General features: G+C 48.4%; 21 protein-coding genes, 5 long non-coding RNA genes, 1 other non-coding gene and 7 pseudogenes across 67 annotated transcripts; 23 read left to right on the top strand and 11 right to left on the bottom strand.

Moving 5' to 3' along the window:
* Positions 1 to 26,865: 26,865 nt before the first annotated feature.
* On the bottom strand, positions 26,866 to 33,161 carry LOC118611335. The gene is made up of 3 exons (XR_004954210.1): positions 31,817 to 33,161; positions 29,766 to 29,894; positions 26,866 to 28,300 (listed from the first exon to the last, which is right to left on the bottom strand). It is a non-coding gene; the product is annotated as an uncharacterized LOC118611335 (long non-coding RNA).
* A 2,550-nt stretch (positions 33,162 to 35,711) lies between these two features.
* LOC107504123 lies at positions 35,712 to 41,867 on the bottom strand. Its single transcript, XR_001595380.2, has 3 exons — positions 41,406 to 41,867; positions 37,208 to 37,265; positions 35,712 to 35,936 (listed from the first exon to the last, which is right to left on the bottom strand). It is a non-coding gene; the product is annotated as an uncharacterized LOC107504123 (long non-coding RNA).
* A 27,802-nt stretch (positions 41,868 to 69,669) lies between these two features.
* On the top strand, positions 69,670 to 69,788 carry LOC118611678 (annotated as a pseudogene).
* A 19,242-nt stretch (positions 69,789 to 89,030) lies between these two features.
* MMP2 (matrix metallopeptidase 2) lies at positions 89,031 to 112,669 on the top strand. Its single transcript, XM_016124106.2, has 13 exons — positions 89,031 to 89,638; positions 92,211 to 92,437; positions 93,358 to 93,506; positions 94,395 to 94,523; positions 94,769 to 94,942; positions 97,675 to 97,848; positions 98,637 to 98,810; positions 100,665 to 100,820; positions 101,760 to 101,901; positions 104,968 to 105,104; positions 106,135 to 106,294; positions 110,135 to 110,244; positions 111,766 to 112,669. Exons 1-13 carry the CDS (start codon positions 89,231 to 89,233, stop codon positions 111,867 to 111,869), a joined length of 2,244 nt encoding a protein of 747 aa, XP_015979592.2. The 5' UTR covers positions 89,031 to 89,230; the 3' UTR covers positions 111,870 to 112,669.
* A 2,280-nt stretch (positions 112,670 to 114,949) lies between these two features.
* On the top strand, positions 114,950 to 169,840 carry LPCAT2 (lysophosphatidylcholine acyltransferase 2). Its single transcript, XM_016124085.2, has 14 exons — positions 114,950 to 115,120; positions 122,252 to 122,391; positions 124,802 to 125,019; positions 126,359 to 126,471; positions 128,391 to 128,451; positions 129,354 to 129,412; positions 130,650 to 130,684; positions 133,622 to 133,676; positions 140,945 to 141,027; positions 143,644 to 143,769; positions 145,223 to 145,376; positions 162,141 to 162,239; positions 165,060 to 165,195; positions 167,845 to 169,840. Exons 1-14 carry the CDS (start codon positions 114,950 to 114,952, stop codon positions 168,027 to 168,029), a joined length of 1,635 nt encoding a protein of 544 aa, XP_015979571.2. The 3' UTR covers positions 168,030 to 169,840.
* LOC118611752 lies at positions 115,888 to 116,005 on the top strand (annotated as a pseudogene).
* On the top strand, positions 153,737 to 159,315 carry CAPNS2 (calpain small subunit 2). Its single transcript, XM_036231284.1, has one exon. It carries the CDS (start codon positions 154,989 to 154,991, stop codon positions 155,736 to 155,738), a length of 750 nt encoding a protein of 249 aa, XP_036087177.1. The 5' UTR covers positions 153,737 to 154,988; the 3' UTR covers positions 155,739 to 159,315.
* A 23,515-nt stretch (positions 169,841 to 193,355) lies between the features above and the next one.
* SLC6A2 (solute carrier family 6 member 2) lies at positions 193,356 to 235,480 on the top strand. Of its 6 annotated transcripts, none has more exons than XM_016124096.2 (16): positions 193,364 to 193,457; positions 193,630 to 193,721; positions 195,019 to 195,343; positions 205,422 to 205,553; positions 207,390 to 207,627; positions 216,655 to 216,793; positions 223,309 to 223,443; positions 223,810 to 223,913; positions 225,083 to 225,207; positions 225,985 to 226,097; positions 227,703 to 227,831; positions 228,133 to 228,232; positions 229,004 to 229,104; positions 229,528 to 229,695; positions 231,126 to 231,197; positions 231,772 to 235,480. In XM_016124096.2, exons 3-16 carry the CDS (start codon positions 195,070 to 195,072, stop codon positions 231,793 to 231,795), a joined length of 1,854 nt encoding a protein of 617 aa, XP_015979582.1. In that variant the 5' UTR covers positions 193,364 to 193,457; positions 193,630 to 193,721; positions 195,019 to 195,069; the 3' UTR covers positions 231,796 to 235,480. The 6 variants fall into 6 exon arrangements, with proteins under 6 accessions (XP_036087179.1, XP_015979582.1, XP_015979580.1 ...); XM_016124094.2 differs by lacking the exon at positions 193,364 to 193,457 and adding an exon at positions 194,044 to 194,149 and having other exon boundaries at positions 193,707 to 193,721; XM_036231286.1 differs by having other exon boundaries at positions 193,356 to 193,721.
* A 5,127-nt stretch (positions 235,481 to 240,607) lies between these two features.
* On the bottom strand, positions 240,608 to 268,530 carry CES1 (carboxylesterase 1). Its single transcript, XM_016124100.2, has 14 exons — positions 268,393 to 268,530; positions 264,644 to 264,848; positions 262,432 to 262,576; positions 260,835 to 260,968; positions 258,448 to 258,601; positions 253,593 to 253,697; positions 251,747 to 251,851; positions 249,226 to 249,264; positions 246,552 to 246,692; positions 246,158 to 246,238; positions 245,767 to 245,914; positions 242,611 to 242,742; positions 241,248 to 241,317; positions 240,608 to 240,970 (listed from the first exon to the last, which is right to left on the bottom strand). Exons 1-14 carry the CDS (start codon positions 268,442 to 268,444, stop codon positions 240,787 to 240,789), a joined length of 1,695 nt encoding a protein of 564 aa, XP_015979586.2. The 5' UTR covers positions 268,445 to 268,530; the 3' UTR covers positions 240,608 to 240,786.
* A 6,593-nt stretch (positions 268,531 to 275,123) lies between these two features.
* Positions 275,124 to 500,647, bottom strand: CES5A (carboxylesterase 5A). Of its 9 annotated transcripts, XR_004954212.1 has the most exons (17): positions 499,125 to 500,647; positions 323,594 to 323,758; positions 301,721 to 301,841; positions 299,385 to 299,589; positions 297,145 to 297,283; positions 295,555 to 295,688; positions 293,910 to 294,063; positions 292,380 to 292,484; positions 290,447 to 290,551; positions 288,976 to 289,116; positions 286,899 to 286,967; positions 283,722 to 283,869; positions 281,455 to 281,604; positions 279,272 to 279,344; positions 279,078 to 279,186; positions 276,338 to 276,687; positions 275,124 to 276,232 (listed from the first exon to the last, which is right to left on the bottom strand). XR_004954212.1 is itself a non-coding variant. In XM_036231288.1 (16 exons), exons 1-16 carry the CDS (start codon positions 499,221 to 499,223, stop codon positions 276,209 to 276,211), a joined length of 1,941 nt encoding a protein of 646 aa, XP_036087181.1. In that variant the 5' UTR covers positions 499,224 to 500,647; the 3' UTR covers positions 275,124 to 276,208. The 9 variants fall into 9 exon arrangements, 8 of the variants coding, with proteins under 8 accessions (XP_036087181.1, XP_036087182.1, XP_036087180.1 ...); XM_036231288.1 differs by lacking the exon at positions 276,338 to 276,687; XM_036231289.1 differs by lacking the exon at positions 275,124 to 276,232 and having other exon boundaries at positions 276,294 to 276,687.
* Positions 361,948 to 362,067, bottom strand: LOC118611591 (annotated as a pseudogene).
* LOC118611336 lies at positions 429,669 to 431,442 on the top strand (annotated as a pseudogene).
* Positions 500,648 to 501,638: 991 nt separating the features above from the next.
* Positions 501,639 to 634,448, top strand: GNAO1 (G protein subunit alpha o1). 2 transcript variants are annotated; one of them, XM_016124066.2, is made up of 9 exons: positions 501,744 to 501,861; positions 502,075 to 502,117; positions 575,920 to 576,061; positions 612,032 to 612,192; positions 615,212 to 615,340; positions 617,134 to 617,263; positions 629,529 to 629,682; positions 631,945 to 632,160; positions 633,189 to 634,448. In XM_016124066.2, the coding sequence occupies exons 1-8, from the start codon at positions 501,744 to 501,746 to the stop codon at positions 632,130 to 632,132; spliced, it is 1,065 nt and encodes a 354-aa protein (XP_015979552.1). In that variant the 3' UTR covers positions 632,133 to 632,160; positions 633,189 to 634,448. The 2 variants fall into 2 exon arrangements, with proteins under 2 accessions (XP_015979553.1, XP_015979552.1); XM_016124067.2 differs by lacking the exons at positions 629,529 to 629,682; positions 631,945 to 632,160; positions 633,189 to 634,448 and adding exons at positions 620,996 to 621,149; positions 622,589 to 623,220 and having other exon boundaries at positions 501,639 to 501,861.
* Positions 580,095 to 580,213, top strand: LOC118611595. Its single transcript, XR_004954529.1, has one exon. It is a non-coding gene; the product is annotated as a 5S ribosomal RNA (ribosomal RNA).
* On the top strand, positions 623,237 to 626,750 carry LOC118611337. The gene is made up of 2 exons (XR_004954213.1): positions 623,237 to 623,683; positions 623,734 to 626,750. It is a non-coding gene; the product is annotated as an uncharacterized LOC118611337 (long non-coding RNA).
* Positions 634,449 to 636,960: 2,512 nt separating the features above from the next.
* Positions 636,961 to 664,905, bottom strand: AMFR (autocrine motility factor receptor). Of its 2 annotated transcripts, none has more exons than XM_016124081.2 (14): positions 664,460 to 664,905; positions 660,261 to 660,353; positions 656,275 to 656,439; positions 654,827 to 654,979; positions 651,844 to 651,884; positions 651,547 to 651,679; positions 649,938 to 650,071; positions 648,949 to 649,059; positions 648,173 to 648,363; positions 646,275 to 646,378; positions 642,019 to 642,153; positions 640,348 to 640,431; positions 639,162 to 639,346; positions 636,961 to 638,402 (listed from the first exon to the last, which is right to left on the bottom strand). In XM_016124081.2, the coding sequence occupies exons 1-14, from the start codon at positions 664,724 to 664,726 to the stop codon at positions 638,255 to 638,257; spliced, it is 1,944 nt and encodes a 647-aa protein (XP_015979567.2). In that variant the 5' UTR covers positions 664,727 to 664,905; the 3' UTR covers positions 636,961 to 638,254. The 2 variants fall into 2 exon arrangements, with proteins under 2 accessions (XP_015979567.2, XP_036087186.1); XM_036231293.1 differs by lacking the exon at positions 664,460 to 664,905 and adding an exon at positions 663,922 to 664,012.
* Positions 664,906 to 668,338: 3,433 nt separating this feature from the next.
* Positions 668,339 to 685,228, bottom strand: NUDT21 (nudix hydrolase 21). Its single transcript, XM_016124084.2, has 7 exons — positions 684,970 to 685,228; positions 681,865 to 682,065; positions 681,038 to 681,101; positions 678,027 to 678,116; positions 674,015 to 674,090; positions 673,225 to 673,339; positions 668,339 to 671,969 (listed from the first exon to the last, which is right to left on the bottom strand). Exons 1-7 carry the CDS (start codon positions 685,083 to 685,085, stop codon positions 671,948 to 671,950), a joined length of 684 nt encoding a protein of 227 aa, XP_015979570.1. The 5' UTR covers positions 685,086 to 685,228; the 3' UTR covers positions 668,339 to 671,947.
* Positions 685,229 to 685,411: 183 nt separating this feature from the next.
* OGFOD1 (2-oxoglutarate and iron dependent oxygenase domain containing 1) lies at positions 685,412 to 701,038 on the top strand. Its single transcript, XM_016124092.2, has 13 exons — positions 685,412 to 685,639; positions 687,144 to 687,289; positions 690,375 to 690,421; positions 691,045 to 691,145; positions 694,016 to 694,132; positions 694,715 to 694,806; positions 694,981 to 695,109; positions 695,410 to 695,523; positions 696,910 to 696,989; positions 697,272 to 697,588; positions 699,204 to 699,326; positions 699,766 to 699,824; positions 700,308 to 701,038. The coding sequence occupies exons 1-13, from the start codon at positions 685,486 to 685,488 to the stop codon at positions 700,467 to 700,469; spliced, it is 1,641 nt and encodes a 546-aa protein (XP_015979578.2). The 5' UTR covers positions 685,412 to 685,485; the 3' UTR covers positions 700,470 to 701,038.
* A 576-nt stretch (positions 701,039 to 701,614) lies between these two features.
* On the bottom strand, positions 701,615 to 728,934 carry BBS2 (Bardet-Biedl syndrome 2). Of its 2 annotated transcripts, XM_016124090.2 has the most exons (18): positions 728,674 to 728,934; positions 724,273 to 724,500; positions 722,043 to 722,168; positions 721,700 to 721,762; positions 720,820 to 720,897; positions 718,039 to 718,143; positions 717,870 to 717,956; positions 715,952 to 716,087; positions 715,577 to 715,716; positions 714,541 to 714,685; positions 714,280 to 714,451; positions 713,520 to 713,649; positions 712,259 to 712,390; positions 711,676 to 711,813; positions 710,888 to 711,000; positions 707,111 to 707,259; positions 706,276 to 706,399; positions 701,615 to 702,502 (listed from the first exon to the last, which is right to left on the bottom strand). In XM_016124090.2, exons 1-17 carry the CDS (start codon positions 728,788 to 728,790, stop codon positions 706,293 to 706,295), a joined length of 2,166 nt encoding a protein of 721 aa, XP_015979576.2. In that variant the 5' UTR covers positions 728,791 to 728,934; the 3' UTR covers positions 701,615 to 702,502; positions 706,276 to 706,292. The 2 variants fall into 2 exon arrangements, with proteins under 2 accessions (XP_015979576.2, XP_015979575.2); XM_016124089.2 differs by lacking the exon at positions 701,615 to 702,502 and having other exon boundaries at positions 705,923 to 706,399.
* On the top strand, positions 725,909 to 726,027 carry LOC118611721 (annotated as a pseudogene).
* A 1,116-nt stretch (positions 728,935 to 730,050) lies between the features above and the next one.
* Positions 730,051 to 730,169, top strand: LOC118611743 (annotated as a pseudogene).
* Positions 730,170 to 738,768: 8,599 nt separating this feature from the next.
* LOC118611309 lies at positions 738,769 to 747,876 on the bottom strand. The gene is made up of 4 exons (XR_004954161.1): positions 747,593 to 747,876; positions 746,124 to 746,266; positions 740,246 to 740,336; positions 738,769 to 740,168 (listed from the first exon to the last, which is right to left on the bottom strand). It is a non-coding gene; the product is annotated as an uncharacterized LOC118611309 (long non-coding RNA).
* Positions 747,877 to 751,748: 3,872 nt separating this feature from the next.
* On the top strand, positions 751,749 to 756,048 carry MT4 (metallothionein 4). Its single transcript, XM_036231165.1, has 4 exons — positions 751,749 to 753,109; positions 753,909 to 753,975; positions 755,197 to 755,262; positions 755,814 to 756,048. Exons 2-4 carry the CDS (start codon positions 753,945 to 753,947, stop codon positions 755,903 to 755,905), a joined length of 189 nt encoding a protein of 62 aa, XP_036087058.1. The 5' UTR covers positions 751,749 to 753,109; positions 753,909 to 753,944; the 3' UTR covers positions 755,906 to 756,048.
* Positions 756,049 to 763,986: 7,938 nt separating this feature from the next.
* Positions 763,987 to 766,150, top strand: MT3 (metallothionein 3). 2 transcript variants are annotated; one of them, XM_036231294.1, is made up of 4 exons: positions 763,987 to 764,050; positions 764,675 to 764,769; positions 765,012 to 765,077; positions 765,893 to 766,150. In XM_036231294.1, exons 2-4 carry the CDS (start codon positions 764,739 to 764,741, stop codon positions 766,000 to 766,002), a joined length of 207 nt encoding a protein of 68 aa, XP_036087187.1. In that variant the 5' UTR covers positions 763,987 to 764,050; positions 764,675 to 764,738; the 3' UTR covers positions 766,003 to 766,150. The 2 variants fall into 2 exon arrangements, with proteins under 2 accessions (XP_036087187.1, XP_015979593.1); XM_016124107.2 differs by lacking the exon at positions 763,987 to 764,050 and having other exon boundaries at positions 764,610 to 764,769.
* A 6,096-nt stretch (positions 766,151 to 772,246) lies between these two features.
* Positions 772,247 to 773,254, top strand: LOC107499671 (metallothionein-2A). Its single transcript, XM_016124108.2, has 3 exons — positions 772,247 to 772,403; positions 772,710 to 772,775; positions 773,014 to 773,254. The coding sequence occupies exons 1-3, from the start codon at positions 772,376 to 772,378 to the stop codon at positions 773,103 to 773,105; spliced, it is 186 nt and encodes a 61-aa protein (XP_015979594.1). The 5' UTR covers positions 772,247 to 772,375; the 3' UTR covers positions 773,106 to 773,254.
* Positions 773,255 to 777,479: 4,225 nt separating this feature from the next.
* LOC107499653 (keratin-associated protein 5-9-like) lies at positions 777,480 to 778,959 on the top strand. Its single transcript, XM_016124065.2, is given in 4 exon segments — positions 777,480 to 777,696; positions 777,698 to 777,758; positions 778,344 to 778,409; positions 778,714 to 778,959. Coding segments are annotated over 4 exon segments (402 nt in total). The 5' UTR covers positions 777,480 to 777,513; the 3' UTR covers positions 778,806 to 778,959.
* Positions 778,960 to 780,499: 1,540 nt separating this feature from the next.
* Positions 780,500 to 783,666, top strand: LOC107499652 (keratin-associated protein 5-7). The gene is made up of 4 exons (XM_036232099.1): positions 780,500 to 780,667; positions 782,111 to 782,342; positions 782,926 to 782,991; positions 783,429 to 783,666. Exons 1-4 carry the CDS (start codon positions 780,500 to 780,502, stop codon positions 783,518 to 783,520), a joined length of 558 nt encoding a protein of 185 aa, XP_036087992.1. The 3' UTR covers positions 783,521 to 783,666.
* A 3,848-nt stretch (positions 783,667 to 787,514) lies between these two features.
* Positions 787,515 to 787,633, bottom strand: LOC118611862 (annotated as a pseudogene).
* Positions 787,634 to 802,485: 14,852 nt separating this feature from the next.
* On the top strand, positions 802,486 to 888,447 carry NUP93 (nucleoporin 93). Of its 2 annotated transcripts, XM_016124078.2 has the most exons (22): positions 802,486 to 802,609; positions 811,645 to 811,837; positions 819,025 to 819,142; positions 854,019 to 854,081; positions 859,449 to 859,577; positions 868,891 to 868,965; positions 870,894 to 870,983; positions 872,437 to 872,576; positions 875,125 to 875,257; positions 876,673 to 876,830; positions 877,779 to 877,944; positions 878,203 to 878,296; positions 878,985 to 879,176; positions 879,665 to 879,791; positions 879,907 to 879,979; positions 880,269 to 880,313; positions 881,775 to 881,891; positions 882,597 to 882,715; positions 883,562 to 883,679; positions 884,102 to 884,185; positions 885,553 to 885,681; positions 888,191 to 888,447. In XM_016124078.2, exons 2-22 carry the CDS (start codon positions 811,659 to 811,661, stop codon positions 888,299 to 888,301), a joined length of 2,460 nt encoding a protein of 819 aa, XP_015979564.1. In that variant the 5' UTR covers positions 802,486 to 802,609; positions 811,645 to 811,658; the 3' UTR covers positions 888,302 to 888,447. The 2 variants fall into 2 exon arrangements, with proteins under 2 accessions (XP_015979564.1, XP_015979565.1); XM_016124079.2 differs by lacking the exons at positions 802,486 to 802,609; positions 811,645 to 811,837; positions 819,025 to 819,142 and adding an exon at positions 840,217 to 840,586.
* A 15,902-nt stretch (positions 888,448 to 904,349) lies between these two features.
* SLC12A3 (solute carrier family 12 member 3) lies at positions 904,350 to 937,941 on the top strand. 6 transcript variants are annotated; one of them, XM_016124104.2, is made up of 27 exons: positions 904,350 to 904,684; positions 905,132 to 905,275; positions 906,617 to 906,692; positions 907,374 to 907,469; positions 907,768 to 907,907; positions 908,279 to 908,389; positions 909,284 to 909,395; positions 909,588 to 909,718; positions 911,550 to 911,634; positions 912,245 to 912,399; positions 912,688 to 912,795; positions 913,257 to 913,380; positions 915,175 to 915,276; positions 915,873 to 916,028; positions 916,700 to 916,799; positions 917,850 to 917,961; positions 918,196 to 918,336; positions 919,373 to 919,479; positions 920,874 to 920,956; positions 921,882 to 921,959; positions 922,477 to 922,578; positions 923,522 to 923,633; positions 925,911 to 925,997; positions 928,960 to 929,095; positions 930,646 to 930,713; positions 932,351 to 932,441; positions 932,717 to 934,637. In XM_016124104.2, exons 1-27 carry the CDS (start codon positions 904,403 to 904,405, stop codon positions 932,738 to 932,740), a joined length of 3,063 nt encoding a protein of 1,020 aa, XP_015979590.2. In that variant the 5' UTR covers positions 904,350 to 904,402; the 3' UTR covers positions 932,741 to 934,637. The 6 variants fall into 6 exon arrangements, with proteins under 6 accessions (XP_015979590.2, XP_015979589.2, XP_015979591.2 ...); XM_016124103.2 differs by having other exon boundaries at positions 932,351 to 932,431; XM_016124105.2 differs by lacking the exon at positions 932,351 to 932,441.
* Positions 937,942 to 944,811: 6,870 nt separating this feature from the next.
* On the top strand, positions 944,812 to 956,948 carry HERPUD1 (homocysteine inducible ER protein with ubiquitin like domain 1). Of its 2 annotated transcripts, none has more exons than XM_016128497.2 (8): positions 944,812 to 945,060; positions 947,737 to 947,814; positions 947,903 to 947,977; positions 948,947 to 949,077; positions 951,176 to 951,298; positions 951,936 to 952,286; positions 952,621 to 952,726; positions 953,545 to 956,948. In XM_016128497.2, the coding sequence occupies exons 1-8, from the start codon at positions 944,926 to 944,928 to the stop codon at positions 953,707 to 953,709; spliced, it is 1,164 nt and encodes a 387-aa protein (XP_015983983.2). In that variant the 5' UTR covers positions 944,812 to 944,925; the 3' UTR covers positions 953,710 to 956,948. The 2 variants fall into 2 exon arrangements, with proteins under 2 accessions (XP_015983983.2, XP_015983984.2); XM_016128498.2 differs by having other exon boundaries at positions 944,827 to 945,060; positions 947,906 to 947,977.
* A 17,815-nt stretch (positions 956,949 to 974,763) lies between these two features.
* NLRC5 (NLR family CARD domain containing 5) lies at positions 974,764 to 1,051,105 on the top strand. Of its 10 annotated transcripts, XM_036231296.1 has the most exons (50): positions 974,795 to 974,889; positions 976,225 to 976,382; positions 996,595 to 996,712; positions 999,478 to 999,784; positions 1,000,597 to 1,000,656; positions 1,003,588 to 1,003,656; positions 1,004,865 to 1,006,539; positions 1,007,610 to 1,007,693; positions 1,007,840 to 1,007,923; positions 1,009,250 to 1,009,333; positions 1,009,448 to 1,009,537; positions 1,010,075 to 1,010,134; positions 1,011,668 to 1,011,733; positions 1,012,229 to 1,012,312; positions 1,014,045 to 1,014,128; positions 1,014,613 to 1,014,702; positions 1,016,485 to 1,016,553; positions 1,017,142 to 1,017,210; positions 1,017,980 to 1,018,063; positions 1,018,473 to 1,018,556; positions 1,019,984 to 1,020,073; positions 1,020,842 to 1,020,886; positions 1,021,862 to 1,021,951; positions 1,022,873 to 1,022,956; positions 1,025,702 to 1,025,785; positions 1,027,333 to 1,027,422; positions 1,027,608 to 1,027,670; positions 1,029,827 to 1,029,913; positions 1,031,518 to 1,031,601; positions 1,032,377 to 1,032,466; positions 1,032,822 to 1,032,887; positions 1,034,608 to 1,034,691; positions 1,034,764 to 1,034,847; positions 1,036,975 to 1,037,061; positions 1,037,578 to 1,037,655; positions 1,038,328 to 1,038,411; positions 1,038,684 to 1,038,767; positions 1,040,398 to 1,040,481; positions 1,041,105 to 1,041,188; positions 1,043,708 to 1,043,791; positions 1,044,956 to 1,045,039; positions 1,045,556 to 1,045,639; positions 1,045,925 to 1,046,008; positions 1,046,159 to 1,046,236; positions 1,046,943 to 1,047,026; positions 1,047,112 to 1,047,183; positions 1,047,443 to 1,047,526; positions 1,048,769 to 1,048,852; positions 1,049,148 to 1,049,231; positions 1,050,013 to 1,051,105. In XM_036231296.1, the coding sequence occupies exons 4-50, from the start codon at positions 999,490 to 999,492 to the stop codon at positions 1,050,122 to 1,050,124; spliced, it is 5,607 nt and encodes a 1,868-aa protein (XP_036087189.1). In that variant the 5' UTR covers positions 974,795 to 974,889; positions 976,225 to 976,382; positions 996,595 to 996,712; positions 999,478 to 999,489; the 3' UTR covers positions 1,050,125 to 1,051,105. The 10 variants fall into 10 exon arrangements, with proteins under 10 accessions (XP_015983965.2, XP_036087193.1, XP_036087194.1 ...); XM_016128479.2 differs by lacking the exon at positions 976,225 to 976,382 and having other exon boundaries at positions 974,764 to 974,889; XM_036231300.1 differs by lacking the exon at positions 976,225 to 976,382 and having other exon boundaries at positions 974,764 to 974,889; positions 1,029,830 to 1,029,913.
* LOC107501909 lies at positions 1,020,067 to 1,025,844 on the bottom strand. Of its 6 annotated transcripts, none has more exons than XR_001594891.2 (5): positions 1,025,511 to 1,025,844; positions 1,022,198 to 1,024,569; positions 1,021,098 to 1,022,043; positions 1,020,291 to 1,020,841; positions 1,020,067 to 1,020,178 (listed from the first exon to the last, which is right to left on the bottom strand). It is a non-coding gene; the product is annotated as an uncharacterized LOC107501909 (long non-coding RNA). The 6 variants fall into 6 exon arrangements; XR_001594894.2 differs by having other exon boundaries at positions 1,020,680 to 1,020,841; positions 1,025,511 to 1,025,843; XR_001594892.2 differs by having other exon boundaries at positions 1,020,067 to 1,020,841; positions 1,021,098 to 1,021,349; positions 1,021,757 to 1,022,043; positions 1,025,511 to 1,025,838.
* Positions 1,051,106 to 1,058,445: 7,340 nt separating the features above from the next.
* CPNE2 (copine 2) lies at positions 1,058,446 to 1,097,137 on the top strand. 3 transcript variants are annotated; one of them, XM_016128481.2, is made up of 16 exons: positions 1,058,446 to 1,058,651; positions 1,070,939 to 1,071,156; positions 1,073,193 to 1,073,372; positions 1,075,076 to 1,075,150; positions 1,076,942 to 1,077,013; positions 1,078,143 to 1,078,226; positions 1,078,505 to 1,078,594; positions 1,079,175 to 1,079,273; positions 1,079,858 to 1,079,944; positions 1,081,281 to 1,081,340; positions 1,082,490 to 1,082,623; positions 1,084,564 to 1,084,618; positions 1,086,818 to 1,086,869; positions 1,088,211 to 1,088,344; positions 1,095,259 to 1,095,495; positions 1,096,696 to 1,097,137. In XM_016128481.2, exons 2-16 carry the CDS (start codon positions 1,070,977 to 1,070,979, stop codon positions 1,096,801 to 1,096,803), a joined length of 1,647 nt encoding a protein of 548 aa, XP_015983967.1. In that variant the 5' UTR covers positions 1,058,446 to 1,058,651; positions 1,070,939 to 1,070,976; the 3' UTR covers positions 1,096,804 to 1,097,137. The 3 variants fall into 3 exon arrangements, with proteins under 3 accessions (XP_015983967.1, XP_015983966.1, XP_036087198.1); XM_016128480.2 differs by lacking the exon at positions 1,058,446 to 1,058,651 and having other exon boundaries at positions 1,067,046 to 1,071,156; XM_036231305.1 differs by lacking the exons at positions 1,058,446 to 1,058,651; positions 1,095,259 to 1,095,495; positions 1,096,696 to 1,097,137 and adding an exon at positions 1,091,161 to 1,092,772 and having other exon boundaries at positions 1,067,046 to 1,071,156.
* The last annotated feature ends 590 nt before the right edge of the window (positions 1,097,138 to 1,097,727 follow it).

Here is a 1,097,727-nt window from a genome sequence, read left to right on the forward strand (position 1 = left end):
TGTCGTGGACATCTTTGTGATATACTATTTAAAAATTTTCTTTTACTAATTTTTTCTTTCGAAGTCACTCATAGGGAATGTGGAATTACTGAGTCAACGGCACACGATTCCGATTTGCAAAATGCTTTTTAAAACCTTAAAATGTGATGCAAATAGAAAGTCTGGTTCCAGTTCACTTTTTACCAAGTTCTTCCTGTAGCAGGCTCGGGACTGTACTAAGTGCCCTGGGAATAACTGAGTGCCCTCACAGAGCAGACAGGAGTCCCTGTGTCATTCTTCCTAAGGGTACCAGTAAGTTAATAGGGATGGCAGAGGGGAAAGCAGAAGAAACCTAGGAGCTCTCCCTGCAGAAAGAACAACGCGGCCATCAGTCAAATCACCAGATCCAGCCTCTGCTCGACCATACACGAGCCAGGCTGCCTTGGGAAGATGCTTCATCCTCTGGGCCTCTGGTCCTACCTCAAACCAGATAATCTCTTCCATCCTTCCAACTCTAAAGTTCTCTGATTCTACCCTGAATGGTGGCCCATGTCTTCCAGAATGGGTTCCAAACAGCTTCATGCTGTAAGATGGTCCTTCTCTGTGCTCTGTGCATAGGGCAGAGCAGACAAATGACCCGGCTGCCTGCTCTAGACTTGGGACAAGCTGCCAGCCATGTAGTGCGGAAGGTTTGTTCGAGGAGAACATGTTTGGTCTTCAGACTTCCAGTCCAAGGTCTTTGTCTGCTAGAGGAAGACTCGGTACTTAGGAGAGAAAGTTGCTCTGTGTATCTAAAAAGATAAGTAACCAGTGGAGTTATAAAGATAAACAGGAAAGGGATCTCCTGCACTTACAAAGCAGGAGCGGGGTCTGTGATAGCAGCCTGATTTGTCACCCCTCCCCACGTCCATGCCCTTCGTCCCAGTCACCCCTGCCCTTTGACTCCGGCCTCAGCCCTGTGACTCGCTTTGGCCAATGGGATGGTCGCAGCCGTGATGTGACCAGAGGCTTGAAATGTGCGTGGCTGGCCGTGCTGGCCGAGGCAGGCTTGCACGTTTGCTTCCCCGCCATCCTTCGACCATCGTATCTGGGCCGGAAGGGAGACATCTGGAACCAAGTCGGTCGTCTCAGCAGGATGGCTCCAGCAGAACCACGGATGCGGGTTCTAGCCATTGAGCTTTGGCGCGATTTGTTACACAGCATCGCTGTGGATATAGCTAACCAATACAGAAGGCACGTGTTTTTCTAGAAAGGAGAATGCATTTGCCCACAAACAAAATGCCCAATGTAAACAAGCTTTGTTTGTTGTTAAATGTAGACATCGAGGCTCCCTATACTGTAAGCAGCCCAAATTAGGTTGTCGCCTGTGCGACTTCGGGCCAGTTAACTCCCCTTGACCTCAGTTCCACATCTATAAAGCAGGGTATCTGTGTCCTTAGATTTACTGTGAGGATTAAACACGAGAAACACTTAGTATGGTGCTCGCCCGTAATACACACTCAGAAAGCGGTAGCTGTTAATTAGCATATCGTTTTCTAAATTTCTAGGGAACGTAAGAGGGCATACTACCAAGTAGAGCCCGCATGCATAAAAATAATATCGATCCGTGTAATCGATTTTGTTGAACGAGTATTTTCTCGCCCAACAGACATGAGTATCTTGACGGCAAGACTGGCGTCTGAGTCCAGCTCAAAGGAATGGGGCCACTGTGAGCTCTTTGAGTGAAGACAAGTCATTTAGTTCTTTCTTCCCTGAGCTGTCTGTCCTTCTGTTCATCAAGGGGACATTCTCCACAGACACTGGTATGTCTTTCCTACCTGTTCGTCACAGGACAATCTCCCATATTAATGAAAAAAAAAAAAAATGAAGGCCTAAGGCTCGGAGAGCTGTAGCACACAACAATTATTTTGATAATTACTTTGTATTGGCGGTAACTGGTGGTGGGGTTTTTTAATGTTTTGTTTTTTGTTTTGTTTTTATTGTAGAAATGATACACGTTTTCTTTTGAAAATAACTTTAATTTAAAATGCAAGATTTTTTTTTAACAGAAAAACAGGTAAATGATAGTCCAAGTGGTACTTGGATATGACAAGAAATGAGAGAGGTGGTTCTCAAAAGAATGACATTTGGAAATCGCTGAGTAAATGAATCAATACTTAGCTGATTCAAGCAGAAGTTCTGACTACAAGGAGAAGTCAGAAGCTGGATCTGCTCTGCCGAAGCCTTTGCTAATTCAGGTTGATGCCGGTTAGGATTGGCTCTATTTCACCAACCTCGAATTGAGCCCAAGTAACTGAGTCTGATGGTGTTGCTGGTCTATAAGCATAAGAACGCATATTAAAAAATCAGCAAAACGTTTCTCATTTCAACACCCAGGACACTGACAACCAGCCCCTTTCAGTAGTCTGAAGGGGAAAAAAAACCCCACCGATTTTGTATTTTCCAATTTTATCGAAGGCGGCAGGAACCATCTGCATGCACGCAGATGTGAGTGGTGACACCCACCAGTCCAATAGGCTGGCAAATTAGGCCAAGTGTCTCTGTGTGTCTACAATTATCAATTTCAAATCGTGGAAAGATGTCCGTAAGGCAGAATCAGAGGGAAACAGTGCTCTCTCTCCCGTCTCCATGCAAGCAGCCATTGTTCGAAACCAATTAGCATTACTGGTGGTCCCCTCTTCCCGAGGCTTCCTCTTCTAAGCTGGAAGCATCTGCTGTACATTTTTCATTCCTCTCCCATTTCGAACAATTTGGTTCCTCAGCCCCGTTTCCTTGTGGCTTCCCAGAGTTCTGATGACAAACCACCATACTTTGTTTCTGCCTTTTAAGCCTAAAGGGCTCTCACTGGAGAACACACAAAATTTGTTTCTAATTTCGCGTCTGCCAAAACATTCCTGGGGTAACAATACAAGCCTGTAAAAATAGGATGCACTATCCCTCTAATTCCGCAAAATAAACATATCCAAAAGGAAATCAAACACAGTCCTCGAAAATGCAGCATAAATATTTTTACACCCGCTCCCCCTTTCCTTAGCTGGTGGGACTTGTTTCTAAATTATGATTTGAGATTGCATAGTTATCCTTTTTTTTTAACATTTACAGCAAATAACCAGGGTTCCCTTCTCCTCCTTGGTTTCATGTTTTGCAAAATGCATATCTCTAAAGACAGCTTGAGAATATGGAATCTCACTGGCGTTTTATTTAGAAGTTTTATTTTTAACTTAACTACTCAAAATGATAGACATTCGTCCTCCACGTCCTCTCGTCCACAGTCGGGATACACACAGACACAAAGCGGAATCATCTTTCCATTCTCGTGTTTAGATAATTCAGGGTAACCAAGAGTTCTGAATTCCTGAATCTTGGCCAAGGTGATGTCATTAAATCTATAATGAAAACAGTGTCACTGAGAGAATTAATTCATTATGGTGGAATTAAGTTAAATCCTTTATGATATGCCATTAAGCAGCCATACTAACTTGCTTGCATCAACCCAAAGGAAGCACATTTTCAAATACTAAGAAGAAAAACAAGTTCCAACCTCAAACCTCATAGAATATCAGGTAACTTTCAAAGTTAAATTCATTTAACTATTAAAAATATTTTTAAATCTCATGGTATTTAAGCATCTTAAGATGTTTTAAATGTTGCAGTGGCCAAATATTTTGTGGTTTATAGAATGTCTTTGCCTGGGGGAGTATAACTTACAGTATAAATCATCATTATGTATTTTATAAATGTTTTTGCCATGTTACTCAGTTCCTGCAATAGCCAAGTGGCACAAGAATTGCCCAATATTTCAATAATCCTCGAAATATTATCTCAGCCCAGATATGATAAAATAGCGTTGCTGGAGTTGGAAGTAGCTTGGTGAAGATTTTAAGGAGTTTCTCATCCCCAAATTCACCATGTAATCAACAAACATGTATTTTGTTAGGGTCTGCAGAGAGAAATAAACAAATAGAATCTATTTTTCTGTCCTCTAGGATTTTACAGTTCGATCTGGAGCCATAACATATTCATGTAAAAATTTATCCCCTCAAATCTGGGCAGAAAAAGAAGAAGTACATAACTATTAGCCAGGCACTTACAAGGGACTATTTCTGCTTCTGACACCAAATTTCTGCTGAGTCCAGGGAAACTTACCACTTCCTCTCTATATCCTGGCTCACTACCTACTTATCTAGAATAATGACTGCTTTCGAAGGGGGCTGGGTTTCTTAGAGAAAAAAAAAAAATAATGATGGTATTCAATATGAAAACTTGGATGTTAATTTTTTAAATAAAGGTTAGTTAGCTGCTTCAAAAATTAGGTCATTTCATCCTGGTGAAAGAACATGCATTTTAAGAAGATAACCGAGAAAAAAAAAAAAATCACCATTCATGTTCAAAGCATCTTGCTTTTGACACATGGCTGTTAAGTGACAAATGGAAATTTCCTGAGCTCAGTAAAATGACCTGACAATAGGCTGAGAATAGTTCCTACCAGAAGCTGGCTGTCAAGAAAGTTGTAGCAATCATGCTCCATCATTAATGATAACCACCAGGCTCTTTGTCTACAAAGATCATGGACCAGATATTATTATTGCCCATCGCTGGCTGTGCAGGTCTTTTTTGTTGTTGTTACTATCTTGCAAAAAGAAATTTGATTTTTACCCATTGGTGTTCATTACAAAAAATATCACCCAAAACCCTTGAAATAACAAAAAGAATTCCGAGGCCTAGCCAATGACTTGCTTGCTTTATACAATATTGATAGGACAACCCCTGGGCAACAAAGGAATTCTGATGGTGCCTCAGTTCTCTTTGTAACAGGATTTGGCCAGGATCAGGAAAAGCATGTATTTATTTTTTATTTATTCAAAATGTGTAGCTGCCTGCTTCTCAAAAGGTTTAGGATGGCTTGCAAAAGCAAAACACAAAACCAAAACAAATATATAAGTAAATAAAAATTTTAAGCAAAAGCAAGAGATAGAGGGAGAGAGAAGAAGAAAGAAAGAAGGAAAGAAAGAAAGAAGAAGGAAGGAAGGAAGGAAGGAAGGAAGAAGTGAGTAAGGTAACGAGGAGTGAAGACTTCCCTGCTATCTTTCTTCTTTCTTTGTCTTCTCTCTCTCACCCGCCGCCTCCATCCCTCCCTCCCTCCCCCCTCCTCCCTCCCTCCTCCATACAGAAAGAAAGAAAGAAAGAATAATCTAACACATAAGTCTAGGCAAATACAGCCTCTATAATTAAGCATTAAATGAACTTAGATGTAGCATTTCCTGTTCAAGAAACGAGCCAGACAGAAACTCAGCTGGCACACCAGTAAGAATTGCCAGCTGTTTTATTTTCGGCTGGCATCCACTCCAATTGGTTGCCGCTCACGCAGTACTAGTTGTTAAATATTTTTATCATCATCCCAGGAGCCAGGCAGAGGATAGGCACTCAATAAATGGTGGCAGTTTTCAATATTTTTGTTCTCCTTTCTTAGCAGCCATATCACCTGCAGCATTCGGTTAATATATATTTGAAAAATGCTGGGAACGTATTCCTGTTTCTCCTTCCAGCCACTGCATGCTAAGTGCCCTCTGCCAGCAAAATAAAGGAAAGAAATAAATAATAAAAATAAAAATAAAAAAGCTAAGAGTCGGTCTTTCTTTGGGCTCTATTTTCCTCTTTAGGAGAAATTAGTGCAAAAGGCCACAGCTCGATTGTTGTTTACCAAATATCTGATTCTTATTCTTAGCAGAGACTCTGCAGCTACGTTATAAATAACTTGAATGCCACAGTGGGGTGCCCCCCCAGTTCTGGTCTCAGGCTGGAGAGCGGGCGAACACTAGATGGACTTTCAGGTTTGCAAAAAATGGGGGGTTGGGGGGGCCACGTTTCTCTCCTTTTTAAAATTTTCCTTACGTTTAAGCTTCCCACCTTGGGAAGAGTCCGTGGAGCTCATTGTGCGTTGTCCCTGGTGTGGATCAAGGACAGGTGTCTGCTTTCGCTTCACATTGCTGGGCTCTCGATCAACGTCACCATAAACGTGACATGTGAATATTAAATCCAAATATTTTATCGGTGCAGATAAATATGATTTGTAAAAAGAGTCAAATTAACAATCCATTACATACTAATGGGTTCTAATCAATAAGTTTAATTTGACTAAAAGGAGAGGGGCGGAGGAGGAAAGAGACTCATTTTCACCGAAATGGTGCAATTTAAAATTATAAAGGTGATTGACTTCTATGACTTTTGAGCTATAGTCTGACTTGAGGGCTCCTGGAGCCAGGACCTGAGCTCGGTTGAAAGTGACTTCCATCCACGGTTTCTACATTCATATTTCCAATTATTTTTATTTTTTTTAAAAAAACAGCACTTTAAGTACAAAAAGAAAAAAAAAGAAAAAGGTACAGAGTATAATAAAAACAATCTCCCACAACCTGATAAGAAAAAATATTTTTTAGACAAATGTCATACCTGGGTCAGATTATTTTAATAAAAGTAAAACAATGCACATAAAAACTCCCTCTCTCCTCCCTCTCCTTCCCTTCCTCCTTCTCAGGAGACTGGACTAGATGTCATAAGTTCCTTTTTGTCCTCATTTCTATACTTTTACTACATACACAAGGACTGATAAGCCGCGCATAGTATAACTTTGTGTGTTTATAAAATTCTATGACTTGCTTTATCCACTTGACAATCTGATTCGGTCTTCTTAATAGTCTACTATCTGATTTATAAAAAATTTAAAAAAAGATTTTTTTTTGTTCATTCATTTCCCTACTGATAGACAATGAGAATGAGGCGGTTTGCTATGGTTATTCTGACATCGATCAGGAAAAGGACATTCAGGCACCTTGATCGCAGAAGTAGATTTTCTGTCCTTGGAAAGGCCACAGCCTCACCTATGGGAGGATCTCTACCCTCTCCTCTAGGGCTCAGACGCCGAGAGAGAACCAAGGTAGAAACATATCTCCTCCTTCTCCTGAGCTGTGGCTCTTGCATTGTATTTGGGTGTCCCGTTCACGGTGGTTTGGCTCAAGCCGACAGGGACATTTGAGCACAAAAACTGTCCTCCGGCCCCCGGCTCACTCCAGCCCTCCTTTCTCTCCCCGCTCAGAGCAGTAGATAGGAAACAGACGACGCTTCTGCTTGCAGGGGCTTCTGCCTCTTCAGACAGGGTGTCTGCAACACATCCATAATCCTGGTGTCAGTCTGCTCCCTAGCGTCGTCGGCCCAGTCCAGCATCTGACAGCCAGCCGCCAGCGTGGAGCTTGCCGGCAGCTCAACTCATTCTAAGCAGCAGCTCCCAGCTCCAGCCGCCCGCCCCGCAGGAGAACAAAGCCCAGCGGACTATCTTGCTATCTTCTGGGTGGCAAGGAAATCTCAATTATACACCCAAGGGATGTGGTTTATGGAAAACTAGAAAGAATGTTTGAATTGTATACGTAAATTGTTTTGTTTTACAAGCTGGGGTAAATCAGCACATTTGCAGTCCATATTTATCTGATCCGCTCCCTAAGACCCTTTCTGAATGTATGCCATTGATGTGGGGTGGATGCCTATGCAAAACATAACCGACCCCTAAATTCAATTAGGGCATTACGGTGGGGAAAATGGAAATTTTGCTTTGGGGTTAGTCAAGACGGCTGAGAACTTCTCGGAAGAGTTCTCTGGCTGTAACTGAAGATTGAAATCGAAGGGTACAATTTCCAACGGGATGCTGAGTAGTCGAAACATTGGCCAGGGCTCACTTGCCCTTTAAAGGAAATGACGGCACAAGAAATGACCTTCTTTCACCTGATTTCTAGCTCGTTTTTAAGAAACATCATCTCTGGATCACTCTCAACACAGCATATTCGACATTCATGGAGCTGGCTGTAGGTTTCAATGAATGTTCTCTGTCCTGTTAACGATAAAATAACGGAAGATGGGAATATGTAATTCCACAGGACGAACCAAACATTGGCAAAAATACCCCGAAGGAAAAAAAAAAATTTTTGAAAGCAGTGTTTTATTTTGACATAACTCTCAGCAGCAGAGCATACCCCAGAGATGAGGTTGATGAAAAAGTAGGAATGTTTGCATTCTATATGTAAACTGGTTTGTTTTGCAAGCTGGGATAAATCACAGATAGAGGTCACGGCGACGAGAAAAGTTTGAGACGGCCGTGTGTGGGAACCCGAGCGGGAATAATCCCCTGGCTTTGACTGTGGGCTGCTGAACCCCGATCACTGATAACAGCCATCACGCGCCCAAGGAGCAACACTTCATATCGACGTGGCATTTATTTCTCCAGAAAGTGCCCCCTCTCCAGTCGGCACTTATGGCAAGATAATTAATAGTCCCCTGAGTTATAGATTCTGAGCGAAAGGTAACAGTACATAATAGAAGTCAAGGTCATCCATAATACAGTAGCTTCTATAACAAAGGGGATTATTACTGCAATTACCTTCCCGTTGGAAAGATTTTATAAGTTTTTGTCGTTTTAATTTTTAAATCCTCCTCTTGCTCGTGAAGTTTAAACGCTTCTATTTATAGTGGATGAATAAAAGCCTCTTCTGCACCACCGCAGAAGCCTTCTCGTGGGAGCGTTCAAGTGGCTTCTAGTGAGGTCAAGAGACGAGACGATTGTCACCCTGTGTAGCAACGAGGACATCAAAGACTCCTCACAGGCCGAGCCTGTTGTCTTCTTTGTATCGTCCCTTCTTACGGGATCTCGGACATATTAAAACACACTCACAGCTCACGTTAGAGCTGCGTGTTAGTGCTTTGCTGTGCAAAATGGGAAAGTACGTTCTAGTTTCGTTTATAACCTGATTCGTTTCCAGTTGAGAGTGTCCTTTTCTCCTCTGGGCACCAGTGACTTTCCCCGCCAGGTCTCGAACACTTTCAAAGGGCCTTGAAAAGTCTGAGCCTCTGGCCCTTGGCCTGCCGTGTCCAGTGAAGACAACAGCTCTGTTTGCCGGGACCTAACGTGGACTTGAATGTGAGAGTACACGTCCCCCTCCCCCCCAAACTATTTAGCGTCTAAATTTGGCTCCTGGCTGGAAAATACATAAATAAAAAACAAGAAAAACAAAAGCAAAAACAAAACCCTCCAGTTCCTGTCACTTAAACCAACGAAACAAAACAAAACAAACGTGCTTTAAAAGCTTCTAAAAAAAAAAGGGTTCGGGTCTGTCTAAAACACTCGTAATTAATAATAAGACATGCTGCCCACGGCACACCAGAAGCTGTGAGTCCCGCGAGCGTGGTGACAGACGGTGTCACTCCAGCACCTCCGGGGACGGGTTCTAACTGACCAACACAGCACTCGTGTTTACGACCTGGACAGTCTCGCCTTCTTTCTGCTCCGGACAAAAGAGCGAGCAGACACAATCATCTTTTGAGAACGATGGCATCGTCATTGTCTGCATAGCAGGACCGTAATTAAGCACCAAAAATAGGACAACCGAGAAGGGACAAAGGAGGGGCCGGGAGGGACCGTGACACAGCGTCGTGGTGAGCGGCCCGAGCAGAGAGGGCAGGTGGAACCCAGGGCGCGCACGGATGAGGTCATCTCGGCAAGGGGCGGGGGAGGAAAAGCGAAGCGGGACACAGAAAGGGAGGCCCAGCGAGCTGCTCCGCGTTCTGGGCCCAGGTCATATGCCTCCCCCTCCAGGTAGACCTCGGGGATGTCAACTGAAAGAATAATGCCCGTATCAGATATTTACCGAGAGTCTCTGATGTACTGAGTATTGTTTCAGGTGCCAGGGTTTCTCTGTGGTGAGTGAGACAAACCAGGTCCCTGCCTTTGTGTGGATCCTGAATGTTGACCCCAGAAAGACCCGACCCACATGAAAATCCAGGAGACGAGCAGTCCAGGCACAAGAGGCAGCAATGGCAAAGGTCCCAGGGTCGGCATAGGATTGGTACAGAACCTGGAGGACTGGTAAGAACACATACGCAGGATTGGTACACAGGAATGAGTTGCACGCATGAGCAAAGGAATGGCCGGATGGCATCATTTGCGCGTCAGAGGGCTCCAAGGGTCCGGAGCCTAGATATTCCACTTTGGGGCCTGAAGGAAGAGGACCGGCTTCTTCCAGCTCCCAGTAATTCTCCTGAATTATTCGGAGATCTTCTCTAGTGAGTAAAATCATGCAGCATCAGAGCAACCTCAGCGAGAAACTGTGAAGCCCAAGGGAGGGGAAATGTTCAAGGTCACACAGCCAAATCGGGGCTGGAATTCCACACGGCGCATGGAATTTCTCCCAGTGTGCTCTGCTTCTTCCTTTCAGGGTCAAGAAGGGCAGGGGGGAGGCTCAGCACACACACGCCGTGTGAGCATTAACTGACGAATGCCTACCTGGATGGCAGGTATAAACCTCTCCCGCCTTCCGCACTGGCCCTGCTCTGTAGGCCCATCCCTACCATCCCTAACGGGGCCTATTCGGCAGGGGCCTCCAGGACGTGGACTAGAAGAGGGTAGTGGGCCTTGGGCGAGAGCAAGTCCCTCCCTCAGTTTCCTCATCTGCAGGGTGAGCATAATCACAACACCTGTTTTACAAGGTAGTTGTGCAAAACATTAGAATATGCAAATAGCCTGTCACCATGCCTGACATATAATTAAGTCCTAAATAAATAGCCATCATCATTATTTTTTTATGATAGAAAATATAGAAAAATATAGACCCCCCAAATCACCCATTATCTCAAACCTAGAGATAATCAGTTAATATTCTGGAGATTACTCTCCCACTCTAAGACGTATAATATAATATAATAATATAATATAATATAATATAATATAATATAATATAATATAATATAATATGATATAATATAACATGATATATAATATAATATGATATAATTTATAACACAATATAATATACACATGTGCATAGACATATGTTTATGTATGGATCACACATGTCTACACATTATTTCATAATTTGCTTATTAATTTCAACTACCTTGCACATATTCCCCATGTCATCGAATTCTTCCAAAATATGAGTTTCATGACTCTTTTAACCTAGCTCCTATTATTGGAAATTTAAGCTTGTCGACTCTTCGCTATTGCAAACAGGCTTCCATAATTATTCCTATGCATAAATCTTTATGCATCTTTATGATAATGTCTTCAGAATTCCTAACGTTGACTTCCTGGGTCACAGGGCACGCATATTTTTGAAGCTTTGGGTAGATATCGCCAAAGTGCCCTCCAGAAAGCTGAACTACTTCATATTCTGCCGAGCAGGGAGAATGTGCCCACGCTCGCTGGGTAGATCACTTTAAATCTCTTTTCCTTTAGGCCCAGAATACTGCATCTCGTTTCAAATCTCTCGATCGCTATGAAGCTATAAAAGTTGAATCTTCATCTGTATTGATTCATTTATAAACCGCCCGGTTAAGTCCTTCACCTATTTTTTCCACAGGGTATTTTATGTGTCTTAGGCGAACACGTATGTGAGAGGATGTCGGCAAACTGGGACACTACGTTTTGTCCTTGAGGCAACGGAAGTACCGTCCCCTTATTTTGCCCGTGGCCTTTTACTGTCTTAATCAAAACGTTGGAAGAATACGAGTTTGGCGTGAAGTCTGCCTGGCTCTGGCTCTGACGTGAGGTGATTGGTGACTAGTCGATCTCAGCGCTGGCCATCTCTGTCCCCAGAACTGCCATCCTTGCTGGGCAGGAGCCACGGGGGTAGGTGCCACACCTCTGAGCAGCTGAGCTCTTTTTCCTTCATCTTGGCGCACCCGCCACCTTCATGCGATGGCACTTTCTAGGCGTTATCAGTGTCGCCACTTGGGCTCCTCATTTCCTATCCCCACGATAGATATACATACATTTAGCAGCCAGAGGCTCAGGCGGGTCCCAGAGAAGACATGCCATCTCTGAAAAAGGTGCGGAGAAAGAAGAGAGAAAAGAAGCCGTAACTAATAGTTGGTTTTTTTTTTTTTTTTAAGCAACCTAATTTAAGTGTAAAAATCAACTTTCCTCTGAACAATGTGACAACAACCTCAAGGCTGTGAATGATGGTGCTAAAGCTTGGAGCTTGTGAGGAAAAGCTTTTATCAAAAGCCCAGGGGGACAGCCGACTGTTTCTGTGCTTAAAAGGACCTTTCTGACCTGCACAGATAACCCGCTCCGGCTGTTCCTTAACTCTTCAAGCATCTTTTCATCGTCCTCATCGGTGACCCCTGAGTGAGGGCCACGGTGTGTCTTCAATTGGCGTAATGGATATTTCTGTTCCCTTCTAGTAATTTCCTTCTTTCTAGTAACAGAACTCTCATTTTCTTCAGGCAAATCCCATTCTCGGTGGTTGTATTTTGGGAGAGGTTGGTTCCAACGCCAGCTCCCGGGGTGGGGGTTCGACTCACGCCTGTCCAGTCGGAGTGCCACAGACTGTGTAGCCTCAGCTATTTGGGCAAGGCTGGGCACACGATCCAATTCAGGCCACCGAGAGTGAGGGCCCAGAACTTTGGCCCAAGTCTCCAGGAGGAGATCCCTCTCCTTCACCAGGCTCCCACCTGTGAAAGCTGAAGTCTGGGGCTGCAGGCAGCCATCTTGCCACCTGGGGGCCCACAGGGAGAAGCAGAGTGGAGGGGTGGCATTAAGAGACCGAGTCTTGAGGACATCGTTGAGCCCAGCAATGAAGCCGTGCCTGAGACCCACTGCTGAATTTTCAGAAATGTGAGCCATCAGCTCCCTATTTGGGCATAAGTGCTTTTGGGGTTGGGTTGCTGTCGCTGTGGAAGGGTTCCTGATTAATACGGTCTACTCCTTAAAGTGGATCTCTGCCCTGAACAATGCGAATCATACACACCCATTAACCCAAATCCGGACGAGGTTCCGGCCTTCCCAGCAAAGTGTGTGTGTGTGTGTGGCAGGGGGGTGGGGGGTGCAGGTTGGGGGGATGAGGGGGCACTGGAGGCCCAATGAGCTCATAGGAAAGGCTCCTGGCAACACGCGTGTGTGGAATAGTTGAAGAAACACACAGGAGGACTCCAGGGAGATGTGACAATCTGTTGTCATGGAGACCCCACCGCACAGACCATTGGATGAAGGATTTTTAGAGCTGGATTTTAACTCAATATGAGGAAAAGTTACTGACTCTTAGATGTGAGGAGGTAGTGAGCTCCCTTCCCCTGGGGGCATATAAGAAGAAAGTACCTAACAGGATGTCGTTCAGGAGATTCGCGCATCAGATGCAGGTTGAACTAGAGACCCTTGACATTCCTGCTAACCCTGAGCCATGATGAATCTGTTTTCAGGATGAAGAGGTGAGTGTTTGAACCAGGTCTTTCTCATTTGTGACCTAGCTTTTCCAGCAGGAGAGTTATGTTTATGAGGGTAGAGTTGCTATGGAGATGATTAAAATGACAGATTGAATGCATAAAGCAAAGACAGAGAAGCAAAGACGCCTCTAAGAGTCTGGCCACTATTCCATTACCCCAAACTCCTGACCACATCTCCTGTTACCCAACACTCACACATACACTGGGGACTCCTCCAAAATGGATGTGGCTCCCAGGGACCCCAAGTGGCAGGCTGGGTGGAGCAGGGAGCAGGGCTGATGTCTGCCCCCAAGTTTGCCTTATGGGGGTGTCAGGAAGCCTCGGCTGGTGGTCCCTACTAAGGGCTCTTCCCTTGGTTAGTCCCTACTAAGGAGCAAATCCTTGATTCTGCTGCTAATTTCTCTCCTCTCAACTCAAAAGCCCCTGTTCATTTCAAAAAAAAAAAAAATGGAAGCTGAGTCACTCGGTCTCCCACGCTCTTAACAAAAATGGCATTGGTGTGTCTTTCGGGCTTGTGATTTTTTTTGGATGCTTTTGAAGTGTGTGTGTGCATGTGAGTGTGTGTGTGCACACGCGTGGACACACGCTTTGTTGCTGTTGGACGAGTCCAGTTAAAGTTCATGGAAAAACAATAACCAAAATACAGATTAGCTGTTTATAGACTCCTTTTTTTTTTTTTAAGGAATCTATTTCGCCATATCAGCCATACCTGAGCTACAGGTGTTTTGTGGTGTTTTTGTAGGTCTAATAGTACCGTAAGGAGAAAGCTGTCTTTTTATGTTCTTTAAAACAGAAACGCGAAGCTTTCCCCATATCTCAGCATCTTCCACCTCTCCTCTCTCTGCTAATCATGTTGCCCCCGCCTCCCTCATTTGGGTAAATACTTATCATGCCTGGGACTCTTACGAGCCATAACCCACAAAAAAACAAAATGCACAGATGTTTTTTAAACGGGCCAAAACGGACACTTTTCACATCTCACTCCTCAGGATATTTTATTGTTGATTTTTATTTTGGGGAAAGGATGTATCATCCTTTTTTTTGGAACTGAAACCACAGCTATTACCTATCTTTAAAAGCTACATCCTCATAACCCTGACATGCACATCTTGTGTGAGTGAACCTGGTAATTAGGAGACTTTTCCTAAAATAAAAAATGGCAAAACACCAAGCATGTCGTCTCTGGGGTGGGAGAAATATGTTTAAAATTCATTTTTATGTTTACATTTTCCTATAGCTTCTGGATTATCTATACTGATCATGTGGTGGTTTATAGTTAATTAATACGTGACTATATAGTCTAGAAAAATTAAACATTACATATAAGGTAAAAGTCTCCTGTGACCCCACCCCTTCCCATCCTGGCTTCCTCTCCAGACGTAACCACTGTTATCAATTTGGTCTGTATTTTTCCAGACCTTTCTTACATTTTATTAATGTATACACACACACACACACACACACACACACACACACACGATCCTGTATTTCTTTAAAAATCAAGGGAAAAATATCGAACAACAAATTTGGTGAGGGTGTAGCCAAGAGTCCTTACAAACGTTAGAACAGAAAAGGGTTGTAAAGTCCACTCCCTCACTTAACACACGTGGCACTCGGTTCTCGAGGCCCTCTCCCCGTGACGCCCCACACTGATGCGAGCCCCATTTTGATGTGTGGGTCTTCGGATGAGCAGGCAGATGTGTAAATACTCGTCTCCCAGGCCTGAGTATGATTTTTAATAATCGAATATGGAGCTCGAGCCAACGTTTTATTCAGGCACTAAATTTAAAAGTGGAGCCAAGAGACTTTAAAAAATTTATGATTCCACAAACGCAGAGGATTTCCACCCCCACGATTGCTATCTCTGAACTAAAAGCGTAAAACGGGCCCTGTGTGGCTTGGCTCTCTTTCCTGAGCCCCAGCTCAGGGTATTCGTGAGTCGAAAGTGAGATGCTCAGGCTAGGGGTTCCCCAGAGGGAGGCCTTGTGCCAACTCCCACCAGCCCCTCTGCCCCAGGCCCAAGAAGGCCTCCCATTTGGCTGGGTTGTCGCCCAAATCCTCTGCAAACAACCTAGGACACCAAACTTGGCAGTTTATGATGGGAGCGTGCTTGGCTTTGGGCCTCCCTTGGGAAGTAGCTCTGTCTCCTCGTCAAGGTTTGTGTCCAAACACCTGCCATGCTAACAGCACCCTCGGTCCCTCTCATCCTGCCAGGCCCATCGGCAGGATGTGGACCTCAAGGGCTTGGGCAAAGCTCTGTATCCCCTCTACGCCCCTCGGAGACTTGGAGAAAGCAACAAACCCCTCCTCTACGAGGCACCAAGGACTGGGGGCCGGCGGTTGTCCCTCAACCCAGAAAGAGGAAATTCATTGAATAGCCATTACTTTCATAGGAATTTGTGCTTGCCAGGCCTCATTCATTCATTCACTCATTCATTCAACGAGAATCTATAAGAATCTACCATGTGCCCTCACAAACAAATATATATTAGGCCGTGATAAGCTCAAGAAAGAAAACTAAATGAGACAAAAAGGGTAGCAAAGGAAAGGGAGAGGAGTCGCTATTTCACAACCGAGGCAGTGGGAGGAACAAGCCCAACATTTCCAGGACAAGAGCAACGACAAAGACAAGTCTGGCCGGAGCGGGCTCTGTCGGGGAGGACGTGGGAAACTAGATCGGGAACAGTGAAGATCACGTATGGCCTTGTAGGCCATTGTAAGGATCTGACTTTCCCTCCAAGGAGGAGGAGAGGCCATCGGGGGGCTTTGCGCAGAGGAATGATATGAGCAGCTTCAGATGCTGACACAATTATTCGGACGCTCAGTGCTATTAAAGATCGCGCCAAGAACGGGAGGAAAGAGACGAGGGAGGAGGCCATCGCTGTCATCCCGGCCAGAGATGTCGGAGGCGTGGAGGTGGCGAGAGGTCCAGACACACATCGAAGGCAGAGCCAGCGGCAATACGGCTTAAACGACTGGGAGAAGGGAGTTATATTGGGAGATGGGGTACTTGCTAGAGGACCGGATTGTCAGGGGTGTGGTAGTCAGGACTTTGGTTTCGGACATGCTGCCTCTGAGATGCCTTTCAGGTGCCGAAGTGGATAGATCGGCCTGAAGTTGGAGGGAGGTCTCATCTGGAGACGTGTTTTAAGATGGTGTTTAAAGCCATGAGATCGAATGAATAAGCAGAGAAGAAAAATCGCCAAAGGCACGAGTTCGCGCCAAGAAGAGAAGAGGGGAGAGGGAGGGAAAGGAGAAGGTGGAAATGGAGTGGGGGAGAAGGGCGGGAAGGAACCTGAGAACCGAGCCTAGGGTTGCCCCAGCATCTCACGGCTGGGGAGGTATGGAGGGCCTGTCATTGAGGAAGGGTCTTCATACAAATAGGGTGAGATCCAGGGGAATGTGGTATCCTAGAGGCAAAAAAAAAAAGGTGCTTCCTGGAGAGCACGGTCCACGATGTCGAGCAGCGTTGAGAAGCTGAGCGGGATGACGTCTGAGACTTGACCAAGAAGAGAGTTAGCCACATGACCCGAACGGGGGCTTTCTCCGCGGAGAGGGGCTGACCGGATGGGGTCTCGAGGAGGATGGAAGAAGCGGAAGTGGCGACGATGAGACGCAAAACAAAATTATTTTGTGAAATTTCATCGCCTAGAATCTGGTGTGGCAAAAAGCACCCAAAACCCGCGTGCGCTTCCGTGGAAGTTCAGGAAACCGGCGGCTCGTTCGGCCCTGCGCTCTGCGGGCCTGCGCTTGAGGAGTTACCGGGCGCCCACGATAGAAAATACGTCGCAAGGACATTCTGTAGGGTCAGCATCGCTTGCGCCCTCCTCTCAGTAGGAAAAAAAAAAAAAATCCCGAATGCAAATTAAAGTGAGTATATTACTGTGTAGTGAATGGCTTCTGCCAGACACATTCTCCGTTTTACAGAACAAGAAATGGAGGTTCAGAGGTTAGAGACTCGTCCCAAGTCTCTGACTCAGAAAGGAAGCGACGACCCTTCTTGCACAACTACTTCTTCTGGCTCCAAACTCCAAGAAGATTTCAGGGCTCGCCAGTACGCACCTGCTACGGGATGGGCACACGCAGCCCCGAGTGCAAGACAGACAGCCGGAAAGTCACTTGCTGGATGGGCCTCAGCACCAAGCGAATTTTCCCACAGCCGGAAGTGGCTTCCTCTGCCCCGATCTGTATCATGGGCCGACACTGCCTGGGCGAGCATGGAAAACCATCGCTGCACGCCTCTGCTGGTTCCAGGAAACGAGGAAATCTCAGCAGATGCTTAGCAACGTCTCCTGACCAGCTTGTTTGTCCTTGTCTTTTACAAATGTTCAGTGATGGCTGCCAAGACTTCCCACCAACCATTGGGACAATCGGTCAAATAACTAGTTGGCAAACGCAATGTTTTCAATCAGAGCCTTTTCGTAGACCCCTGCACGACTGTGATGGAAGGCTGCCCAGACACGCAGAGTCCTGATGGTAATGGGGCCGTGCGGCGTTTGACCTCGCAGCCAAAGTTTTTGGTTTTGAATATTATTAATGTGTAGACATTAGCTATAGATTGATTTTAATCAACCAGCAACAGCCATTATAGTATTGAAATGTGAGTAGACAGACATCCACAGATTAAGAGAAAGTTCAAAACCAAACTCCAAGGTACGTGGCCATTTGTTTAAGAGAAAAGAAAAAGTATTTCCGGTAAGTTGGGAAATGAATAATGATTTGATGAAATTGTGCCAGAGAAATTCGTTGTTTAGAGAACACAAGGTGAGAGCTTCACCTCATTCTTTATGCTCAAATAAATTGTAAGGTAACTGAAAGGTGTAAATGTAAAATTAAGATAAGAGGAGAAATAGATCATACGATAGGGCACTTTTTATTTGACCTTGAACTGGGGAGGATCTTTGTAAATGTCCACACAAGGAGGAGAGCTGTATATGAAAATATTAACGGTTCGACAAGTTAAAAGATGTTTCCATTTTTATTAAAACAGAGCCCTGCTCCCCTTGGCCTTCCCCATCCTTGTGGCTAAAATCCCTTCATTTCCTCCTCACCATTCAGGCCTTCCAGGATCCAAGGAGCATCAGGGAGAAACTATCGGCTTATCTCGCAAAAGGGAAACCAGAGACCCAGAGAAGAGAAGCAATTTACCTGAGAACAAACAGCTTGAGAGGAGCAGAGAGCTAGCAGGCCTGGGTTCGAATCTTAGCTCTGCCGCTCACTAGCTGTGTGACCTTGGGGGAATCAACTGCCCTCTCTGGGCCTCAGAGCCCTCCTCTGTAAACGAGGAGGGAAAGAATACTGTCCTCGTGCTTTGTTACGAGGATTAAACGGGTTAACCTGAAAAGTGCTGGGAGTCGTGCCAGTTCGACAGCAAGTGCTCAGCAAATGTTAAGTTTATTTTAGGCCAGGATTAGCCTTACCTTATCCTGGAGGGCACGTCGCAGCTCCGGGACATGTTTTTAAAACGGCTTAATTGCATGTAAGTTGCATACTTGACTTCACCACCGTGGTAGATGCTGGGCCGGCATCGAGCCCTCAACAAATACTCATTTTAAATAGGAGCTGAGTGTTGCATATAGGGCCTTTCATTTTTTGATCTATTCTTTTATTTTAGCCTCACAACAACATTGGGATGCAAACAGGCAAATATGATCATACTCGTTTCAAAGATGCTAAAACTGAGATGTGAAAGGCCTTGCCTACAGCCACAGAGAGCTGGGATTAGACTCAAATATCCTGGCTTCTCCACTACACTTTTATATTGAAACTTTAAGCCTGCCCCGCCCACCCCCGCCAAACAAACGATTACCATGGGGCGTTTGTTTCTGTCATCCAAAGCCTCCCTTTATAGAGTTTATTATGTACCCAACCCAGTGCCAACGCTGTCCACATGTCATCTTATTTAATCCTTAGAACAGTCCTGTGGAGCACACACGGCTGTGCACATACTGTCCGTGAGGAAACCGAGGGTCAGGTAACAAGCTCAAGGTCACACGGGGGCAGAACGAAGCCCCCGCGTGATGGCAGAGCCCACGCTCTAAGCCAGGAGAGGAACTAGAATGCGTAAGACCCTGTCCTGGCCTTAAAGAAGTCAGCAACCCGCCCTGGGAAGGGCACAGAGCTGGGAGCAGGCAGCGTGAGGAGGCGCAGCCAGGCTATCTGATTTGGCGACCTATGCTTCAGTTCCCATGGAGTCCTGCCAATCAGTCCCAAAATACTCATCCTAAAATACGAACCGATAGGAGAACATTAGCATCATAAGGCTGAAAGAAATCACTGTGCACATGCTAAAGTCAGAAGCACTGAGCCACGGGATACGGGAACCAGAGATGGAATCGTCGCTTATTAATACACGGGTGGTCAGCCCACGCATGATGAGCCCCCAGCCACGTGTCAGGCACTGTGTTAGACACCCCGGTGATGTAAGCCACATGCCACCAAAGACCGTGCTTAATTAAAGGTTGGGGAGAAGGGGCATGATTAGATGACTAGATAAGTAGTAGTAATTAATGATGAAAGTACCAGTTCAGGAAGAGCTGGTTGGCTTCACGGTTCCAAGAGACGGGTCCTTGGCCTCAGCCCTCAAAACACTCAAGACGTTTTTAAGGAGAAGAGACACACGACGCACCCAGGGATAACAGTTCAAAGTCAGCTCTAGGTAGTGTAGGCCATCGTTGGGAGGCAGTAAGTGAATTGCCAAGTGAGGAATTTGAACAACACATGGTCGCGGAAGGGTTAGTGAACTTGGGGAGTTGGAGAGTTTTTGTGCAGGCTTTCGGATCTAAGCCGGTCAATCTGTGGCTTAGATCCATATTTAGCTATTATTTTGCTGAGTTTAAATTGGAAAAACAAAAAACAAAAAAAAAACCCTAATGGAAAATAAAAGCGGAAAAATGTTGTTCTCCTTCCTCCACTGTCCTTGCTCCATCTTGAATCGTCCCTCATCCGCCCCCTGGATTGCCCGTTCCACAGATCCCCACGTACGATGGAAACTGTGGCAGGGAGAAATTATGGGGACATGTTCCCTTTCCCTGGCTTGCCCCTTCCCCAAATCACTTTTGACCCCACTGTAAGGAAACAATATTGAAAATAGTCAAAAATAACCCCACTAAAAACATGAATCAAAAAGTCGCAGCTCCTGGACATGTTTTTAAAATTGCTTAGTTGCATGCAAGTCCCTTTAGTGCTCGAAGGACTTTAATAAAATTGATTTTCTGAGTATAGCCTTTTAGCAGCTACTGTATAAGCTTGAAATATGAACCCTTCATTGTTGAAAGTGTTTCATTTTTGCCCTGTTACTAATGATGAAGGGAAAATGTGGGTTTGGAATTCTCCATGGCTGACATTCTCGTAATTAAATAGCGTTAATAATAAAGCTTTGCAGATTTTAAACAAACTGGCACCGAGGTGGAACGGTTTGCCGTATTTCATTTAGAGACCGTGGCAATTAGCCCTTCGCGAACGGCGACATAGAGGGGACTTATTCCTGCACGTCGTTCGTGTGCCAAATCGCAAAAGGTGACATTTTCATTCTGCCGATTGACAATGATGCTCAGGATTTCTTCCGAAGGCCTCTTAAGTGATTGCACTGTGGAACTTAAAAAATAAATAGATGAAACGAAAGAGGAGAACACTAATTGCTTTTAATATCTACGGTCTCATTTCGGCAAAGCTTAGCACACTAATACCTCTGGATCTGAGGCCGTACGACAACAATGGATCAAATATAGAAGGCTCCTCATGCCTGATATATTTAGAGGCTGATGTTTTTCTTCTATAATTTTAGGAGAGATTTGTCCCCAGGCGCATGGTTACCTCTCTCTGTGAGCTGGCGCGGGAGGGTTTTTATAGAGGACTCTTGGGCGGGGTGACTGCGACGTGTTTGTCAAAAGGAAAATGACAACACTTATCCTGAAGGTGAGACAAGAAAAAGAGCTGCTGAGCTGTCGCGGCTGCGATGACAGACGAATGGTTGCCCTTTCGTGGTTTTCCTCCAAGCTTTCGAAAGGCAGGACGCGTTGTTTTTAAAAAGGCGGGCGGGTTCGAGATCTCTTCGCGCACACTTGCAAATATGATTTCTTATCTTCGAGGCTTGCTTTTCTTATCTGCGAGTTACAGGGAGGAAGGAAAGGAAGGAAATATTGACTTAGCTGGACAAATCCTAAAATCACCCGGCTGCCGTTGAACATGGATTTCCAGTTTCCACTGGGGTCCGCTGAATGGGCACTTCCAAGAAAGAAAAGCATCCTGGCTGATGCTGAGTGTCTGGTGAGGGTGGTAAACACGTTCTCGGGGCTCTTCGGGCCTTCCGATTCCACAGCTGTTTGTTAGCAGACCAGGGCCAGCCACGCTGCAAAGCAGCGTGTGGTAGCAGAAGGCAGGCTGCCTGTGTGGGGCCACCTGAGGCGACCACAGGTCCCCAGCCTGAGAAGTCTCTTCCAACCAGCCTACCACAGTGCTGCAAATGTCCCCATCGAGGCCACAATTTACCCTTCGAATGTGAGCCTGAATGAACAAGGGTTACATTGAAATTAATTTCTAGGCCCGAGATGGAGCCACCCCTGCCCAGGGTGCCACGTCAGCAAACAGATAACTTTAGTGGCCTTGAAAATGCCTCATGTGACCAGAAACGCAGTATATCTATCCGGTTAGCCCATCCCCCAAATGCCAAGCCAGCTCTGGGCTCTGTACTTACTTCCTTGTCCCTTACTCATGGTCCGTTTTTCCTTTCCTTGTTCCTTACTCTTTATTGTGTAAAAGCTTCCTGCCTTCCATCCTACTTTGCATTTCTGGACCTTAAGACAGCCTGCTTGCTTCATGAAGTGTTAACTACCTCGCTTGTCTCATCTAAATTGTCTTCTTTCATCATTTTTAACAGTTATAAGGAGCAGGACTAAGGAAAAGTAAGTTTTAACAAGGACCGGATGGAAGGCCAGCTGAGGCCCGCCCAGAGGCCAAGGTCCCTGTTGGGGGCTAGGTGCTCAGTAGGGCATTAAGGTCCAAGGGCAGATGTACAGGCGAATGAGAACAGCACAGTTGTACCCCCTTCTGTGCCTTAAGTTCCTGAGTGACGTTGGGGCCCTTCCACTTTCAAGGCCACAGCTTCCCTGGCTGGAGGATGAGATGCTCGAACCAGACACCGAAGACGCCTTCGGGTCCTGACGCCATGGCGGGAATGCCTGGCGGCTCTGCTGACGGCTGGCCTGACTTCCGCTTGCGGATTCTAACCTAGTTTTACTCTGCACTGAGGCCGGGAAAGGGGCCTGGCTTTGGCCCTCCAGTGAATTCCAGATGGGCATGACAGGAACAGACCTAATGGAGGGTGCCCAGTGCTAAATGCACTTCTGGGTGTCTTCGGAATTAGACACCGCCTTCAAAACTGAGAAATAAGGTAGGTTTCCCACCTCTACCCCCACCGCTGCCAATACCCTGGTCTTTCTAAATGAAAAAAATTTAGAAACAAACACCCTGATAGAAATACTCATCCTCAGAAACCAACCTTCTTTTAAACACTTAAATTTTTTAGTATCATTTAACCTTTTCTCCAAGCCTCTTTCAAGGTCAATGCTAAGATATCGTCCATATGACCCAATGAACTAATGATATATTAATAATTTACTAAGAATTCCGCTGTGCTAAATACTCTCCATGTATTTTTGTCATTGAATCTCCCTAATTGTCTTCTGAGGTAGGTAGGTAGGTAGGTAGGCAGGCAGGCGGGTGTGAAGCCATATTTCACGTGGTTTCGATTTGCATTTCCCCAGTGGCTAGGGATGGTAAGCTTCTTCCTATGTGCTTACTTGGCCACTGACACATCTTCTTTGGAGAAATATCTATGCAAGTCCTTTGCCCGGTTTTGAGTCTGTTGTTTGTTGTTGTTGTGCTGAGTTGTGGGAAGCCTTGATACATTCTGGATGTTAATTCTTTATCGGAAATGTGATCTGTAGTCCCATTCTGTTTGCTGGTTGCTTCATCCTTCGGTTGGTGGTGGTTTTTGATGCATAGAAGTTTTGAAGCTTGATAGTTCAATGTACCTGTATTTTTCTTTGGTTTCCTCTGCTTTTGTTATATCTAAGAAATCTTTGCCTTCATGATTTTGATGTAGCCAAATTTAAGAACTACGAATCTGGTCCTTCGTCTAAATTTTTGTATTATTATTATTTAAGTAGTGTAATCCTTGCTTCCCAGGAAACCTATCTGTGAAAAGGAGTACTGCCTCAATGAACTGTTGTCTTCCAGATCAGTAACTGATCCCCAATCTACCAACATCCTCCAGCAAGAACTCCTAAAGAACCTCCTCAGTTTAAAAAACATTGCTCTAGTGATCTAACCCCTCACCTTTTTAAATGCGGACACTGAGTCCTAGAGAAGTAAATGTGTTTCTAGAAGGTTTCTAGCCAGTCAGTACCTCTGCTGCCTGACCCTTAGTGCTCTGTCCGGAGGCGGCTGAGGGGGTCTGTGGAGAAGGCCAGAGGCTGTGAGATCTCCTTGATTCTCAGCTGGTCAAGATGACCAGTTGGTGTAAAGATCAGCGAAGAAGGTATTTCTGTGTGTACAGAGAGCTTTGGGGGAAAAAGCATACCGCGAAGGGAAAATAAGACTAGTTTTCTATCTTTTAAAGAAAAAAAAAAAATCACTCAAGTTTCACTAGGTAATTAATTAATTCACAAGTAGGTCCAAAGTGGGAGCGATTACTAAACAATGACTAATGATAAAGAATAAACCCTAAGGTAAGTGACGATCAAGAAGATGAAACAGTTTTAGTTTAGAATCCTATTACGATTCTATTTTAATATAAATAAGCTGACACTAGAAGCAACCAATTAACCCCAAAGCCGCTGGCTGTTCATTAGCTAAGGAATAATTTTACATTTCATTATTATTCATGTTGGCTAAATTTCCATTAAAACCAATTTAGTAAACTGGCCTTCTGATGGGCTTGAAATTAAAAGGAGAAAGCGGAGGCGGGGAGGGGACAAAGCCGAGGCCATCCTTTGAGTATCTAGGGACCTGGAAGCTCAAGGCGGCAGATTGCCACTTTAATTAAAGATAATGTCTCAATTCACTTTCAAAATGAGCCTCGGGAAAGTGCCTGGGAAACTTTCCCTGGCCGCAGCGTCTGGCTCATTCACGGAGTGGGCGATTTGTTGCTGGGATTTCTGATTGAAAGGAGCAATGGCTCGCTCATTCCCAGGTCAGCTTCCCACATCCCCAGCTCTCTGCTGAGCGGTCTCCAGTGGGGAGAGAGAGGCTGGGCAAGGAGATGTCGCTGGTTCCTGCTTCGGGCCGTTGGGCAGGCTTAAGGACTTCTGCTTAACATATTAATGTAACCAAAACGCCCATGATGAGTTTAAGGAGCACTCACTTTAACCGAGCCCTGTGCTAAGTACTTCCAAGAATTAATTTAATTATCCTAACCTCTCCAATGAGGGGAGAGTCTATGATTATCCACATGTCCCACATTGAGAAAGCTGAAACACAGGAAGGGTAACTGATACCACTCGGCCACAGTGGCACAGAGCTGGGCTGCCAAGCCATTCTCCCTTGACCCTCAGCCTGCCTACTTAACCCACTAAGCTGTACTGCCCCTGGATAGAATAACAACTTTGTGTTTTCTAAGTCTATAAATCGACAGAGCACATGATGCACGGTGAGCTTTTACTGGGGGGACAAGGCTGCAAAGGTGAGCGGGGACAATTAATGAGGGCCTTTGAATGCCAGGCCAAGCAGTTGGAACTTGATACTTTGGGGGTTTTCAGAGTGAAGTGCCCAGAATCTAAAACACTACTTAATAGTTATATATTTTCAAGTTTATTAGAAATAAACTCAGCTTGCATATACAATTGGGTAAAAAAGGTAATCTTTATTTTTCAAAAAAAGGAAATTTTATTGAACGCTTTACATTTATTCTTACTATGTATCAGTCATTGTTCTGAGTGCTTTGCATTTTAACTCTTTTAATTCTTTTTAATTTTTACTTTTCAATTACAGTTGACACTCCATACGATATAATTTTCAGGTGCACAGAATAGTAGTTAGACATGTATATAATTCATGAAGTGGCACCCCCTCCCCGCACCCGCCCCGCCAGGAAGTCTAGTCCCCACCTGGCCGCATGCATAGTTATTACAATATTAGCACCTATATCCTCTATGCTGTCTGTCCTTTACATCCCTGTGAATAGTTTCTAACTACCAGTTGATACTTTTTAATCCCTTCTTATCTTGCAACCCACCTCCCATTTGGCAACCATCCGATTGTTCTCTAGATCTGTGTAACTCTTTTAGTTCTTATAACAGCTCTGGAAGATGAGTGCTGTTACTTACTTCCCTTACAGGTGGGGCCGCTGAGGCAAACAGAGGTTAACTTATCCTAGGTCTTATAGCCAGCAGACAGCGGAGCTGGGATTTGGACAGAGGTGTTTATCTCCAGACTGTGCTCTTAACAGTTATGCTAAGTGATTAAAAGTATAGGAAGATGAGATATAAAACTCATGAAGGTGACAGGCGTGGGGCACCTGCCACAGATGATGCAGCCCGAAGAGCAGTTTTCGTGAGGACTGCTGGGGGGTGCCTCTCGGAGGCTTGCTTGTGCCCATGCGAGCAAGCTTGGCTGCAAACCTGTACTTCTTAGCCAGCAGGGCAGGGTTCCCAGCCCATTTCAAGGATCAGGTGTTCACATCAGAAACCAACAAAGATCCTGGTGCCCCAAATCCCTTTGGAGGGAATGCGGCTCTTCCTTTCATGGACTCCTCCAGGACCGCACGCACTCTGGAAGCCAGGAGGCCCCCGGGATGGACCAGCCCAGCTGTGTTGGAACGCGGTCGAAGAAAGAGCAAGAGTCTGGCTTAGAATGGCTAAGATGCAGGAAGCCTTACGCACCCACGAGAGAAGGACTCCTGCCTCTCCCACGGCCTCCACGAGCTCATGAAGGCTCACTCACCCCCAGCCCGGAGCAGCCCTGGAGTCGGCCCTCCACTTCACACGCGTGGGTAGTGCATCTCCACAGGGAACCTTCTGGCTGGTGAGTTCCCTTCTGGGACCGTCCTCATCAAGGATGCCCATTCCCATCCCAACCCTCTTGCTTTCCTATAATCCCCACTGAGGCAGAGGCTGCGTCCTGTGTGCCTCCCCAGTCCCGCATAGTCACCATAAGCAACCGATGCCTGATCTGGCCCAGGCTTGCCGCCCACCGATTTTCTGCCCCTAAATGGTCCCGGGCAAGCCCTAACAATGCCGTATCCATCTCTTTATCCGAAAAGGAGACCGATAGCAGATTAACAGCAAACCAATGTCATGTGGCTGTGCCGTAAAGGTTACCTGGATAATGTGTCTCAAACATTAAACCTGGGGCTGGCACATATGAAGTACTAGATAAGTAATACCCATGATTCCTAATAATATTAGTGCACGTTTCAAGTTTGCTGGCCCAGATCCGGACTTTGGAAATGTGCACACCTGATCTGCAAGTTACCTCTCAGGCCTGTGTTGGGTTCGGCACCAGCGGCCGCTGTCACCGCCCAGAGCAGATGCCAGCTCTCTTTAATAGATCCGCTCTCCCCTCTGGCCCCGGACAGCCCTCGCTGTTCTACTCAATGGGAAGAGCGATTCTCTGCCAGAAAGCGGGAGACATCCTTAGAAAGGCGTCTCAAACGCTGCCATTTACGGTCCGGAGAGAAGGCCGTAGTTATTCTTTCAATGACACATGCACAAAGGCTCTTGTGGACACAAATAAGAAAAGTCGAACCCTTCGCCGGTGTAATTCACTTCGTTTATTGACCTGGGTCCTCTTCCCCCCCCAGCCCCCCATTTCTTTGCGTTTGTCATCGGTTCAGAGACCCCTGGCATTCAGCATGATTTGTAATGTAAATTATATAATTGTACTTTCACATATTTTAACATCAAATGAAATGATTGACTACAGAATCGGAGCTGTCTACAGGTGGGGGTCAATTACCATCTGAATAATCACAGCGCCACACAAGAATAGCATAGCCGCTGAGCGTGACATATTTTTATCTCTATGCATTTCAATGAAGTCAGGCTGGTACATAAAAGGTTATCACCTAGGAAACATATTTTCCTAAGCACAAGTTAAACATGCAAGTGAGATCAGCAAAGATATTCAATTTAGCCAGTCAACCCTAACCTATTAATATTTTAACAAAATCCAGTGAGGATAATTTTTTTCTTTGATCCCATTTCATGTGAGCAGCCGGGAAAGGGAAGAAAAATTAAAAACAAAATAGTCAAGCATACAGAATGAGGTTATGTATTAAGTGGGCTATTTAATGTTTCTGGCATTTCATAGCCCAGGGGAAAGTGTGGATGGATTTAACAATCAAGAACTGTGTTCCCTTGGCCACAAAGTTCGAGAAACATAAAATAATCTATACTTCCAAGCTGACAAATTGTACCTGACACACAGCTTCATCTCACCGGGACTCCAGAGATCAGCATTAATCATATGTTTCAGGGAGTAAAAGGAGAAGTAAATCACGCCAGGCTGAAAAGTGAGATGGAAGGTCTTCGGGCAAGGATTTTAATCAATAATGTGTGGGCTGATAACCGGAAGCTATTGTTTTAATCTTCCAATATGAAAAGAAACGAATGCAAAACACAAAGCTACCAAGAGCTGAAGTGGCTTCCAGGAAGACTCGGAAGAACCAAACACAGTCTGGCAGCTCGGCTTCCCGTTTTGATTTATGACAACACACAAATGATTTCTTTTTAATGGGCTAGTGTCAAGCCCATCCTTTAAGCTGCCTGTTTGCTGAGCCTCGGCTCTTGCCCGGGTCCTAGGTCGCGGGCTCTCTCTTGATCTCTTTCTCCTGTGCGGTAGACGTCCATCGGTTCTGGGTATCTGGCATACGTTCATGCTTTTTCTAAAGGCACCCCCATTTCCTGGAAACCCTGCCCTCTCCCACTATCGGTCCTTGTGCTTTGAGTTGTGTTGGCTTCACCAACGTGTCTCGGGCCTGGAATCACGGTGCTTAATTCAGGGACCTTTGTGAAACGCTAGAGTCCCCGAAATGCAGCCTTGGGAGTTCTCAGCAGTGCTGTTGTGAAAGAGGCTATTACTATGGGTTGAACTGTGCCCTCACTCCCCGCCCCCCCAAATTCATACGTTGAAGACTTAACTCCCAGTATCTCAGAATGTGACCTTTTTCGGTCATCCGGTCAATATAGATGTGCTTAGTTAAGATGAGACCATATGGGAGGAAGGTGGACCCCAATTCAATCTGACTGGACACAGACCGACATGTACATTGGGAGAACGCCACATAAGGACAAGAGATGGGAGTGATGCTTATACACGCCAAGAAATACTAAAGAGTTCCAGGAAACCACCAGGGCCTAGGGAAGAGGCACGGAACCAACCCTGGGGACATTTTGATCCCAGACTTCCAGTGTCAGGAATCAGGAGACAATCAATTCTTGTTGTTTCCGCCACTCGGTTTGTGGCTCTTTGTTACAGCAGCCTCAGCAAACGGATACTGACACTGAGAACTCTGCAACCTTTAAGCCTGGCGTGTATTCTCCCAAAATTCAAACGTTTTAATTCGAGCTGCCACAGAGAGTGCTGTTAGGAGGCGTGGCCTTTGGGAAGTGCCGAAGGCCTGAGGGCGGAGCCGTCATGAGTAGGATTAGTGTCCTAAGAGGCTCGGGAGAGATTGCTAGCCCCTTTGACACACCCACAAGTCCGTGACCTGGAAGAGGGCCCTCGCCCTACCACTCTGACCTTGGAATTCCTGCTTTCAGAATTGTCGGAAATAAGTCAGGTTGTTTATAACCTACCTAGTCTGTGTTATTTTGTTACGGCAGCTGGAAAGGACTAAGATCGAATGGCTGGCATCTGTGTTGCCTAGGAACCGAGCCAACAGTCGGAAAGCAGAGCGAATACCTGCAGAGATACAGACCTCAGGCAAACAGGGCCTGAGCCCCTGGATCCGCCCGTACCTGAAGTCCTACCCCGGACCTTGTGGTTATGTGAGCCATGAAATCCCACTTTTACTTAAGCTGGTTATAATCATATCCCCCTCACTTCCAACCAAAGGAACCTTAATGATTTATTCTGAATGTCCTCAGCGTGACCTTAGGATGAATTATTAGACATGAGGTCTTTATACCAAAGGACAAAATCGTGTTAATTAGACCACGAGAAGGTTGCGTTCGGTTTGAGACATCACACTTTCGAGGAGGATATGGAGGAACGTGAGCAGAGTGATTGGGCGGTGAGAGAACTGGACAGTGTGAATCGTAGACGGCGAAAGGGACGCTCATCCCAGACAAGAAAAAAGATTAATAGAAAACGTGATAAATGACCTCGAATAGCCACAGGAATGGCAATTAAAGGAGAGACTGGGATTTAGCCATGTGTCTCCAAGGGTAGGCCTAGGGAGCCACGGGAAGACAAATAAAACAGTGATTTCCGAGGCTCTCGGCTACTGGAATGAGATGTCGCCAAGCACAGTGAGTAACCGTGTCACAGGAGGAGAATCCTATCGCCTACGGCGTGCTCACCGAATGGGTCGGCGGGCCGGACGATCTCGTAGTTCTTCCAGTTTAGACCTTCAGTTCTGTAATTCTTTCACTAAAATCCCAATGAACTTGAACATGTCCCCTCCCATTTCGGGACCTCGGTCTCCCCATCTGTAAAATGAAGAAGGGGCATCCGATGATCTGTAAACATTCCTCTGGCTGGGACATGCCGTGGCCACGTGACCACAACTCAGTTCTCTCAGCCTCAACTTGCATCCAGACCCTTGGGCTGTCTGGGGCTCTTCTGAACACAGGAGGTTGCGCCGCTAATCTTGAATTAAAGGAGTGGCTGACACTGTAGATGTGAGACTGTTGGTGTCAAGGGGACGCAAGTCAGGGCCATTTCTAATCTTTTTCCCTTTGCTTTAATTAAATTACCCACTCCGCAGCTGAGGGTTAAGGGATGATCTTAAACTTCTGATCAATCTGGCTATAGATTTTTTTTTATCGGTGGCCTATATTAGGCACACTCTATATTTAAAATCCACTGGCCAGTTAAGGCGCAAACTGGATGAAACTTAACAGAGCAGCGTAAGCCCTCTCTGATCTCTCTTTGGAAGATCCCGAGACTTTCGGCTTAGGAGCCGAAGGTGGGCGCATTCGGCTTATCTCATAGCTCCAGGCTACCATTCATAGCCCCTTGTCAGATGGCCAGACACCCAACTGCCACCTCGGCCCAGCCTTTGGGTTTGATATTGCAAAAAAAAAAAAAAAAAAATCTGGACACTGTAAGAGGAAACATTCTAATTTTGCCCATTGTAGGGGAAAAAAATCTGTCTACAACTGGGAAAGAAGTCAAGAGCTGATTACAGGAGTGTTTCCATCCACTATGCTGGGGAAGAAGTTCTGCGGTTATGTTCCGTGAGCAAACTCCAGGCCATTCTGAATAGACCCCACGCTGGTCTCTACCATTTTAAGCCTAACTAAGCTCTTCCTTAATATGAAATTATTTTTCAAAACAACAATCTTTTCAAAAAACGATATTTGAAACTCATCCACAGGAGGAACGGGAAAGCAAGCCGTAAATAACACCCCCAACGTGGCCATTATTTTGAGAGTTTCTCCTACTGCAGTAAGTGAACCACTGGCTGGGACAAGTTCTCGGAGACTGAGGAAGTGACAGTGTTTTCTCTCAGAAAAGATGACCTTTTCATGAAGACGAACCTCTCGATCTCAAATTCTGAGGGTCTTTCAACTAGCCTCGCACCAGAGGACTCAGCAGAGCTAAGAAAAAAAAATGAAAAGAAAAGAAAAGAAAGGAAAGGAAAGGAAAGGAAAGGAAAGGAAAGGAAAGGAAAGGAAAGGAAAGGAAAAGAAAAGAAAAGAAAAGAAAAGAAAAGAAAAGAAAAGAAAAGAAAAGAAAAGAAAAGAAAAGAAAAGAAAAGAAAAGAAAAGAAACAAGAACACACTGGAAAACAAACTCGTAAGGTCCCACCGTTTCAATAGAGCCCCTGGTGCCTGCGCTGAGGGTCTCTCGAGCATGCGCACCCCTGTGCAGGAAGCAGGGCTGGAATTATTACATCAGCTTCCAGGTGGGAAACCTGAGGTTCGGAGGAGGTAAGTGTCTTGCTCAAGGCCACAGAGCTGGTAAGGCAGGGTCAGGGCTGGAGCCCAGGTTTCCCGATTCGATTTCCACTAGCATGGCCAGCCTCTATGGATCAGTGGTCCTTACAGTGTGGCCCCTGGACCAACAGCATCAGCATCCCCTGGGAACTTCCCAGAAATACAAGTTTCTTGGGCCCTAACCTAACCCGTGTTTTCATGCCCTCCAGGTGAGTGCGATGGCCTCTCAACCTTCAGAACTTCTACCTTAGAAGATGACGGAGATTTGTGAGTTTCCTCGAAGGACTGCTCTAAAATACGGACGCCAAACACTCAAACTCATCACCTCTGAATTCCATTTTGTGAAGGCCCAAACCATGAAAAGCTTGTTATGATTCAAAGCTGCCTTAGCTGGCTCCGAGAACACAGGAATAAAGACTCACTCACACGCACATACAGGCCTGGCCACAAATTCTCCACCAGTCACTCACCATCGGTACAGAATTGAGCCCAGCTCGGCGTGAGGCTGATCATGTTCTGGGGCCAGGTGACCAGTTTCTCTAATCCTGTGATCTTTGGAAAACAAAGAGCCAAAGTCTCCTGGATGTCTGGAGTAAGCAGGAGGCCCGAGGGGTTCCGGTTTCATCCGAATCGCGCCAGACGAACGATGAATGTGTCTGTATGTTCCTTCTACTCCCCATACTTGCTGCCTTTTAGACTCGGGCATTCTACCGAAGACATATTAATATACAAAGAAAACAAACATCGCCAGAAAGATGGAAAGTACAAAGAATGAGTGATTATTAAAGCCCGCAGAGCAGGCATGGGTGAGTTCCCCCACGCTCAGATGCTCTCCAGACAGGCCCCAAAAGCAGGCTGCCAGGGAGAGGATTCAACTAACCGAGCTCATCAGGCCTTCCAGTAACGCCATGGTTCGGCACAGAAAATCTTTTTACAAGGACTGAAGCCACACGTGACAGACAAAAGGAAGGGAATTGCTGTGCCTTCAAAAGACAGGACAGTGTAGGACAAAGTTGAAAATTACATGCAGTGGATTTAAACCAAGGATCTTTTCAAACTGTGATTCTTAGGCCGCACTTGGCCTGCAGAAGAGTTTAATCCACACTTGGCCTAGTGCAACAGTCTTATCTTAAAGGGGAATTTGTTGCCACTCAACCAAAATCAGGAAATTTCATGCAAAAATTCTGGGTCACCCCCATCTTGACAAATAGCAGAAAATCTGGCTGCACTGGGTCCACCTCTCTGTGTGAATCTCCCAGCCCCAATTCTAGCCAGCTGCCTTGCTTTGTGTGACTCACTGGCCTCAGCAAACTTGTGCGTTTGCAAGCCTTAATTTAAGCAAAGCCTGAGTCCATACTGTTTAGTGTCTAAGACCTAGACTGGTTTTAGTCTTCGGCTGGAGCTGAATGGTCCCCTGGACAGTTCCTTTCCGGTGAGCAATTGGCATTGAGACATTGATACAAAATTGGGATCTTTAGAAGCCAAGTTATGTAGAAATCTAAACTCAATGGCCCAATAGGTTTTCACATTTTCTGCCGATAAAATCAAATGAAAAATGTAATAATCTACACGATGACGGTTATTAAGAAAAGCTAACCACATCACTTAGAAATGTTCCCATTCATTTACGTGTTTCTTATCTGCCCCCCTTTACGACTACATGCCCCACGAAGGCCGGGACTCAGTTTTGGTCACTGCTGTGTGTCCAGGGCCTCTAACAACGCCTAACATACCGTCCAGCGGTCCCCAACCTTTCTGTCTCCAGGAACCAGTGCTCCTATGAGAAGCTTATGCCTGATGATCTGAGGCGGAGCTGAGGCGGTGATGCTGGCGCTGGGGAGCGGCTGCAAATACAGATGAAGCTTCGCTCGCTCACCCACCACTCAGCTCCTGCTGTGCGGCCTGGTTCCTAACAAGCCACAGACCGGTACCAGTCCACAGCCCTGGGTTTAGAGACCTCTGCAATAGGCACTTGACAAACACTTGTTGGGCAAATGAACAGTAGTTTTTTCGAGACTTACTTAAGCCAGGTATTGTTCTGAGCGTCTAATGAGTATTGACACTTCAGAGATTCTCTCTAACAGATGAAAAACTGAGACGAAGGGCAGTTAAGCAACATGCCCAATGTTGCCCGGCTGGTCAGATGCAGGAGGATGAAGAGGCAGGCCACCCACGTGACTGACCGCTGGTCTATTCTCCCTCGTCCCCAAAGCTCATACTGTGGCTCCATCTCTCGGGCTGGAGCCAATAAACCGAGGCTTCCTGAATCTCTTTCCGTTGCAAAGGAGGTGATCACTGAAAGCTTGCTGAATTTGAGTTATTAAAATTATTATTTCTCTGAGAGTAGGAACAGAAGGGCTGTTAAAGGGACCCTAAAACCTAATGAAAACGGGAGAAGTTAGACAGTTAAAGACCCTCTCAGGGTTCTATTTCTCTTTGCTTCCTCTTTAAGTCTGTCACTCAGCCTTTATAGGTCCCTGTTCCTCCATGTAGAAAAACTGGGAAAATACTTTCTCCTACGTCCTGTTCACAAGAACATCTGAAGGAGAAATGTAACGGAGGAAAATTCAAAACATGTAAATATCTATAACAACACGACTGATTTTACAAGTTTAAAACACCGTTTTCAATTCATTATCTCGTTGTCATCCTCCCCCTCCTGCAAAGAACTCAGTTAACAAAACACGGATTGTCAGCTCCGTCAGAAAACCAGGAAAGTGAGGCCGGAAGTGTTGCCAGCAGTAGAACTGGGGCGAGAACCAACCCATTTCTTCTAGGCCAAGTGTAATAGTTGGACAAAAATGATGGGGGGAAATGGGCTGTCGTAACGGATATGTTCTGCGAAGGATGGGGGTGTGAGGGGTGGTTCCAGGACCAGGCAGGACACCCCACAATGAGGAGGAGAGACGGGCTGCCCAGAGCTTGCAGCAAGCCATGAGCAGAGGCTCGAGGAGAGAGGAGGGCCCAGGGTCCAGGTGAAGGTGCATTTGCAAGGTGGCTCAAGGAACGTTCCAGAAATGGTAAGTGGGAAGGCTGTTTCTGCTGGAGTAAAGATACTGGCAGATATAAGAAAGGACTGGCTCTGGGTTTGGCAGCTCGACCCAGGCCAGCTCTGGAGGAAGAGCTGCTCTGCTAACCAACACTCCCATCGTGACCAGCACACCCCGTCACCTTGGTGGGCTAACTCGGCAGCCAAAGCCAACGGATAAATGGACCGTGGAAGCTGAATTACCAGCCCAGCCCTTGGTGGTTTTTAAATTATAGATTTCGCAACAAAGCTAAATATAGGGCAATTAAGAAACAGCTCCATGTTCTACCCCGAAGAACAAAGAGCTGAACTGGAGCTAATGCGGCACATGCCTGTGAGATGGGAGACGAGCCGCCGAGAGCGGAATCCAGACTCTCCCCCTCAGGTCCCCCGGCGCGGCCCGCACGCTCCTGCCTCAGGGCCCTTGCACACACCGCTCCCACCGCCTGATTCACCCTCTCCGTCTCGTTTTCCTCTTAGCTAGCTCTTTGCCTTCCTTTAGAAAACGGCCCTCCCGAGATCGTACCCCTCTCCCAATTCCTATCGCAGACCCGTTTTATCCTTTCTCGTGGCATGCGCGACGAGTGGCCATTTTTAATATAGTTTTCGGCCTAATCCCCCAACGAGAGCCCAAAGTCTCCGTCTGTTCATCTGCACCGCTGCAGTAACAGTTCCACGCCGCCTGTTAGCCCGAGGACAAGTGAGACGCCGAAGGCCCACCGCGTTCGGGGGACTCTTCTCGGACGGCAATAGGATCTCTAGTCTGCGGCATGAGATTTAAGTCTTCACTTTGCAGTACAGCGATTCCCTAAGTACACGCATGTACCACAGAGAGCACCCTAGATGATTATATTTTTTTTACTGTATCTACCCCCTACTGCCACCCTGGTCAAAGCGCCATCATGTCTGCAATTGCTGCATTATTTCTGGCTCCTCGCTGGAAACCCCGCCCACTTACCCTCGTCTTTGATTGTCTATTCTACATTCAGGAGCCACTTCAGACTCGTTTTTAAAGGAGTCGGGTCATGCCATCCCTCTGCTCAGAACCCTCCCACGGCGTCCGCCTCCCTCGGAGAAGCGTCCCGAGTCCTTACGACAATCCACGTGACCTGGCGCAGTCGCCCCCACCCTCACCCCTCTCCTTCCCTCCCAGACCTCTTCTGCTGCCCGCCCCCAGGCCCACTCATCTCTAGGCGCATCGGTGCCCTCAAACATCCCGGACGCACCCGGCCTCGGCACCGCCGCCTCTTCCGTTCCCCGTGCCTAGAACCTCTTTCCTCTCGGTTATTTTGCGTGACTTGCAGCCTCAGCTCCTACAAGTCGTTACTCAACTGTCAACTTCTCGCGTGGCCTTCCCTGATCACTTTCTTTAACATCGCTACCCGCCTACTCCCATGACCTGTCTCTCTCCTCTGCTTCGTTTTCCTCCAGAGCACTTACCACCTCTCGACGCTCCACCTGGCTGCCTTATTTCTCTCCTGCGTTGTCTGTCTCGCCGACTCGAAGGTAAGCTCCAGGAAAACGAGGATTTTCTCCCTTGTTCACAGCTGCATTTCTCATGCCTGAAAGAATACATCATAGGCGCTTGATAATTACTGTCAAATGAGAGAACGAATCTGGATTCTTGAGAGCGAGCGATAGAAACTGACTCTGGAGAGTGTAAACGGGGGCTGTTAAGTTCCCTGGGAGGTTGTTGGGGCTCAGAGCCTCAACCGGAGCCGGGAATTGTGGGCTCAGCACCAGCAGGAACCCAGCAATCTCAGGAGAGCTGGGCTGCGAAATCATAGCCGAGCTCCCTGCAGAGCTGGTGGAGGAGCTCGCTGCCATGGCTACTGGTGACGAGTGACCTACCACCCCGAGTTGTAAAGTCACCTACTCAAGTTTCAGAGTCCAGGGAGCTGGGCCTGACTGCCTAGGTCTGTTTGCGTTAGCCGCTATCACGGCCTGGGTGCGGGGTAGGCGGACGTGGCCCCTTCCGCACAAGGGAACATTCCCTAAAAGAGCCGTTGTGATGCTTTTAGGAAGGAGGAAGTTGGGTGCTAGACAGAAAAAATAGATAACAACGATAAATATTTACTTTCTCTACATTATTATTTATAACAAGTACAGTCGTCAAGAGTGTAGTCTCTGCTCTAAAATTTGAGAGAGAAAAAAGGTGAAAACTCTAAAACGGGTAAATCTATCTTGTTTGTTCACAGCAAAAGGTACACAAATGGTCTCTAAACACATGAGAAGATGTTCTGTCGGACTCATAGTATTAGAAATGCTCACTAGAACGAGACCTAGATGCTGTTTCTCGCCTATCACATCGGCGAAAATTCAAAACCTCATCAACACACTTTGTTGGAGATGCTGCAGGGAAACAGACACTCTCGGGGATTGCTGGAGGGAATGAAGGCAAGAAGGCGTGACCCATAGGAAGGGAATTTGGCAAAAGTTAACAAAGCTACTTATGCCTCTACCCTTTGCCACAGCCATCCCACTTACATGAATTTACTCCCAAAACACACCCTTAAAAACATAAATGAGTGGGTGTCACTGGGACACTTCTTATTTTCGTAAAATATTGAAAATATGGGAAACCTAAATGCCCCTCCACTGAAGAATGGTCGAATAAATTATTGTATATCCATACGATGGAGTACTATGCAATCACAAAAAAAAAAAAAAAAGAATGAAAGAGACCTCTTTTAACCAATATGGAGCAACTTCTAGCAAATACTGTTAAGTCACATAACAAAGGCCAAACAAATGTGTGTATAACCTTGAGGACATTATTGCTAGGTGAAATAGGCCAGTCAGAAAAGGAGAAATACCGTAAGACTCCACTTACTTGAACAATCGAAAGCAGTCAAATTCATGGCGACAGTAAGTGTGGCGGTCGCCCAGGGCTGTGGGGAGAGGAAAGTGGAGAATTGTTTTAGTTTGGCAAGATGAGAACGTTCTAGAGCTTTGTTGCACAACAATGAGAATATGCTTAATAGTGCCGAACTGTACACTTAAAACGGTTAAGATGATTTTTTAAGTTACGCGTTTTTTACAATTAAAAAAAAATTTTTAATGTATATGACATGCTATATTATGTGTGTGTGCTATATGAGGAAATAAGAACGCCTACAGTATTTGCTTATTTTTATAAAAAGAAACTCAGGAGAGATAAACCAGAAATGAATGAAAAATGGTTTCTTAGAGGGATGGGCCGGAAAAAGGGGAAATGGAGGGGGAATAAGAGGAAGACTTTGCTGAACAGATCCTCTTAAATATGGCCTCTGACATTTAGAGCCAGCGAATATTTTAAAAGAACAAAATTCAATTTAAAAAGATCTAGGAAGTGAACCTTAACATTGAACTCGAAGACGGTTCGAATGAATGGACTTAACTGTATATCACAAGGAAAATATAGGCCCATGCCCACACAAAAACACAACATTCTGACTGTCCACGTGTAGCAGAATATAGTCTAAGAACAAAAAAAAGTATAAAGAAAGCTTGAACTTCACTTAGAAGATTTTTTTTAGTAGAGACATTGGTGTAGAAATTCTGAAACTATTTGGGGTATATTGTAGGATAGGGAAAATGAGTAAGTATGTCAATATTGTGGGGATCCAGTGTCCTCCTCATGAGAGAGGGGAGATATAGATATAGATATAGATATAGATATAGATATAGATATAGATATAGATGTAGATGTAGATGTAGATATAGATGTAGATATAGATATAGATGATATAGATATAGATATAGATACGCACATACACACACACATATACATATATATGAACGAGAGTGAAAAACTGTGATTTTTGGAATCAAATGGAAGGCATCCTATAAACTCTGGAAATATAACCTTCGGCAGAAATGACACGAGGTGAAAATCAGTCAGAACTCTTCTCCCTAAGTATGGCTGGAGCAGAAGCATTCCATGCGTTCCTGATACTGGGACCTCCAGAATAGTCCTTGGTCCTTTCAGTGTGGTTTTTCCTGTATTCCTGGAGCTTCCTCCTGCCTTTTTGTGATAGTCACTTACATGTGCCAACTTGGCTAGGCTCTCTATAGTCCCCAGTCCAGTCGTCTAATCAAACACTAATCCGGATGTTTCTGTGAAGGGATTCTATAAACGTGATTAACATCCCTAATCAGTTGACTTTAAGGGAGAGAGCTTATCCTAGAGTGCCTGGGTGGGCCTGACTCAATCAGGTGAGGGTCTTGAGAGCAAAATCAAGGCTTTGCAGGAGAGAAGGAGTTCCGCCCATGGCTGAGAGTCCCAGCCTGCCCCTCCTGTCTGCCTATCCTACAGCCTAGGTTGTCCGGCCAGCCCCACCAACACGAAAGCCAAGTCCTTGCAATAAACCTCTTAATATATATCTTCTGCTGGTTTTGTTTCTTTATTTCAACCCTGCCTGATACACCTTTAAATAGACTTCTTTTTTTCCTCCCTTGACTTAGCTCATTTCTGTTACTTATCACCAAGTAATAACCCAACTTCAACTGCAGTGTTGAGGCTCTCCCTGTCTCTTCCTGCAGAGACTTCTCAGTAGGAGGAAGGTCAGTCATAACCTCTGTCCCCACCAGACATGGGCTCCTCATTTGCCAAGGCGTCCTCCTCCCAAATTCGGGGGCCCCACTAGGACTCGATGAATAAATAACTGGTTCTATTAGCGACAGGCTGTAAGGTTGGCTAGTCCTGGGTTTCTGCCTCTGAGCCTTGCTGATCAGCCTCGGGATTTGTCGGAGGCCCTGAAATATTCATGAACAACTGCTTCGATGATTTTCACAGCTGCACGAGTAGAGAGGGGGCCCACAAGGGAAGCGGGAAGGCAGGCGACCTGGGGTTTTCATGTCATCCTCTCACCTGTTCTCAATCCCATTAGACGAGAAAAGAATTTGGGAACTGCCGACGGACTCTGATAGCCAGACAGTGCCAGGCCTCAGGCAGGAAGCCCAAAGCGCCAGGGGCATCGATACCCTTCGAGGGCTTGTTAAAATACAGGTTGCTGGGCCCTACCGTAGGTAATCCAATTCAGTTGGTCTGGGGTGGAGCTGGGGGGTTGGCATTTTGACGAAGGATGCTGAGTTTGCAGGTCTGGGGACCTTGCCGCTCTCCAGCATTAAAGCAACAGCTCAAAACAGCAAAGTGTAGAGAGTTGATGCTTCATCTGTCTGCAGAAGACCCGCCCGAGCCACGCACCCCTCCGCGTCTGTGAGCGCTGGGTGAGCGCCGAGCCGCTGCTGCTGCCTGGCTGTTCGGGATGAGGTCGGAGGCCCCTGTGTCATCATTCTGAGGGCCTCGTTGAGGAAGACCCGATTCCAGTCGCTCGTATGAGACCTGGTTCTGGAGTCTACCACTTTCTACCTGCGCGTCTTGGCAAATGACTTAACCTCTCTGTCCTCAGCTTCCTCATCTATGAAATGGAGCGCAGGGCAGGGGGAGAAGGGCAGAGAGCGAACGGGTTACAGCGGCGGCAAACAGAGCAGCAAGAACACAGCGCTCCATAAATGCGTGCTGTCGCTACGGGCGTATCGTTGTCAATGAAAATACATCCTAGCTTCCTGGGACAATTCCAGTCCATGCCTGTTGCATATTTTCACCCCCAAAAGGATGTCAGTTTTGCAAACAAATTCCATGGTCACCCTACTTACCACCCATTATCAATGTAAGAGAGAATCTGATCTGCAACGGGAAGAGAGTTCCAAAGAAATAATTCGGTCCTTCGAATGCAATGTGTCTAAAACTAATATTCTGTTCATCGATGCCAGCGGTAGTTACACGGGTGTATTCAACTGGTGAACACAAACGTGTATAACACCTGTATCAAAAGGTGCACGCTCACGACTCACAGAAAATACATTTCTGTATTTATAGTATACATCGATAACTAAGTTTATTGTTTCTGAGTATCCAAGGCACACCACTTTTGGAAGCTATCGGCTCAGCTGAGTTGAGAGAAGAGCTATTTCACGAGAACACTCTGAAATGTTCTGCAAAATCCCTCACCCAGGAAGCAGGGCAGCAGGTGCATCAGGCCCATAGGTACCAGAAACCCCCCAGGGAGGCTGTAAGGAGCCCAGACAGAGTCTCTGTCTCCAAAGAATCTCCTACACAGATCCTACCAACTTGCTTTGTCTGTTTAGCAAACTCACCCCACATCTCGCTTCCTTTTTGTGCCTGACATCTACCAGGATCTTTGAAATTTATTTTCTCCTTTTAGCCTGCTGTATTTTTAATGTCTGAGTGAAAGAACAAAGGAAGGCGAACACCAGACAAGATCGTTTCATTTCTCCGACGAGCTGTTGTGTAGCCCAACTCAAGCTCAGCCAACATAAATGTTTTAAAATTCCGCCCTTGCACGGAAGAGGCACTGGTGTAGTCATCAACTCCAAAGCCAGGCCCCTGTTTCTGTCTTTCATTTGGTGACATGAAAGACCCCTGCATCAATCATTAACAACCTATTAACACAAGCAGCCCAGAGAAGTTTGCCTGGTCCGGTCAACCGCAGTGGAAGAAATTCCTGTCGTCCAGCTGGCTGGCCATCCATGTGATCAGCCCAGGCAGGCTGTTTTCAGCTTTGAAAGGGCTTGCTGATTCCCCTTTCATCTCTCTCCGAGTAACAGATACCTGGTAGGCCTGCTTTCCTCCTCCCCCACTGCAAAATTATCCACCTGCCTCCTCAGCTTCTGGCGTTAAGAGATGCTTGCACAAACACCGACAATATTGATTGCGTGCAACTGGCATGCAGAGCTGGACAATGTCCACGCGGCATGCGGCCCAGGGCCCAGGTCTGTTTCATCCACGCGCGTCAGAGCAAGGAGGGCCTTGGGAGGTCTTGAGAAGGCAGCTGTCTGCCTGGGGTTTCTGATTCTTATATTTAATTGGCTTTGATTGGAAGCAAAACCAATCAACATGAAGAAGTTTTGCTAGTTAGCCAGAACTTGGTTTCTTTAAAAAGCCCATGTTGCTTGGACAAGACACATCCAGGAACACTGCGGACCTGGAGAACTGGATTCTCGTCTCGATTTTGACACTGACTCACCAGATCACCTTGAGGAAGTCACTGGCCTGCACCGAACTGATTTCTTTGCTGGTTGGCATCCTCTGACCATAGTCCCCGTGACAGCTCTGACGCTGACCCTGGCTGGGTGTCTTACTCCTTCGGTGCTTCTATGTCCTCATCTTGCAAAAGGGGACAGTAGGCTGTTCAAGGATGGGGAGACAATTTAAAGGACGTCGGAGGAGCCAGAAATGAAAACAGCAACACGCGTCATTAGGTACCCCACGCAGGTACGGGGCGAGTCCCTCCCAGTGTTTCGGGCCTGGGTTTGGACCCGAACTTGGGTCTTTCTCCCTATGCATTTGTGAGTTTTTTAAGAGACTCGATCACTTTATATCCACCTGGTACTTAACCCAGGAGCCGGCTCTCAGTAACTACTCACCATATTTGTGCACTAAATGCCCAGAGGAATGTGTGACTAGATAATAGCCATGAGCGGCCGATAAATTAGCACATTTAAATCAAGCCATGAGAAAGAAGAAATGAGTGTGGGGGAGGAGAAAAGCCGTTTCCAGCACCTGCTGATTCTTCCGCCTCATTTTATCTCAGCAGTCCAGAATTCATTCTTTTTTCCTCCACTGCTAACATCGCGATCCTAAGAATAGTATTTGAACCTCTAAACCTGCAAATGAGGTAGGATTAACTGTAACCAGCACTGCAGTTGGGAAATGAGACCTCCCACTTCCACACCCAAGCTCCCCTTAGCACTCCCCCATTCCCACGTGCACCCCCTTCCTACTCAATTGGCACACACACGATAACTGCTCCTTCTGAAGGTCAGGATTTTCTGTCTTCGTTCATTTATTCCTTCGGCAAATAATTATCGAGAGACCACCATATGCCAGGTACTATACTGGATCCGGGAGCTAGAAAAATGGCTAAGACATGAGTATCAGTCAGGAGGGGCTGGACCCTGCTGCAAAAAGCGAGCGAGCTCACCATCTCGGAAAAAGAAAGCCAAGCTAATGTCTCATTCATGCTGCACGTCTCTCGCTGGTCGGCAAGGGGCTCCGCTCTTTGGAGTCACTCAGAGACCCGGGCCGGGCAGGTGCACCTGCATTTCTAGGGCGGTAGGGAATCATACATTTGCTCTTTACGCTTCCTCTCGGAAGTGACGCATGTCACCTCTGCCCTCACATGTCATTGCCCCCACCTAACTTTAAAGGGGCCCTGGAAATGCACAGCTACCGTGTGCCGGAAAGAGGAAAGAACTGGAATGTTTGTGATCAGCACTAGAGGCCACCCCAACATAGTTCTGCCCTCGGGGAGGTCAGAGCCTGTGAGAGATTCAGGTATGAAACCTACGAAATACTGGAGCCCGATCAACGCTGGGTCTGGGAGGAGGGAGAAGAGAGGCCTGGTTTCTGTCTCTGTAGCTACAGAGGAAGAAAAAAAGCGTTATCTTTCCCTGTTTAACAGAGGTCTCTAAAGTCAAATAAGATCGAATCTATAATAGTCGGTAAAGTGAAAGGACATATCCTCATGGTGATGCAAGCAGAATTTTTAAACACTTTCTCCGTCTTTCAATTTTGTTTTCCAATGTATTTTCCCTTTTAATCCAAAGTAAGTGAAGCTAAGTTGTCTTTTTTAAGTTCAAAGCAATTAGAAATTTTGAAGCCCTAACCCAGGCTATCCATTGTTCCCTTAACAAAGATTTTATTGAGCACCTACTAAGTGCTAGGCGCTGTGCTGAGACAACGCGGCGAGCTCAACAAACTGCTCCTTGCTGCTTGAAGACGAAGAGAAGCCACGGACATCAATCAAAAAACAGGCACATAGCTCTATGAGTACACACTGTAACCGGTGCTATGCAAGTAAAGAATGGATTCCTGTGAGTTGAGTCAAGGGAATAGATCTCAATCTCTATCTACCATTTTACAAGCTCCTGAAAAGCTTGTTTTATTTATCATTCATCCATCCAACCAACAGACATTTTAATTGAACCTCCTGTGTGAAAGGCCCAGGTCAGGACGGGGTGGGAGAGGGAGGCTCTGAGAGAGAAGGAGGTACTGAAATTCGGGGCGACACGGGTCCTGCTCTCTGTAAGTTCACCTTCGCATTGGGAGGCAGAGAGATAAACAGTAATCCAGTAGGGCTGGACCTGCAACCAAGGCATTTCAGTCAACTAGCCTGCGCATTGCCTACAGAAGGAGCTGAATACAGGGACTTGGTTCGCGACGATGGGGGAAATACAAAGCCAGACACGAGACAGGGAGGAAGTCGGGAGATTGACAAATAGCGGGATGAAACTGCCGCCCCCAAGCCGGGGAGACAAAGGGAGGAGGCAGGGACTGAGGCGACCCTGAGAACGATGGAATTACCCGGCGGGAACCGGAGCGACGGAGGAGACAGGAGACGCGGCTGCTGCAGGAGGCGCCCCGGAAGGGGAAGCGGAAGGGGGGAGACGCCCTGGCTTCGCCCTGACCCCCGCCCTCCAGGCCCCAGCAGGGCTCCTCATTGGTTGAATCCAGCGGACTCAGGACCTGGGACTCACAGCTGACCGGGCTCAGGCCGCATCTCTCTCTCTCTCTCTCTCCCCGGCTTTTGGAGCAGGGAAGGATGTGGAGAAATGTGTCTTCGGCACCACAGGTACGAATAAAATTCCAGAAGGCCGTGAAGGCTGAGGCCTGCAGAGAGAGGAAGAGGTAGATTCCAGGCTAACACACAGCATGGGTAAAATCGTAGGTGTGGGAAAGCACATTTTTGGGGGCCCCGTAGCGAGGGCACCCAGTTTGACCAAGGGGAAGCTACGGTCAGCACCCCCTCCCCCCCACACACACAGACGGTCACGTGTGCACATGTGCACACCACAGCACTGGGACCCAGTCTCCCTAGAGCATCCTCGCCAATTGCCATTCTTCCCCCACCTAAGTCCGAAGCCTCTTTGGTGCTCGCTGCCCATCCCTGCTCTTCCCTGCACTGTCTGTACTGGTTACTGGTCAGGATGCTGGAGCAGACGGGGCCCGTCACACCCGCTAGTCCTGCCCAGAGGCAGAGCAGGGTCCCGAGGGGCTCTGCGCTGCCATGAATCGACGCTTTGGTTGCTGGGTCCAGGAGGGGCTCAGGAAGTCCAAGGGAGAGACAAGAAAGCCAGGGCAGCACGGGCATTAGGGGAGCATCGTGTGTTGGATCGTGTCTCCCCCCACCCCCACACCCCAAAATTCAAGTCCACTCACAGACTCAGAAAGGTGACCCGGAACCAGGGTCTTCGCAGATGTCATTAGTTAAGGATCTCAAGAGGAAATCATCCTGGGTTTGGGGCGTATCCTAAATCCAGTGACTGGCGTCCTTATAAGAAAAGGAGAGGACACAGAGACACAGAGAAGAAGCCCATGTGAAGACGAGGCAGAGATGGGAGGGACATGGCCGCCAGCCAAGGAGCACCTGGGGCCGCCAGAAGTTCAAAGAGACAAGGAAATACACTCCCCTACTGCCTTCAGAGGGCGCGCGCCCCGGATGACACCTCGATCTGAGACTCCTAGCCTCCAGAAGTGCGAGAGAACACATTTCTGCTGCGTCAACCCGCGCAGTCTGTGGTTGGGTTGTCATAGCACCTCTAGGAGGGTAACAGAGGGAGGCTTTTTACCCATCAGGACCCCAACACATAACAAACAACTCGTACAGCAGAATCACAGCACATCAGCCCTGATCGGGAGCCACCTCCTTGTATCCCAGATGGAAAACTGGAAGCCAGGGTTAACAGTGAGTATTTGGGGAAAGAGCTGAGGATGCAATGGGGGGACATCCCTTCTCTGTCCCCTGCTCCTTTCCCGGTCCTCCTCCCCATGCCGGCCCCTCTGGTCTGTTTCTCTGTGACTCCTCAGCCACCTCAGGCCACCCTGTCTTATTTGGCTGCTGGAACCTTTGCCAAAACCCATATTTAGTTGTTGAAATTTCCTTGCCCGGGCGCCTCTGAAGTTAATGATGGAATCTTTGAAAATGACATTAGAAGCAAAACGTAAGCAGCAGAAGACATGAAACCAACTCCAGTCCATCTGTTCGAGCGTGATCCACCTCAGAGCTCCCATTTCCCATGTAAAACAGAAGATGTGATTTATAATTCATATCTCACCGGTACAACCCTGATTGAAGCAAACCACTTTGATGAAATGTTGGTTTCATGCTAGTGGAACACCGTTCCAAATCAGAGAATATTTAGAACTCTAACTCCTCTGCTGCCACTTTGAAGTAGAAAGATTTGTATTTTATGTGTTTTTTTTTCCTAAAGAAAAAGAAAAATACGTACATGCCAATATGCATGTGGTGGAAATATAAAAACATTTATGTGCGAATCGACACCAAACTGTAATTACTGCTTTCAGCACTGAAAATATTTACGGATGTGTATCTCAGGCTGAAGACCTGGTTCCAACAATTCTCAGAAAACGGCAAAATTCATACTTTGTTTTCTTTGGACTAACTTAATTCATTCGACATCTACAGCACAGGAAGAACCAAATCGAAGCGTGTCAACTTTGCATCACTTCCGCTGACGATGGAAAGTTGTCTGAGTAGATGTAAGTATATATATGTATGTAACGTTAGTTGGTTGAGAAAGTGAGAGACAGAGTAAGAGAGAGAGAGAGAAATAGAAAGAGAAAAACAATCGGAAGACAATTCCAATGCCTATAACGATACAATTAAAATATCAGACAATCGGGATAAATTCTCTTAATTATCTCCCCCCAGTGACAAAACCAGCCAGTGTTTGGGCATCATAATCAATAACCATGCATTCGCAGGTGTTTACTGAGCCCCTTTGCGCCAGGCCCTGTTGCAGAGGCTGCAGAGGCTGAGGATTTTATGATAAGCAGGACGCATGGCTCCCTACCATCATAGAACATGCATTCCAGAGAAGAGTCAGAAAAACAGTTACGTATGTAGCATGGCTCTATAACTCTTCAAATCTACACATATGTATAGATTTACAAAGGCATGCTATCTATGAACAGTTTAAAATGCAGACGACAATTTTAAAATAGAGAGGGAAAAGGGTATGCTATTTTCGACTGGGGAGACCATTCTAGAGAGGTGATATTTAAGCAGTTATCTGAATTAAGTGAGGAAATCATGCAAAGGATCTCGGGGAAGAGCATCCCAGGTTGAAGAAACAGCAGGCGCAAAGGGCCTGAGGTTGGAAGAAGCTTGCATCGTTTGAGGAAGAGCAAGAAGGCTGTGGGGCTACGTCTACACCCAGTGTCCCTCGTGCAGAGGACATAGGGAGCGGAGCCCCAGCTGGACCACGGGGTTTGAAGCACGAGCCTCTAAGGTCAGGGAATTGCTTGTTACTGCAGCGTAACCTGGCCTATCCTGCCCGCACCCCCAGGAAAAGAAAGAAATGAGAAGAAGGGGATGACTGGGCACACGACTGGGAGAAATTGGGATGGAAATGAGATCTCCCCTGTGTGTATTTCCAGACTATCTCCAAGCGCAGCTCAGCCCTCCCAGGGAGTCCCCGCTCCTGTCCCCTCCAAAAGCCATCCAATGCGACTCAGTGTGACACAAAGGGAAGGGAATCTGTCTTCGGCAAATGTGGCCTTTAATGGCAGCAAAGTGCTTTGAAGATGAAAAGTTGCCCGTGAGTGCTAAGCATTATTATTCGGTATCAGATGTCAGTAGGCACTTAAAAAAAAAAAAAAAAGATTCAATTAAACTGCCTTGCCATTGTTTTATGATACAACCATCAGACATTTTCAAAAGGGTCAAGGCATGACAGGAATATTTAACTCCTAGAAGGAGCAAAGAGTAATTGGAGTGAATTGGAGGATGAGCCAGGAACGGAAAGACCAGGTGTTAGTTTAGCAGCGGGATTCGTGGGCAAGTGTGGCCTCACGAAAGTATAATGGAGTTAGTGGACTCACTTAAGGAGCCCAAGTGTACAGAGCTAGGGGGACGGGCGGGAGAGAGCCTAGGCCCCCGCATCTGAGCGTGGTCAGGTAAAGCTGAGACAACCACCCTTGGACATAAAGAAGCGTGGTGGGTGCACACACGTGTGATCACCGGCATTATCAGTGTCTCCGATATAAGAGACCCGCAAGCTGCGCTGGAAGAGGCCAGGAAACCCTCACCTCGGCCCCGTGCCCCACACTTCGCGTTTGCTCCTGGACTGCTGTGGTCATTCAGTGCTGGGCATTTCATTACAAACGAGATGGACGAGGATGAGGAGGAAACTTACACCATAAAGAAGGAGAAGGGACGCTTGGAATTGTTGGGTGGCTGGGTGCAGCCAGGAGGCAAACGCCTTAAGGTGTAACGTTTCGTGGTCTGGGCCTAAGGTTCTACCATTACGGGGCGTGAGGCTGGGGGTGGGGGGTGGTCGCAGTTTCGATCCCACTTAAATGTACCCGCTTTATTCTGTATAACTGATCTCATCGTCTGTCCGAGTCTCTCGCTACTGGGGATGTGCGTTGGGTGGTAGAATGGGTATTTTAAGCTTGCTAACTAAAGAGGGCTCTTCAATTTGCATCACCTCCTCTCAGTTAAAATAGTCCCTTTCAGTCCTCGTGTTGATGACCCTGGGGTGGAGGGGCCTCTTATTCGGGGACTCTCTGGTGCCTGCTGCAGAGTGCCTACCGGGGTCTGCTTTGCTCCCGGGGGTCTACGCCATCTGGCCATTTGAGCTGTCGGCCCCGGCGTCCCCAGCGCCAGGAGGGTGGTCAGAGCCTCTGTGGCACACTGTTTGCTTCCCTACCTGCCCAAGCCCTTCAGTTTCCCCTCACTTGTCACCTGCCAGGAAGGGGCTCTCCATTTCCTCTTCCTGTCCCGCATGGACTCCTCCTTCCCAAGGTGTCAGACTGACCCTTTATTTGGCGCGCTCATGGCGGAACATGCAGGCAGCATTCTTCATAGAGGAGCTGGACGAAAACCACAGGCATTTAATACTTTTTAAATACTTTCTCCATTATAAGAGGTGCATTTCTTCAGCCTATGCTCAGGGACCTCGTGGCAAGAAAAATGAAGCTCTATCCCCGACCAACCAAGCTTTCATCCAGGCCGCAAATTAATAATGTGTAATAATCATCACTATGAAGCGCTAACTACTTCCCAGATAGTCTGCTAAGTGTCATATCTGTCTGTGTGATTCTCACGGCATCGCCATGAAAAAGGTAGAGAGAGGAAATGGTGATCAGAGAGGTGAAATGAATTGCCCCGTGTCACACAGCTAGTGAGCGACTGAGCCAGGATTTGAACCTAGACAGTCTATTTCTAAGGCGGGAGTTGGCAAACCATGGTCCACGGACCAATTTCAACCCGCTACACATTTTCGTACGATCTACAAGCTAAGGATTTTGAATACTTAGGGGGAATAAACGTGCGATGGAGACCATAGATGGCCTCCGAATGCTTACCGGAACACATATACCAAAATGGTTACTGGAACAACTATATCCAATTAAGACTTCCCAGAATCCTCCCCCTGTGCACACGGCAGGCGTGGAGAAGAAGGACGTATTAAGTAGCATCTACTGGGCTCCGCTTACGTTCCAGGCACCAGCCGAGCCCCTTCGTGGTTATCAGCTTGTCGAGTCATCTCACAGCCTCTAGATGATAAGGAAAAAGAGGCCTCGCGACAAGTGGCAGAGCCAAGGCCACATTTGAAGGGCACAGGCCTGGGTCTCTTACGGCTCATCCGCGCCAAGCTCCTAGTTTTATGGATTCCAAACGGCAAGCCCCTCACATCTCGGGGAGGCCGGGAGCAGCTGGACGAATGCTGCAGACTCTCTCCTTGCCTTTGACAGAAAGTTTCCCTCGACTCTGCTGGCCCTCCCCTCCCCCCTCACGTCCAAATCTTTCGGAGTCCGCCAGCCCCACCCGGCCAGTTTCCTCTCCCCTCCCGGCCTTCCTCCTCACCCACCACCACTGCTGAGTCTGCCAGGACGACTCCAACTACAAATCAAGCGAAGGGAAAGACTGCACTGATATGATCTGAGCGAAGGAAGCACAAGACCCGGTTTTCTCTCCACATCATACGGGAAGCTCTGGGCCACGTGGGGAGCCGGCGTGGGGCCTTTTGATATTTGCCTCTCTGCAAGTAACAAGCGGAAGGACACCACCTCCTCCATGCAAACTCACAACAGCAGGTTTCCAATCAACTTGAAACAGACCCAGAGATGAAAAACAAAGAAGGCAAGCGAAGGAGGAAGAGAGGGACGATTGTTGTTTAGAGAGCTTTAAGGACGAGGAGACTGTTTAAAAGTCACTACAGGACACATTAAAGAGCTTTACCAAGTCCCCAACGCAGCCCTGGCCAGAGTCGGCCTGGCCAGGGCCCTCCTGGGACTCTGGCTAGTCCCATTCAGGACGTGGCCACGTGGCCGTTGTCTACGCACCTGAGATGGGAATCCTGAGAGCCAGGGCCAGGGAGCTGTCCCCGGACATGTCTAGACTGCAGCTCGCACAGTCGCTTTCACCAGCTGGGGCAGCAGGTCGTGACTGTCCTCTGAGACCCTTATGCTCCTTCTGCAGCACCAGAATCTCTGTGACTTCTCAAGGTGCCACCTGGAGATCAGAGCCCTTGCATCATTGCGACACGCTCTCCCTGCCACAGGGACGCCAAAAGTCATCAGGAGCCGCGGGCAAAATACATACAGACAAAAAATAACGGGAGTGTTCTCCTCGAGAGAGGAAGGAGCTACGTAAGAAAACGTCCCTACTCTTAGTCGAATCCTTTCTGGCATGATCGTTTTGTTTTGTTTGTTTTTTGTTTTGTTTTGTTTTATAAATCTTATTATTCCAACAACTCCGTCATCATTATTTTACAAGTGGTGGCATTAAGGCTCCGAGAAGTCAATTGACTTGCCCAAGGATGACACGTTATTAAGTCATGGAGCCAGCACAGGGCTGTCTGGTTTGAAAGCTTGAGCTCCTTCAGGTAATATCTACTTCTACGCATCTTAAAATGGCCATGTGACCCCCCCCACACACACGCACGCACACTTGTGTGCATTGTGAAAGCAGGGTCCTGTTGAGCCTGAATGTTTCTTGAAAATGGCGCCAGACTTGCTTGGACTTGGCACCTGCCTGAGCCGGTGCTTGTCAGCGCAGTCCACTCTGCGGGCGAAGCTAGAAGGTAGTCTCCTGCTGTTGACGTATGCTCTGTGCTCAGGCGGACGTCTCCATCCTTGACCCCCCCCCCTCAGCTCCCCCTACAATCTGTGGACCCCCTTCAAACGTTCTCCCTGGCCGCCCCTCGGATCCTCCCCATCTTAATAACGGCACCACCACTCGTTTAACTGATCCGGCCGAATGCTTTGGTGGTAACTGTTTGACGAGGCCAGAAATTTAGCCCCAGACCCTTCCCCAAAGGCCCAAGGGATCTAAACCTGTGGGTGCGGAGTGAGCGACTAGAAAGAATGGCTAGGTGGGTGGGGCGGGGCTCCCGAGACCTGTCATACAGAGAGGTGACGTCACAGGAGAACGTGCGAGTCTTTACGAAGAGACAAGGCCTCGGCAGGGGCATTCGAACTTGTAGGAGAGAAGAAAGCCCCTGAGGAAAGGTTTGGGCCTGTGGGTCAAAGCCAGGCCTCGATCTATCACTTGCATAGCACTTCCTGTGCGCCTGGCACTGCTCAAGCGTCCTAACCGTCGTGCGTCTATTAACTCACTTAATCCTCACAATAGCACGGGGAGGGAGAAGGTTTCTTTCTCTCCCACATAAAATGCCCAGAGCCGGCGCACGGCGTTTGGTTCGGCATTCCTCGGCGGCGGGGGCCTTTATGCCTTCCATCTTGTTGCTCTGCTCTGCATCGCTCGGGGGGCCCGCTGGAGCTGCGGGCTTCACGAAGGGTTCCCGCCTACCGGAAGCAGGGGAAGATGTACAGGAAGGAAAACGTGAGGACGTGCCTCCGGGGAAGGCCCTCTCCAGAAGGGACGCCTATCAATCGCTTCCACATAACGCCCGCCAACCAGAACGTAGTCACGCGATCGCGCCTAGCTGCAAGGAAAGCTGGACGACGTATTATTCTAAGCAGCCACGTGTCCTTTTAAAAGCTAGGAGTCTCTCTTATGGAGGGAGCACTGAAAATACAGAGTAAGGGACGATAAGGGAATTCTGCCACCCAGATTGGGTAAGCTGACCAAGAACACCCCAGAGAGCTTCGGGATGAGTTTACATGGCGTATTAATTATCTATCACTGCATAAGAAATTCCTCCCAAACTTAGCAGCTTAAAACACCAAACGTGTCATCTCGCATGGCTTCTGAGGGGTCAGGAATCTGGAAGCAGCTCAGCCGGGTGGTTCTGAGGCTGCGGCCATCCTGTTGGCTGGGGCGGCTGTCATCCGAAGGCTCAGCTGAGGCTGGAGAGCCCGCTCCCAGACTTACTCACGCGGTTATGGGCAGCCCCTGTTCCCCAAGCACTGTTGGTGGGAAGCTTCGGGTTTTTGAAGTGCGGGTCTCTCCAAGGAGCCTGATTTCTCCAGAGCACAAGATACGAGGGAGAAAGGTGAGAAAGAAAGGTAGAGATGGGTGGGAGGAGAGAGAGAGAGAGAGAGAGAGAAAGAGAGAGACCAAGATGAAAGGCACAGACCAACCCTGGTGCAAGGTGGGGGAGGATGACTCAAGCATGTGAATACCCGTGTGTCATTTCAAAGGCTGGCCACTAACCATGGGTCGGTAAATGAGAGCCAGGGGTGGGATACAGCTCATCAGCAGAGAGAGTTCCTTGAAGACCAGAAGACTGTACAGGTCCAGGAAGGTTAGCTGGCCCTAGACAGCAGTGGGGCAAAGGTTAAGGAATGTATCAGAATGTCCCTTGGGGTTGCCTCCTGATACTCACCCAACCGCCAATAAGGGGTAAATCTTTTTACCAGTTCAGGGAGAGAGACAATTTTACTAGCATGTAATAAATAGTTTGCACTACAACCCACAGTACACAGGACTCAGATGCCAAGCTGATAAAACCCTTGGTGGAGTGTGGACCCAGGGCGCAGCCAGGGACACGAACCTACACAGGGCTTTGCCAGCTTCTCAAGGACCACTGCTCACCTCTTGAAAGCACTGATAGGGACAAGCTAGCCACTCCAAAGATGGACCGTCTCCACTGGGCCATTACCTGAAACTGGAAACCCAATGCCATATGGATGGCATAAGTTATTATAAAGGCGATTAAGAGCTCACCTCCATAGCCAGATGCCAAGGTGCAGGCCTCAGCTAACTTAGCTCTTTCTGGGGGTGGTGGTGGGGGGGAGTCTTTAGTGTTGTTTTCTCCCAGGCCTACGGGTTACTCAGGAAGCCAGCTTCAGTGACTCGTGCACAGAGGCTAATTTGTATGGCCATGGCCCAAAACTAGGGGGAGCGGGGGCCAGACAATGACACGCAAAGCGCCCTGCTGGGGACAGCCCGCCACTGAGTTCGATCTTAAGATTCTAGTCCACGAGCCAGCAGTTGCACTAGAGCTCAGTTTAAAAAAAAAAGGGAGTTGGGGGTGGGGGGGGGACAGGAAAAACCCACACACATTCTTTCAATTTCTAAAGGGAAATTTGACTCGAGCTGCAGAACAAAGGACGAAGAAATAGAAGTAAAAGAAAATCAAAGAAAAAGTGATTTGGATTCAAGGGGATCAGATGTTTCATTTATTGCAGGTTGGAGACCTTCAATCAGTCAAATGAAAGGAACATTTGTATGAAAATACCTACGCGGTGGAGAGAAAGCCTTGATCGGGTGTGGGAGAGTTAAGTTACAGCAATGCTGCTGAGCGATATGAACCCACCTTCCAGGCTCTCTGTCCCCAATATTGAAGGCTTTCTGTGCTACGAACCTGAGATGAAAGGTAGTTGTTTTGACGTCTGGGTCTGGAAACCAGACGCTGAAATTAGCAGCGTTCTGGAAGTGTGTGTTGCAGAGCCGGGGGGAGGGCCCAAGACGGGGTGAAAACGAGGCTGCTTTATTAAAATGGAAAGACATTAACGCAACACTGAGGGTCCAAGTCACCCATGCGGGCAGGGCATGGGTGGGAATTCTGAAAACACCTTCCACCAGATGAGGAGCAGGGGGAGTACTAGACTGAGGCAGGGGACCCAGGGGATTGGCTCCTCTTCTGCCCCCGGGATGGTCACTGCACGATGATGGGGACTTGGCCATTTGGTGCCAGGCATATAGGAAGTGTTCCACTGATAGATGTCAAAGGAATGCATGCTCGTGACCTTGGGTGAACCTTCCTCCTTGTTGGGCCTAAGTCCTGTGAAACCAGGGGGTTAGATAGGTGCGATGTCTCCCAGTAGGTTGATGGGTTTGGGTGATAAACATGAATATTGCATTAAATCGTACTGGTGCGTACGGGGAGAATGGTATCACTTTTGAACTCTCTTCCGATCTCTCTGATTCCCTCCAAGAGAAAATCCAAAGGGAGTATGTCTTTAACAACCCCTCCCACAAATCTCACTTCATCATGATGAGAAGGGAGGGCTCAGGCAACCGCGTCCAGCTAAATTTAACAACATGATTCCTTTCCTTTGGACCTATTTTCACGAGTACCTATTTACAGCAGGTGATAGTTTTTCCTTTACAGAAATTACCTTTTAAGATTTCCTTGTCAGGACAATGTATAGAAGTAAACATGAATTAATGTAAAATAATAATAATAATAACAACAGTTCAAGAGGGATGTAGAAAAGGCAAATATCTTGATGGTGAGACCTGAATGCCTTTGGTTGGGGAAAATCTGTCCCAGCTGAGCTCCAAGGCCCTTCTAGAGACGCTGACCATCTGAAGTTTAGGAATATACACTGGTTTGTGTGGAGCAGACCCAGCTCTACAGCCCAACTGGAGAAGGCTTCTTCCATCCACTCACGCCCATCCATCTACTCACACTCATTCGTCCACTCACGTCCCTCCGTCCATCCTCTCAGTAAATATTTATCGAGGACACACTATGTGCTCACCGCTGTTCCAAGTACTAGGGAAATAGTGTGTGTGTCGGGGGAGGGGAGGCAGGAATAGACAAAAAATAAATCCTTGCCCTCCTGCAGCTTCAGTCCTAGGGGTCTGAGGCAGGACAATGACTAGGCGAGGCTCCAGGGTCGTGTGTGCCTTGGCTCTGGCTTGAGGACGGTGCCTACCTCTGACCTCGACCCGACGTAGCTGTCCGCAGTAGCGGGGCCGGGGATGCTGCCTCCAGAGCTTCCGGGGTGACGTGTTGCGCAGGCCCCCGGAATGAGCGTTTTGCCAGAGTTCTGCAGGGGATTCTAACGCGTATCACGGCCGCGAACCACTGCGCAAAGACCGAGTGGTCGTAGACCTTTAAAATGTCTAGTTTGGCATTTCCTTAGTAAGTCGAAAATTACTTACGAAACGAACGAATTAAGGAGCGAGTAAGTCAATGTGTTGTCGCTCCCCGCAATGACGAAAACAGTTTCTTCCCTCTGTGCGCTGGCAAAGCGTCAGGCGCTGTCCTGAGCCCCGTACATGCCTCGCCTCATCCGCTCCCCACAGCCACATCCAGGGCAGGCATTTTTACTATCATCCCGTTTTGCAAACGAGGAAACGGAGGCAGAGAGAGGTTAAGAAACTTGCCCAAGGTCGTGTAGAAAGCCACGCTCCTAACCACTGTGCCCGCCGTTCCTGAGGGATGAGCCTCGATGCCCGGGTCCTCGGGCACAGGGGTCGGGGTGAAAAGGACCGAAGTAGGGGGTCGCGTGCACCTTAAAGACAGCAAGTCGGAATGGCCGTTATTTCCCCTAAAAATTACGTCTTCCCTCATTCTCCAAACGCGAGGCTCGCTCACGCTTCCCTTTGCTTCCACGCCTGTTTAAGCCATTGCTACGTAATCATGTTCCTCTCTGTAGGAAAAGAACAGCATGAAACTCCATAGCAACTGTCCTCTCTGCCAGAGTTAGGGGGACCTCGGGGAATGGTGAGTAGTGTGGAAAACTGCTCAACCTCTCAGGATCTGACTTATCAAAAGAAACAAGAGATTCAGACTTAGTGGTGATATCACCCAAGCTTCACGTGGGCTCTAACTTGTAATAACTGTATGGGACCAATATGTGTTTTATAAAACATGAAGAATGTCTTCTGGGAAAGGTAAAGCTGGAGAAAAGTCCCTTGGGACCTGGGTAAGGTCAATCGTGTGATCCGGGACAATCCCTTGAGTTTCCCTGTGCCTTGAACGTAAAGCTGTAAGAAGGATATCAAAATATTATTTATTCGTTCTTCAGCTTTTAGTGACAATTTCTATATATTAAACACCGTGCCAGATGGCGGGCCTACAGATTAAATCAATATGCTTATCACGGAGAGAGGAACAGGAAGAGTGAACTCGAGGACCACTGGACAAGGGCTGCTGAGAGGTCAGAGCCCGGGAGCCCAGGGGAAAGTCAGCAGTTCCGTCTGGAAGAGATGACGTGTCAGCCGGTCCTGGAAGGCTGAGCGTGGTTCTCTCCAGCAGCAAAGGCAGAAGGAAAATGACTTTTCCTGGATGCCGAAGTGCTCTGCCCACCAACAACACAGCATGACTCCCTGTGAGTTAACATGTGTGCCTGCACACGCATACATAGTTTGCAGAGGGTGCGAATCCATGCTGCAAACCCAAAACAGCATCTTTGTTTTGCATATCCATCTGTAAAACCAGACCCACTGGTTTTTCCCCTGAGCTGTCCTCCCCTCTCCAGTTGGAGTCGCCAATGTCCAGGAGCCCAAGTTAGGCATGTTGGCGACATCTCCAATCCTTCCTCTTCCTCATCCTCCACTCCTGGAGAAGCGCCCCTCGAGTCACGTGGGTGTCCTCTCCCACGGTCACGCCACCGCCATGCAGTTCAGCCGTTTTTCTCCCGTGCGGACTCTTGTCTTCTCTCCGCCCTCCTCGTCTCTGATCCAGTCCATCCACTGCCGTCTCCAGACCCCAGATCTGACGCGCCTCCTTGTTCTCTGCCATTAGCCCTCCGCGGGCTCCCCCACTGATCTCAAGACAAAGCATAGCTTCGCATTCATGGCCCCAGGCGCTCTGGGCCCCGCCTACGCATCCTTCCTCAGTATCTTTTAGTCGCAGCTCCTAAAACAGACACTCACAGGCACCTTACACTCCTGCCCACCAGACGCTCCCCAGAACATGGCTGGCACTTCCCTTCCTCGGTGGCCTGATGCAGGCTTTTCTCTCTTCTTTCTGTGACTTCCCTGACGTGTTTAGCTGTAGCAGTCCCTCTCCTAGAAGGCTTCTCTGGCTACCACTGCCCCCGCCATCCCACTGTCCCCCTCCTGCCCCCCGCTGGGTCCCCTGGCAAGCCGGGGATACGGGTGAAGAGTTAGGCGAGTGAGGTACATGGGGGGGTCTTAAAAGTCTGGGAGGGAAAAGCCTTTCTGAAAAGTCATTTTTGCAAAAACTTCAACCCAGAAAGTCATTTTCGCAAAAGCCTCCCTCCGCCGAACGCTTTCACCAAGCGTGGAGACCCGCCCACAGAAAGAAAGAGAAAGCAATTTCACACGTTGGAAAAAGGCCCAGGGCAGAAGAAATGAAAAGCCATCAGTTGGCAGTAGGTGCTGGGGAGGTTGAGCAGGAAACTCAGATCAAATGGGAGGTCCGGGCGCTTCTGGGAAGCATATGGACCCCAGCCCCCTCCTCGGGCAGGCCGACACCGGCTTCGCAGGGGCGGGGCGGCCGGCGCTCCAGAGAGTTCAGCCAGCTCTGTGTCCACGGGCCTGGTTCAAGGCCAGCAAGGAGGAGGACCTTGGGCAAGGCTAGCGCTGGGCCCAGGCGGGTGGGGGGTGGGGCTGACCATTGGAAGGTTCGTGGCTGTGTCTGTATCGGCCACCAGGGACAATAAAGTCTCCAACAGGACATCTCCCTTTCGGCCTTGAACTTCCTTGAACTCTTAAGTCTCAAACTCCGACACCTGGGCCGGGCAGGTGACAAGAGAGAATAACGTCTTCTGGTCGGGACTCGGATGATCAGACCCTCTGCTCGGCTCCAGCCGATCGTCGCCAGCTCTGCCGGTTTTTCTAGAGAGGCATCAGATGTTGGAATTTTCGTGGGAAATCTGTGCTTTAAAAGGTTCGCTCAGTTTTTTTAAAAAAATGCCATACAGTGCGAAAGAAGGAAGGCAGCAGTATCCGGACTCTGAAATGCAGCTTCAGATCAAATCCATTAATTTGGAGCAAATAAATATGGCCTTGACGTCTGCATGCCCCCGTCGCCTTGGCTGGTAGCTGAGATTCTGCCACTGAGTTGATTTTGCTTAACATCCACGTGTCTGGCCCTTCGATGCGCAATAATATCCACAAGCATTTCTCTGTGCGTTGCCTGCGTGCCTATATTTTCATGTGAGAGCATTATCCATATTGTTATTGTTGTTATTTAAAACAAACAGAAACAAACAAGAAGAGTTCCTGGACATCAGGTAGCCTTGTCTCCCCTCCACGATTTGACGCCTCAAGAAACTTAGGCCCGGGGAGGAGACGAGCTCGTTTGGGCCCGAAGAGCAGGTGAGAACGTCCACTTCCAGACCCTCGCCCTGTCTTTGTGCACACGCGCGCACACACACACACACACACACGCACACCGTGAATTTATGCAGAGTGCACACCCACACACCACTGAGTTCATGTTTTCCCTGGTCTCAGAGAGAAAGCCCACACGGTGGCCAGATGTGCTGAGCTCAAGGGAGCCCGAGGAAGCGGTGTGCCAGGGACGAGAAGCAGGCCAGCTGGGGCGTAAGCCGGCCGGCCCGTCAGCCTCGCCTCTCCGCCCGCGGGAGGGAAGAAGCCAGAGTGGAGGAAGCTGATGCACGGTCACGAGTCACACGTCTTCGTGCATCCGGGGGTTGGCACGCTTCCCCCTGCCCCCCCCCGCCCCCACCTCCAGGCACATGCAAAGTCCCAGGACCCCTCAGCCACGCGTAAGGGAGAGGTGTTGACCTCCGGTGAGTTCTGTACCTTCCCCCTACCTTCAGGGTACCCCCTTTCCTGGGGTCCCTGTTGAAAGAAAGCCCCCGAAACACACATTTCTGCATGATGCTCAGCCCTCGCATTTCCCAGAGAACTCGCGGAAGAGGGGGCCGTCCTAACTCGGAGCGTGAGGTCCTAACAGTGGAGCCACAGCCATTTGGCTGTGAGGGACATCCTGGTCCGTGTCCCATGATACCTCCTGAGGGACCCTGTACTCCAGCTTCTGCCGAGGCTGTCCTGGGCTCCAGGGGCCCTGTCTTCTCTGCCTTTCTTGGCCCACCTGCCCCATTTATTTCCATATGAGTGTGGATCCTGCCCGTTTGCACTTTGAATAATACACACATATGGGTATGCGTAAGAGAGAGAGGAGAGGGAGGAAGACAGGGAGAGCAATGCACCTACTGTGTGTTCAAAGCCTCCCGATTCGCCCCGTGGCGTAGGTTTTATAATCCCCCTGCGTTCCTTCCCTTCCCTCCCCGTCCACGCCTCCTTTCCAGCATCGACGTCGTCTTCACTGGTTAAATCCCGGCTGGTCCAGTGTCGCTGGCAGCGTGCGCCTTGCCGTCACATGACACGGGGCTTCTGCGGCATCCCGACACGGGGTTCTACGCAGGGGCTTTGGTACCTAAGTGTACGACTGGCCCTGGGAGCTCGTGAGAATTCCCCGGATTCTGCAACGCGCGCTTTTTCCAGACAGACGTGGCCACGGACCAGGGCGTCGCTGTGGTCAAGCCACCGTGGAGGATGGGAGCCCCGTCTCTGAGAGGAGGGTGCTCCTGCCGGCCGGGCCGGCTCAGGGTGATGGAGCGCCCATCGACGGGGGCGGAACGGACTAGTGCAAGTACTAACCAGAACTAGTAGTAACAGCACAGGGAGGTCGCCAGGATGGAGAGAGATGACAGAGATCACAGGCGACACTTGAAAACGATGGCGGATGACGCTCAGACAGGATGTTAAATGACATTGACTCACACAGTAAGCACGTTATGTTCTTTCTAACTCCCTTCGGACCCTCCCAATTACATCAAGTGAGCCTCTGACGCTGCCGTTGTCTTGACGGGGTTCAGAGCAGGCCTCCCCCCGATGAGCTGCTTTGGCACGTGGATTGTTTTGAGCTGAAGGAAATCGAGACCCTGCAGGCTCAAGGGGAACTTTTATCTCTTCCTTAAAGAATTTGGGGCCTTGCCCATAATAAGAGTTATCACCAGAAATAACTTTTTATGACCTATCTACGAGGCAGGGAAAACGTCTAATTATTGAACATCTGCTCTTATCATCGTCCTGTGAGTTACCCTCCTCCCCTCTGAGCCCCAAGGCCCCTTACCTCATCCTGAGCTCAGAATGTCACGTGCGCCTTATTTTCCCTTCCGCCTGTGACGCTCTCGCGTAGGCGGGGCTCTCACATGTACGTACGTGATTCGGTTTGGTTCTTTTTCTCTTATTACTCTGTCTCGTGTAGATTTAATTTTTAGATCCCCCCTCCTGGAATTGGAATCATACAGTGTTTGTCCTTTAGTGGAGGGCTTTTTTTTTTTCCCCCACTTAGCACACTTTCTTCAAGGTGTGTTATAGAATAATGTTTTTACAGACATAAAATAAAGAGAACGGGATTCCAAAGGGAATCATTTGTATTATATCATAGTCATCAAAATAATTTAAAAATATACGGTGATTTGTGTACTTTTAGTAACGTTTAAGTAACAAGATACAGAGGTGGCTCTAATAGTTATAATGTCAAGATAGTCATGGGTCCGTTTTAAGATACCTGATAGCAACTATAACGTGCTGTTAAATATCTGTGATTTCTATTGATGACAAAGGTACAAAATCACACACATGTATATAGTGCCGACACAGCTGTGGTTTGTTCCCTACAGTCAAAATTGAAGGAAAAGCTAAATTTCAGTTAGAAGTTAGTACAAAAAGTACGCGTGTATACATACATGTATATAGCATTTTCCCACCCAAACTCACGGACTCGCCGAATCCCCGCCACGGAACTTTGGGGAACGTCTGCTCCACAGACCCCAGGCCGAGGAGCTCTACCCCAGAGAGGGGCGTTCTTATTCTCCAGCAGCTTAATTCATCTTGGCTCACAGGTGGGGCCAAGGCCAGATTCTCCCAGCGTCCACCTGGCCGCAGACACTGGCCATTGGCCCAGACAGCGGGAGGGTTTCTGGAGGCCAAACGACCTTTGACACCCCCCCCCCGCCCCCCAACCTGAGCATCGTGTTTGTGCCGCGGCGCGCGAAAGGGAGTGACTAACACACAAGACGAGCCCAGGGTTGCTCTGGAAGCTCTTTCCTTGCGAGCCATTTCTGTATGTCACACGACGAAGCGCTCGAGTGAGATGAGGGACCAGCCGAAGGCGCGGGAGACCCTCGTCGCGCGTAGATGGCGGAACTCTAAACAACAGAGGAGCGCCGGCGGTTAACTTTTCTCATCTGCAGACCGGCTTTGGATAACCAACCTTTAATTAAGACGCAGTTTTGTTTTGTATTTTTTTTTATACAGCAATGTGTTCTAATAAATACCATCTGAGCTGGGGTGGGGTGGGGGTACTACAGAAATTATACTTGCAGCTAAAAAAAAAAAAAAAAAAAAACATGAGACTAGCGGCAAGCTAACCATGGAGGCCTTCTGGAAAGAAATAGTTTCCATGTGCTTCAGGAGTAAGGACACGCCTCGTGGGCTGTGTCACTGTCTTCAGAGCCAAGCCACCGTGCGGCGGGTTCTGGCCTTGTGACTGGAGCCAGGGCGGGAGGGGGCAGGGCAGTGGCCCACACGGCCTCTTCCCTGGCATTCTCCGACTTCGGAATCCAGAGAGCGCAGGAGGCGAAGTTGGAAGTGTTCGTACTGTGGCTGAAACCACCCGCTTTAGAAAAGAGGATTCCTCAGAAATGAAGTGTTTCTGCAGGTCGAAGTGTCTTGGTGTCCCGGTGACCTCTTCATACCCCTTATTTAGAGTTGCCAGATAAAACACAAGATGTTCAGTTAAATTCGAAATTCAGATAAATGATACATAATTTTTCAGTATGAGTAAGTCCCGTGCGATAAACTAAACATATACAAACATATTATCGTTGTTTACCTTGGACTCGAATTGATCTGGGCGTCCTGTATCTTTTCTTGCTAAATCAGGCAATTCTTCCCCCACTCAGGGCGGATTCTGGAACCTCTTTGGGGGATCTTCGTAAAGAAACGCTAGAGCAGCCAGAGACACGGCGAAGTCGGCTTACAGACATCTCTACAGTCAACACAGTGCTTAAGAGCACGCGCTTTGGAGGCTTAAAGAATTAAAGAGGCTTCCGACTCGGGCCTGCCGCTGCCTAGTGGGTTGACTTTGAGAAGGTTGCTCGGCCTCTCAGAGCCTCATCTTTGTCCTCTGCAGAATGGGGAGACCGAATCAGGGCAGATTTTCAGCCATATTCAAAGGTATGACCCACGACGGTTGTTTAAAAAGTAAGGCTCTCCCCAGGCCAGTCTGCAAGCTGCCTCCCCAGATCTCCCCCACATTGCTTGCCACCCTGGCTCTCCCTCTCAGTCCCCCCAACCCACACTTGGTCTTCCTCTTGCCATAAATACCTGGCAAAGGCAACGGCCTTCAGGGCTCTGCCTGGTGTCCTTTCCGATGGGCAGGCGTCGTGATTTATTGATAGTTAAATAAATAGACTATCGCCCAGTTAGGAATATCCACTTTGAAAGGACTGTTGTAAGGGTTCAATGAAATGATTAGAAGAACTGTGTGATGCAGGTCCTGGCCCATAGATGATGCATATACATACAAACACATACACACGAAATGAACGAATGAATGAATGAATGAATGAATGAATCCGTATGCTACTTATAAGGAAAACTCCTGGTTTTCTTTGCACATAGTGAAGTTCTCTCTATATGAATATAGATAGAGCTAGGGATAGAAAGAGAGAGAGAGAGATAGACATAGATAGATACAGATACAGATATATACGTACACATGCATATATATGTGCATGTGTGTGTAAGAATCATTAATTATATCGGCTTTAAGAAGTCTCAAAAATAATTCTAGGTCTAGTTCAATTCTTTCTACTTTACACAGAGGAAAACTGAGATCTTGCTTAATTTACTGACATCTAAACAAAGCCATCTCTATGCATTGGAGGAGAATTAGTTTGAAGGCTCGCTGTTAAGATTTTTTGCTTAAAAACATCCCTGTCATCCAACTGTCACAAAGCCTGAAATTCCACTTAGTGTTTTAGCCACCTTTTAAAATTGAGCTAAGGCTGGTCAAGGTATTTCTCAAAGCCCACTCTCTTTAAGCTAGAAACGACCCAGCACCATCCTGAGAGACTTAAGTGCTGGCCTTGAGGGAACGAGATTCTAAAAGAAGCCGAAAGGACACCTAGTACTTGCCAGAGACGCACGTGGCCAACATTAAAACTTTGTGACAGGCTGGCTATGCATTAAATCGTCCCACGGTGACAGTCGTACATTTGTGCTGTTGCATAATACAAAAGAACAAAGTGCGGAAATACTAACTGATCATTTCATTCAAAGGAACTCTCGGCAAGAAAGCAAGGCACCTCGGTGCAGCCAAGGGTCCTCCTTGTGCGGCTGGTCAAGGGTTTGTTCAACAGGATGGATGGAAATGTCCTGGGTGGTAAGACGAAGCCTCAAAATATCCAGGGGCCGCCACCTGTGTTAATACTAACTGTGGGAGTTCAACCAACCTTGCGTTTGGTTGCGTCTTACCTGCTGTCAGGTAATTCGGTCCACCTAAGTGTTATCCTGGGGACAAATGGGGAGAGCTATAGACTTGACCTATTTCTCCGAAACATAATAGATACAACCCCTAAAAATTTGATGGGTTTAGTCTGGAAGATCAGAGTCCAAGGAAATGAAGAAGGAAATTTATAGAAAGACAAAGGGCAAAATTCTGTCGCTTTCTTCCCATATCAATACTTGTGATTTATTAATTTCCAATGTGTACGATCACTAAACAAGGTAGGCTTTTTCCCATCGGTGCCTAATTAGTTTCATTGTTCTTTTTTTTTTTTCTCTCTGAATCCTATTGTATTCCACTCTATCCGTCGGATGCCTGTTTTAATTAATTTTGCGCTGCATTCAAAGGTTTTGCTTTTGTGCCTCTCTGTTTGATTTAAATTCCTTTCTGCAAATAAATAAATAAATATCAAAGCTAATGAGACTCTGAAGATTTGAGATGTAAATATCGTATGCAGATTTTTTGGGGGGTCCCAGCTCAGCGGAAAGACCAAAAATAACGCTTGGAAGTTTGATCAAGAACTCTCAGGCATGTCTCCCTCCAGACAGTCCTTCTGCTGGCAATTTCAGCTGTTTGACAAAAAAATCATGCCCCACGCTCAAAACCCCAGAAGCGAGTTCCTTTCAAGAGCATCTCAGACAGGCTCGAAATTGTGCAGAGCTCACGTCTATCTTGAGAGGTTTCTTTCTATGCGTGCGTCCATACGTACACACGCACACGCTCATAGAACTCACCTTCCACATACACACTCTCATGTGTATTTATCCCAGACACGTGTACACACACACACACACACACACACACGCATTCTCTCACACACCCAGCACATGTAGCACACTCTGGCCAGTCAAGGTTCTCATCTCAACCCTATGCCATGTAGGTTTAAGCAAGGTCCCCCAAAAGACATCCCTGGGAGATGCCCCAGGGCCCTCCCTTTTGGGGTACCATAGGGCTGCTGGGGACCCAGTTATTAAACCGTATCTGAAGAGCTCGTACGTCGTGCGATCTGCTTTTCCCCCGGATCGTCGTATCCTTTACTGAGAAAATCTGATTCATTTCCCAGAAATTTTCATCTGCTATTAATCTTACAGGATATGGTTAGTGTTGTGATATTTCGGATATTGTTTTCGGGCGGCGGGGGGTCGGGGGGAGGCGGATTTCGCATGGCTGTCCCCTGGCAGCCTCCGAGATTACTCGGTGCTTCTAAGCAGCTCAGAGCTGTGTGGCAGCATCTCCATGCGAGGGGCTCACAATCATGTTTCATTAATTCGACGTGAATGAAGCCTCATTTCTGGCCTTGAGGAGCTTAAGATTTATGTGAAATTAATAACAGAACAGATGTCTTCACAATTTGGTTCCTCTGGAAAAAAAAAGAAAAAAGAAAAAAAAGAAAAAGAGGCCTGATTACTTTGAAAACTTCAATGCTTTAAAATGCAAACCCAGAGAGTTTTTACTCCAGGGTACAGAGTTATGCGTTGATATCATCCACATCTCAGAACTAAGTGGAATTTAAATGTCAGATTTATATTAAATAGTCATATTCCCCATTATGACATATATAAACAACAGCTTATTACTTTCATTAATAAGACGTGTTGGACATTTAAACCGAAGCTTCCGAGATAAAGCCTGCACCTCATAAGCCGCGGACGCTGGGGAGGTGCGGGGGAGCCGCGAGCAGCCTGCTTTTTAGCTTGGTTTCTGATAATTTAATCATCGATTCCTCATAGGAAAACAAAATGCATCTGTGCTCACATGAAACTCACCACTTTATAAAGGAGTTGAGTCATCTCCTGCGGACGTTTGTGGCGGGGCGGGGTGGGGGGGATGGGGGTGGGGTGGGGTGGGGACAGAACTCTCCATTTCATTTCACAGGGTCTTTTAGGTGTTGAGTCTTTATTTACTTTTCCTCTTGCCTGAGACCCCTTTCCTTTATCTAGGCTTCTGTCCCTCGGCCCCTCCGGCTAACTTTTAACACTCCCATGGGCTCCAGGGGGCTGCATCCCAGCCCGAGCTGGGATTTTACTTTTCTAAGTCCAAAGAGGAAAAGCATCATGGGAAGATCACCCATGGCATGTCCTGGAGGACGAGGTAACAGAACAAAGACCCTCTGGGTGGGTGGGGGGGCCAAGGGTTCCCCACCCTCTGGCCACGCAGGTTCACAAGGTTTGCCGTGGGAGAGGGTAGTAAGTGGCAAAGCCCAGAGTGAAGGCGTTAGGTTCCAGAATCAGGTCCCAGCAGCCAGTGCGATGACCCTTTCTCTATTGATGACCCTTGAACCTGTCCCCTTCCCCATGCCGGCCCCCCCCCCCGCCCCCTCGTGGAGAACCCAGGAGCAGTCAGCGAACCCGGTAATCTGGAAACGGCTTTCCTGGAACTTCCCCTCCCCACTTCTCTCCTCTCAAAACTGGGCCGGTCCGTGCTCAGGTCGCCTCTGCTGATCGACCCACAGGCCATGGTCAAGAGAAGCTTCCAGGTCCAGCCCCAACACGTCCTGAGGGTGCGGCCTCGGGCGAGACACAGAAGACGCTGACCCCTCATCTGAAGCAGACAGAAAAACTGTCCCCCAGGGCTGCTGCGACAGAGCGTGCTGAAGGGGGAGGAGATGAGGAGAGCCAGGGCCCTAACAGCACGCACACACGTGCACACGTGTGCACACACCCATAGACACACACGCGCACACACACACACATACACACACGCGCACATACACACACACACACACACCATGGAGGGGGGATCACAGGCCTCCATCCGCAGGTTTATTCTGAAATACCCATAATTTACCTTCTTTTTTCCTCTTCTATCTCACACCTCAGGACGGCGCAGAGCCATTCGCCCTGCGGTGCAAACGGCCCAGAGCGGGGGGACGGCGGATGGACCGGCAGAAGCCTCAGAGGTGGCACTTCTCACAGGAGCCAACGCCTGAGTTTGGCAAAAGGTGTGAAAACCCTGGTAACGATGGACACACACAGCGCTTCCCAAAGTGCAGGCCGTGTTCTCACCCATCACCTCATGTGGCCTTTAAAACACAAAAAGACGGAACCAAAAAACAACTCTCAGAGTGAAATCGGCAGGGAAGACTATCTCCATTTACATACTTTCTAAACACATTTATTAACTATCCATACAGTTCCATTTATGGGCTTTGCATCTAGTTAATTCAACTTTGTGATATGAAGTACAAATGTTTTTTTCATGTCTGTGTTGCTTTTAATGGTTGATTTTTTGTTGTGCGGGCTTAAAAATGTTTCTTCATAGACAGATTGATCAATATTTTCTTTTATGGCTTCTGGTGTTTCAGTCATGTTTTGAAAAACCCTACCCATTCTGAGATTATTTTAAAGTCTCCCTGTACTTTCTTCTCATTCTTTTATGTTTTATTGAATGTGTAAAAACATTGATTCATGTGAAATTTATTCTGCTACAAGTCGTGAGGTAGGGACCCAACTTCCTATTTTTTCCAGATGAGCACTCGGTTATTTTAAAGACGTGAATTAAATGAAACCATCTTTCCCCCACCCCCCAATTTCTTTGGAATTCTCAAACCTTAGCAACAGCTCCTACTTCCACATTATTCATTACTTTCATGGTTTGGGAACTATATAATTATTTCAGACTGATAACATCACTCCCGATGCTTGTGGGAGCCCATTTTGCACAAAATTGTGCTGATACAGATGAAACAATTTGGTACAGTACAAAGGGCTGTGAGCTTACACCAATCAGAGAGCTACGTCTAACTGATGCTGTGGATAAAAGCATGGTGGGAATACTTCACATCACGAACCTCCGATTGTGTTCAGGTTTCAGCCGCCGAGAGAAAAAAATTTGAATACCAAAACGAGATGCGAAAGTGCACAGCTCTGCGAACAAATGCCTCAGCGAGCGCGAGGGAAGTTCTCGCGTGGGGTGCGATCCATCCCTAGCACGCGCGGACTCGCCCCCAGCTCGGACACGCTGTTGAGTTAATTTTGTGACCCTAGAGCTGTGAGCACACTACCGCCCCCTCCATGGGAGCCCACCTCGCCCTCTATAGCAACGATTTTAATTCCTGGGTCCTGCCTTGAGCTTGAGGTGATCCTGGGACCTCTTTCTCATAGGGGAAGGCCTGTGTGCCCTTTAATCTTCTTAAGGCAAAATCCACTGAGCAAAATTATAATTTGATATGGCCGCACTCAGCCAATGGAAACTCATAAACCGTCTTAACATCATAATGCATTGTGAAAAAGATTCACTAAGTACCATGAAACCTATGAGAACCCCAGGCTTCCATTCATCTCTAGCTTGATGCTAGGGCGGCATATTAAAGTGATTTCGACTGGAGCGTCGAGGTCCCCAAAGAGTGCTCTCGTCTTAATTAAAATGTCAGTGAAATACAAAAGTGCATAAGGGACACTTTCAGAAATCATTCCCTCTTAACACCCGGATGTCTGGCTGCTGCTCCCCACCGAGCCTGCCCGCTCGTCCACCCAGCACAGGCACTCGACACCCCGACTCCTTCTCCTCTAAATAGGGAGAGACCTGTCCAGGCATTTCACCATCCCCATGAGAGCGTGGAGAGAGCTGGGCCACAGAAGCCTGCTTGATCGAGGCTCCTCTGTGTCTTGAGCTGCCTGAACTTAAAAGGCGTGGGCTAGCAAACCCAGGGTGCACAGCCCAGGCTGTGGGAAGAGTGGGAAGAGGTTAGAGGTGCAGACGCCAGCCTCGGACTGGCTGGAGCCAGCATCAGGAATCGAGGGAAACGAGAGTGACCCAGGAGTGTTTTTACTCGGGGTTTGAAAGCACAGATAGCCACGAAGCTAGACGAGCGACGTGACTGAGGGTGTCGGGGAGGCGTGAGGGAGTGGAGACGGGTGGGGACTGCAGTAAACCAGAAATCAGTCTCCACTCGAAAGGGGCAGCTCCTGCTCAGCTTCGAAAGATGTTACACGTGGGGATGCAAGCCTGGGCTCACTATGTCTTCTGATTTTTTTTTTTTCCCCCAAAGAAAATCCAGAAATCTGACTTTTTTACATGTGAAATCTCCTGGTTTTGTATTGGCTACTTATTAAATGTTTAAAATAAGTTAGGGTCAAGTCTATGACCAAAACGAAACACTTAAGTGGATGAACTCTGGCCTTCAGTTCTGGGAGGGGACTTTTAGGCCTCAGACTTGTCCCTTCCTTAATTTCGACATCCATCAATCCATCTATCCATTCATCTCTCCATCTATCCAGCTAGCCAGTAAGCCGGCCACCCATCTATCCTTCGATTCGTTTGTCTGTCTGTCTCACTATCCACTTATTCATCCACCCATTGTGTACCTGTCCATCCAATGACTATTCATTAATGCCATCAGGTGCAAGGTAATAAGACAGGAACAAGAATGAGTCTAACCCCGGTCCAATTGTATCTCTAGCTCTATTCTGGTCCTATCTTGACTTTAGGGAGGGAGGCAGCCAGACATGGTTTTTAAATAATATTATGTGTATGTGTTCTAAGCACAAACCAGGAACCAAAAGCCAACGTCTTTAGCCCTATCGTGGCTTCTAAGTTGCATGTGACCTTGGGCTGATGCCTTCCCTTCTTCCGGCCTCTCTTTTCCCACAGCACAAGCTGGAGAACCTTTCACGAGACCCTAAGTTGCCACGGTGACATTTCTGGTCTGGTTCTCAACCTCATTTTAGGCCCCAGGCTCATGCTAACCTTGGTGCTGACGTCGCCTCGGCTTGGTGACCTGGTCTTTACAGGCTCACCTGCCTGAATCTGCCACGACTTCCTCCCTGTGCCCTGCCTGGACCATAAGCACATGAAATGCCACCAAAATTGCCGAATGTTGACATTGGCCAGAGAAGAACCTAGGGAACTGGCACCTGTCATCTCCTCAGAGAAGAGCCCTTGCTCAGAGGGGCACGGCGGCCCGTGTCCCCCGTCCGCATCTGTCCTCGTGCGGGTGGTGGGGCACCGGAGTCTTTTAATGAAATGTGCAAGGCGGGCCCCGCTCTCCGGACCCTGGCAAGATGCCAGCCCTAAACTGTCCCCTACCGGATGCCACCAGTACCTTATGAGAACAGAACGTGGAATCCTCCCTGCTGCAACCCTGGCGCCCAGGCAGAAACTGCACATAGTAGGCGAAACACTTGCAGATTAACTGATCACTATCATCACACACACACAACACACACACACACACACACGAGCCCTCATTACCTTCCTCCCACTTCTGCCACAAATCACTCCCGCTAGCTACCCCTAGTGCAGGGCCTGCCCTTTCTCTCACGTCGCTGTCGATAGGGGCTCAGGCTCATGCCACACATGTGTCATTCAAGCCGCCCTCCCAGGAACAGTTGTCGTGTTAGCTGGGAACTCCTGGACCTCAGGCGGAGGAGTAAACGTGGGAGGACCTTTCTGTGGACGGGCAGAAAATTTCCCGTCATCCCCGAAATCCCATTTTTGAGAAGCGTTTGCTTCTCTTAAAGCCCATGAAGGGACATGGCCGTGAGAGGTGCGTCAGGCCTTGATCTTAATTTGAGTAATAAAGCATGAGCTCATCTACGCCTAGGGCTGTAAAACCGCAATGTCGCTTCTAGGCCGTTCTTTACTGGGAGATCAAAATGGGTCTATGGCCATGCCACCCTGAACAAGGCCGATCTCGTGTGATCTCGGAAGCTAAGCGGGGTCATGCCTGGCTAGTACTTGGATGGGAGACCACCTAGGAAGACCAGGTGCTGTAGACATAAAAAATAATGTAAAATAATAATAATAATAAGGGATTATAAGCTGACAAGGTCCTTACAATCTGCGAGGTCAACCAATGGTTGCCTTGCCTAAAAAAAATAAAAAATAAAAGCTCAAAACAGTACTGTTAGACCAGGAATGGCTGTTCTCTATGCCTGTTTCTCTGAGTTCAAGGTTCTCGTTTTGTGCTTTATTTATTTATTTATTTTTTATATCTGCTTATCTTTTTCCCTTTGTGTCTCAGGTCATTGGTCTATATATGTCTCCTGTACATATTCACTGATTTGGGGGCTTTCGAGGTCTGTTTCCCATTCATCCAGCCTGGGGCCTTTATTTCAAAATTGCGGGGTCTGTGTATTTCCAGCTGATAATTGAGCCATAATTTAACATTTCTGCATTTTTCAACTGTTTCAAACATCCCTTCTTCCGTGGGGCTTACGTCCCTTTCTGAGAAGCAGGGCGGAGAGACGTGTTCAGAGTCGTCCTTTGTTCAAGCCTGTTGCTGAGAAATCATATGTGTTTCGTTCATCTTATCTGTCTTTTCGGCTTTTGATCAATAGTAGGATGTGTGTTTTTTGAATAAGAACTAACCAAATTTATTCAACAGATTATACATTCATTTTACCATTATGACTTTGTGCGAACAGATAATCCACAAAAAATACGCTTTGGATTTCTTAAAAGTGAATTTAATTATAAGTAGCAATGTGTGCTGGAGAATTATAATTATGAAAAATCATGTTCTGTAAGTCTAAAATGACAGATTATATTTCGAAGGCTTATGGCAGAGGAATTAAAGGGCCCAATTTATTAGTTGTAAGTGTATGATTATTGCAGCTTTGCTTAAAACACACACACACACACACACACACACACTCGAGATCACAGTATATTCTAGCTGGATTTAGTACATCTAATCCTTTCAACAAGAATCGTTTTTTTTTTTGCACCAAAAGCTGCCATTCCATTAATTTGTTTGTGAGACAGAGACAGGCAACTAATCTTTGTCTTCTGATCCCGGAATGGTAATAATTTCGAGTGCTTTGCAGGCATGTTTCGTGTCCCTCACTCCCATTCTTGTAAAGTGATTAAGAAGTCGACATAGATCAAAGCACAAAAATATTATTTATCGTCGAGAAAGACACAGAAACATTTCCTGAGCATCTACTATGTTCCGGCCCATCGTACTAAGGACGTTCTGTGTGTGTTACCTCAATTAAGCCTCCCAGAACAACACCCGAGGTAGAGATATAGCAAATTTGTTTCATAGATGGGGGAACCGAGGCTCAGCGAGATCGTCGGGCGACTTGCCCCGGGTCACTGGCTCGTGGCGGTGGAGCCAGCACCTGAAGCCCGGCCTGGCCGGCCCCGAAGCCTGCTTTTCCACTCCTTGCCCACGTGGGACTCGCAGGCTCCCTGGAGGGATAAAGAGGGCCGGGCAGCAGGCACATTCACAGTGACAATGAGAGGGCTGGGAGGGCTGTATTTACCGCACTCTCCACGGCAGAGAAAGGAAGGAAGAATTCTCTGTGCTGAGTCGGGATGGGGGAGGTGGGAATGGGGGAGGCCAGACTGTAGACATTTCGTCAACCTGGGCCCCGGGGATGAGGAATGTCTCCAGGCAGGGGAAGAGCATGCCCAGCAGAGGGACCAGCCTGTGAAGAAGACAGATAGATAGATGCTGAGGTGCACGAAGAACGTGTCTCGTGTTTGCAGACGTACGATAAGAGATTAGGGCGGCAGGAGAAGCCGGGGCCAGCGATGTACAGCAGAGCTAGGCGGCGGGCCTGGAAGGGTCACAGGGAAACGCCTGTAAGGTCGCACTGAGGAGCTTCGACTGTCTCCTTTAGATGCTGGTGACTCAGAGGTGGTTAGTGAGCGTGGGTCGGTAGTGTCAGGAGAAGAGGCTGCCAATCCGCTTACCTTCGGGGGGCCAGGCGGGTAATGGACGCAAGTGATGTGGGCCTGGCGAGGTCATACAAGCCAGAGCGAGGACACCCTGTCCTAAAGGTGGCTGCTGCTTGGCTCCAGTCCACTGCGGCCAGTGAGAATCAGGATCTCCCGACTCGGGAAGAGAAGCTAGAAGAATCGGCAAGTGGGTAGAGCGATTGCAAAAAAAAAAAAAGCCCATCTCTCTCTTTAACCGCGACTGTGCAATGCGACGCATAGCTCCTCCCATCGTGCCTTGCAGGCTATTTCCCCATCCACTGAAGCTGCTGTGGCCCATCGAGTATGGCAGTTCAAAGTGTGCCTGTCCCGAGCCTGGGTTTCACCACCATGAAACCCAGGGGCCTTGCACGCCTCCGCCGGCTCCTCTGGAAGGCCGTTTTCACCACAAGGACAAGCCTTGATCAGCCGGCTGCGGGATCAGAGCCCACGTGGAGCAGAGCCAAGGTGTCCCAGCCTGGCCCACCTACACCGGCCCGCCCCCCGCTGAGCCACCCAGAGCAGCAGAGTGGCTCAGGCAAACTGCAAACTAACGAGAGGTAATAAAGGTTTGTTGATTTAAGCCACTGAGTTTTGGAGCCATTTGCTGGGCACCGAGAGCTGTTACTGTAACTCATTCGCGTTTTAAAAACAACTCCATGCTGAAGTCCCCTCCCCTCCCCCCAAAACTGGAGGGGTCAGAGACTCGGTAAATAGCATTTCTGGTTCCACAAGCATGAGAGAGTGTTGCGCTCGCTCTGAGTCGCTGGGTGGGCAGAGGAGGGCTGAGTGGGTGTCGAACACTGCGCCTGGGCCGTCTTCCTGCAGGAGGCGGCACCGACTGTGGGCTCCCGGCAGCCTCAGCGCCCTCTGCTCGCAAGACCCTCAAGCCTGCCTGCTGCCTGCTCCCACCTCAGCCTGCTCCCGCCCGGAGTAAGCGCACTCAGCAGGCCCCAATCCTCCGCCTCTCCCTCAGCCCCGACCCCCAGCTGCACCCATCTGGGGCCGCAAAAACCCCAGATCTCAGGGCCCCGAGCGCTGTGATCTGGCATCTCTCCGTTTTTAGATGCGACATGTTTCCGACCCTTTGCAGGCAGAGTTCTCTCTCCAGGATCTGCGTTTGTGATCGGCGGGCACTGAGGCCCAGGGGTCGGGGTGGCTTCTTGAGCCGAATCCTACAGCTGGATCTTACTCGGGCTGCTGTGCGAGTGAGAGATGGCCCGTCAGCAGACACGGGCAGGCACAGCAGGTCAAAGCCTTGTCTCAGTTGGACGTAAGCCCCACCCAACCCCCAGCCAGGGCCCTTGGCTCAAGGCTAAACATGACACACATAGGCACTTGAAGCAGCCCAGACGCTCCCCATCCCTGTCCCCCAGCTTGGGATGTTTTTCATCCTTGGCCTTCAAGGCTCCACTCCAGTGATGCCTCCTCTGGGAAGTCCTCCCTGATCCCCTCTCCTGACTGAGGCGATGGTCCCTCCCGAGCTCCTTGAAGCCATGAGAGTCCGTCCCCCCCACCCCACCATCAGCTTCTGCCTTGGCCTGGGGGTCTCTTGGCACCTGCTAGTCACTCCCAGCAGACTCCAGTCTCTGTGGGCGGGGAGGGGTGCCCAGATGTGCCCCGTGGCGGGGCCCAGGAGCTGTGAGACAGGAAGTGCTGGGAATAACCCTCCCCTTCCCCATGGTACCCGCCCCACCCCCGCCCCACCGCAGAGGGCTGGGTCCTCCGAGAATCTGAATCATGGGGGACGTAGAGGCTTTGATCAGAGGCCAGCCTCCCTCGTCCCCCTTTGCACAGCTGGGGGTGGTGAGCCTGATGGGTATTCCCTCCGGAGGCTGGAGCGCTGCCCACACCGTGGACTTTGACCCCCTCCCCCTGCCCCCAGCCCTTTTCCAGGCCTTCCCACAATGCCCCCTGGCCGCAGGACTGCAATTCCAGCGGAAGGCCCTCCTGAATTCTGCGCTGAGCCACTTATTTCAATGCGCCTCCACGGGGCGGTGCCTCCCATGCTGACCATCCTTGGTGCTGGTCACCGAGGGCAGGCGGCCAAGGGTCAGTGGCACAAGACACGGAGAAAGTTCCAGAGTCGGAGACGGGCTGGGGCGCACGGTCAGGCCCCCAGGAGTCGCCCGCCTTTCCCGGGAGCTCGTGGTCTCTGTGCTGTGGCCGGGCAGCCGGTGGATGACTTCGAGTGGGGCTGATTTTCCTGTGGGAGGGAAAAAGGGAGAGGAGGGAGGCCGGGGTCCTGGGCAGCACCGCCAGGCCGCGGGCGCAGTGACCCCGCTGGGGGCGGCGCAGCCGCTACTTATGGGAAAGGAGATTGTGAGGATTCTTAGAAAAACAAGAGCCAGGGCTGGTTGCTGTGGCAGAAGGATTGGGGTCACCAGCTGGCCGCTTGAGAGCGGGAGCAGTTCCCGAAGCTGCGGAATTCGGGGGCAGGAGGCATTCTGGGGACTCTCAGAGCTCGGGCTCTTGGGTCCCCTCCGGGTCCCGCGACGTGAGCTGATTGTCCACCTCTGCTCCTTGCGCACTCTTCTGGTCTTTCACTGGAGTGTGCCGGGGGGCAACGTCTTAGAGCCACCCGCCTCTCTGAGCCACGCAGAGACCCCGCGGGGGCGCACAGAAAACAGACGGACCACCTCCAGCTTAAAGCCTGGTCTTTGCCTGCGCACCCGCAGAGTACAGTCAGTCACTTGTCAGTTGTAGAGTTGGGGTGAGGCCTGGCTAGTGCAAGGAAGGTACCCACTCTGGAGAGGGGTACCCACTCCCTACGGGCAAGAAGCAGCCTACACGCAGTCGGGATCTCAGAGGGGCTGTGCCGGGACACTCCGCAGGGGGTCCCGCTGCCCTCAGATACAACCCAGCAGCCCCTTGGCTCAGACGACCAGCATGGTCTGGACCCGCCACCGGCCCCAACTTCATCCTTTATCCCTCTCGTCCTCATCGCCCGTCTCCCCCACTCTGCCCCGACAGGCGAGCACCGTGAGATCAATCGCTGTAGTCAATCTCTGCTGTATATCCAGTGCCCAGCACAGGGAAATCAACAAATAGGAACAAAGACACCCAGACCGAGATGTCATCGAGGGTGCAGAAGCCCAACCCTGACTGCTCTGGGGCACTGAGTGGCAGTCAGCTAAGAGCGTGGACTCGGAGCAGACGGTCTGGGCCGACGCTCACTGCCTGCGCCTCAGTTTCCTCATGTGTAAAGGGATGAGCATCACACCAATACACTCGCAGGGGCTTGTGTCACAGGAACTAATACATGCAAAGCGCTTGGGATAGGGCCTGATGATACCCTAATGCATGCCAACAAATGTCAGCTACCATTTATTCTAGACCTTCCATGTCCTTAGCTCTGATCGACAGGGCAGCACCCTAGCCCACCCTCACCCCAACCTGGTTGAAGAACAGACAAGCAAGATCGTTATAGTAATACTCAGACAGACGCATAGATAAACCGCAGCATCATGGGACCGGAAGCCAGGAGGGCCCGCCCAAGCGTCTCACCTTGGCAGAGCTCCTGATTTGCCAAGCACAGGTAGGGGAACCCCGGTTCCCGGCTGGCAAACGTGCTTCCTTTCGGCTCTGCCACATGCCTCAGAGCTAGGAAGGGAGGTGCCCTTTGGCTCACGGTGTGGCCGTGCGTGAGTGACTGCTGCTCTCTGGGCCTTGGTTTCCTCGCCTTTAAATCGGGAATGAGAATCGTACGTGGGAAGTGAGTGATGATTTTATTACTGAACGGCAGAACTTCCTTTAAGGCCATGCTTCTCAAACTTAAATTTTCGCAGAGTTAAGAATCACCTTGGAATACTGTGTAAAATGCGGGTTCTAAAGACGCAAAATTCTGATTCAGTAGCTCTACAGTGGAGTCTTGGAAAAACCTCAAGTGAGTCTGAGTTTGAAACTGAGAGGCTGTCATTGCGCACTGATGCCACTAGATGGAGCCACGAGCCCAGAGAACGACGTGACTCGAGCCTTCCTGAGCCCTGACGCTGCTTCGCCAAGGGTGGCCACCAGATGGCGCAGCCTCGCCGCACAAGGGCGAGCGCGCGCACGGACCATTATAAAGATAAGGATCAATCATTTAGCGCTTACTACATGCATGCCAGGGCTGTGCGAAGTGTTGAGTCAACACGAACGGATTCTCTCCCCGCCCCGAGGGAAGGTTATTACGATAGCGGGGCAGATGTAGTCCGTTCCAGGAGGCTAAGTGCCCGGAGGTCACAGTCACTGAGCCGCTGCGGGTAGGACTGGAACGTGGCTACGGAAGACGGGGTCTGAATCGGAGAGGGCGCCCTGGGGGGCGAGCTCGCGGCCGGCTTGCAAGTAGGGTAGAGTGATGGGTTGGCCCAAGGGAGAGCGCTGCTGAGCGAAGGGGACCCCGGCGGGCTGAGGATGGGATGCGGATGCGGAAATGTTTGGTGCTGGGAGGGGGCGGAAGACGGTGGTACTGGGGAGCTGGCTGACAGACGCCCCGCAAGCGGCTATGGGGGGAGAGTCAGCTCGGGTTCCAGCGTGGCCCTTGGCGCTGCGTGCTCTTGGTCAAGCTACTTGACCTCTCTGTGCTCAGTTTCCGTCCATTCATCGCTTGGTCACAGGTTCCCCGGGAGGACGGAGCGCAGCGCCTGCCACACGCCTCCTGGTTCAAAGCGAGCCCCTGGGGGGGAGGGGGTGCTGGTTTTATTTTCTGGGGAAATCCTTCTCTGCGCCTCAGTTTCCTCCTCTCTCTGGGGTGACAGTGTGGCGTGGTGGCTGGGGACAAGGGCTCTGGGGTCAGAGAACCTACGACCTTGAGCACATCCTCTCTGTGCCTCCGTTTCCTCCAGGGTGGATTGCGTGGGAAGCCCCGAGTCTGAGGTGGAGCAAGGGACTGGGACATTTGTTAGGGATGCCCTGGGGCCCCCCACTCGTGCAAGGGGAGAAGAGGAAGCCGGGCAGGGCAGGGGAGGAAGTGGGCGCTGGGTGGCCTCAGGGAGGCCTCATGCAGCCTCCAGGGGAAACTCTAAACCTGGACGCCCTTGAAGGTGCCCCCTTCATACCCCTGCACCAAGAAGGCCAGGTGCCGCCTCCTCCAGGAAGCTGAGCAGCGCTTTTCTGCCGGAGCAACTCCCAGAGGGCCGGCCGCTGGCCCACAGCTGAGGGAACGGGTCCTCCAGTCCCCGGGGCCCCGGGGGGCCCATCACCACGCCCACTGCAGAGGTCACTTCACTGGGGTCCCTCCTGCAGCCTCCCTGGTAGAGGGAGCCGCGGCCCGTTTGGAGAGCAGGGAGCTCACGGCCTGCTTTCCATGTATTTTGGGGTACCCTGTGTCTCTCGAGGCCGCTCAGGCTGGGCGGGGATGTGGCCCCTTCCTCGCTGGTGCCCCGGAGCCCGCGAGGGCTGGGTGGGAACTTCTTTCTGCCTTCCGATGCTTGGACAGGAAGACCCAGCCTCAGGAGCGGAGGAAGGGCTGGTCCTCCGCCTGCAGATGGACAGACTGACATGGTCACAGACCGATTGCCACGGCCTCATCCGCTGGGGACTCCTGCCCCTCGAGCAGCATCGAAATGTCCCCCAAATCAGACTAAGTCCAAAAAGTCTCATGAAAGTGACAAAATCCAAGGCATTCGGGTTTCGAGTGAAGTCGGATCCAAGGTCTCAAACGGTGTCCCCAAGTCTGTCCTTTGCTTCCCTGTCCACTCCGAGACCAGCTGTACCCTCCAGACAGAAGCTGCCAAGTGGCTCAGGGCCCCCAGGCCTGGGCCACGTGGCAGGGATGAGCAGCGTCCCCAAGAAGAAATGAGCGTGCCGTGACCGCCGTGACCGGGAGAAGGGGGAAGGGGGCGGAGCGGGCTCAGCCGGCAGCTGCCCCAACACAGCGCTCTGTCCTGAGCATCCGGGCCACAGGCCACACACCTGGACAAACACACAGAGGCAGAGGCTGCAGGTAAAAGCGCAGCGGGGGGAGAGAGGCGAGGCAGGCAGGCGGAGGTAAAGCCCTGCGGGAGGCGGCCACCCAGAAATTCGCGAGCCCGCGTGGGCGTGTTGGGGAGAGACTGCGGGGGCCCGGGGCCAAGGCGGAGGCGGCGAGGGCAGGGGTCCGCAGCCGTCTCCTCCTTCCCAGCCCACCTAGGGTCTCTTCGCTGTGTGAAGGCCCCTGTGCCCACCCGGGCGAGGCCAACCCTGGGTTTGCCCGTCCTTTGTCTCCAAAAGGAGGCAGGTGTCTCAGGCTACCTCACCGACCCTTTGAGGCCTCACTCCTTCTTCTTTCGACTGCTGAAAAGTCCCACCTGAGATCCGCCCGACTTTGTTCTCGCTGTTGGTCACAAATGAACAACGCTGCGCTGAGACTCCCCAAAGTCTAAAGTGTTTGGTCCTCACCGGACGCCCACGTGGCAGACAGGGGAGACCTAGGATGAAGTCTGTGCCTTATAAGACAAGAGAAGCCTCCTCGATGGCCCAAGTCATGATGCTCTGAGCTGGATGTAGTTCCGCTTGCTCCAGCAGGTGGCGCCCCACCTCCCACCCACCCCGGGATTTCACCGCCCGGCTCCCGGGCGCCTGCTTTGGTCTGGGGGAGCCCAGCAAAGGACCAGCGGGCGGGAGGCGCACAACGCAAGGGCGTTTTCATTCCCGGATTCCTCCCTGAGGGGCCTCTCGGGTCAGCTGCTTTGTTCGAGGCGCCGGCTCTGTGCAGCTCTCTCGCCTGTTGGGGTGGCGTTACTGCCTCCCCTGTCAAGCCCCTGGGCCTGCCGTGGTCACAGCTGGAGCTTCTGCACCACGTTGGCTCGCCCTACGCCCCACCCACAGGCTTGGGCGCTAATCCCTTTGTCGGTAAGCTCTCCTGGAATTATCCTCACTGGGCTGGGCCATCTGCTCCCTCCTGGGCTCCTGACGTGCGCGCACAGGCCACAGGCCGTGGAGGGTGAGGCAGGCTCTGCACCCCACAGGGAGGAAATGAGGTCTATGCTAATAAGCGTGGGCTGAAGTCAGGGGAGGCCTTTTGAGCAGAGAGTAGCCAGAGCTGCTGAGCCTCTGAGCCTGGCACCCACGGCCTGGGCCTGGGGGTGGCATGCAGGCAGGACCCCTAAAAATTTCAGGGGCCCCCAGGTCCTGCCTCTGCTCCCCGAAGGCTGTGGGTGCCGGCACACGGGAGGGGGGCCCGGGAGTGCTCCTCCGATGGCCCTGGAGCCGAGAGGCAGCCACAGAATGAGGGGCGGCTGTGCCCCCAGGCAGCTGGCCCCGCGTTCTCACCTAAGTCTATTGCCAAATCATTTGGGACCCTCTGGTTGCAAGCAACAGAAACTCGGCTCAAACACCTGGAACTAATATCAAATAATATCAAATGTCAACTACTTGAAAAAAGAATTTTTTAAAAAACCATATCCCCCAAGTCCAGTGGGTTATCATATAAGAGTTCGTTTTTCACTTAGAAAGTCCCCAGTGGGTCCAGTCACTTTCGTTTTGTGGTTCTGGCACATCAGCATGGGGCTCCCGGGGGTGTCCCAGCACAGCAGTGCCTGAGGACCCCGGACTGCACCTCACGTGCCCACCGACGAGTCCACTACCGACAGACACTCACTGCTCACGTGCGCCGAGTCCTTCAGGCTGTTGTCACTGCTGGGAGCTGCCACCGCCCAGCGGGGTGTTGACAGTTCTCTCTCATGGATGACATCGCCATCCGACACTGGACACCGGGAACCCTGGAGTGCCAAAGCTGCACGAGTTGTCGGGCGGCGCCCTCCGCCCAGGGAGCCCCGAGCGATGTCGTTCAGGCCCCATGTCTTCCAAAGACTTTTGGGAGAAGGTTAAACCTCAAATTGGGCATTAACCAAAGAACACCCAGCTCAAGAGAAAGTTTTATAAACAGTTTATTTGAGCCAAACTGACGACAATCGCTGGGGAGCAAAATCTCAACGGATGAAGAGAATGCTCCAGAGAATGGCAGTTTTGCGGCTTATTTTATACATTAGAGTCAAAGGAGACAAAAGAGGGTTACATGAGATCCACGGGTGGTAGATTAAGGGGGCGGGAGAACGCAAAGTGGGGGACCTCTGGGACTGGATCGAAAGTGAAACAGAGAGACACAGACTTCTCTCGCATGTATAGTAACGTAGAGATGGCATTTTGGGAACAAGACTGCAATGAAGGGCTCCGTGCTCTCTGCTCTGGTGCCCGGGCTGTGGCCTGAAGGGTCTGGAAACGGAGATTACTCTGACATTTCAGAGGCGTGTTACCTGAGATGCAAAAAGGCAGCAGACAGGTTCGCTTAAGATGAAGAACGACCTTGGTCAAGGAAGCAACAGGCCTAGGATGTGACCTACGGTGACCCACCCTTCGTTAGGAGTTTTTACGTTCAGGCCATCCTACGTGGCTGCTTTCGGTCACTCAGTTTGCAAGGCCCACCATGCATGCTTCCCCTGAGCTTGTCAGGTTTACTACATGGCCCCCCTTTTCCTCCACGATCTCCCCTTGTGGTCATAAATCAGTCCGAAGGAAGCATTGATGACGAACCTTTTAGTAGGATAATGTGGTCCCACGGTGCTAGGAAGGTTCATCTCTAGGAAGCCTTAATATTGTCACCTGCCCTGCTGAAGCGGTGAACCACCGACCAGGGATGGGCGAGACCATAACCTTGGAAGAAGCCAAGGTCGAATTTTTCTCAAAAGGGAAGAGCAGGTAAATGGGAGGCAGTTGGGCCTTACGAGCCTAATTTAGGGGAAAACAAACAAACAAACAAACAAACCCTGGATCATTTCTAACCTGCAAGTTCTCATGATCCAGGTTTGGTCTCTGTCTCACTTTTCTGTATTTCGCATCTAGTATAACGATTTACTTAGAGTTCGAAGGTACCCCACGCTCCTCTTCGGTTTTCACAATCTGACTGTGGGACGGGCTCGCACTAACTGGTATTATTGTTATTATTATTATTTTAATATGGCCCATCCAGCTCCCACTGGAAGCACTCAAGTGCCATTCATTATTAATCTGACTCCTGATGGTCGTGCTATTGGAACCTGGGGTCAAGGCTAGAGGAACACAATGGTGTGACTTCCAATTACTATCTGAAAATTTCCAGAGGCCGGGAGAACAGTCAGAGTTTCGCAAGTCACTTTCCTGTGCCTCGGCAGTTTATAGAGGGCCTTTTTTTTTTTAAGTCACTTCAGCTCCATCTGAATTAATATAGTTATGAGTCCTCGTTGGGAAAGCACATTCCCGTAATTGGGTTCTCATGTTTATTCCTTCCTCAATATTCTGTTTCCATGAACCTTCTCCAATGTCCCTTGACCTTCTTAGTTTCTCTCTTTTTACTCATTCAGAAATAACCAACTTATTAGAACAAACTATTTCCTTTTAACATCTCTCAAAAACACACAGAGCCCTTTCCTTCCCTCTGTCTTGATATTCCTTCTCAACTTCAAAAGAGAAACCATAAGGAGTATTATTGGTAATACAAAACTTATTTTATATACCTTCGGCAATTATTAATAGTTGAGCTATACAAGAACAAGTTTTAAGGATAGCCCAAAGAACAGGTTTAACTATTATTATGACTAATGTTATTAGCAGACGGGTAAAGACAATCAAACAAATATATATATAAATATATATTTTAAGTTCAACATCCATTTGTACATACACAGGCCTTCTCAATGTCTTGGGGTAGCTGTCCACCTCTGATGTTGGCGGCCGCTCATCCTCGAGGAGTCTGAGGTAGAGGTGAGAGACGGGCAGGTCTCCATTCCTGGTTAGGTACCTTTTTTTCATTTTTTATGAGAAATGTGAATCCTTGAATTAACACATTTAAGTTCCGCCGCACATAAATTAGTTACTTATTTATATACCTGATAAGGTCCCTTCCAACAAGCTTGGAGAGAGTCTTTAACTGATGTCTCTTTCCGATGGACAAAATCATCTCATTCTAAGTCATGGTCTTTGAAATCTTCATCTCCTTGGAGCACACCGTGAAGCGAATCAATTACTAATGTATCACTTTCTTTACGTTGGCTAACGCGTCCTTGATAATACTGCGGGCTGTCCCCTTTCGGTGAGGTCAGGTCACATGTCCTCCCATCTAGATGTACAGGGGGACCAGTGATTATTTAATGAGCAGAAAGGCTGTGTTGACCAAAAGGAGCAAATCTCAGGTTGAGAGGCTCTCATTCTAGGGAGAGATTTTGGCCAGGGGAGGTTGCAAACTTCTGAAAATCTGCCTCGTTGAGTTTTCATTGTTCCATTTGTATGTTCCACCCATTCAGAGGACTGGAGAGACAGGCACAATGAAAATGCCATAGACCGGGCCGAACGTCACTGACGGATTGTGTTATTTGCCCAATGAAATGAGTCCCTCAGCCACTATGTAACTCAGAGGGAAGTCCCCTGTTGGGTGTTATTTTTTTCCAATAATAATTTACCTACAGTTAAGGCTGTCACTCTCCTGCAAGGAATGCTTCAACCCAGAGAGAAAACATACAAACTGTAACTAACGCAGATGTGCGTCCTTGAGATGGTGCCATTTGGAAAAATCCAATTACCGTACCTCGGATGGACTAAAGGAAGTGGGATATGTCCTGGGAACCCGTGGAGGGACTCTCCAGGGTTACATTTGGGACAGACAACATCCGCCACGTACTTTATGAGCCACAGTGGAAGGAGGTTTGCAGTGATACTGTTTACGCCATGCAATCATCGTTTCAGGTTCCCAGTGTGTTTGCTCATGAATGGTCTGACGTACGGGGAACTGAGCTCGTACAGGTGAGATTGGTTTCTGATCGGCTCCAAATCACATCTGTTTGTCTGGGTCAAAGGCTCCCCCTTTTTGTTGCGAAATCCCCTCTTCTTCTTCTTCTGCAGCTGTCCGTTGAACCTATAAAAGTGAGTCTTTTATTGATATAACAGGAAGCAAAGAATATTCTCGAGTCTGGATAATTTGGCTGCTTATCGCTGTTCGTCTAGCTGCAGCATCAGCCAAATGATTTCCTTTAGCTTCCATGTGTCAGCATTAGAATGTTCGAGAATTCTGATGATTGCCAATTGACCCTAATAATTTTGCCACCTATTTTCCATTTGTTATGCCCTGAGGACATTAAGAAGTCTCGTTGCTTCCACAACATCCCAAAGCGGTGAGCTATACCAAAGATACAGCTGACTATCAGTGTAAGTATTGGCTCTTTGATCTTTGGCCGATTGACAAGCTCAAGGCAGAGCAATTAATTCAGCTTGTCAGGCAGATCTTACTCGGTTACAAACGTCCACCATGGACGTGATTGCACACCCACCTCGGCAGTGGCTCTGGTTCATCTCTCAGATAAGATCTGAAGTCAGCGTTATCAACAGGAGTTTCCTATAAACCATTCCTGGGAGCAAGTAGGTGGACAGGAAGCAAAATACGATCGTTGGTGTCTTCATCCTGCAAAGTTGCTACCTGAAGACTGTTACGTGGAGTTAAAGTAATATTAGGCTCTGAAAGCAAGAGTATTTCATCAGAAATGTTGCGTGCGATGAGAGTTCAGTGGTGTTTCAATAGAATGCGAAGCACAAGTAAAAGAGAGCCTGAACTACTGTTTGTTTGCATCCTGTGGCTGTAGCAGAGACAGTTGTCACACAGGGCGGGAGCCCTTTGGCTGACCGTAATATCTTATAAGTCTATAACGACCTCTGTTTTTGAGTTAAAACTCCTAAAGCATTTCCTTTATTTTCATGTATAAAAAGGAAGAAAGTTTACAAGTAAGATGTCCTAGAGCAGGAGCTTTTGATAATTCTTTCTTTAGAGCTTTTACAGCTTGTTTCCCTCGGGAGTTCCATCGAATTAGATAAGTTTGATCTGATTTTAATACGACACATAGAGCTAGACCATAATGAAAAACTCTGAATCCAATTGTGGCAGTACCCAGTCAGACCCAGAAACCCTCTACACTGTTCTTTTTTTTTTTTTTCCTCTTTTTTCTTTTTTAGAAGAGAAAAGGATATTATTCCTCTGAGTCTTTCAAGGTTAATTAGTAGCCCATCTTTAGATATTCAATGACCAAGGTACTTTACTTGGGGTAAAGGAAATTGAAGCTTATCCTTTGAGACCCTATTTCTCTTCGTAGCCAGCTATTGTTATAGGTAAATTGTGTCCTCTTGGGAGTCTGATATGTCCTAGAGCATAAAATAAATCATCTACATATTGGATTAGAATGAAATTTCTGGGAAATTCAACATCAGTCAAATCAGCATTTAGTCTCTAAGAGAAATAGGTGGGGATTCTTGGAATGTCCCTGGGGTATTACTGGCCTCGTAAATCCCGATCTCCCCAAGTGAAAGCAAGGAGGTATTTCCTGTTTTTTTGTTTTTTTTTTTTTACAGGAATGCTGAAAAATGTACTTCATAAATCTATCACTGAAAAATATTGGCAGTCCACAGGAATAGCTGATAACAGAGTATGTGGATTTAGAACCATAGGATATCTGGGAATAACTATTTTATTTATGGCTATGAGATCCTGTACAAATCTCCAACCTTTCTCATTGTTTTGTTTGCTTGTTTGTTTTGTTTCTTTACTAGCAGATGAGAAGAATCACAGGTGCTCGAACATGGAATTATAAGCCCCCTTTTTAAGTAATCTTGTAGAATGGGCTTAATTCCAGCTAGTGCATCAGGTCTTGAATATCGGTGATTAGGTAAAGGCAAAGTATTGCCAATAGCTGTTGTAACAGGAGTGGCTGACTTAGTCTCGCCAACACCTGTCCTGGAAACTGGCCCAAAGTTGCATCGGAACGTCCTGTAACAAACGTTCAGTCAGTCTCAAAATTACTTTCTTCCTGCGGAGTTTCCTTTAAAATCATGATTTTCCCAACTGGTTTACCCTCTGATCCATTTAGTTCTAAATGAATCCATGTCACCCTTCCGGATGTGTGAGTGTCACTGATTTCAAGAAACTCTCCCTCTATCAGAGGAATTGGGGCAGATTTGACTAGTAAAAAACATGCGTGGCCCTGTTCCGTTTCCCAGCTGCCAAGGAACAGGTTCTGATTTAAAACCAGACGTTGGTTGATTGTATGTCCCCACCATCTGTATAAAAGCTTTACGGGGAGCGAGAGGGCAACTTAGCTGGGTTCATAACGGACAAACAGACCAGTCTCTAAACGACCAGGGTCTAAATGACGTCCGGGGAGGTCTGACTTCACTGCTTAATTCCTGAAGCTGGAAGTTCAAGATTTTGGCAACTTTGTCTTTTTCTCCCTTTTGAATAGTTTTAGAGAGTTGATCAGCCAGGATTGCCCATTCCTGAGTATGCATGATTGGCCAATTTAATTTATGTCGTTTAATCCGAGTTTGAAGTTCTTCATTCGGTCCTTCCAAAAATGCCGAATTTAGTAGGAGATCATTTTGATGATCCTTAAAACTGTCTGGAGACAGACCTGAGTATTGTTTCAAAGTTTTTTTTTGTTTTTTTTTTTTTTGAAATGTTCAAGGAAATCAAACACCGCTACTGGTCTCTCTTTTTTGTTGTTGGATCTTGGTCTGGTCCATTTTCTGAGGGGAAAAATATCTCAAGTATGGCTTAGTAAAGCCGGTGGAATAATTGCCTGCATTTTTTCTCGTCTGTCTCTCTATTTTTAAAAAGCCCTGTACAGGAGTTTCCCAGCAAACCTTATTTATCCATTCTGTTGCGTTCCTCTCGGAAACCAGTAGATGTATTAACTGGAACAGACCAGAATGGCCAGGATCTTATGTCCTAACGGTTAAATCAACTCCTCTGTGAACCCATCAGGGTTCCCAAGAGGGTTGGGGGTATCTTTAGGTAGATTCCTTCATTCTGTTCTAGTTCAAGGAACGCAGACAATCACTGGTTCCCCTCTCCCTGAGGCTGGCTTTTCTCCAAAGGGAGCCAGAATGTTTTGTTTTGTTTTGTTTTGTTTTTCCCCTGGTCTATCCTTTTCTGGTTTTCTATTCTGAGTCTCCCCTAGGTCAATGGGGAGGGATGGTGGAGGAGGTGCAGAAGAGAAAGTGAAGGGGGAGGAGGAAAGGAGAGTAAGTCTGGACAACAAAGTAGAGGTACAGTGGGCACTTGGAGAACCGGGAAAAACGGAGCGTTGACATTGAGCAGCCTCTGAAGCCTTCTTGAGTTCAGGGGCAGTCTCTGGGGAAAGGATGGTCCCTCTGTGCTCCATGCCAGAGACTTCTGTTTGCCAGTGGAGGTAAGCCTCCCATTCATTCAGTTTGATTTTAAAGCTAGCTTTTTTTTTTTTTTGTCTCCCTATGGCGTGTGCAAAATAATAACAATAACAATAATAATAATTTAGGTGTTAAAAGAGCTTCATTTTGGCCATCTTGATATCGCTTCTAGTTAAATCTTCCTAGTTCTGTAAGTATTTGCAAGTAGAGGTCCCCTACGAATATAGAATATACAGTAACCTCTGCAGAAGTATTCGTGGGGGCTGGGAGTTGGGGGCTTGTCAGCCTTGGAGATGCAATTTCCCTGGTTAATTTTAGTGTTCTTTTGAGATCTGCAGAATCTGAGCAAATTTCTAGGGACATAGTGTAGAGGGTTGAAGGTGCAGCTTATGGGTTGTGACCTCTGGGGTTGCGTCCACCCTCTTGTGTGTCTCGGTTTCTTGCCCCAACTGTTTAATACAAACCGAGAGGACCCCAAAGTGCGAGGTAACTGGCCTTTCTGTGCGCGTCCCCGGACAACTCAATGATTTCATGGCAGTTGTCTGGAATTCCCTATGGGGCCCTGCTCGTTTTGAGGGGGTACCCTCAAACGCTTCCACATGGATTCTTAGTCACCTAAGATTATCCGAAACTCGAGCTGGAGGGAGTAAATTGCTCCTTATCTCCAGAGCTGATAGTCCAGGCTCTCATTTATCCAATAAAAGGTTTTGTTCAGACTCTAAGTAAGTAGTTCCAACCGCAAAGCTGGAACACATACACACAAAAACAGCTGACCATTGTTTTTCTCCTGTCTCTGAGTAATCTCAACCCTTAACCTTTAGTGCCACCTCCAGAATTTTTTTTTTTTTTTAAAGGACAGCTCAAATCAAGGCAGAGACTCCAAACAGGAAGGACCAGAATTCCAAGAAAAACTCACCCAAGCTCACCCAATGCAAGCAGGGAGCTGGTGGACCAATGGGTCCCTGCTAATTAGTACCTAGCACCAGGTCCAGGTCACGAGGGGTCCTGGAGGGGCTTCTCTGGAGTCTTGCTGACTGCTCCAAGTAGATGTCAACGAAAGAACATCCAGCTCAAGAAAAAGTCCTATAAGAGTTTATGCGAGCCAAACTGCTGACAATTGCTGGGGAGCAAAATCTCAGCGGACGGGGAAAATGCTCCAGAGAATGGCGTTTTTCAGTTGACTTTATACATTAGAATCAAAAGAGGAGACGTAAGGAGGGTTACAGGAAATCTCCTGGCGGTAGGTGAAGGGGTCAGGAGAAAGAGTGAGAGAATCTCTGGGATTGGAGGAAAAGTACAACAGAGAGACACGTAATTCTTTTACATTGGTGGGTACAGGATACTTAATAATTAACATATATAGTAACTAAGAGATGGTATTTTGGGAAGAAGATAACAAGGAGGGATTCTGGTGGCCTGAGGGGTCCGAAAAAGGAAATGCTCTGACATTTCAAAGGTATGTTATCTGAGATGCCAAGAGATAACAGACAGCCTCACTAACCATGAAGACTGACCTGTGTCAAAGACGGTACAGGCCTGGGATGAGACTACTCACCCTGACTCACCGTGACCTGCCGTGACTGGCTTTTACTCAAGAATTTTTATGTTCAGCCCATCCTAAGTGGTTACTTTTGATCTCCGAGTTTGTAAGACCTGCCTGCAGGCCTCCCCTGAGCTTGTCGGGTTTCCCATGTGGCCCCTTTCTCCTCTGCAGGGGCGAGTGATATAAATGAGCAAAACTAAGCAAGTGTGTCCCGTGCAAGGCGACAGAGAACAGTGGGGACTGTGGCAAACCAAAGTACACGGCCTCGCGGACAGGCAGCAGCCACTTCGGCTACCTGCTGTCATGTGGAAGTTGGCACCCAGGATTGCCAGAGCTTTGGGAATTTTATTTAAAAGAAAGCAGGAAGTCAGATTTTTACGCGAAGTTTCCCAAGTTTCAAAATGCTGTTCAGGCGGGATTCAGCCCACAGGCCACGAGTTTGCAAACCCCGCTTTAGTGAGACAACTTTTTCCACTTTCACTCCCAGCTCCGGCCTCTCCAACTTGGCTCTCCGGCTCTCCGTAGGCCATGGACATGAGCCAAGTGGGGCCCAGCCAGGAGGCAACCCCCCTCCCCACTGACCTCAGACTCACCCTCCCCCAATCAGCCGAGGCCTCTCTCCCTGGGTCAGGCTGATAGGCCTGGCTCCCTCCTGCAGGGCAAAGTGCTTCCCAAGGGGCTCCTTTCTTAGTGACCCCTGGCAGGCCAGCAGCACATGCCTGCCAGGCAAGCCTGTACTTGTCTTAACCCTACTGAAATCCAAGCCGCAGAGGCTTCTTTCATTCTCAGATGAAGACCAGACTCATCGCCATGACCCCCAAGGCCCATCTGGTCCCCTACCTTTCTCAGGTAGAGAGAACTTCCTTCTCCAGGGCATTTTGCTGTCTTTCACCTCTGGACCTTTGTGTATGTTGCCCTAGACTGTGCCTGAAACATTCCTCCTACCCCCGGCCAACACTCTTTCCTCTTGTACCTCTTCAGGGCTCAGCTCAGAAGCCGCTTCCTCCAGGAAGCCTTCCTTGACCATCTATACTAGTTAAGAGGCTGAGGCGAGGTGTTCCTACAGCCTGCTGGAGTTCCCCACCACAACTTACTGAGCGCTTAATTAATTATTTTTCCTGACTGGAGGCGGGGACATTCCTCAGGGACACAGACCAGGACCTCTGTGTTTCCAAGCCTATAGCTAGCACCTAGCATGATGCCTGAGGCCCAGGAAACATTTGCAGGGGGAAGAAAGAAAGGAGGAAAAGAAGGAGGGAAGGAAGGAAGGAAAGAAGGAAGGGAGGGAGGGAAGCGGGAGACTCCACTTTATCTGTTTCGGTCTCTCGCCGTCTCTCATCTCTGCCTCCCCTGTAAACATCTCGTCTCCATCACGCAGCTCGTCGGCGGCTCCTGACCCTCTCTCCCCATCTCTGCCCCGCGCCCCTGGAAGCGGAGTGCAGACGGCCCCGTGCCCTCCCCTCCCACCCCGCTGCTCCCCCACCCTCCCACTCGTCCCGGGCGTCCTTCCAGGAACCGCTGCTCGGCGACCACAGGGTATCAGGAGTCTGCCGCGGCCGCGTCAGATGTTCCCCCGCAGGGGGTCCCCAGGCTTTGTGCCCGGACCGGGGGTAGGGGTAGAGAGGTCGCGCACTGATGCTGCACACGGAGGCCTGGAGCGGCGGGCCGCGGAGAAGAGGCGGAGAAAGGAAGAGAGGATAAAAGAGGAGGGCGAGCGGGGGAGTGGTGCCGAGCAGGGCGGGCCCGAGTGCGCCCCGCCACCTCCCCGCGCTGCCAGCGCCCTCCCAGCCCAGCCGGCCACATCTGGCGGCTGCCCTCCCTTGTTTCCGCTGCATGCAGACTTCCTCCGGCGGTGGCTGGAGGCTGCGCATCTGGGGCTTTAAACATACAAAGGGACTCCCGGACCCGCGAGCGCAGGCGGCGGCGGCGGCGCAGGCCGGGGTGCGGAGGGCCGGACCATGCGCCTCTGAGCCGGGCCACGCCGAGGCCACCGACTCGCGCGGTCCCTCGGGCCAGCCAGGCGGCGACGCGGCCACACGCACCGAGCCAGCGACCTCCCCGCGGCGCGCGGGGCCCGGGGGCGCAATGACCGAGGCGCGAGCGGCCCGGGGCGCGCTCGCCGGCCCTCTGCGGGCGCTGTGCGTCCTGGGCTGCCTGCTGGGCCGCGCCGCCGCTCGGCCATCGCCCATCATCAAGTTCCCTGGAGATGTCGCCCCCAAAACGGACAAAGAGTTGGCTGTGGTGAGTTGCTCCGCGAGCCTCAAAGAGTCACGCTAAGACCGACTTCGGAGGCGGAGGATGGGGGGGGTCTCCCCACCATACCTCCCTTCGCCCATCCCCGGGGGGAGCGCATCCCGTGGGGGGAGGGGCCTCAGTAAACAGCTGGGCGGGGGGAGAGGGCGGGGAGTGGTGGCGGGGGTCTTCGGCCAGCTGGAGGAGGGACCTGTTTTGGGGACGTCGGGGAGCTTCGGTAAGTGGAGCAGGCCTCTGATAAACAACTTGGCAAGTTGTAGGACTCAGCGGCGAGGGTGGGAGGCGCGTTGGCGAACAGCTGGAAAGGCGATTTTGTAGATAACGGGGACATTGTCTAGTATCTGGGGGACATGGCAGGGGTGGGGGCGGCTTTGTAAACAACTTTTGGACACGTGAGGGCTGGCTAACAAGGCCAGGCTTTTTGGTAGGCCTTTGGCAGAAGGCCCGCAGGGGTCGCTTTTGCAAACAGTGGAGGGTCTTTGTAACCCTCTGCAGCGCCCTCCGAAGTGGATCCTTTGCCACGCATTTGGGTAAACTCTTGCACACATGAGGTCGGGAGCTGTGGGCCAAGAGGGACTTGGCAAAGATTGGAGAACCTTTGGCACACATCTGGAGAGGGGCCTTGGATGAAGCGCTCGAGGGGACGTTTGGGGAAGGAGAAAAGCACAGAGCGGGTCCTTTTTATTTTTTATTTTTTTTTACCTGACTCAGCGGACAAGTCGGCCAGGAGAGTCAAGGGACTTAGGAAAGTTTCCTCGAGCTTCTGCAAAGGGGTAGGAAGAATGGAGAGAGGTGGCCGGCGGGGAGGAGGGAGCCCGGCGCGTGGGGCGGGGGTGGAGCAGCCCCGCGGATGGGACAGTGGCCAGCGAGCCCTCCCTCCTGGCGGGGTTCCGAGCTGCGGCTCTGTGGGCGCGCGCGCCTGGCTCGAGGGGCGCCCAGGCCGCAGGGTTGCACAAGCCGGGCTGGGGCCAGCGGAAGGGCGCTTCCCCTCACCCTGGCAGCGCCTCGAGCTGGGGACCCCTCAAAATGTCCCTTCTAGCTAACGAGACGTCTGCTTCATTATTACTTTAGCTCCCTAGAAATCCTCTATTCTTCCGCCTGGCCCCCAATCCGCCCAAGACAGGACTCCCTTCTCAGGATATGACACCTCTCCCCCATCGTCTCCTGAATCGAAGTTTCTGTCTCCTCCGGATCAATGTTTTTAAGGGGCTACTTTTCTCATGAGTCGGAAGCCGTCTGGCACCCTGGCGTATGTGGCTTCTGGTTGCGGGCCAGCTGGCAGCTTTAGAAAATTGACAGAGCTACCTGGGTCTGCACATCTGCCCCAGCACCTGGAAGTCGGCCTGGCCCAGAGGCAGTGCAGTGGGGAGGCTTGAGAAGTGGGCTCTGGGCTTAGACTACTGGCGTGAAAAATCCCTGAGTGCACCAACCAGCTGGCCTGGTGAGCTGAGGCAAGGGACTTTACCGCTCAGTTTTGGCTTCTTCTGCAAACTGAGGATGATAATGGTACCTGTTAAAAGAGAGGTAACCTTAGACACTCTGCAGTGGCACATGGTAAGCGCTCAACAGGCGTCGGTCATTATTATTGGTGTTCTCTGTATCTTCCTTTTACTAACCTGCCCCCCCCCCCCACACACACACAAGGTTAGGGCCCTTTAATCAGGTCTCCTGGCTCCTCTCACTCTTTAAATGCAGCACTCATCACATATTTAATTTTGCATTTATTTCTGGTTCGTCAGCCTTCTCACACTGAGATTTGAACCCTAGAGACTAGAAACATCTGTCACGTTCACCGGTTTATCCTGGCACCCGTACGGGAACATGAGAGGTGTCAAAAAGTATTTGTCGAACAAATAAAAGAGCGGGTCGGTCGCTGACGCTCGCTGCAGGGGCCTGTTTGGTTCTGGCCTCGGTCTGGGCCAAGCCGCTGCGCTGCCCTGAAGGATGGGGCCGCCTTCTTTGTGGGAAGTGACCCATTCAGGATTCGAACCCAGGTCTTTCGGCTACTGGAGCCCGCGCACATAGCCCCTGAATCTCCACATAAGAAAAGCGAGAACGATAGTCCTTATGTCACCAGCGGTTAGGTGGATTAGAAGAGACGACGGTGGCCCAGAAGGGTGGCAGAGACTTACAGTTCCGAGCGTGGTTCTGGAGCCACGTTGCCTGGGTCCAGATCTGGCTCTGCCACCAGTGAGCTGTGTGATTTTAGGCAACGTTCTTGATCTCTCTGTGCGTTGGTTTGTTCCTCTGAACGACGTGGACCGTGACAGTGACTCCATCATATCGTTGCTGTGAGCGTTAGAGTTACATGCTGACTTTCAGCGCCTGGGTGTGTATTGTAGGCACCCCGCGCACAGTAGCCAAGCTCCCTACAGCTGTCCTGTCACTCAGCTAGTGGGTGTCAGGGCTGGGCTGGGAACCCAAGACTCCGCCCAGCGCCCTCGGGCGCCTGGGTTATGTCCTGTCTGGGCTGCAGGGCTAGGCTGGGGACCAGTTACCGCCGCCCGCTCTGGTCAGTACTATGCCATCCTCACGTGCCTCTGGTGCTCATTCCTTCCAGCAATACCTGAACACTTACTACGGCTGCCCCAAGGAGAGGTGCAACCTGTTCGTGCTGAAGGACACGCTGAAGAAGATGCAGAAGTTCTTTGGGCTGCCCCAGACGGGCGCCCTGGACCAGCGCACCATCGAGACGATGCGGAAGCCACGCTGCGGTAACCCGGACGTGGCCAACTACAACTTCTTCCCCCGCAAGCCCAAGTGGGACAAGAACCAGATCACGTACAGGTGCCGAGGCAGGGCTGGAGGCAGCGGGGCCTCTGGGCTATGGCATGCAGGGTCTCCGCGTGCTTCTTCCCACCCTGGGGACCCAGGAGGTGTGTCATGAGGACCTGGCATCTTAAGGAGTTGGCGTACAAAGTTCTTCGGAACGGGAGTCGGATGCACCTGGACTTGAATCTCATGCTTGCTGGGTGTGGGGCATTGGGCTACTTATTTTACAGAGCCCTGAGCCTTGGCTTTCTGATCTCCAGAATGGGGCTAAAATAAAACCTGCCTCATGGGTGGGTTGGCAACCAAGTTGGATCACATATATAAAGGGTGTTCACAGTGCGCAGCATACAGTAACAGAGTCATAGATGCTAGTCAGTATTATTACTAGAGGGGGTCCTTGGGGCAGATGGAGGGGATGTGGTGCCTGGTCGCCGATTGGGTTTATATTACAGACTCGTCGATTGGGTTTATATTCTAGACTTGTTACAGTTGGTTGCTGATTGGTCTGAGAGCTCTGTTCCGTATGGCTCATGCTGGGTTCCAAGGATGAGGGCTCTGGCCTGTGTCCCGTGTGCACTGTTTCCGCCCCTGTGTGTCCTTCCCCCCGCCCGCAGCCAGAAGGGAGGGACGAGCGTCCTGAGACAGGATCGGAAGATGTTCGTTGGTCTGGGATTGCACGGGACGGCGAGGCTTTCTGGGCAGGCTGTCCTCCCAGTGAGCTGTGCTCAGCACGCACACGCGCAGACCTGCACCCGCATACCCACGCACGTGCACACACTCCCGCACCTCTCACATGCTTAGGCACAGGCACACACTCTCACATCCGTACACACGTACCCCCCGCGCACACATTCGTGCACTCACACAGTTGCACACACACACACACACATTTGCACACATGCATACACACTCACGTGCATTTCTCCCGCCTCCAGGATCATCGGCTACACGCCCGACCTCGATCCCGAGACCGTGGACGATGCCTTCTCTCGTGCCTTCCAAGTCTGGAGTGACGTGACCCCTCTACGCTTCTCTCGTATCCATGACGGAGAGGCTGACATCATGATCAACTTCGGCCGCTGGGGTAGGCGGAACGGGGGTCGGCAGGGGTTCAGGGGAGGGGTTCGGCGGAGAGGCGGCGATCTGGCTCATTTAGAGGCATGGGGTCCTGTGGGCAGCTGCGTTAGAGCGAAAGGGGCAGGCGCGGGAGTGGAGCAGGCACTGGAGAGCCACGTGGCTGTGAGGACAGACAGCGTGACACCGGGTGGCCCCCGGAGGCGGTATAGAACACAGCAAGCGGTCTTCCCGCACTGTCCGGTGTGGGGGCCCCTAGCAACGTACGGCTACGTATGTTTAAATTAATCACAATTAAGTAAAGTTTCTCCGTCACACCAGCCATGTTTCACGTGCTCGGTGGCCGCGCGGGGCTGGCTGTTTCTGAATCAAACAGCGTGGACAAAGAGCAGCCTGTGGTCACAGAAAGTTGCTGGGTGACCGAGGATCTCCGGGTGTGAGAGTAGGTCGGAGGCAGTGGAGCGGTGTAGACACGACCGTTAATGGAATCGAACCCGGGGTCTGCGGCGCCGAGTGGGTTGGTGTGGATGCCAGCTGGCAGTAGTGTAGACCTGGAGGTAGGTAGTGTAGACATTGAGGGTAGGATAGTGTCGTAGGTAAATAGCACAGCACGGGGAAGAATGCGGGCACGTGGGTGGGCGGTAGGGACCTGGGGAGCCGTGTAGGCGTGGGGTTAGAGCTGCAGATATCCGCGACAGACTTGAGGGACCATTGTAGACCCTTGGATGGTAACAATCAAACTCTCTACTGACTTGCTGTATCCCCAGTCCTGGGTAACTCTATCAACAGGACCGGGGACAGATGCCAGGTGGGCCGAAGGCCCCAGCTTTGGATGGGGTGTGGCTGGGTTTCAGGGCCCAGCTGGGGCAGCTGGAAGCTGAGACCCGGTGTGTTTCAGAGCATGGCGATGGGTACCCCTTCGATGGCAAGGACGGACTCTTGGCACACGCCTTTGCCCCGGGTCCTGGTGTTGGGGGAGACTCTCACTTTGACGACGATGAGATGTGGACCCTGGGAGAAGGGCAAGGTAAGAAAGGGACCATCCGCATGCCGAGTCCTCCTCTCTGGTCCTCTGCATGTCTGTCTTCCTGTAACCTAGCAACAAAGACTGTGCCCTGTAACCTAGCAACAAGGACTATGCCTTTCCCGGAAGCCTTGGACACCTCTCCTTGCTCCAATGGGACCAGAGAGATAGGGTGGGAGGGGAGTCACATGGTCCCGGTCTCCCAAGAAGGGCCTGGAGGGGTTCACCCGCCCTGTGTCGCCCCTCAGTGGTCCGCGTGAAGTACGGGAACGCTGATGGGGAGTTCTGCAAGTTCCCTTTCCTGTTCAACGGCAAGGAGTACACCAGCTGCACCGACTCAGGCCGCAGCGACGGCTTCCTCTGGTGCTCTACCACCTACGACTTCGACAAGGACGGCAAATATGGCTTCTGCCCCCACGAAGGTGAGTCCGTCAGGCCCCGGGCTCCCCACCGCAGCCTCCGGCCTTCCGGGGCTGCCCGCCATCCCCCAGCACCTGCGCTCCCCAGGGCTGGCGCTGCCAGGCAACCAGCGTCCCCCCCAACTCCCTTCGCACCCCACTGCCCCTATTACCTGCACAGTTATTTACTCAATGCTTTCGTTAAGTCGATTCCACATTAAGGCTCACCGTTAGCAATGTTTGTGAAATCACAGGTTTGGTGTGCTAGATATTTGTGTCTAACACACATTCGAATGAATTTAGGACTGTTAGAATTCCCAGTGGTTCTCTCTGGAGCCACCTCCTCCCCTCCAGTCAGGATCGGTGGCTGCAAGGGCATGAAGAGAGGCTCAGGCCTAGCAGTGTGATTGCGGGGCAGGACTCAGATACCAAGGCTGGCACCTACCAAGGCTGGTACCCCATCTGGCTTGGGGATACTGACTCCTGGAATTTCAGCCATTACCCCTGGTTCTGATGCCAACTCTGCTACTGTGTGTGTGTGTGTGTGTGTGTGTATCTGTGTGTGTGTGTGTGTGTCTATGTGTGTGTGTCTGTGTGTATTTACACATGGGGACTGTCCCATCTGCTTCCCTTGGTCTCTCTTTGCTTGGTCTCTCTTTGCACCTCTGTGTCTTGGCAAAGGCCTTAGGCATGACTTAGTATTCGTGTGCATGTGTTTGTCAATGCTTGAGACATAAGATTTTCAGATATTTTGAAGCCAGATACAGGGAAACTTTTTAAGGGGGATGGGCACAGACATACACACTCAATCCTTTCAAAAATTATCCTTGACATCCTTCTTAATCAGAAATCATGAAACGGTGGTGTGTGTAACTTCATATTTGGTCAGGTCGTCTTATCTGGTGATGCTGGAGACTGAGAGCCCAGAACATTTGGGGGGAAAAGGGAGAAATTGCAGACATTTTTCTAAATACTTCTTTCTCCCCATCCCATAAAGACTCCTTGAGCTATGCATGCCTCTGTCCTTCGGGCTCTGATTTTACATGTCCGTGACTCTCTCTGGCTTCAGTGCGACTGAACACTGACCACCGGCCATCTTGACAGAAGGAAAGGGACAAAGAGCGAGTTACTTGTGTTTCTGTTTATGCTTCTCGTACCAAAGCTCATGTGATGCTTTGCATTAAGTGCACGTTCAAGCCACAGACCATTAAGTCGGAAATTTTAAGTAGAAATATTTTACGTACGTCGCATTTCCCGGGAGGGACTCGGGGGGGGCGTGAACCCTCCCGAGCGTCAGCCCTTGTGATTAGAACAGAAGGCCTCGGTGATAGGGGTGGACACAGCTGTAATTCATAAGTTTAGGAAGGGTTTTTCCCTGCCTTGGACCTCAGCCATGTCCTTGGTCTGTCGCCAGAGGCGAGGACGCACGCACGCACGAGTTCGGGTCTTGGGGTAGAGGTTCTGGTTACTCAGCCCCTCCTGACTGCTGAGTCAACGTCTGCTCCTCTTCACCCTTGTTGGGGGCAGGCGCAGCAAGGACGTGGGGGCTTCCTGTGAGGTAGCAGCGCGGCTGGTGGGGGGCCAGACGGGGAGGCTGGCCTCCGGAGGACGTTAACACTTTGTCTCGACCGGGCTGGCGGTCACCAAGGCCTCCGGCCTCAGTTTTGCCTCTTCCCTCAGTCCTGTTGTTTCTGGCGTTGCAGAAGATCTCTAGATCGGGGAGAGGGGAGCAGTGAGGATAAGGGGCCCGGGTCCTGTAACGGGGGGCCAGGGCCTGGGCCCCGCTCTGGTCATGGGGGAGTTAACGGGCTGGTGAGGTCACCTCTGGCGCTGCTGCGCACAGATGGTCTTCGTTACGCACTTGTGGTTTTGCTCGTTGGCAATTCCAGAAACATACCATTTTGTAGCTTCGGGGTAGATGAGGGCATGGGGCGCAGGCAGAGGACCCACGACAGACAAGCCCGGGCTCCGCATCCCACTCTCTCCCCAAATCCTCCCGTCATGGCTCCGGTCTTGGGGAGATCAGAATGGGAGCCTGGGGTGTGTAATCAAAGGTTCCCAAAGGCACCTCCTCCCCCCACCCTCTTCCTCCTCCTGCTGAGACCACAGCAGAGCCATCCAGGAAAGCGCCTGGGGTTGAACAGAGGTGAAGCTGGGTGCATGTGCGTGTGTGTGTGTGTGTGTGTGTGCGCGCGCGCGCGCGCACGCGGGCGGGTGCACGTGACAGCGAGCAATAGAGAGACCGAGATTAGTAGCCTGTTTTGTAGTTTTCCGTTGCACCCCTCATTTAGTTCTCCTATTCACGTGACCACGAGCAGTTCTGGAACCAGCTCTCTCAGTGCCTCAGTTTCCCCGTCCATCAAACGGAGAGACTCTTGCCATCCTGGATGATATATCTTTAGCGATCCATACAATGTGGGCGTAGGCCTGGCAGAGTGGACAGTGACCTCGGGGCCGCGGCAGGGTTCTGGGGGCCCCCTGCTCTGTGTACCACGTCATTGTGGGTGGGAGGGAGTCCATAAAGTTCCAGAGGAAGGATGGTGTTGGCCAGGAGGCCAGGGCTCGTCCCCAGGAGCTCAGAGAATCAGCAATTTACCAACCAGTATAGATGATTTTTACTGTCTTAACAATGCCACCGCCTCCCTGGTGTGAACCGGCAGGTCGGCGGCCAGCCGGCCGTGCGCCCAGCTGACTTTCCGGCGGGCAGGTGGGTGGCCCCTCTCACATTCGCACCCCCCATCTCTCCGCACCCCCAGCCCTGCTCACCCTAGGTGGCAACGCCGACGGACAGCCCTGCAAGTTCCCGTTCCGTTTCCAGGGCACCAGCTACAACAGCTGCACCACCGAGGGCCGCACGGACGGCTACCGCTGGTGCAGCACCACGGAGGACTACGACCGCGACAAGAAGTATGGCTTCTGCCCAGAGACCGGTGGGTGTCGCCGCTGCCCCGCCCCTCGGAGCCAGGCCCCGCCTTCCGGTGGGAAACACGCGGGAGCCCCCAAGCTCCCTTCCTCGGGCCGGGGGGGGGGGGGGGGGGGGGGGCGGGGGGCCCGGTCAGAACACCTAGAAGCGGGTGCAGCAGGCGCACCGAAGTCGGAACAGACATTGGCCACCGACAGCCAGATAGCAAAATCGGTGACGCTTGGTGTCAGGCCTACCCGGGACCACCTCCGAACGACCCACGCGCTCTCAGCCTCCCTGACCACCATCCCTCTCTCCCTCCGTTTGATCTCGAAGTCTCTTCCCTGCCGTTCGCTCTCTGCCTGCCTTCCTCCTCTTTCCATCTTTCCTCGGATTTACTGAGCACCCGCTTTTCGCCGGAGACACAGATGGGTCTCCGTAGGACCCTGTGTGATGGAGCTCGGGTCTAGGGAGGTGCATTGGCACCGTCAGCTCTGCCCAGGCCCCTTTGCCTGTGGCGCCTCCGCCCCCACCCGTGGGAGCCCAGCGAGAGCTCTGGGTTAGGCCCCGGCCCCGAGCCCTTCGCAGCAGGGTCTGCCGGGCGGGGTTCTTCATCTCTCTGAGCTGCCGCTTCCCCATCCTTGAAGTGGTCCCCACTGGGCAGGGTCGTCGCGAGGGGGTGGGAGTTCATAAAGCACGTGACCCCGTGCCTGGGACTGAGCGGGTGCTAAGGGTGGCTTGTTAACTGTCGTCGTGCCTGGTGGCGGGGGGGCCTGGGCTCCCCGCTGCCCCTGACGCGTGTCCCCGACTCTGCAGTCATGTCCACTGTTGGCGGGAACTCGGAAGGCGCGCCCTGCATCTTCCCCTTCACCTTCCTGGGCAAAAAGCACGAGCGCTGCACCAGCGAAGGCCGCGGCGACGGCAAGCTGTGGTGCTCCACCACGGACAGCTACGACGACGACCGCAAGTGGGGCTTCTGCCCCGACCAAGGTACCGGGCGCCGGCCGCCCCTGCGGGGCCGCGGGCCCTCCCCGGGCTGCGACAGCGCCCCCACGCGCCCCGGGCCGCGGACCCTCCCCGGGCTGGGACAGCGCCCCCACGCGCCCGCGCCTGTGTAGCCTGGCGGAGACACCGCCCTGGCTGCGAGAGGCCCCGCCCATCCCCCGGGGGGGGGGGCACCGCCCACCCCGGACCCGGAGGAGACTCTGCTCTTCTTGCTGGGCGCGCATGCCCATCGGGCCAGAGGCGTGGCCTCTAAAGGAAGAGCCCATCCACCCCGGTACTGCCTTCCTCTGAGACCACCCAAAATGTCAGGATGCTGGGCTCGGGTACTCTCCTCCCACGAGGCCTTCCCACTCCAACAGACAGCTGCCTCCAAGGAGCTGGGCGGGCGGGAGGAGAGCGGGCACGGGAGGCCCTCGTCCTTGCTCTAGCCAGCTCCCCACCCTCCACGCAGCTCCGCAGCCCCAGAGCCCTCCCGGCCCCCACAGCTCCACCCTTTGCCAAGTCGAGGATGGGGGGGGTCCTTGTCAGCGCTGCATGCCGAGGACACAGCCATCTGGGGCAGCTCTCTGTCCTCCCAGACTCACAGGCCGGGCTGGGAGAGTGACCGAGATCAAGGCCTGTGTGGCCAGGGCAGTGAGCACGGTGACGTGCCCACTGGAGCATGCCGGGCTCAGGGTCGTTGGGCTCACTGGTGGCCCAAGGTGGCCCGGCAAGAGGGCTGGTCCAGGGCTGGCCAGAAACAGGTCAGCCTCTCTCCTTGTTACTTTTCTTCCTTTAATTCACAAGGAGATGGACCTTGGAGAAGGCCGACAGGCAGAGGCTGGCGGGAGGAGTCTTTCTGAGTCTTTCTTGTCCCTCATCCCATGCCATGCTCGGACAAACCTTGATTTTACCTGCTGCGCCCCAGCTTTTGCCTAAACGGGGGATTCTCCCTCTGCTTGAATAGTTTGGGGCTCCATACCGGCACAGTGCACCCGGCCTGTGTACTAGTCTCCTGAGGCTTTCCCAACAGAGTTCCCCGAACCGCGTGGCTTACAACAACAGCAGTTTACTCTCTCGTGCTCCTGGAGGCTCCAAGTCTGAAATCGGGGTTTGCAGTAGGACCACATTGCCTCCGAAGGTTGCGACCCTATCTCCTGCCTCTGTCATAACGAGGCCTTTTCTCCTCCGTGTTCAGCTCTGTGCTGCTTCTGATAAGGGAATGAGGGGAACTGGATAAAGGGCTTGCCCTACACCAGTGTGACCTCATTTTAACTTACATCTTAATTCCCTCTGCAAAGGACCTGTTTCCGGGTGAAGTCACCCTCACAGGTACTGGGGGTTAGGACTTACCTTTTGTGGGGAGACAATTTGACCCACAATAGGGTCACATGTAGGGTTTTCCTGCTGTCTGGGTCTGAGCCCCATCCCAGGAATGGTTTTCTTGCTCTCCCTGGGGCAGGTGTGGCAGACCCTTGGGGCCAGCCTGTCCTCACTCTCTTACCTCTTTGGAGACCCTATTTGGAGCAGGTTTTGCCCTGTTCTGTAGAGAGAAACACAAAAAGCCACAAAGCGTGATTTTTAACAAACGGGACTTTAGGCAGAGGATTTGCAGACGCTGTTCCTTCTCCTTTATACCGCACACGCAGCCTGCCCTGGAGAGGGACAAGGGGACTTTGGCTGACCCAAAGGAGTCTGTTCATCCTAGAATTCTCAGGAGAAGGAAACAGCAGTATGTGCCTTTTCCAGGGCTCGCAGTCCCACAGTGGGATGTCTTCAGAGGCCTCCATCACCAGGGACAGGGCCTGACTCCTCTCTCTCCCTTTCTTTCTGCCCTCCTCCTGTCCCTGTGACCCTCAGGGTACAGCCTGTTCCTGGTGGCAGCCCATGAGTTTGGCCATGCCATGGGCTTGGAGCACTCAGAGGACCCAGGAGCCCTAATGGCACCCATTTACACCTACACCAAGAACTTCCGCCTGTCCCAGGATGACATCAAGGGCATTCAAGACCTCTACGGTAAGCCTCAGCTTAGGGCTTCGGGCGGGGGCTGGGAGTCCACGCAGCCTGGGATGGAGGCCCAGGGGTGACACCAGCAAGGTGTCCCCTCTCCAGGACTGCAAGAAGCAAGGGCAGGAGGCTGCAGGGTCGACCTGCTCTGCGGGGGTCAGAGCGCCACGCCACGGGGACCCTGGGACGGTCCCTTTTCTTTCCAAGTAACGTCAGTGGTCACAGCCCTCTTGGCTCCCCAGCTCCACACTGCCAGGCAGGCTGGGCAGAAAGGGGGTCTCCATCCTCTAGGGGAGTGAACTGAGGCCCGAGGAAGGTAGCCCTTCTGGCCCAGGGTCACCAATTTTCAGCAGCCAAGTTAGGTTTAGAATCCAGGAGGATTAGCTAAACACAGGGTAGGATTTCCCACCGTGTGGAGCGGCCTTAATGGTTCTTTTATTTTAATGGGTAACAGGAGCAGTATAATGAGTCCCTAAGACCGGCGACTGGTTTATTATTAGTGCTTGCCATGAGGCTAGAGTTTAAAAAGCAAGTCCATTAAAAGAGAAAAAGGTATATAATCCTTCCTGGACCACAGCAAAACAGTGGAAGTGGCGCTTGAGCCAGGAAGCTGGGGCAACACTGGACTTGGGGAGGCCCCGAGACGGAGCGAGAGGCGCCAGGCTCTAGGGCCACCTCTGCCACTCACCAGCCGCAAGAGCCAGAGCAGGTCTTTACCTCTGTGGACTCGGTTTCCTCATCCGTGAAACGGGAGTGATTAACACGACACGTGAAGGGCCCCGGGATCCCGGTTTCTCTTCACGGCCCCCTCTCCACATCCGGGCCTCATCTCCCTCTCTCGCCCGGGATCACACTGAGGCCAGGCCGGGCGGGCGGCCCTGGGCGCTCGGCCTGGTGGGGAGAAGCCCTGGAGCTGGACCGAGTCTGAGGTCGGGTGTCGTCCCCCAGGGGTGTCCCCTGACACTGATGCTGGCACTGGCACCGGCCCCACCCCCACGCTGGGACCAGTCACTCCAGAGCTGTGCACACAGGACATCATCTTTGATGGCATCGCTCAGATCCGTGGGGAGATCTTCTTCTTCAAGGACCGGTGAGTGAGTAGCTTGCTGCTGGTCCTTCTCGTCCCCTGCCCCCTGCCCGTTCTCCATTATTCGTGTGCCCCCGCCCCGTGCTCGGACCCCACTGGAAAAAGGGAAGGATTCAAAACAACAATCCAGGCTACCACAGGCCAAACCGTTCTAAGGACGGGGAGCAAGTAGCCCCAGGGTTGAGAAAGGAGGTATGCTTCATGCTGTAAAGACCTCCCACTCAACTACCCAAGGGCTGACACTCACCCAGCTGCCCTAGCAGGCCCGGACAACGGCGGACAGTATTAAGACTGTATCAAAAGGTCCATCCATCATCCATCTGTACATACAGACATGTGCACATCTATCCACTCCTCTATCTTTCGATCATCTACCCATCTATCATTATCTATCCATCTATTATCCATGATCAATCCATCATCGTCCATCTATCCATTTGTCTGTTCATCCATTCATAGAGCGTGGTAGTTGACAGGGTGGGCTGATTGCCTGGCATGGAGTCCTGGACCTGCTACCTGCTGGTTGCATGATCATAGGCGTGTTAATTATGTATCTTCGTAATTCTTGCACCTCAGTTTCCTCATCTATAAAACGGGACTAATTTTCTAGCCTATCTCATAGGGTTGTTTTAAGGATGAGATGAGCTCAGTGCTTAGAGCAGTGTCTGACACAGAGTGTGTTCATTCATACTCGGCATCGACTGTGCCAAATACTTCACTAGGCTTTAGGAGCTGGGGGTGGAGGATGGTGTGCTGGGGGCAAAGGGGCTGTTTAATGCCTCGGTCAGTGTTCTCAGAGAGATCCATGGGGCCGCTACCCCAGAACCCCCTAGGATGTGCTTGCCGAAAGTGGGTTTTCACTCCCACCCCCAAAGCCCTCCCGCTGGAATCTCCGGGAGTGGGCCCCAGGAATTTGCATTTCGGCCACTCCCCCTGATGACTCAGAGGCACATGACAGTTTGAGCCTCACCGGTTTGGTTTGGGAAACAGAGGCAGAGAGAACTGCCAGTAACATGTGGCAGAACGAAGCCATTGTGGTTGCAGCGGCTTTACCAGAATGCATCCGAGGCGGGGAGGCTCCCAGGTGAGGCAGCATCCGAGGCAGGGAGGCTCACAGGTGAGGCAGCACTTGAGACGGCCTTGACGGAGGAGCCGGTTTGGATGAACAGTGATGGGGCCGACCGGTTGGGAAGGTGTTTGAGACAAGGGGAACTGCAAGGGCAGAGCCAAAGAGATGGGCAAGTTCCCGGCTTATACAGGGAGGAACAGAGAGCCTGGCGAGGCTGGAGGACGTTCCGTCATCTTTGGTAGAGGGGCCCCCTCTCTGCTGCCAGCCCCGGGCCAGGTGCTGGGGCACAGGGCGGTGCCAGGAATGGGGACTCCAGACACAACGAGGAGTCAGGTACTGCCAGTCCTTGGACGACCGCCCCAGGATGTAACAACGGATGTTCGTGCTCTCCTGCAGCCTCTGTTACAGGGGGCGGGGGAAGGGGAGAGTCCTGGGCCCCGCTTCCCAGCGCCGTCTTGGCCTGGGGCAGTTCCCACGAAGGAAGGCCCGACCGCACCTGCTCATCTGAGATTTGTGGACTAGGACAGGGTGCAGAGCCCAGGCCCTGCGGGGAGGCATCCCTGGCCTGACCCGTCACACTTCCAAAAGGAAGTCAGTGAGTGTTCAATGGGTCCTTGAATTGAGTGGCAAATGTTTAAGCCCCGATCATGTGCGAGGATTGGTGCCAGGCCCTGGAGCGGGCGCGGGAAAGGCAGTGCTGCAGGACGATTCAGCTCGGACTGTGGGTGCAGATCCTGGGAACCTCTCTGAGCATCATTTGCCAAATGAGGATTGCGATGCGATGCCTTCCGATACTAGGGTGTTTTAGCTGCAAGTATCAGAAAACCCTGACTCAAACCAACTTCGGATGGTGAGAAATTGCTCTCACGTGGTAGGAAGTCCAGGATTACGGCTGCCTCCAGGGACGGAAAGAGGGCCAGTGACTCAGTGATAACTTTACCCAGTGCTGTCCTCTGCATTGACTTCATCCCGAGGCTGGATGGGTTCCTCATGGTCACGAGCTGGGGCTGTTGGCTTCCTTGTCCACATCCAACAGGAGAAAGAGAGAAAGAGAGAAAGAGAGATCTCCACATACGAAATACAAGTCTGTCTCTTCAATGTCGGTGCGCCAACCTAAATCACATGACAACTGCTGAGTCAGTAACAGTTGCCAGGGAATGCTAAAGCTCTGATAGGCTTAGACCAGTGGTTCTAAAGCTGCGGCATGTATTAAAATAATGGGGAAGGCCTGTTTTAAATGCAGATTGCTGGACCCCAAGCTCAGAGAATCTGATCCACAGGTCTTCGGGTGGGGGGTGGGGGGGCAGTAATTTACATTTCTAAGGAGTTCTCAGGTGATGGTCTGGGGATCACACTTGAAGAACTAGTGACTTAAACTAACCAGAATGGGGATAGGGGCCACCCTCCATAAATGTGGGGGTTCCGTAAGGAAGGAGGATAGAGAAATGAATAGATAATAGATGCTGGGAAGACCACCGAGAGTACAGGTTGTTCAATATTGCGAGGATACGTTTTGCAAGATGCATAAAGTGTTGGTACTTAGCAGGCTCTCAATAAACGATAGCTCTTAGTCTTGCCACGGTATACAAATCCATTCCTTTTCAATTCAGGGAATGCTTTTGAGTGCCATCAGCCCCTGCCTCAGTTGGCTTCTAGTAGAGGTAAGACATTTAAAAATGCAGTCAAACAACTTTTCTAGGCACTCGGTGTTGATGATTTCGAGAGGCTCAGACAATGGGGAATCCAGTAGGGACAGAGATAGTTAGGAAGGCTTCCTGGACAAGGGGGCAAGAGGGGGAGCACAGAGGTTGCTCCCCAGCTTGGCAGCTGGCAGAGGGGCCTGTGTCCATTCTACAGTCCTTCTCCGACCCCCCTTCGATCTTGCTCCCCCCCCTCCCGGGCATGATGGCCGGACGTCTCTGAATGGGCTTGGAGAGGCACATGTGGTTACGGCAGAGTGACTGAAGGTGTGGTTTCCTGTGTCCCCTTCCTCCCTTCAGGTTCATCTGGCGGACGGTGACACCACAGAACAAGCCCATGGGGCCCCTACTGGTGGCCACATTCTGGCCTGAGCTCCCGGAAAAGATCGATGCTGTGTACGAGGCCCCGCAGGAGGAGAAGGCTGTGTTCTTTGCAGGTCTGTGGGAAGGGTCCTGCCTGGCCCTCGGCTCAACAGGGCTCATCACCACGGTCCCTGTGCGCCGACGGGTGCTCCCTCTGCTTTACGGACCCATATTTTCCAACCGTCTTTTCTCATCTGAGAGCAGCATCAAATGGCATTGGCCCAAAAGCGAACATTTCATTACCTTTTTAATTCTTTTTCGATTCTTTTGGTTCCTTTTTCAGGAGGAAAATTGCAGTTTAGTGCTGGGGTCTCGCCACACCTTTCTAATACTAGAGCCTATGGCGGGCGACGATTTTATTTAGAATTTTTCAAACCCCCAATTCATTTTCATTTCTAAATTTTAACATACTCTATTTCTAAAGACTTTTATGTGAATTCCTTGAAAGCGAAATATTAAGTAAATAATTGTACAAGGAATCTCTTTAAGGGATAAAAACCTTCAAGGTAGGGTTACGTGACTAACATTTGGGAAACCCTGTTCATTCAGCCTTTATTCCAGCCCGTGCCATGTGCCAGGGACCCAGCCTCTGCCCTCATGGAGCTCACAAACTAGTGGGGGAGACAGAAGACCGGGCTGTTTAGGGGGGCGGCAGGCACAGCGAGGGCTTTGATTCGGGGGCCCTGCTGGTCTGAGCTGGGGGCCCAGGGGGCGAAGGCTCGGTCAACACTGGGAGTACACGTTCCAGCAGCCAGCTCCCCATTTCCTGCGACTCAGAACAATCATGGGTCCTGGCTGGGCCCACAGGTCACCTTTGTGCAAATTAGAAAAAGGTGCCTCCTTGTGGCAGGTGTGGCACTTTGTGGTCATGGCTTGGTGAGTCGAGCTAGAGCCAGACTCATCCCCGACTCCCCTCCTGGGCCAGGCTCCAGCTGTAACCAGTTGTAAAGCCATGTACATGAGCCCTGCTCTGGGGGTTCTGAATGTGGACGTGAGCAGGGACTCACGTCCTCATTACGAATGGCTGTAGACGGTGGGAAGAACAGGCTGATGATCTGGGGCGTTTCGGCATCCATCATCAAACACCCTCTGCTTCCACCCCAGGGAATGAATACTGGGTCTATTCAGCCAGCACGCTGGAGCGAGGGTACCCCAAGCCGCTGACCAGCCTGGGGCTGCCCCCTGATGTCGAACGCGTGGATGCCGCCTTCAACTGGAGCAAGAACAAGAAGACGTACATCTTCGCTGGAGACAAGTTCTGGAGGTGAGGGAGGGCGGGGAGAAGGGTGGTAGCACGTCGGTTTTCGTGCCTCCGGGGTCAAGTTCAGAGGGTGGTGGGCCATGGACACCCCGTCTCTGGTCTCTAACCTGCCGGGTCTGCGGCCCCTTCGAGAAGTCACCAAAGCATGGCATTACTGGTGCAGTTCTGGTTAAAACCTCCTTTCCCTTTCTCAGAAGTCTTTTGATTGGGCCCATGTCTGCCTGTTCGTGAGCTTCACAAATTGGGGTGACTCACCGAAGACGGAGGTCATAAAAATAGAGACAATAGCTGCTACTACTGACGTTACATGTCAGACACTATTCCAAGGGCTTATTTGGTGGGTATCATGATGATGATTCCCATTTTATAGGTGTGGACACTTGGGTTCAGAGACATCATGTGTCTAGCTTAAAGTCACACGGCCAGGTAATGGTGGGATTTAGTAATGGATTCGAACCCTGGAATTCTGGCTCCCAGAGAATATGCTGTTCTTCACTGTTCCACATTGTACCTGAGATAGTGGGGTCCCAAGAAAGGGGGGTGATAGAGGCATCTAAAGGGAAGGATTCAATTTGAGAGGCCGTGGTCAGGACTAAGGGTCAGGGAGCCCAGTACCCGGGAATGGTCAGTGAGAAGCAGCTCAGACCTCAGGGGTTTGATTAAAATTCTTTGTTTTTCCCAGATAAGGAAACTGGTCCAAAGAAATTAAACGACGTGTCTAAGTTATTTACATGCAAGTGTGTTGACCACTGAGCCAGGATCGTAACTGTTTCCTGTCCTCGAACCCTGTCCCCCTCTACGGTACCCTTTGGTCAGCGGAGAAGGGGTGGCCACCCTTCCTCTGAGTGTCCCCGCTGCCACTGCATCTGGGCCCTCTGTCTGTTGTCCCTGAATCGATCCCGCTTCCTTCCCAAGGCCCCTTCCTTCTCCCCCCTTTCTTCTCCCGCCGCGCCTGCCCCCCACTGCCCTACATTCAGAAGCTGCTTGTCTCCCCGGCTGCCCGTGTCAAGGCGGGGCTGTAGACATATTACTAAGATACTTAGCCACTTAAGCTGATTGACATCTCAAGCCTCAAGAAGGAACTGAGTCAGCTAGGAATCCAGGGGCGGGCTCGCCACCCTCAGGCTCTGGAACTGTCCCAGGCATCTGCTTGCACTGCAAATGGCACCTGGGCGTGGCAGGTGCTCCGAGTCTCCAAATCTTAGGATGCAGACAGCGAGAGGCGCAGACCCACAGAGACGTGAGACTGAAAATTGTAAGATCCTGGTGTCTGAAGCAGGTGCCGGAAGGACTTTTAGAATCGCGCTCGGACACATTCTGTGAATGTAAACCTGCAGGAACGGACGTGGCCGTGTGTAAACATGAGCTGCGTCCACACACGGCGGTGCTTTGCTGGGTTTCCGGCAGTTATTCTGCCTCCCAGTCCTTTTCTGAAACAAGTTCACCTCCCAGCGCCAGGGTCCAGGATGGACAGCCTGCTCTGTAGAGGAAGCCCCGTGAAACTTCCTCAAAAGCAGCAGAGCTGCAGGGCCTGTCGGAAGTTCTGGGCTGGGTTTCCAGAAGGTACATACAGATCTCCCTCCCAGGAGAGATGGTTAATGAACTTGAGACATTGGTCCTGGTGCAGAGTCTGCAGGGGCCCCAGAGACGACCTTGCTGGAGACAGAGAGAGCCCCACATTGACAGCAAGAGCAGCTGCCCTCAGCCTGGGATTCCCTTAGTTCATGCCAGAGAGTGCTCAGCCCCTGCTTCTGGAAACTTCCACTAAGCCTGGAAATACCTGTTCAATATCTCCTATGTGTCAGGCACTTAGGTGCTGGAAGACAGTGGTCAAGAAATAGTCACTTCCGTCTCGTGGAGTTTACCGTAGGTTATGGGGAAGAGATATAAACACATTAGAATAAAATAAAGATAGCTCTCGTGACGAGCCCTGTACTGTATTCCAGGCCTGCGGCTTGAGGCTGTACATGTCACTTGCATTTCTGAGTTAAGGTGGATACTGTTATTAGCCCCATTTTCCAGGTGTGGAACCTGAGGCTGTTGCGCCTCAGGAATGTACCTGTGGAAAAGCTGGGACGTAAATTGTGTTCTTAACACCTGCTTTACGCTGCAGTTTCTGCAGTCAGAGGAGAAATACAGAGTGTCCTGGAGAAAACTTTAAAAACGGTGTGCCCGTGAGCGAAAAACACTGTAGGAGGAGACTCTGGGGACAGAGAGGAACGTGAAACGAGATGGTCCCCTGCAGAGCCAGCATCTTCTGACACCACAATGCCACGTTCTTCCTGGAGGAAAACAACTTGGAAGCAAATTGATTCACTTCTCTGAGCCTCGGTTTCCTCATCTGTAATATGAAGTCGATTCCTGCCCTCCCTACCTTCTGTAGGTAGAGAGAGAAATGAGAGCAAGTTCGAGGACACCTAGCTCTGAGCCATCATCACTTTAGGGAGCATAGTTTGTGAGGTCTGTGGAAGCGATGCACATGGAATGCTGGGAATTTGAGCTGGGATACTTGATTTGGGGACCTCGGGTCATGAAGAAGCATGTTAGGTTTCGCAAGAAGTCTTATGAAGCAGTTGGGATTAAGGAAAGCTTTTCCGGTGACTCTCAGGGTACTTGGCAGAGAGGAACAACCCCTGTAGAAAGCCAGATGTTGTTGGCATCTGGGGTGGAGGTATTAGGGCTGGTTGTGGGGAAGAAGTCACCTGTGTGGCACTGTATAGGAATGCTTGGCTGTCACCAAGATGTCATTCAAATAGAGATTTGCCTAGCCAATTAGCACCACAAAAACAAGATGTTATCTTGTTTACTGCAATATCCACAGGCACATGCTGGGATCTCATTAAAAATTTATAGAATAATGAATAGGTTGAGTGTAAGTAGAGAAGCAAAGGAATCAAAGTGACTGCGGCATTTAAAAAGTTCTCCCCAAAATGTATAAGACGAAGGCGTTGCTAGCCAGGAAGAAGAATATGCCAACTAATATTCGAATTAAAGGCAGGGCCCAGGATAGCTACACAGCCAGGGCTGAGAGTGGCGAAAGGTCCATCCGGTGACCAACAGGAGGGCTTGGACTCAATGCCCCACTTTGCACTATAACCTCACTGTCCCGCTGAAATCCTTATCCAGGATGTGGACTGTCACCTCCAGTTGACAGATGAAAAAGCAGCAGTTTGTTTGTCTAAGCCCCCCAGAGAAAGGACGATGGCATGGGCCCCGTCCTTAGACGTCTAGCTCAGTGCTCCACACTCTGCAGTAGGGAGCAAAGTTTCTGAAGGAGCCGATCGATATTTCCCAAATACCCACCAAGTACAAGATACGGGGAGAGGCGCATTTGCGTATGTTATTTTATGTCGCATATACATTAATTAATACATTAAATTAAATAGAACCCCATCTTCCAGCCGGTGAAACAGACTCAGAGAACACCTGCAGCCCTGGAGCCCGAGAAGCCTGGGGGGTGGGATCACCACTCAGGCTGGGTGCCATTTTTAAGTGTCTGGTCTGTGGCGTGAGTAATATGGAAATTATCCTATGGTGTCATCGGATGGTCATAATACTTGAGAAAGTAAATGAAAAGTGGTTAACATGCTGCTTAAATGTTAGCAGTAATCACAAGATTGTTTTTATGGGACTGTAAAGATTACATAATTAGCGGGTGGCGGAGTTGGGATTCAGACCCAGTTCCGATAGCATGTCTTCCCACTCCAGCTGGCTGCCACCCTGAAGGGCTAGGTCTGCTCTCCCAGGCCACCCACGAGCCATCAGCTGGGCCCTCCCATCCAGGTCCAGAGAGGGGTGGCCTTAGGGAGGCCCCGCTGGTTCACCATGTCCGGTTCCTTGCAGATACAATGAGGTGAAGAAGAAAATGGATCCCGGCTTCCCCAAGCTCATCGCGGACTCCTGGACTGCTGTCCCCGATAACCTGGACGCTGTGGTGGACCTGCAAGGTGGCGGTAAGCTGCCCACGCCTCTGTTCGCTTCCTAAGACTCCCCACCCCCAGCCAGGGCCCAGTTCCTATGAGCACACACTCCCTCATTGTGTAAAGAGGTATGTGCCGGCTGGGAAAACAAACCAGCCCCTTCAGCCCAGTGCTGGGAAGGCATCCAGACCCCTGACCTCTGCTCACTCAGCAGGCTCCAGGCAGTAAGACCCAAAGAGGCCCCTCACAGCTCCAGGGCCTGGAGCCAGGGAGGTGGGGCGCAGGAGGCCTGCAGGGGGCGAGGAACGAGAGCTCTGTGCCCTGGATTCATTCTGGGGTTTGATCCAGACCCTTTTGGGTTCCACAGGAAGCCTCGTGTCTGCCTCCCATTAGCAGACGGATGGCTCTATTTGAGACAGGACACACTTTGCCATGCCTTCTTGCTGATGTGGCAGAGATTCTTAGTCTTTCCCTGGTCCCTTACTGAGTAAAACGACCAGCATCGTCGAGGGATAGAATTTGGAGTTCGAAAACCATATTCCTAAAATCTTCTGCGAGCTTTCTAGGGCCCTGGAAACGGTCCAGTTTGGCCTTTTAGAGGAGAATTTAATTCAGTTCCACAAAGTTTTTTTTTTTTTTTTTCTTTGAGCCCTTATTAGATACTGGCTAAGCACATGGCCCTGACCTCCAGTGGCTAAAGGTCTTACACGTCTGACAAAAATCAGTGTGCGATGAGGTGCTACAGTAAGGATTATCTTCAGGAATAAACACTGTTGAGCACCTACTATGTGCCAGGATTTCAAAGGAAGTAAACAAGATCAACTGTGTCAGGAGTCACAAATTCCGTAGCCCATAGAGGCCAAGCCGTAGCATAAAAGAGTGAAGTGGGCAAGGCAGACAGTAGGGAGTGGTGGGGTCTGTGGTGACCCAGCGAGCACGTGGCTCATTGACAGGGGACAGTTGCTTCTCTGCTCGATGACTGCTGCCCTCCAAGAACAGGGTCCAGTGTTGCTGATGTTCTGACCCTTTTAAAAAGGAAGCAAAACATCTGTATTTTCATGTGATATTTCCACATGTGTACATATTGGCAACTTCTTCAGAATTCAGAACAAAACAAAAAACGTGTGTGAGCCAAATAAAACCCATGTGTGGGCCAAATAAAACCTGCGTGTGAGCCAAATAAAACCTGTCTGTGAGCCAATAGGATGAGCGGCCTCCTGGTTTGCCGCCTCCGTATATGGAAAGCATTTAGTTCAGTGATTGCGCTCACTGGAGTACTGTTATTTATATTAATAATAGCATATATTATCTAACTTCATCCTTACCACAAGCCCTAAGAGGTTGGTATCTTTATCCTCATCTTAAAGATGAAGAAACAGGGACTCAGAGAGCTTACTTCCACAACCGTTTTCTTCTTCCAGACTTGAAGGGTCCCTCTCTGGTTTTAAAGCCTCTTGCCTACGGCAGACAGTCTTCCAAAGTTCCCAAGAATATTCCACGTGCCAGAATGTCTGTGGGTGGGGTGGTCACAGCCTCTTCTCTTTCTCGTCCCAGGTCATAGCTATTTCTTCAAGGGCGCATTTTATCTGAAGCTGGATAACCAAAGTCTGAAGAGTGTCAAGTTCGGAGGCATCAAATCTGATTGGCTGGGTTGCTGAGCTGGTCCCGGTTCCCACAGGCCCTGCCTCTCCATCACCTTCTGCACATCGGGCCCTGAGTACCAGGAAAGGACCCGGAAGGGCCTGGCAGCCTTTAGCTCTGTGGTTAATCAGAATTCTCACTCCCACCTGGTAATTTAAGATTCTGGAGAGTGGCTCTGCCCTGTGCCCAAGGAAAGGTGCTGACTGTACCCCTCCCAGCTGCTCCTTCCCCGCTCCGTATCCCGCCAGCCCTCCAGAGCCACCTCCCAAAAGATGCTTTGATATCCTCAACGCAGCCCTGCCGTGGGCTGCTCTGGTGCTGCCACACTTCCGGCCCTTCTCCCTCCACAGCCTTCTGTGGCTTAGAGCACCCTCGGAGCCAACAGAGACTGTCTCAAGAGGGCACTGGTGGCCCAACATCCTGGCCTGGCCTGGGGCAGTGGGTGAGAGGCACGGTCAGGAGGCCACCTGGACCCCTGGCTTCTCACTGTTGGCTGCCTTAGAGCCTTACCTACATTAGTGGTTTGCTTTGTATGCACTTTGTTCTTTCCTTTCGATCATTTTTTATTTTTCCACTCTGAAATCGCCTTTCCTGACAGAAGGACTCAGGCTGTCTGCAGCCACCGCACGATGCATCTCGGCCCACCTCGCGATGGTTCCCTGTTCACTCTATTTAGTATGTCTGTATCTTGTCACTTCCTCCACTGGATGGAGGACAACCAAGCCATAACTTCCTGCTCAGCCCTCCCCTCCTAGCCCTTCAACAATTCCCCATGGGAAATGTCAACAGGTATGAATAAAGACACCAGCTGAGTGGCGATGTTTGCTCCTGTTTCTGCAGAGCCAGGGAGGGGCCACAGCCCTAGGCAGAAGAGGAAACTTATGAAGCCTGAATCTCTGCTCACTGCAAGGCACAGATGACATTTGCTAAAAAAAAAAAAAGGTCAGAAGCAGCTAAAATAAACAGCAAGAGACCCTCAGAGTGGGCGAGCTGGAGTCCCTCCGTCCCATGGGGCCCCGAAACAGCAGTGATTCTGTTCCTATAACTGCAGAGTCTTATTTAAGGTTCCTCTTTGAGTCTCAGTTTCTTCATTAACAATAACCCCAACTCCAACACTACTGATACCAATATCCCCCTCCGTTAATAGAAGGCTTAGTATGTGCCAGTATATGCATCACTTCCGTTAACCTTTACAACAATCTAAAGAGGGGGTGGCTATAATTAGCCCATTTTTGATTGATGAGGAAATAGGCCCAGAGTAAAGGGATTTGCCCAGGGCATCATATCTATTAGATCACAAACCCAAGTCAAGGCCAAAAGATGACTTGGAGGAGGAGCTTCGTCCTTTGGCCCAGAACCTGCATCAGCTGCATTACTGTCCCCAACACCCCCCCCCCCCGCCCCGCCCAAGAGAAGCCACTCCAATAAACACAGCTAGGGGAGAAATGCAGGTTTGCCTTCTAAGCACAGCTTCTATTAATGGGTAAGCTCCTTACTCTTTCCCTCCCACCAGATGAACTGTTCACCTCCTCCTCCCATCCCCACCCCTTATAGAAATTCTGGAGCTGTTACAAAACAAATTAAGGCCTAGGAGTGTTTCAGAGGTCCCCTCTGGCTCTCTTAGCCTAGTGCTTCAGGCCACTCATGGTGGGACTTTTGGGGAAGGGGATGAGGGAGACAGGACTCTGGAGGTGACCTTGGTAAGCCTGGGGTCATCTTTTCTCCTGTGGCCTGCCCAGTGGCTCACGCCCTTGAGGGCCCTTGAGAGACAGCCTTCTGTGCAGGTATCTGGCTAAACAGCTGCAAGGGTCCCCTGAGGCTGCAGAAGCTAACATCATGGCTGTACTGTCAGCGAGGTTACTCAGGTTCTCTGTTTTACTGAGAAAGTTCAGCTGCTCCACAACATAGTACCTAAAAGGTTCCATTTCTTGAGTGCCTTTCTTTGAAAAATACATATGCATTATTTTATTTGTTATTACAACCCCATGGGGGTAGAAATGTATCTTTTTCCATTCCTGGACAAGGATGTAAGCTCAGGTGAAATGAGTAGCCAAATGCCATATGTCTGTCTGTCTGGTGGTGGTGGAAGTTTCTGGGGTCTACAGTGAATAAGTGTGAAAGAACAGCTGTCCCAGGGTCCAGACCGATTCTCCTCACGCCCACAGCCTGCTGTGAGATGCTGATCGGCAAGGAGAAGTCATTCGTCATCTTCGTCCGATTCTCAGCCACTCAGGGCTTGACCGACTGGTCTCAGGTTCTGGAAAACCCCCTCCCTTCCCCCTTCCCCCAACCGCCCATATAGGTCCAGGCAGGCAACTTCCTCAGGGTGAAATGGAGCCACAGGCCAAGTCATTTCCCCTTTGCGGGCCAGGTTCCTCATCTGGTGTGGAGGGCAATAGTTGTTTTTGCCTTTTTCTAGTAATAACCCACTATCGGTCCATGTTTTTAGTGGAACAGATTCCACTCCTAGTATCAATTCCTATATTAGTTAGGACTCTTTCAGCTATAACTGATAAACATCCAACTCAGACACGTACACCAGAAATCAAACACATAAAACCCACCCTGGATGTATTATAAACTCACTGAATAGAAAAGCCCAGGGGTGGTTCTTCTAATTGCTGCATTCGGGTTCTCTTTGTCTAAGTTCTGTTCATCCCCGCTTTACAGAAGGGCAACTGAGGCTCATAGAGAAGGTGATTTGGCCAATGTCACAGAGGCATCAAAAGCGACTGGAACTCCAGATTGCCTGACCCTAAAGCGGAGAACGCTACCTAAACTGTCTCACCGGCCTACGTGGCTCAGAAGGAGAAACATTCACTCCCAAGGAGACAGAGCTGTATTACCTGAGAGGAAGAGCCAGATACCTAAAGGGGTGGGGCCAGCGCTCAGGGGGTGGGGCCAGCCCTGGGCGTGTCCAGAGCCGGCGGGGCGGGGCGAGGCCAGACGGTGTCAAGTCACTTCGGCGCCTGCGCAGAGGCGCCGCCGCGGAGCCTCGGGTTGGGACTCCGCCGCGGCTGCACTTGGACTTGGCGCCGACGCTGGCTGACGCTCTCCTCGTGGGTTGTTTCTGTCTGGTGCGACGCCTGGCTCTGCCATGAGCCGGTGCGTCGAGGCGGCGGCCGTGGCGGCCACAGTGCCGGGCGCGGGCATGGGGAGCGCGGGGCTGCGGCCGCCCATGGTACCCCGCCAAGCGTCCTTCTTCCCGCCGCCCGTGCCCAACCCCTTCGTGCAGCAGACACGGATGGGCGCGGCGAAGCGCATCCAGGTGAGGGGCGTGGATGTGAGGGGGGCATCCAGGTGAGGGGCGTGTGTGGGAGAGGGGAGGAGCATCCAGGTGAGGGGCATGGGTGGGAGAGGGGAGGAGCATCCAGGTGAGGGGCGTGGGTGGGAGAGGGGAGATGGGTCCAGGGGAGATGGAGCCATGGGTGTGACAGGGGAGGTTGTCTGTCGGGAGCGGGAGTCTGGGAAGCAGAAGTCCGTGAGGAGGAAAGAGATGTGGATCTGAGAGAGGAGGGCTCACGCAGGGGCCAGGAGTCTGCACAGGGCCTAGATGTGGGTCTGAGGGTTGAGGGCACAGGGAGGATGGTGTGAGGAAGGTCCTCGACAGGAGGCGGCCGAGCAGGCCAGTGGCCGAGGAACCATTCTGAGTTGAGAAAGGGGATTGAATCTGAGAACTTCAATTTGAGTTTGTGAGAATGTGGAGAGAAGCCAGTCTGCCACAGGGAGTTCTTTTTTTTTTTTTTTTTTTTTTTTTTTTTGCCTTAGGAAAGTTGAGGAGTCAGTCTAGGATGGGAAAAGTGAGGGAGAAGGCCTAGATCTGGAGCTAGAACAACAGGTAAGCCTGGGATGATCTAGCTGAGCAAGAGCATCAAAGGCAGGAAATCAGAATCTAGGAAAAGGGATCATGGAGGGTCAGCTTAGGGTGTTCAAGAGTTTCGGGTTCAGAATCAGCCTTCACCCAAACACTTCTCCCAGGTTCAAGGACGAGAAGTAGCTCAGACTTTCTTCCCCTGTTAAAAATGACTACATACGGTCTAGGCCATTACACCCTGAACATGCCCAGTCCCATCTGATCTCAGAAGCTAAGCAGGGTCGTGCCTGGTTAGTACTTGGATGGGAGACCACCTAGGAAGACTAGGTGCTGTAGGCATAAAAAAATAATTAATTAAGACGACTACATACAAAAAGGAAGTTTCCTTTCCTTTTTCTTGTAAAGGGCTGCTTTTACCATTAACAGTTGCACTCACTCTCTGGACTTCCTGTTTGGTGAAGTTTGTGATCTAGGAACAAGATAGACTATGCAAGCCACATTGGTCCTGTGTGTCACCAATTTCTTTACTTTGGATTCGAAGTAGTGTAATTTTTCACAGCCCACTTGCACGCACTGAGACCTTTGTCTTCTACAGTGGAGGCAGGTTGCATGCCAGGCTAAGCAGTGTGGGGTGGTGGTTTGAGTTCTGATAGGTGGGTGTCTGGTTGAAGAAGGGTGTGAGAGAAGAAGAGGAAGATAATGTAGTAATACCTCTTTGTAAAGAAGCTAAACGTTTAGAACTTAGATCTTCTCATCGTTAAATGGATCAATGTCCGCTTTGTATCTTAAAACTTGAAACGGTTTCTAAGTACATTGACTGTCATTCAAGATTAATTTTAGGATGATTTGGTCAAATCAGTCATACTTGAAAGAATGTCTATCCGTTTCGCTTCATATTTTGGAAAGACGATGAAAGTGGAATGTTACAAATATACTACACCTAGAGTAAATTATTAAGTTTTTTCGTTTGCCCGTTACTGTTTAGGGAGCACTTCCAAATAGCTCTACAAGAGCTATAGTATTACTAGTTTTCGAATACATCTCAGACCCTGCCGTTTATTAGTTGTATGACTTTGACCAAGTGACTTAACTGCTCTGAACTTCACTTTTCTTACCTATTAAACTAAAATAACGCATCAAAGGAAGGTTAAAATTAAGTGAGAGTCTGACATTGTTTGCTGATCTTACTATTGAAAGTTCTGATATTTGTTGTCAACAAATTACATATTATACTTAAAGCTGAATAGAATTGAATATATTCTGGGTATTTTTTTAAATTAAAAATTCATATTGACCAGAGATACAAAATAGGTTTCAATGGCTTGAATGGTCTGGAAAAGGGAAGATTTACATAGACATGATTGAAAAATGATGTTGGCAATATTATCCAGTTTAAAATATGGATATACTTTTATTTACGTATGACCTACTATGATAAGACTAATTTAATTTAAAGTTAAATTTAATCTTGAATGATATCAATATCTCACTTAGGGACCGTTATCTTGCTTAACGATTGCATCTCATTATAGGGCTTAGCTTTTCCCTTCCCCTTCCCTTTTTGACTATTTAAGGGTCTACTACTTAGTGGCATAGAAAAAAAGTAGCCTTCATTTCCCCAATAGAATATGGAATTGAAAAGAGTGTTTGGTAGTAATTGTGGGGTCATTTACTATATCAGAAATATTAGTTGAATGCCTACTGTGTGCCAGGCACAATGCTAATCCCTGGAGATAAAGCAGTGAACAAGAGAAATAAGGACCCTGTCTATCTAAAGCTTATATTTCAATGAAAAAATATTAAACAAGTAAAAATATATATAATTTTGTGTTATAGTAAGCGCTATGAAGATAATCCAGACTTTTGAAGAGGATAACTCTGTCAGAGGGTTAAGAGAATGCTTTTCTTTGAAATGACATATCACCAAATGGAAAAATGATGGAGTATCCTCCTAATTTGTCAAAGAGTTACTCAGCATTGGTTTACTGTTGAGTACTATTATTTATTGCAAACCTGGAAGTGGTGCCCAATATTTGACAACTCCACTCAATTAAAATGCACATTAGTCACTCACTGTGAATGTTAGTAAATCTTGTATGAATATGATGTAACATTGTTCCAACTCTAGCTTCAGGGTGTATGCTGTGGTCTTTTCCATAGTCACGATTATTTCTCTGTCATTTGCAAGATGACAGATTATTTCTCTGTCAATTTCTCTGTCTCTAGTTGACCTTCCTTGGAGCTTACCCACTCACCGTAGTCTTTTATCTGGGGATGTTCGTGAAAAAATAATCAGAGGCAATTGCTTAACAGCACAGCTGCCTGAGGCAGTAAATAATGATCGGAGAAAATAATAAGCTAACCAAAAAGCTTAAAAGAACCAGCTTGTATCTATATGCTGTCTAAAAAAGACATGCTTTGCATTTAAAGACCCAAATGGATTGAAAGTAAGAGGATGGAAAAGATACACCATGAAAACAGTGACTAAGAGGAACTAGATGAGCTCTTTTAATATTAGATAAAATAGAATTTAACATAGAAAACTAGAGATAAAGGAGGACATTTTATGGTAAAAGGATTGATTCATCGAGAAGTTATAATAGTTATAATCTTATATGCACCTAACAACAGAGCCCCAAATACAAAACTGAAAGCAAAACTGAAAGATTGAAGGGAAAAAAAGAGAAAACTCTACAGTAGTAGTTAGAGACTGCAGTTCCTCACTTTCAGTTGTGGTAGAACAGTGAAAGAGAATATCAACAGGGAAATAGAAGATGAACACACTATAACCGCGTATACCCAGCAGGTATGTATAAAACACTCTACCCAACAACAACAGAAAGCACATTCTTCTCAAGTGCCTCTGGAACATTCTTCAAGATAGATGATTATATTAGGCTATAAAATAAGTCTCAATTAATGTAAAAGGATTACAATAATACATCGTTCTCCAGGCAAAATGGATTGAAATTAGAAATTAGAAATCAGGGAAATACAAAGAAGTCTGGGAAATTCACAAATGTGTGGAAATTACACATTCCTAAAGAATCATTTGTTCAAAGAAGAAATCAGGAAAAGGTAGCAAATGCTTTGAGATGAATGAAAATAAAGACACAATATATAAAAACGTGTGGTTAGCATTCTTTCAAAGTCTGAAAAAGGTGTCATAAAAAAATTATAGGCCAATTTCCCTCATGGTCACAGATACAAGAACCTTTAACAAATGCAGTAATATGTGGAAAGGATAATATATCCTTTCAAATTTGGTTTATTCCAGGAATGCAAGGTTGGTTAACATACAGAAAATTATATTTTAATGTAATTCATTCGCAAAACATATAAGAAGCATATTGTCATTTCCGTAGATGCAGAAATTTTGTTAACTCATTTGACAACATTCAACATCTATAGATGCTTAAAAAAATTCTCAGTAATATAGGAATAAAAGGGTATTCCTTTAGTCTAAGAAAGGGGACCTATCTATTGCAGTAAAAATCCCAGTGGGCTTTTTTGTTGGTGTGGAAACTGACAAATTAATTCTGATATTTATGTGGAAACGCAGAGGATCTAGATTAGCGCCCCCCCCCCAAGAAAAAAACGTTTGGTGAAGAAAATGTTGGAGGACACATACTACCTGATTTCAAGGCTTACTACAAAGATTTAGCAATTAAGATGAGTGAGGTATTGATAGAAGGATAGATGACTAGATCGATGGACCAGAACAGAGAGTTCACAGATATATGTTCAATTGATTTTTGACAGAGTTGCCAAGAAAATTTATTGGAGAGTGTCAGGTCTTTTCAACAAATAGTGTTGGGATAACTAAATAAATCTATAGATAAAAATGAACCCCGATCCCTACTGCACACCACACAGAAAGTAATTTAAGATGGAGCATAGACTGGAACATAAAAGCCAAAGCCATACAGCTTCTGGAAGAAGAAAATATAAAATATCTTCATGACTTTAAGGTAGATAAAGATTTACTAGAAAGAACACAGAAAAGAACTAAAAATAAAAATGGATAAATTAGTCGTCATCAGAATTAAAATTCTTCTCATCAAAAGGTACCATTAAAAAATTGAAAAAGCAAGCCATGGGATGAGATATGTTATTTTCAATACATATATTGACAAAGGGCTTTTATACAGAACATATAAAGAACTACAAATTGATATGGAAAAGACTAACAACCTAATAAAAGTGGGCCAAAAACTTGAACAGACACTTAAGAGGTTAAAAGAATGACCAACAAACACCCGAAAAATGTGCTAAGCACCATTGTTCATCAAGGAAGTGTGATGTCAAACCACAATGAGATCCCCACTTGAATGGCCGCAAAGACAGACGGCACCAGATGTTGGTGAGGATGTGGAGCCACGGGAACTTCTGCACGTTATTAGCGGGGATGTAACATGGTACAGCCACTTTGGAGAAGAGTTTGGCACTTTCTTCATAAAGCGAAGCACACCTGACCCAACGATTTCACTCCCAATGAAATGAAAATATATGTTCACACAGAGACTCGAACATTAATGTTCATAGGAGCTATAGTCATAACAGCTAAAAACTTAAAATAGGCCAAGTGTCCATGAACAGTCGGATGGGTAAACGAATTGTAATATATTTTTACAATGCAATAATACTCTGCAATAAAACAGACTATACCACTGATACATATGGTTGAATCTCAAAAAATACGAAGTGAAAGAAGCCAGACATATAAGAGTACGTATTGTGGGATTTCATTTATATAATAATCTAGAACAGGCAAAACTATAGTGAAAGAAAGTCTGTCAGTGGTTGACAAGGCCTGGGGAGGATGTATGGACTTAATAGGGGCACAAGGGAACTTTTTTGGGTGATGGAAATGTTCTGTATCTTAATTGTGGTGACGTTTGCATGGTGGTATACATCTGAAAACGTCATAATCTATACACTTAAAATAAGTGTATTTTATTTTATGTGAATTAATAAAGTTGATATTTGAAAAAGACCACCAATGCCAAATGTTGGCAAGAATGTCCGGTGACTGAAATTCTCATACTTTGCCAGTGACACTTTAATACAACCATTTTGGAAAACTGTTTGTCAGTTTCTTATAAACTACACCTGTGACCCAGCAACTCCACTCCTAGATATTTACCTAAGAGAAATAAAAACCTATTCACAAAAGGCTGCATAGGAATGTTTGCACTGGCTTTATTCATAATACCTCACCATAGAAACAACCCAAATGTTCATCAGCAGGAGAATAGATCAACATATTGTCATAGGGTCATACAATGGAGTGATACTCTTCAATCAAAAAGAATGAATTACTGATATACAAAACAGCAGAGTTGAATTTCAGAATTTTTGAGAGAAGCTAGACACACACACACACACATAATGTATGATTCCATTTATGTGATGTTCAGAAACAGACAAAACTAATCTATGGTGATATATATCCAACACTAGTTACCTAACAGGGTAGATAGAGGCACAAGGTGACTTTCTAGGAGGCAGATATGCTCTGTATCTTGATTGGAGTAGTGGTTTTTTAAAACTCCTTGAGTTATACACCTAAGATCTGCATATTTCCTTACATGTAACTTTTATTTCAGGCACACACACATGCACATACAAATAATTTGAGAGATAGATAACTAGAAGATTTTTGGCATTTCTTGTAAATTATTTGATGATGCTCAAATTCTCATAAAGGGAAGTAGGCAGAAGATGGACAGCACTGTTTGAGTAATGTAACTGGCCGATAGAAAAAAGACAATTTGTTGTATGTAAGGCTAACAAATTTTCACTTAAAAGGCCTTATGGCCTAGGATTCAGAGCAAGAGCTTTGTAACCAACTGGTGTTCAAATCCTGATACTGCCATTTAGTGACTGTGTGCCCATAAACAATTTAACTTAAATCACTCTGTGCCTCTCCTTTCTGTATGTAAAATCACTTAAGGTCGTAAGAATTAAGTAATGCCAGGTGCTTAGAGTGCTTGGTACACAGTAAGCGTTCATATATTATTGGCTATTCTTGTTTAGTTTTCATTCTTATTTATTTTTATTTTTTCCTCCCCTCTCTCTTCGTTATTAGTTATCAAGGATGGGCAGGTACATAAAAGAATATTTACTTCTTCACATTCTAATACTGTCATTAACGCTTCTCCTCCATCTTAAAGCTCTCATCAGAAAGCAATTTCCCCTCTCCTAGCTTCTGCTTGTCTTTCAAGACTGTCCAGCAGCCTTCAGTCCCTCCAGGAAGCTTTCCCTGACCGTTAAGTCAGAGGCACCTTTTCTTTATTCTCCCAGCATCACCTTGGCCTATAGATCAACTTGTCTTACAGGACTCGGATTTCTTCACCTTTTCTTTCGCTATTTAACAGGCTTCGTGAGGTCAGATACAATGTCTTGTTTTTCTTTGGCTTAGGTGCTTGTCAGGTGCAGGGTAATAATGCCCAATTCATCCTTGAGCGACGGCATGAATAGCATAAAACGCTCCTCTTACGTATTTCAGTTTGAGCGCTGCGGCATTAAAATAATGTCCATTCATCTTTTTTTTTTTTTTTTTTCATCAACTTTGACTTTCAGATTTTCCTTCTTGGAATGATCCTGCTTCCAGTTCGTGCTATATTGGTCGCGATAATTTTATTACTGGCATGGCCATTCGCTGCAGTTTCAACAGCATGCTGCCCTGAAAAGATGACCCATCCAGTAACTGGTTGGAGGAGGTAAGAAACAATTATGTCTAAATGTCAGATAAATCAAGATAAAGGAGAGTTTATCGTAGTTTAGTCAGTGATTAATAGTTTTACTTAACGGCTTCCTACTCAATTTTAGCATTCATTTTTGCTTCTCAGATAAAACTGTTCTTCATTTGTCATATGTAGAAATCTCTGCCCACAACCATCATGGCTGAAAAATACCTGGCTTCCTTTGGCTCTTCCTCAGTTTCCACATCTGCTTTTGTCCCTTTATAATAACGACATACTTTATGCGGTGGTATAATTAAGTGGCTCAATGATAGTATATTTATTCATTACTTTAGTGATTATATTATTCACAACAATTTAGTTACTAATCAATATAGCCTAGCTTTTTAAAACATTGCACCGAGGCCGGCTGGAACTGCTTCTCAAGCATTATGGAGTCGGCACGGTATTAGAGAATAGACTGACCGTGAATGAACAAAGTCACTGTTAGAAGTTACTTTCTGCTGGGTGGAACCGGCTTGTTGCGGTAAACATGCTCTGAAGTGAAGGCCTTCCGCATGGATTCCTCGGGTGTCATAGAAATCCATTGCTGGGTTCCAGGGCACTGTCAATCTCTCTGAAACTGTGCACATTTTTTTTTCTTTTCTTTTCTTTTCTTTTTTTTTTTTGTATGCAAGAATCTATTCCTCTCATCAAAATCTCAAAGGAGAATATATCCTTCAAAAATTTTGAGAAACACTGTTCTAGAAACTTTTAAAAAAATATTCTATATGCGGTTTAATTCACGTGAACAAATGTCAACAGTAAACACAAGGCTGGTTTGAAGTAGAACTAAACCCAAAGCTGGCAATGGCCCTAGAAAAGTAATATCACCTCAACCCTTGCAAATTGTACTCCTTTGTTTTATAACTCAAAGTTGCATGTCATTAAAATGATAGTGTAAGAGGTATTTTTCATCACTGATTCCTTTAAATTATTTCCTTAGTTTCTAATTTAATCACCTATGTAAACCTATGGGGACGGAAGCAATAGTCTAAAAATCCAGGAAACAGATATAATAAATGTGGGAAAAGAAAGTTCTACTTTCGTCAACTACACCAGTATTACTGCCTCCTCTTAAACAGGTAACATTGGAGTTAATTATGCAGCACTAGACTTCGAGCCATTTTTAAAACATTTAAACAGAGGTGTGTAATGACTTTGAGTATGGGGGACTTTGGAATGTAGTTGTCAGAAGCTACATCACCATAAATCAGAAATAGGAAGTGTGGAAGCTCCATGAAACAGATCGCTTTTTATCCTTACCTCAGTAGAGATCTCAGCTCTTAACTAAGGGCCAGGAAGGGAGATACAGTCACTCATTTCTCTGTGCCCTCTGGAAAAGTACTTTGGCTTTGTGTGTCTCACCTCTTACTATGTAATAAAAGAGCAGCTTTCTCAATAGCTAGTTGCTTAATAGCAGCTGCTCACTGTGTTATTAGAAAGTTGTTGAGAGAATTAGATGGGAAGCCCAGTTTTTTAAAGCTCGCATTAGCTGTCATCTGAGAGATACGCATAGGATTTTATTTTCGTGAGAAGCTATGTGCTTGTTCCCATACTGAGATGTCCATCGTGTGTTTGCATTTCTGGGAGTACGTTTCTATTTCCCTACTCAATCGAGCTTCTCAACATACTGAGCTTAATCTTTAATGAGACTGAATCTTACTTGTCGTGTATTTCTGGCACAGTTCCTGGCACAGTTTGATGAATTAATTAATCTTTAATGGCAGATTCTTTTTTAAAAGCAAGCAATTAGAGTTCTGGAATTGTTTAAGTGCATCTCTTTCCTAAGGGAGCGAGATGGTGAATTTTCTTAAGGTTTTTGACGGTCTAAGAGTTGTAATCATATAGGTAACAAGGCTTACTTTAAAAAAAATTATCCCTAAAGTAACTCTGAAGACAGTTTCAGGATGAGAGTTCTAAAAGTGTTTGGGGAGATAGAAGTGTGTCTATTACACAAATGTAGATTCCCAAGGTATTACTTCGAGAGAGAGTACTGATTTGAATTTCTCAGGGAGGATGTATGTTGAAAATTCATTTTTATCACTTTTTAGTCACAGAAGAATGGAGCCATTTATTAGCTCTGTGCTCTTGGGAAAATTCCTTCTCTGTGCCTCAGTTTTCTCATCTGTAAAATAGGAATAATAATAGATAATAACTATTTCATAAAATCGGGCTGAGGATTAAAGAAACTAATATATGTAAAGTCTTTCAAACAGTGCCTGGCAGAAGGAGCTCCAGGGGAGTGTGCGCTGTTCTTCCTCTTTTAAAATGAAGTGTTCTGACATGTTTTGGTTTCTGTGTGGTCTTTTAATGTAAAGTCCTGCCGTTAGCTGCATCGAGCAGAGCTAATTCTGTCTTTTTTACCTATACGTGTGTATTTTCAAAGGACAATTGCTCAGCGAATTTTGACGTTTCTGGGTCACGCCATGTTCCTTTCGATGGGGTTCACAGTTACTGTGAAAGGAAGGATTGCAAGTCCCGTGGAAGCACCGATTTTTGTGGTTGCGCCCCATTCGACATTCTTTGATGGAATCGCCTGTGTCGTAACTGGATTGCCCTCTATAGTGTCTCGGCTTGAGAATGTGCAGGTGCCTCTGATTGGCAGTAAGTACTTGTAAGATAACACAGAGGAAATGTTTTTATGCCCATGACTTAAATTAAAAAAAATCACGTGTCGTTTACTGGTAGATCTTTAAGCAACTTGAAAATGATAAAGTGTTTTAAACATATTTCTTTTAATGAGGTAGAATATTGAAAGAATGAGTTTATGAAAAAAGATTAGATACTTCCCTATAGGTACTCTTGTAATTCTTTTAAAATTCTACCATCATCCCTTACTCTTCTTATATTTAAAAGACCAGTTTTTCCAATACTAAACATGCTTAATTTTTTTTTTTTTTTTTTTTTTGAGAGAGAGAATTTAACTGAAGAATTTGTGAAAACAGTGGTTACATCCAATTTCATGAATTTCTCTTCAGGCTGATAAACACGCTGAGCTTTTTCTCCTAATTCTGTTTTCTTTATTATCGCCTCCAAACCTCCATGAGAGACCGATGTGTAACTCTGAAAATTATGAAGTGGGACAATAAGTGCTTCCTGCCATAAAAAAAAAATAATGAAGCAAATGAAATGTTTTTCCCACCAGATGCTTGGCCCTCTCTCTCTGGGGTATGCGTCTCCAAGTAACTGCTCCCAGTTGTCCCAAGGTCACTGCAAGCGTGAAGGGATGAGAGAGTGGGTGTGAAAGTTGCTCGATGTTGCCTTGGTACTCTGGGGAAAGGATCGTAGTTCTTGCAGCTTTGTCGTTAGGCTAAGAAATACATTCTCTCTTTTTTAAATGTAACTCCCTGCTCTGTATAATCTGGTGTTTTTCCTGAAAACTTGCGTAGCTATAGATTTTTTGGTAAATCGAGGTTTATTTTGCATGTGCCAGGATGTCACGTATTTAGAAAACTACTGTGCTGAAAATTTTAGTAAAATGAATAATAATTGTCTTCTGCTCCTGTGATCTATGAATTTACATAATCAACTTTCAGGCTATCCCTAAAATCAAACAAGATAACCCACTGAGGAAGAAGATCTTTAGGGAGAAAATTGCATTTGCTTCTTTTCATATTCCAACTGCTAACTTCTGTTAAATCAATAAAATATTTTTAGCTATAAATATCCAAGAGGTTTTTTTTATTATTATTTTTCTTCTTCTTCTTCTTCTTCTTCTTCTTCTCTTTCTTCTTCTTCTCTCCTTTCCTCCTCCTCCTCCTCCTCCTCCTCCTCCTCCTCCTTCTTCTTCTTCTTCTTCTTCTTCTTCTTCTTCTTCTTCTGTTCTTTTTATTTGCTATCATTTAAATTTTCTATAAAAGGTGTTTTGTGATTTATCCGGTATTACTTTGGTAGCTTTAGCCACACAAGACGATTTGGTCATGAGGTTTCCTTTGTTTTAAAGGACTGTTAAGGGCTGTGCAGCCAGTGCTGGTGTCGCGTGTAGATCCAGATTCTCGGAAGAACACAATAAATGAAATAATAAGACGGGCAACGTCGGGAGGAGAATGGCCCCAGGTAAAACGCAGTCGATGTCGACTTGAATATATTGAGAATTCGTTTATTGTACATTTGGAAACACGTTCATTTGGCTCCGTGGAGACCAGTATCTTGGGGACATCTCTGCTGGATGTGTCCCGCAGAGTAGGAGCAGAAGGCACAAGTGAGCATGAGAAGTCCTCTTCCCCGTGAGATGGTCCGTGGAACTACATGTAGTATGCTTTTTTATCCACCAAACTCTGAAACAGTTTTCAACTTTGTGTTTTGAAAAGTAATTCTCTACTTCCGAATTTATTTCCCTTTGAAAAGATGAGATACTCTTGATCGTACTCAACAATATAGTGGGCTTAATGAAAACATACCTAAGATCTTTAATCTGATCTGAAATACATTTAAATTAGTGCTTTTCAGTTCGGGGGGGCATATCAGAATCTCCTGTAGAAGCTTTTCCAACTTCATCATCATCTCACCAGCCCCTTGCCCGGGAAGGAATGCCTTTGAAGGTAAGGGAGGGCCAACCTCTATGGGATGAGGAAGGCCCCATGGGTGATATGCAGAGGTAGTCCTCTACCTTTGCCCAGGTGAGAACAAGTGGTCGCTCACAGAACCGATGGTCCTGCAGTGACCGGTCCACCCAAGATGATGAGTCGATGTTAGAGCACCCAGAGAGTATGACCAACCAGAGGATTTAGAAGCCAAAGCACGTGAGGAATAGTTAAGCTCGTGCCTGGGAAGAATTGGCATTTGGAATAAGGGTTTGATTTTTCTCTCGGGTTCTGAGAAATGTACCTGAGACCGGTAGGTGAGAGGTAATACGTAGGTAGGTTTTAGCTCATATTCCTCATCTCAAGGAACTTTCGGTCCAGAGGTTGAATGGGGTTGACTTGGAATCCTTTGCTGGCATTTTGAGGCATCGGCTAAGCAACCACTTGGGGGGGATATTGTAGAAATAATTCACTCATTGGCAACGCTAGATGACTTTTAATGCCCTTTCTGGCTATGATGCTTTATGATTCATTGTTAATAGTGTAGTTATAGAATTTCCACTGAGTGAATCCTATTTGATATTGTATCCCATTGTCTTAGGAAACTGATTTTTTTTTAAATTAGAGGATGATGGAATCGCACCTATTCATAAGTTTCTTTACAAATAACTCGTTATGGTGGTGGCGGTTTGGCCTAATGACGTTTTCTCTCACTAATGTAAATTACACATTACTAACTACTGGAAGGGCAGAAATTTTGTTTGTTTGTTTGTTTTCTATACATAGCAATTTATTCATTGCTAAATTCTAAACACTTCAGAAAATCAAGCTGCTGTTTTATTCTGCTAATGAGAAACTAACTGTACTGGATATGTTGCACGTGGAAAAGAAAAGCTAAAAACACTTCCTCAAAAAAGATGTTAGATTGTTTCACATGTCAACTAAATTCCAGTGAGCATAAAGCATGCCGTGAGCAGTTCTTCCTTTTTTCCTCAGTACATTACCTAAACTGTATGCCGTGGGAGTGAACATCATCAAATGTGAGAACCGAAATGAAGACGTGGGAAATGACTTGGTTTTGGTTAAGGAAGTAGAGCAGGGGAAGGAAGAATTTAGTTTTTAAGTGCACACTTTGAATGCGACTTAGGTCTGCATCTTCTTTCAAGACTATTTGGATCATAAGTGTATCATTAAGAAACATTTGCTAAGTGTATACTATATTCGAAGCTTTAATCCTTTTTCTAATTATCTTAATGGTCAGGTTATACTTCTTTTAGAGGAAAACCAAATACCTATAATCTGATTCTAGCTTTCATTAGAATCAAGGATTAGTCTTTTATTTCATCTTCATTTTATAAGAATTGGCAGCTATTTGTGAAGTCATAAGAAAGCGAATCATGAGGTAATCTATTAATTAGATTGAAATATTAAATCTATTCCTTTTCTCCCAAGATACTAGTTTTCCCAGAAGGTACTTGTACTAATCGGTCCTGTTTGATTACTTTTAAACCAGGTGAGATAAATTAAATTATATTGTAACAAAGTAGTATGAACATTTCTCAATGATTCGATAATAATACGTAAAATAACTCAGTTCGCTCTGAGCATTTCTTCTTTTTCTGATAAAATCTTAATGTTATGAATCCACAGAACTTCTTTACTTCCTATTTTGGTGTCATAAACTCTTCTTGGAGAGAGAGAGAGAGAGAGAGAAGGAGGGAGGGAGGGAGCTGTATGTGTGTGAGTGAGTGTTTTAGCAGAATCACTGGCAGCATTTTATTTTCCTGCAACGATACTGTCACAGACTTCTGGGGTCCAGTGTCATCATGTAGAAAACCCATTTCAGTTATCATTGTAATACCTTCAAATGCCTTCTAAGGTTCACTTTTTTTCATTTTTTTTTAAATATATATATCAAGTCATGAATTTCATAGTAACATGTAACTTCCTAGTAATTGGTAGTACTTTTAAATGATTTTTTGCATTGGCTGCCGGAATGCTCAGAGTCGAAGTTGAAACTCACTTCCGGCAAATGTGGAAGTTCTTGCTTCAAGTATTTGGTTTTATCTAGATTTTCCTCTCCCTTATTTTCAGTTTGTCTTGGTTTTTGTTATTAATTTTTTTTAAAAAAATCGTGTTAAATTATAGGAATTTGGAAAAAGGAAATAAGGGGAGATGTAAATAAATAAATATTTGAATCAACTTAGCTATGACATTTAATATTTTGCTTACGTACTTCTGAATTTTAAAACTCTCTCATTTTTGTCAATGTTAGGGATTTACCATCAGTTAGCAGATAGTTTATTTGTGCTCTTAAAACATGCAGGATATGCGTAGCATTTATTGCCATTTTTTTTTCTTGTCAAACTTGTCTTCATACAAAAAACATGTTATAAAATCTCGCTATGGTTACAGGAGCCTTCATCCCAGGAGTTCCTGTGCAACCAGTTCTCCTCAGATACCCCAACAAGCTGGTAAGCATGGGATTCCTCTGAGGAGACTTTGAAACATTCCAGACGGCACTCACCCTCTAAGAGTCCTCTTCGTGTTCGAGAAAAGTGATGACTAGCCGCCAAACGGTGAAAGCAGATGGGGGGAGACTCGTTCTCCCTACCACATTCAGGTTTTAAAAGTTGGCGAGATAGGCACATATCTGTTAGCGCCCAGATTTTACATACTGTTTTTGCTACTACTGAGCTATATAAGAGGACATTTCTTTAGCGTTTACTCTATTGTCACTACGGTAGTATGACTAAGTCTCAGATTCAGGGTCTCCTGAGAAAACTTTAATCCGTTTGCGATTTTGATTAAGCCTAGAAGAAAACTTTCCCTGATTCAGAGGTCATCACTGGTGTAGAAGGGATTGAAGTGGCAGGAAACATTTGCGAGAGGCTCGATGTTTCATTACTGGCTCAGTGCCCGCTAACTGTGGGACTCTGGGCCAACAGCTTATGTAAGAAAGTAACTGCAGAGGACCTGACATCCTCTGGAAGGCCCCAGCTGGCTCAGGAGGCCGTCTCCTGTGCTCCGGCGAGGTACACCCTTGTCTTCTGGGTGTTGAGAATGTCGCCATTTCCCTAGGGCCACGTTTTCGGAGGACGTTTTGGTTCTGAGAGGACATTTACATAAAATTGACATAAAAAGACAAGGTGTAGTTATTATTATGTTATTTCATATTAAGAGTTATTGATCAGCTTTTGAGTCAGTGGCTCGTTTCTCAGCCGTGGACATCCATAATTAAAAATTTACGATCTGTCAAACTTCTTCTCATTGGACTTTTCTGCCTGTGGGTTTGCATTTGTCACCTGTTCAAATTCTTTCACTATGTATTATTTTAATCTTTTCTCCCACATAACCCTATTTTTTTGGGAGGGGGGGATGGTAGACTAACATATTCTGGTTTTACAAGCAAATTATCCATAATATTGTTCATATTATGAGAAAAATATGTAAGCATGCACAATTCAGAGCACCTTAATTCCATAAAAAGATAGATGCTTACATATGGGAGACAGATCTTTGCCATGTAGATCATGATCCAAGAATGCATAGGTCACTAATGTTTAGCAATGATACGCTTGTTTTACTTTTCAATGTATCGCTTTTCGTTCAGAAAGGAAATACATGAACACCAACATTAAAGTAAGGTTTTTGTGTTGTGTGGTATTTTTTTTCTCCAAACTAACAGTTTGAATACTTTTGTTATTGTAGGATACTGTGACTTGGACCTGGCAAGGATATACGTTGTAAGTCACATATCTATTATTTATATAAATTTTACTCCAGCGAAGAAAAAAAAACCTAATTTTTAAAAAGCCTTGCTTTTGTAAAAGTAAAGATTTCTAATCAGATCCTTAAATCTTGTAACCGATAAGTCTCCGTAGAGATCATAACTGTCCTGCCTATTAAGCCTGTGTCTCCCACATGCAAAACTGTAGTTTTCTGTCATGTTCTAATGGATCATAAGTGTTTACCTACCGATTCTTAAGAAACGTCTGAGTGACCTCGTTGGCATAGCACTAACCTTTAATTTTGTCGTTTCATTTCCATTGCAGATTTAGCATTGTCTAGCATCTTCATCATTGTTACATTATAGTGGTTTAAGCAGTCCAGAGCAGTTTAGTCAGACGGCCCAAAATAGTCATGATGCATTTGACCTGAGTTGAGAAAAACAGCTAACCAAGATTTCAGTTCCGTTCTGGAATGTTAAAAACAGAGGGCTCAGCAGTTTCTGAAAATCCTTAAGAGAGGAAAAGATTACAGTTTCACTATTAGACAATCGGAACTGAAATAAGCCTTTAAATAAAGCGGAACATGTAGACTCTTACTTTCTCTGCAGAAGCCTGTGACATTCTGGTGAGAACCCCGTGAAACACCTGGATTGAGGACTTTGCCAGGGGTTTTCCCAGTAATGCCTTTTGATACTGTTACACACAGAATTCAGATGACATTGTTGATAGATAGGTGACAACTACTTGGAAATATTTAAAAGAAAATCATCGTTTGCCTCAGGTACACTGAACTTCCTTAGATACCATTTAGACGGTCCAAGCAACTTCTAAAGTCAGATTTTTTCCCCCCACATACTTATTTCCTCCATTTCGTGTGTATGAATTGCTTTGAAATAATAAATTTAAATCATAATAGGTAACTCATGGGCCAGTTACAGTTTATTAGCTCGTGAGACATTTATGTTCCTCTTATGCTTCAGTCCTTGGGAGTTGAAGTTAAGGAAATGAATGACACCAAAAATAAATTGTAAAGGCTGTCTAGACGTTCTGTTATCTTTAATGCTTCAGGAAATTAATTTATTCATGGCTCGACTGGTTTGGAATGACTGGTTTGCAGCTTTTACACAAGGGAAAATTAGGAGAAACAAGTAGAATAAGAGCATTTTAGAAAAAGAGATGCCTAAAAATTGGGTGAAACATGTATTTATATTTCCTAATATTCGTCATCCTTGGGGCCTTTACAAGTTAATTTCCTTAAAGAGATTGTGGAGATTGTGACTTTTGGGTTCATTGTTCAGTAAATAAGACCTTTTTTTTTTTTTTTTTTTTTTTTTGGTTTTGCAGGAACCCACATAGATGTGAAGGTCAAATAAGAGGAAGCTTTACTAGAAGGGTGAGATCAGGGTCAGAAAACGGAGGGCTTTAGTCAATCTAGCCTTCTAACTTGGGAGTATGTGTGTGATAAAGGGAAAAAGGAAATCGAGTTCAGAAAAGAAAGGGAGGAAAAAAATATTTTCAGAGTTAAAGATTTCTTAGGATGTATAAACACAGAGTCTTCAGAAGGTATCACTTCACTGTTCCCAGATGCCACATCACGCTTACCTATGGGAACTCAGTTAGTTCCACCCCTATCTTCCGATCTACATTGTGATCTGTTTAGCACTGTGTCTGTTCTATAAATCAGTTGTCTCGACTGCTCTTGTTCCAAAGGCTACTCTAGATGGATTCTAAGGAAGAAATCCTTCACCAAAGCAGATATCCTCAGAGAGAGGAGCGATACACCTAGGGAATGAACTTGGAGATGGGGAAGTTTCGGGAAAGCTGTTTTGTGTCGGTCACAGAAGTGTTATTTGGTTTGTGTGTAGTCTGGACAACGCCGGCTTAACGAGGTCTCAGGAGTGGTTTTATTTATTTATTTTTTTATGCCATTCAGAATGTTCAGAACAGAATTAGCTATTCAAGTCACTGAATTCCAAAGCTCAATTTAAATTATTAAAGCATAATTTCTTTTATGGTTTGCCTTTGTTTGCTTGGGGTTAATAGGAAAAGATCTTTTCCCCTTCAGATGGAAGGGCTAAGGACTGATACTTATATTAACAATTTATAATTAATTATGGAATTAGTGAAGCTATTTCCTAACTTCCTTCTTTAACTAAATTCTTTGTTTAAATTCCTAAGTTTTTTTTTTGTCTTAAGTAAGCCTCTCCAAGTAATTTTTACAGATAAATCATATTTTAACTTCTTAATAGCAAAAAGAGGTTTGTTGTTTTCATAAACATGTGGTTGAATCCACTCTGCCAGATTTCTGGGTCATCTGTCTAAATGAGGCTAAATAAATCCCACAGAAATCTTATCCAGAGAGTCTAAATATATACCAGAAAGCTGCAAGTTGGAGCAACTATTTCAAAAATTGTCTTCGAGAAGGTAGGTTATAACCACTTTAAAGGAAAGCCTTTGTCTAGCTTTACAATGAAATTTGAGAATCTTCAGAAAATTTCCTCGTAACAAAAACATTTATTAGTAACTCAGACAATTATGGTTAAGTTTCTACTTTTAAGAAAGGCCCACTGATTTTGTTTTTTAAATATCCGAAAAGCGTTTCGTATGATATGTTCTACTTAGGAGCTTCCCTATAAACACATCTACGCGCTTTCAAACGTGGCCTCGGATTATCTCACGAGAGGTTTAGGCCTATGAGTCTGACTCGTCGAAGAGACTTCAAATCTGAGGTTTCGTCTGCTGAGCTGTGGCTCTGACTCACAAATATATATATGGTGACTGAACTTCTGAATGTTAAGAACAGTTGTCTAAGCCCGAGAAGTGTTGTAGCTGCCATGTGGCATTTTTAAACAGAAAACACAGGGTGCTGTGTGTCAGGAAAGGATTGTTGAGTAATGTTAGACGATGCTTATAATTACTGTATGAAGGGGACCTTCTCTTTTTTCTCTTCAGCCTTCAGCTTTTTGTTCTTACTTGCTGCCAGCCCTTCACAAAGGTGGAAGTTGAGGTAAGTCACTCAAAATAGAGCCACGAGACTTGCAATTTGGCCTTTCCTTTTGTTTTCAAATTCTTGTCTAGAGAGACCAGACGTGCACAGGTGGGATATTTAACCCACGGTCTTTGAAATAAGCCCTGTGTGAAAATCGTGTATCTAAACCCAGGCTATCAGATCTAGCCCTTCGAATTGTATCAGGCAACCCCTCTTAACTTCTGGGAACTTCAAACCTATAACCAGCCAGGCCGGCCAGATTCGAATCACCTGTTCTGACCTTTCTGGTCCCAAGTTGAATGATGCACCTTCACATTGTGACACAAGGGGCCGCAGAGGCCGATGGAGCCCTGCACTCCTTGAAGGGTGGGGTCCGTGCAAGCCGAAGTGCTGCTTAGGGTCACAGGAGAGGCGCAGAGGTCAGGCCCTCACGTTGGGAATCCCGCTGCACATGGAGGGGCTGAGGCCACATCCAGGAAGCAGTTCCTGGCACGCCCCAGGTCAATCTCTTGGTTTGAGCTGTAGGGGCAGGTGGGGAGTGGGCGAGTAAGTAGATCATTCTGAACATTCTGACCAGATGGTGAACACACCAAGGGTTGGTTCTGGAACTTTTCTTAGTTTCTAGGACTCATGTGGAATGGCCCCTCGAATTCAGAATTTAGTTAGTTCCAGTGACACCTGCAGGTAGCCTCTGAAGAGAGAGGGTCAGATAGTATCTAGATGTGCTGCTCCTTCCTCTAAATTTACCCCTTTCCAGCTAAAATAAGATCTAGCGATGGATGTGGACATGCACCTGGAACCATACTTTTTCTGTAGCACATGTGTCAGTGGTCAAAGTGCGTGACAACAGGTGTGCAAATTCCTCAGTATTTTTTTTTTTTTTTTTTTGCCCTGATCACCGTTACCATGTTTCCTTTACATGTCGTGGCTGGCTGGCTTTCTTTTTTTTTCTCCCTTTCTTTCTTTCTCTCTCTCTCCCCGTCCTCCCTCCCTCCCTCCCTCCCTTCCTTCCTACCTTCCTTCTTTTCAATTACAATTCTTATACTTGTTTGAATAATATTTTCTGGCAAAGAAAACAATGTAATTTTTTGTCCAATAACCTCATTAAACAAAATAGCTTTCAAACAGTTTAAAATACCCGAATCAGTGGGGATTTGACGCTTTAGAATTGTGTGGTATGGGGCAAGAGGGTAGGGACTCGTGAACTTCAAATTTGGTATTCTTTTTTCATTTTCTGTATTTTAGTTTTGTGATCCCATCTTTCACCCAGGGGACTCCTAACAACTATCTTATTTTTGAATATTTAATCCCCCACCGTTTAGATCTAACTGAAAACTGGATCGCAGCATCCCTTCGGACACTAAGTCTGTCCACATCCTGGCTCAAGACTGTCGGGAGCTGGCACCGCCTCTGAGGCACCAGCTTCCGTACCGTGTCAGAGGGGGCCACCTCTGCTGCCCCACGTGCGGCTCAGTTAGAAGTCACAGCCCATTTAGCTGCACCAATTTCAGTTGTCTGGATTGTTCAGAAGCACCTTTCTCTCTTTCCTTCATCTCTAAAATTGATGGAAATCCTAGATATTGTTTCCGACACGTATTTTTAGAACTTCTTGAATATTAATTAGGTAGACCTAATTCAGTATGTGTTATTCGAGAATATGGCATTAGCTTTATGGTCTAAAATGAACTTGGAGTGGATTACTAGACACTTGTTATGAGTCACTGCTTATCTGAGTGTGTTGACTGCTGTACCCTTTGGTTTCCCAAGTCTCCCATCATTAATGAGGATCATCACACTCTTTAATTTCCAAAATCATTGGCTATCTAAAAATCTAGAGAATGTAATATGGAGAAATATTTCTTTTTCTCCTCTCCGCACTCCCTCTCTGCATCCCAGACATAGAGACTTAGATTTGAAAAGCTTAATATTTTTTTTTTTTGACTGTTTGATCTTACGATTCAGTAAGTTCCCAACTGCATGCCCTGTGTAATTGGTCTTCTGGCACCTTTGAGCAGTGAGGCCATGTGCGTCTACAGAATGGTTCTGAAATTATCCTTCGAATCAGAATGTGGCACAGTGGACATGCTTGGTCTTTTAGCGATACCCTTTATTGGCCAGGTACTTCACAAGGATGCCTTAATAAGCGTATGGTCCAAGGGTACAGGCAATGGGATGGCTAGGAGGAAACGTCCCAAAGTATGACATAAATTGAGAGCCTGCTGGTTTATCTCAGGGGAGAGGATACAACGAAGTCAGACCGTGTAGCACCTTGCGGGCAGCAGCTAGATTATGATGGAACGTGTGTTCACATTGACTCACAGTTTCCTTCTTCACAGGCCATACCTCGGTTTGCATTCAAAGCCCGTTGACTTTAAAACCACCCATTACGTTATAAATACATCAATATGTTTTGTCTGTAGCCATCCAGACGTATTTTGCTTTAGGAAAATCCCTTCGACAAGCTCATGGTGAGCTTCTAGTAGTGGCTAGCATCAGACCTACAATACTTTATGGTAGACAATTCATTGCCTTAAGTGATAGAAAGGGATTTTTTTTTTCCCACTAAAATTTTGTTCTGAAATAGGAAAGGATTGTAATTGATAACACCTGTAGATTTATGTCCCTTTCAAAATCTCCAAAGAGCTAATTAATTAGGGAAGGTTCAGATACATTTATGTAGTTTATATAAATATCCAAATGCTCTGAAATGATTTGTAGTTTTGAATCGAAAATGAGCCTTGTAGAAAACCTCCAGGAAACACATACACACACATCATGAATGTACTCGTTCTGACAAAGCTTATTTTTTCTGGAACCTGGTAGAATTCTGGAGTTGCTAAGTAGTGGGAGCGGAGAACTGGAGCGTTATAAAGAGTGTTCACAGTGGTTTCTGTTTCAGTTTTGCTCTGACCTACCTGTCTGTGCTTAAGCAAATTAGTTAAACCACCCCAAGCCCGTGTCCTTCCTGGTCAGAGGGAGAGAGCATGTATTTTATAGGGTCGTGAGGATTTTAAAAGGTTACTTATGTGCCGGCACGTGGGAAGTGTCCAGGAAGCATTAACTTCGATCTCCCTTATCGTCTAGATTTTTCTGTTCTTTTGGAAAAGAAGTAGCACATGTCGTTCACGAGCACCTTCCTTGTTCTGCATTTTCTCTTTTTGAAGACTTAAAAGAACTACAACTGCGCATTTGTTAAGAAAGCCCTGTTCAAATTCTTCTCTGTTACTTGGGAAAAAAAATAAGATTGTATATTCATCAATCTTTCACCTTCTCCTAATCATATATTTAGGAGGAAGGAATATGCTCCATGGGGTCAGGAGACAGTGAATAAACCAGTTATGCTGGGACTAAGAATTCAAATAAAGGGAGGGCTGCGGATTACAGATGGCCTTTAATACTAGGCCGGGGAATCTGGGCTTTGTCTTGTGTGCAGTCTAAGGCCCAAGGGGAGGAAGGAGGCTCTGGGGCCAAATGCGCACACAGGTGTTGGTGTGGGAAACACGTCCGTTAGTCTGTTCCTCATCTGGGACAGGAGGACGTAGCCTCAGCACGGTGAGGGAACAGAGGACATGGAAGAGAGGAGGGCAGTGAACCGGCCCCAGGCGAGCGGACAAGGGCATTACAGAAGTTCACACGGGCTGTTCCAGGGGAGGAAGGGCCCCTCCCCGCACCTAGGCTCCATAGCTGGGTCTGTGAAATAAAGTGACAGTACATGGATTCACAAGGGAGACGTATACAGATTTATTAATTTTTCATATTTTTTGCGCACAAGGACATCACAGAGAACAAAAAGTCAATCCTTTTGTCTGAGAGTTCACAAACCATCTTAAAAGAGGAAAGAGAGGGAGCATATAGGCCACTTAGGGGGGAGGAAATGATTTTTAGAAAAGACAAACGGGCCCTTGGGAGACTAGAGGAGCGATATGGGAGCGTGGGGTAGAGTTGGGGTGTGATGTCAACTGCTAGTCTCCTATCCTCTGATAGGAGTCAGTCCCCCTGTCGGACGACTCTCCCCGGGAAGGGATTTATGACAATCCAGTTCCTTTTGGAGGGTCTGTCTTTTGGCGGATGAGGGGGTTCAGAGAAAGCCTCCCCCTGGATTTGCCATTGTCCAAGTGCCTTCAGCTCAGAAGGATCAATATGCCCAAGCGGCGTATTTTGGAGTCGTGTGTCCTGAATTCCTTCACCGTCCTCTTCCTAAAAGTCGGAAGTGGAGTGCAGTTGAGACAAGAGTGAACTTGCAACCTGAGAAGCGTAGATCGTGTCAAAACAGTATAATATGGCAGCAGCGGATCAGAAAGGGCCGTAAAAGGGCTGCCAGGCATCCGTGAGCCGCCGTTTAAGTTAAGTAACTCGATCTTCACCCATCAATAGACATTGAGGAAACAAGACTCTGTATTAAAACACGTTTCGTTTTCTTAATAAACGAGGATCTTCAGCAAACGGGAAGCAAACGAAAAACTGGTTTTATATTTTGAGGTGGTCCGGTCACCTTTGGGTGGGGAGATAACACAGTTTTCAAGCAGCTCTGAGGAGTTCACGTGGATTTGTGGTGGCCCCGGGCAATGAGGTTTCGTACCTTTCCTTTTAGCACCTCTAATAGGAGTGGGACGGCAGGATCAGGATTGGCGATCGAGGGTTTGCACTTGGCACCGTGTCGTGGCAGACAGGAGAGGATCTAGGTGACAAAGGCCATGTGGAAATAGGCAGATGTCGCAGGAGGGGCTAGGGAAAGAGGGGTGAGCGGGTCCTGGGCGTGACCATCAGGTTCTCGTAGACTGCATCGGGGTAGGTTAGTGGGGGAGTAAACACTTGTGGACGATGAGGAGAAACTGCTGGAGAACTCGTCACGGGAGGAGATCAGAGTCATTTATTCATTTCCACGGCTGAAATGTTGTCGAGAAGCAGATCCGTGGCCCGAGGAAGGGGCTGTGAAATCAGGATACCAGACGGACTTCAGCGTGGCTACCGGGTATGATGAGAGAAGAGGAAGGTGGAAAGGAAAACTGGGGGTCCCGAAGCCACTGGGATAGAGAGATGTGTCTCAGGGGACAGTCATAGATAAGGGCCGTCCTGTTCTTTCTCACATAAAGGGTACGTTCGTGCCAAGAGCCTTGAATGGCTTTGTAAAAAAATGGAAATGTGATAAGGAGGGCAAGGTCTTATCCAAGGAGAGGTGACTTTTTATTAGAATTTCTATTGAATTGCGACTCAGGAGACATGAGTGTCGAATCCAGACTTTTAATTATTTTGTGTTCTCAGTGGGATGTTTTTCCTCAGGAATAAAATGCCACGCCAGTATGAGAGTTATTAAAAATCATTTTATGGAAAATATTACCCACACAAAAAAGAACTGAACCCATCATAATTCATTGTATTATGTTTGGTTAATTTATTTTTTAGAGGTCTCAGTATGTTTTCTTATGACCTACAAATTAAGTGTATTATAAATGATCATTTGGCTTTTTTAAGAAATGAAGAATTATATGGCAATTTAAAACTTTAATTTCTTTACGATTTTATGAACATTGATTTTAACATGCTTTTCTTCCTTGGATTTCATGCTAAGCAAATATAAGAGATTTTACTAGAACGGGATGGAGGGAATTTTTAGAAATATTTCTTCACCAAGATAGTTTGTTGCTCTGGATATATAAGTAATGCGGGGACCCCTGGTGGCGTAATTTATTAAGAATAAACTAAGAATAACTAGATACTAAGTAGAAAGCTAGATAGAGAATTCCAGCTGGGCAGGACCTTAGAGGTTATCTAGTCAAACTTTTCCATTTGACAAGAGAGGGCGCCGAGGCCCATAAGGCTAAGTGACTTTTTTGGGATCATGCAGCAGAGCCAAGGCAACAAGTGCTATTTCTGCAGTATGCAACCGTCCCCTTGGAGAGGATGTCAGTCAAATAAATGTGAAACATAAAATCACAATGCACGTGATTCTATGCTTCCTATCCATTGTATTCTAAAAATGCCACTTGCATCCATACTCTTCTCTACATCTTCTCTTCCTCGATTCTTGGTCTTCTCATCTCTCGAAGGGCAATTGCAGATGCCCCCGGGGTTCCCCCTGCTCTTAATGGCTCCCTCTTTGGTTTATCCACTCCCTACTAACTCGCCGCTCAAAAACTTGGACTCGGTCTTGTCACCTCCTTGCTCAGACTTCCTCTCTGAGTCACCACTGCCCACAGGCTTCTTAGCATGACTAACGAGACTTGAAAACAGATCCGCATGAGATCAGAAAGAGTGTTATTTATACACATCTTTCTTCTTCTTCCAAACTGTTACCTTGCCACTTGTGTGTGGTTTTAGCTATATTGTTTAACCCCTTCTAGCCACCTGCTTCTATTATAGAAATGGTAGAACTTGCTTCAAGGAATTAAGAGAGTCAATCATATAGAGCCCCTAATGTGAAGTGCTCCGCACACAGTAGGTGCTTAATGGATGGTAGCTGTTATTGGTGGGCTTGGCTCATTGTCATAAATTTCTACCCCACTGCATGGAGGGCAGGGACTTCGTCGTCATGCCTTCAAGGCTTAGTGCCGTGCCTGGCACGTGGTAGGTGCCTGAGCAGTATTCGTGGAATGGAAATGAACCATAGGATCTTGAGCAAGTCATAGTAGGTGCTCAAAAAATATGCTATGACTTAAATATGGCGCCAAAACCTTGTTAATATTAGAAAAGTATACATAAAAATAGGGGCAGTAGGAATGAGGCATCACAAAATATCAATCGAAGGAAAAAGTAACATGTTACATGATAAGGCAAAATATGGAGGAAAAGCTAGACGAGCAGACGAAATGACGTAACACAAATTTCGATCAAATGATAAAAATACAGTTGGTGTAAGAATGGATAGAGAAGATTATAAAAGGCAAAATACTATTAATAATAACGTTTTCACACAAGGGGGAGGACTGGTAGAGAATGCAACTCTGAGAATAAGATCTTAGTCGCTACGGCTTCGTAACTTCCAGAATTCCAGACATTGGCTCGTTTTGTCCTGAGCCCAACCAAGGAGGTAGGTGACCAAAGTCCTCCTTTCAGAGTCAGGGAGACAGTTCTGGAAAGTTAAAGGACAAACTAGGTAACACGCAGGAAGACCCAGGGCTGGAGACAGCTCTCCCGAACCAAGAACCAAGCTCTTTTCATTAGATTGTATAACCTGTGTGTTAGAAAGACATTTTTAATATAATGAGCGATCACTTATAAATCGATGTTTTTAACGTTTAATGTCAGAGACCAACCAATTGTTACAGAAAGGTGTCTTCGTCTTTCAGTTTATGCCCGTTCAAGCACCGAATGATGAAGAAAAACGTGATCCTGTCCTTTTTGCCAGTAGAGTCCGGAACCTGATGGCAGAGTAAGTTTCTGTGTGTCTGATCATAATCGCTAGATAGTTTGAACATTATTAATAAATGACATTTAACATAGTTCTAAGGTTGGCTTTTTCTTTCTGAGGGCCTCATTCTTCAACTTATTTCAGGAAGTCAAATAATGTGCCCGGGAATGCGGTCAGTGTGACCATCTATAAGTGCTTTCCTAGCCGCAGCCCAAAACTAAGAGAAATGTGTCTTGGCTGGAACGGAGGTGGAGAGGGTACAATAACCAGAAGAGACCAGCCCGCGCCTTCCACAGGGTGGACTCCCCCCAGCCGGCCGTCGCCAGCAGACAGAGCCTCATGACGGTCCCAGCGGGTCCTGCTGAAGCCCGCCTTCTGTCCCCTCAGTCTCTGTGTCGCTGCCGGGGCCGTGGGGTTCAAAGGCCGTCATGATTAAAGCACCAAAGAGGAGGACGTGTGCCAGGGAACATAGTCGATGCAAAGAAAAGCGAAAGTCACCCCGTTAGGGGGCGACTCTGGATTGAGGGCTTAGAAATTGCCAAACATAAGGTAGTAGATATTTTCTTACACTTAAGAGAGTTTCCACTGGCCACTATCGTGACGAAATAGATCACCTCTCATCAATGCAAGAATGTGTGTGATGCTGCCCCACCCAGCCGCGGGGGGTGTGTGCTAACTCCCCAGGGACCGCCGCCCACAGTTCATTGGTAGGTTTAGAGCTAAGAGGCCAGAGGTATTTATTCTCTTAGTGAAAACTCAGCAAGAACTGTGAACTTAGCTTCACAGCAGAATCTGGCTTTATAGCAAGCACGAACATATATATTTATGTGTATACACACATATGTTAGAATAGGTATTCATATATATAAACACGTATCTATTTATATTAATGTTCCACAGCAGGATCACTCTATTTTCAAAAAAGAATAAATGTTTAACAAAAAAAAAATTGTTATGTGTACCTAGGTGTGCTTATTTTATCTTGTTTCTAGTTCAGCTACAGTTGGCTTGTATATATATTTTTTCTTTTTTTCATTATGTTTTCTTACCAGCTTATGTCCAAAAGTTAGGGACAAAGGTAAGTATTAGGAATTGTGAGAATTTTTATCAGATATTTCGACTTCCCAAAATGTGCCGAAAAGCAGAGGAGGGATTTATTTATTTAAAGCAGACATTTTCCAAATTTGGAGGCACGGAGGTCTGAGGGCCTCCGATAAAAATAAGAAGACCTCCATCAGCTGCCCAACCTTGGACGACTTGCCCCCAAGATGTCCCCAAGGTGGCCTTTCCTCACACGTAAAGTGGGAATTGGAATCCTCGTCGTTCTCATGGTTTTGAGACACTAGTGGGAGAGTAAATGATAAAGGCCTTTGAAAATGGTGAGGACGAGGCCGACGTACATACCCAGCATTTACCAAGTGCCGTGCTGGGCCCTCTGTGTGCCGTGGGTCATATCATCTTCACGGCGACTCCGTGAGGCAAGTGAGGGGACTGAGATTCAGAGGGGCCGGTCGTTCGCCCAGGATCAAGCTGGAAGTGGGGGTCTGGGCAGGGACTCAAGCCCACCTGTTCTGTCCCCGAGCTCTTAATTGTTACGCTCAACTGATTGTTAAAAATCCTGGAAATAGTTTTAATTTTTATTTTCCTTCTTATGGATTCTTTTCCCTAAATATTTATTAATCAAAAACACCTAGTTGTTGATAGAAAAAAATGCTTTGCTCTTATTGCATTCTTTGAAAATTTAATGTTCTTAATAATTCAACAAAATCAAATATAGCTGAAGAGATAATTTTATGATTTTCACTGAATATTTGTGAATAAAAATTTAGTGAAGAGGGATCTTTAGCGGATGATTTTATGTATTGCCCAGACTTTCTTCTTGGTACTCAGTATTTTTTAAAGTTCGTGTGTGTGTGTGTGTGTGTGTGTGTGTACATATATATGTATTTTTTCCCCCAAAATCTATTTCACTATTATTAAATCTCTGAGATGGAGGGAGGTAGTATGGGTTATGCTCTCCTTCGAGGATGGAAAGATGTTTAGGTTTAGAAGAAATATGAGCTTATTATCAGTTTTCTTCTGTATTTTTAGGTGATTGCTATGTAGCAAGAAGGCGATGTTCAACTTTAAAAGACAAAAAACGCAGATGGCTAGCAATTAAGATTGTTCCCTTATAATATGTACAGATGCCGTTTACCTGTCTGACGGGCTCTTCCGCAGGCATTCCTGGTTTGTCTTTAGCATGACCCTGCGGAGTAGCGGAGTAACTATTCTATGTACAGACGAGAACAGTGAAGCCTAGGTTAAGTGCCTAAAGGTCCACCACTAGGACTGTCTTCTCATTACTGTCCATGAGACTGAAGCTGACTGTTGTTGTCGTTAACGGCAGTGAAAACAGAAAGCATGAATGGTCAGCTGACAGAAGCCTGCAGACATAAAGATATTGTGTCTGCGTAGCAAGCCCGTGAAGAAGTAAAGAAACACGTCTCTTTGGCAATAAAAAGCCAAAGCTACTGGCTTAATAAAAAGTAGGAAATCCTTTTCCATGTACTATTATTGTTTGTTGACAGGCTTGGGTCTAATGAAAAGTCATTACTTTTAAAAAAAAATTTTAGTTTGCTTTTTTAATGCTTTCAGAGCTCTGGGAATTCCAGTGACAGATCACACCTACGAAGATTGTAGATTGATGATTTCGGCAGGACAGCTAACACTGCCTATGGAAGCTGGGCTGGTGGAATTTACCAAAATTAGCCGGAAACTGAAGTGAGTATATTTTTAAATTACTAACTTTCACAAAAGTTTCTAAAAGCAATCTGAATTCTCGTATGTTGATTTTCTCTGATTCCATTAATTCTCAAGCTCTGGTGTTTATTAGGGAAGCCAGGGTTGTGACCTTATCTCCCATTTAGTTCATCTAGTTTTATTTTTTCAAGAACAGTTAACTCGAAAATATGTGTATTGGTCACAGGAGACCAAGAAATGGTAAATGTGGGTGAACACAGATGCCTCCCTACTGAGAAATGGCTCGGAGTGGTTTGTCTGTCCTGCTACATTTTTGCAAGAAAGATAGCATAATTAGACAATACCGGCCTGTGGTGGTCAGAACCTCTCTTGTGAAATACGAATTGACTTGGAAAGTAGCAATCCTGACCATCATTAATTTTAAATACTTATCCTAGATCTACCTTTTCTTTCTGGGCACGTAATTTTTTTTTCTTTAAAGGGGGAAAAAAAAAACATTCCTTTGTGCTTTTCTGATCAAGTTTAAACCATTTAGAACATTCCTTTGAACGATCTGGTATGAAAGGCGTAACCCCCAGATCCCCCGTTGTTATAGTTCATTCTGTTTTCACCCCTATTAGCGATTTGCAGGATTTCTTGATTTAATAGATCCTGGCATCCTCCTGGGGAGGGAGCTCCAGAACCAGTCACTGTATTAAAATTCAGTATTAAAAAATTACATTTCGATAACTGATACAGCAAATATTCTCTATATCTTCTACATAAAATGTTTGGATGTTATGTTCATAATATTCTTAGAGATCTGAAAGGTTTAGATAGTCTCTGAAATGGGATACAGAAACAGTATCCGTTAAGTAACATGTTTAATCTCTAAGGCAAAGAAAGGATGTGATGTAAGCAACAGCATATTCCACTGTTTATCATCCTGAGTTTTCATTGCTACTATTAGGGGAAGTGTGTATAGTCTAATGAATCTCCCTGTCACAGCATTTTCTGAAATATGAATTCATGATCAACCCGAAAGCTCCTTAAAAGCAGAAGTCGTTTTTTTTTTTTTTTGTTTTTTTTTTTTTTTTTTTTTTAACAACTCAGTGGATACTGTGGACTTACTAAGGAATGTTTAGATTTAAATGTGATTTCTCATTTTCTTGTCATGAGTCATTTATTATTCTACCACATTGCTCTTTTTCTCAGTTACTTTTCTTTTCCTCACATAGTTGGGAAAACTATAGTTAAACTAATATCCTTTAAAAAATTAGAAGCCTGTGTACATGTTCACTGTGTGCTTTAAAATACTCATTCACCATTATACCGTGTATCTGAAACCAATAAAAAAAATAACCCATTTTATTCTCCTTTTCAATTTTAACACTTAAAATGCCTCCCTCAGACAAATGAATAAAACAGGGTTTATAAAAAATGCCCACGTGGATTGCGAAGGGCTCATGACGTGCATTTCCAATTCTTTGTTTAGATTAGACTGGGATGGCGTGCGTAAGCATTTGAGCGAATATGCAGCGATCGCAAGTTCCTCCAAAGGCGGAAGGATCGGAATTGAAGAATTTGCAGAGTATTTAAAGTTGCCTGTTTCGGACGTCCTGAGACAACTCTTTGCTCTCTTCGACAGGGTATGTTAAAGTTAAGTCTTTAACACACAAATGTTTTTTATGCCGCCTGCAGACCACACGTCGATATGGCAGGCAAGAAAAACTCGTTCGGTCAGTGTTAGAGAAAGCATGGCTGAGCCCAGGGTATCACTGTATGATTTTCGTATTTTCCCTGTAATGGTAAAAATGTGTGTGTCTGTGTGTTTGTGTGCTTTGTAACAGTTCCGATAGTGTCTCTTTCAAACACCAGGTCAGATATCAATTTTGCGACGATCTCATCACGCTTCTAACGTGGAATTGGAGAGGTTCATATAACTGGCAAGAATTTTTCAATTTATGTCAAAACTCACATATTGGGTAGTACTATTCTCTCCTGAAGGTTTCTGGACTTTCTCAAAAATGCGTGAAGACCAAATAGATTTTATTTTCAAAAAAACATTTTATAACAAAGATTTCGACGTAAGGTTGGCCATTTACCATTACATTGGGGTTACCGTTTTCTGCTCATGAATATGTACGTACACAAAGTTAGATCATTGAATTGTCAAGAAGTTTCCTTAGGAAGGTACAGCAAGATTTTAAGTTCCATATTTTTAATTTGTCTTTAACATATAAAATTCATACTTTTGGTTACAGTTATATGAGTTCTAGCAAATGCGTAGAGGCCTGTAACTACCACCACATTGGAGATACACAATGGTTGCCAAAAAAAACCCCACGACATTCCCTGATAGCCGTCCTTTCTTAATGAAGCCCTTCCCCTCCCCTTAAACCCTGGATACCGCTAACTTGTTCTCCCCCCTTGTAGCTCCGCTGTTTCCAGATGCCGTATAAATGGAATTACACGGTATCTCTCCTTTTGAGTCTCGTTTCTTTCACTGAGCATAATGCACTTGAGATTCAGCCAGGTGGTTGCACGTATCCATAATTTATTTCCTTCGATCGCTGAGTAGTATTTCCTTGTATGGATGTACCGTGCTTGGTTCCTCGGCCGAGAAACCTCTGGTCTGTTTCCAGTTGAAGACAATTAGGACTATAACTGTTCTAAGCTTTCATGCATAGATTTTTCTGCCAGTGTAGATTTTTATTTCATGTGGTTAAATACTTAGGAGTATGATCTCTTTATCTTTCCCTTATCTGAGAATGGCTTTATTTTGCATTCGTTCCTGACGGATGTTTTTGTTGTGCGGAGAGTTGACAATTCTTTTCTTTAAACAATTTATTAATGACGCCATTCCGTCTTCAGGCTCCACGATTTCACTGCCTTCTTGGTTGTTCTTCAGGTTTTAACTTTCCTCACCAACCCTTCTGCTATGGTATTTCGCCCAGAGGTAGTTGTGTCTGTATTTCGATCAGTTTTTAGTTATAACCAGAAGAAGAGAGACTGAAATGGGCTTATTTCATCTTGGCTGCCACCAGAAGTCCCAGTTCTCTTTTAACCGCTGGAAAAAGATATTTAGCCAAGAAATTATAGCTTGATGACAGAAACCCAAACAGGCCTTTATTCCTTCTTCTTTCCCAGAGCACCATAGTGTTCTTAATAACATCCTCTGTGATCTCCAGAGATGCGCGATTCCTTAATGCGATGCAGTTAAACAACCTTTTTCTGTACGGAGTGCCCACGCCTCTCTTCTGGGCTTGCTTGCAGCATACAGTTAGCCTTTCCTCGTCCATGAGGTGTACACTCTTTGCTACACTTTACAGTAGTTCCGCTGCGGTACAACTACAGCGAGTAATGAAGATTTGGGGGGAAGGAGAAGAAAACGATTGGACATAGCTGTGCGAGTTGCAAAAAACAAAGGAACTTTTCACTCGCGCCGTTGCTCCTCCTTCCGCGAGATTTAACTAGCATCTTCCCGTTCGGCCCGAGAGTCCATGCAAGTAATTTCAAATGACGTTTCTGTAAATATGAACTTGGTGACAGGGAGGAATATAGCAGGGAAATACAAGCAAGGACAGAAGATGAGGAAGCGGGAAACGACATGAAGCAAGCAGCGAGGAGGGCGTTCAGAGCACGTCGCACGTGTCGGGCTCACTGGGAATTCTAATCAAAATCGAAAATGATATCTGTAGAGGTCGCCGTCTCTTTCGGGCGTAGACCCTACAGGATTGCTATGCTATGACGCCCCTTCTGCCCATCGATGGCTGATGATACCGGCCACCAGCCCCTCTGTTCCTCTAGCACTGTTCAGTATGAGAAGACTAGGACGTGGGGAAGGGAGTAGACGCCAAGGATGAAAATAACCTCTGGCCGGCCGGGTTGACTCAGTCGGAGCTGGAGCGCGCAGCCGGCTGCAGGCATCTGGGGGAGACTGGCGAGTCCTTGTGGCCGACGGGGCCAGGCACCTGTCTGCATGGACCGCGTCGGTCGGTCGGCGCACGCGTCCGTTGTAACTGTGTGTTTTCTTCACGTCTTTGGACAGTGTGGCTTGGCTTGGAACATAGCCCGCGAGCTGGTCGTAGGCGCTTTCCTTTGCATCGCTAACGAAGTGGAAGGTAGGGAAAGTAGTCTGGAGGATTAGTAACGAATGGATCTGCCCCCGCTTTCTTCCTTTTTCTTTCCTCCTTCCCTTTTCTATTTTCTTTTCTCCTCCCTCTTTCCCTCTCCTCCTCCCTGCTCTCCTCTCTCTCCGTCCCTGCCCCCTCTTCCCCACCTTTCTTTTTGGTGTTTGTTTTTAACCTACCTGCATGCCTGTGCCCGTGAAGATTCGCTCGATGTTGAGAAGCCGACTTATGCAATTGCCGCCGCGCCCTGGATGCGCTATGTACCCACTTCTGTGCCAGGCTTGTTTGCTCAGTCTCTCTAATCAAGTTAGGTGGGGAGCATTCGCTGGGAAAGACCAGGAAGTTCAGTAACTTCACAGTTTGTTTCTCTTAGGGCGGCTTATCTTGCCAAACTCAATGCTTCGCGAGGGGCGGGGGGCAGGCGGAGGAAGGGCGGGCTGTTCCTGTTGCTCTTTCGGTAGCTATAAATTTTTGCAGAGCCAACAGCGCCCGTAAGCCCTTCCCGCGTTCCTTTCCCACTTTATCTTCCTTTCCCCTTCCTTCTTTTCTCCTCTTAATCGTCCCCAGGTCTCATGTAGTCGTGGTTGCTGTTTTGGGGATAGAGGAGAGACCTGAGCATCTCTTCGCATTCTCTTTCTCTTTCTTCCCACATACATGCTTGGCTAGTCTACAAAGACATCATAATGGCTTTCGTCTCAATTTATCGTCCCCCCCCAAAAAAAAAACAAAAACAAAAAACAAAAAACAATACACTGTCCATTTAGCTCTTTCTGAGATTCTGACATGTTCTTTTACACACTCAGATATTTGATGGCAGGTAAAGTCCAACAGAAATATTATGTTCGTGATCCAAAGCATGCGTAGTTCACTTCTTTGGGATAATTCCCTTTTGGAGAGGTGTCATCTCTTTGAAAAAAAAAAAAAAGAAAAGGAAAGAAAGAAAAAGACCCTTTACATCTTTACTTTTGATTTAGCTTCTTTACTTTCATGACTGTATACTGAAGTCTCGAGATCAGGGGATAATCTGGGATCAGTCGAATGTCCAGATGAGTTAGAGTTGAGAGCGGAGACCGTAGGTGAAAACAGTGTCTTCTCAACATGCTTCGTGTTCACAGTTCAGTGTCAAATGCTAGATTTCGCGCTGGCACACCTGAAGACATTTACACACATGTAATGAATCCAGAAACAGCACTGGCGAAGTCAGAAATGCTTATAAGACAGTCGCTCTGACGATTATAACAGCGTCTCGCGGTGTCCGTAACGGCACCGCTCACTTCGTCCTCCTTCATCACCGTGAGCGAGAAAGCCGTGCGCTGCCCCGCCGGCGGTGTCATACACCTGCGCCGCAAAGCCCTCAGGTATTCATTTCAGTATGCTTGTCATCTTCGTTGCAAGGCCGACACTGTACCGTGTCATCTGCCTCTTCCCGTTTCTTAGTAGCCAAGCCATTTCTCGTCTATACTGTATTCAGCTTAATGTCCCTCCTGACACACACCACCACAACAGTATTCAAAGCTATATTTTAGGGGCCAGCAGACTTTTTCTGTAGAAGAGCCAGATAGTAAACACTTTGGACTTTGCAAGACGTATGGTCCCCCAAACTCTTAGAACAGCGTGTACAATTGGAATGGAAAAATTCATCTGTGCCACTCGCAAAGATTTCTCTGTTTATCTGCAGCCACTGAAGCCATGTAAGTGCCCTGTCGTAACTTTCGGCATGAGCAGAAATTCTGCATGCTACAGCTCTCTGCCTTCTCTGACAGGAAGGGACACGCAAGGGTGCTTGTTATTGGCACTCGTGAGTTAACACTTGAACTAAGACCAAGAACAGGGCAGACAGGAAGAACGCAGGATAAAGAAACACATTCATTCCACGTAATGTGAAACAGTAATAAGAGACCCACAGAAGTTTACGATAGCCTCGTCATGCTAAAGTATGCTCACACTTTTCCTGTCTAGTATTTAAACAGAGTGCCTAGTACTGCCAGAAGAACTCAGTGCTAGTCCAAAGGCAGATATGGGGGGAAATCATGATAGTTTTCAAAATTTTTACAAATGGAAACAATAACCATCTAAATGTAATTAAGCTGTGTTCTGTATTGGTAGAAAGAGAGCGAGCTCATGGCAGACTTCAGCTTAGGAATTAGGATTCAGTCTCTCATCTGTAAAGATAAACGATATTCCACTAGTTAGGGCAGTGGGAGAATATCAACAAGAGGTAAGCAGATTAATCAAGAATAAAGGTTCAGAGCAACCCCCTTTCAATCAGATGTGGACAGTCCTACAAATTAATAATGGTCATTAGGAGCACTGACTGCAAGCGTCCAGTCTAGTCCTTAAACCTTAATCTCTTGCCTTTTTTTCATCAGCTTAACAAGAGTCAGCAAACAGTAGCTGATGGACCAAATCCAATCTGACACCTGTTTTGTTAATAAAGTTTTATTGGGACATGGCCACGCCCATTGATCCAGAATTGTCTGTGGCTGCTTTATTGTTACAGTGACAGAGATGACTAATTGTAACAAACAATGAAGTCTTCTCCCCTTTCCATTTCCAGTTCAGGTTTAAGATGTAATATAGTCTTTCATAGCTCATGTGAAAAGAACTCACCTTGATTCCAGGTCAGTTCATCAGGATTTGTTCTATGAAATCGACGCTGTAACTTATATGATATAATAAACAGAAAAAGGCTATAACTCTCTGAGTGGGGTAGATGACATTTTCTATCCGGTCGTGTGAGTCGTCCTAAAGGTTTGGGGGTCTCGTACGTCTGAGCATTTCCCTCTTCGAGTCTCAGGTTCACTTCGCACCCCCACGGAGTCCATCGTGGCATTTTCTCTCATGGAGTGCTGTGACACTGGAAAGATCCACTTAAACGTGAGAATTATACGCTTTCGTTTTGGTTCTTCAGTGCAAGTGTACCCAGGAGACGCTTAAAGGAAACGGGAAGGAGATGGCAGCAATTAAAGCTTCGCTCTTTAACCAGAGCGAGTGAGCGATTACTGGCCTCTTCCAAGAGCAGAAGGAAGGAAAGAGTAGGGCGTCGTAAAGAGCAAATTGTGTCAGACCAATTCAGTTTCCTCCTCATGACAGGGTGACAGCCCAAGATGGTAGAGAAAAAGAAATAGGTCTTATCTGTACGGACTCTAGAAAGGCTTTGGATTTCATCCAACATGACGTTCTCGTCAATAAATTAGGAAGGTCTGGTCCCGATCACAGTTAGGTAAGAGCCACACTTGGAAAAAAAAAAAAAAAGGCTTCACTCAAAGTGGGAGTCGTGTGTCCTTCTGTGTTATTCTAGACCTGGTTCTGTCCCCCCACCTTGGAACTTTGCTTGGAGGCACCACAAACTTCTTCGTTAGCCTTAAGGAATACTTTTGAAAACGAGACAATATGTCAAAGTGGGGATAAGGGTAAGTAAGCATGTCTTTAAAAGTTGTGGAACTAGACTGAAGATAAGGGAAGGTTGAATAAAATTAATAGGTAGCATAAAAAGGCTTGGGCACCAGAAGGAAACGAAATGCCAGGTAAGAATGCTGCTGCTGTCACATGGCACGTGAAAATCTAAAGTCACAGAATTTTAGAGCTAAAAGGACCTTTGGTGCCAAATAGCCTATCATCCTCATTGTGTGGAAGGCTGCCAGCCCTGGAGAAGCAGTTACGTGCCCACGGCTGCACAGTTAATTGTACGACTAGGACTAGAAGTCCTAGTTCAGTATTCTTTTTTACTAAAAACTGTCACTCGACTTTTTAAAAATAATTTCTCGACGTATATTTTACATATATAATTCACCCACTTCAAGCACACACTTCAATGATTACTTTTAATAAATTTACCAAGTCGTGCAACCATCAGCATAAATCAGCTTTAGGATATTGCCATCACTCCAATATGATTCTCTGTATCTTTAACTCTTAATTACTGTCACCTACCTACCCCATAGTCCTAGGCGACCACTATGGAGCTGTAAGTCCTTCCATGTTATTCTAGACCTGGTCTAGAATAGAGACCTTCTTTCTCTATAGATTTGCCTTTTCTAGACATGTTATATAAATGAAACGATACAATATATGGTCTCTCGTGTCTGGCTTCTTTCACTTCTTTCACTGTTTCTGAGGTTCCTCCATGTCGTAGGAAGTAATTCCATGTAAAAGAAGTAATTCATTCATTTTTATGGTCAAATAGTGCTTCATTATATGGATACATCACCTTTTGTTTGTCCATTCACCAGTTAGTGGTCATTTAGGTTGTTCCACTTTGGGACGATTCCAAATAATGTTGCCAGTGACATTCATGTGTCACGGTTTACTTTTTAAGTTCAATAACTCTTCCCCCTCAACTTGAGGTTAGATTTTCCATAAGAAGCGGCCTCTTCGCCTCCTCCCTTTTCTCCAGATGAGACAGTAGAGCTCCCCAGGCACCAACCAAAGTTCCTATTAGTGTTCCAATAAATGGCCTTAGGGCATTAAAGGGTCCAGGGAAGAAAAGCCATGTTAATCTAATAACTGTCTTTTATTCGGTGATGGCTGTGAGAAACTGTTTGCTAAATGCCTTCCATCTTCACAGAAAATAAATGAGGTGAATTGGATTTAAACCTCCTTGAAGGACACTTCAGATGGGCATAAGGAGACACCTTTCATATGGCAGGGGATGCTATCAAGTTAATTTCCGATATTATGAAAACAAAGTCCATGCCGTTTCCTCTGAGAGAAGCTTTTATGAATGGGTTTAGATCTGTCTGAGGCCAGATGGCCCCCTTGTAATCCCTGAAAGGAAGACAGTCCTTTTGTGGTGCTGCTTCTTTGTGGTTAAGGAAGACATTTGGCCTTTGGACTTCCCAGAGGCCATTTCATCATACCCATGAGACCAGTTACTGGAGTCATTATGCCATAAAACCAGTGGTGGGAAATTTTACACAAACCGCTGGGTGTGGCAGAAGGAGAATCGCTCCCATGTCCGAAACGGAGCCGTGTTCCTTAGGCACCAGTCTCTCCATAGTAATAGTTAGAATAATCATCATTCAGTTCTAGAATTGTATGAGTTACAAAGCGATTTCACATCCAGTCTCCTTTTGACTTCACATTTGAGCTATCAGTGGTTCTCCTAGTGACCTATGAGATAGATTGTCACATAACAGGTCAGGCTCTTTCCAGTCCAGTTCTGTTCTATGCTGTCTCATCACATGCCATGTCTACCTGAGAACTCTGACTCAGCCGGTAGTAAGGCCTACGCATGATCTCTTCTGATGGTCAACTCTCTCCTTTGCCTCAGCAAATGCTCCCCTTTGGGGTACCCATCAATACAGTACAATGTAGTCATGGTATGACCTTTAAAAAGTAGTTTCTCTTGAGTTTTTCTTTCCTCATCTCAAATACTTTTGTTATCTTTTAGAGGAATTGCATAAAGCCCTAATTGACAAAGATTATATACAAATGTGATAACTTGGTATTAATAGTAGAAATATAAATGCAGACTTCGGATTGCGTTGCAATTAGTTTTCTGCGAGCGGACTTAATCCTTGAGCACAGTTGTCCTGATGCATTCATCTTTGTATCCTAAACACCGAGCCTACGTCCTGATATGTCATGTATAAGATTGAATCATTATGAAACAGGCAGGTGAGCTACTCTCATCGCCATTTTGCGGTTTTGAAATTGAGTCCCAAAATGCTAAGTGATATAATGATTTAGTTATTACAGCCTATCTGCCTTTCCCCAAGTTCACCAATAGAGCTTCTGGAGACCTCTAAGGACTTGTACTCGGACTCTACCTAGTATCAAAGGTAGGGTTTCTCACAGTCTTATCTGGGACTACCTGGCTTAGACTCACTTCTGAAAAGAACTGTTAAATAGGTAAAATCAAAACTCACAAATGTAAAAATTTAAAAAAAGCTATAACATAGATGAACATTATAGCAAGTGAAATCAGCCAGTCACCCAAGGACAAATATCGTTTGATTCCACTCCCATGAGGTACCTAGAGCAATTTAATTCATGCAGACGTGATGTAGAGCGGTGATCATCAGGGCCTAGTGGGAGGCAGGAATGGGAGTTATTATTTAATGGGGCAGAGGCTCAGTTTAGCAAGATGAACAAACTTCCAGAAATGGATGGTGGTCATGGTTGCACATTGCGAACGTACTTAATGCTACCAAACTGTACACTTGAAAATGGTTAAGATGGTAAATTTTATGTTACATATATTTGACCACAATTTAAAAAAAAAAATTTTTTTTTTAATTAAAAAGTGAGACAATAATGTATATACCGTATGATTCTATTTATTTAAGGTCCAGAAATGAATCTCTGGTGACATGTGTCAGGATAGTGCTTACCCTTGGGACAGCAGAGTAACTGCAGAGAGGCATGGAGAGACTTCGGGGGTGCTGGTGATGTTCTGTTTCTTGATGTGGGTGTGTACAGTCTGTGGAAGTCTTTGAGCCGCTCCTTTGTGATTTGTACAGTTTTCTATATGAATGTTACACTTCAGAAAACATCCCCAAAATGTCCCTCCGGAGTTCCACAGCAGACTGCAGAACCAGAGTGGCCACAGGTGGGGCCCAGGGCCCCTGCATTTAAAAAATTCCCCTTCCAAGTTTTTCTTAAAACCATCGGACTTTGAAAGTCTTCGCTAAAGGAAGGGAATTCGGTAAATGTGCTTCTATTGCCCAAGAGTTCTCCAGTTCTACCCTAGACATAAATCGTTTTTAGAAATAAAATTCTTGCTTTCCTTGAGTTATTGACCTGCCGTTAGGAAAATGAGCATCATTCTTCAGGTGCTGAGAGAGAGCTCAGATCAATAACGTAGGAATATATCATTTAACATATCCATTTACACATCTTGTCCTCATTTGTCCTACATACCGTAATGCGTGATAATTGGTTAGATATAGCAGAAATGTTTATTAGAAGAGCTGAATATTTTATGGATGCCGCCTTAAAAGTGGCAGGCGCTAGGACCCAGTGGAATTCAGGCCTCTTCAGTAGAGGCAGGATATCACGCCATGGGGCGTAGTGCAGCATAAGCAGGTACAGAAAAGCCAGTTCTTCCACATGTCAGCTCCTCAGACTCCATTTCAGCTCTCTTCATCTGTCTCCAAGACTTTGGCCGCTCGTTAAACTGAAAGCATGTTTCTCGCAAAGGCTCTTTTGGAAGGAGCCGATCGAGGTCTAGGGGAAGCTCTTGGAGGCCTTCTTGGAGGAGGTGGTCAGAGAAGAGGAGGAGGTGGAGGGGGAAATATTGGAGGGATAGTTGGAGGTCTCGTGAACCTCATCAGCGAGGCGGCAGCAGCTCAATATACCCCAGAACCACCTCCCACTCAGCAGCATTTCACCAACGTGGAGGCCAGTGAAAGTGAGGAAGTTAGGCGTTTTCGGCAACAATTTGCGCAGCTGGCTGGACCGGACATGGAGGTGGGTGCCACTATGCTAATGAACATTCTCAACAAAGTCCTTTCTAAGCACAAGGATCTGAAGACCGACGGCTTCAGCCTTGACACCTGCCGGAGCATCGTCTCTGTCATGGACAATGACACGAACGGGAAACTGGGCTTTGAAGAATTTAAGTATCTGTGGAACAACCTCAAGAAATGGCAGTGTGTCTACAAACAATACGACCGGGAGTATTCCGGGTCTCTAAAGAGTTCTCAGCTGCGGGAGGCCCTGCAGGCAGCAGGATTCCAGCTCAATGAACAGCTTTACCAAATGATCGTCCGCCGATACACCGATGAGGATGGAAGTATGGATTTCAACAACTTCATCAGCTGCCTGGTCCGCCTGGACGCCATGTTTCGTGCCTTCAAGTCTCTGGATAGAGATGCAGACGGCCTCATTCAGGTGTCCATCCAAGAGTGGCTGCAGCTGACCATGTATTCCTGAAGGGGGACACCGAGAAGGCGGGACCCTCTCTGGGGGACCCTCTCCGGGGGACAGCACCGTTCTCTGCACGGCAGCTGCAGCCCCGTTCAGCAGCCGACGTTTCCCGGCGAGCCCTCCCTACCCTGCGTGTGTCTGGACTTGCACTGCTTCTCACTGCCTAATTAAAACGTATTTTTTTTCCATGAAAAAATGTTCTGAGTGTTTTGTGTCTCTGTTTTTTGAGATACCGGATTTATATGGACTTCTATACATGATGGGGGCACAGAGTGAGCGCTAAGAGGGTGGATTTGAAAGATTGTCGCTTATTCGGCTAATGAGCAGGAAGTTTGTTGTCGTTATGAGTGAAATTTTGAAAAAAAATAAATAAATCAAGCAAGCAAGCACTCAGGAGGTACATTTTCCCCATTACAAAGGTAAGGAGGAGAGACATTCAAAATCTGGTTTTCTCTAAACTTTACATCTGGTCTTTCTATTATAGGAAAAAAAAAAAAACGAAAAGTGTTTTCCTAGAAACATTTAACTTATAGAAATGGTTCAGAAATGTGGAATTAAGCAATTTTATATAAGGGTAGTAGGGTTTTTTTTATTTGTTTGTTTTTTTATGGTGGAACAGCTGTCTTAAATTCTAGAATTCTTTGTTGTAAAATAAGCATGTAGCCATTTACTTTTGTTTTGATATGTTTGTGAGGGTCAAGGGCGTTGGGGAATTAAAAGGTAGACCCATAGTCCGGAATGCCTCTCGCTGCCTTAATGATCAAAATGGTCAATCTTACATGTACTTCATACAAAATCAGACATGCCCAGCTGTGTCAGCCAGGGCTTGTCAGATCTTGCCCTGCCTTCGAGCAGGGAATATTTTTTTTTTTTTGTCCTCCTTCTCTCAAACTGCAGGCAGGAAAAATGTAAACAAAGAAAAACTTACACAAATCCTAAGCAGTTATGTTGTGTATAAAGCAATATAGGGATACATCAATATGTATAACTATTACTGGCTCTTTATTGCAATGGTTCTCAGCCCTGGCTGCAGATGTGGGTGGGCATGCCTTTCTGTGTTTGACCTTTGGTTTGGTTTTATCATTTTGATTCAGGTGGTTACAGTGGGGCCAGCCGGATCCAGAATCCGGTGTGCGTAGACTCAACTAGAGAGGCCGCGTTTACAAGGGCTCGGCACACCTGCTTCTCTGGTTTTTAACGTGTTCCCTCTCTCTCTCCCCCAATGCTTTGGAGAATCCTCCTGAGTTGGAAGATAAATTCTTCCTTCCTCCTCTGACTTATGTAGAGGAAAGTTCGAACTGTAGAAATGATGTGACTGGACTGTTAACAGCCCTCCGCTGCCCGGATGACAGACGAGATCCCCAGGGACATTAGGGGAGGGTGGCCTCGCCACCGTCCTATAATATTTATGAAACCACATGTATATAATTCTGCACTGAGTCAGGCACTGAGAGCACATCCCCTTTCCTCAAGGGCCTTGTAATTTCAGCTTGGTCTGTGTGGCTGCTCAGACCAGGTGTGGTTCTAGAAGAACGAGGCCGCTGCCAGCAACCGCACGTTAACATCAAGGGCCCTATTTTAGAATAAGCTTACTAATACGTTAGGCATGGGTGTAGGAACGCAGCCCAGGAAGGGGGAGCTGCCAAGACGCCTTTTAAGGTCTCGGAATATTAAGTTATAATTTCACCTTAGCATGTGATGGTTGTGGAAAGGGCAATGTAGCCACACTTCTTTTTCCTCTTACTTCGTTTGAAATGTTTTCTAAAAGGGAAGATAATTGTTTTATGCCACAGGTGGTATGAAGTAATTTTCTTGCTCTTTGAGTTAAGAAATTACCTGCTTTTATGATTCTCTTTCTGCATGTACAGGTAAAACATCCTGAAGTTACCTACTGTCTTTCTTCTGTTCTCTTTAGAAAACAGAAAAATTTGTGTATTTATACGAATTTGTATATTTATACAAATTTTATGTGGAAACATGTTGTATAAAATCTGCACAAAGAAAATCTCAGACACTAGAGTGAATGATAGAAAATTTAGTCCAAACTCTGGATTTTTCTAAGTAACCAAATCTTTGGCATCATGTAGAAGAAGTAATTTAATTTTTTAGTTTTCATCCAATAGTTTATATTTTAAAGGCACATTTTCAAAGGAAGGGGGAGTATTTGCCTGATACATTTTTTTTTTTTAATTTTACCGTTTCTACATGGAGGATTACCTCTAGCCTAAGATGATGGTCTTTGATTCATATAACTCCATATCATGATTTTTATGTTTTTATTTTCATTTTTTTCCATGCCATTATTTTTAAACTTATAACATTAAGCAATGCAGTGAATGTAGTCGGCTGAAAATAATATGCATCAGTAAACATTTAAATTGTACCCTCTACATTTTTAAAGTTCAAAACACTGCATATCATTTTGTAAAACACCTTTATCTTGATGTAATTCACTGGATTCTATAACCTGTAATGGCAGGAAACAGTACTGTGTTCTGTACCGCAAAACAACAAACCTCCAAAAATATTCAACATGTGTATATTATTTTAAAGGCCACTTTTAAAACATTTTTTTAAGTAGTAGTGCATGTGTTTTTAAAAGTTGATTTATATGGCCCCCTCATTCTGAAATCTCATCAATAGAATTCTACAACTCACAGTGAGGCCTTAAAAATATTGTCAGATGTGCCTGTTGACCTTGAAATGCTTTTAGAATTACTTTTTTACAAACATTTACTTCTAATGCTAAATAGATCAAAACTACTTAATTCCTAAAAACTTAGTAATACAATTACGTGTAGAAATATGCTCTTGATAGGACTGTTTGGCTAAGCAACATACCTCTTCCCCAGCTCTCCTGGATAACTGAGATTTCAATGCACTTGCAGAATAATACTCCTTTGGATTTGTGGAGTTCTTCAGAGACTCAAAACCTTTTTCTATTGGCTGCCGCATAGGAGGTTCTGTTTTATGTCAGCGTTTTTAAATTATTTTGATGGCATTGACTACCTCTCATTTGTAGGGATGACATTGTATCAATTAAAACATAACAAAGAGAAAATGGTCCCTACCTTGGGAGTTTACCATCTCAAAATATACTCAAAACCATTTCCTTAAGTGTCGCCAGACTTAAAAAGTTGTAAAAAGCATCTGATTCTATAGGAATAAAAATCTCGAATAAATCCCGTCAAGAAAAAACCTTGTGGATCCGACACCTCAGAATCAGACATGTGAAAATCACCATGGATTCCTTCTGGAATGTAAAACGGGCCGGGTGTGAACAAGTGGCCTGGAACTTCCCGCTGGTCCTAGAAGCCAGCGTAGTGTGACCGTGGGGACGGAAGGGCACTGGGGTGCCACGAGCTTGCAGTGACCTCGGCCCTCTTCTCTGGCTTCTCGTGTGTTTATTTTCTCTGATTTCATTCATTCTCGGCTCTGGCGTTTATTAGGGAAGCCAGGGTTGTGAATTTATCTCCCGTTCAGTTCATTTAGCTTTGCTTTTCTGGTCCTGCTGCCTGCCAAGGAAGGGATGGGACCCACCGTCTAGAGTTTCAGCGAGGCTTAGTCATCCCTTTTTTTTTTTTTTTTTTTTGGCAGTGACTCAAGGCAGCTTCTTGGTTCCAGCTCAGGGCTGCCCTGGTCCAGATTAGGGCAGATTATGGAGGGATTAGGCCTCCTTCCAGAAAGATGGTCTCCTCCTTAATAATGTGGCCCTGAAATATCTTCAAGTCTAGATTTTTTAAGATTCACAATTCTTTCTGAGGAGTTTGATAGGTCTGCAAAAGAAAGAACCACAGGTTAGAGGAATAATTTTTGTCAAGGAACCGATTTGAAATTGAAAAATTAAAGGAGTGTATTTTGCTGTATACTTTTTGCTTATCTGTTTTTGAATATTTTTTTATTAAGCTACTTGCTTTAATTGGAATGATCGAGAGTCAGATTACCTAAATTATAATATCAAGTTTTATAACCACAGGTAAAAACTTCTGTTTTTCAATTAGTAAAAATGAAGAAGTTGATGATTTCTAATATTCTTTCCACTTCTAAGTTTAATTTTTCTGAATTTGGAAACTTAACGGTGCATTATTGTATTAATTCAATAATCAGCCATCACAGAATGATTCCATGCTGGTTTATTCCCCCTCACATTACTGTGATGAAGACTCATACGCTTTTTCGTGCGCTTGATCGTTGAGGGTCTGCTGCAAGGCTGTGAGTCAAAACCATTCATATGTAAGACCGTTAATGAAAATCAGGGGTCCAGAATATTACGTTGTTTTCTAAATAGTGATGATACTAACAGTCCCTTCCATTTCTATTATTCCATCTGAAAAACGAGTTATCCTGCTTGACCTGTGTTATACACAGGGTTCGGTGGTATAGATAAAAAATCGGATGCCTCACAAGAAAGATACGACAGAAATTCAAAGGAGTGGTTCCAATCATACAGCCTATGATTGTATGTCAGTGCCCAGACATCATTCTTGTATCTGTTTTTTTTCAGAATTTCTGTCCAAAGTTCCATGTTGCTTCATGGAGAAAGCCAGTTGCCTGAGAAATTTCCCTAAATTGAGTACCATAGCCATGGTTCAGTAAGCTGCTCAGCCCCTAAGACTAAGGAATAACAGCCCTCCAGAGTGCTTACCAAAATTAAGTGGCGGTGTCACAAGGAGATTATGTGTTTTACAACGCAACCTCCTCCGAAACCTCTGGGGTGACGGAAGTGTTGTCGATATTGATTGTGGTGGTTGTCACCCTGGCATATACATTTGTCAAAACACATCGAACTGTACGCTTAAAACGGATGTTTTTTGTTGAATGTAAATGACTCAAGAAAAGGCAGAAAACAGCTCCCTTATAGGTCACCAGACAAAAATGGAAGTCAGATGACCTGAGTTTTCGTCTCAGCAATAAACACCCTCCTACCCGCCCCGTTAATTCAGGGAAATCTTGGAACCTCTTTGTTTCTACTGTGTCTGGTGGGAAAATGAAGTTAATTGATTGCTGTTTTAAGTTCCCGCCCTGCCGTGAGATAAATAGGATGGCCAAAGTGGTGCCTGACCTTTGAACTTGGTCACTCCGAGACACTGATAAAAGCTATAAAAATTCCCCTAGAAAAACCTACATATAAAAAAACGGACCCCATTTCCGGAACCCCAGTGGAGAATGCTTGCCTTAGTGTCTTAAGTGAACACAAAGAAGTGGGTAAGGATTAATGAGAAAAGAGTCTGTTTTAGCATTTACCTGTGTGCGTGTGCAAGGCAGTGAAAATGCACTCCCACACGGAGAAAGCAGTCCTTGCCCTAAAGGAACCCTTGATGGCGGAAATGTGGACACGTCGTCGAAGATTACGTGCTTGTTGATGCCAAACATTTATTAATCCAGCAAGTACCGCACTGGCTCTGTTGCTGCTGGTTCGTGGTTCGTCTGGAAATCCATCACCTGAAGGTTTTGCTGCCAACGTGATTTTCGCACCTGGGATTATCGTCATCCCTTCTCCATCTCTCTCTTCCACGCTCCATCTCATTTTTTTCTTTCTCCTCTTCTCTTCCTTTCCTTCTCTTTAATTCTCTCTCTCCTGTCTTTTCTCTCCTTCCTCCCTCTCTGCCTTGCCTCTCCTTTTCTTCCTCTGTTCCTCAAACTCTCTCTTCTTTCTCCCCATTTCGTCCTCTCGGAATTCCTATCTAGCTAAGTAGTCGATGTATAGAGAACACTGCATCCAGTCAGTCGGGGTTAGAATGATTAACCCTTTCTCTTACTGCCGTCATGGAATACCGCCCAAGATACCATTGTACAGGTTAGGTTTCGTTTACAGAGGCTTCAAAGGGCAGGGTCTTCTGGGGCCTGATATCCCCAAGGGGCCACTGAGGCTCTCGAGTGTGCTCACTTGCTGCTGGTTTATTGCATGCACATTAAGCCTAAAAGGAAGAAAGAATGTAGCTGTGATTATTGCCTTGATTTGCTCTTTGCTTTTCCCTTCCATTCTCTACGTGTAGAGACTTGCTTAGCGACCCGTTGGTGCTGGTCATCATGGCAGGGCCACCATCAGTGGTGGAGTGAATACTTCAGTGCCACCAAGGATGAAAGTCCTAGGTCCTGCCTCCCAGAGGGGCTCTCATCAAGGCTGAGCTCAACAACCCACGCTGGGTACCGTAGCCACTCGAATTGAGCCTCAGTGATAAAATGTTTATGTTTGTTGCTAAACGGAAATATAGTTTTCTTCCTTCTGAACTGGGAATGGGTGGGCCATCTGCTTGCTGTTTTATGTCAGTGCAAACTTTTTTCCAAATAGGCTCAGCTCCCAATGATGTTGAGCTGCGTGGCACCCACGAATGTCACCTGGTGCGCTATGATTAACGGCAGTTCAAGTAGCGACCCTGCGAATTGATTTCTCCCATCTCTTCACAGAATCACGATGGCAGCATCGACTTCCGAGAGTATGTGATTGGCCTGGCTGTCCTGTGCAACCCTGCCAACACAGAGGAGATCATCCAGGTGGCATTTAAGGTACTGTCAGCCCCACTGAAAGCATCTCGGTGTGCCTCCAAAACAAGTGTTGACTCTAAGTGTATTATTCGGACATCCGCGAATCCATTACCTGAGTTTATAGATCTGCCGTGGCAGGTACACGAGGGTAATGTAATTATGACGATGGCCACTGAGAAGAAACAAAACACAAACATCAGTTTGAGCAAAAACTGATGTTTGTTAACAGCATCAAGGCCAAAGAACAGACGATTTAACAAATTAGCTTTAAAAATTATCTCTCTTCAGCCTCCCTCTTTTGGAGCCCCAAAGTGAGGTTTATAAATAAACGCCACCTGTCACTAGTCATCTTCATCCAAGTTCTGGTCGGTTCTTATTTTCTCGCTAGGTGTCCGAGATGTTTTAGTGGAGTTTTCTTGATGGAGTTTATTTCGTTGCAGTGGGATCAGGTGAACTAAGTCAAAAAAAAAAAAAAGTCCCAAGTTTCTACCCTTTGTGTTTTTTCTGTAGTATCACATATATTTTCACAGTTTTGTTGGGAGACAGATGAATAAAATCCATGGCCCCAGTGCCCGGCAGAACTCAATGGAGATTTGAATTGTGAACTCTGACCCCACGTGTCACTCCCTGTGAGCCAACAGAGAGGCAAGGATGCACCCCCCAAGCGGCTCGGTCCTTCTCGGAGGAAATGCATTTCAGTGGGATGCTCCCTTCGGAACGTTTAGCTTGTGTGATCTGCTCTGCAGTAGTAAAACTAAAGCTCCATCTCCCTACGTGTCTTTCCGAGCTGTGGATATTGATCTTATCATTTGGTCGTGTCGGGTGGGGGGGGGGGTCCCCTGGCTTCTGTTCACCGTGACATCTGGGGACTTTCTCTATTTCTGTTACCGACTCTCATTTCTTCTTGGCTTCCTCTGAGAAGAATATGCCACTGTGACCCCCCAACAAGTTCCTTCCCCCCCCCCTCTATTATCTGGAAAGATCGTCTTTCTCCCAGAGTCCTTTCTCACGTCTCGGAGTCCCCCGGGCATCGTCTCGGGAATGTTCACGTGCTCTGTCACGGACAGAGCGGTCCCCGCGTTTACTTTTGATTTCGGATTCGTTGAGACCAAGTTAACGGCGAGGCCCGGAAAGAACCGGACGTGATGATGCCCAGCAGATGACCAGAAGGCGGGGGCCAGAACAGCGTCCCAACGCGCTTGAAACTTTTGCCTTTTACAGACTTACTCACCACGAAACCTGAAATTATACCCGTAGCTAACTTATTCCGATCCAGATATTTCTGTTTCTGTTTTGGGATTGTATGCGTAATTACAAGTTTAGTTGGGCAAATGTTCGCTTTTGGTTTACCAATGAAAGACCTGATAGAAAAGTTTGGCCCTTCATCACAGTAATTACTGTTTTTAAAGAAGTCTTGAGATTTTCTCTAGCCTAGACCTTGGTTTGGGGAATGGGGGGGAAGGAAAGGAGGACCTCGAACTATAATTAGCTCTTTTTGTTTTTGCAGTAAGACATGGGTCGTGCTTTATACAGGTTATTTTTCGACCTCGGCTATGGTTGGAAACATGACGGCATACTTTACACGCAGGGTCCGTTCATACCCTGTTGTTCGGGGAGCACGTCACAGTTAACTTTCCACGTTTCATCTCGTTCCGTCATCGCCGTGACCTTCAGAGGCAGAATGTCGCTCCGAGTTCTCCAGTTGTAGCAACAGGCCTGGTCCCTGGCCGAGGAACCAGTCATAAGGATGGGGACTGGGGGGCTTGGGCTCAAGGTTAAGACAGACTAGGTGGCTCCAGAGGTCCCAGCTACAGGAACGCCTCCGCTTTCTTCCTTGGTCACTTTCGTGGGGATGAGAAAAGTCCAGCTTTCCATCATTCCCGTGCCAGGGAAGGTCCAAATGGTTTGGGGCCATGTGCTTGCTCAGAAGGCAGGGTGTTTTGATTACGTGTCCCACGGCGTTCTATGCAATGGCGGGGCATTCACTCCCTCAGTGGGAACGGGGGCGCTAAATTTTCTACCAGAGCCTAGAGCCTGAGATTTACCTTAGATCTGGGAATTTTGTAGCAGGCAGACTACTGGGAGTGATGGGTAATCGAGAGAGGGTGAGGGTTTTTGTAAAGGGAGCGATCTGGTATACTTGTGAGGAAGGACAGACAGACAGGAAGTAGAAGTCCCCAGTATGCACGATCGAAGGGAATTTATACAGAAGCGAGAGCCACCAGGGCACCAAGGCAAGCATTCAGACTGTGAGATGAGCGGGTGAGAATCCCCTGGGAGTAAAAAGCCTTTGGGAAAAGCTGAGAGCTTGTGAGGAGGGCGCGGGACCCAGTCCTGGCGTTCGGCGTTTGGGCTCCATCCTCCACACTCGGCCTCAGACAGCGCAGTCGGTTCCCGTCCAGTCACACCGCATCCCTCCCACCGGGACCCTCCAGAGGGTTACGTGAGGCATCGTGTGTCCGTCATGGTCTTATTCCTGCTTGTCCTGAGCCCCAGGCAGCCACCTGGGGGAATCTCTCTTCAGGCTCTAAGACCCAGCTCGAACGGCAGCTCCTCCGTCCAGCCTTCCCTGACTTATCGGGTGGGGTTCACCTTGTGCTCCTCACAGGACTCCCGTGTCCACACAGCTGTCGTAGCCCCTATTTTAATTCTGTCTCTTTAGACAGCTGAGCTCTAAGCGTCGTGAGGGCAGCAGAAACCATGCTTTCTTCACGTACATGTCCCTAGCCTCGGTGCAGTGGATGTTTGAATTAGTAAAGCGTCAATTTTCCGAGACTCTTCCATACCGCCGTCGCTCTGACGGGGGGCTGGTCCTTACGTTTGGTTTTCTTCTCCCTGCAGCTCTTCGACGTGGATGAGGATGGCTACATCTCAGAGGACGAGTTTTCCACCATTCTGCAGGCATCCCTGGGAGTGCCTGACCTCGATGTTTCTGGCCTCTTCAAGGAAATAGCCCAGGGGGATTCTGTGTCCTATGGTGAGTAGGCACTGTGGCTCCCGATTCCATTTCCAAGGAGAGGGGCAGACTGCAGATGGACCGTCATACAGAGGTGTCCTTGCCCTCCACTCATTAACAATAGAACCGATGGGGAGAATGGTGATGATGGCAATCCTAGGAGTAGAGGTGCGATGGGAGCGGCTAATTATCCGGGACTTACCATGTGCTAAGTACTCTTCGAAACATTTCGTACATAGTAATTCATTTATTCTTTACAGCAAGCCTGTTTAATCGGTACTCAGCATTATCCTCATTTTACTGTGATACAAAGACTTTAAGTAACTTACCCGAGATCATCCAGCCAGAGGAGGTCAAAGCCTGAGATCTCGCAGGTCTTCTGCCCCTCCTTCCGTCACCGTGGCCATGCAAAACCGAGCAAGTGAACCCACCCGGGTCGTAAGCGCCGTAGAGAGATACAGGTAGAGGCGCCAGCAAGGACACATGTAGCTAACTCATCTGTTGACGTTCACCGTTGGCACCATAAGTGAGCTTTCACGGCCAGTATCTCCTGTCATGTGGATGGCACCCCTGTCAGGGAGGGACTCCCTAGAGGATGACCTTGTGGCCAAGTGGCAGGTTCGTCCATCGGTGGCGGGCCTTTTCCCCCAGCAGCGTGAGTCCACGTCTCAGAGCACGTCGCGTAGAGCCGAAGGCCGATGCCTCGGGGTGCACGTGTTTCACGGTGCAGCTGTTGAGACGCACCCCGCAACAGAGAGACCTGGGCGATGTTGCCCCACCCTAGCTTTGACTGGTCCCAGATGGCAGGTCACCCTGCCTTCTGCAGCCTTTCCCTGGGGCTGGAAGAGGGTCCCTCTGCATGTCTTTCCTTCTGGTGTTCAGAGTTTCAGCTTGTTAACTTTCATGGGATGGGGGAATTACATCCCTGACTTCTCTTACCCTCTATTTTTAATTACTGTCATTTAGACGGCCCTTTTTTCTATTTTAAGTAATTAAGTGCCTAGGGCACTTACTGTATTGAGTTTGTTTAAGAGAGAGAGAGACAGAGACAGAGACAGAGAGAGAGACAGAGAGAGAAAGAGAAACAGGAAGAGAGGAAGGGAGGAAGAGAAAGAGGAAGGAAAAGAAGAAAGTATATATTGAGATAAAACTCATGACTCGTAAATCCCATGTGTTCTAATTTGCTGACCCTTTTTCTTTTATAAGTAAGGCTCTCTATTACTCTAAACTACCAAATTAAAAAAAAAAAACTATTTGGAATAACTATATAGATGGAAGCTAATACTCAAAATTATTTGTAGGTAGTAATATTTTTGCCTGTTGATTTTAATAACCTTTTAGGGAAATCTGCTTTGTGTTTTAGAATTCAACCTTTTTCTTTTTGGAATACACAGAATATCTCCATTTTCCCACTATTATACAAGTCCACTTTTTTTTTTTTTTTTTTTGCAGAAATGTTTGAGGTATTTAATTATGATTTTATAAAAGAATAGGTACTGAAATGTATCATGAATGTTGATCGACTTAATTGTTTAAATGTAATCATTTAAATTGTTTTAAATGCTCTCAGCACTTCGTCTATAAATGAGTTTCTCTTTAATGCCACCAACATCCCCAAAGAGGACAGAGAGACCTTAGTCTTCTGAACAGACCACAGATCTTAAAGTTTTTGGTGTCAGTAGATGAATTCTCATGCCACTTAGAAGTCACTTAAGTCCTCTGTGTCTCCCCATCACTGAAACAGACTCATGCAGACGGGGCTTTATTTTGGGTGTCAAGGAAGAACAATTCATAGCTTGCCTGATTTGGAAATACAGAGTGGTCTATTAATGCAAAATAATGCCGCAGTTGCAAAGAATGATTCCAGCTCAGTCTGGTGGCTTTCTCATCACCAAAACCTGTTTCTGTCTTCAAGAGCTGTTAGGTAGTCTGCTGTGCCATGATTCTTGGTGATCAGAGGATTTGAAAAAAATAAATGGAAAGAAATAGGACATTGGGTTCGAATCATTTTATGATAGATCCAAATAACAAGCTGTTTCAAAGCCCGGGCTCTCTATTCAGGCCCTGCAAGCTCAAGAATGCTTTCTCTACCCAAACAAAAGAGGATAAAGAAATTTTCAAAATCAAGGGTAGCATCATCTTTCAGAAACTCCAGGGGTTAGGAGGCTTGAGGTTCAAACTCTGATGGTTACCTTAGTAAGCCTTGTATATCTCTCCCTCAGTCCCTAAATCTAAAACGTCTGAGATAAAATGAGGCTTTAAGATTCATCCACATTGTGACAACACAGCCATTCGTTCATTTTCAATGCCGTATAGCATTGTGTTCCACAAATATGTCACGATTCATTTCTCCGTTTCTACTGTTGACAAACGTGAGCTGTTTGCATTTTTTACCTATTACAAACAGTGTTGCCATGAACATTCTCACCCATGTCTTCCAGAACACGAGATGTACAAATTTCTCTGGAATAGAATTAATGAGTCACAGGATACACATGTCTTCAACTGGACTAGATCTTGGGAAAACTATCTTCCAAAGTAGTGCAAACGTATGAGGGTTGAGTAATAGAATTTTGCAATCATTATATGATTAAAGTCACATGTCAATCTTTATCATGCCAAAAGAAGATCATCTCAATTTATTGGATTTTGTTCCCTCTCTTCTTCCAGAGGAATTTAAAAATTTCGCCCTAAAGCATCCAGAATATGCTAAGATATTTACAACGTACTTGGACCTCCAAACCAGCCATGTGTTTTCATTGCCGGAGGAAGGCCAGGCAGTCCCCGTGGTCGCAAGTAACAAAGTCAGCCCTGAAAGTCACGAAGAAAGTGCCTCAGACAAAAAAGACGACTGAAGGCCTGTCCTCCCAGTAAGGAAACGCACTGGCCTTTACTTGAAATTGTAAAGGCATTTATCGATAGTGTACATATGATTATTGAGTAACGATGATGTTCGAAATGGAAAGCTTTTTTTATAAAACAATGGGAAATTTTATTAAGATGCTTTTATTCGCATGTGGATATCAAGTAATCTTTTCTGTTACGTTGTGCTCTACTGATTGGGTTACTGGTAAATAGACGTTTTTACGGATTTTCCAGTTTAATTTGATACTCAAGTGAATAACACGGTCTCGCTTATTTACTAATGAGCATTAATCAACGCCGTAGGGTTTAAAAGGTTTAAATACTTTAATCTACTTTCCGCTAAGGAAATAAACTAATATTCTGTAATCTCTAGTCCCTTTCCATTCTGGAAATAAGAATGAAGCATCTGAGGAACGTGGCAGAATTTTATACCTTTACCTTCACAGATTCGTTTTTTTCCATTTCAGTCTCTCGGCTCAGTAACTGTGGGTGGATTGAAAGGGAGAGTTCCACTAATTAGATAAGGCTTCTTAAACACTCATATTCTCTTTAGCATGCATCCCTATTGTAGACTTTCTCAACCACCTGCTAAGGAAATCAAATCCTTTTGCATGATCCACCGATGTAGAACTTTGTTTTACAGACAAAGGTTAAGTGGGAATTGCCTTATTGAAGGTACCATCGATTGCCTAATGAGAAAATGAATTGTTCGCCCCACGCTTAGTTTAATTTGAGCTGGAGAGTTCAGAATGTAGCTCTCCGCCAGTAAAGGAATCAGATTTGCTCTATTGGTGTAATATGAGAATTAATATATTTTACCATCCAAGTGGGAGTTTTATTTTGTTAACTGTTTTCTCAAATTTTAGAGCTTGTCTGAAATATCTACAGGGAAATCACAAAAGGTCCCAGAGTATCACCAAAAGCTAGGGAATCCCAAAACCTACTTAGTTAATGCAATCCCACAATTTAACCCCAGGCAGGAACTTAACAGTGACGTTTATTCTCTAGGCTAAGCAATGACTTCTCTTTCCTGCCTTTTTTATTGAGTGTCATGCAGGTACGCATATTGTCAATATAGTTTATGTTTGAAATATTGAACAAAGAACCAATTTTTTCTAATGTAACATGCAAAAATAGTTGGTTCAAATTCTGAACTCAGTCTTTGCATTGAAATTCTTCGTTTCCGTTCTGTTTCTGAATATAACGGTATTCCACCCCCAAGCTAGTGTTTGAAGGTCAGTTTTGAAATCGAAAGTCTCATGAGAGGTGTTAGAGTTTATATTTAATCAAGAGTCATGATTTCTAACTAGTTCTACATAATTAAGCACTTAGCGTTCTAATTTAATGAGTAAATATGTATTTGGGTAATTGCTTACTAAAACCTTTAGGTAAGTATTTATAATTATTTGCTTTCTATATGTCTTATAGCTATTTAGACAAAGCATTGAAGGAGTTAAAACATTTGCTTCAGTGGTTAGGAAAGTACATGTTTACAGTAGTGTCTGTCACGTGCGATTGAATGTGTGTAATACTCAGGAACCATGACCATTTTATTTTTTTTCACAGAAGAGCCACCTATTAATCCTGTTAGGCATGAAAAAGTAGCATCGATAACTAAAAACTTTCTGTGAGCCTCTCGAAGTGATCCCATTGTTTCCCTCTTTTAAAGTAATATTCTATGCTCCTTAATTCCACTTCTGCCAATGTAATATTCTTATTTTTTCATGTTACCGAATAAACAGCATTGCTACATAACATTGTTAGCAATTAAAAAATTCCGGTTTTGCCATTTTGTATCGAATGTAATACCACGGTTTGAATTTGTTTGCATATTCAGGAATACGATTCATCATTTTTGTTTGCATTTAAGCTTGACAAAATGCTTCAGACATGATTTTACTCTAATGAAAATCTCAGATTTTAGCCAAAGGTGCTATACGTAGTATCGATTAAGAAGTGGACTCTGACTGGTGGGGTGCACATAGTGACACAGGTCACGATCCTCCGTGCTGCGGACGACGCCTCTGCTTTCATGCCATTTAATAAAGATATCCTTCCGAGAGGCCTTTCCCCTCTCACGATTTCAAGTAGGGAGTTGAATTTCATTAAATCAGTTAAATGCCCTGTGGTTTTATATCATAGTTGGGGGAGGGGGGCGGGGGAGGAAGAGCTTACTCTTTGAGACGAGAAATACTAGATCCTAAGACCTGTTAACCATGAAAAATTTCGATCCGAACAGTTCTGTTGAGAGATAGCAACATGACTTATAGACCGAGTTGCTTACATTATGTAAGATATTTCATTCTCCTCTGCCGCTGCTTTTCAAGTTCTGGAAGGCTGAGTGGGAGAGCTGGTGGTATACCTATAATGGGCATTTAAGAGAGACCGCCTTCCTTTCAGAAGACACGTGGTCTGCTCTCTCTGCATGAGGCACAGCAGTGCAGGCACCTGAGTCCCAGGCCCGGGAGCGCTCCCCTGCAGGCTGTTCCAAATGCAAGGTGGTTAGCCGCTTCCAGTTGATTGACACTCCAGGAGAGGGGCGTCGACTATACTGGAACACGGGGGCCTTGTGTATTCGTTTTTATACGGCAATCACTAAAGAGGATAAAAAGATATAGAAAGAAACTCTTGCTAGGAAAGCAGACATACTTGCAGACGTTTTTTTCTGTTCACTTGGATAAACTTTTCGATTTTTTTGTGAAATTGTTATACCAGAGTATTGAATCGGTGCAGTGCTGTAGCTTCATAGAGGGGAGGCCCTCACAGAGCTCTCGATGTGTACCCAATAAACACGTCACAAACCGGTAAATAGGGTAATGACACGAAGAGCGTTTGCTCTTTTCGCCCCATTTAACGAAACTGTTCCCTATAATTACCTTCCCGGCAAAATTCTCAGGTGTCTCTGTAAGGACCAGCATGTTCTTACAGATTGTCTTCATTACATTTTGACGCCCGGCTTGTTATATTTTTTTCTAACATGTTAACCATATCGTTTTCTTATCATTCTTATGAAATAATCTGTGTACATTACAAAAGATAAAAGTACAGAATAGAATAAACAGAACAAGTCATGTTTACTTCCACTATCCCAAATCAACGATTACTAATTTTTTGACTTAGTTTGACTTTTTTTCTGGATATTCGTATATTCCGAACTTAACAATGTCCATGGTATTTCATATCCTATTCTTTTCACTTGCAATATAACATTTTAAATCAAATGTCATGCCACCAGAGAGGAAGCCCTCATCACCTAATCACCTAATCAGAAAAGTCCACTCTGTTTCTACAGACAATCCCATTACCCTTTGTTATTGCATTTAAACGTCTGTGAAACTATTCGTTTATATATTTATTGTCTGTTCTTCCTGGCGCTGAGAAGGTGTGCCTGACATATAGTAAACACTTGATATTTGATGAATGAATGAATGACGATAATGTTATCTTTCACTTTCTATGCCTAGCATTGTATTAGAATAGAGATCATCTTTACAACAAACTTGAAAACCTGGGGTTAGGATCCCTAAAACATACATAGAAATTAAGACTCAGACGACAGCTTTCCTCACTTGCTCAGAGTTACATAACCAGTGAGTACCAGGACTGGAATTCAAACCCAAGGCTGTCTGGCTCTAAATGTGGGGAACTTTTGATTAAGCCAAAGCAATTTGAACCCATAAAATAACTAAAGAATTACATGACAGGCTTCAAATTCCAGAAACATGGAAACTAGATAATCTGAGAACCCTCTGGCCACAAAACCCCTAGAATGCTGAACAAAACATCACAAACATATTTGAAATGCATAGCCGAGCGTGTAAGACACTAAAGGAAATCCTCAAAGGCCAAAAATGAAAAGGAAGCTGAAAACCAGAACCGTTGGCATAAAAGTCACAGTTGACCTGTGGGTATTCATCAATCTCGGTAACAAAGAGACTTAGTATTTTGTGGCTATGGGAGACAAAAGACGAGGTTTTTATATGAGGTGAGGATTTGGAACTGAGATCTCGAGGGAGAAAAAACACATTTGAAGGGGGTATGTTCTCAGTGAAAAAAATAATAGACTAGAAAAATCCATCTTTTGGACAAGGAAGACAAGGAGGAAATTTTTCTGTCTTGGCCTGAGTTCTAGGTTGAGGGGAATAAAAATCTTCCTTTGGTCATTTTTAAAATTCCATTTCTTTTAAATGTTTTAAGACTATTTCATGGACCAGCCTATGGCATTTCTTGGCGAATATCGCATGTGTACTTGGAAAGGACATGTACCCTGCAGTTGTTGGGTGTGATGCTCTATGTGTAATTAGTCCAGTTATTAGATTGTGCCTTATTAAGTCCTCTGTGTCCTTACTGATATTTTGTCTACTCGTTCTATTAATTATCGAAAGAGGAATGTTGAAACTGTGGTTTTATCAGCTGTCAGTTTCTCTGAAGCTCTATCATTAGGTTCATAATCGGTTTTGATTCTTCTGTCATCGTGATGAATTGACCCTTTTATCATTATGAAGATTCCTCTTTAATTCCAGCAATACTCTTTGTCCTGTTATTTGCCACTATCGCCATGTCAACTTTCTTAACAATCAGTGTTTGCATGGCGTATCTTTTTTCACCCATTTTCTTTTAACCATCCGTGTCTTTATTCTTTTAATATCTGCCTCTTAAATGAGTATTTCATGGGCCATTTGGGTCTTGCTTTTTTTTTTTTTATCATGTCCGACAATTTCTGTCTTTTCATTGGAGCATGCAATCCGCTCCCATTTAATATAATTATTATGATCTATCTTGAGTCTGCCATCTTGCTTTTTATTTTCTGAGTGTTCCATCGGCTATTGATCTTTTCTCCTCTCTTCCTGACTTATTTTGGATCATTCAAACTTTTTTACTATTTTATCATTCTATATTTTCTTGTTAGCTATACTTATTTACTTTGGGTGGTTGCTCTGGAGCTTATAAACTATATCTTTCAATTAATGTAGTCTACTTTCAAATAACAGTATACGTTTTCACCTGGAACATAGGAACCTTACAATAATTTACTTCCATTTCACCTCATCCCTTCATACATACTGCTTTTATATATCTTCTGTGGGTTGTAAACTCCACAGACATTTTTATCATTTTTGTTAAATTTGAGGTGGGGGGAAGGTCTATTTATTTACATTTTTACTGTTTCTGTCTCTTTTTATGTCTTCATGTAATTCCACCTTTCCAACATTTTTTCTTCAGCATGAAGAATGTCTTTGAACAATTCTTGTAATGCAAGTCTCCTTACAATAAATTCTCTCGGCTTTCTATTATCGAAATATGTCTTACCTTGCCTTAATTTTTGAGGAATATTTTTGCTGGGTACATAAGTCTAGGTTGACTTTTTTCTTTCCATACTTTTATTGTCTATGATGAGAAGTTAAGAGTAATGAGTTAATAGTTCTCTCGTGTATAATGTATTTTTATCATCCAGCTACTTTGAACATTGTTTTCTTGATTACTAGTGCTGATAAATTTTATTAAGATGTGCCTTGTTGTGATTTTTCTTTGTGTTTATCCTTTTGGGGTTCATAAACGTCTTCGATCTGTAGATTTAGAGTTTTCATCAAATTTGGAAGCTTTCAGTCATTATCTCTTTAAATAATTGTTCTGCCCCTAACTTTTCTTTTTTCTCTCCTGCATTTACACAGAAGTTAGACCACTTGGATTATTCCACAGGCCGCTGAGTCTCTGTTGATTTTTTTCTCAACCTTCTTTTCTCTGTGGGCTTCAGTTTGAGCATTTCTGTTGCTCTTTCTTTAAGTTCACTGATTGTTTCTTCCGCAATGTCTAATCCAAACTAATTGTTTCATTTCAGATACTGCATATTCTGCTTCTAGAATTTTCATTTAGTTCTTTTAATAATTTATGTTCGACTAATGAGAACTCCCTATTTGTCCTCTCAATATGTTTGCAGATTTTTCTTTAACATCCTGGAATATATTTATAATAGTTTTAAAGTCCTTGTTTCATATCTCATCATCTCCATCATTCTCGGTCTATTTGTTTTGACTGATTCTAATCAATTTGTATTGACTATTCATATGGACTGACCTAGTAATGGGTTGTATTTTCCTTCTTCTTCACATGTCTTTATACAAATTATTTTGTATACAAATCTGTACAAATTATTTATGTAAATATTTTGTATTATATTCTGGAGATCATAGATGCCATTTTATTGAGCATCTAGATTTGTCTATGATTCGTAATAAAGTGTTGGGTTTTGTTCTGCCAGGTAGTTAATTTGCTTGCAGACCATCACATGAACTTTAACTTAAACCTCATGCCCTATACAAAAATCAACTCCAAATGATCACAGATTTAAATGTAAAATGTAAAACTATAAAGATTTCAGGAAAAAAAAAGGGAAAATCTTTGAGTCCCATGAGTAGACAATGAAGTTTTAGACTTGACACCAAAAGCATAATTTCATTAAGCAAAAAGCGATCAGTTAAATGTCATCAAAATTACTCTTGTCCTCTGTGAAATGCCTTGTTAAGAAGATGGAAAGACAAGCTATAGATTGGGAGAAAATACTTGCAAATTACATATCCAACAAAGAAGAACCTAGAATATATAAAGAATTCCCAAAACCCAACAGGAAAAGCGAAATAAAACAGTCCAATTGGAATATGGGCAAAAGGCACGAATAAACATTTCACCACAGAGGATATACAGATGGTAAACAAGCACATGAAAAGATGTTTACTATTATCAGCTATTAGAGAAACGCAAATCGTGACCACAATGAGTTACCACTACGCGCCTATCAGAATGGCTAGAATAAAAAATAGCGACAACACTAAATCCTGGCCAGGACGTGCAAAAGCTGGACCACTCGCCCACTGTGAATGTAGAATGATACAGCTGCTGTGGGGAAAAGTTTGGCAGTTCCTTTTAAAAAGAAACATGCGCTACTCCGTTACCCAGCAATTGCACATCGGGGCATGCATCCCAGAGAAATTAGAGCCTGTGTTCACACAAAGGCCAGCCCATAAACGCGTATAGCAGCTTTACTCGTAACATTAAAAATCCGGAGATACTCCAGGTGTCCATCAATGAGTGTTATGGTGAAACCCACTGTGGTATGTCCACATCATGGGAAGAAAAGGGACAAACTCGATAACAATCCACAACCTGGGTGAATCTCCACGGAAGGATGCTGAGTGAAAAGAATCAATCTCTAAAAAGGCACCTAGTGTCTAATTTCATTGATGTGAAATTCTGGAGGTGACAAATTATAGACATGGAGAAAAGATTAGTTGATGGTCAGAGATGAAGGGGGCATGAGAGTGGAGGAAAAGTGGGAGCGGCTAAGAGAGCAAAAGAAGCCGTCTTCGTGGGGATGGAAATGTTCTGCATCTTAACCGCGGCATCGTTGGCATCCCGGTTGGGGCGCCGTGCGATGGTTTTGCAACCTCTAAGAAACCTCTAGGAAAAGGAGAGCAACCTTGGAAATCTGACAGTGGGCACGACTACACGTAGACAGAGAACTTAAAAAATCACAAGAAAATACTGCGAAACGCGTGTAATATATATGAAAATTGAAATCAAACGAGTAAAGAAAAACCTACTTTAAAAAGAGAAATCCTGAAAAACTCTATACTTAGTATAAAAATATAATTAGTAGTTTAAAATCGCTCCCCTCCCCCGGCAAATAACCTCCAGATGGTGTTACAGACAAGTTTTAAACATGTAAGAAACAGATAATCCCAAATTATACATACTTGACAGAGAAAAATAACCTCGATACCAAAATCCAACAAGGGCAATATGAGAATGATCAGTAATTATTCTGCTTCATCTATAAATATAGATTTAATTACCAAATCCAATCTAAGAATGAATTAAACAATTAGTTCACGATCAAGTGTATCTATTCCAGGAAAGCAAGGATGGTTTAATATTAGAAAATATTTTTTTCTGTAATTAAATTCACACTATATTTGTTTCCCATTGCATCTATTACAAATTACCACAGACTTTGTGGCTTAAACAATTCAAATGTATCATCTTATTCCGGAGGTCAGTAGGTCTCACTGGACTAAAAATCAAGGTGTCAGCAAGGCTGTATTTGTTCCTTCTAGAAACTTTAGGGGAGAATCCGTTTTCCTGCTTTTTGGCAGCTACCAACAATCTTTGGTTCATGGCCCTTTACATCCATCATCAAAGCTAGCAAAGCCAGACTTTTCTCATATCACACTGTTCCGACCTTCTCTTCTGCCTCCCCTCTCTACTTATAAGGCTGCTGTGGATAATCTGGGACAACCTATTTGTTTTAAGATCAGTTGACTCGCAACTTTAACTTCATCTGCCATCTTTTCACTCTCCTTCGCCCTGCAAGGCAGCATGTGTCGTGTGTTTTTACGTCTCTTGAGCAAACACCTAGGAGGAGAATTACTAGGTCATTGAGTGGCTATAGGTTTCATTTTTATAAGACACTGAAAAACGTTTTCCCCAACTCCCCGTACCAAGTTACATTTCCATCAGCCATGGATGAGAATGCTTTGGAGGGAGCTGACAGGAGCTGGGAGAGGGCTCAGGACACACAGAAGGGCGGCCGTGGCGACATGACCTCGGATGGAGATCCCATTTGCTCTGCTCCCTCACATTGCAGCCCACGAGCCACATCAGAGGCCCACACTTCCTCAGCCATTGTCTCCGCATTTATGGATTTGTTCCTGCGGAGGTCACCCAGCCCCAGTGCAAAGACAGCAATGACGCATGGATCCCCGGGGTGGGGTCAGCACAGAGAGGGGAGATGGAATGTTCTGGGGATGAGAGGAAAAGCCTTGTTTATTTCCGGAGAGGTTGATCGCCAGGCTTGGGGCCAGGCTGGGGCCAGGGCTTCTGTGCACATTTGAGGGGGGTGGGGGGTGGGTGCGGGGAGGACCTCGGCATGTTGCAGAAGAGGCTGCAGAGGGCGGCAACGCCGGGAAGAATCCAGGAGGCGCCATCAAGACTTCCCCGTCCTGCCCTCCATGTTTGCCTCAGCTCACCTTCTTCTACGGGGCCCCGTCATGCAGGGAAAAAAAATGCCAGGGTCAGGCACTGTAGTTCTAGTCCCTGGGTCCATCCACTGACAGATTGTCACATCTCTTACCCTCTTTGGGACTCGGTTTCCTCGTCTGCAAAAAGGGAGTGTTACTTCGTCTACATACTGTCACTGAGATTTTCTGAGTTCAGAACAGACGTGTGTGAGAGACAGAGAGACAGAGAGAGACAGAGACAATGACAGAATGAGACTGGACCCTCGCAGGCCATCTGCCCGTATACTGTGCCCAATTATACAGACACCTTCGGAGCTTAGCATCACGGCCACGTGATTTCAGCCTCTGCCACAGGGGGACGGTCTCTGGGTGGGCTCAGACTCACGTTTTGCAGGCGGCGCATGACCTCGAGAGGGCGCAGTGCACCTGTCTGCTCTCTGACCCGGCCTCCCGGCCTGGGAGCAGCCCGGGGAAAGCTGGGAAGTGGATGATGCCCTTAGAGGTAGCCCCCGACTGAGCGAGGTAAGGACTTCTTGACGAACGTCCTGCCTTCCATCCATCAGGGGACGGTGTTGGGAGGCACTGCGCAAGAAGTTTCTCAGGAGAACTAGCAAAATCGAGCACAACCCTGAAAACGCCCCCTGATGATGGCCTTTCCTCCCCCCTTGGGTCATTCGTCCTGTCTCTCCACTCCTGCTTGCTGGGGTCACCTCCCCAGTAAAACCACCTGCGTCCGCACACTCATTACAGGCTAGCAAACAAACTATGATATCAGTCGAAGACTTTACCTTCCGGAACTATTAGAAACCCATGTCTGGCATCAGGCTTGGAGCCACAGTCTTTCTGATAAATCCCGACATGCTCCCACAACCAACAGATCTATCCTGCCGGCCCCCCTTGTCCTGGAACGGAGACCCCCATTCCAGTGAACCATGGCCCATGCCCAGACGCAGTGCCTAACTTAACAAAAGGCTTCGGAGGCCCCCGGAGCCTCAGGGGGCGGGGACCAGACGGCAGGAAACGAACAGCCAGAACCGGCCCCCAGACCCGATGCTCGTGAGGTCCTTCCGCCCTTGCTGCTCGCCTTTCTCGGTGCAGGCGTTGGCAGCCACCTCACTGCAGCAGGCCGGCCTCTCCCCAGAGGGGCGGCTCTGCGACTCCCCCGACGCCCGTTAGGAGCCTGGGGATGCGAGGGGGGCACCCCAACGCAGCTGAGGCTGCCAAAATGTGCGATCACTAAGCAGGCGGTAAAGCCCGCCGAGGGCAGGGGCTGTGCTTCTCTGTGATTTTTCCCGTGTGGGAAAAATGCAAAAGCAAACCCAGCTCGGGACAGTGGCTGCGGGAGCCGGGTGAGGGGGTTGGGGAGGCGGGGGGGGGGAAGGTTTGCAGGGCACCCAGCACTCAGAGAAAGGGTCAGCAGTCAGAGCGGGGCGGGGTGGGGAGGGTGCCTTCAGCAGAAGGCATGGCACGTGCAGAGACGAGGAGAGACAAAGGCTCGCGACTGGTCAGGAAACACCTGGCCACACTCACGCAGGGAGCCGTGCAGACAGAGGGCTGGTGATGGCCAGCGAGCGGGCTGTGCGTGGAACGCAATGGCGCTCCTCCCCCCCCCCCCGGGGTAGTGCTGGTCCTGAGGGCGGCAGGGGTCGCCAGCTCCCACATCACAGAGGGCTGCAGAAAGGTCAGTAACGCGAGGAGAAGTAAGGTGTTCGGGGTCGCCTGGAAAGTTCCTGCCACCTCCGAACCTCGGTGGCCAGAGAGAGTGCTCGGTGCTTCGTGAGAAGCCTGAGACTGAGATTTTTAGGTGAAACATCCTGATTTATAAAGCAGGTGCATCAAATAAAACGCTGAGACCTCGAGTTGGCCCACAAGGCGCTGGTTGGTGACTCTTGCAACTGAGGCGACTCCCCCCACCAGCCCCCCCACCCCCGACATCTGGCTGTGCAATGTCACCACTGCTCTGGGGACCCTCCAGCCCTTCCTGGGTGATCACGAATGGTTATGGCCTGTCCCTGCCACAAGAGAAGAGTCCAGTCTCTGGGGAGTGCAGAGGATGCGCAAATGTTTGCATTTCCCTGGGATGCTGTGGACACAGACCAGATCCACAAAACCTGAGAAAGTCAGTGGCCGAGGAGGAGAAAGAAATGTGTCCTCAGTGGCCTCCCAAGTAGTTAGCTTTGATTCTCTGGCAGATGCTGAGTTCCAAAGGCAATTCCCAGGGCTCTGGCTCAGAACCAGTCTCCTATGGTGCAGTGAAAGGCTCTGGGGCCCGATGCGTGGCCCTGGCCCAGAGAAGAGAAAAGCCAACGTGAGTCGGGGGGTGACCAAGTGGGAAAGGGACTTCTTATTCCCAAGTCGCCCAGCAAGTCAACTACGTGCAGGGCTGTTTTGTAGAAGGAGGGGGCCGACTTCACAGTGTGGATCCCAGAGCTAAAGTCAGGGCCAGGAGGTAGAAGCTACAGGAAGACAGCTTGACCGAAAGCCTCCCTCCCCGTGAGAGAGGCAGGTCTGAAGAGGAGGCATTCAAGCACACGTTAAATGGCTACCATTTGGGGATCATGGGGCGAACTCTGGAGTCTCCTCTGTCCTAGAAATGTTCTGTTTTATCTCATTAGCCACAGCTCGTGATGTTCAGTGGACTGGCTTTAGGGTGGGAGGTCTCGTTTTTGTGTTTGTTTGTTTGTTTGGTTGAAGAAAATATGTACAATTCTCCTCCCACTCAGAATTCTCTTTCCATTCCAGAAATGAGACTTGGAGTTCTCAGCAGAGAAAATTTGACAAGTGGAAGGTAATCCAAAATCCTGGTACTTTAGAGGCCAAGGTAGCAGGGAGTCCTTGACCTTGGCTTAATTTGCGGCTGCCTGGAAGAATTAAAGTACAAGCCTGGCTTCTGAGAAACAGGAAGAAGAATGGTCAGATAGGACTTGGGCGCCTGGAATTAATACGAAGTCAAATGGCTGAGTCACTGGGCTAATGTCAAAGTCTGAAGGTAAGAGGAAAAGAGGGGGAAAAGAAAGAAAGGAAAGAAAGAAAGAAAGAAAGAAAGAAAGAAAGAAAGAAAGAAAGAAAGAAAGAAAGAAATCAGACCATTTGATAGTAATGAAGGCTTTGCAAAGACCCCAGCTGACCAAAACAAGAGACGCTGGGAAAATGTCATCACACACTGATACGTGAGTCCTCTGCAGCGTCCGAAGCCTCCTGCCCCGGCCCCTCTGCCTCTTATGAGTCTTGCCCGGTCAATGGCAGTCCCCAGCCCCAGGACACAGGCAGGCAGCGGGCTCCCCATTTGCTCAAAGCGGCCTCCTTCACGCCCACAGCGCCGCTCAGTCCACCCTCTATTGCACCTCTCAGCAAGGACGCCGAAGGTCAGAAGGGAAGCGGGGCATCGGCTTGCCCCTCGCGCCGGGCCGGGCTGGGCCGAGGCCCGGAGCGGGTCGCCGTGCTGAGTGCGAAGGCGCAGGCCCACTGTGCGGGGGCCGCGTTGCCTTCTCCCCGGAGCTAATGGAACCGACCGCTGCGGGCAGAGCTGCTGCCTCGGGTGCGAGGCGCCTTCTCCGGGAGCGCACAGGGGTCAACTCAGGAACGAACTGGCTTTTCAGGGATGGCGATTTCTCCTGTCCCACGTACTGAAAGTCAGCCTTTTTCGTTGACAGGGTGAGGTGTGGGGATGTACATAAAAGCCATTAAAATCTGCATTCGGCCCTGTCACAGACCCACCCGGAGGGCGGCCCGGGCCCGGGCCCAGGGGCCGGCGGCCTTCGAAGCTGATCCAGCATTTCTGACTCTGAGAGACAGAGCGAGGCCCTGTGATGGTGCCTGGGGCACAACCGGGCGGGTCCCGCGGCGTCTGAGCCAGAGCGGTCACCTGTGAGGAACTCGAGGGAGCCCGTCCAACTCCTCTGCAAGTGTCTGCAGTTTTTCAGAATCAGAACGTGTCCCCAGACTGTTCTTTTGGTGGGGGGGGGGGGGGTGGTTGCGTTGGAGTCATCGTGATGACCCGCCTTGGCTTCCTCGCCCATGCTCCTCTTCCTTCCTGAGAGAGAAGCCTCGATCGACCCTTTTTCCTCGCTGCCTCCTCATCGCTCCCGGTGACTCCAGAGCCTCCTGACCGCCCCTCTGCTGTGCCCTTGCCCCCCACTCTGCACACGGACGCACGCAAGGAAGACCCTTCAGTACAACTGTGATCGTCTGCTCACCATATAAAGCCCTGCGTTGAGAGTAAGCTCAGAAGGCGCCTAAAATCGGTCCCCTGCCCACCCGTCCCTTCTTCTCCCACCGGTCCCTCCCTCCGCCTGAGCCGCCCTTCCCGGCTCTCTGCAGGGCTGAGTCCTGCTCGCCTTCTGGTCTCTCATCTTGAGGGCTTCCCTGAGCACGGCCAAGGGCCCCTCGAGGCTTTCTGAGTCAACCCAACTCTCCGGTACTGTATTCGAGCACCTGCCAATGTCTATTGGCATCTTGTTTATTTGCTTCTTGTGTCTAGACTTTCCCTCTGTGAGGGTTTAAGCAGGGACCTCATCTGTCTCCTTTAACGCCATAGTCCTAGCTCGCAGAACTGTTCCCGACACAAAGCAGTTGCTCAGAGAATTCTGTGGGAAGGAAAGAAAGGAGGGAGGGGAAGGAAGGAAAGAAAGAAGGAAGGAAGGAAGGAAAAGAGAGAGGAAGGAAAGAAGGAGAAACAGAAAGGAGGGAGGGAGGAAATCTCTCTTGTTTCTACATATCCTAGTGGGTTTTTAGCTGAAATAGTGTAATAGTTAAAACAATAGGGTTAACTTTAAGGTATCAAAAGCAGCGATATTCGGGGGCGGGTTGGAGAGTTGGGGAGCCCCCAGGCAGCCAGCTGCATCAGACAGGAGCTGGGGGAGGGGAAGGAAGCTGTCAGTGGGGCATGATGGATGGGATGGAGAAGTCCCCGCCCTCGAAGGTTTGCAGGACCTGCCCTGCCCGGGGGACCCTTACTGGCAGACTTCCCCGTTGTATAAATGGCACCAGGACTGGCATTGTCCCCAAATAACTCAGACTCAGTGAAAGAGTTGGTGGAACGCAAACCTTTACGCTGGAGAGTGGGGTATAATTTCTCTCCCTCAGCCCACGAGCTCCCTGGAGACAGGGCCCGGGTCTTCGGTGGTTTTGCAAACGCAGCGCACCTGCCCAAGAACCAGCCTAGGCTGGCGCATGACGCACCGTCGAGCGGTGACAGAGGGTGGCGAGGTGGGGTCGGGGGTGGGGGGCCGGCTCCGGGGAGGTGGGACGGTGCCGGCCTTCGGTGCTCCCAAGGGCAGGACTCATGCGAGTGGACACGGCTCTGCCACAGCTGCTGGCCGGCCACCCGCAGACACTGGACAGCCTGCCTGGAGGGGCCACACTCAGGGGGCTGAGCACAGTAACAAGGGCTTGCGTCCTGGGCAGGGGATGGCGAGGACGGGGGTCGGAGGTCCCTGCCAAACCTCTGGCTCCTCGTGCTTAGACGGTGTCCATTTGCTGCTAACGCTCAAGTGGCCTCAGCGCCACTGGGCGGGGGAGGGGGAAGGGCGGGGTGCTCATGTCGTCAGGGGAAAGTCAGTTCCCCGGGGCTTTTACTTATAACTTTGTTTGCAGATAGCGAGCCTTTTCCGTCCGGCTCCTCATCCTGGTCCTTTCTGCCTGTAACAATCACATTATTTAATTTAGACGAGTGAAGTTACCTTAGATCAATTATACTTATTTTTCCTGGGTAATTTCCAAAGCTTAATATCTCCATTCGGGCCCAGCCTGGGGGACAGGTTGTCTAGCAGAGTCCTAAACGATTTCAGCCCTTAATTCAATTGTACTTTTACCACAGCCCGGGCAGCGAACATAATTCTTTTATCCCTAAGATGTCTCATTAGCAATAATCTAATAGCACATATTAAAATATAGGTCACCGAGGTGGGCTGCCAAGTGGAAGACTTGTCATAACTTTGAAGGCTGGATGGCTGTCTTGTGCCCCTGGAAGCACATCACCCCAATCCCAGGCTCAATTCTAAAACAATCATTTCAACACGGACAGTTGACTTTTTGTAGTTCAAGGTTAAGTTGATATCTGTGGCTATGGGGGAGGCGCAGAGGGGTCGGTTTCTCGCCAACATCACATAATGGGAAAGGTCTCTGGTTTCAGGCATTTGAGGCTGGGGCCCTGGTCCCAAGAATTTGCAGAGTGCCCTGGAGGTAGTAGGGTTCTTCCCCTCTCTGGCCTTAGTTTTCACACCCGTAAAAGGGGAGGGTAGCGGAGACAGATCTGCTGTTGGCTCGGTTCTGGCCGTCCGTGTTCAATTGTCTCACTATGCACTGGACCTTTCTTTTAAATCAACTCGCTCCTTTTAGTTAAATACATTTGTTTTAAAACGGAAGCTCAAACGTGGACATGAAAAAAATCTCAAGAACATTCATGGAAGGATTCACGCAGAATGATAACATTCATATAGACTTTAAACCTGTGCAAAACGATACTTTCTACTGTTTACAGGCAAAATGGCTCAATGCCACAGAGGTCAGGACAGTGGTTAGCTTTGGGGAGGAAGCAGGAGATGTTGATTGGGAGGGGGTACGAGGGGCATTTCTGGGGGACTGGTCATTTAGTTGTTTGTTATATGATTGTTTATATTTTTAGGTAAGTCTGAAATATTTCATAATCGTGAAATCATGAAGTTAAAAGAAATCAATAATGAAAACCACCTTCATATCAGCGTCATAAATTGAAAACCGGTATCACATGCCGTAGACAGACGGTGAGTAGAAAAATAAACGCAATGAGAAGAAAACACTGTGATTCGATTGTCCTTTGACACTGTTTGGGCTGAAGACTCTGCCCCAAGACCAGCTCCCCTCTGCCGAAATGGGGATCAGTAAGTGAGGGGGGCATTCCAGACATGGTCCACCAGGCTGAGACCTGCTCTTCCCATATTGGGGGTTACAAGGACATGGAAACAGGGTCAAACTTTCTCCCTCTATGGGTCAGAGTCATTTAAAGCAGGGCCTGAGTGACCCTGACCTGCTGGCCACCTTGTCAACCTGCTGTGCTGCTCTATCTCAGGAAAAGGTGGCGAGGTCCCTCTACGCCCTGGCCATCCTGGCTGCTAGGTGGTTTGGGGGTGGGGACAGGCCTTATTAGGAGTAGGGCGGGTGGCAAGGAGAAAGGAAGAAGTAGAATCATTAGCAAAATCAATAGCAATGATTAGCATAATTTAGAAAGCCTCGAGGAAGAGACCCCTTCTCTCCTGTGACCCCAGACTCACGGCTGCCTGGGAAACCGTCAGGCACACAGTCCCCAGTGTGTACTCTGTCCTCACGCTGAGGCTCAACCTGGAAGCTTCTGCGAAAGGGGCACTCATGCCGGGGAGGGTGGCCGGTCCCATCCCTGACACCGCCCTGCCGCGCCCCGGTCCGCTGGGGCCTGGTCCCTGCAGCGTGTGCTCACGGGCTCTGCGGCCACGCTCGGCCACACAGAAGATGGGTGCAGCCTCCCCTCTCTGCACGTCTGGCCCTCAGTCTGCCCCCGAAGCCACGAGCCCCTTCGCCGCTGCCTCTGCGCACACACCCCCCAGCGCGTGTGCACACAGACGTGCGCACGGAAACGTGAGTTATGCCGTGGGGCATGAGACCGAGTGTGTTGACCGACTTCGGCTCAGCGGTCCCCATCCACCCTCGGGCAGCGTGAACCGGCGCCCGCCTCCCCACAGAGAAGGCGGCACACCGGAGGGTCAGCGCGTGCATGTCTGTGTCCCTCGGGGCCAGCAGGGATGATGCTCCCTCTTCAACCGTCATCACCCAGAATCCCGCCGGCCTGCCCTTTTCCGCCGGGACCGCGACGCCCTCCCAGCCTCCTCATCTCAGCTTCCCTGTCCCCCGCGTCCCCTTCCTCCTGGGAGCGCTCAGAGCGCCGGTCTCGAAAACACTCCACGGACAGGGGTGTGGGAGGAGCCCTGGACTGTGTCAGCGGCCAGGGTCCGAGTTCTCGGTCTGCCGCTAAGCTGTGTGACCTCGGGAGTTGGAGTGAGGCCCGGAGGCGGTCAGGGGAGCTCCCCGGGGGTGAAGGGAAGGACCGTGAGGCAGCAGAAAGGAAGAAAGGAGCGGGGGGTGGGGGGGCATCGGACGGAGAAGACCTGGATGGGGGCTGCGGGGGAGTAGGGGTGCAGGAAAATAGAAGAGAAACAGGACGGCGTCGGGACGGCCGTGCGAGGAGAACGGGCCAGGGAAGGTGCTGGGGGTTGAAAACGCCTCGGCCACAGCCTCCCAGGCCCAGAGGGTGAGGGGCCCTGACGAAAGCGGGGAGCTAGAGTGCGGAGGCAGCAGTGAGAGGGTAAGGAGGATGCAGAGGGCGGGGACCCAACAGGAAACCACCGAACCACCAGGACAGAGACGTGGTTTAGAGCGCGTGCCCCGCGACCAGCCTTGATGTGGCTTCAGAGCTCCCTCTCTGACCCGTCTTAGCCACGCGGCCCTGGATGAAGCATTTAACAATGTCCAGCATTAATTCTTTAATCCGTAAAAGGAGGATAATGATGGTACCGCATGACATGTAACACTCAGCATGGTGCCTGGACCCGGTAAATAAACGCCCGATGAGTGGAAGGACCGCCAAACGGAGAGCAGCCAGCTGCGGTCCGCGGAGCACGTGCCAGGCACAGCTGAAGCCCTTCCCAGCCACGGCGCGTTCGAGCTTCACAGCTACCCCAGGGGACCGATACTATGATGAGCCCCACGGTGCAGAAGAGAAACGGAGGCACGCGTCCGCCCAAGACGACGCAGCTGGGAAGCGACAGAGCCAGGTTTCGAAAGCCCAAGTGTTTAGCTCGAACGTTCAGCGCCATCGTGCCTGCCCACGGCATCGAGGAGGCCAGGGGTTCAGGGGCCTCCTAAGAAATTGGAAGGAGGGTGACGGTGTTTACCATAAGGAGGCGCAGCAACTCGCCGCCCTGGGCCCTGCTCCCCAGCTCCCTGCCTCGGCCCGGAGACCCCTCAGCGTAGAGCACAGGACGGGGAGGAGGCAGGCTGCGCAAGGACATGCCTCAGGCGTGCGTGTGGTCCACAGAGTGCGGACTGCTGCCTGCACCGCCATCACGAAGCGGCTTGCTGGATTCGGGTTCCTGGGCGTGAGGGCGGAGCAGGACCAGCCCAGGCTGCAGGCTGCAGGCAGCATCTGCCAGCCCCCGGCCTCCCTGCAGACGAGCCTGTCCTGAGGCCCGATGGCGCCCGCCCCGATCAGCGTACAGCTCCCAGCCCCATGCGCCCTCGCCCACCGCACACAGCTGTTCTGGGGAGGTGACGGCTGCTCCTGGTACCGCCAGGACTGTCCCTTTGGCAGTGAGCAGGAAGCAGCTTTTCCCCCTTCCATGCCCTAGAGGGCAGCCGTTCACACGTCCTAGGGAAAAAGACAGCTCCACCGGCGCCGCTGTGTGCTTTCTGCCAAGTGCGGTCCGCGAGCGAGCAAGGGCAAGAGGCTCCGGTGCTGGGAAAGGAGGCCCTCGGGTCGGGTTGGGCAGAGCCAGCGCGGACGGCTGCGGCCACTCTCCACCTGACCCGTGGTTACGGAACACGAGTCACGGACACTGGGATTCTTTTACTTGGGCAGGAATTAAATACGCCACAAACATGCAGATTCCTGGTTCTCACTGCAGATCCGCAGAATCCAAACTTCCGGGCGGGGGCTCAGGAATCTATCTGCTGGACGGGCGTGAGCTGCACGGAAGGGCAGCGAGGAGACCAAAGGCCCCGAGGAAGAAGCAGTGACCTTTGGGGACGGGACTGCAACGGGCGGCAGGGAGTTTCGATAAATAGGTCCCTTCCTCTTGCATCATCAAATTCTTTCCCACTAATTACCTTAACTGGTATGGGATCCCCCTTTTATAGTTGAGGAAACTGAGGCTCAGAAGCCGAAGGCCGCCTGGCAGGCAAATGGTGAAGCCAGGCTTCAAACCCAGTTTCCTCCTCCTCCTCCTCCTCCTCCCCTCCTCCTCCTCCTCCTCCTCCTCCTCCCCTCCTCCTCCTCCTCCTCCTTTTCCTCCTCTTTTTTTTTTTTAACTCCAAAAGCCACACTCATAATTATTATGCCAACCCGTATTCATTATTCCGACCAAGTCTTAGAATTTGAAAGTCAGGTAACCCTAACTTAAAATCTCGAGAAGATCGCACCTCCCACGAGAGAAGCTGAACTTTTTGAAACAACAGCGAGAAGCAGCACCTACGGTATCCTAGGCGCTGTCCTGGGCGTTTGACGCATCTTCATTTGTTCGATCCTCTCGACAAGTCTATGAAGTAGGTACTGCTATCGTCACCATCTCACCCGTTTTACGGATGAGGAACCTGAGATGCGGAGAAGGAGGAGGACTTGGCCAAGATCTCACAGCTCGTAAATCGTGGAGCCGGGATAAAAATTCAAGCAGGGTGGCTCCTGAGTCTATGCTTTTATCCCTGACCCCGTTCTGCCTCTCTGGGCTACAGAAACAGCTGAACTTGGTATGTTTCCTGGGAAGAAACGTCAAAGGCCCAATGAGGCAAGCAGGAAGGGGATGGGAAAGTAGCTGTAAGAATCACGTGGGTCCATGTTGCTGGCAAGACCACCAGGAACGGTTTCTTGAGCGGGGGGTGGGGGGGAGAGCACGGAGATTAGGAGGTGATCATTTTAAGAAATTCTGAAATGGATTTCATACAGGAATCTGCAAATCCCCTACAACTACATTTAGAATCCAGTGTATGTTTAAGAAGACAAATATATGGAGATCTGTACTGCGTTCTTGGATGGAAGACCAAATACTATAAAAATGTCGATTCTCCCTAAATTGATCTAGAGATGCAATGCGCCCATAGTTGGAATTCCAAAGGGATTTTTCATGAAACTCAGCAAGCTGATTCTGAAATTTGTAGGGAATGACATTGCTAAGATATTCCCAGAGAAAAAGAGCTGTAGTGTCTTGCCCTATACGACTGGAAAACTTAACAGAAAACAATGTTTGTTTGTTGCTTTCTTTGTTTTCCCAGCTTTATTGAGGTATAATTAACAAATAAAACAGTATATACTTTAAGTGTACCATGCAATATGATACACATATACATTGTGATATGATTACCATAGCTGAGTTAATTACCACATCTATCATCTCACATAGTTACGTGTGTGTGTGTGTGTGTGTGTGTGTGTGTGTGGCGAGACCATTTAGCATCTACTCCCTTAGCAAATTTCAAATAGACAATAAAGTATTTTTAACTATAGTCACCATGCTATACCTTTGATCCCAGAATGTATTCATCTCATAACTGAAAGTTTTTACCTAAAAGGTGATATTAATTAAGACAACGTGATCTTGCTTAGGTACAGACAAATAGACCAATGGAGCAAAACAAAAAGCCCAGAAATAAACCCACTGTACAAGGAAACTTGGCGTGTGACAGAACATTCTTCGCCAATCAAAGCGGAAAAGATGTAACTATTTAATGAATGGGCCAGGACAACCTGTTATCAGTTATTCTTATGAAAAATAACAAAGTAGAATCCCGATCTCACACCCCACAATCAACTTTACATGGATTAAAGATATACATACAGAGGGAAAGACTGTCAAATTTTAAAATGTAACTTAAGAAAGTATCAGGTAAGGAAGGATTTATTAAACACAAATACATAAACCAAAAGAAAAGACTGCTACATTAAATCACGTTAAAATTAATAAGCTCTGGTTATCAAAATCACCAGAGAGAAGACTTATATAATACAATCCAAAAAAAGGTGTTTGCAATATAACTGACAGATTTGTATGCAGAATATATTAAGAACCACTGTGAATCAATAAGAAAAGGATAAACAAACCCATAGAAAATTACACAAATTACATGTTATCATTTCATAGAAGGAAAAAAAGTACAAATGGCTTATATGCCTGTGAAAAGGTGCTCAGCATCTTCAGAAGTTGGGAAAATGCACGTTAAAACTACACTCAAAAGACTGGCGAAAGTTAAAAGCCAAGATAATGCTAAGGGTTGGTGAAGATGTGAAGAAATTGGGAGCGAAGACATAAAGCTGCTATAGAGATTGTCAGTTGGCACAACCACTTAGAAAATAATTTGGCCTTACTCGATAAACCTTAACAAACACATACCCTACAAACCAGGAATTCACTCTTAAGAATAAAGCCTAGAGAAATGAGTGTGTCTAGGAGACATCTATTTAAAAAAAAGTTTGTAGGCGGCGCTGCTTGAAATATTTTTGAAAAAAAGAAAGAAAGAAAGAAAGAAAGAAAGAAAGCAAGCAAACAATCCACATAGCCTTAAACAGTCGAATGAATAAAGCTGTAACTATTCGTACAATAGAATGAATATATATGTAACAATGAGAAGTGAGTGAACTACAGGTAAATCCATCATCATGGATGAACCTCAAAAATATTACATTCAGCAAAAGTCACAGAACAGTATCAATAGTGTGCTGCTTTTTTATATGAAGTTTGAAGGACAAAACTAAACAATGTGTTGTTAGAAATATATTCATAGATGATAATACTGTTCAAAAAAATGAAAATTTGCTTAATTCAAGATGGTGGTTACCTGGGGAGAAAGGGGGAAGGAATGTGTCTGGGAGGGGCACTCAAAGTCTCGTAACGGATGGAAATGCGCTTTTTCTTGCTCTGGGCTGGGGGAGTATTCTTGTATGTTCATGTCATTAGCATTATTTAAACTGTAAACCATTCATACATGTCTTATTTGCTTTTCCTTATGTATGGTATTTCTTACACTGAACTTTAAAATGCTGTGCATATGTGCATGTTTCTGGGAGAGTCCACATTCCGTCAAATTATTTAAGGAACGTTTGGCCTTCCGGCGGAGCACACGAGGTTTCCACCCTGTTCTGATAGTCCCCGAATGGACAGAGCCCTTGGACCAGCCTGATTATGGCCCATCCTGATGGTCAGCTCTGCCCTGGAGAAGGATGTGAACCATGTACTCATCCCCTGTCATTGCAGTGACCACCTTGGTGCCTCTGCCCCCGCCCGATCTGCCGTCCCATGGGGTCCCAGGCTTGACTAGGATTGCATTGGCTAGTCCACGAAAGAACACATTGATTTCTTTTGTGAGAAAGAGTCAAGGCCAACTCCAAGGTGTTTGTCTTGAGAAAGCAGAAGGAAGATGCCATCATCTGGGCTGAGGGAGTCAAGGAGGAGCAGGTGCGTGTATGTGTGTGTGGGGGGGAGGTGGTCACTTAGGGTGGTCAACAATTTGACTCGGGACATCGTGAGTCCCAGGTGACTTTTATGACCCAGGCCGAGATGTCCAGTCTGTAGCTGGATCTAGGCAGAGAATGCAAACGTGAGTGTCACGTGGACAGATGCTTTTTAAAGCCAGTCAGTGCCAGACCTTTTGGAAAGGAGTTCGGATTCTATTCCTTTCTGCAGTGGCTCCCATCTCATTCAGAATAAAATCCAAAGTCCTTCCATGGCAGATATAGGTGAATGACTAAATGCATCCTTTTGAGGTCTTGACGGCAGAAGCCCAGCCAACCCTTGCAGGCCACTGGCATGGCGTTCAGTTGGGGTAGGATCTCAGCAGAGGAGAAGCTAAGGACTGAGCCACATCCGAGTGGATTGGGAGCCTTGAGGACCCCCTGGGTGCTTTAGTGGGAGGTGTCCTGGAGGAGAGTGACTTCAGCTCACAGGGTCTCTTACTGAGGAGACTCTATTTGTAAATGCAGCATAATTTATCATTAATTAACCCTGAGCAGGTCAGCTGCACAGAAATACAGGTCTACGGGCCCCTGATCCCAAAACAAACAAACAAATAAAAAATAATAAAAATCAGAATAAAGAAAGGAAGGAATAAGAGGGAAGAAACAAACATATGAGCAAACCTCTCCCCCCCTCTGGCCTAGTCCCCCACAGTGCAATGGAGGTCAGGTTCCGAGCGTGCCCACAGGACCCTTCCAGAACCCAGCCCTTTGGCTCCCAAACATCCTCTAGTCCAGCCTTTGTGTGTCAGGGTCTCGGCGTCCGTGGGGAGATGGCCAGAGCTGGACTGAGAGCACCAGCCATCGCCTTGTGCCCATGGCCTGTGTCACCAAGTGCCATGGTAAGTGGAAGTGACGCCTCCCAGAGATCACGTTAGCTCTGATAATGCTCCAGCCGCCTGCCCACCCACTTGCCCTCAGGCCACTTGGAGGGGCAGGACGCGGGGCACAGAGAGAAGCCACATGGCCCCATGGCTCGGGGAGCTGTGGGCAGGGAATCGGGACCAGAGGTGGAGAGAGACGCCCTCCCCTCAGCCCAGCCCCAGCCTGGCGTCCTGGCTCCTGCTCCCCCGGAAGTCTCTGAAAGCACAAAGTGAAACTCTCGGGACTTGCCGATTTGCCCGTTGATGGGTGTGTGTGTGTGTGTGTGTGTGTGTGATGGGGGGGGGGGTGGAGGTTGCTTCCCTCTGTCCCTACAGCAAACACTTCCAGTGCCCTGCCCACACCCCTCATCATTCAGTGTTCCCCCCAGCATGGATCTGACCCATCGGCTTCCCACTACCAGGACCCGGGGCTGTGCTGCAAGCCCTTCCCCCCGGGACAGGAGTGTGCTCAGCCCACACACCGGGCAGGCCGGAAAGGCTGGCAGCTTAGCACCCCGGGAGCAGCCTTAACACATTGATACTGCAGCTTCCTTGCCCGGAACGACTGAGGCATGGTCTGTGGAATCTCCCGGAAGTCCCCGGCAGGACGGAACATCAGCCGCCCACCGCTGGAACGGTTCATTACTGTGTCCGGTACCGGTGTCCTCCCCTTTCCTGCTTCGCCCCCGCCCCCCACACTCCTGCGCCAGTACTTCCGGGGGCGCCTGCGAAATAAACTACTTGAATTCGATTTTTTTCTGCTTCTGAAGGAATCCAACATCAAACACCCGACCAAAGGCACCGAACCCAACCAACGATTTCGGTCTCTTCTGGTGCCCTCCGTGTACAAGGTGACAGGAAACACATTGCCCCGGTAGGGAAGCCACACAGATAACTGTACTGGATGAACATACAACGCAGTATAGAGGCGTTTACTCTCTTTGTGAGAAGTGGTTATCAGGGAAGGCTTCACGGCGGAGGTGACGTCTGAGGTTTTGAAGGGTAAATAGGCGTTCTATAGACAAGAGAAAGATGAAAATAGCATATTCAAGAATCCAAAGGTATAAAAAGGCATAAAGTGTCCAGGGGACTACTAGTAGTTGAGTATCTCCCATGTTGCTAGAGAATAAAGCATATTTTAGAGGTGGTAAATGGTTTGTAGGAAGAATGGGGAGCGAATTGAATTAGGATAGCAAGAAGTACGGTTAAATAGACAGGTAGAATCTTGTCTACTGCTGAAGGTGTTTAGATATTATCCTGGAAAGACTGGAAGATTTTAAGAAATCACGGGTTATCTTTTTCTGATCGCATAAGTATCATGCTCATTGTAAAAAAAAAAGTTGGCAGATCGAGAATTATATAGAAGAAAATAAAAAATATCTCAAATCCAGGGTTCATCAAATCACGTTGACATGTTGCTGTCTCTTAGAGGAGTTTTAGGCAGAAGAGTGAGGTGATCAAACTTGAATTTTAAAAGAGCTCTGGCGGCTGCCGAATCTCGCGTTTGGACAGACACTGGCTGTGGGGTGCCTGGCGAGGAGGCTGCTGTGGCGAAAGGTCCCGGGGGCCACCCGTGGGGCTGCTGGGGCTTTGCAGGGTGCTTAGGGTGGCGGGTTCAGGACCGGCCGGATGGAGCATGGCCTAGAGGGGAGGAGGGGGACATGATCACTAGAGAGACTCTGAGTGTTTCCCTCCGCTAACTGGTGGAGGGGACAGGGGCTGGGAGCCGGGAAACCTGGGTTCTGCTCTCAGCTTTGTCTGGGGGTGGGGAGGGCGCCGTGGGTCAAAGGAAACTGGCATCTTCGGTGAGTGAGCGGGAACCGGTGGGGTTCCAGGCTCTCCTTCTGAAACCTCTGCTGGAAGTTTTTCCTGGCCTCCTGCTTCCGGTTGCCAGTGCCCCGACGGCCAGGCCAGACCCGACCGCCTCGCTAGCTACCCCTTCCTCTCCTCTCTGCCTCCTTCGCAGAGGACATTTTGCCATCCTGGTCCCTCTAGTGAAAAGTGCTCTAAACACCCCCTGGCGCCCCCATTAATTCATTCACCTCACATGCTGGTTGATGCCCTCGTATGTTTCAGGGGCTGGGACCACAGTGGCGCTCAGGGCAGCGAAGGCCCCACCCTCGTGGAGCTCATATGCCACTGGAGAGGAGACGTGTACTAAACGAATAAGTAAATTCGGACGGTGATGTAATGATGTAATAAAACAGGGTGGTGCGATAGAGAGCGGGGTGTGCCTGAGATGTAAGAGGTCAGGAAGGGTCCGCTGGGCTGAGATCTGAACAACGCAGGCAGAGGAAGGAGCGCACAGGTCCCGGGGTGGGTTTGAGCGTGGAATGGTTAAAGGACAGAAGGATCAGCGCACCTGAGCTTGTCAGAACTCCCCCCATCCCACTTAAGCGTTGTCACCTCTGGGAAACAGGCGGCCTTCTCAGTACGAGAAAACGCACCTACTTATCATCTTTCTTGTTTTTCCGTCTTTCCCGGACAGAACTAAACTCCACCACCTAAGGGATTTTTGAGTGAGTGGTCCACTTGCGCATGCCCGGAGGCTAGAACAGTGCTCTCTGCTCTAGAGAAGGGGTGAGTGAGTGAGTGAGTAGATGAATGAATAAGAGTTCTCCGCCTCACAGAACAGGGGGCCTGGACCTTGCTAGCCCGCCCATAACAGAGATGTGGGAGTCAGTGCTGCGCTGTGGCCTCTCAACCCAAACCAGCTAAACAAAGTGCACCCAAAGGCCTGCCAGCATCAGGGTGCCGTCCCAGGCCCTGAGCAGAATGTTCCCATTTAGCTGAAGGGGAAACTCTAGAAGGGGAGTTTAAGAGGCCTGCGGCGGGTGACAGAGCGAGTGCTGAGCCGGGTGGTTCGCTCTCCCCAGCCTTTTCCCGCCCTCCGCCCCCTCAGACGCAACTCAGCGCCTAGTGCTGGGAGTCCCGCTCTCTCCTCCTGGTCGGATGGCAGAGGCTGGTGCCTCCGCGCGCCCTGGAAGGGGAATACGCGCCCGGGTCCCGTGAGTTGCCACGAGCGTGTTGCTCCCGCCACCCCGGGAGCCCGCGCCGCGCCCCCGCCCCTGCCCATCCCCGGCCGGGCTGTCACTCTCCATTAGCGCTAACAGGCTCCAGACGGAGCGGGCCCAGCGCTGGGTTAATGCGATCGGCGCGTTACCTGGGGCTCAGGCTACATTACCAGCCTGGCCCCCACCCAGCGCGGCCAGAACCGACGAGCCCGGAGCCTCCAGCCCCGCGGAGGAGCCGGCCCCAGCTCGCGCCGCACCGCCCGGCGAGGCGAGGCGGGTCCCGGCGGGCAGGGCGCACGGCGCCCGGGATCCCAGCGCTGCCGGACACGTGAGTGCGCCCTCCGCGCGGGACCGGCCAGGCGGGCCGGGGCTGCCCGGGCCGGGGCGCGCACGGCGGGAGTGCCAGCGAGTTTGAAGTGCGGACGCGTACGTGTCCGGGGAGGCTCCTGGGGCTGTGGGAGGTGGCGCGGACCCGAGCTGGGGCGACAGGCAGCCAGCTGCAGCGGCCCGGGTCACCGCCCTGGGTCACCGCCCTGGGAAGCCTCTGCCACGGCGTGTCCAAACCCCGCCGTCTGGACCGGAGAGGCAGCGGCCACACGAGGGAAGCGCTGCCAGGTCCCAGGCTGGACCTATAGGGAGGGCCGGGGCGGTCTCCGCCTCCAAGTTCCGTCTCCGTCCGGCGCGCACTACCTCTGTTTCCAAATTGTGCCAACGGACACGCGCCTTTTTTTTTTTTTCTGGGAATTCTGCGTGGGCTCAGCGCGCGCTGACCGAGGTACCCCCGGCGCTCGCGGGAGGTCTCGGGGGACACGAGCCTGGCGGGACGGCTCAGGGACTTACATCTTTCCCTTTTATCCAAGCAGAGCCTCCGTGCGCTCCCAGGACCGCGGACGTCGCCCCCGCCAGCCGCACCCATGATTCTGGCGCGGATGAACCCGCAGGTGCAGCCACAGCACAGCGGGACGGACCTGGAGCCCGAGCAGCCGCTGAGGGCGCGCAAAGCCGCCGAGCTGCTGGTCGTGAAAGAGCGCAACGGCGTCCAGTGCCTCCTGGCGTCCCGCGGCAGCGACGAGCAGCCCCGGGAGACCTGGGGCAAGAAGATCGACTTCCTGCTGTCCGTGGTCGGCTTCGCGGTGGACCTGGCCAACGTGTGGCGGTTCCCCTACCTCTGCTACAAGAACGGCGGCGGTGAGCCCCCCTGATGGGCTGGGGGTGTGGCACTCGGGAGGCTACCTGTCCGAGGCCGTCTCAGGGAGGGGAGCTGGGACGCACACGGGTCACACACGGGAGGAGAAGAGGAAGCGCGTGGGCAAGTCTGGGGCGCAGGAAGGGACTGGGCAGGGCTCACGCAGAAAGCATTGGCGTCCCCTGAAGAAGAGGGAAATCGAGGCGCGAACACGGACAGTGACAGGCGCGCGGGGGGCTCCAGGAGGAACTGGGGCACCGGGGTGGGCGAGGAACCCTGACTTTGACGGTCCACGAGAAGGGAGGCGATTTCGAGAGCTCTGGAAGGGGCGCAGGAGGTGACAGCCAGGCGCGCGGTGTCCCTAAATCCAGCACTCTGAGCTTGATGGAGGACTTGGGCTCTCTGAAGCCACTTGGGAAGCCCTGTGCTCTTGGGGAAGAGAAGCTAGAGTCAGAGGGACTCCACTGGCAGTTGGTGCTGGTTGCCTGGGTGGGATCGGTTCAGTAGGTCTCAAGAGCTGGCCTGCGCCTGGTGGCAGGCGGCCTGGATGACGGATCCAGCCTCCACCTCCTGGGTCCTGGCCTCACACAGGGCGGATTGCATCAGGGGCCTAGAACAGGGGCGGAGCAGCCAGGCTCTTTTCCTCTCCTCCTCCTGGGTGACTGTTTACCCACCTGTCCCCGGATAAGAACCTAGAGATCAACTACAGCCCAGCCAGGTGGGAGAGCCCTGCGGGGAGCAGCCTCGGGGACAGGATGTTGGGTCCTATGCCTCTAGCTACCTCCTTCCTGAGGGCCTTTGCTCCCGGGCGCCTGAACCCCCCAGTCCTGCCCACTGGCTGTGATGAACTCAGAGGTGCCCTGCAGAGAGCTGACCTACAGGAAGAAGGTGGTGAAAGGGACTCAGCTCTGGAATTCTCTCTATCCGCTAGACCATCCTGCCTCTGGCTCGGGACCCCGGAGGGCCTCGGATGGAGGCAGGATGAGAGTTTGGAGCTGGGTGAAGGGCAAGCTCATGCCCTTGTCCTGTAGGGCCTGGGACCCAGCGGCTTGCTTCCGCGTGTACACATGCTTCTCACTGTGGGCGAGAAATGGGAACCGGAGGTGAAACTTTCCTATTTGGCTCCTGCAGCTTCTCAAGGGGTTCTGGTCAGGCTTAAGCATTCTGGCCATTCGCACCCAAGAAGGGAGGGAACGAAGATTCTATGTCATTTTAGCAGGCAGGGAGTGATGAATGAAAGACAGACGGAGACACCCTGGGACGCACCATCCAGCCTGTCCTTGGTGACCATCTTACACTGCTCGTCCCTAGACAGTGGAAGACACCGTCATTAATCAACAATATTTACTGGGCTCCTCTCGAAGTGAGGCCCAATGCTGGCTCTGCAGGGGTCACCTAGATGTCTGAAGTATCCTGTCCGCCTGCCAGGAGCTTCAGTCACCCCGGGGCTTCATTGTCACGCTGCTACATGCCATTTCCATTGTTACAAGTGTTTGCTGAAACTAAAAGCGCCCCAGATGGCCAGTTGGACAGACCAGCGAGATGGAGAGCCCGGGCCTTTCTTTCATTGACACTGTGTGCTGGCTCGGCCATTGCCGCTAACACACAGAGTGCCTGCTGTATGCAAGGTGACATACCAGGTGCCCAGGGTGCAAAACAGAGCCACTTGGCCACAGTTTCCAATTTTTAAGTGACGCTGGCCGGAAGCCGTGTCTCCTGAGCTTGTGAGCCCTGCACGCAGCCCATTCTGAATCGTGGGGTCATTTGTCTTTTTGCGCGTCTCTCTCCGCAACAGGCTGGGGCGCCTAGACAGCAGAGAAGTAGCTTTTTCACCCCTGTATTTCTAGTGCCCGAGATAAGGCCTAGGTCCTGGGAATGTGGTAGACGGTTCCTAGCAGACTTCTTGAGCGAGTCCGTTCATGAAATGGCCCAAGCCCTCAAGGATCTAGCCGTTCCCAACACGTTGGAACCCCTGGCGGTAACTAACAGTGAGGCGCATGCGCCGTGGGGTGGGGCCAGCAGCCTGGAGATGGGGCGCCTTAGCAGTGGAGTCCTGGGTTCCAACTTCTAGCTTTGTGGCTTTGGGAGACTCTCCAAGCCTCAGTTTCCTCATCTACCAAATGGAAACAGTGGCGTTCAACTCAGAGGCTTGTCGTGAGGGCCGAATGCCCGCAGACAGCCCGGCAGGGATGACGGCCTTGGTGAAGGAAGCTGCCGCCGCGCAGCGCCATGATGGTGGTGTGTGAAGCGGCTGGGGGAGGTGGCCAGCACTCTAAAGACCTACAGAGGGGCCGCTTGGGTAAGACTCAGAGGAGGCGGGCTGCGGTCGGAGCTCAGCTCCTGGGGGTGGAAGGAGTATGGACGAGCCTCAGGAAGAAAGGCAGTATTCCACTGTGCACGCAGGACCAGCTCAGAGCCTGCGAGTGCAGGCCGCAGGGCAAGCTGGGGGAGCTTAGGGTGGAGAGGCAAGTTGGGGCGGGGCGGCGGAGACCTTGAATGCCAGGCTAAGGGGTGGGGAAGTGCAACCAGCGAGTTTCCGTTTCTGGCTAGAAGTCCATGGTTGGCACAGCGGAGCAGAGCGGTCTCCATCTCAGAGTCTGAGCCAGCTCCTTTCCTGACTTAGTCCTCACCCCTCTGGGGGATGCTCAGCGGGCCCCTTCTGGGCTTTATCTCTGCTGAGACCTCCAGGCTGCTCTTTGTAGATAAGTTCTCATCTGGTAATTCTGTAGTCAGCCCTAGAGATGGGCAAGCAGACTGGTGAGCGGGGATCGTGTAATTGTGGAAGAGGCCAAAAGACCGGAGTTCAAATCCCAGCTCTGTTATGCTGGGCACAGCACAGCCCCTCTCTGAGCCCAAGTTCCCCGCCATAGCTGGAGGTGAGCTTAGATGAGCCCCAAGACCCAGCCCTCTCCTGGCCCCACACTGTACTCAAGCCGGAGGACACGGGCCTGTTATTTGATAGCCTGTATACTCTTCTGGTGCCAGTCTTAACACAGTAGCTTCAAAATCCAGTTCACACTGGTCTAGACTCGAGGATGTTTTGAATTTATAAAGGTGTTAATGGTTTAGGCCCCCGGCTAATTTTCCAAATGAATTCCTGGAAAACATCATCCTGTCTGGTTATCTTCCTGTAGGCCAGCTGCTGGGGTGTGTGGGTGCAGGAGGCTTCCAATGGGGAAAGCCACCCTTAGAAATTCCAGGGCTTCATTCAAACCCCTCTCAAACAGGGAGGCAGTGCCAGGCAGTGGGGCTGATTCCAGGGTTCTAGATTCTCCCTCTGCACCTGTGGCCTTGGATCTGGTTTGTCTTGGTCTCTGGGGGGTGCGGGTTGGAGGCGGGTGGGTCCCCATGTCTTCCTACCTGCCAGGGAAGAGGCCACTGTGAATTAGCCTTTGCAGATGGCCTCTGCTGTTTGAGACGTGTCTTGCCGGCCCGCTCTGAGATTTAAGTTCAGACAGACCTGGGTGGGTTTGAATCCGGGCTTGACATTTTGGGGAAATGTAGCCTTGGACAATCCACTCATCCTCTCTGTTTCCTTTCTGTGCAGAAAAGGGGAATAACCGCGTCTCACAGGGTGTTCTGGCATCACCGAGGATGCAGGCAAAGGACCCAGAACAGTGCCTGGCACGTAGTAACGTAGTAGGGGCGCAGTGAGTGGAGTTGTTACTATTATTTTTTGTTCAGTGAAATTTGGCCATGCGTGAGACCTAAGAGTAGGGTCAGGTCCTGACTTTGGAGGGAGCAGAACTGATTCTAGGAGGAACCTGATGAAGGGAAGTAGAGCTGGAAGTAGTCATGCTCGAGTCTGGGGACTCAAGAGCCAAGACAGGGCATCTCTCCATATTCCGAGAGCCTAACCAAGTTGCCTCATCTGGAGAATGGGGATTAACATTTTCCCTGATTTCATGGGGCCCTATGTGGTTCTCGGTCCCCAGTGGGGCTCCCCTCCTTCCCCAAGTCAGCTCAGGTTCCCGTAGCCCTTTAGAACCATCTTGGCCAAAAGAGTTGGGCTCGTTGAGGTGGTGCTTGGTACAGAGGACAGGAGTTTGCCAACTCGATGCCTTCACATCTGGCCTGGCTGCAGGAGGGCCGTCTACACCCCAAGCTTGCCAAACCGAGTTCGGCTTGCCAAACCGAGTTCAGCACATGAGGCGGCCAGCTGTTGAGGCCCTTTGGATGATGAGTTTGCAGGAATGAGAACTCGTCGGGGGCTGGAGCTGAGACCTTGATCTGAGGTCACCAGCATGATCTGGCCCATTGTTCTTGAGCTGGCCAGAAAGATCTAGAAAGGCTGTTTCCAGCAAGATGGGATTTTACGGGGATAAATATTACATCTTGCCCTGAGGTCCCAAACCTAACTGCCTAAATGAGGATTAGGTCACAGCATGAGTGGAGAAAGGCCCCAGTGAGTTCATTAGCTACATCCTCTGTGTGACTCATTGCTGGGATCCATTTATTTAACCAAAAAAAACAATTTTATTTATTTATATATTTATTTATTTTTTACTAAATGCCCATCGTATGCCAGGAATGTCAAGATGAGCAAAAGGCAATCCCTGCCTTTAGGGAACTCATAGTCTACTGCAGATATCCTAAAAGTTCATGTCGATTTTGATTCTGTTATTGGAGGTATTATATCCCAAATGAGGAAGGTGAGGTCCTGCTCTGTTCTTTGTAGGTTATATTTCCCTCTAATTTGTTCCTTTCAAAGAAACCAGGACGGAGGAAATGGGAAGCCAGCACATTTGCAAAGCGACAGCGAAGGGAGAATTGTCCCATGACGATGGGTGGTCTCAACACTCATCTCCCTGAGGTCCACGCCCACTGCCCTCCTTGGAGGAGAGGGGTCAGTCCATCAGGGCAGTGGCTCTGTTTCCTCGCTGGGGCTGTTCTCGGGTCTCAGCGCTAAGTCCCAGAAGTCAGGTGGAAGGATCCAGTGTGAGTGACCCCTTTGTGGGGCCAAAAAAAAAAAAAAAACCAGCTGCCATCATTGTGTGTGGCAGTCCCTCCTGGAGCAGCAGGGACCTGCGTAGCGGCTTGTACAGATAGATGCTCCTGGCTGGTCCCAGTAAAATGTAGGGGAAGGAGCGGAGGGGTGTAAGGCCCTACTTGCACTGAGGTGACGGAGACCCTGAGACCAGCGGGCAGGGCCCACAGTGGCTGTTGAAGACCCCAAAGGGAAGATCAGTCTTGGGGAGGAGGAATTGCTTTGCTTTGTTCTCCATGGCTCTGAAGGACAGAGTGGGGGCTTCGGTGGGGGTTGCGGCAGGAGGGATGGAGGGAAGGGGAGGAGGCGGGGCTGGCCAGAGGGGCCGGGCTCCCAGCGAAGCCTCAGCTGGTCACAGGAACTCTGAGGCCCAGAGGGCCCTCCAGACTTGTCCTGAGTTGTGGTGCGGGGATGGGGACTCTATGCCCTGGTATGGATCAGTTTTGGATGATGCCACATGCTCTGGGAAAGGGATGTGGCCTTGAGCAAGGTGGCTCCCTTCAGCTGAGGCAGTTCCCGAAAACCGACAGCTGAGGCCTGAGCAGTGCCCCCTGCAGGGCACAGGTCCTCATTCCTGAAGGGGTCCTGGGCAGCACTGTGGGGGCCCTTTTGGGCATGGGGCTGGAGGTGGCGGGGGAAATCCCCGGTGTTACACTTGCCAGTGGTCAGCAGTAAGTTTGGATGCAAGCCCCACTTGGGGCAGTGACATGAGGCGTCCAAGGAGCTGCCTCAAGTCTGCCCTGATAGACTGGCCCCTCCAGCAGCCGTGCCCGGCTGCACTGCGCCAAGGCCCTGGCCGCGCTCAGCCACTGACGCCCCTCGGCTTGTGGTTTCCGGTTTAGACGTGCGTCCCATCTGTTTCCAAGAGCGACGGCGGCACGTGACTCCCATTTACAGAGCACCTACTCGGTGCCAGGTGCGCCTCCGTGATCTCTGAGAACCACGGCAAACCAGCGACGCAGGTGCTCCCCGCCCCGCTTACGCTTACGAAGAGGGAGCTAAGGCTCTGAGCAGTTGCATTCGCTCAGGGTCACTGAGCCAGAAATAGCAGGGTGCGGGGGAGGGGCCGAATTGTCCGTAGATCCAGGCAAGGGCGTAGGAGCAGAGTCATTTTTGTTTGCATGCTGCATTCTTCTGACGGCAAATGTGTGGGGCTTTTCCCCACACTGACCCATTCTCCAGCACTGAGGACACCGGCCTTGTGTCCTACGATTCAATTCTGACGCTGTCTACCCGGAGCAAGCACAGACTCCACAGGTTAAGGGCTCAGTCCCTCAAAGACTGTCCCTACTTCAGACACCGGTCACGAGTCCCAAGTTGTCACTGTGCTCCTGACCAACCAGCTATAAACCAGGCGTTTGTAGGCCCCCCTCTTTACATTTGATAATTTGCTGCAATAGCTCGGAGACACTTACCTGCATTGACCAGTTCGTTACGAAGAACACGATAAAGGATACAGTTGAACACCCGGATGAAGAGGTGCTTAGGGCCCGGTCTGGAAAGGTCCAAAGTGCGGGAAACTCTGTCCCCATGGAGTCAGGGTGCCCCTCCCTCCTGGTGGGCGCCTTCGCCACCCGGAAACTTCTCCAGCGCCGTCGTTCCCGGATCTCGGGCGCGTCACCACGTAGGCGTGGCCGCCGTTCGGGTAGTCCCGGAGGGTAGGGGGTGCGGCTGAAAGTTTCAAACCCGTCATCATGGCTGAGTCTTTCTGGGGGCCAGTCCCCGTCCAGGAGCCCACCAAGAGTCTCTTTACGAGAACAAAAGACACTCCGATCACCCAGAAAATTCCAAAGGGCGGAGGAGCTCAGTGTCAGGCACTTCTCTGTCAGCCCCGTTCCTCGGGAGGTTACAAGAGTTTTAAGGGCTCTGTCAGGAACCCAGAGTGGAGACTCTCTCTCTCTCTCTCTATATATATATATATATATATATATTATTTTCTTATGATGCCACGAGGGGTCTGTGCCGGGCCCTGTGCTTTAGAGAGGCCCCCGCTCTGCCCCCTAACTCATCTCACCTGGTCAGGGCCAAGAGGGCCTCCCAGCCCCTACCACGCTCCATATAGCCGGAGTTCCCCGCCCAAGCGTCCCAACCCCCTCTGGGTCCGTGTGGGCCTTCCGCCTGGCGCCTTCTTCTGGAACGTGAACTATGCTATGAGTTGGCCCAGCCCCAGGCCCGAGTGGAAGGCCAGAGGCCCATTATCCGCAGAGAATGTGGATGGAGCTTGGACAGATGGGCGTGAGAGCCACACGCATGCGCAAAAGCCCGTACGCAGGTCTGGACGGACCCCGGGTGGGGTGGGAGGGGCGAGGGGTGAGGGGCAAACGGGGCTCCCCGGGCCGCCATATGCCAGTGCCCAGCACCAAAAGCGGAGGGTTCCGAACTCGAACTTTGACGGGACCATTACAGAGGTCTAGTTACCAAGTAGGAGGGGAGAGCGTGGTTTTGTGAGCAGCCGTGGCCTGATGTGTCATCTCTATATCTGCAGACATGTGCAGCGTAGATCTCCATGTGCGCCTGGGTCCCCAGCCCAGCACATGTCCGGGGCAGCCCGCTGGGAGCAGCGCTATCTCCTGTTGAAATCTCATCCTCTCTTGCACCTGGTGTTTACTCTGCCCTTGGGATGTTTGGAGAGGAGGGCCAAACCTGGCTGCCCTAGGCATCGGCCAAGGTTTTCTTGGGACTCTGGCGAAAGCTGGCCACAGTGCTAACCCGTAAGCTGAGCTGCGGGGACCAAAGGGACATTTCAGTGGTTTTTTGCTTCTTAACATGTCAGGGTGTGGCCAGGATTCAGTTTGTGGATTCGAGCCCTCAACGGTCTAGGACATGGGTCCAGGGGACCCTCCTCTCTGTCCTACAGCGTCTCCCTGGTCACACTCCCTCTTCCTCCCCTCAATTCTCCACCAGGCCAGGTCCCTACTGCCTCCTGCTGAGCCCCCTCCTGCAGGCACTGCCTGCCCCTTTTATGGGGTCTTCCTTACCCGAACAGGCTCTGCTCCAGCCTAGAACTTGGCAACCACTGGGCTTCCCTTGCTGAGAACTCGGCATTGGCCCAGAGGGTTCCAGAACCACTCTGAAACCTGTAGAGTTCCTCCCTCGTGGTAGAGTGTGAGGCAGTGTGTGTGGGGCTAGAGGTGATGGACAGATGCTTTTTCTTACTAAATCTATCCAAAGGCCACCAGTCGGAACCGCATTCACAGTTGGCAGTGGTTTTCCTCGTGTGTGTGTGAGTGTGTCCGCGTACGGAAATACACGTGTACACAGGAGCATTGGACCAGCCTGTGACCAACAAACTAGGTGGCTTAGGTGGCCCTAGACCCCCAGTTTCAGAACACCTCCCCCACCGAGACTGTCCTTCATCTAGGCTGGAATGTTCTGGAATCTGTAGAATATATTGAGACTGGGTCTGAAGCTCTGGAGCCAGGCAGACCTAGGTCCAAATCCCAGATCTGTCACTTACCAGCTGGGTGAGCTTGGTCAAGCCACTTAATTTTTCCAAGCCTCGGTTTTCTCCTCTGAAAAATGGGTGTAGCCGTTGCTACCTCAGATGGTTTCTGGAAAGAGTAAATGGAGTCACAGATGCTGAGTGCCCGGTGCCTTGCTTGATGCTCACGTCCCAGTAGCTTCTTCCCTGCTGGTCCATCTCCTGCTACAGAAGGCTCCGGGTCTAAGGGCACTGCGGCCAACCCTTCATGCTTTGTCCCTAAGAGCCCTGGGCTTCCTGGGAAGAAAGTGGAGGACTGATCGTCTGAGTGGCTGGGTGGGTTTGACCCTGGGTGTCATGTGACAGTCACAGTTCTCTGCTGGGTTGGTGCCTGAGTGTTCCCATCTGGAAAATGGAGGTAGTAATAACCTTTGCATTTTAGGGTTGTTGAGAAGACTGAATGAGACATTGTGTGTAAAGTGCCAGGAACACAGCAGGGGATATCATATTTCCGATGTTATTATCATTAAGTATTTTCCAGTTTCTGCACTTTCCTGGTGTGGGTGGGACAGAGAGTCCTTGGTTTCCAAGGTTACGGCATCTCAGCCAAAGGCCAAGGGCCAGAGGAGTGTGCATCTGGCCTGGCCACCACCGGCCATGTCAGGAAAAGGGGCTGGCGTCTTGCTTTGGTCAAGCTCGCCACCTGGGCTGACGGGCATGTGTCCCAGTGAGTCACCTCACGGCGTCAGAGCCCACTTAGCTCACCCTAGGCTTCCAGGCACATGGAGAATTGTTTCTAGAACTCAGATGGGTCTAATTCCTCCAGGAATTCTCCCGGGGATCAGGAGCTGCTCATTGCCAGGGCGCCCCTCTGCTTCCTGAGATGCTGCAGGCGGGCACCCTCCCCGGTCAGAGACGTGTGCCTCCGACCTCTTTGCTCCAGTGCCTGTTTACCTTCAACGGCCTGATTTCGAATCCTGCTTCTGTCACTTACCAGCAGTGCAAACAGGACCTAGTCAACTTCCTTCTCTGCTCTCAGTTTCCCAAGGCGGGGAGATGGAATGACCCTGTCTGGTTATGTCCGTGAGCTATCGTGAGGCTAAGAAAAAGAGTCCAGTGAGATCAAGTTTGGGAAAGACCTGCGTGACCTTGAAATGATACAGATATGAGCAAAATGAGAAACTCGATCCCATTTCACCTTGGGCACTGTCTCTCCCTCTCTGGTCTCAATTTTCTTACCTATTAAAGGAAAGGTTTGGGGCAATTGGCATTCTCCAAAGTGATGATTCATGAAAGAAATAAATTTGGTACAGACCGCACCTGCGAACCTCGCCGTGGCGCTTCAGTGTGTGCCGGCGTGTCGAAGGCTAGGCGAATCGTGCAAGAACACGCCTGTGTAGCTTGGACTAACCTAGATTTTACTAAGTCGATTACAGAACCTCAAATTTATAATCATTACTACTACAACAACTATTATTACTGTTACGATTATCTTTACTGATTGTCCTATGTGCCTTGAGGTACCTACTGCACAGTAGCCCTTGGGAAGTGGCGGATGAGCAGATAAATGAGGACCCTTGAGGCTCGGGCCGACATTGACCCAGGCGCCCTGTGGGGCGGGCCCGGACTGCGCGGGGTCTAGGGGCTCACGCCCTGCCTCTGTGTCCTCCAGGAGCCTTTCTGATCCCGTACACGCTCTTCCTCATCATCGCTGGGATGCCTCTGTTCTACATGGAGCTGGCTCTGGGCCAGTACAACCGAGAAGGGGCGGCCACGGTGTGGAAGATCTGCCCGTTCTTCAAAGGTAAAGAAATGGGTCTGGGAGGGTCCCACGTCGTCCAGAGAGACGTCCGTGGTGCCCCTGGAGAATCTGCTCCAAAGGCGGGATCTGAGGTCGACCAGCTCTCTCGGAGTCACAGCTATTGGCAAGGACAAGGATGTCCACCCTTTCAAGTTACATGGAGAGCATTCAGTGTTTCAGGAATAGCTTTAGCCTAGAAAGTATGGAAACCTGGGTTCCAGTCCAGGCTCTGCAGCTGAGTGATCAGTGGGTGTCTGCTTCCTATATGGAAAATACAGACGTGTTAGAAGCACCCAGCTCACAGGCCGCTGCTCTCCCCGCTCGCTCCCACGGCAGATGTGTTAAAGTCATTATAGACCTTTGTGGGCTCAGCCAGAAAGCTACCTCACAGTCCTTAATACAATAGCCAAAACTAATTGATCACAGCTGAGACATAAGATAAAGGTTGCATTCGGGAGAAAGTGGCCATAGTAACTGCCATTTATTGGCCCCTGTACAGCCGTCAGAAGGGTGTGGAGTAAGAATTAGTGTCTCCCAGGCACTATGAGGGAACTGGGTCCAGATGGCACTGAGCACCAGGGTGACTCCTGTGAGCCTCTTCTCAGCCGGCATGAGTCTCTGAGTCCCTTCTCTGTGCCTAGTCCCGTAGTAGATACAGGCTGGCATAGGAGGCTTCTAAGACACGTGTATTAGTTAGGAGCTTTCTGTTTAATTTCCAGAAATCCCATTCAAAGTGGCTCGAATATAAAAGAGAATTTATTGGTTTATGAGACAGTAAAGTCCAGGGGCTTCTCGTTGGCTTCAGGTATAGCTTGATCCAGGCCCTCGAATAATGTTTTCTGGAATCGCTCTTGATTTCTCTCAAGTCTGTTTTCATCGGTGTTAGCATCGGTCTCAGGCATTCTTCTCAGGTGCTAGCAGAGCTGGCCATCAGCAAAGGGATTAAATCTTACCAAGGTTAACAATGACAAAATTTAAAAAAAACACCCTACAGCTTCATAGCTTCATTAAACGTCCCAGAAAGGACTCTCATTGGTTTGACTTGAGTCACATGCTCATCGAGCAAACCAATCACTGTGGCGACAGAGAAGCAGAACTCTGATTGGCCAGGCTTGAGTCACGTGCCTGCAGCCAGCTCAACAGGGCGAGGGATTAGCCTCATCCAAACCTTACACGTTAAGAATGATTAAGGCTACTACTCCCTTAGAGCAAGGCTACGCAGGCCAAAAAAAATCTGTCTCTTGTAGACAAAAGTCATCTAACTGTCCCTGAAGGAGTATTTTTGTGACACGTTCAGGAAGATGAGATTGGCGCATAAAAGCAGGTCATGGAAAACAGGACCCAGAGAACTTCACACAGGGCCGAATTCCCGATGGGTACTGCTTGTTTGGGGTTCCCCAGAAGCAGGTCCTGAGACAAGGATTCAGTGTAAGGAGTTATTTTGGGAGGTGATCCCAGGGAGCACCAGTGGAGGAGAGGAAAGGAGACGCAGCCAACAAGCCAGGTCCACCGTGGTCCAGGAGCTCAATCCCACGGAGGGGGTGTTAATATGCCTCAATGTTATCCTGCCCCCAGGGGGCAAGGGATTGGGATGCTTTTGCTTTAGTGCCCAACGCAGCTGCTCCCTGGGGGCACTGAAGTCCTGGCACACCTGGCCGGCCCGGTGTGTTCCAGTGGCAAGAGACCGCGTGGGGGTACCTGGGGAGTGCAGCTGTGGCTCTGACAACCTGCTCCTGGGGCCGGGGGGCTGGAGCCAGCTCCCTGGGAGAGCTGGCTCCGGCGTGGGCCTGGAAGCCCCTGCCTGACCCGCCCCTCCCCCACCCCCCACTCCCCACCCAGGAGTAGGCTACGCCGTGATCCTCATCGCCATCTACGTCGGCTTCTACTACAACGTCATCATCGCCTGGTCGCTCTACTACCTCTTCTCCTCGTTCACCTTCAACCTGCCTTGGACCGACTGCGGCCACGCCTGGAACAGCCCCAACTGCACCGACCCCAAGCTCCTCAACGCCTCCGTGCTGGGCAACCACACCAAGTACTCCAAGTACAAGTTCACGCCGGCGGCAGAGTTTTACGAGTAAGTCGTCCCGCCCTCATCCTGTTCTCTTGGGCACACCGAGACCTGTGCTGGGTCAGCCCTGAGCCCAAAGCTCAGGAAACCTCAGGAGAAGGGGGGACGAGCCACTCATTGTTCGTAATGTATCCCGAGCCGCCACCAGGGGTCCGACCCAGGACAAGAGAGTGGAAATAAAACACATTTTAGGGGATATAATTGCTCTTAAACCAAGAATGTGGTAGAAAGTGATTGTGGGGGTGAGGGAGGTGATCAGGGAGGGCCCCTGTGAGGAGGTGTCTTAAGAACTGATAAAGTCAGCCAGGGGGATATTTGGGGCTCAGCCGCCAGTCGGTCTGATCCTGAAGCTGTCGTCTGGCCCACCCCAGAAGCTGCTCTCTCTCTTTCTGGGGCTTTCATGGGGTTAAGTCGCTGCAGTTTGTGAGCGAGCTCAGGGAAATTTCTTGGACCCTGTATGCATGAGAGGCACTGGCTGGTGATGGAAGACAGAACGTCATTACAAAAAATAGTCATTCTTTATGCTGAAGTAATTTTGGACACAGAGAAGTTGCACAAGTAGTACACGAAGCTCCCGGACACCTTCCGCCCGGCCTCCCCTACTGTGACCCCGAAGATAACAATAGCACCATGACTGGTTCAGAAAGCTAATTGTTATTGATATACTATTAACTAGCCCACCAAAGATCTTTTTTGAATTCACCTGTTTTCCCAGTAACATGCTTTTCTGGTTCAGGGTCCAGCGTAGAGTCCCCATGTGGCATCCAGTTATCCCAGATTTGGCCGAGGGGCTGTGGGTTGCTGACCCCTGGGCCAGAGCAAGGCTGCCCAGTAAAGCTTCCTGCATTGATGGATGTGCTCTGTATGTGCCCAGCCCAGTACAGTAGCCACTCGACACGTGTGGTCATCAGACAGTTGAAATGTGGCCAGTGTGACCGAGGAGCTGAACTTCTATTTTCATTTAATTTCATTAACTTACCTTTTAAATAGCCACTCATGGCCAGTGGCTACCATATTGGACAGTGCATGCAAATCTAGAGTATGAGAAGAGAAATTCACAAAGAACAGACCTTCGGGGCCAGTATCCTTCAGTCCTGTGTATTCCCTAAGCTGAGGACCTGGGCGTCCTGGCCACCCAGAGATGGGTGACTTAGGGCCGTTTCCATCCCCGCTAGCTCAGAGCAGTGGGGCCAAGGAGATTCGGTTGGGTTAAAAGTGACCTCTGGATAGTTGGCCGCCTCCTGGAGCTCAAGGAAATTGGGGTTCTCAGGACCCTGGAGCTGTGCATCCTTCCGCGTCCATCTATGTTTCCTGTAGATTTTAGCAGGCATGTGGGTTTCAGAATTTTGGGGGAGAGGGTCCATGGTTATCAGTGAATTCTAAGTGCGTCTACAGCCCCCGAAGGATCTGAGACAATGCTGTCACTTAAAGCGGGCGTCTTTTTAAGTCACGGCATCATTCCTGTCTTCTTCGCTGTCGCACGAACAGCTAATCACTTACCATGCGCATCAGGCTCTCCGCTAACTTCCTCGTATGTATTACCGCCATTTAAGCCTCACACCAAGCCGATGAGGTTTCTGTAGCCCTTACCCTCGTTGCACACCATACCAGGAGGCTGTGAATATTAGTTTCCTTTTGCAGATGAGACAATGAATCACCGGCTCTTGGCCACACAGCTAGTATAGCACAGAGCCGAGACTTGGACCAGGGCAGCTTGCTCTTTTAGGGACCCGAAAGTGAGCACCTCTTTACACTGTGTCCCCAAGAAGCTATCTCTTTACCCTGTACCCAGCCTTACCTCACAGAGAGACCCCAAAGCCTGTAGTCTTAACCTTTGTGTTCCGGTGGATTTGAACCTTAATGATTGTTATTATTCAGAAATATTGTCAGTGACAATTAACATTTATCCAGTTTAGATGAGGTCCCAGCCATTGTGCAAAGTGCCTTTTCTATACTGTCCTTTAATCCTGACCACCGTGGTCTAAAATTATTCTTATTTTATGAATGAGGAAGCAGGCACAGGCGGTCAGTGACTCGTCTAAGGTCACGCAGTGCAAAAGTGCCATTCGAGATTGCTTTGAACTCAGGCAGCCTGGCTCCAAAGCCCATGCTCTTAGCCCAATAATGCTAAACCTTGACTGCACCTTGGTACCACCTGGAGAGCTGTCAGACAGGACACATTGATGCCCAGCCCCTGTGCCCAGAGATTCTGATTTCGTGGGTCAGCGTGCAGCCAGGGCCCAGGGACTATTATTCATAGCTCCTCCAAGATTCTCATAGCCAGCCGGGGTTGAGGGCTCCTGCCTGTCTCAGTCAGAATGAGCCTCTTGCTGGGGTCGGGCTGCCACCCCTACAGTGTCATGGAAAATAAAATCTAGAGCCTTCTTCACCCTCCTGTAGCCACATTGCCTCGGAAAAGCGCAGAACCACTGGAGATCTCGTGGGTGGAGGTTTTAGAATGTCCTGGTTTGCGAGCGCGGTTTGGACCCGGAGACGTGAAGGGCAGTCAGGCAGAGGGTGCTACTCAAACACGAAGCAGGCTCCACGCTTCCTTCCGCCTTTCTCATCTCATGGGAAAAGAAAAAGCCCGATTTTTCATCTTGCTCAAACCCCTGTCCTTACCAATTAAAATGGAAGATGAGAGCCTCGCCTCTGATCTGGTTGTCATCCGGATCCCTCCTCTGATGTCTTAACAGCCAGCAAGTCTGCCCCAGAAGATACCCAGCGGGCGGGGAAGCGAGTTGGGTTTTTGAGACCCAGGTTAGTCCCACACTTCCTCCAGGCGTAGCTCCCTTCTCCCCTGGGGGCGTCGTAGCTGCCATGAGCCGGGCACCGAGCACGCCTTCACATCCAAGTCCCGTTTAGTCTTCATAGTTCCTGTTGGTGAAACTTATTCCCATTTTACGAAGAAGAATGTGGAGGCTCAGGCTTTATGTAAGTAGCAGAGCCGGGATGGGGTCAAGGCCCTCACCCCACACACAGGCCTCTCTCCCGTCTCTCTCCTCGTCTGCAATGGGGCATCTCTGTTAGCAGACAGGAACCCATCCGTGGCATCTCTTTCTCGCCTGGAGCCGACTTCTGTGAGCTTCTCAGTCACTAAGTCATGAGCTGCCTCTGGATTTCTCTTTAAATGGCACGTGGCCCTTTCATCCAAATGTTTCTGCTTTAAAATGGTTATCCCCTCTCAGTCTGGAGACCCATCAAGTGGGACTCCCAGTGCCTGAGGAGGTTAGCTGTTTCTCTTTCTCAGAGCCTCTTGGCCAATTCCTTTGCCATCTTGTACTCATTTAAGCTGAAGGACTGAACATATCATTCAAGGGAACAAAACTGCTATTCTCTCCTGGCTCCGGGCCTGAGGCTAAACCACCGGTGGCTAAGAAAGACTCCGATGCCCTGTAACTCTATCTGTACCAGGGTACCCTTGATGGACATGTGCCCACAACAGAGAGCCTCCCCCCCACCCCCACCCCCGCGGCCTGTTCCTGGTGGGGAAGAGACTCTGCCTCATCACAAACACCCTGCGCTTAAATGTCAAGTGAGAGACTAAGCCCGTTTGGCCCGTAGACCTCGGAAAATCTGGAGCGTATTTCACGATGATTCATTTTCATGGAGCTGCTGGAAAACTCCAGCAGACCCAAGCTCCGTGCGCTCACCCACGAGGCTTGGCCCGCTGGGCTGAGGAGGCTGGCTGTGCGTTTCTCTGCCTGGAAGTCATCTCGGGAGCCTGGCCTTTCCCGCGATGTGCTGTCTTGATGACCGCCGCAGCCCTGAGAGTGGCCTTCGCTTGCATGTGGGGTGCCCCAGGCCCATTAGGGGGCATTTTCGTCATCTGCTTGGATGCTAGAGGCATTTTAGCAAGGTTCGAGGCAAGCACGGTTGGCTCAGTGCCTTTCGTTCATGATTTTAATAGTCAAATCGAACAAACGATTATCGATCCTCTGCAACACTTAGCCCACAAAGCATTGAGAAGAAGCACAGTTAACAGTCAGGTGGCTTCGGTGCCTGATTCTGGTTCTCTGTCTTTTTAGATATGCGTGGCCCCTGCCACCCTTCCCTCCCCTCCACTCTCCTCCCCTCTCCTCCCCCTCTTGCCCCTCCCCTTCCAATTTCTCTTTCTTACTCTCTTAGGGCACAGGAAAGGGGCTGAAGGTGGGACATCATTTTTGAGTTGAGACCAGCGGGATAAGAAGAAGTTTGCAAGGCAGACAAATGGCGTCAGAAAGTGTGTTCCAAGCAAAAAGGAACAGAGAGTTCCAAGGCCGAGAGCGACGGGAGCCTCAGATGGTTGGGGAATTACAGGCGGCCCGGCGGGCCATTGCCAGGAGCCCGGAGCAGGGCGTGGCGAGGCAGGGGGTGCGCTTGGCCTGGGACGGCTGTGAAAGGCCTGAGATTCTGAAAGGCTCACGTTTTATCCTTCAGACCAGGGTTTCACAGTCTCGAGACTTGATATTTTTGGCTAGATAACTTTATGTCGGGGGCAGGGGCCTGTCCTGTACATTTTAGCAGCATCTCTGGCCTCTGCCTGGTAGAGACCAACAGCACCCCCTCCCCTCCAGATGTGACAACTAGACATGTCTCCAGACATTGAATGTCCCTGGGAGGCAGGGCCAGAATTGCCCCCAACGAGAATCGCTGCTTTAGGTGATTTGGGGGCAGGAATTGACAAGGTCACAATGAATCTTCAGAAGGATCTGATGTTTCTCCAGCAGCACAGTCAGTGGATTCAAGGGGACCAGCTGGAGCAGAGAGACCGGGGTAGTGGGCAGACGGGGGGCTCTTACAGCAGTCACGGAGGAGGAGGGACAACAGGCCGTGAGAGAGGTGGGTGCACAAGGAAGCTGAGGCAGGGCGAGTGGTTTAAAGTCACAGCGTCCAGCCTGGGCTGTGGGGTGAGGAGACAGGACGAGGGTCTCGATCACCCACGTGGTTCTGCTCACTCGTTCACGCATGCTCACCTGCAGACGGCAAGCCTGCCCGTCCACGTGCCCCTCTTCCCACCTCTCCCCCTACCACACCTGTGCACCCTCATCTTACCAGGCCCCCCACAAGCAGGCGGAGAAGCCAGCAGAACCCGCCCACTGACGCCCGCGGTTTTCTGGGTGCTCCCAGCAGGTGCCAGCTGCTCCCAGAGGCTGCAGCCCGGGCCGATCACGATAGTTACAGTTACTGTTTGCTGAGCATTTCGTCGGGATCGCGATAGTTACAGTTACCGCTTGCTGAGTGTTTCCTGGTTCTAGGCGTTGTCTCACCTGCTGTGATTTCATTCTCGTGAAAGAGCCATTGTATGGAAGAGGAAAAAGGCTCAAGAAGGGATGTTTGCGTGGTGATTGTCTTCTCGCCTGGGGCTAGCGCCATCACCCTCTGTCACCGGCCCTGTCACCGGCCCTGCAGCACACCGCCTGGCTCACAGCAGATGTGTAGAAAGAGTTTTGGAAGCGGCGAAAGGAGCCAGGCCGCACCGTAGCTGGGGGCGGGGCCGGGAGGGGTCTGCCTGACCCCGGAGCCTGGAGAACGTCCGAGCCACATTCTTCCCTATTCCCGCAAATAGCAGGCGCCGATTCTGAATGGATGCATGAGGCAAACGTACGCAGCACCCCCGGCGGCCTCCAGCCCCTCATCTGCCTGGGAACGAACGTGGACTCCTGGCCAAGGAGCCGCTGCCCAAGTTCCCAGACCATCTTTCCTCACAGGCCTAGTGTCTTCCGGTGTCGGATGCCCTGCTCCGGGCCAGGGCGGCCATCTGCCTCCGATCCCGTGGACTCATTTGACACCCAGGCTTCCAAAATATTTCGAGCCCACTTTTCATGAGCCTCGCTGAGACTTTTTTTCTCATTAGAGAGAAAGTCAGTTTTATTTTGCCAGGAAAGTAAAGACAGTTTCTGGAAGGCTTAAGTTTGCCCTAAAGGAAACCCTCTTTTTTGGTGGGTCTACGCTTTAGAGGACCAGAAAAAAAATCACTTGAGGAATTTAAGAGGCACCAGTGCCCAGGCCCCATTCCCCGAGGATTCCAATTTAATGGGTTGACAGCAGGGCCTGGATATCAGTAATTTAAAAAAGATCTCCTGTTGATTCTAATTTGCAGGTCGAGAATTCTTTTTGTTGATAGGCCTCAAAATTACATTCTTTGGACCTCATATTTCTCTTTGAGGTGGTGGATAAAGAAGAAAGGAAGGAGAGGAGAGGAGGGAAAGGAGAGAGAGAGAGAGAGAGAGAGAGAGAGAGAGAGAGAGAGAGAGAGAGAGAGAGAGAAATGACTTTGTGTAAAATTTTGGATTCAGGCAGCGCTCCAAAGAAAGACAACCTATTAAGCTAGTTTGTGCCTTTCACGTTAGTGTGAGTTGATTAACCAGCCACTCTCTGAACACACCCCCAGCTGAGAGCAAACCCTGTAGGATGAGACCCAGGGACGTGAAGCTTCTACATGGGGATGTGAGTGGTCGCCCCAGGCAGTGCGAGAAAACTGGACAGAGGGGTGAGGCGTTTACAGGTCTGGGGAGCTGTTGCTATGAGCCTGAGCGTGGGGAGACGGGGCCTCTTTTTTCCTTCAGGTGGTCCCGGGTCTCATATTTTTCTAGAAGGCAGATTGTTGGGTTTAGCAAGGAAGGTTGTGAGCATTTGTTCCTGATCCAGCCATCCGCTCTGAGCTAACAGGCCCACTGCCAGGCCTGGCTTAGCACTGGGAACCCAGACGTGGTTAATCCACCTCTCCATCCCCAGCAGAGCCCTGCACACAGTCAGCCCTAAAGCTGGAGGACCAGGCTCTGCTTGGGAAATGGGCCAAGAGCCACAGAGCAGAAAGGATTGAAAGATCCCTATCAGGGATGATCGCGGAGGCCTCCCAGAGGAGGTGACGTTGGAGATGAGCCAGGAAGGGTGTGTGGAAGTTTGCGCTGACTTCGGCTCTGAGTGTGAGGTGCAGAGACAGACGGGGCTCCCTTAGCTCCTCTGCCCTCCCAACTCGTGTGGGTCTTCGTGGTGTTTAATGCTGCCTCTAGTGCCAGAATAGAAGCCCCCACCCCACCCTGAGGCAGGCACTGTGGCGGAGTAGCCGGAGCCCCACGGAGCAGCGAAGCCCAGGAGGGATCCGCTCGCAGCAGGCACCACGAGGGGCGAGTGATCGGGATGCGTGGGAAGAACCTAGCGAGCTGTTCCCACTTGCGTCTGAAGCGTTCTGCTTTCGTCATCTCGCAAGGGTGTGGCACTGTGGTGGGGGGAACCTCCCTCCCGTGGGACCCGGCTTCCTGCGTTATCAGCTGGTCTCACTTGACCTTGGTTAGATCCTAACAGTCTTTGTCTAGAGTCTAAGTAGCAACTGGTCACTTTGTTTGGAATTCTATTTATCATCCTTCATTGTAGATTGTTTGAGGAAGCTGATATTCTTAAATCTCGCAAATATTTATTCTATTCGTTTTTTTTCTGAAGGGTGACGTATCACAGGGAAATGAGTGTCATGAGGCGACAGCTCAACGAATGTCACACACTGAACACAGCCAAGTAACCAGCACATAGAGACCGAAAGTAACCACATAGGAGGGTCCGAACATAAAAATCTCTAATCAAAGGCGGGTCACGGTGGGTCACGTTCTAGGCCTGTAGCTTCCTTGACAAAGGTCGGTCTTCGCCTTAAGTGAACCTGTCTGTTGTCTTTCCGCATCTAAGATAACGTGCCTTTGGAGCATCGGAGCAGGGGCCCTTTTCGGATGCCACGGGCACCGGAGCAGAGACCGCGGAGCCCCCCGTGGTTATTTTGTTTCCCACACTGCATCTCCGCGCGCCGGAAATGCTCCTTATTAACTCTCCTGTCTCCACAACGTAAAAGAAGTATGTGTCCCTCTGTTTCCCTCTTATCCAGCCCCGGAGATCCGTCCAGCTTCTTGCTTCGCTTTCTTCCACCTCCTTCATCTGCCGTCCACGGAACCCCCCCCCCCCCGCCTTTCATCTCCTTCGATTGTAATGTGTGAAATAAGCTGCAAAGCTGCCATTCTCCGGAGCGTTTTCTCAGTCCGTCGAGGTTTCGCTTCCTGGCAATTGTTGTCAGCTTGGCTCAGAGAAACTCATGAAAACGTTCTGCGGGTTCGGACAGCTGGCTGGTGCCGCAGAAGTTCCCACTGCGTCCCCTGCCAGTCAGACCCCCACCCCCGGGCAGGGGCGCACCTGTCCCGACCTCTACCTGTTCAGGGAGGTTTTGCCCGTTGCGCTTTCTGTGAATGGGAGTCAGACGGAAAGAGCTCTTGGTCCCGGCTTCCTCACAGAATTACGGCGAGAGAAGTTTCGCGGGAGAGATTCACCCACGCAGAGCGCGTTCTCGTGCAACATTCCACTTTACGAACACATCATAATTTCTCTGTCCAGCCTCCTGTTGACAGATATTTGAGTATTTTGCACTTTGGGGTCATTACGAATCACGCTGTTATGCACATTCTAGCATATGTCTTTCGGTGAACTTAGGCGCATGCTTCTGCTGGGCGAATGCCCAGGATTGGCGTGCCCGGGCGTGTTGGCATGTACCTGCAGCTCTGGACCAGACATGTATGCCCTCAGCGACAGGGATGTGTCGGACTAGATAATCTTCTGTCACCAGAAGCTGGTCCGTGCTCTGCAGTGTGTCCCTAGACTCTCTTCTCTAGATGTCGGTAGCCCCGCCCCTGCCCAAATCGTGACGATCGAAGACACCGCCAGACACGGCCAAATGTTCCAGTGTCCCCGGGGAGGCAAAACTGCCCCATCTGCCCCGTCGAGAACCTCTGCCGTAGGCCGTGAGGGCAGAGACCTTTCCTGTCACTTACCACCATCTCCCTGGGACCGGACCTGCAGGTGACACTCTAGAGATTTTTCTTACTGTTTAGAAAGCAGCCTCGAGCGGGAGCGACCTCGGATGACGAGCCGTCGCAGGCCGGGCGGCCCAGGGCCCAGAGCGGGCCCACACGGTGCCGCGCCGGGCGGCCCGGGGCCCGTCTCCATCACTTGCCGACGGCCTCACGGTCCTCCGGACTGACGGGTCCCCCCGGGCCCCCGCCCCTCTCCTCCCGGCAGGCGCGGCGTCCTGCACCTCCACGAGAGTGGCGGGATCCACGACATCGGCCTGCCTCAGTGGCAGCTGCTGCTCTGCCTGGTGGTGGTCGTCGTCGTCCTGTTTTTCAGCCTCTGGAAAGGCGTGAAGACGTCAGGAAAGGTAATCTCTCAGTCTCTCTTTCCGTCGGGAGGTTGGCCGCAGAAAGTTAATTTTTTTTTACTATCCGTGATTGTTAATTAATGCAAGGAAAAGGTGGAACCGGACACACGAAGCCCGGATTCGCGCCTGGCTCTGCCCCTGGCTCCCTGGGCGACCTTGGACCAATCCCTTCCCTTCCCAAAGCCCAGGCTCCCCAACATGGTGGGGGTGCAAATGGATCAGGGTTCCCCACACTTCTCTACCAAAGCTTCCCCGAGGGACCTGGGAATGGGACACCCAAGGGCCTCAGGAAAAAAAAAAAAAAAAAAAGCAGCCGATTGACGTGTGATGGGTAAATCGCGAATTCTGGCCTCCCGCTTTGGAATATAACGATTGCTTCACTAATCCCCACTCTCTGAATTTTTGAGTAAAAGAGACGGCTCTAGAAAATATTTAGACGCATCCAGGGGCTTCGTGCTTCCTTGACACAGTGCTGAGTGTCCCCAAGGGTCCGAGTGTCCCAGAGAGAGGTTGGATGACCTAGGAGGGCCTCAGTGGCCCTGCCCGCCGCGGCCAGCCCCTCTGGCTGGAGTAAACTCAGGCTGCAGCCCCTGCTGCTTCTGGGGCGGAGGAAACAGCCGCCCCACGGGGACCCCGTGAGGTCCTCGTGGGGGCCGACCGCCCCGACGGGGACGTAGCCGGGACGTGTTCGTTCCAGTGTTCGCTCAGCTATTGCAGGGTGAGAAGCCACCTGCTGACGCCCTGACGTGAAACGCCCACCGTTCTGTCCCTCTTGCGTTCCGCGGGTTGGCCGCGGGCAGCGGCGTGGCCGACCCGCTCCGTGTGATGTGGCCGAGGCTCGATTCCTGGGGTCTCCGCTGGGCCGGAAGGCACACGGGGGGCGGGGGGCGGTTGGCGCCACCGTCGCCTGGACAGGTTGGGTTGCTTCCGCGTCGCCTCTCCGCGTGGCTCAGGCTTGTCCGGCGTGGCGCTGAGTTCCAAGAGCGTGTTCTGAGCAGACAAGCCCCGATGCACCCACCTCCCTTCCAGCGGCCGAGATAAGTCCTGTGGTAAAGACCAGCGTCAGTGCAGAGGGGGACCCCACGCAGGCACGGTGCCGTAGGGGGTCGCGGGTCTGCAATCTACCGTAATCGGGAATGTGTGAATTCGTGAGACTTTTTATAAGGCGATGATTTTGGGAAGTGGTCCTGCCACCGAGAGCGAAGGTAGCAGCAGGAGACCAGCAGCCAGTGGGGACGAAATGCAGGAATCAGACAGGTTTCTTCTTCAGTTGCTTGACAGTCTGTGTATGTTACAGACAAGTGTGGGTCCACCAAGGTCACTAGTTTCTTGAGTCTCTAACCAGAGATATGTGTGTGTCCCCCTTTAAGTAAACATTAACGGTTAGTTTTTCTATAGACTCTGTCATATATCTTGCTTTTTAACTCAACCTTACCTTGGAGATAATGTCCCATGAGGTAGTCAGGTTGTACTTTAATAGAAATACAAACTGTGGGGATTTTAAATGGTCATTGCACCAATTTAGTGGGTCTCCGCACTTTTCAAAAATGAAAAAGGCTAGATGGGAACCGTGCACCGCACGTAGTCAAAGTAAGAGCTGTCTCGCTTGCAGACTTTGTGTTTCGGCCGCAGCATCTACAGGTTTATGTGGATTTTGGTCTCAGTATATAACGTATTTCCTCCCATGAGTCCTCATGGTCAAGGACATGTGAGATGCAGCATCAGCGGAGGAAGGAGGTCTTTCAACTGAGAGGGTCTACGAAGACCCAGGAGGAGGCGGCCTTGGGCCAGGTCTCCGAGGACAGAGGCAGGGAAAGGCGGGGTAGATGGAAGAGGTTTTCAGGGGAAGGAACTGTCTCGGCAAAGCCACAACGGCGTGGGAGTCCCGGGCCACCCTGTCTAGCCTTTCTGTGCCTCCCCTGTGTATCGGGAGCAGGGTGGCCTCTGCAGGCGTCAGAACTGAAGAAGATGGATCGCTACTGGCCCGGGGGTGGGGCCAGCACAGGCTTCTAATATAGCACCCGAGACTAAGTTCCCTGCAGCCATCACCAGAGGGGCAGCGTCTCCGCAAGCACTTGGCTGGGGCGGAGCCTGACTCGTTCGCTGGGAGAGGGATGCTAGAGAGAGAAGGAGCAGACAGTGGCGGGTTCCTCTGTGCACAGGCACCTTCGGGAGCGTCACCCCCTCCCCTGACGCGTGCAATGAGGTAATGAGAGGCATGACGGGGCGTGTCCCGCTAGAGAAGCCCCCGCCCCAGGTGGGAATATGTTAAGCCGCAGCCCGCATTTGCGTAAGTCTCCCAGTGTGCGGGGAGGAGTTCGCCCAGAACATTCTTGTTCCCTGTCTCTAATTGTGTTTATAAACTGGCTCCTGAGAAAAACAAGAGCGTTGTATGTCTTCCAGATTGCATCTGGACGGGGACGGCAGCTTTTCCTAGCGGCCTTCCACAGCCGGAAATGAATTGCAAATGTTCACACTTCCCGTCTTGGCAAGTGGAAGCCTTGTGCTCAGGAAGACTTGTGACTCCACAGCCAGCCGCGGGGATGCTGGGGGGGGTGGGGTGCGGTGTGAAGCAGGGAGAAAGGGGTTACCCCAGACCACACACTTGGCGACCTTGGCGCATCGACTGCATCAGGGTAGGAGGTGGGGGTCTGAGTCAGGAGTTAGTCGGCCCCCGGGGAGCCGGGCAAGTGGGAGCACACAGCCCTCCACTCGCTGTCCTGAAGTCCTTCCTGCCTGCGCCCCGCCCCCACCCCAAAGTCCTGGCCGAACTGGCGCTTGGCCGCTGCCCACTCCGTAAGCCAGCACCTAAACGAGGTGCCGGAGGGACTTGGGGTCCCTCTACTCCAACCTGCTTGTGCAAATGGGGACTCTGGGGCCCAGTGAGGGGCAGGGTTCTGCAGTAATCGTTAGTTTGCAAGGGCTTGAACCTGGGTCTCGGATATGCAGAAGAGCGAGTGACTAAGCACACGGCCTTGTGGTCAGACCACCTGGGTCGGAATCCAGGCACCTGTCCAGTCACCCGGGCATCACATCCTCCTCGGTGACCTCAGGATTCATGATGCTCCCGAAACTTCAGCGCCCTGACCTGCAGAGCGAGGGCAGGCAGCGGTCGCGCCAGCTTCCAGGGCTGCCGGGAGGGCGGCGTGCGAGGGCCTCAGAGCAGGGCTGGCAGGTAGAGCTCGCTCAGTCAGTGATCCGCGTCTGTCACGGTCCCTTCCGTCAGCACCCCCGCCAGTGTGCCGGCCCCCGCCTCAGTGCTGTTCAAACCCTGCCCGCTCCCCGTGGGGCCGGAAGGAAGGTGCGGGCCCAGGCTCCCCCGCGATCCGTCTCCACGTCAGACTGGACTTGCGGAGGTTTGGTCCAACCTCCTTTATGCCTGGAGATAAATCGAGACAACAGAACTGGCCAGCGTCAGACACCAAGCTCTGTGCACTTCGCCGCCAGGCGCTGGGCTACGGGGCAGACGAGGAAAGACGGAGCGCGCACCTCTTGCCTTCTGGCAAAGGCGGTGGGGTCGAGAAGAGAGGAAGATGGGCCAATTCACAGTAAACCCGAGTCCAAGAATATTTAAATAGAAAGGTCGTTTTGCTGCTTTTGGGTTCGAATTATGATTCTAGCCAAGTCTTCTCACTAAGGTATCCACACAGGTTGGCCCTGGCTTGCTCTAGCGACTCGACCGGACCTGGTATAAGGAATAGCACGTTTGCATACAAGCAGTAAATGGGCTAAAATATTTACAGCGTTTTCTTGAGTAGCATCGGCGCCTACTCCTCGCTCCATAAATATTAGTATGTGTTTATTATTAGCGCGAATGTCCCTAACACCCAGTTCAGAGGATCATAGACTCTAAATTATGAGAGGTTAAATTAATGCAGTTTGTAGGGATGGATGCCAAGGCTTGCACACCTGCAATGACAGGGACCTCACCCCTCCCCCCCCCAGACTGTCTATTTCGTCTTTAGAGAGCTCTATTCACTAGAAAGTTCTTCCTTTTAAGGAGCCAAGATTTTGCCCAGAATGGTTACCAGCGACTGAGTTTGGCATCCTGGAACCATGCAAATTCAAACCTGTGTCCACAGAAACACCAGGTAGAAAAGAATTTGAATTTGAGGTGATGGAAAACAGCGACCTCTCTTGGGCACGGATGAGACTTGCCCAAACCAGTGGGTTTCTCCTCATTCTTTTCATCTCAGTCTCGAAGATAGACCAAGGTTGGTTTCTCATGGCTGGAGATACAAGTTGGTATTTTGAGAGCAGAGAAGTCTGGGATAGAGATGACACAGCCCAAGTGTCCCTTTGCCTAGTGTGCGCCCAGGGCACATGGCGCATGAGCCAGCTACTGGCCAAGGACCCAGGAGCCTCCCTTTTGACACAGGACCTTGGGCAGCAGAACTCACTTCTGCCATCAATTCTGAGAACTTTCAAGGAGATTCGGATGGTTTACTCTGAACACATGAGCATGGGCAAAGCAAACTCCCCTTTCTTGATGCTCGTCTGAGGTCAGAGTGAGCTTGGCTGCGCCCTGATGTGTTCCTTGAAGAAACTGAATCCACATGGGAGCCTCAGCCACGGCCAAGGCAGGGCCGCCTCCAGACCCCACAGAGACTCCTTAGAGTCAGACCATGGGATGTTGTTTTTCTCTGGGTGGAGTGCTGTTTCCGGATGCCCTGCTGGGCTGGGCAGAGGGCCTGCAGCTGTCGGCATGAGCTGCGGGGGAACGCAGCAGTCGAGACCCAACAAGGACGTGTGAGGGCTCCTCCCGGCGTCTGTGCCCAAGGAGTTGGGCCCATGCGTCCCACTGTGGGAGACTGAATCCAGGATTAATCGAGGCCATGCAGCTGCAGCGACTTCACTGTCTAAGGCATGTCGTCCTCCTCCTCTGCCTTTGGCGATTTGCCCTCCTTTTCCTGGGCCCCTGATCGGAAATAGGAATCCAAAGCCAATGCCTGCCACGCCCAACCCTGCCCCCCACCTTGTAGCCAGGGAGGGGTGGGACAGAGGGGCCTGTCCCTCTGTCGATGCCCTCAGGAGGGACGGCCCGCCATTAGTGTGTTTAATTGCTCCTGGGCTGATTTGCTCAGCCTTACATTCATTCAATCGTTCTTTGGCTAGCTTAGCCGCCTACTAACCCTCTGATTTATCACCGACCCACTCATCCATCTATAATCTGTGCGCTCACCCAGGCACTCACCTCACCAATTGTCTATCTGTTTAACCGTCTACCCAACTATATACTCAACGATCCAGTCATCCAACCATTCGCCCATCCACCCGTCCGTTTGTCCGTCTGTCCGTCCATCCATTCATGCACCTGTCCATCGACCCATCTATTTATCAATCCATCAATTCAGTCACAACTGTCTATTCATTCATCCATCGAACTGACATTTTTTTAAGCGCCCGTGTGTACCACGTGCCGGGGGGACAAGTCTGGAAACCGTGGGCATTTTGCGTCTAAGGAGCTCACGGTCTGGCAGGAAAGACGGACGGAGAGGTTAAATCCCCGCCCTTAACTGTAATTACGGGAAAAGTACGACTTTCCTTTCTACACCTCAGTTTTTGTGTTTAGCCCGGGTCTTCCTAGGCCGGCAGAGAACTTACCCGCAGGCTTGTTCCAGGGCTGCTGTTTTCCCCCTAGGGACACATGGGGGTTCTCGGGGCTGCCCAGTGCCACGGCTCCGGGGTGGGGGGCACGTGGTTCTTAGGTCTCGTGTCCTCTTGCCGAGTCTTCCTCGGGTCTGGCTACCCCAGGCCTACGCGAATTTTCTGCTGGGAGCACAGTTTTCTCTCTGCCGGGCTGCCCGTGGCCGCGTCTGCCTTTAGCGGCAATGTTTAGCCCTGACCGTGTGTTTACATGGCCAGGGCAGCTTCTAAAACGTGCCGAAGTGCGGGCCCCACCCTGGCCCAGTTAAATCAGAAACTCTACAAATGGGATGTGAACGTGCACATTTTAATCTGCAGCTTCCCCCAGAGTGTGTGGTCGGGGGTGAGAAGGATCGGCCGGGAAGTGCGCGCCCACTTTCCTTCTCTGTTCCTCCACCTCGGGCAGGATGGGGTGAGGGGGGCCTCTTTGTAGTCTGGGGGCCCTCTCTTGCCTCTGGGGCTCTGTGTCGTCTCCAGTTGCCCCAAATACATCTCCACTGGGACGAAGAAAGGTCAGAGATCTCTGCCCAGCCATATCCCTCCTTGGGCACCGAGCTTGGGAGGAGGATGCGCTGGAGTGAGGGGAGAGGTCAGAAGAGGGCGAAGGAGAGCCGGGGCCTAAAGGCGGGTGTGTGCGGTCCTCCCGGGACGACCTGGCCAGGTCCTCAGAGGCGACGTGTGGAGGTGACGTGTCCCTGCGCCCGTAGCTCTCAGGGCGGTGCCGCGCCCGGTGCGGCTGGCTCCGTCCGGTTCTGCGCTGCTCTAGAGTGTGGCTCAAGTCGGTCCGCTCCACCCTGGCACGGCCCAGCGATGGCGCGCGCGAGGCAAGGCGCGCGGCGAGGCCCTCACGCGACCTTGCCCTCTGCCAGGTGGTGTGGATCACGGCCACGCTGCCCTACTTCGTGCTGTTCGTGCTCCTGGTCCACGGCATCACGCTGCCCGGCGCCTCCAACGGCATCAACGCCTACCTGCACATCGACTTCTACCGCCTGAAGGAGGCCACGGTCAGTGCCCCGTGGCCACCCGCCGCGGGGCAGAGCTGGGGAGGGCCCCTGGGCCACGCGGGGGTAGGAAATCTGGTGCTAGCTCCACCCCCCACTTCTGGGGGAGCCTGGGACCATCCTTCCTTCCTTCCCACGCTGGCCGCAGCGCTCTCCCTGACCGGCGCGGTCTGATCTGCCCCTGTGGGTCTCAGCGAGCCCGTCCAGCTCTGACGGTGCAGGAGCCTGGTGCTGTTTAGTGGCCTTCATACACCCCTCTTTTTAAGGGGAGCAGTGTGCATCCCTGGGGTGTCCCAACCCCTCTGGAGCGGCGAGGTGGTCCCGTCCTCGAGCAAACGGAGGGTGATGGCCTTTGTCTGCCCATCTCAGGTTTGGATTGATGCTGCAACTCAGATATTTTTTTCCTTGGGGGCCGGATTTGGAGTTTTGATTGCATTTGCCAGTTACAACAAATTTGACAACAACTGCTACAGGTAAGATCCTTTTCAAGGTTCTAGGAAGCTCTAAATCCTGGGGATCGAACTTTGCAGGGGTGGGAGAGAGGGGCTCTGGTTTGGGACGAGTGAACTTTTCGTTATGGGTTTCTTCCTTCGTGAAACAAGGCACATGGACCATCGTGGGCGTTCAGTGAACTCTGACCTGGCCTAAGAGTGTCCTGATGAACTCATTTCAATTCAGGACGCCTATTAAGTGCTGGGTGAGGGGCTGGGAAATTTGAGGCCACCAGGACCGGGAGGTCACAGGGGTGGGTAGCTGGGAGAGGGGCGCACTGTGTGGCTTTCAGAGCAGACAGTACTGCCCGTCTGTTCATCTGGGCCCGGGCAGGCGAGGAAGGGACATCCAGGCTGGTCACCTAAGGGGTGAGGGCCTGGCGGGATCGGAGGTCAGATCGCAGGGCAGTGGGGTCGGAAGGCCACGCTCTGCTCGGTTCAGGAAGCATTTGACGCTGCCTCCTGCAGGCCGAGTGCTGTGAGGGTGTCAGACACGGGCGTACCTTGCACCTGCCTCCAGCACCCCCTGTCAAAGGCTCGAGACAGAATCGCAGTCCCTCTGGTACGAGGCAGAGTAGGGTGAACGCAAACCAGTGGGCAGGCTCTAGGAAGGCTAAGGACATGGGGTGCTCGTCCTTCCATTGGGGGATCAGCCGGGGCGTGGAGGTGCGCTCGAGGCGAGCCACGGAGGGTAGCTAGGACAGACAGCATGAGGGCGTGGACAGCTTGCATGGGGACCAGCACGAGCAAAGCGAGGCAGGTGGGCCAGCAGGCTGACGGCCTTGGTCAAAGACCTCACGTTGGGGGCCGAGCCGGGAAGGAAGGCTGAGCCGTCCCGGCAAAGCTGACCGCCCGGGCGAGAAGCCGAGAGGCGCCGGGGAGGCACGGACAGCTCGTCGAAGAGACGAGACGGGGCCGGCGCCGAATTCCCCAGGAGGAATTCGATCCCAGACGCTGGTCTCGAAGCATTTCACCCGGAAGCTGTTGACCCATGGCCTGCAGGTTCTGACCTCATTATGGGAAGGGACGGGGAGCCGGGGCCAGCAAGGAAACCCCAGGCGTTGGACGCTGCGAGCCCGGGGACGGTCGCGCGGCGAAAGGCGGGGTTGGGAAGAGCCGGGCGACTGGGACTCACGGTGCGCCTCCCCCAGGGACGCCCTGCTCACCAGCACCATCAACTGCGTCACCAGCTTCGTGTCTGGGTTCGCCATCTTCTCCATCCTCGGCTACATGGCCCACGAGCACAAGGTCAACATCGAGGACGTGGCCACGGAAGGTGAGTGGGCCGCCTGGGCCCACGGAGGACGGGGGTGGGCCGAGGGGGCCCCCTCGTTCATGTCCGTGCAGCTCTCCGGGGGCCTTGGGACTGAGCGGGCTGGGCGCGGAGGTTGCTAAGCCGCCCACGCGGCGGACTCTCCCGAGTCTGTCGCTGGGAATTCCGGGCAGCGCGGGGCCCCGTGCGCGTCACCGAAGCTTCCCGTCTGAGTCCAGCGAGGCAGGACAGGTTGCGGAGCGCCCGCTCTGTGCCAGCCCTGCGCCGAGCGCGTGACGTGCCCGCGTGAGTTCTCGCGGCGAGGGCGTGAACAGGCCCACTTTAAAGACGAGAACACTGAGACTCAGGCTGCGTGAGTCGCCCGAGGCCGCCCCGCCACCGGGCCAGCACTCCAGCGCTGGCACGCCCGACTCTGGAGCCTGTGCCCCCTTTGCTTCCCGGTTTCTCGTGGCTGCAAAGGAGCCGAGACCTGGGGAGGGGCGGCCTCTAATGGACTCTGAGGAGCCCTCACGGCGTGCAGGAGGTGGGGTTGGCAGCCTGTCACCCGCAGCTGCCCAGGGCCCGGCCCTGCTCCCCGGCCTCCTCGGCGGGCGCATGGATGAGCCGCAGGCCGCCGCTGGCTTCGCCGGTCGCCCGCAGAGCCTTGGTTTCCTCCGTCCGCACGTGACCGAGCGAGGCCGGGGGCTGATCGGGGGCTGCTTGGGCCTCACGGTGCCCCCCAGCACTGCAGCCCAGACCAGCGGTCACGGCTGTTGACGAGGTCCTTGCTGTCTCTTCCAGGTGCCGGCCTCGTCTTCATCCTGTACCCAGAGGCCATCTCCACCCTGTCAGGATCTACGTTCTGGGCTGTCGTGTTCTTCATCATGCTCCTGGCTCTGGGGATCGACAGCTCAGTGAGTGACCCCGCTCAGGCTACCCCGTCCGACACACACACACACACACACACGCACACACACATGCACACACACATGCATGTACGCACGCACACATGCCACCGGGCCTGACCTTCCTCCCACCTGATGATATGCACGCACACACACTCACACATATATACAGATGCACACGTACATGCACACGCATGCATGCACACACGCCACCGGGCCTGACCTTCCTCCCACCTGATGATATGCACGCACACACACTCACACATATATACAGATGCACACGTACATGCACACGCATGCATGCACACACGCCACCGGGCCTGACCTTCCTCCCACCTGATACGCACGCACACACATGTGCACACACATACATGCACACATGCACACACAAATGCACACATACACTGCTGGGCCTGACCCCCCTTCCTGACAATACATGGATGCATGCATGCACATGCGTGCACACACACGCACACACACTGCTGGGCCTGACCCTCTCACCTGACACACATACATGCACATGTGCACACATGTGTACACACATGCATACATGCACACGCACATGCATGCACACACATGCCTCTGAGTCTGGCCTCTGTCCACCACATACGCACACACTACTCAATCTAAAGCTTCCATCACGCGAACCCTGATTAGTAGCCGTTCCAGAAGGCCCCAGTTAGATGCAGACATGGCAGTGAGTCCTCGCTCGGAAAGGCGAGACTTGGGTCACAGCCAAGAACCAATAGGCACCCAGTGGCCTCGCGGAAATCCACACGAGAGGGACCCGAGATGAGCTGGCCCAACGCTCTCCCCACGCACCTCGTCGCCGAGCACCCTCGGAAACACGCCGAGCCTCATTCGTGTCTCGGAACGTGTCATTTTACACACGCGTGAGTCAGCCCTGCTGGCCTCTGTTCACGCCCTCGTCCGCTGTTAGTGCCCCGTGCCGGGCAGCGGGCAAGAAGCCTCGGCGTGGGGCGGGAGTCGCTTCCCTCTCACGGGGCCGGGAGCAGGGTGCCGAGAGGGATTCTGACCCTGCTTCTCGGCCCCCAGGGAAGGACATTGATTCTCACGAGCAGCGCCTGCTGAGGGCGGCAGGGGTGTCCACGGGCTTCGAGCGGTGGCGTGCAGGCCGCCGGTCGGGCGCCCCAGCCCACGGGCGTCGCTCACGTTAAAACGTGGTCGGTCCTCATAGGAGGCCATGAAGGATAAGCGTGCCCGTAGCTGTGGGCTGTGAGGCCCTTTCACACTCTGAGAGTGGAGTCTGAGGTGACCGCTTTGCTCGATCGTGGGAGGGGCAGCCACAGTCCTTGTCAGAAGCCGCTGCCCGGGTTCTCACCCTGGGAGCTGTTTGAAGGAGACCCTTGTCTACTTGCCAACATGTCACCCCTGCCGGGCGAGTGGGCCCAGAGACGAGCGCCTGCGGATGAGGAGAGGACAGAGTGCCACCTTCGCCCCGCCCGCACCCCCTGGTTTCTGAGTTTGCTTGAGAACAGGGCAGAAGCAGGGTGCGGTTTCTCGAGAGAGTAGGGGCAGCCGCCCGGGTGCGTGAGCCGCGCGGGCCCGAGACCGAGGCGTGGACGCCCCTCATTCCTGCCTGGTCCCCTCCAGATGGGCGGCATGGAGGCGGTCATCACCGGCCTGGCCGATGACTTCCAGGTCCTGAAACGACACCGGAAACTCTTCACGTTCGGCGTCACCTTCGGGACCTTCCTGCTGGCCCTGTTTTGCATAACCAAGGTGAGGAGGGGCTGGGATCCGGGTCCCGGGGCGAGCTCGGGAACCGTGGCGGGACCTGCGTCCTTGGCCCTGCGGCCGATTCCCCAGGGCTCCGCCTCGCTGTCACCCCCCGCGTGCAGGCCTGGGGCTCTCCGGGCAGCCCCGTTAACTGCTGGCATCAGCACGGCGGCCGCTCCACCCCGCCACCGGGTCCCCACCCTGGGCCCTGAGCGAGCGGGGCGGGCGTGGACAGGCGCATGGTGCCCGCTGGCCAGCCGGCTCTGGCCGACGTGGCCTCAGGCCTCCTCCCTCCCTGCTGCAGGGCGGGATATACGTGCTGACCCTACTGGACACGTTTGCGGCCGGGACCTCGATCCTGTTTGCCGTGCTCATGGAAGCCATCGGCGTCTCCTGGTTTTACGGTACACGCTGAACAGGGCCCCGAGCACGCTCAGAAGCCTGGGCCCCCTGCGCCCCCGGAGCCTTTGCACCTGCAGAGCAAGCGGGCTTCCTTTTCCGGGGCAGCCGCTGGCCTGTCCCAGGCTGGACCAGGTCCTTGACAGGCGGCTCTCCCCTCCCCGCCCTCAGCTCGTCGCTGCCAGGTTTAGCAAACAGAACGCAAGACTCCCAGCTACGCTTGAATTTCAGGTGAACGATGCGTAGCCGTTCAGTGCAAGCTTGGGACGGACTTAGCCGACACTCTCTTCGTTGTCTGTCTGAAGTTCAAGCGTAACCCGGTGCCCTGGCACCTCATTCCGGAGCTGACCGGGAGAGCGTGCCCCCAAGTGTCAAACGTGCGGTTGCTGTCCCCTGTGTCAGTCTGCGTCACACCCAGGTGTTAGCCCTGTTTCCACTGTTTCTGCCAGCCAGAAAGAGACCGTAGTGAGCGTCCGGGCTGTTCCCTGAGGCTGGAGTCAGGGGAGAAGCGCTGTGGACACAGTCGCCGTCGTTCGAGAGAGTGAATGCGAGGGAAACCCCAGGGGCCAGGCTGACCTTGTAACCGGTGTCCCTCCGAAAACCGGATTGGCTGGCACATGGCGGGTGACGCCCTCCCCGAGGGTGTCATCTGCCTTGTTCTGGGCCGGCCGAGGGCCTGTGCCCTTCTCCGTGCCTGGGCTCTCGTGGGAGGGCAGCAGGGGACAGCCCGGGGCTCCGCGGTGGCCGCGGGGACAGGCCTGCCCGTGTGTTCGCAGGTGTGGACAGGTTCAGCAACGACATCCAGCAGATGATGGGGTTCAAGCCGGGCCTGTACTGGAGACTGTGCTGGAAGTTCGTCAGCCCCGCCTTCCTCCTGGTGGGTGGCGCGGGGCCGGGGTCTCCCGGGGACGAGGCGGCTGGGTCTGGGCCGGGCGTGGGGCGGACAGATTCGTGTCTTGGGGAGGAGGCGTGGGAGGCAGGGTCCTGCTCGTGTGGTCAGGACACTCCGGGAGCTCAGGCCTTTTGACTCCGCGGCGGGGTGGAAGGTCCCGGGGGGCTGCGGCCGCCGCGTGGCCCAGCTCCAAGGTCACCTTTCTGTGCTTCCTTTCTGGCTGCCCTTGTCTTTGTCTCTTTTTCGTTGTCATTTGCTGCTTGAATTTCCTCCCGTTCTCTCTCTCCTTTCTCTCTTCCCTGCTGCAACCCCTCTGCCGCCCGGCTCCTCACGTCTCTCTGATCTGCCTCTGTGTCTCCCCCTCCCTCCCTCGCACGCGCTCCACCCCTCCCCCCCCCCCGCCCTTAGTTCGTGGTGGTGGTGAGCATCATCAACTTCAAGCCGCTCACCTACGACGACTACATCTTCCCGCTCTGGGCCAACTGGGTCGGGTGGGGCGTGGCACTCTCCTCCATGACCCTGGTACCCGCCTACGTGGTCTACAAGCTCCTCAGCACTCCAGGCTCCCTGCGGGAGGTGAGCTCCGAGCGGGCCTTGTGTGTGTGGGGGGGGGCGGCATGGGAGGGGGCATCTGAGTCACTCCCGCTGGACGTGGACGCCAGGGTCAGACAGACCCACCACCGGGTCGGCCAGCTTGTCTATCCCCCTGGACCTGAGTTTCCACGTTTGGAACCTGGGGATAATCATGCAGACCTTGAAGAGAGTTCGGCAGGGTGTCAAACGCACGAGCGCGTGGGAGGCGTTCGTGACGCGGTCCCTGCCGTCACGGTCCACGTCACGTGGGCCACGGGCTGCTGGTGCTGTTCCTGCTGCTACTTACGTGAGAAGGTGACGTTCAGCCGCCCAGTCCTCTGAGGACGAGTAAGACAGACAGATGACCTCAGAGGGGCCCATCCCCGAGGCCCCCCCAAAGGTCTGTCATGTCCCCAGGTGTCCCCGCCCTCCCTACCCGAGCTCGCCGTGCCCCGGCATCTCGCCTCTGCCTGCCCCGTTCCTGAACCGGATCGGCCTCAGCCCGTTATCTCCGAAACAGGTTTTCTTCTCTCACCTGCGCACATCACCTGCGCACCTGTACTCGGATGAGTCTCTGGGAGGTGGTGCCCTTTGCTCTGAAATCTTGTCTCTCCTGCTCTTGGATTGTCAGACTGACCATCATTTATAAATAGCGGGGCGGCCCTCCCCCCACTCTCTCACGCTGCGAGATGCAGGCTTCAGCCCTCCGTCACCCCGTCCGCGCGTCACTGAGGGTCTGCGGGGTCCGGGCGGTGTGCAGACAACTTCCTGGGGCCCGCGTTCCAACGAGGGGCAGGTGAACAGACGAGGACGTGAGAGAGTGAGCAGCACCAGAGCTGAGGGCCAAGGGTCCCGGGCAGGGCTGCACCCGCCCCCCCCCCCCCGCCCGCCCCATCCGTGAAATCTCAAAGTCTGGGGTCTTCCAGGTCGCCTGTAGGCTTCGCGTTCTGTGAGCACATTCTGGACTTGGCAGCTGGGGCCTGCTTCCAGCTCCTTACTCCTCACACGCTGGGAGCAGGGAGGGCTTCCCAGCGCCCGGCCTCGGTGGCGGATTCCAGACGTGGCCCCCGGGGCCTGCCTGGGCCCCTCCACGGGGCTCTCGCTGTGCCCTGAGCTTGTCCCCGCAGCACTGACCGCCATTGTGGTGTCGGAACTGCCCGTGTGTGTGTGTGCTCAATGCTCGTCCCTTCCGTAGACTAAGTTCTCCTGAAGCAGAGGGCGTGTGAGTCTCCAGGGTCTGGATCCCCAGGGTCTGACCGTGTAGCTGTTGGCTTGAGCCGACGTTTGCTGGATGACCGTACGCGCCTCATGCACTGTCCACGCGGAACTTCAGGGCCAGACGGCAGGTGGCCCTCCTCGGGGGTGCCTGCCGGGCCACAGGCAGGGTGTCCCTGGGCCCAGCTGAGGCCACCGCCATTTCCGTCTTCTCACAGAGACTGGCCTATGGCATCACGCCGGAGAACGAGCATCACCTGGTGGCCCAGAGGGATGTCAGGCAGTTCCAGGTGGGTGCAGCCCAGAGCGTGTGAGGCGGGGCTCGCGGAGGTCCCGGCTGCTGCCTGCCGCGCCCGGTCCCCAAGGCAGGAGAGAACCCAGGGCCGCAGGGGGCCGTGGCGTGTGTGGTGGGGGGTGGGGCGCGGGGGGCCGGTGCTAGGACTGGGGGAGGGGCCTGTCCTTCGCCCCCTGGTCCTGGAGCGCCAAACGCCCGCACTTTGCTGTGCTCTATCCTCCCACTTGGAGTTGTCACCACGGAGTGTCAGCCAACCAGACCGAGGAGTTCTCTCCTCGAGGGAAGTGCATCAGTAGCATGGCGACCTGAGTTCTAGCTCTTCCCCGCGTAGTAGAAGTCCAGGGTGGGCGTCGGGGGAGGGTCCCGGTGAGCCCCCCGCGTCAGGCTTCTTTGCCCTTTCTGGGCCCCAGCGACAATTAGGGAATCAGCACTCACGTGTTCTCTGAGGTCTTCGGAGGCAGGGTGGGGGGCGGGCGGGGGGCTGGTTTCTGCCTCCGCCGCGCTCCCTGCTGCCCTCCCGCCCGGCCCCAGCTCGGCCCGGCGCTGAGGCCTGGCCTCTCGTCCCGCAGCTGAAGCACTGGCTGGCCATCTGAACTGGCCCCGAGGAGGAGCCCGTCACGTCGGCGTCCAGGCTGAAGGCGTCAGACCTGCCCCCCGGACGTGGCCCTGGGGTTCCTCGCCTGGCACATGCTCTTTTTAACCCTCCCGTCCCCCGTCCCCATCCCGAGTGATTTCAGGACCTGGTCCTCCTTTACCCTCTGTTCGTTAGGCCTGGGGGCCGGGAGCGTGGGTCAGGAAGCCCCGAGGGAGAGGAGGAGAGGCAGGACCAGGAAACGCGATTTCTGTCGAACCTCTTTTGTTTTGGGGATGTTTCACCCGGTCGGGGAGCCGGCCCAAACTGAGCGCCTGACGCGGGCAGAACCCCCCACGTCTGCCACAGAAGAAACCCTCGGTCCGCCCAGTTGGACATGGTCTGACACCATAAAACCAAACACCAACAGAAAGACGGGCTGAGATTTCGAGGGGTGCCTAGCTCTGCCACGCCCCTCGCCCCGACCCCCTGACCCTCGTCGGCCCTCTGGGACCCGAGCCAGCGTCCGGGTTCTTGGGTCGTCCGTCCCTGTCACGGAGCTTGTGGAGAGACGCTCGGGGAACCTCGAGGAGAAGCCCTCGTAGTTTGCTTTCACACTCTGGCTAACCTCAGTCTGACTTGTGCATTCTGGAACGGTCTTCCGGCTCCTGGTGGTCGGTTGGTCCAGAGCCGTGGGCGTCATGGGAAGAATGTCCAGGAGCCCCCAGGTTCTGCGGAAGAGCCAGACAAGGTCATAGAGGCTGCGTGGGGGGGGGGGGGTTTGCTCTGTCAGGCGCACGAAGCCCAGGAACCCGTCCGTGGCCCCCGTCACCTTCCCAGGAGCCCAGCAAGGCCAGGTGCATTTCTCCTCCATGGAGTCCCTGCTGTCCCCAAGGGCAGGCCGACAGGCGGTCTGTTTATGTATCGTTCACGGACACCTGCAAAGCCGCCTCCTGAAAATCCCACCCAGCACCCAGCACAGGCCAGGGCTCCCGCAGGGTGGGGAGTCCTGAAAACTCCCTTTGTCTCCTCATGGACTAGACTTGGCACTTTGGAGGACAGGGTGAAACCAGGCGCATAACAACCTGGTTGCTCAGGTTGAGGGGACGATAGTCTGAGCTGATGGAGCAGGTTGGTGGCTGGAGAGAAGTTCTAAGCTGACTTCTGATACAGACTTGCAGGTGGCGCCCTCTGGTGGTGATGGTGGTTAGTTTCAGCTCATTCCAAGAGATGGCTCCCTGTTAAGTTGGTGGCATCTATTTGGGGTTTCTAGTTACGGTTTGAGCCTCTTATGCCCTGGTTGGAAATCTAGAGTTGTGGGTTCTTACTGTGAATGTGGGAGCCCCTGGTGCATAATCTTGGGGGAAAAAGAGAGGCCACTTCACTTACATTGGGAGCGTAGGGAGACAGACATCCAGAAGGTGCTTTGCATAAAACTAGGTGTTCCTGAGCCCCATGCTATGTGTGGAAGAAGGTTATGTGTGGGCAAGCCGGGAGCAGGGAGGTGGTTATTTGCTGAGTCAGCGTCCTTGGGCATCATTCCTTAGAGAAAAGAGGGCGATCAGAAGACGTTTGGGTCTTGCCATAGAAAAAGGCCAGCTCTGGGTCTGAGGCAGCCCACGTGGCAGGTGGGGTCCGGGAGCATCCCAGAGAGTGGAGCAGGAAGGTGGGGATCCGGGAGATGAGAGCAGGGTGACCCCCTCCGATGAGATCCGGCCCGAAAGGATGATCCCTCCCCAGCTGTCACAATTCTCTTACAAAGCACTTTCTCCCACATCACCTCCTGTCCACCCAGCCAGGGCCGCAGGGCTGGTCTCTGTCTCCCCATTTCCCAGAGGAGAAAACCAGGGCCCAGCACTTCAGTTTCTCGGCCGCTAAGGGGTCCAGTCGGACCCTCAGGTCCGATCCCCTGACTCTCCGCCCGGCGTATCCTGAAATTCCTTGCCCAGTGTGGGTCATCTCCCCCATACTTGCCCAGGGCTGTCCTGAAAAAATAAACGCAAATGCAGTCCAGGGGCCAAGGATCGTTTCTTAACAACAACGTGCTGGGAGAAGGGACGAGGGGAGAGGACGTCACTTACCCGCCTCTAGCTGGCCGCCGGAGAGGAGGTGGCTTAGCGGCTCTCTCTGGACGAAAACAATCGCCCCGGAACAGGGGATGTGAAAAGCTGAGGTGACCTGGCTGAGAGCGAAGGGTCGGAAAAGCCGGCGTGTACGAGAACGGGGGCGCCTTCCGCGCGAGCCGGCCGCTTTCTCCCCGCCACCTGCACGTGGCCCTTCCGCCCCCACACGTTTGTCCCGAAGGCGATCAGGAGATGCGGTGCTGGCGGAACCAGCTCCAAACCAAAGCAACGGCGCTTCCTGGCGGCGGGAGTTGGCTCCTGAGCCTGGGGTCCCTGGGGAGGTGGGGGACCCCGGGAGCCCTCGGAAGTTGTCGTGGAGGTGCTGGGAGACTTCGGGGTTCGTCGTCCACCCGCACCGATCGGAGAGGGAGTATGCGCTTTATCATACGTAATGTTCGACTTCTTTTCTCTGCCTTTTTTGGTAGCAGGAGTTACCCGGGATAAGGGTGTTCCTGTGTACTGTGTAATGCACTTTTGATATTTTACCAGATTTAAAAAAAAATTATTGTTTTCCATAAACCGTAAATTATCTGTTTAAGGCCATCGCGTTAACACCTACTCAACGTCTGGTTGGTTAGCATGTCTGTTACTTGGTCTTCATTCTAGATAACAAAGGAGACGGGAGTGGCCAACTCTGGCCAAATTTCCTGCTGAATGAAAGTCCCCAAAGCTGCCTTAATTCTCAGAGGGGGCCCCCGCCAGGCGGGGGCCGGTGTCTTGCGGTATGACCCATTTTGCAGCCATGGTAACGTGAGACTGGAGCATTCTTTCCAAAGAAGTCATTTCTTAGTAAAGAAGCCCACCGAGCTCGTTTCGTTTGGTCATTTGTTTCCTTGGAAAGCCGTGGACCGGAGAGGAACAGAGAGGGAGTGTGGGGCGGTGGGAACAGCATTTAGAGGTGCACAGACCCGAGTCTGCGGCTGGCTAGCGGGGCTCCTGGGGGGAGTGGCTTCATCTCTTCGAACTTCCCCGTTCTTCGTCTCCTAAGAGCAGGGGTTGGATCAGATAACCAAAGGTCCCATCTAATTAACAAAATTTCACGTCTCCGTGACAATGTCCTCGTGCTACATTTACAGCGAAGGAAGCACATCGTTTATGATCGGACTGTCTCAAACCACCTGGTGGCTAAAAACTCGTGGAGCAGAGACACGTCAGGTTTCTGGCCTCCCGAACTTCCATATTTTTTTTTTTTTTTTTTTTGGACATTCAGGACTTCCTCTTTCTCCAGTATTTCTCATAAAACATTTGGGTTTGATGAAGCCCAACCCTTTTGTTTTAGATTTTGAAGGAAACACATTGTCACGCCCTCGTAAGTCCCAGGATGCACAGGTCTGCGGATGTGCAGCGGTCGAGAAGTCCCTGAAGTCCTGGCGCCTGCGAACTCCTTCGTGGGGTGCCCACCCTCGTCCCTCTGCTTCTCCACATCTTTGTAAATAAGGACTGTGTCAGAGGTGCCCTCTCTGCGACAGACGGTTCCAATGTCACGCAGGTGTCTGTGTCCGGCATGGGTTTATTTCACAAGCTGTTCTCTTCGTGGAAAAAATAACTGTACAGAATAATAAAGGGTATTTCCTGTGCCATGCATCTGGTAGTGGAGTTCTTTCTGTCCTGCAGGTGAAATGCTAGGAATCATGTAGGACAAATAAGTTTGCCTATGATCGGCCTACGGCTGGTAGAGGAGCTTCTGGTCGTAGTGGCCCACCTTCCACCCAGGTAACTCTTTTTACAATCCATGGAGCAGGAGACTGAAGGGGGTTAAATCTGTAATTCTAGCTCTGAGGCCGATACACATTTTTATTTAAATGAGAAGTGGGTTCCAAGCGACGCCAGGTAAGTTATCTAGTTTTGCTTTTTCGTTTCTAGGGCTGAATTTCTCCACCGCCCGGCATCATAATGACCTTGCATTTTAACCCTCCCCTCTTCAAATGCGTCGTTTGTTGTCCTGACAATTATCCTGCAAGCTGGGAACCACCGAGAAGGATGTGTCTACTGGACGGATGAGGGAATTGAGAGTTGGGGCTGAGAAGTGACCCACCCAGAGACACAGAGCACACTGTAGGTACTTAAATATACATTTAAGTATGTGTACACGTACAGAGATTCCGCGAGATTCCGCCGGAGACCTGGGAGAGGCGAGCAGCGCCCCGGAGCCGCCTGCTGCCCGCCCGCCACTGTCAGCCCCCTTCAGGGCCATGTGTCAAGCGGGCCCTGTTCTCAGCTGCGACCCAGAGGAGGAGCAGACAGAAGTGTGGTGACCAGAGATTCCTGAAGGAGCCGACAACTAACTGGCTCCTGGGGTCCCGTTTATCAGCTGCTGGTTCTGTCAGCTTCGGGCCTGGGAGGGGCTGAGCTGGGCCAGACTAGGAGGGCACAAGGTAAGGGGTCAGGTTACAGGAAAGCAAGAGAGGCCATCTTTGTCCCCAGAGAAGGCCCCAGCAAGAGCCATAGCCTGGACATATCCAGGATCACAGATCCATTGTTTCTGTAGCGGAGAATGGCTTTGTTTTTGGGGGGGGGGGGGTGGTTGGGGAGGGTTGCAGCCACCACACTCCCTATAGCCTCAAATTCTAGTCCAGAGTCCCAACCTAGGACACACAGACTCAGGGTCAGAAGAGGAGAGCCTGAAGCTCCTGGCCCCAGTAGGCCTGGTGCAGACTTGGTGGCTGCAGTCAGCCCAACAACAGGGCACCTGCCTGCTGCCCGCCCCGAGCCCATGCCCAGCTTTCTGCTAATTTCCATTCTTGCACCACAGCCTCCCATCGAACCCTGACCTCCACCTCCAGTCGCCTGATAGTAATGATGCCTTATCAGTGGGAGGAGGGAGAGGGAAGGGCTGGTCTAGTTCAGAGGAGAGGAAAGGTATTGCAACAGTAACGCCTCGAATGAGCTGCATGTCAGAGCCACGATTGTAAACATTAGCTGAGCACCTAAATTTATAGAGGCCCCCGCTGGAGTTTTGGAATTGGAAGGGAAACTGGGTGCAAGGAGTCCCTGGCTTTGTTCAAAGAGCGAATGGGTTCATCCCCGTCTCACAAGCCGGGGACTCCCCAGGATGGAGGCCTCAGGAGCATCGGCACCTTGGACAAGGGCGAGGCGCAGAGCTGCCGCCAGAACAGGAGCCTATCCTGTGCCAGTGACCGCGCCAAGGGCTTTACAGCCCGCAGCTCGCCGAGTCCTCCTGTGAGTCCGCACGGCAGTACTAGTATCCCCATTTACAAATGGGGAAACTGAGGCGCGAAGCGATGCAATAACTTACTCGTTATGGAGACTGGACCTTGAACCCAGGAAGGCTGGTTCTGGTCTGTGCTCTTACTCTGACACACCATCTCCCCGGGGTCCCCAGCCATGCAGGCATAAAGATATAGCCCCGCTGGTAGGGCCGTGGGTCCTCTACTAGGACCAACACCCTCTTCATTATATTTATATACAAGTAAACGTATTTATATGTACATATATGTAGTCTGTACATGTACACATCCTTAAATGTACATTTAAGTGCCTACAGTGTGCCAGGATACAAACGACTTGCCCCAGGTCACACAGGAAGAGAGTTTATTTTGAACAGATGTCTCCTGTCCCCTGGAGAAAATATCTTTGCTGGCTTTTCACAAACACACCCCAATCCCATGCTCTCTGGTTCACTATCTCTGGGCTCACCATCAAGAAGCAAAACAAACAAACAAACAAAAAACTCCACACATATGTTAGGATGACCAGGTGTCCTTGGTTCCAGAGAAGGACTTTAGTGAGGGCCTCCACCTGGACGTGCCCAGAAGCCAGGAACGGCCCTGGAGATGCTTAAGAAAGTCGTTAAGGATTTGGTCTCCTTTGAGTTTCCTGTTCCCCCGCCCACGGCCTGTGGTTTTCATGCTCGTAGAGAAGAAAATGATTAATCCACCTGCAGACACCTTGGCCACCTTTCAGGCAGGGAGAAAGGAAATGAAGAGAAAAGAAGAACGGCAGAAGCCAGTTGAGTCTGTCCCTCTATATTCTGGAGAAGAGCAGCTTCCTTTGAATCCCACGGATGTCTGCCTGCATCTCGTTGCCCGAATCCCCGTAACCTGGCAACCTCCAGAATGTGTAACTGGGAATGCCGCTGCCCTGGACAGAATCAGGGTTCTCTCAGAAAGAGGATGTTGGGAGGATGCTGACCATTGCCTCCCTTCCCAAGGCTTCCTCCGCCCGATTCCACCATCTGCTGACACCAGGGTCCCTTACAGAAAGCAACAAGGTCTGAGTGGCCATAGATAAGGGCTCCTCTGTCTACGGGCTGAGGTGTCAGTCCCTCGGACTCAGGTCTTGCCGGGGGAGGACAGATAGACCTGGGGTTAGCATTCACGGGGGCACCTCTAAGGCCAGCTGAGCAGGCAGGTATTCTGCCGAGCGAGACTTTCAGCCCACTCCAGGTTGCCAGCCCCCTTCTATGGCCTCACAGGGCACCTTGGCGGTGGAAGCAGCTGATCGAAAGGGAAGGTGGGCACTGTGGCCACCAGGTGGCAGCAGTGCACACTTCTGCTGCTATGGGGGGCGAGGGGGGTCTTTGTTCTCTGGACCCCTCTCGGAGCCCATGTGAGAACCAGGGAGCTGCTGCCATGTTTTATTGTCAAAGCACGTGAAGAGGCCAGCCCAGACTCAGTGAGAGGTGCTGCAGAATCGCCTGGCAAAGGGCATGTGTACACACAGGTGAGGACAACTGCGGTCCTTCCCGTAGCTCGCCCCAGTCTGTAGGGTGTAGAATAGGAGCAGGGAGACTCGTCAGGAGTCTTAGGCCAGCTCAGGAGACAGGCGAAGGACAGACCCTTTGCAGAGAAAGGTCATGCGAGTGGACTTTCCCGAGCATCTCCCAGCTTCCAGGGGCTGGATTAGTTCTCTCTCGGAGCCTGGGAAGGCTACGTGGGCCAGAGGCACTTAATTTCAGTTTGAAGAAGAAATAAGATTTGGGACGCTCCTTCCGCCGCCCCCCTCCCCCACCGCCGCCAACAAGCAGCCCCTGCTTGGTTAGGACTCTAGAAGCTGCAAGAGGCCAGTCTGAATGCTGCCCCTGGATGGGTCAGCACAGGCATAGTCAATGCTATTGGGGGACTTTGCTGGGCGTCCTGGCCTGGGGTGGCTGGCAGTCCCATCCCTGAAACAGGTGTGGCTAGCTATGTACACACTGCCCACAAGAGGGCAGCAGAGAGTCACCAGCCCAATGGATGCCTCCGGCTACAACCAGGAGGTGAAGTTAGAGATCGCAACAAGCCCAGACGTGGCTTTTAAAACTACGCCCCCTGCAGGAAGGAGTGGTTGCTCTGCACTTAAGGACTCAGGATCCGTGATTGCTTTAATGGTCAGCGGTCACCACCCGAAATCCTTAATAACCTTTAAAATAAGACGTGTTGGGGGTTTTGTTTGTTTGTTTGTTTGTTTGTTCGTTTGTTGCACGGCAAATTATGCAGCTCCTCTTATCTGCTCCCAACTGGCTGAGTTTTCTCGGGCCGTGTGTTACTTTTCATAGGGTTGCTAGCAAGTATTTACCTCATAGCGGTGTTGTGAAGGTTACCGGAATTAATGTAAAATGTAACTTTTTATGAAGACACATCATTTAAAGCAACTTTCAGTTACTATTATTAGTTTAGGATTCGAAGGTATAATCAACGAATTGCCAAAGGCTGCTAACCAGCTCCACCTGTAAAGACTCATCTGGCCGGCTATCAGTCCATCTATCTGGTTCCATTGCCATGGCTAGGGGACCACGAAAATGAATCTGACCTTGGTCCTGACCCCAAGGAGCCACACAGTCTAGCAGGAAAGCTTCCGGTCACTAGCTGACTTTCCTTTCTTTTTTATTCCTGGTGCCAGTGGCAGGTGAACACACACGAGCCGATGGCTACAAGGACTGAATTGCTGTGGCCCCCACAATCTGAAAACTGACACCTGTTCCTATGTGGGACCTGGGACAGGGCTCTCCTCCAGCAGAGCCCCAGACCGAAGAAAATCACCACCTCCCTGCTCCAGGCTTGTCAGGTTAGCGGTGACGCTGGCCGCGAACGAGCTGTATCTGTCACCCAGGGGCTGCGTGCATCGTGTCTACGACCAGATGAAGAGCCCGGCAAGGTGACAGCCTCTCCCCCGCCCCGCCCCCGCTCCAAGCCTCAGGCCAGGAATGGCGGGAAAAGGCGTGTCTGTTAGGGTTGGTTCTACCCTGGAGCTGGGGGGTGGGGGAAGCTGCAGGCAAAGGCTGAGGGACAGGTAGTGCACAGTGTGCTCGAGAGGGACATGCCACTCCTGAGTGGGGAGAAGGTTCGTCTGGGGACGGCCAGACAACATGGTTGAGAGAACCCCATCTTAGGGTGAGGAGGCTTCCGTTTGGCTCCAGTAGTCGGGACAATGACGTCTAGGCAGCTCGGTTCCTTGCCTTCTCTGGGCCTCCCTTTGTCCCTATGCAGAGGTGGCCAAGTCCCCTTCCTGGTGCCCTTCTAGCTTAAATCCACTGTCACTGCCTGGCTGACGTCCCCTGTCCACTCGCTGCTCACACGCACGCTGGCGGCTTCTCTCTGCAGGCGCCCGTCACTCTCTGCCTGAGGGCTTTCTCTGGGGGGCAGGTCACGACGCTGAAGAGAGACCCCCACCACCCATGACAGTGCAGCCATCCCGCGGCCGCACCCTCCTGCCCACGGTGCCCCCCGCCCCCTGTTCTGCCTCCTTCCCGCTCTGAGGAGGACGGATAAGTCTCTAGCTCAAGACACAGACACTGACTTTATTTTAAAAATTGAGGCCACTCCCACCTGACAATCTGCCAGCCTCCACAGTAAGACACTTTTTTGGTCTGTGAATACCTGTCAGATCATCCCTACGCTCCGCCCCCACGACCCCCACCGCCGGTCTTTGAGGCTGCCTGGGCCCCCCATTCACAGCTCGATGTGCTCTGTGTGTGGTGGCTTCTTGGCTGCCTCCTTCCTGAAGAGCTCAGTCCAGAAAGCTATGTTATCGTCTTTCAGCTTATGGGCCACCTGGGTGGGTACGCCGATCTGCAGGTACCCTTCCTGCTGGTCGTAGGCTGGCCAGTGGGGCAGCCCCTCCCCGTTGGGGTTCCTGGGAATAGGAAAATCAAATGGAAATGCTCCAAAGTGATGATGTGGCCCCAACGATTCTCTGAGGTGTGCGGTGGTGCCCTGGCTTCATCTCTGCCAAAAGGTTCGCACACCTGCAGAGGCAGGGGGCTCCCCATCTCCTGGACAGCCTGCCCATCTGTAGGGAACCGTCACGCCAGAGGCCTCGGGGCCGGGAGTCTGACCACCAAGTGTTAGGGGCTGCCCCTTCCCAACAGATACGCCCTGCCCCTGCCCAAGCCCGCTCCATCTTTGCTCACCCATTCCGAGCAAAGTTGGCCCACAATTTCATCATCATCTTGCTGAGTTGGGTCTCTTCTGAGCTGGCCGCTAGAGGGGAGAAGAGAAAAAGCCTTTGCTACTCAATCAAAGCACATTCCTGGGCCAGAAGCTGCCACGTCTCTTGAGAGCTTGTTGGGAATTCAGAACCTGAGCCTTTATTCCAGACCCACTGAGTCAAATCTGCATTTGAAGAAGATCCGAGGTAACACACGTGCACTCTGAGCTGGAATGCTGCTGACGCAGAACTTGGCGACGGGCCGCGGTCAGCACAGAAGACAGAGGCCTTTGTCTCCGGTGCCCGCCCCAGCCTTACCCTTCAGGGCCGTAATGCCGCACGCCTCAGGGTCTCCGCTACAGCCACCCCACTTCCCAAGAGGCCTCCCCCTTTGTGTCTGTTCTCTATCTCTTTCACCCACCCCCATTTTCATAGCCTCTGAAAAACAGCTGCACTGAGTCTACGGCATCTCCTACCCAGGATATGGCCAGAGACGCTGGGGTGCCCCAAAGAGAGCCGAGGCGGGTCCCAGACGCGTCACCCGTAACTGCTGATCATTAAGGTAGTGAAGACATTTGTGAAAGGTTTTCTTTAAAAGATCATATTCCTGAATATATTTTAAAAGATGGAGTTTAGATAGATGGATGGATAATTGATAGATAGATGATAGATTACAGATAGATGATAGATGAATGATAAATGATAGATGATAGATAGATAGATGATAGATAGATGATAGATAGATAGATAGATAGATGATAGATAGATGATAGATAGATGATAGATAGATGATAGATAGATAGATAGATAGATAGATAGATAGATGATAGATAGATGATAGATAGATGATAGATAGATGATAGATAGATAGATAGATGATAGATAGATGATAGATAGATGATAGATAGATAGATAGATAGATAGACAGACAGATAGATAGATATAGATGATAGATAATGATTGATAGATGACAGGTAGATGGATGGTTGCACAGACAGACGGCCACACCTTAGCCCTGATTCAAGGTTGGTACCAACCTTGACCTTACTCTCACACTCGAGTATGCTCTTGTGAGTAGGAAGTGGCTGGGCCCTGCAGGTGACCCACCACCTGTCTTATCGGTGCCCAGGTCCGGATCCTCAGACCAGGAATGAGGGTGCATGCATACACATTCTCCATCATGCAAGTCAGGGCAAGAGAAAGGTGGGCACCTTTGTCGTTCAACCTGTTATAGTGAGTTCAGGAAACTAAGAGTGGAGAGAAGGAGGACTTTCTCAAAGCCACCAAACCCAGCCTCGACCCCAGATCTCCCAACTCCAAGCTCATAGTCGCCAAAGGCCAATCACCTCTAAAAAACGGGACCCCGAAGACAGAGAAGAGCTCGTCCCCGTGGTCTCCGATCACCGTCTTGGGTCTCACGTCTGATACGAAGCTTGGACTGTACTGAAACTCATAAAGGTAGGTGGGGGCTCCGGCATCTGAAAAGACATGATTCACGCACAGCTCCTGTTACCAGACGCACCCCTGGGTGATGTCGAGGCCTCCGGGGCCGTGAGCACTCAGAGAACTAGTGCCTGGGCCCAGAGGACACAACGACACTATCGATGGCCGCTGCCCACTGTGCCAAGGCCCGTGCAGCCCCGCGGGGAAGCCCTGGTAATCAGCATAATAGAGAAAGGGAGTTTCCGACGAGTTCTGTGCTGTGCTGAAGGGAGAAGAGCTGGCGGAACTGGGTTCGAGCCAGGTATCTGTTAAACGAAGGCGTGCAGGAAGATGGAATGGACGAGCGAACGGATGGGTGTTGAACCCTTAGGTAAATCCATTAAGAATAACTCTCATTATAGGGCCACTGGGTCGACTCACACAAACCCCTTTGCCTACAGATGCATTCGTACAAGACTATCTGTGTACATGCAGGTTACTGCATTCGCTGATAACAGACTGCTTTTCACCCCTTTGAACCATACCTGCAGAAAAAAGGAAAATGAGCGAAAAGTCTTATCATCTTACCAGAGAAGCCACGGTTAACATTTCAACGCGTACCCTTTTATGTAAATAAAAGGGAGATGATATCGTATGTTGTCTTGTAATGACTATAATCATTTCTTAACATCATTAAATATTTATCCGCGAAATAGTTTAATGACACACGTCATCCCGACTGGAAGACGTAAAATAATTCATTTAATTGCCTCTCTCACCCCGCAGCACTGCACCCCTGGTCCAACAGGAGGTGTGCAGGAGGAAAAAGCAGCCCTCTGGGGTCCATAAGCCCCTCGTTAAACAACTCCTTCAAGGTCAGGTAGAACTCACTGAAAAGTGGGGGTTTAACCTTGCCTCAGCCACTTGGAAGTTTTACAAAGGAACTCAGAGCCCAGCCATAAAGGAAAGATCTTTTGTGAATGAGAGAACTTATTTCGGGCAGGATGCTGCCCAAAAGATAATGTCGTTGTTGTTGTCATTATCACGTCTGTCTTAAACCACTAAGATGTGTAAAATTTCTACAATCACATCACAAGTCTTCAGAGGAAAGAGGGGCACAGATCTGGACAAAAATTAGGAACAAGAAGAGAAGCAGAGGGAAGGAGAGAGAGAGAGTACCAAAAATATGCAAATCGTAACAGTGCAATGTTCTCTTCTTTTGGTGAAGAAAGGCTTATGAAACTGGCAACATTATTTTTACTTTTTATCTTAGTATACCAAGTGCGAGAGTTAAAACATCCACACTTTTATACACTGGAAACCAATCTCGCAATCTGTATCAAGAACTTTAAAATGCTCCTGTGGCCCAGATTGCTTTTTTTGTTTCTAATAAGCGATCCTAAGAAAATTATTAGGGCCTTCGTTAAAGATTTATACGCATAAGGCTGAGCGAAATGCTTTTCGTAGTATCAAAATATAAGCAGCCAGGCTAAAAATACTAAATTAAACACTAAATTAAATACTAAATTAGAGAGATGCCAAATTAAATTTAATCCATGAAATAATGAGTGTTTTGGGTGACTTTTTATTGACATTGAGGAAATGCCCATAACGTAGTTTCTATGAACAAAATCAATATAAAATTAATTTTTAAATTATATGTAAGACATGGAAAGTGTATTAGAAGAAAATATATCAAAATTTATAGCAGATTCTTCTACGTGAAGGCATTATGAGTGATACCTAGTTTCTTTTTGTGTTCCTATATTTTTAAAACTTTCTGCAACTGTAAGATATTAACCTTATATTCAGAAAGTTTTTTTCTAGCAAAAAAAGAGTGAGACAAACACAAAAAATGAAAGAATAACATTGATAAAATCTGTGTAATCCTGGCAAAAAAAAAAAAAAGAAGACCTCGACCTCAGAGTTATGAGATATCATTTAAAACGCACAAGACCAGGATGGCTGGGAGCGGCAGACGGTACAGAAGGAGCACCGCAAACCAGACACACGGCGAGAGGCAAGACCGGGCTCGTGGCAGAGCAGGCGGGACCCCCGTCGTCGGGCCCCTCAGCAGGAGGAAGCGGTAACCGGAATGCCCAGCGCTGTACCAGGCGCTGGGGGACCCTGGGCTCTGCGGACCAGGCGAGCGGGACTCCTGGAAGAGGGAGGACCGGAAGGGACACCTGCCTTTCAGGTGAGCTCATCCAGCCCTGACCTCACACCCCACCCACACGGCCTTGGGCTCAATGTCGGAAGGTCCCGTGGTAGACCCAGCACACTCAGGGATGGACGAACGCCAGCCACAGACACGGACATTTGCGAGACTGCCTGTCCCCACACCTCCCACTGCTCATGCCTTTCTTAGACCTGGACAACCCTGCAGATCTTACGCTTGGCTTCTCTCTTTCCCCAGCTCCATTCGGTACCAAACTCGTCTACAGCCAGCTCTAACCTGGGAAACCTTCCCAGAACCTGCCTTCCACGATTAGCCCTCTAGCCCCACGAACCACGTAACTTCAGGTGAGAAGCCCTTGTGGCGGCCGCAGTCTGCGCCTCACCACGCCCCCCACGGGGGCCCGTCTGACTTCCACCTCCAGCGTCTGCAGCTCTTTTGCCTGAGGTCTTGGGCCTCCAGGGACCCCTCTGTCCATCTGGGAGGAGGTCAGGGCTCTAGGGAACTAACAGCCCCTTGGGAACAGCCTCCAACCAATGACTTGTAGAGCCGGAGGGTAAATACCCTGGCTCCCTGGCTGCTCAGGATAGCCCTGAGACGTGTCCCTGGTGTCCTCCTCAGAGCTCCTCCGTTCTCGCTGTCCACGAGAGGCACCTGCCGCTTCCCTCTCCCTCCCATGCCACTTCTCCGCCCCGCTGCTGGTGTTTTCCGGGACCATCTCCAAATATGATAGTTGCCTTCGGATCTTTTTCTCAGAGTCCGCTTTTGGCTGAAACCAAACTGGGACAGCGCCCCACCTCGAGCCGTGCGGCAGCGGCCTAGGAAGCCCGACCTCCGCGGAGGGCTGGGCAGGACAGACAGCAGCGGGGTCGGTGTTGCTTCCTGTGCCACCTCGGAGGCTCACCTCTGTGGTAACGGGCCGTGTTCACACATGGGAAGACAAATGTCACGTCTCCCATCAAATCTATGAACAGGTCTTTCTTTACAACAGGGTCGTCTGTCCTTCCTAAATACCTCTCAACGGCCACTGAAGCCATTTCCTCAGTAACGTTCTGAAACAGATCAAGAGTGAAAGTGACCGGTGAGTAAGGCGCACGTTAATGGTGAACATCTCAAGTCCTGTGCAAAACCCCTTTCCTTCCCCAGTGGCCAAGTGGAAAAGGGGAGAAGTGGGGAGAAGACCCTCCGGCCGCAGTCTTTATTCTGCTATTTAACTGCTCTGTGATTGGGGGTAACCACCCCCCCCCGCCCCTCCCTGGGTCTCAGCCAGTTCTGGAGATTCCCTAGACTCTTACTGTTAAGTCGTAGGACTTCCACAAGAGCGATACGGCCGTCTTGTCGTCCATCTTGTCTTCAGAGAATGGTAATCTCATTAGCTGTTAAAACAACGGTTTAGCATTTGTGAACCACTGACATTGAACAGAAAGAACCAGACCGACCAACAACCAACCAACCCAACCAATGCAGGCTGGAAGTCGACTTGGCAAGGTTGTTGATGGGCTAGGAAAAATTAGCAAATCAAATGGACTTATATCCATTTCACTCAAGGAGTGAAAATTGAAACTTGTGCAAAGGGGACAGCTGTCCTGGCCCCAGACGGGATCTGGAGAAGACGCAGATCCTGAGATCAGAGGCGGGAGGTGGGGTGACAGGCGGGGAGGCACGTCCAAGAGGCTCGCACATTCTCACCATCGGAAGGAGCCAGCCAAACTCTTGCTTGTTGACTCCAAGGAGATACGGGACGGTGTTGAATTTCTTCTCAGCCAGTATCTCTTCAGGCATCTTCGGCAGGAGCACGCCATCAACCACAGTGGGGGTGAAGACTTGGCTCTGCGGAGAGGTGCAGAATGACGTCTGTGCTCCCTCTCTCGAGGCCACTCCCACGTCCTCCTTTCGGACGTGAGCATGAGGCCAGCACCGCAGACCCGTGTGGCAGTGGCCACAGGACTCAGGGTCCTAACAGAGGGGCTGAGTGTGTGACCAGAGGGCAGAACTAGTCCCCAAGGGCCTAGCAGTGGGAAAGTGATGGAAAGAAAAATCTCACTCGAATTGAAATATATAAAAATATATAATGTACAATTTATTTTATATTAATATTTCTGTTTCATATATATATTTATATATATATTTATACATATTTCAATGTGAAGTGTATGTATCTTTACATGTATCTCTCTACAGTTGGTTCTCATCACCCATAAAGTCACTATACACTCTGAATTAGCGAATACCGAGTCGCTGCTCCCAAGGGAAATACAGGGTGAGGTTCCTGCCAGCCTTCGGTCACAGATCTGGACATGAAACTTGCCTTTGCCACTCCCTAGCTGGTATTTGGGAAAGTAATATCGCCTGTTCATGCCTCAGTTTCCTCGTCTACAAGATGGGTCGGTGTGGGGATTAAACGGCCCAGCGCGGGCAGAGCGCTCGGCGCGGTCGCTCGGCGCGGTCCTCGGTGCGCAGAAAGGACTCGAGAGACACGTGCCGTCGCGGGCACAGATGCCGGGCCCCTGTGCCGTCGACTCTCCCTGGAGGGCAGCTAGGCCTACACCATCCAGGCTTTGAGACCCTGAGGCTCCCAGGACCTGCATCTGCTCTGCGAGGGCCGATGGATGAGGAGCCCATCCCGGCTGGCTGCCAGAAGTTCCGTCAAGTGAACCTGACCCAACAGAACGAGGGCCCGGATCCTAATCCCACGCGGCCGCGGCGGTGGGCATGACCACCACCCTCTCTGAAGGGCGCGGGGCGAGCCAGGCGAGCTGGGCGACTCGTTCTGGAGGGAAGACACAGGGCACCCCGCGGGAGCCCTGCAGCGGGCTCTGGGGGATGAGCTGTGCCAGCGGGGGAAGAAAGGGGCGGGAGCTGCAGGAGCGAAGCTATAGAGGGAACCCTGTGTGCCCTTAATCCCAAGGGCCTCACATCCCACGCATCCCGGCTGGGAGGGACGGCGTGGGGCACCAGCGAGGTGGTCTTAAGCCTCACGGCCTGCCCATTAGTCAATCCTGTTGGCTGCTCCTTAAAAAATATCCAGACGCCAAGCCCTGCCGGCCACCCTCTCTGCTGCCTGCCGCCTGTCCAAGCTGCCATGATCCACTGCCTGGGCACACGGGGGCCTCCTGGCTCATGTCCCCGAGTCTGTGTGGCCCTTTCCCTGCAGTCCATTTCAACATAGCAGTCAAAGAGCTCCTTTGTAAAAACTAAGGTCTCATGCCTCCCCTGTTCGAAAACCTCCCAACACATCCCATGCCACTCGGAACCAAAGTGCAAGGCCTCTAAGTGACCCCCGCTCCCATTCCCTTCGGCTCCGAGCCTGTCCTCTCCCCTCATGCCCTCTACTCCAGCCACTCTGGCCTCTGGCCTCGGGGACTTTCCGGCTGCTGTTCCCTCTGCCTGGAACACTCTTCCTCCCATTTCCCCGGTGGCCGGCCTCCTCCTCTCTCCTCCAGAACTTGGCTCTCATGTCGGCCTCTCGTCGAGCCATTCCCTGAACCCCCACTCTGTAAATCCAAACCACTGGCAAACTCTATCCCTGTTTCCCACGCTCTTTTTCTCCATGATGCCGACAGTCGTCGATCATGCTCCATTTTTTCATGTGTTTGTTTCTGGTAATCTCCCCTCACTCCGAGAGGGCAGGAGGGGGTTGTATCTGCCTTGCCTGCTTCACTGGTATGCCCCCCAGCTCGAAAATCGAGTCCTGACACATAGGGAGTGCTAATTAAATGTTTGCTAGATGACGACTGAGCGAATCTCATTTAATCCACGCAACACCTTCTCAGGCCAGCCCTACTGCCCCCCGGGGGAGAGCAGACGGGGACGGACCGTGAGATGCTGCCCGGGTCATGTTGCCAGAACCCGCCGATGCTTCGGAAGGCGGGAAGGAGACGGAGAGGCCGCCGTCAGGGTTTCCTGCATGGCTGGGAGCGGGCGGTGTCCTCAAGCCTGAAGCTCTTTCCCTTCCTTCCTGACAGTCCTGCCAACAGTGCAGCTGATCCACCCTCAGGGAAAGCTCCTGAAGAACCCCACCTGGGCCCCTCCGCCTCCCCGTGCAGTGAGGCGCCAGTCCAGCCTTCTCCCGCTGGAGCGCTCTTAGGAGCAGGAAATATAACCAAAGAGGGGAATAGGCCGGACCCAGGGCACACAGAGTCGATGACTGAGAGCACTGGACTGGGAGTCATGGGAGCAGGTTCCAGTCCTACGGCTGGTCCTCCTGGCTGCATTACCCCGGCAAGTTACTGCCCCTCTCTGGGCCTCAGCCATCACAGGGAGTTAGCAGGAGTCTACAAGGGAGAACTCTTTTATTCATACTTAACTGGAGTTTAATATTGTCAAGATTTAAAACTTGTAATCAGGAAATAAAGGTCCTTACCTCTCTGGGATCACCAACAAAATCAAGAGAAAGAAAATTCTGTGAAAACAAAAAACGTACGTGAGAAGGCTTCCTGAAAGAAAAGCTGATCTTTGTGATGTGTATGCCAAAGGAATCAGGTTGTACCTCCTGGTGCCACCTTGGCCAGGCCAAGAGGAAGTAGGCTGGAGACTGGCTCCCCGGGGCACAGGCATGGGGTGTAGCTGTGGGGTGGGGGAGGGGAGCTCTGTCTGCCCTGCCCTCCGTCCATTTCCTCTTCTTGTTCCCCGAGGCAGCAGCACCTCAATTTTCCTTTGAGAGACCTCCCTCATCCCCACTCTCAATCCATGAGCCCAGGCATACATACATATGTATATATATACACATATATATACATATACACACACGTGTGCGTGTGTGTGTGTGTGTGTGTGTGTGTGTATCTTTATGACTGTGGTGTTCCATCTTCCTGATCACAGAAATTAGTTCCCAGATGGGCACATACCCATGTCAGGCCAATTGCATTTACCACAAAACTTTTGCTGAAATTACTGGGAAAGAGGAGTCCTAAGCAGATAGGATATATGTCTAAGTGCTGTTGTTGTCTTTGACCTCCCCAGGGGACAAACCTGCCTGAAGCTGAAGCCGGCCTGGTAGGTAAAAAGTTAAGGGCTAAGCACAGAGTCTTAATGATATATGTGTATCCGGGTCCTGCCATGCCCGAAGACATGTACTCTTGAACTTTTCATTTATCTGAAGATTCTGTTACAACACATTTCTTTTTCTGATTAAGTCCGTTTGAAAAGAGTTTTCTCATCTTGCATTAGAAAGTCAAGTCTCATACAAGCTCACTAAAATTCACCCCACACCCACACTTTTCTTTGCTGTATATATACTCACCAAGACTGCACTGATTGTAATGTTGACACTATGGCTGACTAGTCTGATCAGTAGCAGAAAATGACCAATAGGTAGAGTTCCCTATTATGGGTTGTAGCTCTATGGCGGTGTGCGTGTGTGTGCGCGTGTGTGCGTGTGTAGGGGAGAGCAGATAATCATGCAAAGACTTCCACATGATCTCAGAAAATCTCAGAAGGGAAACACGGCTCTGAGGTTCTCTGGGTTTCCCCCTTATAAGCTGGGTCCACTTATGCCACATGAAATAAATTTGCCTCTTTTTAGGCATCAGAAAACAGTTGCGTTTTGATTCTTTGACTACCTTAGTCACCTTATTTGAGCCTTAGAAACCAGGACCCAAGCCCAAGGCAACCCTGCAGGCAGCCCATGGGAACAGAGCCGAGTCCAGCGCTAGAGGCCTGTACCTGAGGGCCCAGTAATATCTTCAGGAGCCCTGGGTCCAGACAGAGAATCCAGGAACTCAGATTACTTCTGGGCTCACAGTCGCACCCTCCCAGCAAAGAAGGGAGGCGTTCCCACGGCCCTACATGCTGCATTCTCCGTGTTCTCTGACGGGCTGTCCTGACCCTACGTTTCCATGATGACCTATGCCATGCATCAGTCCTCAGACGTTACCGTCTCTGTGAAGCATCCCTGCTGACTACGATGAATGCGCCCCTTCTCTGTACTCTCCCACCACACCCAATCCACCAAGTATAAAGGTGTGTTTCTCTTTAGATGGTTCCTTGTGAGTAGAGACTCTATCCGATTTATGTCTGTATCACTCTCTCTGCACCTGCCCCCCTACACTTGGATGGATGGATGATGGATGGATGATGGATGGTGATGGATAAATGGATGGATGGCTAGATTTGGTCAACATATGGGGTATGGGTGAATGAGGTGGATAAGTGGGTAGACGGGTGACAACTAGCATGTAGAGGATGGATCATTGATTTTAGAAGGGTGGATGATGGAGTAAAGATAGATAATGGCTAGATGATGCATGGATGACTGATAATAGATAAATAAAAGTTATGGATGGCTTGATGTTAGATCGGTGAAAGTATATTCATGACTTGGATGCTTTTCGTGGATGGATAGATGGGTATAAGATGATGAATGGATGGCCAGATGGATGAATGAGTGGACGTATGGTTCTCTCAGAATCACAAACGGGGCAGAGCCTCAGAAAGTCTAGAAAAGCGCGCCACCGCTGGGTTATACCGATCGCTTCCAAATTAACCAAGATAAACTTTGACAACCTTTCTGAAAACTTTTTTTTTTTTTTCCAATCCCTGCATTCCCCAGATTCAGCATGGTAGTTACCTCCGGGAATAATGTTTAATTTCCTTAAAAATATGTCTGAAAACAAAATGACAAAATAGCGTTTAAGACAGAGCTGAGGGATTATTGCGCTAACGTTCATTATGTTAGTTTTCGATTTTGCTAACATTTGAGATGTTTCATAATAAAAGGAAAGAAAGAAATTCCCCCACTTAGATCCAGGGGCGATACTGCTTCCGGGAGGCGAGACACTGCCCCCCAAGTAGGCTTTCGAAGGTAAGGGGTCAGCTTAAATGATGCCTGGGGCCAAGTTTACGGGGCGAGGGACTCGTGTAGCCACGAGAAGGGGCGCACCTACCAGCTTCAGCGTTAGCTCCAAGAGCTCTTCCTCTGACTTCTGGCGTAGGCACTGCACTATGACAGCCGAAGTGGTGGTTTTACACCCAGCGATGACAGCAATTCGCTGCAGAGATCATAGACAACAGCAGAATTAAAAAGCCACGTCCCTTTCCTCAACCAATAGTGGGCGTTCTGTCTCAATCTCAATGACCAAAGGCGGTAGAGGGCAGAAGAAAATTCTCTAGGTCATCAAGGATGGCCCTTGGGTCTCAGTCACGCTAATTAATAACCTCTGTCTCTCCTCTCTGTCTCTCACCTTTATTAAAATGGGCGAAGTGATCTCCAAGCTGAATGTCTAAAGAGAGGCAGTATGAAGTAGGCTTAAGAGCATGCTTTCAAAAGCTCCACTCTGAACTTCCCAGCATTTGGCCTTGGGCAAGTATTGCAAAGTGCAGGCAGAGGAGAAGTTGAAATGGAGAATGGGCAGGCACTGTACCCCCCATACCCCCTGGAGAGTGTGCAAGGGCTCCCGAAAGCCTAGTCAAGTGTCTGACACAGAATCTAGCTTGGCATGGACCGAGAGAGAAAATGATGGGGGCGACGGGTGTGGGGGACAGCGCAGAAGCGCAGGAATGAAAGTGTTACATTCCCTTCATTTTGCCAATTTCTAGTTGCTGTTCGGTAGTGAAATCCGACCCCATCTCCGCCACCAGTTTCCTTTAAATGAATTCCTCTTTCCCGACAGAAGCCCCCGTCAAGAGGGCTTCTGTTGTTTTCAACGGAAGAGTTCTGAAAAACATTCTCGAAATTCTCCATGTCTTCATTTCCTCCCCTCCTACTTAGCGGGCCCTTGAAGTCTGGCTGCTCCCTGCACCTCTCCGTGAGAGCACGCCCACAGGACCCCGTCGCACACTCCAGCGGGCACGCCTCAGCAGAGCCTCCCCGCCGCTCTCCCTCCCTGGCTTCCTAACGGCCTCCACATAAAGACGAAGCCCTCACCAGGGTCCCGTGCGGCACGGCCCCTGCCAGTGGCCCCTCCTCCGGCTCACTCCAGGTCCCCCTGCACCTGCTGCTCTCGCCCCATCAGCGGCGCCCTTCACTCCCGCTTGAGACAGGACACGTGTACGTGCCGTTCCCTCCCCCTGGGATGTTCTTTCCTCACAGAACAAATGATGGCTCATCGTTCTTTTCTCAACTTATGGACCACTTTCTTCGGGAAGGCTTTCCTGATAACCTCCCCCCTCCGCACTGGACCAAGTGCTCCTTTTGGGCTCTGTTGTGACAAAAGTTGACATTTTGTAATTATGTGCTTATATAATCATTACTCTGTCTCCTCCATAGAATGGAAGCTTCACAAAGTTGTTAGATGGCTGGCTATATCAAGATTATTTGTTGGGAGAACGAATGAATCAATGAATAAATTCTCCAGGACTCCATTGCAGTCACAAGTCCCCCAGGGAGGAACTACTTCAAGCCCATGTGCTGCAAGTTCACCAGAACTCAGACCCTCAGAGAGATGAGACACAATGCCAGTCTACTCCCCACCGTCCCACAACGCCTCGCCTTGGCACAATTTGCAAAGTATAGTCAGTGGACAGTGCACTGTTCTGGCAGTCCAGGGTTGTGAGCTTGAGTCCCAGCTCTGCTCTTTCACTCATTGACCTTGGCAAGTTGCTTCTGCGTTCTAGCCCAGTTTGCTCAGCAGTAAAACTGGGAGAGTGGGTGAGGCGTTTCCTTGCTCTTTCACTCAGCTATTCTCCTGCGACTTTTTGAGCATGTCAGTAGGATACCACAGCAAGGAAGACCCCTGAAGATTCCAGGAGAGTAGAGCAAAAGGTGTGGGGGTTGTCCACTGTGAGACCTACTTGAGCTAAGGTCTTCACGTCCTTCTTGAACAGACCAGAGAGGAGGGCCACACCACTCTGAGAGATGGCTCGGTGGAAGAGATTCTTGGTTAGTGGCGATAACACCTGAGACAGGAGTAGAGAGGAAGAGAGTTTATGCTCATGGAAAGGGAGTCTTCAAGAGCAACCCCCATCCACAGCTCTGCCCTACCCCATTCCCCTAGAGACTCTGGGCTCAGTGGACATACCAGGTCCTTGCCTGGCCCGTTCCCCAGGCTGAGGCTGGGGCCCAGTTTTTCTGAGATCTCAGCTGGAGGAAGCCAGAGGCACAGAGTGAGTGACGGAACAGAAACTATGCAGAAAGCACTGATGATAACAATCAAAACTATCAGAAAAGCAGCTGAGCAATTCCTAGCAACCCTTTAAAGATACAGTTCTGATTATGCATTTCTTTTACTCAGAATTTATCCTAAGAAAAATAATCATGGAGGTACACAACGCTTTCTAAGAGTGCTCATGCTGTTTATAATAAAAAAGAGTGGTCATTACCCAAGGTTCCGATATAATGAGATGGAATAAATAAGCTATTTTTCATTCTTACCATGGAATATTGTGCAACTCTAAAAAATAAAATTATGGAAGAGTACTTAAGAGTTAGGAAAATATTTATGTTGTATTGTGATGTTAATACAGTTTTTGTTTTAAAAAATCCTAAATAGAGAGAGAGAGGTGGTAGGTGATGATTGATGATTGTAGATAGATAGATAGATAGATAGATAGATAGATAGATAGATAGATAGAGTGAATGAGTGAGTAAGTCATGGAAAAAGACTAGAAAAATACATATCAAAATGTCCATGGTGAATATGGAGAGTAATGGAATTATGAATGACCTTTCATTTTTGAATTTATTGGTACTTTACTTTTCTCTCCACTTTTGCAAACTATAAAAAGCTTCCTCTGAGTATTAAACTATGAAAGCAAACATGTAGCATGTTTTAAAAATACAATAATTGTTCCAGTCAAGATGGTGGAGTAGGTAAGTGCTGTGCTTGCCTTCTCTCACAACCACATCAAAATTACAACTAAACTACAGAACAACCATCATTGAGAATTGCCTGAAGACTAGCTGAACAGAAATCCTATAACTAAGGACATACAGAGGAAGCCACCTTGAAACTGGTAGGAGGGGCAGAAATGTGAACAGGGCTAGTCCCACACCTGCCTGTGGCAGTTCAAAATCGGGAGAAATATCTCGGCTGTGTAGATTCCTACTGAGGAGCAAGGGGTCCCAGCCACTCATCAGGCTTCCCAGCCCAGGGAAGAGACATCCCCACAACTTCTGGCTTGAAAACCAGCAAAGATTGTGGCTGAGTAAGACAGAGGGCTGCAGGGGTCTTAGGTATTCCTCTTAAAGGGCCATTGCATGGACTTAGTGACAGATTCACTTGCTCTGAGTCAGAAAGGCTCCAGGGACGTGCACAGAGGAACTGAATTGTCCGGCTTCAGGGCGAGGGCTGGAGGGGCAGCTTCTTCCCAGATATTAGTGCTGGCAGAAGCCATTGTTTCTTGCTGAGCTCTCTCCCCACCCGGCCTGCAGGTGTCACATCTGAGTCTCTCTCAACCTAGCTAACATAATCACTCTGCCCTGATGATTCCCTGAGACCCCATCCCATGCAACTTGAGGCCCCACCCAAGACAATTCCAGTTGCTTTTCCATACAAATGCCTATCTTGACTCATGCTGTGAATTTCCTAAAATCCATCAAAGGTTCACAAACCCCAAACAAGCAGCATCTGGCCTTGATGTGCCCCATACCTCTTGCTAGGTAGCCCAAACCTAGCACTACTAGCAGCTGGCCTCACGTTACAATTTAGCCTCTCCCAGGCTCTTCCGAGCACAGCACAAGTGACAACCATCTGTAGATCACCTTGTAGCTCATACAAAGTGGCCCCGGACAGATTACAGAGGCTGACCTTGGCCTGACATAGAGCCCCTCCCAAGAGGCCCCAGGACCAACACACCTGGTGGCCAGCTCCAGACTACACCAGAGAACATCATCTAACCAACTCCACAAACAACACATCCAAAGGTCAAACTGAGAAGGCACCAGAACCCACTATATTGAATCCTGCTCCAGCAGGATTTACACAACAGCTCCTCTACTGTAGTCAAGGCCAATCCTCATAGCTAATCAGCCTGAGGATCAATCCTTCCAATTAATAAGCAAACAGAAACCAAGGCTCAACTACAACAGAAGGGCACACACAATTCACACAAGGGACAAACCTGGAGCACCCACCTCAGGTGACCAGGGAGACTGCACAACTAAACCCCACAGGGCACTTGCTTCATAAGGCCACTCTACTAAGACCGGAGTACATAGCAACCCTACCTAATACATAGAAACAAGCACAGAGAGGCAACCAAAATGGAGAGACAAAGAAATATCCCTCAAATGAAAGAACAAAGAAAAACTCCAGAAAAAGACCTAAACAAAATGGAGACAAGCAATCTCCCAGACGCAGAGTTCAAAACATTGGTTATAAGGATGCTCAGCGATCTCAGTGAGAATTTCCATAAAGAGGTAGGAAACATAAAAATGGAGATAAAAAACATAAAAAAAGAACCAGTCAGAAATGAAGAACACATTAGAGGGAATCGACAGTAAATTACATGATGCAGGGGATCAAGTCAGCAATTTGGAAAATACAGTAACAGAAAATACCCAATCAGAACAGAAAAGGATCCAAAAAAAAATGCAGATAGTTTAAGGGGCCTCTGGGACAACATCGAGCATACCAACATTTGCATCACAGGGGTACCAGAAGAAGACAGAAAATAAGGAACTGAAAATCTGTTTAAAGAAATAATGATAGAAAGCTTTCTTAACCTGGAGAAGGAAATAGACATACAAGCCCAGGAAGTGCAAAGACTCCCAAACAAGTTGAATCCAAAGAGGCCCACACCAAGACACATCATAATTAAAATGCCAAAGATTAAAGACAGAGAGAATCTTGAAAACAGCAAGAGAAAAACAGTTAGTTACCTACAAGGGCACTCACATAAGACTGTCAGATGATTTCTCAACTGAAGCTTTGCAGTCCAGAAGGGACTGGTGTGAAATATTCAAAGTGATGAAAAGGAAAGACTTACAACCAAGATTACTCTACACAGCAAGGCTATCATTTAGAATCAAAAGACAGACAGTTTCCCAGATGAGGAAAAGCTAAGGGAGTTCATCACCACCAAAACAGTATTACAGGAAATGTTAAAGAGACTTCTTCAAGAAGAAGAAAAAAAGATCAAAAAAAATGTGAATAATAAAATGGCAATATCTATCAACAACTATTTTAAATGTAAATGGATTAAATACTCTAATCGAAAGACATAGGGTGGCTAAATGGATAAGAAAACAAAACATTTACATATGCTGCCTACGAAGACTCACTTTAGATTGAAAGACACATGGACTGAAAGTAATGAGATGGAAAAAGGTATTTCATGAAAATGGAAACAAACAAACAAACAAAAAAATGGAGTAGCAACACTTATACCAGCCAAAATAGACTTTAAAGCAAAGGCTGTAACAGGAGACCAGGTAGGACCCAGTAATCCCACCTCTGGGTATTTAGCTGAAGAAACCCAAAACACTACCCTGAAGGAACATGTACATCCATATACATTTGTTGCAGCATTATTTACAATAGCCAAGATATGAAGGCAACCTAGATGTCCATCAGTGGATGAATGGAAAGAAGAGCTGATGTGTGTGTGTATGTGTGTGTGTGTGCGCGCGCGTGTGCGTGTAAAATGGCATAGAACTCAGCCATAGGAAAAAAATGAAATCTTGCCTTTTGCAACAATATGGTTAGACCTAGAGGGTGTTGTGCTGAGTGGAGTTGGTCAGACAGAGAAAGACAAGTGTCCTACGGTTTCACTTACGTGTGGAATCTGGAGAACGGAGTAAATGAACAGATTCAGAGAGCCTTTGGATGGTTGCTGGATAGGGGAGTTAGGGGCATGGGTGAAGTGTGGGAGGAGATTAAGAAACACAGATTGGTAGATACAAAATCCTTATGGGGATGTAGAGCATAGCACGGGGCATATAGTCGGTAGTACTGTAACAACTATGTATGGTGTCAGATGGGTACTGGACTTACCAAGGTGATCGCTTCATAAATTATGTAAATGTCAAATCGCTGTGTTGTACTTGAAACTAATATTGTATGTCAGCTATAATTGAAAAACATACATATTTTTAAAAAGTACAGTAACAGTGCTGACCTTCTGCTCAACTGTGATGCACCTTCTAACTTGGTTTTCGGGTTGTATCTGCGTCCGCATCCCCTGCCCCATCCCTACCCCATCCCACCTTCCAAAGTCTCTCCTCCCTCTCGCCTGCTTTCTCCAGCCCAGCTCCACCCTTTATTCCCGGAGACTACTGTCCTCCCTCTGGGGAGTGGACAAACCACCAGCCCACCTCTCATAACTGCCTCCTCTTAGTCGTAATTTGTACCCGCTCCTACTTCCCAAGAGAAGTGAGGTGAGTCCTAATATAAAAATGTATTGGGAAGGAGAGACAGAGAGAGAGAGAGAGAGAGAGAGAGAGAGAGAGAGAGAGAGAGAGAGCGAGAGCTTGACTAATTTAGAAGAGGCAGAGCGTTGCAGGCTGTGGCTGGAGATTACTGTGGCCCTAGGATGCTGAGCTTCCTGGGGGCCAAGGAGAATTTGGCCATGAACCCCCCACTATCTGATTCCGTGCAGAGTAAGATCAGCCTTGAATCCAGGTCTTGTTAATAAAGATGCCCATGGTTAGATCACCTGGTCTCCAATGGGTCCCAACAACGGCCACATTAGGCCTGGGAACACTTACAAGAACGGATACACTTTGACCTCCTGCTGACTCTCCAAAGATGGTCACAGAGCCAGGGTTCCCTCCAAAGTTGGCAATGTTCTCCTGGACCCAGCGCAGGGCAGCCACCTGGTCCAGATGACCCCAGTTCCCTGGGCTGTGTTCGTCCCCCGTGCTGTAAGAGAACAGGGTGGGGGTGGGAGCAGAGACATCATGGCGGGGTTCTCGGGACCACAGACTGGGCTGCGGGCTCTAGGTGAGCCTTCTGGAATAAGCCGTAGCTTCCACAGCCCTGACCCAGCATTTGTCACCCGTCTTCCGTTCCTGAGACATTGTTTGGTTTAGGGCTTTACATTCCTTAATCGGACATCTACTTATCGGCCCAAACACTATGTGCCAAACATTGTTCTAAGAGGCAGGAACACATCTGAACACAAAAAAAGGCAAAATCTCTAACTACATAGAGCTTACACTACAGATCATGCATAAATGAACAGATAAATATAGCATTTAATGCCAAAATAGTGAAAATGCTTTCGGGAAAAATAAAACGGTAAGGGAAAAGGTAGCGATGGGGCCGTGGGGTCCTGTTTCATATCGGCTGTCCTGGGAAGGCCTCTTTGAGGCAGCAGGACTTGAACAGAGACTCGAAGGAGTGAACGCATGAGCCCTGTAAATGTACAAACAAGGGAATTCTGGGCAGCAGCAACAGCAAGTGCAAAGGCCCTGGGGCCCGCTGATCAAAAAAGCGTGAGTACAGGACAAGCCACTACAGAGGGCCCTGTGGGCTTCGGCGAGGCCTTCGATGTCAGATGTCATTGTAAGTAATACGGGAAGCCACTGCAGGGGACGCGACCGTTCCGTTTGTCTCAAATGATCGCTCTAGCTATTGCGTGGGACACGGTACACAAGGGTGATTAAATTAAGTGGTCCTTGCGATGATCCAGGTGAGTGACACAGAGAGCTTTGATGGGGGGGGTGGGTAGAAGAGAGGAGGCAAGACGTGGTTGGCGTCTGAATGTATCTCGAAGGTAGAGGGAAGAGGATCTGCTGAGGCATGTGGGTGGGGTGTGAGATCAACGGGAGGTCCAGACTGACAGCAGCTGAGCAGGAGGCACTGGGAGAAAGGTGAACTTCCAGGGGAGGGGCACGGGGAGTCCGGGGTTAAGTTCGTCCCTGTGAAGTGCCAGATGCCCTTTAGACACCCCGTAGGGACAGCAGCAATCATCGGTGACGTGCCTCTAGGTTTGGAAGGAGAGGTCAAGGCTAAAAATAGGGCGCTATGAAAGTGGCCCCCTGAGGTTGCTCGGGGAGCCGGTGGAGATACACCCAGAGGCCTGAGGGCAGGGAGGAGGAGGGCCCTTTGAAAGGGCCAAGAAGGAGCAGTCCTTGAGGCAGGAGGCGGCCAGGAGACAAGAGAAGATAGAATTTCAAAGAAATGTGAGCGATTATGTGTGTGGGCTACCAAGGTTGCACCGAGGTTGGACCAGTGACCTCAACCAGAGCCATCGGTGGTGTGGTCAGAGTGGAGGCCTGGCCGGCCTGGGGAAAGGAGAAGCTGGGAGTCAAGGAAGGTGGCGTCAGCGGAGTAGCTTCACCGCAATAAGGAGCAGAGAAATGGGCCGGGGGCAAAAGAGGCCAGGACCCTCCGTGAAGCTGATATTTCCTGGGACAGGACTCACCTGGGATCGCCCTCCTCCATCCCTACAGGTCTTCCCGGTGAGAAGCCCACCCCTCCCCAAGCCTGCCCCTCCGCCTTTTCTGGGTCAGAGGTCCTTGGGGGCCAGTGCAATTAGGAGACCTGCCAGAAACTCTGTCCTAAGAATATCTGGTTCCTGTCGCCATGGAGACTTGACGGAGGAGACTCTAGCCTTGACTCACGCATGTGCCGAATGCAGAAGGAAATGGGGTGAGTGGGTCTCATCTTCCTCCTGGGACGGTTGTCTATGGGGTTGGATGCTCTGACACCTCCCAGCTCCCGTCACCCAGAAGCAACCGTCGAGCCTCCGCCCCGGGTCTGCCCCTGCTTTACTTTCCCACAGCGGGTAAGATGTAGAAACGTATAAACCGCTGCCGTAAGTATTGTGCTTCTATGTGTCATTTCAGGATGTGGAAGGTGCTACAGCGTTCCAGATAAACAGGAAACGAGTATTTCAGAAGAACTAACATTCGTGTCAGGCTTTACAGGGTGCAGAGGAGTTCGTCAGGTAGAAGAGGCATCGCAGGAAGAGGAAGCAGCGCCGCGATGAGCAGCAGAGGAAATGAGATGGTTTGTGGAGCTCAGTGATGAAAGGATGCGGGTGCCTCCCTGAGGAACTTCCAGAGACCCCCTGAGGGCTGACATGACCCAAGCTGGGTCCCAGCGCCCTCGCTCTGGGAGCCAATGCACAGCGAGTCCAGCATCTCACCTGAAGAATCCCCAGATGCCCAGGCGGTACTGAATGGTCACCACTACCACGTTTTCATGGGCGGCGAGGACCTGCCCATCATAGATCGATGCCCCGCCCATCACCAGGCCACCTCCGTGGATCCACACCATCACCTGGCCAGGGAAGAAGTGACCATCCTGGTTATAGGAAGCAGAGCTTGGAAAGACGTCGAGAGGTGGTTCGTCCTAGGCACCTACCTCTTGGCCATGACTCAAGAAGGCCATTCTTCAGAGTCCATCAGTCCCCAGCAAAGCTGGAGCAGGCGGTCACTCTCCTTCCTCATTCCTCCAGCTAGGGCCAGGTCGCCATCCGACTCAACGTCCCTGGCTGCCCCTCCCTGTCTCCCCAGCCCCGGCGCCACCTCCTCCCAAAGCTCGTCGTGCTGAGGATACCATCGCGGGAACGGCCACAGCTAAGGGCATCGTCTTCTCCCCAGGGCTCCCATTATCTCACGTCTGGACCCCTCGCCCAGCTCGGCTCACTCTGCCTGTGGCGGCCCTCGAATTTCAGCTTCGCCTGAGTTACCTCTCGTGCAGCGAATTAAACTTTTCTCATGCGCGTGAATGATTATCTCAACGAGCGTACGCGTGTCCCCCGTGGTACCTTTTCCTAATATCTCTTCCCTCTCCCACCTCTGCATCCTTAAACCGCATCTACCCTTCGAAGCCCAGCCGAAAAGCCACCTCTTCCAAGAAGTGTTCGATCGTTTGACTAACAGGATCTTATAACCTCTAGAATTCCATCGATAAGACTTGAGGATGAGAGTGGACGTGATTCATAATAAGCGGCTCTAGCCCTCTAGCCCAAGTCTGGAAGCCGGCCCCCATCGCGGGGCTTCCATCTATTGTGGAAATGCTAACTTACTGGGCCACCGACCTGGCCAAAGACAATTACGGAGGGCAGTTAGCAACGAGAAAATCCCAGGTATTTGGTCAAAGGCAGAGGAAAGTGATTCCTGGATTACTCCGGGCTCTGCTCTCACATCTCGGCCACCATGGGACATGGAAAGTTGTCAGAGCCCCATCTGTGTGTGCTGAGAAAGGCCACACGCATGCTCCCCGTCCCTGTCTGTGCCACAGAGTGCTGGTTTGAAGATCAGGAGACTCTTGCTCCGGTCTCGCCAGCCCTCCTCGATGACCTCTCCTCCCGCTCTCTGTGCCTCAGTTTCTCTATCTGTAAAAAAAGTGCTGGGTTGTTGGCTTCTCTCTAAGATTCCTTCCATGTTCAACTTTGGAGGTCATTATGTCTTAGCAATCGGGAGTAATTTAGCAACCAGGAGTAATCATTTTTGCCCTTCTACTAGCATGAGAGCATGAGAGGACTTGGAAAACTTGATTATGGGTTACAGGTGTACAGCAAAGTCCCCGGAGGCCCTCTGTCTGTCACTAGGGGAAACTGAGGTACAGAAACTGTGTTTCCTGTGGTCGTGTGGCCTGGTCATGTGGTGGGTAAGGGAAGCCTGGGGCCCCGAAACAGACCTCGGTGGCCGTGATGGCCCCGCCCCACGTCGTCTCCCTCTCCTTCCGGTCTGTACCAGAAGGTTCTGCAGCGCTGCTGCTCCTCATGCTCCACTTACTGGCAGCCGGCTTTTCTTGCTCAGGTCAGCGGGAGTATAAATATTTAGGTAAAGGCAGTCTTCAGAAGCTGTGAAAGGTATGTGCTCCTTTCTGATGGAGAAGAAGTTGGAGAGCACTTCATTGTTCTTCAAGTCTTGGGAGCATCTGGGAGGGGTGAAGAGAAGGCAGTCCTGAGCTTCATGAGCCAAGCCTAGAGCCACCCGCCAAGGTCGGTCCAGGCCTTGGTCGAGGGGTGCTCAAGGCCTGCGCCGAACCGCTCTTACCAGACTGACTGAAGACCCTGGAGAGGGTGGGAGGCTACCTAGGGGCTGGGGCCTGGGGCTTGCTAAGACCCCCCAGCACTGCGTAGGGAGAAGGCTCGGCACACCTCTCCATCCTGATGCACCTGGTCAGTGAGACGAGGCCACCTATCCACTGCGCCACCTGGGAGATGGCAGTTCCTGCGTGCCCTGGAGGCAGCCCAGCTCTCTGCTGGGCTCCCGTGCTGGGCACAGGGCCACGATGTTCCTCCAGCAGGTAAATTGGGTGGCTTAGTCCACGGGAGCCTTCCATAAACCATGAGAAGTCACTCAGATGGCAGACGTTTGGGGCCTGCAACAGGTCGGGGGTGAAGCAACATCAGAACTGCCTTGGCCACTGACTGGTTGGGTGACCTGAGGTGAAATCCTTCCCTGCTCTGGGCCTGGATCTGCCAAGTCTAAACAAGGGGAGTGGTTTCCGTACGGGTCTTCCGGCCCTGATACGCTAAGATTCTATCATCAGCCCACCCAAGCCTAGTAACAGATCTTAGGGATCCAGCAGGGATTATAATTGGCAGGCTCTCCTGAGTCCTCCCAGCATGCGGACCATTGCTTTAGGGACTCCTTACGAGCCGGCTCATTTATCACGCAAATCAGCCCCATGCCACGGATTCTATCGTCAACCCCGCTTTAGAGATGAGGGAACAGAGGCACAGAGGGATTAGAGAACCTGCCCAGGGCCACACCGCCACTGGGCCCCATGCTACGTAGCCTCTATATTTCAACGGACACTGTAAGCAACATCCCTGTTTCCCCTCGTTCCCAGGAGCGGGGCGTCGGCGCCCCGGCGTGTGGGCGAGGTAACTGAGGCGCTAAGTGCACGACACAGCTGCCGCGTGGTGGCTGGAGCCAGAGCCCACAGCCCTGCCCCGATTTCCATCCTGGGCAACTCCCCCTGGACCGCCACAAGCAAGAGGCATAATGTTCATAAAAAGAAGAAATTCAAATGTCAAAAAAAAGAAAAACAAAGTTTGACATCACTACCATTCAAGTGCAGAATAGCAAAGTTACATAATGCTAATTATTACTATCAATCACATTGATAATATTAATTAAAATATATTGATGATTAATCATTTGAGATATTGATAATGTCAATAATTACTCTGCCTAGCCGACAGCCAAAAGATATTTTTTAGTAACCCTAAGTTTTGCCGTAGATTCAATGAATGGAGGTTTTCATGGGTTAATGGAAAGTGTGTAGTTGCAACACTTCTAGAGGGGCATTTACCTAAAAGTTCATGCTCTTTGGCTTACGAATGTCGTTACTGGCACTTATCCGAAAGAATCCGTAGCTGTGTGTAAATATTTAGCCACAGGATCCTCACTGCAGTGCTGTTTTTTTATCGAAAACAGCACGACACCAAATAAAAGACGGTAAATAAACTAAGGTTCAATATTCCACATCGGGCAGCTACCGCACGCCAGGCTGTGCTCGTTAATGACACAGGACGTCGTCGGTGATATGACTCTGATGAGTGGGCAAAGCCGGCACCCGAACTCTCCGCACGATGCGGTTCCATGTTTAAGGGAGAAAATTACGCCCCGGATAACAGACGGGGAAACAGGATTCGAAATACGAACGGCACTTCTCTCTGGGTTGTGGATTCATGTGATTTCTATCTTCTTACCTTTACTTACCTGTACTTTCTAACTTTTCTGTAATAAATATGTATTACCTTTGCGATCGGGAAATAAAAACGGCGGCTGTTATTTTCAAAAGGAAGGAAGGAAAGGAGAAGGAGAAAGAGAGGGAGGGAGGGAGGAAGGAAGGGGAGAGTGAAGACGAGGGAGGAGAGCAGGAGGATGCCTGGGACACCCCGGCCGTCACTCTGCTGGGCCCAGGTGGCTAGACACACCCGGGAACTAAGAACGCGCCCCGCGAAGCCCGCAGAGCCACGGCCCGGCTTACATGGGAGGGTAAGAGGTGGTGTTCTTCACGTAGTGCCAGGGCTCCGCAGGCTGTGGAGGCTTAAACCGCAGGGACCCGAGGGGAGGCTTGGCAAAAGGGACTCCCAGGAAGAGAGCCAAGGGCTGTGCGAATCCTTCTAAGCTGACGTACTTCCCCAGGACTTTCCCCTGCACGGTGTCCACGACAGGTGGTGAGCGCAGGTGCCCTGTGGACGTCGAGAGGAAATGAGAACATGTCAGCTGTGAGAGGTTTGAACTGGATTCCACGTGAGTCTTGGCACTCTCGGCACGGGACCTTGAATGAGTCGCCTCGACTCGTAGGCCTCGGTTTCTTCTTCTGTAAAAGAGAGATTAGGTGAATTGGCCTTCCTAACTCGTGGAGTTCTCCTAAGGAGCATGTTGGAGCTGGAGGTATAACAGCATCTAGTACAAACTAAATGTAAGCAGGAGAGCTGCTCAGAGTGAACAAGACATTTGTTTTCCACTCTTAGAAGCCTCTAGAAACAATGATCCATTAGGCTCCTGACACCGAGCTGCACACTGGATGAAAGAATGAACAAGAGGCAGCCCCTCTTCTCAGGGGTCTGAGCCATGCAGGAACAATGAGCCACATTCATACCTGACCCTACTGCCAGGGCAAAAGCGGCCAGTGTCCTGGGACAGGGACCAGGAAGGAGGGAGGGCAGGGAGCGAGGCCTTCCGCCTGGTAGCATCACAGAGGCAGCGACCTTGGTGCTGTGACTTGCAACAGGGGAGGGAGGACTGGGCAGCTCTGAGACGCCAAAACGCAGGGCCTGCCGTAGGGAGAGTGAGTGGCCTGTTGGGGCCAGAGGCGTCTATGGGGAGTGGAAAAGGACCCTGGAACGAGAGGGGCCCATGGCCGCCAGGGCCTCGCGTGGCCACGCTAGGGGTTTGGACTTTATTTACTGGGTAAACGAGCAGCAGTGAGCAGTTTGGGAGCATGGGAGAGTAACACGGCGGCTCTGAGCAGCGCCCTTGAGAGGGGAGAGGGACCGGAGTCGGGTTCCTGTCTGCCCTGTTCTTGCGGAGCAGACAGTTGTCCCTCGGCGAGCTGAGATTCACCTCCTTGCAGCTTCCGCACCAGGCCTGGGTCCCCCTGCCACGGGCCGGCCTGGCTGCAAGCACCTGGTCCTGCCCGTCCTTCCCAGGTCCTCTGGTCCATCCCCGGTAGCCTCCGTGTTTTAAGCACTCCCCATCAGAAACGACTTCTAGCCTCTCATCCTCCCAATTGTTCCCCTTTGGATACAGATAAAAGGTCAACGTCTCCCGCAAAGCGTGTGGCCAGAATGAAAAAGAATCATCTAGACTGAGTCTTATAAAAGACTCCCCCCAGCGACACTGGTGATACCACATGCATGAGCAGGTTACAAAACAGTATCTGTGTCTCCCGTGATTAGTGGCCAATCCCACGCCGTGGCCGTTTGGGCTGGTTTCCTTCCTTTGTCGTCGTTGCTATCATTACAACTAACACTGAGATGGGTTTTGGAAGCAGGTCTTTCAAGAGGTCAAGGAGTGGTTTTATTCCAGGTGGCTTTTTGTCTTTGTGCTTTCCGAATTTCCTGCACTGAACAGAGATTCCTTTTGATAATTTGAAGGGTGCGTGCGTGTGTGTGTGTGTGTGTGTGTGTGTGTGTGTGTGTGTGTGAGAGAGAGAATACAGTGAAGTCTATAAAGCATTTCGAAGGGCTTGGTCCCTGATCAGATGTGGGGGACAAGGGAGGAAAAGGCAAAGACATGGAGCTGGCCTGGGATGCCGCTGTGTTTCTGACAGGCGTCGTGGAGATATCTGGGTAAGACGTCAAGGGAGTGGGCCCCTCAAGACTGGAGGCGGCCAGGTGAGGGGGCAGGGCAGACTCACCTGCCCGAGGGTGAAAGTACAAACCATGGATACGTGCGATGCCATCGAGGGGGCCAGCGTGAGAGAGAAGGTCAGCCGGAAAAGTGTGCTCTGCGGAGAAAACTCAGGGAAACCCGCAGGCGAGACTCAGAACCGACCAGAACCGACCGTCAGGGAAGGGCAGGGGAGCACCCTGGAGGCCTGGGCAGTAAGTGTGCCAAGACTGCTGAGTGCTTCAAAGAGAGCGAGGAGGGCAAAGCCAGGCTTGCTAAAGGCCTGGCTTTTATAAACTCGGTAACAGAGGTAAAGTGCACAGCACCAATGGGTCACGGTGACAGAGCGGGCGGTTGGGTCGGGAGGCCCAGGTAGCCGTGGTAAGAGCAGCGGCTGCACTGACGTTATGTGTTACGTTTACGTACTGAGCAGTCCCGTTCGGCTCGCCCTCACGAAAGCCTCGCTAGGTAGGCGCTGATAGGCCTACTTCGCGGAGGAAGGAGCTGAGGAAACGGAGCCAGCCAGGACAGACCTGCTGAAGATGGACATGGGATGGCCTCGCCGGGGGGGACCGGCGGGCAGGGAATGCTCGGATTGGATTCCTTTCTCACGCTGCCCTCCGACCTGGTTCCAGGCCTCTGGGACCTAGGCCATCGGGGCACCGCCGGCCCTGGCACTCGCTGGTTGTGGATTCTGGAGGCGGAGAGCGACTCCAGAGCCCACTTTTCCAGCTGACCTCGGGCAAGAACATTTCCCCTCGGAGCCTCAATTTCTCCACCTATAAAGCGGCGCAGGCGTGTTCCAAGGTCCCTTGCCGCACCCTCGCGTCTTTATGTTGGGGTTTCAAGGTCCCTTGCCGCACCCTCGCGTCTTTATGTGTGTGTGTGGGGGGGGGCGGGGTTCTGCCCCTCCCAGACCTGGCCAGCTCCTAGACTGGCATGGACTTGCCCTTACCCTCTGCCACCTTCCTTCCCCGGCTCTCACATGCCAGGCCCCTGCCATCTTTCCCCAGTCACCCCACTACCGGTTCCCTGGGAACTGCCCTCGGAATTGGCTAGTTCGCACATCTTAGACCTGTTTACTTAGTCTCGCCTCTCCAGGCCCAGGCGCGCTCCCAGGAAGGGCGTTCGCCTCCCTCCTCTCTCTGCCTCCTGCCCCACCCAGTGCTTCACTATGCGATGCGGCCCCTTCCTTGTGGGAACTGGGAGTAACAGACTATTTTTTTTTTCAGTTGCAGTTGCCTAAAGATTTCTGTTAATACACGACAACTTTCAAACAACCCCTTTATTTGTGGAGCCTTGAGTTGCACTATCTCCACCTCAGGCACTATGCTCTTTAGAAAAAACAAACAAACAGCCCATTTTATCCTTAAAACAGCCTCCCGAGGAAGGTCCTATCGTCACCCTCCACTTCAGTACCACTACCACGAATCGTCCGTCTATTTGAGGTTTATAAACAGCCGTCTTAATCGATGTTGAGTTGGAATGGGCTGCTCAATTTGCCTGGCTCCTGGCACGGACGCGCGCAGTACCTGGCCTAACGACGCACGGCTAGTAAGCGCTGAGCTGGGTGGAATTGGAGCACGTGATCTCTGGCTTCGGCGTCTGATACTAACGTTCTGCTAAACCACTCGCAACGATCGGGCCGCATCTGGACTAATAATCAAGGAGAAGGAAATCTGAGCTCTTCCAAGTCCTCATCTGCGAGGCATGAAGTTAGCAGGTGGTCCCGCCACCTCCACCCCCACCCCTAGCAGGTAGCACGTGCAGCCAAGGAGGTAGCAGTTTCTGTGGAGCCGCACCTGTCATACCTTTGCCCTGTACGTATCTTCCCTACCTGGTCCCCAGGCAACGGTTTGCGAATATGCCCCCTGCTCTTTGTCCTTCAGAAGAACTCACCCCGAGCCGTGGAAACATCCAGGTAGACCAGGACTAGAGCCAAGAGCCACATGATGGAAGCCGGCAGCACCGATGCCCATGGGTCTCTGTGCTGCCAAGAGGGACTGTGTGCGTCCTGCCTTTTAGCTCTCTTTCCACCCCCAGCTCTCACCTCCACTGCCTTACAGACGAATCAGGAGGCAGCAGGAAAGCTCTCTCCCACCCAACGGCCTCTTGGCGAGGACCTCTAGGCCACGCCCATCCAGAGTTAAACCTCTTTCACCTCAACAGCTTGGACAGGGCGCTCCGATTTCAGAATGGCAAACAACTAGTTACATAAGGGTTTCTCCCTTTGGGAATTTACCCTTAGTGCACAATGAGTGTCCCATGGCAGGCACAGTCAGCGCCTTTAGGCAGGGGAGACTTTGGTCTGGAGTCCTCATGACAAGCTTGAAACCTTTCAGAATTGGCTAGTTTGCATATCTTGAACCCGTTTACTTAGTCTTGCCTCTCCAGGCACGGCACGCTCCCAGGAAGGGCTTTCACCCATGGTCGCTGTGATAGTCCCCAGAGGTGACTGCTTCTACAAAGACTGACCCGGGCTGAGATTCCTCCCTTACTTTTATCCAGGAGAGAAACATGGGTCACCCTAATAAAGAACACCCCGATCTCAATCCACATGCAACAATTCCGTTTGCCTTTCAAGCGGACAAAGAAGCTGATTCTAATCATTTAGCACAACACACACACACACACACACACTCTCTCTCTCTCTCTCTCTCTCTCTCTCTCTCTCTCTCTCTCTCACACTGGCCTTTGCAACCTGGGAACATAGCCTTGGCTGCTGGCCCATGAAGATTACAAGGTGCTGGGGATCAGCAAAACATAGAAACACATAGGGATGAATTACTCTGCCAATCCCACTGTTGAATCTTGTGATACCAGACAATTCTGTGAACAGAGGTGGCTACCTCCAGATCTTGCTGCGCCTGGCTGCAGCGTGGTAGCTCATTTCTGGCTCAGGACAGCTTGACAGAGGTAATGAGTGAAGCTGGAGCTATGCCTGAAGCCAGACCTCATTTGTAACTTATATATAATTGCCCCTATTTCACAACAGCTGTAAGGGACACAGCATTTCTTGTTTCAGTGGCAGTCGTTTGGGAATCTGGTTCTGCCTTTGAGAAACTCCCTAAGGTGCCTCATGCGGAAATACATGATCTGGAGAGTAAGATTCTGGGAATTGGCCTTAACTTCTAAGTGGCTGGGCAGGTCTTAGGAGAGACGACACCTCTGAGGGCTCCAAACTACCTCGCCCCGCCACTCTGTCTCCATTAATTTACTCTGCAGGCGTACGGAGAGCACGCGCTAGAGCAAGCACTGGACAGGTGTGAGCCCATGACCCTCTGTGCACTTCGCATGCCTCTGATAGTGGGATTAATCAGGCGGACCTTTCGTGGCGGAGAATAATGCGTGCCAAGACAAGACATTGGGAAGCCCACTGGGCGGCACTGGGGCGTCCTTTCCGGAAAGGGGGCGGCGAGGGGAGGCAGGTGGCTCTGGACAAGGTGATCTCTCATGCAAGGTCCTCGCAGGACCAAAATTCTGTGAACCTAGAATTCTATGACGTTTTCCAACGCAGCCTGGACACATGCAGTGTTTCTGGAACCTCAGTGATTCTCATGCTGACATCGCGCGTTTTTTGTTTTTTTTGTTTTTTGTTTTGCCATATCAGCATACTATCTGTACTACCGGTAGCAGTTTTCCTTAAATGGGTTAATTCTTTTTACTTTCAAGAGTAAAAAGGAAATTTTATGTCATTTCCATAAATGCGAGAGCTGTATAACTTGCCAAGAATGAAGGTAAGTGGAAAATGAGTTGTCATATTTTTAACAGTTAAAACGATGGTAAAAATAAAAAGTGAATGTGGAAATGGAATAACACCTTTACTTGATTTACGAAAGTGTATACCTGAAAATAAGTTACTCGATGGTAGAGTGAACTGCGGGTGGTCAGTTGGTCACAGGAGGGCGGGGACAACCTGGTCCACCATCATGACCACCAGTTAGGCGACAAGGCATTGGCTTGATCGAAGGCCATTATCACCGCAGCTGTTTCAACAAGCTTCAAGGAACATTTTTCTTCTGACATTCAGATCATTAGTCAGAAATTGTATATTCATTAAACCTCTCGAGGCCTGTGTTATGAGTCATCGGACTCATGGCAGGAGTCTGGGGTCAATATGATCATAAGTGACCAAAGCAGAATACTTGTGTAAAATTTTGGCCTGGGGGCGAGTCCTGGAGGGGAGAGCTCACTACCCACGGGTGTTAAGTGGCTGCCCTGCATGACACAAATTACTGGTATTCGGGCCATCACCACCGGTGCCATGGGACAGCCTAAGTTAGCGCTTACTAAGCACTATTGTAAAATGAGGGTAAACGACAGTAACGAGAGCTCCAGAATTTCTGAAGTTCATGTCTTGCTCACGAAAAGAACTGGGGTGCTGTTCAGGTTAACAAGGTGGCTGGCCCCCAGACGGTCACCCCAGGATCTACCAGGAGGTGGGGAAACTTTTTCTGTAAAGAGCCAGCTGGTATATATTTTAGGCTTTTCGGGTCATAGAGTCTCTGTGGCAACGACTTGACAGCAGAAGCAGCATAGATAATTGTCGGGAGCCACTTTGAGACATGATGGAAGCCATTAGGAGGCACTGAAGAAGTCTCGTAGCTAGAAGCCATAACATGGCTACTGAGTTTGCTTAAACAGTGGTTCTAGGAAACAAGAAGTTGAATTACCTTGGTGAGCCTCGTAAACTCACCTTTCAAGGTAACAGAATGTTATACTATCATGGAAACAAGAAAACATATGATCTTATGTAACTGACAAGCATTGTTTTAGATACTATGGTGTGCTTTGCTATGGTAATGTAGTGATTGATTAGGGTATTCAAAAATCACATAAAAAGGCTATGCTAAATAAACTCGGGGCTGCAGCAGTGACTGTATGCCCTCCCGAAAGTTCTTTCCTGTCTTCTTCTTTTTCCTTAGGCTTCACCCACCTCTTTCAGGTGCTGTTTGATCTCGGCCAGTGGGCTCCGGCAGATAGTCCCCAGGCAAAGAGGCATGGCTGCGTTTCAGTAAAACTACTTTAAAAGCAGGCAGCGGCCCAGGCCTGGAGCTGGTGCTCCTCACTTCCACTCACCTTCGCCTGGGAAGAACTGAACCACGTGGCCAATCTAGGTGCAAGGAAGACTGGGAAATGTGGTCTGGTCTTGCGCCAGAGATGATGGGATGGATTTTAGTGGACAGCTAGCAATTCCTGCCACAAAGAAAGTCTATTCAATCATGGACTGGGTGTTAAGGATTTTTTTTTTTTCTTAGTACGTAGCAAAATAAATGTGCAAGCATTATATAAATGCTTAAAAGCTTGCTTTCATACCACCTAAAACAATCTTGCGTAACTCCAAGTACAAGTATGTGACTCTTCGGTAACAAAAGAGCTTTAGTATTTATTTGATTTGAATTACAAGTGTTTAATTGTAAACCCAGTCCCTGCTTGCTAGGCTTGCTCTCTAAACGCTTCCTTCAGCCATTTAAGAATAAAAAAAGAAAAATGAGTGAATCAGAAAGACACAAAAATTTAGTCCAGAAAAGTTAAGATTGAATTCTATTCTGCAAAGGGCTCAGCAAACTCAAACCATTATTATAGGTTTTATTACGGACATCTGGGTGAACGCAGTGACCACAGACTAAAGAAGCGTTTTGTGAGTTTTCTTACCCTGAGAATTGTCAGAGTTTGTTAATGTCCCAAACTGTCCGTGACTCCTCCTGATTCTCCTAGGCATTAAGAAATGAGCAGGATTTGGAGGAGTAGAGAAGAGAAGACATTGGCAGTGGTGCAGAGTGGGTTTAGGGGCTTCTTCGGGAGGTCAGCAAGGGCTGGACGGGTAAATAGAGGACAGAGGGCTTGGATGCCAAGCTAAGGAGAGCCAAGTAAGCTTTCACCCTAGACAAAAGGGAGCATTGAAAGACTTTAATTCTGAGAATGAGGAGATTACAGAGGGCGTTTCCAAACTAGAATCTGGCAGAAGCAGGTAAGCAAAGAAAGCACTTCTAAAAAGGAACCACCTAAACTCTCATTAGGAGAGTAGAAGCCGAGCTCACCTTTCCAGAACGGCAAAGCCCTCTGGGTATGAAAGCTGGCCCTTTTGAGGTCCCACCACAGGTTTCAGCATGAATGATGACACACGTGTCTCCAACATGCTGAACCGTACAAAGGGGTGCACATCCCTGAAGTACTGATGCTGGCCCTCGGTTCTCACTTTGGTAGGTCACAGTGGTCACGGGGAAGTTGCGACTCTCTGAGATTCCCCCAAACACCGCTGGTTCTGTGCCTCCGTGTCTTTCTCTGTCAGTAAGCCAGGCACGTGTCGGGGGCAGGAACAAGTGTTTGAGGGAGAAAGACGAGTCAGTCCACGGTCTCCCCTCATCTCATCACCCAGGTTCCGACGGCCTTTCAAGCTAGACGCATATGCTATGTCACTTTGATAAACTAACAAGCATGCAAATTAAAACCATATATTTGATTCGCCCCTATCAGATTGGCGAGGATTTTTACCACTATGGTTTTAGCGGCTGTGCCCAGTATCAGCAAAAAGTCTGGAAAAATAGGAATTTCACCGCTGATGTGGGAGATAAACTACTACAGACTTTCTTGGGGGCACTTTGGCAAAATCTCACCCAATACAGAAAAGGGGCATCTCTGTGGCCCTAGCTGGTCCCTTTCTAGGAATAATTCTGAATGAGCCCAAAGGTGTACGCATCTGATAGTTCTCAGTGATACTGGCAGTAGTAAAAAGTATGAAATAGCCTCGTGACCAATGATAGTAAATGGTTAGATAATTTATTAAGTATTCCTACTACCGAAAACATAGAAACATATATATTATTTTTAAGTGTTCACTAAAGAAGCAACTCTCCACTTACTATTAAAGAAGAAGGTTCAGACATTTGCATTCATTTCTACTCCCCTTAAACTCCACTAAAAGGACAAAAAAAAAAAATGAAGTCTTTAAAGCCACATGTACAAACAGAATGCAAGACAAGATGATGGTAACAGCGTTTTGGAAGCTGGAAAATGAACATAGCCATGACAATTGCTCTTGGAGCAGAGAAAGTGAAGGTCGGTGTCTGGGGGGCGCCCAGACAAAGGGGTTCAAATGGAAACAGTAGGAAACTCTCTAGATTCAGAGTTGCCAGGTACCTCTGAGGGGGCGGGGAGGCGGGTGGGGGGAAGCTGCCCCTCACTTACGCACATGGGAATGCAGATGCCCCCTCCGAGGCCCACCCCCAGGACAGAGTGTACTCTGCCTCTGCCGGTCCTAGAACTGCACCGAATCCAGGGAATCTAACCACCAGGTTCCAATAGGGAGGGGTCAGAAGCCTTGAGAGTGTCAATATAATATGATTTCTATCCAGAAATCTAAGCGTCAAAAGGAGGACGTTATTTGAAGCTCAAGAAATGGCTGCAGTAACAGTGACCCTTGGTAAAGTCGACGCCTGGTCATCTACTTAGTAGCCATGATGGTGAATGAAGCTGTCCCCACCCTTATGTTATCAACCGACCATCAATGATCCATTTTTCCTATCAAGTAACTTATTTTCAGGAATGCAATTTTGTAAATCAATTGTTACATCTGATAAAACTAAGCAAGGAAATAGACAGTAATTAATAATAAAGTATAGCAGTCTTTCAGAAAATGCCAAGTATTGACATTAATGTGGAGCAGCTGTAAATCTTGCATTCTGCTAGTAAGAGAGCAAATCTGTACAACCACTTTGGAAAACTTTTGGAGTGCCGAATAAAGTTGATATTTGTGAGCCCCATGCCCCAGCAAAGCCAATGGTAGATAAATATCCAAAAGAAATGCATGCAGGTAGCCACTAAATGACATGTTCTAGAATATTTATAATATTCAACTTAGAATCACCTGAAACTGGAAACTATTCAAATGCCCAACAAGAGTAGAATAAATAATTTATGGCTTATCCACGCAAATAATGACTCCACAGCAACGATGAAGAACAAACTACAACTAGATGCTATGTAGAGTGTCATCACATGACTTTGAGAGGAAGAAGCCAGATGCGAGAGTTCGCGATTCAGTGTACATGAAGCGCAGCACCCAGAAAAATGACAGCACGCCACTAGAAGTCAGTTACCGTTGTGGGCAGACGGGCACGGGGCAGGGCCAGGAACCGAGCTCGAGACGGTTTCCGGATGCTTATCGCCTTGGTCTGGGTGCCGGTTCCACAAGCACGATCGATCGGTGAAAATTCATCAAAACACACTATATGTTCTATATCAACATATTGCATATTATATTACACTATATATACAGATACTTTCTTATATGTAAGAACTTAAAAATGTATACCAGGTCTTAAGAACTTATTATCCTAGAGAGGAGACAAGATTGTTATAGACAAAATGACTGAAGACTATGTAAGTTATAGAAATATAATAGAATGGAAATAGTCAATGTGCAATTATTTTAATTAGTACCCTATAGTATGTACTAACGGAAATTCTACCTAAAGCATATATTTACTATGTTGGCTCTTGTATATAAAAAGTCCAGGAAGCAAATAGAGTTTCAAATTTAATTATATAAAGGGGCCCAGATAGATAGTTTATACATGGATGGATAGTTAGATAGATGATGGATGGATGATGCATGGATGGATGATGGATGGATGGATGGATGGATGGATGGATGGATGGATGGATGGATGGACAGACAGACGGACAGATAGCTAGATGGATAGATAAACTCACCTTTTGTCGATCATCCCTCCGTAAAGAAAGAAATCTATTTCCTGCAGGTCAAGGTTCAAAGCTATTCCTCTAGGCCTCCACAGTGTGCTCCAGCAACCTTGCCAACAGGAGCCATGCCACCCTCTCGGCTGGCCCCATGGGGGAGCTTCCCCCACAGCTTTGCTGGCCTGTGTCCTCCTGTCCACCTTTTAAGTCCCAGCCTGAGCTCCGTCCTGTCTATGGAACACAGCGAGGAATCGTTTGGATCTTGACACAACCAAGTGACAAGGTAGGTTTTCCTCTCTCGCTCCTCCCTCCCCAGGAATAAAATGAGGCGCACTCTTAACACGAGCTTTCAGCAGAACACAAGGTTCTGACCCAATAGGTCTGTCTCCGCTGTGAGAAGAGAGGTTCATCTTGTTATCTGGGCAATGCCAGACAGGGCAGCTTCCCAGGTGCAGGGGTGAGTCCACCTCCCACTCTCTTCTTACCTCTGCCCAGGGAAAACCCTTGACTTGCAGCCAAGGGGGCTGAGGCTGAGGGGGAGAAGAATTGGCCTTTGGAGTTAGGCAGAAAGCATCATTGAGGGAAGAGGAAGGAACAGGAGGCCAGAGGAGAAGGGGCTCCACCGTGGCCACCTGAGGTGGGCTTCTAGGGACTTGATGAGGAAGAACAAACATTAGGAGAGAAAAAAGCTGTTGGCCCCAGCCTCTGCTCTGCCTGTCAATTAAGTCATTGCAGTCAGACTTTTTAGGTAAAGAATTGTACTTTTCCATTTTTCCAAATGTCACAGGGAAAAGGGACAAAGATGAATAGTATTGGTTGTAACTTCATTGTTTTGACTGGTTTTCTTTCCCTTCCAGCTCTACAGTATTCATTCCATCACGAGCATCCCAGGAGCCTCAGAGGGGAGAGCAGCATTTTTCTCCTTTATGATGCTGCCCTCTGCTGGACATTGGGAACATCTTTGGTTTGTCTCTGGAGTTTTGTCTGGGTTTGATTTAGTGATTCAGGCCCAAGATCATTTGATGGGGGGAAAGGTATTCTGTAAAAAAATAATAATAATAAAAAAATAATAATAATTAATAATAATAATAAGTGTTTAATTTCCAATGATGAAAAAGCAGAGATGACTGTGAAATACATGTACCTGTGTTGCTGATGAGCATGAAGTCATGTGACACTTCAGGGAAGTGAATTTATAGAAAAGAAGCGGAGGAATTTAAAAAGGGCACTGCCTTGGACCCTGTCCGCCTTCTCCTGCAGGTCCAGACGTCGGAAATAATTTTAAAAACTAAAAATACTTATTCTCAAAGTTGCTCTACAAATTATGGCCACAGATGTGTAGGAGCAGGCTAAAGGCTGGAAAGATTGTCATGTATCCAAATCGGGCAGAGATGGAAGCTGATTTTTTTTAAAAGATCCTCTAGCAACTTGGAAAACACAAATACCATGCTATCCGTACGCAGCAGTTCTTAATCAGGGCCATGCATCGAATGCCTAAAAACGGCAGAGATTGATTTTTCAGGTCCCGGACAAGAAGATTCTGCTTCGGGGGCCCTGGAGTGTGACCTGGGTACTGGAATTTTGGGAAAGCCCTCCCAGCGAGCCCCCTAATTAAACCCCTAATAGAAAACTCTGAGTTAAATGCAGACAGCAGGATGCCAAAGGATATTCATATGTTGTTACCTTTAACTCAATAATACATCAACTGCACATGGACAGGAGCAAAGAGGGAGAGGACTCTGTACCTGGATGACTTGACATATTCTCTCTCTTACAAGACACCTACCAAAATTAGAACCACACATTTGAGGATTCTGGGGCTGCACGAAGTACATAAATAATATGTGTCATGTTATTTCACGATAGTATTTTAAAAAAACGAGTCGAGTGGTGTTTTCGAGCTGTTAGTTTAGTCAAATATCAATGTAGAAATTAGCCCTCTGCAGCTGCGGAGGCAATTGAAGCTCCAGCTTGCCTGCGTGGGGCTCAGTCCCTCTTCCTAGAGCCATAAAGTGGCCTGAGCATCACTGATCTACCCTTTCCACAAACACCTAAACCAGAGATAGCCTAGGACCATCTGCTGAGGGAGGCAGGCAGCCTGGCAGGAAAGGCTAGAGACTCAAGGCCCGGTTTCGATCTGCTGCTAACTCACTGGGAGATCTTAGGGGACTCCCTTGCCTCCCCACCAATTGCTGTAAAACGAGAGGTCGGGGGTCTAAATTGAAGCACCCGCAGGGGTCAGATGATGTCAGTGAGAGAAAGAGGCCAGGCACAAGCCGAAGGGGAACAGTGAGGACTGCCTCGCCTTCGCGAAGGGGGCGACCAGTGCTCAGTTCCTGCAGATCGCTCTTGCGCGAGTCGTGCACTACGCAAGGGCACGGCGTCAGAGGTGGCGTCCTTCGCCTCGCAGACACAGGTGTTTATCAACGACAGTTTCCCGGGAGATGTCTGTGCAGGGTTTCGAGGAAAGAATACCTTCTAGGCTGCACAAAAGTGTTGGGACGGACTGTCAGAAGCCCTGGTTACCACGTGAGAACATAGGTCTAGCATAGATCTTGCCTGTGGCAAGATCTTCTTCCTTCTGTGTTTTTCTTTTTTTCCCTCTAAACTGAAAACGTGCCTTTTAGTGTGAAATTCCCCTACATTAAAATTAGTTGGAAACTAATTCCAAAACATCATTTGACATTGTGGTGGCTAAATAAATCACCTCTGGGGCCACATTCTGGCTATGGTTGGAGGTCCCTGACCCAGATTAACCCTAAATTACTGCCATCTCACAAACCCTCCTATTCTATGCACCTCATGTGTAATCTTGGGGCCATCACAGAAGAAAATGAATTACCTTGGTCAATTATATCAGGATATAATAGAGATTATACGGCTCTAAAAAGTAAAAGTGTGGCCTTTGAATGATGGTATATACCATCTCCCTACTCATCACCTAGTTAACTTTAATTCATCCTTTCTTACTATCAATGTTATTTCTAAATAAGGTTCCCCTGTTATGCTTTCTTAAAACACCTTGCTTTGCCGAGTGAACTTTGACATCATAAGATAGTCATTTGTGTGAATCCTGGCTTACTGTCTGTCTGCTTATGGGATGATGGATTAGTCTGGACCCCATCAGGGACACATCTTTTCTCCTTGGTGTCCCCAACCTGAACTTGCTGCCTGGGGTTTGACTCCTGGGTTCCTCACCTTGGAGGATGTCTGGTTTCCATGGCTGGGAAGGAGGCTCTCTGGCTTGCCTCCCTCCCCCACATATCTCTGAGCCAGAGAAGGAAGCCAGTCCAAGCTAGTGATGTTCAGGACCATCAGGCTTGGCTGGTGGTTGAAACCTGCCTGGATTGTGGTTGGGGGATCAGATTTCAGAAAAACGCACACAGATACCTTCTCTGACAGACAGTCCACTTCCTCTTAGATGATGGGGTTGGGACTAGAGTTTTCAGCCCAGAATTAAATTCTGTTCCTGTACTTATTTTACATTCTGATTTTATTTCATAGGTATAACAAAATCATTATTATACCAACTAATAGGCCAGCCCTCTTGAAGATTTATTGAAGAAATCTGGTAGTCTTTAAGGCCAACTGCACTTCTTGATATTGAAAAGAATTTCCTAAGGATCATCCATCTCCAAGTCAGTAAAAGATCAGCTAAAACAGGTCATTCCATAAAGTAGCTAAAAACAGAATGGAGCCAATGAATGTGGGAGAAATTGCAGAAGGAGAAGGAAAACCCAAAATCACACAAAGATAACTTCTCAAAGAGCAAAAGAGAGAAGGAAAGGTAAGAGCAGAGAAAGAAAGATTAAGGAGGAAAGAGGACCAAGGAGCACTCCGGAAGTAGACATTATCAGGGGGAGAGTCTTTGTCCAAAACGCCACCTCCATCTCTTTGAGTCTCTGTCCCACACTCAGGTTCAAACCCAGCTGCAGGTAATGCTCCGTGCGATTGTAGGCTGGCCACAGAGGTAGGCCTTCCCCGTTAGGGTCCCTGGGAGAAAGAGCAGAGGTAGTGGTGAGATTTTCATCCTCGAGCACCCGGTTTTGTGCTGGGGGTGTCCCGGAGGTTTGCTTACCCAGTCCGAGCAAAGTTGGCCCAGTATCTCATCATCTTCCTGCTCAGCAATTTCTCCTCTTCTGTGGCTCCTTCTGAGGAGGATAATCACAAAACTCGGCTCGCACACTGAATGCCAGACGCTCGAGGTGCCTCACCATTTGATGAATCTCTCACATCTCTCCTCTGGCTGGATCCTCACCAGCTTCCCAAGTCATTTTATTTATTTTGCATTTGCAGATACTGAGGCTCATGCCTCAGGTCATGGCTTCCAATGGTGGAGTCTGAACGCGCACCTTGCCCGTCTACCTGATGTTCTCTCAGGTGTTCCTACGAGGCAGCAAGCTTCTTAGAGCGAGGGGGGTCACCTCTCTCTCTGTCTCTCTCTCTGTCTCTCTCTGTCTCTCTCTCTCTCTCTCTCAACTGATTATCTCTTTATTCGAAAAAATAATACTTGCTCAAAGTACAAAATCCAAAATGCAGAAAGGGTATCTAATGAAAATAAGTTTCCCTCTCATCTCTTCTCTCCACTGCTGTCAGCCTCAGAGGCATCATTGCTACCAGCTTCTCGAGTGCCCTCTGAAGGCTGCTGGACGTGTCCAAGAGTTTAAGCGAGCATGTTTTAACACACGTGGTAGTATAACGGACATATATTCTGCAGCTTCCTTTTCAGCTAAAATCTATGTAGGACATAGTTCCACAGTGTTGCCTATAGAGCTGCCTTTGGGAGGGGGGCATTTAATGTTCTCTATATAGAGAGAGTTATATGCAATTATATGTAAATACACCATTAGTGTATCCAGTACTCTATTCATAGATCTTTACGTTATGTCCAGACTTGCTGGCAAAAGCAATCCTTTAGTGAGCACGTGTGTTTTTGCATATGTGGAAGTATAACAGCACAGAAAATCCCAGAAGTTGAATTGCTAAGTGCTACGTGAACTTCGAATTTTCACAGTTTGCCATTAATTTGTAAAGTTGTCTGTTTCTCCGTAGCTGCTCGAATAATAATTTACAACATATTGTTCTTCCCAAACTTGACCGATGAAAAACGGTTCCTCGGTCAAGGTTAGTTTGCGTTCTTCTTGTTGTGAGTGAAGTTGAGTGGATTTTCCTGCTTCAAAGATTTTTGTGTTTCCTTTTCTGTAAACTTTCTATATCTGTTACCCCACTTTTGACTGGGTTGTTCCTTTTCTCTGATTTCAGGAGCTCTTTAGATATCAGGAAATTTACCCCTCGACACGTGTCATTCATTTTTTCCAATTTGGAGAGTCCACGTGACCACCAAATACTGCAGTAATACTACACTGTAGATCAAACAGTACATCAAATACTCAGTAATGGTTGCTGAGTAACAATAATAAAAACATTTATTAAGCAATAACTGTGTGCTTGTGAGAATTATTTCATTGAACCCTCATGACGATCTAGGAGGTAGTTCTGTTATCTGTGTTATAAGACTAAATGAAACAACGAATAAACCAGTGCCCAGATACACTCCGTATGAGAGATTCTGTCCTCACTTTCGAGAGGCCAGCGTGAACTGGTTAAGACCCTATACTGTGCTATGTTTTAAACTAAGTATTTCAGTGATGTCTCCTGTGTGTAGTTCCTACAACTTTTTGTTATTACTAACGTCATCTGATAGGCTTATTCTTTCAGGCACTGAACAGGCCATCTATTCAGGAATAAACGAGCTAACTTCACTGGTAACAGTTCACATGCATTTACACGAGATCACCTGGATCTGGAATTATGAAAAACGAGGTCCTTGCCTTTTAAAGCCCTGGGTGGCAGCCCCATGGGAGAGTTCTGTAAAGGGCAGGAGGGGAGAGTCCAGCAGGCAGAGGCATGCGAGAAAGTGGTTCTCATTTTTTAAAAGATTAGATTGCACAAGAGTCCTCCAGGGCCCACTACCATAAGCAAAGAGAAACATTCGTCAAGCAAACTTGGCAGCTCATTTTCATCTTAGTTTCTAAAAATACAAGTGGAAAGGGGGGGGCGTATTTTCCAGGGGACGGTCGTGTTTGTAAACCATAGATTACATAAGCAGATGGAAACCAGTCCTGCAGGTTCTCCTACAGCTTTGGGGCAGGTGAGGGGCTTCGTGCTAACAGTGGGGAGTCGTGTATTCTCCCCAGCTCACGCCACACTCACTCACGTTCCCGCAAGCACAGGAGCCCGAGGCAGCTTCCGCTCCCTTACCAAACATGACAACGTCGCCCTTGAGGAAGGCGCCTCCGAAGACAAAGCGAATTTCATCAGAATGATCGGCTTTGACGAAGGCTGGCTTCGTGTCCTTAAAGCACTGGGGCCGGTGCTGGAACTCGTAGAAGTAAACGGGCGCACCAGCATCTGTGGAGACGTAGGAAAGGGTCCAGGCCAGGCCAGGTGTGCAGGCAGGGGAGGCGGGGCTGTTCCTGCATCCCCACCCCTCTAGTCCTGCATTCAAGGACCCACGGGTGGGGCAGCCCAGAGACCAGAGGTGACTCCAATGGCACTAACTTCCCTCTCCCTTATTTGAGGCTAGCGTTTTTCTGCTCCAGAAGCCCTAATGATGGAGAACTCCCACCCCTCAGGGCAGCCTGAAAAGTCAAGAGTTCTACCAAAAAAAAATAGCCTTTCATGCCAATCCAAGATCTGCCTCCTGTGACTTCTTCTCATTAGCCCCAGTTTAACTGCCTGGAGACAAGCAGAGCAAACTTGTTCCCAGCCTCCAAGAGGTTCTGTGCACGCTCCATTCCCCTTCATCTCTCCTCTCCTAAAGGTCTTTGCTCTCTAATTTCCCACCTCTTTCTCCGAATCACCATTTTTTTCTCTACGGGATCATTGCAAACAGGCTTACAAAGTCTCCCCTTAAAGCACACATACAAACATACATGTGCACGCACAAACATGTGCATGCACACACACACAAATGCATGGGCACACTTATGGGCACACACGAACATTCACGGTCTTGGTCTCACCTTCCCCTTCGGTCACCGGCTTATTCCTCTAACTCCCTTCTAGAAAAACCTTGCAATACGGTTGCTTTATATTCATTACCTCTGCTTCCTCTTCTCTCATGTTGTCTTTTAAGTGCAGTATCATTTATGAACAATAAAAAGCACGGACTTTAAGCCTACAGTTCGATAAGTTTTTTCAAATGCATACACATTCACGTAACCACTGCCCTAGTCGGGACGTGGTTCCATCACCCCAGAACGTTCCCTTGTGTCTCCTCCTAGTCATCTACCAAGACACTGTGTTTTCATTTCGCCTGTGTTTGCCCTCTGCATAAATGGAACAACACAATATCTACTCTTTTGGATGCCTGGCTTCTTTCATCTAGCATAACGTTTTTAAGGTTCGTCCATGTTGGAGTACGCATTGGTACCCCATTTCTTTTTATGGTCAGAGAATAATCCACTGTGTGGATAGACCAAATTTTGTGTTGTTTATTCATCCATCGGTTGATGGACATTTGAGCTGTTACCACTTTTCAGCTACTCTGAACAAGGCTGCTATGAATATTTACGTACAAGTTTTGTTTTCAATCATCTTGGGTATATCCATCCCTAGTTGTGGAAATGCTGGGTTATGTGGTAATTCTACGTGTAACATTTTGAGGAACTGCCAAACTGCTTTCCACAGTGAGCTAAGGTATTTATTAGCTTTTATAGTTGTTTTTTTGTGAAGTCTTTAGAATTTTCTGTATATAAGATTATGTCACCTGTGAGTAGGGAGAGTTTTGCCTCTTTCTTTCCAATTTGGTTTCCCTTTAATTTCTTTATCTTGCCTAATCGTTTTGACTAGCATTCTAGTACAACATTAGTGGCGAAGATGACATCTGACCCTGATCTTAGGGGTAAAGTTTTCAGTCTTTCACCATTAAGATAAAAGCTGCGGGTTATTCATAGAAGCCCATTATCAGGTTGAACAAGTTCCCAGTTTGTTGAGTTTTTCATCATGAACGTGTGTTGGCTTTTGTCAAATGTTTTTTCTGCATGTATTAAGATACTCATGTGTTTTTTCCTTTATTTTCTTACTATGGTATATTACTGATCAATTTTCACATGATGAACCATCCTTACATTCCTAAGATAAACTCCTAGATCACGGTGTATGTATTCCTTTCAATATGCAGCTAGATTCAGTTTTCTAGTATTTTGATGAGATTTTTTGCATCTATATTCTGGAACACTGGCCCCAGAAAATCATGGGGACATAGGAATTTTCTACATAGTCCTGAAGCAGGGAAAAGACCAGAGACAAGAACTGATCAACATTCCTGAATCCTGAAAGGCAGGGAACTTGCAAAGCTCAGTGCGCAGGGTTATATCTCGGACACCCTTGGGAGGTCCCTCTCAGTGAGGTAACAGAAGGGCACAGCAGGTGGTCAGTCAGCAGGCCACAAGGATCCCTGCAGCCACCAGCCTTGCCAGGCTGTGGGCCCTGCAGGGAGTAGGTGAGGATGCTCAGAGACTCACCTCTGTGATATTGAGCTGTGACCAGCCCAGGGACCACAAAGAACATATCTCCAAGCAAGTCCAGAAACCTGTTTCGTATTTCAACCAGGGAGTGCTTGTTGTAGAAGTATGCATCAACCAGAAGGCGTAAATACTTGGGAGGTGTGTGCTGTAAAAAACCACAGGCACAGGAGATCCGGGTCAGTGACAGCAGCCGACAAGTGGAGCATCTGCCTGTGCAGGCTGGATTCCGAGTTGTCTCGTTTAATCCACGTGGCAACTCTGTGATGTCAGAATTAGCCCTGAGTCACAGAAGAAGCAACTGAGACTCAGAGAGGTTAAGTGCTTCGTCTAAACTGGTGGAACCACGATTCTTTCATAAGTCTATTTGCATCTAAATCCCATGCTCTTCATTATAGTACACATGTTGCTCTAACGTGTTTCAGATACAGCCACTCCTGGGAAGAACTGGCTGTATCATTTGCAGGGCCCAGTGCCAAGTGAAAATGTGGGGCCTCTTGTTCAAAAACGAAAAGTATTCAAGAAAGCGACAACAGGACATTCGACCAACTGTAGGACCCTCCTGAGCACGAAGACGCACGCCCGCGAGGCTGGCCCGGCTCCTGGCATCAGCGATGCCTCTGGGCCTTTGCTATTCGATCTAAACTAGTCCCCTGGAGTTCCCTCATCTGTGAAAAGTGGGTCGCTCGGAGGGCTACGCGAGAAGCGAAGAGAAGAGCCGCCTGCCATGGGGCAGGTCTTCAGTTCCGTCGGTCCCCGGAGACTGTCGCCAAGTCCTTCAGCAGGGGGTCCCCTGCTCGCTTTGACCTGACACCAGGCCATCTCTTAGTCTGCGATCCCTCAACTAGACCCCAGCACAAATACCGGAGGGTGGAAGCGAAATTCGTGAAGGTTCGGGTCTGTCACATAGGCGCTGTTCCTGGGGGGGCTCCGATGGTCCAGGGAATGCTGGGACACGTCGTTGCGCCTCAAACCCCTGATCTAAGACAGAGGCACAGCCCTTCACAGGTCCCTGTGCAATTTGGAGGTGCCACGTATCATACCAGCCCGTGCTGCTAAGACTCGCCTCGGGGCCTCGGAAGCCCGCCTGCCTTCGACTGGGCCCAGAGCAAGTGAGTGTTCCGCAGCAAGCCCGGGCCGTGGTGCAAGTGCCCTGCCCCTCTTGAACCATACGCCCAGCAGACCCCTCAGTGCTTGAGGGATCTGAGGTGGGTACAGATGCTGTGTGGAGCCTGTGGAGAACCCCACCACGGCAGTCACAGGGCAGACTCCTGGGTTCTGGAGCAAGGCTGTGCCATTTGCTCCAGGGAACAGCTAACCGTTTGAAAAGCACCTCTTGCCCCTCTACTGGGCCCTAGGAGAGACTCACGCCCGCCCTCACAGTCCTCCTGCACCTTCCTGCACACTCTACTTCCAAAACCCGGGATCCGGCTCAGATGCCTTCTCCTCTTAAAATGTCCAATACCCGGATCAATGGTCTCCTCCTGCGTGAGGCCGTCTCCAATCAGCCTGAGAGGTTCCACTGCCCGACTTACATTAAATATCTCTCGAACCTTGGTCCTAACTCATCACCGGACAGCCAACACTCAGCCAACATCCCCTCCGAGCCTTAGGGCCTGAGGGGTCCCCTTCCTCTAACGGATGTGGAATCACGTCGCCCTTCGTTCCCAGCCCCTGGGATGAACTTGATATTCTATCCATCTCACTGACAAGCCACACACACCCTCCCCTGCTGCAGCCAACCACTTTGAGTTCTTCACGCTTTTCTGCTCCTAACTGGTCCTCTTGGTCTTCTGGCTTCTCTCACTCCTGCTCCTCCATCAGCCAGACAAACCTAACTCATCCTCCAAAACATCTCCCGGAGGGAGCCACCTGCTTCCCCCTGTGGATGCCTCGGGGTCTCGGACACCCTTCTGCCCTGATTTGGGTAGCCGTGCACTGAAGTGGCTCATCATGTCCGTCTACCCTAAAAGTCTACAGGTTCCTCAAGTGCGGGGCGGTGGTGGGGCTGCTGCTGGTGGTGCTGGCTTCTCCTCGTGCCCCAGTGTCTAGGGGCATGTGGACTCTCTATAGACATTTGTTCAATGAATAAATGAAGGGAACAAACCTGGTACAGAATACACACTGAATAAATGTTTAGGGGGGAAAGGAAGGAAGGAAGGAAGGAAGGAAGGAAGGAAGGAAGGAAGGAAGGAAAAGGAAGGAAGGAAGGAAGGAAGGAAGGAAGGACGGTGTCAGAAATGAATGAGAAGGATTAATCCTGCCTGACTTCCTTCCTTTCCTTGCCTTCCTTCTTCCTTCCTGTCCTCCTTCCTTCCCTTCCTTCCTTCTTCCCTCCTTCTACCTTCCTTCCTCCTTCCCTCCTCCTCTGCCTTCCCTTCCTTCCGTTCCTTCTCCTTCCTTCCTCTTCCCGAGAAGGAAAGAAGGAAGGAGAAGGAAGGAAGGAAGGAAGGGAAGGAAGGAAGGAAGGAAGGAAGGAAGGAAGGAAGGAAGGAAGGAAGGAAGGAAGGAAGGAAGGAAGGAAGGAAGGAAGGAAGGAAGGAAGGAAGGAAGGAAGGAAGGAGAAGGAAGGAAGGAAGGAGAAGGAAGGAAGGAAGGAGAAGGAAGGAAGGAAGGAAGGAAGGAAGGAAGGAAGGAAGGAAGGAAGGAAGGGAGGGAAAGAAATTCATCTCTGTATCCCCATGTCTAGGATGTATATGTGCGGGGAGTAAATGAATAAATGGCTAATAATAATGGTCCTCGGTATTGCTGGAACCCAGTATAGTACGTACTGGCAGGTAGTAAACACGAGTCCCTAGTTTTGGGCGAGTTTCAGAACTCAGAACTTTCCAGGTTGTAGATGGGTACTTCAGTCCATATGCTGCATGCCAGGGAAGGAGCACGGCAGCCCCCTCATTAATATGAAAACATATGAATAATGAGATAAAGAGAATGAAAGCGTGGGTATATCAGTCTAGGTCATGTTTGGCTGCCACGTAGGTTACAAAAAGCCTCTGGGTTTTCAGAGTACTTTGGATTTTGAGTTTGTGGATAAGGGACTGTGGAACTCTACCTAAAAGATCTTTTGAATAAGTGAACGAATGAGGAACATCTATATCGCCAGCTCCGACCCCTGAGTGTGACCCGGGGAGGTTTGTTAAATGACTCTCCGAGAGTCGGTTGCCCAAGCTCACTCACCAGGATCGTGCGTATCAAGTGCAGGGCGAGAGACTTGTTGGAGTCCCCGAAAATCTCAGAAATCTCCTTCTGTGGAGAGAAGCAGGGCACTGGGTCAGCACATCAGGTCATCAGAAGGGAGACCGGGGTACCTGAGGGTCCGAGCACCCTCCCGTCAGACGGGTGGCTGGGAGGAACAGGAACCCTTTCGGCCCCCAGGGGACCCTGTGCAGGAGCAGCTTCGGCGAGTGAGTTAAGCAACGAAATTTCTTCTGTCCACATTTGATAAAACGTAGCCATTCCCTGTCACCCCTGTAGTCCTGTGGGACCTGAGTGGCTGCGCTGTGAAAAGGCCATGTTGTGGGCTGAGTTGTAGCCCCCCACCAAATTCCCATAATGAAGCCCTAACCCCAAGACCTCAGAACGTGACCGTGCGTGGAGAGACAGGGTTTCTAAAGAGATGATTAAGTTAACAATGAGCCCATTAGGTTGGGCCCTAATCCAATTGACTGATGTCCTTAAAAGAAGAGGAAATTTGGACCCTCGGAAGGACACTGGGGAAGGTGGCCACCTGCAAGCCGAGGAGGGAGGCCTCGGAAGACCCCGAACTGGCCAGCGCCTTGATCTTGAACTTCTCAGCCTCCAGAACTGTGAGGAAATGAATTCCTGTTGCTTAAGTCCCCAGGTCTGTGATTCGTTACGGCGGCCCTAGCAAACTAATACAGACCATGACGTGGCTGTGACGCCAAGCTCGAAGAGAGACCAGAGAACCTTGACACCGGTGGATTACTCTTCTCTTTCTAAAAGGCTTTGCAATCAGGGCCTCTGAGAAGCCAGTGCTTGGCTGGTGGCCAGCGAGGTAGTGAGCCTGGTGGGTAAGGACACAGGCTCTGCTTGGTACATCGTAAGAGCCATGAGTAATTATTTATGAAATGACCTTTCCCTGGGCAATGTTACAGTTTAAGAAAGAAGAGGTATAACTATTCACGTCTCAAATGAATTTCCCTGGTACGTTTTCTGCTGAAAATATCAAGGTTAAAGAATCACTAAGGTAGATATTTAAACGCCTCTGTCTCTTGGAATCTGAGGGGAATCCCCAGAGTCATTCAAGTTATCTGCAAGTATATTCTAACTACCAAGAACCCTCTCTGTATGTTCAGGAGCTGGGATTTGTGGCCATCAAGGAGCCTTGTAATTTGACAGACCTATGTATTTCATAACCTTGTTTCCCCCAGCTTGAAAGGAGGAGGTTGGCCTACATAAATGAGCTTTGATGGCACTATGAATTTGAGTACTCCACTCTTCCGAGGACACATAAAGGTTTATTTCAAACGTGGAGGGTTTTCTCCAAACACGAGGTCAAGAAATCCTGGCCTCCTTTTCAGCATTCGGGCCTCGGCTCAGATGATCCTTCCTTGGAGAAGCTTTGCGCAGCCACACCTCCTCCTGCCTAAAGAAGCCTTCTCTGCCCCGTTTACATCCCTCACAGCACTTCTCACTCACTGGAACCATCCTTCCAAACGTGCATTCCATCTGTCGCTCCCCTGGAGGATGTAAGCTGGCAGAACGCTGGACCCATGCGACTCGTTCGCTGTTAAATGCTCGGTTTTTATAAGTGCTTAGGGCACAGAGTAAACGCTCTGTTCATTCTTGTTGAATGAATGAAGTGACTCGATGATTCTGCAACTTGCACAAACTTAGAGAGCACTCTTGGAGACCAAAATGCCAGAACTGAGACTGGATATAAAAGTGTAAAAGCCTCCAGTTTTCAAACCTACACGAATTTCATCTTTGAAGAAGTAACTGTGCTCATTTGAAACAACCATTTATAATGCTCTGAACAAATGTCAAATGGGTCTCCCCCTAGCTTAGTGTTTTATAGAGTTGTTTCTTATGACAAAACTATATGAGGAGCAGGACAGACACTGGCTACAGCTGACCCCAACCCTCAGTTACGCTCCTTCAGAGAGACGAAAGAGGACCACTGTGTACCTGACCGATGGGCTTCATCGCTCATGATGCTTGGTGGGGTCTACAGGAATGCCTCACTGTGCCTCACTGTTCAAGGAGCCACAGGGGGCACAGCCAGGATTCTTACCATGGGCAGCAGGAAGCCACATTCGTGGTTATTGACTCCGATGATAGAAGGAATTGAATTAAATGTTTTTTGAGTCAAGAGTTTTAGAGGCTCATCAGGAAAGAAAAAACCATCAACCACTCGAGTGAAAGACTTGGTTTTCTGAAATAAGAATAGAAAAATCAGAAGCTGTCTCCATTCACCAAATCTGCTAACCCCCGAACCCTAGCCGACCTGAGCCAACACACTCCAGCAAAATTCGTGAAGAAAGGAAAAATAAGCCACACATGGCCCATTCCAAAACATCTGTGTTGGCTGGCCTTTGGCAATGGGGCTCAAATTCTCTGTGTCTGAGTTTCCTCATCTGCTAATCGGGGATAATAACAGTATCCACCTAAGAAAAATTGTAGCCTAGGATGGTGGTTCTCAAAGTGTGGCTCCTAGACCAGCAGCATCAGCCTCACCAGGGAACTTGTCAGAAATGCAGATTCGCAGGCCCCACCCAGACCTACTGAACATGGAACTTTGGGGGTACAGTTCAGCCAACTAAACCTGCCAGGTGATTCTGATGCATGTTCAAGTGTGGGAACCACTGGCCAAATGCATTGAGCAGAGATGGCCAGGGTGGCGGGGTTGGTGTGAGCATCTTCCTGAGATGTCTTCCTCACCGCTGTGTCTTGGATCTGGCTGGATAGCTCTTGGGTCTCGAGAAGCAACATCTGGCTCTACTGATGGCTTTTGTTTTGTGTTGTGTTGTGTTTTGGGGTTCCTGTTAAGGTGGTGGTAGGAGGGAGCACACAAAAGAGCTTTCACCCTATATCGGGTCAAGGACTTGTTATCCACATCCTGGAGTCCAGGAGAGCTCACAGCAGATCCTTAATCCATGCCAAATAACTACTCAACAACTGTCGGAATTTGACAGATAATGACCTTGCTCTTCCAAGGACTATCAGAAGAGTGAAAGAGACACATGAGATCATCCGGTTCAATGAATCATCCAGTGATGGAAATCTGTCGGCGCTCATCTAGACTCCCTGCTTGCATACCAACAGAGGTGGGTATCTCCCTGCCTTCTAAAGGACCAGATCCCTTTTCTGACCACTGAGTTTTTAGAAGGTTCTTGGTCATACCAAGCCACAATGGCTTCCTAAGAGGACTTCCAGCTCTTGACCTTAATTTTAGCTTCTGGGGGCATGTAGAACAAGTTTGGTCTCTCTGCCCAGCCAGATACCTTTACTGACTTAGAGACAACTTTTGTAATTTGTATTTTGCTGGATCTTCTCTAAGCTAAGCAGGCACCCCTGACCCATAAAGTTCCTTAAATTGCCTATAAGGGTTCTATGTTCCACAATTTTACAGCCATTACTATGATTCCCCAGCCCCCATCTTTCTAAGTCCCACGCTAAAACAAGTAAGAGAGTGGCAGGATTTGTCTACCGCTCCATTCCCAGGGGCTGCCCCCCTGCCCCCCAAACCTCTCCTCCTGCTTCACCTGGTTTATGCCTAGCAGCTCCTTGGAGGATTTTGTCCTCAGGCACTGCAGCAGAGCCTCGGAGTCCGCCACACTGCAACCGCAGATATCCGCAACCATCTGCAACTATTTCCAGAGAAGGACCAAATCAGAACACAGTACTAGAGCCTCCAGGAAAACAAAAGTTGGGAAGAGTCCTCGATCCGGCCACAGGCTGGTCCTTCATGCATGAAGCCCAGCCTTCTGCCTCTCCCCAGCCCCACGTAACTGTGGTGGAATGAACGCTAAGGTCGGCTTGGCACTGCCTCATCCTTAAGACAGTAACGTCTTTTTTTTTTTTTTTTTTTTGTCTCTACACCAGTTTCACTTATTCTTGACCTTCTTCGTCATCTTTAGCAATCACTGGAGGTGGGGGATGGGGACTCGTCAGTCTGTGGCCATGGGATAGAGTCAGAATAACTGATCACAGGCTTCGTTGTGATGTCCCAGTCCTGTAATGTTGTCTCCATTAGCACTAGGCCCCACAGAGCCCAGGAGCCCAACTCTGGGGTGCCAAATAGAGCCAAAAGTCCCCAAAAGTGAGGAGCAGCTTTAAATGTCAGTTGAGGTATGACCCTACCTCAGAGTCCCGGCTTGTTAGATGCATCCTTGGCCTGGAATGCCCTGGATGTCTTTTTCTGTCTCTACATCAGTTTCGCTTATGCTTTAAGGCCCAAGTCCCACCTTCTCCAGAAGGCCTTTTCAGACTATTGCATCCTCTACGAATCTCTTCCTCCTCTGCTCTCCCTCCACCCCAAAGGTCCCCACCTTCTCTACCTAGCCCTTTGCTAAACACCTTCTTGCTCTGTCACTAAACTTTCCACATGTGTAAGAACTTGTCCCTTGAATGGGATGCTCCTTAATCTTCTGAGCTTCATGGATGCTCTGAGATACCAGCAAAAGCTCTAGTCTCTCTCCTTGGGAAATTGTAGGCATACACTGAATCTGCATACAATTGCAGGAGGTTAAGGACCACTTCCCAAGCACGCCCATGGTTAGAAATCCTTCTCACAAAACAATGATAGCCTTCTTAAGTTAGTACATGGCTTCTCCACTTACAAACCCACAGGTCCTAATATACAGCGGGTAAACAAGGGGTACTCGATACGTGTGTGGCAAATGAATAAATACGTGCACACATTGAAAGTAGCTTGATATATCACGTTACCCAAATCGATTTTCCCTCTGCAGTGAGGGTGTTTTTGCAATATTAAAGTTGCAAAAGGTGGCTCCGTAGCTTTCGGGTTTAATTAATATTCATTGACTGAATCAGCTCATTTGTGAACTCGTTCATTCAGCAGACACGTATAGCTGCCTAATATAGCACCAGACATGATGCTGGGACGTGACAGATATAGAGACCTTGGTCTCCAGGTCCTAACTGTCTGGTAGAGCGCAAGGCGAGATGACAGATGACAAACACCTAGAGCATGTGTCTCACCTCCCCCTCACAGTCTCATGCCAGACAATGTTAACAAGTCACAGTGTTATCTCCTACGGAGCCAGGAACAGCCTCAGAACGTTTCTTGTCCGAGTACCCCTGGTGGAATAGAGTAGGTCCAGGAGATGAGCTGTATATAATACAGGCAACTGAGTTATACATCACTATCAAAGAATAGTGGATAGGATGTAAGAACCGTCACAAATACATTTACACACAGATTCTCTCACACACACACACACACACACACACACACACACACACTCATGGGCACCAGCAGCATTGCACTGTGTACCTGGACCCATTTCCTATTGAATGCAACATTCCACGTTGCAACAAGATTCACCCTGGGCCAGCATCAGAGTCTCCGGCCATGATCAGTAAGGATAACAAAGTGTATGGTCTGTTGACACCTGTCAGCCTTCTCTCCTGACTGAGGCAAGGAAGCTGGAGAGGTGTTAACAATATACCTACATCCTCATTCCTCTCGTCATCAGGGGCCTTCAGGTAAGGGATGATGGCCACCCCACTCTCCATGATGGCTTTGTGGAATAAGCCATTAGCCAGGGGGGACAGAATCTGGAAAGAGAACACAGGAGACCCAGCGCAAGTTATCCGGGGGCTCCCCAGCTCTCACACACACCACCCGTCCCTTCTTTAAAGAAAGCTTCCCAGGAAGCCTCCTCAAGAGCGCTCACCTGAGAGAAAACAGTCCCGGTTTGGGGGTTCGACAACCAGCTGTGAGGTTTTGGTCAAGTTATTTAACCTCTCTGAACCCCGGTTTCTCATGCACTCTGAAGTCAAACGTTCTGGTGTGCAAACGCCAGCCCCTTCGCCTCTTAGCTGGGTCACCCCAAGCTAGTGGCTTAATATTTCTAAGTATCGGTTTACTCTCCCATGAAGCTAGAATAAAAATTGAGCCTATATCACAGAACTGAGGAGTAGGAGAAGTAATGAATAGAGAAAGCTTGGTTAAATAATACGCACTCATGAAATGATGGCCGTTAGAGCGTATGGAAAGTTGAGTTGATATAATCCACCTTCTAGGGTTATTCTGAAGATAAAAATACCTTCCATATAGTCAAGTATTATACAGCAGAAGCTCCTAACCCACTTCCATGTAACTGGCTTCTGTGATTGGCATGTTAACCGATGTCCACCCCGAGCCAGTGGGCCATTTTCGAGCACCTCTGTGCATTTCTATTCCCACCAATTTCTTGCCAAATGTCAGCTATTTGCTTTCAAATCTGTTTGGTCAGTTATATCTGCTACCGTCATGACATAATCAATGAACTATCATGGGAACCAATGAAGTATGTTTTGGGGGAAAACAACCTTGATAAAACAACCTAGCTCAAAAATATTACTATCCAGTTAAAGGGGCAAACGAAGTAAGAGTAAATTTGCGTGGGGGAAACGGAAAACTCTGTAAGCATGCTGCGTTCACAGACTCTTCTGCGGACATCTTTAAGTGCATGCTCGCTGGAAAGGAAGTGAAACCGGGATTTGAGGGCAGTGAATTCTGTGGGCGGTTGATGCGGGAGGGCCACGTCGGCCCTCCAGACAGCAGAGTAACTCTGCAAAGATAAGACCCCGTATCAAACTATTGCTGCAGGAATGTACCTTTTATGCTTTTAGTTAAAATAAAATGTTTACGATGCATCCTTTGTTATTTTAGGCTTTGGTTGAGTTTTTCTATTAAAGAAGTAATTGCCAGTCCTGATAACTGGATAGCGGGGCTTCGACTCTACAAATATAAATGATTTTTCCTTAAATTACTACTCGCTACATGATCTTGGGAGATGCGTTTAAACTCTCTGACGACAGCTCTCGTCCTTACGATGAGAATGAGCCCCTCACTCAGAGCGGGAGGCCTGAGGGAGAGGATGTGTATTAAAGTGTTTGTTCGACACGAAGCCCCAAACAGGTGTGAGTAGTTCATCATCCTCACTTTTGTAACTTCCCTCGCTGAGTTATATTCAAGTTCCAAAGGGGAGAACTCACAAGGCCGGATACACTTATGGCTCCCGCTGACTCGCCAAAGATGGTCACGGAGCGTGGGTCCCCACCGAAGGATGCGATGTTCTCCTGGACCCAGGTCAGGGTGGCCAGCTGGTCCATGAAGGCCCAGTTCCCCAAAGCATGCTTGTCCCCTGTGCTGGGGACAAGAGGCAGGGTGAGAATGCTCAGTGGGCCACTGCCCGCTTCCCACAGCCCAGGGAGTTGGTGGCAGAGGCTGTAAATGGATGTCAGGGCATCATCACTCCTGCTGGGCAAAGGCTGAGAGTCGGAGGCCTGGGGCAGTGGGCTTGGCTCTCTCCCTCTGCTGGGATTTGGGTTTGAGAATCTAAGGAAAGCTACACACTCCAGAAAAATATACAGACAATCTTCCATACACAGTTTCAAGGTAGTCCTAGGCTCCCCTGAATCCACAGACTCCAGAAGTGTCCAGCTCATGAGAATTGGTCTGCACCAAGGAGTGAGAACCCCCCTGGGCACAGGGGTGACTCAAATAATAATGATGACAATAACAACAGTGGTGGCACCGTGAGAAATACTGTCCTAAGCTCTTCAGAGCTGACGCCCTCCTAATCCTCCCAATCCGCGAGGCAGGTGGTGCTGGTTCTTCTCCCTTTGCCTCTCTGGGTTTCATCTCCGGCTTCTCTACCCTTCCTCCAGAAATCTGGCCTCTGTGAACTGGAGCACCCACACTTCCTGTTGTGTGTGATCAGTGGGAGACGCCGGCCGGGGGCGTGGGGGTGGGATATCGAGAGACCAGGATGTTTATCCCGCCACCCCCTTCTCCTCTCTGCTGGGAAGTGCTTTGGGCAGCGGCTGCACTTGTCCCAGGCCACAGCTCACACCACTGCCCTTCAGTGAAATCTGCAAGCAAACCCTAAGGGTACTTCTCACAGACAGGAAATCAGGACACAGAAAGGATAAATTCTTTGCCCAGGGCCAAAAAAAGATGCAGATTTGGGATTCAAATCCCAGTGAGTCTGGCCCCAGGGTCCACACTCCTGGCCATGGCTCTAAGCTGCGGCCCATGCAGGGGGCATATTTCCCAGGATAGGTAGACAATTAACGGGGAGGGGAGCCAAGACCATGAAGCGATTATGCTCAGGAACATTTGAGGAGCCTTGAGGTGGGGCCCTATGGCAGAGACTGGCCTGCTCACACACCCAGTGTCCTCGTCTTCCAGGCGCACATCCCTGTGTTGGGTGTGGCCATGAGTCTGACATCCACCAGTGGTGTGTGAACAGGAGTGACGAGCCCCACCTCCAGGCGGACACAGAAGCACCTCCCCGCCAGGGTCTTCTCAACTCTCTCTCTCCACCTGCCGGCCAAATGCAGAGGGTTCGGGGCAGAAACACGAGGTGGAAGGAACCAGGGTGCCTGACTGGGCTAAAGACTGTCTGTCAGTCAGGAACATACGTGAAAAAGAGATTTTTATTGTTCTAGGCCTTGAAGACTTGGGAGGTTTATCTGTTATAGTTGCTCAAATTATCTTAAAAAAAACGTGGGGCCAAATTCGTTCGACGTCACTAAAGGCTCATTCCTCTTTAGGATGCTGGGCACTGAATCCCCTATGGCTGCTGCACAACTGCCCCTTGGGGCCCGGGGGTGTCAATCACTTGGGGACACTCACTTGAAGAAGCCAAACATTCCTAGCCGATACTGGGTAGTCACAACCAGAACGTCCTCGTAGGCAGCGAGGGCGGACCCATCGAAGATGGAGGCTGAGCCAGTCTGGAAGGCGCCCCCAGGGAGCCACACCATGACCTAAGGGAGGAGAGGAACTTCCCAGTCAGCACCCACCAAGCACCCACATCCTGGCCCTATGTGTGCTGGGACCTTCTTTCTTTATGGAAATATAAAAGTCCCACTTTCCCTTCTAAAAAGCATCAGGGGCTTTGCCCTTCGAAGAAGGCCCGGGGTTAAGCATCTGGACTCTAGCAGCTGGGTGCCTGCTTGGGTGTGATTCTGAGCTCTGCCACTGCCTCGCTGTGTGACCTTGGGCAAATTACTTAATCTCTCTGAACCTCAGTGGTCTCATCTGTGAGATGTGAAGAATGGACGTATTTCACTTATGAGGTTATCATGAGGTTTAAACTAGATTCTGCATCTAAGGTTCACAGAAAAATGTTGGGACATCTCAAGGGCTCAGCAAGTCTTAACTAAACATCACTGAACTTGTGACCCACAGCAAGATGGAAACCAGAAGCCATGTATGAGAGCAAAAGCAGCTTAAGCTATTTCGGTGAAAGGCCCTTTCTCTCACCTACAAATAGCAGAGAGGAGAGAAAAAAGGAAAGAGAGGTGTGGAAACTTTATTAATTAGAAAAATCGGGACCAGGAAACAGAAAACGTAATTTTAATGGTATTATCTCTATTTATGTACTTAATAATAAATCCCTTTCATTCTCTTTTTTTAAGCTCGTATTAGGGACTGTAACACTTGGGGCAGGAAAAGACAAGAAAGCCACTGAAGAAAAAGGAAAACTGGACAAAGCTTTAACATCAGGATCTACCACTTACTGTGTGCAGAGCATGGAGCAAGTCGTTTAAGCCCTCCCCGTTTATGCCTCATCTTCCTCATCTGTAGGATGGGTCCAATAATCCTGACCCACTGGGCTGTCGTTGCGGTTAGATGAGATAATGTACTGTGCCTGGCACATAGTCAGCACTCTGTGAGGATGCAATAGAGCATGTCTCCCATTGCAGGGGTGTTCGGGATAGAGGGTGATGCGGGGTGTGGTTAAAAATTGAATGGCGCCTCCTTTTCCATTCACTTATACAGGGATCTTTTACACTCGTAAATGAAATACTTCACATTATTACCTGACTGTCTTCATTGCGGACAGAAAAACTGGAGAATACAATTATCCTCTTTAAGAAAGGATTTCCCAAACAGCAACAACAAAAAAAAAAATCAAGAGTCCTTTTAAGCAGTGCCTTTTCTAACTGTTTACAGACCATTAAATACTCCACAGAGGGGAAAAACAAAACGAAATAAAAGTCAAAGGTCAAGTCACTGCCCATAAAGAAGCAATTAGAAAAGATAAAGTGAATTTATCATTAGAAAGAATGTTTAAGAAAGTTATTGCTGCGCCAAGTGATGATATTTCCCTTTGACCCAATAGGGAGCTGGGTCTGATTCCAGACACCCAGCCACTCTGCCTGGGTCTCAGCCCAAGGACCTGCTAGTTGGAGCCCCAAGCATGGCAGGCAGCCTTACGGGGAGCTTGGAGCCGGTGTCCGCATGGGCTGGTGCATAGATGTTAAGATACAGGCAGTCTTCTGACATTCCGAATTTGGGGTAATGCATCTTGAGAATGTGTTGATCTGAGCGCAGCCACTCCATGTTCTGGACGCACCTTGTAAAAGGGGAGGAGAGCCCCCCAGAGTTGCTGTCAGCAAATCCGCCTGGGAGGGGACAGTTCTCATGACAGCAGGGAGGCCCGGCAGTCTCCTCTGCTTGAGCGGAAGACGAGTACAGAAGCTCTTGGCACAAAGTCGATCATGCCTGCCCTCCACCCCCAACTCCTCCCATGCCCGCCCTCTCCCCTCCGCCCCCAGCAGTTACACACAAAAAAAAACTAACAACGATCCTCTTTGATCTGGTTCCTGGGTAAGAAAGTACACTGTGCACAATAGTGTACCATGAACCCCCGGGACCTGCCCACACCTACACCCACCACCATAATCCAACACACACATAAAGATTCAAACTGGCTCGACAATTTGCTAAACTGGGGGACAGGACACTGGGTAATGTGTCAAGGGCTTTGCCCTGGCAGCTCTCTCTTCTGCCCCCAGGGAAACAAAAGGACATTCCAGGCCTCTCCACCAGGAATCGGCTGCGGTAGGTGTGCAGGGGGACCCCCCATATCCGTGCCTTTGTTCAAGCTGATCCCTCTGCCTGGGCTGCTCTCTTTCTATGTATCTGCTTGCTATGTATTTGCCCTTTCTTTCAGATGTTGTTCAAATGCCAGCTCCTCCAGAAAGCCCTCTGAGGTTTCTCCAGCTAGACCATAGCTGTCTTTGGAAAACTCTGCACACTTTGTGTTCTGTCCTAGAACTTCTCCTGGACCTGTAGGTGAGTACTTTCGTAGTCCCCAACTCAGCTGTGAGCAGCTAGAAGCTTAGGAACCGGTATTAGTCACTTAAGTACCTCATAGCCTCTAGCACCAAGCCCGACACACAGTAAGACTAAGTGAGATTATATATATGAATATTTCTACAAAGCGCTCAATTAATGTTATTTATTTTTTGATAGAATAGTGTATAGATTTGCTGCAAATCTCCCCCTGACAAGTTTTTTTTTTTTTTTTATGCCTTTTAGCCCCTTTGAACATCGTTTATCAGAAATTGACAAAGCCATCCCTTACCTCCCCTCAAAGCTAGGCTAGGTAGTCTGCTACGCTTCCTCAGCGCCCTTCTGCAGTCCCTAATGGTAGCCCTTGTCACTCCGTATTTTAATTGTCGTTATTGTTTACGTCCCTACCACCACGACCAGTCCACAGGTTCCTGAGGGCAGCTGTGTGTAACCCACTGTCCCGCAGAGTCTAATGGAGAGCTAGTCATGAAGTTGGTTCTCAATAGATATGAGTTGAATGAATGAATAAACGAATGAATGAACTGATGAGTTCCAGCTTAGTGTCCCGAGTCTCTGAGCCTCACTGGGTCTTCTTCCGCAGCTTAGGGAGCTTCCTGGCACCAGGGTACTCTTTCTGCCTGGGACCCCAATGCCAGGAATGTGACTGGCATGAGGGCTCGAGAGAATCTGAGATTCAGAAGATTCTTGAGGATTTCCAAGTCTCGGCTCCCACCTAGCGCATGAGGCCCCTCCTCAATCTACCGGGGAACCGGTTGCCTATCTAAGCCCGAAAATGTGCAGAGCGGGATCTCCTTACCTCCTCGTCACCCTATGGGACGCAGACTCATGTTGTCATTCCACAGGGGTTTATGGACTTCCCACCACTGTGCGCAGTGTTGACTGCTAGCGCTCAAGTCCGTCTAGTGTGATTCTTCCCTCTAGAGTCCTAACCCAGTCTGACCTTGGAGACTGAGCCTGGGCGAGTCGTCGCACAGGAATGCTTGATAGCCCCTTCTAACCAAAGACTCAGTAAGCACTTCGCAGTGGTTCCCAAACCTGATTGGGTCTTGGACTCCCTACAGAGCTTTCAGGTGATCCAGTTTCCCTGGTCCAGCTCTGGAGATTCCAATCCAGGAAGTTCCTAAGGAAGCCCGGGGGACCTATGTGTTCTGAACGCTGCCTCCGGCGACTCCACTGATCGGCCAGTCAGAGAGCCACGCAGTCACTGAAACCACGGTAGCCCTGCCCCCCTCCTCCCCGACCCCGCCCCCCGCCCGTCTCATTGAGCTGCATGACCTCTAATTCTCCCTCCATGCTCTGCCCCCCCCACACACACACACCACGTCGTAGGCCACCCATGGGACCAAGCCTCATCTTACAAGTTAGGGTAGGATGTGGCATCTCGGAAGTCATTCCAGGGCAACGCAGGCTTCGGGTTCGCAAATCGCAGGGGTCCTAGAGGGGGCGCAGCATAGGGGACCCCAAGGAACACGTTCACAGGCACGACGCTTCCCAGCACCGTGGCTTGCTTGCCCCGGACCCATCCCAGCCTGGTGTTCCTCACTGGTGCGTCAGCGGCTGGCCCTGAGGGAACACATGGGGAGGAATCAGTTGCTGCTGGGAAGAGGTGGGACTCAGAGCTCCCGGGAGGCGGCGGGGGTGGGAGGGAGAGGCGCTCTTTCTCGGCCCACAGTCTGTGCAACAGGAAGCCTCCGTATTCTTTCTCGGGGGGTCTATGTCCACCGCTGCCTTCGACATTGCCTCAGAAGCTGCTGGCACCGGAGCGCCAGCTTAGTTCCTCCTAGGGGCACAGCACCAAGCCATGAAATCTCTCCTGGTTACTCTGGGGCCCCATACCCGTTCTGGGCACAGCAGCTTTCCCTTCCTAGGGCGCTGATACACGCCAGGCTCTGTAGATCCTAGGACTGCACAAAATCCTCTGGCCCAAAGTTTCCTAGACTTCAGTCATTTTCATACCCACCAGCATCACCTCTGTTACTACCGATTTATTTTTCTTAAAATTATATACAAATAATTCTCAAATTTATCTAGAGGAATCTTAAGCAATAACATCTATGGAACTGTGGTTTGGATGAGTTAGGTGCTTTGATGCTTTTGAACACACACGAAAATAAATATATAGCAATGAAAATAAAAATTCCCACCTGAAATCTGCTCATCTACCTCCAGGGGTCTGAGGAGGACACTTCTGAGACTGAGAATGCAGGCTTCTCCGTGTCCAAAGAACATGAAGCCTCGAAAAGTTAAATGCCCAAGTATTTACTCAGCAGGACCCAGGTGTCTCAGCACCACCTCTGCTAATGTCATTTCGACAGGGAAGGTCCTGCCTGGGCAGCCAGCATACAGAAGCCCGGGCTCTGTCTCATGCCTCTCCCCAGTGCCCAGGACAGAGGGCTCCCCAAGCCCCCGCAGGCTGTGAGCAACCTAAGGAAGGGCAAGACCAGGGTCTTCTGTGCTCCATGCTTGAGGAGACTCTGGTGCTTGGGCCTCTGGCAACACCAGGACATTATTGATCAGGTGTCCTGAGGTTACCGCACAGCCCTCCATGGGCCCCCAGAGACCTCTGAGCGGTGACTTCACTTTCGCCAAGGTCAATCCTCCAAGGTAAGGACATCCCCTCACCCTACCTTCCGAGAGCCCTCCTCTCCCACTGGGTGTCTCACCCTCGGTGGCAGCCGCAAGGACCCACAGAGCCCAGATCAGGGCCTGGTTTGGGTACACCCACTCCCCGCTCATCTGGCTGGCCCGCCTGAACTCCCCGGACATCCACGCCGCTTCGGTCAGGGACGAGAAAGGACTTCCTGCTAGCAGACAAGTGTCGAGCGGGCAGGACGCAGGACACAGGGTTGGTGGAGGATAGCATCAGACCGAGGTTCAGGAGAGAACTTTGCGGAGCGAGACTTTCCTGTTCTGATTTACATAAGAAGAAGCTGATGATTAACTCTTGAGCTGAGGAAAGATAATTTGTGAGTCTTTGGGTTCGCAGGATGGTAGAAGTAAGCAGAAAGGCCATCTGAGATTAGGTGAGCCAGAGACATCACTCAGACGCCCGCAGGGGCTGGGGAGGCAGCGAAGGAGCAGTGAATGACAGCTGCAGGAGAGGCCATCGGGAGTGGTAGGGACGTGGAAAAACCGGGCAGCATAAGTTGTCTAAAAGAGCAACGACTCCTCAACCCCAGTAAATGTTTGGATGAGATAGGTGGGCCGAACCAAAACTCTCTCTTGAATTTTAAATGTAGCCTCAATTTTTAAAAATCACGTGAGCCTACTGCAGCATTTCTACCAGCTCGAGTTGTGTCAATGGGTAAGGCCTGGAATTCTAACCTAGACCCAGGCCCTCCAGTGTAAATCGGAGGAGACAAGCCCAGGGAGGCTCTGCTGGGGCTTCTCCTCAGCATCCTGGGGTAAATGATTTGCAGCTGTTAACCAGATTTAATGCAATGATTCCCATTGTAGAGATGAGGAGACTGAGGCTCTGCCGGGTAGGATGACTTGTCTGATATCACAAGGCCGAGAAGCGGCAGGGCTGAGACTTGAGCCCAGATTTCCTGCCTCCGAGCTGCAGGCTTTGCCATGTGGGGAGGAGGGAGCAGGAAATGAGGGGCGACAGGAAGATAGGGAGGATGGGCTGACTTACTCCATTCTTGGGTCATGACAATCACTTAATTTTCTAGGAAGCTCAGTAACCACTTACCATCACCTCCTAGGACCTCGATGTCCCCATCAGTAGCACAGACCAGTGGCCTAGATGGCCTCCGAGAGACACAGGCCTTTGATGGGCTCTCTCTGTTCTCCCAGGTCGCTCTGCTGAAACCCTGAGGGAAAAACCAGAATGACAGAGGACCTCGGTCGCAGGCTTGTCCTAACTCATACACTCATCTACTCCTGCTGGTAGCAGTGGAGATCGAAGCCCACTTTCCAGTTCTCATAAGGGGAGGCCGAAGGAACCCTAAAGGCGTCAGAGCAATGACAGTGACCTCGGAGTGCAGACCAGTCTGCAGGTGGACCAAGCACAGGGAGGATGCTCTGGAGACAGGATCGAGTCACTGGGCAATGCCCCTCGCACCACACACAGGCGCAGAGCTGGCCCCTCTGAGCGTCCTCATACCCCTTTCTTCAAACCCAACTCGCACTCATGCTAAACCAGACACGTGAACGGGCCATTTGGATCTCCTCCCGTCTGGCTCCATCCTGCCGTTCCAGATGGCCGCGTCACTACGAGCTGTCGCTAGGATCCCGTCTCCGCACCCCGTAACTACACCTATCACTGCAACCCATCGCTGCGTCGAATCTCCGTTAACTACGTTTTCCTCTCCTAAAACATTACGCCTTGACTTCTTCGCCTGGTGAACTCCGATTTGTCTTTCGAGATCCCATGGAAATACTGTCTCCTCCATGCACACCTCCTTATTCTCGAATGCTAGAATTAATGTCTCCACTATACTATTTATAATACCCTGTCCTAATTCTGTAGCTCGTATAGCCACGAATGATGACAGCGATGACAACGAAGACCCCGTTCGTCCTCTGGTCACAGAACCTCAGCTCACTCCTGATTTAAGTCACAACTACGGTGGACAGTTCTGTGCAGGCTCAGCCTCACCTTGCGCTGACAGCATACCACGTGAAGCATGGGCGGACCACGTGACTTTCCATTTTCTGCCCCAGCTCCTTCTCCCCCATCACAAAAGTCCTTTTTTTTTTTTTGCTCAAGCGAGACTGGAATTACAGGACAGTTAGATCCCCTGGGGAGTAACCCTCAACAAAAGGAGCGCGAGAGAGCCAGGAGACGCCTCTGGAGGCAGTCCGTTTGTCTGTTTGCCACTGAGAGGCAAGACGTCCTAGAGAAACTGGGCTCCCGTTGTTCACAGCAGCAGCCTCCGTGACACATCCCTACCTTGTTCTCTTCTTCTCCCCGCCCTGCCCCAGGCTCTGCTCTCAGGGAACCCAACGCAGTCCACTGGTACTAGGAGACCTGGAAAGCAGAGCCTCAGTGGGACCCTGTGACTGCATCGCTTACCAGTCAGACGGCATCATGTCGGGAAGGCTCTCGGTGGGGGTGGGGGCGGGGCTGGGATGCGCGGGCTGGAGGGGCAGCACTGAGGTGTGCAGTACCCCAGCACCTCTACGGTACAGAAGCAAGGGTAATGATAAGCGTTGTGGGTGGGCTGTTTTTTTTTTTTTTTAAGCTGTGCTGGAAACCTTAAAGATCTTCCTTCCTGATTGGAATAACAAGGACCACATTTGCCAGATCAGTGGCTGCATACCATGTAGCTGAGGCCTTATTCACCTGCTCAGGCAATGTTGCCACACTTAGCATAGCCACTGCAATTAGGGTTACTACCTGGCTAAGCCTGTGATAGCTGACAGTTATTCTCTAGGATCCAATCGGTTTCTCCAGTGGCAATATGAGAGGTACCATCATCCCTGTATCTTCCAGGCGTTGAACAGTGTACTGATATCTGCCGTACTGTGCCCTCAGAATACAATATAACCTTTTCGTTTATTATTTTGGCCATGGGGTGGGGGCCTCCTGGATCCTGGCAGGTTCAGAGGTTTCCGGTTGTGATAGCTCTTACTCCAGAGATCAGGAAACCAATATAGAGAATTTCTAGAGTTGCCAAGAATGTCAATCCCAATTTACACACTTGGGCACTGGGGAAATGACCACTCGTTGGGGTCCATGGACACAGTGAGCAAGACTTTAACAAATGTTACACCTAAAATTACAAATGTTCTCTCTCTAATTTGATAGGTAAATGAGAGCTTTGCTCAAACATGGCCTGAGAACTACAAGGCATTATTGAAAGAAATTGAAAAAGACACAGAGAATGGAAAGGTATTCAATCTTCAGGGATTGGAAGAATTCACATTGTTAAAATGTTCATGTTACTGAAAGCAGTGTACAGATTCGATGCGATCCCTATCAAGATTCCAATGGCATTTTCCACAGAAATTGAACAAAAAATGCTAATATTTGTATCGCACCACAAAAGACCTTGCATAGCCAAAGCAACCCTGAGACAAAGAACAAAGCTTGAAGTATTACAATCCCCAATTTAAAACTATATTACAAAGCTATAGTGATCAAAATAGCATGGTATTGACAGGAAAAGACACACAAACCAATGGAACAGAATTGAGAGCCCAGCAATAAGCCTACACATATATGGACAACACATTTACTATCGAGCCAAGAACACACCTTGGGGAGTGTGGGGACCTCCAAAGAACTTTACTGAGTACCTAATATGTTTACGACTCTATGGGCAGGAAAGTAGGAGAAAAATGAGGCATAAACTTCACCTTAGAGAGCTTAGATTCAGGTGAGACGGTTGCCATGGAAATGCGGGTAACTAATGGAAGACAGAACATGGCAAGTGCCCCCGCTGAGATTTGGACAGGTATGGGACGCAGAAAAAAAAAGACAATTAAGCTAACCCAGAAGACACCCACTTATTCTCCAAGCTTGTACTCTCGGCTTTTGGATCAGTGGCTTCAGGCCTCCTTAGCAGGGAGCTCTCAATCCCCAGCCAGGCCCTCCTCACGGCCTTCAGCACTCTTACCATGCTGACCTCCCACTTTGAACTTCAAGCCGTGACATGTAACCCGGGTCAGCAGCAGCGCTGTGTCCAGGGAGAAAGGGTAAGGAGAAAGAAGGAGCTCTGCCAGATTATTGTATTAAAGGCAGAAACCGGCCCACACCTATGTAGAACCACATCCTTGGCACTGACCCTGAGCATGACTCTGAGCTTGGCCGTGTGACTTACTTCGAGCCGAGAAAGGACAGCAACACAAGTGGAGACACGAATCGTGTTTGTGCCTTGGGCTCTGGCAGATTATTGCGGTAAAGGCGCATCTTCTCTCACTGCCCTTGGGGACCCGGCAGTCTCCACGTGTGAACCAGTCTGGCTTGCCAGCTGGATGCGGAGGCTGGCTGGGACCCGAGGCCGCGTTCCTGACTCCTGATTGTGGTTCCCCGCCCAGGTGGTGGAAGACTCCCACTTCCCTCCCCCGTGGTGCTGACCTTATAATGCACACAAATGCTGTGGACTAAAAGGGCGACGTGCGTTGCCTCATGTCATCCTAACTCTGGGAGAGAGGGTTTATCCTCATTTTAAACGTGACGAAACTGTGGTTCCCAAAAACTATCATCTTGCTCAAGGTCCTAGACATTGAATGTGAGAGTCAGCATTTGCAAGTAAAACTCTATTAGGAAGCTTGTGTTTTCAACTTCGATTCCCCCTGCCTGCAAAGAGCAGTACTCACCCTGAGAATAAATTCACAAAGGTAGATCTTGTTAGGTGGAGGCCTCAGGATTATGCCCCAACCCCTAGGCCAGCCCCCTCCCCCCATGCTGCACCCGGGGGCCTGGGTTAAGCCTGGCCCCCTCACTTGTGTGCGAAGAGCTCTCATTCTTTCTTCTCCAGCCTGTGTCTCCAGGGGACTGCTAAGTGTTCTGCTTGCCTGAGACCCATGCCAAGAGCATCGAACTGCCAGGGACCACTCTCCCTGCTGTCCTCTGTGGGAAACAAAGCACTCAGCCCGGGGGGCAGAGGAGGGGAGAGCCAGCAGGAAGCCAGGGGCCTGGGGAGAGACCAGTTAATGAGTCTAACCAAAAGGCCAAGACACCTTCCTGGGAGGGGCAGGGCAGGGGTTTTCAGGGACGGGGAGAAAATGGTCCTGGAACCCTCTTAGCAACCCAGAATCCAGGAAGGAGGCCAAGAAAAAGGTTTGCTTTGCCTTTCTTGTCACTGAACACCCAAACCAAAGGGACCAGCTCTACAGAAGCCTGTTATGATGGTTAATGTTATGTGTCAGCTTGCCTGGGCCACTCGCTGGTAAGACATTTCTGGGTGTGTCTGTGAGGAAGAGATCAGCACTGCATGGGCAGTCTGCGTAAAGAGGATGCCCTCACCGACATGGGCGGGCATCGTCCAATCTGTTGAGGGCCTGAGCAGAAAAAAACAAGTGAAGGAAAGGCGAATTTGCTTTTTGTTTGAGCTAGACATCTACCTTCTCCTGCCTTCCGTCGTCAGCCTCCTACTCTTTGGACTCAGACTGGAAGTTACAACATCGTCTCTCTTGATTCCCAGGCTTTTGGACCCAGATTGAATTACACCACCAGCTTTCCTGGTTCTCCAGCTTGGAGATGGAAGATCCTGGGACGTCGTGGCCTCCATTGTAATGAGCACCAATTCCTACAATAAATCTCCTCTTGTATATCTCGCTATATATCCCATTGGTTCTGTTTCTCTGAATCCTGACTATTAGATCTGCCTTGAACTGGAGAAGGACCAGGCAGGTGTCTGGACGTAGAGATGCACACCTGGAACACCCTCACATCCCTGACAGAAGGACCTGAGAGAGCATCTCCTCCCAGCCTCTCGATGTGCAATGGGGAAACTGCACGAAGCAGATGTTTCCACATGTCCTTAGAGAAGTGAAGATTTTCATGGTTACATGGGTCCAGACACACCTCAAAGATATCGTGTGTCTGGTTCCACTGCAATAAAGTGAATATCAAAATAACGTGAGTCATAATCTTTTTTGCTGGTGGACAGTCTTGCCTTCAGTCTGTAAAAAGCACACTGGCAGTTTGCTTAAAAGGCACTGGCAGCTGACAATGTGTCTTTACCATCAGGCTTTAGAAAGTTAATTTGCCATGCATAGCAGCATTATTTGTGATCGTCGAAAACCAGAATCAACTCAAATGCCCAGCGTTAGTAGAATAAGTAAATGTATTAATAGTATAAATGAGTCGTGGTATACAGGCCTATCTCGTTTTATCACACTCTGCATAGATGCCACACCTTTTATGAACTGAAGGTAAGACCCTCCAGCAGCAAAAAAAAATAACTCACTTCATTTTGATACTCACTTTATTGCAGTGGAACCAACCAAACACACAATGCCATTGAGGTATGCCTGTACCCACGTAACCATGCAAATCTTCCCTTTTTCTTTTTCTTTTTAATTTATTTATCATTATTTTTGCCTACGGCACCTGGTCTTCCTAGATGGTCTCTCGTCCAAGTACTAAGCAGGCCCGACCCTGCTTGGCTTCCAAGGTCAGACATTGGGCTTGTTCGGGGGGCGGGGGGGGGGCGTGTCTGCGCAAGGGCACTAGCGCGTGGTGGTGCCAACACCAAAATCTTCACAGGCACTGTGACTTGCAAGAAACCACCGTGTGTCTGGCACTGTGCTGACATTTAAGTAGGTAATCTAATTTATTCTTCAGTCCCACACAGGAAGTGTTAATGGCAGCATTTTGTAGATGAGGAAGCAGAGGTTTGCCCCAAGGTCCCACAGCTGATGTGGCAGAACCAGGGAGAGGCTGAGAAAAAGGCTTTTGTGGTGAGAGCTGTGGAGGAACTGCATATGACTCAGCATGGATCCAAATACACTTGAATCTGTTTCCTGCCGAGCCCTAAACCCGGCCAGGCACAGCGCGTGCCTGCCCTGCCTTTCTGAGGAGCCTCATGCTCAAGTACCAGCCCTTGGTCCCAATGCCAGCGTCTCGGAGAGCCGGGGTGCCTGAGCCCGTAGAAGAGAGGGCAGGTGGGCTTGTGGAACAGAACGAACGGGTTCTTTTCAGAACAGATTCGGGAGTTGAGAATACGTTCTCTCACTGCCCTTATGATGGATGGCTTCCCGGAGAAGGATGCCTAGAAAAAGGACCGGCACACTTCCCACCACACTAAGAGCTGGGAGCAGGAAGGAAGCTGCTGACTGGCCCTCCCAGGACCCCCTCCTCTGCCTTCCCAAGTAAACATCTGACCTGGAAAGAGGCCCCTGGGTTCACATGGAAGTTCTGAGCTGAGAGACACTTGGGGTTCTGTGTCTATCAGGGTTTAAACTTTGTCTCCTGAAACACTGGTATGTCAGAAGAGTGTCAGGGGCCACAGAGAACAGAGGTAGGTAACACTCCGTCCCACCCGCTTTCAAAGGAAAAGCTCGCCTTTTAATTGACTTTATTCAATTAAAACAGTAGGTCTCAACCAATGACAATTTCGCTTCCCAGGAAACATTTGGCAATGTCTGAAGATGTATTCGGTTGCCACAACTTGGGGCGTGCTACTGGCATGAGCAGAGGCCAGGGGTGCTGCCAAACACCCAACATGACAACCTCCCACAATTATCCACTGCCAAGATTAATAGTGCTGAGGTGGAGAAACCCTGGGCTAGTAAACCCTGTGGGTATAGCCTCTATTTGACATTGCTGACTTAACAAAAACGGCGATTTCATATGATTCGCACTGGGTTGCTATAGATTTCAATTTGAGAACGGGTTCCAAAGTGTTCTCACACATCAGAAACTATTTATCAAATCCAAACCCCTCACTGCCCAGGCAGAAAGAATGTGGTCCAGAAAGGAGAAGCAGATTTTCCGAGGTCACACAGCAAATGAGCATGCATCCAGACCAGAACACGGGCCCCTGCTCCCGTCAACCCTTCCTGCCCACACAGAAGCCCGACCTCCACCGCAGGCTCAGTTCTGCAGCCGTGGGAAATGGCTTCCTCCAGATTTGCTGCTCTGATGCCCGACCCCAGAAGCTGTTTCAGAGAGGGCCGCTTCCTACCAAAAACTTGGTCTGACATTCGTCCAGAACTCAAAAAGAAAATCTGTTTACTTAAAAGTTTTTAAAATAGGGGAACAAAAGGACCTTATCCAGAAACGGCCGTGCGAAGTGAAGCCAGCTGGAGGAAACACAATGAAATTAATACCCACGCACGTTGATCAAGAGACAAAAGGCCCGAGAGGCTCACAGAGAATGACAAGGCTTTCCTCTGGAGGAATAACAGCTCGGATGGTCAAGGAGCCTTTCGCTCTGAAAGAATGAGCCTGGCGCCATCCACAGCAAAGCCTGGGCGGGGGTCTGCAGGAGGTCCAGGGGAACCTGTCCTCCAGGAAAAAATGAAAATGACGGCACGGCCACTCCGAGGGGTTGAGGACACACAGCCTACAGCAGAGCTCTGCTTGTCCCAGCCTGGAAGAAACCTGAAGGTCGCCCCGGGGGGACAGACACAAGGCCAGCGAGGCTAAGAGTCGAGCTCGCCCTCACTCTGCGGCCAGAGGCCAGGGTGCTGCACGGCCATTTCTGTGCCAACTCGAACTTAACCCGCACACATTCGTTTTAGTGCCAGCACACTCAAACCCGCCCCGTGCTCCGCCCAAGCTTTACTTAAACGCTTTTCTAAAAAGTGCCTCCAGAAAACGCTTGTCTAGTCTCATGTCCTCATTGAAGGATGGGGAAATTGAGACCCAAAGAAAGGGAGGCATTTACCTGAATCCGAGGAAGAGTTGCTTATCTCTCTCAATTCCCACACAGGGAGAGAAATAACACCAGCAAGCAAATACCTTGTAAGCGCCCTGTTTAAAGTTGTGTTTTTTTTTTTTTTAAGTTTACTATAAAGTGAAAATAAACCCCTACAGACACAAAATACACAGAACTGCCAACTGTACGGTTTGGGAAGCAGATTCCCCATCCTGGGCGAGGAGCCTTCCCCTTACAAAATGCATCTGAGCCTCAGCTCTGGCCTTTCTAGAGTTCCTGTTTATCGAGGCCTCGATTATTTCCCCTGGTGCGCTGAGCGCCAGCTCGCAACACCGAAGGCCCAGCATCACCTGCCGAGACCTGAACCCCCTCGGCTTCCTCCATCGGTTTCTATGGAGAACACTTCGACTTCCCATTTTACATGCAGGATTTAGGCCAACTCAAGGGCTCTAGTGTTGACCCTCTTTTCCTCTTATAAATCAATGGATTTTGTTTTAATTTCAAGGCTCACAGTTACATTGCAGCTGCCCTGGGATTGTCTGTCAGCACACGGCTTCGGCAGCCGGCCGCAGCCCAAATTCCTCATCCTTGTTCCTTTCAACAGAGAATGACAGAGCCTCAGTGGGACTGTGATGAGAAGCAGGGGAGTTCACTCCCAAATGAAGCTCTTTCTCTTTGATCTCAGCCTTTTTGATTGTGCCTTTGACTGCTGAGCTCTGCTTTGATCTTTCACCTGCCAGAAGCCACCAAAGATTTTCCACATCCACTGCTCCGTTTAGAATGAAATGGAAACTTCGCCACGGGGCAGGCTAGGGCAGCCAGCGGCAGGGAGCGAGGAACGTAAACATCTGCTCTCTAATGGTGACTGGACACTCTGGGAGGCTGTGATCAACGGGGCATGGAGTAGGCAGAAGAAATTTTTCTTACATGTTGCCTCTGTCCAGATTGGCCAAGCCCCCAGGAGGGCTGTCTTCCACCCCCGGGTGGAGAGCGATGATACATTTTCTTGTTGCATAAGAACTTCATGCAACATTCCCAAGCTCCCAGACCTGCATCTGGGCTAGAAAAAGCTATTCTTTCTTCGTAGGGCTGTGGCCTATCCTAAGCTGCTTGTCTGAGATGGGCCTGGACAGGCAAGGAAAACCCTGGAAACTAGGACTTGTCCAGGTGACTTGAGGGCTCAGTCACTTAGTTTGTAATATATGAACTGAGACCCCACACATACCCCATCATGGGGCCCACATCTGAAGCAAGGGCCAGGGGAGCTGAATGAGAAACACCACCACACACACACACACACACACACACACACACACACACACACATTGAGAGTGGTGAACACAGAAAGAAAGAAGAAAACAAAACCTCTCACTGAAAAATGTGCACTCACAATGTCATGGAATGGTAGCCAACAAACTCAACAAATCCGAAACATTATACTAGCAGAGGAAAAAAAAGGGAAAGAACAAAGAAAATATTAACTATCAAACATAAGGCAGTAAAAGAAAAAAAAAAAGCATGTAAAGTAGGAAATGCAAGATAAGATTGCAGATATAAAATCAAATATAGTGGTAATCATAATCAATGTAAATGACTTAAACTCACTAGTTAAAAGCTGGAAGTCATTAGAAGATGTGATATATGTGTATGTATGTATGGATGTACGTATGTATGTACGTATGCATACATAACAGAATATTATTCAGCCATGAAAAAGGATATCTTGCCGTTTGTAACAATATGAATCGACCTTAAGCACATGGTGCTAAGAGAAATAAGTCTGACAGAGAAAGACAAGTACTATAAGATACCAATTATATGTGGAATCCAAAAAAAATCAAACTCGTAAAAATCAGAGTAAAATGGTGGTTACCTAGGGATGGCGGGTGGGGGGATAAGCTCACTGTTGTTTGGGGTACAGACTTGCAAAGAGTAGTAAATTAGCCACAGAGATCCAATGCACGATATAATAAATATAGACAGCAACACTGTACTACAATCAGCAAACTTGTTAAGAGACTGAAACTTAATTATGCCAACCACTAAAAAGAAAGGATAATTCTGTGATGTGATAGAGGAGCTAAATATCACTCTAATGGCAATCATATGACAATATATAAATGTATTAAATTAATATAAATTTACATGTTGAATATATTCAATTAAAAGAAAGTTGGAGGTTATCAGATTGGACTTAAATCCAGTTATATACGGCTTACAAAAGACATACCTGAACCAAGATAAATATTGAAAATAAAAGGGTAGAAAACATATTTCACAATTTTGAAATCAGATAAAATAGAATCCAAGTTGAAAAACATGGATAGAGATAAGGTTGGGCTCTCTATGATGAAAGACATCCAAGAGGTTATTGCAATCACGTATGCACCTAATAACATAGCTTCAAAATACATAAAGCATAACCTATTCTAAAAATAAGGGGGGAAATTATAAGTTAGTTGACAAAAAAAAAATACAAGAAAGTCGAAAAAGTCTATACGTAGAGTGAACATATTCCATTATAGAGAAAAAGAAACGAGGCTTGGAAAAATTCAGTAGTTTCCCTACCATAACACAGCGAATGAGTGACAGACTTGGGATTGAACCCACGTTTGTCTGATTGCTCTTAACCATGACATGACACTGCTTTCTTGACTGTGGAAGTGAAAACACTCACCGGGAACAGCATAACAGCAGCAGCTCCCTCCTCCTTTAAGTCTCAGGTCAGGCCTCCCCTGGCCCCCAGGCAGAAGTCAGCCCCCAGGTGTACAGTTCCTACCTCCCCATGCAGCACTCCAGAAGACAGCGAGCACCACGAAGGTGGCAACTCGTCCTTCTCTGGACCCCCCAACCCCCAACACTATATCTAACTCGGCGTGTCGGGATATTTTATTCAACTGAATTGAACAGATTGACAAAAAATAAGCTAACTTTTCTCACACCCAAACTCTATCCATGCAAACAGAGGCACCTGCCCACTTGAGTCTCAAGCTTTATAGACTTTCTTTCCAAACAGGCTGCTGAAGAAGCCAGTGGCCCAGGATGAGTTCTTCGTCCTACAGCAGCGAAGTCCCGCCCTGACCATCCATCCATGGTGCTCCCAGGCCCAGCACCCAGGCCTCCATCGCAGAGGCCACTTCCTCTGCAGACAGATCACGGATGGTTCGTTCCCAAGATGGTGCCAGGGAGGGGAGTTTTGTTGTTGGGGTCTTCTAATTCCCAGTTTTCCTTTTCTCCAGAATACACTAGTGTCCCCACAAAGGATCTGTCAATCTGATGTCATATGTGATCTTTCTTCCCATGCCCAGATCAAGCCCCAATTTCTCCAGGAAAGCTTCTTCACATGGGTTCCTCTGTGCTCTGTAAGGAGGTCTGGAATGCAGAGAGATTTGGGACTTATGTTGCTACTGACGAAAAAACTATCATAAATACAAAACCATACCCCCAACACAGAACAAAGAACTCAATAATTAATTCAGAAGTGGAAGGAAAGGGAAGTTTTTATTTATTAATTGCCTGGGAAAACTTTTGATGCTTTAAACATGCTATCTAATGGAATCATTACACACACACTGCCAGGAAGTATCATTGACTCCGTGTTACTTATGGGAACATTAAAACTCAGAGACGTGAAACCCCTGGTGAAAGTTCACAGGGGGAGACAGTGACGGATGGGAGCTGAGTTCGGGTCTGTCTGCCTCCAGGCGCCTGCAGTCTCAAACTATAACGGCGGTATGTTCTACAGTCTCTCTTACAGATGGTCATTGCGGGGAACCCTCTGAGTCTCACACACTCCCTGGGCACCAGAAAGACGCTTGGACTTAAACAAGACAGTGCCTTCCTGAGACAGTTCCTGTTTCCTGGTGAGCGTAGTTGAGGAGAGGGACGCTGATTGATGTGGGTTGTAATAATACTGATTTGTCTGTAATTACTCCTTGAGTTCCAGCCAAGATGGGCCCCACTAAGCCGCAGCTGTACGGAATGTCTGGATCCTCCCACACGGCAAAGAGTGGGGGCTTTTCTCAGAAAGGAGCTCAGTGGGGGCAGAATGACGTTTCCATTCAATAAATATTTACTGAATCCCTGCTCCATATCAGACCTTGCTGCGGGAGGGAGAGGAAAGGCATAAAGTCGAACAAAAGTGTAGTTTCTTTACGTGTCAATTAAATATTTACTTAAAAAAATACAAAAATTAAAAAATAGTAATGCTTCCTTGCTTTGAGGGCAATAAGGGCACGTGAATAAAAACCAGCAGTATGATGTGACCGGCGCCATAATCGGAGTGTGTTGGGGGAACCAGGGAAGACTTCCCAGAAGAAGCGATTTTTAAGAGAGGTCTCGTAGGCTGTGTCCCTCAGGTGGACAAGAAGCCGAGAATGGCGGAGGCAGCCCAGGCAGGGAGTCAGCCCGGGGAAAGGCTGCGAGGCGCAAGCCAGCATGGCGCGCAGAAAGCTCCGTGTCTGATCCGCGGTGTCACCTCCATTGTACTGCCACGTCCTGGCTGAGAGACCTGTTTATTTCTCTGCGTCTTGGTTGCCTCTTTTATGAGATAGAATAATAGTTCCTGTCCAGAAGGACGTCGTAAAGATGAAATGTTATTACATTGTTACTGCTTAGAAGCGTTCCTGGCACATATAGGTGCTCAACACAAGCTCGCTAATTTTAACTTTGTTGATGTGGATCTGAGACACATCGCACCCCACGAGAAGTGTGATCTTCCCTCTCCCTGACCCACTCACTGGGTCCCTCCATTCCCACCCACCTCGTGTCCCAAACAGCTCTTGGGAAATAGACATGGCTGTTGCACTGTCCCCTGAAGTCGTCCCAGGCCAACTAACCTCCCAACTAGACTTGGCATTGGGTAACCGCCCCCTCCTCCCCCTGCCCTGCCCGGTTCTTTGCCAATCTGCCCCCTCCCCATGCCCCCAACCAGCCACCCCCGAAACTGGCCTAACTCCCAGCTTTGTTCCTACTCTCTCACAGCATGGGGCCCCTGCTTTGTGCCCCTGAACCCTGAAGCTTCCTGGTCCTCCTCCTTGTCTCATCCTGCCCGAATAAAACAGGTCAGCATCAGCGTGGAGATTTCTTGTTCCATAGCACGCTCTGTAACTACCAGAGTCCACCCTGATCTTTCTCTTCTTGCTACCTGTGTATTTAGGGTGGACCTCTGAACCCCGCAGTTTAGTCCATCTTGTGTCCTGCGTTGTCCGTAAGCGCTGACCTGCAGGTCTGACTCTCCACATCAATAAGGCGCCCCACAGAGGCCCCTCTACTTCCCCTCCCACGCTGGGCACAGACACTCGGCGCTGGCCACAGAGGGTCTCCCCTTTTCCCTCGGAGGCGGAAGACTGCACCTCTTCCTCTTTCTTTCTCTCCGTTCCAGACACGAACTTCCCAAAGAGAACAAGGAAAGCTGCTCGTTATTTTCCCAAAGAGAATAAAACACAAAGCTAATCTAGACCAGGGGGAAATGGTCTCCATTGATAGACTTGAGGAGTGAAGAGAGGCGGTGGGGTTTGCGATAAGCCAGCAGGAGACGACGGCCATTTGCCATGTTTGGGTCAAGTCTGAACAGCCCGCCGGTGTCTGAGAGACGCTGCCCTCCACTCATCCCTCCAGAGCTTTGGTGACGACTGGGCTGCAAGGACCCCGGGTGGACCGCCTCATTCTTTTCTATGCGTCCTTAGTCCGCGGGAGCTGGGCGTAGAGGACTAGGGTCTTCCCTCCACCCCGCTTCCCATGGAAACAGGACAGAGAATGAGGGTGAAGTAGATTTACTGATTTCAACCTACTGCTCACATTCGTCAGCAAAACCAACCTGTATCTAGACTGGAGGTTAAGATAAATTAAAAGTAAAGCAGGAATGACTGCAGTTAGACGCCAGGGAGAACTGGCAGACCACTGTGATAGAGCACACAAAGGTGGCAGAGGGGGCTGCGAGTGCTGAAGGGCACGCACAGGTAGCCTCAGGCCAGCTGCTACGGCGGAGGGCGCACACGCGCCTAGAGGCGGAGGGGCCCATCTGATCGTCCCTAGGGTTCTGTTCTAGTTCTGAGGTTCCGCAAATAAGTGAAAAGGGCCTATGGGTGGAGCGAATGACCCAAAGGTGGCCGGCAGCTGATGCGAGGCCTGCGGCCTCACCTCTCTCTCCGTCAGCTGCATCGGGTGTGTGGGGAGAGGCACCTGACACTAGCTTCCCCGCCTCGGGAAGCGATGGTGGCGTGCCCTGCAGCTGGACCCCCTCCACCACGTCACCAAGAGGCATCCTGCATCCCGGGCTTCTACATGCATAAGGCGGCTAATCCCAGCATCCGCTGGCCTGAGACCACACTGCAGCGATATGAGCCAGGTGCCTGCTTGCCCCGTGTCCGCAGAGGAGCTACCCATGGCTCAGCGAGGACGCCCGCCCCCCGTCTCATCGCTCCAAGTCCTCTCCGGCGGATATGGCTCAGCTTCAGTCCACCGCCTCCTGCCTATGCCGGTCCACACTCATCCGTCCCCTCTCTGAGGACCTGCACCATTTACTGCCTGAGCCCCAGAAACGGCATGTGATGCCTGCTCTGTCGAGACGCTTCTGCTCCCTAGAATTAACCTCGTTTCCCCAGCCACGACATAACCTCCATGAACACCACAAGGAGTCCAGGCGTTTGGAGAGATTACATAAAAGCAAAACTTCCCACGTGCACAGCATTTGGAAATCAACTTAGGATAAAAGTTAAGCTCCAAAGACTCCTCAATGTATACATATATATATAGTGGCTTGAAGAACATAGTTTATTTTTCTTCCTGAAGAACCGTAACTGCTGCCGCTGGTGCCGGACACACGTCCCCTCGCTCCTCTCGCCACGCCCGTGCCCACCGGCCTGGCCCCTGACGGCCAGCATCCGCGTCTGTGGCAGAAGGCTGCCCTTGGGCTCCTGGTGTTCACGGGGCCCACGGCACAAGGAATGCCGGAAGTGCCTGGGAGTCGCCGTGCCCCAGCGACTGATGGGGACGGTTAAACGTGGCCCAGCTCCCTCACCTTGGGCTGGATCCGAGGCTGAGTTTTACTCAGTTCCCCAGAGCTTTCCCGTGGAATTAGACCCCAGCCATCCGCTGCGGTGGCCGGGCCTTACCGGCTGCCTCTATCCCCTTTGTCACCTCCCCGCACGCCTGCCCGTGCCCTGTGCCCTTCCAAGCACAGCGCACACACTCGGCCCCCTTCCTCGCACGTGGGCCCAGACTCTCTCCATCTCGTCGCTCTGCCAGCCCGTCCCGCCTCCGGCAGGGCATCTTGCTCTGCAACGCGGCACATCCGCAGGCATATCCACGCCCTGGCTTACAGAAAAAAGGAGCAAGAGGGGAGGGACACCCAGGGGAGCGATTTCCTATGCGTGAGTAAAAGCTGCTCCCATCCCTTCTTTCCACATGTCCCTGGTGAGCCTGCAGCTACGTGGGAAGCTGGACACGTGCCCGGCTAAAAGTCCGTCAATCGGGTGAGATGCGATGACCGTGGCGGACGCCTTAGTCCCTGCTACGGAAACGGAAGAGCACGTACTGGGCTCCAAAACGTGCCGGAATCCAGGCGCTCTGCCGCGGACGTTCACGTGCCGCCTCGCTGAATCCTCGCGGCACAGCGAGAGGGTCACTGCCGTCCTGTCCAGATAGAAGAACCGAGGCCCCGAGGAGCCCGGTGCCTTCCCTGACATCACACCTGAGCGGCGAGGGGCCGGGTCGGGGTCGGAACCCAGGGCTAGCTCCCGGATTATTTCACTCCGTAGATATTCTGCTTTTTGGACCTATAAATGCATTTTTCTGGTTCAATATCCTTACTTTGCGGGTGACAAAATTGGGGGCCAGAGAAGGACAGGGACTCACCTTAAGTCACCTAGGGAGCGAAAGGCAGAGCTGGGCCAGGAGCCAGGGGACCTGGCCACCCGACAGCCGCTTCCTCCACGGAGCCTGCCCTGGGCCGACTGCCTCCAAGCGGCGTCTGCTCTGACTCAGGCCAGCGCCCATGCGGCTGCCGGGGGGAGGGAGGAGCACCCTGCGGACGCGCTGAGTCCAGCGCCTTAAACCACAGTAGCAGCTAAAGTTTCTAAATACGAGGTCTACTGAGCAAGGTGGTGGTGACGGTCCATCGTCCCTTGTCACCTGTACGGCATCGTCCGTGCTCAGCTCCCAGGCCTCTCCCAGAAGGGAGGGAGTGCGTATTCCCTTGGGCCTGCCGGTCGGCATGCAAGAATTAGACGGTGGAGCGGGATGGGGCCGCCAGGGTCCCTAGCTCCTCCGCGAAGTCATCCCCTTGCTGTCGTCAGTGTCAGTTGCCTAGCAACTGCCTTTGGCAGATGGTGGCGCTGAGAGCATGCCAATCTCTCCCACAGCTAAAAATACATTCCGACGACAACGGGTCTATTTTAAAAGATACAATGCGCGCTCCATGTCTTTCCTCGTCGGCGAGGAACTGCGCTGTGCCGGGTCTCTCTGGGCTTCTGACTTCGTCTGGCAGGGTGGAAGGGAGCATTTGAGGAAAGGAAGCCAAGGCCGGGCACCACCGCAGTGGTCTTTAGAAAACTGTCATGGAGGAGGAGGGGAGGGGGGAGGAAGAAGAGGAGAGAGAAGAAATATCGAGCTGGAAAGTAAACGCCTCGTAGTTGGCAGCACACGCTTTAACTTGGCCATATTTTTTTAAACCCACTCAGGAAGGTGGGGTTAGGAAGAAACATCGTAGAATCACAGAAGCTTAGAGCTGGAAGGGCCCTAATCCCGTTTCCCAGCTGGGAAAGCAGAAGCCCTGAGAGGCTGAGGTGAGAAGGGTCGGTTCTTTGGCCCTGTTCAGGGTGCCGGGGCTGGAGTTCCCAGGCCTGGGCACGAGGCCTCAGACTCTGAAACTCCTTTTGCATTTCTATCAAGGCTGCCACACGACAGACACCCCACCGGCTTAGCCCTTCCATTTAATCATCATCATTGGCAGGTTTCTTTAGTGCAAAGGGAAGAGTGAGTCCATTTGAGCATGCGTTTAGCCATTCATGTATTCAGCAAATATTTATTAAACACCTACTGCCATAGTGTGCCAAGCCCTGGAGATACAGCAGGAAACACACACGGTCCCCACCGCCTGTGGCTTGTGGCCCAGCAGTCGAAGCGGACTGAGCCAGGAAGCACAGGGTGTCCCATGCTAGAGACACCAGAGCCAGGGCTGAGGTGAGGCCCACTTACCAGCTCTGCAACCAACGGATGTGACTTAATCAGGGTTGCATGATGAAATACAGGAAGCCCAGTTAAATTTGAATTTCAGATGAACGCAATTTTTTTAAAGATAGAAGTACGTCCCCAGTAGTGCATGATCCAAGGTTCACATTTAGCTGAGACGCCTGTATTTTTATTTGCTAAATCTGGCATCTCTACATTTAATATCTCTATTGTTCAGTATCCTCATCTCTAAAATGGGAAAAATAGCATTTACTCACAGGGATTATTCTGTGGATTAGAAAATGTGTAGGACTGTGAATGGCAGGTAAATGTTTTTCCTCCCCTCTCCAAGCAGAGCATCTCCAGGGTTTTGCCCTGACTATCAGGTTAACTTTGCCCTGCTCCCCACAGGGTCTGGCAACGGGTGATGGGTGGGAGTGGCCCTGTTCTGTCCCAAGGCCAAGGCACGGGATGTGGAAACTCTGCAAGCTGACAACTGACTTGTCAAAAGAATTAGGAACCAACTCGACCTTACTTGGCGTGTTGGTCAGGGAAGCAATTCTCTGTTGCCTGGGGTGCTTGTTAGACATGTGGAAATCGGGATTCTATCTGAAACCTACTGAATCTGAATGTCTAGAGAAGGATGTGCCTTTTAAACAAAATCGCTGGTAATTCTCTAGCTTTGAAAGTTTGAGAACCACTGGCCTAGGGTACAGAAAGGAATGGCTGTCTCTGTAGAGGCATAATATCAAAAGCCTGCTTTGGAATGTGGGATCCTACACTGGATCCTGGAACAGAAAGAGGACAGTAATGGGAAACTGAATGAAATCTGGAAAACAGCAGCAGTTTAGTTTGGTATAGTATTGTATCCGTGCTAACTGCTGAGTTCTGATCATTGTACCATGGTTGCATAAGATGTTAACCTTAGGGAAAGCTCAGTAAAGCGTATATGGGAACTCTCTGTACTATCGCAGGAACTCTTGTGTAAACTTCAAATTATTCTCGAGTTAAAAAAAAAAAAAAGAAAAAGCTGCTTTGGCTCAAAGCCTGCCTTGGGCCTTTCTCCAGCCCTGCAGTACACCAGAAGGAACAGCCCGCAGGCCCGCACTAGCTAAGGAAGTCCAGGTAGTGGAGAGAGCCCTTCACGCACGAGGTCTGGGAGAGCATGGCGTCTCCTCCCTGCCATTCACTCTGGGGCTTGAATGTCAGCCTCAATGAATTACATTTTAATCTATGGTATCAACCTGGCTACAGCCTTAATTGGATGCCAGGCACACTCGCTGAAGGGCATGCATAATTCATCAGTTGGGAGGGAAGCCACAGAGGCGGTTCTTCATGGGCCGGAGAAGGAGGAGGGAGAGAAGAGAGGGAGAGGGAGAGAAAGAAGGTAAGCCAGAGGAGTTGGTAAATAAGGGGGCGTCAGTGGGGAGCAGGGAGAAGGGACCTGGAATAATCTTCCCAGTGCAGTGCTGGCCACTCAGTCTCTAGCCTCTGCTCCAAAAGAACCTCCTCCAGGAAGCCCTCATCTGCGCCCCCAGGCAAGCTCGGGCCCTCCTTCTCTCGCTTTCTCACAGCACAGGACGTGCCTCTGTCATACTTTACTAATCTCGAGGTCCTATAATATTTACTTAAACATCTGCCTCCCACTAAGACCTGAATCCTCTCCCTGTGACGTGATGTCTGACCTGATGACAGATCCCCGCTGCCTGGCAGAGTCCCTACATACAGTGTTTGTTGAGTGACTTAAGGACAGATTTCTAGCTCTGCCACCAAACTTTCTCCAGCTGCACCCTATTCCCCAAAGCCGTGCCCCATTCTTCCCAGCTTCTGTCGGCTCCTCCCTGCTACCTCTCAAGGCCGAAAACCTCACAGGAAAGCAAGTGCTGTAACTTAAATGTCAGGACAGAAGTCCAGATTTCTTTGCGCACGCCTCATGCTACAGAGTCAGGCGGACAAATCCCTCTGCCCCTCAACCCGCCCACTTTCCTCACTCCTTTCCAGATGGGCTTCCGCTCCGCTGGAACTGCTCTCGTCCAGGTCACCAACCGACTCCAGGTGGTCACAGCCGATGGCCGCTTCTCTGTCTTTTCCTTGACCGACCTCTCAGCAGCACCAGGCCCGCTCTCCTTGTTGACACGTGACCTCTTAACTCCTGACACTACGCCCTTCTGCTTTTTCTCCTTCTACCTTAAGCCACTTCACATCCATTTGCTCTGCTGAATCTCTCCTATGCCCAGCTGTTGAATGCTGGGAAGCCTCAAAGCTCACTTCTTAGACATCTGCTCTTCTCTGGCTACTGTTTCTACTTAAATGATATGGTCCAGTTGCATGGCTTTACACGTCATCATACGCTAATGTTTCCTAAACATATGTGCCTACCTTTGACCTCTCCCTTAAGCTCCAAGCACGAATATCCCCTGGAGAGTCTGTATTAGTTATCCATGGCTGTGTAACAGACTATCCCAAAATTTAGCTTCCAAGCACACCCATGTGGTTGTTGGCAGGATTCGATTCCCTGTAGGTCATTGGACTGAGAGTCCCCAGGGTCCCCCTCTGTTCCTGTCATGAGAGCCTGTCTATAGATTGTTCACAACATGACAGCAGCCCTGCCTCAGAGAAAGTGAACAAGAGAACAAGAAAGAGCGCCCAGCACAGGACCTCATCCAGAGGACCATTCCATCACCTCTGCCAAACCCTATTTGCTAGAAGTGAGTCTTTAAGTCCAGCTCTCACTCAAGGGGTGAGGATTACAGGGTCCGAACAGCAGGACACAGGGATCATCGGGAGCCACCTCAAATTAAACAAGTCCATGATTAAACTCCTGATTTTCCCACCCCAAACTTGTTCCTCTCCACCTGGGTAATTAGTGCACCAGCACTGGGAGAGATTGTCTTATCAACCTGCATAGCTGGAACCTTATCTCCCAGAATCCCTGTATTGCATGGTTCTGGGATACAGGCGGTCAAAATGAGAACTTGCACAATATTTGGAAGGAAAGAAGGGAGTGAAGTATCAGCCATCACTCTCGAAAATCATCACAGCAGTCGGAACATCATGATGAGGGGCCTGGAGGATCCCAGTCCTGATTCTCCTCTGCCCTGTGTCCAGCTCATCTTCCCAGCTGCAGGTCTTGCTAACCAATGGCTACCCAAGGCCCGCCTCCAGGTACATGCCTGCAGGCCCAGGGAGGTGGGAGGTACGCAAAGGCAACAGCACCCCACATCCCTCTCCATGATGGATGCCCCTCGCTACAGATGCGACTTACCCACTGACACCAGGGCTTCAGGACTATTAGTGGCTCTTACCATGATCTTCCAATTCTTCCTCTCCTTCCAGACTTTACTTCCCTAGTAACTCCCACTGTGAGACTATAATGAATCCCTTGCCCCGTAATGCTCGCTTTTATTTTAATTGAAGTGTCACCTCCTCAGAGAGGCTTTTCCTGAATCCATTGCTTTGTCCGGGTTTTAGTCCCTCTAGACCACTAGATTGTGAAGGAGATAAGAGCCAGCAATCTTTACCTCCCTGCTACGTCCCATCTCTTGCACCGCGTACTTTAATTGTGCCACCATGGATAATTTTAACATCGGTCCCGCGCAAAGGGTGTATTTATCCCTAATGTTTCAATGAATGCGCATTTTTGAATGAAGTGATTTGTCCATGATCTCACAGAGTAAGCCACAGAAGGGACATAAGAAGGGGATCGGAAGCTGGAGCCGCCTGACTTCCGGCCCATTCTCTTCGTCACACCGTAACGCCTCCTCACGCTTGAGGCCGGGGTTGGGAGAGTTTCTCGACCTCCCAACCTCGGTGTCGTCTGTGAACCACAGGTACCTCAGAGATTGATCATGAGCACTAATAGTACTTACTAAGATTTTATCCATTCCCACTTCTCCACCACTACAGATCTCAAAGCCAAGGTCGGTATCTCCCCCAGGGTGGATCCCCAGAGTGCAGTCAAGGACGCCCAGATCCCTCTGAGCAGAGGATCCATGTGCCCTCTCCAGGGCTGTGTGGCAGATTTCATTCTGGAGCCTTGGCAGTGGCCTGCTGGAGCCCCTTCCTACCCCACTCCCATCTCGGCCGATGGTCTCAGTGGAGTTGCTGGCTCAGCTCTCAGCCCCACACAGAATTAATAACAGAAGGTCCGAGGCCACGAACCAAGCCCCCAAGTGACTCCCAGGAGCAGCGCTGCCCCCTTCATGGCCTTCGCCAGCTTCCGGGCAATTACACCCTGTGTTTCCCTGCAGGGGGGCTGGGCGTGTCCGGCCATCAAGGCCCGCCTAGAGCTCTCCTGAGGTTCGTGCAACATGGAAGCCACGCAGTTGGAGAAACAGTTTCCTAGTCTAGCAATTCCAAGGGCCACAAAGAAGCCAGTGTCCCTGTGATTAGTTTTACCTCCAGTGCCTCCTGGGTAATGCCAATGGGCATTAGAAGATGTGAAATGAGGAGAGACTGGACACCTACTTGCCCAGTTTGACTTACTGTCTTGTGCCATTGTGACTATAGAGCAGAGTACATGTCCTATACCTGTGGCATGAACCTGTACCCAACCTGCAGCCTAGAGCCTGGGGGTCAGCCTAGTCCACTAAGTGGCAGCTGACCTGCAGAACTGTGAGCCCAAGGATAAATCACGCTGTCTCAGGCACTAAGAGTAGGGGTTAATCTGTCATACAGCATCATTGTAACAATAGCTGATATACCAGCTTAATGATTCACTCTCAAGAACAGAACCATAAATTCTCCTCTGGAGCTCCTTCCAGAATACAAAGTATATACTCAGGTATCAGAAACACCGCGGCCCCCTCGACCTAATTTCCTAATGTTACACGCAGGGAAACTGGGGCTTAGAGAGGCAAAGAGATTTGTGTAAGATCACACTAAGTAGGTAGCCCGGCAGCTGGGACTAAACCCTGGGTCTGCTGATGCCTGAGTCAGCACCTTTCTCCCATACCCTCTACCCCTCTCATTTCTTTATTCTGAGCCTCAGACAACATGCTGCTAATCTGACAGCCTTAAACAGTCCCACCAATGTCCTCGATACTCAGAAGTCTCACTTAACCCTGACCTTCTAGCATGTACTCAAGACCCTAAATCGATGTCTGGGGTCTGCTTACCAGCTGTGGCCTGCGGAACCACAGAGGTAAGTCACGTTCAAGGTCTGGGCAGTCTGAGACATCAATGACACAGACGGGTCCACACGCCCATGGGGTCTTGGGGCTGGTGAGTTCTGCACAGACCACACGAGAGAAGTCACAGCAGGACCAGGGTTCACATGTGAGCTGTAATCAAGGAGAAGAATGGATCAGGGTGAGCACTGGAAGGAGGCAGATAAGGGTCCTTCGGCTCCTGGGGACCGCCTCATATCAGCCCCAAGGCAAAGACCAGTCCAACCGTAGAATACTTCCCACCTCCGGGAGAACGGTTCCCCAGCAGCCTCGCTGAGGAAAGTGGGCGCTTGGCTCAGAAGCCGGGTTGGCAGACACGCAGTACAGATGGGCTGCTGACAGAAGCCCCCTCTTGCCCCCTCCTCAGAACACACCGAAGGGGGAGCCAGCAGCAGGGCTGCCTGCACATCTCCTCCCACCCGCGTCCTCACAAGTGGGTTGAATCTCTCATGCACAACTCCCCCCGCCGCTCACACCAGGGTAGGGACCAGGGTGAGGCAGGTGAGGCACAAAATTCATGGAGGAACTGACAATATTCAGCAGTCATGATAAATACCGTTTTCTTGCAATATTTTTAAAAATTCGAATTAATACCCAAAAAGTTCATGATGAACAAAATATCAAAAATGTACATAAAGACAGCCTCTGAGAGGGCGAGGATTGAGTGGAGGTGAACAAGTCCATGTCTCTGTTAAAAGTTTTGGTGTTTTGTTCACAGTGGATGTTTTGCATTACTTTCGAATTTTTAAACTATTGCATTAAAATATTATTTACTGTAATTACTGATTTTGGGACCCCGCTTGAAGACTACACCTGAGGCAAGTGCCTTACTTTCCTCTCCTGGGTCCAGGTCCTATACGACACAACTGTGGTCCTGGAGCCCACCCTCGTCAGCCCCAGTAGTGGCTCCATCGGCCCGAATCAGTCATATGATTCTCATCTTAATGCAAAGGACAATGGGAAACACAGGGGAGGACCTGGGGTATCTGGTGAGTACTTTGCCTGCCACAGAAATGGACTTCTTCAAAATGTGTTTTGGAAATAGATGGGGTCTGACTTGTCCATGGGTCAGATGTAAGGTTTAGGGTGGATGGTAAGGGAATGGGGAGAGTCAGGAATAATTCCCAGGTTTCTGGCTTTGGCACATGGGTGTAGATTGAACATGTTCGAAACTGAACTACTGCTCTTCCCGCCTCATGAACCCACTCTCTCCTTCCATAATAACAGGTGGCAATTCCATGGTTCTGGATGCCCAGTTCAAAAACTTTGGCGTATTTCTTAAATTGTACACTTTAAATGCATAAATGACATGGTATATGAATTACATCTCAATAAAGCTATTTATATATAGATACAACATGTAATATGTATACTGATATATTTATAATTTATATATAATGCACCTATATAGTATATAGACATCTATCCATAATCTCATCACTTCCTTTACCTCCACTGCTACTACCCTAGTCCAAGCCACCACCATCTCTGACCTGGACCACCGCAGCACAGCAGCCAGAGTGATTCTATTGCAACGTAAAGCAAATTAGGTCATGCTTCCACTCAAAGCTCCACGAGAGCGCCTATCTCACTCAGCGCTAAAGCCACATTCTTCACAATGGCCTACAAAGCCCTACACACTCTGACTTCCCTTCATTACCTTTGGCCTCACCACCTCCACTCACCCTTAGCCAGCCACACCAGTGTCCTTTCCATTCCTCAGGTGCACCTGACAGGTTCCTATCTCAGGGCCTTTGCACCTGCTCTTCTCCTGCATAGTCTGTCCTCCCCCCAATATCTGCGCGGCTCACTCTCTTTCATCTCTCAATGCTTTGCTCAAATTTTACCCTCCTAGTGAGGTCTCCCTAACTACCCTATTTAAAATTGCGACCTAGCCCCAACCCTAATATATTTAATCTCCTTTACTGTACTCAACATTTTCTATATTACCGTGTTATAAATTATGCAACTTCTAACATGTTGTATAATTATAATGATTATATCTATTGTTCATTCTTCTGCCTCTCCCCACTAAAATGTAAACTTCAAGAGGGGTATGGATCATAATTTTGTTGATCGATTCATTCCAAGCATTTAGTAGCCATTCAGTAAATATTTGTTGATTAAATAAATGAATATAAGAAATATGTCACCACATGGGATAGAGAAAACTCTCGTACGTAGTGGGTGTTCAATAAATATTTGTTAATAAATATAGGTACAATATTGATCCACAGGCCAGACTCAGAAATGTATTCCACTTTTCATGAGGAAAGTGACAAGTACAGTACCCATAGTAGATTCTCAGTAAGTATTCGTTTACTACAATTTTGCTTCAAAAAGCATATTCCTTCAAGGACCGGTCAAGAACCATGTCTTCCTAAAAGTCTTCTAGCCCACTCTCTCCCAACTCTGAATTCTACATTTTATTCCTCAAAATCAGGCACCTCAGGTTCTCCCTGGGTAAATGTCTGTGTGTAAATGCATTGTCAGTGCATTTTTCATTGAACTCTCCTGGTAATCAGATGCATTGGTTAATGCCTTTTTTGGCATATCCTTCCTTCCACACACACACTCCACCTAGTCCTCCAGAGACCATATGAAATGTGAGACAAGTGTGCCTGCCAACGCTCTCATCACGAAGTTATCAGGAATAGAATTTAATAAACAGGAAGCAACATATAAAAACACTGAGTCAGAGAAATGACACACAAAAGCTGAAACTGCCTTTGCTGCCAAAATTCCAGTTTGTAGATGGGTCCTTCGCAGTCGTCAAAGAGGAGCGTCTATGTTCTCAGGCCTTTCCTTCTGACTCAGTTCGGCCTTCTTCAATGCGGCACTTACACTTTCAAGCCTCCTTGGGGCCCCGTCATCTCCAGTTTTCCTCGGACCCCCAGGAGCTGGACCATTCTCAGAGGTATTCTTAGATTCTTGTGATATTTAGAAATCTACTTCCTATGCCTCAAAGTATTAACAAAGAAAAAGAGACAGGAGAGCCTTGGTGTTAGCTTTGCACAATGCCATCTTTGCAGACCTACAGGACAATGGCTTCCCTTTCTTAGTGTGTTTGCTTGGAATACTTGCTGGAAAGTCCACTTGGGAATCCACTGGGATCTCTCTGCCAAATCAGATAACTACCTCATGTCCATCCCTCTGGCCATGATATTTTCTATGTGAAAGCACCTACAGACTGGAAATAGGGTTGTCCTATGGTGTCTCGTTATGGTTGTATCCAAGCATACCTTGTGTTTCTCCAGCTGATTCCTAAGTGTTAGAGCCAGGACTAAGATTTTGTCTTTTGTGTCTCTTAGATTTTTAGTAGTAGGTGCTCCTTCAGGCTTGACCAATCACTGAGTGACACAAATACAAATTAGAAAATTTGCTAATACAAGGGAGGAATGCCCTTTTTAGAGCAAACATGGGGCTACCAGAGTCTCCCAACAGCCAGAATAAAATTTTTACTTTAGGTGAGGGGTTACTTGAAGTTAAGGAGCACGTTAATGAAGGGAATATTTTTGAGCATGTATTGTATACAAATTGTTGTACTTTTTAAACACCTACTGGAAGCTTACTCTGAACTGGAGTCTCTCTCATATTCATCATGCATATTCATACATGTTAAATATTTTAATCCTCAAACAACTCTAATGAGGGAGCATTGTTATAATCGCCACTTTACAGATGAGGAAACTGAGGCATGAAGAGGTAAAGTACGGCAGCAAATGGACCGCAGGGGACCTGGCAGATATGTGTGTGATATTGATAAATGCTATAAGAAAGAAGGTGGAGACGGCAGTCTGTTGCTGGAATTCTCTTATGTACCTTGCCTATCTGGAGAACCTGACACGTTCTTTAAGATCCAGCTCAGAATCTGTGTTTTTTGGGTAAAGCTTTGCCTAACTTGTACCCCGCAGCAGAGATGACCATTCCCTTCCGCGATCTGTCCTGCCCGTGACATAGCTTTGGCCCATCCGAATCACCCTGTGTGACAACTGCTTCCATATCCACCCCCTTGCTGAGCTGTCAACTCCTGTGGGGCAGGGGCGATTTGGCCCTTCCCAGCACAAAGCATGGCACAGAATAGGTGCTCAAAAAAAAAAAAAAAAAAAAAAACCACTGTTTGGTGACCCAGCAATAAGCCAGGCTGACTCGAAGGCCTCCATCCTGAAGTGGCACGTGTCACTTCCGCTCACATTCCATCGGCCACAGCAGGTTACATGTTTTCCATTGCACTTTTCACACCTTGCCTGGTCCAACCCTGCTGTGCTAAACAGGCCCCCATGGCGACTGCCAGATGAATCAGTGACAGACAGACGGAGGGTGGCCAAGCCAAGTCAGAATATCCACACCTTGGGAATCCCCTCCCTCAAAGGGGAACGTCTGGAGAAGTGGGAAAGTTGTAAACGAAATCTGGATTGTGCGAACCGTGACAGAAAGGCTTTGGGACACAGATGGAGCTGGCTACCCTGGAGTAAAATTCTTATTCTGTGGCTAATTTTCCATGTGACCCGGGGCACAGCCCTTTCCTTCAAGGGTCCTCCTTCTCTCCATCAGTAAAATCTTGGGCTACAAAACCAAGGTGTCCATGCTTTCAAGGCCATTATCCTGACAACCAAACTGGACATATGCCTCACTGACCTACCCAAAATGTTATATACCCGATTTAGAACCGGATGAATCTTAGCAAATACAACAAAATACTACAGAGAAACAGATAATATTCCTTTCCCATCCTTAAAAAGTCTGTCTTTTTTCCACCCATACATATTTTTTCTTTCCTGAATATTGAGTCCTGGGGTGAATAAGTTATGTCATCTCCAAGTTCCCAGAAATTTAGATTCCATGGGGTAAGGGAAAGGAGGGAAAGGAGGAAGCTGCAGCACATTTCAAAAATAAGATAGACTTCTGATTATTAAAAATAAACCCTGGCCCAAAGCCTGCCCTGCACACTAATCTTGCCAACAGATGCAGACGTGCTTCTTTCTGGCTCCATGCTTCTCTGGCCAGTTTTCATGCTGAGATTCTCTAAGGACAACTGTTTCTGTTTAGACAACTATAACATCACCAATTGGCTATCTTAAGGAAGTGGATTCTATCCTATGTCTTAAAGGACAATGGGTCCCCAGAATCGTGACTAAGGAACTTAAGTGGTTTGAAAGGAAACTTAAGATATGTATTAAGATTCTTTCAGTAATAAGTGACAGAAACACCAGCTGATACTAGCTAATTCAGGAAGGTAATTTTTTTTTTTTGCTCATGTACCTTAAAACTCCAGAATGTGGGGGGTGTCTACGGGCTTCAGAAATGGCTGGGTCTAGGTGATTGGACAAGCTCATTGAGAGTTTACCTCTCTCCCTCCCCAGCCCACTTTCCTTAATGCACCTTTTCACTCTCAGATGAATTCTTCTCAAGCTTGACAAGATTCTATCCTAGTAGTTAACTCTAATAGAAAGAAATTCTGGATTCCATTGGTTCCCACAAATCTCAGAAATGACCCTTGTTGCATAATTTGAGTCACTTGCAAAGGATCGAATTAGCGATTTGGAAGATACAATAGCAGAAAACACTCAAAAGCAAAAAAAAAAAAAAAAAGAATCCAAAAAAATGAAGATTGTTTACAGGGGACTCTGGGACAACATTAAGCATACCAACATTCACATCACAGGGGTACTGGAAGGAGAAGAGAGAGAGCGTGCAAGGAAATAAAAACCTATTTTAAAAAATAATAGAAAACTTCCCTAGCCTGGTGAAGGAAATAAACATACAATCCCAGGAAGCTGAGAGTTCCAAACAAGATGAACCCAAAGAGGCCCACACCAAGACACATCATAAGTAAAATTCCAAAGTTTGAAGACAAAGAGAGAATCTTAAAAGTAGCAAGAGAAAATCAGTTAGTCACCTGCAAGGGAGGTCTTATGAGACTGTCAGCTGATTTCTCAACACAAACTTTACAGTCTATAAGGGATTGGTGTGAAATATTCAAAGTAATGAAAAGCAAGGACCTGCAACCAAGATCACTCTATACAGCAAAGCTATCATTTAGAAAAGGAAGAGAGTTTTCCAGACAAGAAAAAGCTAAAGGACATCATTACCATCAAACCAGTACTATAAGAAATGTTAAAGGGACTTCTTTAAAAAGAAGAAGAAAAGTCAGAAAATATGAATAATAAAATGGCAATCACTACAGATCTACCAACAGTTACTTTAAATGTAAATGAATCAGATGCTTCAAACAAAAGACAGGGTGGCTGAATCGATAAGAAAACTAGAAATTAAACTAGAAATTAAACTGGAATTAAACTAGAAATCAATGAGATATAGAAAAGAAAAATCTCCAACACTAGCAAATTAAATAACATACTTCTAAATAATACATGGGTCAAAAAAAGTCTCAAGAGAAATTTTTAAATGTTTGAACTGAATGAAACAAAAATACAACATATCAAAATTTGTGAGATGCATTTAAAGCAGTGCTTAGAGGGAAATTTATAGTTTAAATGCTTATACTAATAAAGAAGAAAGGTGTCATATCAGTAGTCTAAACTTCCACCACAAGAAACTAGAAAAAGAAGATCAAAAGAAAACCAAATCAATCAGAATAAAGAAAGCAATAGAGATTTGCAGAATCAAGGAAATTGGGAACAGGATGATAGAGAAAATTAATTAAGCCTAAAGTTGTCGTTGTTGTTGTTGTTTTTTTTTAAATGATTGATAAAATTGAAATGTGTCTGGTAAGACTGACAAAGGAGAAAGAAAAATGATGCAAATTATTAATATTAGAAATGACAGAGAGACTATCACTACAGATCCTGCTGCTATTATAAGAATAAGGAAATGCTACAAACACATCAATACGCATAAATTCAACAACTAAGATAAAATCAATGATTCCTGGAAAACCACAAACAACCAAAATTCACTCAAGAGCAAAGAGATAACCTAAATAGTCCTATAAATATTAAAGAAATTGATCTGTAGTTAATAACCTCCCCCCCAAAAAAAAGTTTCCAGGCCCAGTACTTTCACTGGCAAATTCTACAAAATAGCTCAAGAAATGATACTAATTCTACATAATTTCTTCCAGAAAATTAAAATGAAGGGAACATATCCTCATTCATTTTATGAAGCCAGCATTACTCTGATATCGAAAACATACAAAATAGTAACAAAAAGGAAACTACAGACTAATATCCTTCATGAAAATTTCTCAACAGAATAATAGCAACCAAATCCAGTAATATATAAAAAAGAATAAAACATATAACCATGTGAGATTTATAGCAGATACACAAGGCAGGTTCAATATTAGGAAATCAATCAATATAATTACCACATTACAATTCTAAAGGGGAAAAACACATGATCATATTAATTGAGCCAGAAAAGTAATTTGACAAAATTCAACACCAAGTTACGATAAAATCTCTCAGTAAGACTGAAATAGAAGGGAGCTTCCTCAAACTGATAAAGGACGTGTGTGTGTGTGTGTGTGTGTGTGTGTGTGTGTGTGTGTGTGTAAAACCCAACGGTTAATATTATATGTACTTAATAGTGAAGGACTGAATGCTTTCTCCTCAGATGGGAACGAGATGTGGATGGCTGCCAGAATGGCTATCATAAAAAAGACCCACACTACCAAATATTAATTCTACTGACCAACTGAAACTCTCACGCATTGCTGTTATAATATAAAATGGTATATTTTGGATATCCATTTGGCAGTTTCTAATAAAGTTAAACATGCACCTATACATGCTCCAACATTCTGCTCCCATTTCAACAGAAACGTATACATATGTGTACTTAAAATATGTACAACAATGCTCATTGCAGCCTTAACCATAATAGCCAAAACCCAGAAATAATTCAAATGTTTTCAACAGGAAAATAAACAAATCATGGTATGTCCATACAATGGAATACTGTTCGGCAGTAAAGGAAAAAAACAACTTGGGTGAATTTCAAAAATATTATTGTGAGCAAAAAAAAAAAGCCAGGCACAAAAGAGTACATACTGAGTAACTTCATTCATGCAAAGTTCTAGAACAGGCGCCACTAAGATAAGATGATAGAAATTGGAACAGTAATTGCCTGGGGGAAAGGTTGACTAGCAATGGGCCCAAGGGAACCTTCTGGAGTGATGGAAATGCTTTCTATCTTGTTTTAAGGAGCGATTTCACAGCTGATTACAATTTTCTGAACTCAAAGAGCTGAACATTTAAGATCTGTACATTTCTATTACATATAAAATGTACTTTATTGAGTAAGAAGAAAAGAAACCCTCTATAAATAGAATCCTTGACTTTCTACAGAACATTTTCACCTCTATTCCCTCCATCTGATCTTCTCAGCCCCAGGAAGTAGGAAGATTGGACCCTGGGAGAGGATCAGGGTGAAGGAATTGCCACCACCGACATTCAGCGGGAGCCGGAGCCCGGACCTGGGCTCAGGTGTCAGGACCCCTCGCCCAGTGCTCCTTACGCAGTGCCTTGGTTTCCGATCTGCGGTCTCTCTCTCCCAGGCATTGCAGAGATGTCCAGGGGCAGCATGGCGGTCTGCCTCCACGTCTCTCACCGCTCTTACCCCTTCTACGCACTTGAGTTCTGCCTAAGATGTCATTTGAGGAGTGTGAGAATTGCTGATATTATAGATGCGGAAATAAACATCCTTGTCCAGGGTCTTCTCTCTTCCTTTGTACCTGGTTTGACTTGCAAGACACTAGAGCCTGATTTTCATCCTGAGCTAGAACAGTTATAGCTGCCTGAAATAGTGCGGCCTCCGCACACAGTTATTACGGCAGCATGTGTAAAACAGAAAGACCAGCTGGGAAGGAAAGCGTTTCGCCACGGTTCTGTCACTGGGTGTCGACAGCCTAGTCGTCCCCTCTCTTTTCTTGATTTCCCCACCTTTACCGCAAGGCGCCTGAACTCGATAAGTCCTAAGCGACTGCCCTGTACTAGCTTCTAGAGATGGAGGAGTGGTATTCATCTCCCGAAACCTCCCACATGAACACTATTGGCCTGGATAGCCCACCTGAGGAGTCTCATTTCAAGGAAAAGGCTCGCCAGTCTTTGAGCTAAAAAGGACCCTCCCCACCACCACCACCACCAATGCAGAGAAGTGCCTAAGACCTCCAAGATAAAAATCATCTTTCATTTCCTTGTCCAAGGAGATTTCAAATGACCTGACAGTGCCTCTAGATGTCAATTCTGGGCCAGAAATTGGTATTGTGAAGATTTGGGTCCTAGTCTTAGTTCCATTAATAGTTGACAAGGCAGCTTTTAGGCAAGATCCCTTCCCTGTAGGGACATGCTGTCTCACCTCTAAAATGGAGTTAATGGTCCCTGCCCACCTCACTGGATTGGTGAGAAGACCTAATGAAGTAAAAAGTACGGACATACTTTGAACAGAATAAAAGTCTCTACCAAGATAAGAGGCTCTTATCCTTGCAAGGAGGGAAGCCAGAGCCATCTTCTAAGTCCCTGTGGTCCAAGTTTCCCCACGCACTGCCCCACCCAGGCTCGAGCAGTGCAGTTCAGACCACTAGATGGCGGTAGCTGTCACTTACAAATTCAGAGAGAAGGGTGTGGGAGAGCCTGGGGGCCGCCTGCTTTCAGAAAACTAGGCCAAAGCCAGCTCGTTATATCACTTCTAATGGAAGCAGCCAGTTCAGTCTAGATTTTTCTTTACTGCAGGTGACAGTGCAGGGGAACTTCCTGGCTCCCATGCGTTTCGATGCTAATTATTTGGCCCGAAATCAGCGTTTATTTCCTAGGGATTGGTCCTAGAAGCCCTGCCTCACCTTCCTTGGTACAACAGGCCTTTCTCCCTCAAGGCCTCTTACTGCCTCTCTCTAACTGGCCCCGGGCCCTACCTTCAGCCACGTTGGAAGTACATTTCTTGTTCTGCCTTTAAATCTCAAATGAGCTCACCAAGCACTTATGTCTACTTATGCCAGGGGCCAAACTGAGTAACTGTGACCCAGGCCGAGCCTTCAAAGAAAAGACGGGAACTACAGACAGCTTGAGCTCGACTTCACCCCCACCTCTCGCTTGCTACGTGCATGATTTTGAGGAAGTCCGTCTAATTCTGTATTTTTCACGTCCCTTAATTTTAAAATGGGGTTAATAATAGACTTTTAAAAATATTAAATGAGTTAATACAAATTATTATGGTTTTTGGAATAGAGTCTGGCATTTTGTAGGAAACGAGACTTATTTATTGAGCACCTACTAGGTACATGGACATTATTTGACTGAATGTCCATATCGATGGTCCGGAGAAGTGAAATAATTTTCTGAGGTTGCAAGTCAGAAGTAAAGACAGGATGTGAGTCTCGTTCTGACTCCAGGACCCCTGCCTTTGGCTGCTTTTAAAGAGAGAGAGAGAAAAAAAAAAAAACCAAGCAGCCAAAAGTAGAGGATTAAGAGACCAGTGAATCTGCAGACTACACTGTCCGTCCCAGGTGGCTGCAAACCGGCCATCTGAAACCGTGCCATTCGGCTCTCAGAGATCTTTTTCTAGATTAACTCTAGCACTAACTGGGGCTTTGAGATCTAGGGCAAAACCCCTCCTTGAGGCTCAATTTATTCACCTATAAAACAAGGCAGCTTGATAGGCACTATTTTCTACCTGTGCCTAGTTATCAAAATCACCTGGCATCCTTATTAAAAGTATGGATTTTGGGACCCCATTTCATGCTACTGAAATAGGATCTCCAGGGGTGCGGCCGGGTATCTGTATTTTAAACAAGTGACTTATGATTTTCAGGACCGGGGAAGTTAGAAAAATATCCTAGGCCCAGATGATCTTAGAGGTGGTCCCAGCTCTGTCCATACTGATCCCACTACCCTCAACCAGGCTCCTGAGCCACCTTCCTATAGATATCACCGTGAGCTCCTCGGACCCTCCCCTGTGCCCCACGATCTAAACCCCTGAGCTCCTCCCATGTGCCATGGATTTGATGCTCCCTTCTTCCTGTAAGGCACTCAGGTTCTTGTGGGAGCTGAAGCTGTATGAATAATAAATGGAATTCACAGTAGCGTTTGGAATCCACTTAAGCACTAGAAACATCATCTTTTCATTGGGTAAGAAGCAGGGGAGGGGTTGTGGGGGGGGAGGGGGGAGGGAAGTACCTCCCTCCTTGACTTTCCTAACATGCAAAGCAGGATATTTTGACAGGACTTGATTCTAAATGTCCACGATGTCCATTCGGAAGGTGTCATCTTCCCTGCCAGAACAGCGGTGCCCTGCAGCCCCAGTCTGATATACCCAGGAGCCCCAGGTCAGACCGCATTTCAGGCCAACGGCAAGGTCACTGGGCCCCTGTTCTGTAGGGAGGTCTTGTGAAAAGAATGGGAACGGAGCCGCAAGGCAGGACGCCACCCCCAGCCTCACCGAACCAGCTCCTCCAGGAAATCTTTTTCACCTTGGCTCTTCTCGTTTGCAGTCATCACACGGCATAATCGAGCAGTCGTGGCTGCCCGTCTTCCCTTTTTTCTGCTGCTGTCCCTCCTTCTTCGGTCTCCATCAATCGCTGGCCCCACGGACTTGAAACAGACCTGAAACTCTTACTGGTAGGTGAAGTCTTTGAGTTCAGAGAACGTCTCCTGGGAGAGTGAGTACTCGGGGCTGGGTTTTAGAAGACTGCTGTATCAATCCGCTTCGGCCACAATAATTCTGTGTAACAAACCATCCCGATAATCATGGTTTAAAACAATCATTTTTTTCTCATTCATCCATGTGTGGGTTGGCTGGGGCAGCTCTGCTGATCTCACTAAGTTGATCTCTCAGCTGAGTTCGGCTCTGGCCTTGGGTTTGGTCCAGGCCAACTCAAGTATCCCTCAATTCTTCTTGGACCAGTAGGCTAGCCAAAGCAGATTTATCTTACAGTGATGAAAGAAGCCCAGGAAGGCACGTCCACAGCCTAAGCCTCTTTTAAGCCATTGCTGGTGTCACAACTGATCACATCCCACTGACCAGAGCAAAAGGCAAGGGCATATACTCTGCTCAACATGAGGCTAACGCAAGTCACAGAACACCAGCTGGGGGAGGGCGCAGAGGGGGCTGGAAGCTTAGAATGGGAAAAGAGAGCCGAGCACCCTGGGGCTACTCCCTACAGGTAAGACGACACTGGGTAGTAATCCTGGAAAAGCTGGAGCCAGGCTTCACGGGAAAGTCACTTGTGCAGTAGAAACATGGCGGCAGTAACGTCTCCATGGGGAGGGGGATGCTATTGAAGGAGAAACTATAACTCAAAAAAATAAAAAATAAAAACCATTTTAACTGTATTGCATTGTACTGCCTGGACTCCAGCTTTTTCAATGCCCTCGTGAGAAAACCCCCATGAGAGGTGCCTGAACTCTTCTTTGTCACAGCTGGTTACTTCCCAGCTTTATGAAAGGTCAGACTGGGAAGGGACTTTGGATGACCATCTTATCCCACCCTGTCAGCTTCCAGAGAGGGAAAGAGGCATGTGGAAGGTCCTCAGGCAAGTAAGAAGCAGAATGAGGAGTACCGTCTTGCTTAAGTGACCTTCCCACCTGAGACATCCCCAAACGGCCAGGTAATTAAGGTTTCATTTATTCAACAAACACTCATCTGGCACCTACCCTGTGGTGAGCACCATTCTAGATGTTGCAGATATAGAAGTGAACGAAATACCTCTCACGAAGTTTCCATTCTATTGGAGAGAGGAACAGACCAGTGTCATACACTGGTTGTATGTTAAGGTCTCACACACACAAAAGATGACATCTGAATGTTGCATCCCTACCAAAATGCACATGTTGCAATCCTAATCCCCAAAGTGATAACAAGGGTACAATCTGTGGGAAGTGATTAGTCCGTGGGGGTGAAGCCCTCAAGACTGGGAGGACCCACAGTGTTCCCTAGCCCCTTCTTCCACATAAGGATTACAATAAGAAATCTGCCACCAAGAAGTGGGCCCTCGCCTGGCCATGCTAGCACCCTGGTCTCAGACCTCCAGCTTTCAGAACCATGAGAAATAAATTTTTGTTGTTTGAAAGCCACCCAGATTATGGTATGTTGTTACAGCAGTCTGAACAAACTAAGACAATCAGGATATTGAAAGAAACAAGGAGAAAGCCAACAAAATACATGGACCTTTTCAGCAGGGGGAACCACAGGGGCAAAGTCCTTGAGTCAGGAGCAAGGGTGGCATGGGGCAGAGACAGCAAGGGGTAAGTAGAGGCAGAAGAGCTCAGCGAGACAGCATGGAGATGGAAGCAGGTCATAGATGGCCTTGGGGCTGCTGTGGTTGTTAGGTGTCCACTTGGCTGGGCTACAGGATATCTAGACAGGTGACATACATTGTCTCTGTGAGGCTGTTTCTTGATGAAATTAGCATTTGGTTCAGTAGACTAAGAGGATCCACTGTCACTAGTGTGGGTCAGCATCATGCAACCCACTGAGGACCCAAATAAAAAGGAGGAAGGAAGCATTCCCCCTCCATCTTCTTGAGCTGGGCCGTCCATCTCCTTGTGCCCTTGAACATCGGAGCTCCTGGTTCTCTGGCCTTCATAACTTATACCAGCAGCCTTCCAGTCCTTTGAAATAAGTTTCGAATTTCCAAGTGGAGTCTCTGATGGATGGGATGGACCTGTGGTACTAAAGATCGGGGTCAGAAAGACTCCGAGATTTTCACCTTGAGCAATTGTATAGTTGTAATCACTTTTTTCTGGGAAAGTTGTGGAAGGAACAGACTTGGGTGGGCACATTGGAATCACACATATAAATGGCAGTTGCCTCCTTTCTGCTTGCCTGTGTCCGGCCTCGCGCAACTCATTCACCAAGCCCAGGGCAGGTTAAAGGGTTCTGTTTCTGTAGCCAGATACAGCCACAGCGGCACTTTCCTCTATGAGATGTAGTAATTTCCAGGAAATGCTTCGTCCTAGGTTGAGACGCCCAGGAAGCTGACTGAGATGAAGTGTAGCATGCAGGAGATTTAGTAAAGAATGCTCTTGGAATCAATATCCATGGAATGAAGGGAAGAAAGCAGAGCGGAGAGAAGAAAATGTAGAGCCAGGACACGGTGTCAATGGAAGTGTGGGGAGTTCTGAAACTGAGATGACCTTTTAGAACCTCCTGAGTTGGGGCAAGAAGACTGGGCAGAGGGCTGCTCCCTGAGGAAATATGTCCTTTATTGCAGAAAGGGTACTTGAGTGGTGTTATCACAATATCCACCGCATTCCCTTATGTCAGACACAAGGAGGCAGGCTAGTGTCTTTAAATCCAGTTCTTCTCCTGCACTAATAACCGATGGCTGGTCAACAGATGGTAAACCCATCTCAGTTCACACACGTTCCAACCAGAGGTGAGGCAGGAGAACATCTTAATAATGGAAATACACGCTGGGGAATTCCTGGCGGGATGGTGTCACCATGGGGCCGTGGGCCGTCAGTGTAGCTGTTGGCCAGACCTAGAGGGCAGACCCAACCCTGGTGAGATCTAGTCTCGTATCTCACTCTCAGCTTTGGAGTCAGTCTTCAATACATAACAGCTTAGGAGTCTGGGTAAAAATTGTAAACTAAGGACAATCTCTGCATTCTCCTTACCATAAACTCCTAAAAAATCATTAAAGGAAATAATAGTAATAATCGCTGATGATGAGAATATAATAAATAAAATATAAGTAAAATATATATATATAAATCATTAAAGGAAATAATAGTAATAATCACCGATGATGAGAATATAATAAATAAAATATAAGTAAAATATATATATATATAAATCATTAAAGGAAATAATAGTAATAATCACTGATGATGAGAATATAATAAATAAAATATAAGTAAAATATATATATATATAAATCATTAAAGGAAATAATAGTAATAATCACCGATGATGAGAATATAATAAATAAAATATAAGTAAATTATATATATATAAATCATTAAAGGAAATAATAGTAATAATCACCGATGATGAGAATATAATAAATAAAAGTAAATTATATATATATAAATCATTAAAGGAAATAATAGTAATAATCACCGATGATGAGAATATAATAAATAAAATATAAGTAAATTATATATATATAAATCATTAAAGGAAATAATAGTAATAATCACCGATGATGAGAATATAATAAATAAAATATAAGTAAATTATATATATATAAATCATTAAAGGAAATAATAGTAATAATCACCGATGATGAGAATATAATAAATAAAATATAAGTAAATTATATATATATATAAATCATTAAAGGAAATAATAGTAATAATCACCGATGATGAGAATATAATAAATAAAATATAAGTAAATTATATATATATATATAAAAGTATTAGGAATCCCTGCAAGGAGAAGAGCTGATAGAGCAGACTGGAGAAGGAAGCCACGTCCCAGTTGCACGAAGTAGAGAGCACTGGCAAAAAGGGCAGGAAGCGGCTCTAGGGGCGCTAAAGTCAGAGGTGGCAGGAGGGCCCAAGGATGATTGACAGACTGTTACTGAAGAAAAACAATACCGTGGAAGAAAAGTACTAAATTTAACAATCTAAAGACCTAAATTTTATGTGAAAAACTAAATTTGACAAACTGAAGGGCTAAAACCCCATAGAAAGAATCAATAGAACAAATGGAAAAAGATTTTAGAAAAGTCGAATTAGTGTTCTCATGTGAGAGAATATTGCGTATGTACAGAATAATCAATTAGAGGCCTTGTAAATGACAAATTTGAGTATCGAAATGAAAAACTCAACATATGGGCTGAATATTAGAACAGATCAAACTAGAGCGCAAATTACTAAACTAAGATTATGAACCGAGGACTTCTCTCAGAACGAAGCACACAAAGCAACATAGATGGAAGGTTTTAAAAAAAGTTAGAGAAGTGGAAAATGAATCAGTGACAAAATCCATACAATAGGAGTTCTAGAAACAGAGAATAATGATAATGGAAGAGAAGAAACATTTAAGTAAGAGGTGGGAAAAAAAACCCCTGAAATAACACATGAATGTCTCCAGATTGAAAGGGCCCATCAAGTGCTGAGCGAGTTAAATAAAAATAAGATCTATATTTAGGTATCATGTGGAAACATTTACAAGGAAGAAGAGAACATTCCTCCACACAAACAAAACTGATTCCTTGCAAGCGAATGAGAATCAGGTGCCGTCAAAATTCTTATCGACACCGTGGAATGCGACGGGCAACAGGACAATAACAGTCTCAGGAATCTGAGGGAATTTATTTTTAACCTGTATTTCGATGTCCAGTAAAAATATCTTAGAAATGGGAAGGAAAAATAAAGATATCGTCAAACGTGCCAGAAAGAATTCTTAGACAGGACAGAACCAAAAAGAAAAAAAAAAAAGAAAAACAAAGTTATCGAAGAGGGATTCCCATATATTGTATTCCCAAATATGGGATATAAAAAGTCATATAAAGCAAAGGAACCCAAAGAAATTAAGAAACTGTACTAATTGAAATACAAAATCATCGATATTTTGCAACTAAAATCCTAAGTCCTAAATCATATCAACATGGTAAGTGTTGGAAAGGAGAAAAGAAAGAGTAGTAGAAGAAAAGAAGTAGTATTTAAAAAGTAGTAAAAGAAGTGAACGGTTTTAATATGTTTCACTAGAAGGATTCAGGTAGCGATTGATTCCAGATATCGTTGTACCTCTTAAAAATGCATCTGACCTATTACGATCAATTAGAAGTATACAAATAGGAAGAATAACTTTAAAATCATTAGAGAAGAAAAAAATAAAATGAAAATTTATTTGATAACTCACCCCTCCCCCCAAAAAGACAGGAGAGATAAAGAAAAATACAAAGAATTCATGATAAATAAAAAAAATACCAGAAAATGGCAGGAATAAGTCTAAATATATCAGCAGTATCGATAAGTATGAGTGGTTTAAATGCCTACTGGATGACCGAGACTCTTAAATTAGATTTAAAAAATAAAAACCCGGTATATGCTGTTTGTAAAATGCATCGACAGCAAAATGACAAAGGGATGTCAAAAATAAGAGGATAGAAATAGCTATGCCATGCAAAGAACAACGAAATCAAAGTAGGCGCAGTTGTAATAATATCAAAGAAAACAAAACTCGAAGAGCAATGAATGGCACCGGGGCCAAGAGATGTTTCACATTGATAAAATACAACATCTACAGAAAAGACATAACAGCCATGAACTCTTATGCGCCTGATAACATAGCTCCAATACATAAAGTAAAAACTAAAAGATATACAAGGAAAAAGTGATCCTCCAAAATCATGGAAAAAGACTTTTTTCTCAACTCTCAGAAATCACCTAATCAAGTAGTTGTAGACCAAGTGCAGATAAAGGCTATCTGAATAACACGTCTACTATAATTTTAAAGTGTGATTTAATTGATAAGATGTTAATAAAAAGAGACTGCTCATTATGTTTAGTCGCACATGAAACATTCCAAAAAGTAACTCATGTATTAGGTCATAAAGAAAATCTCAACAAATCCCATAAAAAAGAAAATTAGACAGGTTACTTTCTAGGCCAAAATGCAATAAATTAGAAATTAATAACAAAGAAAAAGCCCCCCAAATTCTATGCATCTGAAAATGTTAAATTCCTTTTAAATGATTCTTAGGTTAACAAGGAAAAATCAATATTACTATTTAGAAATAAATAACCAAAGAGGCCATATATCAAAAACCAGAGGTATATACCTGGCTCAGAAAAATTTATAGTCTTAAATAAAGTGCTCAGAAAAGAGAAAAAAGCTGAAAGCAAAGGAACTAAGTTTTTTGACTTGAGACATTAGAAAAAGAGAATAAACAGTGAAATTTGAGAAAGATATTAATAAAAATAAAATGTAAAAATTAATGAACTAGAAATTATATCAATCGTGTAGATTAATAAAACGAAAAGTTGGTTCTTTGAAAATACCGATAAGCTAGAATAGCCTATGGCAAAGCTGAGAGATGAGAAGTACGGTGGGAAAGAGTGACAGAAAATCTATAACATTAAGAATGAGATACGTAATAGACAAAGCATATTTTAAATTAGAGAGAAAATACATGCTAATTTATATTAAAGTATTTGAAAATCTAGATGAATTGGATAATTTTTGAGGAAGCAATAAATCACAATAATTGGCTTAAAAGAAGAAAATTATGAAAGACCAATAATTATAGACAAAATTGATATAGTAATTAAAGCTCTATTCTTCCCAAAAGTGCACCGAGGTGAGAAAGTTTACAATCTTGAATGTTCTACCACACATGCAGGAAATCCAGAATTCCATACAATACACTATTCCGGGACATAGAAGAAGATAGAAACTACCCAGTTCATTTTATGTGGCTAGCATAACCCATTTCCAAAAACTGGAAAGAGAAAACACAGACAAAAGGAAAACATCATAAGCCAAAATCACTTATGAGCAAAGAAAAAAAAAATCCTAGAGTATTAGAAAATCCTAGAGTAATACATTATGAGCAGAAATATAAGAATGGTTTAACATTAAAATGCTATCCATGTTTCTGACTAGATTGAAATCATCTCAACAGATAATCTCAATTGATGCTGAAATTTAATAAAATTTAGCACCCATTCTGCCCTAAAAAAACCCCCCCAAATCTGATGTTTTTAACTAGGGGCCTACAGAACATGTCATAGTTCATGGTAAATTAACAGAAATAATCCCATTCAGTGAGGATCAAGGCAAGTCTGGCCACAATCACCACCACTTTTCAATATAGTGCAGAGGGCTCTCTCACAGAGAAAGACAAGAGAAGAAAATAAAATAACAAAACTCTGGACAATGACAAAACTGTTAGTACTTGAGTCAATATAACCACCTACCTAGAAAATCTACAGAAACCAAAAGGCTATTATAATCAAATAGGAATTCATCAAGGTGACAGATACAAAGTCAACATAAAAATTAATAACATTAATATAATATAGCATTTTATAACCTGATTCACAAAAGGAAAAAATAAGAAGCTAAAAAATACTTAAGACGAACTTAATAAGAAATATCAACAGAAGAAAAGTATAAAGCTTCAGGACATGACAGAAAATCTAAATAAATATAAAGACCGTGATATTGCTAGGTGGAGTAGAGCTTAAATAGCTGTTTTTAAAGTCCCATTTCATTAACACTAAGACCAGACTCAGCAAAGGCCAAAACCAAAAACTTGCCTTTTTGAGCCAAGTGCGCAGGGCTTTGCAGATTGAGGAATTCATTAGGAATGGGGAAAATTACAAAAACGTCTTTTCAGAAAGTTAAAATGAGGGTACGCATCAGGAAGAGAAGGGAACAGAAAGGTCGGGGGACGTGGAAAAGAAAACTCGCAGGCTTGATAAAGTTTCTCATTGTGGGCCCTGACCAAGGGCAGACCCGGGAGTGGGAGGGGGGGGGTCTCACTCTCCCCACACACCCCAGAAGCCTCGGTGGCCAAACAGATGGCGCAAGACATTTTTAAACCACTTTTTAACACAGTTACATTTTTCGCTTGCTTGCTCTTTCTCCCTTTAGTCAAAAGTCCCACCAGCTGTCACTGTCTCAAAGAAAATGTCAGGGGCTTGTGGCTGTCTGTGCATCTCCTCAGCTCAGGTGGGAGGGAGGAGGAGGGGGACACCTAGGGACCTCAGCCAGCTGTGGTCCTGGCTGCAGGACTGGTGAAAAGCCGCAGGGTGGGCCACTCAGCAAAATGAGCCCGCAGCAGAAGTTCACAGCCAATCCTTCCCTTACGGTAGCCCCTTCTAAGGACTAAATGCACATGGTTCCCAAGGCGCTTTCCTTCCTAGTTCCTGTCTCCTACCCACACAGCGTTGTTAACCCCATTTCATAGAGAGAGCAATGAGGAAGCCTGGCTCCCAGCTTTGTGATCTACAAGCTGTGTGGCCTTCGAAAGGTCCCTTTCCCTCTCTGGGCCCTAATTTCTCCATCTGCACCATGAAATTTACCAAAGGTCCCCCAAAGGCCTCTCAGCTCTAAGGCTGCGGACCACTATCTAGTATCAGGAAGACAGCCCTGACCCTTCTCTCTGCTGGCAGTTCCTGCTGCCTCCCCGACTCCTTCTTCCTGGCCCAGGGACAGCCCACTTACACACCAAGGAAATCAGAACCTGGAAACTGCTGGAAACTATCAAACTTGGTCCCGTTCCCTTAGCTTCTTTTTTCCTCTCCAAACACCAACCAGTAACCTCTTTAAATGGCAGCCAAATAGGGCAGTTGGTTTCTTGTGGAATTTTTAAAAAAAAAGAAAGAAAGAAAAAAAAACCTTGATGAGTAATTTGCTGAAACTAACCCTTTCCCAATCTTTTAAAATCACACATTTAAACTGACTTGAGAGAACTTTAAAGATGCATTTAACTGTTCTTTCTTCCTTGTTTAACTATATAATTGTTTTCACTCACAGTAATCTTCTCTCAGAGGCATATGCTTGACTTAATAAATCCTTCTCCACATTTGAACTCATCCATTAGCAAATAAGGAGTTTGACACTCCATTACCCACGATAAATTTTACTGCCACTAAATCGCCACATGCCACATAGAAGAAAGGAAACACTAGGATGGCCTCCCCGAGCCAAACGGGGTTGGAGCTCAGCCCCAAGCCTGCCCCTGGGTTCCTTATTCCTGGGCCCTCCTGAGAGTCGAGTTACTAATCTAGCCTACCGAGGGGGCTGACCCAGAGAGAGAAGTAGGGTGGGTAAATTCAGACCTGCTCTAAGGCTGTGTCTTTCTCATTTCAGTGAGTTTCGGGCTAGGTCCAGGCAGTAGCTGCTTGTAGCTAGTACTCACTTTGGGGCCAAGGCAAGGAGCAGGCAAATAGGGCAGGGGTCAGACCTGCCTCTGGTCTTAAGCACAAGGTCTCAACGGCCTTGACTCAGGAACCCAGTCCTCTTGCACATCACGGACGTGGCACAGCTGATAAAGAAAGGTCTAATGTGTTTACCGCTTTCCTCCGCCGTTGCCAGCTGGCTGCATTCTCAGGGGGCACTGAAGCTTAGCTTACAAGTTGATGACGCCGCTGCTCATTGCCAACGGGGCGGCTCCAGCATGAAGAAAAAGGACAGAATCATTGACAGGGGGACAAGGGGGCACCTCAGAGTCAGAGCTGAAAGAGACTTCAAAAGCCATTGATTCTAGGAGTTCTCAAGCTTTGCTGTGTGTTAGCATCTGCTCTAAGGCAGATAAGACAGACAGACAGACAGAGAGGGAGGAAGGGAGCGTGCGCGAGAGAGTGTGCGTGCACGCTGTACAGAACCCAGGCATCCGCCGGTCTGATGTGAGCTCTCTGTGAAGCTGAGACATGTATAGGTAAAAAACAAATACTGCTTTGCATGACCAGTGGCATCCGGGAAGTGCTCAATGCCCTGGAATGACAGTCACCTTGCAGGGGATGACCCTTCGGAAAATCGTGCACCTAAATGGCATCAGTGCTGCTGGTCTGGAAACCACACTTTAAGTAGCAAGAGGCCAGACCCTTCTCCAATGCCTCCTCCTGGGCACTCGTCAAACCGTTACTGAGCACCCACTACAGGCCAGGGAGCAAGTCTGCATCAAGTGCTTGGGGATATGAATCTGAAAGAAGAGTGGTCTGTACCCCAGGGAGGCAGAGGCAGAGCTGATTGAAGGGCCGCCCTCTTTCACAAATCCCCAGTAGGCCTCAGGGTCAGAGAGGTCTCCTTCCATCTAGATCTTTCTTGAATCCACTGATTTTGTCCCTGCCTCACACTCGGTACGCAGTAGAACAGAAGCCCAGTTTACTACGTTTCTTTTGATTACCAACCAGTCCTTAACTTTCATAAGTCTATGTGACCTTCTGTTCTTCTAGAGGAAGTCATTGATTCTCTCCTGCCCAGTCCAGGGAGGCTTCAGGGAAGAGGTGGGTATTGAAAACGATTGGAAGGAAGCTGGCAGAATGGAGCAGCGGAAATGCGTTTATACTTTCACGCAAAACGATGTCCCTCACAACCCTTACAAACCACCTCTACTCATCCAGCCACTAGCCCACAAGACACATTCCAGAAGCCTCCGAGGCTGATGCTTCGTTTCCCAACTTGCCCCCAGAGGTCTTTTCTCCATGCAAAAGCCAGAGAATCTACTCAAAATTCTCCCACAGGTTCTCGTCTTACTCACAATACGGGCCTCTGGCCTGGCCATGGACTTCCTCTCCATCCCTCTCTCCCGGCTCACTCTCCTCCAGCCATACTCACCTCTGTGATTTTCCTTGGGCACAGCGAGTATCTCCTCTCTGAGGATCTTTGCACCTTTAGCTCCCACTTCCTAGACGGCCATTCCTCCAAATATACCTATGGTTTGCTTTCTCACTTAACTCGGTTCTCTGGCTAATTGTGCCCTCTTTAGAAGTGTCTGAACACCTCACCTAAAATTGCACAACTCATTACTCTCTACGCTTTCACTGTACTCTGCTTTTCTTCATAGCACCCAACGCTTTGTGATAACATATTGTACATGAAGATGTTTGCTTGCTTATTGTATGTCTCTCCTTCTAGAATCGGGGCTCCACGGGGGCAGGGGCCTTGTCTGTTCCAGAAGTTATCTAGCAGTACCCTGAACTGGTATATGGCAAATGCTCGGCAAATATTGGTTGAATAGATGAATCCAATGAATGAATAAATTGATGTTAACAACAGCCCACCTCGCCACCTCACCCATATTAGGTACCAAACTTTTCTAGAACTGTCTGTAGGCTCCATGCATCCTTCAAGAATAGCTGAACCCCCAAGACACCATTGAAAATGGCCCGATCCAATCTCAGCTCCCCCCCTGTATAATCACCAGCCTGGATCAGAGGCCTCAGGGAGCCAAACTGGGGGCCAGGAGGAGGCAACATCTTGTGTCCCTAAAGCAGAAGTCTTGGGACAAAGCCCTGGCACTGGAATCTGGACCAGGAAGGAGCATGATACAAACTGGATTCCCCATAATGCTCTGAGGCCTCCTTTTTGAGGATGGCTACCCTGAACCAGTTTCCTACTTGGCATGAGTCCCCCACAGTCTCCTGCTAAGAGAACCCATGTACCCTAAGAGTTTCCCTAAGCACAGTAAGTACATGGCCTTGCTTTGTCCCAGGCCTGTCCCACTGAGAGCAGATGAATGACCCATCTTGACCACTCAGGCAATGTGGAGAAGACCCTCCCCCGTGGCCAGAGCCAGCCTTGGTCCCCTCTCCATTGAGGCCAACTATGCCATTCTCATCAATGAAAGATCAACTTCCACCATAGAACTTTAAAGTAAAAATTAAACATGTGCTAAATAATCTCTATCTCTATCCAGTTGTTAAGGTATATATTTCATACTATAAGCATAGTTTATTCACATATCATATAGAAACACAAGTCATGTGACCCTGGCCAACCAGCTAAGCCTTCATTTCTCATATGTTTAAAAAAAAAAAAAAAAGCATCTCATCTAAGCATCCTCATCTACAAAATAGGAATCCATCTCACCAGGCTTCTCAGAAGATGCCTAGAGATCTGAGTTTGAGTCTCTAATCATTCTCTATTTGCGTACCAAGTTAGTTTAGCTTTTTCTGCTTTGGTTTCCTCTGTTATAAAAATGACAATGTTAATTACAAAGGTTACCACTAGCTCTAAACATCCATGAAATGTCAGCAGATCATTCAATGAATTTGATAAACCTGTCAAAGATTTTATTTCCTGTCTGATAAAATATATAGTGTATTGTAAGCATCATTTTAATTAGTAGACCATACTGCATAATTTACATTACGTATATTACATTTTGTTAAATACCTGTGTTCTAATAAATCTCAAAATTATATGACAATGTGCACCTTTACATAATAGAAGCAATGATTCCCTCAGGTACGCGCATCAGATACTTAATTCGATTTGGAGATAAATAAAGCATGGAGGTTGACAATCTCTCATGGTTAGTGTTTTAAGTACCAATTGCCTTGTAAAACGAGTTTTGAAACAATCACAGCAATGGGAGCAGACCAGAAGAGAGGAAGATGCCATTCCAACAGTCTTTTCCTTTTCTGACACCCTCATCAGTCTAGATGTGAGAACAGGACCTGCGTGGTTCACCAGCATAACCCACAACCAGCTATATCAACAACGGACTTGCTTTGGTGGTAGATCAGCAGCCAATAAAAGAAGTTTTTAGCATCAAAGCTCCACTGAAATGTGGGCAACATGGGAGCAGGGACTGAGTCTGTTTGCTCGCCGCATAGACCTTGGCACACAAGTAATCAATGAATACTGGTGGAAAGAAGGAGGAGAAAGGAGGAGCAACAGGACATTACAAAGATCCCAGAAGGGCCCAAGCAGGAGGAAAGGTGTCCTCTTGCTGGAGATATTGCTGACACGAGTCAGGCATCCAATGAGGACCAGGCATCTCGAAGGTCTATATGAACCCTGAGAGTCTACCTACACTGTATGGATGAGTGGAAAAAGGAGAACGGAGTGGAGACAAGACAGTCCCTCTTTTCATTTAGGTCCAAAGAGCCATGATATGGTATTGGCTGGTCCATATCCAGCTAAGTGCCTTTCTCCTCTGGAAGAGGGACTTAGGTTGGCAAATTTACATCTATTTGAGCTGCTAGCGAAATGAATCATAGAGTTCAGCATGGCATGGGAGAAGCATGGGCTGTAAACTACAGGCAGGGTCACAAGAAGGATCTTAGCTTGGGTTCTGTATTCGTTTTCCAGGACTAATATAACAAAGGACCAAAAACCGGGTGGCTTAAACCAACAGAAATGTATTCTCTCACATTTTCAGAGCCTAAAAGTCCAAAATTAATGTGCTGGCAGAGCCATGTTCCCTCTGAAGGGTCTAGGGAAGAACCTTTTTTTGCCTCTTCTTAGCTTCTGCTGGTTGCCAGCGGTCCTTGGAGTTACTTGGATTGTAGCTGCGACGTGCCAATCTCTGCCTCTCTCTTTACATGGCCTTCTTCCCTGTGTCTCTGTCTTTCTCTGTCCAAATTGCCCTCTTCTTAAAAGGACACCAGTCATGGGATTAGGTCTCACCCTAATCCAGTATGACCTTATCTTAATTAACTAATTATATATGCAAAGACCCTCTTTCCAAATAAGGTCACCGTTCTGAGGATCCAGGAGGACATGAAGTCTTAGGGGACATCATTCATTCAATTCAGCACAGCCTCCAAGGACTCCAGTGGGACACTCTCCATGCAGAAGCATGGCTGAACCTCACAGCCTAGGCTGTCCATCCCCAAAATGTCTGCCCTCCTGGTGCTCTCTCTGACCTCTTCTGCAAATACCATGGTGGCCTCAGGGGAGAGCTGTGCCTCCTTTAACGCACACATACACACACCAGAGTTACAGATAGCCAGGCAATCTGATGGTTCCCTTCGGTTCAAAGGGAGGATCCTGCCTTGCTCCTGGCCACCTTCACAGGACAGAGACCTCCCAGAGTGACCACAAGGGTGTGGATATGCCTGAAGTCACATGAATCTAAGAGAAGGAGACCACTGAGGCCAGCATCCCTGCTTCCCACCTCCCTGGATGTTCTAGCCACTCCTGCAAGAGAGCCCTGGCCCCTCTCCACAGGGGCATAGCTTTGTTCTTGTCTTGGAGGACAATCCAGTAACTTCAGACTGTGTGTGTGTATGTGTGTGTGTGTGTTAGAAGATGGGCGTCATTTCCTTACATTCTCCCGTAGGGCTGCGTGTCAAGGAACAGGGCACTCTGCTGGCTGCTTAAGCCTAAGACAGCAGAGCCGTGAATGAAGGAAAGCAGAGCAGGTCAAACTGGAACAAGAGAACTTCCCCCTCCTTCCGGTAGCCAGTAGAAAGCTCTTCTTCTGGTTTCACGTGAGCTATCTGAATTGCCTCTTCACTGAGGGGTGCACATACCTTAAAAAGGCAGCAAATATAAAATAATGGTTCTGACAAAACTCAGCCTATCAAAGGGACCATGAAAGAAAGTTGAGTTCATGGTTAGTGGTTATACTGCTGAGAATCTAGGGAGCAGCTCTCAAGACCAATATATATAATACTGAGAACCCCGCCCCTCCCCCCGCACCAGGCGCCTAGCAGCAGCTGGTCACACTGCCTATCCCAACAACCCAACAAACTGTCAAGAATCATTCTCCCTACTTCACAGATGGGAACATGCATCCTTGGAGATAGTAGTATGAACTATCAGGAAATGGCTCCTTCAAAGGCATCCAAACAGCCCCTTCAGTCTCTAGATGAGGGCAATAAGATCCAGAAACAGTGACACATGGGGCCAAGGTCCTACAGCTGGTAAGATGCGCAGACAGAACTCAAACTCAAGTTTGGCTGGAAGTCCAGTGCCCTTTCTACAACACTGCACGATAATGTGGTTTGTAGCGTGTTCTAGTTCCCACGGTTGGGGAGGTACTGTTTTGGAGACATCAACCGGGATCTTCCAACTCTGGTCCAGCCTCCTTCCCACTACCTTCCTCTGAGCCTCAGAAGGAACTTTCACCCAGTCCCCAGCTCTGTCTTCCCTTCTCTCTTCACCCTCATAGATGGTCACTCCAGTACTCTCTCCATGTGGGATGGGAGGTCCCATGACTAAGCACCGTGCACTGCAAGGACAAGGCCTGGTCTTTACTATGTGACCAGGCTGTGTCCTCAAACTGGGCCAGCGCATGTCTTATTTTGCATCATCTCCAAGACTGACTAGAAGAGAAAAAGTGGGACACTTTGAAACTGGCTTTCCTCGGTGCCAACAGAGTGTCATATTTTAAATGTATCTGTATGGTACAAATGAGAAGGAGATAAATGCCGTGTCCCAGCCAGAGTCTATTAATGAGTTATCAACTGCAACACGGAAAGATTGTACAATCTGACCATGTTAGGAAAGTAAAGAGATGCACTCAGCTCTCAAATTCCTCTGCCTGGGATTTCTGAATTATGATGCAAGACAAAAATCTACACAGTAGATTGTACGTCTACACCCAGTTGCCTATAATTTGTTAAAATTACATACAAATTCTAGCTGGGTAAACTTGGGTACCTCCCTCAACTTCTTTAAGCCTATTTTCTTATCTGTAAAATTGAGAAAATATCTGGCCAGCCTGGTACACTATTTGTGTGTGAGAATTAAATTTAAGAAATTGAACAAGAAATTGCAACTGCTCCACAAATGTTATTAATTATGCATTACGCGTCACATACACACAAAATAATTATGTACCTAAGTAATCTGGATGCATGTTATAAGTGTGTAATTCAAAATAAAAACTGTATTTACATTTCACATCCCTGATGTAACTAATTCCCCGAGATCTAATAGAGTGAAGGAAGTAATGTTTAAACCTTTATTATTTTGTTGTTTTAATAAATTTTCATTAAAATACAGCGTGCCATAGAAAAAAACACTTGATGGATTTTCCCAAAGGGAACGCACTCATACTACCGGCACCCAGATCAATAATGAGAACCATATCAGCCCTTCAGAAGCCCCCATTGTCCTCAGTCCCACTCACTACCATCATCTCTTCCAAACGTAGCCCTCTATTATTACAGACCAAATTCGACTGTGTTTGAACTCTGATCAATAGGATCACATAGTATGTAATATTCTGGGTCTGGCTTCTTTCGACTTCGTGTTGGTGGAATTCATCCACACTGTTCTATGTAGTAGTAGCTTATTCGTTTTCATGGTCGTATACTATTCCTTTATATGAAAACACTGTAATTTACTTATCCGTTCTACTATTGATGGGTATGCGAGCTGTTCTCAGTTTGGGGCTAATACAAATAAAGGTTTACATGCCTATAGATTTCCACTGAATATATAATTAGGAGAGAAATGCCAGGTCTCAGAGTTGTGAATGTTCAGCTTCATCAGATATTGGCAAATCATTTTCAGAAGTGACGCTTCTAATTCATACTCGGATCAGAAGTGTGTGAACGTTCCTGCTGCTCTGCATCCTCACCAGCACTTGATTTTGTGAGTCTTTTTTATTTCAGTCGTGTTGATGGGTGTGCAGTCAGATCTCACTGTGTTTTTAATCGCCCTTTCCTGATGGCGAATGAGGCTGAGCACCCAGTCATGTGTTTCTTGGCCATTTGGGTATCCTGTCTTGTGATGTGCCTATTCAAGCCTTTTGCACATCCTTATAGTGTCACATGTCTGTTTTGTAATTTGGTGAGAGTTCTTTATATATTCTGGATATTGTATTATAAAGATCTTCTCCCTCTCTGTCTTGACTCTTCACTCTTCTAATTCTTCGTCTTTTAAAAGGTGGGAAATCTAAAACGGGAAGGCGACTTGACTAAGATTTCCCAAATTGGTGATATAACACAGGGAAAAAAACTCACATGACCCAGATCCAAGGAAGGATACAGCACTAAGTAATAAGAAATGACTTTTAAGTAAAACTTGGGAGAATCAGTGGTAATCAAATTACAATATTTTTTCAGAAAGCAATAACAAAACGTAAAATCATATACAAAGTGAAATGCACCTACAAAGAGAAGTAAGCCAGCTATTGGGACAATTATCTAAATCACGAAAGCCAAATGCTATCATTGTTTCACTTCTTTATTTTTTAATACTTAAATATGTTTTAATTCATTTTTCCGTTTTTCTATTCTGAAAAATGTCAAATCTACAAAAAGATGAAAGAACAGCATATTTATATATACATGTGAACATATGTATAACATTCACCTATTAAATATTCACTTACTGCTAACATTTTCCCTCTTTTGCTTTATATATGTGTGTGGGTATACAAAATATATATTTTTTGTTTGTTTAGTCAAGCCACTTTAAAATAAGTGGCAGTTATCATGACACTTTATTCTCGAATATTTAAGTGTATTTCTACTAAGAATGAGGGCATTCCCCCATATACTAAGAAATTTAATATCGATAATATTATATAACATTAAGTGCATATTCAAATTTCCTCAATTTTTCCAATGATACTTTTAGGTTTTGCTTTCAAAATACAGAATTATACACTAAATTTAGTTTCCACATCTACGTCATCCCTTTTGTCTAAAACAGGAATCTTTTTTTTTTTTAATCTTTTGAAGAATCCAGGGATGTTGTCCCATAAAATGTCCCATGTTCTGAATTTGTCTGATTGTTTCTTCATCATTAGATTGGTTTAAATAGTTTCACTAAGAGTACCCCATGATACTTTTACTTGGGTCCTCAGTGTTTTCCAAAAATTGGGGTGCAGAGCACTGGTAGTATGTGAGGTTATTTTAGGAGCACCAAGATTTTGGGTGGTACCACGAATAAATCTCTTTCTTTCTTTCTTTCTTTCTTTCTTTCTTTCTTTCTTTCTTTCTTTCTTTCTTTCTTTCAGTAGCATGACAGCTCTATTTTCTGTATATCCGTTTTGTTTTCTTGGTATATAATTTGTAACCATATAATTTACCTATTTAAAATATTAAATTCAGTAGTTTTTAGTATATTCAGACTCGTTCAACCATAACCACAATCAATTTTAGAACATTTGCATAACTGCCAAAAGAACCCCTATACGCTCTAGCCATGACCCTCTAATTCCCCACCATGACTTTAACCTCCCCCTCCCCTACCTCAGTTCTAGGTGGCCATGAATCTAATATCTGTCTCTATACATTTGCTTATTTAGGACATTTTATATAAATGGACCATACCATACGTAGTCCTTTGTGACTGGCTTCTTTCACGTAGCACAATGTTTTCAAGGTTCTTCTATGTTGTAGGGATATATCAGTACTTTATATCTTTTTATTGTTGAATACTATTACATTGTATGGAGGCACTACATTTTCTTTATCATTCATCAGTTGGTAGACATTTAGGTTTTTGTCACTTTTTGGCAATTGTGGCTAATGCTTTTATGAACATATCTGCATACAAGTTGTTTGGGTGGATGTATGTTTTTAATTTTCTTGAGCCATAATATTGGGTCATGTTAGTAATTCTCTGTTTATTCTTCAGAGAAGCTGCCAGACTGTTTTCCAAAGCAGCTGAACCATTTTACATTCCCATCAGTACCATATGAGGATTCCAATTTCTCCACATCGTTGCTAACACTTGTTAGTATCTGTCTTTTCTATAATAACCATCCTAGTTAATGTGAGGTGGTATCTCATTGTGGTTCTCATTTGCATTTCCCTGATGCCTAATGATGTTGAGCAGCATTTCATGTGCTTATTGGCCATTCGTATATCTTCTTTAGAGAAAAATCTATGCAGATCCTTTATCTATATTTTATCTTAATATTGAGATAAGGATTTTTAAAATAACAAATTATTGCTGTATTTTAAGTGTTGCAAAAAATTCTTCTGAGTTTTTTATTTCTTTATTTTTCCCCATGCAGAGTTTTTATGAGTTTTTAATAAAATTTAATTTATCAATCTTTTTTAAATCAATTTTTTCTTGCATGGCTTCTTGACTTCTAGTCAGAGTTAGAAAGGTCTCTCCCCTCCAATGTTATAAAAGAATTCTTCTATGTTTTCTTTGTGTTCATTTATAATTTCATATTTAAAATCTTTTTTATTTTTTAATTAAATATTAAAATATTGAATATTGACATTCAATATTATTTTACATGAGTTTCAGGTGCACGGCATAGTGGCTAGATATTTATATAATTTGCAAAGTGATCCCCCTGATTAGTCTAGCCCCCACTTGGCACTATATGCAATTATTACAATATTATAGACTATATTTCCTATGTTATACTTTACATTATTCCTGTGACTACTTTGTAACTGCCAATTTTTACTTCTTAATCCCTTCACCTTTTCCACCCAACCCTCGGTCCCCTTCTCGTCAGTTTGTTCTCTGTATCTATAAGCCTGTTTCTGTTGAATTTGTTCATTTATTTTGTTCTTCAGATTCCACATATAAGTGAAATCATATGGTATTCGTCACAATAGCCAAGATATGAGAGCAAGCTAAATGCCCATCAATAGATAATTGGATAAAGAAGTTGTAGTAAGATATACATTGGGATATTATTCGGCCATAAAAAAATAAAATCGTACCACTTGCAATGACAGGGATGGACCTAAACAGTATTATGCTAAGTGAAATATGTCAGAATTTAAGTCTTTGATACTTTTGAAATTTTTCCAAATGGCTATCCTATTATTCTAATATCATTTACCGAATTGTCCACCCTTTCCCCTATAATTGGAGATATTTTATTTATTATATTCTGAATCGCCACAGTATTTTATCTATTTCTGGATTTTTTACTTTGTTTAATGGGTATGTTTCATTCACAACTACCATGCTTTAGTTATTGAGGCCTTATAGCATATTTTTAGATCTGGGATGGATAATCTTTTCTCCTTATAAGTATGTTTCCCCCAGTTTAGTTTATCGAGTGAAATTTGGAAGAAGCTCATCTGATTAAAAACAAAACCCTGTATATCTTATTACAATCATTTTAAAAGTATAAATTATGGACAATTGACATTTTATTATGATAAATTTTCCTATCCAAGAACATAGCAAGTTATTCCATTTATTCAAGTCTTCTTTGGTATCCTTCAGGATTTAAAACTTTTTTTCTTATGTGAATTGAACATTTTTTATTAAGTTTATTCCTTGGTAGCATATCTTCGTATATGTGTGGCCTCTGTAATGGGGTAGCTTCTCCCATCATATCTTCTCTAACTGGCTGTTACTTGCAAACATGAAAGTGTTGATTTGTATATATCAGTTTACTTTCAAATATGTTGGGTCTTATTTCTATCATATTATTTGTACTGTGTTGCTGTTTAATAGTTCTATTTTTTAAATCTTTCATTACATAGTCTATAGTTTTGTATGTGTGCAATTATTCAGATATTTAAGAAGGTTTGTATGTTCTAATAGTTGTCTCAATAAGTAGAGCATTATTCTAATGCCTTTAGCTCTCTATTTCCTTAGTTGGTTCCTGACCACAAGCAATAATGGAATAATTATATTTTCTCTTCCTTTCCCCTGTCATATTTCTTAGTTTTCTGACATAGTTCAGAGATGAGGCGACCACTGATAATCAATAAATACTGACTAACTGTTACTCTTTTCTAAAAACAAAACACAATAAAGTCCACACATACATAATGTCAAGAAAAAGTCTTCATTCTCTTCCCTATTTTGGATAGCCCGAGCTCATTTGTCTTGAACCAGCTGCCAGTCCTGTTTGAACACATTCTCCCCAGACCTAAAGACAGCAACCCTAACACCTTAGAGAGGCTGTGTACGCATAGGAGCACTTATCACATCCATATTCTCCTCTCAGGTCCGGCTCCTGATTTCTCTACTGCCCAGGCTTTGGATGTGATGTAAAACCAGTGACCTGTGGAAGAAACCAGGACTGGATCTCTACGAAGAAGCTGCTTTAGGGGTCTGGCCCTCATCAAATTCAAAGGTTGTTAAGATCCACAGGACTAGAGACACGAGTCACGAAACAGAAGTAAATTTTAGAGACAGACACACTTGATGATCAGAATGAGTCCAAAGATCTCCGTGGCCTATTGTACCTGCTATATCTACAGATAGGGTAAACATGTCTGCTTTATGCGTGTTGAGCCAATGTATTTCAGTTTGAATAAAAAATTCTGGACTCACTCTACCTATAGACCACACACGTATGAATAATAAAGATGCCAGGTAGCGCTGACCTTCATTATCGTCATAACTGGAAAAGCATACACCTTGATCTGTCATTGAGTAGCTGCTTTTCTCACTGAACCTTAATTTCCTCATCTGTAAAATAAAGACGAAAAGGGCATGAGTTCGTCGATCTCAAAAGTCTCTTTTGTTGGTATATCAGAATTGTATTTTTATATAGTTTCATCATTTTTCATTATGATCAAATTATTTGGGTCAAGGTTATTTTAAGAGTCTGAATCAAAATGGACAGAAAAGTGCTAAGTTGTATGATGCTGGGCAACTGACAAGCACCATTATTATTTCAGGAGACTTCCTGGCACTTTCTTTCACAGAAAAAAAGAAAGAAAATTAAATAGTTCTGTTTATTTTTAGAGTTGGGTTCATGGAAAGGTCTTTTTCCATCAACCCAGGGACATGTACAAGGTATGTGGTGTCCCCAAGGACAGTAGGACCTGCTTGACAGGAACCAGGATTCCAGGGGAATAACTTTTGTGCTCACAGAAATCTCTAGCACATGCGGAAGAGTTTTAGGGGAAAGCCAATATGTGGGAGGCTCTGAGGGCTTTAATTAAAAGGTCAATTGATTTTTTCTAAGGTAATTTTACAGTGTGCATTAAAAGAATTCAAGTATTCTCTTCCTTTGAATGGAGTTCAAACCTACTGAAGCACACAGTTCTGTGTCTACGGAACAAGAAGTAACAAAAGACATTCATTAGACAAAGGTAACTAAACCTGACAAATATATCAGTCCACCCATACTCTCTCAACCTCTGTAGAATCTGTCTTTAAAAAGGAAAAGTCTAAAGCTGAGACTCAGAGCTTTGGAGTCTCCCGTTACTCTGGGAAATTTTTCCAAGTATCTCAAGTGTATACATCCTTTCTCTTTTCCTTACCTAGAATGAATTGTTCATTTGCCTTATTCATCTCTAAACTCCACCCCTGTAGACTGGGTCAGTGAACTTCTTCGTAAAGGGCCAGGTAGCAAACATTTTAGGCTTCACGGGACATAGATCTGTTGCAACTATTCGACTCTGCAGTTGTGGCACAACAAATGCCATCCATAATACATAAAACACGGGCATGGCTACGTTCGTACAGATTTGCATTGATGAACATAGAAACTTGAATTCGAATGTCATATAATTATTACAGCTCATGAAATGTTATTCTTCTTTTGATTTTCTTTCAACGATTTGAACATATAAAAACCATTCTTAGATAGTAGGTTGTACAAAAAGAGGCAGTGGGACAGATTTGGCCCATGGGCCAGAGTTTGCCAACCCCTTCTCTAGGTCGTGAAGAATTTGAGAAAAAGGACTGAATCGTAGTCATCTAGCTGCCAAGGCTTGCTTCAATGCATGATACCTGGGAGAGATCCGAAATGATGAAGGAAGGGGTGAGAGAGGGAGACCAGGGAAAGGACGGGAGATGTAGCCGTCGCACACAACAAAATAAGCCCTTTGCTTTAGCCTCCGGAGCGTTGAAAGCGAGGGAGAAGATGCAGAAGTTGAAGAGCACTGCTTTTTAGTCAGAAAGATCTGGATTTGAATTTCAGCTCCACTATTTGCTGGCTTGGCCCTGGGCAAGTAGCTGAATATCGGGGCACATTTGTTTGCAAGTAACAGAAAACGGTGTAACAACCAATGGTGGCTTAAATATGGCAGGTCTTTGTTGCCTCGCTCATCAAGAAACTTGGAGGTGGTGATTCCAAGGCTGGTTCAGTGACTCCGCGATATCACTGAGGGCACATGTGCTTTCTGTCTCCTGCTCTGACATCCTGAGGCTTTTCATCTTCGTGTGTGTCGTCTATGATTGCGAATGGCTGCCCCAGCTTTAAGCATCAAATCCAGCATGTTCTAGCCACGAGGAAGGAGTCAGAAGAAGTGCCAGCTCAGTCTCTTCTGACACTGCTTTCTTCTACCAGGAAGCCAGTATCTTACCAGACCTCTCTAAGCAGATGTCATTTACATTCTCATTGTCGAGACCTGGGTTATACGGCCACCCCTGTTGCAAGAGAGGCCATTCTTTACTGTAGGAAGCAAAGGAAAATGGAGTTGGGAGTGGCTTGAGTAGACCCTTTACAGGATCCATCTCAAAAATTGTCGTAAGTGCAGGTGAGGTAATGTGTGAAAAGCATTGGCTCACAAGTACTCAGTCACTTGTAGCTACTATTATCAGTAGAACTGGCATAGATATTTTGAAAATCCAAAAATATAATCCTTATGCTGTCAGTATGAAACTGTTACTTCTCAGATGAAGTTAAAAAGCCTTGTACTCTTATTTCACAATACCCATAATTACATACATTTAAAGCAAATGAAGATTGAAATGGAATAGTGTGCATAACACCAGGCTATTAATTATTTATCCCGTTCTATATGTATATGGAGCTATATATACACATAAATATGCATTAAGAATAAGTGAGAAAAGCCTGGTGACACTAGCTGTGTTCCGCATGCTGCATGTTAAATTATATAACCCAGATGCTTTCCCCGGGCTTAAAACCTGAGTCATCCGTCCCTCTCTCTTCGCCTTTCCTGCTTAGTCAATACGTTCTGTAGGTCTTGCACTGCAATGTATCTCATATTTGTTCTCTGTTTTCCAGGACCCAAGCACAACCTTTGCTGCCTCTTGTCCAGACGGAGATAACAGACGTCTAAGTATTTTCCTGTCTCTGGTTGTTCTACCTCCACCCAATGCAATCTATTCTCAATTTCCTGCAAGTTATCTTCCTGAAGCAAAGCTCGACCATGCCATTTTCTTGCTCAAAAACTTTCAATGGTTCCCCAATGGCCACGAAGTTCAAACTCCTCATGTTATTCAAAGAGTTTCTTACCTGCCCCCAACTTCCCTTTCTCGCCTTCTCTTCTCCCCATGTATACAGTCCAGCTCATTTAGAAATCGCTTTCTTTCCTCTGAACGACCCCCTCTCCATATACACTTTATGCATCCATCTTAGCTCACACGGATCCATCTCTGCTCTCCTAGATCTCATTTTAAGTTACACTGAAACTCTGCTTGTGGAAGACTACAGGGAGCTCAGAATTTTATGGACCATAATTTGTGCAACTATCTGATTAAATCAATAATGAAACGGTCAATAGTTGCCGCTGACGCTTTCTTAGTCCTGGGATATTTAAAAGTGCTGACAACTGACAATTTAAAATTGAAATGTCCCATCAAGCGAGCTGGGAAGGAGATAGCTGACTCGAGCCAGCAGGCTCAGCATCTGGACTGCACATGGCAGGGGCCCAGTTGGGGCTCAACTTGTTTCTCCTCCATACCCTTGATTGAGACATCAGAAGGGTTTTCATGTGGCAGAGGGGTGATGTACTCTGTGCGGCTCCAAAGCAGGAAGGGAGCCGTTGCATCTGGTGCCAGATGCTCTGCTGGATGTCCCATTCTATTGCCCAGTCGCCTCTCCCAATAGCTCTGTGAGGTAGGCATCCTCGTTATCTCTATTTTTTATAAGAGACGAGAGATCCAGAGGTGAGTAGATTCTTAATGTCACAATGCTGGAATTTAAAACCAAGTCTGTCTGATTCCAAAATCCCACAGTTTTTGCAGTTATCCAGGATCACACAGCAGGTAAGTGACTAAATTTGGATCAGCTCCCGTCAGGGATGCTACAGAATACATTTGTACAGGGGACAAAAAGCTGGGCCAGATGAACTCTGGGAATCTCTCCCAGTGAGGAGGTTCTAAGAGCCCATGTTTGGTACAAACAATCAAAAGAGGACCCCTCCTCACTCTGGCTGTTAGACGACTTCTTTTCATTTGGATCTGGAAATAAAACTCAAGCAAGGGAGCTCAGTGATCATTCTTTATATGACTTAAATTTTTATTTTTTTTCATCGTCAACTCCACTCTCATATTTCAGCAATGCCACCCTTGAAATTTTCCCGATAATGTGGTATTGTTTGCTACTGTGTCACATAAATATGACTGCTCCCTAAAGCCAGACCACAGAAACTAGATGGTAGTGGTCAGTTCTTTTCCTCTTACTATGAACAGGTCTAACTCAGCCTTTACTGTGCAATAGACTACCACATAACTTAGTAGATTAGAGGTTGGCTAGAATTTGGCTGATTTATCTGGGCTCATCTAGGCTTCACTGCAAGCCACGGGTTAGATCTGGGTGTGCTTCAAATAGTACTCACTCTTCTGGGACCAGCCTCCAGGGCATGAGTTTGGATGGTGACGGAAGAAGCAGGAGGGTAAACTCAGTCACACATTTCAAGGTTCTTCTCAAATCACTCCCTCTAAGACCCAATAGCCAAAAAGTTACATAGGCAGTACCACAGTCAAAAAATGGGGAATTTCATTGAGGCCATGGCAAAGGTATGGATGGATGTCTGCTACAGAGGACTTAAAACTTGGGACTAATAATTCACACCACCACACTATTCGACCAAACAAGCACTTATTTCCTTCTTTCCACAGAGTTGTGTTTTCATTGGTAACAACATAACGGAATTGGAACCAGCCATACGCCAAACACAGAGCTAGGCACTTGGATGAGCGAGATATTCAAGTCACATCCCTAATCCCTATAGGGTCAAGATCAAGTGGAGAAGAAAAAGAAGAAAAGCTAAAATTCACTGAATTCTTACTTCGTATTAGGCACTGTGCTAAGTAAGCCCTCTGACATAATTGCACATAGACCTCCCAACAACCTTATGATAGGTCTTCTGAACAGCCACAGTTTGCGGATTATAAAACCGAGGCCCAAAGAAGTGGACGTAATTTGTTGAAAACCACACAGCTAGGAAGTCGAAGAGCTGGGCTTCAAATCTAGATACAACTCCCCATCGCACGGCCAGACGGTTGTAAAGCAGCAGTCAGTAGCACACTGAAGAAGAATCAGCCAGATTCCGTGGGAACGTGGGGGAGGGAGCAGAGATCAGGCGAGCCTTCACACGGAAGGTAGCAAACGGGCTGGGTCTTGAACCATCAGTGAAAATCCACCAAGAGTTTGGATCGGTGGCAAAAGCATGTGCACTGGCGGGATGGGAGAACAGGGAACTTTCTAGAAGAGTCGAGGGTTCGGTGTCATTGGATTTTAGAGAAGGTGGTAGGAAGTGGCGAGAAATGAAAGGGAAGGAGGGGGCTGCGGCGGGTGAGGGAGAAGCGAGCCCCGTGTACCAGAAGGGGAGCTCTGACTTTGCTCTCTTCCCATTCCCTTCTGTTGCTGCTTCTTTGCCGTCAAAGCTGCAAATGCTTGTGGGCGGTTTCTTAATTATTTAACACATTTTCAGTCAATTTTCCGGACCTGACGAGAATGCCACCAGGGCTCTAAGAGTGGTCTCTGAGAAGCTGAGTCTCACCGTATCCACCAGCCTCGGTTCTCAGGGGGTTTAACATCCAATGGTTCTCTCATCGCCTGGCCCTGTAATTCGCCAGTCTGATTTATTGACTGAGGGCCTAGGACTTAGTTCAGAAAAAGTTTCCGGCCGTATACTCTGCAACTCAATGGCAGATCTCTAGTCCATGGCAGTTTATTTTACGTACGACGACGGAGAGACGCCTGCTCTCCACTTATTTTTGTGAGAGTTTTGGTTGGTGTGTCACTAACAAAAGTTTGAGTTCCTAGAAATTTATTTATTTATCTTATTTCATTTTATTCATTTTATTTAGGCGAGGCAACCCTTGGTTGACCTCACAGATTGCAAGGAACTTGTCAGCTTACGATCCCTTATTTTTTTACTTTTTTACGCCAACAGCACCTGGTCTTCCTAGGTGGTCTCCCATCCAAGTAACTAACCAGGCCCAACCCTGCTTAGCTTCCGAGATCAGACGGGATCGGGCTTGTTCAGGGTAGCATGGCCATAGATGAGTTCCTCGAAATTTCATTGTTACAAAATATCTGGACTTCGGACAATTTCTGAAGCTAGTAGGTTAATCCAAAAAAAATATTTCTTGTATACCTACAATGTGTAAGATAATGGTCTAGAGTAGGGGCGGGAAAACTATAGCCCATAGGTTTTTGTAAATAAAGTTTTATTTGAAACAAACCACACTCATTCACTTATGTATTGCCTATGGTAGCTTTCAAGCCAAGAACGCCAGTGTAGAATACTTGCAAAGAGATCACACAGCCTGCAAAGCCTAAAATATTTACTATGCGTCCCTGGTCTGGACACTGGGCATTTGGCTACAGGTTGTCTAAAGATCTTACTGGTTCTTATGGTATTCACCACAAACATTGGTGACTCCTAAATTTATAGCTTTATTCAGACCACTCTCCCAAGTTCCAGAGCAGTATTTGTAACACTTTTTAGATATCTCCACCTACTATCTCAATACTTTACTCGCGGCACAAACCCAGCCTCCCCATAGGAGCCTCTTTCTTATGGCATCAGCACCCACGGATCCTGTGTCTCCGTCACCTGGGAGCCGCCCCTGGATCCTCTTTTTCCCTCAGTTCCACGAGTAACCACCAGAATTCCGCCTGTATATCTACAAATCTCACCCCTTTATTCTACCCTCACCGCCGTAGCTCCCTTTGCCTCCTGCCTGGAACAGAGCAGGCTTCCCCTTTCCTTCCCCAGGTTCTCCGCACTGCACAAGCCTGAGGATCAACGTGGAGGCACAAAACAGGTACATGATACACAGCTTTTCATTCGACTTGGGAGAATAACTCTTATGGCTCAAAAATCATTATAGCCAACACTCACAGAGCATTTACTATGTCCTTGGTACGGTTCTTGTAATTTAATGCCTTTGATTCTCATCGACACCCTATGAGGTAGGCACTCCTACTACCACACCCCATTTGCCAGATGGGGACACTGAGGCTCGACGAAATTAAATGACGTGCTTAAGGTCACAAGCAAGGGGAGGAGACGGGAGTCTGTGCTATGCTGCCTCTGCTGAGCCCAAAGCTTTATTTATCTTGCTGCAGTCACCAATATGGAAGCCAAAGTCATTTTGGGAGATGGCTTCCTCACTTCCTGGACCACTCTTGAGAAGAATGTAGATCACTGTCACCCAAAGGACCTTATGCTGGCACGCCAGGAGAGGAGCTGCCCCACCCTAGGCCTCTCCCTCCATCGCTGGGAGTGAGGCCCAGGGACTCTTGACAAAAATGAAACCCAGAAACTCCGGTGTTGCATTGTAAGAGAACAGGGTTTCAGAATGGGCTAGAGAGGTTAGAACAATCACGGTGCCCTTAAGCAGTTTTCTCCTGCTTGTTCTGAAACAAATCCGGTCACCAAGTTGTCTTTCTGCTCCGTGATCTGTTGCTCTACAAGCTTTTATCATGAATAGCAACACTTTTAAATATTTAGCAAGTGCCCTGCAGAGCGCTAAATACCAAAAGCACACAGGAAAGGTCATGGTCTCCATCCCCTCCCCACTCCCAAGAATTACAGTTTAAGAGGCAGGAACCCCAAGCTGAACTCTATACTAAAAATGCAGAAAAAAAATTATTTCTTGCCCTGTTTTTTTCTTTTTTTTAACAATGACTTTCTTCTGACTTTGTTGGGTATTACCAACAGAGGTAAAATAATTCATCTGAACAAAATAAATTAAGAATCTATTCTGTCCAAAGCTCTGTGCTCTAGCATGGAAAGTGATAAACAGGAGTGCCAAATAATTCCTGCCTTCAAGAAGTGTTCTCTCTAGCGCTGCGATAAATTATATGTCTACATAAACATGGTACTAGTTACTGTCCCCAAAAGGTGTGTGCAAAAGCAATACCAGTCGATGCTGCTCATTGGTCTCTGCTCTGTCACAGACCAGTCCCAAAAGCATGCCCACAGGCCAGTTTGATCCTCCTTTGACTACTCGTCTGGGAGAAGAAGCGACAACCGGAGGGCAGCCGAGTCCCTGTTATCTCACCAGAGCACAAAGGCCCATTACAAGGACAAGCAGTCTGTCTGGAAGCCCGTGTTTGCTCAGCCCCAAATCTCCGAAGATTCGTTTGTGCTGAAAAAAGTTATAGGGACAGGCACTGTTCGGTGCCTGTGTGTTCGGTGCTGCAAATCTCCTACCATCTCATACAACTCTTTACAACAGTCCTGCAAGACTGGTATCATTGGCCCCGTTTTACACATGAGAAGATTGAGGCCAGGGAATTGGTCTAGAAGTAAAAGAGCTGGGATACAAACCCAAGTCATTTAGACTCCAAAGCCCGTAAGGAAGGCATCATTTGCTTCTCTTTGCCCCAAAGAGTGAACGGAAGATTTCAAGCAGAGGGAAGAGCACTAGGGAAAGGCGAGAGGCAGAGAAGTGTAGGGTGTGTGCCTGGGGGCGGAAGGATGTGGGAATGTGGTAGAAGTAAGTTAGAAGGGCAGGATGGGGTTCTCGTTGGGTGTTAAGAAGGTTACATCATTTGGTGGCCACTGGCTAACCGGAATGGTGGCTTCTCCAGAGGACCTCACATTTAAGGACATAAAAACCACCTTAGAAAAGCGCTGGCTTTTTCTGACATTACACCAAATCATTTCCAGCTCCCTCGACACTGTCCCTATAACTTTTTTCAGCACAAACGAATCTTCGGAGATTTGGGGCTGAGCAAACACGGGCTTCCAGACAGACTGCTTGTCCTTGCAATGGGCCTTCGTGCTCTGGTGAGATAACAGGGACTCGGCTGCCCTCCGGTTGATCGCTTCTTCTCCCAGACGAGTAGTCAAAGGAGAATCAAACTGGCCTGTGGGCATGCTTTTGGGACTGGTCTGTGGCATGTTGCATTAACAGAGTGTTTGAAGTCCAGTCTTCAGAAAGTATGCTTCCATTTGTTGCCCTTTGTCATTAGAGACTCTGAGCTTCAACCAAAAGAAAAAACGGGGTCTGAAATCTACTTATTGGAGGAAAAGGACATAAGCGGCAGGGAGGGCAGGAGTCAGATTGTGAAAGAGACCCAATCCTCGTTTTCAATAACAATACACACTTCAACACTGTCATATGAGCAGGAAAACTCAGGGTCATTGAGGAGAATGAACGTTAATTGACCAAATTTCAGCAGTTTCTAGAGTGATGGACAAGAGTAGCCTCAAAGGTCAAAGGGCTTAGCTCATAGAATCATAGCTGAAAGGAACAAGAGAGATCAGCCCTTCATTTTTAAATCAGAGAAGCTAAAGTTCGGGGGATGCTAAGACTTTACCAAGGGCACACGGATAGTTAGCAATGAGCGAAGATTTTAAAAAATTAATTAATTTGTTTTGGTGGGGGAGGATAACATTGATTAACAAAATCCAATAAGTTTCAAGTGTACAATTCAACAGTAAGATTTTATATATATATATATATATATATATATATATATATATGTATGTATGTATTGCACTGTGTGTTCGATGCCCACAGTTAGATTTTTTTTCCATCACCACATTATTTGACGCCTTTTACAATTTGAAGTATCTTGATTTGCAGGCCAAGTTCCGTTTATGAGATCATGCTACCTTCTAGGAGAATGCGACTACAAGCAAAGGGTAAATGTTTTAAGATGTCAGAAACCCGACTGTGGGTGCGGAGGAGGGACAGTTTCAAGGACACAGAATGACATAAAGTGGGATTTAAACGGGCGGAGAGCTGAGGGAATTACAGCTGAAGGGGGATGCCCTCCACCCGCCCAGAATGTGCCAAGGCCAGTATCTCAGTACCAGAAAAAGAAGTAAGCAGATTCTTGTAGCAAAAAAAAAAAAAAAAAAAATTTGCTACAGCAGTAAAAGCAAGTCCCTTTTCCGGAAAAAAAATATAAACCCTTGTAAGAGATGAGAAATCTAAACCTTTGTGCCCTGGCTTAACTGTCTTAAGAAATCAACAGCTCTTTGGAAGGTTGAAGACAGAAGGAGAAAAATCTTGGCTTGGCTCCCCCCCTTACAGGAAGAGTATTTCCTGCTGGCGGCTATAAACATTTATGAAGCACCCTGAGGGCTTCATCCCAGTAAGGCAGCCGAGGAAGAGACAGCTTGGAGTGGCCAGGTTCAGCTTCCCCTAAGCCTTGCCGATTCACCGATGGGTGATGGGAAGGCAGGAGTTTTGAGTCGCCCTTGCTAATCGTGCTCGGCTCATTGGCCCATAACAAATCTTCCTCTAAAACGAGGCAGGCGAAGACAGCAGCTAATGTGGAGAAGCTGTTATAAAATGAGCCTGGATGAACAGTACAGAACCCATGCTCAAAGCAGGATGACGACAGAGATATAAGACATACAGAAGGAGGAATTAAGAGTGGAAAGGAAAGTGAACACAATCGTGTCCAGTAGGTGAGATTGTAAGTCCTTTTTTAATCTTTCAGAATAATCTTAATTATAATTATATGTGATTTAAATAATTTTATCGACTGCTTTATTTTCTCTCCAACCCATCCCTAACATATACCAAACTAGTAAAAGAAGCAGGCAAAGCTTTTCTTGAGCACTCACCCCGCACACACAAACACACATGTGCCCTCTCCTTACTACCCTCATTTTATACCCGACATCATCTCCCTGGGGCCTACTTCCTAACTGTCATCTCAAACTGACTTCTCTCTCTCCTCTCTGCCACCTACCTTCTCTAAATATTTCTCATTATTAAAGCCATCCCTGTGTTCAGTGGTACAGTAGCTAACCTAATGAAGGAAGGTACTCAGAGAGAGAGGTTGCTCCCAGGATAATGTATCTGTTTGATAGCTGGATAGTCTCCAAAGACAGAACCATCAATGTCTTCCCTCTGTGTACACAGATGCTACTCCCCTCCATGTAACTGGGCTGACTTTAGTAACCTGCTTGACCAATAAAATGCAGAGCAAGTAACATTCTGGGGCTTCTGAGGCCAGGTCTTAAGAAACCTTCCAGCTTCCTCCTTGCTCTCTTGGAATACTCACTCTTAGGATGCTCTCTTTGGGAACCAGCCACCATACTCTAAGAAGCCCAAGCCACATGGAGAGGCTCAGTGTAGGTGGTCCAGTCCAGTCAACAAGTGTCGGTGGTCCAACAGCTGGCATCAGCTGCCAGCCAGGTCCATCTTGGACATCCAGCCCAGTCGAGACTTCAGGTGACTGCAGCCCCAGCCTCCACAGGACTAAATCTGTATGAGAGACCTCAAGCGAACAACACCCAGCTAAGCTCATTCGATTCACAAAACTAAGAGAGATAATAACTTCGCGTTTTAAGATACCAGTTTAAGGGTGGTTTTGTAAAGTGACAATAGATAAGGAAAACATTTTTAAATCATGTTTTTAAGTGGGATGACAAAACTTCAGTTTCTGTGGTTTGATAAAAGATTCCAGGAAGGATTGCTTTTTTATTCAATCATTTATTTAATCATTCATTCATTCATTCATTCATTCATCTACTATAAACATAATAAAGAAATTCTACGTAAGGCCAGATGCTAAGCAGTATAGCAAAGTGGACCAGAAGCAGCCCATGCAAGAACTGTATCCCATCAAAGAAACTGGTCTCTTACGTAAAAGTGGCACAATTACTTAAGTTTGGAGGGGTCCGGTGTGTGGGATGTGAATATATGCTTTTTCGGGTCAAGGGCACTGAAGAAAATGAGAATCGTGTGATGCAGGCAAGGCCGCTGAAGTGAGGCAGCAGGCGGCAGGCAAGGGGGGCAGAGAAACCCTCCCCGTTTGATTGGAGACTAAGGAGCCCCGAGGAGAGCAGTGGCCAAGGGGCTGACTGGAAAGGTTGGAACCCAGTCCTTGAGCAGGTCTTGCTGGGCGGCAGCCCTCTGAGCCACACTATCACTATGTCCCTGGAGGCCAAGGTTAGAGTGATCTTCGTTCTCTGCCACAGATCAGTCACTGATTGTTCCCAGCTGCAAGCTCATTGCTTTGCCGAGAGACTAGAGACTAAAGAATGCAAGAATCAAGTCTAAATAAATCTCCGAGGGATTCAAACAGCACATCTCAGTGGCTAAACTGCGGCCCCCATTTACACACTGCATTTATGAGACATAGCAAAGCCCACACATTCGCTACCCATTAATATTGATGCTATTAGGTGAGAGAGCATGATCATAGCTCAGAGTTAATGGGTAAAGAATCAATCCCATTTCAACCTCTAGGGAAAAGCTGAAGTGGGAGCTGGACAAGGGTTTCGGGCATTGCCCACAAAGCATTAGCTGACCTGGATTCTCAACTATGCTGGTCACTTACACTGTGTCCTTGGATAAGTTACTCTCCCTCACTGAGCCTCAGTTTCTCCACCTGCACAATGCGGAGCATCTATGGAGTTGCTTTAAGCTCTGACGGTTCATGATTCTATGGGAGGGAGACATGTTGAGTGGAACAGAGAAAAGAGGTGATGTATGGCCTGACCCTCACACATCTGCCGGCAACTTCGAACACACCCATGGCTCTCTAACCAAGTCTTAATGGCATCATCAGTGTTTGGCTAGGACCATGCACGGCTTCGCGTTAGGCTGAGAGTAAGATCAAACCTCAGATCCCCGCGTAGTTGACTTTTCCCTAGGGAATCTGGAGACCATGATCCCAAGTTTCTCCCTGCACATCTCATTCTGGAGGTCAAACTTCATTATTGCATGCATAAATGCAATACCTTTAGACTTAGCCTAATGCATACAATGCCCTCAGAATTCACTAGGAAAGGAGGAATTCTTTTCATCAGATTTTCTTCTCTCTTCTCAGGAATATAATGTAACTTCATTTCATCACACCATAAATTTACTTCAATGAGTTGAAACAACGATGTCCGGCTTCTCATTATTATTTAAATCGCTCATTAAGAGCTTGTAGTTTACTATAAGCAAGAAGTCATGAAACTCACGACAAAATGAAATTGCCAGATCGCTCACAAGCTGAGTGCTCTCAGTTCTTCAATTTGAGACAGTAGCAGTTTTATTTAAGATCACATGGCATTTCCCAACAATGCAGGTCCCAATAGCCCCAGGTTGGAATACTGAGATGTGCTATCGTACACATCGAGGAGGGCGCCCTGCCTCAAGGTTTGAGGCGCAGATAGAGGGGTACCGTTGGCCAGCACTAGGACATGGTCAGCCCGCACTGCTGCAGAAATAAAGATCCCTCCGCCATCTCCGCGGGGTGCCATCCTCACCTGTGTCAGCTGAGTTAGCACCACGAACCACCTTCGTTTATTGCTGAGCAACCAGGTAGGATTTGGAGGAGAAAACTGAGATTGTCCCTAGAGCCCCTACTCTTCATCAATTCTGACTTGCAGAAAGTCGTGGTGAAATAGGCCACCCACGCAAAGTTTACTTTGGACCCCTCGCTTTGATGTGTTCCTTTATGTATGCCCCAAAGCTTTCCCCTCCCTTCTCCTTTGAGCGGGTGAAAGTCTGGGTAAGGAAGGATAGGAGCTGGGTCAAAGAGAACTATGCGGAAGAAGGACAGGATAATTTTTTGCTCCAAAAACCAAGAGACAGTTCTAAGAATCAAGAAAGAGTGGCTAACGTACTGGAGCCTGACTGTTGGGGTTCAAACCCCAGCTCTGCCACTCGCTATCAGTGTGGTGTCAAGCACGCTGCTTCACCTCTCTGTCCATGGGTTTCCTCATGTCTAAAACAGGGAGAAAACCAGTGCTTCTGACATGGGGATGCTGGGATGATCAAATAACTTCACACGAACAAAATACGAGAGCAGTTCCTGGCACGGGCTCCATGTTTACTCTTTCATTGCTGTGTGGGCTTCTGTGGCTACCAAGACAGTCATAAAATTGAGCTGGTCCCATACCTGCTGGTCTTCTAGTAGGCTGTGCCCAGCCAACAAGAGTAGCCTTTCCAGATCCTCCCCACTGGGGAACTATACGAGTCATGAGCGACTTCCGGCCTCATCCCCCTGAACTGGGAAAGGGGAATAAGAAGTTGGGAGTAGGACCTACTACGTGCAGTGCAGTGACAAAAGCAGTGGCTAGACAGTGCGGACACTTGGGTGCGGTCCCAGTTCCGGCTTAGATTACACACGTGATCCCTGCGGTGGCTGACCCGGATGCCCTCCACGGTTCCTCCCAGTTCCCAAACCGAGACACCCAGGAGCCCAGCACCCTTGCCCAACACTGCACTCCTGGGAAGTGAGGTGCTGACCACCACAGCTGCCGTGCCTTTGGAAAACCCCGCTCTGCAGCCCTCAGGCCTGCTTCATCACACAGGACTGGGCTCGTTCCAGGAAACAGCTGCCTCCAATTCACACCTGGCTCTTACTAAAGTGAAATGAGAGCGCTGGAGGGTTTGTGCCCATTACATCTGCCGCTTTTGTGGAATTCCCACCTTCCTAACTACCCAAAAGCTTCTGGGACCCCATGGATCACAGTGTATTGACTATATCCTTTTTTGCCTTCGGTAAGGTTAGCTTTTATCAGGGGAAACTCTGAGATAACTAAACTATACTTGCTTTTCTGCCCTGCCCAAAATAACCGCATGTTTTCTGGGTTATGTCAGCTCACTGAGCTGTCAAAGACACTTGAGAGGAATCAAATGTTTTTTTTGTGTGTGTGTGTGTGTGGATGGTGTTGCCACACACCTCACACATGCACACGCACACACACACACATTGCTCTTTAAATCACCATATAGTAAGAGTCAGTGAAAGATGGAGCGTTGGAGAGCAGAAAGAAGAGAATTTTTTTATATGCACTCACTCGTTCTTCCTCCAGGTTGAATCTATGGACCGAACCCTGATTCTTATCTGCATCAAGCCGAGTAAAATACCTGGCAATCAGAATTCAATGGACGGGCAAAAGAGAGAGTGGGCCACACTCGGTGCCTCCCCTGCTCTCTCGCCTCTGCAATGCTGGCAGGCCACGCAGTGATAGATGGGAGCGTGGAGTGACCTTCGACATCTGTACTGTCATGCGAATGTCTTATTTTGGTAGCCGTATTGAACTTCAGGCAGGTGAGTGACAGCCTTCCCACATTGTGAGCGCTCGTCAAATGTTTCCTGACTCGTGTCTTCTCTCACTGGATGGGCTCCCCGGAGAAATAAATCCAATTGAAAAGAACAACACACATTTTCTACTTAATTAGACACGTTTCCTATAAAACTAGAATTCTTTATTAAATTATACAAGTATAGGCGTTAATTTGCATTAGCATTAATGCCATACTTAAATGGGTTGCTTATTTCAAACCCAGATATATAAACCTGCAGGTATAATCAGATGCTTTGCTCACTGAAACTTAACTTTCCAGAATGGCTATTTAAACAAGTGGGTCTTTACATTATGGATATTCCTGGACATTTTGAGACTTTCTTGGGAGTTAACCGCTCCCTGTAAAATGTGTCCATTAACGACATGCTGTCTACATTTTGAAGGTATGCAGAGATTCCTGGAGCCAGTCCACGAACCTCCCTCCTTCTCGCCACCCCCAAGTTCTATGGACCTAAGTCAAGAACTCCTGGCTTGGTTCTCAGCCCCAGTCCTCGTTGAGACACTACGCTTCTCTTCCCTTGAGTTTCTGTAACGTTAGAGTTTGAGCGAACCCCGTTCCCCAACCCAAAAACTGCTTCAGGTCCTGAGATTTAGCAATATTTGGCATCAAAAACGTTCACATGCAGTTTCCTTTATTATGGGTTCAACTGCCCTAGCAAAAAATATTTCTTCCAATTTGATGAAGGATGAGTCCTTATTTGCCCTCTGTCTTGGAACCTTTTTTTTTTTTTTTTTTTTTACGTTATAGCCAAGAAAAAAGGGGAAAAAAAATTGTTAAAGGGTAACAAGGTCTTGCTAATCTTCACAAAAAAAAAAAAATTTGTTTTCCTCTATTTAGGAGGGGTAATTTGTCCTTCTCTCTAACAAACACGATTGAAGTCAGAAATATGGGTATACCTGCTTAATCTCTCTTGATAAAGATTTCCCTGTGACATAAACTCTGTTGCTCTTAGTGTAGGGTTCCACCACCGCAATCTTTGAAGGAAAAAATACACCTTTACACAGACTGGATAAAGAGTGTTAAATAGGTACGTTCTTTCATTAGGCTGGAAATCTTCAAAGCTGCTATCTAAAGAGGTTATTCAGGCTCTTTGTCCTGACTCCATCCCTAAAGACTCTCTTTCTTGACGAACATTCATTTTTCAAGGAAAGTAATCTAGCCCTACCCTATACCTTCCTTGGCCCGATGTGTGGGTTTCAGGGCAATTTTCTACTGCATTTAGGACAGCCAGCTCCTACAAGTGAAAATACCAGCCAAGGCGCTATCTTTCTAAATAAAACGCGGACTAAATGTTAACAGGCTTCTGTGTCACAATGGGGCAGGAGCTGTGAAGGGAGTTGAACATGTGGATGTGCTCTCTGATGACAGTGCCCAGCTGCTCGCACTCCTGACAGGTGCTCCTCTATGTGGCTGCCCACACAAGAACACGTGTATCCATGCCCCCACTCCCCGCCCCGTCTCCAAGACAGGGTTCTTGATTCCGCAGTGCCAGCACCACTTGATGGTAATACTGGTGGGCCCTATAGCCTTTCTCTTAAAAAAATGCATGTTAAAATCAGAATTTTGTAAAGAAAAAATAAACAAATGGGACTACATCAAACTAAAACGTTTTGCACAGCAAAGGAAACCATCGACAAATGAAAAGACAACCTATGAATGAAAGAAGATATTTGCTTATAATATATCAGAGAAGAGGTTAATATCTGAAATATATACAGAACTCATACAACTCGACAACAATAAAAAAACAAACAATCCAATTAAAAATGGGCAGAAGACCCGAATAGAGATTTCTCCGAAGAGGATATACAGAGGGCCCAATAGACATATGAAAAGATGCTCAAGGTCACTAATCATCAGAGAAATGCAAATTAAAAGCGCAATGAGATAACACCTCACACCTCTCAGAATGGTTATCATCAATAAGTCAAAGAATAAGTGTTGGCAAGGATGTGGAGAAAAGGGAACCCTCATACACTGTTGGTGGGATTCCAAATTGGTAGTCACTATGGAAAACAATCTGGAGGTTACCAAAAAAAATTAAAAATGGATCTACCTTTTGACCAAGCAATTGCACTTCTGGGTATTAATCCAAAGAAAACCAAAATAGACCTACGCACCCCTATGTTCACGGCAGCACTATTTACAGTAGCCAAGATAAAGATGCAACCTAAATGCCCATCAGCAGCCGATTGGACAAAGCAGCTGTGGTTCATACATACAATGGAATATTACTCATCCATAAAATAAAATGAAATCCAATCATTTGCAACATGGACCTAGAGCTTATTATGCTGAGTGAAATAAATCAGACAGCGAAAGATAAATACCATATGATTTCACTTATATGCAGAATCGAAGGAGCAAAAAAAAAAAAAGAAACCTAATTGAAAATAGACTCACAAATATAGAGGACAATCGGGTGATGGCCGGAGGGGGGGTCGGAGACTGGGAGAAAGCGGTGAAGGGTTAAAGAAGTACAAATTAGTAGCTGATAGATGGTCACAGGAGTGGGGAGCATGGCCTAGGGAACGCAGTCAGCAGTAATGTGATGGCTGTGTGAAGAGCCAGAGGGAAGACAGAGTAATCAGAGAGATCATCTTACAAACTATATAAATGTCTAACCAATGTACTGTATACTTGAAACTAATTTTTTAAATCAGAATTTTGTAAAGTGAGTGTCGCTTTATCATTGGCTGACATTAGGATTAAGTGCTTCTTTTTATTTCCAATGTTCCCTGTCTGTGAGTGGCTCTAAGCACTTTCATTTCTAGCTGCCAAACTAGTTCCGTTAGGCGTTAGGAGTTTATTGTTTATCAACTTTTCCCTAAGGCAGGTCTTGTTACTGTTTCCACTGACAAGAGTAATAGCCTCATGTCTGCTTTTCTACCTTTCCCCGCCACCTGCAACCCACTTTACCCAAAGACACCAGATTAATTTTCCTAAAGTTTGCCTAAGCATACATAGCCTTGCTTAAAATACTTTTGTTTTAACATGGCTCTTAACTGTATACAAAATTAGATACAAACCCCTTACCTTGACATTCAGTGCCCTTAAAATGGCTTCTTCCAGCTTGTCCTATTCTTTTCCCAAATAATTATCATCCCCATATACCAAATGGATTGATTAATAATTCTTAAACAAATATATTCCTATATCTTTATCCATGTTCCTCTGTGCTTCTGGAATGATCTCCCCTTCTCATGAAATCTTCCCATTCTTCAACGCCACTCCGAACCCCATTCCTTTACACGATCTTTGCTATGTAACAATAAACACTAACATTTAGTGAGCACTTAGGATATGCCACGCATTGGGCTAAGCACATGCACTGATGCAGGACTTAAAGCCGGGCAGCCTGCGTCTGGGGCGCCCACTTTGAAACCACCCTCCAGTTATACCCAACCCCTAGCACTTGACTAACTCATTCCTTGCCTTGCAATGATCCGTCTTGTATTATAATCATCATCTGCGTCTATGTCTCCCTTTCTGTTTCTCTGGATAGCGAATGCATTGCTCAGTGCCTAAAACTGTAGTAGAGGGAACTCTGATAAGCGGGGAGAGGGCTGACAATGGGGGCATTTTGACTGAAGGAGGAAACCTTCTCTATCCTCTGGGGTCTGTGACCCTGATATGGAAGAGGGTGAATCTCATTCTAAACACTTTCTACAGCCCTTGAAGAAATGCTTACTTGCTGGTGCCAGTGGTGAAGGAGCCAACGTCATGTCAGCCAGGCAGAGCCCAGACCCAGCTGCAGGGGGCTGCCTTTCCCAACTAGCTCTTTCTTCCACTCTTGTCCAAAGGGACTGTGTTGAGATAAGAGCAAACCCATTCAGAGAGCAAGAGTCATGTTCACCTCTGAGAAAGAATGTGTGACCTGAAGGAAGCCAGCCACGCCTCTGCCTGAGACACAGCTGCCTGGAGAGTGGAGTGAGCAGAGCGAGGATGCGGAAGGAGGGGTGACTAGACGACCACAGGTGAGATTTCCTCATACCCTGGTTATAGCAACCAGAGTCCGAGCGCCCACGAATCGGGTGATTTGAGAAGTGTAATAAAGGGACTTTTCTCAAGAGTGTGGTAAGGTCTGGGGAAGCAATGGGGTGGTGCTGAATTCTGGGGTGTGTAACAGTAGAGACATTGCCGCCCTTAAGTCTGAGGGCCAGAAGAAGGAGATGGAGAAGCTGTCTGACAAGAGCAGTGATTATGGGTCAGGGACATGGACAGCCCCTGGCAACCTTAGAGCAAGATTGCGAGTGGGGGAAACACCCCAGTTTCATACTCCTTTCTCCCTCTAATCTACTTCTTAGCCACAGGCAAGGAAGTCCATCGATGTCATCCATAGAAGTCAGCCTCCCCAGACACAGGGCAGGGTGGAACAGGGCAAAGGGTGGATCTGTAGGGGCAGAGGGAAAAATGCTGAGTCAGAGTCATGGCCAACCAATTACAGGCTCTCAGGTCATGCTATGGTCTCGACCGTGTCTCTCCACTCCCAAATTCCTATGTTGAAGCCCTAACTCCCAGTGTGACTACATTTGGAGCCAGGGTGTATAGAGAGATCATTAAGGCTGAACGAGGTACAAGGATGGGTCCCTGATCCAAGAGGACTGGGGACTTGGTAAGAAGAGACGCCAGGATGCACACGGAGGTCGGGCCATGTGGGAGCACAGCAAGAGACAGCCATGTGCAAGCCAAGGGGAGAGGCTTCGAGGGAAAACGGACCTGCCAACAACTTGAGCATGGACTTCTAGCCGCCAGAATTATGAGAAAACAATTTTCTGTTGTTTAAGATACCTTGCCCATACTATTTTGTTACTGCAACTCTACCTGACAAATACAGGGCAATCAGACACTGAATCAGACACTCTTAATTCATAGAGGAGGAGTCTGAGCAGCGAGAAGGGATGTGCCTTCCCCAAGACCTCGTGGTGATTTAGTGGCAGGGTTTGGACTAGAGTCCCAGGCCAGGACCCCCCACGACACCCACAAGCTGGTGATCATGAGCTAAATTCAACTTGGACATGCATTTTATTAGACTTGTGTCTAGTGTTGGGTTTTGATGAAATTAGTTTCCAACTCTGAAAAATCAGATTTCGCATCTTTCTCTATTTGTTCGACTTCTCTTTAAAAATATTAGAAGATCTAGCAATGCTGGACCCACGTTCTAGCATGGCCACAGACAGCTCGAGCTAAGCTGCAACAGTCTACTTGTAAGGTATCCATGCCAACCAGCCGCCGCCATGCCGTCTCTACGCATTCAGTTACTATCTGGCCCCAATAATCACTGTGAATATCAGTCCCCAACCACACCAAGCTGGTTTTCAAAGGAAACATGCACGGATATCAGTAACTAATCAATACGCTAACGCTCACGAGAAATACATGCAGCCAGTGGAGACTTTGGAAACAAGGGACATAAGATTGTCCTCTGATTGTTAAACTGTAAAGTCAACTCACAGTTCAGCAGAACACAGTCAGGGTAAGAGTTCTTTTAAAGAGATAAATGTCCCCCAGGACAGGAATATGACTGTATGTGTGACATAACTAAAGAAAGAATGTGTCAGTGGGTATAGGGCTGGTCAACCGTATAAACTTAGGAAGTAACATAGCATCAGAAGCAAAAACTGCTGATAACCACCCAAGCACCACTCAGGAGGAGAAGGCCACAGTCAGAAATACCATTCCCAGAACAGACAAGATCCACTGTGCAATGAACCATCTGAATCATCTTATGCTATCTGCTCTGGGTCCGTCCTCACCAAACCATCTCTTCTTATAGTTTCCACGTAGAAAATTAGTAGGCCCCTGCCATCCCCCCAGGGATTGGTGAGCATTAATTTCCTTGCACTTCTATGTGATAGATTTCCGACTGACTGCATCAGTTTGGGGAGCTTCGACGGGCTCACACCTCTAAAGATCAATTTGACTCTCCATGCCCTGAAAAAATCTAGTTTCTGAGCCTGCAAGACTGAGAGCCAGATGTTCCCCTGGAGGCCTCTTGGGAGTCAGCAAGATGGCCTTCCTGGCAAGGTGCCTCTCCTCCCAGCTCTCCTGTCCCCGTGAACATGGCAGAACCTCGTCTTTGGCCATATGGCCTCGCCTGAAAAAATAATAATACATAAACAGTTTAACAGGGGTCTAGACACAATGCCTTAACGAGAAGGAGAAATTCTTTGATCTGCATGTCCACATGAGGTTATTTAAATTAATTAAAATTACATAAAATTTAAAATCCAGCGCCTCAGTCATACTAGCTGCATTTCAAGTATTCAATAGTTACATGTGGCCTAGTGGTTTCCTGCTGTATGCGACAGCTCAGCTATAGAACATTTCCATCGTCTCAGGAGGTTCTTGAGGACAGTGCTGATGTCGAAGATGAGATTTAAGCAGTAGGAGGAGATGAGTGTGAACAGAAGCGCTTTCTGAAGGCTCTCACATCACGCTTTTAGGTTTCCACATGCTGCATCTATAGGTGATGCCTGGCCACTTGCAGAGTCAGAGCGAGGGACAGTGAGCGGCAGGAACTTCGGGTCCGTCTCCCAGGGAGAAAGAGAGAGGTTCAGGTTGTGCCTCACTAGCTGCCTAACTAGGGCTAAATTGGGAGGGCAGTTCATCACTCTAGCACCTAAATGCCTGCAAAGTGCTAAATCTTAGACCAGGTTCCAAACACTCTTTGCCGGGCCCTGGCACCTGCTGCCACTCCACAATGGGGTCCTGAGACAGATAAAGGCCAACCACTCTCAACCAGATGACACTGTCCAGCCTCCCTGCCAGTTAGCGCGTTCATTCTGCATTAGAAATCGGTGACGGTGGCAGGCAGGATTCCTTAGGCCATTTTAGAGATGCCTCTGAAGCTCAGGAGATGTAGATACACTGTTCTTGGTCAAAGACAGAGGAGTTTCAGTGAAGCCAGTGTCTGAGTCTCAGTTTCCCAAATCCTGGCTTAATGCTTCTGCTTCTTACACCATGTTGCTTTTTTTTAGACAGAGTTCTCAAGAGTGCAAATCATTTGCCCAAGTGGCAGAGGGTTGGGATGGATGGTATGGAATCTGGAAGAAGGAAGGATGTCTCCGTACCACTGTGCTCTTGATGGCAAGGCAATGAAAGAGGATAGTAGGGGAGGAGGCCCGGCTTAGATTAAGAGGGTACGGGGATGTGAGAGTGGAGGGAGGTGAGAGGTAGGAGGGAAGGAGAAGGAGCAGGGGAGCTTGGGAAACTCACTTCCCTTATGATGGAAGCTCTGCTTTCCAATCCATTGTGTGGGGATCATACTTGTCTCTTTTCATCCACATAGAGATGCTAGAACCATAGAGTAAAATCATGGATGAGAAAATCATTGGGAAGATGGTAAGAGGCTTGGAGGATTATAAGCCTCCTGATTCTCAGAGCCCAAACAAAAGTAAAGCTAAAATAAACACATTATTTTCTCAGCCTTTCACTTTCATGAAAGAGATAAATGTCAAAGAAATCAAGCTTACATCAGACAGATTATATATAAGTTTTCCCCCAGGAGTCTACGTGTCAGCAGAGGTTCGGCTAAGCCTCCTGTATTTGCCCAGTTGGAGTCCTAAATAATGAGAGTCACTCATTATGAAGTGATGGGGCCCTCGCGGACCGTGGTGGGCCTTCTGAATCACCAGCAACAGTCCTCAGGTTTTATACGCAGATTTCACTGTACTGTCAGTATCTGAACATTAGTAATCTGTGTAGAGTGTAGATAACGGTCCTCTTTTAACGGAATATTATATTTTTTTCTAATTATTCTGAATGATGGCAATTTTCCTTTAACACTGAAAAATTTTTTGGGTTAGTCATTGACTTTTTTGAATAAGTGGGTTGCAGTGTAGAGCGGGGAATTCCATTTTCCCTGAATTTTAACTTTCGGTCTAGTTTTATGTTTCATATTATATGGGTCACCATGGACAATGCTTTAACAATATGTAATGTGGGTAGTCTTACCTAATGATAGGCTTCCAGGAATAAAGGAGAACAGAAAAGGGAAAATGTGTGTGTGTGTGTGTGTGTGCGCGTGTGTGTGTGTGTGCGTGTGTGTGTGTGTGTGTGTGTGTGTGGTGAGAGACAGAGAGACAGACAGACAGAGACAGACAGAGACAGAGAAACTGATCCAACAATAATGCATCTTCCAGTAAATCCTGTACCATCAAGTTCCCACCTGTGAGTGAAAGGATTTCTAAGCCCCCCAGAGAGTCTACAAGGCTTGATTCAATTCTCACAAAGCAAAAGTCTACATACATCTAATAGCCTTCCTAGCCACGCCAATTCCAATCTATAAAAGAGTCTTCCTGAAGCAAAGGCAGGGCAAGTAGCTGACAAGACCAAACTTTATTGAGTGTAATGCTGTCTAATGCAATTCTCCAGGTAATATTTTTTAGTTTTTCAAATGGTTCTCATTTCAGCTCAAACCTATTGATCTCCTGCCAGATGATCAGGGCAGCTATGTGTGCTATTTACTGAAGTGTCTCAGTCAGTGCCCTGTATTAGCCACCCTTCAGCCAAATGAGGGTCCTTTTCTTTCTCACCTCTCTGGTTTCCCTCTTACCTTCTCTTTAAAACAGGTGTATACCTGGAGGTTTGTGTTACACTTCCAGGGATGCTCCTCTTGCCCTAAATTACCTTGCTATGGTCTAAATATTTGTATCCCCCACCAAACTAATATGTTGAACCCTAACTCCCAAGGTGATGGTATTAGGAAGTGGGGTCTTTGGGAGGTGATTAGTCATATGAGTGGATCCCTCATGAATGGGATTCGTACCCCTTTAAAAGCTGCCCAAGGAAACTCCCTTGTCCCTTCTAGCATGTGAGAACACAGTGAAAAATAGGCATTCTGCAATCCAGAAGAGGGCTTTCACCAAGACCCAACCATGCAGGCACCCTGGTCTTGGACTTCCAGCCTTCGGAACTATAAGAAATAACTTTCTGGTGTTCGTAAGCCACTCAGTCTGTGGTATTTTGTTATAGCTGCCCAAATGGACTAAGACGTACTTCTTCTCCCCAAGTCAAACCCATTCATTTGCTTAACAAACATTTTAGAGACTTCTAAGAACTCAAACCAGGGCCTATTCTCTTAAATGCAGTTAAATTACAAGAATTCATCTAAACTCAGTTGTGTGTGTTTGTGTGTGTGTGTGTGTGTGTGTGTGTGTGTGTGCACGTGTTTGTAGGGAAAGGGTTGATAAGGTACTATATGCACATGAAATTACACTCTGTAAATAGACAAGAGAAACGTCTTTTTGACTATGTAGATATTTCTGCATTTATCATTATACTTACTCTACATTCCTCTAGTTGGTAATATGCTTACTAAAAGTTTTAGCCTTTGCGAGATGGGCATTGGGCATTTTTACCTATTTGGACAGGTATATCAGTCAGAGTACTGAAAAAAAACCAGATCAGGCATACATACACACACACACACACACACACACACACACACACACACACACGTCATGATAAGCTGGAGATATTTTAATAAAGGAACTATTTACAAATTCTGACCGAGGCGTAGAGAAAACACAAGAAACCGTGCAGTACCTCAGGGCCAGCAATATGGCAAGTACCACCCCTAGGCATGCAAGGAGGGGACAGGGACCAGTCGAGGATCCCAGAAGCAAAGACCCATCATGTGGAGCAGACCACCTGAGAGGGGCTGCGGATTTTAGTGGAAGGCAGCAGCCAGTCCACAACGAAACCATCGAAAGAGAGATGCAGAGAGAGAAACCCTGACTTTGCTTTTCTCCTTCCCTTGACATTTCCTGCCAGGGCTCCCCATTGGCCAGAGGACTAGGAAGCGCTCAGACTTAGTCCAAGCAGCTTAGTCTCCTGAGTCATAAAATGATAGAAAATGCTCCTGAAGAGGCAAATGTAAGATTTCTATCACAACTTATCCCAACACTCTTTATTTCTAAAAACTTTTTTGCAATCATATCCAAAGTTAAAGATTATTTCTCCCAAAGTCTAACTCCTTATCCTGCCTCCAAGGAAAATACCATATAGAGTCTTGAAATTCTAGAACCCAATCTTAAAGATTTAGAGTTGTCCAGCCACATTCATTCCTTCACAACTTGTAGGAAAAATCTGGTCTCTCTTAAGCCCATCTTGCTGCCATGTGAAGCTTGTTTCCATCAATTCTGTACTCAAGGAGCTGAAACATGGTGACTCCATTAGTAATGATAAGAACAGTGGATTAAAGGCGGGAAGATGAATTCTAGTCTTCACTCTGCTATAGTCAGTGGTACCTGATGTAAAGCTCTTCATCATTCCATGTTTAGCTTAGACTTTGGGTATTAGTGGAAGGCAGAAGAAAATTATTGTTTTTTTGAGTGGTCTAGGAAAACAATTACACTTATTCAAGAAAAAGAATTTTTTGATGATTACTTCATAAAATATAAAACTTCTCAAGGTATCCTTGAAGATAATCATTAAATACTTCCTCCCACCAAGACATTTGTTTGACATGGTCTAACCCTACTTTCCTCAGTTTTTTCTCATAAGCTTTGTTTTCAGCTTTCTAGAATTTTCCCTTTCTTACCAAGAAAAATTTATTTTCATTAAAGTCTTTTTAGTATCATTTTTACGGGGCTCAATCTTAGCTGCTTAAAGCATCCCTGGGTATTCTGTCCCTAAACACCCTCTCAGAGCACTTTTGTCACTTATGATTTCTTCCGCAACTCACTAGTGACAAATTCTCTTAAATTTTCTTCATTTGAGAACGTCTTGATTTCCCCTTTCAGTCCTGAAGGATATTTCCACTTAGTATTCAGTTCTGGGTTGGTAATTCTTTTCTTTCGGCATTTGGAAAAAAAAAATGTCCCAGTTTCTCCTGGACCCCACAGTTTAATATGAGAAATCTATCATCATTTCATTTGTTTTCTCCTATAAGTAAGATATCGTTCTCTAGTCCCTTTCAAGATTTTTTCTTCGTTGTTAGTTTTCAGAAGTTTAAATGTTATGCATCTTGCCATGGATTTCTTTGGATTCATCCTGTTTGTGGTTTATGCAGCTTCTTGAATCTGTAGGTTTCCGTCTCTGGCCAAAATTGGGAAGTTTCCCACCATTATTTGAGTGTGTTGTGAGCCCAGTCCCTTCCTCCCTTTCTTCTGGACTTCTGATGACATCACTGTTTGCTGTTTCATCATCGTCGCACAGGTCACCAAGGTTCTGTTCGGTTTTTCTTTTTTTCAGTCTATTTTCTCTGCTGTTCAGATTGTTTATTGTTATCGTTCCATCCTTCGGTTCACTGATTCCTTCCTCTGTTCCCTCCATTCTGCTGCTGAGCTCGTCCACTGAGCTCTTTCCTTCAGTTATGTTTTATTTTCGTCTTCCATTTGGTTCTTTTGATCTTCTATTTCTTTGTTGAGACGTTTAATTTGTTCATTGGTTTCTAGCATGTTCCTAATTGCTCACTGAAGCGTTTTTATCATAACCGCAGATGATGAGGGTGCCTTGCGGGGGCTTACACATGATGGGGGGCATGCCTGCTCCGGTTCTCCAACTCCCAACCACTTGATAACATATCAGGCCACGTCTTTCATTTACTTCACCTGCTGACAAATTCATGTCTACAATCATTTGGCTTAACGGGGCAGTAGGATGTTTGCCTTGTGGAGACACAGAGGCGGGCATAGCAGATGGAGAGCACAGTAGGGTCACTGACACTGAGTAGGAGGAGGGGCTGTGGTCCTAGAAAGCCAAGGCAATTAGGTTCGGATGGAAAGTAGGGGAAGAATCAGGGGAGAGGAGGAATATGGCGATTAACGCCGTGGTGGAAAGGAGACGTGATGGTAGCCCCTGCATGGCCTCGAACTAGCTGTGCGACTGGGCTAAAAGATTAGCCAGCTCCACCTCGACTCACTCTCCCCTTTGTTCTCTGTGTTCCGGCTGAGTTGGCTTTCTTTCAGATCCTTAGCCATCCTAAGAAACTTCTCTCTTCAGGAACTTCATACCGCCGGTGCCTCTGCCTAGACCATTCTGCACCCCAAATTTCACCCCATCTGCTGGGCCGACTCCATATAACCAGCTAACCCCAGTGATACTTCCTGGGAACTTCAGCCAGGTAAGGTGTGCTCAGAGTGCCAGGTTCAACTTCATGACACGCATCCCATATACTGACAGCATCTACTGGAGTAGGTACTTAGCCGTTTGCCTCCCCTATCCGCTGTGCTTGGCTGCGAGTTCCACGAGACCCAGGGCCATGGCTATCTGGTTCACTGCTATATTCTCTGAAATGGCAGAGAGACGGGCACAGAATAAACACTGAGCAAACTCCAACTGCAGGAAGATAGGAAAGTTCTTCAGATCTTAGTTTCTGCATCGGCAAAATGGAACTGCCCTTGCATTCCAAACACATTAAGAGTATAAAACAAAACAGAGATTATTTTAAAATTTAAGACCAAAAAGCTATACACATTTTACACATTGAAAGGAAAGCTGTTAACTGTTAGTTATCAACCTTGAGACTCTGGTGACCCTGTTAAAAATAGATGTGCTCTAGAACATAGGGGACGCATCATAAAATGAAGCCCCACAGTTGTTAAAAAGTGGTTTGACAGCTCTGCTGTGAACTTTCCCCTTGTAATAGCTGATTGATGGCCGAATGTTCTGCTTGGCATTAACTATCTTGTAGCTTAATTTATTTTCATCTAAAGCATGATGAAGGTACATTTTATGTTTTAGCTAATCACCCCCAAGTCAATCAAAGAGTGACAAACCTTCTGGACATCAGTTTCCCCATCTGTTAAATTAAAATAATAACCGCTTCTCTGTTTAATTCACAGGTTTGTGAAGATCAACCGAGACAACTAATGGGAACGCAGCTGATAAATTACAGGATGCTGTGCAAATGCAGGGTGTTCTTATCTTGGGCTGCTTCCCCCAGGGCACTGTGTTTGCAGAAGTGAGAGGACTGGCTCAAGGCCAACATGGGCTTTACCTTAAAAGAGAATTCAATCCGAGTAGCACTGGAAGAATTCTGGATGTTGACCTTAATGGAGCCAGGAAGGTAAGAAATGGACTGCGAGCTTTGCCGGCACTATCCGGCATCTGCAGATCCTTCCCAGGAAGCCTTGGGACAATGACGCCCTATGATCCACAACCAAACACCTACAACCAAGCACCAGGTGCTTTTGCTCCATACCTGCCGCTAAGAACGTCAAAGGCAGTGACCTCAAGAGAGATGGATCAGCTGAGCCTCAGGACAGGCACGGCCTTTATGTTATCTCCCCATTGTGCCCCCATTTGGGACAAGGTAAGGCAGGCACATCGGCAGCATTCACCTCTCAGTACAGCAGAGGGCAGTGGTACTTTCGAGGAGGTCCACACCCAAGCCAATCTGGAGGGGCGGAGCAGGTCCTGCTGGGTGTGCGCACAGGGCGGCAGCTCAGGAGCATGAGCCTGGCCCTCAGACCTGAGGTTAGTCCTGCCGATCCTCCTCCTGCCCAACTCCAGACAAAATACACACGCACACACACATGCGTGCATGTAGGCATAGGCAAACGGACACATGTATCCATACATAAACAATCACATACATACACACACAAACCTACATACATACACACAACAAGGATTTTCAAAATGAATCCCTATAAACTATTGTAGTTCTCACTGTTTCACATCTATATTGAACCTAAAAAAAATTACTGGTTAAGGTCGGGAGGGTTTTTTTTAAACTAAGAATAGAGATGAACCCGTTGCACCAGGCAGTAAGAGTTGGTGTGATCGAGTGGCCAGGGTGTTGTCATCTAGGGGTCAAAGTACCCCATTCTAGCCCCAGCTCTGCTACTGTCTGATGTGACCTGAGGCCCATCATTTCTCTCCCTCTGTCCCAATTCTCTCTAATGTGAAATGCCAATGTTGGTCTCCACATTCCATGTTTACTTTAACCTCCATGGCTCTGTGTGTTCCCTGTTTTCTTAACCTTCCCATAGAAAAGAGGAGGTTACACCCTCTAGTCCCTGAGAAAGAGAGGGGCTCAAGCGCAGGAAGCCAGCTGGGCCAGGCGAGCTCCATTCTTCCCTTCCAAAGGCACTTAAAATGAGTTTAGGTACCTGTGGAGTGCAGGGCATGGTCTTAAGGCATATGGGTTTATTTGACTAAATTAGAAATGAAGAAAGAGGTCAAAAAGAAGTCAGATAATGATTTTAAAGGGAACCAAATTCATTGTCTTACCTCTGTCAGTGGGATCCCACAGTTTCTGGAGAGATATGATGTCGGGGTATTAAACCTATATGGTTTTGCTCTAGGAAATAGGCTTTAGAAGGATGGCAAGCAGGGAAGGAAGGGAAGGAAGGAAGGGAGGGAGGCAGGGCCAGATTTCAGCAAAGTTATGAGGTCGGTGACATTTCTGTTCTGTGTTCGTCTCTCCCATCGAGGGCACCTTCATGACCCATTTTCGGGACAGCCATCCAATGGCTTCGTGACAGACACAACTCCCTCCTGACTGCTCCCAGGCGCGCTCTTCCCATCCCCACAAAACTGCCCTGGTTAAGTCTGGTTCTCTAGATGTCACCTGATTTCAATGTAGGGAAATGCCTTTGGGTCCCTCAAAGCCACTTCATTTCAACAAATAGGTATTCCTATCTACAAGGAGCCAGACCTATGCTAGAAGACAAAAATAGGACATGGCCCTGCCCTGTGCTGAACTTAGCCACTGTGCGTGGACTTGAGGTCCAGCTGGCTTCGGGCCTGCATTCCATGGCCCCACAGGCAGCCCGAGGAAGCGAGTGCCCTGCCCGGGCCCTCACTACACAGTCGCCTTCGCATACTGAATGAAACATCCGAACCTAAGAGCTCGCTGTGTCTTCTTCAATTCCAAGCAAAGGGCCCAAATGTCCTGCTTACTGATAACGCACTTGCAAATCTGTTTTCTTCTTTCTCTATGGGAATTGTGTAAAATGTCCATTTCCTCCAATCAAAGCATTTCCAAGAGAATTAGCCGATTTGTTGATTTATCAAAAATAACAGCAAAAAAAGGCAAGAGATGGCTTGGACTCTGCAGGGGACAATCAAGAAAATTAATTCTTCACAGAATTTTAACTTTCAAAGCGCAGTACCCTATCGTAAGGGAGCGCTAACATGCTTGCCTGATTTGCGACTGAAGCAACTAGTTTCCCCTCTGTCATTCGGAAGACCAGGTAATTATTCTCCATCATTTCTGAAGGTTGAGGGTGGAGCCCTCCTAACAGGGCTCATGTCTTTGAACATTACCATGGCACTGCTCTGAGTGTGCTGGGTGTGGCTGGGAGGACTGAACATTCACTTCCAGTGGCTCTGCCCCACGTATGTTAAGTGGGAGGCCCCGGAAACACCAGGCTTTTCATCAGAACCCCATAGAGGGGATGCAACCAGACAACCGGGGGGAGGGGGGGGGTTCTAGCCCCACCCATATCTTCTTTCTCCAGGTCTCAATATCCTCATTTGCAGAATTATGTCTTTGACTTAGAAATGGGCTACTCTTGAACCAGTCATAACAAAGTTCTCGCTGAAATGAGGAAAGATGAGGACTATGCAGTATGTTCCTCTCAAAGCTGAATCCGTTAAGACTCAAAGACTGCCCTCAATTTTGACTGCAGGTCTTTCTTACATATAATATTAAAACTTCATTAAAGAAAATTAAGTGACACAGTAAATGAATGATCGTTTTGTTTTGCTTGGTTTTGTTTTTACTGTCTTAATTTGGCAAAATGAAGAAGAAGAAAAAACCTTCACCTCTTTGTCAGTCCTCTAAATATCTTCTGAATTGTACTGGTCCATCAAACTGAGAGGACTCGGAACCACTGAATCGGATGGTCTCTAAGCTCCCTTGTGGTTCCGATTCCCTCTGTGTCTGACTGACACACCTGCTGGAGGTAACCTCAGTACTGCTCTTACTGAGAAAAGGAGTAGCTGTTTGTGTTTAGATGGTTCTCAACTATGGCTACACTTAGATTCACAAGACGGCCTTTAAAAAAGTACTGAATCCCCAGCGCAAACTCCTGCCAAATGAATGGAATCAGAGTCTCTGGGACTGAGGCCCAAACAAGGGGACTTTTTGAAAGCTCCCCAGCCGGTGCCGCTAACATGCAGCCAGGAATGGGAACCACCGTCGGAGGTATTCATGGGCCTGACTATATAACAAAATTACTCAAGAGGAGAATTACAAAAATTCAGATTCCTAGGCTCCACTCCAGACTTCCTAAATCAGAAACTCTAAGGACCCAAAGAATCTTTGTTTTCAAAAGATTTCGTTATAGCCAGGCCCCAGACCAATATTTAGGAATCACAATATCTGTCACACGTTAAAAGCTGAGGGATCTCAGGAAGGCTCCCTGCTCCTCTATGTGTCTTTCTGACATAAAGGTCACTTCTGAAACATCAACATTCAAAATCTATCCATTGGCTCTTAGCATCCTCCTTTGGCATGTCTCTGTCCGGAATGTCAATGACTTCATCCAATCTCTTTCAACCCAGACATCTCTGAATTCAAAGGAGGAATGGACAGGTAATGCAGAAAGAGACGGCAAAGTGTGAGAATGCAGGTTTTTCTGCCAACTCCTTTATCCTGCCTGGCCCTGGGAGAGTGATACATTTAAGTCGCTTTTCAAGAGCGGTGGTACAGACCACCTACACACCCTCCTGCATAGACCCCAAGCACAATTCAGCCAAGCCACTGGCTACCGTGGGTCAAGGTGACTTCCCGATGACAGCAGTCATGTTAGACAACTCGCTCCACATAACAAGAAGTGAAATGTTCAGCTAATCTCAGTTGTTTACAATTCATATTTTTATCAGCTTAAGCCTCCCTTTGAGATGCTGAGAACTTTGTTTGCTATATTCCTAAGCAAAGCCCAAAGGAGCTGGAAACCTTCACAAAATTATATTAAATGTCCAAAGGCTTTTGCATGAATGAAGTGGTTGAGACAAGATCTACTATAAAACAGACCGGTGATAAATGAAAGCAAAGAATTGCATTTAGAGCTCAAAGACTGCTTTTCTGCCTCCAAATCCCCATGAAACCCTCGTGAAAGTACCCAGGGTTGAACTAACATCCAAGAGAGGGTTGCTACACCCAAACGGCCTCCAACCAGAAATATCAGCCCTGCGGCTCAGGGTTAAGGTATGGTTGTTTAGAAAAGGGTGTAACAGATTGGAAGACCCCGAGCTGGCCCCTAAGGGAATGAGCATAGAATCATTGATTCATTCAATAATAATGGTGAGAGCCAACATGTATTGAGCCCCTACTCTGAAGAAGTAACTATCCTCATCATTTGAAATGTATTAACTCATTTACCTCTCACAAGTATCCTTTAACAATAGGTGCTATCGTTAGCTACATTTCATAGAGAAGGAAACTGAGACACAGATGGCTAAATCAGTTCTATAAGAACACACAGGTAATATGTGTTGGAACCAGGATTCAAACCCAGACCGCCTGCATCTGGAAACATATGCCAGACACTGAGCTAGATTGTTGGGGATATAATGGTGGCCAACATCACAGAGTCCAAGGATGTCGAAGGGTTAAGTCCAAGGCCAAGGAGGCGGTGGGGAGGGTTATAGGAGGCAGATCCCTCACTGATCTACCACGGGCCTTAAGAAAATCTCTTCCCTTTTCTAGCCTCAGTTTATCCATCTATAAAATGTGAGGGTGGTCTAAATATTCTCTAAGATCTTCTTATCTCAAAAAAAGATAAAGAACACGAAACAGTAAACTAAGTAGTGATAGAAGTTTTTGTATTATGGCAAAGGAGTGGCTTAAAGAGAGGAAGCAAACGTCAACTATCTATAATCTTGGGGGGACCCCGTAAGGCATCCTTTTCTATAATCTGTGAGGCATGTGGGAGAGCAAAGGGAAAAACAATCGCAGCGTTCCTTCTGCTGCTCCCCAGTGAGTTTGCTTTAAACGACGGTATCAGCTGTCACCATAAAGGATATTAGAGATGAAGGGAGTTAGGGGAAGGGACTTTGCTGGCCATTTCAGTGTACATGTTCCCAACAGCCAACGGCATCAAATTTTCATCCCCATCTGAAAGTAACACTGCCAGGGCTTCAGAAAAGTGCATTTGCTAAATGCCTCAACATCTGGACCGCAGCCTTTCCAGAGGATTCAGAGCCAGAGACAGCAGAGCCATAGCACAAAGTGACAGTGTAACTAGCTTAAGTAGATGAAAGGACAAAGGTGGCCAGAAAACACTGCCCCAGCTTGGCCTGTCATTGAGTGGGGCGGGTTGGTATGAGGAGACTAATTGTTTGGCAATGAGCCCTTATTTACGGCAATCTCCCTGGCTAAACAAAATGTGTTGGTCTCTTCATCTTGCTCCAAGGTCAAAAATGAACCTTCTGTTCCATTTTTATTCCAATCAAAAGATCTAATTCTAGGCCACTCTCTGGGCTTGGCAAAGAACAACCAACACCCTTTGAGATACGCTGCACTTCTGTAGATTAACTTGGATCAGTTCCCACGACGGCGATCAGCCTGGGACCCAATGCTCCCGACTGAGCATAATCTACGGCTCCTGGTGGCATCACCACCATGAACATCCCCCTCTTCCTATCCTCCTCACCTCTTCTCTCCTCTGTCTGTCTGTCTGTCCGTCTATCTCTCTGTTTCTGTCTCTTACTCATAAAACTACTGTGAAATTATTTTAAATAAATATATTGAAAATAGTTTAGAAGATCCTCAAAAAGGTACATGGCATTACCATATGACCCAGTAGCAATTTTACTTCTATGTAGATACTCAAGAGAAATTTAAAAACATGGGCAAGCAAAAACTTATAGATGAATGTCCATAGCAGTATTATTCATAATAGCCCCAAACTGGAAACAACCCAGATGTTTATCAGTGGCTGAATGAATACACAAAATGTGGTAAATCTATACAATGAAATATTATTTGGCCATAAAAAGGAATTAAGTACTTACATGCTGCAAGATGGAATGACCTTAAAACTTGTTAAATAAAATAATCCAGATACAAAAAAACAAAACAAAACAAAACAAAAAACACCCCACCACATATGGTATGATTCTATTTATATAAAATATCAAAAATAGGTAAATCTATAGACACGGAAGTGGTGATTACTTAGGGCTGGGGTGAGATTATAGAGAGCTGACTGTGAGTATGGGGTTACTTTCAAGGGAGATAAAAATGTTGTAAACTTATGTTGCAGTAATGGTTGCACCACCATGCAAATATACTAAAAGCAAATGAATCGAATACTTTAAATGTGTGAAACATATGGTATCCGAATTGTCAATAAAGTTATTTAAAATACATATATTACTTGAATATACCTTATAATGCAATATAATGAAACTTATAGGGTATTTCAGCGGATTACATTCTTACACAGCCTTAGAGAAAATGGAAGTGAATTTTTCTATTACCTCCTTTCTTTGCTTACTACAGAGAGATGGTCTCATAAAAGTCGGATATAGTTGCTTAGCACATTTCACTTCGAATTTCAATCTCAAACAGATGTAAATCAGATATTTCGTGGGTATAGAAAGCCCCTCAAAAAGATATTTTTTTTAATCCAAAAACAAAAATGATGAAAATTGGATATATTGATGGATTTATTTTTGATGTGATATGATAAAACAGAAATTTAAATCAACTATAGAAGTTTCAACCCAAAGAACAGTAAAAAGCAAAAGACAATTTTCTATCCCGAAGTGTCAAATAGTTGCCTGCCAGGAGGCAGAGTGAGTGTCCTGGAACCCTGGGACTCTTCTATGCGTCCCTCGCCAAGGCAGGGACAAAGAGTTCGACCTGCCTTTCAGAGCGCAGAGCTGGACAACGCCAGAGACATGGAAGGTTCTCTGGTTCTGTCTTCACTGTGGCTTCCTGATTCCTTGGCAGGATTTCTTTCAGATCGCAGTCGTTATTTGGTACCGACGGTGCTGTAGATCCATGGCTGCATGACCTCGGGCAGGTGGCTTGACTCAGGTAGAGCGTAACTTCTCAGCAGGAAAATATTTCCTGTCGTGCCACTTTGGAGGCTTGTTCTGAGAATCGGGTGAGCTCGTGGATGGGAAATGCTTTGGAAATTATAAAACACTTTTCACTTGAGACTGAGAAAGGGCCAGCAAGGGTGATAAGATGGAACCCGCTGGAAACCTTGCCCTGGGCAGTTACAGTAGAGCAATGGGACCGAAGCCAGGCTTCAGCGAGTCAAGAAGAGAACGGATCAGTAAGGACTGGAGGCACGAAAAAGAGGAGGTGAGAAAAATAAAAATGGATGGCTACCAGGAAAAGTGACGGTTGAGAAAAAGGAGTTGTGTTTGGAGGGTTGTTTAAGGGAAGAGAAACCTGATAAAGGTAAAAGAGGAAAATCACCAGAGGAAAGGGCAAAATTAGTAATGGTGGAGAACAAGGCGATGCTCATGAAATACAACCCATAAAAATGGCTTTGGTTTGGAACACTGTCCTCAGGATTAGGAATGTCACTGAGAACTTAACTCCAGGGTTAGCCCAGAAACCACCCCTCCTGTCCCCATTGGTCCCTTGGTAAGGGTGAAAAGGCTGCATCCCGCTCAGTCACTTTGACATTTTCCTAAAGTTGGCGAGGTCTGTTTATTAACACTTTTCAGCTGGCAACAGGGGTAGGCGAAGTAAGAGTTATCCCTCTAGTCACTTTGGTACAGTTCTAATGAGGTGTCAAACTCATTAACACATGGAGAGGCCTGTTAGCCTTGGCTTCTGAATTTCGATAGATAGTAAAACACTTTTATTAACAGTCTAGTCCTTTTGTCAGCAATGTCCATCATTTTCAACTCTCTCTAGGGTACGATTAGAGTAGGGTCTGGCTTGGAACTAGCATATCATCACTTCCACCCACACACACCCCCATTGGCTGAAACAGGTCACAAGGTCAAACCCAAAATTAAGGAATGGGTACTATTCTCTCCTTTTGCGAGTGGAACTGCAAAGTCTGAGGCAAAGGATGTAGGCGCAGGGAAGAGTGAGAAGCTGAATACATTAATACAATCTCCCACACTGAAGATTATGTGTCTTAAGAAGATAACTCTGTCAACGATGTAAAGAGTGATGAAAGGAAGGGAAGCTGCAGGTAGAGAAGCTAGTTTGGATGATGGTTATGATTAATTCAGGAGATGACAAGAACATGAACTAAAGTAATGACAGTTGCAGTGGAGGAAAGAACAAACTGAGGATGTCTTGACTGTTTCTCCACTGGGAGAGCTTTTGACTCTACGAAATGACTTGATGAAAACCCATCAATGGCCATTGCTTGGTGATATTGATTGAGCCGTGTTGGGCTATCAATTCCTAACATTTCTTCCGCAGGTTATAAGGCATAGCTATTTATCTTCTGTCTTCGATCCTAGGCAGGATGATTCTTTGCTAGAAAAGAAAAGTCTAAGAGATAAATGAGAGCCTGCGGGTGGCCGCACAGCAAGAAACATGAGCGCTACCGCTTAGGTCAGAGGCCTTATTCAATTATTTTATTCCTTCCTGAGAGCTATGGCACACAGGTAGCACAGCCCCTACAGCACTTACAGTCTTAGCCATACTTTATGACACTGATTATGTCTTGCTGTATTTTTCTTTCACTGTTCTGTGGGTGAACCTGGTCTCAAACTATCTTAGATTCCTCAGTTACAGAGATCCCAGCTTCTCTGGTAGCATACATAGTATAAGCACAACAAAAGGGTTTTGGGGTTTTTTTTGTTTTTTGTTTTTGTTTTTTGGCCTTAACTATCTTTTGTTCCAGTTGCCCTTCCTCTCTCATGAAGTCAAATATTATTTACTAATTTCTCCCATATATGGGACACCTGTTGGGAATCAGATTCAGCAGGCGGACTGCAGTGTCTTAAGGAAACAATACACTGATGTCATTCTCTCGGGAACAGGCCGCTGCCAGTCATGCTGCCTTGGTGCTTCTGAGCCCAGGTGTTTAATTCGTGAACTATTCTTCAGTTTAGTGATGGGGGAGAGACCTGAAATTAATAGCTCTGCTTCCTGTAACTGCTGTTATACCCTCCTAAACGTATTGAGATAAATTCTGCAACACAGAAAGAACAGAAGGTTTAGAAACAGGTTCGAATCCTCACTGTGTCACTTCCTAGCAATGAGATAGTCATTTAATATAATTGAGCCAATTGTCTGGTGTGTAAAATGGAGATACTGATAACATTTGCACTACTCAGTGTCTGTAAGGGTCAAACAAGATTCAAAAGATGAAATTTTTATAAACAGGGATGTTCCATGCACAAGCACATTAAAAACGGTTTTCATATCCCAATTCCTACTCCCTTAAATCCCAATCAGATGATCAATCATATGATCATATAACTATCAATATATCTAGTCCAGTCTAGTTTCACTTCCATTTACTGGTATTTCTTTTTCTTTCTAAAGCACAGGAAAAAATAATCTCAGCTTTTCCTTCTCTTAAGAGCAAAACTTTTTATCCTATGTGACATTCCATTCTTGGCACCACATTTGAGAAGGATATTGACAAACTGGAGCCAGTTATGAGAAAATGGTTCAAGATCACAAACAGATTAACACTTTGAAAGAGGAGAAGGACCTGGTGGGGGTAGGGACAGAAACTACTGTAGGGGTGGAGATACAATTACCAATTCTTAAAGGACTGCTATGAGTTTGGAGGATTGGAGTTTTTCTATAGGCCCTGTCTTACTCAGGTTTCCGAGAAGATAAGAGAACCTGAGGCGAAGATTAAGTGTTGAGATTATGTGAGAGGTGCGATCCCAAGGCAATGCAAGCGAGGGAAAGGAAGTGAGGCTCAGAAAGAACGCCATGTGATGAGTTAATATACTGAGTGATGCTTCGTCATGAGCCATAAAGAGACACAACTGGTAATTTTTAGATACAAGTGCTCAGTCACACAGGTTGGCTCCAGAGACTATGGTAAAATCGTGCCTTGGAGGAGTCTGCGGAAGGAGGTTAGAAAAGGATATGTACCCTCCCATCATCTGCTTTCCATTGTCCAAATTTGACCCCTTGGAGAGTTAACCTCCTTGCATTTCCAGGTTGCATCATCTGGCCCTTCAGCGGCCAGATCCCACACTCTGTGGTGTGGCATTTTGTCTAAGTCTGAAAGTGGCAGAAGTAACAAAAATCTTTAGGTGGATAATCGTTTGGCCAGGCTGCACAGGAACAGCCAAGGTAGAGGGGGATGTCTGCTGTGCAAGAAACTGGTGGATTCCATTACATAAAACCTCATGGGCCCACGCTAAGTCAGCGGCTATGGTGGTATAACTGTGAGTAGTAGCCTCTCAGAGACGGGCAGATACAGTAGTGGCTCCCGTGGATAAGCAGTTGAGAGGGTCCAGGAAATCGCAGCACCAAGAGAATGAGAAGAGGTACGTAAGAGGTGTTCTACATGGCCTCCTTTATGCAATATCTTGTAATCCTACTAGGTATAGAGTACATGCAAGACCCTAAGAATACAAAACAAAACAAAACAAAAAGTACTAGGTTATGGAGAGTTTCCCAAAGGCACTTACAGCCCTGTATATGCAACAGAAACATGGGCATGTTACTGCACTACACAGATGTATACATAAGGTACAGCAGGCGCACGATACATAGAGGTGACAGAGAGAGCTCTGTTGCTCAAATAGGATGAAAAGGTATGAAGATTACTGACAGATGCAAATGGGGCTATTTCACAAAGTAGCAAATTTCCTGCTCCTGAGACAGTCAAATACTAGCTGGCCAGCCACTGAGCTAATTGCCACAGAGAGGATGAAAGTATCCAATGTATGAACTAGATGACTCGTAGGGCCATTCCAGCTCTATATTCCTATGATGTATTCAGATCTGACAGCCATAGCCAGATAGTTCAGTTGGTTAGAAACTTTGATTAAATGTCTACATTTGAAAATCCCACACAAGCTGCCAGTTTCATTTCAATTTCTTTGAGACCACGCCCTGAACTTCGTCTCCGTATGTTGTACACATATGCCCTTTGGTCACCACTGGGAAAGGATGAGAGAGTGTGACAGACTATCTTACTGCTTCTACTTTGGGAAAAACAATTCTTACCAGCAACAGCTAATTGGAAACTGTAACAGGAAATGAGAGATCAGCCAAAATAACAACAAAACTATAAATATCTCTAAAATAACCTTACACAGAATGTACATAATTTTTATATATCCAAAAAAAATCAGAACAAAGGGTATCAAAGAAGATATGAAAAATGTAAAAAGATATGTTATGTGTTCAGATGAGACAACTTAGTATAAAAATATCAGTTCTCACTTAAATTAATCTATAAATTCAATGCAATTCCAATAAAAAAACTGCAGCATAAATGTTGAGGGACTTCACAATTTAACTGTTAAATTTATACAGAAGAATAATAGCGCGTGAATAGCAAAAGCAACTTTGGGAGGAAAGAGGGGTAACTTTTCTATTAGCTTTTAAAACATACTACAAGGCAAAATATTTTTTATAAAGGGTACTGGCAGTAACACAGAAATAGAGAAAGAGATCAATGGAATAGAATAGAGAGCTCTGGAAAAAAAAATGATGTCAAATAGGGGAGCATACTGAACATCCAGTGAGGAAAGGCTAGGACTTTCAGCAACTGTTACGGAGAAAAATGACTATATAAAGAAATATGAAGTTGGGTCCTTGCCTCAGACCATACATAAAGAGACCCGAATATGCCAAGGACCTAAATGTGAAAAAAGTTTGGGGAATATCTGAGTGACACCGAGGTGGAAAAGGACTTACTGAATTAGATCTCGAAATCATAAAACATATGCAAAAATTGATGAATATGACTACATCAGTGAAATTATGTTCAACTAATGACTCCACAGACAAAGTTGATAGGTAGCAAATCGAAAGATCTTTTTCATCATCTAAACAAAGAGATTGATATCTATACTACAACAGGAAGTCCTACAGATAAAAAGCCAGGAAATCCAATAGCAAAAAGGACAAAGGATATCACAACGCAAATCACAGAAGGGGAGGCTGCCATATAATTTGTCAAACAAACCAGGGCCTTTTAAAAGTGAACATGGGCACTTTGAATAAAAATGTTAGGACAAGAAGCAGAATCCTTGGGTATCCCAGATAAACCAGGATATATAGTCATCTGATAGAAGAGGAGACTCTAATAGTTAACAAGTATATAAAGAGTATATAAAGAGATGCTTAACCTTATTAGCAATAATACAATTACATAAATACAAATTACAATAACAACGATATACCACACTGTACCCATCAAGGCTATAAAAATTAGAAAGCCACATAATACCAAGTATTGGCTAAGATGAGTGCCACTGACGAGCATCAAATAATATTGTCTTTCTAGTAAGCAATCTGACAGTACTGAATGGGATTAAGTGGACGTATACTCTATGACCCAGAACGCTCACTCTTGCGCCCCAGGAAATTTGAAAAAAGACCATATAGAGAGATGTACAAGGATGTCCATCTGCAGCACCATGATAACACACAGATAATAGAGGCAATATAGGTGCCATCACAAGGGGACTGGATAACAATAAAGTGATAGATGCATATGATGAAATCTGACATGGCAGAAATTATCAGAATGAGACTGTAAGCAACTGTGATTAAGATGCTAAGAGTTATAATGAATAAAGTAAACAGCATTAAGAACAGAGAGGCAATGTAAGCAGAGAGATGGTGATCCTAAGAGAGGACCAAAAAGAAATGCTAGAAATCAAAAACACTATAATAGAAATGAAAAATGCTTTGCCTTTGGTGGGCTTAAGGGTTCACTGGACATAGCTGAGCAAAGAATCTCTGAGTTTGAGCAGATCTCAATAGAAACCTTTAAAACTGAAAAGCAAATATAATGAAGACTGAAAAGAACAGAACAGATTATCCAAGAACCGTGGGATACCTACAAAAATTGTAACGTACATATAATGGGAATATCAGAAGAAGAAAGAAGGAAAAAGAAATCTCTGAAACAATAGTAACTGGTTATTTCCCCCAAAATTAATGTCAGACAACCAAACCACAGATACAGGAAGCTCAGAGGACATCAGGCCGTGTAATAAAAATAAGTTTAAAAAACCACCCTACACCTAGGCACATCATTTTCAAACTTTAGAAAAATCAAAGATAAAGAAAAAAATCCTGAAAAGGACAGAAGTAAACAAACAAACAACAACAACAAAAAAAAAACCACCTTTCCTATAGAGAAATGAACACAAGAATTACATCTGACTTCTACTAAGAAACCATGAGAGCAAGAAGAATGTGCAGTGTAGTATTTAAAATATTGAGAGAGTAAATCCACCGACCTAGAATTCTGTGCTCTGTGAAACTATCCTTCAAAAATGAAGGAAAAATACAGACTTTCAGACAAACAGAAATTGAAAAAAATAGATAGTAGACCTGCTTTGTAAGAAATATTAAAAGAAATTGTTCAGAAAGCAGGAAAATAATAAGAAATAAGTGAAGGTACAATGAAAACTTATTTTTTTTATTCTTTATTGACCTAATAGATAATAGTCTATTCAAAATAATAATAGCTACAATGTATTTGGTTATATGTGCTTATGTATATACCATATATATATATATGTCTATAGTAGATAGATATGCTTATGAATGATTATATATAGGTGAAATGAATGACAATAATGATACAAGAGGGAGGAATTAGGATTATTTTATTATAAAATACACTAGTGAAATGGTATAATGTTATTCGAAAGTGGACTTGGATTAACTGTAAATGTATGTTGCAAACTCAAGGGCAACTAGTAAAAAAATTTTAAAAGCATTATAACTGATATACTAAGAAAGGAGAGAAAATGGAATCATACAAAATGCTCAATTAAAATCGTTAAATGCATACCTGTGTGTACTCTGGGGCCCAAATATTTACAACAAACAATGCTGGTTCATATCATTGCTTTGATCCTCATAATCATCAGCAGCCCCCCGCCCCTCGTATTTCCCTACTGCACATCCTATCAAAGTGAATTCATGCCTAGGGTCTCATTTTATGCTGACAACTCTGTGAAACAGAAAAGGGAAGTCAAAGATAGATGGGGATTATTCTGATCCCCATTCTACAGATGTACAGAGTCCAAGGGAGAGACAACTTTTCCAGGCTCACCCAGTGAGTGAGCAGGAGGCCTGGCCTTTGGGTTACTGCTCCACACTTATCACCCAGATCTCATATGTGAGTAACCCTAAATGCTGATACTATGCAGCCCTACGTGTTTCTTATACCACTTAGCCTGGCTCCACCCTCTCTTGGGAGAGCAGATCCAGGGTTTCACAGGTGACACAAACTCACAATTGCAAAATGGGGTATTGCTTCGAGAGGATACTGATGAGACTTTAAGATGGAGTAATTGGGCTGATAAAATAATGAGCCCTAAAGTGGGTAATAATACTGAGCTCTAAAAGGGATAATAGTATTGATCTGCCTCATCAGGCCTGTTGGGAGAATTAGCTCACTGGCAATTGCAAAGAACTTTGCAATGAAGGAACATAAATGATGGTACGTTTGGGAGTCCTCTTGTCCTCTTTGGGCTGACTCTCCCTGGAGTGATTTCAGGGGTCGTCTGGAAGCCAAGGCAACCAAGGCCTGCCTGATGGAAACCTTCATCCCTATCTTCCCTGTGCAATTCTGTATTCCTTACCTCAACCATAAGGTGAAGACCTGCCCTTCTCAAAAACCAAAGTATGGCAAGAAAGCTTTTGACTTTCAGGTTCCTGGTGAGAAGCGGAGGCATGGGGGAAATGCCGGATGCTTTTAAGTACTCCGACTAGATGCAACACTCTTGTCTGTGGCCACAGAAGACATGGGTGGAAGAGTGACCCTTAGAAGAGCAATCAGAGATGGCTGGGAGGGGCTCTGCCAAGTGGGGACTTGAGAGAGGCCACATAGGAAGCACTGAGTTTGTGGTTCTGCTCTGGAGTTCCTGTTTACTGCCATCAGAAAAATGCTAGCTGTCTCTCTCTCTCTCTCTCTCTCTCTCTCTCTCTCTCTCTCTCTCTCTCTCTATCTCTCTCTCTCTCTCTCACCCACTTCCACAGCCAGCCCATGTAGAAAAGCTGCTCTGGGTTGTTTTCACAATTTCATTATTATAGTAATACTGGTTTCAGAGCAGGTGTTCGACAAATGCTAATTGATGGACGTCCTGCTGTTTGCATGTGCATCATATGCTCACTCGCGAGCGAGCTTCTCCAATTTTGGTGATGCTTTTTACTGAGCCATGTACTCTCTGTCTCAAGCACCTTGTGAAAAAATATGTAAATGAATGAAAGATTTGCCCAAGGTCACATAGCTCAAAAGTGGCAGGACCAAGACGGCCCCAGAGCTTCTGACGCCAGCCTAGAGCATCTTCCACTCTGCCGCCCCGTCCTCCACAGCCATACGGCAAGGCAATCGCATGCCTGTGAGGGGCTGTAATGGAAAATCACGCTCCAGTTTTCTCCTTCGCTATCACACTACTACCACACTCACAACATTTCTGAAACCAGCAACTGGTTGGTTCCCCAGACCAATTCTCTGTGACACAGAGTATCCTACACTCAATTCAATTCTGACACTAACAGGAGTTTGTGCAGACCCCAAAGGTTAAGGGGCTCAGTCCCACAAGACTGCCCCCTAATTCAGATGCCAATTGGAAGTAGTAGGTCCCTAAGTTAACCACAAATTCTGTCCAACTTGGCTACAAATGAGATTTTCATGGCTCTCTCCTCTCAGATTACATCATTTGCTAGAACAGTTCATACAACTCAGGGAAATACTTATGTTTACTCATTTATTATATAATAAAGGATATGATAAAGAATACAGATAAACAACCAGATGAGATACATAGGGTAAGGTCTGGAAGCGTCCCAAGTGCAGGAGTTTCTGTCCCCATGGAGTTAGGGTGTGCTACCTTCCTGGTATGTGGAGGTGTTCACGAATCTGGGAGCTCTCTGAAACCCAGTACTATTGGGATTTTTATGTAGGCTTCATCACATACGCATGCTTAATTATTAACTCCATTTCCAGCCCTTTTCCCCTCCCTCTCCCCTGGCAAATGGGGGAAGGAAGCTGGAAGCTCTAAGATTCTAATCATGGTTTGGTCTTTGTGGTTAGCAGCCCCCATTCTAGAGGTATCCGGGAGCCCAGCAAGGTCATCTCATTAGGACAAAAGTTATTCTTTTCACCCAGGAAATTCCAAGCGATTTAGGAGCTCAGTATCAGATGCTCCTATCACTCAGGAAATTACAAAGGTCCTAGAAGCTGTGTGTCAGGAACCAGGGTCAAACACAAAATGTTAGAACAAAAGTTTCTCCTAGCACTCCTACTTAGAAGGGTTTCGGGAGCTCTGTGTCAAGAACCAGGGGCAGAGAACAATATATATATATTTCTTACTATTGCGCAGGGACTTATTTCCCATGCTCATTTTTATTTTTTCTATGCTAAGCACTTAACAATGGTGAACCATTCAAGGGAGCCCATTGTGTTCAGAGGAATCATACCTGAGCCCAGCCTCCCCAGCACCCAAAGGAGTCCTCTTGTGGACACCTGCAAGCCTCCTTTTGCACAAAAAAGTGCTGAAGTTCACCTTGGTATTCTCGATGCTTGCATTCCCTTCCCATTCCATTTCTCCCTTCTTGAAGGCATTTTAAAGACAAGATTAAAATTGCCTGGAAATTGAAGCAAGATTGCATGGCTATCGATTCAAATTCTGGCAGGTCTGACTCAGAGCTGTCTCTCTCATTCCTGCTACCAATTTTGATGGCTAAAGAGGGATTCCAAGGATTTGGGCTGTAATCAAATGACCCAAGAATAATTCTTACCTCTCCCCATGCAAGGGAATTTAATATTTCCATTCTAACTGAGGTCTGATTGCCAAAATGGTAATTGGGATTTCAGTGTGCCCCTCTCCATTCTAGGATTTTGCTTAAACTAGTATTTTTGGTTCTTTGTTCTGGTTTCTGAACAGCAGACAACAAACAACCTCTGAATATTCACAGAATGGCAAGAGCCGGGTTTAGCCAGCAATTTGGCAGATAAACACAGTAACGGTGGTCTCAGAAGCGCTGCTCTTGGGGACTGTGACAGGGAACGTGCTGTGGCGAAGAAATCCTATACTTTGTGTCATCTTCTGCATGGACAGAGTCTGGGTCTATTGCAGCGCATTAGAAAAAAAAAGATGTTAAAGAGGCAATAAGACAATAGTAATAAGAGTCTGCTTGTGTGTTAAAGGGTTTGAGACATAATCATGCAGACCCGAATCTAGTTATTTTCTAGGCTTCCTTTAGTGAATTTTCTTTGCTTGGTTTCTATGGAAACTGGAAACTGCACACAAGCCAGAGACACTCAATAGTCTTCCCTGGCAGGCGTGCCCATTTTAGATTTCTCTGCTTTAAGGGATATCACTTTGTAACCGCTAAGATTTTAAAAAAAAAATACTAATCCATACACTCTCAGAATCATTGCTGAGGTCAATGTTGATAGCTACCATTTATTAAGCACTTGCTATGTTCCAGGACATATACTAAGCAATTACAGACCTTAACTCAATCGTCCCAATATCCCTGTGGGTTTGGTATCTGTAACCATCGGAGTCCATCTGAGAAAGTCGAAACCACTCCAGGTCTTTCAAATAGAGGAAAATGAATACAGGGCATTAGTTATGCATGTGACAGAATCACTGAGAGGCCAAATGCGGGGCTGTGAGGCAGCTCATAGAGTAACCAAAACAGGAAGCTGCTGCCAACCCTGGGGCTAGAGAGGCAGCGGGAGGAGGTAGTGTTTCCAGGGCCCTTAAGTTGGCAAGAACCAGAACTACCATTAGAACTGCACGTAGGAGCAGAGACCCTGGAGGGAAGGACTATCCAGTGGATGACAGAGCCATGGAGGAGACACAACTATCACCAGCACTGGACAGGAAGCAAAGAGAGAGAGGATGAGGGAGGGAAGAACGGCCTGGCCTGTCTCTTCCTCCTGCCCTCGTGTACAAGCAATCTTCTATTAAGGCCTACAACTGAAAAAAAAAAAAAAAAAGTAAAACTTGCATGGGAGCCCAAAGGATCCTGGGAAACAAGTTCCCTTGTGATACAGAGAAGAGCAAACAAAGTGCAAGGATGGATCTGAGAACAAACTAGCAGCCAACCAGCGGAGTATTACTACACCCATTCCATGTATGAGAAAACGGAGTCACAGAACGATAATCTTCTTGAGACAAACACTAGCTAGTTAAAGGACTGGAGATTTGGTTAGGAGTCCATGTTATTAACCACCTTATGATGTCTCCTGCAGGGAGAAAATGGGCTTCCGAACACGCATGGCATTTCTATATCACAGGCCCGGTCGATTATGAAAATCTTTAGTAGCGGGTGTCTGTCTACCCAAAATTTGCCTGTTTAGGGGGTTCCGGATATTTATTTGACATATGCTTAGTTAGTCCAAATGATTCAGTCGTTAATGCCTTAAGTCACAGAATTGGTAACATGGAACGGGGAGTTAGTGGGAGACAAGACAGACGAGAAGCCTCACCTTTCTCATGTTTGCTGGAGATCTGGGCGGTGATTCCAACGGGTTGGAGTGTCACAGTGAGGCGATGGGGGAAAACAGCAAAAAGCCCCAGTTTCTATTTTCTCTCTTCATGTCTAACCATTTGCCACTGCTACACTTGTAAGAGAAATTTACCAGGGACAAACTAAGATTTCCATGTGTAAGTTCATTTTTTTCTCTGAGTTGGGGGAAGAAGACCATTTAGTTGAGAGACACCCTGGAAAATCTTGGAGAAAACTGTTTCATCGAACAGCCAGAGTAAAGGCATTCGTGTTTTAGCAGAGTTTACTTAAAACCAAGAAACCTTCTGGTATAGGGATCTTCAATGACTGGCAATAGAGAAGTACATTTTTTGATAATTCTTTCTACCGTTTTTCTTTACATTTATGTCTTGTGTGCAGGAACCTCCGTATCTGTAAGCCCAGTTTGTAATAGTACACAGCTACGTGTGTTGCCTGCTGTGTGGATGCTCTATCTTCTTTGCCAAAGTGTCCAAAGGGCTTCTCTAGTGACCAATGAAGGGGCATATTTCTCTCCCACTGAAACCCTGAGGCTGTCTGGGGAAAATGATGAATTCTCCTCCTTACAGGCATGGGACAGTGCTGGACAGCATCCGAACTTGATCCCAGAAAAGAAGTAACTTGTGGACAATCGAAGCAGGCAGAACACAACCCCTCTAGCCCCCTAAAGAGATTTTTTCCAGAACTACTAAAATTTAAAATAGCTTTGCTATTCAGAGTGATGGAAACTTAACGACAAGAAAGTCTTAATACTCACTTTCTCACCATTAATATGATAGAACACATCTAAAGAATGAAGTACCCACTGATTTTCTCAGATGCTTGACTAAAGATGAAGGAGAGAAATGCCTTATCTCTGACTTCCCTGAATTTCCTCCAGAGCTGGGTCCAGGCTTTGTAGGGCCTGATACTTACACAATTCTATAGCCCCCTCTTTAAGAAAAAGAATGCAGAACAATCAATACAAACTTAGGTATGGAAATGATTCTTTAGTATGAGAAAACAATTTAAAACAAATTACAAAATTATTAAAAGCTGACAAATACAAAATCTAGAATATGATATTTTTGTTAGCTAACTGCCTAATGATACTGATAACACCTTTATGATAATCTTTCCTACATTTTTCACTTTTCAATTACCCTCATATAACAATAATTTTGTGATATTTTCTATCCAGAAGCTAGAAAGCTAAAATTGAGACTTCTCTCTAACATAGTTGGAGAAATTTTCTTTTTCCTTTTTGATAGTTCAGAAAAGTTTCTTCCAGCTTTACAACTTGCTATGCCAATTTTTAAGATGTAGTCAAATACAAAAAGACCTCAAATAAGTCTCTTCTACATATAAACTAAGATTTCAGAGTAGTTTAGGTTTTCTTGTGAAGTGACTAATCTTAAAAACCCTTTGAAGGGTCAGCCCTCATAATTCCTTGTCCTCACTATCCTGGTTTCTTTACATTGGCCGGAGGACAGAGTATTCCTGGATGCCACAACTTAACTGGATTATGAATTAACTGAACATCTCTTAAATACACTCACTGAACCCAAGGTAATGCATCCCAACTTAACTTCCCCTTAGGTGCACCCTAAGGACATCCATAGATGCTACGGACCAAAGGGATGTTGACGGGGGAGATGAAAAGAGATAGCAGTCTTAACGGACTGCACTTAAAAGGTTTTACTTTTGCAAAATTTGTGAAATATATAACCAGGTAAACATTATTAGGACCTCTTCCAGGTCTTTGAATGGGGGCCATGCAAGTGAGGAACTCTGAAATTTAAAATTTAAGTTTTCTTAGCTTCGTGATCAATCTGCCTCTAGTTTCATAATAATCAATAACATTATCATCATCATCAGTAACATTATTATCATTATTATCACTCTTGCATCATGGGGCCTTTGTGGGGATTTCACTGAGATACTGCACACAGAGCTCCTGGCCCATAACGGGCTGTCAATCTACTGTATTTATCTTCATCATCATCATCATCATCATCATCATCATCATCATCATTATTGTGCATGATTCTCAAAAAATGGTGAAGGAAGACTGCCATGGTCAGGAAACTTTCTGGGGAGGCTGGCCTTCTGCTAGGTATCAAAGGCATTTTTACTTTTAATACCTACCCACAAGCGTCTCTCGCCTTTTCAGTCAAGGACATACGATAACCAATTTCCAGGACTTTGAAATCCAGATCCAGGAAGAGAATATTTGACAGGCTCATATTTGCTACAGTTTCGGTCTGGACTGAAGAAAAAGGGTTTGATGATTCATTTTAAAACTGCTTTTATTATCTCATTGAAACTCTAAGAGTAGCAGAGGTTAAAAAAAGAATAACAAAGAACCTCAGTACTCTGTTCAGGATGGTTTTAGTTTCAAGAGATGTTGGGAAAGTGATCTGATCTACCTGCATCAAATTATTTTACAGAGAAATACACATGTACACACACACACACAGAAAACAGGTTGAATCTTTCCTCCTCAGAACCAGCTAAAAATACAATTCATTTCCTTATCTTAGGGGAAGTTGATGCATTTCAGCCCATTAAATTATACCCAGAAGTAGAACCAATGGAGAAAAGCCATGTTTCTATCTTCTCGTGGAAAATTCCAGTCGGAGGAAGGGAAGGGGCAAAGGGTGGCTTCTTCCTCAGGAAGGCAGGCATGCTGCCACCACCTCATTCAGCAGCCAGGGCCTGTCTACCCTCACCCGCACCAGGCCAAGCACGGCCACGGGGGCAGCACCAGCCTTGGTGTGAAAGGAGCATGGTGCACGGTGGGAACAAAGCTCCTGGGTTCCCAAGACAACAAGTTCACCCAATCCCCCAGGCCTTAGCCAGGCCTCTGGGTAAAGGATGGAAGACTCTTCACACCATGAAGACACCAATGTGTATCCAGGCACCAACACTCCAACTGAAAGTGGACCACTCGATGTCCCGAACGAACAGCAGAACCGTGAAAGGATGGGCTGCTCCAGCGCCTCGTTTGAGCCTCCCAGGGCACTTGGCAAGCCTGGCTTTCTGCTGTGGTTGTGTAGGCCTCTTCCTCCTAGAGCTCCCACATCCTCCCATAGAGCGTCCACCTTTTTTTTTTCAATTCCATTGTCCCAGTCTCACCTCTGAGCCCATCTACGCCCCCCACGGAGCCTTTCCAGACCCCACCCGTAATGGTCATTTCTTCCTCTGACCTCTCATAGTTAACTTATTTTAAGAAATAAATGGCATGTTACATTGATTCTTAGTTAGATATGTCTTTTTTCCATTCTGCTGGTTGCTGTGTTTCCACCATGTTTCTGCTCAATAAACACTTGCTGAATGAATGAACGAATGGCAGTTTGGAATCAGAGGAGATGATCCTGGCAGAGCTCTATGGAGAATGTGCCTAAGGAGGGCCCCAGGAAGGATGTCGGCATGTTCAAAGGGTGCCTGGGGGTGCTCTGAGGCAGCAGGGGTCTCAGCAGGGAGAAAAAGGGGTTCTATGAGCAAATCCTCATGCCTGACAATGCCTGCTGGCCCCTGATGTGGCATCAGGACCCTTTGGGGTGTAAGTTGCAGGAAGTCAACTCAAACTGGATTAAGCAAGAAGGGAATTCTTGGCTTTCGTGGGTGGGAAGGATACTGGAGTGGGTCACGGAATGGTAAGCAGAGGTACAGAAACCAAAACTCCAGGACAGAAAGTGCAAACCCACTAAAGGCCTAGAAAATGCCTCTCTTTTCTCCCCCCCCCCTCTTCTCTCTCTTCCCGACATTTGGATCCCAGATATGTTCATCTCACATCACACCTTTCTCTCTTCTCTCTCTCCTCCTTCTCTTTCTCTCCATCTCAATTTCATTGTGTCTCTACTTAATCCCATTCTCTTTTACATCACAGAATTTCTTTCCACCTCTTAGGAAAAAAAAAAAAATGCCCCTGGTAACTCCAGACATAAACCCTTAATGATTTAAGACCAAAAAAAAAAAAAAAAAACCTAGTCTTCCACCTCCAATCAGAAGATTCCATGGGAGGCCCCCAGTTAGCCTTGATTCTGTGTGTCCACCCCTTGGACAAGCTGCTGTGCCCAGGGATATGACACTACTCTGGGCCCAACGGCGTGATGAGAGAGGCCAGGCACCATGACCGACAGCTGCACCGGGGCCGCATGGAGAAACAAGAGCATCTGCAGCTTCCTTCGCTAGCAAAGACAGGGGCCCTTGGAAAGAGCTCTTGAAAGGGAATGGAGGGGACATGGAAATAACTTCGGGCAGGGGCGATACCAAGACAAGGGATATATTTCCAGGCAGCAAAAGACAGGTCCTGCTCTGAAACATTCCTGGGCTTTTGTCTCCTAGGGATGCCTTGTCTAAAATGATCTCAGCCGAGCAGCTCATACCACATTGAAGCAGGCGTCTTGAAACATCATGTATGCTTTTCACTACTTCAAAATTTCAGTAGAATCGCCGCTAGATCTTGTTTAGAATGTGCTCACGAGAAGCATATATATTACTATATCACTAATTCGCTTTCTAACATTTAACGACTATATTTAAGTGTAATCGACTTCCTTTGTACTCCTATGTATTTCACATATTTTACAACATTATTCTGAGAGGGTGTCTGCAGGATTCACCAGAGGGGGTCACAGAGGGGTGTGTGGCACGCATGCGCACACACATACACACACACACACACACAGCCCAAGAAACCCTCTCTTAGGGTTTTGGACTGTCAGATGCTGGACCTCCTGGTTGAATCCTCTAATGTTTACATCGTTTTCTCCACTCTCGGTATTTTTGTATTTTTGTTCTACTCTCTGCAACTTCCTCAGTTTTTATCTCCTGACCCAGTTCTTTGACTACGTCATTGCTGCTGCACTCCCTTTGGTGACAACCAGCTCTTGTTCCGTAGCCATTCTATAGTCTCGTCTCTCTCAGGCTATCAATTCCAGGGTGTGATTTCTTCCCACTGATCTTGGGCTGTCTGTTCGCATATGAAAAAGGCACTACAAAGTGATAGGGGTTTCGGTAGCCAAGTGCAGGTCTTATTGGAGGTGACTTCACTGTGGGGTTGTCAAGCAGGGACCAGTCATTTCATCATGAGATTCCCCACATGTCAAAATATGTGACTTTCCTCCTGGGGAAATCCAGTGCCTGGAAGAACCCTCTAATCCCCTGCTTGGAGAAAGTCAGTATCCTAGGAAGCACCCAGGAAGGGGACCCAGGCCGTGCCCCCTATTGTCCACAGGATTATTTATCCTCTGTTGTTTCCTGATATTCCCTTAATCTGAACTCTCTCTGGTTCATTTACTCAGGGATTAAATCTCTGCTTTCCCATTGGAGCCAGAGAGGAACAGCTGTATGGCTGCATGGACTGGGAAAAGAGGCCTCTGAGAAAGAGTTTCGGCTCTTCCTCCTACTTCTGACCAACCCTCTCCCAGCTTTGAGAGGTGGTTGGTTGCTGCCTCCAACCGTCTGAGCCTTCCTGCGATTCTTCGGTGAGAGCTGGCTTGCTTCTTTTTAGCTTTTCCCTCTGCGAGCATCATTCTCCACCCTGCCAAGACAGCACTCAACCCTCCACTTTTCATGTCCCAAAATTCTGTCACTCTTTCTTGTCATGTCCTTTTCTCTCCATTCTTCTTTGTCTTTGTAGGTTTATACATTTCTTTACCATCATTTTAGTGGGGCGTAGAGAGGGAGCGGAGATCACAGGGCACATTTATCTACATGTCTTCTGCCTTCCGTTTCCTCACATTAGCCCAAAGAATAACAAAGAGACAATCAGCCTTGTACTGATACCTGTTGGGATTTTTATATCCAACTTGATGTGGGTGCAATAGAACCTGACAGCAAGGAAATAGCTGTCTTGAGCTTTAGCTGCCAGTCGGTAACCGGAATGTCAGCTCCCGTTCCCAATGATTAACCTGGAACTACAGCAACCGAATTCCAAGATGGTAAACTAAGGAGAGAAATCCACTGTCCAAAACGGCAACCGTCCAATACAGTTGGAATGTTCGCCTCTTCCAGGCTGCCTGCTTGGGCTGACGGAACAAACTTATACTCCCCTTCTCCACCCACCCACTATACACAGCTGACATTCCCTCCACATCTTACTCATGATTGCTCCCAAAGGTATTGCCCTTTACTTCGATATGATAGAAAGGTTTCTTCTTTTCTTTACATATTGGTTCCATAATTGCTATTCTATTGACAATGTATCCTCTTGGGGCAGTTTGTGTGTCTTCTGAATGGCAAAACACCTGCTGCACCAGGTTTAACATAAAAAGTGGGAAGAAATGTTTTTTTTTTTTGATGAAGAGATCAAATTAAGTTGAGAAGGACAGAAAAGAAACCTGACAGACTTCCTTATTTAGAAAAAGAATGCAAGCATCTAAAATAATATGAGTCTTGAATCTTGTATGTATTTCCTGAAAGTGAGAGGAAAGACTTGTATTTCTACAGCACTTTTTTTTGGATAGCATTAAAGCTTTTTTTTTTTTTTTTTTTTTTTAATTATACGAAGGACAGCAAAGGCACCAGATGGGACTGTTTCGGTGCCTGTGCAGCGAGCCCATGCAGCTGAGCAGTTATTTAAAGACATGAAAACACAGATCCCTGGATAGACAGGAGCAGAGTTCATTTCAAATGCTGGGCTAGGAGGAACCAAGGATTTCTTCCGAAGTCCCATATCCCCACCATGGATGGCTGGGCAGCCTGGCATCACCGGCCCCTACAGGTACGGCCACAATTCTCCTCTGCCTCCACCTGAGGATAAGGTTCAAGAGATAAAAGATGAACTGAGTGAAACAAGGCCAGAGGGACTGAGCCCAGTTATGACTGAAAAAAACAAAGTATTGCGAATTTGCCAAACTCTAAGTAGATGGGTTTCTATAAGAGGCATCATAGTTATGGGGGCTATCTTCTGAGATCTGATGAAAAATCAGAGGTGAGTTTTTGGTTCAAGGACAAATTTATAAATAATAGCCTAATGGCCTAAGGCCTAAGATAAAATGAAAATGTCTTGCCACAGCTTCCTATCTGACTAATGAGAAAATCCGGTGCTGGTCAAATGTCATCTGAGCTACAGGCCTACCACACAACTGGAGAAAAATTAGGTAGAACTGGTCACACAGCCATAGAGAAAATCCATGAGAATTACTTGGCCACAGGCTGCCACATCAGGGACATTCTGAGAGTGCTGTGCTCCACAACAGAGAAGCCCAGATGGAGAGGATCACAGAACCCCAGCAACCCATGGGACGAGACAGTGAGCACTGTGGACAGGCTAGATGATTACAAAATTCCCCTAACCAAAAATTCACTCTAAATATACGCTACACAAATAGTTGTCTACCACCCATTGATGTGAATAGAAGGCATAACCGGTTGCTTTGGGTAAATTTTACAATCTTTCTGAAGACAGAGAAAATGATAGGTATAAAGATGTGCATTTATCATTTCTATATTTAGGTTTAATTTATTAAACCTCCACCCAAAATATAGAAACAATCTCCTAAAGGACCAGGGCCGCCGTGGTAAGGTGCGGGTTGTGCACTGAATAACTCCAGGGCATCCTCACACCATAGGCAGTGGCCACAAATGAAGCATCCCATTTCCAGGTTGCCGTGATCATAAAGCACCACATGTCTACAATGAACAGACTGTACCAACTGACATGAGCGCTAACTACAGTCTGAGGTTCCACTCTCTGGGTTTCCATATAACCATCATTCTAGACCAGGTTCTATTGCCAGAAATATGGATGCTTCAGGGTCGTCTCTGGCAGGTCTGTTTTCCCATGAGCCTCCACTTCTTCCTGAGGTCTGCAGCTTCGCCCAGCCTCTCTGGGGACAGCCTGACCAGAATCTGATTGTTTCTTTCCTGATCTGGTTAGGAGATGTTCTAAACCTCTGGGGAGGGATTAGCAGCTCTCTGGCTTCTTGGAGCTGACTGTCTCCCTGTACCCATTCTGCAAGTAGGCAGCCAACCACACCTGGGCACTGAGAATCCTAGAAGAAAGCCTGGCACCTCCTAAGACCTCCACACTACCCATCGGCTGAGGTCAACCCCTACTTTTCGTTCCGTAAATCAAATACACAGACTAACCTTGTCCCTCCTAGTATCCATCTTGACCTGTCAGCAGAGCCATAGGAAATTTGTCCTCAGAGAAGTACACCCCATTTTCCATGCAACAAAAGACCACTCGTGCTGCTCCTAAACCTCTCCCTTGAGGACTGGGGGGCTTTATGAACAATGAGCACTCACAAAGCCAGAAGACCTCATGCAGATGTGATACGATGACCACATTTATCCAGGCCTCAGAGACACCAGCATGTGAGTCTGGGGTATTCTATAAAAGTCTTTCAGATTCCAACCTCTGTTCTTCTTCGCCGTGATCGCTCTCCAGCAATGCCACCTGTGCTGCTCTATTTTCTTTCCTCCTTCTTCATTTTTGTAAAGATAAAAGCAGTTCGAAATGAGCAGCTGAAATTAACCTACATTTAGACCACTCTGTTGGAAGTTAAAATCTCTTTGTCTTTCTTCTTGATACCTTTGTGTAGGAATACACTGTTATATATAATTGTATTTCATGATCAAAGATAATGGTGAAGCCTCCTAAAAGACAAGTGAGAATGAAAATCATCATCATCATCATCATCATCATCATCATCTACCTATGATCACAGTGAACCTTTATATCATTTTGCCAGTCCTATCTACTGTCTAAGAACCTCTGTCAGGTAGCTAAAAGTCCTTAAACCTGCTTAGCCTTGGTCCCCTAAATCTGTCCTTCACAGCCATACTGTGGAGCTCTTTATAATAACAACAAATCAGTTCTTTAAGCACTTGCTACATCCCAACCAATATTCTAAAGTTTCCGTGTACCATCTCATTTAATCCTTCTGAAATCCCTCTGTAGTAGGTACTGTCGATATCTCCATTTTACAGATGAAGAAACTGAAACTCAAGAGATTGAGTCATTTGCCCCATGTCACATGTCTGGTAAGGATTCAGACCTAAGCAGTCTAGCTCCAGAACACGCGGGCTGAACTCTGACACCACTGTTCCATGAGGCTATATGAAGAGCCGCTGCACAGCTAAGATGGAGGCAAAGCAAGGCACAGCTCCTCACAGTTTATCTACAGATCCATCTTTAGAGATACAGGGTCTCGCAGATAAAACAAGTCCTGAACCTCCCTGCATCTGCCACCCCCCTCCTACCCATAGTGGGACTCTGCTGCTCGTCATCTGCATGCCAGCAACATGTCCCTCTGGCCTGCCCAGGATCTCTCTCCATGTGCGATGCCCCGCCCCACTCCCCCCCTCTCCACTCATCTTGAAAACTTGGTCCATACAACGTTGCATTTCCAGGCAGCCCTGCGGGTTTCGACAACCCATCACCTCCTTTCCCTCCTACCCTGCAATCCTCACACTCTCGACCAGCCCACACGTCCCTGTGCTAATGTCCTTTCCAAAGTTAACATTTCCAAATGGCAAGATAAGTTCAGAGTCATTTAAAAAAAAAAAAAAATAGGCTAGAGACATACCACAAAAATGTTGGCCTGTTTTTAAAAATCTCATCTTTACCCTCCTTGCAGAAACAGTGAGCTCAAGTGGCCTCCTGTTTATTGTTTTTCCCAGGGAAGCCAATTTCAGTTCAGTTCCCACTGTTTCATAACACAAGAGCTCAACTTACACACTTCCAAACAGAGGGATGGGCATTCGGTTTTGTTTTCTTCTTTCCCCCAAGAAAAAGCCACAATATCAGTTGCAGGCTTAAACAGACTTAACAGCCATAAGCCCCATAAGCTCTGGCATGCCATAAATAGTCCTTTTCATCAGAAACTGCAAATCACAATTCTACTATAAAAACCAGAGCTACTCGGAGAGCTGCCCATAGCACTGAGCAAGGGGCCTTGCGTTTTAGTGGCATTTAATAAAGATTTGTTGATGGACCAATTGATCTGGGTCTCCCATATCAGGTGTAGCCTAGTTTCTTAGAATTTTTTAAAAAGGGATTTGAACTAAGATTTAAAACAAACTCTTAATGCACCAATCTCTCCATTCCCACAGTCCTCTGAGCCCAGAATATTAGAACCTATTTATAATGCATGAGTTTCAAAGCCCCTGTGGGGACCAGAGGGCAAGAAGGAAGACAGGATAGTCCAATAAAAGCCCCTCCACCATCTCTCTGGGCTCTGGCACAGTGAGAAGTCCTTGTGACAGCTGGAGGAAATAAGAAAGGGGCTCTCTGGATCATCAGAGAAAGGCAAACCAAGAATTTGGTCACGACGCTTGAGAGCTTTAGGGTGAGGAATCCTGATTCCACCATTCCTGGTCCTGGGGCCTTCGGGCAGGTTCCTGAGCATCTCTGTGTAAGTTCCCTCGTCCACGCCAGCTCCTGGCATTTCTATCAGGATTCGATGAGGAAACATGTGGTAAGCCTCCGAGATACTATCTGGCATGGAGAAAGAAAGCACCACTCATGTTTTAAATCATCAGCTTAGCAATACAGCAAAGGAAATTTTACTGTGCTTTTAATTGTATGAAAATTGGGAGTCCATGTGTACCAATTAGGGTACCTCGGCTAACCAGAATATTCGATTAAACAGAATAGTCTACTCTTCCGGAACGTGAGACAGACGGGAGCTAAGAGGACACATCGAAGGGCTGAAGAGGGGAAGGAACGGAGTAGGAATCAGTAACCAGTGGAGTTCATTGGGATCGCAAAACACCAGGGGCATTCAAATAAAATCATGTCATAAAGTTTCTAAATAAAGTTATAACTTTGCAAACAAGTTTGTAAAATCTCTTTCATGGCAACGGGGAAGAAAGGAAGCTGACTGACTTACTATGCTCCTGCTTTAGTCGTCAGACTTCAGCAAGAAAAATGAAGGAAGAGGGATGGATAGAGACAATTAGGAAGTAATTAAAGCCATGTAAACAGCGCTGTTGATAAAAATGCAGGTAAGGGAATACTTTAAAAAATTAAATGTAACAAATCATCAGGCAGAATGAAATAGATCCCCGGGCAGTGAAGAAACTTGTTAATAAACTTGCTGAACCACCAACAACCCAAAACAGTAATGGCGAGAAAGGACAAAGAAACTTTCCATTGAGTCTTAAAGTAAGCTCAGGAGAGAAAAGCTCTTTGGGTGGCTGAGCAACCTTCAGGGAAAGGGAAGCATTGAAAGAACAAGGGTGGAAGTGGCGGAGAGCTTCCCTCGCTCACTTCCCCTCTGCGGTTACGACGTCATGTTTCGAGGATGGATCGCTGTCAGAGTTAGAATGACCTGGACTACGTAAAGAAATCAATCCTGTGAGTATTTATTGAGCACCTCCCATGTCCAGGGCACCACGCCAAGTGAGAGATATAAAGATGAGCAAGACTGGTCCTGGATGTCTGGGGACACCGAACCAGAGGTGGCCCTGGTGGCTGTGAACACAGTAACACAAGGTAAAGGCAGCAGAGTTACAGAGCACAGGGACACAGGAGGGAGGTGAATTTCTACCAAGAATGTCAGAGGAGGCTTCCTGTAGGAGGTGGCATTTCAGCTGACTTGAAAGATGGATAGGAAAAATGCTTCAGGCAGGGTAATGGCATTCATGCATGCACGCATGCATCCATCCATCCATCCATCCATCCATCCATCCATCCATCCATCCGTCTATCCATCCATCCATCCATCCATCCATCCATCCATCCATCCATCCATCCATCTATTCATCTATCCACCCAATTAACAAAAAGTTACTGGGCACTTACTTTTCGTTGGGCACTGAGCTAGTTGCTGATGACAGAATTCTGAGTAAAAAGAGATAGACTTCCTAACCCCTGGGAGCTACTGGGAAGCAAATTATTAACTGACACATCAAACCCTCATATGTAAATCGCAGTGAGGGGTGGTCCAGGGTTCTGCCTGAGTTCTAACAGGAATTTCTGACCTGGCAGAGAAGTCAGGAAAGGCCTAGCTGAGGAAGTGATGGTGGAACTAAGATCTGAAGGGAGAGTCAGAGACATCTAGGCAGTGAGTGGGGACTGCAGCATTCCCAACTAAGGGAGTGCCATGCTTCCAGGTGAAAAGGAAGTGTGATGAGAAAAAGGGGCTGCAACAATCCAGGAGGCTGGAGCATGGTATGAGGGGCATAGTGTGTGGAGATGAGCCCAAAGGGGCCAGCAGGGGCATGTAGGGTCTTGAGGGATCTTGATGAGAAGCTCCTGCCCTTTAGTGTAAGAACAATGGACAGTCTTAGAAACAGTTTAATAGGTGCCATTCTATGGAGGGGAAGAAGAAGGTGGCATTTTGAGTTTAAATTTTGGAAAGATTATCTGGCTGAAGTGTAGAGACTGTATTAGGGACAGAGTAGATGAACCAGTGGTCCAGCAAGAGATATGGCAGTGGCCAGGAGAGGGAGGGTAGTACTTGGGTTGAGGAAGATGATGCTGAGATACCTAGGGGTAGGTCAACAAGACAGAAAGCTAGACTTTAGGGCTTTGGTGAGGAAGAGGGAGCTGTCATGAATACCTTTGGCTTTCAGAACTGGACAGATGGCAATGCCAATTGCCTAGATAAGGACAATGGTTCTGGGCCATAGTGGTAGAGAGAGAGGTGAGCACTGGGGATTCAGAAGTTTGGAGGTGTGGTCAGTATATGTCTACCCCAGTGAACTATAAGCCCCTCAAGGGCAGGACTCTGTCTCTTTTTACTCAAAATTGTGTCCCTGGTAACTAGTAGGGTGTCTGGCACACAGCAAGTGCTCAGCAACCCCTTGTTAAATTAATGGCCAGATAGATCGATGGATGATTTTGGTTCTGGACATGTAAAGTTTGAGCTTTTTTAAGACACCTGAGAGATGTCAGGTAAAAAGCTGGATAGGTGGACTGCACCAGGAGAGAGGTCAGGACAGGAGCTGTAGACGCATGGCCACCCAAGGAGAGTAGCTCGAGAGGGAAGATGAAAAGGCCCTGGATTCAGCCTTTAGGAATTCCAACAGGTCAGGGCCAGGTAGCAGAGGGAAGGTACACAGAGGAGAAAGAGAAAGGGCATCCAAGGTCAGAAGGAGTATTTCAAGAAGGAGAGAGTGGTCAACGGTGTCGGTTGCAAGTAAGATGAGAACTGAAGAATGTCCTTTGGATTTAGCAGCACTGAGGTCATTGGTGACCTTTGTGGGAGCTGTTTCTGTGAAGCGATGGGGTGGAAGCCAGATTGGAGGGGGTGCGCAGTGAGGAGTGGGAGGCGATGAAACAGTGACAGGGAACAGACACACAAAACTTAGGAGAAGTTCGGCACGGAGGAGGAGGAGAGAGGTGGAGCACAAGCTAAGCCAAGACAGGAATGTGCCTGGCAGGTTCGAGAAGTGACAAAGGCCCGGCACAGCTAGAATAGCGATTCTTGTGCATTTTTTTCTGCCCCAATGTCCCAGGAGAAATTCCTTCTCCTGATACCCTGATATTTAGAAATCAGAATATCAGGAGAAGGAATTGATTTCACTGGGGGCGGTGAGCTTGATTTTTGCTGATGTTAACTGGGGTAGTGGTTATGGAGCAGGCCGGGGGAAGAGGTGTCCGTAGGATACCTGGAAACACGGTTTGAGGCCGCATCGTCAAACTAGAGCCTCTCACCAAATCCGGCCCCCGACCTGTTTTTATATCGCCAGCCTATGAGCTAAGAAAGGCTTTTGAAAAAATTGAAAATTTGATTGAAAAAAATCAAAAGGAGAATAATATTTAATGACATGTAAAAAGTATATGAAGTTCAAAACTCGGTGTCCATAAATTAAGTTTTACCGGAACACGGCCTAAGTGGTTCGTGTACATACCATCTGTGGCTGCCTTGGTGCCACTAAGGCAGAATTGAGTAGCTGCACTAGACCGACTGGACTGTAGAGCCTAAAATGTTTACTATCTGACCCTTTATAGAAAAAGTTTGCCTGTCCTTGGTCAAGGGCATAGGAAAGTAATCAGGGCAACTTCCTGACAGTCAACACTATGGAAAAGAACCAAGTTAAGGGGGACCAAATTATACCGTGCATTAAGGAAAACAAGTGGCTGACCATTTGTGGGGTGCAAACGGGATAGTCTAATATCTCTGAGTCTGGGATAGACATTTGTCCCTCCTCCACCAATGTAGCTCCCTCTTGCCAACGTCATGAGCAGACCCCCACAAGGCTCAGCATAAAGGACACTTCCCTTTCCTTCCCTGACTGAGTCTCCCAGCTGTCTTAGACAGAGTTCCTTGAGCTTCTCCTTCACATCACTTATCACCAAGATAATTAAATGATTATTTGCAGAACCCTTGGTTTACTGGCTGTCTAGCTCCCCGCTGGACTGGGAGGTGCTGTGGTGTAATGACTGAGAGAGCAGGGTGCAGAGACAGGCTGCATGGTTCAGTCCTGGCTCTACCACTTACTGGCTGGGTAGCCCGTGGCTCACGTACCCTCTCCTGGCCTCAATTTCCTCAATAGGAAAATGGCAACAGTGAGAGTATACAGCATTCAGAAAGAACAGAAAATTCAATCAACGACTTAACATTCACGATGTTCTATGTTCAATTATAAATTATTATTCGTGGAAAGAACCAGAAAAATGAGAACCATGACTGAGATGGTCTATGAAAACAGACCAGAAATGACAGAAATGATGGAGTTAGCAAACAAGCAATTAAATAGAGCTATAATATTCTCAAGGAGTTAGAGGAAAACATGAACCAAATGAGAAGAGAAATTGAAATTATTTTTTAAAATCCAAACAGGACTTCTAGGACTCAAAGTACAACATCTGCAATAAAAAAAAAAAAAAAAAAAAAAAAAAAAAAATTGGATGGGGTTATTATCAATTAGACACTGCGGAAGAAAAGACCAGTAAACTTGAAGATAGGGCAATACAAATTATTCAAGCTGACACACAGAGTGGGGAGGAAACGAATTTAAATTATAGTTGGAGTTTTCAGCACTCCTTTCTCAATATTTCATAGGACAAGCAGAAAATCAATAAAAACATAGATGATTTGAACATCGCTATCAACCGACCTGACTTAAATGACATGCACTCACCAGGTACAAAATTTATATTATTTTCAAGTGCACGTGGAACATTCAACAAGATAGACCTTAAGATACACTAAATGTAAAAAACAAAGACATAAAACTTCTAAAGGAAAACTTAGAAAAAAATCTTCCCAACTCTGAGGCAGATAAAGTTTTCATAGAACAGAAAACATACTAATCATTCAAAAGTTATTAAAATTGATAAATTCTAATTCGATCAATGTTTAAAACTTCTCCACTTTAAAAGATGTCACTAAGAAAATCCAAGAGAAAACACATATATCTGATGGTACTTATGTAAAAATATAGAAAGAACTCAATAACTAAAAGGGCAAATCGCCAAAAATTTTAAACAGGCAAATTTTCCAGCCGACTCTTCAAAAAAATAAAATGTATAAATGGTCAATAAGCACATGAAAAGGTGTTCAGCATCTTTAATCATCAGGGAAAAGTGACTATATACTTACTAAAATTTAAAAGACTGACCTTGCCAAGTGTTGGTGAGAATGTGAAACTTTCATACATTGTTGGCGGCGGCGGGGGGGGGGGGGGGGTTATAAGACAGTAATCACTTTGGAAAAACAATCTGTCAGTTTCAAACAAAATTAAACATACACTTCTTACCATAGGACCTTGAAATTTCACTCCTAGGTATACACCCAAGAGAAATGAAAACGTGTCCACATAAAGACTTGTGTATGAAGACTTAGAGCCAAGAACACGATAGCCAAAAACTGAACACAACTCCAGTGTCCATCAACAGGTAAATGGGTAAACAGGTCGTGTTATAGACACGTGCCACTTAACAACAGGGATACTTGGGAGAAATGCGTCATTAGGCAATGTTGTGGTCATGCAAACATCGTAAAGCACACTTACATAAACCTAGATGGTACGGCCTACTACACACCTAGGCTCTATGGTATAGCTTATCGCTCCTGGGCTACAAGCCTGTACGGCACGTTGCTGCACAAAACAACACGAAATGAAAACAAGAGCGAGAGAATACGATGCGATCGAGAGACACAAACATGAGACGTGTGAGGCTGCTGCCTGTATAACGTGGCATACCGTCTTACCAAAAACCCTCTTTTAGAAGTAGAAATAAACTCTAAAATAACAATAAAAAGTAAACATATAAAAACTGACAACGTGGTCATTATCAGGTGCCACGTACTGTACATAACTTTACGTGCTGTGTCTTTAAACAACTGGCAGCGCACCAGGTTTGTTTACACCAGCATCACCATGAATGTGTGATTAAGGTGTTGCACTATGACATCGTGCCAGCTACGATGTCCCTAGTCAGCGGGAATTGTTCAGCTCCACTATAATGTTATAAAACCTCCACTGTATATGTGGTCTGTCGTTGGCCAAAACATCATGATGAAGCACATGACTGTCTATCTATCAAATGGAGTAGTAGTCAGCAACCAAAAATAATGAACTATTGAGACACATAATAAGGAGGAATCTCTAAAACACTGTGCTGAGCAAAAAGGAGCCAGATACAAAAGAATACTTCTGTGATTTCATTTATGAGGAGTTCAAGAACAGGCAAAATTAATCTATAATAATAGAAATTCAGTGAGTAGTTGCCTAGGTCAGGGTGTGCAGGGATCGACTGCAAAGGGGCACAGAAGGACTTTTGGGGTGATGGAGAAGTTCTATATCTTGGTTGTAGTAGTGGTTACATGGGTGTATATATTTGTCATAATTCAGACTGAAAACTTAAAACCGGTACATTTTATTGTGTGTATATATATATATTATATATATCATATGTATATTATGTGTATATATATATATATATCTATATCTCTATTAAGTCAACATTTTAAAAGAGGTCTTTGATCTTCAGGAGACTATGATTAAAAGTACAGAGGAATCCCTATAATTGCGCACGAGCCACTCATTTATGCCTTGCACACCCAGGTGTCACAGAGATCTGAGGAGAGGGAAATTGGTGAGGGACTATTCGGCACACATGTCAGAGGGAAATTATCCAGGAGCTGAAGGGAAAGGGAGAATTTGAGGCATGGAGAGAAGGCTTCGGGTCTCCAAGGACACATTCAGCACCAGAAGTGGAAATGTGGATGGCCTGCCTGGGAGCCATGCAAAATTCAGATGACGTTAGATGTAAAAATACAGTCTAGGGTCTTGGGAGCAAGGTAATGGGCATTCTCGTGAGTCCTGAGTAGGGCAATGGCGGTGTGGCAGTGTGGTCTGTGGGTGGGGAATCCAAGGCCAGGAATCCATGAAGGAGGCTCTTGCAAGTGCATAGGCACAGACTGATGGGGACCTGCTCTAGTGAGGTGACCTGGGATATGAAGGGAGGAGTAGAGCCAAGAACATTCTGATGAACACAAGCCATTGGGAGATGCTGACTCTGAACCTCAGAGAGGCGGCCAATCCCGGCGGAAGGAGCTTGGATTCTGAAGTCCACAGCCTTAGTTCCAAGCCTGGCTCCACCTCAAATTTGGGCAAATTTTAAAGCACCCCAAACCTTGCGAGAGGGCATAATAATTCTCAACTTGCAGGGTTACTGAGAGGATTAGAGGTGCAGAAGGTGGAACAAAGCAGATAATAAATGATAGACATAATTAGTCCTGTGATTGGTCAGAGATTTCTGAGGCTACAACATGAGGTGTCTGTTCCTTCTGGGTCTCGGGGATGGAGACACAACTACACTGGATAAGTGAAAAGAAAAAACTAACATACACATAAACATACAGGTATACACATCAAGGACCTGCAACATTGGGTATACATATCATTCATCTATATGCTGTGTGTGGTCCACAAAAAGAGTGGGGTGGGTTCCTCTCATTAGATAACAAAGGGTCAAGGGGCCTGATTATGGAAATTTGGGTCAAAGGGTTCATAATTTGAAATTCCTCTATTGGGAAAAGGATGACTTTTTAATTTGCAAATTGACCGAGAGTAGCCTACTTAGCCCAACATCTCTGTCATTAAGTGGCCCTCTTGACGCTTTGACGCAGGTAACTGTGGCTCTGAGGGAATCCTAGGAGACCACTGTTCCAGAATCTCATCCCCCTGTGTTGGGGCTGTCAGGCAATCACAAACTTAATATAGTTGCTCAGATCTAGGGAAGATTATTTTCTCTATATCGGAAGAGACGGAGACAGGCGTTTACTAAGCATCTACTGTTTGCAAGACAGGCGCTGTGCTAGAGCTTTTACCTGGATTCACTTACTCAACAATTATGAGTTTAAACAGGCACTGTGCAAGATACTGCAGATGCACTGGGGTCAGGGAGGCATAAGTAAACAGATCACAACCACAGAGTGACAAGTACCACCCGAGAGCGGGTCATGGCAGATTGCCAGTACCTAACCCAGCCTTAGCGGGAGAACGATGTGTACGATGTGTATGTATGAGTGAAACACCCAGGCGGAGGAAGGAGAGACTGAGAGTCGTCCATTAGGGGAGTTGCCAGCAGTTCCTAAGTTTGGAGCGGAAAAAGTCTGTAGCACTAAGCCAGCGCTGGTCATGAAGGATTCGTATGCCTGGAACAGAGTTACCAGATTGAGCAAATGAAAACACAGGATGCTTAACCTGAAGAACACTACCTCAGCCAGGTGATCAAGGTCAACTTCACCAATGATAAGTCACGTGGACAATACCCTTATGACAGAATGAGAATAACACTTGATCTCCATGATCCTCCCCCCCAAAAAACATGTTACCCCTGTTTAATCATGAGAAAAACATCAGATAGACCCAAACTGAGAGATGTTCTACAAAATGTCTGGCCAGGACTCCTCAAAACTGTCAAGATCATCGAAAACAAGGAATAACTGACAAACTGTCACAACCAGAAGGAGCCTAAGGGGTCATGTCAACTAAATGTGATGTGCTGTCCTGGATGGGATCCTGGAACAGAAAAGGACATTAGGTAAAAACTAAGAGAAAGCTAATAAAGCCGGACTTTAGTTAATGATCATATAGCAACATTAGTTTATTAATTGTGACCATGGTATCATACTGACATAAGGTATTATTTACTGTAATTCTGTACTAACTTTATAATTTTAGTACAAGTACATCCCACGAAATATGTGGAGCATAATTACACTAAAAAAGTCATTGTTGTTTGTCTGAAATTCAGATTTTACTGGGCTTCCTGGAGACTCTTGATCAAAAAGGAGTCTACCTTGAAAATGGTTAAGGGAGGCAGTGAGGGGCTCCTGAAGGATCATGGGCAGGAAGCACACAATTCATGATGCACAACTTAACGCAGTAGATATGCAGCGAAGAAACGGAGGCTCCCTGATTTCACCAGAGTACCCAGCTAGCTTAGTGGGGAGTCAGGACCTGAACACAGGTCTGTCTCGCCCAAGCCCAGGTCTATCCATTGCATTCAGATGCCTCACAGAACTTGTCCTAGAAACAACCACAAGAACTTACTCATGCTGGCAAAGAATAAAGGAGGATCAGGAGCAGACATGATGTTAAAAGAAGACTCCAGCAAAAGCAGGTGAGTATTTCCAAGCACCAAAACTCAAGGCCCCCACCCAATACGAGGTCATGTTTCCTGCTGAGTACCAGCTCCCCACCAATGTCCTCCTCCCCCTCTCTGCCTCTCACCACCACAGCCTAATCAGACACACTCAGAGTCATGAACAGGAAAGTTGGAAGGGACCTTCAGAGACATTCATCCGACATCCCCCTTTGAGTAGGACTCCCATCCACAGTTGGCCCCACAGATGTCACCTCCTTGGTCTAGCTCATAACTATTAGCTCCGGCTTATGGAAGTCTTTCCCTATCTTTAATTCCTACTTGGATCTGCTTAGGTGTCAGAAAGCTGCTTACTGAGCTAATCAGAGCTATGCGTTAAGTAAGAGCCGATGGTCTCTAAGCGAGGGCCCCAAAGGCTCTTCCGAGTGGAAAGGGAAACTCTGTAATGTGTCTTCCAGCTGCTCAGGATCTTTCTGTTTTGCCTCCTCCCCCATCTTGTTCCAAACACGTGCTGCTGTTTTATACCTGGGTTCCACAGAGATGAGGTTAAGCGACCACATTTAGATGAGCACAGCCAAAGGTCACTTTAGTTTATTTTAGGAGCACATGAGAAAAGGCAGAGGGGCAACAGAAGGCTGATGTGTACGCTGCCAGCAGAATCTCCTACAAGAAATTACCGAGGCCAGCCAGCTGCTCCAGGCCCCCGCCGGGCTGCTGCTCCTCCTCTCCTGTCTCTCAGGGGACGCCATCCCCCTGTGCCTTCCCAGCACTGGAAGACAGAAAGGGCAAAGCTCCTGGCTTGCTGCATGGCTACCTCCAACACCCCCACCCCCATGAAACCACCGACACACAGGTCCCTGCCAGGGGCGAGGGTAGCAGGAAGTGTCCGGCAATCCTCTTTTCTCCAGAAATGGGATTGGAAATGGGGTAATCGTCTAAATGGGCAGTCCTGATGAGTCGATAAACATAACTCCCATTTTTATTATGGTGATAAGGCTGCCTGAGCGAGCGTAATCCCTCTCCCGGGCTCCGAGAGATTGCCAGGCAGCCGGCCACCGCCCCGCCCGCCACCACGGCTGCATTAGTCTGATGGGAAGAGGCACTGAGCTCTGGACAAACTGCATTTCATAATGGCATTTAAAAGCATGGATCCTGGTGTCATGCCAGGGTCCAGCACACCGCCGACCGAGCTCCTTGTCCCCTTGCCACAGCTCCTCTCCCCCAAATGCAAATGGGGCATAGATGGTCCAAATACAGGGCTGCCTTCAGTCACGTAAAGCGAAAAAGGTCTAGGAAAGACGCCATTTTAAAATGGCTCATGGAAACACGGTATAATGGGAAAACCTCTGGGTTCTAGCCCCAGCCGACCGACTAACTCTGGAGGGCCCAGTTTCCTAAAGTGCATTATGGATTGGTAAGGTCTTTTTCTGCTCTCTGTGTGGAAGACCAACAGATCCTGACTCTCGCAGCCAGCCAGGAATCCCACCCTTACAGAGTAATTCCTTTGTGTTTTAAAGGCTACTTTATCAGCTACACCTCCCTACCGAATTGCAATCTTCATTTTATTAATGAACATGTTATGGGAGAGGATGACCTAGAGTAGCTGGAAGCGAGGCCCTGAGGGAACAGGACAGGCAGGGGAGGGGTGGCCTTGTGTACCAGAAAGATGCAAAGGGTTCCGGAAGGAAGGGAGAAAAACACCGGCAGCCCATCGTCTGGGGCCCGCCGTGTGGGCAAAGTCCACACTGAGAGCGGATGAGGCCCAGACGGGTGGACCGCAGATTGGGGCAGCTGGTTCAGAACGGTTCGCGGCCCTGTGTGCCCTTTCGGCTCCTGCGTGGAGGCTCCACCTTTCCCATCACTCGTTTATTTACTCAAGCACTGGTTAGCCAGGAGGTACAGCAAAATTAAGAGCTGATGTAGATTCAGAAGCTGGGCCCTAGCTGCAGTGTCAACATTTACTTGTCACATGAAACTGAATAAGGCATGTCACCAGCCCAAGCCAGCAAAATAAGGCGAGTGCCTGCCTTGTGCACTGCATGGGCGGGCTTGCTGCCTTGCACGCCTCCAGGGGGTGCCATTCCTGTGGGAATCCACATGAGCGGTGCTAGCCAGAGCTGGGCAATGCGCATCTGGCACAGCCAGATCCAGCCCTGTCGTGGTTACAAACGTCGAATGACATAAGATACGTTAGCTGTGAACACCACTAACACGAGAGTATTACTATATTGGTCACGTCCTAGAAAGGGATGCTACATCCACAATATGCACTTACAAAAAGCTAAAATCCAGTGGCGTGGAGCTTTGCATTCTATCCAACTTGACCACGGTGGGACGGGGGAGCAGCTCATCGTATCACCCTAGCGCTGTCATTGTGGTTCAGACTGCGAGAACCAGAGGAAAAGGTAAGCACAGCAGGAGGTGTGGCCCCAAGCCCAGGGTGAGGCAAATACCCTTCATGGCGAGTCGCCCTGGTCCCGAGACCACTCTGCCCTCCACGCTTGGCCCCTCTCACAATGCCCCTCGTTAGAAGACACTCACAGGGTCTCAGTTAAGACAGGCCACCACGACAGGCTCCTCAAATCAGAACAGTAAGACGGGAGTCAGACATGTTTAGCCCAAAAGGGGGTCCCCTGGATTTCACACCCCTCACCCACAAACTCACCATCAACTCAGGACAGCAGCTCCCTAAGAGCGCCTTTTCTTCTCAAACTTCCATGGGCCACTTTCGCCTGGGAGAAGAGAAGGACCCCCAGATTCGCGACTGTGCCACACTGCCCACTACCCCACCGATTCCGAACCCTTCTCACTCTTTCTGTGTATCAGCCACGTTGAGGTCAGGCAGGTTAGAAATGCTAAAATTGTGTGAAGCCCCTCGATCCACTACTGCCCTCCTCTGGAAGGGCGGGGGCGGAGGGAGAGGAAAGGGGAGATACCGAAAGCACTCGCCCCATCTCTCTGTCTCTCCTTGCACTGCCGCTCTTCTGGTCATTTCGTCAGATGCCTCCTAATGCGACTCCCTGGTTCCGAGACCCTTTGCCCTCCATGTTGTACCCCTATCAGAGCCACTGCTTTAAAATGCCCTTGGACTGTCACAGACTTGTGTCACAGGCTGCGCAGCGCCCTCGTGCCCGGACGATATCTCAGCCATAAGCTAGTTCCCAGCCTCACTCTGGCGACCTCCTCCCACGTAGCTCATGTTGCAGTCTCGTGGGGTGGCCCTATGCATTCCTGAATGACTGTGGTGCCTTCATTCATCCGACGCACAATTAAACGAGAGTGTAAGGTGTGCCAGGCAGTGGCTGGGCCAAGGCAATGGGAATGGCAGCAGCAACAGAAGAGGATTCAGGCAGAGGGAGCTGCCTGGGCCTGGGGCCCCTGAGAAGCAGAAAGGAGGTGGCTGCCACTGCGGACAGAGTGGGGAGTGCTGGGGAAGTCGCCAGGGGTCAGATTACGAGGGGTCTTGCAGGCTCTGCTGTGGATACGGCTCTTGATCCAAAGAGAAATGAGTAAGCATGAAGAGATTTTCAGCAGGGGACGAGGGTAGTTTGGGGAACTTGGGACACCATCAGATTAGCTTTTTGAAGTGCTCACTCCAGCTGCTATGAGGGGAAGGGACTGGGGGGCCCAGAGTGGATGTGGGGGCCCAGCGAAGAGGAAATCGTATCCGTCTCAAGCAAGAGATGTAAGTATAAACTTGGACTGGGGAGCTGGGAGTGGAGAGTGAGTCAAGCAAATCAATTTTCCAAACCAGAGTTTACCAAACCAGATGGAGGGGCGGGGCCCTCTGAAGAGATAGAACACTGGAAGACGACCAGCTTTGGGTGAAAAGCTCCGGAGATGAGTTTGGGCCATAATGGGTTTAGGGAGCCTCCAAGGCCTCCGAGAGTGATAAATGGGTCTTGGATGAAGACATACACTTTAAGATATTTTGGGGAATGTATTTCTCTTTTTTAAAAAATGTATGTGTAAGGTGCTTGACAGGTAAAGAAATGAGTAAGCTCTGTCCTCGAAGAGTTTCTAGCATTTTTTCACATGCGATATCGGAAAGAGAATCAAAGCCTGAGCCCTCAAGGAGGTTATAATCTCAAGAAAACGCAGGACGAACATAGATGAAAAGTTAACTATCATTATTCAGAGCCACCCTATCCTGTCCACTGCCTTTTTTCACCTAGGAAAATGTACCCTTTCTCCAAGGATACACAGCCCCTCAGTGGGTCATATGACTTGGCTGGATTTAAACCCATCCATGTCCCCTGCCCTGGCCAGATGTCCTTGTATGAGACACACCCTGCACGCATATACATGACACCATGAACAGGCCTTGTTCACGGGGAGGGACCAATCTAGGATGGGTGAGCCAGGGAACAGGTGGGATGGACTGGGTATGGAATGAAGAAACACCTGCCAAGAAGGCCAGAGGCAAGCCCAGCAACAAATCATGTCTGACCAAGGTGAAAGGCACACCTGAGGAAATGAGATTGGGAGGTTTGGTTGGAGAGTGATTAGGGAAGACCCCAAACACCAGGCTAAGGAATTTACACTGGACCCTGTAAAAGCTAAGCATTGCCTAGAGACATACCCTCTGTGGTGGTTAATTTTATGTGTCAACTTGAACGGGCCTCGAGGCGCCCAGATTAAACATGGTTTCCAGATATGTTTGTGAGGGTGTTTCCAGATGAGATTAGCATTTGAATCATTGAACTCAGTTAAGTAGGCTGCCCTCCCTGTGCAGGTAGGCATCATTCAATCCATTGAGCACCTGAACAGAGCAAAAGGTGAAGGAAGAAAGAATTTGTCCCCTTTTTCCTGCCTCATTACCTAAACTAGTACACCTGATCTCATCCTCTCCTGCCCTTGGACTGGGGTTGACATCATCAGCTTCCCTGACGCTCAGGCCTTCAGCTGCAGACTAAATTACACCCCTGGTTTTCCTGGGCCTCCAGCAGGCACAAATTGTGGGGGAAATATTAGAGAGAGAAGAGAAGAGAAGAGAAGAGAAGAGAAGAGAAGAGAAGAGAAGAGAAGAGAAGAGAAGAGAAGAGAAGAGAAGAGAAGAGAAGAGAAGAGAAGAGAAGAGAAGAGAAGAGAAGAGAAGAGAAAGATAAGGAGGTAGGTAGGTAGGTAGACAGATAGACAGGTATCATATTGATTCTGTTTCTCTGGAGAATCCCAACGATTACACTTTCTTCCCAAAGCGCTGCCACAGAGAGCTGGCTCCCCGCCGTAGTGCTCACCGAAGAGCCCCTTGAAGGTCCGTAAAGGACATCGTTGGGCAAGAAAATGAGTATCTTTGTACTGACATGAAACCCCAAATAATAACATCTAATCTCTTGCATTTGAGCTTGCCAAAAAAAATATATTTTATACCCAATATATTTGTATAATAGTCTCATTTGATTAATAGGATGAAAAAACAAAACAGTAAAGGGTCTTGGCAAATATCAAAAAGAAAATCCACAACGGCAAAGCCGAGACCAGGACCTGGGTCTCTCTGAATCCAGGGCTCAGGGCACGTGGCCTTCCTGCGCTTGCCTCAGCAGGGTCTGTCTTCCACCAGCCACCATACTGCCTACTTGAGTCTGCCAGCCCTGGGTCCTTTCCAAGAAAAGACACAGCTTCTAAACAGGCACTAATGACATTGATTACGCGAAGCCGGAGGCAGGGGATTCGGGATCGTCTCCTTAAAGCGCTTGCTCAGCCAGCACCGTGCTATCGCCCCTGCCACCTTTCGACCCAGGAAAGGAAAGACATGGTAGGCACTTCATCGACATGAAAGGGGAAATAATTCCCTGGGGATTCTTCAGTCGCGTTTTCCCAGGTTGTCAAATGCCAGCAGCAAGCCCGTCTGGCTGCATGGTTAGCCGGGCTCCGTCTTTGTCGTGTTGTGCAGATTGCCACAGTCTTTGTTCCCTACCCCCCAACCCCGGCCCCGACTGGACAAAAACATATCACCTTTGAGCTTCCTGGTGTATCATTCAAAGGATTTTTTTCGACTTGGACTTCATAATATAGTATTCTCTTCCTATCACAAGCCATATTTTTTTTTCCTCCAAGAAAGCACATAAAAAATTATTTTTAGCACCATACTAGAAGTTATGTGACCAAAATACAATTAAAAAAAAAAAAACAACTAAATGTAAGACCTTCCAACACGTCGTGCAAGGCATAAAAAACACGCTGCTCAAAAGCTGATTTTCAGCTATCATATGTACATTCCTCCCCCCTCCTTTTTTTCTGCTTCGCCCTTTTGTTACTAAGGAAATTGGAATGAAAGGAGATGTGTCTCTTTTTCTCAAAGACCCATCTCTTGCCGCTGAGTTTCTCCACACCTGAATTCACACATCTCCCACACCATGACGGTTACCGCCATGGTAACCACTGATGACATCATAAACACAATGTGAGAGCAGAAGAAACGAGAGCTCCTCGAGACCCTGTTGGATGTGAATGCCCTGTATGATGTTAGGGACCCAGAGAAACAAAGGGAATTCTGTCCTGAGATTTTAGCAGAAAAGTGATTCTTGAAATCTATTCATGTATTTCAGTATTTATTGGATTTTGAAGCTTCTTGCACCCAGGAGCCTGTGAACATGGTCGAAGGGCTGTGACATTGCTAAAATGGCACCACAGGACCTGTATCTGAAAGCAAACTAGTGGGACCAGTGGATTTCAGTTCCAAAGACATAAACTCTTAACAACAGTCAGATCTCACAGGTATTTCAGATGGTCGGAAGAGGGGTCTTGGAATGGCTCCATGGTTTTACAGAAAACAATGTGTTCCTGGCAAGTCTTTTTCTCTTTCTACCTTTTCTGGCCCAAAATAAATGCCCAAAGCTGCAAGCCAAGGTTAATAGCTATTAATAACTCTGTGGACAGCAGCCAATAGAACAGTGGACACACCAGGAGTATGAGACATGCACGCCGCGTGCATTTCAGAGAGGGGGAGTGCTTTGCGGTAAGACAGTGGTGAGATGTGAGATGAATGTTAATATCCACTCCTCACGGGCGTTTTTCTCTGCAAACGGCCCTAGCTTTGGGACTTAAAATTTTATTCCAAATTCTATTAGGCAAATCCGGGCTCTCAAAACATCAATTTAAAGTTGGAGACATCAAAGTGCATTACAGGGATACCTTGTTTTATCAGGCTTTGCTTTATCACACGTCTCAGAAATTACATTTTATACAAATTGAAGGTTTGTGGCAATCCTGCATCGAGCAGGTCTGTTGGCATCATTTTTCCAATAGCATTTATCATTTCATGTCTCTGTGTCACATTTTGGTAACTCTTGCATTATTTCAAACTTTTCCATTATTATTATGTTTGTTATGGTGATTTGTGGTCAATAGTCTTTGATGATACTGTTGTATTGGTTTTGGGGCCCCACAAACGCACCCAGATAAGAGAGCAAACTTAATCAATCAATGTTGCGTGTGTTCTGACTGCTCTACTGAGAAGATTTTCTCCCATTTCTCTCCCCTACCTTGGGCCTCCCTATTCCCTGAGACATGACAGTATTGAAATTAGGCCAGTGAATCACTTTACAATGGCCTCCGAGTGCTCAAGTGAAAGGAAGAGTTGCACGTCTCTCCCTTTAATTCAAAAGCTAGAAATGATTAGGCTTAGTGAGGAAGGCATATCGAAACCCAAGATAAGACAAAAGCTAGGCCTCCTGCACCAAATAGCCCTTTTGTGAATGCAAAAGAAAAGTTCTTGAAGAAAATTAAAAGTGCTACTCCAGTGAAACCCACAAATGAGAAGAAAGCGATATGGAGAAAGTTCTAGTGGTCTGGATAGAAGATTAAACCAGCCACAACGTTCCCTTAAACCAAAGCCTAATCTAGAACAAGACCTTACATCTCTTCGATTCTATGAAGGCCAAGAGAGGTGAAGGGGCTGCAGAAGAAAAGCTGGAAGCCACGGAAGCTGGTCCGTGAGGTTTAAGGAAAGACGCTATCTCCACAACACAAAAGTGCACGGTGAAGCAGCGAGCGCTGAGGAGAGGCTACAGCACGTTAACCAGAAGACGTAGCTAAGATAATGAACGCAGGCGGCTGCACCAAATGACAGTTTTCAGCATAGACGAAACAGCTTTATATCAGAAGATGCCATCTAGGGCTTTCACAGCTAGAGAGGAGAAGCCAGTGGCTGGCTTCAAAGCGTCAAAGGACAGGCTAACTCTCTTGCTAGGGGCTTATGCAGCTGGTTACTTTAAATTGAAGCCAAAGCTCATTTACCATTCCAAAAATCCCAGGGCCCTTAAGAATTACATTAAATCTATGCTGTCTGTGCTCTATAAATGAAACAACAAAGCTTGGATGACAGCACATATGTTTACGACACAGTTTACTGAATATTTTAAGTCTACCGTTGAGACCTACTCCTCAGAAAAAAAAAAACTCCTTTCAAAATGTTACTGCACATTGGCAATGCACCTGGTCACCCAAGAGCCCTGATGGAGATGGACAATGAGATTTATGTGGTTTTCATGCCTACTAACACATCCATTCACAGCCCATGGGCCAAGGAATAATTTCAACTTTCAAGTCTTATTATTTAAGAAATACATATTGTAAGGCTATAGCTGTCATAGATAGTGATTCCTCTGATGCATCTGGGCAAAGTGAGTGAAAACCTTCTGGAAAGGATTCACCATCCTAGATGCCATTAAGGACATTCATGATTCATGGGAAGAAGCCAAAATATCAACATTAACAAGGAGTATGGAAAAAGTTGATGCCAACCCTCATGGATGACGTTGATGATTTCAAGACTTCAGTGGAGGGACTGACTGCAGATGTGGGAATAGCAAGAGAACTAGAATTACAAATACAGCCTGAAGATGTGATGAATTTCTGCAACCTCATGATAAGACTTTAATGGGTAAAGAATCACTCCTTAGGGGTGAGAAAAGAAAGTGATTTCTTGAGATGGAAACTACCCCTGGTAAAGATGCTATGAAGATTGTTGAAATGACAATAAAGGATTTAGAATATTCCATAAACCTAGTTGATAAAGCAGGCACAGAGTTGGAGAGGACCGACACCAATTTTGAAAGCAGTCTTACTGTGGGTTAAAATGCTAGCAAACGGTATCGCACGCTACAAAAAAAATCTTTGTCAGAGGAAGAGTTGGTCAATGTGGCAAACTTCACTGTGGTCTTATTTTAAGATACTGCCACAGCGAGGAACCACCACACTGCTCAACGCGGAGGGAAGGCCCTCCGCCAGCAAAAAGATTACAACCTGCCGAAAGTTCAGATGATGGTTAGCATTTTTCAGCAATATATTCTTTTTAAAGTATGTATGTACATTTTTTTAGACATAACACTATTGCATGTTTAATGGACTATAGTATAGTGTATGCATCTTTTCAATGCACCAGAAAACCAAAAAACTCATGTTATTCGCTTTCTTGCAATTGTCACTTTACTGTGGTGATCTGGAACTGAACCTGCAGTATTGCTGAGGTCCACCTCTCTTCACGAAAACCACCGCAGCTTCTCCCCTACATCTCCTCTCACAAGATGCTGTTGTAAAATTCAGGCTGCCTTAATCTCTGTGATCTAAAAAAAGGAAGGGAGAGAGAGAGAGAGAGAGAGAGAGAGAAGGAAGGAAGGAAGGAAGGAAGGAAGGAAGGAAGGAAGGAAGGAAGGAAGGAAGGAAGGAAGGCTGGCTGGCTTCCCAGGATTAATCTTTGTATTCTCATTTTTTCCCCCAAATTTGGAGATAAAATTTGTCGCAAAAACTAATTCTGACCATTATTCTAGCAAGCAGAATGTTAGAAGCATAGGGCTCTAGTAGAGGGCTATACAGAATTTTGCATAAACAAAATAACAGAACTATGGTTTCCTCTTGAAACACAGGAAATTAAACTTCACCAATGTGTTTGCTGACCAAGTAAGCGGATGAGTGAGTGAACATTTCAGGGCTCCTTCACTTACCACACTCTTTGATGTCCTTAAACTTTTACTTGAATTTTTAAACTATGTTAATTCGTTTTGTTTGTCTATCTTGGGTTGTCAGTTTTGGCCAAAAAAAAAAAACGGGCAAAATTAATTTAATCAACTTTAATTTCAAAAATGTGCCACTCCAAATTTCTAAAAAGTAGAATTCTAAAAATGACTGTTAAAACTTCAGGGAGTCTTCAAATGGCTGTTCCTGATTTATCATGGGCTCACCATGACACCTAGGGAGAAAGCGCTTTTGCTCACGAAGGGATAACCTTTTCATTAAGACCGGAGCCCCTTACTCAACTCCACTGACAAGTCAACAAGTGGTCAAATGGGTCTGAGTTCCCACAATGGGCAAGAAACGCAGCTAAATATTTTGGGGATAAAAAAATGTGAGTCCATGGTTCTTAAGGGGCTTGTTAAGGGAGATAGAACCCCTCAGACATGTGGCGTCCATCGGTTACCATCTGTACATGCTTCGAAAGTTCTAAGGAGCAGGAGACCACTTCTGAGTAGGGAAACCATCGCTGCCTCATAAACATATAACAGTTAAACTGAGAGGATTCAGCAAGAATCAGTGAAGAGACATAACATGTGCAATGATCCAGAGCAAGAAATGTAGTTAGAATAATGAGCAGAGAACTAGCCTTGCTGCTGGTCTGTTGTGGCCAGGGCACAGAGCAGAAAAAGGGCCTTGCAGGTCACAGTCATGTACCTAGAGTGGATAATCTGGTCAACCTACAATTCCAGGATCTGCGTAGGAGTCAGAGAGAAGGAAAGGGGTGTCCAGCGCTAACAGCGGCTGTTCGAAAGGAGACATCCACAGTTTAAAAGAGAGACATAGTCACTGTTCAACTTTGTCCTGTCGACCCAGAGAGAGTGTTGCGGGACCTCCACAGGTGCAGCGGCTTTCACCCGGTAGTGTTTCAAAGGCATCGCTCTGCTTCTGACACTATACCAATCATGACATTTTAGAATACACTGGCTGCTGCTTCTGGAATGGCCCCAACCCAAAGACAGATTGTTAGGAACCATTTTATTGCCAACCTCAAATCTTCAGGTCTTCAGAAAATTTGGGGACACCTGGCAAGGTCTTCTGTCTCCAAAGTAATGATGAGAAGAACTCTGGGCTACAATTCAAGGGAGTGGGTGCTGGCCGATCTTGGCCTGGACATGAACTCCCTGTGGACTTTGGATAAGCCTCTTCTTCTCTCAGGGCCCAATTTCATTTGTAAAATTAAGAGACTGGACAAAATACTTACTTCTATGTTTTGCATTCTGTGAGTCGGGATCAAGAGGCTATCCTAAGTTCATGAAGCTACATAAAGGTGAGAGCCTGGACCAGAGACTGTCTCCTGACCCAGTAAGCCAGTGTTCTTTCTACACTGCTGGGCTACATGAGCGAGAGGTGTTAACTGCAAAAACTAACATTCATTGAGTGGCTACTGCGTGCCACTGTGTCTATCCTATATCTAGTTAGTCCTCATACCAATCACTTGAGTTACAGAAATTTCAAACCCCTTCGCAGACAGGAATCAAACACAGAAAGATGAAGTCATTTACCCATGATCGCAAAATTAGTAAATGCAAAGCCAGGATTTAAAGTCAGACAGTCCAGTTCCAGGACCCATTGTCTTCTACTCTCTACACTATACAGCAAAATAAGAAGCAGCAGCAGAGTGACATAAGGGACATGGGATCCTAAAATAGAAAACATGGCAGTCTTCCAGTGGTGAATTCACGGTGCAAGTATGAGAGCGTTCAGAAGAAATTCTTGGTCAGTGCCGCTTGCCTGCATACCTCCCCTTTCTGTCCTCACGAATGAGCATGTAAATAGTCCCCGGGGCTCATCTATGATCCAGTGGCTTAAACTGTGGTCTGAATGGGATATGGAAAATGATCGCACAGAAAATCAGGAGACAGTGGCCTCCTGGCTGACTCCCCCAGCTCATAAGACAAGGAAAACCAAAACCACCACAGATTATTTTTACTACAAAATAAACCCAAGGAGAGCGTCCTCTCGAAATCTTCAGGGAGCCATGCTGACGTCAGCACTAGGCAGACAGGCACACACTCGGGCTTATCCAGTGGAACACATCTCAGATTCATGGCTGTGTCAAGCCAAACATTATTGTAAATAAAACAAAGGAGAGAGCATTTACAAACTCTAATTCTATACTCTTTTACTTATGACATCTAAGGTCTCTATTCCAGGATATTTATGAGTTATTTTTTAGCAGATTTTCCTATTGCTAATAAGAGATGTGTTAGTATCGTTGCTAGAACCTTAGAAGAAGGCTGGTAATCTTACTTCTAGTCCAGCACTTTTCACCAACTAGCCACTTGACCTTGGCTGGTCATTTGACTTTCCCAAGCCTGGTTCCTCATCCGTAATGAGAGGGCTGATCTTCTCAGAGTTCCATAGTTCTGTGAGCCAGCCAAGGACCAAGAGCCCTTGAATCGTGTGTTTTGCTAGACAGATTCACAGAACAAAATTGTTATCCATGGGGATTAAATTCAAATAAGAAACAAGAGGCAATGAATGCTCTTTGAAAGAGGAATTAAGTTCAGATAAAACTCTGCGCTTCTATCTGAGTCTGGAAGCTGGACTTGGCACTGACCGGCTGCCAAGTCTCGGGGGCTCCTCAATCTGTCTACACAGCAGGGAGAGTGAAGGCTCCTTCCCTGGGGGGACATTTGCATGAAGTAAAGGCGCTGCAATCCTCAGTGACCTCCCTGGAGGGAAGGTTTGCCTCCTTCTCAGGGAGAGCTTCAGCAGCACAGATAGTAGAGTAAATGAGGTAATGAGCTGGGTAGACATGGCCGAGAGGAAAGTCAGATATGAGACCACTGAACCTTTGTAGGGTGGGGACAGGATCCCTCTCATCACGCTTCATGATTCTGCCTCATCAGACTAAGGGGGTCTGCCCATAGTTCTGCCAGAAAAACCCTCTGCTGCATTCTTACTGGCAACACACCTGGATGATCTCTGGCTGTTTCTTCCTATCCTTCCCATCCTAGATTATATTTACCAAAATTTGTATTCCTCTGAGCCTATGGTAGCAGATTAGCTTTATTCAGAGTTCAGTATTATATTCAACGCATGGAGTTATACTTAATTCCTAAAAAAAACAAAAAACAAAAAAAAACTTCACATTTCCAACTGTCCAAGAGTAAAAGGTGTTACCCCTGTTCATTAATGTACTTTTCCTAGACATAAAAAAAGAAGAGAGAGAAGAGAGAGGGTCAGCATTTAGTGCATCGTGGCAAGGTTCCTGCAGGTGATAAGATGGGTAATGGATGGCCTGGTTTCTCCCACTAAAATGTAAAGCTCATGAGGGCAGCAGTTTTATAGCTGCTGCACAGACCCAGCAACTAGAACAGCTCCTGGCACATAGCAGGTGCTCAGTATACGGAAAGAATGGATAGACTATGACTCAAAAATTCTAGGATCCTCTGATTCTTTGGCCTCTGTCCATCGTACTCTCTCCTAAAGTCTCTTGCTCTCATCCCATCTCCACATTTATCTGGTCTCGGGGGCTCCCACACTGGTGAGTGGGCTGCTTTAGTTCTTGATAAGATTAATTTTAAAATAATAAGAGCTATCACTTGTTGAACGTTTAAATATATTAATCACTATGCCAGGTACTTTAAATGTATCATCTTTTTTCATCCACAAAACAACGCAAGGAGGTCATATTATTGCTTCCCAACAGGTGAGAAAACTGAGGCAGAGAGAGTACATGTCTTGCCCAAGACTATGCTACTCACCAGGCAGGTGATGGGCTTAGCTTCGAACTCAGGCGGCGTGGCTCCAGAGGTAATGGCCTAAACCCAGACTGCTGTGTGAGCTTCAGCCCTGTTTGTAACTGGCACATTCGCTACAGATCCCTCGACCAGGAAAGGAAACCCAGGTCTGCAGACCACCAGAAACATCGGGTGCACTTCATGCTCCCTCAGGTTCTCCAAGGCCCTACTGGCTTCCTCTGTTCGTTTAATCTGAGTCACTGCAGAGCAGTCTTCAAACGGAAGAACTGTAAGTGACAGCATAAAGTCTATTCAAGACCAGGTACTAAAATTTGTACCGGTCCAGACGACACAGCGGTCTCCCAGATAAAGGGAATTCAGTAGAGTTAGATATATATGTACATTTTCATCATCACTGTATACCAACACTTATTATGCTTGGCCTGTAATGATTATCCAAAAATTGTTTGTTGAATTAATAAATAATTTGTTAATAAACTAATAAGTAACTTAATAGAAAATTCAAGCTAAAACCCTATTTGTATTAGACAACAGGACATCATTATTCTTTTGAAATATGTATCTTCAGTGTCTGCCATGTTCCTAGCACTATACTGACCACTGTAGGAGACAAAGGGAAACTATTAATAGAGACCCTACAGTCTGGAATTACGGTTGAAGTGGAAAACAAGATTAAAAAGCTGGAAACAACTAGACTGCAACATATTCTAACTTCATAAAAGCATCTGACCCTATCCTGTGTCTCAAGATAATCAGATGTGTTCTTCTAGATTTTTTCTATCCATGTAAAATAATCCAAGTTAGGTAAAATTGTCAAATCCATTTTTTTTAGAGATGGGAATATGAAGCACAGAAAAGTTAAGTCATTTGCCCATAATGACACATGTAGAAAATGTCATGCCAGGATTTGATGGCGGTGTGATCCTAGAACCCGTTTCTTAACCTCTATTCTCCATACTACTTGGTATAATAATGGTGACATAAGGATATGAGAGGACAGAGCGACATCACAAATATATTGCGTATGTAGGTGTGGCTTCTGTTTCGTTTCTCTGTATGTGTGTTATCATAAGTGAGATCATACACTACGTACTGTTTTGTGAACTGCTTTTTCATACAACCTATGTCTTGAAGATATTTCTATGCAATTGCAGAATACATCAGCCTTATTTGTTTGTAGTAGCATTGTAGTCCACAATATGGATATTCACTTAACTTTCTTCCTAGTCATAGAAAATTAAGGTTGTTCCCAGTTTTCAGTTACGATGCTTCAGTTAACCTAAGTGGCTGTATGCATGTGCATGAATATTTCTGCAGTATAGATTCTTAGTAGTGAAATTGTTTGGTCAAGGTAAATCCACATTTTCTCAGCGGATTTATAATAGGATTTTTGCCACCTTAGCTAAGGGCACAGTTAAGGCCGCTAGGCTGATGTAGACACTGGAGACAGGCATTGTAGATAGGGATTCACATACTTCATACTTATACACAGTACCTCACACTTTTCCAGGAGACTTCCCATATATTATCTCATTTATCTTTACAATAAGTTATAAAGAATACTATTCTTATTTTACAGATAAAGAAACAGACCTTGCAAAATTAAGAAACCTATCCAGGGCCACTCCATGAATTAAAATCAAAACTAGAACTAGAAAAAAAAAAAAACTCACTTGTAATTTAGGGCTGTTTCCTTTAAAACCATACTGGTATAATTAAATTGTGCATAATAAAATGTTTGGTTCGTGCTCAGCTGTTAACAAATTCATGTATGTGAGTTTTAAAAGTGGACATGAGCATAGTTAGGCATTGCAAGCTTTAAGGACAGAAATATATAAGAGAGGATGGGAGCTCAAAAATACTATGGTCTTATAATCCTAGAGAAGTAAAAAATAAAATAAAATGAAGAGAAGAGCTCTTTACTGATCCAATAGGAATATAAAGCGGGGGGAAAGTCCAGAAAGGGTGCTGGAAGAGTCCAAGAAAAACTGCAAAAAGAGAAGTCCTCAGAATATATCCACTGTCTTGTGGAAGCCAAAGTAACCCAGACTCAACCTTCACACCTAAGAATAGTATTCATCCTAGAAGTTTCTTCTCTAAGCTGAAGGGTGGAAATGGCAATTACTTGATTATAGAGAATTCCAAGTTGAATTCTTCTCAAAGATAATTTACTCCAAGTAAAAGATTTTACTGTTAAATATTATCTATGATTGAACAATAGGTCTCATTAGGTAAGAGAATTTTGAAGAGAAATGAGTAAGCTTCTCTGCAGAAATGAATACAAAAATCTGTTCTTGATCATCTTGATCAGGGTAATGACAGAAAGAGTAGGAAACCTATAATGATGTTTTAATAAACTTACTCGGTCAGATGCTCTAACATTTACATATAAGTTTTAACTAAGGATTCTGTAAGAACTTATGCTATCTCATCTTGACAGCCATAAAAGACAGATTGCCCCTATCTCAACTTGGCTGGCACATGATTTATCTGTAAATTGTTACTCTCTTCCAGTTCTGACTGTATAAATTGCAGATGAGATAAATTAGAGGATCAAAGATAAGGACTCATGCTGAATAGTGTCTTAGAAGATGGCTGTCTATCAATTCCAACAAAAGCTTTTGAAAACATGTAAGCTCTACTACCAGTCAATGGTTAGAAGAAAATTTAAATTAAAAAAAAATAATAAAAAGAGGAACTGTCTCCCTTCATGACATATATTTTCTGAAAACCACATGGTTCCTAAGGAGAAGGTCTTGGACTACGAAACATAGTTGGCAAGAGACTGCACCCTATTACTGCATACCACTGGGACTTTGGGCTAGAATTTACAATTTTGGCTTTAAGCAGGACACTCAGTGTCCCTGTACAAAAGATTGGCTGTGAACTTTGCCAAGGACTTATTCACATTTCAGCTGACCAAAATTTTTGACAATCATCTGACTTCCAAACCACTTATTCTGAGGTCTTCTGCGGCAGACCCTGGGAAGCAAAAGCTTTCATTTTCACTTAGATATCTCCTGTGACTGGCTCCAGCAGAGTCTCTTCTCTCTCTAGGGACTCTTGATAAATACGTCGCTTGTAAGGAGACTAAGCGAGGGGTGCAATCTGTGACAGGAAGGATAGAAACTATGACACCTCCATAGGACTCCCAACAGATGCTCACTGCACAGAGGGCTTGAAGGAACTATGAGATTGTTGTTGCTGTGGCAACCATACATGCCTAAATGAACAACGAAATTAATAGTCCTAACAGGCTTTGATGGCGTCAACAGGATGACAACATTTCCCCTACTTGGGCTGTGTACACTCAGTAGTGATCCTACTTAAATATAGTTTTAATGCAGAGAAAAACAGTGTCCAATAATAGCAAATAAACAGAATCACCATCATACACTCGTCATGTAAACCTCTGCAAGCCAAGGGCAAGGACCGTGTTATTTCGCCTGCCTGCTGAAGAGGCACCTTTCAAACTCCCAGGCCTTTCTGTGACATTCTATTTAATTTTATCACGCTACTGCTAGTCTCCTATTGAGCTTTTGTTGTAAGCAGATAAGGCTAAGGGGGAGGCTGAGGGAGAGCAGAACGAGACACACAAAAAGAAAAAGGTAAAATTAGCTGTAGCGAATAATTGAACCCTGCTTGGCCCTGAGGAAGGAACAATACCTGTTAATTAAGTAGATTAACATGTTGCTTGCCGAAGGGGCTATTCTAGACAGCAGGAAGTAAGTTTAAAAGAGGTAAGAACTTTTTTTCTGGACTAAGGTTAGTTGAGCCATTGCTCTGAATAATGGATGAATTTTATCCTCGGGTGGAGATAAGGAATGAGAAAAAAAGCTTTCTTAGGATGTTAGGTGTTATTAGAAATTCACTGGGCTAAGCAACTTTTAGATCATGAGAGTCTTCAAGAAATTGCCCAGTCACTGTTCTATTAATTGAGCTGTACAATGATAATGTTCATGTAATATAATGGCCTTCCAGATAAATGAAACATTCTGATCCAATTTTAGGCAGAAGTTTCACTCCCCAAATGTTTATTATAATTATGTGACAGAATTCGTTATTCTAATAGTTGGAATAAAGAAAATATTTCAGGTTAAAAAATTTGTCCTAATGTTTGGGCAATAGCTACATCAGGAATAAAGTTGTGTATCAAGTAACAGTAAATTAGACATTTAAAATCTGGTGCTTAGGAGCTGGGTCACAGGCATGGGTTAGTTGGCTTAAGAAAGAGTCAGGTCAGCTCTACAATCAGACACCCTAATGCCAGTCAGTCCACTCAGAATTACATTTGAGCTTGCTGAAAAGAATAACCAAAAACATATAACGAGCAGATATAATGATCCATGCAAATGTATCATGGCTCAGAGTATACACATGGCTAATAATAGATTCAAGATTTCACCTGGTTTTAAAAAGAGTGAAGCACATACGCTTATGCTTACAAATCATATGGAAGAGTCATCATAAGATGCTCCAAGCACATATGTGAGTTACATTCACACAAGTATCACTCTTTATGACTTTACAATATCGGCCTAAACACACGTTAACTTTGCAAACAAACAAGCAAATAAGTAAAACACATCATCATTACACAAAAGCAAACAGATATATCCTTTAAATACCGTATTATAGAGTGATGAGAGTTGCACTTGAGGATAAACTGTCATCCTAAAACTTCCTTTTCAACGGTATGGAGGTTCCTCAAAAAATTAAGAAGAGAGCTACTATATAAAAAGAGCTACCACCACCCCAAAAAAATTTAAAACACTTATTTATAAAAATATATGTATCCCCTATGCTCATTGCAGCATTACTCACGAGAGCCAAGACATGGAAACAACCCAAGTGTCCTTCGATGGACAATTGGATTAAAAAATATCTATCTGTCTGTCTATCTATCTATCTAAAACTACTCAACCATAAAAGATGATGAAGGATTGCCATTGGCAACAACACGGATGAATCCTGAGAGTATTATAAGTGAAATAAGTCAGATGGAAAAGGATAAGAGCCATATGATTTCACTCATATGCGGGTTATAACACAGACGGCAGCACATGAACAAACAAAACAAACGAACTCATGGACACGGACAACAGTATGGCGCTTACCAGAGGGGAAGAGGGTGCAAGGACGATGAAAAAAGTAAAGGGTCGACTATATGGTAACACGGGGAGTCTAGCCTTTGGGCGGTGAGCACGCAATTCACTATGCGGATGCTGTATCACGGAACCGTACACCTGAGACTTATAGCATGTTATTAACTAACGTTTCCTCGATAGATTTAATTAAATAAAAATAAAATAAATGGATAAAAACAAAAAAAGTTCCTTCTCCTCTACACCCCCCATAAGGACCTCCTGTTATTATAAGACTGTGATTTTTTACAGAATATATTTAGGTGATAATATAAAAGTAACCACGTATTACTAATAGTAAAAATCTCCCATTGTTAATGTCCTATTTCTTGATCTGGGTGTTGGTTACTCAGTTGTATTCCCTTTATGAAAATTCAACAATTTTCTGAATATGTTAGACTTCAATAAAGTTTTTTGAAAACTTTTTCTTATGTCTGCACTGCTGATGTATATAAGTAGCTATATGTTGTTTTAGAGCCAATGAATTTATCCATATAAACGTAGAGGTAAAAAAAAAAATTATTTCGTGATCATTTTAAGTGCACCAAATAAATTCACTAGTTAAATAAAAGATGTGGATTGTAGCTCTGGTGTGGCCACTAACTAATGGTTGAATTTGAGCCTCTCTGTGCTTCACTTTTCTCTTCCTATTACAAAGGGTTGGATGAGCTACAGTCCAGTATCTCTTCCAGCTTCAGAGTTATATGATACAGGCCAAATGAGAAGTGAGAATCCTTTGGTGAATCTTTCTGTGAAGCAACAAGCCACTTCCTTGTTTATCTCTTCTGTACATAAGAATTTAATAGGGAGAGATGGCCGGAGTGAGCAAAAGCCTGACTGAGTGACAGCCTTGACCCATATGACGGGGCGCTATTAACCACAAGAAAGCCTCAGTCTAGTCACATAATGCTGTAGTCTCCCAAAAAGGAGAAGCTGCTAACATATTTCCTCCATTAAAATTTGAAAATTAGTAAGACAAAGATTAACTTTTTCCTGTCAAAAGAATTATGAAGGGATTTCAGTGGAGCTAAGTTTAATCAAAGGGCCACAAACATGTATTGAGCTCCTGCTGAACGCCCAGCTTCTGGGTAGCTGTTGGGGATAAAGTGGCAAGAGAGGCAGACAGGATGCTGCCCAATGGGTCTCAGGAGCTTGTGGTGGGCACAGACATGCAAATACGCAATTACGGGGGGATATGTATGATGAGTGATTCAAGAGGAGAAATGGAAGGTGCAAGACGAGCAAGCAGAGGAAGGACACATAATCCACAAGGGGACTGGGGCAGGGCCATATCAGGGAGAGCTTCCGGAGCAAGTGCTGTCTAAACAATGAGTAGGAGCCATATAGCCATGTTTAGCTCACGTGCTGGGAGGCAGTACAGCCTAGAGCAGGCTCCAGAGTCAGACCACTTAGCTTCAGTTCCCTGTGCTACCACTTACAGCTGTGTGAGCCTGGGTAGGACTCTTACACTCACTAAGCCTCAGGTTCCTTACCTGAGAAATGGGAATAATAATAGTTGTTATTATTGGGTTGTTGTAAGGATTAAATGAGAGAATCCATGTAAGCCCTACTTAGCCCAGAGCCTCACTCCTAGGACTACTGTTATTAATAGGGAGGCAGATGTGGGGAAGAGACAGCTAATATTCCAGGCAGAACATCTATGCAGAGACTGGCCCAGTGGGGACAAAAAAATATGGCCATTTGGTGTCCTGAGAGTAATCCAATCCAGGTGGAGAGAAGAAAAGGGAGGCGATGAGAGGAGGCTGGAGCAGAAGGCAGGCAGCAGAGGGCAAAAGGCCCTTACGCTGAGAGGAGTCTGGAATTCACCCAGGAGGAACGAGCAGCACTGAAGTGTTCTAGGAGAGGCTCACAACATTCGTTATGCACCTTTATCAGTGGGGGAGAGGTGTGCCGCCCACAGGAAAAGAATATTTCTTTTACCCCAAACCATTCATAATTCTGTATCCACTAGGCGTTTTCCTCTACAGGGGATGAGGTCTAGTTGGAATTTAATAGCTCACTAACACCCAAGGATTCCCTTCCCTTAGTGAGCTGGAGATGCCGGACGCTCAGATAACTGCAGTTGATTCAGGAGAGGCATTACCAAAATAATGGGATTCCACCTAAGAGACCCAGTTCAGAAAATTAACACAGTATATCTTTTCATGAGCCATGAGCTGCAATATACAGCAGGCTTCTCTTGAGTCATTAAACTTACTCTATTAGATTACAGAAAATCCCAGGCAACTAGCCCTGCTCTGGCTGGATTTTTGTAGAACACAGATCCCTTTTTTTCTAAGAGAGGAAAAGCAAGTGTAAACCACAGCAGCAGAGCCTTGTGTAATATGGGACACGAGATGCACACTTCTCCCGCACTTCCCATCACTTTAAACCTGGGCTCTGAGAAGAATTTTAATAAGAACAAATGAGTCTTTTCGGGATGAGTAAGTATTCGAGTACATAGAGATGAATGTAAGGACTGACATGATTCAACACTTATAAAGGATCTGGAAGAAAAAGTAAGCAACAAATCTCTGACGGAGACAACTGTAAGTGCTTCTGGGGAGTTCAAGGCCAAGGCACTGTGGACCTTGTGTCGGGGGAGTGAGCAAGAGAGCGGCAGATGTGATGCAAATGTATTTGGAAAGGAACAAATCAAATCCTCCTTGCAAGAGGATGAACTACCAGCTGGCAACCAAAAACAATCACCTGGAACTATGATACGGCCCCTGTTAGGCTACTGAAGCCAGGAAGGTTAGGGCATCATGGTAAAGAGCACTGAAGCAAAAGAAAAACCAAACCACCATTCTTCAGCCCTCTCCACCAAAATGAAGGCACATCTGCTCCCAAAATGCTGTGTGGCTTTATGGCTATGCATCAAGAAACAGAAAACAGAACCTTCTGGCATGTTCGCATGTCTCCTGATGGTCTGCCAGACTCGATGAAATCACATATAGTATTTTGCACACAGCGATGAGACTAAAATGACAATAACAAATACCATTTTGTTCATGCATTTAGTGAGTATTTCCCTCAAACTGGCCAAATGCAAGGCGCCACGCTAGCGAATGTGGCCACTATCACGATGAGATAACATACGCTGACCCCAGGTGGCTTTCTGTCTAGTGGATGAAATGAGACATGGACATTACCTATCTAACACAGAGTATAAACACGATAGAGGAGCAGACAAAGTGTTACAGAAACACTCGACGCGTATGTAAAGAATGTTATGACATCGATAGATCATGTATGTATAGGATTTATTTTTATTGCCCTCATTCATTTTAAGGCTTGACCTGGACAGCAATGGTCATTGTGATTTTACTAAGTGACAATTTCATTAACGTCAAGATCCAGTGGCCGATATTAATCATCAAGTCATAGCAGCAAAAGGAAGATGGGTAGTTTCTGAATAGATCCGAACTCCGGGGGCTGCCATTAATAGTGGACATTAAGAAGATGCACTTTTATTTCCTATTGGCAGAAGGTAGAAGAGAGTTCAGTTGGCTTTTTGAGTGAGATCTGCCATTGTTTCTGCCTCCTTTGCCCTCAGGTTTATCCTACAACTGCTGCAAGGTGCCAGAGCCCTGTCCTAAAATGCTCTTTAATGGAGGGGAATAAAATTCAGACTCATGGTCAAGATGAAGTAGTGGCTAACATCCTGTTTTCAACCAAGTCAGCTTAGAGAAACCATTTACTATATTAAAACCAACAATTCTATCCTCCCCTGCCCTATCCCAGGCCAAAAGGTACACATTGGATTTAGGAGATTAATTCTGTTTGCGGAACTGCCAGCTCTCTCCACTCGGTATAATCAGAGTTCAAAGGGGAAATCGGGGGTGCTGCACTGAAGGGCTCAGGACAGAAATGTTTTGGGGAGTATCAAATTTCCATAGCCTCAAAGTAAGATGCCCTAAGGAAACCAGGTATATAAAAAGGAGTTTTCATTCTGTACCTTCTCCTCTCTCCCTGTGAGCTCTGACACAGGAAACACGCTCATGTTGTTAGCTGCCTTTGCAGTTATCAACATCTCCTTCATGGACTTCTTTAATTAATGCAAATAGATAGATTTGCCCCCATTCTCCATCACTTCCACCATTACATTTACTTTTGCCTCTGTGTGTTAGTAGAGGGAGAGGCATGTTTATACAGGTGTCTCTCAGTTAACAGAATGCGTTTAACTGGGAATCGAGTTCCTAAATGTAATGAAATCGCATTTCAGCATGAAGCACGCTTCTTAAGATCTCATATTTGAAGAAAATAAAGAATTCCAAACAGATGACGTTATTAAAAATATCAGGAAGAAAATCAGTGAAAAAGTATCTATCTGTTGGGTTTCTAATGTATCAAGGTATATTACCAGATGTAATGTAAGATTTTTTTTCTAAAAGTTGAATATATGGCCCCTATTTTCAAGAAGCTTACAATCTAGCCGAGAAGACAAGTTTAAAAACTTACACAAATTAAAATAAGAATTAAATATTAGAAAAGTACCAACATGTCTGTTAAGTACAGAAAGTTTAAGGGATAGACAAGAATGAGTATAAATGATAAGCTTCATTTCAAAAGAGCCTGGAGTTGTTGTAAATCACCAAAGCTTTAGGAGAGTTCTACTTTCTAGCTAGGCTCACTTCATGAAATAGGGTAAAGCCGACAGCTCTACTTACAAGAGTTTCAGTTTTTGTGTTTTGCTTTTGGTATTTTTAATTTTAGGACTTATGCTAAATACAGCATGACATTTTTAATATTGTTAATATTCTCCACCATCCAATCCCTGAAGATAATTATTTTTAAAGAACATTTCATTTAATTAAGGAATATTTATATTATTCAAATCATATTTCATCTAGTTTCTTTTATTTTAAGGGTACTTGAAGTGAATATTACCTTTTCTGGGAGCTACAGATTCACAAACCCATTCTGTGCTTAATAAGATAAGGATGCTGCTTAGGAGAAGGTAGAGATGCCATTCTGTGGGTGCTTTAATTAACAAATAAACTTCTAACTTCAGTTCAAACAAAATAGAAATCTTAGTTGTTAACCAAATAACCTACATTTGAGTTTTAAATGTCATTGTTTGGGATTCTTAGTTCTTTCTCTCCCTTCAACTCTATTATGCAAAGAGCCCAGAAAAGTGCAAAACTTAGAAGAGATATCAAAATCAAGCTGAGCATTTGAATTCAAAATGCAGAGGAAGAAAAGGAACATCTTGAAGAATCACAAGGGATATGACTGTTATTGCTTCAAATCACTTCGAGCACATGCTGCATTTTAAGTAAGTTGTTTGCCTGGTTTATGTTATTTTTTATAAATAAACATAAAACTATAATCTAAAATGCATGGTGAGAATCCAGATAATTGCTTTTATTTTTATAATTGAGAGTCAGCTGTGTCTCAAAACAGCGAGTCTAAAAGGTGCTCTGAAGATGACACACTGCATGCATTCGAAATAACATGGGAGGAGGACTTCCTTAGTAAAAGAGAGCACGTGTAGTCACTGCATGAGTGTTTGAATTTTTGTTTAATCTTCTCAAGTTCCCAGAATATGGACCAAGATATTCATATGTTGAGAAAACGTAGGATCGATTATTCCGTTGCTAAATTAAAAACGAAAGTGTCCCCAAACCATCCAAATTCACATTCACACACACAAATTATAACATCATAGTTCAAAGCTTCTCATTCTAATTACTGTGCCAGTATTAGGCTTATAATGCACCCCCTTCTTGATTATTCAAAAAGACTAATTATCTAGGCCAGGCATTTAAGCTTGTCCCTATTCCCTTGGTTTTCTGCCATTTGGTTATTTTAAGGTTCACTAGCCTCTTCCCATGCAGGGCAGAGGAAACAATAAAAGATGAAACTCAAATCAGAACATTTTAACTTCCCACCCGAGCTACTAAAAATTATGGAATCGAGGAGGAATAGTTAACCAGACAATCGAGGTTCTCTGTGTATTTGATTTATTCATAGTGCTCTATTTCTCCACTGATAAGCTGAACAGATGTCTTGAATTTAGTAAAATAACACTCGATTTTGACTCCTTGACCTTCCTATTGTCTCACTCTATTGATTAATTTTGTCTCTCAGATCCTAGTTCTTCCTCCCTTTGTCCTTCCTTCTCCCTTTCCTTTCTCACCGTCAGCAGGAGTTACTAAACGACAGTCCTTTCATTTCTGACTTTGAAGGGGAATCCCTAGGATTTCCTGGCCTTTCCCATCACACTTTTAACTCCACTCGCTTTGCTAGACTAGACCCTCGACTCTGTCTGCTTATATGCTACCCCTAGAGAATGGGGTGCACCCCTGTCACCCCTCTCTCCGTCACAAGTTTTATCATGTCTTCAACCCCCATCTGATGTCTCGTCACTTTATAGATATTTACGATGACCCACTATCCAGCTTTCCCCTAATACCCACTCCCGCTATGTATCTCTGTAAATAACAAAAATTCTCAGCCAATAGAATGAATATAAATCAAAGCATTAAGTCTTTCAGTCCTACCTCTCCACCGTTAGTTGCTCACCAGCTAAATCCACAATAATTTCCTACAGTTCAAACTGTCAAGGATTCAGTCAAAAGCTTGGACCACAGGGAGGAAGGATCCCCAGGGAAGAATACATCTACAAATAAGATCCCCAAAACCCATAAGATTCATCTTCCATTAACTCCATGTGGGCACCAAACCCCTGTTAAGCCTGTAATTTTCTGTCCAGCATTAGAAACCTCAGGCTCCTAGACACAGCTCCAAACCTGAAAGGTAATGACCAGCTGTCCTCCACACCCCCAAAGCCTGAAAGGTGCATCACGGTTTCAGGATAATGCGGGAAGAACAGAAGATTTCTCGTTACAGGTCACAGGCTCATAGTCTGTTCTAGTCTGGTTATACCATGGCCTGTTCTAGTCTGGTCTATGTGATCTGATGTGATAACTCACATATCTATATACCTATATCTAACAGACACTGGGCGCTTTATGTGCATCATCTCAAATCATCACAGCAACCCTGAGATAGGTACTATTAATTTCTATCACACATGAGAAACTGAGGCTCAACTTGCCAGGAAATGGCCTTTTTATAAAGTCTACCATGAAGGACAAGGGGGAAGAAAATAAAGTGGTGCTAACTACAGAAATGTAAATGGCATATGGAAGCATTGACTAAGAAATAGAAAAAAGGATTAAATGTTCAGAAAGTTAATATCAATAGCAAGATACCATTGAGTAATAAAATATAGCAACAATTGATACAGCTATTAAAACAAATAAAATAGAATATTACATACATTCCCAAAAGACACAAGGTAGATGTGAACACATGGAAAGATACCTTTTATTCTTAGATAGAATTTTACAAATTTATAAATGGCCCTTCCTAAGTTAATTTATAAATTTAACTCAATCCCAATAAAAACACAAACAAGCTTTTCTATGGAGTTAGATAAGTTAAAACTAAAGTTCATATGGAAAAACGAATATGCAAGAATAGCCAGAAAAATACCGAAAAAAGAAAAAAAAACTATGAGGGTGTGATGGGGAGGAGAAAATAGAACTACCAGACATTAAAATATACTACAATGCCTGCAAGTTCTCATTTAATCTTTAAGTTAGATAGAACTTTTAATTATGATTCAAAACCCAGAGGTAACAAAAGAGAAGATTAATAAACTGGACTACATAAAAATAAAAATTTTGTATGGCCAATGAAAAAACACCATAAATAGTCAAAAGACTATGACAAACTAGGAAAAAATATTTCAACATAACCACACACGAGATTAATATCCCTATAATATAAAGAACTTTTAAAAGTCAAGAACTAAAACTCAATAGAAAAACAGAAGAATGGCATGCGCAATCTAATGTGGCTCTTTGACATATAAAAGATGATCAAGCTCACTCATAGAGAAATGTGAATTAAACACGGAAATACCATTTCTCGTGTATTAGATTGGTGCAAATTTTAAAGTATGACAACACATTCTCTTGACAAGGTTGTGGGGAAGCAAGCACTCTACACATTGCTGATGGGAAGGCAAACTGATATGAAAGCCGTTGGAGGGGAACTTAGCCGTATCTAACAAGATCACCTATGCATGGACCTTTTGACTCAGCAATTCCACTTCTGGGAATCTAGCCTGAAGATACCTGTTCCACAACACAAAAATACAAATTCACAAGATTGTTCATTGCACCATTGTAATTGCAAAATACTGGAGACAATCTAAATACCCATATGTAGAAGAGTAATTGAAAACGCTATAGTACACCCAAAACAGTGGAGTACTGCATTATATGCAGCTGCAAAAGAGAATAAGGAGGAAGGTCTCTATGAATGACATGGAGTGATTTCCAGGATACATTGTTAAGCAAAAAAACTTTAAAAAGCAAAGTACTAAAAGAGTATCTACAGTATGCTACTTTTCATATACAAAGAAAAAAAAAAGAAATGTAAGAAAACATATATCTGCTCATTTGTGCAAAATAAATGCAAGAAGCGTAAACCAGTAATTAAGGAGCACAGTTACTTTCTGGTTGTCGGTATAATAAGGAGAAAAGGGGATATGGGAAAGGGTGGTGAGGATGGGGGAAGTAACGTTTCTCTGAATGTACCTTTTTAGACAGCTCTCTCAGACCCAGGGTAAAATTTCATGGTGATGTATATTTTGTGGATAATGAGAGCCAGCTGTCCACTGAGAGTAAAAAGTTACGAATTAAGAAAAGATAAAGGCTAGAACAAACACTGTGCTGTTAAGTTGGAATTAGAGGTGTCAATATAAACTCGTGGATTTTAATAGGTAGGTAGGTAGATAGATAGGTAGGTAGGTAGGTAGGTAGATAGGTAGATAGATAGATAGATAGATAGATAGATAGATAGATAGATAGATAAATAAATAGATATAGATAGATACATATAAACATCAAAATATGTGTATACAGGTGTTTGTGTATATTTCCTAATTCTGTCCACTTGAGCAAGCCTAGGAAAAGGACACCCAGTAGCAATAACAACACCTAGGGCCCAGATCCTGATTTCTCAGAATAGTAGTTCCCCACGGATGCGTGCCAAGACACACCCCATGGACGCCTGAAACCAAAGATAGAACCAAATCTTGTATATTGCTTTTTTCTTATACACACTTACCTTTGATAAAGTTTAATTAATAAATGAGCAAAGTAAGAAATTAACAACAATAATAAAATAGAACAATTATAAAATATACTGTAATAAAAGTTATATGAATATGGTCTCTCTCTCTCTCTCTCTCTCTCTCTCTCTCTCTCGCGCGTATTGTGTACTCACCCTTCTTGTGATGATGTGAAATGATGAAATGCCTTATTAAGTGGAGAACCTTCACCTTTTCACTATAGAAAGCACTGTATGGCTTCCCTTTGACATGTGCGAATTGCCGGCATCACTACTCTTATGCTTTGGAGCCACTATTAAGTAAAATGAGGGTGACCTGAACATAAGCACTGCGATACTACAACAGCCGATCTGATAAACGAGACAGCTCTTAGGTAACAAATGGGCCGGTGGCATATATAATATGGATACGGTGAACAAAGGGAGGATTCACGTTCCGGGCAGGGCGAAGCGGGACGATGGGAGATTTTATCACATTAGTCAGAACGGTGCACAATTTAAAACTTAGGAATTGTTTATTTCTGGAATTTTCCATTTACTATTTTCGGTCCATGGTTGACCTCAGGTAACTGAAACCACAGAAAATGGAACTGTGGATACGGGGTGGGTGGCTACTTTAACATTTTCCAATAAAAAGGGTCGGGGCTCCTTGGAGAAGTGGCTGGTTCTAGATCTGGGACAGAAAAATTACAAGAGGAGCCCAGAACGTCTTACAGTGTGAAAAAGCCAAGTGCTCTAAAAAGCGACAGACCTATTGAAAGGACACAGAAGCCAACTTGAAAGAGCTCCCAGTGGCCGAAGCTAGGTCATTCTGAAGAACAAAAAGATAATAAGAATAACAGTAATGGATTATAATCCATAAAATGTACAGTAAATATCCAAGAGTCCATACTAATCTAAATAAATAAGCAAAAATAAACGGGGTAAACCAGTCACAAAAAGACAGACAGTGTAACAAATCCTCTTATAAGACATGTCTAGAGTCGTCGAATTCATAGGGACATCAAGTAGAATGGCGGAGGTGGGAATGGGGAGTTAGTGTTTAATGGGTACAGAGTTTCAGATGGGGCGGGTGATGGATGGTGGCGATGGCTGCACGACTATGTGAATGACTTAATGCCACAGAATTGTATGTTTCAATATAGTTCAAATGGTAAATTTTATGTGATATATTTTACCACAATAAAATGCTAAAATGTAATTTAAAAGGAACAGTAAAAATAAATACACTGGAAAGGGCCCAGCTTTTCCTGACAGCAGAATTCTAATTAATAAATGTAGAAGGAATAAGGGGAAATAAGATCTTCGGGAGGCAAACACCGGAGTACTAAGTGCTGAAGCAAGAACTACTGATGGATGTACATTTATTGGGCAAAAGCATGATGGGAAGCTGAATATCTGCATAGTCAGAGTATCTCTGCCTGAAATATCTGTTAATTACAAAGGCAGAAAGAGTCACTTTAAAAAGGAGAAACTTGGCAGATATTTTTTTAGCTATGTGATCGAAGTTAACACTGGCTCCCATAAGACATGTCAACATGAAGGACACAGCATCAATTCTGTGATATCCTGCCAGAATGCATATCCAGAATTCATGAGGCAAATGGAAACTTAGGGACATACTACCAGGCAAATGGAAACTTAGGGACATACTACAAAATAGCTGGTCTCTAAATTTTCAAAGTCAAAGAAAGACTGAGGAACAGCTCAAGACGGAACGGAGACAAAATGGTTCATTTCTGAACCATTTTCTATAAAGAACACTATTGGGACAATCAGATAAAGTGGAGTGGGGCCTGAGGAGTCGACGGTAATAATATATCAGTGTTAATTTCCTGATTTTGATGGTCGCATTGCACTAATGTAGGAGAATGCTCTTATGTGTAAGAAATTTCCCTAAAGAACTTGGGAGTAACAGGGCATCAGGTCAACAATGTATCATGAAATTGGCAGAAAAGAAGTTACTTGCAGACATAAATTTGAGATATTTAAAAAAAAAGAGAAGGATAATTGTTATTAAAAGATAAAGAGCCGGAAAAGCTGAAAGAGTGGGAGAAGCTCCAGCATCTCTCTTATGTAATTCCAGAAGCACTAAGTAGAAGAAGAGGCAGAGAGGAATCATTGGCAGAAATATCAGCTGAGAATGGCTATGAATTTTCCAGGCCGAGGAGTGAAGAAAGACGTGAGTCCTCAGAGTAAGTGTCTGCATTGATCGCATAGACAGAAAAACGAAAATAAGTCCACGTCCAGGCATACCGTAGTAAAAATTCAGAACGGCAGGGAGAACGAGAAAATCCTAAATGCCACCAGGAGAGAAGACGGGTTACCTACAAAGAAGCAGCCATCACGCTGAAAGCAGGCTTCTCATGGGTGAAAGGACGCAGCAGACAGCGGGGAAGTAGCTTCCAAACGACATGGGGACAGCAACGAGAATTGTGTATGGAGCAAAATGAATGCTGCTCTGACTGCAGTAGGTCATGAAGGCAGATATTTCAGCGAGAAGAAAAATGAGCCCAGAAGGAAGGAGTATGAGACAAGGAGCATGATTAGCGAAGAAAGTAACAAAATGTATTGATAAAGCTAATGTATTGGTGGTTGCTAGTGACAATAATTGTAACAAAAACTAATTCTGCGCCTCTAAAACCTGGTAAAATTAAAATTCTACACGACAATAAAATGGCAAATAGAAGAAGGGAATCTGTGGGTAATTAAAGCCTGCCAAATTCCTAGTCTTGTGCAGAAGGAGAATAGAGAAACTGCAGGATTATAGACTTTAAGTAGAAAACTTAATGTGCATGGTAAAAATGTAAAGAAATTATTTTAAAAAAACAGAATCTAGTATTTTCAAACTATTGGGATGGAGGTAGAGGAAAGAAATAAAAATGTAAAATATAAAATAGAGCAAGAAAAGATTAAAATGTTTTGTAAATATAAAATAACAAGTCAACTCTGTCATTAGTCACAATCAATAGAAACATTAAAATCAGCTAATCAAAAAACTTACTCTAATTGCTGATATCTAGGTTGATATAGATATAGATATAGATATCAGCAATAGGCTAGTTTCAAGAGCGACACCTAAAAAACAAAGAAAGGTTGAAAAAAGAAAAGATAAAAAAAGATAGACCAAATACTAACCAAAAGAATTCTAGTGAGCAATTCCAAAAGCAGATAAAATGGAATCAAAGGCTGAAAACATTCACAGAGATAACATTCACTTTAAAATGAGTTATTAAAAGTCTACGAGAAAATACAACTATCATGAACTTACATACAGCTTAGACATATATATATATATATGAAAAATTGATAGAATTACAAAGAAAATTGGAAACATCACATTTATAGTGGGAGATTTTAACATACTTGTCTCAAACGCTGATAGATAAATTAGACAAAGAATCAGAAAGCACAATTAATAAACATGATATATTGAAGGGAAATATTAAGAAAATACTAGAACCTCCAAAACAGAGAATATCATTTTCATGTATGTGTGGCAAATTTACAAAAAGTTAAGTTTACAAAGAAAGTTTCGATAAAATTCAAAAAGTTAATAGCATAGTTTGTATACTCTGCCACACTGCAATTAATTAGGATCAGAAAGAAAAAAAGTAAAAATAAAATTTTGAAAATTGCACTTTTAAATAATCAAAGATTAAAGAGGAAATTACAATGGGATTACAAAAGATTTAGAATTTAATGGCAGTAAAAACATTTGTTCTCTGACAGCGTTCTTTCAAAATTTGTTAGAATGCAGCAATACCAACGCTGGACCTTCTCTCTTTGGCTCCCCCAGCCCATTCACCTAGAGCCAAGGCTGAGACAAGCAAATAAATTTCTGCCTACCTGGAGAATGAAGGAGGGGTGGGGGTTTTTTGGTTTGTTTGTTTGTTTGTTTGTTTTTCATTTTAATCACTGTGGGGGTGACCTTTCAGGTCCTGGACTTACCCTGGAGATCTTTATTCCAACTTCACACCTTTCTTGGGACCTCACTTTCTCTCCCACTCCCCATTAAGGTTCCATTAAAATTGAAGCTCGAAGGATAAAAATAATGGAACCTAAGGATGTTCTTACTTTCTTTCCAGGTTCGGAATTTATTTTGAAATTTTAAAAAATGTTTCATTCAGCATTTTAGATGTTTGTATTGGCAGGGATTTTTAAGATACATAGTCTACCATTTTGCCCAAATGGAGTGCCACTATTAGTCAAATTACCGATCCCCTCTGTGTCTCAGTTTTCTCTCCTATAACATGGGGATAATAATAAAATCTACCTTCTATGTTTGTTGTGGGGAGTTAATGAGGGAATGCATGTAAAACATTTGGCACTACGTAAGTGCTCAATAACGGCTGAGTATTAGCAGCAGCAGTTGTAGTATGAACTTGATACCAATAGGTACAAAAATAATCAATATCATAGAGCAATCTAACCTATGAACATACATGGAAAGTTCCTAAGTTAAAAAAAAAAAAAGTTAAGCAAATGAAATCAAGTGGGGTATAAAAAGAGTACAAAATGACCAGGTAAGTTTATCTCAGGTGGTTTAAATAAAAATTCACCAATATAGTTGATCATACTAAAAGATTAAAGTAAGAGACCACATGACCATCTTAATAGATGCAGCCAAAAGAACAGAATTTAATCTTCATTCATTATAATTACTCTCAGGAAAGCAGGAGTAAAAGAGAACCTCTTTAATCTAATAGAGTAGCTACATAACACCCAGTGCAAATGTCAGAAATCAGGTGAATCTTTAGAAGGATTTCTGCTGAAGCCACAAATAAAACAAGGAAGTCTACTTCCACCATGATTACTCAACATTATACAGGAATTTCTAGACTAGTCCAGTAGAAATGAACTGAGAGCTGCATATGCATTTTTTAATTCTCTAGCAGGCACATTTTTAAAAAGCAAAAAAGAAACAGAAAAAAATTAACTTTAATATTTTATTTAACCTAGTATATCCAAATTATTATCCCTTCAACATGTAACTAATATTAAAAAAAATTAATGGGATATTTTTCATTCTCCTCAGAGCACAACTCAGACAAGTCATTTTTCAAGCACTCAGTAGGTATATGTGAAAAGGGGCTAAACCTCACATGTAATCAGGGAAACCCACCAAAATGACAAAAATTTAAGTCTTACAGTGACAAATATCAGCAAGGATATGGAAGAGTCTTATACATTGCTGATACAAGCATCCTACCATCTGGAGAACAATATCTAATATTTTTAAATGTCTATAATGTTCAGCCCAGCAATTTCATTTCTAGATATACACTTTAGAAACATTCTCCCTTAAGTGTATAAATAAATATTTTTCAAGGATGTTCTTTCTCCTCAATATTGTTTGTAATAGGAAAAAAAAAAATGGAAACATTCTCAATAGCCAGAGGTAGAAAAAGGAGAGACAAATGAGATACGGTCGCACGATCGGATAATACGCAGCAGATAAAATGAACTAGATATAAATGCACTAAAGTGGAACAGCTCAAAAACAATAATAGGACAATATGTATAGTATGATAGCATTTATGTAGTTTACAAATGTACAAAACTAATACTATACATATTGTAGGCATATTACATATCTAGTAAAAATATAAACACTATAGGGATGGCCATACAGTGGACTCGCAGCAGTGATGGCTCTGGGAAGGAACAAAGGGCGGGAGTGAGAATGAGAAAGGAAGGGACCAAAGATCTATCAGTGATTCCGTTGATTTTTTAAAAAATCTGAAGCAAATACGACAAACATCATTTGGAAATTTTGTTTGATGGCTGCATAGTACCACATTTCACAGTACTGTCCTTGGTACGTTTCCGTGTTTTTGAAAGTTTTCATAATTTTAATCATATATGTTTCTATCAAGGATGAAAAATTGTTACTAGCTACATAGAAACAGAATATCTGCCATTAAAAAGAAACTTAAAGGAAAGGAAATTCTACACAGCAAGATCTGTGCGTACACCCACACCTGGATGCACACGTGTCAGTGGCGGAGGTTTAGTCTGGTATCAGACGTGCCATGACCTGTGTAGAGGAGAGAGTCTGGCACCAGCAGACACTTGATCAGTGCTGGGCCAATGAACGCTGTGAAGCGTGTTGCACTGGTGGGTGGACCTTCGAGAATCGATTTGCATGAAGGGAGGTTTGCCACTGTTGCTTAAGAATGAGAACTTGGCTTTGCAGGTACATTTGAGGATGCACCATGGGGAACAGAATATGCTGCCTGCCCAGTTATTGGTCTTGAGTCCAGCTGAGGTCATTGCTTTAAGAATAGAGGAAATATGTCTAAGCTACAGGGGAAGTGACTTTCCCCATATTACTCTGAACGCAGCAATTCTACTTTGGTAGCCAAGAGACAAGTGTGTCACACACTGCATGAGCATGAGTGAGTTGAAGGAAAGATATCTTCTCTGCTTCCTCACAGCCAGCGTGGCTTTGGCTCAACAAGGACTCCAGGAGACTCTGATTTACTTTGGTACCTCAAGGATTTGGTATGGAAATCTGTATGCATTTCTCCTGATAGAGCTCCATGGTAACCTGACATGGCATTATATTGTTTTCAGTATCTTCAGTTCAAGCCACTTCCCCACATAAAATATTGATGTACCATAAAGGCTGATCTAACACCAATTTATAAAAAGATAGATGAATAGATGAAAGATAGGTGACAGATAGATATATCGAGATACTTTTCCCCTATTGGAAAAGATTGCTATTCTATGAGATAAAATTTAGCTGCTAAGACATTTAACAATATGCAAATTCTCTGTTAAAAAAAAAAAAAAAACACCAAGATCCTCAGGAATGTTTTGCAATTAACTATGCTCCATGCATAACAAACCTAAATATGAGAATTGGCAAGCAGACCTACAGGTAGTGGAAAGAAGGGAGCTTTGAGTGCTACACGTGGTCTTTTTTGGCTCCGAGTTAAAGAGGACCAGGATGTGGTTTCAATTTTGGATGTGCTCATTATGTTTGTCAATTGTGAGCTTTGCTTAATTAATTAGTCATGCAAATTTAACTTCGGTATTTTCTGCACATCTAAATCATTACTATAGCGATTAAAAGGCTGCTTTGATGAGCTCCTTTTACAGTGCGTAGCACAGCATACTTTCGTCGACTTCCTTTGGACAATTTAGCATCTGGGTACTGTTTAAAGAAATTATATTCTATATGTTTGGGGGAAACAACCAAGACAGGTGACAAGAAAGATGGCCTAGCAGTGGAAGATAAGTCTGCGACTGTTGGCACCATAAAATCAGTGACTACAGATTGGAAATTGTCACAGCACATGTGCAGGAGGAGTTCCCAGAGGTGGAGAGAGCTGGTGTGCTGTATAAACCCGGAACATGTTTCTTTTGGTAAATTAGAGTGGGAAGAAGTTAACAGTAAGAGATTTATTTGTCTGGCACAAAAATCAGTGTCAAAACCTATAAAACACCATAGGAACCAGGCTCATTCCTGTCTGGTAGACCTAGCGTGACTCTCATAATCACTAATAAATACTGTGGCCAGGTGAAGCCTGTGCCAAGTCAAGCTCTCCCCAAGGGCCATTTCATACTTAACAAACCCAACCGTCAGGAACATTTTATGTATTAGGTTAAACCTCCTCTTAATTGCTAAATAGGTGTTGCATTCCCCTATGAACCACCTGTGGATGCTGTACTGCTTTCCTTTCCACAGAGAACCTGACACATAGTGGGATTTAATCTATTTTTCCCATCCCACACTGGTAACGAGTAGCAAATTCAAGAACGAATACAAGCTTTTAGTCCTCCATTCAGAGCTAAGTGTCACCAGATCTTCCCACCCCCTTCCCATCACCATCAGCCCTACAGGAAGGATCCTAGCAAGCGACAGCTCATAGGTTATTATGTGTCCACGATGTTTTCAAAGTACAGAACTAACAGTAACTATTTAGAGAATACAACCGTCATTTTTCATTTTAAAGTAATCCCAGAGGCTAGTAACTTCACACATCTGGTTTGTCTCAGAAAGTCACCAGCACCTCTGATAGAATCCAGCTGTAGAATGGAAATAATATTTCATCTAAGAAGTGGCTGATCCATAGGTGGCAAATGAAAAACCAATATTGAATGTCATGAGGTACATTAAAAGGGAGGGGAAATTGGCTCTGGGTGACTCATGGAAAACTCAGCGCCAACAAGAATAAAGGGATGGGAAAAGGTGAAGGAGGAAGAGTTTCTCAAGGAGTCATCAATGATAAAAAAAAAAAAAAAAAAAAAAAAGATATGCATTTCCTGAGCCCTCCAGAACAAATTATTAAGATATCAGTCAGGCTTTAACAAAGGTGGCCCTTTCAGAAATCTGAATGTCCTAAATAGAGAAATTTAATAACTAAACCAACATGGTTTGTCCCCTCTACTTTATTCCACAGTTCCTTAATACCCGAAATCCTCCAGTACCCTGATAAAACAAATTTATTTTCAAACTTTTCTTAATAAACTTTCCCCCCAATACTCCACACATGTGGGTAGGCAGATACATGAACGCGCACACACTGAATACATTCTTTTTAAATTCTCGTGTATTTAGGGCTTCTCAAGAAAGACCATGCTGGAAACTAGTTCCCTCCCACCTGTTCAGGGACCTCCCTTAGCAATCACTCACACACACACACACACACACACACACACACACACACACACAGAGCATTATCTTCAATTTTCCATCCTGGATTCCTTTCCTACGCATATTGATAAGATCCTGCCTCCCACCCCATCGTTTTCTCGAGCAATCATGCTCTCCCCCTTTCTGCCTTCATAGCCACGCTCATGAAGGAGATAACCAGTCTCAGTGCCTCCACTTCCTCACCACTTCCTCACTTCTCAGCCCACTGCAATCTGGCTTCCACTGAAACTGATCCCGCTGAAGTCACCCAAGCCTCTCCATTTGCCAAATCAAGTGAAAATTCCTCAGTCTAGCTTACAAGTCTTCCTGAAACCGCTGGACTACTGATCTCTCCCTTCTTAAAATTCTGCCTCCAAAGCTTCTTTCCTGGTCGGTCTCTCTCTCTCTCTCTCTCTCTCTCTCTCTCTCTCTCTCTCTCTCTTGCTAGCTCTCCCCTCCCTCCCTCTCTCTCTCTTTCGGTTCTTCTATCTCTCCCACTTCCTTCCTAACCCCTGATCCACCACCTCCCTCACTGCCTCTTGCTCTTCCAACATTTCCCTAAAAGTAAAAAACCCCAGAGGTCCTCCCTTACAGTAGATAGTCATCTAAGTCCGAAGCCTGGGACTTAGCCTATGCCATCATCTTCCTCTCCACATTGAAAGTACCTCAAGTCCTATTGATTTCGTACCTTCATTTTCTGCCTAGCCTCTCTGCGCTCTAACCTATTGTCCAAACTGCAACTACAGTGAAATTTCCAGGAAGCACATATGATCATATCACTCTCTTGCTTGACACCCTACAGTGGTTCCCATCAGTTATAACTGTGGATTTATAACTTTTTTAAAAAGGGATATTTTCTGCACTGGGAAGCTACAAATTATGTATGGCAACACAACGCTTGGCAACTCGTATGTGCTCAATAATTGTTGAGTAAAATGGAGTCAAAATTAAAACATGCACACATGTAAGACTGAGTGTTTCCTGCTGAAGCAGGGGGCAAAGGCAGCTCCCCCCTCTGGCCCTGATCGTACTCCCACCAACACCTCAGGCACCTCTGTGAATCCCCTGGCGCTCTAGGGCATATCTGGAAAACCAGGCACCTGTGAGATAAAGGTCAAGCTTCCTGATTTCCACCCACTGTTCAACAGCATTTCTAACTGTTCTCAATCTTCACCTTCCACATCTGCCTTACCAAAACAAATTACTTCCACTGCTTGGACGTGTCGGGTTTGGCACATGTAGTTCTTTCTGCCTAGAATACTCTGACCCTCCGTTACAGCACAGAAAGCCCCAATTTACTCCTCAAGACAAACTCAAAGATAGAGCCTTTACTGAGTCCATAAGCAGAAAGTAACACTCCCTTTGTGCCATAAATATACCTCACACATATCTTTATTATAAACCTTGTCACGTTATGAATCAATTTTTATTTACAGGTTTATCTCTTCTATCGGGTTATGAAGGCGAGAATTGTTTCAGATTTATTTTGTACCCCAAGGCCTAGCAAAGTGCCTGCTACTCAGGAGTTACTCAATATATATTTGCATAATAAACAAAATTCTACTGGAACAAATCATTCTTTTATCTCATTTCCTTCTTGCAATGAGGTGGAAAATAAACAATTTTTAATCCTTTCTATCATTTTGCTAGTCACAGGGTGTCCCATGTTAAAAATTGGCCAGCTAATCTTCCATCATCGATGTTTCAGCAGAAATGAATCAGGATTAAGCCTTGTGGATTCACCTAAATATTTAGAGAGAATATTAGTCTTTCTAATTGAAATTGAGATGTCTGAGATCTAACGGGTTATCATAACTGTCCTTCTCTTGGGCACTGTTGAAATAATGTCTTGCATCTTAGATTTTATACAATAAAGTAAGAAAGAAAAAACATGGGGATCATGTTTGTTTAATGTGGGCAAAATCAACAGAGCACAAGAACCTGATCCCTTAACAGATCCGGATGGGGGCCGTCTCTTCAATGATATGAAATCAGAAATGAGGAACACCAGATGCAGTTAGTTAAGCAATGTTTGATGGCAAAACTTAATTCAAGCTATGGAAAGGAGAATTTTCCCAGGCAATTAAAAAATATTCTTTAATTCTCCTCTGTTGGTCTCCAGAGTCGGTGTTTCTACATCAGTTTTTACATCAGTTTCCTTGTGATCCTGAAACACCAATGTGTTGGTCTTCTGGTAGATGATTTTGTCTTCCATTTTTTGAGGCAGTTTTGCGATTACGTAGCAGAGAATCGTATTCGTCTTTGACATATATCATTCACTCATATTACGGTAACAAGTACTTTATCTGCCATCTTATTAACCAAAAACTATCTGGTATAACCCGAGACTTCTGCACATGCCAACATAATGTATTTGATGTTCACAAAGATGGCATTGCAGGACACGGAAGTAGCCTCTACATCACAGAAGAAAGATGAAATTAATCCCTGGCGTTTTGTTTCAAATCCAAGTGTAACACATATATGGAGTGTGGATGTGTGGGTATATAGAATATTTGTAACACCCACTCCACTAACAATGACCCGTAATAGAAAACTTACTCTAAATTAAGGGTTCTCAAAAGTGTGCTCTGGAGACCCTTGAGAAAATCAGAAAACCCCTCAGGAGTTCTACAGATCAAAAAGTATATTCGTAGTAATACTAATAAGACATGATTTGTCTTTTTCATTCTTATTCTCTCACGAGTTGGAGTTTTCCAGAAACTACGTGCGATATTGGAACATATTGAGTGTGGAAGCAGTTATGAAAATCCCATTGCCTTCTATTAAGCCAGACCTTAAAGATAGCAAAATATAAACAATCTCACTAATTTTTTTGTTTTAGAAAATACAGTTATATTTCATAGAAGTATTTTATGTTAAAATGCAATGACAGAATTTGGAATTTACTGTGCCTCCTGAATCTGAGGAGTCACACCTTTTACCTAGTCTGGAAAATTCTCACCTATTATCTCTTCAAGCATTTCCTATTTCCCCCACTCCCCTTTCCATCTAGAATGCCAATATGATCTATGCGTATCTTTTTCAAGCTCACGTATTCAACATCTTTCATATTTTCCATTCTTATAACTTTGTTCTGCACTTTGGGTACTTCCTTCAGATCCTTCCAGTTTGCTAATTCTTTTTACAACTGAGCCTAATCTTATTTAGCCTTTCTATTACAATCTAAAATCCAATTATCATATTTTTTATTCTTAGAATTCCTACTTTGTTTTTTAAAATCTGTCAGGTCTTGCTTATGTATGTATCCTTAGTAACATCTTACTTTTGATATTATCTCCTTAAACCTTTTAAAAATATAAAACTCATTTTATATTCACTACTTGATTACTCAATAATTTGAATATCCTGGAGGTCTGATACTGCCCTTTTCTTGATTACTTTCATGCACAGAAATCTGTTTCTTCCCATATGATATGATTTGAAGTTGTGAGTTTATGTTCAATCAAGCCTTATATCCATGGAAATCTTATGCAGCCTGGGTTGAAGACGCAAGACTTTAGAGAGGATGTGCAGTTGCTTCTGTTAGGCATTCGAGGTAGCTGAGGTTGTACATATTGGAACCCCTCATCCACTTGAGGACAGGCCTGTGGTTATTAATTCTCAGGAGACACTTTTTTTCCTGCTATATTACCAGGCCAAGCCAGGGAATTTGTCTTATTATATCCTCTCCTGTTATTTTTTTTTCTAGTCCATCTTTTCATGACAAGATGCGGTGCTTGAGGATTCCAGTTTCATGTGAGAGTCTTGGTTTCACCTTGGTTCTCCACTTTGTTGGGCCCAAGGTCTTCTCTTCATGTGGCTCATAAACACTTCAGCACCCTTATTGCCTGGAACAGAAAATGCCCCTGGACATGTGTGGCTTCCAGCTTCGGTGCCTGCTTCCTCCCTTGGTTTTCAGTTGCTTCTTCATTTTTGGTCCCTGAGGACTTGCCTTGCTTTTTTGCAATCTTAGCTCTACCGATGAGATCATTGTTACGTACTGTTTAATATTTTCAGAAGGTTTTCAGATTTTCTAGTTTGCAATATTGCCCAGGAATATAAATTGATACGATATTTCTCAAAGGCAAAAGGCATATACCACTCGACCCAGCAATTCTTAAGGGAATTTATTCTTTGGGTGGAAATTTACAATGTCTATCAAAGTTTAAAATATACATAGCTTTTAATTTAGCAACTCTGCTTTCTAGAAATTTATCTGACATACATACTCATACTTGTATCAAATGCCATATAAATATTATTTGTTACAGGAGGCTTAGTGAAAAAATGACGACTGTAAACAACGTAAATGCCCATCATTAGGAAAGCAGTAGAATAAAGTACTACCCACAATATTGTGATTTAGTTAGAAATTATTGAAAAAATCCATATGGTTTGATATGAAAAGCTATTTATGATTCAAGTTGTATGATTTCTTTATGTAAAAAATACAAGATATGCTTATATGTGCCTATACATTCATTAAAAGCTTCTGAAAAGATACACAATTAATAGTAGTTAAGAGTAGTTTCCTCCAGGGGTTGGAAATGAACCATTGTTTCACAAACATTGCTTCCAAAGAACAAATTGTGCTAATTCGAAATTATTTTTTAACCATTTTTTAATGTCAGCTCCTTACTGCTTTATTATCATTACCAGTGTTACTGGAAGCATTTTAAAATAGCCTTTCTTTTTAAAGGCTATTTTAAATAGCCTTTTCTTTATAATTCTTATCCTCTATCTGTCATTCCTTACTTATCCCTTACCTGTCAATTATTATTCCAAGTAATCTGGTTGTCTTCTGCTGCCTTTCCCAGGACACTCATTACCTAATGCTCTAAATATAATGATAGAGACTGAAATAGGTAGATTTCTTACTCTCACCTTCCCTGAGAAAGGAAGATTCACAGTGTACAGGAAGGACTTAAATGTTAAAATGCCATACTACTGCAGAGGGAAGGAAGGACTCATTGACAACTAAGTGAGAAGCCAGGCCTATTACTTTAGCTGTGTCACAGCTTGATCAGCAAGAGATACTGATTTCAACATCTGAGCCCGGATGTAGCTTCTAGCTGAAGCTTGAATTTTCAGAGAGCTGCTTAATTCGTAAGGACTAGTAGCTGAGTTAGGCATTTATGCAGCTGGGAACATCTTCTGGCATAAGCCTGAAGGTTTTCTTTTGAACATCTTCATTCTTTCACATGATAAACTCCTGGTGATGACAATGCACAGCTTCAGTTACTTAATTTCCCAGCAGATTTAGATGCATAAATATGACAGAGCCCATGAAATTTTACCTAGCCTTTCAAATACTAAAATGCTACTTCCTTTTTCATTCTCCTTGAAATGGGCTTCGTATTAGTGCCACGATGAAAGCTGGCCCAGATATTATTTTACATCTGGACTATAATTTTCACCATTTTGTGATGCTGTTACAATATGTGTTTAAGATATTTTGTAAAAATAAGTTGCTTTGATTAGGGAGGTGCAGTTATTTAATGTTTTATTGTTTTGGTTTTGGGGGTTTTATTTTGTTTTGTTTTGAGAAACAATAAATGATCAGAAGAGGACAGTTTTCTTTTTAGGAAGATTCTTATTTCCTTTTTGAGCTTTTTAATAATGTGATAGCATTTATGTAGAGTTTAAAACCACACAAAAGAATACTATACATTGTCACTGGATGCATGAAGCATCAGTGATAAAACCATACCTGCCTAAAGCGGTATAAAACTGCAGGAGAGCCATGTCCTAGACTGGGTTCCCTCCAGCACAGCCATAGACCAGGACTTGGGTGCAGGGTATTTACTGAGGGGAAATCTCTGGGAATAGTAGTGGAAAAGCAAGGAGAGTGAGATGTGGAAAGGAGAAAAGCCAGGACAGGGTGTGTTATGGAGGTTACGTGCTTTTAGCAAAAGGGTTCAACTCCACTAGGACTTCTGAGAATGGTCTTCCAAGGGCATTTAAGCAAGACTCTGTCCCTTCGTTCATGTTTTTCCTGAGGGTGCTAATTCTCTCATATCGTATTTTTCCCCTCTGGATAATAGTTCCTTACATGATTTTTTCAGCTTTGTTGAGGTATAATTGATGAATAAAATTGTAATGTATTTAAAATGTACAACAGGATGACTTGATAGACATACATTGTGAAAAAATTCCCATCATCGATTTAAATAACACGTCATCTCACACAGTTACCTTTTTTTTTTTTTTTTTTTTTTTTGGCGAGAACACAAGTTCTACTCTTAGCAAATTTCAATTATACACTACAATGTTATCAACCAGGCACCGTGTTATACATCAGACCCTAAGACCTTCTTCATCTCATCACTGACAGTTTGTACCTTTCACCAGCCCCGCTCCCATGTGCCCCGCTCCTCAGCCCCTGACAACCGCCATTGTGCTCTCTGTGTCCATGACTTTGGATCCTTTTAATTCCACATGTAAGTGCCATCATGCAATATTTGTCTTTCTCTTATTTCTTTCCAAAAGCTTGTTGTCGGTGTGTAGAAATGCAACCGATCTTTGTATATCGATTTCTGTCCTAGGACTACTGAATTCATTTATTACTTCTAGAAACTTTTTAGAGGAGTCTTTAGGGTTTACATACCATTTGCAAACAAGAGACAATGTTATTTCGTTTCTAATTTGGATGCCTTTACTTTCTGCTACTTGCCTAACTGCTCTGGCTAGTACTTCCAGTATTATGTTGACTAAAAGTAGCAAGAGTGGGCATCCTTGTCATGTTCCTGATCTCGGAGAAAAGGTTTCTGCTTTTCACCATTGAATATGATGTTAGCTGTGGGCTTGTCATATATGGCCTTTACTATGTTGAGGTACGTTCCCTCTATATCCAGTTTGTTGAGAGCTTTGAGCATGAAAGGATGTTGAATTTTGTCAAATGCTTTCTCTGCATCCATTGAGATGATCACATAAGTTTTATCCTTCATTTTGTTAATGTTACATCACATTGATTGATTTACATGTTAAACCATCCTTGCATCCCTGGGATAAATCCCATTTGAACTCGGTGGATGCTCTATCTAATGTATTGTTGAATCCAGTTTACTTATATTTTATTTAGAAGTCTTGAATCTGTGTTCATTAGGAATATTGGCCTGTAATTTTCTGTGGCTTTCTTGTCTTACTTTGGTATTTGGGTTATGCTGGCATCACAAAATGAATTTGGAAGTGTACCCTCCTCTTTTATTTTTTGGAAGAGTTTGAGAGAGATTGGCTTTTATTCTTCTTCAAATGTTTGGTAGAATTCCCCAGTAAAGCAATCTGGTCCTGAGCCTTTCTTTGTTGGTAGGTTTTTTATTACTGATTAAATCACATTACCAGTTATTGGTCTGTTGTTATTTTCTCTTTCCTCATGATTCTGTCTTTTTAGATAGTATGTTTATAGGAATTTATCCATGTCTTTCAGGTTATCTAATTTTTTGGCATAAAATTGTTCAGATATTTAGTATTTCAGGTCATCAATTGTAATGTCTCCCCTTTCATTTCTGACTTTGTCTTCTTTCTATTTTGTCTTAGTCTAAAGACCTTGTCAATTTTTATTTTTTCAAAAAATAAACTCTTCTTTTATTAATCTTTTCTATTGTGTTTTCAGTCTCCATTTCATTTATTTCCTCTCTGAGCTTTGTCGTTTTCTTCCTTCTAACTTTAGGCTTAGTTTATTCTTCTTTTTCTAGCTCCTTGATGCATAAAGTTAGATTGTTTATTTGAGATCTTTCTTTTTTCTTAATGTGGGCATTTATTGCTATAAATTTCCCTCTCAGAACTGCTTTTGTTGTATTCCATAAGTTTTGGTATGTTACGTTTCCATTTTCATTTGTTTCAAGACATATTTTAATTTCCTTTTTGATTTTTTCTGTGACCCACTGATTGTCCAGGAATATATTGTTTATTCACCACATATTTGTAAATTTTCCAATTTTCTTCTTGTAATTGATTTCTAGTTGCATTCCACTGTCGTCAGAAAAGATGCTTGATATGACTTCAATCTTCTTAAATTTATTAAGACTTGTTTTGTGGCCTAACATGTGATCTCTTCTGGAGAATGTTTCATGTGTGCTTCAGAAGGATGTATATTCTGATGTTGTTGGATGGAACGTTCTATGTTTGTCTGTTAGATCTATATGATCTAATGTGTACTGTAAGTCCAATGTTTCCTTATTGGTTTTCTATCTGGATGATCTGTTTGTTGTTGAAAATGGGTTACTAAAGGCTTCTACTATTATTGTATTATTTCTTCCTTTAGATCTATTAATATTTGCTTTATACATTTATGTGTTCCAATGTTGGGTGAATGTTTATATCTTCTTGTTGAATTGACCCCTTTATGATTATATAATAACCTTATTTGTCTCTTATTATAGTTTTTGTTTAAAGTCTATTTTGTCTGACAAAAATATAGCTATCCCCTTCATTTTCTTTCCATTTGCATGGAATATCTTTTTCTATACTTTCACTTTCAGTCTACACATTTCTATAAAGTTGAAGAGAGTTTCTTCTAGGAGCATATAATTGGGTCTTCCTTTTTTATTCTTTCAGCCACTCCATGTCTTTTTAAATAGAATATTTGTCCATTTACATTTATAGTAATTGTTGATAGGTATAGACTTAACTGTTGCCATTTTGTTCATTGTTTTCTGGTTGTTTTGTTATTCCTTTGCTCTTTTCTTCCTCTCTTGGCCTTTTCCATTATGATTTGATGATTTTTCTGTAATGGTATGTTTTGATTCCTTTATAGATTTCTCTTTTACAATGAGGCTTACATAAAGCAACCTTTAACAGTCTATTTTATGCTCTTACCTTCAAATGCATATAAAAGCTCTATGTTTTTACATTTCCCCCATGTTTTCTATTTTTGACATCACAATTTACCTCTTTTATATTATTTATATCTATTTATATTGTGTGTGCAATATGACTATGAATTATTATAGTTATATTTATTTTCAAAACTTTTGACTTTTAACCTTTAACCAAATCTCTCCTTCAATTATGAAGGACAATTCTGCTGTGTAGAGTATTAACAGTTGACAGTTTTCTTTCAGCACTTTGAATATATCACCCCACGCCTTAAACCGAGATGTAGGTCTCAGAGGTTGGGAGCTGGAAGGCAGAGAAGGCAGGAAAGGCAGCTTTGGGCTAGAAGCAGGAGAAAGCTGGAAATAAGGCTTACACCAAATGCCAAGGCCCTGGAAAGGCTGCTCAGACTGCAGCAACTGAACAAGCAAAACTTCACCAACCAGCTCAGCAAAGAGATAAGACGCTTGTTACCTGCCCAGACTCTGAGTAGAAAAAATTCTCTTGTCTAGCAAGCTGTTCAGATACCCTTGCTGACAAAATTACCTGAGGGTAAAAGAAAACGAACCCAGAAGGAAAGACTGGAGTACAAGAAGCAATGAGGAGGTAAAAACCTGGTAAAACAACACCCACAATAATAACGATGTCACATTTCATGGATATTAAAACAAGAAAGAACTTCAAAAATGGTCATGTAAGACTCGGATTGAATTTAAAAATGAGATGCAGCTATACGCCGATTCTGAGAGCCACAGATAAATCATAAGAACACAGAAAGCTTTAAAAAATGATGGGAAAATATACCAGACAAATGCTAATGAAAGGAAGTTTATATTCAAATCAATCAAAAATGACTTATGGGGAAAAACAGTATCACTAAGGACACATAATGGTAAAAGATTAGTTCACCAAAAGACATAATAATTCTGAACATACATAAACCTAACAACATGCCTTCAAAATATACGCAAGAAAAACTGAACGATAATGATAAATGGAAAGATCGTGACTGATTTTTCAACATGCCTCTATAATCAAAAGACAAAAAAAAAGTAAGGCTATAAATGATTTCTTAACATAATTAACAGATTTGATGCAATGGCAATAATCATATAGATTACTGCATCCAATAATTAGAGAACGCAAGGCTAGTTTAATGTTAGAAAATCTTTTAATGTAACTTAAATTTATAGACTAAAAGAGAAAAACCATTATCTTACTATGTATAGAAAATCATTATTAAATTTAACACATCATACCAAAAAGAAAAACACTCGGAAAATCAGGAATAAGGAAATTTCCTAAACCTGACAAAAGCATATTTTGAAGCCCTATGGAAAAATCACAATTCATAATAAAACTTTACAAGCATTTCCTTTAAGACAAGGAAGAAAATAAAATGATTATTTTCACCGCAACTATTCTGCCGATCCTAGCCAGTGGAATAAGACAGAAAAATTTAAAAAGAAAGAAAACTTAAAGTAATTACAATGTAATCATTGATATGTAAGGCTGCCAAAAAGCTTTTGAAGGCTTTGGGTTGATTTTGATATTTCTGCAAAGAATAAGTCTACCTTCCTCAACGAAAATCTCCAAAACTACATTTCTTTATTGTTAGGTATAGATTTATAATTTAGACTTTTCCAATCAGAGGCACTCACTAGAGGCTCCAATTCAGAATTAAATGATGAGTAAGGTGTCATGTTATAATTATTAATAATGCTCCATTTCAGACTCAAAAAATCCTCATTCGGATGATAAATTATATATTTATCTTAATTACATGGGCAAAAAGCAACATGTAGAGATATTTTTGGCTAATATAAATAAAGATAGAAGTGACATACATCTGAGGCCCTCAACTATGAAAGACTGTACTCAGCTGCTTCTGTATTGTGGTGGAGGATACCCAGTTACAGAGCCAGCAATCTGTTTTTAATAAGCATTCAAAGTGATTCTTATTCATGCCCAAGTTTAAGAGCCACTGCTCTCAAGCAATTCTCGCCCATGTGCACAGGGGAAATACATAAGGATGTTTACTGTGGTACCACTTATACTATCAAAATAAATGAAAACAATCTTAGCATCTTTAATAAGCGAAGGGATAAATAATTGGCTTAGTTATGCAACAGATTCTATATGTCGGTTCAAATGCATGAACTATATATCTCCATGGATAAATCTCTAAAATTTAATGCTGAAGGGAAAAGCGAGTTGCGAAGAGACTTGTATGGCATGATTCCACTTATTTAAAATTTTGAAACACTAACTATGAAATATATTACAGGCAATAGTTATATGATTTTTTAAAAACACAAAAGCATTTAGTGAATACCACATACTAATTTCAAGAAAGTGGTTACTTCTAAGGAGGAAGGGAAGAAAATGGTGTAGGGGCATCATTTAACATTTTATAGAAAAATACGACAGCATTTTAACATTTGTTAAATCTGGGTGATGGGTTCATTGATTTTTGTTATATTATATTTTTATTCATATTTTGAAAAATCAAATTTAAAATACATGTTTGTTTAAGTTAACTTTCATTTGATAAAAAGGTTTTATAAAATATCCAGTAATGTTGCCATGTTTCATTTTCAGGAACCTATTGTCAGATAGAAGCTCAGTCCAAAATCGAAGATAAAACACTCTATCAAGCATCACAGTAAATATGTATTTTTAAGTTCAGTTTTTATTCAGTTTGATCCCTGGAATGGCTGGCAGTCAACAATTTAGGGAGGCCAAAATAATATCAATCCCTAATGAAAATTACAGGAATCACACATATATGGACTGGCTGACCTTGCGCACTGCAAGTCAGAACTGGTGGCTCTCCAGGCCCAAAGCCCGGCTGTCACCCTGAGATCTCCCTTCAGTGCTCTCCTGAGAATTCCCCGCACATTTCTTCTACTTCCTGAATCCCACGCCTCCTCTTTCTTAGTTTGGTCCCTTATTGCAGTGAAGCACATCCCCCTGTAGCTTCTTGAGAAAAGATAAATGGATAAACTGACAGGTCTCACCATTCAAAATGCATATTTTATCTTAATCTCCCTTTTTAGTCCTGCAGCTCGCTCTCTGCCTCTCTTCTTCAGTTTTTAACTTCTGACTTTCACTACAAAGATTCCTAAATAAAAATTATTTTAGAAAAAGTAAATTTATCTAATGTGCAAAAGCCAGGATTTGTTGTAGGGAATAAAAAGATTTTAGGTCCCAAACTTGGATATTCAGAGAATAGGGTCTTTATCATAAGTTACAGAGTAGGACAGATATAATTTATATTGTCAGGGCATTTCCTGGTACTCGAGGTGGAGAGAAAAGCCCTTTATATGGGCTGGGGGAGGGCATGTGGTGGAAAGCAGCAAGAAAGTGGAGACCCAGTGAAAGCCTATTTTCTGCCTTGCCATCCTGGAATCGAAACCTGGAAGGATGATGGAGAGCCACAGACACACCTTGGGAAACATGGGTGGGCGGGCCTGTGCTTCATTTCTCAGAGCACAGTCCAGGAAGCTACAGTGTTAGCAGAGGGCTGAAGCAAAACGAGCTCAGAGGACAACCTGAACTTAAATCTTTATGTATATCAAGCTAGAAAGGTGGGGAAAACACACGGTGATATGCCTTGGTTTCTCCTCCTCCTAGAGGTAGCCTTAGGTTACATACCACCTCGGGTATTTTATGGTAATGTGGTTAAAGTGAGCCAAGTACAGTTATTATGAAAAACAGTACAGAAGTTCCTCAAAAAACTAAAAATATAACTACCATCTGATCTAGCAATCCTACTTCTCAAAAAGATATCTGCACTCCGGTGTTCACTGCAACATTACTCACAATAGCCAAAGTATGGAAACAACCTAAGTACCCATCTACAGATGAATAAATAAAGAATACACACACACACGCAATGGAATATCAACCTTAAAAAAAGAACATCCTGCCATTTACGACAGCATGTATGGACTTACGGGATGTTAAGCTAAGTGAAAGCAGCCAGATATAGAAAGACAAATACTGCTTGATCTCAGTTATATGTGGAATCTAAACTCAAAGCGGCAGAAAAAAGAATGGTGGCTATCAGGGACTGAGGGGTGGGGAAAGTGGGGAGATCCTGGTCAAAGGGTACAAAGGTTCAGTTATGCACGATGAGTAAGTTCTGGAGAGCTAACGCACACATGGTGAGTCTAGTTAAAATGCTGTACTGTATATCTGAAATCGGCTAAAAGGGTAGATCTTGAGTATTCTCGCCTCGCACACAAAATGCAAGAGGTGATGGATGTGTTAATTAGCTTGACTGTGGTAATCGTTTCTATACAAATATTTCAAAACATCATATTGTCTACCTTAAATATAAGGTATACAATTTTTGTCACTTATACCTCAATAAAGCTAAAAAAAAAAAAAAGTGGGTTTTAATCTGTTCCCAATAACTAGCTCTGTGACCTTGACCCAGTCACATCTCTTCCCGCCGCTTCAGTCTCATCTGTTGATTGAAGGGGCTGAACTGTGCCTTTGTCCTGTGGGCCATCTGAGTGCTTCAGCAGGAAAAGCAGCTGAACATTTTTAGGCGGCTCGAATGAATAAAAATTAGATTCCAACCGCACTGCTGTTATTATTAAATGGCTACCCAATCAGACCTCTCTTACGCCCCAAATTAATCTGTAATGATTTAAATTTTAACTTACGGTTTCAATGTGCTTATTTCTACAGTTTACCCATTTGCTCCCTCCAGCCCATCCAAAGTAAGTAGGGCAAGTATTATATCTCCATTAGGTTCCTCCTTGGGGGAACATACAGCTCTCACCATAGGGTCCCCATAGTCCACAGCAGCAATTCTTAAAACATGGTCGAGGACCATCAGCATCAAGATATGCAGAGAGCACCTACTACAGATTCTTATTCCTGGGGCCTATTCTAGACCTACTAAATCAGAATCTCTGAGACTGAGGCCCTGGGGTTGGTTTGTATTTATCACAAACTACCTACAGGTGATTTTTATACGCCCTAAATTTAAGAATCGCTCGTTTACAGAGAAACATTTGAGGTCTTATTATGTCAGACACTATACTAGCTGCTTTACATTTAGTCCTCATAACAACTCAGTGAATTGTATGTTGTTTTTAAATAAACTTTTTATTTTGGAATAATTTTAGATTTATGGAAAAGTTGCAAAGCCAGCGATGACAGGGTATCCCTCACCCAGTTTCGGTTGTCCCTGTTGTTGTTATTTATGTTGCTGTGGTTAGTTTGTCACAATTAAGAAACCAACATTGCTATATTAGGATTAACCAAACTCAAAATTTGATTCAGCTCTCACCGGTTTTTTCATGAACGCTTTTGTTCTGTTCTAGGATCTAGTCCAGGATACTACATTGCATTCCTTGTAAAATCTCCTTAATCTCCTCTAGTCTCTGACACTCTTTCAGTCTTTCTTTGTTTTTCAGTTTTGAGGAGTACTGGTCAGGTATTTCGTAGAATGTTCCTTAAATTGGTTCTATCTGATGTTCTTCTCAGGATTAGACTAGAGTTATGGGTTTTAAGAAAGAGTACCACAAAGGGGAAGTGTCTTTCTCATCACATGATATCAGAAGGTACATGATATCCACATTACATCACTGGTGACATTAATACATTTGTAATCTCAATTAGACCAATTAGGAAACAGAAGTTTATCAAGCCCAATGTTCCACAACTGCTAACTGATGGAATTAGGGTAAAGTTGAATTTCTTTTCTCTGCCATTTTGGTTGCAAGTAACCATTTGAGATTTATCCTCCCCCCATCATAAAATTCTCCATTCCGCCTTGGCTTGTCATTTCTCTGTGTTGTTTCATGCTCCTCTCAAATCCAACCTGCTCTTTGAAACTCTCCATGACCCCCGACATACGTCTCTTTGATGAAATCCTGAAGTGCTTACTGTCTGTGCCTCTAATTCTCTACTTTGCATATATTTTCTTAACTTCTGTCTTTCCAAGCTAAAGTGGAATGACAGTGGAGAGACCAACTGGCATGTGAACCTATTCGCTCCTAAAGTGAATACCTTGGTATCTCACAAACTGGTAGCTTAGACTCTTGAATCCTCCGCACTGTAGTCAGAGGGATGCTTCTAAACTGTAAATATAATTATACCATTAACTAGCTTAAAATATTTCACTGACTCCCCATTATTTACAGAATCAGGTCCAAACACCTGATCCTAACGTATAAAGCCCTTGTCCACGATTTCGTCTTATCTCTAGCCATCGCCTCACACGCCACTCCACAGTATCCTGCATTTCAGTCGTGATGAACTATTGGCAATTTCTAAGTGCCCTATGACCTTTCTAAGCCCTCTCCCTTTATAGCTATGCTGTTATCAGTGAGGACGCCAATGCAGAAGACTCCAATTCAAACTGGCTGAAAGAATGATAATTATAATATCACATAACAGGAAGTCAAAAAGTATGAAGAACTGTCTAGCAACTCAACAATGTCATTGAAGACCCTATCCCTTTTTATCCCTTTGCTTTGCCATCCTCAGAAAATTTGATTTGTCCTCAGGTTGGCTCCCATCATAGTCACAAGATGACTGCAGTAGTTCTAAGCATCCCCTCCAAACAAAGCAACACCTAGAGACAGTGTTTTCCTTGTAAGGGCATGGTACATTTCCTAAAGCCCCCAGATTTCCTTTCACAACTCATTGGCCAGAATTAGTTCATATATATCCACCCTTAAACTAATCAAACAAGAGGAATGGACCTGCCATAATTGGCTTAAACCAATCACTACTTACTTCTAAAGGCAAGGATAGGGTCTCCCTCCCCTGCGCCAAGTAGAGGCAGGAACACTGGAGCAAAATTTCAGCTCTTCCAGAAAGAGAGAAGATAATGGATGTTGAATAAATAGCCAGCAGTATCTGCCACACTGTTATTGTTGCATTATCTTCCTTGTCTACTAGACACACTCTTTCTCATCCTTTAAGACTTAATTCAAATATTACCTCTTCCAGGAAGCCTTCTCTGATATCACCAAGTAAAATGGAATGCTTCATCCTCTGAGCTCCCATTGCTGGGTCCATACCCCTACTATAGCACTTATGACATAATTATAATTGTTACCTTCAGAAAAAGCGAAACCTTGAAATAAAGGCACCATGTTCTATTAACCTTTGAGTTCAGCCTTGTCCAAAGGAATAGAGATAAAAAAAGGAAGGAAGGAAGGAAGGAAGGGAGGAAGGAAGGAAGGAAGGAAGGAAGGAAAGAAGGAAGGAAAGAAGGAAGGAAGGAAGGGCTTAATTTTTCTGAGTCTCAGGCTGCTCATCCATAACAAAGGGATAATTTTAATTCCTAGTAGTCGTTTTAAAAATTAAATGGTGAAGAGGATGCAGAGAAAAAGGAACCATCATACAGTGCTGGTGGGACTGCAAATTGGTACAGCCACTATGGAGAACAGTATGGAGGGTCCTCAAAAAATTAAGAATTGATCTACCATATAATCTAGCAATCCCATTACTGGGTATTTACCCCAAAGACTTGAAAACCCGTATCCAAAAAATATTTGCACACCAATGTTCATGGCAGCATTATTTACAGTGGCCAGGACATGGGAGCAACCAAAGTATCCTATGACAGATGATTGGCTAAAGAAGCTCTGGTACATCTGGTACACGTATACAATGGAATATTACTCAGCGACAAGAAGAGATGAAATACTGCCATTTGCAACAATGTGGATGGACCTTGAGATAATCATGCTAAGCAAAATAAGCCAGACAGAAAAAGTTGAAAGCCACATGGTATCACTTATATGTAGGATATAACCTAAAAGCAACAAATGAACAGGACAGAGACTCAGGGACATTGACAATGGACTAGTGGTAACCAGAGGGTAGGGGGTGAGAGAGGAGGAAAGAGGTAGATGGGGTAAAGGAGATCAAATATACGGGGGAAGGGGAAGGGTGAAGTGGGTAAAGGGGATCATATATGGTAACTAAAGGAAACTGAACTTTGAGTGGTAATCACACAATAGAATATATAGATGTCGAATTATAATGTACACTTGAAAATTATATAATTGTATTAATCAGTTACCCCAATAAACTTAATTTTAAAAATAATATAAAATGAAATAAAATAAATGGGATAATACACAGAAAGCACCCAATACAGTGCCTAACATACAGCTTCCTTTATATTTTTAGAGAACATGTACTCATCCTGTATTTTTAAAATACCATCCTCCTACCTTTCACACACATTTGCCTAGCACAATGGTTTGTACATGTATAGTTGCTCAATACATTTGTTAATAGTATTTCAATATATAAAAAAATACTGATTACTAGACAATGTAAACAACCAGCTCCTATGTCCTAATTTCACTTATTAGACTGGCTAGGAGAACTCTGTAATAACATTTCCTAGATTCACTATTAACAGAACTCTTAATTGAGGCTTTCCTCTCACTGTCCAGAACATTAGGTCTGCATCCTCCGCTTCGGTGACCTTCCACTGGGCACTCTTTTGCTTTTCCACTCCACTCTCTTCAGTATTCTGGGCTTCATTTCAGATCTGTCCTTCTGAGGTATGCCTTCCTCCCCTTCCTAACACTTCTTTGTTGCTAAAAATAGGTGATGTCCCTTCGGAGCGAAAACACTTGGCAAATCGTTTAGCTTTTCTAGGTACAGCTTTGTACTGGTCTCTGTGAGATTGGGGGATAGATGGGTTAAATAAAGGAAGAAGCTCACAGCCAGGTAGCCCTCCATTCCTCAAAAGAGTTTACAAAACTTATGTAAAAATAGCGTTATCATACTCATCAAAAATGCACAAGCTAAAGGATGCTAAGTGAGACTTTGCAGAATGCTAAAGAGTAAATAAAACAGCCAGCTCAGAAGATCACCAGAAAGAATTCTGAGGAAGTATTTAATTAAAGGGCCCTTTGATCAACCCAACAAATTAGGACTGGAGCTATTGGTGATGATGATTTAATAAACACACTTTTCTAAGGAAAACCAGGGCATGTAATATGGCCAATCTCTTATAGATTACAATGTATATCTTTAGGATTTCTCTCACCTAGGTTATCTCTTGGTATGATATTGGCAGCTTGGGTTCTGCCTATACTCAGTTCCTCATACATCCTGTGAAGTTTTGCGACATTAACCCTGAAAGAGGTATCAGTATCTACCTAAAATATTCTTCTCATCTACTGAATATTCAACCGCTTTGAAATACTCTATTTCTCTGTAAGTGAAAATTTTCTATTATATATAATATTTAATCTTCCTTATATTTGCATATGTGTGAATAAATGCATTCATGTGGCTTGATCCACATCTCCATGGGTATTAAGGAATAAACATGTTTTTGCATGCTTACACATATTCATGTACGTACTGGAAAATGAGTATGTTTTTACCACTTTGCACTTCTGAAACTCATCTCTGAAGTTTCATTGTCCTAATTTCTTTGAATGAAAGTAGCGAAATTGCAGCACAAACTAAAATTGCTCAGAGGCCTAAATTTAAAGGTAACTAGCCCAATTTAGTATTCAATTAAATCCTATTCTGTTTAATCTATTAGCAACTGTGTCAACCCACTTGTCAACTACTATATTCTTCTATCCTAGACTCAAATATCATCTGACCTTCTCGTTATTTTCTAGAGTCCGTGCCAAGTTGCCTGCCTGCTGTTCACTGTTTCACACATATCCTTAGGGCCATGGTTCTCATAGCTTGATTTATAGGCCTCTGGTTATCTGTCAAAAAATTCTTTTGGTGTATAAATAATCCAAAGAATGAGTCACGCAAAAATGTATATGAGGGGGAGGTATGTGTGAAGAATTAGAAATATTCTCTAGTGAGGATTGGTACTGTCACAGAAGCATACAGCAAAAAGAATAGATCAACATCCTAACAATATTATCACTGATGAGTGTTATGCAGCCACCTCCAGTGCTGGGGAACAAAGAGCCATCCCAAGCATGCTGCCCACCATGACGACTCTCTTATACATCAAGGTCACATCTGCTTTTCTATGGATTCTTCCATTCAACTATTCATCGAAAGGCCATTTGAGTGGTTAACCTATAGAGGTTAACCATTGAGTCGCTGACCCCTTTGAGAATTTAATGAAAATGATGGACCCTCTTCACAGAAAACTGCACATGAAAAAATAATTTTCTTAGAATTTCAGGGAGTACACAGCCCTGTAAATCCCATTCATCCATGGACTCCCTGGTAAAGAATTCCTCATTACTCTTTTGTATGAGCAGAGACATGGAAGAGAAACAAGCCCTGGTTCCCTCTTTCAAGGAGCTTACTTTCTAATAGCAAATGTGCTTGCGACACATTGCTAATGTGCTTGTGACACATTTAATTGTAATAAGGCAGTCTATGGCTAAGTACTAATTATATACAGGGCAACAGAACATCTACTCTTGCCTGTACAGCTAGATGGAAGTCCTTGCAAATGGCCACCATGCATTCACGTTCCATGAGGGAAATAAAGGCCACGGCAGGGTTCTCAGAAGCATCATCTGATGGCACGGCACCAGGAAAGCAGAAGAGGGTGCTGGTCATGGGCTGGCACACAGTACTTAATAAATGTTTGCCGGATAAGTAAATAATCTAAGAATAAAATGCTCCTTGACCCTCTAAAGAAGAAAGTTGAAAAGAACAATAAAAATATTCCATTAGCCTTCAGGCTTCCTCAGGAATGGCATTTCTGTACACTTCACCACACAGTCCAAAAATGTCAAAGTATTTCTAAACCCAAAACAAACCTCTTTGAGATATGTTTTAGAGCAGTTAAAAAAAAAAAAAAAAAAGATTAAAAAGTGTGTCCAAGGTCACAAAAGCCAAATTACAGAACAGAACCCAGAAGTTTCTTCAAGCAAATTTTAGGAAGGGAGCACTGGTACTTCCATTTTAATTTATTAATAATAATACCTCCTAACAGAATAATTGGATAGCTTTAAGAAGAATGGATTAATTTTCTTTGAAATTCAGATGTTACTATTCTTTCTTTATATAAGGGTGGCCTTGAAAGTTCAGTAAAGAAATTTCATCAAATAAGGTAACAAGAAAAACTTCTTAGCTCATTTGTTCATGTTAACTTCTATTTGTGCTGTAAAATTGCTCTTTAAAGAAACACAAAATGTTTCCTTTCAGCCAAGATTGTTGTTCTTTACAGTTCTTTACGTGTATGTTATATATTGTAAGGATGGTTTTGTATAGTGTAGTTTTTGCTTAAATAAAGGGATCTTACTTAAAGACAAATAAAATTTTGCAAAGGAGTCAAAGAAGTTAACACTCTACCACCGATAAGTTAAATATTCCTTTAACCTCTTATAATGTCTTTTCCCAGATAAATCAAAGAATCAGCATAATACAACTGGGGATCAAAAAGCATGAGTTCAGGTCCTGGCTCAATGACCCAATAATTATGTGACTTTCATCAAATCACCTAGTCAACCTGAGCCTCCATTTTGTTGCCAGTAAAACTGAGGTAATGAATAAAATTTGCCATACTACCCTCTGTGATCAAAATGAGGTTTATGTCAGGTTAGCTCTCTCTCCACTTGCATCAGTATCAGTCTTAGTCAAATTGAAGTAGTGTATAAGAATTAAGATTACTGTCATCCATACGTCTCTTTTACTTTCTACTGTACCTCCAGAACTACTAGAGTCCTAACCAGAGTTGTTCCTAATTTCAAAGCTATTTATTTGGGGGAAAGGTAAGACATATGGAACGACTTGTTCTAAAATCTGATTGCAGAGTAAAAACAGCAACTGAATTCAGCGACTCCAGGGTTCCCAGTTATTCAACAGCCATTTACCAGTTACTAAGGGGAACTAGACTATAAGTACATCCCTACAGTAGTGTCAATAAATAAGCTTGATGAAGGGGGAAACCGGTCCTTATTTTTTAAATTAATGTACACAGAATCAGGAGAGTTCAGAGAAACAGCAGTTCAGAGGTGTAATCCTGAACAGATGGCTGCTCTCCACATGCCATCTCTGAAGGGGATTTTTTCAAGGTAAATAGAAACAAATGTTTCAGTGCACTGTGTACCAAAATAATTGATCTCACAAGAAGCATTTTCAAACAAGCTTCTTAAACCACATTTTTATGACAAAGACAAAAACTGATTTAGGAGCTAGTTTAAGGCATTTGCTGTTGTTCCATCATTAAATTACACTTATGAATAGACAATATGTTCAGTTACTTCTAAGACATTTAAGTCATTTTAAACCTGCCCATTCTACCCCCTCATTTCTACCCCCACCCCAACTTGGTTCCTAACAACATTAAGCCACGAAGGTAGTTTGTCTCTCTTTAAAATGTTCCTTTTATAACTAATAAAGTCTGAGTGTATTTAAAAAAAAACCCAATCTATATTGTTATTTCATTAACTCATTTATTCGACAAACATATTTCAGGATCCTATACTATGAAAAGGTAAAAGATACAAGTCCTAATCCTGTTGCTGACTTCATGACATTAAAGACACTTCATAACTTCTCTTTGCCTCAGTTCCATCATCAATATGTGACCTGCTCTCCTGACAAGCTCGTGTATGCATGTTACTCATTCATTCATTTCATTTATTCAACAAATATTAATTGAGCCCTTATTCTGTGCTGAGCACTGGCATAGTGCTACAGAGATTTAATAGATCTAACAGACATGGGCCTGACTTCATGAGTTAAGTAAAAAATTAACACAAGAAAGCTGAAGCAAAAGGTCTTATTTGAACAGGAAATTGAGAAAAAGGTGTCCTAATTTGGGAGACTTTAGGCTGTAGCCTCCTTTTGCCCAGAGCTTCCTTTGAGGTTCCAGAGAAATGGCATTGATAACAAGAGAAAAACTTTATCAAATATTCAAAAAGGGACCACCTCATAAGTGCTTCATATCCATACCAGCTCAAAATGTGAGTTAAAATATAATCCAAAATGTTCCTTCCTCTAAGTGTGCTTTAGCCCCCATAATTGTTCATAGTGGCTTTTTTTCCTTTTTTTGGAAGGGAGGTGTTATAACTTTAAACACAAATGCACAAACAAAAGCAGCATTCTAAACAACACAGGACAATGTGACATCTTCTCTGGTCCAATATTTTCCTAAATGTAGTAATACAGACCACTACAAGACATGAAATTATTTCAAGTAATATACAGATCAAATTTTCTTAATAGTTATGTGTGTACTTTAATATGTAGCAGAAAAAATATACCCAGCACATCAAAACCATGACTGCACTGATATGTAAACCTAGTGTGAGGCTAGAGCAGATAGCACTGTAATAGTCCACTTCATGCAGCCCATGCGAATTACAGGAGCAGGGCTCAGATGTGCCCATGAGTGCTTCCAACCTGCCATCATTACTTTAGAGACACAGGAAGTATAAGTGCTATCACTAGCAACTGAATCTCTCATCTTGAATGTCCATGTGAATTGCAGCAATCTTGTCTGAGTTAGGCCATACTATTACTGAAACTAACAGCAGCTCCAGAAATAGTCTTGGGGAAGGTTTCAATGACTCAGCTTGGATCACTTGCACCCTTAGAGCAAACATTATGGTCAGTTGGATGGGAGTCTTGAATAGGGCAGGCATAAAGCTTTGTTGCCCCTTCTGGAAACTGGGGCTGGGACAACCCCACCTAAACTGTATAGATTAATACTGGCGACGTGGTTCCACAAATGAAAACTGAAGAACTGTTCTTTATATGTATAAAAAGGAGAGTAATTCTTACATTATAGCATTGTGGTGAGGATTCAATGAAATAAAGAATATATTTTGCCTGAACAACCCAGTGAATGGCTCAAAACAAGTGCTCAACAAATGGTACCAACAGTTGTAATAATTGTTTGTCAAAATGATGATTAGTTGTTGTTGTTGTTGTTGTTGTTGTTATGACAAAGTTCAGGAGAAATGAGACAAAGGTGGGTAAAATATTGTCTAAATATCATAAATTTAAAATATTCTAGAATAAGAATTAAGAAAAAGTCACAGAAAGAATTTAAAAATCCTGGAAGTACATGTGGTAATTACTGTTGATTTCTAAAAATGTCAAAGTGATTGCCAAAAGAAACAAAGAATGAGTTCACGTAAAGTTAAATCCTATCTAGACTGTCAAATAAATGATATATAAGCAGAGGTGGCCAGTCTCCTACTTTTACTTAGTGAGGTGGCTACGAAGTTCCCAGCAGAAGGGGTGGAAGTGGCAAAGCCATTTCTGTTTGTGGCTTTTTTAATGTTCTAGTGCTTCCTCACACTGAATCAGTTTCTTAGTAAGAACACCAAATACCAAAATGTACGCCTATAGTTTATATTTTGTTAGAAATATAAATGTATGTGGCTTTCTACAAAAAACCTCAACTGAATTAAGAGAGGCATTGGGGTTTTGCTTTTAGTAAAGGATTATGAGTTTCTTTTCCTTTAGAATATTTGCATTTATATTCATAAGGAATATTGATCTGTAATTTTCTTTTATTGTAATGCCATTGGTTCTGCTATCACGTTCTGTCCTTAAAGAATGAGTTGGGAAGTACTCCTTTCTCTTTGAATTTCTGGAAGACTGTGTGAGAATTGCTATTTTTTCTTCCTCAAAAGTTTAGCAGAATTCCCAAGTGAAGCCATTTGGGTCTGCCATTTTCTTCACAGGAAGATAATTAACTGCGAATTCAATTTCTTTAACACATATAGGGTTATGATGGATATTTATTTCCTCTTGAGTAAGCTTTGGTAGTTGTGTCTTTCAAAACGAACCTGTCTTTAAAAAAAACAAATACAATAAACTTGTCTATTTCATCAAAGTTGTTGAATTTACTGGCATCTAAATTGTTCATAATGTTCTCTCATTATCCTTATTAATATCTACATAATCTGTAGTAATGTTACTTTGCTCATTCTTGATATTAATTTGCGTCTTATGTCTTTTTATTTTTGTCATGTCTGGTTAGAGGTTTATCAATTTTATTGATCCTCTCAAAGAACTAGTTTTTGGTTTCATTTATTTTTCTCTTTTTCTAGTCTATATTTCACCAATTTTTGTTCTGCTCTTTACTACCCTTTCTTCTAAACACTTTGAATTTAATTTACCCTTCTAGTTTCTTAGGTGGAATGTTAGGTTATTGTCTTGAAAATATTCTTCATTTCTCATTTAGGTATTTAGTGCCATAAACTTCCCTCTAAGTACGTCTTAGCAGCAGCCCACAAGATATGCTTTCATTTTCATTCAGTTCAAAAATATTTTTCTAAATTCCCTTTGATTTCTTCTGACTCACAGTGATTTAAAAGTATGTTATTAAGTTTCCATATATGTGGGGATTTTCTAGAAATCTTTCTGTTACTGATTTCTAAACTGATACCATTGTGGTCAGAGAACACACTTTCTATTACTTGAATCTTTCGAAATGTATGAAATTATCTTTTATGGCCTAAAATATGTGCTTGAAAAGAATCTGTATTCTGCCCTTGGGGAGGAAAGTGTTCTAGAAATATCATTTAGGTTAAGCTGATTGATAGTGGTTTTCAAGTCATTTATATTTTTATTAATTTTCTATCTATTTATCCTACAAATCATTGAGGAGTGTTGAAAATTTCAACTATAAGTATAGACTTCTGTAATATCTGTCAGGTTTTGTTTCATACATTTTAAGGAAGTGTTATTATGTGCACTGATGTTTGAGATTGTTATTTATTGGTGAACTTGTCTTATCATCATAAAATGACATTTCTCTTCTCCCTTGTGATATTCTTTTCTCTGAAATCTGCTTTGTCTAATATTGGTTAGCTCCTCCAAGTTTCTTTTGATTAGCATTAGCAAGGCATATCTTTTTCCATCTTTTACTTTTAACCCTATTTGTGTCTTTATATTTCAACTGTGTTTCTTACAAACAATGTAAAGTTTGGTCTTATTTTGTAAATATGATCTGATCATTTCTGCCTTTTAATTGGCATTCAGGCAATTTATATTTAATACGATTACTGATCTGGTTTAACTTAAGTCTATCATCTTGCTATTTATTTTCTATTTACTTAAATTTTTCCTTTTCCTTGTTTCTTCTTTTCAGCCTACTTTTAGATCGAGTATTTTATATTATTCCATTTTATCTCCTTGGTTGGCTTATTAGCTATAACTCTTGTTTTACTATTTTAGTATTTGCTTTAGGGTTTATAGTATACATCTTCAATCCCAGTATACTTTCAGTGATATTATACCAGTTTATAAAGATGAATCTTAAATTGTATGCTTCCATCTCTTCCCCTCTGCTTCTGTCATATATTTTATTTATATATAAGCTATAAACCCCACAACACATTGTTACTATTTATCTTAAACAATCAATTTTTAAAGAGATTTATGTAATAAGAAAAAAAATCTTATATTTTTATCCATATGGTTACCGTCGCTGGTCTTCTTTATTTCCGTGGAGAGTCATGTTTCCATCTTGTGCCATTTTCCTTCCGCCTAAAGCACTCCCTTTAGAATTCCTAGTAGTATGGGGCTACTGGTGATAAATACTTCCAGCTTTTATATTTCTGCAAAAGGGATTATTCTGCCTCCATTTTTTAGCGGTATAGAATTCTAGGTTGGCAATATTTTTCTTTTAGCGCTTTTAAGATATTGTTCTACTGTCTTATCATTTGCATCACTTGCGAAATGAAATCACTTTCATCCTTATCTTTGTTTCTATATACATAATACATCTTTATTCCCTGGTTGCTTTTAAGATTTTCTCTTTACGACTGGTTTTGAGCAGTCTGATTATGATGCACCTTGATATAGTGTTCTTCAACTTACGTAGTTTGATAAAACTTGAACATTTTTGGTCATTGTTTCTTCAAATATTTTTTTGCCCTCCCTCTAGGAACTCTAATTATAAATATATTGGCTGGCTTCAAGTCATCCCTCATTTGACTGATGCTCTTCTTCCCTTTCTTCAGGCAGCTTTATTGACGTATAATTTACATATCATAAAATTCATCTATGTAAAGCATATATAGCAATGGTTTTTAGCATATTCAGAAAGTTGTGCATCCATCACCACTATATAATTTTAGAATTCTTTCATAACCCCAAAAAAGAAATCGTATTATATCTATTGTATTGGTTTTCTGGGGCTGCTTCAATGAGGTACCACAAACTTAGTGACTTAAGCAATATAAATTTATTGTCAAAGAGGTCTGGAGTCAGAAATCTGAAATGGTTTCACTGGGCTAAAATCAAAGTGTTGGCAGGGCTGCGTTCATTTATGGAGTCTCTAGGGGAAAATCCATTTCCTTGCCTTTTCTATCTTCGAGAGAACACTCACATTCCTTGGCGCCATCTGCAAAGCCGACAACATTACATGCCTCTGACCATTCACATCTCCTTTCTGATCAAACCTGGGGCAGGCTCTCCATTTTTAATAATTCATGTGATTAGACTGATATTCTCAGATACAGCACCAAAGTACATAACTCACAATAATCTCTTCATCTCAAGGTCTGTAAACTTAATCACATCTGTAAAGTCTCTTGTGTCATGTTCATATGTTCATAACATATTCATTCACAGGTTCTGAAGATTAAAATGCGGACATCTTTGGGGACCGTTATTTTGCCTACCACATCCATGAACAGTAACTCTTTATCTTTCCTCTCTCCCACTCTAGGCAGCCACGAATTGACTTTATCTTTATAGAATTGCCTATTCTGGACAATTCATATGAAGGGAATTATATGATATCTGGTCTTTCATGCTCGGCTTCTTTCACTTACCATAATGTTTTCAAGGTTCATCCATGTTGTAGTTTGTGTATCTTCCTAGTAAGTATAAAGTGGTAGCTCATTGTGGCTTTGATCTGCAAGTCTCTGATGTCTAAGGATGTTGAGCATCTTTTCATGTGCTTACTGGCCATTTGTATATCTTCTTGGGGAAAATACCTATTAAAACTTTTGATCATTTTCAAATTAGGTTATTTGTCTTTTTATTATTGACTTATGAGTTCTTTATATATTTTGCAGATAAGTCCCTTAACAGGTATATGATTTGCAAATATTTTCTCCCATCGGTGGGTTATCTTTGCACTTTCTTAATGGTGCTCACTGAAGTATGAGAGGTTTTAACTTAAAGTCCAACTTACCTATTTTTCTTTCATTGCTTGTAGTTTTGGTGTTGTATCTGAGGAACCATCGTCTTAACATCATGAAGATTTACTCCTATAGTTTTTTTTTTTTAAGATTTTTATTATTGCAGCTCTTACATTTAGACCTATGACCAATTTTGAGAACATTTCTGTGTATAGTGTAAAGTATAAATCCAATTTTATTCTTTTGAATGTGGATATCTAGACTGTTCTTTCTCTGTCAGATTATCTTGGGACCCTTATTGAAAATCAATTCACCATAAACATAAGGATTTATTTCTAGACTCTTAATCCTACCGTTGATCTATATGCTTATATATGTTTGTCCTGTGCCAGCATTACACTGTCTTCATTAGATTTGTATTGTTTTAAAATTAAGAAGTGTAAGTCCTCCATCTTTGTTCTTCTTGTATAGAATTGTTTGAGTCATTCTGGATCTCTTGCATTTCCACATGAATTTTAGGATCAGCTTGGCAATTACTTTAAAAAAAAAAAAAGTAAGCTGAGACTTTGATAGAGATTGTGTTGAATCTATAGGTCAATTTGGAGATTATTTCTATCTTAATAATATCAAGTCTTCCAACACCTAAACATGAGATTTCTTTCCATTTATTTGGATCTTCTTTAATTTCTTTCAACAATATTTTATAGTTTTCAATGTAAAAGTCTTGCACTTTTTAAAAATTTATTCCTAAGTATTTTATTGTTTTAAGGCTATTGTAAATTAAATTGTTTTCTGAATTTCATTTTCAGATTGTTTATTGCTAGTTATTGAAAAATAACTGACTTGCATATTGATATTGTAACCAGCAATCTTGCTGGATCTTGTCACCTACAAATTGAGATAGTTGTACTTCATTTTTTCCAATCTGGATGCCTTTTATTTATCTTCCTTACCTAATTTCTGTAGCCAGAATTTTGAATAAAACATTAAATAGAAGTGATAAGAGCTGACATCTTTACCTTATTTCTGATCTTAGGAAGAAAGCATTTAACCTTTCGCCATTAAATATGATCTTATCTGTGGGGTTTTCATAGTGCCCTTGGTCAGGTTGAGGAAGTTCTCTTCTTTCTTTGTTTACTATTTTTATCATGAAAGAGTGCTGGACTTTCCCAAATGCCTTTTCCTTATCAATTGAAAAGATCATAAATTTTGGGGGGGAGTGGGGGGCAGGAGGAGGGTTGTCCTCTATTGTATTAAGATGGTGCATGACATTGATTTTTAGATATTAAACCAACCTTGGATATATTCCTGGATAAATGCCACCTTGTTATGGTGTATCCCTTTTGTACATGGCTAAATTCAGTTTGCTAGTATTTTCTTGAGGATTTTTGCATCTATATTTTAAGGGATATTAGTTTGACATTTTCTTCTCTGGAGATATCTTTAGTTTTTGTGCCAGGGTAATACTAGTGTCATAGATTAAGTTGAGAAGTGTTTCCTCCTCTTATATTTTTGAAAAGTTGTGAAATATTGAAAATGATCTTTAAATCATTTGGTAGAATTCATGAGTGCGGCCATTTGGGCCTGGAATTTTCTTTGTGGGAAAATTTTAATTACAAATCTAATCTCTTTACTTGTTATAGGTTTAGTCAGATTTCTTATTTCTTTTTTCTTTTTTTTTATTTTTTGATTACAGTTGACATTCAATATTATTTTATATTAATTTCAGATGTACAGCATAGTGGTTAGACATTTATATAATTTATGAAGTGATTCCCCAATAAGCCTAGTATCCACTTGGCACCATTTTTTGAGGTACTGCCATACTGTTCTCCATAGTGGCTACACCAATTTGCAATCCCACCAACAGTGCATAAGGGTTCCCTTTCCTCCACATTCTAATCATCACTTGTTTGTTGATTTATTAATGATAGCCACTCTGACAGGAGTGAGATGATATCTCATTGTGGTTTTAATTTTCATTTCTTTGATGATTAGTGACATTGAGCATCTTTTCATGTGTCTATTAGCCTTCTGTATGTCCTCTTTGGAGGTCCTCTGCCCATTTTTAAATTAGATTGTTTGGTTTTTTGGTGTTAAGTAGCATGAGTTCTTTATAAATTTTGTATATTAACCCCTTATCAGATATATCGTTGGCAAATATGGTCTCTCATTCAGTGGGTTATCTTTTCATATTGTTGGTTTCCTTTGTTTTTTAGTTTGATGTTGTCCCATTTGTTCATTTTTTTTTCCCTTGCCCAAGGAGATATATCAGAAAAAAATATTACTAAGAGTAATGTCAGTTTACTGCCTATGTGTTCTCCTAGGACTTTTATAATTTTGGGTCTTATATTTAAGTCATTAATCCATTTTGAGTTTTTTCTTGTATATAGTGTGAGAAAGTGTTCTCATTTCATTTTTTACATAGATCTATCCAGTTTTCCCAACACCATTTGTTGAATAGACTGTCTTTACCCCATTGCATATTTTTGCCTCCGTTATCATAGATCAATTGGCTGTATAGGTGTGGATTTATTTCTGAGCTCTCTATTCTGTTCCATTGATCTGTGTGTCTGTTTTTATGCCAGTACTATACTGTTTAGATTACCATAGCTTTGTAATATAGTTTGATATCAAGTAGCATGATACCTCCAACTTTGTTCTGCTTTCTCAAGATTGCTATAGCTATTCAGGGTGTTTTGTGGTTCCATATAAATTTCAGAATTATTTGTTCAAGTTCTGTGAGAAACGCCTTTGGTATTTTGATAGAGATTGCACTGAATCTTTAATCCTTCCTATCCATGAGTATAGAATATGCTTCCATTTATTTGTATCTTCAATTTCTTTCTTCAGTGTCTTATAGTTTTCTGAGTACAGGTCTTTTACCTCCTTGGTTAAATCTATTCTTAGGTATTTTTTTATGCAATTGTAAATGGGATTGTTTTCTTAATTTCTCCTTCTGATAGTTTGTTATTGGTGTATAGAAATGCAACTAATTTCTGAATATTAATTTTGTATGCTATTTTACTGAATTCGTTTATCAGTTATAACAGTTTTTTGGTGAAATCTTTAGGGTTTTCCATATACAGTATGATGTCATTTGCAAATAATGACAGCTTTTCTTTTTCCTTTCCAATTTGGATGTCTTTTTTTTTTTTCTTGTCTAATTGTTATGGCTAGGACTTTCTCTTTTACTTCTTCTTGAGTCAGTTTCAGTAGGTTTACATTTCATCTAAGTTATCTATTTGTTGGCATATAGCTATTCATAGTATTCCTTTTTAATCTTTTTTTGTATCTCTAATGTTAGTGGTAATATTCTCTCCTTCATTACTGATTTTTGTAATTTAAATCATCTCTTTTTTCCTTTGTCAGTCTGACTAAGGTTTGTATTTTGTTGATCTTTTCAAAGAACCAACTCTTGATTTTACTGATTTTCTCTATTGTTTTTCTACTCTCTGTTTCATTTATTTCCACTCTAATATTATTATTTCCTTCCTCTGTTTCCTTTGGACTCAGTTTGCTCTTCTCTTTTAGTTTCTTATAGTGAAAGATTATGATATTAATTTTAGATTTTTTTAATAGTGGCATTTATAGCTATAAATTTCCCTCTAAGCACTGTTTTAGCTGTGCTTTCACATGTTGTGTTTTCATTTTGATTTATTTCAAACTACTTTCTAATTTCCCTTGTTATTTCTTCTTTGGTCTATTGATTATATAGTAATGTGTTATTTATTTTTCACATATTTGTGAATTTTTTCCAAATGCCATTCTGTTATTGATTTCTAATTTAATTCCATTATGGTTGGAGTCACACTTTGTTGATGTCAATGCTTTTAAGTTTATTAAGGCTTGTTTTGGTGCATATCATTGGTCTAGCCTCAAGAATATTCCATGTAGCTTTGAGAAGAATGTGTATTCTATTTGGGGGTTGAGTGCCTGTCAGGCATGGTTGATTTATATATTGTTCAAGTCTTCTATTTCTCTGTTGATCTTCTGCTTAGTAATTACACTCATTATAGAGAGGAAGATAGTAAAGTCACCAACCATTATTGTTGAATAATCTATTTCTTCCTTCCATCAGTTTTGCTTTATGTACTTTGAGGTTCTGTTATTAGATATATATATATATATATTATAATTGTTAATGCCCAAACGTTGTAAATTTTTTATCTTCTTTATACTTCTATTCTACCTTATAAAATATCCCTCTCTGTCTCCAGTAATAATTTTTATCTTAAAGTCTATTTTGTCTTATATTAGTAGAATATATCTTTTTGTCCATCCTTTAGTTTCAATGTATTTGTGTCTTTGAATCTAAAGTATGTCTCTTATAGACAGCATACAGTTGAATCATGTATTTTCAATCCATTCTGCAAATCTCTGCCTTTTACTTGTAGTATTTAAATAGTATTTAATCTACTTAAATTTAATGTGACTATTGATAAGATATAATTTATTTATGCCTCATTTTTTTTAAATTCTTTTTTCTCTGTGTCTTTCATCTTAGAGTTTATAATTTATGCATCAAGTTCATGAAACACTTCTTCTTTAAAATCTAATATATGGTAACTCCCAATCAGAATTTTTTCATCTCAGAAACTGTAATTTCATCTCTACAAATTTAATTGGGGCCTTTTAAAAGGCATTCTAAGTCTATACTTACAGATAGAATGCAGTTATAATAATTTTTAAATACCTTTATCTGCTAATTCTATATGTCAGTTCTGATTTAGATTTGATTGATTGATTGTTCTCCATATTATGGGTCAAATTTTCTTCCTTTTTTGCATGCCTGGTAATTAATATTTGTTTGGATGTCAGACATTATAAATGATTACTCTGTTAGGTGATGAATATTTTTGTATTTTTTAAAATATTCTTGAGTTTTGTTCCTGGACACAGTTCAGTTCTTTGGAAACAGATTGATCATTTTGGATCTTGCTTATTAGGCAGGATCAATATAACATTTAGTCTGGAACCAATTATTCCCACTATTAAAGAAAAACCCTTCTGAGTACTCTCTCCAACACTCTATGAATTCTGAGATGTTCTGGTCCAGCTAACAAGAAAAGGCTTTATTATTAGACTTGTGTGAGTGCTGCCATTGTTCCCTCTAATCCTCTCTAATAATTATTTCCCCAGTCTTGGACAGTTTCTTCACATGCATGTGTCAATTTGTACTCTGAATATTCAAGAAAGACGCTGTAGTTAGTGAGTTCTCTGTCCATCTCTCTTCTCCAATACTATCCTGAGAACTCTAGCTTGGTCTTCCTGCATTCTCAGCTCCATATCCTCAACACAGGGAGTCTGCTGAACTCCATCTGAATTCCTCCTCCCCATACCACAGCTTGTACGCTTTCTCAAGGAAATAAGCTGTAGTAATCATAGAGTTACCTCATTTGTTTACTGTCTTTCAGAAATCACAGTGCTTTATCGCTTGATGTCCATGGTCTTGAAAAACATTATTTCATGTATGTTGTCTGTTTTTTTTCTTGTTTCGTCAGGTGGTAGGGTAAATAGGCATATCTATCACTCCATCTTAGCCAGAAACAGAAGTCTTTCCTTGGGTTTCTTGATGGCTCCCATGGTTCCAAATGGCACAGAAGTTTTCTAGGCCACTGTAAACACCTTTTGACATACTTGATATAATGGAAAGGAGGTCTACAGTATGCCCTCTGAAGTATTCTTTCCAAAAATGTTTAACCTGAATCTGAGGATTAGTGTATCTGGGACAGAGTGGGTCTCACATAAGCCACCACTATACAAGAAAGAGCAGCTCTTCTGCACCTGGACTCATCCCATGTCCAGAGTTCTTGTGTCCAGCTCCTTTCTCTTTATGCCAATCTATATATGAATTCATATTACTCATGATGGCATACATAGGCATATTGATGATGGAAATACTTAAGCATGAATTCAAATCCAACAGAAGGAGAACACTTTCCTCCATTGCCATAAAATGCGAGCTGCTGATGGAGACATTGACTCATGAATTTCTAAGACACCCTGTTACCTTTACCAAAGAGAAGTTAAAGCCCAAAGCATGAGGCAAAACCTGGACTCTTAAAATTGTGGCATGCTTGAATGACTTACTAGCCAGAGTTCAGCAATCTGGATATTGGAACCTCTGTAAAGTTTCCAATAAACAGAAAAAAAAATAGCATTTAAAATGTACCAATGATTATGACATTCAGAAATTCCTCATGGAAAAGTAATTTCCTCATGATCTGTCAAAATCAAGTTTGGTTGGTGATAGGATGGTCTGGATAAGGAAGGATCAAGTCCCAGAAATTAGATCAGCCTTCTTACAAAGTATGGTTTTTTTTACTATTTATCTCAAAATTATTTAGGGGTATATGTTTAAATGCAGATTTCCAAGCCCTGTTTCAGAGATACCAAATCACAGCCTCTAAGGGTGGAGCCTCAGAATCTTCACTTTTAATAAGCACTCTTGGTGATTTTTATGCACACTGAAGTTTGAGAATGACCACAGGCAACCCCACTGGAAATCTGCAGTGTAGCAGGTCCACTCAATAGGCACCAAAGGAAAAAAAATCCAAATATGTAGGTCAGGAATGGTGTCAAGGGTATCTGATAGAAAGCAGCTGGTTCATGTAGACCACTATAGGGGTAGGAGGGAGGTCCTTCAATGTCAACAGGTAGATGTTTCCAGAAAGATGTGTTAGAAGTCAGCCATCGGCAATAGGTAAACTTCCAAACAGACACATGATAGGCATTAGAGATGCAGCAGTTTGTAGTAAGGCTTTACACAGACTCAGGTTTAGGGACTGGGTTCTAATTTCTATGAGTTTGATTGGATCAAAGTAGAACTATAATCCCAAAGTAGAGTCAGAGTCAGATACAAGAGAAGCTGAAAGAGGCCAATTCCTGGAAGCAGTTGCAAGGACCAAGGGGAACACTTAGGGCCAGAGTTAGGTCTTTAAAAACAAAAAGGAAAAACTAAGCACAGAGATTGATTTGTGCTTAGCCACTAAGTAGCACATCTACAGGTTCTAGCAATTTCCTTGTTCATGACCTGGGTCACTCCAGGCCCCGTCACCAGTGTTAGCCTGCCCCAAGAAACTAAGTGCCCCTGCTGAAAGGACTGGAAATAACCATCCAACCCAACTTCCCATCACCTACTTGAATTCTGTTTCAGACATAGCCTCAGAACGTTGTCCCCGGGGCGATGATGTTTTCTCTCATTAGTTATAGTGATGGCAACTAGCTGTGAAAGAAGCTGCTTCTTAAACAGAATAGCTCCCTAAGGGAGTCAGGGGTAACTGGATTCAGGAGACAAGGCAAGCTGTCTTCATCCCCATGAAATTCTGAAATGTCACAGCCTAGTCACTCTAGGGTAGAGAATGCAGGTGTTCTCTGGTCAATTCTACTTTTCTTTAAAATAGATTACTTTTGCAGTGAAAGAAAAACTTTAATTTTTAGCTCAATATTGAATAAACCTACAAATCCTTGGTTCTTTCATGCTTAGAGACTGGCATGGCCATGGGAGCATTTGCTGATGTCTTCATTAACTCGATGAAACCCTTTCAGCAAGTAGGCAGGGCGCGATTAGTAATCACTAACCAAGATACACTTTAGGGGTGTGAAGAATTGGGAAAACTGTTAGAGCCAGAGCCAAACGAGCAGGACCGAATCGATCTAGTGGAGGCTGTCGGGAGAAGGCAGACCCCTGGTCAAGCTCATCTGCCCCTCTGGTCGTCTCACTCCTGGATATGCAACTCCCCTGGCTAGCCCTTCCCAACACCATGGATTGTTCCCCCACGCCTCCTATTCACCCCTGAAAAAATACTGTACTGTCATAATCAATTGGGTGGTGATTACAAGCCATTATCTGCCTGCTGTGCATAGGGATACGCGGCGAATCTCACAATGGGCTTTAAAAAAAATTCCAATAGATCTAAGAGTGGTGTCACTTCTAAGCTGAAAAATCAAAGTCGAGCTACAGTCCTTTCATAATATTGGATTGCTTTGTTTACAAAAGTGTTATATTTCTAAAGCGAATGCCATAAGAAGTACGAAAGAGTCATTCTTGATTTGGCGGGAGGGGGAAAAAAAAGAAAAGGGAACCATTGCAACAATGGAACAGATTAAGACTCAGATTCAAGGATTGAATGGATTTGTAATATTTTCTTGCTTTGCCCTGCAGAGGGGTCTATACCCTCTGCCTTTTGTGGACTTCCCAATGTCACTCTCTAGGTTCGCCGGCCACTCATCTCAGATTTAGAATTATGAGTGTAGAATAAAAAAGATGTCTAAAATTCATTTCCTTAATTGAGGAAATTGAGGCCTAGAAACAACTGAATTTCCCAAAGTTGGCTGAACCAAGACTGAAAATTCTGTCTCTTGATTCCTAGTATTCTTTTCACTCTGCCTTTTTTTTTTAATGTTCTCTCTTTTAGTTTTGAAAATTACTTTCATTTATTATTTGTCAAAACCTATTGTGACTAAAGCTTTCCAATATCTTCCTTTAATAGTTATATATCATCTACTCCTAATTTCTGGTTATCTTCATAAGGGAGGGGGTGTTGCAAAAAATGGAGACTAGTCTGATAATTATGCACTACGAGACTATTCTATATGAACAGCTAGAAACGATTTATTGGAATAAATGTCATGGGATCATGAATTGCTTGGATAAAGTTCATTTATAATGATCAATAATATCTAACAAGGGGGAAGGATTACTGAGTAAAGTAAAAAATAAATATGATACTATAATTGGTCTAGGTGCTATTTAAAAGAGTAATTTAGATATAATTTTTAAACCTTGGATCTTAGGGAAGTGGCATGATATGGCAGAAAGATTACCATCTTGGAATTCAGAAAACTAAGGTAACCATCCCGATTACACAATTTATTAGCTATATGATCTTGGATAAACCGCTTGAACTTCTCTAAGCTTAATATCAGTATGCATGAAATGTAAATAGAAATCTTGGTTATTTGAAAGGGCTACTAATAGGATTAAATCAAATAATATATTAAAGATTGCTATAATTCAACACTCATAGACTATATGCACCATGATGTCAGAGGACCCTGTATGTCATATTCAACAGAGAGTCTGGCACGCAGTAACACACAGCACATGTGTATTAAATAAATGAAGGCAGTGCTGGGGACATATCATTCTTATCACTATTTTTTCACTGGGAAAACATTGATGGGGGGATAAAGCTAAGCATGGAACTGGAGCAGAGATGGGGGAGGCAAAAGAGAAGAAGGGAAGAATGGTATCACTCCTCTCCTGGACAGAAACCAAGGTTGTGAAATCAAAAAAAAAAAAAGTGTGGTCAAATTGACCAATCGCAAACTGTACCCTTTTTCTTCCCCTGCCCCATTCCTCTCATCTCTCGTTGCAGGATCCCATCATTGACTTTTATTTTTTAAAATTGATTTTGAGTTTCCACCTCATTAATTTCAGTCATTGTTCAACCATAACACTCAGTGTTTTCACTGATAACACTGTATATGTCCTCTCTTTGGCCATTAGGAACAGTGCTGTTTTTAATTCATATCGGCTATAACTAGTTCAAAGCCTTCCTTCCCTCTTCTATTTTCTTCCTCTTCTCGTAGCCCTCTGCAGTGGCCACGGGAAAAGACAGCAGACTGCAGGGACAGGTCAAGAGGAAAATCAGTTCAGTTCTTTTACCACTTCAAGTTCTGAACTGATTCTAGCTAAAAGTCCTATGGGATAGGTGTCTGGCTGAAAATGCATCTCTTTCTGAATTGCCCTTCTTCAGTTTTATAGATGTGCTCTATCACACACATAGGAATTTCATAAAAATGTTTTTCTCTACCACAGAGGTCAGGGTTTTGCAGGTCTTTGGGGAACAGATAACACGTCAAATATCAGCTCAACTGGAGAACCATGTTAGCCCACTGGAACACTACGTTCTTGGTACTTGGCAGACTTTGGGAACATCCCTAACCACATGTACTTTAGAGGATGCAGACAGGTCACAAATTAAATCAGTGTAGTCTGGCCAGACAACTTCAATCTTCTTCTAATAAGTTCGCATTAATCGAGAGCCTCATGCTCCCACCAGTCACATTTGTTACTGGTTTTAACTAGGTGCAGACAAAATTTACCTACAAATACAACTGACAGAAATGAACCAAAACATTTCTATCTTCAAAGAGCAATGTAATAATAAGACTTTGGACCTTGAAGCTTACAGAAGACTAATGAGATAATGTCTAACACATATTCAAACGGCATGTGTGAAAGGCTCTATGGAGATAGAAAATAAAATAAATAATGCAAGAAACCTGTGTGTCAAGAAATCTCCTGTCTTCTAGAGGACTTAATAACTATTAAACAAATACGTTCTAAACATGTACTTTCTAGTCTTATCTGTCAACTCCAGCCCAGGTAGGTTGAAAAGTACTATTAGTCCCATCATAACGAATAAGATTCTTGGTTTCTAACGAAAGATTTTCCAAGAAAATTACGACAGGGATGACAGCTGTTAAGTAATGCCTTCTTATTAACCCAAGCGTCCAACTTCGATTTCAGCTTTTAGTAAATCCTATCAATGTGAAAGCACTATCCTAGCCCCCTCCCACCTTCCACTTGATTCAAACCAAACGCATCCTTGTGGAATTTTCTTACTATCCTAAACCGAGAAAAATCACAAAGCACACCCTCTTTGGGGTTCTTGAACAATTGAAGTACAACAAATAATGTTCTTAAGAGTGACCACATAATGGACTTCAATAACTTAAGAGCTCAATTCAATTACCTACAAGCCTTACTCTATTCTTTCATTCAAGTTCTTTCATTTATAAGTACACAAAACATTTATTTCTTCCCATGGCATCTTTTATTCCTAACAATTATAAATAAAGAAACTAACTTTTTCATAAACTCTATAAAATAACAAACAAAACACAAAAATTTCAAAGAATTTCCTGACGGGAACTTCAAAAACATTTGGCATACACTCTTCTCACATACTCCTAAATGCCAGTAAATCTCTCATTTGTTTGTTTGTTTAAAATCAGTACCATTTCATTTTTCAGAACCTTACTTGAAAAGAAGCCATGACCTTTTTGAACTCACTCAATCTTAAAATATTTTAGTATCATCAAGGCGCAGAATGTCTATTAGAAAAATTAAAAAGTCACAGAGCTGGAAAGAACTTTGATATATGATTTGATTTAGTCTTTGCCTATAAAGAGTCGAATTTAGCTAACAAGTATTAAAACTGATGACCTGTGGACACTGGGCCGTACTTGAACTTTGGGGACATATATAAAGTGATAAGACAACTCCTTCACCTCAGAGGAGTTTACAGTCCAATGATTTGTTTCTCAAAGGGCATCAGTAGCACTTGAGGGAGAAGATCTGATTGTAATAATGAACATTTCCAGGCTCTACCACAGACTTACTGATCCAGAAATTCTAGGGATGGGACCCAGGAATCTGCATTTTAAAAAGCATGCCAGGTAATTGTTATGCACAATTGAGAGCCACTGCTCCACTAGGTGTGAGAGATGTGCATAAAGCAGTATCAGTTAGAGAAGAGCTGAGTATGGGCTAAATAGGGGCTTGTCTTCTAGGGTCATAAAAAAAATGTGATCAGCATCTTCCCTCATTAATGCCAGATGTCTCACAGAAAACTAAGTCATCTCTTAGTCTCACCCAGTCATTCTAAATTATATTGACCACTAAGTTAGATTGTGAGTTATCAATTTTATAATTAGAAACCTTAGTGCAGAAATCTAAAATCTCTAGAGATATACCATTCTCCCTAAAATGCCTAATTCACTTGACATTTAGTTTGGTTTCATTTGGTTCATGAACTAAAATTTTGGCCTATTTTCTTCCCATGACAGTAGTGTTAATAAGGGATAGAAATTTTCATAATTTCTTTCCTTTTACAAAAAAAAAAAAGCTAGTAAACATAAAGAAAAGTTGAATTCAGAAACAGGTGCAATATATGAACTTTCAGAAAGTAAGCTCCTAGCAGAATTAATTGGCACATACAGATTCTATATAAGCCCTAGTACTTTGTGTACCGAAAAATCACCTGGCAAGAGGCTATCAACACAGATTACAGAAGAGGCTGACTTGGTGGAAGATGGGTAACTGAATTTTTAACAAGCACCTCAGATGATTCTGATATGAATGATTTTGAGAGAACATTTCAGGGATTTCGAGATTTTAAGGACCCAAGCTTATATCCAAACTTTTCTTTGAATCTAAATCAATATATTAAACACAGTAGAAAGGTGATGCACACATATTTAATTAAAGTGATCACAAAAGAGAATAAGGAAATTCAGTTCATCTAATAACAGCCCACATTCTACAAGTCAAAGCTGAGGGATCTTGCCAATATCATAAATTACTGTCCTCATGAATTAGGAGCCACATGGGGTAAAAAAGCAACTGAATATAGGTGTTTGCTGTCGGTCCTTTTCGAGGGCATATAAAGCATTCTAATTACTTTTAAAATTAGAAATAAGTTAAACAGTATGTGCAAGGGGAACAGTAGACTCAGGGTGGGATAAATGAGCATTATTCTCTGGCTAACAGCAATAATCAGAGAAATATAATTCTGAAGGCCATATAATATAAAACCAAATGGGTTTGATCATTCCTAATGTTAGGATTGTAATTTTCCCATTTCCGCAGAAATTAGTTGTGGACAAATATTATAGTATTATCTAATTACTATAACTCACTAAGAACGGGGATGGATGTTCAACAACCTCACTTCTTTTGGGGAAACCAGGATACAATTGGGTTCTAGGGTTGTAGGTTTTCTGTGAGTCTAGGAAGCACGCTTTATATATTTGTATAGCATGTTATTCTCACATGTCCACAAACCTATAAAAGAAGACCTGGCTTATTCCTTAATGACTGCATGACCTTGAGTAAGTTATTCAATTCCTCAGAGGCTCAGTTTTCTCAGCTGTAAAATGGGTACCCAGGTCGATCTGGATTCATGGTCCAGGCTCCTTCCACTCAGCCATGGGCTCCCCACACCACACTGCCTGAGGTTTATGTTGAGAGGATCACATGAGATCATTTTTATAAAAGTGCTCTGTAAGCTGTAAAGCACTATACAGATGAAGCGGATTATTATTAGTCTTTTAGGAAGCCCAGCTATAAAGATGCAAAGTGACCCAGAAAAAGAAGGCGGGGTTGACAAACCTGGAAAACAACATTAATGTTGCCTAGAACATTACCCCTATGTGGTAGGTAGGTGCTTAGTAAGTACTGAGTGAATAAAGAAAAACATAAAACACAGGTTCGTGCCTCCATCACACTAGGTTTGATCCCAAGAAGGAACAAATATACCTAAAATCAAGGGTAATTCGATTCAAACATGCAAACCACAATGCCTCAACAGCCTAATATCTTAAATTAAAAATTACTTGCTATGAAAGAGTATTAAAATGTAAAATATAACCCACTATCAGCAAAGGAACAGTATACTCTTACCTCTTTGGTCTTCCAGATGCAGTCTTGTAGGGAGAGCAGAATCTTGGTGAAGTTGCTGATTTTTCCCCCTTGTATATGATAGATCTGCCTGATCATCATAGCAAACTTACGAGGAAATAACCTCTTCTATAGAATGTTGGGTACCCCAGCTCTCTTTTGTATCTGGAAGCCTGATTTTGGGGGACACCCTGACTTTAAGCAAACCAGGTTTATTCCCCAAGCTCCTCTCCTCAACACACACACACAAGAGGAGAGTGGAAGGTCGGTTGGGGGAAAGGTAGGAAAAAAAGTAATTTACTTTATAAAAAAATTCTTCATAAGAGTTCTTTGGCAGTTTCCTAGAATACATAAAATGTGGTTCAAATTTAAATATTCAATTTACATTACATACCACTTTTGACATAGACAGCTATTTGTAGAATGAGGCAAACCCATACTGGGAAATAAATTTTAAAATTCAGGGGGAAAAATGTTTTCTTCTGGGTAGGCCTGAACTGCTTTTTTTCCTCCATTGCAAATGTATTTTTATATTGGGTAACATTTCCAAAACAGGTTTTTTTTTTTCTATTGTTGAAATGAAGCAAACAAGTTTGCTTTCAGAATCGCAGAAATGCCCAACTGTTTGAAAAAAACGTTTTGCACTGGCCGCCTGCCTCTCCTGTCCCCAAGCAACCTTTCTTATTGGCCCTTTCTCTGGGAGGGCCCCTGGGGCTGTCTGGTGGAAATGACTGTAAAACCTTTTTGTGCAGTAAGAACTAGTTTTTTTAAATATCTGAGACCACCCAGAACGTGCCCGGTGATGTTTGGCAAATGGGTTTCCTCAGTAGGCTAACTGACCCGCGTTCCTAGGTCTTTATTTGAAGAAGAAATGAGGGGAAATGGTTTACAAAATGAGGAAATCTATTCAAAATTCATGTTATGAATTTGTGTTTGGGGAAGGAGGACAAGAGAATTCAGTGCAAAGACCCCCAACCAAGCTAAACCGTCAAAAATGAGCAAAAAAAACGCTTAAACTCTGTGTTGAGGGAATATTTGCTAAAAGTTCACTCGCAGGAAAACCTGGCCCTCCCCTCCGAAAGCCTCCCAGGTGGGAGCCGCCTCCTGCGCTGACGCCGAGGGCTGGGAACCCGGGAGCGGGGTCGGCGGTGGCAAAGGGATGGACAGGCGCCTGGGGAACAGGCCTTGGCTTTGTCTCATCCTGCTGTGTCCCTCTCTCCTCACAGCCATACTAGGTGCTCAATAAATGTTTGTGGGACGCAGGGAGCGAAAAGTCCGAATCTGCCCCCACGCCTCGGAGGCGAATTCTCGGGAACGCAGGTTTCCTCAGACCCACTGTCTCCTCGCGTTGGCTGAGGTCACTCGGTCTCGGGCTGCTACGGCCCCAGCAGCAGGAGAGCAACCGAGAAGGCGAGCCGCTGGAGCCAAGATGGAGAGGAAGCCGGAGAGGAAGCCCGGCGGCGCGGGGCGCGAGCCGCGGTGCCCACCACACCGCCGCGCGGGGCCTGCGCTCCCATTGACAAGGAGGCCGGCGCCGGGAGGGCCCGCGGCGCGCGCCCGGCCCCAGGCCCCGCCCCCACCGGGCTCCGCACGCGCCCGCCCCGGGGAGCCGCGGGGCGGTGGGGCTGGAGGAGGGGAGGCCGCGCCGCGCGTGCGCGCGCGCGCGCGCCGCCGCCGCTGGCCGACGCGGGCCCCGGCGCGCGCGCCTCCCCCGCCCCCGCCCCCGCCCCTCCGCGTCCCGGGGGCCCGGCGCGCGGCCCTGCTGACGTCAGCGGGCGGCCGGCGGTGCGGGGTGCGCAGAGCCGCTGGCGCACTCGCGCGCTGCGCTCGCCCCCTCCCCCGCCCCGGCTGTGGCGCGCGCTCGCTCGCCCTCCCTTCATTTTTTTCTTCGCTCCCTCCCAGCTTCCCTCTCTCGCTCCCTCTCTCCCCCTCGAGCTGCTGGCTGCCCGCGGCTCCCTCGCGCTCTCCCTCTCTTCGGTAGGCTCCTCCAAGCGATGCGAGCTCTGGGAGACAGCGACGCCGCTGCCCGCTAGAGACCTGTCCCCCGGGCCGGCCCCTGCCCAGCCCTGTCCAGCGCGCGGGGGTCGGCGAAGGCGCCGCGGACGCACCGACGGCTGAAGACCGGCGATGCACATGCACTAGCAGCACCCCCTAACTCACTCCCTCCACACCCCGCGCCGCCGCCTCCTCCTCCGGCAGCAGCGGCTGAAGGACCCACCCTGCCTCCCACCCCACCCTCCGCCGGCTCCGGCTGCGGCTCCTGCCTCGACTATTTTATTCATTTTGGGTCCTGCACAAGCCTCCGTGTCTGCATCCCGCGCCTCCTCGGACCGCGGGCGCCTCCTGCCTCGGCTCCGGAGCCCCAGACCCAGGCCACCCTCGCCTCGGCACCCCCAGAGCCCCGCCAGCTGTCGCGAGTCTCCGCTGCTAGAATCTTGCTAGCGGCTGTCTTTTGGGGTATTCTGGTTTCCCGACATTTTTATTTTTAGCCAAAGGGAGGATATCGTGATTTTTTTTTCCCCCTTTGAGCCCAGGCTCTGCTCTCTGGGGGGGTGGGGGGCGCGCCGAGCCGGGGAGCCGTGCCAGCCGAGTCGTGCGGGCTGTGGCAGGGAAGGGGCCACCATGGGATGTACTCTGAGCGCAGAGGAGAGAGCCGCCCTCGAGCGGAGCAAGGCGATTGAGAAAAACCTCAAAGAGGATGGCATCAGCGCCGCCAAAGATGTGAAATTACTCCTGCTGGGTAAGGATCGGGCTGCCACCCCCATACCCCGACCCCGGACACTCCGCGCCCCCTCCGCCAGTTCCCCCACCTTACTCGCGCCCCAGGAGACCTGGTCCCCGAGTTGGCACCACCATGTGCCCAGGATCTCCCACCCTCTCGCATGCCTTACCCCCCCCCCCGGTTCCCCTAAACTGACACTCACCAGTTTTTCCCCCCTGTCTGTCCCAACAGGGGCTGGAGAATCAGGAAAAAGCACCATTGTGAAGCAGATGAAGTAAGTCCCTGTGGCACTGAGATTTGTACTTTTCTTAAGAATAATTTTTTATCATTTGTATTACCTTGCTCCACATTGCTCTACAGGCCCGGTTTTTAATTCGCGTGTACACACACACACACACACACACACACACACAAACCTGGATTTGACTCCCCTCCCCCACACCCTGCGTTGGTTCTGGACCCTTCGTCCCAACTCCTGGGGTGGGCGTTTTTTGGTGGGGAGGGCCGGGTGGGTAGCGCCTGTAGTTGTATGAATGACAGTGTCCGCCATATTGATCAGAACATCACACTATTGGCTTGATTATGATCATTACTCTTGCTGTGCGGTGTTTCATGTGTCTCGCTGCCTTCATTTCTGTCTCAGTGTGTTTCATTCTGTCTCTTACTCCTCCTCCCTCCACCCCCCCACGCCATATCCATAATCCCATTTCCCCTGCTCTTCTCCTGGGGCAGTGATTTTGAACTTGGCTAAAACATGGAGGGGGCCCAGCCTTAGATTCCTGGGGTGGAGGATCAAGTGTCTGCTGTTCATGGATTTGGTGCTGAATTGGAGCTTGTGGTGTCCGCCCCCCAAAAACGAGGGTGAGGGTTAGGGGAAAGGGCGAGTGATAGGGGGGGGGGATTCCAAGTGGATGTGACTGGCACAGCTGTATCCAAGGCTTAGGTGGAAGGGGGGTGTCGGCTGTGAGGCAGAATGCCTGCCCCTTGCTGCCCCCCTTCCTCCCCCACTCTCCCAGTGTTTGCTCTCCTGACACTGGCAGTTTTCGTTCATTCTATAGTCTTTATCAATGTATTTATTTACACTCTGCATAGGCCACGTTCCATGTAATCTACCCACAATGCGGATTTCAGGCCCCACTTGCCGCCGCCCCCTTCTGCCTTAGATATCGGTTTCCCCTCCTAATTAACTGGGGGTGGATTTGAGTGATGGTTGAAAATTAAAACAAAATGGGATATTCCTTCCCTTCCACACTTTCTCAATAAGAAGCCTCGCCCCTCCTTCCCACTCTCGGGCTTGCTTCTTGCCCCATCCGCTCGGCAGTTCCTGGTGAGCCCACAGGCAGCTTGCTTGGGGAGTGGGTGGCCTGTGGGGAAGGGGTGCGCGCCCACAGGGCTGCCGCTTCCGTTGACCTGTCAGTTCTCGACGGAGGAGTTCGTTAAGGCCGTTTAGCGAGGATTCCACGGCGCTTTGCTGTGACACCTTGGTGCACACACAGCTCCTAATTAGGGGTTGCTGTGCAGTAAACAAAAATGATTATTTTTCAACTTGACAGAATAGCCGAAGTAATTGCATCCCGTAGGAAAATAATGGAAAATAAAAACCTCTTTCGTAGAAAGGTGGGTGGGAGACGACGCATGCTTGCGGTTTCAGAACGAAGATGCAAAAAATTTTGCATGTGTAACAGGCATGACAAGCGGGTTCTAGGCGGCGCCATGATGGTAGGGAGTAGCGACTTGGAGACAATTTCCCCCGTCTGCTTGACATTTTCTTATTTTTGTTCGCGAGCTCCCTTGGGCTTTCTTTTCAGAGTCCCCCTCGGCTCGCCGCACCCCTCTGAGCCACGGATAATTTGGTCTGGGGCTTCGCTGGTGCTTGTGCAACCCAGATGGATGGGGAGGCGGGGCCTGGGGAATCGCTCTTTGCAACAAGGTGCATGTTCCATCTGCCTCGAGCCCTTGCAGGTCGGTAAATGGAAGCAGCTACCTATTCTTCTCAAAGGGAGACGTTTTGAAACTTTAGGAGTCTGTAATCTGCAGCTGCGGGCTCAGAGCCCGGTAGAAGCCCCAGTCACGCGAGCTGGGTGAGGTTTCAGGCGTTGCGAGTGGTGGACAGCGCCCAGCCGAGGCCAGAAAAGTCGATGAGGCTCAGCTCGGAGGAGCTCGGCAAGGCTCGGCGAGGGCTGGGCGCGGGGCTCGGAGCGACTCGACCGTGTTCGGACTCGAGTCGGGGCCGGGGCGGAGAGAGCCGAGCTGCTTCGGAGGGGACCGAAGGCATTCGGAAACGCTCGGGTAGGGGGTAGGAGGGAAGTGGGTATGCTGGAGTCTGCAAATTAACTTTGCATCCACCAAATTAAACTCTTTACCTGCTTTTCTGGAGCATGCCTCATAATTAGGTTGATTTAATAAGAAGTTTAAAAATATATACCAAGTCCTCCAAAAGGTACCTCGCCTTTTGGAGAGTGGAGCTCTCTGAAGGCATAGGTGTCTCATTTTAGAATGAAAATTCCTAATTATGTACTGGGACAGGAAATCTTAAATGAAGGCTGTATGTGGACTTAAATGTAGACTTTACCCAGAAAGTAAGTCTTATGTGTCTCATCTTTGGTTACACTAAAGAAGGAAAAAAAATTCACACCAAGTATTTAATGTTTGAAATGGTTAAACCAGATATCTGAGCATTTCTTCTCTTTTCCCTGCATTCCTCCCTTTTCTCATTCCCACGAGACACATTTTTGGAGAGAAATGTCAGACAAAACTGAGATTTCGTATGTAAAACTATTAAATTTTTTTAAAAAAATACTCCAGCTCTCTTTAGGTAATAGGCTAGGTTTTTTGAAAGGTCAGTCAGAGAGAGTTCTGGCTCATGTAAATTTTGCTACAGGGGACCCTGGTGTCTTGTCCTCCTGAAACATTCATGAACAGCAGCTTTTTCTGTAAGTCCTCCAGCTTGGCTTGAAATAAATCAGATCAGGGCCTTGTGCCAACCTGAATGCAGGACTTGTTTTATTAACCACAAAATGTGGGATTGGTGTCACCGTATCCTAGTGACAAATTCTTTTGAGTCCTCCCTTGCAGAAATGACTTTCCTGATCGCCACTTGGCTGAGAGTTACTTGAGTCAGAAGGACTGTACAATGGGTGGGGCCAGGCCTGAAAATCTAGGTGGCATTTACAGAAAGCAATTTAGGACTTGCCCGTGCAGTGTCATTGGTGACCAACCTCTCAGGCCATACAGATGAGCTGATTATAGGCTGCTATTTTATTTCACCTGGGCAGATGAAATTGGAGAGTTCTCCGTGGATGATGCCCTATGAGAACTTGATTTTCTAATGGGGACTGGGGTTTTATAGCTCGGCCTATTGAGTTGAGAAGAAGGATCTTGATATTTAGACATCTTCAGACCCTTTTTAATCAGCAATCCAGAAGATCAGAGTCATTCCATTCAGCCTCTATTGTCATCTATGTTGTAGCGTGCCGCTTAGAAGAAGGAATAGGCTTCCATAGTAATTGAAGTTATATGATAAAGGACCGGCTGGCAGATATGCTTAAAACAAAGTGTTAACACCTACATCAGCCTAGGAACTTTGCAAGGAGACTGACCTTTGAAATTCTTTTGCATGATGTACGCTGTAATGGGAAACTTGCATCCACTTAAGAGATGTCGTAAATTGGACTGTCACTTTAAAAGACTAATTCTTAATACTTTATTAAAAATTTCATTTGAACATAGCTTTCTGGGTTTTTTTAATTGTATATGTGATTGTGAACTAGTGTTTGGGAGCTCCGTGTCAGATAATCAAAAACATTTTAGTTCCAAGAAATAAATAGTGATCATTGAGACAGCACAGATATAATTTCACACGTACCATGAGTAATCAGTGTCTTTTTTTATGTGTGGCATTTTAAATAATTTTGCTTATTAGGAGGTTGTAGCCTTACCTGTGATACATCTCCATCATTCTTGCAATCAGTAGGACTCTTTTAGTTATTCAGACTAACCAATATTTTAAAAGGAAGAATTAATTTTATTTAATTACTAAAACCTTTACAAAGAAATCTCTTAAAGAATTATATTTTATAAAGTATGGAATCAACAGAATATCACTTTAAGTGACTTCCTGTTCTGAACAAATAGTAACAACTGCTTGGCCATCCACCTGATGAAAATGTAAAATGAACTGTGCAGTTGCTATGGGCACCAGAGTTTGCCCTCATTTGAGGTGTTGAGCATTTTGTGATGTTGCATCTGGGCTATCTGTCTCTGGAGCATTAAGTGGATTTTTAGGAAGATAGAGAGCTCGAAGGCGGCAATGAGGCATGGCCTGCTAGATGGTATGCTTTACATAAATAGACACAGTAAAATGGAGCACTTTGAATGTGCGTTCATTCCCAAGGTGCCTGCTCAGGGCCATTGTAAAACAGATTTGAGGATTTGCCTGATGCAGACGTCATGCTCATACAAATATCCCGGCCCTTACAGTGGGCTATGATTCCAAGGACAGACCCCACCCTGTCAGGGAAGGCAGCTGCCAGAAGCTGGCGGTTTCCTCCTCCTAGCTCACCGTGGTATTGTGATTAGGGTGTTGTCTACTGTTTGGCTGGGGTTCAAGGCAAGCCTGTGTTCATTCAGGACACCGTCGTTCAGCACCTACTAAGTAGTAGGCATGAGTAGAGGTGAATGGCAGCTTGCAGCCATTACTTCGTAAAAGCGAAGCCATCCTAAAAGGCATCTTCTGCACATCCCCAAAGGGTCCCATGCTGAGGCAGCGCCCCGCTGAGAGCTACTCTTCTAGATCTGTGGACTTGCTATTTCTGCAGTCATCCCCTTGGCTGCTGTGCTCCCCTCCCTTCCTCCTGTCTCCATGTTTATTCAAATGAATGCACCTTGCTCTCCGGAGACAGTGTGAGCGGGAACAGAATGTCAGATCAAGTAGCAGATGAGTTCTCCTTTGCTGATGGATGGTGCTCTCTCCCTCCTTACTGCTCACTGAGCTGTAAACACCAGCAGACCTTCCTGCCAGAAGAGTAACCAACAGTCCACCTGATCTCCTCAGGAATCAGCTATGGAAGTCTTGAGCCTCTGTTACCTGTTGGATTCTAAAATAGAACCTGCCTGCTTATTGAAAGCGTTGTTGCCGATTAGATTAAACGGATGAAGCTTTATGGGGGATCGACAGAATCTAGAATTTCTGTTCTCTGTGTGGGGGGCGTGGGGATAGACTATATTCACAGTACCCAGAAGCAGAGTACTGTCTTGTTTCTTTAGCACTTGAAACTCCCCAGATTAGATTGTGCTTCTTTGCATGCCACATCTACTAGAGATAGGACAGGCTCGCTTGTGTTTTTCAGCTGCTCACAGTACCCTATCCCTGATAACACTCAGATTTAATATGAGTAGAATCAGGTCCAATTTTTCTGACATGTGCTCAGTCCATCTGGATGCAGGGACTGGGCTCCCTGTCTCCCAGGGTATTTCCAGTCTCTCGTTTCTTATGAAGCCAGACAGACCATTATCACAAGAGCACATCTTGAGCTGAAAGACAATAGGCAAGCTGGTGAGGGGATGATTTCGAACTGAGAAAACATTATCAGAAGGGTTTAGCCCCAAATTCGACTCTAGCAGAGAACAACTTTTGATTTTGAAAAAAGAAAAACGAACGTACGTATGTGTGTGTGCACACATGCTACATGGATTTTTAAATCGCAGGTGCTATGAGATGGGCACTTCACCTCACTACTGATTGTGCCATCATAAAAAAAAAAAAAAGGTGTTCACATGAACTCCATTCTAAGGATTTATTTGAATTCGTATCACATTCTTATTTTATTCCGGGCTTCTCATTCATCCACAATAGTGATTAGAAAGAAGCCATCTGACAAATCAGTCATCCGCTTAGAGGAGGAGGAGAGGAAGGAGTAGCAGTGGCCTGTTACCAGTTCAAAGAAATAGGCAGTTTCTTGGTCAGTGAAGTTTCTTGGTTAGTGCCGCTCAACAATGAGAAGTGACTGAGAGCACGTACTCTGTAACCAGGCTGCCTGGCTGCGAATCTTGGCTCCACTACTAACTAGATGTGTGACCTTAAACATGTTACTTAACTTTTGTGCCTCAGTTTCCTTGCCTGTAAAATGGGATCAGTAATAAAAATAACTCCGTAATAGGGTGTTGCGAGCATTACATGGTGTAAGAAATTCCTTTATAACGGTTTTCTAGAAGTGATTATACAAATGTCAGCTGTAGTTTTTATTTCTTTGATTGAGGGGCAGGTGTGCCCTTCCCTTACAGAGTTCTCTTGTCCAAGTACGTGGGACTCGGCTCTCCTGAGAGCCAGAGAGGGGTGCCGTGGTTCATGCTCATGGCCTCTTCCCCTCGTCTGCTCTGCAGCACCAGTTACATAACAAACTGTGTTGTCATAACTGATGTGACATTTTTGATGGCGCAGCTGCTTCAGCCCAAGAGGCTGGAGTGATATTACAAAGAGTGGGAAAGAGCACTGGGCCTGGAGTCAAGACAAGTGGCTCTGCCCCTCCTCTCTGGGGGTTCCAGTTCCTAAAAAGTTGGACCAGGGTCACCCCAAGCTCCTTTCCTCTTCTAAGTGGTTTATGAAGTTGGGAGGCACCTTCATTTTCTGGATCTTGAGGTCTCTGATGCGAGGCTCTCAACGTAAAAGCATCAATTATGGTTCTATCCTGCGGGGGCGGGGGGTACCCATGAAAGCTCTTTTAAGGCCAAGATAACTGTAGAATAGCAGCCTCAACCACAAAGCTTTGTCAGCCAGGAAAGTCACGGTCTTGAGAGACATTTCAAGAAAACCACCTCTAGCCTAACTTTTCATGCAGATGTGGTTGTCAAACCAAAGAGGGGGACCTAAAAGTATCCATTGGTAAGAAACACAATGGCTCTGGGAGGAAAGCCCCAATGACGTATTAGAAGAAGCAGTCCATCTGTGGCTTCTCGAAGGCTCAGAAATGGAGATGGCTCGGCTTCCACCAGAGGTGGCTGCACTTGAAGCCTGGGTTCAGGCGTACAAGACCCAGGGACTTGGGAGATTGCAGACCCGTAAAAGAGGAGGACCAGGAGAACCGTGTTTCAATTTCGACTCACTCTGTAATCTGACTTTGGGCAGGTCATTTCGTCCCCAGTTCATCTCTTAATGCAGATATGGGCTTTCACCATAGACTGTCTCAGGCCTCTTTCAAGTTTCTAGCTTTAAGACACAGTGCATGCAAAGAGAAACCTAGAAGCTGAAACGCAGGGGGGATCGTGGGAGTATTTACCGCCCACAGCTTTTATCTGCTGAGCCATCTTTAGTTTTAATTTTCTTTACAGAGAAGAGGAAAAACATTGTGCTTTTCATAGCAGCAAAAAAAATTAAAGTAAAATAAAATCCTTCAAGGCTAATAGTCAGTGCCCCAAATTTGTCCCCCTACTCACTTGATCTCTCAACCAAGAATGGAGAAAAAAAAAAAAAAAGAGTGGGATAATATATAAGGCTAGGACTCCATGGTACCCTGGATTCTCTGCCTAAGTCTTAGCTAAAGAGTAGGTCTTCTGTGGGAAATCGTTACTTATGGGGACAGCTTCCCCAAGCAGTAAAAACTCAGGGTCACCTGCCTCCAGAGTCTCAGAGCGTGTAGTAATTTAATTAGGTGTTTATGTATTTGTGTCCCTTGCTAGTCCTAATGCCCCCTGCCTACCAGGGCTCTCCAAAGCTGGGGTGGTAACTTATTTTCCCTCATAATACAGCACCGAGCCCAATGTCTGGCACAAAGTAGGTGCTTAATAAATGGTAGTTGAAATGAGGTGCGCCGACCGGGAATGCAAACTCATTTCTACATAAGCCAGGATAATAATATTGAAAGTCTTCGATGATGATAGGCCATGGTCTTCACTTTCAATCCGATCCATTATCCTCATTTGTTTTTTCAGACCGACCTATGAAGAAATATAGTCATCGACTCCATCTTACAGATGAGAAAGTTAGGTGGCTAGCTCAAGGCCACACAGCTTAGTAAGGGACAGTGATGCATTCAGACCATGATTTGTCTAATTACAAAACCTATGTCTTTTCCATCCTAACTACACATAGTTCTTAATAGACCACCACCGGTGTGGGCAACAGAAAGCCAGCAGGCGGGAAACCAGGACCCATCAGCAAATGCAAGGGTACCAACTTTGGTCGGCAGTGGCAATAACAAGTGTTCGATTGATGCAGGGTCCCTTCTGGAAGTGAAGGTGGTGGTCATCATCATGTATCACATGGATTCTGACACCAGTGTTGCCTAACCACCATCTGGACCACTCCTGAAATCATTCCACTCCTGCCTCAGAGGTGTGGGCCATTTGCAGGTGGCAACAGAGAGGAGCTATCACTGAAGTCTCTGTCTTTGGCGGAAGCGGGTGGCTTGGAGAAGACTTGAGAAAGACAGGGCTGAATGATATCCATCCATTCATCTGTGGATCCTTCAATCCTTCTGTCCATCTAGAAGCATTTTTTGAGTCCCTACTGTATACCAGGTATACACGTGGTGTCATAGATGTAGAGAGGAAGGTCGCAGCCCCTGCCCTTGAATTCAGCCTAAAGAAAGCTACGGGTAAAAGACACTCCCCCTTCAGGGTGGGAAGCTCCATGAGGCTGTGGGAGAACATGAGGGGGGGGCCTTCTCTAGACAGGATGTTCAGGGAGATCAACCAAGAGAAAATGACATGTGGGCTGAATCTTAAAAATGAGTTGTTAGCCAGGTAAAAAGAAGGAATGCCAGGCAGAGGGACCAACATATGTAAAAGCACTAAGATATAGCGCCACATGCAACGTGCCAGGAATGTAAAATAATTTGGTTTGATTAGAGCAAAAGATGTAAACGGGGTTTCAAGAGATGAAGGGTGAAGCTGAAACAGATCATCAGGTCATGAAGGGCCTCAACCGTTGTGCTAGTTACTTTGGATTTTATTCTGAACATAACGAGATGTTACTGGAAGGTTTTAAGGAAATGGGTATTAGGATCAGTTTGCACTTTAGAAAGGCGACCTGTGTGGACTGGACCAGAGAGAGCGGTCTGGAGGTTAGATACCAGATGTAAAGTTATTTCTGTGATCCAGGTGGGAAAAGATTAAGAGCTAAATTAAAGCAGTGGTAATAGAGTAGAAAAAAAGGGACAGATTTAAGAGATATTTGGGCAGTGGAATAATTGAACTTAATTGTTGATAAATTGGAAGGGCATCGAAAAGGAACTGAATTATCAAGGACGTAGACAGGAATGAGTGCAGGATTCCTGGTCCAGACCACTGGTGGGATGGTAGTGCCATTCCCTGAGATTAAAAAAAAAAAAAAAAGAAGACGCAGAAGGGAAAACTTGGGGAGAAAAAACAATGACTTAGTTTGATCACGTTGATGATTCTTGGGGATCATCCAAGTGCAGATTCCTGGCAGGCAGTGGGTATATGTGGACTAGGAGACAGGACCCACCTGGGGTGAAGGGTCGGTTTGCAATTCTGTGGTACTTGTGGGTGTCGAGAGCCATGGAGGTTGGGAACCGCAACGGGATGAGTGAGCTGGGGGATGAGGCAGAGAGCGCATCCCTCACCACACACACACGGCCCGGCTCCGGGCATCGGCCGTCTGCTACGAAGACAAGCCTGCGAGGGCTGGAAAGAAAACCCAGGGCAGAGCAGCCCTGCGCAAGCCAAGGAAGGAGAGACTCTCAGGAAGGGAGGAAGGAAGCAGTTAGTTGAGTCAGATTCTGCAGTAGTCAAATGAGGTGAAGACCATCAGGTGTCCACTGGGTCTGGAAAGTTGTTGGTGACTTTGGCAAGAGCAGTTCCACACGGCAGTGGGAGCCGAGCAGTGCGTGGTACTGAGGAAACCGAGGCCACGAATGGAGACTCCTATAGAAGAAACCTGGGACGTAGAAGAAAGGGGAGCACGAGAGGGAGGGAGGAGGGGATCTAGGGCTCAGGGGGGGCTTTATGTTTATTGTTCATTGGGCTGCCGTGGAGGGACTGGGATCCGTGGAGAAGCTGTACAGGGAGAGCCCAGATGGAGGGAGACGTTGCAGGTCCAGCGAAGAGGAGGTGGTGGAGGGAGCAGAGCCCTGGCAAGGTGGGCGGAGAAGGATGCGGATGTGGATGTGCATCTCCTTCCCCAAGACTGCCTGCAGGGCAGGAAGGATGTGGGGGGAGTAGAGAAATTTGGGGGTGGGATGGTGGGGACAAGAAGTCGAAGGAGTTCCTGCCTTATCATTTATCTTTCCCTGCGAAGTGGGAAGAATTCAAAAGCAGCTGTGCTTATTTACTGGCACACCAAACACTAGTAATCTTTATTCTATTCAAACTACTCATTTATTCATTTACTCCGTATTTGTCTAGCACCTGTTATGTGCGAGGGCGCTGTTCTAGGTGCGTAGGGATCCAGTGGTGAGCAAGGCAAGTCCCAGGGGAATCAGGCGATGACTTTGTTAACAAGTAATTAGACGCAGTAATTATAGATTATGAACAGTTCCTGGGGTCACACCTTGGGTGAGGCCCTGTGCTGATCGCACTGAGGGATCCAGTCCCTGCCCTCAGAGCGTGGAGCCAGTTGGAGGAGACAGGTCAGTGGCAGAGCGCACAGAAGAGACAGCAGTGGCCTCTGATGTGCATGAGGCAGGTAGGTGGAGAAATATTCCAGGCTGTTCTATTGGGGCCACCGGTCACTGCCCCCTGCCGCTTAGAGATAGAAGTGGGGTGACTCGGGTCCTGCTGTTCTTCACAATAGCCCATTGTCCTGGCCATGTCAATGGGCCCAGGGAGGATCTGTGACTTAAGTCAGGCCAGCCAGTCCTTCTCTGGAATTTTATAGTTATTATGAGAAGACAGTCTTCATCCGGGATCCCAGCAAGGTCCTCGCGGGGCCGGAATGATGACAGCCTGGAGCTGCCTCTGGCCATGTTCCACCTCTCTGGTGCGCTGTGCAAGGAGAAGGCTCGCTTGAGAGAGACTGGGACTCTGCGAGGTGGGGAGACGGGGGAGGAAGAGGGAAAGGAGAGAGGAGAGAGGAAAGGGAAGCCCGAGGCACATCTGATGATATTATTGTAATCTCCGAAGCTGGCTCTATAGACCAGACAGTCACGTGAACCAATAAATCTCTTCTTTTACATAAACTAATTTGAGCTGGAATTCTCTCCTTTGCAACCGGAATCATCCCGATGAGAAGGGTAAGCCCTTCCACAAAGAAGCAGCAGTAGGAGCTGGAGCACAAAAGCAGGGCACAAACAGGAAGGTGGCATCGGGGAGCAGTGGGCGGGCTTCCGTAGCACAGCCCGGGGCCCGTGGGACTGTGAGACGTGGTAGGAAGAAGGGACCCAGACCGTGGGGTTCCCTGGTCATTTTGCCTAGAGGTATATACTTTAAGAACTTGGAGAAGGGAGACCAGAGAAGAGGCTGAGGAACAGAGAGATTTTTTTTTTTTTTTGCTCTAAACCAGGAAATTGGTAGGAAAGTCAATAAGGAGTTGGGTAGAGGAGAGACGCAGGAGATGAGACCTGGTATCCAGCTGAACACGGGGAGAAGAGTCCCCCCAGTTTCGAACCTGCGTGGTGGAGCGGTGTCACCCAGTTAGGAAACAAGGAACATGCAGAGAGGCAGCAGAGGGAAGGTGGCCAGTCAGGCCACGAGCACAAATTCAGGTCCTTGTAGGATTCTCAGGGGGTCGGTGGTATTCTCAGGAAGCCTTCCTGGCGTTCAGCAGACAGGTCAAGGCTCGCCTGCCCTGCGTGGTGGAGCCTTGAGGGTGGGTGCAGTGGCCCCAGGGTGAGTGTGCAGGTGGAGAGAAGGGGAACCCAGGGACGGAGCCCCCCATCGTGGAGGTGAGCAGAGGCGCCTGCCTTTGGCAGACTCATAGGCAGCTCCAGCTGGGGAGAAAGGTGCTTCCGGAGGTTCCGGGTGGCCAACAGGGTTCTCCGCCGCGGTGTGGCCCCGTGAGATGAGGATTGGGAAAAGGCCGTAGTGCTTGCTGGTTGAGGCTGCAGTAGAGGGAAACAGAGGCCAAACTCGAGGCGATGTTAGGGCACAGGTAAGGCTTGCCTAGGAGTAAAGAAACCTGAGTTCTGCCCCGGCTCTGTCCCCGTTAGCTTGGTAGCCCCAGGCAAGTTGATTAACGTCTCCAGGACTTACTACTTTACATACAATTTGGGACTGGACCAGATGACCTATAAACTTCTGCTCACGTCTTGAGGTCATCATTTAAATCTTGCCGTCCAGCAAAACAGATGTTCTCATAGCAAAGGAATTCCCTACCTTCTCCCTGAGTCACCCCCAACCGAGACAATAAATTATAACAGAATCACGCTTTCAGAAGCCTAGTGCTAATTGAGGAAGAAAACTGGGCCATCAGCTCCGGGAATTGTGGAGAGCAGCGCGTGGCCCATCCCCGCGTACTCTCCACTGAGAGCGTGGAGCCCTGCGGGGCAGGAGCTCGGCGCGCCGTGCAGTCAGGGATTCCAGGACCAGGGTCGTGGGCTGCCCCTGCACGGGGAAGAGTGCCGAAGACGGTTCCAGAGCACAGAGCCAGAGCAGCCCCAGCCACACGGAGGCGCTCCAGCCAGGGCGGGCGGGGAGGAGCTGGAGGGATCCCGCCTGGGGAGAGCAGCAAGCCTGAGGGCCCCAGAGGGCAAGGGCGCCGGCTCCGTCTCCGGCTGGGGCCCCGTCACTGCGGGACTCTGAGGGAGGGCTGGCGGAGTGGCAGCGGGGAGACCCGCCTCTTGAGTTATGACCATTCCTCCCACCCTGTTTCATCCACATGTGCAATGTAGGTTCGGTTTCTTTTTGAATCCTTAGTTTCAACCATGTGGACCTCACAATTTCCTAACTTATTTGGCACCTGTTTGTTCGTTCGGTGAACACCCACGGAAGACCAACTCTGCGTTGGCGCTCTGTAAGTGTCTTGGAGTAGAGCCCTTAATATGACCGACGTACTCCCTGCCTGCCCTCGAGAACCGCCCGGTTTTAGAGAAGGGAGGTCGGCAGTACACAAGTAAGTGAGGAAGCGCGGTCGTTCCGCATGGTGCTGCGCTCTAACAGAGGAAAGTGGGCTTGAAAATTGGGGAGACGTTGGGGGAGACGAGGGATGAGCGGGCAGGAAAGGAGGCATCTGAGGAAGCTGGAATCACAGGCGCAAGGGCCCCGAGGCAGCCACGACCCAGAAGAAGGCCAAGGAGGCCGGACCACAGCGGAGGAGAAATGACGCACAGCTGGATTAAAGAGGCAGGAGGAGCCACCGCGCCGGCCCGATGGCCATGGAGACGCCGTCGGGTTTCATTCAGATTGCGGTGGGGAAGGGTTGAGACGCTGGACGACTTGACCTGTCTCAAAAAGACCCCTCTGCATTCTGGAAAAAGCGAAACCGTAGGGACAGAAATCACGTCGGTGTTTTCCAAGGCGGGTGGAAGATAGACGGACCCGGGGGCACTGACGGAACTTTAGGAGGCGATAGAAATAGTCTCTCTCTTAATCGTAGTGGTGGTTACACAACTGCTCGTGTTTGTGTCAAAACTCATCGAACTGTATGCCGCGGTGTGGGAGATGGACGACAAGCCGTAAGCCTGGAAACGGGACCATCTCACAGTCCACGCAGTGCGTCCGCTCACTGCTGGTCTTGCGGTTCAGCCTGTGTTATGTGCCATTCCTGGCGGCTCCCTCCAATTGGTTTATTGATGTGTGTTCCTAGTTTTCCTATTTACATAGCTTTCCTTTACAACTGGTGTGAAAGCTCGATGTGGGTAGAAACCATCTGCTGCTTTTGTGTGGGCCCCTGGTAGATGCTTATTACATATTTTTCCTTACATCTGAGTGGCGCTTCCAAGTTTACAAGCTGCTTCTACATTCATTATCACCTTTGGGCCCTGCGGCAACCTCGTTAGGCTGCCCAGACTGTACCACATCCCCATCTTATAGATGAAGAAACATGAAAATAAGTCAGTGCCCCAATGTCGGAGGAGCATGAATGCTGGAGATTTGGGCTCTGCTGTTTTTTGGCTATCAGTGTGATTTGGCGGAAATTATTTACTCTCAGTGAACCTCAGTTTCCTAATCAATAAAAAGGGATTAAAAGTAAACACATCGCACATACACTGTGAGGATTAAATGAGGTAACACAGCCAAAAGCGCTTAGCATGTAGTTGAAATTTACTCGATGGTAGTAGCTATTTGTGTCACTTTCACTGTCAGATAAAAGCTGTACTCGAGACGATGTGGCCAGTCAGCACGTGACCAACCAGATCCCAGTTTTTCTGACTCCAAGTGTGTTTCCCAGTCCGTCACACCACTCGGTGCATTCTTCTTGGTCGTCAGTCGATTGGCTCAGTGCTAATTACTTTTTACCAGCTCAGGTCCTTCGGCGCAATCACTGACCGTTGACTAACTCAGCAAACTCACCAGTCGACACAGGAGACAGTGGTGAGCCAAGATAGGTTCCATCTCTGCCCTTGAGGGTGGAGATGCCCTGCGCTTAGTGAGCATGACAGCTCCTGAGAGGCGAATGCAGGGTGCTGAGGGAGTTCCCGTCTCAGTTTGCACTCTGGGAAAGCTTCTGGAGCAGGCAACATTGAAACTGTCTTTTTTAACAGAAAAGCATTTTGAGGGGTGGGGGGAGGGAATAGATCAGCATACATGGAAAATGCGCATGAATCTTACATGTTTAACAGGTACTTTAAAAGCGAGCCCTCGTATAACCATCACTAGGCAAAAAACTAGGATATTGCTTGCACCCAAGAAGGCCCCTCCCTCACGGCCCTCTGCCTTGACTTTTATGCTGTTTCCTTGCTTTTCTGTAGACTTTATCACCTGTGTATGCATCATCTTACATAGTTCAGTCTACCTGGTTTGGGAATCATACCCTTATGCATTAAGTCTTACATCCTCCTTCAACACTGTGTTTGTAATATTCATCCAAGTTGTCTATAGCTGTAGTTTATTCATTTTCATTGGTATATAGTAGTCTATAGCATTCATCTTATGAATATTTATAATTTTATATGTAGCATTCACAGATATTTATAAATATTCAAGAATGAGCTATATATTATTAATCTTATTGCTATATACCTTCCATTGTTATATACCAGCTATGACTATACTGTAATTTATCCATTCTACTGTTAATGTGCCTTTGGGTTGTTTTGAGTTCTAGGTGATTATGAAAGACGCTGCTATGAATAACCATATAGATACATATCCTGAGGCATATGCTTTTGTGAAGGGTTCTTTAAAGTAGAATTGATGCGAATCTTCAGCTGTATTAGATAATGCCACATTGTTTTTCAAAGCGATTGTTCCCTTTTACACTTGCAATAGCACAGAGAATTTTTATTCCAAATCTTGCCAAGACTTGGTATTGTCGAACTGTTTAATTTTTGCCAAACTGATAGGTAAGTAGTAGTATCTTGTCGTAGTTTTACTTTACCTAGCCTAGATTACTGATGAGGTGGACAACTTTTTATATGTTTACTGGATGTTGGATTTCCTCTTTTGTGAAGCACCTTTACCCTTTTTTTTTTTCAGTTTTAATTTTCTCATTGATTTGTAAGTTCTTCATTGTTCTGGATACTCATTTTTTTTTCCCAGTTTTATTCATTAGAAATATTAGCTGCCATTCTCTGGCTTGTCTTTTCACTTTGTTAATAGTGTACTGTGATAAAAAGATGTTTTTATTTTAACATAGTGAGATTTTTCAGTCTTCCCTTTTGGGTTAGTGTTTTTTTTTGGTGTGTCCTATTTAAGAAATCTTTCTTTATCTTGAGGTGCCAAAAGCTATTCTTTTTTTCCCTCTTCAAAAAGCTTTGAAGCTTTCAGTTTATTTCATATTTTGGTGTTTAAATCACCGATGATTGACTCTTATATACGGCATAAGATAGGGGTCCGATTTCATTTTCTTTTTTTTTCCCTAAGGAATACCCATTTGTCCCAGCTCTGCTGGTTGAAAGGGCCATTTTCGCAGTCCCTTCTGTAGCGTCGTCTCTGTCATAAGTCAAGTGTGTGTATATGCAGGGCCCTGTTTCCTGGCGCTCTGTTCCATTTCATTGGACTCTTTATTTCTGTATCAGCGTCACACCGTCTTCCTTACTACAGCTTTATAACTTGATTTAGCAAATTCCTCCGTGTTGATCATCTTCATGAGCATTTTGGCTGCCTTCAGCCCTTTGTGTTTGCAGGTAAATGGTGGAATCAGTTTATGTCTCACACACACACACACACACACACACACACATACACACTCACACTCACTCACACACTCCTGGTTGGATTTTGGTTCTTATTTCTTTGAATCCACTAATCTGGGTAGAATTGACATCTTCAAATCTTGAGTCTTCTTGATCTATGACCATGCTATATGTTCCACCATTTATTCAACATAACTTCCTTAAAAATATTTATCATTTTCTCCAGACAGGTTTCATATACTTTTCGTTAGGTTTATTGCTAGATACTTGATACTTACAGTGGTCTTATAATTGCTTTTTGTGGATTGCATTTTGTATCTGTTGCTGGCGTATTGATTTTCTGTATATTGACTTTGTGTTCATCAACCTTACTTAATTTTTGTATAAAGTCTAATGGTTAATCTGTAGATTGTGAGGCCCAGAGAAGGGAGTGGCCAGTCTTGGCTCCCATGGCTAGCTAGTAAAGGAGCAAGAAAGAGTGTGGTCCCATTTCTCCTTAACTGCCCAAGGGAGAATATTCAGGAAGGGTTGGGGGAAGCCATTTGAGGAGAAGAAAATGACATTTATTGAACATCTATTATTTAAGATGCTTAATCTTCGGCCAGCCTAACTCATGATCAAGTTATTGGTTATCCCCATTTTATAAGTGAAGAAGGTGAGATTCAGAGAAGTTTTCCAAAACGCTTGTTGAGGGTCATCACCAAGAGGACAGTCTCGAGTTGGAATAGCCCCGTTACTCGTATTACCAGTCGGCACACCCGCTGCAGTCAGTGCAGACACCCGCAGAGCTGTCTGGGCCTCTCGCCCTCCACCATGCTGTCTCCCAGGGCCCCGCCCCTGCGCAGGTCTGGGGCTGCCACTAGCAAGCTGCTCCGCATCCTCAGCCTCACGCAGGCCTGCCTATCGTCAGCTCTTGGGTTAAGTTTCTACCCAAAGTTCCGAGATCAGTTTCCACCCCTGCTCCCTACACAGGTCCCTCCCGGCTGAGAAAATTTGTTCACAACTTGTTGAGTTCTAGGAGCCAAATCAGGAGTTGGCCCTGGGCATCTTGTCTCAGTTCTGACTTGAAAATATGAAATATGGTCAGGATTTTATGAGCCTGCTTTGTTATACAGCAGACCGGAGAGGGTTTATGGGTGCCGTCCTTCCCGGCACCCTTTCCCCCAGTCTTGCTGAGCGTCGGGAGCTGCCTGCAGGCAAGGAGGAGGTTCGCCGCTGCCGGCTGTGCAGAGGAATTGTGAAGTGGTCTGTTTGCGAACACAGCTCAGCAGTCTCTATTCACCATGACAGCTTCCTACTCTGGAACACACGGCCCTGCACGGGGTGACTGTAAATTATGCAACTCTGCAGTTAAACAGCGAGGCATAATGGCAAAAAGGAAGGGGCAGACTGTGGATGGCAGCCTGGGTCCGAAATGTGAGTGTGCAGACTTAGGCTGCGCGGCGAGGGAGGAAGGTCTTCAGCAATTGAGAAAGCCGGGAGGTCCCGTCACAGGGCTCCTTGTGAGAGTGGGTTTTACTTTTTTTTAAAATCTGAATGTTCTTTCCAAACCTTGTTTACCAATTCTGGGAGAGTTTCAGAAACTAGGAGGAACATTTACAAAAGACAGTAGTCACGCGGTATTACCAAAAGTAACCGAATGCCCTCTACGGTATTTAACCTTTGTCTCGACGGCCCCAAGTCATTTCCGTTTCTTGCTTTGCGCTGAAAACCAGTGGTGCCACTCGCGGCCGTTTGTCCCCTCCGCCTTCCCCGCCATGCCCTAGAACGCCGTTAACTCTGCTGTGATGTGCTTTACATAATTCTCCTTTCTCTTCGCTCGCGGTTATCTGTCAGGTCTAGCCGCTTGCGGTGTTCCTACCTCAAGTGTTGTTTTTCTTCTCTGGGGCCTGGAAAACGGAGAGACCAAGTCTGTCATAACAGAGTGCAGGGCGGGAGTAAACAGGACATGATGAGTGAGGCCCCGAGGAGCTCTGCCGCAGCCAGAGTGCTCGTGCTGCAGGGCCCGGACCCTTCTGCGTCTGCCTACTTCTGACACAGGATTAAGTACGTAAAAATGAGTTGACAGCTATGAAACCCTCTACACATGTCAGCGACGGTGACGGGGTGCCGTCGTTGTGCAGTCTGGTGCTCAGAGCTCTTCATTGTCTTCCATGGCTCCTGGCAGGGTTTCGAGTCGCAGAAATTGTTGGACGAGCAGCTCCTGGACAAGAGTAATGTACTGTCATTTGTCACAAAAGATGCTGGGCTGGCGTTAGCAGCAAGGGGGCGAGTACGAAGTTCTCTCTAGAGCAGACGCTCTCCGCTGGGCCCTCTCTGTAAAGTGGCACTGGCGGGCGCACGCGGGTACCGCAGGGGGAGGCTGCGCGGTGGGCGGGGCCGTCCCCAGGAGCCGCCCTCCGGGTGGACGCCCTGGGCATCTGGGCACTTGCATGAGAACTCCAGGTCACTCAGCTAAGCCAGGCCAGACCCGGTCGTGGCTTTTTTGGTCAAGATCCACGTTCGTTCTCTCAGGGAAGAAAGAATGTGAACTTGGCTCTTTTAAGATGTCTGTAGCTCTCTCACCAAGGTGTTTGAAACCATTCAGATAAAATGCTTCCCGACAACATCATTGTGCCTTCGCTTTCTTCACCCTGCAGATGTTTGAGTGCAGCACCGTTTTAAGTGTTAAAACCAAGCAGATCACTGCCTCGCGGAGCATCCTTACATTCTAGTTGGGGGAGGCAGGCAGTACACAAGCAAGTAAAATAGAGAGTGTTTCCTCGGTTGATAAGTGCTACGGGGGAAGACTACAGCAAGGAAGGGGGTCAGGAGTGGGGAGGGGGTGTGACAGTTCGAGAAGTGGTCAGAGAAGGCCACGCCGGGATGACACCTGAGCACACTCGGCGGAGGAGGGGGCGCCACTTGCGTACAGTGGAGGAGAGTGTTAGAGAGTGCGAAGACTCGAGCCCGGAGTGTGCCTGGCGTGTATGTGTGTGAGGGACCGCAAGGAGGTCCGTGGAGCTAGTCAAAAACGAAGTGGGAAAATGGGCGCCCTTCTGGGGTCCATGGTTATTCAGAGGGTGCTCTGGCTTAAAGGTGGGGTCAGGAAGGAAGTGCATGAACCTGTGGCTCGTGAGCGTGTGGACTCTTATTCACCTGCAAGGCCAGCTGCTTGGGGTGGGGGGGCAAGGGCGGCCTCGGTGTGTCCTGGCAGAGTAGGGACGTGGGAGGGCAGGAGCCCTTCCAGGAAGGAAGTGATTGACTCCGCGTGGCCTAGGACCCATCGTTTCTGGCTAATCTTTAGGAGACAAGGGCCCGGAGAGTATGGGCGCCCGGCGCTACTGGTCTCCCAGTGGAGGAGGCTGTCATCATTGGCCTCGGCTCTGTCTCCTGCTCTCCCCTTCCCCCGTCCCCAGACCACAAGCACTGAGACCCGAACAAGGACAAGGACACTGGCCCGCAGACCTCAGTCAGGGTTGCCGGGATCCAGGCGTGGCCTCGGCCCTGGACAAGCTCAGCAAGTGCACCTGGGGTCAGGTGCACATCCCTGGGGTCCAGGGCCACAGGGCAGGTTCCCCATGTAGCCTGGAAGTCTAGTGGCCTGCAAGTAAACCACCTAATCGATATGTTTATTTAATGTGTTTTAGGACAGAAGGCCCCTAACACATCAAAACCATGGTTTTACAGATAACCATGTTTAGGTTGAAGTAAGAAGGACATTTTTTAAAAGGCAATAACAATCATGAAGGTGAGGGAAAATGAGGATTTGGACAGTGTATCCTGAGAGCTGCCCTTAGCAAGGGGCTGATTTCTGACCGGGGTTCCCGCCCTCTTGGGGACCAGAGTGCCTTGGAAGAGCTGGTCCCCTGCCGTCTTGGGGAGGTAGGAGTCGTGTCTGCCCCGCCCCCCGGCCCATGAGCTGCCCCGCATCCCCGCCCGGTCGCCTTCTCAGCGCTCCCCGCCGGCCGTGTCTGCCCCCTTGCCCGCACCTGGCCGCGGCCCCCTCGCTCCCGTCCCCTGCTCGTCCCTCCTCTGGGTCTGGGGCGCAGAGCCTCCTCAGCCGTCTTTCAGAAATGCCGTTTTCGCCCTTCGCTGCCCTGCACAGCCACATCAGGCGGTCTCTTTTCGCCCTCTGCTTTGGGTCTGGCAGAGAACGTACCCTAATCCAGCCCACCGCACCCATCCCGAGCTGCCCCTCATCGGTAGGATGCTCTCCCCGACCTCCGCCCACACCCCTGCCTCCCGGTCCGCCTCTGCGCTGGATGCTAGGCAGGCCTCCTCCCTCTGCTTCATGGCCAGCTCTGGTGTGAGGGCCAGCTCTGTGGGGTGTCCCTCTGGACGCTGACCCACGGTGAAATCGCCTTTCTCTCAGTTATTTTGTGTGTGATGTCGCCAGCACACCATTGGTTTTTTAATGCGCCGTCATGGTCCCGTGGATGTTAGCCCTCCGTGGACCCGGGCATCGCGGGCACGCATGTGTGCACACGTGTGGTCCTGCTCTGTGCAAGGCTCTCAGCAGGCTCTGCACATGAGCAGTGTTGGTGGTGGTTTGACTCCGAGCCCTGCTGCCTTCTTTCTAGCTTCATGACCTTGGGCCGGTAAGTTCAAGGATTATATGAAACAGAGTAGAACGTATTTAACGCAGGACTGGGAACATCGTAATTATGGTTGTTATTGTTCACCAACTGGCAGACACTCGGACGTGTAGGACGTGTTTCCTCATCAAAGTGTGAACCTCCTGTGGAAAGTATTCCAGTTCATACTCTTTTCTGCCCCATAAGCCAAATAGGTCCTTGGTGCACAGTGAATATTCAGGGTAAATTTACATAATAAGTAGAGCGGCCCATTTACACTGTTGTGGGTTTTCTCATAAATTGACTTGTTAGGTAGAAGCTTTCTCAATGCTATGTGTGTATTTGGGTCCTCAGGGGATTAAGAAGTGCTGAGCCTACCACGCCCCAGCTCTGTATGGAGGCCTTACTATAAACTCCGGCTGCCCCATCCCCTCTCTCCACAGCCTAGACCTGGGCCTCTGCTCCCTTCCCCTGCAGATCTTGGGATTTTCAGCTCATCCCAGCAGGCGCTAGGGCCCGTGCCAAGTACCAAAGGGGTCTGTGGCAGAGCTGTACCGCTAGGCCCTTCCTTCCTATTGCTAGGGGCAAAAAAATCTAAAGAAATAATATCTTGATCTAGACAGTGGCTACACAGGTTATGCTTCTATAAAAATCCGTGGAGCTGTAGGCTTAAGATTTATATGTCTCGCTCTATGTAAATTATGTCTCAATCTTTTAAAAGGTAATAATAGCATTCTTTGTTAAGCAAATGAAGGCCTTGGAAATTAAACAATGCCCTTTTGAGTCTCCCAGCCTCTGAAGAGTCTGATTCTGTGGGGAGCAGAGAGGGGCGCTCTGTGGGGGGGGAGGTGTTTGACCCCTCAGAAGAGAAGGGCATGCCCCAGACAGCCCGGTGTTCCCTACCCAGCTGTTGGCATCAGTCGCCTGTGAACCTCCTTCATCCCGTGTGCACCTGGCAGCGGAGACCTGGGAGGAGATGCCCCAGCACCCCCCGAGATGCCCTGAACCTCCCAGCACATGCGTTCACGGACACAGCCCACTTTTTGGCACAAAACTGCCAGCCTCTGTGAAGCACGGGATTCAAGTGCCGTCTCTACCCCTTGCCAGGCTAGGAGTCAGCGGTCCGTCCCCTCACGGAGCCTTGGGAGTTTTATCCCTTGTAAAGCGGTGACGATATCTGCGATATAAGTTTCGTGTGCCTGATAGGAGGAGCAAGTGAGATCATGGGGCCGTGACATAGAAACGATCAACAAAGTGTCCCCTTCACCCAGCTGGACCCCCCCCCGATACGGGCAGGCCCCGGATTCTCAGGGGCAGTGAAGCCCCGCGCCGCAGTGCGCAGGCTCCGGAGGCAGCTGCCTGCATTCGTGGGCTGCCAGCCCTATGACCTTGGCCAGCCGCTTACCCTCCTGGTGCCTCAGTTTCCTCAGCCATAAAATAGAAGAATGACATTACTGGCCCCACAGGGGTGTAGTAAGGATTAGGTGAGTTAGTCCCAGTAAGCACTTGGCTCAGGGCTCAGGTATGCAGCTAAAATGGCCAAGGCTGTCTGCTAAGTCTCGAGAGGACATCTTAATCAGGCAGGCAGTAACCCAAAAAGAAAAAAAAAAGAAAAAGAAAGAACAGATCTCATTGAATATAACTGCTTCATGCTCTAGCTATATTTTCCATGACTCAGGGCTTGAGATTGATTATTTGCTGTATTTAGTAAGTTTTTTCCATCCTAAAACCTTTACTTTTTTGAGTTTAACTAATAGATAAAGGTCCCCTGTGACATGTCCTTGCCCTCAGAGTTTTGCTGCAGCATCAATAGTGAGCTCTGATTTACAATTCAGCGAAAAAGTGACAGACCGGGTATTCTTGTTCAATTCAAGGTGATTGCTGCATCGTCATTTTTAACAGGACACCAGATCTAGCTCAATGCTGGCAGCGAGGTAGTGTGCATACTAAATCGAGGATGCCGGAGATGCCGGCCGAGCCTCTGCATCATCCTTCTATAATGAGCCTGGATTCGAAAACATCACATACGGCTGACATGGTGGCTTCCCTGCTGCCCAAGGGGGCAAGGCCAGCCTTAGCTCTTTCTTCATCCGTCTTTGAAATGACGTTTGTGGAGCCACAGGCTGTGGGGAACACAGAGAAGGGCCAGAGGCCCACGCCGCCGAAGGTCTGCCCAGTGCCCGCGTTCACATACGTCCAGGCTGTTCGGTCACCAGACGTTGCACGATGAGTTGGGTATCATGACTCTCTTTGTCGAGATGAGAAAACTAGCGCAAGGCCACGTCGGTGGTCCGGGTTCACTCGCGTGGGGCGCAGCCAGGACGCGACCTCGGCGGCCTCCCCAGAACCCTGTGCTGCTCTCTTCCAGAGTGGCCGCTGCCGCCGTGGTGCGTGTGAGCGACAGCCCCCCAGGACGTTTTCCCTCAGTAGCTTAAAATCAAATGAGGGGGGTCAGACACATAACCACGTTAACAATAACACGTGGCGAAGTCCGATAAGGGGCGAAGAACGTGCTCCGTGCGTTCCTGGGAGGGCAGAGGCAGCCTCGCAGGCGGAGGCAGGGGACGCGCCCGGCCACGCGCCCGGCCACTCGCAGCCTGAGACCGGTTCTGCTGGGCTCTGCATCGATCCAAATGTCCAAAGGAGTATTTCGGATATTCCAGAAATTGCCAAAAACGATCGCAAGCCGCACCCAGCCCCAGGTGGGCTAGGAAGTCGTCTCAGCTGTCCCCCGTGGCCTCCCCCTCCGTCTGGCCCCTGCCCTTTGCTGGAGGTAGCGAGTGCCCGTCGTTCCGAGCAGAGCTGCTCCCCACCCCAAAAGCAGGATGCCCAGCTGGCTCGCGCCATCCTGAGCGAGGCGGCGATTGGTATCCGGGCCTCAGGTGCCTTTCCCGGCCAGTGGGGACGGGCCGTCCCCCACCTTTCGGTTCTTACGGCAGCGTTAGTTGCAGGGCAGAGCGGACTGTGAGGCAGCAGCGCCAGTGGAGGAAACTGGAGCGGAGCGTCCGTGTGCTGCCGCAGTGAGTGTGGAGAGAGGTCCAGCAGGTAATTCTCGCAAAATGAGCTACGGCGGGGCCCGGAGCTGAACCTGGGGCCCAGCCACACCATCCACCGGGGCAACTGGCTGCACGGGGCCAGCTCGAGAAGGGCATTTGCTCGGCTCCCATCAGAGCTCAAGGGCAGCCTGCTGACTCCCTGACATCTGAGTCCCGGGTCAGCCTCCAGGCGCGTTGTGACCCGGCCCTGCCACCTCTCTAGCCAGTTCCCTCGCTTCCTTCTCTGCGTGAACCTCGCTGAACTTCCGTCAGTTTCTGAGATGGACTTCCTGTGCTCCCACATCCATCTCCAGGCCTCTGTCCATCCTGCGCCCTATTCTTTTTATCCTGCTCTTTGGCCAAATCCTTCTTGCCCTCTGGGCTTCAGCAAGAAGTCACTTTACAGAAGCCTCCTCTGAGCGCATAGGCCACGGGCGTTTCTCCCGCACATGGAAGAGACTGACCCTCTGCCCCTCGGTCGTGTCCTCCCTGTGGGCATGCGCCCACACCCTTTTTCAGATATGAAAGACACCACGTGGAGGGAACGTGCTCAGTGGGTGCTCGGTGGAGCACTTCCCTGCCTCCACCCCCAGCCACACCTCCGAGTTGACCCATTGCAGAGGGAGGCGGCTGCACCCTAGGGTTACCATGGGACGTGCCTGCCTAATGTCGAAGGCTCAGTAGCTGGTGGCGATGTCGGTGCACGCGGGGAGCGTACCGTTACCGGGTCACCACGCCGGCTCTGTCCCATGGGATCCTGAGTTAAGAGCCACTAAACGAATCCTTCCCGTTCCCCTCCCTGCCAGGAGCCCCGGGCATCTTCCTGCAGTGAGTTCGCACCAGACCCTCCATTCCCGGCAAGACCCCAGCGTCAGGAGGACACTCCCGCGTGGGGGAGATGCCAGCCAGGCTTGGAGCTCTGAGGGGCCCCATCACATCTCTGTTCTCACAGCGAAAGGCTTCTTGGGGGGCTCTCGGTTGCTCAGATCCTCATAACTGTAATTGCCGTTCAGATTTTTCTTTTGTATCAGATAATAGATCTGTCCTTTTCCCACCCTAAGCCCCATCCCCCAGATAAAGACACACTAATACATAAAGAGGAAATTTAACTCTCCCTAGGTCACACAGCCAACCATAGGTCAAGACTCGACTACACATCTCTGAATGCTTGAGGTAGGGCCTCGGCCATAACCACATCCTACTTTTTGTTTGGCTCTGTCATGGCTCTGACTTCCTCTGATCTCTGGAAGAATCCTGAAACCCCCAGCCCATAAAAAAGCCCCTGAGAGAGAAGCCTCCGAGGTGTGTCCTAAAGATCCCAGGGCAGTCGGGAGCCTGCTACACGGCTCCTATCACCTGTTCGAGGCCTCGGTGCCTCGGGTCCTCCGAGGTCTAGTCCAAGAACCAGCGAAGGCCCTCATCAGTCCGAAACCCCAGCAATGCAGAGAAAAGCTACACATCGGCCAGCCTGACGCTGAGAAAGGCCAGGACCGCAGCAGCAGCCCCAGAAACACAACGGGAAGGGCCGAAGATGCAGGAGCTCGGGCGCGACATCGTGGGCGTCGTTATCATTTCAGCAAAATCGTACACATGCCTGTGTCCTCTGGTCTTCGATTTTTCATCCCAAGACAGAGACAAAGGTGGCCAGCCTCAGAGCCAGTGAAGGCACGCCGAAGAATCTGAGCGCTGCCCTTCTGTGGGGGGATGGCAGGGTGCCAGGCGGGGTGTGGGAGAAACTCGGGAAAGGAGCTGGGAGTCGAGCACAGAAGTTTTGCAATGGGATTGAACAAGGTTTTGAAGAGAGCTGAGCTTTGAGATGAACAGGAGGTTTAAAGCCTTTATAAGGTCTTCCTAAATGATGCTGACAGCTAAGAGTGGCATGCCCCTGAGAGTCTATGATTATCTCTAAGGAGAGATCGTTATGGGAGCCTTATTAAGAACAGAGCACGTCAGTGGGAGGGAGGGAGCAGCAACGTGTTCACAGTTCTGGAGGGCAAGTGAGGCAGCCTCCTTGATTTGCAACGTGCTTTGCAGTCCTTTCTCGTTTTTTTTCTGCATCAGACCCACGAGGTTGGGAGAGAACCCTTCTCATCCCCAGAAATTGTAGCATGCCAGGGTTGTTGCAGCAGGAGGTGGTGGGCTGCCCAGCTAAGGTACCCTTAAAATAAACCCTCGAATGGGCCCGGGGTGTGCCCCTCAGCGGCCTGTGTGGTGTGATGATCTAGATTAGAACGCCGCCCCACACCCTGGAGCCCTGTGATTCCCCGGATCGGTGGCCTCCAAAACAGGGCACGAAAGCCCTTCCCCCGTGAGCCCTCACCCCCTCACGTGTGCTCACCAGATGCAGGGAATCTGTCGACCTCACCGCAGGCTGGAGGCTCCCCCTGGAGCCTGGAAGCCTGAGACTCCACCTCAGGTGGACATGCAGGAACGGAGTGAGCCAGGGGACCGACCCAGGGGGAGAGAGGGCCTGGGGGAGAGCTTAGGGCCCCGTCCCTTCGTTTGACACGCGGGGAAGCTGTGACACAGCTATGCTACTAGATTTTAAGAACTGATGAGGAAAGTGATAATAGTAGCTAGTGTATTTTGAGCGCTCGCAGTGTGCCGGGCGGCCGGCCCCAAGCACGGCGAGTCGGTGTCTCGTGCATTCCTTCGCTCGCTGCGAGACGAGCGCCGTAGCGTGCTTGGGCGTCCGCGCCCCACGCGAGGGGCCCCACAGCGCGGTGCTGGCACCGGAGCGTGAGCACACGGCCCCAGCACCTGGGCGTGGGGCAGCTGTCCTAGCTTATTTACTACTGCTGCAGTTCCGCATTACCACAAGTGTCGTGGCTTAAAACGATGCAAATTTATCCTCTTAGAGTTCATAGGTCACCAGATGAAAATCGAGGTGTCTGCAGGCTGCGTTCCTTTCCAGAGTTTCTAGAAGGGAATCTGTTTCTTGCTCTTTGGGATTGCTGGCAGAATTCAATTCCTTGTGGTTGCAGGGGACCCCCCCTTTCCTTCCTGGTTGTAAACTGAGGAGCGTTCCAGCTTCTAGAGGCTGCCGCATTCCTTGGCTTGCGGCCCCCTTCCTCCGTCTTCAAAGCCAGCCACAGCGAGTCGAGTTCTTCCCCGTTGCATTTCTCTCTGACTAAGTCAGGAAAGGTCCTCTGCTTTAAGGACTCACGTGATTAGGTCGGGTCTGCCTAACCTAGTTATGTAAGAAGACCTTGTCATCTCAGCGTCCATAACCTTAAAGACATCTGCAGGGCCCCTTTCTCTGTGCAAGGCTCCGGGGGCTAGGACACGGACCCTTGGGAGGACGTCATTCTGGTTCTCACAGTGACCTAGGAGAAGAACCCGCCTTAGGACTGTGAGGATTGAACGTAAAGGCCTTCTGCACAGGTCCCGGCACATGGCTAAGTGCTTACTTGGTATTTAGCTGTGGGAATTGTTATCAAACGTTTTACAGTCGAGGAAACTGAGACACAGATGTTAAGTAACTCGCCCTAGGAATAAGATTCAAAACTCCTCGAGAGAAAAGATTGCATTTTATTCATCTCTTTCATTCCCCTAAAGCCTCTAATACAGTGCCCGACCCAGAGAAGATGCTCCATATGTATATGTTAAACGCATAACCGAGGACCAGAAAGAGTGAATGACTTATGTGAGCACCTTAGACTCGGAGGATGTCAGAGATGGAGGGACTCTTAGAGACCATCAGTCCAAGCCCCACATTTCACAGCTGGGAATCTGAGGCCCAGTGGAGAGTGGACCTGCCTCAGGTGACAGATAGTGGCAGAGCCCCAGAATGTAGCCCGTGCCTTCCTCTGCACCAGACTGTTTTTCTGAATATTTCTATAGGGGTTTCTCAACCCCCATGATCTCAGCCAAGCCAGAGGTGTTGACTCTGGCCCCCGGCTCAGCCTCGGAGAGAGGAGCTAACACAGAGGAGCGAGAGCCCCCACCCTCCCTTCCCAGAGGTGGCCTTCGGCAAGGCCTGCCTGCTGCTGGTGCTCGGGCTTCTGCATGTTTCCAGAGGCAGCTTTCCCATGGGACAGCAGCCCGTCCCAAGCCTGCCCGTGCCTCTGCTCCGACATAAGGTTTAGAGGATTTGCATTTCGTCTGCCTGTTTATACTTACAGCATTATAGGACCAGGGACCCTGTGGCTCCTGGAGACTCAGTCGCTCCATCTGTAACCCATCTGGACACCTCGAGGATCCCAAGCGACAACCCTGAGCTTCAGGCGCCTTTCAGAAGGATGGCTCGAGAACATTCACGTCAGCCTCAGGGACAGAGATGCACTGTTGTCCCTGGCTCTGCTTTGGCCGAGTACAGCTTGGCAGCCAAAGGGATCTTTCTGGGCAGCTGGTAGTGTCCTCTATCTCCATGAGAGCCTTAGCAGCATGGGGCGGCGCCCAGTATCTCTGGGCCCTGAGGCTGTCCGTGCCAGGCTGCCCCTGACACGAGACAGCCACAGGCAAAGCCATTATGTCTCCATAGAGCAGAATATGGCATTTAAGCCATCTCAGTGGAATAATCGCCATACCCCTGTTGTCAGTGAGACAGTAAGTACTTGTTGAGTGTCTCCCTTGCGTGCGTCCAGGTACCGGTGATGTAGCCAGCAAGGGTCAGAGGCCTTGCCCGCAGGGAGCTGCCATTTTGGTCTCAGGAAGACAGACGAGCACACAATAAGTTTTGGCTGCTGGACGCGATGAGGAGAAGCAAGAAGAGAAGTGTGACGGAAGATAGCGAAGGGGGTCAGGGGAGGGCGTTCTGAGGAATGAAGTCCGAGATTAGACTCTAAGGATGAGGTGGGGTAGCCGTGCAAGGATCTGGGGAGGGGACTTCCCAAATAAAGACAGAGAGAGTGGCGAGCCCGCGGTGACCTGGAGACCGGACGGCTACCAGGGTGGCCAGGGCCAGATAAGGGGAGGGGAGGCTGTGGAACATGAAGGGAGGCCGGAGATCTAGGAAGGGGCCGATGGTGCAGGCAGAGCCCTCACGAATTGTTTCTGGTTGTGTCGAGAAGCCATTGGAGGGAGTTAATGGGGAGAGAGAGATGATCTGATTGATACTTTGAAAGTTCTCTCCGGCTGCTGTGCATAGGATGGGGCAAGAGAAGAAGCAGGGAGATGGAGAAGGCCATCGTTGTCTTCCAGGTGGGAGAGGTGGCGGCTAGAGTCAGGAGGGCCTACTTATGACTAGGACGGTGGTGCCGGCGAGCCAGCTGGGTGGGAGAGGGGAAGCCTTATTTGTGGAGTGTACCAATCTGTGATGTGGTATTCCTACCATGGCTGATTTGAAGCTACTAATCTGAATAGTAAATGATGCCCAGTTACTAGCTCCCGTGGGCCAGTCTGAGCCAGCTCCAGCACATGAGCGCTCAGCTATGGAGGGTGAGCAGGCCAGAAGACCCGAACAGCGTTCCAGGGCCTGTGGTCCGAGCAGCCGAGTGGTGAGAGTGACATCCACTGAGGTGAGCAAGACCAGCGGCAGGGAGAAAGAGGATAGGGTACTGGTTGGGGAAACTGGTCTGTTCCGGCCACGTTGATTTTTAGACACCTGTATTATACGTTCTGGGCGCTGGTATACTTTATGTCGTTTAATTGCTAATTCTTCCGGTAGCTACGGGTTTGGTGGTTTCTTCTCCATTTACGGAACGACAAGCTGAGGATCAAAGGGGCTAAGAAACTTAACCGAGATCGCACAGCCAGGAAATGCCAGAGCTGAATTTGAACTTGGTTGGATTTGATGTCACCGCAAGAGCCTAAGCATTACACACACTGTCCCCAGAAACTGTCCATCATCACGCCGCATCTCCCGGGATTTGGAAAGTGGATCTTTAGAAAGGTTCGAAGAGCCTTCGGACCAGAGCTGACACTGCCGAGAGAGCACATCCCTCACTCAGATGTGTCGCACGGGGTTCGGCTTTTGTGGTGTGTTTGCTTTTGACAAAGGGAGCTTTCGCTTTTCTTGTTTGTTTCATTTTGTTTTATTGCCCCATACGGTGTGTTAAAAAAGGAGAGATGCAATTGCCTTCGACAGGTGCGTGTCCCCGCCCACCACCTCAGGCCCCTGCATCCCCTCCTGTCCCGGCACCTGCCCGCTCTACACACGTGTGACTCGCTTGGCCCGGGAGGCACTGCAGGGGCCCTTGCTCTGGAGGAGCCTAGGTGTAGCGGCCTCGGCACGCTGCTCCTGGGCCTGGTTCTCGCACGGGAGGGAGTGAGCCACATGGCTTCCGCCTCCCCATCGCCGGGTTCCTGCCCCTGAGGTCTAGGGTGGGAGTGATTTGCACCCTTAGCTGGTCCCTTCCTGACCAGCACCGGCGATGAAGGTAGCATCGAACTTTAGCGGTAAGAACTGTGATCCTTCTGACTCAGCGAGTACTGGTACCAACCCACCTCTTTCCCTGGCCTCGTTACTGGTATTGTTTTGTGAACATAGTGAGGCTTGGGGGTGTTTTTCTCCACCTGCGCCTTTGGCCTTCCATTCTGGTGATATAATCAATGTGACCGTGCACCTCGGCCTCGCCACGTGCAGCTGGAGCTGAGTGGCATCTGCGGTCAGGGAGGCAGGAGGGGTACAGCCCGCCGCGGTGGCCGCCATCTGCCTGGCTCCCTTGGACCGAGAGGCCCCTGAGAGGCTTGGTTACCTGAAGTGGCATAGCAGGATTGACAGGAAGTGCTCACCCCCGAGTTGGCATGACCAGGTGGCCCCGAGCACGGCTCCAGGCCGATGGTACTTTCCAGAGCCAGGGAAGAAGCTGCCGGGGCTGAGTCCCGGCCCCAGCCAGGCCGGAGAGGAAGCAGCAGGGCCCTCTAGGCGTTTCGGATTCTGCCCTTTTCCAGTAAAAGTTCACATCTTTGTGCTCTCTCTGTATACATATAACTTTTTGTTTTAATATTACGTATATTAAAATCCATAAGTACAAATAGAACAAATATATACATTAACTGAACATTATCATAACTAGGAATTGTAACGTTTTCTTCCTTACCCTGTAGAGTATGCGAGGCTCTCACGCCCCTTCCCCCCCACCCCACCCCCACCTCGAGCCGGCTGGCCTCGAGCCAGCGCAGTGGGGCAGACACCAGGCGGTCAGCCGGTCTGCTAATTGAATTGCTGCATGCTGTGAGCACATCTCAGCTCACTGCCTCACTCCTTCAGGTCTGCTTAAATGTCACTTTCTTAGGTCTTTTCAGACTCCCCTGTGGAAATTAGCATCCCGCCCCGCTGTTATCGCCTCTTCTCTTACCCTGCTTTATATTTCTTAAAAGTACTCACTGCTACCTGACGTATTCGTATATTTTTTGTTCTCCATCTTACCCCATGCGTGCTCCATGAGAACGAGGGTTGTCTGTTCTCTACTGGGCGTCTGGCACATAGTAGGAACTCAATAAACGTTTGTTGATTGAACGAATTAACCATTTCTCTATATAACCTAATGCTGCTTAGTAAACTCATGTGCTGGAGGAGAAATGAAAAATGACTTTGGTGCTTTCGAGGAGGATTTAGAAGGTTGAGGTGGAATCATTGTGAGGAATATCTGCTTCGATGGAAGATACCATTGTCTTTACCCATGGTCGGGGGCAGAAGCTGCAAATAATTGGATCTTTGCCGACTACCAGGCACTCTTCTAGGAGATGATAGATAGATAGATAGATAGATAGATAGATAGATAGACAGACAGAATTAATTTGACCTTCACAATAGCCCAATGAGGTAAATAGCAATTATCTCCACTGAAGAGATGAAACACACACACACACACACACACACACACACACACACACACACACACACACACACACACACACTAATCTCGAGGCCCAGAAACTCAAGGGCTTCTAACTCCAACATGCCCAAAATGCCAAAACCATGTCTGGCACGTGGCAGGCACACAGCGCGTCTGTGGAGTGAAGAAAGCCCAACTCTTCACACTCCCAGAGCTTCTCATGCTTTTCTACCAAGCAGCCCTCGTGGAAGAGGATGACGAGCGTGTGCCAGGGGATCGGAGGGCGTTGCCTGACTCAGCCCACCTCATGCCCAGAGTTTCCTTGACATCTGGCTTCTTATTTTTTAAACTTCATGCAAATTTTTGCATCTCCTTCATATAGTAAAACTCCTCTTGTTTGTTTTAAAATGACACTTTTGGTTATTTAGCCACTTATATAGTTTTAAAAAAAGAAACTTCAATTAAAATTGCTGCTCTACGTTTATCTCATGGATGGTATTCTCCGGGTGTGAGCTTTGTACACGCAGGAGGCGTTCGGCCCAGTGTGCGAAGGCCCCAGTAGTGCCTGGTGTGGGGCCAGGGGCAGTGGGATCTCCTGCCGCTTGTCCCTGTGCAAACACGGTGTGTCCAGAGGAAACGGGATGTTCACTTCCAAGCCCGAACCATCTGTCGCTTCAGACCGGGATGGCGGCGGCACCTGGGCGAACGGGGCCTTCAGCAAACAGTGCCTGGCCCGGCCTCTGATAAGGGGTTGCCTCTCAAGCAGATTTTATAGCTCTGCCCTTAATCTCCAATCAGAAAGTGGGTGGGGAGAGGGTAACATATCCCCGAAGCTGTTGGAATAACATTTATGATGTGTGTTATATAAACCAGAGGTCCAGCGTAGTATGCGAAAGGGACCACTGAGTATCGGCCCACAAGACTTTAAGGTGGGAGAGCTGAGGGCCTCCGTGAAGGACCTCTTTTCGGACCAGTGCTTCAGGGACTGGGTTTCTGGCCTTCCTCTCTGGCGTGGGAGGAAAGGCCGTCCACTGACTTAGATGAGGCTTCTTCACTCCCTTGTTTGCCCTTCCTGGAAGCCCAGCCCACGCAGGTCCAGAGTCATGCAGTGCCTTAGAACGGTCGGGGCTCTTAGAGACCATCCAGCCCTCACATTTCACACTTGGAAAGCTGAGGCCCGGAGGCAGAAACAGAGGCCCCGCGCCATGGTAAGCTGTTGGTCCCACCTCAGGGGCTGTGTAGCTGGTGCCCAGGAAACAGCTGAGGCTCTGGTCAGCTCTCTCTGTTTAGTTAACTCCTGCCCCATGGGTACATCGTAAAGCCAGAACTCAGAGTCGCAGTGGCAGGCGAGGAGGGTGAGCGTGTACAGTCTATAAAGAGCCTGCCACCACGACTTGGGCAGCTCGGCTCACTCTCTGCGGAGGACTCTGTTGACCCCTATTCAGACCCAGCCCGGTCCTCTCCACAGCCATGTATGTCCCAGCCCTCCGGAAACCCAAGGTGGCTGGCTTCCAAAGCCATTGGGAGGTGGCTCAGAACTGATTCACTCCGACCCAGGGAAGGGCGTCTCTTCGTCCAGGTCTCTGACCAAATGTCACATCTTCCAAGAGGCCTTCTGTGATACGCTGTCTTTTAAAATAGCATTCCTCATCACTTTCTCCCCTGACTCTGCTTAATTTTTCTGCATTTATCACCAGCTCTCATGTATTTATTTGTTCCTTTCGATTTTCCCTTTCTAACTTATGTGTTTCCTGAGAGCTGGGTCTGCATCTACTCACTGCCATGTCCTCAGAACCCATAAGAGTACCTGGAATAGTCTGTGTACTGAATAACTATCTGTTGAATGAATGAAAGGAGGAATGGGGGGTCGTGGAGAATAGGGAGAAATGGGCACAACGTGAGGGTACTGGGAAGAATTGGGCAGTTCTGGGAAAGATCGAGAAATAGGGGACGGACGTGTGCGGGACTAGGGGCCTTTGCAGGCCGTGGAGCACCCGGAAGTGCTTAGGGACTGGTAGGTAGCACTGGGAACTGGGGAGGAGGTAGGAGATGGGGATTGCAGAGATAGTCGACTTCGAGAGAACTGGGAGGCACCGGGTCAAGGCAGAAAGTGAACACTCCCTCGCTTTCTGAACCTTAAATACGTCTGAATGCAGAGCTGCTTCACGGGTCTCCTTTGTGATTTCAGAAAACACCAGGCTGGATACTAGGCACTGGCATCTGACGTCAAGGATTTCTGATTCCCTCGTGGCCCAACTTGTATTTCCCAAAGGGCCTTTGCTCCTATGAGGCTCAGCACTCTTCTTCCCCAGCGGGGCAGGGCCACTGGCAAGGCGGAGCCTGGTCCCAGCAGACAGGTGTATCTCAGTTACGGGGTCATCCCCATGGCTGCCCCACAGCACGGTCCCCATTGGGGTAGCAGATCAGAGCAAAAAAAAAAAAAAAAAAAAAGGGCGTGGAGCTGGAAAGACCCCAGCCCACCTGGTCCATTCTCATCTATTGCAGATGGGTGAATGGGACCAATGTCCAGAGAGGGTAAAGGACCCACCTGAGGGCACACAGCCAGACAGCGGCAGAACCCAGACTAGAACCTGCTTTTTAAAATTTTTTTTTACTTAACTCTTGCTGATCTTTTGATATTCCCTCCCTCCTAGAGCCTCCCTAACAGGAAAAGAAAAAAGAAAAATCCAACATTTTGGCAAAGGGCTTCTGACGACTGCTCTAACATGGCTGACCCTCTTACGCCTTATAACTAAGGCATTTGCTGGAGAAGTTCACGCGTCACAGAAACGTGCCCGTGAAACAGTGTTTCCAGCCAGAGAAAGTAGTTCCAATGAATCCAGCATTTCCCAGGCTCATGATCCTTGGAATATTTTGTTCCGTGAGCTTCCAACATGTGTTCTACACCTACAGCTCCCCTCCCCACCCACAAAAAAATATGTAAGGTCAGGGAAGTGTAAACAATGCTGCCTCCCATACCTCTGTCATGGAGACACACAGGGACTCGAGCACATTATAGGCCGAGAAGTTCTATAATAAAGAGAAATCCTAACAGATAGCTCTGTGTGTATAATGCAGAATTTTCCACATTTGTTTGGCCTCTGAACTCTTTTTGCATGAAAAACTGTTGGCCTCTCACAGAGCTGGTCTTCCTCCAACCACAGACCAAGACCAACTAGATCACTCAGCACAGGGTCCTACTCACCTTCTCTTTTTTACTTAACACAATTCTGGGGTTTTCTTTAATAGTAAAATATGTTGGGCAAACATACAGGCCTCCTCCAAAGGGTCGGGGGCTCCCTCCAACCAGCTCTTGGCTCCTCTGACTAGAAAGAGAGCGTCCCAAAGACAACAACGCCTTATATTCTGTGATTTCGGTTTTATTGTCCTAAGAAAGCCTACGGGCTCTTTTCCATCTTGTGAGCATAGCAAAGCACGTTCAGTACACAAATGGCTTTTAAGACGGGCCCAAAAGAATTCACCACTAAGAAACTGCATCAGTGATGCTCGCATAGCTTGGGAGGCAGAGTTATCATTGTACCTAACTGGGTCCGAATCCTGCCATCACCAGGGAAAGCTGGACACAGTATCTAGCTGTGTCTCAGTTTCCTCACCTATAAAATGGGGTGTACATAGTACCTGCCTACGGTGGTTTCGAGGATTACATGAGATCCATGTTTAGCATTTAGAATGGTGTCCAGTTGAAAGCCAATACTTACCGAGCACTTACCTATTAATATTATTGTCACTAGAATAAGGGCCGTGTGTGTAGGCAGCAACTTCGTTTTGTTCACTCCTACGTCCCCAGTGTCTAGAACAGGGGCCGGCACATAGTAGATACTTAGAAAAGATTGGTCGAGTGAATGCATGAATGAATGAATGAATGAATGAATGAGAAAAATGAGTGGACGGTCTCCCCTGCACGGAGAGCAAAGCGCGTTTCTGAGCGTCGGTTTCCCGCAGAGTAGGCACCGGGTTGAAAACAAGCTGCTCTCTGCAGGGCAAGGCTTTCTCTTCCTCCGCCCTGTCATCCCTGTGCATGAATGAGGAGCCAGCACCCCAAAGGATGCAGGTCACGGGGCGGAGCTCAGAAGCAGAGCGTGAGGTGATTTCCTGGAAGGCAGCGGAGTCATCTGAGCACTTCGGGCCTCGAGGCTCCAAGCCCGTGGACTTCTATTCCTGGTTACTACACCAGGTGTGTGTTAGCCCCGGCCAGAGTTGCCGGCGTGAGAACCATTTGTCTTTGGAGTTTCGCAGGGAAGACGCCGCCCGAGGAGCTGCTTCTGAAAGAGGAGATGCCCTTAGCCGTCAAAGCGGGCCCAGAGCCCCTTGGCCGCCTTGAACTCTTGCCCTCCAAAGGCTCGCATTCCCTCTTCTGCGGGTTGACACCACAAACAGCCGTGAACCCTTGGCCTCCTGATGTTGATGTTACCCCCTCTTGAGGAAACATAGCCAAGGCACCGGACCAAAATAAGCAGGCCGGACTCTGTGCTGACCCGGCTTCGTCGGGAAGTGTCATGTTGATCCGTCCTGACCTCTTTTTGCCGTCAGCAGCCCGGGCTCCCCCCCAGGCACCCAAGCCAGGAGGTCGATTCTAGTCCCTTCCACGGCAGCGCGTTCATCCAGCAGCCACACCTGCGTCGTTTCGGCCCTCAGGAAGCCAGGGCTTACCCGGAGTCAGGTCTTTTTAAGGACTATGAGTGCCCCAACCCTCCTGCTCTCTTGCTGGAGGTGAGAGGCGACTCCCCAAGGAGAGTCTACCCTGTCTCACCCTCTGTGGCTGGAGAACCAGGTAGCAACCAGTCTAGGAAGTGGCACAGGCCTGAGCAAAATGTGTGTGACCAGCCAGGTTCATGGCCTTGGCCCTCTGGCCCAGGACGCCCTTAGGCTAGGAGTACTTACCGGTTAGGGAGGCAGGTGCATACCAGACTCATCTCTGGAGAGGGGTTGACACAGATTCTCGAGGCCTGCAGCCGAATGCTGTCTTTTAGAAAGTGAGAGGGGTTAGCTGTGACTCAGCCAGGCCTGCAGTCCCTCGGGCTCTCCCATGCGGTTCTAGTCGCCAGTTTGGGGACGTCTCACCAAAGGCAAAAGCCTGGATGAGCCTGTGAACTATTTCAAAGCTGACTCAGCTTCTCCCTTCTGCAGCTCCCATTTCCCCAGTCGCTGGGTCATTCTCTTCCCCTTTCCAGAGTCTTTGAGGGTACAGGAGTTCTTTTGGGTGAGTGGCTCAGAGTAGAACCAGCCCTTCCACTCTCCATCACCCCTGTTCTGATGACCGTGCTGGGTGCGCAGGGGACCCTTTCCAGCTCAAGAATTCTAAGAGAACACATTCTGGCCCTAAGAATCGAGGAAATCAGTCTGCCCCTCTCACCCCAGTCATCCGTCTGGGTCAGAGGCCCTGTTTCACTTGGGATGGTGAGCACATGGCCATCTGCTGCTGTAGTGCACCTGGCTGGTTAATGTTCAGCCACCAGCTCCCCCTGAAAACTCTGTCTGGGTCTCCCTCGCCCCCAACTCCTCAGGGAGTTTAAATATGGGACCGGATGCTTGCGTGCCACGAATGACACCCATTCCCTGCCCAGGTAGAGATGCTTAGCCACAACTCAGACTCCCAGGGTGCAGTTGGAGGAGAAGAAGAGGAAAGGGTATAAAGTTCATGCCCTCTTGAATGCGGACCATTGAAATGAGGTAGTTCTTCTAGCATTTGGCTCCCTCACAGAAATCCTACAGCCTTCTTTTGATTATAGATGGCTTCAGTGTGTTAATAAAAGTCTCAGTCCACATAGATCATCCAGAAACTTGATACAGATTTAGAATCTTAGAGAGAGCCTGTAGGCCAGCCTGTTGATAGGTGGGGAAGCGGTGCCCACGGAGACCACAAGGACACAGGAAGGGCTATCTGTGCCTCAGTTACCTGTCCATGAGACGGGAGTGACAGCAGCCCAGGTGGGTGGCCTCCACTGCTACAGCCTCTGCCCATCCACCCTTTCTTCTCGGCTCCTGGGGCATGCCCTGAGAGCACACATCAATCTAAACCTTGCCTCTAAAGGCAGCGCTCATGGCGGAATGCTTGCTAACAGAGCACCTTCCATTTTCCGTGGGACTTCGACGGAGACATGGAGCATGCCCTGCCCGCCTCAGTCCCCCCTGGCTGTCCCATGTGGCTGTGGCCTCTGTGTCCTCCTCCCTCTGCCCACATCACCCAGCTCTGTCCTGCAGCTAACAAAGGATAACACTGCCTGTGGCTTGCCGCTTGCCACTTGCCTGTTGGACTAAGATGAATGTGCAATGATTCTGGCAAGAGATAAGAGGGATATTTACCTTTACCATCTTACCTGTGTGGCTGTCATGGCCATGCCTAAAACAGGAAGGGAAATGGAGTGGCACTTTAGGTACACGACTCAGGTGACTCTTTGTTAATTTGAAATGATCGCAAAGTGGGAGCGAGACTCCCTTGTTGTCACCTGAAATGGTGACTTTCAAGTCATAATCCCATCAGTCTGAAGGTGAAGTCTCTTGCAGCCCAGGTCCCCCCTTGAGTTCAGGTGTTCATTCTTGATCCCACTTCTTAGGCAAAGAGGAAACTGTTCTCACGTCGTTGCTTCCCAGAGCTTTCCTGACGCTGCCGAACTGGCTGACCTTTTCTGGCAAATCCACTCTGATCTACTTTGGGGAGAAGAAATGAGTGGTATGGGCAATTCTGGCCGCAGTTTAAATCGAAGAGCTGAATCTTAGGCACGACTTGCAAAATAGAACATGTTGGAGAAAAGAAAGCCCGTGTTAAATTGTGTTCTTTCTATTCCGCCCACAACACACACAGATACGTGTCATTCAGTTCGAATCCATGGAATTAGCCACCAAAGGTGGATTGAAAGAGAGGAAGAGAAAGTACCGGTGCCCTTCTTAGGGACCTTATGACGTCCAAACACGCCTCGACGGCACCAGTCTGGGCCAGCCGAGTCAGCTTAATTGGCCAGGTTCAGAGAGATGAAGTACCGGTCTTTGGCCGTCCTATAAACAGGCCTCCTTACTCACAGTCCAATGCTCTGTTTCTACCATGTTCCTGCTCTGCCAGAGTGAGTGACCTTAGCAAGGTGGCCCATGACTCAGCAGAGCCAAGTGGTCGCATGGCAATGATCATCACACCAGCAGCTTTGCTCCCAAACTCAGGGATCCCCTGTAATCATCACATACCTTATAGCTTTGAAGGACTTTTGTTCACTTCACAAAGTCAGACTCGCCCATGGAGGACGAAGTTTTACCATCATTTAATATGTGCAGATTCCTAATACGTTCTGGCAAAGGCAGTCAGAAATCTTTAACCAAGGGCCATGTGGGTTTATACATTTGCATTTCTGTGTCTAGCTCCACCACCTCCCGTGGGGTGGTCTTAGATACGTTTATTTATCTGTGCCTCGGTTACCGGTCCGTAAGACGGGAGCGATAATTCCCTAACTCGTACAGTTGTCGCGAGGGTTAAGTAGAATGCTCTACATGACGAGCTCGGCGCATTGCCTGGCGTGTACGAGTGCTCAGAGAGTATTTGCTGTCATCATCGCTTTATTCTTCTCCTTCTCTTTTGTTTTTAGACTGGTCTGTCTTATAGTCGTAGATTTTATCAACCAACACAAATAAATGTGGCACAAAGTGTATGAAGAATCACAGAATTAGAGAGGAATGACATTAGCCTATGGGATTCGTGCAGTCCTTCGACAGATGTTTATTGAGCATTTACTATGTGCCATTCCTAGAGCTGCATATTGGGGTCACTGAGACAGATGTGGGGCTACCTTCAAGAATCCTGCCCTTGTGCAGCAGGGGCAGGCATTTATCGGGTCGTAACTGGTGTGCGGGGGGTTATCACACAGGTGCCCTGTGTTTGAGAGAGGACAAATCGTGCATTCTGGTGGCCACCCCACTGTTCCAGCCAGAAGAATGCAACGATCTCCCTGGAAATCAGTCTGTATAAATTTAACTCTAGGGGGGAAAACACAGCCGTTTGCATTTCCAAACTGGAATGCTCCCCCTATGTGTTTTTGAGAAGCACAGATGCCTTGGCGTTTTCCCTCTTAACAATAACAGAGATTGTTCACAATTTTGAATGGTTAGGGTTGACTTCAGCTCCAACAAAACCATGAATCATTTCATAACTTCTGAAATTGCAAAGAAATAACAAACACTCTGGCTCTCCAAAAAAGAAAAAAAAAAAAAAAGGACACATTATGGAGCACAAAGTCATCTAAATTAAAACGCGAACCCTTTTTTGTTTGTTTATTTAGCAGCCGCACGTTGCAAGGCCAGCAGCTGGCAGTAGATAAAAAAGCCGAGCTCGACGTCTAGGTACCTGGGATACGGCCCCGGGCAGTTTCATCCCTACGATCCGTCACTAGCCAGAGCGTGGCTTCCTTTCTCCATCTTTCCCGAAGCTTTGAGCCAGAAACGTCATTTCCTACATCTTACCGTGTCCTCAGGAGGTGAGGGTGAGAGGGGACGCGTGTGACAGGCCGTCTGCCACGGACCCTCATCCCAGTCGCCCACGTGCGCGCGCCGTCCGCGGCGGGTCCACTCCCGGTCGCCCACCCCACGTGCGCGCGCCGTCCGCGGCGGGTCCACTCCCGGTCGCCCACCCCACGTGTGCGCGCCGTCCGCGGCGGGTCCGCTTTTCCTGGCAGACCTGTTGGATCCTCCTGATACTTCTCACCAGATGTTTTCAAAAGGTGTGCGCCCCACCGAGTCGGGCTTCCCGGATCCGCGACAACCCGTGAGGCACCACCAGGGCCCGGGGTTTGGGCAAGTCTGAGATACAGGTTGGCAGCTCCTACTCTGCCCTCTTACTCTAGTAAGGAGCATTCTTTCTTTAAAAGGGTTGCACCTTGGTCATAGACACCCAGATGTCCTCGCCAGTGCATGCACTCAGAGGCGTAGCTGGGTCCTAACTTCTCAGAGCCGAATCCAGATTGGGGGGCGGGGACAGGCACGTGAGAGCCGTGCCTCAGTTCCAGAGTCTTGCTTTCCCTGCCTGTTGGCATTCTTTTTCAATGTTAGTAATGTCAACAAAGCTATGAGAATTTGTCGAAAAGGTACTTCTTTTGGAAAATAAGCTCAGGGGAGCCATCGTTTCCCCCCCCACCACCCTGCTTCCACACCATGTCTGTTTCTACCCCAGGCTACAGGACAGACAGCGGCAGACTCACAACCATTGGCGTAGCGCGTCCTTCCACACACACATTTATTCTTACTAGCGTTTTTGTTACACCATTAATGCTTGTTTATTGTCGATAAGTTAGAATATACAGACTTTAAAGGGGAAGGAAATAGATACGACCTGTATTCCCACTACTCGGAGGAAACTACAGTGCCTATATTTCCACACGTCTTTCAATATTTGTGTGCGTGCTTTTAAACAAAAATTAGTATCAAACTGAATTCATAATTTTGTTAGCCGTCCTCACATTCAATATGCGCCATAAACATTTTCCTATATCAAGAAATAGAATCGTGTATCCCTGCGTATGTTCTGTGGATCTCTTGGAAGCTCCTTCCTCCTAGTTCTCTCTCCTTGCCATCAGAGCTGGAGACGATAGAAAATCTACTTTACCATTACGTCACGGACCCACATCTGGGCACCTTCGAAAGCTCTGCACTGGCCCTTCACAAATACTCCACCGAGACCCTTCCCCACATGGAGTTGGGACTATGAGTATGCCCAGTTCATCAACCATTGCCAAGGTGAAGGCCAGCTCTGGCACCATGCAAACCGTGAGAAATTGCCTCGGTGCCACTCCGAAGCTCTGAGTAGGTTGTCTCAACAAAGAGAAGGGGGGACCGTGTTTTAATAGCACTCCCTTCGATAATTAGATGCTTAAATGAAAAGCAGCCGGTCCGTGAGTGACCCCCCTCCCCAGCCGAGGCTTCACGCAGCTGGGGAAAAAAACCCAGGTTCTAGGGACATACAACACAGGCCCTGTCCCCAGATGCTGAGCCCACAGGGACTGGGAAGGCACCGCCAAATAAGAAGATCTGTTCCCTTTTGGAATCTACATCCAGAGATGTTGAGATACCACATTCTTCAGGTTTTAATAAAGAATTTTTTCAGTGATGAGTTCTAGAGATAATTGCTGAATGTTTATTTAGGGGAAAGTTAATAATTTCCATATTTAGAGCAGATTGGTTAATGTGGGAACTACTTACTGCCTATAGCCCAGGGGCTGCATCCTTGTAAATGTCATCCTTAATTATCACTGGAGCCTTCAGCCATGGATCTCTTTCCCAAGGTAGATGAATAGGATTGTCACTTATTCATTGAAAGACAGCAACAGCTAGCATGCAGCATCTTAGATTGGTGACTCGGCAGAGAGCATGGACGTGCCATTCGAGGCTAGGGGTGGAGGTCTCAGCAACTGTCCTTGAACCATTCAAAAAAGAAGTCCTATCTCCACGAAGGTGCTCATAGGTCAAGATCTGGAATCAGAATAATAACTTGCTGTTGTCCCCCTGAGGCTGCAGAAATGAACGAGCAAGTGGTCTGGAGGAAGGCTTCACATAATGCACCCCGGATTCGGGCAGGGGCACCGCCGGCCCCTGGTCGTTTTACAGAGGAGACGAGGACTCCCCCGGTGTGTCTGAAAGCCACCCCGGCAGCCTGCAGGGAAATGTCTTCCCACTGGCTTCTGCTTAGTCTGTGCGGGGCTCCAGTGGGTGAGAGACGCGCCGCAAGAGGCTTTCTCCTGTGGACGCCGTTCCCTCAGTCCTGCTCGTCCGCGTGGTCACGGCGTTGATGCATTTCGCCGTCCCCTGGATTCAGATTCAGTTTCACAAGCCACCATCGGGCGCGCCCTCCGGTGCCTCACTTTTAGGTGTCTAATGAGAGGCAGATGTGAACACCCGTAACTTCGCTCCCTGGGGTGGTATTAATTTGCAGCCAGCTCCCTAAAACGGCTCCTTTTTTGTCCCATCAATCCATCATAGGCCTGTTTAATATGTTCATTGGGTGGTGGGTCCCACCTGCGAACAGATTTGAGCATGTCGGTTTGATGGCAATTCCTCTGTTGTCTTGACCTTTTATCTGAAGTTCATATCAGAATCTAATTTTCCCACCTCTACAGTCCTTTTGGTCAGTTCCCTCACAGAATGCCTGCAGTGCTCAGAGCTCCGTGACTTGATCTTGGTTTAACTGGTTGGTCTTAGATTTGCTTCCCCGCCCTCTCCAGGCTCAGGGCTACTCATGGCCTGGTGCTGGAAGTGACACAGCCCGAGGTTTTTTCCCGGGGTGGGGTCATCCCACAGAGCCCAGGTGTGGGAGCAGTGCTTGGAAAACTGTAAAGGACAGGTTCCTTTTGGGCTCAGGAAGGCCACCCCTATGCAGAGGGTGAAGGCAGGAGACAGCCAAAGGAAGCGGCAGCGAAGGCTAGGGTGCCTCCAGGGGAAGGGTGCTTCCTCCAGGAGGTGGCCCTGGCACCATCCGGTGCGCTCTCTGGCTTCGTACTTTACCTACTCTGTGTGCTTAGTGGCCCTGGCTCTGCTCACTGCTTCGTGGAGCAGGGACAGGCCTCAAGAACCAAGCAGTACGGCTGCTGCAGCCCAAGGCGGGGCGTGCGGGACCCCTCTACACACCCCGCAGTGCTCTGACGCTGCTCCCATGCAACTTCCCCAACAAACACAGTGCTCTTGGGGTGGATGACGACGCCCGGAGCCTGTGCCGGGTTTCCCGCCATCAGGAATGGCAGCGTGACTGAGCGGCAAGGCTGGGGGCTGAGGCACCCCTTCTGAAGCCCCTTCCTCAGCCCAGCGTGCAGAGGGGGTGGTGCCAGGGCGACTGCTCGGAGCGCACCTCTGCTATTGAGCGGGGGCGGTGAGCCTCCTTCCTGTTCTCTTCTAGTCCTTCCGATCAAGTCAAGGAGACTTTCAGTTGGCACTAGGAGGTCTTTGACATCCTTCAGGGCTTGCTAATCTTCCTTTTTAACAAAGAGCATTTTATGACATGGTTTCGTTGCACAGTTTCGTTTCCGTTGTATTTGCTTTCATGTATCTCCTATTTAAAGCACCTGATACTGGTTTCCCTTTTAAGTAGTGAGATATATTCGTTTCCAGTACGGAGAATTAAACTACTCAGTTAATCTAGTATGGCAGTACGCGGCTATGGCCAGAAATCACGAGGCGATCCTCGAGTGACTGAAGTCTGAGCAATGCTCCGTCACACCTGCTTCTTACCTTACCGTGCAGCCCAAGGTCCCTTCTTGCCAGGGCAGCTGAGGAGGTGTTTTGAGTGAGCGCGTGTGGATCACGTCGTTCTCGGGAGCCCCCAATGACAGCTGCGGCTGCCAAATGAGCAGAGGTCGTGTTGTCCATGGGCGGAAGCCCCGGCCTGAGCCTCAGTTGCAAGTCACGCTTGGGAAAGTGAAAAGCCCAGGACTTGGGAGTCCCCTGCGCCATGCCCAGAAACAGCCTGCATGCCCGGTGGTCACCACCAGACTTAGGGCATCAGAGGTCACTCGGCCCACGCCCTTGACAGCCTCTGGGGCGCAGCGGTAATAGCAAAACACTAATAGCAACACGTAATGAACTCTTACTACCTGCTGGTGCTTCACACGGGTTGTCTTACGCCTCAGGAGGCTAAAAGGTAATAGTAGTGATAGTTACAAGAGGCAGAGGGAAAAAAAATATGAGAAAAATGTTAATATTTGCCTATCAGAATCCCAGATTCCTTCTCGTAGAAATTGGCAAGCTGATCCTTAACATCCATATAGAGTTTCAGGGGACCCAGAAGAGCCAAAAGAATCCTGAAAAAAAGAAAAATATGGGTGTGCTTACACCTCCCAATTTTAAAACTCACTACAAATCAGCAGTAATCAAGACAGTGTGTTCTCGGCACAGGACAGACATATAGATCAATGGAGTAGGATGGAGAGTCCAGAAATAAACTCATACATATATGATCAATTGATTTTTTTTTTACAAGGGTGCCCAAACCACTCAATAATGAAAGACTAGCCTTTTCAACAAATGTCATTGGCACAGCTGGACGCCACATACAAAAGAATGAAGTTGCACCCTTACCTCACACGGTGTACAGAATTTACCTCAATGGATTAGAGACCTAAACATAAGCAAAAACCATAAAACATAGGGGAAAATCTTCATGAATTTGATAAAGGTTCTCAGATATGATGCCAAAAGCACAAACAACAAAAAGAAAACAGATAAATTTGGCTTCATAAAAATTTAAAACCTTTGTGCTTCAAAGGACATCATCATGAAAGTACAAAGACAACCCAGAGAATGAGAGAACATATTTGCAACTCATATCCAATAAAGGATTTGTATCCGGAATATGTAAAGAATTTTTACAACTCGGTAATAAAAAGACAAATGTCCCAATTAAAAATTGGGCGAAGGATCTGGATAGACACCTCCAAAGATCATATACGAATGTCCAACAAGCACATGAAAAGGTGCTTAATAGCATGAGCCATCAGGGAAATGCAAATCAAAACCACAAGATCCGGCTTAACAGTTGCCAGGAAGGTGAAATTCAAAAAGTCAGATAACTAGCGTTAGTCAAGGATATCGACAAATCAGGGCCCTCCTGTGCCAATGATGGGAATGCAAAATGACCCAGCAAAACAATCCAGCCGTTTCTCAAATAATTAAATATAGACTTACCTTACGACATTACGATCTGACTTTATGACTTTACCGTTGGAAAACAACCCAGATAGACAAGTAAACAAAATGTGGTATTTCCAAGCAATGGAATATTTATTATTCAGTCACAGAAAAGAATGCAGTACTGACACATGCTAAAACATGGATGAACCACGAAAGCATCATGCAAAGTGGAAAAAAAAAAAATCAGAAAAGACCACATAGTATAGGATGCCCTCTGAACCAAAGTCCAGAATGGAGGGATCTTTGGAGACAGAAAGTCGATTCGTGGTCGCTTCAGCACGGGAAGGGGCGGGGGGAAGAGGGGTGATAGCTAAAGACAGGGTTGACTATGGTGAGGGTCGCACATACGGGTATATGGAAAGGTGATCAATGCCACTCTACACAGTTGAATTTTGTATGATATGTGAGATTTATCTCAATAAAGCTATTAAAATATTTATTGACCATTTGCTAAGTGCCAGGCTCAGTTCTAAGCATGCTACCTGTATGAACCCATTTTAGCTTCACAGTCACTCCGCGAGGCAGGCCCTATTCGATAAATATTCTCCATTTTGCAGCTGAGGAAACTGAGGCAGAGTTGCCCAAGGTGCTATTCTTCTCCCCTTGGCAGCACGTAAGGAAAGCGAGGCTCAGAGTCGCCGCTCTGTGCCAGTCCCCGTGCCGTGTGCGCTGGGGGCAGGACTGCAGGCAGGTGCCAGACCCCGCTCGTGGCCACTCGCTATGCTGGACCGTAGATGAAGGAAGGGGTCCCTGTCCTCGGGCAGTTACCAGCCACTTGAACACGTGTCCACGAAAGAGAAAGAAGCCCGAGAACTACCGTGTGGGTGGCCGTCCCCACTGCCTCTTTCTGAGACTTTCGTTAAGGCACAGTATTCCTGGGCCTATTTCCTCATCTCTTAAAGTGCGTCTTAGGCCAGATGCGCGGGGCCCCATCCTGGGGTTCTTGAAGGTGGTAATCAGGTCAGTGGACAATCTTTAGCATTTCAAAAAATGCCAAAGTAGGGTTTGTATCTGTGATCAGGCCCCACGGGCTAACGAGACCACAGAGTGTCTTTGCTGTTGGCTGGAATTACATCTGACCAGGCAGTCACCCTGGTTACCTCGGGCTGATGAGAAGCTCTGATTAGCAGTTACATATCTGACTCTGCTTAGCAAAAATAAGACATTGAGTCCTTCATTGCCTGAGAAGTGTCATGTGGTAGAACAAGGCTTCACAGCCTGTGTTCTGGGGCCACTTGGCTGGGGGAAAGCCACTGCAGGCCGGGGGGCTTCCACCTCTTTGTCCGACTGATTCTTCAAGACCATTTGACCCCCACAGAACTCTCTCTGCCCTAGACTCCTGGCTTCCTCTGGTCATTCAAGGCCCAGCTAAGGAGGCCTCTGTCCATCACCTAGGAGTTCCCTGTGGAAGGCTGGAGCCAAGGTGGGCAGTGCATGGGTGGGTGGGCCACCACGGCCAGACTGGCCAGGTACCCGTGCTGTCAGGAAAACGGCCAGGGCCCTCGGTGCTCTGAGCCACCACCGCTCCTTCCTTTGCTACAGGCAGAAGGCAAGACCCGAGTCCCACTCACTTGCACCGTCCCATTATGCCTGGAGAGCTCTGAAAACAATCCCCATGGGGACTAACTGAGGCACAGGCTGCACCGATGTCCCCTGAGGTTTACTCTAGCCCCGGCGTTCTCGGGCACTAATTTTCAGAACATGTTTTATTAAAACATGGGTCACTGCGTAGAATAGTGTCTTTAGGATCGGCTTACACTAACTAGAGTCTTAGGACAGCTGAGCCAGGAAGAAGCCCTCAAACGACATTTATTTATTGTACAGATGAGGAAGAGACCTCATGCTCCACTGCTGGTTGGGGGAGACGTGGCCTCCGCAGGCCCCGGCTGCTGATCTGATCATCGGTATCATTTATCCACTTGTAGAAAGCAGTGAGTGCTCGTCCTCCTGTGCGCAGCTACGAAATGCAGTTTGTATGGATCTGTCTGAGACTCGCGGCCCTGATGTTCCCTTTGATTCAGCTTGGATGGGGTGATGCTCAGGTCTATTATAGAGAAGTTCATGGCCCTAGCCAGTTAAAGGTGGCACACCCTGGGGCAGCCAGGAAATCTTGTTCACCGACTCATTTATTAACTCACCAACACGGCAGGCCTTGCCCTAGGTATTCAGGAAATAAGAAAGAAGTTGATGTGGATGTGCTTCTGACCCAGAAGGGCTGATGGGTGTACCTAAGAAGGTAAATGTTTTATAGATTCATGCACCGATCACCCGAACGCAAAAGCAGAAAATACGTGGGCCACGTGGAAGGCTGGGGCACTTGAATAAAAGGAGCAATTTGGGGGTGCCAGAGGCCCCAGGGGAGCTTTCTAGAGAAGGCAGCATTTGAGCTGGCCCCTAAGGAATCAGTAAGATTTGAGAACTGATATGGTGTACTTTCTCTATCAAAACATGGCCCGCTGAGAATAAAAAACAAAAACAAAAAACATTGCAATTGAGACAGCCACAGGACCAAGTTCAGAGGCCAGAGCTGGGGGTTGGGGGCAGGGGGGATCCTTGAAGATCGGCAAGGCAAATCACTTCCCCTCTCTGTGCAGGGTTTCCTGTCTGTGCAGCGCTGGGGCTGGCCAGACAGATGGCCGGCTGCTTCCTCCTCTGCCTTCTGAAAAGCCAGCCCAAGCGCCCTGTTTTTTAGGAGCACTAACACAGCTACCAGCCATCGGGTGCTCCCAGCGGGCACACACTGCGCTGAGTGCTTTATGTGCCCCAGAAACACCCGGCGAGGCTTAGAGGTCAAGTCGCTTGCCCACCAGGTTCATCCATTCACTTAGCAAATAGGAGGACACTTCTTTGTGCCAGCTCCTGCCCAGGGCATGAAATGATGAGTAATGGAGGAGAGGGACAAGTATGTAAACAAGTAAAGCACAAACGAATCTTATACATTGAGAACAGTGCCGGCATTTTAGGAGAGACTGACGAGAGGTCTCTAATTTAGATTGGGGGGTGTTGGGGGCGCCACTCGGGTTACTCCCTCGGGACACACCCCTGCCTGGGTGACCGTAGGGAAAACATGACTGACTCCGCGGATGTCCCAGACTTTCCTCTCCCTGCGACTTCCGAGGTCTTACAAGTCTCAGGTCCTCCTAATGCAGTCGTTAAGCTTTCTTCAGAGATCACGTTACCGAAAACCCCTGCTTAAATCCGCCAGCCGTTGTCACAGAGGGCATTGGTGAGAAGACCTCTCGCATAGGGTGTCTCTTCACAGTAACATGCCCAGGTCACAGTCCGGGACATCGGAGCGCTGTGCGCAGAAGCGAGGATCCTATTGCAGGAGTCCCTGGGCCCGGCCATTGCCCGTGACTGCAAGGTACTTCCAGACGCTGACTGATCAAGTCCAGTGTCTCCCGGCTGCGTGCAGCTTTAAGAAGCTTCACGGCTGAGGCCTAGAAAGACAGGAAGCTGGCGTGTCCATGAGCCAAAGTCCTTTTCCTCCGCCCAGGATTTTCCTTGGGTCGAAGCTCACAGCACCGCTGTCTCTCCGGTGCCCTGCTGGGGACCTCGGTCTCTGTGTACCTCCACCCCACCCGGCGGTCTGTGTGCAGCCAGCCCGCCGCTGCCCCTTCTCCCGTTGGCCTCTCCTTTCCTTTCCCGCCCTGCTTTCCCCCGGTGCAGCCCGCCCGTCTCTCTTCCCTGGGCATCCGCCTCTTCAAAAAGACTTGAAGGAGCAAATTCAATTTATGTTTGTTAACTAAATGAGTTAATCCGATAGGCCTTTTTATCATGTGACGTTTTGTACATTTAAAATAACACGTGACAGCAGTATAAGGTATTAATAATGCCCACTCCGCCTAGTTAAATTTCCTTTATGGCCCACCCGTACAGTAACAGCCTCTTTAACTGGCCGTTCTTCCCCTTCTGTCCCTTGTCTAACCCATTTTCCACATGCCTACGGAAGCAGTCTTTGCCCAGCTCAGCTCCCGTCAGTAGCCACCGCACACGCACGTGCACACGTGCACACACACGCGCACACACACACACAGACACACACACCCTCTCTGCACTGCCCAGAGCACATGGGCTGAGGCTGCCACCCTGAGCTGAACAGAACCGCCTGCGCCCAAGCTCTGCCATCTCCCTGCCTTGGGGTGCACGGTTTCCTTTACCTGGAGTAACCCCCACCCACGTACCTGTCACGCCCACCTCTCCTAGGCCGCAAAGTGCCATGGTTCTCCCAACGCCGCACCTCTTTCTCCAGTCAGCTGTGCTTCCTCCGCCCCTGGGCCCCTCGAGAACACGGATCGTTTCTTTTCTCTCTTGCGGCACATCTGACATTTCGCTGCTTCTGATTCAGTTTAATTTTGTCCAGCTCTTACCTCACATACTAGATTATAAGCTGCTTGTGGACAGCCCCATGTCTTTGAATTTGCAGGGCCCAGTAGAGCACCGGGCACATAACAGATGCTCAGTAAATTACTGGATTAGAATAACTTGAACAATCCTTCCCCCGCTCTAAAGCCCAAATCACATCTTCTTCCCTGAAATCCTGTAAAAATAGGCACCATTTGTGTCCCTGAGGAGACAGGGACTCCTTGAGCGGGAATGTGGTTGGTACCTGATAAATACTGGCTGGGTGGATGAACATTTGCAAGCAATCTGCCCAAGCTATAGGACTGGACTTATGCTTTCGGGGGTGGGGTTGGGGGGGAATGTTAAACCTGTATCACATCTTGATAAATAACCCCCATGTAATGACATTTGGAGTTGCAAATTAAATTCCATGTAAAGAAAGACAATTATGGTATTGAGAGTCCATTTTCACACACACCAGTTAAGGATCACGGCTCTCAGAAAGTCATTCGCGAAGCTTCGAAGTCTCTCTGTAGATGTCTTCGGGGACGAGGGATGCCAAGGGAGAGTTTTGTCTGTACAGTCTTCCTCGTCGGGCCTGCTTTGCTTTAAACCGCAAAGCTAAGGAAAACATGAACAGGTCTTTGAAACAATATTTAATAGTATAACCTATTTATGCCTTTTAATGGTGCTGCCATAACAGAGGTTAGAGAAATTAACACACACACACACAAAAAAAGCCTTCCACCACCTGTGACCGTCACTTCCCTTTTTCTGTGCCGCTCTCCCACCCTCGTCCGTACGCACCAAAGAAACTTTCATTTCTGCCAGAAGTGCAATCAAAGCGCCTATGGGATCCTACTACAGACGTGAAATCCGGTAGACGAGTTTCGTGAGCACCTACAGTGCACGAAGCCCCGTGCAGACAGCAGCAGGGGCCGCGGAAGGCTCGTCCACTGACGGAGCGGTGGCCGCGTGTCTGCTCTGTGGCTGGAGCTGCTCCGGTCTGCGAGGTACAGCGGTGAGGACGCAGAGCCCCGGCTCTCTCAGGGAGGGGGCCGCAGACGGGGAAATAACAGGTCAGGGGCAGGGAGTCGAGGAAGAGAAGCAAAGCAACGCTGAGCAAGCGGGCTGTGGGGCGTCGCTACTTTATAAGGGGCAGAGGTAGTTCTCCAAGGTAAATTTAAGCAGAGATCTAAAAGCATGGAAGTGAGGAAAGCGTGTTCCCAGCAGCGGGAACAGACAATGCAAAGCCCGGAGGCCCTGAGGTGGGAGCATTTTCGACGTGTTGAAGGAGCAGACAGAGGCTGTGTGGCCGGGATTGGGGTGGGGGACAGATATGAGGTCAGGAGAGGGCTCAGGAGGCGAGGGCTGGGCTGTGTTTGGGGCTGTGGGCTTTCGTTCTGAGGCTATGAGAGCCCTCGGAACGTATCGTTCTCACTGTGGAGAACAGCCCAGGGACGAGGAGCAGAGGCGGGGAGATGGTTAGGGCACTGCTGGAGGTACGCGGAGAGAGGCCGCGGTGGCCTGGACCAGGGCGGCCGTGACTTAGCGAGGCGGTTCTGGGAATGTGATGAAGGAAAGCCGACAGGATTTCCTCTCATGTGGAAAACCCAACTCAAAATGGCTGACACCGTATAGGAAATTATTAGCTCACATATCAAGAAGTCCGGAAATTAAACAGTGCCAAGGTCTCCCAAGGGGGCCCTCGGGGACCCAGTCTTTCTGTCTCTGCCGTCTGCCTGTCTCAGCGCGTTAGCTGGCTCCTCGCGGTGGCAGCTCCAGACATCGTGGCTTTGCCCAGGGGCACTGAGGGCCTAACCCTTCCTCGTTTCGGAACCCCTCTATCTTGTCAAGACAGGTCCGGGCCACGTACCTCCTCGTAAGCCAGTCCCTGGCTAAGCGGATGGTGTTCCATGAGGAGCTTAGACCCATCGGGAAGAGTTATGGACACCAGAACACAGTTGGGTACTTGGCCCGCAAGGAAGAGGAGGAACATGGTGGACAGCTCGGCCACGCACAGTGCATGCCCCGGCCTTGAACTGTCAGGAGGAACTGGTACTGAGAAGCAGGAAGGGAGGGTGTCCTAGGTGCTGATGACAGGTGTAGTTGGTGGCTCTTAGGCAGAAAGCAGAGCACGCAGGACAGAGTGTTTTCCTTTGGAAAACAGCCAGAAACTGACACTGATTCCCCGTCATCCCTGCTTTTATTCAGGTTGTGTATCAGACCCTTTCAGTTGCGAATGACTGAAATCCTGGTCTCACAAAAGGAACTTAGCAATACACCTGTCACGGGGAGGTCTGGACCCAAAGGCTCCAAAGCTATCAGGCGCTTGGTGTGTCTCCTCCCTGCTTCCCTCTGTGTTAACTTCACTCTCAGGGGGCCCACCCCTCAGGGCCCCGGGAAGGCCGCCTCAGCCCCAGGCCATCCAGGGCCTGAGCAAAGCTCCAAATTCCATGGAAAGTGTGAGTTTCCCTCTGGCTATCCCAGGAACAAGCTTACCACCTATCGCTGATTCTGACTGGCTTGCCTTCCCATCCTTGAACCAACCATGGGACTCTGGGGAATGCCCTGTGCTCAGACCCCACCTGATGACAGTGACCAAGAGTCCGAGAGGGGTGACGCTCCAAACTCGTGATGCTGGCAAAAAAGGAAAGAGGATGCTAGGTAGACACAAGCCACAAATATCCAGTCCAAGATTCGAGAAACATCTAACATGTTCTGTTTCGAACATCCCCTTATATGTTTTATAGGCTGTCACAGAAGCTCACTTAATCCTCATAATATCCCTGTACAGGTGGCCGGGTGGGAATTATCCCACTTTACAGATGAGGGTCAGAGACATTAAATGATTTGCTCAAGGTCATCCAGATAGGACACAGCAGGCCTGGTGCTGGAACTGGGACTTCTCACCCCAAGCCCCGCGTAGCCTATATTCTGCCAGCAAAATCGCCCTTTACAGTTATGACTCACTCTGAATCTACATGCGGATTTGAAGAGACGGTTCTTAAAACTGCACAAATGAAATCAGGTTGAAGAGTCAGCTCAAGGAGTTACCATCACTCGAAGACTCGCGATATGTAAATGGTAAAATAAAGAACATCATTAAGCTCGAGGGCATGTTTTAATAACAGTCAATTAACTTTTACAAAATAGCAAAATAGTCAGCAAACATTTTCCCCTTCTGCTAAGACAGACGGGCCCTAGGAAGAAGCGTGTGAATGTAGCGCCCCAGGTGGTCAAGTACTACTAGCTGGATTTTCCTAATGGCCTCCCTCTGTTAGGAGGGGTGGGTCTCCTAACCTCCCTCACCTGCCCCACCTCACCCTCCCCTTGCCAACGCACGGGCCTTTGTCAGCTGAGGGTGCCGCAGATCATGGGGCAGAGTTCGGTGGGCTCCCAACACTGGCCCGGGGGACTGTCCCTGCAGGAGTCATTTCAGAACCTGATGGTATCATCCGCCCACCCTCCATCCCGTCCTGAACTCCGGCTTCAGCCAGGCTGCCATTTCTCTGATTCTAAAGCAGTCCATTAGATTTCTGGGTTTATAGGTAATTTTTCTGGCCAGATGGTAGCAGCTACTGTCTCCAGTTCTCTGAGTCCCTGTCATGGGGACAAAGGTTAGACTTGCTCCCTGCAGAAGGAATAACGGGATGGCCACTCTGCTAGGGAGAGAGGGGAGTCTCGCGTCAGGTGAGCTGGTCGGGCCTGAAACTCGGTCTACGATTTATGGAGACCATTCTTGACATTACGAGGTACATTATAGGTGCTATCCTCTGGCCCCCTTGGTTATTAGCCTCTGGATGGCAGAGCAATGGCAGGACTGGGCTGGACAGCCTCTGCGAACCCAGGTGTCCTGACTCCGGGCTCCCCGACTGGCTCCACCGAGGCAGACTGCTGGCAGGGCAGTAGGCGGCAAGCAGAGCAAGGCCAGCCCGGGGGGGGGGGGTCAGCAGGATGAGGCGCCCTGGGGTGTCCCAGGGCTTCGGAGCCCAACAGAAGCTGGCTCCACCACCTGCTACCTGTGTGAACCTGAGCAAGTGAGCTCATCTCCCTTAGCCTCCACTTCCTGCTCCGTGGCGTGGGGATAATAACAGTACCTTCCTCAGAGAGTCGTCATGAGGGAAAAACGAGACATGGAGCGCAGTGTGGGTACGGGGCATGGCTCGGCCCGCTCACGCGCTAGGGCCTCGCCCGTCCAGCCCGCGACGGCAGAGGTCTGCAGCCTCCCCAGGGGCTCGGGGCTGTCGCTGTGGTCCGCGGCCCTCTGCAGGTCCGTATCCTCACTGACTTGTCGTATGAGGAGCAGCTCACCCGCACGCCGCGTCGGGAACACTCAAGCGCATTCACAGATGGCCACCCCCCAGCCCTGCTGTGCCATCTCACGGGGAGCTGGGTGGGCCCTGTCCTCACAGGGGAGACACCCTGCCGCCCTGGGGTGCACTGGCCTGCCCCCTACAGCCCACGGGGCCCTTCTGGGAAATGGAATCCAGGTCGCCCCAAGGAGGTGCCACACAGCCCCTGGATCCTGAGGCCACAGCGAAGATTAGGGGTGACGGGCTGACATCTTGCTCCCTGCCAGGAGTGTAGCTGGGGAGTCGCTCTCGCCTGACCTTTGAGTGTCCAACAAGATAGTGGCAGCAGGAGCCGTCTCTGGAGCCAAGTGTTTGAGCAAGAGACAGCGTCACCCCCCTCCGGGCCCCCTTCAGCCTGGCCCAGGTTCTAGCCAGCTCTCCCAAAAAGGCTCCCTCGAGGCCCCTGGGCCTGGTGCCAGGATGCCTCGCCCCCACCGCTCCTCCATCGCCCGCAGCAGCGTGTGACTCGTGTGACTGTCTTATCACGGAGATTAGCGGGGAGGAAGCCTGGGGCGTGGAGTCAGGAGACCACTGCGTTGCCAGCTTGTGACCTTGAGGAAGTCGCATTACCTTTCCAAACATGGTTTTTTGCCTGGAAGATGGGGAGAAGAGAATAGCTCTTCTTTCTCCTTAATAGGGTATGTGCAATGCCGAATAGGAGAACCGTAACGCAATGCTTCGTTGTCCGAGAAGCTTTTAAAGAAAGCCAGAGGTGAATTTGAGAAATGAAAATATTCTTCACAGCCCAGAGGGCAGATCCTGGCCATTCTTCTCATCCTTTCAGTGTTGGTGGGGGAGAGCGGGCAGGTGCTCTCGCTGGACCACCTGCTGGCTTCAGCGGCCGGGTCCCGGTCAGGTCGGTGCACGGTCGTGGCAGGTCTCCGAGGCCGGGCTCTGCCCCGATGGGCTGCGTGCTCCTGTCATCTTTGGGAGCAGAGCTGGGGGAGGTGTGGGTGGCAGAGGGGGGTAAAGGAGCCAGCACTGAGCCGCTGCCTCCTTCCCGGGCTGGCAGTGGGAGGGAGACGTCAAGTCTTCCCAGGGTCGAGCTTCCAATTTAAAAAATAAAACAAAACCCCCCCCCAAAAAAAGCATACACACACGCACACACACAGAAAGCCCCCAAACCTTGTTGAAATTCTGATCATGATTTGCATTAAATTCTAATATAAGTGGAGAGGGGGATTTTTTATAACCTTAAGTGTTCCCATTCAAGAACGTATGTCTCTTCAAATCTGCTTTTAAAACCTTCGGTAAAATGATTTTATTTCTTTGAAGTAAAACATACCTATTAAAAATACACAGATCTTGGGGGGAAAAACAAAACAAAACAAAACAAAACACAGATCCTGACGTATTTCACGAAGTGAACACACCCTAAGTGGGTACTCAGCACCCACGTCGTGGGGACGCAGAGCCTGGCCAGCGCCACCCTCCTTGTCATGGCCCCGCCCCGGGAAACCGCCGTCCCGAATCCCAACAGCACATGGCACCGTGTTCTCTCGTTTGTGTCTTGCGCTTAGCCTCCCGGTCAATCTGCACTCTTGTGTGTGGTTCCTTCTCAGTGCCGTACCGTAGCATTCCGTCGTGTGACTTGCCACGATTCTACTCGTCCCTGCTCCAAGTGGTGGGAGCAGCTTCCGGATCGGAGCCTGGTGCCCCTCGAGGACCACCACGCACACGCCTTCCCCTTGGGTGTGAACCCAGGCGGGGAACTGATGGGCAGCGCGATTTTGATCGTTTTCTTCACGTAGGTTCTGTGTGTTGCTTCTATAATTTATCCCTAGATATTTATCATTTTGTCAGTGTTATGAACGGGCTCTTTGCTTCATGTCCTGTTTTAGGTAATTGTGGCTACCAAAAAAAAAAAAAACAACTTTTTTTAATATCTTGGATCCAGCCACCTTACCAATTCTCTTATTAAATATAGTAGACTTTTTAAAAAAAAAAAAAAATAATGGTCTCAGGTTTTCTAGATTCTCAAATATCATCAAAAAGGTGATTCTCGCTCCTGTTTTACAACACCGGTACCCTCCATTTTTTTGCTTTTCTACGTTCGTTAGCAGTAGTGGATCATTGCTAAATAATAACGCTGAGTCCTGTCATCCTTATCTAGTTCCAGATTAAAATCGAAACCATTTTAGAATGTCACTGTTTATATAATCATGTTTGCTGTCGGGTTTCGGTAAATACTTTTTATTTCATATATGAAATTAGCTTCTATTCCCGGTTTTTAATTCGGAGTGATCTAAATTTTGCCGGGGACCTCTTCTGCGTCTGATGACGTGACTCCGTGGCTTCCGCTCTTGGTGTTTGCCGTGGATAGTGCCCCTGGGCTACCTCACATTCCTAGGATGAACAGTTTTAGTTGTAACTTGTTTTTCTTTTGATACTTAGCTCAATTCAGTTTGATTATTTTTTAAAAATAAGTGTACATCCATTATGATAAATGAAAATAGTTTGTCGTTTTCTTTCTTAGGCATTTTTCACATTTTAGTAATTGAAATTATGGTGGTGGCTTCATAGCACTAATCAGGGAACTCTCCATCTTGTAGAATGACCTAGAACCCTTAAAATAACATCAGAACTGTCTGTCATTTAAACACCGGGTAAAATTCACTGAATCTGTCTAGCACTAAATACCTAGTGCCGTTTTCAATAGTAGATCTTTGATCACCTTTCCAGTTTTTCCATTATAATTTGTCTCTTCAAGTGTTTCTCTTCTTCTTGGGTCAATTTTAGTATTTTATATTTGGCTATGGAAGCATCAGACTTTCAGTCGGTGGCCATAGGACTACATGCCATGTTCTTTTACGATTCCGTTCTCTTCTGAAGCTATGGTTGGGGCTCCTTTATCATTTCCGACCTTTGTAAATGTGCTTTTTCTCTTAATCTCATTCCGGTTTTGTTTCACTTATTTTCAGTTTTTGTATTTATATACTCTACTATTCTACTATTTTTAGTCTTATTGATTCTACTTTATTAATTTACAGTCATCGTTTCTTTTGTTTTGGTTCATTCTTTTTGTACTTTCCTAAGAAGAGGGCTAAATTCCTTTATATTTTGTATTTCCTCTTTAATCATAGAGGCTTTGAATTTCCTCCAAGAATGGCCTTGCTCTGTCCCTTGGGAACTGTCACGACGTGCTCTCTAACAACTTTGCACTTTGTCATTTCCTGTTCGATGTCCTCTTTAACCCAGATTCATCTAGGGGTGGGTTTCTTAATTTCTAGGTCAATATTTTTCTTCTCGCCTTTTTTTCAATTTCTAATTTTGTTGATTGCGATCAGAGATTGTGGTCTAAAGTTTTTCTTTATAACATTTGTTAGGGTTTTGTCTCTGTGACCCAATATATGATCAATTTTCATAAATGATCCAGGTCCCTAAAATAGTCCATTCTATATTCAAGGAATGTAAGGTCCTGTATGCTTCTAGTAAATAAATTATATGCTATTCATTTTCTCTGTTTCCTTCATTAATTCTTACCTTTAATAGTTGTCCATTTCTGAAATATACATCTTTGAAATTCCACAGTGAAATTTTATTCATTCCATTTCCAATGCATGTTTTATGTATGTAACTTCTCTGATGTTTATTTAATACATACTGGTTTCCGATGGTTGTAACTTCTTCACGTAGCATGTTCCTTTAATCATCACAAAATTTTTATTTATCTCTGCAGTACATTTCAAGTAAAAGCCCCCCCCTAATTTTGACACTCCTGCTTTCCTTCTGTTTGCATTTACCTGGTATCGATTTGCCTATGAATTTATGTTCAACATGTATACATACCTGTATTTTAATTAATTTTTTATAAGCATCATGTATCTGGGTTTTGGCTTGAGTTTTAATTTTTTAACCCAATCCGACATCTTCTGTCTTTTAGTGAGTTCAGTCCATTAACTGTTGTACTTGATTTTATTTCTTCCATCTGATGGCATGTTTTTAATTTCCTTCCATTGCCATTTCCATGTTTTTCTTTCCTCTTGTTTGTGCTGGTTTGATGGAGTTGCTTTGCATTTCATTTTTTTTCCATGCCAATTTGGAAGTTCTCTACTTTTCCATCTTATTAAAGGTTACATTCTTTTCCCCTTAATTCATAATCAAATGCATATTGCTCTACTATGACTTGAAAGCAAGGTAACACGAAATAACTGTTTCTCCCTCCGATCTGCTCCGTTTCCTCCCGCTTTCCCCTGCTCCAGGGGGATGAGACCCTTAGAATCATCTTCCTGTCCCCTACCTAAGACGAGAACGTGGGACACTGTCCCTCTCCTCCTCTTCGACTGCTCGATTTCATTAGGATAATTTAATATTTTTAGCTTTGGGACGTGGTTGGAATTTCCCTTATAGCATGTCCCTTCTCTTTTCAGAGTCCTCATTTAGCAGCTCCCTCCCCAGAGAGTCCACACTTTTGTCCCTTTGGACCTAGGAGACGGGGGACGGAGCAGATGTACGCCAAGCTTCTGTACTCGGCTTTGTCTCCTCGCCGGTACCTTTTCCCCCATGCCGAGGTCTCAGTTCTGGTGCATTTGCTGTTTGCCGCTCTAAGTGTTTTCCACCGATGGGCTATGTGGGTGGTCACCTCTGTGAAGTCTTGCACATCTGCAAATAGCTTTGGCCCTGAAAAACGATGGGCAAAGTACTTTGGGAGCCTTCGGCTCTCTGCTGAGTGGTCTGAAGATGCATCCCCCTCTTCTAGCATGTACGTTTCAGCTGAGAAGTCCGAGGTTGGTCTGATTTTTGTTTTTTTTTTCTTATAGGTAATGTGTTCTTTATACCTGGAAGTTTTTGAAGGTTTGGTGTTCCTCCTCACAGTTAAGGATTTTTACCAGGATAGCTTATGTATATGTCTCTTCCTATCAACTTTGTGAGACCTTCCAATCTGCAGACTCGGGTCTTCTTTTCAGCTCAGATGAGTTGTCTTCTATCTGTGTTTTAATTGCTGGCTCTCCTCCATCAGTTCCTTTTTCTTCTAGAACTTCCAATATTGTCCATTTAGATCACCCCGGATCTGACCTCCGGGTCTTTCACCTTTTCCCTCATGAATTCTCTCTCATTATATTTTTGCTCTATACTTGGAGACAGACAGTTTTTCTATTTGGTCTTCCAGGCCACTATTCACATCTCAACAGGGACTCACCTACTGTGCTTGGGAAGACTTTGTTTTAATATGCATCTGCCCTGGATTGCTCTAGGGCACGTGTGGTTTTCTGTTTGACTTGTCTTGTGTCTCTCGGAGCAGCTCTACTTCGCTGGACACGTACACGGTTCGTTCCGACTTGATCTGCTCGGTCTTTGAACCATGTTGAGTGTTCTTTGTTTTTTGTGGGTACCTCTGGCTGTGGAGTCCAGAGTGGCAGCTCTCCACTAGGTGTCAAGGTAGGTGAGCCACCAGTCTGCTCCTGGGATGTCTGCACGAATCCTTCCTCCCTGGCTTCTTGGTTGTTCTTCAGCCCCAAAGGTTGGGGTGAGGGGTTGTAGCCAACTTGTCCACCTACTTCTTGGTCTCCTGGGGTCCAGGGAGACCTGGGCCAGTCGGGCGAAGCCAGTTTCAAACTCCCCTCCCCTTTGGGGTCCACAGGTCTCTCTTAGCCAGGTTTCTGTCCGGTGTCCGTAGCTTTTGATTCTTACTCTAAACCTTTCTGAAGCTGGTCTCCAAGTAAAAGGCCTCCGCAGTTCTGATTCAGAATGTACAGATACATTAGAGATGATAATCTCTTTAGGTTGCTGTTCACTGTTATTGTCTCTCAGCTGCCAGTGGGTCAGCTCAGACTGGCAACCCGCACCCCTCCCTTTCTCTGGACAGGCTGTCCCCATGACTGGCGCCCAGGGACTCATCCTCCAAAGCCCCCTGCACTCTTTCGTCTGCTTGAATCAGATTAGACACTGGACTAGATGCCAGAATCATGTGCTCTGGTGTTCCTCGCAGTGCGGGCCGGGCATTGCCGATGACCCCCAAGATGATTTGCAGCAGTAACAAGGACACAGCGTTCAGTAACATTGAATCCCGGGGTGGGACAGGTCTTTCTTCAGTTCTCTCTCCGTTCTTCTGATGACAACAAATAGAAAGTCTTGAGTTTCGTGTTCCTTTGTCTTTGCTACCTCTCTAACAGTTATTAATCTCCCTTTTAATGGAAAAAAAAAAAAAAAAGAAGAGCGAGTGTCACGCTGAGAGTCTTTGGTAGGCAACAGTATTTGCCTTCGCCTGGGGCAGGGAAGCTGACAGAGGGGAGATCTGGAGGGAAAATCGGGAGGTGAGCGAGGGCCCGATTTAGTCCACAGTGCGTAGAGCGCATCTAACGGAGATGTTGCGTAGGCAGGCCAAGGTCTGAGGCCGGGGGCTCGCCAGTGTTTAGAGACTGGATTTCTTCCTCACGGCCAGCCAATGCATGAGTTCTCTTCCCACTTGTTGGCTAAGTGCCTTTGCATCGGCTCGCTCGAGAGGTTTGCTTCCCATCAAGTCTGGGCTACTTCTCGGCAGCCGAAGCCACGTGACTGTCATCAGTGTTCCATGTGTCTGACCAAGCAGTGCTGAAGCGCAAACATGGACCGCGGCCAGACTTCCAGCCGCGCAGAGCCTCCCGGTGAGCCGTGCAGCCCGTCGGGTCCTCGGGCGTGCGGTATCCATCCTCCCACGAGGCTGCAGGAAAAGATGGAAGCGAGCTGGACCTGTTTCGCAGGTTCGAACATGGTTCACACTGCATGTTCCAGAATTGTTAGACCTGTCAAATTCCTGGCTATTGCCCATATTTATTAGGATAACAACAACAACAACAACAACAACAACAACAGTCTGCCATCGGTTTCACACCCTTCCTTACTACCGATGTCCTGGAAGTACTTTTTCCACCAGGAGCATGTGGCCAGGGCCGCGAAGCAGCTCTTGGAAGATGCCACAGCGCGGACAGGGCCAGCAGGCAGCAGGCGGGGGGCGTCGTACTGGCAAGGACTGTGGGTCACTGGAGCGCTCTGGGCCTCCCCTCGGGGACAGCCAAACTCAGGTCCCACCCAAGAGGACAGATCAGCACGTCTGTGTTGTTCGGGAAAAGATGTCTTTTTGTGAGAATTCGGGTTTATAAACATTTGCTCCCATAAAAAAGCAAAGCTAAACAACAACTCAAAACCACCGCAGGCCAAACAAAACACATCTTTCTCTGGCCCCAACCCAGGCCTCTGCTCTGGGCCAGTGGGCCAGTCAGTCACTCTGATTCTCTTACCTCCCCCCATTACTATAAACTGGGGCCACCACCAGGGCTATTGACATGGTGGTTATGGAGGGGACCCTGCTTCAACCCCCAGTTCAGCTGCTTACCAGCTTTGAGACATTGGCCAAGCAGTCGGTTGACCTCCCCAAGCCTCTGTCCTTATCTGTAAAATGGGGATAACTGTGTTACTTATCCCTGAGATTTGTCGCAAGGGTTAAATGGGCTAACAGACATAAAAGCCTAGCACGAAGTTAATGTTTAATCACTAGGAGTTCATGATTGTCCAAAGAACATCTGTGAAGATGCTTGGGAAACCTCAAAGGGAGTGTTGAGTGTTTGGCGGCGTTGTGGGAGGCGGCTCGGCAGCCAGACGAGAAAGCCCCTCGCCGGGTCCCTGCAGCCCTGGCAGGCGGCAGGGCGAACGGCCTCGCTCAGCCTTCCCACCTTTATTTTGTTCACGAACTTGGCGACGGTGCCGACATTCCTGGAGTCCTGGGACTGGAGTCCTGGGACCGGCGTCCAGCAAGACCCGGCACCACGTCCCCACGGCTCCCCCGCAGCCTGGGGTCAGAGGCGCTCACGGCCTCCCGGCAGCCCCTCCTGTCGCAGGATCGAGGGGAGCTGGGGGAACAGCAGGAGAGTTCTGTCATCTCCTTCTGCAGAAAGAAGGGACCGGGGCCAACTGTGGTGACGTTTTAGTCTGAAGTTGCATGGGGTTGCCCCACGCGGCTCCGGCCCCCCGCGCCCCGCAGGCCACCCGCGTACGCAGAGCTGTGCCGTTTGTAGCAAGCACAGCCAGGCGCATGCCTGGCTTCAGAGGCCGGTTACCTGAGCCTCGGAGTGTGGCGACAGGCTTGGAAGAACAGAACTGCTCAAGCAGAATGTTTGCTTCCACATTCTTGCACGACCGGCTGAAGAGCCCCAGGGTTGCTTTGTGATTGGGGTGAGTCAGCAATTGCCCGCGCTCCGAGGGCACCGGCCACACCACCCCGAAGGCCTGTCGGGGGCCGGAGGCCGCGCCGAAGTGGGACGATGCCGCCTCCTCATCACGATCTGCACCAAAGAGGCAAAAAGGCTGTGCCTTGCGCTTAGTAGGTGTCGGGGAGCGTTTATGGAATCGAATGCCATCCTTGGGAGCCTGACCTGTGCCCACGTTGGGTGCTGGGAAAGGGCGCGTGTTCTCCGCCCCCTCCGCCAGCCCCGCGCCCCGACCGTCCCGATCGGCACACGTGCTGGAATATAAAGCGCAGTGGACGCACAAGTCACTTAGGACAGTTGTCTCAGCGGTCGACTGTGGTGACAGCAAGCAAAAATATTCAGTGCCGGGGACACACGGCAGTGTCAGGATCTCCCAGGACAGATTTCATTGATTCGTTCACAGCTCACGCCTCCGGCAGCCGTACGTCCGGCTCAATGCACAGGAGCCGGAGCCCGATTCTGCCCTCGGGGTCCTCAGTCCAGTACGACGCTGAGACGCATTACAGGGGACAGGAACATCAAGTAGCGGCCACGAGCGGTCAGCGGAAGGGGCAGGGCAGCAAGGTCACTGAGGAGTAAGCTATGACGCTGGAAAGGCATTTAAAGAAGGGTCTGAGCGAGGAGGCCAGTGTGGCAACAGAAACCTCCTGATCGTTGGGACCCCTTCTTAACGCGGAAATGCTTTCCCTCCCTGTCCAGTTGGTCAGGAGTCTTGTCTCCCACCGGCCTGGTCTCCCTCCTCTGAAGATGCTCGAGGTCATGTAAATCGTGGTCCACGCGCTGTCCGTAGATGGGTTAGGAGATTGGCCTCTTGGGATCACCCGCGTTCACTCGCCGCACGACCTTGGGAAAGCTCATGAACCCCTCTGCGGGCCAGTTTCCTCATCGGTAACGTGGAGCTAGCACCAACTCTTGCATAGACGTTTCTAAGGCTGCATGCCGCGAGGTGACTTCAAAGGTCGTTGGGAGGATTAAATATCTGAATGTGGGTAAAGGCCTTAGCACAGCGCTGGCACCCGTAGGGCTCCGGGGATGCCGGCCATCCTTCTTCCCCAGGTCCCAGCCCCACTGCTCCAGGTGCGTTAGGGAGGGCTCGGACACTAGCCAGCGTGCATTTTTCTTCAGACTTCACCCTGAAACCATGATGAGGAGAGTCTGACCAAGTGGCAGATTTTCAGGATGGAAGCTTGCGAGACCCATCCTCCTTGGACCACTTGTCTTCAGGGCGAGCCCGTTTCGAGTGTGACTCACGTTCAGAACCCCTCGGCCACCAGCTGCTGGTCTCCTCCTCAGCAGCAGCTCGGAGACCGCAGTGAGGGACCGGGCAGTACTGACCATCCTGTTAGCCTCACAGATGAGCAACAGAGCCATTGGCTGAGCCCGAATCCCATTGCATGCCGACCGACCCAGCCGTGGCAAAAATAGCCCCAGAGGGCGCCGCTGGGTCCGTTCCGCCCACAGGCCGAGTGGATGCCTTTGGCCTCGAGAGCAGAACACCGCCCCACCCCCACCCCCAACATCCCTGGAGAGGAGAATCGATGCGGAAGCCCACAAAGTGGTTCTCGTGGACTCTCTTTGGGGGCTGTGACCACAGCATAGTGGTTATTAATGGGAGACTTCCATCCGCGTGAGGAAGGCTGGGCAAGGGGCCACGCTGGGGCCGCTGAGGTCACCGCGCGGAGACCGGCATCGTGTCGGGGCCACATCTGCCACGGGGAAGGAAGGCTGGCTGGGCCGGGCGCTGCCGTGTGTGTCCCTGTGACTGTATTCGGCAAGGTGTGCCGCCCTCACCTGGAATGCTCTCTCACTGTCTGCCGAAGGTGCCGCGGAGGAAGCCTGTGCAGCCAGGGAGGGACGCGGCCCGGACTGGGCGCAGACACGGCCCCCAGTGTCCGCGAAAGTCGGCGTGGCAGCTGACCACGGCTGTCCGGTGTGGGGGAGACGCGCGTGGCCCTGGAGAAGAATGTGGGTTCAGGCCCGCTTTTGGCAGACTGTACCATGAGCGTCCCCCGCAGAGGGGCTGAGAAACGCGCTTCTCCAAGGCGCCCTGTGCCAGTGGCCTTGAACTCTCCTCGGCAGGGAGCTAAGATGGTCCCCTATCTGGGGCGATGCTCGGGAGGCCCGGGGCGAGCCTCGAAGCTGCGCCCTGCGCATGCGCATGCGTGCCAAGCGGGCTTCAGGTCCTGCCGCTTCGTCTCGGGAGGTTGGTGGTGGCGTTCTGGTGTCCTTCCCTGCCCCGTCGCATGGGAAGAAGAAGAAGAAAAACAAGTCCTCATTTAAAAAGAACAGGAAGGGGAAAACCAAGAGGCTGTGAAAAGCCCTTCCAGGCTGCCTGGATCTGTAATCTAGAAGAGAAGCCCCAGGGAGAGATGTTCCTGAGGGTTTTTGAGGACTGGGGGGGCCGTGGGCAGTGAATTGGGAGTTGCTGATCCCTGAAATGACTCTAAGGGAAAAGGACCCCCCAGCTTGACTTGGCCACTCTGAAGCCAGCTCGGAGCAAGTGCTTTCCCGCAGGGGTGTTCCCCCAGAGCCCTCAGAAGTCACGCAGTAACCAGACGCCCCCTTTCTGATCAGCACGCCCGCATGGCTAGTCCTGGGCCCTGCTACCATCCTCCCAAACAAGCTCTCCAGGGCTGCGCAGCAGCTCTGAGGTCATCGGGACTCCTGGTCGCTGAGAACGAAACCTGCCTCCGAGTGACCGCAGCACAAAAGGAAGCATGTCGTTGGCTCATGTAACCGAGTAGCCCAGAGGGAGTTGCACTAGCTTCAGGCACAGCTGGATTCAGGTGTGTGCTGCACTGGCCGCCCAGGTGTGGGTCAGGGGCTCAGCCCCGGAACTTAGGCCAGGGATAGAGAGAATCCCCAAAGCACAAGGAAAGACGGCTCTCCCGAGGACGACGGGAGAAGAGAAGCCGGGCGAGCAAAACCAGCAGACGTCCACTCCAGCCCTCGTTCACCGGTCACAAAGCCCGTCCTCGCTCCATGAGTCATCACTGCACCCCACGGCGAGTGCGGAGGGAGCCGGCAGGAACCCAGACAGGAGCCCTCCCACAAACTGCCAGAGTCCCACCCGGTCCACTCGCATGACACAGCCTTTCTCCCGTGTCCACCTGGCGTCAGAAAGGGAGACGGCCTAGGTGGCTGGGGCTGGCAAATGCCTTCCCGGGGGCCGTCTGCCAGAGGCGGCGGGCTCCCGTGGCTTTTTCCTTCTTTCCCGCGGTTCACGGGAGCGCGTGCAGGGGCTGACGAGCAGGGAACATAAATAATGAGCAAACACACTATAAGCAGGAAGGGTTTTTACTCCCCCCGCGCCCCCAGGAATGAACTAGATAGGCAAAGCTCTTCAGCCTCGCCTGTGTGTTTTCCACAAAACATAATAAAACTGTGCAAATTGCCCCCCAATGTATAATACTGTTCATATATTAAACATAATGTTCTAATAGGAATACTTCATTTCATTATGTCAGCAGAAGAAGAAAGGACGATCCAGCAGCTGCCCTAATCAGGCAGATGGGAAACCAGAAATGTTACTTAGATTTAGGCAGTAAAATCAGCGTTGAACCAATTTGCCTCACTCGCGGGCTTTTATTGTATTTAAGGAGAGCTTTTGTCTTTACATAAGGCTTCGTAAAAAGGGCTAGGAAGCCATAAAGCTCTCCGGCACGTCCTCGCAACATAACCAATGAATTTAACAGTTGGATTTCAAAGAATGGCTTTGGAGGTTCCTAGAAGTGACTGTGGAGTGGGCAACATAAGGTGGCCGCCTGTCCAGACCCCGAGGAAACCAGTGAGAACCCACTTGTCAGGTTAAACAGGGTGAACCCATGCTGGCAGGTGAGGAGGTGATTGGAGTTCATTTTGCTGGGGAAAGGGCCACAGATTCCAGGTCCTAAGGGAAGACCACTCAGTACCCAAGGTGGAGACAGGATTGGCAGCCGGGGGTGCCAGGTGATGGAGGTGGGTCTAGGGCAGGTGAATGTTCATCCTGGCCCACAACTTACAGGCTGCCTACCTTCACAGAAAGGAGTCATCTGTAGAGCTGCCATTTTAGAGCTGCCATTTTGGTCCTGAGCAATTGCCTGTTTGATTCAGCCATTCATCCAATATTTATTGATCATTCACTATGTGCCAGGCCCTGCGCAGGGCACTGTGGTCAGTGAATGAGACAAAGTCCCCGTCCTTGTGGAGCTCATCGGTAGATAGGAAAACAGATCGTATGCAAGTAAAAGGAAATATATATTAAATAGTGATACACATTATAAAGGAAAATAAGGCAGGGCAAAGACAGGGAATGAAGGAAGCAAGGGACCTCTTTTAGCCAGAGTCTGAGGACTGACTTGTGTAGCAGAGCTTGAATTCAGTGACGTATGCAGGTCTGTATTTCAGGGCGCTTCAATCTTTTGTCCACTGAGAGTCCCTCTGATTATTTGCCCTCATGTTTTGTGAGTTGTTATATTCCAAAAACACTACATTTGGCAAAGACATAGATATGGCCAAAGAGCTTGGTTAACCTGAGTAAAACAGGGTGACCACAGGTATTGACACAAAGCCCAAACCAAAGCCTGCACCTGACCTGTCTGGGAGCTTGGAGTAGCACACACAAGAAATGACTGTAGAGTCCCAGTGACATGTCCTTGCTCATGCCAGCCGGTCAGTGGAAGAGCCAAGACCAGACCCCAGGTCTCCTGATTGACAAAACGGGTGAAAGCCGCCACAGTGAGTGGCAGTATTTCCTAACAACAGCAGCATGGCCAGGGCCAGTGGCTGGCATTCAAGGGTAGATTGGGAGGCTGGGTCCCCTCCCAGGAGGCTGGCGGAGCTGCCTCACAGGGTTTTCTGTAATGCCGAGGTGGGCCCCGGGCAGGGTCCCATGGCACCAACCCGCTAAGGAGGGTTGGCCAGAAGCCTGGCTCTCTGCGGCCTTCTTTGCCCACTTCACCTGAGGTCGTGATGCTTGTTAGTGGCCTAATTGCTTAAGAACCTGGACCTTCTGCTTCCCAAGTCCAAGGCATGACGTCTGTCATCCAAGGCCACGGTCCCAGGATTCAGATCGGCCCCACCACCAAGAGGAAAAAAAGGCACAGTGCTCTGGAGGGCCACGCCGGGGGCAGCCCAGCCCGGGCAACGGCTGGCGTGTGCCCACCCCTAGCACCGGGCGTCTGGGGAATGCGCAGGGCCACCTTGTTTCCCAGAAAATGGCAGCCCGGGCTCCGTACCGGAATCACGAGTCCCGGCCTTGCCCCTGGCTCCGTCTGGTGACAATTGGCAGCTGACATCTTTGCTCCTGGCCCGAGTTACCCCTTATTAAAAATGGCATCTTTATAACAGATTTCTGCAAGTCACCGTCTGTCGACAGGACACACTTCTGGTTTTGTACTCGTCGTTCCCCTGGGGAATGACTTGCCTGATACTATTATTTTAAAATACCCTTCGAGTCTGTATTATTCTAAGATTAGAATATCGCGTTTTAAATATAGTTTTAATTACTGAGGGATCTCATTTGCTTCTGAGATAATTTTCCTCATACCATACAGCTTCACCCCACAGTTAAACAGCTAGGTTTCAAACTGAGTCTTTATCCTCTTCTTTCCAAACAGCCGAGGGATCCCATTGGTGCTCACGTGCGTCACTCGAGCCCAGCCTGCAGGGCCAGGGGTCGCCCGCCTCTGGCTCCGTTCTGTCCTGGTTTCGTAGCTTTCTGCCTTTATTAGAAGGAACAGGCTCGTGGTCAGGCAGCCTCCCCAGCCGCTGAATTTGAAGCCGGGCAGAGCTCCCATCCACAAGCAACCCTAGCGTCCACCGATAGGGGTTGGCTTGAACGACTCAGGGCCCATTCGGGTGATAGGGACACCGAGCCGCCAGTGACAACTGCTGGGTGACACAGAGCCAGACAGTGGGATTCCATTTCAGGAAAAAGAGTACACGCATGGACTGCCGTGTAAAAACGCCAGACGCACACCAACGTGCGGACAGGGCTTATTCAACATCTGTCTTCCGCACTGGAACGCAGGCTCTCAGAGGCAGCGATCGTGCCTGTCGGTTCACTGTCCCCCCAGCACTCGGTACCTGCATAGAAGGGGCCCCAAAATAAATGACAAGTGAACTAGGGAATGGCTGAATGAAGAAGCTTACAGAATCCCCTCTAAGAAGGTTCCAAAGTATTGGGAACTGGAGCTTTTGAGACAGAAGGAGCCAAAAAAATTCTTTGCACTTTGCAACCAATAGATGTTTTCCTCAGCTGGAATTGCCACCCATCACCTCTCCCGCCTCGGGGGAGGGCCGAGGGAGACGCGAGGCCTTGGGCACACTGGCAGAGCCTCTGGGAATTGTGTCCCTGCTCTGCTACTTAGCTAATCATGTGCCAAAAGGCAAATTTCTTCTAAGTCACAGTTACCCACCTGGCAAGTGACCATTTCTGCGTGGGCTCTGACTCATGCAGTGGGGCATCGCGGCAAGAGAAAGACCTCTGTTACTAGCCCCGGGATTGATTTGGCAGTTCAGCAGGGTCACTAGGAGACCCCTGAAACCCTTTGATCTGCCCTCCTCAGAGTGGTGTAATCTGCCAACCTCATGATCACAAGGTGGCTGCCATCACCTCCAATATTTACTTCCTCACAGACCCACACATAAAGGCAAAAAGCCAGGGAGTCAGTAGTGGACGGACAGCCAGAACCAGGGGGCCGTGGGAAAGCTATTTCTCAAAGACCTCTCTCTGGGCCGGGAAAGAGGACCCTTTCTCAGACGCGTTTCTAGCCAGCACCCCTTCAGTCTGCTCAGGTGAACTGGATCACATGGTTACTCTTAGCTGCAAGGGAGGCAGGGGAAGGAACTCACCGCAGCAATAAGAGAATGGCTATTGGGTGACAGCCGATGTCTGACACAGGGACCCTTCACTTAGCCCTCGGCAGGTGCCAGTTTATATGGTTAAGTTCCGTGATTTCAGTACCAGGCTCATCATCTAGAATGGGAGCCCCTCGGAAGCAGAGAAGCCCCTATGGAGGCAGGCCTTGTGGGCTCTGAGGTCTGATAAGACCTTACACCAGGCCGAACCTAAATGAAGCGTGTAGGGAGGTTCCTGTGATAATGACTTTACCCAGTTTGCTCTGATCTCATCTGGCCTCACGCCCACCCTCCATCCCTCGTTAAACAGGAAGTGTCTGTCTCTCGTTGAAAATGATCTGTTGTTCTTCCGGGTAACAAATGCACTTTTTTTAATGAAACAAAAAAAAAACGCATAAAGCAAAAAGTGAAAACTCACAGAATGCCACCGCCCCAAAGCGACTTGATATTTCGTTAGCCATCCTCTCACATCGCCTTTTCTCCGTCTGTCCTTGTGCCTCCAGACCCCCTCCTCCCACCAACACCGGCGCAGAAACACAGTCTTATCGCCATGGCTGCACACGGCCCCTGTTAGACTATGTTTTCACATCACAGACCCATCCAGGACCGGTGCTCCGGCAGGTTCCGCGGAGCCCCTGCTTGCTGCTACGCGTCATTAGCTCCCCTGCACCTCACTGTTTGCGCTTTGATTACAGACGGAGTCTGTGAAGTCGCAGGGGTGATTTCCCACCTCCGCTGGGGAGGGGAGTGGCTGCAGGGCCACGTCCCCAATTGCTGGTCAGGTCTCCCCGATGATAGGCCGCCGTCGTCATGGCCACGCAGGCGAAGCCCGGAGCACTGACCCCACCACGGGCAGCCAGCACGAGAGCCTCCGGCCGTGATCGCAAGCACGTTTTGCATCATTGCGCGGCCCCCCAACTCCTGTGACGTCCGCTAGCGAGAGGAGCGGACCTTCTGCTCCCGTCCAGGGAAGGCCCCGCGGCCCCGCTGCGTGCGGCTGCGAACACGCCTGCTCCGTGGCTCCCCAGCCCTCCCGCCCTGTGGACCCGAGTCGCGTCCTGTCCCCAGGAGGACAGACGTGGGACACCCAACCAGCTGCACTTTCTCCCCACCGCCCCGCTCACAGGAAGGCTAAGCCGACCGGGCCCCATCCCCCGCCCTCCTCCTCACGTGATTCGGTTTTTTTTTTTGACCCTGACCACGGCTCAGTCAGGGTACCCAGTGTTACCTCCGTGGAAGGAACAGTGAGGACCCTGAAGCCCCCAGCGGGGACAGGAACTGGCCAGTCCCACGGCTGGAGGCTGGAGTCTGGAGTCGGGCTCCAGAAGCTCCCCACCCCCACCCCTTAATCTGGATCCTTAAAGAGATTTGGTGGAGGGGTGGAAAGAGGGAAAGGGTGATACAGGGAAGCAGAGGAGGGGCGCTTGACCCCCGCGGGGAGACGGAGCGGAAAACCGCGTTCCGGCAGCTGTGAGTTCGTGAACCTCCAGAAATCGAGGGCAAAGCTGTGAGTGTGGGTGCGTTTGTCACAATCTCCGAGGCATCTGTGATTCAGGAGAATGTCTGCTGGGCCAGATGAACCTCCAAGGTCCCTTCCAGCTCCCAAGCCTTAGCTTCTGTGACCATATAAGGCCACTGCGCCTGGGGAGTCTCAGTGCAGCTGAGCACAGTCTGCACTGGGGGGTGGGGAAGCAGGGAGTACAGGGAGCCCAAGCCCGGGGCTCCTGCAGAGTCCCCCCAGGCAGCCAGGAGCAGAGCCCGGCCTCCTGCAGAGTCCCCCAGGCAGCCAGGCGGAGGAGCCGGAGCCGAGGGTCGGGGGCCAGGGGTCCCTCCTCCGTTGCCTCTTCCCAGAAAGCTGAGACCGGCTCAGGTGGGCTTGGCGCCCCCCTCCCTCTCGCTCCCCATTTCCCCTTATTGCATTGCCGGGTTTCCAGAGTCCAGCTGGTGGCTCCTGTCCAAAGTCCAGCGCTCAGGACCGCAGAGTCAGCCTTTGTTTGCTCCCACGTTTCTTCTGGCTCGGTGGCTTGGAACACCTCTCAGAGTCCCCGAGTTTGGGGTGGGCACCAATGCAACATCAAACTTGGCCTTTTTTTTGCTGCCCTGGCTCTGCGGGCATGAGAGATCTGGAGGATTCCCGCCCCGTGCCGACAGGCAGTCTTGTGCATCTGTGCGCTCCTGGCTCGTGTAGTTAGGTCCCACTTTTTCTGAGCACAGTCCGGAGCCAGCCTTGTGCCAGGTGGTATGGGGGGGGGGGGTGGAACTGAGATGTGGTATCTGACCTCCAGGGGCTGACAGGCTGGTGGTAAAGACAGAAAATTAATAAACAAGTCTACTAAGAGATGACCTCTGATTATTGTTGTCCTCTGTCATCAAGGTACAAAACATGTTTTAGTTATGACTCTATTGGTTATAAATGACAGAAACCCAAGTTAAATTGGCTTATGTGAAAATAGGAAGGAATTACTTGGCTCACATCCTCAAAAACGTAAGGACATGGTTAGCTTCAGGCATGGCTGGATCCGGTGGCTCAGATGATGTCTCCGGGACTTGATTTTGCATTCTGTCACTCACCATGTGGATGAAGATTAGTTTTTCTGGGGCTACAGCAGTGTGAGCTGCCACTGACTATAGCTAAGGGGTCCCATGCAGCCTCACTCTTGCTCTGTCAATCCTGGCCTTGTCTCCTCCGGGACTCAGACCTTAGCTGTCACAAGAGACCAGACTCCCCTGGGCTGCCTCCCCAACCTCCAACCAGACACCTCCTTGCCCTGCCCCGCACTCCTCGGGCTGATGTCGTAGGAGGTGTTCTGATGCTCACTTTGTGTCTGAAATCTCTGGACTCTCTGGGCACCTGGGTATAGGGACCCAGGGCAGGAGAAGCAGCCCTGCCTCTCAGCATCTGCCCTGAGTGGTCACAAGCAGGGCCTCAAATGCCACCATGACACTTAAGCCAGTGTGCGTCCTCGGGTAGGTGGCTTAAGCTCTCTGAGCCTCAGTTTCCTCATCTGTAAAAGGGTAGTAATAGTTATTATCTGCTCGGATTGTTTTGAATGTTAAATGAGACGGTGCATGTAAAGCACTTCGCACAGAGAGCGAACCCACCCTGGCTGGTCGGAACTCGAACATCTCCCAGCCTTGAGTAAGCTTTGGGCACAGCTCAGCTTATCGGTCCTGGATACTTGGTCCTTGCCAAGCCTGTGAAGTCTCGCCCTTATTCAGCCAAAGACCCGATGGGACCCCTATTCAGACCCACCCCCTCTGGAGTTTTCCCTCTCTGGTACTCCACTCCTTCAGTCCCGGACACCTCAGCCTCCCCGAACTCCGCCCCTTCTCTCATCGGCTCAGTACAACCACTGCGCTCTGCTCAGACTCCCCCTCTCTGCACCAGGGTCTGGTAAACGCCACCAGACAGAAGAGCCAGGGCAATCACAGGACTCACGGTGACCGTCCCCTGTCTCTCGGGAGTCACAGTCCTGCGCTGCCCACTCTCCAGTGTCTGAAAATGCTAGTTTCATGCATTTTGTTTATTTTTCTAGTTGTTTACAGTGGGAGCTAACAAGTCCCTCTGGGATCCCTTTGGGGTACGGCACCAGTGATCCAGGCTAGGTAATACCCCCTCAAGAAACTTGTACGAAAATGGATAGAGGGCAAATAAAAGTCAATGAAAAGTCAAAAGGGTCTTTCTGATCTGTTTCTCAGAGACACTCAGGAAAAAGACCCACAACCCAGCACCAAGGCAGATTTTGAAACAGGAATCATTAAGGTCCATCAACTGGTGAATGGATAAATAAAATGTGATATATCCAATAAAAATAAATGTAGTACTGACACATGATATAACATGGGTAAATCTTGAAAACATTATGCAAAGTGAAAGAAACTAGTTACAAAAGACCACCTCTTGCATGATTCCATTTATATGCGATGTCCAGAATTGGCGAATTTATAAAAATGAAATGCGGATTAGCGGCTGCTCGTTGCTAGGGTCAGGGAGGAGGTGTGACCTCGAATGGGTCCATGGTTTTTTTGGCAGGACAAAAACGTTTATCGTGGGGATCATTGCCCGACCTTTTGAATATACTAAAAACCACCGAATCACACGCTATAAACGGGTGGCTTGGATGGTATGCGACTTATATCTCAATTAAGCCGCTTAAGAAAAAAAGGATTGTTAGCAAATTTTTCTCCTGTAATTAAGGAGTAGAACGGGGCTGTGGCGAGGTGGGGGAGAAGCTCTGGCACCAGAGCATGCAACTCGGGCCGCACCATGTGACCGCAGAGGCGTTCACACCGTGTATCAGCGGATGACAGATGTCGGATGCCAGTCTTAAAATCCATTCGCTCTTTCTTGATTCCTTCAATTACAAGAGGATTCTTGCAAACTTTCGTTTTTTTCCCCTCTTTCTAGTTCCTATCCGGAACCTAGTCAGTAGTGAGCATTCCTTTGGGTGGCCACCACGTCGAGGGAGAAGAGACGTTAGGGCGTGTCTAGTCTCAACCTGAGAACGGGAGGGCAGGGAGCACATGGCCTCTGAGAACTCTGATGTCACCTTCGAGGCCTTCCACGTCACTGTTCAGAGCCACCAGAATAAGGGTGACGTGATGGTCAAATCCCAGCCGAGGATGCAAGTGTTGGCGCACCCCTTGTGCTGACTCGGAGACGAAGGAGGTTCATTTTGAATGAGTCCCCTTACCCTCCTTAAAGGCACTATGCGTTTTCTGTGAAAGAAAAATGCATTATTCCTTCACAGGCTTCTTGTACGGATCTTCGGCAATACACTCCAGAGTGGATATTTAAGTTACAACCCTGAGCTTCGCTTAAAAATGCTAATAGCTAACATTTATCAAGCGCTGAGTGCCCATTTCTCCTGTTCTAAGTGCTCTCAAGTATTATCCACAACGCCTTGTTCACTGACATTTCTTTCACATGCATATGGGGCATGTAAAAAGGCTGCATTCCGTTTTCCACTCTTCTGTTTTTTAGATTACTGTTCAGTTAATCAGGTAGATTTTCCCCTTCGGATTTTGTGGTATTAATGCAGCAGCTCAGTAATTCAACATCCAGTTTGGAACCAGCCCTCAGCCAGCTAGGCCAGGGGATGGGCCCGGGAACTTCACACGCCTGGTGCTCGGTGCACAGTACGCTCATCCGATGTGTGTGTGTGTGTGGTTTCTCTCCAGGATTATCCATGAAGATGGCTTCTCTGGAGAAGACGTGAAACAGTACAAGCCTGTCGTCTATAGCAACACCATCCAGTCCCTGGCAGCCATCGTCCGGGCCATGGACACTTTGGGCATCGAGTATGGTGACAAGGAGAGAAAGGTAGGCCGCTGATAGCCACCGAGCTAAGCCAGTGTGCCAGTCCCCCCGGCACGTGCACACAGGGGCTTCGCTGGGGAGCAGACCTCCCAGCGAAGTCGCCAAGGAAGACCACAGCGACAGAATTCCAGGGCTTATTCTCTGCAGCTGAGAAAGGGTTGGTGACCGTTCTGAATTGGGAGTCCCACGACATTGGACGAGTACTTGCCCTTGGGCAAGTAACTTGAACAGAAAAAAATATGTCTTGAACATAACGGCCCTGTGTGGCCACCATCCTCCTCCTTAGGGGAGCTTCCCGTCCCTCGTTGGGGCGGGGCGGGGTGGGGACGCAGCCCTGTGAACTGATCCTTTACTTCTTTACACCAAGGAATGTGTTTTCTGCTTCTCTGGATGAGTCTGAGGACCTAAGGGGCTCCCCTTCCTGTAGGAGGTGGACATCCTAGGACAGGGACTGTTTTTCACTTGAGTTTCCAGGCAGCTGATAAGTGTTGGTTGGAATAAGTATATAAAAGCCTCTTATTTGCAAATATTTGCATTAACTGTAAAACTGAACTTTATACAGCTTCACTGGCAAAGCTAAATTAAAGGGAGTGGGGGAAAACAGCCTCTGAGAATCCTACCTGGAAGTGGCTCTTTGTCCCCTGGTGGGATTCGGAATCCCTTTAGTCCTCTCCCTGCAACCTGGAGCATGGAGAAAGGAGGCAGGTGGAGGCCTCCGGGACCTTGGGCCCCACATGGGGACCCCTGGATGGAAATCACTGATCTCTGATTACTGTGTGACTCGGTCATCTTTGCTCAGTCACAGAGGAAAACTATCCTCACCTTCTCTCGAGCTGATAAATCACCTGTGACAGATCACTCTAAATGTGAAATTCAGTTTTATGCACGAAATCCTAATTCCATAGGACAGAGTCATCCCAGTTTAGGCATTGGCTGCTCCAGGTACAGGAATTGGGTGACAGAGTGTGTCCAAGGCCAGCCTGGGGTGGGGAAGCCGGGCGCTGGCAGGAGGGCCCAGGCCCATCCTCCGATATCCGGGAGGACGAGACCCGAAGCTGATTCTGCAAAGGGGGTCCTTTCCCCCTGGGAGACAGGCTTTGGTTTGGGTTGCAGAGCCAGGGCCCGAGGGAAGAGGGTACCGCAGTTCTTCTGCCCTGTTTCCATCAAGCGTCCACTGAGGCTCACAGTGAACCAGGCTCTGTGCTGGGTCCTGGGGATACAGGAATGAGCACAGTGGGCGCGGTGCCCGGAGAAGGCAGACAGTCAGCAAATGCCACTCAGAGCATCGGAGTCGCCAAGGGGGCGACAGGGCTTCTGTCATTTTAGTAATAACGGCCACAGCGGTAACACAAATGCTATCGTTTACTGAGCACCTACTAGCTGCCAGACACCGTACCAAGCATTTTACATGTACTAACCCATTTGAATTAACTCACGCCTGAAAACCCAGAGCAGGAAATGCCTGGTCTGATCTTCAGACACGAGACAGGCCACAGGCCTTTGGTCTCTCTGTCTCCCTTTTAGCCAGAGAGAGAGCATGGCACCTCAATCTCAGTTAACCAGGTGACAGACACAGTGCAAAAGAGGCACGTGTCCCAGTACACCGCCTGCGCACGCACACACACACACACACACACACATGCACACACACGGCCTGCGAGATCTTCCACGAGTGCGTGTTCATAGCCATCCCCATCTTGCGACCAGCACTCCCTTCCCAAAATGCCCTGTCCTGATTATAACCCAGAAAAGTCAGCATGTTTTGGAAAACATTAATTGCTCCCGTGGGATGTTGCTTCCATTTTATTATCCTGAATAGAGCGATGACTGCTTGGGAATCGCTAGGAACGTGATCTGTTATGGATGATAGTGCGGGTCTCCCAGGGGCTCTGGGGTTCCCCCGTCCCGACAGCCCTCAAGCGGGAGGTCGGGGAGGGCCCCATGGAAAGGAAGACCGGGAGCAGAGTGGGGACACCCCGGACAGTCTGCTGGACACAGCAGAGTCAGAGCCCAGCTCTGGATGGCAGGGAGCACTGTGGCAGGCCCTCGAGACGTCCCCAGGACAGTGCTGGCTCCTCAGGGACGATCCTCCTGGCTGATAAAAGCCTCTGGGCACTTGGGCACCTCCTTCTGTGTGATGTCACCTGTGAAGAGCAGGAAAGGAAAGTTGATCCAAGACTCAGGCCAGAGGGAGCCACGTAGCTGGAGAAGGTGTCTCCTGGGAGCCGGCTGGCGTGGGTTTGCGGTCCGGGGAGCTGGGTGCAGGGACCCCCTATATCGGCCTAGGGGTCAGCTACTTCAGACTGGGTAGCCAGGGACGGTTTCCTTGATCTCAGAAGGGACATTCGTGATGAAACTTGACCATGAGAAGGAGCCAGCCAAGGGAGGCTGAGGGGACAGATGCTCGGAGCAAATCCCAAGGCCCTGAGCCAGGAGGGAGCCTGGTGTGTCGGAGGAGAGGGAGTCTCCATGCAGCCTGCAGTGCATGCTGGGGGAGGGGCGGGGCCCTGAGGGCGTGGTCACCCTTTCCTCAGAGCAGTGACCCTTGCCCTTTCGGGCACTCAAAACCTATGGGAGCCACTAAGGAAAGCCGTGAGCCTTCCTCCCAGAGCAGTGCACACATGCCCACATCTAGGAAATGTTGCACATAATCTCGGGGCCTCTGGAACTCACGAAGCCCACCATGGAGCCTAGAATAACGACTCCTTCATGATTTAAGGTCCTTCTCTGCTCAAGACCTGTGTCATTCACCTTTGGGTCACCTCCTCACCCCCAACATCCAGCGCAGTACCCAGCACATAGGAGGTCTTCAAAAAAAAAAAAAAACCTTGAGTGGAATGGCTCTTCTAACTTTCCTAATTTTTGGAGGAAAAAAGGGAAAGTACCTGTAACCTCATCACCAAAGGAATAGATGTTGACTGAGTACCTACTATGCGTAGGCTTTGTGCAAAGTCAAGATGGGACCTTCAAGGAACTGGTCATCTCGGGAAGATAGGGCCGCTCGTGGCTGAACGAGCCCGGCCACTCCGCAAGGCGGTCAGGGAAAGCCTCGGAGGAAGCGAGGCTGGATCTGTCCTCGAAGCAGAGGAACGGCTTGCGGGCGAGGAAGGGGACTGGAACAGGGAAGAACGCGAGGAAAAGCGGTGGGTTGGTAGTGGCCAGAGGAGACTCGACTGACGGAGGAGGCCAGTGGCCGGAACAGAGGCTTGGAGTAGGGGCCAGGAGGCGTGGGGAAGTTAGGGGATCCGGCCAGGTCCAGGTTGGGTGGGCCTCGGAGAGTCTGCCCAGCAGTTTGGCTTTTACCCTGTCGGCAGTACGCAGCCACTGATGAGGTCTGAGCAGGGGAGGGCTGAGATGCGACACGCCCTAGGAAGGTCCTGACATGCGCGTGATGGATAGAGGGGGGACAGGAAGTTGCCGTGATGACATGCGCAGGGTGGATGGTGGGGGGACAGGAAGTTGCCGTGATGACGTGCGCAGGGTGGATGGTGGGGGGACAGGAAGTTGCCCTGACGGCATGCGCGGGGTGGATGGTGGCGGGAGAGGCTGAAGGGGGGGGCAGGCTGGGGAAGGAAGCTGCAGTGATTGACCACCGCGGAGTGCGAGGGTCTCGGCGGGGGTCGGAAACTGGTGCCGCAAAGTGGTGTGGAGACGAAAGAAAGGGGACTGGTGACCAGTCGGCTACTGGGGCAAAAGGGTGAGACTCCGGAAACCGGGGCTCTGGTGCTTCCAGTTCGGGTGACTGGGGACAAGAGAAACCTGCCCGAGAGTCAGGAAATGGGGCTGGGCGGGGCCGGGGAGGGGGAGTCCGGTTTCCAGGTGAGAGTGAGTAGATGGACTCAGGACTAAAGATACAGCTTTTCTTTGTGTGTTTCAGGGCCCGTTTTAAACAATTTACAGGAATTAAATTATTTAATCCTAAGGGCTTCCCCTGCAGTGGGTGCTGTTGTCACTCCCATTTCACAAGTGGAAAGGATGAAGCACAGAGACACTAAGTGACTTGCCCAAGGTCAAGCAGTACAAATACTTCTCTGTAGTCTACAGCCATGCCACCCTGAACAAGCCCGATCCCATTTGATCTTGGAAGCTAAGCAGGGTCGGGCCTGGTTAGTACTTGGATGGGAGACCACGTAAGAAGACCAGGTGCTGTAGGCATAAATAAAAATAAAAAAAAATACATGTATCCATATATAATATAGACATGTAACCCTACGGAAACTATCATTCAGATCAGAATCCCATTTAAATAGGTGTTGTACAGTCAGACAAAACAAATCATTAAAAGAATCCCATATTTTCCCCTAAGTTTCTCTGAAAATATGAGACGGGACCCAAAGGCCAGCTCCCACTGCTTCTCTCATCTAGGCTTTCTGTCTGCCTTATGTCTGTCCCTCCTCCACCGCTCTCCTCCCCTAGTTCCCCAGAGACCCTCTCTCTAACCCCCTTCCTCCCCAGCCCTCGCCGCAAGGCTTTCCATCTCTCGCCCTCTCCCTCCTTCTCCCTCCATCCTCCTTCCATGCTCTCCTTCTCCGCCTGCAAGGGGGCCCCCCTCTTCCTTCCTCTCCCTCTCTCCCTTCCTTCATCTGTTCCTTGTGTCTTTCTTCCTCTCCCTCCATCTTTCCCCTCTCCTTGCTCCTTCCCTTGCTCTCCTCCTCCCTCCTCCTTCTCTAACCCCTTTCCTCCCTCCCTCCTTCCTTCCTCACCCTTCAGCTCATTAGCATGTAAATTGTCTTAACTTCAGGGTCCTCCTTCCCCAGCCCAGACGCATCTGCATCACAAAAGCAGAGAAACTCGTCTGGCAGAACTGACCAGAACTCGCACACTAGAGGAAAGGGTAGGGGAAACTGGACAATTTCAGGATTAGAAGGTTCACTTAGAAAGTCTATGAACGGCCCCATCCCGTGTCAATAAAAATTCAGGTGTGTGTGTGCGTGTGTGTGTGTGTGTGTGTGTGTGTACACACAAAGTGTGAGCATGTATATACTTGCATATATAAAATACATATGAGCTAATGGACCAATAGCAAAGAACTAATGCTTTGAACTTGTGTGAGGCTTCGTTCAGCTGAAAATACTTTCATTTTCATTTTTCACCATTTGTGCATCTGCCTATTTCTCTCACAAATTATAAACTCCTCGAAGGACGAGACTTAGATCTTATTCGTCTGGTACAATGTCTGGCCCAAGGAGTATGGACTGCTTCACTCAGTTCCCAGTTCTGCCGCCAGCTGAATGGCCCTGGGTACACTCTTTGACTTCCTCAACCCTCAGTTGTCTCTGTCTGTGACATGGGCATAACTCCAATACCTCTGTCTTTCCCCTGCTGTAAGATGATGCACGTGATGTGCTTAGGGTAGCGCCAGAATGCTCTCAGCACGTGTTAGCTCTTGTTCTTTTAATTATTTGTTTAAAATCATCACCATTGATAAAATATTGATGAAGTATCCTCACAGTGATCTAGTGAGGAGGAATGGGTAAGGTCATTTCTGCGTCTTTCAGGTTAGAAATGGAAGCACAGGGATTTTTAATCAGCTGCCCGGGGTCGCTGACCTAAATAGGATGAAAGGTGGGCACTGGCTGGCGCTGCTCCCCATCACCGTCTCCCCGACCGGGGTCATCATTAGAACTGTCCTCCCTAGAGGTAATGGCGGCTCTTTGGGGAAGCAGAATCAAATTTCACACTTAGTTTCCAGAATGTCATTGGATCTCCTCTGGTGAAAGAAATCTTGACATTTAAGTCGCACAGTGGAGCTCAGAGCACTATCTTTTTTTTTTTTTTTTTTTTTTTTTTTTTTTGAGTCATGGAAATGTTGTGTGCTTGCTGTTGACCCTGTGGTTTGCACCAATTCTGAAACAGGCAAAAACAAGGATGTTCTCCGGCCTGCGGCTGCCTAAGCTCCCTGGGGCCTGGACAAACCACAGTGGTAGCTGTCAGACCTGATGGGGACTGGAGGAGGTGACAGATGAAGGCCTCACGCTCCCGTGCCCAAACCGGAGGCCGGGAAGAGGCTTCTGCTGGGCAGCAGCACGAACACCTGCCACACGCCGGGCACCGGGCTCTCGAGCTGCACCAGCGCAGGCCCAGCCCTGCCTTGTCCCTTCGCCTGCCCAGTTTAATAGAGGCTGAAACTCCTCTACTGAAGACCATCCAATTCTGCTGCTCCATTTTGCAGATGGGGCAAAATAGGCCCCATCTGGCCCAAATAGGAAAGGGATTTCCTCAGGGATGATGTGGCAGACCCAAGACTAAAACTTTCAGTTTTCAGAATCACTGCTCAGTTCTCCTTCCATCTCACCAAGCAGCTTCAGATCACCCAGTCCACTTGGGGCCTCATTTTCTTTCCTTCGGTTGGTCAGTTAGTCATTTTGCAAACACTGAGCACTCATGCCCTGGCAGACGGTGCGCAGCGTGCCAGGGTTGGATACAAAGGTGGAAAGAGGTGGGGCTCCCGAGCTTGGGCAGAGCTCACATCCCTGGCAGGAGAAGGTGGCCTCCTCCAGTTCCCAGGCCTCCTCCAGCCGTGACGTTCCAGCTCCCTGTGGTCTAAGGCGGGTCAGGCCCTAGGCTCAGGGTTTGGGGCAGGCAGCCCTGCCGTCAGGAGCCCCAGGCCTGGCCACTGGTATCTTGGCACTGGGTGGCCAAGCTCCTCCTCCTGGCCCTCCTCCCAAAGGAAGCACTAACTCAAAGGAACAGCAGTTTTCAAGATAGGAAAGGCAGGGGGAGGGATTCAGATTTTTGAGATGTTTTTAGAGTCTTAGATTTCCTCAGCTGAAAGGGGTTGCTCCCTCCTCTCGTCACTTGTCCTTCCGGAGCCGCAGCCCAGCGGCCCCTGACACCGTACTTCATGGTGACTCACCTCTGCCACCAGGCAGTAAGGCCGGGACAGTCTGGTCCATCCGCGTGCCCCCCACATCATCACGCGCGCTCGGTGCCGAGCAGTGGTCGGTGGAGAGATGACCTCGTGGGCGATTCCGTTTGTCCATCAGGTCTGCGCCTCCCCCGGGCCTGGTGCTGGGCTGGGTGCTAGGCACACGCCTGAGAACAGGACAGACATAGCCGCTGCCCCGAGTGGACGCGTTTGTGGAGGGGGGAATGGAGGAGGCCGAGCGCGCTTCTTCTCATGCCTTCTCGATGTTCTCAGCAGCCAGAGCCAGGATGGCCGGAGCAGCCTCCTGCGTCCCTCCTCCGTTCCTCCGGACAGACAGTCCCCAGGCTGCAGCGGGGCGGACTCAGCCCTCGCCCCCAGGGCTGTAGGCAAGGAGGGCAGACGGTTCAGTAGACAGCATTTTTTATTCTCATGAAAGTGTAACGATAGGAGCCCCAAGGTGGGTGATGAGGACGGAGATAAGAATGGTGACCTACCTCAATGCATTGTCTGAAGACGAAATGCCTCCATGAATATAAGCTGTCAGGGCAGGGCCTGGCACACAGGAGGTGCTTGGGAAAGGTGAGCTTGTATCAGCATCGCGTGCCTTGAAGCTAAGTGAGCAATGACCGTAGTTGATTAGGCCTTACAGACAAGGGGAGGGGAGGAGGGTCCTGAGCTGGATAAAGGTGTGTTCAGGGGGCCTGAGAGAGCACACAGGAGGAGTCCTGGTTTTGCTCCTCTGGGCACACTGCCTGGCATGGAGCCGGTGAACCCTGCAAGAGTCTATTGGGTGAGTGGATGTGGAGGTTCCTCCCCAACTTCTGGCTTAACTGGTGCAAATGGGAACCCAGGCCCTGAGCACAACAGCAGCCCCAGCCGCCCTGTCCTGGAAGTCCTCAGGTGGGACCTGCTCCAGGCTCCACACACCCAGAAAGCCACTGCCTCCAGCCCCTGACTTTGGGTATCTGACCCCTATTTCCTGTACCCACGGCCCTGGCCTCAGTTTCCTCATCTGTAAAATAGGAGTGATTCCACACTTATGACAACCAAAAACCATGTACAGGGAGTGCTCGCAATGCAAGGCGCTCCTCCGAACACAGCATGAACGCGTTACTGCCACCGACATCCACAGACCCTTCCTGGCTCAGACGACATGCTCCCATCACCTGGCACAAGTGCCAGGTGACCAGCTTTCTCTCCCGCCTCCGCCCTGTCAGCCAGGAGCAGCTGATGGCTTCCTGAGGAGACACGGATTAGGAGCATTTGCACAGCCAGACTCCCTTCCCCCAGTATCTCTGGTCCGAGGTCCCAGGGCACCGTCCTGAAATAGCTCACTGCCAAATTAGGTCCAGCCTTTCCCGCTCTGCGGGCGCCGCCCCCCCCCCCCTTCTTTCCCAGCCCTCTGTCTTCCTTCCTTTCTCCTTCCTGCCGCACTTCCCTGCCTGGTGCTGAGACCAGCTGGTTCCCCCGATGACAACTGCCTAAGGAGAGGAAGACAGGTCTCCCGTCCCAGGGTGCCTGCTGGCGGCCCCGGCCGCCCTGGGGGCTCCACCACTGTTTTCGGGGTCTGCAGATGTGCACCCGGATGGTGAAGCGCCCTGACTCCCAGGTACCACTCGCCCCGGGACCATGTCCAGGAGTGCAGCTCTGCAGCAAGAAGCCTGACAAGGTCTTGGACACTGCGTCTTCTCGTGGAGAACCACAGTGCGCGTCCTCGAAGCGAAGCGCTCTGTGTGCCGGGGCGAAGGGCACAGGCTTCGCAGCCAGACAGGCAGAAGGTTAAAGCTGGATCCTCCTTTCGCAGCTTTGTGACTTCAGGCAAGTTCCTTAAACACCCTGAGCTTCCATTTCCTCGTCTGCAAAATGGAAATAATACCAGCGTATATCAGTCAGGATACAGCCTTACCTGCTGCATAACAAAGACCCCTAAATATCAGTGACAGAAATAAGGGAGAAATGCATTTCCTTCTCACCGGCGCAGCCCAGATGTGACACAGGTCAGGCCCTTCTGTCTTGTCGTTCTGTCACACTCAGGGGCACCGCTTCCAGCTACCCCTTCTAGCCAGCAGCAAGAGAGGGAAGGGAAGGGATTAGATAGGTCTTCCCGCGGCACGGGCCAGGCAGTGTCTGAGTCAGGAAAGAGCCCGTGACGGGCACTGTTGCCAGAAGACCGCTGTGGCGGGCAGGATGGCCGCCAGTCCCCTCACTGGAACTTGCTGCATCCTTTCAGATTCACGTTTTATCCAAGGCCCAGCGGCTCTCTCCTGACCCAGAGCATCAGAACCTCAGACAGCCTCCTGCCAGCCACGAAGGGACACGCCTCCTTTCACAGGACAAGAGTCCCCGCCTTGCCCAGCCCCGCCCCGCGGACCTGCACCAGGGCTGGCCTCAGGCCCCGGCGGCTTCGTCCAAGAGCTTTCCATCTGGTCCACTCATCCTTGGAGGAGGTGCTCCTGCCGCCGCCTCTGGGAAGCCCGCCGACTACGCAGCTCTCCCCTACTCTCCCCTGCATCGTGCGCCCCCATCCCTCCCGGTCTACAGCAGCCCTGTTGGAGTTTAATCGCGGCCCTCATCTTAGGGAGCATTTTGCTGGGAACATACAGTTCTGCGCTGGAAGAATCCCGGCCACTCTTCTGGCCCGGGACTCCTCAGACATTAGCCGCGCGACGTGATGGAGTGAAACTCTCTCGTCGAACAAGTCTGGGAGCGCAGACCGGACCCGCTCCTGGGGCCCCACAGCGCACATGACAGCCTCGATGGCCGCAGAGTCCCGCAGAACGGAAGCCTGTCGATGTGTCTCGTCCAGAGTGTCCCCAACGGTTTTTTTTTTTCTTTTGAGTCATCCTCTTGAGTTATACAACTGTTCTCCGGGACCTGCTCCTCGTCCCCAGGTCCTTCCTTTGCAGAAGGGGATGCCGAGCCATGGTGTGAGGAGGGACACGCACAAGGTCATACCGCAGGTCGCGCGGCGGAGCCCGGCCGAGACTTGGGTCTCCTGTCGTCGAGGCCGAGGATGTTTCTTCCACTCACAGCCCCTCTGCTGCTCCCACAGGACCCAAGATCCATGCTCCACTTTCCAGTAACAGTTCCTGGTCTGCCTTCCCTGCTCCAGAGTCCCCAGCCCATGTCCCCTGCTCCCGCCCCACCCCCAGCATCTGGTCCCCGCAAGCCATCAGGGGGCAGGGCCACTGCCTTCTGCTTCTCTTGCTGCCATGTGACAAAGAGTGAAACACCGAAGACTGGGCCAGTGACGTCTTTTTGCCACCCAGGAATCAGAGTGGTTCAGGGCTATCCCTCTAAGACTTTCGCCCTCACTTGCTCGCCTCCAGGAGGGCAGAGAAGGGTGGCCCAGCACCCCCGGGTGAGCTGACAGCGCACTGGCCACGCCCCCCACTGTCCTGGGCACTTCCCACCGTTAAGCCGCTCCATCCCCTTCGCTTAAGCTTCGAGGACACCCTGCTTCTTGACAGGACTCTGACTGGCAGGTAGATTCCATTACCGTCCCCCTAGATCTGTAGATGAGAAACTGAAGTTCCGAGGACAGAAATAAGAAGCCCGAGGTCACGTGACCGTAGACCGGGTACAAACGCAGCAGTCTGGCCCAGAGCTTGTACTGTTTCCTCTGGGGAAAAGTGGGGGCAGGTGGGAAAAAGCAGCCCACCCCCCCACCCCCAGCCCTTGTCTCACCAGCCACATACCTCCCGGTGAGAGCAGCCCGTGTGGGGCCAGCCTTCCCTCACTGTGACTGCAGCCTCCGAGAGGCAGGAGTCCAGTCCGCCTGGGGCCCCGGGAACTCACCGCTGAGGGGCTGGCTTCTCTGTCCGGTGAGGCTCCCTCCTGAGCTGGAGGCAGGCCCAGGCCTCAGCTCAGTGGGGAGGAACACTGGCCCTTCACAGAAAAGGCGGGCTCCAGGCCCAGCCCTGCTCCCTCTGGCTGTGTGACTTCGGGCGAACCTCTTGTCCCACAGGGTCCTCCAGAGGAACCAGATGGCTTCTATAAATTCCAAAAAGTTCTATAAATTATTCTGGCAGAACGTAATTGCTAAGTTTAGGTGATCGCCAAGCACAGGGCTCTTCCTTTGTATTGCAAAGAAAAAGAAACCCGATTTTTAAAGGCAGGGCCCGTGTGTCCCTTAAGAACTGCCTTCTCTCGAGGAGGGGCTTGGTGTTCCCACAACCAGCAGACTGTGAGGGGCTGAGGCGGCCTCACCCTGGAGGGAGCCCCCACCAGCACGTAGATATGGGCAGGGTCCCCGCCCGGCGGGAGAGCTGGTGTGGACTGGCACACGTAGCCCACCAAGCCATGGGGACGAAGCCACTAACTCAGGCAGAAAACACCGTCGAGTGCTCCGGTCTCGGCATCTGTGTCAAGGGTGACGATGCCGCGGGGCGCAGGAGGCGGTGGCCGGCCATGCGGAGCTGTCTGTTTCGCTCTGATCAGTCTGGACGGCTCCCTGGGGGGTGGGGACAGGGGAGGCGGACTTCAGGAGCTGTTTGCTCCAGGAGAATGAGATGGCGGAGCATACGGCGCAGACTGAGAGTAGGGGGGTGAGGCCGGGGACGCCTTTGGGCACTGTCACAAACGCTTCGCACACATTTCATTGACCCACGCCCCACACCCAGGGCACACAGGCAGGTGTCCCATGGCACCACCAGGGCACCTGGCGCTCAGAGCAGTGGGGGGGAGGCTGCTGCCGAATCTCCGCAGACCCATTTAGTGCGCTCTCCTCCCTAGCCAAGGCCCCAGACAGCTGCAGCAGCCTCCTCTCCGGCCCCCATAATCGGTGCTCCATGCAAGAGCTTTTACAAATGCACATCTAATCCCCTGCATAAAAGCCCTCAGGCCTCCCGTGGCCCTCAGGAGAGAGCTCGGAGGCCTCTGACGCTTTAAATGCTGCCGCCTTGCTGTCCCAGGGCTTTTGTGCGAGCCACTGCCCCTGCAGGAGACGTTCTCCTCCACGCCCGCGGCCCCCTCAGAATGGGCTGTTCTGTCATTTCCTCTGGCCTCCTGGCCTCCCAGACCAGGCCAGGCCTTTTGTTCTGACGCTCTTGGAGCCCTGGGAGCTCACTTCGGGGCCCTGTCACATTCGCAGTAAATGTGTGTGCACAAGTAGTCGATCAGTGTCTGTACCCCTGCTAGACCACAGGGGAAGGGCCTGGGCCTGTAAGAGTTCGGTTGGAATCCACACCCAGCAGGCAGCACAGTGCCTGGCCCAGAGTGGTGGGTGCGCAGTTAGACCCTGCTCCACGGACGGTCATCTGCCCACCGTGTTGCTGAGTCCAGACTTCCGAAACCAGGTGGTCCTTGCCTCACTTGTCACTGTTCAGCCCAGGAAACTGCGACCCGCAGACTCTGCCCTGCCCAGCCCTCTTAGCCTAAAGATCTGGCTGCACTCAGGTTCTCCAGCCTCAAGAAGCAGCCATCATAGAGTCAGGCACCCCTGCAGACGCCTCTGCGCCACGAGGCCTACAGGCCGGGCAGAGTCAGGGTCTCGGACCTCCAGCCAGGCCCATTCCTCCTCCCCAGGCTCCGGCCTGAGGAGTCTGCGATGGTGCGAGCTCTGGGTTTCACACCCAGCCTTGTTCGTAGCAAGCTGTGTGGTCCTGTGAAAACCCTGGATCTCTTGGCCAGCTGACTGCATGGGTTCTGAGGTCCAAGGGGCCACAGCATCCTCAGATGTGCAGGGATATGGTACCCATACAGTATAGTCACCTAAAGAACCAGCCAGAATAACTTTCAGAAACACAGCCCACTGACCTATATTCTCCATAGCACTCACAGGCCCTGGGTTTGGGTTTAAACACACACACACACACTCACATATGCACGTATGGGATGAAAAGGCAGAGACTGTGCTCTCTGAGCATGGGACCCAGGAGGCCCTGGTGGCTTCGGAGTTCCCTGATCACCATTGTCCTGGGCCTGGACATTCTCTCCATCCTCCCTGCAACATTTATGAGCACCTGTAAGTGCCAGGCTGGCAGCAGGTAAAACCCACGCAGTCCATGCACACGGGGAGCTCACGGACTGGGCCACCTGCGTCCGGGCACCGAGCAGAGTGCTCAGGCTGACGAACCCTGCGGCCACCTCCCCCCGCCCCAACCCCCGCCCCCACAGGGCCCGGTGCTGCTGTTTGTCAGCTGCGTGACCTGGGGGAAACTACCAGACTGACCTGGGCTTCTTTTAAAATGGGAACAATAATGGTACCCACCTCATGCCTGGGACAGTGCACATACAGTTCCCAGTAGGCTGTGGGTGTCTTAGCATTAGGCCACTCGGGCTGCCATAACTAAACATAGACTCAGCATAGGGTAAACAATAGAAATTTATCTTCCCACAGTTCTGGATGCAAGAAGTCCAAGATCAAGGTTCTGGCCCCTTCGGTTTCTGGTGAGAGTTCTCCTCCTGGCTTGCAGATGGCGACCTTCTCACCGTCCTCACGTGGCCTGTCCTAGGTGCTTTCAAAGAGGGACAGGGAGAAAGCTCTCTGACGTCTTGTATGAGGACACTGATCCTGTCCCCATGCTTTCATTCAACCTTAGTTAATTCCTTACTCAAATGCAGCTACACTGGGGTTAGGGCATCCACATAGGAATTTGGGGTAGACGCACATATCCAGTCCATAATGCTCTCGCGAGGAAGATTTGGCCTTTGTGATCTTGATTAGGCTCTTAGTAATAAACTCACCGGGCATGTACATAGGGCTTTACCAATCGCACAGCTCTGTGATGATACCCCCGTGAGAGCAGGGACCCTTTGCTTCCCAGCTCCAAACCCTGGGTTTGGCACAAAAGTAAATCCCTTTCACCTCTGTCACCTTTTGTTTGAGCTCTGGACCTCCCTTGTGGGGCAGGTATAACCGGTGTTTATGAATGAGGAAACTGCAGATCAGAGAATTCAAACAATTTGCCTGCAGTCAGGCAGCCAATCAGGGGCAGAGACACACTGAAGCCACGTATTTAAAACCCAGCCCACCGCCATTTCTACCGCCCACGTGGGCCCGTGAAACCAAAGCAGAGGCTTGTTAAAAATCAGATCACGGAGAACCAGAACGAGTTCGGAACCTGAATTCTAGAGCTCGCTTGTTCATAGGCCATCACGTCCCAGGACACTTTTTCAGCTTCTGGACAGAAGCAGCCCCCGCCCTGGGGCTGCGTGAGAAGGGGCCCGGGGCTTGCACAGCATGTATGTGAGAGGGGAGGCCTCCTGAAAGCTGGCTCTGTGCATCTTGCCCTGGGGCTGGGCCCCTCTTCAGGTGGGGAACAGAGGGCACGCACCCCCAAAAGAAACTCTATGCCCATTAGCAGTTGCTCCCCATTACCCTTCCCTCATCCCTGGCAACCCTAACCTACTTTCTATCTCTATGGGTTTGCCTCTTCTGGATACTTAATATGAATGAAATCACACAATATGTACTTTTGTATCTGGCTTCTACTACCAAACATAGTTTTCAAGGTTCATGTAGCCTAACAACATTCAGTTGTATGGATATCCCAGCTTTTGTTCGTGCATTCATCAGTTGATGGACATTTGGGTCGTTCCCACTCCTTGGCCACCATAATAATGCATAATATGAATTTTCGTGTATAGGTTTTTGTGTGGACTCATGTGTTCACTTCTCTTGGGTGTATACCTAACGGGGGAACTGACTGTCGTGTGATAATTCTATTTTAACTTTCCGAGGAAGTGCCAAGCTTTTCCGAAGTGGCTCCGCCATTTTTTATTCCTATCAGTAATGTAGAACGGTTCCAGTTTCTCCACATCATCCCTTACGTGAGCTATTGTCAGCCACTTTTATTAACTTTATTGTAGCCATCCGAGTGGCTCCAAAGGTGGTATCTCAGTGTGGTTTCTCTGTTGTGGTTTCTCTATTTTGCGTTTCTCTGTTGGTTAAGATTGTTGAGCATCTTTTCATATGCTTTTAGCCATTTGTGTATCTCTATTAGAGGATTGTCTACTCAGAACCTTTGCCCGGTGTTTTATTGGGTTTTCGTCTTACTGTTGAGTTCTCAGAGTTCTTTTTTCTGGACATCCGGTCCTAGATCAGATATATGATCCGCAAGTATTTTCTCCCGTTCTGTGGGTCACCTTTCCCCTTCCTTGATGGTGTCCCTTGAAGTCTCACCCACTTCTGGCCCTGCCCCTGCCCTCTCACCTGGGACCCCCCCTTTGCTGAACCTACTCCTTGCCAGCTCTCCCTTGGGGACTCACACTTCCCTGAGGCTGCAGGACCTGGCTCTTTCCTATTCGGTGGGTGATGTTCCCAGCAGGTTCTCACTACCCGACAGCCTGAACGGCACTCACGTGGCAGCCACCCTTAGGTCTGGGGGGTTCTGAGGCTGTGTGTCCACAGCCCCACAGAACGCGTGTGGCGGAACGGCGAGGAGACATCGTACGCTGAGTGTCCCCTGTGCGCCCGATGCTTTGCACTCACGAGCCCCCTGCATCCCCAGAATAAGCTCAGAAGACACTGGTATTTTGTCTACTGTACAAGTAAAATGGAGCCAGGATTTGCCATCCGATGAGTCTGACTGCACAGCACGTACGGGGCTCATGGGCGACAAGTCTACCGCTGCCGTCCTTCCTATTTGGTAAATGTCGACTCTGGGAGGGGCCTAGTGTTGTGGGAAAATTCTAGAAAAAGTGTTGGTATTTCCCTAGGACTAAGTCCCAGTGCAGTTGCAACAGAAAAGTTCCTTGACACTCCAGAAAACGCCTGACCTCGCCCGCTGTGACAAACAACTCCAAAATCTCAATGGCTCAGCACAGCAAAGGAACGTGGCCTGGGTACATGCAGTCCAGTGTGAAAGGGGGGAGGGGAATGCTCCGGTCTGTGAGTCAGGAGCCGGCTCCTCTCTGCTCTGTGGCTTCGCCGGCCCCTCAGCCTCCGGGTCCTTGCCGGACTCCTGACGTCAGGCCAGCAGACAGAGACAGATGGTTGTGAGGGCAGTTTCTAGGGTCCAGGCCACATTCCACTGGCCAGAACTTGGTCACTCGGTCACGCCTAACATGTCTAGCTGTGTCCTCAGAAAGAGAAGTCAAAACGCTCTTGTCCATAGGGAGCCCGTCTCTGGCACAGAGGTGGGGTGTGAATTTTAGCCTAATTGCTTCCGGCCCCTCGAAGCCCCCCGCCTCTAATGTGGCGAGAGGTCCGTGTTCAGGGCTCCCATCAGGGCCTTGTTTCCTGCTCCTCACTGGGACCCAGCGGCGTCGCGAGGCCTGAGCAGCTGAAGAGCGTTGCTTTTCTGTCACATGACGGAGCAAACCTGAACGTGCCGTTGTTGGTAATAGTCGTGATAGAGCCTCCCCCTGTCCATCCTGCAGCCCATCCCTGTGCAAACAGACTGCCCTTCTGAGACCGACCTGCACGATGGCTCTGGGACTTGGATTCCACTTGCTGTATGCCAGACAGTCTTCTAGAAACTTCTCCTGTTTTATAGCAGTGTTTCTCTGGTATGAGATACACACCTTGTGGCTTTGAGATTATGTTAAGTGGTACCTATAAACCTTTTATTTGTGCATTTCCGATTATAGATCTATTGTAATGTGTATCAGGGGAAAAAATCAGATAACATATCAAACCCATAACATCACACAAGTTATCCTTGAAGACGAGGCTAATTTCGGGGCCCTGCCGGTAAGGGGGAAGAGCTGACGCGTGAATGTCTGCGTCTGGGGACGCCGCGTGGGAGAGCGGGCGCAGCGAGCTGTGCTCCGAGCGCTGGCTCGCCACATGACCTCTGTGCCTCGCTCTCCTCCTCGGCAGCATGTCGCCACAGTGTCTGGGGAGCACGGGGCGGTCAGGAGTCAAGCGATCGACAACGGTAGCTGGCACCCCCGACGCGCTCGGTAGGTAGAAGCGTCACCGGCATCAGCAGGAAACACTGCGTCGACTGCTCTGACCGTGCCAACCATCCTGGGATCGCTGTCGTTGCTGCCGTTGACGCGTGAGCAAACAAAGGCTAAGCCACGTGCACAACCAGTCGCTTGACCAGGCTCTGACCCCCGTCTCCAGTGCGCCCGACTCCTAGGCCGGGCTCTGTGAAAAGAGTCGTTACAGTCCTGACTCCAGCTCTACCTTAAGGGACCACTTTTAGGCAGTCCCCATCCCTCGCAGAGCCTCAAGCTCCCCACGTGCATGGGGTGGGGAGCAGCTCAATGCTTTGTGCAGGACCAGCCTTGCAGAACTTAGGGGCCGCTTGGTCCCTTCAACCACAGCAGGAGGCTTTGCTTTAAAAAATAATAATAAAAATAAAAAATACTGGACTGGGCGTGACAGGCACCTACAGACTTTGCCCCTCCCAGGTCCTCCCCCTGGCTTTGGATTCTTGCTGCTGTTTCTCTCCGTTAACACCTGGGTACCTCATTGTGGCCAAGCTTCAAACCTGCTCCAAGATATGGATCATGATGATTTTTTAAATCTATTCATCTGTTGATGAGCACTTGAGTTATTTCCACTCTGGGGCTAATACGAATGATGCCGCTAGGACATCGGTGTGCAGGTTTTCGTGTAGACAGACGCTTTTACTTCTCTTGGTGGATACCTAGGAGTGGGGTGGCAAGGTCACGTGGTTTGAACTGCTTTCCAAAAGCACCGTACTGTTTAGAACGTACGAGAGTTCCTGTGTCCCACGCTGTCATCGGCACTTGGAATCGTGAGTTTCTTTCATGTGAGCTGTTCCAGTTTGCGCACAGTGGTATTCCATTGTGCTTTTCATTAGCATTTCCCTGATGGCTAATGATATTGAGTGTTTTTAATGGGCTTTTGGCTATATATCTGTATACACACACACACATACTTTTATAAAGTATCTGTTCACATTTTTTATTCTTCCTTTTTAATGGGCTGTTTGTCTTATTATTAATGAGTTTGGAGAGTTTTTTAAAGAAACATCCCCGAATACAAGTTCCTTGTCAGATACGTGTACTGTGGATATTTTCTCCAGTCTGTGGCTTGCCTTTATCATGAACATTTTTAAGTGGATTAAATAATGAATATTGATTTGTTGATTCTCAAGCTCTCATCTCTAGCCCATACCTCCCTTCTAAGTGTTGAGAACCCATTCTAATTATTTCCATTTGGCTATGAGGTGTCTTTATCTGCAGGAAAAGAGGGGGTATGGCGTTAGGGGCTGAGCTTGTGGACTCTGGGATCACACGGTCCCGCGTGCGAGCCCCGGCCCCATGGCTCACTAGTCAGCCACTGCTCTGCTGAAATCTGCTCTCTGAGCCTCATTTTTCTGGTTTCTAAAGTGGGGGTGATAAACGTTCACCTACTTGGGCCAATTAAACGAGACGATAACTGTAAAGCACCCAGCGAGGGCACACAAAAGCTGAGCCGTACCGTTAGCACTCTGGTTGCTGGGGCCCATCAGCTTCCCAGCAAAACCAGGCCACACAGAGCTGGCTTCTTCCCTCTGCCTTCTTTATGGCAAAAGCTCCTTCTTCCTCCCGGTTAACTCAGGTTGAAAACCTTAGACCCCTCCTTCTCCTCCTCGGTCCCACTTCCTGTCCCAGAATGGCTCCCGCCTCAGCCCCTTCTTCCCTCTGCCCAGGCCCCTGCCCCAGGCAGGCCTCCTTCCTTCCCACGTGCTACCAACATGGCCTCCCTGCCTTCCACCTCCTCATCTTCCACCCTGCGTGCGGTGGCCGCCATTGCTTAAGAAATCAGAAAGCCAGGGCTCCCCGGGTGGGTGTTTGGAGAAGACCACTCCGTAAGGGCGAGGCTGAGCTGTCGCCAGCCTCTCTGGTTATAAATAACAGGCTCTATTCTTAGAACACCAGCAGTTCCTTCTCCTCCCCTACCTTCCAGAGCCGCCTTGGCTGTCCTTCCTGGACACAGGCCACTCCTTGGCCTTTGGCAGGGCCCATTCCTTTGATACGTGATCAGAAAATTCAATTATAAAACCAATTACTGATTTCCTGAGCTTTACAAGGGAGACATGAAAGTTTGATTAAATTTGAATTCCTGTTTGGCTGATTGCCAGCCAAGGCCAAATGGGCTTATGGGAAATTTTTCTTGTTGATTCTGTTTTGTTTTGTGGCTGCACTCTCGAGGGGTAGGAGGAGGGGGAGCACATTAGTTTTGTGTTGCGGGGTTCCCCGCAACTTGCTGAATGGCCGTTCCCCTGTTGCGATGCATGAGATGTAAATCCCCCAACGGCCGGTTGCCAGGGTGATGGGCTCTGGAATTGAGCTCAGCTAAACAAAGTCCTTGGGTTTTGAAGGGAGAAGCATTTGTTCCCATGCAGAGTGGAGCTGAAGTGGCCCTGGAGAAGGCTGTGCCAAGGACGCCTGCCTGACCATGGATACAGAAGTGACTCCCTAGTCACCTCGGAGCAAGCTTCAGCGGTGCGGCCGGGCTCTGCCCATTTCCAGCTCCTACCCCCAGAGCAAGCACAGCTGCTGAGGCCAGGGGTGAAGAGGTCCAATGGCCGGAGCCTCTGGGTGCCTCTGCCCAGTGGCCACCTCTCCCCAGAACCTACAGGGCTGGCCAGCCAGTCAGCCTGCAGCAAGGCCCTGGGGCAGGTCAGGACTGGAAAGCAAGCCCTTCTTCTCTGGCCAAAGCACCTTGCTTTTTCGGATTCTTCTAAGGAACCGAACAGAGCCTATGGAACAAGCAGGCGGGGCAAGCAGGCGGGGCTCCAGGTCAAAGTCCGAGCTGGTTCCAGGACCCGAGTTCCTTCCCTAGGAATAGAACCAGAGAACCCCAGTTCACCGGAAGCTGTCGCCATCCCAGAACAGTTCTTACAAGGGGCATATTTTCCAAGGGTGGTGCTGGGGCCCCACTCAAAAGTGTCTTCCCCATGCCCAGAAGACCCCAAGTGACCCAACTGGAGATAGAGCCCTTTGGGTCTTAAAGGTTTTTAGGTCTCTAGGGATCTGGGTTCAAGTACTGGTACCCTTGGAGAGAGAGGCATCTCCCAGTGGAGGGATTGGCCATCAGTTGAGAAGACAGCTCTGTGCCCAGGGTGGGGTCAGACAAACTCCAGCTCAGTCAAGGCCCGGCCCAAAAGTGACCCCCCACACCAGAGAGCGCTCGTATTTCTGATGTCCACGTGATGCTCCACGCCTCACAAAGCACCTGCACCTTGCCCCTGTCCACACAGCAGCCTCGCCTTGACCCCCAGGCTGAGAGAGGTCAAGTGCCTGCAGATTCTGGACTTGGACCTGGGACTTCTGCGTCCAGCCCAAGCCTGTTTCTCTGCACGCACAGCTCACAGACCCTGTGCACCCACGTTGATTCTCTCGTTTGCTTGTATATGTGTGTTTACCAGGTGAGCATTTTTTCTAAGGTTTGAATTTGTTTTTTTTTTTCTCTCTCTTTCATTTCTTTCTTTATTTTTTAATGCAACTGTTAAATCTTCCTGGTCGAGCTGTAATTAGGGAATCGTGGGTTAGTCAGCCAGACAGGATTGATAAGTAACCAGGCAGTGCTGGATGGAGTACTTTTTCCCCTCTTTAGAAATTCAGGTTTTGCTAGATTTGGGAGAGAGGGAGTTATGAAGATGGGGGGGAAAACATGTATGTAGCCGGGCCGGGCCGGGGAGGGCCTATTCTCTCCTTAATGGAAACTAGACAATTTTTTTTTTCAAGTTATCTCTGTGTAGGACAACTTTTTTATATGTGCAGACGTAACGTAGTATAGGGCAGTGAAAGGGTGAGACAGGTTGGGATCCAGGCTTCGGCAGGAAGGGGATCGGTGCCCCCAAAGGGGGAAGGATTCTTGAAGCAGGTGTCTAGAGAGATCCCACTGTCACCCCCTGTCCACTTGCATTTTTTTATTTTTTTTTTTTTAGGCGAGGCAACCCTTGGTTGACCTCACAGATTGCAAGGACCTTGTCAGCTTTCATTCTCTTCTTTTTAAATTTTTTTTACACCTACAGCACCTGGTCTTCCTAGGTGGTCTCCCATTCAAATAGTAACCAGGCCGGACGCTGCTTAGCTTCCGAGATCAGACATCGGGCTTGTTCAGGGGGGCATGGCCATAGACTACCACTTGCACTTCTGAGTGACAGTGATGACCTCAGGGCCGTGACAACTATCCCAGGCATGGAGTGCACGCAGGCCGGGCTCTGTGCCGGAAAAGTGGTTTCTGCTGTCACCCTAACTCACATTCTTCATCTTAATAGTGGTATGTTTATTTTAGTATTAATTCAGGAAACAAGTAGGTAGCCCATCTAGCTCGTGATGGCCCAGATATTAGAACTTGCCAAAGTAGGGGCTCGATTTCTTTGTCAAGTGAGGCCAATCACAGAAATGCATTTTGCACAGGTGGCCAGGGGTCTTACACAGAAATTATGAAAGCAGAACAGAAAGACTGAGATTTGGGAAAGCTCGCCTTGTCCGTGTGAGCTAGGTAGGTCATAGGATTATGCTCATTTTACGAAACTGAGGCTCAGAAAGGTCGAGTGACTTGTCCGTGGTCGTACAGCGGGTAAATGACAGAGCCAGGACCAAGACCCAGGCCTGCCTGAGTCCAAGGGCAAGTCAGCAGCCCCAGCCGGCCCCAGGGCCTGCAGCCCAAGTGAACATCTCACCTTCACGCTCCCGGTGAAGCCCCCCGGTGCCGGCTTTGGGTCAGCCAGCCTCTCTCAGGCTCCCCAGGGGAGAGAGGGCTCCTCACCGAAGGGTTAATGGAGGCAAAACTCCGCTGCGGGGAGGTGGGGCCCTGGGCCCACGGCCTCCAATTGGCTGCATCTAATTCCCTCAGATAGAAGCCTTTTCAGACAGGGCCTGGGGTGATGCTGCATGTGACTGAGAAGCTGCCATTGCCAGTGGACCACTGTGCGCCCGCCCCGCCCGCCCCGAAGGGCCCTCCGCGGCTCCCTGTCCCCTCTTCCCCGGTCTCCCCCAGCCCTTCCTTTTTTCTCTTTCTTATTTGTCTCAAATCACTTTTTCCAATAAGCCGTCAACTCGGTATGTCAAATAACTCCCGAATGGTTCCGAAAGCCTCCCCGTGATAACCGAAGCCTCGGAGTTGGAAACACATTCATATTTCTGTGGGACGGAGGTTTCAGAGCATGATTAAATTTGCACGGGGAGCGAGCAGAGCGGCCTCTTCCACACAATGTAGACGGCGAGGGAGCAGCATCTTCAGCAGGATAGAAAGAGTCGCACAAGAGACTTTGCCAGGCTCATTACTCCACGGGGAGAAATCAGCCCGGTGTACACAGGCGCCTGAGGGCTGGGGCATCACCCCAGACGCTCAGAACAAACCTTGTGGCTTAGAAACCATTCGGGTCCCTGTGATTTATAGTCGGCCAGGTTCTTAAGGGATTCTGGGCCTGCAACCCCAGAAATAAAAACATCTGTGTGTGCGTGTGCGTGCGTGCGTGTGCGCACGCACGCGCACGTGTTTTTAGCTGTGTAGTTCTGTGTGTCTGACTATGTGCTGTCTCCAAAGAGAGGGACTCTAGCTCTTCTCACATCTCAAAGGGGCCTCCTGCAATCCTACAGTTGCACTAAAAACTTACTATGTGCCAGTCATTTAAGCTGCTAGCTGAGGCCTCTGAGAAGAGTAAGTCTCACAGAATTTAGAGTGTAGAGACGAGAAACAAACTAACAAATACACAAGGAGTGACAGATCGTGGTCATGCAATGCAGAGGATTTAAATAAACAGGTGTAAGAAATGAGTGGCTGCTCGGAAGTCAAGGTGATGGCCACCTGACTCCTCGCCGCAGCTCACCCTTGGCCAACAGTGTGACGTGGTCACAGCTGACATCTGCTGACTGCTGAGTGTTCACCGCACGCTTATACCATTGCTTATACTGCTCCCCGGAACCGTCACACACCTCGAGAGGTTGGCGCTGTCCAACAGATTGGAATGCTAAGGCTTGGGGAGGTCACCCAGGGGCAGAACCAGGAACAAAATCCAGGGTGACCCGCCTCCAGATGCCTCCCTAGTTAGAATGTTTTCCTCTCCAGACTTCGTTCTTCTCATCTGTAAAATGGGATGAGCCCTTATTTGGCTTACCCCCGAAAATCAAAAAGAGTATTTTTTAAAAATATTAACTTTTGTATAAAAAGATCTGAAAGCTGTGCCCCCGTGTTTGGCTCAGGAGCCCTCAGTGGAGCTGATGGCATGTCGGTGGCGGGCCGCTGAGGCTCCTGAGTTCCCTCGGACTCCTTCAGGTCGACCAGTTGAGCTCCCAACGTGAGGCATTTTACCGAAACCTCATTTGACAAATTAGGTGGCTTGATTTGTGTCCCACTCCCTTGTCAAAGTTCCAGCAAAAACCGTTGTAGTTGCAGAAGCCCAGCGCTCGCCATCGCTGGTCCCCCGAAGTGGTGTTCGCGCCAACCTATTCACCGCAGGGGCTGCGGGGGCGCACCTGCCTGAGCCCAGCGCGAGGCCGCGTTCCCTCAAACGCCCGAGGGCCCCGACGGCAGCCCGCGCAGCCGGGACGGACGCGGGCCGCCGATGTCGCGCATGCGTGGTTGGTGCTCAGAGGCTGGATGATGATACCGAACAGCTACCGCAGTCTAGAGTACAGAGCCCTGTCCGCTGTAGCAATGCGGTTGATTGAGGGGTTTTGATGTCAAACCCCCGAGAATAGTAATGGACTATAAACACACTTCACCAAGGACAGAGGAGTGACTCGGATGTGCTTTTGAAGATCAGGGCTCTTACAGAAGGGGTATGGTAGAAGCAAAAGCACAGGTTTTGGGGGGTCGGAAGGGCCCAGACACACCCCGATTCTAGCATGCCACTCTGGGATTTCGTTTTCGTCCGTCCTGCTCTCATTTATCTGGGTGATGAGGAGCCTATAGAAGATGGGGCCGTTTTTTTCTGTTGACCCTCTAAGTACTTATCACAGAAGCAGGTCATTTTTTAAATTATTATGATGGATGTGCAAGGAGATTGGTTGTTTATTTGGTTGCAATTTTTCGTTTTGTTTCGGTGAGTTACTTTTCACTAAACCCCTGACTTATATTTGTTTTACCGTGCATTTCTTCCAAGAGGAGCATAGCTGTTCTAGACGTACGTGACTAATAAGCCGCAGTGGCCACCATGTTGAATTCTTACCAGATGTCGCGCTGAGCCCTTGACTGCGCCAGTTCCTTTAAAGCTCACGGCGTCCTGCGAGGTACCCGCGGTCATCATTCCCATTTTACAGACGCGCACACAGGCATCCCTCAGAGATATTGCGGGTTCTGCTTCAGACCTCCACAACGAAAGTGTCACAATAAAGTGAGTTGTGATCTTTTTGCTGGCGGAGGGTCTCGCCGTCAACTTATAAAAAAAACGCAACGTCTGTAAAGTGCGGAAAACAAAGTGTGCCTGTCCCGAGACTCTGGCCTGCTCCCGGGGTCCAGTTTCTCTCGCGTGGTGTTGCTGTCTCAGGGTGGCGCGGGTGGGCCCCGCCTCCCGGGACCCTGGGTGTTCTGCCTGCAGGTCCTGCCAGCCTCATCTGGACAGTGTCACCTGTGTCCTGTCTCACATGGATGTGAACACTCTTCTCGATCTGTAGCTCAGAATCTGCTCCTTCTACGTCTGACCCGCCGCCCTCCCACCCTCCACGAGCCTCGCTTCTCAGCCAGCCTGAGCTCCCCCCACTTCCTTGCTGGGAGCCACCAGCTAAGCCACCACTGGCCCGCCTCTCTGTGCCTCAGCTTCCCAACTTCTATGAAGCGGGAACAGAGATGGCACCATTTCCGAGGGCCCTTCCAGCGCCGACACTGCAAACCTCCGTCATCCCTCATCTGACGGCAGCGCCGGCCTCCTCGGTCTTCCCCGAGGCCTCTCTTCCGGCTCTCCCCCGTCCAGTGAGCTTTCAGACACAGTATCGCTTGCCTCCCCTCCTTGAAGCCCTTCGTGGCTTCTCACACTCGCGGAATAAGCCGGACTCCTTCCCGCAACCAGCCACGTGACGGGGTGTCCCACGATGGCCGTGGCCGCCTGCCGGCCTGCCCGCTGTGGCCCACGTCGCCGATGTCATCACCGTGGGCATCGAGTCCTCACCCAGCCTGTGTCCTCAGCTTCACATCTATGGCTCGCCCTGACATTTCCCTTTCCTCACATATCCCGAATTATTAAAAACAGCTGCTTTATAATTAATCTAATGAATCATGGAAAAGCACTTGTTTCTATCTATAAATAATGCCACCTAAAATTCTCCTGGGATGATAAAATGCTGTGCCGCACCCAGCGCACGCCATCTCGCTCCCCAGCTACGGCGCTTGTGCGTCCTAAGTGACCAGTTACCTCTTCGTTGAAAGGAATGATTAGCAAGTGTTTAGGGTGATTGGTCGGAATCCTCGAAAGGCAATTGGAGACCTCCAGGTGCGATTCGGTGCTATTAATGCAGGGTCCCCCGTGGCCCACACTTTGGGACACTCCCCTTCAACTGTGCAGGGCTGGGCAGCGAAGAGAATGATAAGCTGAGTGAGGAAGGAGGCCGAGGAGGGGTGCGGGGCATGCTGGCCAGGGCCGTCCGGGCTCCCCAAGAGAAAAGAGGCCCAAATAGTGTTGTGTTGAATTAAACGGAGGGGAGAACCCCCAAAAGACCTCACTAAGAACTGCCTTCCCTGAGACCCCCCCCCAGAGCCAGGGGCAGCCAGCCTCAAATTGCTGGAGTGTTGGGGTGTCTGCAGACCTGCCCATTAGCCTCCAGCCGTTCCCTCCACCTTACACTGAAGATAAAAATAACGACGGGGTGGGAAATGTCCCAGAGAAATTACCTCGAAATTTAGAAAACACGAAATCAGGCTCCATCTAATTAAGATGACATTTTAAAAAGGGGGGAAGTGGGAAACCTGGGTGGCATTTTAAATTGCAAGCTGATTGTGCAGCCTCTCTAATTTTGGTTCCGAGCGAAGTTTCCAATGGGAACCGTAGACCCGACTTCAAAGGCACCGCCTACTGCTGGCCAGGCAAAGGGCGTGAAAGGAGCAGCATGGCGCCTCTGGGCACAATGTGGCCGGACAGGAGCAAAGGCTGGGGGGCCGCGGGGGGCCGCAGCCCTCAGAGCCTGCTGCGCCTTTCAGGGGGGGCGGCAGAGCTGCTCCTGGGAGGAGAGGTGATTGAGGCAGTGGCCTTGGAGAGTGAGCTTTTGTCCAGCCTGGGCCACCTTGAGGGACTCACAGGGCCATGTGCTGGCCTGGGCTGGTTCTATAGAAACGGGCCCTACTGGGAAGGGGGATGCTCCCTCTAATGCAGGGGTCTCCAGCCCCCAGGTCGCAGACCCGCATCAGTCCATGGCCTGTTAGGAATCGGGCCGCACAGCAGGAGGTAAGCGACTGGCCAGGGTACAGCCGCTTTTTGAAGACAGTTTGGTAGTTTCTTACAAAGCTAATAGACATACTCTTATCACATGATTCAGCAATGGTACTCCTTGGTATCTACCCCAAAGATGTGAAAACTTTCATCCACGCAAAAACTTGGGCGTTTATGGTAGTTTTATTCATAAATACCGAAACTTGGAAGCAACCAAGATATCCTTCAGTGGCCGAATGGAGAAATGAACTGTGAAACACACACACAACGGAATAATATTCAGCACTAAAATGAGCCATCAAGTAATGGAAAAACATGGAGGAGTCTTAAATGCATATTATTAAGTGAAAAAAGCCAATCTGAAAAGACTATATACTGTATGATTACGATTATGTGACATTCCGGAAGAGGCTAGAGTATGGACTCAGGAAAAAGGTGAATGGTTATGGGAAGAGGGGAGACAGGGGTAGGATGAAGAGGCGGAGCACGGAGGATTTTTAGGGCGGTGGAAATACTCAGTGTGATACCGTAGTGATGGATACGAGCCATCACGCATTTGTCTAAGCCCATAGAATGTACAACGCTGAGCGAACCCTGGGGTAAACTGCGGACTTGGGGTGGTTACGATGTGTCAACGTAGGTTCATCTTTGTTTAAAAAAAAAAAAAAAAGCATCACCCTAGTAAACGATATGGATAATGGAGGAGGCCGTGCACGTGTAAGGACAGGGGGACTCGAGAAATCTCTTACCTTCCTCTCAATTCTGCTGTAAACTTAAAACTAGTCTTTAAAAAAATGACATCTTTAAAAAGAATCTGCCGTTCTACTTTGTGCTCTGAACGGGTCTCTTAGCCACGCATGACTTTCGCATCGTTTTGGTCACCCGGAAAATGCTAGTTCACTGAGTTATGCCGATCTTCCAAACGTGGACACATCTCAGCGTACGACATCAAAACCTCACGTTTGTTAACTGCAACACTGATCGGATCATAAAAGTCTGTAGATGTTGGGAAGTCGTCAGGCTTACAGTGATGAATACAGGTTTTCCAAAATCCTGGTTCTGCACTTGAAAACTGGAATTTTTTTCTTTTTGGGTAACAAATGAGTTCGTTGTCTTCCTTGGCAGTGATAGGCTCGCTTAGTTCGTCTTCAGAAAATGTCTGCCGAAGACCCAGATCTGAATCACCATTGTTCGTCAGGCGTTCTTTCGAGTAAAAGTGGCGTCCCATGAAAAAAGGGGGCCAGCACGGCTCAGTATCACAAGCCCCTTTCCTCGAGGCGATCAGCCTCCTTTGTTTTGCAGCAGAAGTGTTTTGTGCACGCTTCTCATTTCGTCACATAGAATATGAAAAAGAGGTGTACTCGAGGGTAGAGATTTTTTTAGCTCGTAATTAAAAAGGACGTCCTTAAGTACGCTGGCACTGGTTTTCCTGTGCGTACACAGCGGCAAAGAGTAGAGTTTTGTGCTCCTGCTTTCTTCTAAGGGGCGAGCAGTTTGATTCACTACTGCTTTTGCACCATCAGTGCAAGCGTTAACACTGTTAGAAAGACAAATGTCTTAGTATTGTTAAGGAAACAGTTCTGATCTCGTCAGCCCCTGAAAGGACCTCAGAGACTTCCAGGGGGTCCACAGATCACCCTTTGAAAATCCCTGATCTAGCCGGCCCCGTCCTTGTGCATTTGGGAACACCGAGAGGAGAGGAGACGTGCCCAGGGTCCCAGAGACAGTCGAAGGCAGAACGCAGGCTGAATCCCACTTCTGACACCCGATGCACTCCTCCAGGCTGTGTCTCTGAGATCCTGGAAGCAGGGCGATGTGCTCCTTTCTGGGACGGGGGGGCGGAGGTGGGGGGACAATATCTGATAACTTTAATGGATGGCGTGGGAACTGATGGTGAGGGCGGAAGGAGACAGGAAGGGGCGGCAATGAAGAAGCCTGAGGGGAGGAACCGACCAGCCAAGCCCGTCATCTCTAGGCCTTGCCTATCTCCCCCCAGCCCCTGCCATGTGCGGGGTTCCACTGTCCATCCTTTTTCTCTTCCGCGATTGTGTTCCTAACGTCTCCCAGCCAAGGCAGCTCTAATTAAACTATTCACCACAGTCACTTTGTGTTCCGAAGAAATGAGGTTGGCCATTATCACTTTTCTTTCCCTTTGAGCTATGTGTGGGTAATTTCATTCTGCCCTTGTGCGTTTCTTGGAAATTTATCCTATCCAATTTTAGTTCTTTTCTTCTACTTTAGAACATTGAGCTCAGGAAAAAGGAGGCAGAGGGTGAGGGCAGAGGGCATCGCAGATTTGGACATTTCTGTCCCATGCACCTTAAAGTTCACTTTTGACTGAAGAGTGCCTGCTCGGTGGTTCAGCTGTGCACCGCGCCCCCATCTGGGGGAGATGCCCGGGAGGTAGAGACTGGCAGGTCTGGACTCACGAAAGGGAGAAGGGCACCAAGAAAGAGGGGCGCACATCAGTCTGTCCCACAGAGGGTGATGGAACTGTGGACAAGCAGGCATCCCCGCTCCGTCCTCAGGGACCTGTGAACAGAAGCCTTGGTGACATAACCACACCACGGCCCCTAAGAATCCAGAACAGTGTCCACCCCGCACCCCCCATCTCTGCCTGTCACCCACACCCTGGCGGGCCAGCCTCCTTCACAGGCCCGTGCCCCCTTCTACACTGGCCCCGACATCTCCCTCTGCAGAAACTGTGGACCAGCTGCCGCCCTGCACCCTGCCCATCTCCCCACCGGCCCGGGCACAGGGCACCCTTCTGGGGTGGTTTTAAGAGACACATGAGTGAAGCAGCTTCATCTGAGAAGGGCAAAGCGGGGGAGCAGGCTGAAGGCCCAGCTCACGAGAGCGGCCGAGGGCCCTGAGGGGCCGGGGGCCTGGGAAGCGCAGAGAGACAGCGAGTGTCCCCGGCCCCACACCAGGGAGCATGACCATTATCTCCGCTCTGGGGGGAGTTTTCATCCCCTCAGAACTGGGGACCCCACAGAGGGACCTCAGATTGCCCCCGAGCCCTCTCCACCTGAAGGCGCACAAGTCCACACTCATGAGCCACCTACCCAGGCGGGTAGCTGTTCCCCGTTTAATGTCTAAGGGCCGCGTGGACCTCCAAGCCCCAGCATGGTCCTCAGGCCCCGCCGATGGCTGGAGGAGCATCTGACACCCTCGGGGACCACTGCTTCCCGGCAAGGCCCTCAGCTTTGCTTAGGCTCCCCGTCTTGCCCCCCTTTAACTCCCTCCTCAGGGAAGGCCAGCCGACCCCTGACTGCCCGTCCCCGACACGTGCCCCGCTGTCATCCCCACCCCAGACTCCGATTTCTCCGTGAGGCCCGGACCTCACTCAGCGGGCCTCTGTGGAGGAGCCTGGCCCATCTCCACAGTCCGCGGCTGATGTGGCGATGCCCACCCAGGACTGCAGGCTTGGGCAGACAGGGTCCAGGTCCTGCTGGCTGTTCTGTGCCCACGCAGCCCTGGGCTCAGCACGGGGCAGATGCCCGGCCAGCCCGGGGTGGAGGAACACTCAACGGGCCAGCACTGGCTCCTTCTCCTTAACTCAGGCCAGGGCCAGGGGTGGGAAATCACACCAGTCTCGGCTGCCGACTGATGGTTTCCAAGCAGAGCTTTTAGGTGTCAAGTGTTAGAACCAGTGACAGAGCCTCGAGGGACTCAGGCCACAATTACCCCCAAGCCCCAGTTCTTAAAAAGGCAGCAGAAAAGGCTGCTTCTAAACAATTGGGAAACCCGAGGGTTTTGTGGCCGAAAGGGGTGTGATCTTTCAGAAAGTGAAGTTCTTCAGAAAACCCCGTCTTCTCTACCTCCCAGGGAGGCAGGCTGGGCCCCAAACAGAGACATTCTCAGGAGGGATGAGGACAAAACCCCGAAGAACCCAGGAAGTTTGGACAACCTTCTGAACCCAGTGGGGATCTTAGGGAGCCCTCCATACGAAGGCCACGGGCCCCTGACAGTGACGGGCCATGGCACAGAGCGAGGGCAAGTCGGGGGGCAGGTCTCCCCCCGCCGTGTTCAGTCAACCAGCACGTTCTCTGTGTGCCAAACACACAAGCTCTTGAGGCCAAGACCCCGCCCAGGAGCCGGCGCACAACGCAGAAATGAGTAAACGGGCGGGCAGGGTGGGTGGGTGGCTAGGTAGATGGAAGAGGAGTGAAAGGCCCCGGAGCACAAACGAATAATGAGGGATAGACAGATGCTCCCGGAGATCAGAGGGAGGCGAAGGGGTGGTGGGTGGGCGTGGCCGTGAGCAAATGGCTGAACGAGGGCGGCTGAGGGGGAGTCGACCTGACGGGTGGGTGGCAGGCTGAGGGGGGGGGGGGTGCATGACGTTTGGGAGGTAGGCATCCCCGGGAGATAGCACAGGGACGTGAGGGTGGAGGCATGGGCAGGTCCGCGGGGAGGCCAGATCGGGAGCAGCACCAAACCCTCGGGTCTGCCACAGGATCTCCCCGGGGAACCAGGAAGGCTCCCTCCCCTCAGGCAGGTGTAGATCAGTGAGGTCCCCCAGCCCGCCCATCCGCGGAACCCTGGGAACCGACAGCAAACTGTAGGCATGGCTCCTTGCTAAGACCCCTGAGCCCAAGCAAAGAAGGAGCCCCCAGCGCGCCCGGCCTCTAAACCCCTGTAGAGCCCCCGATCATGGCCACTGACGAATACACTTCACAAATGTCCACACTGTCCCTGGGTCAGCTCTACTTCACTGAGAGTCTCAACTAGGGAGCGACCTGCCAGCCATGGCCCAGGAGAGCGGGTCCCGGCCCCGGGGTGAGGGAGCGGGCCCCTCTTTCCACCACTGCGGGCCCCCCCACACACACACACGCACACTGTGCTGAGGCCCTCTGCCGTGTGCGTGAGAGAGAGAGAGAGAGAGAGAGAGAGAGAGAGAGAGAGAGAGAGAGAGAGAGAGAGAGAGAGAGAATGAATGTGACTGCATCTCCTCAGATGCACAGGCCTGGGCGGCGTGGGCGTGGCCGTAACTCGGGGCTCCCTGCTCCCCGCTCTGCCGTTATTCCCCACCTGCTGGAATCGCAGTGCTGAGGCCGGGCCCCTAGCAGCTGGGATCTCTCTGCGCTCTCCCCTCAGCAGGGTCGCAGCCAAGGAAGTCAGCGATGCCCACGGGCCTGGCCCTGCCCTGCACCCTCTCTTGGGCTGGGCTGGTCCAGTTCCTGCTCCCTCGCCCCTTGGCCTGTGTGCTCCTGCCCCCTGGTGGGAGCCGGGACAACTACATTGCATGGGGCAGGGCGGGGCCAGATGGAAGCGACTAGGGAACTGGGGTGTGTGTGTGTGTGTGTGTGTGTGTGTGTGTGCGCACACTCACACTTCACTTGGCCTAAAAGATTAAAGACAGAGGAAAACTGAAAGATCCAAAGCAGCTCCTCAAATGGAAGGGGTTATTATTATAATTACTGTGATTATTGTTATCAAGATTATCATGCCTGCCTGAAGTCTTGTACAAAGCAGGCTTATTTTCCCCCAGCTTGTCGTTGGTGTCTGAGGGACTTCATCTTTGCGTGTAATAACTAACATTTGCAGGGCCCTTTATGCTGCGAAGCTGTGTCACATCCTTAGCCTATTTCGTCGGCACAAACAACCACTGGAGGTGGAAACTAATGCGAGGGGAGGCTGGGAGAGGTTAAACGGCCTGTCCAAGGTCACACGACTAAAAGGCCGCAGAGCTCGGATTTGAACCCGGGTCACCTGGCCGAAGTTTCCTATTCACAACCCCACCATAGTTGTCGTATCTCGTCTCTTGGGAAGGAAAAGGCTCTTTGTTACCCTTTAGCTCCAAGCCTCTTTGCACTGTAGATTGAAAAGTCCACGTCGCATTGTCCCGGAGAGAAAGGAAGCATTTTGAAGACCCGAGCGCTGTAAGTGACGTTAGCCGTCCCAGCCTCAGACCATGCGGACACCGGGGCCCCTCTGAGTCCCCGGCGGTCACGGAAACGAGCGGCGGTCAGGGCCGGTGGTCCGGCGAGGCCGATGCCAGCTTCCCTCAGTCGCCACTTACCCCCACCCCGCTCCCCGGTGCGGCACCGCGCAGACGGGCACCAGCCCCACCTCCGGGGAGGATGAGCAGGAGGCGCCAGGGCGGGCGGGGCAGCACCCTGCCTGGGCCCTGGGAGCCCACAGCCCTCCTCCCAGGATAGGTTCTGGTTCCAGAGAGTTGTCTGGAAGCCGGGCCCCTCACCCCAACGTGCCAGGGGGCAGTCCCACCGACTCGCCTGGGTCTCAGGGGCTGCTTCCCAGGCACACTCGTGACCAGTCCCCAGCAGAGCATGTCCTCGTGGCAGGAAGTCCGGTATACCACAGTCAGGGACCATTCTAGGGGCGCAGCTACCCCCACCGCCACCCTGGGCTCCCCACTCCCCAGCAGTGGCCCTATGCTGAGCCCCATACCCCACTGAACACGGGATGCCCGGGGCCCTGTCTCCACCTGCTCCCCTACACCCCTTCCCCCCCATCCCCACCACCTCCAGATGCTCAAGGAGACGGTGCAAGGGCTTTCATCAGGGGCTCTCACCTCCGCCTAGAGCGGCTTCAGGCCACGTATGTGTCAGTGCTATGAATAAGATACCATTGAACCAGAAGGGTCATATCAGCTGCAATGTAAGGAAACGTTCGTGCTGTTGTTAAGTGTGGTAAAAAGAATCCCGCAGGTGTCTTTGAGAAGCCACGACCTCTCCACAGCCTCCTGACCCTAACCCCATAAGACTGGCGTGTCTGTCACCTGCAGTTCACACTCAGAAGTGCACGGTCTGGCCAGTGCCCCAAAAGGTACCCCACACCCCGCCCCCAGCATCTCCAGATCTCCAGGGCAGACAGGTTGGCCTCCTGGTCTCTGTGTGGCTTCCCGGGGAGCTTGGGCGGTGGGGAATGGCACAGTCCCTCACTCACCCCTGCTCTCGTCCTCTCGCCAAGATTACCAGACAGCCCGTGAAAAGGGGTAATACTGTCACCCCCGTTTCTCAGGTGACACTGAGCCCCAGAAAGACTAAGGCCCCACTCAAACTGGGAGCCCAGACGGGAGCCCAGGTCTGGGTGGCTCCAGAGCCTGTGACCTGAGCCCCCAGAAGGTGGCACGGGATGGGACCAGGAAGCCCGAGGAGGGGGTGACCAAAGGGCCATCGGAGGCAGCTCCTCAGGGGGGCCAGGTGGCGTGGGAGCCGGACACCGAAGCACAGGCCGCCCCAGCGGGCGGAGAATGGCGGGCCTGGGCCCCGGGAGCCCACACCCCTCCTGAGGAAAGGCAGCGGTCACGTTCTCCCTCACGCGGGGGGGGCGCGGCCCCCTCTTTTCTTTCGCAGCGGGGCCTCAGCACAGCGGGGGCAGCAGTGGAAAGAGGGTCCCACTCCCTCGCCCCGGGGCGGCAGCCTGCTTTCCTGGCCCCGAGCTGGCCAGCTGCTCCCTGATTGTGACTCTGAGTGAAATAGTGCCACCTGGGGACAGTTCAGACCTTTGTGAGGTGTCTTCGTCCGCGGTGATAATTGGGGCCCTACGGGCGTTCCGTGGCTGGGGGCCAGGCCTGCCGGTGTGTCCCAGCGGCACACAGCGAAGAACGCCCCGTGCCCCGCGCTGCGGTGCTGGGCCCTGCCAGGCACACTCGTCGGCCGACAGCCTAATTCAACTCCTTACGGGGCTGTCCACGGAACCCCGCCAGACCGCCTCGAGCGTCCAGCGTGTGTGGCCAGTGCCCCCGGCACATCTCACACCGTGGGAGAGAGAGGGGCCGCTCACACAGGAAACACGGTGTGGCGTGTGGGCAGGGCACCCAGCACCCAGTCCAGGCGGTGAGGGAGGGGAGGAGTCAGATGCCAGAGGCATTACGTGGGCACAGTCGTGGGCGGCGTCTTTCTGGAGGAGATAGGCCTGATAGTGGCCTTGGCGGACCAGCAGGTGTCATAGTCAAGACTATTTGGGGCACAGGTGTGAAAATAAACCAACGAAACACAAACATATCCTCAACTGGATTACGAAAGAGAGACTTGTCAACTCGAGGAACTGGGAAGCCAGAGGGTGGTGGTCGCCTTGCTTTTGGTCCAGAGATTGTTCTGAGCCAGACCCCATCACCGGAAGAATTGTGTGCAGACAGAGGACAGGGTTCTCCCGGGGCCTGGGCCCAGGCAGGCACCTTGTCCTTGTTTAGATTCTTCTAGAAGCCAACCCTGAGACAAGGAGTATATTTGGGAGGTCATTTCAGGACTCACCGAGGAAGAGGGGACGTGGCACAGGGACGGGAGGAAAATGGTAACAGGATAAAGGGTGCGGTGACGGGCGGGCTACAGCCTTGGGCAGCTGGGGCACAGGCCCCCTGGGGCTTCTGCAGACGCATCGCAGAATCGTCTCCCTGCAAGGACAAGGCAGCCGGGGCGTTAGCCCGCCAACTCCTGTCCGTCCTGGGCACTGACTCCCAACCCGTGCAGCCCACCGCACCCCTAGGAGCAGAGGCAGGAAGCCAGCTCACCTGTAGGAGCCCCCTCCAGGCAGCCTCGGCGGGGCAGGCCCCTGCTCCACACTCGCCCGCCCCGATCTGGACCGCGAATCAGCAGTCATCTCAGACGGACCTTTCTGGGAATGCGTGTCACCCCCCGTGTGGACCCTCCGTCAGGCTCTGCTCCGTGCCCCCCGCATCCTCTTCCTGGCATGAGTGGGAGGGGCCCTGCGAAGAACTGCCAGGCCTTTCCGTGGGCCGGAAGTGGTGTCACGGCCACAGCCACGGTCAAGGAGAGATGCAGTGTATTCTGCCCGTAGGGGAAGAAATGCAAAGATGCCGGGCAGGGGCTCGGGCCCGCGGCGCAGGCTTCGCAGACGCCTCGCTGGCGCGGCTGTGCAGCTCTGGGCAAGGCGTGTGCGTGCGCGAGAGCGTCCTTTGTGAACCGTCGAGTGCCACACGCGTGCGCACCGTGCTGGCGATGGCGAGGTCCCGTGACTTCGAGAGCCTTCCGAGTCTTCAGGGGCCACCACGTTCCTGGTTTGGGGGTTCTGTGCGTTCAGTTAGTCTTTGAAGATGGGTGACCTTGTTTGGTATCCAAGGTGAAGGGAAGCAGGAAGGTACCTGCTAAGTAGGGGGGCCTTTACGTGCAGTTCCAGCGGGGTCTCGGCCTCCACGTGGGTGCCTTAAGCAAGCTGCACCCCCTCCCGCCCCCCAGACAGCGAAGGAAGGGGCAGGAGGCAGAGGAACGGCCGCCCCCCACCTCATCATTTGCCCCTTCACCCTTCTCTCGTTGCACCTGCCCCCAGGGAAAGGCAGGCCACAGGTCAAGAGCAAATAGGTAACTAGAAATTAATCAAATTAAGTGTCTGCTGTGGACCCTCCAAGGGCCTGAGCTCTAGAGACTTATCATTGACATGAGGCGCTTCCGCCCTGGCCGCTGACAGAACCAACCTGCGCGCCCGCCCCAGGGCACAGCTCCACCCGCCCTGTCCCTCCGCCACCCGAATTCTCAAACAGCCAGACCCCCTGTTCCAGGGGCCTCGCCCCACCTGGCGTGAGAAGTAAAGAAACTTAGGTATTAGCCAAGAACATTTTTTTTCCCCAAAACGAATACCGTGGAGAACCCCAGCTTTCAAAACAAATGAAAGCAGAGCTGGAGGGTGGGGAACGGAGCCCTGTCCCCTCCCCCCACCCAGAAAACCCTAAGGCCGCAGGGGCCATGGTCTGAGGCCGCTGCTCGGAACCTCCTGGGACAGAAGACCCTGAAGGCTGGGACAGGGACAGGTGTCCCCACGGGGCCCCAGGAAGCAAGGCTACTGGGGCGCACAGAGGCCCTGGGGGTGTTCAGATGGTCCCGGCTGGGCTCGGGACTGAGTGCTGTCCTGGAACCCTGTCCCCACGGGGGCCTCAAAGCCACCCCCCTTTCCTCCTCGCAGGCCGACGCCAAGATGGTGTGTGACGTGGTGAGTCGGATGGAAGACACCGAGCCCTTCTCCGCAGAGCTGCTTTCCGCCATGATGCGACTCTGGGGCGACTCAGGGATCCAGGAGTGCTTCAACCGCTCCCGGGAGTATCAGCTCAACGACTCTGCCAAATAGTGAGTGTCCCAGGCGGGAAGGGGGCCACCCACGGGACGGGGATGCTGGCCTGGGAGCAGGCGGGGCTCGGGGGGCCAAGGTCTGTGCCAGGGAGGGACCGGAAGGGGCTCCTCCTCCCGCCCCTGGGGTGGAGAAGAGGCTGGGAGCGGGCCGTCACCTGCTTGCTGAACCCCTGACCCCAGGAATACACATCAAGCACCACGCAGGCAGAAATAACTTACATGGTGCTGTTTTGTGGGGTTTGGGGTTTTTTTGTTTTGTTTTTTGTTTTTGTTTTTAGAGAAGATCAGCTTTCCCTTCCCCTAGCTTTAAAACCAAAAATAAGGAAAATGCAATTCGCCCAATAAATATAATAAATAGTCAAACACGTAGTTTAATACTGGCTCATAATGAAATAGGAAGGAAAGGAGAGAGGGGCAGGGAGGGGAGCGAGGGGGAAGGAAGCAGCGGGTAAGAGGCTCAGTGAAAGTCAGGGAAGGTACTCGAAGGGGCAGGGAGGGGAAAGGCAGCAGAAGGGGCCTGTGGGGGACACTTCCTGTGCCAGCAGGATCACAGGCCCGCCCACCGCAGCTTTGTCACTCCAGACGTCTGACGATGTCCTCACTGGGGACCTGCCCTTGGCCCCCAGGTCGGAGGCTCCAGCCCGCTGGGTCAGAGGCATGCCTTCTGTCTCGGAGACGCTGGGGTTACACCCTAGCTTTCAGGAAGCGCACCCCACTCTTACAATCTGGCGCCAGTTTTTCAGCGAAAGCCTCTTGGGACACGTGCGTTCCGACGCGGATCTCATTGGGCCATCCTCGCCGGAGCTCGTCACTCGGTCCCTCTGTCCCCAGGATGTCTAGAGACATTTTCGATCGTCATGATCAGGATGGGGCTATTGTCATTTCGAGGGTGGAGCCCAAGGATGCTGCTAAGTGCCCTACAGTGCCCAGGACAGGGGACAGTCCTGCACGACAAAGAATTATCCGGCCGCGGGCGTCAGCAGTGCCGAGATTAAGAACCCCTGGTCCACACAATGCTGACCTCGTGTTCAGTAGGGGACATTGGGACGGTTCCACTGGCCACGACGGCAGCTGACAAACGAGGGACTTGAGTAAGGCCCGAGCACCTTCGCATCTGCACACCTAGGTCCTGTGAGTCCCAGGCCCTGACGAACCCCGAGGGACACCTTGATAGGCAGGGGTGCGTGTCCACGGCTCCCTGGGCACACTCAGATGACAGACCTCAGCCTGGGCCCCAGTCAGGCCTGGGAGAGTCCCTTAGTCCTTCCCCACTCCCTGCCCCCTGCCGGGACCCCCCCCACACACACGCACACACACACGCACACGCTCTACCCGCGGGGGCCCCCCAGGGCCAGCTGGCCCAAGTCTTTCTTCTTGTGTCCCTTCGATTTGTGCTCTCCACTTACATTTTTACCCATTTAACTAATTATAACATGAATTCGTTGCAAAAAAAAAAAAAGATATTTTTTTTTAATGATACAGAAAAATACACTATGAATAGTGAACTTCCTCCCTCAGGCAGTCCCCTTCCCGCTTCTGTTTCCATTGATTTGTCCCAGCGGCGCCCAGAAAAAGCCGACCCTCCAATCGCAAATGGTATTTACCGACCTCGTGCTGTGAAATTGGGGGGGGGGTCCTTCTCTCCTTCCGTCTTCCTTCCTTCCCCCCCCTCCCTTCCCACTTCCACTCCCTAGTCTTTGCTAGTTACAGGATTATTTTTCATTCTTCCGGTGGCCGCTTTTATAGCTTTAAATGAGAAACTCGAGTCTGTGTTTGTCAGCTCCCCACCCCCCCCCCCAGGTGAGCTGAGGAAATCTGCCTGCCTTCTCATTCTTGTCCATTCCGCCGCCCTCCCGTGTCCTGGTGCCAAGGTCACGGCGAGGGCATTCTGCTGTCACCCCCCGGCTAGGCCTTCTGGCTTCCGTCCCTGGGACGACGGGGTTCCACGGCAGGAAGGGGAGGGACCCCACGGGCAGTCGGGCTCGGAAGGACCTTAAACACGTTCCGGTGCAGGGTGGCTTCGTCGTCGTTTTAGCAACTAAATCTCTCATCTTCTGACAAAATCTTGGGGCCAGCACATAGATCCGTTGAAAATAGATTCGGAAGGGTGAGGGAGGCCTACGCAGTTCCCGGGGGCGCCCCTTACATCCGAGACTGTGGGAATGGCTCCCCGAGGCCCAGAGCCCCCCAGCACCCCCACCCCCCTGATTTCCTGGGTCCCACACTGGCTTTGGGTTCAAACCTAACCCACACAGACCCCAAAGCCCTTCCATGTGCTGGGCCTGGGCGGGTGTGGTACGAAGGCCTGGTCTGTCTCCCAAAGTGGTGGCCTCAGAAAAGAACCCTGATGCCAAAGGCAGGCTGTGTGACCTCTGAGCTGTGTGACCTCTGAGCCTCCTTTCCAAGGGCACCAAATGGGAAGAGGCCCACAGAACCCTTGGTAAACTCTCAAGGAGAGTGGGAAGGGTGGGCGGATGCCCGGGGGGCCTCTCGGAAGTCCCTTTGAGACTGGTCAGAGCGCGGACTCTGGGGCCAAATGTCCAGGTTCAAGCTCCAGCTCACAGCTGGACAAGGTACTGACTGTCACTGCCCTGTTTTCTATAGAATAGTACATTTAACTCAGAAATTAAGCCCCAAATACGATCATGCATATAAGGAATTAGAACCTAACCATTGGCCATTACTATTTCACGATGAAGAAACGACAAAGCAGCATTTTAAACGCGTCAGTCTCGTTGAAGAGTCTGATCTTGTCTGAGCGTCCCTGGCACTGTGTGCCGAGCCCCTTGTGGTCTGGATCAGAGGCTGTCTGAGGACCTGCGGCCAAGACGTGAGGCCCTCCCCGACCAGCCCTATCCCCCTGCCCCATCTGGCCCCGGACAAAGTGGTGCCATCATTTCCACAGTGACCCACGAGGGGCCCTGGCGGGGACTGGGCTCTGAAAGGGGGTGGCCCAGCAAGGCCTGAGCAGTGCCCAGAGCTTGGTCCATGGTCCCCTGTGTGTTGCCGTCCTCAGCTACTTGGACAGCCTGGATCGAATCGGGGCCACCGACTACCAGCCCACTGAGCAGGACATCCTCCGAACCAGGGTCAAAACCACGGGCATCGTAGAAACCCACTTCACATTCAAGAACCTCCACTTCAGGTGAGGCCCGGGGGCTCCCGAGACCCAGCCAGGGCGGAGAGGCGGGCCGAGGCCTCAGCTTGTCTGCATGTCACCCTGCCTCGGGAGCCCGTGTGTTGGGACAGGCAGCTAGATACGAGAAGGGGCCTCCATGCAGGTCTGTATTCCGTCAGGCTGCGGGCGGGGGTGAGCAGGGAGGCCTCCCAGACGAGGGGTCTTGGAATGGGGCTCCGAGGAACGGGATGGGGCAGTTAGTAGGCAAAGGAGGGGCGCCTGTCCCTGGGTGACCTCTGAGGAGGAGGAAGGCGGGTCACCTCAAAGGCCAGCTGGTGGGGAGGGGCGAGGCTGAGGGCGGGTAAGCCTTAGAGTATCCGTGAGAGGCCAAGGGCCCGCGTCCTCTCCGGCTTGGAAGGGGCTGACGGCATCAGCCTGCCTGGCCATCGTGGTACATACAGGGAAACTGAGGCCTGGGAGGAGCAAGCCAGTCCCCAAGCACAGAATATAAGCCAAGCCCAGGGGCTCTGAGTGCCTCGGAACAGGGGCCTGAGGTGTGCGGCTGGGCTTCTCGGCCCTGGTGAGGGTCATGTCCCCAGCTGGGGTGACCTCCGTGCACTGAGGCCTGGCGCCCCCTGTCCTGGCCCCACCTGCCTTCTGGGAGTGGTTGCTGAGCACTGGGTGGAGCAGGAGGAGCAGCCAGGAGGGCAGAGCACAGGGGTGGACGGGTGTAAGGCCGCTTCCCAGCCTCTGAGCTGCCTGGGAGGGCTGGGTTCCAGGGCACTTGCCACCTGCCTCCCCAGCCGCTGCCCGCCCCGTCCAGACTCAGGGGCTGCGGTTCCGTCCCCTGGCCCGGGGCCCACAGGGGCCGTGCTGGGCGCGGGCGCCTCCGGCCTGCACTGGCCCTGGGCAGCGGCCCCACGAGGGCCTCTCGCCTCCCAGTGTCCTCCGTCTCCAGCTCACCCCTCAAGTGCACAGGGCGGGAACCTGGATGGGTGCCACCCAGAGGTCATCTGAGAACCAGCATTCTGGAGGGGACGCTAGAGGGGTCGCAGAGGCCATCCGCCAGCGCCCTGTGTCTCACGTGGCGGAGCAGGTGGAGGAGGTCCAGACTGTGACCCTCCGTCCGGAGGGCCCGGGTCCCTGAGCACGCAGCTGTGTGCCCACAGGCCTCCCGAGCCGAGGAGGCTCAGGGCACCAGAGTGTGCGAGTGACCTCTGAGTTCTAGGGCGTGGCCCTGCCTGCCCCCATGCCCCCTGGGGGATGCTGTCTGAGTTGGGGAGAGGTGGCCCAGGACAGCGGTCAGAGGCTTCGTCTGCAGGCAGACCTGGGCGACGCCCCAGCTCTGCACACCGGCTCTCACCAGCCCCCTGGGTACCTAAGCCCTAGGTGCTTTGCTCTTCCCCCACACAACAGGTGACAGTCCCTGCCTGCCTCCCTCCCAGGCTGGTTGGGACCTTGCTCAGAGCACGGACGTGAACAGACATACTCGGAATGCCAGGGAACGGGATATGCATGTGGCCCTGACAGCAGGACCTCACAGAGGTGTTTTTTGGGGGGCCGGCTGAGGTGCACCCCTTAGTAAAATTACTGAGATGCAAGGGCAGGTCTTTGAATCACTACATACAAGCACGGCCCAGCCGAGGGACGGCAGTGATGGCCATCCCCACCCCGGGGCTGGCAGCGGCCGGCCGTCAGCACGGGCTCCTGGCTGGGGGGTGGGGGGCTCGGAGCAGGCGCCCAGCACCCTTCTCCTGCTGCCCCTCGTCTTGACCAGGCACCCACCACCCGCCAGCCCAGCTTCCCTGTCTCCCTGGCAGGCTGTTTGACGTCGGGGGCCAACGATCTGAGCGCAAGAAGTGGATCCACTGCTTCGAGGACGTCACGGCCATCATCTTCTGCGTTGCGCTCAGCGGCTACGACCAGGTGCTCCACGAGGACGAGACCACGGTGAGTGGCCTGGGCCCGCCTGGCCCGCCGTCAGCGGTGGCTCCGCGGTGGCTGGGGCCCCCGCCCCTGGGCAGACTGGTCACGAGCACCTCCACCCACACCGGGTCTCAGGCGGTGAGCGCCGCTTCGGTAAACACGGCAGAGTCATGGGGGCTGCCAGCCCGGAGCCGAATTGAGCCAGTCCTGAAAGGAGTCAGGGTGCAGCCAAGCAGCAGTGAGCATGAGCATGAGACGGGAGGAGCGGCCCCTGGCCCCCCAGCCCTTCCTGGGCACCGGCCAGTCGCTGCCGGGAGAGGCTCATGGCGGGGGCAGCGGGCCGCGGTGCCTCCAGGCCAGCCCGGGTCCCGCCTCGGACAGGCGTCGCGTTGGGTCCACGGCCTCGGAGAGGGGCGTTCTCCCGGGGGGCTGCATCTGTCCAGGCCTAGCCCCGCTTTGCTGCCGGCTCCAGGCAGCACCCTCTCTGCCTCAGTCGCTGTTGTCTGTCGAAGGTGGGGGGGTGTGCCCGTAGTTCCTCCCTGCGGGGCCGTTGGCAGTGAGGAGAGAGTCCGCATGAGGTGCCTGGACCCGTTCGCGGCACAGCAGCCCGGTGCTGGTGGTTGTACTGTCACTGACGATTGTCCTGAGCCGGGGCGGGGGGCGGGGGTCCACCGACAGTCCCCACAGCATCGTGGAGGGGTGGCCTGTCTGCAGAGCCTGCCAGGGAAGCCGCGTGTTAGTATGTTACACCCACAGCGCCTCCTGGGCGGGGCTCCCGGGCGGCGGGGCTCGCCCTTGGCACTGGCCGGCTCCTCCGTCTGCAGCGTGCACGGGCCCTTGGCAGCGGCCTCTGGGTCGGCACCGAGGTGCGAGGCTGGTTCGTGGTCACGGTGGGCCGTGGGCATGGCCCGTCTTCTCTCTGGGTCTGTTTCCTCATCAGTCGTACCTGCCGGTCCTACAGGCTGCTCCGAAGATCTGATGGGCTTTGGGGTGTGGGCTTCGGGGTGCAGAGCTATGGGGACGAGGAGCCGCCGTCCTGGGGGACTGACTGATATGGCGATGGGGCGTTGAGCAGACTGGGGCCGAAGCCGCTGGGTGGGTGGGTGATCCGGACTCGAGCCACACGCTGGCTTATCCACTGGGCCCTTGCTCTTTCGGGCCCAGCTGCCTCCCCGAGGTGGGGTTCAGCAAAGCCCTGCAAGCCCTGCCTCGTCCTGCAAGGGGCTCCCAGGTCCTCGGCCGTGCCGCTCTTTCTGGTAACACTGTCATCATTCTCAGTGGCATCTAAGGTCACCAGAGCTGAGGGTGGGCCGGGGGTAGACGCACACCCTGATCTGTGTTTGGACCCGACTCCCTGACCGCCAAAGCCCTGGGCGGTTCTGGCTCCCCCGACAGTCCTCCGCGCACAGGGCCTGCCCTGTCTGTCACCGTTCCACTGGTCGACTGCTTTTCGAGGCACGGTTCACGGTCTGATTGGCCACCCTGAGGTGTGAGCGCCTCCCCCCACCGTAACGCTGGGCAGCGGGAGCCGGGGCCGGCGTGCTGGGTGCGATGCTGGGCCTGCAGACCGCGCGAACCTGAGACCCAGGCCCGTGGGCACGGGGCAGAGGCTCTCGCTTGCCTCTGCAGCCCAGAGTGGAAGCAGAGGGTCGTCTGGGTACATCTGGCAGCCACGGGGCCCAAGCTCCACGGCCCGCAAGTTCCCACTAAACATGGGGCTGGGCAGTGCCTGGCCTCAGGCTCAGGCGGCCACCCCCTCTGCCCTTCCCGGCCCTGCTGCCGAGCACGCTTCCCCTCCCTCTCCTCCGCCCTCCTGCCTTCACTGCTCCTCTCCCACCCCGTCCTTGACCTCCCCCCTTCTCCCCACCTCCCCTGCCCTCCTCCACGGGGGCTGGAGCAGAGGACCTTGGGGAAGCCAAGGCGCGTGGGCCCAGGCCTGGACAGGCTCTTCCTGGGGCTCTTTCCTCCTCAAAGCAGACCAGCCACGCAGCCCAGAGAAAGACCAGCCCCCCGCCCTGCGCCCCCGGGGGTCAGGACTGGGCTTCACACCCTGACACCAGCCCACGAAGGTGGCCCGCTGCTGGTGGCAGCAAGAGCAACGCTGTTGCCACAGACCTAAGCCGACGACTGCGCCCAGGCCACGCGGCAGCTGGGGACAGAGCCGACGCAGGGTCCAGCGCGGGCCCTGCCGCTGCGTGACCGTGGCGCCGGCTCCAGTCTCTCCTCCTTGGTGCTGAGAACACAGCCTCAAGGGGCTCGGAGCTGTCACGGCGCCTGCTCCAGACCCCACTCCATAAATGGCACTTGTCGGGATCCTCTGTCCGGGCACATGGCTAAAGGACAAGTTGTAGGCGATGGACACCCTGCCCCTGGGAGCAAAAGCTCGACCCTGCTGACCAGCCGTTGGTCCTCGGCCTTCCTCTCCGGTCAGCCCTGTGTGTCCCGCCCTGGCCTGGGGTGAGAGTTGGTGACATCCAAGACAAAGGCCTGGAGCTCAGCCAGGAGCCCTGGGGCTGGTGGCTGCCCTCGCATTGGCCGGCCGCCCCGTCCACCGCACCCCGGCACCCCGGGCCTCATCCTGCCCTCGAGCCTCGGGCCCGCGGCCCCAGCGGCACTGGGCCACAGCCTTCCACGACTTCACCGCCGCCGTCACCACCGCCTACAGGGCCTTAACTTGCCCAAGCAAGACCAAAACCATGAGCAGAGTCTGAGGGACCCTCCGAGCCAGGCAGGTATGCAGCGCCTCCCTCCACCGAAGCCGAAACCGGCAGCTAAGAGTTGAAAGCAGCAAGTTCTCGGGCACCGCGGGTGACTTTGCTGTGATGCCCGTCCCCGCCCACTCCCGCCTCTCACACGCCTGCCTGCTGGCCGCCAGGCTGGGGCCGGCCCTCTCCACCCTCACCTTCCACCTCCAGCCACCCAGGTGGCAGTCTCGGGGCGGCTGCGGCCTCCGTGAGCCTGCACTGGGACCTCGGGAAGGGCCGGCCTTGACTTCCTGGCCCGAACACTGGGTGAACCAATTTTTCGGGGGGTTTTTCCTCTCTCTTTCTCTCATATTTCTCCTGGATTTTTATCTTCCTCTGTTTTAATCTGTTTTGCTGGGTTTCATCTCGGGGTTCTCTGGGCCCTTCTACTGAGACACCAGCCCCAATAAAGCGGCTCCCCCAGAGCCGGTGCCCCCCCCCAGCCACCTCCCAGCCAACCCCCAACCATGCCAAGGCCACAGCAAGATCACCCCCCAGACACTGTCCCCGGGGCGTCTGCTTCCAACTCTGGATTAATTCGAGGATCTCTGAGTCCTCGGTTAATGTCCCCCGGCTGAATGCGTGCATCTCCCACCCCCGCTGCCAAATCCGAACGCGACCCCGGTACAGAGATCTGCATGGCCCCCGGTTCGGTGTGGACGTGTTGGATGGCGGGGTGGCCCGCACCCCGAGTGCATGGTGCATGTCTTCTCTGTGAGCTGGAGCCCCTCCGGTGACCTCGCTGCCCCTAGCGCGGGTCAGCCCGCTCTGTGGGGGGGAGCAGCACTCCGCACCCCGCCCGCCCCGCTCCGCCCCACCCTGCCTGCGTGTGGAATGAAGCGCGCGGACCACGCCCCGTGTGTCCTCGTGGGTCCTCCCGCCTCCGTGCCCCGGTGGCGCGTCCGGCCGCGTTGGGGGGCCCTCCCTCGGCTTGTCCCGCTGTGTCGTGGCCGCGGCGGGTCGGGGCCCCCGGGCGGCGCCCGCCCTCACCAGCCGCTCCGCTCTGTTGCAGAACCGCATGCACGAGTCCCTGAAGCTGTTCGACAGCATCTGCAACAACAAGTGGTTCACGGACACGTCCATCATCCTGTTTCTTAACAAGAAGGACATCTTCGAGGAGAAGATCAAGAAGTCCCCGCTGACCCTCTGCTTTCCTGAATACACAGGTAGAGACTCCCCCGCTGCCACTGGGCTGGCAGGGGGCAGCGCTGAGCTTCTGGCCCCCGGCCGCCGCGAGGGAGCCGGCTCCTCCCCAAAGCTCGGCCCCCCTGCGCCGTGCTCTGCGCATGCTCCGGACTCAGCTGCGGAGTATCCAGCGCCGAACCGAAGGCCGCGTCTGTTAGCGTGTCCGTGGGTTGCCACGTGGGGCGGGCGAGCAGCCAGCCGGGGAAGAAGGCCCGACCGGGCCCCCATGGCGCACCCCAGGTGCCCCTCGGCTCTCCCAGGTGGCCAGGGCCTTGTCAGAGAAGTGAGTGGGCACCCCCAGCCTGGAGAGCAAAAGAGCAGACAGTCCCAACAAGGCAGGCCTGTTGAGGGAGCTCCCAGGCTGACCCCACTTGCCTATGATTTGGGGCCAGACAAGGCACAGCTCCCCCTTAAAATCAGGCCAACTGCCCCATAAGCCAAGCCCCTAGCAGTGTGCAGCCAGAGTTTGGGGGACAGAGTGACTCAGAAACCCTCACGCCCAGCTGTCAGCCTCCTCTGTAAGTTGGGGGTCTGTGGATCCGCCCTAGTTGACCAAAGCAGACAGGGTAGGTCGGCCCAGATTTAGGAAAGAGCTGTGGTCTGGCAGACCCCTAAGGCCCGAGGGGCCCCGGCACGCCGCTCCGAGGCTCCAGCCCACACAGCAGCCCTTCCGGCTCAGCGCCGTGCCTCCGACACCCAGCCCCTTTCTCTGCGCCCCACCGTGGGGCGTGGCAGCTCTGCCCATGCCTGGACCCCAATGCCCGGAGCCCGTGGTAGCTTCCACGCAAAGCCGGAGCCCTGTTCTGCTGCTCCCAAACACCAGCTGCTCGCCTGGAAAGCCCGTGGGCTCGGCCGGCAGCAGAGCAGCCCGGCACACCCCAGGGAAGGCGACAAGTCAGCGGGCCAGACCGTGCTTAGCCCCCCGATGGCGAGCCCGAGAAAGGCGAGGAGGAGGAGGAGGAGGAGGAGGCCAGGGTGGCTCACGGGCACCACAGTTTCTACCCGCTTTGCCCAGCAGTGGCCTAGGGAGGTGACCTCTTGGCCCGCTCTGAGGGATCGCAGACAGGAGAGGACCTGTGCAGGTGTACTGAGCCAGGGGCTGGCTCAGACTTCCTGGAGCGGAACCCACAGTAGGAAAGGACGTTCGGGTCAGTGGTCAGGTGCACATATTAAAGGAAAACGGTACTCGCCCTTAGCTCAGGTGCGGCATGCTGAGGTTTGATATTTTGGGGGTTTTTTTCATTATTTTTAAACTGGATGTGGACCACCGACGTGATTTCGTGACCCACTGTTCATCCGGCGGAGCTGGCCAGTGTCCCCCGCCCCGTGAGGGTTTTCCTTGAGGGCTGTCACCGAGAGGTCATCGCGGCCTGGCCTCACGCGCTCACGTCACCCGCTCCCGTCCGCGTCTCTCCCGCAGGCCCCAGCGCCTTCACGGAAGCCGTGGCTTACATCCAGGCCCAGTACGAGAGCAAGAACAAGTCCGCCCACAAGGAGGTCTATACCCACGTCACCTGTGCCACCGACACCAACAACATCCAATTCGTCTTCGACGCCGTGACAGACGTCATCATCGCCAAAAACCTGCGAGGCTGTGGCCTCTACTGAGCCCCGCCTCTCTCCCGGCTGCCCAGCACCCTACCCGGCCCGCCACCCCCACCCCCCGGAAGTGGTTCCGGCACCTCTCAGCCACTCTCCGCCATTCTCTGCGCTCGACGAAGAAGCACAGCGGCCGGCCGAGGACAAGCGGGCGGAGGGAAGGCCGGGCCGCCCCGCCCCCAGGCACCAGCACGTGGTAACAGGGCGGGCCGGCCAGGCAGCCGAGGGCCTGCCCCACGCCTGGGATGGGCCACCCACCGCCGGCCTGCGCTCACTGGCCTCTGCTCCATCTCTGAGTGCTTTATCCAAGGGAGAGGGTGTGGGGGCCACGGCCGCCCCTTGGCCCAGAATGGGCACACTGCCCTACGCTTGGTAACTCATACTCAAAGTCCCAAGGTCTTCTCCTATCTCCCGGGCTGGTGTAGGTGGTGGGGTGGCCCTGGGGCAGGGTGCTGGCAGGGGTGGGGGGGACGGGGGCCGCTGCTCGGCTTTTCTTGGGTTCTCTTCGGTCCGGGGCAGCTCCGTCACCAAAAGCCAGGTTGGGGCCAGGCCACTTGCGCGTGAGACTGAGGGCTCAGGCCTTGGCGAGCACCCCGCTCTGGGCTGCCCATTGCCCTCCTGGGGAACGCCCATCCTGACTCCTCGTAGGTCTGGAAATGCTTCTGAGACTGGCTTATTGCAAAGGCACGTGGTCGTTGGTGAGACTGTGTGTGGACAGGGCTCAAGGAAGAGGCGGCAGCTCCTGTGCCGACCGCAGTGGGGCCTCACGTCCAGTCCTTGCAGGCCCAAGGGCGAGCCTGCGCCCAGGTCTCAGGCAGCTGCTCAGATGTGAGTAGACATGCTTTTCCTTCTCGAATTCACAGTAAATCCACCTCGCACTGGCAGAGGCCGGCAGGGGCTTGCAGCTGGGTTGGAGGTCTGTAGTTGAGGAAGCTCAGGGAGTGGGGTGCGGACGTAGCCCCCGAGGCCAATACCCCAGCTTCCTTCTCTCTTGGTGGAGAAACCAGTGAGTTTGCCCACAGCCCTGGGTGTTCTGCCAGCCCCTGGGGCAGGAGAGGGCAGACGGACGAGACCACCACCCTGAAGTGTGTGCTACCAGGGGCCCAGCTGGCTTAGACACGTGCCCAGCCCCGCCTCTGGAAAGAGTCCTAGGAGGGGCTTCAGTGCAGAGATCCTTGAGCAGAAAGGTGCGGAGTGGCTTTTGGTGGCTCCGGCTGCCCTCGGGCAGTACTTACTCCTCTCCCTCACTCCTGAGCGCCTCCAGTCGGCGATTGTCACCCGCCGATACCTCGGGCACGCCCAGTGTTCTGCCTAGGGAACCAGATGTGCCGTGGGAGGAGAGAGGCCACCCCAGAGAGGTCTCTGGTCCCCTCCTCAAGCCCTCGGCTCTTCCAGCCGCCACTCTGGGCTCTGCTCAGTCCCAGGGCCAGGCGGGACCCCTGGGCTTCCAGTGCTGTCCCCGGACAGCCCCAGAGCTATGCCAACAGCTCTGGGCTTCCTGGTCCCAGCAGACCCAGAGCTCTGGGTGGTGCACGGGAGACCCAGGGCACTGTGCCAAATGCCCGCGGGGGCGGGTGCCACGGGGTGAGCCCCTCCCTGGTCTGGCTCCCCGCTGCTGCCCTGGCCTTATGGGAAATCGCCCAGCAGCCAGCCCAAAGCCACCTGGCGTCATTCACCTCGTGTGCCACACCTCGTACCAGTCGCTGGGTTGGGACAGAAAACGCCCCTGGAGCCAGTGGTCTCGACTCGCTGTCTTGGGCAGCCAGAGCCAGGCAGACTGTTCCCAACACTGAAGACTTAGCAGTTACTTCCTGGTATCGCCACCCTGGGTGGCCGGTGACCCCAAACTCGAAAACGGCTAACAAGAAGGGGGATGCTGGCCAAGCCCCACGTCTAATGCCATCATCCTGAGGGTGGAAGTCTCTGGCCGGAGCTCTGGGCAGGGGTCGGGACCGCAGGCTGTCACCCGCCCCGGCAGCAGCAGGGGAGGCCGGGGGGAGGGGCAGGGGGAGGGGGGCAGGGTGCCTGGGGCCTTCCTGCCTTTCTGTCCCCTGGGCTACTTTTTCTCTCTCAGACTGTCTGTCGAGCTGTTTCTCGGGCTGTTCTCTCGGCCGGGCTGTTCTCGCCGCCACCCCCGCCCCCCGCCCCGGGCCTGCGAGTCCTCGGCTGTTTGGCATGAGCCGCGAGGACAGGGTGTCCAGGGTGAAACTCCCTCGCGGCCACTGCGTCGCCCATTCACGTCGTCACCGGCAGCTCCACCGTGGGGGGAGCAACTGAGGGGGACAGATGTGTTTTGGCTCCGTCGTGTGTGTGTGGGGGCGGGGCGGGACGCTGTGAGTGACCGGACGTGGCGGGTCTCTTCACCGCGGTGGCCCTGCTTGTGGGGCCAGCCTTCAACTCTCTGACTGGCTCTGATTTAGCAGGCCAAGAGCAAAATGACTTCTAGGAGGGGCACCTGTGCCAAACCCATGACAGCTGTGCCTGCACCCCGGTGCCTGTGGGCGGGTTCTGTGCCCTGAACCAAATGCCCCAAGAGCCAGGTGTTGGCCTCTGCCTGGAGAGCTGAGAGAGGTCGCCAAGGCCCTCTGGCCTGGCTGGCAGGGACGGTGCATGAGGCCAGGGAGGGGCTCCGTGGAGCCTCTGGCCTCTGGCCGGCATGGGCCCTGCCCCCGCCCTGAGCAGAGGGCGCAGCTCTGGGCCCCTCGCCCACAGCTTTGGCGGTCTGGGTTCCATGGCCGCCTCCCTTGGAGGCTGTGGATGCCCAGCGCCCCGGCCCTCTCTCCCCACTCCAGCCGTGGCAGAGCCCAGGCAGAGAGGGCCACCACCAGCGCCTGGTGTCGGGAGGCAGCTCTGCCTCCCAGCCCAGCTCCGAGCCCCACAGGTGGGCAGTGGGGACACACCTGTGCTGGGCGCCAGCGGGCCTTCCCCACCTGGAGCCCCTTAACCAGGCTGTGCACAAGCCCCCGCAGGGAAGGCCCAGGAGTCATCTCACCCGGGCCCCTCCCTTCTGCCAAGATGAGACCCGCGGCAGGGTGGGGAGTTGGGGGGCTTACTCACCCCACTGCTCCCCAACTGCTGCCTCCTCCCTGATCCTTCCCCCTTTCCCCCACCCCCGGTCTGACCCTGTGTACCCTTCAGCCCTCTTGGTGTGTAGTCTGGGCCTCACGCCTTCCTCCAGACCGGGTGGTGGCCTGTCCAGCCTGCTTTGTGAGGAGCCTGGCGTGCAAAGCCTCTCTGGCTGCCTTTGCTGTTCTCTGCGCCTTCTGGAAGCCTCAGGCACCACCTGGCAGTTCCCAGGAGTTAAGCCTGAGGCCCCAGCTCTGTGACTACCAGAGGTACAGTCTAGGGTGCCGGAGGCAAGCACCCATATAGACAGTTCTCCCGTGTCAGCCCACAAGCCTGTAGCTAGAATAAAGGGTCCCAGAACCCCAGGGTAGAGAGACTGGACACAACAGCCCGACCAGAGAGCAGGGCCGAGGTGTGAGCCGCTGCCCTGCGTTGGGGGCCGCCCCCCAGAGAGGCGCATCGTGAGCCGCCTTGCCCAGAGGGCATAGTGGGGCCTTCCTTCCCGGGGCTCCGGGGCTCCAGATCCCAGCCCAGCCAGACGAAGCCCCCTGGGCTCCCGCCGCCTCCCCACACGGCCAGGCCCTCCCCTCCGTACCCCCTCTGCGTCTCGGTTCTGCCCCAGCCCCACATGTCCTTGCCCCGCCCCCCCCCTCCTCCCCACGCTGCGGCTGCCACTCTGCTCCCCTCGCCCCTCCCAGACAGGGGTGGGCTTGGGCGCCTTCTCCCTCCATAGCAAACCCTTCTTAGGAGCAAAAGCCCCACCTCCCAACCCCACCGCCCCCACCCACCCCACATTAACTGTAATTTTGTAAGTAGAGTGACTCGTTGGTTTAATAAATCTCTAGTTATTGTAATAATTTATTGGCTGCCGTAATGTATTTATTAGTTACCTACCGCTAATAAAAAGTCCCAGCCTTTTCCAGCGTGAGTGTGGTGTGTCAGTGCCCAGAGGGCCCCGCCCAGGTGCGCCCCCGGGGGCCGTGTCCTCCCGTGTGGCCGCGCCTCGCCCCGTTCGGTCCTGGGGCCGGGAACGCAGGCTGCCTGGTGGAGGGGGCGTACCCCGCTGGGCGCAGGCGGGGCTGGGAGACAGGCCCCCCTGCCCAGCTCTCAGGACTGTCGCGAGGGCAGGGGCTGGCCTGTCCCGTGTGAGCCCGCGTCCCTGTCCTCGGCGGTGCTGGCACACACCTTTCCTGCAGCTCTAGGCTCCGCTGCACCCTGGGGTGAGTGGAGGGAGACAGGAAGGTGACTGCGAGCGGCGGCGGGCGGCCACTGGCCGGCAGTGACCCCCGGCTTCTTCGCCGTCTCCCACTTTGACTTATTCCGGCATCTGTTTTCCCCAGGGAAGCTCGTGAGGACAAGCCGTGTGCTCGGCTCCTTGGTGATGGCTCCAGTCCCCGTGGGGAGGGATGGCAGTCAGGCCTGCAGGGCGTGTGAGGGGGCGGATCTCAGTGCCGGCGGCCCCTCCCCCCACCAGCTCCCCGCCCCGCCCCCCTCCCTGCACCCCTGACCCTGAGGTGTGACCTCTGCCCCTCCCCACTGGCTTCCCCCCCTGCTCTGTGCCGCTCCCAGGAGTGCAGACCTTTTTGACGTGTGCACACTCGTCTCTCCCTGACTAGACTGTGAGCTCTCGGAGAGCAGGTGCCCGCCTGGCCCGTGGCAACCCCGCAGCAGCCCGGCAGAGGGCCTCGCGCACGCATCCCGTCCGACCTGGTGTGAAGAGGCTGTGCAGGGGCTGAGGGCCCTGCGGGGTGGAGGTGCGGAGCTCGGGCCTGGATGTTTCCCCCAGACCCGAGCTCGGTGGCCTCGCTCTCAGCTCGGGTCACCCTGGTGTCCCCTCGTGGTCCTGGGAGTGCCCCAGGCTCATGTCCCCACCGCATCCCCCACTGTCTGCAGACCAAAGCACTGCGCGGCAGGGGCGTGCAGGGGAGCTGGGGGCTGCCCTCTGGCCGCGGGGTTCTAGCTCTGGGTCCAGCCGCTGTGGGATGAGATGGCTCTGTGTGTGAGGGGGGCGGGGGGCCTTCTCCGTTGGGATGTTTGGGTCTCGGAGCATCTCTACTTGGCCCTCGCAGGGGCCGGGTGAGCCTGAGTGTTCCCAGCCCCAGGCTCCGTCGTCCAGATGGCATCGGGCAAGCATCTCGCTCCGCCCTGAGTAAGATGGTGCAAACAACAGGCAGGCTGTTGGGGGAACTGGGAGCGAAATTCCCTGGTTGAGGCTCGGTGGATGATATGATCACGTGACTTTCTGAGTTTTGTTTGGCAGAATAAAGGGACGATGCAGTTCCTAGAGGAAGGAGTAAAACCATGGCCCCAAAAGAACAAGGGTTTGGGGCTGATGCCCTTACAGGTCACTGGTGTGATGTGGTCATGGGCGAGGTGAGGGAAGATGCGCGGAGCCCGTCGTGACCCTGATGGTCACAGACCGAGCCCTCGCGGTGACCGGGGAAGCCCGCTCTGCCGCGGAAGCTCAGGCCCGGCGCCGGGCCAGGCGCAAGTCCCTGCCTCTCATCGCCCACTGCGGGCGGGCGGGTTAATAACGCGAGGCAGGCGAAGGGCGGGGTGCAGAGAGGGGCTCTGTGGCCGGCGGGGTTCACTTCGCCTTCGTCCTCGCCCTCCCGCTCAGGCAGAGGAAGTCGTCTGGCTGTGGCGCCAGGGGACAAGCTGTTTCCTCGGCCCCCTGCTGGTCCTCAGGGGTGGGCCCGTCTCAGTGATGCCCGTCCCTGTTCTCAGCTCTTCCCTCAGGTTTGGTTCAGTCTCTGACCAGAGGGAGAATGTGGCCGGGAATCACTTCCCGGCTTGAGCCGTAGACCCACGGAGCTCGAACTCCTCGGGCTGACAGAGGGTTCTTGGGGAAAATGGCTGGCCGACCCTTCCCCCAGGGACACACATTTCCCGAAGCCACCTTCCGGGGCAGAAAGGGGCTCGTTCACAGAGAGACCTGCTCCCTGTCCCACAGCACAAGTCAGGCCTCAGCCTTGCCGCCATGGGCTTTCGTGTGCAAGGCACCACTTCACGTCCGCTTCGCGTGAAACTCACCGCAGGGCCAGACCCGGCTGGGTTTGAGCCAGGCAGCGCAGGGGTGGCCAGCCCCCCGAGCACTCCAGCGGGCAGCATGGGCAGGCTTCTCCCCTGAGTCGCAGTTCTCCGAGGATGCTGGCAGGTACCTGGCATGACTTCCCTCAGACCAATGGAGGGGTCTGGGGTCCCTCATTGCTCCCAGAGGACACCCCTCACCCACAGACTGAGCCCCGGAGGAAAGGTCTGGACAAGAAGGGCCAAAGCCCAGCTCTCAGGCTCAACACACACACACACACACACACACACACACGCACGCACACACAGGCAAGGAGGCCCTCCTGTGGCTGGGGACCTTGCAGTGGGGAGAGCCCAAATCACGGCAGCCGCACCCAGCAAGCAGGGGTTGGTCCCCAGCCCAGTCTCCGCCAGCGGCCTGGGACAAGGCGCGTAGATCGCTCTGGACACGGAGCGGGAAGCCCTGTGCAGAGGGCAGCGCCGCCTGCCTGCCCGCCTTCGGAGCAGCCGTGGGGAACCAGGAGCCCCTCCTGGCCGCTGAGCGGCCCGGTTCCTCTCTTTCTCTCTCTCTCTCTGCCTCAAAGCTAATTCTCTCCTCTCTCTCCCCGCGTCCTGTCTCCCTCCGGCTGTCCGCCCCGCTGTCCCTGCCCCGCCTGCGGCCGCAGAACCGCATGCACGAGTCGCTCATGCTCTTCGACTCCATCTGCAACAACAAGTTCTTCATCGATACCTCCATCATCCTCTTCCTCAACAAGAAAGATCTCTTCGGTGAGAAGATCAAGAAGTCACCGCTGACCATCTGCTTTCCTGAGTACACAGGTGGGTGTCACGGCGGCCTGCCAGGGGCCCGCGTCGCTCCAGGGGCTCAGGGAGCAGCCGCCAGGCCAGCACCGCAGGGGCCTGGCCGGGGCGCAGGGGAAACGCCAGGGCAGGACCGGGTCCGGCCCTGCCCAGGACACAGCCCTGGACACGGTGAGAAACGGACCCTTCGATCCACCTGTGGTGGGACCAGTTGACTCGGGAGTGGCGTGGCATGGGTCGGGAGGCAGGACAAGACCACAGCTCCCCCTTCCCCTCTGACCCCGTCACCTCCAGAGGAGGCCTCCCACCTCCCCCCGTCTGACACGTGGCCTCGGGGCACTGCTGGGCCACACGGCGCCTCGGCCTGCACGGGCAGACGGGTGGCCTGTGAGTGGGCCCCGCCGCGCTCCACTACCCGCCGGTGCCCAGCCGGACCCTTCACCGCCTGCCTCGTCCTTCCTGCTTTCTCCTCGCTTCCTGCACCGCCGGTCGGTCCCCCGAATCAAACCGCTCTGCGCCTCTGCGGGTCTCCTCCCCGCCTGCCTCTCTTCCACCTGCTCTAGCTCCCAGGGGGACGCATCAGAGACCCTCACAGGGGAGGTCTCTCCACAGGGGTGGACGAGGCTGTCCGAAGGCTGAGGGAGGTGGCCGGGCACAATGGCCCTGCCCGGGACGGCCACGAAGAGCTAGAGCCGTGCTAACCCAGAGCCGCCGCTGACCTCTCCCAGCCCCAGCAAATGCCCTGCAGACCCTCAGGCGGGCCTTGTCCCCAGGGACGTGGCCCTGGGAGAAATGGGTCTGAGGTGCTGGAGGCCCCCAGAGAAAGTCAGTCTGAATGTGGGGAACATTCGCGTTCTCCAGGGGGGTCCAACACCACGTTGCTGAGTTCCACCACCACCACGAGGGATGACAAATGGTCACCAATGCCCCACAGTGTGCCAAGACCTATGGGGACACGAAACAGACTGAAGGGGCAGGGGACAGGCAGGGGGCAAGTGGTAGCTGGACATGCCAGGCAAGCTCTACGGGGACTGTCCCCAGAGTCACTCTCAGGCACCTTCTCCTGAATCACGTGCCCTGTCGTAGCACTGCCTGGACAGGGAGCTCCTTGGTGGGGTCCACTCTTGTGCTGTGTCCGGTCTGCCAGCTGCCACTAACTCGATGGCCTCACTCACCGCGGACCCTGCTCAGTGCACTTCTGCTCCCGCTGCCCGGCCAGTGGCGGGGCTGAGGAGGAGCTTCCACAAGGAGCTGGTCTCCACCAGGACCCCCACCCCAGGGGTGTCCCCTCCCCTCCTCCTGACCCCTCACATTTGCTAGTCTGGCTGCAGAAGCCTCCAGCAGCTCCAGCACCAGACTCCCCGTGGGGCTCACAGTCAACAACGAGCGGGGAGAGTGGGGCGGGGGGGGCAGCGGAGATGGGGCCCCACACCCTCGAGGGCAGGAGGCACTGCTTCCGCGTGGGCCGGAGCCTAGCGGCACCGAGGGGAATGAGGCGTTGTCCTCTGATGTGCTCTTAGGCGACTCTGTGTCGGTCCACATTCTATGATCATCAAAAGCTGTGCACAGGGCAGAGCCGCAAGGGTGCAGGGGAGCAGCTGATTGGAAAACTGCCCCTGCACCCTCCACAGAGACCCCCTCCAGGCCCCAGCCAGGGTCAAGACGACTGCCAAGGAACTGTGGGGGACAGTGGGACCAGGCTGGTATCACGCACACTGCTAGCCCCTTAAACGTTCCCAACCAGGGCATACCAACGCCCCCGAGTCCTGGCCACTCACCCGAGAACTGAGTTGGCATAGACACTCCCAGCCCCGCCAGGTGGCTTCTCATTAGAGGGAGCCACCAGGCAGGAGTACAGGTCCAGCTGGACACCCGGCAAGCCCGGGTCCCCACCCTGTCTGGAGCTCTTCCGCAGCAGTCCCCGTCTTGGTTTATCAGAAGCAGCAGGACTGGTTTCGACCAGGGGTGACAGTTGCAAACGGCAGATATGGCCAGGCCTCAGAGCGCTCACCTAGAAAGCAGAAGGGATCTTGTGTGGCCACTGTCCGTCCTCCCAGGGCCCTGGGTAGATCCAGTGTGAAGACAGAGTAAAGGACCTTGAAAGGTCGGACGCCAGGCGAACGCTAAACCGTGCCCGATGGCATGCGGCCTCCTCTGTTCTCGGCCTGTCTCATCTACCTCCTGGGAAGCGCCACAGCCCACTTCCTGCCCGGTCCCCGGTCTGCTGCACCCCAGCCCTCACCAGGGCACTCTCCCCTGTTCTTCTGTGTCTTGTTACAGGCCCCAATACCTACGAAGACGCAGCCGCCTACATCCAAGCACAATTTGAAAGCAAAAACCGCTCACCCAACAAAGAAATTTATTGTCACATGACTTGTGCCACAGACACGAATAATATCCAGGTGGTATTCGACGCCGTCACCGACATCATCATTGCCAACAACCTCCGGGGCTGCGGCTTGTACTGACCTCTTGTCCTGTATAGCAACCTATTTGGTAATGATTCCAGCACTCACAGAAAAGCTTGTACACACACACACATACACACCCACCACTAACAAATGCAAGTTGGTAAATAAATTTTAAAAAGGTATAACAAAACCTTATATATATATATGTATACAAATATATATTAAAAATTCTTTTTAGTTTATACTATACAGAGCTTCGGACAGAACTGACCACCATCCCATAGGTCATCGAGGTTTTCCTGGGACCACACATGAGTGCATGTGCGCGCGCACACACACACACACACACACACACACACACACACCCCGCGATGGGAGTCCTGACTTAGGAGGCCATCGTCCTTTTAAGAACAGCCACGTGATTTGACTCCGAGATCCATCTCTGAGCAGGGGGAGGGCAAAGAAAGGCCTGGCCTTGGTCCGGCCTCTCTCGCTTCCACCGCAGAGGCTGTGTGCTCTCAGTTCTGTCCAGCTCTTAAACGAATTCCAAACTCCCTCGAAAATAATGGCCAAAACCCGCTGCCCTGTCTGTCTCCCCAACAACAACAGAAAAAAATTAAGGACGCTCCTCTTTGGGGTGGTGGTGGTGGTGGTTGTTAACTTCAAGATTTTAGAAGAATGGTTTGCTGGGAAACAATCCGCTGTCTCCGGAGTGTTCTTTAATCAGGTTAACGAGGCTGGGCCTGCTTTCTAAGAGCAGCTGAGGGGAGGGGCCATGCAAAGCAGGGCTCGAGTCCACCTGTGAAGTCTCAGAGAGCCCCTCCCCACTCCCGGAGGGCGCGTAGGGAGAAGGGGAGAGCTGGGGAGGCATTACAGGAGTGGGCAAGAAGAGGGCTGGATCAGCACACCTGACCTGGCCGGGCCGTGGACGAGGCCTCCCAGGGGCCTGGGCTGGGCTTCCCTTGGGTTTCCGATCCTTCCTGCCACGCTGCCCCATCTTGGCCTCCCCCTCACACGATGAAAAATATGCTAAGGTTGGTTGGTTGGTTGGTTGGTTGGTTTTTAAAATCAAAGAAACCGGTCAGACTGGACCCCTTATCTCTCTCTCTACAGACTGCTTCACGGACTCTTTGCTGTTGACGTTGATCTCCTGGTAGCATGACCTTTTGGCCTTTGTAAGACACACAGCCTTTCTGTATCAAGCCCCTGTCTAACCTACGACCCCAGAGTGACTGACGGCTGTGTATTTCTGTAGAATGCTGTAGAACCCGGTTTTAGTTGAGTCTTTACATTTAGAATTTGAAAGAAAAAAAAAAACAAAACATTTCTCATGTGCTTTGTAGCTTTAAAAAACAAAAAAGGAAAATGGAAAACTCACCATTACATCCATATTTCTTTCTCTTTTTTTTTTTTTGGAATAAAGGAACATGTACATCTCCACCTGTGCCCTCCTCCCACCCCCACATCACGGCGGGGGCCCCCCAGCACCCCCGCAGAGGGGCCAGGCCTGTCTGCACCCAGGTCCCAGACGTGCTCAGGCTGCCCGCACTTTCCAGAACCCCGAGGGGCGTTCCCGCACCCACAGCAGCCACGCCCCTTTCCCCGCCCCTGCCACGCCCCAGCCACGCCCACCACATGCTCACTCCAGGTTTATATAGGAAAAGCACAGCTCTCCCTGGCCCGTAGCTGCCGAAAAGAATACGGATTACATATATAAATAGAGCCCTATAGAAAGACAATTTTCCAGGCGATCCCCCTTCTACAGAGCCCCTTTATAAATTTTTTTCTTTCTTAGTTTAGTTTTATTCTTATTTTTATCCCGATGAGCGCTATGTGCTACATACCAGATCCGCTTTCATAGTCTTCGGGAGCCGGGGCTGCGTGGTCTTCTCTTCTTGACGTTTTCGCTTCTCAGTCTCTCAGATGGATGCTCCCTCTGTGTGTGTGTGTGTGTGTGTGTGTATGTGTGTGACCCCTCCACCTCTTCCTTCGTTTCGGTGACCTGTGTGCGCTCTTTCTCATGTGGGGATGTTTGTGCTGCAGATAAAAAAAAAAAAAAAAGAACAACGAAAAAAATTTTTTTTAATACCACGAGATGGAAAAAAAAACCACACAAAAAAATTAAAAAAAAAAAAGGAATGTAGTGTTTACATGAAAGCCAGTTTTCATGATCAAGTCCCATGTCCTTTCTTCTTCGACTCTTACTGAACCCCAAACCTCTTCACGGTTTCACTTTTAAAACTTACTATTTGCTGAAGAAGATCAGTCACAGCCATTTCAGATAAAGAGGAGGCAAAAAGACAAAACACATTAAAAAAAATTAAAAATACAGAAAAAAAAAAACTTGAAAAAAAAAAAGGAAAAAAAAAAAAAGCCCACGGGTCTTTCTAAGCCTTTCTATTCCCGATCGGTGAGGTTTCTGTGATATCTTCCACACTGCCAGTCTACTTCTCTGACTAATGGAAAATTCATGTGTAGCTTAATAAAGAGGATGTTTGTCTGTATTCCTGAGTGTCTCGCCCTGGGGGGCTGCATTCCGACAGGAAAGGGGAGGAGGGCGCTGACTGGGGGCTGGCGGGCAGGGCTGCAGGCGCCCTGGACCTGCTCCGCGTCCCCCTCAACGCTGTCATCCGGAGGAGCCAGCTGAGCACCGTCACCTGGGAGCGAGGAGGGCAGAGGAATGGGCCGTCCCACCCACTCCGCGGTTTTATTTGTTTTTCAGAGTCAAGTGGAATTGAGTATTGGAAAGGGAAAAAATGGGGGGAGCGGGTACCCCCAAATTTGATAACACCTTCTACTGTTTCTTCTGTTCCCAGTGGTTCCATCAGTGGGAGAATGGGTGGTCCCAAGAATCACCTGTGGCCTCTGTACCCAAGGGCTCACACCCATTCGCTGCTACTGCACCTGGGTGCCAGGAAGCCCCCGCAGGCCACACGCACAGGGGTGGCTGAGGGCGGCAAGTCGGCAAACAGGATCCGAGTCTCGCCACCTCCCACCCCGCGACCCTGCCCCGCTGCAGGTCTCACTCCTCTCCCCTAGGGGGCCAGGTTTTTGCTGTAATAACTAGCAAATCGGTTGAGACCGGGGACCTGGAGGGAACGCAGCCCAGCAAAGTCCTGGCATCACGTCCATGGACCGCTTATTAGCCAGGCAGTCACGTGCTACATCATGGCACCCGGGGAGATGGGAGGGCCTCAGAGGTCAGGTCACGGGAATCCTCTCCACACCCCAACAAATGGGAGTTATCAGCCCTTGGTGATTCCTGTGGTCTTTTGAATCTAGCGGGACTGGGGTTAGGGCCTGACACACTGCAGAGACCACTGACTAACAAGAAGCTAGTTCCTGCCTCTCATATAGAACCGACTGATCCGGGCTCTGCTCGGACCGCCTCAGCCAGGACATGCCTGCCAGCCAGCCGGACACACCTCTCTCCCGGTGCTCTTCCCACTAGCTCCCCGGACCCTAACTTACCTGCAGAGGGAGGCCCATCACCACCCCTGCTGATGGGAAGGGTTGCACTCCTGGCCACAACTTGACATAACATCCAGGAGGCAGTTCGGCTCACACACGCAAGGCTGAGGGACACCTGAAGTTTGCTGAAAATGAGCCACATTCTAGCAGAGCGCTTTCCCAACTTTCAAATGAGTTTTTATAGATAAAACGAACCTTTATCTTCCTTAAAACGAAAGCCAGGAAGCATTGTTATGGGAAAGGATGCAGGGGTCACCAATTCAGTTAGAACGAGGAGTGCGGGGACAGAGCCCATGTGTCATGGTTTCTTAAAGCTCCACAAGCGACTCTGACGCAACAGTTAGCAGAAAGCAGGGCAGTGAGGCAGGACGATGGGCTCCGGGCGGGCGGGCGGGCGGGCGATCGCGCGGTGAGCTCGTTGGCGAGGCTCCTTCCACCAGTTCTCAGCTCTTCTCCTCGCGGTGGGGAAAACCACACCCCGAGAGGAGCACTCTGCTGGCTAAAGATAAAATGGCACATTGTCTACACAGCTCAGGTGGGAAATCAGGCCCAAGTGGCCACCTCGGATTTGTATCGACACAAGTGAAACAGCCACATGGACCCTCGTTCTCAGTGGCATGTAAAAGCCTCAACATTGGGAGGGAAAAAAAAAAAAGAGATCCCAAGATGTCAACAACAGGAATGAGAAAATGGAGTAACCCCGACTTCTTCCAAGCGCCCAGAGGAGAAGTGCAACTCAACCACCACTGGACAGAGCACCAGCAACTCGCTCCACGTTCACAAGCCTGACCCGGCGGCCTGGCCTCAGCTCTGGGCTCCAGGGGCTGACCCTGGAGACAGGATAGTGAAAGAGGTCAGGAGACTGGGACCCGCCCAATGTGATGGGACGCTGGCCACCCTCCTGTCCCAGACACCCCCAAAAGAGTAACAAAAGCCAAGAGCAGGAAGGGCCCAGGATCCTTAACTGTCCAGGTACGAACTCTAACGGTGAATTTAGGACTTTTCTTGTTGGCCGTTTGAAGGTAAGCAGGGCACAGCTCTGCTGTGACCACTGTCGTACTGCCACATTCTAGTGTCTCAAGACCTTCCTTCTAAAACTGACTTCGAATAATTTTCTCCTTTCACACAACTGAAACATGAGAACACGTGGGGCCTTGTCAACTTTAACGTGTTCAACATGCAAAGTTATAAGGATGAAAAAAACCCTTCAACCAAAGTGGTTTATACGGAAGCAAAACAGGATCGAACGGTGGCGCTTCCGGAAAAGAACGCCTCGGCTGCCAGCCACACGCAACGCACAAGAAGATTCTGCTTTTTATTATTACTGTTTTACAATAAAAACAAATAGCTATGCTCTCAGCAAAACGAAACACATTTTTAAAAAAAAAAAAATCACAGAAATTTACTAACAGCATTTCAAGGTAAGGCTTTTGAAAGATTTATTGAAATAAATTATCTTGGCCTAAACATTTACTCGTCACTCTTTTTTCAATTACTTTTCAACATTCTAAAAACTTTCAGTTAGGTAAAATACATTTAACTTTGCCAATAATTTTAGATAATACTGGATTCTCCCCAAAAGGACTACCAAAAAACTATGCTTTCCAACATTTAAAAAAAATCCAATCGGACATTAAACTGAACTATGTAACCTATGATTGCGTGTTTCAAATCCTTAAAGTTAAATGTGTGAAGAATTTGAAAAGGGCCAGGACCTGGGTCAGCTCCAGGGCAGGTGGGCTCAACATCTCACCTTTCTACGTTTAATTAAACCAACAGGAACAAAGTTATGAAAATGAAGGGCTCCATGGGAAGAAAGACACAAAAGATAACTTTTGTTTCTTCAGTACAGCCCTCCAAAATTTCCTCTCCCATCCTGTAAGGCCCACATTTTCTCCAAGGACCAAACCCGCAGCCTTTGGCATTGCCTAATTTACTTGACCGAGGAATTCAAACCATAAACCAAAGCTTGCTGCTCAACCCTTTCAGAGCTGGCCTTCCCCATGTCCGGGGGGGGCTATGCAATGCAGAAAAGAGGACACACAGCGTAAACTGGTGAGATGCAGGAGCACCGGCATTAACGGAAATAAAGCCAGCTTTGATTAGGGCTCAGAAAGGAAGTTCTGAGTGTACTGGGACACCACGGGTCACCTGCTCGCACTTTACAGGTCTGGGTGCTCCAGGTATCAAACCACGTGCTGTTTTCCCAAGCTGCCCTGCAGCCCGTGCGTCCAGCCTTCTCGCCAACAGCAGTTTGACAGGAGCAGCTGTCCAGCGGCCTGGAGCCAGGCACCCGCGGTGCCTCTGCCTCTGCTCTCCCTGAACCCCCCACCCCCACACGCTTCCGCCAGATTTGGAGCTAAGACACCAGCATTTCTTGTGACTTATGTATAAAGCAGCAACCCAAGTTGCTGGTTTCGGGGTCTCTGGCTGCCCACTTCCTCGTGATCTTCTCCCAGCCCTAAGACCAGAAGTGTTCATGCCTAGAGTTAAAATGTGCAGTGTTTCTAAAGGGAAAAGAAACGTCACATAGAAAGTATTACAAAAAAGGATTAAATTTGTCAGCTGTCCAAACACTATTAAGACCACGTGCTTTATACAGCGGCAATGCAGTCAGGCCCACTTCTTCAAACAGCAGGCGGAACTGGGGACAGGCCTCTTCTGGTGGGCGCACTGCTCGGGAGGCGGCTGAGGACGGCCAGGAAGCGCTAGGAGGTCTGCTGCTTCTGAAGTCTCCGCTCGGCGGCCGCAGCCAGCATCCTTCGACGCAGGGTCACGGGGTCAGAGGTCGTGCCTTCTGAGGGTAGGCAGCTCTCTGAGGCTGAGTCATCTTCAGAACTTCTGTTCAAGAAACGCCTTGAACAAAAAGAACAAAGGATTTGCATGAGAGAGAGGGAAGCTCTGGAGCACACGCATACAGAAACAGGAAGTATCTGTTTATTTTTAATGCCCCGCTTCATAAAACTGTCACTCAGCCCTGAACAGAGGAGCAAACTCAGATGTTGAGTCCTTCCCTCTCCCGTGGGTGCCTCCACCCCAACACACACACACTTGTGCAAGTCCCCACTCACAAGCCCTGCCTGCCCGACACGATACTGGCCCTGTCCCCAGGAGTTTAAATAAAAAGCGCCAGCCCACCCTCAGGAACACTCCAGGCTCCAGCTGCAACTGACCAGTGACAAGTGTGGCCCACGGGTGTGCGGGCTGCAAGGTGAAGTGGCCGAGAGGGAGAGCCCGGGAGCCGGACGCCAGGGCAGTGCTAACCTCCGCAGGCCTGGTTCGCCAGCTTTACGTCTGTCAGGCGGGCAGAATCGCAGCGCTCCCTCTTAGAGGGGTCGAGAGAATGGGAATAACTAACAGACGGGGCTTAGAACGGTGGTGGCGTGAGTGTGCTGGCAAGCAGGCGTGGCTGAGGATGTCCACAGGAGACGGAGACGGCGCTGGCCGCGGGAAGGCACCAGTGGGCCTGGTTTAACCAGATCCTCTGGTTTTTCAAGAAAGGTATGAAATCTGAATTTTTAAGTGACCTGAAGTGGTTTTTCAACACTGGCATCTGTTTAAAAGACATGACAAGGGCCGTGTGGGGCGCCCGCCAGCTGGGGCAGCGGCACCTACTTGCGGGCTTGCTGCAGGAGGTCGTCCTTCCGCTGGACGAGCATGCGCTGTCTCTCGTCGGCAGACTTGGAGAAGCGGCTGCCCCGCGCCTCGAAGTCTTCCCCCTCGCTGGGCTCTGCCTCCACCTCGCTCAAGTCCAGCGCCTCCTCCAGCTGAGGACTGATGTCCAGAGGCAGATGCTCGGTCTGGACATCGAGGAAGCAAAGGGCCCCGTGAGCACAGGCTGTCCTCCTCAGCAGATTCCCCGCCTGGCCGGAGTGACCCAGCTGGTGCCGCCGTGTCCCAGACCCAGGGGAGGCCGGCTGCCAGGCGGGGACCACGGGCACACGTGCGATGGCAAAAACGGGCCCTGGCGGGGACCGGGCTGCGCACCACCAAGCACAGAAGCTGACCCACTAGACAGCGCTAGCAAATGAGCAGCACCGTGAACAACGCCGCGAGACTGCGCTCCTGGAAAGTGACAGTTAACTAACTGCTGGTTTGCATTCGGGCGCTTTTCTGTTTAACTCCACTACTTGCTCTAACATTTAAACAAGTCTTAACGCACTTACTGCATAAATTTTATGTCCTCACTGACTCGGAAAACGGGGTCAAGCAGATTAAAGGGCTAAATTCTAAGGATCTCTGTGTAACAGGATATTGAAATGGGATTCTTCTGGTTTTGGCTGAGGCCCCAAGGCCCAGACGAGGCTCGGAGCCCCCCATGCTTAGGCAGGTGCCTGACCACCGATGCTGGTGCTACCACGCACAGATCCAGGCCGGCCGACCTCAGCACGGCCACCGCCTCCAGGAAAGGACAAAGCTGAGGCAGACGAGGCTAAGGGAAAGGCCTATTTTTAGGAGTTCCTGATGGGCAGCACTTTTCTGTCACCACCCGGCCCTCCACCACCGCCACCTCCCCCTGACTTCAGTAAAGCAAGTAAGGGGACTTCAAGAGAAGGAGCATGAGCCGCTTCTCCTCTGGTCCTGAGGACAATCCCCATGGGGCGGACTGCAGGCCCCGGGTGGAATGCAGGACACGCCACGGGCACAGTTTGGTGTGCCGACATTAGACACTGAGGCTGGCATGGCACATGGCCCTCTTCCACACTCTGTCCTACGCGCGACGACCGTTGGAGGCGGGACTGAAGACCCCCACGGGACCACACCCCCCAAGCCCACACGCTGCCTCGTGTGAAGACCTTACCTGAGCAGAAGCTTCCCCGTCCTCCTGCTCGCCGTTCGGCCTTTCCACAGGACTGTTCAGTGAGGGCCGGACGCTCTCTGACCGCTGAAAGAGAAGCAGTACCAGTCAGCGGGAGCCGCGCCAAACCTACAGACAGGGACAGGGAACGCCCAGCAGGCAGAGGGAGCTGGCCCCCACGCGGCCCCAAAGGGCGATGCTACTGAGACTGAGGCCTAGACAAAGGCGGCCCAGGCGTCAGTCTGGGGGTCTCCACTGGCTCCGCACTTAGCTTCCCTTGCAGTAACTAGTACGTGCACAACAATGAGCAAATGACCGCGGCGGATGACACCGGTGCTTTGTGGAAAACCCCTGACACGATCATCTCCCGGGTCTTCTCTACATCCTACGAAGCAGGTGCTGCTGTCCTTCAATTTTTAGCCTGTCTGCGACCTTGGCCAAAGCTGCGGCCACGGTGGGCCTTGCCCTCATCCCTGTAGGTCTTGGTCCGCAGCACTGGCTGGCCAGTGTCTGCATTTCATTGCCTGAGGACTCACTCTGGGTGCACGAGGTACCTTTGCCCCCTAGAAGCAGCCCTCCACCAGCGATTTATGGGAACTATTAATAAACACCCCGCTGAGGGACAAGGCATTCTACGCCGGATCTCGGAGGCCCCCAGGGGGACCCAGCTCCAGTCGCCCCGACTGTAACCTGCTGGATAACAAAGCCTTTACTGGCCGCCTTGCCTTCTCCATCTTACAGCCCCATGGCTGCCAGTGTTTCTTGGAACGCTTCCCATGTGAATCCTTGTCTCAGGGTCTGCTGCTGGGGGAATCCACAGCCAACAGCAAGGTCTAGCAGGTCAGGGCTGGTGAGCCCTGGCTAATATCCAAGCTCACCTGACTCCAAAGTCCAGATATTCCCTCTTCAAAGAGCGTCAAGTTTTAGAGTTTTAATATATTTCTGTATGTTTTTATATGCTGAAGCTGCATAACTTCTTGGTAGGTGATTCCCTGGTCCTGCCAAAAAGTTTGTCTTTAAAATGTTAATACATCTAGTACCCATCACAGAGGTTACATGTGATGGGCAGGGAAACCTGACCTTTTAAAAAAAGTCAAAAGTGCAGCCTCACACAGCTATTATACCTAATGGAGGACCACGCCAACGTGCAAAGCCAACCAAGGACATGGGACACTCTCTCCTGGAGCTGGGGGTTGGCAAACTGCAGCCCGGGAGCCAGATTCTCCCGCCATCCATGACTCGTGCTGCACCGGAACACAGGTGTGTTCATTTACATATTGTCCACAGCTGCTTTTGTGCTCTGACAGCAGAGGTAAGACGTTAAAGCAGAGCCTGTTGGGCTTGGAAAGCTAAAGCATTTCTACCGGCCCTTTACAGAAAAAGGTGGCCAATCCTTGTCCAAAAGGAACCGATGCTATGACCTCCCGGACTGGCAGGGGGGCTGGTCTGCAGTGTGTGTCGGGGTAAACACTGACCCGAGGACACCTCTTCTTGTCTTAATCCGAGACTCTTTGGTGGGTCTGTTCTCGGTCAGAATTTGGAAAGCTGGGGAAATTACAAACACCCTTCACCAAATCATAAATAATATTCAGTTGTTAAAGTAACTAAACAAGTCTAGAGGACTAATTTTTGTGAAGGCGAGAACCATTTGCCATGCTTAAAGCCACAGTTCACCTGTGTGGGAAAAGGTACTTGAATCCGCCCTTCTAAAATGTTGTCCGTTGTTATTTCGACCGAGCGTGTCAGCTGGAGGTCCTGCAGCACGACGTGGTAAGGGACCTGGGGAAACATCTCTTGAATCTGATGAGCCTAGAGAGACACAAATGCAAAGGCCTCAGAAATGTTCACTCTCAGCAGTTCCTCGACGAGGTCGTGGTGTACGGCAGGCTCTGGGCACTGAACTTGGCATTCTGCCTCGAGAACAAGGGTGAGGGGCCACTTGTTTGCAGATCGCTAGCCAGCTACACTGCCTTTAATACTTTTCCAGGATGCCTAATAGATAACATGAGACACCAGCAATTTCACATAATAATATTTCAAATAATAAAAAAAAGAGCACAGAAACCCAGCTAGATCCCAAAACGGGCTCAACTAGAATATTCTAGTTTTTTAAAAAGACATATTTTAAAGCTTAGCATAACTCAAGTGAACACATGTTCTCTTTAAAGATATAATTTCGAAAAGAAACAAACTTCTGATACACATCACATGAATGAAGTTCAAACGCATTATGTTACATGAAAGAAGCCCCACTCTAAAGGCTATGCCTGAATAGTCCCATTTATATGACATTCTGGAACGGGCAAAATTACAGGAACAGCAAATGGCAAGCGGCTGCCAGAGGCAGGGGCACGGGGAGAGTCATCACGAAGGGCCCAGCGGAATGCGAGGGGAGGGGGAACGGAACTGCTCTGTATCTTGGTTCTGGCGGGGGTCGCACAACTATATGAATCTGACAAAACTCAGAGCTGGATCCTAAAAAGGGTGAACATATGTAAATTATACCTCAGTTTGGAAAAGACTATAAAGAATGTGAACTCCTAGCACTGCTCTGGGCTATCACTCCAAACGGGATGTCGGAGATGCCACGGAGCGCCCGAGGGGCAGGGGCGGGCACCGGGGGCGGGCGCAGGTCCTGGCACGCGGCCTCTGCTTTCAGCAGAGAAGCTCCGGAGTTTTCGCGTACGTCTATTCATTTTATAGAGCTCACGTTCCAGGTTTTATTTGTGGATAAGTCCCGATGAGCAAAAGAAAAAAGAAAGGAGAAAAAACCGAACTGCTTTAGCGGCACGGTAAAGTCTTCTGTTGGGGTGGTGGCTCCTAAGGAACGTGTCCCTGTCACGGGACAGCGAGGAGGAATGAGCCTCACTGTCAGCGCCCCCAGTGAGAAGACCAGGCTGGAACCCGCAAGGAGCTCTGCTCGGTCACAGTGAGGGTAGGGGAGGCTGGACGGGCGGCACACAGCAGGAGGACCTGGGGTCCCCTGGGTCCCGGGGCCCCCTTACTGCTTATATCAACGTGTGCCGACCGGTTTTTCCCAGGTCCATGAGAACCTCAACTATCAGTCTCTATTCTTAAACAGCTTCTCCTCATTTCCCAAATGAAAAAACGCCCAAGATTCATTTCACTAGACCAAAGCTTTTCTTCCAGAAAATCCAGTAAGTTAAATATTGGATCTTTATTTAACAAAAGGTATGGTTCTGGAGAATTAGCTGTGCTAAAAATAAGCGATCCCACTCCACCACAGAGCTGGAGGAAGACCACCAGGGCCTGCCTGAGAATTCCAAACACACCCGTTCCAAGAACACAGTCCTTAGTCCTCCGAGGGTCACGGGCCCATGAATTCTGACCCTTTTAAGGAGGCAGGTGAGGAGAGTCAGTCACCCGCAGAGCTTCAACGGCTGCCTGAGCCCTAGGTGCCCATGCGGAACCTGACAGGAGCCTCGGTCGCCACACTGGGCTACAGGCCACCGACGCCACCACGACGACTCTCACCCTGCAGGTGACCTGGCTGAGGGCTCCGCTGAGAAAGTGGGAGCCAGCGGGCGGGCGGGCCTTTTTTTCTTTATTGTGGTCAAAAACATAAAATTCACCATCTTAACCATTGTTTAGTGTGCAATAGTGTTAACTATTACACGTTCCTGTTCGACAGATCTCTAGATCTTTTTCATTTTGCAAAACTGAAACTCTATACACATTAAACAGTCCCCATTCACCCTACCCCGGCAGCCACCAGTCCACTTTCTGTGGGTAGGAGTCTGGCTAATCTACGTACTTCATGTAAGCGGAATCATGCAGTCTACTGTTGTTACTCGCTTATCTCACCTAGCATAACGTCCGCGAGGGGGTCCTGGGATCCCCTTATTGTAGCATGTGACAACACTTCCTCTTTTTGTAATGCCTGAATATTCCCTTGTATGTATATACCACATTTTTAACATTTTATTATCAGTTTCCAGTACACGGCATATTGGCTAGGCATTTCCATGTTTCATGAAATGACCCCCCCAGTTGCTCTCTCTCCTCTGGCTCTACACAGCCATCACATTACTGCTGACTTCATTCCCTACGCCGTGCTCCCCGCCCCCGTGATCGTCTATCAATTACTAATTTGTACTTCTTTAGCCCTTCACCTCTTCTCCCAGTCCCCCAGCTCCCTCCCCTCTGGCCGTCCCCAGAGTGTCCTCTGTATTTGTGGGTCTGTTTTCTATTAGTTTGTTCTTTTTGTTTCTTAGACTCTGCGTATTAAATGAAATCATATGGTATTTATCTTTCTCTGACTTATTTCCCTCAGCCTAATAACCTCTAGGTCCATCCATGCTGTTGCGAATGATAGGATTTCATTTTTTATGGCCGAGTAATATTCCACTGCATGTATGAACCATAATTGCTTTATCCAAATGTCTGCTGATGGACACCTAGGCCTCTCTCAGTCCACACCTCTCGCACCCACTCAGCGGCTTAACTAAAGACCAACACATCGGCTCTCGCTCCTCCACTTCCCTCACCCCCCGAGTCAGAACCGCGGCAAGTTGTCAGTCTGCCTCCCAAGACACCTGAAGCCTGCCCTGCTGTCCACCTTTACACACACGCCCTGGTCCAAGCCACCATTTTCTTTTGCCTGAACTACTGTGACAGCCTCCTAACTGGTCTCGCTGCCTCCATTTTTGCTCCTCGATAATTTGTTCTCCTCTCAAAAGCAAACTCATTCCTGTCAGTCCCCGGGGCGGGGGACCCCTGAATGGCCTTCTCACACTTTCATGATAAAATCTAAACTGTACTATGGCCTACATATCCCTGTACAACCTGGTTCTACAATCTCAACTCATGTCACAATCTCAGTCCCTGACTTGCTAGGCTCCAGCCACCATGACCTGTTTCCAGAATTTTCTCACCTCATGGCCTTTGTACCTGTTTCCGCTGCTTCCTTCCCCCAACGTGCCTCCTTCTCTTCCTGCATGTCTCAGTTTAACTATGTCCTCGGAGAGAACTCCCCTGCACATCTCCGCCAAGACAGCCTTTGCTCGCCCCAGCACGCGCCTCCCTGCCTTCCGAGCACCCGTCACCCTCAGCAATGACCTCATCTGTTTGTGTTTATTATCATCTCCCCAGCCAGAATTTCCACGTCTTGAGAACAGGGCACATGTCTACCTTGTTTACACGGCAGGTGCAGTGTGATCTGTCTACATTGCATAGCACTGTTAGGGCAACGGGCCTCCAGTACAACTTTGCTGAACAAACGCACTAAGGTTAACGGACGAATGAACAAATGACCAATGACCTTTGGAAGTCCTGGCCAGGATCACCCAGGTCAGCCAGAGGCCCCATTCAAGCAGGCCTAAGTTTATTATCACAATGAACACTAAATTTCAACAATGGCGAAACATGTTTCTCCAACACTATAAAATAAAAATGCACACCATATGACAAAGCTTAAGGAAAACACTTCGAAGAATCTTGAAGTATTTTAATAATATCCTTAAACCAACGGCATGCTCCAATATCTCAAAATACACGTACTTATTTATTTGGGGACAGGAGGGGCCAGGGGTCAAAAACACACAATCAGTAGCCTAACAGAAGTTTGCTAAAAAGGCACGCCATTCACTCCTGTCCACAATTCCCCCGATATATCTGACTACAATTAAGAGTCAAGATTGATCTAGATCACAACCGAGTGAACCCAGCAGTCCTCAGAAAAGGTTAGGTTATTTACCACACCAGTAAAACAAAAGCCGGTTTTCAAACCAGTTTCAAATTTAAAACACAGGACTTTAAATGATCCCAGTGAATAAATAAAATGCCCCCCAGAACCCTGCCATTCTGCCAGAGTGGAGTAGGACCAACGGGGTCACACACGCTGCACGTGCCTTCCCGTCCGGCCTTCCCCGCTGGTTACTAACTCACCTGAAGCAGGGAGCGAGCCTTACCATTGCATTAAGCTGGGAGTTGCTTGCCTGCGTGATGCCCAGAATGTTGGTGGTGTGCATCACTTCGACTGAAAAACTCGGCAGCCAACTTGCAATCCGGGACCCTAAAACAAATGAGAATCCAGCACAAGTTTTAGAGACCTCTTTCCCCATGTCCTCTCCTGTAGAGCTGGCCACTCAGCGATACCAGCTGGTATTCACTGAGGGCTTACCTTATGCCAGGCCTTTTGGACCAAGGGTTTCAGGTAGATTGGCTCACTTAATCCACATTAAAAGCCTACATGGTTCCATCTAGTATTAATTCTTACTTTACTCCTCTCAGAGATTTGACTCAAGCCCCCTTGGTCTTTGGTCCCCAAGGCACTCAGAAGTTAGGTAACAGGCCCAAGATCACACAATTTCATTATGATGCCAGGATATGAAGCCAGATAGTGAGGTTCCAGAACATGACCACTTGGCTCTCCTGCCTTCCAGGGGCCCTAGACACACACAGCTTCAGTCCACTCTCAGCCTAGGATGTAAGGAAGCTTTTCATGGCTCTAAAGCTACAGCAGATGAGTTTTTGCTCCTCTTTCACACTACACTTAAATACTATTCATTTAGAGATATGATTTTCAGGTAGTTTCTCAATAATACAACTTAAAGGCCTTGGTTGTTTGATTCAAAATTTGTTTCAAAGAGTTCTATGACAAGCTTGTGGACTGACTACTGGCGCCAGGAACTCTGCTGCTTCTGCTATTTTTCTAAGCGAAAGGGATCCTAAGAGATATGCCACCCAAGTATCGGCTGTAAAAGAACTTAGTATCGAGCCACACATTTCGGGGTAATTCTTTTTTCCTTCACAAAAAAGTACTGAGGCGTGAAATATTACAGGTTAAACGGTTGTCTCAAAGGTCTTGCCCCATACAATGTGCTTGTTAAAAAAATGACACACTTGTTGCATGTACTTACTAGGGAGAAATAAAGTTGACTTTTCTCTTTTGACCAAGTTTTTAGTGATAATTCATAAAATAATAGATTGTAGAGACAGGGCCCATGTCCAAGATCTGCTAGTATACTTCAGAAGTCCTGTCCGGCAGAGTCTTAACTAACAGCCACCAGAGCAGCCCCCTCCGAACCCCTCCACAGCCCCAGCGCAGCCGGCCACGTGGCCCTTATCGTATCTTCTGGGAGACCTGGCTCTACCCCCGCTGGTCCTTCCTGCCGGACTTTCCCAGTGCGCTGCCACTCCCACCAGGTTCCACCCCTGGAAACGTAAGTCGGAGACTTGAATGGCACTGCTCCTAACGGGATGCCAAGGATGCCTGTTTCACAGTAAGAAATGTGAGCTCATAGAATTTGGTTGTCCTGGTACTGATGAAATTCAACAACAGCTCAGTGGATATGAATTAAGGATGGTCAATCAGCCCCTGATATGGTGCCCATGGCCTTAGAATTTTTAAATGTGATTTTCATTCCAACTCCTCTCACCAATGCTGGGAGGCAGGATATTCGTATCTATGGGCATAAAAGCAGGGTTCCAACTCTGATTCTGCTTCTGACACTCACTGGAAAGGCTATGCAATGACCCTTCATCATACATGCTTGAGTATTAAATCAGTGCAACAAATTATTACCAACGGTTAACTAGTAAACCGATCAGGTGTATGCCTTTCAAGCATGGCTGATTCCATTTTACCACCTTCTTCTCCCTGCTCCTGGCCTCCATCCATTTTCACACAGAATCTAGCAAAACGCCTGGTATAGAATAACCAGTGCTATCGATACCCGCTCAACACTTCCAATTAAAACTACTATATTATATTAAACTAGTCTTACAGAGCAATTTATAATTAAAACAGCATGCCTTCAGGGTAGAAAACACCTTGGTATGGGTTTAGAGACTGAAACCGACTAACCATCAAAGTGGAAGAAGTGATTGTGTTGGTTCAAACGCGGTCTGCCTTCGGCTGCTGCCACAGGAACCAAATTCTCATCCAAGTTCTCTCCTTGATGGTCTTCCCTGACGCGATTATTGTCAGCAATATTAAGAGACATTCTGCATGTTGGACAAGAGGTGTCTTGTTCTAGCCAGGAACGAAGACAGGAGCTACCAAAAAAAATTAACCGTAGCATATTTTGTGAGAATCCACCAGAAGCACTCGGAATGTATCAAATGTGTTGAGATTTCATTTTCTATTTACCACCAGTGAGATTTAAATATTGGGAGACATCTGTTGACATTACCTCTTTGCCCTACTTCATTCTAATATAATTTCTAGTATGTTCTGAGTATTAACATAATTTCTAGTCTGTTTTGAGCATTACTTCGTTCACATATGCGGTCATCTACCATGCTCCTGGCCGTGACCCTTCCTCAATATGACTTTACCATGAGCCTCGCCATCTTCCTTTCCAACTCTGACGACCTGAAAATCCACATGGCTGAATCATCCAAAAATGCTGGCCTCTCATGCCCTTGAATCCTCCCCTCCCATCCTCTCACTCTATTTCAGCTACCAACTAACACTATCATAGCGCTGGCCTTCTCCTCAAAATTCTGCCGAGCCCCACGCCCGGTCTGAGGCAGTGATATCCCTCCTCTGCTAGGATTAGTCTTGAACCCAGGTACAAAAAGCATCCACATGCCCCAGACAAAACACCAGTCCCACGTGGCCCTGCGCGAAGCTCCTACTTGTGAAAAAGATGTCCACAGGGCAGTTTCCTCGCAGCCTGCATGGAGTCCCAGCAGATGGCACAGTCGTCGTTGTTGACAGCCAGCTCCTCTGGAGTTGCGACTGCAAACCTGTGAAGAACAAAACGCGCCCGGCAGGAATCAGTTCCACAAACACACACTGAGCACCACTTTATAGACTTCGCTTTTTTATCAGCAGCTACAGAAGAATTCAGTACATAGGAACTCTGTAAAAAAATTTCCAACCCTTAAAACATTACATCTGCTTTCTCTTCACAGCCCATCAAAGAGCAAGTGAGGAGCTTAAACACAGAAACTAATTTTGTCTTAACAACGGCTCCTGTTACTGATGACTTGAGGGAACATTTCTGGGCAAATCAGAGGAGTTGAGACCCCCAGAGAACCAAACAGTCCCCTTGGATACAAAAATGACATCCATTAATCTCACGCTTTTAGGCTTGATTTAGCCTCAGGTGGTCAAGTGAGTGCCTCCTTCAATGAGGTTGAGTGTGAGAGTGTGTGTGTGAGAGAGTGCGTGTGTGTGTGTGTAAACATGCACGTATATGGACTAAGTGGGACCCACTTTAATATAATAAATACGGCATATGCCCGAGGAAGCTTCCATTTAATAATAATGATGATTAAAATAATGGCACGAAGAGAAACACCTAATATTTACTGAGCACATACTACGCAGCCAGTACTAGGACGTTAGAAGCACACCACATGCATCCCTCCGCCGAATCCTCCCAACGGTCCAAGAAGGAGGTTCTACTGCCCTCCTGAGAGATGACGCAACCGGACCACGAATTACCTGAACACACAGCAACCAAGCGGGAGTTCACGCCCAGGCAAACTGGCTCCAGAACCTACACTCTTCATCATTCTGCTACCAGTTTACAAAAGCTAGTTCTTATACAGTCCAGGCCCGGCAGTATGAAACATCTAAACTGAGTGCACCTGGGCAATGACGACCTGTGCTCACTCACCTCGCTTCCATGTTCCCAACGACACGCAAGTAGTTCTTGTGCCGGCGGATTCGACGCTGGACCTCATGAAACAGGTAGCGCAGCTGCATGAAGATGACCAAGCTGGCCATGGACAACCAGATGTTGCCAAATAACTTAACGAGAGGGAAAGAGAATAAAACACGCAGTCAAAATGCACGTAAACTTGCTGGTGCCGACAGTGAGGTGGGAACGGCAGCTCTTAATTGCCGGCGAAGGGGCCTGGCACGCTCTTCCAGAAGCAAATGCATATTTATCTCACCACCCTAAACAACGTCCGTGCTCCCTGGCCTCGTCACGCCCTCACCAGCGACCTTTCCCGAGGAACTAATCGTAAATTAAAAAGCTTCATGCAAAAAGACGCCCGTCCACACAATTATGTATTTAAAAAAAAAAACAGAAAGTGAACAAAATGCCCAGTAGGGAAATAGGTTGTAAACTCATGTACATAATACTGTACACTCATTAATTATATTTATTATAAAATATAATTAAACATTAATATGTTTTATATATAACATTTTTGAAGATTACACTGGAAAGAATACTTCAGTGAAAAAAAGCAGGCTAAAAATACCTTAAGAAAACTGATATGTGATAAAAAAAAAAAGATTATGTACAGATGTGATTTTGCAAACAACTGAATACAATCTAAATAACCCATTATGGGGGTCGGTTAATTACATCATCATACATCTGTATGATGGAATTTTTATCTTGAGTGCATTAAAATTGTTTAGAAGAATTTTTACTAGCATAAGAAAATTTCATAATTAGCTAACAAAAACCCTAAACTATATGTCCAAAGTATTATCTCCATTTATGAATGTATGTGTTTGAAAACACAAAGAAGCAGTAAATACGACAAAATGTTAACAGTAATCTCTGGGATTTTGGTGGAGGGGGGGCTTTTTTCCTTATTTTTTTAACAAAAGTTATACATAGTCTTTTAAAGTATGTTTTCAAAGTTAAAAGAAGTAAACTTAGAAATGTGTTGTGTCTAAACCAGTAATTTTTAAATGCTACTTTAATAGGCTTATAATTTAAATAAACTGTCCATCAAATATGTTCTCGACATTATTAGATCACTGGAGTGCTAACCAATGAGGAGCTGTTTGACATTGTGATTTTGTGCACACCGAAATAAAATGAAGACAATGAAGTAGGAGGAATTAAATATGAAGACTTTGTTTTTAATCACAAAGAATAGAAAATTTATGAACCCATGAAGTAGCCAACACTGCAAGAATCGCCATTACCATCTATAAAGTAACTAAGTGCCAAACATTAGAAGCCACAGAAGCTATGGGGAGAGGAATCCCCTCAATTTCACGCCGAAAGAATGATCTATTCCCTTGGTTGGCAGAGTTAACTAGGTCACCCAAGAGAGTCAGCAAACTCCTCCTGAGCTGGGCACCAACCAAAGTGGCCCCAGGACACTGCTTTATGTCCGGCGGCAAAAGGGGGAGGGGCGCAGCTGCATCCATTTTTTTATGGTCTTGAAGCGGTTCATCCACAGATGTTTCATTCGTTAATGTACTGACCAGGGTTCCTGCTTCTGAAAAACGTGACTCCTTCTGCGGAAACTTACCAGCATGTGAATGTGGTGCATGAGGTCCAGGGAGAGGAGAGTGAGCTCCATGACAAAGTCTGTGTAGTAGACGTATGTGCCCTTCCCTTCCCACGTCCCTTCGTGGTTGAGGTCCCAAAGATGGATTACATATCTGTAGTGAATAGGGAAAAATCATCTTAATAATTTAATGTTACAAGTGAATTTGGTTTAAGCCTGATATAGGATAGTCATGTTTTTATATATTTTATACAGGTTATATCTTAAAATCAACTGTATGAGGAGACCTCAATCGCCTCCCTCCAAATGTCTACTCACCGTAAAATCACGTGAGCAGTCCTCACTGTCACAAGAAGAGACTGTAAAAGAAACAAGAGATTTTTTTCTTTGTAATAAAACTTAGGATTCCTCAGGCCAAAGTTACTTTTACAGAATGATAAAAGACAAATATTTTTCATTTCGATTTAAAAGCAGGTTGTTCGAGGGGTGTGGGGGTGTAGGGAAATTCGATGAAGGTGGCCCGAAGGTGCAAACTTCCACTTGTAAGATCTTAAGTCCTAGGAATATCACGTACCGCATGGTGACTAGAGTTGACACCGCTAGATGTATATATGAACATTGCTGAGAGAGTGGACCCTAAAGTTCTCATTACAAGGAAAAAACATTTTTCTTTTTTTCGTGACGATAAGAGATGATGGATGCTGATGAAACCTATCATGGTCATCACTTCGCAGCGTATGTCTATCAAGTCACTATGCTGCCGCTCACCTGAAACTTATACAGCGCTGTACGTCAATTACATCTCAATAAAACCAACAGAGAAAAAAGGCAAGTCGTTCAAGTTAACCATTTTATTTCATCTGCTTCTACTGTCCACGGAATAGTTTCGGGATCTAGAAACTCATCTTTTATTAAGTCCTTTTCTATTGATAGGTGACGATTACACCTGTCCGTCTCCTCGGGGGGCCACCTACCATCTGGAGGATCATTCTAGTAGTGTGACGATCGCGTCTATTTTATCCAGCACTCAGGCACCATACCTGATTACCAAAGAGGGTTTTCTGTAATACTAGGTGACCCTACACACAAAGTATAGTGTAGACACCATGACCCTGGATCCGAGTCCTGCTCTCTCCACGCAACGCTGTATGCGTTCTCTTTGCCCACACAGAAGAAACGAGAATGAAGGGACTCAAACACAAACTAAGGCCCTCATGGTATTTTACATTATGCAAATTGACATATTTTAAAAATTTGATTGTATAAGTTCCAAGTACAGAGTACATTGGTTAGGTTTTTATATAGTTTGTAAATGACCCCGCCTCCACCTAGCCATTACAGTAATGCCGACTGCGTTCCCTGTCACGCTCCCCACCCGCGTGACCTTCTATCAACTACTATTTCGTGCTTCTTTAATCCTTCGCCCACCCCTTTCTCCCAGCCACCCAACCCCCTCCCCTCTGGCCGTCACCAGGTTGTCCTCTATATTTTGTGTTTTTGATTAGTTTGGTTTTTTTTGTCCCTTAGATTCCACATATAAGTGAAATCACATATTTATCTTTCTCTGACTTATTTCACTCAGCATAATAACCTCTAGGTCCATCCACATTGTTGCAAATGGTAGAATTTCATTTTTTTAATGGCTGAGTAAAATGCCATCGCACATATGAACCATAACTTCTTTACCCAATCGTCTGTTGATGGGCGTTTAGGATGCTTCCATATCTTTGCTGCTGTAAATTGTGCAGCCATGAACATACGGGTGCATAGATCTTCACGAATTGTTTTGGTTTTCTTTGGATAAATACCCAGAAGTACAGCTGCTGAGTTAAAAGGTAGATCCATTTTTAATTTTTTTGGAGAATCCTTCAGACCATTTTCCTTAGTGGCTGTACCAATTCGCAGTCCCACTGATAGTGTATGAGAGTTCCCTTTTTATAGTAACTGATATTAAGAACATTTTCCTCTTAGTCTCCCAGAATAGAACTGTTAAAATTATTTATATTTGAGATTAGGAAACTCCCAGCTATAAACAGAAAATATTTTATCATACATAGAAAAGAAACACTATGAATATAAAAATGTAATTTAGCTCCAAATATCAAATTTATAACTTGATAATCAAGAATAAATAGCAATGAACTAAAATAAAGACATGTCCTACAGTGTGACTCAATAGGTACGCCTTGGTCCAAGGTTTGCCTAATGTCAGTCAAAAGTCAGAGAAGCAAAAAAGGAAAACAGTATCATTCAAATGGCGATTTATAATAAAATATATCTAAAACAAATAATTAACAGAAGTCAATTTAAACGAAGTTTTAAATGGCTTTTTTTCAAGAGGATATATAGTTTTATACTTTTCACATACAGAAAGTATTCAACTAGGACTGCAAATGTTTTTATTAAGTACTTAAATCTTCCTTTTCTAATTTTACTTACACTATTATACTCTGAAATAAATGCTATTAAGCAAAATAAATTTTAACCCTATTATAACAAATTGTTAATAGTTCAAACTTAGTGTTTCTGATATTAGCTAATTAGCTTCGATATATCTATTATTTCTCTTTTTTTCATTAATAATAGCAATTATGGGCAAGATTAAATTATTTTGTCTTCAGCCTGAGGCAAAAAAAGCAAATATAGTCACTGAGTATAAGGACATAAAGAAAATTTGACTTCTAATAAATAAATACTGGTATTTTCAGAAAGGTTTACAATTTTAAAATAAACATGAGTATCAAATTATTCTTTCAAAATACTATGGGTTACATATTATTCTAGAAAATCTTAACTCATGTTGTATCTAAAAAACCAATTACAGAGTACTTCTTATTAATCACCACCAATCACTGCTCTTCAGGGGAACATACTTCCTACTCGGCAATCACTGAACCTGGCTTGTGCCACTTGTGCCACTTTGGAGCCTTAAGTAAGTCCCTTGGCCCTCTATGCCTGCTTCCCCATTCAGGACCAGGAATGGTAAAATGAGGCAATGCAGGTAAGGTATTCTGAACAATTCCTAGCATACGGTAAGCACTATTTATTTAAATGATGGCGCAAGTATCACTTTTACTTAGGTTGTAGCAAGGATTACACGGAATAACACACACAAAAGCATTCAGTACCAGTGCCCAACACAAAACAAAGGACTTAACAAATGCTTGTTAAAAAAAAAAAAAAAAAAAAAGACCAAACATCCATCAGTCATTTCATGGGTGGAAGTCTATCGAGAATCCTCTAGCTTCCTTGAAAATACTCGGGAACGTAATCAGAGTGAAAGCTCGTGCGTGCGCCTTACCTCCGCGGCCATGAACGCCAGCGTGTGCACCCCGTGGGTGTAGCCTGTGACACAGCACACCACCGCCAGTCCACAGCAGGAAAGCAGCATGGCAATCAACAGAGACAGAACGCGGCCGTGGCTGCTCATCGGTGTGGTGGGAGAAAAAGAGAGCTGAAACACACGAAACAGGGGACGGAGTTCGTTCTCCTCCAGGGCAGTGCTCAGCCGCACTGAGCGGCCCGAGGTTAATCCCGACGGCTGCGCTGGGGGATCTGTGCTCAGCCGCACGGCCAAATGCAGAGCACAGAAAAGCGTCCCATTACCAGATGGCCAAAATTCACAGGAGTATGATCCGACATACAGAGATCTCTATCATTTAATTTACCAACTATAATAATATACATTATATTTTCATCTCACATTCTCAAGGATCCTCCTACCAGCGGGATTATAAGCCTCTAGAAGCAATTTTCCAAGGGTACATAACTCTCTCTCCTAACATCAGCAGGACTCAGGACACCACCACGTTCTGCTGTTTCTTCCTGGATCTTGCTCTGGCCCTGCTCCCCAAAATGCACCTGGAGTAACATTCCTAGTTTGTTTAGGGCTAGATCAACTGAAGCACAATCCAGGGCCAAATTTACTACTATGATGGTACGTTAACAGGATGCAACGAGGGCAACAGCTTGGAAAAGGCGGCTTGGAGCTGGAGCTTCCGAGCAGGAAGCTGTGGACGGCAAGCCTGCTGGGGAGGTCAGAAGCTCCCGCTCCTGACCCTGAATGGCGAAAGAGCTATAACGCTCTGAAACTGAGATTAACTCACACGGAGGTGTGCGGGCCATTCATCCACGAGGACTGGGTAAAGAAAGGAGCCAACAAGGCCCTGGAGTGGATTTCACTGAAGGGCAGACGGAGGTTTACCCAGGATCCACGCGATTAGTTCGGGAGCACTCATAAGTGAGGGTTCACCTGCACGGCTCTGACATGGAGCTGAGAGGCAGAGCTTGTGCCCATACGGAAAAGGACTCTCTCTCCAGGGCCGAAGGGGACCAAGGGAATAAATGCGGTTCTTGCCCGGGGTAGAAACAGAACAAACCATTCAGAAAGGAGATCCAGTGTAAGAGGGGAAGAAATGGAAGGAGGCTAGAACAGAAAACATCGGGAGGAGCCCAGCTTTTATTTAGCATATATATTGAGGTTTTCTTGTGTAGTGATTAAAATGGTCTGTGTAGGTGCACTGACCCCACGTGGGCTGTACTGTAATGCCCTATTGGGAGGGGGAGGAAACCTCCCTGGGAGACACTGACCCTGCATTCCTTGGCTGCTGCACAAAGTCCCTCAAGAAACAGGCAGTGAGTACCTGATCCAGGCTTCCCCAACATGCCTATTATGGCCCAATTGCACTGCCGAATTCAAACCTAGCAAAAGTGTGACGAAGCGAGCCAAGAGCTGGGCTAGAAACTCACATATTCAAACCGGTCCTTGCAGAGCTGAACCATGAGATGTAGAAACACGAGCCCAGCAAACCAGAGGCACCACATGACCACCTCTTCCACTGTCTGGACGTTCAGCACGCCAAAAATGAAAATGAACTTGTAGAAAATGAAATTCCAAAACTTGTCCTTCAGGTGCTAAAAAGAAAAATGTTTATAAAGGTGAGCACCATCAAACCCAACCCATTTGAGAAAAGTTAACATACCGAAAGCTGACTTCTATGGAGAAAATACTCTATACTCAGCTTTTTAACACTTGTCCATGAGAAAATAGAAGGCAAAGACGAAAATAAGCTCTCTGAAGAACAGAGGTAAGACACCTAGAAAGTAATTTATGTACTCTGGATTATGATCCTCAGTCAGTTATGGAATTCAAGCCATTGAAAGGGAGTGATATTAGTCTAGTACTTGATGTATTAAATAATATATATACTTCCAACACAAAATGAAAAGAATAGTGAGGGCTAAAACTATCATTTTTAATATGGAGACTCTCTGGATTCTTAAAAATAGAGATTCGACTTTTTTACAACTTTCAGATTAAAAAATAACATGCTCCTTTTTCAGCCCATAATCAATAATGTATGTAAAAGTATAAAGAACTGTAATACAAAAATGATGTCTTAACATTCTTATGGATTTTTCTTGTCTTCTTCCTATGTGCAAAACGTCAATTTTTGTACACTGCTTTATTTCCCTTATCACATTGTAAGAACCTTACTAATATCAGTGAATATTCTCTGAATACACCAGTTTCATGGTTACAGAAGGACGCCGAAACTTTTTAATTTTTCACCGTCAGAAAATGTTGCAATGTCTTGTATGAGTATTTCTTCAGCATTATCTATCCATCCAAGGTTACGAATGTTTTTATGGTTACACCTGATATCCAGAGGTGTACAGACGCCCACTCCCACAAGCAGTGTGGACCTACTTCACTGCACTCTTCCCTACATTGAGGACTTCCAAGTTTAAAAATCTTTACTATACTAAAAAAAAGGGCAATGACGGACAGCTAGCCGACAGATGGGAAAATATGCCACCAAGCCGTCTATGGGAGTGCTGGGACTGAGGGAAGAAGATAAGGATAAGAACGTGACTTCTAAATAGTACACTTTTACATAGTTTTGAACCATGATGTTTTACAAATTCAAAAAATTGTAACAGAAAAGCAAAATTAAATAAAAACTGAAATACTTGAACCGCGATGTGTAACAAATTGGTACGTGACTAAGAGTAAGAGTTATTTTGAGAACTCACACGCTGTCCTCTGTACATGCTCTGTATGGTGAATAAAACGAGCCAGGACCAGGAATCCCTGGCAAAGGCCTGTGTCCGGATCTGGGCCACGGCAAGCGCAGGTGAACCTAGCACACTGCGTGCCTGGCTTTGACGCTCTGCTCCACCAGCTACTTGCTGTGTGACTTTGGCCAAGCCGCTTAACATCCCCATGCTTTGGTTTCCCCGTACATAAAGTGGATCTTTTATTTTTATTCATTCGTTTTTAGTGACATAGGTTAACGAAACCCAGTTTCAGGTGTACGATTTAACAGTAAGGCATATATATATGTCATTCTGTTTTCCCCTCCCAGTGTTAGATTTCTTTCTGACACCTTTACTTGACCCCTTTTACCCCATCTCCCTCCCCACTCCTCTCCCATTCCCTATGCGCTGGTAACCACTAGTCAATTGTCCATGCCCATGAGTCTCTGTCCTGTTTGTTACTTTTAGGTTTATATCCCATGTGTAAGTGATATTATGTGGTTTTTGACTTTTTCTGCCTGCCTTATTTTGCCTGGCATGATTATTTCAAGGTTCATCCATGTTGTCGCAAATGGCAGTCTTTCATCTCTTCTTACGGCTGAGTAATATTCCACTGTACATATGTACCACAGCTGCTTTATCCAATCATCTATCGTAGGACACTTCGGTTGCTTCCATGTCCTGGTCACCATGAATGATGCTGCTATGAACATCGGTGTGCAAACATATTTTCAGATGTGGGTTTTCGAGTCTTTGGGGTAAATACCCAGTGAAGGGACTGCTGGATCATATTGTAGATCACTTCTTAGTTTTTTGAGGAAACTCCACACTGTTTTCCACAGTGGCTGTACCAATTTGCAGTTAAAATGGGCCTTTTAACAACTTTTATCTCACGCAATTGGTGGGGAAACGAATAAGGTAACATACGTACAGCGCTTAAACAAGTGTCACAGTAGGCATTAAGTGCTAAAAAAAATTCCTTGTTCTAAACCTCCACTTAACAGTTTACTATTTACCCAGTTTTAGGTAGTCAACGTCTTTGCCTCTGGCGTCACTCTATTCTTGAACTCTAAGCACCCACAGAGCGAACCCATGTCAATTCTGTTGAGTCCTAACTCAAATGGTGCTTAATAAATGCTACTGGATGACATCAGTCAAAAAATGAGTCATCACAGAACAGCATGAAAACTGTGCCCTATACTGAAAAATCTGAAAGTAACAAAAATACCCATTATGATTACTTGCAGGTATTATAAAAATCTCTGTGATGCTCCAAGATTGTTTTCTGTAAATTTCAAACTGATATTTAACATTAAAAAAAAAAAAAAAAGCCATATCTAAGGCCCACTGGTGCCAGCTCAATCCATCGGCAACGAGATGGCTGGTCTGGCCTGACCAATTTCTGACCCACAGATCAAAAGTTTTTCTTGAAGAAGAAAAAAAAGCATCAGAAAGAGCTTGTGTATCCTACCAAAAAAAGTCTATATTCTAGTGATCTCATCTGGGAGACCTCTGGAGTTGATATTTTGGAGAAAGTGATGATACTAATGAAAAGTTTCTGGGCAAACACAGTCCTGCTCATAACAGCATCCAAGAGTTCAACTACACAGCAGCCACATTTCCGTTCTAAACTAAGACTTCAGTTGACTTGAGACCAGGAGATTCGAGTTGAAAAGGGTAAGGAATAAAGCCGCTGTACTTCTAATGTAATTGGTTCCTGTGTCTTATCATTGGGGGAGGACAAAGTAAAATACAGTTTTGTTTGTATTTTGCTGTTTTAAAGGCCAGTTCTAAATTCTTATTGAAAAACAAAAAACAAAAAAGCCATTCTATACTCTTATCCACTAAAATCCTTGGGCAACTCCCAATCTGTCGATCTGTGCAATACGGTGCAATACGTGTATGGCATAATTCTTTATCGAAATCTTGTCCTGCTCACAGACACGTTCTGAGAATAATGTTCAACCAGACTATCTCAGCTGAAACAAGAGCGAGGCACTAACTTTCTACTTGTAGAGGAAATCCTAATTTACTTTTCCAAAGGAAAAAATTAAAATCTCTCCGTAAATTCCTTTCGAAAAGAATCCATATTCTAAAGAATGCTATGTATGATTATTCAAACTGAAACAAATCTATGCTTTTTAAAAAACTATATTCATAACAATCGTGAGGGAAACAGCTATTAAGAACAATACCAGGGGCAGTGAACACACGATGAAATGTGTATGCACCTGACTGTTGAATTGCACACCTGAAACTCACTGGATTTCGTTAACCAGGGTCGCCGCAATAAAAATAAATTTAAAAAAAAAAAAACAAAAACAAAAAACAACATTGGGACAATGTGGCTACATTGAATACGAAACTGCGGATTACATCAAGTACTTTATCAACGCTGAATTTCCTGATTTTGATCATTGTGCCATGGTTATGCAAGACAATGTCCTTGTTCTTAGAAAATACTGAAGTATTTGGAGGTGAAGGGTTATGATGTTCACAACTCACTCCCAAATATTAGGAAAAAATAAGGCAAATGTTAAAGCAAATGAGACAAAGTGTCGTCTGTGAATCTGCAAAAAGTTCTTCACGGCATTTGCGAAACTTTTCTGGAAGCTTGAAATTATATCAACTACAAAAATTTTTTTAAAAAATTGTGGTTGCAAGAACCCACCCTGCTGCCTGGACTTTGGACTTACCTGTCTCTCGCTCACTCGAAGAGGGCCAAACACAATACATTGGATTAGCTTAGCCACCAACATCAAAACACAGCAAGCAGTATTTACTAGAACCTGTACACAAATCAAGGAAAGAAAGTTTATTTCCTCCTGTTGAAAAACAAAAGCAGCTCTAAAAATTTTCTATTAGGAATCCAGCCATCATTGCTAATGATTGGGCCTTCCCAGGCCTCTAGCAGTACGAGATAAGTACTGTGTAGGGGTGCACGTTTATAAGGTGGCATGGGCAGGGACAAGGAGTGGGGAGAAGAGGCACCTGTTAATCCACCGAGCCCTGTCCCAGTGTGTAGCCTCCGGCAGCCCACATTCCCCCTTAGTCTGAACTGAACTGTGTGTAAACTATGCACTGTGTGTGCAACTGTATGTACATTATAAACAGTAGATAACTCCTAGGTACCTCATTTCCTACGTTAAGATTTTGATAGCCTTGAAGAACACAGTAAAATCCAGCACCAAATATCCTGCCCTGCCCTGTCGAACGAACAAGAGGTGGGAAGAGGAAGGTGGATGGTCACAAAAGTCACAAGAACATGAAGAATTGAGAACCGAAATAGTCATGTACTTTCAAATGTACTGCAATGGGACAAGCTGCCAACCAAAGGTACCCTGTTCTTGGCTCTGGCCTTAAAGTAAAGGTTCTAGGACATTTGAGGGGACTGGAATTGAGAAACCAGGAAGAAGAAAGAAGAAAACTGGCAGGAAGGGCTGAGGACGGAAGGCAACCGTGAGATACTGATGCGAAACCAAGGCCTTCTAGAACAGGAGGAAGGGCACTGTTTGTTTTGCTTTACCAATGAAGAGATGGATAACCTTACACCTAAATAAACCTAATGCTTACAAAATGAAGAGTGGGCTGCCCTAACTATGAGGCTCAGATGATTTTTAAAACAGCAAGGACAGTAAAGATGACTTCTATTGAGAGCAAATGACAGCGAACACCAACTCAATGTAATGGCTGCTTTGGTTTTGATTCACTGAGTTTACAGGAAAGTGGCCATAGTCCTCTTCCCAGGTCAGTATCCCTTCTACTTTTAAAATAAGTGAGTAATATTTGGGGGGCGGGGGGAAGGAAGGACACAGGAGAAGAGGAGCAGGATCTCTAAGAGAGCATCTTAAGGGAGCAAGCTCCCTGGGACCTCTTCAGGCCTCCCTCAGTCTCTCATGCCATCTGATTCATTAGAAAAAGATTAAATTTTGTTTAGTTCTGTGCTGCCTGTCTAATGGGGCAAGGAAGTGTGTGACATATTTTTAAAGAAATAAAAATAATTCTGCTGAAAAAAAGTGTTCTGGTAATTAAATAACCAGGAAAATATCCCAAATCAGTTGTCCAAAATATCCAATATCCCTAATTTATTATTATTCCCTGTGCAACAGCCCTGTTCAAAACGTTCCATCAAATGGCTTAGGATCCTAATTTTTAAGATGAAATAGATGTTTAAAAGGCTCATCATCTCCATTGTGCTCTGAACCAGTCAACTGAGCACAACTGAACCTCAGTCCAGTTCATTAAGAAAAAAATTTTAAGACCCCCCCCCCAAAAAAAAACACCTCAACTTCAACTCCTCAGGCTATATTCCCCAGCTGAATAGGATTTTCAAAATCACCCAAACATCCCCAGCCTAATTAAAACATACTTTTAAAAAAGATTCTTCCTGTTTTTGCACATAGGCATATGAAATAAAGAAATTCAACACATTTAGCACCTACTAGTTGAAGGTATGTGGAGGTTGAGAAACGAGGGCGCTCTGGAGCCTGTATTCAAAGGCTTTTAGAATCCACAAGACACAGAACACGGTAAGCATCTAAGAGACCATGCCAAGCTGCTGTGAGAGCCAAGAAGGAAAATCAAACTTAGGGTTGCTTAATCCTCTCTATCCAAAACAGCATCCTTGAACATCTTGGGGTGCAAAACAAAAAGTAAAGTATTACTTTGTATTTCCTAGAAAATTGTATTCAAAATTCAAAAATGAGGTGTGAACATTTCGTATCTTTGATTTACCAAAACAAAAAACAAACAAAAAACCCTCCTGATGCCATCGGATCTGTATTAATCTACATTGTGTTCTACAAAGGTAAGTTTCAGAGAGTCCAATAAGCCAAACAATAACAGGATTTTCAAACGGGCAGAAAGATCAGTTTTTGTTTTGTCTTGCCCAGTCTTTAAAAAATGGAATCTGAACATCTTTGGACAGGGCGCAAAAAAGAATCCATTTTGACAAAGGCCTCACCATCTATTCACTCAATAATGCAGTCGGGCCACAAGTAAGTCTCTGAGAGTGTGGCTCATACTCAGCTGCTGAAACTGAAATTATGTAATGGAGAAGGAAAACTTACAGTGCACACATGGAGGGTCTCAGAAACCAAGGAAGGCCAAGATGAAAGTGTAAAACCACTGAGGGAAGATGGGGGCGGGGGGGAGGGGAGGAAGTACAGAAAATCAACTGAAAGAGGGGGAAAAATCATCAAAAGATAAGAAGACATGATAAACTGGCATCAGGCAAGACATCGAAGTGAAAATACTGAGAAGAAAAGGAAATTTTCTTAAAAGTAATAATTTTCATAGAAAAAAAACAACAGGCTTTACGTTTATTTTGTAGAGGTGTTAACCTTGAAACCTGAACACAGGGTTTAAAAGAAAAAAAACAACTCCTAGGGGGGAAAAAATCACTAAACAATACTAATAGTTATATAAATATCATTGTGGTTCCTTCTCAAAGGCTCATGTATATCCTACACTTAAAAAACATATCAGTATTACATTACATCTTAATTTGGGAAAAGCATTCTTCATATCACCTTGAATTGTTTACCTGCTAACTCAAATGCAAAAACAGATTTGAAATTAAATACGAGAAGGGAGTGGAGTTCTCATCTCCTCACCCCCACCCCCACCCCACCCCGAAGAATGGAACTTCCCCCTCCACTGCCTTCTACTAATCTCTCTACCAGACGGACCTGGAGACTTAATCCACAGCCCAGAGTTCACAAATCCCACTGCTTCCTGATGAAGCACAGCGGGATTAATTATAACAAATGAGTTTCGTATCATTCTATACATTTGGAGTGTTAATCTCAAGTCATTTACAGCCTACTCTCAACCCGAATTTGCAGGAGGAGACAAGACTCAAGGCAGTAAACCCAAGAGACAGACTTAAAACCAGGAGCAACTTTTCTGATCACTTAGGGGTTTACATAAGAGGCATTCAAGGCCAAAGACGAAGCAAAGTTCTTTAGCCCAAATAACCGTTGATCTGCGCAGCCTGAAATTAACTCTTCCAATAAGCGAAACCAGTATGTACACCTCGTAAATGGGGTGCTTATCTCGCAATGGCAGAATGGAAACCTTGTTTTAAAATGGATCACTAAAAGAAGAAATCCCGAGTTAAAATTTAGACCCGCCCCTTGACTCCCATATGTTTTGCTGTATTCCTTCAGACATCAAAGAAAACCGTTGTGAATCGGGTAAAAACCAACAGCAAAGGAAGCAAGGTTTGTATGTTTGACCCAAAGAGGACGATCACATACTAAATAGAGAAAAAAAAAAAAGTGTGGGTGACGGCCTCTCTCCGAACAAGAATGTCCAAACACACCCAAATCCCCCCAATTCTCCCGCACGCGACACCTGAATTCGGCCTCGGTCCTCGCCTCTTCTTTGAACCCCGCTCACAACGCTCGCGGGGGCCTGACCCGCTCAACTTCCCCCCACGATTTAATAAAGGAGCCGGGGAACCCACCCTCCTGGGAACCTGCCCTTCGAGGTCTTCCAGGGCCCTTCCCCGAGGTCTCGCAGGAACCCCGACTCCGCTCCCACCTTTCGCTAGCCGCCCCCCCCCGCCCGCCGGGTTCCCTCCTTCTCCCCGGGGCCCCGCCGCGTCCCCGCAGCGCCCCGACCCCGTCCGCGAGGCCCGTCCGCTAGCCCTGGGCGTCGGCGCCCGCCAGGGCCGCCCCTCCGCACGACCCGCTGCCCCCCCGGTCCGCGCCGGCCGCGTGCTCGCGGGCGGGGCCCCGCCCCCACCGCCGCCCGGCTCTCGGCGGTCCGGGGGGGGGGAGGGGACCCTCGCCCCGGCCACGCCCCCCGAGGATAATGGGTGACATGGCGGCCCCCGCCCCCGCCCGGCCCCCCGCGCCCCGCCGCCGCGGCCCGGGGCGGCCTCGCTCACCCACACGAACAGGCTGTCCGCCAGCAGATACTGGGCCACGTCGCGGGCGCCGGGCCCCGCGGCGCCGGGCCGGCCGACCGCGGCCGCGTCCGGCTGCACCGGGGCCGTTATCGGCTCGGGCTCGCCGGGCCCGGCCGCGGCCGCGGCCTCGGGCTGACTGAGGGCGCGGTAGGCGCTGACGATGGTGCCCAGCAGGGCCAGGCCGCTGAGGCCCGTGTAGGTGCGCAGGCTGGGCCAGGGGAAGCGCTCGAGGAAGAGCAGCGGCATGGCGGCAGCGGCGGCCTCCAGCCGCCAGGCCTCCCCGCGCTGCGGCCGGGCCCCTGCGGCGGGCTCGCGAACGGCGCCCACGGTCCCTGGCGTCGCCGCCGCCGCCGCCGCCGCGCCGGGCCGGGCCGGGCCGTTCCTGGCCGCTCGCGCTGCTCCCGCTGCTGCCCCTGCCGGCGCGGAAGAGCCTCGGCGCTCTCGGGGCGGGCCGCCGCCTCCAGCAGGGTGCGGGCGGGACGGGCGCAGGGGCGCGGCCTCCGTCCTCCGCCCCCGCCGGTCGCGCCGCCGCCTGGCCCCGGAAGGTCGCGGCCGCAGGCCCTGGGGCCCAGCACCCAGCATTATCCGCCGCCGACAGCTCAGCTCGCCGGGGCAGCGGACGCACAGGGCACCCGCCCGGGTCCGAGCCCGCGGGCGTCACTCAGGCCCGACGGCGCTGACGGGCGGTCGGGCCCCAGCCGCCTGGCGCGCGTCCGCAGGAGTCGGGCCACTTGCCCTGCTGTTGCCTTTAACCCCCCACCTTAAGCCAGTCACCCTTGAGCACCTCTGTGAGCCTAGCAGCTCCCCGGATGGCCGAAAGAGATGGGAATAATGGGGATAATAGGAGCCCCGAATCCAAGAGAGGATATTAATCAAGTCTTAGATTTCTCGCTAATGAAGTTTTCAAGTTTCTGCTGCATACTAGTAGCCTCCAGCGGAGTCTAAAAGGAACCTGATATAGCTGGGAATGAAAATGTGTTCTGTCGTACAGCAGGGAGGAATATAAAATGGTGCAGCTACTATGGAAAATGGTCTGTCAGTTCGTTAGAAAGTTCAACGTAAGTGACCATTTGACTTAGCAATTCCATGCCTCGGCGTACACCCAAGGAAATGAAAACACTGTACACAAACCTTGCGACTGTTGATTGCGTTATCTGGAGCAGCCAAAGGGTAGATATGTCCATCAAGGGATGAATCCATAAGATATGCAATGGAATTTTATTCAGCATGAGTGAAGTACTGACTCATGCTACAACCTGTACAAACCTTGAAAACGTGCTAAGTGAAAGCAGCCGGACCCAAAAGGCCACATGTCGTGATTCCATTTATACGAAATGTCCAGAACGGGCAAATTTCTATGGCTGTAGAAACCAGAGTAATGAGGGAACTGGGGGTAAAAGCTAAATATGGATTTCTTTTTGAAGTGATGAAAATATTCTAAAATTATGATGGATGCACAACTGAATATACTGAAAATCATTAAATTCCACACTAAATGGTGAGATATATCAATATGTGAATTACAGCTCAATAAAGCCATTAGAAAAGTGCTTCCAAAACAATACGACCTTGGGGGTCATATTCCTCATCGTATCCCCAAGGCCTGTGATAGTGCCTGGGCCACAGGAGGTGCTTGGTATTTTGCTGAGTCTTAAAAATTTTGGAAGGACTAAATTCTCTTCCAGCTCTCTTTTATGCCTCATATTCTAGTACTAAAACTATTAATTTGAAAACAAAAAGATTTCTCAAAATACTGCCATTTGTTCTGGAATTTTTAGAAACCTCTTACAAAAGGGCCTGTAATGAAACAGGACAGTTCAGTTTCTGTTGGGGGCCAGGGGCCAGTGGTTACCCCGCCCCACACACACACACACACTTTTTTATATGAGGTCTATATGAAGATTGGGCTTCCATTCTCTTTGGTTCTCTACCCACGACCATTTGATTAAATGCTAAACTTTTAACTTTATTGGTAAAATATTTTTTTAAATAATTTTCCAGGGAAATAACTGTTCTACTTTAACTGACCCTCCCATAATTTCTAAATTACACTGTCAGATGATCTATATTCAATCCAAGTCACAAGTAAGAAAATGCCAAACCAAACTTTTCACCATAAGGGACTGTTCATAGATCTGCCGTATTACAATATTCCATCTTTGGTTTCAAAATGCTGTACTCCTCTGAACTATCACTAATTTCTAAGTATTAAAACTTCAGACAGCCTTCTGGAATGACTTTGTAAAGCATTTAATAGCAACTTTTTACATTGGATTCTACTACATAAAGACTATAGTCTAAATTAATCTTAAATGTGTAGAAGCTTGAACTTTCTAGATTCACTATGAGAGGTGAAATTAACCCAGCTATATAAGGTTATTTTTTATTTGCATTTAAAAAATTTTAAAGGTTTATGTCCAGGTATTTTATTATTTGTTCTAAATTTATTGCCTCCCACTCCAAGGCTTTTACACTTTTTTTTTTTTTTTTTTTGCAAAAGCGTTACCCACCTCCTAAAGCCAACCAATGCTCCGGTTCTTTGTGTTGGATCCTACTCCACGAGAGGACCAGGGTGGGAAGCAGGACACAAGAGGAATGAAAGCGTGCCCGCGAAGGATGGACCATCGGTCCCAGGTACTGCCTATGTCAGCTGAGTCCCAAGTCTCAAGTGTGGCAGAGAGACCACAGCTGCAGACTTTACTGGGCTGGTTGGACTTGGACTAAAAAGTGTGGGGCACGCAATGGAAGCCAAGCTCTCCCCACCCCCACCTTCATTTCAGAGTACCATTTACGCCTCTGGGTTGATTCTTTTGAGACTTTGGGTACAGCCCCCCACTCCCAATTACTGTGAGACTGAATTTCCTGCCGTTTGTGAGATGGTGGCTGACTAGGTATAATTTAAAGGAAATAAAGAAATGTATCATTTTGGACAAACCAGAGTTCGTGTGGAGTAAGAGTCACACCTACATGCATTATTGCTTTTTTCATTTTTTTAAATATCTGAAATCCTTTCATGCTCATCACATTTGATTTTCGCCATCCTGTGAGAAAGGCTCGCTGGTCTTGCGGTTTAAGACTAACTTCCTAGGAAGTGAACTTCTTTACCTAACCCAGCAGCCTTAAATTTGCTCCTCATGGATCTCTGGTGCTTCACTAGTGGGACCAACGTGTTCCACTACAAATCCAGAAGAGGAGGAAAAACCACCAACCTCTCAAATCTGTACAGAAAAAAACTAATTGGTATACTTCAATTTTTAGCTTTTCTTTCATAATTTTTCATAGCTCTTTGGTGTCTTCTATAAAACACGCAAATAGCAAAATTTTCAGAACTGCAATAACTTCGTGTTTTGTTCAACTTTTGTTCAGATATAAAGCATCGAGGCTATGGTTTCGTTACACATATAGTCTCCTATTTTTGATGAATTGTTTCTGTTTAAGATGCTGAAACTGACTCACACAGTATCACAGGAGCAGTAGGCATGGAATCCCAGAACATCATGACTTCCAGGCGAGTTCTGAGAAAAAAACCATAGGAGTCAACACTCTCTTTACAAGAAACTGAAGCCTCCGATGATAACAGTTAACACAATTGTGTGGCGACTTCTAAATCCACCCTCAGGTTCCAAATCAGAGTGGCCCCTTCACACTGCGGGGCACTGCATCAGCCTAGGAACACCCCTCGCACGCAGCGGAGGAGCGCGGGGGAGGGCGACGTCCACGTCCCAGGCCTGCAGGCCCTTGCTCTTCTGCCAAGTCTCTCACTTACCTGGCAGCCCCTGGTCACCGACACCGAAAAAGAACTGCGTAGGACTTCTGACGGCGTGCTGAGGTTCACAGCCACACGCAATCACAGGTTCGTTCGTTTTAAATGTTTTTAATTGAAATGACAGTAAAATGAAATTTAAAAAGAACAGTGACCATTTTAATCAGACTTTTAGTTACAAATATAAAAATATAACCAAAACTTCAAACAGTTTTATACATTTTCTATAAACTTAACACGAGGAAAATTCTCAAAGCCAAACTACCAATGATGCTTGTACTCTATGATGTAAACACAGTAATCAAAAGTTTAAATTTTTAAATGCGTGGACCTTTCCTTCAACAGAACAGCAAGGTGTTTTCCCAAGTTACCTCTTGTCTTATGATAGATTCCATCGCTAAAATACAAATTACTTCTAAATTGGTTCAATCTAAACTTATTTAGCTTTTAGTCCTTTTTTCACAAAAACAAGCTTGATAAGTATAATACAAGCTAATATTAAAATGAGTTTTATGGCTCAAGTCGAGTTACGCTATTCCGTTTCTCATCACATATTTAAACAAAAGGGAAACTGAAGTGAGTCCCGTTTAACTCAAATAATAAGTGATAGAAAACAAGTGCACTAATTGTGGGAAATAAAACCTTACACTACGGAAGCCAACTGGTATTAGTAAAACCCACTAAGCCTTCTCTGGCCGTGCAAAACACAGAATTGTTCACTCTCTAAAAGTCTTAGTAAGAGGCACATACTGTCCCAAACTCTATGAACTAGAAAAAATGGTAAGTTTGAGGAACTCCAATGTGAAAAGCTACTCCGTTTCATCTCAAGTGACTGAGCAGGTACTTAAAAAACAGTCGCTAAAAACCTGAGAGCATAACAGTCACATCCTGTCAGAGGAATCGAAGATGACTGCTTGCCAGGCTGCGGAATGTGGAGGTCTTTTACCTCTCACTTTTAATTAAGCATGAAAGAAAAAAAACAGACTGGCTCATTTGGTTGTTTTATCCAAAAAAAAATGCTAACTTAATGGAACCCTTAAATATCCAAATAAATGAACCACACAGTACTGGTTTCAAAGTAAGACAATAATAAAAATCCAGACCCATTAAGTACAAATCCACATGCAGAATTATCATAATGCCGTTTTAAGTATTATCTACTTTCTCAAAAAAATCACAACTCTTCATCAGGAAAAAAATTTCACTTTTCTTCAAAGGGATGTCAACGTTAAAAACAACGTAAAACACATAAGTAAAATGTTTCATTTTTCCCCTTCAACCTGCTGAATATTTCCTGGTGTCATTTGATAGTTTTATATAGAATATACACTACTTGGATTACTCAGGGAGAATAACCTGGCAAATACTGTAGTTACAGAATACAAGAGTGGGGGCTCTCGTGTGTAAGCAAACCTGGAACACAAGAAGGAGTCAAAAGTGTCAGTTACTCAAGAGCTCACCGAAAAAATTACTCGGTATTTAGTAGGCAGAGAACTGGAATGCATGATTTAAGACTGTTAGTTCCTGAAGAAGTGTGATCAGAACTTATTTATCAAAAGACCTTAGTGTTAATCAGTGCCCTGTATCCTCTTCTAAAGCTATACAAATACATCAGATTTAAACTTCCTTCCCTAGTTTGCTATTTCCTTCAGGAAACCACTAGAGTATTGGGACACAACTAGCTGACTAGTTCACAACCAATTTGAAAAATCTGTGTTTGTGTTATGAATTTTACATTCAAAACTGTACCTCTTACATGCCAACATTAGTAACCCAGCTGGCTTAAATCAAAGGTTTTGCTCACCTAGGCCCTGGCACATGGGTGATTGACTCAAGCACTGACACTGGAAACTAGTGAACAAGAAGGAATTTCTAGGTCAAAGCTGAAGTTACAAAACACGTGAGTGGCCTCGAATCAGATAACTCTTCAACCAAAACATTCCTATACTGACAGCACTTTGTAAATTATACCTAGAAGAAAGTCCACCCAAACGGCAATGGCGAACACGTCTGAAATGTGGTCTCTGTAGCTTTCATTGGGGTGTCACAAGCAATCATGGAAGGTGGGCTAGATCAAGCCACCTCCACCTCTGACCTCCCCAATCTTTTAGGACTCAGCTAATCAGTGAGTCCAAGAAAATTTTAGTAACTTAAAAGTATGCTAATATAAACCAGAGGGGCAGGACCGTCAGCCTTTGAGAAGAGGATGAGTCACAGAACTAGCGGCTCTTACAAAGGAAATCACGGGTCATTTTGGGTCCTAGAGACTAGTGCTCACCTACTAACTTAAACGTGAGCACATTTACAAATGCTACTTGATATGTAACATGTGATGATTTAACAGGACCTCAAACAAATGAACTGAATGTTTGTAAGTAAAATTATTCAGGCGCTCTTGGTCTCATTTTAAGTATGAAGAGAGAAAAATACATGCTATACTCTTTTTGTATCACCCAATACTCACGGGAACAGCCCTGCGATCAGTACCCTAAAGCTGTAAGAACTACTCGTTTCTGTCTATTAAAAACATCACTGTGCTCATCTTTTGAAGTAGCTGTATCTTACAAGATTTCCTTTATACTGAGCCTACAGTCAACGTCTGTAATAAGGCATACACAATATATTTTGACCATTAGCAATGACATAGCCAGCAAACTCCTTTGCCCTAAGATTCTTTTTTTATCCCTCCAAATTTGATACTAAAAGTTTTTTAAATTTGGTATTTTTCCTTAGGCTGACAAAATGTATTCCCTGTCCTGTCCTTAGATTTCAGATTTTTGAAAAGTCTTTATGTCACTTGCTAAAATCAAATGCTCATCTCTATGGATATGGACATGGCTTTAAGTTAATTGAAATAACTAACTTTGCAATCCAAGAGTTCAAAACCTAACAGGTCCACTTTTAGAAACTTTAGGTAAAGTTCAGAAACTTTATCATGACCCTAAGAATAACTAAGACATAATTTCACAACAGCACAAATAATACCCCCATTTTGTGAAGAAAACAACTGCAAATGAGCTCTACATCGGTCTCTTTTCACACCATTTCCCATGACTTCCCCGACCATGCCAATTTTAATGGTTTCCCACACGTTTAAGGTCCATCGCTTGTGCACTAAGGCCTGGCCGTGCCAGTATGAAACACGCCGTAGGTAACACACTGCGAGTGCTGCTGTAATACACCTCGCAGCGTAAACTCTGGTACAGGAGTTGCATCTTGGACTCATTCAAGCAAATCTAGTTCCCAAGAGTAACAGAAGATCCTCATCGCAAGATCTGTAGCGTGGTCTCAGAGCGTGCCCCCGAGAATGCTCCAGAGCAAGGGTCCCATAAACCCGACTGAACCTGCACTGTCTCTTAACATTCAGCAGCCTCACAGGGGACAAAGAAAACGATCCTCGCCTGTAAGAATTTTACAAGTTTAATGTGAAAAAAAAAAAATACAAATAGAAAGAAGTCCACTTCTTTAATGTTGTATAAAAACGTATGAGTAGAAACAAAAGCAAATTAAACATTATCACATTTGTTTACACCACTATCTAGTTCTTCATATTAACTTTGCTATTCAAACAACAGAAAGCAGGGAGCAATTGACGAATTGGGAAAGAGAGAAAACCAAAAACACTTTTCCACCACGTTTACTCTACACTGTGCAGAGCTGTGCTCACAGAGACGGCTGCTTTAACTTCTCCACTGCGCAGGGATTCAGTTGTATATAAAATTGAACCTGAATTTTAAAAAGAACAATAGTTTTATTAAAAACAGTATTATTTCCACAGTTCCTACCTCTGATGATAAAAAAATTTATTTGGACATTTCTACAGTCCCTCGATATTTCTGGCATTTTCTACACCAAGATATACTTACTTCCTCTCACCTGTCACACCTTACACATTAAATAACAGTATTGTTGAACACTTACAATTAAAAAAAAGTCTAAATTTGATAATTATCCACTGGTAAGTTCCTTGAGGAACTTTTACACCTCACTGTATCTGACCACTCAGCACAGTTCCTGATACCTAATAGGTGGTGTTTACGTAAGTGACTAATACGACTCTTTGTCTCATAGCCCACATGTCAACTTGTAAACCACCAGCAGACCAACGCAGAGGAGTAAATGATGAAGGCTGATTAGTGTGACTAAACACAGAGACCAATTTTACTCAACAAGCTTCCACAGAAGGCAAAGTCTCTGCTGGAATTTTTAAACTAACCTTTTTAAGCACTTACCAGGTGCTGGGCACTACTGTAAACACTTTAAGTGTGTCATTTCACTTGGTTCTCACAATGTTATGAAGCGGGGACTGCCATCCCCATTTAGAGAAGAAAGAGGCAAACAGGTATTGCCGTTTGTTCTTGGTCACTCTGCCAGGAAGTGCTGAAGGTGGAGTTCAAACCCCAACACTGACCACAGACTACATCCTCCAGCTCCATGCTGTTCTGCGATCCCTAGCTACGGCTGGCTCTAAAGACCTAAACAAGCCCAAGTCACCTTAAAAAAGATGCAGTTCTCATCACTCTGCCTTAAAAAGAAAACCTAACTTAACGGAAAAATTCAAGACTTAATCCCACATGCCCCAATATGGGCCCAAATACAGTAGGTTCCAAAAGAGAGAGAGAACATTTGACACCGAGAGATGCAGTCTCCACATATCACAGACAACTCCCCTCGTGTTTATTAGACATTGATGACGTCTACTTGACCATCGCTTCTTTGAAAGAAAAGTTCAAATTTAACTGCAGAGAGTCTCGGATTTGGGGACAAGCAGTTACACGGGTCCAGAACGTCATCTCGCAATTCAGGGTCACTTTCCATCAGTCATACTTAATCTGTGGCTTGCACGTGACCTCAGGGTCCAACTACTGTCTTAACTTTCTCAAAGGCAAAATTTATAAACTATCCTTTCTCAAATGGCTCCAAACATTTTAAAATCTGGCAGTTTAGATGAATTAACCACAAAACGTTCAACTTTCCATACCTGCTCAAAAGCTGAGGGAGACTAGAAATGATGGGTCCATACCCGGGGGCATTGTCATACAGCTCAAACAGCGGTGCCGCGACCAGCTTGTAATTTTTAGGAACCGCGAACAAAGCTAAAATAAAACAAAACAGTATTCATTTTCTCTAATTTCTTATGTAATCACTGCTTTCACTTCATTTATAAAATAATCACCAATTTTACATTTGAGAAACAGTCAAAGAAAAAGATAATTCTCATTAATACATTTTGGTTGTGTCTTTTAAGCAAAGCTCGTAGTGAGAGCTCTCACACGGACTCTGTAAAGAGATTCGTGCTACCGAGAGGATCTTTAAGTTCTGGCCCTGGGAGAAAAGAGAGAGGAGCCTTAGGTGTGTCATTTATTTTGGATTCTATTTTAAGAATATCATTAAAAAAAAAAAAAACAACAGAATAATTGCTTATTAAAACACATAACGGGCCTAAAGATGGTATTTAAAAAAAATCAATTCATCTGTCTCCTACAATTTTCAGTTTATCCCAATGTGGGAAATCAATATCAGCAGCTAAACAGTTATTAAAAACACTGTAATCTGGTATTTTATGCTCTAAACATATTTTTTCCCCAGTAGCATGACTGGCACATCTATGAGAAAAACTAGGTGATTCTGTATAAACATGGTATGTGTTTCTAGTTTTACAGTAAATCCAAAAATGTGAAGAACTTCAAAAAAAAAACCACAAAGCAGTGTCCTTGAAATTATTCTACAAACGTTTTTAGATAGCTGCCTTCAAAAACAAAATAACTTACCTTTCTCTTGAAGTTGAACCAAAAACAACTTCTTATGTTCCTTAGGTTTGGTAATATGTGCAGGAATATAGGGATACTGAAAAAAACCAGAGAGGCTCATTGATGCCACGTCCCTCGTGCTTCCACGCCTGTTTACGAACTTCTTCCCAATATCAACCCCCTGAGACCAACGAGTTCCTCATAACCTCAACACAATTTTATTTTAATATATATCCCATGTTTCCATCTATTTCTTTATATGTTTATTCTCCAATGCAGTGCAAACTGCTGGGGGAAGTAGAATTCTTTCTAGTCTTCTCTTTATTGGGATTTAGTACCTAACAGATATATTAACAAATAAATGCTTTAATAAATACAAAACAACAAGTAGTAGACCATTCAACCATTTAAGACAAATATGCAGACACAGGATTTACAGTCTAAGAAATTGGTGTTTCTAAAAAAAGTTTTATTTAAAAAAAAAAAATCATTACTAAGTTAAACTTTCTAGAGTTCTGACGTGGACCTGTTTACTGCATTAGAAGTTAAATATGGCCTGTGAAGTATCTGACAAGATGCTCCCTGCACCCCCCTTCCTCCCCTCGCCTTCTACACAGACACTTAAGGAACACCAGAGAAGCAAAATAAGTGGAGTTCTGCCAGTTGGACAGAGTAAATTGCTTGGGAAAATGAAGAAAATATTTTGGAGAATTTAGAGGGATGAAGAGAATTAGAGAGAAGAGGTTGCTATGTGAGAAAGAAGAATTTTAACATAATTTTAAAAGTCTAAGATAGAGATTTCTTTTTGTTCTACTGTATGTTATGAAAATGTCTCCTACATCTCCCTACAATACTTTCAGAAAAAATCTGCTTTTGCTTTTGGAGTTGTGCTTTAGGGAAAGGAATTAAAAACAGATATAAGAGGAAAGGAGGATGAAAACAGAGGCTGCCAAAGGTATATCACACTCATTTTACGTAAGGAACTTACAGTGAGTGGCTAAGCGTCTTTGATGAGATGACACAGGTAAGTAGTGAGGTCAGATTCAACTTTATCTGTCCAATCCTTACCTCACTTTAAAAGCCTATGTTGTTTCCCACTATGCTATCCCACCGGCACGTAACAAGTATTCAAGTTAGAATATTTAAATAGAGCGTGGCGAATCCAGACAACTGTCCCAGGCTTTGGAGGTGTCCTGCACCATCATGAGAACCAGGCGCATGGGCGGCAATAGACAGACAAAGAGGTGAGAAGTAGCTTGAATAGCGCAGGCTAAGAGACCTGAGGTTCCCAAACCACGACCAAACCAAAGTGACTGGCTATGTGTTCCTTTTCTTTTAAGCCTTTCTTCTCCAGCCCTCATTTCTGTGTTTATTTTAAGCCAACTGTACTTTAGACAAAAAGACTGAAGTAGGCAGATGGTGTCGTGCTCTTTTACTAGTGACACCCAACCAACACTCCAAGTTTACTAAACACACAACCCTTACATCCTGTACTAGCAGAGCCGAGGCCAGGGTTCAGTGGATTAAGAGAATTGCCCTAGGACCATGGTAGGGGAGAGGCATGAGAGTACTCAGAAAGTAGCCTGGGGAACTCATTGCTGCACATTTCCCAGTTAGATGAAGAAATGTTCAAAAAATGTTTACAACGGCTGTTGTGTCTTTTTGGACCAGGAACTTCACCATTGCCACATGAAATTACACTTTCTTAAAGCTAACACAATTCTCGGGCAGTGAGCGCTAACACCAGCTTCCTCAGCATTTACCTTCCTGCCCCTCGGCCATGCAGGGAGTCACAAGGAAGAGGACAGAACAATCTTTAGCTTGGCTGACATTCTGTGCAATTTTTGTCATGCAGAGAAGCTATCAAACTCATAGAGCTTTGTCAAAAGAATGCAGGCTCCAACTTCGAGAATATCCCATTAGCCAAACATAGAAAAACTTACGCACCAGTAACATTACCAATCATTACGATGGAATAAATACATCAAATATGAAACTCCAGAGGTTGTATGACACTTTTAAAGGTCACTGAAACTGATGCTCTGTGTACCACTCATCGGTTTCTCATTCCACCTCAGATTTCAGGGCAGCTGTGTTTGAAAACGTTAGAAAGCTCTGTTTGCTGCCACCAGCCCGCTCTGTTTTTCAGCCTCAAAGTATTTTCAGAGCCCTGGAAAGTCTCAGCCGGTGCTTAGACTCAACGTGAAAGTGCAAGGGACTTAACACACTCCTCATAAAGTGACAGACAGGAGTCCCAGGCCACCCCTCCTTCCAGTGGACAACTCCAAGGTGCATTCCACATGGTTCCTCCCAGTCCTCAGCAAAATCATTCTGGCTCCCCACAGCTGTACTGAGATCAGTTATGTTCCTTTTTTTTTGACTTCTCTGGTCTCCGCTTCCCTGGACTCTGCTCCTTCCTGGCATCAGCCCCCAAACAGTCTGCACCCAGGTCTCTGCCTTATCCTCTCTTTTGAATGAAGTCAAATCTTTGGAGGATGCTAAGGAGTTAACTCATTCTTCTGAAAAGCGGTAGGCAGAGGAAAAGAAGCATCTACTGTTTCCTACACAAACTGTACTTCAGGGTAACCAAGTAGTTGACGAGAGAATTTTCTCTTTATATAAAGATCACAATCCTAATGAATTAAAGGATGCAAGAAACTACCATCGATGAGCTGCTAACGCTACAAAGAGAGACGAGACATTATGAAATTCCTAATGAAGTACACGATACCACTGTGGTGGCCAGCCTCCAAGATGACCCTCACTGGTCCGTCTCCTGGTACCCACACTTCTGTGTGGTCCCCTCCCACAATGTACTAGGTGAGTCTGTGTGACCAACAGCACTGCTAGTATGTCACTGCCAAGATTAAGTTATAACAGACTGTAAGAAACTAGCTTCCGACTTGGGCACTTTCTGTTAATGTCTCTATCTCTTGGGTCACACACTCTGAGAGAAGCCAGGTGTCTTTCTGGGAGCTTCCCTATGCAGCTCTCATGGCAACCGAGGAGGGCCTTAGGTCAACAGCCAGCAAGGACCTGAAGCCTTTAGTCCAACAGCCAGGAGGAACTGGGAGGTCTGCTAACAAACACACGTGTGCGCTTGGCACCAGATCCTTAAACCTCAATCCAGCTCTGGGATGATGTAATCCCAGCTGACGACTCGCCCAGAACTTCCCAAGGGGCCATGAGCCAGAACCACCAAGCTAAGCAGCTCCTAGATCCTTGACCCTGAGAAACAAAGATAATAAATGCTATTTTACGCTTTTAAGTTTGGGGTAATACATTATATGGCAATAGATAAACAATATATCACCTCTGAAAGCCTTGTACCCTCCTCCCAAAAAACCGAGTCCAAATCCAATCTATGGATCTAACTACCAATTTGCAGGACATACAGAAGAAACAGCTCCATGTTCAATGATGATGGGGATGTAATCAGCAATGGAAACGCTAAAGACTTTAAGTAGCCTAACAAATCACAAGGAAAAAAAAGACAGGAAACCAACCTGTAGATATAAGACACTTAAGAAACTATCCTAATTCAAACAAATTATAAAAACGAAATAACAATAAAATTGGATACTATCCAGAATATGTAAATGGCACCGCATATTTAATGATATTATGAAATTAGTTCTTAGTCTTAGTATGATAATAGCAGTGCTGTGCTTATGTTTTTAAAAGAGCCTTATCATTTAGAGATGCACGCTGGATATTTATGATTAAAAGTATACGTAAGATTTGTTTCAAAATAACCTAAGTTGAGGGCGGTGACATGGGGCAGTGCGGGAACTTGACCATGAGTTGCTAACTGCTGAAAGCGGATGACAGGTAACTATTCTCTCTCCTTTTGTATATGTTTGGAATTTTCCTTTAAAAGAAAAAATACTTGGCTTTTTAATATTTTTTATCTAAATTAAGGAGGATGACAAGGACATTTTAAGTCAAATTCTACTATGATCTTTTTAAATGGCTGGAATTAAATCACTTTCCTACTTCCCTAAATGCGTAGCAAATATAACTGAACGCTGACCTGAGGAGGTTCAAAGTTTGGTCTCCACCAGTTACCAATGCAGTCATCAATGACCCAGTCTTGCAGGACTCCATCTTGACGACCCAGTATCTGCCAAAAACAAGTGATAGAGCCAGTAAACCACTAAATATACATACCTGTGAACACCCTTCGACAAAGAGAAATTTTTTGGCAGGACTGCTAATAGAGACATAGCTAACATGTCTTCCACGTAAATTTCCTTTCTATAATTTATTATTATTATGTGTGTCACTCTGCCCAAGACATCCACTATTAGTTCAAAATTGGCAACCTAGCATCAACATTACCATAGAGAACCAAAGAATATGCTGTTATACACCCTGGCTATACATGGAAAAATAAGATCATCAACTACTAATATAGGCCCATGGCAGACAATCGTTTTTCTAGAATCAATCATAGCTTTTGTATGTCACCCACCTAAGTTATAGAAATAAGTGTGCAAAATTCACATTTTTTCTTATGATTCTGTATGGCGTAACATTAAACTTGCTTTAATAAAAGCTATACTCTACATTTTAATTAGTCAGAAATGGTTCTACAAGGTCAGTAACAAGAAAGAGCAGTTCCCTGACCTACTTCATCCATTCCCACTGGCTATAACTTTCAACTCTTAGCCATTCCCGCCACCCCACCCCCGGGTATTTGCCTCTTTTAAAAGCATTCTTGTTTTTAAATGAACTATTTCAATTTAAGATTTACAGAGATGTGCAAAGATGGTACAGAGACTTCCCATATATCCCGCACACAGTTTCCCCTATTGTATAATCTTAAATTAGTGTATTACATTTGTTATAACCAATATTTATACCTTATTTTTTTTTAATTTTTATTTTTCAATTACAGCTGTCATTCAATATTATTTTCAGGTGTCCAGCATAGTGGCTAGACATTTATGTAATTTACGAAGTGATCCCCCTGATTAGCCCAGTACCCATCTGGCACCATAGTTATTACAGTATTATTGACTACACTCCCTATGCTGTACTTTACATCACCATGACTACTTTGTAACTACCAGTTTGTACTTCTTCATTCCTTGACCTTTTTCACCCAACCCCCAACCTCCCTCCCATCTGGCAACCCTCAGTTTGTTCTGTTTGTTCCTTTATTTCGTTGTTTAGATTCCACATGTAAGTGAAATCATACGGTATTTGTCTGATTTCACTTAGCATGCCTTCCTGATCCATCCATGTTGTGTCACAAATGGTAAGATTTTATTCTTTTTAATAGCTGAGCAATATTTCATTGTATGTATGTACCACTTCTTTATCCAATCATCTATTAATGGGCACTTATCTTGGCTATTGTAAAAAACACTGCAGTGAATACAGGAGTGCACGTATCTTTTTGAATTGTTTCAGATTTCTTCGAATAAATACCCAGAAGTGGGATTGCAGGGTCATGTTGTCCTTCTATTTTTAACCTTGTGAGGAACCGCCATACTGTTTTCCATAGTGGCTGCACCAATTTGCAACCCCAATAGTGCAGGAGGGTTCCCCTTTCTCCACATCTTCACCAACACTTGTTTGCTGGTTTAGTGATAGCCATTCTGACAGATGTGTGGTGATATCTCATTGTGGTTTTAATTTTCATTCTTCTGATGACTAGTGGCATTGGTCATCTTTTTATATGTCTACTGGCTGCCTGTACGTCCTCTGATATTTATTAAGTCCACGATTTATTCAGATATCCTTAGCTTTTATCATCCTTTTTCAGTTCCAGGAATCCACTGAGATATCACATTATATTTAGCTGTCGGTTTTTGATGATCCTGATAGTTCTGAGGAGTACTGGTTAGGCATTTTGTAGAATGCCCCTCAATTGGACTGGGGTTGTCGATTTTGGTGAGACTGGGAAGAGATTGCAGAGGTAATGTGCCTTTCTCATCACACTGCATCAAGGGTACATTCTATCAACATGACATCACTGATATTAACCTTGATCACCTGGCTGAGGTAGTGTTTGCAGATTTCTCCACTATAAAATTACATTTTTAACACATTTTTATGACCATTTTTTGATTACTTTGAATTTTTAAAACCTAAAAAAACCCCACTGATTAACACCTTCTACTGTGGATGAGAATTTAGACCTTAAAACCACACCTCCCATTCATTCTTTCTCTTCCACTATCCTATTATAAATATTTGTCAATATTCAGTATTTAAATTAATAACTAAGTGAATCAGACACAACAGAAAGTTTAATAACTACAATCACACTTTCTTCCTTCTACAACTATCTCTTTTTCTGGAGTTAATAACTTTCATTTCATTTGCTGTCATTAATTCATCGCCACATTTTCCACAGGCTACATGCTAAAAAAGAAAAATATTTAATAACAAAAACAACCTATAATCTCAAAAATTTCCAGCATCTATACATTTGGCTCCAAATCTTCAGAGGCAGACATGAGAATGACTTTTAAAAAGCAGTACAACTTGGGCAAAGCCTAAAAGATTATGTGCGGAAATGAAAACATATATCTAACAGGAATCATTCTCTTGTTAAAACTCTATAGAGGTCGAGGCCTACTCTGGAACAAAACTACCTGCATTCGTACCCGCATCTCCACGACATACCAGCTATATAACATCAAGCAAATCAACTCTCTGTGCCTAGTTTATCAGTAAAATGGGATTAACAATAATACCTACTCCCTAGGGCTGTTGTGGTGATTAAAGGAGTTACTGCATGTAAAACATTTAGTGACTAGTACAGTAAGTACCTAATGTTGTCTTTTCTTAACCATTATTGTTATGTCAACATTTCAATGAAAAAAAAGTTAAGATAAAGCAAGGGTAAGTTCAATTTGCAGAAAATAAATGTATATATTAACACTCTGGAATTTAAGTTTTATTTATTGTAAAGTAAATATTCAAAATAAACATCCTTTCACAAAACATAAAAAGCCTAATTATCAATTAAGTTGATAGTATTTAGATGGACAATAATAAAACTATCCAAGTTGTTAAACAGAAAAATACCTCTGTCATTAAGCGTTTTAGTCCTTCAACTTCATCTTCTCCTGGGTTAAGTTCACCACCAGGTCTGCATAAAGGTTAAGAATTTCAGCTTTCAACTTAATACAATTTGGGGATAACAGGAAGAAGACAACAGTTATTTCTATCGAGTAATGGAATAACACAGTTCAGTGTCACATAAGGCAATCAAAACAAACATGTCAAAGGGAGAAGGAAGAGCGTGCTAGAAACAGAAAACTGAATTCGTAATGTTAACCAAACTAATGGTAAACAAACCCTAATTTTAAACACTGTAACATAAACATTGCCCAATTGCTGGCCACCAGTCCATTCCAGTCTGTTTTCCCTAGAAGCTATCTGGTGATAATGGGAATCTACAAATGTCCAGAGAGCAATGAACCACACTCTTCATGTTTGTAGAGCATTTTTTTAGAACCCCAAGCTCAACATTTGAGACCTCTCTTTTGGTTAGTTGTGGACTAAGTCATTTTAAAAATAGGAAACACTACTTACCCTAAGAAATAATATAGATTGTTCTTAGTAATGCTACAGTGACATCTAGTAATTGAACTTGGACTAATTTGTTTGACAGGGATCCTATCAAGTTCTGCCATTAGTATGGATAATATACAGTAACACGTGGATTTCTACTAAGGCAATAAATGAGCACTACCAGGAGAAAAATACCTTATGATTTTTCTCTTTCTAAAGACTCCATTAATAACTGTGTTTGTTGAGGTAAACAACTAACTGGTAAAAACTATATTCCAAAGCTCCATAAAATAGCAATGCTATTAAAAGCTGTCTTGTTAATTTCCAATGACACTTACAATTTGAAGAAAGTTGTTCCCAGCTGTAGCAGAAGCACATGGGGTAGCCGATGCTCATGTACAATCAGAACCCCTTCCACAGTCCTCCTCATTCCAATTTTATCAAATTCCTCCCTCATGCGCTGAAATCTGGCTGCAACAGAGCTGTCCTTCTCATAAAGGGGCTCTTTTGTACCAAAAGTATAATTGGTGAGAGGGTACCTGTGATCCGAAGACAAACATCTAACGTGAGAACTGAACACCATAATTTACCATAATAGATACCAACCATATTTTTTTAAATGGTAAAAAGTGTATATATTTTTCTAAAAAGTGTATATATTGTATTCAGAGACATAAAATTTGTCCAAGGTTGCACAAGTAGTTAATGAGACAGGAGATATTAGAATCCAGATCTTTGGACTCTAAAACCAGTGCTGCTTTTAGATCGAGCTGTTATTACTCCGCACTTGAACTTGCAAACATAGAGAGCACTATCCAGAAGGCCCTTAAATGCTTAAAGAAGTGGCTATATGGCCATCTGGTAATCCTCTGGCTTTAGATCATGGCTGGTAAACTAACACAGCCAACCTGGCTAATGTCCCCTTGGGCTCCTCAGACTACTAATCTAATCAGAAGTTCTGCTAATTATGGGCAGTAATGGCCAATCTCTCTGCTTCTACAAGCTGGGCCACCACTTTCCATCATCTCTCCTGTTATTTTCCATTCCTCCCAGTCAACGATCCTCAGACTCTTTTGGTGCCACAACCCTTTCTCTTCCAATGAATTTTTCTTTCCCTCTAACACTTTTTTTAGCCTTTTCATTTATTCCATTAATTTTCCTTACTCCTCCTTTCTCCTCATTCAGATCTTCTACCTAATCTGAATACTCTCTCCTTCTTTTTCAAGAATTCAAAATATGGCTCATATTGTTGAAGACCGTTTTTATCTTGCCTAGTAACAAAAAATTTTCCTTATAGGTAAAAAAAAAATTTATATTTTATCACACTTATCACCTTGTAACTTCTTAACCATAAGCCTTACAGTAAGAAACCTTTGATTATAAGCCTTCGAGTAAGAATTCTTTGGCCACATTTGCCTCCCCAAGGTATCTACTCTATAAAAATGTCTTGACAGTAAGTGGATAACTACATAACTAATTGCTCTGCCATTCTTGAAAGGGGAACAAAACAGGGGTTGCCAAAACTTAAAAATTAATTCCAGAAGCCAAATTCTAGGTACAAATGAAGCAGCTCTAAAATAACTAAAATACGCCATTTCCGAGGTGCTTTAAACATTTTTAGAAAGAACTTCCCTTGCAGTCTCAGTGCTGAATCTAACGGTCGTTAGCAGTAGCAGTCTCACACAGCGCTGTGCCAGGCAATTTTTCAAAAATGCTTTTGAACATGAACATTTAGGTCTCACAAACTTAAGTTATAAGGAGATGCAATCAAGACGAAATGTCATTTTCAGCTGTGCAGTTACAGCGCCAGCATGGACACATACACATTATTTCCATCATACTGTGAGCAGGGATGACATCTTACTTCCTCACAGATTGGTTGACCTCACAGATTGCAAAGGCCTTGCCAGGTTACAATCCCTTACTTATTGCATTTTTTACGCCCATAGCACCAGGTCTTCCTAGATGGTCTCCCATCCAAGTACTAAAGAGGCCGACCTTGCTTAGCTTCGGAGATCAGATGGTATTGGGCTTGTTCGAGGCAGCAAGGCTATAGACTCTAAAGGACTTATTTTCAATTTAGATCATAACTCACCCAAGCGAACTGAGTTCACAACACAATGATTCCTGCTGAATACTGTATTTATATAGAAAAGGGAAAGTATTATATCAACCCATAACTTTAATGGAGCAAAGATTAAAACATTTTCGCCAATTCTACATAATGGCTCAATGCAAACTGATCTAGTAATCAAGGAAAATAGAGAGAAAACCCTCTTACAGTTCTAAATGCTGAAAGTAATCCAGAAGCGGTGCTCATATTTTTTAAAAGAACATTTATTTGCCTTTTCCACTTATAAGGACTTTTTTAAAGTGACATGAAATTAAAATATTATTGTTAATGTGATAGCTAGATATTAATGTGCACATACATAACTTTCTACTAATTCTAGATTTCATAAATCCAACATTTATATTACCTAAATTTCCAAGCCAGCAGGTTTTGTCAAATAAAATAAAAATAACCATCTTTACAATTTCAAATCACTTCTGAAGGGGAAAGGTTCATCTATTTGACTATAAAACAGAGGAACACCTAAAGTATCCTACTGAAACACCAGTATCAGTGAATCCTGCACCCTTTAAACTGACCAGCATTTAAGAGCCACTTTCCTCCAATAGAGTCAGCATCACAGTGCCTCACAAACTTTTAGGAATGATGAAAGCGCATACTGATAATTTCTTAAGACACAGCCCAAATGCCAATTACTTGCCTCCGCTAGAATACTTGCAATTGCTTGAAGTGCTTAAGCAGACAATAAAACGCAGCCACAATGGGTTCCCTGGGGCAACATTCTAGACCCCTCCACGGTCTGAAAGCCCAACCATAACTGCATCCACCCTCTCCTGTGGAGCCCTACTAGGTGCCCGGATGCTCTCGCTGCGGCAGGCATGTGAATGCATAAGGAAGACCAGATAGGTCTAAGCAGACGAATAAAAATGTGTGCATGAGCTAAAATGCAATATTTCAGTTGAGAGTTTTTTTGAAAATCCTAAGTCGAGGCCTTATAACTAGGGCTCGAACGCTTACAGCTATTAAGATGAACACATTCCGTGGTGGGTTATCTCTGGAGAGGTGGGGGAAAGATAAATTCTAAGCAAATTTGCGTTATTCCTATAATGACTGAATACAGGGGCACTGGAACAATCCTTTACGGAAAAGAAAAACTCTCTCAAGCAGGATCCTAACCTCTTGGCGTTGGAGGACAAGAAAGGGCCTGCGGGGGCTAGAAAAGGCGTACGCTCGCGAGCGGGAGATGGGGTGGTGGGGAGGCGCGGAGCCCGCCGAGGTCCGGGGTCGCGCCGGAAGATGGGAGTCTTGAGGAGCGCTCACTAGACAGGAAAACATGGAAAGCAGCGCGCGAAGGCCAGGCCGCACTTACAGGTTGATGGTGCGCTCCAAGGTGAGGGGCTTGGTCTGCTGGATATACTTGTTGCCGAACTGGTTGACCCCCCGGGGCCAGCCGGTCTGCGAGCGATTGGGCGGCACCACGGACATGCTGGCGAGCTAGGGCGCTGGCAGGAAGAGGAAAGGGGGAGGGAGGGAGACTTTCCCGGTGCCAGCAGCGGTTACCTGCGTTCCACTCAGCAGCCGCCGCCCGCCATTAACGTGAAAGAGCAAGGAGAAGCGTACGCACGCCGGAAGTGCCCTCGGAGCCCCTGGCGGCAGGAAGTAGAGCGGCCGTGGCCTGCCAGGCGGAGCACCATTGGACCGACCCCTGGCGGGATTGTCGCAATATCTGGAGCTCCCATTGGTAAATTATGCGTGGGTTCCGCCTCCTCTTAAATTGGTATTTCCTATTGGGTGGTTCTGGGAAAGGGGGGATTCTGGGAATTGTAGTCTCCATAGGCAAATAGCTGCTTGATTACCGTGGTGTGGGTCTGTAGCTTATGAAAAGATGAATGGGAAACGGCCAGCTGAGCCCGGTCCCGGCCAGACCGGGAAAAAGAGAAAGAAGGAGGTGATGGCGGAGTTTTCAGACGCTGTCACGGAGGAAATCTTGAAAAAGCAGGTGGCCGAGGCTTGGAGCCACAGGACGCCGTTCCGTCACGGTAACCGGGTGCTGTGAAGGGGGAGTCGCCGCACGGCGTCCGGGGGCCTCTGCAAGTCCTGGCACTCTGTAGTCAAGCCCACAAGGGAAGAGGCTCTTGAAGAGAGCCTCCGCCCACCCTCCTGCCTGGCCGGCTGCCACCTTTCATTCCAAGTTCAGTTTGGATTTAGAAACCTGAGAAGAGGAAGAAATGTAGGCCGGAGAGTTTGGGGAAGTAGAGGGCATGAAAGTCGATAGTTCTGGAATCAAGGGTTGCTGACAGAATCTGTTCCACTGATTGTGTGCGATGTTGTCAATGGGTTTAACTTGTTAAAACTTCAGTTCCTTCCTACGTAAAATGGAATAACTAATAGTATTTATCTCAGAAAGATGTTAAATGAGATTAATAAATCGATGCACATCTGCATCAATAGACGTTTCCCTGAGTAAGGACCAATAAACATTTGGACATATATTTGAGCGGCTTATGGGATATTTGCCCCCGAGGATAATGCTGCGTTGTCCCATGATAGTGTAGCCAGAGCGTTTGTTGTAAGCTGCTAGGTAGTGAGCACCTGAGCTTACTTGTTAATTTTTAATGCCTGTATAGTTCAGCTATATGACCTATGCAAGTAAACCTGTTGACCAAGGGAAGAAACGTACGGTGAACCATTCCAACCCCAGCTTTCCATACCAATATATGGGATAAAAACACTGCTTAGTGCACCATGCATGTCCGTCTAAAGTTTGCCATGATTTTTGTTTCAATTAAGTGCTATGAAGAAGGGACTCCTGGGTTCTCTAGATGCACGTAGAAAATGATGGCTTAGTGTTTAAAGCACAAGCTGTGTACACTCGAGACGTCTCAATTTCCTCATCTGTAGCGGGTAGAGATACTGATAATGTTTACCTTAGAGCTGTTGAGATTAAATGAGAATACCTGTAAAGCACCACTGTACCTGGTGCTTGATAGGTGGTGGTGACGTGATTATTTGAAGGGCCCATATTAGCTCAACAGAAGCAGTGGGTAAAATGTTGAGGGAGAAATTATGAAATTAGTGGAAATTATGGCTGAACTGATTTTTTTTTTTTAAAGTATGTGTATCATAACTTACTTAGTAACTTGGGGAAAGAAAAGGGGTTGAAGGAAAATCGCCAGCCAGTATTGCTAGTCTCATTTTTAATCTGCTACTCTGATTTTAAGTTTTGGGGAAAATAAATTAAGACTCAAGTAATCATTGAACTAAAAAAAAACACACACACATAAAAGAGTGGGAACCATACTTTAGTGATATCACCCGTACTCATCTTAAGGCCTAATATTGTAAGCATAGTCTCTTTTAAAAGTAGCATTGAGTGTATACAGAAAAAAAGAGAAGAGCTTATAATCCTTCCCCCAAAGCTTAGACTCTAGGTACTAGATTCCGGAAAATTCATGATTATCCCCTTTTGTAATCTCTGTACTATGCTACTCAGGAGTCAAAAATACAAAAGGAAAAAAAGCCATAATGTTTTTATTCCAACAGAAGCCATTGTCATGGACATGGACCCCTTTCTTCACTGTGTGATCCCAAACTTCATCCAAAGCCAAAACTTCTTGGAAGGGATTCAGAAGGAACTTCTGAATTTGGACTTCCATGAAAAGTATAATGATTTATACAAGTTCCAGCAGGTATTTATGCCCCTTTCATTTAGCTCTTCTATTTCAGAAATTGATAATCTACAAAAATTGTTTCATACTTTTAAACTTGAGGTTTTAGTTGGTTTGCCTTGGAGGGTCCTTGCCTTGATGTTGTTAAAAGAACTCATTCATTTAACATATGCTCACTGTTGGCTCTGTGTTACATACTATAATTATTATATGGGAGTCTTTGCCAATTCCTGCCCTGTAAGACTTTAAAATCTAAAATAATAGAGGTGATAGCAATGGTGACAGTCAGGAAATACGGTAAGCCAATGAGTTAAGTACATTATAAACAAAGAGATTACGTATATTTTGGGGAGTGGTATACTGAAGAGAGCTGTACATTAGAAAATAATCATTTAAATTTCTGTAGTCATGTCTTTGTTTAGGTGGCTTGATGTATTGCAGTATGCTCTCCATTGTACTATGTCCTGTAGAGAGTTAGATCCATTCTTTTTTGGGCGGACAGTTTAATTTGTCAGAATAGACTATCTCGAAATCAAAGCTGGTTTTTCTACTCTTAAAAGACAGGCCCAATCTAGGGATAGAGATATAGGTCATTGGTTTCCCCACTTTGGGAGCTATCTTTGAGTACCTGGCATATATCATTCCTGAAAATCATTTATGAAACTTCAAGGACATCAGCCCTTAAAATCACACACAAAAAAAATAAAAATGAAAAAGGTAAAGATTATTTCGTTTTCTTTGCATTTTCCCTTTGATTTCTCTTTATCTGAGATAAGAAAGTAAATAACAGATTTCTTTTTCTTGCTTTCATTCTTCTACATTAGAGCTGATTGTCAGCTAGTTATGTCCCCCAATCTGTCTCTCTTTGGGCCTTGGACATGTAACCGAATTAACCAGGTTCAATAAACAAACAATGTGACTCATAATAAATCAAAATACCTCATGAAAATTAACTTTTATCCATAGTAAAGTTGCATAGGTTAATTAAAAATGATGTTGTCTGCCTTTGTAATTGTATCAACTTATAGCAGTAGTCCTCTTCTGTTGGTTTAGAGCTATATATACATCTCTGACTACTAAAATGGAGAAATTACAGTGGTTTTTACTTAATACAATTTGGTAGATGAAAACACATCTAACTGTGAAGTTAGTGACAGGTAAAATAATAGAAAGGGCCCTGGGTGATGGGGGGTGGGGGGGGGGAATCCATTACTTTAGATCCCCACGGGTGCTTGGGGAAGCTACTGTGAATAATTTTTACTGTGCTTACTTTGGGTCTGAGCTGCTTCGTGCTAAGACAGTAAATGTAAAACCTGTTTTCAATCTCCTGTCCCTTCAAACTCCACCTGTACTCCCTCCTCTTTGCTTATGCTGTGGATTGACTTGATAATCGAGGAGGCTATATCATCTTCCAATCCCCCTAACCAAGTATGTCATTAGGAGTAGCCCAGTATTCTGTATTGCAAGCATTATGCAGTGCATGCTTTATGCCATGCGAAGTGCTTTATATTTATTAATTCAATAAATCCTCATAATCCTATGAAGGACATACTATTCCACCTTTATCGTCGAGGAAACTGTAAATCAGTTTTGCCTTCTCTTCTGAATCATTCTCTTCAGCATACGAAAAAAAACCTAATCATCTCATCTTAAGAAAAAATATTCTCTTGGTCTGACTTTCCCTTTAAGCTGCCACCCCCTTCCTCTGCTTCCCTTGTCCCTAGCATTCTTTACGAGTTGTCCGTACTGTCTCAAATTCCTCTCCTCTCGTTCTCTGTGAAGCCCCTGTCATCAGGCTTTGACCGAGTACACTCCACTGAAACTATACTCGCCAAAGTCACTCACAGCAGCCGCACTAGTAAGTTTGAACATCAGTTTTTAGACTTGGTTTTCCTTGACCCTCAGCAGCGTTTGGTGCACTGTGTTACTCCTTCCTCCTGGAGATGTATTTTTTCGCATTGCTCTCAGGATACCATGCTCTCCTCTACCTCACTGACGAGTCCTTAGTTTTGTTTGGGAGGTCTTCCTTTTGTCTCTGACTTCTTAATGATAAAATACTCCCGGGCTTAGCCCTTGGACCAAGCAGATTTCCAGGGAGCCCTGTACTTTGCCTTTGGATCTGTATTAAAAGTGTCTCACACTTAAGTCCGAAACTAAACTCCTGATCTTCTCCCCATAAATCTGCTCCCTCTGTAATTTTACCCTTCCTAGTTAATGGCAACTCGATCTTCCCAGCGGCTCTGGCTAAAATCCTGGAGGTCACCCTAGATTCCTCCCTCACACCTCCCGTCCAGTTCAGTGGGTGATTCTGCAGGTTCCACCTTCAAAACGTGGGATGATAAAAGTGTTCTGGAATTAGATCGTGGCGATGGTTACACAACATTATGAATATACTAAAAGCCACTGAATTACACACTTTCAAATGGCCAAAATGGTAAATTTTATGTTACCTGAATTTTCTGTTTTTAAAAACATAAATGGGATCATGTTACTCCTGTGCTCAAAATCTCCAATGGTTCCTCACTTCTCTGAGTGAAATCCAGAGCACTTGGAATGGCTCTCAGGCCCCCCTTGCCTCCTCGGCTCCATGTCCTGCTGCCCCCCGCTCACTCTCTGCTGTAGCCACACATTCTTTTGCAATTTCTTGACATAAGCCAAGCAAGCCTCACACTCAGGGTCCTGAGTCCTCTAAGCCTAGAGAGTCCCTTGGCACACTTCCCATCCTCCTCCGAGTCTTTCTCAGTGCAGGCTAACCTGGCCATCTTTTCTAGCTCCAGACCCTTCCCTACCTTGCTATGTTTTTCCTGTGCATTTATCACCTTTTGTACTAATAGTTGACTTTTTATGTTTATCGTCAGTCTCCCTCAACAAGAATATAAGGACCACTGTAATGACTATGTAAATCTTTGTTAAATGAATAAGGCACAGAGAAGCTAAGTAACTTGGCCAAGTCACAGAGGGGCCAAATGGAGGGGGCCAGGTAGCAAACCCAGGCGGTTTGACCTCAGAGTCCAGGCTCTAATCCCGCTGGAGTACTCACTAAACTGCTCTCCTCTATGTATCTAATATATGAAAGGAATCTTTTTTTTTCTTTTTCATGATCAAGTCTGATGATCTGAAGAAGAGAAGAGAGCCTCACATCTGTGCTTTAAGGTAAACAAGTAATCATATTTGTTGAGTGCCTAATATGCGCCAAGCTGACATTAAATTCTTTAAATGTTATACAATCTTTGTTGACATTATTATCTCATTTTGTAGAGGAGGAAACAGACTCTGAGAAATTAAGTATCTTCTTCAAGGCTACTTAAGTAAAAGTCAAGGAAGCCAAGATACAAACCTAAGTCTGATTCTAAGGCCCACATTCTCAATAATATGTTCGACCTTGTCAGTAACCAAGGAAACAACACCATTCTTCATACATTAGGTTGTCAAATAGTAAACACAAAATCTCCACTGTTGACAGAAGTGTCGATACTTGTATACACTGCTGCAATCTTTCTTAGAAGATGGTTTTGAAAGATGTATCAAAACCCTAAAGGTTAGGCTTACCTTTTAGTAGTATAGGTTCACTTAGAAGAATTTATCCGGAGAAAATAATGAAGAATGTGATCTGGGAATATTAGTCCTTAACTAGGGGAGTTTAACGTGAAGAACATTCTCGGGAATGGGTCTCTTGAATAAACCACAACTCCAGGAGAAAAAAAAAAAACTGTGGCATAGATCCAAATGGAGCCCACTCTGTGGCATAAAAAGTCATCTTTTGTTTACATTTCTAGGAAAATTCTGTTCGAAGATTTCCGGACTTGGCTTTCTGACGTTTCCAAGATTGACCTGGAATCCACCATTGACATGTCCTGTGCTAAATATGAATTTTCGGGTAAGAAAGATAAAGCCCTGATGTCTGTAAGATTTAAACACTTGAACTAAACAGTGGCGGTTAGTGTCAGGGTATCAGAATCCTAGACTTGGCGTGGCTGCATTGCATTAGGATCTTCATAACAGGCACACTCCGACCCGGCCCACATGCAGACAGAACCATCGTATTGCAGGGTATAAGGCAGTGGTCCTCTTTGGGAATACCATGAAAGCTGTTGCCCGTATTTTCAGAAAAATGCTGGTAATGCACATACACACCAACTTTCCATACACTGGCAGGAAATTCAGAGGTGGTATTGTAACCTCTCCTCTTAGACTTCTTCGGGAACAAATGTGTCCCTCAAGGTCATTTTTCTTTTTCCTTGTTTTGATTTGGAGGTAATAAGTTAATACACTCTTAAGGAAAAAATATTCAAATAATACAGATACGTACAGTGTAAACCTTGATCATTTTCTTTACTTTCTCCTTGCATTGCCCCCTTTCTCTTCAGAGGTATCCACTGTTGCTAGTTTGGGGTACACCCTTCGAGTTCCCTTTCTGAGCATCTAAATGTCTCTTTGAAAACATGTTTGGTTTTTCACTTGGACAAAAATGTGTTTTGTTTTGTTTGGGGTGTAACTCTTGTCCTGGGGAAGTTTAACTTGGTAACAACTTTTCAAGTGTAACTTAGTGAAACACATGAAGAGTCAGAGCATAGGCCCTTTTTCTCACTTTATTTTTTTCTTTTTAATTTGAAGTAATTTCAGACTCAGAGGAAAGTGGCAGGCATAGTACAAATAATTTTTTTTTATATTTTACTTGAAAGGAGGTTGCCATTATGATGCTCCATGTCCCCTGAATAACTTCAGTAATTCCTGCAAGGACGTCCTCCTATGTGATAACAATAAAGCATCAAAATCAGGGAATTAGGATTGATACATAATTCCCGTCGCATCCACAGGCTCCACACACGTTCCATTGTTCGGTCCTTTATAGCAAAAGGACCCAGTCGAGGACTGCACGTAGCATTCACTCGCAGTCCGGTCACATCTCTTTAGTCTCCCTCAGTCTCAAACAGTTCCTCTGTCTCTCCTTGTTTCCTGATACATCTACACATATCCAGACAGCTGAGTCATTTTGTAAAACGTCCCTCGATTTGGGTTTACCTAGTGCTTCCTCATGATTAGATTCAGGTCACGCATCTTTGGCAGAAATATTATAGAATGATGTGTTCTTTCCACTGCACCATATCCAGGGGTACGCAGTTTCTGTTTATCATATTACTAGTGATAATAACTGATCACTTCAGTAAAGCGGTTGCTGATATCATGTTTTTCTACTATAAATTGTTCTTTTTCTCTCTGTAAGTTTATAAGTATTTTGTGGGAAGATACTTTACGATTATGTAAATTCCCCATTTCTCCTCAGACTTTAATTCGTTTTACCATCCACTGATTATTTCTTGCTAAATTATTACAGTGAATGTTGCCAGATGGTGATTCTTACAATAAAATCATTTCTTTCACATTTGTTAGTTGTCATTCTACTGTAAAGACAACCTTTTCTTCTCCCTATTTATTCATTTATTTGTGTCAGTGTGGATTTATGGATTACTGTTTATGTAATGGACTATTATCAGTTATTATATTGGTGCTCATATGGTCCTCGATTTTATCAAGGGGAGCCCCTTTAAACTGACCGCTGTGTCCTTTTGATACGTCCCCATCATTCTTAATATATTTTACTCTATGACACAACAAGATTTTCCAGACTTCCCTCACATTTCTCATGCTTTAAACCTGGAGTTGGCCATTCTTCCAAAGAACCCCGGTTCCTTTTAGTGAAGGATGATACTCAAAAGTCGAGATCTGGACTCTGGATGTTTTTGCTATTAGGTGTCACTGCTCCCAGACCCTTTCAGAGGAAGGAGGTAGCACATACATGTATGCGTGTGCGCGCACACACGTATGCATGCACGAGCGTTTACATCTGTATGTATTTCTGTATCTGTACTTTTATCTAGAGATCTGTGTAAATATCTGTATATACACATCTATATATACATATGCATGTATACATATATATGTATATATACATATATATGAAAATGAATCTGTATTGACTCCTCCAGTTCCAATTCAACATTATAGGGTTCATTCTAGATTTCTCCTTTTATTTGTAATTTCGTTCTTCAGCAGTGAGAAACCCGGCTTCCATTATCTTCAGTCTATTTATTTATCAAAACAGTCCGTCCATGTGGGAACGACCTCAGTCCACCATAGCGTTCCCTCCCTCTCCCGCCCAGCATGGCTGCCTGCCTTGCTTAGCCCGACTTAACGGCTCTTAGAAACTTACCCAAGAAATTAAGGAGAACAAGTACAGAAAGATCTATGTGCAGTGATGGTCATTCCAGCATTCTTTCTTAATAGACAAGGAATGGAAACAACAAATAAAAGATAGATTAAAGGGGATAAGGAGCTAATTCTTTATATAGTAGGATAACTATAGCCATTAAAAGAGATGACAAGTGTGTATATTCATATGGAAAGTCACTTGCCACATAATGAAAAAAAAAAGGCCAAAAAACAACCACTGTAGGATACTATTTTTTTCAAAAACAAAAACGTGTATGTAGGAAAAATATTAGAAAAATGTTAAAAATATTGTTAGTGATTATCTGTAGGTCTCACTACATATGTAATCTTCCATGTGTTTAGTTTTCAATAGGGAGTTTTATCTATAATTATGAAAGAGGAGAAATAAGTGTCATTTGAGCGCTGGGGGAGCCGACCTTGCAGAAGGCTCTCAGACGGGCAGGTAGTAAACGCAGGGTCGCCTCCGCTGCCCGTCGTCTGCGCAGCGATGCTAAGGTGTGCGTTGAACTGTTGCAGATGCCCTGCTCTGCCACGACGACGAGCTGGAAGGGCGCCGGATCGCCTTCATTCTGTACCTGGTTCCTCCCTGGGACGGGAGCTGGGGCGGCACCCTGGACCTGTTCAGTGTTGATGGTAAGACAGATGTGTGCTCGTCCACACGCAGCCACTTCTGAATTCTTATGCACAACGTCTGTGCTCCTCAAAGGAGGTGGAAGCCACCGATGACGGTGACTGCTATGGGAGGAGTCAGTCACGGCGAGCCCTGACAACCACCTAAGTTGTCCTGGACATAGCCATGACTTCAGGGGTAAGTTAGTTGGTTTAAGATGAGCAGTAGTCAGACCGGACTTCTGAGTAGGACCACGGAAGGACCGAGAGCATGTAAAGCTGCCTGAGGCCATGCCTCGGCTAGAGCCGGTCTGTTTGACAGGAGGTTGGGTTTTTTTTTTATTTTAACGACTGACACCAGAGATTGACGCCAGGAAACTCTCAGCCTTCATCAATAATAGATGGGTGGGGTAACAAAGGACAGATGTCATCTGGCAGAACTAGCAAGTATGAGTGAAACAGGTGGAAGGGGGTGGTATTTGGGGATCCGAAGGGTATGTGTAGATACCCTTAGAAAGCTGAGTATTGTCATGGTGAAACGAGGTGGCCTGGAAGCGGTTAATGATGATGATATCACATCTGTGGGTCTGTTCTCTCCTGGTGTAGAGCACTTTCAGCCGAAGCAGATTGTCAAGTCTCTTATCCCTTCGTGGAACACACTGGTTTTCTTTGAAGTGTCTCCAGTATCCTTCCACCAGGTAAAGATCGTGAGCCACAAATACAGAGAGTACTAAGGACCGTGCTTTTTCGTCACTCATTATCCAAATGTGGCAGCTTCCCGTTGCACTTACCCGGTCAGGTGGTCTTCACCCCTCACTTGAAGGATCCTGAAATTAGTGCGCCTTGGCCGGTAACCTTCCTCCTGCTTTCAGGTGTCTGAAGTCCTGTCTGAAGAAAAGTCACGTTTGTCCATAAGTGGCTGGTTTCATGGTCCTTCGCTGACCAGGCCTCCCAACTACTTCGAACCTCTCATGCCTCGGAGCCCTCACATCCCGCAAGATGTAAGGATAAATTCCTATTGCCAGCATTGTTTTCTTAGCAGCTTTAGCATATCATGCGTTTTCCTGGTTTTAAAACTGGCTATTCCTGATAATGAAACTGGACTTTGAGCTTACGCTTCCACTTTTCTTGGATAAACTTTCGATAGTGTCTTTCTCGGGCAGAGTTTTCCAGCACTTCATGTTTAACGGGGAGGCAGTTATAAAGTAGGGATTTGCATATATTTTACTAGTGTGAACTGATGTAAGAACAAGCAATAGGAATTATTAACTCACCTTTTGCATCTGCTGCTTCTTTGTAAGCATGAAATTTTATATGACTGGATCAACCCTACTTATCTGGACATGGATTACCAAATTCAAATTCAAGAAGAGTTTGAAGAAAGGTCTGAAATTCTCTTAAAGGAGTTCCTTAAGGTAGGTCAGCACATCCCGTCGAGTACACCTCACTTGCCATGTGGTCTTGCTTCTTGGGTGGGCAAATAGGCATCACCAAGAGAGTTTTTGTTGTTTTCCGTTTTGTTCCTAGTTAGAATATTTATGTCATCCTCTACTTCAAATAAAATATAGAAGTGATGATAATAGCTAACATTGGTATCAGTCATCTGCTTAGTGGGCTAAGAGACCTTTGGGTGTTCTGCAGTTCTCTCGAACCTTAATGGTACCCACACAGAAGCTTCTACATGGAGGGGGAGTTGTGTGTCCTTCCCTTCCTACTCACTCGATGAATGTGGTACAAATATTTTAGTGACAGATGACTGATGGATCAACAGCTATTAATGAATGTTCAAGCAATGAGGCAGCCGATGACAGTGGGGAGAGGACTAGATCGGGAGGCGGAGACCTTATACTCATGTCCCAGCTTTGTGATTTTACTAACCTAAGCAGAACACGAAATCTCTCGGTTACATTGGGACAACACCTGCCTTGCCCAGGTGCTCCCTCGAGGAGTTGCTGTGAGGCAGAATGAGAGCATGTATGGTGCTTCACAGTCGGCCCTGGGTCCCCTGGAGTCGCCGTCCCAAGAGCTGTTTAAAAAGGTCGAGAGACAGTACATACTGCCTCTCTATGTTGGAATCGTATCACTGATATTAACATATCAGGCAGTTGAGTAGTAGTCTAGTAAATAAACTTGTTTAATTCAGCTTACCTAAACCATGCTTCGGGGTCCTTTTTCTTACTTAAAGCTGATAGGACTACCGTTTTTAGAAAACTCCTTGGGAAACTGCATTAAACAAGTACACATAAAAGCCTCCTGTGATAATGTTTCAATGGGTTAATAGCTTTTGTACTGTACTTGACTTTTAAATTTAGAATGCTGACTGAATAAAAGGAATGAGTTGAGGCCTAGAGAATCTTGTGTCATTCAGAAATTTTCATTGTAATAACATTGCCTGTTATGCAGTTTAATTTTTTCTCCCTTACATCTTATGAATTAGTCTGTATTTTAAAAAAATAAAATTAATTTAAAATATTTTTAATTTAAAAGCTTGTATTATGATCCTCATTTAATAAATGCAAGAATTTTAGAGGTTGAGCATTTTGACATAAACTAAACAATTGCTTAAAGAAATGGCCCAAAATGACACTCAGGTCTTTTGGCTAAAGCTTGCTAGTAATTTTTCTAGTCTCTCTCTGGCTTCGTCGTTATCAAAACTGTGGAATCTTATGTGAATGGGGTGAAAGTTAACTGATCCCTTTAGGAATCAGCCACAACGACTCTGTGGGGCTGCTACCCCTGTAAGACCAGTGTGGAACCACCGGGGGATTTGCTAACTGCTTCTTTATTTGCTCATTTTCCAGCCCGAGAAGTTTGCAGAGGTCTGTGAAGCTTTGGAGAAAGGAGATGTGAAATGGAACAGCCGAGGGCCCCCTAACAAAAGGTAGACCCCATCATCTAAGACATTAGCTTCTTCATTTGGCACCTGCCTATTTGTCTGCAAGGCTCACCTTCAATAATAGGACATTTGCCCTGATGACGTTTGGTACTCAGGGATATCCAGCAGCAAGCCCTAATTAAATCGCACTCTTGTCACAGTGTGTGATTTATTTAGGAAGCTATGCCAAGCTGCAGGGAGAGAGGTACAAAGCTATGATCGGCTTTTAGTCCGTGAGCAATTTTCCGTCTGTGGCCTTGACGAACAACTGACATGGCTGCTCCTCAGGTTTTACGAGAGAGCTGAGGAGGGCACGCTTCCCGACACACTGAAGGACTGCATGGCGCTGTTCCGTTCCGAGGCTCTGTTCTTGCTGCTCTCCAACTTCACAGGCCTGAAGCTTCACTTCTTGGCTCCAGAAGAAGAAGAAGATGAAATTGAGGACACAAAAGAGGAAGAAGCAGCCTCTGCTCCCGATGGCACTGAAGAAGGGACTAGCTATAGCTCCTCTGAGCCAGAGCAGAATCAGGCGGCTCTCAGCAACAACAGCCCACAGAGCAACGAACAGACAGACCCAGAGCCAGGGAAAAACGAAGCCAAGAAAGGTAAGCTTCGTTATGACTCATCCTTATTTTCCATTACGCATTCACCATTCACTCATTTATTCATTCAACAACTATTTCTTGAGCCTCTGCTGTATGCTAGGCCCCGTTTCAAGAGCTGGAGAACAAAACAGACAAGGTCTCTGCTCTCTTCAAGCTTACATTCTAATAGGAGAGGACAGAGATTAAATGTATACACCAACAACTAGAAAACGTCAATAATGATAAATGCTGTGCAGAGACTTTTAATATGGTATGCGCTCAGGAATGACCGAGTGACTGCATGGCCTCTAGGTGAATGGGCAATGTGGAAAAGCCTGTCTGAGTTGCTGTCAGCTGAGCTCAGATCTGAATGACAGGAAAGAGCTGCGGGAAGAGCATTCTGGTTTGGAGTAACAGCTGGTATGTTTTATTAGGCTAGCAACAGTACAAACGGTAGAGAGAAAGATGACTGGCTTTGCCCGAAAGTACTCTAAACGTAAGAGCGTAAAGGAAAGTGAGCAGGTTATTTCTGCTAAGGAGCAACAAAACAGACTGAGAAAAACTTGCTTGAATTTTGACAAATAGGAAGAAGGAACTTATTCAAAGTAGAGGAAGTTTAATTATCTACAGACAAGATGGAAAAGAGAAAAATACAGAAAATGTAAGAGGTAATACTTCTGAGGAAATGTTGGCACCATTAACTGAGCAACTATATATTCAACCGAAGTGTTACAGCACCTGCTAAATCAAATGAGAAAATCTGCTACCCAGTTCCTCTCCTCGGTTTTATCATCCTCTGCTTCTTCTCGGATTTCTTGAGAAGGCCCCTTTGCAGTTGGAAGAGCAAAGATAAGGGAGGTGGATACCCATGACAAACCAGCAATAACTCAGATTCTGTGGTCTCCCAAACTGACTGACCTGGCACTTTTGTCACCACAGATATTCAGAAAAACCAGACCCAGGTGGCTTTCTGTGCTATTCAACACACGAGACAGCCTTTTCTTTAAAAGGTTGGTTTTCCTTGATAATTGATACTGGCATCTGTACCTAGGCCCTACAAAGAATTGGGTGAAGATCAGTAGGGCCTGGAAGGCTTTTTTAAAAAGTATTTGACCACTTCTGTTCCTTTTTGGTTTTGTCTTTATGTGAACCTGCAACTTGGAAGAAACTATATGCCTGCAACCAAAAGATGCTTTATTCTCTTATTGAGCATCTACTGTATGCAAGGCCCTGGGTCAGAGCTGAGTGGGGAATTCACATGTAAATGAGAAAAGCCACTGTTCACGAAGTTTACCATCATGCATTTGTCATCATGCATTTGTCAAAAACCATAGAATGTACAACAGAAAAATTTCCTAGAAAGTACAGTTTCCCATACTCCTGTCCCCAGTTTCCTCTATCTGAAATCAATGGTAAAGACAGAACTAGAAAGTCAACCTTTTTCCCCCCCAAATAGTCACACCTGGTAACTTCTGACAGTCATTGTAAGGCTTATTTGGTGGAACAGGTCCGCTGAGGTTTATGAGAATGACTTCCCATCACTACTGTATCATTCCTAAATATCATTCCCATGCAATCTAGCACTGACATCAAGGTGATTTTAATATTTTTCTGGCCTTCTGTTGTTTTTTCTTAGAACCGAGTGTTCCCACATGTCAAGGGGAACTGAGGCATTGGAAGACTGGTCACTACACTTTAATCCACGACAACAGCAAGCCTGAATTTGCCCTGGATTTACTTCTTTACTGTGGCTGCGAAGGTAAGAGGGAGGACAGAAAGCAGTGTTTCTTTAAGGAGGGCAGCCTCTCCTGGGAACCTCTCTCCAGCTGAACCAATTCACAAGTGTCTGGCTTGGCCAGGATCCCAGATCACAGGAGCTCAGTGTTGGAAGGGACCTTAGGGATCATGAATTTCATTCTCCCAATTCAAAGTAGGACTAGGGTATGGGAAGATGGACCGAACCATAATTTCCAAGAACACCTCCCTCCCTGATCTATGGCTTTTATGCAGTTAATTCTTAGTTTTCAGTTTATTCAGTATTGCTTGAACGGTTAAGTCGGGCTCATAAGTCATAGAGTTGGTTACTACTGAACTCTCAGATCCCCCAGTTTTAAGCAGCCTGGGATCAGCGATTTAGGCAGAAGAGTCAACTCTTGCATTGAGTGCTTTCTGAATACCACTCATTTCCCCTTTGTAAGGCTGGGAGCCAGAATACGGTGGCTTTACTTCCTACATCGCCAAAGGTGAAGATGAAGAGGTAAGTTGCTCCTGATAGCAAACCGTCTTTTTGGTTCTTGAGGATGCTTCCATTCTTCAAAATTTTATGACCTTCTACCAGTGTCCTTAACTGGTAAATCCATGTTGCTCTGCCTGGCAGTGGTCTAATTTCTACTAGAAAGTACTCAGCGTGGAATAAAGATGCTAAAGGATAATCACTAAGCATTTTTATTCAACCCTGAGAAATTCCAAATAAGAGCCGCGTGGTACATTTCCATTAATTTTCCAATGTAGCAAGGAATATATGCATTAAATGAAACCTTTCTGGGTATATATTGGAATGGGGCTTGTCGGAAATGTCTTGCCATCCAGAGCAGTAGCTCTTCCTAGTAAAGGATCTTTACTACCCGCTGTCTCCAGTCTTAAGTACTTGTCATGGATACCATCTGTTCAGTGGTGAGTCGTTGAAGAAGAGTTGAGAATAACCTGTGTTCTAATGTGCCGTTGTATTTGCCTGTTTCAGCTGCTAACAGTGAATCCAGAAAACAATTCTTTGGCATTGGTCTACAGAGATAGAGAGACTCTTAAATTTGTCAAGCATATTAACCACCGAAGCCTAGAACAAAAGAAAACCTTCCCAAACAGAACAGGTTTCTGGGACTTTTCATTCGTCTATTATGAATGACAGGGCTGGACAAAGCTGAAAGGAGACCCTTCATCAGTACTGGAAAGTCTGGAAGAGCTACAAGGGGACCTGTCTGACATTGTTCTTAAAACTGTGTGACTGTCCCTTAGCAGGGCTCACAGTGATTGTCCTCAATCTAGACCTTAAGCTTAATGATATGTTACTTATCTCTTGATTGAAAAAAAGTTTCTTTTTCTTTAACGTTGAGTCCTTTGTCCATAGTGACTTCTTTGGTGATCCACAAAAATTTGTTTTGTGGTAAAATATACATGACATAAAATTTACCATTTTAACCATTTTTGTGTATGGGTCAGTGGCATTAGGTACATTCACATTGTTGTGCATCCTTCACCACCACCCACCTCCAGAACTTCTTCATCTTTCCAAACTGAAACTCTGTGCCCATCAGACAGTAACTCTCACTCCTCCTCCCCCAGCCTCTGGCCACCCCCATTCTACTGTCTGTCTCTGACTTGGACTTCTCACATTCCTCACATTAAGAGGAATAATACAATATTTGTATTTTTGTGACTGGTTTATTTCACGTAGCATAAAATCTTCATGATTCATCCATTTTTCCAGTGATTTTTTAATATAAATGACTGCAAATTCCGCCCTTCCTAACACACGGGTTTAGCAAATCACACAGCCTTACGTCCTGTCCGTGCCGGGCCCATCACACTTCCTCCCACTGCCTCTGGCTTTGTTCCACTGTGACTCCCCCAGGACAGTGCAGACTTAGATGAGGCGCAGTGTTCCTCCCTTGGAAAAGGCCTGGCCTGAACCATCATGGTCCCAGAGATGGCTGGCCAGTAAAGAAGACAGGCAGCTTGTGCCACGTTGTGGTCATTCCCAGGTTCCCCCTGCTTCTCCATCCTGGAGCTGTGGCCCTTTGTGGAACTCAGTGGTGTAGCCTCGCTTACGGCTTTCATTTTCCTAAGTACTGCAGGGTCAACTGTAAAACTAGCTGCCTTTTTTTTTTTTCGTCAAGAGACCACATGCTAAAAGGCCACATCAAAATCTCAAGAAGCTGTCCATTTTGTTAATTCCATTTTCCTTGATCTGTTTTGGGGTTTTATAATAATAACTACTGCCACCGAAATGTGGGTGTGGATGGGTGGGTCTAGGTATCATTGCATCTTCAGTTGAAAGATGCTATTCTCATTTTAGTCCAACACTGCATCCCTATTTCTCTTATTTTGGGTTTAACTAATTAATAAGAATAGCATTGGGCTCTTCTTTTATCTCCTAAAACTGTACAAACTCTTTTCTAAAGTTTGCATTTAAATGAAGAAAATGATTTTCACTTTCTTTTAGGTTGTTTCATATAATTTTTGATTTTGCACCCCAGTCAGTAGAAAATGTTTCAGCATGTGTGCCCATGATATGGGTGTTTATAAATTTTACACATGTGCTAATATTCAGTATTAATAAAACACAAATTCTTAAAGGAACTTAAGCTTTGAAATTTAAAGCATTAGTATAACAAGTAAGTATAATCCCACTCGAGTGTGTCAGTACACTACGGTTTAAACATTGTGGTCTCCCAAATTGTGTGCATGTGAAACGGCCCATTACCGTGTGGGTGTGGGAAGATAACTCATTCTAGGTATTTCTTTCATCTCATCCTGTTACATTCATTCACTTACTTTCTGATGTTTTCCTGAGGGAGAGAGGGGTCGAGGTTCTAGCTGACGCCCTGTCAGTGGCATAACCCCAGGAAGGCCCAAGGAAGATGCTGGGCAGGTGAAACCGTCCGGTGTGTGGGAAACAGTCTGAGACTCGGGGCTCTATGAAACATCTAAGAGGCCAGCCAACGTTTCCAATTCTGGAGGGCTGACTCTAAATCTTAGCACACTAGGCAAGTGTTAAAATGTGCTTTTGAGTTTCTCCTTGATCTCGATGTGCTCACGGGCTGTCCGCACAGAATCTTCTGTACACTGCAGAAAAGGACTTCCGTGTCCGAGGGGAGCGAGTCCCCGAGAGCCAGACTCTGCAGTTCCCTCATCTGCGGCAGCACCTCTCAGACGTTCCTGGTGAAGAGTTAAAACAACAGATAAAAATAGAAAGTAACGATCACCCGGAATCTCACCATCTGTGGTGCTTTGTACGGAGGTATCGCCTTGGCCAGATTGAGCCACATTTCCCAGTATTTCCTTCCCTAGGTTTCTGGTTAGAGTGAGCCACGAATTCTTACGCAAAAATTCGGAGGGCCGGAATAAAGCCGCGGCCACTTTAGGCCTCACTCGCGTTTTCACCTGGCTCCAGGCACACGGTGTCGGTCAGCACCTGGCCTGCGACTGTTCCGCCTTCCTCGGATCTTCCTTCAGCTTCTCCGGGAAGGGCCTGTCTCTGCAGGGTGCCCACCCCATCAAGGTCGGAGGTAAAAACCATGTGCTCTGGGCTCCAGCTCATGCCTGTGCGTTCTAGCTTGTTGTTCTTCTTCCGACATTACACCCTTTCTGCACTTCGAGTTCCAGCATCAGAGAGTGCAGCCTTACAGAGACTGCTCTGGCACTCACTATGGATTGCGTACGCTCAAATCCCCTTTATATGTTATCCATGATGGAAATTAAGAAAACTGTCATGAAGTTATTGTGAGAGCATATTAGCATTTCTGTTAAGAGGAAGAAAAATTAAACTTTTAAGGACAAACCCTGTAAATAATCTAACTTCTGCCCCTCATTGTAAAGATGTGGTAAATGAAGCCTTGGGGAGAAAGGGGTTGTTCAGTTTTGAACCTGGCTTTTCTCCTGCTCACTGATCTCTTGGACTCCACCGAGCATGGCAGTTTGGTTCTCAGAACACCGAGACACAGCAACGCTCGGGCTGTCTCTCCCGGGTCGGTATTTTTTCAACAAGAAGTTCTTGGCTGCAGTATCTCTTCAACACCGTTATATACTTACCACTCCTAACACTGAGGAAATGCAAACCCTGTTAAAAGGGTCCTTGATATGTGGAGAGTGACACCAGAGGCAGGCTCGCCAGCCTTCGCCAACTGGACAGTCTCTGATGCAAAATCAGTCCACGCAGTTTTGAAAACTACTTAGGAACTGTCCACGTGGCATCATTTTAGGACGAGATTTCCGTACCATACACATGGCACAGGAGCTAGAGCATAGAGTGTGGGCAGGGGCCAGATGGGAAGGAGGCAAAACGCGAAACACCAGGCTGCAGTGGGCGTCATCGTGTGCTTCGGCTTCGAAGTGAAACTGCAGATGATTTAGTCCTGTGATCACAGGACTCCGCAGTGGCAGATTTGTAACTGCTCATTATAAAATTCGAAACTTTAATAATGTTGAAAATCATTTTTGTAAAGCACTTCTAGAGTTGCGTAATAGTTATAAAGTTCCCAGTTCTTTGATTTCCGAGAGCTACTGACGGGCCGACTAAGGACAATCCATGGAGAGCAGCAGATGCTTCTTTGTGCTGAAGGCGTTCACTCAGCGCCCCGGGAAGGATAAAGCTGATTAAGATGCAGGCTTTGTTCTCACTTAATAGGAGATTAACATGTAAATAAACACAGAATGTAACCAGGATGAAGAATAGGATGGGCGAGGAAAGGTCTCCTAAGGAGAAAGCATCCGGCTGAGCCTTGATGTATTTGGACAGGCGGACATGACGGGAAATAATAAAAACTACACTCTCTAAAATACCGAGTACCTGATGGTGGTGACTTTTTAAAGGGGATGCTCGAAAAATGGCTGAAAAGCTTTCTCCCAGATACTGGAATCCTCAAGATCAGCTTTTAAGTGAAGCTCGAGTGTTCACTTAAAGCTTCAACAAAATTCAGCACAAAATAGAGCTTAAACTGCAGCTTCTAGAAGGCATTCAGATTCTATAAGGATAGAAAAATAGACAATAAAACAGAGAAAAAACATAGCCAGTTTTTTTTTTTTTTTCATCTCGAAGCTGAATATGGTGACTTGTCAAAGGAGAAATAACGAGAATCGAATGTTTCATGAACACTTCCATCTTGTCCAGTCTTACTTGCTGGGGAGCAGCTGGGACTAGCAGCAAGGGCCATGACAACCCATTTCTAGCCTCTGCCATGGCTTACCAAGCTGCGGGACCCTGTAGGAAATACTTTGCCTCTCTGAGCTCAGAGGGACTAATATCAAGAAGATCAAATTAATGTGAAAATAACCTATTTGTAACCTAACAATCAAAAGTATTTAAAAATATCTTGCTGCAGATGACCCCCTCAAGCCTTCCCCCTTGAATTATTTTAGGTGTAAGAAGGAAGATTTTGGCTGAAGAACAACAGGATGGCCTTTGATGAGATTATTCTGTTAGGGTCCTTAAAAATGAAAAGTGCCATACAATTTAAAACCAGCACCAACTAGAGATTTTACTCTCAAAAGGTATGTTAGACTCGTTAAAATTTTAGAAAAGGACTCAGCAGTGGGACTGGAGTTTTGCTAAGTGATTAATCCCTGAACTTCAGCTTCCTCATCTTTGAGGCAGATAGAAGATTCTCTACTACTTCAGGGATTACTGAAAATAACACAGTGTATGTCTTTGGAGCTTATCGGTTGAAACTGCAAAACAGAGGTAGTACGGGGCATAATCTCACTAAAATTAGGACTCCATAAAGCTCATACTTCAGAAATAGAAGAGGTAATCCTAAATGATCAAATGGAGGAAGCTAGCAAAATTAAGTTACCTCGGAGGAAAGGCTCCTCTCCCTTAACTGCATATGAACGCTACCGAGATGTGGACACCGGCCAACGTTTTAGTCGTTGAACCAGTCCCGCAGTCGACCTCCATGCAGAATTCTACTTTGCAGAGAAGGAATTGCTGGCTACTGGCCCAAACCTCGGGTTTCTCGTCCTTGTGGGCGCACCGCTAGGTACCACGGCCTGGCCTCCATGCGGCAGGGGTGGCCACTCTGGCAAACGAAATGTGAGTGGAAATGACAGTGTGTCGTGTGCAGACCACAGTCTTTAAAAGCTTCCATCTTCTGCTGGCTTGGATATAAATAACTGCAAGGCCTTTGCCAGCCCTTTGCAAATAGGGTTCCAAGCGAGAAAACGATGCCCCAATGTCATAAGGCCTTCACTGTACACAGTGACTATGACACTAATCAGCCAAATCATTTTCCTGAAGCTTATTTCTCCAGAGAAGTCAGGCTGAGAAAGGCTGCCCTACAGGATAACACAGCTGTAAGATTAAAGGAATCTGGGTCCCTGAATAACTATAGAGAAATCCTTACATAAATGAGAAAAAATGGGTCATTAAGAATTTGGAGGTCTATTCGTTTCAGCGGTTAACATTACTCTCACTGACAGAGCACACTGAACTGACCTTCCCTTAGTTTAAATTTGTTTACACGCGCCTGTCAGTGATTAAAAAGAAGGCACATTCATTTAATAGCCATATCTTTTTCTCCACATAATACAAATGGCTTATGCAATTCTGATATGGTGATTTTAAAATCAGTCAACAAAAGGTACAACAGCTTTAAATTTTAATGAAAAGGCAGATAACCTATTTTAAAATTACAAATTTGATTACAAGACAAAAGGCATACCTATACACCAATCTGACATACACACAGAAAAACTGGACTTAGCTGCCCTACGTCTTAAAAAGCATCCACCTTCCTACACACAAACCTAGGATTGTTCGGCAACAGTATCATTGCTTTTTAAAAATAAAAAATGAAGAGCTCTTTTCAGATGCAATGCTTTGTCTCCCATTTGTACAGCTTACTAAGGCTGGGTTCATTCTCAGCCCCTGGGTTCTCCAGGGTGCGACATAAAGCAAATTTATAAGGAAAACCACTCTCTAGGAACTTCATTACCATCTGCATCTCCTCCCCTACGATGACGCCGTCCCCACCCTCATGACTCTGAACAGCATGTTGATGTTGTTGCTTCGGATGGCATCCCGACAGGCAGTGACCACCTGGTTCTTGGGTTTTCCGACTGTACGAGGAGAAACATCAAATCAGTACAACCCAAAAGACTATTAAAAGTGAAATTATACATTCGAGTCTAGCTTTAAAAGAGCATAAAACTAGGGTAGATAAGAGTTACATGTAAGTAGTGCAAATTCAACTAATTTATCTTACCATTCCCTAAAAAACGATACCTTTGTGAGGGAATTTCTTACATACCAAACCTAGAGACCATCTCAAATCTAGAAACCGAAAGTCAGTTTTAGAGAAAATGATCAAAGCTCACATCCACTTAGCAAAGGTTATTTCTAAAAGGAGGTCAAAAGCACTGATCCAAAACAGCAGATTTTAGGTATAAATCTCTGGCTATATTTCTGCTTACTTTGGTTTACTCTATTGCTGTGGAGGTTCCCCCCCCCCCCTAAATTTTGAGTTGGACATAACTCAATTGTCAGTCTCCTTTTTTTTCTAATAGAAGTATTTAAGGCTTTCCTCTTGGGTATATGCCACTAGGTTTTTCTTTAGAGGATACAGCAAGGTCTAAGAAAAGTTGCTGAAAGCTTTCTTTCTCTTTGAACTGTGGAGACTAACTAAAGACAAACAATAGGCTGACTGGCACTCGAGTGAGCGGTGCCAACTGGAGCATGAAAGGTATCTTTATAGATATGGGCCCCGATATGAATTCTCGAAGCTACTACCATCGTCAATGGTTCTCACCCAAAAATTACTAATGACTCACCACGCAGACGACCTGCTCTTTGAATCGCTTGATTTACTGCTTTGAGGTTTCCCAATAACTCTGTGTGATTATTGCAGCGAATTTTATATCCATGTAGCAAGTCTTTATTAAGGTCATAGAGTTCCATATAGCGATTCTTCATTGTTTTCCTGTGTAAACCATTTAATTTGCATTTAACATCACTGCACCTCGATATGGCAGGCTTGAATTAAAAAACTTGCAAACATCTTAGACATATAAAAAGCAAAACACCAAATTTTTAGCTGTATTATCATTAAAACAGGGTAACTGCTAAAGTTTGCTTTAAGAACATTGACAAGTTTCTATCAAAATATCCTATTTCTTCCAAATAGATGGAAGACAAGTGGTCTTCCTCAGTTATTGGTACATGGTTTGTTGGAATTTAGGAGCCAGGAATCATCACGTGCCCACTGTGCTGGAGGGTGGAGAAAAGTGAGCAAGATGACAGCCCGCGTTCCAAGTTTCTCATCGATATTCATTAGACAAAATGGACCTACTCTTAATAAAACATTTTAGACAATTAACAGATTCGGGTTCATATTTTATCAAGGATTTAAAAACAAGGGCATAAACTTAAAACCACAATGAGATATTACTACACAACAATAAAAACAACCAAAATAAAATAAACTGATGATACCAAATGCAGGCAAGAATGTGGAGCAACTAGAACTCTCAAGCACTGCTGATGGGAATGCAGAGTGGTACAGCTACTTTGGAAATTGACTGGGCAGTTTCTTAAAGAGTTAAATATATGCTTAGGATACAACCCAGCAATCCTACCATGAGTTATTTACCCACAGAAATGAAAACATGTGGGTAAAAGTCTTGTATGCAAATGTTTATAGCAGCTTTAGTCACAATCACCAAAGTCTGAAAAAAAATTTAAATGTCAATTAATTGGTGAATGGATAAACAAATATGATATGTTCATACACTGGAATACTATTCATCAACAGAAAGGGAAAAACTACTGATATATGCAACAACACGGACAAATCCCAAAGGCATTATGGTAACTGAAAAAAGCCACACTCAAAGGGCCTATCACGTACAATTCCATTTATACGACATTTTACAAAAGGTATAAGTATAAGGAGAGAAATCGGATCAGCGATTTCTGGGGACTGGCAGTCAGGAGAAGTACTGAGGCAGAGAGGCACACCGATGAGGAAAACGGTCTATCTCGATTGTGGCAGCAACAACACAATTATATGTTTCTCAAAATGTTTTGAACTGTAAACCTAAAAAGAGTTAATTTTCTGCATGAATATTATAAATCATGTATCAACCAATTTAACTTTAGAAAATAAAAATAAATATATACGTACACACACACACACATATCTCCAAGAGCCTCTAAATAAAATATAAATAAAATAATTCATAATAAAAGGAATTTAGAGGTTGGTGGTCACTTTCCTCCAGGTTGGCACAGTTAAGTGCCTAAAGCCAGCAAAATCTCTTTGACTTTAAAAAGAAATAAATAAAGCCAGAGAGAGAGGGAAAAGGAGGCCTATAGACAAAATTGTCCAGAAAAAGCAAGTATCTTTTATACCTTGCAGAAAATTGGGGGAAAAAATGAATTGGAAAGTAAGAGGTAAAACTATCTCAGTTTACAAATGACACAAGTATACATCTGGAATAACTAAACTACAAGAGAGTAAAGTAGCAGATTATAAAGCCAACATATAAAAATCAATAGTGTTCATACATACAAACAAAAAAACCAGAAGATATAATATAGAAGAAAGATCCTATTTATAATTACAAAAAGAAAATACCTAGGCTTAAATTTAACAAGAAATGTCCATGTTCATGTAGATGAAGAAAACCATAAAACACTCTGAAAGTCATAAAACATGACTTGAACAAACATTAGGACATAGCGTGTTCTTAGCTAGTAAGACTGAATGAACATCACTGTAACAATTTCCCTTCTTTCCAAGTTAATAAATTTAATATGATCTCGATAAAAATATCTACTCTTATAATAAAAAAAAAATTTACGATAAAGTTCACTGGAAAGAACAATCATGAGTAGCCAAAAAAATCATGAAAAAGAAGAGCGACAGGTTTGAGAAGGGGTACCTAGCCGTACCAGATAACTAAAACACACAAAACACCTATAAAGAAAAGAATGGTATGTCAAAGAGAGAGACAAGAAAGACCAATAGAACAGAACAGAAAATCCAGAAATAGACCCACTACATGTGGAGATATATCATAAATGCAGCATGTCAAATCAGTGGGAAAACAGACTTTAAAATAGTAGTTTGAAACAACGTGATAATCATATTTTTTAAAAAATAAAATTAAATGTATTGCACTGAAAACCAGCATAAACTCTAACTGGAACTGAGAATTAAATGTATAAGAAGAAAACATACAAGTACTAAAAGCAAACATTGGGAAATTACTACCTGGGAGTAAAAATACTTTTCTAACTATAACTTGAAATGTAGAAGTATTAAAAAAAAAAAAAAAAAAAAAGACTGATCATTTTGGCTACATAAAAATTTAAAGAAGTGTTTACATGAAAAAAAAATCATATAAATTTTTTAAAAATCTAAGCAAAGTACTCATACTATATTTTTTTAAGGGCTTGTTGTCTGAAATACTTGTGGCTGAAGTTCTATGATGTCTGGAATTTGCTTCCAAATAATACAGTGCCCGGAAGAGAAAGCAGATGAATGTAGAGATGAAACAAGACTGGCCATTAGCCAATGAGCATTGAAACTATGTGGCTGCTCTGTAGGAAATCACTATATTATTTAATCAACTTTTGTATGTGTTTACAATTTTCAACAATGTTATTTTTAAAAGCATTTACTTCTGAGCAACACCATTATAATTTTTGCCAATTTAGGCCTTTCAGGAATAAAACATAAGCAGCACCCTGGGCAAACTCCTGCCTCTCACACATACACATACACTATCTGGTTAACTATTTCACTCAATCTGCCTCCATATGTTTTATTGCCAAGATATATTTTGCATCTAAACAAGCAAGAAGCTAGACCTGTGCATATTTGTTTTCACCTTTTTATTGTAAAATGTAAAACACATTCAGAAAAATTCACGGAAAAATGTTTGTTAACCAGGTCAAGTAAAAGGACATTACCAGCCCCCCCAGAAGCTTGCCAGTGAGTGTTACTGAATAGTCCCTCCTCCTCAAGAAAAAAATACTATCTCATATAATCTCTTCCTTGTACTTCTTGGCATTTTTATCTATGTATGCTTCCCAAATGATATAGTTTAGTTTTGTCTGTTTCCAAACTACATATAAACGGAAGAATTTTTACATATTCTTCTGAGTCTTCTTTTAATCTCCATTATGCTTGTAAGATTGGTCCATGTTGTTACATGTCAGAAATAAATGCATTCTCATTGCACGTCGTATTCCATTCCATGGTTATATCATAATTTATCCATGAAACTGTTGATGCTAGTTTGGATTACTTTCACTTTGGGATACACACACACACACACACACACACACACACACACATATGTATATATATATTCCTGTACAAATATTCTGGTTCATATATGCACAAGTTTCTCTACGTTATAAACCAGGAGAATCGCTGGGTCATAGGATATGCACATTTTCGACTTTACTGATAATGCCAAGTTATATATTCCAAAGTCCTTATATCAATTTACACTCCTACTGGTAGCATCTGAGACTTGCTATTCCATATTGCTGACAGGTTTAACCCTGCACCTGTCCTAGCCATGGTAAATACTCACATGTCCCTCATCAGACGAGCATCCTCAGCTCGGACCAGCAAACTTCGGATCAGATTAGAATTCTCAGCCATGTCAGCACTGAGCTTCTGATGCACTGAATGATGCTCATCCACCTGGAGGCCACGAACACGCAGTAATTAAAAAGGCCTCCCAAACTTCTTGAAAACTAGACAGGCCGTGAAGACCCTTTCTACCATATACCGAGGCCCTTTTCTTTCTCCTGCTTACTCACACCATCTTAACTACACATTGTTTGAACCCTTCCTCGATGAAATAAGTCGTCTATGCTGCCTCTAACACTCCAGGTGACATTCCCTTTGGATCTTTCCATGTCTTAGCATTGGGAGCCCTGGCAACGCACATGTTAATAGTTTAGGGTTTCGGGGTGGGGAATGCTGTTATAATTTGGGGCCGATCGCAATCGTTATTTTCCTTTTAAATGTGGGTTGTCGGAAAGCACTAAGAGCAAAGTAGATACAACAGATGAGATGAAGGGTTAGCAAAGGAAACTGCGATGTAACATATTGTGTGAAAGTATTCCCCTAAACCAAACGGCAAGCAGGGTGGTCAAGAGCTAACTATTTCTGTTTATAAAAGACATCCTTTAACTAGTGAACTCTCTGATACTAGTTCAATTTTGATTTTTAGAATTTGCAAAAAAAAATTCTTTAAATCATGACTATCACATAACATACATACAGCTGTAGGATCATCGCTCTCCTAAGAAACATTTCAAACACCATTAGACCTACCAAGTTCTCTTGATGGCATCTGCTGGGTGCCCTCACCTTAACTAGCACCTTTCGTAGTTCCTCAAAGTAGGTGGGGAAATCTGCTTCTACCTGAAGGTCTTCAATAGCAAAAAAGGATGCCATTGACTGGATGATATCACCAGCCAAGTCAATATCATCAGTATTTATGGTGATCTATCCAGAGAAAAAAGAGACAAGTTTAGCACCCTCAGATTAATTAAAGACGCACTTGGCTGAAACGCTACCTACACCTCCCCATAATCAACATGTCTACGGAGCATAAATTTATATGTGGTGATGAATACGATAGGCATTAGCCCTCGAAGAAAATACAAACCACACCCGTTATTTTTAGCAGTAGGCTAGAAGGACAATCCTTTAGCCTTGTAGACTAAAAAGGAAATCATTCAAACAGTGAAAATGTTTCTCTTCACCCCTGTATTCTCAACCCTCCCAAGTTAGACGAGGAAGGGCTGAAGAGGAGGGGGCAGAAGCTGCTCTAGATCATCCCCCAGGGTCGAAGATGATTAACACTAACAGACCTTGGTGCCTCCCACCTCACTCTGCACTGGTGGTGAACACTACGTGAGCAAGCTACACCCAAGACAGCGCGTGTTACCTCTCCGCTGAGTTTTATTTTTATGTATAGCTGGCCACCATTCCGTAAGGATGTGAAACACACTTGAAACGGAGCATTCTGAATGTTGGTGTCTTCGGGTAACAGAAAGTTCTGGTTGAGCCATATAACAACCTTAAAAATGAAGAGGGTGCAATGAACTTCCATTTTTAAAGTACGGTCATTCTTGGGAGTCATCCTTCTTTCTCATGTTATTATTTGGTAAACAAACAAACAGTTATACTTTACCCCCAAGAAAACACTAACCACACTCCCTTTTCCCACCTCACACGTTCTTAAGTAACATTCATCATTATCTCCAGACCCACAGCACACGTAATTCAACAGCATTTTCAACTCAGACATAATCTCACAAGCTATGTGGAAACAATTCAGGTAAAATGCTAATCCTGTTTCCACAACAGCCCTGCTGTGGCCATACCATGGACCATGCAGTGTGCTTAAAACTATTCCAGTCGTTCTTTAAAAAGTATTAAATGAAATATGCACACTCCCTCAGCACAGACAGAGATACAGCCACAGGATGAGGTGAGAATAAGTTTTATATCAGTATGAACGGTGCTTCACAGTGGTTTGTAACACAGGTCCTACATAAGAAGCACCTGGGAGGCCTCTGGAAGGGCCCCCAACAGAGTTTCTGGTTCCACAGGCCGGGCAGGGGCCTGAGAATCTACATGATCAAAAGGCCTTGCTGAGAATTCTGAGGTCCAGCTACAGGTCGCGCCCACTAGCATCAATCCTTCAGGCTTTACAAGGTTGTCACGCCAATTAGGAATCTTCAGGGGCCCCTGTGAGGTAAAATACCCTCATCTACGGGTAAGGAAACCAAGGCTCAGATTGGTAAGAGGCGTTCCCCAAGATCACGAAGGAATTTGAACCCAAAAATGTGCCCAGCTCCAAGTCCCATTCTTTCCATTTTGATGTAGGTTCCTCTTGAAACACTAGGTCAGGGCAACCACACTCAGACCCTAACAGGGCAAGAGAGGCCTGACAAACTGGTGAGCATTCGCCTGTAACCAAGGCTTGCTCGGGGAAATCTGGTGTGGATTTTTTCCAACGTGAGAGGAGATATTTTAACAATATTTTTGTTACAGGTTATAAACCAAGTCCAAGCTACGTAACTCTTTCATGTCATATTGACAGCTACCAAATAACCCATTCATGTAATTCCTCCTTTCTAAGAAATAACATCCAAAGGATTCTAAAATGCCAAAGTATTGAAAGAAAAAAGCCAGATGCTCACTCTCGGGGCCCGTTCGGTGATGACAAAGTTGACATAGCTGAGCGGCTCGCTGGCAGAGTCCGGGCTGGTCAGCGCATACATGGAGAATCGGGGTAGCTGTCTGGTCAGTTCGAATACGTGAAACTGGGTGCTGTGGCCAACCAACGGAACATGAGAGAACTGTTTCGGGTAGGCTGTTATTCTAAAGTGCAAGGCCCCAATCATAAAGTCACTACTGGGCCATCAAGTGGATATGCAAGGGTTTCAGTAACAAAAAAAAAATCCCCCCAAACTTGGGTTAAAGTACTAGAGTAACGGGGTTTGGGATTTAGAGATGACATGAGACTATATCTACACATACATGCACCAAGGGTTTAAACACCCTGAAAGGAATGTGGAACGGCTTTTATCTTCCACAAATCTACTGTTTTTCTTCACTAGCTGAGGTTATATATGACCCTAAGATGCATCCCAACCCTGTAGTCTTTGTGGTCAAAATTAGAAATTGACAAACCATCAATTAAATCTTTTGAACTTTTGTAATTATGAAATCATTAAACTAAAACCAGAAAATAACCATCTTAAACTTATGTACCCTGTTTTTTGAAAAACGATTTCAAATTAGAGAAATACAAAGGCCCTGGGAAACCTCGTCTAGGTGGGTAGAGCCATCAGATGGCTTCTCTGGCCCCACAGACTCCCTGGCATAATGGAAAAATCTACACATCTCATCATCCTCTGCGTGCTGTCTGGAAATGAACTGTGACTTGCAAAGGGTCACCTGCTTCTGTAACCCACGAAGGTTTTCAAGTGCAGATCCACAGGGACATCTTTGGGAGGTGTAACTGGGATGCGGATGGAGCTGGAGAGGTTGTGAATGCTGGGGTGGACCACGTGGCTTTCCCCGAGAAAAATGCCCTCTGCAAAAATCAATACCGCTCGGATGATGGTGTCTGCAGGGAGGAGCGAAAACAGCAGTTCAAGAACCACACTCCAGGACGGCACAGGTGCCTACAAACGCCGGCTGCAAATGATGTCTTACCATTCGAAGTAGAAATGCACAACTCAGCATGAGCGGCCTGAGTCTCGTTCCCCAGATTGACCGAGAGGGCGGTGTGGAGCTTCGTATTGGCTGGGATTACGCCCCGCTGCCCTTCGGCCTCATTCAGTGGACTGCTCAATTCGGCCTACGAAACATCCCCAAACAGTGAACTCATGTCGATTTTAAATAATACAGCTATTCTGCTTCACCAGACGCACTGTTCCAAATCTTATTACATTATCTGATGCTTTGGAATTCAGAAGACTCTCCTCATTAGTGCCCCCCGTTCTACCTGGCCTTTCCTAAGCAAAAATACCCACGTCCCTTCTGCATTTAGGGTGCACTGTACCCCATCGTGCCTTTTACATATTTTATATTGTTCTTTTAAAATAACAAAACTCACTTAGCATAGCAAATTCAAATACAGTTATGCATGACGGGACAAATTAAAATCTTCCCCAGTTCATCCTCTGGCTATTTGGCACCTACGTGTACACACACGCGCGTGTACACACACACGCATGTATACACACACACATACACACACAGAGTATCTGTAGCTGTCACTTTTTATGTTGTTTTTGAAAAGCTAAAAGACACTCCATACACATTGTTCCTCCTTTTTTCTCTTAATGATACCACAGTTATCCTTCCACATCAGTCCGAGTACACACACTGCATTCTTCTGCGCTGTTTAATATTCCCCCGTATAAGCTCCCCATTATTGGTCCACATTTCAGTTGCTTCCAACTGTTCGGTGCTACAGACAGGGCAGCAGTAAATGTCCTGGACCACGCATGCAAAGATGTCTATAGTTTAGCTGCCCGGAAGTGGAATTTCAAGGCGAAAGGATGCATGTGCTCTCAGTCCTGACCCAGACAGAAAAAGGCCGATGCAACCTGCACTTCGGCCAGAGGGGAGGAAGGGGCCTGCGCTGTAGCAGAGGCTCACGTTCTCGTTGTTCTTGCACATCTGCCAGTCCTCCCGGTCCCTCTCAGCTTTTCCGATTCCGTTTCCCCGTCACGCTAGGACCTACCTTGGCATTTTCCTCATAGTTCCGGAGCTCCAGCAACAGATTCTGTTTTTTCTGACTCAGCTCTCGGATCAAGTCCTGCTCTACGCTGGTGTCCATGAGGTTCCCTCTCATCTCAGCCGCGCCTGGCAGGTAGCCCCGGACTGAACACAAGGAAAAACCATTCGCCACACTAAGGAATAGCCCAAGAAGAGCCCAAGACTACTTTTAAGTCATCAGTTGCCTGGTCGCATAGGACCAAAAACCTAAGTTCTCATTTCCTCATCTTAGATGAACTTATTAGGACAAGAAAACATCAATACGAACACATTATAGTGGAATTTCCTGGTATTCCACCCCAATCAAATCAAAAATCCGATTTCTCCCGTCCCGATTTACTTTCCCCGTCCACTGAGCAGCAGATTAACTGCACGTGGCCGTCCAGCCGGTAGTCCCCCTCGACCACGCCAGCAACTGCAGAAGAAAAGTTGTCTTTAAAGATGACCTCCCCTGTTCGGTCGCTTCGAGCGTCAACCTAAAAATAAAATAAGAACCTGAAAAATTGCTTAGGTCACAGTTTAAAAAAAAAAAAAAAATTTAAGTCGTTTAGTTTTGGAATTTTTAAGAGTGTGCCATGGAGCCCTGGGCCTTCTGAGGAGGCACCTATGACCACTGGGGCCTGAGGGGACCGTAAGAGGCCTTAACCTCGTGTGGTTTCTTCTTTCTAAATAAGGTGTTTTATATATCGGCCTTTACATAATATTTCATTGGGCGATATGGGTTAGCTGAGAGGCAGTACATATAGCATATACAACATAGTACAAGAGTCCAAACTGCCCGGGTTCCGATTCCAGCTTTACCACTTACTATCTATAGGGGCCTTGAGCAAGTTTCTTGACCGTTCTATGCTTGGCTCCTCATGGGAGGATTGATGACAAGAACATGAGAAAAATAACTGAACCTACACCTCAGAGGGTTGGAATGGGGCCTAAAGGTGTTACACTTGCAAAGCACTTAGAAGAGGGCCAGGCACTTAGAGGTACATGAAAAATGATAGCTCTATATAACAATTTTATCTTTATTATATAAAAATGTACAAAATATAGTTATATCTAAAGTTTGAAAAATGCCACCCTAGCCCGACCTCCCACCCCTGATTAAACCTTTACAATAACCCTGTTTGAGAGTCCCTCTTCCACATAAACTATTGAGCTACCTCAGCGAGCCCTCCTATCTCCTGTAAATCTCTTCCCAAGAGAGGCAAATAAATAACTCATCGGAAACAAATGCACCTCAAAAACAATGATGAAGAATAATGGCTTAAACTGTGTAATTTTCTTATCTTGTTGAATGTTCTGGAACAGATTACATAATAGAAATTCCTTAAAATTTTGAAAATGTTTAACTATAAAAACATCTAAGCCCAGAGTCTTATTTGGAGGTAAGTTTTGATAACTTCTCAAATCTCATAATTTCTAACTTTTCGATCAATCATAATAATTTATATCCCCCAAGAATATGGTCCATTTTAGAGATTTTCAAGTTTCTTAATAAGCAACTATACAGTCTGTCCTTATAATTTTTAATACCCATACCACAGACAAAAAGAAGCAGAGGAGCAGGAACCAACATAACAACTTTTTAGAATCTGTTCCTCCTCACACACGCCCAAAATAAAGAAAAAAAAACAAAGAAAAGATAGGAATTAGCTGATTTCCAGGCAATCCAGCACTGACAGACAAGAAAGCTCGGGCAAATGGTATCCATGGAGATCTGGCAGCTATTTAAGCAGTTTCTAACAAGATAATTCTGACTTGCCAAAAGTCTAGAAAATTCTGATTTGAAGTTTATAAAGGAAAGAAAAAAAGATTTTATTTTGAAGTTACAGTTGGGAAAACAATATGATAACATGATTATTCCTATTAATTCTAGGTTTTCAGTCAGTTTTCAGATTTATTAGGAAAGAGCTATACAAAAGGTTCATTATTAGCTTATTAATAGACCAGCTTTTACTGGTCTATGCCTACGATCGACCAGACTGCATGGATTCTCATTCCTTCAAAGAAGAGATTTAGAAAGAATCTTCTGGAGATTATTCCCCAAAGAGGGTCAGAAGACTAAAAAGATATTCACTCACTCCATAGTGCTGACAAGTAAAACAGGAAGAAAAAATGTGCAAAGATTATAAAGTTAAATTTGAAAGCACAGCCCAGGAATGCAAGTTTGTACTCTCGTGTTACTGCTCTGAATCATACAGCCAATATATCTGGACAAATATTTCTCTGAACTATACCTGAACTCTGCTATTGAAACTTACCTTCCCATTGGACCAACCAGTTATCAGTTCACATACTCCATCAGAATTAAGGTCAAAAGCATGAATGCTCATGGCATGATTTTTGGACTGAAAAGAAATTCCAGTAATTAGTACAGAACCTCTCAACAAGTATAAAATTCTTGAATATCAGAGGCTAAATTGGACTAACTTTAATTCTCCAGTAACGGGATGTTTTGTCGTAAACGCCAACTGTGCCATTGGAAAGGGCATAACCAAACCGACTACCATACATGGGGCAAAGGGAGGTGATGATCTGCAAGAAATAACACATAAAAATAAAACGCCTTTTCATCGAGGCTCAATTTAATTCAAAGTATGGCTTTATAAAGCGGCATGCCTTGCTACAAGTGTGTTAAAATTAGATTTAAATGCACTTCCAATCCATTAGTGGATCTATGATCCACGTCATCTGTTTCGGAGGTGTGTAATCAGGATTAAATAAACTCACAGAGTCTGCTGTTTTAGATCAGATTATGTGGCAAGTATCAACCAATTATTTTTAAAAAAAAAAAACAAAAAAATAAAACTGAGAGATCAAGGAGGAAATATATATGGAGTACAGAAGATCTACAGTGTAAAACAAATTGTTATATACATTAACTCAAAATGTTTTAATGATTATTCTAATTTCCTTACCTTATAATATCCCACACTCTAAATTTTAAAAAGACTTATAAAATCCACTGGTTTCAAATATCTTTTATGTGTATATTTTTCTTTCTATGACATATTTTATTTTTTGGCTAAAGATGAAAGACATTTTTTAGAAATAAATGTAATCCTTCCAAAAGTGAAAACCCAAGCACACAGATCTGTGTATATATGTAAAAATATACAGAATGCATATATTACACAGAAATATTTATAGGACTGTTTTGAGATTTAACATCTCAAAGAGATAAAATTTTGGATACTAAATGAAACTGCCTTTTAAAGTTAAAACCAAAGCTTAATAACGCCAATGATCCTGCAGATCTACTTTCTAATTCTGACCCTAATACAAGAGCTATTAAGAAATAAATTGTACAAAGTAGGGAATAGTTATGTAATTTCCTCTATGCCTACAGCTTTTCTACAAAACCACCCACATCGCTTAACTCTGAATACAAAGTGCTGTGTAGGACTTCAGAATTATTTCACTCAAGGCATTCTTCTGGCAATACTCAGTGCTGTTCGACTGCCACATGAATTATGATTTTGCTGATCTGGGAAAGACATTTGAGCTACGGCCAAAATCAAACCAAGAGGACAGAATAATGGCCCTGAAATGCACGATTTCATAAAGTCCACATTTTCATAAATTTAGCCCCAGATTCCCTAGGTCCCTCAGTTCTTTAGTTCGCTAGTTTCTTTGTTTTGTGGGCTGGAGGATCAACAGTCACCTCAGATCCCCTAGCTCTAGTTCATGTTCTCCTGGCCTTTTCTAGAACTTCGAAAAAAAGATGTTTCAAAGAATGCACTCTCCTCATATCTAATATTCATAATAAACAAAAATCCAACAAAACCTGAACCATTCCCACCAAATGGAAAAAGATTCACGGTAAATGTGCAGAAAGGGAAATGGCAGTGCAGGACAGCCCCCAGGGGCCGGAAATGCTCCAGTCGGCTTATCTCTGAGAATCTGATGAACGCTAAGGACCCTCTTTCCAGAAAAACACGTGTTAAGCACGTCCACAGAAAGCAGAACCCGGTGTATCCACACACGTCTTCAGACTGCCGCTGCTTTTGGCACTCGACTTTCCTCTATACGCAACTATCACTTTACAATTATAATAACTGAATATATAAAAAGTACAGTAGGACTAAAGAAAAATCTATGACTCTCACTATAGGATAAAGGTGAATGAGTTAAAGTCATTGGTAACACTGTGTATTAATATGCAGTTTTTGCTTCTTGGTCTCCTCTCACAGTTGGGAGAACAGAAGCCTGACTTCCCCAGACAGCTGCTCTAAGTGAAGGGAAGCCAGGACACGTCGTTGAGTGCGGCTTTGAGGCCAGTGCCCCCACGCTTTTCTGATACAGACTCCCAACCTCCGCCTCACCAGACTCTGCGGGATCCCACCATTCTGACCTCGAAAACTCCCTTCTGCTGTTTTTCCTGTTCATTTACAATGTTCGCAAGCCATCGCTCCTTTATCCCCTTCTCCTTCCTTAATTCAGAATATTCTAATCATTTTTCGTTTCCATCTTGCTCAAGCCTGAAAAACCAGCAGCATATATCCTAAAAAAGTCAAAACTGCAAAGGAGAAGAGCAATCTTAGGCACGACTTTAAAAAATAAAGTTTAAACGTCTCTAACATCTAAATTTTAAGTTGACCTTCAGAGACGTGCCTAAGAAGGACTTAATATGAATGAAGAGAAAAAGCATAAAAATCTCACTGAGGCACTTCACTCAATCCCATTTAAGACGTGTGAGGATGAGGAGGGGGACAAGGCACAAAGGCTCGAATCCTGACCGTGCCACTTAACAGCCATGACCCTGTGTGAGCAACTTAACAAAGAAACTTGACATCAGTTTCCTCTTCTGTAAAATGGGAATAACATTCCTTTCTTAATAGGGTTGTTGTAGGGTTACATGAGTTACTTCATGTAAAGCACTTAAAACACAGCCTGGCATATATTAGGTGCACAATAAATGGCTGCTATGATGATGACGATGATGATGTATTAACCCATTAAAAAAAAATGGCTTTGTGCTCAATAATTTTCCTCTATTTGATCGGTCTTTCCAAAAATATATCTTACACAAAGATTTTTAAATGCTTCTTTCTTAGTAAAGCACAGCTCTGTTAAATCTCCACAGTTTTTACCCTAAAACTGTCTGAACTGTAAGAAAGAGGTTGCTGGTCTCTCTCATCTGCTCTTACGTTTGATGAGCTGATCTATCCTGCCCCAGGTTACCATAATTCTGAGGGTGGCACCACATACCTCCGTTTCTGTCATTTCTGCCACGATCTCATCTTCTTTAAAAACACGAATATCAAAGTCTTCAGATCCAACAAGAAGCTGAAAACAAAACAAAAAAAAACATATTTAGTTCAGCAAGTGAACACAGCAAATTTTCCATAAATAAAACAAAAACTTGCATAATACTTTGTATGTCGCTACTGCTGCCCGAGAGCTCCAACCTCCCGCATAGCTCAGGAGGCTTCCTCTAATGCAGTTAACGAGTCCATCAGCCAAGGCAAAGTGGCTGGAAGAGACTCTGTCCCGCCACGTGGGCCACACATCCTGCCAGAGCATGTGCTTCCAGCAAGCGCCTCAAAGCATTCCCCAGTTTAGCACCTCTCTGCCTGCAGATGGAAGCCCTGGTTCAAATGCCAGAGCCCAGTACCCACAGACAAGAGAGGGGTAAGTCATTGCTCGACACGGCATGTCATTGGAAGCTCAAGACGCTAACTTCTAGAGTAACCATGAGAACAATGTCAAAGGCTAAGAGCCAATTTCTAAAACTTTTAAATTCCTGAAAAAGTTGGCCAAAATTGAAAATGACTTGCTGATATGGTTTCACAGCATCAGAAGCAGTTTATAAGGTTATAAACATGACTGTGGTCCCATCGACCGTTCTGCCGTCTCTCCCTGTCCTGTGTCTTTAAAACATCTTGGCCTTGATCTTTTTATTAGACAAAGAAAGTGATTTATTGTTCAAAAGAGAAGAGAAAGACAAATGAGGCCAGTTAGCTCATCATTTAAGCAAAAGACTACCAAAATCAACCACGAGAAGCTAACACCTCTCTCAACACTAATGTGACTGTCACGGGAACATTTTCAGCTAAACCAGCACAGAAGTATCTCCTTCCCCACATACCTCTTTCTTCCCATCGCCATCAAAGTCACACAAAGCCAAGGAATGAACATTATCTCCAGTAACCTGAAAATACAACTATATATCATGAATATGCCACATTTTTTCACTGAATCTGGATATCCTAGCTACATGAAAGAGAAGATTATATAAACCACCAATAGGTGTTGTTCAAATTTTGCATATCCTTTTTTTAATGTACAGAATTATAAATGTGGTTCCATTTTGTTTTTTCTCGTTCATTAGTCAATGGTAAAAAAAAAAAAAAAAAAAAACCAAAAAACATAAAGAACATTAAAAGTGAAACTATTTAAGAGAACTAAAGGGAATGTTTTGTTCTTCATACCGTCCAAAAGAGGTCATTTCCTTCATGATCGAAACCCTGCAGAGCACAATTTCCACCAATAATTGCAAGAGGAGATGAAATGTCTCCCAGTGTCCCCAGCACAATTGCATTGGCTCCATCTGCTACCTAAGAAAAAAAAAAAAAATGATAGAAAATCTCAACAACAATGTGCAGGCACACTGGAGGTAACACATATCCTCATCTTTATTTGGATACTCAAATGTCTCCATCATCATTTGTGAGAAGCCACATGGTCTCTCAAGAGACAGTCCGGAGCTTTCCACTGAGGACAGTCACTGCGGCACACGTGAGCTTATGCAAGGATGAGTGCAGATCCAGGATACTCCCCGGTCCCTGGCCTCACACGCCGCTCTGCCACAACAAACTGCTGCAAAACCCAAGGCTCTCTCAGACCTCCAGGTTTTAGAGGCCAAACTACCCACAGAATCAAGACTTATGCTATTAAAAAACCCCAAACTTTATAATCTATTTTAACCATTTTGGATGGAAATCGTTTTGATACTTATTACCAGTTCTCTTATTTCTCCTCTTTTTCATTGTAAAGTTATTAAAAAGTACAAAAAATAATAAAACACCTATAGACCCACAACTTAGAATTAATAAATGTCCCAGATTTCTTGAATACAGTACAAAAGCATAATTCAATTTATTTTTGGAAGATTCAAGGACATCTTCATCAACGCTAATTGCTTATTGTACAAAAAAAAAATCAGTATTATATAATCTTCAAGTGGGAAAATTATTTTTAAAATTGGCTATAAAGACTTCATAAGAAATCAAAATTGATAAATGACCAATCAATTGAAAAATAAAGTCAAAAGGTAAACAATAAACTTGGAAAAACAACTGCTATATACAAGACAGTTTATATTTTTATTAATAGAAGAGTTAATAAAAAACAAATAAGGATCAATACCCCAAGCCAAAAAAAACACAGAAAATTCATCATAGAAATAAAAATAGCCAACAAACATGAAAAATGTTCGTTCTCACAATATATCATTTTTCATTTTTCAGATTAGCAAAGATGAAAAAGAATAGTACTATCCATTATTGTTTAGGGTAGAATAAAACAGGAATTCTTGTATTGAGAGGAAGGTGGAAAAAAATAGTTTTTCTAGAGAGGAATTTAGCAATTATCTATCACAATCTCATTTTAAAAAGGTTTTTAACTCAGTACTTGTTAAGATGAATCCTTGTAGTTATCAATTTCAGGTGTCAATCTGACTAGACCATCGTACCCAGATATTTGGTCAAATGTTATTCTAGATGTTTCTGCGAAGGTATCCTTTAGATGAGATTAACACTTAAATCAGTAGACTCTGAGTAAAGTAGATTACCCTCTATAATATGGGGGAGAGAGATTCATCCAATCAGCTGAAAGTATTAATAGGAAAAAGACCAACCCCCAAGAAAGGAAGGATTCTGCCGCGAGACTGCTTAAAACTTGCGTTTCAACATCAGCTCTTCCTTTGGTCTCCGGCTTGGCGGCCTAGACTTGCCAGCCTCCACAATCATGTTAACTCATTTTAAAAAATATATCCCTCCCCCATGCCTCTCTCTAGGTATATATATACATCCTATTAACTCTTTCTCTGGTGAACCCTGACTAACACAGTTCTATTAATTCCCTAATTCCATCTTGTACAAAAACATAGGAAACGTATCTATGTGACTGAAGATTTCTTAGGACAGAAAAACACTAACCATTAAAGAAAAAAATGGATCACGTGGACTTCATTAAAATTCAAAATGTTTGCTCATCAAAAGATACCTATGTATTGGAATAAGCCACATTACTGGGAGAAAATGTGTGTTATACATAAACCTGACAAACTTATACCAAGTATATCCAAACGACATCTACAAATCAATAATACACACAAACTAGCAATAAAAAAATAGGCAAAAGACTTAAACATTTCACAAAAGAAGACATATAAATAGACAATAAGCACAAGAAAAGGTGTTCCATATCACCGTTCATGAAGAAATTGCAAAATGAAACCAGTTAGCAACCATGACCACATAAAAAGGCGTCAAGTGGATAAAGCAGATGTAAATGGCAACATCTCCACGTTTAACTGCACTACAACAGTCACATAATCAACCAAAATAAATATCTGATTTCTTTCAAGCATTAAAAAAAGAACGAACAACGAACATTGTGGGCAATGGGAACTTCACGGTTATAAAGGGGTATACTTGCCTCTCTGTAGAACAAATCTGAATTATTGTAGACGTCGTAAGCCAAAAGATTAGTCTGCGTTCCCACTAAAAGAGCATCATAGCCAAGTTCAGGGTTCAGCGCTCCTGCAGCCAGGCAGCTGACTGCCTGATTAATGTTGAGAAGCGAAACGTCAGACTCCAGGGGGCTCTGGAAGACCCTGGATGCACTGAAATGCTGGCTCCGCGTATGAGGATTGTGAATAAAAACCTAAAACAAAAACCGTGAATTACATTTCCTTAAAACCAAAAATGTAAAATTAACACGCATTTCTTTTTTTTTAAAAAAAAGGACGGGTTATTAACAGATATCAAAATTAATAAGAAGTCACTTTAATCACCTACAAAACTTAAAGCACCCATACCACGGTTCTCTGTGCAGCTAGCTTTCAATACTATGAATTGCGGCAATCCACTGGTTCTCAGCCTTGTAAAGAACAAGGTAACTCACAAGGCCTAGTTGTTGCTTACCAGGGCAATTCACAAGCCACCCGCCTGCCAGATGCCAAGGCACTCTTAGGATAAACCAGCCTTTTCCTGATCGACCCACAGGAAGCCGCTGCCAGCTACAATGACTGCTGCATACCAAAACGATCCCAGAAAATAGAATGAACACTTCCTTTAGTATCTTTCACTCGAGTACCTAATAAATTTATTTTTAACCATTAAAATAGTCCGGTAGTTAGTAAATCTGTTTGACGAACTTAAACTGAGTCATACAAATCAAACTTCTTGAAAGCTTTCACAGTCTATACTAGTAAGACAGAATTAAATAATTAGCCCAAAATTAATTGAACAGTTTCAACTACCATAAATATAATCACCTTAGTGTTTATACAAATCATTCAATTTCCTTGGGCTTCCTCTGTAACAAGGAGGTCTGGACTAAAACATGCATTCTCAAAGAGGGGTGATATCCCTCCCAAGAGGGGTAACTGGGTTTGGGGTGGGGGAAACTTACATATTAGAATGGCCACTTGCCCGTCAAAGGGCCACAGTACAAAAACAGATATACAGGATATCTGTGGTATTAAAATTCCATTAAGGAAATGCTCATTTTCTTTAAAAAGCTCCATGGCAGGGGGGCAATATGAAAAATAAAGAAACAATGGACTAGAGATTCCTAAGCCCCTTTAAGCTCTAAAATTCACTAATTTTAAACAAGTATTTCATTCCTTTGGTATAAATCCAAACAGAATTAATTTTAAATTATCACCTAAATGAGGTGACCCATTCAACAAAATAATTTTCAAAAGGCTTAGAAATATACAGAAGAGGTGTGTAGTTACTGAAGATCGCATTCATGTTCTCACGTAATACTTCACATTTGTAAAAATGTTACTGCATCTGATCCTCATAACAAGCCCTTATTTATGGATGAGGTCAGAGCGGTTCAGGCCCTTTCCCCAGGTCTCTCAGCTAAGTGACAGGACTGAGGCATGAAGCCTGGTGTCTGGTTCCAGACCCTAAGCCCTAGTCATCACATCTTACTTCCTCCTATAACAGTTCTGAACAAAAGAATTCTCATGGAGGACATAGTTCCATAGTACAGTGGTTAGCACGTCTGCTTTACATGCAGAAGGTGCTGGGTTCACGCCCCAGTGGAGCCACGGTCCATGGGCTACTGCCATACCATCCTGAACAAGCCCCATCCCATCTGATCTTGGAAACTAAGTAGGGTCAGGCCTGGTTAGTACTTGGGTGGGAGACCACCTAGGAAGTCCAGGTGCTATAGGCATAAATAACAAAAATAAAAGAATTCTCATGGAGTCTTCTAGTAATTAGACAGGATGAGTAAGAACAGGAGGAGAAATAACTTATGGACTTCAGATCCACGTTATTGGAATGGAAAGAGTTTGGGTTTTACCCCCAACAAAAGCAACAAGAGTCCCCAGAAGTGCAACTTTTCCCTAGCTCCCCTCCTGCTGTAAGAGGGAAAACACTCAGGTTCATCTTGCAAGAAACCTCTTTTAAAAGTGTCCACGCTCAGGCTGAGACCAGATCCCAGCTCCATGTTCACACCGCAGTATACTACCTTACATCACAAAATTCTGTTTCTGGAAACACAAGCCCCAACAGCCAAGGGGGCTTTAGCCTTACCTGGAATGTTTGTTTGAAAAGGAGAATCTATTTGAGTATTACCTGAATCATAAAAATGTTCCCAATCTTTTTAGTCTCCAAATAAAAGAAAATCAGGTCAGACCTTTTCAGATTTGTTTGAAGTTCTTAACGTAAAAGGTCCAATTACACAGGACGGAGGTGCCTGTTTCTCCCACTCTCTCTCGCCCTCCCTCTCAGCCATCTTCAGAAACAGACCTAGAATCAAGTGTTCCTGCCTCCCACTTTGGGTCACATTCTGATGAAAAGGCTTCCATAGAAACCTCCACTTCGTCCTCCTGCCCCAACTCCCACGCTAGCTCCCTACATCTCTGCTGCAGTACCAGCCAGAGCTGTATGTGCAACACAAGTCAAGTCCATCACCCACTTTAATCAAAAACAAGGTCTTCGCCACGGTCTTCAGGCACCATATGATCTGGCCCTTAGCTGCTTCACCTCTCCCCTCATTCCAGCCCAGCAGCCTGCTTTTGTTCCTGGAACACAGGCAGTGCATTTCTACCTCGGAGCCTTTGTACTGACAGAGGCCTCTGCCTGGAAGGCACTTACCCCGCATTTCTGCAGGGCTTATTTCCTTCAAATCTTTGATCCACAGTTATCCTATCAGAGGCCTATCTGATCGCCATGCCTAAAATAGCATAGCATTGTGTGCATTCCTTTACTCTTTTTTTCTCCTATGAGGACTGTGTGTATGTGTATGTGCATGTGAGAGAGAGAGAAAGAGAGATTGATTTTATATATATACACACACACATTTTTGCCCCCTGTTGTCTGGCTCTCCTTCTCAAATGTAAGCCCCAAGGGGGTGAGGCTTGATTGTCACATTTACCTTGCATCTACAAGACTAAAAACAGTGTCCAACATAGAGTAAACCCTCAACAAATTAGCCCTCGCTGAGCTAACATCAAAGGGCCCTTTTCAGTCCATGTATTTAGCTGCCGTGTATCCACAGTGGAAACAACATGAATTTGTTTTTGGCATTTGTCAGTGCCCCTTAACGATAACAATGAACATTAAGTGTCGGGCCCTGTACTAAGCACATTGCTCCATTATACTACTTAATGAAAATTAATTTTTACTTAGGTATCCCAAGGTGCATCATAACATCCAACATAGGTGGAAGTGTCTGGAAAACTACAAATCAGTATATAAATGATAAGCTTATTACATCAACACTGTGTCAAAGAACATGGACTCTTTATTTCATTTCCATGACTTGCTAGTGTAGTGAACCTCTCTGAACTGCTATTCCAGTCGGTAAAGTGAGAGTAATAAAAAAAAATAACAACAGCTAACAGTGACCATTCCTTAAATGCCAGTGCTTTACATGTATTAGCTTATTTAGTCCTCACGACAACCTTATGTGGTAGATACTATTATGAAGTACCTTGCCCAAGGTCATGAAATTAGTAGGTACTGAAGCCAAGTTTCAACAGTTGTGCTACGCTATAACTGCCCTTGGCATCGTAGCAAGGATGCTGAGATAATTAACGGAATAAGGCTTTGTACCTGTTAGAAATTATTAGGCTTGGTGTCACTGTATTCCATGTATTTGGGTCATGCCTCCCTCAATACAGTGCCTCGATGTACCTTGTCTGTCATTCTTCTGGACTATAAGCTTCCTCAAGGTAGGGACTCCGGCTTTATCTCTGAATTTCCAACATCTAGCGCAGAGGAGGTGTTCAATAAAAGTCTGTTGAATGACCATGTCTTTTTCATCTCTATAACCCCCACACCTTGCAGAGCACCTGGCTTGGCACACAGCAAGTACCTAATAGGTACTTAGTGAAAAAATTATGGGAAAAGATGTGAATTACACGGATAAAGACAAGTGCAATCTGAATCATTTATTTTAGGAGTATTTTTTTTTTTTTCAAGCTGTTTGGCTCAAGGCAGTCTAAGATACTGGAAGGAGTTCCAGAGTGACAGACAGAAGCCCTGGGATCGAATGAAGTCTGCTACTATTCTAACCCTGACCAAGATCCTTCCCCGTTCTGTACACTTCTCTTCCCTAAGCTCCCTATAGGGACTCCGACATTGTCCGAGTCTAAGTCCCTGAAGACAAGAAAAGTTAACTGTTCAGAAAAGCCATTCATGCGAGACTCCATTATTCTGCGGATTGAGAACTATAGGATGAATGCCGACCGGTTGCCGGGCAACCCTGGCTGGGGGCGGGGTCGGAGAGCGAGGGGCGGGATCGCAAGGTAGCAGCCAGCGGAGGATGTGGGGACAGCAGGGACCCGGGCTTCGTGCGGGTGGGAGCGGTTACCTTGCCCGCTTGGGTGGCGGCCGCCAGGCACGGGTGAGTCCCGTCGTAGCGCCCTACGGCCACCATGCGGGGGCTGATTTTGTGGCGCAGTTTCAGGGTGAACACGGGCAGCAGCATGATGGCGGCGGCTCTGGGGACAGCTGGCAGCCCTAGGCCGGCACAGCGGAACCCACCACACCCGTCGCGGTGAGGGGAGCAGGGACCAGACCAACTCCGCTGCAGCTGCCTCAGGATGGGCGCAAAAGAGCGCGGGACCGCTGGCCGCCGGCTACTTCTGCGGCTGCGCAGACCCGCCCAGCGCCGTCTGCGGCTGCGTAGGCTCCGCCCCGCCCATGCGGCTGCGCAGTGGAGCCTGGCTTTGAGCAGAGCCTGAAGTTGGTTACCGCTCTATGATGGAGTCGTTTTTTTTGCTGGTATAATTTATCCGCCTTATTTTCGACTCTAGTAATGTGTCCACCGTGGGTGTGTCTGAACCAGTTTACTCACCAGACTTCCTCTAGCACTATAGCCAAGCTGCAGATTGCACACACGAGTACCCCACTTCAAATCGTCAACAATTCAAGAAATGGTCTTGAATGCCTAATCTGCCCCTTACTTTGTTATGTTGATGGAAATCTCAGTAGTTAAATGCACTAAGTATACCACTCCTAAAGAAAAAAAACAAAACAAAACTATGCTTTAGACTCTCACATTTAAATAGTACACCGACCCTCCTAAGAGTCTCTATTTTCAAATGCAAATATGCAAAATTGAAGTCATGAAACTCGTCGACATGCATTCAAATATTTCTTGAGGGCCAACTATGTGTCAGGCACTGTTCTAGAAAATGGAGATAGAGCAGTAAACATACTAGTTTACTGCTGTGGAGCTGAGGACATACTAGTCAGCTGAGGCAAGCACTGAGCAAGAAATGCAGTAGGTCATTTGGTGGTGAGCACTGTTAAAGAACAAGAGGCCCACCGTGGGGTCCTTTGTGCCGAGGACAGTGAACCAAGACATAATTGCCGTTTCAGCCCCTCCCAGGAATATGACCTTAAACGAAGGAGTTGGAAATTTTCCCACTGACACTAGTCAGGTAATCTACCTAATAAGATCCCTGCCACCCTTCCCCCAAAGAATGCTGCCCTAGCCGAAAACAGTCCTTTCTTTTCTTTTGCTGATAATTTTCTTGTCCTGCCCAGTTTCTGCCTATGAAGACCTTCCATTTTGTACAACTTCTATTTGCTGTATGGGATGCTGTCAGATTCATGAATAGTTCAAGAAACCCAATTAAGTCTTTAAATTTACTGGACTGAATTTTTGTTTTTTTAACAGCGCTATACAGATAAAGTTGGGAAGAGGGATAGAGGATAAAATGATTTAAATAGAGTGGTAGGAGTCTACAGCTATGTCACTCTGAACATCCTAGATCTCATCTGATCTTGGAAGCTAAGCAGGGTCAGGCCTGGTTAGTACTTGGATGGGAGACCACCTAGGAATACCAGGTGCTATAGGCATTAAAAATAAATTAAACAAACAAACAAATAGGTAGGGAAGAGACCTCATTGAGAAAGTGACATTCGAGCAAGGACTTGGAGAAAGTGAGGAAGTCATCCTTGAGGGCGAGTATTCCAGCAGAAAAATTTCAGAGAGAAATTACAGCAGAAAAAAAGGATCACTCTGGCTGCTTTCCAGAAATAGACATGTAGGGGTGAGAGATGAGATGAGTAGGAACTGTCGAGATAAGAACATCTATTTTTTCTATAGAAAAATTTTGTATAGAAGAATTTATTTGAGCCAGATTTTTGAGGACATGTCCTCAATGGACTCAACAGACTGAGAAAATGCTCTGGAGAATGATAGTTCTGCAGTTCATTTTATACATTTAGAATCAAAGGAGAAAACGTAAGGAAGGTCACGTGAAATTTATTGCTGGTCAGTTAAAGAGGCAGGAGAAAACAAAGTAGGGAAATCTCTAGCATTGAATAAAAAGCAAAATGGAGCAATATACACTTCTTTTATAGTGGCATGTACAGAATAACATGTAACCTTCACCATGTCACCTTAAGAGATGTCCCAATCTATGGAGAATTTTAATGAGTTTATTTGAGCCCAACTAACAATTACTGGGAAGCAAAATCTCAACGGATTAAGAAAATGCTCCAGAGAATGGCAGTTTTGCCGCTTATTTTTTATACATTAGAATCAAAGGAGGAGCCATAAGGAGGGTTACATGAAATCCCTCTACCTCAGGCACCAGACCATCTCCACAAAGTCATCAGCAAACTGAATTCACTCCACTTTTCTGATAATGCTCATAAAACTCGATAGATTGTCACCATTCAAAAAATAATAATAATAATAATATAATTAATTTTAAAAAATTGATAGGCCACCTCTCCTAGGAATAGCTTGAAAGGAATGACTCTCTAATAGAAGTCGTCTCACACTCCAGTTTTCTGGCATGTACTGAGGGTCTCCGTGTGCCAGGCAGTATTCAAGTAGTTAGGGACCCAGTAGTGAACAAGGAAGACGTAATCTGCGTGAACCCTCAGGGAATGCATTAGTTTACTAATACATTGCCGTAACAAAATACCACAGACTAGGTGGACTGAACAACAGAAATTTACGTGATCACAGTTCTGGAGGGAGGGTGTCCAAGAGAAAGATGCCAACACGGTTGGTTTCACCTGAAGCCTCTCTCCTTGGCTTGCAGATGGCCACCCTCTTGCTGCCTCTTCACATGAAAATCCTTCTGTGTATGCACCCCCGGTGTGTATCTGTGTCAAAATTTTTCTCCTTTTCTCCCAATTCGAATCAACAAGGATCCCCAGAGGGAGAGAGCACCCCCTTTCTCCCTGCCATGCCCATATTGGGGCTGGGGACATGCAGCTCCCCCCCCCCCAGGGAAGATTGGCACAGAACTGACCCTCTCTCTTCCAACCGTTCCAGAATCTTCTTTATCTTTTGTGACCCACCAGGAATCACTCCCTGGCCCTTCAGAGGGGACACCTGCCATCGTCATATCAGCGAGAGCTAAGGCTCCTGACAACCCAGGACTTGTGGGGGAGGAGCTGGTGGGCTCTCCGTTGGCAGCACTACATAGTGGGTAAGCCCATGGGCCTCGACAGCATGCAGGCCTGGGTTCGAATCCCTCCGCTGTCGGTCATTGGCTGAGACTTGAGCCCATCATTTGATCCTGACACATTTACAGAGCTCCTTCCCTGTGCCAGGCGCTTGACACACACGCTAACTCATTTAATCCTCACAGCCACTCTCGGAGGGAGATTCCGTCATCATCTCCATTTCACAAGAGAAGAAACTGAGCCACAAAGGTCATATAGCGTAAGCCCAAGGCCACACAGCGGATAAGGGGCAGAACCAGGATAGCAAACCCAGGGGGTCGCCTGAGCTGCTAACCACTGCACGACACGAACCGTCTCCTGCGCAGCACTTCCTGAGCACCAGTGTCCTCGTCTAGAAAAGAGAAATAGTAATAGTACTACTTCTGAGGAGTGTTGTTGTGGGAATCAGACAAACTAACATAAATAAAGCATTTAAGCAATGTCCAGCGCTTCATAAGGGCTCCCATAATGGTTATTATTATGAAGTTATTATTCTTACAACTAGGTGAAAGGCTGCCTGTGGCTCGTCAGGGTCGTTATTGTAATACATCTTGTTGTTTTCTTTCTGTCTGTCTGTCTGTCTCTCTGTCTTTCTGTCTTTCTTAGCAGGTAGCATTGTTCCAGGTTCCCTCAGCCCTGGGGTAGGTGTGGTGGGAACTAGGTAAGACCAAGAATTTAGATCGTGGTTTAGGCCACGCCTGCCGCCTGCCACACCCTCTCATCCTCATTTTGCTAATGCAAAGCACCCCCACTAGAGGGTGTGCAGGTGTAAAGAATGGAGGTTAAAGCACATTAGAAGTCTGGATTAAAGGCCTGGAGGGAGGCGGGGTGAGAGCCCCCACTTCGTCCGGACAGAAGGCCTCCAAACCGTCACAGGGTTGACTTCCAGGGAGCAGACCCGGGCAGGGTGGCCAGCCGGAGCAGGTCTTTTGCACAATCTCAGCATTGGGAGAAACCGAGTGAAAGTACATAAGATTGCTCTGAGTGTTGTTTCTTATAATGTAAATCTGCAATGATCTCAGAATAAGAAGCTGAGATTGCAAAACGGTCAAAGGAAAGAAGCAGGAGAATCGGGGAGCACGTGAAAGGCGCTATGAAGAAAACGCAGGAAGAAGACGCGACCAGGAAATCGCCAGGCGGGGGGAGGGAGGCTTGATGGGGCCGTTCCAGGTACCTACGGCGGCGCCCAGCTTTATCAGTATCTAAAACTGGCACCTCAAAATTTAGGTATCAAAGTGCTTCCTCAAGATGAACTTTCAGAAGTCATAGCCATGGAATCACAACAAAGATGGCTCAGATTAGAGACGGAAAATGAAGGGCAGGCTCACCCTGGGGGTCCCATCCTGCCCTGTGCTGGTTTCAGAAAGGTCTAGAGCTGTGGCTTTCCGGATGGTAATGACATGTCGCGTGTGGCTATTGAAAGCCTGAAATGTAGCTCGTTCCAATGGAGATAAATCGGAAGTGTAAAATATACACTGGATTTTGAAGAATTCAAATTATAAAAATAATTTTAAAAATCAGGTTAAAATTTTAATATTGTTCGTGTTTTTTATGATAAATTATGGTATTTTTGACATATTGAGTTAAATACAATATCTTATGAAGATTAAAAAGAAAACATGACAAAGGGCTTGGTGGAAACTTTAAAAGTGAAAAAAATATCAATACTGATCATGGAAACCAAAGAAACTCGCACGGTATTTTGCTCTCTAGTGGATCATTTTCATCAACGTACAAATATGCTATCATTTCTGCCATCTCGAAAGATTATTTCTCCGAATCAATGATTGAATAGATAAATAAATGGAAGACAAAAGACAAATCTTCCTTACAGAATTACAAATAACATTTGTAAATACTCTCCTCCAGAAGACAGGGCTGAATTGCCTGGGGGTAAACTGGACTCTGTGACTTGCTTTTAGAGTACAGTATGGGAACTAGTACCTTTTATATAAAATGTAATAATACTATTATATAGTTATATTACATGTAATATAATTGTATTATAGTAATATATAATACTAATATAATTCCTGTAGTAATACAGGAAAAAATAGTAACTTTATAGGGGAAAAATTGGGCGGATACCACTTAACCAAGAGACCAGCGGTATGTCATGTACCGAAACCCTTAAACCCTGTCCAGTCATGAAAAAACATCAGTTAAACCCAAAATAAGGGACATTTTACACAATACCTGGCAAATGCTCCTCAAAAACGCCAGGATCATGAAAAACAAGGAAAAACTGAGAAACTCACAGAGTGAAAGAGGTTAAGGAGACGGTATTAGTAAATGCAATCCTGGACTGGCTCGTGGAACAGAAAAAAGACATTCATGAGAAAATGAGTGATATCTGATTAGAGCTCATGGTTTGGTCGGTCATATCGTACCAATGTTAATTTCTCGGTTTTCGACACAGGTACCACGATTACGTACGATAATGACAACGGGAGAAGCTGGATGAAGAGTCCGCAGGAGCTCTGGCCTGGGGCTGGGCATTGGGGAGGTGAAGGGAGGAAGGATTGACTGTAAAAGGGCATGAGCGACTCTTCAGGGGGTGATAGGAATGTCGTAGACCTTGTGATGGTGGTTACTTAGGTGTATATATTTGTCAAAACTCATCAAATGGTACATTTAAAATAAGTAATTTTATTGAACTTAAAATTATGCCTCTAGAAGTAGATTTTTGAAAATTTAATCAAAATCGATTATGTCTCCCCCATATTGAAAGTCCTCCAGTGGCTTCCCCATGATACGTTAGATTAGAGCCAAGTTCCTACCTTGGCCTACATCCCAGTGCAGGCTCACCTCAGGACCTTCGCACTAATGTTCCCTCCACCTGAAGTGCTCTGACCCCGATCTTGCCAAGTGTGGCCCCTACGTATCAGTCAGATCTCAGCTCAATGCCCCATTCTCAGACACGCTTGCCCCGCGCCCCAGCTCTCTCTAGCACATTACCCTACTTTATTTTCTTCGAAGCATTGACCTCTTTTTGAGATTATCTTGTTTACTTATTTCTTTACTTGGTTTTCTTTTGTCTGTCTCTCCACACTAGAATGCAAGTGTCTTGGTCACTTCTGATTGGGGCACCCACCCTGAGAGAGAGAGAGAAGTTAGGCAGATGGAAGCTCAAGTATTACCTTATCCCTGATAAGAATGAATAATGGAGAATGTGACTTCCATTTGTGGGAGAAGGAACTTCCTTAACCTGAATGCCAGAATCGGGGAGGTTTGTCGATCACTAGAGAATCACAGGCCAAATCCTGGGGTGAGGCCCTTTGAGCACTCCTCCCAGCTTTCAAGAGGAAGGGAGCTGCACACCCCAGAAATCCAAGGGAAGCAGCAGGAACGAGAGACATTAGGACTGTTAAACAATATTCTTGCTCCCTCCAAAAGAAATGTCCCAGCCTAACATCATCCAGGCACCTTCAACAGTTAGTTATGGGCACGTAGTGGGTGCTCTTTAAATATTTGGTCAATGAATGATGGTCTATTCAAACAAATCAACATTCACATCTTCAATGACTCATTTGGCAGGGCCTACTACACCACATTACAGTTCTCTTTACATGAAACATACTCAGCCCCCAGATCTCTTAAAGTCTGGCTCCTGCGCATCAATCAGATCTCATCTCCATGCTCCCCTCTTCACGGGGACCTGTCCTGAGCCCCTAGTCTCTCTCAGTACCTTGCTTTATCAATCCCACCCTGTAGGATTGGCCTACATAACTTCTCCTCACTGAAATATTCAAAATAGGTCGTATGGTTTTATACTAATAAGCATTGAGAAATGGTGCCTCTTTCTTGTTGTTTTGTATTGTGACGCCCAGAAGACTGTGCTTGAGATTTTGGGCAGGATCCAAGATTCCAGGTGAGCCAGAGACTCCCCAAGTTACATTTAAAGACTTTTTTAAAAAATGAAGAAAAGATTTGGTCTGGCAAGATTTATATCTCATAACAGCCTTGCCAAACAACTCAAAGAAACACATTTTCATTAATTTGTGCTGATGTTGTTTCTCTTAAATTCTCCGGCTTTAAGCATAATCTTCTGATTTTGAAATACCTATTATAATTTACATAAATTGTGGGTTTTTTTAATATCTACAAATACACTCTTCTTAATCTTTTTGTTGCTATGATTAATGAAAAACCCCGCTTTGATCTCGACACGCCAAACCCACAGTGGTGTTGATGGGAAGGTGTAACCAGAGGTGTACTGACAACGACAAGTGAGCTCTGCTAGGGCAAGGAAGACCCAAGAGTCTGCGAATGCTTTTGAAATTATAAGAAGCCATGACGGGATGCGGTCAGCCGAGCATCCAGGGAACGGAGGAACTGGCTCCCAGGCTCCGGATCAAAGTTGATAGCTGGAGTCTGTTCCAGTTTTCAAGGAGTGTGCTCTTTATAGTCCCCTGGAGCCATACGTGGGTGCGGATAGCATCAGACGCTGGCTGAAGCTTGACTCAGCTTTAGTAACTACCTGTTTGGGTGGCGAGCCAACCTCTGGGACACCTGCTCTGGAAGGCTGGAGCTTTTCTGCCTCCGTATGAACTCCTGTAGCTGAAAGCAGTGTGCAGGTTTGCGGATCTGAGCATGATGTTTTCAGGGCCGAGGAGGCTAAAGGAAATTCCTGGTTCCATTTCTACAGTCATGGCATTTCCCAGCAGGAAGGGGCCAGAGAGAGCCCTCGCCGGGGCTTCTGACCGAGGCGAAAATCCCATCCAGCCCCAGTGTGAATACTTGCTGTGACCTGCATCCACGACTCACAGAAAGGCTATGACATTTAAACATGATTCTCAGAAACCTCTCTTATACTGAGCCAAGTATCAGTCTCTTTGTAAAAACAAGCAGATTGACTTTATCACTCTTCCCATGTCAGCTTCTTGGGCATTTGAAGATGTATTATCTTCCCTCCACGGTTTCTGTATTCTGGACACCCCCAGGTAGGCCCTTCGAGGCTTCCCTGGGGAGGAGGAATGGAATTCCTAGTTCTCTTACCTATCTGGGCTCATCTTATATCATGATTCCTTCCTTAAGGGGCCTGCTCCGAGAGGAGCAGTACTTTAAGGCAGAGGTGACATTTTGTGAGCCGCCCTCCCCAGAAGTCCTTCCCCCCCACCACCTGCCTCCAGCTCCCCAGGTACAAGCAAGAGGTCGGATGACAGCAGTAAAACTCAGAGAACAGGTATGTGCGGCAACCGAGGAATTCTCCAGTGGAAGATACCAGGAACCAAAATCGGGGCTATATTTTGAAAGAGACCCCAAAGCAAACCGGCCATTTTTGTGGGACATGGAGACAGGCTCAACCAGGATTGTGAGAAACTGAATGAGCAGACTATTTACGGAGCTGTGGGCAGGACTTGGGAAACCAGCAATGGGCAAGGAAGCTGTGACCACCTGTTATAGGCTGAATTGCATTCCCCCCCAAAAAGATATGTCGAAGTCCTAACCCCCCAGTACCTCAGAATGTAACCTTATATAGAGATAGGGTCTTTGCAGAGATAATCAAGTTAAAAGAGGTCAGTAGGGGGTCATAATCCTTTACGACTGGTGTCCTTATGAAAGGGGGAAATTTGGACACAGACTCAGGGAGAAAATGCCTTGTGAAGATGAAGGCAGGGACCAATCAGGGTGATGCTCCTACACACCGAGGACTCCAAATATGGCCAGCAGGCCACCGGAAGCTGAGGGAGAGCATGGGACACATTCCCTCCCACAGTCCTCAGGAGGAGCCAGTGCTGTTGACACCTTGATCTCGGACTTCTAGCCTCCAGAACCGTGGCACGATAAATTTCTGTTGTTTAAGCCATATAGTTTGTGGTACTTTGTCATGGCAGCTCTAGCAAACTAATACATGAGCCCTAAACCTAGAGGCGTAAGGGAAGGGAGCTATGTCTCAGGAGTCCGGTGACGGGGCACCTGGCTGGAGCTGTATTCATAGAGGTGGCAGTAACAGCGGGGGCGGTTAGGGGGTGAACCAGACAGTGAAGACCCCATGCCACTCTCCACGCTCCTGCATCACCTAAGCCAGTGGAAGCCAGCAGGCAAGGGAGGTGGGAGGTCAAACCTAGAATCTACCTGGAGGGAAGTGTCCACACTTCTCTGATGACCTGTCTACGTGGGTTCCTCAGCTGACAGAGCAGGAAGGGAATTGAGAAGCATCTAATCTAACCCTTTCACTTGACCCCCGAAGAAACAGAACCCCAAAGAGGGGTATAACAACGCAGCCAATTAAATGCAGACTAAAATCCAGCTCTGGATTCCCAGTCATGCGCTCCATCCTATTCGAATAAGTAATACTTTCATATCAACCACATTAAAAGGGATAAAAACATATGCACAAAGATGTGAGAAATTGGAGCCTTTGTGCACTGTTGGTGGGAATGTAAAACGGTACGGCCACCATGGGAACAATCTCGATGGTTGCTCAAAAAATGAGCATAGAACTACCATAAGGTCCAGCAATCCCACTTTTGGGTGTATACCCAAAGGAAGTAAAATCACTGTCTTGTAGATATCTGCACTCCCATGTTCATTGGGTACTTGCACACCAACGTTCATAGCAGAATTATTCACAATAACCAATCGGTAGCCACAACCCAACTGTCCATCGACATATGAATATGTGTTTGTGTGTGTGTGTGTATACGTATTCATATATTTAAGAGCAAGTCTCCCTCCCACCCTGTCCTTGCCACCAAGATCTCCCTGCCCCCCATTGGCCTCTGTGACATTTCCTGCGTCTCCTTCTGAAGACGGTCTGTGATTACACAGGTAAGTCTTCTCTTCCTATACATACCCTTAGCTTCCCTAGCTTCCATTTACTCCATAAATGGTAGCATACTAGACTCATAGTTTTATGTTTTGCTTTTTGTGCTTAACGACATGCTTTGGAGCACGTCTTCGTTTTTCTTTTAAGGCCACAAAGTCATGTTCCTGCACAAAGCCTTTTACACAGAATGTATTCAACGGACATTTGAGGTTGACAACATTTGTATTTTAATAAGGTATAATGCCTTAATTCCAGAGAATGAATTAAGAATAGTAGAATTTCAGAAACCTGCCAGGTGTGTGTGTGTATGTAGGATGGGGGGGGCACGGATACTATCTTTTAAGTTGAGCTTTACAACATTTATAGAGGAAAAGGTCATTTGCCAGATGCTGGTATAGTCATAGCCAACAGCTGTAAAGCTCTTGCCATGTGGGATCTCCTGTTGTTCTAAGCACATTAACTTGTTGAATGCTCGCAACGACTTTGTGACGCAGATGCCATTATTAATTATTCCCATTTTACGGGTCAGGACTCCCAGGCACAGAAAGGTAAGTAAGGTGCCTGAGATCACTCAGCTGATGAATGCCAGAACTGGGGCTGCGCCCACAGAGTGGGGCTCCGGGCCCCTGCTCTTGATGAGCCTGCCGCTGTGCTTCCTCTCCGGCATGCAGAGCTTTCCTGAATTCCATGCCAGGCCCTGGCTTCCTACCTGGAGGGAAATAACAATGCCTTAGACATAAGCTCCACCCCCAAGGAGTTAATGATCACAGCAGGGGACACATTTCAGGGTAATGCGAGGCAGAGAACTGATCCTCAGCACTGAGAAACATACTGAATGTTCTGGAGGGACAGAGGAGGGCTGGTGAGGAATGCAGGAATGCCCCGTGGAGGAGGTGACATCTGAGTGTGAAGGGAACCAGTATTTTTGGAGTAACCGTTTCACACCAGCCGCTTCATGTGTTGCGTTCTCTTGACAACCCTATCGTCAACACCATTTCATAGTCTAAAATATCTTTTTTCGAATACTTGAATAAAATAAAATTAAAAAAAAAAATTGAGGCTCTCAGAGATGCATTTAAGTGGCGGAACCGGGATCCTTTCCCAGGCTGGTCTGCCCCTCAGAGCCCGCCAGGTGCGCCGGGAGCTCATCCCAGCAGACCTCCAGGGGACCGTCTGGGATCTCCAGTCAGCTTGGTGTGAACGGCAGCCACTCAACAAGCCAACAGCACTTTGAAGATGACGTTGCCCTTAAAAAGGACTGGTTCCCACAGCTGCAGTGAGGCAGAGGGGATTGTGGGAATGACGGCGTAAGAACAGGGGATTCCTGGGCGGAGGGCCCTTAAGCGAGGAGGCTGAGATTCCACACCATTCCAAAAACGTCCTTCTCTGGCCCCACAGGACACGGGGAGCAGAATCGCCCGATCTTCAGTCTTCCGTGACCACTCTCCCCCGCATGCGGCCATAACTCCGTTCTGCCTGTGCTATGACTTACTCAGTCTTTCCATCACATTGACTCACATCGAGAATCATCTGTCCCAAGCACAGAAACGTTGTGAAATTTCAAGTTTCACGTGCTCGTTCCATTTCTTTCTAATACACATTAAAGTCCATTAAAACACCTGGGGAAAAAAAAAAAAAAAGTTTACGCACAACATATAAAAGCCTCGCCCTCTTTTGGGACCCAAGGCTAGAGTACCTCTCTCCCCAATGAGCACGGCATCCTCTAATCCCACTTGACCTCCTGCTCCACGATCTTGGGCAGTTCCCTTTTCTTTCTCTGGCCTATACTGTTCAAAAAAAAAAAAAAAAATTGAGGTCCCAAAAGAAAAAGAAAGGCAGAGGAACTCTGATAGATGAAAGGAGAATAAAAAACATGACGACTAAATGTAATGGTGTGGTCCTGGATTAGATCCCGGAGCAGAAAAAATATTGCTGAAAAGAACATTAATTAGTGAGACAGGAGACATTTCAATGAGGTCCGTAGGCTAGTTTTTACTGTATTGGATCAACACTACACTTCCTGATTTTGTTGGCTGCATTATGGCTTTGTAAATTAATATCCTTGTTTTCAGGAAATACACAGCGAAGTACAACTTTCTCACACGTGGTCGAGAGACAAAAATATAGATATGTATATGTACAGTGTGCACACATATATCTACTTATATGCAGAGAGAGGAAAGATAAGAGAATGACAAAGCAGATGTGACAAAATGCACATCTGTAAAGGCTATCTGAGAGTTCTTTGTACTAGTCTTATAATGTTTCAGTTTGAAAATAATTCGAAAATGATGGAAAGATACAAGCCCAAATCATATTCGTGCTTATTTCTGGGTGGTAGGGTTGTTATGGAGGGTGTTTTCTTTTTTTCTATCTATATTTCTTTTCCTTGTTTTTCTTTTCTTTGCTCCCTCCCTCCCTGCTGTTCCTTTTCTTTTGAAAAAGAGAGACAAGCATATGGTAAAAATAATTCAAATGCTAAAGAAATACATGCAGGGTAAGTCTGCCTCTCGGCTGGACCGACCCTCGGCTCCCTAGCCCTCCTCTGAGAGGTACCACTGCTGCATGCTTCTTGCGTCTCCTTGCGGATGTAGTCTGCTCATAAACGAGCACCCGTGACCCGGTAGCCTCTCCCGACTGCCCCCACGCACCATGGCAGCCTGCGCCTTCCTGAACACACTATTCTGTACCTCGCTTTTCCTCACCTAACACAATGTCTTCGTCCACAATCCTTCCCTCGGATTTTTAAGGGCTGCGTGGGATTCCACTGCACTGATGTGTCTGTCATAACTCATCGAATCGGTCCCCATTGTCGAGAACGGTCCGTCTCTTTCCAATCTTTCACAAGCGAAATTGCAGCGAATGACACCCACGTCTTCATACACGACGTGTGAACAAATAAGTGTCCGGGATAGTGCCCCACAAGGGGCGTTGCTTCGTGAAGGCACGTGTTGTACGTGCTGGAGGCTGTCGCGGGTGCCCTGTCTCCCGCACGTCGCCGCCACCCATGTGCGAGCCCGCCTGCTTCCCCACAACCTCCCCACTCAGCATGCTACACATTCCCGCGTCTCTGCCAATCAGATAGGTTCTCAAAGAATGATATCTGGTTGCAGTTTTAATTTGCATTGCTATGACGGTAAGTATAGATGAGTATCTTATCATCTGCTCCAAATCGAATTGTGTTATTTTTTTTTCTCTCTCTCTCTCTCTCTGTCACCTTTCCCTGCACTTAGATGGATGATCTGAATTTTCTGTCACAGACCCAGCTGTCCCATGAGGAAACCCACGTATTAACCCCAAGCCCGTCCCTCTTTAGCCCCCTATAGGGGAAGAAAGAAGAGATCCGTATCCCTTGGTGCCTCTGGACCACGGCCTTCCCCAAGGACTCCGGTCTCCCTTCGAGATGTCTAGCTGTAAACCAAGGGCCGTGGTTTAGCACAGGTGCTGGGACCGTGACTCAGCCTCGGCCCAGCACAGCCACCAGCTCCCCGGCCACGGCAGTCCTGTCCTGGGACTTCGCAGTGCGCCCGCCTGCCCACCCCCAACGAACAGAACTTCTAAGTCCTTTTGAGTTTCTTTTTTCTCCCCACATCTTAAAAAACTGCTGGGAACAGAACACTTCATTCAAAGCAGGCCCTGAAAGGGCCCTTTTGTGCTACATCCTTGCCGGGAGCCAGCTCAGGGTTCTCTGAAAGAGAAAGGCTTGGACCACAGCTGGCAGCCTATGGACCCTGGAGGCCAGGCCCTTGCTAATTAGCCACTGGCGTCCTTGCTCATGAGGATGCAAACACACGCAGAGCCCAGCTTCTGCCCCTCTGAGAGCTTCTTTGACCCGACACTGTGCACACGTTCACTTTAGAGATCTGTTTTTTTCCCCCTCGAGCACCCAAAAAGAGAGCTCCACAGACAGCGACTTCTTCTCCCTGGGGACATGACTGAGGCATGTCGTTGACCGCACCTGCACTGGGGACAGAGCACAGAGTTTGCAACCAGATAGACCCGGGTTCGAATCCTCCCACTTCCCCTTCCTGGCTGGCTGGCCTTGACAGATGACCTCTCTGAACTCGTGTTCTCATCCCCAATATGGATTTACAATATGGATTCACTCTGCAGGTGAAGTGTGATGTGCTAGCGGCTTAGGGTGCAGAAAAGGGGCCAAAAGGGGCTTTCGAGATTTGAAGAGCGGAGCTAGAAGGGGTTTGTTGGCCAGGCTTTTCCTCTAGGTGAGACTGTTGTTGAACTGAACTATTTCTCAAGATTCAGCCTCTTATGTCCGATGCACAGATAAAGCCAAACACTGAGACCCTGGGGTTAGGAGACAGAGAAAGGTTTTATCCATTCAGCCAAAGCAAGAGGACAGGAGAGAAAGATCTCTCAAATCTGTCTTCCCCCAAAAGCAAAAGCCGGGAATTTTTATGCAGCTAGGGAGTGGGGGAAGGGAGAAAGAAGTCTGTGTTTTTTTCAGTCTCAGAAAACTGGCCCTGTGCAGCCAAACCTTTGGGGGTCAGCAGGTGGTCGCAAGTTTCTTAAAGATTCATTCCTTCTGCAGAACAAACTCATCAATTCTCCTCGTGGGCCTGAAGTTATTTCTTCCTGCTTAACAAAGAAACAGGACATCGGCAGCTCATGATTACGCTGCGAGAACAAGCGGTTAGCAAGCAAACCAAGGCCTGATCGCGTCATGCTTAAGTAGCTACGTTTTTCTATTACGCTGCGAGAACAAGCGGTTAGCAAGCAAACCAAGGCCTGATCGCGTCATGCTTAAGTAGCTACGTTTTTCTATTCTCTCAAGCAAGTGTGCTCTGAAATGTTTCCCCTGGAAATGGCTTTACAGGCAGCCCTCCAGAACACGGCTGGGATCCTCTCTTAATCTTTGCCTGTAATCTAGGTGACAGCTAGTATAATTGAAACATTTAGTTAAAGCCTATGCCTCTACCTCTAGACTCTATGATCTGAGACCTAAGCATGTTTATTGTTAAGTACCAGTTTCAAGACCAAGGGAGTAACCACTGAAGTCTCAAAAAATATAATCGAACACTTAACATTTCCTTTTAGGTCGAAACTCAGTAACTTCTTATTACTCTATTACCCTCAGGGTAAAAAAAAAAAAAAAAAAAAAATTCTTGCCCTGGTTCCTAAGGACCAGATGAGCGGGCTCCTGCCCCCTCTCTCAGCATTGGGTTTCAGGGCATCCGTCAAGGTCTGTGAACACTTAGGGCTCCCTGACCCCTGCTCTGGCCTCTGGTCCTGGAAGACGCCTCCTCCTGGACCAGCCCCCTGGTCTTCTCTCCACTCTGGCTAACTTTTGCTCAGCATTCCGGGGTCAGCTGCAGCATCGCTTGCTGGGGATGGGGGTTGTTCCTGAATCCCTGGACGGGGGATTTGTCCCTAGGACGACGCCTTGCAGGTTCCATCTTGTTACATGCACTGTGTGTGTCATTTTCTGTTTTCCTCGCTGAGCGGCAAGTTCCACATGAATGCGTTTGAGAGCGAGTGTGTGACTCACTGCAGCTGCACCTGGAAGGGGCTCACTGAGTATCTGGCCAAGGAGGGAAAGGGGGGCAGAAGGAAGGAGAGGAAAGGACAGGCTGGCGGGGAGACCTGGAGGTCCAGGGCTCCCTGGACTCCCAGGGCGTTCCCGTCTGGGGAAGGCCCCCGGGAGACGGGGACGGGAGGGAGGGAGACCTATACAGTGGTGTCGCGTTAGGGATCAAGCCCTTGGACATCTTCTCCTGAACTCCGCTGGGCACTTCACTCCTGGACGCCTCACTAAGTCATTTTCTAACCCTAATGACTCCACACGCTGTAGCCCCAGGCGGCCCCCAAACCCCGAACTTGGCCTCCGCGCTCCCACTGCAAGTAAGGAAACTGAGTCAGCCCCATGGTTAAAAGCTTGCCTGAGGCCAAAGAAGAAGTCAGCCTAAAAGCCTGCTCACTCCCCTGGAAACCACCCCATTGGAGCAAGAGCTGGAAGCTGTGAGGACTTTGGCCTCAGTTAACCTGAGTGAGGGGGTGGTCCCAGCTCTTCGATTCCATAATTCTCGCCTGTGGATTTACCCAGCCCAGGGGCTGCAAAGAGGCACCACCCAGGGAGACGCATTTGGCCCTCAAATATGGGTTGTGAAGTTCTCCATGTTTGTTTGTTTGTTTGTTTGTTTGTTTGTTTTTAATAGAAGATATTGTACAAAAATCTAGATTTAAGGATTCTCTTGAAAAATCAAAATTTCTGGCCATACTGGACCGACAGAGTCCATCCGCACATGTGCAAGGCCAGCTGGAGCTGAGCGGTGGCTGCCCCTCTTACACCGGGGCTGCGTTTGCCAATTCGCCACAGTCTCCACTGCTCCCTTTTCTCTCTGACCTGGCTCACGTCACTCATTCACGAAACCCGCTGAACCCTGTAGGCGTTTGAATCGAATCGCTTGAAGTATCTCTTCCTCCTTAGTTACCATCTCTCCCTGCACTGGCTGCTCTGGGTCCTCAAGAAAGCCAAGCTCCTTCCAGCCACAGGGCCCTTGCGTATGCCATTCTCTCCGCCGAGCTCACTTTCCTTCTCCGGGTCTCAGCTGCAGGGTTATGTCCTCTGTCTGACTTGGGTTCCCCTTAACATATCTGTAGTTACGTCTCATGTCACATATCACAACCCGTAATTATTCGTGGGTGTGCTTATTTGTCTTCCGTCTCCCCTACTAAAATATAAACTCTAGAAGGGTCAGGATTTGCTTGGAGTTATTAATTACCGTATCTACAGCATGCAACCTGGAACCTGACACATCTTAGGAACTTGGTGAATATTTGTGGCATAAATGTCTGAATGCGTACACGAGCGAGACTCTGCCAGGCCGTGGGTGTCCATTCAATGACGACTGGCCGGTCAGCCCTGTCTTTCTACGGGGTCGGTAAGAGGATGCCATTTTCCCCACCTCCTTGTGGGATTCGCTCAGGGTTATGTGTTTCCTTTTTCCCAGAAACCCTGGGATGAAAGGCGAGTGAGAACACTCAGGGGCATTTGCATTCAAAGCTGGGTACATTTGTCAGGCAAGTACAGCTGACTAAAGCCATCGAAGGGATGGTGCGATGACAGAGCTACGAAATGAGGCTTCTTCCAGATGGAGAAGAGGAGGCTCGGCTTGCATGAAATCTATGAAGTGCCAACGTGGATGCAGAGGGAGAGGTGATGGACACCCAACCTCAATTATTAGTATTATTATTAGAAGTCTCCCTTGAAGTTTAAAAGAGTTTAAGGCAAAGAAGATCCACACGCCCCCAACCTACTTTGCTCAGAAGACCTTACCATGTTTTCTACCACAAGAGGTAGGATGGGCCAAGAATAAACACAAGTCTAAGAGGGCTTCAGATTCCTAGGTGACAGATCTGAGGCTAGGCTGGAGGCCCATTTACAACCGTGTGGTCGGTGTTTGGTGGATGTCGAATGAATACGCAAGGGCACGAGGGTATAGAGAATGTCATTCCTTGCCCCCAAGTGCCCACCAGATCCTGGCCAAAGCAAGAGGGCTGGGCTAAACAGATCAAACGACCATTTATTTGATGTTTCTGGTATCTGCGAGCTGTACCTGACTCATGTTGAAAAGCTTCATCTTCCAGGATTGGAGGGTCAGCCACGGGAAGAGGGTCTACCACAGGAAAAGGTACAAGGAGAGAATGGTGATTCTGAAATGAACGTCCAGGTTTTTCTCCTGGATGAATGGAGGGTGTCCTAAAGAGGGCAAAAGGATGAGGTGGCATGAACAAGCATCACCGAGATCTGCCTAAGACTCTGTTCCCAAAGTCTCAAATCCCAAGATGAGCAGCTCCTCATCATTGGCCACCGCCTGGTTTCTCCTGGGCGCCTGTGGCGGCTGTCCCCTCCCTACCCCAGCGAAACAAGAGAGATTAGCCAGAGGACAAATGTGGGACTTGTGGGCAAAAGCTAGGTGGAGAAGGATGCTAATGAAAAGAGGCAGCTCATCGCAAAAACGACTTTTCTGAAGCTAAATGTTCTCCCAAAAAGGGACAGGTTTTCCTCAAAGATAATGAGCTCCCTGTCGCTGGAGGAGTGTAAGTGAGACCCTGGAAGCCACTTTCATGGCTCTTGCAGACAGAATTCTAGCATCGAGAACTGCTGAGGTTCTTCACTTGGTGGCTGCGGATGGCCTTCAGAGGGACAGCACTCAGGCCCCCTGATATTGTTTGCAAAGTACTTTCAGGATGAGCATCTTTTTTTTCCCCCTAGGAATAGTGTCAATAACTTTCTTCAGCTTCTCCAAAGGGTTTATGACTCTAAAATGATTAAAAACCACCGAGAGGAACCGCTGATGTCATCATTTCCCACACCTGGCTGCACATCAGGATTATTTGAGGAGCTGGGGGAAAAAACGAGACCCTTTCCAGATCCCACGCCAGGCCCCATTGAATCAGAGTTCCTAACAACTGGTTTTGAAAAGTTCTCCCTGGGCGATTCTGATGCCCTCAACCAGACATCGGTCTGAAGTCTCTGGAAAACAGTGACCAAAGGCCTCTGGGCAAATTTTAAGAGACTCTGCGCTCCTGAAGCTTTAGGATTCCAAGACAGATGTCGCAAGACGAGGCCCTGTGGCTGCTCTGGCCTACCGATGTGTTTGCTCATGAGGAGAGTGTTTAAAAATAATAAACAACTCTTACTGGTGTTCAAAATTTGGAATATTTCACACATACACACAGAATCCAGATTTTTAATTTCTCCTATAAAATCAGAAGAGCTGACAAAATTTGACCCTCATTCCCAAATCTCACTATTTCATTGGAGCTTAGCCAGTTCACCAGTCCCTATTACCTATAATCAGCTTACTTCACTTTTATGGGTTAACTGCTCAGCCCCTCAGGTCATTTATATTTGAGACCCTTATGGAAAGTTTTCCTGGAAATCCAGCAGCTGAGGGGCAGCGGGGAGGGAGGGATTATTGTCTCCAAGCTGATTCCCAAATTAAGACGATGCCATCTGCTCCGAGCTGGGAACTGAGGGGCCTCAGGTCCACAATGACCCCAGACAGCTGTCCACACTTACCCTGTTGACATCTAGGAGTTGTCCTGTGACTCCAGCTCTGGGGCCAAGAACTTCAAAGCCAAACAAGCTCCAAGTGGAGTTGGCAACATTCCTCTTCGGCCCGACCTGTTTTCTTCTGCCAGGCAGAACTTTCCCGCCTCTGCTCTCTTCCTATTAAAATTAAAAAGCGTTGCGGCTCGGCATCAAAGGCCGGCTTATGCCTTTAATATTCCATGCAGGCCCGGGCCGCAATCACGGCCCCTCCCGCATCTTCCTCTCTTCCAACTGAACTGGAGAACATGGCTCAGCTGAGAGGGACGGAACCAGAACTTTGGCCTCTCTCGTCTGTTTGATATTTGCACCAAGGAAAATTCCAGGGCCTGCAGAACAGCTTCACAGCAATTTTCTTCAAAGCGCGCCGCGAAAACTGGCCAATTATTCTTAAGAGGCACCCTTAGGAGAGTATGTTATTATCTCTATTTTACTGGTAGGAAAACCGAGGTCAAATGGCTTGCCTGAGATGACAGAGAGAGAGAGAGAGAGAGAGAGAGAGAAAGAGAGAGAGAGAGAGAGAGAGAGAGAGAGAGAGAGAGAGAGAGAGAAACAAAATCAATACGGTGGCAGCACAAATCTATGTCCATCTGAGGCTCAGTCAGACCTGCATTTGGCCCAAGAATTCTAGCACATCCGGGCCTTCATGCCCAGCTGGGTTGTCCTGGTTCTCACGCCGGGCTCCCCAGACCTGAGCTGCACAAAAGCATCATGTCGGTAACCCCACAGACGCTGAGGGGGCAGCAAGCTCTGTCGTCCACCCCCTTACAACACAGGGAATGACAGCGGTGGATACTTATTTCCCTTCTATACAACCCTCAAACTGTTGTCTTTGCTTTCTCTCCCTACCATTACCTGGAGATGATCTGATTATTTGCAGAGAGCTAGGTATTTTTACTGGAGAAATCGACAAATTAAAACACTAGTGTGCTATGGTTCAGGGTTATTAATGAAATCCCTGACAGATGGAGGAGCGCTTTGTGGTTTGAGCCCTGGTCCCTCTACCAGAGGGACCTGTTCAAACCGAAGTCCTCATACCCTCAGGATTTTAGACCTGGAAGAAACGAAGCTTGGAAACCTGATGAGCCCACCCTTGGGAGACCACCTATGGGAGCGCCAGGGCCCGAGCTGCCGAGTTCACGCTCATATCTTTGGAAGACAAGCAAGGCCAAAAAATGCCTGCAGACAATTAACAACGAGCCAAGTTTTTAGATACAAACTGCTTTGGGGGGACATTGGCTAAGTGGGTCGCCCCTCCAGAAAACTTAGAAATAGACAACTGTCTTTAACCAGCATCCAGAATAGAGGCCTGTCATCTAGCTACGGACACCTCCTTGTTGTTTGAGGGAAACTGAGGCCCGGGGAAGGGGTGTGGACCCGCGAGCAAGGGATGCCACCGACAGAATTTAGAGGACTCGGTTGCCCTGAGTCACAGCCTGGTCTCCTTGTACTAAGGGAGAGAAAAGAAGACACAAGAGAAAAACTGAGATGTGGGAAGGTAAAGAGGAAATGAGAGAAAAGGAGGAGGAGGGAGGAAGAGGGGGAAGGACAGCGGAGAAGGGCGGAGAGTGGGAGGAGAGACCCGGGCGTGAGCCCCTCGCTCGTTTCCGCTTCCGCGTGCGCGTTCCGTGATGCTTGCGATTGGTTTCTTCTCTGGGTGTCTCAGCATCCCAATTATACCATAAAACCTTCTCCTTTGTACCCCTGGGTGCGGCATGCGGCACCAGGTGGGGCACAGAAGTTGTTTAATCCAAGCGGGTGGTTCCGCGAGGGGCCGCACTCTACAGTTATCTAGGAGGTTTCGAAGGGCCCGGGAAGTTTTCCTCCTCAACTCCTCACCTCGGGCGGCTGACCCGCACTGGGGGTGGGATGACCAGCAGGGCACCTCCCCTCTCAGAGTGGAATTGGGGTTGGGGCTGAGAGAAGGTTTGGACCACATTATTGTCCTTACAGCTCTGGAATGCTCGAATGATGTTAATTCCAGGAGTTCTGCTTCTGTCCTTCAAGTCTTCCTGAGAAGCATTACAGAGCAAAGCCAGAACTCTGGCCTGCGAATCCATTTCAGTTAGAAGGAATGGTTTCTAAATAAAGGGGACGAAGTACAGGATCTTAAGACATATTTTGCTGACTTGATCATTCCCCAGTGGGCTTCGTGCTGGCTTGAGGAGGACTTAAAGTCTGGGGATGCAGCTCCGGGCTGTCCCCTTCCCTCTTCACACCTCTCGAGTGGTCTTCCTGGGACTATATACCACAAGGTTCATCTTCTTCATCTCCCACGTTCACTTTGAGCCTCTTGAACAAGGAATTTATTAAGAACCAGGAATGTGAGAAGACAGAGACATGCCATATGTCCAAGAAAATGTTATAAACTGGTCCCAAAGTGGGATCGATTAGTGCCACGTCCTACCAGGCAATTGTGGATTGCAGCATGTTGGGAAGAATACTGGACCACAGGGGGAGACCAGGATGCCCCAAAATCTCATGACGGTGTGCTCAGATTCAGCGGCAAGTAGGGAAATGCAAATCTGCAACCAAAGACATGCCCCTTTGTATCTGTCAGACCTACAAAAATGCAGTCTGACAATACCAGTGGTTATAAGGCCATGGACAACTGGGCGCCGGAGTCCATGGGTCATGGGAGCGGAAGCCCACGCGGGAGAAATTTGGGAATGCCCAGCAAAGTAGGAGAAGCATGTTCTTCTCAAGCAAGCCAGCAAGCCCATGCCCAGGTACACTCCCTGGAGAAAGTGGGGCACGTGTCACAGAAGGAAAGGTACCTGTGGATATTCGTGGCAGCTGTGCTCGTAATCACGAAAAAGTGGAACCATCTAAATGCCCGTCAACAGGAAAAACTGGGAAATAGTTATACAATAGAACACAAAGAAGAATTAAAATCGTACGTTTCAAAATGCTGAACAATAGCCCCCCACCCCCCCCAAAAAAAAAAGAATTGTAAAAGGCTACAGAGAGAATGATGCCATTTTATATACGGTTTATAAACCTGTAAAACAAGACTACGTAATTTTTATAGACGCATACATATATAGTAAAAGTAGAAAAACATGCGTGGGCATGGTAAACACTTCATGAAATCGGTTCCTGGGTTTGGCGGCGCGTAAGAATGTGAAGTTTACACAGGTGGCTTCTACTCTCGATTGTTTCGTTCCTTTAAAACAGTGAAATAAATGTTAATATTTAACAATGCTGGGAAGTTCCGCATTTTCTATTCTTGCTCGTTTTAGAAATCATTCAGAATTTTAAAAATAATAATAATAATTTAAAGAAAAGAAGAGCAAGCAAGGCAGAGCATGGGGCCAGAGTTCCCACTGGGATTCTAGGCTCAAGCCTGCACATTTCCCCCCTCCCCCCTCCCCCCGCAAGTCCACGGCCTTTGAGGGCGGGGCTTGAATTCAGTGGTTTTCCTATTGGTTCTAGCTACATCACCTCCCCTCCCATGCCCCAGATAAAATCATCACGTGAGAGGGGTGGGGAGTGGGATGCATAAGACAAAACAGATGTCACAAAGAGGAGAAGCCTCATTTAAATAAGGGAAGTTGGGGAGAGACGGGTCGCATTCCTTCTGCAACAATCCCTGTAGACACCTCCAGGAATCCCTGAGGGTTCTGAGCATGCGCGATGTGGAAAGACCGGGTCTAGCCCAATAGGAACCCAGGGGTTACCTAGACTGGGAGGCAATCGAAGGGCTGGGACTAGAGTGAGGCAAGGTAGGCAGCTGGAGCACGAGATTTAGGGAGGCAGTCGCTTCCGGGTCTTCAAATGCCGCCTGCGCTTGTGTGCCCTCACGAAAACATGCTTGCTGTCTCCTTTTCTGATATCTCTGGACACGCTTATCATCCCTACTGGAAAGCGAGCTCCTGAGGCCCAGCCCCAGGTCTGGATCGCTTACCCCATTCGAGGGCTGACCTGAAGCTAGCACAGAACTAGCCCTAAAAATGTTTGCTGAATGACTGATTAAAGGAAGGATGGAGGAAAGGAAGGAAAGAAGGGAAGGAGGGAAGGAGGAAGAATGAAAGGAAGAAAAGAAGGAAAGAGAAGAAGAAGGAAAAGAAGAATGGAGGAAGGGCGTGGGGAGGATGAACGTGCACCTTCTTCGCCCTCTCCAAAGCCCTAATCTGGGCTGCCAGCCAACCTGGACCAGCCACTCACTGCTGGGGGCAATGAGTGTGGGTAATTGTTGGCTTTGGCCTTACTCATTCTTCCTCGGGGCAGTGTGCAAAGCAGAGGGTTTCACTTGCCCGGTGGGTACTGAATTACCGCTGGGGAGCTGGAGTGCCGTGTAATTAACCAGCAGCCTCAAGCCCTGGAGAGTCTGTGAAGCCAGCTGCCTGCACAGGTGATGGGGCGGAGCAAAGTGGCTCCTAACTAGCCTTGGCCTGATTTTCACAGTCCACAGCTCTGGGACCCAGCTCTTGGGAGGCCGTTTACACACTGGCTGTGGGGTTCTTTACCAGGGCTCCATGAGTGGAGTTGGAGGTCAGAAAAAGCAGAATTCTGTGTGTGTGTGTGTGTGTGTGTGTGTGTATTTTGGTTGGGGAACTATCCTGAGAAGGAGCAGCCCCAGCCTCCTTGGTGTGTACAGCTTTCTCAGTCTCTCTGTCTCTGTCTCTCTCACATACACACAGACACACATTGTTACCTTAGCAGATGGAAGAAATCTCTAGGGAAAAAAAAAATAAAACATTTAAAAGACATGATGAACCTTACAGTTTATCAAAATCCACAGAGCCTCTTCTCCTTGATAAGATCTTTAAAAGTCCCTCAGCAGAGCCATCGGAACTCAGATCTAAAGGAGAGGAGCATCTCTATAGCCCAGCAGGGGAGGAGTAAATACTACATGGGGGTGTGGGGGTGCAGCCTTGCTCCTCTCCATCAGTCTGCCACCTCAGTGCCCGACCTGCCAGGGTGTGGGACTCTGTCCGGGTGTTCGCCTCTCGGCAACACGCTTTCCAGGCCAGGCCATGGACAGATGTGTGACAATAAGATGTGTCTTTTATGTTCTTCATGGCTTCCTACTTCTTTGAGCTTTCTACCCGCGTATCTCCTGTCCTGCACTTTCTACTCTTGATCATCTCCCTTATAAAGATGGCAAGCTGATGTTCGGAGAGGTGACGTGCCTTGCCGAAGCGCTGGGGCTGAACTCCAGGCATATCTGAGTCCATATCAAGCTGTCTATAAACCTATCACTTCACTATATCAAAATATAGTGATAACACCTACCATTCCTTAAGCACTTGTGTTTTAAATGCCTGATCTTTTTCACTTTCTCTTAATCCTCGCCACAACTCCATGAGTGGACTCAGTTATCCCCATGGTTGAGATGAACAAATAAAGGAGCTTTCTGAAGTTGTATGGCAAGCAGATGGAGCAGCCAGAATTGGAACCACATGCGAAGGACTGTAGCCCACGATCTTCACTATGTTCTCTCTTGCTAGAGTGTGAAAGGCTGATGAAATATTCACTGTCAATGTGAGTACAGCTAGGTCATGGCTCACACTTTGGATAGCGAAGGGTGATGGGAGGCAGGGACATGCAAATTATACCTGTCAAATACTACTACACTTCTTGACACGTATCGGATGGACAAACATTTCAAAGTCTGAATACAGAAAGTATTGGAAGAAGAGATAGGGAAATGGGGACTCAGAAATTGCTAGAGAAATGTAAATCTGTACAGGATCTTTGGAGAGCAATTGCTCCCCTACAACCTATCCTTTTTCTAGGGATGAGTGAGTCTTGCACACTCATGTAAATGACGTGAACGGGGCCTGGGAGTCACGTCCAGAAGAGGCCCTGAGTGGGGCCTTCTAAAGCCCAGGACCTGGGTTGGGGCCCGGTTCTGCCCATGGCAAAGGCTTTTACAGTCAGGAGAGACAGACGGAGGCCCTGAGCCAGGGCGGCAGCAGCCCCTGTGCTGGAGGGAACAGAAATGCAGATCATAGAATGCACAGGACGGGGACACTGGATTGATACAGCTGCCAACCTGAGCACTGCAAGCGCCAATGGCTCCCTGACCCCTCGGCGTGTGGGCAGGGCGGGGGGCGGGTGCAGCCACCGGTGCCCCTTCTAATGAAAAGCCACGACGTCTGCCGCCGCTCTCCTCTGCCCTCCTTCTGTCTGCTCACCCCAAACCCCAGCCCACAGTGTCTGTCTGGGCCATGTGCAAGGCGTCTGGCCCCAGGCAGAGGTGGGGTCAGCCTACACCTATACCTACGGAGGTATAAATGCGCAGCCTCTGGTGGCTGCTCACTCAGCCTCCCTTCTGCAGTCGTGACAGCACCGGAGTCCCTCAGACACCTGGACCATGGACCCCCGGGAATGCTCCTGCATGTCTGGTGAGTAAGGGTGGCCACCTGGGGCTTTGGGACCTTGCATCAGGTTCCTCCAGGAAGCCTGCAGGACTCTAACTAATGCTTCGCTTCCTGCAGCTAGGAGCCGCCAACAGCGTTTGCCTCAGACTGGAAATTTTGGGAGCAGCCCACACTCTGTCGGCTCCCAGCCTGAGTGACAAGAATTGATAGCCTGGCTCCAGAATGACTGTGGAGGAGCCTAGTGGCAGGCCCCTAGGGGCAGCCAGCAGGGCAGGGGAAGAGCTCCGGCCCAGAACCAGGCAACCCGGTTCTGGTCCCTTGCTGCCATCACTTCTTCTGACACTTCTTGTTTCCAGGCCTCAGTTTCCTCATCTCAAAACTAAGTTACTCCCAGGCTGCTGTGTAAGTGGTAGAATCGTAAAGCACTTACAGACGTCAGGGGAGCCATTAGCAAAGTACGTGGGCTCCTCTGTCGCTGAAACCGTTTAATTCCACAGAAGCATGTTGGCCGGGAGGAGAGGGGATGCCATTCAGAGCCATCCTGGGTTTTATGGCCTTGAGACATGGTATGAAGAAATCTCACGAGCCTCCCTGGTCCTTAACAGGACATGTCTGTACGAAAAACTTGCCAGAGACAGAAGCTTAATTCAAAAGGATAGGCGGGCTGATTTTTTTTTTTTTTTTTTAAGCATAGATGGTTTTTATGATCGGAAACAAGTCGTGGCTGTGGCTCTCGCTTTGGGCTTTGTTTATGTTCTTTGCTCATCCTCCTAGCGATTCAGGGCTTCTACCTTGCCTGATACCTTGAAAAGGTGAGGAAGGTACCAAAGGCTTTGACAGCCACGGGAGGACCTTGGGCTTGGTGGAGTTGGCCTAGTCTAGCGGTTTTCAAACCTGATTGTGCATCGCAATCATCTGAGTTGCTTTTGAAAAATACTGATGCCCTTTCCACACCCAGACCTATGATCAGAGCATCTCACAGCCTGGTGTTGTCAGGAATCCACGTTTTAACGGGGATCCCGGGGGCGCTGCGGCAGCCACCCCAGCTTCTGTGCGCGGACTGTGACTGGGAACCACTGCGTAGCCCTCGCCACTTGGGGCGATGCTGGGCAGCATCTTCGCCCTCTTGTCCAGCCACCGCCCAGGGACAGCCCAGACACCCTGGCATTGTGACAGTCTGCAGCACACCTTGTGGTCCCCGCTCCATCTCAGTCCTCACGTTTATGACTCTGTCCTCCCTTCTAGGAGGAATCTGCATCTGTGGAGACGACTGCAAATGCACAACTTGCAACTGTAAAACATGCCGAAAAAGTGAGTATGGAGGCCAGGGACACCGCCGGGCAGGAGCTGGGCAGGCCTGTTCCCTCCATTCTCAACCCTCCAGCCATGGCGGGATGGAGGGGATCTGGATGCCTTTTTCCCATGTGGGAGAGATCTAAAAGGAAAGCTGGGCTCCCCAGGGCTGCTGCCTACCTGGGGATAAGAGCATCCACAGTGTTTCAGGGGTCTGCAGTGGGGTAGGACTGAGGAATGGTTCCGGCCTGCCCAGTGGTGAAGGAGAGAGAGCGCTGGCCTACGGCCATGAGCCTGGATTTTGGTTTCTGATCTGCCACTGCCCATCAACCTCGGGCAAACCCCTTCCCCTCTCTGAGCCTCGGTGAACTCAGCATGACCTCTGACTGAGCTCCTTTCCGTCTCTAACATCCCACCACTTCCTGTCCTGGGTTTTTTTGTGACTGTGGATGTAAGCCTGGGGCAGGTTCCTTTTTTTTTTTTCCTATTTCCTCTAAGTGGTGGGAGCGAAATCAGTAAGATGACGGCGGTGACGCAAAGCTGATCTGTTCATCTTCTGACCCTCGCAGGCTGCTGCTCCTGCTGCCCGCCGGGCTGTGCCAAGTGCGCCCGGGGCTGCATCTGCAAAGGGGGCTCAAACAAGTGCAGCTGCTGCCAGTGAGACACGTCCATTGTGCCGAGGAGGGGGAGCCTGGGAAGCGTCTGTACAGAGCGTTGGTTGAGAAGTTGGAATGATTGTGCTTTTTATATAGATGTTAGTGACCTTCGTGTAAAGTGCTTGGAGCAATAAAGTTTTGACTCGTGCTTGTCTGGTGGTCAGAGCACTGTTTTACCCTAGCCCAGAAGGACCAAGAAGGGCTGACTCTGTTGCAGATACGGTCACTGCCCGTATCCTTTCTACCCTGTTCGTCACAGGGTCCCGCGACCCTGCCTGAGGACTTTCTCCTGCTGCTTGAGCTTTCTTGAGGCAAGCACAGGGCAGGCTGGGAGGACAGGGAATCAAGGCCATGGGGAAAGTCCTTAAGCAATGACAAATACAAACTGGTGGGTAAATAATCCCAGAATTTTTACCCTAACAGTGGAACGAATCTGAGACATGTTCCACGCTGCCCCCCAGAAGTCCCCAACAACACTGAGCCCCAGCAGCCCACTGCCATAACCCGCTCGTTAGCACACCCCTTACTGGCTTCCCTCCTTCTCTGCTTCGCTTCTCCATTCTCCTACCAGTACTTCCTGGGGACCCCACCCAGAGAAACTGCTGGTACAGTGTCTGCTTCAGGGGTAACCCAATCTCTGCCAGGCTCTCTTGGCAAAGCGTTGGCCCAGAATGCTTCCTTGTCTTAATGATGCTCCTTTAAGGGATGTTAGCATTGAATCAGCCATGAACAGCTCGGAGGTCTGTGCGGATCTAAAGAAACTCTTCAGGGCCAAGACACTGCAGGCGTTAGCTACCCTGGTTTGGCTATTTAGGCCAACCTTTAGGATGGGGTTTTGGGCGGACATGGACCAGGAGAAATGGGTGCCACTCGTTGAAGTTTTTGCATTTCACAGAAGTCAATGTAAAGAGAAACTGAGGTCTTTGTCATCCCCCACCCCGCCCAGCACAATGGGAAGGGCTGCGACCCACTGTGCTGAGCATTTTACACACACACACACACACACACACACACACACACACACACACTGTCATTTAATCCCTATGATAGCCCCGCAGAAGGGTGGGTTGTCTGGAGGAGTTCTTGATTTTCAAAGATTAGTTATTGTTAAGTAGATCCACTTACCTAATGTACAAATAGAACAGTGGAAACAGATGGAGAAAATTAGGTGGTCTTAGTGGCCTCCTTCAGTATTTCTTCGGCCCTGGGCTGACCACTTTTGGCTTTCTTGAAACAGGGGGAAAACAAACCCCTATTTTTGGGTAAGCCACTCTGCGGCTGAAAGCAATCTGATATATTGTGTAACTGTGATGATGTCTTCCATGCTCTGTCTGTAGATTATGACATTCGAAATTCAAAAAAAAAAACAAAAACAAACAATTTTTACAATAATATAAATACTATTTACTGGAGAACTAAGTTTGAATGGATCCACAAAAAAATGATATGTAACTTCCATATCACTGAAATCGAGATACTTGAAGGAGAGAAACTTGAAGGAGGGTAAGGATATTCTTCAGAGACCTGCTCAGAATCAGAACACGTTTGAGTTTGCTTAATATCTGGACTATCGCTTTCTTTCAGGGTTTTTGTTTTTACCTGATATTTCTAATTGCCTTTCCCCCTTGCTATTTGTTAAATGATCTAATATTCATGTCTTCTTTCCTGATCTTTTGTACAACTGTCATCCTGGAAATCTCTTTCCATTGCTCTCCTGGGTTAGATCCGTTGCTTCCTGGACCCCCCCCATCCTCTGTCCTGACTTCCTTTTCATCTTGCTGGAGTATATTCTCAAGCAATTTTTTTACAATAGGGAGGAATTAGTGGGAAATTTCGGAGTCCCTAAGTGTCAGAAAACACGTTTATTTTTCTCTTATGCCCGGTAGACAGTTCGGCTGGATATTAAATTTCAAGTTCAATATCATTTTCTCTTAACACTTTTGAAGGCATCACCGCATCGTGTTACCATATTCAGTGTTACTACTACGAACACTAACATGACCGACCCTTTATTTCTCATCGGAAGCTTTTGAGAAATTTCTCAGTCTTTTTGCCATCACTTTACAGATGTTTCAAAAATGTATCAATCACATTTTAACATATAAAAACTTCTCTGAATTGTTTTTATCATAATATTCTGTTTTTATTTTTTGAATGGAGTAATCGTCTAAATCTAATGAGTTAAAGGTTTTTATTTGTATTTTCATTGTTAAGTTTTCTCGTTCTTGAACTATTACTACTTCTTTGAGCTGAAAGTAGGCTCTGTGGGTGGAAGTAGGGCTTGTTGACTGGAAGACTTGTGTTTAGTATGCCCAGGCGAGGAACTGGCCCATGAAGGGCCCTCCTCTGACCCTGCCCTGGGAGCCCTGGACCTTCCTCGACTGGTTATTCCATTTCTTTGGAGAATATCTTGCAATCTTGCAATCTCAGCCTAGGAGGAAATGATGGAGCTATGCAAGTAGCAGTGGAGGAGGCAGAATTGATGATCGCGTGGCAGCTCTACGGCCAGGTCTTCCATTAGTCACCATCCTGATTTCTGCAGCTCCTTCAAATCCTTCCCTACAGACTTCTCTCTACTTCTTGATCTGAGCTGTGGTTTTCTCCACTCTCATTTACCCGTAAATGTGATTTGACTCATTCTGGTGTTCCAGAAAAATGTCGAATTCTTGATCCATCGATGTACTGTTCACATTGTTATATAAAACTTCTCAGGGCTGAGAGACCTAAGAAGGAGGCTGACAGCTTCATCGCTATATTAAGAGTTTCTTAAGGGGACTTATATATATAAATACATGGCTCATGGTGGGGGCAGCAAGAGGAGGTCGATATCCTTTGCACCGCATGGCAGGTGCTACAGGATTATATACGACAAGACAGGATGGATAAGAGTACCAGGGCGTTACCCGCCCCAGATGAGGAAGGACAGTCTTACATGCCTTCCCGGGGAAGGGCCTGTTGCAGGAACCAGCGCACGCGAGGCATTGGGGGGAGGTCAGTGGGACAGTCTCTGGGGGGATTTACGGAAGCAATCTCTGTTCTGCCCCAGATCTGACTGGGTCTAACGCAAGTGTCTGGCAGTAGTCACATCATAAGGTGGTCCATACACACACCAATTCTCAGCTCTTTTATTAGTTTTTCTTTTTCTCTCCTTGTCTTTTTTTTTTTTTTTTTTTTTTTTTGCTAGATTTTTCAGGAAAAAGGAGAGATAAATGCATGTTCTCAGCCTACCCTCTTGAGCCAAAGTCTGGGCTATGTTTTTTTATTGGTACTATTTTTAATCTTCACAACAATCCTGCAGGATAGAGATTACTATCTCCCTTCTGCAGGCAAGGAAACTGAGACTCAGAGAAGACCTAAACTAGGCAGGGCTAGTTGGGAGAGAAGCTTGAAGATCGCAAGGGAAGATGAGCTGGGGGAAAACCGGAAGTGAAAAGTGAGCAAACTAGTGACACACACAACCGGTCACATACAATCGTGAATGGGGTAAAACTTAAGCGATGCAAGGAAACGCCACGGAAACAGGTTTTAGGTCAAGAAAAAGAAGAGCGTTCAGCAGGAAAGTTCCGTGTCAGGAGGCCGACACTTCATGGATTGTGTACCTGCGTTGCCTAAGGGACAATGGGGCCCTCTGAGAGGCTGTTACAGACCCGCGCCTGCTCAGGACGTACTTCAACTTTGGATGGAGACCAGAGTGCTTCGTGGACAAGAAATGGAGCCCAGATCACTGGACGGGGAAGGAAGTTCCTCACGTGGACTGCAGAGGGCGCTCCAGGCCCAGAAGCGGCTGCAATAGACTTACTGAGGTCCCAGAAATTGCGCTTAGGGTTGTGGGTGCTGCTCCCGCCTCAGTCTGGCTGGGTTTGGGGCCCACACATCCCAGAAAGAGTCTAGAACCGTCAGACACGGTGCTGGGAGGATAAATCAGGACAAGCTTTCCAAGGGCTCATTAGGCCATAGGTGTAAAAGGCCTTAACAACGGGTAAACCACCCAGATTCACAGGGCATAAGGCTTTTAAAATTTCACAATATACATTGATGAACTAAAAAAAGGTTCTTTCCATTTGACACAGTAGTTTCACTTCTAATCTAAGGAATTCACCACAAATTCGGGGGTGGTGGGGGAGATTGTAGGGGGAGCCTCATTCATTCACAGGAAGGTCCGTTGCATTGCCATTTACTGGAAATAACATCAAGTCTAAATCTATGAAATTGAGTAAGCTTTGGTCCATGCATATAATAGGATATGACACAGCCATTAGAAATGCAAAAAAACACAGGAAATGATTATGGTAAAATCTTAAACAAATATCAAAATGAAATATACTAAAATGTTGACAGTGGTTGTGTTCAAATCATAATTTACCGAAATAACATTTATTAAAATAAATATTGTTTGAAAGGGAAAAAATGCATACGTTGAGGCAAACATTCTACTTTCAAGAATGTTATATTCTAAGGAAAAAACTGTGACTGTTAAACACATAAAAGCTACTAAGATGTGTATCACAACATGGATTATAATAGTGAGGATTTGGGAACAACAAAATGTCTCAAAGCAAGGGACTTGTTAAATAAATTGTAGAATGAATCTACTAAAATAAAATTGTACAAATGAAACTAATTTCAGGGACAGATGTTTATAATCTACTGATAAATACTGAGAGAAGTCATTTATAAATCAGTGTGTACTTAAGGCTTTTATTTTTATTATTAAAAGGATTATATATGTACTTAAAAATTTTTCTACAATAAACAAAGAATGAAGAAGAGGTGGAAGGGAGCTAGGGCCAGGTGTTTCTGAATCTCAGGCCCCCATGACCTGAATTGCCCGATTTACCTTTGAAGACAAGGAGAGAATGGAATACTTGAAATTGAAACTGTCTTGGAAAATTTGGGCCATGTGACTACAATAGACATTGGCTGGATGGCAGCTTCCTCCTCCTTCATGCCTGGCCTCACTGTCCACCTTCCCTGGCAAGTGCTCTCACTTGCTTTCTTACATTCCAGCCCTCAAACGCTTTTGTGAAGGAGAGAGGGCCAGCCCTGTCTACCCACATTCGACAGAGGATAAACCAGGGGTACAAAGATTCACGCTGGTGATAAGGCAGGGGGATTGGAAAGCAGGTTTTCTGATTCTCCTGGTTCTCTTCCCCTACGTGTGTGAGTTGCTAAAAATCATCATGGAAAAAGCAGGGTTTCTCAACCTCAGCATACCTTAGAAATGCCCCCCTTTCAGACCCCTCCTCTAGAGCATGACCACTCTGGAGAGAGCATCGCACCTTACAATTTTGTAACCCGATCTGCACTTTACTTTCTCCCACCGGCCTGTAATCTTCCTTAAATTCCCTCCTTAATCTCAAATGCGTAAACGAAACTGCAAACTGTTATTTTCTGAAGCATTTACCTCAATCTGTTGAGATCTTGCTTCTGGGAGTAGTCTCTCTTTTGGCTCAAACAAATTTTTGTAAAAATTCTCTACAGGTTTGGACCTTTCTTAAGTCATAACACTTTTGACATTTGGGGCAGATAATCCTTCGCTTTGGGAAGCTATCCTGTGCATTGCACAATGTTTAACAGCATCTTTAAGTGCCAGAGGCATCGACCCCCACCCCCACCCCCAAGTTGTGACAACGGAAATGTTTCCAGACAAATCTCCCCAAAGGGACGAAATCGCCCAGAGTTGAGAAGCACTGAAGTAAGGTGAGATGTGACAGAGAACTTTGATCTAAGTCAAGCTGCCCCAAGGTCATTCCTAAAGGAGATGCTGCCCCCCCTGGCCCTGGGGGCGAGGGTTGGGGGGGGGTAATAAGGAAGAGAGAGAGGGGAGACTGGCTTATGTAAAAAAGCAGTTCTTCCACTCTATACATTCTCTTACTATGTGTTGATTTTTTATTAAATGGCTCTGTCTCCTGTGCAAATCACTGAGCCTCAGTTTCCTCATCCACAAAATGGGTTAACACTGCCTCCCATAAGGGTTTTGGGAAGGAGTCAATGAGATAATATAAGGAGTGTTTAGCTCTAGATGGTGTTCAGTATGGTGCCTCGAGCATAGTAAGCATCTCACACACAGTAGACCTTATCCATACTAGCCACTGTGCTGGCTGGGAAAATTGTTGCTTGGCTATCGCCATGGGAACATAGGCTATTACCTATGGAAACATAAAACATCCTAACAATAAGCTTTCTGCTTCTGTACCTCTGCTTGCACATCCGACCTGTGGGTTGACAGGTAATGAATAGAAGAAAAATAGACTTTTGTGTTCAGACAGAATGAAGAATGGGGTTTAGGACTTAAAAACTCTACCTCTACATTTCAGAGCTGCTTAATGTGGACTCTGTGTACCCCTGGCAGACCCAGCTGGCTGAATAAAGAGTGTGTTTCCTATAACTCACTGATTTCTGGGGGTCCGTGTATCTATTGGGGGTTGACGGCTACAACAGCACCAGCAGTCATCCAGTGCACCCAACTGGAGAGAAATTTCCTTGAGTTTGCAGAACTACAGGAAGAGCTGGAACTAGAAATCATGGGCTCCTCGACCAGTGTTCCTTCTCCAATTTGGCTGCCTTTGTGGACAGAATTGTTCATTCAATATTCATTCTACAAGTAAATCCGGATCTCTCCAGGAAATGACTTTATTTGCAGATAAGCATATTTGCACACTTAGTCCACTACTGTACCCAAGCTTCTAAATTCCCTTTGAGAGCATTGCAGCAATCTTAATTGTATACTAGACCGATTTCCACCAGCGTGGAACTGGCTTGACCCCTTACTTTTTTCTGAGACCATCTGGGAATTTTCCGTCCATCCTTTGGCATGACCCTGAGTCATCTCTGACCCTCAGCCTACCTGGTCCCACCTTCTGGCCTTCTCTAAATGAAAATAAAAAAGTGTCCATGAACTCCCTTCTTCCAGAAAGCACTGGGGTTGAGTGCAGTGCTCAGGGCGAGGGCTGATGGCCATGACTCAGCTGGTCCAAGCTGTCGCCTGCATCCTGTCAGTCCGAGGCAGCTGCAGTTCAGGAGGAACGCAGCTGAGCCCGGCAGTGGAGCTGGGGGACAGGTAGGAGCTGGACATTTTCTGCACAGTCCTCACCTGACTTCCCCAGACTCAGACTCACTTGTAAATGGTAAGAGCCAAAATGGTCAGGGCCCTGCTCTGACAGCTTTCCAAGTGCCATGCCATTTAAGTTTCTGGCAAACCTATAAGGTAGGAACTACTATTATTCCCATTTAGGATTAATAAACAGGAAACTTCAACCCAAGGCACAGAAATATTAAGCGAGTTGCCAACAACTCGCCACATTAACTAGTATGTGGCAGAGTCAGTCTGTGAACCCAGCCAACTTGACTTGGGAGCCATTCATTCATTTTGTCAGTCAGTCATTCAATAAACGGGTCCTGAATGTCTCCCGTGTCCAGGACACTGTTCTAGGTGCTTCAGATGTGTCCGTGAACGGAAGGAATGATTCCTTATAAAATCGTGGTGCTTAAACTCTAACAGGAAACACAGCATATAAGCCTCACGAATAAGTAAACTATTTCGTTTGTCAGAAGACGTTAAACGTTATGAGAAAAAAGAGAGCTAGAACAAGGTATGGGGGGGGGTCAGGGGTCCTGGGAATTTGAGGTGTGTCACAGTTGTACATAGGTGATCATGGAGGGCTTCACAGAGACAGATTTGAGCAAAGACTTAGAAGCAAAGGAAGAAGGGAATGAGCTATATGGATATTGGGGAGGAGAATCACAGGCAGAGGGAACATAGACAAAATAATTTTTAGGTCGTGAGAATTAATGAGAGGTCGGAGAGGAATGACGGTGGGGATGAGGGGGACCCTCTGGAGCAATACACCTATGTGGAAGGCTCTTCAGAAGTCATGGAAGCTGAGAACTGAAGGGTGAGGGGCCCCCGCCGCCTGCAGAATGGGGGGAGGTATCGCAGAAGGATGTTGTGGTTTTCAGACCCCTCGAAATCGTGGTGTAGAAGGTGTATTAGTCAGGGCTCTCCAGAAAAATAAAACCGTTATATAAAGAGATCTTGATATGAGATGTATGTGACATGCATAATAAGCATCTCTATTATGTATTTATTATGGAGTCTGAGGAGTCTCACAATCTGCCATCCGCAAGCTGGAGAACTGTTTGGAAAACAGGTGGTGTAATTCGGTCGGAGTTTTGAAACCTAAGAAGCAGAGGCCCAGTGTCTGCAAGCAGATGAATGTCTCAGCTCAGGCAGAGGGCAAATCCCCCCTCCCTCCTTTTGTTCTGTTCAGGCCCTCAAACAGATGGAACGAGGCCCCCCCCCTTCCCCCCCCCCCCACACACACACTGGGAAGGGCAATCTTTACTCAGCCCAGCAAATCCAGATGCTAATCTCCCCTGGAAACATCTTCACAGACCCACTCAGAAGTCACGTTTTACCGGCTATCTGGGCATCCCTTAGCCCAGACAAGTTGACACATAACATTACCCACCACGGTGGGCCTGGGGGAGGTTGCTCTCCCAGCTCTGAAGCCTCAAGCTCAAAGCTGTTTTCAGCTGAGCACAGGGCGACCCGCGAGCACCAGCGCGGGCAGAGTCCCCCCCTGCGCACGGGGTGGCTGCGTGCAGGGCGGGGAGTCGGGGAGCAGGGAGGAGGAGGGGAGGGACCGCTGCCGCATGCGCGCCTCCGCCGGGCCCGTGCGCCCAGATGGAGAGAGGGGGCGCCTTGCGCCCGGCGGGCTGTGCGCGCGCTCCCCGCCTGGGGCTATAAAAGCCTCGCCACCTGCTGCCGCTAGGGCGTCCAGTCGCCGGGAGAAGCCAATTCGCCAAGTCACCTCCTCCAGCCGCATCACCGCTGACATGGACCCTGAGACCTGCACCTGCCCTACTGGTGAGCTCCTGCCCCATCCTGCGGCACAGCGCGCCCCCTTACTTACAAAGAACGCCATGCCCGACATCTTTGCTCAAGGACATTTGGGGGAAGGGATCCCTATTTCTCATTTTGAACCTCGTGAAGGGTGGGCATGGCTATACCCCAAAGAACAGAGACTGGCACCCCACCTCCTCCCTTTCGGCCTTGCCCCACCCAGAGTTTCCACCCAAGATCTCTTCCTGTGGCATCTCCCTCTCTAGGTGGTTCCTGCACCTGCGCTGACTCCTGCAAGTGCGAGGGATGCAAATGCACCTCCTGCAAGAAGCGTGAGTGTGGGGACCCCCTCTGACCCCTGCCCCTCTGCTCCCCCAGTCTGTCCACTGCAATATGGAGAGACCCGAGGCCCCTATTAAGACGCATCTGACTCTGGGACCCAACCACTTGCGGGGGCCTTAACACGCGATCGCCCTGCTCCCCCGACCCCCGCCCCCGTGATGACCCTGCAGCAAGATGTTTTGTAAATTCCCAGATGATTCAAATGGGCAACTGGGACCAATAACTGTTTCCCTGGTCCAATCCTGCCCCCCCCCCAAAACCTCCAGTGCTTGGGAAAGCCGTTAGAGAGCCTGGGGGTTAGGTCTGGAGTCCGGGTCCCTTGGCCCCTCAGGCCTTCCTGGGTCTCTGCAGAAGCAGTGCAATATACACGGGGAGAAGGAGGTGGGAGGAAGGCTCCCTATCTCCATGGTGTGTGAGAAGAGGCATGGATGCCCCCCATGGATCCCCACGACCGCCTCCCCCCCATACCTGTGCCATCTCCGTACCTTCAAGTTTATTCCTCAAGATTCTTTTCAAGGTCATTTACCCTGTGGTACTTTCTCCTTAAGGCCCAGCACTCCCCTAGCCTGGGCATGACCTACCATCCTGGGGACTCCCCTGCACTCATCTGAGGGGCTGTGGCTAGTCACCGGGTACCCCTCTCCTGAGGCAGCCCAGCATGCAGCAGCCATAGATGCTGAGTCAAACCCGGTGTGAGACTAGGAATGAGCAGCCCCCAGCACTCCTCCTGTGTCCCCCTTGCCTTTTGATGGGGACAGGGATGGGGGGAGGTCCTCGGACTGGGTGCACCTGATTTTATCTGCAGGTTGCTGCTCCTGCTGCCCTGCAGAGTGTGAGAAATGCTCCAAGGATTGTGTGTGCAAAGGTGGAGAGGGGGCAGAGGCAGAGGCGGAGAAGTGCAACTGCTCCCACTGAGATGAGGACGTGCCCTAGGTGTGAACAGTGTGTAAATAGTACCAGGCGGCCCAGGGCCACCTCTCCGTGCGGGGGGGCTCAGCTGTGTATCCCCTTCCTCTGCTAGCTGCTGGCAAGTGACAATAAAAAATCCTGTGACTAGCATAAACCAAGGACTGGTCTCTTCTTAAACGGAAGGATGGGAGGGTCAGGGGTCCCTAATCTGAGGGAACTGCTCAGTTAAAAAGTGAAATCCTGAGATTTGGCTACTGTTCTACTTGGGGCTGGGATGGAGGCTGGAGAATGTCCTTCTCACCTTCAGATGGCCCTCAACCCTTCTGCTAAGTCAAGTTCAACTCTGGGGAAAGAGAGGAGACCAGATCCAGACAGTTTGACTTTTTCTCCCTCCTCTCAACCTTGCTTCATCTGTACGATGGGGTTGGGGGAAGGTAAAACCAGCCCCCAACCCCAAAGGCCTGTATTCCTGGAATTTTCTAGTTGCCCCTACAAAGTCGCCTGTTTTCAGAATTATCAGCAGAGTTCGGGAGGCCCCAGGAGACACTGTCTTTGGGAGACTGCCAGCGGTGTTTCCACGGTCGCCACCCCTGAGTAGCCTGTGTCCCCAAAACAGATCGCTCCTTTTCACATCTTCTCAGTTGGCAATTCGCCTCTAGCTCCTTCTTTCTTCAAGGGGAAGCAGGTAATAAGAGCTTTTATCTGGGTGGTTGCGGTCCCGTCCTTGATGAAAGAGAACACCCAGATCTACCTGGTTGGCCGAGAAGGGAGAAATAGAATCCTGGGAGAGAAACGTTCCCCAGTAGGAAGACACTGTGCTGTGAATACATCAGGATTTTCCTCCAAGTTAGTTTTTCTGGACAATCTATTTAAAAGCTCACAAAGACTTTTTTTTTTTTTTTTTAAGCCTAATAGGCTGAGTTTAGAAAACCGGTGCAAGAAAGCCAAGGCCACTTTGTAAAGGAACAAAAAGGACTTGCTGGCACTGCCTGTTCTCGATCAGTTATACAGAGAGTCCAAACACAGATCCCTGTGTGGCTGGGAGCAGGACATGATCCAATCAGTGGCCGAAGGATTCACTAGTCAGAAGTGATGACACAATTGGCCACCCCTTTGCATATCGTATAAAAAACAATTTTCAATCGACTTAAACAGCCAAGAGCAAATTCAAAACCACAAAAAGAATTTGGAAGAGGAAGATAGAGTGTTTATTGCTTTGGGGTAGAGACGATTCTTTTAAAAGACACGTGAAAGAAAAGATTGGTGAATTTGAACTACCTGGTGCTAAGTCCTCCTGAGTGCACTATTTGACTTGATCCTTAAAACTCTGGAAGAATGGTATTTTATAAATGGGGCAATAGGGCTTAGGGTAATTTACATGAAGTCTGTTAAAAAAAAATAAACTGAGGCATATTAAATTCTTAAGAGTTTCTGTAAGCAAAAACGAATTGGAATTGGGCAGCATCCAATGTTGCCGAAAGGCTCTCCAAGGAGCTGCACAAAATGAAAGACTTATAGACAGGAGAGAGCAAGAACAAGCATGTTAGAACAGGCAAAAACAAAACAAAACAAAACAAAATGGGTTGTTTATTGCGGTTACTTTCCCTTAGCGGGTAGCAGGGATCGATCAGGCAGATTCCCTACCTACTAAGGATCAGGAGATTCCTGAACGGTCTGGTTTAAGATTCCATTTTGGGGAGAGCCAAACCTGTACTAAAGTCTCTGAGGTTGTTGGGCCTAACATAAGCGACCCCATTTGGGGCCTACTGTCTTGTTTTTAACAGATCACACAGCTAGAATGTGGCAGAACCAGGATATGAACCCAGGCTGTCTGACTGAAGTCTAGGCCTTCAACATGACCATACCTGTTTTCTCCATTCTGGCTTGCCTCGTGTAAAAGCGTCAACACAAAGCTAAATCACCTCACATCCATTAGAATGGTGTCTTCGTCTGGTAGGGCTGCTACAACAAAATACCACGGGCTGTGGAGCTTATAAACAACAGAAACTGTTTCTTACGGTGCTAAAGGCTAGAAGTCTGAGATTAGGATGCCGGCGTGGTTAGGTGAAGGCCCTCTTCTGGGTCAAAGACTTCTCACTGTATCCTCGCATGGTGGAAGAGACTAGGGCATTCTGTGGGGTCTCTTTTATTAGAGCACTAATAATCCCATCTGTTGGAGCTCCACCCTCAGGACCTAAGCATTTCCCAAGGGCCCCAGGAGACAGAAACATTCAGACCATATAACAAATGACTGCTATCGAAACAAAACAAAAACCAGAGGATAGCAAGTGTATTTTTGTTCATTATTGGGTTTTAAGAGTTCTTTATATATTCTAGATACCGGTCCTTCATTATCAGATCTATGCTTTGTAAATAGTTTTTCCAAGTCTGTGCCTTGCCTTCTCATTTTCTTTATATATGATAATATAACAATTTTTATCTAAGTTTAGTTTTATAATTACATCTTCTAGATGCTCCCCTTGTTTTCTTCTAGATGTTCTTTAATTTAAATCTGTGATCCATTCTGAGTTCATCTTATGGAGGGTATGAGATAAATATCTACTTTATTTCTTCCCTTCTTTTCTGCCTTTTCTTTTTCTTTTTTTTGGCACCTTTGTCAAAAATCTATTGACCATACATGTGCTGATTTCCTTCTAGACGTTCACTCTGTTCCATCGATCTATATGCCTATCCTTGGATCAATACCACACGGTCTGGATTACTCTGACTTTATTATACATGTTTACTTTGGTTAGTGTACGTCCTCCAACTTTGTTCTTTCTCTGGTGGGATTCTTTCTTGTTTTCCATCACTCAGCCTTGTAATGAGCAGTCTTTTCCATTTTCCCTTGGGATTTTGAGCAGGCCCAGGAGACCTACACCTTCACCGAGTCTGCCATCTTGGTTTGGTCCTCCACACTGCTGCATCACAAAAAATATTTATGGATGCTGGACTCTGAGGACAGATGAAAAGAAATGGTCACTGTCCTTCAAAAAGCACATGGATTTGTAGGGAGGATGAAAGAATTGCGAGAACACCTAGATGCTTTAGAGCTGGAAGAAACTGACAGACCACGGCACCCCAGCTCTCCTCATCTTAGAGGTGGGGAGACTGAGGCCCAGGGAGGGAGGGGAGGCACAAACAAAAGCTCTGGTGGCTTTAAGAAGGAAGAAACTCCATCAGGTTGGGGATCAGAGAAGACTCCCTGGAGTAGGAGGCATTTAACCCCTTTCTCATTTGCCCCCAGAATGCTGACCGGAGGCGCTTACGGCTGCGGCATTTATCCAGAGATAACTCGTGGATTATAGTCCTAACCTTACCCTCAAAGTTTGCCGTGATATGTCTTGCCTTTTTATTATTTTCGCATCGCCCTAGTATATTGATACTCTCTGGAAACAAATGACATCATTCTATTTATAGCATTCAGTTTTCCCCCGTCCATAGCATTCTGTTTTTAGCACAGGTAGGTACATTTACAAAATTAATTAATTACAAAATTAATGTCAAATCCTAGAAAATGTAGCATTCCTATCCCGATGTTAAATTAACGCTGGCGGGAGGGGGGAGGTACGTGAGGCAAGAGAGGTCAAATAAGTGGTGATAGAAAGAAATCTAACTGTGAGAGGTGAGCACACAGTGTAAATATATATATGCCTTACTGTTACAGTGTACGGCTGAAACCTACTGGATTTCGTTAACCAATGTCACTATAAAAAAGAAATTAATTAATAAAAAAATAAGTTAACGCTGGCATAGAGCCGCACTTTTTCCATTGTTATTTATTTATTTATTTAGCATTTATATTTATTTTTTTAATTGAAGAAATGATTTAACACCCCCCCCACACACACACACACACCTCCTCCCTACACTTTTTTTTTCTAGCAGGGAAAAGCGTTAGAATGTGCTTTGGGGATAGTAGGAATAAGTAAAACCCGGCATGTGGAGTGTCAAGTGTATTTGGAGAAGGGTGTGAATGACCTGATCCTATTGCAGAAGTGCTTAGGGACAGAAAAGGGAAGTTGAGGCCAGATGGGCAAGGAGAGGGTGATGCCAGAGGAGGTTAGCTCTGTTATCACACCCCTCGCACGGTCAAAATGATCCAAGGCAGACAGCTGCCAACATGGATGGCCCAAAACCAGAGCTAGATTGAATACTTTCAGGGCAAAAACAAGCCCTATTGTCTTTTCCCAGAGTTGGATCGGTTCCCCTGAGTGGACAGGTGACCATTTGATTCATTAGAAACCAGGAATTTTGCATTTAAAGTGTGCTCATACGTAAATATCAACAACAAAGTCCACTCACTGCCAAAGAGCAGGGCCACCGGACACAGTGAGATTTCCAGGACCTTGGCTCCCAAGTCAGAGAACGTTTGCATGTGATCCTCGAATTCTAGTACAATCTGATCATTTGAGAGACCAATAAACTGAGGCTCAGAGGGGGGCTGGCACATGACGACCCCGAGCTCAGTCAACGAGTGAGTGGCCGAGTGGACCATTAAAATTTGGTCCCTCTAACGGCTCAACTCTCCCCCCCACCCCCCCGCTTGGTGTTTTTGAGTACACAGGTCCCGGGAATGGGTGAAGAAAAGTTTTTATTTTCACTTTGCAATTGGCCCTAATGCAAGGTAGGGGCTAGGAAGGGAGGCGCTGCGGAGAGGATTACCCCCTAATACCTTATTTCACAAATATTTATTTAGTGCCTACTGCAAACTTGGCCCTGTGTGGGAGGGGGAGGGGGCTGGAGACACATTTCGGGGTCAATGACTGATTCTGGAGTTTTCAGTGGGATGGGGAAGGATGCACATATTGATCCAAGAGTCACACACATTCCTACATACTTCAGACATGGAATGTGCCAGGAAGGAAAAGAACAGAATGTTTTCTAGCGTGTTCCACGGGCATCCTGGCAGAGCATGGGGACCAGGACAGGCTCCCTAAAGGAAGTTACGATTGAGCTGAGGATGAAGACATTTCCACAGGACCATATAGTGAATGCTGCCAGGACAGCCTGTCCTCTGTCCGCCTCCTCACTACACTCCTGCTTCGGCAGCCAGGATTCCCTAAGCTGCCAGGGACCTTCCAGTAACCCATTGCCTGAGTCTGATGACATACTGGGTATTCCGAGACTGATGATCTAAGACCCGCGGTTACACATGGGCCTGTCAAGTGCAGACAGGAAAGGAGGGTGTGCCTCCGCGGAGGCGAATCTGGATCCACCTCGGCTTCTCCCGTCAGCATCCTCTGGGGAAGAAAATGCTTGTGAGGTTTTCCCTTCCACGTGCTCTGCTCTGCGCTCCGGGGGTGATGCCAACTTTCCATCTGGCTGCTTCCTCTGCTCCCTCCCCTCCCCTGCCTGGCAAAGACCTTCTCACCCTCCTCACCTCTCTGGCCCACCTGCTCCCAGCCAGGGACTGGGTCTCCTCCTCTCTGCTCCCCCTGCCCCAGCGGGACCACTTTCCCTGAACTCCCTTGGCACCGCCCCCATGATCATGAGTTTCCTGAGCACAAGGCTTGTGGTTTCTAGACCTTATTCTCCCCGCTGGCTGATGTCTACCTTAGAAAGTCTTCTGCATCTGGGGGGCCCCCTGATTTGAATCACAAGGTTCTACCACTCCCTAGCTCTGTGACCATGGGTAAGTTACTTAACTTCTCTGGGCTTCCATTCCCTCCTCTTTAAAATGGGAATAACGGAAGGTCCTTATCTCACGGGGTTAATACACGATTAAATGAGAACTCACACAATAACTCACTTACTACCTTCGCTATAGCATTCTAAACCCCGAGATATACGATGGATAGGTATGTCGTCATCAATAACCAACCCCCCGGGTTTCATATGGTGCTACACAATTATCAAGCCTTGACAGGCACAAAGAGCTTTTTGTAATCCGTCTTCACTTCCAACGCATTATCTGTCCGAGCAGGATCCCCAAGGCCCGCTTTCCCCAGCTCTCTAACCCCTGGAGTTCAAGTAGCGGACACGCAGGGCGGAAGCTGTGCACACAGCGAGAGGCAGGCACAGGGTGCTGGGCGCGAGGCCCGGGATGTCCCGGACGCCGTGTCCGTGCTCTGCACCCGGCCCCTTCTGAGCCGGGATCGTCCGGGTCGCGCGTAGGACAACTTCTGGGAACTGGCGCTCCGCGCGACCCGTGTGCACAGCCCGGTGCGCTCGGCCAAGTGCGCACGGCCCTGTGCCCCAGTGACTCAGCGCGGGGCGTGCGCAGGCGGCGCCCGGCCCGGGCGGGCTTTTGCACTCGCCCCGGCTCTTTCTCGTTATAAAGCAGCCCGCTGCGCGCTCGGCTCTACCACGCTTTCTCGAAGTCTTGATCGTCCGTCTTGTAGCGGTCTCCGGACTCCAGCCACCACTTCTACTCGCCATGGATCCCAACTGCTCCTGCGGCACCGGTAAGGCGACCGGGGCCGGGGCTGGGACGCCCGGGGTTGATTGCAGGGTTAGAGAAGCGATTTGGGGCCCCTCCTGCCCTTCCTAATCACTGAGTTTCAGGGCACCGATAGACCCTTTCGGTCCCTTTCTAAAGCGTTCGGTTTACCTTTCTCTACTGGCTCCCTTTTACTGATGAGATCAGAGTTCATGACTTGTCCAGGTTCCCACGAGCTGGTGGGAGATCTGGGACTGGGACTCAGGATCCTAGCATCTTTCCGCGTTCAGGTCTGCAGGGACCATTCTCACCTCTTTCTTTCTCCCTGCAGGTGGCTCCTGCACCTGCGCCGGCTCCTGTAAATGCAAAGACTGCAAATGCACCTCCTGCAAGAAGAGTGAGTGGAATCCTCTCATCTCCTTAAATGCCCTCCCCCCTCCAGGGCCCCCACCCTCGATTCCGCCCTGACGGGAATTTAAACGGGGCAGTCAGTCTTGACTGCCCCTTATGGGAGTTGACACCCCTTACGTCCGGAAGGTGGCACCCTCTGCAATGGCCCCTGTCAGAAAGGACAGGAGCCCTTATTCATCCTTCGTCCCGAGCACTCAACTTCGCCGCTTCCTTCTCTTCCCCAGGCTGCTGCTCCTGCTGCCCCGTGGGCTGTGCCAAGTGCGCGCAGGGCTGCGTCTGCAAAGGGGCCTCGGACAAGTGCAGCTGCTGCGCCTGACGTCAGGAAGAGCCTGCTCCCGGATGTAAATAGAGACACGTGTACAAACCTGCATTTTTTTTTTTTTTTGGTGCAACCCTCACCCCTTTGCTACATTTCCTCCCTTTTCTATAAACGAGGATATGAATGATAATAAAAGTTGTTGACTTCATTTTGACTCTGTTTTCCTTGGGTCGCCCACCAGGGCTGGAGTGGAGGATTGGATGGGAAGTGCAGAGAGCTGGGTTCTGGACGGAAGTGTTTGTTACTCCCTAATAAACAGCCTTAAGCCGAGCCAGGAGACCTCACTGAAAGGCTCTAAGGGGCTTGGGTAGGCACACGATCTCTCTGTTCTGTGTCAACGTCAATGGTACAGAAACTTCTCAACCAGGAATTCTCGTTCTCTGGTTCCCCTGCTCAACTCTAGGATTTAAGGCTTGAAAGTAACTTAAGGGTAGAAAACAAGTGCCCACCTGCTTGGTTCCTACATGGGCTTAAAAATTCTTGTGAAGAATCAGTCTTTTTTTTTCCTATCTATTCCAGACCTAAATCTTGGTATATGATAATTACTATAAAACAACATAAAAGAACAATATGAAGCTCACATTTTTAGATGCAACACAATTTTAATAAACATATAAATAAATAAAGATTTTAAAACACTGCACGTTGAGCACTGGAAACCTCACAAATGCTTCAACACGTGGACCACACACACTCGGAGTAGCCGTGCCCCCCGCCACCCTCACAGGGAACCATCATCACTCTTGGCTTGCCCAGTGTCCATGACAGGACACTTGCTACTCCAGAGAGCTCCCTATTTTAACTTGGCTTGGAATCTTTGACAGTTCCTTCCTAGGTCAGGCTGAAATTTGGCCCTCCATCAAAATCCAGCCTTTGGCTACTCTAACCTAGCCAAGTGCCCGGGGATTTGGAGGGAATTGCCCTGCCTTTTTCTCAGCAAGAAGGAGTATGCCTGAGAATCAGTTCCAGATGATTTCCTGTCAGGCTGAGAAGGTTCCGTGGTGGAGAGGGTGTTTTTGAGGAGCAAGGCCCGGAGTGACTAGTAATTAATGGCAATGGTTAGGCCCCTGGCTATTTGTGGAGGGAGTTGCTATTTGATGATGTAAAATCAAAGAGAAAGACGAGTCACGTGGACCTGGAATCAGGATGGTGCTTGGCCACAGGTGCCCTGTGAGAAGAGGGGGATCACGAAAGCCAGCCTGTGCCGAGTGCATGGGCTTTGGTGCTTTGCATCCTGGTTCCCAGCCTGTTCTGCCACAAGTGATGTGGACTGGGCAAGTCACTGAAACTCTCTGAATCTTCTAGAAAGGAGATTATAGCTCTGTATGAGGAATAAAAGCTAGTGTCCTGGCTCCTGGCTGGGGCTTAATAAACAGTGGACATTATGATCACTGTGTTCACACTGACATTCGTGGTGAGAGAATCCCTTTCAGAGCCCAGTGAGTTCTTGGGGGTGTTGTAGCTGCCAGCCCCCGAAAGACACATGGACCACCGGAACTCAGTGAGTTATAAGAAACACTCTTTATTCAGCCAGCTGGGTCTGCCAGGGGTACGCAGACCCCCAAATTAAGCAGCCCCGAAATATAGAGGTACAGAGGTTTTAAGCCCAAAATCCCATTCTTCATTCTGTCTAAACACAAAGGGCTATCTTTCTTCTATTCACTACCTGTCAACTCACAGGTCAGGTGCGTAAGCGGGGTTACAGAAGCAGAAAGCTTGTTTGGAATGTTATGTTCCTATGGGTAACAGCCTATGTTTCTATGGGCATAGCCATGTTCCAATGGGCATAGCCAAGCAGTAATTTTCCTGCAGGTAATACATTTCTAGCAGTCGTTTTTCAGCCATTACAGGGGAAAGGCTCATTGGTCCAGAAGCATGACTCTGCATTGGAGGTTAAGGGTGGGATTGAAAATTTGCTGACCTCCTGCCAGAGGGATTTTGCATAAACTCCTGCAATAAGCCCCATGGGACAAGACTCTGTCATGGCATTATGTCATTCGTTCCAAACAGAAGCCAGTAAGAGAGTAAAAATTCAAGATTTGAAGTGATTGTGCCATTTTCCAGAGAAATTAAGCAAAATGCCCAAGGTCATAAGCTCAAGAGTCATATGTCCAAATTTCCCTACAGCTAGCCTCATTTGCTGGCCACAGCTGGCCGCTCATGCTGTCACTGGGTGCTAAATTTTACCTATTACTATTCTGAACTAGAAGGACCTTTCAAGGAAGGACCAATTGTGTCCCTGGATCGAGACATAGGAACTGAAGTCCAGAGAGGTGACAGAGCTCTGCAGACTGCCGGCTTTGTGCTCTCGGCCCTGCTGCCTCTGGACCAGGTTCCAGCATCCTCATCTTTCATGCGAAGTCAGGGTGTAGCGTGCTGGGTGAAGGCATGGTGCCGCAGTCAGCATGAGTGAGCGCACGTCCCACCTGGGTTGCTGGGAGCAACGTGACATACCCTCCCTGTGGCTCAGTCTCCTCCACGGTAAAGGGGCAAAATAAAACCACTGTAGCCGCCAGCCCTTGAAAGACACGCGGACCACCGGAACTCAGTGAGTTATAGCAAATGCTCTTTATTCAGCCAGCTGGGTCTGCCAGGGGTATGCAGACCCCCAAATTAAGCAGCCCCGAAATGTAGAGGTACAAGGGTTTTAAGCCCAAAATCCCATTCTTCATTCTGTCTAAACACAAAGGCCTATCTTTCTTCTATTCACTACCTCTCAACTCACAGGTCAGGTGCGTAAGTGGGGTTACAGAAGCAGAAAGTTTGTTTAGAATGTTATGTTCCTATGGGTAACAGCCTATGTTTCTATGGGCATAGCCATGTTCCAATGGGCATAGCCAAGCAGTAATTTTCCTGCAGGTAATAAATTTCTAGCAGTCACTTTTCAGCCATTACACCATATGATCGCAGGAGTAAATAAGTTTATACATTTACAGCACTGACCATGGGTCCTGCCACAGAGTAAGTGGTCTGTAACACTAGCTCTTTCTTTAGGATTGTTCTACATAGCTTAGGGCACATTTATTTACCTCCAGACAAATAAGCCAGCGCTGTTGTGCCAGGCTGTGTGTCCCATGGTTTCCTCATCAACCCCATGAGGGTGTAGACTAGAGAGAGTCCTTCACTCTTCACACAAAATTGTGATGGACATTAAAAAGATGTCAAGTCACGAGGAGGATGCTCTGTGCCCTCGCAGATACCTATGGGAAACTGTCATTTCTTCTACTACCCACACCATATTTTTTATTTAACATTGTTTCTTGAAATGTTTCTTATTTTCTCAAACATATTTATATGGAAAGCAAACTCTTCATCACTACGGATAGTGAGAACCCGTGTAATTCCAGATGTAGAAGGGGGCCATATATGTAAATATTTATTTCTCTTAATGGATCACTCTCATTGTTCCTTATGGTTGAGCTCACAACACGTTCTTGTTTAAATGGCTTCAAGCAGTTGAGAAGTGTTATCAACCCACCTAGCCCACAGACTGGCTTATGAGGGACCTTCCATTTTTCCCTTGGGGGCCTGTCTTCAATTTAGTACACAAATGCCTAGTTCTGTGACTTTGAGCAAGTACTTTAGACTTCTGTTGAAGTGCTCCTGTTAGTAAAAGGGGCTCATAATAAAAGAATTTCCCCTTTGGGATTCTGGGAAGGGTACACAGACCCAGAGTGATTCAATCATGACCTGGCACTTATTAAATGCTATGTCATGGTGAGGAGAATGAACGGGGAAATAACCATTTTCTTGCCGTGTTAGTTAAAACCCAGTCTTTTCATAACCTAAAGTGGTCCCTCCTTTGGGGACAGCCAGACAGTGGGATCCGCCCGGAGTGGGGTGTACAGGAGGCTGTGGGGGGCACTAGCGCTTTCTGTAAAGGACCTGGACAGACACGTCCGTCGTCCCGGCCGTGGATCCTTTCAGGTGGAGATTGGAAGGAAGGGAGGAGGCGCAGAGCTGGGTTGGCCAAGTTGCCGTGTGCAGCAGAGGGCCTGATGCAGTGGGGAGGGAGGGGGCAGGGAGAAGAAATGCAGTTGGGAGCCCCCGGCCCCACTGCGGGCGGTTCCGCTGCACGCAACTCCCTTCTGCCCCTCCCCTGCTCGCGCCAAGTCAGGAACGTGACTTTTTGCACACGGCCTCCTGGAATGGGCTAACGGGAGCATAAGGGTGGACTAGGACGCGGGCCGCGTGGTGGGGGTGGGGGGTATGAAGACAGCGAGGTCGCAGCAACGAGGGCGTGGAGAACAGAGGGATTTTTCCCTGGGGGAAATTGGTAAGGGTCTGGTCGGAGGCTGGACACCCTGGGCTGCAAGGCACACAAGCCTCCCTGCCTCCTCGCGATCTGGCGCCAAAGGGGCGTCTGCGCGCGGTGCGCGCCGAGCTCAAAGGCGACGCGCGAACGATGCGCCCGGCCCGCCAGGTGCGCTCAGCCCTGCCATGGACTCTGAGAGCGACACGGATTTCGCGGGCGGTGTGCAAGGGTCAGGGTCTCTGCGCCCGGGTCGCCTCCTCCGGCTATAAAGTGAGCCCGCGGGCCCCTGGGCGCCACCACGCGCTGCACCAGCACAAGCGCATCTTCGCCTCTTGGCTTCGGACCTCCGGCCTCACCTCTGCCCGAGATGGACCCCAACTGCTCCTGCCCTGCTGGTAAGAACCCTCGGCTCTGGGCTTCAGGATGTCCCTATCCTAGGCACCAAAACGCAGTGTCCCTGGGGTTAGAGAAGGGAATGTTTCGAGCTGGAGCTGAAGTGGAAAGCAGGTCCTGTGCTTTCTCCCTGGCCAAGCACCTTCATCCCCAGTCTGAGCCTTCCCAGCCTCTCCACAGCCCCTGAATCAGAGGCCAAGGGCCGTCCTGCTCCGCCTCATCCAGGGGGTTGAGGCGCTGCTCTATCTGGCCTGCGTGCTCTGCCCAGGTACCTAATTTGCCTGTGTTGAGAGGGAGGCAGGGGACTTTGCCTCTTCTGGGCTTAGGACATAAGGTCTTGGCCTCCAGACCCAGCCTCCTTGAGCTGAGTTTGGAGCCTGGGACCCTCCCTGTGGGATAAATGCAAGGAAGCACCCTGCCCTCTCCCGCAGAAGGGCAGGGAAGGTAAGGTTAGGCTTGTTCTCCACGGGACAGGAGTTCCCAGGGCTGGGCCCTACCCAGAGGAGGAGGTTGAAGGAGCATAGTTGGGGACTGCTGTCTCCCACATCACACTCAGATCTCGCTGTGTGTCCGTCTCCATTCTGCAGGTGACTCCTGCAGCTGCGCCGGCTCCTGTAAATGCAAAGACTGCAGATGCACCTCCTGCAAGAAGAGTGAGTGCGGGGCCTTCTCTGGGAATCCGGGGGTCTGGGCGAAGGCGAGGGAGAGAACCCAAAGCTGGTTGCTGGGGGACAACTCTCGGGCTTTGTCCCTGGGACCCTGTCATTGCCACTGCAGGCTTCCTGCCCTGTCCTGGGCTCCAATGGGGACAGGCTAGCCTTCTGGGGAAAACCAAACCCCAAAGGTCCTACTCAGTGTCTCAAGACAGCATGCTTTTCCGTACTCCATGTCCTCTGGGATGAGGGCAGGTGTCCGGTAAAGTCGTGTGTGACTTCTCATTTTCCCCGCTCTCCGCAGGCTGCTGCTCCTGCTGCCCCGTGGGCTGTGCCCGGTGCGCCCAGGGCTGTGTCTGCAAAGGGGCCTCGGACAAGTGCAGCTGCTGCGCGTGACGTCAGGGAGAGCCTGCTCCCGGATGTAAATTAAGCAATGCATTCAAACCTGCGTTTTGTTTTTTTTTTTTTTAATTCTACACTGGCCACATTCTCTTTTCCACTAAATATGTGAAGGATAATAAAAAGTTGTTGCCTGTATTCCGACCCTGGTTTCTTTGCTGTGCATCGTCGGGAATAAGGAATTCTGTGTCCACGAGGGCTGGGTTCTGCATGGAAATGTTAGTCCAAAAAAACTGTCTTAGGGCAAGGAGGTGACCTCACTGAGCTTCATCTGTCACATGGAAGAGCCTCAGGACACATGCTCTAAGGGCTTACTTCTAAAACACTGGTGTTGAGAACTATATCTCAATGTTTCCAACATTTACAGATTTCAACTTTGGTAAAATCGATTACTAAGAAAAATTTGAAAGGACGGTATGCAAAACCCATTTCGAGATTCAACACACGTAATTTAAATATCTGAAGAACCAACGAGAAAACTAGATGTTTAAAATTTTAAAAAGCTGCACATTGTTCATGGGAGGTGTCCACTGAACACTGGGAACAATCACAAACTTCCCCGTGTGTGGGGTGCACAACCTTGCAGAGCAGTGCCCCCCTGCACCCCCACAGGCAGCCATCACTCCTGGCTTGCCTGGTGTCACTGACAGGGTACCTGCTCCCCCGGGAACTCCTAGTTGTGGCTTACCTCTGAACCTCAGTAAGTCTTTTCCTGCATCAGGCAGATGTCTGCCCCTTCAAATCCAGCCCCTGGCTGCTTGAAATTGGCAGAGTGTCCAGCAATTCGGAAGGAATTGCCCAGCCTTTCTCAGGAAGAAGGCATGTACCCAGGAATTGGTTCCAGTCGAAGGACATCATGTCTGCCTGTGTGGGAGATGAGGGTTCTGCACCTGGGAGGGCGTGGTGGTGTTTATGAGGCAGGAGAAAGGCTGGGAGTGACTCATAATTAATGGCAAGGGTTAGGCCCCCTGGCTATTTGTGGAGGGAGTTGGTATTTGATGTAAAATCGAAGAGAAAGACAAGTCACATGGACCTGGAGTCAGGACCACGCTTGCCCGCAGGTGCCCTGTGTGAAGAGGGATTTCAGAAGCCAGCCAGTGCTTGAGGGTATGGGTCCTGGCATCAGGTATCCTGGCTCACGGCCACTTCCTGTCCCTGAGACCCGGACAAGACTTTCAATAATCTCTGAGCCTCCATTTCTTCATTTATATGAAGGAGATTGCATCTCAATGTGAGAACCAATGACACAGGCCCAGCTCCTGGCTAGATCAAGCTTAATAATTTGTGGCCATATGATCACAATGTCAACACTGGTTCCTTTAAGCTCCCAACGAGCTCCTGGAGACAGGCTCATTGGTTTTGCAGCATCAATCTGGGGTGAAAGCTAGAGATGGCATAAGAACCTTGCTGACACAGTGCCACGGGGAGTGTGGACGATCTGCAATAAATCTGCTGGGACAAGATGCTCCCACGGAATCTGGACACGCACGAAAGCCTTTCCCACCCTTCACGTCATTTGCTTTGCACAGGAACCAGTGAGAGACTGAAGGCCCAGGAGCTGGAGTGATCGTGCTACTTTCCAGAGAGGTTAAGCAACCTGCCCAAGGTCACACAGCTGGTAGGGGTCTGAATGTATGCTACGGCCGTCTCACCCCCTCCCCACCGCAGGCGGCTAATCATGATATCACCGCATGCTAAATCCTGCCTCTCGATCTTCAGAGCTGGAAGGGTCCTTCGAGAGAGTCCCGTTGCACTCCCGCCTTGGGACATGGCAAAATGACGCCCAGAGAGGTCACGGCGCCGTGCACAGGGACGTGACTGCCGCTCAGCGCTCTTCCCACTGCTGCCTCAGTGCCAGGGTTCGGCGATGTCATGCGATGTCACGGTGCCGGGCGGCGGGCGAGGGTGTGCAGCTGCAGGCAGCGAGCATGAGTGCCGGCCCCTCTCATGTCGCCGATAGCTGGGCGTCCTTACTTGTCTGTGGCTCGGGCTCCCGTACTGTGAAAAAAAGAATAGTGCCTGGCCCTTAGATTTGAGGGATTTAAAACACGCCACGAACTTAGAACGATGATGCCAGGAGCACTGTGAGTGAGTGACCTACCATATTAGGTATGAGTTTTTATTTTGCACTCATAGCATGGGAGGCATTTTTCTACTTGCAGACGAACAAGCCTGGCCTGGCGTGCCTAGCTCTGCGTCCTGTGTCGTCCTCATCAACCTCACCATTTACGTAACATTTTTTAAACCATATTTTCTAAAATATATCTATGTGAAAAGCAAACTCTTTACTGAAAGTGAGAATCAGTTTACCTCCAGACGTATAAGGGAGCCACAAATCATGTACATGTATGCACACGCATGCACGCATGCACACACATACCTTTTGAATGTATCACTTCGTCATTCCCAGAACTGTACGTGGCACATAGAGGTGGTGGAGACATACCTCTGACGTTGTCCTTCCTCTGGGAAGTGCCTGGCATCAGGTCCAGGGCACCCCTCCCCAGCGCGGGGACTGTGACCATGGGTTAGTTACATAAACTCCCTGTGTGCTTAGTTCTGGTATTTCCCTCCAGAGTTGTTGTTCTGTGCTTAAAAAGTGAAAGTCATTAGCCAAGGCTTGGCACAGGCTCAATGTTTTGTAATTGTCAGGAATAATGAGAGGGAGATAACGCTTCTTCATTGTTATTCATGCCAGGTTGCCCTAGCACCTAAAATGACCTCCTCCCTCAGGGACATCCTGTGCTTTGGGAACCTCCAACCTGGAGTGGAGCCCCGGGCTTGGCGAGGAAAGCCCTGGAAAGTTGATGTAAAGGACCAGGACAAGTTTGTGAATGAAGGCGGGAAGGGGCCCCTACTCTCCCCTTTGCAGTGTATTGGAGAAATGGGAAGGACCCCAATGCTTGGCGCCGGGCGTAAAGGACACATCCAGCACCGTTCTGTGCACACAGCTCCGGGGCACCAGTCAAGCCGGGGACGTGAGCACAAGGCTGGGCTTGCACACGGGCTCCTGGAAAGGGCGAAGCGGAGGACAAGGACGCGGGGCGGGGCGGGGAGCGGGACACCTGTGCGTGTGTTTGTGGAGTGGGGGGTGGGGGACGGCTAGGACTCCTGAACACCCAGGAACACGGGGGCGCTGCCCTTTGGGGAAAATTGGGAAGGGTCCAGCCGGGAGGCTGGGACACCCTGTGCCGCACGGCACACAAGCCTCTCTCCGCGTGATCCGGCGCCAAAGCGGCGGCCCCGCGCCAAGCGCACGGAGCTCCGCGGTGATAGTGGGGTGGTGCGCCCGGCCCCACCAGGTGCGCTCAGCCCAGCCTAGGGCGCTGCGAGCGGCACGGATTCGGTCCCGCGGGGCGCAAGGGCCGGGGCGGGGCCTCTGCGCCCGGGCCGCCTCCTCCGGCTATAAAGCGGGCACGCGGGCTCTTAGGGGCCACCACGCGTTTCGCCAGCACCGGTTCCTCTTCGCCTCTTGCTCTGGGCCTCCTGCCTCATCTCTGCTCGCAATGGACCCCAACTGCTCCTGCCCCACTGGTAAGGACCCTCGGCTCGGGCCTCAGAATTCCCCTTTGCCAGGCACAGGACAGAGGGGCCTTGGGATGGAGGAGGGCGCTTTCTGAGCTTGAGCTGAGGCGGACTCCTGTCCAGAGCTTTCTCCCCAGCCAGCTCCTGAGAGCATGTCCAGCCTCCTCCCTTTGCCTCTGCTTTAGAGTTGAGGATACCAAGGCTTCAGGCAGCCCTTCTCGAGGTCGCTCAGGGAGTCAGAGGGCTGCTGGACTGGGACCCAGTGCTCTGGCCAGGCCTCGGAGCTGCCAGGACCTGACGGGAGGTGGGGACATTGCCCGTTTGGGGTTCCGGCCATAAGATCCTGACTGCAGCCCCTGTCTGCCTGGGCTGTGTCTGAAGCTTGGGGATCCCCCTCCTTTCCCCTTTACAGGATAAATCAGCAGGGGATCCAGGGACTGAAAGAGAGAAGGTGGGGCTAGTCCTCATCCGCCCTGAGTGGGTGGAGGGCTCCCAGTGTTCAGTCCTGACAGGCGGCACAGGGAGCGATTGTTGATTGACTATTCTCCCCCGCGTCACACTCACGTCTCGCTGCCTGTCTTTCCCCCTGCAGGTGGCTCCTGCACCTGCGCCGGCTCCTGCAAATGCAAAGACTGCAGATGCACCTCCTGCAAGAAGAGTGAGTGTGGGGCTTCCTCTGGGAACCTGGGGGCTGCTGGGCTGAGTCGGAGGACAGAGGTCCACGGAAAGGAGGCCAGTGACCCAGGGTCCCCACCACCCTTCCCTCGGCACCTGCATCAGAGTCAGAGTTGACAGAGCCGTGGAGAGGGTTGAGCCTAACCTCTCATTCTAGAACAGGGACACTGAGGTCCAGAAAGGTCACCAAATAGCGTCAAGGTTGGAGCCAGAACTAGAACCTGTCTCTTGATGCAGACTTCTGAACCCTCTAGTGTCCCGAGCACTAATAATCGTTGTCTCAGGACTGCATGTGCCATTCCAAACCTAGGTCTTCCTTGTTTGGGGTTGTGCGTGGGGAGAAGTTTTTACCAGGCCTGCTGTTGAGAAGGACGGTTCCTGTAATGTCCACTCTGACTTCTCGCTGTCCTTTGTCCCCAGGCTGCTGCTCCTGCTGCCCCGTGGGCTGTGCCCGGTGCGCCCAGGGCTGTATCTGCAAAGGGGCCTCGGACAAGTGCACCTGCTGTGCGTGACATCGGGGAGAGCCTGCTCCCGGATGTAAATAGAGCAATGTGTTCAAACCCACATTTTAAAATTTTTTCATAAACCCCGAACCGATTTCTGTATTCCTTTTTGTATGCAATGTTTGAATGACAATAAACATCTAGACTCTTTCGGACTCCTCATGGTGTTTTGGGGATGTGGAACTCAGTTCTTGTTGGGCCGTAGGGGAGCCCGAGTTTGGGGAAATGGAAGGGGGAGCTGGCACAGGAAGTGGGGGCGAGGGGAAATGTTTCCTGCCATCCGGCCTGGCCTCGGCTCTTCTGGCTGAGCTGTGGCAGAGTATTTCCTCTCTACCACCTTCTAGAGCAAACCGGCCCCTGCCTTTTTTTGCATATCCATGTCACTGCATATATTCATTTGGTAGCCACGACGGCCCATGTGCTCTGTACGTAGGCGCTGAGTTCTCAGTGGTGAGGGGGCATGGAGCCTACAGGCAATTACCGGGTAGAAGAAGCCAAATGGCTGTGACTGAGAATGCTGTTGGAGTGAGCCCGAGTGGGGAGGCCTTGGCACTGACACCTGAGAGCAGCACTCCTGTCAGGGGACAGTTTGAGTAAAGGCCCTGAGGTGGGAAAGAGCTTCGCGTGTTCAGGAAAGAGAAGGCGAGCGTGTCTGGGCTAGAGTGAGGGGAGTTGTCCACACTGAATCATTCGGAGGTGGTAAGAGGGCCAAGCCGCCTTCCTACTTCTCTTCCCAGCCCCCAACTCGACTTCTTAGGTCTGAGGTGGGCCAGCGGACCTGCATTTTAGCAAGTACCCAAGGTTGCGACCCACTGTCACACGTGGTCATTTAGCGAAATGCAATGAGCTTCTGCCAGGAAGTATTTCCACCCCAGCTGGTGTTTGGAGCCAATGCCCCTAATAAGTGTCTGTCCGGCTGGTGGCCCAGGGAACCTGGAGGGACCCATTTCCTGTCTGTGGAGGGAGAAATGAGCAGACCTTGCCGTACGGGATGTGGCAAGTGGCTTTGCAGAGAACAAACCAGGCTGAGAGGCCGGTCCAAGCCTCCTTGGGGGCTCACGCTGTGAAAACACCATCCCGCTGTGGGTGGGCTGCTGTCCCAGCAGCCTTTTCCTGGTGAGAGAGCCTGGCGCGGACCTCGTGGGGCCTGCCATGTGGCACTGCCCCGTCTGGTGCGGAAGTCCCGGTGGCAAGGTCGCAAATGCGTCCAGGGGTTGCTCTCTCACTACCCCCCCCCCCCCCCCCCGCTTAGGGAACCACAGCCGCCAAACCTCTCTGGGGAAGCGGACTTAGCAACGTGCCTGACAAGCACAGTCATCCACTTGCAGCTTTGTATTTTGCAAGTCGAGTGTGAAGTGGCAGCCTCGTTCTGTCCCTGAGCCCCATCTCCCCAAGGGGTGGCTGGGGCGTGCCCGTTATGATGTCTGTTGGAGAGATTAATTTATAATGGTGTTTTTCTAATTTGAAGTGGCTGCATCAGAATGCCTTATTTAATTTCAGAAGTTAATACCTTGTTTAATTGGGAAGCAGTCGAAACGCGTCGTCTCCGGAGCCAGTCTGCCCGGCTGGAAGCGCAGCTCCACGTCTTAAGTAAGTTGTGTGGCTTGTCTGTGCCTGATTCTCATCTGGGTACAATAATAGCTCCTACCTCACAGGTTAAATGCATCTAGCACAGTCTCTGGCACATAATAAGTGCTTAGCAAGTGCTTCTTTCGTCCAGTAGGCGATTCATAAATGCCCTCTGCTTGATTTGAGCACTTACTGGATCTCTACTGTATGTAAATCCCTGTGCTGGGCATGAAGAGAGAAGATAACATGTCAATAAGACCAAATCCCTTTGCTGAGCGGGCTGGAAATGTGAAAGGCTAGCTCCTCTGGGGTTGGCGGGGGGAAGCTAGCATGACAGCCCTGCTCCAAGCAGAGCCTTAGTGTGGATGGCACCGAATCAGTCGGATCTTCTCTCCTGAGAAGTGTAAATTCAAGGCGCAGGTGGCAGGAACAAAGAGCACCCGGGCCTCATGCCATACCTGGAACCATATCATGGGGACAGCAAAGAATCCACCGTAAGTGGTCATCACGAAAACAGTTAGCCCCGGCTACAGATCTGTTTCTGTGAGAACAACAGTAGCTCTGGGTCTTCTTGGGACCCAAAGAGGCGGGACGTATGCGGAACCCAGCTCCTGCCTGGGCCCTTCCCTCCTCCACCGTGGCCTCCCTTTCTCCCTCTACTGACTCATCTATTTAGGGGCAGGGGGTTGGGGAATGTTGTAAAGTTGGCTAGGTTTTGCCTCAAGGCCAGCAGTGGGAACTCAGGTGAGAAGTGGCCGCTGGGGTTCCAGAGGCTGCCCTGCATCTCAGGACAACCAACCCCCAGGGCCCGGGGCTCTGAGGGCAGAGCAGGGGGGGCAGAGCCTGTGAGACACACCCCTGGAGGAGGCTTTCTTCAGGTTGGCAGGTGTCTCCTGCCCTTGGGGCCTGCCGCTCTCAGGCCTGGGAAAGTCTCTTTCCTGGCAGGGATTCAAACAAAGAGGCTGTCGCAGCTCTGTGGGTCCATAGCTTATTCAGATTTCTTTAATTTTTACCTAATGTCCTTTTCTATTCCAGGATCACATTCCAAGTTACCACATTACAACCTCAGGCTCTTGGCTGGGACGGTTTCTCAGACGTTGCTGGGTTTTCTGGGTTTTGATGACCTTGAGGGATTTGAGGAGCACTGGTCCCGTGTACCGTAGGGTGCCCCCCCCTCCGTTGGCATTTGTCTGATGCTCTTCTCATCAGTACATTTGGGGTTATGAGTTTTGGGGAGGACAACCACAGAGTTCCTCATCATATTGTATCTGAAGTATAATACTATGCACATGACTTTGTATCTGAAGTATAATACTATCCACATGACTTATCACCGTGGATGTTGACCTTGACCCTTTGGGCGAGGTAGTGTTTGTCAGGTGTCTCCATTGTACGTTGACTCTTTTTTGCCCCCTTTTTCATGCTTTACTCTTTGGAAAGAAGTCACCTGGTACTTAAGGGAAGGGAAGTTATGCTCTTTGAGGGGCAAAAGTCTACACAAATCATTTGGAATTCTTCTACCAGGAGATTTATTTCTTCTCCATTTATTTATTCATTCAATTATTCATTTACATCGGCATGAATTCATGGATATTTATTTTATACCTTGGGTTATGATCCAATACTATTTAATTTATTTTGATGCTCAGATTGTTCCAGCTTTGGCCATTAGGAGCTCTTTCTGTTAACACCTGCGTCCCTTTACCTCTACCGTCGTGGATTCTTTCTTTTTAAAAAATCACTTTATATGATTGGGCTCTGGCGAGGTCTCTCTCCCTGGCTTACAGGCAGCTGCCTTCTCACTGTGTGCTCACAGGGCAGAGGGAGTGTGAGAGCAGACATCTTTAGAGCGTTAAATCTTCCTATCACGAAATGCTATAACTTCAGGGGAATGCTGGGAAATGTTTAATGACCAGTTCTCCAAGGGGAATGTTTAATGACCAGTTCTCCAAGGGGGAAAAAAAATGCATTTATTCACACGAGCACAAAAATGTACTATAATTATAATGCTGTATAGAAGATATGTAGTACGCGATTTGGAAAAAATAATAAAATATGCAATACTCTATATTGTTCTTGATATTGTCCCGAGAGAGTCTACTGATTTTCACAGAATGTTTTCATTGATTTTTGCTGAACTGTTGTGTCTATGACCAATCCGTGGTTTGCAATGGATGAATCAGTGTAGTTCCGATGTGATGAATGCAGGTCCACATTTTTGTTTCATTAATGAGTAAGATGAAAGCCGCATATGGTCTCTGTTGCATATTTTTCTATTTTTTTTTAATTTATATTTTTGAAAACCCTTAAAAAATGTAGAACCATTCTTAGGCTGTTCTTTTTTTTTTTTTTCAGGCGAGGCAACCCTTGGTTGACCTCACAGATTGCAAGGACCTTGTCAGCTTACAATCTCCTATTTTTTAAATTTTTTACACGCTTATAGCACCTGGTCTTTCTAGGTGACCTCCCATCCAAGTACTAACCAGGCCCAACCCTGCTTAGGTTCCGAAATCAGGCGGGATCAGGCTTGTTCAGGGTGGCATGGCTGTAGATGAGGCTGTTCAAAGACAAGCCTTGGGCCCAACTTGGCCCACTGGCCATTCTTTGCCAACCCTCGATCTATGCCCTTGAGATTGTTTACTCTGCTGTATCTGATGAGAATACTATAGATATTATATACCACTGTGCACCTCTTCCCAACCCTGCATTCAGCGCCATCACTTTGGCAGCTTGAGATTGGGCAGTATTCACACTCTCTAAATTGGTAGACACCGAAAAGCAGGGCTTGATTTATTGTTTGTTGATCATCTAGACTTAAGAGGGTGATGCACTGATGTTGATAATACACATTAAACCTAAACCGTGTAATCACTACACTATGAATATCACAATAAAAAATTGAGGAAATATTTTTCTAGTATTTGAAAACTGCTGTCCAATCCAGCAAGGAAATCACTCATGTCATTTTAATAAGCAATAAAGTTGCAACATACATCTTCTCGTAATGGCACCCTCATCTCACAGTGCAGCATGCCCCCCAACTACTCAGACAGGTGCATGACCCAGTCTTGGTCAACTAGAGCTACAGGGTCAGAGATAGTCAGCTGACCCAATTCAGGCCAATCAGAGTGAATCCTGAAGTATTTGCCAGGGCAATGGATGCGCTGTTTCTGCTCCAGTTGCTAAGCTGCTGGGCCACCACGTGGGGAAAACTCCTCTGAGTATGAAGCGGACAGAGGTCAGCAAGGGCAAGACCTGGAGAGAGTCCTGATGTCAATGTCAAAGCACCCGCGTCTGATGAGCCTGAGCAGGATTCACCTGGAGTTTCAGTTAAGTGATGACATTCTTTCACTCAAGCCAGTTTCCGTTGGGCTTTTTGACCTTCGACAGGTAGAGTGAGCTGGCAGGCAGAGTTTTTGAATGGTCCATCCTAGATCCTGAGCCCCAGTTTCCGGCGTGGAATGGCCGAACACCCCAGACCAGGAGGAATGCACAGAACTGTCCTCAGGAGCTCAGCGTCCTCATCTGGGTTCACCTCCTCCCAAGTGCCTGACCTCAGGCCGGTTGGTTCTGCTCTCAGAGCCTCAGTTTCCCCATTCGTTATCTCCTCTCGAAGGCATTCAGAGACAGGCAGAGTTAGAGGAAAGCCTCCTCGCTGAGGTGCTGACAGAGGCATCTGCATTCAATGGGGAGGACTCCAGGCGGTGGGTCATGGAACGCCTCTCCCTGGAATGGCTTTCTTCTCCGCAACTTCCCAGTGTGGTATGGAAGGATGTTTGTCGCGACCACTCACCGAAGAAGCGGAAGGCTAAGGGGAGAGGGCGGAGGTGTGAAGTGTGCCAGCCCCCGGTTTTAAGTCCAGCTATGCCATTGCCCACCTGTGTGATATTGGGCAAGGTGTTAAGCTTCTCTGTGCCTCAGCTTATTCATCCACCGAATGGGATTATGAAGATTAAATAACACCATGCTCGGAATGCAGTAGGTACTCAATAGAAAGTCAACATTATTAAAACAAAGCTACGTGGTTTCCCACCAGGTTAATGCCAGTTTTGAAGTGTGACAGTATCAGATGGGACCACTCAGCCACCACTATGAAAGACCAAGGGACTTCAGTCTTACCCACAAAGTTCCGATTTTTTTTTTTTTTTTTGACATGCGAATGAGTTCAGGCATTTCTTCTGGAATTAAAAAGAGTGATCTGTCCTAGAAAACTGGAACATGCCCAAGGTCACAAGGTGAAATGCTCAAGAGGTGCCCAGCCCGTGGCCTGATGCTGTCCTCAAAGCATCTCTCTGCAGGGCAGTCGTAGGTCAGTGCCGGACCACTGTTGTTCTGCGGGATGTGGGTTCGGTGTGGCCAGACCTTGCAACGTTTGAGGACAAACGGAAATCTAGATTCCTATGTAAAATACCCAGGTCTTAAAAAGATCATATGAAAACTTAAAAGCATTATGCTTCCTGAAATAAGCCAGACTCAAAAGGACAAATCATGTTTGATTCCACTTATATAAAGTGCTTGGAAGAGGGAGATTCATAGAGACAGAAGAAGGAACGGAGGTTACCAGGGGCTGTGGACGGGGGCGTGGGGAGCTATTGCCTAACGGGGCCAGAGTTTCTGTTTGGGAAGACGGAAAAGGTCTGGCCATGGATGGTGGTGATGGCTGCGCAGCACTGTGAATATTCTCGACGAATCGTACACTTCCAAATGGCTAAAATTCTGCGTTGTGTATATTTTACTACAACTAGAATTGTACTAAAAGAGGAGAGGGGGAAAAAAGATCCTGCGGAGCAAACAAAGGTCAGAGGTCAGATTTGGCCGGTCTGCAGCTCCTGGGTGGGGCACCCCTGTCTGAAATGCTACCCCTGGCCTGTTATTGCTCCATCTCCCCAAATTCAGCGCATCCTTCAAGGACTGGTCCAAATGTCCCCCCTTTCCGTTCCTCAAGGCGGAAGGACCGGCACCTTTGGGCCCACTACGGCAGCAGCAAGCCTCTTGCGAGTCACCGTTCTCCAACTGATCACAGTCCCCAACCCATTTTATCCTCTTCTGGCGCCCTTCACCCCTTTTTATTACGTCCGGGCCGTGTAGGCACGTGAGCCTTCAGCCCTCGCAGACCGTCAGACTCCTGGGGGCGGCGCTGTTATCCCGTGTTCTCTCGTGTAATTCAGTGTCGTAGGGTTAATGAGTGCGGCTTCTCCGCCAGACCTGGGCCGCGGCTGGGGCCGGGCTGGAGAGAAGAGACCCAAGGAGTCCTGTTTCACTTTACCAGTTGTTTGTAGGTTCAGTCCAGGTTGTCTAAACCTGGGCACCATTGACATTTTCGGTCAGGTAATTGCTTATCATGCAAGCTGCCCTGTGCCTCATAGGATTTTTAGTAGCACCCCTGGCCTCCACCTACCGGATGCCAGCAGCACTCCCCTAGTTGTGACAACCAAAAATATTTCCAGATGTTGCCAAATGTCCCCTGGGAGGCAAAATTCACCCCTCCCTCCCATGTAAGAAATGGTTTAATTCATTGATTCTGTCTAGTAAAGTGCTTTCTTAAAATCAAGATTCCAGATAATGTCGAGGAGTGGAGGATCATAGGCAAGTTTGAAGCTAATACATTTTTTAAAAAGCAGCAGCATAATTTAGCTATGGCCGTCCAGAATTCTGAGCAGAATTCAGAGTCACAGATCCCAGCTGTGCTGTTCAAACATGCCAGCGTGAGCATCACAGTTTTTAAAGAGATTGACTTCGCTTACTCGGTGTTTGCTGCCACCTGGTGGTCATTTTGTTTATTGCAAGCTGGGTAAACCCCAATTCTGTTTCCTTTGTCAACCAGCACATCAGAAGGTTAAGACAATCAGACACACTTGCTTTCCCCAGATGCCAGAAACCAGTTCCAAGCTCACAGCTATGACAGATAGGCCCTCGGGAGTTAGCATGAGCTGGTATAAGTTTGGAGTTAGCATGGGCTGGTATAAATAATAGTCTGCCAATTTTCCTAGGGAGTCAGTTTGAATTTTTAGGGCTCTAACTTTGCCCCCATCTTCCCCACCTTTTCTACCACTAAGGCTCCTGTTTTGGAATGTGTTTATAATGTATGATCAAGTGCATTTGAATTCATTTTGCAAAGATATTTTTGAGAATTTTATAGTACACCAGGAGATAATTAGATACATTTAGGGCTCCATAAAACGAGAAGATTTTGCATTAAAACAGTGTTTTCCAAATTCATTTGACATTAGGAACAGATAAATTGATGCAATAGGCCTAAGGCCGAAACCCCTCCCTTCCACCCCCAAGACTGTCTGAAGCAAGGCAGTCTGGGAACCTCAGTGTCATGCGGTGTCAGAGCTGTCGCTATGGTGACTTGGTGTGCTGGGTGACCTTGAGGATGGTGACTATCTCTGAGACTCAGTTTTCAGGCTTGTGCCACCTCCTGTCCATCTGGGCCCAGATATAATGGTTTTTAGAGCTCAATCTTGGGCAACAGCCAAGTTCTGCAACTGTTATTAATATGTAGAATATTTAACAGCAATAATGATGAAGTTTCCAGGCTTTGAGAGAATTCAAGCTAGCATGGTCTATTCTCCACACAGCAGCGAGACTCATCCGGGTAGAACACGTCCCTCCGCTGTCCCAAACCTCCAGTGACTCACGTTTTCTCTTGGAATAGAAGCCAAGGTCCTCACGTGGGTCATAAGGCCCCACACGGCCCCCTCCCAACAGCTACATTTGCCTAGTCCTGTTCCTCAAGAATGTTCTGCCTCGGAACCTTTGCACCTCCTGTCCCCTGTGTCTGGGACGCCATCAGCAGCTCCCTCCCTCCCCTTCTTCAAGTCTTCGCTCAGCCCTATCCCCATCCCCAGCTTTATTTTTTTCCTGAGCACCTGTCATTACCTGACCTGCTGTATTTGTATTTGACACTTTGTCTGTCTGCTGTAACAGAATGCACATTCCGTGAGGGCAGGGAGCTTTTTAACTGAAAAATTCTTGCTCACTGCAGACATTAAATGACAGGGCGTATACATAAGAAATAAATCAGACAAGGCAAACTTGCAAATTAAAGATCTCTCTCTTTGGAAATAGGGACGTTATTTGAAGGTAACTATTTATAAGCCATGAGATAGTTATTGTAAAATATGTAAAATGTCTTATAATTATGATTTTAAAAAAGTTTGCTTTTTTTTTTTTCCCTTAGCCCAGAAAGCAGTATAATAATCTTGCATTTTGGTTGTATAAGCCCACACGGGATCTCACCTTTATTTCCTCATTCCCTTTGCTTGTTACCTTAAGGGTATATTTAGTCAAGGAAGAAATGAGAACAGGAAAGGGCAGTTCCTGGGACTTCCGAACAACCACATTAGAGAAAGAGTGGCAGGAAATGAAGCCTGAATGAGAGCCGCGATGGCTCTAATAAAAAGAATTTAGTCACTGATGGTTCTGGAGTCAGTATTAGATGTGCCATCTGAAGGCCTGGGACAAGCTCTGTCTCTGCTGCTTACTGAGCATGTCATTGTGGGCCAATCCCAGGGCCCAGAATGTGCCTGGCACTTAGTAGGTGCTCAGTGGAAAAGATGCAAGAATTGGCAATGCGCCCTTGGAAGGCGGCGAGCAAAGGGCCCTCTTTGCCAAAATAAATTGCAATAGGGCCTCCCGAAATGTTGCGGGCCAGAGAAACGAACTAAGGCAAGATAAGGTTCGGCCACACTACGATCTCACGAAAGGCTTCCTGTGCCCAGTAAATGTTACAGAACCGCCGACCTGGGACCAAGACAGGGCCACGTATAGGGTGTGGCCCTGGATCAATATGGGCCAAATGCTGGGGACGCCAATTCTATCTGAGAAATTCAGGCTCTGCCTTCCAGCGTAATTGATCATTCAAGGGCTGGAGCCTCCATCCTGAGTCCCCTGACGGCTGGGTCATGCAGGATATATTCCAACTAACCCCTCAGGGAGCGCCACCTGGTGGATATAAAGCGAAACATGCCACGTCGCTGTGGACGATTGCAACGTCCCATGATGCGTGCGGATGCGGTGGGGGCGGCTGGCAGCTTTGTCACGGTGGGTCACAGAAACCTCTATTCAATGCTAGAGTATCGTGGCAGCAAGGCTTGCCAGAAATAAAAACTGAGCGTCTATTACATGCCAGACTGCTCTAAGCCCTTAACATGTATTAACTAATTTGATCCTTGGAACACCATTTACCGTAGATTATTACTGTCTCCACAAGAGTACCCACAATGTGAAAGAGGTAACCACCCCCCTCAATGTAAACTGGGGTGTTCTTGGATATGGTTACCAAAGAAGGGAGAAGAATGGTGGAAAGCCCCAACACCACCCACGTCCGCTATGGTTCGCCATACTGTTTGCTGAGAATAATATTCTCCCGGGTTTTCAGAGAAAGGTTAACTCCTTCGATTTCTAAAAGTGGGACTAACTAGAAGTCTGTTTCTGGTTTCTACTTTCACTCTTGGGGACACTTTTCATTTGTCATTTAAGCCCCCCCCCCCCAAAAAAAAAAACCTCCAGCTGCAAATACGTTTAATGATCAACCACAACAGAGCCCCTGGCAGATGGGCCTTGAAGCAGATGGCTCCTTTGAAAGGCTGCGATTGAAAATAGTGGCTAATTTGAACCAATCAAGGAGATGGGGTCTCTTGAAGGCAGAGTTTCTACAGAAACTGAAACCATCCCCCCCACCCCGCCCCCCAAGCTCCTTCAGCACATTTTTCACAGGCGGATAAGCCTTCCTGGGGGTGGACCCAACTCTTTTTTTTTTTTTTTTTTAACATCTGGAATATGGAAAGGGAAGAGAGAAAAACCCTGGGGCCCTGTCAATCAAATTCACTTTTCTTTTGGCAAATTCAGCAACAGTGACAAATCACACAGTTTGACATAAACAAAGTTGATAGATGTCGGCAAAGCTGTTTTTAAACCGCCGCAATGGACAGATGTGTAGGACGGTTTCTCTTTTTCAACAGTCAGTATGTTTAATAACAAATAAAACCACCAGATGTTTGAAAACTCCTACCAATGTCATCTGGTAGTTTGCTGCTGATTAATGAGAATGTGGGATTCGTCCCCATCTCAATCCAGAGAGCCTGTAGTGAAGTCTGGTTCTTGAAGCCTTCTTAGATCACCTCTGACGCTTTCTTGGACCAGAGAACACTGACCTTGAGATCAGAAGACTTACGTGCAGGCCTGACTCTGCCACCACACCCTTGTGTCACTTTGGGCAAGTCAGTTAGTCCTCTCGAAGTTTAGGTTCCCCACAGGATACCCGATGATAATCAGCCCTGCCCTGCCTCCCTCTGGGTTCTTGCAAAGTTCAAGTGCAATGTTAGATGTGAATCACTTTTTCTTCCATTTGAAGTTTATCGATCTTTTCATTGAGGAGTAATTTCATCTGGTAAAGTGCACAAATCCTAAGTGTACAGCTCAATAAATTTTTACATCTATATATACCTGCATTGCCACTCAGGTCAAGATATAAAGTATTTCTAGCACCCCAAAAAGTTCCCTGTGCCTTTCTCAGTCAATACTTCCAAGGAGCAATTAATCTCAGCTCTATCACCACAGATTAGCTTTGTCTGTTCTTGAACTCAATCTATATAAAATTGCATAGTATGTATTCTATCAGTTGACGTAGTGGTTTTCAAGATCCATTTATGTTGATAAGGAATCAGTAGTTCATTCCCTTTTATTGCTGAATAGTATCCTGTTGTACAGCTAGCCCACAGGCTGTTTATTCATTCTCCTACTGGTGGACACCTGGATTGTTTCCAGTTTGGGGTTATTCTAATAAAGCCACCATGGGCATTTTTGTATAATCGCTTTTTTTTGTGTAAATGTTTTCATTTCTCTTGGGTAAATACCTAGGAGTACAATGGCGAGATCATAGTGTAGGTGTGTGTTTAACACTTTTAGGAATGGCTAGTCTTCCAAAGTGGTTGTATAATTTATATTCCCTCTAGCAATGTACGGGAACTCTCTTTCTCTACATCTTCGCCACACTTCTCACCTTTAAACTGTAGTGCCCTCTACAGTTGAAAGGTGTCGGAGGTATTATTGCTAGGACAGAGGAGGTATAGTGTAGGGATTAATATAGAGTATGGGGTCTGGAGTCCTGTCTGAATCATCGTTCTGTGCTGAGCTCACCATCTGGTTTTGAGTAAGCCACTTAACCCCTTTAGCCTCATTTTCTGCATCTGTAAAAGGAGGCCGTCAATAGCAGCTCTCTCAAAGTGTCATTGTGAGGACGCAGTGAGAAGAATCTTGTAGATTTTAGGGTGGGGTATCGTGCACAGTGAGTGCTAAGTTAATGATTGCTATGGTCTTCTTGTCTTATTTAGTCTACTCTGTAACAGATTCCAGGTAGAGAGAATGTCTTTATCATGTATGTCAGGAGACCTGACAGAGCCTAAGGATTATTTTCCATTTTATAGGGTAAGAGTCAGCTACCCTCTTTGACCTGAACCATCTTGACTACCCCAAGATGGAGTCCACAGCAAGGATGGCCGAGCAGAGAGGTGGAAAGACCTTTGGAGACTGTGACCTGCTGAATCACAACCACCTGACATCTTACTGCCAAACTTCTAGATAATAAGTGTCCTTATTGTTTAGGTCAATTTAGATGATTTGCTGCTTAAACATCCTGACCGATCTACCAAATGATGCCAGCATTTCTCCACTGAGCCTGGACCCACTCTCAGTGTCATTAGACAGGACTTCTGGTAAATCCAACCCATTGCCTGGAGCCTGTGTTCCGGTGAAAGCCTGTTTGCCACCCCTGATAATGCCAAATTGCCTTTCGTGCAGCTGAAATTAAACCCATCTAAACTACAAAGAAGCTTCCTTTTTAAGCTTTTAATGACCTATAAAGAATATTGATGATCACTCAGCCACAGATCACAAGCTTTATGTAATTTGCTACCGCCCACTAAGAACCGTCTCTGGCAGCAGCAGCTCAGGATAGGGGGCAATCGTGGGGCTGCATTCTGTCTGTCATTTAAGATGTATTCCTTGCTTTCCTTCCATGCACCACGTACTGGGGGTTGTGGGGAATACAAAAGAAATACAAGGTTTTAGAATGCAAACAGTTGAGGGAGGGGAAGTGGTATGACTTGTGGGTAGCAAAAATATTTACTATTCCACAGTGTAGGGAATATTTTGCTTTATTTTTTTTTTTTACTTTTTATTGTAGTATAATGAATAATATATATGCGGTAAAGTGCACAAATCTTAAATGTGCAGCTCGATGAATTTTTAAAAAGTGAATACATTCATGCATGCACTCAGCATCCAGATTAAGAAAAAGAACATTAACAGACCTCAGAAGATTTTCTCATTTCCTTTCCTAGCCAACAACCCTCTCTCCCTTCAAAATAACCACTGTTCTGACATCTGTCACCACAGATTAGTTTTGTCTGATTTGAACCTTATATAAGTGAAGTCATGTTTTTGTGTCTGGCTTCTTTTGCTTGTCATTATGTCTGTGAGGTTCATTCATGTTGTTCTCTGTGGATGTAGTCCTTTGTTTTAGTTACTGCAGTGTTTTGTTGTATGATCACACCATAATTTATTTATCCATTCTTCTGTTAATGGACTTTTGGGTCATTCCCACTTTGGAGCTAGTATAAAGGATGGTTCTATGAACATCGTTGTACGTGGCTTTTTGTGAAAAATCTCCATACATTTATGCTGGAGATAGAAAGATGGATAGACAGATACTACATACATGCACATAGACATGAAATTATTGAGTCATGGAGTACATGTGTATTTAGCTTTATTTTGCCAGTTTTCTAAAGCAATTGTTCCTATATACAACCCCTCAGTATTATATGATGATTCTAGTTGCTCCACAACCTTTTATTTTGTGGCAAAATAAAACTGAAATTCTGTCCCATTAAGCAATACCCACCAATTACTCTCCCCAACTAGCCTCTGGCAACCTCCATTCTACTTTCTATCTTTTTGATTTTGGCTACTCCAAGTACTCTGAGAATAACTGAGATCATGCAGTATTTATCTCTTTGTGGCTGGCTTATTTCACTTAGTATAATGTCCTCCAGCTTCGTCCACGTTATATCATGTGTCAGATTATCCTTCCTTTTTAAGGTCGAATAATATCCCAATGTATGTATATATCACACTTTCTTATCCATTCAGCTGTTGATGGACACTTGGGTTGTTTCCATGTTTTGTCTATTGTGAGTAATGCTGCTGTGAACGTGGATGCACACATGAATGTGTACATTGTTTTCCATTCTTCTGGATGTATACCCATAAGTGAAATTGCCTGATCATATGGAAATCATATTTTTAATTTCTCAGAAGCCTCCATCCTGTTTTTCAAAAAGGCTGCACCATTTTGCATGCCCATGAACAGTACACGAGAGTTCCAACTTCTCTACTCACTAACACTTGTTTGTTTGGTTTATTGTAGCCATCATCCTAATGGGTGTGAGATGATTAGTGTAATGATTAGTGATGTTGAACATTTTTTTCATGTGCTTATTGGCCATTTGCATATCGTCTTCGTAAAAATGTCTAGTCTTTTGCCCATTTTTTAATTGGGTTGTCTGGTTTTGTTGTTGAGTTTGGGGACTTCTCTATATATTCTGGATGTTGATCCCTTTTAGGTAAACGATTTGCAAATATGTTCTTTCATTCTGTGGGTTGTCTTTTACTCTGTGGGTAGTGTCTTTTGATGCACAAAATTTTAAAATTTTTATGAAGTATAATTTGTCTATTTTTTCTCTTGTCTGTGCTTTTGGTATCATCTCCAAGAAATCATTTCCAAATCCGATGTCATGAAGCTTTTGTCCTATGTTTTCTTCTAAGAGTTTTATAGTTTTAGGTCTTACATTTAAGTCTTTAATCTATTTTGAGTTAATTTTTCAGATGGTGCTAGATAATGGTCTAATTTCATTCTTTTGCATGTGGACATCCACTTTTCCTAGCACCATTTGTTGAAAAGACTGTCCTTTTCCCATTGAACAGTCTTGGCATCCTTATCAAGGATTACTTATAAGCAAAGGTTTATTTCTGGGCTCTCTGTTCTATTCCACTGAACTATATGACTGTTTCCATACCAGTACCACTCTGTTTTAATTACTGTAGCTTTGTAGTAAGTTTTGAAATGAGGAAGTGTGCAGCTTTCAGCTTTGTTCTTCTTTTTTCAAGAGCGCTTTGTCTGCTCAGGGACCGCAACTGAAGAGGTACTCACTCCCCCAGCTACCATGTCTATTTTGTTATAGACTTGTATTTCCTAACACTAACTTTTTGGCAGTTTATTTGCTGTCTCCCCGTTTAGATTGTGAGCTCCATGGGCAGTAACCCTATCAGTCTTGTTGCCCTCTGAACCCCTAGCTCTCAGCATACAGCAGATGCCCCAAAAATATTTTTCAAGCAAATCAGTGAAGGAAAGGAAGCCCTTTTTCCCACCAGAAGCCAAGAGCAATGATGAGAAGGGTCATCACTGAGCCTTACCTTTTTAAAAATAAAAATTGCCTAAGGTTTCCATCAGGGTTAATATAGAAACAAAAAACCTGCGATACAATTCTGTTCTCTCTGCCAAGTTATGATGTCATTTTAAAATAAAGGTAATGAACATAAAAACAGTGCCTTTCTTTGTAAACGAAACTGTTTAATGTTATTTTTAGAACGTATGGAACAAAATGTGATATGATGGTGGAAATGTTCTTTTTAACGTTGTTAAAAGTACCACCTTCTGTTGCTTGTGAAGAACAAGGGGAAGCTGGCTGAGTTCTGGCCTGCCGACCTTGTAACAAGCATGCGCGATGAGTTGCTATAAGGGTTCAAGTAACACCTGCATCCTTCAGGATTATTCTGATTGCAAGCGACAGAAAACCCAACTGAAACTGAGCACAAATATGGAGTTTTTTTTTTCTCATACAACAGAACATCCCAGGGATGGGCTTAGCTTTAGCTTGACCCAGAAACTTACATGATGTCACTGGATTCTAGCCTCTCTCTGTGTCACTACATTGCCCTCTTTTGCCATGGCTTCATTCCCAGGCAGGTTCCTCCTTCATGGCTAATAAAGTTGTAAAAGGTTAATTTCAGGGAATGAGAGTGCCGGTCTTAGTGGGGACTCTGGAGTGCATTCCAGAACAATCCTAAGACAAAAGTGTTCGGAAGGTTCTGAACTTAATTCAAAGTGATGTTCAGTCTACGGCCGCGCCACCCTGAACAAGTCTGATCCCATCTGATCTCGGCAGCTAAGCAGCATTGGACCTAGTTGGTTAGTACTTGGATGGGAGACCACCTAGGAAGACCAGGTCTGTAGGTGTAAAAAAAAAAAAAAAAAGAAAAAAAACAAAACAAAACAGGGGATTGTAAACTGATAAGGTCCTTGCAATCTGTGAGGTCAACCAAAGGTTGCCTCACCTAAAAAAAAAAAAATGATTTTCAGGAAGACTCTGCTAAGCTGTATAAGTCACTAACAGTAACAGCTCCACAAGTCACGCTGATACAGACCTCGTTAGCAGGAGAAACTCGCGTGTTTGTAGTGTTTGCACAAGGAGTGGGGGTGGAGGAAAGTTCGGAATTCTCCCAGGAAATTTTTTGGAGTATATAGCTAGGTAAATATCAGGATACTGATGCTTCTTATAATCTTGTGCAAGCAAAATGAAAAAACAGGTTTAATTATTTTTTTTCTTATTATGGGAGGAATTCCTGGTCATTTCATTGCAGAAACTTTGAAAAGTGAAGCTTTTAAGGGCTTACCTGCAGTTCCACCACCCGGGCGAGACTCTGCTCCCACTTTATCTTATTTCCTTTTCTCTCTCTCTAGTGTGTATTTTTAACATAGTTGAGATTATAGTTATATTTTTCTGGACTTTACCTCTTCTTGGGCATTTTTTCTCTTTATTATCTAAAAATGTTATTTTACACATACAAAATTATTTGTATGTTTTATATATGTATACATCTATTTGTGTGATTTTCTATATACATATATATACACATATGTGTGTGGGTGTGTATACACTTATGAATCAGTCACCCAACCCAAGAACTAGAACATATCTAATACCTTACACACCCCTTCCTATCTCTAGAGATAATTACGGTCTTAAATTTCCTATTTATCATTACTAAGTTTTATAGTTGTACGTCTATGCAGGAACAACATATTGTTTGGTTTTACTTGCTTTTAAATTTAATTAGGAAATTTAGGGTCATTCTATACTATATAGTCTTTTGGTACTTTGCTTGTTTTCATTTAACATTGTGTTTCCAAGATTCATCCATGTTGTGTTTGTAGCCATTAGTATACTTGCTTTTCATTGCTGTGTAATATTCCACTATAATACCTATGATTTATTTTTGTTAATGGTTTGGCTTTTTCTTTTTCTTTTTTTTTGCTGTTATAAACTGTGGTGCTGTGAAGATTCTTGCTCATATTTCCTGGCATATGTGTAAGAGTTTCTCTCGGGCATGTATCTAGGAATGTAATTGAATTTAATGATGTAGAAATATTCAGCTTTAAAAGGTAAATGTTCCGATTTTTCATTCGGCAATGTTTCATGAGTATTTTTCTATGTCATAAAAAGTTCTTTACATAAGGGAAAAAAGCATATAAGCAAAAAAACCCCACATTATTTGGAGGCAAAAAGCTATCATATTTGTGGATATTGTTTGACCACGGCAGGATCTAAATACATATTTAATAGCTTTGGGACAAAGGCATGCATATTGTCAATCAGTATCAATCATTTATAGAGAATCCACAATACGCTGGTGGGAAGTGTTAAGTTACACAAAGCTGGACACTAGCTAAAGTGGCAAGGACTTATTTTAATCAGTAACATACTATTGCAAGTGTGTCAAGAGGCCAGCATGAACCGAACTCAACTCTGACGCGGACAGAGGCAACTGTACAGAAAGAGAATGAGAGAATAGGTAACAGGATGAACAGTAGTGGGGGAGCTCGGTAGAGTCAGGGAAGCGAAAAATTACGAAACGTGAGGAGGTGTTGGTCCGTGTGAAACCCATCTGGGTTTGCTAACCAGCACTTAATGAAGTTAGGCTGCCATTCTCCCACAGAGGCTAGGAGACAGGGATCCTCTCTATATGTGTTGGCTGGAACAACCAGGAAATTCTTTTGGCGACCCTGAGTTTTCTTAGGCAGACACTTTAAGAGGAGGTAGGATTATTAGAGACGTGGCCTTTAGAGTTTTGTTCAAGTCTATATAGGCCAAGGTTGAGGCCTAGAAGGAGACTTAGAGGAGCCTGGCTAGAGGCCTGTCAGGGGGAGAATCTTTGTCAGAGGGGAGGGAGGGTGTGATGAGGGTGAGGAGAACACTGTTCCTCCCCTCTCCAGCTCTGCTTACTTCATTCCCTAGGCCGGGAAAAACCTCCCCTATCTCTTTGCCAGGCTAAGCCCTACTCATCCTTATGGTTCAGTTAAGAGGTGTCACTTCCAACTCACCAGACTGGGTAGCCCTGTCATACACTTTAACACATTAAATTGAAATACAGTCTGTTTTATGTACTTGCTTCCTCACCAGATCATAAAGACTGGGGACTTACTCATTTCTGGCACATCGTGAGCAATATGTTTTATGAGTGGACATTTCAACAGTCCTAGTCCCACCAGCCTTATGTGCTGGACAAAGCAGTGGTCTCCTGGCTCCTCTCTGTTCCCTACTGTCCATTCTCCACCCAGAGGGCTAGAGGGATCTTTTACAAAGGTTAAGTCAGCTCATGTCACACCTTTGCTTCAAACTCTCCAGCGGCTTCCATTTGCATGAAGACTAACTTCAACTTTCTCGCTATGGCCTAAAGGACCTGCAAAATCTGGCCCCAGCTGTGAGTCTTACCCCACCTGTCTTTGCTCATCCTTGGCCAGCCATTCGCCCCTCCTTTCTCTTCTTCTAACACCAAGCTTGTTTCCCAGTGGAGCCTTCACTTTTTGCCTCTGCTTGGGATGTTCCGCAGTCAAGATTTGGCAAGGCTGACATTTTCTCATCATTCATGTTTCACCTTTGACCTCACTCCTCAGAGAGGCCTTCTCTGACCACGTAAGCATTCTCTCTTCCATCACCTTGCTTTTTGGGTCATAGCCCTCCTTACAAACTGGCAGTTATGGATTATATTTGGTTTCTCCCACCAGCTTGAGAACTGTATCAGGGCAGAGAGATCTCTGTCCTGGTCGTCACTGTGACCCCAGCGCCTAGAATAGTGCCTAGTACAAGGATGGCGCTCAGGAGTCAAAAATCCGCGCAGCCAATCGTGGAATCGCCTTCTCCAGGCAGAGCCTACTGTAACCACGTGGGAGCGGCGAGGGCGAGCTCAGTGGAAGGCCCCGCCCCCGGCCCCGCCCCCGGCCCCGCCCGTGTCCTTGTTCTCGTCCAGGGGCCTCCATAAAGTTCGTTTGGCGGCGCGCCGCGCGGGGCCTTCTGGGAGCGGCCGGCCTGAGCCAATCAGGAAGCGCAGGCGAGCGGCGCGAGAAGCGGCAGCAGCGCTCTGCGGCCGGGATCCTAGCGGCGGGGACGGCTCCAGTGCCAGGTAGGGGTGCCTCTGGCTGCTTCCTTCCGTCCTGGGGCTTGTTCTCGAACCCGGGGCCCCGAGGCTTGGCGGAGCCGGGTCTCCGCTCTCGCCGTCATGCTGCCCACACTTCCCGTTGGCCTCATGGCAGCCGGGCATGCCTGATGCCGGCCGCACAGCGCCCTGTCGAACCGGCCCCATCAGAATGTCGGGCTGCGCCCTGGGAGTCTTCTATCTGCTCTCTTTCTGAGTACGGACCCTTGGCCTCCCGACTCCTCTCTTCCCCCACTCTAGCTCTCTGCCGCGTCGCGCCATCACCCTCACCTCCCGCCCTGCGAGCCCACCCCTGGCTTGGTCGATACTCCGTCTCCATTACCTTCCTGACCGCGCCCTGCCAGCTTGCTCGCCCCTCGGGAATGCACCCTGTCGGGAGGCGTTGCCCTCCGAGAGAAGGGGTCTTCGGGGCGACAGGGTGACAACCCTGTGAGTTTCTCCCAGCCCTTGGCCTGTCTCCTCTGCTGGCATCCAAGGGAATGAATGCTCCTCCCCATTCAGAGAGATGCTAGTGATTAGAACCTGGAAGTGACCCACACTTCCTCTGGGCTCACAGCACCCCATCCTCTGTGAAGGCAATACCTAAGTTAACGGGCTTTTTTTTTTAAAAAAAAATTACGGAATCGACCTCAGGGATCTTTGGTCAAAGTTTGGACGACCCGTTGACAGCCACTGGTCTGGGTTTGCCCCTCTGTCAAGTGTGAGAAGGAGGTACTGTGGGGTTTTTTTGTTTGTTTTGTAGAAATGGCTTTCATCATGCAACGGTCACCCTTTGTATTCAGTCTTGGGGGTGTAAGAGTGTGTCCTTGGGCATCATACCTTTTTCCTTTCAACTATATTCTTCTTTGTGCTTTTATGTTTGGGACATTTTCATTTATGATAATCTTATTGAGGTTCCTAGTTTTAAATTTATATATATTAGGCTAACATATCGATCTGTATCCAGCTGCTTACTTACTGTCTCCACTGAGATGGTCGTTAGGGAACTCAGATCGAACATGTCTTATGTGTTAATTATATCTCAAAAAAGCTTTTAAAAAAGGAAAAAAGTAACAGAATACACTGCAAAAATGCAAGTATCTCTTTCCATCTAAAACTGTTTAGATAATGAGAGTTTGGATAGCAAGTTTGAGGAGCGAGGCCTATCATGTGATCTGCAGAGTTTTTGGTTTCCTGAGTTTTTGTTAGGGAATAGCAATAGTTTGGATAATGACTACCTACCCATTTTCTCTCAAAAAATGTTTCTACATCTGTTTGGTTTCTGAGTCTGGAGAGTGGAGAATACCTGTAAATCAAAAAAACCCCAGTTCATACACAGATGTGGAGAGCCTGAGTTAGAACCTGAGGGAGAAGCCAGGGGATAGAGGTTGAGTTGAACAGCTGCTGCTGCTGGTGGTGGTTGGGGGTGGATAACTAAGTACATTTTGAGACATAACCGTGTGACAGTTGTGTGCTTGAGTGGGTACATGCAGGTGGTGCCTGGGAACTCTAGTAGCAGTATGAGTGCAAGGAGCAGGCTGGGGGTGTAGATTTGACAGTCACTGCCATCAAGGATTCAGGGGCAGTGGTAAGATGAACACCCTGAAGCAGGGAGTTTAGAGCAGTTTAAAAATTAACAAGTTGCTAAGAATTAAGAAATGTCACATACACTCATGGAAAAGAATTCAGATTGACAGAGAGTATAAAATGAGAAATAGAAATCTCTCAACTCTTAGCTTTGCTCTCTGGAGGTAATGCTAAGTTTCTTGCTGTTTCTTCGATAAACGATCTGTGAACAAAACTTGAGTGTCTTAGTTGAATGAATTTTTACATATTTCTTCACTATGTAATCCTCTTCGATACTGAGTTATAGAATATTTTCAATATCAGTGCCTTAGCTTGGGCTGCCATAACTAAATACCATAGACTGAGTGGTTTAATCCACCAAAGTTTGGTTTCTCACAGTACTGGAGGCTGGAAGTCCAAGACCAGGGTGCCAGCATGGTTGGGTTCTAGTGAGGGCTTTCTTCCTGGTTTGTTGATGACTGCCATCTCCCTGTGTGCTCATATGGTCTTTCCTGGGTGAATGTGTGTGGAGTGGGAGTCGGGGAGAAAGGAAGCAAGCTCTCTGCTGTCTCTTCATAGGGCACTAATCCCACCTTGTGTGCCCCACCTTTCTGACCGCTTCTAAACCTAACTGTTTCCCAAAGGCTCCTTCTCCAAACACCACCACATTGGGGATTAGGACTTCAACATACAAATTTTAGAGAGACACATTTCAGTCCATAGCACCCAGAAAGTTCTGTTGTATGCCAAGGGATGGATGTAGCACTATAAAAAACCCAAGTGGGTTAATTCTGTAGATAACAGCAGTTTTAAGATTTTTTTTCCCTTCAGTGGTAGGTGAGTGGAACACAGACTTTTGTTAGAATCTGATAAAAGCTGTAGTGCTTTTCTTATATCAAAAAATATATACATATATTTCCAGGAGTTCCTAGTGCTATCGATGCTGGTGTCATGGCCGTCAGGACAAGAAGACTTTCTTGATCACAGCAGGGTTTCTCAGCCTCAGCACTATCATTTTTTTGGGCTGGATAATTCTTTGTAGTGGAGGCCATGCTGTGCGTTGTAGGGTGTTTAGCAGCATCGCTGGCCTCTACCTTCTAATGTTAGTAGCACAAGACCCCTCTCCCTCAGTCGTGACAACCAAAAATGTCTAGGTGCTGCCAGTGACCCCTGGAGGGCAAAGTTGCCCTCCATTGAGAACCATTGGTTTAGAGGGAAGAGCCAGAGCCAGACGTTTTGGAGGCAGACTTGGTGATTTGCCCTTCTTATGCCAGTGACAGTAGGGTGGGTGTCACTCCTAGGGTTCTGTTTACCAGTGGTTTCCATCACCACTAAGATGGGGCTGCTCCTTTCAAAGATACGTTGAGTGAGTTTAAAGACCGAATTAAAATATCCCACATTTGTAGATTCTTTATGGTGGGCAAGCCCTTGGGAATCACCTGAGCCAACCTTGTCATCTCCCTGGTGGTGAAACTGGGACAGAGGGCTGATGTGGGGCAGAGCCAGGCTGGGGTCCGCAGCTCCTCCATCGCAAGTCTGGCTTCTAGGAGACTAGACAGCCTAGAGTTTATCAGGAAGTAACCCATGTGGGTACCTTATGTTCTGTGTGGTGCCAGGTTGCTTCTTTTTGCTCACTGAAGATGAAATAATGCAAGAGGTATTTTATGTATCAGGAAAGCTGATGCTAGACATTCCTTACTGAGTTGTCCAGGCCAGAACTAGTGATGAATCACCTAGGTTTTTAATTTCTCTTCTGTCAAAGGTAATTTATTTGAGTTCTTTGTTTTCTCCAGAAGTCTACCTTCTGAACAATGATTAGATGCATCTTTCTTTTACTTTTACAAGAATATAAAGAATTATCCAGCAACATTTTTTTTTTTAATCATTATTTTTCCTCTTCCTAAAGGCTACTGAAACAATAGTATCTGTTAAGATGTAATTTTCTTTTTGGTGCTTGTCATAACTGACAACTGACATACAGTGAAAAATGGAATATTATCATCTAGTTATAGTTTATATATTCAGAAGAAGAGAGGAGGGCAGAACCAGTCTGATATCTCAAGTGAGGCTTTACTCATTACTCTTTGGTGTTGAACACTGAACACCGTTCTGGTGTTTTGATCCTGTATTCTGGTTACTAAAAAGATTGAGGGCAAGATTTGCACTTGAAATTAAATGCTAAAATTCTGTTGAATCACACCTTTCTTAAGGAAATTTGGATTTATAATAACTATATTTGATAGTAGGGAACATAACACATTTAGAAATTGTATCCATTTCCCAGAAATTCTTAGTGAATGATATGAAGTTGTGATTAAATAAGTTATAATTTAGTATTACATGTTTACTAGAAGATTTTTCGAAGCAGAGATGTTTATAATTAAATGACAAAATGTTGCCAAATTGGCAACTTTGGAAAAAAGCTAAAAATAGCATTTTACAATGATATAAATCAGTAGAATTTATAAAAAACATTCTGTATATCAGCAGAGGAGTAGGTAGGGATGATATCATTTTATAAATGAGAAAATTGAGAGATTTAGATTTCATCCCAGGGTAAAAGCGACCCACCTTCAGCTAGTAAGGGAACATTCTAGATTGGAACCAGGTGTGTGGGTTCAAAGTCCAGGCTTCTGTTTACCTATTCTGTTAAAATATTTTGGGGAGGATTTATTTTACTGTCACATTTAAATTTTTTAAAATAATTGAAAAATGTGAGTTGTACATTTTGAAGAAAAAAGGCATAAATGGCAGCATTGGTTATTTCCTCTGATGTATATAAAATTCCCCTCCTCTGACAACATCGAAAAAATTATAGCCATGCTAAATGCATTTGTTAGATTGCAGGGTCTTTTTAACTCAACTGAAATTTAACTCAATTCTGACACTGTTTACCAGGAGAGAGCATCAGATTCCACAGACTAAGGGTTCAGTCCCACAAGACTGCGCCCTGCCCCCCACCCCTCAGTGCCCAACCCTTAGGAAGCCAATCACAAGGTTAGATTATTACCTGTGCTTCCGACCCACTGGCAGTAGATCGGAGATTCCCACAGTTCCCTCCTGGGGTTCAATTAACTTGCTAGAGTGGGACACAGAACTCAGAGAAACATTTACTATGTTGACCAGTTTATTATGCAGGATAGAAATGAACAGCCAGATAAAGAGGTAGGTACTGAAGGTGGGGTCTGGAAGGATCCTGAGTACAGGGACTCTGTGCCCGTGGAACCGGGGCACGCCAGCCTTCCAGCATGTGGAAGCATTCACCAACGTACAGCTCTTAACGGGCAGCCCCCTTCTCCTTCCCAGAGGTCGGTGGGTGGGGCCCATAGTCCAGCCCTCCAATCAGCTGGTCTTTCTGGTGACCAGCCCCATCCTGAGCACCCTCCACCCTTTTGAATCTAGCTCTAAATTTTCTAAAGCGAACAAACACATGGTTAAGCAGCACCCAGATGAAAAACAGAAATTTACCAGCCTACCAGAAGCCTCCCTTCTGCCATCCCCTGCAAGGGTAGCCAGTCCTGCCTTCCAACAGCAGTGGCAACTTCCCTTTAAGGCTTTCAACTCCGGGCGGTGCGGGGGGGGGGGGGGGGGGAGGGGGGGGGTTGGAGGAGGTCTATGGAGGCTAAGGACTGCTGCCAAGTGGCGCGGGAGAGCAGTTTGTGGCCCACGGCCCCCGTGCCCTGTGATGCTGTCTGAAGCACCTGTCATGTCTCCAGAGGCCTCTCACAGTGGGGCTGAGTCCCTGCTGACCGGGGAGCCCTCCTGCTGTGAGTCTAGACCCAGTTTTGCTGCATTGACTGTTCCCACTTCCGTGAGTTCTCAGTATAGCTTCTTCCCAGCTCCTTCCTCCACAGCTCCCCAGGGGTTCAGCTGGCATCAGGTCATGCACGTGTCCTGGCCGCATGTGTCCTGGCCACGTTTTCTCAACAGAAAGCTTGGACTCCATCCCTCCCACCCCCACCATTTTAGTGCTGTCTCTTGGACAAAGCTAATGAAGTTATTTTCATGATCAGTTTTCAGTATCTTTGGTCAAAATTGTTTTTTGGTTGGTTTAACCCCCATATTTTATGGCTAACTTCATGTCTATTGAAGTTAATCATCTTTCAGTTGATTAACCATACATTAAAACATTTTAATGAAATGTAATGATGACTACATCAGAGTATAGATTTGGAAACTTTTGTAAGTTAATTTCCACTGATTGAGTTATTACACAGGACAGATCCAGTATATCCTAAATATGGTATTATATATATATCTCCTATCAGAGACAATGAACAAGCTTATTTTCTACCCTGAAGTTATACAGCAAATGCCTTTCTGTATGCACATTTATTCTTCTGGTTTGGAATTCTGTTCACCTGAAATCTGAGCTATTCTAAAATACCACTCGTTTTTGTCTGGGTATGTAGAGGGAAAGCACTAGTCTGGACTAAGTGTGATCTGAATTCCTGCCATTTGTATCGTCACTGCCTTATGCTCTGAGGCTTCAGAAATGTTAAGTACTGGTCTTTGCTTGCCAGTGGGTGCCGATTTGGCAGGGGAGTGCCGGAAGCCTTGGAGAAGAACAGACTCTCCACAAATGGAAGGATAAAACTCGTATTCATTCAACAAATGTGCACCTACTACATGCTGGGCACTTTTCTAGGAGCTTGAGGAATATCAATGAACAAAGTAGACAAAAATCCCTGTCCTCGTGCAGTTTACTTTCTAGCAGAGGTGACAGACGGTAAGAGAGATGAGGGAGTGAGTGCTAGGGGTGGTTGCAGGTTGCATGCTTAAGTAATTTGTTCCAGGTTGGCATCAAAGGCAAGGTGACAGTTTAGCTGAGAGAGAGATAGGGAATCATCCTTGAGCATATCTGGGAGAGGAGTGTTCCAGGTGGAGGGAACAGGGAGTACAAAGACTAGGGTGGGACTGTGCCTGACAGCACTGCGGGGTCCAGCAAGAAGGCTCCAGGGTGGCTGGAGCCCAGGAAAAGAAGGGGGACAGGGCTGGAGATGAGTCTGGGAGGTAAGGGGAAATGGGGCTGCTTCTGTAGGGCTTCACTCTATGTAAGAGTTGTGCGCAGAGGAGGGAAGTGAGCTGACTTTAAAAGGATCACTAGTTGGTAGATAGAGACTGGACTGTAGAAGGCGTGGGCCGGAGCAGGGAGGTTAGGGAAGACGTCATAGTGACTTACGTGGGTGGAGGCGGTGGGAGGAGGGAGGTAGATTCTGGATGCGTTTTGAAGGTAGGTTTGAAAGCCTTTGTTGGCCCATTGCATGTGGCAGGTGAGTTGTGGAGGCCTTTGAGGGTCTTGGCCCAAGCAGCTGAGTAATGGCACCGCACGCAGGGAAGGCCAAGGGAGCAGGTTTTGGAGATGAAAGGTTGGAGCTCAGTTTGGGGCATATTCAGTTTAGGATGTTTAGAGATTCAGGCTTTATTTTTACCATGATCAAAATAATTCTATTGAAATAAATTTTAAAATCTTATGTATTGGGCCATTTTAAAGTAAATTGTAAATTTTATTATTATTTATACTGAAATCTCTCACTCTAAATCTTTGTATGGGCAGGTTGTTTGAGAAGTTGAGCATTTCCTTTGAATTTGTCTTACATGGATGTGAAATGCTCGAAAAGTCCTCCCCCCCCCCCCATTTAATTTCTTATTCAGGGAGTTCCAAAATTTTCCTTATGAAAAAAAAAACAGTATTTCCTTTTCCTTGGCTCTGTGAGACAAATTATTTTTATCTTAGAGTGAAAAAATTGTGGGAAAGAGGCAGCATATTACTTTTCTTTCCTCTTTCTGGTTAGCGACCATGTTCTGATGGTTAGAATGTCATTGCCTTTGTAGGTTTCTGAGGATAAACATTTTTCCGTTCATCAGGCATGAGCCATTGTTTTAAAATTCCCTTATGTTACTTTATTTTTGTGTCTTTGAGAATACCCTCCTCATTCTGCCATTCACATTTTCCCACAGGTAGAGATTGCCAGTAAGAGCCGATTCTCTTGGATCAAAAAAATGACTGATTATCTAGAGTTATTGTGTATATGACTTTTGGTCTAAAGATTAAAGTCAGCTTAGCACTTCATAAAGAATACCAGTGTTTTCATGTTTATTCCAGTTGAGCTATTTTTATTTCAACCTTGTGCCCTTGCCTTTAAAGTTAATGTTCTTTAATGTTCATTTTAAAATGTTCTTATTCTCCTGCTGTGGATTTATGGTGGTAATCCTGCTCTTTTAACATTAACCAGTGCTTCATAGCTGAGATATAATTGTATATTACATTAACATTGTAACTGCAGTTCTAAGCCGGTGGGATTTCAGAAGTGCAATAGAAGCCCTGGGTTTCAAATAAAGTAGACAAATATAACCATCAAGAGCTACTCTTTAAAGAATTTTGTTGTTTTTAGTAAATAATTTTGTTAACCTTTTAGCAATGTCATTTTTAAAAAAAAAGATGATGGTACTGTTAGTCCGATGTTGATTTAAATAGCGGTAGGAGTTAAAGACATTCTCTTGGTCAAGAACCTTATACAAGGATAGTACAATATATATAAGATTCATAAATGTGTACTATCCATCGAATATCAACCCTGTTCGTATGTCTTTTCTTGGTCATTCATTGGAGAAACAGGTGGTCTTGTTAATAATATTCATGGTCCAGAAGCCAGCTGCTATTTATATTAGTACAATTGTTAGCAGCAGTATTTTTTTAAGTAGTATATTATCAGTTAAGACTAATACTCTGAATATCAGAACGAGCAGACATGGATCTCTGCTGTTGGTAACCTTGTAAGCTAAAGAACATGTGATGGAGACTTAGACGTGAATTTAAAGGAAGACTGTCTTTTATGTCAGTGGGGGGGGCAGGTGTGTGAGGATAAGATGGATTAATCAGAAGACTTGTCTTCTGGTCTTGTTGGTTCAGCCACTTTGCAGCAGAAAGTATTTGGGGCACAGAACTGAGCTGCCTTGCTGCTTCTGTCTGCTCAGCCGTCACAGAGACTTACTGAGACTCCCGTGAGATAAGGGTCTTATAAATTGCCCGGCGCTCTGTGGGCGGTGGTGTTTGACTGAGACAGGTGGAGAAGTAGGAAGAGCGGGCGATCGTTCTCTCAGTGTCCCTGAGGTTGCCACCATGGCTTCCATTTGCTTGCCAGCTTCGAGTCCATGGAAGGAGGAAGTCCTGGTCCGTGGCCTAGTATCTTTGCATTTGTTCTGCTAGCAGAAATCGATCTTAAGACTGTAAATATGCACAGAAATGGTCTATTTCTTCACAGTCTGACTCATTTTCTCTGTCAAGCCTGTTCTTGGGCTTTGTTCAGGAACAAATCCTGCCTGTTGCTGAGCTGTCTGTCTCCTTGTCCGTTTACAAAAAGTCCTAGTGTTTCCAGGCTTGTAGCAGATTCAGGCAGTGTGTGAAGCCTATCCTTCCCTTGGTTTAGGTCTCTTCTTTTTTCTCCCCCACGTAGGATCTGCAGGTCCGATGGATCCTGAGGGGTTTGGTGAGCTCCTTCAGCAAGCTGAACAGCTTGCCGCCGAGACCGAGGGCATCTCAGAGCTTCCCCATGTGGAACGGAACCTGCAGGAGATCCAGCAGGCGGGCGAGCGCCTGCGTTCCCGTACCCTCACACGCACGTCCCAGGAGACGGCAGATGTCAAGGCGTGAGTACTGGTGGGGAGGCAGCGTTGGTGCTGGGTTGCTGGGGGCAGGATCTGTTTCTTCTCTCTTGCCTTGAATTTGGATGCAGTCTGTAAATGACAGACACAAGCCAGATTCTCAGGAACTAGGTTTTTGTAAACAGGTCGGCAGCCTCGCTTCGTCTCCCTGCCCGGGTTTTCCAGCCTTTCTGCCTGACCAGGCTGCGAGCCCGTATCACAGGCAGGGATGACCGGGGTGGGAAAGGGTGACGAGCTTGCTCATGCAGAAACCCATCACAGTCATTGCTGCTTTGGTTCACTGGCTGGTGGGTCATGATGGCTCCCGCCTTAAGTATCTTAGTCTATGTGGGCCACACATATAAGTGTTACTGTCAGTGCCAGAGAACACTCAGTTGTCTGAAAAGCAGGGTTTTTAAGAGCACTTGAAAGACGCTGATAAGCAGCCAGTAACAAGAAGCCATCCGAGTGAGGAGTGATCCTGTCTGCTTGTTGTCAGTGACCCCAGAGGCTGCTTCGGAAAGGCCTTGGCAGCGCCATGCCTGCCGGTGGGTCGTAGACAGGACAGTGGGCGAGCCGCCAGGGACTGCAGCTGGGGCACAGTGCTGACTGCCCGTCTGGCCAATGGCTGCTGCTGCCGTACAATGTTGACTGGGCACATGCTGTGTCTGGGGTTCCCACTGTGCCAGGCCTGGGCCATCTCTGAGGCTCCAGCCATGAATTAGACATGATCCTTGCCCTCAAGGAGCTTATAAATTGGGGAGGCAGAATAAAAAATCTCACCACTTTTCCATAAGGTATGTGATTTACTAATTACTAACTGGCTAGACTTAAGAGTTTGCTTATTCCTCACAACGGATATTTGGACTGTTGTCGCCATACTACAGTTGAGCAGCTAAGACTCAGAGAGGGCAAGCAATTCTCAGATCATACAGCTGATGAGTTGTGAGCTAAGATTCAAACCCAGCGAGGCTGATTACAGGGCACGTACTTGTTTAGCCGTGATGGCAGGGTCATGGGAAGGTGGAGGGGCGCTGTTACTTGTGACCTTGGCTGGTCTGGAAAGTCACTGGGATTCTGTGTGAGAGATGTGGAAAATTGTCCGTCGTCTGCTCAGTCTTCATTCCTAGAACTTGAGAAACACCTAAATGCTGGTGTTAACATGCGTACATTGTTTGGGTATATAATAAATGTCACAGGAGTGAGTACGAGGGCTTCGTTCTTTTTCCAACTAATCTTGAGAGCTGAATGTTTTGGCTGCTCTTCCAAGTCAGTAAGTAAGTGTGCTGTAGAAATTTTTTAGTAGGCCTCCCCAGATTTTTATTTTTAGAAACAGTACGAGTTAGATTTGATTCTGTTGGTGTTGGTAAAGGCAAGTCAGAGGAACCCTGGCAGGGGTGTTAACTGTCCGACTTGCAGCTAAGTGCAGCCAACTGCTCCCCTTCACTGTTCCCCAGCACCCCACCCAGTCTTCAGACATTTCTGCTAACTTGCCCTCCCTGCATTCTCCTTATACTGCTGCTCCGTGTTGCCTGCAGTTACCCCGGTCTTCAGTTGCCTTCCGGTCTGGAGCATGCAGGCCCTGTGCTTGCGTGCAAGGATGCTGCTGGAGCGAGAGGACCGTGATGCCAGCCGAGTTGCTATAGTTATAATTTAATTGCATCAGCTTTACAGCCCATTAAGAGCAAAAAGGGAAAATGTTTTCTTGGTAACAATTATCAGTCATGCTCTCTTTCTTGTAAATTTCCATTCTTCCTCATCTCTTTTTACCTTAAATTCATTATTTTAGGGAGGAGGAAGTTGGAACATTAAAAGAATGGATATAGGGTGGGGCAGGTGCTTAAATAAAGAAACCAAAGGGCCTATCACTAGATTTTTTCATCTTCTCGATAGAGACATAGAGTGTGCTGTGAATATTTTAGTACAGGATGAGGGTAGAGGAGAGATCTGAGAAGGAAACATTTTTACGTGAAATAAATTTTGAAAGAAAATTCTGTCTTTAAGGTTTTAGTTAAGATTAGATTATAGGTTTAACATTGAATTGTTCTGGGCTGAATTCATTTGTTTAAATATACTTTGTTGGAGTTTTCATTTTAGGGAACAGATCTGATAGCTTTTTGCTTATATGTGTGTAGTATTTTTAAATTTTTTTTATTGTAGCATTTTTAAAAAATTTTCTTTCATATTTTTTAAGTTTATTAGGATAATATTGGTTAATACAATTATATAATTTTCAGTGTACATTATAATTTGACATCTATACATTCTATTGTGTAATTACCACCCGTATATTTGATCCCCTAGTATTTTTAAGTTGTTAAGTTTGTTTACACATGAAGAAGAATATGCATAGGATATATAAGAGTGTAAATCAGGGATTATCAGACCACGTCCCACAAGCCACAGCCACAGCCAGCGGCTGCGCTTCAATGTTTTATCGGGACACACCCACACTTGTTTACGAATTGTCTGTGCTGCTTTTGTGCTGCAGTAGCTGAGTTGAGTAGTTATGACAGAGATCCTATGCCCTGCAAAGCCTGAAATATTTACTGCTGGCCTTTCACAGAATAAGTTTTCTGACTCCTGGTGTAAATAATAATAGAATGAATGAATCCCCATGTGCACGTTGCACAGTTAAGACATAGAATGTTGTTAGTGGCTGCGAAGCCTTCCCCGGGTACCTGTAATCAATTGTGTCCCCCTCTTCTCTCATCAGAGATGCCTCATTGCATTTTTCCATGCAAACCCAGAAGCCAAACAACCTGGAAGTGTACAGAGATAAAGTCAATGGTCACCTTTTCCCTAACTTTATATTCCAGGATCACCACTGTTATTAATATGCTTATTCTTTCACCCTTTTCTCCGTGTTCATTCAAGGAATATACATTTATTTGCCCAAAGTTGCACAGCAAATGATAACTTTACTTAACGGTAAGCTACTTACTATTTGTCAGGCACTGTGCCAAGCACTTTACATGCCTTATGTAATTTTTTCTTAAAATAACCCTGTGAAATAAGTATTGTCACCTCCGTTTCATAATTGAGGAACATCAGATAGCAAGCGGCCGAGCCAGAATTCAAACTGAGCTTGGTTGGTAAGACTCCCTCCCATTCATCTGGCACTTCTCAGTTCCCAAAGGATTGTCATAGTGTTCTCCCGACAGAGGAGAGAAATGAAGCTTGGAAAAGTGATGTGTCTCAGATTTTTAGGCAGCGAGTGACAGGTGGGACTTGGACATAGGCCTCCTGGGTATTTTCTGCTCCCCACGTCTATTGAGAACAGGTTTTGTGCTCTTGCTTTCCTGGACTGAAGTGTTTGACTCCAGCCTGTGTAGCTTTTTGCTCAGGAGAAGCTACCTGGTTCACAGAAATTGGGACACGTAGAGGGCAGGGACCTTCTGGGGTTTTCCACCCTGAGAAGCTGGAAGTTTCTGGTACAGCCTTCGCTTGTGAAACCATCCCTGGACTCCCCGCTCCTCAAGTCCTCCCTCCACCTCCCTTCATCGGGCCTTCTGCATACGCATTGCACAGTTTCTGCAGGCATCGCCTGCTTAGGTGATCTTTCCTTGTGATAATTTTAATAGCTAATTTTTAAATTCCAAGGTTCTCAGCACCGGTACACCTTAGAATCACCGGGGCCCTGGGCGCATTTTCACAAGTCACTGGTGGAGATGTAGTGAGACAGTGTTTGACAATATCTAGCACATTTTCCAGCAATCCCACTTCCAGGGATCTGTTCCAAAGGTACATTGGGAAAAGTAGGAAAGGATGTGTTCACAAGGATATTCACTGCAGCATTACTTGTAATAACAAAAGTTGGCAACAACATAAGTACCCATCAGTAGGGCACTGGTTGAATACATGTGGTATATCTGTGTCGTGGAGTGCTTTTCAGTAGGAATGAGACCATCTACTACTATGGAGTGACTCCAAGACATATTAGGTTAAATAAAAGGTGGAGAAAAGTGTGTAACACTCTTATTTATTTGAGAAAGCAGGCGAAAGATAGCCAGTGTTTATGAATCAGAAGACTTAATATATATATATTTTTAATGTGCATATATTTTTTTAATCTTAATATTTTTCATTAAATTTATTGGGGCAACATTGGTTAATGGCATTAGATAAACTTCAGGTGTATGACTTTGTAATACAACATCTCTATACTCCATTGTGTGCTCACCATCCAATGCAGAAGACCTCAGATGAACACGAAACATCTTGTCATACCAGATCGCAAGGAAGTTATGAGGGTCTACTTAAGTCATGTCAAAAGAACTCAGAAGCCAACTTGAAAAGATTTTTAATGTACAAAGATGAGATGATTTGAGTGTCATAAGGATAGTAACTGCAGTGGATTGAAACATGTCAAATACATTTATATTCATGAGTTTGTAATGATAATAAAGTAAAATTCATCAGTCACATTTCGTATATTATTCAAAATAACCACATAGTTGATGAAGAGAGTCTCTCTGAAAGGAAACAGTCAAGCTAATAAAGATGGAATACCACCATTTTGCAACCTCTAAGGAATTAATGAATCTGAGCAATGATTGCCATCTGCTATTATTCCAGAATAAAAATAACCAGACCAGTTGATGAAAGTCTGAAGTAATATAACCAAAAAAATAATGCCACCTGAATCTGATTAGGCTGTTAGAGCTTGCTTTCAATTCACAGGAAACAGAGGCCAAGCGAACATATTAAATGGCATCATGGGGATACAGTCAGTACAGGCTGTCCTGTGGGGAACTGCATCCTCGCTGCTTTGAGTATAGTCTATGGATTAACAGCATAAACATGAACTGTGAGCTTTTTATAAATGGAGAATCTCAGGCTCCATCCCAGACCTGCTGAATCAGAATCTGCATTTTAACAAGTTTTCCAGGTGGTTCACATGCATGTTTCAAGTTTGAGTAGGACTGCTCTATAAGACTATTAATCCAGAGTCTAAAACAGAGAAATTGTACCAAAAAAAAAAAAAAGGCACATCAGTCATTTACAAGTTGAAACCTTATTTGTATCCCATTCAAACAAACACAGATTTTAAAATTATGAAATAATTGGAATGTCTTGCATATCTGGGTGGCAGAGAGAGGAAAGTGGGTAAGGTGGTAGATGGAATAGGGTTGGCGACGTCATGCTAATTGTTGAAGCTGGATGATGGGTACAGGGAGGTTTACAATCTTAATTTTGTACTTAAAATTTTTTTCTATAGTTTAAAATATTGGTCTTACTAAGATGGCTATCAAAAAAGGTAGTAACAAGTATTAGCGAGGGTATGGAAAGAATTGGAACTCCTAGACATAGCTTGTGGGAATGTTAATGGTGTAGTTTTTTTGAAAAATATTCTGGCAATTATTCAGAAAGCCGAACAGCGTATTACTGTATGACCTAGCAGTTGCGCTCCTAGGTGTATACCCAAGAGAAATGAAAACATCTATTCACACAAAACCTCATACATGAATGTTCATGGCAGCATTTTTCATAAGAGCCAAAAAATGGAAACAATGCAGAGGTCCACCAACTAATGAATACATACATGCATACATATAAAATGTGGCATATCAATATAATTGAATGCTATTCAATAATAAAAAGAAATACAGTACTGATACATGCTGTAACCTCGAAAACAGTATACTAAGTAAAAGAAGCTGGTCACAAAAGACTACATTATTGTATAATTCCATTTATGTGAAGTATCCAGAATAGGCAAATCTATGGAGATGAAAAATAGATTAGTGGTTGCCAAGGGCTAGGCGGAGGAAGATTTGGGGTGACATGGGGAGTGGCTGCTGATGGGTAGGGGATTCATTATGGGAGGTGATGAAAATAGTCTAAAATTTATTATGATGTTGGTCGTACAACTCTGAATATACTAAATTTCACTGAATCGTGCACTTTAAGTGGATGAATTGTATAGTGTGTGAATTATTTCAGTAACACTTTTTTTAAAAAAAAAAAAAAAGAAGGAAGGAGGGCATTATACTGATAGTCATGCTCCAGGCTTCACCCAGCGCTAATCAGACTCATTGTGGGGAAGGTTGCCTCGGTGATTCTAATGTGTGACCAGGGCTGGGGACCACTGTGTTAGAAGACTTAGCTATTAAGGATTATAAGGAGAGAGAGGCAAAATACTCTTATCCGACATGGCAGCCTGGAGGGAAAGCCCCGGGATGGCATCGCAGTTGACCTGTCAACATGGAAGAGACAAAACTCTACAGTGGGGAGTCCTCTGGGTACACATCATCTACTCCTGTAGTACTCAGTAGAATAGAAATAAGCATGAGAAGTCCTTGCTCTTCTTCAGTACATCTTTTAGTTCAGGAGTGGAAATTTTAAGTGACATACCTGTCCAGAGGTATTAGGGTCACTCGTACTGCCAATGGTCTATCTTCTAAGCTACCCAGAATGAACATAGACGTTGCCAGTGGATTTTGGGGTGTTAAATCATAATCCATAAGCAACAATCAATTTCCCTAAGATTCTTGCCTCCAGAGAGCATTGTAAATTTTAGTGAGAATCTGATTTTTTAAAAAAACTTCCAGTTTTACATGATGGCAGTTTTAGATGAGTAGAAATAAAGCTAGCTGTATTACTCCCTCCTCCCTTTAAAAGCATTTATTAGTCAGATGACATCCTCTGATATTGTTGGACTGGGCCAAGAGGGAACTCGAAGATGTGTTGCACATGATGTTTGGGTTTTGCGATTTACTACATCTGTCTTTACAGAAGCTGTAAATAGGATGGTGGTTAAGAGTGTGCCCTCAAGCTTGGGGAGCTGGTTCTGCTCTTTCCCAGCTCTGTGACTTTGGATTAGTTGGTTAATCTCTTTGCACTTTAGTTACCCCATCTATAAAATGGGCATTGAGAATATCATCTACTTCATGATTTTCTTTACTAGAAAATGTTTAGAGCCGTCTGGCCTATCGTTTTATTGATACAGCCTCATTTTATTCTGGACAAGTCCCTCAGTCTAATTTAGGTGCGATCAGAACTTTCTTACTACCAAGTGCAATGTTGTGTCTGTTATTCCAGGTGATAGATCTTTATGGAAATGTATGAAACAACCATATGAAAATGGACAGTATATAGGAAGTTTCGGATAAAAAATACTCTGGTATTTTATGAAGCTTACCAGGTGTCCTAATCCTACTTTTTCCTCTGCACCTTTTGTCCTCATATAGGTCAGTTCTCCTTGGGTCTCGGGGACTCGACATATCCCACATCTCTCAGCGCTTGGAGAGCCTGAGTGCAGCCACCACCTTTGAGCCTCTTGAGCCTGTGAAGGACACAGACATTCAGGTAAGGGCTGCCAGGGGCCAGGGCTGGTGCAGGTGGAACCCTGAGAGAGCGTGCAGCCTGGGCTGAAGGCCCTGGCCCTTTGTCGACCAGCAGATTCAGGGAGTCCAGATTTCTTTGGTAACTCCCTTCTTCCTCACATATTAGGGAAACGGGAGACTCAGCTTTGGAGGTATAGTGGGGAATGTTGGATTATTTTCAGAGTTCTCAGCAAGGCTGAATTTAAGAAAGCAATTCTGACCTGCACTTATAGATTATTGTAATTATGAGAACTTTTTTTTTTTTTTCTTTCTTTGGGCTTAATCCAAGGCACAGAGTCAGTTGTTCAAAGTTTCCCTTGCTTTCTTTGTGAGATCTCAATTTTACTATTCCCCTTCTACATTTCTTTTCTCCGTCTTGCTTGTATTGGTTGGCAAAGAGCTGGGAAAACTTAGAGTACTGTTTACTAAAATCTACTCATCGATATCTGGGAAGTATTTGGCTACATTAGTGGCACCAGGAAATGGTCTAATAGAGCACTCCAGTGTCATTTAACCTAACTTGCCACCAGCCCAATTAATCACTATTTTAATTTAATCAGAAACGTGTGTGTGTGTGTGTGTGTGTGTGTGCGCGCGCGCGCACGCGCGCGCTGAAATTTGTTAAGGAAAAAACTTGTGATCCATTTAGTTTTGAGGAATTGGAACACCGCATTTGTGTCTAAGTGAAGGGATAGCGGGGTACCATTTTTATTACTGATTTATCTTTGAAACGAAAGGGCGCAGGTCCTACGAAGGCAAATCTTAGTTCAAATGAGTACTAATCGTGTTATTATTTGGACTTAATTTGAATTGCTACTCTTTTCCTCAATACCCTCCCCAAGAAGTGTTTTAATCCATGTAATGGCCGCAATTTTGCATTTATTCCACTTTTGAGTTGAGATTGAATAACTATAGATACTGTTTTTCCTGATACTGATATGTTCTTAGAGTATGGAAATCAAATTTTTTTCCAGTTTTATATACCAAATCATATTTGCCTGTCACTTAACAGATCCCTTCTCATTTCCATGTAACCTTAAAATGGCATATGTATAACTTAACTTGCCACTTAACTTTTTTTTTTAAGTATTAGCTCTCCCCCCACCCCTACCTCTTCTATTTCAGTTGCTTTTAACAGGGATGAGGTGGGTGAATGGAATGGAGCTCGAATAATTGGAATCATCACCATATGTTTTGGTTTTTTTTTGTTTTTTTTTAGAGGAAAGGCTTTTACAGTTTTCTTTGGCATGTTTGTGATACGTATTTGGAATACTCAGCCTCATTTAGTGATGTACTTCATAAATTAATTCCTACAGATGTGGTACTCCATTTTTTGCTTTGTGATATTAACGACAGGTTTATAAGTGTATTGAGTCAGAATGATCATTTATTCTAACCTTCTACTTAATGCATGAACACTCTCCTTCAGCACCCCTGTTAGATGGTTTCCTAGCAAAGCATGCTCAGTCACACTAAGGAGCGTTTCTTGATTTGAAATGAACGTGGCTAAGAATTTTGGTTCTATGCTACTGAGAAACCTTTGAACTTTGAGAGGAAGGATGCTTCCATTTCAAAATTGTACCTCTTGGTTTGGGAGTTTTCCAAAATATCTTCAGAAATGCAAACGTTCAGTCCAGGGTAACTTTTGATTGATCGAGGATTGATCATCTAGATCTGAAGTCGAGATTTAAGGCTTTTTTCAAAATAAGTCCTCTATTGACCTCATCTTCTTACCAGCAAAGGTTTAAAGGAGACAGTTTAACTTGTAAAGGGCTGAGGCTTTGGTTGGATCTGAGGCGGCTCCTGTTAATGGTAGAGATCGAAGGTGTTGAGCTGTGCTGTGTGTTGTGTCTCAGCCGACCTGTGCTGAAACCCGCCTGCACACACAGTGGTGCCGTGTCCTGCCCGACATCTTGTTCAGGAGCCAGATGTGTGGAGCGGGCCTCCTTTTCATTAGGCTTATAATGCGTCGGTTATCCAAGAAGAGTTAACTTGGGCATGGTCTGTTTTTTGTTTTTAGAAAAACCAGATGTACTTTTTGATGGACATTTCGTTCTCATTTATTTTCACTGCTTTATTAAGATAGAATTCACATGCCATAAATCTGATGGCTTTTTGTGTGTGAACTTTTGTTTTCTAACCAGTGTGGTTTTTGAGATGAAAATGACTCTAATCGTCTGTGTTATCAGCCAGAGTAAATTTATTATATCAGTTTATAAATTCACAAAAGGAAACGCTAAAGGATCGTTTGACAGATACTGTCCAGACTGTACCATCTATTTACATTATTTATAAGCTCAAAAAGGCATTTTCCCATGTATAAATACATATATAGATACATGTAGAGTCCTTTTTTGTTTGGTAAACATTGATTATATTTTGTTGTTACTAATGGAGCTTAAAATTAATATGGGTTTTTTGTTGTTACTGTTTTGTTGTTTGTCAGAATTAATGATGTTGGCGTGCATTGAGAATGCATTTTAAAAAGATTGCTGTGTCTAGAGAAGGTAACATTTAAAAACTCACTTAAATATATGTATGGCTTATGCTAGTAGAATTTTTAAAAATGTTTATTGATTTTATTTTTTGGACATGGCCATAAAGGCCCATACATTTATGTAATAGAGGTAAAGAGCAATAAGTATTAGCAGGACATGGCACCAAAATGCCTATACGGCTCTAAGTGACTTCGTGGTGCTTGTGAGGACAAGTCCTCTCACAGAGATACATTTGCTCACTTCTGTCTTTGGAAAAAAATCGTTAGGGCAGACCACACGTCTTTATTATGATCTGAACAGACCTAATATACCATGCATGATGTATGTTATAGAGTAATAAAGTGCAGATTTACATGGTTCAGTTATGTTCTGGGCTTTTTCACTAGATTACATGTATATTTCAAGAAGGTTATGCAGAAATAGCCGGAATTGGCCAGAAAAATGGGAGCTGCAGTTTCTCAGTATTAGGCTGTAATATTTCCAAATGACATTAGACCAAAATATAATAATATTATTGCTAAACTTATTGCATTAGATTTCTAGGGCTGCCATTGCAAATTACCACAAACTTAGTGGCGTAAAACATTAGAAATGTATTCTCTCTCAGTTCTGGAGGCCGCCGTTTTGAAATTAAGGCTTTGGCAGCGCCGGGCTCTCTGGAGGCTCTAGGGGAGAACCCAGCCTCCAGGGACTCCTGGCATTCCTGGCTTTGTGGCAGAGCAGCGCCAGTCTCTGCCTCTGTCACCACAGGTGTTTCTTCCCGTCTGTTAAATCCACCCCGCTTTCTCTTATAAGGATACTGGTCACTGGATTTAGGGCCCACCCTAAATCCAGCACATCTCATTTTGAGATCCTTAAATTTGCAAAGACCCTGCTCCCAAATAAGGTCACATTCACAGGCGCGAGGAGTTAGGGGCTTGGACACATCCTTTGGGGAGGAGCACGTTTCACCCCACTCCCCGTTTAGTGCCAGAATTTTTAAACTGTGAATTAACTGTAACTAATGAAACATCTTTAACTCTAACTCTGTTTCATAGCTACATGGAGTGTTGGGGTAAGGCATCTTATGCCAGTCATTCCCGTGACTTCATACCTCAAGCAAGTGTGTGATCTCAGTATCAGCATCCTCTTTCGGGCTTTTGGGAAGTGAGGCTGACTACCCAATCGGATTCGAGAGTGCGGTGGTGGTTACTCTCTCCAGGAAGGTTAACTTTCTGTAATGTGTTTGAGAGATTTCCGTAGAGACGTGCTTCAATTAGAAATAGTCTTACTTTTTTAAATAATCAAATACTTAGTTTTTTAAAAAAATAAATTTATTTATTTATATTAGTTTCACGTATACAGTACATTGGTTAGACATCTATATTGTTCGTAAAACTTTTCCCCCAATTGCTCCCTCCCTCCCCTGGCCCTCCACTTACCCATCATATTAATGCTGATTGCAGTTCCCTGTGCCGTGCTCCCTATCCTCTGGCCCAACTATCAACTACTAACCTGTACTTCTTTAACCCTTCACCCCATTCTCCCAGCCCCCCAACCCCCCTCCCCTCTATCACCAAATTGTCCACTATATTTGCGAGTCTGTTTTTGATAAGTTTGTTCTTTTTTTGCCTTAGATTCCACATATAAGTGAAATCATATGGTATTTATCTTTCTCTTTCTGACTTATTTCACTCAACATAATAACCTCTAGGTCCATCCATGTCGTTGCAAATGGTAGGATTTCATTTTTTTAATGGCTGAGTAATATTCCATTATATATATGAACTATAATTTCTTTATCCAATCATCTGTTGATGGGCATTTAGGTTGCTTCTATATCTTGGCTATCGTAAATTGTGCTGCCATGATTATTGGAGTACATAGATCTTTATTAATTATTGTTTTGGTTTTCTTTGTATAAATACCCAGAAGTGCAGTTGTGGGGTCAAAAAGTATATCCATTTTTAATTTTTTGAGAAATCTCCATACTGTTTTCCATAGTGGCTGTACCAGTTTGCAGTCCCACCAACAATGTATGAGGGTCCCCTTTTCTCCGCATCCTCGCCAGTACTTGCTGTTTTTTGTCAAATACTTAGTCTTTAGGGTACGTGGGATTAACTTGTAGTGCTTTCCTAAGGCTGGGGGAGAGGGCAGGGAGGGGAGAGGTCTGTGTGTGTGTGTGTGTGTGTGTGTGTGTGTGTCCACTCAGCCAGCCAAGTTGCCTGACCTTTTTTTTTTCATTTTATGCATTAGGTCTTTGCTCACCTTCCTTCAGAGTAAAGTAGCACCTCCGAAATGTCCACACCCTGATTTCAGTCTATACTCTAAGGCCTTTCTTTGCTAGTCTTCTTTAATAGTCTCAGGCCTCTCTTCCCCATAGCATTCCAATTTAGTATGTTGGCTTTACTGCTTGAGAAAAAACAAAACTTTCTGAATGTTTCCCTACAAAGGAAACATTTAGAATATGTCGTTAGAATTGATTTGGCAGCCAATTCAAATCTTAGAAAAGTGAAAATTTAGCCCCTATTAAAAGAAAAACTCTGTACTGAAAAGGTCTTAATAATCTGTCTAAATTTCCTGATGGAAATCTGTCCTCTGAGTAAAGACAAAAAAAGGTCTTAGAGGATAAAATAAGTATAAGACCATTAAAGTCAGGAAAAGTGAGCTGTCACATATACGACTAATGGTACCGCAGTAATTGACTTTAAAAACTCGTTTTGCTTACCACACTTTGTCCACAATAAAATATTCATTATTTCCTTCCTTTTTCTGTCCTTGGCCTTGGAAATGTAGAGTATGCTTAAACCACTCTCAGCTTATCTTTTAAATAATCAGAGGAAACTAAATGGCTTTGGTAAATATAAAAATGAATCACTGGTGGCATAACCTCTTATCGTTATATAACCTAAATTGTTATTTTCATGGTTTATTTGTTAACTTTATTTCTTTGGAATTAAGATACTGCAGCTTAAATACAACTATAAAACAGCTAAGAGGAAAAGTAGTTGTATTGCTTGCTGGTGGTGTGCCTGTAGAACTGGCAAGTTCTTGGTGGGGAACTGGTTTCAGAAAACCTGTGGCAGTTTGTTGGAGAGAGAGTCAGACTTGCCCAGAATGATTAGTGTGCTAATAGCAGTTCTTCACGAATATTACTGGCAAAATATTAATATTGAGGGAAAAGTACAGAAGCTTTTCCTAGCTCAGATCAGCTAAGGGAAAGTACGTTCTGAATGGGTGAACTGTGTCTTAATTCTGGGATTATTTTTAAAGAGATGTAGTTGTGATTGTCATCTGTTTCTAGAAATTGATACTGCTGAGCATGTGGACCAAGGAGAGGTCTTCCCAGAGCTGCTTTAGTAAATGTAAGGAAATGAGGTTCATTCATAAGGGTTGCATCTATTTGCACACTGGTAATTTGTATAAAAATTCTGAGAAATGGTTTAATTATGCAGAACATACCGAGCTTCCATTTTATTTCTGCTCTTGATATGCTTGAGTAAGTTTTTCTACACATAACGATGACCCAGGCCAAATTGATTATTAGAAATTTTGAATCGATGGACTCTGAAGAAATAACCTTTTTTTGGAGTTTTTAGAGGACTTTAATGGATATTTTTGAATCTTGCCCTTTCCCAGCTTATAACAGCTGCCTGTTCTAGATTTAAAACAACCTATAGTTAGTGTTCTTGGCTTCACTAGCAAATTAATCCAGTTCTCACTGGATCCAAACCTTGTTAGAGAGAAGCCCTTTCCTGCAACAAACACCAGGTACATTATAGGTTAAGGTTCCGTTGCAGCTGAACTGCGTGTGGACGAGACACATCTCACTGTGCGCTGTATTCTTGCAGGACAGTAATCGTGTCTGGCTTTGTCGCATGTGTGAACACTGCAGTGTCCACATTACCCCTGCTTAATAAACTTATTTGCTGTTCCTCATCATTAAACCCTGACCCAGTGTAAGTCTCAGAGCTGGTAACAACCAATAAACATGTAAAAAAGAAAAAATATTGTCCTCACAGAGGCAGGTTAATGTGCCATCCAATTCTGTGTTTATAATTAGGTAGTCTAATGCCGATTGCTTTGGCAAGTACTGAAATGATTTAATTTTTGGTCTGGTGGCAAAATATACAATTATGTTAAAGTCTACGAGTGGAATTAAAAACAGTAACTTTAGAATAAAAATGGACGTTAAAGGCATTGTCTGTGGAAAATGTGAAAAACTGCTTTTATGTGAGCCAAGGATAGAAGATTTCAGCCTTTTGACTTGTCCGTTCACGCTTAACTCCTGAATGCAGGGCTCTCGCAGCAAGCAAGTGAAGGATGCTGAATGCAGTCGGAGCACGCGGGACATGACAGGCTGTTTTGTCTTCCCAGAAGTTCCGTTCAGTCCTCTAGTGAGCAAGGGAGTATCATTTGCCCACTTAAAGAGGTTTGGAATGGTTCTGTTTCCTGGGAGAAGCCGAGCATTAAAATATTTATCTAACAGTTTAGTAGAGCACTTAAAATTTGGCCAGGCCCTGATGCCTGGAGTTGAGTCATCTTCCCTCCCTCGTGAGGTGGCTCTTAACCTGCCCATATCTAATGATGTCCCAGCACTCTGGAGATGAGGACCACACGTCGTCATCGTCAGCCTGGTATCTGTCAGGAACCAGGAATGGACACCTTTTTATCCTCAGAACTATTTGCTACTGGAAAAGGTGTGACTTAAATGGGGGTTAAGACCTCCTTACCGACATTACTGCAAACCCGTCTGTCATTCTCAGATGGCAGCTCTCCACCCTGTGCGCCACTTCGATCTGCTCGCCACAGCGCCCTGTGATCGCTCATCTCCGTTTTGGAATGTTCGATCCAGGGCTTTTTAGGCCCGCAGCCTGGTGCGGCTCCTTCCATTGGTGGTGGTTGCAGAGTGTGGCTCTTCAATTGTAAAACTATGGGACCCGGGTTCCCATTGTGTCCACTAAAACTCCACATTCTGTGAAGGGACAAAAGAGGGGCTCGGACAGGGGAGACTCTTGGTTTTGCTTGTGCGTGTGCGTGCGTGTGTGTGTACACATGTACCTGGAAAAGCAGCAGGGCGGCAGGATGGGCAGCATCCTCTACTGACAAGCCCTGTGTGCAGAATTTCTTTCGCAGAGCTCTCAGACCCGGTGTGTGTTGCTCCCTTTTAAAGCTTGCTTCCATCTTGCACTTTAGATATGGAGAGGGTGAGCGAGCCCCCCAGGCTCAGGTTGCTGGCAGCCCCTGGTCTGCGGCTCTGCCGCTCGGCCTCGATCGGCAGCGTTGCATGCGCCACCTTAATCATCCTGGGGGACGGGAGGGCAAGTCCTAGCTTCTCACTGTAGCGTGGCTCTGAGGCCGAGATGCCATCAGCGAAACCCCTGCAGCCCTGGAATCCCCGCAGCGGGTCTGCTGAGCAGGGGTGGGCGTGGCACAACTGCCAAGAAAGGGGACAGAAAGACCCTTTGTCTTAGAAGACATCTTCACCACTAGGACCAGCTATTTAATTTATACAACAAAAGGGAGGATTAGATCAGCAGAACAAGCTTGGGAGTGTGGGTTTTACCAGCTGAATTTTATTATTACTGCCTGGTTTGGCTTATTTCTTTGAATGGCATGAGCGAGAGGGTGTGGGGGGAGAGTTTCTTCTGCCTTTTCTTTTAAAAAACTTATTTGTCTATTTTAAAATACTGTCACTGTCTTAGGGACAGGTGGAAACAGCCATGGAAGGACAGGACACCCTTGATTCGCTCTGGTTACCAAAATACACGGCGCGAGGTCACCTGGGAGTGCCGCTCCTCTCCCGCAGGCTCGCGCTCATGCACAGCGCATGTCCGCCTGTCCCAGCAGGACCAGTCTCCAAACGAGCAGGTTTTATCATCCGTCCTTGAAGGCTGACGGGCTTTCGGTGGTACCCAAACGGCCGCAGGTGTCTTCATGCCGGCGAGTGGCAGTCGCTCGAAGGTGCTCACTAAGTTTGCTCCTCAGACCAGCTTCCCCCCACCCCAGTTTTTTGTCAGACGGAGAGATACTTTTATAAAACATAGTAAAAATGAATTCCTAAGAAAAAAATGAAATATAAGACATGTAAAATATAAGCCCTAGTTTTTAAAATTAAATTCAAAGACATGAAATTACTCTCAGATTGCTACAAAAGTTTCCAAGTGCTCGTTGTCGGACTTTGTCCTTATCCGCTGCAGACTGGTGCACCTTCAGCCACACTCCGAGCGGTGCTGGTTTAAATCGTTGTGTGTTCTCCCTCCCCCCCCTCCTGTCGTTGACGTGTCCCCTGCTGGCGCAGTGGAACCTGGCGTCTAAGACAGCTTTGAATCCCTGTGTTCTCTTTCACGCCAGCTAAAATCCAGGAGGCAAAGCTAAGATTTACTGAACTTTTGTCCAGACACTGTACCAAGCACTTTCTGGGGTTCCTCCGAGCCTCTCAGTGATCCGATGAGGCGGGGACTACCCTTAACTCGTTTCACTGTCAGGAGCCTAAGGCCTGCAGAGGCTGCGCCTGCCAGACCCGAACTCCCTCTGTTGGTCCGAATTCAGCACTGTGTCCTTAGCCCCGTAGGTTTTAAATTCCATTTGCAGGCTAAGAGCATTTTAGTAAAGGAGCAAATTTTCAGGAATTATTTGAAGGAGGAAGGTAGTAGAAGTAGGAAATCGAAGTATACTTGATTGCTCATTTAGAACAAAATAAAGAGTAGAAAGCCCGCAGTGAGTGGATGTGGTGGCCTTGCTCTTATTTGCATAAGCATAGTAGTAAATGTTGATGGGGGAGAAGCTGGAACATGCTTCCTAAACCTCGATACTAGCTCTAGCAGGGGTTTGTTTTTTTTTGGGGGGGGGGGAGAGGAGGTGGGGCGTCTTACAGGTATGCCAAGCCCGCTCCATCCGTTTATCTCCAAGTGCTTATTTTTTTTGCCATAGTTTTCTGCTTTCTGAGCTGTCAGTTTAATTTACTGTGTGAAGCTCAGCCTATTATTTCTCAGGTTTGCTGCCCTACAGGTACACTGGAAAGGATTTCTGTGAAATCCTGGAGCAGCTTTTAGTGTTGAAATGCCAAGGCTTTGTGCTTTGAAAATAGGTTGTGTTCGGTTTCTTGCTTGATCACCTTTGTTTTGTTTTGCTTCTGAAGCTGAGCTTGAGTTAGAAGGATGATGCTAGAAGCAATTTAAAGGGCACATCAAATTTTTACTGTAAGCCTGAACTATTGATTGTTGACTTATTTGTAGGTTTAATGCAGACCCATTTCCTTACTTAGCGTCTTACTGGCCATTAAGCTTTGGCAGTGTGCCGGCATGTTGAAGTCTTGCATCCTATAATACGATTTGGCCATCTAAGGGTATTATGTGTGTTTAGTTTTTAAAGACACAGACAAGCCCTCAACTTTGTGTCTGTTCCAGAGTGCAGGAAAGCATTTCTCTACAGCAAAACTGTTCACTACTAGGAGACAGCCTGGAGGTGAGGAGTCAGCGTTCCACATGACATAAATACCTGAAGTCACACAAATTGTACCTGTTGGATTAGCTGACTTTTTAAATTGATGCAAACTAACGTAACAGCATCTTGAAGACCAAGCAGAGAACCAAAACGGCACGACGGTGTCCCAGAGTCGGTCAGAGCGAAGCACTCCCGGTTAAGCGGCCCTCGCAGTGTGGCAGGTGCCACTGTCCTAGCACGAAGCTGAAATGAGAATCTAGCTGAGGGCCTGGCACAGTGTCCTGCGCACGGAGGGAGCTGGGCTCGGAGAGGTTGGGGGACAAGTAATCATCGTAACAGACTGTTACCCTGTTCGTTCACAATCCGGACATCTCTCAACTGGAATAGAAGGTGAGCCTTCACCTCTTGAGTGAGGGCTGAGGGAGTCTAAACATTCAATTTGGGATTTTGAGAGTGTGGATGAGAACTGAATGGCTTCAGGAGGGAAAATTCACTTTTGCTCCTAATTACAGAAGTAAGATATGCTCGATTCAGAGAACTTGGAAAATGGCTCCAGTGTGCTTTCTTGAAAGCTATATTGCCTCTCGAAGTTGCAGGACAGCCACCATTTTGGAGTGTTAAATTGTTTAGACCAGGTACTTGAGACTATAGAACATGCGTTTGCAAAGAAAAATAAATTTATTTTAACAGAGAGGTGAGGAGTTAGTTTGAAGCATGTGTTAGAGATAAACTATAAAAATCACTCTCATCGTTCAGAATTGATCAATTCCTGTAAAATGGTGTAGTCTTGTCCACTGTTCTGTAAGAGAAAAGCTTGCTGGTGTGTGAAAATCGATCTGGGACATGCAGCTGTCATGAGCGGCCTTTACACCATTTCACTGTCCCCCTCAAACCATTCAGAAGAGTGGCTATCGAGAAAGTTCCATGGATTTGTCCTAATTTGGAAGCTTCAGGGGCAGGTAACGAGCCAGGGGTTTGATGTGAAGTTTGAGAGGTGCGCCATCGTGACCCTTCCGTTTGCGTGGTACTTGGTAGAGGGCCTAGTCCATCACCGCCGTGTTCCTCACTGCCGTGCTCGGGGGTTGAAAGGGCGTCAGCATTATTGTTCTCACTCAGAAGGGGAAGTTGCTGAGACCAGGATAGAGAGATTAGTTAATATCAAAGGTGGAACTTGAACCCAGGTACTTCCCAGACCTCGCCCTGCGTCCTTATTAGCATGCCTTGCTGTCGGAGGCCTCAGGGGTGGACTGGTTGGGTAAATTCCAGGTTTGTTCTTTTGTCTGGTCTCAGGTTTCGTGTTGGTTTGGCCCGTTCTTTCCTCTCAGACCTTCTCGCCAGTTTTCTTTGAAGTGACATTCCCCATTTATTCCTTTCCATGTGAAAGGTTTGCTGGTTAACTAAACCGATTGTAGGGACGAAAACGCTACTTAGAGTAATACTGTAAACTGAGCGGTGACAACCCTCATCTTTTCCATCTCAGATGTACTTTGGAACAGGAAATCATTCTGATGTTTGTTGCTGCTGCCGACATAGTTTACAGATGCCCGTTATGGAAGGGGCTCGGCGTTTCTTGAGATTTGTTGCACTAGAGCCAGGTTTATGCTGCATAAGTAGGTCACTGGTGCCAAGCAAATGCAAAGTGGCAAACTGGAACAAATGTCCTATTTGAAACTAGGTGGACTCGACTGTCAGGGTTTAGGGCAGATTGAGCGAGAAGCTTTTTGTTTCTGCCGCCTTTTCGCGTTCCGTTTCACCGTCCCTCTTGTCTGTTCTTACTGTCTTTTCTCCTTTCTTCCTTTCATCGGACTTTCCCCTGCCCTTTGCATCCCTCCCGCTCTGCCCGTCTTCTCCCGTCCTTCTTGACTGGCTGGCATCTGGAGCAGCTGTTGCTAATAGGAGCGCACCTCTTTTTTTTTTCCGATCAGGTATTAGCTGTGAAATCGTGGCTGTTAGAATGATTCCTGCCGCCTGGCAGCACCTGCCCCCTGAAGCTGTCTTGCACTGTAGAGTGAGCACAGTTGAGGTGTGAGGGCGAACTGCCGGGCCCTGGAAGGACTGGTCCGTGGGAGCCTGGCCTTGCCGGCTGCCAGAGGCGGGCCCTTTCCTCCTGTGCTCTCATTACTTGTGTTTTCTGCATTCGCAGTCCCCAAAGAAGTGGAATTTAATTCTTCATCTAGCTAACCTGCTCACGTTTGGTCTTTTAGTGGGTACCCTGAAGTGGGTGTCCTTAGTTTTGGCCCTTGCCTAAAGCCTCTGCTAATATTCTGCTTTTGTCTTTGGCGCCTGACTCAGCTTGATATCGAAGGCGTGTGAGAGTTTTCTGGTACGTATCAAAAGAGGATCGATTGTACATTGAAGCCAGATCCTAAGTAGAGGGCAGGGTGAGCAAGAAATGACCAAGGGATATGTAATTTTTTTCTCACGTTTTAGGAATGAAGTTGTACATTAATTTGGTTCCCATCTTCCCATGTGTTCTTCGCCATTTGCTGACTCTTCGCCCTCCCAGCTCGTTTCTGGGGAGGAAGGGGAGAGCGATGGAACGGGGTTGATTTCGGAGCAGCAGACATGGTGCAGAGCTCTGCAGGCATCTTTTTCATTGGGAGTTAGGAAGGGAGAAGAGCTGCAGATCTCATCTCCGTCTTTGTATTAGTTTTCTACCTCTAGTTGGATTTAATTTCCTTCTCCACTCTCCTCATGCCTTTAATACCTTTGGCAATTGGAAAGAGGCTTTGTCAGCAATTCTGAAGTGTGGTGCCCAGACCAGCACCTTCAGCATCACCTGGGGACTTGTTGGAAATGCAGATTATCAGGCTCCACCCAGGCCTATCTTATCCAGGTCGCTGGAGGTGGGGCCCAGAATCTGTGTTTCAACAAGCCCTCCAGTTTGAGATCCACCAAGTTAAGTGAGTACAGAAGTCTAGAGTAGGTAAACCTTGCTTTTCTAACCATCCCTGCCAACTCTTAAACTTAATCCACCCATCGATCAATGCCGAACTTTCAGCCTGCAAAGCAGTATATTTATTATTTAAGAGTTTGAGTCCATAAAGAATTTGTAACCACCCCTGTTTTTATCTTCGCTTCATTAGGACCCAATCGGCAATGAAATAATGTTTCAAACATATATATTAAAAACTTATGACTTATAATTGGTCATTGATTATTTTTTCACCATGGAGGTATTGACTCTGATACCGAGGCTATAGCTCAAAATACACTGCCTAAAAAGCAGCCAGAGCTCAGGGGGGAATGAAGAAGGGGAGACGGAGGAAAGGAAGCGGAGGGATTAATAATCCCATCTTGGTTAATTATCATTATCCTCTCTCAGCACTGTGAACGGATGTGCTATGGCTTCTGCAAATGTTAATAATTCATGGATGGACTATGCCAAAGAGAGGCCTTAAATCTGGTCTCTCAGCAGATTAAATACGCCGTCTGCCATCAGTAGGAGCCAGGAGAGATGAAAGATGGACTTGTTGTTTTTATTCACTAACCCAGTTTTTTCTGCTTTTCTCCTCAGCTTCTTTCATCCTCATTTTGTTTACTTTTCCATTTGCCTCTCTCTGTCCTTCCCTCCCCTCCCCCCCAACCCCATTAAGTGAGTGCTGAGGATCTTGGGTCTGCTGTTAATGACATTAGATTTTACTTTTCCATAGCTGCTAGTAACAACAGATGCCATGAGAGAGAGCAGAGAGGCAGAATAAGTATTTCTTTAGAAATGTCTAAATCAGTCTGCATATTTGAAATACATATTAAAATGTTCAGCCTGTGTTTTAGAAATCATTTGCAATAACTTCTCTTTGCTTTGAAGAATAATCTTGTTGTATAGGCAGTCGAAGGTCTGCACAGTGTTATTTCATATAGATCTGGTGGCGTTTTCCCGTTTCACAGATGAGAATACCGAGGCAGGAGGTGAATGGCTTGTGTAGGATTACCTAGAACCCAGTTCTTTTGATTCCAACTTCAGTATGCTTTTCACTGAATTAGGTCTTGCTTTTAGAAATCATGTAGTATGGGGCATTAAACAGAAGTTAATTAGATTAGACTCAAATAATAAATAGGTAGCTACACAGGAACACTTCCGCTTAAATTCCAAATGTAATATTGCCGAGGAGCACCACAGTCGGAGAAGGCTGATGACAATCTGCAATTGTGTAGACATTTCTAGAGCTTCCGAATAACAACCCTCAACAACTTACAGGTTAATCAGTAAATATATGTCGAGCACGTAACCCTGTGCGTGATGCTTTGTTAAGCACCCTAGGTGGCCATAATAATAGTCTCCATCTTTATCATATTTTCAATGTTTTAGTTTTACCCGAGGGGGATTTGCTACTGAAATGCCCCAGTATCGAATTCAAGATGTGAGATGGCAAAGTAGCAGAGCCGGAAATGTTTTAATCACCTCCATGATTTGCCTGGAGGGCTTAGTGGTAAGAAGCATGTTAATAAAACCGGACCATGGTTTTAAAAGTGATTTCCACTCATGTCACTGCTGGGAGGCAGGCAGAAGAGTGGTGTGGGAAAGCAGATTTTAAAATCGCTGAATTTTCAACGTTTTAGAACTGCAGATCCTTATGTGTCTGAGAGATGAGAAGGGCGCAGCACAGAGATGAAAACCTGGCCCGGTGTTTTACAGGGCAGCGCAAGTGCCCGGGCCTCAGACAAGGCCACCCCCTCGCCTGCCTTGCTTGTCGGTCCTGACCTGAACTGCCGGGTGATGAAAGCCACCGCCTCCTCTCTCCTCTCTCACCCCTTCCTGCTGACCGGGATCCTACAGGGCGTTGCCGTGTTTTCTATTGTCAATTCGTTTTGTTATTTCTCATGTAACTTTTACTCTGGTTATTTTCTTCCTTCTTTCCCCTTAAGGTTTGCATCCTTAAATGTAATTTTATTACATCTTGATTTCAGATTTTATTTATCGCTTTGAGAAATGCCATATTCAAACTTTATAATAGGGTTAAGGAGAAAATAGAATCCTGCTTAGAATTTTCCTTCATAGGAAAATTTCAGAGACCAATGTTTTGTATGTCAGTGAGTTTGAAATTCTGACCAAATATATAATTTCCCTGTTTAAATCAATGAGGATCAGGTCATTTTAGTAATCCTTTTTTTTTTCTATTGAGGAGTATGTGCAGCAAAAAAGTTACATGAAAATTAAGGTTTCAGTGTATTTTCTCTAATAGTAATAACATGATGACCCTGCTTGCTTTAATAAGCAAATCCAAATTCTCAATATCTGCATTTATTAAAAAAAAAAATCTTGGGACAATATTTAGCTTTAGTTGTCCTTCAAATAACAGCTTCCCTGCTCAATTTAAAATAGAATTTGTTTAAAAGAATTCTATTTACAATCAACCTGGGAAGAAATCCATCTGTTGTGTAAAGTATATTGGTATCAAGAACTAAGCAAGCTAGAAGCCTTTCTTTTGTATCCAGCACCGCCCCCCCATGTTATAACTTAATATTCCATGAAACCTGGGGCGCAGGCCTGCACCCAACCAGTTGGTCTTGCTACAGTGTCCCAAGGGGCTGTGCAAAGAGCTCCGTAAGCGAGAAACCCGTGTCTCGAACCCAAGCCCCGGACCAGGTCACTTTGTGACATCTGCCAGAATCTGAGTTTTTCTGTGCCTTATTTTCTTAATCTATGCCACAAGGAAAACTGAATGGCCCCTGAAATTTTATGTCTATGACTCTGCTAAGTCTTCGTATACTTTTTTATTTTTTATTTTTATTGAGGTAGAAATTCTTCATATAGTCTACAAGTTCTTGCCAACATATTTTGTTCCTCTGTCAAGTACTAAGGCTAGATAGGTGCTGTGTGTGTGGGAGAGAGACAGAGAGACAGACACAGACAGGCAGGCCGGCACAGACAGATTGACAGGGCTCTCCTCATTCTGAGTTTCTGAAACCTGGGACTGCAGTGAATTGCCCTGGAGGAATATTCGAGGAGAAAAGCTTTCTCCTCCCATTTGGCCTACTCCCATTAGCAACCGCATTTACTGGGGAATTACTTCTTGAAAATATGTTTAAAGTGGAAATCTGAAATTACTTTCCCCTGGTGCCCCACCTCCACCCTGGTTCCTGGGCATACCAGGAGCAGAGCCCTGCCCTGGGGCAGCAGGAGCTGCTCAGCTTCTCTGAGCAGAGAACTTTCTTTTCTGGGTTGTTTCTTGACCCTGGGTAAACAAATTTGCATATAACCAACAGAGAGTGACCATAATTTGTTTTACCATTAAGTAAAGACATGCCAAAATTGTCTCTTATTGACTTAGACTAGTGGTCCTCACTTAAAACAGTAGTCAAGGTAAAATGTCATTGATAAAATTAGCAGATTGCTTTTTCATTCTCAGCTGATTTGTCAGCACCGATCGGCTGTTCCTGCCACACCCCTGATCTTGAGCCAGGGCCGTCTCATTTTCCCTGAACCTCCCTGGCTCTAGATGCAGCTGACTTTGGGAATTGAATACTGTTGGTAGGGATGCGCAGTCACAAAGGAGAGTGTGGGCGCCTCTGCACACTGGCCTAGAAGCACATCGGCGTTTGTCTTGCTGCCTAAAGCTGAAGAGATTTGAAAGAAGAGACAACAAACAAAAGTAATATTCAGCACTCCATTTAAGTAGTTGCCTGCACGCACTGCGGATGGGGCCTAGTGAAAATCAGGGCAGTGGTTTCGCTGAGGGCCCGTTAAGGACAGCACTGCGCTGGGCACTGATGGTGATCAGAGTGAACATAAATTCTGGACACTGCCCGCTGGAAGCTCATTGCCTTCTACCTGCAGAGCCAAGACTGGCATTCCTGTAATAGGATTAAACTCTCCAGGGCAGTGTACAGTGACAGGCAAAATTGAATGGGATGACGTGATTCTAAATGCCGTGGGAGTTCAGAGGAGAGGGAGGAGGTAACAAGTAAAATTTGGGCTGCTTGGGGCGGACCTCCTGGAACAGACAGGATCTGACTGGGCCTTGAAGATGAAATGGGTTTAGCTTACAGGAAGCAAAAGAGGACATGAGAGTAATAACCTGACCTTAGGGAGGTGAGAGCAGAAGTTATACGCTAAGGAATACAGTCTGTCGGGAAGGGGCATCGAGTGTGGGAGGGAGTGACTGCCAAGCGGCGGAGTGGAGGCAGGACTTGCCGTTGAAAGCTTTGGAGCAGGTAAATGTCAAAAAGAAAGGAGGGAGGGTGTGGAAACACGTAGGGAAGTTGGTTTGGCTAGTGGAAGGTACCTGCTGAGGTGTTGCTGGGAGGCAGTTGTAATCCCGCCGTGGTGATGACAGCCAGGTCCAGGCTGATGGCTGAGAAGACAGAGGAAAAGATGTGTGAGAGACTTTGGGAAGAAAACAGTTGCCGCACTCGGTGCCTGATGGGTTTGAGAAGGATGTCCAGAAACAACTTGAGATTTGTAGCAAGGACTGGGTATTGGTCATGGCTGAGAAATCATGAAGATTAATTAGATTGAGTGTTGAGATTTAGTATCGGTTTTTGATGTTCTGGCAAGGCATCACTGTGGAAATGCCCCCGAAACATCTGGAGATAGAATAACGAACACTGCTCAGAAAATTGCTCCAGATAGAATTGTCCACTGATCCAGAGGTAAGAGTTGTGGCAGCGAAGACGGGTGTGTGTGAGGGGAAATACACAATAGCATCCGGCAAAGGAACACGGTCTCAGCGAGGAGAGGAGCCAGGAGGAGGCTGGTGATGGCGGGCTAGGAAGGAGCCAGGATCCAGACATGCCTGCGAAGGCTGGAGGCTTTCTGAACTCTTAAAAGCACTTACCCACCAGTGGTACCACTTCCCAGCAGCCCAGCAAACATGGCAGAAGGCAGAACGGAGCTCCCCAGAGCTCTGTACGAGTTTCATTTCGGGGTAAGCCCTGCTTATTGTCAGTGTCCTTTAGAGCTTTACAGGTGTTCACTTGGACATAATTTTACCTGGTGATTATTATAATCCTGCTGAACCACAGAATTTCAATGACTTTTTCTGTTAATGGTAACAACAGGTAAATAAAAAGGAAGGTACTAATGCCACCCCTTCAAAAATGTCTCCTGATCCTTGGTGTATTTCTAGCATAGGCCTAAGGAAATTGGAACTATCTTCCCCTTCCTTTTTTTCTACCTACTCAGAAATTTTCAAACCAGTTAACTACCTGAGAGACAATCAGAAAGTCTTTGGAATCTGAGTATCTTCAGTTGGAGGGAGTGTTCCTTTTTAAGGAAAAATTCTTTCTTTCTTGGTCCTATACTTGTACTTTGCTGAGAATTTCATTAATGGACTTATTGAGAGAATCTATAGGGAGATGAAAATAGAAATAATAAGCTTGAAAATTTTCTATTAAAGATTACAGTGAATTCTAAGGAATGGGCTAAAGGCATGCTTTGCTGGAATATTATATGGAATACTGTTTGAAAATTCAAGCCGTCACCTGAAATTTGGAGATCTTTCAAATACAGGGAAGCTTTAATACACTTTGGTCTTAGTGGTAGGAAGAACCACGTCTATTTTTTGTATAGAGTGTCTACCTGATGTACAGGTTAGCCGCCGCTGTAGTTCAGAATGGTTCAGGGCACAGGATTTCAAAAAGATGGTGTCGAACCCCTTTGGTGGAAAGGATTAGACATCTCTGCATTTGTATAAGCAAGCCCGTTTTTATCCTTTATATTAATAAATGCTGGGTCTACCAATCGTCTCCTTTTCTCTTTGTTTTAGTTTTTGGTGCTTAGGGTTATATAAAGCCAAAACAAAATTAAACAAGGGACACCAAATAGACATTTAGGAATGGATCACGTTATGTTCAGACAGTGATAAAACAAGTGAAAAGTACCTCGTTTGTAAGGTGGCTCTCTCCTGTGTGTGTATGACCTCCACATACATGTTTGGGCATCTGTGTTCTGAGGCAGGCTAGGTAACTCTTCTCGGTACCCTGTGCTCCGAGGTCCTTTGCAGTCAGAATATTGTCACTCATCTGGTTTTTTTGGGATACTCGTAGATTGGGGAAAGATGGAGTCTTAGCTGGTTTACAGTTCATGCTAGCATAAATATCCTCTGAATATATTTGTTGGCCATACTGGTGAGGAAAACTTCTTAATAGCATGACTCAACGAGGCGTTTTTTTCTTTGTTTTGCTTGTTTGTTTAGTATTTAAAGGGGGTTTTCTTACTCTACTGTAGTGAACTTCACATGGGTCCCTCAGAACAGGTTTAACCATCGGTGAAACCACACAGAGGTCTTGGGATTCTTTCTTTCTTGTCCCGTCCGTCCATCTCGAGGCAGAGACTCTTGTTGCTGCATATCCTCTGTGCTCCGGTGCAGTATTCATTTGATCCCAAACAAAAGAGTTTGCGTCTTGCACTGGTTCAGTGACAGGTCCCGCAGAGTTGTCTTTGGTTCAGCAATTGGAGCATAAGATGAGCCCGGTTAATTTCAGAGCTACCCCAACACGCAGTTTCCCCCTCCCTCCTTGTGCAGTTTCTGAGCTGCTAGTGGTACCTTGTATTGGGTCTGGAATAAAAAAAGCTTAAATTGTTGAATGTTTGCTACAACAACTGTGACATCTGCTGTGGCACCGAATGGCACTGTTGGTGCAGTTAATTTTAAGCTAGGGGAAGAAACGGAACTAGCAAGCTCCTCAGCTTCACGGCGCTTGTTAACACGCGCATCTCCAAATTATGCATTGGGCGCTATCACAATGAATAAAACGAAGGGAATCGAGAGTTGATTTTTATGTTAGTAACATAAGTTCTTTCATTGTTATTCACTGTTCAGACACCAATGTGTTTCTATGCTAATTCTCTTTTAGTTTTTATATATATATAAAGCAGAAATGTCTAAAACATCTCAACTCAGCATTTAATTGTCAAAAGTTCTGATGTAAGAAAAATAGGTGCATTATATTAGTTGTTTTTCTTTTAAAGCAGTGAAGTCTTGGTTCTGTTTTTTTAAAACACCAAATTGATGATTGTAGATGAATAAAACCTTAGGTATCCAAATTCTAGATGCTAAGTAACCAAGTTAATATTTGTATGAAAAAATACATTATGAAATTGACGAGTACCCTGTGTCCTTCAGGTTCTGCAGCTGAAGATGGCAGTCATGGGGTTTGTGGGTTTTGTTTTCGAAGATGAAAGGGCCCGTCTCTCGATTTTGCTCTTGCAGTCTGCACCGTGACGACAGCCCTCTACCTGCCCAGCCGGCTTTAATCATCTGCCGCCTGGTCCTCAGTGCAGCTTCATCTTTGCTTTTTCACAAGCTTCCCTGTAATTGCACAGTTATTTGGTGCATTGAATTTCTTTTCATGACTATGAAAAACCCATGTTAGTATTTCAATGTAGCCTTTAATTTTTAGGTTATACATTAAAACGTGGAGGAAAAAAAAAATCCCTTTCTGAGAAATGCTTTTAAAACCCATCATGGTAGAATGGGAATATTCATTACTTGCACATCATATATTTTTTCCCTAAATCTTGTACACAGAAGTGACAGTTGAGCTGAGCATGTTAATAAAAGGTTTGCATGTTCCTGTGTCCCTGACAGTTTCATTGGCTGTATATTCCTGAAATGCAAATAACCTTGGTTCTGTTCGAAGCTATAATTAATCTGAATAGTTATTTAAACAGCATCGAAATCTTTTAACTACTGAGAGGCCAAACATTTAAGATGGTGAATTTACTGTTCTGTCTGAAGGACAGCGCAGCCGACGAGGGCACAGTCATCTGAGATGCTTGTGTGTGTTGGAGCTACACATTCTGTAGACTAAAATGGCAGAATCTGTCTGCTGCTGTATAAAATCTTTTAACTACCATTTATTTTAGCATCATGGCATGTGCAAATTCCTGCTGCTCAGTTAAGGGACCAGCTTCACAACTGGTGTTACAATCTGTGGCTACAGCGCTGCATCACAATGCAGAAAATGCATTTTCCACTTTAACCAAACATGACAACTGAAGCGGTTATTAACCATGCAAGATGTCGGAAGTCATCAAAAATGCACATCAGAGTAATTACAGTGGCTTGGGTCTGGGGAAAAAAAGTATCATTGCATTCCTTGCCTACATGTTGTCTCTCCCCCTCTTCAATCTTAACTTGGTACAGTCCTTTAACAATAAAATACCCTTCTGTAACCTATAAACTGTTACTCCCATCAGTTTGTGCTTTCAAACTGATGGCTGACTTCTCTGAATGTGTGTGGAGCGGCACAGTGATGAGGGTGCAGCGCCTTGGGGGCTGCCGTGCACCCTTTTCAGGCGGACCCTGCAAGCTCATTGTTTAATTGGAGTCTTTAGTGCTCCAGTCATACCCACCTTTGCAGGGTGTTCTCTTTTCCTTTTCCTTCTTTCTCTCTCTCTCCCTCTCTCTTCCTCCCCCTCCCCCCAGCCCTGGCTGTTTGGCATGGGGAAAACTTGAGCACTGATTCCTACAGAGCTCATCCTGTACAGAACGTATGGAAGAGCGGCAGTGACCAACAGCATCGGCCCAGCTATAACTCCTTAAATTTGAGAGCTGCAGGTAGGATTGCCTGTTTTGTAAAGAAATTAAGATAAATGCACCCTAGTAAATAAGAGCGACAGCATGTTGTTGAAGCCCCTCTGAAAGGCAAGGTCTTGGTTTGTTTAAAATTTTGAGATAAATTCAGAAACATTTAACTCATTCAATAGAAAAAAGTACTTAATTTTTCTGAGAATGGTTCAGGTTTGTGCCTTGTCATTCTAATATTTTTCTTAAAAAGAATCTGTTGGGTGGGGCAGGGAGATAGTTGTTTAAAGATTCAAATAGTTGGTTACTTAAAATTTTTGCAGACTTCATCTTAGGTAATAAGTAGTGTGGACTTTCTTTAGGGTTTTTTAAAAAAGATGCACGTAAAGTGCAGAATCCTTATACGAGGTAAAATATTAAGATAGGGTTTTTTTTCTTTGCTAAAATCAGATCCTTTGGGATTGTAGGTGACTGTGTGTGCAAAGGATACCTGACCGAGGACTTAAGTCATTTATATTTTGTTATGGGGAAAAAGTACTATTAGAGATATTTAGGATTATCTCCCAGGAAGTGCTTTAGCATAAGGATTTACATGAGAAAAACTAAATAGTAACACCAAAGATGTGGATTCTTAAGTATGATTAAATGTAGGCAATTTCAACTAAGATAGTTACTTTTCCTTTTTGAATTTCATCCTCAAAAGAGCATTTTGTGAGTCCTTTAAGTATATTTCAAATTTTGATGTAGAAAATGTGCTTTGTGTAAGTGAAATGAAAACTTCCTAAGTCATATGTAAGCATTATCAGGAGGGTAATAAAATTATAAATGTTGTCTATAATACTTTTAATACCTGGGTTAATATCAGAGATAAAATGCTTTTAATTCAGTGTTGAAAAGCAGCTTGCTTGTTGTCTTCCCTTAAAAACACCAAAAAAAGAACCCCAGGGAGGTATAGCTTTTTATCCCAAGGAACCTATTTGTATCAGGGGACCCGTAGGGTCTGGACTTCTAACCAGAGCGTGGACTTGGAAATTGCTTACCTAGTTGAGAGATTTAGCTCCCTTCAGAGGTGTGGGACTTCCTGTACTCTTAACAATAGGAAGACTCCAGGAGCTGTCAAGTGGGGAATGGAGGAGAGCTGCCAGGGAAAGGAGAGGAACCGAGAATTTCACTCATCTGGGCACTGGAGTCTGGATTTGCCCAAGACTACGGTTCCCTTAAAACTCTGACCCAGTGCAGCACTGCAAAGAATTGATTTCTGAGATGAGACAATGAGCTGTGTTTTGCATTTTGTAAAGATGGAGAAAACCTCTAACACTGACCTGTATGGGAGATGACTCAATTATCCGTGCCTTGGTACAGTTGCAAATTATTTTCCTTTGTCTGAAGTGGGTGGGTGCCAGCGCCTTCATCAGAGCTCCTTAATTTAATGTATGGAAAATGTCTCAGCCACCATTTTTAACAATTAGCTGCATCATGGTTGAGGTGAGCTGGGTTCTGAAGGCAGCTGCAGGGCCGTTCCATTTACATCAGGTTCTGTGCCACGAGAGTGTTATTACTGTAAAACTCAGAAAATGAATTTGCACACTGCATAGAAGAGTTTTCTAGGAGGGTGGAGAACATTCCCAGAAAGAAAATGGAATCCTTTTGTCTACAGTAAGTATTTCTCGTACTCATATAGTGGTGAGAGGCTGCCAATTTTTCTTTGGTTGTATGGGCAAAAAAGACTTTAAAATGAATGCTGCAAATATTAAAGGTGTAGCAAGCACAGAGGTTCTCGGATGTATTTCTTATCTATGTGTTAAAAACCAAGTGAGATTATATACTTGAAATAATAGGTTTCATGAATGATTTTATCACATGCTTTTAGTTATTTATTCATACTTTAAGTTAATGTGAGGTATGAATTTATCACTAGTCAAATTTGAAAATGACAATTTGAGAGAAAAAGGAAATCCGAATTTAGCATATTTAGAAGAGTTCAGGCTTCTTTTCACTCTTTCACAAACACTTCATTTTCCATTTCTGAAGAAAATTGCTGGATTATAGTTGTGCTTTTTTTTTTTTTTTTTTAAAGAAAACTCTTCCATGATCTATAATAGCTGATTAAAATATATAAGAAGAAATGTTTTAACAGAACAAGATTTTATCCTAAAAGATCAATATTGGGGCTTTTATTCTCATTAATGAGGATAATTTTTAGTGCCTTCTGTTTAATTAATAGTTGTGACATCAGAGCTACTTGTGGAAAACTCTTGTTTGTGATTGTAAGCTTAGAAATCTCCATTCTTAAAATTAATTGGATTTGACTGGTTTATTCCTTTGTTCCTTTATGCTGTTACTAAGTGGAAACAAGTAGATTTTAACTTTGGTTTTATATCTATCTTGTTAAAGGCACTTAATCCCGAAGTATTTATAGTAAGTGCATTTTACAGTAAACCGAACCATGAAGAATTTTCTCAAAATGCTTTCGCAGCCATTCCGGGAGTTGAATCTTCGCAGAACTGGGTGTCTGAGAGCCCTTTTAATTGATAGCAGATTTATAAAGCCAGCTGTTCTTCCAGGTCTTACTGTACTAGCTGTTTTCCATCCTTTTCACTGAATGCCATTTTCTCTAATTAATAGATGTTTTTGAAACTAGGTGAGGGGAGGATTTTCACATCAATCTTTTCATTGAAATAGGAAGGCTCAGTTGTCTTAAGCCCTGTTTAGAATCCCACAAAGATTCCATAAAGCTTGCATAAACCTTTTGCTTGCAGCATGACAGCTTAGATCTCAATATAATTGTTTTAATCCTGGGAGGGCCATTTAATATATTAATTGTTTAGATATATGGTTTATAGATATATAGATTGGAAAGGGATTTCTTTTCCCCTTCAGTTTTATAAGGCTTACACTTGGAGATAAAAGGGTTTCAGGACAGCGAATTAGAACTCCATCTTAACTGCAGCTTTGCATGAAACGTTCAGGTGGGTGGCGTGAAGGGCGTCACAGAGCCTTCCCCTGAAATTTTTAAAGTAAAACTTGGTCGAAGATTCTGGTCTTTTTTTCTCTAGCTGTGTGAAAGCTGTGCACCAGGGACTCTGGGGAGATAGCAGAGGCCCAGCTGCCTCTCATTTTCTTTGCCTCCCCCATGGGCTATTCAAGTTTGGCTGCAAGGGAGAAGCTCCCCTTTCTTTTATTTGTGGGGGAGTCCCAAACCTTCAGTCTGGAAGCTCTTTCGTTTTCCCATGAAATGTTAGCCTGCCTGGTAGTGAAGAGTCAGGGGCCGGTTCTTTTTGCTATAAAAAATGTGTTCCTGTCAGACCTTTGGATGCCCTGGTGGTGCTGTGATGCAGACGAGCAAGCAGGTCGACCAGCCGGCTAGGAAACGCCGCGTGCCACTGAGATGGTGGTGGCCAAGGGGCGCGATGGCCGCGCCGGAAGGCTGGCGAGGTGGGCCGCATGCGCGTCCTCTTCCTCACTCGCGTTCGAGGTCACCTCTGGTAGCGCGGAAAGACTTAACGGCGCTTAAATACAGATAGCTTCCGATTGACAAATATGGATAAAGGACAATTTTAAATAGATGTCTTATACCAGACTTGAAATTCCTTGCTTGTATTTTCTTTTTCTTTTTACGTGTCGGAACTTACTCCTCCTGACTCAGGATTTCAGAGAACAGGACAGTATGCTTCTTATGGCTAGATGAAGCTAGCATTCCTTTGAAAACATGTTATTTGCCTTTGATTCTGATTTTCCATTCTCCGTGGGCTTTGGTTAATTTATACATAAAAGATATGTCAGCTATCTTCAAAAGCAAAGTTCATTGTAATTTCCTTTGTGGTTCAAGGTATGGATTATTTTGGAGTGAACTATAGCTTTCATGGTAGTAACAATGCGAATTTCTTGCCTGTTCCCACCTCTCATGGACTTGGAATTTCTGGAGGTGGCTCAGAGTTAGTTTCTGTAGTACAATCAGTTCATCTTACAGTTAGGTAAATCAAGGTTTACTATAAACAACTTTCTCAAGGTTGTACATCTGGAAGGCAGTCGATTGTGCCCTGAATCCAGGCCGCCTGACTCCTAATCTGTGCTGTGCTGCGCCTTTGTCTGCATTTGGCTCCGTCTCTTTCTCTTTGTGGGCGTACTGGTGACTGATAGATCTAACGTTTTGAGCTTTCAGCAAAGTCTTGCCAAAAATGACTTTTTGAGCTGTACGTAGAGTCTTCCTGGGCCTGTGTCTTGGATGATATGCATTTATAAATTCATCATTTACAAACAGATATTTAAAAACAAGATATATCCTGCAAGTCGAGCTTTTAGGTCCATTTCGTTGGCTCGGCATGAAGTGGGGCTGAGTGCTTGTCTCCCGAGGTGGGCACCGGCGACCCGTCCCTCTGCTCTGCGCTGGCCTGGGGCTGGGCGTCTTCCCAGCGGCTCGCTCCTTTAACTCTGGCTCGGAAGGGCCCCACAGTTAGGGCAGTTAGGGTTGCCCCTTCCTCTCCCCGTATGGATGGGCTGGGTAAATGATTTTAGCTCCCCGTCGGTTTCGGGCAATTCGTATTTGAAAAATGGACTTGCCCTCTCTCCTGCTGTTGCTCGTATTTGCCACTCCAGCCAAGCAGTGTTTCACGTTTCCTGTACCTGTGGTGACAGTGGTGAGTGGTGCATCCCGCATCATTCCCTCAGCGCCGACAGGGGAGAGTCACAACCTTTTCAGACTTAATCGAGGTTTTGGAGAGAGTGTGAAATCCCAGTACTGTTAGCAGAGGAGTACCGTGACAAATTCCACTTACGGCAGTGGGCAGTTATAAAGGAGAAGGTCTCTTGTTTGTTTTAGTGGTCTCCAGACAAAGGATTTTTTGAAAACATTTCCAAACAAGAAGGAACTGCAGCAAAACCTAGGCTCCCTTTTCTGTGACCGCCATGATGATGAGTGCTCCAGTCCTATCAGCATAAGCCGTGCTGCACGGCAGGAGGACCTGCGATTTTCGACTGCAGTGTAAATGACTGACACCGCGTACCAGCAGGGAATTAATATGGCACGTGGCTCCCAAACCTTGTCTCGACTAATCTCGCTCCTTGTGCTTGCTAAGTAGAACTCGAGGCTTAATCCTGAGCTCTGTAGAAACCAGCCTGGCAAAAACTGCTCAGCTCCCCCTTGCCGGCTCAGAGACATGCCCTCTGCCATCAGTCCTTCTCAGAGCCCCCAAATCTTGCTTTTGTTTCCTGTTTCCAAAGTTAAAAGACACTAGGTCTGACAAAGCAGAGGAGCCGTGGGCACGCGTGTATGCATACAGTCATGAGTTGTTTTAGAGTGGGTTTGGGGGCAGTGGGAGGGGGATGGTAGCCACGATAAAGGCCATGATTGATGCATTTCCATTCCGTTCTTTGAATTTGGACTAATCCATCTCCAAGATGGAAATCAGTTCCCCATATTAAAAACGTTTTTATCGTCCTTTCATGTAGCCTCCTTATTTTATCTTTCCATCACCTTAGAGTGGCTGTGAGATTAGTATTTTTAGAGTTGTTCATACCTTTGGGTGAGGAGAGGCTTCTGCTGCTGCTGCTTTTTGAAGACATACATTGACACATTTTCTTTTCCATTTGCAAAGCTAGATTGACAGGTTTTCTCTTCTGAATCCTCCCTGGTCTTGTGTCCCCAAAGCTTGGCCCTAGCAAGTGTGCTGGGTTGGGGCGCTGGGAGGAGATAAACTTCTCAGAGCTGCTGGCTTGCTTTCTCCCATGGGCCACCTCAGCAGTCAGAGCATTTGGCTGGCTGCCCTCCCTCTCCCTCTCCTGGCTTCTAGCGTTCCAGCCCCGCCGCCCCCCCATTCCAGGAGTGGAGTGAGTGGGGGGCCAGCACAGGCCCAGCCACTGCAGTGGGGCACATCCTGCTGCATCATGGCCTCTCTCGCTAGGGTGTGGGCTCTGATTCATTTTTTCTGGAAGTGATGAGGTATGAGCACAGAGCAAAGTCACATCCTTTCCCCGGACCTCTGTGACTCGCGGGGGAAAGCTGCTTACACAACCCTGAAAGGTAATTTCAGGGCTCTGCTGGATTTGGGAGGAGGGGGAGTTCTGCTGAAAAGCATTTTTTCCGCTAGTGCCTACATGGCCATCATTGATTATTTTACTCGTTTATGTTATGCCCTTGCTGCTTACTCCCCCTCTACACAGCGTCTCCCGGTGACTGAGCTGGAGAGATTGCTTTTCTTTCCTGGATGGCCAGAGATAGGGAACACGTACCAGTGCAGGGGGCAGAACTGGCTTTGCAGCTGTAACATAAGAGACTTAAGTGGTCCTCACACGGATGCACTTTCTCTCCAAGTGCAGCAGCCTGATGTGCTACGCAGCCCTAGCTTGAGGCCTTTGCGTAGGAATAGGAGGAAGCACCTAGTAGTTATATGCCCACTTGTGTTGACGAGGGAGGTGTGCTGCCCAGCCCTGCACCCCGCACTGCCACACCACAGGAACGCGTGTCCCCATTCTCAAAGACGCCTTTCCTTTCTGGGGCATGGTAAGTTTTACCTCTTACAGCCTTCCTTTGCCCAGTGCTGAAAATCCTGGAAGTTTGGCTTTTGTTATGTGATAGCTTTTTCTTCTTTCTTTCTTATTTTTAGTGTAGTGGGGAGGGGTCCACAGAAGGCAGTAGATGGACTTATGTGACTGGCTCTCTCAAAGGGCAGTGGCTTCTCCGGAATGCACAGGTGAGACGGAGTTGTATCATGGCTGTAGTGATGCCCTTGAAAAGGCTGGACGTGCGAGCGCGCTCCAGTCGGAATGCTGCCCGTAAGGCTCTCGGCGGGTCCCGGACGAGGCCCAGCTCAGAGCTGTGTATTCTTGGGTTTAGAATCTTCTTGCACACACTGAGTTCTCTTCCACCTGTGAGAATTTGTAGACCATCCCGTAAACCAATTTGAGTTAAGGGAGCAAGTGGTTTGTTTTGCCTTAACGGAGCCAAATCCATCACATAATCGTGTGACCCTTTGTTTAGCCCAGTCGCAGAAACCATGTACAAAATTGGACCCCGTGGCCTGGCAGTGACAGATGGCCTGGTGCCCACGCAGCGCCATATTACAGCGCCAAGGTCTGCCACCTGTGGCTGCAGAGCCGCCTTCGGGCCGATGGATCTGTGGAGCTGGCAAATGGTGGGACTCCACAGCCACGGCTGCCAGGCCTGCCGCCACCTGCTGAATGCGACTGGCGAGGCTTCCGCATGAGTGCACCGTGAGGAATCATGCAGCAGCATTAAAAATAGATCACAACTGGCGATGTCAGCTCTTCTAGCTTAACACTGCTTTCAGCAGGAGTATTTTCTGAAGATATACATATATCTTTACATTTTTGCAGAAAACAAGCAGTGGAACTGACTCTAAATATCTGAGTGGGAGAATAAAGCCTTGGTCGGCTACTCAGTCTGTACGCCTTGCGAAAGGAGAGTCTGTCTCTTGTGGGCCTGTTAAGCTGACATTTTATGTGTTCCTATTTTATTACATTAAATTCAGGTCTAAGAAAATAACTGAATGTTCTACAGACCATATGATAGTTTCCCAAATTCTGAAAATGCCCCAGTTTTAAAATTTGTTCTCATCTTTTGGGCTGTATCAGTAATGAACATCTCCTTGCACCTGAAAAATTCCTCGAGGCGCTCTCCGCAGGCACCACAAAGGAAGCTAATGAAAAGCACCTTCCACCATCTGATAAGCCCGGGGCTCCGAGTGCTGGCAGGATTTTTCTGTGTGCTCATCTGAAAAGGTGTCTTGCTTTGTTCTTCCTCCTTAAGTAGCGGTTTTACCATTGTAAAAAATTTCACCCAAGAAGAGGTTTCAGGAGAGGTCATTTCATTCATTCAGAAATGGGGAAGAAGGTTTGGGACAGGTTAAGGGAGCAGGTATGTTCCTCAGAATGAGCCGAAGCAAAATAATGAGTACAACTCACTCTCGTCTTTGTAGAAATCGGACACTTCTGCATTTTACTATCTAAGTGTCTAACGAATCCTTGCAGTGCTTATTGGAATGCTTGTGTTATCTGGGCACAGACCCTCTTGATTATTCTGTTTTTAAATTTACTTTTGGATCTCTTTTTCTGTTTCCTCTTCATTGCCTTTCAGGCTGTCGCTCGTGTCTTGGCAGTGTTATATGCAACCACTATGACCATTTCCTGCTGTTACTGCTTTCATCTGTTAGCATTACCTTGATTTTGAATGTTGGTCATAGATTTCCTATTAATTTGTATATATTGTATGTATTAAACGAGAGAACATACCAGGTTTTTATAACACCATGTATTTTTGTCTTGCGTCAGGTGGCTTCCGGTAGAAAGGCTGGCCTGCTGTGGGCGCCTTGCTTTCAATTTTGATGGGGTGCATTGCTCGTTGGTCTGTTGAAGAAGAAAAGACATGGGATGGTCTTTTGTGTTTTGAGGGCCATGTAAAATATGGCTTTTGCTTTGTGGAGCCAACTTAAACTAATTTTTTAATCATTTTTTGATTCATTTTTTTAATGTAGTTGTCTAGCAAATCACGTATTTGTCGTAGGTGGGAAGCAAAGACCTGTGCGAAAGAATCAGTGTGAGCTCTTTTTTTTTTTCTTTTTATTGCCATCTTACTTCCCTTGCTAAAGTGGATACTGAGTTTTTTCGCAGAGACCCATCTTTCTTAGCTTTCACTTTTAGAAAGCAAATGAGCCAAGAGACCCTGGCCATTTGACAAAAACTTCCTTTTGCTCATTCTCTTTTTCTGCAGTAGGAGTTAGCTGCCACTTGTATTCTGAAACCCAGAGTCTGTATGATGATTAAAAATTGCGCAGTTTCGTGCCTGCCTTTCTCAGCTTGAGCCATTGAAAAGCCATTTTGGCTGCCAGGTCCCTGAGTTGTGACCACATGTTGGATAGGAGAATCGGCTTACCTCGCGGTTGCATTCTGGTTTGTTCTCGGCCAGTATCCATTGCAAGGCAGCCCACTTCCTCCGTTACAGAAGGAACAAGTGGTTGAGGGCATTGCTTGGGCAGGTGTACAGTGTTTACTGTCCCACAGCAATAAATATTAGTAATATTTTGGAACACTATAGAGTTGACAGCTAGAGCAGTGATTTCCACCTTTTTATCTGACCCATAAAGAAATACTACAGATTTTTACACCGTGACCTACTTTATACATACAAATAAGTATATGTAATTGGAGCAGAATTTTGTTTAAAAAAATTTCCTGGTTGATTTCATGATCCAGTGGTGAGTTATGACCCACATTTTGAAAAGCCCTCTTCTAAGGGAGCGCCTCAGCCTTGCCGTTTACTGTCCCGTTCCTCCCCCAGCCATGTGAGGTGAGGAGGAGAGAGGAATAAAAATGCAAGGGCAACACACCCGTTTGTCCCAGCTCGACGTGCTGTGATGGAGACAGCGTGGCAGAGTGGACGGCGGAAAAGGGATCGGGAAATGTGGGTTCTAAGTCTGAGCTTGCTGCGTACAAACCAGGTGCTCTCAATGTGGAACCCCAACATTCGAGAGTCGATGGAAGCTCTAGAAACCATCTTGTACAGCTCTTTCAATGTTTAAACCTATATTAAGAACACACTTTAAAGTTGTGGTCCAGGTAAGTAGTAGTGAGAAACAGATTAGCATTGGGTTAAAAGTGAGGACAGGAACCAGATGCGTGTAACACGCACTGCACACAGGAATCCCCATGTCCGTGTGTGTGAGCTCTTACTAGTACTGGTCTAAGGATTAGTATTCTCTGAGCCTTCAGCTTCATCATCTGTGAAGGGGAACTAATGACTGATGAAGAACACAAATTTAAGGATATTTTGCTTCCCTCCTGGACTCCATCCTTTTCGAGAGAAAAGGTTTTACTTTATTTTCTTGATTTAGAAGTTTGCTGTTCCCTAAGTATCTCAGAAACAGTTGGTCTCTTGAGAGTTAGAACTGTGTTTAAATTCTGTCTCTGCCTCTTCCCGTTCAGGAACTCTTGGTAAAGTTGGTTAGATGCCAAAATCTGTTTCTTACCTGTAAAATGGGATGGGGGGTAGATGGAGAGAGAGCGAGGTGCTCCTGTCTCTTTCATATTGTTCAAAGATTAGCAGTAATGTCTGAATTGCTTAGAGCAGTGTCTGGCCCTTAATTGCTTCCTGAGTGGGAGCTATTATATGTTAGAGCTTGAAACCAAAACCCATTCAAGGAGCCAGTTAACAGGGTCTGTTTCTGGGACTCTGGCAGTGAGGAGCCGGGTCCAGATGGGGATGTCAGGAGTAGCTGTCTTACTTATTATTAGCAAGCCTGCGGATGTTTACAGAATGGTCTTTATTTAGTGGGCCAGCAGCAGAAGGGCCGGGTAGGAGACTGAGCGATTAAGAAGTGCTTGTTGATGAGAAGAGGGATGTGACTGATGAGCCCTGCGGGTCACAGTTAGATGGCGAGCCTCTCCAACTAAGAGGTAAGCCATTAGCCTTCTCTGTGACCAGAGGTCTTCAGCGTGGCAGGGAGCTCCACCGAATGAAGGAGAGAGGGCACCACGCAGTTCCGCCTTCACGTCCAGCTCAACTCTGCAGAGACCGTTTTCTGATAAGCTGTAAAAATATCTCTCAGGAACGAGGGACATGAAGGTGCCTCGCAGGAGGAGCTGGAAGGAAAGAAAATCCACACGGAAAAGGGAAGTCTGGGAAGAGATCTGTGGGAAATTTGGGTTGAGGCAGGTATTATTCTGCCCAACTTTTAAATTCTTTGGTATTTTTCCCCTGTGTCCTTGAAAAGAAGCTAACTGCCACTAGATGGCACACAGATCCCAGCACTATTCTGACTGTATAAATTATTATTTTTAAGATTCTTTTCAGAAGATAGGTCACTCATTAATGTGTTGTTTTTAAAAATACGACTGGTAGCCTATTTTAGTGTTTCATTATAGAAATGAATGACGGATAAAGAGTCAATATTCAAAATCTGAGTATTCCACGGGATCAGTTTGTGCTGAAGAGAAAGCCCCATTATTGATGTGCACTGTGGCCACATGAGCATCATAAAGAAGAGAAGGACCTGCCCAAACCAATCTTTTTGCCTTCTTTTTCTTCTTAACCACTAACTTGAAATATCACTTTTTTAGAAGTATTTAGAATTGTGGTTCTTACAGAATGATATGTTGCTTTTAAATATTATGTGTCCGATTTGCTTTGCATTTGTTTTGTGTGTTCGCATATATGGGTTACATGTAGACATGGGTGCAGTCAAAAGAATCGGATGGGCTAGTCATTCATTGATCGGGAAGAGCAGAGGAAGCCCAGAGAGTGGGTAGGGCACTTGGCACAGCCCCTCCCACCCCAACCACACAGAAAAAATGAGACCAGGCTTTGTCAGGCCGAGGTTATCACCCTCCCAGTACCCGCCTGCAACAAGGGTTTTTAGACAGTCGCTTCCTCTAGCAGCAGCCTGTGCCTACCCTTTGTTCAGGAACAGCATTCTATGGTAACAGATTCATAGCTTTGTTTATAAACTGTTTATAAAGCCTTTAGCTTTACCCATTGAAGACTGCCCAAGAAAGGGAATTCATGATGAAGATTTGCTGACTCAATGATTCATTTGCTGTGAAGTATAGGTATAAACAAGGGCCATCAACATTCTTCCCATCCATTGGTGTCTGATTCCCTGCGATGGCTAGAAGCAGGCATGATGTGGTGACAAGCTGTCTCCTTCTGTATGGACACATGGGGTCCTAGCCTTGTGTGCTCTGGTTTATTGAGGTCACTGCAATAGTAGGCAAGTGACCAATGCCTCTCCCCACCCCAGCCGAACCCCAATGATCAGTGTAGGTATTTGGAACAGTCTTTGTGTTGTGGCCCAGAGCTGCCTGGGAGCTTCCTCAGGGGCTGCCCTGGCGGAGCCTATGAGGGACCCGTTTCCTGGGTCATTGTCGCTGTGGTCCCAGTGCACCGTCCAGCTTGGGGTGTGACAGCAAGTACAGGAGAATCGTGGGCCAATACAAAAGCGATCTGGGGAGTCTATGAAGATTAGTAATATTTTATTTAAAATTTCCTCCCAGTCTTAGCCAGCACCCCACCCATTATGATATGAGAACCAGCAGTCTCATATCTGGGACCGTTTGAACAAAATATATTAAGTGATCAGAAATTAATTACTTAACCATGAGAGTACGTTTTCAAGAAAACTGTCAAGTAATGTTTTTTTTTTAAAAAAAAATTTATTGTGTCATTTTAAAAGCTTTAGCTTAATTCTCCTTTGTAGCATATTCCCCCAGACTTCCTTAAAAAAAAAAAAAAAAAAGCAAAAACACGATTCTGGAAGAACAGGTCTCTTTGGACATGGTCGACAGTAGCGTGCTTGACGTGCAGGATCTTGCATGATGCTATAGAGAGATCTAACTTGTAGGGTGACTTGAATTCTTTCATATTATGACTCAGATTTTGATCTCTACCTGTTAGTTGTTCCTACTCGACCCCCATGTCCCAAGCTGTGGAAAAGAAGCTTCACGAACCTTGTGCGAAGGGCAGGTGTTGGCATGGAGACAGGCAGGGAAGCTGACTCTGTCTGTCTGCAGCTGTGGCTGTCTGTCAGGACAGTGTGGCCCTCTCCTTCCTCCCTGAGACCTCAGCTTGAGCAATGGGGCAATGAATAGCAACAAGGAGGTTGCCCGAGGCATCTCTTTCCTTAATGCCACTGACAGATCTAAATCTGATTCTAATAATAGAGCTACATGTGTTGACCCTCAGGCCAAACACTTGATTACATTATCACAGGTAATATTCACTTTACATATGAATAAATGAAGGTTTCGAGTTTGGGAGTTTGAGCAAAATCACACCATTAGCCCCGATTTAAAACTAGGTCTGTCATTGTGTTATTTTGTCGTTGCATTTAACAGGTATTTTATCCTGTGCATATTAAGCCAGACTGTGGACTGTCTCCTCTTCACCCCACCTGTATTAAACAGGTAGCAGGTGTCATCGGGCCTGAAGTAGGGGGTACGTGTGGCAAAACCCCAGAAGAAACGTGTAAATAACTGACTTTTTGAGTATCCCAGCCATTGACAAGCAAGTGAAAAACACAAATGGATGGCAATGGCTTCTTGGATATTAGAAAGAAATTGAAGAATTCATTGAGGGCAACAGAGAGAAATATAGACTAAGGAACGGTTAGAGGCCCTGTGACGGGCTGCGTAGCCAAAGCTCTATCTATAAATTGGGTCGTTTAGGAATTTGAAGGGCAATCCTGTCTGTATTTTATATGTTTCTGGGACAAGGGACTTTACTGCCCCATGGGGATTTTACCTTCTGACAATCATCACATGCTCCCAGAGTGAAATAAACTAGGAAACCTCTGTAAAAGCCATCTATTTTGATATTTTCGAGTTGAGAGTTTTGTGAGCGTGAAGGTGGGCAGGTATCAGATAGCCTGATGGTTAGTTCTTTTTCCTGCTGTGTACTTTAGATGCTTGGAAGGTTAATTTGAACCTAAGTTTGTGTCGTTTCTCCCCCCTTTTCTAGGGCTTTCTAAAGAACGAGAAGGACAATGCCTTGCTGTCGGCCATTGAAGAGTCCCGGAAGCGGGTAAGAAACGAACCTAAGTACAGATGCCAGGGAGCACAGGTTTCAGAAGCCAGAGCCCGTGCGCAGGGCCCAGCTCTCCTGCTTAGTGAGTTCCCCAGAGAGAATTCCGTAGGAACGTTGTGCCTGTAACTCCATGTGTGTTTGGTGACCGAAATGCATCTGAAACTCAGGGCTGGACAATTAATTATTAAATTAATCTTAAAACGGAAGAGCCAGACAATTCTTGGGTTTCATTGTTACAGTAAAAAGTGGTATTTTGGTTTCTGCCGAATCAGTAGTTCAGAAAAGCAGTTATGATCATTGATAATTTTTCTCCATTTCATTTCCTTTTGTCACCCAGTTTGACTTTCTATGCCACCTTTTATAGTTATTATTTTTTCTTAAAGTATAGTTGACGTATTGGTTTAAGGTATCCAACATAGTGATTTGACATTTATATTCCTATACTGTGATCATCACAATAAATCTAGTAACCTTCTGTCTCCATACGAAGTTATTTCAATAGTGCTGACTATTTTCCCTATTCTATTCATTACATCCCTGACTTTTTTTTTTTAATAACTGGAGTTTTGTACCTTGTTCTCTGTATCTGTGAGTCTTTCCGTTTTGATTTTGTTTTCTCTGTTCCTTTGTTTTGTTTTCTTACATTCCACATATAAGTGAAATCATATGGTATTTGTTTTTGTCTGACTTATCTTAACACATACTCTCTAGGTCCGTCCATGTTGTGGCAAATGGCAAGATTTCATTCTTTATACTACCTTTTATGTTAATAATTTCTCTAAGCTCTTGCAAAAACAAAAACAAACTAGCTTGGCTCTTAGAAGGATGGTAAATAAGTAAGCCAGAGCAGCCATTATATGTGCAACAGAATTTTGCAACAAGCATTCCCTCAAGAAACGCAAAGATCAAAGATTGCTGACTTTACTAACGTGAATTATCTCCATTTGCTTCTGACAAGGATTAAAAGATCAAAACCTTTCCAAAACATCCCATTATGGAGTAAGAGATTTTCAGGCCACCAGAGTCTTCTGGGGAGGGAGGGGGAAGGAGGGGGAGGATGAGGGAGGCAGTGGGGAGAATAGCGGTCCTGGGGAGTTGGTAAAGTGCAGCCTCCCCTGGGAAGGAGGCTGGAGGGGTCCCGCTGGTCCCCCAGTAGCAGCTGTCTCTGCAGAGCGAGTAGGGGTAAAGGGTTTTCTCCTTACTTACATAATCCTTATATCAAGTGAAATGTCTTTCTGTGTTATTTATGTAAAAAATAATAAAGTAAAACAATGCTGCTTCTTGGTGTGCTTTATTAAAATGTTCTGTGCACGTGGAAACACCTCACTAGGGCTGATGTGAGTGAGCTTGGGCAGCACGGGGTTCGCCAGCTCTTAATTCATAAGAGAATGTTCCAAAGGCATTATTGAAATGACTGATAGCTCTAATTATCAGAGTCAAATCCCTAAAATTTCATTAATTATATTTTTGGCAATGGTACTTATTTCTAGAAATAGAGAAATTCACTTGATTCAAATTTAAAAATATTTTTTAAAGATTATTTTTGTTGTTCACACTTTAAGTGAGCTCCCAACTTTAATTCTCCTGCTGTAAAGGACCAGCGAAATTAAATTAGAATTGCCAAAAGCCACCAGGCCTTATTAATCCATTTACCCTGTGGAATGTGTTTCTGGAATTGGCAGCCTCTGAACATTGTGCCATACTGAGACTAAGTGTGCAGCCAGCCAAAACATTTAAGTGACATACCACAGTGCAAAAGGTGTGCGTGCATTTGTGAGGGTGGAGTTCCGGGGTTCAGAGCCAGCCTGCGGGGAGACCTTTCACCTGACTGGACACCAGGTGACTGCCGCTGAGCAGGAGTCATTTTCAAACAAAAGGTGAGCAGCTTCCTGGCATTTTAGTGGTAATTTCATGTTTGAATAACTTGCCAATGGCCCGCTGGAATGCCAAGAAAACAAGCCACAAAACCACAAATGTGTCCTATCTTTTCCCATTTGGTGTATCCCAGCAAAAACAGAACAACATTATCAGAACATATGCAGAGCTTCGAAAAGCCAGCAACAGCTCAGTAATAAGTGGGTGTGAAGTCAAAGCATATTGTCCTCTTCCCTTGATGAAAAAGGGGTTTGAGTGCTCCCCACCTGTTCTCAAGTCAGTCGCCCGGTTCTCTCCCTGCCTTTTTTAGCTGTGTTCAAAGAGATGTATCTCCACACATAACTTGAAAGATTCTGATTTAATTCATAGTAGTGTCTCCACTGCGTTGTCACTTTCTGTGGTTTGTCTTGTCTTCCTTTCACCTTTAGGCCCCCGCTCACCCTTCTAGGTCATCCTTTCATCTTCCCTTGGGCTTCTTTCCTTCTTGCTCCTCCTGTTCCCTGCCGCCCACCTTGTCTCAGACCCTCACTGTCTCCCTCTTCTCTTCCTAGTTGAGTAGCTCCTTCTCCCCTCTAGTTGACATTCTTTGCACCTCATCAATCTGATGGTTCAGACGTGAGTCTAAAGGGAATAGGCTGGAATGGGGCAAATGGGTGGCTGATCATTCCTGATTAGCCCACAAATTGGATGCTCCATTATCTCTAAGGTAATTAAGATAAGCTGGGGGTGGCATGGTCAAGGGAAGAGAATTTTAATGCTGGACCATTTATTTTTATTTGAAGCTGCTTATCACACTAATGATGGAATAGGACCACAATGCTTTTCAGTCAGGTTGTGGGCTGTTTCTCAATGAGTAGCTGGCATAATTCTCAGCTGTATCTGAGGATCTGAGCCCATAAACCTGCCAGAGTACTTCTGTGTTCATGAAGCAGGAGTTCTTGGCACATTGGTGGGCAGCCCGATTAATGGGATGATGGTTAATTCCCACTATTGTTGCTCTGACCCTTCCATGATGCTGGACATCTGTTCCCTCTGTCCCCAGCAACAGTGTCTCTGGATGGTATATTATCTGTTTTCTTCAATAGCCTTTACTATTCTGCCATTCTCTATCAACCAAAGGATTTGTCCTTAAGAAAAATTCTTATGACACTGGTGTCCTGGGTCAGTGTCACAGCTTAATCGGTGCCTCGTTTCCTGTTGCAAGCTCAGAGAGCCGTATGGTATGCCGGCCTTCCCCCACCTGCTTATTTCTACCTACCCTGGTCCTTGTGCCACATGGCCTTTCATTTCCCCTTGCTGGAGAACCTCAATGCTAAGGAGCTAGGTGGTTTGACCACTACACGGAAGACTTTTAAAAGAAGTCGTGGTTCGTCAGCGCACTCTCTCTGCATACCTTCTAGGGCAGCTATCTCTCCCTGCCTGGCTTTCCCTCACATACTTCTCTCTGTTCAAGTGCCTAGCTTTCCTGTACAAGTTCACACATGGAACGAGAGAGGATGATTTCCCTCTGGGTACTCCAGGCTCGCTGACTGGAGTGGTCCATTCTGCCTGACTCTCCGAAGAAAACTAGGTGGAACGATGTTTTTAAAGTTTGTGGTTGTCTCTTCTTGTGTCTTCAGAATACATGTTAGAAAAGGGATCCATTGATTGACCAAAATCCTACTTGCCAATCGTGCCAGCCTTCTTTCTGCTCATTTTCGTGTGTGTCTAGTGTCTGTCTTTTTCACGTTTTAATAAATATTGGTCTATAGTCAAACATCTCATCTGAAGGAAGAGTACATGTCATTTTTCTGACAGTTTCCCAAAGGTCATATGTATAGTTATTATCAGTATAAATTATCTACATTGCCAAAAGTAAAGCAGACATTACTATATTCATTCCCTCGGTGCTGCCTAATTAGATGCCAATCTGATTATGATCTGATTGTAAATGAAATGGCTTTTTGAAAAATGGGCTTAAGCTGATGGGAACCTGGGCTGCCAATTAGAGGATAAGAGGCCCAGAATGGTCGTGATTCAATATATCTCTGTAAGTTGCTTTAATTTCCTCCTCTCCTCAGAGGTGTTGTTTTGTCATTTCCCTCCCTCCTTTCCCACCCCCCCCTTCTCCTTCCTTCTCTCCTTCCCTTTTTTCTCTTTTGTCTTTTCCTCCTGAGTGTCTTTTGGTAACAAAGGCACCAGTAGACAGGAGTGAGGTTCGCCCGACATTTCAGTAGTGACTTAGTGGGAAACCTAACCACAGAACGCTCTGTTTTTCTTTTACTGGTTTGCTTCCTCCTATGACAATATTACTGTTTCTTAAAAAAAAAAAAAAAAAAAAAAAAACAGAAAGACTGGGAGAATCTTTTGTTTGTCTTTTCTTATCATAGATGCTTCTTAAATTAAGATACCATTGATTTTATAATCCATCATTATGCACTAGAAAGAAAAAGTACTAAGTAATATATACTAAGTACAATTGTAATATGTAGCCTAATTTCAGAGGTTTTAAAATTTTGTCTTAATAAGCACTCGAAAAAATGTTCAGCATCGCTAATCATTGGGAAAATTCAAATCAAAACCCTGAGCTATCACCTAATACCCATTAGGATAGCTGCTATCAAAAAAAAAAAAAAAAAAAAAAAGTCCCAGAAAATAATATTAGTGAGGATGTAGAAAAATTGGAACCTTTGTGCACTGTTGACGGGATTGTAAAATGGTGTAGCCTCGATGGAAACAGACCTTCAAAAAAATTAAATATAGAATTGCCATGCGATCCCCCAATTCCACTTTGGGTGTACACCCCAAAGGCTTGAAAGCGGAACTTGAGATATTCGCACACCCATAGCAGCGTTATTCATAATAACCAAAAGGTAGAAGCAGCTCAGATGTTCATGGGTAGATAAAGGATAAATAAAATATGGTATATACATACAATGGAATATTATTATTCACCCTGGCAAAGGGAAGGAAAATCTACATATGCTACAACGTTGATGAACCTTGAGGACATTATGCTAAATGAGAGAAGCCAGACACAAAAGTACAAATACCGTATGATTCCACTTATATGAGGTAGTAGAAGGAGTTAAAATCATAGAGGTAGAAAGTAGGTTGGTTGCCACGGGCTGGGGAGAGGAGAGAACGGAGAGATGGTTTAATGGGGACAGAATTTCAGTTTTACAAGATGCAGAGCATTCTGGAGATGATGGTGATGGGTGCATGACAGTGTGAATGTGCTTAATGCTACTGAACTGTACACGGGAAATGGCGAGGACGGTACATTTTACGTTATGTCTGTTTTGCCACCATTTAAAAATATTTAACGTGTTAGACTTGATGAAATAGGGTATTTGCAAATAGTTATTAAGGATAACTTTTAAAGTACATTGCTTTTACTCTACTTATGGAAAGATGGCAGATATAGAGGGCTTTGAATTTCTGTTAAACTTTAAAGAAAATCATGTTCTGTTTTGTCATTTGGGTCATCTCTCTGCTCGTCACCGACAGACCTTCGGCATGGCCGAGGAGTACCACCGAGAGTCGATGCTGGTCGAGTGGGAGCAAGTGAAACAGCGAATCCTCCACACACTGCTGGCATCAGGAGAAGATGCCCTTGACTTTACTCAAGAAAACGAGGTAGGTCGATTCCAAAAGATAAACCACTATTAATAAAACCCGAGGTCAAAGAGTGCTTATCTACGAGGCAGCTGGCCGTCTCGGCACGGTAGATGACTATCTCCTTCTTGAAACTCTCCCCCCTCCCCCCGGCTTTTAGGACACCCGTATTTGTCTGGATTTTCTCCAACATGTCTGGCTGCTTCTCAGCCTCCTTTGCTCAGTTTTTCTCAAACTCCTTGATCTCTAGATGTCTGAATGTCTCAGGGCTAGGTCCTTGACATGTTCTCGTTTCTCTCTTAGTCACTGCCCTGTTGATCTTGTCTGGGCTTGTGGCTTTGAATCCCATTTATATTGCCAAAAACTCAAATTTACATCGCAGCCCTAAACCCTAGACTCATTTATCTGTTGGCCTTCTTGGCTCTGCTTAGATGTCTCCTAGCCATCTCAAGCTAAACATGTCCAGAATTGAGTCATGATAGCACCCGCCCCCCCCATTTCCCTCCTGGCGCCAGCACCAGCCTTCTGTACTCTTACAAAGAGTTTATCATCTTTATAAACGGCAATGCCAGTTTTTCATTTCCTCAGATCAAAAACCTCAGATTCGTTTTTTGTCCTCTTCTTCTCCCACCTAGTCTCTCACACGTGTAAGCAAATGTAGTTTAACCCTGGTCTCAGAATATACCCAGAATCCAGCCACTTACCACCTCCATTGTCAGCAGCCTGGTCTTTTGCCCATATTATTGAACTAGCCTGACTGGTCGTTTCAGTTATCTGTTGGTATAAAACGAATCACACCAGACCGTGGTGGCTGAAAACAAGAGTTTAGCTTAGCGGGGTATTTCCAGCTCAGGGCCTCTCGAGGCTGTGTTCAGGGTGTTGGCTGAGGCTACACTCAGGACAGACTCAGTCCCACGCTCGCCCATGTGGTTCTTGGCAAGCCTCAGGTCCTCTCTGGCTCTTGGCTTAGGGGCATCAGTCCCTCGTCTTGTGGATCTCTCAGTTGTGCAGCTCACAGCATAACTTGCTTCCCCTAGAGCAAGAGTGAGGGGTTTGGGGGACAGCTAAATGCCCCCACGACAGAGCCCAGTCTTTCTCTTAGTCCCCTCTCTTCAAAGTAAGTCACTCAATCAGCCTTCACTCAGGCGGAGAGGCTTATACAAGGCTCGACTCCCAGGAGGTGGGCACCCAATCTTAGGGGTTGTTGACCACACTAGTCACCCTGTTTTTGCCCTCGTACAATGTCCTAACACAGCAGCCAGAGTCGCACTATTAAAACACAGGTTCGATCGCGTCACTCCTCTGCTCAGGACCCTCCAATGACACCCTCTCTCTTGGAATAAAAGCCAGAGTCTTCACCACGATCTGTAACTCCCTACCAGATCTGGTCTTATTACCTCTCCAAGCTCATCTTACAGTGCCCTCCCCGCTGCTCCCGCTGTTCCTGGCAGCTGAACTCCTGACAGGTTCTTTGAACGAACCTGGCAGGCTGACCTGCAAGTGCTCTTCCCCCACATAACTGCGCGACCGTCTCCCGCATGTCCTTCAGATACTTCCCCAGTGTCATCTCAGCGAGGCCTTGCAAGGTCTTGATACCTGAAACCCAAACCTGCTTCTCCCCATTCAGCACTTCCCGTATCCCCTTCTCTTGCTTTATTTTTTTTTAAAGCATTTTCTCCCATGTACCATTATGCATATTTTATGTCTTTATATTGCTTATTGTCTGTTTCTTGCATTAGAATGTATTGATTGGCGGTAGTGCTAAGTTGAGGGTTTTCTCCTCTCAAAAGTCTACTTTTCAAGGTATTTACAATTCAAGAATTAAAGTACCCTTTCCCCAAAAGCCCACTGCCCCTCTTTCTCCCCCAGAGGCAGTCACTATTATTACCTTCTTGCGTATATTCCCATAGTTTCTTTATGTGAATCCAAGTTAATGGGCCTATATATTCTTGTTCCCCCTTCTTCTTACACAAAAGTTCGCTTATTGTGTGCTTTGTTTTGTATCTTGCTTTTTTACTTAATATATCCTGAGGATCTTTCCTGAGAGAGATCTGGAGGCAGGCTGCACCTTGGGATCAGCAGGAAAGAGAGTCTTGCTTGATTGGTGATGTCTGCCCTGCGCCAGGGGAGCTGTGGCTTGCCACACATTTACCCCTCTGGTGTTGGGGAGAGAACGATGCTGGGTTCACATTCTAGCTTCACACTGACTAGTTCTTAGACCTTGGCCAAATTATTTAATCTCGTAGACCTTCAGTGTCTTCACGGATGAAATGGGATTTTGGGGAAGATTAGTGATAATTAAGGCACCTGACCCACAGTGGCCATCCCTTACTATTTTTTTTTTAAAAAAAGCAGTTTCAGTTACTTTGGAGGTGCAGATTAAAAATTATAATGTTATAAAAATTATAGTGTTAGGCATTTCAAATACTATTACCAGTGCTTTCTGATAAGTCTTTTCCCCAGAAGTCGTTTCATGGATAATTAACGTTCTTTTCTCATGAGAAATCGGACACCTGAGTCTCAGAGAGACATGTAATATGCTGGCGAGACCTAGGGCTGTTAGCTTCTAGACCATTGGTCTGCTGAAGTCTGGGTCAAGGGCGAGTAGCTTGGCAGTTTTTCACACCTGCAGGGTAATGTCACACATCCCATATCTGCATATTTACTCCTGATTTAAAACTGTTTTTCTATTAAATTAGCCCCCAGTTATATAGATGCTCTGAAGTCATTTGTCTTAGGAAATCACTCCTTAAGGCCTCTGTTCCACATTCCTTAGAAGCTTCAGAGACTCAGATCAGAGTCTTTGGGGGAGAATTAATGTGTGAAACCCTGGCCAGCCTGATGTTTCTTTCTCAATTTCTTGTGAGTCCGGGCAGATAAATAGAACAGCTCCTAGTTTTACAAACTTGGTTTTTTAAAATGGTGTTAATAGGTTGTGGTCTGTATTGGGATTTGGAAGTAATTATAAGCTGCTAATGAGATGTTCTTTCTTGATTATTCTTCTCTTAAAAATAGACCAGTCTATTTAGTAGACTCTTCTTCCTTGACCTCAAGTCCCCTTGGAAGGGAGTTACCGGCATATTTGCTATTCTCTGCTGTGACATCTAGCAGAGAGGACAGCTTTGCTGTGAATGCTGGCCAGGGGTACAGACGGTTCTCCTCAGGTCATCCAGGGGACTGCCATGTTCGGGACCCTTGTAGGTTTCGTTATTTGTTGCTGTTGTTTTGAACTTTTGTCCTGAAGTGCAACATGTACAGAAAAGTGCCAAGCATCCTAAGTATACCACTCAGTGAATTATCGCAAATGGAACACACCCCGAGAGAGAAACAGGACATTATCAGCCCCCCCAGCAGCGCCCCCGTGTGTGTCTTTCCAGTCACTACCCGCTCACCAACCTCCAAAGGAACCGCTGTTGTGATTTCTAACATCATAGATTAATTTCGCCTGTTTTTGAACTTTATGTAAACGGAGTCATAAAGAATGTACTCGTGTTTCTGCTTAGCATTTCATATCATTGCACTTAGGTACAGGCCATTCATTCTCGTGGCTGAACAGTGTAACTGCAATCTGTTTATCCATTCTGGTGTTGATGGACATTGGATAGTTTCCAGTTCTTGGCTTTCGTAAATAGTGTTGTTGTGGACATTCTTGTACGTGCCTTTCGGTGAGCATATGTCTGCACCTCTGCTGGGTATACCTGAGGGGAACCGCCGGGGCAGAGGGCATGCGTGTGTTCAGTTTCAGTAGATACTGCCAAATGGTTTTCCACAATGGCCGATCGATGTACCCTCACGCCAGCAGGATGACAGAATCCCATTTGTTACGTGTCCTTGCCACACTGACATTTTTTTGTCTTTTTTAATTGAACTATTCTGGTGGATGTATGGAATCATGCGTTTTTACAGGCCTTTTCCATAAAATTATCTTCAGAATGATGAGAAGGTGGTATTATCTCCACTTGGACAGGCACTTTCTCTACCCTCTTTCTAGGAAACCACATAGTGTGAAGGCCAGAGACAGACTTCGGAATTTGTAGGCCTAGGTCCCCGGGCCGGGTTTCCTCGTTGTGAGGAGAGGCCTCTCCTGAAGAACCGCTGGGAGGAATGTAGGCCACGTGTGAAGTGCCTAGCCCGGTGCTGGCGCAGAGGGCTCACTCAGCACACCTTACCAGGCCTTACGGCGGCCTTCAGTGACTGGTGACCAGCACACTGTTAAGTTTATGTTCACTATTTTAATAAGGGTCTGCCCCTTTCAAGTGTTGTCAGGAATAAGGGTGTTGGAATCCAAAGAAGCTTCCAGTCATTTTGAGCTGAACTTACATTTGAAGTACGTCCAAATCTGGATAATCTTAGATAGAGGCTTGAGGTTTTTTTTTTCTTTTTTTTTTAAAAAAAAAATGAATTAGGATATTGCTGGTCCCTGAAACATTTTACCCCCAAGTCTTCCAATAACAGGAGCAACAACACATTGGTAATAACTGTTTCTGGCAAGTTTTAATAAGGGAAATGCTGCTTCAATAGCATAAATTCAATTTGGCAAATTAATTGCCTTAGGATATAATTGAAGAAAGAGGTTTAATTTTTAAAGGAAGGAAGGAACTGAAAGGTTGTTAATAGCTTTCCGATCGTAGGCCGAATAAAAATGATGTGCTTCGGAGCAAGAAAGAGGCTCCTGGCTAAGAGCCCCGTACCCTCAACCCCGCATCCAGTCAGTGCGAGGGGGAACCCCTGGAGTGTGGCACGCCCGCGCGACGGCACGTGGGGTTCGGCAGCGTTGGGAATCACAGGTATATCTTAGCCGACTTTTAGAACAGTGTTTAAAGATAAACTTATCCAACTTCAGTGTAGTCTAATGGCTGTTTGAATATTAGATATAATCGATGGACGGTCCTTCAATGCAGGGCTCCCTAACCCCTGAGCCATGGACCGGTACCGGTCTGTGGCCTATTAGGAACAGGACCGCACCGCAGAAAGTGAGCATCGGGCGAGTGAAGAAGCTTCATCTGTATTTGCAGCCGCTCCCCAGCGCTAGCATCACCGCCTCAGCTCCACCTCAGATCATCAGGCATTCGATTCTCATAGGAGCGCCGGTCCCTGGTGCCAAAAAGTTTGGGGACCGCTGCTTTAATGTATTGTCTGGAAAATGACTTAGCTTCTCTATCAAGCCTGTTGCTTAGAGAGCTACGTTGCAGCTTAATAATTCTTGATAATGATGGCAGCATTCTACATATGACATGTGAACAATGTGTGTTAACACTGTCTCTAGTTTTAATAACTATTTCATCGATTCCTATCCACATATATTTCTACATTTTAACATTTCTGAAATCAGAATATGTCTTAAATTCAGTTAAATGTCATAGTTGAACTGACAGCCTTTTTTCTTCCTACGTAACATGTTGTCTTGCAGTGGGTACCGTAAAATACAGATGACAGAGTTTGAACCGGAAGTTCCCGGAGTAGATGCTTCCAAACTATTTTTTTATGACTCCCGGGCAGTTTCCCAGGGGGCAGATTTCACTTAATGGAGTTCGAGTAGGATTTCAGGCCTAGAAAGCACTCTGCTGCTCCTTCAGAAAGACGCTTTAAAAAACCCCCTCAGCAGGCCCTGGAACGTCACGACGCGTCATACTTGAACACCTCCTTTTTGCACGGTAGATCCATGTAGACCCCTTATGAACTCTGCTGTCCTCCACCCCACCCAAACAGCACCTCTGCCATCGGTGCACGCCCTAGCCTGCCAGTCCCCCCTCAGTGGCCATGTGCACACGCGTGCGTCCGCGTCCCTCTGACCAGTTCGTCATCAGCTTGTTCCATTAATGGCACCATTTTGTAGGTTAGATTCTACAGCATAGCATTATGTTTTGATATTTTAAAACTTATTCTGGAGCTTTATCTAGGTTAATACATACTGTCTGTCATTTCTTAGTGGCTATAATAGGTTTCATCGTATAAATGGCCCAGGTTTTCTTCTCATTTCATGCATGAAGAACAAGACTCCAGGGAAGTTAGGTGTCCTTACCCAAGGTCGCCCAGTTGGGTTACATTTAGAACCTGAGTCTGCTGGTCCCCAGTAGGTGTATTTTTTATAGTAGTACTGGGCTTCTATGTACAGATTTTATAGCCAACTATTGTAAATGAATCACTTTGGTTCCATTTTGCTTACATCAAATCAAATATTCCACTTGGAAATTAAAAACTCCCTTCTGTAGTTTTATTTATTATATATATATATATATTATATGTGTATATATATATATATTTTTTTTTTGACTTTGTACTTTGTACCAGGGCATTTTGCTAGGAGTGCTAGTCCCCCTCCTTTCTCCCTGACTAGAATGAGCCCTTCTAGGAAAAAGTGTCATGGATCCCCTGGGTATGCTTCATGCAAAAGTAATTGCTTAGTAAGAGTTTGCACTTCCCTTCTGCCACACTCCATCCATGTCCCACCTGTTCTGGAAGGCTCTCGTAGAATGACTGTTTTGGGAGCACCATCTGCTCTAAGAAGACCCTTCTCACGGCTGTGTTCCCAAAGGTGGCGTTTTGTCCGCATTCCTCCAGACTCCTGGGAGCCCTTGTCTTCTGTAGCTCTGCCTCCCAGGGCCTCTGCCTTTCTGCTCTGACTCCCTACTGTCGTCCCCACTAGGTTCAGTCTGTCCTTCTTCTGAGAAACCCAGAGGCCCGAGGAGTTTGGACTGTTACTGCCACACGCATATTGGTGTATTTTCCCAGCCCTCAGAGCAGTTCCTGGCTTTGAAGCTCCAGTGAACGTTTGCTGGTTCCCGCTCAGGAATGTACACGTCCCTGTGCTGCTGGTGGATAATTGACTTCAGGCGCGGTGAAACGGAGGCTTGGCCAAGGGCAAATGAAGGAAAGGCACTTTTGAAAACAAGAGCATTAAGCAAAATTAATTTAAATGGAAATTTGAAGCCTGAAAACCAACTGCTTTTTAAATGGATAATCTTAAAAATTAGGTTTTTAGTACTGGAAAGTATTTCTCAAGGCTATGTATGTATATTTAGCGGAAACGACTGTGTCCTTGCAGAAATGTGTCCGTGCTGTTCCCTTTTACATTTCCCTGTTCCCCTCAATTAGGTTACTGGAACCAGCAGGCTTAGTGCTGTGTTCTTTAAAAAGACTTTGGGGTCATCAGCTTTTGGATGGGTCCGTTCCAGAAAAGTGGATGTCTTAGAGAATTGTCCCAACTCGGTGTTACTGGGAGCACTCGGAACTAGTCCAGAGGTAGGAGGTGAGCTGGCGGGGGCTCTGTCCACACAGGGAGTGCGTGCTCATTGTAGGAAGACTCGACGCGACGCTCCCGCCAGCCCAGTACGAAATAGCTCAGGCTGTGTTTCTGTGGCGTGATATCCGTCGTCGTTCAGAATAGGACTTATTTCTGTATTCGTCGTGGTGGTTTATGTTTTGTTTAAAAGTGAGAACACCTCGTGTTTACGGGCTGTGCTGAGCTCCTTCTGCTTATTCCTCAGAGCAGTGTTGTGAGGTCACAGCTTCTCTTCTCCCTGCTTAATGTTCACCACAAACTGGTGACACGGAGCCCATCACTGCCCGTTTCACAGCTAAAGAAACTGAGGCGCAAAAGCAGCAGTATACGCAGTGGGAATCACCTAGCTCGCGAGGGGCGGAGCCAGGAGTTCTAACCACGACTACCTCTTGTTCTTTGACGGCTGTCCTTGGAAAGTTGCCCTGAGCTGCCCTGGGGGGCAGTGTGCTGCCTGCCCACACGGCCCCACTGCTTCCTCTTGGAGTGGCCCTGGGCAAGTTGCATCCGTGTGCTTTGGTGTGTTCATCTGTGAAATTGATATAATGAAAGTACTTATCTCATAGGGTTGTGGAGTTAACACATGGACATTAAGAAAGTGCTTGGCTTATAGTAGGTGCTCAATAGGTATAGCTATTATTATTGTAAACTAGTGGTTTTTAATAATTCTGTGTCAGGTAGGAATGACCGTTGGGTATATGTTTAATACCATATGCCAGACTGCAAGGTGGCAGGGGGCGAAGGTGATAGGTGGGGATTTGAAGTGATCATGGGGTCAGCCAGCCAGCAGCATCTTCCCAGGTCAGTAAAGCGTTTAAAGCCCTTTTATACCAGTGATGGCAGCAAGTCAGAGATGAGCAGGGCCTCTCGAGTCTGTCGGGGACAGCCCCTTTGTTCAATTGATGAGAACCAGAGGCAGCAGGAGAATGTACTAGACCTCAAGGCCAGGGAGGAAGTGGCCTTCTGGAACACGGGCGTCCTGACAGTCCAGAACCTGAGGGTTTACACCCCACCTTTCTGCCTCCTGCCCCTCTCCCCTCTGCACCCCCTCAGTGCGTGCTCACACTAGGCGTCCCTTTTACCAGCTGTGGCAGTGCTAGGGCATTTTGCTGCTACCTTCCATCGGTTTCCCAGAAATCCTACTATACGCTGCTTCGTTTTGGATTTTAGAGAACAGAATGTTAGTCTTTTGGTTTTTTAATGAGAGAAGCTTAAAGAATTTGATCTCTGCTACAGTATAGTACAAACTCATGTATTGGATATTTAAGAAGATATTTGTAGGATATACTTAATTTTGATCCATATTTGTTTACAGTAGAAAATAAGCTTAGCTAAAGGTTCACTTTAGTCTTTCTAAAAGGAGATTAATAAATGTTTCCATACAGTCATGTCTGACTCTCCCCATCAGATCATGCTGTTTGGGGATAGCCTCTGTGGGCCGGCCTGTCGTCCCTGTGGGGATGGGTATGCACGCAGCTACGCACAAGGCAGGCAGGCAGCTCCCTAGCAAACGTTTGTTGAATGAATGAATGTCCAACTTAGACTGGCTTCGTATCTTCAGATGCAGAAAAGAAATCAACAGCCGTTGTCTTAGTGTGGACTCTAGACTGGAAATGTCTTAATCCAGTACTGTGACCCTATAAACTCCATCCTCTCGGCTGTCTGATGTGATCGATGGAAACAGGAGGCCCACACAGGAAGACGAAGCCTCACTGGTGGACAGCCATGGAGAGGGATGACGCGGTGGAGCGGAGGCTTGGGACTGAAACTGACTGTTGGCAAAATGTTCATTTCCAAAAACCGTCGTCGAGATACTCTTACAGCTTATTCGTCTGCCATTATTTTTGAGTTAATTGAGTCCTATGCCTGCTCCCCCTCATGTGTTCATGGTGAGAGAGTTGCTTTCTGTTGCTCCCCCTGAAACCATTTTGACAGGAAGTATGACGAGGACACTGACTCCTCACAGTTTTGTTGAAGACAAGCATATATCTATACGTTTTTTCTTTACATGACAATGCTGTTTTTAACCAGTGCTGATTGTATCTTCATCTGCAGCCAAGTTACCTGAGTGATGTGGGACCCCCCGGGCGGAGCTCTCTGGACAGCATCGAGATGGCCTACGCCCGGCAGGTGAGCGTGCTCTCCAGGAGGATCAGATCCAGGCAGGTCCTGCGTGGGCCGTCTGGGGAGTGAACGAGAACAAAGGCGCATCAGCTTCATGTGAAAGTCAGACCCTGCGAGGGCGGGCCAATGTTTTACCGTCTGGGTCACTGGAGAATTCCATCAAACTGGCTAATAGAACGACTCACATTTGATTTAGGGAAATTGAAATCTGCCCTCTACAGTGACCGAGGGTCTCGTTTCGCGTTTGGCAGTAGCCCATGCGCGTAGAGCCTGAGTAACTGCAGCACTGCGCTAACGGCCTTCTCTGTTACCCGCGTTACCTGGTAGGCTGGCAGTATTGTCAGAAGTCCTTCTTCATCCCTTGTTGTTGAGAAATTTTCTGAATGCTTTGCTGCCTCGGTGAGCACAGGGCACGCACCTCTGCGTGTCCAGCTGTGCATCTGGCCGTGCAGTCGTGTGGTGTCCATCGACGCTCTGTGTCAAGCTCAGGGACCCACTGAACTGAAACTGCCCTGAGGACAGTTCGTACCTGGAACTGACTTCGAATAAAGCAATGCTGGCCACCTGTGTGTTTTATTCTAATTTGCCGCTTTCCTGCACAGTTTCAAGAAGGGGAAACAGTCTTGTTTCTTGAGGGCGGCGTGCTGCCATCCCACCTGCACCTCTTGTCCAGGAGGATTTTCTAACTTTTTGTCTTAAGGCACTGCCCCGAAGCGTACCGTCGCCGCTTCTCTCCGGGCGGTGGAGGCCAGCCGCAGCAGCTCCCCGCGCACGAGCCCCCTCCTTCCACGTCCCTCATGGTTCCCTCCTGGGCCTGCCTTTATTTTCAGCTCCAGCTTTTAGATTCCCCCCCTCCCCGACTACAGCTCCCTCTTTTAAATTTTCCCTTTATCATAAGGCTATAGCCACCACCAGTTCAGACCTGATGAGATTATAAGCTTCTGAGGAAGCTATCTTCTGAATCTGTGAAGACTAAGGCTTCATAAAGCGGACATTTTCAGATTAGCACCCAGGGTGCCATGATGTCCTGTCGCTGTGTACATGGCTGTCCCCGCCAGCGCAGAGTGGACCTTTGTGTCCCAGGTCGAGCTCAGTGTCTTGCAAAGGGAAGGCCCCTCGCGAATGCTCGTCGAGTGACTGCACACCGCCTTATAGTTTAAAACCATTTAGCCGAATCCTCCTGTGCCCCTGGAGCCTGCGCGACAGCATCCCCCACTCACAGCAGAGGCAGGTTCGGCGGGGTCCTGGTCTGTCCGACGTCACTGCCTCGTTCACTCCTGGTAGAGCATGGACTTCAGATGCAAAGAGCAGAACTTTCTAGTTTTTACCATCATTATTTAGTTCTTTTAAAATAAAATTCAGAGTCATGGTGGTTTTTCCATACCTTAAACTCACGTAGTTCCATTTTCTTGAGAGGAGCAGGATCCTTTCCCAGCGACACAGTGAGTGCGCTGACTGGGCCGCCACCCGACACTCCTACCTCAGCCCACAAGCCCCGGGCTTGGCTTGTGGCCCTTTGGCCCTTAGCCATCAAGACTGCCAAACTTTACCTCGGGGTTTTAGGGAGCAGCAGGGGCAGTCCTTCTACTGTCCCAACTTCCCCTTTGGCCCTTGCTCACCGGAACAGAGAATGGCCTGTGGCACTCCTCCCCTGGCTACCCTGCTCCCAGTCCTCAGGTGTCAGGGAGCCTGGGGTAGAGGGTTAGCTCTGGGGTCCACGCTGCTGCCCAAAGCTCAACACGGAACTGGGACACTGGCCGGTGGCCTTGCCCTTTCCAAAGCATGGATAGCTCAGCCACTCTCGGGAAGAAGGAGAGGTTGGCCAAAGCTTCGCTGACCACCGGGCAGAAGCTGGCTTTAGAACTGTTGCAAGAGATTTTAAAAAGAGATGAAAATAGAAGTTGTGCCACTCACTCTGCTTTTCATTATTTCAGATTTATATCTATAATGAGAAGATTGTGAACGGGCACCTGCAGCCTAACCTCGTGGACCTCTGTGCTTCTGTCGCGGAGCTGGACGATAAGGTAGCGCCCAGAGCTAACCCCGTGGGGTCCCATGGTCAGATGGGATTAGCAGCCTGCTGACTTGGCAGAAGTGTGCTAAAGAGACGCCATGCCGTGGAATAAAACGTTAACCGTTCTTCAGAGTAGTAGTATAAATAATTTGGGGGTGGTTTTTTGATGATGATGCTATATATGTATTTTTAATGCATGTTCAGGAGACTCAGCCAGGATCAATTAATGGTCAGGAGAATTCCTGAGCTATATTTGCTTTGAAGTCCTGTCAGGCTCCTCCTACTCCACCCTCACTAGATTACTCCTTAGGCAGACCGCTGGGCTCTTTAACAAAAGTTGAATCGTAAAGGTGATATGGTCTTCACTCTGGTGAGCCCCTTGAACTTGACTCAGGGGGGATCTTTATGAGCATTCCTTATATGCTGCTGGTTCCCTTCCTCTCTTACTCCCCATCTTTATTCCTGTCTCTCAACTCTTATTCCCTCCCACCCCACCCTGGGGTGTGGGGGAGTGGATGGAGGGATTGGTAAGTAGGTGGCACTTATATACAGATTTTTTTTGTTTGTTTTTAAAAATGCATCTTGTTTTTTTAAAAAATAGTAAAATATGAGGCAATACAAACAGATCTAAAGAAAATAATTCACCTATTATTTCACTACCTAGAAGGAGTCACATTTAGGTGGAATTTCTACAGTTTTAATTTTTGAGACAGTAGAATCAGGATTCTCTCTTTTCCTTTGGAAAAAGTGTAAACCTGCTTTTCTGCCATCAATGCTACCTTCCAAGGGTTCCTAAGTTTAGGATATTGCCCAAGTTCCAGGAGCATGTCTTTAAGGAGAGATTTACAGGCAGGAGGATTCTGGGGGGCGGGAGTCCCAGTTGTGTGCTGGTAACAAAGGAGAGAAGCCCGTCTCTTGTCTTGGGAGGCCGTCACAGGACGCGTCTTTTGAAGGCAGTGGGAAGAAATGGGCTGTGACACTCCCAAAACGGCTGAGAGCGGTGGCCCCTGGAGAGTCTCTGATGGACAAAGCCTGTATCATTTAGGTTAAACTCTTATTTTAAGCCTGAAAAAACTCAAATGACCTTGTAAGGACTGAAATGCAGCTACTTGAGTTTAAACTCCTAGAGCGTTGAGACAATTATAAATGTATTCGCTCTCTCTCTTAAGGGATAACCCACTGAGAATCAGCGTTCTTGTTACTTTTATGTGGTTTTAATTATGTGGGTGGTTATGTCAGACCTAGAATAGTAATTGATCTGAAAAGTAGCTCGGGACGGGGGTGCTCGTGGGCAGATGGGATCCTGGTGGCCGGCAGGGCAGAGGACTGCCTCCTGTGCTGGGTGTGAGCCGGAGGGCTCAGGCAGGAGGCATTGAGCTCTTGCCACCACATCCTGCCTGCCTTGGTGGTCGGAGTGCCATGCAGAGCCACACAGCATTGTCACATGTCTCATTCACGTGCAGAACATCTCTGACATGTGGACCATGGTAAAACAAATGACAGATGTGTTGTTGGCGCCGGCGACGGACGCCCTGAAGAGCCGCAGCAGCGTGGACGTGCGCATGGAGTTTGTCAGGCAGGCCTTGGGGTACCTCGAGCAGAGGTAAGGCGGCAGAAGCACTGTGGGGCTGGCCGGTGGTGCCCCGAAGTCAGCCGTTTCTCGTGGTGTTAGTTGTCGAGCTAAGTGCTCTGTAGCTGGTACATTTTAAACCCGGCTGAGCGTGTCTGAGAGGTGCGATCCCGTTTTCAGAAGCACTTCTCTGACAGGGCTAGTCGTGCAGCAGTGCAGAGTCCCGGTGAGTGGGAACACTGTTGGACTCTTTCCTCTGCTCCCTGCCCCTCAGTATGGGGATGTGATCATTGAGCCACAGTGCCTTAGGCCAAGATCCCGCCCTCGTGGGTTCAGCCGCCACTCCTCAGGCTCCGCTGTTCCTCAGCCTCTCACTTTTCAGGCCAGCAGTGTTGCCTCCTTCAGCCCTCAGGAAGGCTCCTTGATCCTTTATTTTCCTCGAGGCGCCACTTGATTAACCCCTGTGTGTCCCGGTCCTTCCCAGCTGCTAATGCTTGTGATGTGTGCCCGATTTCTTTGTCACTTCTCCACTAATTGGAGTTGGTTACTGAGAGGATGTGACTGTGCCCTGACTATTGTCCCTTTATTGCTAAGACCTGTGCCATTCAGCCTTCCCAATGGACACTTCTTCCAGCTCTGAACTGGCCCGCAGGGGTTGTCATGAGTGTGCAATAGACCCTCTTTATTTCAGAGACAGGGTGCTGGGCCTCTCTGCTGGCTCGAGAAGAAAAGCCAAGTTGAATGTCCTTGCTAAATTGTAGCCCTTCGCCACTGAGCCTATGCAGTGCAGAGGCCCTTTATCAACAAAATAATGCTTCATTAGGAAGTCCTAAGATTTCCTTGTGTGTAACTGAGGTAATTCAGACTTGGTACGTCAGAAAATAGGTTTTATACCAAATCCCGTATTAATTATACAGTAGCTACATGAGATGAATAACATTAAACACATTAAACTCACTAGACTCCATTCCCTTATTAAGAAAAATCCGGGACTCCAAGTGATTGTTTATCCCTTCTGGCATAGGCACTAAAGAGTTTATAAAATACTTCATCAGGCTTTGGCTAAATTTTTGTAACATAAGTTTTGAGTGTACTGATCTTCAGCCATAAAAAACTTAATGTATATAGTAGGAGTTATTTGCTACAAGTCAGCAAAATGAGTCAGAATTTCTTAGAGTACGTAAAGACCTTCAGCATTTTTTTTAATGAGTTCACGTGTATGATTGCTCATGACTGCTCTTTCCTTAATAAACCTAATCCTTAACATTGGTGCTTGACTTCGCCCATGGCACCAGGCCTCACCCCTTGGTCTTATATCTGGTAAGCCATCCCATTTCTTTTATTATTTCTTATTTAGTTTTGTAGGATTATCTTGTCCCATTAATTCCGTTAGCACCACGTGGAGCTATTTGGGAGTTGTCTGTCCACAATTTTATTGTAACCTTATTTTCTTTTTCACTCTAGTGGCATCACTCTCTGATGGCATCACTTTTAAGGATTCATTGTCACATTTTGATAAAGGGAATATTTTAAAATAATTATACTCACTTTTAAAGTCTTTTCGTTGATGCTAACCCACTGACATGGGCGTGGGGAAATGGACCCGATGGTTGAAGGGAGTCCAAAGGTACAAACTTCCGGTTATAAAACAAGTCACGGAGATGTAACATACAGCGCGTGGACTATAGTTAACAATACTGAATTGCATGTTTGACAGTTGCTAGGAGTAGATCTTAAAAGTTCTCATCACAAGAAAAAAAGTTCTATATCTGCATGGCGACGGATGTTAACTAGACTTACAGTGATAATCATTTCGCAGAAAAACAAGTACAGAATCATTATGCTGTCTATCTGAAGTAATATGTTGTATGTCAATTATACTTCAATTTAAAAAGAATAAATTTGAATATGGATTATATTTTAGACAATAACAGTATGTTAATGTTGAGTTACTTGGTGTCATAATGGTATTGAGGTTAGGGAGGAGAATGTCCTAATTCTTAGGAGATACGTGGTAAACTATTTACAGATAAATAGCCCCTGATTTCTGTATTTCTATAACATTTTAAAATAATTCAGAGAAAAAGATAAGTAGGTATATATATGTGTGTATATAGCTGTATGTATAGAATGAAAAAAACCAATGTACACAGATGTTAACAATTGGTTAATCTAGGTAAAGGGTAGATGAGCATTCATTAGACTATTTTAATTTTTTCTAGGTTTAAAGTTTTCAAAAGAAAAAGCTTAAAAGAACCCACTAGAACATTAGGCTATGAGCTGGAGCAGTTATTATTCTGCACATTAGCCCTAATGTGTTTGAAGTCCACAGTTATGTTCCTCCCGGGATTTTTTGAGTACCTGCAGAGATGAGAGATCTTTGCGATGATCCACTGCCCACCGAATAAGTAATGCGGTCGGCTTCCTTACGTACGCACCGTTTCGTCTTCTGTGCCTGGCTTTGAAGTCCAGGCCCTCCCTGCCCTGCAGGGTTCCCAGTCTCATGTCCTGGATATGGACACAGATATGTGTAATATGTGTTTTCAACCTCTCTCTTTTTTTTTCTTTTAAACTTTTCTAGTTATAAGAATTATACCCTTGTGACTGTCTTTGGGAATTTGCATCAAGCCCAGCTGGGTGGGGTGCCTGGGACTTACCAGCTGGTTCGAAGTTTCCTGAACATTAAACTCCCAGCTCCGTTGCCTGGACTTCAGGTATTGGCAGCTTTCTCTATGTGATCAGTTACACCCCCAGTTTTCAGTTAAAATGAGGTTATGTATAGAAATTGCTGTGTGAAAAGAGGCCAGAGGGGGCGAGGAGAGAAGCTGGGAGACCTTGGGAGGCCAGTGGTGCAGGAGTCCAGCTGATGATGGTGCTTGCCCAACTCAGTGGAGGAGGGTGCGGGTGGCAGGTGGGGACAGTGTCTTTGGGTCCTAGATGTGTTTTGAAAGCAGAGCCAATAGGACTTGTTGAAGAACTTGGATATGGGTGTGAGAGGCAGAGTCAGGGATGACTTCCTGAGATTGTTGCCTTTAACGCCTAGAAAAATGGAGCTAGATATGGCTCTTAGGATGTGGCCTCTCTTCTCAGCTCATAGTCCTATTGGGGGAATTACCTCAGTCACTTATTATACTGTGTGCAAAACACTACTTGGAAGCTTTGTACCAAGGGTGGCGGGACACGTAGGCTGGCTCCATGAAGGGGGTGAGGTTCACGTTTGTGCTTGAAAAGTCGGAGTTCACCAGCCTGAGGGTTTGGAAGAGGGTATTCACTGAGGTTACAACATGGAGGCAGTGAAGAGTACCCGGCATATGGGGTCTGTGGTAGGGCTGGGCAAGCCTGAGGCCAGCTGGCGAAGCCCTTGAGTGCCAGGCCAAGCACTTTGGATGTAAACAGTTCAAAGGGGGTTAAGTGGGGAAGTGCCCTGATCAGTTCTGGGTTTGAGAGTCCCGTCAGGGGAAGGGTGGAGGGGCCGGAAGGGAGTTCCGCAGCTCCCTTCTCTGGAGGAGCTGGGCAGAGCAGAGAGAGGAGGGAGGGTAGCCACAGCCTGCTGCACGGACGATGACCAAGCAGGATCAGGACAGATAAGCTCTAGTCCTGGAAGAGCCGAAACAGCTGCCTTCTCAGGGCCCCAGCACCTCGCGCAGCGTCTGAGACACGCGTACTCCGCAAGTGTGGAGTGAGCAACGAGAGAGTGAGTGAAACTGCCAGGATCCATTTGGCTAATCGGTAGTTAACGTTCTATAAACTCAAGTATGATGATGACCGTCTCTAGCCCTAGCTTTGTGGGAGTTGCAGGAGCGCACGTCTGTAAGTTATGACAGGACATGTTACGGGATTACTGCAGGCCGCGGGGACTCCGTGGAGAAACCGCAGGCTGGCTGTGAATTGGGTGCGGCTCACAGTGCTTTGGAGGAAAAGCATTGGAGCCAGACTGCCACTTACCGGCTGACCTTGAACAAATAACTTAATGTCCCCGTACCTCAGTTTCCTCACTTATAAAACCTGATGGGGTTATGGTGAACATTAAGTGACCTAATACAAGGAGAGGGCTTAGCTGAAGGTCAGCACATCAGAACGCCCTGAGAGAGCTTTTCGCCCATTAATTTGAGCATCGTTCCTCTTTCAGGACGGAGAGGTGGAAGGCCACCCTGTGTGGGCACTGATTTATTACTGCATGCGCTGTGGAGACCTGCTCGCTGCTTCCCAGGTGGTTAACCGAGCCCAGCACCAGCTGGGAGAGTTCAAAACCTGGTTCCAGGAGTACATGAACAGCAAGGACAGAAGGTGCGGTGGCTCTAACAGCTAGAGACGGTGCTTCTAGAAGCAGCCACTGGGGGTCAACGGGGCAACCTCCACCGGCATTGCCCTCTGCTCCCCGTGCATGGCTCAGGATGAGTTTCTACTTGGGAAAAAGTCAAGTTTAGGAAGGGAGTAAAACTCTCTTGAGAACAACAGTTGAAAACGGTGAAAGAACCCCATTCTGACCCAGGCTCCCGTGTGGGAGGGGCTGCGGCATAAATCCCAGGCCCGCCAAGGCGCGTTATAAAGTGACACTTTGTGGCACTGTCTTTATCTACTTACACTTAGTGCTTTTCTGGTCGGCCCACTATGTTGTCCTGCACTTCATAGCTCAAAGGCTGGAAGTAGGAGTTTAAATATTCATACACGGATGTAGAAGAAATGACAGTGGTCGTCCCAGTTATATCCGTAGAAAACTAGGGACGGTTTGTTTGGCAGCATTAGTAATGCCATGGCCAGAGATTGTCTTAAGCCACAAACCCCCGCCCTGGGAGTGTAGAGCCGGGTTAAAGTCCCGGGTTCCCCCGAGGGCGCCCTGAGGCAGGCGTTTGGATGCAGGTGTGTATCTGGGTGGTGCTCCCACAGGGGTGAGAGAGGAGGCCAGCAGGAGGCCCAGATGGTCAAGGGGAGGGCTCACTCTTTCTGTCACTGCTTCGGGGCCGTGGGGAGGTGGGGTGCCGTGTGTGCTCCCCTGCGGTTCTGACCCGCCCTGGAAAGCCTCGACCAGAGGAAACAGCAGGCAGAGAGACCCGGGTGCTGGTGGTTGCCATTCAGATTAAGGCGACAGTACCAAGGGAATGTGGGCGGGCAAGTGCCTGTCACCTTCGGTGAAGGAGGGTGTCATAACTCTTATGTCATTGGGGCCAGGGTGCTTTCAGATGCACTTGAGGCTCCTTGTTGAGTCTATGTCTGTGTGTTCCCTCGTGTCTTTAGATTGTCCCCAGCTACAGAGAACAAGCTCCGGCTGCATTACCGCAGGGCCCTCAGGAACAACACAGACCCCTACAAGCGGGCCGTGTACTGTATCATCGGCCGATGTGACGTCACTGACAATCAGAGCGAAGTGGCTGATAAAACTGAGGACTACCTGTGGCTAAAGGTAGGTGCTGCTCCTCTTGCCAGGGCCTTAGCCCCTTCCCTCTGCCCGTGCTCCTCACGCAGATTTCACCTGCTTCATGCGCGATACCAGGAAAGCGGCTGGGCTCCTGGACCGCCCGTCGCCTAGCGCCATTGTTTGATTATATAATTCCCGGTGGGCAGCCAGAGCTGTTAGTGCCCGGCTGCTGAGCAGCTACACCTGCGCGCCTGGCTCGGGACGCAGTTTGTACAAATGCGTGTGTTTCTCTTGGGGGTTTAGTTGAACCAGGTGTGTTTTGATGACGATGGCACCAGCTCCCCGCAAGACAGGCTCACACTCTCGCAGTTCCAGAAACAGTTGTTGGAAGACTACGGTAAGATGTCCTGAACAGGGCCACCTTCCCTTTCATCCACCTCCCTACCCTTGGTCACTGCTAACCTTTCCTCTGGGAAAATCCTTCATCTCTGAATTGTCTTTCCTTCGAAATCCTGTGGGTCTTCCAAATGCAACACAACACAACAACAATTTCAAATTCAAGCGGAGGCCATGTGGCCTTAAGCAATGGTCATGTCTAGTAAACTGTTTTCTCTAGTTCTTTGAATGGCTCTGGTTGAATTGCTCAGGGAGACGGGACCTGCCTGCTGCGTCCTGGTAGGTCTCTCAATGACTATCTGAGCACAAATGAGGGATAAGTCGCTTTTCCCCCCACCTCTCCTTGTTTAAGAATCCCGGGACAAAAACAAGATTCCAGCTAGTGCTCAGCAGTTGCTGAACCCAGGTGTCTGAGTCTAGGTGAACTGGTGTGCCTTTGAAATCTTCATTCCTCTTTTTATGGAGCGACTCAGGACAAAGGAGATGAACAGCCCCTTCTGGATTGTTTTAAGGTCCCGAACTCTGTTTCTCGCCCACCTGGGGCAAGCAGTTTGGGTTTTACAGCGTGACCGCTGCGTGCCAGTTGCTTTGCGAGGCGTAGAGGTCGCGGAACCAGGTCCGGGGCCTCTGCCTGCGGCCAGGCCGCCAGCAGGAAACCCCTCTGAGTCGCTGTGTCCCCTGCCCGCCAGGCGAGTCCCACTTCACGGTGAACCAGCAGCCCTTCCTCTACTTCCAAGTGCTCTTCCTCACGGCGCAGTTCGAGGCCGCGGTCGCCTTTCTCTTCCGCACGGAGCGGCTGCGCTGCCACGCCGTCCACGTGGCGCTGGTGCTCTTTGAACTGAAGCTGCTTCTAAAATCCTCGGGACAGAGCGCGCAGCTCCGTGAGTATCTCCCGGCAGCAGCGGGGCTGCGCGCTCCACGCGGGGCGGTGGCCGCGTCCGGGCAGCCGGCCCCCGTCGTTGGAGAGCGCTGCAGACGGCGCCCTGCGCAGCGCTGGCTTTGCGGCCGGGCGGGCGGGCTGCTGGGGGCCGGTGGCGCAGGACGCAGCGCCCAGAGTCACGCGTCTGGCTCCCATTCGGGCCCTAACTGGAACCCTTGGAACGCCACCCAGCCACCCCGCCACGCCATGCAAACCCGCCTGGGGCGCGAGAGGCAGGAGCGGGGGGAGATCGCCGTGATGCGTGGCGGCGCCTTCCTCAGCAGGTGCCCCCATGTCCCCCAGAGCACGTCCCGTCGCGGGCCGTTGTCTCCACACTGGAAGGAAATCGAGGACGGGGCGGGGAGGATCGGCCCCGGCGGGCTGCAGGAGCAGGCGCTGCTGGGCCGGGGGGCGGTGTGGTTGTGACTGGCTGTGTCCCCCACGGTGCAGTCAGCCACGAGCCCGGCGACCCTCCCTGCATGCGGCGGCTGAACTTCGTGAGGCTGCTCATGCTCTACACCCGGAAGTTTGAGTCCACGGACCCGAGGGAGGCCCTCCAGTACTTTTACTTCCTCAGGTAAAACTCGCTTTGACCATTTACTTCAGCTCGTTTTGATGTTTGCCGTTCTGAGAATCGCTGGGAGAGACCTCAGGCCCACACGAGAAACCAGCCCGTTGTCGTCCCCTTACAGGGACGAGAAGGACAGTCAAGGCGAAAACATGTTTCTGCGCTGTGTGAGTGAGCTCGTGATAGAGAGCCGAGAGGTACGTGGGTGTCCCTTTCTCTCCCACCCGTGGCTGTCGCTGTACGTGCTGCCATGCTGGCGTGGTATCGTACGGTCGCCTCGGTGTGGTTACGGCGGACATGGCTGAGGAGACTTTTACAGGTTTGTGTTTTGACGATGAAAGTGTCGATTCAGTCTCGCCGTTCTCTAGTTCGCGTACGACTTCTCCCACCGTCACTGTTTTCTTCTCTGCCTTTGTCTCCAGAGGATTGTGGACTCCGTGTGTATCTTGTCCAGTAAATCGAGTAAACTGTTTTTTGTCTCCACAGTTTGATATGATTCTCGGGAAACTAGAGAATGATGGAAGCAGAAAGGTACGTTAAGTGCACCCCTAGAAATGCGTCTGCAGTTGGGGATTTATAATTATCAAAAGAAAACAGTTAGACGTTAGGGTTCAAGGCACTAAAGATGCAAATCCAAATGAAGTTACTTAGTTTAAAAGACAAAGTGAATATTACAGGCCCCAGGTGATGACTTTGATTTTGTACACATTTCTATTTCTCCTTAAATCTTTTCATTTTGTTACTCATCTGTTCATGCCTGCCTTTTTTTTTTTTTTTAACTGAAAAGGCTACATTTCTGTCATATGCAAGAAAAGAAATTGATGGCTGCACCTACTCTCCCCAGGTGAAAACATTAGGAATATGCTTGACCTCTCTGAGAAGGTAGTTTCTGAGGACCCAGAACTCTACTCTGACCCCAGAGAGGCAGCTGCTCTCGTGAGCCTTAGCAATTCCTTGAGACCCGTCATGCTCATTGGGCAGTATGGGAGAAGGAGCAGAGGTCCTGGCATTGGAGACTCACTTTCCTCACTTGTGAAAGTGGTGGCTTGGACCCAGTGATCTTGAGATGAGCTCACTGTTCTCACTGTCCAGCTCAGAAGTAAGGCCAGTGACAGTGTTGATGGCAATGGCCATGCTTATTGACCAGTGACAGTTGCCAGGCACCGTGCTGAAGGCATTACAAGTTACATTTTTTTTTTTTTTTACTTAATCTCCACAGTTACCCAGCGAGGTGGGAACCATTATTATCTCTGTTTTCCAAGTGAGGAAATGGAGCGAGAGGTTAATTTTTTTCCTCAAGATCACACAGCTAGTAAGAAGGGGGGCTGGAATTTGAACCCAGAGCCCATGCTCTTCACTGATCTGTGCTGCGTCTAGTGTGGCAGCCGCAGGTCACCCTGACCTGGTCCAGCACGATGGAGCATCTCAACAGCCCATCAGACGTATGCGGTCCGCCCTTCCTCCTTGGTCGCTCCCAAGGCCTCTCTCATACTCTCCTGACCATTCGGTTGCCGTTGAGTGATGAGGGTGATTTTTTTTTAATATTCTGACATCACTTGCCATATGTATTTTCTGCACTGAGCTTCTTTCACCGTCTGTCTTAGAAAGCAGATCCAGAATCTTCCAGATGGTTTTCTGAGTCTCATGATTTTTCTCCCTCTAGTGTCTACTCATCAGCAAACTTAAAATCATTGATAATTTCACTGACTCCCGAGTCATTTTGGAAGACGAGAAAGCACGGTCCTGCGGCCGACCCCTCCGTGCGGCCTGCGTGTCTCCCACGTCATGTGTCATTCCTGGGTCCTTTTCATGTGTCTAATAAGCACCTGTAACTTCAAGAAAGCCAGACCCTGGCTGATGAAATATGCTCATTGCCCAGGGCAGGTGTTTTCATGTAGGGTAGTTTTTGGACTCCAGTTGCTTCTCTGCCTTTAAAGTAACAGCTCTGTGCACCCATCTCTCTCCCTCCCTCTCTGTTATCTGTCTTGTCAGCCTGGAGTCATAGATAAGTTTACTAACGACACAAAGCCTATTATCAACAAAGTTGCGTCTGTGGCTGAAAGTAAAGGACTGTTTGAGGAAGCAGCAAAGCTTTACGACCTGGCCAAGGTAAACCGTCCCTGTCCTCCTTCCACACTTAACAGCTCTGTAGGCTTTTTAGCATTAAATACACAAACATTCAGATGTCACCGTCACCATTGTGCCACTGCCCCTCCCGAGGCGTCTTCCCCTAGGGCTTGGGCAGGTAATAGTCCAGTCAGGGTGAAAGTCCCATCTTACAGAACTGTTTCTGCCCATGAGGCATTTCTGGCCAAACAAAAGTGACATATTGGAAGGACATCCTGCGGGCACTGAGCTGCAGTCCCACTTGGCCGCAGTGGGAAGCCGCTGGTAACAGGCCTCCATGCCGACCGTCCGGGCAGCCCCAGACTCGCCAGTGGTCAGAGCGTGCTAGGGGACAGTTTGGCAGCTGAGGCGTTCTGAGAGAACCGGAATGAGTATTTCTACAGAACACACATAGTTCTTTACTCTTTCTTTTATTAACTGAGAAAAGTGGACAAAAAGAGGGTTATTTTTCATTTTTTTATTTAAAAATGTTTTGGTCAAGGTCCAAATAAGGCGTAGAAAAACATGCAGATGTGAAGCGCGCAGCTCGGCGAATCCCCGTGGGCGCGTGCCCGTGCAGCCTCCGCCGGGTCGCCACGCAGGGCGTTCCCATCCGCCACCCAGGGGGTTCCCTCTTCTGTTCTGCTCGTGTAGGTTTTCCTTTTACTGGGTATTTGATTCCACCCTTAATTTTAAAAAATCGAACAGAATGCCGACAAGGTGCTGGAACTGATGAACAAGCTGCTGAGCCCTGTCGTCCCCCAGATCAGCGCCCCGCAGTCCAACAAGGAGCGGCTGAAGAGCATGGCGCTCTCCGTCGCCGAGCGGTAAGGCTGGGCGCCGGCGCCCCCCGGCGCACCTTGAGCTCTGCCGTGACAGCGGTGTCCCGCAGGGGCTCTGCTGACTCACCGGCCCACCCCACGCTCCGAGCGCGCCGGCTTTCCCCGCGTCCTCACCAGCACTGGGTACTGTCGGACCTAAAAGTTCTTCCCAGGAAGAACGGTATGAAAGGGTATCTCGGCGTTTTAATCCTGCGCGTTAGGTTTCATTTGAGGCATTCTTTTCAGCCCTGTACTGCTGTCAGCCATCTCAAAGGCGTTTGAGGACAACGCTAGCGATGGATGGACAGGGGAATTCTTAGAGGGGGAGTGGCCAGTGTTTCAGAATCTGCCTGCCTCCCTGTGGCAGGGCTAAGTGAGTTATCAGACTTTAGTGTGACTCGCAGGCCGAGGCGAGCAGCCATTACTTTTTGTGCCCTCTACAGAGACTCCTAATAAAGTGACCCAGAGAAAACTGAGCTGGAGAGGCTTTCCTGGAGCAGTATAGAACATTCTTTGGCAAATGAGATGTCTCCATTTAACAAAGGATCCCCAGTGATGGCCGCTGGGCTCTTGGCCCATCAGCACCTCCTGTGGTTGCTGGACATTTGGATGCTGAGGTGGTGGTGGAGACTAGAGAACCATGCTCCATGCAGATACTCACACGGGCATTCATATCAAACCCACCAGCAAATGCTTGGCTATTCGACAAGAGACACTATTTTGCAATCTTTAACTCACCTCATCTGGAGAGTTCAAGAGGTTTTGACAGTTTTCAGATGCTTTCCTAAAGACACAGACTACACAGAAATTAACAATATACCCCTGACCCTTTCTCTACTTTTTGTCTTCCAGGTATAGGGCTCAGGGGATCAGTGCAAATAAATTTGTGGACTCCACATTCTATCTTCTCTTGGACTTGATTACCTTTTTCGATGAATATCACAGTGGTCATATTGACAGAGCCTTTGATGTAAGTGACAGGAGCAGTCTTTGAAGTGCAGGTTAAAGTATGCTCTTAAAAATTCAAAACACTTGGAGGGATTCATTTAAACAAAGGAAATGTCACCAAGGACAAGTACGATCCTGAGAGTTTAAAGGGAGTTTCTGTGGTTTTCTTTTTCTTTTCTTTTTTCTATGCTTTTCCCCTTTAGTCTTAAGACAGAGGTTTCTCAAAGTAATTTGAAATCTCTGAATTTTAAAATGGCCTCAGAAAATGAGGATAGGAATTAAATTAGCAAGTTAGAGTCACAGCCTTTATGTACGTGAGGAAAATAGCATTTTCTGATAAAAGCTCTCTTCATGAATGCGTTAGATGCTAACTGGGTGTCTAAGGAGATGAAATGACCGTGATGTTTGTATCTTATGGGGCTGGTGGGGTTTCGTTTCAAACAGATTATCGATCGCTTGAAGCTGGTGCCCCTGAATCAGGAAAGCGTGGAGGAGAGAGTGGCCGCCTTCAGAAATTTCAGTGACGAAGTGAGTCCTTTTCTCCCTGAGCTATGGAATTTTTTTTCACCTCTTCCACTGAAAACCTTTGTTTTAATGTAGCTGACAGCTCTAAGAGTCATAGTACAGTCACCATTCAGACTCGAGTTTTCTAAGACGAGTCCAATTTCTGATATCCTGGGCTGGTTTTCTGTGAGTGCACATATCTCTGTTGGATTATCGCCTGAATTCCTGACCCAGAAAACATAGTCACTTTACTGATCAAACATGTTCTTGGGAGAAACGGGTTTCTGGTCTGGCTTAATTCTTTATCATCCATTTGTTCTACTTGTTGTAGTGCTTAACCGTGATCTTTAAATGGGTCCATTGGGTGTGTAAAACATGATCATGATTCACTTCCTGCCTTCCCTTCTTTGAACTGTTTTGCCCTGAGAAGCATTTGCAGTGACCGTGGCTCAGTTATCAGCCTTCGAGCCCCAGAGCCAGTCTCTCTGCAGGGCTCCTAGCACATTGCCACCATCTCACCCAAGGGTGCTCAGCTGGGCTGCACACTGACATTGCTGGGAGAGCTTTGAAAACAGCCCCCCTGCCTGGGCCCTGCCGAGGAACTCCAGTGTCCCTGATCGGGGCCATGGTGTGGACCTCCTGGTCATTCACATGTGCAGCCGCATGGGCCTCTACCCCGGGACCGCAGACAGTCATTCTAGGATGTCACTGATAGTGTGTCAATTTAAAATGTTAGTTACCCCATACCTTTTATAAAAATATTTTTCTGTTTGAGAGGAAGAAGGAAGGCCAGCTTCCCGTACCTGGGGTGCGTGCAGTTCAGAAGGTCTTGCCCCTCGCCAACCTTCCCGTCATGCCTGCTGTTGACTCTGTCCCTAGCCACCTGCTCTTTTGTTGTGTCTTGCCTTTCCCTGGATACCTCCTTCACTGCATCATGGGCTGAGTGGGGCACCAGGGCCTGGCCCTGCAGCCACTCCCAGGGGCTCTGCCAGGGCTTTGCAGGCCCAATGGTGACAGTGCGGGTGGGTCCGAGACAGGGGAGAGTCTCTCCACCTACTGACAGGCAAATCCAGACCGGTTCTTTCGGTGACGGCTCTGTCGGCCAGGCCAGGCCTGCGTGCCGGTCAGACGTGGCTGGCACACTTCTGCCTGCCGCCCTGGCCTCGGAGGGATGGCACAGGAAGGGGCGGAGGAGTGACCCCCTGATCTCCTGAGCAGCGTTGTCTGGGCTTTGCTCACACGTGACATTGCAATGCCATTAGCTTCTCTTTGGGGACGGCGAGCTCTCCACCTGGCAGCTGTGGGGACGCGGTGTGACCGAGGCCACCGGCTCCTGGTGTTGGCCGAGGCGCCCTTCTTTTTCCTCACTCCATGTGTTTCTCTCTGTGCAGATCAGGCACAACCTCTCCGAAGTGCTTCTCGCCACCATGAACATCTTGTTCACACAGTTTAAGAGGCTCAAGGGGACGAGTCCCTCCTCGGCATCCAGGCCCCAGCGAGTCATCGAGGACCGTGACTCTGTAAGACCCCAGCGTCGGCCAGAGCATCGCTGAGAAGCACCTCTCTGGTTTGCCCTCCCTTGCAGCTCGTGAGACCACTGCTTGCGACCCCAGACCACCCTTTTCCCTACTCCTGGCAGCTGGGTAAACCTGTGTCAGGAGGCTCCCAGAGGAAATCAGACATTATTGGGGTTGCTGTTTTTCTCAAGCTAAAAGGAAAGGAAAAAAAAAAAAAAAACCCACCAAAAAAAAAAACACACCAAGTGTCCAAATATCACCTTTTAAAAAAATCAAACAGAATGCTAATTTGTCGTAATTCCACAAGAATTTCCTGCTCATTTTTGTTTCGTGATCTCAGCATAGCACTTTCATGAAAACCGTACTTACTTTTGTTCAGCACACTAATTCGATGAAAACCCCGTTTCTGCTCTCATTTGAGCCTCACAGTGACCCCAGAGAGGTACCTAGGGCGGTCATTGTTACCCCACGTTACAGCGGAGGGAACCGAGGCCTGGACGCAGGAAGCAGCTTGCCTTTGTGGGCCCTTCGGATGGCGGGCGAAGGAGCCACGTCTGGAAGCCGGGTCTGACCGAGCCCCGGGCCAGTGCCCTTCCCACCGCCCACGGTGCCTCCAGCTTCGTGCGGGTCAGGCGGAGGCCGGGTCGCTGGAATCCTGGGACTCGCAGCCTCTGTTGTCCAGCTGATTTGACCAAAGGGCAGAGGTGTTTGACCCAGTTAAACCATTAAAACTTAGTATTTTAAAATTACCCTTCCCTTAATTTCCACTTAATGTTTGATGGGACTCAGTATAACGTGTAACAGCCATACCTGATTTTTACAGTCAGAAAATGAGAGCCTTGAAATACCTACCTTCTGCCTGCAAGGGTGTCTGGGGCCTCTGCTGTGACCCCCACAGGCGCTGTTGTTGACAGACCTGCCCAGTGAGTGAGGGCGACGTTTTCCCCTTTCACAACGTGGGTGGCGGCGCATGGCGTGCCATGCTGAAGTGGCAGGGCCCCTCCGTGCGCTCCAGAGGCAGCTGCGCGCCTGCCATCTGCTATTGGACAGGCGAGAGCCAAAACAGCATCAAACATGAGTGTCAGGAGATGCGCCACTGGTGGGCCCACTGAGCCGGGCCCTTGGCAGCGATCCGTGCTTGCGGTGGAAGGGACCCCGTGCGGTGCTGTGGCGAGCGTGAGGGTTGAAGTGGCCTCTAGGTGCTGCTTGCAGGTCAGAGGCGGCCTTGCCCGCAGAGAGCGGAGCGGGCGGCTGGCAGGCCCAGCTTCCTCATCCGGACGGAGCCGACCGGAGCCCAGCGACTCACAGCTGTGTGTTTTAATCTCTTTCAGGCATTTAGTCTTTACGCATCGTGAAAAGCCATTCTCCTGTCTTCCTCTTGCCCCTCACCCTTTTCGATGAGAGGCAGGGATGGGTGGGGTTGAGGAGAGGCGTAGGTACAAGCTGCCTGCCCCCAAAGGGGCCTCCTGGTTTACCATGCAGTGCTGCCCAGGAAGGGGGTGGGGCCCTTTGCCCGAACACCCCAGGAGCGCATGTAAGGTAGTTTCAAATCAGGCTTGAAAGCCCATGCACTTTCGTGCACTTTGAAAGAAAATTTATTGGGTACTCTAATAATAAGGGTAGGATTTCTTTTGGTTCGGACATTAGTTATACCACATACATTCGCCAGTTTATTTCACCTGTCAGATAAAAAAAAAACAAAAACACTTGCGTTTCAGTTTTCTTCTTGAATGAGTATTAAGAAGCCTAGTAAGTGACCCTTGAGTTTTCCTTAAAAGTCTTTTTACTGATTGAAAAGATGATGTAGACTCTCCATTTTTATTCCAGACACAGGTTCGTTCCTGCTGGTATAAGCATCCAGCATGTCTCAATTTGGGGCAGCATGAAGCTGTTCTCCAGTTTGTTCTTTATTCAGTAATTTATCATTTCGAAATCAGAGTGAAGGTGTTCTATTTTTTTGGTTTCGGAAATACCTGAGTTAAAATCTTTTTCCCACCTGGAACAATCCAGGAATCCCATGAAATTGTTGCCTGGGAAATGAAGGCCAAGTACTTAGGTCAGGAAGGAAGAAATGGAAGGAGCAAAGGGACAGAAAAGGACAAACACAGGAGAGAAAGAGCCGGAAGGGGGCTGCACTCAGTTACAACCCATGTGTCGTGGGTGCTTCGTGGGGGCCCTAACCTCAGGTCCTAAGGGAAGCTGGTGGGAAGAGAGGATCTCAGCGAACAGAGCAGGCCGACTAAAGCACGGGGCTGTGTCAGGCTGGTCACACGTGCCAGGCGAGGCAGCTTGCCTGTGCACACATCCGTCTTGTTCAGTAAAAGGGCTTTGGAACGGGGACCCCAGGTGGCAGGCTTAGGCAGCCGTGCACCAGGCCGGAAGAACGTGGCTGTCATCCACCCCCCGGGAACCGGCCGCTGACCCCGAGGGGTAGAAAATGGTAGAACATGGTCGTTCCTGGCCCTGTGCCCTGACCTGAAGGTTAACTGGGTTTCTTCTCTTCCTCTCTCAGCAACTCCGAAGTCAAGCCCGGGCCCTGATCACCTTTGCCGGGATGATCCCCTACCGGACGTCCGGGGACACCAACGCGAGGCTGGTGCAGATGGAGGTCCTCATGAATTAAGTGCGATGCCCTGAGGGGCCTCTGGGGCCGCACGCTGTCAGGACCACTGGGGCGGGCTTTCCGGTTTTGTTTCCGTTGTGTTTCGTTTCGTTTCGTTTTTTGTATTATGTATTTTTGTCAACACCAATAAATTTCTTTGCTTTGTATTTCTTTTCCCATTCTTTTCTTTTATTTTTTTCTTTTTTCCTTTGAAATTTTGTTTAAATTTTTATTTGTGTAGGAGAAAATGTTTTCACTGGTGCTCGGGTCAGAGAACAATAGGCTTATATAGGCATCTGTGATTTGGTTAAAAGCGACTTTAAGTGATTAAAAATCCACCCCAAATGAGCCAGGAAATGCAGGCTTTGGGAGTTACTCTTATTTAGCTGCGACATTCCAGGTAGCAGGGTCATGGCTTGTTTTTCACATTTTTATTCGAATGTGAAAACCAACCTTTCACTTCCCAGGTAAGTTGAGATTTTTGTGTGGAATGTCAGGCCCTCCGTGTCCTCCCTTTTTTTGGGTGCGCCTTGGGATCCAGGTGATCTAAGACCATCCTCCAAGTCATTTGCTCTGATTGCAGCATTAATTAGTCTGCTATTCTATTGACATCTCACTGGAGATGAAAACCTAGGCTTAGAAAAAGGTGGCCTTAAAAAATGAGCGTCGTAGGTGGCTGGAGGAAGGGCCGGCCTCACCACTGCTCGCTGTGGCTGCCCCTCTGCGGGGTGACGGGTCGGCCTTGCGCGCGCCCCTCGTGGGAGGACTTGTAGTGGCCTTTTCCCTGCTCTGGTGGTCGGGGCCTCCGCTTGGACAGTGAAGCCAACTGGTGGGGCAAGTTCGTATTCCAAGTGTCAGAGTCCACTGGGCATTGGCATTGTGTGTGTATGAGCAGAGGTCGTCCCTCATCATGGGCTCTTTGTCCTGCCACCAGTCCCAAAGGCGTGGACCGAACTGGAGAGGAGGGAGGACCCGGAGCCACAAGGCAGTGGGCAGAGGCCGCTCTGTCGTGCTAGGGACTGCACCTGAGGCCGCCTGTCCCAGGAGGACGTTCAGATCCCCAGTCTCCAGAGGTGCTGTTTGTTCCTAGGGGGACATCATCGCTGGGCGTGGTGGCTCTTGCTGTGCTCCGGTTGTTAAAATAACTTTCCTTTTTGGGAAAGAGCTAATGTATAGGTAACGGTACCATCTGTTCATCTGTTGGACTCCATCCATCCATCAAGGAGGAGCCTCGGGGGCAGCAGGGGTGCTCTGCCTTTGCGTTCCACCCCAACTGTTCACCCTGGAACACCCACCTTCGGCCGAGCTTTGCTAAGAAGGTCTTGGAAGGTGAGCCCTGCAGGGGACTTGACTGGGTCAGTTGTGCTCTGTTTGTATGTACCGATTTATATTTTAAAGAAACCAAATGATTTGCTTTAATGGTGCTCTAAAAACAGCAGAACTCTGGAGTTTTCATAATGTGTGACAGTGTTTCGTTTTTTTAATATTAAGTCTTACTTGTAGATAGAAATGTAGCAATGCCATAAACAGAGAAGGCTCAAGTCGTTTAAATCCGCATTTGCTCCTTGGCTCACCTCGTTCACCTTTCTGACCGTGCGGATTCCTTGTGAGTCTGCCTTTCCTTGCATCGCGCAGTTCTGCCAGCTCCAGACAGGAGACCTGCACATGAGCTCTGCAGGGGGGACGCGGTCCTCTACCCTCTGACGGAGAAATGGGACATAAAATCAGAAGGGAGAGGAGCCCCAGTGGGGAAGGCGTGTGGAGTTGAGAGGGAAGTGGTCCCTGACTGGGATTTCAGGACTAGCCCAGAGAGAGACATTTGTAGAAGTAAGATAACTAGATTCATGCCTGCAGGGCCAGGCTCATGGAGCAAATCCCAGCACTTGTCCTGTGGGCCGGTTCTGCAGTAGAGCGTGGCCTGCGGGGTCTAGAGATGCAGGAGAGACAGGCTGAGTTTGCAAGGCCGTGACATCACCATCTTCCCTTGTGCCCATGTGACATCTTGAGCCCAGAAATCGTGATGCTGTGACAGGTTATTAGCTTAAAAGTTATTCTCTGCTGACTTCTTTGGGGAACTAAATCTTTTCCTTTGATATTGGCCCATGATTTCACTATCGACCCAGAGAAACTGAGAGAAGGTGGCCCTGGGAGTCTTTCCTCTTCCAGGGATGAGTCCAGTCTTCCCAACAAAATCAGGGGCCCTTGGAGACTGACAGGGTGCGGCCGGCCTCAGGGTGGCTCACAATAAATCACCGAGACACCAAAGAGGAAGTACTGCCTTGGTCTGGGCTCTTTTCAGAGGCCTCGAGATTCGATTTCAAGGAAACTTCTTCCTTCAATTTTTTTTTAAACAAAACAACTCTGGCTTCCTGATTTCAAGGGGAAAACTGGACTGAGCTCTGTCAGAGCAAATCCTGAGCTGGCCGGGCTCGTGGAAGAGCAGGACTTGCGGGTTCACAGCGGGCCAGGCCGTGGGCCCTGCCCCTGCCCTCCAGGCACGTGGTCTAGTAGGACTTCGAGGGCAGCACAGCGGTGGTCACTCTCCTGATGCGTCTTTCAAATTCCAGGGCTTCGGCTGCTTGCAGCGCGGTGCTGCAGACTCCTTCCCGCAGTGTCTGCCGTTCGCTGATTTTTTAAAAAAGGAGACCGTTCAGTCTTGGCATCTTCACCCTGCCTGCTCTATTTGAGTCAATTCTCCCGATCAAACCCTGAATACTAAATTTAGCAGTTTACGTGCAGATGTGCCAGCGTCCTGGCTTGGACCGACTCCTCAATCCTTATTTCTCCCCTAGGCATCAGAACCTTCGTTTAGCTAATTAGGTAGCTCATGCCTCACGGCCAGATTCCCGCCATGCCTCTCAGGAAGAGACCGGGCGTGCCGAGTGCTGGATAAAACCCCTGGCTGCTGTGTTGCACTGGACCCGCCAAAGTGCGGGCAGCTGCCACACTGACTGGACTCAGCCTCAGTCAGCGACAGGTCGGTTGAGCCCTGTATCCAGCAATTCGGGAGAAGATGTTTACCTGTAAAGTCAGGAAGAAGTCAGCAGCTTGTTAGACAGGAATTGTGTAGCGCATTGGAGGAAAATGAGGCTGTTTTTGGGGTCCTGAATGTCCCCCATTCTTCATTCTTGTAGACCGAATTCAGAAGTCACCTGCCTCCAGCCCAATTTCGGACAGTTAGTTTCATAGCATGTTAGTACCCCTCACAGGTGGGCAGAGGAGGGTGGAAGATCTGTCTTCCTGCTGCTTTCTAACTGAAAAGGTGGCTGGGGAAAAACTGAAAATCTACTAAAATGTTATGTAAAGAAATTTCGCATGATCGTACTTCTCGCTGCCTGTGCATCTAACCGCTGCGACTGGCCTGGCTACCCAAGCCCAGTGCATTGACATCAGGCCGCGTTCAGTCCGGCCGCGCCTGAGCTGGGCCGTGCACAGAGGTCGCTGGGGAGAGCCAGGCTCCAAAGTCCCCATCCCAGCGTTGTTCGTAAGTCTAGAAAAGGGGCCCCTCTTCTAGTCCTCTCGTTGCCAAGATCACCTAAGTGGAAACAGTGGCGGTTCTCAGTTGCTAACCCGGGAAGGAAAATTCTCTCCTAACCTTGATTTTCGAAGTAGCTTCTGTGTGCCCTGCCCTGGGCACCGAGCCCAGAGTGGATCGCTCAGCAGATGTTTGGGCGAGCCGAGTCTTTGCTTCGGCCTCTGTGCCAGCCCCCACCCCACGCCCTCCGTACCAGCGACACGTGTCTGGATTCAGACCGCTTCAGCTTGGGCGTCCTGATGGCATTCAGCGGGGTCAGATGAAGTAGGGCTGGTCCTTCGAAGAGGACACTTGCAGAGCTGAGCGGTCTGCAGGGGAACCTCAAGAGGAAGGGGTGGGAATCCGATCTATTGTTAATGAAAATACGGGTCAGATCTTTAGAAAGGTGGGGGGAGGTGGTGGGGGCTGGTAGAACCCCAGCATCACGTTGGCATGCTCCGACTTCCCTGTTACTGGCCTTGGGGTCCTTGAGAATCTGTTTCTCGGGGATGGAGAGAGTAAGAGTTTGCTTCAGACAGTGGCTTCTATTTGAGCAGGAAATGGGGGAGCCAGTGACCCCAGAGGGGCCTTCTAACAGAGAGGCACACCAGAGCCCCTTTGGTGCCCAGAGCAGAGCTGGCCTAGACAAGTTCTCAGGTGGCACCCGGGGCTACAGGGCCTGCAGCTAAGGACCCTTCATCCGGGCCAGATTTAGCAAAGAAAAGTACAGGACACCTGTACTTTACAGTTAAATGTGAGTTTCAGGTGAACAGTGAGTATGTCCCGGCGTTACCAGGCTGCCCCACCCAGGCCTGCCCTGCCCCTGCTGCCGTTTGCTCGGAGGCTTCCAGGCGTGGCACAGGCCGCGAGGAGCTTTCCAGCTAAATCGGATCACCCTGGTTCGTCGCACTGCTTCCGTGGTCCGCGGAAATGACAGCAAGATGTGAAGTCCCTCGGGAGAGGGCAGTGACTGGAGTTCCGTTTGGCGGAGCCCGGCAGGCTGCGTGGGGTGATCGTGGACCCGCAGCCGACCTCGGCTGCGATCTTGTATTTGTTCATCAGGGTTTTCAAACGTGCGTTTTGAGGGGAAGGAGGCAAAAGTGCAGCTTTTTCTCACTTGATCAGTAACTTTCATGAGAATCACAGTGGGGAGGATTCTTCGCTTCCATTCGGCTGACCGGTTATTTTCCTTTCGTCTTTGCTTTCCTGACGTCGTTGCTCTGTACGGTGTCTGGGGAGAAGGGACAGCGCGGGAGGGCGTCGGTGTGTGTGTTCTGCATGTCCCCTTCTGTGTTTGCTCTGTTTAGGATGGTTCCTTCACCACCTCCCCTTGTCTATAGCCAGTAAGTTTCTGGAATGTTCTCCCAAAGTGCCATGTGCCCCCTTTGTTCAGTCCTTCAGTGGAGCAGAAACCTTGGGCCTCCTTTCCTGAGAATGTCCTTAGCTGAGGCGCAGCCCCGGGCTCCTCCGAAGGCAGCAGACGTGGCTCTCCCCAGCCTCTGGGGGCGCCTGAGCCAGGCACCGTCTCCATTCCCTGCGAGGAGGGCCAAGGCCCGCTCGGTCCCTGGGTCTGCGAGGTCCTCACAGGCCCCTGTAAGTACAGGACTCCCATCCCAGTCCCAAAGGCCTGCTCTCCCCCACCAGCCTTCAAATTCAGTCCTGTGACCGGACATCTGAGCAAAGTCTGGGTCTGGCTGGAGGTGTGTGGGGGACAGGGGGAGGAACATGATAAATCAAGAGCATTTTGGTGACAAACCCAGCCTATGGCACACATTCTGGGGCTAGGAGCTGTTAAAAACCTGTGACCATTTATTTTCAACTCTTACAGGAAAGCATCTTAAGTGGAGGTTGAGAGCCAGTTATGGCCCTTGGAAGAGGGGAGACAGGATTGGGGGGCCGTTTTGGTCAGCTGGGAGGAGAGACTTGGGCCTGATCATGGGACAGATGCCCGCTGCTCCCTTGGACAGCATCTGCCTATGTTTCTGACCAGGAGGGGTATTCTCTGGGTCTGGGCATGGAATTCTGCTTGGGGGGCCAAGGAGGAAGCAGGTGCTCATTTCTCTCTGCCTGGGGATCCTCGCCCCAAGGCGGAGCTCGGAAGTGACTTGGCTCAGTTGTTCCCTCCCTGCAGGGCTGCGTGGAAGAGTTTCAGCCCATTCCCTTGGCGTGGGAGCCCTCGGCCTGTTCTGGCCCCCGGGACCTAGGGGAGGCTGTTTCCTGATGACTCACCCGGGAACCTGGGCCGCCTGCAGGTGCCCCACAGCCCATCATCGGCTGGTGAGGGGAAACGACTGAGGGACAGTAGAGAGATGGCACCGTGTTCAGGTGTGGCCCTGTTTTCCAGGTCTCAGAGCTGAAGGCTTTGCAGTGGCGTCCTCAGTTAAAACCTTTTAGTGTATGTTAAAAAAAAAAAAAAAAAACTTTTAAAATGCCACCCAGGTGGCGAGGAGAGAGGACAAGGCCATTGGTCACCTTACCATAAGGGGTACCTTAGCTCCGCCCTGAGAAGGGCCGGGTTTCCCAGAAGCCCCGGGAAGCAGACAGCCGCAGAGAGGTGCGGGCAGCGGGTGGGCAGTGAGGCCCGGGCACTGTCACGCTGGCAGCGCTGAGACGTGTTCCTTGGGGGGCCGCCCGGAAATCTCTTCCTCAGTTACTGCAAACGCCCCCCTCCCCAACCGCGCAACCCAGCTGACCTCCTGTGGGGCTCTGGGCCGAGCTTTCGCGCCGATCAGCCTGACAGGTCAGCTGGTTTGTACGTTGAGGAAAATTAAACCCAACTGAAAGGGCGCTTTGATTCCTCAAATGCAACGCAGATGTTTGAGACGTGGCCTGCGGGCGGCGGGTGGCAGCGATCATTAGGTTAGAAAGTACAGTGGGTCCAAGAAGGGTTTCGAGACTTCTTTAGAAACTAAATTCTGAAAGGAAAGCTCAGCACCTGAGCAAGGGAGGGTGAGTGGGAAACAGCCCAAGGCTTAAGGCTCTCAGGGCACAGAGCCACCAGGCTTCGGGGCCCAGCATTTTCAAGAGCCAGCCACAAACGAGCTGGTCCAGAAGCTGGGTTAAATCCCCTCTTCGCTGTCTGCAGTTGTGTGGCCGAGGTCATCTGACCTCTGACCCAGGTCGCTCAGGTGCAAAGCAAAGGTATGACTTCCTATTCCATCAGCCTATTGGGAAGATGAAGTGAATTGATAGCCATCACCTACTTATCTCCTGTCGCACCATGAGCCCTCAGTAAAGGTTCATTTTGGCCCGCACCCCTCCCCCCCAGCCTCGTTTAGACAGGTCCCCAGGGCCGTAGGTGTGCCCGCTGCCATTCGGCTTCTGCCCTTCACAGCAGGTCTTGCGCAGGGAGGAATCAATTACCCCCTCCCCAGGGCTGGCTTTTTTTTTTTTTTCTTAATAAGAGACAAAATTAGGTCAAAGTCATTAGGCTATAGGCTAAAAATTTGCTATCAGGAGACAGACATTGGCATGTCAAGTTCAATTTGTGTTTGCTGTTGATTTAGTGACTACTAAATGGAGAATGCAATTCAAAAGATGTTTGATCATCTACCCCGTGCCGGGCATTGTTCTAGACACTGGGGCCTCAACACGAAATTTACTGAGATCCTTGCCTTCAAGGAAGTTATATTTCACTGGGCTGAGACGCTGCCTGCAGAGTTTCACCATTCGGTGCCCATCAGAGGGCTCGGAGCTGAGAGCTGTGGAGTGAGTTTTGAAGCTGAGGCACAGTCCCTGCTTTTCCCCCTGTGGTTGGGGGTCAGAGGGAAGCAGGTGCAGGTGTGTGTGTGTGTGTGTGTGTGTGCGCGCGCGCGCAGCTCACACACACACACCATAATAAAATAGGAAGCCTTGAGAAATGCGACAAGAAAAGACCGGATAAAGATGAAAGGCAGGATTTCCTGTGGCTGGGGATGTGGGAGCCATCGGCATCTGACTAGGATTCAGACCTGCAGACGTGAAGGGGGCATGGTGTGGGTATGGCCAGCCTGCTAGCCCAGGATTCAGTGACGCCAGCTCCCCCCTTGGCCAGCCGGGAGTCAAGCAGCTGTTAATCGCTCTTACGACCTTGAAGCAAAAGAAACAGCAGGACTCAGGTGAGTTGAGGGGCCCCGGAACCAGGGGGAGACCTGCCAGAGGTCAAAGGCCTCATGTCCAGGGCATCCACCTTGTTCAAAAGGTGAGTATGTTGGGGGGGGGGGGTGGCCCATAAGGCAGAGAGATGGGGGGTGGTCTGATTTGGGGGCCATACATTTGTCAATGATTAAAAGCGGCCTGTTGGTCTTGGGCATTGAAGCCAGCATAAAGGGCTAGTGGCCAGTTATGAATACATGTGTCTACCTGGGAAAAATAAGCTCTTTGAAAACCTTTTAGAACATGGAGGATAATTTTTGAGAAACTCTAAATCAGCATCACCTGTATGAAGAAGAGCCAGGTTTTGTGCTGTGCACGGCCTTCGTCAGCACATCTTCCTCTTGCTTACAGCTCCGACTCTGCCATTCCCAGCCCTGGCTGCGTGGTAGAGTCATTTGGGGAGCGCTTCAAAGTGCTGGGTTCCAACCTCCCTACCCCCCAACATCTAACTGAATTGGCCTGGGGAAGGGCATAGTCCTGCTTGGCGTGCCCTGGGCCAAGAATGGGGTCAAGACCCCTTGTTCTGACGGGAAGCAAGGAGTGAAGGAGGCCTCTGGGTCTCTCTAAACATGGAACCGCCTCCCCACGGCTCAACACAGGTCGCAGACATATCGCGGACCGTCCGAGGCGCACCAAACAGGGAAATGAAAGTTCTAACTGATTAGGAAAAATAGGCACCATGCCCAGGCCTGTTGAGTCCGCTTGCCCGTTGCGTACCCACCAAGGTCAAAGCCACTTGCCCAGCATGGTTTTCGATGCTGGGCGGTTAACCTGTAAAGATGGCCTCAATCGAAGAGCATCATTGTGTGTATGCTGAGGAGGGGGGTATAGGGTCACATTTCCCAGGAAATCACACATCTGACAGTCTCATCTAGGACGTTCTTTACTTGCACCCAACAACCCCAGCCTTCCAGCGTCCGCCACTGGCAGGCGCATGTCTTGACAGGCTTGTCCTCAGCCCCTCGAGTGCACGTGCTCAGTGCTGCTGCTCACGAAGCTCCCTGGGGGTGAGGCCCCGACTTCCGCCCCACATGCAGCCCCTCAGCCCTCCTGCTGTGGGGCTCCATTCCCAGCAGGACCTGCGCCCAGCCAGAGTGACCCCTTCTGGAGGGGGGACTCCCCTTGGATGCAAACCCCTTCCCCCACTTTAGCACATGTGCAGCCTAAATGGCAAGTGTCCCCTTGCAACCAACCCCTGGGGTGCTGCTGAGTGACTACCAGCAAAAGATCCTCTGGGATTCTGCTTTGGGGTATTAAGGGAGTCAGCACCTCATTCCAGGTATCTGCTAAAGTGGCAACCAGATGACGCGGGGGAGACTCTCCCACCCCACGCCCCTAGGATCCTCTGAACATTCTGTTTCTGTCGAAGCCTGAGCTCCAATGGCTGCCAGTGACCAAGGCCAGCTCCCCTCAGGTTTCTGCTTCCTGATCCTGAGCAACACCCCTTCCCCACCTCCTCACCACACCTGAGTTCGTTTTTTTTTGTTTGTTTGTTTGTTTTGTTTTGTTTTTTTTACCACCTGCAGCATCTGGTATTTCTGGGTGGTCCATCCAAGTGCTAACCAGGCCCAATCCTGCTTAGCTTCCGAGATCAGACGGGATTGGGCACGTTCAGGGCAGCATGGCTGTAGACTCCTTTGTTTTTTAATAAATTTTAGCACCTGCCCTTACCAGAAAGCATTGCCTTAAACAGTCCAGGAGATTATTTATACACACACACACACACACACACACACACATGTATATATATCTTTACATATATTTATGTAATATTTGTAGGGCACTATTAATGTCCTCTGAACACTTCTTTCACAAGCTTCCTCTCTTGATCATCAAAAAACCCGTTGGCTCAGAGGAGTTATCCATTTGACAGTTGATGAAACTAAGGCACACAGGGACACACCTGAGGTCCTAAGGTAGGTGGTGCAGAGCCCAGTCTGGGCCTCCCTTGGCTCACATCCTTCCCACTCCCTCCGTGTGTCTGGGCTGGGCCCGGTGGGGGAACCGAGCTTTTAAAACCAGCTCTGTGATTCTAAGCGCCTTGGTCTTTGCTGTAGGAGCAAGTCAGGCTCCTGGGCTCCAAGAGCCCATTAACGTATATTCTGATGAGAACTGCACCCATGGAATCAAAAATCTAGCAGAATGACTATGTTTCCCGTATTGCTTTCAAGGCAAAAATGTTTAGAGTGCTCCGAAAGCTAAAGGTGTGTTTTTAAAATGAAAGGTTAAGCTCAGGGGTTAGAGCACTAGTCTTATAAAAACGAAAGGCTGGGGGTTGGAGAAACAGTGGCTCCGCTGTCTCTTGGACGAGTGCACTGGCAGAGCCACGGGGGTGGACGAACACGTCGTCATGTCTGTTACTATACTACTGAGTTATTAGTATTACTGTTTGAGTTTGCGTCGATGTGGCAGGACAGAATTCAGGCCACTCTTTTATTAGAAATCGCCACCAAGCCTGGGTGAGTGATAAAGGGTTGGCAGAGATTTATTTTCTTTATGAGAAGAGGAAGAGGGGGAACAAATGAAATCTCACTCTTTTATTGGCTAATGACTACTGATCAAGATTTTACTATTTGCCTTGGCTGCCAGGAAGCTCCAAGCTAACATTGGGCCATTTCTCTCCTAAAATGATTGCTTGTCTCTTTTTGCCTTTATTCTAACCATGCTATTTTACACAGCCCACCCTACCACTGCCCCAGCAGGGGGCGGTCATCCCTTCTCTGAACCCAAGTAGTGTTGTACCCAGGGATTTATGACTTTATGCCTCGGGTTATGGCTATTGCTGGCTTTGTCGTATCTGATAAACTATATGTTCCTTGAGGATAGTGATCATGCCTTGTCCTTCTGTGTATCCTCCAAAACAGCCAGACTGTGTCCAATATATTATTAATATCTACATTTACTTGTAGAATGAATATTGGCTAAACAGGTTAAAAAAAAAAAAAAGCAAGTCTGACCATGAAAAAAACTAGGAGTCCTTCCTTTAACAATGGAAATGTATTAACTCATCAAGTATGTGTCCTGTTTTGCTTTAGCTGCCAGTAACTTCAAGGTATTGTGCCCAACTGCTATAATACGGGCCAGGTAGAAGAACCAGGATTGCAATAGACATGCTTACGTGGTCTGCAAGGCTCGAGAGAACAGCCAGTTTCCTGGTCCGGGTTACCGGAGAGGTTGCAGTCCAGCCCCTGGCTGCTCAGCCCTTGCAGCGCCGGGTCCCTCCTTTGTTGCTCTGCCCCTCTGCCCCGCATTAGGGTGTCGCACCTGCTCCCCACTTCCCTGCTCCCATCAAGTCTGTGAGCCCCTCGGGGGCAGGGACCCAGGCTCCACCGTTCACAGCCCGAGGCCCGGGCAGCCATCCGTCGGGGAGGATGTCCGTCCGCACAGGCCGGTCGCGGTCTCAAAGCCATGAAGCCACGAAGTCCGGAGGAGGAAGGCGGCCGAGTTCTGGTATTGTTGCTGCAGCTGGTGTTGTGAATCAGGCCGACGGGCAGCGCATCCTCTTACCCGGCTATTTCACGACACCAGGGTTGCATCATACCCATTCTCTCCAGGCGAGCCTCGTGGGACGCGTGGGACGCGCGGACGTGGACGCGGACGCGGGGGTGGGGGCGGGGTGATGGGCGGGGCGACCGTGTGAGCACAGGATCTCAGCCAGAATGCTCCCGGGGATGAGCTGGGGGGCTTTCCAAAGCACGGATGGAGACCCCTCAGCACCTCCGCCGCCCCAGCCCCGCGAATCCCCTGCGTGGGGCCGCAGAATCCGCGTTTGTCAGAGGTTCTGGTGTGATGCTCAAGTCCACGTGCAGTCAGGGCTTCCCACTGGGCTGTCGCCCTTGCCACAGCCCCTCCCGGGCCCTATTCTTTCTGCCTTGTGCTGCTCACCCACGACTACTGCCCCAGCAGCTTTCTAGAAGCAGAAGGGACGCGATACCCCAGGCTTCTTGCCCTGGCATTCAAGGCCCTTCTCGCCAGGTCTCCGCAGTCAGACGACCCCACCGTTTTCCCCACTCAGTCTCCCCTGTTCCTCCTCTCAAACCCCCGCCTCACACGAGTCCACGAGCTGGTTCTGTCGCCTCTGCCTTCAGAGGTCTCGGCCCTAGTTAGTCTGGCCCCGCCCATGCCTCCCTCGGCCAAAGCGATCTTTGAAAAATGTCAACCTGACCATCACCTACGAAACGTCCAACCCTGACTTGTCCCGTGCACTGTGCCCCTTTCCATGTCCCAGAGCATCTCCTGGCTCCCGCCCTGTGCTCCAGCCACACCCGCCTCCTCGCTGTCTCGAGGCCCCAAGCGCACTCCCCTTACAGGGAGGGCCTTTGCACCTGCTCCTCCGTCTGTAGGAACCCCTGCGCTCATTCCTGCTCACGCACGGGCGGCTCTTTCTCGTGGCTGCAGCTCAGCTCAGCTTTCTCTTTCTGAGACGCCTAAATGCCCCTCCTTAAAAAAAAAAAAACGCTCTGTTTTCTTCATAGCGCTTATCACTCAATGTATTATGATTGCTCGATCGTTTACTGCCTGTCTCTCCCACTAGATTGTGAGCTCCAGGAGGGCAGGGCCTGTGTCTCATTCCCGGTGGTATCTCCGTTGCCTAGCATAGGGCCGGGTATGCAGTAGGCATGCAATAAATGTGTGTGAATGAAGAAACGATTGGACCCCTTTCAGCCTCATCTCCCACCATTTCTTCCCTCCTCCCTCCACCTCTCCACCTCCCCCCTTGCACTGACCACGCCCTTCCCAAACCCCACGGCCCCCCAGCCCCCTCCGTCCCTGCCTCCCCGCCTCCCCTTCCAGCCCCCCCGTCCCTCTCCTGGGCAGTCTGCCTCCTCTGCTGGTTTGTCTGCCAGGCTAGGCTGTGAGGTCCAGCACCCGGCACACAGGAGGGGCACAATAAATGCCCAGGCGCCTCTGTGGCCCTGGGATTCAGAGGCTGCAGCAGGCCCGCTATCCTCACCGTTTCATTCCTCTGTGTCTAGGGTTTTCACTTCCAGGGACTTTCCTGACTGCTGAGTCTTTCAGTTCCTTTCCTGCCCCTGTTCTCCATCCTTCTGAGAACCAGAGATGCACAGGGCCCTCGGGCACTCAGCCAGGGGCTGGCACTGGTCAGGTGAGCCATAACTGGTGTGGGCGTCCTGTTCACTGTGCTGCAGAGAAAGCCGAGGCCCACCGAGGTTGGGTGACTGGCTCAAAGTCACACAGAAACCGAGAACTGATATGGGGGCCCGAGGCCTCATCACAGGGCTTTGCTCAGGTTCGTCCAATGCTGAGTCCTGGGACTCAGCATAAAGGACTCTGCAGCCACCTGGAAGCTGAGGTCCTGGAAGGCAGGAATTGTGTCTGACCCAGCACTGTGTCCCCCATCAAGAAGAGGGCCTCTGTGAGTATCTGTCAAGTGGACAGATTCTGTCCATGTGTAAGAAGAATCCCTGTCTTGGGGGTCTGTGCTTCGGGACGAGGCGTTCTGAGTCCCTTCAGCTCGTTCTATTGATAAGCCCCTTGAAGGGTCCTGTTTATAACCCATCCCACCCCAGAGAGATGTGGAGGGGCAGGAAAAGCTCCCCAAAGCAGCAAATGTTCCCCCTCGGGGACTAGAAGGGACCTTGGAGTTGACCCAGCCTGGGTATTGTGGAGGGAGGAGAAGGAGAGAAGGTTACTCAACACATCTGTGGCCCCCCACTCTGCCTGTGGCCCGTGCTGCTGGAATCCAGCCCTGGCCCCTGCCGCCCACTTCCTCTCCTGAGATCTTAATCAGGAATTTTCCACAGCTGCTCCAGGCTCAGGGTGTGCAGGAAGGGTGTGGGGGTGCTGGGAAGCTGTGATTTTCACCAGTCAGGTGGCAGGTTAAGAGCAAGGGGGTGATAAGATCTGCCCCGAGGACCATGGGAGGGAATGAGTAACTCACATGAGTCCCCTCCTGCCCAGCCCGGTGGGGGCTGCAGGGAAGGTGGGGGTCGGAGACACACTCCTGCAGAAGTCTCTCTGAGGAGGGGCTGGAACTCGGGGAACGGGGTAGGCAAGTCTGGAGGTCACTGAGAGGAGCCCCCAAGAAGAGTATTTTAAAAAAATTAACACATAGGGTAAATATCTAAACTTCGCAAAAAGGTCTGCAGTGACCATGACCTTTCAGATTTGTTACCGAGGTCCTCAGCTCACCTCCACACCCAGCTGAGCTGGGAGAACCCCAGGAGCCACCCCCTGACCCGCCCCCATTTGGGGTGTTCTGTCTGCCAAGGGTCCCTATGGCAGCTGCTCTCCGATCCCCTTTGTTATTGACTCAACAAGCATTTGTTGAGGACCTACTCTGTGCTGTTCTAGTTGCCTCAGATCATCAGGGAACATGATGGACCCAGATCCACACCCCGGTGAGCTGGCTTTCTAGCAAGCTGGATGAAATGTATGTCCCTCTTCCCAGAAAAATGCACTTGGATATGAAAACTTGTCCACAGTTTGGGGAAGCTCCTGGACCCCAGTTTAAGCAACCCCCCCTCTTGGAGGGGGGCTCCCTCATGCAGCTTGCTGCTCTAACATGGCCTGAGCATTTCCACGTGCCCCTGCTGCCTGGCCCTGTAGCTGGGCTCACCTGTCCTGAGCCCCTCTGGGCCAGGGCTGAGCGGGGACAGCATGAGCCCGCCAGGCCCCTCTAAGTTCTCAGTCCTCTAGTACTGCCTGGCCTTTGGAGGATTCTGAGTATCTCAGAACTGGTCTTCCAGGGACCTCTGTGACCTCTGAGAGTCCAAGTCTGAGAGGCCGAGCTGGGAGGGAGAAAAAATGTGTCCCTCCACGTCCCTCCCAAGAGTGGCTGGAACCTGAGCTGAACTGGAGCTGGCGGTGGCCTTGAGGCCTCCGTCCATCCCCGGCCTCCAGAGGAGCAGCCCCTCCGGGACTCAGGTCGGGGACTGTGCCTGTCCCCGCCCTGACCCTCCTCTGGAGCACTCTCTTCACACAGCTCTCCTGGTCTGTTTCCTTGTCCACCGCCCCCGCTGACAAACAGCCGCACCAGGAGCCAAGGCGCTGCACCTGCCGCTGCTGCTGCTCCCGGATGGCCACCTGCGGCATGGTGGGCGGGCACTGAAATTTTGTTGGGTAAATAAATGGCTGAAAGATGCAAAACCCAGCAGGGGTGACAAAGAGATCAGTGGTTTTCCTGTGAGCCTCTAGGCCACCCACCCCAGGGAGCAGACCAAGTCTGAAACAAGCGGCATTCCCCCAGGGAGGGTTCTGGGGGGCTGTACCTCTGGGGAGCAGAGGGAGGAGTGGGCTGCCGTGCACACAGTCTCAGCCGACCCAGGGAAGCTCTGGAGTTGGGGTGACCCTTCACAGCTAGGAAAAGGGCAGCAGGCCCGTATACCCCACATTCCAGGATGGGGACCCCCTGGGGGAATGGCGGCCACAGGCAAAGCTGGCGCCAAGAATAGCACAGCAGCTGGGGAGCAGGTGTCCAGCGCACTCACTATTCCGTCCAAACCCCACGGCTGTTTCACACACAACCCCCAATTCAAATTTCAACCGCCACCTCTGCAAAGGCTCAGGGGCCCCTGGCGACCAGGCTGCTGTCCCCAGAGCCACCGTGCACTCAAGGAGCGGCCTCAGGGCTGCTGACAAAACCGGAGCCCCACTGGCCCAGCGCTAGGATGAGATCTTCGCCCCCCCCCCGGCCGCTGTGGGAGCTGGGGACGCCCCATCCGGGCTGGCCTGGGAGGAGGCGCTGGCTCCTTGGGTGGCCTTGTAGGCAGAGCCTGGAAAAGTTCTGGGGTGGGCGTGCGGGGTGGGTGCCCAGTTGCCCTGTAGGCCCCTGGCCAGCTCCCTAGCCCTGGAGCTCGTCAGTCCACTGGTGGCAACTGTTTAGGGGTACCTGGACATAATGGCTTATATATACTGGGGTGCCTCTAAAAGGACATGCCAAGACTGGGAGTCAGAGGTTCGAGTAAGAGAGACTAACTTTTATAGGTGTGCATCTTTTTAAATGTCATACCATTCATCTATTAAAAATACTAAATAAATAAAATATAAAGCTAAATACCACATTCTAAAACGAGAGGTTTTCGAACCCCTGTAGGGTAGGTTTTCAGGTCATCAGGCCATCTCTGGGGTCCTTCATAGGGTTGCTGAGGGTCCTCTTGGTCACTACTCCCCCCTGTGGTCCTGGCCGCAGGTGTCTGCTGCTCCCAGACTCAGAAGAGCCTCTCAGGACCCAGGGACTGGGTGTGGCTCCCCCTTCTCCACCCCGCGCCTGGTTCTGAGCCAGCCCAGCCCTCCCAGTCCCAAGCGGGCCGCTATCTCGGCGATCACATGGTGGGGGGCAGAGTAGCCGTGGGCACGTGATCTGCCTCCCACCCTGTCCAGGGACCCTGCTGGCCAGCCGTGGGCGGTTTGGGCCCAACTGCCCGACTCCTCCTTGCTGCGGGCCCAGCCTATAAAGTCCCCCTGTGTGTCCCCGCCGACCCTGGCCCCCTCCTCTGACACCCAGAGCCACGATGGCAGAGCTGCCGGTGTCGGAGACGCCCGGGGACCCTACTCTGTGCAGCGGGCGTTTTACCATCAGCACGTTGCTGGCAGGCGACGAGCCCCTGCCACCGGCTGCCTGTGACAGCAGCCACCCCAGCCACCTGACCCATGGCAGCACCTTCCACCTGCAAACCTTTGGCTACAACACCATTGACGTGGTGCCAGCCTACGAGCACTACGCCAATAGCGCCCTGCCCGGCGAGCCCCGCAAGGTCCGGCCCACCCTGGCCGACCTGCACTCCTTCCTCAAGGTAAGCTCAGTCTCAGAAGACTGGCCACTTCCCTGCCGCGTGACCTTGACCCAGTTTCCTAACCTCTCTGAGCCTCGGTTCTGTCTTCGGTGCCGTGGGGATAAATGTCATCCTTACGGGTCAAGAGGCCCAAATGAAATGCAGACACGGGAAGCTGTAACGCTCTGGGCACATGTTGTAAAGCTTATGTGCAGTCGCCAGGAACCCAATCAAGCGATCTAGGGCTGCCTAGAGTGGTAAGGAGCTCCCTGTCAGCGGAAGCATGCAAACAGAGGTTGTACACACCTGAAAGAGATGGGGAGAAGAAAGGAAGGAAGGTCTGCAACCTCTAGCTTGCTGGGTTTGCTGGGTTTGCTGCGTGGGAGGCTGGACTGTGGAGGGTGGAGCTGGGAGCCGGACGGTCATGAGCCCTGCCTGCCTAAACTGTGGCCCCTGGGCTCCCTGCAGGAAGGCAGCCCCCTGCACGCCCTGACCTTTGAGAGCCGGCCCAGCCATGAGATGACGGATGGGCTGGGGGAGGACGAGGCAGGCACCAGCAGCAAGAAGAACCCCGGGGAGCCCGTGCGCTTTGGCTGGGTCAAGGGGGTGATGGTGAGTGGGGTGTGGATTGGACGTCCGGGAATGCGAGCGGGGAGGCCGAACTCCGGCCAGGCTCAGCTCTGACTCTCAGGCCTTAGAGGCCAGGGCAGGCCCAAGGCCCAGCCTGGACCTCAGTATCCCCATGAGTATAGTGACCTCAAATGTTCTCTGGTTTTGTACTTCCCGCCTCCTTCCGCCCCCCAGACTGGGACCCGGCCCTAAGGCAGATCTCTTTGCGGCTACTCACTTTCCCTGAGGCCTTGGACAACATGCTTCACCTGGCTGTGCCTCGGTTTTCTCATCTGTGAAATGATGAGCATTAAATGAGTTAACAGATGTAAAGCGCTGGGATTAACGCCCGCCTTGGCGTTGTTAGAAGAAACTGTGTTTCCCCCTTAACGCCACCAGAGGGCAGCACGATACACATAAATCCACAAATGTCTTTTTTTTTTTTTTTTTTTTTTTTATTTCCATGCTAGGAAGGGGAAGGGAAGTTTTCTGTATTGTAGAGCACCACGGAGTCCCCAGACAGCAGAGAATAGAGAAAACTTAGCTTTCAAAGACATTATTGGGCTTAGCGGAGGGGACTACATGGGATCTAGGAGAAAGCTTTAGCTCTGCTCTGGGAGGCAGGAGGCCTGGGTTCTCGGACCTCAACTCTGCCAACTACCTGCTGGCTGTGCCTCCATTTCTCCATCTGAACGGTGAGTCCCTTCCACCCCCAGAGGCTCACATCTAGACTCTGGACCCCCCTCCTGGACTGCGGTGGTCAGAACCTGGCCTGGCCATCGCCCATTCAATCTCTCGGAGCGGATGGATGGAGGGCCCTAGAAATCTCCCACACAGCCTGACCCATCCCAAGACTTGGCTGGGAATTTCAGCCTCAGCTGCAGCCTCTGGCTTTGCTTTAAATTTGGAAGCTGAAGTCACAGCAACCTGAGGTCTGATTTCTGCCTGTATGTGGGGCATTGGCTCAGCTGGTATTTGCTGAGCTCCCCCTTAAATGCCAGGCCCTGGGCCCACAGCTGGCCACTGAGGCTGTGTCTGGGGCTGCTAGACACAGGATCCTGGGCTTGGAGTTGGGAAGGGGTGACAATTCTTGCAGCCCATCCTCAGGCCGGATGGGAGTGCAGGAAATGCACGGGAGGGGCAGGCCGGTCTCTGGGGTCCCTCCCCTCCTTGCCTCACAGAACCAGAGGGCCATTGAAGTGAGAACCCACTGAGGCGGGTGAAGCAAAGAAAGGACCCAGATATCCCCCAGGTCTAGGTTCTTGGCGCCATTCAGGGACTTGTGTGTTTGGCCTTGGGGTATCCGGCCCACCCTGGTGGCCTCTGACCTCCCTCTCCTCCCAGATCCGTTGCATGCTCAATATCTGGGGTGTGATCCTCTACCTGCGGCTGCCCTGGATTACGGCCCAGGCGGGCATCGGTGAGTGGGTGTATTGCGCTTCCGGTCTTCCGCGGCCCCACAGGAGCAGTCCTGAACTGGGGCTGCAGAGACCACGGGTCCTTACAGCGACAGAGGTCGGGGTGGTGCGGCAGAGGAGCACGGAACAGGGAGTCAGCGGGCCTGAGGACGCTCTCTGGCTCTGTTTGCCCTCAGTAAGTTCCTAACTGAGCACCTGGGTTAGGAACTCGCAGTCTGGACAGACCAGGTTTCCAGTGCTGCGTGACCTCGGACAAGTTTCTTAACCTCTCTGAGCCTCGGTTTCCTCATCAGTAAAATGGGGCGGGGAGGGGGGGCGATAACTGTCCCTACCTCACAGACCTACTGGGGAGTTTCCACGCTGCACGTAAACAACGCAGGATACGCCACCCAAAGGCACTCATCGGTGGCAACTATTACTTTATTCTTGTTCTTAAGGAAGTGCCTTCCCTTCCATACTTAATGACCCTCTCCACCTGGCTCCTCAGCTCCCCGGCTGCCCAGCATAGACCAGGACATAGACTGAGACCCATTTCTGCAGATGAGAAAACAGGCTCAGAGGAGGGAAGTGACTTAAGTCGCATGGTGAATCAGTCGGCTGCCTCAGGTTCCTTACGCCGCTGCTCACCTGGGAAATGCCCCGACTGGGTTTTGGGGTGACCCCGCCCCCGCCCGCCCCCACAGTTCTGACCTGGATCATCATCCTGCTCTCGGTCATGGTGACGTCCATCACGGGCCTCTCCATCTCGGCCATCTCCACCAACGGCAAGGTCAAGTCAGGTGAGCCCCGCCCCCCCCCCACGGTCCTCCTCTGTAGGTTTCCCCTTCTTCGCCCTGGGAACAGGCCTGTGAACTGCTCCCCTCCACCAGGTGGGACACCCCAGGCTGCTCCTTCTGGTTCCAGGTGAGGGCTTTGGGCAGGCCCCGCACGCCCACGAGAGGGCCTGGGTCTTCCCCTGTGCCGCGGGCCCCACGGGGGGCCGTGGTCACCTGCTCCCAGCCTCCGCTTCTGCCTGCCCCGAGTCCACACCAGCCAGCTGACTCCTCTTCTCATAGCTCCCGGCTCTGTCCTCGACAGGTGGCACCTACTTCCTCATCTCCCGGAGTCTTGGCCCAGAGCTAGGGGGCTCCATCGGCCTCATTTTTGCTTTTGCCAACGCCGTGGGCGTGGCCATGCACACCGTGGGCTTTGCAGAGACGGTGCGGGACCTGCTCCAGGTGAGGCCGCGGCTGGACCGCGGGCAGAGGGAGCCGGCACCCCACCTCGTTCTCCTCCACCCCATCTGGGCTGGGCCTTCCTGCCCCTTTGCCTGATTTGCCCAACAGAAATCAAGGCCACACTGATCACTATGGGGGACCATGACAATCTCATCAAAGAAGGAGTATTCCCGGAAGTCCCTTTCAGGGCCATGTATTGTCTTTAGGGGCAGGTTGTCCAAGCCCCCGCAGCAGATGCTTTGGGGCTCTGTTGGCGAGTTTGTGTTTTCCTGTGAGAGGGCACCCAGAAAATGAGGGGCATCCAGCTTGAGGAGTCTGGGGGGCGCTGTTCAGAGGGCAGCACGCAGCCTGACTTGTCCCTCTCCCCCCAGGAGTACGGCAGCCCCATCGTGGACCCCGTCAATGACATCCGCATCATCGGCGTGGTCACTGTCACCGTGCTGCTGGCCATCTCCCTGGCTGGCATGGAGTGGGAGGCCAAGGCGAGGAGAGGATGGTGGCGGGGGTGTGGGGGTCCGGCGGGGAGGCGGGAGTCGCCAGACCTGGTCCTGGGCGTGGATCCCCTCCTCTCGTGTGTATTAGCTCCACGTTTTGCTGCTGCGGCTAATAGACCCTAAGGAAGGGCCTTGAACAAGTCATTCGTTTCTCTCTCATGTAACAACAGTCCAAGTGTCTCTGGCTCCTGGCACGAGGCACCCAGGCCCCTCCCATCCTGTGGCCTCTCCATCCGTAGGTGGTGGCCCTTACCACCTGGCCCACAACGGCCACCACGGCCATGTCCGCAGCCCACTCAGCAGGAAGGGGAAAGGGTGACGAGGAGGGAACCCCGCCTCCTTGTCCCTTCCCGGCACCGCCCGGAGGTGGCACGTACCCCTTCCGCTCACGTCCCATTGGCCGGAGCTCAGTCTCCTGGCCGCGCCCCACTGCGGGGGCGCTGGGGGAGCATGGTCTTCATCTGAACCCGCCTCCAGCCAGCAACCGGAGGGGCAGCGCCGTGAAACGGGGGGCAGACCTGGCCGGATCCAGCCCCGCCGCCTCCCCTCCCACCCCCTCGCTCCGACCTCCAGCTACGCTCGCGCCCCCAATCATCCTCCTCCTTTAGGACACCTGGGGACCCTTTCCCAGGCCGCCCTGCCGAAGCAGCCACCGGCACGGTCCTGTCACACGAGCTTCACGTTCCCTGTTTATGAGCAAGACAAGATCCTTGTGATAGCGCCAGCTCCTCGAAGAGATCCTGCCGCTTGATGGGGGGCGAATGAATGAATGAGTGAATGAGTGAATGAATGGAGTGAGGGGCCCTGGGCAGGTCCTTCCCTGCTGAGGCCCCCTGAACAGATGGGGCCAGACCATCTGACATCTGGGTCCTTCGTCCACAGGCCCAAGTGCTCTTCTTCCTGGTTATCATGGTCTCTTTCGCCAACTACTTGGTGGGGACACTGATCCCCCCGTCTGAGGACAAGGCCTCCAAAGGCTTCTTCAGCTACCGGGGTACGTGCAGGTCTGAGCCCCTGCCCATGGGGACGGGACGTTCTGCCCACCCATCTGGCCCGTTCTGTGTGCCCCGGGAGCACAGAACCCCCCACTCCGTGGCCAGCAGCTGCCGGCGGAGCCCCTGCCCGCCTGGGGCCTGTGACGGGCCGAGCCTTCCAGGCGGCCCTGACGCACGCCTTGGTTTTCCAGGGGACATTTTTGTCCAGAACTTGGTGCCCGACTGGCGGGGCGCGGATGGCAGCTTCTTCGGGATGTTCTCCATCTTCTTCCCCTCAGCCACGGGCATCCTGGCAGGGGCCAACATCTCCGGGGACCTCAAGGTGCGCAGCACGCCCATCCCCCTCCTCCCCCCCCCCCCCCGCTTCCTGGCCCTGCGCTGTGAGGAGCTGCCGCTGGGCACTGAGCCTGGTATGAGACCATGGGGCCGGAGCGTCTGAACTCCAGTCCAGTCCAACTCGACTCGGTCCAAGCCAATGCCACTTACTGCACTCAGTTCTGAGACTGTTGGTTGGCACCAGCTACACTCCAGGCCCTGAGGGACAGCTCCAAGTGGGTTCGTTTCCTCCCTAGCTCGTCTTTGCGGGGCTGACATCCTCCAGGCTCTCTGCTGTCCTGTGCGGTCAGGCTCCTCGGCTCAGCATACGGGGCCCCAGCCCACTGCTGCCCCCACCGGGACCCCTGCCCCCCGCCCCGAGAATCTACCCCTTCGCCCATGTCCCTCCTCCGTGCCTTTGCCGCTGCCCTCTGGGACCCCCTGCCCTCGTTCCCTTCCCTGACAGAGCTCCTTTCCTCTTCCAGATAACCGCTCCCTCCTTACATCTCCCCCAGCCCTTCCGTCAGAGTCACGGTTTCCTAGCATAATGACGTCAGGCCGCTGAGGCCTCTGCGCCCCCCCCCCTGCATCTGGATAACTGAGGCTTCCCTCTGTGTCCCCATTGCCAGCTAAGAGTCCCACACATACTAGGTGCTCGGTGCACGTTTGTTGAATGAATAATGGTGAAGCGTAGGAGAGGGGAGGTGGGAGAATAGACGGATCAAGTGCTACAAAGTGGGGGAGAAGGAGAGATGGATGTCAGCGGGGGCCCCAGCAGACCTTCAGGGTGGGGGCGGGGCTGGAGCTGGGCTTTGAAAGAGGAGACAGGTGACCGTTGCTGGCAGGAGGGGCGGAGGAGGTGGGCGCAAGCGGAAGGGATGGCGAGGAGCCTGGCTCGGGCCGGAAACCCTTCTCCGTCTTCGTTCCCACCCAAAAGATGCTCCTTGATGTGTTTTCTTAAACGCAGTAATAACTATGCGTTGGAGACAATTTCAAATGCCAGCCTGGCTCTAACCAGATACGCCCGGGTAGGGGGCGCCTTTTGCTCCGTCCTAATGCCCTCAAGCCCTGAAGGAGCCCCGCCCTCCTGGATCCAGCCCGCTGCCCGTTCGTGGGGTGGGGTGTCCTCAGCAGAAGAGCAGCTCCCATTCATGGAGATCTTATGCAAGTCCCTTAAAGCCCCTCTAGTCCCTTAAAACCCGTCTAGTCCCTCTGTGAAACGGGGCTAACACAGCCAGCCTCCACTTCGCGGGACAGGGAGTGAGCATTCAATGTGCTCATTTAGGTAAAATGCTTGGAACAGTGCCCAGCACAGAGAAAGTGCTAGGGACTGGTTTGTCAAGGTCATTGTCATTTTTACCATGCGGCCAGCACAGCGCCTCCTTCTTCACAAACATTATCCTTGGGCAGCCATAGGGGTTCATGCCACCATCACCCCCATGTTACAGAGGAGCCCACCAAGCCTAGGGAGGGTCACGGGCTTGCCCAGGGCCACACGCTCAGGTGGCGGAGGATATGAGTTTCTAGAACAAAGAGGCCTCGACTTTCTCACAACGGCGTGATCGTTCCATGGGTATTTGTTGAGCGCCTGCTTCCTGCCCGTGTCTTAGGGCCACAGAGCAGGCATGGAGCTAGTTGGAGTTCCTCTCCCTACTTTGGGCTCCCATGAACTGAGCTGTGTCCTGTCCTCCTCTGTAAGTCCTCTGCACCACCAGGAAGGGGGCTCTGAGGGGCCAAGGGCAGGGGTTGCTGCCCCACCCCTGGCCTCAGACAAGGGCAGGGCCTGGAAGGAGGCCCAGAGGCTGCCTGGTACCCCATCTCCTTCCTCCGTCCCCCAGGACCCTGCCGTAGCCATCCCCAAGGGAACGCTCATGGCCATTTTCTGGACGACCGTATCCTACCTGGCCATCTCGGCCACCATCGGTGAGTAGCCAGCCCGAACCGCTGCAGGGGGTCGCGGGGTGGGTGCCTCTCTCTAATAGGGAGAGCCAGGCAGGAAGGACTTGGCCACCCCAGAAAGCAGAGCCTTGGATCTTATCTTCGGGCCGCCTTGGTGGCGATCAGACATCTTCACGGCGGGGAAGTATTTTGTGGGGGTGCCGGGGATGGGGTCGGGCCGGGCTCCTCAGTCCCTTCAAACCCAAGGTTATAGATTCAAGGGTGTGACAATCCCGTGGGATAAATCGTGCCGCGACGATAGGAATAATAATGGAAATGAGGATGCCGAAGGCGACGCTAGCCCTGAGTCGCCGTGTGCCCGGCCCTGTCTCTGCCGTACCACACTGAATCTGGGCACTGCCATTTCTGCCAGCCCACGGAGGAGAAAGTGAGGGCTCCGCGTGGTTCGGCGGGCTGCCCGAGGTCACACAGCCACGGAGCGGCGGAGCCGGGCTTTGAACCCAGGCCCCGGCTGCTGCCTCTCGCCTCTTACGGAGATCCTCGCCGGGGCTCTCGCTTCGGTCAACAACGCCTCGTGAGGTAAGATGCTCACAGGCGGCCAAGGGCTGCGGCCCGTGTCCTCCTCCCTCCCCAGGCTCCTGCGTGGTTCGCGACGCCTCCGGGGTCCTGAATGACACCGCGAGCCCTGGCTTTGGCGCCTGCGAGGGGCCGGCCTGCAGCTATGGTTGGAACTTCACCGAATGCTCCCAGCAGCACAGCTGCCGCTATGGCCTCATCAACTACTACCAGGTGCCTGCAGCCTGGGCCAGAGTCACGGGGAGGGGCCGGGTGGACGGTGGAATGGACTGGGGAAGACCTGGTTTGGGGGGCTGGGTCCCAGACTCGGGCGCAAGAGGTTCGGGCTCAGGTGGGGGGCCAGGGGCCCAGTGCCTGCCCCAGCGGGCCCAGAGACCCCATGGGCTCAGATGACGGCGTCAGGACCTGCCCCGGGCCTAAGAGGGGATTGCAGTGCCCCAGGTGGGGGGGATCTGGGCCCGGGCTCCCCCCGTGCGGGCCCTGAACCCCATGTCCGTGCAGACCATGAGCATGGTGTCAGGCTTCGCACCGCTGATCACGGCCGGCATCTTCGGGGCCACCCTCTCCTCCGCCCTGGCCTGCCTCGTCTCTGCCGCCAAAGTGTTCCAGGTGAGGCTGCAGAAGGGGGGCAGGGAGTGTCTAGGAGGCCCGGGTGCAAAGGTCCCCAGGTGACTGCTACAGAGGCCTGCAGGCATCATGTGACCGGGCTATCTAGAATGGAGGGAAAAGGGGCTCTGAGCGAACTCCTGCAGGAAGCAGCCGCCTTCCTGCCGGGGGCCTGAAGAGCAGCTGCGTTTCCCGCCCAGCCCTCAGCCTGGCACCCGTCTGCGTTTCCACCAGCTCGGTGACACCCGGTGCCGTCGGCCCCTCTCGCTTGGCCTTTTCACTATCTTCCTCTGGGGTGGGGAGGGTGGGGGTGTCACTCCTGTTTAACAGAGAAGCAGGCAGGACCCAGATGGGGCAGTGCCCTGTTGAGGGCAGGAGGGAGCCAGCAGGTCCTGTGTCCAGGCGGCTGCAGGGGAGGGGACAGGGCCCGGCCAGGGTGTGAGCGCGGTGTCCTGTGCCCACAGTGCCTGTGCGAGGACCAGCTGTACCCTCTGATCGGCTTCTTCGGCAAGGGCTACGGCAAGAACAAGGAGCCAGTGCGGGGCTACCTGCTGGCCTACGTCATCGCGGTGGCCTTCATCATCATCGGTGAGAGGCTCCTGGGACGCCCCGGGGCCTGACTGGCCCTGAGGGCCGTGGGGGTGGGGCTCTCTCCCCTCTGCTCCCCTCTGCTCACCCCTGCGCCCAGCGCCGGGCCAGGCCCGGCAGGCAGTGGGCACTCCATGAACAACTCGTGAGTGGGCGAGGCTCTAGCTGGAGGGAAACTTTGGGAGGTCACGTCGTCTTGCTCCCTTCCCTCACCCCCAAACAGGGTGGCTCCCACACCATGCCAGTCAGGCGGACAACCCTAGTTTGTTAGGAGGGACCCTACGTGCTCTCTGTGGTACTACATTCTCCTGTCCTAGCAGCTGGGACCCCTCCCTTCCCAGGTCTGAATTAGTTCCCAGGCCATCTTTGGAGCACAGGACAAGCTGACTGGTCCCTCCTTGGGAGCTGCTGCGAACCGCTGGATCGGGATCTCCGCAGGTGTTTCAACCAGACAAACCTCATTTCTCAGACCCTGAGCTGACAAGTCCCTTGGACTTCAAGGCAGGGGATGCCCTAGGCGAAAGATCCCAGCTGATCAGTTAGTTAGAGGACCTTCTATCCTGGCTTTGCCAGATGCCGGTCGTGTGAGCTTGGACAAATCACTTCACCTCCCCGAGCCTCAGTTTCCTCATCCGCAAAACGGGAGCAATAGTGCAGAGCAGTGTCTCCCGGACGGGCAGGACGAGCCTGCACTGCACGCGCACACACACGCGCACACACGCATGCACACACGCGTGCATTCGTACGTGCATGCGCTCGCATGTGCACACTCCCCAGTACTTCCCGACTACTGAGCCAACGAGTCAGAGCTCGCTAGGAGGGAGGTGGCCACTCCAAGCGAGGGCAGTGGTCACGCCATGGCACAGTGACCTCCTGGCCCCCGCTCCCTGTGCTGGAGTGGGGACCGGTCAGTGGCTGGCGGGCCTGTGGGCCTGCCACAGCTGAAGCCCTGCTACTCAGGCCGGCATCACCATTTCATGAGACTGACCCTAGCGGTCGAGTCACTTCCGCTCAGGGGAACCTTCCCAGACACGGACACTCCTGGATCCTGAACCGGGTGGGGAGTGGCAGGGCCACCCCCAGGAGATGGAAGTGTCTAGTCAGACCTGATGTCCCCCACCTAGCTCTGCTTCCTGCTCACCCCACAATCCTTTTATTTGGAGGGCGGTTCCGACTGGACTGAGGACTGAGGACGGTCATCTCAGAAGCTCTGGGGAAGGGTTCTTGTGGCCATTCAACAGAATCATGTACAGAGAGGAGGCACTTGCCTTGTTTTGAGATTCCCCCAGAAGCAGGCACCGAGACGAGGATTCATGTGCAAAAGTGTGTGTGGGGGTGCCAGGGTGGTGGCCGGGGAGGGGGACAGCGAGACAGGGGAGGGAACGAGCCAGTTCTTGAGTGGGTTTCCGCAGTGGGTGGACCTGTGATATGGTCTCAGGGTTTCAGAGAAAAAGGTAACGTGCATCCTGCGTCACATTATAAAGTGTATTTCTTACTGTAATTTGTGGTCACACAAAAACTATGACGGCCACTGTCCTGGGTCCTCTCATCGCCCGATGGCATCCACCCCTCACTCTGCTCTCCGTCTCCTGAAACACCGGCTGTTTACAGTTTACAAAACATTGGCCCTTTGAGCGGCACAAAATGATGGGCCCATTTCACAGACGAAAAAGTTGAGCCTCGCCGAGCCCCAGCGGCCGGTCTGGGGTCCCCCGCCCTGCGAGGGAGGGTGCCGGGCGGCTCCTTGGCGCGGCTGCCTGACGGACTGTCCTCTTCCTCCCCGGGTCCCTGAAGCCGAGCTCAACACGATTGCGCCCATCATCTCCAACTTCTTCCTGTGCTCCTACGCCCTCATCAACTTCAGCTGCTTCCACGCTTCCATCACCAACTCGCCCGGTAAGCAGCCCCTGACCCGTCCACGGGGGCGGCGCCGGGGCCGGGGCGTGGAGAGGGGGCGTGGGAGGCGTGGATGCAGGTGGGCAGACCAAAGTCACCCCTCAGATGGAAGCCGATTACAGGCACCATTCACATGATGACAATAACTAGCTCCAAATTGCTGACGGGCCGGTCCTGGGCCACCTTTTTCATGGACCACGGGCCGTGGGACCCCGAGTGGCGGCATGGGGCAGCTGTCGCCAGCGGAGGCCCCGGCATGGCCTGCAGGCAGAGCTATGTCCTCCTCCCACACCGTGCCCCCTTGGCCCTGCGCCAGCCACGGGAGCCTGTGCCGTTGCTGACCGTGCACGTCTCGTGGCCATCCTCGTGGTCTGCAGTCGGACGCCTCCGTCTAGGTGTTGCCCGCATCATGGCAAAATGCCAGGCGAGGCAGGCGCGTGGTCCTCCCGGCGCCTTCGGGCCCAGCCCCCGGAGGAGGCATGGGTGGGTGGGTGGGCACCGCTGGCATTGCCACCAAGGCCCTGCCCAGCAGCGCGGGCCCAGGAGGAGGCTCCAGAGTGCTGAGTGTGCCCACTGACCTGCGGCCCCCCCCCCAGGGTGGAGACCCTCGTTCCGCTACTACAGCAAGTGGGCGGCGCTCTTCGGGGCGGTCATCTCCGTGGTCATCATGTTCCTTCTCACCTGGTGGGCGGCTCTCATCGCCATCGGCCTGGTCGTTTTCCTCCTGCTCTACGTGATCTACAAGAAGCCAGGTGTGCAGTTTCAGGCTGCCGAGGGGCTCAAGCTGCCCCGCCCCCCATGAGGCTGCCGAGGGGCCGCTCTGTCCTTCAGCCCCGCTAAAGGGCCTGCATCAGGCTCTGTTCAGTGGCCCCGCTCGGGCCTTCCAGCCCTGTCCTTCCCCGGGGGGCAAGGAGCCCGTGAGAATGTACCCACTCAGAGCCCACGCCTCCACGTCCGGTTCACCCTCTGGGCTCCCGGGAGCCTGGCACTGCCTCCTCAGGTCTACCACCCTGAGAGTGGCCAGCCTGCAGGTGTGCACACCTGGGCCTGAGGTGTAACCAAGGGCTGGCTGACAAGGACAGGTGGACACAGTACGGCTGCATGAGCAGGGGAGTCTACATGCATGCGGGTAAGGGAGCTGGGGTAACAGTGATCTGGGGGTCGGACATAGAACCCACAGGAAGCCTAGAATCCTGCATTTGAACCTGGCCTTCCAGGTCATTGTGAAGGTCTGTTTGTCAAGGGAGGAGAATATTCTGTACCATTTAATACCTTCATGTATAATTTTTGAATATGTAGCCACATGGTACGTTAGAAGCAAAGGAACAGGCCGTGCCTGCCAGGGGGCCCTGCTCGGTGCCTGAAGGCCGCTGTCCCCCGCTCCGCATGCCTGGGGTTTCTAATCTTGCGCTCCACCCCCCAGGGGTGAACTGGGGCTCCTCGGTACAGGCCGGCTCCTACAACCTGGCCCTGAGCTACTCGGTGGGCCTCAACGAAGTGGAGGACCACATCAAAAACTACCGGTGAGCACAGCCCCTGGGGCCCGCCTGGGGTCGCGGGCCGCCACGGCCCCATTCTGGGAGGCTCCAGGCCAAGGGCTGTCGCCTGACATGGGCAGACCCAGGGTGGGCATGCCCGCCCTCCCCCTGCAACCCCCCCCCCCCCAATTCGGAGAGGGAACAGAGGTGCAGGGGACCGGGGTTGGCTTTACCCAACGGGGACCAAGCTAGTTGAGCGACCTCTCTGTGACTCAGTTTCCATAGCGGAACGTGTTCCCCGAAATGCGAAGGGCTCCATCAGGGCGATCTGGTGTTGTAATTCCCATCGCAGCCATTCGTGGGGCTGACGGTGACGAGCCTCTGCTGGGGACTCTGCCAAGCCGATTCCCACCTCAGCGGGGAGAACCGGGTGCCCAGGACCTGTCCCTATCAGATCGTAATGCTAATAACCAGCTGTACCTGTTCACGCTGGGTTGCTGCCCAGAGAACCTGACGCCACAGGCCTCTGAGGTGCAGGAAATTTCCAGCTCCATTCACAGATGGGCACGCTAAGGCACAGAGAGGTTACGTAACTGGCCTCAGGTCACACGGCTGTGAGTGGCCCGTTTCGTCTGGCTCCCGTTGAGTCTGGTAGTGGCCTTTGACCACAACCCTCAGCTGCTTCTTGACCAGGAGGCTGAGTCACCCGGCCAGGTGACACAGTAAACTCATAAGCGATGGGCCTCCCCCTAACCCATCTTTATTCTTCCCACCACCATGCTGGGCTGGTCGGGCAGGGGCACCAGGAGGAATGAGAAGAATGGTTTGTTCAAGAGGAGAATCTGGTGGCCTGGGCAGGAAGGACAATGGAGACCCAGTGGCGGCCACCATGAGGGCCGGAAAGGCCCCCAAAGTTGCCCTTGAGTCACAGATGGAAGGATGAGCCCCAAAGTGTGCGGGATCCTGCTGGAGGCCACATGGTGGTTCGCCTGTCTAGGAAGGGAGACCCAAGAGGTGATGGAAATTGTGGGGTGCCTGCACTGGCATCCGGACCCCCATCTGATGGCTCATGCCTTTATTCCTTCCCCTCCTCAGTCCCCAGTGCCTGGTGCTCACAGGACCCCCCAACTTCCGCCCAGCCCTGGTGGATTTTGTGGGCACCTTCACCCGGAACCTCAGCCTGATGATCTGTGGCCATGTGCTCGTGGTGAGTGCCGCTTGGAGGTGGGGTGGGGCCGTACTCCTGCAGGAGCCTTAGGGTGCAAGGTCCACCCACAGGGACATCCCTCTCCCCTCCCCCTCTTTTCTTTCTTCTCCTAACTCCTAAAGGTTACTGGGCACCACAGAGCCCATGGGGGCAGCCTCTGGGGCAGGAGAGGGGCTGAGTCTCAGGCCAGAGGGCAAAGGCAGGTCCTGATGTCACCTGCCTCCACCCCCCCAGGGACCCCGCAAACAGAGGATGCCCGAGCTCCGGCTCATCGCCAACGGGCACACCAAGTGGCTGAACAAGAGGAAGATCAAGGCTTTCTACTCGGACGTCATTGCCGAGGACCTCCGCAGCGGGGTCCAGATCCTCATGCAGGTGTGGGGTTCCCCCGCAGGCCTTACCACTTGGTCTGACAGCCTGGAAGGCAGGACATCCTGAAGGGGCAGTAGAAGCCCCTTTTGCTGCAACAGGGATCCCACTTTTCTTGCCCACCCCCTTCCCTGCCCAGCCCCCCACCCCAGATACGCTGCTCTAGGTGCCCAAGCCCGGGGAGAGTTGACTCCGAAGCCTGTGGGGACTGCATGACCTCGGGCACATCTCGTTTTTTTGTTTGTTTGTTTTTTTAAAGATAAAATTTACAGACCATAAAGTAAAATAAATATTAAGCAGGTAGTTTGATAAATGTTTGCACATGCAGACACCAGTCAGTGGTGTGAAACCGCCATTCCGATCAAACTCTAGAATGTTCCACCAGGCAATTCATTTTACTGCTCAGTCTTTCCATCTGTAAAATAGGATGGATAGATAAAACAACAATTGTCAGTTCTGAGTCCGCATACGGGAATTCTTTTTTCATTGTTTTAAATATTTCTTAATACTTAAAAAAGAGAGCGTACGGGATCTCCTTTTGGGGTTATAAAAATATTTTGGGCGTAAATAGAGGTGATGGTTGCCCAGCATTGCGAATGTGCTAAATGCCACCAAATTATGCACTTTAAAATGGTTAATTTTATGTGAATTTCACCTCAAGATCTTTAAAAATTTTTAAACATTAAAAAAGAACTATCAAAGATGATCGATCAGACGACCCAGGAATTCTCCAAGTCCCGTGTTCTGAGAAATAATCAACGAGAGAAGCAGGAGCTGAGATAATCCAGAACCAGTGCGACAGTCCCTGCGCGGGCCGGGCTTGGAGGGGCCACGGGGTGTGGGTTTGGCTGTGCGTCACCTTTCTCCTGGGTGCGTCCAGGCAGACAGGACCCCGAGCTGGGGGACGTGTTTTCAGAGCCCTTAACCTCCTCGAGGAGGGGGCAGCTGGGACCCAGAGAGCCAGAGAGTCACCCTAGGCCCAGAACGGGGCCCCTGCGGGGCGCGAGGCCTCACCCCTCACCTCACCCCCTCCTCCGGGCAGGCCGCGGGTCTCGGGAGAATGAAGCCCAACATCCTGGTGGTCGGGTTCAAGAAGAACTGGCAGTCGGCTCAGCCCGCCGCGGTGGAGGACTACATCGGCATCCTGCAGTGCGTGCGGGCGCGAGGGGCGGGGCCTGCGGCCTGTCTGTCAGCTACGGTCCTTCGGGGTTTCCTGGGCCTTGGGAAGCGGAGGGGAAGCAGGGGTGCCTTAAGAAGCTGAGTCACTGGTTCAAAGTTGAGGAAGAAATAGGCGGACTAAGGGTTCCCCACCCTGACCTGTGTGAGTCATGGCCACCAAGATGCGCAGGGAGGGATCAGGCAGGTAACACAGAGAGCAAAGTGGCTCAGGTGTGGGACGATGGGAAGCAGTGGGGACTGGGGCCAACAGAGCGGCCGTTACTTGGCTCCAGACATTTGTGCCCAGGTAGAAATGTGGGCCCAGTGTTGCCGGACCGCTTTTCCGGAGAAGTCGAAAATATGGGTCTTAGGTGAAAACCTGTGTCCTCCCGGGGGCTGCGGAAGACCTGCAGATAAGCCAGCTCCAGAGGTGTGAGGCGCCGCCCTGAGGGAGACGGGAAACCAGGCCATGCTGTGGGGACTGAGGGGAATGGGATAGGGGGGTGGGGGATACTCCCTGGGGTTTTCAGGGTCACCTTCAAACTCTCCTTCAGCTCTCGCCGTGATGGTTCCAGAAAATGCTTGTGTGAGTCACTTGTCCACATTGACGTAGTACTGAGAGGCAGTGTACAGGGGCATTTAAAGAACACGAGGCTGAGTGTTGGGGGCCTGGGACCTGCTTGCAGGTCCGCTGAGGACCGGCAGTGCCTCTCAGCTGCCTCTAAGAGAATTACAGCAGGAGCAGGGGATCGCCTGCTCCGCACACCCCCAGCTCCGACGTGCTGCCGAGACTCCAGCCTGTCAGGCTGGGAGGCCCCGTCCTAGGGGTGTGTGATTAAAGGAGTCCAGAGAGGACGGCCTCGGCCCTAACACCGGGCTCTCCAGTGCTGTAAATACACTTCTGGGGCAGGAATCTTCTAGATATTCTATGTAGACAACTCACCGCTGCCTTCATGTGCGAGGCCATTCCTACGTGCACGCCTGAGCTCAGGCAGGGTTTATAGTCTCGGCTATTTAATTCTAATCTCAGCTGGCCACAAGGCGTGTGATTATGGGCAAGTTACTCCCCAGAACTCAGACTTTGTGTCTCTAAAGTGGAGATAATCATTCTCATCCCCACCTCTGTTGGCAGAGTCGTGAGGATTATCCAAACGTATCAGGAGGACAGGCTCTGGCTCAAGGACTGGCCTGACTCCGTGTCCCCTCGGTGCAGGGTCCGTTCTGCCTGCACATTTTGCAGATGGGGAGACAGAGGCCCAGAGAGGAGAAGGAAGACGGTGGGAGGCAGGGGCAGCTCTAGATGTCGGGTTTCGGGGAGAGGGGGGTGGCCTGGGGACTGGAGGGTGGGGCTGGGAGGAGCCTGACCCCACCTCCTCTCTTTCCAGCGATGCTTTCGATTTCAACTACAGTGTGTGTGTCATGAGGATGCGTGAGGGGCTCAACATCTCGGAGGTGATGCAGGCGCACAGTGAGTACACGCCCACCTGCTCACGGCACACCTGCCAAAAACCGGAACAGGATCCCAGGAAGTTCTAGAAACCCACGTTTTCCGTGATAGAGGGAAGGGAGGGGGAAATGAGTGAGGAATGAAAGGTCGCAGACTCCTAAAAAGTCAGCTTTTGAGGGTCCCTTAGAGCTGGTCGGGTTTCTAAATGGAGAAACCGAGGCTCAGAAAGGGGAAGTGAGCAGTTCAAGGTCATGCTCCCGGCTGGGGACAGAACTGGGACTCAGAGCTGCCCGAATCACGATCCGTGCTTCTGTAACCAGACGGGATAAAGAGGCTCTAAAAGAGGGGGAAAGGCAAAGAGGGGAGGAGAGAACGTCCACTAAGGATCCTAGAATGTGGAAATACACATAAAGGCCTTGAAAACGGGTGTCTTGGTCGCCAAGGTCATCGCTGGGCCACCAGGCTGGGATGTATTTAGCTTTTAAAGTCACATGCGAATGTGCCGACTCTGAATAAGTACTATTTAGAGGGGGCGGGGGCAGGCGTGGCTGCTGTGTTTCCTGCAGCCGGGGCCTGGGTCTTGCTCGCCTGTGTCCCTGAGTGCCGAGGGCATGATGCTCGGCACAGGGCAGCTCGGTGGCCATTTACACACGCAGCATTTACAGAGTAGCAGCTGTGCTTCTGACCGGCGCTGTTCTAGGCGCCGGTGGTGCAGCAGGGAACACAACCGAGTCTGCCCTTGGGGAGCTGGCGTTCTGGTGGGAGACCCCGTGGACCCACGAGTCACTTCACACATGATACTGACCCGGGGCACAGGTCAGGAAGGTCTCAGAGAGGACGGGGCCTTTGCTAAGAAGGGGGTGCCGGCGAGGGGAAGCCTGGAAGAGGAGGAGCCGGGAGTGTCTGGTGAGGACAGGCTGGCGACATGGCTGCCCCTCTCTTGCAGTTAACCCCGTGTTTGACCCAGCGGAGGATGGCAAGGAAGCCAGTGCCAGCCGGGCCAGGCCGTCTGTCTCTGGCACACGTCAGTCCCCACCCTGCTCAGAGGCTCGGGGCACTCTCACCCTGTGTGGCAGCTAGTGATGGTCCCCCGGGAAGCTGGTCAAGCCCTGGGGTCGGGGGCTGTGAGGGTGGGCTGGTGGCTTGGGCAGTATTAAAGCCTGCAGCCCTGCTGGGCTGCCTGGTGTCCAGGCACCGTGGGAACCCACCCAGTGGGCTCTGAGGTCGACGTCCCAGCTCCTCCAAGGCCCTCTGGCCATGCTCAAACGTGAGGGAAGAGGCAGGGGGACCTACAGAGCCGGGGGGGCATCCTGTGGGCGTTTGTGAGGGGCGAATCACGTCTTGGGATCCGAGGGGCCTCTGGGGGTACTCTGGGCTGCTGCCCGTCCCCCATGCACACCCTCGGCGGGGAGCTCCAGGTGGCTGTGTGCACGGCCCGGGTGACAGCGAGTCCACCTCACAGGGGAGCAGACTGTTATCAGACAGACTCGGGAGTTTGGGTGTGCTGTGCTCCTAGCTGACCTGCCCCTCTGCTCCCCCAGTGGACCCCGCGGCCCTGGTGCGGGAGGAGCAGGCCAGCACCATTTTCCAGTCCGAGCAGGGCAAGAAGACCATCGACATCTACTGGCTCTTCGATGACGGCGGTCAGTGTGCCCTCGGACGCCAGCTCTCCCCCCGGCCGCCTTCCCTCTGTGACTCTCTCTTGGCCTGCCCTTCCCGGCCGTTCTTGACAAGGCCTCTGGTGGGGACCTCAGAGCCCCGCAAAGGGGGACAGGGGCCCCCGGGCTTGGAGGAGCCTGGCTGGGCCCCTCTCTTGGCCTTCAGTTTTTCAGCTATGAAACGGGGAGGAGCCAAGGTCAACATGAGATGGAGCCTTCAAACTGGAGGGGCTTCGGGGGGTCACGGCACGTGACATAAAATGAGGGAGCTGGACCCGTGCACGGGAACGCTTACGGATATGCCTCCCTTTCCAAGGCAGTACACCCGCTTCCAGTTTTCTTAGAACATGTGATTCTCAGCTTTATTGCTCCCCCCTCTGATAGAGTCCTAGACAGAGAAAAAATGACTCTATTCCGGTAGGACATACCCTGTTCATGATAGCCGGTATGGCTGGGCGCTTACTCTAGGTTTGAGCTTTATGTGGGCTGACCTAATGCAATCCCCCGGTAAGATCTATCATTAACCCCCTTTCCAAACAAGGAAACTGAGGCCCAGAGTGGTGAAGTAATTCGTCCAGGGTTATGCGGTCATCAGTGACAGCTGGTCCTTGACCTTGTATGGTGAGATGACAGGGAGAAACGGGGGCTCCTACCCACTGGTCAAATTTTCAGTCTTTAAGGCATGCCAGGAATCCTGGTTTTCCTGTGAAATTCCCCCGCTGTTAAATGCCGGCTCGCTTATTTAAAAGCACCACGCAGGCCAAATCAACTCCGGCCCACGGAGCCCCATGTGGCACTCTGGTTTAGTCAGCACGCTCCTTCTACAGATGGGTAAACCGAGGCCCAAAGAGGGGGAGGGGTGAGAACCCAGAGAGTGCCCTGCCCCGGGAGCAGTCTCCTCTTGATTCACTGGGACCCTCCTCACCAGGCCTCACCCTCCTCATCCCCTACCTCCTTGGCCGCAAGAAGAGATGGAGCAAATGCAGGATCCGAGTGTTCGTGGGGGGCCAGATCAACAGGATGGACCAGGAGAGGAAGGCGTAAGTGGGGAGGGCCATCCCAGCTCCCTTTCCCCGTCCCCCTGTCCCCAGGGGGATCAGCTCTGTCCAGGTCATAGCAGTGTGTGTGTGTGGGGGGGGAGCTCTGGACAGCTTTTTGTCCATTTCAGTTGTTTTGGCGTCCTGTCCCCCTGAAGGGGGAGGAAGACACCCCAGTCCTGGCCATGTCAGGGAGGGGTGCTATGTGTTAAAACCACAAATCTCCTCAAGGAGATTTGAAATAAAGTTTGGAGAAGGCCTATCCTCCTGTGAAAGGAGGCAGAATCCTTAGAATCCTTGGGGCAATGTCCCCTTAAGCTGGGATTGTCACCTCTGGTGAGATAAGAGGAGATTTCAGTGGCCAGGGGACAGGGCAGCAAATCCCACGGAATAAGCGACTTTTAATTCTCCTGCAAAGGTGCGGCTGAATCTGCAGGAGAAGGGAACCCACACGAATCTAGCTAAGCAAGAAAGGGTGGGCCTGGCTAGGGGCTTGACAGGCGACAGCATTCAGCCAGAATTTAGTGACATTTTGGTTTATTTATTTAAGTTTTGTTGGTCACTTCTTTCTGGCGAGAGATGCTGGTATTCTGTTTAAAGTTGTGATATGAGATTTCCTTTTGAGATGTAGCTGAGTAAGAATGTGAGTTGATGTGAGCTGAAAAGGACGTAAGCGGTGAGGCAGGTACACAGGTGTGGAGGTGGCAAGGGTTGGGCAGGTGGCACATGTGCACCTAGAATTGGGTCGTTGTTGCTTTGGAGAAAGGTCAGGTGGGAGGGTCAAAGGCGGGAGGATGGAGAAGGGAAGACGGGCTGGGAAAGATGGGGTGGCCTGGCCAAGGCTGTGCGATTGATTAGCCAAAGAGAAGAAACTCTGCCCAGGCCCTAGTGAGGGCCTGTGGCCTGTGCCACCCTGGTCCTGTGCGGGACCACATCCCTACGGCCCCCTCAGTCACCCGCTGCGTGCACTGAGGATGACACACACTCCCATCTTGTGGTCCTCACCCCTGACAAGAACTCCTCCGTGGGAAGGCCCCTCTCACCACGCCCAGGAAGGGATGCTTGGGAAAGGCAGCAGCTGGCTTCTCCGTGATTTTCCAACAGCCAATCAGCCTCAGCTTTCTGTTCTGGCTCCAGATAGAAGTGGGCCTCAACAGGTTTTGTTTGGCTCAAGGCCATGGCATCTTGGGGCCACAGGGCATCCACCACGTGAAGGCTGTGGAATCTCCTCCCCCTCCTACCTGGGTCTTGACCAGGCCACGTCCTCTGCCCTCCTCATGACCTTGAGGCCAGGCCTGCACTGCCTCCTGCCCAGGCCTGGCCCCGGTCTCGCACACCAAGCCGTCTGCCCACAGTGCAGCCGTCCTAATTTCACTCCCAAGTTCAGGGATCAGAAGTGGCTTGACAGCCGGGCTCCAGTCTGGTCCTTCCCTTCCCTCAGCCTCTCCCTGCTCCTGAACTCCATGTCTTTCCTCATGTGAACTTCCTTCCTGGGGTGCTCACTCCCTACCAACGAGAACTGGGGTGTCCTCAAAGTTATGTCCCACCCAGGGATTCTGACACATGGGGGGCTAAGGCCAAAGCAGGTGCATTGTTTATAAGGCTCTTTGGGTGATTTCAGTGTGGAAACCCCTGCCCCACCCCCTCGGTCTGTAAGAGTCTTACCCTCCATGCATCATCCAGACAGATTGCCACCTCCTCTGTGAAGCCTTCCCTGACTGCTGCAGACCACAGTTGGCACCTCCTCCCGTTTGATGCAAACTCAGCACCATCTGGCTTGCTACTCCTGCTTCTGAACTTAGTTCATGTGGTTATCTGTGTTTCCTTAGCCACCCCCAATGGTTCACCTTCCCATCCCTGAGTGAGACCCTTGCTTCTCAAAGTGTGGTCCACGGACCCACAGCACCGAACCACCTGGGAGCTTGTCAGAAATGCAGAATCCCAAGTCCCACCCCCGACCAGCTGAATCAGAATCTGCATTGTAATAAGATCAGACGTGCAGACGCGTTAAAATGGGAGGTATGCTCGCTCGGAGCTGGCCACCAGATACTTGGGAAATACTAGTCAATTACTTTCCCACGTCACTTGTCATCAGCTCACCTGCCTTATCAATGTTCGTTTATTGTCTGCCCCCCACCCCGCCCGGGTTAGAATGCAGACTCCAATCCTGAGGGCAGGATTTGGTTTGTTTCGCTCACTGCCATATCCTCAGTGGGCATTCAGTAAAAATTAATTGAATGAATGAATGAATGCATTTTCTAAAAAATCTCTGTCTTCCAGGATTATTTCTCTGCTGAGCAAGTTCCGACTGGGATTCCATGAAGTTCATGTCCTTCCCGACATCAACCAGAAGCCTCGGGCTGAGCAGTGAGTACCCTGTGCTGGGGGGCGAGCTGAGCAGTGAGTACCCTGTGCTGGGGGCTCCAGGCAGAAGGGCCAGCTGCGTGCCTGTCGCTGCTTTCTCTCTGGTGAGCCAAGGGCAGAGGCGCCGTCCTCCCTGCCCCCTCCTAGATGGGGCTCCTGGAACCAAAGAGGAAGGGCCGGAGCTTGCAGCTGTTTGTTTATTTTCGTGTTTGTGTTGCTTCATTTGCATATCGGTGCTCTTGTCTTTGCCAGAAACACCTGCACCCAGGCCAATGAAAGTTGACATCGATGCTTTTCTTAGAGCGAGTGTCTTTAAGTGCTTACTGGTGCAGGTCATGGCTGTTCTGCCACTCGAGCAGGAGCCAGTGTTTGATCCATAAGGGCTGCCCCTGCCCTGACCCCTACCCCCAGGCCTGAGGGCCGAGGAGTCTCCGGCTACACACTTCACAAGCCCAGGCTGCTGGCTACTCATAAAAGGCTGATTTTACCTCCGAAATTGACTGATTTTTAAAATTTTCTCCAACCCTGGGGCGTTTCCATAAAGCAGTGGTTCTCAGACCTCGGCTGCATCAGAATCAACTGGAGGGCTGTGGAAACACAGCTTGCTGGGTCCCACCCCCAAGATCCTGAGTCGGCAGGTCTGGGGCAGAGCCTGAGAACCTGCATTGCTAACAAGTTCTCAGGGCTGGTTCAGGCACCCCACTTTGAGAACCACTGTCTTACAGACAATTCCTGTGAAGTGCTTCGCACAGCGCCCAGCCCAGAGTTAGCAGTCAGCAAATGCTGGTTCGGGGCTTTTGCCTACGAGTGTGGCTTCTGAGCACAGCATCTAGACGTTTCTGTGCAGTCAAGCTGCCTATTTCTCTAGACATTGCCTGATTTAAGTTCCTGAAAAAAGAATGTGCCTGGCCCAGCTTATCCCTTCCTTCCGGGTCACGGTCGAGGTTCCCGGAAATCCTTTTTCTTGGCTACGCTTGGTCCATTTGGCCGTGGCCAGCGGCAGGGGAATCACGTTCTCTAAAACGCATGGCTGGATGGCAGCTCCTTCTGCAGGGGCATCAGCAGAAGCACCTCAGGCTGAAAGCTGCAAAGGCCTGAGGCACGAACAGGCAGGTAGCTCCTGACAGTCATGTTAACATATTGGTGTTTAGAGGGGGGAAAGGTCGAATGGTCTGGGCGAAAGCTCCCCGCCTCCCCCCATGCAAAGGCAAATGCTTAGAATTCAAGCAAACCCTGGTGTGTGAATTGTAGCAAGGCTCAGTTGTGGGGTCTGAAAGGATTACATACCTTTCTTAAGATTCGGTTTCATATTCTTAAAATAAAACATTTACAGTAGGATTTGCTTTATGCAAATCAATGCACATGAGGTTTTCCAGGACTCTGTCTTCTCCATAAAGTAAGGTCGGTCCTGGTCTCTTGGTCCTTCTCTCTTCAATCTCCCATTACCCAGAGGGAAGGAAATCAAGATGGGAAGAAAGGAACTACTTCATGGCGATGGGTACCTTGGCTCCTACCTTTTGCTTGGAGCTGCAGGGGCAGAGATGGGTAACGTGCAGCCCTGCCCTCCAGGATTTTCCCCGGCTCAGTGCAGGGTTGGAGATTATCAGGAGCTATCGCAGCGCTGCAGAGCCGGACCAGAACGCAACAGGGAACAGGGTCATCTCTGTCGGAGGAGCAGAGCCTTGAGAAAGGCCGTGAACGTTGAGAGATTGGCGAAGCCTTCCGGTGGGGAGGGCAGGGCGGGAGCACACATCCGTCCTCTTTCGAATCCCCGCCTGCCTGCGCCCCTGCTTCTCCCCTCCCTCACACAGCCAGGTCCCTCCAAAGAGATGGTAGCTGTCGTCACCCCCTCCCTCCCCGTCCTCCTCCGCCCGGTCCAGTCGGGCTTCCGCCTCACTCCTTCACTGAAATCGCCCTCACTGGCGTCATCAGTGACCTCGGCGCTGCCAGACCCGAGAGCCCCTTCTGTCCTCCGCGCCCTCTGCCGCTCCGCTGCCCTCCGTCACAGCCGTCCTTCCCGAAACAGGTCTTTCGGCTCCCACAACGCCCCCTTTTCCTGGTTCTGTCCTCCCTCAGCTGTCTTCTTCCGTTTCCTTCGCTGCCTCTTCCTTCTTTACCTGACTTACACACACCTGTCGACATCCTTGGGGGTCAGCCCTGGCCTGTCTTCTTTCCTCTTTCCTCTGTCCCCAGGTGAGCTGGTCCATCCACGCGGCTTCAGATGGATCCATCTGAACGCTGACCAGTCTGAATTTCTATCTTTGATAATGGAAGTCAAATCACACAGACGGCCTCCGACAGCTTCCCGCCTCGCTCAGGGCAAACTCAGGCCTCACCTGAGCCCTGACACCCATCTGTCCTCCCCTGGGCCTGGCCACGTGGGTCCGGCCGCACGGGTCCGGCCACGCGGGTCCGGCCACACGGGTCCGGCCACACGGGTCCGGCCACACGGGTCCAGCCCCACGGGCCCTCTGCTGCTCTTCCAGCAGACAGCACGCTTCTGCTCTGGGCCGTCGAACCTTCTGTTCCATTGGCTCCCGCACCCCCTTCGCTGTGCGGATCTGGCTTCAGGACAGACGCCTGCCCCGCCCGTCAGGCCTCATCCCGGGGCCTTCGGAAAACCTCTGACCCTGTTTATCACGCAGCGGGGCGTGAGCTCCATGAAGACCAGGGGCGGTGCTGGGTTTGTTCCGGGCTGCGTAGCACCAAGCCCGACAGGACGGGGCCCTGTGGGAACGGCCGTACCTGGGTGGGGAGAGACGGGCCCAGGGCAGTCGCCGTGGGGGAACCGTCAGTGGGTTCAACGGGGAAGCTGCTTCGCTGTCAGCGGCAGCATCAGCATTGGTTTCAGACTGAAAAGCATGTCCCCGCGGCACCCCTCCCCACCCCCGTCTCGCCCCGGGGACCTGTCTCCCCTGGAAACTGGGCCGTCTGCCCCGGTCTGATCTGCTCTCTCCGTCTCCAGCACCAAGAGGTTCGAGGACATGGTCGCGCCCTTCCGCCTGAACGACGGCTTCAAGGACGAGGCCACCGTCACCGAGATGCGGCGGGACTGTCCCTGGAAGATCTCGGATGAGGAAATTCACAAGAACAGGGTCAAGGTGTGGGAGGGAGGAGGGCCTCGTCGGGGTGGCGCTTGCGGGGACGAGTGCCCTCAGGGACAAGGACCCTGTCCGTGCCCGTCTGTCCTGAGCTTCCTGAATGCCCTCCCCCCGACCCTCAGCCCTGCTCCGCTCCCCTCAGAGGATGCCTCTGAGGTATCCTCAAGCCACAAGTGCTCAGCCTGACGGGTAACTGGTTTGGGGGTGTAGAACTCAGAGCCAGCCTTGGCATGGGAGCCTGGTCCTCCTGACCGCTTTGAGTCACCTTGGCCATGGCGGTGGACCGCCCGGAGTCCTTCTGCCTCCCTCTCCCTTGCTCTGTGCCTGGTGGAAGGTACTCATGAGACAAGTTGTGAAGACCGAGGTAGAATTTGTCCCATGGGCCTGCCAAACTGACTGACCTCCCCTTAGCCTGTAGACCCCACCCCAGATGCAGCCCAAAGCCATGGCTGCCCCCCACTTCCCAGGCAGCACCTCAGGGCTAAAGGAGAGTGGTGGCTGCTGTGGCCGTTTTGAGGGGGGCAGGGAGAGCCGTTAGGGAGGGCAAGGGGTCACAGTCTGTTCTCTGCGTGCCTGGGGTCAGTGGGTCTCCCCTGAGGGGCAGTTTTGCCCCTCAGCGGACAATCGGCCACCCCTGGAGGCATTGTGGGTTGTCCCCACGAGGGTGGGGGTGGAGCTGCTGCTGCCACTGAGTGAGCAGAGGCCTGGTGGGACGCCGCTCACAGGACAGTTCCCGGGACGGAGAATTCTTCCACCCAAAATGCCGGCAGCGTGAGGTCAGGGAGCTCTGACCTCGGTCGGCTCACGTCCCCTCGGTTTTCCGTTCTCTCGGATGAAGGGGCCGTCCACGACCAGGCCAGGCGTCGGCCATTTCTGAACCATTTGGAGACAGGCCTCGGGGTGGGAGGGGGTCACCGCCACCTTCCCCGATCTGCCAGCCTTGAGCCCTGCCCCGGGGGACACACACAACCGTGGGCTCATTGGAAAAAACCGAGTGAAGAGTAGAGTTCAAAGAAGGCTCCCGCTCCCCCGTGATGAAGGACAAGGAGCACCCACCCCTGCTCGCGGCCTCCGCATCCGGTGCTTCCTCAGGCCGGGGCCTCGGCTCCATGCTTCATAGATGACCCGCAGCCTCTTCCAGAGATTTCCCTGGGGCAGGGTGGGGACCATCATCATACCGATTTCACAGGTGAAGACAGTGCGGCTCGGGGAGTCAGCGGGCCTTGCTCAGCTCCCCGCTGTTGAGAACTGTCGGCTCTTCCTACACCACAGGAAGTGCCCTCGCTCCCCCACCGTCCTGCGGGTCATGGTCGCATGGTCGGTCCGTCAGGCAAGGAAAAACCAAGGAGGGCTCCTCGAGGGAGGCGAGCTTGGCACTCGGTTACTGTGAGGGTCCCCTTCCACCTTGCAGGCAGAGAGGCTATACTAAGTTAGGGGGAGCAATGCGTGCATCCTGTTTGAGATGTTACGAGAGAGACCCCCAGTCTTGGTGGGGACAGGATGATCCCCAAGGATATGGGAAGTGACCACGTGGCTTTTCCTCACCCCAGTCGCTGCGGCAGGTGAGGCTGAATGAGATCCTGTTGGATTACTCCCAGGACGCCGCGCTCATCTTCGTGTAAGTAGCTCTTGGTGGCGGGGAGGAGCCTGTTGCAGAGGCCGAGGGTGTCGGCTCTGGGAAGGGGTGGCCACCAGCTGGGGACCTGAGCCTTCCCGCTGTGAGACAGAAGGGCCCACAGCTCCGGCAAACACAGCCCTCGTGGCTTCTCAGCATTGCATCTGCCCCACGTTCTCACCGGAGTAAATGCGAACTTCCATGGCTGAAAGTCTTTTTAAAAGAGAGGGCTTGTTGGACCATTGCTAGCAAAAGAAAAAAAAAGAAAGAAAAGAGTAAAAAAGGAAAGAAAGGAAGGAAAGAGGGAGGGAGAGAGGGAAGGAAGGAAGGAAGGAAGGAAGGAAGGAAGGAAGGAAGGAAGGAAGGAAGGAAAAGAAAGAAAGACTAGGCCCTGAGACATGGAGTCCAAACAGCCAGCATGTTTGAGTCCTGGAGTAGCTGTTGGGCATTTTCATACATCAGTGGGGAGAGAGATGTCAGCCGTTTTGAAAGAATCTACTCTGGCTGTAGACAAAGGGGGTGGGAGAAGGCCAAGCCCATGGACGTGTCCGCCTCTGTGGACTGGCCGTGGACAGTGGATTGGAAAGTCCATGTGCAAACGAGCAGAGGCTCCCGGGGCTGGATGCTGCCTGGCTGTTTCCTCTTTTAGATAATCCTGGAACTAGCCGCCTGGAAGTTAATCCAAAATTCCAGTGCACACGCGGGAGTGTGAGCAGTCTTTGGTTGGTTTTGCCCTGCCGTTGATAACTGATTAACCCCTCCTCGTCTCCTCCTTTCGCCCTTCCGCCTGCTGCCGTTTAATTTAGGGCCTGTCAGGATTCTCTGCTCGTCAGTGCCAGTTGGCACAGGTCTAGAGCCCCACATGTCCCAGGCTCGTCACCACGGCTTTCCCTTATTTGTTGCCTTTTCCTGCCAAATTGGCAAAAGGGGACCCAGCTCATGCCAGAAGAAAAATCGATTTCTAGTTGTTTGCGGATCACCCAGCCCTCTGTGGCCATCGGTCACCCCCGATGTCGGTGCCAGGCCTGGGCAGCAGAAGCTGAGGCCTCCCCAGCTCGGCTGTGTCAGGCTCCACGTCTTGGGGGTTGTGACACCCTCAGGCTGCCGCTGCTGCCACCCGGGTCCAGTAACGAGATGCCTTTGGGGGTGTTGGGCAGGTTGTAGTAAGTGGAAGGTGAAGGTGGTGCAGAGAGGGTCTCCTGGCGGCCAGGAGGAAGGGTATGGTCAGCCACATCACCTGAGGCCCCTCTCCCAGAGAGGCGCCGCTCAGAGGGAAGGGGGATGCTGGCCAAGGCAAATCCTGGCCTTCCTTATGTGTCCTGGGGGCTGGCCACCGGGGCGTGCCGCAGGGCGGCCCAGAGCCTGTGGAACCTGTTTTTTCTTGCCCTGAACCCAAGATGGAGCGCGCAGTTCGTGAGGTCCACTGCCAAATGAAAATGTGGGTTCACATGTATTAAGGCTGCCAAGATGGCGACAGCAAGAGCATTAAGCCCAGAGCGGGGCCCTTGTGGAGCACAGGGTCGTGCAGAGGTGCAGGTCGCACGCCCGTGAAGCCGGCGGCTCTGCCGAAACGGCGCTTCCAGGGGCTTTCAGGGAGATGAGCTTCTGCGCAGAGAAAATGCTCCACGTTTCCTTTGCAGTGGAAACCGTGATAAGGAAAAGGGCTGGATTTACCTCCAAGTCTCCGGCCAAGACCCTACAGAGAACATCTGGAAGGCAAGGTTGGCCTGGGTGAGAGCTAGGTCAGACTGCAAGTCAGCGAGGCTGGCTCGGTCCGGGGACACGGCCCTTCCGTGGCCGCGGTAGCTGGTGTGTGTCCCCTGGGGTGCATGGGTGCCCCACGCCGCCGCCTCTGGACTGCCCCCTCTGTTCGGAAGAGCAGGCTTGCATTTTGTCTCTGCCGTTAGCCCACAGTGTGGCCTTGGGTGCACCTAACCTTCCTCCTCTGAGCCTCAGTTTCCCTGACCGTAGGAAAGAGTTAAACTAAGTTATTTTTTTTTTGCCAGATTCTCTTTCGCTGTAACATGTGATGGTTCTCAGTCGACTTGCCACTAAAATGAGTCAGGATGCCAAGCCCATAAGCTGAGGAATTTCACCTTGGGAGGTGACCCCCTGGCACCTGTCCCCTCCCACTCCGTGAACCTCATAGGGTAGGGAAAGCCAACCCCCCGTCCACCAGCCTTTGTGGGATTAGCGGATACAAATAACTGGCGAGTCCAAGTCCCCCCGGAAGGAGAGGCCTGCACACAGCCCCGCCTCCCGGTGGCAGCCACAGCTGTTGGCCGAAGGGGCCCAGCTGTCCGGCCAGCTCCGGTGGGAGGCCTGGCAGCTGCGCTTTGGCATCACTGATCTCCAGCCCTAGAATGCCTGCCCGATGCTTTTAAAAGTTCACTCTGATGTCACCTTCGTCAGAACCCCCAGGGGACTGTGGGAAATGGCAGATGCCTCCGCTGTTCCCAGCTCGGGGTCTGGGGTGGAGCCCAGACACCCTCATTGCCCAGAAATTCCGAGGAGACAAAAATCCTCCCACACACGTCCGCGCGGTGACGAAAGCACGTTTCCAGCATTTGGGAGAGCACACGGGGACCGTTTCCTAGAGCGGGTCCAAAGCACGATCTGGTCCTTTGCCGCCTGGTATGCAATCAGCAGATTCCCGGCGTGCCTGAGTTCAGCTTAACCCGCACAGCTGATAAGCCGGCCTTGTAGCCTGCCCAGCAGGCTTTGCCTGCTTTATTTCTGGTCTCACTTTGGGGTCTTGGCCCCTCCTTTTATCTATAAAGACTTTCTCTTGAACGCCAAATAGTAAGAATCCAAATAATCATCATTTTATTGATTGAGCCTCTCCGACATTGCAGGCTTGGGCATTCTTTTCAAAACTCTATGGAGTGGTTCCGTTCCCCACCCCATCCCTGCCACCCTCCCCGCCCCCAACACACACACACACACACACACACACACACACACACTCACCGGAGATAAGGAAACTGAGTCTCAGAGGAGTCAAGCTACTGGCCCAGGATCTCGCAGCTGCAAGGCAGGGGTTGGATATTGACGTGGGCTTGCTGCTTACCATCTGCATCTGGGTTAGATCCCAGGCTGCCTTTCTCCGTGGCTGAGAGAGGCAATTCTGAACAAAAAGTTCCTTTGTGCTGGAGTGGCTTTATTTCTAAAGATTAGTAGCGTAAAGCACACACGTCCTGTGAGCAGGGATAGAGTGTCGTTTTTGACTGGCACTGGGGTGAATGTCGAGGGAGCCTGTCCCTCAGACAGGTGGGCAGGCTCTGCTGGGGGAGGCAACTTCACGCTGAAGCTTGAAAGGCCACAGCGGGAGTGATGGGTGTCCCCCACCCCTGATAACGTAGCCACCAGTCCCCTCGTGACCTTGGAAACTTCTGAATTCAGTCCCTGAAAATGATACAGACATTTTCAGCCTTTGGCATAACTGTTAAGTCAGGAAGTTTGGTTTTGATATGCCCACTTCCCTTTCCCCTGGAAAGTCACCACACGCAATCACATTGTAACTACGGCGACAACCGCTTAATGAAATGTCCTTATTTGCACCTGCCTTCCCCGATCCTGGGGACTTCGTTTTTTTTATAGCAGGGGTAATGTCCTCCCCAGTGAAGCTTTGAGGATGGCATTTTAAACACGGGGCAGCCCTGTAGGGACCCCAGTTCACCTCCTCGGCGGAGGCGGGGGTTGTGGCGAGCAGAGGGAGCAGGCGTGGGTGATCCCCAGGACCTCGATTCAAGACCCGGTTCTGGCACTCGCGAGCTCGCTTGTCTCAGGCTGGTAAATAATGGCCAGTGACGTGCGTGGCAAAGTGCTCGCCAGCTGCCAGGCGCAGCGCGGCCCCTCTGTGCGCTTGGCTCCTCGCAAACATCCCAGAAGGGAGCTACGTGTGTCTTCACTTGAGTGAAGAGAAAACCGACGCTCGGGGGCAACGAGGCGAAAGCCACGCGGCTGAGGACGTGGCGACGCCTCGCGTAGCTTCTGTGACGCCGGAGCCACGTTCTGAAGCCCGGCATCCTCCTTCCTGCCTGAGTGTCGCCGGCTCGGGGAGAGGCAGGCGCTACGGGCCCTGCCTTTTCCCCAGGATTGTTTCGAGGGTCAGATCAAATAACGCCTGCGGATGTACTTTGGGAAAATAAAGTGCAGTCTCGTGTCGGGCGCTGGCACCCCAACTTCCTGTGATACCAGTCGGCTCTGTGGGATGCTGACTGCTTCCAGAGTCAGGAGCAAGGCGGCTGTGGTCACCGCCTGAAACGGCCGTGAAAGCGTGGCCGGACAGCCTCCCCGGGGCATCCGGTTATTTGTACAGCATTGCAGTTCAGGCGAGGCGCCCTCCCAAAGCGCAGGTGGAGACCTGCTCCCAAGGCCTTGCCTACAGGGCAGCAGGCAGGGCAAGGACCCTCAGCTGAAATGTGTAAACATGTCACGTTGCGGCCACAGGCAGGTGCGTGGCTGGAGAGGGAAGGCCGGCAGAGGCTGAGTGGCCTGGCGGGTGAGATCACCCACTTAACACCCCCACTGCGTCGAACCGTGTTCTGGGCACAGGCGAAGGACTGGCGAATAAGACAGGTGCCACACTCCCTCCCGCTCGTGAGTTTGCACACATTCTGGTCAGGGCAGACGGACAGCGAACAAACAAATGAGAACGGGATTTTGAGGGTGCGAAGTACTGTGAATGCAATGAAACAGGGTGACATGGTAGAGCTGGGAGTCCTGCTCTGGAGCGGGTGATCAGAGGAAGGGGTGCCCTTGAGCCAAGAGCTGAGTGACTCAAAGGCAGCGATCGCGTGAAGAGATGAGGGCGCTGCCCTCTGGGTGGAGGGAGCATCAGGTGCCAAGGCCCTGGGGCAGGAGCGAGCTTGCCATTTTTCTTCAGGGGCAGTGGCTGTGGGGTTGGGAAGAGGCTGAGGGTGGCAGGAGGTGAGGCAGGGGAGGCTGCTGGGGACCAGATCACGTGGGCCTTACAGGCCGTGGCTTTGCTCAGAAACGCTTCGTGCCTGAGAGTGCGTTTGGATCCGTGCTTTCAAGAGGAGCGAGAGGTCCTTCGCAGGGCGGCTGGGAAGGAGCTCGAAACAGAGTCGCTGTTCAGGACTGCAAGCTGGGCTGTGGGCAGAAAGCCCCTTGGTGATTTCTCGTCTGCCTCTTCTTCCTTGCCCAGCACCTTGCCCATAGGGAGGAAGGGGAAGTGCCCGAGCTCGCTGTATATGGCCTGGCTGGAGACCCTGTCCCGGGACCTCAGACCTCCGGTTATCCTGATCCGAGGAAACCAGGAAAATGTGCTCACCTTCTATTGCCAGTAACCCCGAGTTCGGCCATGCTCGCCCGAAGTCGAGGGTGCGTGGGACGCCCACCTCCCCACAGGATGGTCTGGCCTCATGCCCTTCAAGGGGTAGCATCTGATGACCTGACTGAAAAAGCTGGTTGATTTGCAAACTTCGGTTGGATTCCACTTCCGTCGGACCTGTCCTCTGGCCTTTGTTTCACCGGCTGAAGAAGCAGCATTTGAAGTCGTATGGAAAACGCTGTAGCGGATCCGTATCCCTTTCAAATTCTTTTGATCTTGATTACAATGCATTAAGATTCCGGTCTTTGGTTCATCTACAAGTTTGAGGCAGGGCGCTGGGCGTACATCTTGACAGTTTCTACCGAATTTCCCTGGGAGAACTCCCTAACTATGCCTGCCTCCTTCCTCCTAAGGCCAGGAGAAGGGATGCCCCCACGACACACACACACACACACACACACACACACACACACACACACACACACCCCTCTGCCACCCTTCCAGGAAGAAGACAGGGCTCCTGGAATCTCCATAATAATGCGAATTTCTTTGACCACCTCTCGCTTCCTTCACTTTCAATAATAATGTATCTTCAGCGTTTTGGCTGGTTCTCTGGCAGACCAGGGACTTTCAAACTTTGGGGGCTGCAACCCACAGTAAGAAATATATTTTACGTTGAGATTTGGAAGAAACGCACACTAAAACGGAAGTGTCACAAAGCAGTACTTATCCTTACTATGGGCGATGCGCTGCTATTTCCTGTTCCAGTTCTTTTTCTCCTTGGAATGTTGGTTGCAATCCACTAAAATGTGTTTGGGACCCACTAACGCGTGGTGACCTACAGTTTGAAAAACACAGCTTAGACTTTTCTTTGTGTCCTGCATTTTTTTTTTTCTACACAGTAGGAAGCTCGGCTGATGTAGAAAAAAGCCAGACGGGCCTCACTGCCATTTCCACCTTATCTCAACGGAAGAAAATGGAACTAAAAAAAAAATGCACTCAAGAAGGGATATTGACGGTGGGCCCGTCGAGAAAGAACTTCAAGGAGGGACCAGATTTAGGGAGTCTCTTGGAAGGGTGTTCAGTTTCAGATTTGGTTGAGGATGGAGAATGGAGGTTCGCGGGCTCAGGAATGGAAAAGCAGGTCAACCGTGGGTATAAAGACGGGCAAAGAATCAGAAAGGTTCATTCCCAGCTCAAGGTTGGGTAAAAGGACAGGGGAGAAGCCAGTGGTAAGAAATGGAAGTGGGAGAGGCCGTGTGTGGTGTGGGTGCTCGTAAGATGGGAGAGTCAGAGCTGAGCGAGAACCTGGGGAAGATGGCCCTCGCTCATGTAAGGGTGTTTGGGTTCCTGTGGGTTGCACACCTCCAAAGTGCTTGCACCAACCCAGCTGATGGGTGGGGCTCCCTGAAAAGGCATTTTAGCCCTGGACGTCCCTATACAGCATGAAGGTGAGTTGTTGGCAGATGCAGGGTCTTTTCCAGTAGCACGGGGGTACCCCAAGAAAGGAGGCAGCTTTGGATCTGGTCGGCCCCCTCCAAGCTCACTGAAGCACGCACTTCGGGTTAGGATCCAAGGGACTTCAGCGTTTCTTGGGTCATCCCAACGGCTCCGGCTCCCAGGCTGTCACACGCCCCGCTGCTTGAATTGCTCATCAGGATTCACCGAGAGAGAGACCGAGCTCCTGGCCAGGTTTATTGGGGTCGGCTCCTCTGCTCCCCAGGGACCTCAGAAGGTGGCCTGCCTCTGAGCTCATTCAGTGGACTTGGGACCAAGCCCCCGAACTCAATCCGAGAATGCCTGTCTTTCTCGAGCCCCATGAAAACTGTTTCTTGGCACATGAGTGCTCCCTCTGTAGACCTCAGAAAGACCCTGGTCCAAGAACAGAAATGCTTTGGCTTTGGCCATTTAAAATAAAGAACAAATTTTTCGCTATGTTGGAAATTGAATTTTTAACAAACAGAATAGCCTGGAAGGGGTGGGGGGTGGGGAGCCTTGAGTTAACAGTGAGGTCAAAACAACAAAACCAGTTAAAAATACATTCCCTCAGTCAACAGAACTTATTTGTATTGGAACACACTTTTTCAACTCTGCTGAGTGTTTTGAAAAAACGAACTGTATTGTTTTTTCGACCTTGGGTTGAACTTTTCTCTGAGCTTCCACTGCTTCTATAGGTCACGTTTCCACACGAATATTTTGAGCACTTTCCTTTTTGCGTTTGCTGACTCAGGGGGAACCTGTTTGCTTGTCTCAAACGGAGAGATGGGAAGGCTGAGTGGCAAGAGCTACAGAGTGGCCTCTAGGAGAACTGGGTTTGAGTTTGTCTCCCCCCAGAACTGGCCGTGCGACCTCTGACACACCCCGTAAGCTCTCTGGGGGCTCGGTCTGTGAAATGAGGGAATCGAACCGGAACGGTTGACACCAGCCAGCCAGCCTGCTAAGGACTGCGATTTGGCCCATGCATGCATGGTTGATCGATACCGTGGATGCCAGGGGGCGGGGTGGAGAGCACACGCTTCGGCCCCCGCCTCTTGTCTCCCCCACTTCCTACGGCCATGCCTTGTGATCAGGGGCTCGCGGAGGCTCTCCAAGTCCTTGTCAGGCCCATTCTGCACTAGGAGGATGAGACATTTCAGTCCGCAGTGTCTCTCTGCCTATGGATGATGACATGTTCCACGTTCATGAGTTTCCATGGGGGGACGTCTTTTCCGCGTCATCCTTTCTCTGTACTGTGCGTGGGAAACTTTACACTCAATGAGGTGGACCTTCAGCACCAGGGACCAGCCCCAGCCAGCAGCCACACAGGTCCCTGGGGCCGGGACTGCTCACTTATCTCCCCCGGGACTCGCTGCCCAGTTAGCTCCCAATTTTCCCCTCTGGCTTTCATTGTCTCCTTTAGTTCCTGCCTGGACTTATCGTGGGCTTTACAGTAAATACAATACAGCCTATTTCTCATCAATCGGCTCTCTGAGCTCCCCCTCCCAGGCAGAAAGCCGTGGCCTCTTTAGCACATGGAAAGCCCCATTCGCACTGGACTCACCTAACTAACCTCTCTTGTGTGGCAAGGGAGAGGTGGGTTTCACAGGGATGAGACCAGCTGGAATGTTCCAGAAGAACCACCTGGCTGGGAGCCCCCCAAGCACATGCAAAGCAGCTTGGTTTCGCTTGTAGCTGTATATAGCTCAGGACGTCAGAAAAAAAATGTGCTGCCGATTTCAAAAGTGTCACAGACATGCGGGCCAGCAAAGCCCAGCCGGAGGCTTCGTTGGTAAGGGGTTAATCGGATGACCAAAAGCTCAAACATGACACCAGCATGCTTCTTGAAAGGGAGCCACAACAAATTCAGTTTCTAAAAATACCATGTGGGTAGAGCTTTGAGAAGAAACACCTGGCTGGGAGGCCAGACAGCGGAACGTCACACGGATGAAAGACAGCGGCCAGAAAGGACAAGCGGTTTTCACGCTGGCTCAGAAGAGTTGCAGAATAAACCTGGAGAGATTCAGGGGTGCCGTCTTGGGGAAAGGTGGGGTTGGTGAATGTGAGGTTTTGGGGAGCAGGGCAGAGTGCAGGCGGAGGGGTGGGAGCCTGTTCAGAAGAACCAGACCCGAGTGACAGATGTGGCCCTAGGTGAGCAAGGCTGGCCTGACCAGGTCAGAGATGAGAGTGGACATGTTTGGAACCCTCATCGACGGGCAAAGAGCCAGAGTTGACTAGGAGGGCTGAGCAAGCAGGATTCATGCAGGAGATTTTAAAACCCCCGCCGTTTTAACAAGAATGTTCCTGTGAATGATTTCTGGTGTCTTCTGCATCTTTGCCTAAGTGCTAGGTCTGGTCTGAAACTGGCTGGGGAAGCTGGGTGTTTTGCTAGAAGAAAAAAGAAAGAAGCTAACACACAAAATCCAAATTCTACTTAGAGTACAGAAAAGATTCTGTGTCCGTGTAAAGATACTATGAAACTTAAGATAAATGAATTTTTAAAAATTTTCTCGTTAACATAAAATGCTGGACCGCAATCAGAATACTTAGACGAGAGAGGACAGGTAGCCGTCGTGGGGAAATGTGGGCTTCTGAGGTTACCTGGGCCTCAGACTTCAGCCATGACCTTGCCCAGAATGCAAGCTTAGAGAGTGGGGCCCACCCGAACCGTTTTGCCCTGGAGCCGAATCTGGGTAGTGAGGAAGAGCCAAAAACCCTGGGGCTGCCTGCACCTTCTGTTCAAGCAAACCAAGGCATTTCCTCAGAGAGATTATTAAGTCAGGCAGACACTGATCACCTGCCCCCTCCAGGGCCTAGGCCTCTCATTGGGGTAATCGGGATTTTCTTGTGTGGTAACTGTATTTGGAGTCCTCTCTCCATCGGAGGAAAGGCTGGGAAATAGCATTCAATGGAATAGAAGGATTTTTTTTTCTTTTTGCAGTAAAATACATAGCAAAAAAAATCCACCCTTTTACCTAGTTTAAAGTATCTAGTTCAGTGACATTTCATACCTTCACAGCGTTGTATGACCATCACCACCATTTAGCTCCTAAACATCTTCATCATCCCCCAAAAGGAAGCCCTGGACCCATTAAGCAATCACACCCCACTAACCCCTGGCAACCCCTAATCTGTCTCTATGGATTTGCCTCTTCTGAACATTTCATATAAATAGAATCCCGCGCTACATGGCCTTTGGTGTCTGCCTTCTCTCATTTAGCATGTTTGCAAGGATCATCCATGTTGTAGCACGTGTCAGTAATTTGTATGCTTTTGTATGGCTGAATAATATTCCATTGCCTGAATGTACCACATTTTGTTTGTTCATTAGTTAATAATAGACATTTGGGTTATTTCCACCTTTTGGCTATTGTGTCTAGTACTGCTGTAAATATTCATAGACAAGTTTTAGTTTAAATTCCTGTTTTCAGTTCTTCTGGCTATTTATCTAGGAGTGGGATTGCTGGGTCATAGGGTAACTCTATGTTTAATTTTTCGGGTAAATGAACATTTTTAAACCGTGTAAGGGCTGAGTTTCGAAGTGCACGGGGCAGTTAGCTATCAGGCCTACTGTTGGCCCCAGCTGTCAGTCTGGACTGGCCAGACCTCTTGATGTCTTCTGTTCAAGAGACACTTGGGGTCCTCCAAAGTCAGCTCCATTTTTATTTGATTTGATCTTTTTAAATGTGTGTAGCAGGCCCTTTTAAGAGACGAGCAGGCAATAACAGGGAAGTGGGTGTCACATTCCCGTAAGTCTGGGGACCACAATCTGGGATCCCTCCTTTATCACATGAAAAGACTTCCCCATTACCAGCCGCATCATATAGGAGAACTCGCTTTGGGAGCTACTTCTAGTGAGAAAAGAAAGCTGCTTCCAGCTTAGCGTGGGCACAAGAGTTGCTGAGGGATGGATTTCGTGAGTATAGAACAGAATGTCCTCTTCTGGGCTAAATCAGGACTTCAGAAATGACCAAAAAAGCAAGATTTCTGGTTGGAGCTTGCATTTTCTAGGGGGAATCACTAAAAACCAAATAAAAAACGAGCGCTCCAAAAACAAAGTATAGAGGTTTGGCAGGGCCTAAGACACCAGATTGTTTAAAATAAAACAAATGCAAGTGACCTTTTGCCCATTCAGGGTCCAAAAAGACCCTCATGACCCAACTATAAAATAAGACTGGTCTTGGCTCCTTCCTTTCCCCCTTTCAGATTTAAAGATGAATTAGGTCACAGCAGAGACATAGGACCACAGAAGTGCTACTACGATCAAGTTAAAAAATTTCCGTAGTTCTCTCATTTCCACATTTCTAGAAATCTCAATTAGGAATATGGATTTCCCTTCGGCAGACTATATTTCTTTCTCTGATCTGCTTGAATTTCAGTAAATCCCTGAGTGTCACGGCCAGGTTGTTGGGTAGGTGTGTGTTTAACTTTATGAGAAACCACCAGGCCGATTTCCACAGGGGTTGTACCACCTTACACTCCTGCCAGCCACGCAGGAGAGTTCCAGTGGCTCCAGACCTTTGCCAGTACTGGGTGTTGTAAGAATCTTCATTTAAAAAAAGAGTTCCTTGGGTGATTCTGTTTCACAGCCAGGTTCGTAAACTGCTGGATGAGACTCATTACAGCTCCCTAAATATGAATGGCTGACATTTCTGGAGCACTTATTAAGTGTTAGGATTTGTCCCAAGACCTTTAGCAATGTTATATCATTTAAGGCTCACAACAACCCTATGAAATAGATACTACTATTATTCCTATTTTACGGATAAGGAAAATTTGGTACAGGATGGTTAAGTAACTTGCCTAAGGTCACATAGTTTATAAATGGCAAAAGCTGGGTTTGAAAACAGGCAGTCTGGCTCTGTCCATGAGTTTCACCACTGAGCTATACTTGCCCATGCAAGTTCTGTATACAGGTACTCTATTGGGTTTAATCAATAATTGCTGCCATTATCATATTTGTTCAAATTCCACCCATCCTTCAAAGATCAGTTCCAATTCAACCTCTTCCGTCAAGTTTATCTGTCTCCCTCTCTTCTCCTCCTGCCTCTATGTAATGCCTCAATGTGAACATAAGTCCTTCAGAACTGGAGGAGACTTTGGGTTGTCTTTTATCTCTGTATTTTTGTATTGTCTTATCACATCATTACATCTGTGAGGTCACTGAGCGCAGGGTCATTCATGTTTATCTTTCTATTCCTGGCACTTTTGTTGACTTGAATTTAATGTTTTTCTAAACATGCTATAGACAAAATCACCAAAGTCCTTTAAAAGGGGCTGTCTCATTGGGACATAACCCAAGAGAGAATCATAGACACTGGATTGCCTTTTCCCTAGGGGGAGGGGGAACACCCGTTTACTCTCTTACTGAATAAAAATGGATGGGCCATATAAGGGGCCCTGATGCTTGTCACTGCAGGTAAGGGGAAACCATGCTACCTTGCATAGCTAACTTCTCGCTGAAGCCATTAGCTCCTGCCTGGCCGCCCACTCTAAGGCCTCTGCTTGTTTTGTTTGGCCTGGCCCCATTGGTCAGCTTCTAGCTACTTGCAAGACTACCAGATCATAATCAGTCATTTGCTTCCATGCCGATGTATGAGAAGCAGGACCAGCTATATAATTGGTGGGACCCAGTGAAAAGTGAGGATGCAGGACTTCTTGTTCAAAATTTATTAAGAACTTTTTGGCTGTTGACTGCAGAGCATGAAACCAAGGATGGGGGCCGTGCCCATCAAGCCAGCCCTGATAAAAAGAAATACAGCTTCCCTCGGCTGAAAAAACAATCCCAGAAAGTGGAGCATGGGACAAATCTACCTCCCTTCTTAATATAAAGACAGCTGAAAAGAAGCCACCCTATGTTCTGTGTTATATTAAGGCTGAATCATGTCCTCCAAAAAGATGTTGAAGTCCTAACCCCCCAAAACTATAAATGTGACTGTGTTTGGAAATGGGGTCTTTGCAGATGATCAAGTTCCAATGAGGTTATTAGGGTGAGCCCTAATTCAATAGGACCTGTGTCCTAATAAAGGGAGAAATTAGGACACACAGACATGCAGAGGAAAAATGATGTGAAGGTATGCATGCAGGGAGGAATGTCATGTGACCATGAAGACAGAGATAGGGTGATGTAGCTACCCACCCAGGAACCTGAAGGTGGCTAGCAACCTACCAGAAGCTTGGAAAAAGGTATGGCAGATTCTCCTTCGTAGCCCTCGGATGGAACCTTCCTTGCCCAAGACCTTGACCCCAGACTTTTAGCCTCTAGTACTATTAGACAATCAGTTTCAGTCCTTCAGGCCAACCTGTCTGTGGCACTACACCCACCAAGCAGACCAGGCTCCTCCTGTTACCCTCCTGTCCTTGCCAAGCTTCTGACACACCTGGATAAACAGATGTCCCAACAGGATTGGAACAAGGATGGAGCCAGCACAAAGTCAGTTTTGTTTATCAAGACCTTTTTTTTTCTACAAAAGGGAGGGAGGGAGTGAGGGAGGGAGCATTTACTTCAGAGAGGCCTTTGTGGTCACGTTTTAGAAAACCTGAGAACCCTGCCTTCCTTGTCACAGCCCCAATTTAAGGAGGCAAGAGTTAGGAGCTCATAAAGTGGGGCCCTTTTGAGTGTCTCCAGTGTAAGCCGGACTGTGGCCTGCTTGTTATTCATGGGGTAATGTCCCACACTTGAGGGTGTAACGTTTGAGTCTTGAGACCACAGATGAACTGGCAACAGTAGGTCGCATGCCTCCATCCTCAGCCCCAGGAAGAACCGCCCTGGGGGGTCTGCTGCTTCTTTGCGCTTCCAGGGGTCAGCCCACCGGTACTTTGAACTGAGGCTGGGGGAGCGGGGGGGTTGGGGGGTAGGCCTCCCCTGTAGGGCTGGCTGCAGGGCCTGACATCCCTCGAGGGAAACGAGGAAGGGGAAATGAGCCGCGACGCTTGGGACCAAAAAGGGCGTGGTGCTGCTTTGTGAGGAAACAATTTGCAGAGGCTGCCAAACCGGAGTCGGCCGGGATGACCTTCCCTCCGGCGTCTTGAGCGCCCGAGCTAGAAAGCACCCAGCTTCCTCGGGACCGAGTGGCCCAGCGGGCCGCAGCGTACACAGCCACGGCTGCAAGCCGCCAAACCCGGACTCCCGGGCCGCGGCCGCGACGCCGGTGACGCACCGCGGCGGGTTGCATCAGCCGCTCCCACGTGCTCGGACCGCCCCTCCGCTCACGTATCTGGCCGCTGATTGGGCCACGTCGGGGCAGGGGCCTCCGAGTCAGCCAATAGGCGGCAGCCACAGAAGAGTCTGTCTGCAAAGCCGGGGCGCGGGTGCCTATAAAAGGCGCCCGAGGCGGGGGCGCGCGCCCCAGAGACGTGAACTATCGTTGCGGAGACTACCGGCGGCAGGGAGGCCGCCTGGCAGGCATCTCGGAGCTCAGCGGAGCGCGCAGCGCAGCCGACATGGAGGCCGAGCCCGTCACACTGCTGGTGAAGAGCCCGAACCAGCGCCACCGCGACTTGGAGCTAAGTGGCGATCGCAGCTGGAGCGTGGGCCACCTCAAGGCCCACCTGAGCCGCGTCTACCCCGAGCGCCCGGTGAGAGGGGACCCCCGACTCCCGCTCCCAGCGCCCCCCTAGTCCTCTTAACCCTGGCTATCCATTCCTCCAGCCTCCCTGGAGTTCCCCTGGGGATGCCACGTCGCTTCCCCTTTCCCTGTATCCTCGTCCGTCGCCGGCCTTCCCCCGACCGCGGGTGCGCACCTGGTCGCTTCCCTCACGGCTGTGGCCTCCCCTTCCTTGCCCTGCTGCCGAAGGCGTCCCCTCTCCCGGCCCAGTGGTTGTCACCTCCTCGTCATAGGCCGCCGTCGCCTCGCCTTACTGACGGCCTGATTTCCCCTGTCACCTCACTTCCTACGTCCCCAAACCCTCACGGCTGTCATCTTCCTGTCCCACCTTCCCGGACCCCTTATCAGTTCTTTAGACCTGGCTTCCAGCCTTAGCCAAGCCGCTGAAACAGCAGTTTGACCTTGGGTGAGTCATTTCACCCTTCAAGCCTCAGTTTCCCCCAAACGGCAGGGCGACTAGGAGTTCCTCGTTAGGACTGCATCCAATGGATAGAAATAAGAAAACATTAAGGCTGCAAAATGAGTTTTCTGAATGTGGCCTCTCACTGCGGAGAGGAGAGGGCACGTACCAACCCCAGGCCACTGGCTAGAGAACCGTGGTGAGCGCCCAGGCAGTGTGCGTTTAAAGTCCCACACCCAGGGACAAGACGTGGCCCTTCCCCTCCCTGTCCGCCTTCCGCCATGGGCTCCTCCCTGCCGCGCTGGAGTCCGCCGCGTTTGCTTAGTCCCTGGGAGGAGCCGGTGCACTTTCTGGTAAAGAGTGATTTAGGAGGGACGCGAGCGGAAGGAGTCTGCTTGAGTCTGGGTTTCCGACTTGGGTCCCTCCATTAGAGACTTCCTTGCTTTGTTTTGGTTGACAAATTTGTCAGTATCACCCTTAGCACCGCCCCCCTTCCCACCACGTGACAGAGGCTTGTGCGCTGGACCTTCCTGTATTTACTTTCTACTCTAATATTATGTAAGTGTGAGCAGTGCTCTTTACTGTCCATCCGTGTAATTCTCCATCAAACAGGAGAGGGCATCAGGGCAGGGAAAGATTGTGAAATTGTTCCTTCCTATCTGAACATTTGCAGTGTGTGTTGGCTCAAGGGTCCGCTTGTTTTTGTTACATATTTGTTCTATATCCAATGTCCAAGTAAGTTTTCCTACCCAGTTGTTTTGAAATTCGCTTATTTGTTTGCATTCACCTTGGGACTCTGTGTACTTTCACCAAAGTTTCTTCCAGGGAAGGGAGGCCTGTTGTTGCGAGAATGGCTGCTAATGACAAATTGACAAAACGGGTGTGGCTTCTAGTTGTGTCATTTGGTAAAAGGCAGTGTTTTGGAGGAGAACTTTCCTGAGGGCTTCCTTGGGTGAGGAATGTCACTCCTATTAAGTCCGAAGACCCAAAAGTTGTAAATAAAAGGTCTCCCAGGTAGGTAAATTTGTGTTTAAAAATTATGGCCGGAGAATACTCATTTGTTTTCTAATGTGAGAAGCCTTACTTTATAATAGTTGCTTAACTCTAATTTATCAAATCATGCTCTGTCTGGAGAAAGTTCAGGCTTTTAACAAGTAAAACAATTTAAGTCACAGGCAGCTGTGGTTTTCAAACCTTTTCTGGTGTGGAACCCTTTCATATAATACAGGACGCACCTCTACAATAGTATTTTACAAAATCATGTGCATAACATTTACCAGTGAAGTCAGTGAGAAGTGGTGAGCACAGCATCTGATATAATTCTGTTTGTTTTAGTTGTACAGTTGAAAACCTGGATTTATGCGAGTAAATAGATGCGATTATTGTTTTGTTTGTTTTAAACAGCTTACTTTATAATCTTGGGCTACTTGACAGGAGCAGCTTTATTCTAAGTTTTGCACTATTGGTTATTTTGGCAAGAATAGGTTGGCAAGCCGGTGGTGATCTCCATTGTCCTGCCTTTGGTCTATATTCTTTGAGGCCATTATGTTTAAAGTTTTTAAATAAATTAAAAGTAGATTTTAAAAATGATATTTGTATTAAAATGTGTAAAGTCCCTGTGGTTTTAAAATCACTGGAAAAGAGGTTGGAATCGGAACTCTGTAGCAGCTGGTGACCTTGGACGAGTCAATTTCAGACCTTCCTCCCTTAAAACTGGGATACGAAAATCACACAAGGTGGTTATGAAAATGCTACCCACACACTATCCTCTATAACTGCATTCGTATGTCGGGAAATGTCTTTTCAAGGGCTTAAGTTTAGAATTGCTTTATGTTATTCTGGGACAGTGCTAGGCAGTTTGGGTGAAGGCTGACCTTGGGGGCCGTTCAAGTTTTTTCGGAGGCCAACCACAGGTTTTGAAGTTAGTTGCTGTAGGAGCCACACATCAAATTTGTTTTTTTGTGGCAGAAAGCAATTTCCCTGGGAGTTAAGAAGTCAAGTAGCTTGCTATGGGTTTTGTGAACTGGAAATAATTTGCCATCCTAAGTATTTGCATGTTAGGACCAGTTTAAACTTAAGCGCTTTCTAAATGTTTTGTATATGGGGCCTTTGAAGAAATGTTTTCCTGTAATGCCAGGGGAAAAAAATACACATATTTAAATAGTTTGAATAAAACAGCGTCTTCCGTGTTTGGGGGCCTGCGGGGTTTAAACGCTGACTTGTGGTGCTTTTTCTTTCCATGGTTAGCGCCCGGAGGACCAGAGGCTAATTTATTCTGGAAAGCTGCTGTTGGATGACCAGTATCTCAGGGACTTGCTTCCAAAGGTACATCACTTACATGCGAACATTTGAATGTTTTACAGCTCTTACCAGGTTGAATTCAGGCCCTAAAGTTCCTTCATATTACTTTTAGCAGGAAAAACGGCACGTTCTGCATCTGGTGTGCAATGTGAAGACTCCTTCAAAAATGTCAGAAGCCAGCACAAAGGTATGTCTGCTTCATCACGATTATGATAACCTGTATCTTTCAGACTCAAGGAATAAAGGAAGCTGGAAAAAACTCCTCAGAGAGCTTTTTATAGCCTTTTTATCAAGTAATATCCCCCCCTCCCCAGGAAGAATCAGAAATTAGAAACCATTTTCAATACAAGTGAGTTTCTTATAATAATAAGATGGACGCTGCTGTCAGCATTATGGTGGAAAGGGGAGTTCTGCATATGTCACCCTGTCTGCGGGGACGTGATTTGACCTTCAATGGCTGTGCATCCAGATCATTGAACCAACAGGCACTCTAAACTGGGTTTTTATTGAATTTAGCACATAATGAGTTTCTTCTAAGGAATCATTAATTTTTATAAGAGTAAAAAAAGTGGATATATTTTCTTTGGAAATTTTTACCATGGTTATTTATTTTGTTAGTTGGATAGGAAAAAGCCGGCTCTATCAAGTAAGCTCTAAAGATTTATGTCTGACAGAGTCATTTATTTTCATTTCACAGTATTGATTCAAATATACAGCATTAATAAATATGTTAATAAATAAATGTGGTGATATACCCTAAATTTGCATTATATCTGTATTCGCTGAAATATCTGAATATAGCACAGGAAATTCTTTCCTTTAGGTTGCTGGCTGGGTTGTATTTATGAATCTTGTTAGTCGAATTTAATTTCTTTAGTAAATGTAGCACCATAAGATACACAGAACACTATCAAGAATCTTTCTCGCCAGTGATAACTTCATTGGAAGAGTTTAATGAAACTATAACATAGTTACTCTAGGAAAAAATATGAACGAAATATATATTGAAGTCATGTCAAACAAATTTCGAAATATATTTTACATAACACTGCATCTATTTCATTTTGTCAAGTTCACAGCAAGATAATTCTTTTAGCTCGATTTCAGCCAGTTGCATCAGACCCTTTGTTCTCTTGTTCACATTACACTTATTTAGGTTGCTGAATCCACAGAGCAGCCCGCTGGTCTTCGTCAGGGACAGTATCCTGGGGATCCCTCAGGTGATGGTGTAAGGCCCAGGGAGGTCCTGCGGAACCTTTCTCCCTCTGGATGGGAGAACGTCTCCAGGTGAGGGCTGCAATAAAGAACCAGGTTTATACAACAGGAACGTGCCTCTTTTGTATGATTTTTAAGGATAAGGTGTGTTTACACTGTATAGTCACAGAATTTTAACATGTACAAAGCATTGCTTTATAAGGATTTCACTTTTAAGATCTTTCATGTATTTCTTACTACATACCCTTTTAGGAACATAGAAAAAAGTGGGAGACCCACGCATTGAAAATGTCGGCATATCCCCTTTACAAGCGTGTGCTTGCACGTGCCGACCTCGTGACAGATTAGTGCTGCCGCAGAGAAAACTGCTCTTAGAAGCACCTTGCCACTGCTTTGCTGGGTGTTCTCGTGCTCTGTCAGCCATAACAATGGGTGACTAAAGGTGAAGACACTATTAAGAAACGCTCTGCCAAGGACTGTGTTGTGGTGCTAGGTAAAAGGCTGTTTCTTTAGAAAGATTCAATCTTTTCTTTAGAGCAAAAGCCAGAAGTGACTAAATGCTCAGATGTTTAGATTTCATAGCTCCTGGAACACTTTATTATGAAAGTGCCTGTGGGAAAAAATAGTGTATTAATGATGAGTTGAAATTCCATAACCCTCCCCCACCCCCATTCCTCTGCCCTCCTTTTCCTAGCAGTTTTTAATACTTGATTGTTCATAAAGCCAGTTTGAGGAATGAGGTTTTTTTTTTTTTTTTTTTTTTTTAAATTAATGAAAATGTCAAAGGTACATAAAAGTAAAGGGAACTTTATAATGAATGAGCATATCATCGCCACCCAGGCCCAATAATGAGCAAAGTTGTGCCATACTCATTTCCTTTATTGCCCCTCCCACTTTTTCCTGACATATTTAAAATTCCCAGACTTTGTGTTATCTCACCCGTACATACTTCACTATGTAACTGTAAAAGCCCTTTAGATATCTTGCACATCTGCAATGCCATCATCATCAAAGCTAACAGTAGCACTTGGTTATCCTTTCATTCTCTGCACTGTTATTTTTTAATGATCAAAAACAGTGTCCCACTGAAACCTGCTTGTATTAGAATGCTCTTTTAGAAATACTCTGGGCATGGAATTTGGGCTGTCAGCATATGAATTGGATAATAATTGGATTCATTATTGGATAGAAACATTTAAAACTGCTTCCCTTATTCTGGCTATATGACTTGAGAATTGAGGCCCATATCTGACTATGAATTTCACCATAATAAAACTTACTGACTTTGTTCAACAACTATCTATTGAGCAGCCAGTGCATATAACTTTAAGGAAGTGAGTTGACCAGCAGATGACCACTAACCAAGTCCTGGTCTTCCTGCAATTCTGTTAGTTTCACCTTTGTGAGTGTGCCACCAAAGGAATTCGCTTAAGGCTCACAAAGACACCTATAGGCCTTGTCCCCGGTGGTTGGTTTGAGCCTGTGTTGCATGACAGAAGAATGAGTTGGTTTGGTATCACACAGTTCTTGCATCCAGCCCTGCTATTTGCTAAGCTCAGTGATTCTTGTGCGAGTAAATCTCTTGTCTTCCCCGAGCTGCAGCCCAGCTCCCTCTGTAAAATAGGGGAGAGCTCCGTCCTCACAGGGTTGTTGGGAAACAGCGAGATAACAGCCAGCAGCAGCCTGTACAGGGCACAAGTGGTCAGTGAGCAGGCGTGGGCGAAGCCACATACACACTTAACTGTTTCCTGTATAGATTCAGATCTAGAGGCGAGGGAACGTGAGTATTGGGGGTAGGAGGGATTTCCTTCAGGACAGGCTTTGGAAGAAATGTGGCTTTTTAGAGCTGCTTTCTAAAGGATGAACCTCGGGTGTAGACCTGCAGTGAGACTCGGCAAATCGTAAGCAGGGGGTGGGGAATCCACTTAGCCTGCTCGGTTGGCACATCCGTTGCTGTGGGGTCCGACCGCAGTAGGAGGGCTTCGTCAGCTGGCCCCTTTGTTCTTGTATCACACAGCACATCACATGGTAGTCTGTGTCTAACCGTCATAAACCCCATTCTTCTGTCTCTGATTTGAATTTCTGATTGTCATTTAAACTTCGTTTTCACTTATCCATACTAAACCCACTCAAACCGAGTATTTTAAAATTTTTAAAAATTCTTTCATAGGCCCGAAGCTGCCCAGCCTGAGTTCCAAGGCCTGGGGCCCGGCTTCTCAGGCTACACAACCTATGGGTGGCTGCAGCTCTCCTGGTTCCAGCAGATCTATGCACGGCAGTACTACATGCAATAGTGAGTCCTTCCCGGCCATGCAGGGGGTGGCGGGGCAGGCGGCCGGGGCTCCCGGAGAACCGAGCGGAATCCCATCCATGTTACCTATGAAGTTAGGGGTGCTCTCAAATCCATAACCTTCAATATCTGGTGTTATCATTTACCCTTTTATAAAGCTAAGTCTTTCAAGTTTTAAAAAAATTTATTCTTAGATTTTGAGTGTGTTTTCATCTGTTGGTGCAGAGCCCTGCTCTGTCTGGTTCTGTGGGTGGAGTAGAGTATGACTGATAACTGCTACCTAATTTGTGTATTGATGTAGGGGTACATAGTTTGATGACTTCATTTAGAATATGTTACTTTCTTTTCAACGAGTGGCGTCTTTAAAGTTTTGTGAACATTTTAATTTGCCGTTGCACCATGTTGTTATAGTAGTAGCCTTGATGTTTAATTCCAGATGAAATTTATTATGTGGCTTCTCCCAGGAGCAGGAAAGTCATGTATAGGTATGACTGTTAATAAGGAAGTTCTTCCCTAACTTAAAGAAAAATTAAGTTTGTATGTACCTACTTATAATTCTTAACTGTAAAAGGCCCCTCCATAAATGAGGAGCTGAGAACCACAGTCCTCACACTGCTTTGCTCTGTCGTTTCCATTTCAGTTTAGCGGCCACTGCTGCGTCAGGGACCTTCGTACCCTCTCCAAGTGCACAAGAGATACCTGTGGTCTCGGCACCTGCTCCAGCCCCTATTCACAACCAGTTTCCAGCTGAAAACCAGCCAGCCAATCAGAACGCTGCTCCTCAAGTGGTGGTTAATCCCGGGGCCAATCAGAATTTGCGGATGAATGCACAGGGCGGCCCCATCGTGGAAGAAGATGATGAGATAAATCGAGATTGGTTAGATTGGACCTATTCGGCAGCCACGTTTTCTGTTTTCCTCAGCATCCTCTACTTCTACTCCTCCCTGAGCAGATTCCTCATGGTCATGGGGGCCACCGTGGTTATGTACCTGTAAGCAGATGATTTCGCTTGTCTTTTTTTTCCTTTACCTCAAATTACACGTCATGGTGACTCAAGCGCTCACGGAGCATGTACTATGTGCCAGGTGCTATTCATGTTGCTGGGTTACAGTGATGAATAAAACATAGCCCCTGCCTTCGGGAACCTGACAGGCCAGTGGGAAAGTCAGGTCTCTGCAGATGGGCCTTGCTGGGAGCTTCTAATCAGGGTACTGCTCCGACTAGTGGAGGGGAGTGAGAGGGACCTTACCTAATGAGCGGACCCTTAAATTCTTAAGTCTCACTGTGATTTAGTTAAGATGGACTCCTGTGTGCTTCCTTTGAAGGCATCACGTTGGGTGGTTTCCATTTAGACAGAGGCCGGTCCAGAACTTCCCAAATGACGGTCGTCTTCACGAAGCCGCAAATCAGGACCCCAACAACAACTTACAGGTATGGCACTTCCGGTGAATCCTGCGAGCTTGGTGTGAGATGCCAGGCTCTCAAATCCATAACCTTCAATATCTGGTGTTATCATTTACCCTTTTATAAAGCTCAGTCTTTCAAGTTTTAAAAAAATTTATTCTTAGAACAATAGCTACTTTTAAAACATTAAATGTGTCATAACATCCATCAGGTATTTTTGTCATGTGGCTGTGACGGTTTGTATTTTGGCATATGTGAATAATATTATTTTAAACTCATTATTTTGAGTGTTCAGTGGTCCGTAACAATGTGTTAGGCTGTGGAAACTGCTAATGCATAGTTATTCTTATTAAGGATTGAGAGCATAAGCATGTCTCACAGAACAGAGTTCCTGGAAAATAACACACAGAGATAGAATTTTTATAAGGCAGTTTAATGCATAATTCTAAAGGATATTGTTTTAAAATATAAATTGGTACCCTAGTATCTGTTTTTAGAACCCTGGGTTTCCATTTTTAGTTTTTTTTTAACTCAGAACATTGCCAAAATTAGAATATCCATATTTAATAAAGAGCCTAAGTTAATTTACTCATTTAATAATAGTCGAAGATCTCATTGCTTCATTTGTTCTGATACTTGCTGCTGGGAATATTCAAAACTGTAAGACTGTCGGCAGCACAGCTGGCCCGAGAGGGACCACCATCCAGCCTAGGACATCGTCCTCCGGGGTCCTGCCAGCCTGGCAGCTTCGCACATGGCGTGGGCGCCCAGAGGTTCACTGTTCCTCGCGCTATTGGGTGTTTATCACGGTCCTAATTGTTTTCTCATCGCTTCGTTACCTATAGGAAGGTCCTGATCCTGAAGTCGAAGACCCCAACTATCTGCCTCCGGACAGGGACGTACTGGATGGCGAGCAGACCAGCCCTTCTTTCATGAGCACCGCCTGGCTCGTCTTCAAGACTTTCTTCGCCTCTCTTCTTCCCGAAGGCCCCCCGGCCATAGCAAACTGATGCTGTTTGCTCTCTGGCTGCCGGAGGCTGTGACAGGCATGGACTGCGTCATTTGACTCCCGCTGGATTTCTTCACCTGGACATGGCAATGGCACAGAATTAGTAAAAGAACCAGCAAGGAGGATGATATATGCTTTTGTGATCAAACAAAAGCAGGAAATAAGACACGAAGCCATGATACAAATTGATGAACAAAAATGCCTAAGGCTTCTCATGTCTTTATTCTGAAGAGCTTTAATATATACCGTATGTAGTTTAATAGGCATTGTAAGTAGAAGGCTTAGTGTCGCATGTTTATGCCTGAGGAAATTTTTTCAGATGTGTGTGTCTGCATGTGTTTGTACATAGATGTCAGATGCAGAAATGGTTCTGCCGGTACGATTTGATTCCTGTTGGAATGTTTAAATTACACTAAGTGTACTACTTTATATAATCAATGAAATTGCTAGACATGTTTTAGCAGGACTTTTCTAGGAAAGACTTCTGTATAATTGCTTTTTAAAATGCAGTGCTTTACTTTAAACCAAGGGGAACTTTGCGGAGGTGGAAACCTTTGCTGGGTTTTCTGTTCAATAAAGTTTTACTATGAATGATCCTGGCAGAGACTCTTAGCAATTTACTCTGGGTCCATTGTCACTGGATCGTCAACAGTTAGTTGAGTTGCTGAATTTTAAGTAACCTGAATGCTTTGCTGCTTTTTATGAAAGCACAGTTTGTACTACTGAAGAATGACAAGGTAAGGCCATGCAAGTTTTAATTTACTACGAATGTACTTGCGTTTGCTCTCATTTCCTGATTCAGACTACTGGCTTGTGTAGTAACCCGTCAAAGTTAAATTCCACAAATTGGTGGTATCAAGTATCTTCCATCCTGGCAATTCTGAGGTGGTTTCGCCCGCTGCAGTGTTGTGCTTTTGTAAGCTGAGTTTACTTTTGTGACTTTAATCCTCTAATTCCTAGTTTCCCGACTAACCTTAAAAGCCAAGCTCTGTGTATTTTTCACGTGAATGATATTATGGTTTGAATGCTGAAGGCCTGGACAGTGTTGTTCTTGGCAAAGCACATAGCTTCTTGGATCATGGTTGTGATCATTTTAAATTATTCATTACTGGAAATATTGCTACGTCAAATAGATGTTCGTTAAACAATCCATAACAATGCTGGGGAGATACAAAGGTGTTTTGTGTATGGTTGTGTTTTAAAAAGTCAGCTAAGATAATTACGCAGGGAGTTAGGTGGTATAAAGTTTCAAATAACACTAAGTCCAGAACAGAGACGCTGGCCGAAGACAGTGACCACCGACAATCTATGAAGCCAATATTTGCTTGAAGGAAGATGTGGTTGAGGAGTGGAGTTTTACAAGTGAGGAAGTGGGTTGGAAATAATGGAAGGAGTTCAAGGAGCTGGAGAGAAGGGTCACAGCCAAAGCACAAGCACAGCCGAGACTTGTCCCTCTGTCCCAAAAGCGGGATTTTGGCCATGCTTGGTCATTTGCGAAAGTGACCAGTAAGAATTCACACTAAGGCTTTGTTTTTTCAGCAAGAGAAAATAACCAAATTTATTGTATACATATGTATGGGAACCCCACATACAGGTGAGGTTCAGAGACGGGGAACATGGGTTTATAAGATGTCCTGAGCTAGGGATGATGTAATACATCCTGGGGGCCTCAAAGGGTCATTGCAGGATGATAAGAAGAGCAGAAGTTTAATAGAGGTTTGTCCTGCCCTGTAGATAGATGAAACCACTTTGGTTTGCATGGCTTTGGGAAAAGGACAGTTTTAGTTCTCAGTGATTCCAGGCCAAAGAATGGGAAAATGAAGACAACCTCTTATGGACAAGGCCCCTCATCCAAGTTCTTTAGGTAGTTAAGGGAGGGACAGAAATTTCTATTAAGCCTGTGGCTAAAGTTGTCTTTAGATTAAAACAATCTGCAGGCCACAGGAGCATACCTTGGGGCGTAACTTTGAACCCCCACAGTTCCCTCCTCTGAAACTTGTCTGGCTGTTTCACGTTCTAGAAGTTGGCTTAGTAGATGGTTCTATGTCTCATTAAGCCAGTCTCAGTCTTGACAGCAGTTCAGTTCAGTTAAAGCTGCATCTCATTTTGGGAGGCAGCGATGCTCTCGGGCTCCCAAATTTAAGCCTACAGTACAAGCTGTTGGCATTTAATAAGAGGCATCTCTATGGAAACAAAAGAAAAACAGAGGTTAATGATTGGAGCAGATTATAATCTGAGTTTTGAGTTCTGACGGGAGGCAGTCAAGGAGATTTCTAGATGTCTTTATCTCAGATCCTCTTCAGATGGAGTGAAGGCAGGCAGTAAATCTGCGAGATTCTCCTGGTCTGCAGTTTGACTGGTGATCTTTCCACAACAGGCACGAAGCTTGTCCACAGATGAGCTGTTGTGGTGATCTCTCTGAAGTTTACGTCACGTTGTCCCACTTTGGTTTGCATGGCTTTGGGAAAAGGACAGTTTTAGTTCTCAGTGATTCCAGGCCAAAGGATGGGAAAATGAAGATGTTAGTTCACAGAGTTACAGCCAAATATTTAAGAAAACTAGAGAAATTCAGGGTCCAGTCTAGTTTATAGGGAGAAAATTAAAAACTCAAAAGACAATGAACGACATTAGAATCTGGTATCTACAAGGGTATCTATAGTTTCTATTGAAACAGATTTTCTCTCTAAAATCACCTCCATTTTATTACCAAAGAGAGCCATACTAAGACTAATTCATAAGCAAAATAGGTCTAGTTTCAGTAAAGTTGGCCTGATTATTTGTATAAGCCCAACAAGAATTGTAATTAACCTCACGGGCTCTTTTAAATTCGCTTTGCTGGAATTTTCCCTAAGGAATCTTCAGACTGAACTTTAAAAGGCCTCTCAAAACCAGAAAAGCCAAAGCAAGGACTTGACATCAGACACTGCCTACAATATCAAGTGAGTTACTCTCTTCCCGAGGTCTCCAAAATATTCTGAGTTTCTTTCTTTGCATCTCCCAGGGAGCAGCCTTCATTCCTTACTTGGAAAGACGTAAGCAAGGGGCAGGCTGTTTTCCCAATGTGCGTTTTTTGGCTTCCAAAGTCAATCTTAATTCCTTAAAGCTTTCTTGCCACATCCGTCTGTTTGTGTCTCTGTCAAAATATGACATCAAAGCTGTGGTAATATAACTAGTTTTCCAAACGTGTCCCGTTATAAGGAGAACAGATTCTTATTGAACTTATGCAAAAAAAAAAAAAAACCCGTATTGCCATGAAAAATAAGAATACTCACTTATAAGAGGGATCAAATTCTGGAGAGATCAAGTAGGGAGAAAAAAAGTTTTCAATACTGCTTACAAAGGTGTAGTTTACCAAATTGCCGTCATAAGCAGTTTAAGAGAAACGAGTTTCCTTTTATCTGTAAAACAAAAGATTTTAAAAATCAGCACTATTTCAAATAAAAAAATCATAAAATTGTAACCCTTCTCATCAGTTCATTCAGTCCTGTGTAATTAAACTTCTGCTTGAATTCAGATGTTCTATTAGGCCTCTCAGCCCTGCCTGATAATTGAGGTTGATAGGGTTAGCAGTAATTGCAAGAAGTTTGCAAGGTTGTCAGTGAAGGTCCATGGGATTTGCTCAGCGAAGTGGGTACCCCAATCACTAGTGATTTTAGAAGGATACCCCAAGTGGGAAACACATTTCTAACAGTTTCTCTGTTGTCGTAAAAGCACCAGCCTTATGGCAGAGGCTTCAAATAGTCCCCAAAATACATATGGATATTTACAAGAATGTATCGATAACTTAGACCAAGTGACAGTTGAATGAAGTTCAGCCCAAAGGGACTGTGGCGGATGAAGGAATGCAAAAACCGAAAAAGTGCCTGGAAACTGAGAACAACCACGCGGCCATGTTGGGTTTCCTGTAGCCCCAACTCGTCACTGATTTGGCAGTCACTGTTTACCCATCTTAATTTCCTTTCTCAGGGACAGACTATTGCCATGTTACAAGAACATCAGGATGGCAAACATCTGGCAATGAGGGGTCGTTTTTGCAAAAACAGAATGGACTTCATCCACGTGTGCCCCAATTTTGATGGCAGACATCTTATGCCAGGACATTTCAGATTTTCAGGAATTTTGTGTATGTTTCTAGAACAGTTATAACAAATACAATTATTTATATTATAATAATACGATATAATCACTTCCTTATTTACAAAGTTTCCCATGTAGTTTTTGTCTATCAAATAGGCTTAATTAATTTAATACTTTTGCAAGGATAGGAAAATCTTTTTAGGTTCCAGGGACCCTTCTGAAATACCTCAAGGTCATTCCCAGACAATGACTCTATTTATAATTAAAATTTTGGGAAGTTTGTCAAAATATTTCACAAAGTTTGGACATTTGACTAAATAAGATAAGTCATTATGAAGCAATACTTAATTGTCCATTTAAGCAAAATGAGGATAGATGGAAGCGCAAAACAGAAGTTTACATAACTGTTAGCAAAACTTAGTTCTTACTATTAAGGAGATTTAGTGTTCTTAGGTAATAAAGGACCTCATCAAGACAACATTAAACACAAAAAAATTATTTTGGTAAAACACAGGATCTTTGATTTCGAGGCAGAAAACCTTTTCATAATATCAGTACCAGGCCAATAGTTCTTTACAACAGAAACAGAAAACCAAACTTTTGCATCAGCTGACTTTTGATATTCAAAGTCACTGGATTAAATTTATTTCTGTCTTATTCGGCTTGATCTCACGGAAAATTTCTCCAGATTCCTTTTTCAAAAACTTTCTCTAACTTCCTGTGTCCCTTTTAATACAGTCTTGTTCTCTCACTCATTCAGAAATGATCAGGACGAAATTACTTCACTTCCCTTAGCAAAAACACCTCTCCATATCTCATACCTTTCGAAGGCCCTTTTACAGTCTTGGGTGGAAAAGCCTACTTCTTTTCAGAGTGGACATCACCATTTGGCGAGAGGTCTGGAACCCCAGGCAGCTGGCGGTGCCCTCTTGTTTCTAAATGAGTGGGTGTCAGGTTGTGATGATTAGACTCCAGATTCCATGGGCCCAAAATAGTCCCAGGAAGGTGCTCCTGGGGACAGCTGACAAGTGTTCAGACTGGCCCAAGCCCCACTAGTGCAAAGCGGGGAACCTTCAGGCGATAGATAAGGCTTAAGATGGCTGACAGGTGGGGGACATGGCAGAATGTCAGTGCTTCCACAACTTGCTAAATGTGGCATAATAGCGCACTACGGCCCACTAGTAATACTTAGGAAATTATTGGTTTCGATCTCCATTATTAAATAGCAATTAAATAGCTAAGAACCAATAAAACACTCCTGAATTTCAGGCCAGGCCATAGCAGCTTATTAAGTTTGCATTTTGCAAGGTGTGTTTTTTTTGAATCCCAGCTCTAGAGGAGAAACACTCCAAAAAATGAGCTCAGGGTCAGGTAAACTTGGAAGCCTCAGGTTGATTCAAGTTCATAGGCTTCTTCAGTCTAGGACTTCTGGGGCTGTTATTATGCTGAGGAGCCTAGAAGGGGCGTGTGGTCTGCAGCCTCTCCCTGTGAACAGGCCTAGGGCTGAGCTGAGGTTTGGGGAAATGCAATTAAGTTAACATCGATCGACACCTTGTTTGGGATTTTAAGTAGCAAACAGATACTTGGGCAGAAGTGACATTTTACATAGTAACAGCAGAGATCAATGACGTGATATTTTACATAGTAACAGTGGAGATCAATATTCTTTGTATAGCCAGGAGGGAGATAAGAAGCTATAATGTCCACAGTCTGATTGACAAGGGAGAAGTTCCAGGTCATTTTTGCCAGTAGAAGCTGCCTACTTAGCCTGCAGATCTGTAATAGCCTCCCCTGAGGTAGTTACCTTGAAAGACACTGCCGACTGTCTCAGAACCTACTCCCACCTCAGCCCTCTTTACTTCTAGATCCATAACTAGATTCAAGTCCTAGGAGGCTTTAAAGGGTGAGAGGTACCATTTTTACCTGCAAAGACCTCATTTCCAAATCAGGTCATGTTCCAAGGTTCTGGATGGACATGAATTTTGGGGAACACAACTCAATCTGCGACAGGGGGAAATGAGTTCCCTGGAGACATTGAATTGGAAGTGAGGACTGTCGTCAGGTTATTCTGAATTTCTGGCTCCTCTGAATCAACAGGCCAGGAAGGGAGTTACTCTCTTGGCTGGGGCAATTGATGCCGATTATCAAGAGGAAATTGGGCTGCTCCTACGCAGTGAAGATAAGGTTCCAGCCAATCTCTCAGGCTGTCACTTGGTACTGCCACAGCCTTGACTAAAGTCAGTGGAAAACTACAACAACCCAATACAAGCAGGACGACGAGTGGCTCAGGCTTCTCAAGAGTGAAGTTTTGGGTCACCTGACCAGGTAGAGACCCATGACCAGCAGAGGTGCTTGTCGAGGGCATGGAATAGGTGTGAAAGAGGTTGTGATATACTGACTACATAGGACCAGTTGCAGAAATTAGAACTGTCATTGCTGTGAACATTTCTGCCTTATTTTTTAGCATATGGTTTATACAGTCATACACAACCTTGTATATTATATATAGATATGTAATGCATATGAAGCAGATACTTTCATTTTTTTCTTGCTCCTTATTTAACATAAGATGAACTAATGATGGTTAACATTACGTTATGGGATTTAAGTCACAGGATATTAAGGAGAAGAATGACCGTCACCCGAGGACTTGGCGTCCTCTTCCGGGGAGAGAGGGTCAGTGTGTTTGTGGTTATACACTGGATAGCCGCGCCACATCGGATGGAAGCATGACTTTGTTGTTGTCTTTATCTGGAGATGAACGATGGTTTAAGAACCTGTGCGTGGTACCGAGATGACAAAGGGCGAATTGTGATGGTTAGTTTTATGCATCGACCTGGCGGGGCCCAGTTATTCAATTAAACACTCATCTAGGTGTTCCTGTGACGGTATCTTGCAGATGCAATTAACGGCTACAATCAGTGGACTTTAAATAAAGGAGATGATCATCCTCAATCATCTGCACGGCCCCATCCAACTCACTGGAAGGTCTAACTGAAGAGCAAAGCTCAGGTTTCCTTGAGGAAGAAGCCATCACGCCCATGGTCTATACCACCAGCTTCTCCTCTCGCGTTCCCAGCCTGCTCACCCGCCCTCCGATTTCAGACTTGCCTAACCAGCCTCCACAATCAGGTAAGTCCACTCCTTGAAACAAGCAGACAAACAACTAATCTATCACTCCTCCTTCTCTGGTAGAACCCCGACTGGTCAAGGGTCCCAGCTCTGGAGGTTATGGGGTCCAGCTTTACATTCTTGTGTAGTATATGGGCCAAGGGTGGATTGCTTCCAGGCAGGCCACACTAATTTTGCAGAATCGGTAACCCTCTGGCTCCACCTAAGACCAAAAGCATATGGGGCGGCTCCAGGGAAGGTGTAAGGCTTTGCTCTGGGCCGGCTAGACCCCATCCCTGTTCCATGGAGTGGGCTTGGGGTGGGCTTGCCGGCAGAGATGGGCCCCACTGGAAGCACGTCGTTAGCGAGGGAGTAGTGGGATATAAATTTCACGGGAACTTGGGCCAAAGTCCCCGGCAGTGGGTAAAATATTGACATTGTAATTAAAAAAAAAAAAAAAAAAAAAAAAGGACACATATGGCTTAAAATTCAAAAGGCATAGAAGTTCCCCACCTAGACACCCAGCTCCTCCCAGAGGCAGCCCATGTCTTCAGGGGTGCTTAGTGCATATCAAGCAGAAGCCTATGTACGGGACTCTTTATTGGGGCCATTCCCTTTTATCTCCCTGGATGCAAAGAACAGAAATCAACATTTTCCCATTTCACAGATGAAAAAACTGAGGTTCAGAGAGAGCCGGTGGCCAATCCATGGTGACACAGGGAGTCCCGTGGGGGCCGGCGCGACCCTATCCCTGACTCCCACTCGGGCTCGCGAAAGCCCTGGGCACAGAACGCAGACCTCGTAGTTTAAGTCCTGGCTCTCGCGTCCACCGGCCACATCATCTAGAATAAGTTGTGGCGCCTCTCTGAGCTCACGCCCCCACCTATAAAATGGAGAGAACAGATGATGGCTGCTTATGGGGTTATCGTGAGAACGGAATAAGATAAAGTATATCAACAAGTATTTATCGAGTGCCTATTATGTGCCAAGCGCCTACTATGTACGGATACAAGTGCTCAACACAATAAGAGCATAGGGAGGCTAAATACAATAATCCCTAAACCAGAAGACCCCAAAGTGAGAGACGTGTGCCTCTGAGGGAATGCAATATGTTACGTGGTACACAGATGCAGCATTAAATACCATGGAATACCCCAGTATTCCAAATTACAGCGAGGGGGAGGCTCGATGCTAGAGTATCTTTAATACCCATGAAGCCATCTTCCTTTTTAAACTGAATTTTAATTTGCAGGCAACAGCAGGCCTACAACTTAGCATCATTGTCTAGGAACAGTTTCTGGCAAGAATACAACCTCTTTATTCATTGTCATTATATTTTGGCTTCTTTCTATTTATGGCAAGTGAGTGATAAACTTTATCCTTAGATACATTTACTTAAGTGAAAAGAAAAAGAAATGCATTTTTATTAATAAAAAAAAAGTATTAAAGAAGCAATTGTCCAGATATATAGAAGAAGGTGCAAATGCTCAGGGGAGATGAGCACAGGCCGGGTACCCTGGTTAGATGTCCGGCTCGGAAACAGGAGGCCCGGGGGGCTGCAGCAATCAGGGAAGACTCTGCTGCCCCAGAAGTGCGTTCTGTCCCGCGGAGGCGGGCGGGCATGCACATGCGAGCTCCAGGCCCCTGCTGCCCAGCAACCACACTTGCTGCCTCTCTCCTGACCCTGGCCCTGCTGGGAGCACCCAGGCTGGCCCCAAAGACACTTCGTACCAGGCGGGCATCGTGTACCTGCAGTCTAAGTACCACCACCAGCACTCTGTGCATGCGTCTGTCCACCGTCTGTCTGTCCACCCAGGGCCCCTTCCTAGGGTGTCCCCTGGGCACGAGCCTCCCTGGCCAGGGCTGCCCCACTTCAGCACAGAGACAGACCTCACCTTCGAGGTCAAGCTCTTTGGTGAGAAGGTCCTTGTGGGGGTGCAAACAGCCAGATGTAGGAGTTTGTGTTTGGGGTTCGAGTTAAGGTTCAGAGCAGAGCCAGGTTGGAGGGAGAAGGTTAGGCTGCTGGGGATCATTCTGTGGCTGAGGTCAGTTGTCAGCATGAGCCCAGGCTGGGGAGGCTCTGTCACAGACAGCTATGTGACCTCAACCAGCTCCCCTCCCCTCTCTGGCCTCAGCCTCTTGCTCAGTACAATAAGGGCACAGGGAGGTTAAATGCAAGGATCTTTACACTAGATCCCAAAGTGCGAGCCCCAGGACCATCATAGCATAGATTGGGGGAGGCTGGGCTTACTGTATGGCTGGGCTGGGGAACTGCCATTTGACTAAGATCATGGGGTTTCTGTGTGTCGGGGTCCAGAGGCTAGGGTACGACCCAATCTCTGGGCAGGGCACGAGGACAGAGTACAAGACCAGGAGCCCCTGAGCTCTCTGTGTCCCCTGAGCATAACAGTCTAATTTACACCCAAGCGAGGTCCTGTCCCAGAGATGCTGAGCCACGGCCAAGGCTGGGGTTGAGGGCCGAGCCCAGATCTGCAGCCCCTCACCGCTGCCCTCCCTTCTAGTCAACCGAGAGACCACCAAAGTGACTTGGACAGTCTTCTGGTCAAGTAGCTACCCAGATATCAAGGGCAGGAGGCCATGATAACCCTTGGCCAAGTCCACTATGGCCCGTACAAGTGAGCCAGGCCAGGGGTGTGGGCAAGCTGGGGATTAGGAGGGTGTAGCCTGAGACTTGCCCCCAACCCCCAGAGAGGAAGGGCAGCCCTGAGAACTCAGGCCTGTCCTCTTGACTTGGTACCGAGGGTGGAAGCCTGGCACCGCTGCTACCACCACCCCTCAGCCATGCCTCTTCTCCCTCACCACCCCCCCCCACCCGGCCCAGTGCCCTCGTGGGCATTTAGTGCAGTGTATCAACCTCTCCAACAGTCCAGTGAGATTCAGGCTTTGGAGGGGCCCTTTTCCACTACCCTGGGCAGACGGGGGTCTTACTTGGGGTAAAGGGAGGCAAGGTAGACAGCTCTCTTGGCAAAATGGCCCTCCTGACTTGACGGGCTGAGAGTATGCTAAGGGCCAGGCGCCTTTGGAAACAATATCTCATTTTATATTCATCGCATCCCTCTAAGAGGCCTGCTCACCAAAAAAGGAAACAGGAGCTCAGAGAGGTTAAGCAGCCTGGAGGTCACACAGCAAGGCTGGCTCAGGTTCAAACCCAGGTCTTGGCACAGTTTGGTGCCTGGAACATCATCCAGCCCCCGGACCCCTCAGGTGGCATGGGAACCTGGGCCCCCGTCTGTGTGTTTGTCTGAGGCCCCAGGGGTTGGGAAGACACTGTGTGGGGACCTTGTCTTTGTCCTAATGCCAGCCTACTTCTCCCGACCCTCACAAACCAGGCTCAATGCAGGTGGATCCTGCTTTACACGGATGACTTGGTGCGGGAGTCGGTGTAAACGTCCTCAAGCCACTAGAGGGCGCCGGTGATGCTAGAATGTCGCTTTGCCTTCTGTGCGCAAGTGGGGCTGTTCCAGCCCTTCGCTCTGTGTGTGACCTTCGGCCTCAGTTTCCCTGCTGTAAAATGAGGATAAAGCCATGGTAGACCTACGTTACAGAGGCCAGAGATGGCAAAGTTGCCCAAAGGAGTTAAAAGAGAGATTATCCTTAACATGTCTTCGATAATCCCCTAAGACCCAACGACCATGGAATAGATTTCATTAATATGTGAGTGATATCCAAAAGGGACATGGGTGGAGTAGGGATAAAATATTATCAGCTATGATTGACATTGGGTGAAGCTGGGTGACAGGTGCGATGAGGAGCCTCTATACTGTCCTGAATGCAGGTGAGGAGTCAGGGGTCTCGGGTGGGCACGAGGAAGGATCTGTGTGCCACAGGGGCGGGATCAGAGGGGAGTCTCAGTGGGGGACCCCGGGGGCAAAGACCAGAGGGCGGAAACCGGAGGCAGAGAGGTTGGCGCTGGTGAGACACGCGCAGGCTCGGGGAGCGCGGCTGCAGAACACGGCACGACAAAGCGTCCACCGTGTGGCCCACGCCGCGCTGCGGGTTCGCGCATTTCCCAGTCGGATCCTCGCACCTCCCCCCATGAGGTAGTCGCTCTCGTTGTACCTGCCAAACAGAGAGGGAAATGACTCGGACTGTGGAGCTGGGACTTGATCCCCAGTCTGCCCCAGCCCAGACCCTGTAGCATAAGCCACCGCGACAGACCGTGCGAGCGAGGAGAGGCCAGGAGCACCTGCCATTTCTTCCTCTGTTCCGTTCAAGTCTGTCATATTCTTTGTCGAGAGAAGCGTAGGCTTCGGAGCCACCTGGGCAGGGGACTTTGGTTTTCTATTTATACCTTCCGGCCCCAGCCAGCTCCTCCCCGTGGCTTCCTTTGGTGGGTAGAGTTGTCTTCTTTTACTAAGGGAAGGGGTCTTTTTTTTTTTTTTTGAAGGGAAATGTCTCAATTCTACCTCCCGATCTCATTCCTCTTCCTCTGAGGGTGTTAACACCCCCAGGCCCGTGTGGTTTGAACCCACATCATAGTCCTCATGTCTCTGGGCCACCTAACTTAAATTTGGGCTCTCCGTTCCCTCTTTGTCTCCAGTATTTGGGGTTGTCTCTTTCTTTCAATCGAGCTCAGCTATGTATTAAATAAAACTTCTTCTTTTTTTTTTTTTTGGTCGTAATATAGCCATTGATTTAATTGTCTGATGGGGAGAGGAGGCCTCTTTGAGCCCAGCCCCGCAGTCTGCAAAGTCGGAGGTCCTGCTGACCTGCCCAGGACACTTCAGGACACATTGCCCACCCCCTGGCTGCCTCCCCGTGCCCTGCATTGGCCATGCTCCCTCCACAGGGCCTTTGCACATGCCCAGAATGCTTTCTGTCTCCTTTCCACCATCTGATTTCCCCTCCTCCTCAGGGGAAGCTTCCCCCACAGCCTGGTGGTGCGCCTCTCCTTTAAAATACTCATCAGGTACCATTTTACATGGAGTCCTGGGATTATCTGATGAACACTGAACTTCCTGAAGGTAGAGACCATGTCTGTTTGTCCCTCTGCTATATCCCGGCTCCTCACCTAGGGCCGAAGCCTGGTTAGCATTCCATGAATATTATTTAAAAAAAAAAAAAAAAAGAGGCAGCATCTTTTGGAGTGTTACCATGAGGCAGGCTCAGTTCTAAGTTCTTTACGTGGATTAGCTCATTTAATCCTCACAGCAACCCTGCAAGGTAAGTACTATCATCACCCCATTGGGCAGATGAAGCAGGTGAGGCCCAGGAAGCTGAGTAAAGGCATCCTTACCCCCGCCAGGGGGTGGGCAGCACAAGGGATTGCTTCACTATCACACGAAAGATAAAACCAAGGCCCAGGGAACACAAGAGTCATGCCCAGGTCACTGGCAAACCAGTCGTGGGGTGGGGCCTGGGGCATGGGCCTCAGAGCCCGGCTCGGGCCCCAGCCGCTGCCCCCAGCTGCTTTGTCTTTTCTCAGCCCTGGGAACTCCAAGTCAACTTTGTCCCTCCCATCTCCAGAGGCCATGGCCACAGCTGTTCTGAGGGGTCCCTGTCTTGGCCGTGGGACCCCCTCCACGTCTCCCACAGCTTCCAACGGTGTCCCCACCAACCAGGCCCAAGGAACTGTCTACTACCACGAGATGCCCAAGATCTCCTGTCAGAACGAGGCTGTCATGGTCAGTTCTTCCGTGACGAAATAATTCCTCTTCCTGTACCCAGGCAGGCAGCTTTTTGTGGCCCACACTTCCGATGGGGTGAGGTGGGTGTGGAGGAAGACAGAGTGGGGGACCCAGCCCACACATGGGCCGCCAAAACCTCCAAATTCTTCCCACCATCTCTACCGTGGTTGGTTGTTTCTAGAACATGACTGTCTTCCTGATGATCAAAATCATATGATGCAAATTCCCATCTGGGGGTATACACGGGAGTTTTCATAGTTATAGTAATATTTATTTTCTTCAGCTGGGTGATGGGGTAGGACAGCCCCCTGTCTATACCAATAGGACCACGTGACTTGCTAGATCCAGAATCTTGTGGATTTTATAAAGGTAGGACAGTGCGTGTGTGGACTCGGTATACCGCAGGACACCCTGACAGGACCTGGGGTGGCACCCCGCAATCGAACACAGGGATATTTCTCCACATATGAATATTCACATGAAGGGAGATAAAATACCATAAACAGCCTCCCATCCGAATGGCCAGGTTTGCTGACGAACATGGGAAGAAATTTGCAGTTTTCAGAGCTACTTTGATTTAGTCGTTGTAGATAAAGAATTGATTGATAATCAGTCTTATGCCTAATGTCTCTTTTCATATCTTTGTTACTCCTTTATACATGAAAACTACAGATAAAAATAATGCAGACACTTCACAGCAAATAGAGAAAAGTATAAAGAAAAAAAACCACAGTCGTTCATAACCATGATTCATTTAACCGAGGGACTGAATTTGGTACACTTCTATCGATCAAACGCCAACCTTTGTCTGAATTTCACCAGTTTTTCCGCTGATAATCCTTTTTCTGTCCCAGGATCCAATCCAGGCTAACACATTACATTTTTAGCCTTTTAAAAATCTTATAAAATTTTGAATTTTTATTTGGACTTCTTTTTTCTTATTTAGAGATCCAGAAAGTTCAGAGGACTCTAACAAGCACCTACGAACCCCGCTTCTAGAATCTCCTGTTTCATTTCCCCTCCCCTGACTTTCCCAGGAGTCTCCTCTTATCTTTGAGTCTGGCTGCGGACCAAAACATATTTTAGGAGTCTGTTAACCAAGACTTCTGTGTGTTGGAACGCTTCTAGAAGGCAGTTTTAACTGACTCTCGAGGGGCAGGGAGAGGGTCCTGGGAGGGTATCTTAGACTTTGAAAGGACCTGAGTTGGGGAATCCCAATGCTGCTGAGAGAAGGGGTTGTTTTGAGGTGAGGGAGTTGCAGATCAGGCCAGGAAATGGGTCACGATCATGTCTTCATGCCTTAAAGGCCAGAAGGAGGCAGTAGAAGCCATGGAAGACTTTGGGTTTGGGGGAGGGAGTCGATGATATGGTTGGCACTGGTTTGGAGTTGATCGGATTGCAGAGGTGTTAAGAGAGCTAGAGTGGCCTTCGAGGGTCAGTTGGACCCACCCCTGCTCTGTACAGAGGGAGCGTCAGTGGCTGAAAACCAGAAGGACATTTGTTCAAGGTCATATGCCATGTTCATACCAGAATCAATAGTTTCTGCATCCCCAGCACTTTGTATGTATGTATGCATGCATGTATGTGTGTATGTATGTACGTATATATTTTCAATAATATCTGTTGACTTCTTACTCTGGGCCAAGCCTTTATGGTTCCTGACTTCATGAAGCTTATAGTCTAATGGTGAGAGATAGACGATAACTAACTAGCCAAACAAAAGACTATATAACGGCTAATTGTGCCTGGAGTTGTGAAGAAAAAACGGGACATCAGAGAAGGTGCTTATATGGTTTATAATTCACAAACAAGAAGCTTTTGGAAGTTATCTAGTGCTGTGAGTCTCATACTGTAGCATGTGTCAGCATTACACACATGGGTTGTTAAAACTCAAATTCCTGGGCCCACCCCGGACTTTCCGGTTCGGTAGGCCTGGGTGAGGCCTGAGAATCTGCAGGGTAACCAGTTACCCTTTGTGCGGTGCCAGTGCCCCAGGCTGAGGGCCCACGCGGGGAGCAGTGCCAACGCAGCGTATTTAGTCTTTAGAATGTGAAAATGCTGATGAATCCCACTGCCACGGGCGCGGCCCTGCCTGGCTTCGATGCGGTTTTGTTTCGGACACGGAGCTATGTGGGAAAGTCCTGGTGTGGTGCCCACTGAAAGGAGAATCTGGAAGAGAAAGTGCCCACGGGGCCTCACGGCTGCACGCGCCACCGGGGAAACTCCCTGGTTTTCAGAGGATCAATAGCTGGCCTTGACCTCAGGATTCCCTGGGGCTCACTGCTCACCTGCCCTGCTTCTCCCATTGCTTAGCACAGAGGAGGGGCGGGGATTGCTCTCTGCAGCGAGTAGGGGGTGGGGGAGGGTGGGGGGGTGGGGGGATGGGGGAGTGGGGGGATGGGGGGTGGGGCCGTCTCACGGTGAACCTGGTTTCTCTCCTTAGGGCATCATCATCACGAGCATCAGCCTCCTATTTAAGAACGAAGCCTCTAAATTGCTTGATTGATTCATTGATTCATTGATTGATTAAAAAAAGAATGAAGCCTCTTGGACTCCCAGTATATGCCGCAGAAAGGGTTGAGTGGTTGACTCCGCGAATCTCTCCCTGGTGGATCTGGTGTCAGACGTAGGGCGTGGTCAGGGAAGCATGGCTCCTTCCGTTCAGGACTTAGGACCTGACTGCTGGGGACACGTGACCCTACCTAGGAGAAAGACACACCACGAAGAACGGAGGGAGGAGATAGCCAGGGCCTGGTGGCTGGCATGGCAGGGCTCAAGACAGCGCTCCGAAGGGCCTTCTTCCGGAAGGGCTACAATATGAGACGGAAGCACTTAAAAAGCATTCTCGAGTTTCTTTTCTAGGGGATGGGCACGCAATAGAGGGTCCAATTCTCATCTCTTTTTGATTTTAGGTTTAAAATGAGTGATTCCGGTTGGACTGAGGTAGGCGACCTTGGGCGGAGCGGGAGCAATAAGCCCTGTGTTACCTCACATCTCAAAGAAACACAGAGGGCCCCGAAGGGAAATCGGAGGAGGGGATTCCGCCCGTATTTTCTGTGACCCTTCTGCCCGTGGGGCTGCTGGTTCCAGATGTGAGATCATGCTGGTACAGGCGGAGGGGGTGCTGGTGGTGGCAGGGGAGTATCTGCCACCTGGCCACGCCGTGGGCCCTGGTTTCCCCTCCGTGGAGCGGGCGGTCAGCCATAGCTGTCCCCAGGGCCTGGGAGCGACCGCTCTGGAGAGACACCATGGCAGAGGGAGGAGGGGAGGAAGGGGGGCTAGAAATGTACTTTGTCATGGGCGTATGGATGAACGGCCTCCCAGATTATGAGGCCGTCTGCCCCGTGGGCGACTTCTGTGTCCCCGGGGACCCCTCGCAGTGGGCCCCTGATCCGCGAGCAGCTCTGAGTCCGTCCAGAACTTCCTGGAGCCCATGATGAACACGGCGGGCACCCCCCCCACACACAAGGACATGTCTCATAAGCGTGGGCTGGAGGAGGATTGGTGGACACGAGCCTGATGGGGGGGCTTTCGTTCATCACCTCGGCCCTTCCCAGGCAGAGCTCCAAGTGCCTCTGACTCTCCAGTCACCAAAACATAGTGGTTCTAGGTCCCCTCTCCTCAGAGTACCTCTCCTTGCTGGTGGCAATGCACATCGATGACCCGGCCAGAACACGGATCTTGTTTCTGATTTACAGGGAGAATCTTTTCTCTGCCACCCATGGAACGGCTCACCCACCTTGAGGGCGCGGGTCTCCTGATGGCAATCTGTCCTGGCAAAAAGAGCCCTGGGCTGGGAGGCTGAGGCCTGGTTCGTGCCCAGCCCCGAGCCTCAGTTTTTCTTCCTGTAAAATGAGGGTGTTGGACTTGATGGTCTCCAAATTCCCTTTGAACCTTGACGCTATAGGATAATTAGTCCATATAGTGACTCTAATGGTCACTCAGGCAGCGTTACTAGGATGTGCAGGCGATGTTCTAGGGAAGGTCCAGTTGAGAGCTTCCTGCTCCCTTCCCCACGGGATGTGCCGAGCTGCCCTTGCCTTCTTTTTGAATATCTGCTTGCCTGGGTGGCTTTGGAAGAAAGGAAAGCAGTGGGAGCTACAATTACCCTGGCCGGGTTTCGTAGCTTCCCCCCTGGTCGGCAGAGAGCATCTCTCAGACCCTCTTCCTCCCCTCCCCCCACAGCACGGAGTCCTTTTACCCCCTTCCCTCCACCTGCCATCAAAGGTCCCGTGGTCTCTCTGAATAGCTTCCTGCACGAGTTCCCACTCATTCTCTGTTCCATGTGGCTCCCATGCTGGGAAGGAAGTGTGGGGACATGGTAGGGGGCTTCAGATCCCGAGAGAACATAAGGGCCCCCCGCGGAGGTCTGGTTTCCGGTGGAAGAGGAGAGTAGAGCCTCTCAAAAGCAAATCAAACTTTCACAGGAAAGAGAAACTTACTGTGAGCATATTTCCAAACAGACCACCACCTCGTTAGGCTCAAAGCATGTCTTCTTCCACACTCACGCTGTAACGCAAAAGGTTTCTGCCATCTCAGTCCTGGGAGGTACCAGGCTCCGGGAAGGGTGTGTGAGGACAATCCCTCCCTGGCACCTGGGCCAGATGGCACGAAGGAAAGCATAGGAAGACACCGCCATGTGCAAAGACCCCGGGGTAGAAGGAATTGTGAGAGAGTCAAGAAACTTAAAGGAGCCGGCTCAGCGGAGACAGCAGGGAGGGGAGAGGCAGAGACGTGAGGTCAGGGGCCACATCGCGAGGGGGCCAAAAAGGCCTGGCCTTTCTTTCAACAGCCAGAAAAGTTGGCCAGGAGGCCAGGGCTGGGGCGGAGCTTGGCAGAGGGCTGCCCCTTCCAGTTTGGGAAGATTTGAGGGAGGGCGCCATCTTCTGAGCCAGCTTCCTTCCAAGCAATCCAACCTCTGTTCCCTCCAGGTGCTCCCGTGGGCCTGTTTCTCTCCTTCACTCGGGGCACAAAGCAAGGGTGTGACTCACAGAGCTGATGAGGAGTACTGATGGAGGCTGCCAGGCAGGGCCTCTGGCAGGAAGAGTCAGGTGGTGTCAGGGCCCTGAGTCAAATCCAATTTGGGAATTCCAGGCCTTGGGATGTTAGCCTTCAGGGTCGTGGTGCTAGTCAGGAGCCTCACTCTACACGAGGGACTTCCCTTAAGAGAGGTGGGTATCCTGACAGCATCAGGGTAAACCGCAGCCCCAAGCAGCTCCTTCCCCAAATAGAAACTTCCACCATCGCAAGGGGCAGTCACAGAGGTCGCTTCTCGTCTTGCCCCTTCAGACCCCAGCCCAGCCGGGATTGGGAAGGCACCCAGGTCTCGTCTCTGCTCCAGAAGAATACAGTGCCTCAGCTCCCTGCCATCCTGGGAGAGCATCTCAACCAGGACCATCCTGGGGGGTGGCTTACAAGGCACGGCACTTGGCAGAAGGAGCTGTGGGGTCCTAGAGCTCTCCAGAACAGCACCGACCTGCTGGGCCGGGAAGCTCTGACCTAAGCCCACCTCAAAAGGCCAGAAAATCCTCCCAGCTTGGGTGGGAGTCCAGAACCCATGACCTAGACCCTGGAAAATGATTTTCACAGAGGACTGGATCGGTTGCTTCCTCCAAGGAGTAAACAAGGGCTGCCCAAGGCCAAGGCCCTGTGGGAAAACATCCTGCCACCTGGGCTGCTGACCTAGCACTGGACAGAGACCAGTGTTTGGGCGAGCCTCAGGCAGATGGGAAATGTAGGGTCCAGCTTCTGGCTCCCGCCTCCACCAATTACTAGTTCTGCTATCTTCTGTGCCTCGGTTTCCTCGTGCGTTAAATGGGATGATAACAATCCCTTCCACATAGGGTTCTGGTAAGGACCGGGTCAACCTGGAAGGAGCGTAACATGGTGGGCTGGAGCAGGGGCTCTGGAGCTGACTGCGCGGGCCCGGGTCTCAGCTCCTTCTCTGCCAGCTGTGTCATCTTGGGCATGCTACTCACTCTCCCGGCCTCCATTTCTTCGCCCGTAAAAATGGAGATAACACAGCTGCCATGGAGATTAAAGGAGCGAGCACAATTACCCGGAACAGTGTCTGACATCCTAAGAGCTCCGTGAATGCCAGCCCTTGGCACACACAGGTGCGCAGTAAATGCGGGCTCCATTTTCTGGTTCCCCCTGACTTTCACATCACAGATTTCCTACCCCGAAGTCCAAACACTCAAGATTCTCCCTGATCTCCCACCTATAAAAATCTTAGTAGCTTGTTCATACTCAAGTGTAAATGACTGATGGTGATTTAATTTACACAGAGAAGCTTGTACACTTTCAGCAACAGGAACAGTGTGTTGATCGTGGACTCTCAGACCACAGGCCAAGCTGAGAACAGGGAGAGCTTGGCAAGTAGCTCTCCCAGGGTCCTTCAGTGATGATAACCTCTCGACAGGCCTGTACCTCTGGGACGGAAAGACCCAGCTCTGCTTCTGATTGCTGTGTGGCTGTCATCAACTCATTTGATCTGTCCGAAGCTCGGCTTCTTCATCTGCCCAATGGGATAATAACTTTTCTTCTGCCCTCCTTCAGGGGCCGACCAAAATCAAAAGCATCTGAAAATGGTCTGTATTTGTCTCCCTGGATTGTGGTTATTTGTCCATGGGTCCGTCTGCTCTCCCCGGCCTGGACAGGGACCGGGGCGGGGCCTTTCCTGGGACCTCGTGTAGGGCCAATCGCATAGAGGAATTCAGCGAACATAAGCTGAACCAAAGTGCACTTTCCGATCTTGGGACATAATCAGTTCCTCCCATGTGCATGTTCTCAGCCCACAGTCACATTCTCGCCCATCCCCCCACCCCCACCTTGTCCCCTGTGGCCCGGGGAAGATGAGGCAACTGAGGCCTGGGGAGGTCAGGGCATTTGTCTGATGTCACGCAGCAAAGAGGGGTAGAGCTGGGAATGACACACGGACACGCGGCTGCAAAATCTATGCCCTTCCCACGCCGTGCTGTCACGTGCTTTCTGCATGACTGCGTTGGTCCTAGAAGGGAGGCAGCTTGCATCTCATAAGGATGTGAGACTTGCAGAAGGGGATAAACCTACAGGGACGACCCATGAGCTTCAGGCACAGTGTGCATCAGCCCCAATTTTAGGTCACCAAACTCTCACGACCTCTCTACGGGGGAGGTATTATTATCATCTCAACACTGAGGCTCAGAGAAGTAAAGGTATTTGGCCACACCTTGGTGAGCAGGACTTGAACTTGGGGCTGCCTGATGCTGATGGTTGTGCTCAAGGCAGCTACCTTGTAATGCCCTCACACTCACACTCACACACAGCCGGCCTGGGAGGCAGGGGCACAGCCGTGATCTGGAGGTGTAAGCTGCCTCGCTTCAGGATGTCAGCGGGAGGTGGGCGGGAGATCTTGTCCACACGATGCACATGTCCTCTGCAAGAGGGGGGCTCCCCGTCCTAGGATGGGTCCAAAAAGCCACGGAGGTTGTGGTCAGGCTCTGAAGGGGTAGTGGGGCTAGTGGCCATTGGGAACTGCCCCTGACACCCTCCTGGGGGAGCCATCTCACCTTCTTTCTTTCTCTTTCCGCCCCCTTGTTCCGTCTCTTGCTCATCTCTGCCTGAGCGCCTGGTGCGACAGGCAAGTTCGGTCACTTTTCTCCTCTCAGAGCCTCAGTTTACGCCTATGCAAAATGCGGTAATACTTGTATCTGCGTTTTAGGGTTATTTTGAGGCTTAGATGAGATGGGTTCGTAGAGAGCGGTCAGCGCCGGTCAGAGGCAGGCCGAGAGCTCAGTTCCTAAGGCCCATTTTCGTTGTTACCCGCCCCCTGCCCCCCCATCCTGGAAAGCAGGGCGCACAGAGACAGAGGGACACCTGGGTTCCCAGTCTCCTCCTGAATAGCGAGCATCTCCTCTTCCCCATTCTGTCCCATCCCTCCCTAGTCTCCAAGGACGCAGGGACAGTCGACCTCAGCCCAGGGTCCTCCTGCAGCGCCCAGACCCCCTCCCATACGTGCGCCCCAGGTGAGCCAACCCCTTAACCTCTCTGCCTCAGTCTGGCTTCCACGAAAGAGGCCAGCCCCCCGCCCCCAACCCCCCGCCCTCCGCCCCCGCGTCCCTTGGGGGTGTCTCTGGGTCCTGCCCGCGAAAGTGGCCGGGCGTCGGGAGATCGCGGGCGCGAGCCCCGGGGGACCGGCTGTGCTGGCTCCAGCCCAGCCCGCGCGCGCGCCGCGCCCTCGCGGGTACCGGCACCTCGAATCCACGTGATTTCCCAGCAGCGGCCGCCGGCTCTCGGCGCTGCTCGGGCAGCTCTCCGCGCCTACTTTCAGTTTCTGGCGGAGGGCGGAGGAGCGAGGAGCTGCGGTTAGTGCCGAGTGCGCCTTGGGGCTGTGCGGCCGGGGTGCGAACGCCGAACGGAGTGGGGCAGAAGGGGATGTGGGGAGCTGCGGAGTGGGAGGCACCAAAGACCGCCGGGTGGGTGGCCAGGCGGATGGCTGGGTGGACGGAATAGACGGACTGATGATGACTCGATGGGCAGATGAGCTCCCAGTGGCCGCGCGGCGCGCCGCCTGCTGCCCCGCGGAGTTTGAAGGAGTTGTGAGCTGCAGAGGAAGGGAGCTGGGGTCACCCGGGTTGGGGGACGCGAGCCACGGGCTGGGCTTCTCTCTTTGCTCCCTACTCTCGAAAGCTCCTGTTACCTCCCGGGGCTTCAACATTTAGTTGCTTTTTAAAGAATTACAGAAGTCACGCTACTCTTATGCACAATGCAGACTTTTCAGCCTAAAAAAAAAAAAAGAAAAGAAAAGCTTTTTATTATGGACAATGCCAAACGTACGCAAAAGTAAAGGGGTAGAATTAGGCGGAGCCGTATGGACTTGCTGATTTCGATACAATGAAGCCCCACATAACGCCGCTACCCTTCAGCGGTCAACAATTCAGGGCCAGCCCGTTTCCTCACGACCACATCTCATTTTGAAACAAATGACAGACATCACGGCATCTCAACTTAGATGTTTCAGATGTACTAAAAGATAAGGAGTCTTTTTAAAAACATAATCACAATACTGTCGCCATACTGTACACGTTTTAATAATAATTCTTTAACATCAAACTACAGACTATTCTAATGAACATCTTAACCTCATAATAGGTGAATACCTGGGTATTATAACTTGCTTTTTGCGTTTCCATGTCTTTCTCTCTCTGTCTCTCTGTCTCTGTCTCTGTCTCTGTCTCTGTCTCTGTCTCTCTCTCTCTCTCTCTCTGTCTCTCAGCAAACTTGGAGTTGGCTGGGGTAATCATTTGGGGAGGTGCAGGAAAGGCTCCCCACTTTCAGCACCACTTGCATCTATATTATAAGCTGGGGTTCTTACATTTACTCTTTGAAAAGTTGGGGGTTCGGCAGACTTAAAAAGTGCTTTGGAAACCAGCACTTTGCAGACTCACAGACCTGTGGGTGGCAGGAGGTGGGGCGTACCCTGCACCAGTACGTGGAGCCTCATCCCTCCAAACTGCTTTTCCCTGTCTCTAAAAAGCAATAAGCCCGCAAAAGCATTAGGACAGGCCTCCCACTGGAGAACAGAGAGGGAGGTAAAGCTGATGCCTTCAAGGTACATCCAGCATAATTGCTTAAACCTTACTGAACTATAGCGCTGATTGGCCTTTGGTTATGCCCACCTGCCTTGTCTCTAAACACAGCCTCAGCTTGACAGGCGCCTGACACGGGAGGCAGACAGACTTGGGCTCTCAGCACCTTGTATTTGCTGGGTGAGCATGGACTAACAACAACAGACATACCTCGGAGATATTGCAGGTCCCACTCCAGACCGCTGCAATAAAGCAAATACCACAACGAAGTAAGTCACCAGAATTTTTTGCTCTCCCAGAACATAGAAAAATTATGTTGCGCTATTCTGTAGTCTATGAAGTATGCAGTAACATTATGTCTTAAAAAATGTACTTGCCTTAATTAAACAATACTTCATTGCTAAAAAATGCTAAGCTTCATCTGAGCCCTCAGCGAGCTGTAATCTTTTTGCTGGCCTTGTCTTAATACTGATGAAAATGCAGTATCTTCAGAGCGCAATAAAACAATACGCAATAAAATGAGGTATGCCTGTATCACATCTCTCAGCACCTCAGTTTCTTATCTGTAAAATGGGGATGATAATATGTCTTTCGAAGCTTGTTTCATGGGTTGGGTGAGATGAGGTATGAGGTATGCCCAGTGCATGGTCAACCTCAAGTACCCCGCAAGCATGAGGAGCAATGGGTCTTTGATAAAAGCCGACAAGTGAAAGGGAAACTTCTCTGAAAGTTTCACAATACACTGAGCCTTGCTCCTTAGCCAGATACAGAGGTGACTGGGTGTGTGCAGGACCAGGTCAGGCTCCCTACACCCTAACACACATACCCCCTTCCTCTCCGAGGAAAATTCAACAAAACACCTTAGTATATCTTTTCCTGTCTGTCATGGATTGAAATGTGTCCCTGAAAAAGTTATGTTGAAGTCCCAATCCCCAGTACCTCAGAACGTGGCCTTATTTGGATATTGGGTCAGAGCCGATGTGATTCATTAAGATGAATTCACGTTAGACGAGGTGGGCCCTTCATTCAATATGGCTAGCGTCCTTTTAGGAGAGGAGAACGGCGTAGGAAGAGAGATTCACAGGAAGCATGTCATGCGACAACAGGCAGAGATTGGAATGATACGTCTACAAGTCAAGAACTCCAAGAATTAGCCACAACCACTAGAGGCCCAGAGAGGCAAGGGAGGGTCCTCCCCAGAGATTTCAGAAGGACTAGGGCTCTGCTGACACCTTGATTTCAGACTTCTGGACTCCAGAACTGCGAGAGAATAAATTCCTGACATTTTAATCCACCCAATTTGTAGTCCTTTCTTAGAGCTATAACAAAGCCGAGACGCTAATTCATCATCCCAGAATCTCTCCTCTGCCTCTCACACAGAGCCGTCCAAAGGATTAAGCAAATTAATACAAGTGCAAATACGTTGTAAAAACTTTTAGTAGGCACGCTGAGGATGTAAACTCCTGCTTTTCTTTATCAGATTTATTCTTTGAGTGTTGGCTGGTAGCCCAAAGTTTGCCTTGGCTGAAACTCGGTCTGCAAGGAAAACACCTAGATGATTTGAGAGGTGAAAAAGAAAATCTGAAAAATCGATTTGTCTGACTATTGGTGCCTCTTTGGCCTCTCAGATTACCCTGGAGAACATGTCTCTACTAGGTGGAAGTGGCGAGGCAGGCAAGCACCTAGTTATACGTGGGTGTGTTAACCATAAAATAAGCATGATTATGTAATCCACATGCATTCTGGGGTTTCCTGGGTCCTTGAGAGCTGGGTAAAGTTGACTTGAACCCCCTTCTCATGAATGGTAATATACTGTATATAATTTTTTAAATCTTTTTTCATTTAATGTAACTTCAAAATCTTTCCACTTCAAAACAACAACGAAATCTGCCTTTTTTCTTTTTAATGGCTGCACAATATTTCACTGTATGGTTGTTCTAGGGTTGACTTAATTATTCTTGGGTATTTAGGTTGTTTCCTGTTTCTCGCTATTCTAAACAGTGCTGTAATGACTATCCTTGGGTCAAGCATCATTTTTGCATCCGTAAGATTAAGTCTTTAACAAAAACACTCAAGAGTAGATTTGCAAGGATAAGGGGAATATGCAGGTTGAACTTTCATAAATATAGCAAATTCGCCTTCTTAAGTGTTGTGCTAACTTTTACTCCCACACCTTTCTCAACAAACTTTTTTTTTTTTAATTTATTTTTTATGGCGACATTGGTAACTTTCAGCTATACATTTGAACAGTAAGGCATATATATGTTTTCATGTGTGTTCACCTCCCATAGCTAGATTTCTTTCTGTCACCACGAATTTGACCCCTTTTACCCCGTCTACCTCCCCCCTCTTCCCTTCCCCCTTCCCCCTGTTAACCAGTGGTCTGTTGTCCATGTCCATGAGTCTCTGTTTGTTTGTCCTGTTCATTTGTTGCTTTTAGGTTTATATCCCACATATAAGTGATATCATGTGGCTTTCAGCTTTTTCTGTCTGGCTTATTTTGCTTAGCACGATTATCTCAAAGTCCATCCATGTTGTTACAAAGGGCAGTATTTCATCTCTTCTTATGGCTGAGTAACATTCCATCGTATGCTTGTACCACAGCTTCTTTATCCAGTTATCTATCGTAGGACACTTTGGTTGCTTCCATGTCCTGGCCACTGCGAATAAGGCCGCTATGAACATCGGTGTGCAAACATCTTTTTGGATATGAGTTTTCAAGTCTTTGGGGTAAATACCCAGTAGGGGGATTGCTGGATCATATGGTACCCCATGAACTTTTTGTGTTTTCAAACTTTTTTATGTTTGTGGACTGGGAGATGAATAATGGTATCTTTTTTTTTTTTTTTTTCATTTCTCTTATCATGAATGAATGGGCATCTTTTCAAACACTTAAAGGTCATTTGTAGTTCCTTTTCCATAAACTGTTCATATTCTTTGGACATTTTTCCATTAGGTTGTTAGCCTTTTTCTTATCGAGCTATAAAAGCACTTTACATATTAAGGAAATTAGCTCTTTGTAATATGAGTATACTATCATTTTAAGTAGCTGTATTGTTGTCCATAGAATGACTGAACCACATCCATCTCTGTTAAATGGTTAGCGTGGCTCTCATTTTTCCTACTATATATGGACTGTTTCCTCTGTTTTATATATATATATAAAAAAAAACAAGATATGACATTTCTTTTTACAATTCTCACCAAATTTCTCTCAGGGAAGGAAGTATTTGGGGAAAAATAACTCGATGGGATTGGGGTGGGCCGGGCCTGTGTGCAAAGTGCTCAGCGCGGCCGGAACGTGGCGGCGGAGGGAGCAGACTGCGCGCGGAACACGGGGATGGGGCAGGGGTGCTACATTTGCTTCTTAAAGGAAGGGAGCAGGAGAGAAGGAAGAAGGGAGGAGGTGGAGAAGTAGAGAGAGGCTAGGCCACACAGGAAGACGACCTCCCCAGAAACTTCTGTGGGGGGTGGGAAGGCCACCCCCAGGGCGAGTTCGTTCGGTCAGGTGAGGCCACCTGCTCCACCTGCTCCACACGAGGCGGGTACCGACAGCACACGCCGGGGCTCAAGCCCACCCCGCTGTTGTCAGTCTGCTGGCAAGCGTCCGCGGAATGTCTACAATATGCCAGGCCCTGCAGTAGGCACCTAGCTGGATACCTGACAAAGTCCCCACCCCGTGGAGCTGAGGTGCAGGTAGACAACAAACAGGTACACGGAGGCACGCGGTAGATGGTCAGGTGGTGGCGACTGCGGTAAGAAAGACGAAGCAGGTGAGGGCGGAGGCGAGGGCAGGGCTGCCTCCAGTAGAGAGGTCAGGCATGGCCTTCTCTTAAGGGGCACTTGGGACATTTGAGGGGAGTGAGGCAGAGAGCCCCGAGCCGTGATGATGTTTAGAGGAAGAGGGAACCAGGCAGAGGCAAAGGGAGGGGAGGAGAGGGGGGAGGAGAAAGTGGAGGGGTGAGGGCGCGGAGGAGTCCGGTGGCGTGGGGTGGGGGAGAGGCGGTGCTTAAAGCCAGCTCTGGTCACCGGGCTTCCTGTGTGTGGATTATCGTGTGCAATTTAGCAAAGGTCTGAACCTGGAGCGGGAGTCCTGACAGAGGAGACTGTTGCCATTAAAACATCCCACCCCATCCCCTGCAGGGAGCTCTGTCCCCAGGCTGTGGTATTTCAGGTGGTTTGGCACCAGAGCCAGCTTATCTCTATCTGCCACCTGCCTACTACGTCCAGAGTGGTGGTGAACATCGTGGCTCAAGCTTTGCTCACAATCTGGATTGTTTCCTTGGGCTAGGTTCTCAAAGTGGACTTTTAAAGGGATATATGGATGCTACTTTTATTTTTTATTGTGTTAAAATGAACATAACATAAAATCTACCACTTTGACCATTTTAAAAAATTTATTTATTTTATTAATTAGTTGCAAGTATACAGTACATTGGTTAGACATCTATATAGTTTGTAAAATGGTCCTCCCAGTTGCTCCCTCCCTCCCCTGACCCTCCACCTAGCCAACGTATTGATGCTAAGTGTATTCCCTATGCCATGCTCCCCATCCCCACGACCATCCAACAGCTACTGATCTGTACTTCTTTAACCCTTCACCCCTTTCTCTCAATCCTCCCTCCCCTCTGTCCATCACCAAATTGTCCACTACATTTGTGAGTCTGTTTTTGATTAGTTCGTTCTTTTTATTCCTTGGATTTTGCATATAAGTGAAATCATATAGTGTTTATCTTTTTCTATTTGACTCAAATACTTTTTAGGTCCATCAAAACAATATCTTTTTCCATCCCCTTCCTTTTAGTCTGTGTGTGTCTTTTAATCTGAAGTGAGTCTCTTGTAGGCAGCATGTAGTGGTCTTGTTTTCCTAGCCATTCATCCACTCTATCTTTTAGTTGGAGCACTTAATTCTTTTCCATTTGAGGTACTTATTGATAGGAATGTAGTTGTTACTATTTTTTATTCTTGTTTTTGATACATGTTTTTTTCTTCTTAAAGAAGTCCCTCCAACATTTCCTATAATACTGGCTTGGTGGTGATAAATTCCCTTAGCTTATTTTTGTCTGAGAATCTCTTTATCTGTCCTTTAACTCTAAACGATAGAGTCGCTGGATAAAGTATTCTTGGTTGTAGATCCTGGGTCTTCAGCACGTCAAATATTTTTTGCCAAGCCCTCTGTCCTGAATAGTTTCTTTTGAGAAATCAGCTGCCAGTCTTATGGGTATTCCCTTGTAGGTAACTATCTGGTTTTCTCTTGCCATTTTTACTATTCTTTCTTTGTATTTAACTTTTGGCATTTTAATTATGATGTGTCTTAGTGTGGGCCTCTTTGGATACCTACTTTTGGGGATTCTCTGAGCTTCCTGGGTTTTATGTTCCTTTCCTTCACCAGGCTAGGGAAGTTTTCCATCATTATTTCTTCAAACAGCTGTTCAACATCTTGTTTTCCTTCAGGTACACCAATCAGACGAATATCTGTATCCTTAATAGTGTTCCATATGTTTCTTAAATTATTTTTATAGTCTTAGCATCTTTTTTCTTGGCACTCTGATTGAGTGTCCTTGGCTTTCCCATCCTCTAGATAGGTCATTTGATCCTTTTCTTTATTCGCTTTGTTTATTTCTTTGTTTGTTCCATTTAATATACTTCTCATCTCAGATAATGTGTTCTTCACTTCAGACTGGTTCCCTATCATAATTTCCATTTCCATTTTTATGTTTTTATCTCTTTGTTGAAGTTCTCACTTAATTTATCTACATTTCCCAAAAGTTTATTGAGCATCTTTCTAACCAGTGTTTTGAACTCTGCACTACTTGACTCCATTATATCTGGATCTCTGTTCTCTTCTCTCAGATGGTTTTTGCTTCTTTGTCTTCCCATTTTGGCTGCCTTTGCATGTCTGTTTTTATGTCCTAAGCAAAGCTCTTAAGTCTCCCGGTCTTACGAGCGTGGATTTGTGAAGTGGGAGTCCATTGGCACAGTCCTGAGAGGGGTTCAGCTGCGGGCCAAATTTATCCCAAGCCTCTACCCTTCTGGAGCCACCTGTTAAGATTCAGCAAGCAATCCACAGATGCTGTGCTTACAGTTGCCTCAAAAGGCCACACCAGGAACTGAGGCCAGCTGCCTCCAGTGTGGGTCTATGCACTGCTCAGTAAGGAGCACCTGACTGGCTGAGGATATACCCGGATGTGTCTTAGGTGGGGCCCTGAGTTGGGGGAAGCGGGGTTTCAAGGAATCCTCGAGGCGGAGCAACTTCTGTTATCCAGTTTGGTGACATCACGGCTATGGCCGCACGCTGTGTCGGTGCACGGGGAGTGGGGACGGCTCGACAGGGAACAATGGATACCGCCAGCACTTCTGTACAGAGTGAGTCTCACCTCAGCCCTCACTCCAACAATGTCTCCCTGTAAGTCCCTGGTGCCTCCTACGCACAGCCGAATCAGCACTGGTGCTGAGAGCAAGGAGGTCCATCACCGCAAAAGTCCACTTGCGGGCGCGGCCCCTTTAAGAGGCGTCTGCCGCTGCCGCAGCCTCGACTCACTCAGCTGCTCGGGCCAGGGCAGCCCCGCAGCCTCGCCCAGTCCTGCCTTCTGCCATCGCAGGGTGATTTCTTAGATTTCTTCCTAGTTGTATGGCTTGTTCACCTAGATCCCAGGCGATTTTTTCTTGCTGCTGCTCCTTGTTTCCGTCACAACTTTGATGTTGAGCATCTTGTTATGTGTTTATTGGAGAAATTTCTGTTCAAGTCCTTTGCTCATTTTTTAATCAGCTTGTTTTTCTGTTGTTGTTGAGTTTTAGTTCTTTCCGTATTCGGGATGTTAACCCTTTTTCAGATTTAGGTTTCACAAATATTTTTTGCATTCTGCGGGTTGCCTTTTTGCTTTGTGAATAGTGTCTTTTGATGTGCAAATTTAAAATTTTTCGTGGAGTCTCATTAGTCGGCTTATTTTTTGTTGTGGCCTGTGCCTTTGTGGTCACCTCTAAGAAATAATTGCCAAATCTGTCGTAGTGAAGTTTTGGTCCTTTGTTTCTAAGAGTTTTAGGTCTTATATTTATGTTCTTGATCCATTTTGAGTTTGTTTTTGTGTGTGGTGTTAGGTGAGGGCCTTACTTCATTCTTTTTCATGTGGATATCCAGTTTTCCCAGCACCATTTGTTAAAAAGATTGTTCTTTCCCTACTGAATGGTGTTGGCACCCTTGTCAAAAATCATTCGACTGTATATGTGAGGGTTTATTTCCATTCCATTCTATATATATATATATTTGTTTTTATGCCAGTAGCACACTGTTTTGTTTACTGTAGCTTTTGTAGTAAGTTTTGAAATCAGGAAGTGTGAGTCCTTCAGTTTTGTTTTCCTCTTTTCAAGATTGTTTTGGTTATTCGGGGTCCCCTGAGATTCCATAAGACTTTCAGGATGGGTTTTCTGTCTTTGCAGAAACTGTCATTGAAATTTTGATTGGGATTGCATTGAATCTGTAGACCGCTTTGGGTGGTGTTGCCATTTTAACAATTGAACATGAGACGTGTTTCCATTCATTTGTGTCTTCTTTAATTTCTTTCGTCAATGTTTCGTAGTTTTCTGTGTATAAGCTTTTCACCTTCTTGGTTCAATTCCTAAGTATTTTATTCTTTTTGATGCTATTATCAATGGAATTGTTTTTGTAGTTTTCTTTTCAGATTGTTCATTGTTTGTGTATAAAAATGCAACTAATTTTTGAATGTTGATGTTGTATTCTGCTACTTTGGTGAATTCATTTATTAGTTCTAACTGCTTTTGTGTGTGTGTGTGTGTGTGTGTGTGTGTGTGTGTGGATCTAGGGTTTTCTATAATATAAGATTATATTATCTGCAAACAGATAATTTTACTTTTTCCTTTTTTACTTCGATGCTTTTTATTTCTTTTTCTTTCCTAACATCTTTGACTAGAAGTTTCAGAACTACGTTGAATATAAGTGGTGAAAGTAGGCATCCTTGCCTTGTTCCTCTTAGAGGATAGCTTTCAACCTTTCACACCATTGAGTATGTTTGCTGTAGGTTTCTTATACATGTCTTTTTTTATGTGGGGGTAGTTTCTATTTCTAATTTGTTGAATGTTTTTATCATGAAAGGGTGATGAATTGTGTCAGATGCTTTTTCTGTATGTGGTCTTTTCCCCTTCATTTCGTTGGTGTATAATCGTTTCAACAGGCCTCTGACTTTATTTTGCTAGTATTTTATTGAGGATTTATCTGTCAATGGTCATAAAAGATACTGGTCTGTAGTTTTCTTGTGTCTTCATCTGGCTTTGGTATTAGAGTAATGTTGGCCTCCTAGAATGAGTTAAGAAGTGTTCCTCCTCTTCAATTTTGGAGAATTTTGGGAAGGAATGGTATTCGTTCTTTTTTAAATGCTTGGTAGAATTTACCAGTGAAACCGTCAGGTATACAGATTTGCTTTTTTGGAAATTTTTTTTTGTTTTTTTCTGATTCATCTCCTTACTAGTTACTGGTCGGTTTAGGTTTTCTACTTCTTTGTGGTCTAGCGTTGGTAAATTCCTGTTTCTAGAATATTGTCCATTTCATCTAGGTTATCCAGTTTGTTGGCTTACAATTGTTCTTTTGCCTAATATAGGATTCTTGGTTGACTTTTTTTTTTTTTAAGCACTTCGAATTTATTAGCCCACTGCCTTCTGGCCTCCAAAGTTTCTGATGAGAAATTTGCAGATAACATTATTGAAGTTCCCTTATATGATGATTTGCTTCTCTCTTCTGCTTTCAAGACTCTTCCTTTGCCCTTGACTTTTGAAAGTTTGCTTATAATGTGTCTTAGCGTGGGTCCTTTTGTGTTAATCATCCTTTGAGTTCCTTGGGCTTCTTGGATGTTTATATTCATCTCTTTCATCAAATTTGGGGAGTTTTCAGCCATTATTTCTTCAGATATTCCCTCTGCCCCTTTCTCTCTCTCCCTCTCTCCTTCTGTGACTCCCACGTGTGTATATTGGTCCACCGAATCATGCCCCACACAGCTCCTTTAGGCTCCATTCACTTTTCTTTAGTCTTTTTCTGTTCCTCAGCCTTAATAATTTTTATTGTTCTATCTTAAAGTTCCTTGATTTTGTTTTTGCCTGCTCAAGTCTGTCTTTGAATCTATTTTTTTTTTTCGCCTGCTCAAGTCTGTCTTTGAATCCATTGGGTGAGTTTTTTTTATTTCAATTATTGTACTTTTCAGCATCCGAATTTCTTTTTGGTTTATTTTTAGGTTTCCTGGATCTTTACTGATATTTCCATTTTGTTTACACATTGTTTTCTTGACTTTCTTCACATCTTCTTTTAGTTTTTTGAGCATTTTTAAGATAGTTGTTTTAAAGCTTTTGTCTAATATATCAGCCATGAAGTCTGTTTGAGAGACAGACTCTATTGAATTATTTTTCTTCCTTTGAATGGGCCATGCTTTTCCATTTCTTCGTGTGCCTTGTAAATTTTTGTTGTTGTTGTTGTTGTTGAACTGGACATTCGAATCTAACAATGTGCTAACTCTGGAAATCTGATTCTCCCCCTTCCTCAGGGCTGCTGTTTTTTTGTCATCGTTTTGGGGTTTTTGTTGTTGTTGTTGTAGATTGTCTCTGTGCTAATGATCAGCCTGAGGTGTAAACTTAACGTCTTCTTATGTCTTTTCTAAGACTTTTCTTGGGCGCGTGCAGTCACTTTCTGATTTTCTCCATACGCTCCATTGTTTTTAAAATGTCTTGCTCTTTACTATCTGGCTTCTGCATAGAGAAAAGTGAAAAATGAAGGAGGAGGAAGTTCACAGGTCCTTTACCTCTCCTGGAAGTCACTTCCTGGAGGGAGCGGGGCTTGCAGCAGTGGAGGGAAGCTCGATGATGACATGACATCCTGCCTCTTTGCACCTCTGAGATCAGAAGCAGCCATCGGCAGTCAGAGCACACTTCTCTAATACCTGCAGGACAAGGGCCTTTTTATCCACCCTCGTTCCTGCAAGCTGTGTGCAAGCTGTTCTAGGAACACCTGCACAGCTGCCTCCCACCTGGCTGAGGGGTGGGGGATGGGTAATTGCTACTGTACTAAGCTGAAATTGAGTGACATTAACCACAACTTATAGTCCAAGCCTTTCCCTGGAAGTTGCAAGCCTTCAACAGACTCCAGAGTTCCAAAATAGTTAGACCAGACAGATTCTGCCTGTGCAATTGTTGTCTAGGTGGAGAGGCAAATTCCTGGTGCTTCCTACTCTAACATCTTTCCAAAATCCTCTCCCGGACCTTTATTTTTAAAGTGTTTGAGACCCTGTTGCTGAATTTCTCTCTTAGAAGACTGTGTAGATATACAAGCTGTGGGCAGCTGGGAAGCTGCCTGAATCCCCATCATCCGTCTCTCGTGGGGAGAGATGGAGCTTGTACCGTCACCAGACATGAAGCCCCCGCCAGCCCCTTGCCTTGGCGATTCCTTTCGCCCCCCTCGTGATGAAATGGAGGGAGTATTCAAACCGTGAGGATATGAGGCATTCAGATCTTATTATGGTGTCTCGTTTGAAGAGAGAAATAGCTTGCTATTTTATGTGTTTCTCGGGAGTCTTGTGGACAGAGCGTTCGTTGAAATTGAATCATAAAGCGAGACCATTGTTCTCTTTTCAGTTCTTTTTAATCCTTCCTAGTTGGTCAGGGAGAAAGCGCTCATGTTCATCATGCCTCTCACACTCCCCATCTCTCTCCATTTTAGTATCGGGGGTCGGGGCTTCTGGTCCAAGGCCTGGGAAGGCAACCATGCCCACTTCCAGCTCAATGACATCGCTTTGCTGTTTTCCTTGGGTTTCTTTTTGGGGTTAATTTCCATTCACTGAGAATGGTACTTTAAAAAAAGTAAAAGTGAGATGATTTCCAGAAGAAATTTAAGAAAACAATCTTCTCAGATAAGGCAAAAATATCCTCCGACACAGTTAAGAAGTCTTGGAAATCATACACCTCTCCCTAAAGGGTGAGGCTGTGGGGAGACTTCATGTTATATATTCCTGCAATGTTTAGAGCTCTTCAAATGAGTACCGATTATATTCTATAAGCAGAAAACTAATAAAGGCCTATGGAAATAATCATTTCGTTTGGAAAGCAGACCGCCGTTGAAGGCGGCATAGTGCTCCAGTTAGGAAAGGGCCTCTGGGTGCAGCGGGCCTTTTAAGTCCAGACTTCGCTCCTTGACTTCTCAGAGTCTGTTTCTTCTTCTGTCAAATGGAGGAAACACCTTTCTTGAAAGGTTATTGACGATCCACTGAGCTGTCGCATGATGTCTGTCCTGTGCTAACGATTCGGTATGTGAGTGCCGGCTAGCATCGACTGCAGGCTGGGCACATCCGCTCCCGGCACCGTGCACTCTGTACAAATAATGCCTCTAATCCTCACACGGACTCTGTGAAGCAGATGCAAAATCATCGCCCCTGTTTGCAGATGAGGACGCTGCGGTACAGAGAGGTTAAGAAACCCGCCGTAGGTTGTACAACATTAGATGTTGAAATTGGGATGTGAACCGAAGCCTCCTGACCCCAAAGGCTCTTTCGTCAGCACCACAGATCCCCGCGAGGTGGGCTCGCTCGACGCAAACCGAGGCTCAGGGAGGCCAGGGACTAGCCTGGTGTCATCTCGCAAGTCATTTTGGAGCAGTGGGGCTCAGAACTGAGGCTCCAATCTACCTCCCCTCCCCGCAAGCCTTTCTTCTGCCTGACTTGTACACGTCTGGGTGCTGTCAGCTGGCACAGGAGGAAGTGGTTCAGGCGACGCACCCCAGAAGCAAAATTCTTCTGCTAGCTTCAGAGTGCCCAGCTTTCTGGTTGTTGACCTTCTGTCTTCTTTCATTAAAAAAAAAAAAAAAATCATTTTCAATCACACAAATAATTCACGACTAACTCCTCCTTGCAGAAAGCTAAACATCTTATTTATGAAGCTAAAATCTCTGTTTCTCGCTGCTCCCTGCCCCAGGTCCTTTCCCAGTGTGAGGTAACTGGTTTGAGGCGTTGCCTCTAGAATCTTATCGAAGCCTTCACATCTTAAAAGTAATACTTATATATCTGCCTCGCTAACTTCCAGTTTCTGTTTTAAGCACTCTACATGTGTTAGTTTGTTTAAGCCCCACAGCAACACTGTGAGGTAGGTGCTGTTATTCTCATTTTACAGGTGAGAATATTGAGGCCCAAAGAGACTACATGAATTTCTGAAGCTATGTAGCCTGCACATGGTGGAAAGTTTAGTCCCATACCTAGAGAGTCTGGCTCCAAAATTCATGCTCTTAACCTCTAACTTATAAAAAACATGTTGTTATAGACCCGTGAGAAGAAATACAGTATTGGTTTTTTGTTTATGTGTTTTTTTTTAAATCTCATATTGTGCATATCATTATAAATGTGTCTTGTTTATTCAATAATATATCTTGAGGATCCAGCCGTCAACACGTAATCAATGGCCTTCATGCCCATCATCCACCAAATGTTTTGGTATATAGATTGTTTAAACACCATTGCAGGATTTCCTCATCTAACACTTCAATGTGTTCTGCGCCATGTGGTTTTCTGCTGAGTTTGGTTGTGGAGTCAAAGGGTGGAGGCCCTGTAAGCTTTAGAAGTCGCTGCTCATTTGCCCTGCAAAGTGGGGCATACCAGTTTCCAAGCCGCGAGTCCGAACTTCAGCATCTGACTTCTTTCCATCTCGAGCCTTCTTCCACCCCCTGACCCCAGCCCCCCAAACTTCAGAACCAGTGCAACTTTCCTCCGGGATCCTGGTCAGCTGTATGGAAGATAACGAGGGGATTTCCAAACCTTAGCTTCATTTTTGGTTTGGTCTGGGCATGCTGAGCCCAGACCTGGATGAGAGGTGTTGGCAGAGCCCTAGAGATGGGGCACGAGGTGTCAAGGAGTAGCCAGGGGTGGAGGTGGACTCCGAACTCGGTGAGGTGGGGGCAGGGTGAGTGTTAGTCATTGGGAGATACCCTCAGGGTCTTGCCTAAATATGGCCACCTTGGTCACCTTCCCATCCCCCGCCGCTCAGCGGGCAAGAACCACTTGGCTCTGGTTTGCTGGAGCGGCAGGGTGCCAGGTGCCAGGGAATCCAGAGCCAGTCTCTCTGTACTGCATGTGGAAACCTGGGTGTCGTCGTGACCTACAACAGTAGCTCCCAAGCTTGTCAGCACATAGGGACCTCCTGGGGAGCTTGTTTATGGAAACCCTAGGGGGTCTTTTGGTGGAAAGACTCCGCAGATGATTTTAAAGTTCGGGAACCACTGACCCAGCAGATCCAGGGAGAGGCTGTTGGAGGCCCAGGACCATGCTGGGCGGGAGCTTATCATGGAGGAGGCCTCACCAGCCCTTCCTGTGGATGCTGGGCCCAAACTGCCAGGGCCGAGCCAGAGAGGCAAGGCCACTACCTGGCCACCTGCTGTCCTAGCCAGGCCAGGGCTGGCTCTAGGGCACCCTGGGACTCAAGGTAGTGCATCTGGAAACCCTAGGGGGTCCTTTGGTAGAAAGTCAAAGCCTCTCCAGCAGGAAAGTGGCCCCAGGGAGGCGATTTAGAGTCTAGTGATAAGGGCTGGGACACAGATTCCCAGTTTCCAGTGACAAGGAGAGAGAGGCCTTGTTGAATTTGGAACAAGGACCACCCAGGCCCAGGTCTGAGGCCCAGAGTGCTGGCATGGGCTGCTTGGCTCTCTCTGGAGCCCCCACCCACCCCGAAAGGGCTTCGGGGTGAGGAGATATTTGTTCAACTCCTAGTTTTGCAACTCACTGGCTGGCGACCTGGGCAGATCCCCTTACTGCCGGCAGCCTCGGTCTCTACATCAGCAAAGCACTTAGGACCATGTCCTTTAAGTGCTGCAAGACCCTGTCATTGTGAGGGACAATAAGGATGATCGTTTTCAAAGGGCCAGTAGCCCCCTTACATCGTCAGCCCCCATGGAAATGTGCCATGTCAAGGGCCCCTTCTCGCCTGCCCTGCTAGCGTGCGCGAGCAAGGGAGGAAACGGCTGCCAGCATCTCGCTGCTGCCAGTGCGCCCCATGGGGCCCCGTGAGATGAGGGTGGTTTCTGGAGGGGGACGTGTTGCATCAGCCTCCCAGAAAGAGCCCACTGTGTTGATCTGCTGCTTGCCTTTGCTTCTGATTTGCTGACGGTGCCAGAAAGGCCTCCCCCCCCCTCTCAGGGCCTCACGCTCCCCGTCTGTAAAATGGGCCTGGCGTGGACCCCACGAGCAGGGCTCTTCCAGCTCTGTCCCCCTTGGCATCTGGGCTCAGGCATCCTCCAGAGTCTCAGACTGTAACTGGCGACCCCCAGGGAAGGCGAAGGCTCTGTCCTCTGTCTGCAGCCCTCACGGGCCTTGCTTTGGAGGACTCTGAGAGGAGCTGAGGGCCTCCGTGGGCGCTGGTCCCCCCCAGGGTCCCCAGGCGCCTGACTTGTTTGCTCAGTCCTGAGAAACCGACTTCAACGGCACTTTGCTTTTTTTTTTTTTCCTGAATGGGGCGAGGAGCTTTCTCATTGCCCCTGCCAACCACCTGCACCCTCCCTGACCCTGAGGTTGGCATGGGCAGCCTCCTCCTTCTGCCCCCGTCTCCCCAACGCCTGCCCTCACTGCCCTCCTCTCTCCTCGTTTCTTTCACCCCCGGCCCAGGAGCCAGGGGTAGAAGCTGGAGTCTGCCATGGGGACAGGGGAGGGGCACCTCACAGGCCTTTCTCCTCAGCCCGACCTTCCCAGGAAGCCCTGGGAACAGGTACGGAAAGGTGGCATCTCCCTTGTCGAGATGCAGAAACTTCTCGACAAGCCAGGGGACCGGTCAACACTCATCTCTCCTGACTGCACAGGCTCGTGGACACCCCTGGAGAGTCAGGAAGAGGAAAGAGCCCAAAGAACAGTAGCCAGAAGCCTGTGGCTCCAGTCATATCTGCTCTTCCATCCTTCCCTCCCTTCCTGTGCCCTGCGCTAGGGGCTGAGGCTCCCGCGGAAACAGTGACGCTACTGCTAACAGTAGCCAACAGGTACTGAGCTTTGCTCACAGGCCAGATGCCGTCAGGGATTTTGGCCCCTGGTCTCCCGACAACCTGGCCAGCTAGGAATTATCATTACCCTCGCAGCAGACACTGCCGGAGCTCCCTCCCCCTCTGCTGGCCGAATGGGCCAGTGCGCTCACGTGCTCAGGATGCCCTGGGCTGGCAGGGATTGCCTCTGGCAGCAGGGCCTGGGCCATGACCCCTCCCTCTGCTACCTGCTGAACATGGCCCTTGGTCAGCGACCTACAGACGTTGGGGGTGGGGGGCAGGCAGGTAACAGCCCAGTCTCCTTGCCTCTTGGCAGGACAGATTGTGAGGTGTCCCTCATACTCCAAAGCTGCCCATGAGTCGGGTCGAAGGTAGACTGTTGCTGAAACCACATTTTTGCTTAGCTTCTTCCTTCCTCCACCCCATTCTGCCTTCTTTACCCTTCAAGATATAACTTTTACAGACTCCCTTGTCTTTGGCTCTCCTTCTAACAGCCTGACCTACAACATCCTCATTTTATAGATGAGGACACTGAGGTACCAAAGGACAAAATGACCTGACCAAAGCCCCGCGGCTGGTAACCAGGAGGCACTCAAACCCAGGGCCCTGGCACCAAAGCATTTGTCCTTATCTAGGATCAGACACTGTCCTGCCCTTCGTGATGTCCCCATCCTGCTGAGGGAAGCTGACCTGCCAAGAGGAAATGACAGTGCAGAGTGGCAAGGCCCGCAATGGCGGGAGAAGGAGAGACCGCTAAGGGGTGAAGCCCAGGGGCCTGGCGGTGGCGACTCCCCTGGGGAGGGAGCAGGAGCTGGGAGGAGCGTGAAAAGCCAGAAGAAAAGGAAGAAAGGGAAGGGTGTTTGCGCAGAGGCGGGCGGGTGTGCGTCCTGAGACAGGGCGGCAGGTGGGCTGCGAGCGTGGTCACGTCACGTCGTCGTGCAGAGCCCGATGGCGAAGCGCCACGTGTCTGTTCCTCCTGTGGACCTTTCTTGGACCCCCGACGTGGAAGTCGTGTTAACATGGCACAACTTTACCTCGGAGGTGGTGGGCAGCCGAGAGGGCCAGCTCAGAACTGAGTCTCGGAGAGAACTCGGCCGTACGTGTGTGCGTGTGCACATGTGCGTGGGCGCACAGGCGTGCGGATTGGCGGTGGGGGCTCTCAGGGCAAAGGGCAGTCAGGGCAAAGGCCTTGGGCCGCGGCGAGGGAACTGGGTCTGAGCTCTCCGCTCCTCCCTCTAACCTCTCCGCCAGCAGCGCTTCCAGGAGAGGAGGAAAGGGGTCCCCAAGAGTGATGAGGGAATGAGGGCGATGGGAGGAGTCTCGTCTGCCGTAAAACTGAAGGCGGGGCGGAGCGACCCTCCCCTGCAGACCTGTCCGTGAGACCGGATCCTGCCGAGGCCTCCGGGCACAGCCCTGCCCTTTCTTTTCCTTCCCCAGTCTGGACCTGGGGCAGCAGGAGCAGTTCCCTGCACATCCGCATGCCCGGCTTCCCTCTGGGTGCTGCCGTGTGACCCCGGGCTCCTCACTGCCCGCCTCCGAGTCGCTGTTCCGTGGTCCTGTCCAGGGATACAATGGCGATTTTCTCACGGAGCACTTCGGACTGGAGGCCGGAGGCGCTGTGCTAAAATGCAAATGCGAAGGCTTGAGAGTTTGTTGGGTTCTGTTTTCTCTGTTCCATTAACAGCAGCTCTGCGCTCTTGTTTTCCGTAGACCAGTAATTGATCTTTATGCATTTGAATAACATGAACCTTGAAAGTCATATGTAAATCGAAAACTGCTAGCCACCCACGGAGAAATTGGTAGAAGAATGTTTCTCTTGTTCTTTGCTGGATACCCCAAACCAAAAAAGTATGAACATGGGAGATTCGAATGGGAATCAGTAACGTCGATAGATGTATTCAATTTTTAAAAACTAATTTTGATGAGATAATACACACATACAATATAAAATTCTAAAGGTTCCCCTCCCTGGGGACAATTACTATTATGAGTTTCTTCTAGATAGTCATATATTTAGAAATATACACATTTATTTTTTTTTTCTTTACACAAATGCAGCTTCGTTTCTCTCCTGTTCTGCCCTTGCTCTTTTTTTTTTTTCAAAACTTAATACATTTGGACATGGTTCCACGTCATTCCGCCTAGTTCTGTCTCATTTTTAATGTCTATGTGAGATTTCATTGTATGGATGTACCATTATTATACCAGTTCCTCTTTGACGGACATTCAGGGGTTTTCCAACAAGTATGTGGTGTGGGCCACCTGACAACCTGGCCCTCTGTGGGGCATGCCGAGCGTAGGCAGGAAAAGGGAGACCAGCTCCCCTGCTATGTAGGAATCCAGGTGAGAAATGCCAGGTCTAGGTGGTAGCCATGAAGGACGTGGGATTCCGCAACACGCTTGGAAAAATTAAGCCATGCGTGGCCTGAGCTTGAGGAAGCATGACGCTTCCCTTCACCGAAATGGGAAATAGTGGCAGGAGCCGGCAGTTCAGGAGCGGACAGCAGGCTCTCAGAGTTGGACTTCGAAAGCTTCAAACACATCCGAGGTATGCACGAGGAGTTGTTGCGAGAATTAAAATACATAAGGACGAAAGGTACTTGCTCGCCTGGCATTTCGCGCACTTTCATTACTTTATCTGTTCAACTCTTTCAACCACTTTCCCCACGAAAACGTAGTTTTGTCTTTATGACCCACGCACAAATGTTAAAGTGAAAAGTAGAATACAGTATGTCCTCGATATATACGGATTACTTTTTAATTCGATGTCCAGCCTCTGTCCGTCGTCCATAATGCAGGCGTTTGTCCTCGTTTGTCGCCTCCCTGACTCCGTTTTAGTTTTCTCAGCCACGTTATGTAGAGAACGTACACTTCTGCGAGCCGTTGCCGGTCATCTCTCGCGCTTACTCATCAGTGCGTATTTCTCTTCCTTACACGTTGGGGAAATGTCTGTTCTGCTTTTTAGTGTCAATGCTCTTACGGTTGCTGAACAAATCGAAACACACCTGTTAAAAAGTCTAAATGGTACCAAGTGGTCCAAGAGTGTGGCGTAAAGAGCTCTCCTTTGTCTGTGTCCCCATGGCCCCTCCCCAGACAATCTTGTCACCAGTTTCTTGTGTAGCCCTAAAGTTGGTACCCGTGTATGCAAAGACACACACACACACACACACACACTTAAAACATACGTGTGCTACAGCTGTAAAAGTTTGAATTTAATGACTAGTATACTTTGTAGCTTTTTTCATTTAGCGCAATGTGTTTGTGGTTCACCCATGTGGCAGTATCAATACTTTGTTCCTTTTTATTGGCGAGTAATATTCCATGGTGTAGATCTACCATATTTTGGTTATCCATTCATGAGTTTTTGAACATTTGGATTGTTTTTGCTTTTCGGCTCTTACGGAAAATAACGTTTGTGTACACGTTTTCGTGCAGGTGTATATTTCCGTTTCCCTTGGATACGGGCCTAGGAGTGGAATTACTGGGTTGCATGGTAACTCCATGTTTAACATTTCAAGGAACTGCCAGACTGTTTTCCAAAGCGGCTGCGCCATTTTCCATTCCCGCCAGCTGTATATAAGTGTTCTTATTTCTCCGTATCCTCACCAACGCTTGTACTATCTTTCATTGTAGCCATTCAACAGGGGTGTGAAATGGTATCTGGTCGTGGTTATAATTTGCCCTTAAAGAATTTTTTAATTTAATTACTTAATTAAAAATAATTCTTGATATGTAAAACATTTATTTCTATGGGTTAGATTTTTCCATATATATTTTTTCTCAATGTCATTGATTAAATGGTGATTTTTAACTGCATGTAAAGCTCATTTGAACTATTCTATTCCTTGGGTCAATTTTATTTTATTTTATTAGTTTCAAGTATACAGTACTTTGGTTAGACAGTTATATAGTTTATAAAATGATGAGTCAATTTTTTTTATTTATAATGCAGTACCATCAAGTTTCAGTGATGGTCACTTTATAATATGCTTTATGAGAAGCCTCTCTATTACTTTCTGTCTCACCCAATAAATAATTTCTGATATAATTGCCTTCTTTTTTTTCTGTTTATCTAATTCTAACTTCAAATGTTTATTATGAAATATTTAAGGCATACACTTATTTTATCTGCCCTTTTTTGTCTAAATGACTGTTATTATAATTTTAACAAGTTCTCTGAAGTAGCCCATTGTAATGCAAGTAGCATTGCCTTAAATTTATATATTAACTTAGAGGGTTTATTTTTTTTCTTTTCCTTTCTATGGTCACAAGCACATTTTCCTTCATTCAGAATAACGTAGTCTGTGGCTTACACAACACGTGTTCATTTCTCACAGTTCAGGAGGCTGGGAAGGCCAAGATCCAGGTAGAAGTCCAAAATCCAGTGTCTAGTGAGGACACCCTTCCTGATTTGCAGACGGCCACCTTCTCTCTGTATCTTTCTCACATGGCAGTAAGCAGAGAGGGAGAGGGTGCAAGCTCTCTCCTGCCTCTCACACGAGGGTGCCATCCTTACAACCTAATTACCCCACAAAGGCCCCATCTTCAAATACCAATGCACTGGGGGGTTAGGCTTCAATATTTAAATTTAGAGGGACACAAACATTCGGTCCCTAGCAAGGCTTGATCTCAGTTTGCTCATGCCTCTCTATTTCTTCTGTTAGAATTTGACAGTTTTGTTTATAAATATATCATTTAGAACCCCCAGTACCTCCTCAGCAGGACCTATTTCTGTTCTGATTTCTAACTGCAGTACTTACCTCGTTAGAATGCTCTACTTATGTGCATTTATCTAAAGTTCTAGAATTTTGTTGTTACCTTCCTCCTACCTCATAGATACACAATTAGTGCACACACCGATCTTTTTCCTTTTTTTCTTCCATGCACATTTTAGCCATCTTTTTTCTTGTCCATTCCGCATTGTAAGGCAAGATCTCTACAGCTGCATTTCATAGGCATGTGCGCCAGAGGACCATTTTATGGTGTTCTTGGTGAGGCAATGATTAATGCCTTTGTGTTTTCTTATTAGGAAGAACGTCTACTCTCGATTGTTTAAAAACTACTTTATAATGTAACAAGAAAGAATATTACAACTCTTAACTTTTCTGGAGTCTTATTGGGAAAGGAAGTTGGTGAGATTTATGCCATTTTCATACCAATAAATAAACTGTAATAAGTCAGCTGGATTTGAAGGGTACACTGTAATGCCACAAGTCACTGTAAGGTGAATATTCAAGTTAGTAGAGGAAGGGAGGCCTCCTCTGGGCCAGGTGTGACGGGAGATGACCCCAGGGAAAGTTGAGCAGTGCACAGTCCAGGGACAGAAAAAGCAAGAGTCGGGAAAGAACAGGATCCGAGCATGAAGGCGAGGGGACCGTTTCTGGGCCACGTGCCCTCAGAGGTGTCTGGAGGCAGGGGTGAGGGCTGGTACCCTGTTGGATTTCGGAATAATGGGGAAAGCACCCTATCTCCTCTCTTCTTAGGGGCCTACCTGATGGAAACAACCTGCAAATCCAGCTCAAGACACAGGACTTGGCCTGGGTGTCCATGAGACCCTCTCCGCAGACACCCTAGAGCATCTATGATGAACCAGGAAGCCAAGTAGGTGGTCTTTGCCCTTGGCCTCCTCTCTTGCCCTCCCATTCACTGCTTCACTACCCTCTACTGCCAAGACTGCTCCCTGTCCAGATTTACCCCACTGCACTGCCCCTGACACAACAAACCTGCCCTGAGCCACCACTCAGCATGAAAGCGACGATCACGGGACAAAGAAAATCAACAAGGGTCTGAGACAGCATCTAATCTATCCATTTTATAGATGGTGTGACCGAGGCCCAGATAGGGAAGAGACTTGTTCAAGGGTATACTATTAGTGTATCAGCTAGAATAGGCTAGTTTATGCTGCGATAACAACCAACCTCCAAAGTCGTGACTTATTACGACAAAAGTTTATTTCCTGCTTCTATTTCTGGTCTATGGTGAATCGACCAGGACCTCTGTTCCACATTATCCTCTTTCCTGGACCCAGAAGCAGCCAAGCTCTGGAGTACTGCTGGTCCCTGTGGGTGGGGGGGGGGGGGGGGGGGGGGGGCGAGAGAGAGAGAGAGAGAGAGAGAGAGAGAGAGAGAGAGAGAGAGAGAGAGAGAGAGAATGGCAGATCACACATAGGCTCTTTAAAACTTCTGCGCAGACATGACACAGGCCATTCTTTAGGCTATTTCATTGGCCAAAGCAAGTTTCCTGGCCGTTTCTGATTTCAAGGGGACAGAGAAATGCAGCCCTACCAAGGGCCTAGAAAGAGGAGAAAGACTATGCGAGGACTGGTGACAGAGCTGGGACAGGAATGCTGGTTTCCTAACCCTGCGGCCGGAGGTCTTTCTCCTGTAATCCTCGGCCTCCAAGGCTCTTTCCCGCAGAGATCTCAGTGACCGGTAATGACGCAATGTGCTTTTTCTCCGAGGATGACTAAAGGGCTTGACGTCCCACCCCAACGGGACAGAGCGTGAGTGGTGGAAACTAAGGGAGTGTGTGAGACCGGCTGGAGGGGCCGTTTGAGGATAAAGCACTTCCCCAGAAATGATGCCATCTGAGGCACGCCTCACTTCCACCTGCCACCTCGCTGCCCTGGATGACTTCTTTATGGGCAGCGTGGACTGTGGACACTATAGTCCGGAAAAGAAGCTGTGCCCTAGGCCATGGCCACATCCTCTTGTCAGGGTCACACAAAGTTCAGGGATATAGCCCTCGTCTGGTATCAGCTAGGGCTCCAAGGCCTTGGAAATTTACTGACTCAGACTAAGACATCTCAAGTCTGTATCTGGCTCGGCCATGGACTTACGGCATGACCTTTACCCTTCTCGGGCCTTCGTTCTTCCATGTGTTCAATGGGGATGGCGATTCCTGTCTACCCCATGGCTGTGAACATGTTTCATGAATTCTAAACCTCTGACTGGGGAGGGGTGACGAGAGGGGTCTGGGGACACATGCCTAGTAGGGCTTTTCTAGGGGTCAAAGGAGCAGCTGGGGTCTGAACCCCAGACACATTGTTCTTGTCTCGGCCTCTGATAATTGGTGTGGCTGGCTCCTGGTGGGCCTCCTAGACTTTTTCGAGTTAAAAGTGGGGGGTCTCTGGAGTTGTCAAGATTACATGAGACACATACAGCGTGTATAATAGTGTCTAGCTCGAAGAAAGTGCTGTCTGAGCGTTTGCTATTATTAGTAAGGAAATAGCCCCAGAAAGTACATTTGGAATGTTACAGCATATCCCACCACATGACAGACAACCAGTTAGCTAACTAATCCCCAAATGTTGGACATTTAGTTTGCTTCCAATTTTTAACTATTAATAATATTCTTTAATTATTAATAGTCTTTCAGTGCACAGCTTTATAATTAAATGTTTGTGTACATCCGTGATTGTTTCCTAAAGCGGGCCTCCTTTAAATGGAATTGCTGAATCAAAGGCACTGTGTCCTTCTTAGGTTTTTGCTAGATAAGCGCACTGGCCTTATATTGGTGCTCCTACCAGCAGGCTGTTTGAGAGTTCCAGTTTAGAAGGAGAGAATCTGCTTAGAAAGAGGAGAGAGGGTTTGCATTAGCTAGGATTAGATTCCACTGTCGGTAGCACAAAGCCCTAAATTATAGTGGTTTAAACAGAATAGAAATGTATTTCTTTGTCATTTAATAGAAGTTCAAAGTCAGAAAGTCCAGGGCAGGTAGAAAGCTCCCCCCACCCCCGCTGCCCCATCCCCCGCCCACCTTCCTAAGCACTGCCTCCCACCTCATTATCCAGTACGGCTACCCAAGGTTCAGCCGGCACATTGACATTCTAGCCAACAGAAAGAGGCAACGAAGGATACAAAAACACTTCCGTCTACATCACATGGGCCAAAACTTAATTACATGGCTACATCCAACTGCAAGGGAGGCTGAGAAATAGAGTCTATTCCCAATGACCAGGGAATATCCAGGGGCTCTAGGTCTAAGGAACAAGGGGAGAACAGATTTTGGGAGGCGACTAGTTGTCTCTGCCAGGAGCTTAACTGACAGAGAGCAGCATAAAGGAGTCCATGGAAACGAGAACGAACGAAGCATTCTCAAGACACCACCTCTAGGAAATGAGCCATTTCAGAGCCAGTACACAGGCACGGCTGGGGGTGGGGGTGGATGCCGAAGAAAGGGGTTCAGCTCTGGGCATTGAGACTCCACGGAGAGGCCACTGTCAGCCTATTGCCTGCTCCTCGGATGTGTGACTGCCCTCCTTGGCTTCCCTCCAGCTGACGTGTCCCCCTGCTCACCTGTCCCCCCATTAACCTGTCCCCCACTTCAGCTATTGTCCAGCTTATCTGCCTACCCTGTCTCTGCAGGGCCAGCTCCTCATGGACCCCGACAGCCTCCAGCTGGGCACCAAGAACCTGTGGGGTTGGCTCGTGAGTCTGCTCAGCAAACACCCAGAATGGCTGAGCGCCAAGGTCAAGTTCTTTCTCCCCAACAAGGACCTGGGCTCCGGGAATGAGGCCCTAGAGCTCACACAGACAGTCTCCCTCCAACTCAGGGAACTGCACGCCCAGGGAACTGCTACATGGCAGAAGTTCATCAGCTGCGTGTGCATGGAGCTGGACGTGCCGCTGGGCCTGGAAGTGCCGCTGCTGAGCACCTGGGGCCACGGAGACGGTAAGGGCGGCCGCGAGAGGAGCACAGCAGCCCGCTAGACGCCGCGTCACGGGGAGTGAGGCCCCGGGAAGGCCCGGACCCACCCGAGTCGCACAGAGACGGCGCGGCCAAGCCGGGAACAAAAGGCCATGCTTCTGGGTGCTTCCCAGAGCAAGTTCCCTAATGCCACCAAAATAGCTGGGGACCTGGAGGGGTCCTTCCACCTCGTATTACCCTAGTTGCCCACAGAGGCAGGATGCATTGCGAGAAAGGGCCAAGCGGCTCCTTCCAGCCAGGAAATTCCAAATGGCTCATAATTCCCAAGAGGTTTCTTGCAAAGTGGTCAGAAGCAGTCACAGGGAGAGCCCTCTGACCTCTCCTGGTGGCCGGGGCAGATTGAGTCTGCTCAGTTCAGAGGGTGTTTCATGGGTACCTTCTACTTACAAAGCACCGTGTGGAAACAGTGAGAACCCACTCAACAACTCTACCGCAAGGTACCGTGCAGGAAATGCAGGGGCTTCACCGTGCGCATATGTGTATATACACAGGTGCATGCATGTGCACAAATACACGTTACATGTGTGCATGCATGCAGAAACGTGCGTGCACACACATACCTATATATGCACAAACCTGCACGTACACACATACTTCTGCTTTCTGCTGCCGTCAAGGCTCACCGCCAGCTGTGCCCTCCACAGATCGGTAAGGTAAACTTCGTTGCTCCCTTGCTGGGGACCCATCCTGAGGGATGAGCCCTGAGCCAGACGTCAGGCCAGAGCTGGTCCCAGGATAGCCCGCCACATCTCCATATGCCCTCCCCTCTCTTTCAGAGTTTCCGAGTCATTTGGAAGCTGATGAAGAAAGCCAATCTGAATCTCAGCTCCACCATGGTGAGGCTTGGGGTTGGGAAGCAGGAAGGGGGTGGTGACCATGCTAAGTCCCCACATCAAACCTGGAGGAGGCTGATGGTGGCAGGTCACAGCCATCTCCCATAAACCACCTTCCTCATTCCCTGACCCATGTGCACATGTCCCCTGCCCCTCACCATGGCTCCCAGCTCCACCTCCTCCTGCTCTGTGCCCCTCAAGGCTTTGGCCTGTCCTGGAGGTCTGACCTGGAGTCTTCTGGGAGAGCCCGAATTGTCAGCCCATGGCGCTGCCAGAATCCTTCGTCTGGTGTCACTTGGGGAAGCCTGTTCTCACTTCCCTGTCCTCAGGCTTCTGGGCCTCGTGCTCCGGCCCCACACACTCAGGCTCCTTGCCATTTGGAGACCTTGGGCCTGTCACCGACCTGTGGACTGCTGTCCACACCCAGGGAGCCTCTGACTGATTTTCTGATGGAATGACTTATAAAGTAACTCACCAATTCATGGGCCACACTCTATTCTCAGAAACTTTTTTTTACTGTGGTAAAATACACATAACAAAATTTACCATCTTTATCGTTTATAAGTGTACAGCTCAGTAGCATTAAACATACTCACAGCTATCATTACCCTCCATCTCCATAACTCTTTGCATCTTGTAAAATCAAAATATTCCTACCTGTTAAACAACAACTCCACATCCATCCATCTCCTAGGCCCCTGGTAACCACCATTTCATTTTCTGTCTCTTACGACTTTAACTGCTCGAAGTGCCTCATATACGTGGTTTCATTTTGTGACTGGCTTATTTCACTTAGTGTAACGTCTTCAGGATTCACCCACATTGTGACGTGTCAAAAGTTTCTTCCTTTTTAAAGCCGAATAATATTCTGATGTATGTATATACCGCACTTTACACATTCATCTGTCGATGGACGCTTGGGTTGCTTCCGCGGTTTAATCGGGGTAAACAGTGCTGCTGTGAACGTGGGTGAACAGATACCTCTTCAGGACCCCGATTTTCATTTTTTTGATTTTATATGCAGAATCTAGGGCCTGATGGTAGTTTCATTTTTGCTTTTTCGAGGCAGCTCCACGCTGCTTCCCACGGTAGCTGCTCCATTTTACATTCCCGCCCACAGCGCACACGAGTTCCAGTTTCTTCACATCCTCACCAACGCTTATTATTTTCTGTTTTTTTTTTTTTTTTTTCCCCCTATGGTAGCCATGGTAATGGGTACGAGGTGGTATCTCACTGTAGGTTTGATTTGCATTTCCCTAATGATTGGTGATGTGCTTATTGGCCATTTGTATATGTTTTTTAGAGAAGTGTCTGTTCAAGTTGTCTGCGCATTTTTGAATCGGGTTGTTTGGGGTTTTTTTGTTGTTGAGTTTTAGAAGTTCTCTATCTATTATGGATATTAATCCTTTATCACAGTTACATTTTTCAAATATTTTCTCTCATTCTGTGGGTTGCCTTTTACTCTGTCTATAGTGTCTTTTGATGCACAAAATTTTTAAATTTTCATGAAATCCAATTTTTCTATTTTTTCTTTTGTTACTTGCACCTTTACTGTCCTAGCCAAGAAATCATTGCCAAAATCCAATGTGGTGATTTTTTTGTCCTGTGTTTTTTTTCTAAGAGCTTTATTGTTTTAGGTCTTACATTTAGGTCTTTGGTTCATTTTGAGTTACTTTTTGTATATGGTGTTAGGTAAGGATTCGATTTTATTCTTTTGCATGTGGATATAGTTCTCTTGGCACCATTTGTTGAAGAACTGTCCTTCCCCCCATTGAATAGTCTTGGCATCCTGTCCAAAATCATTTACAAGCAAAGCTTTATTCCTGAGCTCACTGTTCTATTTGCCTTTATGCCAATACACGCTGTTTTGAATATCGTAACTTTATAGTAAGTTTTAAAATCAGGAAGTGCGAGTTCTCCAATTTTGTTCTTTTTCAAGAGCGTTTTGACTATTTGGGGTCCCTTGAGATTCGATGTGAATTTTAGGATGAGTTTTTCTATTTGTGCAAAAAAAAATGGGGTGGGTAATTGCAGTTTTAATAAGGATTACATCCGCAAGGGATATGTAGATTACTTTGGGTGGTTATCAACATTTTAACAGTAGTAAGTCTTCCAATCCATGAACATGGGGTGTGTTTCCATTTATTTATATCTTCTTCAATTTATTTCATCAGCGTTTTGTAGGTTTTTTTGTTTTGTTTTTGTTTTTGTTTTTGTGCAAGTCTTTCACCTTCATGGTTAAATTTCTGAGTATTTTATTCCTTGTGATGCTACTATAAATGGAATTGTGTCTGTAATTTCCTTTTGAGATTGTTCATTGTTCATGTATGGACATGTAACCGATGCTTGCATATTGACATTGTATCCTGCTACTTTGGCGAATTCATTTATTAGTTCTGACAGCTTTTTCGTGTGGAGTCTTTAGGCTTCACTATAAGATACGATTAGATTATCTGCGGACTGATGTTTTGCTTTTCCCTTTTCATTGTGGATGGCTTTTTTTCTTTTTCTTGCCCGATTTCTCTAGATAGACCTTCTGTGTTGAATAGAAGTGAAAGGCGGCATCCTCGCCTTGTTCCTCATCTCAGAGGGAACGCTTTCAGTCTTCCGCCATTGAGGGTGGTGTTCACAGTGGGTTCAGAACCTTTATTTCTATAGATGTTGGGAATTTTTACTTTTAAGTGTACATGGCAGTAACAGCAGGCTTCAACAGAAAACATCCACCACATACTCCCAGCTCCCCAACAAATCAGAACTGTTGGTCCTGGTCCCCGGTCCCTTCTGGCCCTTATCACTGGGCTGTCTTTGCTCAGTCCCTAAGCGAGGATGCACTTATCTGCCTGCTGCCTGTTTGTGGAATGGAGCTCCCAGAGGTGCTGGACACCTCCTCAGCCCCCAAACCTCGCCCCTTACTCTTTCCTTTATTCTTTCCAGGCCTCAAGAGGCCTCATCAGAGCTGTGGGTCTTCCCCCCGCCCGAAGCAGAGCAGGAAGCAGCAGCTGGGTAGGTACCAAGGTGGGAAGGGATTCAGACTTTCGGAATGGATTGCCTTAGGGCCAGGACACAGATTCCTGGACTCTGTCCCCTGCTGACCAGCTTCCAGGGGCCTAATGACTCTTGTCGTCCAAGCTTCCATGAGAGAAAATCAGAGGTTCTGAGTGGGCAGAGGAGAGGGCCAAGTACGGCAAGGAGGGGCCTCCCCCAACAGGACGCAAGGGGGCTTCTCCGGAGATGGCTCAGCTGAAGAGGCTGGAAGCACCCCAATAGGTCACAGCTTCATCATCCAAACTCTTATAGGGACGCCCTATGTCCTCAGGGTTAAAGGGGCCCCATGGAAGTGGCTAGCGTTACCTCAGGCCTGGGACCTCATTGGCCAGTTTAAAAGTGAGCAGGCTACCAGAGGGAACCCCTCCAAGGCAGAGACCCTTAGGGGCCCATGGGGAGATGTGGGGGCTGCTGAGGACCAGCCAGGCCAGGGGAAGTCAAAGAGACAAAACTCACGTTCTCTACCAGTTGTCCAGAAGAGTCCTTGTTCTTAACCAGTTGTCCCACCAGTTGGGAAACCCAAACCTCATGGGCATAGCCAGAGAATTCACAGGTGGTCGGAGGATTCACACACTTATAAAATAGATGACTACTTCAGGCCCCCCATCTGGGGCTCCCGGTGTCCCCAACAGTGGCTCCAGTCCTTTCCCTGAGACACTCAAGATCTCCCAGTGACCCAGCAATTAAAAAGTCAGTACCTGGCACGGTAAGGGCTCAGCTCCCACAGTTCTGATTGGTCAGTGTCTGGGCCTATAGGTTCATGCTCACCCCTGGGCATTGCAGAACCGAAATCCTGGAGAGGGGCGCAGTTCACTCAGGTATCACAGTAAAAGGTTGTTCCCATTAGATGTTGCAGAGGAAGTGCCCCTTTTCCCCTCCCTCATCTTACTGAAAATTTTATACCATCTATGTTGCAAAACAAAGCGAGCCTGATTCAAACTTCCCCTTTCGGATATCCTTATTTAAATGGCTGCCAGAATGTTTATTTCTGTAGAACGAACTCCTTTTAGGGGTTTGACTGGCACGAGAGCCCCTGCGCACTCTGGTCATCCCCCCTCCAAATATACACAGCTGAGGCTGCAGGATCCCCACAGCCAGTACTGGGGCGAGGCCGGCTGGGGGCTGGGAGGCCTCCTGTCCTCATGCCATCTCCCTGCCCCCTGCAGAGCTGACCAAGAGGTACCTGCAACTGCTGAGGACTTCTGCCCGGCGTCGCTATGCCTGCAAGCTCCTGGGGCCGGGACAGCCCCTCTCTTCCCACCAGGCCTACGTCCCCCCAATCCTGCAGTGGAGCCGGACGACAGCACCCTTCGACACTCAGGAGGGGGTTATTACGGGGGACCCCAAGACGGAAGATGGTGCTGACATGAGTATCTGGGACCTCTTCAACACTAGGGCCGAAAAGGGCCCGAGGGTGACGGTGCTCCTGGGGAAGGCTGGCATGGGCAAGACCACGCTGGCCTACCGGCTCTGCCAGGGCTGGGCTGATGGCCACCTGCACCGCTTCCAGGCCCTGTTCCTTTTTGAATTCCGCCAGCTCAATCTGGTTACAAGTTTCCTGACTCTGCCCCAGCTCCTTTTTGATCTGTACCTGAGCCCCGAGGACGGCCGTGAGGCCATCTTCCAGTACCTGCAGGAGAATGCTAATAAGGTCCTGCTCATCTTCGACGGGCTGGAGGAGGCCCTCCCCTCCTGTTCCAGCAAGGAGACTATAGGTCCTGAGGACTCAGGTTCAGCCCTCACCCTCTTCGCCAGCCTCTGCCGTGGGAAACTCCTGCCTGGCTGCTGGGTCATGGCCACCTCCCGTCCAGGGAAGCTGCCAGCCTGCCTGCCCACGGAGGCAGCCACGGTCCACATGTGGGGCTTCGATGGGCCCCGGGTGGAGGAGTGCGTGGGCCGCTTCTTCAGGGACGAGTCGTTGCGGGAGGCGGCTCTAGCAGAGCTGCGAGCGAACAGACGTCTCCAAAGCATGTGCGCGGTGCCCGCCCTGTGCCACGTCGCCTGCCTTTGCCTCCACCATCTGCTCCCGGGCAGCTCTCCCGGCCAGTCTTCAGCTCTCCTGTCCACTGTGACTCAAAACTACGTGCAGATGGTGCTCGCCCTCAGCCCGCACGGGTACCTGGATGCTAATTCCCTGCTGGGCCTCAGTGAGTTGGCCCTGGAGGGCTTGCAGACTGGGAAGGTTATCTTCTCTGCAGGAGACATCCCTCCATCCATACTGGTCTTTGGACTTGTTCTCGGCCTGCTGACCTCCTTCTGCGTCTACACAGGCCCTGGCCACCAGGAGATAGGCTATGGCTTCACCCACCACAGCCTGCAGGAGTTTTTTGCTGCCCTGCACCTGATGGCCAGCCCCAAGGTGGATAAAAACACACTCGTCCGCTACGTCACCCTCAATTCTCGCTGGCTGCTGCGGACCAAATCTAGACTGGGCCTCTTAGACCACCTCCCCACCTTCCTGGCAGGTCTGGCATCCTGTGCCTGCCACTCCTTCCTCAGCCACCTGATGCAGAGGGATGAGGTGTGGGTGGGTATCAAGCAGGCTGCAGTCATCCAGGCATTGAAGAAGTTGGCCACCCGCAGGCTCACAGGACCGAAGGTTGTAGAATTATGTCACTGTGTGAGTGAGACACAGGAAGCTGAGCTGTCCGGTCTCATGGCCCAAAGCCTCCCTGATCAACTGCCCTTCCACAATTTCCCATTGACCTACGTCGACCTGGCTGCCCTAACCAGCATCCTCAGCCACAGAGATGTCCCTATCCACCTGGATTTTGAGGGCTGCCCCCTGGAGCCCCACTGCCCTGAGGCCCTGGCAGGCTGTGGGAAGGTGGAGAATCTCAGGTGAGAGGAAGGGCAGAGCAGGACTGGGGAGGACCAGGGAGGGGACAGGGCTCTTGGGAGAATGGAGGCCAACCAGTCTGGCAGAGGGAGACTGGATAAAAACTTGACGTATCAGAATAGATAGACCCTTCCAGCACACAGTAAGGAATCTCCATGCTTCCCAGGACTTCTGGGGTCTGATTGGATCTCCTCTTGCCGTAGTGTCCAGACTTTCTGTTTCTGTCCTATCTCTGTCTCTCTCTCTCTCTCTCCCTCCCTCCCTCCCTCCCTTCCTCCCTCCCTCCCTCCCTCATCATGGGATGGATGGAGCCTCTGATCCAAGCTGTTCTGCTAGAGGCTCTTTGACTTAAGGCAGGTTATTTAACTTCTCAGCCTGAGTTTCTTCATCCCTAAAATGTATTAGTAATAATACTTTTGTGAGAATGAGATGAGATAATGCATGAAAAACACTTCTCAGCATAGTTCCTGGCACACAGTAAAGGCTCAGCATGTGTAGTAGCTACAGAAAAGTCTAGGTTGCAGTTGCAAAGGACCCTCCACCCCCCAAACATACAGTGGATTAAATATTGTAGCATTTTATTTCGCTCTCACGGAAGAGTCAGAGTCCAGGTCAGTGGGATAGCTCAGCTCTATGTGGTCATAGCTCAGCTCCATCTGTGCTCTGGCTTGGGAGAAGAGAAAGACCATGGATTAGGCACACTGAATGTGTTAAAGATCAGTCCTAGAAACAGGGCACATCCCCCCACTCACATTCCAGTGGTGAGAACATAGTCATATGGCCATGCTGAGCTGCAAGGGAGGCTGGGAAATGCCACCTCCGGCTGGGAAACCATATTCCCAGTTGTATATAGCTCTATACATGGAGAATGGGTTTCAGTGGACAATTTGCAGTCTTTGGCATAATATGTATTTGTTACTACTACAACCATTACAACAACAGTGACGGCAACTATTACTAATCCTATTAACATTACTATAGTCGGTTCTATCAGTCAGAGGAGGGGGTGGGTCATGATCTCTAAGCCTTGCCCAGCGTTGATCCTCTGCCACCTTGCCTCTTCCTATGGCAGCTTTAAGAGCAGGAAGTGTGGGGATGCCTTTGCAGAAGCCCTCTCCAGAAGCTTGCCAACAATGGGGAGCCTGAAGAAGCTGGGGTGAGCCAGGGCTCGGAACCAAGAGGGATTCTCCACCGGTGATGCCTGGAACTCTCCTCCCTTCCCTCAACCCTACACAGAGCGGATTCGGGGTCTGTCCCCCTTTCCATCCCCCTGTCTCCCCACCATCTCTGCTTCCCCTATAGGTTAGCAGGAAGTAAGATTACTGCCCGAGGCATCAGCCACCTGCTGCAGGCTTTACCCTCCTGTCCACACCTGGAAGAAGTCAGGTGAGTGATCTCTGACTGGCTGGGGGAGGAGGTCACTGTCCAGGTCTTGTATATTCCATCAGGATCTGGCCAGTAGTTTCCAATGAGACTCAGAGAGGGGAAGCATCAGTCCAAGAGCTGGGTGGGGCTGCATCCGAACACCAAGCTCCCAAAGGCCCCAGAGCAGTGCTTCTCTCATTTAATGTTTTGAACCATCTCGAAGGAGCTCGAGTTTCGAGGTTCCCTTCGTCCCTCTTTCCGCGATCCCGAGAGAAGGGATAACAGTGTATAGGCAGGTGGCAGGCACTATGGGTGCACACAAATGCATGGAAATGAAACACACACATCCCTTCATGTCCGTGCACATGTGAGTACACACTTGCACTTGTCTGTTCATTTAAGTCTATGCTTCACATCCATGCATACTCCTAGATGCGCACATGTGCAGCGTACACGTGCATGCACACTTAGATCCACATATACATCTAAGTACATATGTGCAAATGTCCTCCTGCCCTGTGTCTGAAGGGTGAGGCCAGGGTGCTTCCTCAGCAGCTCGCCGGCAGAACAGCTGCTAGCTGGTACCTTTGTGAGATTCAGAAAACGTACCCCCAGCGCTGGGGGGCACTGCTTGCCGAGTGGAGCATCAGCTGGACCACAGCTCCGCTCTGTCCTCTCTGCTGCGCATCTTTGTGCATGATCGGCTCTGGGTGATGAGAGAAAAGATGAAGGTCGCTGTCAATAATCGGGAAAGAAAAATTGATGTTGACAGGTTTAATATTTCCAAACTCTTTCCTGGCCAGAGTGCTGACACATAATGCCATCCTTGTGCTCTTCGGATCTTCTGTCCTTCCAGCTAGGAACCCGGGCAGGGCTGGGTCGTGGATTCCACCTGACAGGTGGAGAATCGAGATCAGAAAGGAACGTACTTGGCCTAGGGCTCTGGGTGGATCAGGAAGTGGTATCTTTAGCATTCCAGCCTAAACTGCTCATCACCTGGGAGCCACGAAGCCCTACTGAACTTGGGCCTCGAGCACATCCCAGACATTGCCCCGAGAGCAGGATGCGGGGTCCCTTCATCCCACCTCATGGATGCCATCTGGATCCTTGGGCCTCCAAGCAAGAATTCTCCCCTAGGGGACTGAAATAGGGACAGAAGCAAGGCCAGCAGAGGGCCTTTCCTCCCAGCTGGGCCAGTTGGGTACTGTCGAGCAGGTCACCAACTCCTTCTGGGACCCTGACCTGTGTCTCCAGCAATGAGGGTGGCGATGCCGATCACCTGCCTACTGGGGCTCCTAAGTGCTCCTCACCCCAGGACTGAGGGTTTGGGCCTTGGTTTCCCTGTAGCTTTCAAGACAACCAGCTCAAGGACCAGGAGGTGCAGAACATCGTGGAGGCCCTCTCCTGCCTGCCGCAGCTCCGGAAGCTCGAGTAAGCGGTCTTTCCACCACCCCTGCCTGAGTCACCCTCGTCCCTTGGAGAGCAAAGGTCTGGGGCCCATGGGATAGGGGATTCACTCCTGACTTCTTTGCCACAATCGTGTAGTCTGAGCCGCAACAGCGTCTCCATGACGACCCTACTCCGCTTGACAAAGGTGGCAGTCACGTGTCCTTCCGTCAGGATGCTGCAAGTCAGGTGAGCAGGAGTGGGAGCCTGGCCTCCAGGGTTAGTCTATCCAGGGAAGGACTAACAGATGGATAGATGAAGGGATGAATCAACAAATCTAGGGAGCGAAAGCGTAGCCTGAGGAATGAGCCGTGTGTCGCTCTCCATGGTGCTGAACTAGCTTTGCCTGTTTGGATCATGGGGTAGGTGAAATGTCAGACCATTTAATTCTAAAACAAGGTAACTCCTCTGAAATCTCTCAGCGTTCCTAATTTTTATTATCCTTTTTTGTAAAAGTTGGGTTTTTTTGTTGTTTGTTTTGTGTGTTTGTTTGTTTTTGTTGTTGTTGTTGTTGTTTTACTTTTTGAAACACTCAGGATTCATCAAACAATGACGTAGTCACCATTTTACATGCCCGGTTTGGAGCACTTTTGCCCGTTTTGTTGTTCCTCATCAACCACAAAATCAGCTTTCTCTGGCTGTTTGGGACATCAAGGGGTGCACAGGTAGGGGTGACATGCTGGTTTCCCGTCCGTGGGTTTCATGACTCGGTGTCTGACCCTGCAGGAAGGACGACCTCATCTTTCTCCTCTCCCCGCCCACAGAGAGAGCTGCAGAGCTGCCAGGGTAAGAAGTTAAGGAGGGGGGAGGTCTGAGCGCATCCCGAGAAGCAGCCTGGGCAGTCGAGAAAGGCGGCTGAGGGAGCTTAGGAGGAGGTGGAATGTGGAGATTCTTCTTGCTACTGCTGCCCTGAGAAGTGGCTTACGTCTCAGAGTTGGCAAAGGACGTTAGCTTCCCCCGGTGTCTCTGGACCACATCTGATTGCTGTGATGAGGGAGCATCCCTAGAAGTATCAGAGTGAGTCAGACCCTGAGGGGGGCATGAAGATACAGCTAGGTTGGCATTGCTATGTAGGGAAAACTCTTCTAACTAAAAAGAAGAAAGAGGAGGAGGAGGGATGGGAAGGAGGAGGAGAAGAAGGAGAAGAAGAGAAGGAAGCAGGGGGCAGGGGGATGGGGAGGGGCGGAAGAGGCAGTTATAGTAACTGCATCTTAGAGTTGTGCTGAGAATTAAATGAATTACTCTATTTAAAGTGCTTAGAACACTGCTGACATCCAGTTGGCCCTTGAATGCTGGCTGTTCTGGCTCTGCATGGTTTCCAGCTTGGCCAGTCCTGGATGGGCGAAGAAAGGGAAGCTGCCTTCCCATGAAAGAACATTCCGCCTGTCCTTCCTCCGCACACCCATCCCCTTAGCTGAGACTCAGAGACAGTTGAAAGTGTATGTCCTTGAGCAAGTCCTTACTCTGTTCTGAGCCTCAGTTTCCTCACCCATACAATTCAATAGGACCACTGTCTTTTTCCTTTTTCCTCTCTGTCTAGAGCTGTGGTGCTCAATACAGTAGCCATGAACCACATGAGGCTATTTAAATTTATATTAATTAAAATTAAGCAAACTGGCTATTTCAATTTATCAGGCACATTAGCCACATTTCAGGTACTCAGTGGCCATGGGAGATTAGTGGCTCCCAGAGTGGACGGCACACATACACAATGTTTCCATCATCGCAGAACGTCCTGTTAAACAGCGCCGACCTCAAAGTCTGTAAAAACCTGGCTCACAAATAGTCCAGCTTCTCTGCAGTCCCCAATTCTCTCCTGGCTCCATGAGAGAGAGCCTGGAGGTGCCTGGGCTTCCCACAGCCTGAACCCACATACAGTCCGTGCCCCTGGCCTTGTGAAGTACAAATGGCTCATCTACAAGTGGAGACCATTGCGTCTTAGATACCAGCAGCTTCTCTTTACTAAGCTTCCTGTGGTAGGCCCTCGATCATACATCATCTCATTTGACCCTACAACCACTCTGTGTTAGATATTGTCATTCCGTTTTAGAAAAGAGAAAATGGAGACTCAGAGAGGTGAAGCGACTTGCCCAAGGCCCCACACCTATATATGGCAGAGCCAGAATTTGAATAAACGTTTCGTTTGACCTCAAACCTTTTGCTCCTGCTGCTTTGCTGAATAACACCTTCAGCACCTTCAAGTAACCGTCTTTGTTACTCATTCACTGTGGGTCATGCTAGGAAGCCTTCAGCCCCTATAACCCGAGAGAAGAGCCTGGACTCCTGAGCCCAGGCCAATGTTACATTTGTTCTCGCCAGATCCCCAGACCTGCAGGGAAATGCCAGCCAGAGGAAAGAGGCTCAGGGCAGACGCCTGACGCTCAGGTACCTCAGTGGGATCCATTACCTTAAGGAGAAGGATGTGACGTTGGGAGAGGGTCCCTTCCCAGGGGAAGCATACCAGGGGCAGAGCGGATAAAGGGAAAAGCAGATGTGGGCCAGGGAGAGAACATGAGCAGCCCTTCCTGGCCTGAATGAGGGGCATCAGGCATAATAACAATAATAGCTGTGATTTAATGGGCCCTTGCTATGTGTTGGGCACTGTGGTATTTTCTATCCATTACCTCATTGCAATTCTTTTGAAAGCCCTGCAAAGTGTGTTATTATTCTCGCTTCACAGAGGAGGAAACTGAGTTTCAGATAGGTTAAGTGCCTTGTCCAAGATCACCCAGCTACTGAGAAGCAGGGCCAGGATTAGACCCCAGGTCTGTCAACCTCTTGGCTTCCCCGGCTCCCACACCTGGCGATGGGGCTAGGACCTAGAGGAGGTAGAGTGAAGCTTCTTGCCCTGAGCCCCTCTGTCCCCTACCCCCACCCCAGGCTGCAGAATTGTCAGCTCACTGTCCAAGATGTGGAGATGCTCATAGCCCAGCTCCAGGAATGCCCCTACCTGGACGAAGTAGAGTGAGTATCACAGGAAGCCCTGGAGCGGAGACGGAGGGAGGGCGTGGGCAGGAGGGGAGGGGAGGGCCGGACAGTGCAGGAAGGGCTCAGCTGTGGGTGGGTGGTGTCAAGAAGGGCATACTGCCTCCTTGAGAATTTGGGGGAATCAGATTACCAAATACCAAGTACATTTACGTATATCCTCTCATTTAACTCTTACATCTCTGTGATGTAAGTACTGTTACTATGCGTATTTTATAGAAGAGGAAATTAAGTCTCAGAAAGGTAAGTTTGCTCAAGGTCACACACCTAGGAAGAGTCAGGGCCCGGGTTCAAGTTCAGACAGCCTGACTTCAGCCTCATCCTTGTAACTGCTGTCACTGAGATCTGCAAAGCGGAAACCTCTCCACACGGAGGTCTGTCTTCCAAACCACAGCCCTCAGGATCCCCTCGCCCTGACTTTCTCCCGGAATACAGTGAGATGACCGCTTTTCTGGCTGGAGAAATCCTCATGGTGTCCAGTTCCTGGGGGGAGGCTTTGAGAGTAGGGCTCGGGGATTAGTGGAGGTCCTGTCAGGTCATCAGGAAGGACCTCCGCCAGAACCATCCTAGGAAATCAAATGGGTGTGAAGGGGAATGATGGAATGCCGTGAGTGGCCCCACCTCAAGGTGAGATGAATGGGGTGAGGGCTGCTTCGGTGACCAAAGCTTGAGCCTTGACCTGTCCCCTCAGGAGAACCAAGACAGGATCAGAGAGGTGGTTTTTACCAAACTCACATACTTCCATCCACCTCGCCACCACTCCAGTTCCGGTGGCCTGCCCCTCCCCTAGTTCTCCCACTTACAGTAAGGGCCCCCATCACCCACCTGGTTACATAGACCGGACACCTCTCAGCTCCCCTGCCCTCCCCGCTTAGCCAGTCTATCCCGAGTCGACCTGCCTCCTACATTACTCTCAAAACCGTCCTCTTTCACCCACCTTCCAAGCCCAGACCACTCTCACCTCTCACCCTGGATGACCCCATCAGCCTCCCCACTGGGCTCCCTGCTCCTGCCCTGGCCACCTCCACCTGGCAGAAAGTGCACTGCGTCTCACTCCTGCCTGACCCCTTCACTCCTTCCCACTGCTCAGGATAAAGCCCAAATCCTAAAATCCTATGTCCCAGCCCCCAAGCCCCATCCGACCCTGCCCTCCGACTCCGTCTTACATCCAGACAGACCGGCTCCCTTTCAGGTCCTCAAATGTGCTACGTCACAGGGCCTTTGACTATGCTGTTCCCACAACTCCATCTCTCTCGGCCACTCCTTACCTATTGAACTCCTATTTCTTCTAGCAAGTAACCCAAATATCAGGGAAGCTGTCCCTGATCCCCAAACTGGGTTAGATGCCCTTATCATCATGGAGCTTAGCACGAGAGGCAATTATGTAGCTTGCAACATAAAGACACCGTTGAGGCCACCTTTGAGCAAGTCCCCTAACCACTCTGTACCTCCACTTACTCATCCGCAAGGTGAGGATGATAATAGCACCCGATTCATAGGGCTGTTAGGAGGGTTAGATATCCAATACCTGCAGAAGCACCTAGGACAACGCCAGGCATGCAGTATGCAGTCTTGCAACGTGCGTTACCATTAAGGTCCACGTATTAGAGCGATGCGTCGATCGAAGTTAGTGAGGGGCCGTGTGAGTGCTGAGGGCCGGGGGGAGACCCCGCCCTAGCAGCACAGGGCATCGGGCTGTGCTCTGTCTCAGCCTCTCAGGGAACCATCTGGAAGACGAAGGCTGTCGACTGATGGCAGAGGCCGCACCCCAGTTGCACATCGCCGGGAAGCTGGAGTGAGTTCTGCCCACCCCACTAGTGGGAAACAGTCCAGGGCGGGGAGTGTTGGGGTTGGAGATCGGTGGTTTGGAGCGTTGGCTTTATACTTCAAGCCTGGCTGTCACTTACTCGCTTTGTGACCCTGGGAAAGTATTTTAACGTCGCCGGGCCTCAGCTTTCCCATTTGTTAAATGCGATGAAAATGGTGGTTATTTTACATACCGGGAAACTGAGGCTCAGAGGGGTGAAAACGGTGAGTTGGTCCTTATTGCTCCAGCTGGAGAACTTTATTCTCTGAGTGGGCGAGGAGATCATGCATCTCTTGGCTCATTCATCCACATAAGCCAGAATCCTTTAAGACCCCCCTGGTTAAGGATGCAGAACATCCCAAAAGTGATGGCTAGCAGGCCCTGAGCCAGAAGGAGGGGCTTAGAGCTGTTTGGGACGGGAGGCTTCAGCAGCCTGCTGATGGCTGCCAAGGATCCTTCCTCCTGTCCGCAGCCTCAGCGACAATGGGCTCTCGGAGGCCGGGGCGCACTGTGTGCTGAGTGCAGTGAGCACGTGTCGGACCCTAGCAGACCTGCACATCAGGTAAGAGCTCCCAGTAGACCACTGTCACCTACTCCCACCTCCTGCCCAGGGCTCCTGGGCCCTCCCATCATTCTCTCTGGCCCCAGGCCTTACGTTGGGACCTGTAGAATATTCTGCTGGTGCCCCGCTCGGCCCCCCTACAGAGCTGATGTGTCCATTTCCAGCTGCTGCGGGTGTTGGCCACTCACAGTTTACAACTGCCTTGGACTGTTACAGCTCTCCCTAGCTCCCCGGCTAGGAGTGACAGCGGTAGAGGTATAACTCTTTGGCCCCTTGCCTCAGATAGGACAAACTTTTGGTGCCATTCACACTCCAGAGATCCCCGTGGGATCAATCTGTGAACCTGCCCCATTCTGTTTCCCTCGGTTCCTTAATGGTTTCTTCTGAGAGCAGGCCCCCAATACACCATGTGTACTGGTGACCAGGTGACACGTGACCTCCCCCCGCCCCCTGACTTCATTCACAGGCTGCGGCTCTGCTGCTAGGCAATCTAACCTAAGACAGGGGGCCCAACCTTATTTCTATAAGTCCCAGTGTTAAGTCTGGGGACCAAAGGTGAGATGCTAATTGATGTCAACACGTGGCCACCCAGAGGGACTGTCAACTGAGGACGGTGGTCTCTGCTTTCAACACCACTCAAAGGAGGAGACAGGGACCGATCCACCCTAAAGGTGCATTAGGGGACCGTGATTCACATAACGATTCAATAAAGGATCCCTACGGCGTTCCAAATGACACTCCGTTCAGTTCTAAATTGATATCAAAGAAATCACCTCGGTTGTACAAATACATTTAGCTGCAGAAATGTTCACCTCGGTATTGGTTACAATAGGAAAAAAAAAATGGAAATAACTTAAACGTTTAACCATAGGATATTAGCTAAATAAACTAGGTTGCCTCCAGAGAGAAGAAATTGTTGGAACCAGATGTGGCTGCAGCCTTAGCATGGAGGGGCGACTGTGGCGTATGAAGTAAACAAAAAATTTAATTCATCATTTTTATAGTAAAGTTTTTCAAACATTCTCAATGGTAGGGAGAAGGGTATAATGAACAACCAGTTCCCACCAATAATTATCAACATTTTGACACCTTTGTTTCATCTGTCTTTTGAAAACCTAGTTTTTAAAAAAGAATTTGAAAAAAAAAAACAAAAATAAAAAAATAGAAAAGAATTTGTCATTTTAATCTCATTTTTAAGAAAAAAAAAGAACATTCACTGAATTAAAAAAAAAAGAAAAAAAACAAAAGACTTGAAGAACCCGGTCCAAAATGTCATCAGTGGGATTGATATATGGAAGAGATTGTGGGTGATTTTTCTTTATTTTCTTTTTACTGTATTTTCCAAATTCTCCGCAGGGGTGAAGTATCACTTCTGTAATGAGAAATAGATGCATAAGCTCCAGTTTGCCAAGGCGAGGTTAGGGATGCTGCCATTGCACGTTACAGCCTCATGTGGGCTCTCAGTGTCTGTCCCAACCTGGGCGCCAACAGTGGGCAGAAGGGAGGGGGCTTCGGCCTGAGGCCCAATCGAGAGAGAGGGCAGACTGCTCTTCCGAGAAGTTGCCAGAAAGCAAGGGCTGGTGAGTTTGTGACATTGCGGTGGTAGAAGGACTCCAGGCCCCCCTGCCGGAAGCTCAGCGGAAGTCAAGGGAGAGTCAGAGGAAGTGGCTGCAGCTAGGGACAGGGGGATGGCACCTTTGCGGTCCCTCCAGGCCAGCCTATAAAAGGACTTGGAGCAGCAGGAACCCCATAAGCCTCTGGCCTCCTCTCTTTTCTCCACAGCCTCTTGCATAAAACTGTGGTCCTCATGTTCGTCCCAAAGACGGAGGAGCAGGAGGGAACCGAGGGGAGGTAAGACCCCAACACCCTCCCAGCCCTACCCTCAGCCAGAGCCATCTCCTCCCTGATGAGGCCCTTCAGCCTAAACCCAGAGGATCACCTGAACTGCAGCTCTGATTACAGTTAGAATTTCTGGCCCAATAGCCGAGAGGTGTTTGCCTCCTCTAGGTTGCCTTTCTGGATTGCCCCAGCCCAGGACATGGGCAGAGACTCAGCTCTTTCCTCCTCAGTATCAACCTGGAATATCCTCTGTAGCGTCTGAGCTTTTGAAGGCTCGCTTAGAGCTGAGATGGACATCTCTGAAGGCAATGATGACGATGATAATGATATTAATGTTACTAACAGTCAAGGTTAATTGAGCACTTACTATGATATGTACCAAGCACTAAACTAAGGCAATTCGTGTATATTCTCCCAGTAAGAGGCTAAGTGGTTTGTCCCAGGTCACACAGCCAGGAAGTGAAGAAGCCCATCGGAACCCAGATCAGACTGTCTCCAGACCTCGTATAGACATTGACTGATGGGAAGCGAGGCTGAGGATGGCTCTGGAGACAGTGGGTGAGGCTTTGCTCAGCCTGGCCTTGGTGTGTGTCCCTCCAGGGTTCCGGTTCTTGACAGCCTTGTGCCCCAGATGCCCTCCGAGCTGCCCCTGCATTCTTCAAGCATCAGGTACAGTGATGACCTGCAGGTCCCAGGTGTGGCTCCAGCCTCCTCCCTCCCTCTGCCCAACACCTGTCCCCAGGCTCCCAGCCCCAGGTACTCCCTGGACAGCATGACCTCCTACGTCCAGGACTTGTGGCCTGACTTCCTTGCCTTTCACCTCTCCCGTCCAGCCCACCACAGGCAGGGTGTACAAGGCAGCTCCCTCAGCCACCTCCCCTGCCAGGGACCACCTTCCTTTAAGCTACTCTGACTTCCAGCAGCTGAGGGATTATGGGAACTCTGGACAGAGAGGATGGGCAGTTTGCAGCCCCTTCTGTCCTGTTCCTGGGACCGGGGCCTGGGGGTTCAGGTCAGCACCCCAGGGCTTCCATTCATACTCATCTGGCCCTCTCTCATTCTCTGTCTGTCTGGATCTCTCTCCTTGTCTATCTCTCGTTCCTTGTCTCTTATTTTCCGTTTTTCTTTCTCTCATATTGTCTGTAGGCCTTTTCTCTTCGTCTGTCCGTCTCTGGCACTGTGTGTGTGGGGGGGGGGGGGCTGGCATCCGCATCTCTGTGTCTGCCCATCTCGGACTCCTTCTCTCTGGCTCTTCTCTGTGTGCGATGTCTTATCTGTGTGTTGTGTGTTGGTCCTTCTTTGTCTGTCTGGTTGCCACATGTGCCCCAGCCCCTCACCTGCAAGCTTCGTTCTCTGCCTGTGTGTCTAGAGGTGGCAGGTCGCTCTGCCCTCTGTTCGGTGGGGCGGAGCTGCAAGGCTGCGGTTCTGTCTTCGGCAGGCTGACACACTGTGGTTTGCAAGCCCAGCACCTAGAGCAGCTCTGCACAGTGCTGAGAGGAAGCTGCAACCTCAATCACCTCGAGTGAGTGGCGGCTATTTGAAGGTGGGTGGGCAGGGCTGATTGTTTAGTGGATGTTAAGTGTTGTTTTGCTTAAGATTTAGATCAGCAGTTCTTTCCTGCTGCGAAAAGGAACCCCTTAGAGAATTCAGCGAAAGTTGTATTTCTTCCCCCTCAAATACAGATCTGCCACAATTGACAATCTCCAAAGCCCATCTCTGACCCCTGAGATGGAGGTCACAAACCTCAGGATAAGAACCCTGGGGAGATCCCAGCTGACCCAGGAGACCTGCTGAGGTCTGGCCTGGCAGCCCAGGGCCTGTCCCAGTTTTAGGAGAAGCTGAGTGGCTGAGTGAGAGGGGCAGAGAGACAAAACTCCTGCCCATCCCTACCCCCACCCTCCAATAATCTGTCCTCCCCCTGCCCCTCCCAGCTTATCAGGCAATGCCCTAGGGGACGAAGGTGTCACCGAGCTGGCTCAGCAGCTCCCAGGGCTGGGCACTCTGCAGTCACTGAAGTAAGTAGCTGGCTGGGCAAAGCCTCTGACCCTTGTTCTTATCAAAATGAGGGGATGTGGGGGGGTGGGGTGGGGTAGGGGTGTTCTGTGTCCCATCTCACTCCCTCCTGGGGTTCTCGGAAAGATTAAATCAGAAAACGCATGTCAGTTGCCTGGCCCAGTCCCCGAAAGGTGTGATTCTCATGAAAATAGAGACCTGGCCTCTATGACTCAATAATCCAGCTTCCGATTTAAGGTTTCACTTCTCCAAACGGTCTCTGGAGGCCCAGCTCACCTGGGGCAAGGCAGGCGTGGTGGGAAGTGTTACTCGATTAAAGACATGGCTGGCAGCCATGCTGGCCCTGGACTAGGCAGGGAGGGTTTGCACCCCACAGGACACCTAAGCAGGGTGCCCAGGGCATCCGGAGGGCCCTGAGCACCTGGCAGAGAAGGGAGATGCTCCTTGTGAGGGGGACGCCCTCGTAGGAGGCCCGGAACCCCCAGACTTTGCCTGCAGTAGACCAGAGTTCCTAGGCCCTAAAAGGGCACTAGGAACACCGCCACCCCCGGATCTGCTAGTCCCGAGTAAGAAGAACCCCGGTGAGAGGCCACATGTCCTAGGCTCCTGCCGTGACCTTGGGCAAGTTGCACCACCTCTCTGGCTCCCAGTGAGTTAACACGTGAGCTATAGAGGGGTGCGTTTTGTCTACACCCTTAGCATGAGGGCTGTGTGACCCGCGGTCCTCCGTGCGCAGCCTCATCGGGGTGCTGGGGAGGATAGGAGGTCGCCCCAGCTGCCGTTCTGGGCCTGCAGCTGGGTGGAGGGGAGGCCCCACCCCACCACTGCAGGCAAATTATATGCAAATTGGAGTTTTCTGGGCAAATCCCCATGTGACCTTCTCGATACTGCGAACAGCTGGTGTGACCCAGGGCCCCCAAGAGCCTGCACTCACCAGGATCCCCGTCCTTAGGAGCGTGACATTAAAAGCAAACAAAAGCCACCACAACAGTAGACAGAGTATGAGGAAAAGGAAAACTTTCATTCCTGCTGTTTGAATGAGAGGGCCCCCCCCCCCGCCCCGTTTTCATTTTCCACTGGGCACCACCCTTCCTTTATTGGGTGGGAAAACCCAGACACAGCTCTGGCCTGAAAGCACTCCCCAGATTCATCACAGACTGAGGGAGCCACGGAGTTCTAATCTCTGCTCTGTCACCCGTCACCTTGGGGAAGACCTTCCTGCTTTCTGGGCCTCGGTTTTCCCGTCTGTGCAATGGGGAGTTGGGAGAGGTGCTCTCTGACAATCCAGGGTTCAGTGAGTCCCGCTATCTGGACTCAGGGACAGCCCCCCGCCCACCCCACCCCACCCACTTCCCTATGCTCCGACCACAAAGAGGGTGTTTTCGAGTCCTGGATGCCATTGGTCAATGCCAGTCCTGTGTTTCTCCAGCCTCAGTGAAAACGACTTGTCCCTGGACACTGTGTTCACTTTGGCCCGGTGCTTCTCTACAGTGCAGTGGCTTCTCCACGTGGACGTCAGGTGCGTGTGCCTCTGGGCCCTCGCCCTACCCCCTTGTCTGTCAAATTCGTGATGGAGCATCTCAGGGCCTGCGGGATACTGGATCAGTGCATGTGTCATGGGTGTCTGTAGAATGAATGAATGAACGAATGAGCAAATGAATGAACACAGCCCCGGGGACACTCAGATTGCTCTAAATCCACCATGGGACACAGTCCATCAGCTCTCCATTACTCACTCTCTGCATTGTCCTGGGAGACTTTTAAGAAAACTGGGACCTCCATGGTGACCACTGAGTACTCAGGGACCTGCTCTGCTCGTGGGGTGTGTCATGCTGAGGAGACTATAGAATGAAAGGCACCCAGCCATGCAGCCTGGGGACATGGGACGCAGATCATCCATGCTTTCCCACGGGGCCTGCCCATTCCCCGACCTCCTCGCGAGAGGGCGAGGTGCGCCATAGTAGACAGGCCAGTTCCAAATCCAGGCTCACTGCTTACCTGCTGTGCAGCTGAGCCTGCCACACCTCGATCTCCTCATCTGTAAAATGGGACTAAGAATACTTTATCTCACCGTTTTAGTGGGAGCATCAAAGAAGATCATGTTGTTGGGGAGCTTTATTTGTACCTTAACAGATATAGTTGTTGTGAGCATACTCGTTGTAGTATCTGCTGAGAACGTGGACTGCCCTCCAGGCCGCCCTTGACCCGGCCGGTCTGCTGTCTTGCCCCTGCCTGGGAAGCAGGCCCTTTGTCCTGTCTCTGACTGCTGCCCTCTTTCTGCCTGCAGCTTTGAGAGCCAAGTCATCATCATGAGAGGTGACAGAAGAGCCAGGTGAGGAGGGAGAGCTCTGAGGGTGGGGTGAGCTCCCCTCTCCCTCTGGTCCCCGTTTTCTATACATATACCCCAGCCCAGACCCATGCTGACCACTGCCAGGCCTAGAGTGAACCCCCCACCCCCACCCCGACCCGCCAGGCCCGGCAGGACAGAAGCAATCACGACTTCTCTACCCCCCACCCCATATACACCTGCAGCGATTGGCAACCTTAGATCTCTTTCGGAAGTAGCCAGTGCAGATGGAGGGAGGGGACCACGGGAGGGGCCGCAGCGGGACAGGAGCTAGGGGCCTGCTGCCGCGTGGGCGAGGAGAGGGACGTTCGTGTTTCTGCTTCTGGGGGACTTTTGCGGACCTCTGCAGACTCATAGTTTCGTATGAGTCACTGTCTTTTCACACTCTGAGAATCACATTTGAGAAGCCAAGAACCGTTGGTGCTCTGAGAAAGTTTCCGTCTCGTTACTGTAAACAATGAACAACAGTCAGTTCTCCGCAGATGTTCCCGGCTGCCCCCTAGTGAGGCACCCCGTCCCACTTGGGAGCTTGGCAAGCACAGGGCCGCCTCCCCTGGGGCTGGCTGTGCCCACACGTCAGGGAAGGGCCTTGCCGCACCAGGCGGCTGCCTGAAGCCACGGGTGACCCCAGGCCAGGGAAGTCTTGCTTCTTAGGCTAAGGTCTCCATTTCTGGGGACGCTCTGGGTCCTTGGGACTAAAAGAACGGAGGCACTGGGAGACAGAAGTCCTAAGAAGGCCGCGTCAGGGATCAGAGAGGAGGGACTCTGTCCTGGCTCCCCCTGACCTGGTCAGGCACCGCCCCACTGGCCCGATAGAAGCTGCTGGCTTGCTAACTCTGGCCTGAGTTTCCCCACCTGTACAAAAGGGTCACGCAGGCCCCTTTTAGCGCTGACTGATGAGTCTCATCTAACAATGTGGATGGTTTGAACTTTCCTCTCAAATGTTTTCCCCGCTGCAAGGGACCCGTCAGCTGCTGGGCCCTCGCCAGAGTCCCCAGCCGGAGCCCAGTCCTTGGGGCCTGGTCAGCGCCGCAGCCTCCGGAGCTTCTGGTACCGTCTCGCCTACGTCTCGTCTGGGGGGAACCAAGCCAGGGGACGAGGGCTCAGGAAGCGAAGAGAGTCCGTGGGGTTTGGGGTTAGGGCTGGGGGTTAGGAGAGAGGGAAGGGAAAGTTTGAGGTAAGGAGGGAAGAAAGAGGGGTGAGTATGAGGCCTGATAACGGGGGTGGGCGGGGCAGGGCCCCCCCCCCCCCCGCCCGTGCTGGTCCCCAGCAGTCTCCTTAGAGCACAGATTCTACATCAGTTTCTCTGAAGACTTTCCAGCCCTGCCCTGAGGGCTGCGAGACCCCACGTGGGCCCCTCCCATCTCCAGCCCTTGATTTCCTCACATAAGAGGACCACCCACACAGGGTTGTCCGGAGGAGGGGGGTGAGCGTCCAGGCAGGTGAGCTGGCTTGTGCAGAGGCCCGGACGACTGAAAGCTTGGCTCTCGCGGAAGCATTTCAGTGCGGCTGGAGCATGGACGGGGAGAGTAGAGGCAGGCGAGGCCATGGAAGAGGCGTTTCCCTTTTAGAAGGATCGTGGGGAACCACAGAGGGTTTTCAGCACAGGAGAGGCCCGCTCGGATGTGCGCTCTGAAAGTTAAGACCCTGGCAGGGTAGAGAGGGATGGCAGGGAAGCAGGAGGGGAAGGCCGGAGGGTATTAAAGTGACCCAGGCGAGCGGCGATGGTGGCCCGGACTCAGGCGAGACTCGGTGAGGAGGACTTAGGGCTGGACCAGGACAGCTCGGGGGTCAGAGTGGTGGAAGTGGGGGCTGTGGGAGACTTAGGGGCGGAGAGCGTGCCCCAGTGGGTGAGGAGGCTGTGGGTTGCAGGTCTGGAAGAAGGTTCTTGGGAGAAGGGAAGGCCTCTGGGGCTGGACATGGGCCCTGAGCCCTCTCTGAACCCCTGCCCTGCCCACTGCCCCTTTTCAGCCTCACGGAGTGTGTTCTGGAGCCCCTGAGTGTCATCCGCCTCTGCAAGACTCTGGAGAAGTGCCCAGGGCCTCTGGAAATCAAGTAAGTAAGGAGGACACAGACCCAGAGGGCATGATTCGGGCATCTGTTCAGTGACCCGGGTGGGGGGGCGGTGTCCTTAGAGGCCAGGTGAGCCCGTTCTGGTTCCTTCCTGCCAGACCCCGTACCCCAGCCCTGTGGACGTTCCCTGGTAGAAGCCCGTGGCCCCCAATGACCCAGGTCGGGTACCTCGCCCTCCCACAGAGAGGTCATGCTAGATCTGGGGCTTCACCTTCCCCAGCTGCTCAACTCAGGGCACCAGGAGCCCCAGCCTGCCCCCTCCAGGCCTGCAGCCCCACCCCGGCACCTTCCTGGGCCTGTCTGTGTGGCTGGAGCCCGTCACCTCTGAAGGCCCCCGCTCCCCAGCTCTGGTTGACCAGCCCCCCCACCCAGAGCGCCTGGGTCTGTGACCAGGGACTGCGCTTGGAACCAGGAGTCCTGGCTCAGCCACCTACACGTGGGGTGACTCTGGGCAAATGGTGTTAGCTCACTGGACCTCAGCTTCGTCCTCTGCAAAGTGGACGGTCAGCCTGTCCTTCCATCATCATCGTTATAATTTTCTTACAAGAATTACCTTAAACTCCAGGACAAATCTACCTCACCCAAACAACCCCTGTCCCTCCTCAAGTCAATGTCCCCGCTGTCCTCGTGGCCGTCCACCTCCTGTCCATTTGCATATTCGCTTTTTAGCTACTCACGGTCACAGACGAGCCGTGTTCTACGGTTTCGCTCTGCATCACGCCATAGGTGGCCTTCTATTTTATTCTCTTTTTTCTTGCCGTCCGGCTCCCAACGCAAAACGCCTCTCCGGCCCTTGTCACAACCTCGTCCGCGTTGATCACCTGACGTGTGTCCTTCCATGTCTTCCTCCAAATTCAGGCACAGGTGGACACAGGGGGTTGGGTTTTTGACATTGTCAACGGACGCTGGATCTTACCACGCAGGGTCTCTGTCCCGAGCTTTCGTCTTGTGACGTCGCATCGTGCCTCTCCTGGAACGGCAAGACGCGAGGAGCCAGGGGGTGTTTTAAGTAAACCTTTTACGGTGGGCGAGCGTGAGACTCGATTTGCAGAAAAGTGCCAGAGCGAGTCCCGAGAATCCCTCGCTCAGTTGCCCCTGGTGGTTAATGTCACGCATTGTCATGGCACATTGGTCACAACTAAGAAACGGACCTTGGATGCGACTATTAACTACACTCCAGACTTTATCCGGATTTCACTAGTTTTCCCGCAAATGCCCTTTCTCTGATCCGGAATCCCATCCAGGGTCCCACATGGCATTCAGTTGTGTTTTGTTTTTTGTTGTTTTGTTTTGTTTTGTTTTGTTTTGTTTTGTTTTGCCTCCCTGGCCTGTGACAGTGTCTCAGTCTTTCTTTGTCATTCACGACCTCAACAGTTTTGAAGACTCCTGGTTAGATAGATATATTCTAAAGTGTCCTTCGGTTTAGGTTTGACGTTTTCTTCATGACATTTTCTTAGACTGAGGCTGTGGGTTGGGTGAAGAATCCCGAAGAGGTGAAGTACCCTCCTCACTCCATCTCAGCGGTGGACTCGACGTATCACTGTTGATGTTGACCTCGATCCCCTGGTTTAGGGAGTATTTGTCAGATTTTATTGCTGTAAAGTTCATTTTGAATTTAAAAACATTAATTTTTTTTTTTTTTTTATCATGGAGACTTTCAAGCCTATATAAAAGCAGGAGAAAGAGTAGACCCTTAATTCCCCTCCACCTACCTCAATAATTACCACCTCATGGTCCCAACACACACACACACGCACACACACGCACACGAGCGTGCGCGCACACACACACACGCTCACTCACGTTATTGTGAAGCAGTTCCCAGGCACCTTATAATTTCTTCTATAGAAAGTTCAGTACCCATAGCTAAAAGCTAAGTACTCTATTTTTTAACATGACCACGAACCATTATCAGACCTAAAATATTATCATTACTTTACGACATACTAACATCCTCAAACAGCCTGTCGGCTTTCGCTGTCCCTAGCTCTCTCCTGTGTGTGTTGTACACAACGGTTGTACATTTGTGCCTTTCCGAGCTCCCTCCACAGTGTGGATGTGCCACGGTCGCTCAGCCGCCCACCTCTGGAGTCTTGCTAGGTATCCGGCAGCTTCCAGTGCTTACCGTTTCTGTTTCTGTTTTTGTTTTGTTTTAATGTGGTTTTGTGAAGAGGTTCTCCTTTCTTTCTTTCTTTCTTTCTTCTTTTTTCTTTTTTTCTTCTTTAGGAGGGACGGGATGGCTGGTGATCAGGGAGGCGATGAAGGTTTGCAGGAGCAGCGGGCCCGGAATCGCAGTAAGGAGGAATTAAGCAGTCAGGACGGACCTCTCCTTCCTTCCTTCCTTCCTTCCTTCCTTCCTTCCTTCCTTCCTTTCTTTCTCTTTCTTTCTTTCTCTTTCTTTTGTTCTTTCTTTTCTTTACCCTTTCCTCTCCCCTCCCCTCGCCTCTCCCCCCTCCCCTCCCCTCCCACTGCAGCCAATGCTGCAGAAAGCACTCTTCTGAGAAGTCCTGCAGCAAAGAAAACTAATTTGGCTTACCGCAGCCTTCCCAAAGGTGTGTGACCTTCCTTTACTCCAGCCTCCATGCTAACTCAAGGACCCGGTGTTCCGAGGAAATGTTGAGGACAACCCCGGCTTAGCACCCAGCTCCAGAAGGCTCTGGCTGCCCGGGCCAGACTCCTAGCTTTCCCCGGGGCCACCCTGGCTCATCCAGATATTTTGTTTCACAGATTGTCCTGTGGGGTCCTGAGTGACCAGAGCCTGGACGCCCTGCTGGGGCACTTGCCCCAGCTCCCCCGGCTGAGCCTGCTAGAGTAAGGCTGGTTTGCCTATCTCCCTGCACCACCCACTGCTCTAGGGTTGCGAAGTCATGCCCTTCCTTCCCCTCCCTCCATCTCCTGGGCTGCCTCATCATTTTATCTGGCACAGCTGGGAGCCGGAGCCTGCTTCATACTTTGTTGAACCCGGGGAAGGGGGTATTGAGTCCTCTGGGCCTCAGTTTCTTCATCTGATAAATAGAATTACTATTCCCTCCCCCCTGGGTGGGCCTCAAACGATATAATTACTTTAAAAGCATCTTAAAGAATGGAAGGCCTGTGACAGGTGGGCTATTGTACTTTCCCCTGGAAAGGTCATCTGCTCCTAGAAAGGGACTTTACAGATGTAAGTCATGTGTATGTCACACACCTTTTTTTTAAAGGTCACCATCTAACTTCGTAAAAGGGGAACCTTAGCAGCATCCCCCCAAATATTTAGAACTCGATTGTCTCATGTCAGCTCAGACTGTTTAGAATTTAAAAAGGATTTTCTTCACATCTTCTAGTGGGCAGGGGCGAGGTCGGGGGGCAGGTAGGATACCAACTGCAGCTGAAATGGGAAAACCCAACGGGAAATTAGATCATGCCATCGGTAACCGCAGCGTGCATGCTAATGCTAACCCTGAGAAGGCATGCATCGCCGGGGATCTCGCTCACCCCTTAGTCCTCTCAGGGACGGAGGGGGGAGACTGTGACATTCCAGAGGTGGGCAGGCATGGCACAGCTCATGTCAATACCCACAGCACCCACTCTGCCCCCACCCTGCCAGGAGAGAAGGGGTCAGGGAGGGCTCCTTTGGACACAAGGTGATAGGTTAAAATAAACAGACGAGACAGCTCAGATCAGAGAGGGACTTCTCCATGCCTAAGTAACACAGCATCAGCCCCCGGCTCCTCATCTGTCTTTCGAATGAGGTGGCCAGCCTGACGGTCACCAGGGTTTACACTGTATTACTCAATCCACAGTGCGTGTGCACAGCTGTGGGCTGGAGACACAGTGGTGGGGAGAGGTGGGGCTACCACTGCGTCTAGTGAGGAGAGGTGTGAAATCCTGCTCAGCATCCTACAGGACAGCTGCCAGCAACAACGAATAATCTAACCCCAAATCTCAGGAGTGCCGAGGGCAGTAAACTACTCTGAGAGCCGAAGCATCTCACTTGAGAGTAGACACAGTGTAATAACAACAAGCATGGGTATCTTGTTAGGCAATGTGCAAGCCTGATGTAATTAAATCCTCGTAACAACCGGAGAGGAAGGTATACGAGTAGTCCCAATTTCCAGGCAAGGAAACTGAGGCTCAGAGAGTCCAAGTGGCTTGTCCAAGGACACAGAGCCAGTCAGCAGAACTGGGGCTCAAACTCAAGTCTGCTTGACTCCAAGCCTCTGTCCGTCCCTCTTGAGTTCCCACCTTCTTCCGTATCACCGTGCTGATTTGCTGCCCTCCGACTTCTGGTCCCTTCTCCTCCAGCCTATCCCAGTTCCCTGCCTACTGACCTTGCTCGGCTCCCACTTGCTGACGTAGGGTCCTGCCCTTTTCTTTCTTAGGCTGAACCAGACGAAACTGTCGCCAGGGAGCCCCTTGCTGCTGGCTAATCTCTTCAGCCTGTGCCCGCGAGTTCAGAAGGTGGATCTCAGGTGGGCATCGCCCTGGGACAACCTGGACCACTCTTAAAGGGTCGTGCCTGAAGTTTGGTGGGTGTGAGGGGCAGGATGGAGGCCGTAGGACCTAAGCCAGAGGCTCAGCTTCTGGAAGAGAGGTGCCTTCCCTGTGGGGGCATACCGTGGCCGAGGGTGGCTGATCCAGGCGCTGTCTGCTCCAGGTCCCTGTGTCATGTGACCCTGCACTTCAGATCTAATGAGGAGCAGAAAGGAGGGCGCTGTGGGTAAGTAAGTTCCCTGGAACCTTGCCCTGACAGCCAGTGGGTAGTGAAGACAAATAGACCTACTTTCTGATGGCCGGAGCAGGGACAGACAGCAGAGAATGGGAAGAGCATTCCCCCAGAAGGACATGCAGGGGGACTTGTTTCCTCCAACCTATAGAAGCAGGGAACCAGAGAGCGCCAGGCTTTGTCAAGGGCAAAGGAGTACACATCGGGCTGGACCGGAACTCAGGAACCTGGTCCAAGAAAAAGAACTTCACAATGCGCCCACCAGGCTTTAAATTCCATCTGCATAAGGACCTGGCACCTTGGGCAGGTTCCTGGGCCTCTCCCGTCCTCAGCTTCTGTCGCTGGTAAAGGGAGACACCGTACTGCAGAGTGTGCACAAGGATTAAATGAGACGATATGTAAAGCATGAGTCTCACAGATTTGAGTGTCTCTCTGCTGCCGACTCCTGAACCAGGGCTCTGTGGTTGCCCAAGTGAGATGGGGGCAGGTTTTGCCCGGGAGGCAGGATCGTGGGGCAGGAGGGTAATCTCCAAACACAGGGATGATATTTCCGGTAACTATTGGTTGCCACGGGCTCACAGAGAGGCCTTGGACCAGACCCTTCTCCTCACTGCACCTCAGCATCCTCGGCTGTGAAATGGTAAATAAGAAGAGCTACTATTTGCTGGGGATCTGCAAGGCACCATTCTGAGAGCCTTATACACATCACCGCCTATGAACCTCACAGCCGCGGCCACTGTGCATGTCACACGTGGTAAGGGTTACAGCTGGGACTTGAACCCAGGCTGCCCTATGGTACTTCTAGCCCAGGGGCAGACAGACTTTTCCTGGAAAGGGTTAGATTGTAAATATTTTGGGTTTCGCAGGCTGTATGGTCTCTGTCGCAGGTACTTCACTGATGTAGCTTAGAAACAGCGTAGACAGTATGTAAGTGAATGCACGTGGCTGTGCCCGTAAAACCTTTTTCATGGACACTGAGGTTTGAATTTCATATAATTATTCTTCTTTTGATTTTTTTTTCTTTCGACCCTCTGAAAATGGGAAAATCATCCTCAGTTCACAAGCCATACAAAAACAGGGGGCTTTGGCTGGAGGTTTTCGGGTCCTGTCCTTTCCCACACTACCCTGACCTCTGGAATGCCTGGATGGGTTTTTAAGTCAGTGGTTTCCAAAACGTAGGACATAGACCAGGATGGATGATGTTTAGGAGGTGGGCAGATAGGGTAGTTCAACTTCGCTGACTTCTCCGCGAGGTCATTATTCCCTCTTCTGATTAAGGCCAAAGGGAGGACTCAGTTGGGTATTGCTGTGTCTTGAACACGTCTTGCCAAGCTCCTCTTCCAACAAAGAGAGAACCCTCAGCAGGTGTCAATATCTGGCTCGAATTTAGTGATGATTTCGCTGTCATTTTACGTATTCTTACGCTCACGGTCTGTCTGTGGCGTGCAATGCCAGCTTCCCATCCGAGCGAGCGATACAGAGTTTCCTTTTACGATAAATGCATTAAATAAAAAAGAACAAGCTGATTTAAAAATAGGAAGTAAATAATAGGAAGTAAATAAAAGGGAATTTGGGACTCTGGGGAAAATCATGAAGGAGAGTAACAGTGATAAAAAATTAGAAATATTGATTTTAGGAACTTTCTGATTTTAAGATTTTTTTTTTTTCAGTTGCTGGCTGGCCATAGCGTATTCTCATTTTATCGTGTAGTCTCATACAGGCCCTTCGAAGGCAAACTTACCATGACGTTTAATTTCAGCATCAATAGCCCTCTGTGAGAGCAGACCTCACCCTATTCTCCTCCACCCTACCCCCCACGTCTGTTCATTAAAGTGACCCCAAGAGCTGTAGTTCTCCAACTTGAACTTGAATCACAGTCAGCCGGAGAGCCTTACCCCTACAGTTTCTGATTCAATGGGTCTGGACTGGGTTCCCAGAATTCGCGTCTCAGCAATTTTCCGCTTTGGGAACCACCTCCCCAGAGGAAGCATGTAGGCGCCACGTGGGATCGGCTGTGGGGGAAGGTGGAAGTGGCGAATGCTGGACAGTTCCAGAGAGTCCAGGCTTGGGTGAGGCCGCACCCTGGACAAGCCAGGTAGAGCAGGTCTAAGTGGCTCAGCGCCCCAGCCCCGGCCCGTTCCCTCCCGCAGCAGGTTCACGGGCTGTGGCCTCAGCCAGGAGCACATGGAGCCGCTGTGCCAGTTGCTGAGGAAGTGTGAAGACCTCAGCCAGCTGGAGTAAGTTGGGGGAAGAGGAGGAGAGAAGGAGGGAGGGGAGCTGGGTGGCACTGGAGGGGTTCGTGTGCGCGGTTCGCCTGTGCGCACACTCGGCACCTCCCAGGACCAGCTAACGGATGCCCAGGACTCTGGGTCACGTCCGTAAGGTTCCCTGGTACCCATTTCATCCCTCCCACCCCAACTCCCACATTGTTGGGGCTAGTTCAGAGTGTGCCCTTGATCTAATCTGGGGAGTCCTTTCAACAGCAGCCCCTTGGCTTTGTGTCGATCAAGGCATCAGAGCTTTGCCGGGTGATGGGAACTAAGATGAAGGATCCATCGATTTGGCCTGGCAGGGGTTAAAAGTACCAAGGCCTCAGCCTGAGGGGTCCCGGAGCCAGCTGGGTGGGGGCATGTGGGCTCTAGCACTATTGAGAAGTGGTATCTATGTGGTCTGTCTTGGGGTGCCCAAATAGTGCAGCCCCCACATGGGTAGAAAAATAATAGGTAATACCTATTGAGCTGTTCTAAGCGCTTTAAATATTCTTTTTATCTTTCTAACAAACCTAGAAGCCATTGTCCCCATTTTATAGATGAAGGAGCTAAGGTTCAGAGAGTTTAAGAACTTGGCCAAGGTCACATAGCTAGTTCAATGCAGAGTCTTTGCTTACAACCGTAGGAGTCCAGCCTAGGACCTATAGGAATTAAAGACAGCTGTGTACAAAAAAAAAAAAAAAAAGAAAGAAAGTTTTTAATAAAATTCCTGTTGTAATGTGGCCAAGAAGAGAAATGTGACTGATGAAAATCATGTATGTTAAACTAAGAGGAATAAGCAAAGCGTCTCTGAGTTTTTCTGTGCTTTCCATTGCAGAGAGCACTTTTTCTTATTTTAAAGATTATTAAATGACTTCATGAGACAAACTAATGTGTATAGTTTCTCAGGAGAAGATGAAATAAATGAGCCTCAAAAGTATCATAATCAGGGACAAAATAAGTTCAAAGATGCAGGACCAAAACCAGGTATATATACTAGGGCATGCCGGTTATATTGTCTCTGAAACTGTAGCGAAAGCCATAGAATGCTACAGTGATCGGAGAGAGGAAAGCGTTCAGCTGCGAGTTTTGATACTGCGTTCCCCAATTAAAAGAGGAAATCTGTTGGGTAGATGCATCCTCCAGACCTCTTTCCTTTTCCCGAATTTACTCTTGTTCCAAAACGGCGGCTCCCAGCTATCTCAGGCCAAGGGCATAGTCAAAGCGAATTGGTTTTTGTCTAACTCCTGAAAGCCTGCGGGAGCCCTGAGAGTGGTCAGCGGATGTGGAAGAAGAAGATGAGGGCTGGTTGGCTGGTGCCGGTGAGGGGAGAGCGATGGGAACGTGGAAGCCGTGGGTGCTGGCGATTCTGGCGCCGGCGGTCCAGATGGTGGTGTTGAGCAGCGATGTTGAGATGGAGCTGCAGGGGGTGGTGGTGATGCTGGGGCGGATACAGCGCTGGCGGGTGGCGGCGATGGCGAGGTGGTGATGGGTGTGCTGTGTGGCTGGAGCAGCAGCGGTGGGAGCTGCAGTAAAGGCCCTGGGGGAGGGGGCACACCCGGCCATCAGCGAGCTCCTCTTGCCTCCTACAGCCTCTCAGCCAACCAGCTGGGTGATGATGGACTCAGGCGCCTCCTGGAATGTCTGCCTCAGGTGCCCATCTGCGGTTCACTTGAGTAAGTGACTGTCAGTCTGAGCCAAAAGCATGAATTTTGAGGGATTTTTTGAGGAGTCCCTTAAGAACCCCAGAGGACAAGAACTGGGGAGGGGAAAGGGGTGCTTCTTCCCTTGACACCCCCCCATCTTGGGTCCTTTCCTCCTTCTCTCACTGGCCACCGTGGCAAGAGCCCCACCAGACACCCAGGAGGGGCTGCCACTAAAGCTTGGTGGCTCAAGCTGACTCCGGGAAGGGAGTGACAGTTCATCACTAACCAGCGAATGCAAGATCTTAGCTGTCCCAGCTCCTGGTCTGTCCTATCCTCGAAGCTCCTCTGACCGAGTCTATGGGACACAGATTTGGAGATGTCTCCACAACAGGGAGGGTCGCTAAGAAGTCATCCGCTCTCTCACCTCATCCCCAGTGACCGGGGAGACAGGCGGCCAGAGCCAGGATACAGCCCACTGCTAGGCAGCTGGCTCTGTGCTCTGTGTGGGGCTGGAGCTGCCCGCCGCCCTGGCCTCGACAGCGCCCTGTCCCAGACCGTAAGGACAGAGGCACAGTGCGTGCGGCTCCCAGGACTCAGGGCCTGCTGTCTGTCCTGCCCGTGTGGGGATAGCGTTCCTCTAGCCTCGCTCTGGACCTCGGTGTCTCCGCCTGGGGAGTGGACGCTTCGACACTGAGGGCTCTCCTCCCAGAGATGACAGCTGGAGGGGAGGAGCCAAGGGGCTGGTCAGGGCTGCACTGAGGCGCTGCCTCCCGCACCCCCATCCTGAACCTCGCTTCTCCTCCAGTCTGAGTCACAACGGCATCTCCCGGGAAGGCGCCCTGTGCCTGGTGGAGACTCTGCCCTCCTGCCCACGTGTCCGGGAGGCTTCAGTGAGGTAAGGAGATGTCGGTGCCACTGGCTGATGGTGGGGGGAGCAAGTCCCTGACACCCAGCAGCCCTCTATCTGGGTGACTCGGGGAGACCTCCGAGTCTCCGGGGTTCACTGAATGTGGGATTGTAGTCTCCATCCTCTGAGGTCTACACGCCACGGGGACCAGGGAGGTCCCCGGATGGGCAAGGCCAGGTTTTAGCATCTTCTCCAAATGCGTTGGGTCAGCAAGGGCCTCTTCTTCCATCAAGTCCCCCTCCCTTGCCCCTGGTGCCCCAGCCCCTTTCCCTCTGGCGCCCCCTGGTGCCTGGGCCCTGAGGGTGCTGGTAAGCCTCTCGCTTCCTCACACCTGTCCCTGCAGCCCGGGGTCCGAGCAGAGCTTCTGGATTCACTTCTCCCAACAGGAAGAGGCTGAGAAGACGCTGAGGTAATTACTGGTCTGGGGTGAGGGGTACAGTGGAGGGGACAGGGGAGAGGAGGCTCCACGCCTCCTCGTTTGCTGGGGCTCTCCCCACTTCACACTCACTGCCGGGGTTTGCCTCTGCCTCACCTGCCTCCAGCCCCACCCCCACCCCTCCGGTCCTCAGGCCAGGCCTAAACACTGTATTTGTGCCTCTTGGCCATGTCTTAACTGTAAATCTGGAGGCTTCTTTCTGAGTATCGTGGTTAAGAGGTTGGACTCTGGAGCCGCCTGGGGGTAAATCCCAACTCAATAACTTCTAAGCCCCCGACTTTGGGCAGTGGCTCAACCTCGCTCCCTGCCTTTCAGTTCCTCATCTGTTACTGTGATGAGTAAAGGAGTTAATATGTATAAAGGGCTAGGAAAGGGCCCGTTCATTTGAATGCTACATCAGCTATCGTTACTATGTGGTTATTAGTGTCGTCGTTGTTGTTAGTGGTAGTAGTAGTAGTGTTACCCCCTGGTAGCCGCGGGCTCTGTCTCTTTCTCAGCCTCACTGCTACTGCTGTGGGTCACTTCCTCTGCGTGTCTTACTTCAGCGGTGATCACGGCCTCCAAACTGGCCCGCTGCCCCTGGCTAGGCCTCCTCCAGTCCGTTTGCCCCGTAGCACCCAGCAGGACCTTCCCAGCACACGCGTCCGACTGTGCCCCTCCACCGCTCCGAGCCCTTCCGTGGGTCCCCACTGCCCCCAGGATAAAGCTCAAGTTCCCTCACAGTCTGATTTGGCTATTACCTCCCACCGTGTTCTTCCTCAGCCTCCCCACCACACACACACACACACACACACACACACACACACACCATTCTACACTCACACCGCACAAACACATACCCCACACACAACACATAGTCCACAACACGCATATCACGTGTATACCCCGCCGCACACCCCACGCACAGGCATGCACGTATTCAGCCTCAGGGGGCCTTTGTTTCTTGTTCACCAAGCCCATACTGTCTGGTGAAGTATCCCTGTCCCTAGGTGCCCAGCCTGACCTCCTCTTCCCTGCCCTTTCTAAGATGAAATGCTCCCAACCCTTTTGGACCCAGCTCAAATGTCAGCCCCTCCCGGAGAACTCCAGGGCCCTTGTCTATCAGAACAAACTCCCATGGTGTTGCGCCAGGGCCCCTCTCAGCCTGTCTGTGAGGCCGTGGTCTAGAGCCTATCTGCTGGGGACCTGGAGGGCGGGGAGTGAGAATCCCAGGCCCTCCTCCCTCCAAGGGAGCCTGGAATAAAGTGGTATTGGGGAGTACAGGAGTCGTTATGGGTTTGGGGTCTGGAGTCAGGCTGAGCTGGATTGAAACCCAGCTCTACCCTTACTTCTGACCAGATCTGTGTCCTTGGGTTGGTCAGTTTCTCCACCCATAAATGATGCTGTTGGAATTAAATGAGATACTGCACGTAAGGCAGGCATGCCTGGTTGCTCGCCATGTGCACCCAGAGGCTGGCACAGGGCCTGGCATACAGTCATGGCTCAATAAGTGACACTTCTAACATTTTCTTGTTGGGTAGTCTCTCCAAAGAGACAGGAAGTTCCCAGGGCAGGAGCCCTGTCTTTGGCTTTGCTCCAGGCCTTTAAACTCAGTGGGCACCAGCTCTGAAGGCCCCTGGGGAGGCTGGGAGGAAGTTGGGCAGCATCCTTGACAGGCCTCACCCAGGCTCTGTCCTTTGCCCTCTGCTCTCAGGCTGAGCGAGTGCAGCTTCGGGCCAGAGCACATGCCCAGACTGGCCGCCGGCCTGAGCCAAGCCCAGCAGCTAACGGAGCTCACGTAAGTGACAGGGCCCAGCCCGTTGGGGTAGCTCCCTGCCAGAGCCGCCATCTAACTGACCTCTGCCCCCAGGCTGACCCGGTGCTGCCTGGGCCTGCAAGACCTCACTGTCCTCCTGAGTCTGGTGACAAGGACAGAGGGGCTGCTCAGTCTCAGGTAGGATCTTCCTCTGGGCCCTGGGTGGGGCGGGGGCGGGACAGGGTGGGTGCCCCCAGGCCTTGTCTGTTCCTACACTTAGAACCCTGCGGTATTATCACCAGCGCTGACCCTGCCCATTTGTCCTAGAGACTCCCCCAGGCACACAGAGAAGCCACCCTCTCCAGGGCGGGGCCTATGCTAGGGCCCTAAGAAAAAAAAAAAAAACTCTAAGGGACACCCAGCCGAGGTCAAAAATAACAACTATCATGTTTGTGTGTTTCGCCGTAATCATTTTAAAACTTTCAGAAAAAGGGAGAGTACCAAAGAGTAAAATCACTTGGAAAGTAAATATTCCCATCACCTGGGTTTGACAAGGATTTATATTTTTCCAATTTTTTTATTTTTATTTTGACTTAAGTGTTTTAAGGTAAGTTCCAGATTGCATAAACTATCATTCAAAGATTGCACCGTGACGCCTTAAAAAATAAGAACATCTCCTACCTAATCGCAGTCGAATTAGGACACCTACAAAAATCGGTAGGATTTTCCTCAGGGTCATGTTTTACCCAGTCTCATCCAAAATGTCCCCAAATGGGACGGCTGGCTTATTGGATCCAGGACACAGACAAGGTCCACATTGTGCATGAGGCGGTGACAGTTTTTTAGAACTCAATTCCCGTCCCTCCTCTTTCACGTCAGTGACCTGTGAACTGTCCCCACTCTCTGGCTCTGTCTGGTTATTTCCTCGTGATGTCATGAAGTCCCTGACTTCCCTGGAACTGGAAGTCAGGGCAAAGGCTCGCTGAGATTCAGTTACGTATTTGTGACCAAAAAACTTATTTCGTGTCACTAATGCTGGTCACTTCTCATCACAGCCTGTGATGAGCCACATAAAGTCTGGCTGCTCCTCCAAATAACACCCTTTTTAAATTGCGGTGTAATACACGTAACATCAAATTTACCATCTTAGCCGTTTTTCAGTGTACAGTTGCGTGGCGATAAGTGCATTCATGTCATATGAGCACAACTCTTCTTGCAAAACTCAAACTCTGTCCCCATTAAAAAATAACTCCCCATTCCCCCTCCTCAGCCCCTGGAGACCACCATCCTAGGTCCAGTCTCTGTGGATCTGACTACTCTAGGGACCTCGTAGAAGCGGGATCCTATAGTATTTGTTGTTTTGTAAATGGCTTATTTCACTTAGCACAATGTCCTCCGTGTTGTAGCGTGTGTCAGTACTTGATTCCTTTATGTGGATGAATAATATTCCATTGTGTGGAATGTATCCCATTTTGTTTATCCATCCATCCGTTGATGGATGCATGGGTCGCTTACGCTTTTTGGCTATTGTGAATCGTGCTGCTTTTGACATAGGTGTACAAATATCTCTTCATATCTCTGCTTTCAGTTATTTGAGGTGTTTACTCAGAATTGCTGGATCACCCAAAATAATATTTTTAAATAAAACTTGTCTTCCTCTAGAATAACGTATACTAACTGTAGAAATTTATGGCAAGTCCTTAAGAGCCTGAGAAGAAAATAGTACTTTGAAAAAAATTCACTATAACTTTAGAAGCAGGAATATTTTAAACTCTTTTTTTCTGCTTCTAATTAATGCATCCATGTTGTAGAAAGTTCAGAAAATATTGAAAACTAAGGAAGAAATAAAATAACCATTCGTGAGAATTTTGCTATCTAAACAACTACATTATCATTTAATATATTTTCCTCATCTCTCTCAATCTCTCTCTCTCTCTCTCTCTCTCTCTCTCTCTCTCTCTCTCTCTTTCGTTCTCTCTCTCTCCATGTGGGTTTTATCCTTCTCCATATATATCTTTTTATTTTTCAACTACAAAATTAGGATCATGTTTTATACAGTTTTATTTCCTTATCTTTGAAATGTAACATTATGTGGACTTTTTTAAATCTAAAAATATCATTTTAAAAAGCACATTTTCTGTTTAGATTGTTGCAGCAACTGTTAGAATATGTATCTTAATCTCCTGTTTCATGCTTATGCCTAGTTGTATAATTTTATAGTTTTAAAATAAGCAAAACCCAAATAGCCTGCAGGACCCTCCTGGTACTCTCCTCCCTCCCCCTGCTTACTCAGGGGACCTTTATCTGTGTCTGCTTCTGTGACAGGGTGGAGGAGCCATGGGTGGGCAGAGCTGGGGTGCTCGCCCTGCTGGAAATGTGCACCCAGGCCTCAGGCGACATCACTGAGATAAGGTGAGTCCAGGGAGGAGAGCCCCTCAGAATTTTCATCTCCATGGTTGTTGGGACCTTCCCTCACCTAGACATCGGTCTCTCCTTGACCTATGGGGTGATAGCTATGTCACTAGTGAGTTCTCTGGGTCTCCAAGATGGCAGGAGTTCCTGGAGCGTATGTAAGGCCTACACATGCTCGTTGGGACTTGTGCAGTAGCCAAGACGGCAGTGCCAGAGAAAGGCAGGCCCAGATTCAAGACACAGGGCTGTCGGATCCCAAGACGCAATGGGGAGTCCACGCTGCTTGCCTGGAAGTAGCCCCTGAATTACAGTAGCACACACAGTGGCTCCGTGCCCAGAGATGACAGAATGATGGGGAGTAGCTAAGAGCAAAGGCTTCGTTGTCTCGCTGACCTGTGCCCAGATCCTCACGGGTCTGGGAGCTCAGAGTCAGTCAGCCGGGCAGCCACGATTCCCAGCTCAGCCTCCGTAGGGAAACAGCCGTGGGGCTCACGCCGGCTTTCTCTTCTCTTCCAGTATCTCTGAGACCCAGCAGCAGCTCTACATCCGGCTGGAATTTCCCCGTCAGGAGAACCCAGAGGCCGTGGCCCTCAGGTGGGTTCCAGCACCGGTGGCCCCCCGGGAGTGGCCGGTGATGCGTTGGCGTGGGGGTGGGCCACTGTGCCTTCTGACCAACATTTCTCGTGCCCCTGTTCAGAGTTCTTTGATGTCCAGAGTCTCTATATGACCCGTGAAGTCTGGCTCGATATGCCTGTCCGTCCCGTCCACGCCCACCCTGACCTCAGCTCCGGTCCTCCCCACTGGCTTTCAGTTCCTCGCTCCCTTTGACCTCAGGGCCTTTGCACAGCTGTCCCTTACCCAGAATGTTCTCTCCTCCCTTCCCCTCTCCCTCCTCCTTCACCTGCCAAACCCTCCCTCATCCTCAGGTCTCAGCTTAAATGCCACCACCTCAGGAAGGCCCCTCCGAACCCCCAGATGTAGTCAAGCCCTCCCATTATCCACTCTTATAGATGTGTAGCTTCACGGTGCCTCTAATCCACACAGCACATTTTTGGAAATTAAAATGTCACCCCTTTGGGGGTGAATGCAGCCCTGCAGGGATACATTCTGGGGGACAGCCCATAGCTGGATCTCAGCCCCAACTCACCTCCTTGGCTAGGTTCTTCCGTGCAGTAAACAACCTGCACGGCCATACCAGCTACCCCAGGGCCTCCCCTCATACTGATCCAGGTGTTCAGACACTGCCACCTCCCTGTCGACCTGCAGGTTGGCTCACTGTGACCTGGGGACCCACCACAGCCTTCTCGTCAGGCAGCTGGTGGAGGCATGCGCCAGGCTGCAGCAGCTCAGGTCAGCTCCCTGAAACACCGCCTGGGGCTCTGAGTTCTCCGGTCCACCCAGTGCCCACTACAGGCCACGTGTGAGAGCCTGGCCAGGCCTGGATGGGGATGAGCAGAGCCCGGGCTGTGCCGGGCCCCGGGTGCTATAGGGGGGCGCTGCCCCCACTGGGAGCTCTTGGGTGGTCCTTTCCCCTCTTGCTCCCCAACCCCATCTCTTTGTGAGGGGTGACCCTTGAGGCTGTCCAGCCCGCAGACCTCTGGAATGCGCTTGGCCCTTTTCAGCTTGTCCCAGGTGAACCTCTGCGACGTGAGCTCCTTGCTGCTGCAAAGCCTCCTGCTGGCCCTCTCTGAGCTGAAGAAATTCCGGTAGGCAGACCAGACGGCCAGTTGGCCAGCTGGGCTCCTTGGGGCCCTGCCCTGCCCCCACACTTCCTGTTCTCCCCAGCCTGGGCTCAGAGGAACTCTGTATCTGCAGCCAGTGGGCTGGGACCACAGGTGGCCCTGGAGATGGTATCTGGGTGTGTGGTCATAGATATGGCAAGAAAGTAATTCCCTTTTCAGTTTTTCTTTCTTTCTTTCTTTCTTTCTTTCTTTCTTTCTTTCTTTCTTTCTTTCTTTCTTTCTTTCTTTCTTTCTTTCTCTCTTTTTCTCTCTCTCTCTCTTTCTTTTTTTTTTTTTTTAAAAATTGCAAGCTAATAGAAGAGCTGCATGAAGCCTGAGAACTTCCGTCCACCCCTTTCTCAAATTCCCCCTTTGTCAAGGCCGTTTCTCATTTCCTTTTCTTCCCTCCCTCCCTCCTCCTTCGCCCCTCCCCTCCCTTCTTCCACTCCACCCTCTTTCTCCCTCCTTTCGAACCATTTGAAAGTTGCAAAATCAGGCCCTTTCACGCCTAAATATTTCAGTGAATTTCCTAAGAGCGAGGACATTCTTTCCCATCATCCAGAAAAAACACATAAAATTTAAGAAATTTCACATCGATGCACAACCCTTCCCTAACCTACAGTTTATACTCCGATTTCGCCGATTGTCACATAGCGTTTGTCTGTTACACGTTTTCCGGTCCTGGACTCCGTTTAGGCTCTCACACGACATTCAGGTGCCGCCTCTCCTCGGGCTCTGTCAGTGTGGGACAGGCCCCCGGCCCTGCGTCTTTCACGGTGCTGTCTCGACCTTCGCCTGGGAGTTGTTTTGTGGACTGTCTTTCAACCTGGCTTCGTCTGATGTTTTCTCGTGCTTAGATTCACGTTCCGCATTTGGGGCAGGAATATCACCCAGGTGCTGCCGTGTTCTTCTCGGTGTGTCACATCGGGAGGCACACGATGTCTCTCTGTCCTCTTACCGGTGACGTTAACTGCGATTACCTGGTTAAGGCGATGTCTGCCAGGTTTCTTCACTTGCAAAGCTACTGTTGTTTCTCTCTTTGTAATTCTGACATAGTCTAACAACTATCTTTATGCGGAGATACTCTCAGACTATGTAAACATCCTGTTCTCCCTCAAACTTTCACTCACTAGTTTTAACATCCGTTGATAATTCTTGCCTGAGTCGAACACCACCAGTAGGGTGGTCGCAGAATGGAGTCTTTCTATCAGTTCTATTTTAATCCACTGATCGCATCCAGGAGGAAGTCTCCTTTTGCTGCCAATATATTTTTAATATCTCTCCAATACTTAACTACATTTTTGTCAGTTTAAATAAAGAGACAGAGCTCATGATACGTGACAGCAACTAGCTAGACTTTACGGTAATGCCCAGTTACGGCATAAATTGTGAAGTTGCTCCCTGAATGACTGCGGGTTCGACAAATGTTCGACGAGTCCATGCTCCCACCTTTAGGCTGTCTGTTGGCTTAACGATGCCAAGGTGGAAAGGAGGGCCCCCTCCCACCGCCCCCCAGCACCACTCCCCATCCGCCTGCTTGCCCTCCGCCACCAGCATTTGGGGCTCCGCAGACCCCGAGCTCCTACCTGACCTGCTGCCCTCTGACCCCCACCAGGCTGGCCTCCTGCCGTGTCAGCTCCCAGGGCCTGGCCCACCTGGCGTTTGGTCTGAGCCACTGTCACCACCTGGAGGAGCTGGAGTGAGTGGCAGGGCGGAGGCTTCTGGGAAGGGATGGCCCAGCTGAGGGCAAGGGGTGGAGAGGACAGCGGGGCCTTCGGTGAACAGTAGACGTCAACCCGTCCCTTTTCTCTCTGATGAAACCCAGCGGCCGTGTGGCCTGCAGAAGGCTGGGTGCCGTGGTCTCGGTCCCGGCTTCACCGCTCACTCGGAGTGAACCTGGGCCACTCACTGTGCCTCTCTAGGCTGGGTCTGTGAAATGAGGTCATAACCCTTCTCTGCCTGGAGGGCTGTGGGTGTCGGGGTTCGGAGAGAGCTCAGGGGCAGAAGGGATCATTGCACACGTGTGTGTGTGCGTGTGCACGCGCGCACGTGTGTGTGCCCTTTGTGCCTGGCTTCCTCTTTCGCAGCCCTCACCCTCATCCAGGACATTCTCTCTTAGCCGAGTCAGCTGTGACCGTCATGCCCCCCTTTTCAGGGACTTCAAAGCCTGAGCCTCGGTGCCAGGAAAGCCCCTGTGTAGCCTGGACAGGACACGTGATCTAGGACTGGCTCCTTGAGGGGCCTGAGGGAGAGTGTGTGTGGGGGGGGGTGGGGGGTCTGGGCAGGCTTGTCTAACTCTCATTCGTTCTCGGTCCCCTACAGCCTGTCGAACAACCAGCTTGGCAGGGAGGACACCAAGGTGCTGATGGGGGCCCTTGAGGGCAAGTGCTGGCTAAAGAGGCTCAAGTGAGTGGCTGTGGTTAATGGGGAGGGGGCGGGGAGAGGGTGCCGGGACCGTGTCCAGGAACCATCTCATCTCCTGTGAACACAGACTTTCCGGTCCGTCCCTGGGTAGACACTGGTGACCCGAACGCCCTCCGTTTTACTTCCTTACCTGGCTCTCAAGTGCCATTGAAATGCTTGATCACAGAAAGCAAGATACTCCCTCCAGGCGACCCAAGCCAGAAAAAATTTGGCTCATGTCACAGCAAATTACAAGGCGCCTGGCTTCCGGCTTGGCTGGATCCAGGCTCTGCCATCGTTTCCCCCGCCTCCCATCCTCTCCCCTGTCCACCTCCCCGTCTTGACTTCATTCCCAGGCAGGCTGTCCCCGTGGCTTACTTTCTACCAGCTTAGCGGAGAGGGAGCTCTTTTCCCCCTGTCCTTACATCGAAAGGCCCTGGGTTGAGTCTCATGGGACTAGCTTGGGTCACATGGCCATCCCTAAACCAATCCCTGTGGCTCTGAGCACAAGATTCTGACCGGCCAGACCTGGGTCACATGCCTACCCAGTTCTGGACTTAGTGGGGGTGGGGGGGCGGTATTTCAGGGCACTATTAACAGGAAAGGAGAACAAACTCTGGGCAGAAAAAAAAAACCACGGATGTCCACTGCCGTTTGCCTCTTCCGTAGTACGTAGTAACTGGCGACTTCTAGTCTCACCTATAATTTGGGGTCACCAGATTCTCAGAAAGACCAGAAACAGCCTCAGTCTGAAGGACAGGTCCCCTCATCTTGCTCAGACTGAGCGGCATCTAGAGGGCACATTTTGCAGGGCATTTTCTGCTTTTAATTTCTCAGTTTTTCTGAACAGCAAAAATACACACGAGTTACACAAAGTGTTCCATCGTGACAGAAATATGTAACAAAGGACATGAAATCCCCTGAGAGTGCCACCCCTGGGAAAACTTCTGTGAAAAAAGCAATTGGTGAACTTCCCTCCAGATTTTTTTGGACGTTCGTTTTGAGTACATTTTAAATGGAGCCTTCTGGCTTTCTGTCCCTCCACAATGAAAATGTCCCACTTTGTCTCTCTTCGCCCGGCCCCTGGAGGGCTGGGGGATGGTACCAGGCAGACCTTTGACCAGAGGCTCCAACTGCCTTCCCACCACACTCTTTCTTGGGCTTCCCTGCATGCGTTTGCACCTCCGCTCAGCCTCCCTGCTTCTGGAAGCTTCTGGAAGCTTATATGGTGGGGGGAGTCGCAGGCCCAACGAGGTTGATCATTGGCTCATCCGTGCGTTTGACAAATATATATTCGCCAGGGCCCCAGGGACAAGGCCCGGAGCCGGAGGCACTGCGGGGCACAGGACGGACACGTTGCCCCTTCTCCTGATTCCGCAGGCACCCTGCCTCTCACCTTCTCCATCGCCCTATCCATAACGGGCACGTAATGATGCCTCCCCTGTCTGAAGGAAGGGCGTGGATCCTCACCGCCCAGAGGCCTTTTCCAGTTTCACGTCTCATGTGTCCCTCCCTGGCAAGCGGCTTGCCTCACACCCAGCCAGCAGTTTGCACTCGCAATGGCCAAGGGCAGGGATCTCGGCTGGGAGCCACACCACCCGGGTTCAACACTTAGTAGGGTGACCAGCTGTCCCAGTTCACCCAGGGCTGAAAGTCCTACACACCAGAAAACCCTTCGATTCTAGGCAAACCAGGACAGTTGTCACCTCTCGGCTCTACCTCTTAATGTGTAATCTTGGGCAGGCTACTCAACTTCTCTGTGCTTTTTTCTTTATTTTCTTATTATGGTGACATTGGTTAACAGAATCCAGTGAGTTTCAAGTGTACCCGTCAACAGTAAGGCATATTTTAACTTTGAGGATAACAGCTGCGCCTTCTTTCTCGGGTGATTGTGGGGATTAAATGAGATGATACATGTTAAGTCCTTAAAACAGAGCCTGGCACAGAGTTCTCACTTAAGGAGTGTTGGCAATTATTGTGATGATTCCCCTCTCCCGCCGGGGCCGGGGGCCGGAAGTAGCAGGATCCCATGAGTGACACGTCGTTGGAGCCCAGGAATGAAAATGCTACAGCCTGGGCTTTTGTTCCTGATTCTGTCCCTTTCTGTGTGTGACTTTGAACAAATTTTGTAACTCTCTGAACCTCAGTGTTCCTCCTCTGTCAAATGGGGACGATAATAGAGCCATGTCTCGGGATGGCACGGAGCCCCGTGCCTGGCCCAGAGTTATATGCTAGAAGTGTGGTCGCTATGGTTACTGATCAGTCGTCTGGATCCAGTGTGATTTAGAAATAGAACTGCTGCTTGGGTGGTCTTAATACTCGGTGCAGAGAATCAGCATCTGGATCCCCCGGCGCAGTTTCGTACAATATTTTACACTGCGAGGTTATAAGTAGCTGTCTTGGCGGTCCCTGGGTGTTGCTAAGCACCGGGTCCTCAAGCAACGGGATGGGACGGACCTCGGTCTGCACCTGGGACCCAGCCCCAGTGATGCCAAGTCCTCCTCTGGCCTCCTCTCCTCCAGCCTCAGCAACTTCCTGCTGGGAGGCCCCACCCTGGCTGCACTCACGGAAGGACTAAGCCATATGACCTTCCTGCAGAGTCTCTGGTGAGTAACCCCATGGGAATGCACGGGAGGGTGCGCTCCCTGCCCCGTTGGGCCCACCGCACAAGGAAGCACTGCGGGCGCCTCCCCAAGGACCCTCGGTGCTCTTGTCCTTGGGACATTCTTGTACTCTGCCAGGTCCGTGCCAGGGCCCTTGCCTTTTAATGCCTCCAGCTTCCACCCAGTTACAAAAGTGGCCCCAAGGGTTGGGGCCAAGTCCTAGAACAACCCTAACTGTGCACAGATGCACCCTGAGTTCTGGTTCACGTTTCTGGGTCCATGGGTCTGGGTTGCCTAGAGTCTGCGTTTCTAACATGCTCCCAGGCGATATTAATTCTGGGGCCACAAACCACACTCCGATCTGGTGACCTTGATAGTCTCCCGATGCCCCTGGCCACTTTGATAAACATCACGCGCTCTTTTCATGTGACTTTTCAAAATATAAAATATGGCAACTAAAAACAAACCCAAGCATGACACAAAGCATTGTTTTGTTTTTATCCAAGTCCCCACTCTCACTCTGGCAGTGCGGTGTGCATAGGAAATGAGGTCGAAGAATTTGGGGGAGCGTGTCCTAGGGGGCCGGATCATTTCACCCAAAATGAATTCACTGAAAGGCAGTTGGCAAAAATTTAATTTGCAAAACAAAAGAAAACAGCCCCCAGATGCCTATTTACTGCGAAGTTAAGTTCGCATCAGCTGCTTTTTATTTTTCCCCAGAGGCGGGGCGAGGTTAAGGTGCAGAAAAAACAATAAATTAGGTTTAAGGAAAAACCCACCATTTGCATAGATTAGAGCAAGATGCGCCTGTGGCACCGATTTGCCTGAGCTGTGGAACCCACGTGAAGTTGGCCTGGAGACCCCCGACACGGGCCGAGGCCAAACCGAAACACGTGGCCACCTGCCCCGGGCCAGCAGACCTGTGTCCACTGCGCCTGCGACTCACTGGGAATTCTCGGGCCAGTCATGGCTCCTCCCTGGGCCTCTGTTTTCTCACCTGGACATTGGGCGCAGTCATGCCCACCTTGCCCGTCCTTCTCCCCCTCTAAGTTTCATGACTGGCATGAGCTCCTAGATGGGTCAAGGCTTTGCGAAGGGCAGAGTTCAGCGCCCGCAAAGGCCTTTGCTCCTGACTCGGGCCTCTTGGTCTGTTTCCCGCTTCTCCAGTCTGTGCAGGAACGACATTGGTGACGTCGGCTGCTACCACCTTTCCAAGGCTCTCAGAGCTGCCACCAGCTTGGAGGAGCTGGGGTGAGTTGCCTGTCCCTCCGCTGGGCCCAAGACAACTCTGCCAGGTCTGCTGGCCCGGGACAGGCGGCCACGTGTTTCGGTTTGGCCTCGGCCCGTGTCGGGGGTCTCCAGGCCAACTTCACGTGGGTTCCACAGTTCAGGCAAATCGGTTCCACAGGCGCATCTTGCTCTAATCTCGAGGACACTTGTCCCTTTCACCCACTTCCTCACAGCGTAAACCCAGACTTAGAACCTGGTGGACTCAAAGGCAGGATGTGAGAGTGCTGATCGCGGCCAGAGGGATTCAGGGCAGATGCCAGGGAGAACACACACACACACGCACACACACACGCACGCACGCACGCACGCAGGATGAGGGTTTGGCGCCCTCACCCGGCCTAGGGGGCGGGGCTTTAGCAGTGTGAGCCCAGGCCTGGCTCTAGACTCAGCCCCCTCCTGCTCTGGGATGGAGACAGGGACAAGATGAGGCGGGTGGCAGGCCCATGGTTCGAACTCCACTGCTGTTCTTTCCTCCAGCTTGAGCTACAACCAGATTGGGGACACCGGTGCCCAGCACTTAGCTGCCGTCCTGCCGGGGCTGCCTGAGCTCAGGAAGATAGAGTGAGTGCCGGTCCTGCTCATCCGGGCCCTTGGTGGCCGCCCCATGGCCCAGGGACACACCGGCTTCTGGCTCAGGCTGACATTCCTACCTCAACTTCAGTGTCCGGGCCGTGGGGTTGGGTTACCTCCTGGCCCTGCTGACTTTGGGACCTTGAGCCAGCCCAGCCCCTGCCCCTCTCTGGGCCGTTCTGCCCCATCAGGCTAGGAGGGGGTGTGTGTGTGGTGTTGCAGAGGGGTGCTGTCTCTTAGGGGGTTCCGAGGGTCTGACACCTGCCTCTCCCTCAGCCTCTCAGCAAATGGCATCGGCCCGGCCGGGGGTGTGCAGTTGGTGGAGTCTCTCACCCTCTGCAAGCACCTGGAGGAGCTGATGTGAGTATGTTCCCAGGTGGACTGACTACCCTCTGCCCTTTGTGTCCCCATGGCCTACCTAGCCCTTGTCTCCCCCGATGGGCACAGGGCAGGGTGGGGGTCTCGGGCAGGCCGGCCCCGCGCTCACCCTCATCCCTTCTCTTCTTCCAGGCTCGGCTACAATGCCGTGGGGAATCCCACAGCCCTGGGGCTGGCCCACGGGTTGCCCCAGCACCTGAGAGTCCTGCAGTGAGTGTCCCTCTGCCCGTGGTGTGTGCAGGGCTAGCAAGGCAGGGTTCTGCCAGGACCACCTGGGGGTGGAGGTCCTCATCGGCCGAGTACCAGAGCTGGCTGCCCCATGCCCTGCCTCTGGAGTCTGGGGCAGGGAAATCAGGAGCCTCGGCCTAGTCCCGGCTCTGCCACTAGCCCCTGGGTGCTTGTGGCCAAGTCCTTGTCCCTGCTGAATTCCAGCTTCCTCATCTGCAAAATAATTGCAACAATCCCAGCTCAGGGTGCCTCTGAGCCTACCTCTGAGAGTGAGCCAGGAGTGGCAGCGAAGGGCCGTGTGGGAGCAAAGTGCCGAGGAGCATGGCCCCAGCACTTTACAGTCTATGTCCATGGTCTCGTCTGAGCCCCTCAGCAGCCCTGTGGGGCCTGGACCTCTATTCGCTCCATTTTACAATGGAGTTAAAGGGAGGAAAGGTATGGAGAGATCACCTTATCACTACATGAAGGAGCCAGGCCTCGAACTTGGGATCTCAAAGCCCAAAGCCAGGGCCCTTGATACCCAGCCAGGTCCTGTATGGGTGGGGAGGAGGCTTGGGATAGCAACTACCCAGAAACAGTCTAAGGTTTGGTGGTACAGCCTGAGGCAAGGCTGAGGGTGGGGGGATGCAGTCCCCCAATCCCCATACCGAGTCCCCCAGGCTCCCCTCACCCTTTCCCCTTTCCCCAGCCTACCATCCAGCTGTCTGGGCCCAGAGGGGGCGCTGAGCCTGGGCCAGGCCCTGGATGGATGCCCACATGTGGAAGAGATCAGGTGAGTAGGGAGCATGGAGCCTGGGCAGGAGGACAGGCGGGGAGGGTCTGCGGATTCCTCTCACAGGCGTCTGTCTGCCCTGCAGCTTGGCCGAGAACAGCCTGGCCGGAGGGGTCCCACATTTCCGTCAGGGGCTCCCACTGCTCAGGCATATAGAGTAAGTACTTCCTCTGACTACCTGTGGGGCTGGGCTTGGGAGGAAGGGGCAGCCTTTCCCTGGCTGAGCCTGACACCTGGGAGAGCCTTGGAAGGGACAGAGGCCTCAGGTACAGAAGGAGCCTGGGGCAAAAAGGAGGACTTTCCTAAAACTCCCACCCTGCCCTGCCCTGGCCACTCCGCTCCCTCCTGGGGAGAGGGGACCCACTGCAGATGCTCTGGACTGGGACACCTCCATCCCACCCCTTCTTTTTCCCCAGCCTGGTTTCGTGTGAGATTGACAACCAGACTGCCAAGCCCCTCACTGCCAACTTTGCGCTTTGCCCGGCCCTGGAGGAGATCCTGTGAGTGGCGGGGAGAGCCCTAAGCTGGGAAAAGCGGGCCTCCTGGGACGCGGCCCCGCCCACCCTCCAGCCTGGAGGCCTGGAGGCCTGGAGCTGGTCCCTTCCTCCCAGAAGTTCTCCCATCTGTGGGTGGGATGGCCACTCTCCACTCTCACTCAAACCTCCTCTGCATGAAGTTTTAACACTGGAGCCGGGAGTGACTCTGAGCCAGGCCACTCAGCCTTCCTGCCTGTTTCCCCACCTGGCGGGAGAAGAGGTGCCCCAGACAGTCTCTAAAGGCTCTTTGCCCTGACCTTCCCTCTGTAAGGTGGCTGGATGGACCAGCCTGGTTTACGGAGCCTTAAATTCTGAAGCAGCTGTTGGTAGGGAAGAGCGGCTGAAGCCAGCAAGTCCCTGACCTGCCCACTGGCCAGGCCCACTTCCAACCCCCTGTTGACAATCAGAGGTGCTGGGACCTCGGGGCCTTGCTACACGGCCTCGGGTCAACTAGACTGCCAGGACTAGCCTGGGACCCTGACCACAGGATGGAAGAAAATGCCGTTTCCTAAAGGACAGGGTACAAGTGATGATAAGATTTCACGTTTACACCCTAAAGGTTTCAACCCTTGTCATTGCACTAAGGGGACAGTCTCAGACCGCGCTAACTCGTCTCTAACACCTAACACTGGTGATTGTCCTGTTGTGCCAGAGGAGAGCAGGCCGCAGGCTCAGCGCCTTGGGAAAGACATACGTTCCGGCTGGAAGTTAATACTGTCGTTCGCGCTGCATTTTTTATCCTTGTCGCTGCCTTCTACTTAGCGTCCTAAACCTAAGTTTCCCATCGACGATAATGATGACGTTTCCTAAGATTAATTTCTTAAAGTTAAAAGAAAGAGGGGAGGGAGGACCGATTGAGAGAGAACCACGAGACAAATGCTGAGGCAGGAAGTGCCCGGAGGGGACGGCTGTGAAGGGGGCACAGTTTGGCGCGTGGCGTCGCCCCCTCAGACCGCGTGTTCGGAACTCTTGAGACAGCCAGGTCCCCAGCTTTCCGGGTTCTTGAGGGGCGAGCAGCTCGGGAATGGGGCCGGGGGAGGAAGGGCCTTTGGGGAGGGCACCCGAGCGTCCCACTGGAGTCTCCCTTATAACTGCACAGCACCACCACCCCCCCGGGGGGCCCCAGCGCTCCCCACCTGCCTCCGTGTCTTCACCCCTCCACCTCACTGCCCTCTTGCCACTGACCTTAGGTCCCCTACCCTGCAGGCTGTCCTGGAATCTGCTCGGGGATGAAGCGGCTGCCGAGCTGGCCCGGGTGCTGCCGCGGCTGGGCCGGCTGAAGAGAGTGGAGTATGAGGGGCACAGCCTGGGAGGCCGGGGCGGGGGGGCAGGCGGGGCCCGAGGGGGACCTACGTCCTGGGGAAAACCGGGAGGCCACTGGGTCAGGACCCTGCCTTCCAGGGAGCCCTCCTTGACTTACACACACAGGTCCGCTCCAAGCCATTGCCAAGCTTAGTTGTCCCTGGGTCCCAGTCTTCCTGTACTGCTGTGTGTTGAGTTCTCTGAGCAGATGTGCGGGGAGCCCCTGTGCCCGCATCTCAGGCCAGTCTCTCTCTTTCCCCTTCCTCTGCTGTCCATTGGGAAGCCTGGAGAAGAATCAGATCACCGCTCATGGGGCCTGGCTTCTGGCCGAAGGGCTGGCGCAGGTGTCTGGCATCCAAGTCATCCGGTAACAGGGGCTTGCGGAGGGATGGGGGGGGGGAGCCCACACCAACCCTTACAATGTAAGGCGACCCCCTGTGGGAGGAGGCAGCACCTGGGTTGGGGATTATCGAGGAGACCCCAACCACTCCACCAAGATTTAGGCCCCAAGCAGACCTGGGTCAAACTCCAGCCCTGCCATCTGCCAATCGTGTAACTTGGCATCAGTAAACTCAACGTCTCTGAACCTCGACATCCTCCTCTTTGGGGATAATGACAGTATTTACCTGTGAGGATTAAGGGATTGCATAAAGCACTGAGCACAATTCCTGGCACGTAGTAAGCACTTAAAATGGTAGCTATAATCAGAGCCACCCCGGACAGTCCTAGAGATTGTGCACCGCATTAAGGTATTGCTTCCGAGGGATGCCATTCACAGAGTAAACATGCTAGAATTCAAGTAGATCGTAGTGGAGTGTCTTGTTCTTTAAAAATCAATGTATTGTGACAATTTCAGACAATGGAAGTAGAATGTCTTAAATGAGGGGCACTCTTTCCTTATTTGCACAGTGTGTCCTATGAACGGGGACCTAGCTGGGGTCACTAGCTCCTGGGGAAGAAGACTGAGGGGAAGAGGCAGGGGGTGGGTATGGGGGACCTAGCGTAGCCATGCTGGTCTGATGCCTGCCTCTGCCAGGTAACTCCGGGCACCGCTCTTCCCCTGGGGGCCTCAGTCTCCCCAGCTGTCACTAGGACAGAAGGCGGCGAGAAGAGGGCGGGTGCCGAGTGTCTGTCTCTGTGTCCCGCAGCCTCTGGAATAACCCCATCTCCTCCGACATGGTCCGGCGTCTGCAGAGCCAGGAGCCCAGGCTGGATTTTGCTTTCTTCTCCAACCAGCCACAGGCCTCTCGGGGCACTTGACGGCCCTCTCAAGGCCCTTCAAACCCAGCCAAGTGACGCCCGCTTGCACCCACCATGATAGAGGGCTTCAGTAGAAGCCTCAGCCGGGTGCCCCTGCACCCTGCCTCAGGAGGGAGGGACGCGTTTGATCTGTTACAGTCTTCAAGGAGGACCTATTAGGGGACCAGGAGCCTACTGTGGCCCATACACTACCCTGTTTACATGTGACACGTATGACCAGTAGCAACATGTGGTACTATGAGGTGTTATGATGTGACACATGACAGAGAAGGTCACACGTGGCAGAGTTCCATGTGGCATCACACGGAACAGCAGTGTGGCCTGTGGGTCAGAGCCATGGACCCCAGCACCACGTGTGGCAGGACACATGGGTGGTGGTCCAGACGTGATGCATGACAGATTTCCATGTCCTGTGCCACGTGGCCGGCCAAATGCTCTCGGGCTGGTCCAAGAGCTAATTTATTACTTTTGTAAAAACCAGTATGTATTTATAGATTGCATTTCCAGGGTAGTTAACGCAAAGAATGTCTTCCGCCCAGAACTGGGATAGAGAGACGATCTAAGCACTGACCGGCCCACTGGCCCAAGCCTCTGGGCCAAGCCGGGGACTCCACCGTGAGGCTTCCGGATGAGTCCTCTCCTGCCTCAAGCCTCACGTTGCCCAGCTGTACACTGGATGACCCCCTCTTTTTAAATGCCAGCTTCCAGGACCTTGGGCCCAGCCTGACCTGGAGGACAGATGGGCAGTCTGTCTTGTGTACGGGATGAAGCAGGTCTCTAGGTATAACGGATGGACAATGCCAAGGTCATCAGGCAAGGCCATGGGGTCCAGCCACTACCTCAGCGGGATCCGGGTGAGCTCCCAAGGGCTGCATGTCACACTGCATATGTAACAGTGTTCCCGTTACTCCCGAGAGGGCACAGAGATGGCCCTGCTGCACTCTAAGCCAGGTGTGACCAATAAACATAAATGGTCTCCAGCCTCTGGCCTGAGTCTCCTGTGTCCGTCCCAATACCTCGCCCAAGTCGGAAGCGGTTCATCTCCTGCCTCAGGGCCCGGTGCGGAGAGCAGCCCACAGAGAAGTGTGCTCAGAGGAGTCAGGAGACATGGGGTCGTGTCCACGCTCAGACGGTCCTGTGATCGTGGACAAGCGACCTCTCTCCAGAAGTCACCTCCCTCATGAGGGCATTACAGAAGCTTGACATGCAGGAAACCTTCTTTGTTGGACTTGCATGATGTGTCAACTCTTTTCTGAATTAATCGTTGATATTTAAGATCGGGAACTTTTACATAAAAATCCAGGTTTGCAGCTTCTCTCAGGTGCTAGTCTAGCATTCCCACCCAAGGGTAATCTGTCGGAGCCGTATGACTGTGCCCTTTAGATGTGGCGCACACCCCTCGGTGTCCTGCAGTTCTCACCACTCCTCAGTGACCTCTCTCCCATTCTGCTGCTTGCCTGGTCCTTGCGAGCACCTGGAAACTTTGGGCTTAGATGGTTTCCACAGGCGGGCGGTACATTAAGAACATGACCTTGGAGGGCGGACGAGCATGGAATGTGACCTTTTGCTGCCTGTCTTCGAGGTCAGGAACTGTTTCTGTGCCTGAGTTAGTAATAGCCCCCGACCCTCAGGAATTTTGGAGGAGTCAAGGGAAGCAAGGTATGCAAAGTCCCTACTATGAAGAAGAGGTAGGTATGGTTACATGCTAGTTCCCTTCCCCTTTTAAGGTTCAATATCATATGAGATGGAGAGATGCTTGAAATAACAGTCGAACAGCACCCCATTCCTGGTCACCTGCCTGTGGGCTGAACAAGTTGATCTCAGGCGAGCCTTCCTCCAAAGCTGCTCCCTGTTGCAAAAAGCGGGCAGGGAAAGTGCAGTTACTGCCGAGCACCACTGGAGGGCAGGCTGGCCCACGGGTGATTCTTGAGATACTTTCCTTTGTCATTGGACCCAGAATGAAGTTAAGAGGTAACGCTAGGGGCTGTTTCCACCTGGTTTAGGAGCCTGGGGTGTCCCGGCCTGCTAGGGGCTCACCTGGATGGCTCAGCCCTGTCTTTTGCCACCCTCCACGTTGTCCCCGGTGCCCTGCCACACATGAGGAGAAAGTTCTCTTGTCACGTGCCAAGCGCCCACACCCCATGCAGGGACACCCACACCTGGCACCAAGCAGGGGCAGCAGCCTGGTCATGGGGAAGGGACTAGGCCTGTGGGAAATCCGAGAAGTTTACCTGGAAACCTTGGGTCCAAATTTCTGTCTCCCCTTCCCGGAAAATGATGCCAAGGTGACCTCGAGCCCTCAGGGTGCCCCTTCATGCCAAGGCAGGGGATTATACTGGCTCCTCCCCTTGCCCAAGATCGGCGTATGAGTCCCTCAAAGCCTGAAGATGCCTTGACCTGGGAAGTCACAGCTGGAGAAGAAACAGAGCCAGTTTCTCCCGGCCAGGTCGAATGCAGGGCCGGCAGCGCCCAGCACTTAGAAACATTCTTTTCATTCGCTGGCTTATTCATTTTACTTTTCCCTTCTCCTCCTTTCCCCTTAAACTCTGCCCACATTTTAAGCCCCAAGAAACTTTGAGCAGCTGCCCTGAAAAAGCCACGGTATTGTCAGCATTGCGGAGCTGGCTGGGCCCACCTCAGGTTCACGTGCAGTCACCTTGTTTATTTTATCAAGAAACTTGCTCTCCTACTAGCTGTCTACTTGGAGGCCTAGACTCTTTTTCTATCTAACAATGATGGGGCCCAGTCTCCCTGACCCCTTACTCCCAGAAGTAGGTTTTGTTTAAATATATACATGAAAAGAGATAAAATTCAAAGAAAAGTAAGGCTATGGGTCAGTAAACATTGTAACCAAAATGTTATTCCCGGTTCTGTACATGAGTCTTCTCACTAAGAATATGATCAGGCTGGTAAGTAGCCCTGTCTATCTGCAAGGCTGGGATAAGCTCATTTTGTTACTTTGTCTCTAGGCCTCCTTTGCCTCCTTTGCCTCCCCATCCTAGAGTTTTACAGATTGAATATCCACCTTTCTGATGGGAGTCACAGAATCTCGCTGCCCATCCTCACAGACCTCAGATCCTCCCAAATTGCCTCCTCTGTCCTTCCCCCAACGACACACGTCTAAAATCCTCTTTCCAGGCTGACACTTCTCAAATTATCAAATCAAACTTAAAGAAACTACGATATACATTGATTCATTGACTCGCCTGGGAATCTTGTTATCATGCAGATTATGAGTCCGGAGGTCTGGGGTGGGGTCCTGGGAGTTTGCATTTCCGAGAAGCCCCCTGATGGTGCCTATGCTGCTTGACCACACAGTGCTTAGTGAGACTGCAGACCGGTGAGTGGTTCTCAACCCTGACTGCATGGTTAGAATCCCCTGGGGAGCTTTTTAAATTCCTTTTTTTAAAATTGAATCTTTCTTTAGAAAGCTCCCTCAGCATGCTAAGGTGCAGCCACAGTGGGAGACCCACTGCCTCCAGGGGGTGTGCTGCCTCCCAGAGAGGCTAGGCAAGCCTTTGCACCCACCCCCCATTCTGTCCTGAGGTCCCTGGTGATCCTCTGTTCCCGGATGAGGACGCCCAGAGATTTTTCCTAACTTGCCCAAAAGCACACAGCCAGTAAGTAGTAGCACCAGGAATCGAACCTGGGTCTTTGTGACTTTTTTTTTCTACTTTTCTCCCCCAGTTTTACTGACATACGATTGGCATACAGCACTCCATAAGTGTCAGGTGTACGGCATAATGACTTGACTTACGTATAGTGAAATGACGACCACTAGAAGTTTAGTCAACATCCGTCATCTCACACAGACAGAAAAAAAAGAAGAAAATGCTTTTTCCTTGCGATGAGAAGTCCTAGGGATCTACCCTCTTTTCAACCTGCCAGTTCGAGACTCTTAACCCCGCAGGTGCAGCCCCCGTTTCCTCATCTGTACAATGAGGGGGTGAGCAAAACGGGGCAAGATACAAGGACCTCCTTTCTCCAGCTGCAGAGACGACCTTATGATTAATGTCTGTGCTCCCTCGGGGAGGGCTCTGAAGCCCCGCCGCCTGCCTCGCCAGGTGATATTTCTGTATATAACCACCCGTGACTCCTCTGGACCCACAGCCACGACCTCAGCAACGATCTCTCCCGTTTTACAAATGAGAAAACGGAGACCCAGAGAGCAATAAAACTTACCCAAGGTCACACGGGAGTATTGAGTGGGGCTCAGATTCCAACCCTGGAGCAAGAAGGAAAGGAAGACGTTGGGGTGGTCCCTGCCGGGGTTAACTGGTGTGCGGGTCTGCGCTGTCCTCAGATAGCAGGGCCCTGGGGAAGCTGGGAGGGCTGAATGCCCTTCCTGGCCCCGCGTCTGCCCCCAGCGCCACCCCTGCACGGCCCACGCCAGGCCTGCTGGTGGCAACCCCAGTCAGAATTGACCTGCCCTTGGGATACAATGGGAGCTTCCTGGGAAAGACCTTGCAGCGCTGGTTTGAGTTGAGCCGATGACATTCCGGGACAGCTGGTCTTTCTCCTGCCCCCGCAGCCACTCCGCAAAGCACCCCATGTGTCTCCCGCCCCCAGAGCTGGTGTCTCCCTCACTCTTGGCCCTTGAAAGCCACCTTTTTGCTCATCTCACACACGCCCCAGCCCTGCCTGGCTGCCCAGAAATCGACCTTTGTCCTGAGGAGGAGGTGACAAAAGAGGAGCCTTTGCTAGAGAACAAAGGCCATGTGGGGCCTGACTGAGCTGCTGAGTTACCAGGCCAGAGGCATCAGTCTCCAGCTCACAGCCCCCACCCCACACACGAAGCCCCAGCGCGAGGCTGGGCTGATGGAGCGGTCCGCAGCTGGCTGAGGGGCTTGGAGGGCTTGGCCTCCTTATCCTGGAAGGCGGCATCCTTGCATTAGGATAACTGTAAGCCTGGAACTTAAAAACAGCAAGAAGGACACACGAGCCCCGGTGTCGAGCCATGCCTGGTGCCATGCTAGCCACATGAGGGTCTCATTGAATTGGTACTAAATCTACCCTTCCGTCTTCTAGAAGAGGAAACTGGAGCCCAGAGGAATGAGCGAGCTCACCCAGGCAGTAACTGGAGAGGCTGGGATTAAAATTCGGGGCCATGATTCTATGCCTGAGGTTTGCCCCACCCACCTCTAACTGCAGGTCCTTGAGGGGATGTCCCCGTCACTGAGACGTCGCCATATCAACCCCCTGACAGACGGCGTTTTCCAGGGATGGCCACCACGATATCTCCCGTCCCACCTGCTCTTCCTACAATGTGACAGTGACACTCCTCTCACTGAGAGGCAGGGCCTCTGGAGTAGCGAGTAGAGCGGAAGTGACGTTATATGACTTGCAAGGCTAGGTCCTATAAAAGTTAATAAGGCTTCCACCTGAGTGCCTTGGGACACTCAGTCTGGGAACCCAGCTGTCATGCTGTGAGAACGCCGCGGCCACATGGCACGGTCATGGGTAGGTGTTCTAGCTGCCATTCCGGCTGAAGCCTCAGCTGACAGTCAACACCGATTAGCAGATATATGGGTGAGAAAGCCTTGTGGATGACCCCAGCCCCTATTGCAGCCTGACTGAGAAAGCCTGAGCTAGAACGCCCTGGTTGTGCACAGGTGGCCCCCAGAACCGTGAGAGGTAATAAGGTTTAGGGTGGTGTACGATGAACAACTGGATCGCCCTCCACCTCTCCTCCCTCCACATACCCCAAAGCCAGCAGGGCCAGGTACACAGGTGGCGCGCCGGGAAATGTCTTTCATTCACGAGCACACTGAGGTGTACAGGCAGCCCTGGTTCCTCTGGTCTGTCTGTCCGGACAGTCTGGACTGTGGAAATAAACGCCCAGATGGCAGGCGCTTCACACACACACACACACGCACGCACACACACGGATATACGCCTATTTAGGGAAATTCAGGCCTCCCAGGGTGAGGAAAGATGCTTCCAGCATCTCGCAGTCGCAGCCCTGTGTCGTGTGCGGACTGAGGATGGAGTGTAGAAGCAACTGATGAACGCTCGGCCTTAATTACCTGACCTCTGGGTTCTCCTGATCCCTGACATTGTTTCAGACTCAGACAGCTTTATGGAGCTAAAAGTCACATGCTATAACATCCACCCCTTTAAAGTGTACAGGTCAATGCTTTTGAGAATATCTTACAGTTTTGCGCCACCGTCTCTATAATCTAATTATAGACTATTTTTAACCAGCCCCGAAGAAACCCCGTACCAACCGCAGTCACGCCCCACCCTACCCTCCGGCCTCATGCAACCACTAATGTGTTTCCGTCGCTATGGATTTGTCTAGTCTGGACGTTTCACATAAATGGAATCATACAATATGTGGTGTGTGTGTGTGTGTTTTTTTTTTTTTCTGGACTGGCTTCTTTCACTTGGCTACCCATTCAGCCGTTGATGGACATTTGGGTTGTTTCCACTTTGAGGCTATTCTGAATCATGCTGCTCTGAACATCTGTGTACACGTTTCCGTGTGGACATGTTTCCATTTCCTTTGGGTAGATATCTATGAGTGGAATTGTCGTGACCCCCGGCCTTTGTACTCCGTCCCTTTGGCTGAAGATCTTCTTCCCCTTGGGCAGGCTCAACATCCTCCTCCTTAGGTCTCCTAGACTCACAGCGGTCCCCAACGTTTTTGGCACCAGGGACCTGTACTCCGATGAGAACCTAATGCCTGATGATCTGAGCTGGAGCTGAGGCGGTGATGCTGGCGCTGGGGAGCAGATGAAGCTTCCCTGGCTGGCCTGCTACTCATCTCCTGCTGTGCAGCCCGGTTCCTGACAGGCCCTGGAGCGGAACCGGCCACGGCCTGGGGTTGAGGACTCGTGCCCTAGAGGAAGCCCACTGACCCCATAGGCTGAGTTGGGCCTTCTGTGTCACCCTGCCTCCAACCTTTGCGCTTTTCATCTCGTAATGTCATTGCCTGGATCATCGTCTTGTCCGGATTAGGGGTGGAGATGGGAAAGGGAGGTGAGCAACTTGAGGGGAGGGACCCTGCTGGGGTTCACCATTGTCCATTCCAGTGCCTGGCTCTCCTGCTCTGGAGCAAGAAGAGAAGAGGGTTTCTGGGGGCCAGATCAATCGCGCAAGACTTCCTGGAGGAAGTGGGGCTGGAGCTGGATCTATAAACGGCTATAGATTGGAGATTGGCTCCCCCTAAAGCTGGGCTGAGGGCTTTGAGGACTTTGGGTGGGAAAAAGATGAAGAGAGCCTGAAGAAAGCAAGGATGGATGGAAGACAGGCAGGCAGAGAACAAAGCTCAGAGCCCTGGGGCTTGTTAGTGGGGCCCCTCTAAGACTGCAAAGTGCCTGTGACTCAGAAGTGGAGGGAGGTTGCGGGCTGCAGCGTTGAGTCTCCCAGTTAACTCTTACCTGCCTGAAATGGAAAACCCACAACCAGGCCTGTGCAGTAAACGCTCAGAGTCCCAGGGTCAAGGGCTTTGGACGTGGCCTTGAGATCTCAGACACAGCTCTGTTGTCTGAGGCACTGAATTTGGCGGAATGCGGGGCGAGGGGATAGGCCACGTAAATACCGCTGAGTGGCCTGTGGCATGGCATGAGCGCCCAGCGACGGACACGTTTCTTAAGAATTGGTACGACTTCTAGGGAAAAGAAGGCCTTTGCAAAAGGAGGGGCTTCAGCGCCAGGCCCTCAAGGACCCGCCTAATTGTCCTCTCTCTGACTAGCCCCAGGCACTGTTCAAACTGCCTTCATCTTACCGTCTTTGTCAGAAAAATATGTGTCATTTTCCCAGTCTCTAGCAGCAAGAAAATACCGAGCTCTTTTACTATCGAAAAAAAAATAAAAAGAAAGAAAAGGAAGAAAATACCGCGGTCCTGGTGTTGTCTAATACGGCCCAGAACCGAGCCCTGTGGTGTATCCCCGAGGGCGCGGCGCTGAGCCCGTCGGCCCTCGGGGTCAAGGCCACAGGCGGCGCCCTGGTGCCCAGCGGTTTTCGCGTCGGCGACCCCGAGCGCCCCGTGCTCGGAAGTCGGAGGCGCCCGCGGCCCCCGCGAGGCCGGCCCGGGAGGGTGCGAGCCAGCGGCGCTGCGATCGGCACAGTCCCAGCCTGGCACGCTCGGACCCTAGAATTCCGGCCTCGAACCTTCGGAGCCCGGGATGCCGGCCTCGCACACGCGGCGCCCGCGGCGCTGAGAGCCGCCAGTGCCCGGGCGGGACAGCGCCCCCGCCCCGCCCCGCCCGTTGGGAGCGCTCGCCCCTCCGGGAAGCGCGGCCTCGCCTCCCCGCTTCCCTCCCCACGCCCGCCCCCCCTCGGCCGGGGGGAGGAGCCCGCACCGCCGCCGCCGCCCGCCAGCCCTGCCGGCCCGGGAGAAGCGCCGGACCCCGAGCGGCGCGGAGCGCACGCGAGCTGGCCTTGGCCGCGCGGCCAGCGCCCGGAGCCTGCCCCGCGCCCGCGGGCTCGGCGGAGCAGGGCAGCGCCCGGGGATGCCCCGGCGGCCCGGAGCGCGGGCAGCGGCAGCCGCGCGGTGAGGGCGGCGGCGCCCCCGGGACCCGCGGTGAGTGGGGCCCGGGCGGGCCATGGGCGGGCGGGGCGCCCGGGCGCGAGTGCCCAAGTTCGGCCTTGGGGCTCGGCTTCGGGCGGGTTGGAAGTAAGCTGGATGTCGCCTCGGGGGACTGCGGCGCCCCAAGCCCCCGCCACCCGCGCGCACCCCAGACTCGGGCGCTTGGTGACTCAGCTCCGACCCAGCCACTCGGGGGCGCTCTGGCTTCACCCGGGCTGCGGAGCGGAAGGGGAGAAGGCAGGGTGCGGGAGTTGGGTAGCGCTCTCGGGGTTCTGAGCCCAGCTGTTTTAGGGACCCCCCTTACCTTCCCGAGGAGCCTGGGGCGTCTGGAAGGTGGAGACCCTGCCACCATTGCAGCTGCTGAAGACTTGAGGTCGAGCTGGCTCCTGACAGGCGCGGGTCCCTCTCCTGGTCCCAATACCCCGCTTCCTACCGCCCCCCCTCCCCCAGGGAACCGCCTGAGAGCCAGCTCCCAGCCTCGCAAGGGGGAGCGAGCAGAGGGAGTGGAGCTGGGCAGCTTCCCAGAAGTCGGAGTGTGTTTGCAAACTAGTTTTTTCGCCAAAGCTGTCTGGCACCTGTGTGTTGCGGGGGGGGGGGGGGGGGGGGGGGGGGGCGGGAGGTTGGAGAAAGAGGAAGAGGAAGGTTCTTCCTTCCTTCCCGTCCACCCCCCTCACCTCTTCTCTCAGCCCTGCTTTTCTGAAAATTGAGAGGTCTTTCTCTCCTCTTCCTAATCGCCCGGTGCCATCCTCCGGCCTCGCCCCCTTCTTCGGTTCCACAAGCCCTCCCTCGGTGAGGGACCTCTTTCAAAGGGGGTCATAGGTGGCACTGGAACCCAGGGCTCTCGTAGCCAGTTGGAGGTTCACGTTGCTGCCTGTGACCCCCAGCGCTGTTATGAATGGGGGGCGGGGTGGGCGACAAGGGCATGGGATCTGGGAAAATCATCTGAGTGGCCCTTTGTTTTGCCGGCACTTAGCTTTTGCTCACCTAGGGTTAAGGGCTGTCACGGAAAGGTGTGGAGGGGGCCTTTTCCGTTCCTTGGGGCACCCAGGGCTTCAGTACTTGGGGGCAGGAGCCCAGTTGTAACCTTCGAGGCTGCCGCGGGCCAGCCCTGATGGGGAGCTTTGGGGGACCTCGGTGGTGGCCCCCTCTACTGCCCCACTTCCACCCAGACCCCCGGTCCCTCTGAGCTCAAGGTCCTCATCTGTAAAATGGGCCTGTGCACCTGGAGGCTGGGAGCAAACGGAAAGGAGAGATTTTACTGCAAGCCCTCTGGTACCAGGGCACAGTGACCCAGTGTGCACCTGAGGCGGGCTGGCGGGCGGGCAGGGTAGCTGGCTGGGTCGCATCCGGGCAGGTTTCTTCATGGGGCTGAGAATGTGGCTCGGTGGGTTCTTCTCACCCTCTGCCACTTCCCGTCTGTGTGCCTTTCGCCCGTTGGGCTCAGGGGTTTTTGCCATCCGTAAAATGAAGCAAAGCATGACACAATCCAGTCTACAGGGCTGCCGGGAGGCTGGAGCCCAGGAAATGGGGAAGGAGAGGCGGGTGTTCTGCAAAGCGGGGTGCACTTGCTTCATGAATGGCAAGTGTGGTGTCTCTGGTGGTTTTTCAAGGGACCTCCCTCCCAGAGACCATGAGAATTAAAAGTTCAGAGACATAACAGGTAGGTCGAGAGAACCTCAGTTTCTATGCCCATACATAGTGAGAACAATATACCTCTATCATCTTTTAGGGTAATTCTGTATTCTTTAAAGGTAGTTATGAGAATTAAGTCAGGTAACAAAGGGTTCATGTGCCCTTGATAAGAGCTCCGTAACCATTAACCATCAGTGTCATTAGTCATGGGAATATTAGTACGCCTGATGTGGGTAACTGCATTTAGGATTCCTTCTGGGATTTTCTCAGGCCAGCCTGCTCCTCCCTGGAGAGATGAGCCTCCGAATTCAAATGTCTAACATCTGGGTTGTTCCAGGGGCAGGGTCCTCAGCGGGAAAGCGCTAGCACGCCCTGAAGAACTCCCTGGGGGATGGTAGATCTGTGGGAATTTCCATTTCTCCATCCTTGCGCTGGCCTCCCAGGGCCTTAAGGAGTGATAGAAAACGGGAGTGTATACTCTTCAGAATTCCCTCACTCCTGTCAGAGCAACTAGAGTTGTTGCCAGGTAGGGTCCCCCACTGAGAAGTCCCCAGAGTCTGCCTGAAGGAGGCCTCCTGGCCCCTTTCCTTTTCTCACCCTTACGGGGGGCTACTGAGTAGGGTACGATCATTGCAGGAGTCCAGCCCCTCCCCTTTGGAGAAAATGGCCTCAGAACGGGGATGGGATTCCCTCCCCTCCTGCCCAGCCCCCCTCAGGACACCTGGTGGGCTCCTTGGGAGCTGGGAGGCTGGGTCACCCTGGGGGCTTGGCAGGCAGCAGCTGAAGAAGGTGATGATCTGTCCCTCCCACACTGTCCAGAAGGGAGAATATGGGGTCCAGAGGGGATATGTGGCTTCCTGAGGCCCCAGCATGCTGAGGACTGAGTTGGGGTCCGAGGGGACTCTTGGCTCTGAGCCCACCATGTCCTGGAGCATTTTTTCCCAGCCCTGTCCACACTTGCTTCCTCCAGGGTCTGAGATGAGATTGCCTGCTAATTCCCCTCACTCTCACATCTCCTCGGTCAAATGTTTCCCCGGGGCATTAGTCTTATTTATTCACTTGTGTATCAGCTAATTATCTGCCCTTCTCCCCAAAGAGTGTCACCTGTATGTGAACAAATGTTAATTGAGCAGCTTCGGGGGGGCCAGGGACCATTCAGAAGCTGGGGGTAAACTGGGGAGCTCCAGATTGAGTAGGGGGACAGAGAGGCAAGCAAATGAACGCCATGACGAGAATGAAGCCGGGTGAAGCGACCGTGATGAGGGGTCAGTGTGGGGAGGGTCAGGGAGTCCTCTCAGGGAGGACGCAGAGACGTTCGAGCCAAGGCGTTCATTGTGGCGTTCGTCTCTCCGTCATGGCAGAATCTCGGCCTACCTGGTGCCCAGCAGGTACCTACCTACTGGATATTTTTGAATGAACGAATGCAGGAGGGAGGAGTGTCCCAGGCAGAGGAAATGGCACAGGCAAAAGCCCCGAGGCGGGAGGCGCTTAGTGTGTCGCGGGACCCCATTCTCCCCGCAACCCAGCCCTGTCTCCTTCAGGGGCTCTCGTGCCTCGTCGGGAACTGGGAGCATGTCGCCTGCCCACTGTGCCCTGGCTGCCCCATCCCCACGACACAGGAGAAAGCCTGCTCAGCTCCCAGCGGATGATGCTGTCCAACCCCTCCCTCCTGTTGGGACCCAGCAGTCCTTCTGAGTCACACCCCTGTAACCCCTGGCAGGGGATCAGTGTGCTGGGCAAGAGCAGGGCGGGGGTGAGAAGCCGGAGCCGCCTGGTGTCAAATCTGGTTTGCCGTGGACTAGCCGAGTGGCGTCGGGCAGTGTATTAGTTTCCCAGGGCTGCTGTAACAAGCTGGGTGGTTGAAAACAATAGAAATGTGTCCTCTCATGGTTCTGGAGGCCGGAAGTCCAAATTCAGGGTGTTGGCAGAGCCGCGTTCCCCGCGCAGGCTCTGGGGAAAGGTGCTCCCTTGCCTCTTCCGGCTTCCGGTGGCCACAGGCAGCCCCGTGGGAGCATCACTCCAATCTCTGCCCCCTCGTGGCTGTCTCCCCTCTGTGTCTTCACACTGTCCTCTCAGAAGGATGTCGGCTGTTGACGGTTAAGGGCCCACGCTCCTCCAGTGGGACCTCATCTTAACTAATTATATCGACTACCCTATTTCCAAGTAGGATCACATTCTGAGTACTGGGGGTGAGGGCTTCAACATATCTTTTGTGGGGGATACTATTCAACCTCAGGCAGGTTGCATAGCCTCTCTGTGCCTCAGTTCTCTGGTCCATAAAATGGGGTGGTACTAATAGGGTCTATCACGGTTGCAGAGAGGCGTAAATGGAATGACTTAGACCTCAGGACAGGTTGGGGCGCGCTGGAAGCCCACGTGGCAGCTGGGACCAGGAGCCGAAGAGCAGAGAGTGATGTCCTTGGCCAGGAGGACCTGGGTTTCCGGGTGTGGGCCTTTTGCCAAGGCTTAGAGAGGCCTTTCCCCATCGTCTGGATGAGAGAGGAGAGGTGGGTGCTTCTTCGGTGTGACAGGGTGTGGGGTGGGCAGCAAGAAAGCCACCAAACTTCCAGGAGCCGTTAACAAAAGATGGGGAGAGCCCCTTGTGCTAGGGGATGTGAGTGGAGGCTGCCCGCCACGGTCGGAACCCATGAGGGGCTTCGAATGACTATCTGGTCCTATCGGTCCAGAGATTCTGGGCGGGAGCTTGGGGCTGGGAGCCCAGAGAAGCCCGGGAAAAGACTGAGGGACATTTGTAGACTCCCCAAGGCTGCAAGGAGCCCAAGCCCTTGACAGGCAGGCAAACTGGGGCGCAGAGAGAAGAAGGGACTTGGGGGAGTTCACCAGAGAGTTGAGAGGTCCCGTCTCCTAGTGCTCCCCATGCCCATGCCCCGGTTGTTGTGGGCACCACTGCATAGGGCCCCGGGGCTGTGCCCCAGTGTCTGAGGCTGCTCCACAGCCCCCCTTTGAATGAAGCCAAGTTGGAACATCGTCGGTCGATGGTCACTGTCCATCCTCCATTAGCTTGGTCCACACTCTGAGCCGGGCCAGACCCACCCCGAGGTCCCCGAAGCACTTTACGCCTCCCAGAGTGCATCCGTGCCCATCTCTACTGCGCATCCTGGGAGGCGGGAGGGCAGGGCATCGCCAGCCCCACTTTGCAGACGAAGGAGCTGAGGAGGCGGTGCCGGTGCGTGGACTCCCTCGGGTAGGGTGGAGGCCACCTCACAGCCCTCTGGGGAGGCCCTGAGATGAAAGGCTGGGGAGCCCCTGGGCCAAGCCCTTCTGAACAAGGCTGAGCTGAACCAAGGGGCCTTGGGGTCCTGAAGGAGCCACCTCCCCCAGAGGCATAGCTTAGTGATTAGGGCTTAGGTGGGGGCTATAGAGAAGAGCCTCCTTCCAGGTGTGGTCTGGCGGAAGCTGGGGGCCTCGAGGGGCATCAGGGCCACCCCCTGCTGCAGCTTCCTCCCAGTGCTGTCTGCATCTATATTTATCCCCATAATGGCCTGGCTGCCTGTCGAGAGTGCAGCATCTTCCGAGCTCAGCAGCCTGTGCCTTAGCTAAGGTGGATAAGTGATTTGTGTCGAGAGGCCGCCCCCTACCTTGACAGGAGCCTGTTCTCTGGGGGCTGCGTGCCACTTGGCAGGAGCTAGTGCAGCAATGGGTGTGCAAGGAGGGCCCCAGAGAGTATGACAGCCTGGGGTTGGACCCCCCCCAACCCCTCACCAGACAACCAGGGCTGTGGGATTTCAAGGTAATGGGGCCACGGCTGGAAGGTGGAACCAGATAAACATTAAAGCCTTTTAGCTTGAGATTCTGAGAACTCATGATTCCAAAATTCCGGAATTCCCAAATCCCGGAGTTCTGCGGAAATAGAGTCCCGGGCTTCTACAGTTCCAAGATGCCTCAGACCCTTTTCCCTTCCCCTTCTCACTCTTCCTCACTTTCAAAAAACATTTGTCAAGCTCCCGTTCTAAGCCTCTCTGTGCACCTCTGTGCAACAGAAATGAAAATAAGATTGAGTTCCATCTTTAAGCTGAAGTGAGGGTGACATTTCCTAAGCCAGTGGTGACGATATGGTGACAATATAAAGTAGAGCAGACTTCCCACGTGCACACGCTGTTCACAAACCGAAAACATCTGTGATAGCGACACCCAGACCAAGAAACAAACATGTCCCATGGAAGGTCTTCAAGGAGCTGAAGGTTCCTGTGATGGTTAATTTTATATGTTGGCTTGGCTAGGCAATGGTGACCAGCTGTCTTGTTAAGCATCGGTCTGATATTGCTATGTAGATATTGTTTAGATGAGCTTAACACTTAAATCAGTACTTTATTAAAGCAGATTACCCTCCATTATGTGGGTGGGCCTCATCCAATCAGCCGAAGGCTGTAAAAGCAAAGACTAAGGTTTCTCCAAGAGGAAGGAGTTCAACCTCAAGACTGCAACGCAGAAACATTGCCCAGTTTTCAGGACACCTGACCCAACATGCAACTTCCAGAGTCAAACTGCAATATCAACTGTCACCTGAATGTCCAGCCTCCCCTCTGGCCCTATAGATTTTAGATTTGCCATCCCCACAGTTACATGAGCCAGTTCCTTAAAAGATAGCTCTCTTTTATATAGATATCTTATGGGCTCTGTTTCCTCCGGAGAACCCTGACTAATACAGTTGCCATTTGTCTTCCTGGATCTTCTCATCTGAGAAATGGGGTGAAGGAGGCAACTTAGATCTGGACGCATTCAAGACACCGCCGACCGTGCAGGTTCAGTAGATGCAGCCATCGGAGCCAGTGGGGACCTGGCGTCCGGTTAGCCAAGGGTTCTGGTGGACAGAGTGTTCCCATCTAGGCCGGAGTCGCGCACTCAGAGGTCTGCGGATTCGCGCGTGCGTTTTAGCCCACTGCAGAATCGCCGGGAGCCTTGTTCAAACACAGGTTGATACGTGCCACTCCGCTGACGCTGACGTGAAGCAGATCCGATTGGGGCCCGGGATGCCGCATTTCTAACAAGCTCCCGGGAGAAGCCGAGGCCCCCCATCTGGGAACCACACCCAGAGCAGGCGGAGCTAGGGCCACCCCGGGAGCCTCGACTGTCAGTGATTAGACCCCATGGAGCAGGATTTGCCACACTGGCGGGTTGGCGGGAGATGACCGGGAGGCCCTGAGCCTGTCTCTTTTCCCTTCCCCATGTAGCACCTCGGTCTCCTCTGGCATCCCTGCGCTTGGCCCGCCGGCTGAGCAGGGGTGTCTGGAGCCACATTTCTCAACCGGGTTTCACTCCGTGCCGCCTTTACTTAAAGCGCAAATTTCACGCATCTCCGGAGGTTTCGGTCTGCCCCACCTGGCCCATCCATCCAGAGCCGCTCACGATGGCGCAAGCTGCACAGTGTCAGTCTAAGTGCTTCGCCTCTCTCAGTCACAGTCCCGCCCCCTCAGGAAAGCACCATTATTGTTCCCATTTTACAGGGGGGGGGGGCGGAAACGTGCCTGAGGCCACACGGCAGGTAAGCAGAGCTGGGGATTCAAAGCCCGGCAGTCTGAGTCCAGAGTCTGTGCTCCTAACCACTGCAGGGTACTGACGGAGGACCGAGCCCCTGCCCTGGCTACTGCCACCAAGAGGACTTTGTTAAGCGGTACTGCCTACCGTGGCCACTGAAAACAGTTTCTTTTTTCAAAATTTTCCAAATATCAAGTTCAACGCGCTCTCTCAGGTGGCGCGTGACGCCCCGCAGCCCTGATAGGCCCTCCCACTGTGCGTTTGTCCCCGTCTGTCCCCACCTCTGTCCCCACCGGGTGAGACTCTCTGGAATGGGGCTGCCGCTTCCCTGGCCACTTTCACCCTGCCCTTCACCTTCCACCCTCTCTCTTCCCCGTCTGTCTCTGTCTCCAGGAGTCCACCCCAGCCATCTCCCCCTCTCCCCGGCTCCCCACCCTCCCTCCGTCTCCCCACACCTGCCTCTCAGTGGCTCCCCATCACTGCCCATTTCTGAGTTGGGGGCCCTCCCAGCCATCTGGCACCTCCTCACCACAGCAGGCCCCCTCTGACGAGGTGGGGTGCGCAGCCCAGCTTCCTGGACCCTGAGCTGTGGGAGCCAATGGCGGGCAGGAAGGATAGAGTTGGGTGACCTCAGCGCCGTCCTTTCCTGGCTTACAAAAATCACTGTTTCTTCGGGAGCCTCCGTTTCTACCCCCATGAGGAGCCCCTCCTGCTGGCCTCTTGGAGCAGTCCTGAGGGCTTGATGAGTGGCCTTGTGATCTCAAAAGCGATGTGTGCAGGGGACAGGTGGTTGTGAGTCCTCTGGGGCTGAAAAAGCCTGCCCGGTGGATTCCTTCCCTCCCTCCCTCCCTCATTCATTCGGCCCAGGTGGATTTAGCACTCACCATGTGCAGGTGGTGCTCCAGGTGCTGGGGGAACAGCGCTGATCTCTTTCTGGGGGCACACGCATTCTAGGGAGACAGGTAGACAATACACTAAGTAAAGTGAGTGAACATTGCGGTGGTAACGTGAGGGACACAGCTTTAGGCTGAGAATGAGATTGCTGGACCGGGGAAGGCCTCTGAGGAGGTGACATTAAGCTGACGACCAGGCCTTTCATGTGAAGAAAAGCATTTCCGGCAGAGGGAATGGCAAGAGCAAAGGCCCTGAGGCAGGAGAGAGGTGGCCATGTTTGCAGAGCTGGCAGAGCTGGCAGAGGCGTGAGAGGGAAGGGGGCGTGAGGTGGGGTCGGGTCAGGCGGGGCCCTGTGGGCTTGGCAAGGATTTGGGGTTTTGTGTGACCTCAAAGAAGAACACCTGAGAAGATTTTTGGGCAGAATTGTGGTGGTAGCATCTGATTTGCATGTTTAAAGACATCCTCTGGTCCCCTGGCGTGGAGAAGGAAGAGTCGGGGCTGGGGTTGCATCTGTGAGACCTGCCATGGGCCAGTGTGTGGCTGGGCACGAGGTGATGGGGGCCCGGCTGGGCCAAAACAGTGCAAGTAGAGGATGAGGATGCTGCCAGATGCCACGTGGAATTCACGGCAGCAACGGGATTTGGCGGCGGGCCGGAGGGGGACGTGAAGGAAAGAGAGAGGTCGAGGGTGATGGGTCTCTAGGTTTCTGGCTAAAACCAGAATGTTCTTGACCTGTGGTATGGCACCGGAGTCTCCAAATCGTGTCCTTCTGCCTAAATGGCAAGATGTCATGTGAGCTGAGGCCAGCAGACCCTGTGGGGACAGCGGCCTCTGTGCCTTGTTTATTGCTGAAGGCTGTAGGGTGCTCAGGAATGTTGGATGAACGAATGGGAATCCTCAAGCCCTGCCTTCCCTTTGCCTCAGTTAACCCATCTGTAAAAGGGATTACTAATATTGTCCCGCCAGCCTCCAGCTCCCTCCCTGGAGGTCTGGTTCCTCCCATCCGGGCCGGGAGTCAGCACCATCTGAGAGCAGGCCCCCCTCTCCAGCCCGAAACCTCAAATTACCTGTGGGGCGGGTGCCGCACCGAGGAGCGTTTTCGTCTTGCCCAGATGCCCGTGGCAGGCTCAACCCTCCCTTAATGACACCTTGCCCGCCTGCCCTCTTGCTGGAGTAGGAGGGGAGGGGGCCCGGCCTGGCCTGGGCTGTGGTTTCTTTTTCCACTGCGTCAGGCCTCAGGGTCTGGCCCGCCTGCCCGCCGCGGGGCTGGCACAGAGGGGCTCACTCTGACCCGGCCTGCCCCACCTCCGGACAGCATGTGCTCCCCATTCCGGGGATCCAGAGGCCTCCAGCCAGAGGGTGAGTTGGGGCTGGGGGACCTGCCCCCAGCTGGGGGTGGAGCGCCCCTTCCCCGCCCTCCCGTTGCTCACTCTAGCTGGGGCCTGTGAGCTGATCCAGGTGAAGCTGCAGCGGGGTCTGGGGGATCCAGCTCTGCCCACACTTCCCCTGTGACTTGGCCCTCCTGGCCACACCCTCAGCCGGGCCCAAGTCAGTGACGAGTAGGAGGGCAGTGCAGTAACCCAGGCTAGCGATGATGGCGACTTGGGTTGGAGGAGGGCGGGGGTGGGGAGAAGTGGCCCCAGAGTGTTCGTATGAGCAGGCGTCTTTGCGTCTGTTAGCCTGGGGGCACGTGTGTACGTGTGTGTACGTGGCCATACACATGTATGTGCACGAGGAAGTGCCTGAACCCGAGTGTGTGTACCTGACGCTCCTTAGGGTGAAAACAGCTGTGTGACTTGGCAGCAGGGTGGCATCCAGCGTGGTGCCATCCAGCATGTCGTGAAGGGGGCCTGCGAGGTGGAGGGGAGGTAGGTGAGCTGGAATCCACTCCATCGGTGACAGTGGGAGATGCAGGGGTGTGGACAGGGTGACCCAAGAGGACCTGGTGACCCTGGGTGCTCTGGGGTCCTCCTCGCCTCAGGTTCCCTTTGGCCGGCTGACTCCCCAACTGTCCTCACCTGAACCCTAGTCCCCACCATGCTCAGCAGGACCCCCCACCCTAGCCAGAAGGACATGCACTGGCCTGGGAGTCTGGAGAACCGGCTCACACTCTGCTTCGCTGTCTCATGGCCGTGGCATGTTGGGCAGGTGACTTCCACTCTCTGGGCCTCGGTTTCCTTATCTGTAAAACGAGGGTTAATATGATATCCCGCCTCCAGCTCTGGGAGGTCGTAAGCATAAACGCTTCTCTCAACCACAGGGCAAGATGCCCATTATGGCTGGGTCAAAGGTTCTGAGGGTCACGCTCACCCCTCCCCCACTCGGCGTGGCCACCCAGCTGCGCTCAGTGGGAGTGAATGCCATGCTCCAGCCCTTCCGAGGAAACTAATTTTTACATGACAAGAATAAATCCTGCAGGCAAATTGCAGTGCTGTCCTGACGCTCTGGGCTCGTGTGATTATAATGAGATTCTAGGGACGGACAGTAAGAGGGAGGGGCTGAGCGCTGGCTTCGTCACTGTCCAGATCCTCTCCTTAGCACACATGCCTGGAACATGCCTGGAATCCCTGTGTCCGGATGGGGAGAGGGGCCTCTGCCCCACACTCGCCCAGGCCTCCTGCAGACTGAGGCCTGTGGCTGCCAGGGAGAGGCTGGCACTCAAGGAGTGGCCTGTGGCCGGGTCAGAGGGAGGGGAAGAAGGCCCAGCACTGCCACTGTGGCTTGGTCCCTCCTGTCTGGATGACGGCCACCTCCTGGCCAGCCTCCCTGCTGCCTCTGTTTTGCCCGATAACCCCTTCTCCCCACAAGGGCCAAAGTGAGCTTTTAAAAACAGAAATCTAATCAATGTCACCTGTGTGTCCAAAACCCTCCAAGACTTCCAGCTCTCTCAGAATAAAGTCCCAGCTCCCTACAGAGCCCCCGGCCCATGGGATCTGGCTGCTGTCCCCACTTTCCCAGCCAGACAGACTGGACAGTCCCAGCCCTGGCACAGTTCTTGGACCTAGTGGATGCTCGGTAAACACTCTAGAGTGAATGAATGAGCCTCGGTGTCCTTTTCTGGGAAATGGGGCAACATTAGTGCCTGCCTCACAAGACAGAATAAGGGTCAGAGACATCGTGCAGGCGACGTCAGGGCTCGTAAGCTCAGGAGGTTGGACTGGGGTTCCCAGAGGGTATGCCCTCCTCTGCCTTTTCCCCTCTGGGGCAGTGCAGGGCCAGTTAGCCACTCAACAGAGAGTGGGTAAGATATTAATTAGTTAAGGAGCTGGAGCCTGGCCTTTGTAGGTAAGAGTCTGGGGCTGGGCTCATCCGCATTCTGATGGAGGCTGTGTAAGACTGTCGTGATGTCTCATGGACAGACGATGAAACGAAGGCCAGGAGCCAGAGGGCTGGTGCATAGGGCCTGTCACCTCTGGGACCCAGAGCTCCCCTCTGCTCCTTGGGGTGGGTTTCTCCACACTTGCTCCAAATGAACACCTTGCGCTTGCAGGAAAACAGAACTGATTAGAGTAAGCAATGCCGGTAATTGGGCTCGATAGTGAAGGGGAAACAGAAGGCCCAGTGTGTGGAATCGGGAAGCTGCGTACAAGGGCAGGAAGTGTAACCTATGAGTTTAGGATGAGGACCAACTCAGGCGGGATCTGAACGATACGGAAGGTTTATCCGTTCATTGATTTGTCCACTCATGCTTTTTTAAAAAATTCAGATACATACCGACTGTGTCCTATGCACCAGTCACAGTGCTAGGCCAGGGACACACGACGAGGAACAAGACAGACAGTGAACAAGGTCAAGTTTTGAAGACGTCGCCAGAAATGAGTTTTCTGGTGGCCAAAGCGATGATGGAAGCCTGAGCACTTCCAAGCTCCGCTACAGCCACGAGATGCCAATATGTTCAGGAGAAGCCCAGGTTTTCCTGGCAAAATGAATGTCTGGGACACCCATGTCCACTGTGAGATTTTTGCCGATCTGACAGGGGCTACTCGGACCTGTGCGTATCTCACAAGTAAAGGTCAACCAAAGCAGAGAATAACTTCGAAGACAAACTAGACACATCTACCAGAGTCTCCCTTTTCTTGCATTTCCTGCGTTCTCCTTTCTCCAATCTTTTGCCCACGTTATCCCCCACTACGCCCCCCACTCACCTTTCCTTCCATCCTTCTACCCATATACTGAAGGTCAGATGGTGGCACCTCCTTAAGTTAGAATGGTGTGGCAGACGTCTGTCCCATCTCTGACCCCCGCTCCTATTCCCCCAGACTGCCAGGAGCTGCTGCCGCCACCGCCAGCAACCCCGATGGCCTACATACCGGGTGGGGGTGCCCCAGCATCGGGGGTGGCCCCCATGGGCTCCCAATATTGCGTGTGCAAGGTGGAACTGTCGGTGAGTGGCCAGAACCTGCTGGACCGGGACGTCACCTCCAAGTCCGACCCCTTCTGTGTCCTCTTCACAGAGAATGATGGCAGGTGGATCGAGGTGAGGCCCCTCCGTGTGCATCCGTGTGGGGCGGAGGGTGGCCAGGTGGCTGGGGAAGGGCTCCCAGGGGGTCCTGGGGCCTCCGGGTCAGGCCCTTGGAGGTAACTGGCGTGTGGGCTGGGACTACTTGGAAAATTGTTACTCTTAAACTTAAATTTTATTTTACTATTACTTAATATAATTATGTATGTGTTTACATGATAATTCATAGATATATTTTATAATTATATAATTCTGTATTTATTGTTTTATATCGCATTTTAAATTATTATAATATGTAGTTAAAACCTTCGGATTTTACAAAATGCTTGCTTCCGCTTTTTAAATAATTTGTCCCTCTTATTCCTCGATGGACACACACAGTCAGCGAGGAGCAAACAGAGAAATAGGGGATCCAGGCTTTGGTCCTGGAGCTGGGCCAAGGCCCGGTTCTGTTGGTCCCTGCCGTGTGGCCTTGGACAAGTGGCTGTCCCTCTCTGAGCCTACCTCCTCATCTGTAAAATAAGGATTTTTTTTTTTTCCCTACCTACCTTGGAGGTGTCAGAACTGGGCATGTCGATGCGGCCACAGCCAAGGCCTCCTGAACTGGAAAACTTCGCCCTGAGAACTGGGGAGGGATGTAGTTAGAGGAAGGATAATGAGAAATCCAAACTGTAAGGCGTTTTAAGTTTTAAAAATGGCTTTGTTCGTATTCCAAAAGGGATTTTTATTCATTGTCGTAAATTTAGAAAAGCCAGATAGACCTAAAGAAAATCAGAATGGTTGGGTACCTGTCGGGGAGAACCACTGTTAACATGCATGCAAATTTTCCAAAACATGCATCAATTTGTCCTAGTTACTGATTGGGCCAGAGTGGGCATCCCACTGAGGGTACCGTGGTTTACGAAGACTTTCCACAGCTATTCGCTCCTCACGACGCCAAGGAAATGGTGCTGAGATTGCTGATCCATTTTAGAGAGGGAAACTGGGGCCCAGAGTGGGTAGGGACTCATCTGTGTCCCCCAGTGTGTTGGCGGTGCAGCCAGGGGTGGGAGGTAGGACATGGGGTCAGCTGAGGGCTCCTGGGGGAGCTCCAGGCCTGCGGCCGGAATGTCTCGAGCGTCCCCATCCTCTCTGCCAGGTCTCCGGGACACCCGCATGCCCCTCGGGGAACGGTGTCCTCCGCCACTGCTTCCCGCCCCCGCTCATGCACGCCCCCCACCTCCCTGACAATCTCCCACCCGGACAGGCCACCCCGGCTAAAAATAGTCCAGGGGCAAGACCTCTCCCTGCTGCTCCAGCCCTTGGAAATGAACTGAGTGGGAGGAAAAATCAACACAGCCCGGGCCCCAAAATAGACGGTCACCCAGACTCTGAGGTTTGGGGCCTCAGCGTGGAGGGGCCAGGAGGCGGGATTCCTGGCCCAGCCCTACCACTGACCCACAGTACAAGGTCTGTCCTTACCCAGGCCTTGGCTGCCACAGTAGGTGGGGTTTTTGAGCTGCACAATTCCAGTTTTGACATTCCTTTGACAGGGTATAAGCATCTGCCCTTGGGAGAGGGGGCCGGAAGCCCCCAGCCCCACCTCCCTTTAGGGATCCTGCCTGCTTCCATGTAAAATATGGTTTGCAAAAGGAGTTTTCCCAAAATAAAAAGGATGAAAACCACAGAGTCAAATCTCTTCTTTTTATAGAAGTAGAAACTGAGGCTCAGATGAGAAAAGGGACTTGCCCTCTGTCATGTACCTAGGCAGGGACAGGGCCCCAGCTCTTATCCTGGCATCTGGATCTGGAGCCAGAGCCAGAGGGTCAGACCGGGGTTCAGATCTTGGCCTTGCCCCGCTAGCTGTTCCCCTCTGGGTAAGTCACTCGACCTCTCTGTGCTTCAGTGAGCTGACGGTAATGATTGCCGTAGTCATCCAGGTAACTGGCTAAGTGTGCCGCACGGAGTCAGCGTTCAGCCAGTGAGCAGAATGATTCCCAGCAGCCTGTGAAGAGCGGAACCAGCCCCCGAGTCTGACTCTGACTCCTGTTTCCCCCCCTGCCCCTCTCCGCCAGTACGACAGGACGGAAACTGCGGTCAACAACCTCAACCCCGCCTTCTCCAAGAAGTTCGTCCTCGACTACCACTTTGAGGAGGTGCAGAAGCTCAAGTTTGCCCTGTTCGACCAGGACAAGTCCAGCATGCAGCTCGACGAGCATGATTTCCTGGGCCAGTTCTCCTGCAGCCTGGGCATGGTGAGCCGGGCCCCTATGCCAGGCGTCACCGGGCTCCCAAGGACTGTCCCCAGGAGAGAGTCTCTCCTGCCACCTGCTTTCCTCGGCTCCATTTTCCTGGTCGGCTCCCAAGGTGGCATCACAAATAATGATAGCCTTTTGGGCCAGCAGACGTAAGAACATGGGGAGTAGTATCGTGGGTTTGGGGCCAGGCTAAAGAGCTCACACTGGAAGACGATGCTGCCACACAGGGACTGGGGCCCCGTGTGGCCAGAGCTTCTGATTTTAGAGGTAGTGATCGGCTGTGGTGTTGACATCCTGGGGTAGGAGCATCCAACCGGTAACCGTGACACCCATGGTCGTCCCACTCGTCGCTGACTCAGCATGACCCTGGGCAACTTCCTCTGCCTCTCTGGGCCACGCTTTCCCATCCAGCTCCGTCCTTGGTGAGCTTACGGAGGTTGGAAGGCTAGGAGCCCCTGACACAGGGTCCAATCTTCCTCTATGGCTACATGTCCTTGGGCAAGCTCTGCCTCCTCTGGGCCTCAGTTTCCCCATATTTCACTTGGGGATAATGGTGGCTGCCCGGGCTATAGAGAGGGTGAGAGAATAAAATTTAAAAAAATGCTCTGAGAGGTCCTAATGGAGACTGAAATGCCCTGGCCTTCCCAGAGATAATGTTCAATGAAAAAAGCAAAGATCGACAGTCGTTCAAGAAGTGGGCCACCCATCAGGGTCCCCGCCTTGCTGCGTGTCCACACACGGCGACTGAGGAGAGGGTTTAAGGCCGAGTGGACAGAGGCAAGGAACCAACGACGGAGGGGAAGCCTGTGCAAGGCCTGACACCAGCGAAGCCTGGAGGGAGGGGCGGGGCAGGAAGTGGCCGGGCCCTGCCCGGGGCCTGCCAGGCCTGCCCTGCTGAGAGCTGTGGTCTCTGGACCGCAGCTGAGGCCAGCGACAAAGCAGCGAAGCTTCCACCACACCACACAGCCCAGCCTTTCTTCCCTTCCGCTTGCCCTGCTCCTGCCGAGGTCCCCACTGGCTGGACCCCCGCAAGCCAGAGGACGGGGAGCCAGGTGCCGCAGTGCACAGTGGCACAGAACAGGTGGACGGGCAGGGAGGGGACTGCAGGGAAAGATCGGCATGGGGGAAACGGGAGCATGCTTCTATCGGCACAAAGAATACTGGCGTTTGCCCCAAGAAACCAAGAACCGGGGGGGGCCCGTGAAGGGTGTGGGAGCGGGGTGCACAGAGCTGGTGGGCAGGCCACTTTGCAGTGTGGTCCATGCCTCCTCTCTCTGTTGTACTGATTGTTGAACCTGGGCGAGTGTATTTCCTAGTCAAACCAATGGGAATACACAGAAGGACTTTATCAGAGGAAAGTGGGGTCTGTGGATGGCTTTGGGGGACACAGTTAGGGGACGAGACTCCCTACGGTTGTCTCCAGAATGTGAGCCTTGCAAGAGCCTTTTTCTGGGGGCAGCCAGGTAAATGGGAGTCAGACTGCTGGGATTCTATCCCAGCTGTGGGACTTCAGGCAAGTGTCTTGACGTCTCCTCCACTGCCCATTGGGGTTAGCAATGGCTGCTGTCTGCCTCCCATAATGAGGATCACACAGGGGGAGGTTTAGCCTGGCACGGAGCGGCGCGCTGTGAGCGGTGCCTGATGAGCATTTTTCCTTCTTGCCAATCCTCACGGAGCTCCTCTCTTCTTTCTCCCCCCAGATCGTTTCCAGCAAAAAGATCACTCGGCCACTGCTGCTGATGAATGACAAGCCTGCAGGGAAGGGCTTGATTACGGTACCAACACCCCCCTCCAACCTCCTCTGCCTCTCTGCCCGCCGCCCCCCACCCCCCACCCCCATCAATGGGCCGCTTCCCTGGCGGATAATCACTAGCTTTGTTTGGAGTAAAAAGGCCCAACTTACAACTTAGCAACAGGTCTCTTAGCAACGGGCTCCTGGCTCCACATACGATGCATTGGGGGCCGCCAAGCTGGGGGTGGGGGCCCGGGGCAGGGGTGCTCCTCCTGGTCCCTGAGGCCTCCAGAGCTTTCCCAGCATCCCTGCCTTGCACTGGCCCCTGCCCCTGCTCCCTTGGGGGTCTTTCAGGCGTGCCTTGCCCATCGGAGCTTGGCTGTGGCTGCAGCATGCAGAGATTCTCCATGCGCAATGATTTTTGCGATGCGCGAGCCCTTTGTGTGGATGAGCTGCTAGTCCTTGCAGACTCCCAGAAAGCGGAGAAACCCTGTTTCACAGATGAGGGAACTGAAGCCCAGAGAGGCATGAGATTATCCCCCAGATTGTCCCCCTTCAGAGCCTGGGTGATTCGGGGACCTCGACATGCTGGAGGAGGAGGGCCAAACCTGTGTGTGTTCACGTGGAGTCACGCCCCTGCTCTAGAACCTCCCTGGCCCCTACCGGCCTGTGGAACCTTGCACTCAGGGCCGGGAGGCACCTGGCAGTCCCCACCTCGTCTCCTGCCTCAGCCATGTTTGACCCCCGTCACGTACATGCCCTGAGTTCAAGGCCAGCTGTACTCTTGGCAGACCTCGTGCATACCCTAGGCCTTTATCCACTGTTCCTGCCACCTGGCATGTCCTCTCCCAACCCTACCCCAGCTTTTCAGGGTTCAAAGCCTCCCCATCACCTGGCCTTCACAAGCTAGTGCCCCTCTACCTGGAAGCCAGCCCTGATGGACAGACGCAGCCTGGTACGCCATTGCCCCCAGCATTTCCACCCGTCCCACTCTAGGCCTCTGTTCTTTCCTCTGTGAAATGGGTGCAGCAGTAGAACCCACCCTCCAGGGTGGCCGAGCGAGTCTCGGCTGGGGGAGAGGAAGGGAAGAGGGGCGTCCAGCCTGGCCACTGTCTGTGGTTCAGGAGGGTGGAGCAGCATGTTCCGTGAGGTCATCCTAGAGCGATGAGAGGGGAGGGAAGCCCTAGACAAGAGAGGACCCAGCTTACACTGTTGCCGTCCGCCAGAGGGCTTTCCTCAGAGGCCGGGGAGGGCAGATGGCAGCCCCGGGGTCACCCAGCCTGTCTGTCACTGGCTGGGGTGGCGCTGGAGGGCCGTGGCTATCGGGGAAGGCATGGAGGATAGATGACAGTGTGAGCGATGACAGCAGAGGGAGCTCAGTCAGCTCTCGTCCTCGCCCTGGGCCTCAGTTTCCCTAGCTGCACAGTGAAGTCACTGGAATTCCCAATACCGCGGCGTTTTCAGGTGGCTGTGCTTTGGGTCTGCAGTGGGGGTGTGAGGGGGCCTGTCAGGGTGCTGCTCCCCAGTCCAGGACATCTCCCCAGGGCTCAAGACCACCCCTCGTGTCTGGTCTCTGCTTTATCTCCCCTCACCATCCCGTAGCCCCCTCCGCTGAGCCACATGGGGTCACTTCCTGATTCCTCATATCCAGCGGGTTACCCCATTCTTCAGAAGATGGAAACTGAGATTTGGGGAAGAAAAGAGACTTGTCCAAGGTTGCCTGGCGCTACCCCTCCCTCCTTCCCCCTTAGCCCTGGAGAGTCGGGGCACCCTGTGCCTGCCGGGAGCGTCTAAAGAGCAGGTCCTGACCCCTCACGTTCCTCTGGCCTCACAGATTGCTGCCCAGGAGCTGTCAGACAACCGGGTCATTACGCTGAGTCTGGCCGGCAGGAGGCTGGACAAGAAGGTGAGGCGGGCAAAGGAGGGGGTTCTCCTGCGGGGAGCAGGATCCTTCCCCCGCCCCCAGGTCACATGGCCTGCCCCTGCAGCTTCTGGCCACTACCGACATCACCGGCCGCCCCCATCCCCCGCCCCCACAAGGGACAAGTTCGTCGCACAGGGCTCTACTAGCCACCCCAAATGAGGACCTCTTCATCACTGAAGTGTAATGAGTTTCTTGTCTTAGAAATATTCAAACATGGCTGCTTGTCATGTCCCACCCCTTGGGACGCCCCGTTCCGTTTTGTGTAAATGCTGGGATCCTTACGGTAACATACAGGGCCCCGCCTGATGGAGCCACAGCCCCCGACCCCCCGACCGCACACCTTCCACTCTCCCGACCTCGATTACGCTTCAGCCAAAGCAGCCTCCTCGAGTCCCAGGATCACATCCGGGCACCCCCCACCCTCCTGCCACAGGACCTTTGCACTCGCTGTACCCGCAGCCTGCAATGTTCTTTTCCCCGAATATTCTCGCAATGGCCCCCTCGCCTCCATCGAGCCTGTGCTCTGCGTCGCCTCCTCAGCAAGGCCTTCCCTGAAACCGTAGCGGTCCCCGATTTCCCGCTTTCTTTGTCTCCTTAACGCTAATTACTGCCTAACATTTATTACTTACTTATTTTCTGTCTCCCCCACTTGAATAAAGTCTCTTTAGAGTGACACTTTAAAACCCTATCCCTTCCGCCATGTGCTGGGAGAGTTGCTGTTTTTCAGGTTCCCACTACAATAAATTAAAACCACATCCTGGTAGGGGCCTCCCCCTGCACCGGGAGCAGCCCCCATTTGAAGTCCTGCCCAGTCTACGACGCTGGCATCGTGGCTCCCGTAGGCTGCAGGCATCAGGTCTCTGAGCACGAGCCGTGGTAGCCTTAGGACGGGGCGGTTTCTCCTGGGCGAGGCAGTTGGTCCCACGGGGCTGCAGCCGTCGTGGCCCTCTGGCTGAGCCCTGCTGAGGCTGAGGAGAGGGGACCAGGCTGGCTCTGCCCCCAGCCGCTGCCCCTACCACTGGGCTTGGGGCGGCAGCTGGGCCATCCCCCTCTCCCCTCCGAATCCGGCAGAGTTATCTCTTCCTCACCCACTGCCTCCTGCTTCTTCTAGGACCTCTTCGGGAAGTCAGATCCATTTCTCGAGTTCTACAAGCCAGGGGATGATGGCAAGTGGATGCTGGTCCACAGGACCGAGGTGGGTGCGTGGGGGCCCGGGGGGCTCTAGGCCAGTGGGTCCGAAGTCCAGTCACCTCCGATGGCTCAGGATGGGGCCATGCACCCGCAGCCATGCGGTGTGCAGGGACACCCATCATGGCACCTGAGGGACCCTCCCCGCCACAGAGATGCCCACTGGCATCCCCAGAAGTGTGGTTGTGGGGCTCTCCATCCTGCCACCCCCTGCTTCCCAACCCCCAACCCCAGAGCAAGGCTGTCCGGGGCCTGAGCTCGTCCTTGTCCCTCGCTGTCCTGTAGGTGATCAAGTACACGCTGGATCCTGTGTGGAAACCATTCACTGTGCCCCTGGTGTCCCTGTGTGATGGGGACATGGAGAAGCCCATCCAGGTGAAGGATGCCCTGGGAGCCCTGGTCCCCACCCTGCTAGCCTCCCCACCCACCCAAGGCTTTCTGGGGATGCCTCGGCAAAGCTTTCTTATGAAGAGGGAAAGAGGACCCACCTGGAGGAGGGAGAGGACCCCTAGGTTTTCATCTCGGGTCTGCCTGACCCTGTGAGTGACCTGGGCAGGGCCCCCAGCTCTGTCTAAAACAGAGTGACCGTCCTGTTCTCCCCGAGGCCTGCAGTGCTGCTAGTTAGGATAACGAAGGCAGAAACCCCTCGGAAATGGCCAAGCACTGTGGCAGAGATGGGGGCAATGATTACTCGTCCCTGAAACCCCTCGGTCCTCAGGGGCGGGTCTGAGAGCAAATCCGCTGGGCCAGGCCGGGATCCCCAGACTTCCTGCAGGAGGCAGTTCAGGAGCTAATGATGTCATCCCAGGAGAGCTAGGCAGATGCTGGGGGGGAGACGGAGGCACCACTGGAAGACGTGGCGGGGGTTCGCTCAGGAAGCTGAGAGGGACTGGAGAGCACCTCTTTGGGGGGCAGCTCTGGAGCGACCTCACTGGACCTCGCTGTCCTCTGGCAGGTTATGTGCTATGACTACGACAACGACGGGGGCCACGACTTCATCGGCGAGTTCCAGACCTCAGTGTCACAGATGCGCGAGGCCCGTGATGGCATCCCGGTAAGGCGCACGTGCGTGACCCCGAGACCTCAGCAGGGGACGGGGGAGGGGCGCAGGCTTTTGAATCAGGCAGACTGGGGCTCAGATTTCACTTCTCTGACCGTGTGACCTTGAACAAGACATTCAGTTTCTCTGAGCCTCAGTTTCCCCATCTGTCAAACGAAGGAAGAGAAGTAGAGTGGGAAAGAAACGAGGTGATACAGGCAAAGGGCCCAGCACATAGTGAGTACTCGGGAGCTGTCCATGTAACTCACCCCGAGAAGATGGGCCCTGGGTGACCGTACTGGGTACATGAGTAGACGTGACATGGATGAGTTGTCCAGGGGTGGTGGCCAAACGCAGCTCCTCCTACCTTGGGCAGACACAGCTTGGTGTGAGCCCAGGTGGCAGGAACAATTTCCAAGTGCGAATGTCCAGGAAGGCTTCCTGGAGGAGGCACGCTGCCCCTGGTGAACACTTTGAAGGAGATTTCGGAGCCCAGGGGAGGCTCAGTCTCCATGGAGACCCCGAGGCGAGCTTCTGTGAGGGGTCAGGTAACTAACTGACTCCTGTGGTATAGCTGTTTCTCTTCCTGTGTTGTCCAGCTGGAGTTCGAGTGTATCAACCCCAAGAAGCAGAGGAAGAAGAAGAATTATAAAAACTCGGGCATCATCATTCTACGTTCCTGCAAGGTAGGCCAGCAGGGGGTGGGTGGGGCACAGCGCGGGGCCAGCTAGGCCTGGGTTCCAGTCCTAGTTCTACCAGGTCCTGACTCTGTCACCTTCTGAGCTTCACCTCTATGGGCCTCAGTCTCCTTGTCTGTAGAACAGGGACATTAATGAGGGAAAGTGTGTGGAGGTCCAGGGGGGCACGAGATGACCTTTCAGGGCCCCTCCTCGTTGGAGAGTAACTGTAGTGAGTTGCTTCTTCCCGTGTGGGTGGCTTACCCACCATATGTTCGGCATCAGAGGGGCAGAGGACATGGGGCCAGGGCATCTGTCCACTGGCAGTGACATCAGTGAGGGGTCAGGTAACTAACTGACTCCTGTGGTATAGCTGGGCCCACTGAGGCCCAGAGAGGCAGTGAAGTTCACACCAGAAGTGTTCAGGCTGAGGTCAGGGGCCAGGTCCCCTGGCCTCGTGGTAGCCTGGTGTCTGCCGGAATCAGGCAGCAAGAGGCCTCGATACCGGGCCTGGCATCCTGACGCTGTACCAGCCGGTGGGCCCCAGACCGCAGGCCTCCTCGTCCTGGTCTGGAGCCCACGCTGTCACGCTGGGGTTTACACGCGCATTCGTTGGTGAGGTCACAACTCGGAAGTGCTCTGTGAGAGTTCAGCTGTCGGGTTCCAGCATCGTGATTTCGGGTCCTTGTTTCTGAAATTTGTCATTCACATCTCCCTTTCGTGCTTTTTGGCACTTGCCTTACTTATTATATTTTTGTCATCGACCCCTCTCCCCATTTTTGTTCCTTTTTTTTTTTTAACTTAAATGCATTCATTTTGAAAGGAACCCTTATAACTAACTCCAGCAAAATTGTGGCCAGTATCTTTTGCCAAAAGGAGACAAGGACGATAAACAAACAAACAAACAAACAAAACGTGTAGCAGCTTTACTAATTTACAGAGGAAGGCCTTGAGCGGTGGCCTGACCCTCCTTGTTAAAAGTAGAAGTTTGTAAGGGCTAGAGAGAGCTTAGGGACCGCATGGCAACAGCCCGTGACTTTCCGTCACGTGATCAGCAGGTGCGGTGCTCGCTGGGCCCGGGATCCTGCGGCCTCACCACGCTGTCGCCCGTGCAACCTGTGTGTTTGTCCCCCGCCGACTGGGAACTGTTGCTCTGAGTGCTTCGTTCCGGAGAGAGTCGGAGTTCGTTGTAATCAGATCGGATTCTGGATTCTGACTTTTTGAAAGGTCTTCATGACCACCTTACTAAGGCGTCAGGGCACAGCAGCCCCCTGGAGGTCATCCGTGGAGAGGGTCAGCCCTCGGGTGCCAGGCAGGGACCCACTGACTCCCTGATTCCTTTCAGATAAACCGGGACTACTCCTTCCTGGACTACATCCTGGGAGGCTGCCAGCTCATGTTCACCGTAAGCGCCCCCCATCACCCCATACTCCCAGTGAGGACCACCCCCTTGCAAGGGCTCGGGCTGGGACTGCAGCAGGGGCTGCGGTAAACGTCAGGAAGGACTGCCCCGGGTCAGGGGGTGTGTCCGGCATAGGCACTTGGGCCTGAGTCAGGGCTTAGCTGCAGGTCAGCACGTAACTGGCATCCCTTCAGGAAGAAACAGCCGACTTCCTCCTCGCTGGCCACAGGCCTCCCTGCCTCATCTGCTCCCCCTCCTTGCTCACTGGGCTTCTTCCACACTGACCTTCACTGTTCCTGCCACGTGCCATGCCGCGCTCTGTCCTAGGCCCTTGCATCTGCTAGTCCTCCTGTCCAGCACACTTCCCTAGAACCTTTTTGTGGCTGCAGCCCTACTATCCCGCAAGCCAGGGCACAGAGATCACCTCATTAGGGAGCTCTCCCCTGATGCTGGGCTGGGGTTCCCTCAGGGCTGAGAGCAGGTGGAGACTTGTTCCCTGCCCATCACCAACCCAGGTCCTTGTAGGGCACCTGACCAGTGCCCTGTGCCCAGCCCTGGACTTGGCTCCTTGGGGGTGTGCGTTTTGCCTTTGGGGAGCATCTAGTCTGCCTAGGGAGACAGGCACTGCCCCACCAGGCAGACCCAGGTCCCCAGGTCCCTTGGTAGTCTTGAGGGATGATGAGGAGATGGCATGGGGTTGGGGCGAGGTGTCTGGGAAGGCTTCGTGGACCAGTGGCACCTGAATTGGGCCCGAAAGATGGAGGAGAATTAGATAGAGAGAACAGATAACCTGGCTCTTTAGGTAGAGGGAACGTAATGAATCAAAGCCTGGAAATGGGAACAGATGAGTGCAGGGGTAGGGATGGTGAGGGAAAAAGGAATTTGAGGCTGTAAGTTGGTCTTGTATGGCAGCTGGGCAATAGACTGTACGCTTAGGCCCTAGCGAGCCACAGACGACGGCCTGAGAGCCAGAGGGGTAATGCGATCAGACGGTTCCCAGGGCTCAGACCGTCTTATGGAAGGGTGGGTTGGGGCTGGGAGATGAGTGGGCTTCCCATGTCCCGTCAGCCTGCCCGTTTCCTGTGGGTGAGATAGGGAGCCGGGGTGTTCCGGCCACACTGGGTGGTCTTTTTCCCACCCCCCACTCTGCAGGTTGGGATAGACTTCACAGCCTCCAATGGTAATCCCCTCGACCCTTCCTCTTTGCACTATATCAACCCTATGGGTACCAACGAATACCTGTCGGCCATCTGGGCTGTTGGGCAGATCATTCAGGACTATGACAGGTAAGCTTGGGGAGGGACTCTGAAGGTCAGCTCAGGCTCCATGCAACTGGGAAAGTGTGACTTATCAAAGCCAGAGATCATCAAACCTTGCTCACAGGCATGCGAACTATTATCGCCCCGCCTATCCCTGTGGCAGACATTGCTAATCAATTGCTTAGTTACTGAGCCCACTGGGATCCTTCTCCACACAGTACACCAAGTAAGAAAATGAATCAGGATAAAAGATGAAACTCATTTGCTCTTGTTGCAACTGCCCCTTTTAGAGCTAGGGAAATAGAGGCCTGGGATTGGGTGGAGAATCTGCCCAAAGTCACACAGATCAGGGAGACTGGAACCCAGGCATTCTGCTTCCTAGGCCCAGCACCTAACACCCTGATAGTCTCCTGTTGGGGGCTTTAGGGTGCAAAGCCAGTGGAAGAAAGCTTTGTAGGGGGTGTGGCCACCAACAGGACGTGTCAAATGAGGGACTTGGAGGATCCAGAAGTCACTTGTGGGCTGTGGCATCATTGTCACAGATGGTGCTTGTTGGGACCTCTAAGGTCAGAGGGTGGAATGACCATGGGGAGCAAGGGAGGAAGGAGCAGAGAGTTGGCTCAGGAATCCTGTGTGCACTCGGCCTCGAGAAAGGCAGCCTGAGGACCGGCATCTGACTCCCAGGGTGGCTGTGATTCTGGGCCCCATTAAGACAGACACGGGATGCAGAGCAAGGGAGATGGAAGTCTCCATCTGCACCATTGGGCGGAGGCTCCTCTTGTTCTGCTCCAGAGACCCTCGGATCCAGCTACTGGCTCAGCCCCCTCACGGAGCCTCCTCAGGGGCATCCAGACTTAGCGAGGGCCCAGTGAGCTGGAGGCCTTGCTGGACACCTGCCCCAGCCCTGGCCCTCTCTCCGTCCTCACCATCTCAGCGAGAGGCACCACGGCTCACCCCAAACCCTTCACTTCCTTCTTTCCCTCATCTCCCCCATCGTTCTTTCAGCAAACTCTTTCGGAATACTTAAATCTAACCTCTTCTCTCCACCCTACTGCTGCCAGCCTCTTTGAGCCACCATCTCCTCCTGCCCAGGTCATGTAGGTAGCCTCCTTACCGGTCTTCCTGCTTCTGCCCTGGCCCCCGACAGTTTGTCCTCCACAGAACGGCCAGGGGGATCCTCAATAAATTCATGTTGAATGAATGAACAAATGAGATATGGTCCCTGCTTTCAGGGACTTCCTATTTGATGGAGAAGAAATCACTGGAGTTCCAAGAGACCAGTTTACACGTGAGGCAGGCACTATGCGAGCACCACAGAGAGGCATCTGGGGGTGTCATGGAAACCCACAGAGCAAAGGAGCCATTTGAATTGGGCCTTAGAGGATGAGTAGGAGTTTGCCACAGGCAACAGATTGAAGAGAGGTATTTCAGAAGGGGGTGCAACAGGATTGCAGCTGGAGCTTTAAGGTGCCCTGCATGTTTGGGGACAGTGAGTGGCCAGTGGCCAGGACTGGGGGAACACAGTATAAGAGAAGGCAGGTGGAAGGAGACTAGGCCCTAAGGCTGTACGATAAAGGGCCTTGAATGCCAAGCCAGGATTCGCATTTCGGGAGACACTTTCCCAGCCATAAAAGGGAGGTTGAGTCAGCCAGTACCTTTCACTGCCATCGTGACCGTGGTTTAGGGGCTGCCCAAAGCCTCAGTTTGAGAAGGACCTAGAAGCTGCACCCAGGCCCTTGGTTCGAAGTGCTGTGGTTGATTGACAGTCTCTGCCACAGGAGTAGACGTGGTTGAGCCACGCAGTCACATGGAGGTGGGTTTGGCTCTGTATGTCATTGGAACAGAACTTTTTCTTTCTGTCCCTGGGGGCGAGCGAGGGAGAGAGGGCCAGCCCCGGGAAGGAGGTCGGAAGGGGAGCATCAGATGGGAGGAGTGTTTCACAGTGTTTTATTTTCTCCTCTCATTAGTGACAAGATGTTTCCAGCTCTGGGGTTTGGGGCCCAGTTACCCCCGGACTGGAAGGTGAGTAGTGGAGTGGGCTGTTTCCTCTTGGCCGAGGTGGGATTGGTGTGTGTGACCTCTCCGAGATCCGCTTTGGAAAGACCTGGGGCCGGGACCCAGTTGCCCTGAGTTTCCCCAAAGCCACGCTAATTTCTCCACCTGAACCTCATGCAGGCCCTGGGTCTCCTAACAAGCAGGACAACTGTGGTCTCTGCCCGCCCCCTCCCCGCAACTTGGTCTGCTGGCCATTTTGGGGAGAGAGGCAGGATCCTGCGAAACCAGAGCTGGGTTTCTGGGCCGACACCATGATGCCAGGGGTGGATGAGGGGAGGAGGGCGGGCTGGTGCGGCCAGGCCCAGCAGGAGCCGGTTGCTAGGACACCAGCCAGCTTTCAAAGAACTCTGGCTCAATGAGATGTTTTCCTGTGCAAAAGCCTCCCTGGAAATGTCACAGGGCAACTCTAGGGAGGCCAGGGTTTGGCCAGGCTGGAGGGCCCGGCAGTGCCCAGAGGGATGCTGTAGCACCCAGGCTGGGAGAGGCCAGATGCTCTGTCTCCCCACCCCTGCCAGGCCTGGCGCCTCCCGGCCCCGTCCGGTCCCTTCTCATTCTGACCCGCCTTGCCTCTGCCGCGTGAGCCTTCTTTCCTTCCCTCCCACCTCAAGGCGTCCACGTGTGACATGCTGACTTTTCACACCGATTCTCATCATTCCCCTGGGCGGCCTTCCCTGAGCACTGAGCTGCCAGGACTTGTTTGTGGACAGTGACTTTGGGGCTCCGAGGCGTTGGTCCTCTGACCGCTGGAAGCTGGAAGGAGCTAGAAGAATCTTGAGACCCAGTTGCCTGCCCTTGGGGCTTCGGTTCCTTCCTGTCCTGGGCAGTAATAGCTGAGGGACTCAGAAAGCATGTCCCTGAGGAGATGGCATGAGGGCTTGGACCTTCGAAACGAGCCAGAGTTAGTAAAATGAAAGAGGGATTGGGCAGAAGGAAGGTCTGTGTGGGGGAGGAGAGCAGAGTTTATGGCTCTTCCCACTGTACAGATGGGGAAACTGAGGCTCAGAGAGGACAGTCCGTCTGAGGTCCTGTCAGCTCCCTCCACTGTCCTGCCCCTGCCAGGGCCACAGCGAGCAGCATCTTAAGTAACTGGCCACCTAGGGCTGGGTAGGACCAGGTGGGGTTAACTTCCATTAATTGTCACAGGCCGCGGAGAGTTCCAGGGCAAAGGCCGGCTGGTCCCCAGGGGCCCCTAATCGGCTTGGTGCGGGCTCCAGGAAGCTTGTCTCGTTTACTGGCATTTCTTAGGCAAACCAAGGCAACCAGCATGGGACGGGGCTGGGCTGCCTGCCGGGCTTCTTGTCCCCCAGATCTGTTCCTGGCGCTGCCGTGGCTCACTCGTTAGCCCCTGACCTCAGCATTCCTTGGCCCTGCCCCCTCTCGAAACCTGTTTTGCCACCTGTGAAATGGAACTGCTGGAGTAGGTGACCTGAGAGGCCTCGGGTGCGGATGGTGTGGATGGTGACCTCCCACGGCCCCACTCACTTGACCCCAGGCCAGACCCTCCCCCGAAGAGGGGAACAGAGCGGGGAAGGAAGAGGTTGGGCGGCTGAGAAAGCGAAATATTAATCCTTTCCTGTCAGAAGGGGGCTTTTCCCCTTTGGTCTCTAAAATCTAAAATCTAATTTTTCGGGAAATTGTTGGCCCAAGGGAGGCCTGTTTCCCTGGCAACCATTTTCCTCTCTCAGCCCCTTCCATACAAGCCCCCCTCTTAATCTCTATAGATGGTCATGAAGTTGCCATGGCAACAAGGACTGCTGGCCCCTACACCTGGAGCCCAGAGTGGGGACAGGGTGAGGAGGGCCCCTGGACAGAGACGGGGCTCGAGAGGGACATCAGGGGACCAGCTCCGTGCCAGGCGCTTAGGGCCAAAAGAGCAAAGAACAGAAGTGACTATTTCCTGGAAGAAGGCGGGGTCTTCTCAGCCGCCCACCCACCCACAGGGCATCACTAGGCCGAACTATCCCTGTGAGTCCCTCCTCCCACGCCCGGGGGCCAGCCCCTCTCAAGGCACGAGGGGCCTGGGGCTCAGGCCTGTCCTGCTACGTGGCCTTGACGCCTGCGCCTGGTGGGAAGGCGGGGGTGCACTTGGACTTGGAGGCTGGGGGTGGCCTGGGCCCAGGTCTGGAGCCAGGAGGCTGCCAGTTCAGCATTTTCTCTGCATTTCAGGTCTCTCATGAGTTTGCCATTAACTTCAACCCCACCAACCCCTTCTGCTCAGGTGAGTGTCAAGCCCACCTGCATCTGCCTTGGTTTTTACACCTGGCCATCTCTGCGGGCGGAGGGAGGGCAGAGGACAGGTTTCTGTCCCCTTCTCCCCTTCCTTTCCACTCACGCTTGCTCAGGATGACAGATGAGGAAAGAGCTAGGGCCTGTAGTCAGGCAGTCCTGGATTCAAGGCCAGCTGCTGCCCTTTCCTGGCTGTGTGACCTTGGAGAAACCACTGCATCTCTCGGAGCCGAGCCTTTGCCTCCTCACCTGCCCCAGGGAGGTGTGATACCTACTTGGCTCGCCTCACCCTGGTCAGGTGAGATTTAAGAGAACTGTTGACAGGAAGCTCTGTGTAGAGCAGGAGGAGGTAAGGGTGGCAGATTATGCATCTGCCTCTCACCTGGGTGGGCCCAGCCCTGCCCTGTTCTCCCTGCCCTCCCCAGAGAGCCTGAGGGTTGCCTGGTTGAGGGCAAGAAGAAGGGCAGGGAGTGAAGGTGGTGTCTGTGCTCATCACTGGCACCTCCAGGCCTGCGAGGATTTCTGAGCCCTGCAGAGTCAGTGAAGGAAGGACTGGAGGAGGAGAGGGCGCTCCAGGCGGGCCTGGAAGACGGCGGTCCCTGCCATCATGGGGACTTTCAGCCTAGGATTTGGTTTAGGTGTGGCATCTACCTTCCCTGGGGATCCCCAAAGCTGGGCCAGGTTTGTACTTGGGAGGGAAATGTATCAAGCTGCCAACTTGGGGATGATGCTGTGACTCAGAAGCCGCGGGCATCTGTTGGCAAGACGCGGCCCCGTCTGGTTTGGAGCAGCATCCAGAGATGTTTCGTGTAGGTTCATCTTGATCGACCTCATCTCTGGCCAGAGGTCTGCTGGGCACGTGGACCGTGGGGCAGGGGGATATTCTTTGGCTGTTTACAGAGCATCTACTATATGTAGGGGCTGTGCGAGCCTCTAAGTCCCCCAACAACCCTGAGCAGAAGCCGTAGTGTATCCAGAATGGACCTCCAGATGGCTTCCCGTGGCCCTGAAATGTCACTGCAGGCTTTGCCAAGCCTGCCTGGGCTCCCCCCTGCCAACTGCCCAAAAGTCAGTCTCATTAGCAGACAAGGAAGCAGGCTCAGGAAGATTAAACGAGTTGCCCCAGGTTTCCCAGCTAAGTGGCAAAGGCAGGATTCAAACTCAGGCCCACCTGACTCCACATCTGGGGCTCTTTGCTCTGTACCGCCCTGGCCCTGCCCTCTGGGCGCTTCCGGTCTCATGGGGCGCGCACTGGCCATGTCCGCAGTCGGGATGAGAGCGGGAGCAGGGTCAGGGAGGGCCTGGCTGATGCAGACTCTTCTCCTTGAGGCAGGCGTGGACGGCATCGCCCAGGCTTACTCAGCTTGCCTGCCCCACATCCGCTTCTACGGTCCCACCAATTTCTCTCCCATCGTCAACCATGTGGCCCGGTTTGCAGCCCAGGCCATGCAGCAGCAGACGGCCACGGTGAGTAGGCAGCCACTGGTGTGGATGTGCCGGACAGGGCTGGCACTGGCGGGGCCAGACTGAGGTCCATCCTTCCTACCCCGCCCGCCCCCACCGGGCTGTCCAGCTGGACAGTCAGACTTCCCTGGCTCTAAAATCCGAGATGCCTCTGCATCTCAGTTTACCTGCAGGTATGGGAAGGGGGTTGGGCCAAGCTCAGCTTGACTGGTCCTGGCCTCCTGGACCACAGACCTGAGGTGGACGTAGTAGCAGGTCCAGTCGATGGGAGGTGCCCCCCCAGGGCAGCGGGTGCACATGGAAACCAGGAGGAGGGGGCCTGCCACTCTAAAGCTGATCCTCGGGGCCACCTAGTCCCAATAGAGCAACCCCCGCCTCACGCCAAGGAACAGCGTGGCCCTGGCCTGGCCTCGTCTCGGGCATCTGTGTCCCTGGTCCTCTCCCGCCCCCAGCCCTCTGCTCGATGCCAGTATCGGGGGGTTCCAAGGGTCGCCTTCTCCAGCTCCCCTGCCGTCCACCAGCACCTGCCCTGGCCTCACTCTGCAGTGTGGGTTGGGGGCTGTCCTCCGCCTGCCCGGGTCCTGCGCCCAGTCCCGCTCATCGGGGGCCTCGCCGAGGCTGGGAGCCCAGGAGCAGCCCCGGGGAGGCGGAACCTGGCTTGGCGCTTCAGGAGACTGGGGTCTGGCCACTGTCCCCCGGGACACCTGTACAGACTGTTCCCCTCCACCCCCTCTGAGAGGAATGGGTCACTGCACAAGGGCCGAAGTCCCTCTACACCGTCCTTTTCACTCCCGGAATAGTATCTCAGATTCGCCGACCCCCCCACTCCCCCATGGGAGGGTCCTTTTAGGGGCAGATACCAGAGCCCGCCCCTCCCTGGCCTTCGTCAGGTCAGCGGCTGCCCAGCCCTTCCGTCACTTGTCACTTACGGCCACCCCGCCGCTGGCCTCTCTTCCGTCCCTCGAACACGCCATGCTCGTTGCCCCCCACAGAGCCTTTGCTCTGCCGTCTCCTCTGCCTGGAGGTTCTTCCCTGACTCTGCTGGGCTGGTTCCCTCGGGGTCCCTCTCCCGCCCCCCGCCCCGCCCTCTTTCCTCGGCCACCCGCCTGAAGTCTGCCTCCTGCCTCCTCTTTATTCCCATCTTATCTTGGACGGCAGTGGGAACATCTCCTTCACGTGCTCCTTGTGCATCTCCCCGGTGGACTCTCGGCCCCACGGGATGGGCTGTGTCTGTGTGGTCGCTGTCATCTGCTTGCTGTGGGCTGTGTGCAGTGCAAGGAGCTGGGAGGAGGTGACTCAGCCGGGGCCTCTCCCAACGGGAAAGGGACCTGGTCCCTCGGGAGGTGGACGTTGGCGGTTGGCAGGTGTCAGCAAAGAGGAGAAGGGAGCTTATGAGAGAGGGAGGAGGACGCCAGGGCCAGCCTGGGGGGACGGGGGGCAGGACAGAGATGCAGAGAGGCAGCAGAGGGTCTGTAGGGAAGGGGACGTGAGGTCAGGCTGCCGGGGTTCGAATTTCGCCCTTGCCCCTTCCTCGCTGTGACGTGGGCAAATCACTTAACCCCTCTGAGCCTCAGTTTCGTTATCTGTACGGTGGGAACACTAACAGGACCTGCTCCGAGGGGTTAGGAGTACGTGGGACGATGCCACCCCTGGCGCCCCAAGACACCTGAAGGGGAGGGGACAGGTGGCAGTAAGCTCCTGGCGGAGGCGCCTGACAGAGGGAACCACAGAGGCCAGGGCCAGGCAGGAGGGAAGTCGATGGCTGCGGGGCAGCCGCGAAGGAAGGCAGTCCTGGTCTCTCCGTCTGGGGGAACGTGATTGTGACTGGCTCTAGTTCCCCGCCCTGTGGTGGCAGCTGAGGGCCTGAGACCAGCCCCTTCCCAGCGCTGAGCCGACTTCCTTTATGAACGGCAGAAGTTAAGCCCCAGGGGTGCTGTGAGCACCCCTGAATGGGACAGTAACTGGGAAAGGCCTGGGAGTGCCTTTTGATGAAATTCCTGGAGATGTGTGTGGGGTGGGGGTGGGGGGCGGGCAGAGGGAGGAGGCTAGAATTGTTCGGTTGCCTGTGGCCAGCCAGGCTCTTGTCCCACGCAGTCTATTATCTGCCTGAGCCAGCTTTCGAAGGAATGGAAAAAAAGACCTACATCCTCGTTTAAGGGGAAAAAATGCCAGGCGAGAGCAGGAATGAAGCCAGTATCTCTCCAGGGCCCTTTCACCTGCCATGCCAGGTAGGACGGGGCAGGAGGTAGGGTCCTGGAGTGCCATGGGCCTATGCCTGCTGGATCCTAGGTCTGCAGGGGCCCTGGGCCCTGGAGATGGCCAGGAAGGTGTCTTCGTGTTCTGGGGAACAACTGCTGAGGCCCCCCAGAGGGAAGGCCTTGGCCCTTTCTCTGAGCAAGTCTGAGTTCTGACCGGTTCTAACCCTCTCGACACTGCAGCTACTTTGTGTGACCTGGTCTGCCCTGCCTAGCGAGGTAGTCTCCTCCCAGCTCACTCGCCCTAGGGAGGCACTGTCACTCACCCCAGCTGTGCGACCTTGGGCCATCTCTGAGCATCTCCGGGCTGCAGGAGTGGGGCCTGGTCTCTATTGGCCCCTCCCACAGGATGTCCAAGAACTGGTACCCACATGTCTCCGCCTCCTGCCGGTGCTGCCCCATGTCTCACCCTGCATGGAAGGTGGGAGAGCTGGGGCTGTGACGGTTCAGCCCCAACCTCTGGAAGCCCATCGACCCGGTTCAAGCCTCGGTTCCCCATTTCCTGGCTGTGTGACGCATGGCAGGTTCCTTAAGCTCTCTGAACCTGCTTTCTCACCTGAACAGTGTAGACGACGGAACAGTACCCGCCCAATAGAAGCATTGTGAGGATTCAGCCAGATCAGCCCGTGCAGCGCTCTGCACCCTGCCTGACACACAATAAGCACCCAACGAACGTGGGTGGCTGAATCTTCTGCGGACACCCCTCGGGCCAGCATTCGGTGATGCCGAGCACGAGACAGAAATTGGTGGAATCAACCAGAGCTTTTATACAGTTGCTCTTTGGGGAACACTTGGGGTGGCGTCACCCTCCCTGTCCCCAGACATATGCGCGTGCAGGCACACCCACGTACAGGAAATCGAGAGCAGGTGGTAGGAAGCATCGCTCCAGGCAGGGCTGTACTCGCCTCTCCGCTCATTCATACGACACGTCTTTACCAAGCATATTCTGCGTGGCACTGGGGGGGGAGGGGGGGCCGTGATGCACAAGATAACGGCCTCTGTGCTCCCAGCGCCCTCAGTCCAGTGGGGAGCCAGGCCGGGGAGCTGCAGCTGCGATGCGAGGTGATTGAACCCGTGATGATAGACGTTCGGGATCATAAGGGCGGCACCTGACCCAGAGTGAGCCTCGTAGAGGCTGTGTGTGTGCGTGCGTGTGTGTCAGAGTGATGTCCCAGGCAGAGAGAACCACCCGTGCCAAGGCCCGGAGGCATGGCATGTGGGCATAGCTGAGGGGGAGTGTGGGGTAAGGGGGTGAGTTGCGGTAGGTGAGGTTGAAAGGCAAGCCGGCTCCCACGGGGCCTTGGAAGCCCGTGAGGAATCTGGATTTTCTCTCGAGGGCAGTGGGGAGCCGCTGCAGGGCAGGGTGGGGCCAGGGAGCTTTAACCACGTGGCCTTCATTCTTCCCTCTGCCCTGTCCCATAAGACCTGGGCCATCTCGTCCATGTCCCGTTCTGGTTGGCCTGCTGAGTGTCTGGAATCCCAGTGGAGGGGGAGTTGGGGAGCGGCCGGGACCCCGGGAATTTCCTCCCTTCCACTGTCACCGCGGAGTCTTCGGCAGCCAACTTCCCAGAAATAAGTCACAAGTGTAGCTTCCCTGAGTCCTACCTGGGATTGTGGTCAGGTCAGTTTCTTACAAATCAAATCACACGTTAAGTGGACTATGGGAAGTGGCTACTTACGGCCTCAGAAGCCTAAAGAACCTCTGATGAAGGCGAAGGATACTCCACCCTTGAAACGAGTTGGGACATTGTGTTTTGGGTTTGGCCTGACAGGGGTTGGTTGTGTTTCTGGAGCGCGGACAGGGGGCCGAGCCCATGAGATGGAGAAGGGGGTGCGAGGGGCAGCCCTGAGGAGCCCTCCCCATGGGGCCATGCTGGCCGTGGAAGCAGAGCTCAGGGCTGGGAAGGCCTTCCTTCCCATGAGCTTGGGATGGAGGGGGCCACTCAGGTGTGGCTGAGGGAGGACATGCCAGGCAGAAGGACGTGAACCAGGGAAGGCGTACGGAGGTGGGAAGGCTTGGGGTAGCGTAGACCAGAACTGTCTGTGGGGACAGCAGAGCCCCTTCCCGCTTCTTCCTGCCTGATGCCACCCTTCCCTCACCCCTTCCACAGCCCCCTCCCCTCCGAACTGTCTTGGGGTTAGGGCTGTGGGCCCCGGGGGTTGTAACGGACCTGAGAGGCTCTGCCCAGGATGGACAAGAAGCCGAGAACTTGTCAGCGGTACTTCTGTTGCCAAGGCTGACCGAGGCTGCTGACCCCAAGCTGAGGCCGGGCACATGAGCGTGGGCATTGCGGCTGGCGGGTTGACAGACGGGAGCAAGGGTTAAAGTCCAGGGCCGTGGCTCTGGGCCCTGCCCTGGGCTGCTATCCCGGACATTCAGGCCTTCTGACCCTGGGGTGCTGGGAGAGAGGGTGCAGGCCCCCGATGCCAGTGAGCAGCAGAGGACGTTGGGGAGAGCCCCTACTTTGGAGTCAGCCAGGCTTGGGTTAGAATCTAGGCTGTGCCATCCTGTCTGGGAGGCCTTGAGCAAGCCACTGAACCTCGCTTAGCCCATTTCGTCTCTAAAAGGAGAATCACAGTGTGAAGGAGACAGGGGAGTGTCTGTATGGTCACTGCCACTGTGACATCGGAGACTACGGTCCTACCGTAACCCAGGCCCTGTCTGCGCCCACCTCCCTGGGGACAGACGCTCCAAGGCTCCAACGGAGGCCCAGGCCTCTGCACTCCGAGTCTCCTAGTGTCGTCGCGCGGCCGATAGAACGGGGAGAGGCAAGAGTGTCATGAGGGGAGGCGGGCGGGAGGCCACTGGAAGGGGCTTGGAGACCAGCCCCACCCACCGCGTGGCGAGGCCTGCGGGCCCAGGCCGGGTGCTCTTCCTGTCGCCGGGCCTCTCAGTGTCTTCCTTCCCCTCAGCTTAGGTGCCCCAGAAATAACGCCCTGGACTATTTCTGACGGGACGGGAGCGGGGTTATAGGGCCACTTAGGGACGGTGTGCTGGGACAATGGTGGGCTGTGGGGGACTAGGGTCTGGACGGGCTTATGAGCCACCCCGCCCCAGACCCTCAGGATGGGGGGCTGGCAGCAGCAGCCCTCCACCGCAGGGATTCAGGCTGCCATCTCCATAGCAACAGGTATCCCTAGCCAAGGGATTGATCTCTTAAAGGCACAGTGCAGAAGGAGCTGGCCTGCTGCTGCCGAGAGCTGGGGGTACAATGATGGGGTACCTGCTCCACAAGGCTCACCCTCCTCTTTCCTTCCGTAGTTTGCTTGGGGAACAGGCAGGAGAACAAGGCATCCTAGGGGTGTATCTTGTGTCCTCTGTACATTCCCCAGGGAGCAGACAGGTGTGAAGGTGACCAAGTGCCGACCTGAGGGCTGGCTTTGGCCTGCCCTACTTAGCTCCGTGACCTCGACTAGTCTGGGCCCCAGCGTTCTCTCCTGAGAATCAGAATGGTCAGGCTGGAAGGCAAAAGCCCTAAACAGAGATTAGGAACATATGGGTTTTTCTGTTTCTTTTACGGATGGGCATAACTGAGTTCCCGGGAAGGGGCCAGAGGGCCTAAGGACAGAGCTGAGCTGAAGACAAGGTCTCGGCCAGCTTGGGATCCTGGGGCCTCCGCCCGCGGATCATCCAGTGAGCTTTCCTGAACTTCATTCGCTCATCTCCACCTCGGCGGTTTATACTATAGCCACGTTAATCATTCAGTATTTTTTAACTTAATTTTATAAAGAAACTTTATAATCTGCTGTAAGTTATCATTTGCCATAAATAGAGTAACAATAAATATATAAGAAACTACAGCGATATTAAAGTCTAGCTGAAGACCCTTGTCCCCTGCAGCTCTGAGCTTCCTGCCTTCTCTGTTGGTAAGGAAGGTTAGCAAGTGATGGAAAGGTATTAAAGACACACTCGCGCCAAACTGAGACTTCCTCCTGGGTACGGTTTATAGAATTGAAAGACCTCTGCAGAACTAACACCCTTCCCACTGTGACTCAATGCTGTCTGGTGTGTGACCCGTCTGCTTGTGGCCAGCGGAATCCCACGGTCCCAGGAGCACTGGCCTAGCTGACCTGCTCACCTCCTTCCTGCAAGGTGTCTCGGCGTCCGGCCACGCTCGCAGGGTGTGGGCAGGGGCACGGGGATCCGTGTGCGGGTGGAGCAGAGAGGCTGCTCACGGAGTCTGTCGGCCCCGCGGTCTTCCTCGCCAGCCGTGGGCCTGCCTGCCTGCCGGGACTGCAGCTCTCCATCAGTCAGCGAGCTGCTGCCACGTGGCAGGCACGTGCTCTCTTTGAAAGAAGTGTAGCAACTCCTACACTTTGCAGGCGAAGAAACTGAGGCACTGAGTGTGCGAAGTCAGAGGCCCCGTGTGGTGACTTGAAGAGCTGGGCCTTGGGTCCTAGGCTCTCAGCTCGAGCTGGGGAGTCCAATATAACTCACAGGGCAGGGGGACGAGGGTGGTTTGTGCTCCGGCTGTTTAAACAGCTGAGGTCTGCAGGGGCCGGGGCGCCAGGGGAGGGCCTGGGATTTGAGTACAGCTGAGGGAGAAGAGCCACCTTCCTCCCAGGGGTCGGAGGGCTTTGCGGGGGGCGGGGGGGGGATTAAGATCGGAGGGAGGGCTATGGGGAGGCCCCGCTGAAGGCCGGCTCGCCCCCTTCCTGCAGCAGTACTTCATCCTCCTCATCATCACGGACGGCGTCATCAGCGACATGGAGGAGACACGGCACGCCGTGGTGCAGGCTTCCAAGCTGCCCATGTCCATCATCATCGTGGGCGTGGGGAACGCGGACTTCACCGCCATGGAGTTCCTGGACGGGGACAGCCGCGTGCTGCGCTCCCACACGGGGGAGGAAGCGGCCCGCGACATCGTGCAGTTTGTCCCCTTTAGAGAGTTCCGCAACGTGAGTGTGGGGGCCGGGCCGGGGAGGGGGCGGTCACGGGACCCCCGGAGCCATAGTAACGATCAGGGACAAAGGTCTTAGGATTGTCTGCCTGGCCGAGGCGCCTCTAACCTGAGCTCCATTGACTGCATGCTTCCCAGGGGCCTACCGTGTGCCCCAGACGAGGCCATGTGAGCGTGAGCACTTGCTCTGGCAAGCTGATGGAACGCAGGGGCACGGTGCCCAGGCCAGGCTGAGGCCCCGGGGCAGGGTTTCCAGGGTTTCCTCCCTCTGACCCTGACCAGAAGTCAGTTACCCACGCGACACAAAGATTTCCGGGAGACAGAGGGACGAGGCCAAAGGCCTAGAGGCGTGAGAGGCTTTTGCGGTGCCCCCGTCGCCCGGCCTCCTCACTTCGTGAGCAGGAAACCAGGCCCATTTTAGGATGGCCTCTTCTCCCTAAGGGCCTCTGCAGGGGGGACTGGTGGCCCCACCTGGCTCCTGTTAGCTGGGCCCATGAGGAGCCCCAGAGGGAGCCCAGCCCCGTCAGATGCCCCCCTGTACTGCCAGCCTTTTATTTGACCAGAGGCACCGTGTGACCTTGGACAAGTCCTTGACCTCTGGGCCTCAGTTCTCTCAGCTATAGGGCCTCTCGGGGTACTCTGGCTCAGATCTGGGAGCCAGTCCCAGCAAGAACTGACCACTCTGTTTTGTACCCAGTGGTCCTCATATATCTCTGCCTAGGACCCTCTGGGGCCTACCTGAGATGGTTTGACTCCTTCCTCCAGAGCATTAGCTTCCTGACAAATGCCGGGTGTCGGCCACCATTCACACGCACGGGACACTGACCGACCCCTCCCTGTGCCTGGCTTGTGGCTGCACATTCAGCAGTAAACCAGACAGTCACGGCTGTTTATACCAGCCAGGGAGGTGCTCGGGAAATGTTTGCCAGATGAGTAGGCCCTGCCGCTCGCCTCCGCCAGCTCTTTCCCCGAAAAGCCTCCCACAGACAAATTCTTCCTAAAATGTTACTCCCGGGCATCTCGAGTGCTTAGGAGTTACACCTCGCGTAAAGGCGGGCCCTGCGGACGGTGGCTTCCGGGGCGGGGACAGGGACGAGGGACGCCCTCCACAGCAGCTCCCTTGGCATCACGCCCCTCGCGACTTCCGTTCGGTAACCCTTTATTCTCCCTTCTCTTCACCCTGCTCTCGGCCCTGCAGGCGGCAAAAGAGACCTTGGCCAAAGCCGTGCTGGCGGAGCTGCCCCAACAAGTCGTGCAGTATTTCAAGCATAAAAACCTGCCCCCCACCAACTCGGAGCCCGCCTGAGCGCCGGCCCGCCCGTGCCCAGCAGCAGCATGCCGGCTGGGCCCCCCGCCCGCCCCAGGAACGTGCACGCTCACCCTGCTTCCTCGTGGGTGGCTTTTTTTTTTTTTTTTAAACCGATCCACATGTTTATTTTTTACAACCGGACCTCCATCCCCGACTTCCCCCAGGCCAGCTGGGCTTCCTCTGTCGGAGTCGACTGATGATGCTGCCGGGCCAAACCGGCTCCCTCTCCCCCTCTCCCCACCCTCCCCACTCTTAAGTATTGAATGTACTTTGTATAATTTTCGTGGAATTATTATTGTTATTAAAGAGAATAAAATTTTTACAATCATAACTGGTTTTTTCCAAGTAACCGGCTGCCGACTCGGAGCAACGTGTCCCTGGTGCGCGCTGTGGCGCGGTCTGCGCCTAACTCCTGCTCTGTGTTTTAATACCGTGGCCACGTTCTGTGTGTCACACGCGGGGTAATGAAGGACCTGCAGGTGTCCCTGTGCCAGCTCCTTCCTCAGCTGGGCTTACTGATCAGGGAAAAGAACACGAAGACCTCTTTTCTCCAGGAAGCCTATGAGGTCGATGTCATCACTTCTACTTGGGGACCTGCATTCCGCACGAACTCCGACACTTCTGTTAAATTGGCACAGAACCTGGCAGCGTACATGCTCAATAAATAAATATTTGTGGGTGAATAGAGTGCACAGGACCCCACCGGCGACTGTAAGTTTTCTGGCCCCTGCAGAGCCCGCGTGTTTCTGGGGTCCCCGCGTGCTGGCCCAGCCACCACATGGTCACTACCCCTTTTCCGTTCTGGTCCACTCTGTCCTATGCCCTTCCACCCCCTCACCCCCCTCACACACACGCGCAGACTGCAGTCGCTGCCACCCGTCGGCTGCTCCTCCAGGTCCCCCAGACACCGGGGTCCGCCCT

The sequence above is a fragment of the Rousettus aegyptiacus genome, unplaced genomic scaffold (assembly GCF_014176215.1).
Source record: "Rousettus aegyptiacus isolate mRouAeg1 unplaced genomic scaffold, mRouAeg1.p scaffold_m13_p_14, whole genome shotgun sequence".
NCBI classification, from domain to species: Eukaryota; Metazoa; Chordata; class Mammalia; order Chiroptera; family Pteropodidae; genus Rousettus; species Rousettus aegyptiacus.

Bases quoted from the DNA above. Each gene is read 5' to 3' on its own strand.
- MMP2 (XM_016124106.2), top strand. From the start codon at position 89,231: ATGCAGACTTCCTCCGGCGGTGGCTGGAGGCTGCGCATCTGGGGCTTT. The intron at 94,943-97,674 runs GTGAGTCCGTCA...CCGCACCCCCAG, and splicing joins TGGCTTCTGCCCCCACGAAG to CCCTGCTCACCCTAGGTGGC. The intron at 101,902-104,967 runs GTGAGTGAGTAG...TCCTCCCTTCAG, and splicing joins ATCTTCTTCTTCAAGGACCG to GTTCATCTGGCGGACGGTGA.
- LPCAT2 (XM_016124085.2), top strand. From the start codon at position 114,950: ATGAGCCGGTGCGTCGAGGCGGCGGCCGTGGCGGCCACAGTGCCGGGC. The intron at 115,121-122,251 runs GTGAGGGGCGTG...TTTGACTTTCAG, and splicing joins GCGCGGCGAAGCGCATCCAG to ATTTTCCTTCTTGGAATGAT. The intron at 141,028-143,643 runs GTAAGTTTCTGT...TAATGCTTTCAG, and splicing joins GTCCGGAACCTGATGGCAGA to AGCTCTGGGAATTCCAGTGA.
- CAPNS2 (XM_036231284.1), top strand. From the start codon at position 154,989: ATGTTTCTCGCAAAGGCTCTTTTGGAAGGAGCCGATCGAGGTCTAGGG.
- SLC6A2 (XM_036231286.1), top strand. From the start codon at position 195,070: ATGATTCTGGCGCGGATGAACCCGCAGGTGCAGCCACAGCACAGCGGG. The intron at 223,914-225,082 runs GTAAGATCCTTT...CGCCTCCCCCAG, and splicing joins TTTGACAACAACTGCTACAG to GGACGCCCTGCTCACCAGCA. The intron at 229,696-231,125 runs GTGAGCTCCGAG...GTCTTCTCACAG, and splicing joins CTCCAGGCTCCCTGCGGGAG to AGACTGGCCTATGGCATCAC.
- CES1 (XM_016124100.2), bottom strand. From the start codon at position 268,444: ATGTGGCTCTTGGCTCTAGTCCTGGTCTACCTGGATGTTTCCACGGCT. The intron at 260,969-262,431 runs GTAAGTGGAGCA...TTCCCTGGCCAG, and splicing joins GCAAGAAAAGCCGGCTGCCA to GTGATGGTGTGGATCCACGG. The intron at 242,743-245,766 runs GTGAGCCTCCGA...ATGTCTTTTCAG, and splicing joins CACGGCCCGTTACCACAGAG to ATGCCGGAGCCCCCACCTAC.
- CES5A (XM_036231287.1), bottom strand. From the start codon at position 499,223: ATGATGATCAGGCAGATCTATCATATACAAGGGGGAAAAATCAGCAAC. The intron at 299,590-301,720 runs GTAAGTGGTTAC...GTGTTCCCTCAG, and splicing joins CGAGGTCCTAGGAGGTGATG to GGCCAGCCGCTGACGCACCA. The intron at 286,968-288,975 runs GTAAGAATCCTG...TTCTCTCCACAG, and splicing joins GTGGCTTCCTGCTGCCCATG to AAGGAGATTTCTGAGATTTT.
- GNAO1 (XM_016124067.2), top strand. From the start codon at position 501,744: ATGGGATGTACTCTGAGCGCAGAGGAGAGAGCCGCCCTCGAGCGGAGC. The intron at 612,193-615,211 runs GTGAGTGTCCCA...TGCCGTCCTCAG, and splicing joins CTCAACGACTCTGCCAAATA to CTACTTGGACAGCCTGGATC. The intron at 615,341-617,133 runs GTGAGGCCCGGG...TCTCCCTGGCAG, and splicing joins TTCAAGAACCTCCACTTCAG to GCTGTTTGACGTCGGGGGCC.
- AMFR (XM_016124081.2), bottom strand. From the start codon at position 664,726: ATGCCGCTGCTCTTCCTCGAGCGCTTCCCCTGGCCCAGCCTGCGCACC. The intron at 640,432-642,018 runs GTGAACTGTGGC...CTTCTCTTTCAG, and splicing joins AAGTACCTTTTCCCACACAG to CGGTCAGAGAGCGTCCGGCC. The intron at 638,403-639,161 runs GTAGGTGCCGCT...TTTTTGTTCAAG, and splicing joins CTCCTGCAGCAAGCCCGCAA to GCGTTTCTTGAACAGAAGTT.
- NUDT21 (XM_016124084.2), bottom strand. From the start codon at position 685,085: ATGTCCGTGGTGCCGCCCAATCGCTCGCAGACCGGCTGGCCCCGGGGG. The intron at 681,102-681,864 runs GTAAGTGTCATT...ACCTTTATGCAG, and splicing joins GGAACAACTTTCTTCAAATT to ACCTGGTGGTGAACTTAACC. The intron at 674,091-678,026 runs GTCAGCGTTCAG...GGTTTTTTTCAG, and splicing joins CAAACTTTGAACCTCCTCAG to TATCCCTATATTCCTGCACA.
- OGFOD1 (XM_016124092.2), top strand. From the start codon at position 685,486: ATGAATGGGAAACGGCCAGCTGAGCCCGGTCCCGGCCAGACCGGGAAA. The intron at 696,990-697,271 runs GTAGACCCCATC...GCTGCTCCTCAG, and splicing joins CGAGGGCCCCCTAACAAAAG to GTTTTACGAGAGAGCTGAGG. The intron at 699,825-700,307 runs GTAAGTTGCTCC...TGCCTGTTTCAG, and splicing joins CCAAAGGTGAAGATGAAGAG to CTGCTAACAGTGAATCCAGA.
- BBS2 (XM_016124090.2), bottom strand. From the start codon at position 728,790: ATGCTGCTGCCCGTGTTCACCCTGAAACTGCGCCACAAAATCAGCCCC. The intron at 716,088-717,869 runs GTAAGTTTCAAT...TTTTATTTTTAG, and splicing joins CTGGTTGGTCCAATGGGAAG to GTTGACGCTCGAAGCGACCG. The intron at 707,260-710,887 runs GTGAGTATTTAC...TGGTTTACACAG, and splicing joins GCTCGTCTGATGAGGGACAT to GAAAACAATGAAGAATCGCT.
- MT4 (XM_036231165.1), top strand. From the start codon at position 753,945: ATGGACCCCCGGGAATGCTCCTGCATGTCTG. The intron at 753,976-755,196 runs GTGAGTAAGGGT...CCTCCCTTCTAG, and splicing joins GGAATGCTCCTGCATGTCTG to GAGGAATCTGCATCTGTGGA. The intron at 755,263-755,813 runs GTGAGTATGGAG...TGACCCTCGCAG, and splicing joins CTGTAAAACATGCCGAAAAA to GCTGCTGCTCCTGCTGCCCG.
- MT3 (XM_036231294.1), top strand. From the start codon at position 764,739: ATGGACCCTGAGACCTGCACCTGCCCTACTG. The intron at 764,770-765,011 runs GTGAGCTCCTGC...CTCCCTCTCTAG, and splicing joins GACCTGCACCTGCCCTACTG to GTGGTTCCTGCACCTGCGCT. The intron at 765,078-765,892 runs GTGAGTGTGGGG...TTTTATCTGCAG, and splicing joins ATGCACCTCCTGCAAGAAGC to GTTGCTGCTCCTGCTGCCCT.
- LOC107499671 (XM_016124108.2), top strand. From the start codon at position 772,376: ATGGATCCCAACTGCTCCTGCGGCACCG. The intron at 772,404-772,709 runs GTAAGGCGACCG...TTCTCCCTGCAG, and splicing joins CAACTGCTCCTGCGGCACCG to GTGGCTCCTGCACCTGCGCC. The intron at 772,776-773,013 runs GTGAGTGGAATC...TCTCTTCCCCAG, and splicing joins ATGCACCTCCTGCAAGAAGA to GCTGCTGCTCCTGCTGCCCC.
- LOC107499652 (XM_036232099.1), top strand. From the start codon at position 780,500: ATGCTAAATCCTGCCTCTCGATCTTCAGAGCTGGAAGGGTCCTTCGAG. The intron at 780,668-782,110 runs GTTCGGCGATGT...CGGCCCCACCAG, and splicing joins ACTGCTGCCTCAGTGCCAGG to GTGCGCTCAGCCCAGCCTAG. The intron at 782,343-782,925 runs GTAAGGACCCTC...TTCCCCCTGCAG, and splicing joins CAACTGCTCCTGCCCCACTG to GTGGCTCCTGCACCTGCGCC.
- NUP93 (XM_016124078.2), top strand. From the start codon at position 811,659: ATGGATCCTGAGGGGTTTGGTGAGCTCCTTCAGCAAGCTGAACAGCTT. The intron at 870,984-872,436 runs GTAGCGCCCAGA...ATTCACGTGCAG, and splicing joins TCGCGGAGCTGGACGATAAG to AACATCTCTGACATGTGGAC. The intron at 875,258-876,672 runs GTATTGGCAGCT...TTCCTCTTTCAG, and splicing joins CTCCGTTGCCTGGACTTCAG to GACGGAGAGGTGGAAGGCCA.
- SLC12A3 (XM_016124101.2), top strand. From the start codon at position 904,403: ATGGCAGAGCTGCCGGTGTCGGAGACGCCCGGGGACCCTACTCTGTGC. The intron at 916,029-916,699 runs GTGTGCAGTTTC...TCCACCCCCCAG, and splicing joins CGTGATCTACAAGAAGCCAG to GGGTGAACTGGGGCTCCTCG. The intron at 919,480-920,873 runs GTGCGTGCGGGC...CTCTCTTTCCAG, and splicing joins GACTACATCGGCATCCTGCA to CGATGCTTTCGATTTCAACT.
- HERPUD1 (XM_016128497.2), top strand. From the start codon at position 944,926: ATGGAGGCCGAGCCCGTCACACTGCTGGTGAAGAGCCCGAACCAGCGC. The intron at 947,978-948,946 runs GTATGTCTGCTT...ACACTTATTTAG, and splicing joins TGTCAGAAGCCAGCACAAAG to GTTGCTGAATCCACAGAGCA. The intron at 952,727-953,544 runs GTATGGCACTTC...CGTTACCTATAG, and splicing joins ACCCCAACAACAACTTACAG to GAAGGTCCTGATCCTGAAGT.
- NLRC5 (XM_016128479.2), top strand. From the start codon at position 999,490: ATGGACCCCGACAGCCTCCAGCTGGGCACCAAGAACCTGTGGGGTTGG. The intron at 1,043,792-1,044,955 runs GTGAGTAACCCC...CCGCTTCTCCAG, and splicing joins ACCTTCCTGCAGAGTCTCTG to TCTGTGCAGGAACGACATTG. The intron at 1,047,527-1,048,768 runs GTGAGTGGCGGG...CCTACCCTGCAG, and splicing joins CCGGCCCTGGAGGAGATCCT to GCTGTCCTGGAATCTGCTCG.
- CPNE2 (XM_016128480.2), top strand. From the start codon at position 1,070,887: ATGGTGTGGCAGACGTCTGTCCCATCTCTGACCCCCGCTCCTATTCCC. The intron at 1,079,274-1,079,857 runs GTAAGGCGCACG...TGTGTTGTCCAG, and splicing joins AGGCCCGTGATGGCATCCCG to CTGGAGTTCGAGTGTATCAA. The intron at 1,095,496-1,096,695 runs GTGAGTGTGGGG...TCGGCCCTGCAG, and splicing joins CCTTTAGAGAGTTCCGCAAC to GCGGCAAAAGAGACCTTGGC.